The 1,008,803-nt window shown below is 42.8% G+C and overlaps 2 protein-coding genes, 1 long non-coding RNA gene and 1 other non-coding gene across 10 annotated transcripts; 3 read left to right on the forward strand and 1 right to left on the reverse strand.

The window, feature by feature from the left end:
* The first annotated feature begins 228,786 nt into the window (after positions 1-228,786).
* Positions 228,787-650,906, forward strand: gfra4a (GDNF family receptor alpha 4a). Of its 5 annotated transcripts, none has more exons than XR_010017776.1 (10): positions 228,787-229,210; positions 356,594-356,872; positions 371,822-371,901; positions 379,682-380,037; positions 421,585-421,694; positions 431,539-431,673; positions 433,432-433,586; positions 454,386-454,983; positions 522,050-522,229; positions 650,845-650,906. XR_010017776.1 is itself a non-coding variant. In XM_063047126.1 (8 exons), exons 1-8 carry the CDS (start codon positions 229,171-229,173, stop codon positions 454,530-454,532), a joined length of 1,293 nt encoding a protein of 430 aa, XP_062903196.1. In that variant the 5' UTR covers positions 228,787-229,170; the 3' UTR covers positions 454,533-460,123. The 5 variants fall into 5 exon arrangements, 2 of the variants coding, with proteins under 2 accessions (XP_062903196.1, XP_062903195.1); XR_010017777.1 differs by lacking the exon at positions 650,845-650,906 and adding an exon at positions 596,482-598,755; XR_010017775.1 differs by lacking the exon at positions 650,845-650,906 and having other exon boundaries at positions 522,050-522,665.
* Positions 484,641-899,818, reverse strand: atrn (attractin). Of its 3 annotated transcripts, XM_063047121.1 has the most exons (29): positions 899,432-899,818; positions 838,612-838,695; positions 830,386-830,499; positions 782,308-782,436; positions 759,327-759,532; positions 752,633-752,795; positions 746,715-746,805; positions 744,568-744,811; positions 740,178-740,361; positions 738,910-739,064; positions 724,719-724,803; positions 712,484-712,698; positions 708,514-708,635; positions 700,958-701,096; positions 699,580-699,761; positions 696,170-696,389; positions 693,560-693,745; positions 683,311-683,532; positions 682,014-682,151; positions 678,309-678,402; positions 674,280-674,332; positions 656,275-656,369; positions 649,462-649,540; positions 647,806-647,963; positions 627,119-627,180; positions 598,769-598,847; positions 516,876-516,983; positions 488,267-488,381; positions 484,641-485,273 (listed from the first exon to the last, which is right to left on the reverse strand). In XM_063047121.1, the coding sequence occupies exons 1-29, from the start codon at positions 899,716-899,718 to the stop codon at positions 485,149-485,151; spliced, it is 4,134 nt and encodes a 1,377-aa protein (XP_062903191.1). In that variant the 5' UTR covers positions 899,719-899,818; the 3' UTR covers positions 484,641-485,148. The 3 variants fall into 3 exon arrangements, with proteins under 3 accessions (XP_062903191.1, XP_062903192.1, XP_062903194.1); XM_063047122.1 differs by lacking the exons at positions 484,641-485,273; positions 488,267-488,381; positions 516,876-516,983 and adding an exon at positions 571,185-571,422; XM_063047124.1 differs by lacking the exons at positions 484,641-485,273; positions 488,267-488,381; positions 516,876-516,983; positions 598,769-598,847 and adding an exon at positions 624,401-624,594.
* A 71,874-nt stretch (positions 899,819-971,692) lies between these two features.
* LOC134346025 (U2 spliceosomal RNA) lies at positions 971,693-971,892 on the forward strand. Its single transcript, XR_010017796.1, has one exon. It is a non-coding gene; the product is annotated as a U2 spliceosomal RNA (small nuclear RNA).
* A 19,000-nt stretch (positions 971,893-990,892) lies between these two features.
* Positions 990,893-998,299, forward strand: LOC134345001 (uncharacterized). Its single transcript, XR_010017588.1, has 3 exons — positions 990,893-990,972; positions 996,513-996,623; positions 998,227-998,299. It is a non-coding gene; the product is annotated as an uncharacterized LOC134345001 (long non-coding RNA).
* The last annotated feature ends 10,504 nt before the right edge of the window (positions 998,300-1,008,803 follow it).

A 1,008,803-nucleotide genomic window follows, 5' to 3' on the forward strand; every position in this document is an offset into this window, starting at 1 on the left:
ACGTGCACTGCACATTCCCTATAGCTGCTACACTTTATTCCACATTGTTGTTGTTTTTCCTTGTCCTACCTCAGTGCACTGTGTAATGATTTGAGCTGTATGAACAGTGACCAAGAAAAGCTTTTCACTTGGTGAATGTTGCAATAATAAATAATAAACCAAAAACAATAAACACCATTCAGAGGAGTTAAAAATTTCAAAATTCAAAATTGAGTTTATTATCATAGTACATATTTGCCACCACGTACAACCCTGAGATTCTTTTTCTGTGGACGTACTCAACAAGTCTATAGAATAATAACTGTAAACAGGAACGATGTAAGAGCAAGCAGAACGTAGAAAACAACAAACTGTGAAAATGCAACGATGAATAAATGGCAATAGATAACAATATCATGAAATAACAAGATATAGAGTGCTTAAAGTGAGATCATCGGTCATCTATCTCAATAGATGAGTGTAGTTATCCTCTTTTATTCAAGAGCCTAGTGGTTTTATTCAAGATGCTGTTTTTTTTTTCAAAGGGGTTTTGAACACAACCTTTAGGGATTTTGTCTGCCCACATGGTAACCTTTCTCAGGACAAAGCTAAAATTAGAGGGGTTGTTTCAGAAGTCTCATATTAGACATCTAAACCACAGAGCCAGGCAACAGATGTGGAGGAATTAGAGTCTCAGTGCTTAGGTTGTTGGCCCAGGAGAGGATGCTGACAATGACTTACCTATCCTTCAGTCGATCTGGAAGATTTAATCAAAACATTCGGGATATCTTTAGATTCAAGTTGCTAATGTCATCTCCAATACACAAGTGAAAAAGGAGAACAAAATAACTGTTACTTAAGATCTCATGCAGCAGAAAAAACATAGTAAGATGATAAACACAATAAATAAAAATAAATAAGGTGACTTATATACATAGATTGATTGTATGTTCATAAAGTAAAACTAGGCACAGGAGCATCTGTACATAAGATGACCAACAGGAAACGATGAAGTAGTGGGAGGGGGGGTGTGGAGGGCTGGATTAATGGGTAGAGATGATAATTAGCTTCACTGCTTAGGGAAAGTAACTGGTTTTGAGTCTGGTGATTTGACGTGGATGTTACACAGCCTCCTCCTGATGGGAGTAGGATAAATAGTCTGTGCAAGGTTGGTGGGATCCTTTGTGATGTTACTGGCCCTTTTCTGGCACCTTTCTGTACATATGTCCTTGATGGAGGGTAGGCTGATTAAGAAGGTGTACAGTATGTTGGCCATCGTTAGTCAGGGGATTGAGTTCAAGAACCGTGAAGCAATTTTGCAGCTCTGTATAGCCCTTGTTGGACCACACTTGGAATAATGTGTTCAGCTCTGGTCACCTCATTATAGGAAGGATGTTGAAGCTTTAGAGAGGGTGCTGAGGAGATTTACCAGGATGCTGCCTGGATTAGAGGGCATGTTTTAAGATAAGTTGAGTGAACTAGTAATTTTCTCTTTTGAGTGAAGCAGGATGAAAGGTGACTTGTTAGAGATGTACAAGATCATAAGACCATAGATTGAGTAGATAGCCAGAGACTTTTTCCCAGGGCAGAAATGGCTGATATGAGGGTGAATAGAGGGACGTTTAAGGGAGATGTAAGAGGTAGTTTTCTTATGCAGAGAGTGGCAAGTGTCTGGAATGCACTGCAAAGGGTGGTGGTTGATTATGATACATTACAGCTTCGTCCTTAGTTCCAGAAGAATTAACACTCTGACTAACAGAATTCTGATTTATTTTACTGTGTTCCACTTTTAACGGCTATTGAAGAGAATGTTCGATATAGTGATTTTTGTGAATCTCTTGGACAATCTGTCTCTAATTTTAAGTCCCTCTCTTGTTCTGAACTCCTTAATCAAAAATAAGGAGGAAAATAAAGGGATTGATGGGCAGATGAGGCCCATGTGCCCCATCAAACCCTTTAGTCAATGTGAATCTTCCAACTAAATTATACCCTAATCTTCCATGCCGAAGGGAATACAATCTATGCAATCAGCCTACAGAATTAAACACTTTTAGCTCAGTGTCATTCTGCTGAATGTGAGGTGATTCCTAACATAAGTTTACAAAAATGTGAGATGATGTCACATACATGACCTTGAGAGGGTCTGACAAGTGATGCTTTCCTCTGACTGGATCATTCACCAGGCATAGTCGCAGGATAAAAGATCTGTGATGAAAGACAAAGCAAGGGAAAATAATCCTTGTAAGTGGCTGAAATTCAGAGAACTCTTGTGAGGGCTCTGACACTGATAAGTTGGCATATTGGTAAATAGGTTTATTATTGTTAAATGTACCAAGGTGCAGTGAAAAAATGGTTCTACATTCCGTCCATGCAGATAACTTCATTATAACAGTGCATTGAGGTAGTACAAGGGAAAGCAATAATGGATTGCAAAATAATATGGTACGGTAATGAACAAAGTGCAGGTACAGGCAAACAATAAGGTGTAGGATCATAAAAGGGTAGATGGTCATCTTACCATACTAGGGGACCCTTCAGTGATCTTCTAACAAAGGGAGAGAAATTTTCCTTGAGCCTGGCAAGGAAAAGCCTGAACATTCTTTCAGTCTGCATATCCTCTACTTGATGGAAGGAGACGGGAGAAGAGAGAATCTCCGGGGTGGATAGGGTCTTTCATTCTTTTGGTTGCTTTACCGAGGCAGTGAGCAATCTAGACAGATTTTCATGACTGATTTCCAGTTTAAGAAGACAGGCAACAACTTACTGGACTCTCTTTGGTTCTGAATGCTGTTGCTTCCTGTTGTTGTCTGCATGTTTCGTGTGTTTTTACTCTCTCTGTACATTGGGTGTTTGTTAGTCTTTTTTTTAATGAGTTTTCTTGGGTTTCTTGCTTTGTGGCTGCCCTTATGGAGCCGAATCTCAAGGGTGTATAATTTATATAAACTTTGAGAATAAATGTACTTTGAACTTTGAACTTGTTGTGCTTGGATGTGCCTATGTTACTCTGTGGTTTCTTGCAATCACTGGCAAAGCAGTTGCCATACCGAACGCTGATCCGTCTAGACAGGATACATTCTATGGAGCTGCATCAATAAAAAATGGCAAGGGTTAAAGGAGACAAACTAAGTTTCTTCGGCCTCCTATGGAAGTAGAGATGCTGAGATTGGGATCAGCAGATATTTAAATTTTCTGAGACCATGGAGTTGAGACAAGAAAGTGGACAAGATACATTGAATAACAGAGCAGAACAAGAGGTGAACGGGTCTACTCTTTCTAACCTCCATGTGTTTTGCAGGGCTATAAATCAAGAGCTAGAAAGTGATAATTATCTGCCTGTTTTTTTTTGCCTGCTTTCTCATAATGGGTTGAATGGTCTTATTTTGTGCAATAAGTTTCTAAAGTTTTATTTCTTCTCTCAAAAGTGTAGTTGCCCAGATATAAATGCAAAACACCAACTTATTGTTTTGCATTTTGCAATGACGCCAAGATAACAAAATCTGTTATTTGAAAGCTTGGCATAATCACACGCTTTCTTATAGATAGTTCTTCAACTTATTCAAATTCAGTTGGCAGTCCAAGGAGAATGTCTTCCCCACTTTTGACGTATGGCCAGTGCTGGATCCAGTGATATTTATCTGGAGGTTCTTCAGAAGTCACAAAACTTGGCGGTTACAGCTGCTTTATTAAATGTTAAAAGACCAAAGAATGAACAAAGGGAAGAGACAAAGAGAAAAAACAACACACACAAATTGCTGTTGGAACTCAGCAAGTCAGGCAGCATCAGTGGAATGAACGGTCAGCATTTCCGGCTGAGACCCTTCTTCAGGACTGAAAAAAAAGGAGGGAAGATACCAGAATAAAAAGGTGAGGTGGGAGGGAAAGAAGGATAGCTGTAAGGTGACAGGTGAATCCAGATGGGTAGGAAAGGTAAAAAAATTGTGGTCATCTCAAATTCAGACTAGAGATATACAACATTCCAATGATAGCTATTCACCTATGAAATGGCCAGATTCAAGTGCTGTGATACCTGCTGCAGAAAAACTGAGAAACTTCTGGAAGTTACAGAATCAACTATACCATATCAGCTGTATTGGTTCCTTAAGGTTGTTATAGCTGGGGTTGATAATGGTGATAAGCTCCCACTACTTATTAAATCCTCCCAATGTCATAGAAACATAGAAACATAGAAAATAGGTGCAGGAGTAGGCCATTCGGCCCTTCGAGACTGCACCGCCATTCAGTATGATCATGGCTGATCATCCAGCTCAGAACCCTGTACCAGCCTTCCCACCATACCCGCTGATCCCTTTAGCCACAAGGGCCATATCTAACTCCCTCTTAAATATAGCCAATGAACTGGCCTCAACTGTTTCCTGTGGCAGAGAATTCCACAGATTCACCACTCTCTGTGTGAAGAAATTTTTCCTCATCTCGGTCCTAAAAGGCTTCCCCTTTAACCTCAAACTGTGACCCCTCGTTCTGGACTTCTCCGACATTGGGAGCAATCTTCCTGCATCTAGCCTGTCCAATCCCTTTAGGATTTTATACATTTCAATAAGATCCCCCCTCAATCTTCTAAGTTCCAACGAGTATAAGCCTAGTCGATCCAGTCTTTCATCATATGAAAGTCCTGCCATCCCAGGAATCAATCTGGTGAACCTTCTTTGTACTCCCTCTATGGCAAGAATGTCTTTCCTCAGATTAGGTGACCAGAACTGCACACAATACTCCAGGTGTGGTCTCACCAAGGCCTTGTACAACTGCAGTAGTACCTCCCTGCTCCTGTACTCGAATCCTCTCGCTATAAATGCCAGCATACCATTCGCCTTTTTCACCGCCTGCTGTGCCTGCATGCCCACTTTCAATGACTGGTGTATAATGACACCCAGGTCTCGTTGCACCTCCCCTTTTCCTAATCGGCCACCATTCAGATAATAATCCGTTTTCCTATTTTTGCCACCAAAGTGGATAACCTCACATTTATCCACATTAAACTGCATCTGCCATGAATTTGCCCACTCACCCAACCTATCCAAGTCACCCTGCATCCTCTTAGCACCCTCCTCACAGCTAACACTGCCACCCAGCTTCGTGTCATCTGCAAATTTGGAGATGTTGCATTTAATTCCCTCATCTAAGTCATTAATATATATTGTAAACAACTGGGGTCCCAGCACTGAGCCTTGCGGTACCCCACTAGTCACTGCCTGCCATTCTGAAAAGGTCCCGTTTATTCCCACTCTTTGCTTCCTGTCTGCCAACCAATTCTCTATCAACATCAATACCTTACCCCCAATACCGTGTGCTTTAAGTTTGCACACTAATCTCCTGTGTGGGACCTTGTCAAAAGCCTTTTGAAAATCCAAATATACCACATCCACTGGTTCTCCCCTATCCGCTCTACTAGTTACATCCTCAAAAAATTCTATGAGATTCGTCAGACATGATTTTCCTTTCACAAATACATGCTGACTTTGTCCGATGATTTCACCACTTTCCAAATGTGCTGTTATCACATCTTTGATAACTGACTCTAGCATTTTCCCCACCACCGATGTTAGGCTAACCGGTCTATAATTCCCCAGTTCCTCTCTCCCTCCTTTTTTTAAAAAGTGGGGTTACATTAGCCACCCTCCAATCCTCAGGAACTAGTCCAGAATCTAAAGAGTTTTGAAAAATTATCACTAATGCACCCACTATTTCTTGGGTTACTTCCTTAAGCTCTCTGGGATGCAGACCATCTGGCCCTGGGGATTTATCTGCCTTTAACCCCTTCAATTTACCTAACACCACCTCCCTACTAACATGTATTTCCCTCAGTTCCTCCATCTCACTGGACCCTCTGTCCCCTACTATTTCCGGAAGATTATTTATATCCTCCTTAGTAAAGTCACAAAGTAGTTATTCAATTGGTCTGCCATGTCCTTGCTCCCCATAATCAATTCAGCTGTTTCTGTCTGTAGGGGACCTACATTTGTATGAACCAATCTTTTTCTTTTCACATATCTATAAAAGCTTTTACAGTCAGTTTTTATGTTCCCTGCCAGTTTTCTCTCATAATCTTTTTTCCCTTTCCTAATTTTTTTTGTCGTCCTCTGCTGGACTCCGAATTTCTCCCAGTCCTCAGGAGAGACACTTTTTCTGGCTAATTTGTATGCTTCTTCTTTGGAATTGATACTATCCCTAATTTCCCTTGTCAGCCACAGGTGCACTACCTTCCCTGATTTATTCTTTTGCCAAACTGGGATGAACAATTCTTGTAGTTCATCTATGCAATCTTTAATGCTTGCCATTGCATATCTGCCGTCAACCCTTTAAGTGTCATTTGCCAGTCTATCTTAGCTAATTCACGTCTCATATCTTCAAAGTTACCCTTCTCTAAGTTCAGAACCTGAATTAACTATGTCAATCTCCATCTTAATGAAGAATTCCACCATATTATGGTCACTCTTACCCAAGGGGCCTCTCACGACAAGATTGTTAATTAACCCTTCCTCATTGCTCAATACCCAGTCTAGAATAGCCTGCTCTCTAGTTGGTTCTTCGACATGTTGGTTCAAAAAAACCATCCCGCATACATTCCAAGAAATCCTCTTCCTCAGCACCTTTACCAATTTGGTTCACCCAATCTATATGTAGATTGAAGTCACCCATTATAACTGCTGTTCCTTTATTGCACACATTTCTAATTTCCTGTTTAATACCATCCCCAACTTCACTACTACTGTTAGGTGGCCTGTACACAACTCCCACCAGCATTTTATGCCCCTTAGTGTTAAGCAGCTCTACCCATATCGATTCCACATCCTCCCAGCTAATGTCCTTCCTTTCTATTGTGTTAATCTTCTCTCTAACCAGCAATGTTACCCCACCTCCTTTTCTTTCATGTCTATCCCTCCTGAATATTGAATATCCCTGAATGTTGAGCTCCCATCCTTGGTCACCCTGGAGCCATGTCTCTGTGATCCCAACTATATCATATTCATTAATAACAATCTGCACTTTTAATTCATCCACCTTGTTACGAATGCTCCTTGCATTGACACACAAAGCCTTCAGGCTCACTTTTACAACACTCTTAGCCCTTACACAATTATGTTGAAAAGTGGCCCTTTTAGATTTTTGCCCTGGATTTGCTGGCCTGCCACTTTTACTTTTCACCTTACTACTTTTTGCTTCTACCCTCATTTTACACCCCTCTGTCTTTCTGCACTTGTTCCCATCCCCCTGTTGTGAACTAACCTCCTCTCTCCTAGTCTCTTTAATTTTATTCCCACCCCCCAACCATTCTAGTTTAAAGTCACCTCAGTAGCCCTCGCAAATCTCCCCACCAGGATATTGGTCCCCCTAGGATTCAAGTATAACCCGTCCTTTTAGTACATGTCACACCTGCACCAAAAGAGGTCCCAATGATACAAAAACTTGAATTCCTGCCCCCTGCTCCAATCCCTCAGCCACGCATTTATCCTCCACCTCATCGCATTCCTACTCTCACTGTCGCATGGCACAGGCAGTAATCCCGAGATTACTACCTTTGCGGTCCTTTTTCTCAACTCCCTTCCTAACTCCCTATATTCTCCTTTCAGGACCTCTTCCCTTTTCCTACCTATGTCATTGGTACCTATACGTACCACGACCTCTGGCTCCTCACCTTCCCACTTTAGGATATCTTGGACGCGATCAGAAATATCCTGGACCCTGGCACCAGGGAGGCAAACTACCATCCGGGTCTCTGGACTGCCTCCACAGAATCGCCTATCTGACCCCCTTACTATCGAGTCCCCTATTACAACTGCCCTCCTCTTCCTTTCCCTACCCTTCTGAACTACAGGGCCGGACTTTGTGCCAGAGGCACGGCCACTGTCTCAAATAGCCTCTCATAACTGCTGGCCTTCACATGTGCCTTAGCTACTAAACCCAGTAAAATGATTTCTACTGACAGGAGAAGGGGCAAAGGCAGGTTACTGGCACCTTAAAACCAGTCACTTTCGGCAGACGGGGCTCATCAGCTGTGGTTGGCAGCTCATCTAGGAGAAGGAAAACTCTGATCTCAAACCTCCACTGCCTTGTGGCTCTACCCATTCATGGTGAAGGCTTTGGGAGTAAACCCTGAGGGAGCTGGTATCCCTAAGGCAATCCTACATCGAGTTCAATGATCACTGGCAACTCCTGCGACACTGTTGGTGCCAAACCTTATCAGACTCAATAAGAAATATAAAAAATAAATAGATAGTGCAGAAACAGAGCAGAATGGTGAGGTGGTGTTCATGGGTTCGTGGATCATTCAGAAATCTGATGGAAGAGGGGAACAAGTTCCTTGTAAAATATTGAACTTGTGTCTTCAGACTCCTGCACCTCCTCATTGATATTTGTAATGGGAAGAGGGCATACACTGAGTGGTGAGGTTCATTCATGATGTGTGCCACCTTCTCAAGGCATCACCTTTTGAGGGTGTTCTTGATGCTACGGGGTCTAGTGCCCATGTTGGATTTGGCTGAGTTTACAACCCTCCGTAGCTTTTGCTGACCCTGTGCATTCGAGATCCCATACCCTAAGTGATGCAACCAGTCAGGTGCCCTGTAGAAATTTGCTGGAGTCTTATACGCAGTGTCCTACCCGCGTTACATACAGTGATCAAGTCTGTCACTCCAAGCACAGTTGGCCAGGACTTCCGCAAATGCACCAAATCCTTCAATAATTATGTAGGATTTTCTTAAGTCGACATGCTCTGAAACCGCTGAAACACTTTGCAGGGAAAGGTCCAACGCTGAACATTGTAAAGCGACAAACCAAAGCTTTAAAGTTACACTGGCACTCTCTCAGCACTCATGGACTCCAATACAAACTAACGAGAGAAGGTTGTGGAAGGTTGATAAGAAGGATGTGGAAGCATTGGAAAGGGTACAGAGGAGATTTACCAGGATGCTGCCTGGTTTAGAAAGTATGCATTATGATCAGAGATTAAGGGAGCTAGGGCTTGACTCTTTGGAGAGAAGGAGGATGAGAGGAGACATGATAGAGGTGTACAAGATAATAAGAGGAATAGATAGAGTGGATAGCCAGCGCCTCTTCCCCAGGGCACCACTGCTCAATACAAGAGGACATGGCTTTAAGGTAAGGGGTGGGAAGTTCAAGGGGGATATTAGAGGAAGGTTTATTACTCAGAGAGTGGTTGGTGCGTGGAATGCACTGCCTGAGTCAGTGGTGGAGGCAGATACACTAGTGAAGTTTAAGAGACTACTAGACAGGTATATGGAGGAATCTAAGGTGGGGGCTTATATAGGAGGCAGGGTTTGAGGGTCAGCACAACATTGTGGGCTGAAGGGCCTGTAGTGCGGTACTATTCTATGAAAAGTTCCAGTTGAGATTTGCTCTGTGACTCTATGCGCCCTAATGTAGTTTCTGCAGTGGAAAGGGAATTCAAAAGATTGTGAGGTAAGGAACAAGGCTTGCTAACTCTTTTCCTCTGGAGTTTATTTTTTTAAAGCATGTTAGCAGGCCCTTCCGGCCCAATAAAACCTCACCACCCAATCACATCCACGTGACCAATTACCCGACTAACCCATACATCTGCGGAGTGAACCGGAGGACATACACATGGCCACGGGAGAACGTGCAATCTCCTTACAGACAGCAGCGGGAAATGGACACGGGTCACTGTGCTGTAAAATGTTACCATAAGACCAGAAACCTATAGGAGCAGAATAAGGCCATTTGGCCCATTGGGTCTGGTCCACCATTTCATCATGGCTGATCCATTGTCCCTCTCAGCCCCAATCTCCTGCCTCCCCCCGCATATCCCTTCATGCCTTGATTAATCAAGAATCTATGAATCTCTGCCTTGAAAATACCCAATGACTTTGCCTCCACAGCCTCCTGTGGCAATAAGTTCCACAGATTCATCATCCTCTGGCTAAAGAAATTCCTGCTCATCTCCATTCTAAAAGGACACCCCTCTATTGTGAGGCTGTGTTCTCTGGTCTTAGACTCTCCCACCATAGGAAACATCTTCTCCGTATCCACTCTGTCGAGGCCTTTCAACATTCGATAGGTTTCATTGAGGTCACCCCCTTGTTCTTCTGAATTCCAATGAGTAGAAACCTAGAGCCATCAAACGCTTCTCATATGACAAGTCTTTCAATCCAGGAATCATTTTTGAGAACCTTCTTTGAACCTTCTCCCATCTCAGCACATCTTTTTAAGGCAAGGGGCCCGAAACTGCTCACAATACTACAAACAACAGGAATTCTGCAGATGCTGGAAATTCAAGCAACACACATCACACATCAACACACATGGTGAACGCAGCAGGCCAAGCAGCATCTGTAGGAAGAGGTGCAGTTGACGTTTCAGGCCAAGACCCTTCGTCAGGACTCCTGACGAAGGGTCTCGGCCTGAAACGTCGACTGCACCTCTTCCTACAGATGCTGCCTGGCCCACAATACTACAAGTCAGGCTTCACCAGTGCCTTATAAAGCTTCAGCATTGCATCCTTGTTTTTATATTTTAGTCCTGTCGAAATGAATGCTAACATCATATTTGCCTTCCTCAAGTCGCTTTGCACCTCAGATATTTTAATTTTCTCTCCATTTACACTAACCCCTACGCTGTTGTGCCACCCTAAGGGAAGTGGTGTTCTTCCTCCACCATCACCCCATCTATGGCAGTAGGGGTAAAATCTGTGCACTTCCCTGGAGTTAGTGCATTTTCCTCTGACTCCCTCTCCCTTTCTGAATCTCTTCAAGTTCAACATGGTAGATTCCCAGCAGGGAATGACAAAGGAGTTTAACGTTCTCCAACTTGCATCACAACTTTACAGTTTTCTCCTCATTTTCTACCATCACCAGTTTCACAGTCAGTTTCGATATTCCCAGCTTCTCGTCTTCCTATGCATGAAAGCCGGCCTGAAGGAGGCAGTGGTCTGTGTGATTCCATCTGCCAAACTCATTTCCGAATCAGAATTTTGTGAATTCAATTCCCATTCTGGAGACTTGATGGCAAAGATCTAGGCTGCTGATCAGACAGAATCTACAGAGGGCAATAAACAGTCCACATTTTGGGCTGAGACCCTTCATCAGGATTGGAAAGGAAAGTGAAGGGAGTGGAAGGAGCACAAGCTAGAAGGTGATGGATGAGGCTAAGTGAGCGGGGGAGGTGGGAGGATGGGGAAGGCAGGGATGAAGTGAGAAGCTGGGACATGATAGGTTGAAAAGGTAAAGAGCTGAAGAAGAAGGAATCTGATAGGGGAGGAGTGTGGATAATGGGAGAAATGGAAGAAGAGGGGGGTGATGGACAGGTAAGGAGAAGGGAGGAGGTAAGAGAGGATCCATAATGGGGAATGGGAAATGAGAGAAGAGCTTAGTGGGGAGAAAATAGTGGAAGTTGGAAAAATCAATGCTCATGCTATCAGGTTGAAGGCTATCTAAAAGGAATATGAGGTGCTGCTCCTCCAACCTGAGAGTGACCTCATTATGGCAATAGAAAAGGCCATGGACTGACATATTGGAATTGGAAGGGGAAAAAGATTTAAAATGGATGGCCATCATGAAATCCTGCCTTTTGTGGCAGATGGAGTGAAGGGGCTTAATGAAGCAGTCCCCCAGTTTATGTTGGGTCTCACCGATGTAGAGGAGACTGCATCATGAACATTGGAGTCAGTAGATGACCTCAACACACCTGCAAGTGAAATGTTGCCTCTCCTGGAAGGACTATTTGGTGCCCTGAGTTGTGTGAAGGAGGAGATAAAAGGGCAGGACTTTTTCTGTCTCGGCTGACCTACTGTGCAGTGCCGGGGAATGCAGCACAGTCCAAGGTGGAATCCGAATGATGAGCCTTTAAACCAAAACCCTGTTTGTTCTCTCAGCTGGAGAAAGAGTAGCCCGTGGCAACATCCAAAGACACAGGACAGTTATTCCCAGTGTCTGGACTGACATTTAAATCTCAGAAACATTTCTATATCTGACCATTGGCACAATACTAATTGCAGCACATTGCTGTGCGTATATTTCTACCACAATTCCTACATTATAAAATTGAGTACTCTTGAAAATATTTCATTGGCTTATAGATACTTTATAAAAGGCTTTAAATGCAGATGTTTCTTTTTTAATGTCAATCAAGTAGTTCCATGACCTTTGTTCTTTCGGCTAATTTCTATTACAAATTTTAAAAAACATTTTGGATTTAACTTCCCCAGTTCCGTCATGGAGTTTAGCTTCCTCTTACCTGATGATCAAACCAAGTCTTACATTACCAAGATGAGAAAATCTGCAGATGCTGGAAATCCGAGCAACACACACAAAATTTTGGAGGAACCCTCAGCAGACCAGGCAGCATCTATGGAAAAAGAGTAAACAGTCGATGTTTCGAGTCGAGACCCTTCATCAGGACTGGAAGCAATAATGAGAGGTTAGAGCAAAAGGATGGGGCGATGAGAGGGAGAAGCACAAGGTGGGAGGTGATAGGTGAAACTGGGAGGGGGAGGGGTGAAGTGAAGCTGATAGGTGAAAGAGAAAAAGGGCTGGAGAAGGAGAAATCTGATAGGTGAGGGTGAAAGACCATGGAAGAAAGGGAAGGGGGAGGATCACCAAAGGGAGGTGATGGGCAGGTAAGGAGATGAGGTGAGAGTGGGAAATGGGAATGGGAATAGTGAAGGGCAGGCAATTCCCGGAAGTTTGAAAAATTGATGACCATGTCATCACGTTGAAGGCTACCCAGACAGAATATAAGGTGTTGCTCCTCCAACCTGAGTGTACCCTCATCGTGACAGTAGAGGAGGCCATGGACTGGTGTGTTGAAAAGTAGAATTGAAATGGGTGGCCACTGGGATATCCCACTGTTTCTGGCAGGCGTAGTGTAGGTGCTCGGTGAAGCAGTCTCCCAACCTACGTCAGGTCTCACCCTATCCCTGATTGGGTGGTGAGAGGATGGGGTGAGCGCAGACGTGTGTGAAATGCAAGGGATGCAGGTGAAGGCACTGTTGATGGTGGAGGAAGGGAAGCCCCTTTCTATGAAGAAGGAGGATATCTCATTAGTTCTGAAATGAAAAGCACTATCCTGAGAGCAGATGCGAGGAAGACAGAGGAACTGAGAGAAGGGGATGGCATTTTTACGAGTGACAGGGTGGGAAGAGGTGTAGTCCAGGTAGCAGTGAGAATCAGTGGGTTTGTAAAATATATCAGTAGATAAACTGTCTCCAGAGATATGAGATAGGGTCCTTTTTGTCCTTACCTACCGCACCAGTAGCCTTTGTGTCCAGCACATAATTCTTCACAATTTCCGTCATCTCTGATGGGAACCCACCACCAAGCATGTCTTTCTCCCCCCACCACCCACTTCCCGCTTTCCAGAGGGATCGCTCCCTACATGCCTCATTCCAACCCCCCCCCCCACCACCACTGATCCCTCTCTTGGTACTTATCCTTGCAATTGGAACAAGTGCCATACCTACCCCTTCCCTCACTGCCATTCAGGGCACCAAACAGTCTTTCCAGGTGAGGCAACAATTCACCTGTGAGTCTGTTGAGGTCATCTACTGTATCTGGTGCTCCCATTGAAGCCTCCTGTATATTGGTGAGACCTGGCATAGATTGGGATACTGCTTCACTGAGCACCAATGCTCCATCCTGAGAAAGGGCCATGGCCTGAAATGTTAATTGTTTACTCTTTTCCATAGATGCTGCCTGGCCTGCTGAATTCCTCCAGCATTTTGTTTGTGTTTCTTATATTACTAATCCGGTAGCGAATCGGTCTACTATCTTACATGTTCAGGTGCCTCAAAATCACTGCTACAGGTTACCCTATCTTTTGCACCTTTGTGTAAATCAGTTCTCCTACCCTCACCATCTGGACCATACCCTCTTCTCGTCGCTGCCACAAGGTAGAAGGTGCAGGAGCCTAAAGACACGCAAAATTCAAAGTTTCAAGTAAATTTATTAACAAATTACATGTATGTCACCACATACTACCCTGAGATTCATTTTCTTGTAGGCATTCACAGTAGAACCAAGAAATACAATGGAATCAATGAGTTCAAAAAGCACAGCTCACAATTCAACATTAGCTTCATCTCCACTGTCATGAGGTTCTTGAAGAAACCTGAAAAGCCCTAATTCTACTTTAGACTATATTTCCCTCAGCTGGCATTAATACTGTTATGTTTATATTTGTTTATTTTGTTGTGTAAGTTATGTATAACTTTCAGTACTGTGCAAACATCTGAGGCACCCTAGTTATTTTTAGATGGTTTCAGATGGTACAGCCTCCACAGAGGCCTGATCTCAAAATCATTGAGGCTGTCTGGGATTACCTGGAGAGACAAAAGCAAGTGAGACAGTTAAAGTCTGCAGAAGAACTGTGGCAAGTTCTCCAAGATGACTGGAACAACTTACCAGCTGATTTTCTCAGTGTACCTGAGTGTGATCAAACTGATGTTACTAGAACATAGAACAGTACAGAGCAGACACAGGAACAGGTTGAGTTGAGCCAATTAAATTAGAAATCAATTGCCAAATAAACAAATCTCTTCCTCCTACACAACATCTATGTACTTCCACTACTCTGCCATCGCTGCCAATCACTAACTTTCATGGCATTTACACCCTTGGTGTGTATTATTTGTTCGTTATGTGCCATCTCATATGACGTTGGCAGTCATGGTCTTTACATGACCATGATGGTTCTTGGAAAATTTTTCTACAGAAGTGGTTTGCCTTTGCCTTATTCTGGGCAGTGTCTTTGCAAGCTGGGTAATCCCAGCCGTTATCGATACTCTTCAGAGATTGTCTGCCTGGCCACATCAGGGTCAGTGGTCGCAGGACCGGGACTTGCGATAAGCATCAGCTGCTCATACGACCATCCTTCACCTGCTCCCATGGCTCCACCTGACCCTAAACAGGAGGCTAAGCAAGTGCTACACCTTGCCCAACGGTGACCTACAGGCTAGCGGAGGGAAGGAGCACTATACACCTCCTTTGGTAGAGATGTATCTCCACCCCACCACCCCTTCGTATGTATGCCCATGACAATAAACTTGATCTTAAGCATGAACTTCATAACCTGCTGCTGTCAATTGGCTTTTTGAAAGTTCTCCCTCACAGTCTAGTCCTTGTTTCACTCTGATGGAGTTAAAAACATGGAAACAGAATGAACCCTATGCAAAAGGTCCCAATGAACTCTGAAAGTTTACAGGGGGAGGAAGCCACAGCAATGTAGGTTTAAAACAAGAAAGCATCACCTCACAAACCTTGGATGAAATCCAGCTCACCCACTGGGGAGAAAATCTGCTCTCTCTCTCTGATGACTATAATGATTCTGCAGGAGATGAGTGTCAACCCAGCTCCTTGTGGGTGTTGGACAAGACATGAAACTGGCATAATTTTGCATGCAATTAAAGGCTTTGAACTAAGTGACTTGTTAGAGCATAATTTAGGGCACTGCTCTTCCCAGTGGGTGCTGAGAGTTTTGAATTTAAGCACATAGTTACATTGAATATATTGTTCTGAATTATGTATGAAAAGCTGTGTTTTAGATGCCCTGAGATGAAACTGCTTGGCTGGCATTAACCTGAAAGGTCACTGAAGAAAGCAATTTTTTATACATATACCTATTTTAAATCTTCTGGATTGTATAACATGTATACTGGTGAAGCAATCTGATATTTATTTCATAAAAAGGATGCCCACGACACATGATTACTATCAAATCATTGTAATACATCAGAAAACCGTGACTACATCTATGTGTTATTTTAGGAAGGCCATGTTGTTGATGACACAGAGTAAATTTATCAGGGAAGTGTAGGCCATAATTTTGTCTTTATGTAAAACTATAAATACCACATGAAATAAAGTATTTATATCCCATAAAATGAAATGCAGATTATATATTTTTAAAAATAAAGTTGAGCAGTGCGTGACTAGGAGTGCTGACTCTGGGACAGGACTAGGTGGAATTCTATCTTCACATAAACTGTGTGCATACATTTTCTGCAGAATAATCAGAAAGAAAGTTACTCATAAACACTAGAAATTCTGCAGATGCTGAAAATCCAGAGCAACATAAACAAAATGCTGGAGGAACTCGGCAGGTCAGGCAACGTCTATGGAGAGGAATAATCAGGTGACGTTTCGGGCCAAGGCCTTTCATCAGGACTGGAAATGAAGGGAAAGGAAGCCAGAATAAGAAGGTGGGAGAAGGGGAAGGATTATTACAAGATAGCGGGTGATAGGTGGAAGCAGTGAGGGTGAAATTGAGTGGGAGGGAGGGGGGATTAAGTAAGAAACTGGTTGGTGATAGGTGGAAGAGGTAAAGGGCTGAAAAAAGTGAAATCTGATAGGACAGGAGAGCGGACAGCAAGAGAAAGGGAGAAAGGGAAGGAGGAAGGGCACCAGAGGGAAATGAGGAGAAAAGAAGAGGTAAGAAGGGGACCAGAATGGGGAATTAAAAAAAAGAGAGGAGAGGGAAGGGAGAAATTACCGGAAGTTAGAGTAATCAGGATGGAGGCTACCCAGACAAAATATGTTTTGGTCCTTCAGTCTGAGAGTAGCCTCATCATGGTACTAGATGTCTGATATATCAGAATGGGAATGAGAAGTCAAATTGAAATTGGCGGCCACCTACTCATTGTGGCGGACAGAGTGAAGGTGCTTGATGATATAATCCCTAATCTACACTGGAATGACATGGCAGAATAAGAAAGGGAAGCTGAGTTGACATGGGTGGTCACAGCAGAGTGGGAAAAGGAACCTGGTGCTTGAGAACAGAGTGTAGCCTTGACAATGATGAGCAAGAGTCTACCAGAGGAGTCCTTGCAGTCCGTTTGGAAATGCAAGTTCCCACAATGATGAAGCAGTGCCAAGACCGCTGGTAGAAGACCTGTAGTATGGAAGCAATCTGAGGTGGAATATATTGTCAGCTTTCTTCTTCTATGCCATTTAGCTTGAGAAAACTGGTTATTCCTAGGAACACCCACTAATACACCCACCCACAGTCAGGTGCAGCTGGTAGACTGCAAACCCAATGCAAGAAGCCTTGTGGTCTGTCCAAAACCTATCTTAAGAAGACTGGCCCATCCCTGACTGAGTGTCACCAATCTATATGACATTAGGTCCAGTATTACCTGCTGTAGGATTCACTCAGATAAAGTGCAGCCTGACCATGGAACTAATGGGGAAGGACAAAATAAAAAACTGATTTTATTTTTGCATGGGAACCATATTCTAAACCGATGCTGGAAACACTCCCCAACTCTTTCACACTGCATCAACAACTGCATTTGTGCTGTTTTCTGCACCATGCTCATCAATTTCATCAAGTTACAAGGATGTATTCTCAGGTTTGAGTACTTGAATTACTGGGAAAAGTTGAATAGGTTAGGGCGTTATTCTCTCAAGCCAAGGAGAATGAAGGGAGATTTGACAGAGGTAAGCAAAACTATGTGGGGTATAGGTAGGGTAAATGCAAGCTGAAGCTGGATGAGACTAGAACTAGAGGTCATGGGTTAAGGGTGAAAGATGAACAGTCAAGGAGAACCTAAATGGGAGCTTCCTCACTCAGAGGTTGGAAGAGTGAGAACAAGTTGCCCATAGAAGAGATAGATTTGGGTTCAATTTCAACATTATTTCAATCTGCATTTCTGGAGTGAAGCTATTTACTGGTATCTTTTATAAACCTACAGACTCTCAGAGTGATCTTGACTATAGCTTTTCTAAACCAGTCACTTGTCTCAGTTCCTCCATCTCTCCCACATTTTTCATCAGGATGAGACTTTCCATTACAGAGCATCTGAAATGTCCTCCTTCTTCAGAGAATGGGATTTCCCTTCCTGTCATTGCTTCTCTCACCTGCATTTTCTCCATTTCCTGATATCCCCCCTCACCCCATCTTCCCGCTGCCTTTACAGGGATAGAGTTCCCCTTGCCTTTACTTATCTCTCTATGAGCCTCTATAACTTCTGACATTTTCTACCACTAATCACACCTTTCCCTCTCTCCATCCCCACCTCCAACTTTCCACTTTCTGCAGGGATCGCTCTGTAGATTGACCACTTGTTCCTCATCTCTGATCTCCCTCCTTGCGCTTAGCCCTGCAACTGGAAAAAGTGCCTTGCCTGTCCTTACACATCTTCACTCACCACTCTTTGAGGCCAGGTGAGGTGTCACTTCATCTATGAATCTGTCAGCGTCATCTACTATATCTGGTTCTCCTGGTGCATCCTCCAGTAGGCCAGTGAGACTCAACATTTATTGGGGGACCACTCACTTCATCAAACACCTTTGCTCAATCCACCACAAAAGGCCATCCATTTCACTTCCCATTTCCATTCTGAAATGTCAGTCTATGGCCGCTGTTGCCGTGATTAAGCCACAATTAGGTTGGAGGAGCGACACCCCATATTCCATTTGGGTAGCCTCCAACCTGATGGCATAAACATCAAATTCTCTGATTTCTGGTAATTTTTCCTACCTCCCCAAACCCTCTTTCTCTATTCCCCATTCTGATTCCCCTCTCAACACTTCACACTTGTCCATTACCCCCTTCTGGTGCACCGCTTCCTTCCCTTTTTTGTCCTTGATCCATGATTGTCTACTATCAAATTCTTTCTTCTTCAGTCCTTTACTTGTCTCATTATCACCTCCCAAATTCTTACTTCAACTCCCTCCCCCACCCACCCACCCTGCCTTCACCTAGTTTCACCTATCACCTACCACCAGCATTCCCCTCCTCCCACCTTCCCATTCTGGCTTCTTCCCCCGTTCCCTCCCTGTACAGATAAAGGGTCTCAGCCCAAAACATTGACTGCTTATCTCTCTCCACAGATGCTACCTGACCTGCTGAGATCCTCCAGCATTTAATGTTTTTTGCTTTGGATTTCCAGCATCTGTATGTCTCTGATCTAAAGTTCCCTTGTATCTCCTATTGAAATCTCTGCCTTCAGGTATTTGAGTCCTTTGATTGATTATTTAGATCCATCTTAATTTTTATGGGGTGAAATCATATGTGACAGTCACCCATTCCCTTGTTACAACCATTAAATATTCAGAGAGAATCTAACCAATATGTTTTCCTGATGAACCACAACAGCATTATAGATGTTCAGAACTTTATTAGTTGAGGGACTCTGCCCAGAATTTACATTTCTCACTGTGAGTAGTACACATGCATAAATTCTTATGAAGTAAAATATATCTTTTGTAAAAGAGATACCAGTGTCTTATAGCAACTGTCCATGACTACCATGAGCCAACAGACACATAAGTGATAGTCTCAGGAACAGTCACTACCCCTCGATCATCAGGCTCTTGAACCAGAGGGGATTCTTGTGCTTTTTGTGTGGGGGACAGGGAACTGGAAGGGTTGATGTCCTTGTTGCATTTTTTTTTTGCTAGTTTCTTTGTGCGGGGAGAGGGTCATTTGGAGGCCAGAGCTCTTTTTGCGTTTCATGCAGAGGGAGGGGTTTGGGGGTCAATGTTCTTGTTGCGTTCTTGTTTTGTTTTTGCGCGTGGAGAGCGGTACTCAGAGGCTGATGTTCTTGTTACGTTTCATGCAGGGAAAGGGGGTTTGGGGGTTGATGGTCAATGTAGCTGTTCTTTCCTTTCTTGGTTACGTAGCTATCTGGAGAAGAAGACTTGTGTTCTTTGATAGTAAATGAACCTTTGAAGCCTTTAACCCTTTGAACGTCACTCAGCTTCCCTCGTCCCATCACTGAACTGTTCCTATAACATATGGACTCATTTTCAAGGACTCTACACCTCATGTTCTCGATATTTAATGCGTATTTATTTATTATTTATTTTGTATTTGCACAGTTTTTTGTCTTTTACACATTGCTTGTTTGTCCATCTTGCTGTGTGTGATTTTTCATTGATCCTATTGTGTTTATTTTGTAGTCACTGTGAATGCCCACAAGAAAATGAATGTCAAGTTAGTGTATGGTAATATATATGTATTTTGATAATAAATTTACTTTGAACTTCAAACTTGAGGAAAAGTCATGATCTAGGCCTTGCTGCAAAACACTATGATTGGGGTCTACATAAAACCCCTCAGGCTGTGCAATGGGAAAGGTTTATTAGACTGTAAACGTAATTCAATCTGCTTTGTAATAGTTTGAGGCACCCCAGAGAGGCATTGGACTAGTTAAACCAAATTGATCTGCATTCAACTTTGTGGCCTGTGACATTTTGATGGCATTATAATGCATCTTAGAATGTTTTATGACTATGGTACAGTTCTGCGTAAAAAAAAACAGTATTATGTGAATTTGTTCTCTTCATTTTAACAGGCTGTTTAAAATAAACTTACTTGAGTTATGATGCGTCACATGAATGTTTTCATTCCTGTTTCATCAGCTTTGTACATAATCAAGGAAGACATAATTATCTATGGCACCTTTCCCATAGGGTCTTACAGTCAACATTTTGGGCCCTGCAGTACATACATCATAAATACATCAACCAACCTTTATACAGCATTCTCTTGAAAGAGGCTGGATACAAGACAAACTGCTTAGTGAGCTCAGCAGGTCGAGCATCATCTATGGAGGGACGGAGAGTCCAGCCAAATGGTCTCAAACTGATACGTCAATTGTACATTTCTCTCATCAGGTTTCTGAGTGGACAATGAACCCATAAGACCATAGGATATAGGAACAGAATTAGACCATTTGGCCCATTGAGTCTGCCCCACCGTTTCATCATGGCTGATTCATTTTCCCGCTCAGCCCCAATCTCCTGCCTTCTCCCCGTGTTCCTTCATGCCCTGAGTGATCAATAATCTATCAACCTCTGCCTTAAACATACATAAGGATGACCTCTACAGCCGCCTGTGGCAATGAATTCCACAGATTTGTCACACCCTGGCTAAAGAAATTCCTCCTTATCTCCGTTCTAAAAGGACACTCCTCTATTCTGAGGCTGTGTCCTCTGGTCTTAAGACTGTCACACCATAGGAAACATCTTCTCCACATCCACTCTATCAAGGGCTTTCACCATTCGATAGGACACTCATGAATACTATCTCACTATTTTTGCTCCATATTTGCACTGCTTATCAATTTTTTATATATACATGTCTTATTAAAATTAATAGTATATTTTATGTACTGCAGTGTACTGCTGCCACAAAATAACAAATTTCAATGATAACAAATCTCAATGATAATAAACCCGATTCTGATTCCACAATGTTGTTTAACCTGCTGAGTTCCTCCAGCAGTTTGATTTCATTTTCCTCCAGATTCCAACATCTACAATCTCGTGTGTCTCCGGAAGATTCATGTTCAATGGGAGTTTGAAGATTGATGACTGTTCTTCTTCGTAAAATTCCCACAGGCTTTTCTCCTTCACCTGTGAAAACAATCAAGACTTCTGTTTAATGCCTTATCTATGATTGGGTCTTTCCAGCAATTCAATAACCCCTCAGCACTGCACTGGCAGAACCAGACCATAAGACCTAAGAACAGAATTAGGTCACTGGGCCATCGAATCTGCTCCATCATTCCATTATGGCTGATTTATTATCCCTTTCAACTCCATTCTCCTGTCTTCTCCTCATAAACTTTAATGACTAATCAAGAACCTATCAGCTTCCACTTTACACATACCCAGTGACTAAGCCTCCACAGCCACCTGTGGCAATGAAATCCACAGATTCATGACCCTCTAGCTAAAGAAATTCCTCCTCATCTCTATTGTAAAGGGATGTCCTTGTATTCTGAGGATGTGCTTTTGGCCCTTGGCTCCGCCCACTATAGGAAACATCGGCTCCACATCCACTCTATCTAGGGCTTTCAAAGTTCAATAGGTTTTAATGAGGTTCCCCCCCCCCCGCCGCCCATTCTTCAGTGAGTACAGGCCCAGAGCCATCAATCACTCCTCATATGTTAACCCTTTCATGCCCTGAATCATTCTCAAGAAACTATTCTGGACCTTCTCCAATGTCAGCACGTCTTTTCTTAGTTATTGAGCCCAAAACTGCTCACAATGCTCCAAGTGCTGTCTGACCAATGCCTTATAAATTCTCAGCATTACATGCTTGCTTTTATATTCCACTTCTCTCAAAATGGATGCTAACATTGTATTTGCATTCCTTACTACTGATTCAACCCTACTACAAGTTAACCTTCAGGGAATCCTGTTCATGGGCAACTAAGTCCCTTTGCACCTCTGATTTCCAACAGATTTGTCAGGCAAGATTTCCCTTTAAGGAAATCGTGCTGACTTTGGCCTATTTTATCATGTACCTTCAAGTACCTACCCCAAATCCTCATCCCTTAATAATGGGCTCCAACACCTTCCCAACCACTAACCAATCTTCCTCCAGAACGATTCTAGAATGATCATTGCTAATGCCTCCATCATCTCCTCAGCTACCTTTTTCAGAACCCTGGGATATAGTCCATCTGATCCAAGTGACTTGTCAACCTTCAGACCTTTTAGCTTCCCAAGCACTTTCTCCTTAGTAAAAGCAACTACACTCACTTCAGCCCCCTGACACTCTCAAATGTTTGACATACTGTTAGTGTCAGTGAAGACTGACACAAAATATTTATTAAATTCAACTGCCATTTCTTTGTCCCCCATTACTACCCCTGCAACGTCATTTTCCAACGGTCCGATATCCACTCTCAACTCTCTATTACTCTGTATACATTTGAAAACACGTGGTATTCTCTGATATATTATTGACTAGTTCATCTTCATATTTCAGTTTTTCTCTCCTTATGGCTTTTTTAGTTGTCTTCTGTTAGTTTCCAAAAGCTTCCCAATCCTCTAATGAATTACTGATTTTTGCTATATTGTATCCTCTCTCTTTTACCCTTATGCTATCTTTAATTTATGATTATGAGGACACGCAGTCCTCTTTTATTGTCATTTAGTAATGCATGCATTAAGAAATGATACAATTTGTTCCTCCGGTGTGATATCACAGAAACACAAGACAGACCAAGACTGAAAAACTCACAAAAACCACATAATTATAACATATAGTTACAACAGTGCAAGCAATACCGTAACTTGATGAAGAACAGGCCATGGGCACGGTAAAAAAAAAAGTTCAAAGTCTCTCGAAAATCCCATGATCTCACGCAGACGGGAGAAGGAAGAAAACTCTTCCTGCCATGAGCCTTCCAGCGCCGCAAACTTGCCAATGCAGCATCCTGGAAGCACCCGACCACAGTCCGACTCTGAGTCGTCCGAAAACTTCGAGCCTGTGAGCAGCCCTCTGACACCGAGCACCGAGCACCACCTCTGCCAAGCACTTTGACTCCAGCCCCGGCTGCCAGCAACAGGAAAAGCCAAGGATTTGGGGCCTTCCCTCCAGAAATTCTCGATCGCACAGTAGCAGCGGCAGCAAACCGGGCATTTCAGAAGTTTCTCCAGATGTTCCTCTGTGCTTCTCACGTCTGTCTCCATCAAATCAGAATTGTGCATGGCCCCCTATTTAACAAATACGATATCATTTCACCAGAGAGGCTGCGCGCGCTGCGTCGCGCAGCCATCTTCTCCTCCCGCCAAATTTCCCTTGTCAGCCATGGTTGTGTCACCCTTCTTTTAGAATGGTTCTTCATCTTTGGGGTGTTTCTAACAGAACCTTCCAAACTGCACCCAGATACTCCAGCCACTTCTACTCAGATGTCATCCCTGCTGGTGTACCCTTCCAATCAACTTTCTCATATCCCTGTAATTCCCTTTACTCCAATGTAATACTGATAAATCTGTCTTTAGTTTCTCCCTCTCAAACTGCAGGTCAAATGCTTTCATATTATGGTCATTGTTTCCTAGGGATTCCTTTACCTTAAGCTCCCAGTATTGTCTGGCTGAACAGGAGCTGTGCATTAGAGATAAAAGATATACTCAGATACCTAAAGATGGCCTTGGTGCAGAATATTTGAAAGTATCTTTGTCAGAACTTTGTAGGTTATAATTCCAATACCAAGTTCTGGAAACATAAACTTGGTATAGTGGAGCTGTCAAATAGAATTCTAATGAGAGGAACATTAAATACCTTCTTTTTCATCATTCCTTTATTAGTTTAAAAATTCAAATAGGATAAAAGACGACCTCTTCTGGTTATTGTCTCGGGGGTTATTAGATAGTCTTTGAAACAGGGTGTTATAGAATCAAAATGTAATACCGTACAGAAGTAGATCCTTTGGCCTAGTTCATCCATGCCAACAATGGTGCCCACTGAGATGGTCCCACTTGTTCACATTTGTCCCATTTTCCTATAATCCTCTCCTATCCATATACTTACCCTAATTTCTCTTAAATGTTGTTATTGTACTTGCTTCAAGAATACCTCTGCCATCTCATTCCATATACACACCATCCTCAGCATGAAGAAGTTGCCCCCTCAGGTGCCTTTTGCCTTTTACCTCTCACCTTAAACCTATGCCCTCTATTTTTTAGTTCCCATCCCTGGGAATATATCCATGCGTGTTCAACCTATCTTTGCCTTTCATGACTTTACACTCCTCTGTAAGGTCACACAGCATTTATCTACTTTCTAAGAAATAAAGTCCTAGTCTGTCCAAATACTCCCTATAACTCAAGCCTTCAATTCCTGGAAGCATCATTTTAAGTTATCTCAAAGTTCACATGGATTTTATCATGAAAGTCAAGTCAAGTTTATTGTCATTTAATCATATACATGTATATAACATAAATAACCATATAATGTATATTGAAACAAGACGTTTCTCTGAACCAGGGTGTGAAACAGTAGTGTACATAACACACTATAACTTATGAAGGTAAGGATAAAATCTAAAGATGAAGCACACATAAATAACAAACTAAAATGCATTCATATTAAATATTGTAAGGTACGGAACAGTGACACTGAATACAATGCGGCACTTCATCTATAACACGTCATCAAACTGCACCATGTTACATGGGTGATCATGGCCTTCCATCGGTCTGTAATCTGTCTTTACATCTGTTGTTCTTATTCCCTTCTCTGTCCAGGACCCCCATGACCATGATTGTTCTTGGCAAACTTTTCTATACGAGTAGTTTACCATTGCCTACTTCTGGGCAGTGACTTTACAAGATGGATGACCCCAGCCATTATCAATACCTTTCAGAGATTGTCTGCCTGGTGTCAGTGGTCGCGTACCAGGATTTGTGATCTGCACCAGCTGTTCATACGACCATCCACCACCTGCTCCCATGGCTTCACGTGACCCTGATCTTGGGGGGAGGGTGGGTAAGCAATTGTTACACCTTGCCCAAGGGTGACCTGCAGGCTCTCCGAAGGAAAGAGCAGCTTACACCTCTTTTGGTAGAGACGTATCTCCACTCTGCCATCTGCAAGTTAATAATGAGGGGGAATAATTTTAAATGGTTAATATGAGGCAGCATGGTTCAAGCTGACAAAAAGGCGACAGTGACTCAAATAACCACACATTACAATAGCGGTGTGCTTAAGAGTACCTCTGAACACACAAAATGTCGAACCTTGAAATGAATGGGCTACAACAGCAGAAGATCACAAATATACACTCAGCGGTCACTTTATTACAAACAAAAAGTATCTAATAAAGTGGCCAATGAATATATATAGATTTTAAAAGGCTAATAAAGTTAGAGGTTAAAGGGTCGATATGGAATAAAATGCGGATAAACACCAGCATGTATTTACAATGTAAACAACATTTTAAAAATGTGGTTTAAAGTGTCTACAGTGCAGTGCAGAGGTGGGTGGGGTTTGTTTAGAGGGGGTAGGGAAGCTAACTTGAATGGTTGATCAGATTAACTGCTTGGTGGAACAAACTCTTAGGATGGTGTGAAGTTTTTGTTTTCATTTTCATGATCCATATCCTTCCTTCCCCTGTATATTCCTGTGTCTATCCCACAGTCTCTTAAGCATCTGCATCCACTACAGACCATCTCATCCACCTCCCACTCTCCGAATAAAGCACACGTCTCCTTTAAGTTTTCCCTCTCTCAGCTGAAATGCATGTACTCTGGCATTTGACATTTTTTTTTACCCTGGGAAAAGGATTCTGAATGCTCACCATATCATAAATACAAGCGAATCAAACAGCTGCTGGAAATCCAGGGCAGCACATACAAAATGCTGGTGCTGGATGAAGTCAGCAGCTCAGGCAGCGTGTATGGAGGGGAACAAGCAGGTGATGAGCATGAGATTTCACCTCCTATTAGATGCCTTCATCTTCAGCCCTTTATCTCCTCCACCAATCACCTCCCAGCTTCTCACATCATTTCCCCCCGCCCCCCGGCTCCATGAACCCACCATGCCCCTCTTACCCGGACCCACCTGTCACCCACCCGCTTATACTCCTTCCCATCCCCCTACCTGTTTATTCCAGCATCTTTCCCCTTCCTTTCTAGTCCTGATGAAGGGTCTCAGCCCAAAATGTTGACTGTTCACTCTCACCGTAGGTGCTGCCTGAGTTCCTCCAGCATTTTGTGTGCATTGTCCACCCTACCTATGCCTCTCATAATCTTATTGACTTCTAGCTGGCCTCTCCTAAGCCTCGGACACTCTAGAGAAAACAATCTAATTTTGTCCAAACTCTCCTGACAGGAAGTACCCTCTAATCCAGATAAACCCATTCTGCCCCCTTTCCAAAGCGTCCACATCCTTCCTGTAGTGGGGTGGCCAGAGCTGCTCACAATGAATTACGTACATACAGTGGTTCTGCTTTTATAATCTACGCCTCTATTGATGAAGACCACAGTGCAACTGCCTTATTGATTGTTTTTACAATGTGCTGTGTCGCTTTCAATGATCTATTCACATGAACCTGAGGTCCCTCTGCTCCCGCCTGTAAGGATTGATTGAATCTATCAGAGCTGAAAACCATAAGGCTGTCATTTTATTGTACTGTTGGGCAAGTCTAACGTTGCCATCATATTGATATAGACCTCAGTGGAGAGTGAGAACAGGCAATATCTCACTTGATACTGGTTGTCAAAATCAGGTTTATTAAAATATGTTGCTTTGCAAGCAGGAGTACAGCATAAAACATGAAATATACTCCGTATTACAATTAAAAATATACATTGAATGGCCGCTTTATTAGGTACACCTGTACACCTGCTTGTTAATGCAGCTATCTAATCAGCCAATCATGTTTCAGCAGCTCAATACATAAAAGCATGCAGACATAGTCAAGGGATTCATTTGTTGTTGAGGCCAAGCATCAGAATGGGGATGGAATGTGCTCTAAGTGGCTTCGAATGTGGAACGATTGTTGGTGCCAGACAGGGTGGTTTGAGTATCTCAGAAACTGCTGATCTCCTGGGATTTTCAACAGTCTCTAGAGTTTGCAGAAGATGATGTAAAAAAACAAAAAGGAAACTTCCGGAGAACGGCAGTTCTGTGCCCTGTTAATGAGAGAGGTCGTAGGAGAATGACTAGACTAGACTCGTTCAAGCTAACAGGAAGGTGACAGTAACTCAAGTAACCACGTGTTACAACAGTGGTGTGCCAAAGAGCATCTGTGAACACACAGTACGTTGAACCTTGAAATGGATGGGCTACTGCAGTGGAAGGCCACGAACATATACTCAGTGGCCATTTTATTAGGTACAGAAGGTAGCTGACTGAGTGGCCAATGAGTGTACAGTACTATGCAAAAGTTCCTTAAGGTTGTTATAGCTAGGGTGATATTGGGGACAAGCTCCCACTATCTATTGAATGGCATGCACCTGAAATAGTCTCTGACAACCAAGTCCAACTCCTAGCCTTCACATGTGGTTTAGCTACTAAGCCCGGTGTAACCATTTCTACTCTCGGGAGAAGGAGCAAAGGCAGGTTACTCATGCCTTCAAACCAGTTGCTTTGGGCAGATGGGGCTCGTCAACCGTGGTTGCTCATCTTGGAGAAGGAAAACTCTGATCACAAGCCTCTGCTGTCTTGCAGGTATACCCACTCATGGGGACGGCTTTGGGAGTAAACCCAGAGGGAAACTCCAGAGTTGGAGTCCCTAAGGCAGTCTAATGCTGAGTTCAACGCTGACTGGCAACTCCTGCGATGCTGCTGGTGCCAAACTGTATTGGTCTCTGTGTTCCTTTGGGTTCATCAGATGCTTGGAGAGGGGGAGCTTGCTACATGGGCAACAGCTTACTCTCCATATCGTACTGCCCAGGCTTTCATATATCCATGGATGACCCTGACCAAAAGAAGCCTCAGAAGGTCAGACTTTTGTACAGTACTATTGTAATTTTATGTATTGCACTGTGCTGCCATAAAACAAAATCATAACGTGTGAGCGATGATAAACCTGATTCTGATATGGGTGTCTATTGTGGACTGAGAGTGGAAGGAGGCAGGGAGAGGGGAATCACGGTAGGGAGAGTGGAAGGGAGAGGGAAGGGAGCGGGAAATACCAGAGAGGCATTCTATAATGATCAATAAACCAGTTGTTTGGAACCTGGTTTCTCAGTGCTTGGTGTATCTGCACTCATGGCACCCCGCACCTCTTGCACTCCTTCCCTGCCACCTGTCCCCACGCCCCTCCCGTGGCCCTCCACCTTCACCATTCCCAGCATCCTTCGCTCCCGCCAGATTTACAAACTCACTCTCCGCTCCACGTTAACAAATACAGTACTGTGCAAAAGTCTTGGGCACCCTAGCTATATACATGTGCCTAGGACCTTTGCGCAGTGCTGTACGTGTTCTAGGTGTTACTACAGGATGTCAGCATGTGACATTGGAAAGACCAGTTAATCAGGTGATAAGGTGACCATCGAGTGCATGTTGCCTCACACTACTTTGAGTTTCATTTCCTGGAAATAAAGAAGTACGGTAGAATTTACATAAAACTATCCATAAACAGACCAAGAACTGACAAACAGCCGGTGTGCAAAACAAGACAACCAGTGCAAGTAAAAAAATAACTCCGAGAACGAGTTGTAAAGAGTCCTTGAAAGTGAGTCTGTAGGTCGTAGAATCAGTTCAGAGTAGTGGTGACAGAAACACAGAATTTCCTACAATGCTACAACACGATATTCTGCATTCTGTTTTTGTTACAGCCTTGAAGTATTTATGCCTGTTCTGTCTGGAAGGCAGGCAGCAAAGGCTTTTCACTGTATTTTAGTACATGTGACAATGATAAACCAGAACTGAGAAAAGTAGGTGATGATGCAAGTAATGCAAGTAATGGGAGCCATTAACTTCGAACAGGAGGAAAGTGACTAGGGATTCTCGAAAATTCGAACTAAAATATTGAAGGAAAGAGTCATTGTAAATGTCTCCTAAGATAATGAGCTTGAATGAACTAAAGAACTATGTGTAAAATATTTTGTAACTTTTCATACATTGTTGGACAAGCTACTGCTGTAACTTTGACATGTAACCTTAATAAAGAATGTTTGTTCAGAATTTACACTCTCATTATTTTCCTTACTGAACAATATTAGAGAGAAAACTATGTGTACACACTTCTTGCTATGATTCAGAGTTTTGACCTTGCATCAGCTTTAGCCTTGAATATCAGTAAACACAGTAAGCCCAAATTAATGGTTTACAAATGTTAAGGCATCAAGAGATAAAGAACTACAGAGATTTAGTGTTTCGTCTGGACCATCACTTGGTCTCCTGGACATTCTGGTGGACATGTGCCCAAGCTGCAGTAAAGAGAGATTAGCAGTTTTGTCACGTGTACATTGAAACATTGAAACATATAGTGAACGCGTCGATTTGCGTTAACGTACAACGAAGTCTGCGGATTGTTCTGGGGGCAGCAAACAAATGTTGCCGTGCTTCCAGCGCCACCATAACATGCCCATAATTTACTAAACCCAAGCGTAAATCTTTGGAATGTGGCAGCAAACCAGAGCGCTCAGGGGAAACCCACACTGTCACGAGGAGAACGTACAACAGGCAGTGGCCGGAACTGAACACCGATTTGTGACCGCTGCAAAGCGACGGGCTAACCGGGCTGCCAGCGAGTAGGTAGAAGTAGATGATGCAGCAGCCCAGGTTTGAAAGAGATCACTTGCAAAGTAGCAGCCAATCGCAGGGCCAAGTTTAGGACCTTCCTATTATGCCCTTCTGCATGCAATGTAGAAAGCTGCAAGGTGGTGCACAGCTGCCGTAGTCATCTGATGCACAAATGCGAGAAAAGTGGGGCATTTCGAGCCCTGCAAAGTGGCCCAGATCAATGTATGGACCACCCATTAGATCCTCACCACCCAGGCCATGCTCTTTTCTTGTTGCTGCCATCAGGTAGAAAGATCAAGTGCCTCATCACCATGTTCAAGAACAGTTACCGCCCCTCAGTCATCAGCCTCATGAACAAAAGAGGATAAGTACACTCATTTAAGGGCTCTTTTATCTTGTTATTTCATGCTCATTACTTATTGCTATTTATTTATTATCTGCGGTTTGTTGTTCATTGACCCTGTTTACAGTTACTGTATTACAAATTTGCTAAGTATGCCTGCAGAAAAAGAATCTCAGGGTTGTATGTGGTGCCCTGTGTGTACTCTGATAATAAACTTTACTTTGACTTTGACCAAACCACACTCTACCCTCTGTAAAAAATTGGTGGTGACAATGTGGAAATGCAGTCCCACTCCTCATGGGTAAAAATATATCTGGATCTACAATCACTGTTCCAAATGCCAAGAATGCCAGCAGAAGACACTACAATTTCTTTCTTTTTAATTTTAGGTCAGAAAGTCAGTCTGCAAAAGAAAATTAACACTCAGCAGAAGAACAGGAGAAGCTCTGAGTTTTTGAATGCTGGGATCAAACAGGACCACAGGTCGTTCAGCATTTGCACTTGACCAGGTATCTTTTAAGAATAAGTTGTGCAATCGGTTTGGCAATAACTGGGTTAAAGTTCACAATGATAGATTGGTGGGGATTGCAGCTTGGGTTGATGTCTCCGCCGGTACACAACAAATGTCAGAAGCGTTTGATCTTGAGGACTGTAAACTGTAATTATGCAGGCGGCAAGGTCAGTGCTGATGATAACTTGCCGTTCGGGGACAGTTTCTGGGTCAAGTGGGTTTTTGAATCCCTTATTGATTTCACCGGGGATCCAGGCAAAGGGAAAGAATTTGCATGTCTTTAGTTCCGGGGTGCTTTATAATCAATTAAGCACTTCTTGGAGTCACTGTGACAAAGAAACAACATAAAAAAAAGGTTGTTTGGTCCTTGTAGTTCATTTTGGCTTCCAGGAGAGCAGTTCCATTCAATTGCATGTAGCTATGTTTTCTTCTATTTCTGCATGTTATTCTCTCTCCTAACTCCCCCTTAGATCCAACATCCATCTACCTTCCTAAGAGTATCATAAATGTCCTTAATGTATCTACCTCTACCACCATTCCTGGCAGTGCATTCCATGCTCTCTATGTAAAAAACCTATATCTGATAATCCCTCTATACTTTCCTCCTATCCCCTTTAACATACGTCCTCTCGCATTAGTCATTGTCATGCTGGGATAAAGGCACTGGCTATCCACTCTATCTACGCATCTTATGCAGATGATACCACAGTGGTGGAACTCATCAGCAAAAATGATGAAACAATGTACAGGGAGGAGGTCAAACACCTAGAGAGCTGGTGCAGGGATAACAACTTGATGCTTAATGTCACCAAAACCAAGGAGATGATCGTCGATTTCAGATGGTCTCAGCCTGAGCACACACCCCTCAGCATCAGCAGCTCCACAGTGGAGAGAGTGGAAAACATCAAGTTCCTTGGGGTGCAGATCTCGGACAATCTCACCTGGTCCAGGAACACCACTGGGATCGTAAAACGGGCCCAGCAGAGATTGCACTTTCTAAGGAAGCTTAAACAAGCATCACTCCCCACTAACATCTTAACTACATTCTACAGAGGCGTGGTTGAGAGTGTGCTGACCTTTTGCATCACAACCTGGTACTCCAGCTGCAGTGCTGTCGACAAAAAAGCCTTGCAGAGGGTGGTTAGGGGAGCAGAGAAAGTTATTGGGGTCTCCCTACCTTCTGTCCAAGACCTCTTTCAGAGTCGATGCCTCCAGAAGACACAGTACATCACTAAAGACCCCTCACACCCTCTCTATGAACTGTTTGTTCTTCTGCCATCAGGCAAACGTTACAGGAGTATCAAAACTAAAACCACTAGGCTACTAAACAGCTTCCTCCCACAGGCAGTCAGACTGCTAATTAGCTGCTCCACCTGACTCTGCTTTGGACACTTTTAACTTGCACTGGACATTTATAACTGATTTTAACTGACATTAGCTGTTGTGATTTACTATTTATTGTTATGTTTATTATTTAGTGTTGCGTTTGTTATGTTATGGTTGCACTCTCCTGAGAAACGTTGTCTCATTCTGCCCTGCAGAGCTGATGTACGGTTAGAATGACAATAAAGTTTTTGAATCTTGAATCTTGAATCTTGAATCTTATCATCTTGTACACCTCTGTCAAGTCGTCTCTCATCCCCCTTCACTCCAAAGAGAATCAGAATCAGGTTTAATATCACCGGCATATGTTTGTTATGTGACAGAAGTACATTACAATACCTGGTGATTAAAACCTATAAATTACAGTAAGAAGGAAGTACATCAGCCAATTGGAACACAGAAAGCTCTCAGAGCAGCAATGAGCCGTGACCTGAGAAGGAGGAAGATTGAGGAACAGGAATAGTTATTACCCGTCAACCATCAGGCTCCTGAACCTGAGAGAATAACTTCACTCTGCTTCACTCGTCCCAGCACTGAACTCCTCCCACAACCTGTGGGCTCATTTTCAAGGACTCTTCATCTCATGTACTCGATAGTTATTTCTCATGAATATATATTATTATTATTTTACTTGATTTTTTCTTTATCTTTACTCTTACTGAAAATGCCCACAAGAAAATGAATCTCAGTGTTGTATGTGGTAACGTGTATCTACTTTGGTAATACAGCACAGTACAGGTCCTTCAGCCCATGATATTGTGACACACTTTTAACGTAGACCAAGACCAGTCCAGCCCTTCCCTCCAACATAGCTCTCCATTTTTGTTCATCTATGTGCCTATCTAAGTATTTCTTAAATGTCTCTAATGTATCCGCTTTTACCCCCACCCCCGACAGGATGTCCCACACACTCTCTGTAAAAAATAAACTTACCTCTGGCATCCTTCTTATACTTTCCTCCAATCACCCCAAAGTTATGCCCTCTTGTATTAGCCGTTTCCACCCTGGCGAAGAGTCTTTGGCTGTCTGCTCAATCTATTCCTCTTGTTTTCTTGCATACCTCTATCAAGTCACCCCTCATCTTTCTTCGCTCCAAAGAGAAAAACCCTAGCTTGCTCAGCCTATCTTCAATAGACATGCCCTCTAGTCTAGGTAGCATTCTGGTAAATCTTCTCTACACCCCCTCTAAAGCTACCTTCCTATAATGAAGCGACCGGAACTCAGCACAATGTTCTAAGTGTGGTCCCAACAGGGTTTTATAGAGCTGCAACATTAAACTATATGAAACCTTGATGTTAAATCAAACAAAGCCTTAATTTCTCAACCATAAAATACAACACAAAACTAGCTTGAAGTGAAGAACAGGAGACAATGCTGGTGTTTTGGTGCTTCGTCATTTATTTAATTATTTAATTTGAGAGACAGCACAGAACAGACCCTTCTGACCCAACAAGCCGTGCTGCCCAGCAACCCACCTATTCAGCACTAGACTAATCACTGTTGTCAGGTCACTCGTCTGAGTGCCACTGGTACTATGTAACCCAGTACTACCCGTCGCATGGTCGGGTGGTCGGTGACTAAACCAGCTCTCCCACCAGTCTTACCTGGTGAGGAGGGTGGCTAGACACCCTGCAGGATGAAAAACAAGACCTGTCAAAGGGTGGATGAACCCTCTCATAGGGTCAACGGCCATCTGGCAAACACGTGCCATGAAGCGCGGAAAGGGCATCCCTTGCATCGAAGCTTGGTCTGGCCATTCACTGCAACAGAACTTCCCCCAGCCGTCTTGGACCCCACCATGCCGCTGGATCCAGGAGGGGATGTCGAGAGGGTGGGTCTGGACCTGTGCAACCCCCTACTCACCTAAAATCCACTCACGCACACGCTGTTCCTTTCCGAGGAGTGGGGTCAACCCCACTAACTGACTGAAAGGAACCATCATCATCCTATGGGATGGATAGCCAGAGAGAATCACTGGAGAATTTACAATGACCAATTAACTGGCTAACCTGTACGTCTTTGGACTGTGGGAGGAAACCGGAGCACCCAAGGGAAACCCACGTGGTCCGTGGTGAGAACGTACAAATTCCTAACTGATAGCACCGGAACTGAACTCTGAGACACGCTGAGCTATAGTAACATCGCACTAACCACTGCGTTATCATGTGAAAGTGACATTACTCAAAGAGCAAATAAACCAATGCAGATGCTAAAAAAATAGAATGTTTAATAAATGAGGACCGTTTGATGTCTCTGGCCCTTAGACATCAATTCCATCAAGTTAGATCTGCTGCCTCTACAGTTCACAATTTCTGGGTTTGCACTTCAAAGTTTAAAGTAAATTTATTATCAAAGTACATATGTGTCATATACAACTCTGAGATTTCTTTTCTTGAGGGCATTCACAATAAATACGCCGGCTGGTGGTGTAGTGGCATCAGCGCCGGACTTCGGAGCGAAGGCTCCCGAGTTGGAATCCAGCCGGCTCCCCAGGCACGCTTTCCATCCGTGCTAAGTTGAGCATCGAGCTAGCAACTCAGCCTCGTACAAATAAGAAAGCCTGCTGAAAAAAACGCTGTCATGACGGTGTCCCGATGACTCCACTCGGAGTTAAGGGCTTTCTTCTATTCACAATGAATCCAATAATCATAATAGAATCAATGAAAGATCACACCCAACAGGACGGACAACCAGTATGCAAAAGACAACAACATTTACAAATACAAAAGAAAATAATAAATAAATAGATAGATAGATAGATAGATAGATGATAGATAAGCAAGCAAGCAAGAAGCAAGCAATAAATATTGAGAACATGAGAAGAGTCCTTGAAAGAGAGTGCATAGGTTGTGGGAACAATTCAGTGATGGGGCGAGTGAAGCTGAGTGAATTTATTCCCCTTTGGTTCAAGCGCCTAATGGTTGAGGGGTAATAACCATTCCTGAACATGGTGGTGTGAGTCCTGATCTGATTCATTAAAGGGGCTGGTTAGCGTGGACATGGAGAGGATGCTTCCTGTAGTACTGGGGTTCCCAACCTTTTTTAAGCCACGGACCCCCACCTTTAACCAAGGGGTCCGTGGACCCCAGGTTGGGAACCCTTGCAGTAGTAGGACAGTCTAAGGTCAGAGATCAAAGGGAACAGCCTTATAGTAAAGGGAATCCATTTAAAACTGAGGTGAGGAATTTTAGGCAGAGCGTGGTGTATCAGTAGAATTTGTTACCATAGTGGGATGTGGAGTCCACTTCATGGAGTATATTTAAGGCTGAGATTGCTTGGTTCTTGATTGCTAAGGGTAGTTACTGGAAGAAGTCTGAAGAATTAGTTTGCAAAAAAAAAAATCAGCCATAATTGAATGGTGGAGCAAACTCAATGTCTGAATGGCCTAATTCTAGTCCTCTATCTTAAGAGAAGGAAATACTGGAAACTGGCAGTCAGTATTTGTCGGGGGAAAAAAACATTGAACATTTCAGGTCAAAGCTGTTTTGTCAAAACCAGGGACAGTTAGAAAACAAGATACAGATAGAATTTAATCCAGATAAGCATGAGGTAAATACATTTTGAGTTATCTATTACTTGCCAGACATGTTCAGTGAATGAAAGTGACTTTAGAAGACTTGATGTGGATGAGACCTTGGAATACAGGTTCATAGCTCCTTGAAAATGGTGACACAGGTGGATAGTGCAGTGAAGAAGAAATACGGTGCTGGAACTGTGAGATAATAAAACACGTTGTTGGAAACCTTATGTGTGAAATAAGAGAGAAAGCTTGAAATACACACAAGAGACTCTGCAGATGCTGGAAATCTAGAGCTACATACACACAAAATCAGCATATCGGGCCGCATCTTTGGAGGGGAATTAATAATCAACGTTTCAGGCTGAGGCCCTTCATCAGGAGAACAAAGGAAAGGGGCAGAAGCCAGAGTAAGAAGGTGGTGGGAGGGAAAAGTGTAAGAAGGAATTACCCAAAGCTAGAGAAATCAATGATCAGGCCGTCAGGTTGGAGGCTACTCAGACAGAAGATGATGAATTGCTCCTCCAACCTGAGTTTGGCCTCATCATGGTAACAGAGGAGGCCATGGACAGGCATATTTCAATGGGGATGGGAAGTTGAATTGAAATGGATAGCCACCGTAAGATCCTGACTCTTGTGGTGGACAGGGTGAAGGAGAACTTGACAAAGCATTTCCCCAACAGAGTCAGGTCTCACCAGCGTAGAGGAGGCCACAGTCAGGTGAACCTGGAGAGAAGGAAAAGCTAAATTAACTTTGTACAATGACAAAATTACATTCGAACTAGCCACTTCTAACACAAACTGGAAAGGTTGGTTTTCTGAAATTGTTGAATTCAATGTTTAAGCAAACACTGCACTTCACTGGAATTGAGTATATTTTATTTATTTATTTATTTATTTTGTTGCTTTACAACGTGGAATAGGCCCTTCTGGCCTTTCGAGCCACACAGCCCAGCAACCCCCGATTTAACCCTGGCCTAGTCACGGGACAATTTATAATAAAAAATTAACCTACCAACCGGTAAGTCCTTGGAACATGGGAGGAAACCAGAGCTTTTGGAGAAAACCCACACGGTCACAGGAGAATGTACAAACTCCTTAGAGGCAATATCAGGAACTGAACTCGGGTTGCTGGTACTGTAAAGCTTTGTGCTATCCACTACACTATCATGCCGCCCAAGTAGAAAGACAAAGGCAGAGAGGTTGGAGTGGAAGTGGGATAGAGAACTAAATTGACAGGAAACTGAAAGATAAATTCATAGTTAGTCAAGTCCAGTCAGTTTTATTGTCATGTGCACAAGTACAGTGAGGTATTGGTATAGGGTAGAAGTCGCTTACAGCAGCATTGCAGACACTTATGTTCTGGCAACCACTAATTGTAGGATTAGGGTTGTGGAGGTCAGTTTAAAACCTGATGATGGTAGGGAAGTACCTGTTCCTGAGTCCAGTAGTGTGGGACTTCAGGCTTCTGGACCTCCTACCCAATGAAGTGGGCATGACACAGATGGCTGGACTCTCAAAGATAGATGCTGCCTTCTCGAGGCATCAGATCCTGTAGGAAGATTATGTCAGTTCTGAGGAGGACTGTGCCCATGGTGGACTGGGCTATTCCCATTGTGGGCACACGGTAGCGTAGCAGTTAGTGTCACACTGCTAAAGTGCCAGCAAACCGGGTTCAATCCCCATTGTCATATGTAAGGAGTTTGCACATTCTACTCGTGGCCACAGGAGTTTCCTCTGGGTGCTCTGGTTTCCTCCCACATTCCAAAGATGCAACCAGTTAGAAGGTGAATTGGTCACGTGTGTATAATTCTCCTGTTACTGTGCTGTATTTCTAAATAAAAGAAACAACACATACCATAAGAACATAAGAGCATAAGAGTAGAATTAGGACTTTTGGCCCATTGAGTCTCCTTTACCATTTCATCTTTCTTCTCAACCCCAAACTCCTGCCTTCCCCTTGTATCCATTCATGCCCTGCCCAAGCAAGAACCGATCAATCTCCGATTTAAAGATACATAAAGACTAGGCCTCCACAGCTGCCTGTGGCCACGAATTCCACAGATTCACCACCCTCTAGCTAAAGAAATGCCCCTCAGCTCCCTTCTAAACGTACACCTTACTATTCTGAGGCTGTGGCCTCTGGTTTTAGACTCTTTCACCATAGGAAGCATTCTCCCCATATCCACTCTGTCAAGGCTTTTCACCATTTGATAGGTTTCAATTAGGTCACCCCTCATTCGTCTGAATTCCAGTGAATACAAGCCCAGTGCCATCAAATACCCTTCATATGACAAGCCGTTCAATCCTGGAATAATTTTTGTGAGCCTCCTTCGAACCCTCTCCAATTTCAGCACATCCTTTCTGAGATAAGGGGCCTAAAACTGCTTTCAATTCTCCAAGTGAGGCCTCACCAGTGCTTTTTAAAATCTCAATATTACATCATTGGTTTTATATTCTAATCCTCTTGAAATGAATGCTAACAACATATTTGTCTTCCTCACCACAGACTCAATCTGCAAATTAACCTTTAGGGAATCCTGCACGAGGATTCCCAAGTCTCTTTAAGCCTCAGATTTTAGTATTTTCTCTCCACTTAGAGAATAATCAACCTGTTAATTTCTTCTACCAAAGTGCATGACCATACATTTTCTGAGACTGTATCCCATCTGTCACTTCTTTGCCCGTTTTTTCCTAATCTGTCTAAATCCTATTGTAGGCTCTCTAATTCCTCAAAACTACATGTCCCTCCACCTAACTTTGTGTTGTCTGCAAAGTTTGTAACAGGCCATCAATTCCATCATCCTAATCACTGACATATAACGTAAAAAGATTCAGTCCCAACACAAATCCTTGTGGAACACTACTAGTTACCGGCAGTCAACCAGAAAAAGCTCGCTTTATTCCCACACTTTGCCTCTTTGCAATCAGCCACTGCTTTATCCATGCTAGAATCTTTCCTATAGTACCATTTTTTTTAGCTTGTTCAGCAGCTCATGTGTGGCATATTGTCAAAGGCCTTCTGAAATTCCAGGTACACAACATCAACCGATTCTCCTTTGACTATCCTGCTTGTTATTTTTTAAAAGAATTTCAACAGATTTGTCAGTCAAAATTTTCCCTTGAGGAAACCACGCTGTCTAAGGCCTATTTTACCATGTGCCTTCCAAGTATCCCAAAACCACATCCTTAATAATCGACTCCAACATCTTCCCAACCACTGAGGTCAGACTAACTGGCATATTATTTCCTTTCTTCTGCTCCTCTTCCTTCTAGAAGAGTGGAGTGACATTGTCAATTTTCCAGTCTTCTGGAACCATTCCAGAATCTAGTGCTTCTACAGTGAAGACTGATGCAAAATACTTAAACATGAGGAAATCTGCAGATGCTGGAAATTCAAGTAACACACATAAAAAATGCTGGTGAACACAGCAGGCCAGGCAGCATCTATAGGAAGAGGCCCTGACGAAGGGTCTCTGCCCAAAACGTCGACTGTACGTGTGTTACTTGCAAAATACTTCTTCAGTTCATCCACCATTTCCTTTTCCCCCATTACTACCTCTCCTGCCTTGTTTTCCAGTGGTCTGATATCCACTCTTGCCTCTTATGTATGTGAAGAAACTTTTGGTATCCTCTTTAATATTATTGGCTAGCTTACTTTCGTATTACATCTTTACCTTCTTAATGATTTTTTTAGTTGCCTTCTGTTGGTTTTTAAAAGCTTCCTAATCCTCGAACTTTCCACTAATTTTTGCTTTATTATCTGTCTTCTCTTTGGCTTTTATGTTGGCCAAATTAGTTTAAACCCACCCAAACAAATCTAGCCAACGTGCCCACAAGGATGTTGGATCCCCTCAGGTTCCCTTGTAATCCATACTTTTGTACAGGCCATACCTTCCCCAGAAGAAATTCCAGTGATCTACAAATCTTACCCCTGCTCCCTGCACCAGTTCCTCAGCCACATATTCACCTGCTGAATCATCATATTCTTACCCTCACTAGCACGTGGTGCAGGCAGCAATCCAGAGATTACTACCCTAGAAGTCCTGTTTCTCAGCTTTCTACATAGCTCTCTAAAGTCTCTCCTAGGGACCCACTCTCCTTTTCTACCTATGTCATTGGTGTCAATAGGTAGCAAGACTTCTGGCTGCTCACTCTCACCCTTGAGAATGCCATGGACCCACTCTGAGACATCTCTGACCCTGGTACCAGGGAGGCAACATACCAACCAGGTATCTCTATCGTACCCACAGGATCTCATCTCTGTTCCTCTGACTATGGAATCAGTCCTCTTCACCTCTCTGCTCTTCTGAGCCACAGCACCAGACTCAGTGCCAGAGACCTGGTCACTGGGGCTCCCCACTGTTAGGTCATCCCCCTCAGTAGTATCCAAAGTTGTTTAATTATTACTTAGGTGAACAGCTACAGGGGTACTCTGCACTGGCTGTGCATCTCCCCTCCTTCTCCTGACAATCACCAGTTACCTGTCTCCTGCAGTCTAGGGGTGACTACCTCTCTGTAGCTCCTGTCTATCACCTCCTCACTCTCCCATATGTCGAAGCTCATCAAGCTGCAGCTTCAGTTCTGTAATATGTTGTCTCAGGAGCTGCAGATGGTGCAGTACCTGGTGCAGAGGTGTTTATCTGGGAGACTGAAGCTCTCTCAGACTTCCCACGTTCCACACAGAGTGCAAAACACTGCCCCTGAAGCCATTCTCATGAAACTACTGACCCTTAACAGATGAGGAATGAACAAATAATAACAGTACCAGATACTTTACCGCACCCAAGCCTGATCTCGCCTAAGCCTGATGAGTCAAATCCACTCTAAAGATTGGCACACGCCAAAAGAATGGTCGCGCTGCTGGCACGAGTTATTTTTACTGGCACTTTCTAAAGAATCCCTCTTGCTGATTAGTCACGCCTCAGCTCACAGAAACTGCTGAGAAACTCTGCCTTTAAAATCTCGATCACTGTCCTGATTAAAAGGTAGCTCTTTTTATCCATCCCTGATGTCAATCGTCCAACTCAGAGAAAACCACCACGAAGTTCTGCCTCCTAAATCTTGAATGTAGACCCGACTGAAAGGCAGCTCCTCCCACACACTGCCTCTTGCTGACTGGTCACTGCCCATCTCAGAGAAACTGCCTGGGAAAATACACTGGATTGCAGCCTCTTATGTTCCTGTGCACTGGAATTGCCATGCTGTTACGAATCAGAATACTTCCAATATATCTTTAAAGGTTAGCTCGAGTAGTTGGTGACATGCCAAATGTCCTTCAGAAATTAAAGGCTCTGGAGTGCCTTCTTCAAGTGTACTAAGTTGGCACGTGTCCCACATCACCCCATTGGCTACACTGTAAATGCAGTATAATGATTGGCAAGCATTCTGAATTCCATAAAAATTCTTTATTTTTCTTTGTAGACAGTGTGTCTGATATTGCAACTTTCTGACTACTGTACTAAATGCCATCTCACACTATGAGCTCAAGGCTTCTGGAGAGGAGCTTAAAAGGTAAGACTTTCTGAGCCAGATATGCCAGCACTATCACATAATCAAGGCTGAAATCTTAATGAAAGAAAAATTGCCTGAACTGTGAGGTAAGTTCGCTGAGGATGCAAGTTGTAATATTTACCTCGTGTTCTAAAGGGCACTTGTATTCCTATACAGCGTGATCGCTTGAGTCGAGTATGATGTTCTCTCCAGAGGCTATTCCCTTAATGGAGAATGCCTTTGTGTGACTTTGTTTGATGTGGGGAGGCTGATCCACGGGCAGCCACCACATGATGCTCGACAGGATCCAGTGGCACAGAGCGCAAAATGACTGGGCACCCTTCACTGCCACAGCCTTCCTCCACTGTCACTGCCATTGTGATGTGCCATCATCTTCCACCAGCTCCATAGTTGAGGTCGTGGTTGAATCGCTCTTTGTCTGGAACCTGCCCCTTGACCTTACTACCACCGGTGACCCTACCAGGAGCTAAGCACCAGACGGCATCGCTCTTGGGATCTCAATTGCCCCGCATAACTGCCCACCACGATAAGGCGACAGTTTCAGACAAGCTTCCTATATATTACCTTCTTGTCACCAGCTTGTTAAGGATAGGGTCCGTAGCAATCACTCTGTCAGATTAGCAAGTGTCTTTGGTGAAAGAAATGCATTTGACTCTAGCTTATCAGAAAAGGCAGTAAGGAAACCATTACAATTCTGATAACATCCTTTTTAATTTTGGGTCAGAAAGTTGCTTCATTGTTCCTGCTCAGTTTGGTAAATGTCTATTGGGAAAACAATTACCAAATCTTGCAGGATATAAGGAGAGAAAAGTGCTGATCATGTAGCCCTCTGCAAGCAATGGAATCAACATTTATTGCTTTAGGCATACAAAATCCTCGGTTTTATTTGCATCTTCATCAGAGCTGCCAATACTTTGCAACATGCTATAATAAAACATACCTCTGTGGATTAGTATTGAACTTCCAACTGAATAACACTAGCTGTTTGCATAGACAAACTTCCCTTGCCTGAATTCATGTACTGAGGTCCACTCCTACAACCATAGCATCAAACACACAAAATGCTCGAAGTACTCAGCAGTGAACGTTTGATTGGTGAAAGAGACTCAGGGCTGGAGAAGGGCAAGTCTGATAGAACAGGACAGGAGGCCATGGAAGAAAAAAAAGGGGGAGGAGCACCAGAGGGAGGTGATGGGTGGGCAAGGAGATAAGGTTAGAGAGGGAAAAGGGGGTGGGAAATGATGAAGAATATGGGGGGAGTAGGGGGTGGGGGGCATTACAGGAAGTTTGAGAAATTGATGTTCATGCCATCAGGTTGGAAGCTATCCAGATGAAATATAAAGTGTTATTCCTCCAACCTAAGCGTGGCCTCATCATGAAAGTGGAGGAGGCTTTGGATAGACATATCAGAATGGGAGTGGGAAGTGGAATTAAAGCGGGGGGAGAGGGAAAGATCTGCTTGGTAGTGGGATCCTGTTGGAGGTAGTGGAAGTTTCAGAGAATTATGTGCTGGATGCAGAGGCCTACGGGATCCCATCACCAATCACAATTTTCCCTCCCCCCACCCTCCTCCCCACTTTCTGCTTTCTGCAGAGATTGCTCCTTATGTGAATCCCTTACCCATTCGTCCCTCCCCACTGATCTCCCTCCTGGCACTTGTCCTTGCAGATGGAACAAGCGCTTCACCTGCCCCTACACCTCCTCCCTCACTAATATTCAGAGCCCCAGTCAGTCCTTCCAGGTGAGGTGACTGTTGGGGTCACCTACTGTGTTCGGTGCTCCCTGTGGTGGCCTCCTGTATATCGGTGAGACCCGATGTAGGTTGGGAGACCACTTTGCCAAGCACCTACGTTCTGTCCACCAGAAAAAGCGGGAACGCCCAGTGGCCACCCATTTTAATTCCACTTTCCATTCCCATTCCGATATGTCTATCCAAGGCTTCCTCCATTGTCGTTATGAGGCCACACTTAGGATGAAGGAGCAACACCTTATATTCTATTTGGATAGCCTCCAACCTAATGGCATGAACATTGATTTCTCAAACTTCTGGTAATGCCCCCCACTCCACCCTCTTTAACCACTTCCCATCCTGATTTCCCTCCGTCACCTTATCTCCTTGCCCACGCATTGCCTCCCTCTGGTGCTCCTCCCCCTTTTCTTTTTCCCAGGGCCTTCCGTCCCTTATACCAATTTACTTCCCAGCTCTTTACTTCATTCCTTCCCCCTTCAGGTTTCACCTATCTGTCATGGTCCGGATCGGGGTCCCTTTAAGTTTACTTTGTTTATGTTACGATCCGGACCGTTGACTCCCTGTTTCCCTTTGGTTCCCTGTTTTCCGGTGTCCCTCGGCCTTGGTGATTAGAGGCAATTTACTCTTGGCTGAACCGGTAGTTTATAGTCTCCGGCTTTCAGCAGTTCAGGGTGAGAGCGTCTGCAAAGTCACCAAAGGTACGGCGTGCCAATGTCATCTGGCCGGAGCAAGCCTAGTCTCCGCCCAAAGAGAGTGCCGGTAATTTGCCTTTCCTCACCAGAGCACCCCTGTCAAGTTACCTCGCCAAAGCGAGCCTGCAAAGTTTCCTCACCGAGGTGGGTCCGTCAGGTAACCTGCCGGAGGGAATCAAGAACTGCTGTCTACTGTTCCTGGGCCGAGTCGAAAGCACACCACCACCTGGAGGCTCCAAGTCAAGTTCTGGCTCTGGGGGCATTCGAGTTCTGAGTCGAGTTCTGAGTCGAGTTCTGAGTCAAGTCCTGTCCCTAGCAGCATCCGAGTTCCGAGTCAAGTCCTGGTCCTGGCAGCTTCCGAGTTCCGAGTCAAGTCCTGGCCCTGGCGGTCTGTGATTCCTGTCCTACCCCCCTGTCTGAATCCCTTCTCTGCCCCTCTCACCTCTAGCCCTCGTCTGCAGCCCTCGCCTGCACTTCGGTCTAGTTCTATCGCCGGAGTTCTTTCATGTCTTGTCTTGTCTTGTCCTCGCCTCCATGGGGTAAGTCAGGCCATCTTGCCATTGTCCCGTGGGGGGTCATGTCTTGTCTTGTCTGGTCCTCGCCCTTGTGGGGTAAGTCAGTCCATCTTGCCGTTGCCCCGTGGGGGGTCATGTCTTGTCATGTCTTGTCCTCGCCTCCATGGGGTAAGTCAGGCTGCCTTGCTGTTGCCCTGTGGGGGGGGGGGAGGGGGGTCATGTCTTGTCTTGTCTGGTCCTCGCCTCCGTGGGGTAAGTCAGGCTGCCCTACGGGGAGTCATGAGTCATGAGTCCCGGCCCTATGTCCTGTACCCAAGGAGAGGTCCCGGCCCTCTGTTCTGTGTGTGAGTCCCGGCCCTATGTCCTGTACCCAAGGAGGGGTCCCGACTCTGTGTTCTGTGTATGTGTTCATGTTTCCATGTACCTGCTCTCCTGAGACCAAGGCTCTGTGTTCCCATGTTCCTCCTCTCCCTAGCCCATGTCATGTCCATGCCTGGTTCTGGGGTCCGAGCCCGAGGCAAGACCCAGGTACTGGGTCGTTGCCCAGTCTCTGGCTCGGAGTCCACACCGTAGCCTCTTCATGTCGCCGCTAGTTTTGGGATCTGATTCTGAGTCCAAGCCCAGACCCTTAGTCCCAGCCTAGTCGTAGTCCAGAGTCCTTGTCCAGTTCACTATTCCTGCTCCTGCCTTGCTCTCCTGGTATCGAACAAAAAACTAAATTTAATTAACCTCACAAGATGTGTCTTGCATTTGGGTCCACCCTTGCTCCCTATGCCCTCCCTTTCTCTCCCTTCGGCCCCACCTTTTAAATCTACTCCTCAGCATTTTTTTCTCCAGTCCTGCTGATGGGCTTCGGCCCAAAATGTTGACTGTGCTCTTTTCCTGGATGCTGCCTGGCCTGCTGAGTTCCTCCAGCATTTTGTGTCTGTTGCTCGGATTTACAGCATCGACAGATTTTCTCTTATTTGTGATTGCATCATACAGATACGTGGAAAATATTAAGTACATCAATCTTCTTATAGCTCAGAAAAGGGACATCTACTCCATGCTGAACTCTAGTCCCATCAACCTGCACTCAGATCATAGCCCTCCATACCCCTCCCATCAATGTACCTGTCCAAACTTCTCTTAAATGTTGAAATCAAACCCATATCCACCATTTCTGCTCTCACCACCCTCTGAGTGAAGAAGCTCCCCCTCAGGTTCACCTTTCACCCTTAACCCATCACCTCTAGTTCTAGTCTCTCCCAACCTTGTTGAAAAAAGCCTATTTTCATTTACCATATCTATACCCCTCATAATTTTGTATGCCTCCATCAAATCTCCATTCATTCTCCTATGCTCCAGGGAAGGCTTTCCCAACCTGGGGTCCGTGGGCTCCTTGGTTAATGGTTGGGGTCAATGTCATAAAAAGCTTAGGAATCTAGGGAAGGAAGTCCCTACCTGTTCAACTTTTCCCTATAACTCAGGTCCCTCTTCTGGCTCTTTGAAATCCCAGTAAGAAATATGACATGCTAATCATGTTTGCAGAGAAATGAGCTTGGGAAATTCCAGCATTACCATTATAATACCAGTTTGATGACAGGGTGTGTGGTTGGGTAGATTGCGACTGTGGCGAACACAGGGATTCTTTGTGTTCCCTATACATAGCCTGGAGATTCTCAATGCCTTCCTGAATACTTCTTCTCCTCTTTGAGCTGTCCTGGCCCAGAGGTTCTCCGGAGAGAGTGGGAGTGTTGCATTATTTCAAAGAAGTTTTGAGCATTTCCTTGTGATGAAGGCCATTAATGGATGGATGTTGGGCCAGCAAGGCAGAGACAGGCAAGGACCAGAGCTGGTGGCCTCTCAGGTCAGCAAGTACCCTACACCCACGTTGGCCGGTCCCCAGATCAAAAGTCCATGGGGGGAGGAGGCATGAGGGCCGGTGACCCTATAAGTACATGAATCAACAAGTACTGAAAATCAAAGGCTTGGAGGAGGACATTGATGCCAGTTCACATCCTTCACATTGTGTAGAATTGTATGCAATACTGCTCGCCTTATTATGAGAAGGATGTGGAGGCTATGGAATGGGTACAGAAGAAATTTACCAGGATGCTGCCTGGATTAGACTGTCTGAGCTATCAGGAGAGGTTGAGCAAACTCACATTGTTCTGTAATGTTGAAATTGAACCCGTATCCACCACTTCCTCTGGGACACACACAAAATGCTGGCAGAACTCAGGTCGTGCAGCACCAATGGAAAAGAATAAAACAGTCAACGTTTCAGGCCAAGACCCTTCATTTTGGATGAAGGACCATGGCCCAAAATGTTGACAGTTTACTCTTTTCTATAGATGCTACCTGGCCTGCTGAGCTCCCCAGCATTTTGCGTTCATTGCTTGGATTTGCAGCAACTGCAGATTTTCTCGTGTTTGTGATACTTTCTCTGGGAGCACATTTCAGCACACTCTCTCCTCTCTATGAGTGAAGTTCTCCCTTATGTTCCCCTCAGACATTTCAACCTACATCCTTAACCCATGACCTCTAGATCCAGTCTCACCCAATCTCAGTGGAAAAACCCTGCATGCATTTACCTTTTTGATACTAATATGGAGGCATTAGTAGTAATATTTCTAGAATCACTGGATTCTGAAATGGTCCAGGAGGATTGGAAAATTGCAAATGTCTCTCCGCTCTTTAAGCGGGGCGGGGGGGGGGGGGCAGAAGAAATGAAATCATAAACCAGTAAACCTGGCTTCAGTGGTTGAGAAGATATGGAAGTCCATTATTAAGGATGAGGTTTCAGGGTGCTTAGAGGCACATGATAAGATGGGCCAGAAAGGGGAAATCTTGCCTGACAAGTCTGTTGGAGTTCTTTGAGGAAATAACAAGCAGGGATTCTGTGGATGTTATTCACTTGTATTGCTTGGTATTACATGAGAGAAGATCGGCTGATTAGCAGGAGGCAAAGTGTGGGAGTAAAGGGGACATTTCTCAGTTGGCTGCCAGTGATTAGTGGTGTTCTACAAAGGTCAGTGTTGGAACCGCTTCTTTTCATGTTATATATCAGTGATTTGGATGACAGAATGGATGATTTTGTGGCCAAGTTTGTAGATAATACAGAGATAGGTGGAGGGGCAGCTGGAGTTGAGGAAGCAGGGACTCTACAGTTGAAGTCAGAAGTTTACACACACCTTAGCCAAATACATTTAAACTCAGCTTTTCACAATTCCTGACATTTAATCCAAGAAAACATTTCCTGTCTAGGTCAGTTAGGATCACTACTTTATTTTAAGAATGTGAAATGTCAGAATAATAGTAGAGAGAATGATTTATTTCAGCTTTTATTTCTTTCCCAGTGGGTCAGAAGTTTACATACACTTCGTTAGTATTTGGTAGCATTGCCTTTAAATTGTTTAACTTGGGTCAAACGTTCTGGGTTGCCTTCCACAATCTTCTCACAGTAAGTTGCTGGAATTTTGTTCCATTCCTCCAGACAGAACTGGTGTAACTGAGTCAGGTTTGTAGGCCTCCTTGCTCGCAAACGCTTTTTCAGTTCCACCCACAAGTTTTCTATCGGATTGAGCTCAGAAAATGATGTCAAGTTTGGTTCATCCTTGGGAGCAATTTCCAAACACCTGAAGGTACCACGTTCATCTGTACAGACAATAGTACGCAAGTATAAACACCATGGGACCACGCAGCCGTCATACCGCTCAGAAAGGAGACGCATTCTGTCTCCTACAGATGAACGTACTTTGGCGCGAAAAGTGCAAATCAATCCCAGAACAACAGCAAAGGACCTTGTGAAGATGCTGGAGGAAACAGGTAGACAAGTATCTATATCCACAGTAAAACGAGTCCTATATCGACATAACCTGAAAGGCTGCTCAGAAAGGAAGAAGCCACTGCTCCAAAACCGCCATAAAAAAGCCAAACTATAGTATGCAAGGGCACATGGGGACAAAGATCTTACTTTTTGGAGAAATGTCCACTGGTCTGATGAAACAAAAATTGAACTGTTTGGCCATAATGACCATCGGTATGTTTGGAGGAAAAAGGGTGAGGCTTGCAAGCCGAAGAACACCATCCCAACCGTGAAGCATGGGGGTGGTAGAATCATGTTGTGGGGGTGCTTTGCTGCAGGAGGGACTGGTGCACTTCAAAAATAGATGGCGTCATGAGGACGGAAAATTATGTGGATATATTGAAGGAACATCTCAAGACATCAGCCAGGAAGTTAAAGCTTGGTTGCAAATGGGTCTTCCAAATGGACAATGACTCCAAGCATACCTCCAAAGTTGTGGCAAAATTGCTTAAGGACAACAAAGTCAAGGCTTTGGGGTGGCCATCACAAAGCCCTGACCTCAATCAGATAGAAAATTTGTGGGCAGAACTGAAAAAGCGTCTGCGAGCAAGGAGGCCTACAAGCCTGACTCAGTTACACCAGTTCTGTCTGGAGGAATGGAACAAAACTCCAGCAACTTACTGTGAGAAGCTTGTGGAAGGCTATCCAACAGGTTTGACCCAAGTTAAACAATTTGAAGGCAATGCTACCAAATACTAACAAAGTGTATGTAAACTTCTGACTCACTGGGAAAGTGATGAAAGAAATAAAAGCTGAAAGAAATCATTCTCTCTACTATTAATCTGACACTTCACATTCTTAAAATAAAGTAGTGATCCTAACTGACCTAAATTGTGAAAAACTGAGTTTAAATGTATTTGGCTAAAGTGTATGTAAACTTCTGACTTCAACTGTAGATTGGGAGACCGGACAAAAAAAGTGGCAGATGGAATACAGTGTATGGTCATGCACTTTGGCAGAAGGAATAAAGACACTGACTATTTTCTAAACAGGGAGAAAATTCAAAAAATCAGAGGTTCAAAGGGACTTAATTATCCTTGTGCAGGATTATCCAAAGGTGAACGTGCAGGTCAAGTCAGTGTAAGGAGGGCAAATTATTAGCATTCATTTCGTGAGGACTAGAATATAAAAGCAAAACTGTAATGCTAATGCTTTATATGACGTTGATCAGACCACATTTAGAATATTGTGAGCAGTTTTGGGCCCCATTATCTAAGAAAAAAGTGTGGCATTCGAGAGGGTCCAGAGGAGGTTCATGAGAATGATTCTGGAAATGAAAAGGTCAATATTTGAGGAACATTTGATGCCTCTGGGCCTGTACTCACTGGAGTTTAGAAGAATGAGAGGGGATCTCGTTGAAATACTTCTATACTTTATACTTTATTGTCGCCAAACAATTGATACTGGAACATACAATCATCACAGCGATATTTGATTCTGCGCTTCCCCCTCCCTGGATAACAAATCGATAATAAATATTAAAAATTTAAATTATAAATCATAAATGGAAAATAGAAAAATGGAAAGTAAGGTAGTGCAAAAAAGCTGAGAGGCAGGTCTAGATATTTGGAGGGTACGGCCCAGATCCGGGTCAGGATCTGTTCAGCAGTCTTATCACAGATGGAAAGAAGCTGTTCCCAAATCTGGCCGTATGAGCCTTCAAGCTCCTGAGCCTTCTCCCGGAGGGAAGAGGGAAAAAAAGTGTGTTGGCTAGGGGGGGTCGTGTCCTTGATTATCCTGGTAGCACTGCTCTGACAGCGTGCGGTGTAAAGTGAGTCCAAGGACAGAAGATTGGTTTGTGTGATGTGCTGCTCCGTGTTCACAATCTTCTGCAGCTTCTTTCGGTCCTGGAAAGGACAACTTCCATACCGGGTTGTGATGCACCCTAGAAGAATGATTTCTACAGTGAATCTATAAGAATTAGTGAGGGTTTTAGGGGACAGGCCAAATTTCTTTAGTTTTCTCAGGAAGTAAAGGCGCTAGTGGGCCTTCTTGGCAGTGGACTCTGCTTGGTTTGACCAAGTGAGGTGTCAGAAATCTATTGAATATTGAAACCATAGAGTGGATGTGGAGAAGTTGTTTTCCATAGTGGGTGAATCTAGAACTAGACGACACAGCCTCAGAAAAGAGGGACGTCCATTTAGAATGGAAATGAGAAGGAATGTCTTTAGCCATAGGGCGGTTAATCATTGCCACAGATGACTGTGAAAGCCAAGTCATTGGATATATTTAAAGCGGAGGTTGATAGGTTCTTAATTAGTCAGGGTGTCAAAGATTACGGGAAGAAAACAGGAGAAAGGGGTTGAGATGGTTAATTAACCAGCTATGGTGGAATGAAGGAACAGTCTTGGTGGGCCGAACAACCTAATACTGCTACTGTGTTTTATGGTCTATACCCCTCATAATGGTCAATATTGGTATGTAGACCCAACTGTTTGTATCTTTTTAATTCCTAAATTCTACCCATATATCCTCACTGGATGAGCCTTCTAAAATGTCTTCTCTTAGTGCAACAGTGACATTCTCCTTAACTGGTTTTGCGGCTTCCCATCCTAACAAAGAATCTTCCTGAGTTACACACATCAAAGTTGCTGGTGAACGCAATCTAGAGATGCTGCCTGGCCTGCTGCGTTCACCAGCAACTTTGATGTGTGTTGCTTGAATTTCCAGCATCTGCAGAATTCCTGTTGTTTGCATCTTCCTGAGTTAGTCCCATTTTGTTTCATTTGGCACATATCTCTTTAAACCTGGACTCCCAACCTTTTTTTACGCCATGGACTAATTCCATTTAGCAAGGAGTCCTTGGATCCTAGGTTGGAAACCCCTGCTCTCAACCTTTCCCATCCATATACCTGTCCAACTGTCTTTTAAATGTTGACATTGTAGCTGCCTCTATCACTGCCTCTGGCAGTTTGTTCCACATACCCACAACCCTCTGTGTGAAAATCCAAGATGGCACAGGTGACTCCTGGTGACCTTTTATAGGCAGCTCACAAGACTACTAGGTACTCTACTAGTTATACTTCTTCTGAACTGCGATTGCTGCTGTCCACAGCCTGTAATTTTGAACCACCTGAACGACCTGGCTAATTTGCGATCTCCTGAGGGATTTGGAAAACTGGACTTTCTAGGATGCAGGAACAGCCAGGAGGCCATCACTGCAGGTTGAGCAATATTAAAATCGAGGCCGAGAGCATCAAAGAAGCAGCTGTTTAGTGCCGTCTGCCTGCGTTTGACCAGTCACCCTCTCTACTCACTACTGCAATTAGGTGGGAGGCTCAGAAGTCTTTGGTCCCACACTGTCAGGGTTCGAGAGCTGTTGTTGCCCTGCGGCCACTGGGCTCCTGGACTGGCTTCACTTGCCTCAAAGCTGAACAGGCTCTGTAGCTGTAGACTCACTTGCAGAGGCTGCAGTTCATGTTCTGCATGTTATTTGTTGACTTATTTTGCTATTTGTACAATTTGCCTTCTTTTGCACATTGGGTATGTGGTGTTCTTCTTGTGTGTGTGTGTGTGTGTGTGTTTTTTTTTGCGGATTCTATTGTGCTTCTTTGTCTTGTGGCTGTCTGCAAGAATTTGAATCTCAATGTTGCATATGGCATACATATTTTGATAATAAATTTGAACTTTGACCTTCTCCCTCAAATGCCTTTGAAATCTTTCTACCCTCACACTCCCTTTACCCTGGGAGAAGACTATGACAATCTATCTTGTCTCTGACCCTCATGATACTATAAACCTCCATAAGGTCAACCAGGGAAAACAATCCCCACCCTTCCAGTCTCTCCTCATAACTCCATTTCTCCAGCCCCAGCGACATCATTGCTGACTACAAACACAAGAGATTCTGAAGATACTTGAATTATTTTATACATAAATTGGGAAATGTATGATAATGCATTTTGGTAAAAGGAAAAATAGTACGGACTATTATCTAAATGGGGAGAAGGTTCAAACATCAGAGGTGCAGAGGGACTTTGGAATCTTCATGCAAGACTCCCAGAAGGTTAATTTACAGATTGAGTCTCTGGTAAAGAAGGCAAATGCATTGCTGGCATTTATTTTAAGGAAATAGAATATAAAAGCAAGGAGATGATACTGAGGCTTTATAGGACACGAGTCAGGCTGCACTCAGAGTATTGTCTCAGAAAGGATGTGTTGTCATTGGAGAGAGTCCAGAGGAGGTTCACAAGGGTGATTTCAGGAATGAAGGGGTTTGACAACTTTGGGCCTGTACTCACTGGAATTTAGAAGAATGCATGGCGATCTCTTTGAAACCTACCGAATGCTGAAATGACTAGACAGGGTGGATGTGGACAGGACGTTTCCTGTGGTAGGGGTATCCAGAACTAGAGGGCACAGCCTCAGAATCGAGGGGCGAACTTTTACAACGAGGTAAGGAGGAAATTTTTTAGCCAGTAAGTAGTGAATCGGTGGAATGCTCTGCCACAGACTGCGGTGGAGGCCGAGTCCGTGGGTATATTTAAGGTGGATGTTGATCGTTTCCTGATCGGTCAGGTCATCAAGCTATATGGCGAAAAGACAGGTGCATGAGGTAGAGTGGGATCCGGGATCAGCCATATGGAATGGTGGAAGAGACTCAATAGGCTGAATGGCCTAATTCTGCTCTTATGTCCTATGGTCTTTTGGTCTTATAACCTAGGCATTGTATCGTACAACCGACACCCCTTGCCTCGGTGAGCCCATAATGAATTGTCTTTGATACAAGAGGTTCTGCAGATGCTGGGAAGCCAGAGCAAAACACATGGAATGCTGGAGGAACTCAACATTAGAGAGCATCCTAACAAACTGCATCACTGCATGGTATGGAAACTACACTGCGACAAACAATAAGGCTCTACAATGGATAGTGGAAACTGCCCAGTGCATCACTGGCACCAGCCTACCCACCATCAAGGACATATATATACATACACACAGAAAGATGACAGAAAATGGCCAGTAAAATCACGAGGGATCCCACACATCCTGTTCATGGACTGTTTGCCCTCCCCCACATCACTCCCATTAGGGAGGACGTTACGTAATAACCAAGACAGGACCATGAGACTCAAAAACTGTTACTTTCCCCAAGTAGTAAGGAAATCTTGAGCAACACACACAAAATGCTGGAGGAAGTCAGCAAGTCAGGCAGCATCTATGGAGTGGAATAAACAGTTGACATTTCGAGCCTAAACCCTTCATCTGGACTGAAAAGCAAGGGGAAACAGCAAGAATGTTTTGAATCATTATGAATCTTTTTTGCGCCCTTCTTAACCATTACATTCTTGGGTTGGTGGAGTGTTATGCAGAATTTACAAACAGAATGGTTTGTGGCTTGGAAAGGAACCAACAACTTGTAGTGGTTGTCATTGTAAGGAAACCTTTTAAAACTGTATTTTGTGGTGCAACCTTGATACATTGCTGTACCAGACATTGTTCAATTCAGAATTATTGTTTATAACAAAGCATGTCTTTTTTATGACTCTATTTTTAATCACCAGTGCTTGCAACAACACAAAAAAACTCACAGGCGGTCACAGAGACTTAGAATTATAGAGCCATATGGTGCAGAAATAGGCCCATCAGCAGATCGTTTCTATGCCGACCATCACAGTAGACCCACCTCTACTAATTCCATTTACCCAGACTTGGTCCGCAGCCTTCTGTGCTTTGAAGTTCAGGGGCAGATGCTTCTTAAATCTTGTGAAAATTCTCACCTCCACCACTTTCTTAGGCAGTGCAGCCATGCTCTGGGTGTAAAAGTGCTTCCTCAAGTCCCTGCTTAACCTCTTAGTGATGCAGGGTCATTGAATTGGACAGCCTTGAAACAGGCCCTTCAGCCTAACGTATCTATGGCAGCCATCTTGCCTACCTATGATCATTCCATTTGCCTGCTTGATTCCATATCCCTCTATAATAAATATTAAGTAAAAGTATATTTATTATCAAAGTCTGTATGCAGTATACAACCCTGAGATTCCTCACAGGGAACCATGAAACAAAGAAAACCATGGAACCTGTTCAAAGGAAACAATCAAATCCACCCCCTGCCATGTGAAAAAAAATCGTGCAAACGGCGGCAACAAAAAAATGAGTGAAAAACACAGAATATAAAATACAAAATCAAAAGAGACCAGGAATATTCATTTCAGCTTAGTGTTAGTTATCTGCTGGCTGTCCCAATTCGAAAATCACCCAAAATAGCAGCAAAGAAAGGATTGACCAGAAACCAAGAACACCTCATAATGCAAACTACACAAGCCACAAACCGCGTCGACTAAACTTTGAACTCTGGCACTCTCCTCTATCAACATCGAGGGAGAGAGCGACCATTCAAATGCAGGGACCTTACTTTGGCAGCAGTGAGCGAAAGGCAAAGCGAGACCGTCACATGCAAACGCCTTCCTCCGACAACGCTGAACTCCCCTTCTCCTTCCACACTTACTTCAGTGATTTCAACCTTCCTCAGTGAATTGATCAGCAAGATCGCCTACAGAAAGTGGCAGATACGGCCCAGACTATCACAGGCAAAGTCCTCCCCACCACTGAGTACATTTACATGGAGCACTGCCGCAAGAGAGCAGCATCAAAGACCCCACCATGCAGGCTATGCCCTCTTCTCGCTTCTGTCACTGGGCAAAAGATACAGAGGCCTTAGGTCCCGCACCACCAGGTTCAGGAACAGTTTCATTAACATAAGGGGCAATGGCAGGATACTTATTAGCAGTGATCAATAAAGGGACCTTGGGGTCCAGGTACATGGCTACCTCAAAGTCACTGTTCAGGGTGGGAGGGTAATAAGGAAGCTTTGCCTTTATTACTCAAGGCACTGAGTTCAAGAGCTAGGAAGTCATGCCACAGCTCTATAAAACTCGGGTTAGGCCACCTTTAAGGTACTGTGTTCAATTCTGGTCGCCTCATCATAGAGGCTTTGAAGAGTTTACAGAGGAGGCTTAGCTGGATGTCACCTGGTTTGGAGGGCAAGCGCTACGAGAAGAGGTTCAAAAAGTTGGAGCTGTTTTCTCTGGAGTGGCAGAGACTGAGGGGAGATTTGATAGAAGTTTATAAAACTATCCAAAGCAGAGACAGATAACCAATATCTTTCTCCCAGGTTTGAAATGTCTAGAGGATTTGTATTTCAGCTGAGAGAGAGTGAAAGGACAAAGGAGATGTGTGGGGCAGGTTTCTGACACAGAGTGGTGGCAGCCCGGAATACACTGCCAGGGCTGTTAGCAGAAGCAGATGGCACAGAAATGCTTAAAACGCATTGAAAGGTGGGTTCATAATGATCAATGCACAGGGAGGGTTTGATTTATTAGGAGTTGATGGTTTAATTAGTTTGGCCAACATCATGAACTGTGCTGTACTGTTCTATATCCTATGTCCTTGATTCTGCTACCCTTCTTAAATAAAAGTAAGATACTTGCAGTCATTTGGCCCTGAGCTGTGGCCGGTAAAGATTTAAGTATCTCTGCCAGAGCCCAAACAATCCTTTTCCATGCCTCCCCCACAGTATGGTCTACCTTTGTAGCTGTTGTTCGTGCCCATTTTGGTGTTAGAGGCCACAGGTATGGACATGTTATCAGAGCAGCCTAGTAGAATAACCATAGTGCATCTTCTACTTGGCAGATAACGTAACCACTGAGTGAGGTGGAGGGTAGGTTACCAAATCAAGAGTGTTGTTTTGACTGAGATTGTGTCGAGCTTGAATGTTACTGAAGCTGCCCTCATCCAGTGTTCTATCATACTCTTTACATATGTCTGACATAATGGGGAAAGGCTTTCCTCAGTAAAAGCTGTAGAAAATGCACTAATTGAAATAATTTTAATAAGTGAAGAAACCAAGGAAGAAGATAAAACAATGGTTAACTGTAGTTATGATACCAATCAGAATCAAAATCAGGTTTATTATCACTGGCATGTGACATGAAATTTGTTAACTTAGCAGCAACAGTTCAATGCAATACATAATCTAGCAGAGAGAAAAAATAATATGTAAAATAAAAATAATAAATAAACAAGTGAATCAATTACGTATATTGAATAGATTAAAACCATGCAAAAACAGAAATACTGTATATTTTTTTAAAAAGTGAGGTAGCGTCCAAAGATTCAATGTTCATTTAGGAATCAGATGTCAGAGGGGAAGAAACTGTTCCTGAATTGCGAAGTGTGTGTCTTCAGGTTTCTGTACCTCCTACCTGATGGTAACAGTGAGAAAAGGGCATGCCCTGGGTGCTGGAGGTCCTTAATAATGGACGCTGCCTTTCTGAGACACCGCACCCTAAAGATGTCCTGGGTACTTTGTAGGCTAGTACCCAAGATGGAGCTGACTAGCTTTACAACCTTCTGCAGCTTCTTTCAGTCCTGTGCAGTAGCCCCTCCGTACCAGACAGTGATGCAGCCTGTCAGAATGCTCTCCACGGTACAACTATAGAAGTTTTTGAGTGTATTTGTTGACATGCCAAATTTCTTCAAACTCCTAATAAAGTATAGCCGCTGTCCTGCCTTCTTTATAACTACATCTATATATTGGGACCAGGTTAGATCCTCAGAAATCTTGACACCGAGGAACTTGAAGCTGCTCACTCTCTCCACTTCTGATCCCTTTATGAGGATTGGTATGTGTTCTTTCATCTTACCCTTCCTGAAGTCCACCATCAGCTCTTTCATCTTACTGACGTTGAGTGCCAGGTTGTTGCTGTGGCACCATTCCACTAGTTGGTATATCTCACTCCTGTATGCCCTCTCGTCACCACCTGAGATTCTACCAACAATGGTTGTATCATCAGCAAATTTATAGATGTTATTTGAGCTATGCTTAGCCACACAGTCATGTGTATATAGAGAGTAGAGCAGTGGGCTAAGCACACACCCCTGAGGTGCGCCAGTGTTGATCGTCAGTGAGGGGGATATGTTATCACCGATCTGCACAGATTGTGGTCTCCCAGCTAGGAAGTCAAGGATCCAATTGCAGAGGGAGGTGCAGAGGCCCAGGTTCTGCAACTTCTCAATCAGGTTTGTGGGAATGATGGTACTAAATGCTGAGCTGTAGTTGATGAACAGCATCAGATTGATCCCTTTGAAGTACACCGAACACATCAGAGACGATTTGCCTACTATTAAACTCCCTGTATTTTCCCAATTATTGGGTACCTCCTCTACCTAATAAAGTGGCCACTGAATGTATGTTCATAGTTTTCTGCTGCTGTAGCCCAACTACTTCATAGTTTGACGTGTTGTGCATTCCGAGTTGCACTTCTGCACACAGCTGTTGTAACGCGTGGTTATTTGAGTTACTGTCACCTTCCTGTCAGATTGGCCTTTCTCCTCTGACCTCTCTCATTAACAAGCTATTTTCACCCACAGAGCTGCCACTCACTAGATGTTACTTTGTTGTTTGCACTATTCTCTATAAACTCTAGAGGCTGTTGGGCGTCAAAATCCCAGGAGATCAGCAGTTTCTGAGATACTCAAGCCACCCTGTCTGGCACCAACAATCATTCCACAGTCAGAGTCAGTTAGATCACATTTCTTCCCCAGTCTGACATTTGGTCTGAACAATAACTGAACCTCTTGACTACGTCTGCATGCTTTTATACATTGAGATGCTGCCAGTTGATTGACTGATTAGGTATTTGCCCTAATGAGCAGGTGTACAGGTGTACCTAATAACGTGCCATTGAATGTATGTAAAACACCCCCATTGTATTAATCAAAGGAGACCAACAGAGCTCCTGATGTCCTGGACAATGGTTATTCCAACACTAACTTCATTAAAGTGGGAGGATTTATAATTTTATATGAGTGTGTGTATTTGAAACCTGCAAATTCCCCATAGTGAATGCACTTCAAAATTGAATCCTCGGTTTCAGAATGTGCAAGGTAATGAGGGTGGGACACTAGTGTAATAGTTAGCACGATTGCTTTACACTGCCAGCAATCACTGATCAGGGGTTGATTCCCACCACTCTCTGTAAGGAGTTTGTACATTCTTCCCGTGACTGCGTGAATTTCCTCCGTGTGCTCCGGTTTCCTCCCACATTCCAAAGAAGTATCATTATGGTGAGAGAGTTGTGGGCATACTATACTGATATTGGAAGCATGACGACACTTGTGGGCTGCGCCCAGCACGATCCTTGGACCGTGTTTGCCATTGACGCAAAAACAATGCATTTCACTGTATGTTTTAAAATTCCGATGTACAGGTGACAAATAAAGCTAATCCCTTTCATCGTTGATCAGCTGCTGTAGAAATACAAGTTCTCTCTGATTATAATGCCAGCACCAACACTTACTCCTCTTCTCCCTCCCCGTCCTCCTGTTCCTCCTGCGCCTCCTCTCTTAACACTAATCCCCACCCCGACAATCCTCTCCTCACAGCTTCTTCCTGAAAATTGTTGAGAGATCTGAGTCAATTGCTACAGACAGAAGTGCTATGCCACAGATTAAAGAGAGAAACTTTGTCGACAATAGCAATTTAATGTCAGAAGCCAGTTCTTTGCTTCGAGGTTCTCACAAATTTGCTGCAGAGTCTTACTTTTCCAGCTCAAGCAGCTAAGATTTTGCTGCAGTAACTTATGATTTCTGTTGTAGTCTCAATTTTCAAGATCCAGTGTTTTTCTCTATGTTCATGGTACTTTTTTTATGTTTGTGACCTGTGATGAATAGATACCATTACTGATGCGGCCCGACCCAACACAACCCTCCCACAAGGTTGACAACCTCTCATTCACCTTAATAAGCAGGAGAGGGAGAATAAAAAACACATGACAAGAATCCAGATCTGAGGGATCTTGGGATCCAAATTCATCGCTCCTTGGAAGTGGCAACACCGGGAGACAGGGTGATTAAGAAGGTATGTGGCATGTTTGCCTTCATTAGTCAAAGCATTCAGTTCAAAGATCAGGAAGTTACAAACTCTAGTTAGGCTGCATCTGGAATATTATTCCAGTTCTGGTTGCCCCATGATAGTAAAAATATGGAGGCAGGTGCAGAAGAGATTTACGAGGATGGCATGTGCTATAATGAGAGGCTAGACAAATTTGAGTTGTTTCCTTGGGAATGCTGGAGGCAGAGATTTATAAGATTATGAAAAGCATAGACAGAGTAGACAGAGAGTATCTTTCTCCCAGGGTTGAAATGTCTAATACCAGAGGACATGCATTTTAGGTGAGAAGGGGTAAATTTCAAATGAGATATGAGGGGGAAGATTTTTAACAGAGAGTGGCGGTTGTCTGGAATGCACTGCCTAGGATGGTGATCGAGGAGAAATTCAATTTGATTCAAGTTTCGAGACGTCGACTGTACCTCTTCCTAGAGATACTGCTTGGCCTGCTGCGTTCACCAGCAACTTTGATGTGTGTTGCTTGAATTTCCAGCATCTGCAGAATTCCTCGTGTTTGCCAACAGAAAAAGATTCTTTTGTTTCAAAGTGAAAACAGATCTCTACAGAGTGATCTAAATTAGTTACAAATATAAAACACAAAATAATTGATTGCATAAGTATTTACACCCTTCAAGTCCGTATTTCGTAGATACCCCCTTGGCAGCAATTACAGCCTCAAGTCTATGCGGATAGGTCTCTATCAGCTTTGCACATCTGGACACTGTAATTTTTCCCCATTCTTCTTTACAAAACTGCTCAAGCTCTGTCAGATTGCATGGAAATCATGAGTGAACAGCCTTTTTCAAGTCCAGCCACAAATTCTCAATTAGATTGAGGTCTGGACTCTGACATGGCCACTCCAGGACATTAACTTTGTTGTTTTTAAGCCATTCCTGCGTAGCTTTGGTTTTATGCTTGGGGTCATTGTCTTGCTGGAAAACAAATCTTCTCCCAAGTCACAGTTCTCTTTGACTGCATCAAGTTTTCCTCCAGGATTTCCCTGTATTTTGCTGCATTCATTTTACTCTCTACCTTCACAAGCCTTCCAGGGCCTGCTGCAGTGAAGCATCCCCACAGCATGATGCAACCACTTCCATGCTTCATGTTAGAGATGATATGTTTTTGATCAACACACACAAAAAATGCTGGTGAACGCAGCAGGCCAGGCAGCAGCTATAGGAAGAGGTACAGTCGACCTTTTGGGCCGAGACCCTTCGTCAGGACTAACTAAAAGAAGAGATAGTAAGAGATTTGAAAGTGGGAGGGGGAGAGGGAGATCCAGAATATGTGTGTTGTTTGGCTTATGCCAAACATAGTGTTTAGTCTGATGGCCAAAAAGCTCAATTTTGGTTTCTTCAGACCATAGAATCTTCTTCCAGCTCACTTCAGAGTCTCCCACATGCCTCCTGGCAAACTCTAGCTGAGATTTCATGTGTGTTTTTTTCTACAGTGGCTTTCTCTTTGTCACTGCAGTCTCTCCCATCTCAGCCACTGAAGCTTGTAACTCCTCCAAAGTTGTCTTAGGGATCTTGGTGGTCTCCTTCACTAGTCCCCTTCTTGCACAATCACTCAGCTTTTGAGGCTGGCCTGCTGTAGGCAAATTTACAGCTGAGCAATACTCTTGATGATTAACTTAACTGTACTCCAAGAGATATTCAGTGACTTGGAAATTTTCTTGTATCCATCTTCTGACTTATGCTTTTCAATAACCTTTTCTCAGAGTTGCTTAAGAACATAAGAATATAAGAAATAAGAGCAGGAGTAGACCATCTGGCCCGTTGAGCCTGCTCCGCCATTCAATAAAATCGTGGCTGATCTGGCCATGGACTCATCTCCACCTACCTGCCTTTTCTCCATAACCCTTAATTCCCCTACTATGCAAAAATCTATCCAACCTTGTCTTAAATATATTTACTGAAGTAGCCTCCACTGCATCATTGGGCAGAGAATTCCACAGATTCACCACTCTCTGGGAAAAGCAGTTCCTCCTCATCTCCATCCTAAATCTACTCCCCCAAATATTGATGCTATGTGCTCTAGTTCTAGCGAAAACAACTTTCCTGCCTATATCTTAACTATCCATTTCATAATTTTCTGTTTCTGTAAGATCTCCTCCTATGTTCCCTTTAAGCCGTATGTGTGTGCGCGCGCAAACGTTTTTCAACCAGCACACAAAGGAAATTAATGTGCGCACAAAAGGTTAGTTACCTAAAATAATGTAGTAATTAATAATTATACGTATTGAAAATAAACTTTTAGCTAAATGTTTCTGTTAACTAGCTAGTCAGTTTTTCAAATACCACAATGCACGTCACTAATTTACGTCACCTCACCTTTCCTGTTCCGGTTTGTACAGCTGTATCACGGCGGCAGCCATCTTTGGCGGACAGTGTTCATATCGTAAGGTTTACAAAGATCTGTTTCAAATCCTGTAGATAGCTTACTAAGTTTTTATTGAAAAGATCAGTTAAATGACCCTGTGGCTAGATACTGTCACAAGAAATTGATAAACATCACATACGAAGTACCTTTACAGGTTTTAAGTGATGTCTTTGATGAACTGGCTGCACTGTGCAAGATTCTGCAAAAGAGTGGCCTGACACCGATTGATTCACTTCATTTTGCCCAAGACAAAATTAACAAGACAAGAAAGCAGTATCCGGGAGCCAATGTTCCATGGAGTGACAAAGTTAAAGTTTTGCTAAGCCAACAACGTGAAGAAAACATCACAGTAGATACAAGTTCACTGTTGACTTTTATAAATAGTCTTTGTGTTCATTTAGAAGAAATGTTTCCTGAAGATGAGGTACAAGAATAGTCAGCTTTTGATTTCTCCACAATTGCAGATTGTGACTTCACATTTGGCAATGAACAAGTTAATGCCTTATGTCTAAAATATCATGATTTTCTAGCTGAAAATACTCTAATAGTTAGACAGTTTAATGATTTCAAATTTTTCGTGCAAGAAAAAATTAAATCCAAACTGATTTCAAACTTTGCTCAAATGGTGGCATTTGTACTTCAAAATGAACAGTTTTGCGACCTTGCACAGTTGATGGACATTGGGGGAACCTTTCTTGTGTCTAGTGCAGACTGTGAGCGAGGTTTTAGCCTAATGAATCAACTCAAAATCAAGCTGAGAAACTCTTTAGGTGAATGTCATTTGGATATGTTAATGAGAATCAAAAGCTATCAATTGGATGGAAGTTCTATTAGTCTAGACAGAGTTTACAAAGAATGGGTAAATGCCAAAGACAGGAGAGAGAATAAATAACTGAGTGACTTAAATATGTATGTTATTTTGCTGTTATTTTGTGCAGTTTTATGTCAAATATTCTGTAAACCTACATAAAGTGTGCCATGTGTGCATTCAGTGTGCATATACTTTTGTCACAGGAAAACAATTCGCACAACGTAAGATTTTTGCACACACCGACTACTAAAAATTAGAGGGAACATTGATCTCCTCTCATTTTTCTGAATTCCAGTGAGTACAGTCCCTGGCAACTCAATTTCTCCTCATAATCTAAACCCTTCATCTCTGGAATCAACCTGGTGAACCTCAGCTGCATTGCCTCCAAAGCCAGTATATCTTTCTTCAAGGAGGGAGACCAAAACTGCACACAGTACTCCAGGTGTACCCTTACCAGTTCCCTGTACAGTTGCAGCATGACCTCCCCACTCTGAAATTCAGTCCCTCCAGCAATGAGGGCTAACATCCCATTTGCCTTCTTGATAGCCTGCTGCACCTGCAAACCAACCTTTTGTAATTCATGCACAAGCACTCCCAAGTCCCTCTGCACAGTAGCATGCTGCAATCTTTTACCATTTAAATAATAATCTGCTCTTCCATTTTCCTTCCTAAGTGGATGACCTTGCTTTTACCAACACTATACTCCATCCGCCAGACCCTCGCCCATTCACTTAACCTATCTATATCCCTCTGCAGACTCTCCATTCTTCTGCACAATTTGCTTTTCCACTTAATTTAGTATCATCAGCAAACTTAGGTGCACTACATTTGGTCCATTCTTCCAGATCATTAATGTATATCGTGAACAGTTGCGGGCCCAGCACCAATCCCTGTGGCACCCCGTTCACTACTGATTACCAACCAGAGTAACACCCATGTATCCCAACTCTCTGCTTTCTATTAGTTAACCAATCCTCTATCCATGTTAATAAATCACCCCCAACCCTATGCATCCTTATGTTACGGATAAGTCTTTTATGAGGCACCTTATCGAACGCCTTCTGGAAATTCAAGTTAATAACAAGTCCCCTCTATCCACTGCGCTCATTATATCCTCAGAGAACTCTAGTAAGTTTGTCAGAAAGGACCTGCCTTTGCTGAATCTATGCTGCATCTGCCTGACGGATCCATTTCTTTCCAGATGCCTCGCTATTTCTTCGTTAATGATAGATTAAAGCATTTTTCCAACTACAGATGTTAAATGAACTGGCCTATAGTTACCGGCCTTTGGCCTGCATCCTTTTTTGAACAGTGGTGTGAGATTTGCTGTCTTCCAATCTGCTGGGACCTGCCCAGAATCCAAAGAATTTTGGTAAATAATCACCACAGCCTCAACTATAACCTTTGCCGTTTCTTTTAGTACCCTGGGATACATTCCTTCAGGACCAGGGGACTAATTTATCTTCAGACTCAAAAGTTTGCTCAGCACTACCTCTTTAGTGATAGCTATTGTACTGAAGTCCTCACCTCCTATCGCATCCATAACATCTCTCTTTGGCATGTTAGACATGTCCTCCACCAGGAAGTCCAATACAAAATAGTCATTCAAAGTCTCTGCCATTTCCTCATTACCCAATATCAATTCCCGCTTCTCATCCTCCAAGGGACCTACATTCAATTTAGCCATCCTTTTTCACTTTATATAATTATAAAATCTTTTACATCCACAATGTTGTGCCCATTTAACCTACTCTAGAAACTGCCTAGAATTTCCCTAGTACATGGCCCTCTATTTTTCCAAGCTCCATGTACCTGTCTAAGATGCCCTTAAAGGACCCTATTGTATCCGCTTCCACCACCGCCGCCGGCAATGCATTCCACACACCCACCACTCTCTGTGTGAAAAACCTACCCCCGACATCCTCTCGGTACCTATTTCCAAGCACCTTAAAACTGTTTCCTCCCGTATTAGCCATTTCAGCCCTGGGAAAAAGCCAGGATGTTGCGTGGATTGGGGAGCATGCCTGATGAAAATAGGTTGCATGAGCTCAGCCTTTTTCCCTTGGAGCAACTTAGGATGAGAAGTGACATGATAGAGGTGTATAAGATAATGAGAGGCACTGATTGTGTGGATAGTCAGAGGCGTTTTCCCAGGGCTGAAATGGCTAGCATGAGAGGGCACAGTTCGAAGGTGCTTGAAAGTAGGTACAGAGGAGATATCAGGGGTAAGTTTTTTACGCAGAGAGTGGTGAGTACGTGGAATGCCGGTGACGGTGGTGGAGGCGGATATGATAGGGTCTTTTAAGAGACTCCTGGACAGGTATATGGAGCTCAGAAAAATAGAGGGCTATGGGTAACCCTAGGTTACTTCTCAGGTAAGGACATGTTCGGCACAGCTTTGTGGGCCGAAGGGCCTGTATTGTGCTGTAGGTTTTCTATGTTTCTATGTTTCTGTGTTTTATCCACATGATTAATGCCTCTCATTATCTTATACACCTCTATCAGGTCACCTCTCATCCTCCATTGCTCCGTTTATTTCTCTGTTTATTGCCTGTGCCACTGTAATGTTATTATTTGGTGGCCAATAGACAACTCCCACCAATGGTTTTTTCCCTTTACTATTCCTAATCTCTACCCAGATGGATTCAGCATTCTGCTCCTTAGATCTTATATCGTCTGTCACTGTCGCCCTGATCTTATCCTTAATTAAGAGTGCTACCCCACCTCCCTTACCTTCCTGTCTATCCTTCTGTATTACCTGATACCCTTGGATATTTAATTCCCAATCCTCACTACCCTACAACCATATTTCTGTAATGGCCACCAAATCATACTCCTTTAAACTGATTCGTGCCACAAGTTCACTGACCTCATTTTGAATACTACAGGCATCAGATAAAGTGCCCTTACATTCATTGTGCTTTTAAAATCTTGTAATCTTTTTCTCTTTTGCACTTGATTTGACTTTGTTCCACTCTTACTTTTCCCTTTGACGTTATCATTCTTCTCCAATCTGTTGAACCCACTGTCCTAGTTTAAAAGTTAAGGCCTGTCCCGAGCCTTTGCGGCCCATCAGCCTTTGAGCCTTTGTGGCCGGTGCCTGTGGCGCAAAGCGACTGAGAGTACGAGACTCCCCCCCGGATAGGACGCCAGTCTATTGCGAGGGTAAGCCCCAGCAGTTTGCCAGTACCCATTTTTCAGCTGGGTGGACTGGAGTGTGTGGTTAAGTGCCTTGCTCAAAGACACAACATGCTGCCTCGGCCAAGACTTGAACCCACGACCTTCAGATCATGACCCTAACCACTTGGCCACGCGCCACACGCTATATGGTTTAAAGCCCTATACAAAGCCTTAGTTATGCTATTCTCTCGGATCCAGGCCCCACCACAGTTCAGGTGGAGCCCATCCCAATGGTACAGCTCCCTCCTTCCTCAATACTGGTGCCAATTTCCCATGAATTCAAACCCACACCAATCCTTGAGCCACACATTTAACTCTCTAATCTTCTTGACCCTCTGCCAATTTGCACGTGGCTCAGGTAGTAATCCAGAGATTACCACCTTTATGGTTCTGCTTTTTAATTTAGTCCCTAGCTGCTCAAATTCCCTCAGCAGAACCTCTTTCCTCAATCTACCTATGTCGTTGGTACCCACATAGACCATAACAACCAGATCTTTCCCCTCCTACTGCGAGTTCCTCTACAGATCAGATAAGATTTCCCGAACCCAGGCACCAGGCAGGCAACGCAGCCTTCAGAATGCTCTGTCTTCGCGACAGAGCACTCTGTCTATTCCCCTGACTATAACTACCCCAATTACCAGTACATTTCTCTCCTCTCCCCTCTCTTGAATGGCTCGCTGAACTGTGGTGCCGTAGTCAGATTGCTCATCCTCCCTACAGTCCACACTCTGATCCACACGAGGAGCAAGAATCTCAGACCTGTTGGACGAGCTCAGGGGCTGAGGCCCCTCCCGCACTGTCTCTCGGATCCCACTACCCACCTCACTCGCAGTCACACTCCATTGTCCCTGACCACAGACCGAATTTGAGGCAGCTAATCTAATGGGTGTGGCTACCCCCTGAAACAGAGAATCCAGGTAACTCTCCTCCTCCCGGTCTTGGAGTGTTCTTTTGTCTTCATCGTGCAGTTTTTGCCACAAAAATGGACTCGCTAGCAGTTGGACCTTCCAGCTACAGGTGTATTTTTATTACAATCAATCGAAACACCTTGACTGCACACAGGTCTCCAAAAACAGATCTCCATCTAACTAATTACGTGACTTCTAAAACTGGCTGCTCCAGTGATGATTTGCCGTGTTATATTAAAGGGGGGGGGGTTGAATACTTATTCAATCAGTTATTGTGTGTTTTATATTTGTAATTAATTTAGATCACTTTGTAGAGATATGTTTTCACTTTGACATGAAAAAGACATTTTCTGCTGATCAGTGTCAAAAAAGACAAATTAAATCCACTGTGATTCAATGTTGTAAAGCAATAAAACATGAACACTTCCAAGGAGGGTGAATACCTTTTAGGCACTATACATGAATACCTATGAAAACAGCCAAACAAGGTTGTGTTATTCCAGGGCTAAGGTGCAGAACACAGTACCAGTTGTCACACAGCACAAAGCACGCAGAACACGTACAAGACAGCAAGCACGTAAAGGTATCAGTATTATACAGCAACACAATAAAGAAGTCCAGGATTGAGCCATCACTGCAGAAACCTGCAGTCGACCACAATTAGAAACATTAGAGACATTTAAAGACGTTTACATAGACACATGAATGTGTGGGAAATTGTGTTAGACAGAGGGGATTAGTTTAGTTGGCCACTTGATTGCTAATTTAATCAGTTCGGCAGAACATCGTGGATCAAAGGGCCTGTTCCTGTGCTGTACTAGTCTACTCATATGTTCTACATTCTATTCAGGTCAACGATGTGGGAAAAATCTAGCAAATTCTGAAATCTTATTAGCTGTCAGAAGGAGTCTAAGAAATCACTCTTCCCTGACTAACATTATATGAGGCTGTGACACTGCTGAACCTCTCATCACAGCGCTAAGCAGTATTGCACTCATATTGTACTATCTCAGTACTTTTATATTTGTGCTGTAGCACTTACTTTTTATTCACTGTTATTTTGTAAATAACACTATTCTTTGCATTTCTGGTCAGATGCTAAATGCATTTCATTGGCTTTGTATCTGTACTCGGCACAATGACAATAAAGTTGAATCTAATCTAATCTAATCTAATATGTGACACACCATAGTCCCACTCTTCCCTAAAAAGTACTATTGAAAAATCATGGTATCCTGCTAAGATAGCTTCCTTGCTCCGTATGTTCAGGAAACAACGAGGATCATGCATTGCCGAAGAAGCCAAGGCACAATCATGTTCACTGGTCTCAAAATTCAATAAAATGACCTCAGACTCTCAATATAAAGTACAAAGTGCTGGAGTAACTCTAGTCAGGCAACATCTGTGGAGGCAAAGGAATAGTTGACATTCTGGGGTGAGGCCCTGCATCAGGACTGAGAGAGTAGAAGAGCCCCAGCCTCAACCCTTCCATCCCACCTCTTGATACCAGCTATCTACCCCTCTACAGTCTAATGCAGGGTCTTGACCCAAAGTGTTGGTTTGCTTCCACAGATTCTGCCAGACCCATAGAGTTCTTCCAGTAGTTTGTTGTTTGCTCCAGATCACAGTACATGCGGTCTTGTGTATCTCAAACTCTCAACTGTATATCTTACATGGATGCATTGACTGGATTATTAAACTAATCTGACAACACAATATCTTTTCATTTAATCATCATTATTATTCCTCTCCTCACTCATACTTTCAGGATGAGGTGCAGGAGTCTGACGACCCACAGCCGATGTTTTTAGGAACAACTTCTTCCCCTCCATCTGGTGCTGCAAAAACTTCCTGTCACATAAGTCACTGATAATCAGTATGATTATGATTCATTAATCCAAAGCTAATTTTTCCCAAAGCAACGAACACACAAAATTTTAGAAGAGCTCGGCAGGTCAGGCAGCATCTATGGAAATGAATAAACAGTTGACATTCTAAGCTGTGACCCTTCTTCAGGACTGTAAAGGAAGAGGGAAGACACCAGAATAAAAAGGTAGGAGGAGGGGGAAGGAGGATAGCTAGAAGATGATAGGTAAAACCAGGTGGGTGGGAAAGGAAAGGGCTGGAGAGGAAGGAATCTGATAGGAGAGGAGAGTGGACCATAGGAGAAAGGGAAGGAGGAGGAGATCCAGGGGAGGTGATAGGTAGGTGAGAAGAAGTAAGAGGCCAGGATGTGGAATAGAAGAAGAGGGGAGGGGAAGGGAAAATATTTTTTATTGGAAGGAGAAATTGATATTCATGCATCAGGTTGGAGGCTACACAGACAGAATATAAGATATTGCTCCTTCTGCCTGAGGATGGCCTCATCTTGGCACAAGAGGAGGTTCATGAACAGATATGTTGGAATGAGAATGGAAATTGGAACTAGAATGTTTGGCCGCCAGAAAGTTCGAATTTTGGTGAATGGTGCGGAGGTGTTCACTGATGCAGTCCCCCTAATTTACAACGGGCCTCACCAGTGTGGAGGAGGCCACATAAGGAGATCTGCATACAATAGATGACCCAGGAGATTCACAGGTGAAGTGTTTCCTCACCTGGAAGGACTGTTTGGGGCCCTTAATGGAGCTGAGGGAGGAGGTAAATGGGCAGGTGAAGCACTTGGGCTGTTTGCAGGGATAAGTACCGGGAGGGAGATTAGTGGGAAGGGATGAATAGACAAGGAAGTGATCCTTGCGGAAAGCAGTGACAAGGGGGAGGTAAAGATATCTTCCGTGGTAAGATCCCTTTCAAGATGGTGGATGTTGTGTAGGGTAACGTGTTGCATATGGAGGCTCATGGGGTGGTAGGCAAGGACAAGAGGAACTAACCTTTCCCTCTGTTATGTGTGGTTACTGTCGTCAAGTCGGACTTCAAATCTCACATGTCCCTTTCATCTCTGGGAAGTTGATTTAAGAAGAATCAGATCTACTGAATTCAACAAAGCAAACTGGGTTTCTAAAAGGCAGGTGAATATAAATAACTTGGAACTTCTACTGCAAAAGTTGTCTCTTTCAGCTTTTACTTGGAGAGAGAAATATGTTCTTGTACCTAGCTCAACTACTTCCTCGGGCAGCTTATCCCACAGGCACATCACGCTCTATGAGGAGTTGCCCCTCAGGTCCCTTCAAAATCTTTCACCTCTCACCTACTCAGAAGAAGTACTTATTTGTCATTAAGTTCCTTTTGCCAAATTACAATCCTAATTTTGACATAAAACCTCACAAAATATCACATTAGTTGATCACCCCAACTCTCCCTCTTATCCTTGAGTGTTTGAAGGTGACTGAGCCCAAAAGCAAGATACACGCAGTGAGAAAACGCATTGTTCCTTTGAAGGTTATGGGCTGTCTGCTGTTTGTTGATAAGGAAATGTGTTGTGCAGTATTTTTTTGTCTCAAGCTGCAATGCCTATAATCAGTTGTGATCGTATTCATGTCACAGGCTGTGACATTATACCAATGTACTTGCCCCAAAGAAGGGAGACTGAAACGAAGAAAATTACCAAGTGAGTAAGCCAGTCAAAGGGATGCCAATGAAGGAGCTGTTTTAATAAATATGCAAATACTGTATAGAGGTACATTACAATTATTTAACAAATTAATTCCGTATTCATGAAAAGTTCTTTGTCCCCCTTCTGAGTTTTCTGTTCCTTTGCATTATTCTTTTGTTATATTCCTCATCTCATCTTTCATGAGTATGAGCACGGTATCATGGCGGTCAGCATGACATTTTCCAGCACCAGCGACTGAAATCAGGGTTCAGTGTCCGTAAGGGGTTTGTATGTTCTCCCTGTGATCGCATGGGCTTCCTCCAGGTGCTCTGGTTACCTCCCACTTGCCAAAGATGTACTGGTTAGGGTTTGTAAGTTTGGGCGCGGTACATTAGCAACACTTGAGGACTACCCCCAGCAGATCTCGGACGATGTTGGTCAATGGTGTAAACAACGTGTTTCACTCTATGCTTCGAAGTTTTGATGTACACATGACAAATAAGGCTATTCATCTCTCTGATCTCTCATCTTTAATTTTAGCGTTGTAGTTTGGGAAGGCGAACCGGGGTAGGTATAATGGAATGCTATGGTTGGGCTATGGGGAGTGTTGTGGACAGAGGGACCTGGATGTATAAGTATATAGGTTGCTGAAAACAAAGTTGCAGGTAGACTAGGTGGTGAAGAAAGTAATTGGCATGCTGGCCTTCATCAGTCAGGGCACTGAGTATAGGAGTTGAGATGTTACCTCACAGTTGTACAAGACATTGGTGAGACCATACTTGGAGTACTATATACAGTTTTGTTTCCCTTGATATTGAAAAGACATCATTAAACTAGAAAGAGTGCAGAGAAGATTTACAACGATGCTGCAGGGGCTCGAGGGCCTAAGTAATAGGGAGAGGTTGGATAGGCTTGGGCTTTATTCATTGGAACATAGGAGATTGAAGGGCATCTTTATTGAGGTGTATAAAATCATGAAAGGATGAAAGAACATTGTCTTTTTACCAAGGTAGAACTAAAACTTAGTGAGCAGAGGTCTAAGGAGAGAGGTGAATGATTTCAAACGGACATGAGGGGCACCTTCTTCACACAATATGTGATGTGTATGTGGAATGAGCTGCCAGAGGCAGTGACTGAGGCAGGTACAAGGACATCGTTCAAATGACGTTTGGACAAGTACATGTATAGAAGAGGTTTAGAGGGATATGGGCCAAACGCAGGCAAATGGGACTAGCTTGGTGATCAGCATAGACATGTTGGGCTGAAGGGCCTGACAAATGGGACTAGCTTGGCAGTCAGCATAGATGATTTGGGCTGAAGGCTTGACAAATGGACAAGCTTTGTGGTCAGCATAGGTGATTTGGGCAGAAGGGCCTGTTTCCATGCTGCATAACTGCATTATTCTCTATGATTCAATCTGGCTCCTCTGCTACTCCCCACTTACCAGCAGGAAGCCATAATGCAGACGTAGTTCAGGCTGTCCCACCCTGGGGGTCAAAACATGGGACCCTTCTTGTCAAATCTTCTATAGGTCATCAGCTTTCAGCATCCGTGAGAATCTGTGAGTCCCTTCAGCAGGTTATTAGTGACTGATTTCATGATCTGAATTGCCATATGGTGCATCAGAATCAGATTTATTATCACTGGCATGTGTCGTGAAATTTATTAACTTAGCAGCAGCAGTACAATGCAATACATGATAATATAGAAAGAAAAATAAATAAATAAATCAGTTCCAGTAGGTGTGTGTGTATATGTGTATATATTGAATAGATTAAAAATAGTGCAAAAACATACATAATATACTGTATTTTTTTTTTTAAAAAGTGAGGTAGTGTTGAAGGGTTTCAGCCTGAAATGTCGACTGTATTCTTTTCCATAGATGCTGCCTGGCCTGCTGAGTTCCTCCAGCATTTTGTGTGTGTTGCTCAGATTTCCAGCATCTGCAGGTTTTCTCTTGTTAGTGACGTAGTGTTTATGGGATGGCTGAGGGTAAGAAGCTGTTCTTGAATCACTGAGTGTGTGCCTTTAGACTTCTGTACCTCCTTCCTGGCGGTAACAATGAGAAGAGAGCATGTGCTGGGTGATGGGGGTCCTTAATAATGGACGTGGTCTTTCTAAGGCACAGCTTCTTGGATAATATGGAGGCTAGTACCCAAGATGCAGCCGACCAATTTTAGAATTTTTTGTAGCTTCTTTCGGTCCGCTGCAGTTAACCCCCCCCCCAACCATATCAAACAATGATGAAGCCTGTCAGAATGTTCTCTACAGTGCATCTATAGAAGTTTTCAAGTGTGTTAGTTGACAAACCAAATCTCTTCAAACTACAAATGAAATATAGCCGCTGTCTTGCCTTCTTTATAGCTGCATAGATATGTTGGGACTACGTTAGATCCTCAGAGATTTTGACACCCAAGAACTTGAAATTGCTTATGCTCTCCACTCTGATCCCTCTGTGAGGATTGGTTCATGTTCTCTCATCTTAACCTTCCTGAAGTCCATAATCAGCTCTTTCACCTTACTGATATTAGTGCAAGGTTCTTGCTGTGACACCACACAACTAGCTGTATATCTTGCTCCTGTACGCCCTCTCATCTCCATCTGAATCTCTATCAACAATGGATGTATCATCAGCAAATTTATAGATGATATTTGAACTGTGCCCAGCCACACAGTCATGGGTATAGAGGGAGTAAAGCAGTGGGCTAAGCACACACCCCTGAGTTGCACCAGTTTTGATCGTCAGCGAGGAAGAGATATTATCACTAATCTGCACAGATTGTGGTCTTGCAGTTAAGAAATCAAGGATCCAATTGCAGAAGGAGGTACAGAGGCCCAGGTTCTATAGCTTATTGATCAGGACAATAGGAATGATAGTGTTAAATGCTGAGCTATAGTCAATGAACAGAATCGTGCCATAGACGTTTGTACCGTCCAAGTGAGCCAAGGCTGCATGGAGAGCTATTGAGAATGCGTCTGCCATTGACTATTGTGCCGAAAGGCAAATTGCAGTGGATCTAGTTCCTTGCTGAGGCAGGAGTTCAGCCCAGTCTTGACCAACCTCTCAAAACATTTCATCACCGTAGATGTGAGTGTTATTGGGCAATAGTAATTAAGGCAGCTCACACTGCTCTTCTTAGGCACTAGTATAATTGTTGCCTTTTGGAAGTAAGTGGGAACTTTCAACCATAGCAGTGAAAGGTTGAAATTGTCCTTGAATACTCCCACCAGTTGGTTGGCGCAAGTTTTCAGAGCCTTATCAGATACTCCATCAGGGCCTGCCACCTTGCGAAGGTTTACCCTCCTTAAAGACATCCTAACATCGGCCACTGAGACAGAGATCACTGGATCACTGGGTGCAGCAGGGATCTTCACTGCTGTAGTTATATTCTCCCTTCCAAAGTGGGCATAGTTGAGTTCATCTGGTAGTGAATCATCACTGCCATTCATGCTGTTGGGTTTTGCTTTGTAGGAAGTAATGTCCTGTGAACCCTGCCAGAGTTGACGTGCATCCAATGTCACCTCCAGCCCAACTCAGAATTGTTTCTTTGCTCTTGATACAGCCCCCTGCAAGTCATACTGGTTTTCTTGTACAGACCTGGGTCACCAGACTTAAATGCCGCAGATCTAGCCCTCAACAGATGATGTACCTCCTGGTTCAAAGAGAAAGATAACAACCTTCACTTGCCCATTCTGTTAGTATGTGTTCCCTGATATACTTAATGTTACCAAAAAAGAGAACAGGCACCACCAACACAAAAGATTCTGCAGATGCTGGAAATCCAGAACAACACACACAAACTGCTGGAAGAACTCAGCAGGTCAGGCAACATCAGCAGAGAGGAATGGAAAGTCAACATTTCAGGCCGAGTCCTGATGAAGGGTCTTGGCCCAAACATTGACCCTTTATTCCTCTCCATAGATGTTGCCTGATGTGCTCAGTTCCTTGAGCATTTTGAGTGTTATAGGCATCAGTTGAAAGAACAGATAGTGGATGTGTATACAAACACGCATGTAGCAGTCTCCAAGAATTTAACACAAAGCTAAATGTCAAAAGCATTGATTTTCTATACCTAGAGCTTGACTGTTGCTCTATTATATATGCCCCAGTGAGAGCAACCTTGTGTTTTTGTGCACAGATCGGTTCTCACTCCTATTTCTAATAAGGGGAGTGGAATAAAAGTTCAGGAGATTGATTCCCGGGATGGGAGTATAGTCACCTATGAAGCAACTGTGCCTAGGCGTTAGGAAAAAAGAAAGCATATTACTGAAGTATAGAGAATTTTACTGGACTTGACAGAAATACTGTAGATACAGGAATGATGGTGAATCTGTGGAACTTATTGTCACGTTCAGCTGTGAAGTCACCAGGACACTTAAAGTGGAGGTTGAGGGTCCTTGATTAGTTCAGGTGTCAAAGGTTACGGGAAGAAGGCCAAGAACGGGGTTGAGAGGGATAATAAATCAGATATGATAGAATGCCAGAACAGACTTAATGCCCCAAATGGCCTAATTCTGCTCCTATTTCTTATGATATTATGGAATGATAATTTATATTCTAGGGTGAGTAAAGTTCAAAAAATGTTCAAAGTGGAATTTATTATCAGAGTAGATATATGTCACCACATACAACCCTGGGATTCTGTTTGCTGCAGGCATACTCATCAAATCTATAGACTAGTAACTATAAACAGGATCAATGAAACAGCAAGCAGAGGATAGAAGACAACAAACTGTGCAAATGCAAATATAAATACATAGCAATAAACATTAGAGCATAAAATAACATGATAGAGAGTCCTTAAAGTGAGATCATTGGTTATGGGAACAGCTCAACAGATGAGTGAAGTTATCCTCTTTTGTTCAAGAGCCTGATGGTTGAGGGGTGATAATTAGAAATGGAATCACCGTCATAAAAATAAAAGAGTGCCAAGATAAGACAAAAATTCTTCACAGCGTGGGTGCTGAATCTTCGGATTCTTGAAGCTAGAGAGCTTAGTTTGCTAAAAGTATTCAAGACCAGGATTGGTAGATGTTTGCAGACTATGAGAATTATGGGATTGGTACAAGATTGATGCATTAAGGTACACTACATGCATTTGACTTAGGATCAGGAGTAGGCCACTCAGGCCCTCAAGCCTGTTCTGCCATTTTGTGAGATGAGATTGAATGGTGGAAAAGATGTTAGGGGGTGTGTTACATACTCCTGCTTCTACTTTGCATGGTCTAACAATTCAACATGGGTTTAGTCATATAAGGATTGATGTACATAAATTGGACTGTGACAACCAGGCAATGTCTATCTTGCTCATCTGTTCTGCTATGCCAAAAGAGAAGAGTTAAGAATGCAATTCCCTTATCCCAGTCCTCATTTTTCCTATTTCCTTCCCTCTCCTGAAAACAATAGATAATAATTGAGCAGCGATAAGGAACTTAAGATCCTCAGAAAGCCGGGCAGCATCTGCAGAAGGAAATGGACAGTCAAATTTGGGTTGAGACAAGACTATTCTGGATTGGGTGTTGTGCAATAAAACAGAATTGTTTAGAGAGATTAAGGTAAAAGAACCCTTAGGGGCAAGTGATCATAATATGATTGAATTCACCCTGAAATTTGAGAAGGAGAAGCTTAAGTCACTTGCATCAGTATTATTAAGGAGTAAAGGAAATTACAGAGTCATAAGAGAGGAGTTGGCCAGAATTGTTTGGAAAACAACACAGGCAGGGATGATGACAGAGCAACAATGGCTGGAATTTCTGGGAGCAATTTGAAAGGCACAGGATATATACATCCCAAAGAGGAAGAAGTATTTCAAAGGCAAGATGACACAACCATGGCTAACAAGGGTAGTCAAAACCAAAGTTGGAAAAGTTTCTTCAAGAACATAAAGTGTAAAAGAGAGGTAAAGATGACTATTGGACCGCTGGAAAATGATACTGGAGAGGTAGTAATGGGGGACAAGGAAATGGCAGACGAACTGAATAAGTATTTTGCATTAGTCTTCACTGTGGAAGACACCAGTAGTACAGTGGAAGTTCCAAGTGACAGGGGTCATGAAGTGTGTGAAGTTACCATTACTAGAGAGAAGGTTCTTGGGAAATTAAAAGGTCTGAAGATAGGTAAGTCACCTGTATCTGATGGTGTACACACCAGTGTTCTGAAAGAGGTGGCTGAAGAGATTTTGAAGGCATTAGTAATGACCTTTCAAGAATCACTAGGTTCTGGGATGGTTCCGAAAGACTGGAAAATTGCAAATGTCACTCCACTCTTCAAGAAGGAAGAGAAACAGAAGAAAGGAAATTATAGACCAGTTAACCTGACCTCAGTGGTTGGGAAGATGTTTGAGCTGATTGTTAAGGATGTGGTCTCAGGGTACTTGGAGGCACATGATAAAATAGTCTGTAGTCAGCATGGTTTCCTCAAGGAAAAATCTTGCCTGACAAATCTGTTGGAATTCTTTGAAGAAATAACAAGCAGGATAGACAAAGGAGAATTGGTTGATGTTGTGTACTTGGATTTTCAGAAGGCCTTTGACAAGGTGCCACACATGAGGATGCTTAATAGATTATGAGCAAATGGTATTACAGGAAAGATTCGAGCATGGATAAAGCAGTGGCTGATTGACAGGAGGTAAAGAGTGGGAATAAAGGGAATATGGTTGGCTGCTAGTGACTAGCAGTGTTCCACTGGGGTCTTTGTAGGGACTAATCCTTTTTACATTATATGTCAATGATTTGCATGATGGAATTTTAAAAACGCAAACAACAGGAATTCTGCAGATGCTGGAAATTCAAGCAACACACATCAAAGTTGCTGGTGAACGCAGCAGGTCAGGCAGCATCTCTAGGAAGAGGTACAGTCGACGTTTCAGGCCGACACCCTTCGTCAGGACTAACTGAAGGAAGAGTTAGTGAGAGATTTGAAAGTGGGAGGGGGAGGGGGAGATCCAAAATGATGGAATTGATGGTTTTGCTGCAAAGTTTGTAGATAATATGAAGATAGGAGGAGGTGCATGTAGTTCTGAAGAAGTAGAGAACGTATGGAAGGATTTAGACAGATTAGGAGAATGGGCAAAGTTGTGGCAGATGGAATATAGTGTCCGGATGTGTATGGTCATATACTTTAGTAGAATAAATGAAAGGATTGACGATTTTCTAAATGGAGAGAAAATACAAAAACAAACAACAGAAAATCTGCAGATGCTGGAAATCCAAGCAACATACACAAAATGCTGGAGTAACTCAGCAGGCCAGGCAATCTATGGAAAGAGTGCAGTTGATGTTTCAGGCCAAAACCCTTCAGCAGGACCTAGAAGGACTGTTTAGGGCCCAGAATGGTAGTGAGAGAGGAGGTGTAGGGGCAGGTGTAGCACTTGTTCTGCTTGAAAGGGTAAGAGCCAGGAGGGAGATCAGTGGGGAGGGATGAATGGAGAAGGGAGCTGTGTAGGGTGCGATCCCTGCGGAAAGCAGAAAGTGGTGGGGGGGAGAGAAAGATGTGCTTGGTGGTGGTAGGATCCCGTTGGAGATGGCAGAAGTATTGGAGAATTATGTGCTGGATGTGGAGGTCGGAGGGGGAGGTTGGTGAGGAACCCTATCTCTGGTAGTGTGGTGGGAGGCTGGAGAAAGAGCAAACGTGCATGAAATAGAAGAGATGCGGTTGAGGGCAGCGTTGATGGTGGAGGAGGGGAAGCCCCTTTCTTTGAAAAAAGAAGACATCTCTTTCATTCTGGAATGAAAAGCCTCATCCTGAGAGCAGGTGAAACAGAGACGAGGAATTGAGAGAAGGGTATGGCGTTTTTACAAGTAATACAAAAATATGAGGCATGAAGGAATTTGGGAGTCCTTGAGCAGGATTACCTAAAGTTTAATTTGCAGGTTGAGACTGTGGTGAGGAGGCCAAATGTCATGTTAACATTCATTTCAAGAGGACTAGAATATAAAAGAAAGGATTTAATGTTGAAACTTTATAAAGCACTGATGAGGCCTCGCTTGGAGAATTGTGTGCAGTTTTGGGCCCCTATCTTAGACAGGATGTATGGAAACTGGAGAAGCTTCAAAGGAAATTCACAAACATTATTCCAGGATTCAACAGCTTGTCATATGAAAAGCATTTGATGTCTCTGGACCTGTATTCACTGGAACTTAGAAGAATGAGAGGTGACCTCATTGAAACTTATCGAATGTTGAAAGGCCTTGATAGAGTGGACGTGGAAAGGATGTTTCCTGTGGTGGGAGTGTCTAAGGCCAGATGACACAGACTCAAAATAGAGGGGTGTCCTTTTAGAATGGAGGTGAAGAGGAATTTCTTTAGCCAGAGAGTGGTGAATCTGTGGAATTTGTTGCCACAGGCAGCTGTGGAGGCCAAGTATATTTAAGGTTGAGATTAATAGATTCTTGATTAGTCAGGGCTTGGAGTGATACGGGGCGGGGGGGGAAAGGCAGAAGAAAGGAAAAAATGAATCAGCCATGATGAAATAGCAGAGCAGACTTGATGGGCCAAATGGCCTAATTCTATTCTGCTCCTATTTCTTATGGTCTTAAGATGCCCATTTCCCTCCACAGATGTTGCCTGACTCACTGAGTTCCTCCAGCATTCTTTCCTCCCAATTTCAGCTTCTGGAGTCTCTTGGATCTCCAGGGAATTATGGTCAACATAGCAGCTGGGCTTAAGTGACTGACACTTCACTTCTCAGACCTTGTTGCCACACCGTCTGATGAAAGGCAAGAGTTAGACCTGTAGAATTTTTCGCACATTTTTGCAGAGCTTCTGTCGAAAGCTTTGCACAAAATCAGCTGCAATCCAAAAGGCAAGTGTTGTCCTTCTGCGGTTCAGTGTGACTAGAATTCAAGGCCATAGGTTGAGGGTGAAAGATGCAATGTTTAAATGGACTCTGAGGAGGAACCTTCTTCTGTCAGAGGGTCGTGAGAGTGTGGATCGAGTACCCAGCGGAAGTGGTGGGTGCAGGTTCAATTTCAACACTTAAAAAAGTTTGGATAGGTACATGGATGGTCGGGGTATGGAGGGCTGTTATCCAGGCAGGTCAACGGGAGTATGAAGAATGATAGCTGGGCATGGACTAGATGGGCTGAAGAGCATGTTTCTAGTGCTCTACGACTCCATGACTCTTTCTTCTCCTGACTGGTGCTAACCTGGCATGGTTAACTCATCGGATTTTTGTCTCATTTTTTCAATGGAATAGAAATGAGACTGTTCTGTCAGTGAATGATTATCTAAATCACCAACTCAACTAATCAGGAGCAATGCTGAAAATTGACCCCACAATGATCCTTGGTATAGATCAATAAAACAGGCTGAAAACGTAACCATACTGGGCCGAAGGCCCTGTTCCTGAGCTGTGCTGTAATAGAGTCATAGAACACTACAGCACACAAACAGGCTCTTTGGCCGATCTGGTCCTTACTGATCTATTAATCTGCCTCATCCCATCGACATGCACCCAGACCTGTAGCCCTCTATACTGCTATTCAGATTTCTCATAAATGTTGAAAAGGAACTCGCATTCTCCACTTCCGCAGCTGGCTCATTCCACACTCTCACCACCTTCTGACTGAGTACTTCACTTTTCATCTATGACGTTCCCTCTCATGTTCCCCTTAAACACTCAACTTTCACCCTTAATCCATGACCTCTAGTTCTAGTCTCACCCTACCGCAGTGGAAAAAGGCCTGCTTGCATTTACCCCTCATAATTTTGTATACCTCAATCAAATCTCTCTTCATTCTCCTACACTCCAGGGAATAAAGTCCAAACCTCTTCAACCTTTCCCTATAACTCAAATCCTCAAGCCTCAGCAAAATCCTTGTAAATTTTTTCCGCACTCTTTCAATCTTATTAATATCCTCTCTGTAGGTAGGTAACCAGAACTGCACACAGTACTCTAAATTATGCGCACCAATGTCTTATACAACTTCAATATAACATCTCAGTAGCATAGACACAAGAGGTACTGCAGATGCTGGAATTACAGAGTAAGACACACCTGCTGGAGGAGCTCAGCAGGTCAAGCAACATCTACAGATGGGACTAAACAGTCGACCTATCGGGTTGAAACCCTCCAACAGGACTCCTGGTGAAGGGTCTTGGCCTGAGATGTTGGCTGTTTATTCCCATCTATAGATGCTGCCCGACCTGCTGAGCTCCTCCAGCATATTGTGTGTATAACATCTTAGTTCTTTTTCCTGCGATTTAGCAGGGAAACATGGAAAGAAAAATCTGTAACAGAATAATAAAGAATTTCTAAGAGAAAGATGTTTTGGGAACACATTAGGTACCTTCATACAAGAGGAGCAAGACGTTCAAAACAGGAGCTCCTCAGATGATGACAGGGAGTTAAAGAGTAGGATGAAGCAATTAAAATTGGGTAATGAAGTTTGTCACCTGAATTCTTCATGCAAGAACCAGGCTGAATCTAGTTGAGAAGGGAAGTGAAGAGGAAAATATGACTGACAAGGAAAGAATATGACATTAGACTGAAGTTAAAATTGAGGGAACTCAAAAATAACTCGTATGGAGCGAAAGATATATGAGACCAAATAGAGACAAAGAATGCAAGCACAGAGGCATATGTGGAAGCTCAGAAGACTTAGAGTATGGTTACTCTAATAGTAATCATTATACCAGACCCCTTTGAGAGAAAAGCTGTGAAGGGTGTCACAGTATTGTAGCGGTGAGCACGATGCTATTACAGCTCAGGGTGTCGGAGTTCGGAGTTCGGAGTTCAATTCCAGCGCCGTCTGTAGGGAGTTAGTACGTGCTCCCTGTGGAAAGTGTGTGCTTCCTTCAGGTGCTCCGGTTTCCTCCCGCAGTACGAAGACAAACCAGTTAGTAGGTCAACCATTCATTGTAAATTGTTCCATTGCTAGTCTAGGGTTAAGTCAGGGGATGTTGGCCAGTACAACTTGAAGGGCTGGAAAGGCTTATTCTGTGCTGTATCTCTTAACAAAAAAATGTCAGGTCAGCAGAAAAGGTCACTGACTGCAGTCTACCGTCACTGTCGGACTTATAGGTGTCCAGGACATAGAAGTGGGCAGGGGAAAGTCATTGTGAACACTACCCACCCTGCAAACTGTGTTTTCCAAAAGCTTCCGTCTGGAAAGAGCTGGAAAGAGCTATCGGGCTATTGAAACAAAACCTTCATGCCATCTTAAAAGCTTCTTTCCTGGACAGTTAATCTGATCAATCTTTCAGGTTATCCCCTCCACCCCCTCTATCTGTTAGCCCCATCACTGCACTGTAAACATTTTAAGACCATAAGACAAAGGAGCAGAATTAGGCTATTCGGCCCATTAAGTCTGCTCTCCTATTCCATCATGGCTGATTTATTATCCCTTTCAACCCCATTCTTCTACCTTCTCTCCATAGCCTTTGACACCTTTACTAATCAAGAACCTATCAACCTCCACTTTAAAAATACCTAGTGGCCTCCACAGCAGTCTCTGGCAATGAATTCCACAAATTCATCACCCTCTGGCTGAAGAAATTCCTCCTGATCCTTGTTCTAAAGCATGGGTTTCCAAGCTGTTTTATGCCATGGACCAATGCCATTAAGCAAGGGGTTCATGGACCCCAGGCTGGGCAACTCTAATCTAAAGGGACATCCTTCTCTTCCGAGGCAATGCCCTCTGGTCCTAGTCTCTCCCATTATAGGATAAGTTTCAATGAGATCACCCTCATTCTTCAGAACTCATTCTATTTAGATAACAAATACATACTGGTATTTATGTATCTATGCACATGTTATTCCATCTGCATATGCTAGTCTCTATCTTTATATTTTATGTAATTCTTTACATATTTTTATAAACGTTGAAGATTGTTGATTTTTGATGCATGTCATGCTCCAATCAATACATCACAGCAAATTCCAAACACATGTATAATGTGAATAAAGATCATCCTTGATCCTCCTGACGAAGAGTCTCGGCCTGAAACGTCGACTGCACCTCTTCCTATAGATGCTGCCTGGCCTGCTGCGTTCACCAGCAACTTTGATGTGTGTTCCTTGATCCTCCTCTCATTCTCCTCTCACCTTAAAGACAGTCAAATTGAAGCGAGTAGAAATCAAGAAGTGAACTATTCCTGGAGTGAAGCCAAGCATAAAAGATAAAGTTACCTCTCTGAGTTAATTAGTGCACCAAGTTGGCACGGTTGTGACTAAACTTCACAAGCACAGGAAGCAACAGGGCGAAAGTCAGAGCACATGCGGCTGGAAGGAAGCCAAGTTAATAACAATAGCACAGAAGAGGAAAAGCATTTAACGCTGTGTTCATCAACCCTTTCAAAGCAAGCTTGATGAATATCTAGTTAAGAAGGGAATTGAAGATTAAAGGAGTAAGTACAAAGATAATCAAATACCCCATGGAGCACAAAAGCCTCTGTGCTGTAGGGACCATGGAATTATTGTCTGTGCTCGGGAATCAGCCAGGTTGAATATCACAACAGTGTGCAGGAAACAATAAAAGTATATTGAGAATTTTTTTTCAGGATTAAGTTCGGAGTCAGGCAAAAAAAAAAAGCAGCAATCCTCAGCAGGAGCTCATTTTGTGATATTATAAAGTGGATGTTGTCTCCAGCAAGGACTTGATAGGGATCAAGGACTCAGTAGGGATGAGTTTCCTTATATTCCAATCCTCCTCATACTCTTTTCAAATTGCATAACCTTATGGCACGAAATGCACCATTGATCCATTCTGTCCTGGACGAAAATGCCCCCGCTGTCCCTTGTACAACTGTATACTGTCCTTCATTGAACGATTTTTCCACTAAACATGCAGCAATCTCCGACTCATCCCAAGGAACACACACAAGATGCTGGAGGAACTCAGTAGGTCAGGCAGCATCTACGGAAAGGGCTAAACAGTCAATATTTCGGGCTGAAACCCTTCATCAAAAGGTTGCAGATGCTGGACCCTTAGTCCTGATGAAGGGACTCAGCCTGAAACAGCAATTGGTTATTCCTCACCATGGATGCTGCCTGACCTGTGGAATTCCTCCAGCATTTTGTATCTGTTACTCTGGAGTTCCAGAATCTGCAGAGTCACTTAGGTTTATTAGCTCCAAATTATCCCTTCTCCTTTCTCCAGTACTTTTCAACTTACAGCAATTTCTCCTCCTTTCTATATGACCGTACAATATAGGAGCAGAATTAGGCCATTGAGCCCATCTTGTCTGTGTTGCCATTCACTCATTACTCATTCATTTTCAACCCCATTTTCCTGCCTTCTGTGGATGAAGTCCAAGATGATAATAATAATACACACCATAAATATTTAATGCTGTGTTCATCAACACTTAGAGAGTGTGGAAAGGATATTTACCAGTATGCTGCCTGCATTAGAGAGCGTATCTTATGAGAATAGGTTGAGCGAGCTAGGGCTTTTCTCTTTGGAGTGAAGGAGGATGAGAGGTAACTTGATAGAGGTGTACAAGATGATACACCTCTTTTCCAGGACAAAAATGACTAATAGAAAGGGCATAATTTTAACGTGATTCAGGGTAGGTATTGGGGGATGTCAAGGGACAGATGTTTATACAGAGAATGGTAGGTGCATGGTACGCGTTGCCAGAGGTGGTGGTACAGACAGATACATTAGTGATTCTTAGTGACTTTTAGATAGGCACATGCTTGGAAGGAAAATGGATGGTATGTGGGAGAGAAGCGTTAGATTGATCTTGGAGTAGGTTAAAAGGTTGGTACAACATCGTGGGCTGAAGGGCCTGTACTGTGCTGTTCTCTCTTCTATGTTCAATGTTTCATGTTCTATGTTCTATGCATCACTTAACCCTTTTACCAAACAAGAACCTATCAATTTTGCCTTAGATACTCTGTGACTTCATAGTGTCTGTGGCAATTAATTCCACAGATTCACCACCCTCTAGCTAAAGAAATTTCTCCTTAGTTCTGTTCTAAAAGGATGTCCTTCTATTACAAAGCCATACCCTCTGATTCCAGTCTCTCCCACCATTGGAAACATCTTCTCTACGTAAACTCAATGCCTTTCAATATTTTGTAGGTTTCAGTGAAATCCTCCCATGTTCTTCTAAACTCCAATGAGTACAGGCCCAGAGCCATCAAATGCTCCTCATATGTTAACCCTTTCATTCCCAGGATTATTTCTGTGAATCTCCTCTGGGTCCTCTCCAGTGGCCCCATATCCAAGCTTAATCAGGAGCAACTGGTGAAGAATGAGATACAAGGCCCACAGCCATCAAATGCTCCTCATATGTTAACCTTTCATAGGATCATTTCTGTGAATCTCCAACGGCCACACGTCCAAGCTTAATCAGAAACAACTGGGGAAGAATGAGATACAAGGCCCACAGCCATCAAATGCTCCTCATATGTTAACCCTTTCATTCCCAGGATTATTTCTGAGAATCTCCTCTGGGCCCTCTCCAATGGTAGCACATCCAATCTTAATCAGGAACAATTGGGGAAGAATGAGATACAAGTTTAAAACTTCCTCATTTCCACATTCATGGCTGGAAATTCTGAACTTGGGTCACTTATGGTGGAGAAAGGCTAAGATTTCACAGCAAAACCTGGCGAGTTGTTATTAATAATAAGGGTAGTTCAAGAGTGACATTGGAGGGACAGGTGAAAGCATGCTCGAAGGTTTGGTAGTATTGATGAGCAAACTAAACTACTGAAGGATGAAGCTGAATATCTCAGCTCCCGACTTACTGCTTCTTTCTCAATTCATCTCAATATCACATCGCCCTCTGTTCAGTGGTCCCAACTGACTCAGGAGGTTGAGTTGAAAGAGAAATTCAGATTTATGTTCTGCCAGCTAGGAACTCCTCCGGGGACGATGTCTAATTCACAGGAGCTCCAAGTCTGTACAGCCCTTGTTCTTCCCCTGCTGCCCCCGAGATCAACGCTGCTAAAAATAGCTATTGCAAGCTGGAGTTTCCAGGGGAAAGAGATGGAACAGCGATCAGTACAACTCAGTATGAGCCCTTCAACTCATGATGTTGTGCCAGCCTTTCAATCTAACCCTCCCCTCCCACACAGCCCATAGTCCTCCAGTTGTTTTATCGTCCATGTGCTGATCTACTGGAGGCCTTTGGCCAGGGAAGTCGGTCTGGTTTGTCGTTAGAGGACTGTGTACAGTATGTGTCTGGGTGTGAGGGAGGAACGGGGGCTTGTTTACCTATTACTGCTTTGTTACTTCTTGTGTTCTGTCAAGCATCGTGGCCATGCTGCGTTAGCTCAGGAATGCCTGGTGACACTTGCGGGTTGCCCCCGTCACATCTTTAGGCGTGTTGGTTCCTAACACAAACGATGCACTTCACTAACAACAGGAATTCTGCAGATGCTGGAAATTCAAGCAACATACATCAAAGTTGCTGGTGAACGCAACAGGTCCTGACGAAGGGTCTCGGCCTGAAACGTCGACTGCGCCTCTTCCTATAGATGCTGCTTGGCCTGCTGCGTTCACCAGCAACTTTGATGTACGATGCACTTCACTGTATGCTTTGATGTACCCATGATAAATAAACTTGAATCTTGAGTCTTTTAAATGTCTCTACTGAATCAGCCTCCACCAACACCCACGGCACTGCATTCTAGACACCAATGTTAAAAAAAAAATAGCCTACCTGTAACATCGCCCCTAAACGTCCCTCACTTACTTTAAAAAGATCCATTCTGGTCTAAACTATTGCCAGCCCTGGGAAAAAGGTGCTGGCTGTCCACTCTATCAAAGCCTTCTTTTATCATCTTATACACATCTATCATGTTGCCTGACTTCTTCCTTCACTCCTTCCTTCATTCCTTAGAGAAATCCCCACCTATGCACCTTCTCTAAAGCTTCCACATTCTTCCTATAATGAGCTGAACAGAACTGAACACAGTTCTCCAAGTAACCTCCGGTTCAAAACCATATGTTGAAATAGGAGGGCAAGTGAAGCAGGAGCAGCGACAGACACATTCAGATTGACACCCAATGTGGTGCAGCATCTGCTCTTACTTACCTACTGGCTGTTATGCCTGCTGGTATTTAGGGCAGCAATGAATGTCCTCCATTTCTGTCTGTCCTTGACTATTTGGTGGCGTTCAGGGCTTCAGGTATTATACCAGCAGTTCCTCTCCGCTTTCACTGCTGTCAGCCATGCAAGTCTCAAGTTAAGACTCAGGAGCACCATTGCACACAGACGTGGAAGGACTCTTCATTGCTGTTTCTGTAACAGTTTTGTTTGACTAGTCAGGGTTGTTAGCCCTGTGCTGAACCCCTAAACCTGGAGGGCCAGTGGACTACTCTTGGTCTGTCCTCCACCTCTTGATCCGCTTGCTGTGGAAGACACTACCAAGAGTCACAGCAAAAAGCCCTGACTCCAGCCAGCATAGCTCTCTTGGTCATTAAGGCATGCGAGCCTCCAATCTATGACAAGACTGTGGCCCTCTTGGGGGAACATCTTCTCTAGTCTAATGTTACTACACTACTAATGCCTCTCTGAATTGGGAAGGTACGATTTGGAGCACCGTAAGTTTGGCAGCAGTGTTTGTGGCTCTGTCATTTGGGGATAAACTGTTTCTCGAAGTTCAAAGTGAATTTATTATTGAAGTACTTACATATACTTCCCTGAAATTCATTGTCTTTCAAGCATTCACAGTAGAACAAAGAAATAGAATAGAATCAATGAAAACTACACACAGAGAACTACACACAAACAACCAATGTGAAAATGAAGACAAATTGCAAATACAAAATAAACAAATAATAATAATAATGTTAAATACATAAATGAGTAAATAAATAATTCTGAGAACATGAGTTGTCGAGTCCTTGAAAGTGAGCCCGTCAGTTGTGGAATCGTTTCGGAGTTGAAATGAATGAAGTTATCGAAGCTGGTTCAGGAGGCTGACGGTTGTCTGGTAATAACTGGTCCTAAACCTGGCAGTGTGGGACCTGAGGTCATCGTAGCTCCTTCCTGATGGCAGCGGTGAAAAATGAGCATGTCCTGGCTGGTGGAGGTCCTGGATGATGGATGCTCCTCTCTTGTGGCAGTGTTCCTTGTATCTCCCTAGTTATCCTGGTGCATTTTTCCTATTTTTCTACTTGGATCATGTAAAGGTTTACATGCCAACAATGGCGTATAAATATCTCCTGTCAACTCAAATCAGATTTTTTGTCATATGCACAAGGTAAAGATTCTACAGATGCTGGAAATCCAGAGCAACTCGCACAAAATGCTGGAGGTACTCAGCAGTGTATATGGAGGGGAATAAGCAGACAATGTTTTGCGCAAAGACACTTCCTCTAGTCTGGAATGGAGGAGACAGGAGCCAGAATAAGATGGTTAGGAGAAGGAAGGTGTAAGGAGAGAAGGGGTAACGTTTTCCAAGTTGATCAGAATCAGATGCAGGTTTATTATCACCGGCATGTGACATGAAATTTGCTAACTTAGCAGCAGCGGTTTAATGCAATACATAATATAGAAGAAACAAAGCAAAATTAAATACTACTAATAATAAATAAATACATAAATCAATTACAGTATACGTATATTGAATAGATTAAAACTCGTGCAAAAAACAGAAATACTATATATTAAAAGAGTGAGGTAGTATCTAAGGGTTCAATGTCCATTTAGGAATCGGATGGCAGCAGGGAAGAAGCTGTTCCTGAATTGCTGAGTGTGTGCCTTCAGGCTTCTGTACCTCCTACCTGATGGTAACAGTGAGAAAAGGGCATGCCCTGGGTGCTGGAGGTCCTTAATAATGGACATTGCCTTTCTGAGACACCGCTCCCTGAAGATGTCCTGGGTACTTTGTAGACTAGTATCCAAGATGGAGCTGACTAAATTTACAACCCTCTGCAGCTTCTTTCAGTCCTGTGCAGTAGCCCCCCTCCCTCATACCAGACAGTGACGCAGCCTGCCAGAATCCTCTCCATGGTACATCTATAGAAGTTTTTGAGCATATTTGCTAACATACTAAATCTCTTCAAACTCCTAATGAAGTATAGTCACTGTCTTGATATTTGTGCCATCAGGTTGGAAGCAAAATTATACATAAATTATACAAGACAATGGCAGAAAAGTATCTGTGCTAAACAAGATATCAGTGCAAAAGTAACACTATCAATGACAAGTCCATGATAGTGCACAAGATGATCCCTCATGTTATATTGTTGTGGTAGGGTTAGGGTTGTACAGATTAGACCATAAAACATAGGAGAAGAATTAGAAAATTCAGCCTATTGAGGATTCTCTGTCATCCTACGTAATGCAGGTTGGTTCAACAGTCTGATGGTTGGTGGAAAATAGCCATTCCTGAACCTGGTAGTGTGGGGCTTCAGGCTTCTGTACCACCTGACAAATAATGGGAGTGAGAAGAGGCTGTCCCCCAAAAGTGCAGCCCTACTTTCTCCAAGGATGGAAATGTCCATTCAGCATCTATCTTTTCAAGTGTTATATTCTTCACTAAAAAGCTTGTTCCCAAGTTATCAACTGTAAGGAGTACAAGCCCAAGTTGTTTCTCCTTTTCTCAAAAAGTATTCTCTTCTTCCAAACTGCCTCCAATACATGTATCTTAGGCCATAAATCATAGGAGCAGAATAATGCCATTTGGCCCATCAAGTCTGCTCCACCATTCGATCATGGCTAATTTATTTTCCCTCTCAACCCTGTTCAATGAGATCCCCCTTCCTCCCTCCTCATTCTTCTAAGCTTGAGCAAGTACAAGCCCAGCGCCATCAAATGCTCTTTAGATTCATTAACCCTTTCATTCCTGGGATCTTCTCCAAACCACATAGAGTACTCCAGGAAGTTCTACTGTCACCACTGGATCAAGATCCTGGAGTTCCTTAATAGTATTCCAGAAGATTATAGCTGCAATTGTACAAGTAAAAAGACCTCTGCCACTTGTTTTCATGACTTAAAATGAAGAAACCAAGTAGTTAGTATTACGTACCCCGTAACTGGGTTGCCAAACCAGCAGAAATGGACCACTTAGTTGGAGTCTGGATTACTGGAACTAAGAAAGTTTTATTAAAGAAATAAGCAACACAGTACTCTAATCAAAAGGATATAAATGCAACAGTTTAGCAATGATAAAACACACATGTACACAGAATTAGGATGATAGAATCAATTAAGCTCTATTGCAGTCTAGGGGTAAATGATCAGTTTCAAGTGATGCAAAGTTCAGTTCAATTTAATTCAGTTCAGTTCGCAGTAATCGCTGTTGTGCCATTGGGGCGGGGAGAAGAGAGAGAGAGAACGAATGAATATGCAAATCGGATTCCAAACAGACCTTCGATATTCCTCGCAGTTAGCTTTTGGGCGAGCCCTTTGTAATGTCTTCTGAGGTCACCGACTGTGACCCCTCCGTTCCAGATACGATCGTTCTTCTGCGGTGAACCCAGCACCCAGGCAAGGGCGGACACACGCACCAGGTTCCCGCCGACCCGTACCTTTCTACCCTGTGCGTCTATGGCTGGTTCCCGCGACCAGACCTCCAAAACTCCCACCAACTTGTGGGGGGGGGGGCACACAGCTTTCAGGGTCTCGTTACCTCATGGAGTCATGGAGTCTGTTGCCTTAACGAACCTGTCCCTTTTTATCCCCCTGCTGGGGTATCGCCTGTCCATCAAACTTCAAACAGTTCAGGGTTCAAAGCCATCGGTCTCTGACAATACTCGGAACCATGTCTCCCTTGTCCTAATCCCTAATGTCCCTAATGTCTCCCTAATCTCTCTTGTCTCTCTCTTATTAGCACCTTGCATGTTCCCCCATTGTCCTCTTATCGGCATCAATCTTCTGATAACTGGTTCTTTTGTCACATTAGCAACATAAGAGACCACACATATTGGAATCTGAAGCTAACAAACAAACTACTGAAGGAACTCAATGGGTTGAGTAAACTCAGTTTGGGGGTGGAATTGTCATATTATCAAGGATCAGCTTTATTCACCTTATTCACTTACAGGTATTAGGTATTTGCTGTGGTCTGTTAGAATGACATGCTGCAAAATACAGCAACATTCAGCAATTATGAGGAATTATATAAAAATAAAGTTAGAAATACAGATATGGAATATTGTAAATTGTGCATAAATCCATAAATATCAGCAGGTATTTGCAGTGTAAACCGCATTTATTGCAAGGAAGGCCATTTCTGAATAATAGTGCACAAGACCATGAGACTTAAGAGCAGAATTAAATCATTCAGTCCATGAAGGTTGCTCCATCGTTCAATCATGGATGATTTATTATCCCTCTCAAAGCTATTCTCCTGCCTTCTCCCCATAACCTTTGATGCCCTGACTAACCAAGAATTAATCAACTTCTGCTTCAAATATACCTAATGACTTGGCCTCTGCAGTCATCTGTGGCAATGAATTCCATAGATTCACCTCCCTCTGGCTAAAGGAATTCCTCATCATCTCAGTTATAAAGGGACATCCTTCTATCCTGAGGCTGTTCCTCATTTCTCCGCAATTGAAAACATCCTCTCCATGCCCACTCCATCGAGGCCTTTCAACATTAGGTTGGTTTTGGTCTCCTCACTTACTATCCTTAAAGTTAAGTTCATTGGGTTAACTTTTGAGAAGAGGAATTGCCCAATTAAGAGCAGGCTGTGCTATGCACCAAATGCTCATATGACCACTCACCACCTGCTCCCATGGTTTCACATGACTCTGATCAAGAGGGGATAAGCAGATACATCTTGCCCAGGGGTAGCCAGCAGACAAATTAAGGGAATGATACCCCTACACCTCCTTTGGTAGAGATGTATCTGCACCCCACCACCCAAAATCTAATATAATAACTAGTAACATAACAATTCATAGTATAATAAACATAATAATAATACAATAATTAATTCAAATAGTAGAACTATTTTCTAAAGATATAAATGTGAGCTTTGGACTAGATAAGTGTAGAATGTTAAACATAAAGAAAGGTGCAATTGAGCTAATAGAATACAAGATAGAGCAGCAGGATACAATACAATCGATGAATGAATGTGAAATATATAACTATCTGGGATAGCAACAAGCAAAGAAAATCAAATATAGTGAGATAAAGGAAAAACTTTTGACAGAATTTACTTCAAGGGTTTAGAACATCTGCCAAACAGAGCTCAACAGTAAAAATATAACAAAGGCAATAAGCACTTTCACTATATCGATATTGACATATTCTTTTGGCATAATATCTTGGTCGAATCCAATGTGGAAAATTTACAAAGAAAAGTAAGAACTGGAATGATAAATTTTAGAAAACACTACGTATCCTCGGACACGCTTAGATTAACACTGCCTAGGGCAGAAGGAGGAAGACGAATAACAAATATAAAAATTTGCATAACAGTCAGATAAGACATCTGAGGATGTACTTTCACCAATGAAGACAGGATTCAGCACTCCACACAAGCGCATGCAGTTCTAATAAGAAGTACACACCACTAAACTTAAATGAAAGCACAACCCAGAAAAATGAAGAAATTATCACTGCAGAAGAAAAGGTTAACCAATGGTAGAGTATGAACCTCCATGGAAGCCCTCCTCATGATCTGAGCAGACTAAATGTTGACATGAAAGCATCAAACACTTGGCTCAGAGGTGGATATCTCTTCCAGAAACAGAGAGGTTTCATTGTGGCAATACAGAAACAGGTGGTTAACACAAAAAAAAATCAAAATACATAATAAAAGACCAACAAATTTAAGACCATAAATGCAACAAAATGCCATGAGAAACAAGAAACAATCCAACACATTACAGGATCCCGCAGCAGTTTAACTCAATCTGATTACTTATGCAGGCACAATCAAATGGCAAGCATCAATCACCAAAATTTTGCTTTAAAATACAAACATATAAAAGACATCATACCTTACTAAAAATACAAGCCTGATTCACTTTAGAGCCAGAGTCTTACAAATAATATTACAACTGATCCATTATTACAGATAGGACAATCCATAATAAACATCCAGATGTAATATTGCAGGATAAACAAACGAGAACAACTTACTTAATAGATACAGCCATTCCAAACACACATAACTTACAGAAATCAAATGAAAAACCCCAGAAATATGCTGAATTAAAAATTGAAAGAACAGTGTACACATTGTCCCAATAGTAATATCTACAAATGGTATTATCTCAAAGTCACTACACAACAGCATTAAGCAATTAGTTTCACAAGCAATATTTATGTAAATCTCTAGAAAGCCACAATACTAAACACCCTAGAATAATTTGAAAGTTCCTAACTAATGAGAAGTGCATGTGCTTGGCTTTGCCCTTTTCTCAGGTTTTACCAGCTTGAGCTGAGAGAAAATAAGTAATAATAATAATAATAATAATAATCAGGGGTTGATAGATTCTTGATAATTCAGGGTGTGACGGAATACAGGGAGAAGGCAGGTGATTGAGGCTGAGAGGGAAAATGGATCAGCCATGATAAAATGGTGGAGCAGACTCGATGGGCCAAATGGCCTCATTCTGTTCCTGTTGTTTACTTGTTTGTTTAACGATTTATTATTTTGCACTTACAGTTTGTCTTGTACATTGGTTGCTTTCCAGTCTTTGTGTGTAGTTTTTCATTGATTCCATTGTATTTTTTGTATCTACTGGGAATGGTCACAAGAAAGTGAATCTCAGGGTAGCATACGGTAACGTATAAGTAATTTGATAATAAATAATAAATTTCATTTGAACTTTGGAGATTATGCAAAATGAATCCCTGTCACTAACGCTGGAAATAAACTGGTGGACAACCAAAATCATGCCGTAGACCAGCAGACAGACATCCTGAATGCAGTATAAACAGTGGATAACATCTCATTCCTTTATTTTGACTATAAGCAGAGAGACAGAAATTAAAAGATAATTTTAATTGCCTATGAGTGTATGAAGCAGTTCAATACCAGGGACTGCGGCATTACCATGGCAACAGAGATTTGTGTATGTCTGTCCTCTTCATATTGCCGTAGGTCTGTGACGTGTGCTCGGTGAACCTGGACACAGTTGGAAGTGGCATTTGCAACAAGTGCTTTACCCCCAGTCAGAAAATGCTTCACCAACTTTTAGGTCCACTTTCAAACCATTGCACCCAGCAATGACCAGGGCTGAGAGATTCACATTCATCATATCACATGTCCAACAAGCCTACAACGATACAACCAATGCAGCCAAAGGACGTGCTGGGGACAGGCCACAAGTGTCACCATACATTCTGATCATGCCCACTATGATCAGCAGAACAACACAAGCAATAGCAGAATAGCAACAAAAACAGCCACAGCAAAACAAGCCCCTTTCCTCCCTCCCACCCACCCGCTCACACGTGCAGAGATTCCTCCAACACCCGGACAGGCCACCTCCAGGCCTCCAGCCTCCAGGAGACTCAGGGGAACTTGCAGGCATCGGGCCTCCGATTTCCCCTGTGGACTTGCAGGCTGTCGGCCATCGAGGCTCAACTTCCAAACTGCTTAACTTACAGTTATCCTTCAGGCTTCAATCTTTGGTATTGATCCCAGGATGCTCCAATGACAGGACCCTGAACTCCAAGCCTTGAACTGTGGACTCGTTGCTTTATGCACCCAGGGGGTTACCAACTTTTGTGCATCTGTCCAAATGACTTCAGGGTTAGCAACACAGGGAGACTCACTGACCGGGGGAGGTGGGGGGGGGAGGGGAGGGGAAATGCCATACTTTGACCTCGCCCGCCTTCATGCACTATGCTTGCCAGCCCAACATCCTTTGACACAAGGAAATGCTCAACTTTTTTGAAAAAAATGCAAATCTCCCAGTCTCTCCAGGAAACCTCTGGGCCAAGAAGCTCAAAGTTGAGGGATATTCAAGATGGCATTGAGAAACTCCAGGCTATGGGGAAAGCCAAGAATCGCTATGTAAATGGAAGAAGCAGTTCACCAGATCACAGTATTCGTAACCACACATCCCGAACATCACCAGTAGCCTGTCCTGATCCATCATATTGATGCCACGGGCAAGAAAGCTCACCAGCACCTCCACTTCCTCATGAGGCCAATGAAGTTGGCATATCCTGTTTGACCCTCACCAGTTTTTTTTCAATGCACTATAGAATGCATCCTATCTGGACGCAACACAGCTCGGTATGGCAGCTGCTCCGTCCTTGACCACAAGAAACTGCAGAGAGTTGTGGACACAACTCAGCACATCTCAGAAATCAGGCCTCCCATCCATGTTCTCCATCTACAGTTCTTATTGCTTTGGTAAAACAGCCAGCTAATGAAAGACCCCACCTGCCCCAGAAATGTCCTCTTCCCACCACTCCCACTGGGCAGAAGATACATAAGCCTGAAAGCACATGTCACCAAGCCTAAGGGCAGCTTCTATCCCATGTACTATAAGACGATTGAATGGTTACCTACTAAGGTTAAGTGGACTCCCAAATTCAATCCAGTTCGTTTTGGCTTTGCGCTGTTTTGTCTGCCTGCACTGTTCTTTCTCTGCAGCACTTTATTCTGCCCTTTGTTATAGTTTTACCTTGTACTCAATTCATTTTTGCAATAAATTCATCTGCATGAACGATATGCACGACAAGCTTTTCACTGCAACTTGGTACATTGGGCAATAATAAACGAATTTACTAATTTTTATTGGAGCACATTAGATATTTCTTCACAACTTAGTTATTTATTCATTGAACAACCACAGGATTGATTCGATTCTCATGTCCCCATTAACCCTGTCATCTTCCTGGACTGGCACATTGTGCCTCTCTTTTTCAACCCGCCTACTTCCTATTGTATAAGACCATATGACCCCATAAAACATAGGAGCAGAATTAACCATTTGGCCCATCGAGTCTGTTTTGCCGTTCAATCATGGTTGATCATTTTTGCACTCCTCAGCCCCACTCCCAGGCCTTCTCCCCGTAAACCTTTGATGCCATGTCCAATCAAAAACCTATCCAAGCTCTGCCTTAAATACACCCAACAACCTGGCATCCACAGTTGCCTGCAGTAATAAATTCCAGAAATTCATCACACTTTGGTTAAAGAAATTTCTCTGCATCTCTTTTTTAAATGCACACCCTTCTATCCTGAAGCTGTGCCCTCTTGCCCTAGACTCCCCCACCATGGGAAACATCCTTTCCACATCTGCTCTGTCTAGGTCTTTCAACATTCGAAAGGGTCAAACAGATCCCCCCTTCATCCTTCTGAATTCCAGCGAGTACAGACCCAGAGCTATCAAACATTCCTCATCTGATAACCCTTTCATTCCTGGAATCATCCTTGTGAACCTCCTCTGAACCCTTCCCAATGCCAGCATATCTTTTCTGAGATGAAGAGCCCAAAACTGTCATAACACTCAAGGCAAGGCCTCACCAGTGCCTTATAAAGCCTCAGCATCACATCCTTGCTCTTGTATTCTCAACCCCTTGCAAATATATTTGCCTTCCTCGCCACCGACTCGACCTGCAGTTTAACATAGAAACATAGAAAACCTACAGCTCAATACAGGCCTTTCGGTCCACAAAGCTGTGCCAAATATGTCCTTACCTGAGAAACTACCTAGGGTTACCCATAGCCCTCTATTTTTCCGAGCTCCATATACCTGTCCAGGAGTCTCTTAAAAGACTTTGTTTCTGCCTCCACCACCGTCACCGGCAGCCCATTCCATGCTCTCACCACTCTCTGCGTAAAAAACTTATCCCTGATATCTCCTCTGTACCTACTTCCAAGCACCTTAAAATTATGCCCTCTTGTGCTAGCCATTTAAGCCCTGGGAAAAAGCCTCTGACTATCCACATGACCAATGCCTCTCATCACCTTATACATCTCTATCAGGTCACCTCCCATCCTCAGTTGCTCCAAGGAAAAAAGGCCAGGTTCAGTCAACCTATTCTCATAAGGCATCCTCCCTAATCCAGGCAACATCCTTGTAAATCTCCTCTGCACCTCTTCCATGGCTTCCACCTTCAGGGTGTTCTGCACAAGGACTCCCAAGTCCCTTTGCATCTCAGGGTTTTTGCATTTTCTCCCCGTTTAGAAAATAGTCTGCACATTTATGTCTACTACCAAAGTGCATGACCGTGCATTTTCCAACCTTGTTTTTCATTTGCCATTCTCTTGGCCATTTCCTAATCTGTCTAAGTCTTTCTGCAGCCTTCCTGTTTCCTCAACACTACCTGCCCCTCCACCAGTCTGCATATCATCTGCAAACTTGGCAACAAAACCATCTATTCCATCATCTAAATCATTTATATCCAGCATAAAAATAAGCAGTCCCAACACCAACACTTGCAGACCACTAGTCCTTCGCAGCCAACCAGACAAGAATCTTTTTATTCCCACTTGCTGCCTCCCACCAATCAGCCAATGCTCTAACCATGTTGGAAACTTCTCTGTAATACCATGGGCTCTTAACTTGGTAAGCAGCCTCATGTGTGGTACCTTGTCAAAGGCCTTCTGAAAGTCCAAATATATAACATCCACTAAATCCCCTTTATCTATCCAACATCTCCTCAAAGAATTCTAACAGGTTTTTCAGGCAAGATTTTCCCTTACGTAAACCATATCTTGTCCTGTGTCACCTAGTACTCCACTACCTCATCCTTAACAATCGACTCCAACAGCTTCCCAACCACTGAGGTCAGCCTAACTGGTCTATAATTTCTTTTCTGATGCCTTCCTCCTTTCTTAAACAGTATAAGTGTTTTCCTTGTCAAAGGAGCCAGCATAGGTCAGCAGGTGTTTGTGTAAGAACTTTCTAGATGTGGAAAGTTATGTAGCTGAAAGGATGCAGTGGAATATTCATAAACACAAGAGATTCTGCAGATGCTGGAAATCCAGAGCAACACACAGAAAATGCTGGAGGAACCCAGCAGTCAGGCTGCATCTATGGAGAGGAATAAACAGTCGATGTTTCAGGCCGAGACCCTTCATCATGTATTGGGCGGGAGGTGGCTGATGGGATTAGTAGCTATTTGAGTTCAAAGGATTCAAAGTACACTTATCAAAGAATGTATCAATTATATAACTTTGAGATTCATCTGATTGCAGTCAGCCACAATGCAAGAAACCCAAACGAACTATTTTTTAAAAAACAACACCCAATGCGCAGAGAAAGAGAAAAAAAACACAAATCATGCAATGTATGAAAGCAAGCAATGGCATTCTGAACCAAACTGAGCCCGGAGCCCAGACCAGCCAGACAAGGCCCATAGCTTTTGTCGGAGTTCATCACGTCGAGGGGTAAATCACTGCAAAGCTCGCTGACACGAAGCATGTAGCAGCCGGAACATTCTCACAGCCTCAGTGCTGCGGAGAGAGGAGTAAACGTCGCAGAAGAGCGAGTGGAGTCGGCTCGACCCTCGCTTCCGGTCCCAACACCCTGCCTTTTCAGTCTATCTGGACAAGCATTTAAGTTGTCCGAACACTGAGCCATACCCCCACACTAGGACCCGGGCCCCGCTGCAATCACTTCTCTGTGGCTGTGCCCTCCCTCTCAGCCCAAGGCCGTTCTCAACCTTTCCAAATCGGTTTGGTGCTTAGACTAATCCAACCTCACTCCCGATTTAGGAGGATGGGCTCCGGAACTTCTCTCCAACTCGTTCACTTCAACCACAACGCTGACTCAGCCTCGCTCTGACCACTTCTCCTCGAACATGCCATGCTCTGACTTTGCATCGCACCTGCACGACTCACCCCTCAGGTCAGCCTTGCCCCTTCATTGTTTGCGGTGATAGTTTACCACAATTTACCACAGGAGAAGTGTTTTTAATAAAGTATCCAGTCGTATTTCTTGCCTTATTAACCACCAGTAGCACCATTTTAAACCGAAAGCTCTGAGGTGGTTTGCTCTTTCCATGTCTAGCCTTGAGGTTCTCAAGACCACCCTGTTACAACTCCTCCACTTTGACTGGCCATGCAGCATCAGAATTGGTGAAGGGGAAGGTAGATGGGTGGGGGAGGAGGGAAATGAAGTGAGAAGCTGGGAGGCGATAGGCGGAAAAAGTAAAGGTCTGAAGAAGAAGGAATCTGATTGGAGAGGAGAGTAGACCATGGGGAAAAAGGCACCAGAGGGAGGAGATAGGCAGCTGAGGGGAAGAGGAGTAAGAGAGGAGACAGAATGGGGTATGGAAAAAGAGAAAAGAGGGAGGGGGAGAAATTACTAGAAGTTAGAGAAATCAATGATCGTGCCATGAGATGGCTACCCAGGTGGAATATGAGGTGAGACTCCTCCAGCCTGTGGGATTTTCGGCCAAGTTGTATGATGGAAGCAAAAGTACTCAAACAAACTTATCTACTGGAACTATTTGATTGAGTTTCCATCCTGGTTCATGTCAAAAATTAAATGGTGAGGCTAAAAAAAGATAATCAAATGCATCTGTTCTGTTTATGGAATTTTGCTGTGTATGTATTGCCGTGTCTTCCTGACCTCCCACAGTGACAGCATTTCAGAAGTTTTGATTGATTGTGAAGGGCTTTAGGACATCTGGAACAGGATGCGAATGGCCCCATTTAAATGCAAGACTTTATCACACGTTCTCCAAGTCCCCTCTCTGCCTTGCTCTGTTTCGATTAGTTTCAGTCATTTTTGTTTTTGCTGATTGCAGCCCATACTTCGGCTTCCCAGCAATCACGATATCTCTCCTGTCCTGTGCACTGGAGTGATTGTGAATGTGCTCAGTTTTTGCAACCAGACACATTTGAAGGTCATCAATTTCCCTTCGCCCATCCATTCTCTCATCAAACAGTAAAGCATTTGCATATGTCCCCTGGGTACTACTGATAGTCAAGGACGTGACTGTCAAGCACTCTCTGCCCATCCCTTCTTCATACTAATACTTTCGTTCCCAGAACTATAGCCGATTCCTACTCAGTAGTAAGCAATATAGGCCCAGCTTTTATTACCAAGCAGGCAGGAATTCATGAGTTATTGATTTGTTCTTCAGAATCAGAATCAGGTTTAATATCACCAGCATATTTTGTGAAACTTGTTGTTATGCAGCAGCAGTACAATGCCATACATAACAAAAAAAACTGTAACACAGTAAGAAGTATATACAGTATATAAAGGTAAATTAAATAAGTGGTGCAAAAAAAATGTAGTGAGGTAATGTTCATGAGTTCAATGTCCATTCAGAAATCTGATGGCAGGGGGAAAGAAGCTGTTTCTGAAACATTGACCATGAGCCTTCAGGCTGCTGTACCTCCTCCCTAATGGCAACAATGAGAAAAAGACAAGTCCTGGATGAAGTGATCCTTAATGATGGATGCTGCCTTTTTGAGGCATCGCTCCTTGAAGATGTCCTGGATATTGGAAAGGTTAGTGTCCATGATGGATCTGACTGAATTTACAACCTCAGACAGTTTACTTTGATCCTGAGCAGTGCCCCGCACATACCAGACGCTGATGCGACCAGTTAGAATGTTCTCCACGGTACGTCAGTAGAAATTTGTAAGAATCTTTGGTGGCATACCACTTCAGCAGCAAGGGAGATGAGGCTGAGTACAGGGCTACGGTAGGAAACTTTGTCACATGGTGTGAGCAGAATTATCTGCAGCGTAATGTGAAAAAGACTAAGGAGCTGGTGGTAGACCTGAGGAGAGCTAAGGTACCGGCGACCACTGTTTCCATCCAGGGGGTCAGTGTGGACATGGTGGAGGATTACAAATACCTGGGGATACGAATTGACAATAAACTGGACTGGTCAAAGAACACTGAGGCTGTCTACAAGAAGGGTCAGAGCCGTCTCTATTTCCTGAGGAGACTGAGGTCCTCTAACATCTGCCGGATGATGCTGAGGATGTTCTACAAGTCTGTGGTGGCCAGTGCTATCATGTTTGCCGTTGTGTGCTGGGGCAGCAGGCTGAGGGTAGCAGACACCAACAGAATCAACAAACTTATTCGAAAGGCCAGTGATGTTGTGGGGATGGAACTGGACTCTCTCACGGCAGTGTCTGAAAAGAGGATGCGGTCTAAGTTGCATGCCATCTTGGTCAATGTCTCCCATCCACTACATAATGTACTGGGTGGGCACCTGAGTACATTCAGCCAGAGACTCATTCCTCCGAGATGCAACACGGAGTGTCATAGGAAGTCATTCCTGCCTGTGGCCATCAAACTTTACAACTCCTCCCTTGGAGGGTCAGACACCCTGTGTCGATAGGCTGGTCCTGGACGTTTCATAATTTATTGGCATAATTTACATATTACTATTTAACTATTTATGGTTCTATTACTATTTATTATTTATGGTGCAACTGTAACGAAAACCAATTTCCCCCTGGGATCAATAAAGTATGACTATGACTATCACTTCTCCTCAAACTCCTAATGAAATATAGCTGCTGTCGTGCCTTCTTTGTAACTGTATGAGTATGTTGGGCCCAGGAAATGTTGACTTGAAATTGCTTTTCCCATTAAAAAGAAAAAAAAATTGTATCCATCGCAATGATTTACTGCAAGTGAAATACTTTCTAAAATAACATCACTGTTGTAACGTAGTCACATCTGATAAGCATGTAAGAAATACGCTCAGTGGCCATTTTTTAAGAGATCCTAAATATCCGCAAATCTGAAACCCTGCCTCCTCCACCAATCTTCAGCCACAAATTCATTTGTCAAATAATTCTATCCTTTCCCTCACTGGTGCGTGGCAGTGGTGCAGTGATTACTGCTCTACAAGTCCTGCTTTTCAGCTTCCTACCTAGCTCCCGAAATTTTCTCTTCAAGGCTTCATCCTTTTTTCCTAGCTATGTCTTTGATACCCAGTGTACCATGATTTCTCACAGCTTATTAAAAATAATGAAGACACAATCTGAGACATCCCTGACCCTGGCACCTGAAAGGCAACGTGCCATCCAGGTGTCTCTTTAATGACCCCAGAATCTCTGGATCCCTATTTATTGAATCCCCTATTACCACTGCAATCTTCTTCTTCCCTTCCCCTCTGAGCTACATAGCCACATTCAATGCCAGGTGCAGCTTTCCCCTGGTAGATCATCGCTCCGTCCCTCCCCAACAGTATCCAAAGTGGCATACTTGTTATTGAGGGAGCAACCACAAGGGTATTCAGCATTATCTGCCTATTCCCTGTCCCTCTCCTGACAGTCACCCAGCTACATGCCTGCTGCAGCTTAGATATGACTGCCTCCATATAGCTCCTATCATCCCCTCAGCCTCCCGAATGATCCATGGGTTATCCAACTCCAGCGCCAGTTCCTTAACACAGAGCTGTGGTGAATGCACCTCTCACACGAGTATTGTCGGGGACACTAGAAGTCACTTCCCACGTCGTGGAAGAGGAACACACCACTGCCCTGGGTTCCACTCTCACTGCTCTACCTGTGCAATAACATAGAAAGAATGTGAAACTTATTAGAAAGTCACCATAGCCTCTTGAACTTGCCAGTCTTATAGACATCCCCTGAGGTTAGGCAGCTATTGACTGGATGTGTAGCTATGAATGCTTCGCTTATGAACCTGGACCAATTTATGAAATGGAATTGGAATTGGAATTGGTTTAGTGTTGTCACATGTATCGACATACAATGAAAAGCTTGTCTTGCATACTGTTCATACAGACCAAATCATTACACAGTGCAGTGAGGTAGAACAAGGTAAAACCAATAACACTGCAGAATTAAGCTGAACAGTCCTGGAGAAAGTGCAGTGCAGGTAAACAATAATCTACAAGATTTTAATGAGGAGAGGTCACGAGTCTAACTCATCGTACTAGCAAACCATTCAATAGTTTTTTAACAGCAGGGGAGAAGTTGTCTTTGAGCCTGGTGATACGTGCTTTCGGGCTTTTGTATTTTCTGCCCGATGGGGGAGGGGAGAATTTATTTTTTTATTTTGTTAAGAAATACAGTGCAGGACGGGCCCTTACAGTCCAGCAAGCTGCACTGCTCAGCAGCACACCTATTTAACCCTAGCCTAATGACAGGACAATTTATAATGGCCAATTAACCTACTTACTGCTACGTCTTTGGACTGAGGGGGGAAGACCAAAGCACCTGGAGGAAACCCGCCCGATCACGGAGACAACGTGCAAACTCCTTACAGCTGGTACCAGAATTGCTCCCTGAACTCTGGAGAAGACTGAGCTGTAACAGTATCGCGCTAACCTCAACACTACCGTGGCACCAAGAAGAGAGAATGTCTGGCGTGGGTTGGGACTTTGTTTAGCTGGCTGAGGGGAAGCTGGTTTCTGAGCTGTGTCTATAACTCACTGCAGTTTCCTGTGGTCATGGGCTGATCAATTGCCATACCAAGCCATTATATACTGTACAGAGCTGTGAAAAAGTCTTAGACACAAATATATAGCTAGGGTGCTCAAGACTTTTGCACAGCGCTGTATTTGTTTGTAAGCCTGCCGGGAGAAAAGGATGTTGGGAATGACGAGGGTAGAGCACTGCAGGAGGGGTGTGGGACAGGTGGCAGAGAAGAAGTGCAGGGCAGTGGCCCGATCGCAGACACACACAGCTCTGAGGCACCAGTCAAGGTCATTTGATTCCAAACAATTGGTTTATCGATTACAGAATGTCTCTTAGGTGCTTCCCACTCCCTTCCCCCCTTTCCCAACCCTGATTCCTCTCTCCCTGCCCCCTTCCCACTCTCAGTCCACAATAGAGACCCATATCAGAATCAGGTTTGTCATCACTCACATATGTCAAGACGTTTGCGCAGTAACGTACCCATATAGAATGCTGTATATGCTGCATCAATGAGTCAACAGTCGTGCACTCTCTCAAAAGAAAGTTTTTATTGGATCATTGGATAAATTACCACAGGTGAATGCTGTGCTTCCCTGGCAGTGATGAAAACTGCCCAGGGGATGGATCCTGGAGGACCAGGTCTCTTCCCCAGCTCCTGGACCTTATTCTTGTCACTCTCTAACAAAAACAATGGAGTACAATACAAGAGATAGGAAGGCTAATGCAAAATGCAATAGACCTCCTGTATATCAGTGAGACCGGCATAGATTGGGAGACCGCTTTGACAAGAACCTACACTTCATCAGCCAGAAGAAATGGGATCTTTTTATTTATTCCATAATCTTCTGTTCTCTTCTATCAGACTCCCCCTTCTCCAGCCCAGTATCTCTTTCACCAGTCAACTTCCAGCTCTTTACTTAATCCCTCCCCTTACTGGTTTCACCTTTCACCTCATGTTTCTCTTTCCCCTCACCCCACCTTTTAAATCTACGCATCTTTTCTTCTCCAGTCCTGCCGAAGGGTCTCGGCCTGAAATGTCTACTGTACTTTTTTCCATAGATGCAGCCTGGCTGCTGAGTTCCTCCAGCATTTTGTGTGTGTTGTCCTCCTTGAGGGGAATTCTTGTTGCTTACATGCATCTGTTAATGTTACACCATTCATGCCAGTTAGATGTGGAGCCAAATACTACTCGCTGAAGGAACTCAGTGGATCAATCAGCATCTGTTGGAGGGTGGAGGGAAGTTAAAGAATCCAGGGAACCATCCAGGGACCAAAAGTGCCCTTCCAAGTGAGGTAAAGACTCACATGCATCTCCTCCAAACTCATCTATTTCATCCAATACTCCCAATATGGCCTCTTCGACATCAGAGAGACTAAGGATAGACTAGAAAACCAATGTGTAGAGCAGATGTGCAGAGGGCACCCCAAGTTCCCAGTGCTTGCCATGTAGAGTTGCTTTCCCGTTCCACATCAACCCGTTTATCCTTGCCCTCCTCCACTGCCTAGGTGAGGCCCAACACAGACTAGAAGAAAACCCCCTCATATTGACCCTGCGTAGTCTACAACATGATGGTATGAGCATTGAATTTTATATTTTTAGGTAACCTTCATCTCTGGATCCAGGGGACTAGGTCTATTCTCCAGCTTTGGGATCCTCATATCGTAAAACCTGACATTTTTAGTGTATCCTGAAGGATTCAACTAACCAAACACTGGAGAACGTAGGTACAACTGCAGCAGCCATTGCTGGAGTGGACTTGAGGCCAGATTGAAACCTTGGGCTGGATTGAAGTGGTAGGGCCTAAGCCTGAAAATGAAATGAACTGATGTTTAGATTATTTCTGTGCTGAGCCAGATTGTAAAGATTAAGGTGTTAAGGCCAAAGACAAATAATGAACTGGTGTTCTACTCACTACTCAGTGAGGATTACCTCACCCCATTGCTGAACTGGCACCATGGCTTCGGCGAGCAGCCATGGGCTCCTGTACTGGCAGCCATCGGTCTCCTGTACCAGCAGCCATCGGGCTTCTGTACCGGCAGCTGGGCTGAACTGGCTCCATGGTAATGTCATCACTTTCAGGGCCTCTGCAATTCATGTTCAGTGTATTATTTGTTTTCTTTTTTATTGTTTGCATGATTAGTTCTTTTTTCACACATTGGATGTTTGATGGGGTGTGTGTGTGTGTGTGTGTGTGTGTGTGTGTTTTCTCTGGATTCTATTGTGCTTCTTTGTTTTGTGGCAGCCTGCAAGAAGATGAATCTCGAGGATGTAAATGATGTACATATTTTGATAACAAATTGACTTTGAACTTTGAAGTTTGTCTCCCCTTCTCTCCCTCGTTCTGATCCTCCTCTAGTTCCCTTATTTTTTAAATTTTTATTTACAGATGTGGCACACAGTAATAGGCTCTTCCAGACCAATGAGGTAGTGCTGCCCAATTATACCCACAAGACCAATTAACCTACTGATCCATATGCCTTTGTGATGTGGGAGGAAATTGTCCCAACACTATTCCCACTTGTCACCATCCAGCGGCTGTCTCCATCTTCACTTCTCCACCCACTCCCCTCTACCCCCTTTCTGGGCTCCACTTTCCTCTATTCTTTGCCTCCAGTCTCCACCTATCATGATTCTACACTCCACCTCTCTGCCTCCCCTAACTGGGTCAATCAGCTCATCGGGGCAGTGTAGTGGTTAGCATCATCCTATTACAGAACCAGCAACCTAGATTCGTTACCTGTCGCTGTCTTTAAGGAGCTTGTACGTTCACACATACAATTGGGCGGTTTGGGCTCATTGTGCCAGAAGGTTCAAGGTTCAAGGTACAAAGTACATTTATTATCAAAGTATGTATGTACTATACAACTCCGAGATTGGACCTCCAAACAGCCACAAAATAAAGAAAACCATGCACCATTCAAAGAAAAATATCAAATCCTGTCATGCACAAACAAAAAACAAATCACACGAATGGCAGCAATAACATCAACCCCCAAAGCCCCAAACCAGCCCATGCAAAAAAAAACAAATTGTTCAAATGACAATAACATCAATCCCTCAGGCTTGTTACTGTGCTGTATCTCTAAATAAATAAAAATAAGATCCCTCAACATCCCTCCCCTCCTCAATCCATCAATCACTTCAGGCACGTCTCACCCCTGTCCCTCTCCTCCTTCTACTTAGCCATATCCTCTCACCACTCTCAAACCTGATGCTACTCACATAAAATGCTGGAGGTATTCAACATATCAGGCAACGTCTATGGAAAGGAGTACACAGTCAACATTCCAGATCGAGACCCTTCACTAGAACTGGAAAAGAAGGGAGAATAAGCCACAATAAGAAGTCGGGGGGAGGGGGAAGAGTACAAGCTGGCAGGTGATTGGTGAGGCGAGGTGAGGGGGAAAGTGGGTAGAAGGGGAGAGGGGCAGATAAGTAAGAAGCTAGGAGATGATGGGTGGAAGAGGTAAAGGGCTGTCATGAATTTTATTGTTTTGTGGCAGCTAATCAGCGGAATACATAAAAATTACCATATATTATGCTGGTGATTGTCCATTGTGTCCGATGATGACAGGAAACCTGTCTGGGGAAGTTTTAAAAGTTGCACGGTCAGTTCCACTTGCTGAACCTCAGAAGTCTGGATCCAGTGCTATGAACAAGCGTCACAAATTGGACTCTTCCTTGGTTGCAGTGGATGACCAATGTGTCTCGTCGACCCCTTTGCTCTTGATGGAGCATTGCAGCACCACCTTCCTAACCATTGGATCTGACTGTAGATCTCTTCTACCCAATCTTCTAGAGCTGGGTTCACTTGCTGGGACAGGCATGTCCCTATCTCACTGGGGTATGAGGCCACCAGATACCCTCACCTGGTTTAGCCTGCCTGTCAAAGTGGCATGGCTGCTGTCACATGCGAACAGCTACTTAGAGCCGCAGGTCAGAGCTGAGTGTCCAGTGGGGACCAGAAGTGAGTGAGCTGCCCCGGAATGGACACGACAACCCCCTTCACCAGAGGTCCTACCCCTCACTGGACCCCCTAGAGACCCCATAAAAAAATTTACAAGAAGAATATATAAAAAATTGTGCAACAACAGCAAAATAGTGAGGTGGTGTTCATGGGTTCATGGGCCATTCAGAAATCTGATGACAGAGGGAAAGCAGCTGTCCTAAAATGTTGCGTGTCTCTTCAGGTCCCTGAACCTCCTTCCTGATGGCAGTAATGTGAAAAGCACATGTTCTGGACCATGATGGTCATTCATGATGGATGCTACCTTCTTGAGGCATTGCTTTTGAAGATGTCTTCAATGAGGTAGAGGCTAGTGCCCATGATGCACGGGTAGTGAATCTGTGGAATTTATTACCACAGGCAGCTGTGGAGGCCAGCTCATTGGGTGTATTTAAGGCAGAGCTTGACAGGTTCTTGATTGGACATGGCATCAAAGGTTATGGGGAGAAAGCTGGGGAATGGGACTGAGGAGGGGAAAAAAGGATCAGCCATGATTGAATGGCCTAATTCTGCTCCTATGTCTTATAGTCTTATGATGAAGCTAGCTGCCTCTACAATCTGCTGCAGATTTTTTTTTCGATCCTGTCCATTGGCTCTTCCATACCAGACGGTGATGGAACCAGTCACAATAGTCGCCACAGTCCATCTGTAGAAATCTGTTGGAGTCATTGGTGACACACCAAATCTCCTCAAACTCATAATGAAATATAGCCAATGGCTGCAAAGCAAATGACCAATTATCCAAATCAATACCAATGACATAGTTAGACAGAGGACGGAGGAACCCAAGTGACCCAAAAGAGCCCTTAACAATATGCTGTGTGGGTCACTTAGATTTGAATTCTGTAATATTTGATGGAGTTATTCAGTATGGAAACAGGCCCCTCAGGCCAACTCTTCCATGCTTTATACTTTATACTTTATTGTTGCCAAACAATTGATACTAGAACGTACAATCTTCACAGCGATATTTGATTCTGCACTTCTAAATGCTGACTGTGTTACCCAGTGAGTTAGCCCTATCTTCCTAGGCTTAGCCCAGGATCCTCTCCTACCTATGTCCTTATCCAGGTGACTTTTAAATGTTGCTAACATGCCCACCTCAGTTACTATTTCTGGCTTATCTATGCCAAATGTGCACACCCTGACTCTTACACTGCTAATAACATATCTGTGATTGAATCCCTGATCCATTTCCTCATTTTGTGTGCTTCAATATTCCAGTACTTTTTATCAAGCGGCGGCTTGCTTAAAGAAATCTGGCCCCTGCACAAAATACACTTCTCTTGAAAAAGCTCCACTCTACGAGTGCAAACAGTGACTGAGAGCTTGAACTCTTTAAACAGCTATTCAGCAGTGGCACAGTGCCAACTATTGATCGGACTGGCAGGCAATAGATAAGCAGATGCATTGAAGGACTGGCGTTCCAAGCCGATGACACAACACACACTTTCAGTGAGGAGAGCCCTTGTGGAGCTCCAAATGAGGTTCATTTAAGCCATTAAACTAATTAACGATTAACATTGGTGAGGAGCTGCTGAAATCTCAGGAACGGGAGAACTACATTTCAATTAGTGAACAATTAATTGTGCATGATCACCACCCATTTGGAAATGATATCTCACTGGCCAGCAGCAAGGCCAGGTTGACGGAAGATGCACGGTCATGAAAAATGGATGTTTCTGTCAGCGCCAATATTTATTTTCTTCCTTAATATTTCCAGAAATGAGGAGGCAGGTGATAGCTTTCTATGACAACACAACAGCTAGTAATTGCCGTGACTGAAATTAGCTCTTCTTAAGACAAAACTTAGAGCTATTGATTACTTGAATTTAAGTTCCTCAGCTGCTGAGATGAAGATTTAATACACGTCATGAGTGTCGTGGTAGTGTAGCAGTTAATGCCACGTGATGGCAGCTCGGGGCGTCAGAGCTCAGAGTTCAATTGCAATGCCATTTGTAAGGAGTTTTTATGTCCTCCCCGTGAACACGTGGGTTTCCTCCAGGTGCTCCAATTTCCTCCCACAGTCCAAAATGTATCAGTTGGAGGTTCATTGGTGATTGTAAGTTGTCCTGTGATTAGGCTATGTTTAAAAGGTAGGTTGCCGGGTGATTAGATTAGATTATGAGAACACTCAGTCCTCTTTTTATTGTCATTTAGAAATGCACACATGCATTAAGAAATGATACAATGTTTCTCCGGAGTGATATCACAGAAAATAGGACAAACCAAAGACTAACACTGATAGAACCACATAATTATAACATATAGTTACAGCAGTGCAAAGCAATACCATAATATGATGAAGAACAAACCATGGGCACGGTAAAAAAAATGTCTCAAAGTCCCTGAGTCGATCGACTCCCGAGTCCCCGATAGCAGGATGCAAAAGGGAGAAACTCCCTGCCATAAACCTCCAGGCACCGTCAACTTGACGATGCCTTGGAAGCAGCCGACCACAGCCGACACTGAGTCCCTCCGTCCAAAAACTTTGAGCTTCCGACTAGCCTCTCCGATACAGCCTCCCGAGTGCCATCCTCTGCCGAGCGCCTTCGACCTCTCCCCGGCCGCTGAAACACGCAAAGCCGAGGATTTTGGGGCCTTCAGCTACGGAGATGCCAGTTACCACGCAGTAGCAGCGGCAGTGAAGCGGGCATTTCAGAAGTTTTCCAGATGTTCCTCCGTGCTCTGACGTCCGTCTCCATCAAATCAGAATTGTGCATGGTCCCCTACTTGACAGATAACAGACATCACCACCGAAGTGGCCGCACGCGCTGCCGTCGCGCCGCCATCTTCTCCTCCCTCCTCATTGGGCCAGAAGGGTCCGTTCTGTACGGTATCTCTAAATAAAATGTCTGAGGATCCATGACTTAGATTCCGGCTGTCGTTCCAGCATTTTATCATTATGTTTTTGGACCCTAATCATTCTAGGTAAGGTACCACAGACTATGCAACAGTACCAGCATCCAGCACGCCACCGAGATTTTTCTCTGTGCACTGAAAAACGTTGTTTTTGTAATTTTCACAGGCTTGTCTCCATGTAGGATGGGGGCGGCAGAATACTGATGGGGGTAGGAGGAGTGGGAGTGGTGTAAGAGAAGAGGTGTGTGGGGGCATGAACGAAGTAACAAGTCGTCATAGTCACTACGTGTGTGGGTGAGAGCATGATTGAGTTTCCTGTGGCCTACAGCTCACCCCAACCTACCTCGTGAGAAATATATGTCTGCATTGCTCCATTGAGTACATACACCCAAACTGAGGAGGCAGATAAGTGTTTTTATAACAGCAGAGCAGTCAGTAATTGCCGTGACAGAAATTAGCTTTTCTTAAAACTAGATATAAGTGTGTATAAAATCATGAGGAACAAACTCAGAAATCCAAGGTGCAAAGGGACTTGGGAGTCCTCATGCAGGGTTATCAAAAGGTTAATTTGCAGGTTGAGTTGGCGATGAGGAAGGCAAATGCAATGTTAGCATTCATTTTCAGAGGACTAGAATATAAAAGCAAGGATGTAATGCTGAGGCTTTATAAGGCATTAGTCAGACCACACTTGGCGTATTGTGAGCAGCTTTGGGCCCCTTGTCTAAGAAAGGATTTGCTGGCATTGGAGAGGATCCAGAATGAATGAAAGCATTAACGTATGAGATTTCGCCACCCCCCCACCCCAATTCCTCTGAAGTCCAGTAAGCACAGGTCTAGAACCATCAAACACTTCATACATTAACCCTTTCATTCCCATGATCATGTGGGAATCAGACAGGTAAAAAGGCCAAGCACAGAATTAGTGGTATTGGTATTAGTTTAATATTGTCACATGTACCAAGATAGAGTGAGAAGGTTGTACAGCTCACTGTTCAAGTGGATCAGATCATTACACAGTGTATTTCGGTAGAACAAGGTAGAACAATAACAGTGCAGAATAAAGTGTAAAAGTTACAGAGCAATTGCAGGGCAGGTAAGCAGTGAAGTGCCAGATCATAACGAGGTGGATTGTGAGGTCAGGAGTGCATTTATCATAGAAGAAGAAAGTTCAAGAGTCTGACAACAGTGGGTTAGAAGCTGGCGTTGTGTTTGGTTTCAGGATTTTGTGTCTTCTGCCCAATGGGAGGGGTGGAGAGATATTGTCTGGAACAAGTGGAGTCTTTGATTATGCTTTAATGAAGCACGGAGTACAGAGTCCATAGAGAGGAGGCTGGTTGTCACGATGTGTAAAGCTGTGTCCACAACTCTCTGCAGTTTCTTGTAGTCACATGCAGAGCAGTTAACTGTAGTGTATAGCTAAAGAATGGTGGCGACCTCAAGGTCCACTACTTCCTGTACTCTTTATGTTCCTCTACTCAGTGGGCATCCGTTGCATTTGGACATATTGTAGTGATATGCCACTCTCTCAGAATGACATGCACTTAAAGCACTGTAGGCTTGCTCAGGGTTCTGCTAGAGTTAGGCCTTCTAAGTGGCCACCAATTAACGTGGTCAAGTTGACAGGAACTGCGATAAAAGTAAATCTGACAGATGGGATCAGGAAGGTGGATATGACATGTTGTTTCCAATGTCTCGGAAAGCTGTGCTGATGAGAAAATAACCACCAGAGGTTAAAAGGAAAGAAAGGAGTAACGCTGGAGGTGGCCAATAATAGGAGCCAGGTGACGCACATGGGAAAGAGCGAAGAGTTGCACAGAGTTCAGGAGGATGCAGAGACATCAGAGGGCAGAGATCACCAAGAAGGACAGTGGGGGAAATCAATTGTGACAGGCTGTGCCAAAGAGGGAAACGTAAGAGGACAGTAAATGGCAGTGAGAGCAAAAGAGGAGAGACAGAGAAAGTGACATAATTTATCAGACAGCTGTAGACAAGGTCAGCTCAAAGGGAGAGGAGAGCAAAAGAAAGATAACAATTCAGAGGCTGACATTTTAAAAAGGACTGAAGAACAGAATTGAATAGGAAGCATTCCCAGATGAAACATCGGGTTGCAAAATTTCGGTGGAAGAGAAATTAGCCCAAGAATTAATGGTGCGACAGTTGAATGAGTTTTACGGTCTCAGTCCGCTGGTGCATAGCTGGACTGAATGAGGACCCTTTGTGGAAGTACACTCGAGTCAAGTATAATGTTCTCCTGGGGGTTGTCTATCGGAGGTCCTTAGGTGGCTACAGAGGCCAATCCAGGATCCATATATTCTGGCGCAGTGTGGGCAGATCTAAATATGCACCCTAAGCACACAACCAACTTTGAGGATGAAATTAAAGGAGTTAGGATAATTTTGGAGCACTTGATTCCAGGTGTACCATTGCCTTCTTAAGGGCAAATACTGATAGACCTTGCCAGTGCTACATCCTGAAAATGAATATGAAAATTGTATCTTCATTTGATCCTCACCAACTTTTACCAATACACCATAGAAAACATCTTCTCCTGGAGCATTACAACTGCTCTGGCAAAAACTACAAGCAGAATTTTGGACTGCTGTTCATGAGTTTGAATCCCACCAAGGGCAGAACAGTGGTAAAGAACATGCACCATAAGACAGAAGAGAAGATTTGGGCCATGCGGCCCATCCAGACTGCTCTAGCATTCGAATATGATGGAGAACGATAGCCTTTGAGCGTTGGGCATAATTGATTATGTCCTCTTAATTACATTGATGCAAGAGACAAGGAATATGACATTAAACCATATCTGAGCAATAGCTTGTCCAAAGAGCTAGGGTTTAATGAGAATCTGAAAGCCCACATGACCATAAGATATTGGAGCAGAATTAGGCCATTCAGTCCATCAAGTCTGCTCCACCATTCGATCATGGCTGATATATTATCCCTCTTCCCATAACACTTGACACCTTTACTAATCTAAAACCCATCAACTTCTGCGTTAAGTATACCCAGTGAAACATATCCTGTAGCAATGTAGCTATACACTCAGGGGCCACTTTACTAAGTATGTCCTGTACCTAATAATTGTTCAAAGTTCAAAGTAAAATTCATTATCAGAGTATATATATGTCACCACCTGCGACCCTGAGATCCTTTTTCTGCGGGCATACTCAGCAAATCTATAGAACAGTAACTGTAAACAGGATCAATGAACAACAAACTGTGCAAATGCAAATATAAATAAATAGCAATAAATAACAAGAGCATGGAATAACAAGATAATGAGTCCTTAAAGTGAGGCCGTCAGTTGTGGAAACACCAAAGATAGAATGAGTATAGTTAACCCTTTTTGTTTAAGAGCCTGAAGGTTGAGGGTAGTGATGGTGCAAGTTCTAAGGCTCTTGTACCTTCTACCTGGCAGCAGTGAGAAACGAGCATGGCCTGGGTGGTGAGGATCTTTGATGATGGATGTTGCTTTTCTATGGCAACATTTCGCTCAGGGGTTAGGAGGATTTTACTGACGATGTGAATCCACTACCTTTTATAGGATTTTCCAGTCGAAGGCATTGGTATTCCCATACCAGGTGGGTAATGCACCCAGTAAGCACACTGTCCACCACATATTTACAGAAGTTTGCCAAGGTTTTTGATGACGTGTTCAACCTCCGCAGACTCCTGAGGAGGTAGCAGAGCTGCTGTGCTTTCTTCACAATAATATTTATATGATGGGTCCAGGACAGGTCCTCGGAGATAGCGACACCCAGGAAGTTAAAGTTACTGACCCTCTCCACTTCTGATCCTCCATTGTGTACTGTGTCATGGACCTCTGGTTTGCCTCTCCTGAAGTCTACTATCAGTTCCTTGGTCTTATTGACATTGAGTGAAAGGTTATTGTCGTTACACCACTCAAACAATCTCCCTCCTGTATGCTGATTCATCACCACCTCTGATACAGCCCACAACAGTGGTGTCATCAGCAAACTTGTAAATGGTGTTGGAGCTGTACTTATCCACACAGTCATAAGTGTAAAGTGAGTAGAGCAGGAGGCTGAGCACACATCTCTGTGGTGCCCCTGTGCTGATGGAGATGAACGGACTGGGGTCTACATGTGAGGAAATCCAGGATCCAATTGCACAAGGACATACTGAGGGCCAGGTCTTGGAGTTAGCCATTGGGTGTATGTTCATGGTCTTCTGCTGCTGTAGCAAATCCACTTCATAATTCAACACATTGTGCATTCGGAGATGCTCTTCTGGGCACCACTGCTATTATGCATGTTTACTTGAGTTATTGTTATCTTCTTGTTCATTTAATACAGTCTAGCCATTCTCCTCTGAACTCTGTCATTAACAAGGCATTTTCCCCCACAGAACTGCCTCTCACTGTATGTATTTTTTTGTTTCCTGTACCAATCTCTGTAAACTCCAGAGATCATTGTGAGTGAAAATCCCAGGAGATCTGCAGTTCCTGAGATGCCCAAACCACCCCATCCGGCACCAAAATCATTCCACAGTCAAAGTCACCTAGATCACATTTCCTCCCCATTCTGACGTTTGGTCTGAACAGCAACTGAACCTCTTGACCACATCTACATGCTTTTATGCATTGAGTTGCTGCCACATGATTGACTGATTGGATATTAGATACACCTGTACACCTGCATTAATGAGCAGGTGTATCGAATAAAGTGGCCACTGAGTTTATCCTACAGCTCATTGTAGCATGTGCTGTTCTAATCTGCCCATCTTTCATTGTTGACTATGCCTTCCTAATCCCTCGCTGTCTAATGCATGCTTTTCTATAATGTAGTGTGTCTGCCGATTGTATTGTGTAATGCATAATTCTGAGCTAAGTTTGCATCATTGTTATATTTATTTGTTGAATGTGGATGTTGCTGGCAAGGCTAGCAGGTATTGTTTATTTGTAGCTAACTTTGAGCTAGCTGGCTCGCTGATGGATATTACACTGAGCCACCTGGGCATGAACATGAATTCACACGTAGCTCACACTAGATAAGAGTGACAGATTTCCTTCCTTCCCTGAAGGACTTTAGTGAACAAGCCGAGGATTCAATAGCAACTTGGTACTTTCATGATCGACATTACTGATGTTATCTTTTTAATTCAAATAAATTTACCAACTCCTCTTGTGGGATTTGAACCGCTCCTTCATTGCTTCAAATCTTTAAATTTCTACTGGAGCAAGACTTTGTCATAGGTATTATTTTGGTGATGTGATCTCTAGTGCCCCTTTATGTGATACATGATATTGCATGGTTCATGTATACTAAGAGGGCTGGTAGCCTTCCTCAAGGAGCGTTTTTTTGGGCATAATTGGCTATGTCCTCTTAATTACATTGCTCTATGCCTTTCTTCAGAAGACACGGAATTTGAGATGAAACCATATTTGAGCAAAAGCTTGTTCAAAGAGATAGGTTTTAAGGAGAATCTTAAATACCATAAGACGCTGGAGCAGAACTAGGCCATTTGACCCATAGAGTCTGCTCTGTCATTCTATCATGGTTGATGTATTTTTCTTTTCAACCCCACTCTCCTGCCTTCTCCCTGTAACCTTTGATGCACTTCCTAATCAAAACCTTTCATTCTGAGGCTGTGCCCTTGAATCCTAAACTCCCCACTATAGGAAACATCCTCTCCATCTCCACTCTCTCTATGTCATTCCATATTCGATAGGTTTCAATGAGATCCTCTCTCATTCTTCTAAACTCCAGCAATACAGACCCGGAACCAACAAAAGCTCCTCATACATTAACCCGTTCACTTCTGGGATATTGTGAACCTCCTCTGGATCCTTTCCTAAGAGGGGGAGAGAAAGACAATATTGCACAAGAGGCTGGATAGGCCACTATAGGTACGACATATGTATATAATGGAGTGGAGTTGAAAGAGGAGCCCTGTAACATAGGTGGAAGGACTCCAGTGAGTAAGGATCTCCGGAAGTCCGGAAGTGGAGGAGTGACTAGAGAACAGAGCGTAATATAGCTGAGAATGGGCAACGGCCTGAACGAACTTAACAACACAGAACATATCTAAGCTGAGGCTCTGCTGAGCGGTTAGCTTAGTGACATGTTGTCTTTTGATGCAAATACATTTTAAAACATCGGACTATAAGACATTGTTGTTGCTCTAGCTGTTGGAACTGCCCTCAGTCAAACAAGTGGAAAGGATCCCATTACAATGTTCACTTTGAACAATGGAATAATGGAAACACTGTCACAGGAAAGCAGCCTCCATCATCATGGACCCCCACCACCCAGCACATCCTCTCTTCTCGCTGCTGCCATCAGGAAGAAGGTAAAGGAGCCAGCAGGTTCAGGAACAGTTACTATCCCTCAACCATCAGGCTCTGGAACCAAAGGGGATAACCTCACTCGCCTTTACTTGCCCATCACTGAAATGTTCACACAACCAATGGATTCACTTTCAATGACTCTTCATCTCATGTTCTCGCTATTTATTGCTTATTTATTTATTTTTTTATTATTTATTTCTTTTTGTATTTGCACAGTTTGTGGCCCTTTGCACACTGGTTAAATCCCAAGTTGGTGTGGTCTTTCATTGATTCTGTTATAGTTATTATTCTATGGATTTATTGAGTATGCCGACAAGAAAATGAATCTCAGGGTTGTATGTAGTGGCATATATGTACTTTGATAATAAATTTACTTTGAACTTTGATATAGATTGTCCAGCCTTAGAAATTATTTATGTCACTAATTAATTATGATTCTTCGGATCGTAATGGTGGAGAGAGCTCAGCAAAAGGAATGTTGTTGCATATCAAGCGAAAGGTTACAAGGATATGCCGAATGAGCTGGCTAAAGCCTGACACGTGGAATATCATGAAGGAGAGTGTGAAGTTATCCATTTTGACAGGAAAATATGATAAAAATGTTATCTACATAATGAGAGATCACCGTACTCAAAGTTGTATTTCTCAATTTTGCCTAAGACAGTAGAAGAATTAGGCCCTTTGGCCTGTCAGGTCTGTTCCACTATTCTATCATGGCTGATCTATTAGGGTTAGTGAGCAGTGCATGTCCTGTGATAGCGCAAGAAGCATAGTAACACTTGCAGCCTAACCCCAGCACAATCCTCAGACTGTGTTTGTTGTTGGTGTAAATTACACACTTCACTGTATGTTTCATTGTTTCGATGTACAGTCATTTGTTCATAATGTGCTGTGTCGTATTGTAATCTTTTAATGACCATGATTGTTCTTGGCAAGTATTTCTACGGAGTAGTTTGCCATTGCCTTTTTCTGGGCAGTGTCTTTACAAGACACATGACCCCAGCCATGATCAATACTCTTCAGAGGTTGTCTGCCTGACATCAGGGAAGGAGGGAAGGAGTGCCTTAGTAGAGATGTATCTCCACCCCACAATCCTTTTTGATATGCATGATGCAAATAAAGCTAATCTAATCTTTCTTTCCCCTCCATCCTCAGCTTTCTGATCCATCCATACACCCATAAAGATGAGGAGCAATTTCTTTAGCCAGAGGGTGGTAAATCTATGGGTTTTTGCCACATGCGGATGTGGAGGCCGGGTCATTGGGTGTATTTAAAGTGGAGGTTGGCAGGTTCTGATCAGTTAAGGCAAGAAAGGTTATGGGGAGAAGGCAGGAGAATGGGGTGGGGGGGGGAATGGATCGGCTACGAATGGCCAAATGGCCTAATCCTGCTCCTATCTCTTATGTTCATATTGCCTTCTGGTCTAACTGCTATTCTACCGTGCAACCTGTAATGTTATGTCCCAACATATATGATGTTTGGAATTGGAACCTTCTTCTCACATCAAGCAGCAACGGAATCCTGAGACCTTTCTGTTAAACCCTGCTTAGAGGTCCAAAGGTTTTTTCATTGAAGGGATCAGGAGGGAAGTAGTCTTGCATGAGTCAAAGGTCAGTCGAGCTCCAAGCTATCATTTGTATGGATGCTCCCATGCAAAACTGGGGAAGTATTTCACTGTCAGAGGCAACTTTGGAGGCAGTACTAACTCCACATTTACTCTCTGACAAGGATGAGTGGAATTCCAGAAACAAACATCACCAAACCAGAGTTTTGCAGATCATTTTATTTCACTGCAGTCTGTGAGGACTCTTTGTATTGCCTAGTGTCATAGAGACATAGAACACTACAACACAGAAACAGGCACTTCAGCCCATCTAGTCCATGCCAAACTATTATTCTGCCTAGTCCCATTGACCTGCCCCTGGTCCATAGCCGTCCATACCCCTCCCACCCATGTACTAATCTGTCTTCTCACTGAATTAATTGATTGTGGACTTCAGGAAGGGGAAGTTGGGGAAAACACACCAGTCCTCACTGAGGGATCAACAATGGAAAGGGTGAACAGTTTCAACTTCCTGACTGTCAACATCTCTGAGGATCTATTCTGGGCCCTACATATTTATATAATTACAAAGAAGGCACAACAGCAGTTTTGTTTTATTAGGAATTTGAGGAAATTTGGTATGCAACCGAAGACTCTAGCAAATTTTTACAGATGTGCCATGGAGAGCATTCTAAGCTGCTACATTACCATCTGGGGCCACTGCACAGGATTGAAAAAGGTGTAGAAGGTTGCAAGGTCAGCCTGCTCTGTCATTGGCACCAGCCTCCACAGCAACAAGGACATCTTCAAAAGGCCACTCCTCAAAAAAGGCAGCATCAATCATTAAAAACCTGAAATATGCTTTCTTCTCATTGATACCATCAAGGAGGAGGTAGAGGAGCCTGAAGACAAGCTGTTCAATATTTTAGGAACAGCTTGTGCCCCTTCACTATGAGATTTCTGAACAGATAATGAATCCACGTTACATTTCCTCACTATTTACTTGCTCTCCTTCTACACTATTTATTAAATTTAATTTTAGATACAAATATTTCTTCATGTAATTTTTAGATTTTTAATGTATTGCGCTGGACTGCTGCCACAAAACAATATATCTCAAGAGTCAAGATTCAAGACCGTTCCAAGTAATTTCCAGTAGACAAGTGTACAGGAGAACGAAATAATTGTTACTCCGGATCTGATGCAACACAAACAAACACACTAAGGTTAAAGATAATACACAATACCTAATAAATTAAACCTAATACTGATTCTAAATGTTGAAGTCGAACCCACATTCCCCAATTCCACTGGCAGCTCGTTTCACACTCTCTCCACCCTGTGAGTGAAGAGGTTCCCTGTCATGTTCCCTTTAAACATTCCACCCTTCACCCTTAATCCATGACCTCTAGCCCTAGGCTCACCCAACCTCAGCGGAAAAAGCCTGCTTTACCCTATCTATTTTTTTATTTTTTGTGTGCCATACTCTGCTAGAGCCTCGGCGAACATTTTTTTCAAGTGGTTGTCTTGCAGGAAAGATTCTGTGAGTGGTCCCCCACGTCCTTCTCACAGCGCAGTTTTTTTTTACGAGGCCAAGTTGCGAGCTCGACACTCAACCCAGCATGGATAGAAAGCGTGCCTGGGAGCGGCCCGACTGGATTCGAACTCGGGAACCTTCGCTCCGGAGTCCAGTGCTGATGTCACTGCGCCACCAGCCGGCCCTCCCTGTCTATACCCTTCATAATTTTGAATACCTCTATCAAATCTCCCCTAACTTTCCTTCACTCTAGGGAATAAAGTCCTAACCTATTGAAACTTTCTTCGTAAGTCAGACCCTTCAAGTCCCAGCAACATCCTCATAAATTTTCTCTGTGCTCCTTCAATCTTACTGACACCTTTCATGTAGGTAGGCCTAGATAGAGCGGACATGGTGAGTATTTTTCCTGTAGTCTAAGACCAGAGGGCACAGCTTCAGAATAGAAAGACGTCCACTTAGAAACAGAGATGAGGAGAAATTTCTTTAGCCAGAGGGTGGTAAATCTGTGGAATTCATTGCCACAGACTGCTGTGGAGGCCAAGTCAAAGTAAAGGTTGATAGGTTCATGATTAATAAGTGTGACAAAAGTTATGGGGGGGGGAGGCAGGAGAATGGGTTGAGGAGGATAATAAATCAGCCATGATGGAATGATGGAGTAGAAAGGCAGCCTAAATCTGCAACTATGCCTCATGACTAGGAATGCATACAATACTCCAGATTTGGCTTCACCAACGTCTTATACACCTCAGCATAACATCCCAACTCTTGTACTTAATTCTTTGATTTATGAAGGGTAATAACTGGATTGTATAAACATTACAATAAGTAATTTGACGATCATGAAGTATTTTGGAACATCTCAGAGTGCTATATAGATGCAAATTTCTCCTAGAAAGAAGCTCTACTTATCTTAATATCTGGTCACTGACTTAAAATGTTAATGCTGCTTTCCTTTTTGTTGGCCAGATATCCATTTCCATTATTTTCTGGCTTAGTTCTTGATAAGCCCAGCAAAGCAAACTTAACACATCTTGTGTGAGACTCTTTGCCCCTTATTTTAAAAGGGACTTCAGTATTTATGAAACTTAAAATTATGTCTTGGACACTTCTTTTGCAATTGCCAGACACTGTTGGACATCGATTGTTGCAGGCCTGTTTCCCTTCTTTGCTGAAGAGACAGGAGGTGAGGCAACAGTGTCACTTCTGTTATAGCGAGGACTAGGCTTCAAGCCGCAGACTTGCCTGCTACTGCAGCCCAGGTGAGGAGGAGACGCCAGAAGCGGTGTAGCGTGGCGTCCATGCTCAGTTGGGGGTAGCTCCTCCTGTCAGTGCCGCCCCCCATTGTTAGATCAGTGGAATTGCAGGCTGAACTACTGGGAACTGGCAATTTGCAGGACTTGTCGCTCAGGGTCTTGGACTAAAATGTGTTTTCTTATGTGACTATGTTCTTTTTCTTCTCCAATTATGGTTTTGCACCTTGGCCCAGAGGAACGCTGTCTCATTTGGCTGTATCTGTGTACAGTTTGAATGATAATTAAACTTGATTTGATTTGACTTGATGAGAGATGTAGACAGGATAAACAGGAGGGGACTACTTTCCAAAGAAGAGAGACCCAACAATTAAAGTTAGTAAAGGTAAGGTAATTGATAGAAGAATTAGAAGTGAGTTAAAAAAAAACAATTCACCGGGGTCATTTTTGTATTTGCTTAGTTTGTTGTCTTTTGCACTCCGGTTTTAACCCCCACGTTGGTGCAGCCTTTCATTGTTTCTGATATGGTTATTATTCTATGAACTTATAGAGTATTCCCACAGGAAAATTTACCTTAGGGTTTTCTGACAGACAGAATAGGCCTACTGTGCCACTTCTGTGAACTCTAATGATTCTGTGATAATTCCAAAGTCTTTTGGGCAATAAATCAGAGTTTCATTTGTTATAGGATACACACTGACCAATCAAGTTTTCTCCAAAACAATTACAGTTACAGAACTCATATCTGCAGGTGTTATGGATCACGTTGTTCTCTAATTCCCTTTCTTACTGTGGGTCCACACCAAGTCAACAAATTCTCATAAGGGACAATAGTTCGATTTGCATTAATTTCTGTTCTGATATGGAAGTGGAGTACACAATATTCTCTACTACAAATTCCAAATTCCTTCTGTAATTGTTCTACTTATTGCTTTAAGTTTCCGACATCGAGCCTCTTTCACTACAACAGATAATCTCACGCTTCAGGGGGTTCACAAATTACTGCTTTAAATATTCTGGAGTTGCGGTTGATAACGATGAACATGTCAAACATCTTTTATCTTTGTTAAATGATCAAACGGTTCATTCTGTCGTCATCAAGATTTGAAAATAAAATAGGATAAAAATAGAAGAGAGTGTTCAGTCAGTATCTGAAACAAAGCAGGTTGATTGACGTCTGAAGATGGACAGGTGTCAACAATTCTAATTCAATGTATTCCTGGATATTTCATCACTCTTTACCCCACTCTTCCACCATAGTCCTAGAGCATCCCAAACTCCAACACAACTCAAAATCAGTGAGAACTTTCCTCACTTGACTATTCCCAGTCTTGCGATGAGCTTAGAACTACAAGACCATTGTGTCATTTCCATCTGTTTTCTTTTCATCTAACTGCCAAACACCATCCTTTTCAGGTTCACGTTTAAGTTCAAGTTTATTCCATTCAACCTACAGATTTATACAGCCAAATAAAAATGAGATTCCTCCAGACCAAGGTGCACAACACAGTACATGTAACTTACACACAGCACATGAAGTACTGCCACCACAAATAAATTAACAAATAATAGAATACATTCCGGAAGATTGTCATAAGGTGCACTTACAACACAATTTTTTTAAAAGAGTGTGCAGCACTCCTGATAGATATCTCAGACAGGTGGAAGAGAGACCCTGTACAAATCATATCACGCAAGAGATTCTGCAGCTTCTGGAAATCCAGAGCAGCAGGAACCAGATGAAATGCTGGAGGAGCTCAGCAGGTCAGGCAGGGTGTACAGAGAGGAACAAACAGTCAATGTTTTGGGCTGGGTTGGTTCATCATGTCCTGGGCTAGATTGCTGACAGCACAAGAGAGCGTATGAGTTGTAATGTTGTTTGTTCTTTCCAGTCTGGTCTTGAGGTTCTCAAGACCACCCTAGTACACCTTCCCTATTTTGACTGGTCACGCAACAGCAGAATCAGATTTATTATCACTGATATAAGGCAGTAATAATCTGATAATAAAGAAGGCAGAGGGTGGTGGTGGAGGGAGTACATTCAGATTGGAGGATCGTGACTAGTGGTGTTCCACAAGGATCTGTTGTGGGACCTCTACTTTTTGTGATTTTTATTAACGACCTGGATGTGGGGGTAGAAGGGTGGGTTGGCAAGTTTGCAGACGACACAAAGGTTGGTGCTGTTGTAGATAGTGTAGAGGATTGTCAAAGATTGCAGAAAGACATTGATAGGATGCAGGGGTGGGCTGAGAAGTGGCAGATGGAGTTCAACCCGGAGAAGTGTGAGGTGGTACACTTTGGAAGGACAAACTCCAAGGCAGAGTACAAAGTAAATGGCAGGATACGTGGTAGTGTGGAGGAGCAGAGGGATCTGGGGGTACATGTCCACAGATCCCTGAAAGTTGCCTCACAGGTGGATGGGGTAGTTAAGAAAGCTTATGTGGTGTTGGCTTTCATAAGTCAAGGGATAGAGTTTAAGAGTCGCGATGTAATGATGCAGCTCTATAAAACTCTGGTTAGGCCACAATTGGAGTACTGTGTCCAGTTCTGGTCACCTCACTATAGGAAGGATGTGGAAGCATTGGAAAGGGTACAGAGGAGATTTACCAGGATGCTGCCTGGTTTAGAGAGTATGCATTATGATCAGAGATTAAAGGAGCTAGGGCTTTACTCTTTGGAGAGAAGGAGGATGAGAGGAGACATGATAGAGGAGTACAAGATAATAAGAGGAATAGATAGAGTCGATAGCCAGCACCTCTTCCCCAGGGCACCACTGCTCAATACAAGAGGACATGGTTTTAAGGTAAGGGGTGGGAAGTTCAAGGGGGATATTAGAGGAAGGTTTTTTACTCAGAGAGTGGTTGGTGCGTGGAATGCACTGCCTGAGTCAGTGGTGGAGGCAGATACACTAGTGAAGTTTAAGAGACTACTAGACAGGTATATGGAGGAATTTAAGGTGGGGACTTACATGGGAGGCAGGGTTTGAGGGTCGGCACAACATTGCGGGCTGAAGGGCCTGTACTGTGCTGTACTATTCTATGTTCTATGTTCTATGTACCTGCTTATCACCTCCCCTTGGGTCCCCTCCTCCTTACCTTTCTCCTATCATATTCTCCTATAGTCCACTCTTCTCTCCTATCAGATACCTTCTTCTCCAGCCCTTTACCTTTCCCACCTGCCTGCCTTCACTTATCACCTTCTAGATAACCTCCTTTCCCCTCCCCCACCTTTTTATTTTGGCATCTTCTCCTTTTCTTCTCACTCCTGAAGAAGGGTCTCAAAATGTTGAGTGTTTATTAATTTCCATAGATGTTGCCTGACCCGTTGAGTTCCACCGACATTTTGTGTGTGTTACCAAGGAATAGCGAGGTTGTCTTTATGGGTTCATGGACCATACATAATTCCAATGGTGGAGGGGAGGAAGCTTTTTCTGAGTTGTTAAATGTGGGTCTCAATCTCCTATACCTCTGACACAGGAATGGAGGGGCTAATGTAATGTTTTACAGTGCCAGCTGTAAGATAGGCTTTCAATTTCTGTCGCTTTCTGTAAGGAATTTGTGTATTCTCCTATAACCAGAGTTTCCTCCAGAAGTTCCTGTTCCTTCTCACTTTCAAAAGATGTACAAGTTAGGGTTGTGTTAATGCTCTGTTGCCCCAGAAGCATGGCGACATGTGCAGGCTGACCCCAGCACATCTCCAAACTGTGTTGGTCATTGACATAAACAACGCACTTCACTCTATGTTTCAATGTACATGTGACGTGTATCTAATCTACAAGAAGTGAGCCTATCCCAGATGGTGAGGGTATTTAGTGAAGGATTCTGCCCTCTTAAGCCATCGCCTCTTAAAGATGTCCTCGCTGGTGAGGTGACTTGCGCCTATGATGGAGGTGGTTGAGCCGAAAACCCTCTGCAGCCTCTTGTGATCCTGCGCACTGCGGTGATGCAAGCTGTCAAAATGTTCTCCACCGTACACCTATCAAAACTTTGTAACAAGCTTCGGTGGTTCCATTCCAGAGACTCCCAAAGGCTGGTGGGGATAAAGCATTTCTTCAAGGAGGAATCTTTTCTTTGGTCCTTTTCAATCCTTTGACAGAGCTTGGAGTAGTACATCTGTTTCTGGTGTCTGGAATATGACTGACACAGTATGCCCTATGCAGGTAACTGAGCATAACTCAGTTATGAGTAAAATGAGTGGCCCCCTCATTTTAATTCCACTTCCCATTCCCATTCCGATATGTCCATCCAAGGCCTCCACCACTGTCGTGATGAGGCCACACTTAGGTTGGAGGAACAACACGTTATATTCCGTTTGGGTCACCTCCAACCTGATGGCATGAACATCAACTTCTCAAACTTCCAGTAATGCCTCCACCCCCCCCTTCTCCATTTCCCATCCCCTTTTCCCTCTCTCACTTCGTCTCCTCGCCCACCTATCGCCTCCCTCTGGTGCTCCTTCCCCCCTTTTCTATCTTCCATGGCCTTCTGTCTCTTTCACCAATCAACTTCCCAGCTCTTTACTTCATCCTTCCCCCTCCAGGTTTCACCAGTCACTTGGCAGTTCTCTCTCCCCTCACCCCACTCTTCAAACCTACTCCTCAGGTTTTTTTCTCCAGTCCTGCTGAAGGGTTTCGGCCCAAAGCATCAACTGTACTTTTTCCATAGATGCTGCCTGGCCTGCTGAGTTCCTCCAACATTTTGTGTGCGTTGCTCAGATTTCCAGCATCTGCAGATTTTCTCCTGTTTGTGAACTGAGCATAACTGGAGGCTCTGTTGAAACTTTTACCCCTCCACCTCTCTGGACTCAAGAGACATGTAAGCTTTGAATGTGAATCTCAGTCTCCATAGAACTTTGAACGTAGTTTTCTGTCTCTTCTGTAGTTCTGGTGAATAGTCTGTCTGTTAGCCTGTCGTCTGGCAAATCTTTCAGCATATATGCTGCCTCGCTATCCAGCCCAATATGTTCACTGCAAAAGTCAACATTTGCAAGTGGGTTATGATTCAGTAAGTCAGCATTAATCACAGACAAAATAAATGTTGTATTTAATTCTGAGGTAAAAGTCAGCGTCAATCTTCATTAAAGTTAAAGGGAAGGAATCGTGGTTAACACTGGATGCACAGGACTTTTGTATGTCTAGACCTCTGTTTAAACACAAGAAATATTGTCCTCCTCTTAGAAAGATGTTATAAATGAGTTTCTGTTGCTCATATTGTGTTTTCTTAATATCAGATATATTAATTTGTTAAATCTGCAGACATGAATTGAATGAATACTCAGTCAGAATCAGGAAACTGAATGGGGACATTGATCATATTGAGGATTAAGTTGTGTGCTGTTTTCATCAAAATACGAGTGAAAATCTTGTTTTATTAATTGCCTTCCAATTTTAAAGTTTTTGAATACCAAAATGGATGTAAGGAAAACTATAAAGTGGGTCCCAAGCAGAGCTGTGTTTTCCCTTGAAGCCATTGTTCTTTTCCTTTAAAGACTGAGCAACCTGCTAGGCTCTATTAGCTTTATAGCTAACTCCTATCAAATATTGAAAGGCCTAGATAGAGGGGATGGTGAAAGGATGTTTCTGATGGTGGGAGAGTCTAGGACCAGACGGTTCAGCCTTGGAATAGAAGGATGTCCATTTAGAACAGAGATGAGAAGGGATCTCTTCAGCCAGGGTGGAGAATATGTGGAATTCATTGCCACAGACTGCCGCAGAGGTCAAATCATTGGGTGTATAAAGCAGATGGGTTCTTGATCAGTAGGGTTGTCAATGGCTATGGGGAGAAGGCAGGAGAATGGGGTTGAGAGGGATAATAAATTAATTATGACTGAATGGCTGAGCAGACTCAAAGGGCAGAATGGCCTAAATCTGCTCTTATGTTTTATGATCTTTTGAACTAAAATGTGTTGTTCCTCAAGTCTACATTGGACTTTATTCCATGAATGCAGTGACCACAGACCGATACACCAAAGTATGGGAGAAAAAGTTAAGTACTAAGGGCATCAAAGGGTATGGGGTGAAAGCAGGGGAGTGGGGATGACTGGAAGAATTGGATCAGCCCATGATTGAACAGCGGAGCAGACTCGATGGGCCGAATGTCTTATGGTCTAAATAAATCATAAACACGAGAGAGTCTGCAGATGCTGGAAATCCAGAGTAAGGCACACAAAATGCTGGAGGAACTCAGCAGGTCAGGCAGCATCCGTGGAGAGGAACAAAGCCTCAATGTTTCAGGCCGAGGTCCCTCATCAGGAATAGAAGTCAATTATGAGAGGCATGGGTGGGGTAGACAGTCAGAATCGTTTTCCCTGAATAAGAATGTCAAATACTGACATTAGAGGCAGAAATATTAGAGACCTTGAAGAGGTGTTTCTATAGGTACATGAATGTGAGGAAAATGGAAGGATGTAGACATTGTGTAACAGAAAAGATAAGTTAGCCATTTGATTACTAACTTGATTGGTTCAGCTCAGTGTTGTGGGCCAAAAGGCCTGTTCCAGTGCTGTACTGTTCTATTTTCCAAATTCTATGTGGTGTCCTTTTATTTTAAGATAATGACCTCTATTTCTATGTACATTCACCAACAAGAAGAGACATCCTCTCCACATCTATCCTGTCAAGACCTATTCAGTTGCTTGAAAGATGTAAAGGGCAAATTCCTCTCCAGGCAAATTTTCAGAATGCAAAGGGCCTGGATGGGGCAGATTTTGTGTGGTGCATTCAAAACCGTTTCCTCACACAACATGTAGAGAAAACTGTTCAGAAAGGAGCAATACTGAACCTCCTCTTGATAAACGAGGCAGGCCAAGTAAGTGAAGTGGCAGTTGGGGAGCCCAGGGACCATAATTCTATTAGTTTTAAATGGCTATGGAAATAGTTAGAACAAGTTCACAGGTTAAAGTCCTGAAATGAAGCTGGGCCAATTTTGAGCGTGTTATCTAGTTATGTTCGACTCGGTGACTCCGTTTAAAGGCAGAGGAAGCATTGGCAAGTGAGAGACTTTTAAAGGAGTCATATCAAGAGACCAGGGTCAGCATGTCCTGTTAAGATGCAATAAGATATAGGAGCAGAATTAGGTCATTTGGCCTATCGAGTCTGCTCCACCATTCCATCATGGCTGAGTTATTATCCTTCTCAACCCTATTCTCCTGCCTTGTCCCTGAAACTTTTGACACCCTGACTAATCAAAAACATATCAACCTCTGCCTTTATACCCAATGACTTGGCCTCCACAGCCATCTGTGGCAAAGAATTCCACAGACTCACCACTCTCTTACATACCAGATTCAGTGAATCCTAGCTGATGAAAGATATCGAGGAACACACATCAAAGTTGCTGGTGAACGCAGCAGGCCAAGCAGCATCTATAGGAAGAGGCGCAGTCGACGTTTCAGGCCGAGACATCACTTTTAGGCAGCTGGGTACAAATGAAATCCTCAACGAATTTAAGGCCAGGCCTGAGGGGGAAATCAGGATGGCAAAAAGAGAATAGGGGATGGATTTTGCAGGTCAGGTTAAAGTAAATCCCAAGAAGTTGTTCACTTATATTAACAGCAAAAGGGTGACTCGGGAGAGACTAATTCCTCTTAAAGACCACCAGGGCTGCTTACATGTGGAGCCACATGGAATGGCCAAGATCTTTAATGTCTTTTTCTCCTCAGCATCTGCTCAGAAGAATATAATAGATGCCAAAGAAATGAAGGCAATAAGTGAGATCTTGGAATATGTGCATATTAGAAGGGGAGGGGTATTTGAGGCCTTGAAATGCATTCAGGCAGACAATCTCACTTGTGAGGTTCACTCAACCTCATTTGCCCTATTGTTGAAATGTTTCCACAACCAATGGGCTCACCTTCAAGGACTATGTCATGTCCTCGATATTTATTATTTTTTATTATATTTGCATTTACACAGTTTGTTGTCTTCTGCATTCTGGTTGAATGGCCCAGTTGGGTGGTCTTTCTGTTATAGTTACTATTCTATAGATTTGTTGAATATGCCAACAAGAAAATGAATCTCGGGTATGTATATGATGTAATATCTGTACTCTGATAATAAAACTTACTTTGAACTTTGAGCTTTGAAATACCCAGAATCTGACCAATTGCAACCATGGACCTTATGGAAGGCCAGGGAAGCAATCGCAGAGGCCCTTGTAGAGATATTTGCTTCACTGTTAGTCGCTGGTAAAGTTCCAGGAGACTGGAGGGTAGCTAAAGTTGTTCCATTGTTCAAGAACAGTAGGACAGGCCAGTAAGTCTGACTTCAATTGTAGGGAAGTTACTGGAGGGAATTCTGAGGGACAAGCTCTACAATCACTTGGATAGTCAAGGCCTGATCTGGAAGTCAGCATGGGAGGTCACGTCTGATGAACCTTTTGAAGTTTGATGAAGAGGTAACCTAGGGGGTAGATGCCTATATGGACCTCAACAAACTCTTCAACAATGTCCCACATGGCAGACGTATCTGGAGGAATAGGTCACATGGGATTCAGAGAGCCAGCAACGTAGATTGAGAATTGGTTCAATAATGAGAAGCAAAGGGTGATGGTTGAAGATTGATTCTCTGACTGCTGAGTAGTGGGGTGCTACAGGGCTCACTTTTGGGGACCTCCGTTATTCATTTTTATGTACAGGGTTTGGCTATGAATGCACATGCCACAATTAGCAAGTTTGCAGAAGATACTAAACGGGGCTCATGTTGACAGTCAAGCAAGTTACAATGACTTCTCTAACTTCCGCTAATGCCCCACCTCCCCCTCGTACCCCATCCGTTATTTATTCTTATACACACATTCTTTCTCTCACTCTCCTTTTTCTCCCTCTGTCCCTCTGACTATACCCCTTTCCCATCCTCTGGTTCCCCCCACCCCGTCTTTCTCCCCGGACCTCCTGTCCCATGATCCTCTCGTATTCCTTTTGCCAATCACCTGTCCAGCTCTTGGCTCCATCCCTCCCCCTCCTGTCTTCTCCTATCATTCTGGATCTCCCTGTCCCCCTCCCACTTTCAAATCTCTTACTAGCTCTTCCTTCAGTTAGTCCTGACGAAGGGTCTCGGCCTGAAATGTCGACTGTACCTCTTCCTAGAGATGCTGCCTGGCCTGCTGCGTTCACCAGCAACTTTGATGTGTGTTGCTTGAATTTCCAGCATCTGCAGTATTCCTGTTGTTTGCAAGTTACAATGAATTGCAATGAGACTTTGATCAGTTAGGGAAATGGGCTGTGGAATAGCATGTGGATTTCACTGTAGATAAGTGTGAGGTGATGTATTTTGGACATTCAAACCAGGATAGGACTTATACAGTGAATGACAGGGCACTGAGGAGTGATATAGAATAGAGCGACCAGGGAGTGAAAGTGCACAGTTTGTCGAAAGTAGCCACGGATGTAAACAGGATGGTTTAGCACACTGTCCTGACGAAGGGTCTCGGCCTGAAACGTCGACTGCGCCTCTTCCTATAGATGCTGCTTGGCCTGCTGCGTTCACCAGCAACTTTGATGTATGTTGTTTGAATTTTCAGCATCTGCAGAATTCCTGTTGTTTGGTTTAGCACACTGCTCTTCATCAATGAGGGTGTCAAGATTAGGACTAGGAACATTATGTTGCAGTTATAAAAGCCCTTGGTGAGGCCACACTTGAAGTATTGTATATATAGATTTTGTCACCCTGGAAGGACATCGTCAACTGAAGAGAGTGCAGAAGAGACTTATGCTGTACTGCCTAGTCTGGAGGGCCTGCATTACAGGGAGAGGCCAGTCACACTGGATCTTTATTCCTTCGAATGTAGGAGAATGAGAGGTGACCTCATGGAAGTTTATAAAATCATGAGGGTACTGATAAGATAGGTAGTCGCAGTATTTTCGCAGGTTTAAAGAGTCTCAAACTAGAGACCACGTAAGAGAAATCTGAGAGGTAACTTCTTCACACAGAGGATAATGACATAGATAAAGTGGACAACTAGTGCCTTTTTCCAAAGGTGGCAATGGTTAATTCCAGAGGACATCCTTTTAAGGTGAGTTGAGAAAAGTTTAGAGAGATATTTGAAGTAGGGTTGTTACACAGAGAGTGGCAAGGCACTGCCAGGGGTGTGACTGAGGATGATACATTAGGGACATTTACAGAATTCTTATGCGCATGATCAGAAGCCTGAGAAGACATAGCTCACTCAGGTTCACTAACTGAGTAGAAAGGGCAGCGACTCACAGCAGTTTGGAGCTTTGAGCAGCACCCAACCAGAGAAATAGAAGCATAGAAACATAGAAAACCTACAGCACAACACAGGCCCTTCAGCCCATAAAGCTGTGCCGAACATGTCCTTACCTGAGAAATTGCCTAGGGTTACCCATAGCCCTCTATTTTTCTAAGCTCCATATACCTGTCCAGGAATCTCTTAAAAGACCCTATCGTATCCACCTCCACCACCATCGCCAGCAACCCATTCCACACCCTCACCACTCTCTGCTTAAAAACTTACCCCTGACATCTTCTCTGTACCTACCTACAAGCACCTTAAAACTATGCCCTCTCATGTTAGCCATTTCAGCCATGGGAAAAACCCTCTACTATCCACACGATCAATGCCTCTCATCATCTTGTACACCTCTATCAGGTCACCTCTCATCCTCTGTCACTCCAAGGAGAAAAGGCCAAGTTCACTCAGTCTTTTCTCATAAGGCATGCTCCCCAATCCAGGCAATATCTTTGTAAATCTCCTCTGCATGCTTTCTATGGCTTCCACATCCTTCCCGTAGTGAAGCGAACAGAACTGAGCACAGTACTCCAAGTGGGGTCTGGCCAGAGTCCTATATAGCTGCAACATTACCTCTTGGCTCCTAAATTCAATTCCACAATTGATGAAGGCCAATACACTGTATGCCTTCATAACCACACAGTCAACCTGCACAGCAGCTTTGAGTGTCCTATGGACTCGGACCCTAAGATCTCTCTGATCCTCCACACTGCCAAGAGTCTTACAAGTAATACTCTATTCTATCATCATATTTGACCTACCAAAATGAACCACCTCACACTTACTTGGTTTGAACTCCACCTGCCACTTCTCAGCCCAGTTTTGCATCCTATCAATGTCCCATTGTAACCTCTGACAGCCCTCCACACTATCCACAACACCTCCAATCTTTGTGTCATCAGCAAATTTACTAACGCATCCCTCCACTTCTTCATCCAGGTCATTTATAAAAATCACGAAGAGCAGGGGTTCCAGAACAGATCTCTGAGGCACTCCACTGGTGACTGACCTCCATGCAGAATATGACCCATCCACAATGACTCTTTGCCTTCTGGGGGCAAGCCAGTTCTGGATCCACAAAGCAATGTTCCCTTGGGCCCCATGTCTCCTTACTTTCTCAATAACCCTTGCATGGGGTACCTTGTCAAATGCCTTGCTGAAATCCATATAAACTACATCTATTTCTCTACCTTCATCAATGTGTTTCGTCATATCCTCAAAAAATTCAATCAGGTTTGTAAGGTACAACCTGCCTTTCACAAAGCCATGCTGACTATTCCTAATCATATTATGCCTCTTCAAATGTTCATAAATCCTGCCTCTCAGGATCATCTCCATCAACTCACCAACCACTGAAGTAAGACTCACTGGTCTGTAATTTCCTGGGCTATCTCTACTCCCTTTCTTGAAATGGAATAAGATCCACAACCCTCCAATACTCTGGAACCTCTCCCCATCCCCACTGATGATGCAAAGATCATCACCAGAGGCTCAGCAATCTCCTCCCTCGCTTCCCACAGTAGCCAGTCCCGATGACTGATCCAACTTGATGCTTTCCAAAAGCTCCTGCACATCCTCTTTCTTAATATCTACATTTTCAATCTTTTCAGTCCACTGTAAGTTATCCCTACAATTGCCAAGATCCTTTTCCATAGTGAATACTGAAGCAAATATTCATTAAGTACTCTGCTATCTCCTCCGGTTGATTGGTCCTATTCTCCTACGTCTTATCCTCTTACTCTTCACATACTTGTAGAATGCCTTGGGGTTTTCCTTAATCCTGTCTGCCAAGGCCTTTTCATGGCCCCTTCTGGCTCTCCTAATTTCTTTCTTAAGCTCCTTCCTGCTTGCCTTATAATCTTCTAGATCTATATCATTACCTCGCTTTTTGAATCTTTCGTAAGATCTTCTTTTGACTAGATTTACAACAGCCTTTGTACACCATGGTTCCTGTATCCTACCATCCTTTCTCTGTCTCATTGGAACGTACCTGTGCGGAACTCCACAGAAATATCCCCTGAACATTTGCCACATTTCTTCCTTACGTTTCCCTGAGAACATCTATTCCCAATTTATGCTTCCAAACTCCTGCCTGATACCCTCATATGTCCTCTTACTACAATTAAACGTTTCCCTAACTTGTCTGTTCCTATCCCTCTGCAATGCTATGGTAAAGGAGATAGAATTGTGATCACTATCTCCAAAATGCTCTCCCAGAGAGAACTGACACCTGACCAGGTTCATTTCCCAATACCAGATCAAGTACAGCCTCTCCACTTGTAGGCTTATCTACGTATTGTGCCAAGAAACCTTCTTGAACACACCTAACGAATCTTAAGCCTGAGAAGATAAAGCTCACTCAGGTCCATTAATTGAGTAGAAAAGGCGGCGATTCCTGGCAGTTCAGTGCTTTGAGCAGCACGGAATCAGAATTTGGGTTTGATTGACAAGAACAAATTAAATTAAAGTAGGGGAAAGCAGAGCAGCCATTGTCGGAGTTGTCAGAGTTAGAGTGGAGATTTTAAGGCTTTAGCACTTTGAGGCCTCAGCGAGGAGAGGGAAAAAAAAACTGTAGGTAGAGTTTCCCCCACCACTACAGTTTATTGTTCCTCCTCATTTATATTTGCTCAATTATCAGAGTAGAGATACCAGGCAGGATGGTGGAATACTCCTCTTGCAGGATGTGGGAAGTCAGGGAGACCTCGAGTGTCCGTGGCGCCTGCGCCTGCGAGGAATGCATCCAGCTGCAGCTTCTAAGTATCTGCGTTAAGGAGCTGGAGCTGGAAATGGATGAACTTCAGATCATTCAAGAGGCTGAGTGGGTGACAGATAGGACATTTAGAGAGGTAGTTACACCCAGAATGCAAGGCACAGGAAACCAGCAGACAGTCAGAAGAAGGAAAGGGGTTAAACAGCCAGTGCAGAATACCCCCGTGGTCATCCCCCTCAACAAATGATACATCAACTTAGATACTGTTGGGAGGGTGGGGATGAACTAGTAGAGAACTGTCACAGCAGTCAGGTCTCTGGCACTGAGTGTTACTCTGTGATACAGAAGGTAAGTGGGGCTGTGGTGTTTGGGTTTTGTTAGAGGAAGAGAAAAGATATTCTGCGGATGAGAATAAGATTCCCACACTGTATATTACCTCCCAAGTGACAGGGCCTGGGACACCTTGGATCGTAGGTACCAATGACATAGGTAGGAACAGTGACGAGCTTTTGCAAAGGGAGTTCAGGGAGCTAGGTGCTAAGTTAAAGGGCAGGACCTCCAGGGTTGTGATCTTAGGACTGCTACCCATGCCACATGCTACTGAGGCCAGAAATAGGAAGATTAGACAGTTTAATATGTGTCTAAGGAGTTGGTGTAGGGAGAGGCATAAGATATTTGGATCATTTAGCTTTCTTCAAGGGAAGGTGGGACCTGTACAGAAGGGAAGGTTTGCACCTGAACTGGACTAACATCCTGGCAGGAAGGTTTGTTAGTTTTGCATGATAGGGTTAACACTAGAGTTGCAGGGGGGGGTTGGAACCGAAATGTCAGAATGATTAGTGGAATGGTTGTGGAGACAGTTGTTGGTAAGACCTCAGACAAAGTCAGGAATCAAAAGATTGAGCACTGTGCAACTAATATTCAAACCAGCATATATTTCAATGCAAAACATATCATGGGAAAGGCAAATGAGCTCAGGGCATGGATCAACACATGAATTATAATATTGTAGCCATTAGTGAGACTTGGTTGCATGAGGAGCAGGACTGGCAGCTCAGTATTCTGGGGTTCCGTTGTTTTAGATGCGACAGAGTGGGAGGGATTAAAGGAGGAGAGCCTCTCGTCTGGAGACGCATTATGGGTGGAACTTTATACTTTATACTTTATTGTCGCCAAACCGTTAGTACTAGAACGTACAATCATCACAGCGATATTTGATTCTGCGCTTCACACTCCCTGGATTACAAATATTAAATATTAAAGATATTAAAAATAGTTAAAATTAGTCAATATTAAAAATTTAAATTATAAATCATAGATAGAAAATAGAAAAATGGGAAGTAAGGTAGTGCAAAAAAACCGAGTGGCAGGTCTGGATATTTGGAGGGTACGGCCCAGATCCGGGTCAGGATCCATTCAGCAGTTTTATCACAGTTGGAAAGAAGCTATTCCCAAGTCTGGCCTTACGAGTCTTCAAGCTCCTGAACCTTCTCCAGGAAGGAAGAGGGATGAAAAGTGTGTTGGCTGGGTGGGTCGTGTCCTTGGTTGATTATCCTGGCAGCACTGCTCCGACAGCGTGCGGTGTAAAGTGAGAAATGAGTTCATGAGTCTATATTACAGACCATCCAACAGCCTGAGAGATTTAGAGGAACAAATTTGTGGAGAGATTGCAGACTGTTACAAGAAACTTAAAGTTACTATAGTAGGTGATTTTAACTTTGCACATTATCGATTGGAATTCCGATAAAGTAAAAGGAATAGGTGGGATAGAGTTTGTCAAATATGTTCAGGAAAGTTGCCTTAATCAGTATGTAGAAGTCTCAATAAGAGAGTGTACAATACTTGATCTGCTACTAAGGAACGAGACTGAGCATGTGACAGAAGTTTGTGTGGGGGATCACTTTGCCTCTAGTGATTACAATGCCGTTAGTTTCAAAGTAAATACACAAAAAGATAAGTCTTGTCTACGGGTTGAGATTCTAAATTAGATAAAGTTCAATTTTGATGGTATCAGAAATGATCTGGCAAGTATGGATTGGGACAGGCGTTTTCTGACAAAGGTGTCCTTGGTAACTGGGAGACCTTCAAAAGTGAAATTTGAGACTGCAAAGCTCGTTAGTGCTTGTCAGAATAAAAGATAGAGATAGCAGGTTGAGGGAACCTTGGTTTTCCAGGAATATTGAGGGCCTGGTTAAGAAAAAGAGGAGGTGCATAGCAGGTAGAGGCAGATAGGAATGAATGAGGTACTTATGGAGTAGAAGAGAACACTTAAGAAAGTAATCAGGATGGATTAAAAGGGCATGAGGTTGTCCTAGCAAACAAGGTGAAGCAGAATCCGAGAAGATTCTACAGCTATGTTGTGAACAAGAGGATTGCCAGGTACAATATGGGTCCTCCGGAATATCCGAATGGTAATGCATGTGTGGAGCCAAAAGAGCTGGGAGAGATCTTGAATGAATATTTTGCATTTGGATCTACTCAGAAGAGGGCCACAGAGTCTATAGAAGTGAGGCAAAGTGGCATTGACTTTATGGACCCTATACTGATTACAGAGAAGGAGGTGTTTGCTGTCCTGAAGCAATTTAGGGTGGATAAATCCTCAGGGCCTGACAAACTGTTCCCTCAGGCCCAACGGGAGGCAAGTGAATAAATTGCCGGGGCCCTAGCAGAGATACTTAAATCATCCTTAGCGACAGGTGAGGTACCAGAGGATTGGAGGATAGCCGATATTGTTCTACTGTTTAAGAAGTGCTCTGAAAACAAACCAGGAAATTATAGGCTTGGGAGTCTGACATCAGTAGTGGGAAAGATATTGGAAGGTATTCTAAGGGATCCGTTATATATTTGGATAGAAATGGACTAATTAAGGACTTTGTGCATGGCTTTGTGCATGGTAGATCATGTCTAACCAATCTTACAGATTTTTTGGAGAATTTACCAGGAAAGTCAATGAAGGTAAGGCAGTGGATGTGGCACTTGACAAGGTCTCAAATGGAAGGGTGGGCAAGAAGCTTCAGTAGCTTGGCATTCAAGATGTTGTAGCAAATTGGATTAGACATTGGCTTTGTGGGAGAAACCAGGGAGTGGTAGAAGATAGTTGCCTCAGTGACTGGAGTCCAGGGATACAGGTCCATAATTCATTGAGAGTGGCAGTCACAGGTAGCTAGGGTCTTAAAGAAAACTTTTGGCAAATCAAAGTATTAAACACAGAAGATAGATGGGACGTTATGTTGAAGTTGTATAAGATGTTGGTGAGGTCTAATTTGGGGTACTGTGTGCAGTTTTGGTCATCTACCGACAGGAAAGAGGTAAATAAATTTGAAAGAGTACAGAGAAAACTTACAAGGATTTTGCTGGGACTGAAGGATTTGAGTTATAAGGAAAGATTGAATAGGTTTGGACCTTGTTACTTGGATCACAGAACATTGAGAGGAGATTTGATAGAGGCATACAAAATTATGAGGGGTACAGACAGGTTAAATGAAAGCAGTCTGTTTCCACAAGGATGGTTGGGACTACCACCAGGAGCCATGTGTTAAGAGTGAAAGGTGAAAAGTTTAAGGGAACATGAGGGAAAACTTCTCTCAGAGGGCCGTAACATTGTAGAACAAGCTGCCATTGCAAGTGGTATAGAAGTTTGATTTCAACATTTAAGACAAGTTTGAATAATTATGTGGATAGTAGGGGTATGGAGGGCTATGGTTCTGGTGCAGGTCGATGGGAATAGCCAGTTTAAATGGTTTGGCATAGACTAGATGGGCCGAAGGACTTGTTTCTGTGTTCTACTTTACTACAACTCTATGACTCAATCAATGAAAGAAAAATTGAGGGATTATATAGGAGGGAGGGGTTAGATTGATAATAGAGTAGGTTTCTATAACTTCATGGACATGAAATTATGAGGGTATAGATAGGGTAAATGCAAGAAGGCTTTTTCCACTGAGGCTGGGTGAGGCTAGAACTAAGGGTCATGGGTTAAGGGTGAAAGGTGAAATGTTTAACGGGAACATGAGGGGAACTACTTCACTCAGGGGGTGACGAGAGTGTGGAACGATCTGCCAGCAGAAGTGGTGGATACAGGGTCAATTTCAACATTTAAGGTACATTTGGATAGGTACATGGATGGGAGAGATATGGAAAGTTACAGACTGGGTGCAGGTCATTGGGACTACACAGCTTAATAGTTCAGCATGGCCTAGACAGGCCAAAGGGCGTGCTTTTCTGGTGTTCTATGACTTTGTGACTCTACCAAGCACCCACAGTTCAGCATCTCAATCCTTCTGCACCAAAATATGAGCATAGACTGTTGTGCTCTGGCTCTAGATAGGACTGGAACCCACAATCCTCTGACCTACACTGCCCTTGTCAGCCTAAGGTTTGTACCAGCCACTCAGAGATCGAGCAATTGTACGTGCGTGAATGGGGAAGGATGGAATAGATGATAGATGTCGAGCACGTCCTTATTTTGTAATTAACTGTGCTAAATTCAGATTTTCTCCCTTCTGAATAAATCATGCCACAGAAAGGAAGGATTGCTATTTAGACAGATTGCTCCAAAAGGAAAACGATGTAGAGAATCAATAGAATGATGAGGCAACACCTTTCTCCCTCCCCCTTCCTTTTTCCTACTTTGCTAGTTGTTATTGTCTGCAAGTGTCAGCTGGGGATTTACCATGTGAAGGACCAAGTTAATATCCAGTATCAGATGAAACACTGCATTGCGTTGCGACTAATAATCTGTCTCCCAAAGAGCAAACCTTAGGCCCCACTGATGCCTTTCAGTCCTGGATACTCATCAGGTTTTACAAACAATTGGGGGAAAAAAGTGGATGAATAAGTAAAAATCAAATTGAAAGCGAGCATATGCCAAACTAATTTATTCTGAGCTGTTGAGTTGAGGCAACTGCTAAATCAAAATGATGTATTTTACTGAGCTAAGGTGTTCAGGACAGTGGCACCAGCATCAATACTATTATACACATCAAAGCTAGCCCCGTTAGCACTTACACAAAATTAAAACTTACAACAGCATCTACAATGACCAAACAGCACTTGGGCCAAAGCTCTTAGATTACCATGGCAACCGCAGTCATTTACTGTGATGTGGTTTGGAATGTCATAATATAATTCTCAGAACATAGAACAGCACAGCACTGGAAGTGGCCATTTGGCCCGCGAGATTGGTGCAAAACATGATGCCAAATTAAACTACGTAAATCTCTTCTCTCTGCACATGATCCATATTGCTCCATTCCCTGCAGGTTCTTGCCTTATCCAACAGACACTTAAATATGCCACTACTGCGTCTGCTTCAACTATTATCCCTGGCCAGAAACCTAGAAACACTTCTTCAAATTTCAAAGTTCAAAGTTCAAAGTAAAATTTATTATCAGAGTGCCACATACAGCTCTGAGATTCTTTTTCCTGAGGTGTGTGTGGCCTCCGTTGGTCGTGGTCGACCATGGGTACTGCGCGTCTGGTAGTCACTGGGAGTGGCCTCTCCAGGGCACAAGCCAGGGCACAGTTGATATGGAGATCCGTCTGCTGCCCATGCAGTCGGAACCCCCTCTCCATGCTGATGACAGGTCCAAAGGAACGATGAGTTGCCGTGCCGGTGCTGGGTACAGCAGTCAGCCGCCTTCGGGACTTCGACTCCGGATTTTTCCTCGGGGTTTTCTCCCAAAGCCTTTCCCGTGAGCGGGTATAGTCGCAAGGCAGCGGGGTTTGAAATTGGAGTTTTCCCTCTCCTAGATGAGCTACCATCCGTGGTTAACGAACCCCATCTGCCTGGAGCAACTGGTTTTAAGGCGTCAGTGGCCCGCCTTTGGCCCTTCTCCTGTCACAGCTCTGCCAGACATAAGAACTGTGCCACACGTGAAGGCCAGGAGTTGGACTTGGTTGTCAGAGGCAGTTTGAAACGCACGCCATGAAAAACATTTGTTTAGCAATGGGAGTTCGTCCCCACTACCATCCTTCGGCTATAACTACCTTGGGGCATACTTAGCAAATCTATAGAACAGTAACTGTAAACAGGATCAGTGAACAATGTGGAGATGAGATGGAGATAAGAGGGCGTACAGGAGCAAGATATACCAACTAGTGGAGGGATGTTGCAGCAAAAACCTGGCACTTAACGTCAGTAAGACGAAAGAGCTGATTGTGGACTTCAGGAAGGGTAAGACGAAGGAACACATATCAATCATCATAGAGGGATCAGAAGTGGAGAGAGTGAGCAGCTTCAAGTTCCTGGGTGTCAAGATCTCTGAGGATCTAACCTGGTCCCAACATATCGAAGCAGTTATAAAGAAGGCACGACAGTGACTATACTTCATTAGGAGTTTGAAGAGATTTAGTATGTCAACAAAGACACTCAAACACTTCTATAGATGTGCTGTGGAAAGCATCCTGACAGGCTGCATCACTGTCTGGTATGGGGGGGGGGGGCTACTGCACAGGACCAAAAGAAGCTGCAGAGGGTGGTAAATTTTATTGGCTCCATCTTGGGTACAGGTCTACAAAGTACCCAGGTCATCTTCAAGGAGTGGTATCTCAGAAAGGCAGCATAAGGACCTCCAGCACCCAGGGCACACCCTTTTCTCATTGTTACCATCAGGTAAGAGGTACAGAAGCCTGAAGGCACACACTCAGCGATTCAGGAACAGCTTCTTCCCCTCTGCCATCCGATTCCTAAATGGACATTAAACCCTTGGACACTACCTCATTTTTAACATATATATTACTTCTGTTTTTGCACAACTTTTAATCTATTCAATATACATATACTGTAATTGATATACTTATTTATTTATTTTTACTTTTTATCTTCTATATTATATATTGCATTGAACTGCTGCTGCTAAGTTAACAAATTTCACAACACATGCTGGTGATAGTAAACCTGATTCTGATTCTCATTCTGACAAACTGCAAATGCAAATATAAATAAATAACGACTATGAAATAACAAGATAAAGAGTCCTTCAAGTGAATTCATTGGTTGTGGGAAAACCAGAAATAGAATGAGTGTAGTTATCCCCTTTTGTTCAAGAGCTTGATGGTTGAGGGGTAGTAACTGTTCTTGACCCTGGTGGTGTGAGTCCTGAGGCTCTTGTACCTTCCACCTGATGGCAGCAGCAGGAAAAGAGCATGGCCTGGGTGGTGAGGATCTCTGATGATTGATGCTGCTTTTCCATGGCAACGTTTCATGTAGATGTGCTCAATGTTTCGGAGGGTTTTACCTATGAGGTACTGGGCCAAGTCCACTATCTTTTGTCAGATTTTCTGCTCGAAGGCATTGGTGTTCCCATACTAGGCTGTAATGCAGCCAGTCAACACACTTTCCACCACACATCTATAGAAGTTTGCCAAGGTTTTCGATGACATGACGAATCTCCACAGACTCCTGAGGAAGTCGAGGTGCTGCCGTGCTTTCTTTGCAATTATGTTTATATGATGGGTCCAGGACAGGTCCTCTGAGAAGGTGACAACCAGGAATTTAAAGTAACCGACCCTTTCCACCTCTGATTCTCCAGTGATCACCGGCTCGTGGACTTCTGGTTTCCCTCTCCTACAGTTTACAGTCATTTCCTTAGTCTGACTGACACTGAGTGAGAGGTTGTTGTTATGACACCACGCAGCCAAATTTTCAGTCTCCCTCCTGTTTGCTGATTCATCACCACCTTTGATACAGTCCACAACACTGGTGTCATCAGCAAACTTGCATGTGGTGTTGGAGTTGTGCTTAGCCACACAGTTAGATTAGATTATTAGATCAGATTAGATTATGAGGACACGCAGTCCTCTTTTATTGTCATTTAGTAATGCACGCATTAAGAAATGATACAATGTTTTTCCAGAATTATATCACAGAGACTTATGACAAACCAAGACAGAAAAACTGATAAAAAACACATAATTATAACATATAGTTACAACAGTGCAAAGCAATACTGTAATTTGATAAGAACAGACCATGGGCACGGTTCGGTAATATCACAGAGTCTCTCGGAAGTCCCATTATCTCACGCAGACGGTGAACCTCCAGCACCACAAACTTGCCGATGCAGCAGCCCAGAAGCATCCGACCATAGTCCAACTCTGAGTCCATCCGAAAACTCCGAGCCTCCGACCAGCTCCCCGACACCGATGCACCGAGCACCATCTCTGCCGAGCGCTTCAACCCCGGCCCCGGCCACAGGGGATACGCAAGGCCGAGGATTTGGGGCCTTCCCTCCGGAGATTCTTGATTGCACAGTAGCAGCAGCAGTGAAGCCGGCATTTCAGAAGTTTCTCCCGATGCTCCTCCGTGCTTCTCACGTCTGTCTCTGTCAAATCAGGATTGTGCACGGCGTCCTACTTCACAGATACGATATCAATTCGGAACGGCTGCGCGCGCTGCATCGCGCCGCCATCTTCTCCTCCCAGTTAAAGGTGTAAAGCGAGTAGAGCAGGGGCTAATCACACATCCCTGTGGTGCCCCTGTGCTGATGGGGATTGTGGAGATGTTGTTGCCAATCTGAACTGACTGGGGTCTGCAAGTGAGGAAATCCAGGATCCGATTGCACAAGGAGGTGTTGAGGCCCAGGATTTGGAGTTTACTAATTGGTTCTGAGGGGGTGATGTAATGAAATGCTGAGCTGTACCGGATAAAGGGCATCCTAATGTATGCACCTTTGCAGACCAGATGTTCCACGGTTGTATGAAGTGTGAATGTGGGAAACGGGAGCACCCAAAGGAAACCCACATGGTCACAGGGAGAACGTACAACTCCTTATAGACAGTGATAAGAATTGAACTCCGGTCACTGGTGCTGTAAAGTGTTACGCTACCTGCTACACTCCCGCACCACCCATCTTATAAATACATTTCCTGTTGTGTTAGACATTTCCACCCCAGGACAAAGGTTCTGGCTCTCTACTTAATCTATCATCATCATTGTTCTGTGCCATGTGGTTTGACATAGGTAATCATGGTCTCATGACCATGATTGCTCTCGGCAAATTTTTCTGCAGAAGCTGTTGCCACTGCCTTCTTCTGGGCAGTGTCTTTACAAGACGGGTGACCCCAGACATTATTAGTACTATTCAGAGATTGTCTGCCTATCGTCAGTGGTCACATAACCAGGACTTGTGATATGCAGCAGTTGTTCATGCGACCATCCACCACCTGCTCCCATGGATTCACGTGACCCTGATCGGGGGGCTAAGCAGGTGCTACACCTCGCCCAAAGGATGACCTGCAGGCTAGCAGAGAGAAGGAGCACCTTACACCTCCTTTGGTAGACATCTCTCCACCCCACCACCCCACTCAGTTTCTGCCTCTCATAAATTTACTTAACTTCTATCAGATCACCCCCTCAGCCTCGGACACTCCAAAAAAAACAACCCTTGTTTGTGTACCCTCTCTGATAGTTCATACCCTCTCCTTCAGGCAGCATCCTGTTAAACCTCCCCAAAGCCTGTAGTGTGGTGACCAATATTATCCACAGTGCCCCATGTGGACTATAGGCACACAGAAATTAGAGTGATAGGTAAAACGAGTGGTCTGATGGAAGGAGGGGAATGTCAACTGGCAGATTTTATTTCTTTATTTATTGAACTAGAATGTGGAATAGGCCCTGGTGGCCCTTCGAGTCTCACTGCCCAGCAATCCCCTGATGTATAATCCTAGATTAATCACGGGACAATTACTATACCTAATTAACTCACCAACCTATACGTCTTTGGACTATGGGAGGAAACTAGAGCACCTGGAAGAAACCCATGTGGTCACAGGGAGAACATGCAAACTTCTTACAAGCAGTGGCAGGAATTAAACCCAGGTCGCTGGTACTGTTGAGCGTTGCGCTAACCTCTACGCTGCGGTGTCACCCTGACCAATATAAGGGATAGGTTCAACACCTGACCAATATAAGGGATAGGTTCAACACCTGACTAATCCTAGAAATGATCGCTATGGCAATAGAGTTACAACTTGATTGGTATTAGAATTGCTTTTATTGTCACCTGTACCAAGATACAGTGAAAAGCTGGTCTTGCAGACTCTTCATACAAATCAGATCATTGCACAGTGCATTAAGGAAAAGCAATAACAATGCAGAATAAAGTGTAAAAGCTACAGAGGACGTGCAGTGCAGGTGGACAATAACTGATTCACTTTTTTTGAACACACGTGCATCAAAACACAGAGTAAAATGTGTTGTTTGTATCAACGACAAACACAGTGTGAGGACGTATATATAATTATCTGGATAGACAGGGTCTGATTAGGAACAGTCAACATGGATTTGTGGGTGGAAGGTCATGTTTGACAAACCTTGTTGAATTTTTTGATGAGGTTACCAGGAAAGTTGACGAGGGTAAAGTGGTGGATGTTGTCTATATGGATTTCAGTAAGGCCTTTGACAAGGTTCCACACGGAGGGTTAGTTAGGAAAGTTCAATGGTTAGGTATTAATATCGAAGTAGTAGAATGGATTCAGCAGTGGCTGGATGGAAGACGCCAGAGAGCAGTGGTGGATAACTGTGTGTCAGATTGGAGGATGGTGTGTAGCGGTGTGCCTCAGGGATCTGTACTGGGTCCAGTGTTGTTTGTCATACATATTAATGATCTGGATGATGGGGTGGTAAATTGGATGAGTAAGTATGCAGATGATACCAAGATAGGTGGAGTTGTGGATAATGAAGTAGGTTTTCAAAGCTTGCAGAGAGATTTAGACCACTTAGAAGAATGGGCTGAAAGATGGCAGATGGAGTTTAATGCTGATAAATGTGAGGTGTTACATTTTGGTAGGACTAATCAAAATAGGACATACATGTTAAATGGTAGGGCATTGAAGAATGCTGTTAGAACAGAGGGATCTCGAAATAATGGTGCATAGTTCCCTGAAGGTGGAATCTCATGTGGATAGGGTGGTGAAGAAAGCTTTTGTTATGCTGGCCTTTATAAATCAGAGCATTGAGTATAGGAGTTGGGATGTAATGTTGAAATTGTATAAGGCATTGGTAAGGCCAAATTTGGAGTATTGTGTACAGTTTTGGTACCGAATTATAGGAAAGATGTCAATAAAATTGAAAGAGTACAGAGGAGATTTACCAGAATGTTGCCTGGGTTTCATCTCCTAAGTTACAGAGAAAGGTTGAAAAAGTTGGGTCTTTATTCTTTGGAGCGTAGAAGGTTGAGGGGGGACTTGATAGAGGTATTTATAATTATGAGGGAGATAGATAGAGTTGATGGGGATAGGCTTTTTCCATTGAGAGTGGGGGAGGTTCAAACAAGAGGACATGAGTTGAGAGTTAAAGGGCAAAAGTTTAGGGGTAACATGAGGGGGAACTTCTTTACTCAGAGAGTGGTAGCTGTGTGGAACGAGCCTCCAGCAGAAGTGGTTGAGGCAGGTTCAATATTGTCATTTAAAGTTAAATTGGATAGATATATGGACAGGAAAGAAATGGAGGGTTATGGGCTGAGTGCAGGTCGGTGGGACTAGGTGAGAATAAGAGTTCAGCACGGACTAGTAGGGCCGAGATGGCTGCTTCCATGCTGTAATTTTTATATGGTTACATGCTTATATGTTATATGTGCTTGCGGTACCAACAAAGCTGCCTACAACTTACTAACCCTTACCAACCCATACATCTTGTAGAATGTGGGAGGAAATCAGAGAACCCTGAGGAAAGCTACATGGTGTCAGGGAGAAGGTACAAACTCCTTACAGACAGTGGCAAGAATTTATCCTGGATCGCTGGTTTGAAAGGCAAAGGAAGAATTGGCAAGTGAGAGGCTTTTAAAGGGGTCATATCAAGAGACCAGGGTCAGCATGTTCCTGTTAAGATGTAATAAGATATAGAAGCAGAATTAGGTCATTTGGCCTATCGAGTCTGCTCCACCATTCCATCATGGCTGAGTTATTATCCTTCTCAACCCCATTCTCCTGCCTTCTCCCTGAAACTTTTGACACCCTGACTAATCAAAAACATATCAACCTCTGCTTTTATACCCAATGTCTTGGCCTCCACGGCCATCTGTGGCAAAGAATTCCACAGTCTCACCACTCTCTTACATACCAGATTCAGTGAATCCTAGCTGATGAAAGATATAGGGGCTTTGGCCAGGAAAAAGAAGGAAGTATACATCACTTTTAGGCAGCTGGGTACAAATGAAATCCTCAACGAATTTAAGACCAGGCCTGAGAGGGAAATCAGGATGGCAAAAAGAGAATAGGGGATGGATTTTGCAGGTCAGGTTATAGTAAATCCCAAGAAGTTGTTCACTTATATTAACAGCAAAAGGGTGTCTCAGGAGAGACTAATTCCTCTTAAAGACCACCAGGGCTGCTTACACATGGAGCCACATGGGATGGCCAAGATTTTTAATGTCTTTTTCTCCTCAGCGTCTGCTAAGAAGAATATAATGGATGCCAAAGAAATGAAGGCAAGAAGTGAGATCTTGGAATATGTGCATATTAGAAGGGGAGGGGCATTTGAGGCCTTGAAATGTATTCAGGTGGACAATCCCACTTGTGAGGTTCACTCAACCTCATTTGCCCTATCGTTGAAATGTTTCCACAACCAATGGGCTCACCTTCAAGGACTATGTCATGTTCTCAATATTTATTATTTTTTTATTATATTTGCATCTACACAGTTTGTTGTCTTCTGCATTCTGGTTGAATGGCCCAGTTGGGTGGTCTTTCTGTTATAGTTACTATTCTATAGATTTGTTGAATATGCTAACAAGAAAATGAATCTCAGGTATGTATATGATGAAATATCTGTACTTTGATAGTAATACTTACTTTGAACTTTGAGCTTTGAAATACCCAGGATCTGACCAATTGCAACCATGGACCTTATTGAAGGCCAGGGAAGCAATCGCAGAGGCCCTTGTAGAGATATTTGCTTCAATGACAAACACAGTCTGAGGATGTGCTTCCGGTACCAACATAGCTGCCTACAACTTACTAACGCTGACCAACCCATACATCTTTTAGAATGTGGGAGGAAATCAGAGAACCCTGAGGAAAGCTACATGGTGTCAGGGAGAAGGTACAAACTCCTTACCGACAGTGGCAGGAATTTATCCTGGATCACTGGTGCTATATAGCCTTACCATGTCACCACAGTATATGAGGTGCAGGATCATAACGAGGTAGTTTATGAGGTCAAGAGTCCAATTTATCAAGTGCTCCTTGCGGCCTACAGATGCCAGAGGTGGAAGGGATAGGTAAAATGAGTCATCTCATGAAGAGAGGAGGGCTCTACTGGCAGTTCCTAACATCAGTGCTGTGCCCGCAACAGTTTGGACATCAATTGATGATTGACTAGATGTAGATGAGCAACGTTAAAAAAACGAGAGAGAAGGGCTTTGAAGTTATCAATGTGTTGATGGACCGAATGGTCTCCTGAGCAGAAACAATTCTATGACTAAACAATTCATGAAGTACATTAATTGCTTCTGGCTTTGCCATTAATTACAATGGGCAGATATATCGTGTGTAGTTTTTCATTGATTCTGTTGCATATATCTGTTCTACTGTGAATACCCACATGAAAATATGGTGCATGGTAACATGTACGTTCTTTATAATAAATTTACTTTGAACATTGATATGAAGTAAATTGGTGGATACATGGAGTTGAGTCACAGATCAGCCAGGAACCTACTGAGTGATTGAATGGGTTCGATGGGGTGAATAACCTCCTCATAGTTGAGATAATGTAAGGTGTAAGTATCCAGATATGAGCTGTGTATCTAGTGCTGGAAGACAGGCTCTCCCAATATATGAGTCAGTAATGAGTTAGGACAGGATTTCTTAACAGTTTTTATAACCCTTTGTCAGTACAGTGAAGCTTAAGGACACCTTCTCAGAATAATGTATTTAATTATATTAAATAAAATACATAGGATTACAAGAGAAACCAATTATATTTAAATACCATTATCAAAATATTAAAAAACAAGCTCCTGATATAGTAATAGTGCTTCTTTATTAACGCATTAAGTAACAAGACTGTACATTTAAAATATAGACAAGTTAAAATTAAATTTTGTTTTTTAAAGACATATTGTGTGAAGGCTGGTGTTGCTCAGCGTGAATAAGAACATTAAACTGTGGGGTGGTCTTTGACAAACACACGTGTCATGTTGGCCATCCAGTCGCGGGGCTGTCCGATAGTTGGCCAGCTACATGGCACGAGTGTCTGCAGACAGGAAGACTGCCATCACGTTCTATCTAGTGGCAGGTCTAATAATTTCGAAATTTCGAATTAGTGATGAGTGTGTTGCAAATGATATTTTGAGGTATTTATAACAACTGTAATGTGATCTAATAATATCTGTGATTTCTATTGGTGACAAAGTCACAGGTACTGCTAATATTACTGTGCCTTGTTGCCTCCATTCAAAATTGTAGGAAGTGCTCATTTTCATTTCGATGTTAGTGAAAATAAGGATGCAATTATTTTCCCATCCAAGTTCACGGACCGCCTGGAATCTACCCACAGGCCCTAGGATAGGAATCCCTGAGTTACTTGTGCTTACTTCCCTTGGAGTGAAAGGATAAAGGAAAATATTCAGGGTGATCACCTCCAATACTCTGGGCAAATATTTTTGGGAGGATGATCTTGTGAGAAGTCCTAGTATGACCTACAGAAGGCCACCTTAAGAATAATAAAGCAATTCTGATTGAGGCTAAAGACAGAATCAGATGCACATCAGCTCTGGCAAGGTTTGAAGGCCATTACGTCCCGCAAAGCGAAACCTAACATCACGAGTGGCAGGGACGCTTCACTCCCAGATGACCTCAATGCCTTTTATACATGCTTTGAAATGGGAGAATAAAACTACATCCCTGCAGCATTCTGTGACCCTATGAACTCTGTCGCAGAGGCCGACGCCATAACTTTATTCAAGATGGTGAACCGTCGCAGGGTGTCAGGCCCTGATGGTGTTCCTGGCGAGGCTCTGGAAACCTGCACCATCCAACTGGCAGGGATGTTCAGGGACATCTTCAGCCTCTCACTGCTGCAGTCGGATGTTCCCACCTATTTCAAAAAGGTGACCATCAGAGCAGGGTGAGCTGCCTCAGTGACTATCACCCAGTTGCACTCGCATCTACCGTGCTTTAAGAGTTTGATCATGGCTAGTATCAACTCCAGCCTAAGCAAGGATCTAGACATGCTGCGATTTGCCTATCAGCATAATAGGTCTACAGCGAATGCGATCTTCCTGAATCTCTACTTGGCCTTGGATCACTTGGACAATAATAACACTTACATCAGGCTGCTGTTTATTGACAACAGCTCAATGTTGAGCATAATCATATCCTCCGTTCTAATCAAAAATCTCCAAATCCTGGGCTTCTGTATCCCTCTGGAGATGGAACCTTGACTTCCTCACCAGGAGACCACAGTCAGGACAGATCAGAGATAATATTTCCTCCTCGCCTACACTCGACCCTGCACACCTCAAGGATGTGTGCTTAGCCCTCTGCTCTACTCTCTCTACACCCATGACTGTGTGGCAAGGCACAGCACTATCACCATCTGTGTGTTCGTCCATTGTCAACGTCGATGAGGACCTCAACACTATAATGATGGTGTCGAGACTAGCGGGATTTGGATTTAAGTGAGGGAGAGTTGCGTAGTGTCAGCCTCACTCTCTCTTCCCAATTCCCATCTGGATCCAGTGGCAAGACAGAGCCGAGACGGCTGGAGGTAGGACTAGGCGCAGTGGATGACCAGGATGTCTTCTGTGTCTTGTCCTGCTCTACACGTTCCACAATGCATGCAGAGACCGCCTTCTTGACCGTTGGATCTTCCATCGGTCTCGTCCACTCAATCCGCCGGAGTCTGTCTTCACATGCTGGGATAGACAACTCCCTATTTCACTGAGGGTTTGAGACCCATCGGCTACCCTCACCTGGTTTAGCCGGCTTGTCGAAGCCGTTGCCCGGGGTGTGGCCGCTGTCGCATGCAAACAGCTACGGGGAGCCACAGGTGAGAGCTGAGTGCCAGGTGGGGACCAAAGGTGGACAAACCGCCCTGAAAAGGACGCGACATGTTCCCCCACCAGAGGTGCTACCCCTCCCCAACACCACATATACCCCTATTGCCATCTATAAATTTGCTGACAACACAACCATTGGCAGGATTTCAGAGGGTGACGAGGAGTGAAATAGACTCGCTGGTTGAGTGGCGACACAGCAACAACTTCACCCTCAACGTCAGTCAGACCGAGGAATTGATTGTGGACTTCAGGAAGGGGAAGTCTGGGGAACACACAAGTCCTCATCGTGGGATCAGAAATGGAAAGGGTGAGCAGTTTCAAGATCCTGGATGTTAACATCTCTGATTATACATCTTGGGCCCAACTTATTGATGCAATTACAAAGAAGGCACAATTGCGGCTATACTTCATTCAGAGTTTGAGGAAAATTGGTATGCCACCAAAGACGTTCACAAATTTCTACAGATGTACCATGGAAAGCATCCTAACTAGCTGCATTACCATCTGGTATGGAGCGACCGTTGCGTAGGATTGGAAAAAGCTGCAGAAGGTTGTAAGATCAGCCAGATCCACCCATCATGGGCATTAGCCTTCCCGGCATCAAGGCCACCTCCAAAAGGCAATGCCACAAAAGGTGGTATCCATTATTAAGGACCCCCATCATCCAGGGGTCACTGCTACCATCAAGGAGAAGGTACAAAATCCTGAAGGTACGTACTGAACATATCAGGAACAGCTTCTTCCCCTCCGGCATCAGGTTTCTGAATGGACAACGAACCCCTGAACACTTCCTCAGTACTTTTCCCTCCCCTTTTGCAGTTCATAATTAAACTATTTTTATGCATACTTCTCAATGTAATTTATAGTTTTTATTATTATGTATTGCAATGTACCACTGCCACATAACAATAAATTTCACACTGTGAAAATACAATATAGAAAACAATAAATAAATAATACTGAGACTATGAGTTGGAGAGCCCATCAGGTCAGTGTTGAGGTGAGTGAAGTTATCCAAACTGGTTCAGGAGCCTGTTGGTTCAAGGGTAGTAATTGTTCTTGAACCTGGTGGTGTGGAACCTAAAGCACCTGTATCTGCTTCCCCGTGGCCGCAGTGAGAAGAAAGCATGGCCAACGCTTATCAGTCAATGCAAGATTAATCACCGACCCAGTGTTTGGATGATTTAAACACCAGCCCAGATAGAGAGGGAAGGCAGGGTACCAGGACCGGCAGCAAGGGTCGGGCTGATGTTCACTCCTCTCTCCGCAGCACTGAAGCTGTGAGTCTGCCCCAGCTGCTTCCGGTTCATGTCTGTGAGCTTTGCGGCGGTTTGACCCACTAAATGAACATGAGGCCGAGTAATGGGGCCTACTCCAGCCCATACTCGGGTCCATGGACTCAATTCAGATGGCAATGTTGGTGTTGTTGCTTGCTTCTATTGTTTGCATGGTTTGTGGGGTTTTTTCTCTTTGGGGTATTGGTCATTCATTTTTTTCTGTTTTTTTATTGGGTTCTTTCAGGTTTCTTGCTTTGTAGCTACCTGTAAGCAGACAAACCTCAAGGTTGTATAATATATATATTCTTTGATGATGATGTACTTCGATTCCTTTGAATTATCTATTCATTCTAGGAACGTTTTGAGTGCAAAATTAGCAGTACGCCTGCCCAAGACAGCAAGCACTTCCTTTTCTGTAATCTGTATATGGTCCACGAACTCGATGCTGCATTGCCTCACATCTATAGACTCAGCGTCTGTCTCACAAGTAAACACAGCTGTAAAAATCCATTTTAAGATCTCCCCGATCTCTTTTGGCTTCACACACAGATTACCACTCTGATCTTCCAGGGGACCAGTTTTGTCCCTTGCAATCCTTTTGCTCTTAATATATCTGTAGACGCACTTAAAATTCTCTTTCACTGTGTCTGCTAAAGCAGCCTCATGTTTTATTTTACCCTTCTGATTTTGTTCTTAAGTCTTCCCTTGCTTGTCTTGCATCCCTCAAGTACCTCACCTGTTTCTGCCTGCCTATACCTTCTATGTACCGTGCTTCGTTTTCTTAACCAGGGCCTCAATATCTCTTGATAACTAAGGTTCCATAAACCTGTTATCCTTGCCTTTTATTCTGATGGAAACATACAGACTTTCTACCTTCAAAATTTCACTTTTGAAAGCCTCACACTTACCACATACACCTTTGCAGAAAACTTATCTCAATCCACACTTGCTGGTACCTCTCCTTACTGGTACCACCAGAATTGGACTTTCTCTAATTTAGAATCTCAACTCAAGGACCAGATCAATCCTTTTTCATAATTACCTTAAAAATAATGGAATTATGATTATTAGATGCAAAGTGTTCCCCTACACAAACTTCTGTCACCTTCCCTGACTCATTCCCTAGTAAGAGATCTAGTATCACACTCTCTACTGATTAAGAAAAAAATTCCTGAACACATTTGACAAACTCTTTTCCATCTACTCCTTTTACGGTATGAGAGTCGTAGTCAGTATGTGTAAAGTTAAAATCACCTACCTTTTGTTGCTCGCAACAGTCAGCAATTTTTCTACAAATTGCTCCTCTAAGTCCCACAGACCTTTGAATGGCCTACAATATAATCCCATTAACATGGTCATACCTTTCTTATTCCTCAGTTCTACCCACAAAGTCTCACTAGATGAGCTCTCTCGTCTGGCCTGACTGAACACTGCTGTGACATTTTCCCTGACAAGTAATGCTGTCCCTCTCCCTTTAATCCCTCCTGTTCAATCACGTCTAAAACAAAGTAACCCTTGAACACTCGGCTGCCTGTCCTGCCCCTTCTGCAACCAAGTCTCACTAATGGCTACAATGCCATAATTCCACATGCTGATCCATGCCCGAGGCACGTCAGCCTGTTCTACAATACCTCCTTGTATTGAAATCAATTTTTGATTCCTGACCTTATGTTGTCTTCACAATATCTGTCTCCACACCACTCCACTATCTGTTCTGATGTTCTGATGTTATGGTTCCCAACCCCTGCAATTCTAGTGTAACCCCTCCCCCATTTTAGATGACACGCTGAATCTGTGAAAACTTACATTTATACTTGGGTATAAATGCCACGAAAATTTCAATGCAATTAAAATGACAATAAACTTGAAATTGGACTTGAAATGGTAACTGTACACCAGTTAAATATAAATGGATGAAATTGCCATGTAAATATTGCACTAAATCACCATGTGTTTTGAGAATGTCTACTTTTATGCGCTGATATTTGCCCTGCCTAGGCAGCATGTTCAGCAAACTGTTGAGCACAGAGTCGCTGTGAGGTGACACATAGCTCTCTATCCCCTTCTCCTTCCTGATTAGCACTGGCTTTCATAACTTGCTCACGGCAACTCTTTCCAGGCAATGAGCTGTGTAACCATATAAATTTAAAGAACTAGCTAAGAGATCTGTCAAATCTTCAGACCATTTGCAATCAATGGAGCTAATTCATTTAAATTTTTTAATGAAAGTGCCTGCCTTAAATGTTAATTTATTTGTTGAAAGGTCATCAACCTAGAATGCTAAATGTTTTGGGAATGGAACCAGAAAGATTAAATTACTAAATCAGTATCCTAGATTAACCCAAATCTTTCCATAACAGCTGGGATTTTAAATTCAAACAACTAAATTAATTTGGAAATTAAAAAGCTAATCAGTATCAGTTATGGTCACCACAAAAATGGTGAATATTATTCATATCCATTCTGTTCTACAATTTATTTCAGGAAAGCAAATAAGATATCTTTATCCAGTCGAGCTCATATGTGAATCTAGATCCAATAATACAGTTGTTTATTTAGCTGCCTCTTGAACTATTTTATTTAAGAATTTATTAGGAGAAAGCGGGCCAATGGGTTTGGTATGTGAGGCAGAAGACACTGATTATCAATAAGCACATTAACCATTTATTTACAGACCAACAGTAAAACATTCAACCAAACATCTAAGCCACCCTAAGTTACACAAACTATGACACTAAACTTTCAATAACACTTCAAACTCAAGAGGAACTTCATTAAGTCTCCCCAACTACAAAACTAAACATTAATCAGATATTTAGCGAAGTGTGCATGTGGGCCTTGCTATATCTGCAGCACACTTTCCTAATGGTTCTGCAGCACTGGTCACGGCCTCAGTGTGAAGAGGAGCACCGGGAGACAAAGAAAAGCCCAGAAACATCCAGAACCGGACACCGGGGCCGTGGCACACAAGGTAACCAACGGGAAGGAGCTGCTGCATCCTTTGAACAGGCCAATCGACGGCCGACACGGCAGAAGCTGCTTTCGACCAACAAGTAGACTAAACTTTCACATTACAGAAATGCATCCTGGTAACAGGCCCTCCCAGCCCACGAGGCCGTGCTGCCCAATTGTGCCCATGTGACTAATTAACTTACTTGGTTTGAAATGTGGGAGCAAGTCAGAGCACCAGGAGGAAACTCGTTAAGTTATGGAGAGAATGTTCAAGCTCCTCACAGACAACAGCATGAAATAAACCCAAGTTGCTGGCACTGTAACAACGTTACGCGAATCACAACGTCACCACGCCGCCAACTCAAAGTAGTCAGCAAGTACTGGCAAAACCCATAGGTTGTGAAGAAATAAAAAATACATTTTGTGGATGCTGTCTGATTTTCTGATGATTTCCTGCAGTTTCTGTTTTTCACAGCATATTGCTTTTATACTAATTTATGCGTCATCACTCAGACAGATTCATCTTGTGCCTCTGCAGTTTATACCTACGCTATGGGACTTCATTTTTCAGAACTCTGGAAACATATCAGTTACAAAATAGACACAAAATGCTGCAGGAACACAGCAAGTGAGGTAGCATCTATGGAGAGGAATAAAGGGTTGTTGCTTCAGGCTGAGACCCTTCAGCAGGAATGGAAAGGAAGGGGGAAGGAACCAGAGTAAGGTTGGGGGAGAGGAAGGAGAGTACAAGGTAGCGATTGATAGGTGAGACCAGGTGAGCCAGAGGCTGGGTAAGCGATATAGGGGATATGAAATGAGAAGCTGGGAGATGATTGGTGGAAAAGGTAAAGTGTTTGAAGAACAAAGAATCTGATAGGGGAGGAGAGTGGACCATGGGAGGAAGGGAAGGAGGAGGGGTTGTGTGTGTTCCTCTGTATTTCCAGCTACCTGCAGAATCTCTTGTGTTTATGCATATGTTTTGCCATATTTATCAGGCAGGCCATTGAGTACAGGAATTGGGACATTATGTTGCAGTTATACAAGTCGTTGGTGAGGCTGCACTTGAAATACTGTCACCCTTTTATTGGAAATATGTGGTTAAACTGGAGAGAGTTCAGAAAAGATTTCTGAGTGTTTGAGTTAAAGGGAGCAATTGGCCAAGCTAGCTCCTTATTCCTTGGAATATACAATGAGGGGCTGTGTTCCAAAGAGAAATGTGGATGGTAGCAGTCTTTTTCCCAGAGTAGAGTGTGAGGTAAAAGCTTAAAATAGACCTGAGAGGCAACATTTTCATGCAGCAGGTGGTGTACTGCCCTTGCTAATTTGTAACATCAACTAGACAGTCAGCCAAAGTCCATTCAAAAATGACATGAGAGTCAGGGTATAGCCTCCTAGCTCCTTGGTTTTATTGCAGACTCAGTGGCGTGGCGTGGCATGGTGAAGAAGGAGTGAAACTGAATAACAACAAAATACAGAGCAATTACCGCATTGTTCCACTCACACAAGTAAATATACACAGATAAGTAAGAACTTTGCTAAGTTTCCGGCAGGTAAGTATTATAGGATTCTGACAAGTAAATATTACAGGTTAATAGTGTGTGTAAACCATTAACTTCCAGGTTTATGTCTAATAAACTCAAAGATAATTCTATTTCAGCAAAATCTTAATGATACCATTAAATTAACTCCTAGACAACATAACATCAACTTACAAGCAATGCTTCTGGTGGAGAAGCAACAGGGATGGCTTTAGATAGAAACTTCTTTTGCTCCTAACATAAACCTCTGACTTTCTGCCAGCCATTATGCTTTCCTACTTACTATTTCCTGACAGCACCGGAAGTGGCCTAATACAGATCTGAAACTGCACATTTCAAAATAAAAGCTGAATGTGCTTAATCACATAAAAAGCATATATCAATTGCCTGAATGATGAAACATGTGGCGAATATAGGATAATTTAAGAAGAATGTGGACAGGAATGTGGAGTGGCAGGAATTAGAACGATATGGACTGAATATAGGAAATTAGAACTAGCTTGGTGCGCACCATATTCAGCGTGGACTGGCTGATCTGAAGGCCTTGAATCATGCTATATGACTCTGTAACTCTATATAAAATTCAAAACAGCAAACTATAAACCCAAAGTGCTGCAGAAGCAAGCAATGAACATGAACATAAAATATCAGTCAGCACTTTAAAGAGTCGCACCTCTCAGAGTCAGAGTGAATTATCCCAATAACGTGCACTGTAAATGGACAGGCAGCGCACAACTTGCCACGTGCTCCTGAATAGAGTACAAGAACAATTTCTCCCTCTGTCCCCCTCACTATACCCCTTGCCCATCCTCTGTTTCTCCCCCCTCCCCCTTTTCTTTCTCCCTCGGCCTCCTGTCCCATGATCCTCTCATATCCCTTTTGCCAATCACCTGTCCAGCTTTTGGCTCCATCCCTCCCCCTCCTGTCTTCTCCTATCATTTTGGATCTCCCCCTCCCCCTCTCACTTTCAAATCTCTTACTAACTCTTCCTTCAGTTAGTCCTGACGAAGGGTCTCAGCCCGAAACGTCGACTGTACCTCTTCCTAGAGATGCTGCCTGGCCTGCTGCGTTCACCAGCAACTTTGATGTGTGTTTCATGTGGTATCTCTTAGATTTAGCTCCAGGTGAATCAGTAAGAGATTTTAATCAAAGTGGAAAAGTTAATCTAATTTTTCCACTTTACACTCTGCTGGAATTTTAATCCATACTGTGTTAGAATAGCTTCCACCAGTTTTTTGGGTCTTCAGAAGAACTGTAAGTCAAGTCAATAATGTCTTAAAGGAAGAAGATTAATAATCTCGGGAAAGAGATCAAACGGAACCCAATTAAACAGAGTGTGTTGAAGTGTCACCAAATCTGTTGACAATGACACAATGCACTTCTTAACGTCAAACAATAAAGGAAAGAATGAAATTAAATCATGCAAGAGGGCCCAGGGGAACGTTACTGCACGACGTTTTTTCTCTCTCAGCAAGGTAAAGTTGCGACTGTAGAATGAAATAAAATTGCACTGGGTGAATATACAGTAAATGGTGTGTGTCAATGTGGGAGGGTGCTGTGGTTTATATTACAGAAGATAGCACAACTAATGTGATATTGCAAGGAGGTCAGGGTGTAATGTGAGAACACTCGAGGGAGCGCTCACAATAACTGGCTCTCCCCGAACACAATCAATGTACTGTTCCCCACCCCCTACCTCTAACCCAATGCCTTCCTTTCCCCCTGGGTAAATAGAGAGTCAAATGTGTTGCTAGTCATCTAATTTCATTAACTATTCCCCATGGGAGAATCTAGACACCAGGCCAGAGTGTCGTGAATTGATAGTTCCAATGCACTCTGCCCAGCCTCCCTGAGTGAATCTGAGCTCAACCAAAACTCTTCTATTTTGATCTCTCTTAGAAAACTCATCATCCTCTTTACCCTCTCTCACCCTCAGTACCATGCAGTCCTCCCACTTGTCCCCTGCCTCAACTCCCTCCTTTTATTCCATGTTACACCTTCTTCTCCTATCAGATTCCATCACCTTCAGCACTTTGTCACTTCCACCTATCACCTCCCAGCTTCTGACATCATTCCCATTCTATCCCCTTCCTCAGCTTTATATTATTCCTCTCACATGGATCTACCTATATCTCTTGTCTGCCCTTTCCCTTGCATTTTTACAGTAGCTATCCCTCTTCCTCTTTCCAATCCAGGTGTAGGTAATTGACCCAAAGCATTGACTGCCCATTTCTTTCCATAGATGCTGCCTGACCCATTGAGTTCTTCCAGTGCCTTACCAAACCTGTAGTTTAAAGCCACCTTTAAGAATAACATGCACCACATGTGTTTCTAGAACAGTTACTACCCCTCGACCATCATGACTGCACTCATCTATTGAGATGTTCCCACAACCAATGATATCACTTTTAAGAGCTTTTTATCTTGTTATTTTATGCTCTCATTGTTTATTGCTATGTATTTATATTTATACTTGCACAGTTTGTTGTCTTCTATGCTCTACTTGATCTTTCATTGATCCTGTTCCAGTTAGTAGTCTATAGATTTGGTGAGCATGCCTGCAAGAAAAAAACTCTCAAGGTTGTATGTGGTGACATATACAGTGTGTCTCTGGTCGTAAAATTTACTTTGAACTTTGATGCAGTATTGGACCAGACATCTTTTGAGGACCTTGCTTTCATTAACACATGGTGTTTGCTGATACATGGGGTCTACCTGATGGAGCCACACGTCCGGACATATCAGAACCCGGACCACCTCAGACAGACTTTTCTCCTGTCCTCTGGAGGATTGGATATCACCTTGCTGTGAACATGATCTATTTGTGATCTCCAAATAACATGGAAGATATCTCCAGTATCTGCCACAGCACAGGTATAGAACATCGAACATAGAACAGCACAGCTCACGACCAGGCCCTTCAGCCCATGATGTCTATGCTGAACATGATTGCAAATTAAATTAAATCTCTTCTGCCTGTACATGGTCTACATCTGTCCAATCTTCAGGCTCTTGAACTGGTGTGGATATCTTCACTCACCACAACTCTATTCTACAACCTACAGACTCACTTTCAAGGACCCTTTACAACTCATGTTCTCAGTATTTTTTTATACAATTTGTCTTTTACACTTTGGTTGTTTGTCTGTCTTAATATATGGTTTTTTTTGTAAATTCTATTTTAAAGCCCTGCAAGAAAATGAATGTCAAGGTAATATATGGTAGCATACTACCACAGGTACGCCACAGCCATGTAGCAGTTTGACACTACTACAGCTTGGAGCGCTGGAGTTCTGAGTTCAGTCCTGGCATCCTCTGTAAGTACGTCCTCCCCCGGGAAAACATGGGTTTCCTCCGAGAGCTCCAATTTCCTCCCACACTCCAAAGATGTAATGGTTGGTAGGTTAATTGGTAAGTTGTCCTGTGATTAGGCTAGGGTTAAATCAGTGGGTTGCTGGGGGGTGCGGCTCGTTGGGCCGGAAGGGCGTATTCCACACTGTATGTCAATAAATAAATAAAAATAGATAAATATATGTACGTTGACAACAAATTTTACTTTGACTTTGAGTTTCACTACTCATGCCCATCAAAGACAAAGTGTAGTCTCCTCCGTTCACCTGAGTCTACCAGCTCACGTCTACTCAGTTCACTTATCACCAACTAGCCCCTGTACCACCACTCCCATTCTTCTCTTTATATTGCCTCTGTCGTCTCTCCACTGATGCAAGATCTCAATCCGAAACGTTGGCAGTTCCTTTCTCTTTGCAGGTGCTGTTGAAACCGTTGAATTCCTCTAGAAACAAACAATCTGCTGGAGGAACTCACCAAGTCGAGCAGCATCTGTGGGAGGAAAGAAACTGTCGACGTTTCGGGTGGAAAACCTGCACCGGGACACTTTGCTTCTTCCCTCAGATGCTGCATGACTTGCTGAGTTCTTCCAGCACGTTGTATGTTGCTTCCGGTTCCAGCATCTGCAGACTGTCATGTCCCTGTGTTCCCCCAGTGGTTTGCTTTTATGTGACATAATTCAAAGCCACTTTCAAAAATGACTTTTTCCACACACAGCAAAGTCAGTTGACTGTTTTGTCCTTTTGATTTCCTATGAAGTAGATTTCTTTGTGGATTTTGACAGCTATTTTTAATCCTGCTCTCCAGGATCCACTGAGCCGTGGCATCTTTCAGGTCAATCTTTAAACAAGTCTACATTAGGGGATCAGTGGGAAAGTCAGCAGCTTTAAATTCCTGGGCGTTGACATATCGGATGACCTGTTCTAGACCCAGCATGTAGATGCATTCACAAGGAAAGTATGCCAGCATCTTTACCTTCCTCAGAGGTTAAGGAGGTTCAACTTGTCACTGAACAGTCTAACAAACTCCTACTGGTATGCTGTTGAAAGTATTTTAACTGGTTACATCATGGTCTGCTACGGCAATCTGAATGCACAGGAATGTAAGAAAGTGCAGATAATAATGGATTCAGTCTAATGCATCACAGGCACATCTCTGCCCACCATAAGTGCTATCTACAGGAGGTGCTGTCTCAAGAAGACATAATCCATCATCAAAGATCCCCACCATCCTGGCTGTGCCATTTTCTCACAGCTACCATCGAGCAGAAATTACAGAAGTCTGAACTAGGTTCAACAACAGCCACTCACACAAAATGCTGGAGGAACTCAGCAGGTCAGGCAGCATCTATGGAAATGAATAGTCAATGTTTCAGGAAAAGATCCTTCTCTCAGCACAAAACATCGACTATCTACTCACTTCCATGGATGCTGCCTGACCTGCTGAGTTCCTCCAGCATTTTGTGTGTGTTGCTCTGAATTTCCAGCATCTGGAAACTTTATTATGTTCAAGAATAGCTACTTCCCTCCAACCATTCAATAGACAATAGACAATAGACAATAGGTGCAGGAGTAGGCCATTCAGCCCTTCGAGCCAACACCATCATTCACTGTGATCATGACTGATCATCCACAATCAGTACCCTGTTCCTGCCTTCTCCCCATATCCCTTGACTCCGCTATCTTTAAGACCTCTATCTAACTCTTTTTGAAAGAATCCAGAGAATTGGCCTCCACTGCCTTCTGAGGCAGAGCATTCTACAGATCCACAACCACAACCTCAACATTCAGTTCGAGGACCAAACAACACAACCCTAAACACTATTGGTTATAAAGTGCGAAGAACCAAGTACAAATTACATTTATTACACTGGGCAACAGTTTTTTTCAAAAGTGCTGCTTCCTCAGAATTTTTTGTTTATGGTAGTCTGCTTGAAGCTGAACACAAATGTAATTTCAGAATGCTTGTATCACGCAGGACTTTGGAGAAACAAGACATTAACTTTTATTGAATATAATACATTTAATTGCATAAATGGTGCTGACGCTTTGCAATAGTTCAACTAAGCTAAAAGTGCTTTGTTGATGATTTTCATTTGTAGTCAGTGTCTGAGGCTTCTCACTTATAAGTGCCCAACAATAATCAGCCAGCCTTGATGGTTTCCAGTTGGCCTGATTCCATTTCTCCATGACCGCAATGATCTGGTGAAGCCTTTCACCATGTTTGTTACTGACAGCATCAAGATTTGCAGGGAAGAAGTCTAAATGAGAATGCAGAAAATGAATCCTTAGTCAAAAACAAGAGGAAATCTACAGATGCTGAAAATCCAAGCAACACACAAGATCAGAGGGATTCTTTGAGAGAACATATAATACAAGACGACGGGAGCAGGAGGAGAGACTCAGTGCCTCAAGCCTGCCTACTAGTTAATATGCTCCTGGCAGGATATGCAACCATGGCAGATAAATAATTAATCATGCTCCAATTCAATAGAAGGACAGCGTTTTTCAGCACAAGAGATGATAGATACTGGAATCTGGAGCAGCAGACAACTAGCTGGAGGAACTCAGTGAGTTCCTAGTGGCCACCCATTTTAATTCCATTTCCCAACCTAATATGTCTATCCATGGCCTCCTCTACTGTCGCGATGAGGCCACACTCAGATTGCAAGAACAACACCTTATATTCCATCTGAGTGGCCTTCAACCTGATGGCATGAACATCAATATCTCAAACTTCCAGTAATGCTCCCCTGCCCATCTCATTCACCATTCTCCATCCCCTTTTTCCTTTCTCACCTTACTTCCTTGCCTGCCCATCGTTTCCTTCTCGTATTCCTCCCCTCCTTTTCTTTCTTCCATGGCCTTCTGTCCTCTCCTATTAGATGCCCCCTTCTCCAACCCTGTATCCCTTTCACCAATCAACTTCCCAGCTCTTTACTTCACCCCCTCCCCCTACTGGTTTCACCTATCACCTTGTGCTTCTCTCTCCCCGCCCACCCCCCCCTTTTAACTCTACTCTTCATCTTTTTTTTCTCCAGTCCTGCTGAAAGGACCTTGGCCCGACATGTTGACTGTACTCTATTCCATAAGTTTTGCCTGGCCTGCTGAGTTCCTCCAATATTTTGTGTGTGCCGCTTGGATTGCCAGGATTTGCAGATTTTTTTCTTGTTTGTGATACTGCGAAATGTGTTGCTTATGCTGATAGTGCCAGGGGTAACCCACAAGTATCACCACGTTTCTGGTGCCAACACAGTAGGCCCACAACTAACTCTAACTGTACGTCTTTGGACTGTGGGAGGAAATCAGAGCACCTGGAGGAAACCCACACCATCATGGGGTGAATGTATAGACTCCTTACGGACAGCAGTGGCAATTGATCCCCGATCTTGCAGCCGGTGCTGTAATAGCATTAGGCTAACTGTTGTGCTTGCAACAAACTTGTGAGGCCAAGTAGCCCCTGAAGAGAAGAATGGCTCAGTGCAGGGAGCATCTGGGAGTCTGTCATCAAGCTGAAGAGAATCTGCAACACCACTAGCCGGGTCGACAAGCGCTGCGAGATGTAAAGGCAGAAGAGTTGGCTGAGAAGACAATTATCCCACTATCATCCCTGCTCAGTCGCGCTGCTATTTATTTCACTCGATGTTGATTGTTTGGTAGATTACAGTCGCTACTGTTTGCTGGAGTATTTAATCATGTGTGTCCCTGTAACCTTCAAACACTTTCCTACCCAGAGAAGGAGATCGAACAGGGGATATCAGATTAGTCGCTGTTGCTGTGAATCTTCCTCGTGTATTCATTACTCTAGAAGATGAGTGGGAATTTATGTCCTCTCCTATCTAGAATGTAGAACAAAGAACAGCACAATACAGGCCCTTCGGCCCACATTGTTTTAACCTACGCATTGATCAATCTAGCCCTTCCATCCCACATAACTCTTCAATTTTTTTTTCATCCATGTGCCCGTCTAAGAGTCTCTTAAATGTCCCTTCCATTGGGAAGATAATTCAAAAGCTTGAAAACATGCAGCAGAGGGCTCAAATATGCCTTCTATCCCACTGTTATAAATCTATTGAATTGACCTCTTGTATGATAAAGATGAACTCACGTCCTCACAATCTACTCTGTCAATGGCCCATGTATAGAACCTTGTAACTGTAACACCATAATGGTTAATGGCCATTGTCTACCTGTAACTGTAACATGATATTCTGCATTTGTTGTTATTTTCCCCTTGTACTACCTTGATATAACTATATTGTGAAATGATCTGTACAGATGGCATGCAAAATTAAGTTTTTCGTTGTATCTCAGTGAACCGTCTGTGACAATAATAAGCCAACTGCCCAGCTTCCATTCTGAGAAATGTCTGGTGTCTAAGGAAAGATTTGGGCAACCAGAGAAGGTTCATAAGAATGATCCCAGGAATGAAAGGATTAACATATGAGGAACATTTGATGTCGCTGGGCCTGCACTGACCGCAATTCAGAAGGACGTTGAGGAATCTTACTAATTCAGATTCAGATTCATTTATTTATCACATGTACGTTGAAACTCTCAGTGACATGCATCACTTGTGTTAACAGCCAACACAGCCAAAAGATGTGCTGGAGGCAGCCGACAAGTATCATTCCGGTGTTAACACAGTGTGCCCACAATGCTCAGCAGAACACAGAGCACAGCAAGTAACGAAACAACAACAGCAAAATTGGTAAGGGTGTTAAGGATTATGAGAATGAAAAACTGTTGTGCTGATCTTATAACGTACTCAATCTAATCCTTCCTTCCTACATAGCCCTCCATTTTTTTTATCATCCATGTTCCTATCTAAGAGCCTCTTAAATGGCCCTAATGTATCTGCCTCTAACATCATCTCTGGCAGAGTATTCCATGTACCTGCCACTCTCTGAGTAAAGAACCTACCTCTGATATTACCCCCTATACTTTCTTCCAATCACCTTTAAATTAAGCCCCTCATGTTAGCCTGTGAAAAAAATTCTCTGGCTGTCCACTTGATCTATGCCTCTTATCATCTTGTACAAATTTACGAAGTCACCTGTCATCCTCCTTCGATCCAAAGAGAAAAGCTCTCGCTCACACAACCTCTCCTTATAAGACATGCTCTCTAATCCAGGCAACCTGCTAGATCTCCTTTGCAGCCTCTCCTTCCACTTCTAGTATACAACAGCCCCAATTCATCATGTCATTGAATAATAATGATACCCTCCCACGCCTCACTGCCGCATTGGGCAACAACCTTGCCTTTTATTTAGTGTTTGCCTGTTTTACGAGGCTCGATGCCCAACCCAGCATGGATGGAAAGCGTGCGAGGAGCCGGTGAGATTCGAAGCGGGGACCATTCCCCCTTAAGTCCAGTGCAGATGCCACTACGCCACCAGCTAAACTCATGAAAATGTTGGAACATTGCGGCTTGTGTCATCTTGCTGTGCTCAGGTAGACTGCTGTGTCTTCTAATTTGCAACAGAGACTACACTACAGAAGTGCACAAGAAGATACAGAGAGCACTGGAAGAACCTCAGCCTCGCTCTCCCTGGGTTTTTTTCTACAGACAGTAAATTATTAACCCCAACCCCAAGAGTAGATTGAACTTAAGACATTAGCTTTCTCTACTCGCTTCCTGCCTTTGACTGACCCACTTCTATTTTAACATTTCAGAAGGATGTCTTATTGTTTCACCCTTCTCATTCAGTTCACCCCGAGCCTCCGCTTCTCCTGGTCTGTGGGTTTCTGTTCACGTTGCAGGGAGGGAAGCTTGCCGATTTGGTAAAGGTGACAGAAGACACCAGGACATGTAAGTTTTTAACTATTTATCAACAAAACCAAGACGAACACTACAATGTTCAAGTTACAGGGCTACTCTCACAGGCCCTCTATCTGCAGCACACATCCAAAAGCCCAAGTTTCTATGCCAATGAGCCTTACCATCAACCAAGGGGTCCGCGGACCCTAGTTTGGGAAGCCCTGCGCGGCACTGTTTGAGTGACCCACAGTCCATGGTGACCCAGAGGGAACCAGAACTCCACGCACACTACATTTATATGCTTTCTGGTGCCTTCCCCCTTCCTTTCCGATCCTGAAGAAGGGTCTCAGCCTGAAATATCAACTGTTTATTCATTTCCATAGATGCTGCCTGACCTGCTGAGTTCCTCCTGCATTTTGCGTGCATTGTTTTGGATTTCCAGCCTCTTCAGAATTTCTCGTGTTTATGTGGTGGTGGTATTTTGATGCTGGATGCCAATACTGTGGTGCCAGAAGCTACCAATGGAAGGATTGCAGAGTTCTTTGATAACTAGCACAGCAGCAACGGCTTTCGGCCGGCAGATAGCGTGTACAGTTTACAAAGTAGACCCTTCACACTGCAGTTTATTTTTAACTTCCTGCTGGAGGTAAGAAGAGAATGGACAGTTAGTGGATCCCTCTGTAATCTGATAACCACACACATTGGCCACCAGAAGTGGATGGAATGCATTCTCTAAAGTGTTGAATGGTTACTTATTTATTTGTTTGCTTGTTTGATTGATCGACTATTTGTTTGAAGATACACCACAGAACAAGCCCTTCCAACAAGCCAATGAGCTGCACCACCCAGCAGCTGACAAATTTAACCTCGGCCTAATCACAGGAAAGTTTACAATGACCAATTATTCTACTAACCGGTAGGTCTTTGGACCGTGAGAAGAAACCAGAGCACCCAGAGGAAACCCATGTGGTCACGGGGAAAACGTACAACCTCCCTACGGTCAGTGGTGGGAATTGAACTCGGGCCACTGGTGCTGTAAAGCTATGCTACCATGCCACCCCTTACGGACAAAGCAATAATGATTCACATCGTCTCAAAGGTGATGACAGGCATTTCAGACAGCTGGAGAGTGTGTAGGGAAGACAGGCATAGATACAAGAGACAATGACACACTTCAGCAACTCTGGGCCTGTACTCACTGGAATTCAGAAGGATGAGGAGGGGGGATCTCACTGAAAACTATTAAATGTTGAAAGGCCTCATTAGAGGATGCTTCCTATGGTGGGGGAGTCTAAGACCAGAGGATAGAACCTCAGAATAGAGAGACATCCATTCAGAATGAAGAGGAATTTCTTTAACCAGAGAGTGGTGAATCTGTGAAATTCATTACCACGGCAGCTGTGGAGACTGAGTCTTTATGTATATTTAAGCCAGAGGTTGACAGATTCTTGATTCGTCAGGGCATGAAGGGATATGGGGAGAAGGCAGGAGATTGGGACTGAGAGGGAAATGGATCAGCCATGATGAAATTGCAGAGCAGACTTGATGTGCCAAATGTCCTAATTCTGCTTCTATATTTTATGGTCTTATGGTCTAACTTTGGAGAGTGTACACAGAGGACTCTATGATCTACAAGCTGGTCCAAAGGCCACACACTGGGCATCAAGGGCATCAAGTGCTGCTGGAAGATCATCAACGCGGGGAAAGATTCTCTTTGATCTGCCCGGAGCTTGGTCTGCCAGCACTTCGAGATGCCCACAGAGGAATGCTGCTTAATGGGATAGACCAGGATGCAGGGGTACATGCTGAGAAACATGGTGCAATTATCACAAAGGAACTGTGGGAAAGACACAGTCTAGGCTCTGTCCACCAATGGACATGGAAGGTGTGAGTAGGGTAGGAATACCCCTCAAACCCTGAAATGGTGTCTCACCCGCAGGGGACACATGGGGGTGGATGGTCCAATTACTTAAAAAAACTATTGAAATATTGACAAGTATAAAAAAAAGTTTTGCTCTGTGTTTATTCCTTTGTAGATAATTCATTATTATTAGGAATAAAGTTCATTTTTGAAATATGAAATAGAACCTTGGGAGAGTGGAGCAATAATTGATAAGGAAATAGACAGGGCCCCTTATTCATTCATGGGAAAACCCAAATCATTCATTACATGCAATTTAAGTACCTCTCTGGGTTTCACTGGAGGTGGCTATTCATTTGCAGACAACCCCTACCTGTTTCTGTCCAACCCTATTGATGAATGAAACTACCCGTTGAGAAAATTTACTCATTGCAATGTTGACACTAAAATTAACACATTCTCAGTGAGCCAGGGAGGACTCAAAGGAAGTGCCAGATCTCTCATAAAGCTCTCAGCAGGGCATCCAACTATCCTGTTGTGCTTTCCCTGCATAATATGTTATCAGTTTTATTTCCTGTTTTAATTACCAAAAATACAAGCAAAGTATGCTGATAAATTGTATTTAGAGCAAAACTGCAGGTTCAACAAATAGACTGAATTTCTTTTTTGATTAGTTACACAGAGATTGCAGGCTGTGCACTTTCAGCAACATTTTCAATTAATTATAAGAGCACGCTAGTGCGTCCAGTCACACTATGATGCACGTAGAGATAAGGAGAGCCTCTCCACTATTTTAATTGATACTGAGCTTTCTTCTTATTCATTTTCTGGCTGGCAAAGCTGGCATTTAGTACACATCTCTGATTCCCCAAAGTGCTTGACTTGAAGATTTTGAGTGAAAGTTCCTCCTCATATTGGAATCTAAAATCAGGAAACAAGGATTCAGAATCTGGAAATCAACTATTTAATTGGACAAGGAGAAATATCTTAGACCATAAAAACTTAAGACATAGAAGCAGAATTAGGCCATTTGGCCCTTCAAGTCTGCTCTGCTGTTCCATCATGGCCGATCTATTATCCCTCTCCTGCCTTCTCCCTGTAGCCTTTAACACCCTTAATAATTGAGAACCTAGCAACCTCTGCTTTAAATAAATCCAATGACTTGGTCTCCACAGCCATCTGTGGCAACAAATTCTACAGACTTGTCACTCTCTGCCGAAAGAAATTTTCCTCATCTCTGTTCTAATGGGTGCCCTTCTATTCTGAGACTGTACCCTCTGTTCCTAGACTTCCCCACTATTGGTAGCATCCTCTCCATATTCACTCCATCTAGGCCTTGCAATATTCAATGGGTTTCAATGAGATCTCCCCTCATTCTTCTAAACTCTAGCAAGCACCTTCTCTGACCGTGTTGTGAATCTTTGGAATTCTCTACCATAGAGTTGTGAACACAGCCCAGTCCATTTTGGAAATCAGCCTCCTCTCAGTGACCCTGTCCACACTTCCTGCTGCTCAGGAAAGTAGCCAACATCAAAAACCCCTCCCTCTCCCTCCTTCCACTGGGCAACAGATACAAAAGCTTGAAAGCACATACTGTACCATTAGGCTTAAGGGCAGCTTATATGCAGCTGTTATAAGGCTCTTGAATGGATCTCTTATATGCTGATTCCTCAATCAAACTTTTAGGAGTGCGCTGGCAATATCGGAACCCAAATGCAGAAGAAGGATGGACTCTGATGTAGAGACAGCGAAGCAAGTTTATTCATAATAATTCCAAAAGAACATCAGGAACTTGGTCAAGCGACACAGCAAAAAGTAACATTCTCAAAACTAGGACCCTGTGACTAGTGCAAATCAGACAATCACTTAAATAGCGCAAGTAACACAATATCTCCAAGCATATCAGGATAAACTGAATAAGCCTACCAGGAGACCGCATTACAAAGAGCAAGTCACTCAGGAAAAACACAAGAAACTCTTAACAATTAACGACTTGTATTGGACAGCAATTAACCAATTCAGGTGCTCTAAAAGAGTTCAATACTCTCCGGGGCCCCATTCAGACCAAAGAGCTCATGTCATAACCTCATCATACCTCTTGGACTTTATTTGTAAATCAGCAGTGCACTTTCTTAATAATTGTCAATGTAACACTATATTCTGCATCCTGATATTGTTTTCCACTTTGTACTACCTCAATGTACTTACAGTATGCTTTAGAATGATCCGTATGGATGGCACAGAAAGCTAGGTTTTTCACTGAGTCTTGGTACATGTCAGAACATAAAAATCAACAGCATATTACAGGCCCTTCGGCCCACAAAGTTGTGCCGACCGTGTAACCTACTCTAGAAACTGCCTGGAATTTCCCTACTGCATAACTCTCTATTTTTCTAAGCCCCATGTACCTGTCTAAGAGTGTCTTAAAAGACCCTATTGTATCCGTCACTGGCAGTGCATCCCACACATGCATCACTCACTGTGAGGAAAAACTTACCTCTAACATCCCCCGCACCCCCGCACCCACTTCCGAGCACCTTAAAACTATGCCATCTCGTGGAGCCAATCCAGCTTCAGTTGTTTTATGTTATAAGGCTGTTTCATCATAGGGGTCTAGCCTCTCCACGATCAAGGAAATCTTCAGAAGGCAATGCCTCAAAAAGGCAGCATTAAGGATCCCCACCAGCCAGGGCATGTCCTCTTCGCATTGCTAATCATCAGGAGGTACAGGAGCCTGAAGACACACACTCGATATTTTAGGAACAGCTTTTCCCCCTCCACCATCAGATTTCCTGAACAGTTCATGAACACTGCCTCACTATCTTGCTCAACTTACTTTTTATACATTTCTTATTGTAACTTACAGTGATCTTTTCTAGGAACTGCACTTGTACTGCTGCCAAAAAGCAACATATTTCACGACATTTGTCACTGATAATAAACATGAATCTGATTCACTGATTTGAAACTTGACCCAAATGCTGAATTTCATGCTGTGGCCCTTCCAGTCCCGCTGAAGATAAATATCTTTGGTTTGACTCTGGAATCATCTGTGGCCAAATTAGGAAAAGAAATACCAATGAGCATCTGTCCAAAGAGTGCCACGGGTAAACTAGTTATCTTTTTAATGGGAATTAGATGTAGCTGTTATGTGGAGGAGGAGGTGGTGGGAGGAGGTTACATTTCTAGGAAGCGGTCTATGTCGCAATTTTCCTGGGTGAGGTGACAAAAATATAATTTTTCATGTTAAATTACATACTTTTCTTCCACAAATCCAATGAAAAGAATTTCATTTCAATTTCAGATTTTTGAGTTGTGATTTAAGTGTTCCAGAAGTGGTGGGGGGGGGGTAATCTGAAAAATCTCGCCTGTGGTTTGACAGCCTCGTTCACAGATCCAGCTTTCCTCCCGCATCCCATTGCCCCCAGAATGTAGGTGAGTGGTGGAATCTGAGTGGAGGGTGGGGGAGGGGAAGAGAAGTGGATGATGGAGTAATGAAAGCTCAGTACAAATGTGCCATTGATAGGTGTCGGAGACTCAGGGACTATTTCTGTGCTGCTTCTGCCCCCATAAATCTCTGGTGAATGCAGGAAAAGTTTCCCGTGATTGGGGTATCTGGAATCTGTGACGGAAATGGAGTTGAATGACTGCCTCCCGTTCCTGGACATTCTAATACAATGTAAATCGGACGACAGCCTCGGAAATGGCATCTATCTGAAACCCACTCACACGACTTGTACCTCAACAATAACAGCCACCATCACGCCTCCCAATGTAGAGCGGTACTTTCTACTTTGATTAATTGTTGAAAACTGTTTCCGACCAGGAGAGTCTCCATGAGGAAATAAGACAATTATGCACAACGTTCCTATAGAATGGCTACAATGTGAAGGAAATCAGTCGGGCCCTTAAAGAGGTTGACAGTAAAACCAGGAAACCTAACAACGAGGAGGAAACTGTCGCTACTGCCTGTCTTCCTTATATTTCCACAGTGTCCAGAAGGATCACCAGGATCCTGAAGAAATACCGGATTAATACCATCCACAAACCCATAAGGAAGCTCAAATCACAGCTTATGCGGGTCATAGATGATCTGGGACTCAGGTCGGCTGGTGTTTACAGGATTTCCTGTGAATGCGGAGCAACAGATATCAGCCAGGTGGGATGCATGGTGGAAACCCGCATCAAGGAGCACAGGAGCTGCATCAGTTTGAGTTACAGATTTCCCCAGCCATCCGAAGGTAGAGCGTTCCTATGAAATGGTTCGTAAGCTGAAATGTCATAAAGTGAAGAAGTAATTACCATTTATTTTATGGGAAAAATTTGTGAGCGTTCGCAGACCCAAAAAATAACCTACCAAATCATGCCAAGTAACACATAAAACCTAAAATAACAGTAACATATAGTAAAAGCAGGAATGATATGATAAATGCACAGCCTATATAAAGTTGAAATACTTTTCTACAATCATTGCCGCTCTGTTCTCTGTAGTGAATATCTCACGCAAGCGCTCTTGGCAGAAACACGGCGTAAGCACTCTCAGCAGAAACACGGCGTAAGCGCTCTCGGCAGAAACACTCTCTCCAGTAACCTTTAAGCTATGAAGCTGCCAAATCATACCAAATAACACATAAAAATACACAGCCTATATAAAGTAGAAATAATGTATGTACAGTGTAGTATCACTTACCGGAATCGCGAAGACAGCGCTGAGCACACTGATGATGGTGTGTTAGGCTGAGTCGTCAGAGGTTGGGGTGGTGCAGTAGACCCCCAATCTCTGGGCCGTGGACTGATACATTGCCGCGAAGCATGCAGTGGTGCAACGGTAGCCGGGACATACCCAGCACATCTTTAAGAAAAAAGCCAAAATAAACAAGCTAATTAATTAGGTGCCTCCTGGCAATCAAATGTCGGCCCAGATCAGAGGCGACACAATCGGCAATCTCCTCTGATCTGGGCCGACATTTACGTGCTGGGCGGTACCTAATTAATTAGCTTGTTTATTTCGGCTTTTTTCTTAAAGATGTGCTGGGTGCGTCTCGGCTACCGCTGCATTCTCCGTGGCCCAGGGGTTGGGGTGGTGGGACACTGGGGTGTCACCTCTTCGTCATTTGTTTCCCAGGACAGGCAGGTCATCTTCTTCTATGTCTGCCTGCCTCGATGTCGAAGGTCGAGGTTTGTCATCTGCTGTGGCTGATGTGGAAGGCTTGAAAAACGACAGTATGCTTGACTGCTTAGCCTCGCACAGTTTTCTATCATACAGTTTTTTGCAAGCACTCAAACCATCCTGAAAATATGCCCTAAACCTACATACCCTTTCAAAATTAAAGTCGTACTTTTCTGCAATTATTGCAGTGAAAATCTCACGCAGTTGCTTCACGTTCAGTTCCTGGACAACTTCGCTTTTAGTCCGTTCGCCCCTGCAATCGGTTTCAATTGTTATCCTTTCTTCTTCCAATTGCATCAGCTCTTCATCTATCAGTTCTTGGTGATGGGATGCCAAAACCTCTTCAACATCATCTTCGTCAACTTCCACAAGCCAAACTCACTTTGTCCTTACTTTGTTCACCACGATTGAAACGCTTAATTATGTCTAGTTTTACGCTAAGTATAACACGAGCTCCTTTAGGCTTTTCCAATACCTTAAAACTCATCTTGCTAACGGCTGCTCACAGGCGCGTGTTTTAGCAATGCCGGCTAGAATGCAGTTCCAGAGGAGGAGCTTGGCTGCTCAGGGCACGCCCTGCCTTTTTTTGTAACAGTGAAAACACCTCCTGTTAGCGAAAACAGGTAACTAATGGAGGTCTTTTGTAACAGCAAGGTTTCGTAAAGCGAACGTTCGAAAAGCAGGGGACACTTGTACCTAGAAAATCGGCGGTAGCAGAACACTGCATTCGTAATGGCCATCAGATTGACTTTGATGGCACAAAACTACTGTAGTGCATCAATGGCTTTTGGGACCTGGCAAAGAAAGTTATTGAGATAAAACTAGGGGAAAAGACTTTTAACAAGCATGCTAAGTAAGAGCTGGAATTCGATTGTAAGCAAAGTGGGACAGCAGAAACCTGATTGGATAAGGACCAACCAATCATGAGGGACAGACATCAGGGATATAAATAGCACCGGATGAGACATGTCCAGGCATCATCTCTGATGGAGATGGCAGAGTTTGTTATCGAAATGTCAGTTAAAGTCGATACCTGTACCTGGCTGGAAGCCTGAGAAGAGTTTATTCATCATATACGCCGTGAAAGCACTAGATCCTTTTTCAAGAGATTAGTAATTCAGACCAGAGATAAGAAGGGATTTCTTCACCCTGAAGGGGGTAATGAACCTTTGCAACTCTCTAATTCAAAGGCCCATGGAAGTTCACTCACTGAGTAGATTTAAAACAAAGGTCATCTTACACAAAATGCTGGAAGAACTCAGCAAATCAGTAGTATCTGTGGAAATGAATAACCAGCTGATGTTTTGGGCTGAGACCCTTCTTCAGGACTGGACAGGAAGAATAAAAAGATTGTGGGGGCGGGGGAAGGAGGATAGCTGGAAGGTGATAGGTGAAGCCAGGTGAGTAGGAAAGACAAAGGGCTGGAGAAGAAAGAATCTGGTAAGAGAGTGGGTCATAAGAGAAAGGGAAGGGGATCCAGAGGGTGGGGATAGGGAGGTAGGTGAGAAGAGGTAAGAGGCCAGAGTAGGAATAGAAGTAGGGGAGGGAATTGTTTTTTTAGGAGAAGGAGAAATTGATATTCATGTAATCAGGTTTGATGCTACCCAAATGAAATATAAAGTGTACTTATTAAGGTCAATTTATTACCTTAGATATTGAATGAATCAAGGAAATAGGGTTAGAATGAGGTTAGAACAAGAAAATAACACTGAGGGTTAAGGATGAGCCATGATCTAATCAAAGGAACTAAAAAAACATCAGAAGTGAAAAGCATTTTTAAAAACTAGAGATGAAAATCTGAAATAGGGAAAAGGGAAATGCTGGAAACACTCAGCAATTCAGGCAGCAAACAGAGGAACAGAATGGACGTTTTGTGTCAGAGACACTTCTCCAAACTGGGAAAGAGAGGAAATGAGTTACCTTTGAGGAGAGGGAGGCAGAAGGCTGGATAGTCAGTTTTAAGTGTGTTTGAAAGTCACTTCCATTTACTGCCGATGTATGTGATTTGGATCTGAGCCAATGACTTGTGTTTTGTTGAAATGTTGAGGTAATGTCACAATGGTTGTTATTTTAATTAGATTCAAAGACTAAAGAGCGCTGCCACAAGAAAGCAGAGTCCATCATCAGGGAGCTCCACCATCCACGCCATGATCTACTCTTGCTGCTGCCATCAGGAATGAGGTACAGGAGCCTTAGGTCCCACATCACCAGGTTGTGTAGCAGTTATTACCCTTCAACCATCACGTTCCCAAACAGCTTCACTCACTGAACACAACCCCTGGACTCACTTTCAAGCACACTACATCCCATGTTCTCAGTATTACTTTATTTACTTACTTACTTTTTGTATTTGCAGCTTATCTTCATTTGCACATTGGTTGTTTGTCAGTCTTTGGGCGTAGTTTTTCATTAATTCTATTGTACGTCTTTGTTCTTCTGTGAATGCCTACAAGGACAGTATATGGTGATGCATACGTACTTCAATAATAAATTTACTTTGAACTTTGAAGATGGAAAGAGATGGATATAAAATGGAGGAATGGGCTAAAATGAGTCATATGGAATTCAATATCAGCAAATACTGTCAGTCCTGATCGTTAATTCCCTATCTTGCTCCTAATTCGCTTTGATTTTGCCTCAGTTCCGACCGTTTATTTCCCAATTGCTTCTAATTCGCTTTGATGACAGCACACCTGGTTTCCATCAAGAACTGCAGTATAAGAACCCCAGAGTCACAACCACTAGTCGCCAGATCGTTGGTCTTTTTCCTGTGTGTAACTATGTTTCTTGACCGCTTAGAACCCTTTGCTCTAAGTTCAGCTCCAGTTCCAAGGTTTACCTATGAGGCTCTGTTTCTCTGAGTCAAGGCTCCGAGTCAAGGTACGATAACGTGACTCCGTGTCAAGATCCCTCCTGCTTGCTGTCCGGCGTTTATGCCTGAGTAAACATCCAAACTCAATCTTCGTGCCTGTGTCCTGCCTTTGGGTTCTCTTCCTTTGCTCTTTGTAACAAATACTTAACAAGTATGTTTTTAAAAAGTAATAATTACCCAAACAGGGCCTGTAACTATAAAGGATCTGTATGTCCAGATTTACAGCACATTAAAGTTATATCTCTAGCTAATAAGATCATAAAAAAGCTAATGGAATTCAAGGTTTTATTATGAGAAGTTGAATATTAAAACTAAGCAGTAATAATGGACCTATATAAAATCCTAACAGGACTTTAGTTAGCATCCTAAATACAAGAGATTTGGTTGACGATGGAAAACTTCAGCACTACACTCAAAATGTTGGAGGAACTCAGAAAGTCAGGCAGTATCTATGGAGGAGAATTAAGATTTGACATTTTGGACAGAGATCCTTCATCAGAAGTCTATTGTTGTTTATCAGACTTCCAGACACAGAGTCTGCGAGAAGGTTGGGTAACGATTTACCAGAACGCAGCCTGGTATGTAGAAGCGCACATTCAAAAAGACTTGATAAGCAGAGATGTAGACATTCATTGGCACTGTTTCAACTCATCAGCCCATTTGAAAACATCAGGGACTGCAGCTGTTGGAGCTGTTGTCTCAAGGGGCAGCTCAGCCTGAATTTGCAGAAGGTAAAGCCAGAGGTCAAAGTTCAGAGCTCAGCAAGTCTGAATATAGATGCCCCACAGGTCGAAGCTCAGAGTTCAGTGGGTCAAGAGAGAGAAGCCTGAAGGTCAAAGACTGAAATCAGCAAGTATGGAGGTAAAGACCCATAAGATGTGAGGGAGGTAGAACATTACTAGAATGTTACCTGGGTTTCGTCACCTAAGTTACAGAGAAAGGTTGAACAAGTTGGGTTTTTATTCTTTGGAACGTAGAAGGTTGAGGGGGGACTTGATAGAGGTATTTAAAATTATGAGGGGGATAGATAGAGTTGACGTGGATAGGATTTTTCCATTGAGAGTGGGGGAGATTCAAACAAGAGGACATGAGTTGAGGGTTAAGGGGCAAAAGTTTAGGGGTAACATGAGGGGGAACTTCTTTACTCAGAGAGTGGTAGCTGTGTGGAATGAGCTTCCAGCAGAAGTGGTTGAGGCAGGTTCTATGTTGTCATTTAAAGTTAAATTGGATAGATATATGGACAAGAAAGGAATGGAAGGTTATGGGCTGAGTGCAGGTCGGTGGGACTAGGTGAGAGTAAGAGTTCGGCACGGACTAGAAGGGCCGAGATGGCCTGTTTCCGTGCTGTAATTGTTATATGGTTATATGATGAAACCCCTGGGTCTGTTTCTCCGGAGGTCAAAGACCAGATTACTACAAGTCTGAAGAGTCCAGGGCCCCGGAGGTGGCCTGTCTCAGCGTTGGAGGCCTGTTTGTGTATGTCAGAGGATTGTTTCACTGTCGTTGTCTCATTTTGTTTTATTGTTGATGTTGCTGCCTGCGTGGTTCTGCTGAACATTGTGGGCATGCTACGCTGATGCCAGAATATGTGGCGGCACTTGCGAGCTGACCCCAGCCCCTGCACATCCTTGGCTGTGTTGGTTGTTAACGCCAGCGATGCATTTCTCTGTATGTTTTGATGTCCATGTGATGTATAAATCTGAATGTGTGGAACCAGTGAATGGAGTTGTCGGCAGAGGGGAGAAAGGATTACTAGGCTCACTTGCCACACACATTTGGAGCTCTAAGACACACCTGCTTTTGTAAGAGGGTGAGAGGTCATATTGGGGCATTTGCCCATGGCCCATCACTCCAGATCCCTGACATTGACTGGAAACATCTGATGGAGTCTCAGGACCATCCATCTGAAAGCCTGGATAACACAGCCCAGAAAAATATGCGTGCTGAGTATTTGGACGAGCCCCTGTCAGTGGGGGAAGTCAAGGACCAGAGGACACAGCCTCAGAACATCCCTTTAGAACACAGATGAGGATGAATTTCTTTAGCCAGAGGGTGGTGAATCTGTGGAATTCATTGCCACAGACATGTGGAGGCCAAGTCATCGGGTATACTTAAAGTGGAGGTTGATAGGTTCTTGATTAGTAATGGCGTCAGAGATTACAGGAGAAGGCAGGAGAATGGGGTTGAGAGGGATAATAAATCAGCCATGATGGAATGGAACAGCAGGACCAATGGGCTGAATTCTACTCAAACGTTATTTGGTCTTGTGGTCTTATGGATGGTAGACAGCCCAGGATTGCCTTCCCCTCTACTCTACCCTTCGCCATAGTCTTCCCCTACCTGCACTTGAATGGGCCCAGACAAAGAGGACCAATTTCACTGATCCTCTATGCTCTTCTTGTCAGGCAGTATGGTCAAGTGCTTGAGTATTGAATCACTGAGACACAGAAGGGTACAGGCTGAGTTCTGGAAAGTAGAATTAGTATACGGTATACAGGAACAATGGAGTGGACAGTACAGCTACTGCTGCCTTATAATGTAGCTCCAATGACCTGGATACAATCCTGATGTCTGGTACTATCTCTGTGGAGTTTGCACATTCTCCCAGTGACAGTGAGAAATTCATCAGGGTCTCAGCCTGAAATGTTGACTGTTTGTTTGTTCCTCTCCAGAGATGCTGCCTGACCTGCTGAGTTTCTCCAACATTTTGTGGTTGTTGCTCTGGATTTCCAGCATCTGCAGAATCTCTTATGTTTATGCACTGTGAAAATTTGTCCATGAACCCCAAAGACATGTGGATTGAAAAGTTAGTTTGGCCTTTATAAGATGCCCCTACTGTGGGTGGTAAAGTCAAACGGGAGTTGATGAAAATGTGGGAATATGGGCTTAGCGTACGATTAGTACAGATGGGTATGTACCTGGTGTAGATACTGTTGGATAAGGAACTAGAATTGGTTCATTATTGTCACATGTTCTGGGATACGATGAAAAGCTTAAGCTGCACACTGTTCAAAACAATCAACTGAAGTTCAAGTTTATTGTACACATGTACACCGCCAAATGAAACAACGTTGCTCTAGACCAGGGTGCACAACACAGTACATATAACTTCCACACAACACATAGAGTAATATTACCACAAATAAATGAGCAAATAATAAGGTTCATTTACATCACATTAAAGCGTAAGCAGTATAGCACTATGGTGGCAGAGAGTTCGGTCGTCTCACGGAGAAGAGTCTGTTTCCCACTCTAACAGTCCTTGTTCTAATGCTATGGTATATTATGCAGTGCATTCAGATAGTGCAAAGTAAAGCAACGACAGAATGGAAAATTAGTTGTCACAGTTACGGAGAAAATGCCATGCAGTAGACAATAAGGTGCAAGGCCATATCAAAGTGGAAAGGCCTCATTCTGTGGTCTCCAGAATTCAATCAGAATGGCAGCCGGGTCTCAGGTGCTGTATCTGGAGATCTTCCCGCCAGGATGCCCCTGACAGGATTGACAGGCAGAGTCAGGGGCAGAGCTTGGCCGCTGACAAAGCTGCCAATGCTTTCAACAGTTTTTAAAACTAACAGCCACAGACCTTTAAAAGTTCAAATGGAATAATAAATAAAAAGTAAATGTCTTAAATTGGACTCAAATCAAGAAAGCATTTAGTTTTATATCCTTTCTAGGATAAAATAATTTTAAATACTGTATAGCACACTGGTGCAGCTGGTAGAACTACTGCCTCATCGTTGTAGTGACCCTGGGATCAATCCTGTCTTCTTTTGCTCATTGGCTGTTTGTCAGACTTTGTCTGTTTATGAATAGTTTTTCCACAAAACTCTATTGTATTTAGTTTTTCCTGTTAATTCCTGCAAGGAAATGAATCTCAAGGTGTCATAAGGACGTGGCTGGGAACGGACCCAAGTGCAAGACACAGACACTGAAGTACTAGGGACAGGACTAGGATACAGGGTGAGGGCTAGGACATGGACATGAAAACCGGGAACCTGGAACAGGACTGGACAATAGAGCTAGGAGCCCGGGCTTGGCCTGGAGGCTTGAGGCGAGGCTTGAGACTGGAGACTTGAGGCGAGGCTGGAGGCCAGAGACTTGAGTCTAGAGACTTGAGGTGAGGCTTGAGGCTTGGGCTCTTGAAGCTTGGCTTGGGGCAAGGCTTGGCTAGAGACTTGAGGCGAGGCTTGGCTAGGCTAGAGACTTGGGGTCTTGAAGCTCCTCCTGGGCAGGGCGTGGATCTCCACCCGATGGAGGCAAGTGACAGGAAGGGACAGAACCAACAGTAGATAACGGCAAGATGGCCTGTCTTACCCAGCGGAGGCAAGGGACAGGAAGGGAACTAGGTACAGGGTGGTTCCAAGACAAGACTTCAGACGAGACGAGGCGAGAATTACTAGCAAGACAAGGCAAGGCTTCGGGCAATGCAAGGCTAGACAAGAACTTCAGGCAAGGCGAGAGTTACCGGCAAGACAAGGCAAGGCTTCAGACGAGGAAACAGAAGGCAGGGGAAGGGATACAAGGAGTAAAGACAAGAACAACCCAGCAGCCATGCCCTGGTCTCTGGAGGTATTTATGCAGCCAGCCCCAACGAGCATCAGCTGCCTCAATTAGCAGAAACAGGGTGGAAGGAAAACCTGGATCAAGGGTCGATGGACCGGACCATGAACCGGAATGCGGATTTCACAGACCGGACCATGACACAAGGTAGTATATGGCAATATGCAGTGTGCACACTTTGATAATATATTTACACTGAGCTGCTGTCTGTCTGGAGTCTGCACGTTCTCACAGTGACTGAGTGGATTTTCTCTGGGTGTCTGGATGTTCTTGTTTGGCTGGTAGGTTTATATATATATATAGATAGATAGATATGGATATATTTACTTTTTTTATTATTATTATTATTGTTCATTTATTTATTTTTGTTTTAAATTTAGAGATACAGTGCAAAACAGGCCCTTCCTGCTCAATAGGCTTCACCATCCAGCAACCCACCTGTTTAACACTAGCCTATTCAAATAACAACTTGCAAAGACTAATTAACCTCCAAACCAGTATGTCTTTGGACTACTACTACTGAGGCCAAAAATAGGAAGATTATACACATTGCTAAAGAGTTGGTGTAGGAGCGAGGGCTTCAGATTTTTGGATCATTAAGCTCTCTTCTAGGGAAGGTAGGGCCAGTGGAGAAGGGATGGTCTGCACCTGAACTGAAAGGAGATTAATATCTGAGCAGGAAGGTTTGCTAGTACTGTGGGGAGGGGGAATGGGCGAGTTTAAACTAGAGTTGCAGGAAGATGGGAACCAGAGTGCCAGAATAGATTGTGGAGACAGATGTTCTTAAGACATCAGACAAAGTAAGGAATCAAAAGGCTGAGCATGGTGTGAGTAACGTCCTGAGCTGCATATATTTCAATGCAAGGAATATCATAGGAAAGGCTGATGAGTTCAGGGCATGGATCAATAGATGGAATTATGATATTATTGCCATTAGTGAGACTTTGTTGCAGAAGGAGCAGGACTGGCAACTCAATAATCCGGAGATTTGTGGTTTTAGACATGACAGAGTGGAAGGGATTAAAGAAGGAGAGGTGGTGTTACTAGTCAGGGAAAATGTCACGACAGTGCTCTGTCAGGACAGACTGGAGAAGTCGCCTAGTGAGGCGATATGGGTAGAACTAAGAAATAAGAAAGGTATGAGCATGTTGATAGGGCTATATTATAGACAACCCAACAGTCCCAGGGATTTAGAAGAACAAACTTGGGAAAAGAGATCACAGACTGTTGCAAGAAGCATAAGGTTGTTATAGTAGATGATTTTAACCTTCCATATATTGATCGGGACCCCCATGCTCTAAAAGGACTAAGTGGAATAGAAATGGTCAAATGTGTTCAGGAAAGTTTTCTTAATCAGTACGTAGAAGTCCCAATGAAAGAGTGTGTGATAGTTGATCTGCTGTTGGGGAATGGGGAAGGGCAGGTGACAGCAGTATGTGTTGGGGAACGTTTTACATCTGGTGAACATAAAGCCATTAATTTCAAAGTAAATGGACAAAACAATAAGCCTAGTCCTCGTGTTGAGATTCTACATTGAAAAAAGGACAGTTTTGATGGAATCAGTAAGAATCTGGCCAGTGTGGATTGGGACAAGCTGCTTTCTGGCAAAGTTGTACTTGGCAAGTGGAAGACCTTCAAAAGCGAAATTTTGAAAGAACCAAAATTTTATGTGCCAGTTGGAATAAAAGGCCAAGATAATGGGTGTAGGGAGCCTTTGTTTTCAATAGATATTAAGGCCCTGGTTAAGAAAAAAAAGGAGGGGCATAGAAGGTATAGGCGGGTAGGAACAAATGAGGTGCTTATGGAGTATAAGAAATGCAAGATAATACTTCAGAAAGAAATCAGGAGGGCTAAAAGAAGACGTGAGATTGCCCTAGTAGACAAAGTGAAGAAAAATCCAAAGGGATTCAGCAGGTATGTTAGATTGGTCCTCTGGAAGATCAGAATGTTAATCTATGTGTGGAGCCAAAAGTGAAAGGGGAGATCTTGAATGAATTCATTGCAACTGTATTTACTCAGGAGAGGGACACAAACTCTATAGAAGTGAGGCAAAGCGGCATTGACTTCATGGACCCTATACAGATTACAGAGAAGGAGGTATTTCCCATCTTGAGGCAAATTAGAGTGCATATATCCCCGGGGTCTGAGAAGGTGTTCCCTCAAACCCTGTGGGAGGCAAGTGCATAAATTGCAGAGGCTCCAGCAGAGATATTTAAATCATTCTTAGAAACAGGTGAGGATGTTTTGAGGATAGCAAATGTTGTTCCGCCGTTTAAGAAAAGCTCTAAGAGTGAACCAGGAAATTATCAGCCGGTGAGCCTGACATCAGTAGTGGGCAAATTAGTAAAAAGTATTCTATGGGACCAGATATATGAGCATTTGTATAGACATATACAGATTAATAATAGTCAGCCTGACTTTGTATGTGGTAGGTCAGATCTAACCAATCTTATAGAGGAAGTTACCAGGAAAGTTGATGAAGACAAGGCAGCGGATATTGTCTACATGGACTTTAGCAAGGCATTTGACAAAGTCCCACATGGTTGGTTGGTCGAGAAGTTTCAGTTGCTTGGCATTCAGGATGAGGTAGTAAATTGGATTAGACACTGGCTTTGTGAGAGAAGCCAGAGAGTGGAGGTAGATGGCTGCCCCTCTGACTGGAGACCTGTGACTAGAGGAGTGCCGCAAGGATCTCTGCTGGGGCTGTTGTTGTTTGTCATCTATGTCAATGCTCTGGATGAAAATGTGATAAATTGTATCAGCAGATTTGCAGATTGGGGGTGTAGTGGACAGTGAGGAAGACTATCAGTGGACTATTAAGGTATGCAGCAGGATCAGGACCAGCTGGGAAACGGGCTGAAGAAAGGCAGAAAGAATTTAATGCAGATAAGTGTGAGGTGTTGCACTTCGGTAGGACCAATCAGGGTAGGTCTTACACAGTGAACAGAAGGGCACTGAAAGATGTAATAGAACAGAGGGATCTGGGAATACAGGTCCATAACTCATTGAAAGTGGCATCACAGGTAGGTAGGGTCGTAAAGAAAGCTTTTGGCACATTGGCTTTCATAAATCAAAGTACTGAGTACAGGAAATGGGATGTTATGTTAAGGTTATATAGGATGTTGGTGAAGCCTAATTTGGAGTATTGTATGCAGTTTTGGCCACCTACCTACGGGAAGGATGTATATAAGTTTGAAAGAGTGCAGAGAAATTTTACAAGGATGTTGCTGTGACTGGAGGACATGAGTTACAAGGAAAGATTGAAAAGGTTAGGACTTTATTGATTGGAACGTAGAAGATTGAGGGAAGATGTGATAAAGGGATACAAAATTATGAAGGTGGCATAGACCAGGTAAATGCATGCAGGCTTTTTCCACTGAGGTTGGGTGGGATTACATCTGCAGTCATGGGTTAAGGGTGAAAGGTGAAAAGTTTAAGAGGACTATGAGGGGAAACATCTTCATTTAGAGGGTTGTGCGAGTGCGGAATCAGCTGTCAGTGCAAGGGGTGCATATGAGCTAAATTTCAATGTTTAAGAGAAGTTTGGATAGGTACATGAATGGTAAAGGTATGGAGGGCTATGGTTCCGGTGGCACATCAATAGGTGTAGGCAGTTTGAATAATTTGGCTCAGACTAGATGGGCTAAAAGGCCTGTTTCTGTTCTCTAATATTCTATGGTTCTATGACAGGGAGGAAACCCGAGCTGCTGGAGGAAACCCACACGGTCACAGAGAGAACAAACAGACAGTGCTAGAACTGAACTTCTGAACTCTGACATTGAGCTGTAATAGTGTCTCTCTAACCACTATACTACCGTAACGTTCAATTGGCCACGATCAATTGTCCCCACACAGGGGGCTCTATAACTAGCTAGGTTTGGGCCTTGCGTTCATTCAAGGCTGCAATAGTGATACCAGGAGTAATAATTAGGTTAGATTAGCTTTATTTGTCACATGTACATCGAAACATCAAACCATACAGTGCCTTGAAAAAGTATTCAGCCCCGAACCCTATGTTCACATAAATGAGTATTACAACTAGGGATTTTGCATCTTCTAAGTGATGCTTTGCTAACTCTTTCTGGGGAAGGATATTATATCTTTTTAGTGGTGTAAATCTAATACTGCACATCAGCCAGGTAACACCATCCCTACTGTAAAGTATGGTGCAGGTAGCATCATCCTATGGGGATGCTTTTCAGCAGCAGGAACTGGAAATCTGGTCAGGATTGATGGGAAGATGAATGCTACTAACTACAGAGAGATCCTGGATAAAAACTTGCTAGCCTCTACCAGAAAGCTTAAACAGGGGAAGAAGTTTGTCTTTCAGCGGATAATGACCCAAAGCACACAACCAGAGCAACCATGGAATGGTTTCAAATAAAGAAATCTGATGTCCTTGAGTGGCCCAGTCCGAGTCCTGACCTTAACCCAATCAAACTTCTCTGGCAAGACATCAAGATTGCTGTCCACCACCGCCCCCCAACTGACCAAGCACAGCGTGAGCAATTTTGCATGAAGGAATGGGCAAATCTTGCTCCGTCACATTATGCAAAGCCAATAGATTCTTATCCAAAAGAACTACTGGCTGTGATAGCTGCGAGAGGTGGTTCAACTAAGTTCTGTGCAAAGGGGGATGAATATTTTTGAACTTCTGACATTTCAGTTTTTGAATTTTTAGATTTTCATACTTTACAATTTTCCCTGTTTTAGGGTTCTACTGTGAAAATAAGAGCATGTGACTCACAAATCAGAATTCTCAGTTAAATCGATCAAGATCCCTGGTTGTAATATTCATTCATGTGAACAAAGGGTTGGGGGCTGAATACATTTTCAAGGCACTGTGCAACGAAATTCATCCTTTGCATCAACAACCAACACAGTCCAAGTATGTGGTGGAAACAGCCCACAAGTGTCAGTCTTGCTTCCAGCACCAACATAGCATGCCCTCAAATTACTAACTCTAAACTTGCTTCTGTGGAATGTGGGAGGAAACTCACATTGTCAGGGTGTCCTGACGAAGGGTCTTGGCCCGAAACGTCAACTGTACCTCTTCCTAGAGATGCTGCCTGGCCTGCTGCGTTCACCAGCAACTTTTATGTGTGTTGCTTGTCAGGGGAAGAATGCACCCTTAAAGACAGCGGTGAGAATTGAACCCAGATTGCTGATTGCTGGTGTGATAAAGCATTACTCTAACAACTCCACCACCATGCTGTCCGTAAAGCAGAAAAAACAGGGAAATGGAGTCCAAGCCGAAGATCAGAACGGCCATGTGCATACTGGGCTTCCGGGTGTAGCTTCTGGAGGGCACACTCCCAATACAGGCTGGACTCTGCCGGAGTCAAACAAGTAAGAAATTCAGGGTTGGAAATTCCCACATCTCACCCCTCCCCGACAGTCCCAATCATAGCTGCCTTGCAGAAGTTGCTCAATTCTATTTTCTGTGCCACTCTGCTGATCTCCTCCTGGCCCTGAAAGTGACAGAGCCCCAAGGAACCCATTTTCTATTCACTCATTGAAAGTTGGCAGGAGGTACTTCAGTGTACACGACGTGATATTAAATTAATGACAGCAAAATCAACACCCATTTCATACTTTGCTGTTTAATATGTGAAACATGATGCCAAAAATAACTGACACAAAAGATGAACTTCAAATGACTATAATTTCACAATGGCTTTGATTTGAGCATTATGTTTAAATACAACCATGTGAGCTGGAGTAGAATGTTTCATTGTTTGTACATACATATAATAAGCAATAGTTCTCAGCCCTTTCATCTCTACCATTCAAGGGCTGACACATCTCGCACACGCAGAGAGGTCTGTAAGATTTACAGAAAGGGATGTGGTGGGAATGCTTTTTGTGATTCACTGTGAATCACGAAGATTGCTACAGATCACCGGCTCTGTTATCCCCGGGCCGTTTGCTGCAGCTCAGGGAAGCAGGGAAGGCGACGTAGGAAGCTGCCTACGGAACACAGTCCTCTAGGAAGGAGAACATGAGAGACAATAATAACTGAATGCTCTTGCTCAGCAGGTGCCTAATCACTTGTGGAGGAAGCCTCTTTTAAAGGGTTGCCACGTTCCCGAGCAACAAAGCTGGCTGTGCTCTGATTTATTTTGGTACATTGATTTGCAAGAAAAAAAAGAGAATTGGAATCTGTTCTCTCAATGTTCTCATGCCATCACATCTGAAAATATTCGAGTTTATTTTCTATTTAAGTATTGACTGCTTGGTCAATGTGACATTGTGGACTGGTTTTGAATGTCTGATGTGTTTATCCATTTTATTTATTTGGAGATACAGCACAGTAATGTAGAGGTAGCTAATAGTGTTATTACTATGCCACTCTGCTGGCCACTCCCACATAGGAGGAGTTCCCACACGGCACAAGCAGTGTTGTCAGTAAAGTTGAGTTGGGTACCCTGCATGCTGGCAATCCTGGCGTGCTCTGCTCTATCCCTCAACAACAAGCACAACAGGAGACAGGCCCTCCTGGCCCAACAAGCCCATGCCGCGCTGTTACACCCATGTGACCAACTAACCTACTAACTCCAACATCTTTGAAATGTGGGAAGAAACCAGAACACACAGAGGAAAATCTGGTGGTCAAGGGGAGAATGTACAAGTTCCTTACAGACAGCGGTGCAAATGAACCTGACTTGTGCTTGCAGTAATGGAATTTTGATAACCGATATGTTACCATGTGTTTGGGAAGACATTTCCCTGATTTCCATTCATCCTCTTGGGGCCGGGGTATTTTGTCCCTTGGAGGGGTGCAGTGAGTTGAGGGGAAGGAGTAGTATGTTTTTGACGTCTCCTGACATCAGTGTTTGTGCACAGGATACCTTGCCTTTACCTTCACTCCTACCCAATCACCCAATCCATCTCTAACATGGCAACAAGCATAGATTGAACATAGAATGGTACAGCACAGTGCAGGCCCTTCAGCCCACAGTGCTGTGCTGACCAATACAAACCTACTCCACAATAAATCTAACCTTTACCTCCTACACGGCCCAAAACTCTCCATTTTCCTTATATCCACGTGCCTGTCTGTGAGTCTCTTAAATGTCCCCATTCTATCAAAGGTTCATATGTATGCAGAATTCAACTCGGAGATTCGTCTGCTCCAGGCAGCCATAAAATACAGAAAACCATAGAGGTAGTTGAAAGAAAGACATCAATCGCACCCCCACATGAAAAGAAAAAGAAACAAAAACTCACAAACTCCAAACCTCCCCTAGCCCCTCTACCCCACAAAAACCCCAGCTTGCCAATCCGCGACAAGAAAGAATTGGCAAAAGAATGAAAAAAACATCGAACTGAAAGAGGCCAATATGAACTCCAGTCCAATCCATAAATCTCAGAATTTCAGTAACATCTCTGAAGAGCATCAGGACCCAACAACCTCTCCGAGGGAAGCGACTTAAACCAGCGGCCCCTGCAGTGTGTTTCAGGCACTTACCAATCTCTATGTAAATAACTTCCCTCTGACATCCCCCATAAATGTTCTTCCACTCACGCTAAATAGATTTTCTCTGGTAGTGACCATCGATACTTGAAGAAAACGCACTGGCTCTCCACTCTCTCGATGTCTCTCATGATTTTATACACATCCATCAAGATGCAGCCAAAGAGAAAAGCTTCATACCACATGCTCTCTAATCCAGGCAGTATCCTGGTAAATCTCCTCTGTGCCCTCTGTAAAACTTCCACATCCTTCCTTTAGTGAGGTAACCAGAACTGAACACTATATTCCAAGTCAGCACCCATAAAATGCTGGAGGAATTCAGCAGGTTCGGCAGGATCTATGGAAATGAGTGAACAGTTGATGTTTCAGGCTGAGATCCTTTTTCAGGTCTGGGAAAGAAGGGGCAAGATGCCAGAATAAAAAGGTGGGGGAAGGGGACGGAGGTTAACTAAAAGTTGATAGGTGAAGCCAGGTGGGTGGGAAAGGTAAAGGCCTGGAGAAGAAGGAATCTGATAGGAGAGGAGAGTGTACCGTAGGACAAGGAGACCTGGGGGAAGTGATAGACAGATGAGAAGAGGTAAAAGGCCAGAAAGGGGAAAGAGGAAGAGGGGAGGGGGAGGGATTCTTTCTTAACCAGAAGGAGAAATTGATATTTGTGCCATCAGGTTGGAGGCTACCCAGACAGAATATAAGGTGCTTCTCCTCCACCCTGAGGGCGGCCTCATTTTGGTACAAGAGGAGGCCATGACCAACATGGGAACAGGAATTGGAATTAAGATGCTTGGACCCCGGGAGGTTCCTCTTCTTGGTGGATGGAGCAGAGATGCTCGATGAAGCCATCCCTAATTTATAATGGGCCTCACCAATATGGAGGAGGCTGCATCGGGAGCACCGCACACAATCGACGACCCCAGTAAATCTGAAGGTGAAGTGTTCCCTCACCTGGAAGGATTGTTTGGGGTCCTGAATGGAGGTGAATGGCCACTTGCAGGGACAAGAGCCAGGAGGGAGATTGGTGGGGAGGGACAAATAGACAGGGGAATCATGGAGGGGTCATTCCCTGTGGGGGATGAGAGGTAGGAAGAGGTAAAGGTATGTTTAGTGTAGGATCCCTTTGGAGCCGTTGGACATTGTGGAGGGTGATGTGTTGGCTGTAAAGGCTGATAGGGTAATATATAAGGTCAAGAGGAATGCAATCCCTGTTAAGGAGGCGGGAAGGTGGGATGAGCGTGGATGTTCGGGAAGTGGAGGAGATGCGGGTGAGGACAGAATTAATGGTGGAGGAAGACAACCCCCATTCTTTGAAGAAGAACAGCCTTTCTCAGTTGTCCTGGAAAGGAAAGCTGCATCCTGGGAACAGAAAACATAGAGGTGAAAGAACTGAGAAAAGGGAATATTATTTTTACAGGAGATATTGTGGGAAGACGTATAGTCAAGAGAACGGTAGATCTAGAAAAGATGTGCATTGACAATTTGTCTCCAGAGATGGAGACAGAAAGATCGAGAAAGGGGAGGGAGATGTCAGAAATGGACCAGGTGAACTTAAGGGGCAGGGTGGAAGTTAGAGGCAAAGTTGATGAAATTGACAAGATCAGCTTGTTTGTATGAAGAAGTGCTGATGCAGTTGTCATTGTAGCAGAGGAAGATTTGGGAAGGCTTGGAACATGGACTGTTCTATGTAGCCAATGCCCAGACAGGCATAGCAGGGGGCCTTGCGGGTGTCCATTACTACCCCTTGAGTCTGGAGAAAGTGGAAGGAGCCAAAGGGAAAATTGTTGAGGTTGAAGACCAGTTCTACCACACAGAGGAGGGTAGTGGTGGAGGGGAATTGATTGCTCTTTTGTCAAGAAAGAAGTGAAGAGCCTTGAGGCCTTCTTGAATGGGGATAGAAGTTTATAGGGATTGAACATCCATTGTGAAAATGAGGCTGTCAGAGCCAGGAAACTAAATGTTACTGAGGAGATCGAGAGCATGAGAAGTGTCACAGATTTAAGTGGGAAGAGACTGAACCAGTGGAATGGAATGGAGGTATGACGACACAAGTTCAGTGGAGCAGGAGCAGGCAGTGACAATAGACCTACCCACAGATATTGCCTCTGCCGAGGCCTGACCAAGGTTCTATAGAGCTGCAAAATTATCTTGTGTTCAATCTCTCAACTAATGAAGGCTAACACACCATACACCTTCTTAACAATGCTATCAACTTGCCTTGCACCTCTGAGGGAACTATGGATAAACCCCAAGATCCCTCTGTCCCTCCACATCTGTAAGTATCCTGCCATTAACCTCAAATTCTGTCTTCAAGTTTGACCTTCAAAAGTGCATCACTTCACATTTTTCTAGATTGAACTCCAACTGCCACTTCTTTGCCCAGCTCTACCCACAGGAGCACCAATCTTTGTGCCACCTGTAAGATCACTAAATATGAAATAAAACAGAAAACAATTATTATGTCGGGCAACATTTGTGGGTAGAGAAATAGTCAATGTTTCAGGAGGTTAAACTTTAACACTCTTTCTCTTTCCAAGTAATAGTCCATGTTTTTTTTTTAGGACAGCATCAAGATTCCTTTGAAGACAAAAGAAAGAGTTGGGCAGACTAAATCACTATGCTTAATTTATTCTTGACTCCACTTACACATCTCTGATTCATATCCATAAATGTCTTTGTCTAATGCATCCAAGAAAAATCTTTCAACTTCTGACAGAGACTGCCACTAGTGGATTTCTTACATTTAAACTTTCAAAGCCCTGCTTGAACTAATTCATCACCGTTAAGCCTTGCTGCAATGTGGCAAACTCAGACAATAATTTGTTCTAAAAAAATCTTTTGAAGAATATTTTACCACAGACTTTGTGCAAATCTTGAAGTGTGTGTTCAACGTTACTAGATATTACTAGACCTTACAATGTTACTCCCATCTGTCCCACAGTCTCTTTGGCCCCCTACCATTAGAAAGGAGGTACTGTAGCATTAGGACAAGGACTATTATAATGGGAAGCAGCTTCATCCACCAGGCCATGAGATTACTGAACTCCCGACCACCACCCAGGTCTCATCACTTATGAAGTGCCAATAGTGTTATGCTGTTTAGTTTTTTAACTTGTATCATACATGCACCTTATGCTAAATGTCAATCTGCTGAAATATATTTCATTATTTGCTAATTTATTTGTGGTAATATTACTTTATATGCTGTGTGTACGGTTGTGCACCTTGGTCAGGAGGAAGATTGTTACATTTGGTGGTATACATATATATGGTTGATTGACAAAAAACAATCTTGAACTTGTTTACGTTATTAGAAATGTGCATATTAATGACTAGTTTCTATCTTAGGGATAAAATTGCCATTTCACACAGGAACAGAACTACTTCTTGCTTCCTTGTAGATTTGTTTCTGCTCAGTATAACTGTTTCGGGCGCAGGGTGCGCACTCAAATGACCAATTCATTGTTCTCCAAACTTTTCTTCATGAGTCATGGGGTCAGTTAGGCAGTATTTATGTAATTGCTACAATGCCAAAAACACAGGGGTCTCACAGTTAACATTGAACAGAATGTAAACATACTTACTGAGAATGGAGACACAAGAGGGACATGCCCTCTTCTCATTACTACCATTGGGGAGGGGGGGAAACACCCTGAAGACAAACACTCAACATTCTAAGAACAGCTTCATCTCCTTCACCATCAGAATTCTGGACAGTCCTTGAACTCATGAACATTACCTTGCTGTTTCTTTTCTGCACTATTATAGTATTTAGTTATTTGTTTGTTGTTAACTTCTAATCATTTTTATGGCTTGCACTTCACTATTGCACAAAACAACAAATTTCATGACGTACTGTTTGCCTGTGATAAGGAACCTGATTTTGATTCTGATCCGGAGTGAAAATCAAAATGCTGGAGCCGGAGTAATTGAAGCAACCTCAGACAACCTCTGTGGAGGAAGGCAGACAGTTGGCATTTCATACCGACACCCCTACGAAGGGTCTTGACTCAAAACATTGACTGTCCGTTTTGTATAGTGATGCTGCCTGACGCTCCAGCATTTTGTTTCTTTGCAATTGATTGAGAATATCATCTGTAATAAAAACGTCAGAATTGTGCTGCTGTTGGGAATTTCCTCACTGGGTTAGACTAAGACAATCCTAAGGACAGTTGAAGGTTTTTTCACTCGTCACTTTGATAGGTACACCTGTATCAACCAGTATATTGAGTCATGAGCTGTAAATACTCATTTTTGAAGTGGATAGCATAACACTTCACAGTTTCTGCTGTAAGATCGGGATTCGATACCCATCGCTGTCTTTAAGGGGTTTGTACGTTCTGCCTGTGACCATGTGGGTTTCCTCTGGGTACTCATTTCCACCCACATTCCAAAGACATATGGGTTCAGGTTAATAAGTCGTGGGCCTGCTATGCTGGTACCAGGAGCATGGCAAAACTTGTGGGCTGCCCCCAACACATCTCCGACCCTGAGGATCATTGATGAAAACAACACACTTCACTTTGAAATGATTACGCAACCACCAACTGCGACTCCAGCCTTGAACTCCAGGCCGGGTCTTTATGTGCTGCTGTTGTGACTCCCGTCTCCCCTTCCCCCACCACCACTCCGCAGCACCGTCTTCCTCAGATCCCACCGTCAGCTCCTGGGCCCTCAGAGGCTCCATCTTTCTCTCACCCCAACCCTCCCCTCTCCACTGACACCCCCAGCCTCCCCCCTCCCCCCTCTGATCCCAGCTCTCATCCGTGCCGGGTCTTTACCATCCCCTCCGACCTTCAACTGTCGGAGGCAGAACGCTCTGTTCTCAGTAAGGGCCTCACGTTTGTCCCCCTTCGCCCACACCTCAGCGAGTTCCGTGTTCGCCACGATGCGGAACTTTTCTTCCGCCGTCTCCGTCTCCGAGCCTACTTCTTCGGCAAGGACTCTTCCACCCCCACCGATGACCCCTTCTCCCGTCTTCAACCCTCCTCTTCTTCATGGACACCCCGCTCTGGTCTTCTGCCTGCTCTGGATCTCTTTATTGCTAACTGCCGACGGGACATCAACCGTCTCGACTTCACCGCACCTTGTCCCCATTCCAACCTCACTCCTTCGGAACCCTCTGCTCTCCACTCCCTCCGCACTAATCCTAACATTACTATTAAACCCGCTGATAAGGGGGGTGCTGTTGTAGTCTGGCGTACTGACCTCTACCTTGCCGAGGCACAGCGACAACTCGTGGATACCTCCTCTTATTTACCCCTCGATCGTGACCCCACCAAGGAGCACCAGGCCATTGTCTCCCACACTATCAACGACTTTATCCGCTCAGGGGATCTCCCATCCACTGCTACCAACCTTATAGTTCCCACACCCCGCACTTCCTGTTTCTACCTCCTACCCAAGATCCACAAACCTGCCTGTCCTGGCCGACCTATTGTCTCAGCTTGCTCCTGCCCCACCGAACTCGTTTCTGCATACCTCGACACTGTTTTATCACCCCTTGTTCAATCCCTTCCGACCTATGTTCGTGACACTTCTCACGCTCTTAAACTTTTCGATGATTTTAAGTTCCCTGGCCCCCACCGCTTTATTTTCACCATGGATGTCCAGTCCTTATATACTTCCATCCCCCATCAGGAAGGTCTCAAAGCTCTACGCTTCTTTTTGGATTCCAGACCTAATCAGTTCCCCTCTACCACCACTCTGCTCCGTCTAGCGGAATTAGTCCTTACTCTTAAAATTTCTCCTTTTGCTCCTCCCATTTCCTCCAAACTAAAGGTGTAGCTATGGGCACCCGTATGGGTCCTAGCTATGCCTGCCTTTTTGTTGGGTTTGTGGAACAATCTATGTTCCGTGCCTATTCTGGTATCTGTCCCCCACTTTTCCTTCGCTATATCGACGACTGCATTGGCGCTGCTTCCTGCACGCATGCAGAACTCGTTGACTTTATTAACTTTGCCTCCAACTTTCACCCTGTCCTCAAGTTTACCTGGTCTATTTCCGACACCTCCCTCCCCTTTCTAGATCTTTCTGTCTCTGTCTCTGGAGACAGCTTATCCACTGATATCTACTATAAGCCTACTGACTCTCACAGCTATCTGGACTATTCCTCTTCTCACCCTGTCTCTTGCAAAAACGCCATCCCCTTCTCGCAATTCCTCCGTCTCCGCCGTATCTGCTCTCAGGATGAGGCTTTTCATTCTAGGACGAGGGAGATGTCTTCATTTTTTAAAGAAAGGGGCTTCCCTTCCTCCACTATCAACTCTGCTCTTAAACGCATCTCCTCCATTTCACGTACATCTGCTCTCACTCCATCCTCCCACCACCCCACTAGAAATAGGGTTCCCCTGGTCCTCACCTACCAACCCACCAGCCTCCGGGTCCAACATATTATTCTCCGTAACTTCCGCCACCTCCAACGGGATCCCACCACTAAGCACATCTTTCCCTCCCCCCCCTCTCTGCATTCCGCAGGGATCGCTCCCTACACAACTCCCTTGTCCATTCGTCCCCCCCATCCCTCCCCACTGATCTCCCTCCTGGCACTTATCCGTGTAAGCGGAACAAGTGCTACACATGCCCTTACACTTCCTCCCTTACCACCATTCAGGGCCCCAAACAGTCCTTCCAGGTGAGGCATCACTTCACCTGTGAGTCGACTGGGGTGATATACTGCGTCCGGTGCTCCCGATGTGGCCTTTTATATACTGGTGAGACCCGACGCAGACTGGGAGACCGCTTTGCTGAACATCTACGCTCTGTCCGCCAGAGAAAGCAGGATCTCCCAGTGGCCACACATTTTAATTCCACATCCCATTCCCATTCTGACATGTCTATCCACGGCCTCCTCTACTGTAAAGATGAAGCCACACTCAGGTTGGAGGAACAACACCTTATATTCCGTCTGGGTAGCCTCCAACCTGATGGCATGAACATTGACTTCTCTAACTTCCGCTAGGCCCCACCTTCTCCTTGTACCCCAGCTGTTACTCATTTTTATGCACACATTCTTTCTCTCACTCTCCTTTTTCTCCCTCTGTCCCTCTGAATATACCTCTTGCCCATCCTCTGGGTCACCCCCCCCCCCGTCTTTCTCCCTAGGCCTCCTGTCCCATGATCCTCTCGTATCCCCTTTTGCCTATCACTTGTCCAGCTCTCGGCTCTATCCCTCCCCCTCCTGTCTTCTCCTATCATTTTGCATCTCCCCCTCCCCCTCCAGCTTTCAAATCCCTTACTCACTCTTCCTTCAGTTAGTCCTGACGAAGGGTCTCGGCCTGAAACGTCGACTGCACCTCTTCCTAGAGATGCTGTCTGGCCTGCTGCGTTCACCAGCAACTTTTATGTATGTTGACACTTCACTTTGTGCTTCAATGTTTCCATGTACCTGTGACAAATAAAGCTCATCTGTTAAAAACAAAACTGAGTGCTCTGATGAGAGTGGCATTAGGTCCCACACCACCAGGTTCAGGAACAGTTATCACCCTCCAACCAGCAGGCTCCTGAACCAGTGTGGATGATTTCATTCACCTCAACATTAAACTGATCACTGAACACAACCTGACTCTCCTACATGACTCTCCAACTCATGTTCTTGGTATTATTTTTTTATTTATTATTACTATTACTTCCTTATTTTGTATTTGCACAGTTTGTCTTCTTTTGTACATCAGACGCTTGTCTGCCTTTGTGTGTAGTTCTTCGTTGATTCTATTGTTCAGCTGTCTTCTACTGTGAATCTTAGCATAGCATTTGGTGACATAGATTCAAAGCCTTATGATTTACCAGTAAGCTGTTGTACATCTTCGGCAGTGCAATCTTATATGTACTTCAATAATAAATTTACTTTGACATTGACTTTGATTTTGAATAATAAACGTGGACTCGAGAGCATCAGGATCATTGCTGACTTCTGCAATCTGTTCCACCCTCACAACATGGTCTGATGAATTCTGACACATTTGGTTTGCTGTACAATGAAATGGTTTTCCACTCAATTTACACTGTTTTCCAATCGCAGGAAGTTCCGCTCTGTGAGGACAACGGCCACCACAATAAAATCGCTCTTTAGAGTTGTGATTGCCGCGATGGTCCTCAAGGTCACATACACAAATACATGCCTAATGGTAGCTGTGAGAAAATGTCATAGCTCAGATGGGGAGGAGAGGTTCTTCCCTGGCTTTTATCTTCATTTCTGAATGTGACAGCATAACAGTATCCTGTGGTCTCGGATAATTTGTTATCCTTTTCAAGGACTTTGATCTTCATTCTCCAGAAACCTGCAGCTCTCACACAAGACAAGAAAATTCACTTTTGCAGCATGTCTCAAACTTGTGCAGCACTGGACAACCACTCCGCTCACTTCTTGCTTCGTGTGACAGAGAGAGTTGTCTCATTGGGTACCTGTTAGGACATAGGACATCCAACCTTATAACACAGTGTAGGCCGTTCGGCCCATGATATTCTGCGGACCTTTTAACTTACTCCAAAATCAATCTAACCTTTCTTTCCTGTATAGTCCTCCATTTTTCTATCACTTATGTACCTAGTTAAAAGTTTCTTAAATATCCCTAAAGTACCTGTCCCTAACATTACCCCAGCAGGATGTTCCACATCCTCACCACACTCCATGTAAGGTACGTGCCTCTGACAGCTCCCCTATACTTTTCTCCAATCACCTTAAAATTATACCCTTAGTATTAACCATTTCCGTCCTGGGAAAAAGTCTCAGCCTTTTCACTCAATCTATGCCTCGTGTCATCTTCTACACCTCTGTCAAGTCTCTTCTCATCCTCCTTCGCTCCAAAGAGGAAAGCCCTAGGTCGCTCAACCTATCCTCTCTAATCCAGGCAACATCCTCTGCACCCTCACCAAAGCTTTCACATCCTTCCTAGAATGAAACAACCAGGCCTGAACACAACATTCCAAAGAGTGAAATCTGCAGGTACTGCAGCCTTGAGTTTTATCTCGTCAGCAGTTGTAACTAATAATATGCCACTACTATCCAGTAATTCCTCAGTGCCATGATGCGAGAGAAGCCTATTTTTCCCCTTATATCATCTTTGGTTCTACATCCCATCATTGATCCTTTAAACGTATGAAGTCACCTTTCTTTGGCTAGTAGACAATGCACATCAAGTGGCATCGGGCTTGAAACACTGTAGTTACCCAACGAATGCACTAAATGATACCATAACTCAAAATGCTGTCAATGCAAAGCAAAACCAGGAAACATTCTGACGTGGGATCATTAACATGCATCCCTCTGGTCCTATCTCCATGGATGCCAACTGATCTGCTGAGTATTGAGTGTAACTCAATAATTTGATGTTTATTCAGATAATAATACTCAATTGTTAGTCAGAGTCATAGAGTCACAGTGTCGTAGAGCAGTACAACATAGAAATGGGCCCTTCAGCCCATCTAGTCCATGACAAACTGATCTACCGCCTATTCCCATTGACCCACACCTGGACCATAGCCCTCCAGAACCCTCCCATCCACACACTTATCCAAACTCGTTTTAAGTGTTGAAATCAAACCTGAATCCACCAATTCCACAGGCAGTCCACTCCACTTGCAGCACCTTATGAGTGAAAAAGTTTCTCCTCTACTTCCCCTTAAATATTTCACCTTATCACCCATAATCTATGACCTCTAGTTCTAATCTAACCTAACCTCAATGGAAAAAGCTTGCTTGCATTAATCCTATCTGTACCCCTCATAATTTTGTATGTATTATCATATTTGCACTCACTTTAATCAATTAGCTTAGCCGTTAACATCAGTAGCCATTAGGTTAATTGATGGTTTGATGCAGAGAACAGACACAGCAGGTATGAGATCCTATATATCAGATTAACAATCAATGTTAATAAGTATAAACTGTTTGATACATTAGGACATAATGTTCAACATTCCTGCAAGTTCTCTTCCAGTTTTTTTCAGTGTAAAGTGCAGTTGGTGAATTTCCAACCCATCACAAAAGTCCTAGTTTTATACACAGAAACAGGCTATTTGCTAAATTACTCCATGCTGTCCAAGAAATTAAACCCACTCGTCGCATTTACCTGTGTTTCGTTCATATCCTTCTAAACCTTATACTGCATAACATTAAAAACTATGGCCTCCTTCTTTATTACCACATCCAAGAAACTTGGCAAACTCAGAACCATACACCATGTTAAAGAGGAAAAACACACAGAAGTCTTGAAAAAATTGTATAAACGTAGCATAATTATAAGAGCACAGCAGGGGTGGCTTTGGTTAAAGGAGGAATATTTATCTGAGAAGGTATTATAGATAAATTGACAACTTTAGCTGAAAGGAAATTTTTAATTAAAACCCCTTCTGGGTACAGTGTTCCTCTTGATATGTAAGGGCTGGAATAATTGACCTCTCCAGATCCTCAGTAATGCTTTTTGCTCGGCTGTCAGAGTCAAGGTTATTCCAGAAATGAGCACAGAGAATAGTTCCTTCAACCCGACTCGCCCATCCCACCTAAGTCGCCCAACTGAACTATTCTCATTTGCCCGTGCTTGGTCCATATCCCTCTAAATAGTTACTATCCACATACCTGTCCAAATAAATATACATATTTTGAGGCGGCATGGTAGTGTAGTGGTTAGGGCAATGCTTTACAGTACTAGCAACCTGGATGCAACTCCCACCACTGTCTGTAAGGAGTTTGTACGTTCTCCCTGTGGCCGCATGGGTTTCCTCCAGGTGCTCTGGTCTCCTCCCACGGTCCAAAAACGAACCAAAGAGGTAAGCTAATTGGATATTATAGATTGTCCTGTGAGCTAGGATTAAATCAAGCAATTGTTGGGCGGTGCAGCTTGAAGAACCAGAGGCTATTCGCCTCTGTGTGAAAAAAAAATTGCCCCCCCCCCCGTCACTTTTAAATCTCTCTCATTTTAAATCTAGGTCCTCTCAGTTTGGACTCTGCTACTCTGAGAAAAAGACTGACTATTCACCTTATCTATGTCCTTCATGATTTTATAAACTTCTTTAAAATCACCCCCCTGCATCCTACACTCCAAGGAAAAGAGTCTTAGCCTATCCAGCCTTTCCTTATAACTCAAACAGCCCAGGTAACATCTCCATAAATATTCAGTACACTATAAGTGTGTACAGCTGTAAGGCAACACCACACCTCCTGCACTCTCTATCCTGACTGATGAGAGCAAGTGTGCTAAATGTTTATAAAACAAACATGATCTCCTGATGTAATGAGACCAGCACTTATTGTCTATATTCTTGTCAGCCCATGGCCTCCTCCTGTGCCAAGATGAGGCCATGCTCAGGGTGGAGGAGCAACACCTTATATTTTGTCTCCAACCTGATGGTATAAATATTGATTTCTCCTTCCAGTAAAAAATGTTTCCCTCCCTATCCCTTCACTTTTTCTATTCCCCACTCTAACCTCTACTCACCAACCTATCATGTCCCCTGGGCCCCTTCCTCCTGCTCTTTCTCCCATAGTCCACTCTCCTCTCCTATCAGAAACTTTCCTCTCCAGCCCTTTATCTTTCCTGTCCTCCTGGCTTCACCTATCACCTTCTCGCTAGCCTCCTTCCCCTCCCCCCCCCACCTTTTTATACTGGTATCTTTCCCTTCCTTTCACTACCGATGAAGGGTCTTGGCCTGAAACGTCGAAAGTTTATTCATTTCCGTAGATGCTGCCTGGCCTGCCGATTTCCTCCAGCGCCTTGTGTGTGCTGCTTGGATTTCTAGCATCTGCAGAATTCGTCTTGTTTGTAATGGAAGGTTCTATCCTGCCCGTGTGGAGCTTGCCTGTTCTTCCTGTGACCACATGGGTTTCCTCCTGGCGTTCCAGTTTTTCCCACATCTCAGAGAGGTACAGTTTGACAAACAAAAGAAAATCTGCAGATGCTGAAAGTCCAAGCAACACACACAAAGTGCTGGAGGAACTCAGCAGACCAGGCAGCATCTATGGAAAAGAGTACAGTCAATGTTTCAGGCCAAGACCCTACATCAGGACTGGAAAAAAATGATGGGGAGTCAAAGTAAGAAGGTGGGGGAAGGGGAGGAAGAACCACAGGGTGATAGATGAAACCCAGGGGAGGGGCGGCGGTGTAGTAAAGTTGATTGGTGAAGGAGATACAGGGCTGGAGAAGGGAGAATCTGATAGAACAAGACAGGACCAGAAGACCAAGGGGGAGGAGCACCAGAGGAAGGTGAAGGGCAGGTAACAAGATAGGGTGAGAGAGAGAAATGAGAGTGGGGAATGGTGAAGAGGCAGAGGCAGGGGTGGGGGGGAAGATTACTGGAAGTTTGAGAAATCGATGTTCATACCTTCAGGTTGGAGGCTACCCAGATGGAATATCAGGTGTTGCTCCTCGGCCCGAGTGTGGCCTCATCATGGCGGCAGAGGAAGCTGTGGACCGATGTGTCAGAAAGTTACTCACTTTTTGCACTTCTCAATGAATGTAATTGTTTTATATACTGCATGCTCCTTATTTGCTCCTATCTGACGCCAGGCAGACAATCTCTGAAGAGTATTGATAATGGCTGGGATCACCCGTCTTGTAAAGACACTGCTCAGAAGACAACGACAGCAAACCACTTCTGTGGAGAAATTTGCCAAGAACTGTCATGGTCATGAGACCACGATCATCTACGTCGTACAGCACGGCACTAATGATGATGATGACGTACGTCGGAACATTGAAGCATACGGTGGAACGCGACATGTGCATCATTGTTTGCGATGTGCTAGGGGCAGCCCGCAGGTATCTCCAGGCTTCTGCCACCAACAGGACATGCTCACAACTCACTAACCCCAGCTTGCATATCTTTGGACTGTGGGAGGAAACCGGTTTAGCTGGAGGAAACCCACACAGTCACAGGGAGAACGGACAAACTCCTTACAGACAGTGACGGGAATCAAAACCCAATTAGTGATCACTGGTGCAGGTCTGCAGCAGTAACATGGTGAAAGTACTCCCATAGTGTTGATGCAATGGAATTCCAGGATTATGATCCAGTAAAAATAAAAGAACAGCAATATTTATCCACAAGCAACCAACACTGGCATGCTCCTTCTATTCTTCCCTTTCTAAGTGTAGACGCTGAGGGTGTCAGGGCTTCGGTTGACGAAGTGAAAGATGTTGCCTAGGTGGTGGTAGAGATACATTATGGACATTTCATTGACTCTTGGATAGGCAGATGGTTGAAAGAAAATTGAGGGCTCTGTGGAATGGAAGGGATCAGATTGATCTTGGCGTAGGTTAAAAGGTTGGGCCAACATCATGAGCTGAAGGGCCAGTCCTGTCCTGTATTTTTCTACGTTCTAAGAAACCTTCTCACAAACCTGAATAACAATCCTCTTTGAGTCATCACACTTACTTGTTTCCCATTACGCCACTCGTGTTTAGGGCAGCAATGAAGGTCCTCCATCTCTGGTGGCGTTCAGGGCTTCCTTCATCGTGTCAGTTGCTTCCTCCCAGTTTTCACTGTTGTCAGTCATGCAAGTCCTGGGTGGAGACTCAGGAACACCGTCGCACTTAGGCATAGAAGGGTCCTTCATTGCTGTTTCTGTAACAGTTTTGGTTCACCACTCAGAGTTGTTTGCCCTGAGCGGAACCTCTGCACGTAGAGGACTGGTGGACCACTCTTAGTCTGGCCTCTACCCTTTGACCTGTTTAACAGGGTGACCCTAACGAGAGCTAATGCTAAAAAGTCCTGACTCCAACCAGCATAGCTCTCTGGGTCATTGGGACATGCAAGCTTCCAAACCCTATGACAAGGCTGTGGTCCTGTTGGAGGATTAGTCATTGCAGCTAAGGTCATAATGGAACATTCCCATTTTGTACTGATGTGGTTGTCCTTTCAACACAGAGTCCTGGATATTGATGGATAATGTCACAGCAGAATGTCAAAAGGAGACGTGTTCTTCTCTTATTTTGTGTACTGTTTCTGTCCGTGAAGCTATCCCAAATTCCATCACAGGTAGCTCCTGCCCTTTTGCCATTCCAGCCAGTCTCCATTAGTGATGGATGTGAAGTGCCTGGTGAGTTGGTAAGCTGGTTGATTATTATCATATGTACGGAGATATTGTGGAAAATTGCATTTTGCCTGCCATCCATATAGATTTATACTTCATAACCTCAGTACATTGAGGGAGTAGAAGTGACAAACAATGATGAAATGAAGAAACTCATTCAGAATCAATCTCTTGAATGGAGCTCCTGAACGATCAGATGAACTCTTGGCCTCACAATCTACCTCCTTATGATCTTGCACTTTATCATTTACATACACTGCACTTTTCCAGTAGCTCTTACACTTTATTCTGCATTGTTATTATTTTACCTTATTCTAGCTGTACAACACTTTGATCTGTATAAAAAGTACACAAGACAAGCTTTTCACTGTTTCTTGTTACTTGTGCTATTAATAAACCAGTCCCAAAAATCGGGTTTACTATCACTGACATACATCATGAAATTTGTTGTTTTGTGGCAGCAGTGCAGTGCAATACATAAAAATTACTGTAGGTTATAATAAATATTAAAATAGTACAAATAGAGAGTGGGCACGTGGCCAAGTGGTTAAGGCATTGGACTAGTGATCTGAAGGTCGTGAGTTCGAGCCCCAGCCAAGGCAGCGTGTTGTGTCCTTGAGCAAGGCACTTAATCACACACTGGTGCCAAGCTGTATGGGTCCTAATGCCCCTCCCTTGGACAACATCGGTGTCGTGGAGAGGGGAGACTTGCAGCATGGGCAACTGCTGGTCTTCCATACAACCTTGCCCAGGCCTGCGCCCTGGAGAGTGAAGACTTTTGCAAGACTAACAGATGCCTTTACAAATAGAGAGTGAAATAGTGAGGAAATATTCAGGGGTTTACGGACCGTTCAGAAACCCGATGGCAGAGGTGAAGGAGCTGTTCCTGAAACATTGAGTGTGTACCTTCAGTCTCCCATACCCCCATCCTGATAGTGGTTATGGTCCAGAATCTTGCTTGCCAAGAAGATAATGCTGACCATTTTCTTAGCGAAGAGAATTGTCACCGGAGTTAAGAGAAATTAATTTTTTCTCTGGCTGTCGGTTCACATTGGGTGCTGAAAAATTCTAATCAATAGATTTCAGAATCAGAATCCAGTTTAACAACACTGGCATATGTCAAGAAGTTTTTTGTTTTGTGGCAGCAGTATACGGCAATATATATATTAAACATTTTTAATTGAATAAGTCATGCAGAAGCAGAGGGTAAAAATACCAAGGTACTGTTCATGGGTTCAATGTTCATTCAGAAATCTGATGGCAGAGGGGAAGAAGCTGTCCCTGAAATGTTAAGAAAGGAGTACACTTATATAGCTTCAGACACCAAGTTTTCGACTCCAAGGATTCCTGGTGCAGTTTGAACATTAAACTGCTGCTGGTCTTATCAGAACCGCCACTGCTTTGTTTCTCATTGCAATTTCCAGGCCTCGATTCTGAACCCGATAGCAGATTTATGACTGCGATCAGCTCCTCTCAGGAGCAACTGTCACATTCCCACTATTAAAAAAATGCAATATTAGAAGGATGCTGTGCTTGGATTTTAGAGGATTCATCGCATGCATAGAGATGCCATGGCAACAACCTTACTTGCAAACAGAATTTTTAATCTTAATCCTTGCTCCACTTTCCTCATTTTTCGATTGGTTGGGATTGCGTTGGAGATTCTTTACCCTGGTGGATGAGTGCACTGATTGAGTGAGACTGAAATTTTACGGAGTCCCAAGATTAATCAGTTAATCCTGCGGTGGCGGAACAAGGGGAAGCATCCCACTATTTGGTTGACTCAGTTTGTCCAACTATTGATCAATTGTGCACATTTTGGGTCTTACTACAGCATTCGAGACAGAAGAAGAATGAGGGGATCTCATTCAATATCGAATATTGAAAGGCTTCGATAGAGTGGACATGGAGCCGATGTTGTGCCAGCCCATTGGGTGAGTTGGTATTAAGGAAGGAAAATGAAATATGGCCATTCACTTCATGAGGATTAAAATATAAGACATATATAGGAGCAGAATTAGGCCTGACTGATCCTGGCTGAGCCACGAACGTATCCCTTCGTGCTCTGACTAATCAAGCGTAACCCTCAGGTTCGGGTCGCGGCTTACGCCAGGGAAAGACAGCCTCCAGCCCGGCTAGACTGGAGAAGTCCTGTTTGTGTGGATGCTGCATGATGTGTTCCTGTTACAAACCAGTACCACGAAATAACAAACAGTACACAATATGCATTTAAACTATTGAGATTTATAATTCTTAATTTGGCTATAGAGTTAGTAAAGAAACAGAAAAAAAAGAAAAAGGGCCCATTCTCATGAAACAGTCTATTTCGCAATGTTGAAGCTCATGGTCTTCCCGTCGGTTCGTTCTTCCTCAATGTTCTCCCCAGGGCATCGACTCCCGACCCCATTCCATGTCCACTCCATCCTGCAGTCTATGGCTTCCCCGTTCTGGCATCTTCTCTCTCCATCTCCCGCCGACAAAAGCTCGCGAATACCTTCTCTCAGCCCCACAAGAAAGAAACTACCTGCCTCTCATTGGATGGCACACATTCCAAAGTCCCCATTATCTCTGGTCATAACCCAAAGATTGCTGCTACAGAGAAACCATTACATTAGCAGGGAAATCTTACAGCACATTACACAGGATCTATCAATCTCTGCCTTATATATACCCACTGACATGGCCTCCACAGCTGCCTGTGGCAACAAATTCCACAGATTCACCATTCTCTGGCTAAAGAAATTCCTCTTCATCTCCATTCTAAATGGACACACCCTCCCCCCACCAGAGGAAACATCCTCTCCACATCCACTCTATTGAGGCCTTTCAACAAAGCAAGGTGAAATCCGAGGCTTTATTAGGCATTGGTCAGACTCCACTTGGAGTATTGTGCCCAGTTTTAGGCCTTTATCCAAGAATCGATGTGCTGGCATTGGAGAGAGTCCAGAGGAGGTTCACAAGAATGATCCCAAGAATGAAAGGGTCAATGTATGAGGAGTATTTGATCGCTCTGGGCCTGTATATGCTGGTGTTCCAAAGAATGAGAGGGAAATCATTGAAACCTATAGAATATTGGAAGGTCTAGATAGATTGGGTGTGGAGAGGATGATTCCAATAGTGGGAGACTCCAGAACCAAAGGGCACAGTCTCAGAATGCAAGGACATTCCTTTAGAACGGGGATGAGGAAGAACTTTAGCTAGAGGGTGGTAAATCTGCAGAATTCATTGCCACAGATGGCTGTGGAGGCCAAGTCATTGGATATATTTAAAGCAGAAGTTGATACAGTACTGTGCAAAAGTCTCAGACTTGCTAGCTATATACAGTATATGTGCCTATGACTTTTGCACAGTACTGTATTTATCAATGTGGAGCGGAGAGCAAGTTTATAAATCTGGGAGGAGCAAAGACTGTTGGGTATGCCGAGCATGGGGGGGGCGGTGCGTGTAGGACAGTTGGCAGAGAAGTTTTAGGAGAAGGAGATGATGTAGACACACCCAGCCTTGAGTCACTAGGATACCAGACAAGGCATCATGAAAGCTGCTTTTCTTTTGCAGTGGCAGTCCAGTGCAATGCAACAAATTGCTGCAGTACTGTGAAAAAGTCTTAACTTTTGCACAATGCTGTATGTTCTTGATTAGTACATTACAGGGAGAAGGCAGCAAAACGGGATGAGAGGGATAATAAATCAGCCATGATGGAATGGTAGAACAGACTCGATGGACCAGATGGACTAGTTCTGCTCCTATGTCTTATGGTGTTATGCAGTGAAATAGACAACCGCATCTATGGAGGAAATTAAACAGTTAACCTGGGTCTTGGGTCTCTAGCATTTTATGTGTCTGGGAGAAGAAGCAAGTCAGAACACAGCAGGACACCAGAGAGGCCATGATCTCTTCTCGCCACTACCATTGGGGAAGAGGTACAGGACCCTTAGGTCCCACACCACCAAGTTCAGGAACAGTTATTGTCCTTCAACCATCAGGCTCTTGATCAGCATAAATAACTTCACCCACCCCAACTCTGAAATGATTCCACAACCTATGGACTCACTTTCAAGGACTCTACAACTCATGTTCTCAGTATTATTTATTATTACTATTTTATTTGTATTTGCTCAGTTTGTCCTCTTTGACGCATTGTTTGCTTGTCTACCTTTCTGTGTAGTTCTTCATTGATTCTATTGTACGTCTTTCTACTGTGAATCTCAGGGAAGCATTTGGTGACATATAGATACTTCAATAATAAACTTACCTCAACATTGACTTTGACTTTGAATAACAAATGTTTATTTTTTGTATTTACACAGTTTGACTTCTGTACCATAAGACTATAAGACCATAAGACAAAGGAGCAGAAGTCAGCCATTCGGCCCATCGAGTCTACTCCGCCATTTTATCATGAATTGATCCATTCTCCTATTTAGTCCCACTCCCCCGCCTTTTCATAGTCATAGTCATAGTAACCATAACCTTTGATGCCCTGGCTACTCAGATACCTATCAATCTCTGCCTTAAATACACTGGTTATTCTTCTATCTTTGTTGGTGTGTAGTTTTTCACTGATCCTGTGTTGTTTCTTTGTATCTATTGTGAATGCCGGCAAGAAAACGATTCTCAGGGGGGCATACAGCGTACATACCTTGATAATAAATTTACTTTGAATTTTGAGATTGCCTTCCCTCCAGAGAGTTGTCACACCAATCTGACTGTTGCACAGTTTATTGGCACAGATCCCCAACATTATGCGTCGTTGTGCTAACACAGAGTCACCTTTTGTACCCAATGGCTGTTATTGCATTGCACTGATGTATCGTTTTCAAGGCACAGCAGACAAGCAAAGATGGAACTCCCTGGAATAAGGCAAGCCATATCTTCAGTATGGAGTGCTGCCATTCCATTAGTTTTTGCTCACGCAGATTAAGTACATCTGTCAACTTGGTTTCTTCACTCAGGGCAAGTTGACAAAGGGTTACAATCACTTTCTCCTTCCATTGTGTGAAGTCAAAGAGTGGTCATTCAGGCATGCAAATTGGTTATTGTTTATTCCTTCATCAGCTCGGGAGAGTAAACTTATCTCCTCCAGTTAAACAAGAACCAGATAGGACAGAGGACGAGCAAGTAGAAAAGAGCAGTTTCTGTTTACTAGGTTGCATCATGCTTATGTTGTCTTGTAAATCTGCACTTGTCCTACTTTGTTAATCAAACAAAGTAGATGATCCTGAGGTGTTCTGACAGGGTGGATGTAGAGAGGATGTTTCCTCTTACAGGAGAATTCATGACTGGCTTCACTGTTTAAATTGGTAAATTGGTAAATTGGTTTATTTTTGTCACATGAACCCAAGTGTGAAATTCTTTGTTTTGTATGACTTCCATGTAGATCTTTTCATCACATCAGTGCATTGAGGTAGTACAAGGGAAAAACAATAGCAGAAAGCACGATTAAGTGCTACAAAGAAAGTGCAGTGAAGAGCAGATAATAAGCTGCAAGGCCACAACGAGGTAGATTGCAAGGTCAGGAGTTCATAGGACCATAGGATATAGGAGCAGAATTAGGACAGTCGGCCCATCGAGTCTGCTCTGCCATTCTGTCGTGGCTGATACACTTCCCTCTCAACCCCATTCCCCTGCCTTCTCCCCATAACCTTTCACACCATGACTAAACAAATATCTATCAATCTCCGCCTTAGTGACTTGGCTTCCAAAGCCTCCTGTGGCAGTGAATTCCACAGATTCACCACCCTCAGCCTAAAGACATTCCGCCTCATCTCTGTTCTAAAGCAACATCCTCTATTTTCAGACTGTGCCCTTGACAATAGGAAACATCTTCTCCACATCTACTCTATCTAGGCTTTTCAACGTTCGATAGGTTTCAATGAAATCCCCCTTCTCATTCTACTGAATTCCAGCAAATACAGTCCCAGAGCCAACAACGTTCTTCATATGACAAGCTTTTCAATCCTGGAATCATTTTCATGGACCTCCTTTGAACCCTCTCCAATGTCAGCACTTCCTTTCTAAGATAAGGGGCCAAAAACTGCTCACAATACTCCAAGTGAGGCCTCGCCAGTGCCTATAGAACCTCAGCACAACACCCTTGCTTTTATATTCTCCTCTTGAAATGAATACTAATATTGCATTTGCCTTCCTCATCACTGACTCAACCTGCAATTATCCTTTAGGAAATCCTGCTCAAGGACTCCCAATTCCCTTTGTATTTTCTCTCCATTTAGAAAATAGTCAACACTTTTATTCCTTCTACCAAAGTGCATGACCATACACTTACCAACACTGTATTCCATCTGCCACTTGGTTGTTCATTCTCCTAATCTGTGCACGTCCTTCTGCAGCCTCTCTGTTTCCTCAATCCTACCTGCACCTCCTCCTATCTCCACATTGTCTGCAAACTTGGCCAGATTGCTATCAATTCTGTTATCCAAAACATTGATGCACAATATAAAATGAAACCGTTCCAACACTGACCCCTGTGGAACACCACTCGTTACAGGCAGCCAACCAGAAAAGGCTCCCTTTAGTCCCACTGCCTATCAGCCAATGCTCCATCCATGCTAGAATCTTTTACTGTCTTTTGTTAAGCAGTCTTATGTGTGGCACCTTGAAAATCGTGTCCATCATATCATACAAGGGGAAACCATTCAATACCCTAATAACAGAAGGATAGAGATATTCCCTGAAGCTGGTGCAGTGGGCTTTTGGACTTTATACCTTCTGTCTGATGGGATGGGGAGCAGCGAAGATCCAGGATGGGTGGAATCTTTGATTATGTTGTCTGCTTTACCAAGGCAGTACAAATTCAGTATAAGCTAACTCAGAGGCACAGAGAAAGTGGAGTGCTGGGTATTGTTAAGTGTGAGATAAACAGGTTCTTGGTAAGCAAAGGACATGAAAGGTTATTGTGAATTTTACAATATTTACATGGATGTTGCTGGGACTTGAGATCCTGAGTTACAAGGAAAGGTTGAATAGGTTGGGATTTTTATTCCCTAGACCATAGGAGAATGAAGCGAGATTTGGTAGAGGTATACAAAATTATTGGAGGTATAGATAGGTGAGACTAGAATTAGAGGTTATAGGTTAAGGGTGAAAGGTGAAATACTTAAAGGGGGAAGCATCTCCACAGAAGGGAGTGCGAGGGTCAAATGAACTGCCAGCAGAAGTGTTGGATGTGGGTTTGACTGCAAGATTTAAGAGAAGATTGGATGGGAGGGGGTGGAAGGCTATGATTCATGTATGGGTCAATGGGACTGAGCAGAATTCAGAACAAACAAGAGGTAATGTTTGTGGGTTCAAAATATGATGGCAGAGGGGATGAAGTTGTTCCTAAATCACTGAATGTGGGTCTTCAAGTTTCTGTACCTCCTGCCCATTGACAACAGCAAGAAAGAGGGGCAAGTCCTGGATGGCGAGGGTCCATAATGATGGATGCCATTGAGTGTGTACCGCACAGACACAGGCCATTCAGCCCATCTAATTCAAGCTGCCACGAGGAAATCTGCCGATGCTGGAAGTTCAAGCAACACACATCAAAGTTGCTGGTGAACGCAGCAGGCCAGGCAGCATCTCTAGGAAGAGGTACAGTCGACGTTTCAGGCCGAGACCCTTCGTCAGGACTAACTGAAAGAACAGATAGAAAGAGATTTGAAAGTTGGAGGGGGGAGGGGGATGTGTGTTGCTTGAAATTCCAGCATCTGCAGATTTCCTCGTGTTTGCGTTTTTAAAAGAATAAAGAATTACTGTTTGTAAAAATAAAGTTCTAGGTTAAAGTATAGATTTGGAATAAAATGTTGTTTGTCCTTCTGTTGCTAGTTTGAGCAAATTTTGAATCGGGGCGGCTTACAGTTAACAAACACTGGGCTGAACTGAATATGTCCTTTGATTTTGTGTTTTATATTCTGTGTTTTCACTCGGTTTTTTTGCCGCTGCTTACGCAATTTTTTTACTGGTGGTGGGGAAGGGGAGTGGACTTTTTTTCTCTCTCTTTGAATGGGTGGGCTCCATAGTTTTTCTTTGTTGCGTGACTGTCTGTGAGAAAGACGAGTCTCAGGGTTGTATGCTGCATATGTACTTTGATAATATATGTACTTTTAATCTTTGAATAACTACACAAATACCCGCATGTACAGTATTTATGCACATTATCCACATCAAGTGGTCAACAGGGTATTTTTTTTTAAACCAAAGGCTAAAAGCAGCACATGCTGGACGTCCGAAATTAAAGACAAAGTCCTCAGGATGAGGAGTCCAGATTCTGCGGGCAGAGGTGACTCCAGAACCAGAGGACAAATTGTAGTATTGTATTCAAGAGTTAGAGAGCATAGTTGCAGGGCAGGAGCTAGAAAGCATAGTTTTAAGGCAGGAAGCCTGGAATGAAAGGTCAGAGGCTCAAGATAAGGAGCCCTTCATATCATGAAGATGATACTTCCGGAACTAATGGGTATTATTTCAAGATAAGTCCAGAATGAGGAAGCTTAGTATCAGAATTATAAATCCGGAATTAGAAGGGACTGTGTACATACATCTATTGATGCTTCTGGACACATCTTCAGTGATGTTCCTGGAATCATCGGGTGTTTCGGGTCTTTCAACATCATACAACCTCCTCCAGGTGACCCATCAGGGGCTGATCAGACCCCAGCTTTTGTCCAGATGGCTAGCTACTTATGACTCCATGGCTCCCCTCTTTTGAGCCACAGCCATCTTGAGGCCCTCTCTGCCACATCGGTGGTACTGCAGATGGCTCTCCTCTTCCTCTCTCCCTCGATGCCCAAAATGCTGAAGGCTCTAACTAAGGAACGGGCTGCAAATCCCCTACAATCAACCTCCACCGGGAGACACCTCGCTCTCCATCCAGCCTGCTGACAGTTGCTGACCAGTCCTGCATACTTGGAGAGCTTCCTTTCAAAGGCCTCTTCCAAGCTGTCTTCCCATGGGACTGTCAGCTCCAGCAGCACCACTTGCTTAGTAGACTCAGACACTAGGACATAACCATAAAATAAGCAATCCAAAAACAGAGGGCATAGTCTCAAAATAAGAAGTCTGTAATTAGTCTCGACATTAGGAGCCCAGAGCTAGAAGCTAGAGGGCATAATCACGGTATAAGGAGTCTGGCATTAGAGGGTATAGTTTTAGGATAAGGAATGCAAAAATAGAGAGGCAGGCACAGTTATAAAAGAGTCCAGAAGAAGAGAGTATAGTCTTAGGATCAGAATCAGGTTTAATATCATCAGCAAATGCCATGAAATGTATTGATATGGGGCAGCAATACATTGCAAATATGATAAATAAAACTGTGATTTACAGTAAATGCACATATATGTAAAAGTTAAATTGAATACTGTAAGTATTGCAAAAAAAGTAGTGAGGTAGTGTTCAATATCCATTCAGAAATCGGAAGCTGTTCCTGAATCATTGAGTGTGTGTTTTCAGGCTCCTGTATTTCGTCTCCGATGGTAGCAATGAGAAGAGGGCATGTCTTGGGTAATGGGGGCCATTAATGATTGATGCCAGCTTTTTGAAACACTGCTCTTTGAAGATGTCCAGGACGCTGGGCAGGCTAGAGCCCATGATGGCACTGACTGCATTTACAACTTTCAATCCTGTGCAGTGCCTCCTTCCCATACCAGACGGTGATGTAACCAGTTAGAAAGCTCTCCACAATACATCTGTAGAAATTTGTGAGTGTCTTTGGGTGACATATCAAATCTCCACTAGCTCCTAATGAAATATAGCCGCTGTCATGCCTTCATTGTAACTGCATGAATATGTTGGGTCCAGGATAGATCCGCAGAGATGTTGGCACCAGGAACTTGAAACTGCTCACTCTTTTCACTTCTGATCCCTCTACGAGGACTGGGGTGTGTTACCTTTTCTGGTCCACAACTAAGTCTTTGGTCTTACTGACGTTGAGTGAAAGGTTATTGCTGCAACAGCACTCAATCAGCTGATATATATCAATGTAGATATTAGAATGCAGAACTATCAAGCACAGTCACAATATAAGGAGTTCAAAATTAAAGGGTACAGTCCTTGGATAAGGAATCCAGAAATGGAGGCTAAATAACGCACGGAGTCCAGAGTCAGAGGGATAACTTCAGAAGGTCCTGAGCTAGAAGACAGAATATAGATAAAAAATTTGATTACTTTTGAAATTGATAGGGCAAGACAAAGGAACATGAACCAATCCTCATAGAGAGATCAGACGTGGAGAGAGAGAGCATTTTCCAGTCTCTAGGCAGCAAAATCTCTGAGGATCTAATGTGGTCCCAACATATCGATGCAGCTATAAAGAAGACAAGCTAGTGGCTAACACGAGGAATTCTGCAGATGCTGGAAATTCAAGCAACACACATCAAAGTTGCTGGTGAACGCAGCAGGCCAGGCAGCATCTCTAGGAAGAGGTACAGTCGACGTTTCGGGCCGAGACCCTTCATAAGGACTGACTGAAGGAAGAACTAGTAAGAGATTTGAAAGTGGGAGGGGGAGGGGGAGATCCAAAATGATAGGAGAAGACAGGAGGAGGAGGGATGGAGCCAAGAGCTGGACAGTTGATTGGCAGAAGGGATATGAGAGGATCATGGGACAGGAGGCCTAAGGAGAAAGAAAAAGGGGAGGGGGGAAACCCCAGAGGATGGGCAAGGGGTTTAGTGAGAGGGACAGAGGGAGGAAAAGGAGAGAGAGAAAAAGAATGTGTGTATATAAATAAATAACGGATGGGGTACGGGGGGGGGAGGGAGGTGGGGCAATAGCGGAAGTTTGAGAAGTCAATGTTCATGCCATCAGGTTGGAGGCTACCCAGATGGAATATAAGGTGTTGTTCCTTCAACCTGAGTGTGGCTTCATCTTTACAGTAGAGGAGGCCATGGATAGACATATCAGAATGGGAATGGGACGTGGAATTAAAATGTGTGGCCACTGGGAGATCCTGCTTTCTCTGGAGGACAGAGCGTAGGTGTTCAGCGAAATGATCTCCCAGTCCGTGGCGGGTCTTGCCAATATATAGAAGCCTCCAACCTGATGGCATGAACATTGACTTCTCAAACTTCCGCTGATGCCCCACCTCCCCCTCGTACCCCATCCGTTATTTATTTATATACACACATTCTTTTTCTTTCTCTCCTTTTTCTCCCTCTGTCCCTCTCACTATACCCCTTGCCCATCCTCTGGGTTTCCCCCCCCCCCCACTTTTCCTTCTCCCTGGGCCTCCTGTCCCATGATCCCCTCATATCCCCTTTGCCAATCACCTGTCCAGCTCTTGGCTCCATCCCTCCCCCTCCTGTCTTCTCCTATCATTTTGGATCTCCTCCTCCCCCTCCCACTTTCAAATCTCTTACTAGCTCTACTTTCAGGTAGTCCTGACAAAGGGTCTCGGCCCGAAACGTCGACTCTACCTTTTCCTAGAGATGCTGCTTGGCCTGCTGCGTTCACTAGCAACTTTGATGTGTGAAGCTAGTGGCTATATTTCATTAGGAGTCTGAAGAGATTTGGTTCGTCACCTAAAACACTAGAAAACATCCACAGATGTACCATGGAGAGCATTCTGACAGGCTGCATCACTGTCTGGTGTGGGAGGTGAGAGGTGGTGGGGGTGGGGAGGGGTGAGCTACTGCACAGGACTGAAAGAAGCTAGAGAAATTTATAAAATTAGCCAGCTTGGATACTGGCCTCCGCAGTATCTAAGACATCTTCAGACAGTAGTACCTCAGAAGAATAATGTCCATTATTAAGGATTCCCATCACCCAGGGCATGTCTTCTTCTCACTGTTACCAACAGGAAGGAGGTACAGAAGCCTGAAGGCACACACTCAACGATTCAGGAACAGTTTCCTCCCCTCTGCCATCCGATTCCTAAATGGACATTGAACCTGTGAACACTACCTCACATTTTTAATATATATTATTTTTGTACTACTTTTAACCTATTTAATATACATATATGTACTTACCATAATTAATTTACTTATTTTGTTTTCTTTCTATATTATCATGTATTACATTGAATTGCTGCTGCTAAGTTAACAAATTTCACAACCCATGCCAGTGATAATAAACCTGATTCTGATTATTTCAGACTAAAACAGGAGAAATTTCTCAATGTAGAGAATTACTAATCTTTAGAATTCTTTGCCTCAGAGGGATATGGATTTTCAGACACTGAATACTTTTCATATCAGTCTTCAAAAGATTGCTGAATCTGAGGATTTGTGACTCGGTCAGGGTTGTGGTCAGGTCAGGCCTGACAAAAGGACAAAATGAGAGAATTCCTGCCTCTGATGACTGAGATAAGAGTACATGGTAAATGTGACCCAGTTCCCCGGGTGTCAACTCCATTGCTAAAGAGTTGGGTCTGTGGGTGATCAGAGACATCCGTCAACATCTCCTTGTTTTTCCTTCTTCCTTGCAATGCTAAGTTTGGTTACCTTCTAAAAGGTTTAGTATGGGAGTAGACTCGTGTGAAGCATAAACACTCTTGTGGAAAGTGGCAAAACCCTGTGGAGTAACTTCAGTACAACTCTATGTGAGCAAAGGTTTGCCAAAGAACTGTTCTTGGCAATGACGATTGGAGCTGTTCATCCAAGCACAGGATAACATTAATCTGTTCTCTGTTGCAAATATCCAACAGATACATCCTCTCCTGAGCAGAGCTGAGCGTTACTGCTCATGCTTGGGATTTTGGCCTCATCATTAAGGTTCTTACCCCTCTTGAACAATAAGTTGGTGTGGAACTTTGCTCATATCAAAAGAAAACCTTTCAAAAAATAAAATTACCCCTGCTGTTAACGTTATGCCTCCCATCTGAGTAGCATTCTCAACCTGAAAATTGGAGAAGTCAACACTGCAATAAGGGGACATTTCTGGGCTAATTAGTCCCCTGTAGGACATCTGCATGAGAAAGTAAAGTCTACCTATGCTGTTCCAATGTTGATAAAGAACTTACTTGCCTAAAATGGACAGGAATTCCTTGCTATAATTAGTCCATTTTATAGGTGATTTTTTTTTCCTTTCTTCTTCTCCTCCTTCTCCTCATCCTCATCTTTGTCCTTGTCTTCCTCCTCCATGTCCACCATCTTCTTCTGAGAATGGCCTGAAGTGGATGTTGAGACCAGTGTGAGGGGATGCGGTCAGAGGGTGCTTGACCCACTTTTGCTGGGTTACACATTTTCCCAGAACAGGGATTCAAGGCTTTCAGTGCCATCTCAGTTGTTCCTTCTTCATTTTGAGCAATCTAGGGATTCCCACAAGTCCATGGGAAAATTTATAGCTTTCATTCCACCCTTAAGAACTTCCTTAACATATTTCTCCTGCCTTCTGGTACTTCCTTGTCATGAAGGAGATCAGAGTAGATTGTTTCTTTCAGCTATCTAGAATTGGGCATATGAATTCCTGTAGATCAGAAACTGCTGAACGTAATTAGAACCTAGATGCTGGGGATTCCGGGGATTCTGGCCTGGGAGTTGACGCTGATCCTGGTTTGTTTATCCCCCCAGTAGACTTGGAGGATTATTCATTGCTGCTCTCACGGGTTAATTATATGTCTTGTGGGATGCATTTATAGCTCACTGCAAACTATGGGGCACGTAATTGCCTTTAGGAATCTGCTGCTTTAAAAACTAAAGTTGAGAGCTAACAGCTCATGACAGATAGCTCTGGTCTGTGACCTTCTGGGACTCGGTGATGTAACGGTACCTGTGACTGGATTTGCAGCCAAAATTCCTTCTTATACAGGCTTCTTCCCATTTCCTTTCCAGTCCTGATGAAGGGTCCCAGCCTGAAACATTGACTGTTTATTCCCCTCCATCGATGCTGCCTGGCCTGCTGAGTTCATCCAGCATTTTGTGTGTGTTACTGCGGATTAACAGTACCTGCAGAATCTCTTGTGTTCCACTATTCTGTCCTAATGGCAGGGTTTCTTTATGCATTCATAACATCTGATCAGGTTCACTTGCAGAGAAAGACGGGAGATATTTCTAAGCACAAGAGATTCTGCAATTTCTGGGAATCCAGAGGAACACACGCACAAGGCTAAAGGAACTCAGCACAAACAAGAGAAAATCTGCATTGCTGGAGGAACTCAGCAGGTCGGGCAGCATCTATGGAGAGGAATAAACAGTTGACATTTTGGGCTGATATCCTTCATGAGGACTGGAAAGGATGGGGGAAGAAGCCAGAATAAGAAGCGGGGGGTGGGGGGAGAGTACAAGCTGGAATGTGACTAGAAGATGCCAGGTGAGGGTGGAAATTGGTGAGTGGAGGAGGGGGGATGACGTGAGAAGCTGGGAGGTGATAAGTGGAAATTTCTAAATGCAGAGAATTGCAAATCTTTGGAATTTTCTATGTCAGAGGGATAGGTCAGATCAGGCCTCATCTCAATGGATGAAAAAGCCAGCTTGAGACACTAATTAGACAATTCCTGCTTCTGATGACTGAGATAAGAGTGTATGGTAAGTGTGACCCAGTTCACTGATTGTCTGCACCATTGCAAGTGAGGTGGATCACTCGGTGATCAGAGGCATCCATTAGTATCACCTTGCTTCTTCCTTCTAACGAAGGAAAGTGCAACACTAATTTGGCTCACAAACAAGAGAAAATCTACAGATGCTGGAAATCCGAGCAACATGTACAAAATGCTGAAGGAACTCAGCAGGCCAGGCGGCATCTATGGAAAAACACATAGTCAATGTTTTATGCGGAGTCCCTTCAGCGGGTCGAGAGAAAAGAAAGCTGAGGAGTAGATTTGAATAGTGGGGAGAGAGAAACACCAGGTGATCAGTGAAATTTGGAGGGGGAAGGATGAAACAAAGAGCTAGGAAGTTGATTGGTGAAAGAGACAGAAGGCCATGGAAGGAAGAAAAAATGGGTGGAGGAGCACCAGACGGAGGCGATGAGCAGGCAAAGAAGTAATACGAGAGAGGGAAAAGAGGATGAGAAGTGTTGAAGGGGGGGTGTGGCATTAATGGAAGTTTGAGAAATCGAAGTTCATGTCATCAGGTTGGAGGCTTCCACTTGCAAGAATAAGTGCCAAGAGAGAGATCAGTGGGGAGGAAGAATGGACAAGAGAGTTGCATAGGGAGCGACCCAAACGGGATATAAGGTGTTGTTCCTCCAACCTAAGTGTGGCTTCATCACGACAGTGGAGGAGGCCATGGATGGACATATGGGAACAGCAATGAGAAGTGGAATTAAAATGGATGGCCACTGGGAGACCCCGCTTGTTCTGGCGGAGTGGTTTCCTAGTCTACCTCGGGTCTCACCAATATACAGGAGGCCTCACCGGCAGCACCGGACACAGTATATGATGCCAACAGACTCACAGGTGAAGTCTCTCTAGGAAGAGGTACAGTCGACATTTCGGGCCGAGACCCTTCGTCAGGACTAACTGAAGGAAGAGCTAGTAAGAGATTTGAAAGTGGGAGGGAGAGGGGGAGATCCAAAATGATAGGAGAAGACAGGAGGGGGAGGGATGGAGCCAAGAGCTGGACAGGTGATTGGCAAAAGGGATATGAGAGGATGAGAGGATCATGGGACAGGAGGCCCAGGGAGAAGGAAAGGGCGGGGGGAACCCAGAGGATGGACAAGGGATATAGTCAGAGGGACAGAGGGAGAAAAAGGAGAGAGAGAGAAAGAATGTGTGTATATAAATAAATAACAGATGGTGTATGAGGGGGAGGTGGGGCATTAGCGGAAGTTAGAGAAGTCAGGGCCCCAGACAATCCTTCCAGGTGAGGCGACACTTCACCTGTGAGCCAGCTGGGGTGATATACTGCGTCCGGTGCTCCTGATGTGGCCTTCTATATATTGGCGAGACCCGACACAGACTGGGAGATCGTTTCACTGAACACCTATGCTCTGTCCGCCAGAGAAAGCAGGATCTCCCAGTGGCCACACATTTTAATTCCACATCCCATTCCCATTCTGATATGTCTATCCACGGCCTCCTCTACTGTAAAGATGAAGCCACACTCAGGTTGGAGGAACAACACCTTATATTCCGTCTGGGTAGCCTCCAACCTGATGGCATGAACATCGACTTCTCTAACTTCCGCTAATGCCCCACCTCCCCCTTGTACCCCATCTGTTATTTATTTTTATATACACATTCTTTCTCTCTCTCTCCTTTTTCTCCCTCTGTCCCTCTGACTATACCCCTTGCCCAGCCAGTGGGTTCCCCACCCCCTTTTCCTTCTCCCTGGGCCTCCTGTCCCATGATCCTCTCGTATCCCCTTTTGCCTATCACCTGTCCAGCTCTTGGCTCCATCCCTCCCCCTCCTGTCTTCTCCTATCATTTTGCATCTCCCCCTCCCCCTCCAGCTTTCAAATCTCTTACTCACTCTTCCTTCAGTTAGTCCTGATGAAGGGTCTCAGCCTGAAACGTCGACTGCGCCTCTTCCTAGAGATGCTGCCTGGCCTGCTGCGTTCACCAGCAACTTTGATGTGTGTTGCTTGAATTTTCAGCATCTGCAGAATTTCTCATGTTCACAGATGAAGTGTTGCCCTACCTGGAAGGACTGTTTAAGGCCCTGAATAGTAATGAGGGAGGATGTGTAGGGAAAGGTGAAGCACTTGTTCCACTTGTAAGAATAAGTGCCAGGAGGGATATCAGTGGGGAGGGAAGAATGGACAAGGGAGTTGCATAGGGAGCGATCCCTGTGGAAAGCAGAAATTGTGGCGGGGGGGAGATGTGTTTGGTGATGGAATACAGTTGGAGATGGCAGAAGTTTCAGAGAATTATGTGCTCTACGCGGAGGCTGGTGGGGTGGTAGGTGAGGACAAGAGGAACCCTATCCCTGGTAGGGGGGGCAGGAGTATGGGGTAAGAGCAGACATGCATGAAATGGAAGAGATGTGGTTGAGTGCAGCGTTGATAGTGGAGGAAGGGAAGCCCCTTTCTTTGAAAAAAGGAGGACATCTCCTTCATACTAGAATGAAAGGCCTCATCGGGAGACCAGATGTAGCGGAGATGGAGCAATTGAGAGAAGAGGATGGCGTTTTTACAAGTAGCAGGGTGGGACGAGGTATAGCCCAGGTAGCTGTGAGTTTCCATTGGTTTATAATAGACATTGGTGGACAAGCTGTCTCCGGAGACAGAGGCAGTGAGATCGAGAAAGGGGAGGGAGGTGTTGGAACTAGACCAGGTAAATTTGAGGGTGGGGTGGAAGTTGGAGGCAAAGTGGATGAGGTCGATGAGTTCAGCACGGGTGCCAGAAGCAGCACCAATGCAGTCATCAATGTAGCGTAGGAAAAGTGGGGGACAGATGCCAGTGTAGGCTTGGAACATAGACTGTTCCACGTAGCCGACAAACAGGCAGGCATAGCTGGGACCCATGCGAGTGCCCGTAGCAATCCTTTTTGTTTGAAGGAAGTGGGAGGAGTCAAATGAGAAATTATTTAGAGTATGGCACTAGGCAGAGAAGAGTGGTGGTGGAGAGGAACTTTGTGTACCTGCTACAAGGTTTAATACAGGAGGAGACTGGTGTGAAGCATAAGCACTCCTGTAGTAAATGTCAAAATCCCGTGGTATAACCTCAGTACAAAAGGTTCAAAGGTTCATTTATTATCAAAGTATGCATGCAGTATACAACTCTGAGATTCGGTTTCTCCGGTTAGCCATGAAACAAAGAAAACCATGGAGGTCATTCAAAGAGGAACTTCAAACCCATTTTCCTGCGCAAAAAAAGAATGGTAACATTTTAGCCAGAGGGTGGTGCATCTGTGGAATTTGTTGCCATGGGCGGCAGTGGAGGGCAAATCATTGGGTGTATTTAAGGCAGAGATTGATAGGTATCTGAGTAGCCAGGGCTTCAAAGGTTATGGTGAGAAGGCGGGGGAGTGGGACTAAATGGGAGAATGGATCAGCTCATGATAAAATGGTGGAGCAGACTCGATGGGCTGAATGGCCGACTTCTGCTCCTTTGTCTTATGGTCTTATGATCGTCAACCCCTAAACCCATTCTCCCCCGCACAAGATGCAACAAGAACATTGACACTGTGCAAGTGAAATGTTGTCAAAAAGCTATGCTTATTGTGAGGATCAGAGTTGTTCATCTAAGCATGAGATGACATTTAATAAAGTCTATTTACAGACAAATGCACAAGACACATATGAGCTTGATATGAGGTGTGTCCTTATTACTCAAGACTGATAAAACAAGGGATATTTTTAAATGATGAGAGACCTGTTTATATTTATTCATCTTTTTAGGAGTCTGGGCATCACCAGCAAGACCAGAATTCATTGCCCATCATCAATTTCCTTTGACAAGATGGTAGTGAGATATTTTATTGAGTTTCCACAGACCTTCTTGCTGAAGGTTGTTATGTAGAATATTTCTGGGTCAGGAGTTCCAGGACTTAGAGTCCGTGACAATAAAGATCACCAAGATTTCAAAGTTAGGATTGAATACAAGTTGGAGAAGAAACTTCAGGTAGCGTTGCTGCAACGTACCTGCTACCTTCGTCCTTCTTGGTGATAGAAATAATAGATTTGGAGATGGAGATCCAATTGGATTAGCCTGGACAAGTAACTGCAGTCCTTCATTCCAAAACCACCCGCTATTTAAAATGGATGTGTTATTTTAGTGGATTTTTTTGTAAAAGTAGATAACCACACAGTGTATTCCATCTGCCATGTGTTTTTGTACTCATTTAGCTTGTCCCTTTGAAGTCCCCTCTGGTTTTCATTACATTCCCACTCAATCAGGAGTCATCAGCAAACATGAAAACGTTACACGTGGTCCCCTAGGCCAAGCTGTCCATATAAATTGTGGCTAGATTGAGCCTAGGCAGCAATCCACGTAGCAGAACACTAGTCACACCATGGCACCTTAAGAAGAATCTGTTTAGATTCATGGAGTTACAGAGCATGAAACAGGCCTTTTGGCCTACACATTTTTGCTGACAAAGTTGCAAACTTGAGCTCACCCTATTTGCCTGCATTTGGCCTATATCCCCCCATATATTTCCCATACATGTACCAGTCCAAGTATTGTTTTAAACACTGTAACTGTGTACACTTTTACAGCTTCCTCTGGCAGTTCATTTCATACACCCACATCCTCTGAGTGAAAAGTTTACCCATCAGGTCACTTTGTAAACTTTCCTCTTTCACCTTTAACCTATGCTACCTAGTTTTTTTATGTTTGTTTGTTCGTTTATTTATCTTTCTATCTACCTGTTTATTGATTGACGAATTGAAATACAACTCTGAATAGGGCCTTATGGCCTTTCCAGCCACACTGCCCAGCAAAGCCGCCCCCCCACCCCACCCCCAGTTTAAACCTAGCCTAATCATGGGACAATTTACATTAGTTTTAGACTCCCCTACACTAGGACCAACCACCTTATCTATTCCTTCAGATTTTAAAAACCTTTATAAGGTCACCCTTCAACCTCCTACTGTCAAGAGAAAAATGCCCCTCTCTATTCAGTCCCAGTAATACCCTCAAGAATATTTCCAGATTAATGGCTTCCTTCCTTTTACTTGGAGACCAGAACCACACACCTCTAGGATATTTTTCTGGTTCAGATTCCAGCACCTGCAGTTTTATTTGCTTTCCTTTACTGTTGAATTCACTGTGACTTCTCTTCCATTATCGTTCAAACCAATCTTCAGAGGCTTTGTCTAATTATCACTTCTTTCTCTTATTTGCTCCCTTACAGGCATTTACATTCAGGCTTGGACTCACCTAATTGCTACTTTCTGACATGCCTCATTCCATCCCCTACATTTTTTTTCATCTTCCCCTTTAAACCTTTTCTTTCAGAGGGTTTGAAAGAAAGGATCCAGTCTCGGAGGTTTTCTTTCTCTGACATACTTTGAAAACACTGTGGTTTGCTCGTATTTATCAAGCTAATAAAAAGAATTTACAAGACGCTTTTCAAGAGCGACAGAATGGCAAAGTCAGTAAAGTTGCTGCCTCATGGCTCCAGAGGGCTTGGTTCAATGCCGTCTGCATGGAGTTTGCACATTGTCTGTGCTCCAGTTTCCTCCCACATAGGACATAAAACATCGCAGCACAATAGGGGTTGTTTGGTCCACAACACTGTGCTGAAATTTATAAGATGATCAATCTAAACTCTTTCCTCCTATCCAGCCCACAATACCCCATTTTTCTTACATTTCTGTGTCAGAGGACGGTGCCAGAGTCGTGAGTCTTGGACGAGGTTTAATCCACACGGTTTGTAGACTCAACTCTGTAGTTCATGTTATGATGTGCTCCAAACGGTATCTGATTTTCCTTTTTTTATCATTACTTTGTGCGACTTTGCTGGGGATGGACCTGCTCTGTGGCCTGCAGTCAACAAAGGACACAGTGTTAAATTGAACTAAATTGAACACTCCCAGACTGTTTCAAGGTCTCTATGGTTTAATGTTTTATATTCTGTGTGTTGTTTGGCTCATTTTTTCCATTTGCATAACTTGTTCTTTTTTCGGGTGTTTGATGCTTTTTTTTGAACGGTGTTTCTTTGACTCGTGGCTGTCTGTGCGAAGATTAATCTCAGGTTTGTATACTGCATACATACTTTGATACAAATGTACTTTGAACTTAGAACTATCTATGGGTCTTTTAAATGCTTCTATCGTACCATTCTCTGCCACCACACCTAGCAGTGCTTTCCAGGCGTCCACTGCTCTCTGTGTAAAAAACATATCTCTACTATCTCCCCCAAGCTTTCCTCCAATTACCTTAAACAGATGTCCCCTGATATTGGTCATTACTACTCTAGGTTAAAGATGCTGGTTGTACAACTCTTTCAATCCACCTCTCATCACTTGTTGCTCCAAAGCAAGAAGCTCACTCAACCTTTCCTCAAGGACATGTCCTGGATTCCAGGCAGCATCCTGGTAAATCTCCTTTGCACCTTTTCTAAAGCTTCCATATCCTTTCTTTCATGAGGCAGTGAGAACTGAACACAGTACTTTAAGTGTGATCTAACCAGAGTTTTATAGAACAGCAACTTAACCTTGAGGGTCTTGAACTCAGTCTCCCATCTAGTGAAGACCAGTACGCCATATGCCTTCTTAACTACTCTATCAATTTGTGTGATACTTTGAGGGATTTGTGGACTCAGTCCCGAGATTGCTCTGTTCCTCCACACTGTCAAGAATCAATGGTGCCATCTTGTACTCTGCCTTCAAGTTCAATATTCCAAAATGTTTCAGCTCACACATCTCTAAACCATGTGAGTTAATGTCTCACTGCAAAATGGCCTGCTATGTAGATGAGGTGCAGAGTTTAGTATGGGGAGATGCTGGGAAAATGGAGAGAATAAAATGGGTTAGGGTCAATTTGGTGTCATAGTAAGTACTTAATGGTCAGTGTAGACTCTGTGGGTCAAAGAGCTTGCTTCTATGCGATATCCCTTTTTGACACTATGACAGCTTATAGTAGCCACTTTACTAATAGTTGCTTATTGAAAAAGTGGGAGAGTCTAGGACCAAAGTATACAGCCTCATAAAAGAGGGATATCCCTATGGAACAGAGATGAGGAGGAATTTCTGTAGCCAGAGAGTGATAAATCTGTGGAATTCATTGCCTGTGGAGGCCAACTCATTAGGTATATTTAATGCAAGGGTTGTTAAGTTCTCAATCAGAAATGGTGTCCAAGGTTACAGGGAGAAGGCAGAAGAATGGGGTTGAGGGGGAAAATAAATCAGCCATGATTGAATGGCAAAGTAAACACGATGGGCTGAATAGCCTAATTCTGCTCATATGTCTTATGGTCTTATAGAAGTTTTACATTATGAATGTTCTAAGTATCAGGGTGGCAAAGTGGAGGTGTCTCTACCAAAGGAGGTGTAAGGCATTTCTTCCCTTCACTATCCTTCAGGTCACCCTTGGGCAGGGTGTAGTTCCTGTTAACACTCCCCCATCACCATCAAGATCACGTGAAGCCATGGGAGCAGGTGGTGAATGGTTGTATGAGCAGCTGGTGCATATCACAAAGTGCCGGTTATGTGACCACTGACACCAGGCAGACAATCTCTGCAGAGTACTGATAACAGCTGGGGTCACCCATCTTGTAAACACACTGCCCAGAAGGCAGTGGCAAACCAATTCTGTAGAAAAAATTTCCAAGAACAATCATGGTCTTGGAAAGACCATGATCACCTACATCATACGACACAACACATAACCAAAGAGTCCTCAATTAAATTCTGGCCTGGTAAATCCCTGCCAACACTTCCCACTGAGAACTCAGGTTTAAAATGGGATGCATTTTGAGCACAGCAAATCACAGAATCATTCAGTGCGGGAGAAATCCATTCAGCCCACAACACCTGTGCTGGCATTTGATCTGATTCTCCCTGTTCCATTATTGTTTCACGGAACGGGCATGAAAGATACCATGAAGGATTCTAAAGTTGCTTCAGAAAGGTGTTATTCTGAAGATGGGGGGGGTGGAGGGTCATTTTAGAACAAAGTGCTTGCAAAATTTCTCTCTCCTCTTGCCCGCAGATAAAATGGGATTACCTGATGCACTTTCAGTCAAGATATGGCAATAGAGAAATGGGGACAATACTAACCGATCCCATGTTCATCATCATTAATGTAAAATCAGTGTGAATCATGGAGTAAGATGTCGCCAGAGTTCCCCTAAAATACTGCAGTATGCAGTTTAAACATCATTAACTGTTTATATAGGCTATATAAATGATCAATGTATCCCTCAGTTGCAAGCATATTGGAGTATCCATTATGCCAACTAACATGGTCTTATTTCTCCCTGCTTCCTTTCAATTTTTGGCATGTGCACGTAGTATGTGATTGGTCTACAAAGCTACTCAAAGGGCAACTCAACTCACATTACAGTGCATCAAAATATCAGAATCAGGTTTGTTATCACTGACGTATGGAATGAAATTTGTTGTACACCTGCTCATTAATGCACATATCTAATCAGCCAATCATATGGCAGCGACCCAATGCATAAAAGCATGCAGACGTGGTCAAAAGGTTCAGACCAAACATCAGAATGGGGAAGAAATGTGATCTAAGTGACTGCTGGGGAATGATTGCAGACTCCTGGCAGAGTGGTTCAATTATCTCAGAAACTGCCGGTCTCCTCCAATTTTCATGCACAACAGTCTCTAGAGGTCACAGAAAATGGTGCAAAAAACAACAAAAAAATCCAATGAGCTGCTGTTCTGTGAGTGAAAAAGAGATCAGAGAGGTCAGGGGAGAACGGCCAGACTGGTTCAAGCTGTATTTACTAAGGAAACTGGCATGAAGTCTATGGAATTGAGGGAATCAAGTAGTGAGATCATGGAAACCGTACAGATTGAAAAGGAGGAGGTGCTTGCTGTCTTGAGGAAAATTAAAGTGGATAAATCCCCGGGACCTGACAGGGTGTTCCCTCGGACCTTGAAGGAGACGAGTGTTGAAATTGCGGGGGCTCTGGCAGAAATATTTAAAATGTCGCTGTCTACGGGAGAGGTGCCAGAGGATTGGAGAGTGGCTCATATTGTTCCGTTGTTTAAAAAAGGATCGAAAAGTAATCCGGGAAATTATAGGCCGGTGAGTTTAACGTCGGTAGTAGGTAAGTTATTGGAGGGAGTACTAAGAGACAGAATCTACAAGCATTTGGATAGGCAGGGACTTGTTAGGGAGAGTCAACATGGCTTTGTGCATGGTAGGTCATGTTTGACCAATCTATTGGAGTTTTTCAAGGAGGTTACCAGGAAAGTGGATGAAGGGAAGGCAGTGGATATTGTATACATGGATTTCAGTAAGGCCTTTGACAAGGTCCCGCATGGGAGGTTAGTTAGGAAAATTCAGTCGCTAGGTATACATGGAGAGCTGGTAAATTGGATTAGACATTGGCTCAATGGAAGAAGCCAAAGAGTGGTGGTAGAGAATTGCTTCTCTGAGTGGAGGCCTGTGACTAGTGGTGTGCCACAGGGATCAGTGCTGGGTCCATTGTTATTTGTCATCTATATCAATGATCTGGATGATAATGTGGTAAATTGGATCAGCAAATTTGCTGATGATACAAAGATTGGAGGTGTAGTAGACAGTGAGGAAGGTTTTCAGAGCCTGCAGAGGGACTTGGACCAGCTGGAAAAATGGGCTGAAAAATGGCAGATGGAGTTTAATACAGACAAGTGTGAGGTATTGCACGTTGGAAGGACAAACCAAGGTAGAACATACAGGGCTAATGGTAAGGCACTGAGGAGTGCAGTAGAACAGAGGGATCTGGGAATACAGATACAAAAATCCCTAAAAGTGGCGTCACAAGTAGATAGGGTCATAAAGAGAGCTTTTGGTACATTGGCCTTTATTGATCAAAGTATTGAGTATAAGAGCTAGAATGTTATGATGAGATTGTATAAGGCATTGGTGAGGCCGCATCTGGAGTATTGTGTTCAGTTTTGGTCACCAAATTACAGGAAGGATATAAATAAGGTTGAAAGAGTGCAGAGAAGGTTTACAAGGATGTTGCCAGAACTTGAGAAACTCAGTTACAGAGAAAGGTTGAATAGGTTAGGACTTTATTCCCTGGAGCGTAGAAGAATGAGGGGAGATTTGATAGAGGTATATAAAATTATGATGGGTATAGATAGAGTGAATGCAAGCAGGCTTTTTCTACTGAGGCAAGGGGAGAAAAACACCAGAGGACATGGATTAAGGGTGAGGGGGGAAAAGTTTAAAGGGAACATTAGTGGGGGCTTCTTCACACAGAGAGTGGTGGGAGTATGGAATGAGCTGCCAAGTGAGGTGGTAAATGCGGGGTTTTTTTAACATTTAAGAAAAAATTGGACAGATACATGGATGGGAGGTGTATGGAGGGATATGATCCGTGTGCAGGTCAGTGGGACTAGGCAGAAAATGGTTCGGCACAGCCAAGAAGGGCCAAAAGGCCTGTTTCTGTGCTGTAGTTTCTATGGTTTCTATGGAAGGTGGCAGTCACTCAAATAACCAGGAGCTACAATGGTGGCGTGCAGAAAAGCATCACTGAATGCGCGACATGTCACACCTTGAAGTGAATGGGCCACAGAAGCAGAAGACCACGAACATACACTCAGAAGTCACTTAATTAGGTCCAGGAAGTACCTACTAAAGCAGCTACTGAGTGTATAAATACTTATGTTTCTTATTGAAATATTTATGTATAAAATCCAAAAATAGTGAGGTAGTATTCATAGGTTAGCTCATCATCAGTTCGGAAATGTGACGGCAAGAGAAAGAGGATGTTCTTAAAATGTTGAGTGGGGCCTACAGGATCCTGTACCTTCTACAAAATGAATCTCGTGGCCAAAACTTATTGGGTTTTATTCATTTTCCACTAATGTATTTGGCACACCCTCTAGTTATACAAACATCTATTAGTCGATGTATAATTGAAATTGCTAAAATACGCCACTTGTAGAATTTAACTTTCAAGGAGATATCTACAACAACAAATACATTCCCCTAACTGTGTGCATATAAATTCATAGAAAGCAATTCTTTGAGACCATGGCCACTACAGCCCCCCCCCCCCATCCTGACAGCATGAACATAGATTTTTTTAACTTCTGGTTATTTCTCCCTTCTCTATTTTCCATTCCTCATTCTGTTACCCCTTCCCTTCTTGTCACCTGCTCATCGCTTCCCTCTGGTGCCTCTCCTCCTTCTCTTTCTCCCATGGTCCACTCCCTTCTATCAGATTCCTTCTTCTTCAACCTTTTCCACTTATCACCCCCCAGCTTCTCACTTCAACTCCCTCCCCCAACCACCAACTTTCCCCCTCATTCAGTCTCACCTATCACCTGACAGCTTGTACTCTTTCCCCACTCCCCACCTGCTTATTCTGGCTTCTTCCTCTTTCGTTTCCAGCCCTGATGAAGGGTCTCGACCCAAAACAACTGTTTATTCCTCTCCATGGCTGCTGCCCGACCTGCTGAGTTCCTCCAGCACTCTGCGTGTGTTGCTCTGGATTTCCAGCATCTGCAGAATCCCTTGTGTTGATCATTAATCTGATTCTGGTTCTGATTCCAACTGGCTAACACAGGCTGACGAGAATCCTATGCCAAGATAAACTTGGTAAGATAACGAAATTTCAGAAATTAACATATTGTGGAGCTCTTCAGGAAAATCCTCAGTAAACTGCACAGAGAGGTAAAGAACTGAATGCTGTTCTAATTGAGTTCAATGGAGTGGGAAAACAGGAACCACATAGCCTGGCCTCCCTGTCATTGAGGACATCTTCAAAAGGCATCAAAAAAGTGGCATTCATCATTAAGGATGCCCACCATCCAGGAGATGCTCTCTTCTTCTATAATATTTATAATTTTACAATATAAAATATTATATTTTATATGTGTGATAATATAAAAGTATAAAATATGTTATGTTACATTTTATATCTCATAGTGAGAGATACAGCACAGTAACAGGCCCTTTGAGTCTAATGAGTGCGAGCTGCCCATTTACACCCATGTGACCAACTAATCTGTCCATACATCTCTGGAACGTGGGAGGAAACCCACAAAGATACAGGGAGGACATACAAACTCCTTACAGACAGCAGCAGAAATTCAAGTCAAGTCAAGTCACTTTTTATTGTCATTTCGACCATAACTGCTGGTACAGTACACAGTAAAAACGAAACAACATTTTTCAGGACCATGGTGCTACATGAACAATACAAAAACTACACTGAACTACATAAAAAACAACGCAAAACTACTCTAGACTACAGACCTACCCAGGACTGCATAAAGTGCACAAAACAGTGCAGGCATTACAATAAATAATAAACAAGACAATAGGCACAGTAGAGGGCAGTAGGTTGGTGTCAGTCCAAGCTCTGGGTATTGAGGAGTCTGATGGCTTGGGGGAAGAAACTGTTACATAGTCTGGTCGTGAGACCCTGAATACTTCAATGAATGAATTGAACTCATGCCGCTGGTTACTGTAATAGTGCTGTGCTAACCATTACGCTACCACACTCCCATGCATTATTACTATCTTCTGAGAGGAGGTACAGGAACCCAAACACACACACACTCAACGTCAGATTTCTAGCGGACGATGAACCAACCCATGAACACTACCTCACTATTATTGCTCTCTTTTTGCACCACTTATTTAATTTTTTAATCTATATTTCTTATTGTAATTTTTGTTTTTTTTTATGTATTGCTCTATACTGCTGCTGTAAAACAACAAATTTCAAAACATGTGCAGTGATAGTGCAACCTGATTCTGATTCTGAGTCATAAATTCCAACATTAGTTACATCAAAATGGTCTGCCTCCGTCTCAAGAAATATTCCTTTAATTCAGTTATTGCCTTATGCATGAATATTTTGCATCATCATCATATGTCACGTCATATGATGTGGGCGATCATGGTCATTGCACAAGATTGTTCTCGGCAAATTTTTCTACAGAAGTGGTTTGCCATTGCCTTCTTCTGGGCAGTGTCTTTACAAGCCTGGTGACCCCAGCCATTATCAATACCCTTCAGAGATTGTCTGCCTGGCCCCAGTGGTCGCATAATCAGGACTGTGATATGCACCAGCTGCTCATACGACCATCCACCACCTGCTCCCACGACTCCTCGTGACCCTGATCAGGGGCTAAGCAGGTGCTATACCTTCTCCAAGGGTGACCTGCAGGCTACCGGAGGGAAAGAGTGCCTTACACCTCCTTTGGGAGAGACACATCTCTACCCCACCACCCACTTTCACATCAAATGTGCAAATTAATTTATTAATTCCAAAATGTATTCAGTGTAAAGGGCAGTACAGAAGTTAAACAGACAAAATGCTTGGTAGAACTGGAGCATGAGCTAGAAAATAGGGAAGTAAGATCCCAGCTCACACCCACCCCTCTGCCAAAGGATGTCTGAGAAGGTAAGTTCAGACTTCTAAATTTTATTCAAAAGCAACGTCACACCATAAAACCAGGACAAAGGAGCAGAGTTAGACTATTCATCTCATTGAATCTGTTCCTCCATTCCATCACATCTGATTTATTATTGCTCTCAACCCTTTTCTCCTCCCTTCTCCCCATAACATTTGATGCCCTTACTAATCAAGAACCTATCAACCCCCGCTTTAAGTATACCCAATGACTTGGTCTCCACAACATCTGTGACAATGAATTCTTCAGATTCACCACACTCTAACTAAAGAAATTCCTCCTCATGTCTGTCCTGAAGAGACCTCTTTGTATTCTGAGGCTGTGCCCTCTAGTCTGAGGCTGTGCAGACAGAAAACCGAAGGTGCAGAATGAAGGAAGAGCTGCTGAATTTCAATTCTCCTGTGATTAGTGATCTAGATAAGATAAAGCCTTGGAACACTTACACTCAGTGACCACTTGATTAGGTACACCTGTACACCTGCTTATTAATGCAAATATCTAACCAGCCAATCATGTGGCAGCAACTCAATGCATCAAATTATGCAGATGGAGTCAAGTGGTTCATTTGTTGTTCAGATCAAACATCAGAATGGGGAAGAAGGGAAATGTAAGTGACTTTGACCGTGGAGTGATTGTTGGTTCAGACAGAGTAGTTTGTGTATCTCTGAAATTGCTAATTTCCTGGAACTTTCGCACCCAGCAGTCTCTCGAGCAGGGGTTCCCAACCTTTACTATGCCATGGACGCCTACCAGGAACCGAGGGCTCCATGAAGTCTAGGTTGGGGAACCCCTACTCGAGAGTTTAGAGAGAACGGTGAGAAAACAACAAACATCCAGTGAGCAGCAGTTCTGTGGGCAAAAACAAGTTGTTAATAAGAGCGGTCAGAAGGGAATAGCCAGACTGGTTCAAGCTGACAGAAAGGTGACAGTAACTCAAATAACCACACATTTCAATAGAATCTCTACAGAGCATCTCTGAACATACAGCACATTGAACCTTGAAGTAGATAGGCTACAGCAGTGGAAAATCCAAGATTACTTAATGTCATTTCCAGTGCACAAGTGTAAAGGAGAATGAAATAATTGTTACTCCAGATCCTATGCAGCACAAAATAAACACTAGATAAAGAACAATAATAATACAAAAAACAAATAAGATAGCTATTCTTATTGATTGACTATATGTCCATAAGGTGAAGCTAGGCACAGGAGCATCTGTGCATAAGGTGACTGGCAAGAAACCTTGCCAATGATAAAGTACTGGGGTGTGGTGGAGTGGGTTAGTGGGTGAACCTGTTAATCAGCCGTTTTGCTTGGAGAAGGCTAACTGTTTTTGAGTCTGGTGGTCTTGGCGTGGATGCCTTCTCCTTGTTGGGAGTGGGATCTTTCATGATGTTACTGGCCCTTTCCAGCACCTTGCTGTATACATGTCCCTGATGGTGGGTAGGCTGGCGGCGGACCACACAGAGTTCCAATTCCGTACCTAATAAAGTGGCCGCAGAGTGCACATCCATGGGACACTTACAGCGGCAGAAACTGGCGCTCAAAGCGCCGTGTAGATTGGTCCTGGACGCTCAGGTGGACCGTGAGTGTGGGCAAGTTCCTTGCTTTAAGCGGTGCCTTGTTGCCACTGACGCCAGGCGGCAGAACATAGGAGCTTCAGAGAGAGAGAGAGAAAGAGAGAGAGAGCGAGAGAGAGAGAGAGAGAGAGAGAGGCTCACAGCTGGATAGCCGTGCGCCGATATTTTACAGTCTCCCTCTTTCAGAGTGGGTCGGGACAGAAAGAGCAAATGATTTACTATCTAAACACAGCGGATTTAAAACCCTCCCCAGTGCGGGCGGTGCAGGAAACCGCGAATCTCAACTGACAAGCTGTCTTTGCTCTTTTAGCGAAAGAAATTTTTAAAACTGGGGATTTAGAAGAGTTCTGAGCTTCTCTTTTTCTTCCCCCATCAAATTGAACGGACGTTTGTTTTTTTTTGCATCGAATCTTATAAGGAATGATACCAAGGAAAGACCCCAGCAAAACCCAGCGGATTATAATTTTTATACACGATTGGACAAGTGATTTTTGAATCGATTTGAATTTGCGAGAAGGGAGCGGTTCACACGCAATGTTGCTGATGGGGATTTATTTAGCCTTGACACTTATTGGTAAGTACTCAGTATTTTTAATAGGTTGATGTAGAGGCACGAGCCGTATCACGCTATTTATAACTGGTAGACATATAGAGACCTCGACAGTCTGTTAAAAATTTGAAATCCAATAGTTGTAATTCGTTTCAAAATTTGCAAAAGTGGCTTTTTATTATAGATCTCTTTTTACGGGGTTACTGTGAACCGCGAGCTTCTCTTGCACGGACAAGACAGTTACATTGCATTCTAAGGATTAGATTCGGGGTTCATTGTCCTAACAGTGGGGATTTATTTCGCGGGGAAGCGGGTTTCCAACTTTTCAACCCAGTGAAGATTAGTTTTTTTTTCTTTCAGTTATTTTCGATGCAATGAAACCCCAGGGTAGAAATATATATTCGGGAAATTATTTGATCAGATCTATGCCATGTCTTAAGGAAGAATGAAAGGCTACTTTAACCAGTTTGGATAAACCAGGGAGTTAAGATTCAGAAAGAGAGAAGGGGAAGAGAGAAGAAAATAAACGGATAGTGAGGGAGAGATATCTTCACCGGAGCAGAATGGGTTCCATAACATTCACTCCAATTTTAGCAGAGACACGGTGGGAGTGGGATCCAGAACTGGGGAATCAGTCGGTGCCGCGAAGTCCTGCCCTGTCTATCCTAGTCTAACACATTTTTATATTTGGAGATAATGCGCTGATGTGTGTGTGTGTGTGTGTGTGTGTGTATATATCTGTCTGTGCGAGTGTCTGTGTGCGTGCCTGTGTGAATCTCTGCGCGCGCGCGCGCGCGCGTGATTGTGCTTAAGTGTAAGTTTATGAATCTGCTAATAAGTGAGTCCTGAAGTACTTTTGTGCGTTGATGTGTGTATGAACGTGTGTGTGGGTGGGTGTGTGTGAATGTGTGAGTTTGTGTTTGACTGTAAGTGCGAGCGTGTATTTTGTTGCGCGTGTGTGCAAATGTGTGAATATGTCCGCAAACTTGTGAGTGCGAATGTGCATTTCCCGGAGTATATTGATATAGATATACAGTGTATATATTGAAGGGGATTGCTCGACTTGTCTGCGTTTTATTTAAGATCATTTCGCTATCCCATTCCTCGAATCGCGCTAATTTATTGAACATGTCCTAAGCCCGTTTAAAAATGGAATGTATAGCTGTACAGACAGGTTAGAGGTTACTGCGTCTTTTAAAGATCGGCATTGCTGTCGGTGGCTCGGTGGCGGAGCGGAGCTGTCAAGCGTTTAATCCCGTCCTACCAAGCGCGGGAATTCGCGAGCGAGAGGCGAAGCGAAGGACGCGGAGTTGGACTGTGTGCTGGAAGGGATAATCTGAAGGATCTGGGGGTTAACCCTTTCTCCCAGTCTCGCCGGAACCAAATGGACAATGCCTTTATGTCTCGAACGTTCGCAGATCTGAGAACTCCGGCAGCTTTCGTTCGCTCTTTCTGTACCAAGAACAGCGAGAAGCTAGAATCTAGCTGCTGTTCAATCAGGACAGAGTAAACAAGACTCCATAAAGTTCCACACATTAACTCCCTCCTTGGGACCCCTGACTTAAAGGAAGGAGGTCTATCTGTATTAATCAATGTCTCATTTCTCCTGTCTTTGTAGCGTCGAAAACCGATTTAAAATATCCAGCTTTCACAGAAACTCGATGGTGTTTAAAATACAGTTTTAATGCTCATCGTGTGAGACAGTTACAGAGGGCCATTCAGTCCATTATGTACCTGCTGTCCCCTTGAAAAAAGATAATTGGCTAGTCCCAGTAAACCGCTCCCAGTCGTTTCAAATGCATTTCCTCCCGTCCCCTTTGAACATTATTATTAGACCTGCTGTCACTGCTCGTTCAGACAGACAGAGCATGACAGATCTGAACAGATGGCCGTGCTTAAAAAAGGGTCCCTTCACCTTTCATCTGATCGTTTTGGAAACCTTATCCAGATTTAAAAAGTTTTAAAAGGTTGATATGGGGAAATATTTTATTTCAAACTTTTCCCCCAAAAAATGTTTGACTTAAATGATGCCCGATCCAAAGGTTAGGCAGATAGTTTCACAACATTTAAGAAAGCATCTAGTAGACAACTTGAATCACCCAGGCCAAGGAGCAACAACCTTCTCAAAGACGTCGTTAAACGGGAAAGAGTGCCGAGAAGATTTGCCATGATGCTGCCCAGGACTGGAGGGACTGAGTTTTCAGGAGGTTGAAAGGGTAGGAGTTCAGGCCCTGGACATTGACGGATGACATTACAGAGACGCATAAAAGGCATGATACTCCGAGGTAGGGTGTACGCACAAGCACCTTCCCCGCCCCCCCCCCCCCCCGGAAGTGTACCTAAAAGACCTAAAAGCTAGAGGGCATAGGTGAGAGGTAAGAAAAATTAAGGTGACCCGAGAGGCAATTTCTTCAATCAGTGTGTAGGTGGAACGAGCTGCCAGAGAGGGCGGTTGAAGCAGGTACAGAACCAACATTTAAAAGACATTTGGATAAGTACATGTATAGGAGGGGTTTAGAGGTACAGGGCGGCACGATAACACATCAGTTAACACAATCGCTTCACAGCGGCGGCGACTACCGGTCGGGTACGATTCCCTGACCGCCTGGGTTTCCTCCGGGTGCTCGGGTTTCCTCCCCCATTCCAAATACGTAGGGGTGTGAATTAGCGAGCGGTGTGCTGTCGCTGGAATTATGGCGACTCTTGTGGGCTGCCCCCAGCACAAAAATGCCACATTTCACGGCAGGTTTTGATGTTTAGGTGTGCACGTGACGAATAAAGCAAATCTTAAATGCGGGCAGATTGTGCTGGGTGGTCGTCCTCACAGTGCCTGCTACCCGGCGAGCCTCCACATCCAACATATTGTGTCCAGTGCTCCCGACGCAGCCTCCTCCGTACTTGTGAGACCTGTCGAAAATTGGGGGACTGCTTCTTCCAGCTCCTCTGCTTCATCCACCAGAAGTAGAAATTCCCGGTGGCCAAATATTTTCATTCCCATTCCAATATGTCGGTCTCTGGGCTCCTCTTGTTCCACAGTGAGGCCGCCTTCAGGGTGGCGGAGCAACGCCTTATATTGCATATGGGTAGCTTCCAACCTGATGGCATGAATATCGATTTCCCCTTCTGGGAATAAAAAAAACGCTTCTCCTCCCATCTTTTTCAATTCCCCTTTCTGGTCTCTTACCTCTTCTCACCTGCCTATCACCTCCTCCTGGATCCCTTCCTCCTTCCCTTTCTCCAATGGTCCACTCTCCAGTCCTATCAGATTCCTTCACCTGCAGCCCTTTACCTTTCCTACCCACATGGCTTCACCTATCACCTTCTCCCTGCCAAACAGCCAAATCACGATATTTACTCAGGTCACTACTGGCCAAACTAATATTTATTGTCCCTTTATTCCATGCCCATTTCCCTCTTTAGATCCTCCAAAGTGCCTCCAGCATTTTATTCCAGTATCTGCAGTCTCTTGTGTCTCCATTTACTGTCCATCCCTAACTTCCCAGTCCGGCATTTTGATGTCAGTCACGAGTCACTCTTTGTCCCTCTGGGTCTGGCTTCACATTCAGACCAGACAAGAAAGTAGTGATGTCCAGTTTCTCAATGTGAAAGTGAAGCAGATGGGCTTTTACAACACCAGCAGATCCACATTCAGTTTAACTGATATTTGTTTTTTTATGGCAGATTTAATTAATTACAAGTGATTATGTATCCCAGCTGCCACAATGAAACTTGAATCGGAGGCTCCTGATCGATATTCTAGCCTTCTGGATGTTAGTCTAGTAGTTTAAACCACTGTGCCACCATTCGGCCAGATGTGCTGATAAGTCACCAGAACTGCTTGCCACCGTGTGTTCAATAGAGTGTATATATCAGTGGGGGATATTCTGGACAATAAAAACAATGCCCTGTAATTCATGTCTAACAAAGATCATTATTGTTCTAGTCCTGTGAAGGAACACAATGTAGGGTGATGGATCTATCAGTCAAGAGGCAAAGAGAGAGCAGAGAAACTGGTTCTGGACTGTCTTTTTTTTCTGTGCTATAAACATGAATGGTTCTGTAAAGCCAGCTAGATAGCTGATGTGTACAAAACACAGAAAAGAAGTCAAGTCTGCATTTTAATGGCAATTTTCTGTTAGCAGTGAAGTATCAGAATCTGATTTTGATTTCTTATCACTGACACGTTATGAAAATTATTGTTTTGCGGCAGCAGTACAGTGCAATACAAAAAATATACTGTAAATTACATTCAGAAATGCACTCACTTTATTAGGTACACCTGTACACCTGCTCATTAATGCAAATATCTCATCAGCCAATCATGTGGCAGCAACTTAATGCATAAAAGCATGCAGACATGGTCAAGAGGTTCAGTTGTTGTTCAGACCAACTATCAGAATGGGGAAGAAATGTGATCTAGATGACTGTGACTGTGGACTGACTGTTCGTGCCAGACAGAATGGTTTCAGTATCTCTGAAACTGTTGGTCTGCTGGGATTTTCATGTACAACAGTCTTTAGAGTTTACAGAGAATGGTGTGAAAAACAAAAAAAAATATATCGACTGAGTGACAGTCCTGTGTGCAGAAAAAAAGCCTTGTTAATGAGAGATGTCAGAGGCGAATGAACAGATTAGTGTAAGCTGACAAGAAGGTAACTGTAACTCAAATAACCACACTTTACAACAGTGGTGTACAGAAGAACACCACTCTGAAAGCACAACACGTCAAACCTTGAAATGGATAGGCTACAGCATCAGAAGACCACACCAAGTACTACTCCTATACCTAGTAAAGGGACCTCTGAGTATATGTTAAAAAATAAACAAGAGAAAATCTGCAGATGCTGGAAATCCGAGCAACACACACAAAATGCTGGAGGATCTCAGCAGGCCAGGCAACGCCTATGGAAAAAAGTACAGTTGACGTTTCAGGCCGAAACCATCAGACATAGGTAGTGCAAAAAGAGAGCAAAAATAGTGAGCTAGTGAAGTGTGTTAGTGCCTTCAGGATTCAGCGAAGCTACATCAGACTCTCCTCTCTCAGCAGGGAGTTATATTACCAATCTGAATATTGCAATTCTCTCCAATCCTGTGGAATTATCATTGCCTTTCCATTCCACAAGCATAAACACAAAACTACTCACAGAACTTCTCTCTGCGCTTTTATTTTATAAACATTCAAGCTTCAGATCAGCTCTCTCATATAAAGTAAGAATAAACAGAGATTTTGACCAAGCCGGTAAATGTCTTACTGAGAAAAGTTCCTGGTTTGGGATTTTCAGTGGTATTCAAAAAGCTCTTTACATTGTAAATATATGCTGTTTTTTATGTATTTATGTATATTTTATTCCATATCTAAACTTTGACTTTATTTGTTATATAATTCTTTATTCTTTATAATTGTTGAATGTTGTTGTTTGTTGTTGCATGTTGCACCCTGGTCCACACATCATGGAAAATTCCTAATACCTGTAAATATATATGGCAAATAAAGTTGATCCTTGATCATTGAAATAGGTATTTGGCATATTGTGTCAGTATTGGGTCTGCAGTCAAACCAACACTAATCTCATAGCCTTATACTAACCCAATGTCCTCTCTTTGACTCACTTTGTTACACTATATGCCGCTGACATGAATATCCATTTCTCCTAGTGAACATAATTCCCCCAACCCCCTTCCTTTATTCCCTATTCTGGCTTTTTACCTCTTCTCACCTGACTATCACTTCCCCCAGGTCCCCTCCTCCTTCCTTTTCTCCTATTGTCCACTCTCCTCTCCTAATGGATTCTTTCTTCTCCTGCCCTTGACCTTTCCCACCCTCCTGGCTTCACCTATCACCCTCCAGCTAGCATCCTCCCCCCCCCCCCACCTAACCTTTTTATTCAGGCATCTCCTTTCCTTCTCAGTCCTGAGGAATGTCGACTGTATACTCATTTCTATAGATGCTGCCTGACCTGCTGAGTTCCTCCAGCATTTTGTGTGTGTTGCTTTGGATTTCCAGCAACTGCAGATTTTTGCATGTTTGCTCTATACTGCATTCTCTCATTTTTTTTTTGTTTCTACCATCTCAATCTATTTATGCGTCAAATGATCTTTCCAGATTCCATGCAAACAAAAACATTTCATTTTATCTCAGTACTTAACGATAATACATCAATTACCAATTATTCCCTCTTACAAACAACTTCCAACCACTCTCTGGATCAAGAAATAGCTACGATCTTTCTCCTTGGAGAAAATTCTAACTGCTTGAGCCCCTCTGTCATAGAATTCACCTGTCACCTACCAGTTTGTACTCCTTCCCCTCCCTCCACCCTCTTAATCTTCCTTCTTCTCCCCTTCCTTTCAAATCCCGATGAAGGGTCTCGGCCCAAAATGTCTACTCTTTGTTCCTTTCTATAGCTGCTGCCTGACCTTCAGAGTTCCTACAGCATTTTGCGTGTGTTACTCTGGTTTGATAGCATAACTGGTTAAGTTACAAGGCAGAGATTTCAGAGATAGAACTTGTAAGAGCCAGCAAATTCAAAATCAAATAATCACATAAATCTTGACAATGAAAGTAGATTATTGTCTTTACTAAAACTTATTGTTCTTTAGTGTGCTTCAGGAAAGAAATCTGCCATCCTTACTGGGTCACATCTGACTCCAAACTCAAAGCAAAGTGGTTGACACTGAAATGTCGGGGCACTGCGGTAGCATCGCATTTAGTGGTTAGCTGTTATAGCTCAGTGTGTCGGTGTTTGGAGTTCAAAGGTTTGTACGTTCTTCCTGTGAGCATGAGGATTTCCTCCGGGTGCTCTAGTTCCTCCCATGGACCTAGGCTGAACCAGTTAGTAGGTTAATTGGTCATTGTAAATTGTCCTGTGATTATATAGGCATCCGTTGTCTCCTGAGACCATGGATTTGCGCCTTGGAAGGTTTCCAGGGCGCAGACCTGGGCAAGGTTGTGTGGAAGACTGGCAGTTGCCCATGCTGCAAGTCTCCCCTCTCCACGCCACCGATGTTGTCCAAGGGAAGGGCATTAGGACCCACGCAGCTTGGCACCGGTGTCGTCGCAGAACAGTGTGTGGTTAAGGGCCTTGCTCAAGGACACAAGCACGCTGTCTCAACCAAGGCTCGAACTCGCGACCTTCAGATCACTAGACGAACGCCTTAACCACTTGGTTACATGCCAACGCGTCCTGTGATTAGGCTAGGGTTAAATAGGTGGGTTGCTGGGTGGTGTGGCTCATTGTGCTGTTCCTCATTGTATCATTAAATTTTTAAAAATGGACCAGAAAATCGCTCAGATTGAGATCTGCAGAGGCACATCTATAGAGGGAAATAGGTGACGTTTTGGTGGAGAAACTTCATCTGAACTAAACTTTATCTGATATGGTCAGGAGACAACTGTGGAGCAGGATATGAAGTTAATGCTCTGTCAGAAATGTCACACTCGGAATTTTAATGGTAAGCAGGTAAGGGATCTTGAACCTCTGGGAAAGTTGAATGAATCTGATCTTGTGTGCAAGACAACATCACTGCACTGTTGAGAAGTGGAAGACTTCAATGGAGGGAGTGAGCATGTGGTAGAACCTCTAATTAAATTAATGAGGAGAATTCTCACTAAGCCCTGCCCACATATGCCATCACCTGTGTTGTACCTAGGCCATCCTAGAGTGAAGATTTGGCATGGACTTCCATTTGGTGACCCACATGTTGCCTCAGTGGAGGCCAAGCTCCACAACTTTCCCAGCTCTGTCCACTGAATTTAACCCAAGCACTGCAGGCTATTAACAATGGGAGAAATCAGCCTCTAGGAGAAAGATTCAGCAAAGCTTTCACACTGTCGAGTTTAAATATTCTTATTTTGTTTTTAAGTGTGTGCATGGCTTACTTTAGTCTTCTAATATTCATCTTTTTAACAGTCAAAGAGCAATGTCACATGGAAACAAGTCTGCATGAAGCATCCATTTATTCTAATTCTATGATGATATCCTTTTTTAAAACCAAAAGACCAGAGCTAGGCCAATTGGCCCCTTCTGTCTGCTCTGCCATTTCAATCATGGCTGATTTATTCTTCCTCCCAACCCCATTCTCCTGCCTTTTCCCAATAACTTTTAATGTCCTTATTGATGAAGAACCTTCCAACCTCTGCTTTAAATATACCCAATGACATGGCCTCCACAGTCATCTGTGGCTATCATTTCCACAGAATAGCACCCTCTAGCTGAAGAAATTCCTCCTCATCTCTGTTCTAAAGGGACTTCCTCGTATGCTGAGGCTGTGCCTTCTAGTCTTCTATAGAAAGCCTCTCTTCACATCCACACTATCTAGGCCTTTCCATATTGCATAGGTTTCAGTGAGATTTCCCCCCCCCCCCACCCCATTCTTCTAAACTCCAGTGCATACAGGGGCCCAGGGCCATCGATAGCTCCTTATACTTTAACACTTTCATTCCTGGGATCATTCTTGTGAACCTCCTCTGGACCTTCTGCAGTAGCAGCACGTCCTGTCTCAGGTAAGGGGCCCAAAACTGCTCACAGTACTCCCCATGACTTCCTGACTTGGAAATATCACTTTATCTTCACCTCAGATGGGTTAGAATCATGGCACTCCCTCCCTTCCTATCAGTATTGTGGGTCTATCTGTACATCAACGGTTGCAGCAGTTGAGAAAGGTGCATTTTCTTTCAGGGTTGGCACTGTAATGTAGAGGTCAGTATAACGCTACTACAGCTCCAGCGACCCGAGTTCAATTCTGCTGCTGTTTGTAAGGAGATTTTATGTTCTGTCTGTGACTGCCTGGGCTTCCCCCCACACACTAGTCGTACAGTAGATTACTTGGCCAAATGGGTGCAATTTGGCAGCACAGGTTTATTGGGTGGGGAGGGTGTGGAACTATTAATTAATAAATTTCTAAATAAATAATGTAACTCCCACTACCTTCTAAAATGGCAAATAGGGATGTGCAGTTACATGCTGGCTTAGCCAATGTACCCTCTCCCAACCCTTCAATGAATAAATAAATAAGTTCTCATCAATTCACCGTAGGTACTAACATTCACCTACAAACAATGTCATGTTTGTTCATTTATTCATTCATTATGTGCCGTGATGTATGACGTGGGTGATCATGGTCTTATCCATGACCTTGATTGTTCTTGGCAAATTTTTCTGCAGAAGTGGTTTGCCGTTGCCTTCTTCTGGGCAGTGTCTTCACAGGACAGGTGGCCCCAACCATTATCAATACTCTTCAGAGATTGTCTGCCTGGCATCAGTGGTCGCATAACCAGGACTTGTGATATGCACCAGCTGCTCAAATGACCATCCACCACCTGCTCCCATGGCTTCACGTGACCCAAAGCAAGTGCTCTATCTTGCAGGTGATCTGGAGGCGAGCGGAGGAAAGGGGCGCCTTACACCTCCTGTGGTAGAGACGTATCTCCACCCTGCCATCCAAATGTTATGTTACAATGGCTAATTAACCTATTGACCCATGCATATTTGGGATTTTGGCAGCGATGGGAGCACGCAGGGGATAACGTGCAAACTCCACACGGACAGTGCCTAAGGATCGGATTGAATAGAGGCTACTGGAGCTATGAATCCACAACTCCTCTCACTGTGCCACCCTAATCTTAATCAATACTCTTCTAATATTTTAGTCATTCCTGGGTGATTTTGAATACATGTTGACAACTGGTAACCCCAAGGACAGCGCCCCCCTCTGGTTGTCTCAGCGCGCGCGCGCGCACACACACACACACACACACACACACACACAGACACATACACACACACACACACACACACACACACACACACAGAGTAACCATAAGGTGCAACACACAATCTGCTGGAGCAACTCAGTGGGTCAAGCAGCACCTGTGGGAAGAAACAAATTGTTGCTATTTCAGGTCAGAACTACATAAGCTCCAGCCTCCTGCATCTGTAGATTCTTGTGTCAGCCTTAAGGTGTCCTGACCTGTTCCAGTGAGCTGGGAACAGTAAGTACAGTAGGTTCCAGTTAATTAGTCCATTGGTTAATCATTTTCAGTGGATAAACTTGACTTCTTCTGTGCCTTATCATGACCTCCACCCTCCACAAAGAGTGGCAAAGCCGTCTTCTTGGCCGTTGGGTCTCACTGTAGATCTCATCCACCAAGTTTGCTGGAGCTGGTATGAGGCCCACTAGCTACCCTCACGCAGTTTGGCCCACCTGTCGAATCGGTGTACGGGAGGGGTGGTTGGAAGTGGTGGTGGCCACTGTCGCATTCAAACAGTCCTTGGAGCCACAGAAGAGAGCTGAGGGGTCTGGTAAGGACCAAAGGTAAGTGAACTGCCCCAGAACGGACACAATAAACCCCTTCACCAGAGGTGCTAGGCAGCACCCACCAGATGAATTCCTCTGTTAATACTGATTAGGAACTAATACACAGCTTTATAGTACTGTAGTAGTATTGGTAGTGTTCTAATTTGTTCCATATTTCAAATAAATATATAATTCGTTATGTAGTTAAATGAGTCTTTTTTTATACCTTTTTAGCTATTTCCCTGAAACTGGCTCATTGGTGCATTTGCTTAATCGGGACCAAGAGCACTGGTCCCAATGTGTCCCAATTAACCAGAATCCACTGCAAAAGAGAACTGAGAACATGGGTTATAGAGTCCTTGAAAGTGAGTCCATAGGTTGTGGAATCAGTTCAGTGTTGAGGTGAGGAGCTTAATGATTGAAGGGTAATAACTGTTCCTGAACCTGGTGGTGTGGGATCTCAGACTCCTGTGCCTCCGTCCAAATGGCAGCAGCAGGATGAGAAGTTTGTACTGTACATAGGACAAGCAGGAAGGTCTGCCATGTTATAGCGAGGCACATTGCTAATTTTAATCCTCTGTCTCTCATCACAACCAAAGGCATTGACCATTAAAAGTAAATCAAAGGAAGAAACAGTGTATAAAGGTGCCATTCAGCCCATTATGCTGTGCAATCCCTTTGAAAGAGTTCTCCAACCAGTCATGTATCCTCCGCATCATCTTCCCTACAGTATAATTATTTTTGTGTATTTATCCAATTCCCTTTCTAAAGTTACCATTGAACCTGCTTTCACCAAATATGCAGGCAGGATGCTCCAAATCTGGATAATTTATTGTATTGAGTAATAATTCTCCCTCATCCAGCTTCAGATAAACATGCTTTGTCTGCCACACTCCCAGCGAGGCTACAAAAGCAGCAGGCAAATACAGTTCTTTCCAGATCAGAGCCATTCACCGTGTAAACAATTATTGCTTCATCCCCTCCCGCTTGGTTCCTACGACAATTGCTTTTAATCTGTAGTTGTTGACCCTCCTGTCAGCTTCTCCCATTAAAACCCTTCACGGCTTTGAAATGGTGGAATTATATCCCGCGTTGTACATTGCAGTGTCAGCTTTAACAGTGTATTTCACCGCTGCTCCCCTCGAGCCCTGTGATAGATGAGCTGTGTTTGGGGCGTTTGATTTATGGAGAGGTGATCTCCAGAGTCACTGTGATTCATGGTTCAAAAGTCTGATTAGCAACAAAGGTAAAAAAAAATGATGATTTGCTTTGAAAACTGCTGTTAAATTAAGCTTAGCTATGTAAGAGCTGGAGGAACTGCTGGATGAACAGAGAGGGGTTATTTTCCTTTGGTCAGAGAATCTAGATCTGGAAGGAAAGCCAGGATAAGATATAGTTATTTAGAAGTGAGATTACTGAAAATCTTTACCTTGACGCGTGATAGGTGCTGAGTCACTGAAATATTTCAAACCAAAGTTGCGAAGATTATAGAAAAGATTTAGAGGGATATAAGAAGGCAGCAACCATTGTCAAACACCTCCACCATCCAGACCACTTCATGCTAAACCATTGGGCAGGAGGTACAGGAGCATTAGATCCCGCACCACTGAGTTCAGGAACAAAAGGCAGAGAAGGATATGGGCCAAACACAGGCAAACCGAGACACAAGATGCCGCATACTGAGAGTGGAGGGGAGAGGTAGCCAGTATAGGATAAGGAGGAGATGGGGAGTGGTGACACAAGTGTCTGAGTTGATGGGTAGGCCAAGGAGGGGTGAAAGTTGACGGCATGTTGCACCAGATGGTGGGGGGAAGGGATGGATTTGGCAGACGGCGGCAGATAGGTGAAAGATGGAGACAGAGGGAGAAACATAAAAAATTAAATGAAACGAGGTGGGGGTTAGGGAGTCCTATCCACCCACAAGTGTTCGACCCACTGACTTTGTTCCATAGTTCGTTTGTCACAGGAAAATGGGACAAGCTCATTTGGGTAACTTGTCCATTTGGGCTGAAGGGCCTGTTTCTCTGCTGTGTGCGTCTGTGACTCTATGGCTGAGCCTGACAGCTGTTTGGAATCTTAAAGGACCATATGGATTTCAGGTGAAAAAACGCTGAAGTGGACGCACAGCCATAACTTACTGAGCACGTGGCTAGGGGCATGGATCTGCCCCCATTTCTAGCATCCATTTCCACAAGAAAATGAATCACAAAGTTCAAAATAAACTCATTATCAAAGTACATATATGTCACTCTGTACAACCCTGAGATTCATTTTCTTGCAGGCAAATCCACAGAGGAAGAACCAAAACAGAATTAATGAAGGACCGCTCCAACTTGAGCATTCAACCATGTGTAAAACACAACCATCTATGCAAATACAAAAAGAAAAAAAAAAACAGTAAATAACTAAATAAGAAATAAGTATCGAGAACATGAGATCTCAAGTCCTTGAAAGTGAGTCCATAGGTTGTGGGAACATTTCAATGATGGGACAGGTGAAATTGAGTGTAGTTATCCCCTTTCGTTCAGGAGCCTGATGATTGAGGGGTAATAACTGTCCCTGAACCTGGTGGTGTGAGTGCTGAGGCCCCTGTACCTTCTTCCTGATGGCAGCAGTGAGAAAAGAGCATGTCCAGGTGGTGCGTGTCCCTGATGACGGATGCTGCTTTCCTATGACAGCGCTTTGTGTAGATGTACTCAATGGTGGGGAGGGCTTTACCTGTGGTAGACTGAGCCGTATCCACTACTTTTTGCAGAATTATCCATTCAAGGGCTTTGGTGTTTCCACTATCAGGCTGTGATGCATCCAGTCAGTATACTCTCCACTACACATCTAGTCAAAATTTTAGACTTCACAACTCTTAACGAAGTGGAGGCACTGCCATGCTTTCTTCATAATGGCCTTTACATGCCGGACCCAGGACAGGTCCTTTGAAATAACTACACTGAGGAATTCAAAACTGCTGACCCTCTCCATCTCTGATCCTCCACTGAGGGCAGGCCAGGGTTGTGTATGGTGAAACATACTGTATGTACTTTGATAATAAATTTACTTTGAACTTTGGACACCATGTCCATTGAGAACCTCAAAGAATGTGGTTTGAAGCTAATGGAAACATTTCACAGGGAAAGGCAAGAATTTGTTATGAGCCTGTTGGGTTTAGGATTGACTAGTAATGGGAATGTGCAACCAAACAAGTTGGGAAACAGACCCAGATCAGCAGGATATTATCTGCACGGCAGGACTGCTTAAGCACTTGTTCACCTGTTCACTCCCTGATCTCACAAGCTTGCCAGCTTTACCACAACGTGCTCTGTGATTCAGAAGGTCTAGAGCCACAGGCAGGTCCAAACCTCTGTTCCAGCAAAGTTTATTTTGCCCTAATGCATCAGGGCTCGTTTCAGAATCGGAAACACAATCAGGTTTAGTATCATTGACGTATTGTCATGAAATTTGTTGTTTTGCATCAGCGCTGCAGTACGATACATACAAAATGTTATAAATTACAATAAGAAATATATATTTTTTAAATTAAATAAGTAGCGCAGAAAGAAGGCAGAAGCAGTGAGGTAGTGTTCATGTCTTGGTACATTGTCCATTCAGAACTTTGACTATGTATCTTCAGTCTCCTGTACCTCCTCCCTGATGGTAGCAATGAGAAGAGGGCATGTCCTGGTTGATGGGTGGCCTTTGTGAGGCATCGCCATTTGAAGATGTCCTTGATGCCAGGGAGGCTGGTGCCCATGATGGAGCTGGCTGAGTTTGCAAGCTTCCGCAGCTCTTTTCTGATCCTGTGCAGTGGCCCCTCCATCTCATTTAGTGCTATGTTCTAGTTTCTCCTTAATGATACGTTTCAGTTCCAGATTTTAGCTGTGTACAAGTGATGTAGGATTCTCCTCCCTTTAGTGATAGGCCCAAACCCAGCAACACCCAGAACTTCCCGTTTGATTCTCTTTGTAATCTTTCCCAACCTCCTTCATCTTCCTGCTGTCTTGGGCCTTCACCCAAGAAACTCCCCTGTCCAGCATTTATTGCCCCATCTCCTAATGCACTTGAGAAGGTAGCACTGAGCTGCAAACTTCAAACGTTTCGGTCCTTGTAGTGAAGGCGATCACATAGTGCTGTTGAGGAGCGTGTTGCAGAACATGGACCTGGTGACTGCCGAGGTATTTCCGTGTCAGCCTGATATTGAAGCTGATTGGAAGGGAACCTGCAAGTGATGGTGTCCCAGAAAGAGGTGGACACGGTCCAGTCCATCACAGGCAAAGCCTTCCCCACAACTGAGCACATTTACATGGAACGCTGCCACAGGAAAGCTGCCTCCATTATCAAAGACCCCCACTATCCAGGCCGTGCACTCGTATCACTCCCACCATAGGGCAAAAGGAAAGGAAGCCATAGATTCCACACTACCAGGTTCAGGAACAGTTATTACCCTACTGTCAGGCTCCTGAACCAGCGTGGATAACTTCACGTTACAGTCCTCGTAGTCACCTCAGTAATGAACTCTGATTCTGCAACCTGTAGACTGTTTTAAAGTGACACTTCACAGCTTATGCCCTCAGTATTATTTGTCTTATTTTGCACATTGTTTGTCAGTTTTTGTTTATGTATGGTGCTGTGTAAAGTCTATTGTGTTTTCTTTATTTTCCTGTAAACGCCACACAAGAAAACGAATCTCAAGGAAGTTAATAAGACAACAAGACCATAAGATACAGGAGCAGAATTAGGCCATTTGGCCCATTGAGTCTGCTTCACCATTTCGTCATGGCTCATCCAATTTTCCTCTCAGGCCCAATCTCCTGCCGATGATAACATACATATCTAGATAATAAATGTACTTAAAACTACTATTTTTGTCCTCGGTGGTTGAGACTGTGGGTTTGGGAGGTGATGTCCAAGATACCTGGGTGAGTATTTGAATGAATAGGTTAGGACTTTGTTCGTTGGATCACAGGAGAATGAGGGGAGATTTTATGGAGATATACAAAATTATGGGGGGTATAGGAGTCAACTGGCTGGTGGCATAGTGGCATCAGCGCTGGACTTTGGGGTGAGAGGTCCCGAGTTCGATTCCAGCCGGCACCCTTGCACACTCTCCATCCGTGCTGGGTTAAGAGCTGGTGATCTCCTAAAAAAAAAACACTCACCTGGCAGAAGGTAATTGCCTCGTACATGATTTCCCAATACGTCAGAGCGGCGCGGAAGGAAATCACCTGCTAACCAGAAATTTCTGGATGCAACACACCTTTCTGTAGCTAGAGTAATAACATGCAGGTGTTTTTTCATTTGAAGTTGAGAGAGGCTAGGACTAGAGAGCATAGGCTTAAGGTGAAAGGTGAAATATTTAAGGTGAGTCTGTTGGGTAACTTCTTCATGAAGGTGGTTTGAGAGTAGAATAAGCTGCCAGTAGAAGTGGTAAATGTGGGATAAATTAGATTTAAGAGATGTTTAGATAGAAATGGGGATGGGAGAGGTATGGAGGGCTATACTCCAGTTGCAGTTCAATGGGACTAGGCAGAATAAAAGTTCAGTATGGACTAAAGGGGCCAGAGTGCCTTTCTCTATGCTATACTGCTCTATGACTCTATGACTATGATTTTGTAGATGGTACATTCTGCAGATGCTATGCACCCATGGTGGAGAGAATGTTTACAGTGCTCAATAAGATGCCCATCAAGTGAGCTGCTTTGTCCTGGATGGCTTCAGGTGGCTTGGGTGTTATTGGAGCTGTGTTCATCCAGAGAAGCAGAAAATATTCCAGCATTCTCCTGACTTGGAGGCGGTGGACAGGTTTGGCTGGTCAGAAGGTGAATTGCTCTCCACAACATAGCCTGACCTACTTTTGTTGCCGCAGTATTTATGAGACGGGCCAACATGTTCAGAATCAGAATCATGCTTCTTATCACTGACGTGGGTTGTGAAATTCATTGTGTTGCAACAGCAGTGCAGTGGAAATTACTCTAAATTATAAAAATAAATAAACAAAGCTAAACATGAATAATAAGGTAGCGTTCCAAATGCACCGTTCAGAAATCTGATGTGGGACCGGAAGAAGCTCTCTGACTGAGACTAGAGCTGGTGATCATCGGCTTAGAGTGAAAGGTGAAATATTTAAGGGGAGTCTGAGGGAGAACTACTTCACTCAGAGGATGGTGAGAGTGTGGAATGAACAGCCAACAGAAATAGTAGATGCACATTCAATTGTCACATGTAAGAGAAGAAATTTGGATAAGTACATGGATGAGAGCGGTATGGAGGGATATGGTGCAGGTGCAGCTGGATGGGACTATTCAGAAGACCAGGCTGGCATGGATTAGATGGGTCAAAGGGCTTGCTTCTGCACTATAGTTCTCAATGACTCTAAAAAGGCCAAGAGCTGCACAACTGATGTCTCACATATACTAGATTCTATCGTGTTACTTGTAGGTCCTGCCACCACCTGGTGGGTTTTGCGTAACCATGGCACCAACTCTGCAAGTACCAGGTGCATTTGGCCACCTTCACTTCCAGTTCACTTACTGTTCAATAATGTGTTCACTTCAATGAAAGTGTTACAGTAAAGCACGAGGTATCTCAGCTCATCACACCTGCTCTGGCTGTTTGAAAGAATTGAATTGATTAGTCTCACTCCCCATGTGTTTCCTCTCTTGTCTGTGGATTCAATAAAGACTGTATGTAAATGAAATCAGATCCCACCATTGGGAGAAATCTCTCATTATCCGCTCTGCCAATCCTTCATGGAATCTTGGACATCTCAATCACCATCTTCTAGCGTCCGGGGAGTACAGGCCTGTCTTCTGCAATAATTCCAAAATCTCATTTGGGAATCTATCTTATGATTCCACACTAGACTGATTTCAAGGCAAAAATATCTTTCTTAGTGCAGAAGACCTTAAGACCAAGGAGCAGAATTATGCCATTCAGCCCAACAAGTCTGCTCCACCATTTAATCATGGCTGATATATTATCCATCTCACCCCCATTCTCCTGCCTTCTCCCCATAATCTTTGACACTCTTACTAATCAAGAACCTACAAATTTACCCAATGACTTGGCCTCCACACACATCCATAGCAATGAATTTCACAGATTCACCACCCTTCTGGCTAAATAACTTCCCCCTCGCTCTGTTCTAAATGGGTGTCCTTCTATTCTGAGGCTGTGCTCTCTGGTCCTGGATTCCCCCACTATGTGTTATGGAGACTATAACCCCAAATGAAATGATATCAACACCCTGTAAAATCTCTCAGCAGTCTGTCCTACTTCTCTACTTTTCCACCGTACTATTTGCTTTGATAATTACTTATTCTGTTGTATGTGAAGCTTCACTGTACAGCCATGTGTATTAGTTTATTAATACACTATACCAAACTTTCAACTATGTGAGCCCTTATTTCATGCAACACGTATGGTAGTATAGAGATTAGTGCAATGCTTTACTGCATCGGTGATCAGGGTTCAATTCCTGTATGTTCTTCACATGACCACCTGGGTTTTCTCCGCTGCTGCAATTTCCCTCCATGTTCCAAAGACACTTGGATAAGTGAGGATTAGTGAGTTGTGGGTATGCTATGCTGTCAGGAGAAGCATGCTGGCACTTGTAGGCAGCCCCCAGCACCTCCTCACACTGTGTTGGTTACTGATGCAAACAACACATTTCATTGGATGTTTCAATGCATATGTGACAAATAAAGCTAATCTTTCTTCTTGTAATGGATACCGCAGCATTCTCAGAAACCAGCATGGACACTTGGTAAAGAGAGGGATGTTAGTTTTTATGACCAAATCACCATCAAATGTTGAAGCATGTTGTACCTATCGAAGATATTCAAAATTCCATGGCTTCACAGCACAAGGGTGCTGGCAGTCAATACTGACTGCCATCTACTGGGCAGTCTATGAATAACATGTATTGAGCGATGTTTGGCTGGAGATGCCTGGTTCTTAAACTCAGTCAACCTTGGACAATGGGTCCAAAGGTCATATTTTCCGAGATGTTGAGATCTGTTTTAAAGTTTCTTATACTTCCAATTCTTGTTGCTCCTTACATGTAGTTGTACTATATAGAAACTTAACACAGTGTTTCACGTGTACTTTGAACATAGAACAGTACAGCACAGTACAAGCCCTTCGGCCCAAAGTTTAATTAGCATGCGGTGATGCTAAGAAATGAGTGCACAACAAGATTCCATATTCAAGGACAAGGAAGAAGGAAGAGGTCCTTCTCCAGAGAAGTTAGGAAGTTAGGAGAAAAGCACAAAAGTGGGATGTTTAGAGGGATCTTGAGGGTCCAATTCCTTCCCTGAGAGTGACAACACAAGGTGTATGGGATGTTTCACTTTATTGCTAGGGGCTTAGAGTACAGGGAGTATTTGTATAAACCTGTGGTTAGACCTCAGTTGGAGTATCGTGTTCAGGATCTGGAAATAATGTTCCCTGTGGTGGGGGAGTCTAAGACCAGAGGACACAGCCTCAGAATAGAGGGACATCCATTTAGAATGGAGATGAGCAGGAATTTCTTCAGTGACAGAGTGCTGAATCTCTGGAATTTGTTGCCTCAGGCATTTTTGGTTGCTTTGTGGTTGACGGATTCTTGATTTGTCAGGGCATGAAGGGATACGGGGAGAAGGCGGGAGATTGGTTTGAGAGGGAAGTGGATCAGCCACGGTGAAATGGTGGAGCAGACTTGATGGGCCAGGCAGCCTAATTCTGCTCCTTTACCTTATGGTCTTCAGGTTGCCCCACTATGGGAAGGATGTGTAGTCTCTGGAGTAGGTGCCTGTTGACCAGGACTCTGCCTGGATTAGAGGATGTTAGCTACAAGGAGAGGATAGACTGACTTGAATTGTTTTCTCTGGAGCATCAGAGGCTGGGGGGAGACCTGATATCTTTATAATTTTATGAGAGGCATGGATAGGGTAGTCAGCCAGAAACTTCCCATCAAGGTATAAATGTTGAATAGTGAAGGGAACAGTCTTAAGGTGAGATATGTGGGGCAAGTTGTTTCAGTCAGAGGGTAGTGGGTGCCTGGAATAGGCTTTCAAGGTGGAGGTGGGTACTATGTGGCCTTTCGAACTGCCATATTCCAGGTGGCCCAGTCATTTGCTATGTCTGCCCAGTTGTTCATTTCAATGTTGGCCACCTTCAGATCCTTTTTGCAGATGTCCTTGAAGCTGTGGGCGAGCAAATGGCTATTTTATATGCCTCCAACTGGAGTTAGAGGAACATATATACACGAATATCATGGAAAGGAATAAAAACAACAGGGTTATTGTAATGGGAGGGGGGTATTTAATTTCTCAAATATTGAACGGGGCTCCCATAGTGCCAGGAGCTTAGAAGGGGGAAAATTTCTTCAATGGGTCAAAGGCAGGTCGTGCCTAACAAGCCTGATTGAGCTTTTTGAGGATGTGACTAAACACATTGATGAAGATAGAGCCGTAGATGTAGTGTATATTGATTTTAGCAAGGCATTTGATAAGGTACCCCATGCAAGGCTTATTGAGAAAGTAAGGAGTCATGGGATCCAAGGGGACATTGCTTTGTGGATCTAGAACTAGCTTGCCCACAGAAGGCAAAGAGTGGTTGTAGACGGGTCATATTCTGCATGGAGGCCGGTGCCTCAGGGATCTATTCTGGGATCCCTACTCTTTGTGGTTTTTATAAATGACCTGGATGAGGAAGTGGAGGGATGAGTTAGTAAATGTGCTGATGACATAAAGGTTGGGGGTGTTGTGGATAGTGTGGAGGGCTGTCAGAGCTTACAGTAGGATATTGATAGGATGCAAAACTGGGCTGAGAAGTGGCAGATGGAGTTCAACCCAGATAAGTGTGAGATGGTTCATTTTGGTAGGTCAAGTATGATGGCAGAACATAGCATTAATGGCAAGACTCTTGGCAATGTGGAGGAACAGAGGGATCTTGGGGTCCGAGTCTATAGGACACTCAAAGCTGCTGTGCAGGTTGACTCTGTGGTTAAGAAGGCATATGGTGCATTGGCCTTCACCAATCATGGGATTGAGTTTAAGAGCCGAGAGGTAGCGTTGCAGCTATATAGGACCCTGATCAGGCCCACTTGGAGTACTGTGTTCAATTCTGGTCGCCTCACTACAGGAAGGACGTGGAAACCATAGAAAGGGTGCAGAGGAGATTTACAAGGATGTTGCCTGGATTGGGGAGCAGGCCTTATGAGAATAGGCTGAGTGAACTCGGCCTTTTCTCCTTGGAACGACGGAGGATGAGAGGTGATCTGATAGAGGTGTACAAGATAATGAGAGGCATTGATCAGGTGGATAGTCAGAGGCTCTTTCCCAGGGCTGAAATGGCTAGCATGAGAGGGCATATTTTTAAGGTGCTTGGAAGTAGATACAGAGGAGATGTCAGGGGTAAGTATTTTACGCAGAGAATGGTGAGTGCGTGAAATGGGCTGCCAGTGACGGTGGTGGAGGTGGATATGATAGGGTCTTTTAAGAGACTCCTGGATGGATACATGGAGCTTAGAAAAATCGAGGGCTATGGGTAAGCCGTGGTAGTTCTAAGGTAGGGACATGTTCAGCACAGCTCTGTGGGCCGAAGGGCCTGTATTGTGCTGTAGGTTTTCTATGTTTCTATGGGTCCAGGAGAATTTCATGAAACAATATTTAAATAGTCCAACAAGGGTTGGGACCATACCAAACATTTCATTGGAGAATAAGCCTGCCAGGTGATCAAAGTTACAGCAGGGGAGCATTTAGGGAACAGTGATCATAATTCTAAAGTTTTAAGATAATTATGGACTAGGATACAGCAGGTCCTCAGGTGAAAGTTCTAAATTGGGGGAAGGTTACAGCATTAGAAATGTTTTTGGGGGAAGTGGATTTTAGGTGACTGTTTTGAGGATAAATCCACTTCTGACATGTGTGAGCCTTAATTGGAGTTCTTAATTAGTAAATTGGTAAACTGATTTATAAATGGTCTACCGAGTTACAGAGAAAAGCTTTATTTTGCATGCCATCCATACAGATCATCGAGGTCGTACAAGGAAAACCAATAACAGAAAGCAGAATAAGGTGTTGCAGACAATAAGTTGCAAGGAACACAACAAGGTTGGTTGTAAGGTCAACGTTCCATCTTATCAAACAAGGGAACCATTCAATAGTCTGATAGCAGTGGGACAGAAGCTATCCTTGGGGCTGGTGATACATTCTTTCAGCCTTTTGTATCGTCCGCCAGATTGGTGGGGGGAAGAGAGAACATTTGCGGTCTTTGATTATGTTGGCTGTGAGGCAGCAAGAAGTTCACATCACTATTCACCATGGTGAAGGACATGGATGATGGTAAGATTAGGGAGGACATATTGATATTGTGGGAAATGCCAAGGTTAAGATGGAGGAAGTGCTAAGTGTCTTAAAAAATAGTCGTATGGAAAAAGCGACAGGTCCTAATGGGTTCTATCTCAAGATACTGTGGAATACATGGGGATTGCTGGGACGTTGACAGAGATCTTTGACGCTGATGAGGCACCGGAAGATTGGAGACTAACCTGTGTTGTTCCTTTGTTTAAGTAGGGAAACAGAGACAAATCGAGTAATTATAGGCTGGGGAGTGTTCCACCAATGGTAGGAAAATTATTGGAGAAATATTTAAAATGTGAGATAGAGAGATTCAGTCACTGCATATTTGCATTGGAATGAAGGGCAAGGCTGGCAGGATTGTAGAACCGTAAGTGACAAGAGATATCGAGGTACTGATCAGGAAAAGGAGGAGGCATATATCAGGTAGGGTAGTAGGTTGGAGATAGGTCTCGACCAAAGGAGGTGTAAGGTTCTCCTTCCCTCTACTAGCCTGCAGTCACCCTTGGGCAAGGTGTAGCACCTAATTAGCCTGCTGATCAGGGCCACGTGAAAGCCACGAGAGCAAGTAGCGGATGATCTTATGAGCAGCCGGTGCATATCACAAGTCCTGGTTATGCGACCACTGATGCCAGGCAGACAATCTCTGAAGAGTATTGATAATGGCTGGGGTCAGCCATCTTGTAAAGACACTGCCCAGAAGAAGGCAATGGCAAACCACTTCTGTAGAAATATTTGCCAGGAGTAATCATGGTCACCGTGATCACCCATGTTATATGACACGGCACATAATAAACGAATGATATATCAGGTATAGAGCAGATGGGATCAAGTGAATTCCTTGAGAAATACAAGAGATATCGGAGTGCACTTCAGCAGGAAATTAGAAGGGCAAAAAGAGAAAATAAGATAAATTTGGCAAATAAGATAAAGGACAATTTTAAGAGACTATACAAGTCTTTGTAAGCGGTGTCACAGGTAGACAGAATGGTGAAAGATGTTGGCGTGTGTTTTTCATCAGTCAGGGAACTCAGTACAGGAGTTGAAACATTATGTTGCAGCTGTATAAATCACTGTTGAGGCCACACTTGGTGTACTGTGTACAGTTTTGGTCACCCATGTTATAGGAAAGATATGGTAACACTGGGAAGAGTCCAGGAAGATTGGTGGGGATGTTGCCAGGACTAGAGGGCCTGAATCATATAGAGAGGTTGGCCAAGGTTGGAGTGAAGGAGAATGAGAGGTTATAAAATCATCAGGGGCATAGGTGAGGTGGATGAACCATAGCAAGGCTTTTGAAAGAGTCATAGAAAAGTACAGCATGGAAGCAGTCCCATTGGCCCATCTAGTCCATGATGAACCATTTAAACTGCCTGCTTCCATCAACCTGCACCAGGTCCATAACCCTCCATACACTTACCATCCATGTACCTAGCCAAACTTTTCTTAAGCATTGAAATCAAGCTTGTACAGGCAGCTCATTCCACACCCTCTCGATCTCTGAATGAAGAAATTTCCCCTCATGTTCCCCTTAAACTTTTCACCTTTCACCCTTAACCCATGACCTCTGGTTGCATTCCCACCCAGACTCAGTGGAAGTGGAAAAAGCCTGCTTGCATTTACTCTATCTATACCCCTCATAATTTTGTAAACCTCAATCAAATCTCCTCTCAATCTTCTATGTTCCAAGGAATAAAGTCCTAACCTATTCAATCTGTCCATGTAACTCAGGTCCTCCAGACCTGGCAACGTCCTTGTAAATTTTCTCTGTACTCTTTCACTCTTACTTACATCTCTCCTATGTGGTAGGCTGCATTGTGAACAGAATGAGGAATGAGAATATTTCCACGGGCACAACTTTCCTCCAGAACTAGAGGAGCATATATTGAGGTTGAAAAGGGATTGAGAAGCAAAGGGTGGTAAGGGTCTATGGAATGAGCTGCCACAAGAAGAGGTTGAGGCAGGTACAGTATTAACATTTAAGAAGCACTGGATAGGTATATGCAGGGCTGCGGATGAATGCAAGAAATTGGGACTAAATTAGTGTGTCAGCATGGACTGGATGGCCCAAAGGGCCTGTATCTTCTCTGCCTTGCTCTATAAGTCAATGATTCTAAGTATATTATGAACCAAAGGGGTAAGTAGAGAAAGGATAGGTCCTCTTAAGAATCGATGTGATCATTCATGTGTGAACCTACAGGAGAGGACAAGCTGTTGAGTGATTACTTCTCATCTGTATTTACTGTGGAGAAGGTCATGGAGGAATTAAGGGAAATAAATAGCAATATTTTGGACCATATCCAAATTACAACAGATGAGATGCTGAAAGCTTTAATGCATATTAAGGTAGATAAATCGTCAGGACCTGATCGAGTGTATCCTAGGACTTGTGGAGAGATGGAGAAGAATTTGCAGGGCACTGCAAGGTACCTTTGTCCTACTTAGCCACGGGTGATGTACCAGAAGGCTGAGGATAGGCAATGCTGTGCCTTTATTAAAGAATGACTGCAAGGACACGCCAACAAACTAAAAGCCAAGTGAGCTTAATATCAAAGAGGAACGGGATCTACCAGCATTTGGAAAGGCATGGAATGATCACAGATTGTTAACATGTTATTGTGCAAGTGAGCCTAATATCAAGGAAGGAATTCTGAGGGACAAGATCTACCAACATTTGGAAAGGCATCGAGTGGTTAGGGATAGTTAACGTGGTATTGTGCATAGGATGGCACCAAGATGGTGCCAGTGACCAACACAACTAACAGCAACTTCCTGCAGGCAGTTCACCACACTACTTAGAGTCATAGAGTCACAGAAACAGGCCCTTCGGCCCATCTAGCCTTTTTCTTCTTTTAAATATGTTTCTTCTACTAAACTGCATACGATTGCTGATTGCGAGATCCGGTGATTTTGCTGCCTCCGGGCGATTATGGTAAAGTTGAGAGTGGAGTGTGCAGCCTAGGGGCAGAATGCGAACTCACGATTAGCTTCGTTACTTCTCGCCAGCTAAAACATTGAGCACAATTGAAATCAGTGAGGACAAGAGTGGAAGGTGAGTGGGTGTTCAACATCGTCTGCCTGCGTCTGACTGATCTCCCTCTTGCTCGCTGCTGTTGAAGGGAGGTGCAGGAGTCTCGGGTCCCACGCTTCAAGGTTTGATCAGTGCGGCTTATAGCTGTGGACTCATACTTAAAAGGACTTTGCGGTTCATATCACATGTCTCTCTGGACTCTGCTTACCTTTTTTCCCTATTGTGTGTGATTTGATTGGGGCTCTTCAGTGTGGACTGGGAGCTTTGGCACAGACTGGCTCTGTCACCAACAAATGACACAGGCTTGGCTTGGCTGAACTGAACTAAACATTCCCCGACCATTTCAAGGACCCTGTGGTTTGATGTTTAATATTCTGTGTGTTATTCACTCACCCTTTCCCTTTTTCGCAATTTGTTCTTTTTTTCGCATGTCGGGTGTTTGACGTTTTCTTTGGAAGAGTTCCCTGGTGTTGTTTTGTTTCATGACTGCCTGTGGGAGGACAAATCTCAGGGCTCTATACTGTCTACATACATTGATAATAAATGTACTTTGAATCTCTAAAAGGAAAATGCGCATCACAGATTTGATTGAGTTTTCTAAAGAAGTAACGAAGAAGATTCATGAGGCTAAGGCAGTCGACATTACCTGCATGGACCACAGCAAGGGTTCTGCGTTGGTAGGCTGGATTGCTATGAGAATATTTGCACGGGCATAACCAAGACCATGGGCAAATTGAGCCAAATTGTCTGCTTCTGTTCTGTAGTCTCCTTTACCTCAAAATTGGACCCAAGCACTTGTGGAAGTACTGCATTAAAGCCACTTTATGCATGTTGAAATCCCACTCCTCCAGAGATTGTGCTGGGCACTTCTGGTTATGATAATGTTCAAAGTTTCAAGGTACTTAATATCAAAGTATGCCCTGTAGCATACAGTGTGGGCACGTGGCCAAGTGATTAAGGCATTGGACTAGCGACCTGAGGGAACGTGGTGTGTCCTTGAGCAAGGCACTTAATCACACATTGCTTTGCGACGACACTGGTGCCAAGCTGTATGGGTCCTAATACCCTTCTCTTGGACAACATTGGTGTCATGGAGAGGGGAGACTTGCAGCATGGGCAACTGCAAGTCTGCCATACAACCTTGCCCAGGCCTGCGCCCTGGAGAGTGAAGACTTTCCAGGTGCAGATCCATGGTCTCGCAAGACTAACGGATGCCTTAAAAAGCATACAACCCAATGTAGCGCTGTGGTGTTTGTTGAATGCAGGCCGCAGGGTCAATCCACCTGATCAAAATCACTCAAAATAACAATAATAAATGGAGTGACCAGAAACCAGAAACACATCATAACATGAACTACAGAGTCCAGTCCACAAACCGCATCGATTAAACCTTGCCCGAGACCCATCACACCAGCACCATTCTCCGACATCATCGAGCGAGAGGGAGAGGGAGAGACCGGCTGACGCAGGCATGATTCCAGACAAGGCACGTCTGAAGTCATTTGTCAATAACAGCCATTAAAGCAAGGACAAAAGTTTGCAGCAAGATTGCAAAGAGACATGAATTAAAGCATCCCCACTGGGACACTGATGTGCTGGAGTCAGCATCTCCCTGCCTGAGTTTTTTGATGTTCTGAATATTTCACACATAACTGCCTGGTGTCACAGTACTTCCCGCAGCCCTGCACAGTAAAGTGATGTGCTGTTCTCTTATCTCTGCATATGCCTTGGGGCCGGCCATGAGATGGGACCTGCTCTGCGCCAACAATCATAGCAGTGGTGGTGCTGGAGGTGGCTGGATTGGATGAAGACACATTTGCAGGACAGATATTATGTTAACTTTTCAGGTTACACCATAGCTCCCTGTCCATCCGACAATGTGAATAAAATGTGAGCAGATCTCAGCCGTCATGGCTAAAGTCACAAATAAAACAGTTTTCTCTATAGCAGGGGTCCCCAACCCGGGGTCCTTGCTTAATGGTATTGGTCCATGACATAAAAAAGGCTGGGAACCCCTGCTCTATGGTTATCCTGGGCTCTCTGTCAGAAACTTGAATGAATGGCGCCTTCAACCAGAATTTAGGCAGGGCTGTTTTCAAGTTAGCATCATTGAAGCTGGCGATTTCAACCATGCTAACTTAAAAAAAAATCCTGCCGAAATTCTATCTTTGCTACCAGAGGTAAGAACACATTAGTCCTGATTTATACCAACATCCCTGGTGCTCCCAGCTGCTCCCAGTCCTCACCTCAACCACTTATCTGTTATGCTAATTCATGCATACCAATTGCTGATTAAACCAGTTCAAAGGAAGATAAAGACCTGGCCAAAAGGGGCAATTTCAGCATTATGGGACCGTTTTGAAAATATGGACTGGAACCGGTTCAGGGAGATGGCTAGCTATAACATCAGTCAATATAGGAGATCTGTGATTGGTTACTCAGAGAAGTGCATTGAAGACATCAGTGTTATTAAACACATCTTTATGAGGGCACATCAGAAGCCATGGATGTCAGCAGAGGTCCAGGTATGGCTGAGAGATGGAGATGCTGCCTTCAGATCAGGGTTAAGACTGCTCTCAGGTCAGCAAGACCTGTATTGCCTTCTGGGCTGTGCTTTCCTGCACCACCCGGAAGGCAAAACAGGAATATTCACAGAGAATATACAGGCATTTCTTTTGCACCAGAGACAGGAGGCGTGTGGCAGAGCATTCGGGCTACAAGTCCACCCTGCACGTCAACGATAGTGATTCTTCTTTTCCTGACAGGCTAAATGTCTTTTACACTCAGTTTGGTGCATGAAATGATCTGCAGTGAGGACTGCCCCCCCCACCTCCCCTTGGGGAGCAGGAACTCTGCTTGGCTGCAGCTGTTGTGAGGAAGACCCTAGCCAGGATCAATCTACGTAAAGCTGCGGGGCCTGAAAGATTGTGCAGCCCAGTTAACAGAGGTTCTAACAGACATCTTCAACATCTTTCTGGAACTGTCCCCTATCCCTTCAAGCTTCAAGGTGTCCACCATCATCCCGGTGCCCAAGAGGGCAGGGTGACAGTATCCTGCCTCAGTAACTACCGTCCAGTGTCACTGACCTCAACAGTAATGAAGTGCTCTGACTGGCCGGTTATGGATCACATTAAAGCCCACCTTCCTGCTGCATTGAACCCATTCCAGTTCACTTTTCACTCAAGTCAGTCCACTGATGTCCTGTCCCACCTGGAAAATGGTGCATCATATGCTAGGGTGCTGTTCATTTACTTCAGCTTGGTGCTTAATATGATCATCCCTCAGGATCTGATGGGGGAACTATCCTCATTGGGTCTGAACACTCCTTTCTGTGACTGGATCCCGTTCTGTATTGGCAAAAGCATCTCTAGCTCCATCACGCTGAGTACTGGCTCCTCAGGGCTGCCTGCTCGGGCTGCTGCTTTTCATGCTGCTGATGCATGACTGCATTGCTGGATTCAGTTCAGACTGAATAATCGAGTTTGCTGGTGACCCTCCAGTGGCTGGCCTCATCAACAACGACAACCAGGTGGCCTGCAGAGAGGAGGTAGAGCGGCTAGTAGAGTAGTGCAAGCAACAACAACTTGAGTCCCAATGTGGACAAGACCAAAGAGGTGATTGTGGACGTTAGGAAGATGCAGGCTGACCACTCCTCATGGTACATACTGTATGCAGCTTCACTGTGGAAAGAGATAGGAATGCCAAGTTTCTGGGAATGCACTTAACGGGATTTGGTCAAGAAGGCACAGCAGTGTCTCCACTTCCTGAGGAGACTGAGGTGAGTGAGGCTCCCCACCTCCCCCACCCCCATTCTAACCCAGGACTTTATCAAGAGCATCTTGACCAGCTGCATCACCATCTGGTACGGGAATTGCAAGGCATCTGACCGCAAGTCCCTACAAAGGACTGTGAGGACAGCTGAGAGGATCATCAGGGTCCCTCTTCCACCCATCTGCGATGTTTATCAGGAGTGCTGTGTAAGCAGGGCCCTTAGCATTGTCAATGATAACAATAGACAATAGGTGCAGGAGTAGGCCATTCAGCCCATCAAGCTAGCACCGCCATTCACTGTGATCATGGCTGATCATCCACAATCAGTATCCAGTTCCTGCTTTATCCCCATAACCTTTGATTCCGCTATCTTTAAGAGCTCTATCCATCTCTTTCTTGAAAGCATCCAGAGACTTGGCCTCCACAGCCTTCTGGGGCAGAGCATTCCATATATCCACCACTCTCTGGGTGAAAAAGTTTTTCCTCAACTCCGTTCTAAATGGCCTACCCCTTATTCTTAAACTGTGGCCTCTGGTTCTGGACTCACCCATCAGCAGGAACATGCTTCCTGCCTCCAGCGTGTCCAATCCCTTAATAATCTTATATGTTTCAATAAGATCCCCTGTCAGCCTTCTAAATTCCAGAGTATACAAGCCCAGTCGCTCCAATCTTTTGACATATGACAGTCCTGCCATCCCAGGAAATAACCTTGTGAACCTACGCTGCACTCCCTCAATAGCAAGAATGTCTTTCCTCAAATTTGGAGACCAAAACTACACACAGTACTCCAGGTGTGGTGTCACCAGGGCCCTGTACAGCTGCAGAAGGACCTCTTTGCTCTTATACTCAATTCCCCTTGTTATGAAGGCCAGCATGCCATTAGCTTTCTTCACAGCCTTCTGTACTTGCATGCTTGCTTTCAGTGACTGATGTACAAGAACACCTAGATCTCGTTGTACTTCCCCTTTTCCTAACTTGACTCCATTTAGATGATAATCTGCCTTCCTGTTCTTACCACCAAAGTGGATAACCTCACATTTATCCACATTAAACTGCATCTACCCACTCACCCAGCCTGTCCAAGTCACCCTGCATTCTCATAACATCTTCCTCACATTTCACACTGCCACCCAGCTTTATGTCATTGGCAAATTTGCTAATGTTACGTTTAATTCCCTCATCGAAATGATTAATATATATCGTAAACAGCTGCGGTCCCAGCACTGAACCCCACAGGTCACTGCCTGCCATTCCGAAAGGGACCTGTTAATAGCTACTCTTTGTTTTCTGTCAGCCAGCCAATTTTCAATCCATGTCAGTACTCTGCCCCAATACCATGTGCCCTAATTTTGCCCACTAATCTCCTATGTGGGACTTTATCAAAGGCTTTCTGAAAGTCTAGGTACACTACATCTACTGGCTCTCCCTTGTCCATTTTCATAGTCATATCCTCAAAAAATTCCAGAAGCACGATTTCCCATTCATAAATCCATGCTGACTCAGACCGATCCTGTTACTGCTATCCAGATGTGTCGTAATTTCATCTTTTATAATTGACTCCAGCATCTTTCCCACCACCAACGTCAGGCCAACCGGTCTATAATTCCCTGTTTTCGCTCTTCCTCCCTTCTTGAAGAGAGGGACAACATTAGCCACCCTCCAATCCACAGGAACTGATACTGAATCTATAGAACGTTGGAAAATGATTACCAATGTGTCCACAATTTCTAAAGCCAACTCCTTAAGTACCCTGGGATGCAGACCATCAGGTCCCGGGGACTTATCAGCCTTCAGACCCAACAGTCTATCCAACTCTATTTCCTACCTAATAAAAATTTCCTTCAGTTCATCCATTACCCTAGGTCCTTTGGTCACTATTATATCTGGAAGATTGTTTGTGTCTTCCCTAGTGAAGACAGATCCAAAGTACCTGTTCAGCTCGTCTGCCATTTCCTTGTTCCCCATAATAAGTTCACCCGTTTCTGTCTTCAAGGGCCCAATTTTGGTCTTAACTATTTTTTTCCTTTTCACATACCTAAAGAAGCTTTTACTATCCTCCTTTATATTCTTGGCTAGTTTACCTTCGTACCTCATTTTTTCTCCGCGTATTGCCTTTTTAGTTACCTTCTGTTGCTCTTTAGAAGTTTCCCAATATGCTGGCTTCCCACTAGTCTTTGCTATATAACCATATAACCACATAACAATTACAGCATGGAGACAGGCCATCTCGGCCCTTCTAGTCCGTGCTGAACTCTTACTCTCACCTAGTCCCACCAACCTGCACTCGGCCCATAACCCTCCATTCCTTTCCTGTCTATATATCTATCCAATTTAACTTTACATAACATCAAACCTGCCTCAACCACTCCTGCTGGAAGCTTGTTCCACACAGCTACCACTCTCTGAGTAAAGAAGTTCCCCTTCATGTTACCCCTAAACTTTTGCCCTTTAACTCTCAACTCATGTCCTCTTGTTTGAATCTCCCCCATTCTCAATGGGAAAAAGCCTATCCCCATCAACTCTATCAATCCCCTTCATAATTTTAAACACCTCTTTCAAGTACCCTCTTAACCTTCTACGCTCCAAAGAATAAAGACCTAACTTGTTCAACCTTCCTCTGTAACTTAGGAGATGAAACCCAGGTAACATTTTAGTAAATTTCCTCTGTACTCTCTCAATTTTATTGAGCATAAGGTGGTAGCTACTTTGATAAGTTTTCTTGGCCCAGTAGGAAGTGGTGGCAGAAAAGTCCTCATCCTCTGTAACTGGGAGGGTCTCAAAATCTATATCAAACCACTGCTCTTCCAGGACTAGCTCTGGATCTCCGTTAGGAAGCATAGCACTCAACTAAAGTGCCTATAAGTTGGTCATAGAAACAGAGAAACATAGAAAACAGGTGCAGGAGTAGGCCATTCGGCCCTTCAAGCCTGCACCACCATTCAGTATGATCGTGGCTGATCATCCAACTCAGAACCCTGTACCTGCCTTCTCTCCATACCCCCTGATCCCTTTAGCCACAAGGGCCATATCTAACTCCCTCTTAAATATATTTTCTCTTTTATTTTTACATTGTCCATTACTTCCCTTGTCAGCCACAGCCTCCCCTTACTCCCCTTAGGATCTTTCTTCCTCTTTGGAATGAACTGATCCTGCACCTTCCGCATTATTCCCACAAACACTTGCCATTACTGTTCCACTGTCATCCCTGCTAGGGTATTGTTCCATTGAACTTTGGCCAGCTCCTCCCTCATAGCACCATATGATGCCTCCCATCCACTCAACAATCTCTTTGACCTCCTACCATCAGGCAGGAAGTACTGTAGTGTCAGAACAAAAACTATTAAGATGGGAAACAGCTTCTTCGCCCAGGCTGTCAGACGACTGAACTCCCTGCGACCACCCAGGTCTCATCATATATGAAACACCAGTAGTGCTATTATAATGCTTATATTTTAACAGGTGTTATAAATGCACCTTATTATTTATTAATTTACTGGTGGTAGTATCACTTTATGTGTTGTGTGTGAGTTATATGCACTGTGTTGTGCACCATGTTCTAGGGGAAGGTTGTTTCGTATGGTGGTGTACATGTGTACAGTGGAATGACAATAAACTGAACTTGAACGTAAATGCCATGATCACCAAAGCTATCTTCCACACCCAATCACTGAAAGAGAGATATTTTTTTAATTTCAAAATATACTTTATTCAAAAATAAAATTATATACAATAAACCATTCAATAACTTTCTATCCTTTACATACTTTTTCATTATCGTCTGTACATATCCATACTTATGGCAACCCATGTGGTATGAGATAAAATCCAAAGGGGAAAGTAACTCAAATAAGAGAGACTGAGCAGCTAAAACACAGCTTGCTGTATCTCAAGCAACAAATATCGAAGTTGCTGGTGAACACAGCAGGCCAGGCAGCATCTATAGGCAGAGGGTACAGTCGACGTTTCGGGCCGAGACCCTTCGTCAGGACTAACTGAAGGAAGAGCTAGTAAGAGATTTGAAAGTGAGAGGGGGAGGGGGAGATCCAAAATGATAGGAGAAGACAGGAGGGGGAGGGATAGAGCCAAGAGCTGGACAGGTGATAGGCAAAAGGGATATGAGAGGATCATGGGACAGGAGGCCAAGGGAGAAAGAAAAGGGGGGGGAAACCCAGAGGATGGGCAAGGGGTATAGTCAGAGGGACAGAGGGAGAAAAAGGAGAGAGAGAGAAAGAATGTGTATATATAAATAAATAATGGATGGGGTACGAGGGGGAGGTGGGGCACTAGCGGAAGTTTGAGAAGTCAATGTTCATGCCATCAGGTTGGAGGCTACCCAGATGGAATATCAGGTGTTGTTCCTCCAACCTAAGTGTGGCTTCATCTTTACGGTAGAGGATAGACATATCAGAATGAGAATGGGACGTGGAATTAAAATGTGTGGCCACTGGGAGGGGCACCCCTCCCCCTTCCACTTTCAAATCTCTTACTAGCTCTTCTTTCAGTTAGTCCTGACGAAGGGTCTCGGCCCGAAACGTGACTGTACCTCTTCCTAGAGATGCTGCCTGGCCTGCTGCATTCACCAGCAACTTTGATGTGTGTTGCTTGAACTTCCAGCATCCGCAGAATTCCTCATGTTTGCTGTATCTCAGATATCTTCTGACATGTACTTAGGACCAATTATATTAGGGTTAACGTATGCAGCATAAAAAATGACTCTGCTTTTTTATTAATACCACAGGCACTATTTTGAGATTACTAACTGTACTTGGCATGGCTTTCTCTTGTGCCAAGATGAAGCCACCCTGAGGATGGAGGAGCAACTGCTTATTTTCCATCTGGGTAGCCTTCCAACCTAATGACATGAATACTGTTTTGTCCTTTCGATATAAAAAAAAATCCCTGCTCCTCCCCTCTTCTTCTATTCCCCACTCTGGCCTCTTACCTCTTCTCACCTGCTTGTCACCTCCCCCTGGGTCCCTTCCCTCTTCTCTTTCTCCTATGGTCGACTATCCTCTCCTATCAGATTCCTTCCTCTCCAGCCCTTGACCTTTCCCACTCACCTGGCTTCACCTATCACTTTCTAACTATCCTCCTTCCCCTTCCCCCACCTTTTTATTCTGGCGTCTTCCCGCTTCCTTTCCAGTCCGGAAGAAGAGTCTCAGCCCAAATATCAACTACTTATTCACTTCCACAGGTGTTGCCTGACCCGCTGAGTTCCTGCAGCAGTTTGTATGCGTTAAATTAAACATAGAGTGTGCACAATTTTTTACAAGAAAGAACATGATTAGAACAAAATAACATGTCACTTAATGCAAAATGATCGAAGTGTTGCCTAAACTGCCGTGATTAGGGTCGTGACAGTTAGTTCAAGAACTGAATGGTTGAAGGGAAATAGCTGCTCTTGAACCTGGTGGTATGTGACACCTGCCTGATGGTAGCAGTGGAACAGAGCTGATTAGTTCTATTTCTAGTACTGTATACGGAAATGTGTACCTGTAAACCTAACACACTAGCCGGCCATTGGTGTAGTGGCATCAATACTGGACTTTGAGGTGAACAGTCCCAAGTTCGAATCCAGCCGGCTCCTTGCACGCTTTCCATCCGTGCTGGGCTGAGTGTCGGCCTCGTACAACACAGTCAAATGCTGTGGAAACGGCAAAAATATGTGAAAAGGACAATAACTAACCTAACACATACCCTCCCTCTGATGACTTATTCTGCTGCGTGGAAGCTTGAAAGAAACTAAATGAAACTGTAATATGTTCAACAAAAATTGCTCCGACCACAGGCAGCTTCTTAGTTTCGTGGCTGCCTGTAAGGAGATGAAAGTCAAGGTTGTATAGACCATACATACGTTGATAATAGAAGTACTTTGAACTTTCACCTGTTTATAGGAACTCATTCCTGCCTGTGGCCATCAAACTTTACAACTCCTCCCTTGGAGGGTCAGACACCCTGAGCCAATAGGCTCTTCCTGGACATTTCCTGGCATAATTTAAATATTACTATTTAATTATTTATGGTTTTATTGCTATCTAATTATTTATGGTGCAACTGTAACGAAAACCAATTTCCCTCGGGATCAATAAAGTATGACTATGACTATTACACAGCCCGCTACACACATGTCCATGTACTGTACCACACACCCTCACAAACACAGAGATGGGGTGGCACGATCGCATAGATGCTTATCACAACAGTCTACCGTGCAGACCACCCGGGTTCAGTTCCTGCCCCTGCTTGCAAGGAGCCCGTGTATCCTCCCTGTGGCTGCGTAGGATTCCTCCAGGTGCTCCGGGTTCCTCCCACAGTCCAAAGATGCATCAGTTACTAGGTTAGTGGGAATTGTAAATTGTCCCATGATTAGGCTAGGATTAAATTCGGGGGATCGCTGGGCAGCATAGCTCAAAGGGCTGGAAGGGTCTATTCCACGCTGTTGATAAATGAATAAATAAGTCTTAACTCCACGCTCAAACTAATCCTGTTCTGAGAAACAATCTCAGCCCAACACATACACACCCAATGTGATCATTCTTATAAACATACACACCATTACCTTCTGACACAAGTCCACCCTTGCATAGAGATTTACTCATCCATACATTCATCAGCCTAACAAGTTCACTCAGGACACGGTGTAGGTGCGTGACGTGTGAACCCTTGCACAAACTGCAAGAATTAGTGGTGGTTAGCAATTGAATGGATGCAACACACACAAAATACTAGAGCAACTCCACAGGTCAGGCTGCACCTATGGAAAAGAGTAAACCGTCAACATTTCTGTCTGAGGCCCTTCATCAGGACTGGAAAGAAAGAGAAGTCAGAGTAAGAAGGTGGGGGGAGGGGAGGATGGAGTACAAGGTGGCAGGTGATAGGTGAAACCAGGAGAGGGGGAAGGGAGAAGTAAAGAGCTGGGAAGTTGAATGGTGAAAGAGATAAAAGGCTGGGAAAGGAGGAATCTGACAGGGAAGCTCAGAAGACCATGGAAGAAAGGGAAGGAGGTTGAGCACCAGAGGGAGGTGATGGGCAGATACAGAGATAAGGTAAGGGAGGGAAACAGGAATGGGGAATGGTGAGGGAGGGCCATTACTAGAAGTTTGAGAAATCGATGTTCATGCCATCAGGTTGGAGGCTACCTAGATGGAATAAGAACATAAGAAATAGGAGCAGGAGTAGGCCATCCAGCCCATCGAGCCTGCCCCGCCATTCAATAAGATCATGGCTGATCTGTCCTTAACTCAGTTCCATCTATCTCCCTTTTCCCCATAAACCTTAATTCCCCTACTATGTAAAAATCTATCTAATGGTATCTTAAATATATTTACTGAAGAAACCTCAACTGCTTCCCTGGGCAGAGAATTCCAAAGATTCACCACTCTCTGGGAAAAACAGTTTCTCCTCATCTCCATCCTAAATCTTCTCCCCTGAATCTTGAGGCAATGTCTCCTAGTTCTAGTCTCACTTACCAATGGAAACAACTTTCCTACTTCTATCTTATCTATCCCTTTCAAAACTTTTTATGTTTCTATAAGATCCACTCTCATTCTTCTGAATTCCAGAGAGTATAGTCCCAGGCGACTCAATCTCTCCTCATAGGTTAACCCCTGAACCTCCTCTGCACTGCCTCCAAACTGAGTGTGGACTCATTGCAGCAGAAGAGGAGGTCATGCATCGACATGTCGAATTGATATGATGTTGGGTTTCCAAAGTCCTAACTCATGTTAATGATTAAGCTGGATATTATCATCATTTACATTGACCATGCCATCGCACAGCCAGGGAACATGTTTCAGCTCAAAAGTAAGAAACCAATTATTGTGCACTTGCAATTTTGCATGCTGTTGTTTGTGATTGGTTAGATATTTATAAGTCCCTACAGGAACATTGTTTGGGCAAGTGAAGCATGACTTATAGCGTTGCTTGGAATCTTGAAACAAATTGACTGAAACTGTAATGTGTTCAGCAAAAATTGCTCCAACCACAGGTGCAGGGTTGGCTGAAATTGCATGGTGTGACTTTTGGCCTCAGAAGAGCGGGACATAAATCATCTCTGAAACAGCACCCACGGCCTGTCCCTCCTCAATTACTGAGCAATCTCAGAAAGGAAAAAGCCTGCATCGGACAGATTGGAACACTCAGTGGCTAGTTTATTAGATAAATCTGTAAACCTGCTCATTAATGCAAATATCTAATTAGCCAATGATGTGACAGAAACTCAGTGCATAAAAGCATGCAGACCTAGGCAAGAGGTTCAGTAGTTGTTCAGATCAAATATGAGAATGGGGAAGAAATATGATCTAATTGACTTTGACCATGGAATGATTGTTGGTGCCAGACAGGGTGGTTTGAGTATTTCAGAAACTGCTGATCTCCTGGGATTTTCTTGCACAGCAGTCTCTAGAATTCACAGAGAATTGTGTGAGAAACAAACAAAAAAATCCAGTAAGCAGCATTCCTGTGGGTGAGGACACCTTGTTAATGAGAGAGGTTAGAGGAGAATGGTCAGACAGGTTCAAGCTGACAGGAAGGTGACAGTAAATCACATAACCACACGTTACAACAGTGGTGTGCAGAAGAGCATCTCTGAACACACAAAATGTTGAACCTTGAAGTGGATGGGCCACAGCAGCAGAAGACCTCAAGCATACACTCAGTGGCCACTTTATTGGCCACAGGAGGTACCTAATGAAGTGGCCACTGGCTGTATAGTGAAATGTATTATTTGCGTCGAGAACTGGGCTTTTGCCATGCTTCTGGCACCAACACAGCATGCGCATAACCTACCCGTAAACCTCTGGAATGTGGGAGGAAACCTGAGTGCCCAGAGGAAACACACACGGGCACAGGAAGATGGTTCAAACTGCTAACAAACAGTTGTGGGTACCCTGATTGTACAGCTGATGGTGTAATGCATTATGCTAACTACTAGGCTACCCTGCTGTGTTTATTTGGTCATGAACATATTTATCAATTAAAAACAATATTATAGCTAGTATGGGACTTCTGCTTCATTTGTGGTTGAGTGCCCTTAACAAACATGGCCTTAACAGTCAGAGATACATCTCCTAACCACTGTTCTGGTCAATTAGGAAGCATTGCCTAAGTACCACACGTGGCCCAATGTCTAGATGCATATTATAAGGTTTTTTCCCTTTTTTTTTTCTTTCTGTTTTTAACCAACCAGCTCATTTTGGTAAACAACAGGAATTCTGCAGATGCTGGAAATTCAAGCAACACACATCAAAGTTGCTGGTGAACGCAGCAGGCCAGGCAGCATCTGTAGGAGGAGGTGCAGTCGACGTTTCAGGCTTGGTAGCGGGGGTAGATTTTTTAAAAATAAGATACAATTATTTTATTTTATTTCATTTCATAATTCAATCTTTTTTTCTACATGATTGATTTGGAATATGGGATACTGTGATCATATTACTGTGATTTAAATGTAATGTAATTCATATTATTTACTTGTATCCTTATGAATTTTGTATTTGTATTTATGCAATTTATATAATATCAAAAAAAATTGAAAAAAGATAACTAAGCCACCACTTGCTAGGGGAGTTTGGGATAAATGGAAGAGTGTTGCTCCGTTGGCTACAGACTCTCCCCCTCTCCCTCTTCTTGCACCTCAGTAGAAGTAGGAATTAGGCAGGCTACCAGTGGATTCAAGGTACTGCTTTACTGACTGAACAGCTGTTAGGGTTAAATAACTCTAGACTCCTTATCCTGAACTCCATTCTGAGCTTGGTCAGGGCCATATGGGAGTTTGAAAGCAGGAAGGTTAGCATCACAATGGAGTGAAGTTTCTGTTAAACGAGGAAAACAAGCTCCCTCCTGTGGGTTGCCTTTTAATAACCACACGTTGAAGTTGATTATCCACAAAATCTCCAAGAGGATAAAGTTCTGTGAAAAATATCCCTGACTCCCCAAAGTAATATAGTGAAAGTTCAGGATTTCAATCCAACATTGCAATCTGCATTATTCAGTCATGGACAGTTGTATCCAAGGGAGCATGAGAAAAAGAGAGCATGGGAAAGAGTGAGAGAGAGAGAGAAAGGATGAGGGAGAAAGAAAAGAGAGAGAGAGAAAGAAAGAAAGAGGCTGAATGAGAAAGAGAGAGAGGCTGAGGATGAGGGACGGACAGAGAGTGTGAAGGAGCGAGAGAGACTCCCAAAGCCCCACCAGTTCAGATTCCACATATTATTTGATCTTTTCTCTCTCATAATCCGTATAATCCCCAAGCTCACGGTGGAAAATAGATGTCCACCTTTTTTGACCGTGATGAGCTGTATCTCTGTGTACTCAATTCATAGCTCCGGAAGTCAGGGGAGAAATCTATCAAATCATCTAGTTAATCCTTCCACAAACATTTATGAACTTGCTGATGCGGCAGAGACGGAGGAATTGCGAGAAGGGGATGGCGTTTTTGCAAGAGACAGGGTGGGAAGAGGAATAGTCCAGGTAGCTGTGAGAGTCCGTAGGCTTATAGTAGACATTAAGCTGAAAAGTTTGCAAAAAAAGAGCCATAAGTTTCTTGGCCCAAAATGTCAACTGTTTATTCCCCCATATAGACGCTGCCTGACGTAAGTTACGGGATAATTTTCAATGACCAATAAAACTGTCTTCAGAAACCGGAAACTGGAGGACCCGGAGAATACCCACACAATGCTCCAAGCAATAATAGCATCAAGCTAACCGCTACGCTACTGTGGCGCCCACAGAGGGCTTGAGTTATAAGGAGCAATTAGATTGGTCAGGATGGATTGAGTTATAAGGAGTAATTGGATAGGCCTGAAAGGCTTGAGTTATAAGGAGTGATTGGATAGGCCTGGAGGGCTTGGGTTGTAAGGAATGATTGGATTGGTCAGGATGGCTTGAATTATGAGGAGTAATTGGATAGGCCCGGAGGGCTTGAGTTAAAAGGAGTGGCTGGATAGGCCTGGACCTTCATTCCTGGAGTGTAGGATGTTGAGGGCTGACCTTTCAGAAGTGTATAAAATCATGAAGGACATGAATAATGTGAATAGTCACAGTGTTTGTCCCCCAGGGAAGGGGAGACAAAAACTAGAGCATAGACAAGGTGAAAGGAGAAAGGGAGATTAAATATTAGATTAGTTTTATTTGTCCCATGAGCGCTGCCCTCAACACTGCCCAAGGATGTGCTGGGGGCAGCCTTCAAGTGTTACCATCAAGACAGCATGTCTATAACCCACTAGCCCTAACCGGTACGTCTTTGGACTGTGGGAGGAAACCGGAGTACCGGAAGGAAATCCATGTGGTCACGGGGAGAACGTACAAACTCTGTACAGGCAGCAGCAGGAATTGAACCTGATTTAAAATTTAAAATGGATCCAAAGTGCAAATTATTCATAGAGTGGTGGGTAAATGGAAGAAGCTGCCAGAGTAAGTGGGTACAACGGTAACCAGTCAACCAATCCATCAGCTTTGATGTATTGAGACTACGTGTTACACTTTTTTTTGGATCGGTGTCATTGTTGTTTGTAAAGTGTTTCTTCCCATTCTACTGAGGAAATCTTACATTTAAAGTTGTTCTCCTTTCTCCCCTGGAAGGTCCGGAGTAAATAATGCCATGGATAAAGTGATTAGCTTTATTTGTCATCTGTACAGTGAAATGTGTCGTTTATGTCAAATCATAATAGCGGAAATAGTGCCTGGCAGCCCTCATTTGTCGCTACACTTTCAATGCCAACATAGCATGCCCACAATTCACCAACCCTAACCCATACGGTAGGTCTTTGGAATATGGAAGGGAACCGGGGCACCCAGAAGAAACCCACAGAGCCAAAGGGACAAGGTACAATCTCCTGAGAGGTAACTGCGGGAATTGAACCTCCGATCAGTGATCAGTGGTGCTGTAAAGCAATGTGCTAACTACTTTGCTACTGTGCTGCTCCTGCTCGCCCACTGGTTGCTTAGTGAAGTAGCAGTGCTTGGGAAGTTAGGCTGAAGACCAAGGAGGGACCCCAGGGCCTGGTGATCTATGTTGCAGAGTACTGAAGGAAATAGCTCTTGAAATAGTGGATGCACTAGTGGCCTCCTCACCTGCTTATTACTTCCCCGTAGGTCCCTTCCTCCTTCCCTTTCTCTCCTCTCCTATCAGATTCCTTCTTCTCCAGGTCTTGATCTTTCCACCCACCTATCATCTTCCAGCTAACCTCTCTCCCCTCTCCCCAACTTTTTACTCTGGCATCTTCCCCCTTCCTTCTCCATCCTGAAGAAGGGTCTTGGCCCACAATGTTGACTATTCCTTTCCATAGGTGCTGCCTGACCTTCTGTGTTTCTTCCAGCATTCCGTGTGCGTTGCTTCTTGCAATCTCTTTTTTTGTCTCTGGAATAGTTTCTGTCGGTCACTGGGGCAAAAAGTGGTCCAACAGTTTGAATAGGGAAGAAGCTTAACTACAGGGAATTAAGATAATTAAAGCCTTACATCAGCAGTCAAGGAAATGCTATTATATAAAGTTGCAATAACAAAGTACTTGAGAAAATGTAACAGGGTTGAAAAAAAATCAGCATAAGGTGATGAAAAAATACATCATAGAACATAGAACAACTCGGGAACAGGCCCTTTGGCCCATGATGTTGGTGCTGAACATGATGCCAAGTTAAACCGAATTTCTGTATCTGTACATGATCCACACTTAACAAATCTGCAGGATTTTTTGGAGCATCTAAATCCTATAATATTAGGGGAAAAGTGGTGGGCATGGTGTGTTTGGTCCTTAGAAGGTTTTTGATAAGATCCCAATAAGAATTTAGTGTGCAAAATGAAGCATAAAGTATTAGATTAGATTAGATTATGAGGACACTCAGTCCTTGTTTATTGTCATTTAGAAATGCATGCATTAAAAAATGATGCAATGTTCCTCCAGAGAGATATCACAGAAACACAGGACAAACCAAGGCTAAACTGACAAAACCACATAATTATAACATATAGTTACAACAGTGCAAAGCAATACTGTAATTTGATAAAGAGCAGACCATGGGCACGGTAAAAATAGTCTCAAGTCCCGATAGCCCCATCATCTCACACAGACAGTAGAAGGGAGAAACTCTCCCTGCCATGAACCTTCAGTGCCGCAAACTTGCCGATGCATTGGAAGCACCCGACCACAGCCAACTCTCAGTCCGTCCGAAAACTTCGAGCCTCCGACCAGCCCTCCGACACCGAGCACCGAGCACCATCCTCTGCCGAGCACTTCGACCCCACCCTGGCCGCCGAGCAACAAGCAAGGCCGAGGACTCGGGGCCTTCCCCTCCGGAGATATCTGGATCACACAGTAGCAGCGGCAGCGAAACAGGCATTTCAGAAGTTTCACCAGATGTTCCTCCGTCCTCTCACGTCTGTCTCCATCAACTCAGAATTATGCACGGCACCCTACTTGACAGATAACAGATATCATTCACTGGAGTGACCGCTACGAGCTGTGTCACGCTGCCATCTTCTCCTTATTAGGGGTAACATACTGACGCTATTGAGAATCGGTTGGTGACGGGAAGCAGACACTATAAGTAACTGGGAGGTATTTGGATGGTAGACTGGTAGGCTGTGGCACGATCAGTGCTTAGGCCTCAGCTACTCACAGCACATGAAGGATGGAGGAACAGTCCATCACAGGAAATGACATCCCCACCACTGAGCACACCTACAAGGAGTGCTACCACAAGAAAGCAGCATCCATCATCGAGGACCCCCACTATCCAAACCATGATCTCTTCTCATGCTGCCATTGGGAAGAAGGCAGGTCACACACCACCAAGTTCAGGAACTCTTCAACATCAGGCTCCTGAACCTCCTCAACACTGAATTGATTCCACAACCTATGGACTCACTTTTGCTGAGTCTATAACTCATGTTCTCAGTTTTATTTGTTTATTTGTTTGTTTGTTTATTGTTTATTGTTATTATATTATTATTATTATTGTATTTGCACAGATTGTCTTCTTTTGCACATTGGTTGTTTGTCAGTCTTTGTGTGTAATTTTTAATTGATTTCATATTATGTTTTTGTGCCACAGTGAACGGCTGCAAGGAAGTGAATCTAAGACTAGTATATTTACTAGTATATACTTTTTAAAAAAGGAGGGAGAGAGAAACCGGGGAATTATAAACCGGTTAGCCTGACGTCGGTGGTGGGGAAACTGCTGGAGTCAGTTATCAAGGATGTGATAACAGCACATTTGGAAAGCGGTGAAATGATCGGACAAAGTCAGCATGGATTTGTGAAAGGAAAATCATGTCTGACGAATCTCATAGAATTTTTTGAGGATGTAACTGGTAGAGTGGATAGGAGAGAACCAGTGGATGTGGTATATTTGGATTTTCAAAAGGCTTTTGACAAGGTCCCACACAGGAGATTAGTGTGCAAACTTAAAGCACACGGTATTGGGGGTAAGGTATTGGTGTGGGTGGAGAATTGGTTAGCAGACAGGAAGCAAAGAGTGGGAATAAACGGGACCTTTTCAGAATGGCAGGCGGTGACTAGTGGGGTACCGCAAGGCTCAGTGCTGGGACCCCAGTTGTTTACAATATATATTAATGACTTGGATGAGGGAATTAAATGCAGCATCTCCAAGTTTGCGGATGACACGAAGCTGGGTGGCAGTGTTGGCAGTGAGGAGGATGCTAAGAGGATGCAGGGTGACTTGGATAGGTTGGGTGAGTGGGCAAATTCATGGCAGATGCAAGTTAATGTGGATAAATGTGAAGTTATCCACTTTGGTGGCAAAAATAGGAAAACAGATTATTATCTGAATGGTGGCCGATTAGGAAAAGGGGACGTGCAACGAGACCCGGGTGTCATTATACACCAGTCATTGAAAGTGGGCGTGCAGGTACAGCAGGCGGTGAAAAAGGCGAATGGTATGCTGGCATTTATAGCGAGAGGATTCGAGTACAGGAGCAGGGAGGTACTACTGCAGTTGTACAAGGCCTTGGTGAGACCACACCTGGAGTATTGTGTGCAGTTTTGGTCCCCTAATCTGAGGAAAGACATCTTTGCCATAGAGGGAGTACAAAGAAGGTTCACCAGATTGATTCCTGGGATGGCAGACTTTCATATGAAGAAAGACTGGATGAACTGGGCTTGTACTCGTTGGAATTTAGAAGATTGAGGGGGGATCTGATTGAAACGTATAAGATCCTAAAGGGATTGGACAGGCTAGATGCAGGAAGATTGTTCCCGATGTTGGGGAAGTCCAGAACGAGGGGTCACAGTTTGAGGATAGAGGGGAAGCCTTTTAGGACCGAGATTAGGAAAAACTTCTTCACACAGAGAGTGGTGAATCTGTGGAATTCTCTGCCACAGGAAACTGTTGAGGCCAGTTCATTGGCTATATTTAAGAGGGAGTTAGATATGGCCCTTGTGGCTACGGGGGTCAGGGGGTATGGAGGGAAGGCTGGGGCGGGGTTCTGAGTTGGATGATCAGCCATGATCATAATAAATGGCAGTGCAGGCTCGAAGGGCCGAATGGCCTACTCCTGCACCTATTTTCTATGTTTCTATGTTTCTATATGGTGACATTATATATACTTTGATAATAAATTTACTTTGAATTTTGAACTTTGAAGTGTAACTGCTGCGAGTCTGTAAATAACATAAGGCTGGGGGAGAGTGTGAACTGTTACAAAAAGACTCCTATTTGATTCACATTCAGTGTTCACTTTATTAGATATCTCCTTTATCTAATAAAGTGGCCATTTAGTGCAGGCTTGTGGTTTTCTGCTGCTGCAGCCTATCCACTACAGGGTTCGACATGTAGTACGGTAGAGGTGCTCCTCTGCACACCACTGTTGTAATGTGTGTTTGCTTGAGTGGCTTGTCAGCTTGTACCAGCCTGGCCATTCTCCTCTGACCTTTCTCTCACTGACATGCTGTTCCTACACTGAGCATGCGTCCTCCCTGACGGTCATGAGAGGAGTGCACGTGCTGGAGACGGAGGATCCACAGTGATGGATGCCGTTTTCCTGAGGCACCGCCTTTTGAAGATGCCCTCGATGGCGGGGAGGTTAGCGCCCATGATGGAGCTGGCCGTGTCTGTAGCGGCCTGCAGCTTTTTCTGACCCTGTGCACTACAGCCTCATTGCCAGGAGGAAATACAACCTGTCAGAATGCTCTCCACTGTACAGGTAGAACGTAGCACATAGACACTACAAGCCCTTCAGAACAGTTCAGGCCCTTCAGCCCATGACGTTGCGCCAACTTTTTAACTCTAAGGTCAATCTAACCATTCACTCCTACATATCCCTCCATGTGCTTATCATCCAATTGCCTATCTGAGAGTCTCTTAAATGTCCTTAATGTGTCTGCTGCTACCACCACCCCTGGCAGCATGTTCTACACACTCACCACTCGCTGTGTAAAAAAATTACCTCTGACAACCCGCCTATATTTTCCTCCAATCACCTTAAAATTACACCCCCTTGTATTAGTCATTTCCACCCTTCGAAAAGTTTTCTGGCTGTCCACTCGATCTATGCCTCTTATCTTGTACAAGGCATCTCATGCGTGTCTTGTCATCTATAGAAATTTGTTCAAGTTTGTTGAGTATTCTAGGACTTTGGTTTGATAACCTAAGGGAATAAAACAAGAAATTGTATGGAAATTCTTACTGGAGATTAACTGGGTGATGGAATACTTAAAAAGGCTATGCTCCCACTTGAAGAAAGATGGTGAACAGATTGTATAACTATGTAGGTTCATTATGGTGCAGGCATTTACAGTAGTTTAATTCTATTATGTTTTTGTGAATGCCCACAAGAAGATCAATCTCAGGGTAGTATACGGTGACATGTATGTACTTTGATAATAAATTTTCTTTGAACTTTGAACTTTTGCTATGAAGTCTCTAAGGAGACATGACAATGTATGCAATGAAAAAGGTGTTACACCACGTTTAGGGCAGTGGAGCAAGAGAAGACAGAGGAAACACAAAGGGACAATAGACTAAGAAGGAGTCGCAGACTCAGGGTCACCATGGTAGTGTAGTGGTTAGGGTGACACTATCATAGCTCGGGGTATCCTGGAGTTTGGAGTTCAATTCTGGTGCCGTTCTGTAAGGAGTCTGCACATCCTCCCGGCAGAATGCATGAGTTTTCCCTGGGTGCTCCTGTTTCCTCCCACAGTCCAAAGATGTAGAAGGTAGGTTAATTGGTTATTGTAAATTGTCCCATGATTAGGTTAAGGCGAATTGGTTTTGTTGGGGGTTACTGGGTGGCATGGCTCAAGGGAATGGAAGGGCTTGCACCATACTGTATCGCTAAAAAAAAATTTAAAAAATTATTATTTCAGCAAGTGAATGAACAATTTATGAAGCAGGAAGCTGATACTGATTCAGACTAAAACAAGCAGGAGAGATTTCATCCAAAAGGTCATACTCTGGGACACAGTATATGAATAAGTTGAAACATAATATGTGATTCGTGTTGGCATGTGGCCAAGTGGTTAACGCGTTTGTCTAGTGAATTGAAGGTCACTAGTTCGAGCCTTGGCTGAGGCAACGTGTGTGTCCTTGAACAAGGCACCTTACCACACATTGCTCTACGACGACACCAGTGCCAAGCTGTATGGGTCCTAATGCCCTTCCCTTGGGCAACATCGGTGGCGTGGAGAGGGGAGACTTGCAGCATGGGCAACTGCCGGTCTTCCATACAACCTTGCCCAGGCCTGCACCCTGGAAAACTTTCCAAGGCGCAAATCCATGGTCTCATGAGACTAACAGATGCCTAAAATATGTGATTTGAAAATCATCCTTGGGAGGAAAGATACAGTTCACAGTATCGACAATATTTTCCTGGAAATTTGTCTGGACCCGCTGCAGAGTAATTGAGAGACTGGTTGCTTACAGGCCAGACCATACTAAGACTAACCAAGAAACTGTGAGATGGCTGGCGTTTCTAATGCAGACAGACAGAATGAGCAAGTTATCTAAAGACGGAGAAAGCAATTTTTATGGTTATTCACTAGTTTCACTGCCGTGATAATAGTACTGTCATTTCAGACAGAGTCAAATTATTGAAATTTAATTTCTTCAGGTTTGGGATTCAATCCAGTACAATAATTCAGGTCTATAGATACCTGTCATCAAAAATCGGACATATTCTACCATAGCTACATCCCAAACTGCTTAGCACTTTCAGTCTTTATCTCAGATTTCCAGTATTTTCAGCAGCTCACATCTTTCAGCATTAGACTGGCTGGGCAAACTTTTCAATGATATCCTCTGGGGAGTGGGCAGCTTTACCCAAGAAATCATTTGCACATTAATTTCTTCCATGCCACAGTGAGAATTATAGCAGTCACAGTATCTGATTGGAATCGAAGTTAAAGTGTTCAAATCCCACCAAGGCAAGAGGTGAAACTGTTGTCTATTTTATATATCAGTCATGTTTGAGTAATCTTGTTGATTTAAATTATTCGTTACAGATTATAGTAAAAATACATTAATTACATACGTCATCACCCTACCTCGTGGTACATGCACACATCGTGTAAAGTAAAGGCAAAGTTACACCTGCATTTTGGACTCCTATTTTCATTTGAATTTGTTTAATGTTTTGAAGTTACAAAGGATAGCAGAAATGAAGTTGTAATATATATGAAAATGGAAATCAGAAGATCTGTGGAGATCTAAAGTAAAAACAGAAAGATGCAGGGCATGTTCAGCAGGTCGATCAGCATAATTTGGCATCGAGTTAGAAAGGATGTGCTGAAACTAGAGAGGGTTCAAAAGAGGTTCACGAAAATGATTCCAGAATTGAATGGCTTGTCATATGAAGAGTATTTGATGGCTCTGGGCCTGTATTCATAAGACATTAAGAGAATAAGACATAGGAGCAGAATTAGGCCATTCAGCCCATTGAGTCTGCTCTGTCATTCCATCATGGTTAATCCCGATCCCACTCAATCCCATACACCTGCCTTCTCGCCATGTCCTTTGATGCCCTGACCAATCCGGAAACAATCATCTTTTGTCTTAATCATACTCACAAACTTGGCCTCCACTGCAGTCTGTGGCAGAGCATTCCACAGATTCACTACTCTCAGGCTAAAAAAAATGCTTTCTTACCTTTGTCCTAGAGTTGTCCCTCAATTTTGAGGTTTGTGCCCTCTGAATTCAATGGAATTCGGAAGAATGAGGGGTGACTTCATTGAACCCTATCAAATGGTGAAAGGCCTTGATAGAGTGAATGTGGAGAGGATGTTTTCCATGGTGGGAGAGTCTAAGACCAGAGTACACAGCCTCGGAGTAGAGGGGCGTCCTTTTAGAACAGAGATGAGGAGGAATTTCTTTAGCCAGAGAGTGGTGAATCTGTGGAAATTTTTGCATAGGTTGCTATGGAGACTAAGTTTTCATGTATTTTTCAGGCAGAGATTGATAGATTCTTGATTAAATCAGCCATAATGAAATGGCCGAACAGACTTAATGAGCCAAAATGGCCTAATTTTGTTCCTATACCTTCCGGTCTTTTAATGTTAAGCACAGACAACGTGAGTCAGAGGGCCTGTTCCTCTGTTGTACTATTCTAACTTCTATGTTTAAACAGAGCTAACCTTTCAAATTGATAACCTTTCATTAGAACTAGGAAAGATTAAAAACAAAGTTAAAATTAATTAATTTCAGACCCTTCGACCCACAATGTTTTGCTAACCCTTTAACCTACTCTAGCTATTCACTCAATTTGTACCTCTTATTGCACACATCTGTCAAGTCATCTCTCACTCTCCTTTGCTCCAAAGAGAAAAGGCCTAGCTCACTCAGCCTATTCTTATAAGCCATGCCCTCTAGACCAAACAGCATCCGTGTAAATCTCCTCTCCTCTTCCCCCTCTTGAAAGCTTGCACTTCCATCCCATAATGAGGTGACCAAAACAGAATACAATATTCCAATTTCAATTGAAACGTCAACTGCGTCTCTTCCTATAGATGCTGCTTGGCCTGCTGCGTTCACCAGCAACTTTGATGTGTGTTACAATATTCCAAGTCCTGCTGTCACCGCACCTCCAAGCGTTCTGAGTTCAGTTCCAGCCTCAGATACCGGATGAATGGATTCTGCACGTTCTTCTATTGATTCACTCTGAATGCTTCAGTTTTCTTTAACATTCAAAAGCAAAGCAAGTTGATAGGTGAATTGGCCAGTGTAGCTTGTACCTAGTAGGTAGAATCTGGGAAGGAGTTAGATTAGATTATGAGAACACTCAGTCCTCTTTTATTGTCATTTAGAAATGCATACATGCATTAAGAAATGATACAATGTTTCTCCGGAGTGATATCACAGAAAACAGGACAAACCAAAGACCAACACTGACAGAACCACAAAATTATAACATATAGTTACAGCAGTGCAAAACAATACCATAATTTGATGAAGAACAAACCATGGGCACGGTAAAAAAAAGTCTCAAAGTCCCCGAGTCCCCGATAGCAGGCGGCAAAAGGGAGAAACTCCCTGCCATAAACCTCCAGGCACCGTCAACTTGCCGATGCCTTGGAAGCAGCCAACCACGGCCGACACTGAGTCCATCCGTCCAAAAACTTCAAGCCTCCGACCAGCCCCTCTGATACAGCCTCCCGAGTGCCATCCTCTGCTGAGCGCCTTCAACCTCTCCCCGGCCGCTGAAACACGCAAAGCCGAGGATTTCGGGGCCTTCTGCTCCGGAGATTCCGGTTACCACACAGTAGCAGCGGCAGCGAAGCGGGCATTTCAGAAGTTTTCCAGATGTTCCTCCGTACTCTCACGTCCATCTCCATCAAATCAGAATTGTGCACGGTTCCCTACTTGACAGATTACAGACATCACCACTGAAGTGGCCGCGCACGCTGCCGTCGCGCCGCCATCTTCTCCTCCCTCCTCTGTCCAATATTAGAACATTGGACATAGAAGATTACAGCACAGAAACAGGCCCTTTGGCCCACAGTGTTGTTCTGATTCAATGGGTAATCGTTCTCTTCTGCCTACGCAATGTCCATACCCTTCCATTTTCCTTACATTCACGTGCCTATGAAAATGTCTCTTAAAAGACCCTAATGTGTCTGCCTCTACCACCACCCCAGGCACCCACTACTCTCTGTGCAAAAACCTTGCCCCTCACATTACTCCCTCTAATCTTAAATGCATGCCCTCTGGAACCCTGAGAAAATGTACTGTCTGTCTACTCTATCTAGGTCTCTCATAATCTTACAAACTTCTATCAGATCTCCTATCAGTCTCAGCCACCTCGGAGAAACCAACCCAAATTTGTCATTCTCATTCTTCTATGGCCTTCTGTCCTTCCTTATCAGTTTCCTCCTTCCCCAGCCCCTTATCCCTTTCACCAATTTACTTCCTAGCTCTTTACTTCACCCCTCTCCCCTCCCAGGTTCACCTATCACCTACCTCCTTGTATTTCTTCCTCCCCTCCCCCATTTTCTTACTCTGACCTCTCATCTTTTATCTCCAGTCCTGATGAAGGATCTCAGCCCAAGACGTCGGCTGTTTGTTCCTTTCCACAGATACTGCCTGGCCTGCTGAGTTCCTCCAGCATTTTGTGGGTGTTGCTTGGATTTCCAGCATCGACAGATTTCCTCTTGTTTGTCCATGTCTGTCCAGCCTCACATTACAGCTCTTATCCAGCCAGCATCCTCGTAAACCTCTTCTGCACCCTCTCCAAAGCCTCGATGTCCTTCCTGTAATGTGGTGACCAGAACGGTAACAATACTCCAGATTAATAATGGTTGTCATGGATTTAGTGGTCCAAAGAGATGTATAACTCTATGAAGTTGTAGCTCTTAAATGGCCTGGCAGCTCACTTAGCGACACCATTTTGGCCAGTAATACCCAGATCCTGAGGCACAAATACATAAATAAAAACATTGATTTTATATGTGACCCCAAATGAATAAATATATTTTTTAAAAAATCGGAAGTGGAGAACGGGAAACACATTTATAACATGCTGGAGGAACTCAGCAGGTCGGGCAGCATCCGTGGAAACGATGAGTCGATGTTTCAGGCCGGAACCCTTCATCAGGACTGAAGAGGGAAGGGGCAGAGGCCCTATAAAGAAAGTGGGGGGAGAGTGGGAAGGAGAAGGCCAGTAGGTCCAGTTGAAAAACCAGTAATTTACACGTTCCCAGGAAGGAGACGTGGCTGTGGTAACGGGTCCGGGTCAGGACGCATTTAATATTTCAGGACAATAAGATGTTGACTTGAAATGCTAATTCTCTTAATTCCTCAGTGTTTCCTTTCTGGAAAGCACTATACAGCTATTAAAACAAAAAAAAATCTTCATGCCATCTTAGAAGTTTCTTTCCTCAGGCAGTTAATCTGATCAACCACTATAGTTAGCTGCTCTCCCTCTGTTTATTAGCTCAGTCACTGCACTGTAAATATTATTCCGTATCTGTACTAATAATTTATTGTTATATAATTCTTTATTCTATATAAATGTTGAAGCAATTTGATTCAGAATGTTGTTGCTTGGTCCTACTGTTTGCATGATTTGTGTTTTTTCCCTTCTTTCTCTGCGCATTGGGTTTTGGTCTTTTTTTTAATTGGGTTCATTTGGGTTTCTTGCTTTGTGGCTGTCTGTAAGTAGGCAAATCTCAAGGTTGTATAATGTATACATACTTTAATAATAAATGTACTTTTGACTTTGGTTTTGGTTTTTTGTTGGATGTTGTTACAACATGCCACAGCAAGCTCTTAATACATATAAATGTATATGGAGAATTCTGTTGATCCTTGGTCTTTTCCATCACTTTCTGTTTTTATTTGATATAAGTAATTGGCTGTTCAGAGTGTTATATCATTTGAAGAGGCAGATTAAGGAAAACATCTTTTCCGCAGAGTTACAGGATCCAGAGGTGGTCAATCACAGAGCATCATTTAACCATCCTAGCTTTTCATTAAAACCTAATAAATTTCCAGTGTCTATGTATAGTATCACAACACAGCAATTACCATTGATAAAGGTGTTTCGACAGTTCATACAGACAATGACCTGTATCTTCTCCTTAGACCACCATGCAACAATAATCACTGACAGGAGGTCAATTAAAGTCTCAGAAACACTGAAATTCTCATGTGTTTAATGTTCTCAAAGCCCAGTGAAATTCATTCTTGGCTTCCAATGCGAGAATCAGACCCAAGAACAAGAATAGGTTAGTCATACCCATGTTGCCTCATCTTTAATTTCTATTTAAATCCATGGTTAATGAAATTCTATTGATCTGATTCCTGAAAGCTCCTTTAAACCTCCCGCCCCAAAATCAATAGTGTTTTCAGGCCATGTTTTATGGAATTCTACTGTGTTGATATTCCTCCTACATGGCTGAGGTTTATCAGTCATACTATATTCCTTTTCCAAATATTTTCTACTTTCCTTTACTATTTCTTTTCTTCATGTCAACCCTGCTGAATCCTTTACACATTTTTAGCACCTTAATCAATTCACCTCTTTATTTTCTCTCCACTTGTCTGTCTCCACCTGTCATCCACCCTTCCTCCTCCCATCTGTCCATCATTACCTCCTCCCCATCGGGTTTCACCTATCACCTGCCAGGCCTTGGCTCACTCCCACCTCATCTCCTGCTCCAAGTTTGGAAAGCCTAGTCACTTTAAAACCTACAAAACCAAAGTATTTATTCATATATCTAAAGATACATATTGGAATAGACCGTTCCAGTCCAGCAAGCTACACCACCCAGCAGTCCTCCTATTTAACCCTAGCCTAATCAGATGACGTTACAATAGCCAATTAACCTGCCAGCTGGTACGTCTTTGGAATGTGGGAGGAAACCAGAGCACGCGGAGGAAACCCACGCGTGTCACGGGAAGGACACACAAACGTCTTACAGACAGTGTTGGAATTGAACTCCAAACCCAGCCGCTCTGAGCTGTAATAGTGTCACGGTAACCACTATGCTATGCTGAGCTCTTCACGATAAAAAAATTGTTTTCTCAGTGCATACAGTGCTTTGACATTAAAAGAAGTATACATTTCAATTTTACTCAAAAGTACTAACTGGAAACCGATTGGAAACATCTTAACATAACTCCCCATCAAGGCGCCCCAAAGCAGAACAAGTTCTTGATCCCAACAGACTAACTACAGTTGAAGTCAGAAGTTTACATACACCTTAGCCAAATACATTTAAACTCAGTTTTTCACAATTCCTGACATTTAATCTTAGAAAACATTCCCTGTCTTAGGTTAGTTAGGATCACTACTTTATTTTAAGAATGTGAAACGTCAGAATAATAGTAGAGAGAATGATTTCTTTCAGCTTTTATTTCTTTCATCACTTTCCCAGTGGGTCAGAAGTTTACATACACATTGTTAGTATTTGGTAGCATTGCCTTTAAATTGTTTAACTTGGGTCAAATGTTTTGGGTAGCCTTCCACAAGCTTCTCACAGTAAGTTGCTGGAATTTTGTTCCATTCCTCCAGACAGAACTGGTGTAACTGAGTCAGGTTTTTAGGCCTCCTTGCTCGCACATGCTTTTTCAGTTCTGCCCACAAATTTTCTATCTGATTGAGGTCAGGGCTTTGTGATGGCCACTCCAATACCTTGACTTTGCAACTTAAGCAATTCTGCCACAACTTTGGAGGTATGCTTGGAGTCATTGTCCATTTGGAAGACCCATTTGCAACTGAGCTTTAACTTCCTGGCTGATGTCTTGAGATGTTACTTCAATATATCCACATAATTTTCCTTCCTCATGATGCCATCTATTTTGTGAAGTGCACCAGTCCCTCCTGCAGCAAAGCACCCCCACAACAGGATGCTGCCACCCCCATGTTTCACAGTTGGGATGGTGTTCTTCGGCTTGCAAGCCTCACCCTTTTTTCCTCCAAACATACCGATGGTCATTATGGCCAAACAGTTCAATTTTTGTTTCATCAGAGCAGAGGATATTTCTCCAAAAAGTAAGATCTTTGTCCCCATGTGCACTTGCAAACTGTAGTCTGGCTTTTTTATGGCGGTTTTGGAGCAGTGGCTTCTTCCTTGCCGAGCAGCCTTTCAGGTTATGTCGATATAGGACTCGTTTTACTGTGGATATAGATACTTGCCTACCCGTTTCCTCCAGCATCTTCACAAGGTCCTTTGCTGTTGTTCTGGGATTGATTTGCACTTTTTGCACCAAAGTACATTCATCTCTAGGAGACAGAATGCATCTCCTTCCTGAGCGGTATGATGGTTGCGTAGTCCCATGGTGTTTATACTTGTGTACTATTGTTTGTACAGATGAATGTGGTACCTTCAGGCGTTTAGAAATTGCTCCCAAGGATGAACCAGACTTGACATAATTTTCTGACCTCAATCCCATAGAAAATTTGTGAGCAGAACTGAAAAAGCGTGTGCAGGCAAGGAGGCCTACAAACCTGACTCAGTTACACCAGTTCTGTCTGGAGGAATGGAACAAAATTCCAGCAACTTACTGTGAGAAGCTTGTGGAAGGCTACCCAAAACATTTGACCCAAGCTAAACAATTTAAAGGCAATGCTCCAAATACTAACGAAGTGTATGTAAACTTCTGACCCACTGGGAAAGTGATGAAAGAAATAAAAGCTGAAATAAATCATTCTCTCTACTATCATTCTGACATTTCACATTCTTAAAATAAAGCGTGAGATGTGGGACTTTCGAGAGACTTTGAACTTTTTTACTGTGCAATGGCCTGTTCTTCATCAAGTTATGGTATTGTTGCACTGTTGTAACTATATGTTATATTTATGTGGTTTTTGTTAGTTTTTTCAGTCGTGGTCTGCCCTGTGTTTTTGTGATATCACACCAGAGGAATATTCTATCATTTCTTAATGCATGCATTACTAAATGACAATAAAGGAGGACTGCGTGTCCTCATAATCTAAAAAAAAGTAGTGATTCTTACTGGCCTAAGACAGGGAATGGTTTCTAGGATTAAATGTCAGGAATTGTGAAAAACAGAGTTTAAATGTATTTGGCTAAGGTGTATGTAAACTTCTGATTTCAACTGTACCTTCTTCACCACCCGATCTACTTAGGTAACAACTTTCAGGAAACTATAAACTTGAGCGCTAAGATCCCTCTACCTTCTGCATTCGTTAACATCGCATCATTTTCTGTATCAGTCCTGCCCTTGTTTGATTTGACACCTATTGTGCTAAGATAGAGTGGACATCCTTTAGAGAGTGGTGAATCTGTGGAATTCATTGTCACAGATAACTGTGAAGGCCAAGTCATTGGGTATATTTTGAGCAGATGTTGATAGATCCTTGATTAGTAAGCACGTCAAAGGTTACAGGGAGTAAGCAGGAGAATGGGGGTGAGAGGGATAATAAATCAGCCACAAAGGAATGGTTGAGCAGTCTTGATGAGTCGAATGGCCTAACTCTGCTCCTCTGTCTTATGGTCTTATGGACTTCCCAAAACACATCACCTCACACTTGTCAGGATTAAATTTCATCTGCCAGTTCAGCAGCTAAGTTTTCATTAGTCAGTTAATTATTTAGCCCTAAAGAAAGAAAGCTTTGTTTTGGAGCCGTGCAAGAACAACAGTGACATTTCAATCCTAGACCCTTAGAGGTTGTGCGGAGCTAGAGTTTTGGAAGTAGGAATTAGAAAGCAATTAAGACAGGCAATCAACACATTGTCTCTATGAGCGTCTGTCCCATTCCTCAAAGGGAGTTCTTCAGTGGATATGAGAAGTTATTAATAAGAATCCTCTCACAGTTAAAAGTTCAAAGTAAATTTATGATCATATATCTTACATAACTGTGGGATTCATTTACTTGCAGGCATGCACAGAAAAATAAAGAAGTACAATAGAATTCACAATGCCCGAGATATTTGTGGTTTAAGTGATAAGGAAATCGAGTTAAAGTTATGAAGGAGGGAGAATCTGCTGAGAATATGGTTGAGATAACTGTGGAAGTCTAAAGGTTTGTAATGGGTGTTTGGTACTAAGATAGAGACCCAGAAGGGGATGAGAAAACTTAGGGGTAGACCATGTGTGAGTGAAGAATGAAAGGCAGAGAAGTGTGGAAAGTGGTGGCAAATGTAATGGAAATTTCGTTTCTTAGATGATGTCAGGTGAACTCTGTTTTTCTGCAGAGTTAAAGCTGCATTCATCCTGGCAAATGGAGGGTTTTCTGTTATATTCAGGAGCTTTGTCCAGTGAAGAGACTTTGGGGTGTCAGGAAGTGTTCACAAGAGCAAAGATGTGATGCTGAGGCTTTATAAGGCACTAGTGAGGCCTCACGTTGAGTATTATGAACAGTTTTGGCCCCCTCATCTTAGAAGAGATGTGCTGGCATTGGAGAGGGTCCAGAGGAGGTTCACAAGGATGATTCCAGGAATGAAAGGGGTACCTTACAAGAAAAATTTAATAGCTCTGGGTCTGTACTCACTGGAATTCGGAAGGATGGTGGGGGGGAGGGGGGATCTCATTGAAACCTTTCGAATGTTGAAAGGCCTAGACAGAGTAAATGTGGAAAGGATGTTTCCCATGGTGAGAGAGTCTAGGGCAAGAGGGCACAGCCTCAGGATAGAGGGGCACCCTTTCAAAACAGAGATGCGGATAAATTTCTTTAGCCATAGGGTAGTGAATTTGAGGAATTTGTTGCCACATGCAGCTGTGGAGGCCAGGTTGTTGGGTGTATTTAAGGCAGAGTTTGATAGGTTCCTAATTGGACATGGCATCAAAGGTTACGGGGAGAAGGCCGGGAACTGGGGTTGAGGAGGAGAGAAAAAAAGGATCGGCCATGTTTAAATGGTGGAGCAGACTCGATTGGCCAGATGGCCTAATTCTGCTCCTGTGTCTTATGTCTTATGGTCTTATGGAGTCACTTGCCAAAGATTACTCACCTCCTGACCCGCTCTTGTAACTACAATATTGGTTGGGTTGAATTGTTCTCTGATCTTGGCAATCCATTTGTGAACATTTCATCACCATACAAGGAGACATCATTCTATTGTGATGAACCATTAGAAAATGGATTGCCAAGATAGGAGAACGATTCAATCCAACCAGCAACCACCTGAGCTACACATTTTCTGAGTTGCTTCCAACCACTGTATTTCTGTGGTTAGTGCGCTTTAAATGTTCAGTCATAGACGGTAGACTTTAAGACCATATGACCTTATGTGGTAAATTGGATCAGCAAATTTGCTGATGATACAAAGATTGGAGGTGTAGTAGACAGTGAGGAAGGTTTTCAGAGCCTGCAGAGGGACTTGGACCAGCTGGAAAAATGGGCTGAAAAATGGCAGATGGAGTTTAATACAGATAAGTGTGAGGTATTGCACGTTGGAAGGACAAACCAAGGTAGAACATACAGAGTTAATGGTAAGGCACTGAGGAGTGCAGTAGAACAGAGGGATCTGGGAATACAGATACAAAATTCCCTAAAAGTGGCGTCACAAGTAGATAGGGTTGTAAAGAGAGCTTTTGGTACATTGGCCTTTATTAATCAAAGTATTGAGTATAAGAGCTGGAATGTTATGATGAGGTTGTATAAGGCATTGGTGAGGCCGCATCTGGAATATTGTGTTCAGTTTTGGTCACCAAATTACAGGAAGGATATAAATAAGGTTGAAAGAGTGCAGAGAAGGTTTACAAGGATGTTGCCAGGACTTGAGAAACTCAGTTACAGAGAAAGGTTGAATAGGTTAGGACTTTATTCCCTGGAGCGTAGAAGAATGAGGGGAGATTTGATAGAGGTATATAAAATTATGATGGGTATAGATAGAGTGAATGCAAGCAGGCTTTTTCCACTGAGGCGAGGGGAGAAAAAAACCAAAGGACATGGGTTAAGGGTGAGGGGTGAAAAGTTTAAAGGGAACATTAGTGGGGGCTTCTTCACACAGAGAGTGGTGGGAGTATGGAATGAGCTGCCAGATGAGGTGGTAAATGCGGGTTCTTTTTTAACATTTAAGAATAAATTGGACAGATACATGGATGGGAGGTGTATGGAGGGATATGGTCGGTGTGCAGGTCAGTGGGACTAGGCAGAAAATGGTTCGGCACAGCCAAGAAAGGCCAAAAGGCCTGTTTCTGTGCTGTAGTTTCTATGGTTCCTATGGACATAGGAGCAGACTGAGACAATTCAATACATTGAGTCTGTTGCACCATTCAATCATGGCTGATTTACTTTCCCTCTCAACCCTATCTTCTTGCCTTTTCCCCATAACCTTTGATACACTTACCAATCGGGAACCTGTCAGCCTCCACCTGGACCTGGTCTCCATAGCCATCTGTGGCAATGAATTCCACAGATTCACCACCCTCTGGCCAAAGAAATTCCAACAAATTACACAACAGTGATAATGATCCTGATTCTGATTGTGATTTTGATTTACCTCAGCTCTAAGTGGATGTTCCTCTATTCTGAGGTTGTGCCCTCTGGACCTAGACCCCCCCCCCTTTAAGAAACACCCTCTTCACATCCACTGTATGAAGGCCTTTCAATATTCAGTAGATTTCAATGAGTTTTCCCTCTCATTCTTCTAAACACCAGTGAGTATCGACCCTGAGCCATCAAATTATCCTTGGTATTGATGTTGCAGTGAATCATATCAAGGATAGTTGGTTAGATTCTCTCTTGTTGAAGCTGGGGGTGGCATGGTAGACAGCAGTTAACATAGTGTTCCTAACTTTAGAATGTACTATTGGGCAATTAATATTTGATATATTACTTTTTGGATTCACTATTAAGATGTACATGAATGTCCTTCATGGTTGGATTTGCAGGTAAACTCGGTGAAAGGATTCTCTTCGGCCCCTTTACTGGGAGCTCCTCTTCCCTTTTTGTTCTCTAAGATTAGTAGACAAGATTTTAATCCCATTATTAAACATACTTTAAGAATTTGGTTTCAGTTTCGTAGATTTTTTGAGTTAAATAATTTTATTCTTTCTAGTAATATCTATCTCAATTATTTTTTAAAACCATCAGTTTTGGATAAGGCCTTTTTAATTTGGAAAACCAAGGGAATAATAACTTTTTCAGATTTGTTTTTAGGGGATTATTTAATGTCTTTTTCTCAGTTAGTGGATAAATATGATTTATCTAATGTACACTTTTTTAGATATTTACAAATTAGGAATTTTTTACATGGTTTGTTGCCAAATTACCCTTCTGCTTATCCACCTAATATGACAGACGCTCCCTTTCAGTTTAAACCATTTCAAAAAAGGGTTGATAGCTATAATCTATAAACGGTTATTGAACTCACGAATGATATCTAATGATAAAATTAAACGCGCTTGGAAATCGGAATTTCAAGGGTCATTTTCAGATAATCAATGGAGTAAAATTTTTCATTTGGTTAACAACTCATCTATTTGTGCCCGTCATTCCTTGATACAGTTCAAGGTAGTGCATCGGGCCCATATGTCAAAGGATAAACTGGCGCGAATTTTCTCCAATATCAATCCTATTTGTGACAGAAGTAATACTGAGCTGGCCACTTTAACTCATATGTACTGGTCTTGTGTAAAGCTAGATAACTTTTGGAGAGATGTTTTTAAAATACTATCAAAAGTTTTGGATCTGGATCTACAACTTAACTTACTTAATTTTTGGGATTATCCCATCGGAAGCAGGAAATATTCCTGTTTCCGCTCAACGTATGATAGCCTTTTCGACCTTACTGGCTAGGAGAGCCACCTTATTGAAGTGGAAGGATTCTAATCCACCTACTGTCTTTTATTGGCTCTCCTCCATTATGTCCTATTTAGAGAAAATAAGAAGTCAGACATTTGATGCATCCTTTAAATTTGAGCAAATCTGGTGACCTTTTATCCAATATTTTCATTTAATTTGATTTATTACTCTTTCAATTTTTTTTTCAAAGTTTTAGATTTGATCGGAAGGTCTTTCTTCCTTTTTTTTGGTTGTATCCTCAAAATGGACTGCCCAGTCCCTCTTTATTTTACTTTTTGTTTTGTTTTTTTTATATAGTGTAGTGGGTTTTTTTCTCTCTTCATTTAAAACTCAATGTTTTTTCTTTTCTCTTCATAAACTGGTAAGAGGAGAATTGCCATTTTCTTTGTTTATTATTATATATTTTATACTAGTTTAACAATGTCTACGATTTTGACAATGTTTATCTTAATCTCGGTTTATATTGTTACTGATATATATATGTGAGATATTCTCCTCTTGATTGTATTTATGTTCCTTTTAAATCAATAAAAAGATTAATAAAGAAAGAACATAGTGTTATTACAGTGTCAGCTATAAGATCAGGAGTGCAATTCCTGCCACTGTCTGAAAGGTATTTGTACGTTCTACTGCGACCACGTGGGTTACTTCTGAGTGCTCTGGTCTCCTCCCAAGTCCCAAAGATATACAGTTATTTGGTTTGTCGGTCACCTGATTGTAAATAGATGGCCTGGACTCATTGGACTGTCGCCATGCTGTATTTCCTACTGAAATAAATAAATAGGCTGACTGCACGGTAATTAACCCGACTGGATTTGCGGTATTACTTGCGAACGTAGATAGGGAAGGTTGTACAATGCAGTTGAGAGCATTGTAACTGTCCTGAAAGTCGTTCACCGGAGGCACGGCTATTCTGGAGCACAAGGCTGGGAAGTTGTCTGATCCCCCGGCCTTTGTTCTATCCAGTGTGCACGGCTATTTGTTGTTATCACATGGAGTGCGTCAAATAGGCTGGAGACAGGCTTCTGGGAATCTTGGGAGGACGCCGGGATGAATCGTTTCTTCAGCACTTCAGGCTAAACGCGGTTATAAATGCTTCAGCCTTTTCTTTAGCACACACATGCTGGGTCCCAGCATCACAGGTTCTCCTGGTGCCTCTGCCCGTCATTAGCTGCTTAATTACCCGGCACCGTCCAAGACAGGGCAGCGGAGCTTTGGTCTCGTCTGCTGGTGTGGGATCAGCTCGCTCTGTCCATTCCATGCTGCCTCTGGCTGTTTCGCCCACATGTAGCCCTGTCTTTTAGCTTCACCAGGCAGCTACCTCAGCACTCCCAGGAAAGGCGAGTAGGCAGGGGCTTCACTTTCAACTGACTGTAGGCGGAATATCAGAAATATGTTTTTTTTACACGGAGAGTGGTTGCATGAAACACGCTGCCAGGGGTGGTGATAGATGCAGATACATTAGGGGCACTTAAGAGAATCTTACATAGAGATATGGATGGAAAAAATGGAAGTCTCCATGGGAGGGAAGGGTTAGATGAACCTTTGAGTAGGTTAAAGAGTCAGCCCAATATTGTAGGCCAAAGCAACTGTACTGTGTTGTGTTGTTCTATGTTCTGTCTTCTATCTTCTGTGCTCTATGTATCGCTTAAGCCCTTTAACATACAAGAACCCATTAATCTCCACCTTAAATACCTCTACAGCTGGCTGTGGCAATGAATTCCACAGATTCCTTCTTTGTATCTCTGCAGTCCTTATTAAACAAGGCTTGATCACTTATCTAAAAAATAATGGCAGAGTAAGGTGTGACGAATACACATAGATAAGATGTTAGCTGTCCAGTGTGATCAGCAGTTGGTCTGCCACCTGTCTTCAAGAGAGAGATAAGGGACACAATGAAACAGCACCTGGAGAAGTGTAGAGAGCTGTCTGGAGCGGCTCCCCCTTTGAACCCTGAACTGTTTGAAGTGATGGACAGGCGGTACCCCAGCAGGGGGATAAAAAGGGACAGGTTCGCTAAGGCAAGACACACGACACCCGAGGTAACGAGACCCTGGAAGCGATGTGCCTCTCACGAGTCGGTGGAGAGTACCAGACAACAGCCAGGGTGGAAAGGTACGATCAGCGGGAACCCGGTGTGTGTCCGCCCTTGCTTGGGTGCCAGGTTCACTGCAGAGGATCGACCGCATCTGGAGGAGGGGTCGCAGTCGGTGACCTCAGGTGACATCACCAAGGACCTGCCCAAAAGCTGCTTGTGAGCCAGATCGCCGGTCTGTGAGTGAAGCCGTGTCTGAATGATCAGTTGTTCCTGTTCTCTCTCTCTCTCTCCCCCCACGTTGTCCATCGCCATGGCAACGATTACTGCGAACTAAACTACTAAATTGGACTGAACTTTGAGTCACTTTGAAATTTGGTCATTTACCCCTAGACAACAATAGAGCTTGATTGATGCTGTTATCTTAATTCTGTGCACATGTGTGTTTATCATTGCTAAACTGTTGCATTTATTATCCTTTCGATTACTGTGTTGCTTGTTTCTTTAATAAAACTTTCTTAGTTCTAGTAATCCAGACTCCAACTGAGTGATCCATTTCTGCTGGTTTGGCAACCCAGTTACGGGGTACGTAACAGAGGGATATAATGGGCCCTGATATTACAGCTCAAGGGATTGCATGTTTCTGTTACGGCTGGTTGTCAATGTCTATGTTGCCTCATGGATATCCAGTTCTGACCTGCCATGTTTGTACTGAGTCACTCCCATTTATGGTAGCACCATTAAGCATGATGGATGTGGTCATCGGTGTCAAACAATATCTTTGTCTCCTTGAAGCAAGTGTTACCAACCTTTTTTGTTCCATGGACCATTGCCATTAAACAAGTGGTCTATGGACCCTGGGTTGGGAACTCCTGGGACTGCATGATGATCACTATCAATGGAGTTATGTACAGATGCATCTGCCTCAGGTAGTCCAATAAGAACAAGATTGAGGGTTCTGTGAAGGGCTTCGGCCCAAAATGTCAACTGTACTTTTTTTCCATGGACGCTGCCTGGCCTGCTGAGTTCCTCCAGCATTTTGTGTGTGTTGCAAGAATAAGATCAAGTAGGTTTCTCTCGTGATAGTTCACTCATTACTTGACCCAGGTCTGATCAGGTAGCTGGGTCCTTTAGGACTCAGATTTCTCGGTCAGTGCACCAGATCGTTCTTGGTGATGGGCATTAAGGTTCTCCCATTAAGGTGCCCTTGCTGACTTCAGTACTTCCAGGAGTTGTTCAACAAGAGGGAACACTGATTCATTGGTTTATCATGGTCCATATTAATCAGAAGGAATTTCCTTGCCTGCATTTGACAGTAATAAACCAAAAATTTACCAAAATAAATAAATAAACTATAAGGACTTCTGCTGCTAATATTTTGATATTATACACCACCCCACTGCTAATTTGGATGGCTATGCATGTCATACCCAGGAACTGTAATGTAGGAGTCAGACCCATTTTCTGTAATGTATGATTCTGTGAATGCTGCTGTTTGACTAGCGCCTAGGATGGCTGTCCCAACTTAGACAGCAGTCAGACCAAAAACTTCAAGATGACGCCAGTGACCAATGCAACCAATGGTGACATTCAAACTTGAAAGTAATTTTATTATCAAGGTACATATATATCACCATATACAATCCTGAGATTCATTTCTTGTGGGCATACTCAATAAATCCATAAGAGAAAAATAATCATGATAGAATCAATGAAAGACACCATCTGGTTGTTCAACCACTGTGCAAAATATAACAAACTGTGCAAATGCAAAAGAAGTAATAATAATCAATAAATAAGTGATAAATTTCAAGACATCCTGCAAACAATTTACAGAGCTTATTAATTTTTTAATATGTTTCTACTACTAAAATGTGTGTGATTGAAGCCTGTAATTTACATTTTGATTATGTGTTTTGGGCTGACTGAGCGATTTGGTGCTTTCGCCGTCTTCGGGGGAATTCAGCGAGGTTTAGAGAGGAGTGTGTGGCCTAAAAGCGGAGCTCAAACCCATGATTGGCTTCATTACATCGCACCTATTAAAGCGCCAAGCAAGATTGAAATCGACAAAGGCGAGTGGGTGTTCAGCGCCATCTGCCTGCATTTGGCCTGTCTCCCTCTCCCGCTCCCTCGCTGCTCCTGGAGGACGGTGCAGAAGTCACGCTGCAAGGTTTGCTCAGAACAACCTGCGGCTGTGGATTCATCTCTGGGGGACTCTGCGGTTCATGTTACATGTGTTTCTGGTCACTTTTTTTGGCTATTTTGTACAATTTGATTGGGGCGTTTCAGCGTGGACTGACCCTGCGGTCTGCAGTGAACGGATGACACAGTGCTAGGGTGAACTGAACTGAACTAAACACTCCCAGGGTGCTTCGAGGACGCTGCGGTTTGATGTTTGATATTCTGTGTGTTATTCGCTTGCTTTTTGCCGTTTGCGCGATTCGTTCTTTTTATTTGCCCGTTGGGTGTTCGATGTTCTCTGCGAACGTGTTTGTTTGTTTCGTGGCTGCCTGTGGGAAGACGGATTTCGGGGTTGTATTCTGTATACCTGCTGTGGTAAACCATATATGTAGGTTGTAACTGGGTTACCTGTCTGGACATGCCTGGACACGCCCCTCTGCTGACTGCTCCTGGGGCTCCTCCCACAGACTCCTGAATAAAGGTGATTGTGTCACTGCTCCTCCCTCAGTCCAGGACAGATACTCAGCATGGACGTTGGACCATTTACTGTTAATAAAAGCCTGTCAGTATTTACTCTACTTCCAGTCTTTTGGAGTAATTGATGTGCATCACCTACTTTGATAACAAATGTACCTTGAGTCTTTGAGTGCCCGGATGTCTGTGAAGAGAACTTTGTCAGGTTGCCAAGGCTGGCAACAACTTCGCCAATTCTGTGCCCAGGTTTCTCAGTATGTTCTGTTTGCAGGCACATGGATATTCCATTTATTTTATATTTTTTGGAGATAAGCACAGTTACTGACCCCTGCCTCATAATTATACCCATGTGACGCATGAAGGCTAACCCGTGTATCTTTGGAATGTGGGAGGAAACTGAAACCCTCATGGCCAAAGGGAGAATGCACGGATTGCGGTGGAATTGAACCAGGCTCACTGGTGCTGTTACTGCCACGCCAGCCCTTCAGAAGGCAGTTCAGAGTCAAGCACGTATTGTGGACCTGGATTCACATATAGACTGGACTGGGATGAAATGAGGAACCCAGATGAGCTTTCACAGCTACCTGGTAGGTTTTGTGCTCATCATCTCGAAGATTTGTAAATTTTGTTTCCAGATTCCAAATTATTGACAATATAGATTGCACAGCTGCCAAAATGGGATTTGAAGTTAGAACCCTGTGGATTATTAATCTCGTCCTCTGGATTATGTATCACGGAGCCAATACTATAAAAAAAACGCCGCTTCTCCATAAATACAGCAAGTACCAGTAAATTGCTGGTAAAGTTGACACTTAGTTGTGTTGGTTGCCATAGTGATGGATTGTCAATCACAAACAACTAAATTCACCCTCAGAAATGATGGCAGCCATGTAAACTGCTAAATTGATAAATGGATTTATTTTTATCACATGCATCCAGGAACATTGGGCGGCAGAGCGGAGATGCGTCTCTACCAAAGGAGGTGTAAGGCACTTCTCCCCTCCCCTAGCCTGCAGGTCACCCTTGGATAAGGTGTAGCACCTGGTTAACCCCCCCACCCCACCCCCGATCAGGGTCACGTGACTCCATGGGAGAAGGTGTAGGATGGTTGTATGAGCAGCCGGTGCATATCACAACTTCTGGTTATGCAACCACTGACGCCAGGCAGACAGTCTCTGAAGAGTATTGACAATAGCGGGGGTCACCCATTTTGTAAAAATACTGCCCAGAAGAAGGCAATGGCAAAATACTTCTGTAGAAAAATTTGTCAAAAATAATCAAGGTCATGTAGACCATGATTGCCCATAGCAAATGATAAGTTTCATTGTATGTTTTGATGTATATATGACAAATAAAGCTAATCTGCTTCTTGCTTTTCACGACTCTGTATTGGCTCTTTGGGTTTGCTGATATGATGGAGAAATGGTCGGAAAATGTTTATGCTTCACAAACAGGAGAAAATCTGTAGATGCTGGAAATTCAAGCATCACACACAAAATGCTGGAGGAACTCAGCAGGCCAGGCAGCGTCTGTGGAAAAAAGTACAGGACGAAGGGTTTTGGCCAGAAACGTCGACTGTACTTTTTTCCATAGATGCTGCCTGGCCTGCTGAGTTCCTCCAGCATTCTGTGTGTTTTGCTTTGTTTTTGTTTGCTGGGTGTTCTGAAGGTGTAAAATAAAATTAAGGCAATGGCTCAGAATTTGTACAGAAAGCAACAGTGAATTTAATGCAATAAATAATCTGCTGGAGGAGCTCAGTGATTTGAGCATCTATAGCTGAAAGCAATAGTTGGTGTTCTGGGCCAAAACCCCAAAGAGTGGAGAGACAAAATGGCCGATATAGAGGAGATGAGGAGTGTGAGACACGAGTCCAAGATGATTGGTGGGCTGAGGTGGAGTGAAAGATGATGAGGAGGTCAAGCTAGGTAGTAGAGGGTCAGGGGTGCTTGAGGGACAGGGGCAGGCAGATGACAGATGGGGCAGAGAGGACAAAGCAGCAAAGGGAAGGGTGGAGGAAAGAAGTGAAGATCCATCCTCCCCCAGGGATGAGGTCTTTGGAGCTTCGACTGGTGTTTCTGTAACTGGGTTTTTACAGGATGAAGCTGCTAGCCCCATGCCCAACCCTCTTCCTTTCGCAGCCGGGCATAGACTGTCCATTGCTGGGCTAAACTGATCTTGGTGTAGATTAAAAGATCAGCACATCATCTGCCAAGTGGCCGGTATTGTGCTGTCATTTTCCATGTTCTATGTTTAAATTGCTGATTTACAAATAAGAATTAAGCTCACTACAGAAGTCTGGTCTGGGAATTAATCATGTCCTCCCTCTATATCCTTCACTCTCACTGGTCAGTAACATAAGTAGAGGTTTGGTAGCTCACATTCAGATCTACTATTATCATCGACAGACATGAATGGTATAAAAGCCATGAAAATTAGATTTATGCAGCAGTAACACAATATATTACAGAATATGGACAAACATAAGTTAACATAAATTACGCATAACCTAGCAATGACCTGTGATGCCTCTTGGCCAGTTTCAGAATCAGAATCAGATTTAATATCACTGGTATACATTGTGAAATTTTTTAACTTTATGGAAGCAGTAAAATGAAATAAGACCATATGATATATAAGCAGAATTAGGCTATTTGGCTCATTGAGTCTGCTCCACCAGTTCATCATGGCTGATCCAATTTTCCTCTCAGCCACAATCTCCTGCCTTCTCCCCATAACCCTTCATGCACTGACCAATCAAGAATCTATCAACCTCTGTCTTAAAGACTTGGCCTCCACAGCTGCCTGTGGTAAAGAATTCCACAGATTCACCACTCTCTGGCTAAAGAAATTCCTCCTCATCTCCATTCTAAATGGACGTCCCTCTATTCTGAGGCTGTGTCCTCTGGTCTTAGACTCTCCCACCATAGGAAACATCCTCTCCACATCCACTCTATCAAGGCCTTTCAACATTCAATAGGTTTCAATGAAGTCACCCTCATTCTTCTGAATTCCAGTGAATACAGGCCCAGAGCCATCAAATGCTCTTCATATTTCAAGCCATTCAATCCTGGAATCGTTTTCGTGAACCTCCTTTGAACCCTCTCTAGAAATACATGATAAATAAATACAGAGAAAAAAAAATCTGAATTACAGCAAGAATATATATGTCTATTAAATAGTTAAGTTAAAATAAGACATAGGAGCAGAATTAGGCCATTCAGACCATCAAGTCTGTTCCGCCATTCCATCATGGGTGAATAAGTAGTGCAAAAAAAAATTTTATTGAGGTGGTGTTCATAGATTCAATGTCCATTTAAAAATCGGATAGCAGAGGGGAAGAAGCTGTTCCTGAATCACTGTACTTGCTCCCCAATGGCAACAATGAGAAGAGGGCATGTCCTGGATGATGGGGAGCCTTAATGATGGACGCTGCATTCCTAAGGCATTGCTCGTTGAAGACCTCTTGGATGCTATGGAGTCTAGTTCCCATGATGGAGCTGACTAAGTTTACAAGTTTATGTAAGTTATTTTTGATCATATGTGGTAGCCTCCGCGCCCCGCCCCTCCCCCTCCCCTTACCAGATGGTGATGCAGCCAGTCAAGATTCTCTCCATGGTACATTTATAGAAGTTTTAGTGTTAATGTCTTTACTGGAGGAGTGGGATGAGGAAGGAAATCCCACCCACGAGGAACATTTCAATGTGGACTCCCCCTGGGATCTTAATGAGTGCTTCAATAATTTGGTGAGGGATCAAGGATCAATTTTATTTGCCATACATATTAACATGTATGAGGAATTTGTTGGTGCAACATGGAACAAAAAAAGAGCACTCAACAATTGTGTAAGAATAAAGAATTATATAAAATATAAATTTTGAGGGGGTACGTCACTTGCTTCGGTTGCGTAGACTCAGTGAAGAGTCGATTCCGCCAGAAGGGAATGTTGTAAAACATCCATTCCACATGAACAGTGCAAAAATTCTGGGAGGTTCCCTTTAATGTATGGAGCCGTAGCCCCCAGCGCTCACTCATGCTGACAGGGAGCAATTGCAATGAAATCATCTGAAAATGGCTTGTTTGAGCATTTCCAGAATCCAGCCCGTGGAGAGATGACTAATATTGATGGTAATATGAGCATACACTATAATCATTAGCTCCTATCCAAATGAGCCATTCCACCAGAAACATGGTAATTGTGCTTGTGGAACAAAGGCCTAATTAAAGCAGGCTTTTTATCCATGAGAAGTAAAGATTTTAGAGAACTAGAGAGACTTTGACAGAAGTATCACATACAGCACAGAGACAGGCCCTGAAGCCAACCAGGTCTTGAGGAGATTTGGTGTCGCCAAAGACTCTCGCATATTTTTTACAGATATACTGTGGAGAGCATTCTGACTGTTGCATCACTGTCAGGAACTGAGGGGCCAATGCACAGGATCGGAAAAGGCTGCACAGGGCTATAAGTTCAGCCAGCTCCATCGGGGGCACCAGCCTCCCCACCATCAAGGACATCTTTAATACGTGATGTTTCAAGAAGGCATCATCCATCACTAAGGAGTCACATTATCCAGCGCATGCTACCATCAGGGAGGAGGTATAGGAGCCCAAAGACACATTTTCTGAACAGCTTCTACCATCAGATTTCAGAATGGACCATAAGCTCATGAACACTGCCTCATTATGTTTGCGCCCTTTTTGCGCTGTAACGGGGCTCTCTGTTGATCGGGGTTGACCATGGATATTGTATCCTAGCCGTCTATGTAATACTCAAACCAGCACACAAGCCAGAGCAGCACAATATGCTGTTGCCCATGCAACAGGCTCCCCCTTTTCATGCAGCTGATGAATCCCAAGGAATGGGAGACACTAATAGAGTTTTACACCAGTGGCATCACAGGAGTTGCCAGTCAGTGTTGAACTCAACATAGGATTGCCTTAGGGACTCCAGCTCTGGATTTTTCTTGGGGTTTACTCCCCATGAATGGGTATGGCTGCAAGGAAGCTGAGGTTTAGGTCAGAATTTTTCCTTCTCCTAGGTGAACTGCCAACAATAGCTGATGAGCCCCATCTGCCCAACCCAAAGCAACTGATTTTAAGGCATCAATAACCCACCTTTGCCCCTTCTCCTGTCAGTAGAAATGGGCTTAGTAACTAAGCCACACATAAAGGCCAGGAGCTGGACTTGGTTGTCAGAGGCTATCTGAGATGCACGCCACTGGGAGCATTTAATAGGTAGCAGAAGCCTGTTCTCATTACCATCCCCAGCTATAACAAACTTAAGGAATCCTTTTGCATTTCTTATTTATATACTGTGTGTAACTTACAGTATATTTTATGTATTGCACTGTGCTGTTGCCACAAGTGTTGGCGCGTGGCCAAATGGTTAAGGCATCGGTCTAGTGATCTGAAGGTCGCTAGTTCGAGCCTCAACTGAGGCAGCTTGTTGTGTCCTTGAGCAAGGCACTTGCTCTGCGACGACACCAATGCCAAGCTGTATCGGCCCTAGTGCCCTTCCCTTGGACAACATCGGTGGCGTGGAGAGGGGAGACTTGCAGCATAGGCAACTGCCGGTCTTCCATACAACCTTGCCCAGGCCTGCGCCCTGGAAACCTTCCAAGGCTCAAATCCATGGTCATCACGAGACTAACGGATGCCTATAATGTTGCCACAAAACGACAAATTTCATGACATATGTCAGTGATAATGAACCAGATTCTGATTCTGATTCATATCCATGCCAACCATTAATTACCGTCCAAAACTTTTCCATTTATCTGCAATGAACCACAGCTTTCCCTGCCTGGACGATTCAAGTGCTTGTCACTATGATATCCTTGCAATATCAAAAACCTTAATATACAGTACTGTACAAAAGTCTTAGGTAGCACATGTCTACATACCTAAGGTACCTAAGGCTTTGCATAGTACTATATTTGTCAATGTGGAGTGGAGAGCAAGTTTGTAAATCTGGTGGGAACAAAGGATGTTGGGAATGGAGAGGGTGAGGTGCCACGGGAGGGGTGTGGGGCAGGTGGCAGAGAAGGAGTGCCAGGGGCATGGGATGGCAGAAGTGCAGACATACACAGCTCTGAGACACCAGGCAAGGTCATTTGATTCCAATATTGATTAGAAAAAGAACAGTAGCAGGGATGACGGCAAAGCAGCAATGACTGGAATTTCTGGCAACAATTCGGAAGGCACAGGATATATACATCCCAAAGAGGAAGAAAGGCAGGATGGCACAACGGTAGCTGACAAGAGAAGTTAAAGCCAACATAAAAGCCAAAGCAAGGGCATATAACAGAGCAAAAATTAGTGGTTAGTTGGAGGACTGGGAAGCTTTCAAAAACCAACAGAAGGCAACTAAAAAAGTTATAAAGCAGGAAAAGATGGAATATGAAGGTAAGCTAGCAAATAATATAAAAGAGAGTACCATCAATTTCTTCAGATGCATCAAGTGTAAAAGAGGAGAGAGTAGATATTGGACCGCTGGAAAATGATGCTGGAGAGGTAGTGATGAGGGACAAGAAAAAGGTGGACAAACTGAATAAGTACTTTGTAGCAGTCTTCACTGTGGATGATATTGGCAGTACGCCAGAAGTTCGAGTGTTTCAGGGGGTAGAAGTGTGTGAAGTTTGCTTTACTAGGGAGAACGTTCTTGGGAAACTGAAAGGTCTGAAAGTACATAAGTCACCTGAACCTGATGCTATAGACCCCAGGGTTCTGAAAGAGGTGGCTGAAGAGAGTGTGGAGGCATTAGTGATGATTTTTCAAGAATCAATTGATTCTGACATGGTTCAGGAGGAATGGAAAGTTGTAAATGTCATCCCACTCTTCAAGAAGAGAAAAGGGACAGAAGCAAAGAAATTATAGTCCAGTTAGTCTGACCTCAATGGATGGGAAGGTGTTGGAGTCAATTGTTAAGGATGTGGGTTTGTGGTTCTTGGAGGCACATAATAAATAGGCCATACTCAGCATGGTTTCCACAAAGAAAAATCTTGACTGACAAATCTGTTGGAATTCTTTGAAGAAAAAACATACAGGATAAACAAAGGAGAATTGTTTGATGTTGTGTACTTGGACTTTCAGACAGCCTTTGACAAGGTGCCACACATGAGGCTGTTTAACAAGTTAAGAGCCTATGGTATTACAGGAAAGATACTAGCATAGATAAAGCTTTGGCTAATTGGCAGGAGGCAAAGAGTGGGAATAAAGGGAGTCTTTTCTGGTTGGCTGCTGCTGACCAGTGGTGTTCTATAGGGGTCTGTGTTGAGACCACTTCTTTTTACTTGATATGTCAATGACTTGGATGACAGAATTGATGGCTTCGTGGCCAAGTATGCGAGTGATATGAAGATAGGTGGAGAGGCAGGTAGTTTTGAGGATCTAGAGAGGCTACAGAAGGACTGTGACAGATTTGGAGAATGGGCAAATAAGTGGCAGATGGAATACAGTGTCGGGAAGTGTATGGTCATGCACTTTGGTAAAAGAAATAAAAGAGTAGACTATATTCTAAATGGAAAGAAAATCAAAAATCTGAGGTACAAGGAGGCTTGAAAATCCTCATGCAGGATTCCCTAAAGGCTAATTGCAGGTTGACTTGGTGGTGAGGAAAGCAAATGGAGTTCTTGTCATGAGGACTAGAATATAAAAGCAAGGGTGTAACACTGAGGATTTATAAAACACTGGTGAGCCTCACTTGGAGCATTGTGAACGATTTTGGGCCCTTTATCTATGAAAGGATATGCTGACTGGGCCAAATGGCGTAATTGTGCTCCTATATATTAAGATCTAATTGGTTTATTGATCTGATTGGTTTATGTCTCTTTGGTTCTTCCCACTCCCTCTCCTCTTCCTTCCCCTTTTCCTAACCTCAAGTCCCCTTCCCACTCTCAGTTCACAATAGAGACCCATATCAGTATAAGGTTTATCATCACTCACATACAGTACTGTGCAAACGTCTTAGGCATATATATATATAGCTAGAGTGCCTAAGACGTTTGCACAGTACTGTAGTAAATTTTATGTATCGCACTATACTGCTGCCGGAAAAAAAAACAAATGTCACGACATGTGTGATTGATGATAAATATGTTTTGTGTGTGTTCAAAGTTCTAAATAAATGTATTATCATAGTACATATATATCACCATATTAGATTCACTTTCTTGCAGGCATTCTCAGCAGAACAAAGAAATAAAATAGAATCAGTGAAAAAAGTTAAACACAAAACAGATAAGCAACGAATGTGCAAAAAGGCAAACTGGGCAAATACAATAAAACCACAGAAAATATATACAAAAACAAACTGACAAATAATAGATAAATAAGTAAATAGAAAGATAGATAGATAGACAGATAGATGTGTAATATTGACAACATGAGCAGTAGAGTCCTTGAGCGGGAATCTGTAGGTTGTGGAGTCAGTTCTGTGTTGAGATGAGTGAAGTTATCCACGCTGGTTCTGGAGATCAATGGTTGAAGTGCAATAACTTTCCCTGAAACTGGTGGCTGGGGTCTTAAGACTCCTGTACCTCATTCCCGATGGCCGTAATGAGTAGAGAGCACACCCTGGATGGTGCAGCCTTTGGTGAAATATGCTGCTTCTTCTGGCAGCACTTGACTGATCTTTCTTCAAGACAGGCCAGAGACAAAAACTTTGGTTCTTCAAAAGGATCAGCAGAGAAAAGGTCCAGTGTTTACAAGGTGCTCCAGTGAGCATTATGTTAAGAGAAGTGAGCACAACATTATTACAGCACAGACATCAGAGCTTGGAGTTGAATTCAGGCATCTTCTGTAAGGTGTTTTTTACGTTCTTTCCGGTTTCCTCCCACCATTCAGAAATGTTCCGGTTAGTAGTTTAACTGGTCATTGTAAATTTTCTTGTGGTTAGCCTAGTGTTAAATAGATGAGTTGCTGGAAAGGCTTGTTCTGCTCTGCCTCTCTAAATAAATAGAAAAATAAATAAATAAATAGAAGTTTAAATTTAAAATTGCTGTTACTGTGCCTGCAATGTATCGGAAACAATGTAAAGTTGAAGATTACTGCAACTGTTAGTAAGAGATAAGTCAAAGTTAATTTCTGGTAGTTACAGTCGATGTTGAGAATTTCAATTGGTGCACTGTCTGTATTCAAAGTCATCTATATGAGATCCGTTAGATGGGAAGTCTATTGTAAAAGTCATTTATTTGATTTATTGGTGCCATGGGCACCCACTATTGATTTGTTATCTCGAGTTAACATTGTAGTGTTGTGGTTCAGAAGATTTGAAAGACAGAGATTTATGTTTGGTCATAGTACTGTGCAGAATATAAATATGTGTGCGTGTGTGTGTGTGTGTGTGTGTGTGTGTGTGTATTGTGTATATATATATATATATTGTTAGGGTGCCTAAGACTTTTGCACAGTATTGTATCTACTAAATGTTTACTAATATTAACAAAAACTTAAGACTCACAGATATTGCTGTTTGACGGGCAGATGGAGGATGGAGATGAATGTCTTTCCGCCATGTGCTTCAAATCCAATCAAAATTAACTCACGCAGGAAATGATATAAAAAACAGCTTACAGTACTCTGCAGCAGTCTTAGGCACCCTAGCTATATATACGTGCCTAAGATTCCTGTATAGTACTGCATATCCACAGTTGCTAACTGATTATGTTTTGGAAGTAGATAATTAATTAGAAAAAATGTGGGGCGGCACGGTAGCATAGCAGTTAGAGTACCATATCACTATTACAACATTAGCGACCCAGATTCAATTCGCACTGCTGTCTGCAAGGAGTTTAAGCATTCTCCCTGTGACCACATGAGTTTCCTCCCACACTCCAAAGGCACACTGTTTAGTAGTTCAATTGTACACGAGTGTAACTGGGTGGTGCAGGCTTGTTGGGCCAGAAGGAAATGTTACTGTGCTGTAAGTCTCCAATGTACAATACTCTGGATTTTACCGTGTACTTTGTATTCTGTATGATGTGTACACTTTTCACAATTTGACTTTAGCAACTTTAACATCCTATGAGCTATGACTTGGTGTCAACCACCGCTGTCAAGTTGAATGTTTGTTAGATACGTGGGTTATGTCCAAAGAGAAAAGTGGCTGGAACTACTTTGCACTTTAGTGCAAAGGTGTTTATTAAGCACGTCAAAAATCAAATTTACAAAATTCAGCGAAAATAACAAAAAGAAAACTGACAATATTTACAAAAAGCTATCTACCAGAAAACATAATATTACTTCCATACCTTGTCAAGTGTAAGCTCCTGGCAGCCCCGATCTCTTTCTCCCACTGAGGGTGATGAGCCCTGTTTATTAGGCAACAGGGCATAATTACCCACAAAATTAACTTAAGACAACACATAAAGCAGAATATGATACACCCCACAATATAGCTACAATCATATTACAAAATAAACTGAAGTATCTGCCTTAAATACAGTATACAAATAACATATACACATCATTGACACATCCTCATTATTAAAGAAATGGACTATTCCTCTGCGTATGGAGGGGAATGTCATAAAACCAAATCGAGCACATTAGCTCAGTTTAGGATCAATTATGAGGATATACTGGGTAAGACATTGACTCAGCACAAAACAGCAGAATGACAAGGCAACGTTTATGTCTGTGCAAATGTGCATGGGTAAGGAGTGTGTTTACTGAGTGCTCTCCGTCACAATGTTAATCGTGATCAATGAAGGACACGCCATTGAATCCAGTTCAGAGTGAGCTCTTGCATTTTGTGAAGTCAAACTAAGGCAGGACTCTCAGAGTGAGTGGTAGGGCCCTGGCATTGTTGTAGAATAGCGGGACCTATGAACAGTACCACACAGTTCCCTGAAAGTCAAGCCACGGGTAGACCCGGTAGTGAAGAAGGCATTTAGCATGTTTGCTTTCATTGGTCAGGCCAGTCAGCGTTAGACTAAGTTGCAGTTGTACAAGACATTGGTGAGGCTGGGCTTGGAAGAACGTGCACAGTTCTGATTACCATGTTATAGGCAAAATGTCATTAAATTTTACAGAAATGTTGCTAGGACTTTGTTTCTTGGCGCATAGGAGACTGAGGGGTGCTTATACTCATAGGTTCCTCTGCTCTATAGAGTTGTATAGAATCAGAGGGGCACAGATAGATTGAATGCACATGGTCTTTTGCTCCAAGGGAATGGAATCAAAAACTGAGAGGACATTTGCTTACGGTGAGAGGGAAAAGATTTAGAATGGACCTGAGGATCCGTTTTTTATGCAGAAGGTGTTACGTATATGGAATGAACTACGTGGTTGAGGCAGGTAGAATAACATTAGTTAAAAAAAAAACTTAGAGGGATACGTGGATAAAAAAGGTTTTGAGGCATTTGTACCAAACCCTGGCCGATCAAAGTAGCTTAGATGGACATCTTGGTCGGCATGGACAAGTTGGACTGAATGGCTTGTAACTATGCTATATTACTCTATGACTCTGTGATATTTGGTGAGAAACAATTCTGTTGATATGTCTTGCTGAACAGCAGCCTAGAGAAGAGAGGAGTCTCTGGAACTTCCCTCAGGTCTACAATCCTTTGCACTTTCCTACTCCTGGACTCTAATCCATCCAGAAGATTATTCATAATGCTGTACCAATTAGAAGACAGAGATCTGAAAGCATTGTAGGTCTGAAGAAAACGGTAGAGGAAGAGAATGCTGGAGGCCATGAATGGGACTGAAAATAAGAATAAAAATTATAAAAACTAGACGTTGCAGGACTGGGTTAACTGAGCAAACACTGAGTGGTTGATAAGGTGGACTTGGATATAGTTGGAGATTATCTCAATGTCAGACAGTGGAGATTGGAGGCCAAGCTGCAGTGTACTATCACGCTCAACTCTTTATCCACAAATGTTTACATAACACCTTCAATGTGGAAAGTGTCTCCAGGTCCTTCGTAGAACAAATCTCACCAAAGCATGATGCCATAAAACATTAAATAAAATTAGGACAGGTAGCACAAAGCTGGGTGAAAGGAACACAAACACGAGGAAGACTGCAGGTGCTGGAAATCTAAAGCAACACGAACAAAATGCTGGAGGAACTCCGCAGGCCAGGCAGCATCAAAGGAAAAGAGTAAACAGACAACGTTTCAGGCTGAGACTCTTCATCAGGACTGGAAAGGAAAAGTTTCCTTAAGATGATGGGGGAGAGGAGGAAGAAGTACAAGATAGAAGGTGAAAGGTGAAACTGGAAGAGGGGGAAGTTGATTGGTGAAAGAGATAAAGGGCTGGAGAAGGGGGAATCTCCATGGAAGAAAGGGAAAGGGGAGGAGAACCAGAGGGAGATGATAGGCAGGTAAGGAGATGAGGTGAGAGAGGGAAACAGGAATGGAGAACAGTGAAGGAGAGGTGGGGGGGGGGGGAAATTGCCAGAAGTTCGAGAAACCATTCATGCCATTAGGTTGGAGGCTACCCAGATGGAATATAAGGTGTTGCCCCTCCAATCTGAGTGTGGCACCATCACAGCAGTAGAGGAGGCCTTGGCCTGATATGTCAAAATGGGAATGGGAAGTAGAATTGAAATGGATGGCCTCCAGATGACCCTGCTTTTTGTAGCGGACAGAGCGAAGGTGCTCAGTGAAACCGTCTCCCAATCCTACGCTGGGTCTCAAATGAGGAGGCTTGAGGGTTAGAAAGGTTGTCTTTCTTTGCCACATTGAAATCTAGAGCAATGGCTGTCTCAAACTCTCTCAAATTAAATTCTGTGTCGCTGACCAAATCATCAAAATGCACATATATCGGTTATCTAAGAAAGTGTTGCAGCACCTCACAAAGAAATATGCATACAGTTGTCATAGCAACAGGACCTTTTTCTACAAAAGGTACTGATTTTCTGGAAGAGAATGACGTACACACATTGTGATTATCAAGCTAATGGATTTTTGGTGGCCAGCCACTTTGGAGCATCTGAAAGCCTGTTAAGAATATAACTGACTTCCCTACACTCAGAACAACCAAACAGTTAGAACAGGGGTAAACAGAGTGCTTATTAGACATTTGTTCACTGAAAATGGGCCCCAGTGGCTATACCAATACTTATTGCCTATCATCGAAGAGTCTGCCCTGTTTATTGATCTGGAACTACATGAAAGCCCCACTGCTTCAGGATGCAGACTCCCAGAGTAAGATAGAGGTGACATACATCAAAGTTGCTGGTGAACGCAGCAGGCCAGGCAGCATCTGTAGGAAGAGGTGCAGTCGACGTTTCAGGCCGAGACCCTTCGTCAGGACTAACTGAAGGAAGAGTGAGTAAGGGATTTGAAAGTTAGAGGGGGAGGAGGAGATCCAAAATGATAGGAGAAGACAGGAGGGGGAGGGATAGAGCCAAGAGCTGGACAGGTGATAGGCAAAAGGGGATACGAGAGGATCATGGGACAGGAGGTCCGGGAAGAAAGACAAGGAGGGGTCAGAGGGACAGAGGGAGAAAAAGGAGAGTGAGAGAAAGAATGTGTGCATAAAAATAAGTAACAGATGGGGTACGAGGGGGAGGTGGGGCCTTAGCGGAGGTTAGAGAAGTCGATGTTCATGCCATCAGGTTGGAGGCTACCCAGACAGAATATAAGGTGTTGTTCCTCCAACCTGAGTGTGGCTTCATCTTTACAGTAGAGGAGGCCGTGGATAGATATGGCAGAATGGGAATGGGATGTGGAATTAAAATGTGTGGCCACTGGGAGATCCTGCTTTCTCTGGCGGACAGAGCGTAGATGTTCAGCAAAGCGGTCTCCCAGTCTGCGTCGGGTCTCACCAATATATAAAAGGCCACATCTGGAGCACCGGACGCAGTATATCACCCCAGTCGACTCACAGGTGAAGTGTTGCCTCACCAGGAAGGACTGTTTGGGGCCCTGAATGGTGGTAAGGGAGGAAGTGTAAGGGCATGTGTAGCACTTGTTCCGCTTACACGGATAAGTGCCAGGAGGGAGATCAGTGGGGAGGGATGGGGGGGACGAATGGACAAGGGAGTTGCGTAGGGAGCGATCCCTGCGGAATGCAGAGAGAGGGGGGGAGGGAAAGCTGTGCTTAGTGGTGGGATCCCATTGGAGGTGGCGGAAGTTACGGAGAATAATATGTTGGACCCGGAGGCTGGTGGGGTGGTAGGTGAGGACCAGGGGAACCCTATTCCTAGTGGGGTGGTGGGAGGATGGAGTGAGAGCAGATGTACGTGAAATGGGGGAGTTGTGTTTAAGAGCAGAGTTGATAGTGGAGGAAGGGAAGCCCCTTTCTTTAAAAAAGGAAGACATCTCCCTCATCCTAGAATGAAAAGCCCCATCCTGAGAGCAGATGCGGCGGAGACGGAGGAATTGCGAGAAGGGGATGGCGTTTTTGCGAGAGACAGGGTGAGAAGAGGAATAGTCCAGATAGCTGTGAGAGTCAGTAGGCTTATAGTAGACATCAGTGGATAAGCTGTCTCCAGAGACAGAGACAGAAAGATCTAGAAAGGGGAGGGAGGTGTCGGAAATGGACCAGGTAAACTTGAGGGCAGGGTGAAAGTTGGAGGCAAAGTTAATAAAGTCAACGAGTTCTGCATGCGTGCAGGAAGCAGCGCCAATGCAGTCGTCGATGTAGCGAAGGAAAAGCGCTGAGGACACCACTATCATCAACGGTCAAATCAAAGGTGATGATGAATCAGCATATCGGAGGGAGATTGAAAATCGGGCTGAATGGTGCCACAACAACAAGCTGTCAATGTCAGCAAGGCCAAGCAGCTGATTATTGATTTCAGGAGAAGGAAGACGGAGGTCCATGAGCAATTCCTCATTGAGAGATCAGAGGTGGGGCGGGTCAGCAACTTCATCTTCAGTGTTCTCAATTTTTTTTTTATAATCACTTTATTCTTTGTATTTGCATAGCTTGTTGTCATTTGCACAATGATTGTTTGTCTGTCCTGTTGGGCATGGTCATTCAATGATTCTGTTGTGTTTCTTGGATTTATTGAGCATGCCCGCAGGAAAACAAATCTCAGGGTTATATATGGTGACATAAATGTACTTTGATGATAAGTTTACTTTGAACTTTGCATTTTGAAGGGCCTGTTTCTATGCTGTAGTATTCTATGACTCTATGTTCTTTTCTGGTCACCTCGTTATAGGAAGAATGTGGATGCTTTAAAGAGGAGATTTACCTGGATGCTGCCTGGATTACAGAGCATGGCATGAGTAGAGGTTGAGTGATCTAGGGCTTTTCTCTTTGGAGTGATGGAGGATGAGAGGTGACTGGATAGAGGTGCATAAGATGATACAAGATCAAGTTGACAGCCAACGTCTTTTCCCAGGGCAAAAATAGCTAATACAAAAGGGCATAATTTTAAGGTGATTAGAGGAAATTATAGGGGGTGATGTCAGAGGTAGGTTTTTAAAACTGGGAATGGTAAGTGCATGGAACTCCCTGCCGAGGGTGGTGGTAGAGGCAGATACATTAGGGACATTTAGGAGACTTAGATAGGCACATGGATGAAGGAAAAATGGAGGGGTATGTGAAAGGGAAGGGTTAGATGGATCTTAGAATAGATTACAAGTTCAGCACATCATGGGCCGAAAGACTTGTACTGTGCTCTACAGCTCTGTCACAGAAAATGGGCTTTGGTAGCCAAACCAGTCTTTATTGCCCACCAGTAAAACTGCCTGAAAGTGAAGTACACAAGATCATTTCAAAGGTCCATTGAGAGTTTGTCCTGTTTATGGGTCCAGAGTCATATATGAGCTATGCTATTTAAGTATGGCATATTTTAGAGTAATGGTAGAGGTGGGTTCATTTAAAAGGCATTTAGAAAGGCTAAGGGCCAAGCGTAGGCAAAGAGACTAGATAAGTTAAGTAATTTGGTCAGCACGGATGTGTTGGGCTGAAGACTCTGTTCCATGCTGTAAAATTCTATAACATCTCTCTATATTTTTCCCTAAAGGACATTTGTCCACAAGATGAGGTTTCATTACAGGCTGGTGACATTTTTATGGTTTCCATGAGTGATGTTTAATCACTTGGATCTGCCATATTGGGATTCAAGCTCTTGACTCCAGGTTAACGGTCCAAGCCCCTGGACATGAGTCTAGTGAAAAGACTGCTGAACACTAATGGTCAGCCTTCAGCCCAAATTTGGCAAACGATTACATACGAAATAGGGGCAAAGCTTTCCAATAGTGCAGTCACTCGAGTTGAGTATAATGTTCTCCTAAGGGGTTGTCTGTTGGTGGTTGTAGAGGCCGATCTGATATCCGCTTATTCTGGTGTAGTGTGAATTTCCAGACCTCACCATCTTACCCTCTTCACCACTTGCCGGCCACCACAGGATTTAATATTAGGGTGGATTCCTTTAATAGCGAATGGCTTTGTTCAATGTGGGGAGGCTGATGCATGGCTGCCTCCACACAGTCCTTGATAGATCGGGGTCAGGGTCCAATGCCATGGACTGTAAGATGACTGGGGTTCCTTTACTTCTGCAGCCTTCCTCCACCTTCACTACCATTATGATGCATCTTCATCTGCTGCCAGCTCCACCATTGAGGTCACCACTGAATCACTCTTTGCCTGGAGCCTCCCTCTTGACTTTGCCACCATGGGTGACCCTATCAGGAGATGGGCACCAGGTGGCTGAAGTCCAGACATCGTCACTCTCAGAATCTCAGGAATTCATAAGCAACCCCATCATGGCAAGACGTCGATCCTCAGAGAAGAAATGATTGCTTTCCAGTAGTTCCATCATACAAGAGCTTCTCTAGTGCAGAGAGCTGGGGTGTGAGTTGGAGCTTTACCCTCTGGTACCCAAATGCTAACTTGCAGCTGGAGTTAGCAGTAAAGAAGGCAAATGCAATGTTAGCTTTCATTTCAAGGGGACTAGAATATTGAAGCAAGGATGTAACACTGAGACTTTAAATGGCATTGGTCAGAAAACATATGGAGTATTGTGAGCAGTTTTGCACCTTATGTCTAAGAAAGGATGTGCTGGCAGTAGAGAGGGTCCAGAGGAAGGTTATGAGAATGATCCCAGGAACAAAAGGGTTAACATATGAGGAGCATTTCATGGCTCTGGGAATGTAGTCGCTGAAGTTTAGAAATCTGATGGGGGAATCTTATTGAAATCTATCGAATGTTGGAAGGCCTGTATAGAATGGATGTGGAGAGGATGTTTCCAACAGTGGGAGCTCAGCACCAGAGCGCACAACCTCAGAGTAGAAGGATGTCCCTTGAGAACTGAGATGAGGAGGAATTTCTTTAGCCAGATGGAGGAGAATATGTGCAATTCATCACCACAGATAGCTGCAGAGGCCAAGTCATTGGGTATATTTAAAGTGGAGGTTAGTGTAAGGGCATCAGGCATTACAGGGAGAAAGCAGAAGAATGGGGTTGGCAGGGAAATTTAGTCAGCAATGATTAAATGGTGGAACAGACTGAATGGACTGAATTCTGCCCCAATGGTCTTATGGTCTTGTGAATTTTAAAAAAAAATGAATGGAAGTACAGTAGGGCATATTGGACTTGTAAAATCCACCTCCTGTCCCATGTGAGAAGTCCAGGATGATTCGTGCGAGGGCTGTTATTTGGAGAAGCTAATGGTTCAACTTAATATCAGAGAATGTATACATTATACAACCTGAAATTCTTACTCTTCACAGACATCCACGTAACAAGAAACCCCAAAGAATGAATGATAGAAACATCAGAAGCCCAAAGCCCCCTCCCCCCTTGCACACCAAGCAGTAGCAGAAGCCTCGCCCTTCCCCCTCCACCTCCTACCTGCACCAGCGGAAGCACCTACCCCTCCCCCCATGCAAGCAATAGCAAAAGCTCTGAGCCTTAGCAATTTATGGACCCTATATTGTTGATTTCAGCTTGACAAAAAGTTGCTTCTAAAATGTATGCACCATTTAAATCTGTATTATGGACAGAAGTCTGCGAAATGCCTCAGCATGAGTTTGCAAAAAATGTTACAGGGTACGGATATGAGTGACAGTTAACCGGAACACATCTGCAACAAAGCAGTTAAATTGACAGCATCCATGAAGGATGACTTCTGTTCACAGCATGGTTTTGAAATACACCTGGATTTGGCAATGTTCAGGTGGATTTTGCACACAGACATTGATAGAGTGGGTAAAACACTCTGACAATTCCTTTGTACAGGGAACGCCGAAACTAACGGACTCCTTCCAGCTCTCTGCTGATTTCTTGATAGAGTATAAATAGAAATATTAACTGGGAAATACCTCGATCAATTAACCAAGAATGGACTCAGGCTTGACATAAGACCATACCATAAGACATAGGAATAAAATTAGACCATTCATCCCATTGAGTCTGCTTTGCAATTCGATCATGGCTGATTTATTTTCCAGCTCAATCTCATTTTCTGCCTTCTCCCCTTAACCTTTAACATCCTGACTAAATAGGAACCTGTCAAACTCTGCTTTAAGTGACTTGACCTCCACGGGCATCCATGGCAATGAATTCCTTAGATTCACCATTCTCTGGCTGAAGAAATTCCTCCTCATCTTTTTTCTAGAGGGACGTCCTTCAATTCTGAGGTTGTGCCCTCTGGTCCTAAACTCTCCCAATACTGGAAAACACATCTCTATGTCCACACAGTTTCAGCCTTTCAGTGTGGAAAATCTGAGTGGTTGAGAGTACTGGGAACAACCAGTTGAGCTCCAAAGTACCAGCCGAACTGTTGGATTTAAGGGAACATTTAAGCAAAATTTGAATAGATTCATGAATGGGAGGGATATGGAGGACCATGGTAAGGATGCAGGTCAATGAAACCAGGCAGATTAATAGTTCGCCATGGACTAGAAGCCATCAAGAAGACCACATGGTTTGGAGGCTTGTGTGCTTTAATGACTCGGAGAGCTATGTTGGCTGAAATCAGGGCTTTGTGCTTTGGTTGCTGGTAGGATCATCCATGCCACAGAGGTCAAAGGATAGAGGGCAGTGGTCTATCGGTCCTCTAGGTTTGAGGTTTCACCTAACAACCCTGGCTGGTAAAAAAAATTGTCACAGAAACAGCAATGAGGAATCCTACATCTGAGTGTGACAGTATTCCTGAGTCTCCACTTGGAACTTTCATGACTGAGAAGAAGCTAGTGACATGATGAAAGAAGTCCTGAGCATGACCAGAGATGGAGGACCTTCACGACTGCCCTGAATGCCAGCAGCATAGATAAGTAATGCACTAGAAGGGTCATAGAACATAGAAATTTACAGCACATTACAGACCCTTCAGCCCACAATGTTGTGCTGACCATGTAACCCACTCTAGACACTGCCCAGAATATCCCTAGCACATAGCCCTCTATTTTTCTAAGCTCTATGTACCTATCTAAGAGGCTTTTAAAAGACCCTATTGTGTCCGCTTCCACCACTGCCGCCAGCAGTGCATTCCACGCACCCACCATTCTCTGTGGTCGAAGGACCTGTTTCTGCCGCAGAACTCTATGACTCTAAAGTCAGCCAGAATTTGGTTCCAGTGGGTGTAAGCCTGCAGCTTCTCATCACATGGTGCATAGTCGAGCTGTGTACCAGTCAACATAAATCAAGCCTGATCCTTTAAAGAAACATTATGCAGTTGCACGGGTCTTTCATTTTCCTGTTAGCAGTCCATATCGCCCAATCTCGCAGTCAATTCAATGCCACAGATGCTTTGTGACATAAAATGAATGCATTATTTCCTAAAGCTCTGATGGTCTGCCAGCACTCAAAGGGTTAACAACCTGCACGGTGCTGATAGCTGAGGCCGGCATGCTCTGTCATTTATTCACGGTTGAGGAAATTATTTCCAATTCTGAGCCTGAATTTGACAGATAGTTCAGTCTGTAATTTCCAGATGAAGGGCATTTTTCATTTTTTTTTTAAAGAAGAAAAATTTAATTTCATCACGTTGTACTTCAGACAGAGTAATTCACCGTCTGTAATGCTTTAGGGCATGTTATTGTCCCTTTTGATCACCGTTGTACAAAGTAAAATCTCTGTCCTATGGTAACATTACTTCAATGCAGGAGGCTAAGCCATCATAAAATGCTCCCCACAATATTTAAGGCCAATTTGATGGTGGATCTTTTTACAAAGTTTACATTGGCTGCCAGTCCATCAAAGGCTTGATGTTAAATTTTTCCTTCTCCTGTGCTATTCCCTCAATGGTGTAGCTCTCCTTTCCATTTGTAATTCTCTGGGAATTTTAACTTCTCACTCTATCCTTTGGGTGTCTATGCCTCTGGCTGTCTAGCTCTGGGTTCCTCTGCCTTAATCTTCCCACGTCTCTCTTATTCTGCCAAGTAGTCCTTACAACACCTCTCTTTGCCCAAGCTTCTGATCCCTTGTGCATTTCTGGTCGCCACACTATAGGAAAAACATAGGAGCAGAATTAGGCCATTCAGCCCCTTGAGTCTGCTCTGTCATTCTATCATGGCTGACTCACTTTCCCTTTCAACACCATTCTCCTGTCTTCTCGCCGTAACTTCCAACGCCTTTACTAATCAAGAACCCATCAATCACCACTTTAAATATACCTGTACCCACAGTTTTGGCCTCCACAACCATCTGTGGCTATTAATTCCACAGATTCACCATCCTGTGGCTAAAGAAATTCCTCTTCATTTCTGTTCTAGAGACATCCTTCTGTTCTGATGCTGTGCACTCTGCTCTTGATTCACGAGGGTGTTACCTGGACTGGAGTGGTTGATTTATCAGGAGAGCTTGGACAGTTGCAGTCTCTCTTCAATGAAACAAAGGAGGATAAGGAATGACATGATAGTGGTATATAAAATTTTGAGGGGCATACCTAGGATGGATATCTAATGTCCATTTCCCATGGTAAGGGAGTTTAAAACTAGAGGGCATATGCTTTCAGGAGAGAGGGGGGAGGTTTAAAGGAGATCTGAGGGGAATTTTTTTCACACAGGGAGTATGAGCTGTCCGCCAAGATGGTGGAGGCAGTGACAGTAACAACATCTAAAACGTATTTGAATGGTTACTGGAATGAGCAGGGTATAGAGCGAGGCTTCCCAACCTGGGCTCCATGGACCTCTTGCTTCATGGTATTGGTCCATGGCATACACAAAGTTGGGAACCCCTGCTATAGAGGGATATGGAATTAATTCAGGCAGGTGGAATAGGGATGATGCTTAGCAAGTACAAGAGGGGTTGAGGGCCTGTTCCTGTGCTACACATTTCCATTCATTGCTCTTCGGTTCTGTTTACCATCCAATGATTTAGTTCAAAGTTCAAAGTAAATTTATTATCCAAGTACATACATATCACCATATACAACCCTGAGATTCATTTTCTTGAGGGCGTACTCAATAAATTCATTCACTGTAATAGAATCAATGAAAGACCGCATCAACTGGGGCATTCAGCCAGTGTGCAAAAGACTTAAACTGTGCAAATACAAAAAGAAAGACATAATAATAACAAACAAGTAATAAATATCGAGAACATGAAGAGATGAGTCTTTGAACGTGAGTTCATTGGTTGCAGGAACATTTCAGTGATGGCAAGAGAACCTGAGTGAAGTTATCCCCCTTTGGGTCAAGAGCCTGATGGCTGAGGGGTAATAACTGTTCCTGAACCTGGTAATGTGAGTCCTGAGGCTCCGGTTGTCTTCTTCCTGATGACAGCTGTGAGAAAAGAGCAAGTCCTGGGTTGATACCGTCATCAGGGACCCCCTGATTTGTCAAGTTGATACCAGATTTGGCATAACAGTGGGATTGTCTATTTATTTACTCAGAGGAAATGAACATCATTGGCATTTATCATTCATTATTTAAGCCATGGAATTGAGGAGGCAATTCAGAGTTAGTCACAGTGCAGGTCTGATATGTCATATACGTCAGGGTGGTTTCTTTCAAGGACCTAATGAGTGTTGAAGGAGAGCCCAGTATTTCACGATGACCATTGTCAAGTCAGCCAGTTGCCTGTAACAGAACATATAGGGGCTGGCAAGATGGGCAGCCAAGTGGCAGATGGAGCATAATACAAGTGGAAGGAAATGGAGGAGACAATATACTTAATGGGACAGATCAGGAACAGAGGAACCTTAGGCACCATGTGCATGGTCCTTTGAAGGGTATAACATAACACAGCCCATTTAGCAAAGCACTTGGGATCTTGGGTTTCGTAAACAGAGGCACCAAGATTAAAACGGAAAGGTTTTGCTGAACTTTTTTGAAGCTCTGGCGATGTCGCATCATCAGAATTGTGTCTAGTTCTAGCCATCATACATTGGGATGGATGTGAAGATCATATAGGGGAGGCAACGATTTTGCAAGGTATGAATGATTTGAGCTACAAGGCCAGGATTTGAGAAGCTGAAGTTGTACCTCAAGTTTGAAATGTCTAACACCAGAGGGCATGCATTTAAGGAGAGAGGGGATAATTTCAAAGGATATCTGAGGGGCAAGTTTTTTCACAGAGAGTGGTGGGCACCTGGATATATGGTGGTAGAGGCAGATACATTAGGGACTTTTAAGAGGTGTTTAGATAGGCACGAGAATGTGGAGAAAATGGAAGGATATGGACATTGTGTAGGCAGAAGAGATTAGTTCAGTTGGCCATTTGATAACTACTTTAATTGGTTCAGCACAACATTGTGGGCCAAAGGGTCTGGTCCTGTGCTATACTGATCTATGTTCCATGTTCTATGAGCAAAGGAGGCTGAGGGTAAATTTGATGGAAGTGTACAAGATCATGATGGGCTCGAAGAGGGATGACGAAGAAAAGCTGCTCCCATAAGCCACAGGTCCACACAGCAGGGATTGCAGAATTAAAGTTTGAGGTTTAAAGAAGGGCCTTTTCAACACTGTGGGGCTGGTGGAAACAGGGACAATCAACAATTTCAAATGGAAGTTTGACCAATACGTGAGAGGAGTAAACTGTGGAGATGAAACAGAGGAAGTTAAATGACCGGACTGCTCGACAGACAGATGTCATGGATGGCAATATGAATGAGTCCTTGTGCAAGCAATGACTCTACAATAATCCTCTGAATCATCTGAAAGTGATTTATTGCATTACAGAGTTTTGTAAAAAAAAATGATTCTTGTTTATTTTAAAGTAAAATATTACCAGGAATCTGTGATTAATTACCTTCCCAGGCAAGATACGATCAATATTAGCCAGGGAGATGTTCTCCTGTGTGGGAGGAATAGGTTCAGTTAAGAGAGTGGACTTGATTAACTACGGTCTTATGAGTATGCTCAATAGAGTAAACAGCCTAGTTCGAAATCTAACCCTAATGATATTCCTTTCTTTATGATGCTCAGTGTCCAGTAACTCTGAGCTAGCGACTAGGGCATGATAGGATTGGAATAAGTAGGTGCCGGTGGGGAAGTGAGTCTAGGTTCCTACATCGCTTCATCGTCCAATCACTCACTTTCTCCTAGAAAAGGGAACCAGCTAAGCCACAGTTTGTTGCCCACTACTGATTGGTTATGTTAGAAACATAGAAACATAGAAAACCTACAGCACAATACAGGCCCTTCTGCCCACAAAGCTGTGCTGAACATGTGCTAACATAGAAACATAGAAACATAGAAACATAGAAAATAGGCGCAGGAGTAGGCCATTCGGCCCTTCGAGCCTGCACCGCCATTTATTATGATCATGGCTGATCATCCAACTCAGAACCCCGCCCCAGCCTTCCCTCCATACCCCCTGACCCCCGTAGCCACAAGGGCCATATCTAACTCCCTCTTAAATATAGCCAATGAACTGGCCTCAACTGTTTCCTGTGGCAGAGAATTCCACAGATTCACCACTCTCTGTGTGAAGAAGTTTTTCCTAATCTCGGTCCTAAAAGGCATCCCCTCTATCCTCAAACTGTGGCCCCTCGTTCTGGACTTCCCAACATCGGGAACAATCTTCCTGCATCTAGCCTGTCCAATCCCTTTAGGATTTTATACGTTTCAATCAGATCCCCCCTCAATCTTCTAAATTCCAATGAGTGCAAGCCCAGTTCATCCAGTCTTTCTTCATATGAAAGTCCTGCCATCCCAGGAATCAATCTGGTGAACCTTCTTTGTACTCCCTCTATGGCAAAGATGTCTTTCCTCAGATTAGGGGACCAAAACTGCACACAATACTCCAGGTGTGGTCTCACCAAGGCCTTGTACAACTGCAGTAGTACCTCCCTGCTCCTGTACTCGAATCCTCTCGCTATAAATGCCAGCATACCATTGGCCTTTTTCACCGCCTGCTGTACCTGCATGCCCACTTTCAATGACTGGTGTATAATGACACTCAGGTCTCGTTGCACCTCCCCTTTTCCTAATCAGCCACCATTCAGATAATAATCTGTTTTCCTATTTTTGCCACCAAAGTGGATAACTTCACATTTATCCACATTAAATTGCATCTGCCATGAGTTTGCCCACTCACCCAACCTATCCAAGTCACCCTGCATCCTCTTAGCATCCTCCTCACAGCTAACACTGCCACCCAGCTTCGTGTCATCCGCAAACTTGGAGATGCTGCATTTAATTCCCTCATCCAAGTCATTAATATATATTGTAAACAACTGGGGTCCCAGCACTGAGCCTTGCGGTACCCCACTAGCCACCGCCTGCCATTCTGAAAAGGTCCCGTTTATTCCCACTCTTTGCTTCCTGTCTGCTAACCAATTCTCCACCCACACCAATACCTTACCCCCAATACCGTGTGCTTTAAGTTTGCACACTAATCTCCTGCGTAGGACCTTGTCAAAAGCCTTTTGAAAATCCAAATATACCACATCCACTGGTTCTCCCCTATCCACTCTACTAGTTACATCCTCAAAAAATTCTATGAGATTCGTCAGACATGATTTTCCTTTCACAAATCCATGCTGACTTTGTCCAATGATTTCACCGCTTTCCAAATGTGCTGTTATCACATCCTTGATAACTGACTCCAGCAGTTTCCCCACCACCGATGTTAGGCTAACCGGTCTATAATTCCCTGGTTTCTCTCTCCCTCCTTTTTTAAAAAGTGGGGTTACATTAGCCACCCTCCAAACCTCAGGAACTAGTCCAGAATCTAACGAGTTTTGAAAAATTATCACTAATTCATCCACTATTTCTTGGGCTACTTCCTTAAGCACTCTGGGATGCAGACCATCTGGCCCTGGGGATTTATCTGCCTTCAATCCCTTCAATTTACCTAACACCACTTCCCTACTAACATGTATTTCGCTCAGTTCCTCCATCTCACTGGACCCTCTGTCCCCTACTATTTCTGGAAGATTATTTATGTCCTCCTTAGTGAAGACAGAACCAAAGTAATTATTCAATTGGTCTGCCATGTCCTTGCTCCCCATAATCAATTCACCTGTTTCTGTCTGCAGGGGACCTACATTTGTCTTACCAGTCTTTTCCTTTTTACATATCTATAAAAGCTTTTACAGTCAGTTTTTATGTTCCCTGCCAGTTTTCTCTCATAATCTTTTTTCCCCTTCCTAATTAAGCCCTTTGTCCTCCTCTGCTGAACTCTGAATTTCTCCCAGTCCTCAGGTGAGCCACTTTCTCTGGCTAATTTGTATGCTTCTTCTTTGGAATTGATACTATCCCTAATTTCTCTTGTCAGCCACGGGTGCACTACCTTCCTTGATTTATTCTTTTGCCAAACTGGGATGAACAATTGTTGTAGTTCATCCATGCAACCTTTAAATGCTTGCCATTGCATATCCACCGTCAATCCTTTAAGTGTCATTTGCCAGTCTATCTTAGCTAATTCACGTCTCATACCTTCAAAGTTACCCCTCTTTAAGTTCAGAACCTTTGTTTCTGAATTAACTATGTCACTCTCCATCTTAATGAAGAATTCCACCATATTATGGTCACTGTTACCCAAGGGGCCTCTCACGACAAGATTGCTAATTAACCCTTCCTCATTGCTCAAAACCCAGTCCAGAATAGCCTGCTCTCTAGTTGGTTCCTCGACATGTTGGTTCAAAAAACCATCCCGCATACATTCCAAGAAATCCTCTTCCTCAGCACCTTTACCAATTTGGTTCAACCAATCTACATGTAGATTGAAGTCACCCATTATAACTGCTGTTCCTTTATTGCACACATTTCTAATTTCCTGTTTAATACCATCTCCGACCTCACTACTACTGTTAGGTGACCTGTACACAACTCCCACCAGCGTCTTCTGCCCCTTAGCGTTACGCAGCTCTACCCATATCGATTCCACATCTTCCCGGCTTATGTCCTTCCTTTCTATTGCGTTAATCTCTTCTTTAACCAGCAACGCCACCCCACCTCCCCTTCCTTCATGTCTATGCCTCCTGAATATTGAATATCCCTGAACGTTGAGCTCCCATCCCTGGTCACCCTGGAGCCATGTCTCTGTGATCCCAACTATATCATAATCATTAGTAACAATCTGCACTTTCAATTCATCCACCTTATTACGAATGCTCCTTGCATTGACACACAAAGCCTTCAGGCGCTCTTTTACAACTCTCTTAGCCCTTATACAATTATGTTGAAAAGTGGCTCTTTTTAATGCTTGCCCTGGATTTGTCGGCCTGCCACTTTTACTTTTCTCCTTAGTACTTTTTTGCTTCTACCCTCACTTTACACCCCTCTGTCTCTCTGCACTGGTTCCCATCCCCCTGTTGTGAACTAACCTCCTCACGCCTAGCCTCTTTAATTTGATTCCCACCCCCCAACCATTCTAGTTTAAAGTCACCTCAGTAGCCCCCGCTAATCTCCCTGCCAGGATATTGGTCCCCCTAGGATTCAAGTGTAACCCGTCCTTTTTGTACAGGTCACGCCTGTGCCAAAAGAGGTCCCAATGATCCAAAAACTTGAATCCCTGCCTCCTGCTCCAATCCCTCAGCCACGCATTTATCCTCCACCTCATCGCATTCCTACTCTCACTGTCGCGTGGCACAGGCAGTAATCCCGAGATTACTACCTTTGCGGTCCTTTTTCTCAACTCCCTTCCTAGCTCCCTATATTCTCCTTTCAGGACCTCATCCCTTTTCCTACCTATGTCATTGGTACCTATATGTACCACGACCTGTGGCTCCTCACCCTCCCACTTCAGGATATCTTGGACACGATCAGAAATATCCCGGACCCTGGCACCAGGGAGGCAAACTACCATCCGGGTCTCTGGACTGCGTCCACAGAATCGCCTATCTGACCCCTGTACTATTGAGTCCCCTATCACAACTGCCCTCCTCTTCCTTGCCCTAACCTTCTGAGCTACAGGGCCAGACTCTGTGCCGGAGGCAAGGCCACTGTCGCTTCCCCCGGGTAAGCTGTCCCCCCCCAACAGTACTCAAACAGGAGTACCTGTTGTTAAGGGGCACAGCCACTGGGGTACTCCCTATTACCTGACTCTTCCCCTTCCCCCTCCTAACCGTGACCCACGTCTGCCTCCCGTGGCCCCGGCGTGACCACCTGCCTGCAACTCCTCTCTATCAACTCCTCACTCTCCCTGACCAGACGAAAGTCATCGAGCTGCAGCTCCAATTCCGTAACGCATTCCCTTAGGAGCTGCATCTCCTAGTAACATTAGAAATTACCTAGGGTTACCCATAGCCCTCTATTTTCCTAAGCTCCATGTAACTATCCAGGAGCCTCTTAAAAGACCCTATCGTTTCCGCCTCCACCACTGTTGCCAGCAACCCATTCCACGCACTCACCACTCTCTGTGTAAAAAGCTTACCCCTGACATCTCCTCTGTACCTACATCCAGGCACCTTAAAACTGTGCACTTTCGTGCTAACCATTTCAGCCCTGGGAAGAAGCCTCTGACTATCCACACGATCAATGCCTCTCATCATCATGTTCTTGAACTACTTCAGGGCTACTGCGATTGGGTAGAAAAATTCAAACCCAGTGACTATAATGTATCTTCTGGAGAGGGTGCAGAAGAAATTCACCAGGAGCTTGTTTAAGAAGGAGCTTTTCTGCTATAGAGTCATAGAACAATACAGTACAGAAACTGGCCCTTCAGCCCATCAACTCCATGCTGAATTGTTATTCTGCTTAGTTTTATCAATCTGCACCTCTAAACCCCTCCCTTTCGTGTACTTATCCAAACGGCCTTTAAATTCTGCAGCCGAGCTTTTATCACCACTACCACTGGCAGCATTGCACACTCTCGCCACCCTCTGAGTGAAGAAATTCCCCCTCAGGTTCCTCTTAAATATTTCATCTTTCACCCTTAACCTATGACCTCTAGTTCTGGTCTCATATAACCTCAGTGGAAAAAGCTTGCCTGCATTTACCCCTCAAAATTTTGTACGCCTCTATGAATTCTCCTCTCATTCTCTGCTCCAGAGAAAAACATCCTGTCCTTTTCAACATTTCCCTGCAACTTAGGTCTTCAAGTCCCAGCAACACCCTTGCGATTTTTCTCTGGGAAACAGGATGGGCTGAATTTGTTTTCTCTGTGAGTGGAGAAACTAGAAAAGAGAGGTATATAAAATACTGAGGGTGCAGGTATCAGTTAGAAACATTTCCCCATAGCAGAAGTGACTGGAAGTAGAGTAACACACAAAGTGCTGGAGGAACTCGGCAAGTCAGGCAGGATCCGTGGAGGGAAATGGGCAGTTAACACTTCTGATTGAGAACCTTCACCTGGACGAGAAAGAAAAAGGGGGAAAGGCTGATATGAAAAGGAGGAGGAAAGAGGTGGAACAAGAGCTAGCAGGTGATCCAGGTGACTGGAGGGCGTATGTTTAAGGTAATCGACAGGAGTTTCAGAGGGGAGCTGTGGGAGAAGCGTTTCACCCATAGAGCAGTTGTAGTCTGGAACATGAAGTCTGAGGCAGAGGTGACTCACAACATTTAGAAGGATTTGCATAAGCATCAAGGCTTAGAAGGCCATGGGCTCACTGTTGGAAAATGGAATTGGCCTGGATAAGGACTTGATGACCAGCACAGATAAAGAGCCTGTTTCTTTCCTCTCTCTACTCTGTGGATAGCGATACATATCCCAGTCAGAAATAGAAACAGAAAATGCTTGAGGTTCTCAGAATTTAAGGCACTGTTTTTAGAAAGAGAAACAGTAACATTGACTTTTATTATGATCGTTGACTTGAAATATTGATCGTTGTTCATTTTACTCTCCATGGTTGCTACCTGACCATCTGAGGGCTTCCAGAATTTCCAGCAACCATAGAAATTTCTTCTTGAGGTCTCAGGGTACTTGGAGGCGCATGATAAGATAGGCCATAGTTGGCATGGTTTCCTTAAGATAAAATCTTGCCTGACAAATCTGTTGGAAGTCTTTGAAGAAATAACATGCAGGATAGATAAAGGAAAATTGGTTGATGTTGTGTATTTGGTTTCTCAGAAGGCCTTTGTCGAGGTACCACATATGAGGCCTCTTAATAAGCTATGAGCCCATCTTTCCTGGTAACAGGAAAAATTCTAGCATGGATAAAACAGTGGCTGATTGGCAGGAGGCAGAGTGGGAATAAAGTGAGATTTTTCTGACTGGCTGCCGGTGATTCACAGGGGTCTATGTTGGGATCGATTCTTTTTACGTTATATGTTAACGGTTTGAATGATGGAATTGATGGCTTTGTTGAAAAGGTTGCAGATGATATGAAGATAGGTGGAGGGGCAGGCAGTTTGGAGGAAGTAGTGAGGTTACAGAAGGACTAGACTGATTAGGATATCGGATAAAGAAATGGCAGATGGAATACAGTGTCGGGAAGTGTATGGTCATGCAGTTTGGTAGAAGAAATGAAAGAGTTGACTATTTTCTAAATGGAGAGAATACAAAAAAATTAAGGGGCAAAGGGACTTGTGAGTAATCGTACAGAATTCCCTAAAGGGTTAATTTTCAGGTTGAGTCTGTGGTGAAGAAGACAAATATAATTTTAATATTCATCACAAGAGGATGAGAATATAAAAGCAAGGATGTAATGTTGAGACTATATAAAGCACTGGTGAGGCCTCACTTGGAATATTGTGAGCAGTTTTGGGTCCCTTATCTTAGAAAGGATAGTGGGTTCAAAGGAGGTTCACGAAAATGATTCCAGGATTGAATGACTTGTTGTATGAAGAACGTTTGATGGCTCTGGGCCTATATTCACTAGAATTTAGAAGAATGAGGGGTGACCTCATTGAAACCTATTGAATGGTAACAGGCTTTGATAGAGTGGATGTGAAGAGGATGTCTCCTATGGTGGGAGCGTCTAAGTCCAGAGGACACAGACTCAGAATAGAGGGGTGTCCTTTTAGAATGGAGATGAGGAGGTATTTCTTTAGCTAGAGAGTGGTGAATCTGGGAAAATTTTTGCCACAGGTGGCTGTGGAGCCCAAGTCCTTATGTATATTTAAGGCGGAGGTTTATAGATTCTTGATTGGTCAGGGCATGAAGGGATATTGGAAGAAGCCATGAGATTGAGGCTGTGACGAATATGGATCAGCCATGATGAAAAGGTAGCATAGGCTTAATGGGCCAAATGGCCTAATTCTGTTCCTATATCTTACGATCTTATAATGACATAGATTGTGAGACCAGGTATGCCCATCTTATCATGCAAGAGATCCATTCAAGAGTCTGAAGGCAGAGGGATTGAAACTGACCTTGAGAGAAGCCCATTTCTTTTTATCTCCTTACGTTCTTATCACTCCTCCCAATTACAGCAACTCGCCTGCACATTAGGAATAGTTTACAGAGGCCAATCAAGCTACCAACAGACACAGTTTTGGGATCTGGGAACATAATCGAGGACTTGGAGGAAACCCAAGTGGACTCAGGGGTGGGGGCAAGAGTGGTGGAAAGAGGGAGAACATGCAAACTCCAGAAAGGCAGCACTACAGATGAAGATTGAACCCAGGTCTCAGAAATTAGGAAGCAGCAACTCTATGAAGTGCACCACTGTGCTGAATGTCATTGGAGGTATCCATTTTCTAGTTAAATCTAGCAAGCCTATCATATGACACTAAATTATCTGAAACACTTTGAATGGTGTGAAAAAAAAACATCTGTCTATAGTCAGCATAAGGTTGTAGATACTGGGACACAATTTCACATGAATCAGGAATCTTTGCAGTCTAGGTTCAAATTCAAATTCAGATTCAGGTCTATTTATCACATCTACATCAAAGGATACAGTGAAATATGCCTATCCAGTGTGTATATGGGTCTAGAGATCACTGCACTGCTCTCAGTGGGTATAGGAGGTAGCTAATGAAATGGCGGCTCTCTGTACATCATTATATAGTGGCAAGTCAAATGGAATTGAGTTTATCACCACATGTATAAGTGCAGTGAGTTTCAGGTACAATGGAAAACTTACTTGCACCAGCATCACAGGCACAGAGATTCAACTAATATACGGAACATAAATTATGCAATAGAGTGAAGATAAAGACTATGCAAGACAAGATATTAGTGCAAAATCAAGACTCAATCAATCACTAATCCATGGTAGTGCAAGTGGTCTGCAGTGTTCAGTTACTGTGTAGGATGAAAGTTTTGCAGGTCAGTTCAAGAACCTGATGATTGTAGGAAAGAAAATGTTCCTGGACTTTGTGATGTGGGGCTTCACGCCTTCTCAGTCCAGTCCAGTCACCAAAATAGGTTCAATGGTCAACTTAATATCAGAGAATGTATACAATATACAACCTGAAATTCTTACTCTGCGCAGACATCCATGAAACAGAAAAAAAACATTGAGTGAATGACAGAAAATGTTAAAACCCCAAAGCCCCCTTCCCCTTCTTACTCACAAGCAGTAGCAAAAGCATCAACCCTCACACCCCTTGCTCCAGCAAAAGCATCAATACCCACCTCCAACCATGCAAGCAATAGCAAAGTCCCAGAGACCAGGACGTAGAGTCCATCGAAAACTACTGTCCATCCCAACACTTCGACACTTCAGACAGGGCCTCTCTCTCTCTCTCGCTGTTTCCAGCATGCATTAGAATCAATAGACTATTTCCAGCCTCAGGTATGTTAGTCTCAGGGTTCAGAACTTGGTCTCTAATTAAGATCCAGACAGCTGTACAGTGCTTCCAGTAAGTGTAAAGATTCAAAGATTCAAAGTACACTTATTATCGAAGTACGTATGCAGTATACAATTCTGAGATTCTTCTTCTCCAGATAGCCATATAAAAAAGAAACACCATGGAGCCCGTTCAAAGAAAAACATCAACCCCCCCCAACATGCAAAAAAAAGAACAAATTGCACAAACGGCAAAAAAAAACAAGTGATGCAGGGATCTGTGCACAAACTTCAGAAGTTGAAGGATCTGTGGATTCCTTCCAACGTATATCAGAACCAAAGACGCTATTCATTGCCATTTGAGTCAGAAGTAAATAGTTTGTGCATTCTCCCTGTGACTGCATGAGTTTCCTCTGGGTGCTCCGGTTTCCTCCCACAGTCCAAAGACGTATCGGTTGGTAGGGTAATTGGTCAATGTAAATTGTCCCGTGATTAGGCTAGGGTTAAATCAGGTGTTTCTGGGTGGTGTAGCTTGAAGGATCAGGAGAGTCTATTCTATGCTGTATCTCAATAAATAAATAAATAAATGAACCTGTGTCCTGCCTTTTATGGGTATGAATCTAGGGGTCAGTATACTACTTCCAGTATGCATTAACATCCATAGATCACTGTAATTTCTCCAATGCACTTTCTTAGTTACCCACCCACTTTTCCAAATTCCTATCAAGAACTGTGTGGCTTGCCTCTGGACCTTAAATGCCCTATCTATAATTTGGTGAGCAGACACCCAGAATTAGATATAGGTCTTAGAGTGTGGCCTCTTGTATGCACAGCTTGAAAATAACACCCTCAGACCTCTAGTTTATTTTTCGAGCTCCGGGCAGATTCTATTTTTTCTAATGTTCCACTGCTCCTGTCTAACATACTGTGAATCCAGACATTCTGCAAAATAATTTTATGTTTTATTGCACGTGTGCATTTGTTTATGAGTTGAGAAGGGGGGGGGCCAACGTGTTTTCTTCAAAGTAACAGAAATATCTCCCTTACAAATGAACAAGATGTGAATTTTATTTTATTTAAGAAATAATTTTAATCTATCTTAAAATCAAAAGCAACAAAGAATGTTATTGGTTTTATACCCTGCCTATTTTTTTCTGATCATTCCGTTGGTTTCAGTTTCCTTTGCTTCACCGATCACTTCTTTGAATTTCAAATAGCATGCAGAATTTAACACTAACACAAAACAGACAGTGGTTAATCAGGAGATCATTTAACACGCTTTCCAATTTACTTCTCTATTCTTGTTTTGCATATTGGTTCCTATTGTAACAATGACAACATTTCAAAACAGCACCATTGACTATAAACACAAGAAGTACTGTAGACACTGGAAATCTGGAACAAACACAATGTGCTGTTCGAGCTTAGCAGGTCAAACGGTATCAATGGATGGGAATAAACAATCAATGTTTTGGGCCGAGACCCTTCATCCTGATAAACAGTTGAAACATCGACTGTTTAATCACATCCATAGATGTCGCCTGACCTGCTGAGCTCCTCCAGCTGTAAAAAATGTAGACAGAAGTAATGGAGGGGAGATACAAGAGACTGCAGAGGCAGGGATCTGGAGCAACACACGAAGCATTGGATGAACTCTACAGGTCAGGCAGCATTTATGAGGGGAAATGGACAGTTGGCATTTTGGGTCAAAACTGTTCTTCATGTAGAACTGAAGGAAAGAGAGGAGAAGTGCAGAATAGAATAAAAAGGTGGAGAGAAAGATATATCAGCTCTCACTTGCCAGCTCGCTCTCACTGCTTCACCTCGTTCTATCCAATCCATCTTAGACCATAAGGTCATCAGATATAGGAGCAGAATTAGGCCATTTAGCCCATCAAGACTGTTCTGCCTCTTCATCATGGCTGATCCATTTCCCTCTTTGCCCCAATCTCCTGCCTTCTCCCCGTATGCCATCATGCCCTGACCAACCACCTATCAACCTCTGCCTTAAATATACCCAATGACCTGGCCTCCACTGCTGCTTGTAGCAACAAATTCCACCATTCTCTGGTTAAAGAAATTCCTCCTCATCTCCATTCTAAATGGACGTATCTCTATTAGAACCATCTTCATGGTTTGTTGCCTCTGCAAAGCTGATAGTATTGTCATTCCTTTTCTTCCCTCGTCCTTTTGGGAGAAGATACAGGAGCTTGAGAGTCCAGACATCCAGACTCAACAACAAGCTTCTTCATCCCCACTGCGACCAGTCTTCTGAACCTATCGCCTCTTTCACAACCCCTTCTTAGTAGTTCTGCCATTTTTTCAGACACTTAATTACAAGGAACAGTACAGCACTGGAGAAGGCCCTTTGTTATCAAAAATCTGAGGGGGTGAGGGCCTATGTTGGTCAGAGCTGACCATGGATATTGCATCTTAGCTGTCCAGATATGCAAGCTTGGGCAGTACAATATGGAGATCAAGCTGCTGCCCATGTAGCCAGCTCCCCCTCTCCACACATCTGATGAACACAAAGGTACAGCAGAGACTGACACAGTTTGGTGCCAGTAGTGCCACAGGAGTTGCTCCAGTCATCATTGAACTCCATGTAGGTCTGCTTTAGGGACACCAGCTCCGCATTTCTCCCTCAGGGTCTACTCCCGAAGCCTTCCCCGTGAGTGAGAATAGCCACAAGGCAGCAGAGGTTTGAGATCAGAGTTTTCCTTCTCCTAGATGAGCTGCCAACCACGGCTGATGAGCCCCGTCTGCCCGAAGTGACTGGTTTTAGGGTGCCAGTAGCCAGTCTTTGCCCTTTCTCCTGTCAGTAGAAATGGTTCAGCTGGGCTTAGTAGCTACGGTGCACATGATGGCAAGGAGCTGGACTTGGTTGTCAGAGGCTATTTGGGACACAGGCCATTGGGAGCACAATAATGTACACAAATTAAACTAGTAATTAAAAGCCTTACTAAACTAATGCCTTTGGCTACACAATGTCCACATCCCTCTATTCTATGCACATTCAGGTATCTATCCTGTTAAGTACCTCTGTCATATTTCCCTCCACTACCATCCTTGGCAGTGCATTCCAGGTACCAACCATTCTGTGTAAACTACTTGCTCTGTGCATCTCCTTTAAACTTACCCCCCCCCCCCGACCTTAATGCATGCCCTCCAGTATTACAAATTTCAGCCCTGAGAAAAAGAAAAATAAACTTTTATTGGAACTCCCATCAGCATCCACTGCTCCAGAGAAAGCAACACAAGTTTATCTAACCTCTCGAGGGCACATGCTCTCGAATCCAGGAGGCACCCTGACATAACTGCTTCTGCACTTTGTCCAAAGCTGCCACGACCTTCCTATAATAGGGTGACAAGAAGTGGCTAGAGATTATAAAGCTGCAACTCTTGTTAACTCTTGTGTTCAATGCCTCAACTAATAAAAGGAAGCATGTCATACACCATCTTTACCACTCTATCAAGCTGTGCAGCTTCCTGTTCATCTCTGAACCTACTCCCCACTCACCTCTAGTATTAAACATTTCAACCCTGTGCAGCTCATTTCAGGGAGCTATAGATCCAGATCTCAAGATCTGTCTGTGCATTAACACTAATAAGGGTCTTGCCACTGACAGTGTACTGCCCTTTATGTTTGACCACCCAAAATGTAACACCTCACATTTGGCCAAGTTAAGTTCTATCTGCCATTATTCACCTATCTCTTAACTGATCTAGTTTTTTCCCACTCTATACTCTGGCAATCTTCTACACTATCCACTATGCCACCAATCTTTCTATTGTCTGTGAACTTACTGACCCACCCATTCAGACTTTCACCCAAGTCATTTATATATATCACAATGAGCAGAGATCCAAGTAGAGATCCCTGCAGAACACCTCTGATCATGGACCTCCAGCTAGGATAAGTCCCATCAATTTCCTAAGTCCCATAATTCTCTTTCGGTTATTCCATTATTGTCTCTTTGGCATTGCTGTATAGACTACTTCAGATTGTTGCATGAAACTATATATTCTGTTGTTTTGTTCTTATTGCTTTACTCGTTACTGAAGAAGTTTCCCTTCATGTTCCCCTCAAAGTTAAAAAGTTTTAGGGAAACATGAGGGACAAATTCTTCACTCAGGGTCGTAAGAGTATGGAACGAGCTGCCAGCACAAGTGGTGCATGCGAGCTTGGTTTCATAGAAAACATAGAAAATAGGTGCAGGAGTAGGCCATTCGGCCCTTTGAGCCTGTACCGCCATTTATTATGATCATGGCTGATCATCCAACTCAGAACCCTGCACCAGCCTTCCCTCCATACCCCTTGATCCCCATAGCCACAAGGGCCATATCTAACTCCCTCTTAAATATAGCCAATGAACCGGCCTCAACTGTTTCGACGATTAAGAGAAGTTTGAATAGGGACATGAATGGTAGGAGTATGGAGGGCTACGGTCCAGGTACAAGTTGATGGGAGGAGGTAGTTTAAACAGTTTGGCATGGACTAGATGGGCTGAAAGACCTGTTTCTGCATTGTAATTTTCTATGATCTGTATATTATTACCTTGTATACTGTTATGTGTGAGCTTCACACAAACATGGTATCTCATTCCACTCTGGTTCTTATGAGAGTAGACTAACTTGAATCAACTGAAATATATTTCAATAAATTTCTTTAATTTATTAACGAAAATATTAAATAAGAATTGTGTTTAAAATACATTTTATTTCCTTTACATAGGACATAAAACACTACAACACAGTACAGACACTTCAGCCTATGACATTACATCGACATTTTAAAGTACTCTAACATGAATCTAACCTTTCCCTCCTACATAGCCCTCCAATTGCCTATCTAAGAGCATTTTAAATGTCCCCTAATGCATCTGCATCAACCACCACACCTGGCAGGGCATTTCACACACCACAACTCTGCATAAAAAAAATTACCTCTGACATCCCCCTATATTTTCCTCCAATCACCTTTAAATTATGCACCGTTGAACTAGTTATTTCTGCCCTGGGGAAAGGTCTCTGGCTATCCACTCTATCTATGCCCTTATTATCTTAGACACATATATCAGTTCTGTTGTCATTCTTCTTTGCTCTGAGAGAAAAGGTTCAGCTCACTCTCATAAGACATCGTCTCAGATTCCTCCTTCTTTAGCTCTTTACCTCTTCCACCTATCACCTCCCAGTTTCTCACTTACCCACCCTCCAACCCCTCCCCTCATCATCTGGTCTTACCTATCACCTGCCATCTTGTACTCCTTCCACTCCCACAGACTCCCTCCCCCTTTTTTATTCTGGCTTCTTTCATAAAGCTAAAAGACCATAAGACAAAGGAGCAGAACTAGGACATTCAGCTCATGGATTCTGCTCTGCCATTCCATCATGGCTGATTTATTATCTCTCTCAATCCAGTTTTCCTGCCTTCTCTCCATAACATTTGACATCCTGACTAATCAGGAACCTATCAACCTCTGCTTTAAATATACTCAGCAACTCCGCTGCCATCTGTTGCAATGAATTCCAAAGATTCACTACCCTCAGGCTGAAGAATTTCTTCTTCATTTCTGTTCAAAATAGACATCCCTCTACACTGAGGCTGTGCCATATGTTCTGAAACTCACCCATTATAGGAAACATACTCTTCACATCCACTCTATATAGGCTTTTCAATATTATCAAGTAGATTTCAGTGAGATCTCCCTCATTCTTCCAAACTCCAGCAAGTACAGGCCTAGAGCCATCAAACGTTCCTCATATGTTAACCCTTTCATTCCCAGAATTATTCTCATGATCCTCCTCCGGACCATCTCCAAAGCCAGCACATCTTTTCTTAGATACGGGGCCTAAATCTACTCACAATACTCCAAGTGTGGTCTGATCACTAACTTATAAAGCCTCAGCATGACACCCTTACTCTTTGATTCTAGTCTTCCTGAAATGAATGCTAACATTGAATTTGCCTTCCTTACCATTCACTCAACTTGTTCAACTTTAGGGAATCCTTTTCAGGAACTCTCAAGTCCCTTTGCACCTCTAATTTTTGAAATTTCTCCCTGTTTAGAAATAATCTATGCCTTTATTCCTTCTACCAAAGTGCATGAACATACACTTTCCTACACTATATTCCATCTGCCACTTCTTTGTCCATTCTCCCAATCTGTCAAAGTCTTTCTGCAGACTCCCTGATTCCTCAAAATCACCTGCCCCTCCACCTATCGTCATATTGTCCGCAAACATGGCCACAATCCTATCAATTCCATCACCCAAATCATTGATGTATAACTTGAAAAGAAGCAGTCCCAATATCGACCTCTGTGTCACAGGTCACAGGTCACAGTGTAGCAGTGACACTAGTCACAGGTAGCGAGCACTTTATTTCCACACTTTGGTTCCTGCCAGTCTGCCAATTTTCTATCCAGGCTAGTATTTCCTATAATACCATGGGCTCTTACCTTGTTAAACAGTCTCATGTGTGACACTTTGTCAAAGGCCTTCGGAAAATCCAAGTAAACAACATCCACTGACTCTCCTTAGTCTATCCTGCTTGTTATTTTTTCAAAGAATTCCAATAGATTTGTCAGGTTAAGATTTTCCCTTGAGGAAACCACACTGACTTTGGCTATTTTATCCCGTGCCTCCAAGTACGCCAACTTCATCCTTAATAATGTACTGTGACATCTTCCCAAAAACTGAAGTCAGGCTAATAGGCATATGTAAAATGACCTTTCTTCTGCCTCCCTTCCTTCTTAAAGAGTCAAGTAATATTTGGAATTTTCTGAAACCATTCCAGAATCTTGAAAGATTACTACTAATGCCTCCACAATCTCTTCAGCTACGTCTTTTAGAACCCTGAGAGTCCACCTGGTCCAGGTGACCTATCTATCTTCAGTTCTTTCAGCTTCCCAAGCATCTTCTCCATAGTAATAGCAACTACACTTAATTCTGCCCCCTGACATTCTTGAATTTCTGACGTACTGCTAGTTTTTTCCACAGTGAACACACAGAATACTTGTTAAGTTTGCCCACCATTTCTTTGTCCTCCATTACTACCTCACCAACATATTTTCCAACAGTCCAATATCCACACTCTATTACTCTTTATATAGAACATCTGAAAAAACTTCTGGTATCCTCTTTGATATTATTGACTGTCTTACCTTCATACTTCATCTTGTCTTTCTTTGTGACCCTTTTAGTTGCCTTCTGTTGGTTTTTAAAAGCTTCCTCATCCAATAATTTCCCACTAATTTTTGCAATATTACCTGCTTTTCCTTTTATGCTATCTTTGACTTCCCTTGTCAGCCACAGTTGCATCTTCCTGCCTTTAGAATACTTCCTCTTCGGGAAGTACCTATCCTGTGCTTCTTGAATTGTTCCAGAAACTTCAGCCATCACTGTCCTGCCATCATCCCCGCTAGATTAGATTATGAAGACACGTAGTCCCCTTTTATTTTCGTTTAGTAATGCATGCATTAAGAAATGATACAATATTCCTCCGGTGTGATATCACAAAGCACAGGACAAACCAAGACTGAAAAAACTGACAAAACCACATAATTATAACATATAGTTACAAATAGTGTAACAATACCATAACTTGATGAAGAAAGTCCGTGAGCACAGTAAAGTTCAAAGTTTCTCAAATGTCCCACATTTCACGCAGACGGGAGAAGGAAGAAAAACTCTCCCTGCCATGCCGACCACAATCCGACTCTGTCGTCCGAAAACTTCAAGCTCCGATCAGCTCTCCGAGCACCGAGTACTGAGCGGCATCTCTGCTGAACGATTCGCCAAAAGCAGGCAAGGCCAGGGATTTTGAGGCCTACCCTCCGAAAGATTCCCGACCACACAGTAACGACAGCAGAGGATGAGCATTTCAGAAATTTCTCCAGATGTTCCTCTGTGCTTTCACGTCCATTCTCCATCAAATCAGAATTGTCCACGGTCTCTATTTAACAGGTACAACATCATTTTTCATCGGAGAGCTGCGCACGCGCGGCGCGCTGCCATCTTCTCTTCCCGCTCCAGTCAACTTTGTGACCCTTTCCAAACAACTTTGATCAGCTCCTCTCTCATGCCTCTGTGATTCCCATTATTCCACTCTAATACTGATACATCTGACTTTATCTTCACCCTCTAAAACCGCAGGGTGAATTCTATCATACATATTATGATCATTGTCTCCTAAGTGTTCCTTTACCTTAAACTTCCAAATCAAATCTGGTTCTTTGCACAACACCCAAACCAGAATTACCTTTCCCTTAGAGGGCTCAACTACAAGCCTCTCTAGGAAGCTGTCTCATATGACTCCTCTTTTTGGGATCCAGCACCAACCTGATTTTTCCAATCTACTTGCATATTGAAATACATACATGTTTGGCATAGCTTTGTGGGCCGAATGGCCTGTATTGTGCTGTAGGTTTTCTATGTTCTATGAAATCCCCCAAAACTATTATAGCATTGACTTTTTACACGTATTTTCTACCTCCCATTGTAATTTGTATTCCACTTTCTGGCTACTGTTCAAAGGCCTGTATATAACTCCCTTCAGAGAAGTTTTTACCCTTGCACTTTCATTACTCTGAGGATTCTACATCTTCCAATCGTATGTCACCTCTCTAAAATTTTGATTTCATTCTTTACCAGCAGAGCCACCCCACACCTCCTCCCATTTCCTACCTATGTTATTGGTACCAAAATATACCACGACTTCTAGCTGCTCAACCTCCCCCTTTTGAATGTCGTGCACCCAGTCCAAGGCATCCCTGACCTTGGTACCTGAGAGGCAAAATATCATCTTGGTGTCTTTTTCACATCCACAAAACCCCCTGTCTGCTCCTTGAACTATGGACTCCATTATCACTGCTGCAGTCCTCTTCTCCCCCTTACCTTCTGCACCACAGTGCCACAGATCTGGACACTGCAGCTTCTCCCTGCTAGGTCATCCCCCTCCATAGTATCCAAAGCGGTATACTTAGTACTGAGGGAAACAGCCACAGGAGCACTCTACATCAGTGGCCTATACCCTTTCCCTCTCCTGAAATTTGGAGGTGACTACTTCCCTGTAGCACCTATCTATAAGCTCCTCATTTTCCTGTATGAGCTGAAGGTCATCGAGCTGCAGTTCCTGTTCCTTAACACAGTCTCTACGGAGCTGCAGTTTGACAGACTTCATGCAGATATAGACCTCCGGGAGACTGGAGGTCTCCCAGAGCACCTACATCTCACATAAAGACCATACTGCTAACTCTGGACCCATTCTCCATGCTCTAGCTACGTACTAAAAGACAAGGAAAGAGAAAAACAAACTGGCTAGAACCTTACTTAGAACCTCTGCCTGAATTTGCTCAAGCCTGTTCTCACCCAACCCTGTTGAGCCAACACCTCCCACTCTAACACCAGCCCACTTCAACAATGACTACTCCGCTTACACCTCCCTTCCTTTTATTGTCTCAAATAAAACTCACTCCAGATGAGACTTGTTCTTTTCAGAAGGTTTCCACCTTGGACCGATGTCTCACTCTCACTCACTACTTCAAATTATAAATACTTCCCCCTTTCTTTCCAGTACTGATGAAGGGTCTCAACCTGAAACATTGACTGTTCATTCCTCTCCACAGATGCAGCCTGAGTTGCTGAGTTTCTCCAGCATTTTGTGTGCGTGTTGCTCTGTATTTCCCGCATCTGCAGATTCTCTTGTGTTTGTGGCTTGCTTCTCTTTCATTTTCGATGAAGTTTGGAATCTCTGTTCACGCAAATGTGGCTGTGCCAGATCCCAGCAATGGCAGGTGTAAATTTATGCATGTTGAGGGGAGAGGAAGAGGGTCTCCCCTCAGCGCTGTGCAGAATCCTCCCCCGCCCCACCATGCTGAGTGCAGTGGACGAGCAGAAGCAGAGATCTCCCGCCCGATGAGCTCTAGCTCGCCTGTAATTCTCCACTGCAGTGTGCTGAGATGTACTGCAGCTGGCTGGGAGTTCTCTGCGGAATCATTAGCTAATCCTCAGCACTAACTGGCCCATTAATTCAGTGAGTGAAAAAAATTCTTCATCTCCCCTTCTGGCTCTTTTTGTCAATGATCTTAAACCTCATGTCAGAATAGCTCCATATTAAATATCATGCACTGATTGCTTTGGCCACTCAGATAGCCAAGCAAGGGCAAGAAAGCCATGGTTCCACGCTGTGTTCAGGCAGCAAAGACATGGGGGTACCAATTACCAAGTGACTAGAACTATAAACATCTTACGGTTTGTGGCAGGAGATGAGCAAATCTGCAAGGACACCTAAAATGCTCCTTTTAGCAGGGAGAGAATGAAGCAGCAGCCTTTATTAATATCCAAATCAGAATCAGGTTCAACATCACTGGCATATATCATTGCAATTTGTTGTTTTCAGCAGCAGTGCAGTGCAATGCATAGAAAATCTACAAGTTACAATAAGAAATACTGTATATACGATAAGTGTATGTTTGTGGTTTTTTGCAGCCCATCCACTTCTAGGTTTGAAGTGCTGTGCGTCCAGAGATGCTCTTCTGTGTATCACTGTTGTAACATGTGGTTATTTGACTACTCTCATCTTCCTGTCTCCTTGAACAAGTCTAGACATTCTCCTCTGACCTCACTCATTAAGAAGATGTTTTCACCCACAGAAATGCCACTCACTGTACTTTTTCTTTGGTTTTTTTTGCATCATTTTCTGTAAACTCTGGAGACTGTTGCGGGTGAAAATCCCAGCAGTTTCTGAGATACTCAAACCACCCCATCTGGCACCGACAATCATTCCATGATCAGAGTTACTGAGATCACATTTCTTCCCCATTCTGATGTTTGGTCTGAACAAATGAGCCTCTTGACCATGCCTGCATGCTTTTATGCCTTGAGATGCTGTCACATGATTGGCTGATTAGCTATTTGCATTAATGAGCCAGTATCTAATAAAGTGGCCACTGAGTATTTATTATATTAAAAATAAATCAACTAAGTAGTGCAAAAAGGGAGCAAAAAATAGATTTCTTGAGCTAGTTCATTGTCAGTTCAGAAATCTGATGGCAGAGGGGAAGAAGGTGTCCGTAAAACATTGAGTTTGCATTTTCAGGCTCCTGTGTCTCTTCTCTGATGAGATCACTGGGAAGAGGGTACGTTCTGGGTGGTGAGTGTCCTTAATAATGAATGCCGCCTTCGTTGAGGCATCGCTTTTCGAAGATATCCTCAATTCAAGGGAAGCATGTGCCCACGGTAGATCCAGCTGAGTTTTCAGACTTCTGCAGCTTTTTCTGATCCTTTGCTGTGGCCCCTGCACACCAGACCAAGTGCAAATTCATTGTCCTTCAACCATATACATGTATACTGCCAAATGAAACACCTTTCCTCTGGATCAAGGTGAACAACACAGTGCATATTCCTCAGACACAACACAGAGAGTAACATTACCACAAATAAATTAAAAAATAATAAGGTGCATTTTAACACAGCTTAAAAAATAAACAGTACAACGTTACTGACACTTCATATGTGATGAGACCTGGTTGGTGGCAGTGAGTTTAGTAGTCCCACAGTCTGGGGGAAGAAGCTGTTCCCCATCCTAACAGTTCTTGTCCTAATACTACGCTACCTCCTGGTGCTGTACAGATGGGAGGGATCATTGACAATGCTAAGAGCCCTGCGTACTCAGTGCTCCCGATAAATATCTTGGACAGGTGGAAAAGAGGCCACGAAGATCCTTTCAGTCCTTTGTAGGGTCTTGCAGTCAGTTGCCGTGGAATTTCCATACCAGATGGTGATGCAGTGTGACACTCCCAATAGTGCTCCTATAAAAATTGGTTAGAATGGAGGGATGGGGTAGGGGTAGGGGGGAGACTTGCTTTCCTCGATCTCCTCAGGAACTGGAGATGCTGTTGTGCTTTCTTGACTAAAGATGTGGTGTAGAGGGACCAGGTGAGATCATCCGTGATGCAACTGATTTAGTCCCCGGAGTGCAGCATTAGCACTGCAGAAAGACATCTCAAATTACTTGTGAATATATTAATGACTAATAATTGTGCAAACAGCTATTAATCAGCTATTCCTTTTCTTTAACTAAAGTGTTGCACAGGTTACCAGGCACGTCCCAGCCTGAATCCTACATCACTGATGTTCCGTCAGAGTTGAAAATCTGGATCACATTCCCCTTCAATCTGTTTGCATTTTAAAAATATCACAAGAAGAGCAGTCCCTGTTCAGTAACTTGATGATTTAGCACCCTCATCCGAAAGTCATCATTGCACTGAATCTCTGTACAGTCACCAATACCTTTCAAAAGACAGATGTCCCAAAGTGCACAAGATGTACCGCATCGTCTGACCTAATGAACCGTACATAAGTAAAACAAAATTACACTCACTTAACTTGCAGTTAACTTGATGAGAATCACTTTAAAAATACTGGCAACCTTTACTAACTATCAAATAATACTGTCCCAATCCTCTACTTTTCCATATGACATAGAGAGAGATTATTAGGCCCTTAACATCATTGCCAGCTCTTTTAGAGAGCTTTGCAATTATTCCAACTTTCCCTGTTATAAGACTGTAAGACTGCATGACGTAGGAACAGAATTAGGCCATTCGGCCCATTCTAACATGGCTGATTTATTATCCCTCTCAACAAAATTCTCCTGCCTTCTTCCTGTGACCTTTGATACCTTTACTAGTCAAGCACCTATCAACCTCTGCTTTAAACATACCCAATGACTTGGCCTCCATAGCCGTCGGTGGCAATGAATTCCACCGATTCACCGCACTCTGGCTAAAGAAATGTCTCCTCGTCTCTGTTCTAAAGAGATGGTCTTCTATACGGAGGCTGTGCCTTCTCATCCTAGATGTCTCCACTATAGGAAACAACCTCTCCACGTCCACTCTATCTAGGCTTTTCAATATTCGATTGGTGTCAATGGGATAAACCCTCATATGACATCGAGGGAGATAATTAGGGCCTTAATATCAATGCCAGATCTTTTAGAGAGGTTTACAATTATTACAAATTCTCCCTCTCAAACTGCAGGGCTAATTCTATCATATTCATTCATTTATTCGTTATGTGCCATGTTGTATGATGTGGGTGATTCTGGTCTTTCCATGACCAGGAGCGTTCTTGGCAAGTTTTTCTACAGCTGTGGTTTGCCATTGCCTTCTGTGGGCAGCGTCTTTCCAAGACGGGTGCCCCCAGCTATTATCAATGCTCTTCCGATATTGTCTGCCTGGCGTCAGTGGTCACATAACCAGGACTTGTGATTTGCAACTGGTGCTCATTTGACCATTCGCCACCTGCTCGCATGGCTCATGTGGCCCTAATCGGGAGGGACTAAGCAGTCCTTGCCCGGGGTGACCTGTAGGTTAGCAGAGAAGAGGAGCACCTTATACCTCCTTTGGTAGGGATGTATCTCCACCCCACCACCGATATTAAGGGTTCTTTTACTTTAAGCTCTCTAATCAAATCTGGTTCATTATGCAGCATCAAATCCAGAATTGCCTTTTCCCTGGAGGGCTGAACCACAAGTTGTAAATAAAAAGCCATCTCATAGGCATTCTACAAATTCCCTCTCTTGGCGTCCAGCACCAACCTAATTTTCCAAATCTACCTGCATATTGAAATCCCCCATGACTATGGTAATATTGAAGTTTTTCCATGCCCTTCTATCTTCCATTCTAATTAAATATCCCACAGTCTGGCTACTGTTTGGCGGTCTGTATATATTTCCTATCAGGGTCTTTTTACCCTTGCAGTTTCTTAACTCTGCCCACAAGGATTCTACACCTTCCTATGTTACCTCTTTCTAAGGATTTGACTTCATTTTTCTACCAACAAGGGCCACTCCACCCCCTCTGCCGACCTGCTTGTCCTTTTGATACAATTTGTATCCTTGAATGTTTAGCTCCCAACTATGATCTTCTTTCAACCAGGATTTATTTCAGCCGCAACATCATACCTGCCAATCTCCAACTGGGCTACAAGATTATCTACCTTATTCTGTATGCTGCATGCATTCAAGTAGAACAGTTTTTGTCCTGTGTTCATCACGTTTCAATTTTGCCCCTGTGTTACAATTCAATTCATCTCACTGACTGCAATTTTTCCCTAACATCTGCCTGCCTTCTTCACAGTATCGCCACGCACCACATCTAGTTGCATACCAACTGCCCTATCCTCAGCCCTCACACTTCAGTTCCTATCGCCCTGCCAGATTAGTTTAAACCCTCCCCAACAGATGGAGCAAACCTGCCCACAAGGATATTGGTGCCCCTGGAGTTTGGGTGTAGTCTGTCCTTTTTGTACAAGTCATACCTTCCCCAGAAGTGACACCAATTCCTCATCCATGCATTTATCTGCCAAATCATCCTATTCTTAACCTCACTGGCACGTGGCACAGGCAACAATCCAGAGGTTACTCCCCTTGAGGTCCTGCTTTTCAGCTTTCTACCTAACTCTTTATATTCTCTCTTCAGGACTTCATCCCTTTTCCTATCTTTGTCACTGGTGCCAAAATGTACCATGACTTCCGGCTAGTAACTCCCCACTAGAATGCTATGCCCCTGATCTGAGACATCCCTGACCCTGGCACTGGGAGACAACATACTATCCTGGTGTCTCTTTCACGTCCACAGAATCTCCCGTCTGCTCCTCTAACTATGGAATCCCCTATCACTAGTGCATTCCTCCTCTCACCCTTGCCTTCCGAACCATAGAGCCGGACTCAGTACCTGAGACTTGGTCGCTGCTTCTTCCCACCGGTAGATCATCGCTCTCCTCCACCCAACAGAGTCTGGCTGAAGGGTCTCAACCTGAAATATCGATTGTTTCTTCCTCTCCATAGATGCTGCCTGACCTGCTAATTTCTTCCAGCATTTTATATGTGTTATTCTTATCACATCAGGGTTATTTAAAATGTTTTGGGGGATCTTCTTTCGTTCGCATGCCCTGCATTTGTGGCCCGTCCCTAACTGCCCTTGAGAAGAACATTATTATGCTCTATTTATAAAGGACGTTATTTTGTTTCATAAAAGGAACACCCTGAACTAAAACAGGTATCTTTTTCACTTCAGGGATTTGGCCAAATGAATTTAGTAGGTTGAAGGCTAACCTAATTGAAATTTCTAAAATGTGAAAGGATTCATCAAGCTGAATAGAGGAAAAAATGTTTAACTCCGCCAGAATTGGGACAAGAGGGGGCAATCCCAAACTTAGAATTATGCAGTTTAGGCGTCAGTCATAAAGGATTTCTTCACCCACAAAACAAAAATGAAAAATGGATACCTAATCACTGCCTTATAAGGTTCAATTTTCAAGATCATTTATTGGCATTCTTCAGTACACAAGTGTAAAGGATAATGAAAATGATTGTTACTCTGGATCCAATGCAGCATAAAAAGCACAATAAACATAAGTCAACAAATGTAAAGATAAAAGCAATCCTATAAAACACAATGTACAAGTAACTGTTTGAGTGTGTCCCTATAAACATAAGATTATCTTTTATTGTGAGTTATGCGTTTGGTCGTGTGACTTGCACAATCATGGTCTTTCCATGGCCATGATTTTTCTTGGCAAATTTTTCCACAGAAGTAGCTTGCCATTACCTTCTTCTGGTAGTGTCTTTACAAAATGGGTGATTCCAGTCATTATCAATACTCTTCAGAGATTGTCTGCCTGGCGTCAGTGGTCACATGACCAGGACTTGTGATATGCACCACCTGCTCCCATGGCTTCATGTGACCCTGATCTGAGGGCTAAGCAGATGCTACACCTTGCTCAAAGGTGACCCGCAGACTAGCAGAGGGAAGGAGCTCATTACATCTCCTTTGGTAGAGTCATATCTCTGCCCCGCCACCCATATCTTATATACTGGACATTGACTAATTGAATGTGCTGTACATAAAGTGATGCAAAGTGCAGGAGTATCTATACTCAGGTGACTCTGACAGGAAACGTCAAAGTGACAAAGCGACTCTTGAAAAGAGGAACTCTTCTGGGTAGCAGCAGGGTAGATGAAAGCACCAACTGCAGATGTCGGGATCAATTGAACGTTCCAAAATTGTGACTGACAGCTTTTCGTTTGATGTGATTATCAGGTAAATGGAGCAAACACGGTAGGTGGAGATGAAGTTCAGATCAATCACTATCCGACTGAAGAGCAGAATAAGCCCAACGGTCTAAAGGACATAATCCTGTTCCTTTGTTCACATGTAAGAGCATTGGGTCACGAGGGATTCCAGGAACGAGAGTTATATGGAGAGACTAAAGAAGCTGGGCTGTTCTCCTTGCAATAGAGGAGGTTGTGTGGGGATCTGACAGAGGCATTCAATAGATTAGAAAGATAGAGCATGTTTTTGTTGGCAGATCAAAAATTTACAGGGAGGTTGCCGAGACCTGAGGACCTGTGTGATAGGAAAAGTTTGAATAGGTTAGGACTTTATTCACTGGAGCTCAGAAGAATGAGGAGAGATTTGCTAGAGGTATACACAATTATGAGCGGTATAGATAAGATCAATACAAGCAGGCCTTTCCCACTGAGGCTGAGTGAGACTAGAACTAGACGTCATAGGTTAAGGGTTTAAGGGGAGCTTCTTCACTCCAAGGCTGGTACGAGTGGGGAACAGACTGCCAGCAGAAGTTTGGCTGTTACGTCTAAGAGAAGTTTGGATAAGTACATGGATGGATGGGATATTGAAGGCTATGGTCCAGATGCAGGTCAACGGAACTAAAGAGGATAACGGTTTGGCATGGATTACATGGGTCAAGGGCCTGAATTATGGGCTGTAGTGCTCTATGACTCTATGCCTGGTCAAATATCAATAGATATGCATTGAAGAGAATTAGCAAGGACAACAAATTTACATGATTAACATGTAGAAAAAAATCTTTGTTCAGGTTATTTTTTGGGTCTCCTCAAGCATGCTTTGAAGGTTCCCAAACAATTTTTATTCTTTCTGCTGTTGAGAAAGAGATCTGTATGTTTTCCACAAGCTTGTTACTACTTTTCTCTCATTGTGCAAGAGGGTGATGGACCTGCAGTTCATTGCCACAGACTGCTATGGAGGCCAAGTCAATGGGTGTATTTAAAGCAGAGGTTGGTAAGTTCTTCATGAGTAAGGATACGGGGAGACTGCAGGAGAATGGGGACCAGGAAGGAGGGGCAGAGATGCCAGAATAAGAAGGTGGGGGAAAGGGGAAGGAGTAGAAGCTGGCAGACCAGGTAAGAGGAATGAAGTGAGAAGCTCGGAGGTGATGGGTAGAAGAAGTAAAAGGCTGAAGAAGGAATCTGTTAAGGAGAGGAGAGAGGACCATGAGAGAGAGAGAAAGAGACTTGGAGTCACTTGAGGTACTGTAAGCAATTTTGGGCCCCTTATCTTAGAAAGGATGTGCTGAAACTGGAGAGGGTTCAAAGGAGGTTCACAAAAATGATTCCAGGATTGAACGGCTTATCATATGAAGAGCTTTTCATGGCTTTGGGCCTGCATTCACTAGAATTCAGAAGAATGAGGGGTGATCTAACTGAAACCTATCGAATGGTGAAAGGCCGTGATAGAGTTGATGTGGAGAGAATGTTTCCTGTGGTGGGAGAGTCCAAGACCAGAGGGCACAGCTTCAAAATAGAGGGGTGTCCTTTTAGAACAGAGATGAGGAGGGATTTCTTTAGCCAGAGAGTGGTGAATCTGTGGAATTCATTGTCACAGACTGCAGAGGCCGAGTGTTTATGAATATTTAAGGCAGAGGTTGATAGATTCTTGATTGGTCAGGGCATGAAAGGATAAGGGGAGAAGGCAGGAGATTGGGGCTGAGAGTTGAAATGGATCAATCATGATGAAATGGTGGAACAGACTCAGTGGGCCAAATGGCCTAATTCTGCTCCTTCATCTTATGACCATCTTTAGCTTTGATTTTAAAAAATGTAATTGCTTTATAACTGCGTGAGCAAATAAAGTGTACAACAAGGTTGCAAGGATTGCAACATTCATGCACGTTTTATTAGTTCACGCAGTTGTTCATTTACTCTTTAAGCCATCTGGGTAGCTCTGCCAATTGGTTTTAAGCAGATTAAAACATCTGCCATGGGCTTTAGCATTCAGACATTGATGACATTTGGAGGAAGCAAGAAAGTAAACCTTCTGCAATGGCTTTGTACTCGGAGAGATCTGTCTAATCCTAGGCACAAGAGAACAAATGGGAGCCCCAGTGTATTATCATATTCGCAGTGATGACATTGGAATCTGTGCTGGTTCATAAACTCTGGTGAATTCAATCATCAGGCAATGGTTTGTCTAGAACAAATAGCTTATGGGATCTTCAGAGAGAGAGAGTGATGAGGATTAATGAGATGATGAAGTGGCTTTTCTGTATATGGAAATAGTTCCTGGCAGCAATGAGTAATTTTTAATATTTCTTTTGGATAATCTTTTTTCCTATCTGTCAATATTTGTTCTACAAAACTGCTGTGATTGATCTGGCAACATTCAAACATAACGGCTACACTGAGAGCTAGTGTATGAGTACAAGGCTGCTCTTTTAGAACAGAGATGAGGAGGAATTTCTTCAGCCGGAAGCTGTAGAGTTCATTGCCATGGACGGCTGAGCAGGCCAAGACCTTGGGTATATTTAGAGTGGAGGTTGATAGGTTCTTGAATCGTAAGGATGTCAACGGTTACATGGAGAAGGCAGAAGAATGGGGTTGAGAGGGATAATATTTTATTTCTTGTTATTTAGAGATGCAGCACAGAACAGGCTGTTCAGGCCCAACGAGCCACCCCTATCAGCAATTCACCTATTAGATTAGATTAGATTATGAGGACACGCAGTTCTCTTTTATTGTCATTTAGTAATGCATGCATTAAGAAATGATACAATATTCCTCCGGTGTGATACCACAAAACACAGGACAGACCAAGACTGAAAAAACTAACAAAACCACATAATTATAACATATAGTTACAACAGTGCAACAATACCATAACTTGATGAAGAACAGGCCATGGCACAGTAAAAGAGTTCAAAGTTTCTCGAAAGTCCCACATCTCACGCAGACGGGAGAAGGAAGAAAAACTCTCCCTGCCATGCCCAACCACAGTCCGACTCTGAGTCGTCCAAAAACTTCGAGCCTCCGATCAGCCCTCCGACACCGAGTACCAAGCACCATCTCTATCCGAACGATTCGACCTCAGCCTCGGTCACCAGCAGCAGACAAAGCCGGGGATTTTGAGGCCTTCCCTCCGGAAGATTCTCGATCGCCCAGTAACAGCGGCAGCGAACCGGCGTTTCAGAAATTTCTCCAGATGTTCCTCTGTGCTTTCACTTCTGTCTCCATCAAATCAGAATTGTCCCCGGCCCCTATCTAACGGATACGGTATCCTTTTCACCGGAGAGCTGCGCGCGTGCAGTGCGCTGCTATCTTCTCCCGCCTAGGATATTAACCTATTAACCCTAGCCTACTCACAAGACAACTTACAATGACTAATTAACCTACTAACATCTTTGGACTGGAGCTTCTGCAGGAAACCCATGCATTCACAGGGAGAACGTACAGCTTCTTATAGACAGCACCAGAAGTGAACTCCAAACTCCGAAGCCCCCGAGCTATAATGGCGACAGGCTACCATCAGCCATGATCAAATGGTGGAGCAGACTCGATGGGCTGAATGGCCTAATTCTGCTCCTTTGTCTTATGGTCCTATGGTATGCCATGGATTGGTGGGATCATGATTGTGACCAGTATTCTCCCGATACTTATATTCTGTCTGAAAAGGTAGTTTTAAGTGACTATCTCTAGAAGGAAAGTGACATAACTGGATTGTCTGCCTGCTGCCCTTTTTTTTAATCTCATTCTCTTTTACTCTAAGCAAGCCTGGGATATTTTATTCAGCTAAAGTGTTAGAAATAAGTTGTTGTCCTTGATGATGCAGGCAAGAAGCTGATCCAATCTTCTTCCCTGCCTGACAGATTAATTTAAAACGGCTTTGTTCATGGGAATTATCTCTCAGGACATTGTTTTAACATCCCATTTTTTGGCAATTTCCCCCAGCTCACATCCTGCGCAATCTTTAAACTACTCTTCAAGTTTTCATCTGCCCATCTTCAGCCTTCATCATCAATGCTCCTCGAATGACACCATAACAGCTCCGACACTCCCCTCCTCCCTTCTCACAACACGGTAACGTAGCGGTTAGCTCAGGCAATCCGGGTTCAATTCCCACCACTGCCTGTAAGGAGTTTGTATGTTCTCCCCATGACCACGTGGGTTTCTTCCGGGTGCTCTGGTTTCCTCCCAAAGTCCAAAGACATACCAGTTGGTAAATTAATTGGTCATTATAAATTGTCCAAGGATTAGGCTAGGATTAAATCAGGGGATTGCTGGGCAGTGCAGCTTGAAGAGCCAAAAGGGCCTTTTCCACACTGTATCTCAATATTTAATTAATTAATAAGATCTTGCCTGCTCTCCCAAATGGACATCAATAAATCACCTTTGCATCATTGTGAAAAGAAAAACCAAAAGCAAAAGAAATTGTTAAATTTGATTCCTCCTTAGTATATGCTAAAACGTTTAACGCAAAATGGAAATTTGTAAGACAAAATACTGTTAGTCTGGGATTTGGGAATGTTTTGAGAAAGTACAGGGGAACCAGTCCACAGAAATGTTTTGAGAACTTAGTGTGATACCAGTCTACAGACTTGAGAGTAGATAATGGTGGGAAACATGTTTATCTGGGAAAGTAAGGGGACTAAAAGGGGCAAATTTCTTTGTACAAGTGGGAATCTTCTCTTAGGCTGGGTTGTGATTCGTGTTAAAAGCTGGAGAGAGAGAGAGAGACAAGGACATAAAAACACTAGATTATAAAAACAAGGATGTAATGTTACATAGAAACATAGAAAATAGGTGCAGGAGTAGGCCATTCGGCCCTTCGAGTCTGCACCGCCATTTATTATGATCATGGCTGATCATCCAACTCAGAACCCAGCCTTCCCTCCATACCCCCTGACCCCTGTAGCCACAAGGGCCATATCTAACTTCCTTTTAAACATAGCTAATGAACTGGCCTCAACAGTTTGCTGTGGCAGAGAATTCCACAGATTCACCACTCTCTGTGTGAAGAAGTTTTTCCTAACCTCGGTCCTAAAAGGCTTCCCCTCTATCCTCAAACTGTGACCCCTCGTTCTAGACCTCCCCAACATCGGGAACAATCTTCCTGCATCTAGCCTGTCCAATCCCTTTAGGATCTTATACGTTTCAATCAGATCCCCCCTCAATCTTCTAAATTCCAACGAGTACAAGCCCAGTTCATCCAGTCTTTCTTCATATGAAAGACCTGCCATCCCAGGAATCAATCTGGTGAACCTTCTTTGTACTCCCTCTATGGCAAAGATGTCTTTCCTCAGATTAGGGGACCAAAACTGCACACAATACTCCAGGTGTGGTCTCACCAAGGCCTTGTACAACTGCAGTAGTACCTCCCTGCTCCTGTACTCGAATCCTCTCGCTATAAATGCCAGCATACCGTTCGCCTTTTTCACCGCCTGCTGTACCTGCATGCCCACTTTCAATGACTGGTGTATAATGACACCCAGGTCTCGTTGCACCTCCCCTTTTCCTAATCGGCCACCATTCAGATAATAATCTGTTTTCCTATTTTTGCCACCAAAGTGGATAACTTCACATTTATCCACATTAAATTGCATCTGCCATGAGTTTGCCCACTCACCCAACCTATCCAAGTCACCCTGCATCCTCTTAGCATCCTCCTCACTGCTAACACTGCCACCCAGCTTCGTGTCATCCGCAAACTTGGAGATGCTGCATTTAATTCCCTCATCCAAGTCATTAATATATATTGTAAACAACTGGGGTCCCAGCACTGAGCCTTGCGGTACCCCACTAGTCACCGCCTGCCATTCTGAAAAGGTCCCGTTTATTCCCACTCTTTGCTTCCTGTCTGCTAACCAATTCTCCACCCACACCAATACCTTACCCCCAATACCGTGTGCTTTAAGTTTGCACACTAATCTCCTATGTGGGACCTTGTCAAAAGCCTTTTGAAAATCCAAATATACCACATCCACTGGTTCTCCCCTATCCACTCTACTAGTTACATCCTCAAAAAATTCTATGAGATTCGTCAGACATGATTTTCCTTTCACAAATCCATGCTGACTTTGTCCGATCATTTCACCGCTTTCCAAATGTGCTGTTATCACATCCTTGATAACTGACTCCAGCAGTTTCCCCACCACCGACGTTAGGCTAACCGGCCTATAATTCCCCGGTTTCTCTCTCCCTCCTTTTTTAAAAAGTGGGGTTACATTAGCCACCCTCCAATCCTCAGGAACTAGTCCAGAATCTAACGAGTTTTGAAAAATTATCACTAATGCATCCACTATTTCTTGGGCCACTTCCTTAAGCACTCTGGGATGCAGACCATCTGGCCCTGGGGATTTATCTGCCTTCAATCCCTTCAATTTACCTAACACCACTTCCCTACTAACATGTATTTCGCTCAGTTCCTCCATCTCACTGGACCCTCTGTCCCTTACTATTTCTGGAAGATTATTTATGTCCTCCTTAGTGAAGACAGAACCAAAGTAATTATTCAATTGGTCTGCCATGTCCTTGCTCCCCATAATCAATTCACCTGTTTCTGTTTGCAGGGGACCTACATTTGTCTTTATCAGTCTTTTCCTTTTTACATATCTATAAAAGCTTTTACAGTCCGTTTTTATGTTCTCTGCCAGTTTTCTCTCATAATCTTTTTTCCCCTTCCTAATTAAGCCCTTTGTCCTCCTCTGCTGAACTCTGAATTTCTCCCAGTCCTCAGGTGAGCCACTTTCTCTGGCTAATTTGTATGCTACTTCTTTGGAATTGATACTATCCCTAATTTCTCTTGTCAGCCACGGGTGCACTACCTTCCTTGATTTATTCTTTTGCCAAACTGGGATGAACAATTGTTGTAGTTCATCCATGCAACCTTTAAATGCCTGCCATTGCATATCCACCGTCAATCCTTGAAGTGTCATTTGCCAGTCTATCTTAGCTAATTCATGTCTCATACCTTCAAAGTTACCCCTCTTTAAGTTCAGAACCTTTGTTTCTGAATTAACTACGTCACTCTCCATGTTAATGAAGAATTCCACCATATTATGGTCACTCTTACCCAAGGGGCCTCTCACGACAAGATCGCTAATTAACCCTTCCTCATTGCTCAAAACCCAGTCCAGAATAGCCTGCTCTCTAGTCGGTTCCTCGACATGTTGGTTCAAAAAACCATCCCGCATACATTCCAAGAAATCCTCTTCCTCAGCACCTTTACCAATTTGGTTCACCCAGTCTACATGTAGATTGAAGTCACCCATTATAACTGCTGTTCCTTTATTGCACACATTTCTAATTTCCTGTTTAATACCATCTCCGACCTCACTACTACTGTTAGGTGGCCTGTACACAACTCCCACCAGCGTCTTCTGCCCCTTAGTGTTACGCAGCTCTACCCATATCGATTCCACATCTTCCCGGCTTATGTCCTTCCTTTCTATTGCGTTAATCTCTTTTTTAACCAGCAACGCCACCCCACCTCCCCTTCCTTCGTGTCTATCCCTCCTGAATATTGAATATCCCTGAACGTTGAGCTCCCATCCCTGGTCACCCTGGAGCCATGTCTCTGTGATCCCAACTATATCATAATCATTAATAACAATCTGCACTTTCAATTCATCCACCTTATTACGAATGCTCCTTGCATTGACACATAAAGCCTTCAGGCACTCTTTTACAACTCTCTTAGCCCTTTTTAATGCTTGCCCTGGATTTGTCGGCCTGCCACTTTTACTTTTCCCCTTTGTACTTTTTGCTTCTACGCTCACTTTACACCCCTCTGTCTCTCTGCACTGGTTCCCATCCCTCTGTTGTGAACTAACCCCCTCACACCTAGCCGCTTTAATTTGATTCCCACCCCCCAACCATTCTAGTTTAAAGTCACCTCAGTGTTGATGCTTTATAAAGCACTGTTGAGGCCTCACTTGGAGTATGTGAGCAGTTTTAGGCCCCTTAACTCAGAAAGGATGTGCTGACATTGAAGGGGGGATCAAAGGAGGTTCATGAGAATGATTCCAGGATTGAAAGGCTTGTCATATGAGAAGTATTTAATGGCTCTGGGCTTGTACTCACTGGAACTCTGAAGAATGAGGGAGGAATCTCATCGAAGGTTCTCGAATGTTGAAAGGCCTCAACAGAGTGGCTGTGGAGAGGATGTTTCATATGGTGGGAGGAGTCTATAACCAGAGGACACAGCCTCAAAACAGAGGGGTGAACTTTTAGAAGAGATATGAGGTGAAATTTCTTTAGCCAGAGAATGGCAAATCTGTGGAATTTGTTGCCACAGGCGGCGGTGGAGGCCAAGTCAATGGGTATTTTTAAGGCAGAGATTCACAGGTTCTTGATTAGTCAGGGCATGAAGAGATACAGGGAGAAGGCAAGAGACTGGGGCTGAGGTGGAAAATGGATCAGCCATAATGAAATGGCAGAGATACCCGATGGGCCAAATAGCCTAATTCTGCTCCTATATCTTATGGTCTTATGGACATTGAGAGAGAGAGAGAGAGGGATAGAGAGACTGGAAAACTTGTCGGACACCTGCGGTTCCCTCAGGCAGTATATTGTGTGCTGTGGCTTCGTGTTTGGTTGATAGGTATTATTTTATCTCATTAACTATTTATTAGCCATTCCTCTTTCCTTCTGAATTTTATTCTTTTTAAAACTCTTGTAAAGTAATTTCTTATCACCTTAAGCATGTGTACAGTGCTTCCTTGGCTTGCGGATACCTCTTGCTGCTGAATCAGATAAAAACAAGAAACAAATTTTAAAATACTTTTGTTACATCAAGGAAGTTATCCCTCATATCCTGATCAGTATTCACAAGCAGAAGGCACAAGACAAATAGGAATAGGCTACCTGGATCACTGTTGAATATCATTATGGCTAATCTCCACCAGACCTCAACTCCCCTCTGTGCTAATTCTTCATTGTTCTCATTTATTCCTAATCATTCAAAATTAATCTGCCTTCCCTTTAAGTATATTGATGTTAAATTTATCTCTGATCCCATATTACTGAAACCGATTGACTTGATAATAAAATCTTTCCTCTGTGTCTCAGTACACATGACAACGATAACCAATACCATTAAAATCGTAAGGTATAGGGGCAGGGGTCTCATCAAGTCTGCTCTGCCATTCCATCATGGCTCATTTATTATCCTTCTCAACCCCATTCTTCTGCCTTCTTCCCGTAACCTTTAACACCCTTACTAATCAAGAACAGAGCAATCTGTGATTAATTTATTTATTGAGACGAAGCACAGAATAGGCACTTCCAACCCTTCAAGCCGAGCCACCCAGCAATCTCCCCAATTTGATCCGAGGCTAATCACGGGACAATTTACAATGACCAATTAACCTACCAACCTGTATGTCCCTCCTGTGAGCACATGGGTTTCCTCCCACATTCCAAAGGCGTATTGGTTAGTAGGTTAACTGGTCATTGTAAATTGTCCTGCTATTAGCCTGGCGTTGCATTTGTGGGTTGCTGGGCAGCGCGATTCATGGGGCCGGAATGGCCTGTCTGTCCTGTATCGCTAAATAAATAAATAAATAAACATTTTCCCCAAGTATAAGCTAATTTTAATCTTTCATTCTCTCGTCTTCGCTCGTTCTTTACATTCTAAAAGCAACACAGGTCAATATTCTTCCCTCCCCCTCCAGCTTTCAAATCCCTTACTCACTCTTCCTTCAGTTAGTCCTGACGAAGGGTCTCGGCCTGAAACGTCGACTGCGCCTCTTCCTATAGATGCTGCCTGGCCTGCTGCGTTCACCAGCAACTTTGATGTATGTTGCTTCAATATTCTTCCACAGGTTTCAGCCATAGCTACATTAGAGTGCACACAATGGTGGAGAGGGTTAGGCTGAACTCCTTCTCCCCCCTTCGTAATCATCTAAATAATCATTAATCTCCTCCTGTCAGCACATACCTGAATTATGTAACAAAAAATTAACAAGGCAAATTATCTTCTGTCGAAGTAGCATACCGACCACTAACTGCTGACTTAGTACCGATGTCAGGCACAATGTGATTAGCTTCAGTTGTGTAACTTTCTTCATAGTTGATTATCTAGTTCCCTTTTGAATATTAAAATTGGATCTGCTATCATCACATATTAAGACAGTTCATTCCAGATAATAAAGCTCACCATGTCAGTAATATTCATCTTATTGCATTCCCCCTCCACTCAGCCCTGAGGCACCTTTCTCAAGCCAAGACAATTTCCGAATCACAGAAAACTTACCACACATTTGGCCCCTCAGTTCTGTGTTAAAAAAATCAAACTCGTCTCATTTTCCAGCACAAGCTTATGGTTCCTCATTTACAAATTTAGAATGGTTTAAATGTGGTTTCTGCCTTCCTGACCCTTTCTGACAGTGAGTCCCATTTTGGAACCTTCATATTCTCTCTGGGTAGCCTTCAACCTGATGGCATGAGCATCAATTTCTCTCATTTCTGGTAATTTCACTCGCCTCCCATTTCTCTCTTTTTCCATTCCCCATTCTGGCTCTCTTTTTACCTCTTCTCTTCTCATCACTTGCCTATCACCTCCCTCTGGTTCCTCTCTTCCCTCCCTTCCTCTGTGGTTCACTGTCCCCTCCTATCAGATTCCTTTTTCTCCAGCCCTTTTCCTTTTTCAAGCTATCTCCTCCCATCCATCTTCTCACTTCATCCTCCCTTCCCCACTCACCTATCTTCTCATTCACCTGGCTTTGCCTATCACTTGCCAACTTGTTCTCCTTCTCTTCACCCTAACCTCTTCTTGTGGCTTCCTCCCCCTTCCTTTGCAGTCCTAATGAAGCATCTCAGCCCAAAACATCCTCTCAATAGACTCTGCCTGGCCGGCTGAGTTTGTCCAGAATTTTGTGTGCTGTTCTGGATTTCCAGCATCTGCAGAATATCTTGTGTTTAATATTTTTCTTTATCACCCTTTTGCTGACCACTTTATATTGATGCCTTCTGTTTCTTCTTGACAAATAATTAAGGGAAATAGGTCTTTCCTTTTAATTATGTCTGCACACAGCCTGCTCTGTTCCAAGAAAAACAGCCGTTGCTATATCCAACCATATCGCTCAACTGCAACATTCCAGTCCTCACCCCATCTTTTAGATCTTCTCTGCACTGTCCATTGCAATCATATCTCTCCTAAGACGTACTAATGAAATTGTTGATTCAGACCCTATCCTAAGCAGAATATGAGATGCAGATCACAAGAAAGTCATCAACCCCATTCTGCCAATGGCATCTGTTTGAAATTCCTTTCTCACAGAGAGCATTTTAATATTGACAACTACATCTTATGCTAGAATTCCATGCAGAGCATTTAAATGCATGTTTAGTAATGCAACTCTGCAACTCATTTTCTCAATAATATTTAGAAACCATAGAAACTACAGCACAGAAACAGGCCTTTTGGCCCTTCTTGGCTGTGCCGAACCATTTTCTGCCTAGTCCCACTGACCTGCACACGGACCATATCCCTCCATACACCTCCCATCCATGTGTCTGTCCAATTGTTAAATGTTAAAAAAGAACCCGCATTTACCACCTCATCTGGCAGCTCATTTCATACTCCCACCACTCTCTGTGTGAAGAAGCCCCCACTAATGTTCCCTTTAAACTTTTCCCCCCTCACCCTTAACCCATGTCCTCTGGTTTTTTTTCTCCCCTTTCCTCAGTGGAAAAAGCCTGTTTGCATTCACTCTATCTATACCCATCATAATTTTATATACCTCTATCAAATCACCCCTCATTCTTCTATGCTCCAGGGAATAAAGTCCTAACCTATTCAACCTTTCCCTGTAACTGAGTTTCTCAAGTCCTGGCAACATCCTTGTAAACCTTCTCTGCACTCTTTCAACCTTATTTATATTCTTCCTGTAATTTGGTAACCAAAACTGAACACAATACTCCAGATTCGGCCTCACCAATGCCTTATACAACCTCATCATAACGTTCCAGCTCTTATACTCAATACTTGGATTAATAAAGACCAATGTACCAAAAGCTCTCTTTACGACCCTATCTACTTGTGACGCCACTTTTAGGGAATTTTGTATCTGTATTCCCAGATCCCTCTGTTCCACTGCACTCCTCAGTGCCTTACCATTAACCCTGTATGTTCTACCTTGGTTTGTCCTTCCAACGTGCAATACCTCACACTTGTCTGTATTAAACTCCATCTGCCATTTTTCAGCCCATATTTCCAGCTGGTCCAAGTCCCTCTGCAGGCTCTGAAAACCTTCCTCACTGTCTACTACACCTTCAATCTTTGTATCATCAGCAAATTTGCTGATCCAATTTACCACATTATCATCCAGATCATTGATATAGATGACAAATAACAATGGACCCAGCACTGATCCCTGTGGCACACCACTAGTCACAGGCCTCCACTCAGAGAAGCAATTCTCTACCACCACTCTTTGGCTTCTTCCATTGAGCCAATGTCTAATCCAATTTACCACCTCTCCATGTATACCTAGCGACTGAATTTTCTTAACTAACCTCCCATGCGGGACCTTGTCAAAGGCCTTACTGAAATCCATGTATACAATATCCACTGCCTTCCCTTCATTCACTTTCCTGGTAACCTCCTTGAAAAACTCCAATAGATTGGTCAAACATGACCTACCATGCACAAAGCCATGTTGACTCTCCCTAATAAGTCCCTGTCTATCCAAATGTTTGTAGATTCTGTCTCTTAGTACTCCCTCCAATAACTTACCTACTACTGACGTTAAACTCACCAGCCTATAATTTCCAGGATTACTTTTCGATCCTATTTTAAACAACAGAACAACATGAGCCACTCTCCAATCCTCCGGCACTTCACCCATAGACAGCGACATTTTAAATATTTCTGCCAGGGCCCCCGCAATTTCAACACTAGTCTCCTTCAAGGTCCGAGGGAACACTCTGTCAGATCCCGGGGATTTATCCACTTTAATTTTCCTCAAGACAGCAAGCACCTCCTCCTTTTCAATCTGTACAGTTTCCATGATCTCACTACTTGATTCCCTCAATTCCATAGACTTCATGCCAGTTTCCTTAGCAAATACAGACGCAAAAGACCTATTTAAGATCTCCCCCATTTCCTTTGGTTCCGCACATAGCCGACCACTCTTATCTTCAAGAGTACCAATTTTATCCCTTACAATCCTTTTGCTCTTAATATACCTGTAAAAGCTCTTTGGATTATCCTTCACTTTGACTGCCAAGGCAACCTCATGTCTTCTTTTAGCCCTCCTGATTACTTTCTTAAGTATTTTCTTGCACTTCTTATACTCCTCAAGCACCTGATTTACCCCCTGTTTCCTATACATTTCATACAACTCCCTCTTCTTCTTTATCAGAGTTGCAATATCCCTTGAGAACGAAGGTTCCTTATTCCTATTCAATTTGCCTTTAATCCTGACAGGAACATACAAACTCTGCACTCTCAAAATTTCCCCTTTGAAGGCTTCCCACCTACCAATCACATCTTTGCCAGAGAACAACCTGTCCCAATCCACGCTTTTTAGATCCTTTCTCATTTCTTCAAATTTGGCCTTCTTCCAGTTCAGAACCTCAACCCTAGGACCAGATCTATCCTTGTCCATGATCAAATTGAAACTAATGGTGTTATGATCACTGGAACCAAAGTGCTCCCCTACACGGACTTCTGTCACTTGCCCTAACTCGTTTCCTAACAGGAGATCCAATATTGCATCGCCTCTAGTTGGTCCCTCTCTATATTGATTTAGAAAACTTTCCTGAACACATTTTACAAACTCTAAACCATCTAGAACCCTAACAGTATGGGAGTCCCAATCAATGTATGGAAAATTAAAATCCCCTACCACCACAACTTTATGTTTCCTGCAGTTGCCTGCTATCTCTCTGCAGATTTGCTCTTCCAAGTCTCATTGACTATTGGGTGGTCTGTAATACAATCCCACTAATGTGGCCATACCTTTCCTGTTTCTCAGCTCCACCCATAAGGACTCAGTAGACAAGCCCTCTAATCTGCCCTGCCTGAGCACTGCTGTAATATTTTCCCTAACAAGCAATGCTACTCCCCCACCTTTCATTCCTCTGCCTTGATCACATCTGAAACATCGGAACCCTGGAATATTAAGCTGCCAGTCCTGCCCCTCCTGTAGCCAAGTTTCATTAATTGCTATAACATCATAATTCCACGTGTCAATCCACGCCCTCAACTCATCCGCCTTCCCCGCAATACTCCTAGCATTGAAATATATACACCTCAGAAGATTTTTACCACCACTCACAACCTTTCTATCAGCGGATTTATGCATTTATTCATTATTTTTGCACTTATTTTTTGTATTAGCACAATTTGTCTTTCTTTGCACATTGATTGCTTATCAGGCTTTATTAGTGTGTAGTTTTTCTTTGATTCTATTGTCTTTCTTTGTTCTACTGTGAATGTCCGCAAGAAAATGAATCTCAGGGAAGTGTTTGGTGACATATCCGTACTTTGATAATCTATTTACTTCGAACTTTGAGCAATTGGTAATTGTTTTATTATTGTCTCACATACTGAGATTACAGAGAAAAGCACCATTTTACATGACTTCTGTACAGTTCATTTCAGAGCATAGGTATATTGGGGTAGTGTGAAGCCTCCGTTGGTCTGGGTTGACCACGGATATTGTGTCCGAGCTGTCTTGATACGCAAGTCAGGGAAGTACAATATGGACAGAAAGCTGTTGTCAATGTAGCAAGCTTCCCCTCTCCATGCATCTGATGAATCCAAAGGAATGGCAGAGACCGATACAGTTTGATATCAACTGCATCACAGGAGTTGCCGGTCATCATTGAACTCAATGGAGGGTTGCCTTAGGGACTCTTCCCTTGGGGTTTACTCCCAAAGCCTTCCCCGTGAATGGATATAGCCACAAGGCAGTAGAGGTTTGCGATTAGAGTCTTCCTTCTCCCAGATGAGCTGCCAACCATGGCTGACGAGCCTGGTCTGCATGAAGTGCCTGGTTTTAAGGCACCTGCTTTTGCCCTTTCTCTTGTCAACAGAAACAGATCCGCTTGGATCTTAGTAGCTAAGCCACACATGAAGGCCAGGAGTTGGACTTGGTTGTGAGAGGCTATTTGAGGTGCACACCATTGGGAGCATTTAGTGGGTAGTGGAAGCTTATCCCAAATACCATCCCTTGGCTATAACGACCTTAAGGAACCCATCAAGGTAGTCAAAAAAGAAAAAAACAATAACAAATGGGGACATAATGTAGCAGTTATAGAGAAATTACAGTGCACGTAGACAATAGGGTGCAAGGCTGTAACAAGGTAGATAGTGAGGTCAAGAGGTCCATACAGGAGGTCTCTTCATTACAGCAGCTTGGAAGCTGTCTTTGAGCATGGTGGTACAGCACGCACTTACAAGCTTATGTATCTTCTGTCTGATGGAAAGGAAGAGGAGAGAGAAGGTGCAGGGTGCTACGGCTCTTTGATTATGTTGGCTGTTTTTCCACGTCACCGAGAAAAGTAGATGGTGTCAGTGGAGAGGAGGCTGGTTTCTATCATGGACTCGTGCCGTCAAATTAAATATGAACATCTTCTTTCTTCCCCCCTGCCCCTCCTTGCTAGATGGACTGTGGAATGTGGAAGGGGCCCACAGTGATTGCTTACAGGCCAGCGAGAGCTGCATCAATGACCCCAAGTGCAGCTCCAAGTACAGGACATTCCGCCAATGCATGGCTGGCAGCAGTGCAGCTCCACTGGGTCCCGGTGCCAAGAACCAGTGCATGAGTGCGGTGGTGTCGCTTCTCTCCAGCCCCCTGCACAACTGCAAGTGCAAGCGAGGCATGAAGAAGGAGAAGAACTGCCTCGGGATCTACTGGAGCCTCCATCAGAGCATGATGCAAGGTTGGTCGTTACTCCCTTTCTTTATAGATTGTACGTAGTGACACCAAAGATCAAGGGTAAAGTACATCATAAGATATAAGGAATAGGAGAAAAATTAGGCCATTCTGCCCATTAAGTCTGCTCCACCAATCCATCATGGCTGATTTATTATCCCTCTCAATCCTATTCTCCTGCCTTCTCCCCATAACTTTACTAATCAAGAACCTCCCTATCCATATTTGAGCAAAAGCTCATTGAAAGAGATAGGTTTTAAGGAAAATCTTAAAGACCATAAAACATAGGAGCAGAATTAGGCTATTTGGCCCATTGAGTCTGCTCCACCATTCCATTATGGTTGATGGACTCTCTCAACCCCATTCTCCTGTCTTCTCCCTGTAACCTTTGATGCCCTTACTAATCAAGAACCTTTCAACATGAAATATACCCAATGACTTGCCTTCCATGGCCTTCTGTGGCAATGAATCCCATAGAATTGCCATCCTTTAGCTAAAGAAAATCCTCCTCACCTCTGTTCTAAAGGGACATCCCTCTAACTGAGGCTGTACTCTCTGGTCCTAGACATCCCCACAGAAGGAAACATGTTCTCTAAGTCCACTCTATCTTGGCCATTCTATATCCAATAGGTTTCAATGAGATCCCCCCTCATTCTTCTCATCTCCAGCAAGTACAGGGCATCAAATGCTCCTCATGTGTTAACCCTTTCATTCTCATGAACTACCTCTGGACCCTCTCCAATGTCAGCACATCCTTTCTTAGGTAGGAGGCCCTAAACTGCTCACAAGGTTCCATATGTGGTCTGAGCAATGCTTTATAAATTCATTCCACTGGTTTAACATTCCCCAGAGATCATGCTGCTCAGGCAACAAGAATTGACTCTGTGCACTTAATTCAACACTAGTCCTCCACGCATGATAATTTGCTTGAGAGGATATCTCTTGTTTATTTGTAGAGTTCGTTGTAGTCTCAATTATAGGTTCTGTCTGCAGTGACCCTTTTTTAATAAACTCTCTATGCCGATAGCTGACTAAATGGATACTGCCTTTTTAATTTTTATTTGTCTCACAAGACAGGAACAATGAGCCTTGAAATGCTGTATTGAAATCATAGAGATTTACTGATAATACTTAAGTGATTAGAAAGACTGGGACAATAATGAGGCATTCAGCTCCTCAAACACTTTCAGTCAGAGACAGGGCTGATCTCTGAGTCAGATACAAGCCCCTTTCTGCCTTCAGTTCAGTGGCTGATGTGATGTTACCAATAAGAAGGGTACATTGACATTGGAGGGAGTCTGGAGTACCCAAATAGTACAGGGACTCAATTATGAACTAGTAAGCAAACTTATTCCTGTTTATGGTTTATGTCTATTGCGTTTATAGACTGTGGACTTTCCCAGACTTATGAATTTTATATTCTTTGCTTTTTGGCCATGTCTGTCTGTTTTATGTGAGGGAAGGGGGTCTGATGTTTCGCTCTGAATGACTTTCATGTTCTTTCTTTGTTTCGTGGCTGTCTGCAGAAGAAAAATCTGAGTTGCTTATGGATACATACTTTGAAAATAAATAAACCTTTGAACCTTTGTTAGTATATAAATATATCCAAATGAATTGTTGTGAATGGCTTGGGTGTGAATGTGAGTGATATGATCAGTCAGTGTGTATATGACACAAAGACTGGCAGAGTTAGAACACTAATGATCATTGGTTTGTCCTGTAATGATGCATAAGCTCTTTTATCCTGCTGTGCACTCTTAATAAAATGGCCAAAAAGCACAGTAACATTCACAAGGATTTGTGGACCTGTAGTACACCATAAGAATCTACCGTTGGAGATGTATGTTTGAATCTCATTGGTGCTCCCAAAATGCATCAGCTCACATTTGTCTCTATCTGCCATCTCACCATCGATATCCCTCTGCAACTTGAATACCTCCCACACTATCAACAACAGTTGAGAGACTCTTAGATAGACACATGGATGATAGAAAAATGGAGGGCTATGTAGGAGGGAAGGGTTAGATTGATCTTAGAGTAAATTGAAAAGTCGGCACAACATTGTGGGCCAAGGGCTTGTACTGTGCTGTACTAAACTAAGTTCTTATCCCACCAATGTTTGTACCATCCGCAAATTTACTGATCATGCTTCCGATATCTGTATCCAAGCCGTTCACCTATACTACAAACAACAAGGGTCCCAGCAGCAACAAGTCTCAGAAACAAACCTCCATCATCACCCTCACTTCCTGCCTTTGTTCTGTACCTACAATATTAATTTATGCACATTAGTTTATTACATATGTGTGATTTATCTGTAAATTTTATCCTTACCTTCGTAAGCTACCGTGCGATATGTGTATTATGTGTACTACTGTGTTTTACACTCTGGTTCGGAGAAACGTTGCCTCATTTCTATACACATTACATGGTCATATACATTTGTACATGTATATAGCTAAATGACAATAAACTTGACTATTGCCAAGATAGATAGATGGTTGCATGATATTGTGGAAATTTGATAGGGACGGATGGAGAGAAATAAATTTTTACCCACTGGGGACTCTTCGACGTTGTTTATTTATTTAGAGATCCAGGACGGAATAGGCCCTTCTGGCCCTTGGAACCATGTTGCCCCACGCAACTCCCAGTGACCCCAATTTAATCCTAACCTAATCACAGGACAATTTACAATGACCAATTAACTTACTGGGAAAGGCATTGGACTGTGAGAGGAAATCAGCACCTGGAGGGAAACCCCCACATTCCACAGGGAGGGTGTACAAACGCCTTACAGAGGATGCTGGGATTGAAGTCTGAACTCTGATGCCCTGAGCTGCAAAGCCGTCACACCAACTGCTAAGCTACTGTGGCACCAAACTCTGGCAACTGACTCAGACAACTGGAATCAAAGCTTCTCTCTTCCAAGCATCCTTGATTCTGTAACCAAACTTTAGATTCCTGTCGTAGGGGAGAGAGTCATGATGTGCATTGTACTAATGTAATAACAAGGAACTGCAAACAAAAATAGAGACTTGGATTGAAGCAACAATGACACCCAAGTTTCAGGACCTTCACTAATTCTGTTGCACCCATTGTTGTAATGGAAAATTGGATTTAATGTTGACCTGTCGATAACCATTTTATTCTGTAGAGTTATGGAGTCATAGAAAAGTGCAGCTTATAAACAGCCTATCTAATCCAAGGCAAACCATTGAAACTGCCTACTTCCATCGACCTCCACTGGACCATAGCTGTCCATACCACTACCATCCATGTACTTCTCATAAACGGTTAAATCATTGCATTGGCAGCTCGTTCTCAGGACCTAGATTGTTACTTTATTAACTCTTGCTGTCACCACCATTCTCGTCAACTGAGAGTGTAAAAGCTGTACCAAATTCAGACCCAAATAGATCAGCTTTGACCGGTCCCCAAATTTTAATGAGTCACCCGTTATTTCAGATACCAACTCTGTGTGATCTTTGTTTGCTCCTACACTCCCAATACTCTTATTACCTCCTTCTTCCATTTTGTACAATAAAATATCCAAGCCTGATAAATGTTGATTGGCTTATCTGAATGGCAGCTCAAGAAATTAGGCATCTTTTGTGATATGCACTGTTAATGCCATTGAATACCCATATTCAGTTTTTATTCTGACAGTAACTATTTATAGGAATGCTGCTGGCCCTTATAGTACAATTAATTCAGCCCATTGATCTGTACAGTAAGCAACCTTGGCATTCCTCACTCTTTCTTGAGACATTCATCTGGTAACTAAAGTGTTCATTGTGAATAGGTAACACTATTGGCCCTCTAATGAGGATTGCTTTGTCCTATGGTTATGCACGGCTCTTTGCATTATCAATAAAATGGCTATAAAGCACAATTATGTTCTCATGTTCTTCAGTATATGCTGGGGAAGTATTGAGTAAGTAAAGAATAATTCCTCCTAACAAAGTGATTGCATAATGTTGACACCTACCTCAGTCAATGAACTTAGGTTAATTAAATGAGCACACAAATCCAAATTAATTTAAGACTTGCAACTTTATTACGTCAATGTTCATATTTGCTGTGCTGACCATAGGTCCACCATTCGATGTTTCAAAGCTTCAAAGTAAACATTATTAAAGGTTCAAATGTTCATTTATTATCAAAGTATGTTTGCAGTATACAACTCTGAGGCTTGTCTTCTCCAGATAGCCATGAAACAGAGAAAAGCATGTAGTCCTTCAAAAAGAAACATCACCCCCACCCCCTCAAAAAATAACATGCAAATGGCAGCAACTACATCAACCACCCCCCCAACACACACACACACACACACACACATGCAGAAAAACAAATCGTGCAAACGGCAAGAAGAGAATCAAACCCTAAATCCTCCCCCTTGCACAAAAAAATTCAACAAATCATGCCAAATGGCAACCAGAAAGAACAGGCAAAATCACAAAATTTAAAAAAAGACAACTGAAAGAAGCCACAATCCAATCCATAAATCACAGAACTTCTTAAGTATGTAAGTACGTACATAAGAAAGTATGTAAATGTCACCATATATAACCTTAAAATTCATTGTCTTCCAGGCATTCACAATATAACAGAGAAATACAAAATTATCAGAATAAAAATACACAAAAAGACTGACAAACAACTAATGCATTTGTTGAATACAATCGTTCCTTTCGTACCAGTCCTCACTAAAACTACTCCCACTTCCAACACCAAAATAGGGATCTTCCTCTGGCAAACTATTGATCCTTCTTCTCCCTGTAACTTCCTTGTGATAGTTAATCTCCCTAGAGTTCTCACTGCTTTCCCTCTGAAATCCTTCATTTTTATTCTTTTTCTTTGGCAGTTGTGCACTGTTATATTTCATTTCTGTTGGTTCTGACTTCAGCCTGTGTGTATTTTCCATTACTGTATCTGGCAAGAGACTATTTCTCCTGAAAAGTGATTTGATAAAGTTGACTCTTACCTCAGTCAAGTAAAATAAAACAGAAAATTAGATCAGAAAAACAGCTCACAGAACGCTGGTCACAAGAGTGGTCTTACAAAATGCCAGTCTCCACTTCTTCCACCACATGGCGAGGACAAAGACATTTCTTTTGCCCACTTTCCATAAGACCATAAGACATATTAAGCCATTTGACCCATTGATTCTGCTCCACCATTTCATCATGGCTGATTCAGTTCCCTCTCAACCCCAATATCGTGCTTTCCCCCTCTATCCCTTCATGGCTGGACTAATCAAGACTTCACCACTCTCTGGCTAAACAAATTCCTTCTCATCTGCGTTCTAAATGGACATCCCTCTATTTGAGGCCGAGTCCTCTGGTCTTAGATTCCTCCATCATTGGAAACATTCTCTCCACATCCACTCTATCAAGGCCTTTCAACATTCAATAGATTTCAATTAGATTCCCCCCTCTCATTCTTCTGAATTCCATTGAGTACAGACCCAGAGCAATCCAATACTCCTCATATGACAAGCCCTTCAATCCCAAAATCATTTTTGTGAACCTCCGTTGAACCCTCTCCAGTTTCAGTACATCCTTTCTAAGATAAGGGGCCCAAAACTGCTCACAATACTTCAAGTGAGGCCTTGCTCGTGCCTTATAAAGCCTCAACATTACATTCTTTATTTATATTCTAGTTCTGTCTTATCAAGAACCGAATCAGTCTCTCCTTTACATACACCCAATGACTAGGCTTCCACAACTGCCCGTGGCAAAGAATTCCACAGATTTACTACCCACTGGCTAAAGATGGAAAGAATGGAAAGTAGTCAATGCGAGCTTATGACTCACACTTACTGAGAACTCCTCACTCATGGGAAATAGTTGCAATTCTTCATCCCAGTCACGAATGGGATTCAGCGGGATACCCGGACTTGGTGGCATAGGGTAGGCACACATTGTTCCATTCATTGTTGCACGCATGCGGTCCTGAATATTGACCTGCTATCGCTCAATCTCATGTGCCACTTGACCCTTTAAGAAGTTGTTCGGCGACTGCTCAGGGGTGCCGGAAAGAATTAGGATATAGGAGTCTCGGTCATTATCGGTTTTAACCAGACAAATCACTCCGCCAAATAAGAATGGCATGCAGCACCACCCACAGAATTGAAAGAGAGCTACCATCCTGTCAATCCTGTCCTTGACTTATTCCACTGAGCAATTTTGTGGGTTTTTAATGTATTCAGGCCAACAATAATTTGTACTCTTTTTGATTTAGTTTCACAACTGGAATTGATTAATTTTAATCTGACAGTGGATATGATCTCATTATTCAAACTGAAACTGCACCTTGAGTAAAACGCATTAGCAGAGACATGAATTCCCCAGGCCATCAGTGACTCAAATGAAAGAAATGCTTTCATTAAGCATTGTTCACCAGGGCAAGTGATTGGGGGGATTTGGGAAGGTGAGGGTAGGGGGTTTGTAGAGGGGAGAGAGATATTTGTCTGTGTTTCTCTTTACCATTGAAAACTAGCAGGAAACATCTGGATAACATGTGGTGGGGGTGGGGATGGGAAGCAAAATGGCCCTTGAGGAAGCTTTCAAATTCCACCACCTGACAGAGCTAGGGGACATATTACCTCAGTGCACATGGGATGATCAGTACTCCAGGGGACGCAATGTTTTTAGTAAATGTATTATCCAGGTGTTGACAATTCCACTCCTAAAGCATCTAAAGGAGCTAGATTAAGGAGTAGAGCTTTCTTCTGGAAATCTCTTTGAAATCCTGTAGATTTTTTTTTATCAGGACGCTCTCAATCCCTCAAGGTCTGATCTTGTTGCAGGGACACAAGGCCAGGAGTGCCTAACAAGACTGGGTGACTAATTGGTTTCCATTAGAAGTGGTGACACTGAGTGGTTTTTCATTGCTAAGGGCAATCTTTCTGCACGATAAATAGTTGGTGCAACAGAACTGTACTAGTTCTGACGCAGTCGCCACGAGAAACGTGTCCCTTCTCACCCCTCCTGTGAACATTGCATCACATAAGTCATTTGTTTTAATTCAGAAATAAAGTGCCGAGGACGCCAGCCCACACCAAAACACACCGCACGTCTTTGGAATGTGGGAGGTCACAGGGGAATGTACAGACAGGGCCAGGATTGATCCACAGTCACTGGCACTGCAAAGCTTTATCCCAGCCGCTTTGCCACTGAGCCAGTAGTGGCTCAGTAATGTAGCAGCTAGCAGCTAGCAGCAGTGATAGCAATGCAATGTCTGTAAGGAGTTCGTACGTTCTCCCGGTGACTGCGTCGGTTTCCTCTGGGTGCTCTGGTTTACTCCCACCTTCCAAAGACAAATGGGTTAGTAAGGGTTAGTTAATTGAGAACATGCCATGCACAACACTCGCAAGCTTCCTCCAGCAAATCTGCAGATCCTCAAACTGTGCTGGTCTTTGACGCAAATGATGCATTTCACTGTTTGTCTGGATGTACTGTACATCTGACAAATAAAGCTAATCTAATCTCTTTTTTTGAATAACGCAGTTGCTCTGAGCATTGGTCTACAATTAAATTTAGCCAGCTTGTACCCTGCCTTTCATCCTGAGCTGGTTGCTGGCTATTCTGATCTGGGAGGAGATGAGAGAAACAGTAAAAGATTTTTTTTAATATTTATTCAGACACGGATGATTTATTTATTTGAGCCACACTGCCTAGCAAACCGGATTTAACCCTAGCCTAATCACGGGACAATTTACAATGACTAATTAACCTACCGACCGGTAGGTCTTTGGACTGTGGGGAGCAACCAGAGCACCTGGAGGAAACCCAACGGTCAGGGGGAGTGCATGCAAACACCTTACAGACAGCGGTTGGAATTAAACCTGGGTCACTGGTACGGTGAAGCATTGTGCTAACCACTACGTCCCCATGCCTCATTGCTTTGCGAGATGTCAGCATTGGGGTGCACGGTAGCATAGTTACCGTATACAGTATTCCATTTGGGTAGCGTCCAACCTGATGTCATGGATATCAATTTCTCCTTCCAGTAAAAACAAATCCCTCCCTGTCCCCTCTTCTCCTACACCCCATTCTCGCCTCTTACTTCTACTCACTGTCTATCACCTCCACCTGGATCCCCTCCTCTTTCCCTTTCTCCTTTGGTTCACTCTCCTCACCTATCAGATCCCTTCCTCTCCAGCCCTTTACCTTTCCCACCCACCTGGCTTCACCTTATCCTCCTTCCCCCACCCCCCGCCCACCTTCTCATTCTGGCATCTTCCCCCTTTCCTTTCCAGTCCTGAAGAGGCGTTTCGGCCGGAAACATCAGCTGTTTACTCCTTTCCATAGATGCTGCCTGACCTGCCGATCCTGTGTGTGTGTGTTGCCGACGTTCATTATCAATCCATAACCACCACCTGGAAGGTGGCAGTGAGTTAACTCCCCAACGAGGTTCAGAGCCGGGTTTACCATCATCAACAAACGTCCTGAAATGTGTGGTTTTGCAGCAACAGCACAGTGCAGTACATTTAAAAAATCTCCTGTAAGTTACAATAGGAAATATAAAAAATAATTTAAGTGGTTTGCTCTATGTTCTACTAAGTTTTTCACAGTAAGAGTGGTGAATCGATGAAAAGCGTTGCCGGGGATGGTAGCAGAGGCAGGTACCTTAGGGACATTTGGGAAGCTCCTAGGTAGGTACATGGATGTGAGAAAGACGGAGGGTTATGCAGAAGAGAAGGGTTAGATTGATCGTTCCCAGACTGGCTGGAGCATCTGGTTTAATTGGTATTGGTCTATTATGGTCACGTGTAGCAAAAGACAGTGAAAAATGTGTTTTGCATGTCATACAGATCAAATCGTTACACTATGCATTGAGGTCGAACAAGGTAATGCGACAACTATGCAGGATAAAGTGTGAAAGCAACTGAAAAACGTAGAAATGTAGAAAACCTACAGCGCAATACTGGCCCTTCGGCCCACAAAGCTGTGCCGAACATGTCCTTATCTTAGAGTTACCTAGGCTTACCCATAGCCCTCTATTTTTCAAAGCTCCATGTAGCCATCCAGGAGTCCCTTAAAAGACCCTATCATTTCTGCCTCTACCAGTATTGCCGGCAGCCCATTCCACACACTCACCACTCTCTGCGTAAAAAACTTACCCCTGACATCTCCTCTGTACCTACTTCCAAGCACCGTAAAACTATACCCTCTCGTGCTAGCCACTTCAGCCCTGGGAAAAAGCCTCTGACTATCCACAATGCTTCTCATTATGTTGTGCACCTCTATCAGATCACCTCTCATCCTCCATCGCTCCAAGGAGAAAAGGCCGAGTTCACTCAACCTATTCTCGTAAGGCACGCTCCCCAATCCAGGCAACATCCTTGTAAATCTCCTCTGCACCCTTTCTATGGTTTCCACGTCCTTCCTGTAGTGAGGCAACCAGAACTGAGCACAGTACTCCAAGTGGGGTCTGACCAGGATCCTATATAGCTGCAACATTACCTCTCGGCTCTTAAGCTCAATCCCTGTGCCAGTAAAAGTGCAGGTAAATGATGCCAACAGTCAATCTTATTATGTAACAGGTCCATTCAAGAGTCTGAGAGCACAAAGATTGTAGGTGTCTAGACTCCATGGTACACTATAGCCCGGCACTTGTAAAGGTGCCTTGCCAGCATTTGAAGGGTTAAACAGTCAAACTGCATGGAAACAGGCCCTTCAGCCCAACTCATCCACACCCCGTGGGCTAGTCCCACTTGCTGCATTTGGCTGCCTTTAAACCTCTCCTCTCCATGTACTTACCTAAATGGCTTTTGAAAATTGCTGATGTTCCCACCTCAACCACTACCTGTTTAGCTCTTCCTAAATAAGCACCAACTTTGTGTGGAGGAGCTGTCCCTGATGTCTCTTTTAAATCTTTCCCCCGATCTTCAAACTGTGGTCTACATTACCATGGATCAGTGGTCGCATTCCAGGTAAGGGTGGCGAGTTTCATCCTCGAAAATACAAACGTTTGTACATGGGCGGTGGGGTGGACGTATGACCCTACCAAAGGAGGTGTAAGGCGCTGCACTATCCTGCAGGTCACCCTTGGGCAAGGTGTAGCACACCCCACCCCTCGATCAAGGTCGCGTGAAGCCATGAGAGCAGGTGGTGGATGATCGTATGAGCAGCTGATGCATATCACAAGTCCTGGTTATGCACAACTGACGCCAGGCAGACAAACTCTGAGGAGTATTAATAATGGCTGGGGTCACCCGTCTTGTACAGACACTGCCTAGAAGAAGGCAATGGCAAACCACTTCTGTAGAAAAACCTGCCAAGAACAATCATGGTCATAGAAAGCCCACGATCACCTACATTATATGACACAGCACATGAATAAACTAATAGGCTTTAGCAACAATCCAAGATCAAATTTAATTGTCATTCAACCTTACATGAATACAGCCAAACAAACCAGCCGTTACTCCAGGGCCAAGGTGCAAAACACAGTACCAAGTCATGTGCAGCACAAGGCACAAATGGCACATATAAGATATCAATAAAATACAGACTCACAAAAAGTGTTCAGTAGTTTTGCCATTACTGACTGGCTGATACAGATGTAAATGATTTATTTCTGTTTTGAGATTTGAATTTATTCCAGTAATCATGAGGCCAGGCATCAAATTATGATAGATTTCAATACCAGAACACAATGGTGGTGAACCATTTGAAAGTGTGTGCCCAGATTAGGGATAATCTTCCAAAATATTCTCTTGCATGCCATGGAAATGTTGAGCAGAGATTATTATTAATGAATGAATTAGTAATAAAAATTATGGACAATTTTTAAGGAAAAAGGATGTTTATTTATGAATATTCATTGTTTTACTGTTAATGGAAGTGTACAGACAGATTGAAATAAATGAAGCATTTTAGATAATCTGTTCAAGAATTATTAATATTAATCTTTTAAAAGACAATTGAAAAATAACATAATTTCAAAATTGTATTGTTATCATACCACAGAAATGTGAACGTGAAATTATAAGCTTTGGTCCATATCTGTACAGGATTGAAGGGCAGCACTACATGGGGCATTCCAGTATCTTAGCATGTTCCCTTGAGGGTAATTATGAATGGACAATAAATGATGGTCTATATGGAGTCATAGAGCAGACCCTTCAGCCCATCTGGTCCATACCAATCTGTCAATCTGACTAGTTCCATCAACTCACACCTAGACCATAGATTCAAGGTTCAAGATTCAAATTTAGTTATCATGTGCAAGTACATCGAAACATATAATGAAATATGCCATTTTCCCTCCAAAAGCCTCCCAGCCTTGTACTTATCCAAACTTCTCTTAATGGTGCAATCAAATCTGCATCCACCACTTCCACTGGCAGCTCATTCCATGCTCGCACTACCCTCTGAGTAAAGAATATCCCACTCAGATTCCCCTTAAATATTCCAGTTTTCACCCATAATCTATAACTATCTCTAGTTCTAGTCTCACTCAACCTCAATGGAAAAAGCCTGCTTGTATTAACCCCATCTATACATTTTATAATTTTGAATTGAATTGCGTTGAATTCACTTTATCTCTTACATCCTTCACATACATGAGGAGTAAAAATCTTTACGTTACGTCTCCATCTAAATATGCGATGTGCAATCATAGCAATGTAATATAGAGTACACACAAATCACCGTGAGTTCATCAGTCTGGTGGCCTGGTGGAAGAAGCTGTCCCGGAGCCTGTTGGTCCTGGCTTTTATGCTGCGGTACCGCTTCCCGGATGGTAGCAACTGGAAAAGATTGTGGTTGTGATGGCCTGTGTCCCCAAGGACCCTATGGGCCCTTTTTACACACCTGTCCTTGTAAATGTTCTGAATCATGTGAAGTTCACAACTACAAATGCACTGGGCTGTCCGCACCACTCTCTGCAGAGTCCTGCGATTGAGGGAAGTACAGTTCCCATACCAGGCAGTGATGCAGCCAGTCAGGATGCTCTCAATTGTGCCCCTGTAGAAGGTTCTTAGGATTCGGGGGCCCATACCAAACTTCCTCAACCATCTGAGGTGAAAGAGGCATTGTTATGCCTTTTTCACTACACAGCTGGTGTGTACAGACCACGTGAGGTCCTCGGTAATGAAGATGCCGAGGAACCTGAAGCTGTTTACCCTCTCAACCCCAGATCCATTGAAAGCAATAGGGGCTAGCCCATCTCCATTCCTCCTGTAGTCCACAACCAGCTCCTTTGTTCTTGCGACATTGAGGGAGATGTTGTTTTCTTGACACCACTGTGTCAGAGAGATAACTTCTTCCCTGTAGGCCACCTCATTATTGTTAAAGATTAGGTCAATCAATGTAGTGTCGTTGGCAAATTTAATTAGCAGATTGGAGCTGTGGGTGGTGATACAGTCATGGGTATACAGGGAGTAAAGGAGGGGACAGTGCACAGCCGTGAGGGGCTCCTATATTGAGAGTCAGAGGGTTGGAGGTGAGAGAGCCCACTCTTACAACCTGCTGGCGATCTGACAGGAAGTCCATGAACCAGCTGCACAAGGCAGGGTCAAGGCCGAGGTCTCTGAGCTTTTTGTCGAGCCTGGATGGAACTATGGTGTTGAATGCTCTATCAAATTTCCCTTCATTCTCCACTACTCCAGGGAATAAAATCCAAACCTTTCCAACCTTTCCCTTTAAGTCACATCCTCAAGTCCCGGCAACAGCCTTATAGATTTTCTGTGTGCTCTATGAAAATCAAAAGAAATAGGCAACAGCATTAAGAACATAAGACAATAAGACATAGGAGAAGAATTAAGCTGTTCTGCCTATTGAGTCTACACCACCATTCCATCATGGCTGATTTATTTTCCCTCATAAACCCATTCTCTTGCTTTCTCCCCATAACCTTTGACAGCATTACTAATCAAGAATCTATCAACCTCTGCTTTAAAAAAAACCATGACTTGGCCTCCACAGCAGTCTGTGGCAATGAATTTCACAGAATCACCAGCCTCTAGCTAAATAAATTCCTCCTCATTTCTGTTCTAAAGAGACATCCTTCCTTTCTGAACAGGTGCCCCTTTGGTCCTAGACTTCCCCACTGTAGGAAGCATCTTCTCCACTACAGGAAACATCTTCTCCACTATAGGAAACATCTTCCCCCACTGTAGGAAGCATCTTCTCCACTACAGGAAACATCTTCCCCCACTATAGGAAACATCTTCTCCACATCCACTCTATCTAGGTCTTTCAATATTTGATAGGTTTCAATGAGATCCCTTTCCCCGATTCTTCTAAACTCCAGTGAGCACAGGCCCAGCTGAAAACTTCCTCCATCAGATGGAGAGCCTGAAATTCGTACTTGGGTTGAGGGTTCGCCCCTTCCATCGACGCTGCTCTTCAGTGTTCGCTCGGTGGAATAAAAAGCTGAACCAGGACAACTTACCATCAGTTCTACAGTCATGCCACTCAGGAACTTGGGCTATCTTTTTCTTTCCTTGTGACTGTATGTTCTTCTGAAATCATAACAAGATACGTATTTATGCTCTGTGCAGTGTGCTGTGTGCAGTGTGCTGTCTGCAGTGTGCAGTGTGCTGTCTGCAGTGTGCTGTGTGCTCTGTGCAGTGTGCAGTGTGCAGTGTGCAGTGTGCAGTGTGCTGTGTGCTGTTTGCTCTGTGCTGTGTGCTGTGTGCTGTGTGCTGTTTGCTCTGTGCTGTGTGCTCTGTGCTGTGTGCTGTTTGCTCTGTGCTGTGTGCTGTTTGCTCTGTGCTGTGTGCTGTGTGCTGTTTGCTGTTTGCTCTGTGCTGTTTGCTCTGTGCTGTGTGCTGTTTGCTCTGTGCTCTGTGCTGTGTGCTGTGCGCTGTGTGCTCTGTGCTGTGTGCAGTGTGCTGTGCGCTGTGTGCTCTGTGCTGTGTGCAGTGTGTGCTGTGTGCTGTGTGCAGATGCTCTGTGCTGTGTGCAGTGTGCTGTGTGCTGTGTGCTGTGTGCAGTGTGTGCAGTGTGTGCAGTGCGCTGTGTGCTGTGTGCTCTGTGCTCTGTGCTGTGTGCTGTGCGCTGTGTGCTCTGTGCTGTGTGCTCTGTGCTGTGTGCAGTGTGTGCTGTGTGCTGTGTGCAGATGCTCTGTGCGTGCTCTGTGCTGTGTGCTGTGTGCAGTGTGCAGTGTGCTCTGTGCTCTGTGCAGTGTGCTCTGTGCTCTGTGCTGTGTGCAGTGTGCTCTGTGCTGTGTGCAGTGTGTGCTGTGTGCAGTGTGCTGTGTGCTCTGTGCTGTGTGCAGTGTGCTGTGTGCTCCATGCTGTGTGCAGTGTGCTGTGTGCAGTGTGCTCTGTGCTGTGTGCTGTGTGCAGTGTGCTGTGTGCTCCGTGCTGTGTGCAGTGTGCAGTGTGCTCTGTGCAGTGTGCTCTGTGCCTTGTGTTGTGTGCTGTGTGCAGTGTGCTGTTTGCTGTGTGCTGTTTGCTCTGTGCTGTGTGCTGTGTGCAGTGTGCTGTGTGCTGTTTGCTCTTTGCTGTGTGCTCTGTGCTGTGTGCTCTGTGCTGTGTGCAGTGTGCTGTGTACTGTGTGCTGTGTGCTGTTTGCTCTGTGCTGTTTGCTCTGTGCTGTTTGCTCTGTGCTGTGTGCTGTGTGCAGTGTGCTGTTTGCTGTGTGCTGCTGGTAATATGTTTGTGCACCTTGGCCTTGGAGGAATGCTGTTCCATTTGGCTATATTTATGTATGGTTGAAAGATAATTAAACTTGAACTCGAAGTTACTGCCTGATCTTTCTCACCTTCCACCTCAAGTGAAAATCAGGTAGGAAATCATACTTGAAGACAAAGGCTGCAGGGAAATTTACCACCTCTGACTTAATGCAACCCGTAGACCAGCACTGGAAATAAATTCCTTCCAGTGTTTCCCCGCTAGACATTTGATTTCATGTCAATAGAGTTGAATAGGAAAGACAAATCAGCTGAAGCAGACAGGAGTGAGTGTAACTGTTGTTAATACTTTGATTTGCAGGAGAGGAGACAGCCGACAGCTCCCCCTACGAGCCCAGCAAGAGAGGGTATGACTATGCCAGACTGGCCTCCATAACAGCAGGTGAGTCTCCTCTTTATCAAGCAGAATGGCTGTTCTGTGCCCTCAGCCACACTCTGGGAATTTAGCGAGCCCGGGTCAGATGAAGCGTTGACTGATGAAAGCCAGAAGCACTGAGCTTTGCACCGCTTAGCGCTCAGACAAACATTTCTTAAGGAACCTCTGCCCCATTTGACGCTGACACAACCAAATTTATCAAGAGTCCTGATCTTCCCAACTTGGAGCAGAAGGAGTGGTGAGAAAGAGGAACAAACGCAACTTAGAGATACAGTATAGGACTGTTATAACATACAAGGCCATTCAGCCCTTCAGATCAATGATATCTCCTAGTTTATCTCCCTAATTCTAACAATTATTCTCCTGCCAGAGCCCATACAGCTTCCCCATCACCACCCCTATAGACACTGAGTTCCAGATTCCAGTGACTGTTTGCATAGAGAGAAGTTTATCCTCACATCCCACTTCTACCTTTTGTATAAAATTTTAAAGAAGTGTCCCTGCATCTTAAACCACCTATTGATGGGAACAATTTCTCTCTATTTATCCCATCTAAACCAGTTACAACATGATACCCTTCAGATCGCTAATCATTATTATTTGATTTGAAAGTAACCCGGTTTCTCCAACCTAACTTGCCTTAATTGCGACTTATATTTTTTTCACACATCTTATGTCTTGGACCTTCTCATCTTCACCTGAAAGATCCCACCATAACATACTGTAGAACATAAAACACTGCAGCACAGTACAGGCCTTTTGGCCCACAATGTTGTGCCCACCATTTAACCTATTCGAAGATCAATCTAAACCTTCCCTCCCAATAGGCCTCTGTTTCTCTATCGCCCATGTGCCTCCCTAAGAGTTCCCTAATTAACTCAAACAATAAAAATGAAATAATTGATATAATCTACAGTATATTCCATTGAATCACAATAAGTCTTAAAACAATGGGAATCGCATTATGTTGGGAAGACGAAGAGAATAAGACCATAAGATCATTGACATAGGAACAGAATTAGACCATACAGCCTATCAAGAATGCTCCACCATTCCTCCATGTCTAACCTATTACCCCCTCAATCCCTTCTCCCCGTAACCTTTGACGCCCTTCCTAATCAAGAACCTATCAACTTCCTCCTTAAATATGCCCATTGACATGACCTTCACAGCCGTCTCTGTATGCCAATGAATTCCACAGAATCACCACCCTCTGGTTAAAGAAGTTCCTCCTCATCTCTGTTCTAAGGGGACGTCCTTCCATTCTGAAGTGGTTCCCTCTGGTCCTAGAGTCCCCCGCTGACTTAAACATCTTCTCCAGTTCCACTCTAATCTAGGCCTTTCAACATGAGATGGGTTTCAAAGAGATCACCCTCTCCCCCAGTTTTTCTAAACTCCAGCAAGTACAGGCCCAGAACCATTAAACACTCCTCATGCATTAACCCTTTCGTTCCTGGGGTCATTCTCATGAACCTCCACTGGACCCTCCCCAGTGCAAGCGTAGAATGGAAACTACTTGACACCTAACGTAGACCCTTGCCAGAGCTTACAGGCCAGGGGGTGAACTAATACATCAGCACAACACAAACAAGATGCAGGAAAAGGAGAGTGGAGCACTCCAACCAGCTGATAATGCAATAGGAACACAGATGAGGGCCAAGAACCAATAGTTAATAATTTAGCCATCAAATAAAAACTCTCCCAATATTCTTTTCTATCCCTACCCCCACCCACCCCCATCTATCCAAAGCAATGTGCCCTCCCACCATGGAAGGATACTCTCAAATTCAAACACACACAAAATGCTGGAGGAACTCCGCAGGTCAGGCAGCATCTATGGAAAGGAATGAAGAGTTGATGTTTCAAGCCAGGACCCTTCAGCAGGACTGGAAAGGAAGGGGGAAAATGTTGGAATAAGAAGGTGGGAGGAGGGGAAGGAAGCTGGCAAGTGATAGATGAAAGCAGGAGAGGGGGGAGGTAGGTGGGTGGGGGAGGGGGGATGAAGTGAGAAGCCCTGAAGAGGAAGGAATCTGATCCTAGGTTTAAAATCTTTCATGCCCTACCAAGCTATCGTGAGTGCAACACCCACAAAATACTAGAGGAGCTCAGCAGATCAGGCAGCATCAAAGGAAGGTCTCTGCCCAAAAGGCCAACTGTTTATTCATTTCCACAGATGCTGTCTGACCTGCTGTGTTTCTCCACAGTATTTTGTGTGTGTTGCCTTGGATTTCCAGCATCTGCAGAATCTCTTGTGTTTAAATATTGTGGGAATATCTGCTTTGAGATTCAAGAAGGCAGAGCACCACCACCTTCTCCAGGACAATTAGGGATGGTCTTGCCAACAGCTTATTAATTAATTATCTTTGAATTCAGTGTCTTCATTCACATTTAAAATATAGAACATAGAACAGTACACAACAAGAATAAGACATTCATCCTACGATTTTGTGTCAAGCTAATTAATTACACGTCCCTTCAGCCTGCACGTGGTCCATTTCCCTCCATTCTCTGCATTTTCATGTGCTGTCTAAAAGCCTCTTAAACACCTCAGTTGTATCTGCTTCCACCACCAGTCCCTGGCAGTGCATTAGAGTGCATAAAAAAAAACTTGTCCCACTCATCTCCATTGAACTTTCCCCCGTCACCTCTCACCCTCTGCACCTCTCAGATTCAAAGAACTGAATAATGAAGTGATACTTGCCTTCATTTGAAATGCTGTTCATTTACAGGATGTGTCATATAAATACAATTTCTCTTGAGAAAAATGGACCAGACCAGATGGGATGTCTCAACCCGAAACGTCGACCGTCGGTTTCCCTCCCACAGATGCTGCCTAACCCACTGGCTTCTCCAGCTTTTTATTTGATGCTTCAGATTCCAGCACCTACAGAATCTCTTATGTCTACACAATTTCTATTTTTACTTCCATCAGCTAACTTATTTGCTCTAGTTGCTAGTCTACAAATTTAACCAAGATCGTTATCGGTATCTCAAGAATGGCTGCGATGGTCTTGGAGATGCACAGACCTGAGGAGACTTTTAACACAGGATGTTTGTTTAAGAAGACAGGTATTTAAAGAGGAGTACTTGGTCCTTGTTTAAAACTCCTTCGTATGAACTCTTTGGAAAGATAGTGTAAGTTTGAAACTATTTCAACCCACTTAGGTTGGGCAGAGAGAAGGTACTGATTTACATTTCACAGAGGTCTTGCTAGCTACATAAACATGTGTATCCAAAGCAGTTATTGAAGTGCTTGGAAGCTGCCATTATTGAAGTTTCCATAAACTGCTGCTGGTTTTGGAATTTCCTGAGATTCCAGATGATTTAGTAGGTAGTGAGTCATCCTCCAATATCTCAACCAGACAAATATAAACTGACTTGACCACCTTGTTATGATGTCAATGTTCTTGGGACATGGCACAGTAGCCTAGTAGTTAGCAGAAACGCTTACAGTGCCGGAGATCAATAATCAGATTTTGATTCCTGCTACTGTCTGTAAGGAATTTGTTCTGTAAGTTCTCCCAGTGACTGAGTAATTCTCCTCTGGGTATTCCGGTTTCCCCCCACATGCAAAAGATGAATGATTGGGGTAAGTTGTGGACATACTATGTTGACACTGGAAATGTGCCAACACTTGTAGGCTGCCCTGAGGGCAATCAGAAGCTCATAAGAAATAGGAGCAGGAGTCGTCCTTCTGGCCCATTGAGCCTGCCCCACCACTCAATAAGATTATGGCTTACCTGCCTTTTCCCCATAACCCTTAGTTCTCTTGCTATACACCTAACTGTGTCTTGTGTTGGTCATGGATGCAAAACTATGCATTTCATTATGTTTCGATGCACATGTGACAAGAAAAGCTATCTTTTATTGTTCTTGTAAATGCTGAATTCCAAAAACTTAAGCCATTGGGTTCTTCATTGCTTTCAAGAGGCAGCCTCTCTTCCCATATCCAGGCTGTTAATCTCATTGGATCAGCAATTATTCTCAAGACAATATCGCTAACAAATTCTTCACAGATGGTCTCTGACTCGTGTATCGCAGATGGAGGTGCCCGAGGGACCGCAGGTTAGCTGGCCTTTTCCTCCGTGACCTGAGAGGGGGTTTGTTTAGATTATGTAGCATTAACACACAAGATCCTGATGAAAGATCTAGGCACAAAACTTCGACTGTTTATTTCCCTCCACTGATGTTGCCTGATCTGCTGAATACAAAGTTCAAAAGTGTTCAAAGCAAATTTATTATCAACCTATGTACACTCAGTGGCCACTTTATTAAGTACCTCCCTTTTGTGGGTTTGTGGGTCTTCTCCTGCTCGAGCCCATCCTCCTAAGGTTCAACACGTTGTGCGTTCAGAGATGCTCTTCTGCACACCGTTGTTGTATGTGTGGCTATTTGAATTACTGTCAGCCTGGTTATTCCCCTCTGATCTCTCTCATTTACAAGGCATCTTTTTTACAAGGCAACCCACAGATCTGCTGCTCACCGATATTTTTTCATGTCTTGTGTCATTCTCTGTGAATTCTAGAGAAAGTTGTGCATGAAAATCCCATGAGACCAGAAGTTTCCAAGATACTCAAACCACTCCGTCTAGCACCAACGATCATTTCATGGTCAAAGTCACTTAAATCATGTTCTTCCCCATTCTGATGTTTGGTCTGAACAACAACTGAACCTCTTGACCATGTCTGCATGCTTTTTTGCATTGAATTGCTGCCACATGATTGGCCGATTAGATACTTGCATTAATGAACAGGTGCCCCTAATGAAGTGGCTACTGAGTGTATATGTCAGCATATGCTACCCTGCGATTCATTTTCTTGCAAGCATTCACAGTGGAACAAAGCAATTCAATAGACTTCTTCCACAAATGCACTAATTCCCCATGATGAAGAGAAGCACAACATTGGCCGATCTGCTTTTGCCTGTCGGGCTCTAACCTCACAATCTCCTGGAGGCTCTCTTCATCATTTAACTGTTCCACCTTGTGGTTGTCCATTTGCCTGAGGGTTTAGCAATCTTGTCACCTGAGGCTTAATTAACCATAGCCGTCGGACTCTCAGTGTGAGGGAGATGCCAGCTCGCTCCAGGCCGCATGTGCTGGTTTTCCTGAGCTATTATCTCCATTGCTGCTCACCTTCACTGCTGCCAGAAGCATCCCAAGGGCACACAGGGGAACTCAGAGATGGGGTGGACACTAGAAGATTACTGCAGCTTCCACTCTTCTTGCTGATAAATGATGTGGTCCACTAAACGACTAAAGCCATTGAAATCCTGCACCAGAGCCGTCTCGTCCTCTGCCTGATGACGATAAATAAATGAAGAGAACCGCACTGAAACTCAGATGCCCAGTCCTGGCTAATGAGCTTTCGGAGGGGAAGTCACAACGGATTAGAGCTTGATCACATTGGGACCACTTAGTGAAAAGGCATTAAACACATGGAGAATTCAGCTCCAGAAATACAAAAGTTGATTGTTTCCTTCTTCGACCAGGAATGATGCAATGACCAGCTGCTGCCCCGCAGCAGTCATCTACACGGTAGCGTGGCTGTTAGCACGGCGCTATTACAGCTCAGGGCGTCGGAGTTCAGAGTTCAGTTCCAGCGCTGTCTGTAAGGAGTTTTTACGCCCTCCCTGTGAATGCGTGTGTTTCCTCTGGGTGCTCTGGCTTCCTCCCACAGTCCAAGGACGTACCGGTTAGTAGGTTAATTAGTGATTGTAAATAGTCCTGTGATGAGGGTAGGTTAAATAGGTGTGACTCATTGTGGTGGAAGGACCTGTTCTTTGCCATATCTCTAAATAAAAATAAGATCTGAGACTGCGTTTTCCACCTCGCCCTCCTGTCCTTTTCCAATTCCTTCATCTCATCATTAGCTTTTCCATCCACATCCAAAACCCTGAATACCCTTCCCAAACTCTGTAATATCCTTCCCAACCCATCCTTTCATCTGCTAAGATTTTCCTTGAAGCTACTTCAATCGGATTTTTTGGTCCACTCTTGATCTCTCCTACTTCAGAATCAACCTCCTCTGTTTAAAACCACCTTGAGTTGATTTTATTGCTTCTTCTAGTGAACTTTGCACATTGACTGAGCAACTCATTTATTATTTTGGCTGGTATCCCATGTGGCCCATGAGGTCATTGGGCATTTTGTGTGCAACCTTAGTCTTCTCCCTTTACAGTCCTGCTAATTATTCCCCCTTCAGTGCCTGCCCAATTCCCTCCAGGTTTCCCATTGTCATTGAATCTGCCTCCATCAACCCTGCAGACAATAAGATTCAGATTTATTTATCACGTGTGCATCAAGACATACAGTGAAATGCGTCATTGGCGTTAACAACCAAGGATGTGCTGGGGGCAGTCCGCAAGCGTTGCCACACAGTTCAGCATTCTGGATTGTCACCATTCTTTAAAAAATGATTTACCTTGCAACCCCTTTAGTTCTTGGAAGATGTGGTACCTTGAACTATCCACCAATGTGTCTCCAATTACCCCACCTGAACCTGGAGTGATCTTCTACCACTCTGTTATATCTCCTCTTAATCTTCTTGGCTCAAGGGTAAACAACTAGATAAGAAAGCTTCTTTGATGTGTACAAACATATGTGGCATTGGGCTACTGAGTCTAACAGAGGAGCAATGTCCCTTCTCCCTCAATTTCTACAGCCCCATCTACAATCTACAATCCACAAACACCTAAGGTCCAGGTTCAGTGCCACTGGCTATTACTTCTTGACACATGTTCACTCTCCTAGAGCATCTAATTTTTTTAAAAACAGCACATCATCCATTCACCACTGTGCTGTCCAGCGGATCATGCCAGAAACAGCAAACCTGATGATACACCAACAGGAAAACAACCTTGCAAGGCCCACACCCACCTTGCCCATTCTTTTTTTCCCTTCTCCTATCAGGCAGAAGATACCAAAGCCTACAAGCACAAACACCAGGCTCAAATGCAGGTTCTGACCTGCTGGTGTCAGACTTTTGAACAGATCTCTCAAACACTCAACTCTTAATCTCTGAACTCTAAACTTCTCATGAGATGAACTCTTCAACTCCTGATCTTCTGCTCTACTTCGTCGAGACCCTCGCACTTTATTTGTTGTGTAATTATGTTACAGGTGGCCGTAGTGCAATCGCTTTACATCACCACCAACCACTGATGGGAGTTCGATTCCCACCGCTGTCTGCAAGGAGTTTGCACGTTATGCACGTGACTGCGTAGATCTCCGGGTGCTCCGGTTTCCTCCCACATTGACGAGGCGGTGGGCATGCAATGTTGGCGCCAGAAGCATGGTGACACTTGGCGAGCAGCCCCCTCCCCCCCACTGCATCATAAAGGATGACAGGAAAACACATTTCACTGTGTATTTCAATGTACAAGTGACGAACAAAAGCTCATCAAATCTTCGTCGACCTCCTCTACACATTTGCAGTAACACTATATTAATTTCCTGTTTTCTTTTGGAATTCCTTGATGTATTTATGTATGGCATGAACTGACTGGATGCCACACAAAGCAGACACTTTTCACGGTTACATGAGACAACAATGATTCAAGACAGTTTACAATTACTCTGTTTAACTTTTGAGATGTTCCAGAGATACAGCTGGGGACTGTACTCGTTCAAGCCTTGTCTAGATGCTGGATACAGCACTTTGCTGGGGATCTTGGATTCTCTGCAAAGCTCCCACTAGTGTCTCCGCACCTGTACATCATGTCTGTCAAGATGCCTTCACTGCAGTTGCCGCAAGGTCTATAGGAAGGTATAATGTTTGTCCAATTGGTTTCACAGGGTCTGATGTCGGCGTCACACGGGCCAACCGTTGCCTGGACGCGGCCAAAGCCTGCAACGTGGACGAGTCGTGCCAAAGGCTGCGGACCGAGTATGTCTCCTCCTGCATCAAGCGCTCCAGCAAGACGGAGGCCTGCAACCACCTCAAGTGCCACAAAGTCCTGCGCAAGTTCTTCGACCGCGTCCCCGTCGAGTTCACGCACGAGCTGCTCTTCTGCCCCTGTGAGGACACGGCGTGCGCCGAGCGCAGGAGGCAGACCATCGTCCCGTCCTGTTCCTACTATGTGAAGGAGAAGCAGAACTGCCTGTCGCTGCTGGAGTCGTGCAAAGTCAATGTTGTTTGCAGGTAAAGAGGTTGTAGATTGACTTTCTCTGTGTGGTTGACCTTGTCAAGGAGGCTCAGTCCTCAAAATTATAAGATTCGTAAGAACATCAGAAATAGGAGCAGGAGTCGGCCATCTGGCCCGCTGAGCTCTCTCTGCCATTCGATAAGATCGTGGCTATTCTGGCCGTGGCCTCAGCTCCACCTACCTCACTTTTCCCCAGAACCCTTAATTCCCCTGCTACACAAAAATCTATCTGACCGTATCTTAAATATAATTGATGAGATATACCTCTACTGTTTAATTAGGTTGACATAGGGCCGGCTGGTGGTGTCAGTGGCATCAGCACTGGACTTCAAGGCAGATCGTCCTGAGTTCAAACCCAGCCGGGTCCCAACCGGGGCAGCGGCAGTATCTGTGCAGAGGAAAAGCCTGGCAGCCCACTTCCATATCTTGCCATGAAAGCTCTATGGACCCTGTGGTCCATGAAGTCATGAAGTGTCAGACTCGACTAAGCGACTGAACAACGACAAGATTGACATGGGTTGGCACAACATTGTGGGCCTGTACTGTGCTGTCTAGCACATAAGACAGAGGAATTGAATTCAGGCATCTGGCCCATTGAGTCTGCTCCCCATCCCATCATGGCTGATTAATTTTCCCTCTCAACCCCATTCTCCTGCCTTCTCCTCGCAACCTTTGGCACATTTACTAATCAGGAACCTATCAGCCTCAGCTTTAAACGCTTACGATAGTTATGGGGAATTTCAGTATAGTCATAGTCATAGTCTTACTTTATTGATCCCGGGGGAAATTGGTTTTCGTTACAGTTGTACCATAAATAATAAATAGTAATAGAACCATAAATAGTTAAATAGTAATATGTAAATTATGCTAGTAAATTATGAAATAAATCCAGGACCAGCCTATTGGCTCAGGGTGTCTGACCCTCCAAGGGAGGAGTTCTAAAGCTTGATGGCCACAGCCAGGAATGACTTCCTATGACGCTCTGTGCTGCATCTCGGTGGAATGAGTCTCTGGCTGAATGTACTCCTGTGCCCACCCAGTACATTATGTAGTGGATGGGAAACATTGACCAAGATGACATGCAACTTAGACAGCAGGTAGGTAGGGAAAATTAAGCTGGTGCTGTATCTCAAGTGAGGGAATTTGTGGAATGCTTACAAGATTTTCTTTTAGAGCAGCTTGTGGTTGAGTCCACTCAGGGAAAGGTAATTCTGGATTGGGTGTTGTGTATTGAAACAGATTTATTTAGGGCGCTTAGTATAAAGGAACCCTTAGGAGGCAGTGATCATAATATAAAGAATTCCCCTTTCAGTTTGAGAGGGAGAAGATAAAGTCAAATGTATCAGTATTACAGTGGAGTAAAGGAAATAATAGAGACAGGAGGGAGGAGCTGGCCAAAGTTGTTTGGAAGGTGACACTAGCAGAGTTGACAGCAGAACAGTAATGGCTGCAGTTTCTGGGGCCAATTCGGAGGGCACATCCAAAAGATGAAGGTGTATTTTAAAGGGAGGATGAGGCAACTGTGGCTGACAAGGGAAGTCAGAGACAGCATAAAAGGAAAAGACGGGGCATGTAATATAGCAAAAATTAGTGTGAAATTAGAGGATTGATAAGCTTTTTAAAAAACAACAGAAGGCAACTGAAAAAACCATAAAGAGAGAAAAGATGCCAAAAATATAGAAGAGGATACCATAAGTTTTTTTTCAAATACATAAAGAGAAAAAGATAGGCAAGAAAATGATGCAGGAGAGGTAGTAATGGGGGCAAAGAAACAGTGGATGAATTTACTAAGTATCTTGCATCAGTCTTTACTGCAGAAGACACTCGCAGTATGCCAGAAGTTTGAGAGTGTCAAGGGGCAGAAGTGACAGCAGTTGCTATTACTATGGAGAAGGTGCTTGGGAAGCTGAAAGGTCTGAAGGTAGATAGGTCACCTGGACCAGATGGACTACACCCCAGGGTTCTGAAAAGAGATTGTGAAGGCATTAGTAATGATCTTTCAAGCATCACTGGATTCTGGAAAGGTTCTGGAAGACTGGAAAATTGCAAATGTCAGTCCACTCTTTAAAGGGAGGGAGGCAGAAAAAAGGAAATTATAGTCCAGTTAGCACTGACATCAGTGTTTGGGAAGATGATGAAGGATGAGGTTTCAGGGTACTTGGAGGCACAAGATAAAGCAGGCCAAAGTCTACATGGATTCCTTAAGGGGAAATCTTGCCTGACCAATCTGTTGGAATTCTTTCAGAAATAACAGGCAGGATAGATAAAGGAGAGTGAGTAGATGTAGTTTAATTGGATTTTCAGAAGTCTTTGACAAGGTGCCACATATAAGGCTGTTCAACAAGATAAGAGCCTGTGGTGTTACAGGAAATATACTAGCACGGACAGAAGATTGGCTGGCTGGCTGGAGGCAAAGAGTGGGAATAAAAGGGGCCTTTTCTGGCTGGCTGCTGGTGACTAGTGGTGTTCTGCAAGGGTTGGTATCGGGACCACTTCTTTTTACATTATATGCCAATGATTTGGATAACAGAGTTGATGGGTTTTTGGCCAAGTTTGTGGCTGATACATAGATAAGTGGAGGGGCAGGTAGGGTGAGGAATCAAGGAGCCTGCTGAAGGACTTTGACAGAATAGAAGAATGGGCAAAGAAGTGACAAATAGAATATAATGTAGTGAAGTGCCTGGTCATGCGCTTTGGTAGAAGGAATAAAGGCATAAATTACTTTCTGAACTGTCCTTGTGCAGGTTGAATCTGTGGTGAGGAAGGCAGATGGAATGTTAGCATTCATTTCAAGAGGACTAGAATACAGAAGCATGGCTGTGAAGCTGAGGCTTTATAAGGCATTGGTCAGACTACACGTGGTGTATTGTGAGCGACTGATCCACGTGTCTAAGAAAAGAGGTGCTGGTATTCGAGAGGTTCTAGAGGCTGTTTATGAGAATGATTCCGGAAATGAAAGGGTTAACATATGAGGAGTGTTTGATGGATCTGGGCCTGTACTCACTGGAGTTTAAAAGAATGGGGAGGAGTCACATTGAAACCTATTGAACATTGAAATGTCTGGATAAGGTGGACGTGGGGAGGATGCTTCCTGCAGTGGGGAAGTCTAGGACCAGAGGCACAGCCTCGGAATCAAGAGACGTTCATTTAAAACAGAGATGAGGAAGAATTTCTTTAGCCAGATTGCTTAATCCTGCTCCTATGTCTTGTGGTCTAAATATACCCAATGACTTGGCCTCCACAGCCCTCTGTGACTTTCCTCATCTCTGTTTGAAAGGTTCACCTTTGTATTCGAGGCTGTGCCCCCGTTCCTAGGCTCTCCAACTTACGTTCTATTTTCATATCCCACTCCAGTGATAACCACAAAGATCTGGGCTAACAATCCAACTCAGCACTGAGGTGGTGGATGAACTATTACACCAAGGCCTCAAACAGTCATTCAGCACAGAAACAGGACCTTCGGCCCGTCCAAGTTGTGCCGACCAAGCTGCCCAGACAAGCTCATCTCATTTTCCAGAGCTCGGTCCATAACCTTCTCAACCTTTCCTAGCTATCAAGGATTCCATCAGGATGTTGCCAGGACTTGAGGAACTGAGTTATAGGGAATGATTGAATAGGTTCGGACTTTAGAGGTATTCAGGTATTCAAAATTATGAGGATAAATGGTAAGGAAGATAGGGTAAATGCAAGCAGGTTTTTTCCACTGAGGTCAGATGAGACTTGAACTAAAGGTCATAGGTTAAAGGTGAAGGATGAACTATTTAGGGGGAACGTGAATGGGAATTTCTTCATTCAGGGGGTGGTGAGAGTGTGGAATGAGCTTCCAGCGAAACTGGTGGATGTAGGTTCAATTTCAACATTTAAGAGAAATTTGAATAAGTACATGGATGAGAGGAGTCTAGGAGTCTGAGTTCCATGCACAGGTCGATGGGTCCAGGCAGAGTAACAGCTCGGGACAGACTGCGTGGATCGCAGGGCCTATTTTTGTGCTGTGGTGCTCTGTGACTCTGAGACTATCCATGTACCTGTCCAACTGGCTTTTAAAAGTTGTTATTGTACCTGCATCACCCAGTGCTTCTGACAACACAATCCACCTACCCCTTGTTGTAAAAAAAATATTGTCCCTCACATTCCTCTTAAATCATTCTCCTCTCGCCTTAAACCTATACCCTCGACTTCTTGGTTCCCAACACTGGGAATAGGTCTGTGTGCGTTCACCCTATCTATGCCCTTAATGATTTTAAACACCTCTAAAGATCACTTCTCAGTCTCCTACACCCCAAGGAATAAGGTCCTAGCCTGCCCAACTTTTCCCTGTAAGTCCCTCAAGTACTAACATCATTCTAAATCTTTTCTACACTCTTTCCAGTTTAGTGACATTTTTCCTAGACAAGTGTGGCCAAAACTGAACATAAAATTCTGCTCTTTTAGAATGTCCAATAGCATTCAAGCAGGATGGAAAAGGTGTTTTTGTTCTGGCCTAGCCCTCTGGCCAATATTTATTCCTAGCTTAATGTTTCCAAAAGCAGATTCTCTGGACATTTTTACAAGCCAAATATTAGACCATAAGACCATAGATATAGGAGCAGAATTAGGCTATTTGGCCCATCGAGTCTGTTCTGCCATTCTGACATGGCTGATCTTTTTTTCCTTCCTCAGCCTCACTCTCCAGCTTTCTCCCCGTAAACTTTGATGCCATGTCCAATCAAGAACCTATCAATCTCTGCCTTTAGTGCACTCAATGACCTGGCTTCCACAGCTGCCTGTGGTAATAAATTCCACAAATTCACCACCCCCGGCTAAAGAACTGTCTCCGCGTCTCTTTTAAATGGGCACCCCTCCCTCCTAAGGCAGTGCCCTCTTGTCCTAGACTCCCTCACCATAGGAAACATCCTTTCCACATCTACTCTGTCTAGGCCTTTCAACATTCGAAAGGTTTCAGTGAGATCCCTCCCCACGCACCCACCCCCATCCTTCTGAATTCCAGCACGTACAGACCCAGAGCCATCAAACGTTCCTCGTATGACAACCCTTTCATTCCTGGAATCGTCCTTGTGAACCTCGTCTGAATCCTGTCCAATGCCAGCACATCTTTTCTTAGATGAGGAGCCCAAAACTGTCTTGTGCAGGAATACAGTGTGGTACAGGTGAAATAATATTTGCATAGCAGGCACAGAGATTCAGACAACTCACAGAGCATGAATTATACATAAATTTTACAAAACAGTGAATAGGGAGAAAAGAGAGGACTGCAAAAAGCAAGACCTCAATGCAAAATAAAACAAAGACACAATCAAACAAAGAACATGGTAGTACAAGAGATGGTCAACAGTGCTCTATTGTGAGGGAATGTTCAGAATCAGGTTTAATATCACTGACATTTGTCATGAAATGTTTGTGTTGTGGCAGCTGTACTAAACAAAATATAAATTGCAGTAAGACATATTACAGTACAGTGCAAAAGTCTTCAGCACATGTATATAGCTTTGGTCCCTGAGCCTTTTGCACAGTACTGTACTTGTCAACGTGGAGCAGAGAGCAAGGTTGTAAATTGGGCAGGAGCCAGGGATGTTGGGAATGGGGAGGGTGGAGTGCCAAGGGAGGGTTGTAGGACAGATGGCAGAGAAGGAGTGGTGGGGGGCGCGGGTACAGACACACCCAGCCCTGAGACACCAAGCAAGGTCACTTGATTCCAAATTGGTTTATTGATCATTACAGGATGACTCCCTGGTGTTTCCCGCTCCCTCCCGTCTCCCTGCCCCCTTCCCACTCTCAGTCCACAATAGAGACTCATATCAGAATCAGGTTTATCATCACTCACATATGTCATGAAATTTGTTTTTTTTACAGCAGCAGTGCAGTGCAACACATGAAATCACTATGCTTTAAAAAATATACAGCATTGTGCAAAAGTCTTAGGCACATATGCCTAGCTTGGTGCCTAAGATTTTTGCATAGTACAGTATATTTTTAAAAATAAATTAAATATGTAGCACAAAAACTGTTCATGGATTCATGCACTGTTCAGAAGTCTGATGGTGGAGGAGAAGAAGCTGTCGCTAAAACATTGAGTGCGTGTCTTCAGGCTCCTATGCTCCTCCCTGATGGTAGTAATAAGAAGAGAGCATGCCCTGGGTGATGGGGGTCCTTAATGATGGATGCCACCTTGCATCACCTATCAAAGATGTCCTCGATGCAGGGGAGGTTAGTGCCCATGATGGAACTGGCCAGGTTTATATTCCTTTGCAGCTTTTTTTTTGATCCTGCGTAGTGGCCCCTTCATAACAGACGACGAGGCAACCAGTTAGGGCTTGTACAGCAGCGGTCCCCAACCACTGGGCCACGGACCGGTACCGGGCCGCAGAGTATTTGCTACCGGGCTGCGAGGAAACGAGATGATTTGCCAATATGAGTCAGTGGCACCTTTCCTCATTCCCTGTCACGCCCACTGTTGAACCTGAACACACGCGAGGTCATTACCCACCTGTCATCCATGTCAGCGCGGGAAGAAGATCAACTCCTCGAGCTTGCAAATGACGGTGGGCTGAAAAGTATGTTTGACATAACATCTCTGCCGGCATTCTGGATCAAAGTCAAGGCTAAATATCCTGAGATAGCCACGAAAGCACTGAAAACGTTGTTTCCATTTCCAACATATCTCTGCAATGAATGCAACGAAAACTAAACTGCGGAATAGACTGGACATAAGGAACCCCCTTCGAGTATCGCTGTCTCCCATCACCCCTCAATGGGACCGTCTTGTTGCAGGGAAACAAGCCCAGGGCTCCCACTGAGTCAGCGATATTGGTGCGTTGCCATGATTTTATATGTTCATACGGGGAAAATATGTGCTGTGTGTTTAATATCCAAACGTTACTTAAAATGTTATGCTGCTATTGACTTATAAGTGACTTATCACTATATTCATGCGAGGAAAATATGCGCTGTGTGTTTAATATTAAATTTGTTAGATAAACCCTTTTAGAAACGAAATTGAGTGTATTAGCCATTTATCACCGATATTCTGGTCGTGATTCACACCGCCCGCACCTCCCCCCCGAACAGAATTGACAAAAATGATATGTAGAAAAAAAATCGCACATACACGCATGTGTAAGTCACGCATGCGCACTGGTGCCGCGCAAGGCTTCATGGTCATTGTAGTCTCCACGGGGTAAACACAACGTATTTGACGGTTACTCTTGTCCATTGGCAACCCTACGCTCCCCCCCGCCCGGGTCGGCCGGTCCGCAGTGCAAACAAGGTTGGGGACCCCTGTTGTACAGGTCAGTCCAGGAAGCTGGTGGTTGTAGGAAGGTAGCTGTGGCTGAACCTGGTGGTGTGGACCATAATGTTTCTGTATGTCCTGGCCTGTGGTAGCAGCAAGAAGAGGGCATGACCTGCATGGGGGGGATCATTGATGACGCATACCACTGTACTTTCTTTGCGTGAGATCAACAATACACAAGTTAATTGTGCTTCCTTGTTACACTAACAACTACTACATTGGCTGCAAAGCACTTTGGAACATTGTGAAAGGGTTGTCAAGGCTGTGACATACTTTGTTTCACACTTTCTGACACCCAGTGATGTCTGTGTACAATCCCCATGTCCTCTCTGTGCCTAAACAAGCTCCCCTGTATATTCCAGCTTCTTCCCACCCCCATCCCCATCCCAGAGATTTGATAGTCTTTGGGTTAAACGGCGTCATGAATTACCTCAAACGTAGGTGGGTGGGAGAATTAAGGGAGTTAGTGGGCACATAAAAGAGATGAGGTTTCAGAGGAATTATTTGAGAAATTGGATTTTTCTGAGAAAAGTAATGGGCTGAGTAGTCCCTCCTGTACTGTAAAAGAAAATAAAACTATCAGACAACTGGTATTTGGTTTATTATTGTCACATGTACTGATACAGTGAAAAGCTTTTGTTTGCATGTTTATCCAGACAGATCATTTTAAACATAACTACTCACAAAAGGAATCCAGAACAGCGTGCTGAATGTACTTCAGTTAGTCCTGACGAAGGGTCTCGGCCTGAAACGTTGACTGTACCTCTTCCTAGAGATGCTGCCTGGCCTGCTGCGTTCACCAGGAACTTCGATGTGTGTTGCTTGAATTTCCAGCATCTGCAGAATTCCTGTTGTTTGCTGAATGTACTGTTCGAGTAACAGAGGAAGTGCAGTGCACTTGACAAATTAAAATGCAGTAGGCGGAGAGATCAAGCACTGAGCTTTATTGTATAAGAAGTTTGTTCATGGGTCTGATACCAGGATAGAAGCTCTGCTTCAGCCTGATGTTACGTGTTCTCAAGGTGTTGTATCTTCTGTGCGATCAATGACTGGGGCGGGAGATGTCCTTGCTAATTATTTTTTGAGATACAGCGCGGAACGGACCCTCTCGGCCCTTCGAGCCGCGCCACCCAGCAACCCCTGATTTAACCCTAGCCTAATCGCTGGACACTTTACAATGAACAATTACGAACCGGTCCATCTTCGGACTATGGGAGGAAAACAGGCAATCTGAGGAAAACCCACGTATTCCAGAAGGAGGATGTACAGACCCCTTACGGATGACATTGAAATTGAACTCCGAACTCCCACGCACTAAGCTGTAATAGTGTCGTGCTAACCCCTACACTGCCGTGGGGCGGCTGGCTTCCGGAGGTAGTAGGGAGAGTAAGCAGAGCCTGTGGAGAAGAGGCTAGTTTTCAGAATCAGAATTGGATTTATAATCACTGATCTACTGTCTGTGGTGAAATTCATTGCTTTGTGGCAACAGCACAGTGAAGTACATTAAAAATATCTGTAAGTTATGATAAGAAAGAGAAAATAAATAAACAAAAACATAATTTTTATGCACAGAAAAAGCCTTTCTGGCCCTTCAGGACATCCCACCTAGCAACCCCTGATTTAACCCTAGCCTAATCAAGGAACAATTTACAATGACCAATTAACCGAGCACACTCGCCGGCCAGTGATGTAGAGGCATCAACACCAGACTTTGAAGCCAAAGCTCCCGAGTTTGAATCTGTCTGGCACCTTGCAAGCTTTCCATCCATGCTGGGTTGAGCATTGAGTTAGCAACTCAGCCTCATAAATAACAGTCAAATGCTACGGAAACGGCAAAAATGTGACCTGATGCGCCACAAGGCGTGAAAAGGAAGAACAGCAATTAACCGGAGTGTCTTTGGACTGTGGAAGGAAACCGGAGCACCCAGAGGAAACCCACACATTCCATGGGGAGGACACACAGATGCCTTACAGATGAATTGAACTCCGAATCCCGACGACCCAAGCTGTAATAGCATTGCACTAACCGTGTTCCCCAATAATTAACCAAACAAATAAATAGTAAAACAGTGAGGTAGCGTTCATAGGTTATGGGGGACCATTCAGAAATCTAATGGTAGAGTGGAATAGGCTGTTCCTAAAACGTTGGGTGTGTCCCCTCAGCTTCCTGTGACTGAGATGTGCCCAGCACTCTTAACAGTTTTGTGTGGTCTTGACAGAAAAGATGCCACACCAGCTTCTCTAACTTAGGGAAATATTTGCCCCTTCCCCCTTCCAATCCTCACTCTGGACCCCTCTTACCTCTTCTCTTCTCCTCACTCACCTGTCACCTCCCCCTGGTGCCCCTTTCTCCCGTGGTCCACTCTCCTCTTCTATCGGGTTCATTCTTCTTCAGCCCTTTGCCTTCTCCACCTATCAGCTCCCAGTGTTTCACAGATGCTGCCTGACCTGCTGAGTTCCTCCAGTATTTTGCGTATGTGTGTGTGGCTCCTTTGTTAGAGGATTTAAACCCAGTAAAGTATAATGCTACTGACATCATAAATAATGTGTTGGGTGGCAGCAGGGCATTCCGAAGTCTCACAGCCTGGGGGAAGAAGCTGATACCCAGCCTAACAGTCCCTGTTTTTATACTGTGCTACCTCTGCCTGATAGTAGAAGGTCAAAGAGATTGAGGGGCAGATGAGAGGAGTCCTGAGGGGACTGTGAATGCAGCACTTCTGTTATTTGTCCCTGACGGGGCTGGAGAGAGACCCCGGTGATTCTCTCAGCAGTCCTCGCAATCCTTTGCAAGGTCTTGTGGTCAGATGCCTTGCAATCAGTGCATAATCAGTCATTACATACTCTCGTTGACAGTTAATTCCTACCTCCTAAAGCCTTCTAACCTTGCCTGCTCCACAAAGAGATCCGAACTCCAAACACTCCTAAGAAGGGAAATAAAATCCACCCCCCTCCCTCATCCCTGTCTCCTCTTGTCCTGTTCCGCATTCTGGCCTCTGGCCTCTGACCTCTTCTCACCTGTCCATCACTGTCCTCTCCCGGCTCCCCTCCTCCTTCCCTCTCTCCTTTGGTCCACTCTCCTCTCCTATCAGATATCTTCCTCTCCAGCCCTTTGCCTTCCCCACCCACATGGCTTCACCTATCAGCCTTCTCCTTCCTTTTTATTCTGACATCTTTCAGAATCAGAGTCAGAATCTGGTAAGGTGCCTATAAAAAGTATTCACTCCCCCACCCCCCCTTGGAAGTTTTCATGTTTTATTGTTTTATAACATTGAATAACAGTGGATTTAATTTGGCTTTTTTGACACTGATCAACAGAAAAATACTCCTTTGTGTCAAAGTGAAAACTTCATTTCCATTGATACTGCCTGACCTGCTGAGTTCCTCCAGCATTTTGTGTGTGTTACTTTAGATTTCCAGCATCTGCAGAATGTCTCATGTTTATGATGAACTTCTAAGAAGGGATTAAGTTCTGGCTGCCTGTTGTAATGCTTCAACATGAAAGAAACTCGCGCAACATCTCCCCGGAGAAGCATGAAACTGTCCCTAATTTGGCAATAAATTGACAACCTCTCTGAAACAAGGAGGCCTGGCGGTGGGAAATTTCACACTGTCGCAATGAGCAGTGTTCTATCAAATCTGGAGTCAAAACCTTACAGAGCAAATCAGTTAGCCTTGAAATGCAACCACATACAACCTATGCTATGCCAGACTGTGTGTCCAATCATCCACAGTTCCCTTACAGGACTGGCAATGGAACCTTGTCTAATGACGATGAAAAGCCTCTTAGCCAAACCAGATTCAAAGACCAAATTCTGAATGATACACCTCAGATTTGTTAATAAGACCATAAGACATAGGAGAAGGTTTAGTCCACTCAGCACATTGACTCTGCTCTGCCATTCCATCGTGGCTGATTTATTATCCCTCCCAACCCCATTCTCTGCCTTCTCCTTGCAACCTTTGACACTATTACTAATCAAGAACCTATCAACCTCCACTTCAAATATATTCAATGGCTTGGCCTCCACAGCCATCTATGGCAATGAATTCCACAGATTCACCACTCTCAAACTAAAGAAATTCCTTCTCATCTCTGTTCTAAAGGGACATCATTCTATTCTGAGGTTGTGCCCTCTGGTTCTAGACTCCCCCACTATAGAAAACAGCCTCTCCACGTCCACTCTATCTAGGCCTTTCAATACTTGATAGGTTTCAATGAGATCCCCTGTCATCCTTCTAAACTGCAGTGAGTACAGGCTCAGAGCCATCTAATGCCCCCTTCTGTTAACCCTTTCATTCCCAGGATCATTCTCATGAACCTCCTCTGGACCCTTTCCAATACCAACACATCCTTTCTTAGATAAGAGGCCCATAACTGTTCATAGTACTCCAAGTGCAGTCTGACCAATGACATGTAAAGTGTCAGCTTGATCTGAATCAGCTGACATTCACTGGAAGTGGCAAATTAATAGACAATAGACAATAGGAGTAGGCTATTCAGCCCTTCAAGCCAGCACCACCATTCACTATGATCATGACTGATCATCCACAATCAGTCCTGCCTTCTCCCCATATCCCTGCACTCCGCTATCTTTAAGAGCTCTATCTAACCCTTTTTTGAAAGAATCCAGAGAATTGGCCTCCACTGCCTTCTGAGGTAGAGCATTCCACAGATCCACAACCCTCTGTGTGAAAACGTTTTTCCTTAACTCCATTCTAAATTGTCTACCCCTTATTCCTAAACTGTGGCCTCTGGTTCTGGACTCCCCCAACATCGGGAACATGTTTCCTGCCTCTAGCGTGTCCAATAGAAGGAACTGGAGGTAATTGTATCTATAGGATGCTGGTAGTCGATTGCACACTCTGTTGTTTTTTTATAAATCTAGGATTCAGCGGATGTCCAAGGTAACCTTTTCCTGCTGCTGGTGTCATGGGAAATTTGCAGCACAGAACAAGGCCACTCAGCTCATTGTCACTATGTTAATTCCACCTTTCAGTATCCGAATCAGGAGCACTCCCACCCTGGTCATCCTCTCTTCTCTGGTCCCCTGTCAGGCAGAAAGGACATACCACCAGACTAAACGACAGCTTCAATCCCGCTGTTAGCAAACTCTTGAACTCTTAAGATCAAAAGTCCATAAGAAATAGGAGCAGAATTCGGCTATTCCAGCCCATTGAGTTTTTCATCAAGGCTGATCCATTTCCCTCTCAATCCCATTCTCCTTGATCTTCCCCTTGAACTCTTGATCTCCCAATCTACCTCATCCTGTTTTTCCATCTGTACTGCACCTTCTTTGTAACTGTAACTTCATGTTCTGATAAACATAGTGTTCATTAATTCAATGATTCTTCAAAATTACTTTGAATTTTGAACCTCCAGTTCTGATGAAGGGTCTCAGCCCGAAGTTTTGACTGTTTATTCCTCTCCATAGATGCTGCCTGACTTGCTGAATTCCTGCAGCATTTTGTGTGTGTTGCTCACTATAGTCTGTATTCTGTAAGCTTTTGAATACCTCAGTATACACTCAGTGGCCACTTTATTAGGTACACCTGTACACCTGCTCATTAATGCAAATATCTAATCAGCCAATCATGTGGCAGCAACTCAGTGCATAAAAGCATGCAGACATGGTCAAGAGGTTCAGTTGTTGTTCAGACCAACTATCAGAATGGGGAAGAAATGTGATCTATTGACATTGATTGTGGAATGTTTTTTTGTTGCCAGACAGGATTGGTTTGAGTATCTCAGAAACGACTGATTTCCTGGGATTTTCATGCACAATAGTTTCTAGATTTTACAGAGAATAGCATAAAAAACTAAAAGGGAAAAACACGCTCTCAGCACGGTTCTGTTGGTGAAAACGCCTTGTTAATGAGAGAACTCAGAGGAGAACGGCCAGTCTGGTACAAGCTGACAGGCAAGTGACAGTAGCTAAAATAACCACATGTTACCAAAGCGGTATGCAGAAGAGCATCGGTAAATGCACATCACGTTGAACCTTGAAGTGGATGGGCTACCGCAGCAGAAGACTGCACCAGGTTCTATTGGTGTGTCTAATAAATACATATCTCAGGTTAGCACTATAAAAATGCAACTTAGTGCACTCGAAATCAAGACATTTCAGTGAGTCTGTTGAGTAATAGAACGTATACTCCCCCTTGCTAACACTTTGGGATGATAAGATGCTTTAGAAGCTATAGACACCCATATTGCTGGCATTGGGAATATCAACCCTCCATACCCCCAAGAGGAATCCTCAGCCCCATTTTTTCCATGGTAGGCTTACATGGAGTGCACTGACTGACCTTCAGTGCCATCTAGTGAGAAAGGCCCAAACTGAAGGTTAATATCAACCTGTCCACCAAAGGGGAGTAAAACGTGCTTGCTTTCCTTGTGCTAATGAACCATTCCTGCCTCTGTGACAGTTCTATCTTTAATAGTTAGGTAATTTATTTCCTCTTTGAACACAGACTTGCACATTACTTCCTATTCCACCACATTGTTCTCTCAATTCCAGGATGAAATCAGGCCAGAAAAACTGGAGCCCATAAATTGTATTCTATTTCTTTCTCCCGGGACTTCAAACTGAGGGAGTCTACTACCTTTGATTCTATTTCTGTAATCCACAGGCTTTTAAATCATTTGGATTCCTACTTCCCATCACTCCACGTGTCCTCATAGGCTGGCTCAAGATCTTCACTCACCTCAACACTGAACTAACTCCACAACCTATGGACTCACTTTCAAGGACTCTACAACTCATGTTCTCAATATTATTTATTCCTTTACTTATTATTAATTTTTGTCTCTTTTTGTATTTGCCCAGTTTGTCTTTGTTTGCACATTGGTTGGCTGTCCGTCTTTGTGTGTAGTTTTTCATTAATTCTGCTGTGTTTCTTTGTCTTCTTCTTCTTAAGCCCATCGTCACTACTGGGGCTTCCACCAGCAGATCACCAAAGTCCATTGAATGGGACAATTTCTTCAAGTTGCCCCCAGTTGTAGCCCATCTCCGAAGATCCCTCCTCTCTCCAGGATGAGGTCTTTGAAGCTTCTGTTGGCATTTCTACAGCTCCGGGTTTTTACGGGATGGGGTTGCTGGCCCCTTGCCCAACCCTCCTCCTTTTGTAGTTGTGCTTAGGACTATCTATGGTGGAGTTTGTGCTTCTTTGCACCTATTGTGAATGCACACAAGAAAATGAATCACAGGGTGGTATATAGTGACATATATAATAAATTTGCTTTGAACGTTGAACAAGTCTATTTTGAAACATAGATGAAAGAAAAAAATGGAGGGCAATGTGGGAGGGAAGGGTTAGATTGATCTCAGAGTAGGTTAAAGAGTTGTTATAACAATGGGCCGAAGAGCCTGTACTATTCTATGTTCTCATGACATTTCAGCCTATTAAGTCCACGTAGGTTCACAGATTAATCCCATTCCTCCAATAATTATCCTTGTAACCTACTTTCTGAACATTCCCATCAACTCCACCCCCCCAAGCCAGTAAGGGGAAGCCCCTTTCCATCATACCACCCCCCTCAAGTCCTACATTCCACACATTCCATCAACACTCCCTCCCACAAACCTCCCCCCCCATCCCCACCCCACCACCACTCCAAGTTCTATCACTCAGCTACGCACCAGAGATAATTAATGGGAGGCAGATATCAAAGCCAGACTGGTCAGCACAACACTATTACAGCTCATGGCATCGGAGTTCTGAGTTCAATTCCAGCACTGTCTGTAAGGAGTTCGTACGCTCCCCCCGTGAACTGCGCGGGTTTCCTCTGGGGGCTCCGATTTCGTCCCACAGTTCAAAGAAGCACCTGTTAGTTGGCTAATTGATCATTGTAGATTGTCCCATGAAGAGACTGGTGTTAAATAAGTAGGTCGCTGAGCAGTGTGACTCGCTGGACAAGAAAGGCCTGTTCCGCGCTGTATCACTAAATAACAATAAAATAAACAATTCAATTTAATTGTCATGTCTGCAGGTACATGTGCACAGGTGCATGAAAATCTTCCTTGTAGCAGTATCACAGACATTTAGAATCATATAAGTGGAATTCACAAAAAAAATACAATTTAGTCACAAATTATATCTTCTTTTTTACAAGAAAGAACACAATTAGAATAAAAAAGCTAAGTCCACTTTAGTGATCGAAGTGGTCACAGTGTTGTTACACTGTAGTGATTAGGGTTGTGCTGGTTGGTTCAAGAACCGAGTGGTTGAAGGGAAGTAGCAATGCCCTCTTCTCATTGCTACCATCGAGAGGGAGTCCAGGAGCCTGAAGGCACACCCTCAACGATTCGGGAACAGCCTCTTCCCCTCTGCCATCAGGTTTCTGAATGGACATTGAACCCACAAACTCTACCTCACACCATTATCCCCGATGAAGATGGCAGAGTTTGTCATCAGAATGTCAGTTAAAATCAGAACCTGTACCCAGCTGGAAGGCCGAGGAGAGTTTATTTGACTACCTTACCACTTCATTTTCTCTTTTTGTGCTACTTACGTATACTCACAGCTTTTATTATTGTAGATTGCAATGTCCAACACGTTTCACGACATACTGAACCTGATCCTGAGTCAGTTCCTCAACCTGATGGCATGAGTTTTCAGACTTCTCTATCTCCTGCTCGATGGTAGTTGTGAGAAGATCACATGCCCTGGATGGTGAGAGGGATCTCTGCTGATGGATGTTGCCTTCTTGGAGGCACTAGCCTTATAATCTGCATGTGTTTGGGATGTGGGTGGAAACTGAAGCAGAGGAAGACCCAAGGGGGAGCTATGCCATCGCGGAGAGCGTGCAGACTCTACACACACACGCACGGGGCACCCAAGGTCAGGATTGAACCTGGCGCCTGGTCGGTGCTGCAGTGTGACAGCAGACCCACCAGCTGTCCCTCTCTTCGAATCACCTTTTAATTTCTAGCTTCCTGCAGGTGCCATAGAATCGTTATTGTGAACAGTTTTGTGCCCTATATCTGAGAAAGGATGTGCTGGTGTTGGAGAGGGTCCAGAGGAGATTCACGAGAATGATCCCAGGAAATGGAAGGGTTAACATGTGAAAGACATTTGGTGGCTCTGAGCCTGTATTCGCTGTTTAGAAGAATAGAAGAGTGGTGGGGGGAGGCGGGATCTCATTGAAACACACCCAATATAGAAAGGCCCAGATAAAGTGGATGAGGAGAGAATGTTTCTGATATTGGGGGAGTCTCGAACCAGAGGACACAGCCGCAGAATAGAAGGACGTCCCTTTAGGAAAAAGATGGGGAGGAATTTCTTTTGCCGGAGGATAATGAATCCGTGGAGATCATGGCCACAGGCAGCTGTGGAAGCCCAGTCATTGGGCATATTTAAAGCAGAGGATGATAAGTACTTGATTAGTCAGGGCATCAAAGGATACGGGGAGAAGGCAGGAGAATGGTGTTGGGTGGGATAGTAAATCAACCGTGCTGGAATGGTGGAGCCCACTCGATGGGCCAAATGGCCTAGTTCTGTACCTCTGGCTTATGGTCTAATCACATGAAAATGTGACAAGAAGTTTTAAATCACTATCTCATGATACCCTGCTTTATAGTCGATTAAATACTTTCGAACTAACATGGGAAATGTGGCAGGTAATTGAGTGGAGTAATCTGTCATAAACAGCAATGTGACGTTGGGCAGATAATCTGCCTTTAGACGTTCTTCAGGCACAAGTATTGACTAGACTACTGATACAACAAGTGTAATAGATGTCCCGCGATGACCCCCTGAGAAGGCAACCTCTGACCGTTCAGGACTCAGTCAGCGTGGGATTTATATTCAAATACCGTGAGACTTGAATCCGCAGCCTTTAGCTTCAGGAAAGGAGATTGTCAAACTGAGCGCACGGCTGATAGTCACAGCAGGCTCTGTCAGAGGGGGAGATGGAATTCAATCTACACCGCGGCGTGTGAAGTTAATTATTCATTACGCACCATATTAATTAATGTTCAGCAGGCAAGCATCCTGCGAATCAGCCTGCTCATATGTCTGGGTATACTTGGGTGGTCAGCCAATGTACTTTACCTCTGCATCTCTGTGGCCTATTTAAACTGAGTTCCATGGCCACTTTATTAGGTACATCAGTACACCTGCTCATTAATGGACATATCTAATCAGCCGATCGTGTGGCAGCAACTCAATGCATAAAAGCACGCAGACGTGCTCAAGAGGTTCAGTTGATGTTCAGACCAAACATCAGATTGGGGGATGAAATGTGATCTAAGTGTCTCCGACCGTGGAATGATTGTTGATGCCAAACGGGGTGGTTTGAGTATCTCAGAAACTGCTGATCTCCTGGGATTTTCACACACAACAGTCTCCAGGGTTTACAGAGAATGGCGCGAAAAACAAAAAGAAAACATCCAGTGAGCAGCAGTTCTGTGGATGAAAATGCCTTGTTAGTGAGAGAAGTCAGAGGAGAATGGCCAGACTGGTTCAAGTTGATAGGAAGGCACAGTAACTCAATTAACCACACGTTACCACGGTGATGTGCAGAAGAGCTTCTCTGAATGCACAACACGTCAAACCTTGAAGTGGATGGGCTACAGAAGACCAAGAACTTTGTTAGGTCGAGGAGGTACCTGCACGTAAATTACTGAAGATAGACCTTCTGATGCAATGCCTCCACACATTACCATTCTTTATTATAAACAGATCTGCCCTAACAGAGTGGGGAAAATGGGAAGAGAGGCCACATTTATCCATTCGAGACCCACTTTCTTTTCTCTGAGGTTGTGGTCTAGTCAACTCATTATAGGAAGGATGTAGAAACATTAGGGGAGGTGCAGTGGAGATGAACCAGATGCTGCCAGGATTAGAGAGCGTGTCTTATGAGGAGAGGTTGTGTGGCTGGCATAGTAACGTAGCAGTCAGCGCCAATCCTTACAGCGCCAGCTGTAAGATCGAGGTTCAATATTGCCGCTGTCTGCAAGGAATTTGTATGATCTCCCCACCCCCATGACTGCATGGGTTTCCTCCAGGAACTCCTGTTTCCAAAAGCGTTCTGCTTAGTGAGTTGCGAGCACGCTGTGTCTGTGCCGGAACCATGGCAACACTCGCGGGCTGCCCAGTACAATGCTGGCTGATCTGATTTGACGCAAATGATACCTTTCACTGCGTGTTTTGATGTACATGTGACAAATAAAGCTAATCTTTATCCTTATCCTTATAATCCTTGAGTGAGTTAGTGTGTTTCTCTTTTGAGGGGTGACTTGATAGAGGAGCTTTAGATGATAAGATTCATTGAGTAGAGAGCCAGTGACATTTTCCTAGGCTGGCAATGGCTAATACAAGATTTAGGCTAATTGGAGGAAAGTATAGGGGGTGTCAGTGGTAGAGTGTTTGCACAGAAAGTGATAGGTGCATTTAATGTACTACCAGGGACAGTGGTGGAGGAAGATGCATTAGGGACATTTAAGAGACTCTTAGATTATGAAAACACTCAGTCCTTGTTTATTGTCATTTAGAAATGCATACATGCATTAAGAAATGATACAATGTTTCTCCAGCGTGGTATCACAGAAAACAAGACAGACCAAAGACTAACACTGACAAAACCACATAATTATAACATATAGTTACAGCAGTGCAAAGCGATCCCATAATTTGATGAAGAACAGCCTATAGGCGCAGTAAAAAAAAAGTCTCAAAGTCCCGAGTCCCCGATAGTGGCGGAAAAAGGGAGAAACTCCCTGCCATAAACCTCCAGGCACCGTCAACTTGCTGATATCTTGGAAGCAGCTGACCACAGCCGACCCTGAGTCCATCCGTCCGAAAACTCCGAGCTTCCAAGCAGCCTCTCCGATACAGCCTCCTGAGCGCCATCCTCTGCCGAGCGACTTTGACCTCTCCCCGGCCACTGAAACACGCAAAGCCAAGGATTTTGAGGCCTTCAGCTCCGGAGATTCCGGTTACCACACAGTAGCAGCGGTAGCAAAGCAGACATTTCAGAAGTTTTCCAGATGTTCCGCTATGCTCTCACGTCTGTCTCCATCAAATCAGGATTGTGCACGGTCCCCTACTTGACAGGTAAAAGATATTCATCACCGGAGAGGCACATGATGAAAGAAAAATGGAGGGCTATGTGAGAGGGAACAGTTAGGTTGATCTTGGAGTAGGCTAAAAGGTAAAACATTATAGGCCAAAGGGTCTGTATTGTGCAACTGTGTTCCATGTTCTATATTGTGATCCTTAAAGTCAAAGTCAAGTTTATCGTCAGATGCACAAGTACAGACAAGGACAATTAAAAACTTACAGAAGCATCACAGGCACTTAACATCAGGAACACCACATTACAAGAAACACATAAATTATATACAAATATTACAAGAAAAAAACAATTAGAACAAAATAAAAACTAAGTCCACTGTAGTTCAAACTGGTCCATTTTTTGCTATATTGAGGTAGTAACTTGGGTTGTGCAAGTGGTTCTTTGCACATTGACGTGAGTATGGTGGTGTCTAAATCAGACCAAGTTTATTATCACTGACATATGTCATGACATTTGTTGTTTTGCAGCTGCAGTACTGTGCATTACATAAAAATCACAAGTTATAAGTTAAAATAAAAAATGTATAAAAAATAAGTAAGTAGAGCAAAATAGTGAGGCAGCCCATGTAGAGATAGACCATTCAGAAATCTGATGGTGGAAGGGAAGAAGTTATTCCTAAAATGTTGAATGGGTGTCTTCAGTCTCCCGTATCTCCTCTAATGAGAAGAAGGCATATCCTGGGTAGTAGGGGACCTTAATAATATATGCCTCCTTTTTGAGGCATCGCCTTTGTTTTATTTTGTAAATCCAAAACATAACTAATTGAAAGGAGACACAAAGCCAGATAACTTGGGTACGTTCTTAGTTTTACTTTTAGTGAGGTGCGTGCATATGACATGGTGTAGGCACGTGGCCAAGTGGTTTAAGGCATTGGACTAGCGACCTGAAGGTCGTGAGTTCGAGCCCCAGCCGAGGCAACGTGTTGTGTCCTTGAGCAAGGCACTTAATCATTCATTGCTCTGCAACGATACTGGTGCCAAGCTGTATGGGTCCTAATGCCCTTCCCTTGGACAACATCAATGTCGTGGAGAGGGGAGCATGGGCAACTGCTGGTCTTCCATACAATCTTGCCCAGGCCTGCGCCCTGGAGAGTGAAGACTTTCCAGGTGCAGATCCATGGTCTCGCAAGACTAACGGATGCATATGACACGATGGTGTAATGTCACATATTTCTTACATATAATCTGCAATGCATTATGGAAATGCCAAAGAACGCTTAATCCAACAATATATTTACAATTTTACTTGAATATTACTGAAATATTAAATACATAACAGCCTGTGGTAAATGTCCTTGATGGTAGTGAGGATAGCAGTAATGGTGGAGGAGGCTGAGTTTGCAACTCTGAACTTTTTCCAGTCCTGTGCAGTGGCCCCTCCATACAAGCTGGTGTTGCAACCAGTTACAATACTCCTCACGCAGCATCTGCAGAAATTTGCCAGAGTCTTTGTTGGTATACCAAGTATCCTCAAACTCCTCATGAAGTATAGCCACTGGTGTGCCTTCTTTGTAATTGCATCAGTATGTTGGGTCCAGGTTAGAGGTTCAGTGCCGTAGTTAAGTTACCTTCCACTACTCCAGAGATCGAGTTTAAATCCCACCAAGGCATCTGTAAAATCTGAATTAATTCAATAACCTGAACACAAGAGATTCTGCAGATGCTGGAAATCTTCTGCAGCACACAGAACATGCTGAAAGAACTCAGCAGATCAGGCAGCATCTGTGGAAATGAATAAAGAGTCAACGCTTTCTGTTCATCAGGACAGAAAATGAAGGAGGAGGAAGCCAGGTTCCGCAGGTAGACAGAGTGGAAGAAGCACAAGCTGGAAGATGATAGGTGAAGCCAGGTGGGTGGGGGGGGGATGAAATAAGAATCAGGGAGGTGATAGGTGGAAAATGTAAAGAGCTGAATAAGAAGGAATCTGATAGGAGAAGAGAGTGGATCATGGGAGAAAAGGAAGGAAGAGGGGTAGGAGGGGAGCCAGAGTGGGGAAGGGAGGAAGAGGGAAGGAGGAGGGGAAAATTACTGGAAGTTAGAGAAATTGATGTGCCTTCCTCTCCAGTGCTGATGAAGGATCTCGGTCTGAAACATCGACTGTTTATTCACTTCCATAGATACTACCTGACCTGCTGAGTTCCTCCAGCATTTTGTGTATGTTGCTCTGGATTTCCAGCATCTGCAGAATCTCCTGTGTTTTAGACTAAGCCACAATTTTTTTGCTTTTCATTTCAATTTTGTCCATAATGCTGCCATCTCCTCATAGTCCTTCAAATTCATTTCTGACTGATATTTGCCCAGATCTTTAATGAACCCTACTATTAAATCTGGAATATTTACTGATTTCCACTGGCCCACACACACCTTCAGTGCACCAATCCCCAAATTTGGTACCTGGCTGGCCACACCTCTCCTTCCTGGTCAGCCACAGGACTCCACACCACTCCAAACCTTGCCTCGACCCACTTTCTGATTTCCTCCCCAGTCCTTGTTGTGATAAGCCCCTTTTATCCTGACACTGTATTTCTGCTTCAAACCCTCCAAATCACCTTGCTCCCAATTGTGAACCACGCCCTTCCCCATCATCATGACATCAATCCCTCTCTGCATCTGATTCCCCTCCAAATCCCATCCCCATGCCTTGGACTTTGACCTACCTAATTCCTTTTGTGCTATCTGCAGTAGCGGTTTGTTGTGGACTTCCAGTAGGATGGTGGCACGCTCAGATACCATGGGGTCCAATAAAAGGTGCATTCGGTCGTCCTGTAAGTCATTTTCAAGATCGCAAGTCACTGCTGAATACTAAGAAGGTCAAGTACTACCGGACTATCCCATCAGCGAGTTGCTCAGTATCGATAAAGCTGGACTTATTGTTTACCGTTGTTGTGTTGTCGCCTGAACTTGTTGTGTTGTGCTGAGACGGTGCACAATCCGGCAATGGATCGAGTGATTATCTTAGACATTTTTATTGGGATCCCTAGACTCTGTTGGACGTTAGAACACTGCAAGTCCGTTCATTAGCGAGACGGATGGTGGGGAGAGGATGGTACCAGCAAATACACAACGCGGCATCCTCCAGCTGGTTGAGGAGACTACTTCTTTCACGACATCTTTTTCTTTCAAATGTTATTCCGGTACTGCTGGAGCCTGTGATCTACAGTTTGATGGTGTGCATTTGGGCCGGTTCAGCACGTGCAGAAGACAAGTGAGTGTTCAGCGCCATCTACCAGCCTCTCACTCGCTGCTGCCAGGGGAGCGTGTCTGCATGTGACGGTCTCTCTCTCTCTCTCTCTCTCTCCCTCTTGCTCGCTGTTCCCAAAGGAGTGTCCTTACATTCAAATGGTTTCTCTTTCCCTCGATGCTGTTGGAACCCTGGGTCTTGGGAAAAACTTAATCGATGTGATTAGTGAATTGGACTCTGGATTTCACATTATGATGTGCTTCTCGTTTCTGCTCACTTCTTTCTTGGTTGCTATTTTGAGCGACTTTGAGTCCATCCAGTATGCAGAACGAACACTGAGCAGAACTGATTTATGCCTGGACTCTTACGATTTTGCGTTTTATATTCTGTGTTTCTCAGTCATTTTTTTTGTTGCCGTTTCTGCTTTGGCGGGGGAGGGGTGATGTTTTTCTTTGAATGGGTTCCATGGTTTTCCTTGTTTCATGGTTGTCTGTGAAGAAGATGAATCTCAGGGTTGTTTACTGCATCCAGACTTTGATAATAAATGTACTTTGAACTTTTGAGTTTTTGGGAGAGCTGCTTTGCCTTGGTTATGAGGCGAGGACTAGGCCTCAGCCAGTGGATTGCCTTGGGCGCGGCAGCCTGATGCAGCCACCCAAGGGCCTCTGCTCGGTGTGCTGGAATCGTGCTGGTTTGGGGGGCTGTCCCATCCAGTCTTCATTCAGCGCTGTCCTCTGGTGTTTGCTCGGCATTGCCTTCTGGTGTTCACTCAGTGCTGCCCTCCAGTGTGCGCCCAGTGGAAGAACAAGCCGGACCAGGACAATCTACAGTCATGCCACTCAGGGACTTGGGCTATTTTTTTTTCTTTGTGATTTTATGTGTCACAACCATAGATTTTCTGTAGAGTCTGCATCCCCTCGCAGGCGGGCTGCAGGACAGGTTCAGCAATCACGCACACAAGCGTGCATGTTCCAGCCAATTAGTGTTTCACTGCGGTGGTATTTAATTTCCTCCCCCTCATACCAGTCTTGTCAAGACTTGACCAAGAGTAGAGCAATGTCGACACTCCCTACTTACCATTGTCCTGGTACTGGGAGAGAAGATTACCACTGAGACTGACGCTGTTAAGGAGCAGTGTTTATTTAGCATTAAGCTCCCTCGGCCAACCACTGTATCAGTGTCAGCTTTAGTTTGAGATTTCTAGTTTATGCTCCTATTGGCCTAGCATTTTTTTTACTCCCTTTTTTTCTGCACAGTTCCCATTAAAGTCAGTAAGCTGTTGATCCACTTCATTGTCTCTCTTTCCACACGTGGGCTATTCTGTCAGCAATTCTCAGCCAACAAAAATGGAACCAGCAGAGAGATAACTGCTGACCTTGGCCCTGACGTTCATTGCCCAGAGAGGGGATAGGTTACAGTCAGTTGAAGCTGCTGTGAGAGAAGTGACTGTAGCAGTGCGACAGATATTCTCAGAATGAGAAGCTCAGTCAAAATTGAAGATCGTGGAGGAGAAACTAAAATCACTAAAATCTGGGTTGGCCGATGTCTCTCGTGCCGTGTGGCAACTACTTTCAGAGTGGCAAATCCAGTCCCAGCTGGAAGAACATGTGCCAGCCCTGACAGCAACAGTTCAACAACTCACTGCAGACAGCCAGAATCAGATGGCAGCCATTACCGCTCTCACGGCTGCAGTTCAGCAGCCCTGTCAGTACCACTCCCAGCATCTCCCAGATCCTCTTCTTCAACATCCATCAGCCTCGCCAGCAAGGATAGCAAGCTCCATTCCTGAATTGATTATTGGCCCCCTAAGAAACATCACAGTGAGGAACCGCTACCCTCTTCCCCTGCTTGCCTTTGCTTCGAACATCTCCAGCGAACAACCATATTTTCCAAGATAGATCTGCACAATGCATATTCATACCCCTGTTCATACCTGAGAAGGGGACGAGCGGAAGACAGCATTTTTTAATGCCTTCACTGGCCACTATGAATACCTCGTGATGATCTTTGGTGTTGCTTATGTCTGTGCTGTTTTGCAGGCCCTGGTCAATGCTGTGCTCAGGGACATGTTGAATCTGATTGTTTTCGTGTATTTGGACATCCTGGTCTATTCCTGCTCTCACCAGGAACATGTGCAATATGTCCAAAGGGTTCTCAGAGGGCTCCTTAAGAATAACCTTTATGCCAAGCCAAAGAAGTGTGAGTTCCACAAAGAACAGGTGTAGATTTTTGGTCTATATACTCACCTTTACTGTGTTTAAGTGGACTTGTGTAAAGTGCAGGCTCTGACACTGGCTGGAGGGGGTGAAACTCTCCTACATTCGGGACTCAACTCCTATCAAGCTTGCTGGGCCCTCTTCTCCACCCGGTTTAATTTCACTCTTACCTACCATCCCGGCAGCAAGGATACCAAAACCGATGCCCTCTCTTGGCAGTTCGATGTGTCTAAGGACAATGCCAATCCAGAGCTCATTCTCCTTTGCTCGTGCATTGCTGCTCCAGAACTTTGGGAAGTAAAGGTGGAGGTGAGGGCCAGACCCAACAGTCAGACCCAAGCCCAGGTGGGGGAGCTCCCAAGGTTGTTTGTCCCTTCATGGTGCACCTTGGAGTGTTGGAATGGGTCACTCTTCCTGCCTGGTTGGCCAACTAGGAATTCAGTGGACCCTGGAATTTATCAAGAGATGATTTTGGTGACTATCTTTGTCTGAGGGCATCCACGACTTCATCTCTGCCTGTTTCACTTGCGCCCAAAACAAGATATCACGCCATCGTCCTGCGGGCCTGCTACGTCTGCTGCTTGTACCTCACCTGGTCCCACCTCCCGGTGTAGTTCATCGTGGTCTTCCCCCTTCTGATGGAAACATTCTTCTAGCTGTGGATCAACTCTCTAAGGCTGCCCACTTCATTACTCTCCATAAGCTCCCATCGGCTCGTGACACAGCCACCCTCATGGTTCAACGTGTGTTTAGGCTGCCCTCAGGACATAGTGGCTGATCAAGGACCACAGTTCACGTCCTGTTTCTGGGATGCCTTGTGTACCCTTGTGGGAGCCACGGCCAGCCTCTCATCTTGTTTCCACCCCCGAGCTAACAGCCAGACTGAGAGAGCGAACCAGGAGCTGGAGACAACACTATTGCTGCCTTATCTCTTCCAACCCTGCGTCCTGGACCACCCAATTGGTTTTTCCCATAATAACCTCCAGTCTTCCTCCACTAGGATATCCCCATATGAATGCCAGAAGGGATTCCAGCCACTACTCTTCCCTCACCAAGAGACTGATGTGGGAGTTACTGCTGCTGAACTGTTGTTCCAGTGCAACAAGCACACATGGAGATAAGCCAGGGCTTCGGTGCCTCATGCTCAGGAACAACATGCCCAGCAGGCTCATTGCCTCAACATTTGAGGCCTCTCGTGCCAGGAGTGAAAGTCTAGCTGGCATCTTGAGACCTTCCCTTGAACGCCGAGCCGCAAGTCGGTCCCACGCTCCCAGTTGTAGTGGAAAGCCATCAACAAGGTCTCATGTAGAAGATCCACCCAGTGTTCCATGCTTCCCAGCTCAAGCCTGTGACTACCTCCCCCCTGGCTCCAGTCACCCCCCCCCCACCCCCGTTCACTCAGTGGATGGTGTCTGGTTTATTCTGTGCAGCGTATTCTGGTGTCTTGCCAGCTAAGGGGCAGGGTCCAGTATCGCATAGATTCGGAGGGGTATACCCTGAGGAACATAACTGCATTCCAGCTGTTGACATTCTGGATAAGTCTCTGATCCAGGACTCCCAGCAGGCACAGGTCTCCAGCACCCCAGGAGCTGTGCCTCGGGAGGGGGGCGTTGTCACAACCAAGGACTCCGCCGCGGGGTCTTCACGCCCTTGCAGGTGGGCTGTGGAATGAGCTGGGCAATCATGCTTGTAAGTATGCATATTCCAGCCAATTGTCGTTTCATTGCGTTGATATTTAATTCCCTTCCTCTCATTCCAGTTTTATTGAGACTTCATCAAAAGCAAAGCAACACCTATGTTCCCACTTACCATTGTCCTAGTTCTGTGAAACAAGACTACTGTTTAGCCTGACGCTGTTAAAGAGCTGTATTTATTTAGTATTAAGCTACTACAGCTGAGCCACTATTAGCTTTAGTTTGACAGTTCTAGCTAATGACCCTTGTTGGCCTAGCATTTATTTTATCCCTTTTTTTTTCTACACAGTTCCCATTAAAGTCAGTGAACTATTGATCCACTTCAGTGTGTGTGTCTCTCTCTCTCCCCGCTTTTGGACCATAACCGCACATCCTGTCTGTATATTTTTCTGAAGTGCTATTTGTGCTGCGTGCTCTTTGCAGTGTGCTGCGTACTTTGGCTATTGTGTTTTGTGCCTTGGCCGCAGAAGAATGCTGTTTAGTTTTTGCTACATTCATGTATGGTTGAATGATAATTAAACTTGAGCTTGAACGTGAGAGTCTCTCTTCACAGTGTGCCATCAGGAAAAAGGCACAGGAACTTCAAGTCCGACACCACCAGGTTCAGGAACAGTTATTACCCCTCAATCATCAGGCTCCTGAACCAGCCTGGATGACTTCACTTGCCTAAACACTGAACTGATTCCACAACCTGTGGACTCATTTTCAAGGACTCTACAACTCATGTTCTCAGCATTATTTATGTATGTATGTAATTATCATTGTTATTATTTTTTGCATTTGTTTATTTTGTGTGAGTTCCTCCAGCAATTCGTGCGTGTGGCTCCAACTTCCTCATTTTTTTTAGTTTAGAGATACAGCATGCCGGCGGGCTCTTCTGACCCAGCGAGCCTGTGTTCCCCAGTCACATCCATGTGACCAATTAATGTGGGAGGAAACCCATCAGAACGTACAAATTCCTTACAGACTGCGGCAAAAATGAACTTTGATTTATCTGCTTCCATCTACAGTTCCTCCCAACTTCAACCCCTGCAGTTCGGTTTTAAGGAATTAGGGAAGAGGTTAAGAACCTCCAGGTACTGTAAGTCATTGGTCCCCTACCACCGGTACCGAGCCGCAAAGGATGTGCTACCGGGCTGCGAGGAAACGATATGAGTCAGATGCAGCTTTCCTCATTCCCTGTCACGCACTGTTGAACTTGAACGTAGGGTTGCCAACTGTCCCGTATTAGCCGGGACATCCCGTACATTGGGCTAAATTGGTTTGTCCCATACGGGACCGTCCTTGTTCCGTATTTCCCCCACTAAGGAAGAGCGTTCCTTTGAAACCTTTCATGCCAAAATGGGGTGAAGCGAAGAAGCAAATACCATTAATTTATATGGGAAAAATTTTTGAGCGTTCCCAGACCCGAAAAATAACCTACCAAATCATATCAAATAACACATAAAACCGAAAATAAATAATGCTGACATATAGTAAAAGCAGGAATGATATGATAAATACACAGCCTACATAAGGTAGAAATAATGTATGTACAGTATAGTCGGGAAGATGAAGGCAAAACCGATTTGTGGTGGAAAAAATCGGCACGTACGCACATGGGCATATCACGCACACGCACACAGGTGCCCGCGCAAGGCTTCATGGTCATGGTAGTCTTTCCAGGGGTAAAGTGTCCCGGGATTTGACTGCTACATTTGTCCCTTATTTGGGAATGAGAAAGTTGGCAGCCCTAACTGTAAAAGACATGTTGAGGTGAGCTTAACCCTACTTGAACACCGCCCGCCCCCCCCCCCCACCGGTCGGCCGGTCCGCAAGAATATTTTCAATATTGAACTGGTCCGCGGTGCAAAAAAGGATGGGGACCCCTGCTGTAAGTAGCCTCCAGATCACTTAATGGTCACACAAACTGGCCAAAAAGATAGAGAGAAAAATAGAGTCTATGGCATGCACCACGTCTTAATGCAGTCACAGATAGATGGAGCAGTTGCAGGTTGGAAGGCCACCAGTCTCTATCTTTACGTAAGGGCAATCCAGCTTGTCCCTTCTCAGAGAACACAGAACTGTACAGCACGGCTTCGGGTGCTTCAGCCCAGAAAAGTTGTGCTGAATTAATTTCTTCAACAGGCACATGGTCCATATCCCTCATTCTCTGCATATTCACGCGTCTATCTGTAAGTCTTGTAAATGCCTCTTTCTTATCTGCCTTCACCACCAGCACCGTGGCAGCTCACTCCTGGCACCCACTACCCTCTGTGGAAAAACTTATCCAGCACATCTCCTTTAGAACTTTACTCCTCTCGTGTTAAAACACATGGCTTCTAGAATTAGAAGTCTTGACCCTGGGCTAAAGATGTCAGCTGTCTGCCTGTCTATCCCTCTCATAATTTTATAATGAATGGTCTTTAGCCTGAGATTCTGCTGAGTGTCACCCGCATTTTCTGTTTTTAATTTAGATTTCCAGTGGGAACACAATTGCTACCATTTTCGCCTTCCTTATTCGTCAGATTACAGCACTAGTATTCTTTGTGTTCCCGCATCACCCAACATCAGCTGTCTATAACTTTGCCCTCCTCATCCCCTACTTGGCTCCATCTGCATTCTATTTTCTGTCTGCCTCCATCCATAATGTGTCCCAAGGCCCTACCTCCCCCTCCCCTACTTTGCTCAATCTGTCTGTCGTCTTTCAACAACCCCCCCTCCTTTGTCTACCAATCGCCATTCGTCTCTGCCTTGCTGACCCCCCTCTTAACCCTTCAACCATCAGTCTTCTAAACTAGTGTGGGTAACTTCACTCGCCTCTACTCAGGACTGATTCCACAATCCATAGACTCACTTTCCAGGACTCTACAACCCCTGTTCTCAGTATTATTTATTTACTTACTGATTTATTATACTTGTATTTGCACATTTTGTCTTCTTTTGCACATTGGTTGTTAGTCTTTATGTTTAGTTTAGCATTGATCTTATTGTATTTTTGTTTGTTCTAGTGTGAATGCCTGTAAGAAAATGAATCTCAAGGCAGAATATGGTTCAGCAGGGTAACATATTGGTTAGCACAACATTTTACAGTACAGACGACCCAGGTTCGATTCCTGCCACTGCCTGTCAGGAGTTTGTACATTCCCCCTGTGACTGCGAGGGTTTCCTCTCACAGTCCAAAGACCTATCAGTTACTAGGTTAATTGGTGGTTGTAAATTGTCTAGGATTAAATCAGGGACTAGCTGGGTGCCATGGCTCGAAGGTGTTACAAGAATCATCTTCTGGTTCTGCTGCTCTAGCCTATCCACTTCAAGGATCAATGTGTTGTGCGTTCACAAATGCCCTTCTACACATCACTGTGGTACCGTATGGTTATTTGGCACCCTCTGGTAGAAGAAATTCCAAGGATTATCCTGAGACTGCGATCCCTCTTTTGGATTTTCCCACCATCAACAATGTCCTCCCTGTTAATGGGCTGTCTATCTTATCCTGTTAGAGGTTACTGTGAAAAGGAATGGGGAATGAAGACGTATGATCTGTGTGCAAGATACTCAAAGTAAAATTTATTTTCAGAGTACATACATGTCACCATATTCTTGAGATTCTTTTTTGTGGGCATACTTAGCAAATCTATAGAACAGTAACTGTAAACGGGATCAATGAACAACAAATTGTGCAAATGCAGGTATAAAAAAATATCAATAAATAATGAGTATGAAATACTGTAACCAGATATAAGAGTCCTTAAGTAAGTGTTATTATCCCCTTTTGTTCAAGAGCCTGACGATTGAGGGGTAGTAACTGTTCTTGAATCTGTTGGTGCAAGTTCTGAGGCACTTGTACCTTCTTTCTAATGGCAGCAGTGAGAAAAGAGCATGGTGTTAGTGGTGAGGATCTTTGATAATGGATGCTGCTTTCCTACAGCAGCATGTCATGTAGACATGCTCAATAATTGAGAGGGTTTTACTCGTGATGTACTGGGCTGAGTCCATTACATTTTGTAGGATGTTCTGCTCAAAAGCATTGGTGTTCCCATACCAGGCTGTATTGCAGCCAGTCAGCACACTTCCCACCACACATCTACAGAGGCTTGCCAAGGTTTTTGATGACATGCCAAATCTTTGCAGACTCCTGAGGAAATAGCAGTGCTAACACGAGGAAACCTGCAGACGCTGGAATCTCAAGCAACATACACAAAAAATACTGGTGTACACAGCAGGCCAGGCAGCATCTCTCGGAAGAGGTACAGTCAACGTTTCAGGCCGAGACCCTTCGTCAGGACTAACTGAAGGAAGAGTTAGTAAGAGATTTGAAAGTTGGAGGGGGAGGGGGAGATCCAAAATGATAGGAGAAGACAGGAGGGGGAGGGATGGAGCCAAGAGCTGGACAGGTGATAGGCAAAAGGGATATGAGGCTGGAGAAGGGAGAAGATCATGGGACAGGAGGCCTAGGGAGAAAGAAAGGGGGAGGGGGAACCCCAGAGGATGGGAAAGGAGTATGGTGGGAGGGACAGAGGGAGAAAAAGGAGAGAGAGCGAGAAAAAAATAAAAATAACAATAATAAATAAATAACGGATGGGGCATTAACGGAAGTTAGAGAAGTCAGTGTTCATGTCATCAGGTTGGAGGCTACCCAGACGGAATATAAGGTGTTGTTCCTCCACCCTGAGTGTGGCTTCATCTTGACAGTAGAGGAGTGGACATTCTGATATGTCTATCCACGTCCTCCTCTACTGTCAAGATCTCTTCTCTCAGTTAGTCCTGACGAAGGGTCTCAGCCTGAAACATCGACTGTACCTCTTCCTATAGATGCTGCCTGGCCTGCTGCGTTCACCAGCATTTTTTTGTGTGAAATAGCAGTGCTGTTGTGTTTTCTTTGCAATTATATTTATACAATGAGTCCAGGCCAGGTCTTCTGAAGTAGTGACACCCAGGAATTTAAAGTTACTGACTCTCTCCTCCTCTGATCCTCTGATGATTACTGGCTCATGATCTCTGGTTTCCCTCTCCTGAAGTCTACAAATAGTTCCTTGATCTTATTCACATTGAGTGAGAGGTTATTGTTATTACACCACTCAGCCAAATTTTCAATCCCCCCAGGCTTAAAAATAAAAGAGAACAAAATTATTTGAATTGATCCTTTGATCAAAGTTTTCAATGTTTCTGTTTTAAAGGAACTGATCCAATCGTCAGTAAGAAAATATTGCTATTGATTGGGTCTTGGACCAGCAGGTAAGCTTAAAAATTACAGACAGACCCTTTATGCACAAAGTACCATGGGTGAAGGAATTCTGGTACTTTCTTCCACATATAGAAATTTATAGTGAGTTAATTATTATAGTGAGTAAATCTAAGATTAATCGATATTTGTAATTTGTAAAAGTGATCAATGGAGTTAAATGACCCATTTCTGCTCCAATATTGGATCTCCTGCCTTTGATCATTTTCAAATATATGTTATATTTTACTTTCTATTGAAGTAATTCAAGAGCAGGCTGAATGAGTATTTAATTGCTAATACGAGGGTGCAAATTTTTAAGATAATTAGAAGACTGTGTGGAGGCATATCAGGGGTAAGTTTTTTTACACAGCGAGTGGTGGGTGCATGGAACGCCCTGCCAGCAGTGGTGGCAGAGGAAGCTACGTTAGGGACACTCACAACACGCTGGAGGAACCCAGCAGGTCGGGCAGCATCTGTGGAAACGATCAGTCAACGTTTCAGGCCGGAACCCTTCGTCAGGACTGTAGAGGGAAGGGCAGAGGCCCTATAAAGAAGGTGGGGGGAGGGTGGGAAGGAGAAGGCTGGTAGGTTCCAGGTGAAAAACCAGTAAGGGGAAAGATAAAGGGGTGGGGGAAGGGGAAGCAGGGAGGTGATAAGCGGGAAAGGTGAAGAAGGAGTAGGGGAAAACACAATGGGTAGTAGAAGGAGGTGGAACCATGAGGGAGGTGATAGGCTGCTGGGGGAGGGGGCAGAGTGAAATAGGGATAGGGGAAGGGAGGGGGAGGGAATTACCGGAAGTTGGAGAATTCTATGTTCATACCAAGGGGCTGGAGACTACCTAGATGGTATATGAGGTGTTGCTTCTCCAACCTGAGTTTAGCCTCATCATGGCAGTAGAGGAGGCCATGTACGGACATATCTGAAATGGAATGGGAAGCAGAGTTGAAGTGGGTGGCAACCGGGAGATCCTGTCTGTTGTGGTGGATGGAGCGGAGGTGCTCGACGGAGCGGTCCCCCAATCTGCGTCGGGCTTCACCAATGTAGAGGAGGCCGCACCGGGAGCACTGGATGCAATAGATGACCCTAACAGACTCACAAGTGAAGTGTTGCCTCACCTGGAAGGACTGTTTGGGGCCCTGAATGGTGGCGAGAGAGGAGGTGTAGGGGCTGGTGTAGCACTTACGCTTACATGGGTAAGTGCCGGGTGGGAGATCCATGGGGAGGGATGTGTGGATCAGGGAGTCACGGAGGAACCGATCCCTGCAGAAAGTGGAGAGGGGTGGAGAGGGAAAGACGTGCTTAGTGGTGGGGTCCTGTTGAAGGTGGCAGAAGTTGCGGAGGATAATGTGCTGGATGCGGAGGCTGGTGGGGTGGTAGGTGAGGACAAGGGGAACTCTGTCCCTGTTGTCGTGGCAGGAGGATGGGGTGAGGGCTGAAGTGCGGGAAATGGAGGAGATGCGGGTGACCGCTTCGTCGAGCACCTCCGCTCCGTCCGCCACAACAGACAGGATCTCCCGGTTGCCACCCACCTCAACTCTGCTTCCCATTCCCATTCGGATATGTCCATACATGGCCTCCTCTACTGCCATGATGAGGCTAAACTCAGGTTGGAGGAGCAAAACCTCATATACCATCTAGGTAGTCTCCAGCCCCTTGGTATGAACATAGAATTCTCCAACTTCCGGTAATTCCCTCCCCCTCTCTTCCCCTATCCCTATTACACTCTGCCCCCTCCCCCAGCTGCCTATCACCTCCCTCATGGTTCCGCCTCCTTCTACTATCCATTGTGTTTTCCCCCATTCCTTCTTCACCTTTCCTGCCCATCCCCTCCTTGCTTCCCCTCCCCCACCCCTTTGTCTTTCCCCTTACTGGTTTTTCACCTGGAACCTACCAGCCTTCTCCTTCCCACCCTCCCCCCACCTTCTTTATAGGGCCTCTGCCCCTTCCCTCTGCAGTCCTGATGAAGGGTTCCGACCCAAAACGTCAACTGATCTTTTCCACGGATGCTGCCCGACCTGCTGAGTTCCTCCAGCGTGTTGTGAGTGTTGCTTTGACCCCGGCATCTGCAGAGTATTTTGTGTTTAAGATACATTAGGGACATTTAAGAGATTCTGAGATAGGCACATGGATGATTGAAAAGTGAAGGGTTGTACAGGAGGGAAAAGTGGATGGCTAGGACAATGGAGGGTAGAGTTAGATTGATTTTAGAGTAGGGTAAAAGGTCGCCACAATATTGCAGGCTGAAGGACCTGTAGTGTCCATTGCATTCTAAGTTTCTATGTCCATCCCCTTGCTGCCCTTGAGAAGGTGCAGTGGGCTGTCTTCTTGACACCCCAAACTGCAATGTAAGCACTGGAAATCTCAAGTCTTTGAGATGTGACTAGACCCACAATGCTGGAAGGGAGAGGATTCAAGGATTTTGGCATAGAAAATAGCCCACCTGATCCAACCAGCGAACAAGTTCGCTTAAGTATCATTTTGCAGCCGTGGAGGAGGAGCCCAAAGCGAGGTGAGGAATGAGTGAGCAGCTCGCATATCTGCACCTTATTTATTGCTTTTGGATGTTGAGTTACTGCAGTGCTACCGAAGCCATTAAAGCTAGTCTCCTTATCTTACTTCTTGCAGTCCAAAGGGACTGACAAAAAATATATCTCCAGATGTTTCTCATAGAATTGAGTATTTGAGATTTCCAATGTAATAGATCTTTTCATTGCCGTTTCGGGGGGTGCATTTTTTTCTTCCCTTTGAACAGATTTTGTTGCTGAAAGGTAGTTAAATTTTCCAAGGACTGCTTTTGATTTAACTTTTAAACCCCTGTGAACAGACCTAAATATGAATGACCTTTTTTGTTTCCAGTGACAGTAGACCTTGAATATTATTCTATCTTCGTAGCAGTCTGCTTTCCAGACAAAGAATTTCAAATGAGCAGAGCTCGGCTGGGTCAGAGGACCCCTCTTGTGGAGCAATAGCAGAAGACCATCATTGAAGTTGAAAGCTGCGATTGTAGCAGGTCTTTTATCACTGTTTCATCAAAGAACTGAAAATTAATTGAAAGATAAGAGCAGAAGTCCAGTGGGGATTACTGGGGAAAAGAGGAGAGTAAATGTTGGATGCTTGGAAAAGGAAAACTATCTGCTTTCTTTACAACCAGAACCTAGCGTCAAAATGTACAAATTGTAGAGGGCTTTGGTGAAACCACATATGGCATGCTGTATGCAGGTTTGGTCCCCCTTATAGAGGGGAGCATATTCTCAGTGCCACGTAGGTTCAATTCTGGGTTAAGGAGGTTTTCTATAATGAGAGATCAACTAAGATTGCCCCGGAGATAAGAATGAGGTGTGATCTCATTGACATATATAAGACTGAGAGGAATTCTTTAGGGACTGGAGGTAGGGGCATGGTCAAAGTCAGAATCAGCTTTATTATCACTGACATATTTGAAATCTGTTGTTTTGTGACAGCAGAACTGTGCAATACATAAAATACAAAATTATTTACAGTAATTATATAAGAGGACAGCTTCAAAAGATGATGCCTCAAAAAGACAGCCAATATATACAGTGTGATGTAAATGAAAATTATTTTAAAATTTATGTTCTTTTCTGATTCAGTAATAAGCATTCACTTATCTATTCCCACAAGAAATCACTTCATAAGAGTTACAAAAACATATAATACAAAATATTTGTTTAGTAATGTAGAGATACAGAAAACAAAGAATTCTAACAGTCATATACTGTATATATACATCTTTCTCTTCTCTCTCTCTCTCTCTCTCTTTCTCTCCCTCCCTCCCTCTCTTCCCTCTCTCCATCTCTCCGTCCTTCCCTCTGTTCCCTCTGGTTCAATTTCAACTTTTCTTATTAATGAAGCCATCCAAATGTATTTTTGATGTTGTTATCATACCATTCCTATAGTGACCAGAACTACACACAATATTCTAGGTGCATGCCAACCTGCTGTAACATGACATCCCAACTCATGCAGTCTGCAGATGCTGGAAATCCAAAGCAACACACACAAAATGCTGGAGGAACTCAGCAGGCCAGGCAGCATCTATAGAAAAGAGTAAACAGTCAACGTTTCGGGCTGTGAAGTACACCAAGCCTTTTCAAATGAAGCCAAGCGTACCATATTCCTACTTCATGACGTGTGTTCATCATTTTCAAGGATCTATGTATCCCTAGGTCTGCCCCTCCGTTCTACAACACTGTCCAAGATACTGGAGGAAATCAGCAGGTCAAGCAGCATCTATGGAGAGGAATAAATTGTTGATGCTTCGGGCCGAGACCCTTCAGGGTGACTGGAAAGGAAGGGGGAAGAAGCCAAAATAAGAAGGTGGGGTGGGGGAGGGGAAGCTGCAAGGTGATAGGTGAGCCATTTGATGGGGAAGTAAGGTGAGAGAGGGAAGAGGGTTGAAGTAGGAAGGTGAAGGGTGATAGGTGGTAGAGGTAAAGGGCTGAATCTAATAGGAGAGGACACTGAACCATGACAGAAAGGAAAAGGGGTAGGAGGACCAGAAAGAGGTGATGAGCAGGTGAGGAGAAGAGAAAGTGGTGTTAGAGGAGCCAGAATGGGGAATGGAAAAAGAGAGAAGGGGGAGCAGGAAGAAATTGCTGAAATATAATTTCTCACCCCTCTGAAACCCTTTTTACTGTTATTCCTGTCTTTTTCCAAGGGCTGGGAGTCTAAAGCTAGAGATTTTAGGTTTATGATAGAGGGGAAATTTTAAAAGGGGTCTGTGGGGCAGGTACGAGGGGTGATTGATAAGTTCGTGCCCTAAAGTAGAAGGAGTCAATTTTAGAAAACCTAGCACATTTATTTTTCCTACATTTACACACCAAGTCCAGTGGTCGTGGAGCATATGGATCCCTTCTTTGTAGAAGTCAGCGCCTTGGACCTCCAGAAAGTGGTGATTGATAAGTTCATGGCCTATGGTAGAAGAAGATGAGTTATTAACTTTAATCTTCCTGCATTTTCACTCAAAGAGTTGAACTGCACGTGCCCGTAACAAGAGCCGTATAACTCATCTCCTTCTACCTTAGGCCATGAACTTATCAGTCACCCCTGCTGTGGACCACTTCTACAAAGAAGGGATCCGTATGCTCCACGACCGCTGGACTAAGTGTGTACATGTAGGAGGGGACTATGTTGAGAAATAAATGTGCTAGGTTTTCTATGTAACGCTCAGCTATATTGCTCGTATATGTCTAGGGGAAATCCGGCCCAGCACCCGCCTGAACGCTTCCCATGGAATCGGTTGCCGCCCGAATCAATCATCAGCCAGCACACCCAGTACGTTTTACCAAGTACACTTTATAGATATTACTAAGTCTATGAAATTAATATAGATTTGATACAGAAAAGGAAGTAATGGGAAAAAAAGGCACCAGATTTACCAAAGTCCAAGTTTTTCATGCACAAGTTGGAGCTCAAAGATTCCCGACAACCACCCGGACCCTGTCGACTCGCGGCTCGGGACCACCCGGGGTGATCGACCGGAGCGTTTTCACATGTCCGCCGTCCTCTTCGTCTCTCCTCTGACTCCCCGCCAAAACCCCCACACGTCCGCCGTCCTCCCGGTCTCTCCTCCGACTCCCCGCCAAAACCCCATCCACCATCCTCCCCGTCTCTCCTCCAACTCCCCGCCAAACACCCCCGTTCCCAATCATATGAGACAGCATTATCACCCGAAGAACAATAACATGAACACCCACTGGCTAATAGTACCCTGCTGTCTGTATTAACCCAAGCAAATGTCTAGCTGGAGACTTTCTCAGCATTTAACATAACAAAGAAACCATTTTAATCCACATACACAGCAATTTAAAAGACTAACATAACAAAGAAACCATTTTAAATTTAACATACAAAAAAAAGAGACCCCGTACATCTAAAACTAACTCCTCCTACCTTAGGCCATGAACTTATCAATCACCCCTCGTATTTAACACAAGGGTGGTGGGTGTAAGAAATGAGTTACAAGAAGGGGAGGTAAAATTACAATGCTTAAGAACATTTGGACGGGTACATAGAGTGGAATGGTTTAATAGCAGGCAGATGAAATTGACTTAGAACGAGATCTTGGTCAGCATGGACAGGTTGAGTTGAAGGGCCTGTTTCTAACTGTGATAATTAGAGCCATAGACCACTACAGGACAGAAACAAGGCCTTCGGCCCATCTAGTCTGTGCTGAACTACTATTCTGCCTGGTCCCTTTGACGTGCACCTGGACCGTAGCCTTCCATGCCCCTCTCATCCATACACCGATCCAAATTTCTCTTAAATGTTGCATCCACCACTTCCGCTGCCAGCTCGTTCCACCTTCTCACCACCCTCTGAGAGGAGAAGTTCCATGTCATGTTCCTCTAAAATCTTGTTTTCTAATTTGTTGAAGAAAAATTGTTTTCTCAATCTTGTTCTCATTTGATAGAAAACAGACAAACAGGCATAAAACAGTTATGTTTGCTCTGCCCCATGATGAATTAATTTTGATTCAATTTTGAACTTAATATTTTATAGATACTTCTACCTATTTGAGCATTGATATCCCTTTATATAGGACATAAACTGAATGTTACTGCCCCTGCATTCTGTGTAGATCTCAGTAAAATTCAATCGCATTGTAGGAGAAGTCAAACTGCAGAGATATGAAGAACATATTGAAATTCATTTCCTTCAAGGTTGGGAATGTAACCAGATATGGATGCACACTAACTGTTTTTTTAAACATCAATCACTCTTGCCATTTCTCAACCAAGTCACTGAATGATACAGCAGCTTTGGGAGACATGGGCTAATTACAAGGTGATGGCAGATATCTTGCGGAGTGAAACCACCATCCAGTCAAAATACCTGGTCGTGAAACCTCAGACTTCCTTTAAAAGGTTCAAAAGTTCGAAGTAAATTTATTACCAGAGTATGCATATGTCACCATATACTACCCTGAGATTCGGTTTCTTGTGGGCATTCACAGTAGAGCAAAGAAATACCTTATAATCAATGAGAAACTACACACAAAGACTGACAAACAATGTGCAAAAGACGACCTGTGCATATACGAATAGATAGATAGGTAAAGAGATAGATAGACAGACAGATAGACAGTTAGACAGACAGACAGATAGATAGGTAGATAGGTAATACTGAATACATGAGTTGTAGACTCCTTGAAAATGAATTCGTAGATTTTGGAATCAGTTCCGTGCTGAAATGAGTGAAGTTAGGTCCTATAGGGACCTCAATGGGAAAAGAAGATAAATAGACAAAAGGAAGTAAATATCTATGTACAGGTAGAAAACATTGACTCTGTTTTTCACTCCAAAAAATTATTGTAGTGTAGTGTAACCTGGCAGGTTATTGCTGAAATGCTGCAGCTCCTACTCCCGCTGCGTTTGTCCAGGATTTGAGTTTCCCTGAGGGAAACTCCACCAGCTTCCTTCCTCTCACGTGCTGCACTCCTGTCTTGTATTCCCACCACAGGAGTGAGTCTGGGACAATGGAAGGAAGAAAGGAAATCAATTAACTTAAAGCCTTTTTAAATTTTTAATCTGGTAAATACTAAGCAATTTCAATCAAACAGCATAAGGCAGATCATTAATTCGTCAAGGCTTGAATATCCAAAATATAGATGGTATCTGAGAGGCTGGTTTGCATAAAAGCTGAGGATTTTTATTTATGAATAAACTCAACTTTGACTTGATTGGGCAATTGCTATTAGTGCAGCTGGGTCTGGTTTACTGCAAGGAGGAGCAATGCCATTTAGAAGGATCCAAAAACCTCCTGCTGAACGGTCTCGGCCTGAAACATCGGCTCTACTCTTTTCCATAGAAGCTGCCCGGCCTGCTGAGTTGCTCCAGCGTTTTGTGTGTGTTCCAAAATCTCAGAAGAAAATGAGATGAGGAGGAATTCCCTTAGAAAGAAGGTGGTGAATCTGAAGTTCGTTGCCGTGGAGGGCTGTGGGGGCTGTCAATACGTGTATTTAAGGCAGGGTTAGGTCCTTGATTGGTAAAGAGGGTCAATGAAGAAGGCAAGAGAACAGAGTTGAAAAAAAAATCAGCCATAATTGAATGGTGGAACAGACTTGATGGGCAAAATGGCCTAATTCCGCTCCTATATCTTAAGGCCGAAAGAGGATTTGATTTGTACACATCTCTGATGCTGCAGAGATGCAGAGCAAGAGCTGACAATTTCTCTAACTTCCAATAACTGCTTCCCTCTGTCCCTTTTTTTTTCTCCCTTATTCAACTGCCCCCCATTACCCTATCTATTTCCCTCCCCAGCCATCTCCATCTACCCATCATCCACACACTCTTCCCTCTGGCTACCTCCCCATAACCCTCCCTTTATTCCATGCAACACTAAACTATCCTATCCTTCTTCAGCCCTTTGTCACTTTCACCTATCACCTCCCGGTTTCTGACAGCAGTCCCACTCTTGCTCTTCCCTCACCTGCTCATAATCCATTTACCTGGACCCACCTATCACCAGCAAGTTCCTGTTCCACCCTTTCCCCCCAGCTTTTATACTGGCTACCACCCGTCTGTGTCTCAAGTCCAGATGAAGGGTCTCAACGCAAAACATTGACTGCCCACTTCCCTCCATAGGTGCTGCCCGACCTGTTGAATTCCTCCAGATTTCTATGTGTTACTCCAGGTTTTCAGCATCTGCAAGATCTCTGTGTCATCATTATGACCATCAGGAAGGTTGTTCAATGTCTTGTTGCTTGTTGTGTTGGGCACGTGGCCAAGTGGTTAAGGCGCTCATCTTGTGATTTGAAGGTTGCTAGTTCGAGCCTCAGCTGTGGCAGCGTGTTTGTGTCCTTGAGCAAGGCACTTAACCACATATTGCTCTAGTGTCTGTACGAGGAGTGGAGCCCCACACTGGCTTCCAATCTGCTCCTTGTAAGACATGAAAATGCCCGACACAGGCCTCTCATGGTCTGAGTCGACGTTCCCTCCCTTGCAGGTGCCTTTTGACATCTTCAATATGGTGAGGAAGTAGGATTGAGAGTTAGTCCAATTTTACAATGATCTCTGGTTTGATTAACCGAAGACCTTTAATTCCAGTAGGAGGATTGGTAGATTCTATATTTTACCTTGTAAATAGAGTAATTCTGTTCACCTTTGGATATTACGGTTTTTAATTGGTATTCGACTCAGAACTCATATTCCACCAATCTACAAGTTTTTAGAAATGTAGTCTTGGCCAAAAATGTAGCCTTTCTCATGTCTTAATAATGTTTGAGTGATCTTGTGTGTGTATATATATGTTTTTTTTATTAAGCATTTTTGTTCATTTAAATACAGTAATTCATTATGGGTTATAGGTTAAATATTTGATTTACATATGTGTGAAATATATGCACCTTACTTAAAGTAAACACGAAGTTAGACCCGCATTTTGGGACTTCCATGTCTTCCTTTGAAGTAGTTTAATGTTCTGAAGTTATTTCTGTCTTGAAATCCATTTCCAGCACTGATTAGGGTGAGACCATCCAGTCCACACACAGGGTCTCAAGCTGAAACATCGACTGTCCATTTCCCTCCATTTGCCTGACCTGCTGAGTTCCTGTAGCATTTTAAGTACTACTTCAGACTCCCAGCATTTGAAGTCTCAAACTTTATACTTGTTGGATTATTAGGTAATCTGGCTCAAATCTATTGTTCTACACTATGGTCTGAGAAAAGAGGTCTGACGTTGATGAACATTGGAGTTATTTTTAATCGTGTACAAGCCATGTGATGAAAATGTTCTAACACTCTGCCAGATGTTATAGGTCACAGCCTCAATCATAGTGTACAAGAAAGGCTCAGTGTTTTAATTTCCTTTGGTTAAACAGAGTCATGTAATTTTTTGCTTTTTCTTATCTTCTCCCCGGCAGATCGCGGCTCGCAGAGTTCCAAACCCGTTGTCAGCCTTCAGCACAGTCTGTGAGTGGTTGTCTCAGGGAGAACTACGCCGCATGTCTGCTCTCATACACTGGGATTATAGGTGAGATTCTGGCACCCTGCCTTTTAAGGGCAATGTTATTCTAATTACAATGCTCTTCGATGTGAAGGTAAATAGCACTGGAGAGTGGAACATGTTCCCATTTCAGGCATTCAGTGTCAGTATTTAACACTTCCTTTTGTGTTAGTGCATCACTGGTCTTCTGAAGGCTATGAAAAGCATTAAGTTATTTATTCAACAGTCCTGATGAAGGGTCTCGGCCCCAAACATCGGCCCTTTCTTCCTCACCATAGATGCTGCCCTAGTAGGTTCCTCTAGCATTTTGTGTGAGTTACTCCACACTTCTAGCATCTGCAGAATCTCTTGTGTTTGAGTTATTTATTCTGAGAGAAAGCAGCTCAATCATAGGGGAGCTGCAGAGAGAAGCCCGAGCAATGAAATCAAAGTAAAATTTATTATTAAATTACATATATGTAACCTTGAGATTCGTTTTCTTTCAGGCATTTACAGAAAATAAATAGAATATATGAAAAACTATACCTAAACAAAGATTGACAAACAACCAATGTGCAAATAAAGACAATTTTTTATTAGAATAAACTTTATTCATGAATAAAAACATCTGCATAAATAAACCATATAATACCTTATCATTCTTACATTCATAGTCAATGCTTTCAGTACTGTACAATTACAGTCCTTTGTTCGTTCGTTCGTTAAGTGCTGTAGCAAATTTTTCTACAGAAATGGTTTGCCATTGCTTTTTTCCGGGCAACGTCTTTAAAAGACAGGTGACTCCAGCCATGATCAATACTCTTCAGAGATTGTCTGCCTGGCATAACCAGGTCTTGAGATACGCACCAGCTGCTCCCATGACTTCACATGACCCTGATCGGGGCCTGATCAGGGTGGGGGGGTGGCTAAGCAGGTGCTACACCTTGCCCAAGGGTGACCTGCAGGCTAGCAGAGGGAAGAAGCACCTTACATCTCCTTTGGGAGGGACATATCTCCACCCCGCCACCCAATCCTTAAATTGAGCAAATAAATAAAACTGAGAATATGAGTTGTAAAGTCCTTGAAAGTGAGTCTGAAGGTGGTTCAAGAGCCTAATGACTGTAAGGAACTTAATACCTCTCATAACCTTTGATGTACTCTCCTTTGCAGAAATATAATCCCTATTACAGTTGAGGAAATGGAATAGCTAAGATTATGTCATGCAAGACCCAACAAATGAGTTGAGGCAAAGATCAGATAATTTATTTGTTCAAAGGCTTCTCCTGAATACATTGGACTTGTATCTTTTCCTCTTTAAAAGACCATAGCACCGTAAGATATAGGAACAGAATTAGGCCATTTAGCAAATCAAGTCTACTCTGCCATTTCATTATGGCTGATTCATTTTTCCTCTAAGCACCAATCTCCTGCCTTCCCCCATATCCCTTAATGCCCTGACCAATCAAGAATCTATCACCCTCTGCTTTAAATATACATAAAGATTTGTCCTCCACAACTGCCTGTGGCAAAGAAGTCCACAGATTCACCACTCTCTGGCTAAAGAAATTCCTCCTCATCTTCATTCTTAAAGGACACCCTCCATTCTGAGGCTGTGTCTTCTGGTCTTACGCTCTCCCACCATAGGAAACATCCTCTCCACATCCACTCTATCAAAGCCTTTCACCATTTGATAGGTTTCAATGAGGTCACACGTCATTCTTTTGAATTCCAGTGAGTAAAGGCCCAGAGCCAACAAATGCTCTTCATACGACAAGCTGTTTAATCCTGGAATCATTTTTGTGAACCTCATTTGAACCCCCTCCAGTTTCAGCCCATCCTTTCTAAGATAAGGGGCCCAAAACTGCTCACGATATTCCAAGTGAGGCCTCACCAGTGCATAATGAAGTCTCAATATTATATCCTTGCTTTTATATTCTAGTCCTTTTGAAATGAATGCTAACATCGCATTTGCCTTCCTCACAGACTCAACCTGTAAATTAACCTTTAGGGAATTTTGTACAAGGACTCCCGAGTCCCTTTGCATCTTAGTTTTCTTGTATTTTCTGTCCATTTAGAAAATAGTCAACCCTTTCTTTTCTGCCACCAAAATGCATGACCATACATTTCTAGACATTGTATTCCATCTGCCATTTCTTTACCCATTCTCCTAATCAGTCTAAATCCTTCTGTAACCTCATTACTTCCTCAAAACTGCCTGCCCCTCCACCTATCTTCATATCGTCTGCAAACTTTGCAACAAAGCCATCAATTCCATCATTCAAATTATTGAGATATAATGTTTAAAGAATCGGTCCCAACACCACTAGTCACCAGCAGCCAATCAGAAAAGGCTCCCTTTATTCCCACTCTTTGCTTCTGCCAATCAGCCACCGCTTTATCCATGCTAGAATCTTTCCTGTAATACCATGGCCTCATAGCTTGTTAAGCAGCCTCTTGAATGGTACTTTGTCAAAGGCCTTCTGAAAATCCAAGGACACAACATGAAATGATGCACCTTTGTCTATCCTGCTTGTTATTTCTTCAAAAAACTCCCAACAGATTTGTCAAGCAGGATTTTCCCTTGAGGCTGACTACAGCCTATTTTATCATGTGCCTCCAAGTACCCTGAAGCCATCTCCTTAACAATCAACTCCACATCTTCCCAAACACAGAGGCTAAACTAAATAGCTTGTAATTTCCTTTCTTCTGCCTCTCCCCTTCTTGAAAAATAGAGTAATATTTGCAATTTTCCAGCCTTCCAGAACCATTCCAGAATATAGTAATTCTTGAAAAATCATTACTAATGCCCCCACAATCTCTTCAGTCACCTCTTTCAGAACACTGTGTGTACACCATCTGCTCCAGGTGACTTATCAGTTTCCCCAAGAATCTTCTCTCTGGTAATGGTAACTTATGACATCTGACACCTGGAATTTCCACTATACTGCTAGTGTCTTCCACACACAGGGAAGACTGATGCAAAATACTTATTCAGTTCATCCACCATTTCATCGTTCCTCATTACTACCTCTCCAGCATTGTTTCCACCGGTGGAATATCCAGTTTTGCCTCTTTTGCACTTTATGTATCTGAAGAAACTTTTGGTATCCTCTTTAATATTATTGGCTCGCTTACTTTTGTATTCCACTTTTACCTTCTTAATGACTCTTTTACTTGTCTTCTGATGGTATTTAAATCTTCCCAATCCCCGAACATCCCACTAAATTTTTGCTCTATTATATGCCCACTCTTTGGCTTTTATATTGACTTTCCTTATGGACTGGAATTCCGGTTTCTACACATCCCTTGAAGTAATTGGCTTGTCTGGAGTCACTCTGTCACATTGCTGGGCCATGACCTCATGACCCAATAACATTCATGGTGCTTAGAGGCAAGGATTCTCTTACTGAGCATTGACAAGTATAACAGTTATTTAAAGTATTTTATAAAGTGGGAGCGGCATGGTAGCATAGCGGTTAACATAATGCTATTACAGTGCTAGTTACCGGGTTCAATTCCCACTGCTTTCTCTAAGGAGTTTGTACATTCTCCCTGTGATCGTGTGGGCTTCCTCCAGATGTTTTGGTTACCTCCAACATTCCAAACACTTGCACGTTAGTAGGTTAATTGGTCACATGGATGTAATTGGGTGGTGTGGGCTCATTGGGTCGGAAGGGCCTGTTACCATGGTGTATCTTTAAACAGATACAGTTGAAGATACATTTTATAGATACAGCTGAAGTCAAAAGTTTACATACACCTGAGCCAAATACATTTAGATTATGAAGACACGCAGTCCTCTTTTATTGCCATTTAGTAATGCATGCATTAAGAAATGATACAATATTTCCTCCGGTGTGATATCACAAAACACAGGACAGAACAAGACTGAAAAAACTAGCAAAACCACATAATTATAACATATAGTTACAACAGTGCAACAATACCATAACTTGATGAAGAAGTCCATGAGCACAGTAAAAAGTTCAAAGTCTCTCAAATGTCCCACATCTCACGCAGACGGGAGAAGGAAGAAAAACTCTCCCTGCCATGCCCGACCACAGTCCGACTCTGGGTCGTCCGAAAACTTCGAGCCTCCGATCAGCTCTCCGACACCGAGTACCGAGCACCATCTCTATCCGAATGATTCAACCTCAATCTCAGTCGCCAACAGAAGGCAAAGCCGGGGATTTTGAGGCCTTCCCTCCAGAAGATTCTCGATCGCGCAGTAACAGCGGCAGCGAACCGGCGTTTTAGAAATTTCTCCAGATGTTCCTCTGTGCTTTCACATCTATCTCCATCAAATCAGAATTGTCCACTGCCCCTATTTAACGGATACAATATCATTTTCACCGGAGGGCTGTGCATGCGCGGCGTGGGGCTATCTCTTCCTCCCGCCGGTTTAAACTCAGTTTTTTACAATTCCTGACATTTAATCCTAGAAAACGTTCTCTGTCTTAGGTCAGTTAGGATCACTACTTTATTTTAAGAATGTGAAATGTCAGAATAATAGTAGAGAGAATGATTTATTTCAGCTTTTATTTCTTTCATCACTTTCCCAGTGGGTCAGAAGTTTACATACACTTTGTTAGTATTTGGTAGCATTGCCTTTAAATTGTTTAACTTAAGTCAAATGTTTTGGATAGCCTTCCACAAGCTTCTCACAGTAAGTTGTTGGAATTTTGTTCCATTCCTCCAGACAGAACTGGTGTAACTGAGTCAGGTTTGTAGGCCTCCTTGCTCACACACGCTTTTTCAGTTCTGCCCACAAATTTTCTATCGGTTTGAGGTCAGAAAATGATGTCAAGTCTGGTTCATCCTTGGGAGCAACTTCCAAATGCCTGAAGGTACCACATTCATCTGTACAAACAATAGTACACAAGTATAAACACCATGGGACCACGCAGCCGTCATACCACTCAGGAAGGAGACACATTCTGTCTCCTAGAGATGAACGTACTTTGGCGCGAAAGTGCAAATCAATCCCAGAACAACAGCAAAGGACCCTGTGAAGATGCTGGAGGAAACAGGTAGACAAGTATCTATATCCACAGTAAAACGAGTCCTATATTGACATTACCTGAAAGGCTGCTCGGCAAGGAAGAAGCCACTGCTCCAAAACAGCCATAAAAAAGCCGGACTACAGTTTGCAAGTGCACATGGGGGCAAAAATCTTACTTTTTGGAGAAATGTCCTCTGGTCTGATGAAACAAAAATTGAACTGTTTGGCCATAATGACCATCATTATGTTTGGAGGAAAAAGGGTGAGGCTTGCAAGCCGTAGAACACCATCCCAACCGTGAAGCATGGGGGTGGCAGCATCATGTTGTGGGGGTGCTTTCCTGCAGGAGGGACTGGTGCACTTCACAAAATAGATGGCATCATGAGGAAGGAAAATTATGTGGATATATGTGGACAATGACCCCAAGCATACCTTTATACTTTATACTTTATTGTCGCCAAACAATTGATACTCGAACGTACAACCATCACAGTGATATTTGATTCTGCGCTTCCCGCTCCCTGGATAACAAATCGATAACAAATATTTAAAATTTAAATTATAAATCATAAATAGAAAATAGAAAAATGGAAAGTAAGGTAGTGCAAAAAAACCGAGAGGCAGGTCCGGATATTTGGAGGGTACGGCCCAGATCCGGGTCAGGATCCGTTCAGCAGTCTTATCACAGTTGGAAAGAAGCTGTTCCCAAATCTGGCCGTACGAGTCTTCAGCTCCTGAGCCTTCTCTCGGAGGGAAGAGGGAGGAAAAGTATGTTGGCTGGGTGGGTCATGTCCTTGATTATCCTGGCAACACTGCTCTGACAGCGTGCGGTGTAAAGTGAGTCCAAGGACGGAAGATTGGTTTGTGTGACATGCTGGGTTGTGTTCACAATCTTCTGCAGCTTCTTTCGGTCTTGGACAGGACAAATTCCATACCAGGTTGTGATGCACCCTAGAAGAATGCTTTCTACGGTGCATCTATAAAAATTAGTGAGGGTTTTAGGGGTCAGGCCAAATTTCTTTAGTTTTCTCAGGAAGTAAAGCCGCTGATGGGCCTTCTTGGCAGTGGGCTCTGCTTGGTTGGACCAAGTCAGGTCATTTGTGATATTGACCCCGAGAAACTTAAAGCTTTTGACCTGCTCCACTTGCGTACCACCGATGTAAATTGGGTCGTGCAGTCGGCTAATCCTTCTGAAGTCAACAACCAATTCCTTCGTCTTGCTGACGTTGGGGGATAGGTTATTGTCTTCACACCATGCCACCAGGTTCTTAACTTCCTCTCTGTACTCAAACTCATCATTACCTGAGATACGGCCTACAATTGTTGTGTTATCAGCAAATTTATATATTGTGTTTGATGGAAACTTGGCTACACAATCATGAGTGTACAGTGAGTACAGCAGGGGGCTGAGTGCACAGCCTTGAGGGGCACCGGTGCTCAGACTGATTGTAGAGGAGAGCTTGTCCCCTATTTTTACAGCCTGGGTCCTGTCTGTGAGGAATTTGAAGATCCAGCTGCAGATCTGAGTGCCAAGGCCCAGGTTCCGGTGCTTAGGAATTAGTTTATTTCGAATGATGGTATTAAAGGCAGAGCTGTAGTCAATGAAAAGGAGCCTTATGTATGTGTCTTTATTCTCCAGGTGTTCTAAGGAGGAATGTAGGGCCAGAGAGGTGGCATCTGCCATTGACCTATTGCTCCGGTAGGCGAATTGCAAAGCGTCGAGGTTGACTGGTAGGCTGTGGTTGATGTGTGCCATAACCAATCTCTCGAAGCACTTCATAGCAATTGATGTCAGAGCCGCAGGTCGATAGTCATTCAGGCATGCCACCTTGCTCTTCTTCGGCACTGGGATTATCATTGCCTTCTTAAAACACTAGGGGATCTTAGACTGAAGCAAGGAGCAGTCAAAGATGTCAGCAAACACTCCAGCTGGCTCGCTTGCACAGGCCCGGAGAACCCATCCTGGGATGCCATCTGGGCCCATCACCTTCCTTGGATTTATCTTCCTTGGTCCTCCTCGGTGACGATGAATCTCGATGCCACCAGGTCCGGTTCATCCGGAGGGAGCGGGACACTCCTCTTCTGTTCAAATCTTGCGTAGATACATCAAGTTCGTCAGGAAGAGAAGCGCCACAGTGATTGATATTCCCAGCCTTTTCTTTGCACCCAGTGATCTCATTTAGACCCTGCCATAGTCTACTGGCATCCCTCTGGTTAGCCTGGGCTTCCAACTTGGCTCGATATTGCCTCTTGGTGCCATTAATGGCTTTCCGCAGTTCACGCATACCTCCAAAGTTGTGGAAAAATTGCTTAAGGACAACAAAATCAAGGTATTGGAGTGGCCATCACAAAGCCCTGACCTCAATCCGATAGAAAATTTGTGGGCAGAACTGAAAAAGCATGTGCGAGCAAGGAGACCTACAAACCTGACTCAGTTACCCCAGTTCTGTCTGGAGGAATGGAACAAAATTCCAGCAACTTACTGTGAGAAGCTTGTGGAAGGCTACCCAAAACGTTTGACCCAAGCTAAACAATTTAAAGGCAATGCTAACAAATATTAACAAAATGTATGTAAACTTCTGACCCACTGGGAAAGTGATGAAAGAAATAAAAGCTGAAATAAAACATTCTCCCTATTATTATTCTGACATTTCACATTCTTAAAATAAAGTAGTGATCCTAACTGACCTAAGACAGGGAATGTTTTCCAGGATTAAGTGTCAGGAATTGTGAAAAACTGAGTTTAAATGTACAAACGCTTGTATTTGGCTAAGGTGTATGTAAACTTCTGACTTCAACTGTACCTCCTGTACCTAATAAAGTGGTAACTGAGTGTAGTTTCATGGTCTTCCATGGCTATAGCCCATTCACTTCAAGTTCTGATGTGTTGTGTGTTCAGAGATACTCTTCTACATACAACTTTTGTAGCATGTGGTTATTTGAGTTACTGTCAGCTTCAACCAGTCTGGAAATCTCCTCCAACAAGGCATTTTCATCCATAGATCTGCATTTTTTTGCACCATTCTCTGTAAACTCTAGATATTGTTGTGTGTGAAAATCCCAAGAGATCAGCAATTTCTGAGATACTTAAACCATTCCATCTAGCACCAACAATCATTCCACAGTCAAAGTCGCTTAGATCACATTTCTTCCCCATCCCGATGTTTGGACTGAACAACAACTGAACTTCTTGACCAGGTCTGCATGCTTTTATACATTGAGTTGCTGCCACATGATAGGCTGATTAGATATTTGCATTATTGAGCAGGTGTACAAGTGTACTGATTAAAGTTGCCACTGACAATAAATAATAATAAAAATAAACATCATAAAAGTAAATATAAATAATAAAAGTATTGGTCTTACCCTGTCTTCCATTGACCTGGACACACCTCAGCATTGCACTAACAGTCACAGGTAGTGATGCTTCAAAGTTCAAAGTAAATTTATTATCGAAGTATATTGGTGTAACTGTATACAATCCTGAGATTTGTTTTCTTGTAGCATACTCAATGCAACCAACAACAAAACAGAGTCAGCAGATGGGCAATGAGCAAAATAGGGTGGACAACCAATGAGCAAAAGACAACAAACAAAAGATAATAATTAATTAATAAGCAATCAATATCAAGAACATTAGATGAAGAGTCCTCGAAAGTGAGTCCATAGGTTGTTGGAAAAGAGAAGTTGAATAAAGTTATCCCCTTTGGTTCAAGAGCCTGATGGTTGAGGAGTAATAACTATTCCTGAACTTGGTGGTGTGAGTTCTGAGACTCCTGTACCTTCTTCCTGATGGCAGTAGTGGAAAAAGAGCATAGTGTGGGTTCCTGATAGTGGATGCTGCTTTCTTGCGGCAACGCTTCACGTAGGTGTGCTCAATGGTGGGGAGGACTTTACCCGTGACGGACTGGGCCGTATCCACTACTTTTTGTAGGATTTTCTATTCAAGGGCATTGGTGTTTCCATACCAGGCTGTGATGCAGCCAGTCAACATACTCTCCACTACACATCTATAGAAGTTTGTCAAAGTTTTGGGTGTCATGCTGAATCTTCACAAGAATACAATCTTGTATGTTCTCAGGGGGCTGTGTTATGGAGGTACATGAGAGACTGCAGGTGCAGTCATCCAGAGGAACACACACAAGATGCTAGAGGAGAGCAGCTATGGATGGAAATAACAATCGACACCTTGAGCTCAGACTCTTCATCAGGGTCCTTCTTTAGAACAATGTGGGGGATCTCATTGAAACCAATCGAATATTGAAAAGCCTGGTGGAGAGTCAACGTGGAGAGCATGTTCCCAGTAATGGGGGAGGCTGGAACCAGGGGGCACAGCCTCGGAGTACAAGAACTGTCCCATTAGAACAGAGATGAGGAGGAATTTCTTGAGCCAGAGGGTGGTGAATCTGTGGAATTCATTGCCACAGTTGGCTGTGGAGCCAAGTCATTGGCTATATTTGAAACAGAGGTTGATAGGTTCTTAATTAGTAACTGTGTCAAAGGTTTCGGGGAGAAGGCAGGAGAATGGGGTTGAGAGGGTTAGCTAATCAGCCATGATGGAATGGTGGAGTAGATTTGATGGGCCGACTGGCCTAATTCTGCTCCAATTGCTTGTGGTCTTATGGACAGTCAGCCTGAGGTGTCAACTGTTTATTTCCCTTCACAGATGCTGGCTGGCTGGCTGACTTGCTGAGTTCCTGCAGTGTTTTGTATGTGTTGTTCTGGTACTCCTTTCTCTGCAACACGGTCCTGTGCAGTGAGGTTCCAAGCCCAAGGCTAATGAGCTGAACTCACAAGCTACACAACAGTAGGCATTCTGCATGGCCCCAACAGAAACCCATCAACATCTCCATGGTGGCGTCCTAAAGTTTGTTCCCTCTCTTTTGATAGGTACTGTGATTACCCCGAACTACATTGATAACTCAAGCTCGAATGTGGCACCCTGGTGTACTTGCAGTGGGAGCGGAAACCAGAGAGAGGACTGTGAGAGCTTCCTCAGCCTCTTCACCGATAACATCTGCCTCAGTGAGTGCGGTTACCTGTCCTGGGACGTAATGGTGCCATTTGTTCTGAAGAAATGTATTTTGATTGGTGGAAGTTTAAGAACGTTCTGACAGAGCAGTCACTGGGGTGTAGGGAGAGAACAAACGGGAGTGCTCCCTTGTTGTAGGCATGGTAACCTAGCAGTTAGTGTAATGCTTTACAGTGCCAGCTTTAGGAAGAGCAGGTTCAATTCCCACCGCTGCCTGTAATGAATGTGAACTCCCATGACCTCTTGAGTCTCCTCCCACATTCCAAAGACTACGATTAGCATTAGTGTGTTGTGGCGCGACAGGCATGGTGACACGCGTGGGGCTGCCCCCAGCATGGCCTCGGACACTGTTGGTCATTGACACAAACAACGTATTTCACTGTACGTTTCAATGTACATGTGACAAATAAAGCTAAGCCTTATCTTTTTCATCCCACTTATATACCAATCATTAGAGCAGTCTGCAGTCCTGGGATGTCCTTGCTACATTTCTGCTGCACAGTGACAACTCTGCATTTGCTCAGATTGTAAATGTTAACCCCCATCCCTCCACCTCCATTTCCCTCAATCAGAAATGATTTCACTCCTTTAAATTCAACTTTTCCTCATTATGCCTCTTTTACACTATTTATGTATTTTTGTAATTTACAGTAATTTTTATATCTTGCACTGTACTACTGCCTCCTAACAACAAATTTCATGACATAATAATAAAGCTGATTCAGTATGCTAAGCCCTATGAGCTTGTAAATCCCAACGATCAATAGCCCTGAGTGATGGGTAAGTTTAGGATATGGGCCAAATGTGGGCAAATGGCCTTCAAGAGGACCACAGCCTTGTAGGATTTGGAGGCCTGCGTGCCTCAGTGACCCGGGGAGCTATGCTGACTGGAGTCAGGGCCTTGAGTTTCGGCACCTGGTACGGTCACCCATTCCAAACAGGTCAAAGGGTAGAGGTCAAACTGAGAGTGGTCCACAGATCCTCCAGGTTTGGGGGTCCAGCTCAGAGCTAACAACCCTGACTGGTTTAAAAAAAAATGTAATGGAAATAGCAATAAAGAATCCTTTTATACAGACAGAGATAGAGGACCTTCATTGCTGTCCTCAACACCAGTGGTGTAAGTGAGCAAATGGATTAGCTTAGATGGGCATCTTGTTTGGAATGGGTGAGTTGCAATGAAGGGCCTGATTCCATGCTTTATTGCTCCATGACTCGATGAATGAAAACGTTTCTCCACTATTCATCCTGAGACTATGAGTCTGCATATCTGAGTCCAATGGAGGCCGGAAGCCAAAGAAAACAGCCGGTCTTGGACTTAGAGCTCTGTGGTTAAAGGAATGGGCTTTGTTTTGCTGTTTGTTGTGTTCTGTGTTGTTCGGCAGAGTATTTGTGTTTGTGAGGTGTTGCTTTGCAGGCTGCCCCCAGCACACCCTTAGGTTGTTAACACAAACAACGGTTTTCACCACAAGTTTGAACGCACACATGATAAATAAACTTGAATCTTGAACCTCGACCCTGAAAATCTCAAGCCGAAAGAATCTCCAAGGTTATAAAAGACTGCTATTAATTGGATATATTTTAAAAAGATCACTGTTCATTTACTAAATTCCAGAGAACATTATATGCTCATTGAATAGTAGTGTGTTAATTAAAACTGAGAAAACAGCACAACACAGAAAAAGATAGAATATATTTTACAAAACTCAAGCTCGAGATCCAGTACTTTAAGCTATCTTATCTTTGACCTGCAGAGAATGCATTTCAAGCATTTGGAAATGGGACAGACCTTAACACAGGCTCCAGTGTGCATCACTCCACGTCGCAGACCTGGGGGAACAGACACATAAACAGCACGGAAGCTTCACACCAGGAGGAAAATGCGTTTAGTTCAGCACTACCCACACAGGTAGGAATGGAACGTAATGGGAGTGGTCTGTGTACAAAGGTGAGCAAGGTCCTGCACTGATCCTTGCTGAAGTAAATCGGTGACCTCAAACAGATGAGCCACTGTGCTGGATGAGAACCAAACTCGGTCAGGATCTCTGAAGCCCGTAAGCCTGCTCTGAACCCTGGTGGGGAATGAACTGTTGCAGTGTAGGAGGATATGACTGGGACTGAGAAAGTTAGCTCCACAGGCATGTCATCAATTCACATATAGGAAAAGTGGGAGGTTAGGGATGATACGATAAGGCTGTGTACTTACCACAAAGCTGTGGAGGCCCCAGAATGTGATATGGTACTCTTCACAAGTAGCTGTCCAAGTTAGTGATACTCTGCAAGAGCATATTTGGCTGTGCAGGGTTGACTTGGTCACTTGATTGCTGTTAGAGCAGTTTGGTCCATTGATAAGGAAACTGTATAGCAGAGTCCACTGGCAGGTTTTTGTGTTTCGAAACGTGATTTTTTTTTCCCTCACTTCTTAGAAATAATTACTTTCAACTTTGTTTGAGGCTGGGGCAAGGTGAAAGCCAGATCAATATTCAGTTCTAAAGGGGAATCTCAATAGAGCAGAGAACAGTACAGCACAGTATGGGCCCTTTCGCCCATGATGTGGTGCCAACCTCTTAACCACCTCCAAGATCAATCTAACCCTTCCCTCCCACACAGGCCTCCATTTTTCTATCATTCGTGCATCTATCTAGGAGTCTCTTAAATATCCCTAATGTATCTGCCTGTACCACCACCCCCGGCAGCAAGTTCCATGCACCCACCACTCTCTGTGCAAAAGTGAAAAAAAGGCCTATCTTTAACATGCCCCTCCACATACTTTCCTAAGAGCAACTTAAGATTATGTCTTTTGTGTTACCTATTTCCGCCCGGCGAAAAAGATACTGCCTGTCACAGCCGTCTCCAAAGGTCCAAACGATGCTGCAAATGTGGATCTTAAATGTTTCTCTTGTGATCGCAAGATCATGTTCGTGGTAATATAACCTACTGCAGGTCTGGTTCGCTGATGAGACCAACAGTGGGGGAGATGTGCGGCCTCTGTTGCTGTGCAAGTATATGTTTGAAGGATTAATGAACTTGAACTAGAACTTGTAAGCCTCCTCTGCATCCTCTGTAAAACTTCTAAATCCTTCCTATAATGAGGCAATAGCCTATCGTATATTGTTGATGGGAGTGAATAGAGGGTCTGTATACAACATCAAAATGGAATACTTTATCACTTATAAGGTCCACATTTAAAGAAAGATGATACTAACAGAGAGAGCACATTGTAGATTCATTCATATACAAGAAAATACTATATATATATACATATGTAGTATTGGGATATTCAATTATTAAAAGATTTTGACAGTTCTTAGCACAGCATTTAGTGTAATGCGATTGAATTGGAACAAAAGCAACAGATTCAAGCAGTGTCAATTAGAAACAAAGTATCACTAAGATGGTGTTAAAATGGAGGCAGAGAGATTTATTTATTTACTTATACAGAGGATTATAATGCTGTGATAGGATGGTGGGGTGGAGATATGTCTCTTGCAAAGGAAGTGTAAGGCGCTCCTTCCCTCCGCGAGCCTGCAGGTCTCCCTTGGGCAAGGTGTGACACCTGCTTAGCCCCCGATCAGGGTCATGTAAAGCCATGGATGGTCGTATGAGCAGCTGGTGCATGTCACAAGTCCTGGTTATGCGACCACTGATGCCAGGCAGACAATCTCTGGAGAGTATTGATAATGGCTGGGGTCACCCGTCTCGTAAAGACACTGCCCAGAAGAAGGCAAGGGAAAAATCACTTCTGTAGAAAAATTTGCAAAGAACAGTCATGATCATGGAAAGACCATGATTGCCCACGCCATACGACATGGCACATGATGACGATGATAATGCTTTGAAGATATACTGACGAAGCTAATGTCTAAAGCTGAACTGTAGGAGTTTTTGAGTCTGCCTTTGCTGAGAGGTGTCTTTCCAGGTGAAAGTCATTTGCATTTTGCAGGGTCTAGCAGGACATTAAGACCATAAGATATAGGAGCAAAATTAAGCCATTTGGCCCAGCATTCCATCATGACTGACTTATTATCCCTCTCAACCCCAGTCTCATGCCTTTTCCCCGTAACCTTTGATGCCCCCACTAATGAAAAACGTATCAACCTCTGCTTTAAATATCCCAATGACTTGGCCTTCACAGTCATTTGTGGCAATGAATTCCACAGATCTACCACCCTCTGTTGTAAAGGATGTCCATGTATTCAGAGGATGTGTCCTCTGGTCTTAGACTCTCCCGTTATTGGAAAAATCTTTTCCGCATCCACTCAATCTAGATATTTAAAAATTCAACGGGATTCATTGAGATTCCACCCCCCCATTCTTTAAAACTCCAGCAAGCATAGGTCAGAGCCATCAAAGACTCATGTTGCATTAACCCTGTCATTACTGGGATCATTCTCGTGAACTTTTTCTGAACCTTTCCAAAGCCAGCACATGTTTGTTCACTATGGTGCCCAAATAAAGAGATCGTCTTTATCAGGGGTGTTGACGATGAGGGAAGGTGAATAGAGGATCTTTGTTTTATAGATATTTAAGCTACGGTTCATTTTCATGAAGTTTAAGACATTGAGGATGAAATTCACTGCTGCCACTGGTGTCTGAGCAAAAGATTATTGAGCAAGAGCTCAAGCCCAGCGCAAAACTCACAGGCTACTGGATAGAAGTGTTGGCGCGTGGCCAAGTGGTTAAGGCGTTCGTCTAGCGATCTGAAGCTCACTAGTTCGAGCCTTGGCTGAGGCAGAGTGTGTGTCCTTGAGCAAGGCACTTAACCACACATTGCTCTGCAATGACACCGGTGCCAAGCTGTATGGGTCCTAATGCCCTTCTCTTGGACAACATCAGTGGTGTGGAGAGGGGAGACCTGCAGCATGGGCAACTGCCGGTCTTCCATACAACCTTGCCCAGGCCTGCAAACCTTCCAAGGTGCAAATCCATGGTCTCATGAGACTAACAGATGCCTATATAACTGGATAGAAGTGATCCCCAGTCTCCTTGACACTTCAGAGACACAACCACCCGTAACAGACTCCTCAAAGCACTGGATAGGCACCACCAATGATTTCTCCAATTCCACTGGCAAAATAAGTGAACCAAAGTCAGCATTCTCTCCCAACTCAGCACTGGGGCCACGGTCACACTAAGTGCAGGCCACAGTGGACAGGCCACATTTACTATCTGCCAGGTTCCAGGTTCCCGATACATGCTCTCCACTGAGCTGTGCCATGGGAAAAATGATTCAAGGACTTTCCCAAAGTCACTGTTAGAAAATGCAACATCCTCATTGATTCAAGGCAATCCCCAGCCCCTAATCACTAGAAAGGCAGGAACAATATCTGTAAAGGAACTAGGAATGGTTGGGTGGCTCGACAGCGGTTAGTGTAATGCTTAACAGAGCCAGTGATCAACAATTGGGGTTCAATTCTCCACGTGACCATTTGGGTTTTCTCCAGGTGCTCTGGTTTCTTCCCATATCCCACATACATTTAGGGTTAGGATTAGTGGGTTGTGGGCATGCCATTTTGGTGCTGGAAACAAGACGGCACTTGCAGTATGTCCCCAGTATGTTCATGATGCAAGTGACGCACTTTGTTGTATACTTCAATGATCCAGTGTACGTGTGACAAATAAAGCTAATCTTTAGATTTGTGACCGAGGCACCTTGACAAGAGTGCAAGGAGTTCAAGAGAAAATGGGGGGATTGGATACAAAACGTCCCAGTCAATTCCCCCTCCCCCCGCCACACACTCCCCTGCTTCATAGACCACCTCCCAGCTCATCCGTGCGGGTTCTTCAGACTCCACACGCGGCTCATTAGCCGTCTCAGAATCCTGGTAATTGGACTGAAAGAAAGTCACACACAACCTCGAGAGACCACCTTAGAAGAAGATTGTGTTGATATGCTACCAGGACAACAGTCGATTAGGAAGGCAGTTCACCAGGGTCTTCTCTCAGGTGATTAGGGAATAAATGATAAATGATGGCGTTTATGGTCAGCATGGCATGGTCATGTATTGGTTGGTGTAAGTTTTTATATTGCCAGATATAAGATTGGGGTTCAACTTCTGCCACTGTCTAAAGGAAGTTTGTACATTCTCCCTGTAACTGAGTGGGTTTCCTCCAAGTTCTCTGGTTTCTTTGCACGTACGAGTCATGGTTAGTAAGTTGTGGGCATGCTAGGTCAGTGTTAAATGCGTGGTGACATGGTGGGCTACCTCCAGCAAATCCTTAATGCAAACGACAGATTTCACTGTATGTTTTGAAGTACATGTGACCAGTAAAGTTAATTTTTATCTTCAATCTTTCATCTTTATCTTTACATCCCTATTCTGTAAATTGATGTGTAGCATTGCTCCAGAAAGATCAGAGATGAGAGACTGTCAGCAAACTTAAGTTTTTTTTCAGTATTTATTTCTGGAATGTAGCCTTCACCAGCAATCGTCACACACCCTTATCCCTGGATGGCCTTGGTTCAATGGAAGTGAGCAGTGAACTTGATCTGATAATGATTTTAAACAAGAAATAACCAGGCTATTTTACTCTGAGGGAGGTTAACTGCATTGGTATGGAGCCATTTTCTTGGGATATATCCTCTGTGGCCACTTTACACCTGTACACCTCCTCTTTAATGCAAATATCTAATCAGCCAACCATGTGGCAAAACTCTATGCATAAAAGCATGCAGACATGGTCAGGTGATCTGTACATACCAACTGTGTTGTGAAAGAGGCACAGCTGCACTTCTTTCACCTCAGACGGTTGAGGAAGTTTGGTATGGGCCCCCAAATCCTAAGAACTTTCTACAGGGGCATAATTGAGAGCATCCTGACTGGCTGCATCACTGCCTAGTATGGGAACTGTACTTCCCTCAATCGCAGGATTCTGCAGAGAGTGGTGTGGACAGTCTGGTGCATCTGTAGATGTGAGCTTCTCACTATTCAGGATATTTACAAAGACAGGTGTGTAAAAAGGGCCCGAAGTATCACTGGGGACCTGAGTCACCCCAAACACAAACTGTTCCATCTGCTACCATCTGGGAAATGGTACTACAGCATAAAAGCCAGGACCAATGGGCTCTGGGACATCTTCCACCAGGCCATCAGACTGATTAAATCATGCTAATGCAATTGTATTAGTATGTTATATTGATTGTCCTGTTGTACATACTATTTGTTACAAATTGCTATAAATTGCACATTGCACATTTAGACAGAGACATAATCTAAAGATTTTCACTCCTCATCTATATGAAGGATGTAAGAAGTAAATTCAATTCAATTCAATTCAATTGTTGCTTAGACTAAACATCTGAATGGGGAAGACATGTGATCTAAGTGACTTTGACCATGGAATGATTGTTGGTGCCAGACGGGATGGTTTGAGTATCTCAGAAAAGGATGATCTCTTGGGATTTTCATAGTTTACAGAGAATGGTGCAAAAAAACAAAAAAACATCCAGTGAGCAGGTGTGTGAGAGAAAACACCTCATTAATAAGAGAGGTCAGACTGGTTCAAGCTGACAAGAAGGTGACAGTAACTCAAATAACAACACATTACAACGGTGATGTGCAGAAGAGTATCTCTGAAAGCACAACATGTTGAACCTTGAAGTGGATGGGTTACAGTAGCAGGAGACCATGAACATACACTGTGGCCATTTTTTAGGGACAGAAGGTACTTAATAAAGTTGCCACTGAGTCTAGATGGTAAATTGCTTTACATGACATTCATGATTATTTTTACTGATTCCTGCCTTTTATTACCAATTTTATTTTAAAAAATGAGAAATCTCAGATGGTTATGGTGAGATATGCATTCCTTTAGATTATTAATCTATGACTCTTTAGTAGCACAGTACAGCGATGTGAGTGCTAAGCCATTATAGCCTGTTAGTAATGGTACATTGTACTTCATTCTAATGGTACATTAAATACCATCAGTCGCAAAGATCCAAAAGAAAGACTGCAGCATGGTTTAACTTGACAGTGCAAAATGTGCTCTGCTAACATCGAGAGAAGAAGGGGCTGTGGTTTATCTGGGCTTCCCTTCTAGATTTGACACCCTGCACAAAATTACAGGGTGACCAGCAGCAAACAAGTGTTCCACAAAACTGATACCCAATAAGAATAACCGTGACGGGTGGATGCTGTAACTATTTGGTTTCACTAGAACAAATGGACCCAGACTCGGTAGTTCCTCCGAGACTCACTTTATTGTTAATACAGAGCAGAGAATAGAGAGCTGCGAGAAATGCTTTATCTTGTACACTACCTACACCACTAATAGGTGGGGCTAACTTAAGCAACCCCTAGTATTCTACACCGCCGAGTATACTTAGCAACGTCTGCGTGGTCCCTGAAGCAAGAGATCAACCGTGGACTGGCTAGGGTGAAGGTTCTTGGCGTTGGTTTCGCTGCTCAGCCCGAAGGTGGGACCCAGGCGAGTGGTCTGCCCAAGAAAGAACTTGCCCACCTTTATAGTACTATCGCCACCTCCCAGTCCAGCTAGAAGGGGCTCGGCGTCCAATCCAACGCTTACGCGACCCTAACTTGGGCCAATCCTAGTCCTGGCCACGTATTAAGCCAACGTACCTGCAAGTACCATAATTGGCCTTTGCCCCCTCAGGGAGAATGCATCCTATTAATCTTACAACCAAACACTGTAAAAAAAAACATTCTTTAGAGACAAGGTGATTAATTACTTTTACACAAATCATCACTTTTAGCTGACTCTCAGGCATGTTATCCGGTAGACCAGAGTCACATATTGTCCTCCCCTTATCTAGAATCAAGGGTCAATCTACCCAACAACATAACAGGCCCACAAATTCCTAACTATTAACCATTTCCCTGCCGTGCCAATTTTCATACCCGCACACCTACCCATACACCATACACTGACCTATACAATTGGGTATGTCCACCTTCCATTGAAGTGAATTGGAAGGACAAAGGCAGTCTCTGTGAGCACATCGTTAATACGTTGTCTTTTCAACCTGCCTGTGCTTATCTCTGAAAAATATAACTGAGGCCGGGGGAGTGGAGAACAGTGAGTTGCAATGTTTATCAATCAGGTCAAAGGAAATCTTATGGGCAGTGGCAATATGTCTGCAAGCTCTTAACTGCATTGGACTCGTTACTTTGGATGCTGCCTATAAAATGCTGCAAAAGGCTCATAAAATTATTTTCAAATTGTGTATTTTCATTTAAAAATTTTTAAGGGCTGGCATAGAATTGCCAAGGCTTAAAACCCCCCAGACTGATTGTTTGAACTGACTAACACTAAATGTACTACAGGCGACACCCACATTATGGAGGCATAGATGACTGTATCTATTATCTTCTGTAATGCAGCCTCCATTTTCCCATTGAACCCCATGTTATAAGTGGAGGTGCATTCTTCCAGCCTGTTTTTCTCTCATATTAATCAAAATCAGAAAGCTAGGGAATCTCAGTGGGTCAGTCAGCATCTATAGAGGGTGGAGGTGGTTGGAGGAGCAACACCTTATATAGCCTCCAAATTGATGGCATGAACATTGATTTCTCAAACTTCCAGTAGTTGTCTGCTCTTCTCTCCTTCACCATTCCCCATTCCTGTTACCCTCTAACAACTTATCTTCTTACCTGTCAATCACCTCCCCCTGGTGCTCCTCCCCCTTCCCTTTCTTCTATGGTCTTCTGTCCTCTCCTATCAGATTCCCCCTTCTCCAGCCCTTTATCCCTTTCGTCAGCTTCCCAGCTCTTTACTTCACCCCCACCTCTCACCTATCCACTACCACCTTGTACTTCTTCCTCTCATCCTCCCATTCTGACTCCTCTACTTCCTTTCCAGTCCTGATGAAGGGCTTGAAACATCGACTGTTTACTCTTTTCCATAGACACTGCCGGCCCTGCTGAGTTCCTCCAGCATTTTGTGTGCGTTGCCTTGGATTTCCAGCATGGGCAGATTTTCTCATGTCTGTGATCTACAGCGGGTGCTCTGGTTTCCCCCACATTCCAAAGACGTGTGGGTTAGAGTTAGGACAGTGTGCGCATGCTATATTGTCGCCTGAAGCATAGAGTCATTGAAAGGTACAGCACAGGTACAGGCCCTTCAGCCCATCTTGTCCATGCCAAACCATTAAAACTACCTACTCCTATCCATGTATTTATCCAAACTTCTGGCGACACTTGTGCAGTGCCCCCAGCACTATCCCCCAACTGTTTTGGTTGTTGACACAATTGACGCATTTCACTGTATGCTTCAATGTTTCGTTGTACATATGACAAATAAAGTTTATCTAAATCTAATCTAATCTTGCGGATTAGGAACGTATTTGGAAGTGGGGGTGTTGAGTGAAGAGATTGGGGGGGTTCATGGGTGTAGAAAGGTGGTGTAGAAGGAGTTGAGGGGAGGGGTAATGAGTTAAAGCATGGTAGCAGTGGAAGTGTAGAAAAGGCCGGAGGAATTACTCTAAGGAGATGGAGTACGAGCTGGCCACGGCCACTGCGGCTGCTCACAACGCCTCACAGATGAACAGCGTGGCAGTGCTACACTCTGAGATGCTTGTTCATATCCTCAGGTTAGAGGGAGAGGCTGCCAACCCAATTAATTTGATAATGGTATATCCAAATCGTATTGCCCCACAGTATAGAGTGACCACAGATAAAACAAACATTTGTTGTTTCTTTCACATCTTTTTCCCACATAACATCCGTAAGAAGGAATTTTGTTCCATATCTCAGATTTTCGGGTAGTGATTTATAAATTCCAGAGAACAGAATTTCTGTAACATGAAAAGCTGTAACATGGGGGTTGCCTGTTGAACGGGTCAGGAAGCAGTATGAACATAAAGGGTCATTGAACGACTGAAGTTGAAGGCAGTAGTCCTATTAGATTTCCACAATATACACTGCATGTCCACTTTATTAGGTACATCCTATACATAACAAAGTGGCCACCTAGTATGTTTATGTTCTTTTGCTGCTGTAGCCCATCCACTTCAAAGTTTGGTCCGTTGTGTGTTCAGAGACGCTCTTCTGCACACCACTGCTGTAATGCATGGTTATTTGAGTTAATATTGCCTTCCTGTCAACTTGACTCAGTCTGGCCATTCTCCTCTGACTTCGCTCATTAAAAACGCTCTTTTCACCCACAGAACCTATGCTCAATGGATGCTTTTTTTTTTGTTCTTTGCACCATTTTCTGTAACTTTAGATACTGCTGTGCGTGAAAATCCCAAGAGATCAGCAGTTTCTGAGATACTCAAACCACACTGTCTGGCACCAACAATCATTCCACAGTTAAAGTCACTTAGATCACATTTCTTCCTCATTCTGATGTTTGGTCTGAACAACAACTGAACCTCTTGACCACGTTTGCATGCTTTTGTGCATTGAGTTGCTGCCACAAAATTGGCTGATTAGACATTTGCATCAATGAGAGGCGTACATTTGTATCTAATAAAGTGGCCATTGAGTGTATTTACAAATTGATGTTTAATTCTGTCCCTCTAAAGTTTTCCTCTAATGGTTTAATGTTTACTTTCACTATCTTGTGTTTGTTGAAGACGCAGATTCAGAAGTTTCCCTGATACGATTATCACAGTGCTTGAGAAAGGGAGTGCCCAGCTTTCGTTTGGGCATGGTAATATGGAGCACTTGTAATGCTACCCCTCAGGATTAAGCAACTTTCCTGTGAAGAATGGTCACATGCTAGAGTTTCCTGGAACCTATGACTCGGCAAAATCAGAGGGGAAGGGAATCTTTATTTGTGCTACCTCCAAAGTCATCATATTGACTGCAAAAATGGCACAGGAACTGTGGTGCTGAGAATGAAGAGCTCTGGGAATGAAACAGAGTGCAGTTGCAAACATGTTGCAATAGGAATGTTTTTACTTTGGATGCAAGGGTTAAACAAATGATAGCTTAGGTATTCAGTGAGGTAATTCCAGGCACCTGGTGTACTATCCTTGTTTATAATGGTGCCTTACATGCAATGATTTTCCTGGGGTCTAGTCTATGCTTACCTCCAATTCACTTTTGTTTATATCCTCTAAGCTCCATTTTTTTTGGTGTTCTAATGGAGTCAACACACACAGATCATATTCTGTTTCCCCAGGTCCAAGATTAAAGGGGATTCGATAGTTAGGGGGACAGATAGGTGATTCTGAAGCAACAAAAGAGATGCCAGGGTGGTGTGTAGCCTCCCGGGTGCTGGGGTCAGGATGTCTTTCAGTGGTTGCAGAATATTCTTGAAGGGGAGGGTGAGCAGCCAGAGGTTGTGGTACATATTGGTACCAATGACATAGGCAGGAGAGGGGTAGAAGTCCTGAGTAGTAAGTTTAGGGAGTTAGGAAGGAGGCTGAAGAACAAGGTGGAACTCTCCGGATTACTCCCGGTGCCATGAGCTAGGGAAGGGCAGAACAGGAGGACAGCGCAGACGAATGAGTAGCTGAGGAGATGGTGCAGGGGGCAGGGTTTCAATTCTTGGATCATTGGAACCTTTTCTGGGGAAGGGGTGTCCTGTACAAGTGAGACGGTGTGCACCTGAACTGGAGGGGAACCAATATTCCGAGAAGGCTTGCTATGTTATCGTGGAGGATTTAAATTCGATTTGCAGGGGGGTGGGAACTGATGTGAAGAGGCAGAGGACAGGCCGGTTGGCATGTAAGTGGAGACGGCTTGTAGAGAGCTTCTATGGAAAGCTAGGCAGAGGATAAAGCAAAGTTGCACTCAGCCAGATGGTTTGAGATGTGTCTATTTTAATGCAAGAAGTATCATAAACAAGGCAGATGAACTTACAGCATGGACCAATATGTGGAACTATGACATTGTGGCCATTACAAACAGAGACTTGGATGTCTCAGAAGAAGGAATGGCTGCTGAATGTGCTGGGCTTCAGATGTTTCAAAAAAGGACAGGGAGGGAGGCAAAAGAAGTGGGGTGTGGCATTGCTAATCAGGGATAGTATAACAGCCATAGAAAAGAAGGACGTCATGGAGAGATTGTCTATTGAGTCATTGTGGGTGGAATTCTGAAACAGGAAGGGGGCAATAACTCTACCTGGTGTTTTTTTTTATAGACCCCCCCCCCAATTGTAATAGAGACATCAAGGAGCAGATAGGGAGGCAGATTCTGGAACATGGCAATAATAGGGTTGTTGTGATGGGTGATTATAATTTTCCTAATATTGGAAACTGGAAGACTGGCATCTCCTTAGAGCAAGGGATTTGGATGGAGTTTGTTATGTGTATCAGGAAGTTTTCCTGACGCAATATGTAGATAGGCCAACTAGAGGAGAGGCTGTACTTGATCTGGTATTGGGAAATGAACCTGGTCAGGTGTCAGATCTCTTGTTGGGAGAGCATTTTGGAAGTAGTGATCACAACTCTATCTCCCTTACCTGGAGAAGGATAGGAGCAGACAATTTGGGAAAACACTTAATTGGGATGGGGGAAATACAATGCTATTAGGCAGAAACTTGAAAGCATACATTGGGAGCAGATGTTCTCAAGGAAATGCATGGCAGAAATGTGGCAAATATTGAGGGAACATTTGCATGGTGTTCTGCATAGGTATGTTCCATTGAGGCAGAGAAAGGATGGTAGGGTTAAAGAACCATGGTGTACAAAGGATGTAGAAAATCTAGTTAAGAAGAAAAGAAAAGCTTACGAAAAGTTCAAGAAACTAGGTACTGTTGGAGGTCTAGAAAATTACAAGGTTGCCAGGAAGGAGCTTAAGAATGGAATTAGGAGAGCTAGAAGGGGCCATGAGAAGGTCTTGGCTAGCAGGATTAAGGAAAATCCCAAGGCATTCTAAAAGTATGTAAAGAGCAAGTGGATGAGCCGTGTGAGGATAGGACTAATCAGGTGCGATAGTGGAAACATGCATGGAGTCAGAGGAGGTAGCAGAAGTACTTAATGAATACTTGCTTCAGTATTCACCAGGGAAAAGGACCTTGGCAATTGTGGGGATGACTTACAGTGGACTGAAATGCTTGAGCATTTAGACATTAAGAAAGAGGATGTGTTGGAGCTTTTGAAAATCATTAAGTTAGCTAACTCACCAGGTCCAGACAAGATATACCCCAGGCTACTGTGGGAGGTGAGGGAGGAGATTGCTGAGCCTCTGGTGATAATCTTTTGCATCAATAGGGATGGGAGAAGTACCAAAGGATTGGAGGGTTGCAAATGTTGTTACTTTGTTCAAGGAAGGGAGTAGAGATAACCCAGGAAATTATAGACCAGTGAGTCTTACTTCAGTGGTGGGCAAATTGTTGGAGAAGATCCTGAGAGGTAGGATTTATGAGTATTTGAAGAAACAATCTAATTAGGGATAGTCAGCATGACTTTATCAGGGGCAGGTTGTGCCTTATGAGCCTGATTGAATTCTTTGAGGATGTAACAAAACACATTGATGAAGGTAGAGCAGTGGATGTAGTTGTCATGGTCCGGATCGGAGTCCCTTTAAATTTACCTTGTTTATGTTGCGATCCGGACTGTTGATTCCCTGTTTTCCCATGTCCCTCGACTTTGGTGATTAGAGGCAATTAACGCTCGGCTGAACCAGTAGTTTATAGTCTCCGGCTTTCAGCCGTTCAGTATGGGAGTGTCTGCAAAGTCACAGCGTGCCAATGTCATCTGGCCGGAGCAAGCCTTGTCTTTGACCGAAACGAGTGTCGGTAATTCGCCTCTCCTCACCGGAGCAACCCCATCCAGTTACCTCGCCAAAGCGAGCCTGCAAAGTTTCTTCACCGAGGTGGGTCCGTCAGTTAACCCACCGGAGGGAATCAAGAACCGCTGTCTACTGTTCCCGGGTCGAGTCGAGAGCTCACCACTACCCGGAGGCTCCAAGTCAAGTCCTGGCTCCGGCGGCATTCTAGCACCAAGTCGAGTCCTGGCCCTGGCGGCATTCTAGCACCAAGTTGAGTCCTGGCCCTGGTGGCATTCTAGCACCAAGTTGAGTCCTGGCCCTGGTGGCATTCTAGCACCAAGTCGAGTCCTGGCCCTGACGGCATTCTAGCACCAAGTTGAGTCCTGGCCCTGGTGGCATTCTAGCACCAAGTCGAGTCCTGGCCCTGGCAGCTTCCCAGTTCTGAGTCAAGTCCTGGCCCTGGCGGTCTGTGATTCCTGTCCTACCCTCTTGTCTGAATGCCTTCTCTGCCCCTCTCGCCTCTAGCCCTCATCTGCAGCCCCCGCCTGCAATTCGGTCTAGTTCCATCACCGAAGCTAGATAGGTACTGTCTGGTGTTCATTCGTGTTGGTTTTGTCTTGTCTTGTCCTTGCCTCCGTGGGGTAAGTCAGGCCGTCTTGCCGTTGCCCCGCGGGGGGTCATGTTCTGTCTTGTCTTGTCCTTGCCTCGGTGGGGTAAGTCAGGCCATCTTGCCGTTGCCCCGCGGGGGGTCATGTCTTGTCCTCGCCTCCGTGGGGTTGGTCAGGCCGTGGGGCAACGGCAAGTGTCATGAGTCCCGGCCCTATGTCCTGTACCCAAGGAGGTGTCCCGACTCTCTGTTCTGTGTGTGAATCCCAGCCCTATGTCCTGTACCCAAGGAGGGGTCCTGACTCTGTGTTCTGTGTATGTGTCCATGGTTCCCATGTACCTGCTCTCCCGAGACAAAGGCTCTGTGTTCCCATGTTCCTCCTCTCCCTAGCCCATGTTATGTCCTTGCCTGGTTCTGGGCTCCGAGCCCGAGGCAAGACCCAGGTACTGGGTCCTTGCCCAGTCCCTGGCTCGGAGTCCATACCGTAGCCTCTTCATGTCTCCTCTAGTTTTGGGAGCCGATTCCAAGTCCAAGCCCAGACCCTTGGTCCCAGCCTAGTCGTAGTCCTGAGTCTTTGTCCAGTTCGCTATTCCTGCTCCTGCCTTGCTCTCCTGGTATCGAACAATAAACTAAATCTAAGTAACCTCACAAGATGTGTCTTGCATTTGGGTCCACCCTTGCTCCCAATGCCCCGCCATTGTGACAGTAGTGTATATGGATTTCAGTAAATCATTTGATAAGGTTCCCCATGCATGGTTCATTCAGAAAATAAGGAGGCATGGGATCCAAGGAGACCTTGCTTTGTGGATCCAGAATTGGCTTGCCCACAGAAGGCAAAAGGTGGTTGTAGATGGTTCATATTCTGCATGGAGGTCAGTGACCAGTGGTGTTACACAGGGATCTGGGATCTCTCTTCTTTGTGATTTTTATAAATGACCTGGATGAGGAAGTATAAGAGTTTTATTATTAAGTTTGCTGATGACACAAAAGTTGGGGGTGTTGTGGATAGTCTGGAGGGATGTCAGAGGTTACAGCGGGACATTGATAAGATATAGAACTGGGCTGAGAAGTGGCAGATGGACTCCAACCCAGATAAGTGTGAAGTGGTTCGTTTTGGTTGGTCAAATTTGAAGACAGACTATATTATTAATGGTAAGATTCTTAGCAGTGTAGAGGATCAGAGAGACCTTAGGGTCCTTGTCCATAGGACACTCAAAGATGGTGCGCAGGGTAACAGTGTTGTTAAGAAGGCTTAAGGTGTGTTAGCCTTCATCAACCATGGGATTGAATTCAAGAGCCATGAGGTAACATTACAGACCTTAGTTATATCCCACTTGGAATACTGTGTTCAGTTCTGGTCACCTACTACAGGAAGGATGTCGATACTTCTGAGAGTGCAGAGGAGATTTACAAGGATGTTGCATGGATTAGAGAGCGTGCCTTATGAGAATAGGTTGAGTGAACTTGGCCTTTTCTCCTTGGAGCAACAAACGATGAGAGGAGACTTGATAGAGGCATATAAGCTGATGAGAGGCATTGATCGTACGGATAGCTAGAGGCTTTTTCCCAGGGCTGAAATGGCTAACACGAGGGGGCATAGTTTTAAGGTGCTTGGAAGTAGATACGGGGGGCTGTCAAGGGTAAGATTTTCACACAGAGAGTTGTGGGTGTGTGGAATGCACTACCAGCGATGGTAGAAGCAGATAGAATAGGGTCCTCTGAGAGACTCTTAGATAGGTACATGAAGTTTAGAAAAATAGAGGGCTATGTGGTAGGGAAATTCTGGACAGTTTCTAGGGTAGGCTACATGGTTGGCACAAGATTGTTGTGGGCCGAAGGACCTGTAATGTGCTGTAGATTTCTATCTATGATAAACCTGATTCTGATATGGGTTTCAATTGTGCACTGAGCTTGAGAAAGGGACAGAGGGAGGGAGGGGAGTGGGAAGCACCATTCTGTCAGGATTAATAAACCAATTGTTCGTAATCAAATGGCTTTGCCTGATGTCTCAGGGCAGGGTGTATCTGCTCCCTCGCCACCCCCCGACCCTGGCATTCCTCCTCTTTCACTTGACTCACATCTGTCCAGCGGCTCTCCACCCTCACCAATCCCACCAGATTTACAAATTCATTCTTGGCTCTATATTGACAAATACAGTAGTACTGTGTAAAAAGTCTTAAAGCACTTTACTTATATATGTGTATCTAAGACTTGCACAGTACTGTATGTAATACTTGGGCAGTTAGAAAATGCCATATAACATAGCCGGTGCACCGTTTCTCTTGGAATTGGCATGTGAAGATAATTTCCATTATGATTCTAGATGCTAAATCCAAATTGGATTTCAGGGAGCCATGCTTGGGCCACCAGAAGGAGGTGTTTGAGGATGATCTTAGTGATAATGTTCCCTGCAGAAGATGTCAGGGTGACTCCCATAAATTTATTGTGGCTGAATTTGATTCCCTTAGGGAAGGTGTTTAAGCTGTTATCTGGAATGAAAGACTGTTTGGGCGATGACATAGCCTAATAGGTGCTGCTTATAGCAGATCTCAATATATAGAGTACAATACAGGAACAGAAGCCTCGGCCCATCGAGTCCGTGCTGAAATTATTCTGTCTTGTCCCATTGACCCGCACCCCAACCATAGCCCTCCACACCCTTCCCATCCATATACTTATCCAAACCTCTCTTGAACCCGCATCCACCACTTCCACTGCTGGCTCATTCCATACGTGTATCACCCTCTGAGTGAAGAAGTATTCTTTAAATATCTCACCTTTACTCTTAACCTATGGCCACTAGTTCTATTGATTCTATTATGGTTCTTGGATTTACTGAGTATGCCCACAAGAAAATGAACCTCAGGGTTGTATATGGTGATATATATGTTCTTTGATAATAAATTTACTTTGAACCTATTTCAAGGTCAATCTAACCCTTCCCTCCCATTTTACTTTCATCCATGTGCATATCTATAGTAGAGTTTCTTAAATATCCCTAATGTATCTGCCTCTATAATTAAGATTCAAGATTCAAGATTCAAAAAACTTTATTGTCATTCTAACTGTACATCAGCTCTGCAGGGCAGAATGAGACAGTGTTTCTCAGGAGCAGTGCAATCATAACAAATGCAACACTAAAATATAAACATAACAATAAATAGTAAAACACAACAGCCAATGTCAGTTAAAAAATGAGTGAAATACATGTTAGTAGGGAAGTGGTGTTAGGTAAATTGAAGGGATTGAAGGCAGATAAATCCCCAGGGCCAGATGGTCTGCATCCTAGAGTGCTTAAGGAAGTAGCCCAAGAAATAGTGGATGCATTAGTGATCATTTTTCAAAACTTGTTAGATTCTGGACTAGTTCCTGAGGATTGGAGGGTGGCTAATGTAACCCCACTTTTTAAAAAAGGAGGGAGAGAGAAACCGGGGAATTATAGGCCGGTTAGCCTAACGTCGGTGGTGGGGAAACTGCTGGAGTCAGTTATCAAGGATGTGATAACAGCACATTTGGAAAGCGGTGAAATGATCGGACAAAGTCAGCATGGATTTGTGAAAGGAAAATCATGTCTGACGAATCTCATAGAATTTTTTGAGGATGTAACTAGTAGAGTGGATAGGGGAGAACCAGTGGATGTGGTATATTTGGATTTTCAAAAGGCTTTTGACAAGGTCCCACACAGGAGATTAGTGTGCAAACTTAAAGCACACGGTATTGGGGGTAAGGTATTGGTGTGGGTGGAGAATTGGTTAGCAGACAGGAAGCAAAGAGTGGGAATAAACGGGACCTTTTCAGAATGGCAGGCAGTAACTAGTGGGGTACCGCAAGGCTCAGTGCTGGGACCCCAGTTGTTTACAATATATATTAATGACTTGGATGAGAGAATTAAATGCAGCATCTCCAAGTTTGCGGATGACACGAAGCTGGGTGGCAGTGTTAGCAGTGAGGAGGATGCTAAGAGGATGCAGAGTGACTTGGATAGGTTGGGTGAGTGGGCAAACTCATGGCAGATGCAATTTAATGTGGATAAATGTGAAGTTATCCACTTTGGTGGCAAAAATAGGAAAACAGATTATTATCTGAATGGTGGCCGATTAGGAAAAGGGGAGGTGCAATGAGACCTGGGTGTCATTATACACCAGTCATTGAAAGTGGGCATGCAGGTACAGCAGGCGGTGAAAAAGGCAAATGGTATGCTGGCATTTATAGCGAGAGGATTCGAGTACAGGAGCAGGGAGGTACTACTGCAGTTGTACAAGGCCTTGGTGAGACCACACCTGGAGTATTGTGTGCAGTTTTGGTCCCCTAATCTGAGGAAAGACATCTTTGCCATAGAGGGAGTACAAAGAAGGTTCACCAGATTGATTCCTGGGATGGCAGGTCTTTCATATGAAGAAAGACTGGATGAACTGGGCTTGTACTCGTTGGAATTTAGAAGATTGAGGGGGGATCTGATTGAAACGTATAAGATCCTAAAGGGATTGGACAGGCTAGATGCGGGAAGATTGTTCCCGATGTTGGGGAGGTCCAGAACGAGGGGTCACAGTTTGAGGATAGAGGGGAAGCCTTTTAGGACCGAGATTAGGAAAAACTTCTTCACACAGAGAGTGGTGAATCTGTGGAATTCTCTGCCACAGCAAACTGTTGAGGCCAGTTCTTTGGCTATGTTTAAGAGGGAGTTAGATATGGCCCTTGTGGCTACGGGGGTCAGGGGGTATGGAGGGAAGGCTGGGGCGGGGTTCTGAGTTGGATGATCAGCCATGATCATAATAAATGGCGGTGCAGGCTCGAAGGGCCGAATGGCCTACTCCTGCACCTATTTTCTATGTTTCTATGTAAAATCAAGTTATAAATGTCCAGTACAAGTTAAAAGTGTCCAAAGCAGAGTTAGGTGGAGCAGCTATTTAGCAGTCTGACTGCCTGTGGGAGGAAGCTGTTTAGTAGCCTTGTGGCTTTAGTTTTAATGCTCCTGTAACGTTTGCCTGATGGCAGAAGAACAAACAGTTCATGGAGAGGGTGTGAGGGGTCTTTAATGATGTACCGTGTCTTCTGGAGGCATTGGCTCTGAAAGAGGTCTTGGACAGAAGGTAGGGAGACCCCAATAACCTTCTCTGCTCCCCTAACCACCCTTTGCAAGGCTTTTTTGTCGACAGCACTGCAAGCTGGAGTACCAGGTTGTGATGCAAAAGGTCAGCACACTCTCAACCACGCCTCTGTAGAATGTAGTTAAGATGTTAGTGGGGAGTGATGCTTGTTTAAGCTTCCTCAGAAAGTGCAATCTCTGCTGGGCCCATTTCACAATCCCAGTGGTGTTCCTTGACCAGGTGAGATTGTCCAAGATCTGCACCCCAAGGAACTTTATATTTTCCACTCCCTCCACTGTGGAGCCGTGTTAGTGTTACTCTATCACAACACCGGCAACCCAGGGTCATTTGTGTCACTGTTTGTAAGAAGTTTGTACGTTCTCCCCACGACTGCGTGGGTTTCCTCAGGATGCCCCGATGTTCTCCCGCATTCAGAAAACATACGATTAGTGGGTAAATTGGTCACATGGGTGCAATTGGGTGGTGCAGACTTGTGCAGGAAGGATCTATTACCTCTAAATAAATAAATAAAAATAATTAAGTTTCCCTCCCACCCTGGTCATTCTCTCTTCTCCCTGCTTCCACTGAGCAGAAAATGTACAAGATTGAAAGTGAGACCCACCGGACCCAAGCTCAGTGTCTGTCCCACTATAATCAAATGCTTAAATGGACCTCTCATACACAAAGAATAAATTCTTGATCTCCAACCCTTGTTATGTCCCTTGTACTTTACTTACCTACATGTGGTGCACTTTCCGGTACCTTTCTGCATTCTCTTTTTACTGTCTTACTGTAATCTGGATTGCATGCAAGCCAAAACTTTTCACTGTATTGCAGTATCCCTGGCAATACCATAAGTCATAGGAGCAGAGTAAGGCCAAATGGCCCATCAAGTCTGTTAGATTAGATTAGATTAGATTAGATTATGAGGACACACAGTCCTCTTTTGTTGTCATTTAGTAATGCATGCATTAAGAAATGATACAATGTTTTTCCAGAATGGTATCACAGAAACACATGACAAACCGACTTAAAAACTGACAAAAACCACATAATTATAACATATAGTTACAACAGTGCAAAGCAATACCGTAATTTGATAAAGAACAGACCATGGGCACGGTAAAAGTCTCAAAGTCTCTCGGAAGTCCCATCATCTCACTCAGACGGTGAACCTCCAGCGCCGCAAACTTGCCGACGCAGCATCCCAGAAGCATCCGACCACAGTCCGACTCTGAACCTCTGACCAGCTCTTCGACACCAAGCACCATTTCTGCCGAGCGCTTCGACCCTGACCCCAGCAACAGGCAATAGGCAAAGCCGAGGATTTGGGGCCTTCCCCTCCGGAGATTCATGATCGCACAGTAGCAGCGACAGCGAAGCGGGCATTTGAGAAGTTTCTCCAGGTGTTTTTCCGTGCTTCTTCACGTCTGTCTCCATCAAATCAGGATTGTGCACAGCATCCTACTTCACAGATACGATACCATTTGGATCTGCCGCGCGCGCTGCGTCGCGCTGCCATCTTCTCCTCCCTCCTGTCATTTTATCATGGTAGATCCATCCTTTTTAACCTGATTCTCCTATAAGACTATAAGCTAATAACAATACATCATAGTATTGTAAAATTTTCTCTAAACTGTTCAACCAAATATAGTACAACACATCCTGGTGAATCTTCTCTGCACTGTCTCCAGGGTAACTGTATCTTTCCTGTAATATGGAGACCATAACTATATACAATCCACTAACTGTGGCCTCTAAAAGATGTATTGTACAAGTTAAAACATAATGTGCTAGAAGGAGAGGTTGGACGGACTAGACTTGTTTGCTCTGGAGCAATACAGCCTGAGGGGAGACCTGACAGAAGTTTATAAAATTATGAGAGGCACAGACAGTCAGAAACTTTTTACCAGGGTTGAAAAATCTAAAACTAGAGGGCATGCACTTAAGGTAAGAGAAAGCTCACATGAGGCAGGATTTTTCTTTACACAGAGTAGTGCGTGTCTAGAATGTGCTGCAGGGTGGTGGTGGAGGCATATGCAAAGCATGCACTTAAAGAGAATTTTATGTAGACACTTGAATGTGCAGACTTTAGAGGGATACGGGCCAAGGGTAAATGGGTTTATTATTGTCACATGTACTGAGTAGAGTGAAAACTTATTTTGCAATCTATTCATACAGATAATTATTTAGAGCACTGTGGTAGTATAAGGTAAGGGATTGATTTGATTAGGTAGCATAAATTTAACATCGTGAGCCAAAGGCCCTGTTTTTGTCTATATAGTTTAATAGTTCCAAATGTTATATTTTGTGCATTTAGCATAAATTATGTTTATCTTTTTCCATGCAACAACCATGGTTTTATTGTTTATTTAAAAATTGTCTTTCAGTCGGCCGACGAGCGGTTGCTGTGGAAGGAGTCGAACCCCAGCCGGGCGGCCTCCGAGGCCCGGGGCCTGGCAGCGGCCTTGCGCTGCGACTCCCGGCTGCTCTGGAGCCTGCTGCCAGCCGCGCTCCTCTTCCAGCCCACGATGTGAAGATGGTGGAGGGCCCAGGCCGCGACACAACGCTCCCGATCCCAACTCATCCCACCCATCCCCGGAACACGCACCAGTAGGACCGTCTCCACGATCGCCGCCCGCTCCTACACTCACCCCGCACCGGGGACCAGCAGAACATTTGACACACAAAAAAAGGGGCACGAAAGGTTTGTGCAGCGTCGTCAAAGGTATATAAACACGGCCCACGCTCGCACCGGAAAACTGGACATCGCATCTCAACCGGAGAAGAGCAAATCAGCCGCACACAAGCCCAATAAGCCATTCAGCGACGCACATTTTCTCCGGGGGAACCATTTTAGTGCCGCGCATTTCTTCTCGGGGAAGTCATTCAGCGACGCACATTATTTTCGGGGAAGCCAATTAATGACGCACGTTGCTAGGATACGGGACCTCCATCAGCAACAGGGTGGCTCCTTGTCTCCTTCAAGTAAGGATCTTCGCTCTCCTTTACACTACTTTCAAAGACAATTCAGAAAATCATTACTAAAATACAGTTTAATAAGCTTCTGTGCCCATGTTGTGATGTTCAAGGTCGGATTTCACTAATGCATTATAAATAGTTGTAAAGTATAGAGAATGAATTTAAACGCCTTATTACCCGAGTTTGGTATTAAGGGTCTATTGCATTAAATGGAAGCTTGGTGCATTTTTAAACAATTGCCATTTAATTCCACTATTTTAAGGGTTAACAGCTAATTCTCTAACTGGGGGGAAATTGGTAGGCAGTCGGTACCCCCCCCCCGTCAGCATTGGTGCACATTCGGGATTTCCTCGCATATCTCCAGCCCATCGTCTTCAGAAAGACCTCATCCATCTTCTCACTCTGAAAATGCAGCATCCCAAAGAGAGATAAGCATGGAAAGTGCTGGGGAAACTCATCAGGTTAGACAACATTTGTAGAAAGAGGAACAATCAATATTTCAAGTCTGGGTCTCTTTCCACAGATAGTGCCCTACCCGCTGACTGTTTCCGGCTTTTTTTTTCTGTGCTTTTTGCAAAATTGCAACATCTGCATGGCTTTTTTAATTCCCAAAGAAAGATCATACTTTCATTTTGGACATTTTTAGTAACAATGATAATTCCTCGTTTTGTTAAAAAAGAGTTGTTTAGATTTGCAATTATGTTCAGTTGAAAGTTAAACCAAATAGCTTCAGAGTTCCCAAATATGTAAGATAAATTGTTCAGGTCATTTTTTTTTCATTGTGCAGGAGTGCTATGGGAACTAATTCCAGTGTTGCAGGTTCAATCCTGGTTCCTGTGCTCTCTATGTGGAGTTTTCATGTTCTTCCTGTGATCAGACCATAAGATATAGGAGCAGAATTAGGCCATTCAGATCATCAAGTCATTTCCAGCATTCAATCATAGATGATATTTTGCAACCCCATTCTCCCACATTCTTCCCTGCTTGGTTCCTTAATTAGTAAGGAAATTATGAATCTTTTCCTTAAATACACCCAATGATTTGGCCACCACAGCCCTCTGTGGCAACAAATTCCACCGATCAGTACCCTATGGCTGAAAAAATTCTTCTTCATCAGTTTTAAATATATTCTCTTTATCCTGGGACTGTTCCCTCAGATCTTGGACTTTTTGTCTGACAGAATGTGATCACATTCACACTTTCAAGGTATTTCAGAATTGGGTGGGTTTCAATGATATCAAACCCCATCTTTCTGAACACCATTGAGTGCAAGCCCAGATACATCAAACGCTCCTCCTCCAGGCCTTTCATTCCTGAAATCATTCTTGTGAACCTCCTCTGGACCCTCTCCAGGGCCTGCACAACTTTTCTGAGACGTAGTGCCCAAAGTTGCTCACAATATTCCAAATGAGGTCTAACTAACTCCTTTATAAAGCCTTAGTAATACATCCTTTTGTGTTCTAGCCCTCTTGAAATGAAAGCTAACTCTGCATTTGCTGTCTTTGGCATTGACTCGATTGGTAGGTTTTTGTTGGGCACTCTGGTTTCCTCCAACACCCTAAAGATATGCTGGTTGGAAGGTTAATTGGAAACAGTAAAAATGCCCCTGATTGTGTATGTGCGTGGGAGGAGAACTGAGTGGGGAGATGGGAATGTGAGAAGGAATACAGTGTAGGGAAATGGGATTGCTCGGAGGGCATTTGATAGTTTAAATGATGGCCTACTGACTTGGAAGAGAATAAGGAAGAAACAATGAAAATTAAATTCGCACTTAGCTATGAAGTTTAATTAATATTCTTGTACTTATCTCCTGACTGGTCCTGCTCCTTCATGCCACTTAGCCCAAAAACACCCCAGATGTAAATTATTTAATACTTTGTACAAATCTCTCCATGATGTGTTTGTGATAATTTATCAAAACTCTCCAAACTTTGGGCAGGTCCCGGTGGATTGGAAGATAGCGAATGTCGTGCCACTATTTAATGTAGGCTAAAGGCAGATAACTTTGGGCCAGTTAGCTTAATGTCTGTAGACAGGAAAATGCTTGAAGGTATTGTTATGGAAGAGATAGTGAGCCATCTGGATGGAACTGGTTTCAACAGGCAGTCACAGCATTGATTCATAAAGGGCAGGTCCCAGTTGGACAAACTTACTGGACTTCTTTGAGGATATAATGAACACACTGGATAGAGGGAGAGCAGGTGGATGCTGTATACTTGGATTTCCAGAAGGCATTTGATAAGGTGCTGCATAAAAAACTTTTCCATAAAATAAGGATGAATGGAATTGGGGTTAATGTATTAACATGGATAGAGAATTGGTTATCCACTGAAACCAGATGGGATAAATAGGATTCCTCTGGTTGGCAATCAGTGCTGAGTGGAGTGCCGCAGGGGTCGATGCTGGGCTCGCAATTGTTCACAATATAGGTTAATGATTTGGAAGCGGGGACTGAGTGAAAAGTGTGAGTCTAAGTTTACTGGTGGCACTAAACTGAGTAGAAAAAGCAAATTATACAGAGGATGCAGAGTAAATCCCCTTGCTCCCCAAAAGAAAAATTATGCAATGGAAAAAAGAAATCGCTGAATTTTGTTATTTAGTGGTTACATCTTACCAGTTTAAGAAATTCTGATTCCTGATACTTTACACACCAATGGTATTATGGGAATACCTTCATGATACATAATGGTTCAGCTGAGTCATAATCTCCTGAAGGTAAAGACTTGGTTTATGAACACTAACAAAGATTACAGAAGTTATGTCAGTCTTTGTGGAAGTGAGATACATTAACTCCTGAACAATGCAGAAGCATAGTTGTCTACTGCTAGCAGTGAAGAAGTAAGGTGAAATGGCAGTGCCTTGTGCCGGCATTTAGTAATGCACCCTGATAGCAGTATTGAATGTGAGTATTCTTTATGAGGTCATGGCCCAAAGCTTGTTCTCCCAAGTGACAATGGGCAGGAGTGGCCATCCTGAGCCTCAGTTGTTAAGCTGGAGGAAGTTTACTCATCTTGCACCTGTTTGAAATGACAAATCCCTTAGTGAGATTACACAACATTTGTCTTGTTGGCTTCAGGCCCGTGAATGTGTGACAGGTGAAAATGTCCAGATCTGAGGTCCACTGTAATACGAGTATTGATTATGCAAAATAATATTAAAAATCTGAATTAATATAGCAAATAAAAATAAAAATTGTGGCTCTCTCAATTGCTGGCAGTTTCTTCTCTCGTCACCTAGGAGATTGGTTAAGGTAACACAGATTTAAAGTAGAATGACCATAGGAGACAGACAGATAAGTCACTTAGAGAGTAAGTTGTCATTGGAATCTGTTGCTTGTGAGGGTGGTGAAAGTAGTTTTGGAAGTGATTTAGAATAAAAGAAAGAATAGCACTAATTTGATTTGTTCTCTCAGACTTGATGAGCCAAATGGCATTCTGCATTGCCTCATTTTTTGAATTCCTACAGAATTTGTTAATTTTCCCCTTAGTAAAAGTGCTGTCATCTGGCCTATTGTCATAGATATTAGCTATCATGCAGAGTCTAAGAATAGATTTTGCCTGCCCATAAACAGGTCTAATGGAGGTGCCCCTTGCAAATTCAAAGCTCTAACTTAAACCTAGTGCAACCAGAGGACAGTGTTTCTTGGAATAATGGAATCGTTTGCGTGAATATTTTAGGGCATGACGGAATAATTCACTCTCATGTGATAGTTCCACAGATGAATATTTTAACAGAAAATGTCATACAATTCTTTGCTGAGTCACTCCCTATCAGAAGCAAACACACATCCTATCATGTCATGATATTTTACAAAATACCAAGCCAGCTTTTTCTTGTTCCATTAACTTCAGTTGAAATTTAGCTGTTTATATTCCAGTCTGTGTAAAGATATGAGATTAGCTCATTCAGCCCTTCATGCTGGCAATGCCATTTATTAAGATCTTTACTAATCTTTCTCGTCAGCACTATTTTCTGTACCAATCCCGTACCTTTTTAATTCCTGCAAATTTAACTTTTTTTAAAATCTTGAATGCCCTCTGTGACTGAGCCTCCACTGCTCTCCTGGACGGAGAATTTCTAAGACTGACCAATCTGTGGTAAAGAAAGTTCTTCTCATCTGCCCTGAATAGCTGATCCCTGATTTGGATCCTGTGACCCCTGGTTCTAGACATGCCAGCCAAGGGAGGTCTGACCCTGCATCCAACCTGTCAAATTGTGTCCACTTCAATGAGATAAATTTTCATCCTTTTCACAAAACTCAGAGAGCAGAGGCTCAGTGCACTTATGATATTCTCATGCAATAGGAGAGAAATAAATGGGCAGTTATTTCATCTGAGTACTCTTTTAGCTGCTCAGTGCGGGCTACAGTCCATTCCAAGCATGCGCTGAAAGTTCCCCTTCCCAAGCTTCACTAAGGTCCTCAAGGGAATGTTTTTTTTGGGCTCGTCTCAGCCCAATGACTGATGGATACAGATTCAAGGCACCAATCCACCTATTCCAAAATTCAAGATGATGGGTGGAACAAATTTAAAAAAATACTGTTATTGATACAAAATAGAGCCTTTTGTTATAAAAATATTGTAGAATGTGAGAGGGATATTAGGCTGTTAACCCTTATAAACATTGCCTGCTGTGAACTCGCCCTTGAAAGCTTGTCCAGTAAGGCCACAGGCTATCAGCATTGCACCACTTGATGAATTGTTATCGAGCATATTTTCTAAAACTATAGATGTTTCTGTACAGAATCTTTTTAAAATCAGGCTGATTTTTCTGAAGTACACGTGGCCATGTTCGATGATGTAAGCGGGTATGTGCTAATCACCTCGCTCCTGGCTGATTTTGTCAAGGGTGGGGAACTGAAAGGTTTAACCTTACAAGTTAACGTATTAACCATTCCTTTCATGCAGCAGCTTTTGTTTTTTAATGTTGGTGTTCTGATTTGGAATCTAGGTGTTCAGTTGCGTGATGTATAATGTCTATTCTGCCAATTCTCTTACTCCCCCCTCCCCCCCACCCCACCCATCTCCCCCATCACCATGTGAAACCATTTGTCCATGCAGTGTTCTCGTTACGGCAACAAGTCTTTGTTCTTAGGAAGCAATGTATGAATTTTGTTTTGATTGTTATGAGTGATTTTTATTATCCATAATAAAATTGAAACAAATGTGATTTTGTTTGTCCTTTATTCACCTTGCATCGATACATGTCAGAAGGTGAATCTCAGAATGAAACCAGCATTCTATGCATTAATTCATTTCTTTGTAAATACTCATTGATTGCTTATTTCCAAGATCTCACCCCACACCTTTTTTTAAAATCTCCTTGCACCTAATAAAGTCGCTGCTGAGTGTATATGTTTGTGATCTTCTCCTGCTGTAGCCCATTCATTTTAAGGTTCAACATGTGGCATTCAGAGCTGCTCCTCTGCACAGCTCTGTTGTAAGACATGTTTATTTGAGTTACTGTTGCCTTCCTGTCAGCTTGAACCTGTCTGGCCATTCTCCTCGGACCTCTCTCATTAACAAGACATTTTCAACCACAGAACTGCTGCTCACTGGATGCTTTTTGTTTTACGTACCATTCTCTGTAACCTCTAGAGACTATTGTGTATGAAAATCCCAGGAGATCAGCAGTTTCAGAGATACTCAAACCACCCTGTCTGGCACCAACAATCATTTCATGGTCAAAATCACATAGATCACATTTCTTTGCCTTTCTAATATTTGGTCTGAACAACAACTGAACCTCTTGAGTATACCTGCATGCTTTCATGCCTTGAGTTGCTGCCACATGATTGACTGATTAGATATTTGCATTAATGAGCAGATATACAGGTATACCTAATAAAGTGGCCACTGATTTACTTGCACCCTTTTTCCATATTTTAAACTTGGCAATGAATGATGCTCATGTCATCGTTGAGGCTTAATAAGCTTCTTGATCGTCTCCCTACTCTGCAAGCTCATACTGATATGTCAAAACTCTGTTCATTTAACCACCTCTGTTAACCCTCTTTTAGCAGCCTGTATTGAACTAGTTTGGGTATTGTAAAATTTTCTCTAAACTGCCCCACCAAATAAGATCTGCCTGTGACCAAGCTTTTAATATAACCACCTTCATCTGATTAAGCCTCTGTGAAGCTCCATTAAAAATTTCCCTTTACTCCTGCCACAGAATAAATGGAGAAACTCAATTGTTCCATTGTTTATTTGGACAATCATCAGGAGCAGGAACTTTTGTAGAACTTAGAACAGTACAGGCCTTTTAGTCCTTGAAGTTGTGTTGGCCTTACAACCAATTCAAGATAAAACTAAAACTTTCCTCCACATAGCCCTCCATTTTTCTTTCTTACGTGTGAATATCCAAAAGCCTCTTAAATCTCCCTAATGCTTTCTTAAGCACACTATCAACTTGTGCAGCAACATTGATGGATCTGTAGATATGAACCAAGATCCCTCTGGTTCTCCACACTGTTAAGAATCCTACCATTAAATTCATACTTTCCCTTCAAGTTTGACATTCCAAGGTGTATGACTTCACATTTTTCTGGACTGAACTCCCACCTGCCTCTACTCAGCCCAGCTCTGCATCCTCTCAATGTCCTGTCGTAAACTACAGCTTTCTACACTGTCCGCAACTCCATCTGCCTTCATGTCATCTGCAAATGTACTAATCTTCCCTTCCACTTCATCATCCAAGTCATTCAACTTGATTTCTCGCACCCATCTCACAAAGGATATTAAAATACTTTACCACCATTACTTTGTGTCAATTCAGCATTGATCTGAAATCCAGCTTTTATTGTTGTTAATTAATGTTTGCCTACTAAGTCATCCATCATTGCTGACAATAGATGCCAAGTAACAGCCCTTGGAGAGTACAATGACTAGCCCTCATCCAGCAAGCACGAGTAAGCAGGTTTTAGTTATAAATATTAGAAATTGGAATTTAGTGTATTATTGTCACAGGTACCAAGATACAGTGAAAAGCTTGTGTTGCATACTGTTCATACAGGTCATATCATTTCACGGTGCAGTGAAGTAGTACAAGGTTAAGCAATAGCAGAATGGAGAATGAAGTATTACAGAGTAGAGTGCTGGTATACAATAAAGTACAAGGTCATAACAAGGTAGATTGTGAGGTCTTGTATGAATGAATGGTTCAATAGTCTTATAAAAGTGGGTTAGAAAGTGCTGGTACATGCTTTCAGGCTTTTGATTCTTCTGCCTAATGGGAAAAGGGAGAAGAGAGAATGTCCAGGTTAGGAAGGGTCTTTGATTATGCTGGCTACTTACCGAGGCAGTGAAAATTAGAGACAGAGTCCATAGAAGGGAGGCTGGTGGGCGCGATGTGCTGGCTGTGTCCACAATTCTGTAGCTTCTTGCGGTCACAGGCAGAACAGTTCCCATACCAAGTTGTGATGCATCGAGATAGGATGGTTTTATGGTACATCAGTAAAAACTGTTAAGGGTCAACAGGGACATGCCCAAATTTCTGTCGCCTCCTGAGGAATCAGAACCAGATTTAATATCACCAGCACGTCATGAAAGTTGTTAACTTTACAGCAGCAGTTTGATGAAATACATGATAAATAAATATGGAGAAAAAAGTGACTTACACTAAGTATATACAGTGCCTGTAAAAAGTATTCACCCCCACCGCCCCCCCCCGCCACTGGAAGTTTTCGTATTTTATTGTTTTACAACATTGAATCACAGTGGATCTAATTTAGCTTTTTTGACACTAATCAACAGAAAAAGGCTCTTTAATGTCAAAGTGAAAACAGATATCTACAAAATGATCTAAATTAATTACAAATATAAAACACAAAATAATTGATTGCATAAGTATTTACACCCTTCAAGTCAGTATTTCCTAGATACACCCCTGGCAGCAATTACAGCCTTGAGTCTGTGTGGATAGGCTTTGCATGTCTGGACACTGCAATTTTTCCCCATTCTTCTTTACAAAAACTGCTCAAGCTCTATCAGATTACATGGGGATTGTGAATGAGCAGCCCTTTTCAAGTCCAGTCACAAATTCTCAGTTTGATTAAGGTCTGAACTATGGCTTAGCCACTCCAGGAAATTAAACTTTGTTTTTAAGCCATTCCTGTGTAGCTTTGGCTTTATGTTTTGGGTCATCTCACTGGAACACAGATCTCCCAAGTTGCAGTTCTCTTGCAGACAGCATCACACTTTCCTCCAGAATTTCCCTGAATATTGTTATATTCATTTTACCCACTACTTTCACAAACCTTCTGGGGCCTGCTTCAGTGAAGCATCCCTAAAGCATGATGTAGACACTGCAGTGCTTCATGGTAGAGATAGTGTGTTTTTGATTATGTGCATGTTTGCCTTATGCCAAACATAGCATTTAGTCTGAAAAAAACTCAATTTTGGTTTCATCAGAACCTTCTTCCAGCTGACTTCAGAGTCTCCCATATGGCTTCTGGCAAACTCTAACAGAGGTTTCATGTAAGTTTTCTTTATCAAAAGTGGCTGTCTCTTTGCCACTCTCCCATAAAGCTACGACTGGTGAAGCACCTAGGCAACAACTGTTGTTAGCACAGTCGCTCCCATCTCAGCCGTTGAAGCTTGTAACTCCTCCAGCGTTGTCATATGTCTCTGTGGTGGCCTCCCTCACTAGTCCCCTTCTTGCACGGTCACTTGGTTTTTGAGGACGGCCTGCTCTAGGCAGAATTACAGCTGGTCCATATTCATTCCATTTCTTCATGATTAATTTAACTGTACTGTAAGGGATATTCAGTGACTTGGAAATGTTCTTGTATCCATCTCATAATCTGTGCTTTTCAATAACCTTTTCACAGAACAGCTTGGTGTGTTCTTTTGTCTTCATAGTATAGTTCTTGCCACGATACTGACTGACCAGCAGTTGGACCTTCCAGATACAGGTGTATTTTTACTACAATCAATTGAAACATCTTGGTTGCACACTGCACACAGGTCTCCAAAAACAGATCTCCATTTAACTAATTAGGTGATTTCTAAAAGCAGTTGGCTGCGCCAGTGATGATTTGGTGTGTCATATGAAAGGGGGCTGAATACTTGTGCAATCAATTATTTTGTGTTTTATGTTTGTAATTAATTTAGATCACTTTCAAGAGATCTATTTTCACTTTGACATGAAAAAGTCTTTTTCTGTTGATCAGTGTCAAAAAAGCAAATTGAATCCACTGTGATTCAATCTTGTAAAACAATAAAACATGAAAACTTCCAGTGGGGGGGGGGGGTTTGAATACTTTTATAGGCACTGTATACTGTATGTCTATTAAATAGTTTGTATGTCTATTAAATAGTTAAGTTAAAGTAACTAGTGCAAAATAACATAAATCAAGAAGTATTGAGGTAGTGTTCATGGGTTCAATGTCCACTTAGAAACCAGATGTCAGAGGGGAAGAAGCTGTTCCTGAACTCCTCCAGGCTTCTGTACCTCCTTCCCGATGGTAACAGGGTGAAGAGGGCATGTCCTTGGTGGTGGCGATCCTTAATGATGGATGCTACCTTCCTAAGGCACTGCTCCTTGAAGATGTCTTGGATACTATGGAGGCCGGTAGCCATGATTGAGCTGACTAATTTTACAAGTTTCTGCAACTTATTTCGATCTTGTGCAGTAAACGCCCCCGCCCCCACCAATACCAGTGGTGATGCAGCCAGTAGCGATCAGTGGGGATACACTGATTGGCCTAGTCTCAACTAATAATGAGACAGCCTACAGAGAAGAAGCCATCACCCTGATAGTGTCATGAAAACAACCTCTCCCTCAATGTCACAAAAACAAAGAAGCTAGTTGGGGACTACAGGAGAAATGGAGACAGGCTAGCTCCTACTAATATCAATGGATCTGGGATTGAGAGGGTGAACAGCTTTAAATTCAATAGACAATAGGTACAGGAGTAGGTCATTCAGCCTTTCGAGCGATTCACTGTGATCATGGCTGATCATCCACAATCAGTACCCTTTTCCTGCCTTCTCCCCATATCCCTTGACTCAGCTATCTTTAAGAGCTCTATCTAACTCTTTCTTGAAAGAATCCAGAGAATTGGCCTCCACTGCCTTCTGAGGCAGAGCATTCCATAGAACCACAACCCTCTGTGTGAAAAAGTTTTTCCTCAACTCCGTTCAAAATGGTCTACCCCTTATTCTTACACTGTGGCCTCTGGTTCTGGACTCCCCCGACATCGGGAACATGTTTCCTGCCTCTAGCATGTCCAATCCCTTAATAATCTTATATGTTTCAATCAGATCCCCTCTCATCCTTCTCAATTCCAGTGTATACAAGCCCAGTCACTCCAATCTTTCAACATATGACAGTCCCGCCATCCCGGGAATTAACCTCGTGCACCTATGCTGCACTCCCTCAATAGCTAGAATGTCCTTCCTCAAATTTGGAGACTGAAACTGTACACAATACTCCAGGTGTGGTCTCACCAGGGCCCTGTACAACTGCAGAAGGACCTCTTCGCTCCTGTACTCAACTCCCCTTGTTATGAAGGCCAACATGCCATTTGCTTTCTTCACTGCCTGCTGTACCTGCATGCTTACTTTCAGTGACTGATGAACAAGGACACCTAGATCTCGTAGTACTTCCCCTTTTCCTAGCTTTACACCATTAAGATAGTAATCTGCCTTCCTGTTCTTGCCACCAAAGTGGATAACCTCACATTTATCCACATTAAACTGCATCTGCCATGCATCTGCCCACTCACTCAACCTGTCCAAGTCACCCTGCATTCTCATAACATCATCCTCACATTTCACACTGCCACCCAGCTTTGTGTCATCTGCAGTCCCAGCACCGAGCCTTGTGGTATCCCACTAGTCACTGCCTGCCATTTTGAAAAGGACCCATTAATCCCTATTCTTTGTTTCCTGTCTGCCAACCAATTTTCTATCCATGTCAGTACACTACCCCCAATACCATTTCCTCTAATTTTGCCCACTAACCTCCAATGTGGGACCTTATCAAAGGCTTTCTGAAAGTCCAGGTACACTACATCCACTGGGTTTCCCATGTCCATTTTCATGACCAATTCCTCAGCATGAACATCACTGAGGACCTCACGTGGTCTGTACGTACTGGCTGTATGGTGAAAAAGGCATAGCAGCGCCTCTTTCACCTCAGGCAGTTGAAGAAGTTTGGTATGGGCCCCCAAATCCTGAGAACTTTCTACAGGAGCACAACTGAGAACATCATGACTGGCTGCATCACTGCCTGGTATGGGAACTGTACTTCCCTCAATGGCAGGACTCTGCAGAGAGTGGTGCGGACAGCCCAGCGCATCTGTAGATGTGAACTTCCCACTATTCAGAACATTTACAAAGGCAGGTGTGTAAAAAGGCCCGAAGGATCATTGGGGACCCGAGTCACCCCATCACAAACTGTTCCAGCTGCTACCATCTGGGAAACAGTACTGCAGCATAAAAGCCAGGTCCAACAGCCTCCGGGACAGCTTCTTCCACCAGGCCATCAGACTGCTTAATTCATGCTGACACAACTGTATTTCTATGTTATATTGACTGTTCATATTTAACCATCCTGTTACTGTCCTGTTGTACATACTGGTTATTATAAATTACTATAAATTGCACATTACACATTTAGGCGGAGACGTCACGTAAAGATTTCTACACCTCCTATATAGGAAGGATGTAAGTAATAAAGTCATTGAATTCAGGATTGTTAGTCCTGACGAAGGGTCTCGGCCTGAAACGTCGACTGCGCCTCTTCCTATAGATGCTGCCTGGCCTGCTGCGTTCACCAGCAACTTTGATGTATGTTGCTTGAATTTCCAGCATCTGCAGAATTCCTGTTGTTTGCATTGAATTCAATTGTCAGAATGCTCTCCACAGTGCATTTGTAGAAGTTTTCAAGTGTTTTAATTGACATACCAAATCTCCTCAAACTCCTAATGAAATATAGCCACTGTCTTGCCTTATTAGAGCTGCATCAATGTGTTGCGTCCAGATTAGGTCCTCAGAGATATTGACACCCAGGAACTTGAAATTGCTCACTCTCTCCATTTCTTATCCCTCTATGAGGATTGGTTTGTGTCCCTTTGACTTACCCTTCCTGAAGTCCACAATCAGCTCTTTGGTCTTGCTGACGCTGAGTGCCAGGTTGTTGCTGCAACACCATTCAACTAACTGGTATATCTCACTCACGTACATCCTTTCTTCACTATCCGAAATTCTGCCAACAACGGTTATATCATCAGCACATTTATAGATACTGTTTGAGCTCTACCTAGCCACCCAGTCATGGGTGTGTAGAGAGTAGAGCGGTGGGCTAAGCAGACATCCCTGTGGAGTGCCAGTGTTAATTGTCAGTGAGGTGGAGATGTTATTTCGAATCTGCACAGATTGAGGTCTTCTGGTTAGGAAGTCAAAGATCCAGTTGCAGAGGGAGGTACAGAAGCTTTACAGAGGCTGTAGCTTTACAATCAGCACTGTAGGAATGACGGTATTAAATGCTAAGCTTTGGTCAATAAACAGCATCCTGAAATATGTATTTGCATTGTCCAGGTGATCCAAGGTTGCATGGTGAGCTATTGAAATTGCATCTGCTATAGAACTATTGTGGCAATAGGCAAATTGCAGTGGGTCCAGATCCTTCCTGAGACAGGTGTTGATTCTAGCCATGACCAACCTCTGAAAGCAATTCATCACCATAGACGTGAGTGGTATTGAACAATAGTCATTGGGGCAGTTCACACTGCTCTTCCTGGGGCACTGATACAAATGTTGCCCTTTTGGAGCAAGTGGGACCTTCCGACCGTAGCAATGAGATATTGAAAATATCCTTGAAGTAGAGTTGTTAGTGAGATTTCTTGGGCGTGACATTAACGTGGTTAGACCAGGACAAGCTATTAGTAATGTTCACCCCTAGGAACATGAAGCTGTCATCTTCAACATTGGGAAAAGGCAGGAGAATGGGGTTGAAAGGGAAAATAAATCAGCCTGGAGCAGACTCAATGGCCAAAATGGCTTAATTCTGCTGCTATGTCTTTTGTTCTTATGATATGTTTGTGTTAGGGACTGATCTTTGAAGCACACCAAATGATTAATTGCCAATTTTTGCTTCTAATTCTTTAGCCAGTGTTTTACATAATTCACAACATTCTGCACCATTGGAACAGATTTCAACTTTAGTCACAGCATTTGTGTAAGGGACCCTTGTGGGGTCAGTGGACCACAGTGTGAAATTAGTCTTTGAGACCAAACGTGCTTTTGTTAATCATGCTGCTTTTGTAATGTTTCCTTTTAATCTTTTTAAATGTATTTGAGTCATTGACTTTATAATTGACTTCTCTATACATGTCAAACTAACTGGCCTGGAGTTCCCAGGATTGGATTTGACCTTTTTTTTTGTTTGAAAATTGGAACATTAGCAATTCTCCATACTGCTGACACATTCCTGTATTTAATGAGGCATGTCTCTGATCCCTTGTGTAAATAGCACAACTGATAATTGCTATGCTCCAGCATCAGATGCTGCATGACGTGTGCTGATTGCAAATCTCGACTTTGTTGGTATAGGATGTGCAGTGATTTTTTGCGGCCTGCAAATGTTTGTACTTGCTTTCATCAATTCTGAGTGTTCAAAACCTCAACATTATTTCCATTATCCTTGTGTGAACGAATAATTCTTTATGTCATTTTAAGTCATCCACTTCTGACTGAAGGTAATGTTTTAGATTCCCTCCTCAAAGGAAGTACTTTCTTTTTGCACTCAAAGTTATTTAGTTAACTAAAAAGTTGGGATGTTATGTTGAAGTTCTGTAAGATGTTGTTGTGGCCTAATTTGAGTATTGTGTGCAGTTCAGGTCACCTACCTACAGGTAAGGCATCAATAAGATTGAAAGAGTGCAGAGAAAAATTACAAGGATGTTGCTAGGACTTGAGGGCTTAAGTTATAGGGAAACATTGAATAAGTTAGGACTTAATTCCCTAGAGCATACAAGAATGAGGGGAAATTTGAGAGAGGTATACAAAATTGAGGGGTATAGATAAGGTAAAGGCAAGTAGGCTTTCCCCACTGAGATGGGTGATACTATGACTAGAAGTCATGGGTTAAGAGTGAAAGGTAAAATACTTAAGGGGAACTTTTTCACTCAGAGGGTGGTGAGAGTGAGGAATGAGCTGTTAGCGAAATTGGTGGATGTGGCTTTGATTTCAATGTTCAAGAGAAATTCTGATAGTTACATGGATGGGAGAGGTATGGAGGGCTATGGTCCGGGTGCAGGTCAATGGGATAAATCAGATTAAATGTTCGGTACAGACTAGATGAGTTGAAGAGACTGTTACTGGGCTGTAGTGGTCTATGACAATGACTCTAGCTGCTTAATCTGTGCTAAAATGAATACAAAAGCAGGCTATGTAAGTGTTGCCTGTAGTTTCACACTTTTATTCTCAGTTTCCTTCTGGAGTCCCTAATAATTAATCTGCAGGTTGAGTCTGTGATGAGGAAGGCAAATGCAATGTTAGCATTCATTTTCAAGAGGACTAGAGTATAAAAGCAAGGATAATAACACTGAGGCGTTATAAATCATTGGGCAGATTGCATTGGAGTATTGTGAGCAGTTTTGTGCTCCTTATCTTAGAAAGGATGTGCTGGTGTTGGAGAAGGGTCAGAGGAGGTTCATGAGAATGATCCTGGCAATCAAAAGGTTAATGTACAAGAAGTGTCTGATGGTCCTGGTTCTGTATTCACTGGAGTTTAGAAGAGTGAAGGGGGATCTCACTGAAACATATCAAATACTGAAAGACCTAGATAGAGAGGATGTGGACCCAAGATTTCCTATAGTGGGGGAGTCTAGGACCAGAGGGCAGAGTCTCAGAATTTAATTAATTAATTTATTTAGCGATATAGTGTGGAGTAGTCCCTTCCGATCTCTGAGCCATGCTGCCCCAGTAATCCTTCAACAAACCCTATTAACCCTAACCTAATAATGAAAAATCTACAATGACCAATTACCTACCCAGTATGTCTTTGGTGTGACGCATGGCCAAGTGGTTAGGGCGTTGGACTAGCCATCTGAAGGTTGTGGGGTCGAGCCTTGGCTGAGGCAGCGTGTGTGTCCTTGAGCAAGGCACTTAACCACACAATGCTCCAGTCCACCCAGCTGAGAATGGGCACCGGCAAAAAAATGCTGGGGGTTAACCTCACGATAGACTGGCATCCGGGGGGGTGGGGGGAAGAGTCTTGTACTCTCAGTCGCTTCACACCATGGAAACTGGCATAAGTACCAGCCTGATGGGCCACAAGGCTCGTAACAGACTTTAAAAAAAATGTCTTTGGACTGTGGAGAAAACCCACGCATTCCATGGACATATAGAGACTCCTTGCAAAACTGTGCCAGAATTAAACTTCAAACTCCAGAATATCCCAGGCTGTAATAGCATTGCACTAACCACTACACTACTTGGGTAAGAGATCTCTTTAGAAAAGAGTTGAGGAGGAATTTCTTCAGCTAGAGGGTGGTGAATCTGTTGATTTCATTGAAACAGACAGCTGTGGAGGCCATGTCATTGGGTATACTTAGGTTCTTGATTAGTAAGGGCAAGATTACAAGAAGCAGGTAGGAGAACAGGGTTGAGAGGGATAATAAATCAGTCATGATGGCAGAGCAGACTCAATGGACCAAATAGCCTAATTCTGCTCCTATGACATGGTCTTATGATCTAACTGATGCAGGAAGAATAAAGAACAATGCCTGGAACTGAACTCCATGTAATGCCAAAAGCTTTACCGTGCTGAAGAATAACACCCAACATTAATTCTTTAAATGACTCTTGCTTAAGTGTGGGTATACAGAGATGTGGCTTAACACGAGGCACTTTATAGGTTAATGATTTGCTCTCATGGATGGGTCATAATGAGAGTATATGAGCTCGAAAAGTTTGTTAGAAATAGTAAAAGGTAGGGGCCAAAAGGTACTTTAGTAGAATTCAGCTATTTACCTGGTGCTTGGCTATTAGCTGTATTCAATCTCTGGTACAGTGCAATGTAGTAAATACTGCCAGCCACATGACCTCAAGTACTTTGTTGTAAATTTATTCCTTCCTTGAGTTGTTCTTGGCCTGATGTCAGCATGGTTGGATCAGGGTAGACTTTATTGCTGATGATCACTGCTGGGAACCTGAAGCTCTCAACCTCAACATCATTGATGTAGGCAGGAGCATGTGCACTATTCCCCCCCTCCCCCGCCCCCACACCCTTTCTGAAGTCAATAACTAGCTCTTTTGATGACAATGAAGGAAAAATTATGGTCATGACACCATGTCACTGTGCTTATTATCTCTTTCCTGTACTTTTTGTTATTTGAGGTACAGCTCACTATGGCGATACCATCTGCAAACTTGTTGATGGAGTTGGAGCAGAACCTAGCTATGCAGCCATGAGTACACAGGGAATAGAGTTGGGGGCTGAGTGGATCACCAGTGTTTAGGATAATCGTGGCGGAGGTGTTGCTGCTGATCCTTATTGATTATGGTCTGTTGATCAGAAAATCAAGGATCTACTTTTGCAGAGGCGGCATCTATGGACGGGAATAAACAGTCAACGTTTTGGGCTGCGGCTGTTCATCAGACAGGGAGTGGAAGGGGGAAGAAGCCAGAATAGGAGGCAGTGGGGGGGGGGGGATGAAGTACATACAAGCTGACCAGTAGGAATACAAGGTGGTGAAGGGTCTTGGCCCAAAACATCGATTGTACTTTTTTCTATAGATGCTGCCTGGCCTGCTGAGTTTCTCCAGCATTTTGTGTGAGTTGCTTTGGACTTCCAGCATCTGCAGATTCTCTCTTCTTTGTAAAGTAAAGGCAGCATTTGGTATGCTTGCCCTTCATAGGCCAGCACATTGAGATGTTATAGTGAAGCTAAACAAAATATTGGCTAGACCCCACCTGGAATATTGTGTAAACTTCTGGTTGCCACACTACAGGGAGAATGTCGTAACAACAGATTAAGTACATACGAGATTCTCCAGGATGTTGCAAGAAATGGAGGAATTACTTTGAGGAAAGATCAGATGGGCTGGAGCTATGGTCACTGGAATGTAGGAAGCTGAGCGATGATCTGATAAGTTTATAAGATTATCAGGGGCACAGACAGGGCAGAGTCATTCAGTTTGAGGAGATGCGAAAGGATTTAGAAGGAGTGGATTGGGACAATTTGTTTTATGGGAAGGATGTAATAGAGAAATGGAGGTCATTTAAAGGTGAAATTTTGAGGGTACAGAATCTTTATGTTTCTGTTAGGTTGAAAGGAAAGGTTAAGAGTTTGAGAGAGCCATGGTTTTCAAGGGATATTGGAAACTTGGTTCAGAAAAAGAGAGAGATCTACAATAAATATAGGCAGCTTGGAGTAAATGAGGTGCTTGAGGAATATAAAAATGTAAAAAGAATCTTAAGAAAGAAATTAGAAAAACTAAAAGAAGATATGAGGTTGCTTTGTCAAGTAAGGTGAAAATAAATCCAAAGGGTTTCTATAGTTATATTAATAGCAAAAGGATAAAATTGGTCCCTTAGAGAACCAGAGTCGACGGCTATGTGTGGAGCCAAAAGAGATGGGGGAGATTTTGAACAATTTCTTTTCTTCGGTATTCACTAAGGAGAAGGATATTGAACTGTGTAAGGGAAACAAGTAGGATAGTTATGGAAACTATGACAATTAAAGAAGTACTGGTGCTTTTAAGGAATATAAAAGTGGATGTCTCCAGGTCCTGACAGGATATTCCCTAGGACCTTGAGGGAAGTTAGTGTGGCAATAGCAGGGACTCTGACATAAATATTTTAAATGTCATTAGAAACGGGGATGGTGTCGGAGGATTGGCGTATTGCTCATGTGGTTCCGTTGTTTAAAAAGGGTTCTAAGAGTAAACCTAGCAATTATCAGCCTGTGAGTTTGACGTCAGTGGTGGGTAAATTGATGGAAAGTATTCTTAGAGATGATATATATAATTATCTGGATAGACAGGGTCTGATTAGGAATAGTCAACATGGATTTGTGCATAGAAGGTCATGTTTGAAAAATCTTATTGAATTTTTTGAAGAGGTTACTAGGAAAGTTGACGAGGGTAAAGCGGTGGATGTTGTCTATATGGACTTCAGTAAGGCCTTTGACAAGGTTCCATACGGAAGGTTAGTTAGGAAGGTTCAATTGTTAGGTATTAATATTGAAGTAGTAAAATGGATTCAGCTGTGGCTGGATGGGGGGCGCCAGAGAGTAGTGGTGGATAACTGTCAGATTGGAGGCCGGTGTCTAGTGGTGTGCCTCAGGGATCTCTACTGGGTCCAATGTTGTTTGTCATATATATTAATGATCTGGATGATGGGGTGGTAAATTGGATTAGTAAGTATGCAGATGATACTAAGATAGGTGGAGTTGTAGATCATGAAGTAGGTTTTCAAAGCTTGCAGAGAGATTTAGGCCAGTTAGAAGAGTGGGCTGAAAGATGGCAGATGGAGTTTAATGCTGATAAATGTGAGGTGCTACATTTTGGTAGGACTAATCAAAATAGGACATACATGGTAAATGGTAGGGCATTGAAGAATGCAGTAGAACAGAGGAATCTAGGAATAATGGTGCATAGTTCCTTGAAGGTGGAATCTCATGTGGATAGGGTGGCAAAGAAAGCTTTTGGTATGCTGGCCTTTATAAATCAGAGCATTGAGTATCGAAGTTGGGATGTAATGTTGAAATTGTACAAGGCATAGGTAAGGCCAAATTTGGAGTATTGTGTGCAGTTCTGGTCACCAAATTATAAGAAAGATGTCAACAAAATTGAGAGAGTACAGAGAAGATTTACTAGAATGTTACCTGGCTTTCATCTCCTAAGTTACAGAGAAAAGTTGAACAAGTTGGGTCTTTATTCTTTGGAGCGTAGAAGGTTGAGGGGGGACGATAGAGATATTTAAAATTATGAGGGGGATAGATAGAGTTGACGTGGATAGGCTTTTTCCATTGAGAGTGGGGGAGATTCAAACAAGAGGACATGAGTTGAGAGTTAAAGGGCAAAAGTTTAGGGGTAACAGGAGGGGGAACTTCTTTACTCAGAGAGTGGTAGGTGTGTGGAACAAGCTTCCAGCAGAAGTGGTTGAGGGAGGTTCGATGTTGTCATTTAAAGTTAAATTGGATAGCTATATGGACAGGAAAGGAATGGAGGGTTATGGGCTGAGTGCAGGTCGGTGGGACTAGGTGAGAGTAAGAGTTCGGCACGGACTAGAAGGGCCGAGATGGCCTGTTTCCATGCTGTAATTGTTATATGGTTATACAGTATGGGATTATTGACTAAGTTGCCTATCTGAATTAGTCTCATTAGCCTGTGTTTGGCCAAAACCTCTTTAAACCATTTCCATCCATGTACTGTACCTGTTCAAGTTCTTTCTAAAAATACAATTCTAACTGCCTCAGATCCCCTTTAAATCTTTGTCCTCTAGCTTTAGATCTCCTGTCCCTACTCTGGGGAGGAAGACCTTGATTCTCTATATATGCCCTTCATGATTTTTAACTAAGTCTATAAGGTCACCCCTCAGCTTCCTGCCCTAATTCAGATTCTATATCTTACAGTCTTATAACGTTTACATCCCCTCCATGTCCACTCTATCTAGGCTTTCCATTATCTGGTAGATTTCAATGAGATCCCCTCCCCCATGAACTTTATTGATAGCGTACAGCCCCAGAAACATCTAGCACTCCTTATACATTACGCTTTCATTCTCAGAATCATTCTTTGGAACCTCTCTAGACCATCCCCAGGGTCAGCATACCTTTCCATAATATGGAGCCCAGAATTGCTCACAATTTGTTCAACTGCTGTCCAATGAATACTAAAACATTGCACAACCATCACTCTCACAGCTTAGGCTGAGCCTGAACTTCTCTGAAAAGCACATCACAGAGAACTGTGAGAATAATAGAAAGTTAAAGTAGAGTCTGGGGGATGAGGTGTGTCTGTAAACCCTAAAAGGCCAAGGGGAATATGGGGAGAATAGGTTATAGGAAAATAAATGATTGCTGTGAAACCTGGCATAAACTCCATGGACTGAAATGACTTTGCTGCCTTGCGTATCGTAAGGAAACAGATAAACTAATGTATTTTGTAAAAATACAATTCTTGGTGACAGTACACTTAGTGGCCACTTTATTAGGTACACTTGGTCATTAATGCAAATATCTAACCAGCCAATCATGTGGCAGTAACTCAATGCATAAAAACATGGTCAGCTGGTTCTGCTGTTGTTCAGACCAAATGTCAGAATGGGGAAGAAATGTGATCTACATGACTTTGACCGTGGAATGATTGTTGGTGCCTGATGGGGTGGTTTGAGTACCTCAGAAACTGCTGATCTCCTGGGATTTTCATGCACAACAGTCTCTAGAGTTTACAGAGAATGGTACAAAAACCAAAAAAAAAAAATCCAGTGATTGGCAATTCTGCGGGTGAAAATACCTTGTTGATGAGAAAGGACAGACTTTCAAATCTCTTACTAGCTCTTCTTTCAGTTAGTCCAGACAAACAGTCTCGGCCCAAAACGTCGACTGTACCTCTTCCTAGAGATGCTGCCTGGCCTGCTGCGTTCACCAGCAACTTTTATGTGTGTTGACTGGTGCAAGCTGACAGCTACTTAATAACCAAGCATTATAACAGTGGTATGCGGAACAGCATCAATGAACGACGTGTCAAACCTTGAAATGGATGGGCTACAGCAGCAGAAGACCACAAACATACTGGAGGTATCTAATAAAGTGGCCACTATATGTATGAATCTGCATTCATTCGGGTGTGTTGTGACTGTCGGACGATCCAAGGTCCTTTACAGCCAACAAGGTATTTCTAATTATCATCACTCTTATGTTGTACGAAATAATCTTGACAGTATCTCAATCAGAACAATTTTTATTTCAGTGAAATTTCTTTTTATTTACATATGTAGCATAGGTCTTTAGTGTGTAATATGGGTTTTACCCCTCCATATGTTGAAGTCTTCCATTATTTTTCATTTCTATTCCAATTTCATCAATTTAAATTAGATGTTATTTTACAATACAAAAATTATATGAAAAAGTGCAATCCTGAATGTTCCCCACCCCTCACAATCTCGCCCGCTGTGAAACTGTTTACAATACTTACTCGATATTTACATAGCAGTGCAATCGATGCTAAATTATACATATTAACAAACTACTCGTTTTATGCACATGGAAATAAGAGGCAGGAAGAACATTCTGGGAGTTAAGACTTTACAGAAAACTTAGACGTTGGACTCATTGATGCCATTTTGTGCATTTTCACAATTTATAGATCAGAAGGAGCGCTTTTTTTAGTTTTAAACCGAACACTGATTCAGAGATCTGGGAAATAGTTCATCAGGAAAATATGGGTGAGCAAATGATCCCAGGACTTTAGTTCATTTACTTTTGTACAGATGTGTAAAGATACAGAAATTGGAGCGGAGGAGGGGCAACCTAGCATTATCTTCTAAGCAGCTATTTAAAATGCAAATTTATCACTGTGTCTGGAGTAGCTGCCCTGGTAAGATATGAGCAAGGCTACTGGTTTTCCATTTATTCTATAATGAGATGGAATTGTGGAACGCCATCCCCAAAACGCAGAAAAAGCCCAAATCGAATTGGACTGCTTCAGTCATTATAAGCGTCGCCTTCAGGCTGCCAAATTACCTTTCCCTGTGTGATACAAGCAATAAAAACAAATTGAAAACTACAGAACTTCCAAATATTCCAACTTCCTTTTTACTTTGCTGAATTAGAAAATACGACGTAAGAACAGTATTAGGCTATTTGACCCATTGAGCCTGTTCTATTATTCCATCATGGCTGAATTGTTAACCTCTGTTAACCCCTTTCTCCTGTCTTCTGTAACCTTTGAAGAACCTATCAACCTCCACTTTAAATATACCCAATGACTTGGCCTCCACAGCCATCTGTGGCAATGAATTCCAGAGATTCTCCACCCTCTAGCTAAAGAAATTCCTCTTCATTTCTTTTCTAAAGGGAAATCCATCTAATCTGAGACTGTGACCTCTAGTACTAGATTTCCCCACCATATGGAAACATCCTCTTCTGGGCCTTTTAATATTTGATAAGTTTCAATGAGATACCCCCCCCCCAATCTTCCGAACTCCAGCGAGAACATGCTCAGAGCCATCAAACACTCATTTGTTCACCCTATTATTTCTTCATATTTCACTTTCAACCACAGGCTGACTTTCAATCCAAGGTGACTGGTCACTTTAAAATAATGTTGAGATATCCAACATTGTTGTTCTGTTCTATAAAATTGGACTGGAACTACTTTCAGTGTACTGAAACAAGTTGAGGAGAGGTCCAGAAAGTTGCTGTGGTGGTGATCTTTTTACAACAGGTAGACATGTGACTAAGTTCAGTGATTGCACTGCACAAAAAAAAGATAACTGCATTATCCATGAGTGTGTTTACATATTCAGTTCTTCACTTGTGTGGGAATTGTGTGGGAGTTTCATTAAAATGTGCTGTTTATAAAGCATATCACTATAATTAACCATACAACTAAAATTAGCTTTATGCATGTCACATTAATTTAAACCGCTTTCAAATTAAGTAAGTCACGCTAGACGACAATCAGGTAAAAATGAAGGCAGTTTCATCTGGGAAAATTATAAGACCATAAGACATAGGAGCAGAATTAGGCCATTTGGCCCATTGAGTCTGCTTATTCATTCCATCATGGCTGATTTATTATCCCTCTCAACCACAATCTCCTGCCTTTATTAATCAAGAATCTATCAACCTCTGCTTTAAATATACCAAGTGGTATATTTAAAGCAGCCATCTGTGGTAATGAATTCCGTAAAATCAATACTCTCCTGCTAAAGAAATTCCTCCTCATCTAAAGGGATGTTCCTCTATTCTGAGGCTGTGCCCCTCGGTCCTGAACTCGTGTGTGACACAATGAAATACCAAAGTAATTGGGAAAGGAAGAAAGGGAGTTTGTTCAGAATTTACTGTTTATTAGCTTATCTTTCCTTTTACTTTTTGCCAAAAGAAATTATATTTTAACAGTTATTTGTGACCTGTTACTACAAGGTGTTAATTTAATCGGAATAAATCCAATTTTCTCAACAATGTCAGTGTTATGTTATATGACTGAAGGAACTCACAAGCAGTTTAAGACTGTCAGCCAGTTGGTATCGGAGGGTAAGCCATAAGAAAGCACAGCTTCTATATACTGTATGAACAATAAATCATGCAATACACTCTGCAGTACATCTTCAGCAAAGACATTTCAATCATCCTGGTATTAAAACACCTTGCAACGGATACAAGCTGCACATTTGTTTTTATGTATTAAAGATTCCCAAAGTTCCTAAAACCATTTTAAAATTCACAAAGATTCAATGATTCTAAAGGTTGACCTTTGCTACTCTGATGTTTTGGTTAAGGTTTAATAAAACTAGCAATTAAAACATACTTGCATTAGTAAAGACATGACTGCACATTTTCAGAATAAAACACAACGCTGGAGAACTCAGCAGGTCGCGCAGCTTCTACAGAGGAGAATAAACAGTCAATGTTTTGGGCCACAACCCTTCATCTGGACTGGAAATGAAGTGGGGGGACCCAGAATAAGGTGGTGGTGAATACAAGCTGGTCCGGGATTGGTCAAGCAGGTGTGGGGGAAGCTGTTCTGGTGAGGAGATGAAGTAAGAAGCTCAGAACCTCCTCACCAAGAAATTTCAAGAGTTTACATTTTAATAACATTTTGCAGATGGACTTCTGAAAAGTACAAATCCTACCGACTCAACAGTTGAATTCTCTATCCAACTGCTTTTACAAAGATTCTCACTCAAAGCTCTGAAGGTAACCTGTTGGTTTTCTTTATAAAGGATTACCATAATACGCCCTTTCCTTTCCAGGCAGCTTGTATATCTAACAGGAATGGGATGACCGAAAAATGACACTGAAGCAAAAGGTTAATGAGCTACACTGTGTGTTCTTCTTATTTGCTCCATAAAATGTACTATTTTAATGCTCTTCAAAATACAGCCTATGTGGTAATAACATAATCTTCTTGCTTATGCTTTATTTACATATCACAGATACTATTAAAGCAAGATTAAAAAGGAAACATTTAATGGATTGCCCTCATTTTAGAAAACTGTTTCAAACTTGGGTCGGTCACCCAAATCCAATAGCACCAACTAATGCATATTTAAAATGTGCAAATTAAGTCTGTCTTTTTTATGAGAATATATTTCACTGATTGTTTCTGGTATTGAAGAGAAAGGAACATGAATGGGGGAAGTAGGGGAAAAGGAACCATGTTCCTCTTCAAGACATTGCCCTGCTATAATCAAACTGACAGGTCCATTCTGAAATAAGAGGATCTACATTACTGCAGAAAAGAAATGCCTGATGAGCCAAATATATAAGCAGTAACACACACAAAATGCTGGTGGAACGCAGCAGGCCAGGCAGCATCTATAGGAAGAGGTACAGTTGACGTCTCGGAGTCCTGACGAAGGGTCTTGGCCCGAAACATCAACTGTACCTCTTCCTATAGATGCTGCCTGGCCTGCTGCGTTCCACCAGCATTTTGTGTGTGTTGCTTGAATTTCCAGCATCTGCAGATTTCCTCGTGTTTGCTTATATAAGCAGTACTTGGATTTAAGGAAATAAGTCAGAAGTGATTTTATATTACTGGAGGCAAGGAAAAATGATGCCCCAGTGAGGGAAGAGAGATGTAGAAGGAAGGAAAACTAAAATGCATTAAAGCCAGCCATTTGCAAATAAGTCAAAGCAAGTCTCTTCCTGTCCCCAAGACACCCTGGAAGTTCTATTATATTACTTGTTCTCCATAACTCGTGGTTCTAGAATTAAAGGTGAGTCACCTTGTGCTAGGCTATGTTTGAAATCCAGTCATATTATGCACAGCAAAACTGCACGAACTAAAGGACTTGCCCCTTTGAATATTTCTGCTATAAAAGGTGGGGAGAGCAATGTTGGTTAACAGAACCTAGCTTCGAAATTTCCTGATCAGGCAGATGGAACTTAGGTTTTCATATCTTATTGTTATTTGTCATTTATTTCATTATCTATCTTGTTTCCTCCAAATACTGGCCAAGCACCATTCATCTTTCCCTTTACTGGGTTGCACCTCAGTTAGTGTTGCTGCGCCACAGCTCCAGCAATCCAAATTTAATCCCAACTTCAGCTGCTATCTGTGAGAAGGTTGTATGTTCCCCCTTTGTCTGCATGGATCGTCTCCAGGTGTCCTAACTGAATTGGCAAGGAGTTGACGGGCATATGAGAAAGAAGAAAAATTGAAGGAAAGTAATGGGGTGGGGCGGGGGGGGGGGAATTGCTGTAAGTGACAGTAAGTTCACTGCCATAACTTTAATTTTGAAGCTTTTCAAGTTTTTCGTACTCTCCTAATAGCATGAGCAAGTATAAAATGTGAAAATATTCACCAGCATCAGTGTTTCTGAAATATAAAATCACTACTTTAGCTTTGAGGAAATATAACTTACGTTTCTGGGAAAGTAGAAATGGGTTTTAGCAAGAATACAGAGTCTGCTGTGTCCATTCATTTCAAGTGGTCACTAAAATTTGGCAAACTTTTTCTCACATAAACTGATACTCAATCAGGCTTACACTGTAACCAAGCAAATTGATCAGCAGTAACACACACAAAATGCTGCCTGGCCTGCTGAGTTCCTGCAGCACGTTGTGTGTGTTACTTGGATTTCCAGCATCTGCAGATTTTCTCATTTGTAAATTGATCAACAGGATCAACTGATTGAAATGTGGGTGGAGACAGACATGCTATTGGCATATGAGACTATAATAAAAATAAAAGAGACAGTAAAGAAGCGAAGGTGGTATAGTGGATAAGAGGATAAATATTGCATTATGGAATCCAGGCTGATCTCCTAGAGACAGTTGGAAAATAAAACTAACTTCAGCCCGTTTCAGGGTAGATGACAGCTTTATCTCATCATAGCTTCTACATGAACCAGAAGGAACTCAGAGGATTAAAGTATTCTCTTTGATTGCAAGAGTGTTGGAGCTCAGTATTACACCCACCACATTAATACTTCAATATAGTCACCACAATTGTAAGGGACTACTAAGCAGTTAATTATAGGGAGGAAATGTTACATTTTTGCTTTACATTAAGGAAAAAGAACAGTATCAGGTTGTGAACTAGCCAGGAGCTATTCATCCCTCTTCACCAATGGCAAGGCAAAAGGTAAAGAAAATAAACTGAAGAGTAAAAGTACTGCAAAAACAGAAAGGTACTTCCCATAAAATGCAATAATAAGTTAAATTTCAAGTAATATTCTTTTCTGATGAATTGTTCAAGCAAAATATTCACCGTGTAATTTTTCAGTTTCCGCTTCTCTTCCAGTTCAAACTATGAAATGATTACTATTTTTATTAGCTAATGAACTTTCAAAGCCTCAATTTGAAACATAGCATTTAATAGAAGCAAAAGGAGTCTCATCCTAACAATAAAAGTTCAAATGACCAATTAATAAGAGAACTGTAAGACCACAAGATACAGTGCAGAATTAGGCCATTCAGTCCAACAGGTCTGCTCCACCATTCCACCATGGTTGACCCATTACCCCTCTCAACCCCATTCTCCTGCCTTCTCCCTGTACCCTTTGACGCCCTTACTATCAACCTCCGTAAATATTAATATCTTTTTGCTGTATGGACAAGTAGCTCAAGAATTTCAGGCATCTATATTTTTTTCTGCACTTCAATGAATTTAAGGAAGGATTTAAATTCAAAAATTTACCTATGCTGATAAGAATCCAGTAGTTTTGATGGTCATTATACATATATAATGCCAAAGTTTCAAGCAACTTTTTGAAAGATAATAATGCTACATTACTTTGGCTCTACATCAACTGATATAGTCCTTAATAGCACAGTTTGATAAGGACAGTTAAAGTTCCAATAACATAAGATATCTTAGCCTCGTTTTGTCTGCCCTATTTCCCCAATGAAAGTCAAGCATACTACAAAATATTTCCCGGGAGAACAGTTTCTGCACTGACCTTTGGTCTTGGGAGGAATCCTGAGGTGAACAGTTGAGATGAGTGACTTCAGTTAGCTGTTGACATTACTGCCAAAACTCCACACATTAATTAATCACTTTGCAACAGTTCAAGGTTCTCGCACTGCCTAAGATAATTATGAATCAGTACAATTTACATAGTTTTAGAATGGACTGAGTTCTGTCCATACACTTAATCCATCTTACAGTCCTGAAAGAACTTTAATTCACCATGTCAGATAGAGATCAGGTCACAGTCATAATTATATTTCTGGGTCATTTGAAACCCATGAATTGTCAGCTCCAGTTAAATGTTCTGATAATTCTGAGTCATGAAATGGTTAGATTAAATTAACTTATCATGCACTTTTGTTAGTTTTCTATTAGTTAACTGCAACATCAACAGTTCAGCTCAAGGGAATGATTCTGAGACAGCTGCTTTTACTGAAAATTCAGAAATAATATTTCAGTTTCAGGAATGCTGGAAGGATTCTCCAGGGATTTGTGAGGAAAAGGTCAACATGTTAGATGCAATATCATCAGAACTATCTTTGATTATACTGATCTAGCTGAACACGATACTTGGCTCTGCAGAAGAACCAGTCCTGAACCTGCTCCATTTGGTCTTCCTACATATCTGACCTAGTGCATGTTTCCATCATTTCCCATCTCTGTGGATTTCCACCATTTGATGTTTTCATTTCTTTAACTACTGGTTCAGCTACTCAGCAGCAAAGAATGACCTACAATAGGTTGGAAGCATTCATGTCTCACCACCAGCTAGCCCTAGACAACAGTTTATATATATATCAAGGCAAATTATTTTCTTTGACATCCATTAAAAGACTTCACAATTGCACAGAAAAAAAACACTGGATGTTCTCTTCAACACAGTTTTGCCAGTGGTTGATTGAAAGACATGACATACAATACAGAACATCCAGATCACAAAGCAACAGATCCACCACATTATTGTGGTGAAACAGGTAATTACAATGGATGCCTCTCATGAAAGAATCTGATCAAGACATGATTTGACTGAGTAACACTGGACATGCAAACCACTTTCAAAGCTGAATTGTTGCTATTTTTCCCAACAAGACAACTTCACCAGTATCAAGGGTCAAGCTGCCAGAAACCATTTCTCTTACTGAAAGATCCTTCATTTTAACTGTTTGCAGTTAAAGTATAAAATTCAATCCAATTTATATTTCTGAATGTGAATCAGATTTCTTTCTATTCTGTATTTCTTATGGTGTTTCCTGTGAAATAAATTAGCATATGTGACTATCTGCTCACCTGGACATAACCATAGAGAAAAGGACAAGAGTCAGCTAATAGTGTTATTCAAAAATGTGTTTTGCTTTGCAGCTTTCTTATAAGGTCTCTGGATGCTACGAAAGTTGTAACTGAAGCTATTTTGGAAGACTACTGTTTTCTTTATATATAAACTGAGGTATCTTATATATTTCCCTGTGTAGATACAATCCACGATCGTTCTAAAACAGAGCTGGAGCCCTGAGCTGACCAGGCCAAATGGTCTTCAACTCCCTTTCCCACCCTCTCAAGAAGAGAAATACAATCTGCTACAATGGTCAGAACCAAGTAGTGTTACATCCATTATCATCCACTACACTTTTATACGTCATGATGCCTGCTCAGTCAACTGCTGTTCACTCTGCTAACCCATGACTGCGCAGCAATACACGGCTTGAATCACATCATCAAGTTCGTTAATGACGCGACCGTGGTGGGTCTCATCAGCAAGAACGACGAGTCAGCATACAGAGAGGAGGTGCAGCGGCTAATGGACTGGTGCAGAGCCAACAACCTGTCTCTGAATGTGAACAAAACAAAAGAGATGGTTGTTGACTTCAGGAGGACACAGAGCGACCACTCACCACTGAACACTGATGGCTCCTCCGTTGAGATCGTTAAGAGCACCAAATTTCTTGGTGTTCACCTGGCGGAGAATCTCACCTGGTCCCTCAACACCAGCTCCAGAGCCAAGAAAGCACAGCAGCATCTCTACTTTCTGCGAAGGCTGAGAAAAGTCCATCTCCCACCCTCCATCCTCACCACGATCTACAGAGAGCATCCTGAGCAGCTGCATCACTGCCTGGTTTGGGAACTGCACCGTCTCGGATCGCAAGACCCTGCAGCGGATAGTGAGGTCAGCTGAGATCACCGGGGTCTCTCTTCTCGCCATTACAGACATTTACACTACACGCTGCACCCATAAAGCCAATAGCACCCCTCATACAAACTCTTCTCCCTCCTGCCATGTGGCAAAAGGTACCGAAGCATTCAGGCTCTCACAACCAGACTGTGCAACAGTTTCTTCCCCCAAGCCATCAGACTCCTTAATACCCAGAGACTAGACTGACATCTACATCATTATTTATTGTAATTTGTCCTCTACTGTGCCTATTGTCTTGTTTATTATTTATTGTACTGCCCTGCACTGTTCTGTGCACCTTATGTAGTCCTGTGTAGGTCTCTGGTCTAGTGTAGTTTTTGTGTTGTCTTACGTAGTTTAGTGTAGCCTTGTGTTGTCTCACTTAGTCTAGTGTAGTTTTGTGTTGTTTCATGTAGCACCATGGTCCTGGAGGAACACTGTTTCGTTTTTACTGTGGACTGTACCAGCAGTTTATGGTCGAAATGACAATAAAAAGCGACTTGACTTGACTTGATATAAAGTCCTCTCTGGTCCTCCTCCATCCAAAATGCCTTCTGAAGAACCAGTGTGTTTAAAATCCAGATGTTGACTTTGATCGTTGTTTCGTGTTTCTCCGGACAATTCTAATTTATGCCTTTTTTCCCTACTAAGTGAATGCAAACAAAAAAAAGTGGTCTGATGAGAAAACATGGTCTTGGAAACATAGTTACGAGCACATAATCTTCAGTTAAAAAAAGATCACAGACATGCAGAGGGGGGCAGATGGAGATTTCGGTGTTTCTCAAAATGGTTTTAGATTTATTTTTGGCCACAATCTCAGAACAGAAGTGGACTGGCTCCTCAAGCTAAGTTTTCTTCCTTTAAAAAAAAATTCTTCAGGATCGACAAATGAGGCTTCTCAGTGTCAAATGCAGGTGCCTGGCTGTGCAGGAGAAAGGTGTTTCCTATTTCGCATTGCTCCAGATTTTTCTTTGTGATCCATGGACTTCTGCTGTGAAATGTCTACTAATGCACTGGCTACAGCAAGACCTATTGAGAGGATACATCAAAACAAAACATTAGTACATCGAAAACACAGACATGGATAGTGATGATAACATGAGGAGGTCTATTAAGTGCTCACAAGTGAGTAATTCCATGCCTAGTTCCCTCATCCATATTTTAAGATCTGTCCCCTAGTGAGGAATAAGAATGAGGTCCAGCAGTTCCAACTGGAGAGAATATTTAAGGAGAGGTTAGAGACAACAATAATTATGAGGATAGGTTGAGTAAGCTAGGGCTTTCCTATTTGGAGCGAAGGAGAGTGAGAGGTGACTTTATAGAGATGTACAAGATGTTAAGAGGCATAGATGAGTGAATAGACAAAGGCTTTTTCCCCCTGGGGTGGAAATGGCTCATACGAGGGGGCATAATTTTAAGGTGATCGGAGGAAAGTATAGGTGGAATGTCAGACGCAAGTTCATTTTCTATACAGTTTATGGACCATCCTGCAGGGTGGTAGTAGAGGCAGATACATTAGGGGCATTGAACACCTAGATAGGCACATGGATGACACACAAATGAAAGGCTCTGTAGGAGAGAGACTAGAGTAAGTAAAAAGGTCACACAACATTGTGGGACGAAGGGCCTGTACTGTGATCTAATGTTCCAAGTTCCACCTTTAATCACACACAGGACCATCCTCAGTTCCCTGGGTGGATATGACACATACAGTTACAAGGAAAAAAGAGGATGTTGGCATGAGTAGATTTTCAGTCGAATGAATAAACAGAAATATTGTACGTGGAGGGTTGGTTGTTCACATTCTCTACAAAGATGACTATGATCATATAAAAAAGGTAAAGCAATAAAATAAAATTTATGACCTTAATTTTCAAAGTGACCTCTGCTGGATGTGTAATTGACACATCCTGTATCTCATTTCAACTAACAGTTAACAACATTTGACTTGTTTCTCGGAAATGGAGACACTGTAATCCTCTTCACGGCTTTATGTCAATGCCTAACATACTGCTCCTGAAAAGCCCAGAAGTGAAGATATACTCCAGAAGATACACCCAGTGTTTTATATGGATTAGGAAATAACTTTGTTGCTTTTGAAACTGATCCCTTTTATCAGGAAAGCCAATAATTCCAAATGTTTAAAATAACACAATTTAACCCAGCATATTCGAAAATGGAATGATTTGGATGTAATGACATGAAGTACACAGAACAAGACTGGTGAGGAAGAAGCAGCAATAATTATGTGTGGCCACACCCAGATGCTAGTTTAAATGTTTTGACACATTTTGGATCTTAGTATTCCAGATTGGAACTCTGGGATGGTGGAAGAAGGCTGATACCAATGTTTCAGTCAGTATCAGAACACAATGTCACAGAACAGCCTTAAACCAGGTTTCATAGAGGCAACAACAAAGAAGGTGCTGCAGGAACTCAGTGGGTCAGGCAGGATCTCTGGATGGAAATGGATAATTAACATTTCAGAACAAGGTCCTTTATCTGGATTGGAAGACAGAAGGGAAATGAAGTGGAGGAAAGAGGTGGAGCAAGAGCCACCCCCACTTCATTATACTGGCTATTTCCTCTCTATCTCTCAGTCCAGATGAAAGGTCCTGACCTGAAATCTTGATTGTCTTTTCCCTCCACTGAATATGCTTGACCCACTGAGTTCCTCCAGTATCATTTGTTACTCCAGATTCCAGCAGCTGCAATCTCCTACGTCTCCAGAGTAAAGAAAGAAAAAAATCCTGACTGTTCTTTTCTAAAACAGACTACTAAATACTAGAAAGATAATGAAGAAAGAACAATTTAGACATTAGTGCAAAAAGTGGATATTATCTCACAATGCATGTAGCAGAGCTTTCAAGATGAACATGCCCTCAGTCCAGATTAGGCTTTCCCTTATTATTTTAAGAAAATGAATTTATGCAAATGATGGATGAAACAGTTAAAAAATATAATAAACTACAACATCATTAGGCTGAAGGCAAACCAGAAAAGGTTAGTGTAGAGTTAAAGATAAAGGTACTGAAATGTAAAATGCTGAAATTGAGAGAGTTTAAAAGGGGTCTGTTCTAAAGCAACTTGACAATGAATTAGCAAATACTAACAGATCAGAGATGGGAAATCTGTAAATAGGTCACCCTTGGGATCAAAAGGCACTAAGATTGGAAGAAATTTTATCATGCAAAGGTATCAAAGGATAGCAAAAACAGTGTTGAGATACAGGGAAAATAATAGGAAATAAATTATAATTTTTGTTTTTAAAATGTGTCTTCATTTCCAAGCTAATGAAATAATCATAAATCATTTATCCTACATCCTAGTCAAAATTATCACACAAAATACACAATAGTTTTATATTATTAAAAGTGACACATCATGCAGTTATACCAAAATTTAACTTCAGCAACATTTGGCAAATGGCAGAAATAAATGCATAACATACACTCAGTGGCCACTTTATTGAGTACACCTGCAATTAATGCAGTTATCTAATCAGTCATCATGTGGCAGCAACTCAATGTATATCACATGCAAACATGGTCAAGAGTTTCAGTTCTTGTTCAGACCAAAACATCAGAATGGGGACAAAAATGTGACCTAATTGACTTTGATCATGGAATGATTGTTCTGCTAGTCAGGATGGTTTGAGTATCTCAAAAACTGCTGATCTCCTGGCATTTTCAAACATAACATTCTCTAGAGTTTACAAAGAACGGTGTGAAAATCAAAAAAAAAAATTCTGTGAGCAGCGGTTTTGTGGGCAAAAACACTTTGAGAGATGTCAAGAGGGGAGCAGCCAGATGGTGCAAGCTGACAGGAAGGTGAAAGTAACTCAAATAATCACGTTACAACAGTAGTGTGCGGAAGAGCATCTCTGAAAGCACAACATGGTGAACCTTGAAGTGGATGAGAAGTTTAAGAAGACAACACTGGGTTCCACTCCTGTACCTAATAAAGAAGCGACTGAGTGTATACTCAGGAGCTAAAGTTCACTGCAAACTATTATCACTAACCTGACTGTCCAGGTGGTGGGATTCCTCCCAGTCCTCTTGGTAGCCGTACAAATATTGACAGGATAGCTGCCTTATTGCCAAAGCATGGCTCTAATGCTATGGGTTTTGGGATACTCTGTAAGAGAAACAGAAATAGTTTACTTCACAGAAGACCACTTTCAACCTGTAGTGGGGACAAAAGTATTAAGTTAAATGGAAACAATTCCATCTTCATGCAGTTGACATATTCTAAAACAGATTATTTTCAAAAGGAATCACTAGACAAAAGATGAACTTTATTTGTCACATGTACATAGAAGCATATAGTGAAATGTTGGGGGCAAGTGTGACTATACCTCTAACAAAAATGTATTATGCTCACAGTTTACGAATCCTAACCCGCATGTGTTTGGAATGAGGGTACAAACTGGAGCACCCAGAGGAAACCCACACAGTCACGGGAAAAACATACGACATACGAGCAGAGGAATGGAACCCAGGTTGCTGGTGCTGTAGAGTGCTATGCTAACTGTTAAGCAACTTCTATTACAAATAAAAGTAACGTACAATATCATTTAATTTAGCAAGAATATTCTACTTGGAGAAAGCTGTAGTTATTGTGGAAATCCATGAAAATACAAATATGTGAATAAAACTAAGATAGTAATCTTGGTGAAATATCATTCCTGATTACCTGGTTAATACCGATCTGTCTCAGCAGTTTCACTTATGCAGGTGGGCTGGTGGGATGACTGATTTATACTCATAATCACTAAACTAAGTGATATCAAGGTGGGAATTTAGTCACATGTATGCACCCCAAGATGTATGTTAATACTTCCCTTGGTGGCAAGGAATCTGCAGTGAATACGATGGAAGCAGGTGGAAATCAGTTCCTTACTGGGATTGGTTCTACAAATGAAGATAAAGACCTGTCTAAAGATTAGTTTCATTTGTCACATGTATATTGAAACATATAGTGAAATGTACCGTTTGTCATCATGATGTACTGGGCGCAGCCCACAAGTGTCGCCATGCTTCTAGCTCACTAACCCTAATGTAAGTCTTTGGAATGTAGGAGGAAAGTGCAGCACCGGCAGTCAAAAAAATTCCCTACAGACTGCAATGGGAATCGAATCCTGATCAGTGATCGGTGGTTGGTGGTGATGTAAAGCGATTGTGCTAACCACTAACATTAAGTACTTTGTCCAGCTGACATGGTCATCTTATGCGATTTGATGATTGTCAACAGGACATAATGAAAAACTATGTTCTGCACCCCCATGCACACATATTTCCAATGTGCAGTCATTACATAGTGATAAAGAACTGGAACCACTCAGTCAAGAGCTGCTGATGAATTATATGGTCAAAGTTATCATTTCCAGGACAGCATGCTAGATATTTACTCTGGTTTGGTGTCAACATCCACAGCGATGAGCAAATCTTCGATCTGTTGTGATCAACAGTCTTTGTTCAAGCAGGAAGCTCCCTTTGAATCCTTCAAATTAACATTATCCACTACAGACTTCTATTTAGAATGATTTTCTAAACAACCATTTAAAACTTAAAATTCACATTGTAAGTAATCTGATTTTAGATCATTTGGGTGATGGATGAAATTAAATAATGAATCGATTAATTATTTTAAACACACACATCTCAGTCATTGTAATTAAAATCTAATTTGCTGCTACAACAGTCTAATGTAGCTGAAGCTACCTAGTATTATAAACTCAGCTACGTATTGTAAAAAAAAGAAAACAAATACTGTAAACTGTATTAAAACTGCTATTAACCAGTTAGAGAAGGCAGAATACAAATCATAGTATTTTTTCATTAACAGAGTGAAAGTCTATCAAAAGTTATATGCTTACTCTGAAGTATAATCAGTTTTCCAAATTATACTGACTAACATCTAAATAAAAGAGATGCTTAACACTTACCACCAAATGCAGTCAACAACCAGAGCTCATTCTGTGTAACATCAAAAGACAGTGCTTTGCTGACCATACAGCTGCCTTTTGCTAGTTATTCCCCCTTCCCTGCAGCGTACATCTACTGCTTATTAAACAACACTGATCGTATGCTTCCCAGTCAATCATACACCAAACGCAAAACGTTTGTAGGAGGGATGTGCTTTCAGTGAAGAGAGGGTACAGAAAAAATCCACCAGAATGGTGTCTAGATTGGAGGGCTTTAGTTATGAGAGATTGGACAGGGTGTGTGCCCTGGAATGAAGGAGGCTGAAGGGTGATTAGTAAAGATATACACGATTAAGAGTCAGATAGGGTAGGTAGTCAAAATATTTCTCTCATGGTAAGAATATCAAAATCAAGAGAACACAAATTTAAGGTTGAGAGGAAGGAGTTTTAAAAAGAATCCTAGGTTGGGTTTGGTTGCATAGAAAGTGCAGGAACAACAACTGAGGTGGTGGAGTCAGATGATATTTATAAGGAATTTAATCCATGACCTGGGTGTGGGGGTAGAAGGATGGGTTGGCAAGTGTGCAGACGACACAAAGGTTGGTGGTGAAGTGGCAGATGGAGTTCAACCCGGAGAAGTGTGAGGTGGTACACTTTGGAAGGACAAACTCCAAGGCAGAGTACAAAGTAAATGGCAGGATACTTGGTAGTGTGGAGGAGCAGAGGGATCTGGGGGTACATGTCCACAGATCCCTGAAAGTTGCCTCACAGGTAGATAGGGTAGTTAAGAAAGCTTATAGGATGTTAGCTTTCATAAGTCGAGGGATAGAGTTTAAGAGTCGCGATGTAATGATGCAGCTCTAGAAAACTCTGGTTAGGCCTCACTTGGAGTACTGTGTCCAGTTCTGGTCACCTCACTATAGGAAGGATGTGGAAGCATTGGAAAGGGTACATAGGAGATTTACCAGGATGCTGCCTGGTTTAGAGAGTATGCATTATGATCAGAGATTAAGGGAGCTAGGGCTTTACTCTTTGGAGAGGAGGAGGATGAGAGGAGACATGATAGAGGTGTACAAGATAATAAGAGGAATAAATAGAGTGGATAGCCAGCGCCTCTTCCCCAGGGCACCACTGCTCAATACAAGAGGACATGGCTTTAAGGTAAGGGTTGGGAAGTTCAAGGGGGATATGAGAGGAAGGTTTTTTACTCAGAGAGTGGTTGGTGCGTGGAATGCACTGCTTGAGTCAGTGATGGAGGCAGATACACTAGTGAAATTTAAGAGACTACTAGACAGGTATATGGAGGAATTTAAGGTGGGGGGTTATATGGGAGGCAGGGTTTGAGGGTCAGTACAACATTGTGGGCTGAAGGTCCTGTACTGTGCTGTACTATTCTATGTTCTAATTTAGACAGACAGATAAATAGGCAAGGCATAGGCATAGCAGGAGAGTTAAAATGCAGGCAGATGCACTTATCACAGAAGGGCATGGACAAGGTGGATGACTCTGCAAATGAATCACAGTCTTACGTGGAAAAACTAAGAACTCCTAGCAGCTTGGAAATGAAGAGGTGAAAGGACAGCTATTGCATCTCCTACTGTGGCACGGGAAAGGCTGCCCAACAGGATGTGGTAGTCAAGGGGCAGTACAATGGACCAGGTCAGGGATAATAAAATAGACCTGGTACAATAAAACACACAAAATGCAGGACGAACTCAGCAGGCCAGGCAGCATCTATAGAAAAATAGTATAGTTTTGGGCTGAAACCTTTTCCATAGATGCTGCTCCCTAGCCTGCTGAGATCCTCTAGTATTTTGTGTGTGTTGCTTGGATTTCCAGCATCTACAGATTGTCTCCTGTTTGTGCCTGGTACAGTAGACCTGGTAGTCAAAGACATTACAATGGACCTGGAAGTCAGAGACAGTACAAAGGACCTGGTGGTCAGGGTGAGATGGGGTGATAGGCAGCTGGAGGAGGGATGAGTGAAAACAGTGACAGAGGCTGGGAGGCAGTAGGTGAATTGAGGTGAGGTGATAGGCAGATTGAGGAGGGATGTGTAGAAATAGTGACAGGTAGGGAAGTGATAGGTGGGCATATCAAATGACTGCAGATAACAGAGGAAGAGGAGACTTTTATTTTACTTATAGATTGAGAACAGATCGATTATAATTGCACAATGCAGCAAAACATTTCTAACTTTCCACAGAATATGCAAATACAGCATCGCTTTTCAAAATGAAAGGAGCAGAACTCTGGATACCTGTATATAACTATTTATTCATAATAAGTACCATAATTATTCTCAGAGAAAATTGTTTAATTATAGACTGGCAGCATAGGTTTTGCTGACAAATTTAACTGAACTGTTTGAGGAAATAATAGAATTTATTAATAAAGAAAATTAAGTATAGATCGTATATGTAGATTTTTGACGACTGCCTAATAATGGACATCATGTAGGAATTGTAAAATTATGACATACAGAAAAGAAAGCAACACTTGAGTTGGCTGAGGAATAGTATTGCCAGCAAATGGATGACATTTTTGGACAAGGGGCTGTCAGAGGTTACAGCGGGACATCAATAGGATGCAAAACTGGGCTGAGAAGTGGCAGATGGAGTTCAACCCAGATAAGCATAAGGTGGTTCATTTTGGTAGGTCAAATATGATGGCAGAATTTAGTATTAATGGTAAGACACTTGGCAGTGTGGAGGAACAGAGGGATCTTGGGGTCCGGGTCCATAGGACACTAAAAGCTGCTGTGCAGGTTGACTCTGAAGGCATACAGTCCATTGGCTTTCATCAATCGTGGGATTGAGTTTAGAGCCGAGAGGTAATGTTACAGCTATATAGGACCCTGATCAGGCCCCACTTGGAGTACTGTGCTCAGTTCTGGTCGCCTCACTACATGAAGGATGTGGAAACTATAGAAAAGGTGCAGAGAGATTTACAAGGATGTTGTCTGGATTGGGGAGCATGCCTTATGAGAAAAGGTTGGGCTTTTCTCCTTGGAGCAGCGGAGGATGAGAGGTGGCCTGATGGAGGTGTACAAGATGATGAAAGGCGTTGATCGTGTGGATAGTCAGAGCTTTTTCCCAGGGCTGAAATGGCTAACATGAAAAAGCACAGTTTTAAGGTGCTTGGAAGTAGGTACAGAGGAGATGTCAGGGTTAAGTGTTTTTTTTACACAGAGAGTGGAAAGTGCGTGGAATGGGCTGCTGGCAACGGTGGTGGAGGTGGATACGATAGGGTATTTTAAAAGGCTCCTGGATAGGTACATGGAGCTTAGAAAAATAGATGGTAACCCTAAGTAATTTCTAAAGTAAGCACATGTTCGGCACAGCATTGTGGGCCAAAGGGCCTGTATTGTGCTGTTGGTTTCCTATGTTTCTAAAGGGATGGGACCTGCATTTTTGCTACTGAATTAATGTTTTAACACTGTTCTCATAATAATTCTGAGATTTTGATCCCTGCTTAAAGACACCGTGGCGAGAAAAAACATAAGCTAACTATCCCGTCAAGCCTCATCAGAATTTTGTACTTTTCATCAAGATTCTTTTAAACTTGAGAGCGTAAGCCTGGTCATCTTCATCTGCTCTCATGCAAGAAGCCTGCCATCCTAGGAATCAATCCAGTGAACCCTTGCTGTGCTCTCTCTCTCTCTCTCTTGCAAGCACTTTCTATCTATGAAAGGGAGACCAGATAAGTGTGTAATATTCATGATGTGGGCTCAGCAAGGGTACATAATTGAGCAAGAACATACTGATAGTCTTCCTTAGTGGTAGCAGGTTCTGCACATGAACTTTCGTGTTCACTGAGGGCACTAGTTTCCTTTCAAAACCAACACCTTTCAGTTTCTATCCATTTAGAAAATGCTATATCCTGCACATTGTTCTTTTAATACTATATGCCACATTCTGTTTTCTTTTTGCTTTTATACTACTTCAATGCACAGTGTGATCTGTCAGAATGACACCAAACAAAATGCTTTGCACCGTATCTCAGTACATGCTACTATTATAGGAAGGCTGTTATTAATATAGGACATCTCTTATGAAATTGGGAAGAACGTATTGAGGATTTACCAGGATGTTGCCTGGATTTAGGGGCCTAAGCACCAAGGAGAGGTCGTGTAGATTAGGACTTTATTCGCTGGAATGTAGGAGATTGAAGGGGGATCTGATAGCCATGTACAAGATCATGTGGTGGGATTAATAGGGTGAAAGCACAAAGGCTTTCTTTCCCAGGGAAGGGAAAATAAGAGGGCATTGGTTTAAGATCGGGGTAATTTAAAATAGACATTGGGGCAGCTTGGGATGTTGGGAATGGCAAGGATGGAGTGCTAAGGGAGGGGTGTGGACAGATAGTAGAGAAATAGTGCCAGGGGCGTGGGTTGGTGCGGGTGCAGACACACCCAGCCTTGAGACACCAAGCAAGGTCACTTGATTCCAAACAATTGGTTTACTGATTATTACAGAATATCTCTAGTGTTTCTTGTTCCCTCTCCTCTCCCTTTCCTTTTTCCTAACCATGATTCCCCTCTTCCTGCCTCCTGTTAAATCTCTGTCCACAATAGAGACTCATATCAGAATCAGGTTTATCAACACTCACGTATGTTATAAAAATTTTTTTTGTGGTAGCAGTACAGCGCGATACATAAAATTACTGCAGTACTGTGCAAAAGCCTTGCGAATCTTGTAGAATTTTCTCTATTTTTGCATAAATATGGCCTAAAATGTGATCAGATCTTTATGAAAGTCCTAAAACTAGATAAAGCAAACCCAATTAAATAATAAATAAATAATACAAAAACCATTATATTTGTTCATTTCTTTATTGGAAAAAAGACAAAGACCAACTGGTCTGCCAGGAATTCAGTATCTTGGCCTCCTGAATACAGGGCAGGTTCTCATGGTCAGTCCAAACGACAAAAAGGTTCTTGGCCTCCTGCAGCCAGTAATGCCATTCTTCCAAAGGTAACTTAACCACAAGAAGCTCCCTATACCCGATGTCATCGTTTCCCTCTGCTGAGGACAGTTGCCTGAAGAAGAATGCACATGGGTGCAGGTTGCTGTCCAAAGGTGATCATTGAGACAAGACAACACCCACTCCAACGTTTGAGGCGTCCACCTCCACAACGAAGGGAAAGTCTGGGTTAGGAGAAATCTAGATGGGAGCTCTGCAAAGGCAGCGTGTCCAGACAAAAGGGCCCATGGATTTCTTAGTCAGGGCCATCAGCAGAACTGCCACCAGGCTCCAGAGTGGGACTGATTGGTTCTCCCAAGTGACTCTGGCCTCCTCCTTCCAAAAGGTGACCAATGGCTATTTGGAGGTCGTGAATCTCCGGGCTCTGTATGGAAATATCTTTGCGGTGGATAGTCACAGTGGACAACAGACACTGTTACCCTTGACCTTGTAACCACTGTTACAACATGGCCCTTGACGAAGATGGCTTAGACCCAAATGCTAGAGTATCTGAGGCTGGGATTGAGACATGGTCTCAAATGGGATTGAGAAACAGAGCACAAAACAAATGATGGATGAAATCACTGGTACGCTTACGATTAAGCATTGAACCTGTGATCAGATGTTCCTTAACTACTCAATTCTTGGCACCCAAAAATAAATTATCATATAACTAGAACATCCTAGCCTTAAAGAGGCCACACCAGCTATCTATACTCCAGAGAGTTAGAGCATTTAAATCGCAGAATCTGGCATGATGGAAGTGTCTCAGTGGTAACACAAAGTCCTTACAAGATGGGTGACCCCAGCTATTATCAGAGTCTGTCTGGTGTCAGTGGTCGCATAACTAGGAGTTGTGATATACACCAGCTGCTCATACGACTATCCACCATGGCGGTTTCACATGACCCTGATAGAGGGGTGGGGGGTGGAGAGAGGGGCTAAGCAAGTGCTAACCCTTGACCAAATGTGACCTGCAAGCTAGTGGAGGGAAGGAGTGCCTTACACCTCCTTAGATAAAGACGTATTTCCATCCTGCCACCCAACATTGAGGCAGGAATAGAATAAAAAATATAGTGGTACAGTTACAGAGAAAATACAGTGCAGGTTGACAAATAAAATGCATCATCCATGATGAGGGAGACTGGAAGATGAAGAGAGAGCCGGCAGTCAGAAGCTCACGGTGGCCCCTGCAGGCTGAGTGCAAGTAGACTGCAAAAGCCATCGCCCAATCAGTGGTTCTTGATTTCCCACTGTGACTCTGTGTGCAGTAGCACTGGATTGCCAGAAGCACAATTGAATCATCTGGTAAGACTGTGTGGGTCCCAGAACAGCATTCAAAGTAAATTTATTATCAAAGTCCATAGTGGCAATTTTATTAGGTATAGGAGTGGAACTCAATTTGGTCTTTGAGAAGACACAGTATACGGAATAAGGTGGATGAACTCGTGGCGCAATTAGAGATTGGTCGGTAAGACATTGTGGGCATTACTGAGCTGTGACTGAAAGAAGGTCATAGTTGGGAGCTAAATATCAAAGGATATACTTTGTATCAAAAGGACAGGTAGATAGGCATGTGCGGTGGTGTGGCTCTGTAGGTAAGAGAACGAATTACATCTTTAGAAAGAGGTTGAACCTTTGTGGGTGGAGTCAAGAAACTCCAAGGGTAAAAAAAAAACATTGTGGATAACATATATAGGCCTCCAAATAGCAACCAAGATACAGGGTTGAGATTGGCATGTAATAAGGGTAATGTGACAAGTGTAATGGAGAACTTCAATATTCAAGACATTGGGAAAACCAAGTTGGTGTCGGATCGCAAGAGAGGGAACTTGTTAAATGCCCTGGCCTTTTAGAGCAGCTTCTGCTTGAGCCTACTTGGGGAAAAGCCACCTTAGATTGGGTGTTGTATAATAACCTAAATTTTATTAGTCAGATTAACATAAAGGAACCCTTAGGAGACAAGTGATCATAATATGATTGAATTCACACTGCAATTTGAGAGGGAGAAGCAAAAGTCACATGTATTAATATCGCAATTGAATAAAGGGAATTATGGAGGCATGAGAGAGGAGCTTGCTCAGGTAAATTGGACGGAGATACTGGCAGGGATGACAACAGAACAGAGATGGCTGAAGTTTCTGGAAATAGTACGCCAGGTGCAGGATAGCTATGTCCCACAGAAGAAATTGTTCTCAGATGGCAGGGATAAAGAAACATGCCTGACAAGGGAAGTTAAGGACTGCATAAAAGTCAAGGAAAGGGCATATAAGGTAGCAAAAGTGAGTGGGAAGTTCGATGATTGGGAAGTTGTTAAAATCCAACTAAAGGCAACTAAAAAAAAGTTATAAGAAGGGAAAAGATGAAATATGAGGGCAAACTGGCTGATAATATAAGCAGGATACTAAAAGTTTTTCAAGTTACATAAAGAATAAAAGGGAGGTGAGAGTTGACATTGGACCACTGTAAACTGATGCTAGTAAGGGAGTAATGGAAAACAAAGACATGGCAGATGAACTTAATAAGTACTTTACTTCAGAATTTACTGTGGAAGACACTGGATGTGTGCCAGAGGTCTGTGAGTGTCAGGGAAAAGAAGTGAGTGTCATTGCTATTACAAAGGAAAAAGTGCTATGCCAACTAAAAGGTCTTAAGGTGGATAAGTCACCTGGACCAGATGGACTACATCCTGGAGTCCTAAAAGAGGTTGCTGAAGAGACGACTGATACATTGGTCAGGATTTTTCAAGAATCACTTGATTCTAATATAGTTCCAGAGGATTGGAAAACTGCAAATGCAAGGGAGGAAGACAAAAAAAAAGAGGAAATTATAGGCCATTTAGCCCCACCTCAGTGGTTGAGAAAGTGTTGGAGTCCATTATTAAGGTCGAGGTTTCTGTACAGGGAAATCTTATCTGACAAATCTTTAGAATTCTTCGAGGAAGTAAGAAGCAGGGTGGACAAGGGAGAGGCAGTAGATGTCATTTACTTAGATTTTCAGGTGTTTTATAGGGTGCCACACATTGGGTACTTAGCAAAATAAAATACTATCGTGTTACTGGAGATATACTGACATGGACGGAAGAATGGCTGACAGGTAGGAGACAGCGAGAGGGAATTAAAGGGGCATTTTCTGATTGGCTGCCAGTGACTAGTGGTGTTTCCCAGGGGTCAGTATTGGGACCACTACTTTTCATATTGTTTGTCAATAATTTAGATAGTGGAATTGACGGCTTTGTGGCAAAATATGCAGATGATATGAAGATAGGTGGAGGGGTAGGTAGTGCTGAGGAAGCAATGCGATTGCAGAAGGATGGACAAATTGGAAGAATGGGCAAAAAAGTGGCAGATGGAATACAGTGTTGCAAAATGTATGATAATGCATTTTGGTAAAAGGAACAATAGTGCAGACTATTTTCTAAATTTGGAGAAAATACATAAGAGGTGCAGAGGGACTTAGGAGCCCCCGTGCAAGACTCCCAAAAGGTTAATTTATAGGCTAAGTCTGTGGTAAAGAAGACAAATGCAATGTTGGCATTTATTTCAAGGGGAATAAAATATAAAAACAAAAAAAAAATGCTGAAGCTTTATAAGCCACTAATCAGGCCGCACTTGGAGTATTGTCAACAGTTTTGGGCCCCTTATCTCAGAAAAGATGTATTGTTATTGGAGAGAGTCTAGGGGATGATTCTGGGAATGAAGGGTTTAACATATGAGGAGCATCTAGCAGCTTTGGGCCTGTACTCACTGGAATTTAGAAGAATGCGTGGGGATCTCTTTGAAACCTAGCAAATGTTGAAAGGTGGATGTGGATAGGATGTTTCCTATGGTGGGGGTACCAGAACTAGAGGGCACAGCCTCAAAATTGAGGGGCAATCTTTTAGAACAGAGTTATAAAAATTTTTTTGCCAAAGACTGGTGAATCTGTGGAATGTTTACCACAGACTGGTGGAGGCCTAGTCCGTGGGTATATTTAAAGTACAAGTTGATAGATTCCTGGTTGATTGGGCCAGCAAGGGATATGGTGAGAGGCCAGGTGTATGGGGTTGAATGGGATCTGGGATCAGCCATGATGAAATGGCGGAGCGGACTTTACAGGCTGAATGGCTTAATTCTGCTCCTATGTTTTATGGTCTTACAGGCTCAACAGGCAGGATGCAGGGCAAGTGATTCCACTGGAAGAGGAGTCTAGAATAAGGAGAAGTGTTCCTAGAACAAGGAACAGATCTTTAGGATTGAGATAAATAAGAAATTTCTTCACCCAAATATTCATTAATCTTCAGAATTCTCTTCCTTAGAGTTGTCTGGTGGCTCAGCCATTGAGAGTCATATCAGTTTTTGGATACTAAGGAAATCAAGAGAAATGGGAATAGTGCAGGAAAACTGTGCTAGAAACATAGAAAACCTACCGCACTAAATAGACCCTTCGGCCCACAAAGCTGTGCCGACCGTCCTTACCTTAGAACTGCCTAGGGTTACCCATAGCCCTCTATTTTTCTAAGCTCTATGTACCTATCCAGGAGTCTCTTATATCGTTTCCGCCTCCACCACCGCCGCTGGCAGCCCATTCCACGCACTCAACACTCTCTGGGTAAAAAACTTACCCCTGACATCTCCTCTCTACCTACTTCCCAGCACCTTAAAACTATGCCCTCTCATGCTAGCCGTGCTGAGGAACACAAGTAGCCACGATCTTGATAAACTGTGGAACTGTGGAATCTGTTAAAGGATCGTTCAGAGAGCAGTTGCTGAACTGTCGAGTTTGGTTCATTCCTCAGATTGTTTTCAACATTTTTAACAAAGTATAGTTTATTCAAAATAAAAGCAATTATAAGAATAAAGCATGCAATGTATCTTCATTCTTATATTCATTGACAATACATTACAAAGTGTACAATTACATTGTTTAAAACCAATAGTGCTGTTACCACTCTTGTGACCCCCAGAGGTAGGACATCGTGACAATAATTGAAGGGCTTCCTCAACCAACCTGGCCTCTCCCTTTTCAGCAGCAGAAGAACCATACACCATGCTCCTTCCTCACCAAGCCCTTGCACCAGCTGCAGTGTGTCCATCAGCATGGATTCCTGTAGCCTGGAATGTGCCAGTTGGCAGCATTCCTTTACATGGACATCTCCATGTGCCGGCAGACCAGCAAGTTTCCGGTAGATCAAAGGGTGTCTTTCACTGAGTTGATAATCTGCCAGCAGCACTTGACGTCTATCTCTGTGTGTGTCCCTTAAAATAAGAGTTCAATCCAAATATTTAGATGGAGGAACGAGAACACTAATCTTGTGATGATACACTATCAACTTTAAATCCAAAGGGCAGCTACATCTCAAATTTCAAATTTCAAAATTCAAAGGTGGGCAAAAAAAAACAACTTGCAAAAGACAACAAGTTGTGTAACTACAAAAAAAACAAAATAATAATAATGAATAAATAAGATAATTAGAGGGTTTTCAGACAGCAAAATATTTTGGGGTGTATTACTCTGTGGAGTACTTGACGATCGCTATTACAGATAGTCGACAAAGGATGCAAAATTGCATGCACGAGTTCATCAATCAGGCCAGAGTGAAATATTAACCTGCTTGTAATGAAACTCCATGTCTTTATCATCTATTATTTAGCTTGTCTAAACAGCTGTGTAATGAACTTAAATTAGAAGCAATTTCTTCAGTCACCATATGCTTCATCTCTGTCGACAATCACCAAATCTATAAATAAGACGCTTTTTGAAATGGTTATTTTGATTCAATTGAAGTGGACCGTCCATCTCACTTGAGCAATGGTACCACAGTGATGAAGTACGCAGTTAGTATCAGGTTAGAATCCTGATGAGAAATTGACTACATATTTCATCAAAAGGTTGCAATCCCAGTACTGACTTGTTTACTGTAATTGAACCTGAAGCTTCTGCTATTTCATCAACCTGTCACTATGCAAGGGTCAATCAACCAAGCTAGTGGGATGTGTACGTTTCTTGTGGATTAAAGTCAATGACAAAGGGTAGGAAGACTGAGGATTGGGCTGGTTACATTTGTCTATTAAAAAACATTGGATTCACAAACAAACTATGTTGGAAAGTTAGAATCATAAGCTCAATTCGTTCACTGTAAAAAAAAATCGACAGCTTTCAATTGGAAACAGAGCCACCAGTACAACCTCACTAGTATGCATCACGAGTTACAGACAGCTGTATCTTTTGATAGAAAAGATGCTGGGTCTGAAGCTGAAAATGATAAATGTGCTGAGCAGACACAGCATCTGTGAGGGGGGGAGAGAGAGAGGGGGAGAGAGGGGGGAGGGGGGGAGAGGGGGGAGGGGGAGAGAGGGGGAGGGGGAGAGAGGGGGGAGAGAGGGGGAGAGAGGGGGGAGAGAGGGGGAGAGAGGGGGGAGGGGGAGAGAGGGGGGGGAGGGGGAGAGAGGGGGGAGAGAGGGGGAGAGAGGGGGGAGGGGGAGAGGGGAAGAGAGAGAGGGGGAGGGGAGAGGGGGAGGGGGAGAGGGAGAGGAGGAGGGGGAGGGAGGAGGGGGAGAGATGGGGGAGAGGGATGGGGAGAGGGAAAGAGGGAGTTTAGAGGGAGGTATAGGGTGGGGGTGTAGAGAGTGGTGGCAGAGGGCTAGGGAGAGAGACAAAAGGTAGGTAGAGCGAGAGGTATAGAGAGGAGACAGAGGGAGGGGTAGAGGTAGAGGCTGGGGGAGTGGTAGAAACAAACGAGGGGGAGATGGAGAGGGGAACAGACGGAAGGGGAGACAGAGTGAGGGGAGATGGGAGAGGGCGATAAAATTACAGGTCAATGAACTTTCAGCAGTTGTGCTGAACAGTCACTGACCTGAAACACTAATTTTGTGATGCTTAGAATATTCATTCCAAATCCTACTTGACTTGATTTTCTGAAATTACCACTGGATAATCATAACCTCTAAAACTGCAACCCCTCCATCAACTCAATCTACCTGATAAGCTCCATCACCTATGCTGGTCACATCAACAAATGCACTTTCTATCAGTCATCCAGTTGCAGTATAGAATATGATAACACTTGCCTCAGGACTCTCATAAATCTGTCTCTGTTGAAGCTGACGTCTAAGGCAGCAGATAGTTCTTCAAGCATTCAATATGTATGCTTGACTGCACCAGCTAGCTTTTCATGACATGATAGAGCACGCCAGCTAACACCCAAGACACAGAAATGCACTTCTGAGTGTAGACTTGCAATAAAGCAGGCTATATATCTCCTCAGAAGCTAAGAATATACACATCTAGAACTCACATGTGCCAGATGTTTTCATTCCACTGCCAGTTAAAGTGCCCATAAAAGATATAGGTCAGAATACAATCTAGATTGCAGTTCCTTGCATCAATTCAACAGAGCCAAATGATTCGGTTTTGCTTTAGTGACCTGTATTCTGAAAAATTTAAAAATCCCAGCAATGCTGTTAGCATTAATACTTTCCCTTTATAACGCTAATCTATTATTTTTCAAAAAACTACTGTGATCTCTTATATTTATTTGTTTTTATTTAGAGATACAGCATGGTAACAGGCCCTTCAGATCCAACGAGCCCACACCACACAATTACCTTACACTTTATTGTCGCCAAACAATTGATACTAGAACGTACAATCATCACAGCGATATTTGATTCTGCACTTCCCGCTCCCTGGAGTACAAATCGATAGTAAATAGTGAAAATTTAAATTATAAATCATAATTAGAAAATAGAAAATGTAAAGTAAGGTAATGCAAAAAAACTGAGAGGCAGGTCTGCATATTTGGAGGGTACAGCCCAGGTCCGGGTCAGGATCCATTCAGCAGTCTTATCACAGTTGGAAAGAAGCTGTTCCCAAATCTGGCCATATGAGTCTTCAAGCTCCTGAGCCTTCTCCCAGAGGGAAGAGGGACGAAAAGTGTGTTGGCTGGGTGGGTTGTGTCCTTGATTATCCTGGCAGCATTACTCCAACAGCGTGTGGAGTAAAGTGAGTCCAAGGACGAAAGATTGGTTTGTGTGATGTGCTGCGCCGTGTTCATGATCTTCTGCAGCTTCTTCCGGTCTTGGACAGGACAACTTACATACCAGGTTGTGATGCACCCTAGAAGAATGCTTTCTACGGTGCATCTATAAAAATTAGTGAGGGTTTTAGGGGACAGGCCAAATTTCTTTAGCTTTCTCAGGAAGTAAAGATGCTGGTAGGCCTTCTTGGCAGTGGACTCTGCTTGGTTGGACCAAGTCAGGTCATTTGTGATACTGACCCCGAGGAACTTAAAGCTTTTGACCTGTTCCACTTGCACACCACCGAAGTAAATTGGGTCGTGCGATCCGCTATTCCTTCTGAAGTCAACAACCAATTCCTTCGTCTTGCTGACGTTGAGGGATAGGTTATTGTCTTCGCACCATGCCAACAGGTTCTTAATTTCCTCTCTGTACTCAAACTCATCATTACCCGAGATACGGCCTACAATTGTTGTGTAATCAGCAAACTTATATATTGAGTTCGATGGAAACTTAGCTACACAATCATGAGTGTACAGTGAGTACAGCAGGAGGCTGAGTACACAGCCTTGTAGGGTACCGGTGCTCAGGGTGATTGTAGAGGAGAGCTTGTCCCCTATTTTTACAGCCTGGGTCCTGTCTGTGAGGAAGTTGAAGATCCAGCTGCAGATCTGAGAATTACACCCATGTGATCAATTAACCTATCAACCAGTACATCTTACAACTGTGGGAGATAATTGCAGAACCCAGAGGAAACTCATGCAGTCATGGGGAGAACATACAGTGCCTATAAAAAGTATTCGCCTGCTTGGTAGTTTTCATGATTTATTGTTTTTCAACATTGAATCACAGTGGATTTAATTTGTCTTTTTGACACTGATTAACAGAAAAAACTCTTTCACATCAGTCAAAACAGATTTCTACATAGTGATCTAAATTAACTACAAATATAAAACACAAAATAATTGATCGCATAAGTATTCACCCCTTCAAGTCAGTATTACAGCCTTGAGTCTGTGTGGAGAGGGCTCTATTAGCTTTGCACATCTGGACACTGCAATTTTTCGCCATTCTTCTTTACAAAACTGCTCAGATTGCACGGGGATTGTAAATGAAAAGCCCTATTCAAGTCCAGCCACAAATTATCAATTGGATTGAGATCTGGACTCTGGCTTGGCCACTCCAGGACATTAATTTTGTTATTTTTAAGCCATTCCTGTGTAGCTTTGGCTTCATACTTGGGGTCATTGTCTTGCTGGAAAACAAACCTTCTCCCAAGTCACAGTTCTCTTGCAGACTGCATCAGGTTTTCCTCCAGGATCTCCCTGTATTTTGCTGCATTTATTTTACCTTCTACCTTCACAAATCCTTCAGGGCCTGCTGCAGTGAAGCATCCCCACAGCATGATGCAGCCACCGCCATGCTTCATGGTAGGGATGGTGTATTTTTGATGATGTGCAGTGCTTGGCTTATGCCAAACATAGTGTATGGTCTGATGGCCTAAAAGCTCAATTTTGGTTTCAAAGCATAGAACCTTCCTCAGAGTCTCCCACATACCTTCTGGCAAACTCTAGCAGAGATTTCATGTGAATTTTTCAACAGTGGCTTTCCCTTTGCCACTCTCCCATAAAGCTGCAACTGGTGAAGCACCCGGGCAACAGTTGTCGTTAGCACAGTCTCTCCCATCTCAGCCACTGAAGCTCGTAGCTCCTCCATCACTCGTCCCCTTCTTGCACGGTTTTTGAGGACAGTCTCTAGGCCTATTTACAGCTGTGTCATATTCTTTCCATATCTTGATGATTGACTTAACTGTACTCCAAGGGATATTCAGTGTCTTGGAAATTTTCTTGAATCCGTCTCCTGACTTGTGCTTTTCAATACCCTTTTTCTGGAGTTGCCTGGAGTGTTCTTATGTCTTCACGTGTAGTTTTTTTTTCATATTGGGGGGGGGGGAGTACTTATGCAATCAGTTATTTTGTGTTTTATATTTGTAATTAATTTAGATCACTCATAGAGATCTGTGTTCACTTTGACACAGAAGTCTTTTCTATTGATCAGTGTCAAAAAGCTAATTAAATCCACTGTAATTTAATGTAAAACAATAAAATACGAAAACTTCCAAAGGGGGTGAATACTTTATATAGGCACTGTACAAACTCCTTGCAGACAGCAATGGGAATTGAACCTGGGTCATTGACACTGTAAAGCATTATGTTACCATGCCACCCCAAATGGAAAAGGATTTGTTGTTTCGTCTAATTCTTCATCACACATGCTTTGAATGTACATCATGCACACAACAATATAGATAAGTTTAAGTGTGTCCAAAGCGAACACTGTTTGTCACATATAAAAACAAAAATACAGAAATATTCAGCAGGTCAGGCAGCATCTTCGGAGATGAAAGCAGAATCATCACTGCATGCCCCTCCATAGATGCTGCCTGACTTGCCGACTTCCTGTAACAATTTCTGTGTGTTTATCGTGGCATTCTGATTGATAGCCAATCAGTTGGGAAAGCTGATTACCTGAAATTACTGAATTCAACAGAGAGGTCTGGGGGGTGTAATATGCCTACTTGGAGGATTAGATGTTGCTCCTTAAGCTTATGTTGAACTGACTGGCACAGTGTCAGAGACAAAGAGAGCATGATCAATATGGGCGTTAATCATTTGTCCTCCTTCCATTTCCGGGTATTGCATCCAGCGTGCAGCATATGTGGCCTCCTCTACTGGAGAAAGCAAACACAAAATGGTGATTCCTTTGTGGAATACCTCTGTTCAGAATGCAAAGGTGACACTGAGCGACAGATACCTGTCACTTTAATTCTGTCCCTCTCCTGCTCTGAATTCTTTTTCTTCAGCACTGTTCCAACGAAGACCAATATACATTCAAGAGGGAGCATTAGATCTTCCAACCAGACACTTTACAACAAAGGGACAATTTCAACCCTTCTGAAACTGTAACATTAGCTTTTTTCATCTCTCTGCAAAGATGCTACCTGATTTGTTGGACATTTCCAGTATTCAATGTTATATCAGATTTCCAGCAGTATACTCTATCTGGTAGTTCCAGCACATTTTTGCTCTCTCCTGTCATCCTTATCCCCAAGATTCCTCCAAAGAATCTTGTTGTTTACATTTGACATTCCAAATATAATTCACACCAGCATTAAACTCCATCTGCTGCTTCTACCTCTATATTTCTAACAGGTCTGCATCCTGCTATATCCTTTTACAGCCTTCTTCACTCGCCATAATTCCACCAAACTTTATGGCACTTTCAAATTTACCCATCAGTCCACCTACACCTTCAGCCAGATAATTTGTATATAATAACAAAGATCCCAGCATGGATCCTTTGTAGAACATCATTTGCCAGACTTCCAGTCAGAACATCGCCCCTCTACCACAATCTTCTGTCTTTAATAGCCAAGCTAACTTTGAATCCAATCCTCCATGTGCATTTATCTTCTCAATAATCCTACCACAAGTGACATTTTCAAAAGCTTTACTGGAGCCCATATATATCACATCAACTGCCCTCTCCACATAAATCACTTTCCTCACCTCCTCAAAATGATCAATCAAATTTAAAATACTGAACTTCCCCATAAAAAGCCATACTGACCGGACATAATAAATCAATACTTTTCCAGATGTCTGTAATCCCTATCCCTAATAATCTTCTCTAATAATTTCTCTGCCACCAATGCAAGGCTCACTAACTTTAATTTCCTGGATTATCCCGAATGAGGTGGGATTGTGGAGGGAGTGCAAATGAGGTTGCATTTCCTTCAGTATAATACAGTTGAAAATGTCATTGTTTCCACTGAAACACGGTCTCAGCTTTCAGAAACCATCTCTGTTGAAGTCATGCACAGATGAAGGCATACATCTAAAAAATGGCAATCTATTTGCACCAAGTACCAGAGAAGTGAATTTCTTGGACTACTGATAATAGTTACCCAATGGTACATTTGGTATTACTGCTCTGGAATGAGGGTCATTAAGCATTGCCTCTGTTAAGAAATTACCAGATAATCTCTATTGATTTCACTCAGATGACAGAATTGATAACAACTGAATCAAGCATCTAAGAAACAGAAGCATCCTTCTCTGCAGTTTGACTACAAGACATAGGAGCAGAATTAGGCCATTTGGCCCATTGAATCTGCTCCACCATTCCATCAGGACTGATTTATTATCCCCCCCAAACTCATTCTTTTGCCTCCTCCTCATAACCTTTGACACCCTCAGAAATCATGAACCTATCGATCTCTGTTTTAAACATACCCACTATCTTGGCCTCTGCAGCTGATTCACCAGCCTCTGGCTGAAGAAATTCCTTCTCATCTCTGTCCTAAATGAATGTCCTATTCCGAGGCCCTGCTCTCTGTGGGGGGGGGGGGGGGGGAGTAGTCAGCCTTGGTGTGTGGGAGGAATCATTCCCAGTTCAGGTTGGAACCCTGCATCAGGTCCAAGCCTGGAGAGGGGAGATGGCCTGTATAAAACAGAAAGGTGGAATGGTGACACAAGGGCACAGGTGATTGGTGGAACAAGGTGTTGGAGGGGTGAGTGACAATGTGCGTCACCTGATTCTGTCTCCCAACTTCAACCCGACCCCCTTGGCTCAATCCTCCTGCCGTCCTTCTCCCATCCCTTCCGTCCACCAATCAACTCCCTTCTGGTCATCACCCCTCTCCACTCTCAGTCCTGATGCTGGGTCAACAATTCCTTTCCCCTCACAGACGGTGCTTGACCTGTCAAGTTCCTCTGGCTGATTATTTATTGATTGTTGTACCTTGTCCAGCCTGGTAAAAATAAAGTTTAAAGGTTAGCTTTGTTTGTCACATGTAACACTGAAACATAAAGTGAAATGTATTGTTTTGTATCAACAACCAATACAGTCCAAAGTGTACGGGAAGCAGACTGCAAGTGTCGCCATGCTTCTGGCACCAACATAGCATAACGCAACCTGCTAACCCTAACTTGTATGTCTTTGGAATGTGGGAGGAAACCGGAGCACCCGGATGAAGTCCACTCAGTCACAAGGAGAATGTACGAACACATTACAGACAGCAGCAGGAATTCAAACCCGATCCTACACCTAGCGCTAAAAAGTGTTACGCTAACTACTCTAATTCAGAATCAGAATCATGTGATGTGAAATTTGTTAACTTAGCAGCAGCGGTTCAATGCAACACGTAATCTAGCAAGAGAGAAAAAAAATAAAACATAAGAAATAAACAAGTAGATCAATTATGTATATTAAATAGATTTTTTTTTTTAAATGTGCAAAAACAGAAATATTGTATATTAAAAAAGTGAGGTAGTGTCCAAAGCTTCAATGTCCATTTAGGAATCGGATGGCAGAGGGGAAGGAGCTGTTCCTGAATCGCTGAGTGTGTGCCTTCAGGCTTCTGTATCTCCTACCTGATGGTAACAATGAGAAATGGGCATGCCCTGAGTGCTGGAGGTCCTTCTGCATAGAATTCTGTATAGTTCAGCGAAATCACCTATCATTCTTCCAAACTCTGGAAATTACTGGCTCAATGTGCTTTTGTGCATACTGGAGAACTCGCCCATCTCAGGAGTCTTTATACTCTCTATACCAAGTACATGTTGTTAAAGATGGAGGATCTGTATTCCAAGTGAAATCTCATCAGAGTTCATTCTGATGTCATCCTGCTCCTGCTCCTCTTTCTCATAAATGCTGGTCTTGACAACAACATTCTACATCTGAGACAGTGCAGGTGAACTTCAGCAACTTCTGGCTGGTGGCTAATGTAAAAAGGAAAACAACTAAATACTTCATTAATCACACTTCTTCTGGTAAACGATCATCGCATAAAATAGTCTGTAACTTCCCTTTAGACTTGAAGGCAGAGCAGAGGCGAGGCAAGGTGTACACAAGGTTCAAGCCATTTAAGCACCACGCTGAAGGCTGAATCGAGGTGGGTCAGTTCAGGCATCACAGCGTACTGATTTGACTAAACTCAATGTTTGGACAGACTTAAGCACTGTGGCAAATAGGAGAGGCCAGCTACAGGCGAAATCAAGGCAGTGAGGTCCAGGCCCCAGAGCGTATCGAGGTGATTAAACCTGATGTTCAGTCGTTGATTTAGGTGCCAGGCCAGACTTTAAAGGTCAGGGTGTTGGGGCCTGAGGCAAGGGACAAACTCATTCAGATCACTGCTCCATGTGGTTTACTTGGCTCTGCACTGAACTATTGGACTCTCCTGTGGACTTCAGTCCAAAACGCTATTTGCTTCCATTTCTTTTCTCCGCACACTGGGCGTTTGATGGTCTTTTTTAAAATGATCTTTTGGGGTTTGTTTGTTTTGTGGCTGCCTATTAGGAGACAATCTCATGGTTGTATAATGTATACATACTTTGAAAATAAACTTATTGAGATTCAGCGCGGAGTAGGCCTACTGTCCTTTAGAGCTGCGCCACCGAGCAATCCACCAATTTAATGCTAGTCTAATCACGGGACAATTTACAAGGACCAATTAACCTACCAACTGGTAAGTCTTTGGTCTGTGGGAGGAAACTAAAGCACCCGAAGAAAACACTCAAAATCATGGGCAGAACATACAAACTCCTTACAGGCATGGCGGGAACTGAACCCTGGTTGCCGGTATCATAAAGCACTCTGCTAACCACTATGCTACTGTGCCTTTGAACTTTGAACTAGTGAAAGAATAATCTATGAATAAGAATACTTTACAAACCTATGTACATCTACCACAGTGAAATAAATATAGCGTTAAATGATCTTTGAGACTTATGTCAACTCACAGTGAATCAAAAGTGAAATTTCAGTGCCTCAGGCAACTTTGTTTGAACATTTGTTTCGCTAATGTTACGTGAATTCTTGATAGAAAAGCAAGACAGATTGGCTGAAATTCATGCAATCTAAATATTTTCTCAGAATATTTACTGACATGAGAATGGCTTTCAGACTGTCCTCAGCATGTTGATGTTTACAATACCAGAATCAGAGTCAGGATTAACATCACTGACATTGGACATGAAATTTGTTGTTTAAGAGCAACAATAGAGTGAATACATGTTTATGTATGTGTATATGCATATATAAGATTAAATTAAATAAGTACTGCTAACAGTCCAAAAAAACAGTGAGATAGTGTTCATGGGATGGTTCATTGTCCATTCCGAAATCTAATGGTGGAGGGGAAGAAGCTGTTTCTAAAACCTTGAGTGCATGTCTTCAGGCTCCGGTACCTGGACGTTCTAGGTGATGGGGGTCCTTAATGATAGATGGCACCTTTTCGAGGCATCGCTGTTTGAAGATGACGATGATAAAGTCAAAGAAACAAAGCTGCAAGGCTAATACTTGAAGCACAGATTTAAGATTTAAGCTTCAGAAATCACCTTACGTTGCATACAATTGCTTCATTAATCTCAAAGAGACAAGCTGAATTTCCCAACAGATGTCTTATATATGAACTATTTCAACAGTGAAATTATTCATTTCCCTAAATCATGGTTAGCATTTGCATTATTTTCTCTCTTATTCCTGAACTGCATAAATAAAACTTTCAAAGGCAGAAGGCACATTATTAGACAAAATGCTGGAGGAACTCAGCAGGTCGGGCAGCATCTATGGAAAGGAAAAAACAATCGACGTTTTGGGCTGAGACCCTACTTCAGGAGGGTCTTGCCCTGAAACACTCTTCATTCCTCTCCATAGATGCTGCCTGACCTGCTGAATTCCTCCAGCATTTTGTGTGTGTTGCTCTGGAATTTCCAGCATCTGGAGAATCTCTTATGCTGAACATTATCTAAGATAACCTCAATATTTCTGTGAATTAACAGAAGCCTGGCTAGCATGATTCACATGGATCTAAACAAGTGCTTTTAGTTTTAGACCCAGATCAATGATAGCACTCCAACATGGCACTTAGATCATGGATAGACAGAGACCTTTTTCCCGGGGAGGAAATGGCTAGTACCAGGGGCATAATTTTATCTAGCTTGGAGGAAGGTATAAGGAGGACATCAGAGGTAAGCTCTTTTCACAGAGAGTGGTGAATGCATGGAACGGTGGTAGAGGCAGATACATTGGGCATGTTTCAGGTACATGGATGATAGAAAATTGGAGGGCGAGATAGGAGGGAAAGGATAGATTGATCTTAAGAGTAGGTTAAAAGGTTAGCACAACATTGTGGACCAAAGTGCCTGCACTGTGCTGTAGTGCTCTATGTTTTCTGAAAAGTGGACAGCAGTTATAGTGTATATTTGAACAGCCAAATTAGTAAAATAATGATGTTAAATATTACTTTGGCCAGATGAAGTGAGAATAAACTGGATAAATATTGTGTTTGCAATCCTCTTATGCAGCAAATTTATGTGGTAAAAGCTCAGGTAAAACTAAATGCATTTCAATATTTCTGGATTTCAGCAGTCTCTTCAATGTTACCTGAACATCAATACAACACTGTACTGTACTGGATAATGTTAACATTTTCAGAATCAATTAAAGCTGTTCAAACCTCCTCAACCTTGACCTCTTAAACTCAATCTAAATAAAAGACTAACAATGAGGAAGAAGTTCTCCTTAAATGCTACATTGACATCTTTAGGGACTAAGCCCAGATAGAGTGGACGTGGAGAGAATGTTTCCACATAGAATGGGAGTCTAGGACCAGAGATGTTCTTAAGGGAATGCTGTCGCCTTGCACATCCCAGGTTGCGAGAGGATGTGCTAAGTGATGCAAAAGGCTTTGTAGGGAAGGATCCTGATGAAGGGTCTCAGCTGGATATTGTTTATTCATTTCCATAGATGCTGCCTGACTTGCTGACTTCTTGCAGCATTTTGTATGTGTTATAGGGAAGGATGTCTAAGGTCTTTTTGCTCTGGATACTGAGGGGCTAAATGCTGTGTAGCCCTGTACCCCTTTCACCAATCAACTTCCCAGCTCTTTAGCTCTTGTGTTAGGTGAAACTGGGAGGGGGAGAGATGAAGTAGATTTTAAAGATGGGGTGGGGGGGAGACAGAAACACCTTGTGTTTCTCCCTCTCCTCCCCCACTTTTTAAATCTACCCCTCATCTCCAGTCCTGCAGAAGGGTCTCGGCTCAAAACGTCGACTGTACTTTTTTTCCATAGATGCTGCCTGGCATCTTGTCTGTGTTGATTCTATGTTCTGATGTTTTAAATATCTTGTCAATATTTTTATGAATAAATCTTATTTGTGAAATATAAAAATTTAAGTGCTACTAGTTATTCAAAGTACATCTAAACACAATGTCAATAACTACATATTCACATTTCCAATGATGCTGATCTATTGAAGAATTCTAAGACTAATTCTGTAACAGAGACAGCATTAGATCTATAATCCTTGGTAAATGTGTATGCCAGCAGTTTTGCTTTGAGTCTTTCAACCTAAAAATTAGAGACTCAACTAAATATTTACACTCAGAGGCCACTTTAACACCTTCTCGTTAATGCAATTATCTAATCAGCCAATCACATGGCAGCAACTCAATGCAAAAAAGCATGCAGACGTGGGCAAGTGGTTCAGTTGTTGTTCAGACCAAACATCACAATGGGGAAAAGTTGTGATCCAAGTGACTTTGACCGTGGCTAATTGTTGGTGCCAGAATGGCTGGTTTGAGTATCTCAAAAACTGCTGATCTCCTAGGATTTTCAATCACAACAGTCACGAGAGTTAACAGAAAATGGTGCAAAAACAAACAAAAAAGATCCAGTGAGCAACTGTCTCACGAACCACCTTCAACTGTCGAGTTGAACATTTTCTCCAACAAAATCTTTTGACAACTGAAACATGGATAAAGAAAACTATAAAGAACTTTTAACATTCTTTTTTATAGGAAGTCCTCAGTGAAAAGCAATTTGGAATTCTTTCCATTCAATGCCACGGACTGTTGCTTTTTCTGAATCTGTGACTTCTCTCCAACAATTTTAATCAGTTTTTAGGTAGTATTTATTAGGATGGAACTAATTTACACAGAAACAGAACCTAGAAATCAAAGAATGTAGAACGAGCATAGACCCTTCAGCACACCATGCCTGTGACGACCATGATGCAGATTAAACTAATCCCATCTGACTGCACATTCTATTCCCCTTTTCCCTGTCTGTGTAGTCTGCCTAAATACTTATCGAACATCGTTATTGTATCTGTTTCTCTGGTAGTGCATTCGAAGCACATAACATTCACTATGTTTAAAAAAAACCTTGCTTCACACATCTCCTTTAAACTTACCCATCTCATAGAACTTTCTTTCATCCATGTGCTCATCTAAGAGTCTATTAAATGTCCCCAATATATCTGCCTTGATCACCAGCTCTCGTAGCACATTCCTTGCAGTCACCACTCCCTGTGTAAAATATCTACTTCAGACAAGACCCTCTACTTTTCCTCCAATCACTTTCAAATTATGCCCCCTCATTTTAGCCATTTCCACCTCGGGCAGAAAGGCAGTAACTATCCACACTATCTATGCCTCTTAGCATACACTTTTATCAACTCTCTTCTCATCCTGCTCTAGCTCGCTCATTCTGTAAGAGGCATTCTCTAATCCAGATAGCATCTTGTTAGATCTCCTCTGCGCTCTCTCTAATGAGGAGACCAGAATTGAACATAATACTCTATGTTTGGTCTATCCAGAAATTATACAGCTGCAACATAATCTCGCAGCTCTTGAACTCAATCCTGATTAATGAAAGCCAAACACTTTATGCCTTCTTAACCACCCTCTTAATGTATGCAGCAACCTTGAGGGATCTATGTATGTGGATCCCAAGATCTCTCTGTTCCTCTACACTGTAAGGATCCTGCCACTAACCCTGTATTCTGTCTTCAAGTTTGACCTTCATTTCACACTTTTCCGGATTAAACTCTATTTGCCACCCATCAGCCCAGCTCAGTATCCTGCACAAAGCCATGCTCCCCCTAATAAAACATCTAAAACATCCAAATGAATGTAAATCCTGAGTCTAAGAATCTTCTCCCATCACTGATGGAACGTTCCCCAGCATTTAATTTCCTGGTTTGTCCTTGTAAAGGTAAAACACTGGCTATTTTCCAGTTTTCTGGCACCTCACCTATGCTTAAAGAGGTTACAAGATCTCTGACAAGGTCTCAGAAATCTCCCCCTTTGCTTCCCTTAGTATCCTTGGATGAACCCCATTAGGCCCTGGGGGCTCATCCATCCGAATGATTTCCAAGGCATTCAATACTTCCCCTTTCATAGCCTTTTCATGCCATGGAATATCAACATATCCCTTCATAATCTCACCATCATTCATGCCCTACTAGGTGAATAGTGATTTGAAGGACCTCACCCATTCCCTCTGGCTCCATGCACAAATCCCCAACTTTGTCCTTGACTGGACCTCCTTCATAAAATGCCTTGGGATTTTTCTTAATCCTATTTGCCATTGACATTTAATGGCCAGTTTCAACCCTCCTAATTTCTGTTCAAATTCCTTCTTGTTTATTTTATATTCGTCATTAAACCTTACGTTTCCATCTTCTTTTTGACTAAAGTTTCCTGAGTCTTGCCTTCTGCATCGTTATCTTTCATCCTCACAGGTACTCGCTGGTCCTGAACTCTTATCAATTGTCAGTCAGGATGACAATAGTAAACTTCCTTCCCTGAAGTACACAACTGAAACAGGTGAGTTATTACTGACTACTATTGCTAGTGATCCAGGCCATGCATTCTTTTCATAGCTGCCATTAGGAAGGAGGTACAGGAGCCTTAGGTCCCATACTACCAAGTCCAGGAACAGTTATTACCCCTCAACAAACAGACGCCTGAACCAGACTCACTTAACCTAATACGGAAACACGAGGAATTCTGCAGATGCTGGAAATTCAAGCAACACACATCAAAGTTGCTGGTGAACGCAGCAGGCCAGGCAGCATCTCTAGGAAGAGGTACTGTCGACATTTTGGGCCGAGACCCTTTGTCAGGACTAGACGAAGGGTCTCGGCCCGAAACGTCGACTGTACCTCTTCCTAGAGATACTGCCTGGCCTGCTGCGTTCACCAGCAACTTTGATGTGCATAACCTAATACAGAACTGGTTCTATGACCTATGAGTCCCAACGAAGGGTCTCGGCCCGAAACTTCAACTGTACTCTTTTCCACAGATGCTGCCTGACCTGCTAAGCTCCTCCAGCATTTTGTGTATATTATCACGACCTACGGACTCACTTTCAAGGACTCTACAACTCATGTTTTTGATATTATTTATTTATTTTCCTTTTTTTTCTTGTATTTCAACAATTTGTAGTCTTTTGCACATTGGTTGCACATTTTTGTTGTGTGTGTAGATCTTTATTGATTCTATTGTGTTTCTTTGTATTTACTGTGAACACATGAAAGAAAACAAATCTCAGGGTTGTATATGGTGACATATATGTACTTTGATATTAAATTTACTTTGAGCTTTGTAATGCAGATTGATTTAATTAACTGAATTTAAATTCTTCCGCATTATAATTCCCATCTTTGTTAGATAAGTTCAATTGGCCCTTACCACAAAATTCACAAAGCCCCCACTGACACCACCCTTCAATGCCAAAACATTGCAATGTAATTTTGTCCATTTTTTTCCCTTCAGACACAAGAAAGGCATGGTACAATAGCAAAGTAGCTAGCGTAACACTACTGCAGCACCAGCGACCTAAGTTCAATTCCCACCACTGTCTGTACGGAGTTTGCACGCTGTCTCTGTGACTGTAGATTTCCTCTGGTTTTCTCCCACATTCCAAAGATGTAGCGGTTAGGAAGTTAATTAGTCACATGGGTGCAATTGGGTGGCACAGATTTGCTGGGACAGATGGGCATAATAAGACCATAAGATATAGAAGCAGAATTAGGCTATTTGGCCCATCGAGTCTGCTCCACCATTTTATCATGGTTGATCCATTTTCCCTCTCAGCCCCAATCTCCTGCCTTTGCCCTGTATCCCTTCATTCCCTGACTAATCAAGAATCTATCAACCTCTGTCTTAAATATACCTAATCACTTGGTCTCCACAGTTGCCTTTGGCAACAAATTCCACAGATTCACAACTCTCTGGCAAAAGAAATTCCTCCGCATCTCTGTTCTATAAGGACACCAATCTATTCTGAGGCTGCGTCCTCTGGTCTTAAGACTCTTCCACCATACAAAATATCCTCTCCATATTCACTCTATTGAGGCCCTTCAACATAACATGTTACTGTCCTGTATCAATAAACCTCTAAAATCTGGGAGAACTCTGTGACACATGCAGATCCCAAAACATCTGCACTTTATTTTTAAGGAAGAAATGATCAGAATCGTAATGAAAGACCACAGTGAGAGGAAGAGGTCGATCTGCTTTATGACCTGACCTACCTTTGAAATTCGTATTCTTACCATAGTGTGACACTGAATGATGGGAATAATGACATACATAGTAACACAAGCTTCATGCTTCCGAGAACCATTTCATGCCCACTATCTTCTCTTCCGGAAGTAACACTAACATTTTAAAGTGTCGCCATTTACTTCACCCCCTGCAGTGATATGTAGGCAGTCAATATATTGATAGCTACAGTAATAGTTATGTGTATTTCTTAATAAATACTGGTTATAACTTAACATTGTAAATTGAATGATGCGTCAAAATAAATGACAGACAAGGAAATACTATAATTTATAAACAATTCATTTCCTTGAAAATAAAGGGGAAACAGTAATTTCTGGTTACCTTGATGCTTCCTCCAATAAGATCAGGCGGTTCCTCTTCTGTCTCCAAGGCAACATTGATAGTGGCAAAAGGGCGACTAGCCATTTGCTGCATCTCTCGTAGAAGTTGCTATGAGACACAAGTGTATACAGAGGATTCAATGGAGGTAACTAACGAAGTGAGCAATATTATTCTTAACAATACACTGAGATTCTCCAACTTTCATCTCTCTGGCTTTTCGACGACAGCACAGTTTGTTTAGCACAGCAGGTATCAAATATCATTAAGATTCTGTTCCGCAAATCAAATCTATATTCCTTTGCAGACACTGTGATTTCTTTACAGAAGGAAAAATAGACTGAGGTGTTGATTGTCTTGTAGTATGTAGACCGGCTTGCTTTGAATATACTTCACATTTCAAGACAAGAGAACCTGTAAAAAGGTTACACTGCATATCGAAAAAGTGCTTTTTTACTTCAAAGATCAAAGTACATTGATTGTCAAAGTATTTATACGTTACCATATACTACCCTGAGATTCCTTTTCTTCCAGACATTTCCAGAGGAAAAAAAGGAATACAAAAGAATTTACAAAAAACTACACATAAACAGAAAGACTGAGAAACAACTAATGTGCAAAAGGATACAAACTGAGCAAATAAAAAATAATACTGAGAACATAAGTTATAAGAATTCTTGAAAGTAAGTATACAGCGAAATATCCTCTAATTGTTTTTTTAAACAGCTGTTCAGACAAACCATTGTTCTGAGCAGAAAATATTTACACGAGCTAGAAACTACTCAATACTTGAATAAAACATTTTAGAAAAGCAAATTCCACCTGCCCGGCAACAAAGGGTATGTGCACAGAAGCATTTCAGTTACAGCTTAAAGGAAAATCCAAGTCTGCTGGTCAAAGAATCAGTTCAGACTAGTGGCCAATGAAGTTACCCATACCGGTACAGGGGTCTAATGTTTGTAGCGTAATGGCTGTTCCTGAACCTGGACGTGTGGGTCCCGAGGCTCTTGTACCTCATTCCTGATGGTCACAGCACAAGAGCTTGGCCTGGATGGTGGGGGTTTTTGATTATGGATGCTGTTGTCTTCTGGTACCATTCATGTAAATGTATTCAATGTTGGGGAGAATTCTGCTTGTGAAGGACTGGGCTACAACCATCATTTTCTTTGGCTTTTCCGTTCCTGGGCATTGGATGCAACAGGTTAGGATACTCTCCACTATGCATGTATAGAAGTTTATCAAAGGTTTTGGTGACATGCCGAATCTATGCCGATTTCTAAAGTAGAGGCACTGTTGTGTCTTCTATATGATGACATTTACATGCTGGTCCCAGGATAGATCCTCTGATATGTTAACACCAAGGAATTTAAAGCTACTGACCCTTTCCATCTCTGATTCTCTAATTAGGATTGGCTCTAGCTTCTTCTTCCTGTAGTCGATAATCAGCCCTATGGTTTTGCTGACGTTGAGTGAGAGGTTATTGTTGTAGCTCCACTCAAGCAGATTTTCAATCTCCCTCTTATATGCTGATTTGTCACCATCTTTGATAAACACGACTGTATTTAACCACACAATCATAACTATAATGTGAGTAGAATTGGGGGGGCGGGGGGGGAGAGAGATAAAAATACGGACTTGTGGTGCATTTGTGCTAATTTGTGAGTGTTAAGAAGAATTGTTACCTATCTGTACTGATGGGGTCTGCCAATGAGGATCCAGTTGCAGAGAGATTTCAAGGCTCAGGTCTTGGAGCTTGATTATTGGTTTTGAGGGGATAATAGCGTTAAACACTGAGCTGTAGTCAATGAAGAGCATTCTGATATATGCACCTTTATTGTCCAGATGTTCCAGAACTGAGCAAAGATCTAATTTGCAATGAAGAACCAGATCTTGCTATAACAGGATGCCTAGCTGCAGTTAGACTTGCCCCCACATCCAATGCCAATGCCCTTGAATGGAAAAGCCTACAAAAAGTAGCTGATACAGCACAGTTTTCATTGCACGTAAAGCCATCCTCACCATTGATCACATCTACAAGGAGAGCTGTCACAAGAAACCAGCATCCATCGTCAAGCAAGCCCACGAGCCAGGCCGTGCTCTCTTCTCTCTGCTACCATTGTGAAGGAGACACAGGAGGTGTAGGTCCCACACCAACAGGTTCAGGAACAGTTATTATCTTTCAACTATCAAGCTCCTGTGCCAGCATGGATAACTACACTCACCTTAACACCGAACTGATTTCGTAACCTAAGGACTCACTTTCAAGGACTCTACAACTCATTTTCTCAATATTTATTACTTATTTATCATTTTTTTTGTATTTGCCAATTTATTATCTTTGCACACCCTTCAGCTTCCCATGAGGTTGCTGAAATTGCAAGTTAAATGCAGCACACAGAAAACACGACACTGGAATCAAGAGAAAGGGCAGCTCTTGAACCAGGCTAAAGAACTGAGGAATGAACAGATGGGCTGTGAATATAGTGGAAATTGAACTCGATGTCGATTCCAAAAGAGATAGGGGAAAAGAAGAACTGCATATGCCTCGATTGCTCAAAAGATTACGAATGCACACAGATTAATTTTTAATGACAGAGAGCTGATGGGTAATAATTAAAAGTTTATCAAAGGATTATTTCTGTTTGAAATGGTAATACTCACCTTATGGTGAGTTTAGCTTGTATGTACTTTGCAAATGCCGTAACCATTTCTTTTACACTGTGTCAGCATGGAATAGTGGTCATACTGTCGTTAAAATAGCACATTACTAACCCAGACGCTTGCTCTAACAAACCAGAGATGTAGGTTTAAATTCCATCATGTCAATAATAGAGTTTAAGCACAGTCAATCATGAGGAATTTTGATAAAAATGCTAGTCATAGCAAAAATGATTATAAAATCACTGCGGCAGACACAACGTTCCATCTAATTTGTAATGACCAGTGTGTTCAAAAATCTGGTGTGTGCAATTTTTTTGCCCAGTGACAACAATGTTTGACTGAATAATCTCCTCAATAAAAACAGTATATATTAGCCACTTCTAAAAACCTGCAGACAAATCATCACAAACTCCACATTGTCAACACTGTGTGAATCGGAAACCGGAAATGGAAATGTGATTGTATACAATCGTGAAATATACTTAACATGCCAACAAGATAGAGGGTGACAGCCTTGTGTGTGCATTTTAAACTCCTTTGTGCGTGAAAACCCCTTTTTACTGAGTGTCTTTAGAGGTGCAGTTTATTAGTCCCTCGCTAACAGCCACTGGACTCAGCAGTGAGAAAGCCACCTTTCTCAAACTCCGTACATCTTGGGTCAGTATGACTTCAGTCCCACCAAAACTGGGAAGTTAGAATGTCTCACTCAACTGAACCTCAATTTGTGTGAACACTGTCCCCATGCAATTAGCTGTCAGCAAGAAATAACAGATCGTACACTGTATACAATTATAAAGGAAGTAAATTTAAGAATGTCAGCTGCATTAAACAGTTAGTAGGGAAAAAATAAAAAAGGGCCCATTACAGTTAACCCAGTACAAATGTGCACATAATTTGCAGCTCATCTTGTAGTTGTCTGTAACTCATGCGCTGGACCCTCAGTCTGTGTGAAAGCACACACCACCTTCTAAATGACACTCAAAATCCACCTCAAACAAATGGGCTGCCCCACAGGAGTGTTGGTCCTTGCTCCTTGAATCCATTCATCTGTACAAAGCACCTTGTGCAACAGGGATGGCATCCTCAGCCATCTTCCCTCCTGTCTTCTCCCAGCTCCCACCAAAAAGACCTCAACCCACACCAGTGTCCCTCACAAAAACCTCTCTGCCCAGTGTTCTCTAGAATCTTCTCCCAATTCCACCAACCTGATTGGCTGACACAACATTCCTAAGTTGAACAACATAGCTCAGTATCTTTAGCTCAAACATGCTAAAAGCAGAACAAAATGAAATGCCTATAGCATAACAGTAAAAATCTTAACCAGGGCGCTACATGTGCTAGTAGCAAAAGATGTGTGAAAGCACACTTTAGAAAGAACATTGGGCGGACAAGAGGGTCCTATAACAGGTAGGTTAAACTGCCAAATGCATCACCAGCACCTCCCATACCTAATAAAGTTACCACTGAGTGTATGTAAACAACAGGAATTCTGCAGATGCTGGAAATTCAAGCAACACACATCAAAGTTGCTGGTGAACGCAGCAGGCCTAGGGTCTGACGAAGGGTCTCGGCCTGAAACGTCGACTGCACCTCTTCCTACAGATGCTGCCTGGCCTGCTGCGTTCACTGAGTGTATGTTTCTGGTCTTCTGTTGCTGCAGCTCATCCTCTTCCAGGTTTGATATTTTGCACATTCAAAGATGCTCTTCAGCACACCACTGTTGTCATGCATGGTTATTTGAGTTACTGTCACCTTCCTGTCAGATTGAACCAGTCTAGCCATTCTCCTCCAACTACTGTCTGCCGCTCACTGGATTTTTTTTTTGTTCTCACACCATTCTCTGTAGACTGTAGACTGTTGTGCATGAAAAATGAGCAGTTTCTGAGATACTCATCTTACACCAACAATCAATCCACAATCAAACTCACTTAGATCACATTTCTTCCCCATTCTGGTGTTTTGGTCCTTAACAACAACTGAACCTCTTCAGCCACATGATTGGCTGATTAGATATTTGCATTCATGAGCAAGTGTATAGGTGTATCTAATAAAGTGGTTACTGAGTGTATATGCAGAAAGGTTGCAGTAAAAGGGCAGCAATATTATGAAGGATCCCACCCACCCTGCTTACAGACTGCTTGTCCCACTCCCATCAGGGACATGGCTACGCAGCATCCATATTAGGTCCATCAGACTCAAAAGCTGTTACTCCCCCCAAGCTGATCAACACCTCCACCCGTTAACCCACCCCATCAACTCCCACCACATTCACATCACAGAGCCTCTTTATGTAGATATAATCAGTCTGTATATATAACAGTTTATTGTACATTGTGTTTTAGGGGATTGCTTTATATTTGTTTATTCTGTTTTTATTGTGTTTTTTATGCTGCATTGGATCCAGAATAATAATCATTTTGTTTTCCTTTGTACACTGAATAACAGCAATCAACATATTTTGAATCTATCAATGTTCAAAGTAAATTTTTACAACCTTGAGATTCATTTTCTTGCAGGCATGTACAGTAAATCCAAGAAACACAATAGAATCGATGAAAGACCACACCCACCAGGATGGACAAAGAACTAATGTGAAAATACAAAAGAAAAAAAAATAAGCAATAAGTATTGAGAACATGAGATGAAGAATCCTTGGAAGTGAGACCATGGATTATGGGAACAGTTCAAGTGATGGGGTGAGTGAAGTTTTCCCCTCTGGTTCTAATGTTTGAGGGATGATAACTGTTCCTGATGGCAGCAGTGAGAAAGGACCTGTGTGATGGGGATCCTTGAGAGCACGGCCTGGGTGGTGGGGTTCCAATTCATATGAATAAAAAAATTCATGTCAGAGATTACATGAAATCTTGTTACTTGAATTTCAAAAGTAAATCTGTTCCACATCTCCCTTTAGATTTGCTTTTAACACATCTCCCTTTAGATTTACTTTTAAGAGATGCCTAATACAACACCATCGAACTGAATCAACGGAACCGATGAAGAATAGTTTCCACGCTGTTTATTTGGCATGACGTACTTTTGAACTCCAGCTGTTTTCTGATTTATTTGTTCAAACCACTACAATATTTCTTGCATTTTAAGAAACTGAATTGCATTTGCCTGCTAAATTGGTATTCATCCTTCTAAGCGAATAACAGTGCAACATCAATGACACTCAGTGGCCACTTTATCAGGTACAACTGTACACCTGCTAGTTAATTAGCCAGTCATGTGGCAGCAACACAATGCATTAAAGCATGCAGGCATGGTCAAAAGCAGCAGTTGTTGTTCAGATCGAACATCGGGATGGGGAAGAAATCTGATCTCAATGACTTTGACTGTGGAATGATTGTTGGTGCTAGACGGGGTGTTTGAAAATCAGAAACTCCTGATCTTCTGGGATTTTCATACATATCAGTCTCTAGAGTTTATATAGAATGGTCTAAGAAACAAAAAAAAAAATCAGATGACTGGCAGGTCTGTGGGAAAAAATGCCTTGCTATTGAGAGAGATCACAGGAGAATAGCCGGACTGATTCGAGCTCATGGGAAGGCGGCAGTATCTCAAATAATGTGTTACAACAATGGTGTGAAGAAGAGCATCTCTGAACTCACAACACAGTGAACCTTGAAGTGGGTGGGCTACAGCTGCAGGAGACCATGAATATACTCTGTCCGCCAGAGAAAGCAGGATCTCCCAGTGGCCACACGTTTTAATTCCACATCCCATTCCCATTCTGACATGTCTATCCACGGCCTCCTCTACTGTAAAGATGAAGCCACACTCAGGTTGGAGGAACAACAACTTATATTCCGTCTGGGTAGCCTCCAACCTGATGGCATGAACATCGACTTCTCTAACTTCCGCTAATGCCCCACCTCCCCCTCGTACCCCATCTGTTATTTATTTTTATAAACACATTCTTTCTCTCACTCTCCTTTTTCTCCCTCTGTCCCTCTGACTATACCCCTTGCCCATCCTCTGGGTTCCCCCTCCCCCTTTTCCTTCTCTCTGGGCCTCCTGTCCCATGATCCTCTCATATCCCCTTTGCCAATCACCTGTCCAGCTCTTGGCTCCATCCCTACCCCTCCTGTCTTCTCCTATCATTTTGGATCTCCCCCTCCCCCTCCCACTTTCAAATCTCTTACTAACTCTTCCTTCAGTTAGTCCTGACGAAGGGTCTCGGCCTGAAACGTCGACTGTACTTCTTCCTAGAGATGCTGCCTGGCCTGCTGCGTTCACCAGCAACCTTGATGTGTGTTGCTTGAATTTTCAGCATCTGCAGAATTCCTGTTGTTAACATACACTAAGTGGTCACTTTATTAGGTACAGGAGGCATCTAAAAATGTGGCCATTGAGTGTTATTTGCATGTTTCAGTTAACAAAACATGGTTATTATTGAGAATTGAGGCAATTTATACCTTGGTGGGAGCAACTAAGAGCTGGAGCTTACAGTACATCTGGGAAAAGAAAAAGATCTATTCTAACTTAATTTATTGTCTTCTGCACTTCATCAAATTTGTTAGATTTTACTGCTCAAATAACCAAATCACAGACGTTTTGTTTTCCGGATGTGGAAAAGTTCTTTAGTGTAAAGATTAGATTAGATTAGATTCCACTTTATTATCATTGTGCTGAGTACAGATACAAAGCCAATGAAATGCAGTTAGCATCTAACCAGAAATGCAAAGAATAGTGTTATTTACAAAGTAACTGTGAATAAAAAGTAAGTGCTACAGCACACAAATATAAAACTACTGAGACAGTACAATATGGGTGCAATACTGTTTAGCGCTGTGATATGAGGTTCAGCAGGGTCACAGCCTCAGGGAAGAAGCTCTTCCTGTGCCTGCTGGTGTGGGAGCGGAGGCTCCTGTAGTGCCTACCGGATGGGAGGAGAGTAAAAACCCCATGGATAGGGTGAGATGCATCCTTGATAATGCTTTTCGCCCTGCCCAGACAGCGTATATGGTAGATGTTCTCAATCGTGGGCAATTGGGTACTGATAATCCGCTGGGCAGTTTTCACCACACGCTGGAGTAATTTGCGGTCCGATACAGAACAATTGCCATACCACACTAAGCTGCATTTGGTGAGTATGCTCTCAATGGTACAGCGGTAAAAGTCTGTCAGTATCCTGGGACAGAGGTGAGCTTTCTTGATGCTCCGCAGGAAATAAAGGTGCTGTTGTGCCTTTTTGATCAGGATGGAGGAGTTCAGGGACCAGGTGAGATCCTCGGAAATGTGGACACCAAGGAATTTGAAGCTTGATACACACTCCACTACAGCCCCGTTGATGTAGATGGGGACGTGAGTGTGGCTCCTAGCATGCCTGAAGTCCACAATGATCTCCTTGGTCTTCTGGGTGTTAAGGGCCAGGCCATGCAGAAGTCAACTCCTCCAAAATTTCAAAGAACAGTAATTAGAAGGGACTGGCAAAGTGAACTAACCTCAGCTAGAAAATGTTACATGGAAGCAAATGGAAATCAGAAACTATGTCATTAAATGGCAAAGAGAGAATAGAGAGAATTTTCAGACTCCTCTAAAATGCGCTGTTTGATATTAGATGGATGATACCAAAATTAACACTGCATTCTCTAACTGAGGCTGCTCACAACAGAAGCCTTGAAGAGGGAAAATGTAGAGATGATTTTATTCTTTTTCCTTAATATGAATTTGCATTTCACTTTAGACGGAAAAAAATATTGACCCACAATCAGGAGCATTCAGTTGAACTCAGGCTAACTAAAACATGGGGAAGAGTTTAAAGGTTAAGGATTAGCTGTCACATGTACATTGAACCATCAAAACATAATGAAATGCACCCTCTTGTATCAATAACCAACACAATCCAGAGATTGCACTGGGGTCAGCCCACAGGCATCACCTAGCTTCAGGCGCCAACATAGCATGCCTACAACTTACCAACCCTGTGTTTTGGGAATGTGGGAGGAAACAGGAGCACTCAAAACGAACCCACACAATCACAGGGAGAATGTACAACCTCCTGACAGACAGCGGCGGGAATTGAACCCCGATCAGTAATCACTGACACTGCAAAGCTATATTTCAGGGATGGTTAGCATAACAGGATTACAATACCGGCTACCCAGGTTCAATTCTGCCACAGTCTGTAAGGAGTTTGTACATTCTCCCCACGAACACGTATGTTTCCTCCAGGTTCTCTAGCTCCTCCCCACCACATTCCAAAGACGGTAGGGTTGCGAGGTTAATTGGTCTCGTGGGTGTAAGCGGGCAGCGATATTGATTCATTATGTCAATGGGAGTCTCAATGGCAAATGTCCTTCAACTCATCTAAACGTTATGCTATGCGTGTCATTCACAAAGTTAAACCAATCAACGCGACATATAACATGAATGGACAGATTCTTGAAACAGTCACCCACCACCCATATCTTGGTGTTGAAATTAGCAGTTAAGATCCTTAACTGGGCATCCCACATCAATCAGATTACAGGCAAAGCAAATAAAGTGCTGGGTAGCCCGAGAAGAAACCTCCACTCATGTAGTAAATCCGTCAAGGACATGACATTTAAGACACTTGTCCGTCCAAAGGTTGAGTATTGCGCGGCCACATGGGATCCCCATCAAGCTAACAATAAGAAATCCATCGAAAAAATCCAACGCCGTGCTGCTCGCTTTGTGTTAAACAATTACAACAGGAAACCCAGTGTCACCAACATGCTCCCTAACCTTCAATGGGAACCACCTGAAAACCGACGTATTAAACTATGGTTAATTTTAATTTTCAAAGAAGTTCACAACACCACTCCATCAAACATCCAAATTCGTCACAGGGTCAGTTCAACTCGACAGCAAACTGGACCTCACATATTGGAAACTCCTTCATTCAATAAGATTTGCTACCAGTATTCCCTCTACCCTCCCTCCACCCAAGATCAACAAGAGAGTGGAATCTTCTGCCGCCAGACCTGCGCAGTATTTCTGACATTAATATTTTTAAAGATAGACTCAATCAAATCGATTTAGGGGATCTAGTCAAAAAAGCTTATTTTACAATTTAACTCCCACGCCGTTCACACCGACTGCGCGTTATAACAGCCGTCCAGCAGTGCTTGCGCAGTACCAAGCAGAATTGGCGTGGGCTCGTTGGGCCTGAAGGATCCTGATGAAGGGTCAGCCAGCACAGTTGACTGATAGATGCTGCCTGACCTCCTGAGTTCCTCTGGCATTTAGTATGTGTTACCCTTGGGCTGGAAGGGCCTGTTCGAGTGCTGTATCTCTAAATAAATAAATAGCGATTGCACTAACCACTACACTACAAAGCATTTGGTCAAGATTACATTTATTTTGTATGTAAAACTTCATGGACAATTTATTTTTGTTCTTTAATAAAATGCTCTCATAACCTAATGGAAAGTATTTTTCAGAGAAAGGTCACAAGGCATATGGCTCTAGCAGTTACCTAACGATAAGACGATAATACATAGGAGCGGAATAAGGCAATTTGGCCCATTGAGTCTGCACTGCCATTCCATCTTGGCTGATTTATTTTCCCTCTCAACCCCACACTCCTGCCTGCTCCCTGTAACCTTTGATGCCCTTACTAATCAACCAATCAACCTCCCAATGACAGTCAACAGTGTTAACATTGCTGGGACTCCCACATCAACCAGGACCTTGACCATGGTGTCAGAATTATATTTACTTGCTGACTTGCCAAAGCTTTTTGGTGAACTGAAGATGGTAAACTATACCTCACTGTTCACCAATGCTTCAATAATCCTCCTTGCACCAGATGCAAATGGTCTGAAATATTTTAAATGTCAGATGGCTGGGTGGAGATATGTCTCTGCCAATGAAGGTGAAAGCCACTCCTTCCCTTCCCGAGCCTTTAGGTCAACCTTGGGCAATGTGCAGCACCTATTTAGCACCCCCCCCCCCCCAAACCAGTCAGTGTCATGTGAAGCCATGGCTGGTCGTATGAGCAACTGGTGCATATCACAAGTCCTGGTTATGCAACCACTGATGCCAGGCAGACAATCTCTGAAAAGTATTGATAATGGCTGGGGTTACCTGTCTTGTAAAGACACTGCCCAGAAGAAGGTAATGGCAAACACTTCTGTAGAAAAATTTGCCAAGAATGATCATGGTCAGAGAAAGACAATGATTGCCTATGTCATACCACGAGACACATAATGAAGATGACATATCACAATAAGGCACAAAATAATAAAAGCGGCTACCTTCTTGTAATGATTCACTTTGCTCGATGTTCACAAAATCAGACAGAGTGGAATTACAAGTAATTCACTCTTCAAGTGAATACGATTTTGCCACTTGTGCTATCATACTTTATATTAGCAGCTGGCTTTCTTCTTGTGATGCTACCAGAGAGAAGCATGAAAACTGCTTTAGGGAATCATTACAATAAACGCAAAAGCAATCTGGATCATATTCTATTGATCTTTTATGACAAAATACAGGTAAAACCCTCAGAGAGAAAGTATCAGAGAGATCTGGGGAGGTGGAGAAGGAAAGGGAAGACTTGGAGGAGGGAGAGGGAGCAGAAAGGAGAGGAAGTGGGACAAGGAACAAGCAGGAGGGGGAGACAAACAGAGAGAAAAGAGAGTGAGAGAGAACAGTTCACCAAAGGGCTTCTGGCTAAAATGTCAAAACATGACACTGAGTAATTTAACTGGAGCTCATGTTACATTGTGAAAGACAATATCCATTATTTAAAAACATCTGAGAAATTGTGTGAGTGTATCAGTTCAAGCATATGGCTGGAAAGTACTGGTATACGCCAAGACTCATGAACTCTCAAATGGCCGATGAGGACAGCATTCCAAGCCTTTGCACAACACGAAACAACAAGACTGAGACCAAACAACAAAAATGAGACCAAACATCAAAATTTGAATGAAATCTTTCCAATAATTGTGAAGCAGCATCATATTTTAATGTAGTCATGGGAAAAAACTGATCACAATACCATCTTGATTTGTTTTTAAACAGACTTTACTTCATTAAAACCACCTTCACATTTAACTGTAAAATTTTTTCAGTCAGAAGCCTGGCTCCATCTTCTCCCCTTCCCCCCTTAACTAAAACAATGGGTAAGAAATACTGCCAATCAGAAGCCAAAGGCATGCACGGGAATTCAGCAAAAGAACAAATTCCAGCTTATGTACTAGCAATATTAAAGTGATATTTGTGTAATGGAAAATCTTAAATAATGAAAACCCTGTGCAGAATAATGCATCCACTCCTATATATAGATAATAATTTTCTTTCCAAATAGTGTACACATGGAAGTACAGGAGATACAGCTGATGACCTGAATGTAGGGAAAAAACCACAAAGATATAAGGTACAATAATAAAAGTTGTCCATCACTTGTTGAGGTATGCACACATTTTAAAATCATGACTGCAAAATAATATGGTTTAAAAAAACTGTCGCTTTTTATGGATCCATCATTCAAATTAGTTTATTCCTACTTCCGTTTCTTTCTCATGAATAGGTCTCTCAGACTCTGAAGCTTCCCCTGTCATTCAATAAAAACATGCTCAATCTGACTACAACCTCAGTTGTACATTTCCCAAGTTCTGGCTGTACAAGTGTAAGGCACTTCTTCCCTCTGCTAGCCTGCAGGTCACCCATGGGCAAGGTGGAGTACGTTTAGCCCCCAAATCTCTGTAGAGTATTGATAATGGCAAAGACACTACCCAGAAGAAGGCAATGGCAAACCACTTCTGTAGAAAAATTTGCCAAAAATCATCATGGTCAAGACCATGATCACACGTCATACAATGATGATGATGAGTAACTTTGCTAAGCTGTTTCTAAAGCATCAACTTCCCTCCTGAAATAAGGAGAGCAATACTGTGCCAAGGTGTTATGTCATCAAAACTCTGCGTAACTGAACCATAACTTCCTTACTGTGTAGCCACAGTTTGATAGGGTGATGAAGAATGCATATGGCATGCTTGACTTCATTAGTTAAGGAACTCAGTTCAAGAGTTGTGAAGTTATGTTGCAGCTCTATAAAATTCCAGTGAATTGATTTCAGTTTGGGGAGCTATGAAATTGGAACTCCGAGGTCCCTCTGATCATCAACACTTTAAAGAGTCTTGCCCTCTAAAGGTGTCAAAGATTATGGAGAGAAGGCAGGAGAAAGGGATTGAAAGGGAAAATAAATTAGCCATGACTGAATGGTGACATAGACTTGAAGGGCCAAATGGCTTAATTCTGTTCCTGTGTCTTATGGAACAGAACAATGTACTATCTTTTACATTTGAACACTCAAAGTGCAACACTTCCCATTTGGCTGGGTTAAACTCCATCTGCTATTTCTTCACCCATATCTGCAACTGATCCTGCTATATCCTTTGCCAGTCTCCTACACTATGCTTACTACCAATCTTCCTATCATCTGCAAGCTTACTAACCATCCCATCTACATATTTATCCAGGTCATTTATATATATCTACAAACAGATGCCTAATGAACTAGTCATAGTTCTCAAGCCAGAAAAAGTCCTATCACCATTTCTTTGTCTTCTGGGGGCAAGCCAAATCTGAATCTGAACAGCCAACTTACCATGGATACCATACATCTTAATTTCCTCGATAAGCCTCTGTTTCAACGGGAACACAAGGAGACCACCACAAACAGTGCAAGAACTGCACAACATTTTAAAGAATACATCCACCCCAAACACCCCTTGTCCAGTTATGGCAGAGGTCTTGAAGCCCATGATCGTCTCATCAGCAATCCTAGAACTAAAAGAGCTCAATGTAGTTCATCCTCAATTCCAAGTCACTCCCAAAGATGATCATGTGGCCATATTCCATTCTTTCCTTTCTTTAACTTCAGTGTAAGGATCTACAGTATCCAACTTAAAACATTGGAGGTCAATTTTTCATGCTTATAATAAGCTGGCTCTGTGTTGCTGGCATCAGAAAGCAAGCATGATATCAAGTTATCAATACACATTTTATGCGAAGTGATAGGGAGAGAAGTTTATTGCTAGTTTTTAAAAATATTCTTAAACACATAATCCCATAAGACACAGGAGCCGAATTGGGACATTTGGCCCAAATCTGCTCTACCATTCCATCATGGCTGATTTATTATCCCACTCAATCCCATTCCCCTGCCTTTATCTGTAAATTTTGACATCTTTACCAATCAAGAACTAATCACCTCTGCGTTAAATATACCTAATAACTTGGCCTCCACAGCTGTCTTTAGCAACAAATTCCACAGATTTACGACCCTCTAGCTAAAGAAATAACTCATCTCTGTTCTAAACGGACATCCTTCAATTCTGATAATCCCTTCTTGATATTGTTCTATCTCCTAACTAACTTCCATAAACCCATTTTGATAGTAATTTTGCATTTTTTTAATGAAGGGGTATTTTTTAAAATAAAAGAATCTTCCATTAATGATGATTTATTGTAACAATAACTTTAATTACAGTGCTTTTGGGTACTGAAGAGCAGAGAAATATAGAAACTCTATGGAATAAGAGATGTTCCACAAATAATGGATGCTCTCTTGCTAACTGTTGCTTCATTGCTATTCATAATGTTGTTCCACAGAGTTGTTTGTGTCATATCAATACTAAGAATTTCTAAGAAGAGGTTTCCACTATCTTAACATCACAAAGCAATGGCAGGAGAGTTATAGCGCAAAAATACTCAACTGAACATTGTTTGTGAAAGAGACAAAGAACACAGAACAATGCAGTACAGTACAAGCCACCTGGCCCACAATGTTGCCCATCCCTTTAACTGACTCCAACATAAGACCATAAGAGTAGAATTAGGCCATTTGGCCCATTGAGTCAGCTCTGCAATTCAATCATGGCTAATCCTTTCTCCCCCTCCTCAGCCCCAGTCCCGGGCCTTCTCCCCGTAATCTTTAATGTCATGTCCAATCAACAACCTATCAAGCTCTGCCTCAAATACATCTGATGACCTGGCCTCCAAAGCTGCCTGTAGTAATAAATTCCACAAATTCACCACCCTCTGGCTAAAGAAATTTCTCCACTTCTCTGTTTCAAGTGGATGATCGGCTGTCATGAGGCTGTGCCTCAGAAACATAGAAAACATACAGCCCAATACAGGCCCTTCGGCCCACAAAGCTGTGACGAACATGTCTCTACCTTAGAACTACCTGGGCTTTACCCATAGCCCTCTATTTTTCTAAGCTCCATGTAGCCATCCAGGAGTCTCTTAAAAAACCCTATCGTTTCTGCCTCCACCTCTGCCGCCAGCAGCCCATTCTGTGCACTCACCACTCTGCGTAAAAAACCCCTGACATCTCCTCTGTACCTACTTCCAAGCACTTTAAAACTATGCCCTCTCATGCTAGCCATTTCAGCCCTGGGGAAAAGCTTCTGACTATCCACACAATCAATGCCTCTCATTATCTTGTACACCTCTATCAGGTCACCTCTCATCCTCCATCACTCCAAGGAGCAAAGACCAAGTTCACGCAACCTATTCTCATAAGGCATGCTCCCCAATCCAGGCATCGTCCTTGTAAACCTCCTCTGCACCCTTTCTATGGCTTCCATATCCTTCCTGTAGTGAAGCGACCAGAACTGAGCACAGTACTCCAAGTAGGGTCTGACCAGGGTCCCATATAGCTGCAACATTACCTCTCAGCTCTTAAACTCAATCCCATGATTGATGAAGGCCAATGCACTGCATGTCTTCTTAACCACAGAGTCAACCTGTTGAACAGCTTTCAGTGTCCTAAGGACTCGGACCCCAAGATCCCTCTGATCCTCCACACTACCAAGAGTCTTACCATTAATGATATATTCTGCCATCATATTTGATTTACCAGAATGAACCACCTCACACTTATCTGGGTTGGACTCCATCTGCCACTTCTCAGTCCAGTTTTGCATCCTATCAATGTCCTGCTGTAACCTCTGACAGCCCTCCACACTATCCACAACACTCCCAACCTTTGTGTCATCAGCAAATTTAATAACCCATCCCTCCACTTCTTCATCCAGGTCATTTATAAAAATCACAAAGAGTAGGGGTCCCAGAACAGATCCTTGAGGCACACCACTGGTCACTGGCCTCCATGCAGAATATGACCCGTCTACAAACACTCTTTGCCTTCTGTGGGCAAGCCAGTTCTGGATCCACAAAGCAATGTCCCCTTGGATCCCATGCCTCCTTACTTTCTCAATAAGCCTTGCATGGGGTACCTTATCAAATGCCTTGCTAAAATCCATAAGCTACATCTACGGCTCTACCTTCATCAATGTGCTTAGTCACATCCTCAAAAGATTCAATCAAGCTCGTAAAGCACGACCTGCCTTTGACAAAGTCATGCTGACTATTCCTAATCATATTATACCTCTCCAAATGTTCACAAATCCTGCCTCTCAGGATCTTATCCATCAACTTACCAACCACTGAAATAAGACTCACTGGCCTATAATTTCCTGGGCTATCCCTACTCCCTTTCTTGAATAAGGGAACAACATCCGCAATCCTCCAATCCTCCTGAACCTCTCCTGTCCTCATCGATGACGCAAAGATCATTGCCAGAGGCTCGGCAATCTGCTCCCTCACTTCGCACAGTAGCCTCGGGTACATTCCGTCTGATCCTGGTGACTTATCCAACTTGATGCTTTCGAAAAGCTCCAGCACATCCCCTTTCTTAATAGCTACATTCTCAAGCTTTTCAGTTTGCTGCAAGTCATCCCTACAATCGCCAAGATCCTTTTCTGTAGTGAATATTGAAGCAAAGTATTCATTAAGTACCTTCTTGTCCTAGTCTCCCCCACCGTGGGAAACATCCTTTCCATATCTATTCTCTCTAGGCCTTTCGACGCTTGAAAGATTTCAATGAGATCCTCCCTCATTCTTTTAAATTCCAGCGAGTACAGACCCAGAGCTATCAGATGTTCCTCATTTGCTAGCCCTTTCATTCCTGAATCATCCATATGAACCTCCTCTGAATCCTCTCCAATGGCAACTCATCTTTTCTCAAATGAGGAGCCCAGAACTGTTCAAAATACTCAAGGTGAGGCCTCACCAGTGCCCTATAAAGCCTCAGTATCACATCCCTGCACTAGTATTCTGGACCTCTTGAAATGAATGCTGACATTACATTTGTCTTCCTCACCACCACTCTACCTGCAAGTTAATCTTTAGGGTGTTCTGCACAAGGACTCTCAAGTCCCTTTGCATCTCAGATTTTTGGATTTTCTCCCCGTTTATAAAATAGTCTGCACATTTATTTCTTCTACCAAAGTGCATGACCATGCATTTTCCAACTTTGTATTTTATTTACCACTCTCTTGCCCATTCTCCTAATCTAAATTCTTTTGCAGCTTTCCTGATTCCTCAACACTACCTGCCCCTCCACCAATGTTCGTATCATCTGCAAACTTGGAAACAAAGCCATCTATTCCATCATCTAAATAATTGATATACAGCATAAAAGGAAGCGGTCCCAACACCGACACCTGTGGAACACCATAAGTCACTGGCAGCCAACCAGAAAAGGATCATAGTCATACTTTATTGATCCCGGGGGAAATTGGTTTTCGTTACAGTTGCACCATAAATAATAAATAGTAATAAAACCATAAATAGTTAAATAGTAATATGTAAATTACGCCAGGAAATAAGTCCAGGACCAGCCTATTGGCTCAGGGTGTCTGACCCTCCAAGGGAGGAGTTGTAAAGTTTGATGGCCACAGGCAGGAATGACTTCCTATGATGCTCTGTGTTGCATCTTGGTGGAATGAGTCTCTGGCTGAATGTACTCCTGTGCCCACCCAGTACACTATGTAGTGGATGGGAGACATTGACCAAGATGGCATGCAACTTGGACAGCATCCTCTTTTCAGACACCACTGTCAGAGAGTCCAGTTCCATCCCCACAACATCACTGGCCTTACGAATGAGTTTGTTGATTCTGTTGGTGTCTGCCACCCTCAGCCTGCTGCCCCAGCACACAACAGCAAACATGATAACACTGGCCACCACAAACTCGTAGAACATCCTCAGCATCGTCCGGCAGATGTTAAAGGACCTCAGTCTCCTCAGGAAATAGAGACGGCTCTGACTCTTCCTGTAGACAGCCTCAGTGTTCTTTGACCAGTCCAGTTTATTGTCAATTCGTATCCCCAGGTATTTGTAATCCTCCACCATGTCCACACTGACCCCGTGGATGGAAACAGGGGTCATCGGTACCTTAGCTCTCCTCAGGTCTACCACCAGCTCCTTAGTCTTTTTCACATTAAGCTGCAGATAATTCTGCTCACACCATGTGACAAAGTTTCCTATCGTAGCCCTGTACTCAGCTTCATCTCCCTTGCTGATTCATCCAACTATGGCAGAGTCATCCGAAAACTTCTGAAGATGACAAGACTCTGCGAGGTAGTTGAAGTCCGAGGTGTAAATGGTGAAGAGAACGGGAGACAAGACAGTCCCCTGTGGAGCCCCAGTGCTGCTGATCACTCTGTCGGACACACAGTGTTGCAAGCACACGTACTGTGGTCTGCAAGTCAGGATATCAAGAATCCATGACACCAGGGAAGCATCCACCTGCATCGCTGTCAGCTTCTCCCCCAGCAGAGCAGGGCGGATGGTGTTAAATGCACTGGAGAAGTCAAAAATCATGACCCTCACAGTGCTCGCTGGCTTGTCCAAGTGGGCATAGACACGGTTCAGCAGGTAGACGATGGCATCCTCAACTCCTAGTCGGGGCTGGTAGGCGAACTGGAGGGGATCTAAGTGTGGCCTGACCATAGGCCGGAGCAGCTCCAGAACAAGTCCCTTCAGGGTCTTCATGATGTGAGAGGTCAATGCCACCGGTCTGTAGTCATTGAGGCCGCTGGGGCACGGCGTCTTCGGCACAGGGACGAGGCAGGACATCTTCCACAGTACAGGAACCCTCCAGAGCCTCAGGCTCAGGTTGAATACATAGCGAAGTACTCCACATAGCTGAGGGGCACAGGCTTTGAGCACCCTGGTACTGGCACCATCCGGTCCTGCAGCCTTGCTTGGGTTGAGACGTTTCAGCTGTCTTCTCACCCGTTCAGCTGTGAAGCCCATCGTGGTGGTTTTGTGTGGGGAAGGGGTATAGTCATGAGAGCAGGGTGGGGGACCGTGAGGAGGGGTAGGAGGGGAGAGTGGAATATATGTTGGTTGGGGGCCGACAACAGATGGCTCATATGGGGGATGGGCAGGGGCCACAATGTCAAATCTGTTAAAGAACAGGTTAAGTTCGTTGGCCCTGTCCACACTGCCTTCAGCTCCTCTGTTGCTAGTTTGCCGGAACCCAGTGATGGTCCTCATCCCCCTCCAGACCTCTCTCATGTTGTTCTGCTGGAGTTTCCACTCAAGCTTCCTCCTGTACCTGTCTTTAGCCTCCCTGATCCTGGCTTTCACGTCCCCCTGTATTGCCCTCAGCTCCTCCCTATTTCCATCTCTAAATGCCCTCTTTTTTAGCGTTCAGGATGTCCTTAATGTCCTTTGTCACCCATGGCTTGTTATTTGAATAACAAAGGACAGTTCTTGTCGGAACACTGCAGTCCACACAGAGGTTGATGTAATCAGTGATGCACTCTGTGAGCCCATCAATATCCTCTCCATGTGGCTCACAGAGTGCCTGCCAGTCTGTCACCTCAAAACAACCCTGGAGCGCCTCATAAGCCTCCTCCGACCATTTTCCCAAAAGGATCATGTTATTACCACTCATGGTTACTAACCATGCCAATAACTTTCCCATAATACCATGGGCTCTTAACTTGGTAAGCAGCCTCATATGTGGCATCTTGTCAAAGGACTTCTGTAAGTCCAAATATACAACATCCACTGCATCCCCTTTATCTATCCTACCTGTAATCTCCTCAAAGAATTCCATCAGGTTTGTCTGGCAAGTTTTTCCCTTAAGAAAACCATACTGACTTGTTCCTATCTTGTCCTGTGTCACCAAGTACTCCACAACCTCATCCTTAACAATTGACTCCAACATCATTCCAACCACTGAGGTCAGATCTATATTTTCCTTTCTGCTGCCTTCCTCCTTTCTTAAAGAGTGGATTGACATTTGCAATTTTCCAGTCCTCTGGCACTATGTCAGAGTCCAATGATTTTTGAAAGATCATTACTAATACCTCTGCAATCTCTACCAGTACCTTTTTCAGAACTCTAGGGTGCAGTTCATCTGGTCCGGGTGACTTATGTACCCTTAGGTCTTTCAGCTTTTTAAGCATCTTCTCCCTTGTAATAGTAACTGCACTCACTTCTCTTCCCTGATGACCTTCAATACCTGACACACTGCTAGTGCCTTCTGCAATGGAATTCTGCAAGATTCTCATTTAGTTCATCTCCATCACCATCCTGATTTCCTCAAATAACCTCCATGTTGAAATCTTCCATTGCCTTTTGACATGCTTTTTCTATTTCCTGTTATAATCTGTGGTCTACATCCCAGCCATTGTTGGGAGGCTTGTATATAACTGCTGTCAGGGTCCTTTGACCCTTGCAGTTTCTTAACTCAACCCACAAAGATTCAACATCTTCCAATCCTATGTCACATCTTTCTAATGATTTGATGCCTTTCTTTACCAGCAGAGCAACGCCACCCCCTCTGCCTACCTCCCTATCCCTCCAATGCAATGTGTAAGCTTGGACATTCAGCTCCCAACTACAGGCATGATTCAGTAATGGTCACAACATCATACCTAACAATTTGTAATAACAAGACCATCTAACTTATTTCTTATACTCCGTGCATTGAGATATAACACTTAGAGTACTACATTTGCTACCTTTTTGATCCTGCATCTCTAATACACTGGTACTCAGCCTGCTGGCTGCAATTCTGTATTATCATCTGCCTGCCATTCCTGATAGTCTGACTGCATGCTATCTTTGTTTTTTTTTACCATCCGTCCTATCCTGAGTCCCTTCACTCCAGTTCCCACCCCCTGCCAAATTAGTTTAAACCCTCTCCAACAGCTCTAACAAACCTGCCCGCGAGAATAATGGTCCTTCTCAGGTTCAGGTGCAACCCGTCACTTTTGAACAGGTGATACCTCCTCCATAAGAGTTCCCAGTGATCCAAGAGCCCAAAGCTCTGCCCCCTGCACCAGCTTCTCAGTCATGTATTATCCTGTCAGATCATCCTGTTTCTACCCTCACTGGCGTGTGACACAGGCAGCAATCCAGATATTACTACCCTGGAGATCCTGCTTCTCAGCTTTCTACCTAGCTCTCTAAATTCTCTTTTCAGGACCTCTTTGCTTTTCCTTCCATGTCATTGGTACCAATATGTACCAAGACCTCTGGCTGCTCCCCCACCCCCCAAACCCTCCAAAATGCTGTGGGCATGATCTAAGGCATCCCTGACCCTGGCATCAGGGAGGCAACAGTTCACGTTCACAGAATCCTTCCCATACAGCACGCCATTTTTTCATTCATCCACGTGCTGACAAGGATGTCAGTCAACAACTGAAACAGTTGTTTTTCGAACGGACATCAGTAACTCCAAAGTGATCTCTTTTGCTTTCCACCAGTGCTGCCCAACATGCTGCGAATCTTGCAGTACTTAGGGTGGCAGGGTGCAGATGCCAGGCAGACAATCTCTGAAGAGTATTGATAATGGCTGGGGTCACTCGTCTTGTAAACACACTGCCCAGAAGAAGGCAATGGCAAACCACTTCTGTAGAAAGACCACGATCGCCAACCTCAAACATATAATGAACAAACGTTACTTCAGAAAGTAAAATACAGTTAATCTGGGCGTCACAGTGACACATCTAGTAGAGCCGTTCCCTCACAGTACGAGAGACCCAGGTTCAACCCTGACCGTGGGTGATGTCTTTGTGCAGCTCGTATGTTCTCCCTGTGACTGCACGGGTTTCCTCTGGTTTCACTTTTACCTAATACACTCCAGAAGGTGTGGGTTGGTAGATTAGCTGGTCACTGTAAAATGTCCCCGATGTGTAGCATAGGGGGAGAGTCGAAAAGAACATGGGGTTAATAAAAGAATTGGGGATTAGTGTAGAATTGGTCTAAGTGAGTCCTTGGTGATCAGTGTGGCCACTATTTACTTATTTTTATATATTTTTATTGTAACTTACAGCATTTTTATGTATTACACTGTACTGCTGCCGCAAAATTAACTTCATAACATGTACACTTGACTCTGATTCATCCGCACTGTAAATCTCACCTGAGCAAGATGAAGCCCTGTGATAAGTGCATTGTTATTTTAGGCTGGAAACCTGATTCAGATCAAGATTCTACGTCAGTCTTAGATCTCAAGAAGCAACCAAGAAGAAATATGAATCGGGTTCTCAATAACCATGTTGTAGGCAGTTAACTTCAACTGTACCAAGGTGTCCCTGTCACGTAGCCAAACTGAACTGCGGCTTCAAATTGGTTGCAGAATGTCATGTAGGCAGAAATATGCAAAGGATTGACAAAATAAAGTGTGATGTTGTTTTGTTTGGAAGATTATAAATGGAAGTTTCATGCTTGAAGAAACAGATTGCAACTTCAGCCTGTGGCACTTTGAAGCTTAGTGCTGTGATACTGTGCAACTGCATAAGGAAGATAATAAGGCGGTAAGGAAAAATCTACCATTTATATGCTAGCTTATCACATCTCTTAAATATAGCACTCCATATAAACTGCATGATTTTAAAAAGTAGTTACTGTTTTGAGATGCTTTCACCAGAGCAGAGAAGATTAAAGAGTGATAATGACATTGTTGTTTAAATCGGGAAAGGATGAGAGAGAGATGATAGAAACAATAATTGATATGTCTATAAATAGGGACATAAATATAGATTAATTTTGTCACATTTAGGGCAGGGTAGAATATTTTAATACACTGATATGAGACATATAGAACATTTTAACACAGTACAGGCCCTTCAGCCCACAATATTTACCAACCTTTTAATCTAACCCTTCTTTCCCACATAGTGTTCCATTTTTCTACTATCCGCATGCCTATCTAAGAGTCTCTTAAATGCTCCTAGTGTACAGTATCTGCCTCTACCTCAACCTCTAGCAGCACGTTTCATGCACCTACTACTCTCTGACCTCTAACATCCTGCCTATGCTTTCCTCCAATCACTTTAAAATCATGCCCTGGCTTATTATCCATTTCCACCCTGGAACAAGGCTCTGGCTATCTACTTGATCTATGCCTCTTATTTTACACACCTCTATCAAGTTACCTCTTATCCTCCAACACTCCAAAGAGAAAAGCCCTAGCTTGCTCAACTTTTCCTCAAAAGACATGCTCTTTAATCCAGGCCACAGTCGGGTAAATCTCCTCTACGTCTTCTCTAAAGCTTCCACATCTGTCCTATGAGGAAGCAACCAGAACCGAACATAGGAGGATGAGAGGTAACAACAGAGGTAAAAAGATGATAAGAAGCAAATATCTAGTGGATAGCCAGTGACGTTTTTCCTCAGGGTGAAAATGGCTAATACAAGGGGACATAATTTTAAGATAACTGGTGGGAAGTGAAGGGGGGGGGTGGAGATCAGAGATAGAGTTTTTGTTTATACACAGAGAGTGTTGGATTTGTGGAATGTGCTGCTGGGGGTGGTGATAGAGTCAGGGACTTCTAAGAATTATAGAAGAAATAGAGGACTATGTAGGGGGGAAGGATTAGATTAACCTTAGGGTAAGTTAAAAGGTTGGTACAATATGTGCGCTGGAGGACCTGTCCTATGCTGTACTGTTCTATATTCCAATATCAATAGCACTTTAACATATAGCCTTTCATTTAGCTGTTTGTGAAGTATCAGATATGCAGGCAATGACGAGATACTTCTGGATGACAGGTAGGAAGAGAAAAGTGGTGAAAATAAAAAAAACCGCATGTGCTGGAAATGGAATAAAATATTAAAAACAGCAGTGAGACCAGGTTTTAAAATGTTTATACTTCACTGCCTCATCTATTAAATTAGATGTTAAACATTTCCCTGTTCAAATTAGCAAGAAAGACCTCATGATACTATGTGAAGAACAGAAAGCACATCTGGTAACCTCTTCAACATACCCTCATCAACAAGTACCATCAAACAGTGAGACACACTCATCTTACTGCTGTTTGAAGAATATTGCTGGCACAATAGATTTTGCCTGTTCTATTAAGATGTTATAACATGCAAATATTACATTTTTTAAGTAAAGGTGAGGGCTGATATTAGAAAATTACCTTCCCACGGCAATACACTAACTGTGAGTAGACGTTTTGATTCAGTTATCTGCATCAACAAATATCTGCATTTCTATAGATCCTTTGACAACCTCAGGTAGGAAACTAACAGGATGGATAACAGAAAACAGTGATTTAGTGTTTATCTGCATACCTGTATTCAAAAAGCTGTTAAAATATGGGTATCACAGAGCTGATAGTAAAATATTAGCATGGAAAAAGGATTGGCAAAATATTGAGAAAGAACAGGATTATAAGGGTGACATTTAGTTTTGAGAAACTTGGAGCCTGATCCATTTTATTTATCAGTTTCTGGCAGACTGGTAGGCAGGCAACAAAACAGTCAAAATATCTGAACGTTTCTGACAATCAAAAGAATCAGAAATATTCAAAAACTATTAAAGTCTGCTAAAACTATTGAAACAATTCTATAAATGAAAACCCAAAACAATTAAAAACTTTAAAATATCCCAGTTGAAGAATAAAATCTATATCATAATAATTACCAGAGTTGGAATCTTGTCAAAAACATTGATGAAGCTTCATTAAACAAATGTTTTTGTTTACCTATATGAAAAGTTGAATCAAGTTAGTCAGACAGGATCTTCCCTTAACAAATCAATGCTGCTCTTTATTAATCTGTGATTCCTTCAATGGTATGATGCTCAGTACTGATTCAATTTTCCTATCACTGCTTGTAATTGTTAGTTTCGTCCTTTTATGAAATAGTGCGGCATTAAAAGTCTCTTGTCTGTACCACTTCTGTCGTCAGGGACAGCCTTGTTCCTTTTAACATACTGGAATAAATTCATGTGTGTTTGTTAGGTTGTAATGCTTCCTCTTTTATTAGGCTTCTCCTGTTCAATATACTATATGCTTTCTCCTTAACTATATTATTCGCATCACACCTCTTTCTTCTTAAGGCAGCTACAAAATATCTATCAAAACCAGTTTGTACTGCTGATCTCTGATAAACTGTACTCTAAACTATTCATTAATCTTGTTCCTTGTCTGTTAAAAATTTCCATTTTCTATGATTTTACCTACCAGTTTTTTTCCATTCCATCTGCTTACTTTCCCAGCTTCCCTTTTAAATTCAGCCCTTTTTTGACTCACCATCTTAGCATCTAGTCATGCAAACACGAGGAATTCTGCAGATGCTGGAAATTCAAGCAACACACATCAAAGTTGCTGGTGAACGCAGCAGGCCAGGCAGCATCTCTAGGAAGAGGTACAGTCGACGTTTCGGGCCGAGACCCTTCGTTAGGACTAATCTCTGACTAGCTCTTCCTTCAGTTAGTCCTGACGAAGGGTCTCGGCCCGAAACGTCGACTGTACCTCTTCCCAGAGATGCTGCCTGGCCTGCTGCGTTCACCAGCAACTTTGATGTGTGTTGCTTAGCATCTAGTCATCTTGTTTTGGATTTTCTAGCCCTATTATTTATCTCTGTGGGAATGTTCATCCTGAATCTCTTGAATATCTCTTGCTTTCCATTGTCATATAGCTGATTTACCATAAGGTAGCTCACTGCAGACCTCTTTTTGCTGAACCACCTCTCAGCCTTGTAGAATTGGACTCAGCCCAACCTAAAGACTTGTAATCCAGCTTTGTCCTTTTACTTAACAACACTAAATCGCACTGAATCATTATCAGAACTACAAAAATGACCTGCTGAGACTACTTCCAAATGGACTACATTCCATATTGTAGCCCCTTTGTCTTCAATCTGAACATCAATTTCTCAAATGAGAAAATATCTACCCCACCTTTATCCATTCCCTATTCTCATTCCCCCTCTCAACCCTTCTATTCACATCACCTCTCTCAGATGCCCCTCCTCCTTTCCTTCCTTCTGTAGTCCTCTGCTTCTCCTATGAGATTCCTCCTTCTTCAGTCTTTTACCTATTCCCTCCCAGCTTCTTACTTCATATCCTCTCTCCCACCCAACCACCTTCCCCCTCACCTGGTCTCACCTATCACCTGTCAGCTTGTGTTCCTTCCCCTCCCACCACCTTTCATATTCTGGCTTATGCCCACTTCTTTTTCTAGTCCTGATGAAGGGTCTCAGCCCCAAACCTCAACTGTTAAGATGCTGCCTCACCAACTGAGTTACTCCAGCATCGTATGCGTTTTGTTCTTCAAATGCCCTCTTATTTGATTAAAGCCTGAGAGGGCATTTCCACAGCATCACAAATTCTTTTTTTATTCTTCAATTTAACTCAAGATAGTTTCATTCAAAGATTCTTCAGACTTATCAAATCATCTCATGGCTGAAGTATTTCCTTAAATCAATACTGCCACCACCAATCTATTTTTATCCCCCGCTCCATCTCAACTAAAAACCCCATAAGCAAGAACATTAAGCTGCCATTCCTGACCCTCTAAGTTGTCTGTAATAGCTATTTCCACATGCCTCTCCAGTGCATAAGAACAGTATGTCACACATCATTAAGCACAGGCAGACTTCTTTAATAAAAAAGAGAACAGGCTGGAAACATTCAGCAGTTCAGGCAAAACATGTAGAAAAAGAAATCAAGTTAATGTTAACTGTTCTCTTTCCACAGATGCTGCTTGGACTACTGAGTGTTTAGAGCATTCTCTGGCTTTGATTCAGATTTCCAGCATCAGTAATTTCTTTGATTTTCAGACTCCCTTAATGCATATTTTCCATCCAATGTTTGCCCTGCTTACAACCTTACTTATTTTCTGCCTTTAGTTTTCAGTAATGTTCTTCTTCCTCCTGAGTCTTTGAACAGTTTTCTGCCCCCCCCCAAGAAAACAGTTTAAGCACATCCCAAGAAGAACAGGCAAACCTACTGGTTCTAGCCTTCACATACAACTCCTCACTGCTACAGGCGGAAGTTCCCACTTGCTTCAAAATGGCAACAATTATACCAGTGCCCAAGAAGAATAACATGAGCTATCGCTCACATTATTGACTATCACCCGGTAGCACTCACATCCATAGAGATGAAATACTTTGAGAGGTTGGTCATGACTAGACTGAACTCCTGCCTCAGCAAGGACCAGGACCCATTGCAATTTGCCTATCGTCACAATAGGTCAACGACAGATGCAAACTCAATGGCTCTCCATGCAGCTTCAGACCAGCTGGACAACACAAACACCTGTGTCAGGATGCTGTTCATTGACTATAGCTCAGCATTTAATACCGTCATTCCCACAATCCTGATGGAGAAGTTGCAGAACCTGGGCCTCTGTATCTCCGTCTGCAATTGGATCCTCGACTTCCTAACCAGAAGACCACAATCTGTGCGGATCGGTGATAACATCTCCTCCTCGCTGACAGTCAACACTGGCGCACCTCAAGGGTGTGTGCTTAGCCCACTGCTCTACTCTCTCTATATCCAGTACTGTGTAGCCAGGTATAACCCAATTACCATCAATAAATCTGCTGACGATACAACCATTGTTGGTAGGATCTCAGGTGGGGACGAGAGGGCCTACAGGAGTGAGATATGCCTAGTGGAGTGGTGCTCCCGGTGTGGCCTCCTGTATATTGGTGAGACCCGATGTAGGTTGGGAGACTGCTTTGCTGAGCACCCATGCTCCATCAGCCAGAAGAAGCGGGATCTGCTAGTGGCCACCCATATTAATTCCACTTCCCATTCCCATTCTAATATGTTTATCCATGGCCTCCTCCACTGTCATGATGAGGCCACACTCAGGTTGGAGGAACCACAACTGATATTCCATATGGGCAGCCTCCAATCTGATGGCTCATCTGATCAATTTCTCCACCTTCCAGTAATGGCCTCCTCTCATCATTTCCCATCCCCTTTTCCCTCTTTCACCTTATCTGGTTGCCCGCCCATCACCTCTCTCTGGTACTCCTCCCCCCTTTTCTTTCTTCCATGGCTTCTGTCCTCTCCTATCAGATTCCCCCCTTCTCCAGCCCTGTATCTCCTTTACCAATTTCCCAGCTCTTTACATCAACCCTCCCTCTCCCGGTTTATCTTTCATTTTGTGTTTCTCCTTCCCCTCCGCCCACCATTAAGTTTACTCCTCATCTTTTTTTTGCTCAAGTCCCGCTGAAGGGTCTCGGCCTGAAACATCGACTGTACTCTTTTTCCATAGATGCTGCCTGGCCTGCTGAGCTCCTCCAGCATTTTGTGTGTGTTGCTTTGATTCCCAGCATCTACAGATTCTCTTGTTTACAAATCAATGTTAACTGCCTGTCTTGCTTTGAATGCATCCATTACTTGTGTTCGCATTCAGCCCTGTTGGTAAAACTGGTGAAAGAGACATAGGATATTGAAGCACCTTCAATAACTCCAAAAGACTGAGGTTTGGTAAAATACTGAAAGGCTTTTATTCACTGTACAATACGACCTCCATGGTGAGTGTCTGCCCCCGGACTGAGGGGGAGGGGCAAGGCAAAACACCTTTATATAGGAATCTGTGGGAGGGGCCACAGGGGCAGTCAGCAGAGGGGCGAGTCCAGACAGTTAACCCAGTTACAACATATATATGGTTTACCACATATATCCACAAACTACCACCACTCTGCACGTTTTGCTTGAGGGCATGCATTAAGTGATTACCACACATAATTTGTTTCAGAAAAAAAAACATTATTTGGCAAAGGCAAGTTCTTGCTCCTATAATCTCTACAAATCTTTTAACAGCTTGAAACATCTACTTGACAACATGTTTTCAACTATGGAGTTAGTCATTTACAAGAAGGCCTGGAGCCATGATCTAAACTCAGTATATAAACTAATCATCTTTAAAAGTATGAACAGTATTATGAATGGAAAAGGTGGTTTGAGTTGGTGGGATGAATTGGTTGAATAAGTAGGCTTCAGGAGCTCCAGCCCTTTTACCATGTCCTCTTCTCTTTGCCTTACTGATTATGTTCTTGGGAGTCTCTTCCATATTGGTGAGACCAAACCAGGATTAGGCAAACACTGTTTGTGGAGGAATTTCCAATCCACCAGCATGAACCTCGTCTTACCCCACTGTTCCCCTACCTAGGCCTCCTCTTTTACTCTCTGTAAACCCATGACTATGTCACCATTTACAGCTCCAATCTGCTAATTAAATTTACTAACGACACTACACTGATTGGCCTAATCTCAAATAATAATGAGGCAGCCTACAGAGAGGAAGTCACCAGAAAAAAACCTCTCCCTCAATGTTGCAAAATCAAAGGAGTTGGTTATGGACTACAGGAGGAATGGAGACAGGCTAGCCCCTATTGACATCAATGGATCTGGGGTTGAAAGGGTGAACAGCTTTAAATTCCTCAGCATAAACATTACCGAGGATCTTATGTGGTCTGTACATACTGGCTGTGTGGTGAAAAAGGCACAACAGCACCTCTTTCACCTCACACGGTTGAAGAAGTTTGGTATGCGCCCCCAAATCCTAAGAACTTTCTACAGGGCACAATTGAGAGCATCCTGACTGGCTGCATCACTGTATGGGAACTGTACTTACTGCAATCGCAGGACTCTGCAGAGAGTGGTACAGACAGCTCTCAGCAATCTGTAGATGTGAACTTAAGATCATAAGACAAAGGAGCAGAAGTCGGCCATTCGGCCCATCGAGTCTGCTCCGCCATTTTATCATGTGCTGATCCATTCTCCCATTTAGTCCCACTCCCCCGCCTTCTCACCATAACCTTTGATGCCCTGGCTACGCAGGTACCTATCAATCTCTGCCTTAAATACACCCAATGACTTGGCCTCTACTGCTGCCCGTGGCAACAAATTCCATAGATTCACCACCCTCTGACTAAAAAAATTTCTTCGCATTTTTGTTCTGAATGGGTGTCCTTCAATCCTTAAGTCATGCCCCCTTGTACTAGACTCCCCCATCATGGGAAACAACTTTGCCACATCCACTCTGTCCATGTCTTTCAACATTCAAAATGTTTCTATGAGGTCTCCAAGTGAGGTCTCACCAGCGCCTTATAGAGCCTCAACATCACATCCCTGCTCCTATACTCTACTCCCCTAGAAATGAATGCCAACATTGCATTCGCCTTCTTCACCACCGTCTCAACCTGGAGGGTAACCTTAAGGGTATCCTGTACGAGGACTCCCAACTCCCGTTGCATCTCAGAACTTTGAATTCTTTCCCTATTTAAATAATAGTCTGCCCATTTATTCCTTCTGCCAAAGTGCATAACCATACACTTTCCAACATTGTATTTCATTTGCCACTTCTTTGCCCATTCTTCCAAACTATCCAAGTCTCTCTGCAGACTCTCCGTTTCCTCAGCACTACTGGCCCCTCCACCTATCTTTGTATCGTCAGCAAACTCAGCCACAAAGCCATCTATTCCATAATCCAAATCGTTGATGTACAATGTAAAAAGAAGCGGCCCCAACATGGACCCCTGTGGAACACCACTGGTAACCGGCAGCCAACCAGAATAGGATCCCTTTATTCCCACTCTCTGTTTCCTGCCAATCAGACAACGCTCTATCCACGTATGTAACTTTCCCGTAATTCCATGGGCTCTTATCTTGTTAAGTAGCCGCATGAATGGCACCTTGTCAAAGGCCTTCTGAAAATACCACTTACCACTACTCAGGACATTTACAAAGACAGGTATGTAGAAAGGGCCTGAAGGATCACTGGGGACCTGAGTCACCCCAACCACAAACTGCTCCAGTTGCTATCATCCTGGAAATGGTATTGCAGCATAAAAGCCAGGACCAGCAGGCTCCAGGACAGCTTCTTCCACCAGGCCATCAGACTGCTTAATTCATGTTGATGCAACTGTATTTCTATGTTATATTGACTATCCTGTTGTACATAATATTTATAAATTACTGTACTATAAATTGCACATTTAGACGGAGACATAACGTAAAGACTTTTACTCCTCATATGAAGAATGTAAGTAATAAAGTCAATTCAATTCAATACCAATCTGACTTGAGGCTCCTTTACTGACGCTTAAGAGAGATGGAGTCCACAATTTTTCCATTAATCAATTGATAAACTTCAATGTTCAAATGATGTACAGTATATGTTACCAGTGATTCATTTTCTTGCAGGCATTCACAGGGAAAATACAGCAGAATTTTATGAAAAAAATATACATAAACAGCCACAGATAATAACCAATGTGCAAAAGGAGACAAGCTGTACAAATAAAAATTAATACTTAGAACATGAGCTGTAAAGAGTTATGAAAGTGAGTCTGTAGGTCATAAAATTATTTCAGAGTTGTGGTTGGAACTTCATGGAAAATAGAGTATTACAGCACAGTACAGGCTCTTCGGTCCATGATATCGTGCTGACCTTTTAACCTATTCTAATATCAATCTAACCTTTCCCTCCGACATAACCCTCCATTTTTCTGAAATCCATGTTCAGAGTTCCTTAAACGCTCCCAATGCATCTGTCTCTACTACTACCGCTGGCTCTTTATCTCCAACATCCCCCTGTATTTGCCTTCAATCACCTTAAAATTATGGCTGAGGGAAAATGTCTCTGGCTATCCACTTGATCTGTGCCTCTTATCATTTTACACACCTCTAACAAGTCACATCCTCCTTCACTCCAAAGAGAAAAGCACAAGCTCGCTATAACTTCAACTGAGGATTCTCAACTGTCATATAGTCTATGGGATAAAATGCTCTCATATTTTGCTTACTTTTATTCAGATTTGTGAGACCTTATAGGGACAATGACACAAGTACATATGCACACATGCAAATTAACATATTATAGTAGAATGAAGTCTTGTATTTTCACATAATTATGTAAAACAAACCCATCAACCAGGATTAAATGAAGCTTTTTTTTGATTAACCTGGGTTTGGTTTGAAACTATAAATTCCTCCATCTCATTTTGTTTTAAACATGCATGAAGGATAAAGGTAATTCATGCATTAAGAATAACTCTGCACCAAGATTAAATGGACCCACACGGTGCAGATTATCTATAACAAACAATGATCATTTGATAGATGGCAATATTGAAATGTATGGTAACAGCCTGCTTTCTCTGTGAATGGCACATTCTTATGTCAAAAAGATGCTCGGTAACTAAAGACCTGTCATTACAAATGATTGCTTCGTGAAGATTTGCCGAACTACAACACTCAAGTACCACTGCAGTGGACTATTTGGTTTGCAAGTCAAAATGATTTGCACCCTGCTGTTCATCTTATACCAGTGTCTGAAGAAAAATGAGAGATATTCTCAGAAAATGTTCTATTACTGGGACTTACGAACTACATGTCACAATTTTCTCTTTTCTCTCCCTGCGTGACGAATTGTTACAGAGGGCAAGGAGAGACAAAGTTGTCCTAGCAAATTAAAATTTTTCCAGATTGTAGAAAAATACAGGATAATAAAAAATAACCTACTGCAATTTAGTTGGATTATCTGCTTTTTGAATTCAATCCACTAACAGACATCTAAAATGAAAGATTAAGATCAACTTCTCCAAAGAGAGACTTACCCAATTCATACTGGCTATTCCCTTGCTTTCCAGTCCAGGTGAAGGATTTCAAAATGAAATGTCAACTGTCTACTGCCCTCCATAAATGCTGGCTGACCTGCTGAGCTCCCTCAGTGCCTTTTGTGTTGTCCACTTGACTTCATCTTGACCCCAGTCTGGCAAAAATGTCCCCTGAAAATTATTGGCTTTCCCTTTAAACCAAAAGGCAGAGGAGCAGAAATAGGCCATCTGACCCATCGAGTCTGCTCCGCCATTCAATTATGGTGATTTATTATCCTTCTCAACCCCATTCTACTGCCTTCAACCCATAACCTTTGACACCCTTACTAATTATCAACCTCTGCTTAGACATCCTTCTATTCTGAGGTAGTGCCCTCTGGTCCTGGACTCCCCCACTATTGGAAAGATCCTCTCCACATCCACTCTATCTAAGCCTTTCAATATTCAGTAGGTTTCAATGAGATTCCCTCATTCTTCTGAACTCCAGTTAGGACAGAACCTGAACCATTAAAGGCTCCTCATACATTAACCCTTTCATTCCCAGGATCTTCCACATGAACATCCTCTGGATCTTCTCCAATGCCAGCTTATCCTTTCTTAGAGAAGGGCCCAAAACTGCTCACAATACTCCATGTGTGGTCTGACCAGTGCTTTATAAAGCCTCAGCATTACATCCTTGCTTTTATATTCTAGTCCTCTTGAAATGAATGCTAACATTATATGTGCATTTGCAACTCAGTTTGCAAATTAATCTTTAGGGAATCCTACAAGAGGACTTCCAAGTCCCTTTATACACCCCTGATTTCTGAATTTTCCTTTCAGGGTAATCCACTTTAGAAAACTTATTGCATAAAACAATTTACATCTACTTATCACTAGAGGGTAATGGTATGGTCTGGCCTCATCTTGACTAGAGCACTGTGGAACACAACTGAGATTTAAGCTCAGTGGGCCCTGATGCTTTTGATCCAAAGATTCTTCGTAAGTTCAGAATGAGGCATAAATGTGTTGCTTATCATAGCTTTATTAAGTGTTACAGGAACAAAAAATAGAAAGGAAGAAGTATGGTGTGAGACAGAGGGAAAAACGTGCATTCAGAGATATTCTGCACACCACTGTTGTAACGTATGGTTATTTGAGTTACTGTCACTTTCCTTCATGACCTCTCTCAATGACAAAGCGTTTCTGCCCACAGAACTGCTACTCACAGGATTTTTGTTGTTTTTGTATTTCACACCATTTTCTGTAAACACTCGAGACTGTTGTGCATGAAAATCCAAAGAGATCTGCAGTTTCTGAGATACTCAAACCATTCCTTGGTCAAGATGGTGTCAGTGAACCATGGTAACATGTTGCAGGCTGCTTACAAAACCTCTAAATATACCTCTTCTGAATTACTCTCACAGCAATCTGCAGCCTGTAATTTCCCCTAAAGCAAAGTATTTTTCAACCATCTTAATGTACTAGTGATTTCACTGTCTTCTGAAGGACTGGTAATCTTCTACATCAGAACTCAGGGAAGACTGTTTTGGATCTGGTGTCAATAAGGTGGCCAGACCAACAGAGCTCAATGAGAGGAAGTTAAGGCCTCAGTGTTGTGGCAATTGGTCTGTGAGAAGGCACTGATGTAAACTTGCTTCGCCTTCCAGCACTGTTGTTGGTATTTTTTCAATGCCTGGAAATGCCTGCTGTAGGATGTTTGGGACCCAAAGCCAAAGGGGGAGGGGGAAATCACTGCTGTCTGCTAGGCCACGTGTTTTGTGCGAGGTCTGAGGTTTTGATCTTCAAGTATTAAGACCTTGATCTTCAGCTTAGAAATTATATTGTTACAGCTGATCAGAATGGTCCATCACAGTATGGATTCCCCTCCCTCCCTCCATAAAGAGCACGTCATGAACCAGAACATTTTTGGTTTAAACCACAGACGCTTACACATGAAGGAGAATTTGCTGTGAACAAACAAGAGGCACGAGGGCCAACGAGCTGGAAAGCCCAGTATTCAAGCTTGAAATTTGGGGACCAATATTGAAGAACAAAACCTGAAAATCAATCGAAAGTCTGACAGCTGAAGCCTGTAGGTTGGAGACCCAGAGGCTTGTCCTGTTTGGGGTTAGAGGACTGGCCATGCATGTGGGTGTGTGGGAGGGTGTGAGGGAAGAAAGGAGCTCATGTTGTTTTGCTGCTTGTTGGTTTCTGTTTTGTTTTGCCATGCATTATAGACATACTATGTTTGCATTGGAATGTGACAACACATGCAGGCTGCCCGCAGCACATCCTGAGGTTGTGTTGATTGCTAAGCACAAACAATACATTTCAGTGTATGTTCTGATATGTACGTGACAAAAAATGAATGTGAATCTGAATCTACCCCTTTTTTCCATTCAATCAAAGGTCATGCACTGCATTAAGTCAGTGATGAATTTCACCATCCGCATGTCTTGATAGGTTACTACTGAAATATGAAAACTGTTTTTCTAGCTCCAGACATGAACCTTTGTTGGAGATGGGTGTGGTTCAGCATTAACAAGAGAAAATCAGCAGATACTGGAAAAGAGTAAACAGTCGACATTTCGGGCTGAGACCCTGCATGATGAGTTCTGATGAAGGGTCTTGGCCTGAAACGTCAACTGTTCACTCTTTTCCACAGATACTGCCTGGCCTCCTGAGTTCCTCCAGCATTTTGTGTGTTTTGGTGTGGTCCAGGATGGACAGGTTAGCTGAAACATTGGCCTTTATTTGTTCAGTTTACTTATCTATCCTCCTCTCTGTCTCACTAAAGCAGCCAGCATAATCAAAGACCCCACCCAGCCCAAGCATTCTGTCTTCTTCCCTCTGCCATTGGGCAGAAGATACAAAAGGCAGAAAACATATGCCATGAGGCTTAAGGATAGCTTCCACCTCACTGTTATCAGAGTCTTGAATGGACTTCCCCATATAATAAGGTGACTTTTAGATCTCACAATCTACGTCATTCTGATATCGCATTTTATCATTTACCGGCACTACACCTTCTCTGTTGCTTTTATACTTTATTCTGCATTGCTATTGTTTTAACCAAAGAGATTTTAAAGATGCTGGAAATCCAGAATAACACACAAAAAAATGCTGGAGGAATTCAGCAGGCCAAGCAGCATCTATGGAGAGGAATAAACAGTCGATGTTTCGGGCTAAGACCCTTCATCAGGACTCTGATATTGCTTCTCCCTTTTCTACAGTACTGTGCAAAAGTCTGAGGTATATATATTTATATAAATAAATAAGAGAGAGAACTAAGGTGCCTTAGAGTTTTGCAGAATACTGTATTTGTAAATGTGGAGCGGAAAGCAAGTTTGTAAATTTGGCAGAGCAAAGGATGGTAGGAATGGTGATGGTGGAGCCCATGGGCGATCTGTGAGACAGGTGGCAGAGAAGAAATGCCAGGGGCAGCGGGGGAGAAAGCAGGTGCAGACACACACAGCTCTGCGACACTAGGCAAGGTCATATGATTCCAAACACACGATTTATAGATCATTACAAAATGTCTATCTGATTCTTCCCCCTCCCTCCTCTCTCCCTTCCTCTTTTCCCAACCATGATTCCCTTCTCCATGCCCCCTTTACACTCTCAGTCCACGATAGAGACCCGTATCAGAATTAGGTTTAGCATCACTCACATGTCATGACCTTTTTTGCTTCGGTAAAGTGCAAAACATACAATTACTACAGTACTGTGCAGGTCTTAGGTACCCTAGCTTTGTAGAGTTTATGTGCCTAGGAGTTTTGCACAGTACTATATCTCAATGCACTGTGTAATGATTTGATCTGTATGAACAATATGCAAGGCTAGTTTTTCACCGCAACATGGTACATGTGACAATAAACCAATTCCAATAAACAAAGTACCATCCTTTCACTTTATTTGTAAAGCTTAAACTTCCCAACTGGCATAAACTATTCATATTCCATTTCTCTCACACCAAGTCAACATCCACGTAAGATCCTTTTTATTGCAGTCTCCAGAGGAAACTACCCAGCAATTTTATGTGCCATTCTTCTAAAATTTCATATAATTTCTTTATGGAAACATTTTTTTCTGAACATCTCTTGTGCTGCAAGCTCTTAAATTGGCTTATTTTCTTGTAACTGCAGGAAACGCATTAGAAATATGCGGGCAAATAAATACTTCTATGCCAGTTCTGTGTCGCAGGAGAAAAGAATCACCAAATACAATCATTATTGAAAATTATTTTGCACTGAAGGATCTTGCATCAAGTTTTTCTGTAGAGCCTAAGGTTGTAAAGCTTTTTTTTGTCAATTTGTATTGAACTGCCTTTTACAGGCAACATCCCGATGATCTAGGTTACGACATCTCACAATCAAAACAGTCAGGTTCACAGAAACCACAATACTGAAAATAACCACAGCAGCCTCTCTAAAAATAACCTGACACTTCTCAAATAACAATTTTCTCAATTTCATTGTTGCTTTCCACAACAGCTTTACTTTTTTCATAGCAATGCTTCCTTCCACAGTATATTCCGTGCATTCACCAACCTCTGTGGGAAATCATTACATATATAAGTAGCGGCTTATCTGGACTGATGGAAGGTTTCAACCCAAAACATTGACAATTCCTTTCCTCCCACAAGTGCTGCTTGATCAACTGAATTCTTCCAGCAGATTGTTTGTTAGCAAGGGAGTCTGTTGTATTGAAGCATCAACATTACAACTAAACACTAGATAAAATAAGGCTGATGAAGTTAAACTCACATCAATAAGCAAACTCAGCCATCACATTCCTTGAGTATATGCCATGAACTACCATGAGACCCATGAGAGGAATTAGCACAATGCTCTTGAAATGGGAGTCTTCAAAACTGACTTCAAATGCAATGAACACACATCAAAGTTGCTGGTGAATGCAGCAGGCCAGGCAGCATCTCTAGGAAGAGGTACAGTCAACGTTTCAGGCCTAGACCCTTCGTCAGGACTGGCGAAGGGTCTCGGCCTGAAACGTCGACTGTAGAGTCCTGACGAAGGGTCTAGGCCCGAAACGTCGACTGTACCTCTTCCTAGAGATGCTGCCTGGCCTGCCACGTTCACCAGCAACTTTGATGTGTGTTGCTTGAATTTCTAGCATCTGCAGAATTCCTCGTGTTTGCGTTTTCAAATGCAATGAAGTATCTTGGACAGAAACACAGAAAGCAATGGCAAGGATGGACTTTGAATATAAAACTTCAATGTCTATCAACTTGAATGACTCAATACCACACCACCAACTGGCCTGGCAAAGTCTCAAAGGCCATGGTTGCAGAGGGACAAATATAATATACTTGGGCTCATTGTTACCAGTATAAAACTTACAATAGTATCCATTTGCAACAATATTGTTAATCAAGGCCATTTCATAAATATGAAGAACATGGTTTCCCATCATCACGTCAGGGCGATGCTTATGTTGTTTACACTAAATCCTGCACGATGTTAAAGGGTCTATTAAAAAGATTCAGGAGAATTATGTTGTGCTAGAATTTGATAAGTCACAGTCCTATCACTGCTCTAAATTACTGTCAGGCAGTGCCCAAATGTGTTAAACGCTTCTCAAAACTTCGGCATTTTGCTTTTCTTCAATTTATTCTGTCTTTCGATTACATGATTATAAAATTGCATATTTTTAGCATTCCTGAACATTTATTTCCATTCCCCTTCCTCCTTATTTTTTGTATATTTTCTAGAAAGTCTGCATTCCCTTCAAGCTTTTCTCCTCAAACAATTCCATCCAATTTCTTTAACTTTGCCTGAAAAAAACAAGCTATGAAATAGATTTTTTTATTCCATACTTAGTTCTTCTCACAATAAATCTGCATTAAATTCATCTTATTTTTAATTTAAAATGTAACTCATCAATATTGCACAAGTTGACTCCTCATACCATCTTAATTTAACAAATTTACCTGCATAAGACAGCGATTAAGAAAGCATTAATCAGAATTCTACCGTGACAATCATGAAACAGTACCCCCAATTAAAGAAAATGAAGATCAGACATTAATATACATATCAACAACCGTTTTATTATCATCCAAATACAGCCCACACAATTATGCAAGAGACTATCATTAAAGTGCAAATTTGTGGACAATTCTCTATTTTACAAGCAATCTTTTAGCACTGCTACAAACTCAATTAGCTTTTGTCTGTCTATGTGTCAGTGGATGCCGTAATACATAAAAGCCATTTACCAATTCTGTAAAGCTCTATATTTGATGTAAAAAAAAATTGGGGTAACAATTATCTAAAGTTAGGGAAGTTAGCAGCTTTATTTACTGCACTAATTAGCAGGTAAATCAAACAAAGAGTCAACTCCTCCAATGTCTTCCTTCGGCCATCAATAATTATAAATGCGAACAATCAATATAATTGGCCATAAAAATTATGGGTTTTCAGTACGTTCCACTCTTTTCTTCTTCTTTTGGCACCCCGTCAAGAGTAAAATTTAAAAAAAGAACAAAATGGACCTTAACCTTGGCTAACCTAAAGGATCACTCCTGACTCCTGGTAACCATTTCCATTTTACACATCAGCCACTCACTTTAGTTCTAAGACAAAGTCTTTTCTGTCAGACATACCCAAATTCTTTCCCAGAATATCTTTCCACAATGGAGGAGGAGCCCAAATCAAATTTAAGCTCTTACTCGAATTTCATTGCGGATAAAACCATAATAAGTGTTAATGCAGTTGCAAGTTAACAAATTTCATTAAAAAGATATTTGAGCCTCATTTTAAGAGCACAGCCTGAATCAACAGATCTTGGTATCTGTTAATAAACCGGACAATAAGATCTTAGTACCTTGAACAATGTTATTTTAGTTGTATCACAAACAAGAGAAAATTTGCAGATGCTGGAAATAAAAGTAATACATACAAAATGCTGGAGGAGCTCAGCAGGACAGGTAGCATCTATGGAAAAGAGTAAACAGTCGACGTTTCGGGCCGAGACCCTTCATCAGTCCTGGATTGCTGAGTTTCTCCAGAATTTTGTGTGTATTATTTTAGTTATAGCTCAACACTATTAGTAGCCATCCCAGGATTGGGTGCCTCAAGATAACTATAATTGATTTTATATGGTGACCTTGCTATCATAAAGATTCTGAGACATATGAATCTATTTAGTCCATTGTGCTTGCACCAATTATGACTCTAACAATGTTGAGTAATCCAGTCTAAGCATAATTTGTTATTTATTCACTGTAATCAATGGCTATTTCCTCAGGGAACATAGTAGTGGCAATACCACATTTAAAACTGAGAAATGCACATGCCGAGTGCCTTAAACCAAATATCACGTGTCACACTAGTTAATACAGCAGACACTAATTGTGGTGACAAATATATACCTAAATAAAGCTCATGTCACAAATAAACTCTTTCACACAATCAGGTGTCAAATAAATGCAGCAGGTTGCATCTGGCATTATAGTACAAACACTACTGATTTGGGAGATGCAGATTTTTTTTCCTGCTGCTGTTTAGGCTTCACTAACATCGCAGGACAGTACAACTCAGAGGCAATTGAAAAGTATTTGCTCACATTCACACACCAAACTGTTCTCTGGTTTCTATATTACTGAAAACTGAGAATTAAGATCATAAGACAAAGGAGCAGAAGTCGGCCATTCGGCCCATCGAGTCTGCTCCGCCATTTTATCATGAGCTGATCAATTCTCCCATTTAGTCCCACTCCCCCGCCTTCTCACCATAACCTTTGATGCCCTGGCTACGCAAGTACCTATCAATTTCTGCCTTAAATACACCCAATGACTTGGCCTCCACTGCTGCCTGTGGCAACAAATTCCATAGATTCACCACCCTCTGACTAAAAAAATTTCTTCGCATTTCTCTTCTGAATGGGCGCCCTTCAATCCTTAAGTCATGCCCTCTCGTACTAGACTCCCCCATCATGGGAAACAACTTTGACACATCCACTCTGTCCATGCCTTTCAACATTCGAAATGTTTCTATAAGGTCTCCCCTCATTCTTCTAAACTCCAAGGAATACAGTCCAAGAGCGGACAAACGTTCCTCATATGTTAACCCTCTCAGTCCCGGAGTCATTCTAGTGAATCTTCTCTGTACCCTCTCCAACGTCAGCACATCCTTTCTTAAATAAGGAGACCAAAACTGCCCACAGTACTCCAAGTGAGGTCTCACCAGCGCCTTATGGAGCCTCAATGTCACATCCCTGCTCCTATACTCTATTCCTCTAGAAATGAATGCCAACATTGCATTCGCCTTCTTCACCACCGACTCAACCTGGAGGTTAACCTTAAGGGTATCCTGTACGAGGACTCCCAAGTCCCATTGCGTCTCAGAACTTTGAATTCTTTCCCCATTTAAATAATAGTCTGCCCATTTATTACTTCTGCCAAAGTGCATAACCATACACTTTCCAACATTGTACTTCATTTGCCACTTCTTTGCCCATTCTTCCAATCTATCCAAGTCTCTCTGCAGACTCTCCGTTTCCTCAGCACTACTGGCCCCTCCACCTATCTTCGTATCGTCAGCAAATTTAGCCACAAAGCCATCTATTCCATAATCCAAATCGTTGATGTACAATGTAAGAAGAAGCGGCCCCAACATGGACCCCTGTGGAACACCACTGGCAATCAGCAGCCAACCAGAATAGGATCCCTTTATTCCCACTCTCTGTTTCCTGCCAATCAGACAACGCTCTATCCACGTATGTAACTTTCCCGCAATTCCATGGGCTCTTATCTTGTTAAGTAGCCTCATGTGTGGCACCTTGTCAAAGGCCTTCTGAAAATCCAAATATACAACATCCACTGCATCTCCCTTGTCTAGCCTACTGGTAACTTCCTCAAAAAATTGTAATAGGTTTGTCAGGCTGGATTTTCCTTTAAGGAATCCATGCTGAGTTCTGCCTATCTTGTCATATGCCTCCAGGTACTCTGTAACCTCATCCTTGACAATTGACTCAAACAACTTCCCAACCACCGCTGTCAAGCTAACAGGTCTATAATTTCCTTTTTGCTTCCTTGCCCCCTTCTTAAATAGCGGAGTGACATTTGCAATCTTCCAGTCCTCCGGAACCATGCCAGAATCTATCGACTTTTGAAAAATCATCGCTAATGCCTCCGCAATCTCCACAGCTACTTCCTTCAGAACACGTGGGTGCATTCCATCTGGTCCGGGAGATTTATCTACCTTTAGACTATTCAGCTTCCAGAGTACTTTCTTTGTCGTATTTGTGACTGCGCACACTTCTCTTCCCTGCCACCCTTGAGTGTCCGGTATACTGCTGATGTCTTCCTCAGTGAAGACTGATGCAAAATACTCATTCAGTTCCTCTGCCATCTCCTTATCTCCCATTACAATTTCTCCAGCATTATTTTCTATCGGTCCTATATCTACTCTCACCCATCTTTTACCCTTTATATACTTGAAAAAGCTTTTAGTATCCTCTTTGATATTATTTTCTAACTTCTTTTCATAGTTAATCTTTTCCCTCTTAATAACCTTCTTAGTTTCCTTTTGTGAGGTTTTAAAAACTTCCCAATCCTATGTCTTCCCACTAATTTTTGCTTCCTTGTATGCCCTCTCCTTTGCTTTAACTTTGGCTTTGACTTCTCTTGTCAACTACGGTTGCATCCTTTTTGCATTCAAAAATTTCTTCTTTTTTGGAATATACCTGTCTTGCACCTTCCTCACTTCTCGCATAAACTCCAGCCACTGCTGCTCTGCCGTCTTTCCCGCTAGTGTCCCTTTCCGGTCAACTTTGGCCAGTTCCTTTCTCATGCCACTGTAATTTCCTTTACTCCACTGAAATACTGACACATCAGATTTCGGCTTCTCTTTCTCAGATTTCACAGTGAACTCAATCATGTTATGATCACTGCCTCCTAAGGGTTCCTTCACCTCAATCTCTCCAATCACCTCCAGTTCATTACACAATACCCAATCCAGTACAGCCGATCGCCTAGTGGGCTCAATAACAAGCTGTTCTAAAAAGCCATCTCACAAACATTCTACAAATTCTCTCTCTTGAGATCCAGTGCCGAACTGATTTTCCCAATCCACTCGCATGTTAAAATCCCCCACAATTATCATAACACTGCCCTTCTGACAAGCCTTTTCTATTTCCTGTTGTAATTTGTAGTCCACATCCCTGCAGCTGTTTGGAGGCCTATAAACAACTGCCATCAGGGTCCTTTTACCCCTGCGATTTCTTAGCTCAACCCATAAAGATTCTGCACCTTCTGATCCTATATCACCTCTTTCTAATGACTTAATATCATTTCTTACCAATAAAGCCACACCTCCCCCTCTGCCTACCTTCCTATCCTTCCGATACACCGTGTACCCTTGGACGTTCAGTTCCCAGAGACATGCATCCTTTAGCCACGTCTCAGTGATGGCCACAATATCATACCTGCCAATCTGTAGCCATACGACAAGATCATCCACCTTATTCCTTATGCTGCGTGCATTTAAGTATAACACCTTAAGACCAGTATTTGATACTTAACGCTTTGATTTCACTGCAACGCATCCCAATGGCTACAAATTTGCCCCGTCACCTGCCTGTCTTTCCTGACATCTTTACTGCTCACTATCTTAGACTAATTTCCGTTTTCCTCTTCCTCCGCTCTGTCATTCCAGTTCCCATCCCCCTGCCAAATTAGTTTAAACCCTCCCTAACAACTCTATTAAACTTTCTCGCCAGGATATTCATCCCCTTCGGGTTCAGGTGTAACCTGTCCCTTTTGAAAAGGTCAAACTTCCCACAGAAGTGATCCCAATTACCCAAGAATCTGAAGCCCTGCCCCCTACACCAGTCTCTCAGCCACGCATTCATCTACCTGATCCTACTATTCTTGCCCTCACTAGCACGTGGCACAGGTAGCAATCCCGAGATTACTACCCTGGAGGTCCTGCTTCTCAGCTTCCTTCCTAACTCCCAAAAATCTCTCTTCAGGACCTCCTCCCTTGTCCTATTTATGTCATTGGTACCAACATGTACCAAGACAACTGGCTGCTCACCCTCCTCCTTCAGAATATTCAGGATCCCAGCCGAGACATCCCGTACCCTGGCACCTGGGAGGCAACACACCATTCGGGTATCTCTATCAGGCTCACAGAATCTCCTGTCCGTTCCCCTGACTATGGAATCCCCTATGACTACCGCATTCCTCTTCTCCCTCCTCCTCTCCTGCACAACAGCGCCAGGTTCAGTGCCAGAGACCCGGTCACCGTGGGCGTCCCCTGTCAGGTTATCCCCCCAACAGCATCTAGAACAAGATATTTGTTGCTGAGGGGGACAGCCACAGGTGCCTTCTCCACTATCCGGGCAATTCCCTTCCCTCTCTTGACAGTGACCCAGTTTTCTGACCCCTGTAGCCTAGGGATGACTACCTCCCTGTAGCTCCTGTCTATCACCTCTTCACTTTCCCTGATAAGCAGTAGGTCATCAAGCTGCAGCTGCAGATCCCTAACACGGTCTCTGAGGAGCTGCATCTCGGTGCACCTGGCGCAGATGTGGCCATCAGGGAGGCTGGAGGTCTCCCAGGATTCCCACATCTGACACCCTGAACAAAGCACTAACCCTGCAGGCATGCTATCTAATTCTACAGGAAGGAAACAAGAAAAATAAGTCTACTCACCCACTTACCTGGATAAACAAACGAACTTTAAACCGTTAGCTCGTACCGTTAGCTGTGAGAGCCCTGCTGTTCCTGTCTGTCCGGGCCGATTCGCGAAGGGGGGGGGGGAGGGAGAAAAAAAAGAGTTGGTGCTTTGCTCTCGCCTCTTCCCGTTTACCACCGAAGCCCGTTGAAGCCAAAGCCCTCACTCTGCTCCCACTCACTCTGCTGCCCATTGTATAGGGTGATCTCCTTTTTAAACTCTCCGCATGGTCCTGTTGACATCACGCGCCTGCACAGTCTCGTCCTTCTTGCACTCAAAGTAGTTTTTTAAAAAGCTGCCTTCCTTCAGAATTCAGCTCCCACGACGCTCTGTAGTCCCGATCCAAAAGACACCCGTTGGCAGCAACCTTCCTTTTTAAACTCTCCACGCGATCCTGTTGACGTCCCGTGCCTGCGCAGCCTCGTCCTTCTTGCACTCCTAGAAGTTTTTTTAAAAAAACTGCCTTCCTTCAGAATTCAGCTCCCACGACGCTCTGTAGTCCCGATCCATATGGCTATCAACACACACAAAATCCTGGAGGTACACAGATCAGGCATCCATGGAGAGGAATAAAGAATCAAAGGGTTTTGTCTCGAAACGCTGACTGTTTATTCCCTTCTATAGATGCTTCCTGATCTGCTGAGTTTCTCCAGCATTTTGTGTGTGTTTCTCTGGATGTCCAACACCTGCAGAATCTTGTGTAATTATGCAGCCATCTCTGGCTTCAAAGTTCAAAGTAAATTCATTATCACATTACATACATGCCACTACATACAACCCTGAGATTAATTTTCTTGCGGGCACTCAATAAATCCAATAACCATAACGGAATCAATGAAAGATCACACCAACATGGTGGACAACCAGTGTGTAAAAGACAACCAACTGGGCAAATACAAAAAAAGAAATAATAATAATAATAATAATAATAAATAAATCAGCTTTAAATATTAAGAACATGAGATGAAATCCTTGAAAGGGAGTCCATAGGTTGTGGGAATATTCAGTGATGGGGTAAGTGAACTTGAGTGAAATTATACCCTCTGGCTAAACAGCCTGATGGTCAAAGGGTAACAACTTTTCCTGAACCTGGTGGTGTGGGTCCTGAAGCTCCTAACCCTCTTCCTGATGGTTATAGTGAAAAGAGGGCACAACCTGGGTGATGCGGGTCCCTGATAATGGATGCTCTTTCCTGGTACAAGATGTGCTCAATGGTGGTGAGGGCTCTACCTGTGTTGGACTGGGCCATATCCATTACTTTTTATTGGCTTTTCTGTTCAAGGGCATTGATGTTTCCATACCAGGCTGTGACACAGATAGTCAATATAATTTTTACCACACAACTATAGAAGTTTGTCAAAGGGTTAGATGTCATGCTGAATCTTTGCAAACTTCTAAGGAAGTAGAGGCGCTGCCATGCTTTCTTTGTAATTGCACTTCCTTGCTCGGCTCAGGACATATCTTCTGAAATGGTAACACCAAGGAATTTAAAGTTGCTGACCCTCTCTACTTTTGATCCCCTGATGAGGACTGGCTCATGAACCCCTGGCTTCTTCCTCCTGAATACAATAATCAGCTCCTTGGTCTTGCTGACATTGAGTGAGAGGTTGTTGTTGTGGCATCACTCAGCCAGATTTCAATTTTCCTCCTTTATGTTGATTCATCATCATCATTGATTTGGCCCATAATAGTGTGTCATCAGCAAACTTAAAGATGGCATTGGAGCTGTGCTTAGTCACACAGTTATAAGTGTAAAGAAAGTAGAGCAGGGTGCTAAGCAAACTGCCTTGTGGTGCACCAGTGCTGATGGGGATTGTGGGGGAGATTTTGTTATCATTCCAAATTGACTGGGGTCTGCAAGTGAGAAAATTGACAATCCAATTGCACAAGGAGGTATAGAGGCCAAGGTCTTGAAGCTTATTGATTAGTTTTAAGGGGATGATGGTATTGACTGCTGAGCTATTTGTCAATAAAGAGCACCTTTGCTTTGGTTTAGTATAAATCATGCACACAGATAAAGGATTTGTAAGTAAACATTTGCAGATTGTAGTGTTTTTCAGGACTGCAGATGTGAGTGCTGTCATGTGCTCACTGAACCTGGCCCCTCTTTATCTACCACCCCAAATACCAATCCAAGCCATTGCTCAGCACGTGGTAGAACTGGAGAACATGGGGAGGATGGTGAGGATGGGGGATGAGCTGAATGACAGAGACTAGAAGATGATAAGGAGCAAGCAATACAAAGAAGGGGTAGGGCCAGCAGCAGAACTGAAGAGAGGGAGAGGGGTTTCTAAAGAACAGTGAGAAGAGTGTAGAGAGAAGGCGTGTAGGAGGAGGATAGGGAAAACTGAAGATAGCAGTCAGGAAGATCAAGGGTGAGAAGGTAAACAGTTTGCAAAGAAGGAAGTGTGAGGCAGAGAGCAAGAGTCTGTGCCCCTTTGGTAGGCATCCGTATGTACTGAGTTTAATTGTCGTCCACCACCTTGCCACTACAAAACCACCTTACTACTCCAAGTCTTTGTTTGGTCAAGCCCTAATAGCAGTTGGCATGCAACGGCCATCCCATGCTAAAAAAAATTATGTTTATGCAATTTCTACTCAATATGAAATGCGAAACCTGCACATCAGGACACACATGGACAGACACAAGAGTGACAAACCAGACCAGGATGTCACTCCATTTTCATAAGCTAGGAACTAGGTGTTGACAATGTTGCCCTCAGTGAGACAGAACAGACAGAAGAGAGCCACTAGAAAGAACTAGACAGTACGTGTACAGTCTTCTGGAAATGCAAACCAGATGATAGTTGCTGCTTTCGTTGAGTAGAATAAGCTCGTCCAAGTGAACTCAGACCCTCAGGCTCACTCCACCACAGAAATAGCATGTTATAGTCATCAATGAATTCATTTCAGTGACACAGACTGCAGTGATTCAAGGCAGCAGCTCATCACCACCTTCAAAGCAGCCAGTTTGTATAATAAAACAGATGTTGCCAGCAATAAACACATCACGTGAATGAATAATTTAAGCAGAAAAATAAACTGTTGCCTGCATGTTTAAAAATAAATGGAGAATTTGATTCATAGAAGCCTTTTAAAAAATGAATTAACTCCTCCATCTTCAAACAAAACATGACTCTCTCTTATAGAGCAGCAATTACTGTTTTAAAAATCTGCTTTATAACTGGCATAATTAAGAAATTTATAGGATGAAAATTTTTTAAAAAGTGCAAATGCAAATGCTGTAAACCTGAAAGCGAAACAGTAAATTCTGGAAAACCACACTTACTCTTCAATTAAAATCAGGTTTATTATCATGGGCATGTTGTGAAATTTGTTGTTTTGAGATGGCAATACAGTGCAAAGAGATAAAATAATTACTATAAGTTACAAAACTAGACAGATAGTAGACAGAAAAAAAAGGCAGCAAAATAGTGAGATAGTCGTTATGAACAGCTGATGGTGGAGGGGAAAAGGCTTTTTCTAAAACTTAACAGTGTGCTCCTTCAGGGTCCTGTACCACCTCCTAGTAATAAGAGGGAATCTGAAATGGAAACTGTTTCTTTATTCACAGATGATCCCTGAGCTGAGTCTGCTTCATCATTCCATCATGGCCAATTTATTATCCCCCTCAAAGCCATTCTCCTGCCTTCTCCCCTTAAGCTTCAATGCCCTCACTAATCAAGTGCCTATCAACCTCCAATATAAGAATAGCCAATGACCTGGCCTCCACAGCTTTCCATGGCAATGAATTCCACAGATTCAGCACCCTCTAGCTAAAGAATTTCCTCATCTCCTCTAAAGAGATGACAGTATTTTGAGCCTGTGTGCTCTGGTCCTAGACACCCCCACTATTGGAAACATCCTCTCAACATCCACTCCACCTCGATTTTACGATGAGAAATTGGACAAACTTTGATCGTTTTCTCTGCATCCACAGATGCTACGAGGCAACCTACATTTTTATACTACCAACAGCCATTGCTGTTCTGTAAGAGAGTCATGTTTTGTTTGAAGATGGGGGAGTTGATACATTTTTAAAAGACTTCGTTGAATCAAATTCTTCATTTATTTTTAAACATGCAGACAACAGCTTATTTTCTGTTTAAATTATTCATTCATGTGGTGTGTTTATTACTGGCAATATCTGCTTCATAATACAAACTGGCTGCTTTGAAGATGGTAATGTATGTATATACTGTATGTGCCTAAGACTCTGCACAGTATAGTACAGAACTATATATATAAGAATTAGTTTTGGTCAGTCAAACCACAGTGGGACTTGTACAATGAATGGTTGAGCACTGGAGAACATTCTGAAATACAGGGACCAAGAAGCAAAAGTAAATAGATTGTTGAAAGCTGTAACACAGAGAACAAGTGGCAGCTGTTAACAGAGGGACTGAACAAACAAAAGACTCGGCCACTAACCATAGTTACCATTAACCCTTGCCCACGCTGCACCAGAATATGCAGATGCAGCCACTCAAGGACCCACCAATAGACAACTTCTGAGGAGAACACCATACTTGACTCGAGTGATCACGCTACTATGGCATAGGCAGACAGTGTGGTGCAGAAAGGCTTTGACATGTTGACCTTCATCCCTCAGGGAACTGAGAACAGAAGCTGGGACATTATGTTGAAGCTGAAGTGGACGTCAGAGAGGCAGGTACAATGCAAAATTTAAAAGGTATTTGGATAAGTACAGTGATAGGATGGGTTTAGAGGGACATGGGCCAAATGCAAGCAAATAGTGAGCACCATGTTCAGTATGGATGAGTTGGGCTAGAAGGCCAGTTTCCAGGCTATATCAGTCTTTGATGCTGAGAGGCATAAGTAGGGTGAAAATATCAGATACTAGAGTACACAGCCTAAGATAGGAGGAAAAGTTAAAGGAGATTTACAAGGCAATTATGTGCATAGGACACACTGCCAGAGGAGGTGGTACAAGCTATTATGATGGCAATGTTCAAAAGGCAGGGATATTAAACAAGTGGGAAATAGAGATGCATGGACCATGTGCAGATAGATGTGCATTTCAAATTGACAGCATAGACACTGCAGGTCTGTTCCTGTTCTATGCTGTTAAAAGACAACGAGATAGACATCAATAGGAAAAAAGTTACAAAACTCTTCAGAAGGAGCAGGGGAGTGCAACAAACTGCAGTTGTTATAAAGGCTGGCATACACAAAAGACATCAAATAGCCTTCTATGCTGCAAGATTCTGAGGAATTATCCCACTCTAAGATTGCAGTTCAATTCTCAAAATCACCTGCAAACCTCATATGTCGGCATTAATTTGAATGCTTCAGGGCTGAAAAGCTCTCAGCTAATTCCGCTGAGAATCTACATTTACAGTGTAATTTTAATTATTAGCAAGAACCTGGTCATTTCAGATAATACTGCTAAAATCCCTGCAAGTATAGTGTGTGAAAACCAAGGAATTTTGACTGAGAACAGAAAAGCATCTTAGCCTTTCAATTTGTGAGAGGAGAATGACCCCAGTTTTCTGTAATAGCTACATGATGGGCGACTAGAAATGCTGGCTTCACAGGCCTTTTATTTGCTTGCGGCTTCAAGGGCATTAAAATGCTCAATTGCTAACTCAAGCAACACAGGGAATAACATAGGAAAAGTACAGTCACCCTTTCAACTTCTGAGAGGACAGTAACCTCAGTTTCCTGTAAAAGTGTGATGGTACTGGTCTCACTGCCCACAAAGCCCTAATCTCAAAAAAAAATTTTAAGCCCTATCTGATATGAATGAATGAATGAATGAAAGAAATTTATTTTGGTCAATACAAATATAACAAAAAACATCATTTTCAATGATGATTTCATAAGACAAAATTACAAAAAAAAATAGATATTCTTTAAAACAGACTGAAAGGGTGTAGGCTGAAGCTACAGCTTATTACGCCTACCCCTCTTACTTAGACAAAAATATATTTGGCGTCAATCATCACATCAAAACAAAAAAATTCATAATCTTTTAACACAAAATCCAATTCCAAGTATCATTTATTTACATTACACCCATTCATTTTAAATCATGTATTTCATATTTGTTCATTAAATTATTTTTAAATAATTTTTTAAACTTGTTAAGTGTGGCGCATGTTTTTAAATTCTCACTACAACTGTTCCATAGATTCACCCAGCTGACTGAAATACAATGATTTCTTACATTTGTTCTTATCCTTTGTTTATGAAATATACATGTTCCTCTCAAATCATGTTGACTTTCTCTCATTTTAAATAACCTTTGGGTACTTTGTGGTAGCTGTTTATTTTTTACTTTACACATAATTTGTATTATTTTAAAATCTATGAAATCTTTAAATTTTAAGTGTTTAGTTGAGTTTGTATTTGTTTTGTATGCTTTTCCCCATACGTCTACACAGTAAGTCATGTATGGGACTATAAGTGAACAGTATAGTGCAGCGGTCCCCAACCACCGGGCCGCAAAGCATGTGCTACCGGGCCACGAGGAAACGATATGAGTCAGCTGCAGCTTTCCTCATTCCCTGTCACGCACTGTTGAACTTGAACATAGGGATGCCAACTGTCCCGTATTAGCCGGGACATCCTGTATATTGGGCTAAATTGCTTTGTCCAATACAGGACAGCCCTTGTCCTGTATTTCCCCCGCTAAGGTAGAGCGTTCCTATGAAATCATTCATGCCGAAATGCTGTAAAGCGAAGAAGCAATTACCATTAATTTATATGGGAAAAACTTTTGAGCGTTCCAAGACCCAAAAAATAACCTACCAAATAACACATAAAAGCTAAAATAACACTAACATATTGTCATTGTGCTGAACAGATACAAAGCCAATGAAATGCAATTAGCATCTGACCAGAAGTGCAAAAGAATAGTATTATTTACAAAATAACTGCGAATGAAAAGTAAGTGCTACAGCACACAAATATAAAAGTACTGAGACAGTACAATATGGGTGCAATACTGCTTAGCACTTTGATGTGAGGTTCAGCAGGGTCACAGCCTCAGGGAAGAAGCTCTTCTTGAGCCTGCTGGTGCAGAGCGGAGGCTCCTGTACCGCCTACTGGATGGGAGGAGAATAAAAAGACCATGGATAGGGTGAGATGCATCCTTGATAATACTTTTCGCCCTGCCCAGGCAGTGTTTATGGTAGATGTTCTCAATGATGGGCAATGGGGTGCCGATAATCCGCTGGGCAGTTTTCACCACACGCTGGAGTGCTTTACGGTCCAATACAGGACAATTGCCATACCACACTGAGATGCAGTTGGTGAGTATGCTCTCAATGGTACAGCGGTAAAAGTCAATATCCTGGGACAGAGGTGAATTTTCTTGATGCTCTGCAGGAAATAAAGGCGCTGTTGCTCCTTTTTGATCAGGATGGAGGAGTTCAGGGACCAGGTGAGATCCTAGGAAATGTGGACACCAAGGAATTTGAAGCTTGATACACGCTCCAACACAGCTCCGTTGATGTAGATGGGGACATGAGCGTGGCTCCTAGCATGCCTGAAGTCCACAGTAATCTCCTTGGTCTTCTGGGTGTTAAGGGCCAGATTGTTTCGGCACACCACGCGGCCAGGTGCTGGACCTCGTCCTTGTAGGCCGTCTCGTCATGCCCTCTGATCAAGCCAACCAGTTGTATCATCAGCAAATGATATAAATTTTAATGTCTGAGAGATCATACATATATCGTTTATATACAAAATGAACAGCAATGGACCAAGCACTGAACCTTATAGGTACAGTATTTAGGGATACCCTCAGTATCGGGAGGTTATACTGTATTCACCTACAGGACAAACAACTTCTACACTTTGGAAAGGTCATGTTGTTGTGCTAAAAAACTGAAATTAGCAATAAATCTCTTGGGCCCAAGAAAGTGAATATGCATCACAATAGTGAGATGATAGGTAACTGTAAATGCTGGCATCATAGGCTTTTTATTTGTTTTTGGCTTTGAGGGTATTAAAATGTTCAAATGTTAATTCAATCAAAGCAAGGGGAAAATGAACGAAAGTACAAGAGCTTACAATAACGGTGAAGAAAGAGACCTTTACCATTATTGAACCCTTAAGATATTTCGGATTCACCCTTAAAGCTCAGTATGTAGCAGAACTCTGTGATCTATGAACAATGCCATCAACTTGTGAACAACCGGAACCTGGGAAGAGGCAGAGAGTGCCATATCTCACCTCAAGAAGAGTACATCTGATGGTGCAGTAATTACTACAGCAAAGACCATGTGATCATCTATTGGAGAGGGTCCAGAGGAGGTTTATGACAATGACTCTGGGAATGAAAGTAGTAGATACGGCCCAGTCCATCATGGGCAAAGCTCTTCCCACCATCGAGCACATCTACACAACCGCCAGAATCTAAAATCTGCTCTTTTCTCGCTGCTGCCATCAGGACAAAGGTACAGAAGCCTCAGAATTACCACCACCAGGTTCAGTAACAGTTATTACCCTCAACTATCAGGCTTTTTGAAACTAAGGGGATAACTTCATTCAACTTCACTTAGCCCATCACTGAAATATTTCCACAACCCAAGGACTCACTTTCAAGGACTCTTCATCTCATGTTCTCAATACTTATTGCCTATCTATCTTATCTAATCTATCTATCTATTTATTTATTTCTTTGTATTTTCACAGTTTGTTGTCTCTTGCATATTGGTTGCACGCCCAAGTTGGTGCAGTCTTTCATTGATTATATTATGGCCGTTATTCTATTGTGAACTTATTGAGTATGTCCACAAGAAAATGAAACTCAGGGCTGCATATGGTGACATATATGCACTTTGAAAGTATATTACCTTTAAACTGAATGCATGAGAAGTGTTTGATGGCTCTTGGCTGTACTGGCTAGAGTTTAGAAGAATGATGGGGAATTTCAATGAAACCTATTGAATGGTCTGGATAGAGTGGACGTGGAGAAAATATTTCCTATAGTGGGGAGTCTAAGACCAGAAGGCACAGACTCAGAATACAAGAACATCCCTTTAGAACATAGATGAGGAGAAATTTCTTCAGCCAAAGTGTTGTGACTCTGTGGAATTCATTGCCACAGACGGCCATGGAGGCCAAGTCTTCAGGTATATTTAAAGCGCAGGTTGTTAATTTCTTAATTAGTAAGGGTGTCAAAGGTTATGAGGAGAAGGTAGAAAATTGGGGTTGAGAGGGATAATACATCAGGCTTGATGGAATGAATGGTGAAGCAGACTGGATGGGCCAATTCTGCTCCTATGTCTTATGGATGAAACTCCATAAGGCAAAATTCCATGTAATGTGGGATTCTTGTCACACAACTGTGATGATCATTTAAAATAAGCTCCTGTTATTTTATAACTAACTACTTTTAAATTGGCAATCTCACACAAATAACAGCAGAGCAAACTCTGGGGGTATGGAGGTGGAATTTATTGATGCACTGGCCATTTAGAAGGCAGCACAAGTAGCTTTACTACATCTGACCTTAACTGGTTGATACGGCAAAAGATTTTCCAAGTAAAAGTATACTACTCTAGCACCATTTTCCAAAATCATATTTGGTATCTTTCTTCAAAACTGATTTGACTCTTCTTCAGCACTCAATTCTGAATCAGAATCAAGTGGATTCAGAATGGACTTAGAATGGGCTGCTTGAAATGCGCTGCTCACAAGAAATGCTCAGTAAACATAAAACACGACAGATCCGTACAGGTCCTTCAGCACATGACGTTGTGCTGACCTTTTAACCTACTCTAAGATCAATCTAAACCCCTCCCTCCTACAAAGCCCTCCATTTTTCTGTCATTATTGTGCTAATCTAAGAGGTTTGTAAATGTCCCTAATGTATCTGCCTTTACCACCACACCTGGCAGGGCATTCCTCACACATATCACTCTGCGTAAAGAATTTAGTTTGACATTCCCCCAATACTTCAATATAATCAGTGAATTAACTGACTATTGGGAAACAAAGGAGCTACAATTTATTACAATAACATCCTTAAGTAAGAGAACTTTTAAAACATTTTACTCAACAGTACATTGCTTTGGCAAATTGAACATCTACCACACAAAAAAAAATTGTCTTCTTAATTGATGTAAAAATTATTCATTAAAGAGAAAGCTTTTTAGCATACTTGGAGATTGCAATTTGATTTTTATCAACTGACAAATCACACACCTTTCATTCTTGTTTTTTTTAATATAATTTTTATTGAGTTTTCGAAGTGATTGCATAGAATGATAATATCTACCCTCCCCCTCCCCTTAACCTTTCCCCCCGATATATACCCCTACCTGAAAAAAAAAGAAAGAAGGACTGCCTGGATAACCTTTCATCAACAAATACAGGTGGCACAGTAGCGTAATGCTATTCATGCTGCTGTCTGTAAGGAGTTTCTGCATACTCCCCATGACTGTGTGGGTTTCCTCTGGGTGTTCCAGTTTCCTCCGACGTTCCAAAGACATGTGGGCTAGTAGGTTATTTGGTCAGTAGGGGCTCGTTGAGCCAGATGAGCCAGTTACTGTGCTGTATCTCTAAGTATCAAAATAAATAAAAATTGCAAGGCATAAAGTAAATCAATCATTGCTTGTAACTTATTATAATAAATAAGTAAGAGAAATGCAAGGACAAACACCTTTCTATGATAGCTGGCAACCTTAACAGAAGGATTAATTAAACCAACTGTCATGAAGACAAAAACAAAATTGTGGATTTTTAATACATACTAAATCAAGTCATACAATTAAAGAACACTCTAGCACCGAAACAAGCTCTTTGGACCATCTAGTCAGTGACGAATTATTAATCTGCCTAGGCTCATCCACATGCTCTCCATACCGCTCCCATCCACGTACCTATCCACATTCTTTTTCAATGTTGAAATCAAACCTGCATTCACCACTATGTCATGGACAAATCATGGACAACACCAAGTTTTGCTTCTTGATTAAAATCAATACTACTACAAAATATTTTAACCAATTTCATTTTGCAAAGGCACATAGTTAAACTTGGGTTGCTGTTTACCTCCCCGTAAAACACTAAGCAACAAATGATAAGGCTTCAATCAAATGTCATTAATTCAATTTTGTCAAAGTAGTGCTCAAAATGCACTACAAAATGAAAATGGTCAAAACAAACATAATTAAGGTCAAATTTGACAGGCACTGTACAGTTTCCACCCGCATAGGCAAAGCAGATAAATACACTAAGGCAATCAAGTCAACATAACATAATAATTGTGTCTCTGGGATGCTATATACCACATTATTAGCACAGTTTAAGTGTTATCAAAAGAGATTCCATTCACATCTGTCACACATAACTTGCATATGGGTTTAACAGAGATGAGAACAATGATAGTTTGTCTAATTTTAACAGAAGGAAACTAAGCTTCAGTATCATCAAAGGATGAATCTGATCCTATGTTTTCTGATAAAATGGAGATCGTATGTAAAAAAAAAACCTCTCAGGTCTTCTTCTGTTAAATTTCAACAACCTCCCTCAAACTACTGTGGAATTCAATACTTAAAACTATAAGGAATGCAGACTCAGTTGACGCTTTTAAACAGTAGCTCAAAATCTTGCTTTTAACTAACTTGCTTTTAACTTTCATTTTCATGTTTGCACTTTATCCCATTGTAATGCACTTTGAACTACATCGTCTGTTTGAAAAGTGCTCTATAAATAAGTTATTATTATTATTAAATGGGCAAGGATGTTAAGAAAAGAGAGAATGGAGAGAAAGACTCCAGCAATGATCATATCCAAGCACCAAGAGAGCCACCTGAAATAAAATGTGTAATCACTTTAAGAATTTGTATCTGACCAACTGGAATGTAATTCAGAAATTATGATCACTTTATTAAAAGCTATATAATAGCTAACACAATATCAGACAGGAGAGAGGCAAGCTGAAATCTATTTTCTCTGGTCAGTTGGGGTGGTCTTCGACCCAAGGGAGATATGGTTACCCCAAGCAGTATTTAGCTTAAGTACTGTTGCTGGGAGAATACTTTAGCCAAAAGGGTATAGGGTGGCATGAACCATCATCAGGCATCACTTCTTATCACACCATCAGTAGCTCATTGGTGGGACAGCTGTAAGTATAGACTGGATGTGGTGAGGATGTTTCCTATATTGGGGGAGTCTAGGACCAGAGGGCACAGTTCCAGAACAGAGTTGAGGAGGAACTTCTTTAGCCAGAATGTGGTGAATCTATGGAATTCATTGCCACAGATGGCTGAGGAGGCTAAGTTATTGTGTACATTTAAAGCAAAGGTTGACAGGTTCTCGATTACTGCCAAAGGTTACAGGGAGAAGGCAGTAGAATGGGGTTGAAAATGATAATAAGTCAGCCATGATGGAATGACTGAGCAGACCCAATTGGCTGAATAGCCTAATTCTGCTCCTACGTTTTATGGTCTTACATTATATGCAGTGTATACAGAGGATCCAGTTAATTGGGCCATCAGTTAATTGAGGCAGTCGGTTATTTCGGACATCACCAAAAGAACAAAAACTATTAAGAAAACAGCTGGAATTCCCTTTGTTCATTTGGAACAGTACATTGCTTAATTCGGACAGGAAACGGTTGCCGAACAGTTTCTAACTAGTATCAGTCGTGTACATTTATGTGAACAGTTTCTAACTAGCATCTGGTGAGAGGCTCGTCATGTTCATTCTGGGGCAACTCACTCACCTTTGCTCCCCACCAAACAGTTAGCTCCAACTTGTGGCTCCAAGTAGCTGTTTGCATGTGAGACCAGTACATCTATTTGTCAGGCAGGCTAAACCAGGGGAGGGGAGCTGGTGACCTCACATCGTGGTGAGGTAGGGACATGCCTGTCCGAGCATGTGAAGTCAGCTCCAGCAGACTGGTCAGATGAAATATACAGTGAGATCCAATAGCCAGGAAGACGCTCCATGGAGAATAAAGAGCATCACAGGGCACAAAAGATGACATAATCACCCACTACAACCAAAGAAGACCCCAGTTTGTACCACTGGACCTGGACTTCTGAGGTTGAGAGTGGAACTGCTCCAGTGCAACAGTTTTTCCACTTGTAAAACTCTCCCACACAGGTTTCTTGTCATCATTACACAAGATGGACAACCACCACATTAACACAAATATAACGCAATCCAATGCTGAGAGTGACTCACACAGCTAAGCGCGCAGTTTATCACATAGGATATTAAATTTGATCACTTCTGCCTTCAAAGTAATTAGATCCCATGGCTCTTACTTCAAACAAGAGTACGGGGAATTTGCTCAAGATCAGTTCAATATTTAATCACTCAATCAAAATGAATGCAGTACATAAGACGACAACTACCTTGGTGTCTGGAGAAACCCTGGCTTCCTAGGTCACAGTACAGAGCCAGTCACTGAGTCTGCATGGCCCTGAGACATATTCAAGTTACAGAAGGTGCAACACAAATGCTAGCACCTTTCTTATCTTGTGGTATCATTGCTCCCAGTGACCGAGGAAAAAAGAATCAACATGTGTTTGCACACCTTTCACTATTCAGTACACAAAAAAGAAATGAAGTAGCTGAGATATATTTTCATTTTGGAATAGGGTTCCTTACTTGTGCCACAACAAGGTTCCACAAACAGAAGTTAGATAATCAACTTGCAATCTGCTTTGGTGATGTTTGTTCAGAGATAAATATTGACATGGGATGACCCAGTGCACATTAATAACCAATCACTCATTGTCAGCACAGCAAGAGAGTAGGTCATTGCCTTCAGAAAGCAGGGAAATGCACGCGTACTTGTTTCCATCAATGGCACTGAGGACAAAGAAGGTTGACAGTTCTTGCTGTCTTGGTAAGGCAGCCAACATAGACAAAGTCTCCACCACCCGACATGCTCTCCCATCAGGCAGGAGATAAGAAAGCCTGAAACCACATGCCACCAGACTCGAGGACAACTTCTACTCTGCTGTGATAGCACTATTGAACGATTCCCTAGTACGGTAACATCATAATCTATTTGGTAACCTTGCACCTTATTGTCTACCTGCATGGCACTTTATTCTTTGTTCTATTTATTTCTTTAATTATTTTTATTTGAGACACTGCACGGTAACAGGCTTCCGGCCAAACAATTCAGTACTGCCAAATTACATCCATTATGACTGATTATCGTACCAACCTGTATGTCCTTGAAATGTGCAGTCACAGGGAGAAGGTACAAACTCCTTACAAAGAGCAGCAGCATTGAACCTAGTTTGCTGGCACTGTAATATGGTAACCACCACGCTACTGTGGCATCCCAGCATCCTCCAATTATCTTACCTTGTACACCTCCAAGTTCAAAGTGCATTTATTATCAATGCATGTACAACTATATACAAACTTGAAATTCATCTTCTTGCAGGCAACCACAAAAAGAAACCCAGTAGAACCCATTAAAAAAACCATCAAACTCCCGAAGTGTGAAATAAAGAACAAATCATGCACATCATAAAAAGTAAACACTCAGAACTAAAATTCACAGCCACAAAGCCAGTCTAGGAGCCTGGTAGTTGAAGGCCACACAGCCTCAGTTCAGTGTAGAGATGAGTAAGCCTCATGGTGCAACAAACCAAACACCCAACCTTTTCAATCTGGCCTTTGCTTAGATCGGCTACGAAACATTGACTTAATCCTCTCTCTCAGGCCTGGCCCTGCCACTTCGACTCAGCCCCGTCCGCGCCAGGAATGGTCAAACATCAGCTTGTTCCTCGTTCTCGGGCCCAGCCCCGCCACTTCGACTCAGCTCCAAGTCCACTCCAGGAATGGCCAAGCATCAAGTTGTTCCTCGCTCTCGGGCCCAGATCCCAACACTTTGATTCAGCCCTTACCCGCCATGCCAACACAACCGTACTGCACCTTCAAGACTCCAGTTCACCAAATCCCACAGAACACAGTAAAAATGCCAGGTCATACAGGAGGTTCAAAAGCTCAACTTCAAAATGGAAGCTACAGGCTATTGATTGCAGTGATCGTTGTCCAGAAAAAAAAAGTTAGTAAATTTGTTTGCTGTCAATGAAGTGTCGCTATGTCTCACCAGTCGCATCATAAACAATGCACTATTGTAATTAATTATGACAGGATGCAAGTTTTTATCCATATCTCAGTGTATGTGACAATAGTAAACCAATTTTCACATGCTCCTGATAAAAGTTGAACTACTGGTCCCCTCAGCAGTGTGGTTGACTATTTTCAGGAATCTGTTTCCAGTTTTTGTCAAATCTATTCATCCATCTCACAACAGATTTCAACCTGATTGGATTGCTGTTATATATCTGAATTTATAAGTGGCTTAGGACAAAATTCAAAATGAAATGCCATTAATAAACTTAATACTCAGTGTTGAGATAAAAACTTAGAAGTTGAAGTGGTGATGATAGACTTTAAAAACTCTCCTGGAGTGTCATCGTCAGACACGATGGACAACCACCACCATATTAACATAAATTAATAAAATCCAACATTGAGAGAGATGCACAACTAAGTGTGCAGTTTATCAATCTCAACTAAGTGTACTTTACCACAGAGAAAGGAATTCTGTTTCTTTTTGTCACTTACTAAAGACCTCTCTGATATCCATATTGAGATGGTAGTGACAAGTTTAATTGAGAAGCTCAGTGGGAATTTGGATGTGATTCTGAAGCACAAAGAGTGGTTGATTCTTAATGTCAGGTTATAAAGAAAAAGATAAGCTATATTGGATATACTGAACAATTCAACAGTATGTCTCAATAAAGTGTTAAAATTGACATGAGGGGCAGGTTTTTTTAGAGCAGTAGGTATTTGGAATGGTTACAGGGGCAGCAATGAGAGCAGTTTGATAGAGTTTTAGAAGGTTTTAAATGGACATCTTAATACAAAGGGGATGGTAGGATATGGATGATACAGAGAAGGAGGACATTTAGTATAAACTGGCATTAAGCTTGGCACCACATCGTGGGCCAATTGCACACGTGTTGTACTTCAAAATAGAACAGCACAGCTTGTCCAGTGCTCTCCTACTCGTTGTTAAAAGTATTAACTAGACAAGAAGGAATGGTTGCGAAATGGCAAATATGAAACAAACAAATCTGAAGAATTCCCCATGCTAAATATTATCTGTGCAGAACAGGAAGGAACATAGCCAAATGGTAGAGCCAACATGTGATGAAAGATTAGGAGATGATCGACTTTCACCGTATCAAGTTCTGGGGAAGAGGCTGTTAAACCAGAAGTAGCAGCAGTATACATCAGACTTCACTGTAGATGGATACAAGACTCATATTTGCACCCATCACAATTCATACCTTTGGCTTAAATAAAACTACTAAAACAAACACTTCTTTTTCTCTCTTGGGAGCACATTACTGAAAAACTGACTGCGTCGAAATTGCTTAAAGAGATTACCAATCAAAACTAGAGTCTCAGCAGTTCTGTAACACAGAGGGAAGATCATATTAAATTGTCTTCTCTAAAGAATGGTATATAGTAAAACAGGAGGGTGGTCATCAAAGGAAAAGAAATTAAGGCAGAGTTTCAGTTTCAAAAACTAAAGATGAAATTAATAAATAAGAAATATCTATCCGAAGATAGTAGATAGGGAAGGTGGAGAAATACTACAGAGGACAGTACGTTGCAGTTTAAAACGTACAAGGAAGACAAGTTCGGACAAATACACCCTCAAGCTTTCAATCATCAAAGGCAGTCCTTTACCTTCCTCCCTCTCAAATTAATCAAAACCCACTTCAATCAATGGTACTGTTTAACTCTGATAAACCTGGAGCTATAAAGGTTTACCAGATGAAAAATAGCCTGCATTTCTGCAGATCACTGAAGTGATTCAATAAGATACAGTGCCTTAAAAAAGTATTCAGTCCCCAATCCTTTGTTCACATACAACTAGAATTTTGATTAATTTGACTGAGAAATTTTATTTGTGAATCACATGCTCCCTTTTTCATGATACAGCCCAAAAACAGGGAAGATTGTAAAACATGAAAAACTGAAATGTCAGGAGTTGAAAAGTATTCATCCCCTTTGCCTCAGTACTTAGTTGAATCACCTCTCACAGCCAGTAGTCTTTTTTGGTAAGTCACAATGTAATGAAGCAAGATCTACTGATTTCTCTTTGCAAAATTGAGGTCTTATCAGAGGTGTTACATCAGATTAAGGTCAGGAATTTGACTGGGCAATTCAAAAAAATCAGTCTGGTCTCAATCAATGAGAAGATGAATGGTATTAAATTCAGGGAGATCCTGGATAAAAACTTGTTAGCCTCTGCCAGAAAGCTTAAATTGGGAAGGAAGCTCTTCTTCCAGAAAGACAACAACCTAAAGCACACTGCCATAACAACAATGGAGTGGCTTCAAATAACAAAAATTAAGTGGTTGACCTAACATCTCTGGCAAGACCTCAAGATCGCTGTCCACCGCCAATTCCCAACTAACTTGGCACAGCTTGAGCAATTTTGCATGGAGGAATGAGCAAATCTTGCTCCTTCAGATTGTGCAAAGCTAATAGAGACCTATTCAAAAAGACTACTGGCTCGAATAGTTGTGAGTGGTCACTCCTAAGTATAGAGGAAAAGGGGACAGATACCTTTGAACTGTTCACATTTTAGTTTTTGAATTTTTAGTTTTACATGCTTTACAACTTTCACTGTGTTTTGACTGCACTGTGAAAACAGGACCATGTGATTTACAAATAAAAATCCTCAGTCAAATTGATCAAAAAACCTGGTTATAACACTCATTTACGTGAACAAAGGATTGGGGGCTGAACACTTTTTCAAGGCACTGTATATATCGACATTAATCATTTTAATTGAAATTTGTGGCAATGACCAAATTGATGATTTATGCTCTTTAGTTTCTGTAATGGGCTGCACAAAAATGTTACCATTGTTCCTTGTATTAAAATAAGCTATTTTCAAAATGATTCATTTGGGTTCAATTGACTCTAATGAAAAAAAAGTTGTGTATTCATCGACAGAAAATGAGCTATGACGTTTTATGATTAATTATTAGCATTGCCGAAACAATAACACAAGACATTCTGCAGAGGCTGGAAATCCAGAGCAACACAGATAGAAAATGCTGGAGGAACTCAACAGGACACGCAGTAAACAGTGGTGCTAGAAAGTTTGTGAACTCTGTAGAATTTTCTCTATTTCTACAAAAATATGACCTAAAATGTGATCAGATCTTTACACAATTCCTAAAACTAAACAAAGAGAACACAATTAACTAAATAACACAAAAAAATTGCATTTGTTCATTTTTTTAAAATTTAGAGATAGAGCACAGTAACAGGCCCTTCCGGCCCAATGAACCCTATTAATAGGTCAATATGACCTATTAATCTACTAACCCATATGCTTTGGGATGTGGTAAGAAACCCGGTGTTCTGGAAGAATTTGACAGAGTTTTGGAAAAGGGGACTAGGAAGATTGACAAGGACAGGGTAGCAGGCATTGTCTATATAGACTTTACCAAGGCCTTTGACAAGGTCCTGCGTGGTAGGATGGTCTGGAAGATTATATCATATAAGGTTTCTAGGATGAGCTAGCCAATTGGATACAAAATTGTCTTGGGGTGATAAGAGTTAGAGGATGATGGTGGAGGGTTGTTTTTCAGATTGGAGACCTGTGACCAGATGTGTGCTACAGGGATCTTGCAGGCAAGGTTAGTAAGTTTGTGCCAATGCCACACAACTGCCGCTTAAGTGTTGCAAATGTACCTGCCTCAGCCACTTCCTCTAGCAGATCATTCCAGGAACTCGCTACCCACTGTGGAAAGAAGTTACCTCTCTTGTTTCTTTTAAATCTCTACCCTCTTATCTGGTATCCACCCTCTCCCTTTGTATTCCCTAACCCAGGGAAAGGATTATTACCATCCACCTTATTCACACCCCAAATGACTTTAAAAACTTGACGTCACTCCTCATTCTCCTATACTACAAGGAATTAAGATTCAATGTGGCCAATCTCTCCCGATAACTCAGGCTCTTTAGTCCAGTCTTATAAATTTCTTCTGCACCCTCTCCAGCTTGAAAATGTCTTTCCTATAACATGGTGACCAAAACTGTACAACATCAATGGAGGGATATGAGTAGTTGATGTTTCAGAACTGGACAGAAGCCAGAAAAAAAGTTGGCGGGGGAGGGGGGCAGGGGAGAGAGGAAATACAATTTGATAGGATGACTCCAGGTGAGGGGGAACATGGGTTGGTGGGTAGGTGAAGGAGTGAGGTAAAAAGAAATATGAGAATTTAGTAAGTTATAGGTAGAAGAGGTAATGGGCTAAAGAAGGAAGGATCTGATGAGAAAGGAGAGTAGACTATAGAATAAAGAAATGGAGGTAGGGAACCAGAGGAAGATGATGGCCAGTTCACAAGGATGGGAAAGGGGAAGAGAAGGTAGGAAGGCCACCAAAATGAGGAAGACACGAGGGATTGGAAAAGAAAGAGGAATGGTTACCAGAAGTTAGAGAAATCTATGTTCATGCCATCAGGTTGGAGATTACCAAAACAGAATATGAAGTGTTACTCCCTGAACCCGTACGTAATACTCCAAGTTTGACCTCATGAACAGCGTGCATAACTGCAACATGAAGTTCCTACCCTTAACTCAAGGCCTCAAGGCCCTGACTGATGAAGGCCAGCATGCTAAATGCCTTCTTCACCACCATCTACTTGCAAAGCCATTTTCAGAAAACTATGCATTTGCTCTCCAAGGTCTCTCTGTTCCATAACACTCATCGGTGCCATGCCATTCATTGTACAGATCCTATCCTGATTTGAATGTCCAAATGCATCACCTCACACTTAACTCAGATGAAATCAATTTACTATTCCTCAGTCCACCTCCTTAAATAATCAAGATCATTTGTAATTCATTTAACCTGCTTCACTGTTAACAAGACCCCTTGATTCACCATCATCATCAGACTTGCTAATCTTGCCATGTACATTCACACCCAAAATAGTTAGGGTCTCGGCCTGAAACGTCGACTGCACCTCTTCCTAGAGATGCTGCCTGGCCTGCTGCGTTCACCAGCAACTTTTATGTGTGTTGCTTGAATTTCCTTTCTTTCTTTCTTTTTAAATCTTTTTATTGAGTAAGTATACAAAAAAGGTAAGCCATATAAACATTAATACAATGTTAAAGTATAATAAAATTCCAAAAGATAACAATACCAAAAAGAAAATACTACAAACAATGTAATTTAAGCATAAGAAACCAAAATAACATAATAGTATACTAGATTTTATATATATCAATGGAAAAAAAGAAAAAAAAACCCCAAAAAAAAACCCACCGTGCAACTAACTAAAAGCAAAGCAAAGCAATGGGCTAACTTGAAACCAAACAGAGTTAAACTTAAAATCACGTCCTCAATCCCGACCTCCATTGAAACAGTAAAAAAAAAACAAGAAGGGTAAATATTACATTAAATGAAAATATCGAATAAAAGGTCCCCAAATCTGTTCAAATTTAAATGAAGAATCATGAAGGTTACTTCTAATTTTCTCCAGATTCAAACATAAAATCGTCTGAGAAAACCAAAAAAAGGTAGTTGGAGCATTAAGCTCTTTCCAATGTTGTAAAATACATCTTTTCGCCATTAAAGTAAGAAATGCAATCATTCTACGGGCTGAAGGGGAAAGATTACTAGAAATTTTAGGTAGTCCAAAGATAGCAGTAATAGGGTGAGGAGAGATATCTATATTTAATACCTTAGAAATAATATTGAAAATATCTCTCCAAAAAGTTTCCAAAGTAGGGCAAGACCAAAACATATGAGTTAAAGAGGCTATCTGCCCCGAACATCTATCACAGAAAGGATTAATATGCGAGTAAAAACGCGCTAACTTATCTTTGGACATATGTGCTCTATGCACCACTTTAAATTGAATTAGGGAATGTTTAGCACAAATAGAAGAAGTATTAACTAATTGTAAAATCTGCCCCCAATCATCCACAGAAATGGTAAGCCCCAATTCCTGTTCCCAATCTACCCTAATCTTATCAAATGGAGCTTTCCTGAGTTTCATAATAATATTATAAATCATAGCCGATGCACCTTTCTGACATGGATTAAGGTTAATTATCGAATCTAAAATATATATAGGAGGAAGCATTGGAAAGGAAGGAAGTATAGTACTTAGAAAATTTCTAACTTGTAAATATCTAAAAAAATGTATTCTTGATAGGTTATATTTATTAGATAATTGTTCAAAAGACATAAGGGAACCATCTAAAAATAAATCCAAAAACCGTAAAATACCCTTAGTCTTCCAAGTTTGAAAAGCGCGATCCGTAAAAGAGGGAGGAAAAAATATGTTACCTAAAATAGGAATCGCTAACCCGAATTGATTAAGATCAAAAAATTTTCTGAATTGAAACCAAATACGCAAAGCATATTTAACGATCGGGTTAGAAACCTGCTTAAAGCATTTCGAATCAAAAGGAAGAGATGAACCTAAAATAGAACCAAGTGTATAACCCTGAACAGATTGTAATTCCAATGCTACCCATTTAGGAATAGATAGTATATCCCGGTCAAGTAACCAAAATTTCATATGTCGAATATTAATAGCCCAATAATAAAATCTAAAGTTAGGTAATGCTAAACCTCCATCTCTCTTAGCTTTCTGTAAATGTATTTTACCCAGTCTCGGATTCTTATTCTGCCAAATAAATGAAGAAATTTTAGAGTCGACTTTATCAAAAAAAGATTTAGGAACGAAAATTGGTAATGCCTGAAACACATATAAAAATTTTGGCAAAAAAAACATCTTAACTGCATTAATACGACCAATCAAAGTTAAATATAAAGGAAACCATTTAGATGAAAGTTGAGTAATATGGTCTATTAATGGTAAAAAGTTAGTCTTAAATAAATCTTTATGTTTACAAGTAATTTTAATCCCAAGATATGAAAGGTAATTATTAATCAATTTAAATGGAAATTTATAATATAAGGGAAGATGTTTATTAATCGGAAAAAGTTCACTCTTACTAAGATTTAATTTATAACCTGAGAAAAGACCAAATTGTGCTAATAACTCTAAAACAGCAGGAATAGATCTCTCAGGATTAGAAATATATAAAAGTAAATCATCAGCATAGAGTGATAATTTATGGGACTTTAATCCCCGAGTTATCCCAGTAATATTTGAAGATTCTCGAATAGCAATTGCAAGAGGTTCTAATGCAATATCAAATAATAGGGGACTAAGAGGACAGCCTTGTCGAGTACCACGAAAGAGAGGAAAAAAAGGTGAGTTTAATGAGTTAGTACGAACCGAGGCTACAGGGGAGTGATATAACAGTTTAATCCAGGATATAAATTTCAGGCTAAAATTAAACATTTCAAGCACCTTAAAGAAATAAGGCCATTCTACTCTATCAAAAGCTTTCTCGGCATCTAAAGAAATAACACACTCAGGAACATTTTGTGAGGGAGTATAAACGATATTTAACAATGTACGAATATTATAAAAAGAGTAACGACCTTTAATAAAACCCGTTTGGTCTTCCGAAATAATAGAAGGAAGTACTTTTTCTAGTCTATTTGCTAATAACTTAGAAAAGACTTTAGAATCAACATTTAATAAAGATATTGGTCTATAAGATGCACATTGAGCAGGGTCTTTATCCTTCTTTAGTATTAAAGAAATTGATGCTCTATTAAAAGATTCCGGAAGTTTACCAAGTTTCAAAGAAGCCTCAAAAACCTTATAGAGCCAGGGAATCAATAAAGAAGCAAAACATTTATAAAATTCAACGGTAAACCCATCAGGGCCAGGAGCTTTCCCCAGATTCATAGAAAAAATAACATTCTTAATCTCATCCATTGTAATGGAAGTATCTAATAAAGAAGACATATCCTGTGAAATCTGAGGAAAGTCTAACTTATCTAGAAAATAATTCATATATTTAGAATCTCGAGGAGACTCTGATTGATATAAAGAAGAATAAAAATCACAAAAGGTATGATTAATCCCCACATGATCCAATATCAATCGATCATTTTGATTATAAATCTGATTGATTTGAGATTTAACATAATTAGATTTCAATTGATTAGCCAGCAGCTTGCCAATTTTATCACTGTGAACATGAAAATCACTTCTTGTTTTCTTTAATTGGTTTACAATCGAGGACGAGAGTAGTAAACTGTGTTCCATTTGAAGTTCAGTTCTTTGTTTGTATAGCTCCTCAGAAGGAGCCATAACATATTTCTTATCAATTTCTTTAATCTTGTCCACAATTGCCATCTCCTCCTGCTTCTGTTTCTTCCTCAAAGCAACGGAATACGAAATAATCTGACCCCGAATATAGGCTTTAAAAGTGTCCCAAAGAGTGTTAACCGAAATATCTTCTGTATGGTTAATTATAAAAAAAAGCTCAATCTGTTCATTCATAAAATTAACAAAGTCCGAGTCCTGAAGCAACAGCGAATTAAAACGCCATTGTCTATTGTTTGGTATATTGGCCATAATTTTAATAGAAAGCTTAAGTGGAGCATGATCCGAAATGGTTATAGAATCATAATCACATTTAATCACTGAAGGAATGAGACGAGAATCAATAAAAAAATAATCAATTCTTGAATAGGAATGATGAACATGTGAAAAAAAGGAAAAATCTTTTTCCTGAGGATGCAGAAAACGCCAAATATCCGTCGACCCAGAATCAGAAAGGAAAAAATTAATCAAATTTGCAGATTTATTAGGTAAAGTCCGTAAAGGAGCTGAACGGTCCAAAGCTGGAGATAAACAGGTATTAAGATCTCCGCCCCAAATCAATGAAAACTCGTTCAAATTCGGAAACTGATCAAACAATGATTTATAAAATTCCGGACAATCCATATTAGGAGCATAAACATTAACCAAAACTACTTTTTTATTAAATAGTAAACCACTAACCAATAAAAATCTACCATTCGGATCAGAGATAATATCCTGTTGTATAAAAGTAACTGAGGAATCTATAAAAATAGAGACGCCTCGAATCTTAGCATTGGAGTTCGAATGAAATTGTTGTCCCTTCCAGAATTTGAAAAAACGTAGTCTGTCCCCCCTCCGTACATGGGTCTCTTGTAAAAATAAAATTTGTGCTTTAAGTCTCCGGAACACTTTAAAAACTTTTTTTCTTTTAATAGGATGATTAAGACCATTAGTATTCCAGGAGACAAAATTAATAATAGACTCCATAAATCCTAAAGTCAACCCACAACAGGGAGGATTGACAATAGGCGCGACCCACAAACCCGGAGAGGGAACAGAACATACAAAAGATACCGGGGAAAAGGACGCAACCAGTACTTCAATAATGTATATAGCCCAAAGAAAAACAAACTAAAACGTGAAGCCCCTCCCGCCACCCCCCAGCCCAAGACCCCAAGGCAAAATCTAAAGCAGACCCGCCAGAAAGAAGCAAGCGCTAAAACTACCCCCATGACTTCCGGTATACGCTCCCTAAAAAAAAGGTATAAATATGAAAAGGATCAGCTAATTGTAAAACAGTAAAAAAATAAGTAAAAAAAAGTTAGCTCAATTAGAATACACACAGAACAGAACAAAAGCCGGAAAATATATATTAAAAAAAAACCACAATATACCTCAAACTCATGAATAGACACAGCAACAAAAAAAATAGGATTATTAACATAAAGTGATTATAAAAAGCAAAACAGAATAAAATTTAAACAAAAACTACAAAATTTAAGGCCGCACAGGAAATACGTAAGATGACAAAAGGGAAGTAACCACCCAGAATCCCCTGGGAAAAGAAAGAAATGACGCAGTTAAAAAGAAAGTTTAGTAGCCATATTAAGAAATCGAAAGTAAACTTTTCTGCCCAAATAGGGCACAGAAAAGTTAAAACCAACCAATTCACAGCCTCCGATCGACGGAGAAAATTAAAAAGAAAGCAATTAAGATGTTGGAGATGAAAGTTGATCCAGATAACTCTGGGCATCCGATGGAGAATCAAAAAAACGAAGGGCTCCATCTGACATGCGAATCCTTAGACGTGCAGGGTACAGCAGCGCTGGTCTTAAATCCCTCTTATAGAATTCCGACATCACGGATCTGTAACGGACCCGTTGGTCCCAGATTGGTTTACTGAAATCTTCCACGAATCGGAACTTAAGATCCGAAAAATCAATGAAACCTTTAGATCGAGCGAATCGAAACAGTCTCTCCTTGTCTTGAAAGTAATGAAAACGTAAGATAACATGCCTAGGTCTATCTGACCTAGACGAGTATGATGGGATTCTGTGAACACGATCCAGTAGCGGTGGTTGGTCAGGAAATACAGTAGGGAATGCATCTTTTAAAAGTTGGGAGAAATATTTCATGGGGTTGTTACCTTCAGCGGCTTCCCTCACGCCAATCATTCGTAAATTCTGCCGTCGCATTCTAGATTCCAAGTCAGAGTTTTTAAAAGTCAAAAAGTCAAGTTTCTTCTTCATTACATTAACTGTTTCTTCGATTTTCCCCATCTTAAGCTCACTTTGTTGCGCGAATTTTTGAAGATCAGATATAGCCGACTGATGTTCCGCAATACATGTTTGCATCTTATCAATTAAACCGGCAATTTTCTGGAAATTAGTTGAGATTTCCGTATGAATCAGGTCTTTAACAGGGCCTGCAATTTCCGCACGAATCATCTCCCTAACAGAGGTTGAGATTTCCCTCTGAATTAACTCCGATATCGCTTTCAAAGTCACCGGTGATTCAGTCGGAGGGAGATCCGTAGCTTTCGGTTTAACCGGAGGTTTACCATCCTTGCCGTCTTTCTCGTTCTTAGACATAGCAGATCTCAGTATCATCCAATTGTCAGAGAATTCAGTTTAATTCAAAGTATTGTAAGAGTTGATGCCTTAATGGTTAATTAAAGTATAGCTGACCATAGAGAAAAAAAACTCAGAGGTAATGGAGCGAGTCAAGAACGCGACTTCACTCCATGAGCGCTACCGGAAGTCCCTTGAATTTCCAGCATCTGCAGAATTCCTGTTGTTTACATAAATAATGAACTACAGAAATCCCAACACTGATCCCTGGGATACGTAACTAATCACAGTTGAAGATATGACATTCAACCATTATCCTCTGACCATCGATATAGGAATAGACTTAGGCCATTTCACTCAGCCATAATGGAATGGCAGAGCAAACTAGATGAGTTATTATCTCTCATAACCTCATTCGCCTGCCTTCTCCCTATAACCTTTGACACACTAACCAATCAAAAACCTATCAAGTTCCACTTTAAAAATACCAAAGGACTTCGCCTCCACTGCCACCTGGGGGAATGAATTCCATAGATTTACCACCATCTGGCTAAAGAAATTCCTCCTTAACTCTGTTCTAAATGGATGCCCCTCTAATCCAAGGCAATGCCCGATGGTCCTAGGCTCCCAAACTATAGGAAACATTCTTTGCACATAAATTCTATCTAGGCCTCTACCTCTACTTCCCGTCATTCAGTCAATTCTGAATCCACCTGGATAGTTCTTTCAAAATCCCATGCAACCTACTCTTCCAGATCAGTCTGTCACGTGGGGCTGTGTCAAAGGCCTTACTAAAGTCCCTATAGATAACATCCTGTGCCCTATCATCTACTCTCTTGGTTACTTGTTTTCAAACTCTGGAAAATTCATCAGACATTATCTCCCATGCACAAAACCATGTCCTGATCAGCCCTTGATTATCCAAGTGATGGCAGATATTGTCCCTCAGAATTCCCTCCAGTAACTTCCCTACAACTAAAGTCAAGCTCACTGGCCGGTCCTCACTACCCCTCTTGATCAATGGAACAATATTAGCCATCATTCAGCTTCTGGAACCTCACCAGTGGCTAACAACAAAGTATCTCTACAAGGGACTGTGTGGTTTCTTCTTGGGCCGCCAATAAAGTCCAGGGATGCACTTGGTCAGGCCCTGGGTATTTTCCAACTTTGATGTGCTTCAGGGCTGCAAGTACCTCCTTCCTCCTAATATGCATATCCATTACCTCACTACACTACACTAATTTCTTTGGCATCCATGATATTCTCCTCAGTAAAGACTGAGTAAAAATCTCAGCCATCTCCTGCAGCTCCACATATAGACAGTCTTGACAGTCTTTAAGTGGATCCAGTCTCCTCCTAGTCACCCTTTTGCTATTAATACATGTAACGGAAGAACCTCTTGGGATTATGTTTAAACCTGCCAGCAAATCCATCTCATACCTTCTTTTTACCCTTCAAAATTTCCTTCTTGTCTGCTCTGATATTCTTCAAGAGATTCTTTTGTACCCAGCTGCCTAAAAGTGTGTACACTTTATTCTTTTTCCTTATCAGAACCTCAATATCTCTCATCATATTTCCTCTTACTCCAATTAAACATTTTCCTGCCTTGTCCACTCCGATCCCTCTCCAATGCTATGGTAATGGAGGTAGAATTGTGGTCTACCCTATCTATAAACTCCACCCTATCTAAACTCCTCGCTCTAGGGACATGCCAATCAATATTTGGGAAATTAAAATCTCCCACCACGACAACCCTGGTATTATTGCACCATTCCAGAATATCTCCCTATCTGCTCCTCGATGTCCCTGTTACTATTGGGTGGCTATAAAAAACACCCAGTAGAGTTATTGACCCCTCTCTGTTTCTAACTTTCACCCACAAAGACTCAGTAGACAATTCCTCCATGACTTACTCATTTTCTGCAGCCGTGACCCTATCCCTGATCAACAGTGCCATGCATCCACCTCTTTTGCCTCCCTACCTGTCCTCTCTGAAACGTCTAAAGCCTGGCACTCTAAGTAGCCATTCCTGCCCCTGAGCCATCCAAGCCTCTGTAATGACCACAACATTATAGCTGATCCATGCTCTAAGCTCATCGGTTTTGTTCATGACACTCCTTGCATTAAAATAGGCACATCTCAAACCTTCGGTCTGAGCGCATCCCTTCTCTACCACCTGCCTATCCTCCCTGTCGCATTGTCTACAACCTTTCTCTATTTGTGAGCCAACCACTCCTTCCTCCGTCTCTTCAGTTCAGTTCCCACCCCCCATCAATCCTAGTTTGAACTCTCCCCAATAGCCTTAGCAAACCTCCCTGCCAGGATATTGTTCCTCCTCGGATTCAAGTGCAACCCATCCTTATTGTACAGTTCACATCTGCCCCAAAAGAGGTCCCAATGATCCAGAAATCTGAATCTCTGTGTTCTGCTCCAATCCCTCAGCCACGCATTTATCCTCCACTTAACTCTATTCCTATACTCACTGTCGCATGGCATAGGCAGTAATCCTGAGATTACTACCCTTGTGGTCCTGCTTCTCAGATTCTTTCCTAACTCCCTGTAGTCTGTTTTCAGGACCTCCTCCCTTTTCCTACCTATGTTGTTGGTACCGATATATACCACGAACTCTGGCTGTTCACCTTCCCACTTCAGGATATCGTGGACGCGATCAGAAACATCCCAGACTCTGGCACCTAGGAGGCAAACTACCATCTGTGCTTCTTTCCTGCGTCCACAGATTCACCTGTCTGACCCCCTAACTATAGAGTCCCCTATCACTGCTGCCATCCTCTTCCTTTCCCTACCCTTCTGAGCCACAAGGCCAAACTCTGTACCAAAGGCGTGGCCACTGTGGCTTCCCCCAGATAGGTTGTACGCCCCCCACCCCCCAAACAGTACTCAAACAGGAGTACTTATTGTTAAAGCGGACAGCTATAGGGGTACTCTCTAGTATCTGACTCTTGCCCTTCCCTCTCCTGACTGTTATCCACTTATCTGTTTTGCGAGGTCCAGGTGTGACTACTTGCCTATAGCTCCTATGCATCACCTCCTCACTTCCCCTGACCAGATGAAGGTCACCGAGCTACATCTTGGTGCACCTGGTGCAAATGTGGCCATCCAGGAGGCTTGGAGTCTCCCAGACATCCCACATCCGACACCCAGTACAGAACACTGGCCTTTCAGGCATACATCGTATTCCTACTCTTCACAAGTAACCTACCTCGCCTCGATGCATTATCACCAAAGCCCCATTGAGCCAAAACCCTCCTACTCTGACTCCCTCTACTCATGCGTCCACTCTATAAAGCTGTCTTCTTTTAAAATTCTTCCTGGCATATGAGTGAACACAGATTTTATTCAAAGTTGTAGCCAAGTGTAAACCACAAAATCATTCAGAATCTTACCCAAACAGAAGCCCTGGATGAACCATGAGATCCGCATTCTGTTGAGAGCCAAATCAGAGGCATTCAAGTATGGTGACCAAGAAGTTTACAAGAGGTCTAGGTACGACCTCTGAAAAGCTGTCTCACAGGTAAAGTAGCAATTCTGGACTAAACTTGAATCAATGAAGGATGCTCGGCAGTTGTGGCAGGACTTCAATGCTATCATCTCATACAAGTCACATAGGTGACAACAGGGCATTGCTTCCAGATGAGCTTAATGTGTTCTATGCTTGCTTTGACCATCAAAACATAGAGGCACCATCACCAACTCCCACAGCCCCTAATGATCCTGTGATTCCAGTCTCTGAGACCGATGCATTGTGCAGGAGGGTGAAACCACGGAAAGCAACTGGCCAAGATGGGATATGGGGTTAAGTGCTAAAGACCTGTGCTGATGAATTGTCTGGAGTGTCACTGAGATCATTAACCTCTCGCTTTGGTAGTCTGAGGTATCCACCTACTTCAGGCAGGCTTCAATTATACCGGTACCCAAGAACACAATAGCCTGCCTCAATGACTACCATTCAGTCACACTTGCATCCATGGTGATGAAGTGTTTTGAGAGACTGTTGATGAAATATATCAATTCCTGCCTGAGAAGCCACTTGTATCGGCTCCAAGTTGCCTACTGGCACAACAGTTCCACAGCAGATGCCATTTCATTGGCTCTACATTCAACCCTGGAATATTTGGGCCGCAAAGGTGTATGCATCAGGATGTTCTTAATCGATTACAGTTCAGCATTCAATACTATCATCCCCTCAAAACTAATCAATAAGCTACAAGATCTCAGCCTTAATACCTCCTTGTGCAATCGAGGCCTCGATTTCCTCACTTGCAGACCCTAGTCAGTTCAGATTGGCAACAATGGCGCCTCCACAATCTCCATCAGCACAGGTGCACCACAGGGCTGTGTGCTTAGACCCTTGCTCTGCTCGCTTTATACTTACGACTGTGAGGCTAAGCACAGCTCTAATGCCGTATTCAAGTTTGCTGATGACATCACTGTCGGTGGCCGAATAAAAGGTGGTAACATATCAGCGTATAGGAGGGAGGAGGTCATCATCAGGTTATCAGAGGTGGAGAGAGTCAGAAACTTTGGATTGCTTGGTGTTATCATTTCAAAGGACCTGTCCTGGGTCCAGCATGTAAGTAAAATTACGAAGAAAGCACGGTAGTGACTCTACTTCTTTAGGAGTTTATGAAGGTTCAACATAACATCTAAAACTGATAAAACTTCTAAAGATGTGTGGCGCACACTAAATTGACTGGCTGCATCATAGGCTGGTATGGCAACGCCAATGCCCTGAATGGAAAATCCAACAAAAAGTAGTAGATGCGTACCAGTCCATCAAGGGTAAAGCCCACCATAAGAGAGTAGAATCTTTCAACAGCGTACCTCCCACGACCCAGGTCATGCACTCTTCACAGTGCTGTCATCAGGAAAAAGACCATAAGACATAGGAGCAGAATTAGGCCATTATCAAGTCTGCCCCACCATTCAACCATGGCCGGTCTTTCTATCCCCTCCTCAGCCCCAAACCCCTGCCTCTTCCTGAAAACTTTGAAGCTGTGTCCAATCAAGAAACTATCAATCTCACCCAACGACCTGGCCTCCACAGCTGCATCTGGCAACAAATTCACCACCCTCTGGCTAAGGAAATTTCTCTGCAACTCTGTTTTAAAAAGATACCCCATGCTAAGGCTGTGCCCTCTTGACCAAGACTCCCCCACCAGGCCAAACATCCTTTCCACATCTACTCTGTCTAGCCTTTCAACGTTCAAAAGGTTTCAATGAGATACCCACCTTCTAAATTCCAGCGAGAACAGGCTCACAGCCGTCAAACATTCCTCATATGATAACCCTTTCATTCCTGGAATTATCCTTGTGATCCTCATCTGAACCCTCTCCAATGCCAGCACATCTCTTCTCAGATGAGGAGCCCAAAACTATACACAATACTCGAGGTGAGGCCTTAACAGTGCCTTATAAAACCTCAGCATCACACCCCTGTTCTTGCATTCTAGACCTCTTGAAATGAATGCTAACAATGCATTTGCCTTCCTCACCACTGACTCTACCTGCACCTTAACATTTAAGGTGTCCTGCAAAAGGACACTCAAGTCCCTTTGCATCTCAGATTTTTGGATTTTCTCCCCATTTAGAAAATAAGTCTGCACATTTATTTCTTCTACCAAACTGCATGGCCAAGCATTTTCCAACAATGTATTTCATGTCCATTCTGCTCATCTGTCTAAGTCCATCTGCAGCCTTCCTGTTTCCTCAACACTATCTGCCCCTCCCCCATCTTTGTATCATGTACAAAACTGGCAACAAAGTCATCTATTCCATCATTTAAATAACTGACATACAGCATAAAAAGAAGTCCCAACACTGACCCCTGCAGAACACCACGTCACTGGCAGCCAACCAGAAAAAGATCCTTTTATTCCCACTCGCTGCCTCTTACAATCAGCCAATGCTCTAACCATGCCAGTAACTTTCCTATAATACCATGGGCTCTTAACATGGTGTCATGTGTGACGCCAAGCAGAGCTACCGGACAGATGATGCTAATGAGAGAGGTAACGGAAGACAATGGAGAAACATTCAAAATGCTAATAAGAGAGAAGAGAGAGATTAACCAGAAAGAAACACAATTCAGATATTGACAGACCGGTTGCTTTGAACCTGAACTGTTTGAAGTTTGATGGACAGGTGATACCCCAGCAGGGGGATAAAAGAGCAGGATTGCTAAGGCATGAGACACGCCACGAGACCCTGGAAAGAGCAGTGTGCCCCCACAAGTTTGTGGGAGTTTGGAGGACCGGATCGCGGGAACAGATCAGAGACTCACAGGGTGTAAAGGTACGATCGGTGGGAACCTGGGGTGTGTGTCCGCCATTGCCTGGGTGTCGGGTTCACCACGGAAGAACAATCGTATCCAGAACGGAGGGGTCACAGTCGGTGACCACAGCGGGATTAAAAGACATCAAAAGGTCTGCCCGAAACCAACTGCGAAGACATCAAAAGGTCTGCCTGAAACCAGCTGCATCTCTCACTCTCTCTCCCCCCAACGGTACAACAGCAGCGACTACTTCGAACTGCACTAAACTGAACTGAACTCTGCTTCACTTAAGACTGATCATTTTACCCCCAGACTGCAATACAGCTTGGTTGATTCCTATTACCCTAGTTCTGTGTATATGTGTGTATTATCATTGCTAACCTGTTACATTTATATCCTTACGATTAGTGTACTGTATTACTTATTTCTTTAATAAAACTTTATTAGTTCCTAGTAATCACAGACTCCAACGAGCGTTCCATTTCTGCTGGTTTGGCAACCCAGTTACAGGGTACGTAACAGTGGTAAGTAGCCTCATGTTTGGCTCCTTGTCAAAGGTCTTCTGAAAATCCAAATATATAACATCCACTGCATCCCCTTGATCTATCCTACATGTAATCTCCTCAAAGAATTCCAACAGGATTTTCCCTTAAGGAAACCATGTTGACTTTGTCCTATCTTGTCCTGTGTCACCAAGTACTCCATAACCTTATTCTTAGCAACTAGGTCCAACATCTTCCCAACCACTGAGGTCAGGGTAACTGGTTTATAATTTCCTCTTTGCTCTCTCTCTCTCCTTTCTGAAAGAGGGGAGTGACATTTTCAATTTTCCATTCCTCTGGAACCATGCCAGATTTCAATAATTCTTGAAAGATCATTCATAATGCCTCCACAATCTCTATCATTACCTCTTTCAGAACCCTAAGGTGAAGTTTATTTGGTCCGGATGATGTATATCCCCTTTCAGCTTTTTGAGGACCTTCTCTCTTGTAATAGTAACTGCACTCACCTCTCTTCCCTCACACCCTTCAACATCTGACAAAATGCTAGTATCTTCCACAGTCAGGACTAGTGCAAATAGTTCATCTGCCATCTCCTTGTTCCCGTTATTATTTCTCCAGACTCATTTTCCAGTGGTCCTATATCCACTCTCATCTCTCTTTTATTTCTTATCTTCTTGAAAAAGCTTTTTCTATCCACCTTGACATTGTTTGCTAGTTTGTTTTCATATTTCATCTTTTCCCTCCTAATGATTCTTTTTGTTGCTTTCTATACATTTTTAAAAGATTCCCAAACCTGTATCTGTCTAGGTACCACATCCGATGTGGACTTTAGTGACCATGGTTTTCCATATAGATCTATCCTTCGTTTTTTTGGATGACTTCCATTTCCTCGATGTGTAGCTACCTGGCCGGGCTTTTGATGTACATAAGCCGAGGTCTTCCTCTAGGTTTGCTCCCCTCAATCTTTCCAGAGAGTATGAGTTTTTCTAGTTCATCTTTCCGCATGATGTGTCCTAGGAATCTGAGTTGCCTTTCTCTTATTGTTGGTATGAGTGATCGAACTGCTTGGGCTCTTCTGAGAACTTCTTCATTTGATATTTTTAACATTCTTCTGTAGAACCATAATTCAGCTGCTTCTAGTCTCTTTTCCATTGCTGGAGAAATGGTCCAGCATTCACTTCAATAAGTCAGGATAGAATAAATGTAGCACTGCAGTATTCTGTTTTTAGTGTACGTGCTCATCTTTCTATCTGCTAATATGATCTTCATTTTTTGGAAAGCTTCTTTCGCCATTGCTATTCCGTATTTGATATCTGTGTCGCACCTGCTATTACTTGTTATTAGGCTGCCAAGATATTTGAATTTGTTGACTTGTTTGATGTTTGTATTTCCGATCTTGATCACACATTGTGATCCTGCTAATTTTTGCTTTGTCATATGCCCTCTCTTTTGCTTTTACATTAGCTCTGACTTCCCTTGTCAGCCACGGTTGTAATGTTTTGCTATTTGAATATTTTACTTTTGGAATACATCTATCCTGCACCCTCCTCATTTTTCCCAGAAACTCAAGCCATTTTTGCTCTGCTGTCATCCCTGCCAGTATCTCCTTCCAATTTACTTTGGCCAACTCCTCTCTCATACCACTGTAATTTCCTTTATGCCACTGAAATACTGCTACGTCAGACTTTACTTTCTCTCTATCAAATTTCAAGCTGAACTCAATCATATTGTGATTATTGTATTCTAAGGGTTCCTTTACCTTAAGCTCCCTAATTGCCTCCAGTTCATTACATAACATCCAATCCAGTTTAGTTGATGCCCAAGTCAGCCCAAGGTGGTACAGGACTCTCAGGACTTACACCACCAGGTTCAGAGACAGTTATTACTGCTCAGTCATCAAGCTCCTGAACCAGAGAAGATAACTTCACTCAAATTCACTTGCCCCATCGCGGAACTGTTTCCACAACAGATGAACTCAATTTCAAGGACTTTTCATCTCATGTTAACAATATTTACTATTTATTATTATTATTTATTTTTTTCTTTCTTTTTCTGTTTGCACAGTCTGATGTCTTTTACATACTGGTTTTCTGCTCTGTTGGGTGCAGACTTTCATTGATTCTACAATGGTTATGGTATTTATTATGCCCACAAGAAAAATGAATCTCAGGGTTGTACACAGTGAATCTCAGGGTCATGCACAGTAGGTCATTTTGGTAGGTCAAATATGATGGCAGAATATAGTGTTAATGGTAAGACTCTTGGCAATGTGGAGGATCAGCGGGATCTTGGAGTCCGAGTCCATAGGACACTCAAAGCTGCTGCGCAGGTTGACTCTGTGGTTAAGAAAGCATACGGTGCATTGATCTTCATCAATCGTGGGATTGAGTTTAGGAGCCGAGAGGTAATGTTGCAGCTATACAGGACCCTGGTCAGACCCCTGTGCTCAGTTCTGGTCACCTCACTATAGGAAGGATGTAGAAACATAGAAAGGGTGCAGAGGAGATTTACAAGGATGTTGCCTGGATTGGGGAGCATGCCTTAAGAGAATAGGTTGCGTGAACTCGGTCTTTTTTCCTTGGAGTGACAGAGGATGAGAGGTGACCTGATAGAGGTGTATAAGATGATGAGAGGCATTAATCATGTGGATAGTCAGAGGCTTTTTCCCTGGGCTAGGATGGCTAGCACGAGAGGGCACAGTTTTAAGGTGCTTGGAAGAAGGTACAGAGAGGATGTCAAGGGTAAACTGTTTACACAGAGCGTGCTGAGTGTGTGGAATGAGCTGTCGGCAACAGTGGTGGAGGCAGACACAATAGGGTCTTTTAAAAGACTCCAGAAAAATAGAGGGCCATGGGTAACACTAGGTAATTTCTAAGTAAGGACATGTTTGGCACAGCTTTGTGGGTCAAAGGGCCTGTATTGTACTGTAAGTTTTCTATGTTTCTATGTATGTATTTTGATAATCAATTTACTTTGATCTTTGATCATTCAGATTCACGTGAAGGAACAGCACTCTGGAATCTGAAGATTTCTGCATGTGGACACGAAGTGAAAATGAATTAGACTCACTTGTTTGCCTCAAATCCAACTACATTCAGTGGCCAATTTAGTAGGTACACCTAATACCTACCTATTAATACAAATATCTTATCAGCCAATTATGTGGCAGCAACTCATTGGATAAAAGCATGAAGAAATGGTCAAGAGGTTCAGTTGCTGTTCAGACCAAGCATCTGAATACAGAAGAAATTTGATCGAAGTGACTATGACCTTGAAAAGATTGTTAGTGCCAGACGGGGTAGTTTGAGTATCTCATCAATTGCTGATCTCCTGGGATTTTCACAACAGTCTCTCAAGTTTACCGAGAATATACAGAGAAACAAAAGGCATCCAGTTGCAAACTCAAGTGCAGGAATCAAGGAGACTTCCACAATTAAAATAAAACTTAAGATTTATTACAGTGCTATGGCCTTGTTAATGAGAGAAGTCAGAGGACTGGTTCAAGCTGACAGGAAGGAGACAGTAACTCAAATAACCATGAGTTACAGAAGTGATAGCAGAAGAGCATCTCGGAAGTTTGTAATGTCAAACCTTGAAGTGGATGGACTACAGCAGAAGAACACAAACATATATTCAGTGCACACTCTGAGTGTATAATAGTGCTCAGTGACGCAAATGAAAAATGGCATTTAAGGAAGATCTGGATTATGCATTTCCACACGAAACCACACTTAATACAAGTTTTTAAAATGCAGCAGAACGGGGAAGGAGTTGAATAATGCCTGGTTGTTCTGAGCATTTATGATTTGTCATAATTCAACAATTATTTTGTAAGTTTCAGATTTCAGATTTAGATTTAATAATCACATACAGTGAAATGTGTCAAATGCATTAACAACCAACAGACTAAAAGGGGTTGGGGCAGCCTACAAGTGTTGTCACACATTCCAGCCCCACCACAGCACCCTCATACTGGAGTACTGCACATAAAACAGAACAACATCTATAAGTTCATTGATTAAATACTTGAAAGAACTAGATGAAAGTTAATGAAACTTTAATTATTGTAATTAACAGCATAGCATCAAATGCTTCCAAAAGGACAGGCACATACAGATTTATTATAGTGGATGTAAAATAATAAAATGTTATTACATAAAAGAAATTCTAACTCAGTCTCATTTTATGATGTTTATGTTTCAAAATATCCATATTACGTTAAGTATAAATTTTATATTTAAATACATGACATTATTTAGTTCAAAATCTATATTACTAAGGGTATGACTGAATGAGGAATTTCTGTGCTAATATATGTGATCAGTTTCAGGAAAAAGACTATGCAAGCCACCATAACATTAGTCACTACTTCATGAAATAAGCTAATGATAGCAAATTGCAGCAGAGTTTGCCATACAGCCATGCCTAACCATTCAACACGATCATTCTCAGTTCATCATCTACTTCACTGCCCTGTTCTGCCGTCTCCCATATCCTGGGATGCTTTTGCATTGTGAAGTGCACGAATCTCCTTCTTCAATATATTGAATAACTATGGATGAGCAAATTGCATGTCCATCACTCTCCAAGGGAAAAAAATCTCTTGTGATCTTGGTTCTAAATGGTACACCCCCCTGTGAACCTTAGGTCTGGACTCTTTATGGTTGTGGACTGATTGGAAGTAAGTATGGGAGGGTTGTCAGAGGCAAGCTCTTTACTCAGAGAGTGGTAAGTGAATGGAATGCCCGACCAAGGATGGTGGTAGAGGCATATATATTAGGGGAATTTAAGAAACTCTTAGATAGGCACTTGGATGATAGAAAAATGAAGGTTATGTGGGAAGGACAGGCTAGATTGATTTCAGAGCAAGTTAAAAGGTTGGCCTGTACTGTGTAGTATTTTATATTCGATGGATGTTTTTCAGCCATTATGAATATTGTCTCTGGACTGTTCTAGACCTCTTAGAACCTGGTTTTGTGAGCTCCTCTTTTAATGTTCTACCGAATATTAGCCCATCCTATCCAAAATCTCCTTATATATCAGTCCTGTCATCCTTGAAATTAGTCTGATAAACCTTTGACGCAATGGCAAAAGTCCTTTCTCACATAAGGAAACCAGAACTGCACTCAATATATTCCACATGGAGTTTCCCCAAAGCTCAGTGCAGCTGCAGCTTCTATGTCTAATCTTGTTCTGTAAAGCAGAATGCCTCATCTTATTTGGGTAAGTACATAGGTGCAGGTTGAAGTCAGCATGGTATATTCTTGGAATAAGCTTACCTCTCTCCTCCTTGATGCCCAACAGCTTTGCTTAATCTTCCAGACCACAGCGGCCACCAACAATAATGACAGAAAACAACTGTAAAGCAATGTTTTGAAAGAGACAGTCAACTCTGTGAAATACGTAAACTATAGCACATTTCAAGTTGGCAAGCATGGAATGTGACACCATCAAAGACCGAAGATCTGCTTAAGTCACTTGGTCCATAACAAGAAGTTTAGCCAATTTTAGAGGCCAAGAGCTCCATCATATCAAAATTATCACTTTTAATTTTCAAAAAGTTTTCAAAAGACTGCTTGAATCAATTATTTAAGTTTTATGACTATCAACCATTAAATAAATTTATGACATTTTCAAGTGAAACGCTGCTAATATTCCCCTGACTCCTATTCAAAATTTAGATAGGTACATTAAATCAGAATTAATTGCTGTAACACACATAAAATGCTGGAGAACTCAGCAGGTCAGGCAGCATCTAGGGAGAGGAATAAACAGTCAACACTTCAAGCCAAGATCTTTCACAGGACTGGAAAGGAAGGGGGCAGAAGCCAGAATAAAAAAGGTAGGAAAAGGAGAAGGAGCACAAGCTGGCAAGTGAAAGAAGTCAGACGAAGTCCCGGCCCAAAACGTTGATTGTTTATTCCTCTCCTTAGATGCTGCGTGACCTTCTGTTTTCCTCCAGCTTTTTGTGTGTATGTGTTGCTCTGGATTTCATGCATCTGCAGAATCTCTTGTGTTTATTAATTGCTGTAAGTATTTGTTGGGATGCTGATAACAAACAGAAAACTGACTAAAAGGAGCTTTCCAGCAATACTGTGCTTAAGTAATGCGTAGATTCAAATTAGATTGTTTTTTGATTTCCAAGGACTCCTTCCATAAAATCCCCATGATCCCTTGACCCCAGTTTCAAAGCTTGGTTCTCATGCAGACAAACATATTTTGTATTAACAATACTGCTCTTATTGTAGTACTCTCATCTGAACAGGTACAAATGGCCAAAATCATTGTACAATGAGTTAAATCATCATCATCATGTGCCATGCCCAGTTTGAGCTTTGACTGCCATGGCCCACACACTCCTGCTTCAGGTCAAGTGGATCAATTCATTGGTATTCATTTCCAGTTCTCTGGCTGCTGTCTCCATCACCCTTTGTCTTTGTCTTCCTCTTGCTTTCTTCCCTTCAATCTTTCCCATAATTACCGTGCATTCTAACTCCTCTTTCCTAATCACATATCCAATGAAGTTATGTTGCCTTTTCATGATCTCATACATTATTTCTCTTTTTGTGCTTGCTCTGTTCATGACATCCTCGTTAGATATTCGTTTCGTCCATGATATTCTTTGCATCCTCCTCAAAAACCACATCTCTGCTGCTTCAATTTATTTCCTCATGTTACTAGATATTGTCCAACATTCTGGGCCATATAACATAACTGGATAAATGTAACATTTCAGTACTCTGAGGCGGGTTGTCATGCCTAGTTTAGTGTTGGTCAGTATACTCTTCATTCTCGTAAAGGTGCCTTTTCTCATCCCTATTCTTCTTTTAATGTCCATGTCACATCAGCCATCTGACGTCACCCAGCTTCCTAAGTAGTAAAAGTTCTGTACTTGTTTTATGTCTTCCCTGTTTATTCTCAGCCTGCAGATAGGATTCTCCTTCTTTTTGGATATCACCATACATTATGTTTTTTTGCAATTGATATAGACCCATTTTTGCACTTTCTTCAACAACTATATCAATTAAGTTTCGTAGTTCTTCCTCTGTACTTGCAATTAACACAGTGTCATTTGCATACCTGAAATTATTGATGTTTTCACCGCCAACTTTGATTCCCAAGGTATCTCTTATTTTTTGTAATATTGTTTCACTGTACACATTAAATAAATCAGGGGAGAAATCACACCCTTGTCTAACACCTCTCTTGATTTTCGTAAACTGACTCACTTCTCCATCTGTTCTTACAGCGGCAGTTTGTTCCCAGTACAGATTTCTGATTAGGCGGAGGTCTTTCGAATCTAGATCTAGAGTTTTCTGTAAAATTTCAAATAACTTATTGTGCTTCAGTTTATCAAATGCTTTTGTGTAGTCTGTAGAACAAACAAATCTTTTTGCACTTGAATAGCTCGTTCTGATAGTATCCTTAACATCAATACTGCGTTTCTTGTACCTTTGTCTTTCACAAAACCACATTGTTTTTTACCTACTTCAGCTTGTATCTTATTTTTAGCTCTTGTCATCAAAATTCTGAGAAGTATCTTGGTGATATGACTCATTAAACTTATGGTCCTATGTAATTCACATTCTATTGCTCCAGGTTTCTTAGGAAGAGTAATAAATACTGATTTTTTCATCTCTTCTGGTATTATTCCAGTCTCATAAATGTCATTGATTAAATCAGTAAGTTTTTCAATTCCATAATCTTCAAGGGTGATAATTTGTCCTATTACTAGTTCATCAGGACCTGCTGCCTTTTCTTTCTTCATCTTATTTATTGCATTACAAACTTCAGACTTTAAAATACTTGGACCTTCAATGTTTTTCTTAATTTCTGGTTTTTTGCTTCGATCGTCTTCAAACAATTCCTGAATATACTCAGTCCATCTGTTCATAATCTCATCTTTTTCCATGATAATGGTACCGTCCTTTGTTTTCAAACATGCACCCGAAGAACAGAGGAGCTTTTTACCACTGATATTCTTGATTTGTTGATGTAACCTTTTTGGATCAGTAATAGGGATTCTTTCTATTTGCTCACATTCCTGGTTTAACCATTCTTCTTTGGCTTTTTGACATAAGTTTTTAACTTTTTTATCTAAGGACTTATATTCTATAGGATTTGCTTTTTTCCGTCTCCTTTCTTCCATTAGATTTTTGATTTCATCTGTCATCCATTTATTCTTTGTGCTTTTTTCTTTTTTTAGGAATCACTGACTTTACTGATTCTACCAAGGCATCCTTTAGAGAGTTAAATTTCATTTCTACATCAGTGGTCCCCAACCACCGGGCCGCAAGGCATGCGCTACCGGGCTGCCAGGAAACAATATGATTTGGCGATATGAGTTAGCTGCACCTTTCCTCATTCCCTGTCACACACTGTTGAGCTTGGACGCACGCGAGGTCATTACCCGCGCGTCGTCCATGTCCGCGCAGGAAGGAGATCAACTCCTCGAGTTTGCAAATGACGGCGGGCTGAAAATTATGTTTGCCATAACATCTCTGCCGGCATTCTGGATCAAAGTCAAGGCTAAATATCCTGAGATAGTCAGGAAAGCACTGAAAACATTGCTTCCATTTCCAACATATCTCTGCAATGAATGTAACAAAAACTAAATTGCAGAATAGACTGGACATAAGGAACCCCCTTCGAGTATCGCTGTCTCCCATCACCTCTCATGGCACTGTCTTGTTGCAAGAAAACAAGCCCAGGGCTCCCACTGATTCAGCGATATTGGTGCGTTGCAATGATTTCATATGTTCATACGGGAAAAATATGCGCTGTGTGTTTAATATCCAAACGTTACTTAAAATGTTATGATGCTATTGACTGATAAGTGACTTATATAACCATATAACAATTACAGCATGGAAACAGGCCATCTCGGCCCTTCTAGTCTGTGCCGAACGCTACGCTCACCTAGTCCCACCGACCTGCACTCACCCCATAACCCCCCATTCCTTTCCTGTCTATATACCTATCCAATTTAACTTTAAATGATAATATTGAACCTGCTTCTGCCACTTCTACTGGGAGTTCGTTCAACACGTATTTCAAGCCCCCCGTCCTCCCCTGATAATTGACTTATCGCTACATTCATGCGAGAAAAATATGCGCTGTGTGTTTAATATTAAATTCGTTAGATAAACCCATTTAGAAACGAAATTGAGTGTATCAGCCACTTATCACCGATATTCCAGTCGTGATTAACAGCGCCCCCCTCCCAAACAGAATCGCCAAAAACGATTTGTAGCAAAAAACGGCACGTGCACGCATACGCAAGTCACGCATGTGCACTGGTGCCTGCGCAAGGCTTCATGGTCATTGTAGTCTTTTCGGGGTAAATACAACGTATTTGACTGCTACTGTACTCTTGTCCGTTGGCAACCATCACCCCCCCCCACCCCCCGGTCGGCCGGTCCGCAAGAATATTGTCAATATGAAACCGGTCTGCACTACAAAGAAGGTTGGGACCCCTGCTCTACATGATTGCTATCATCTTCAACAGATTCTATTTCTAGACTCCTTACTTCAATTGTAAATTTTTGTCTTATGTTTTCTTCTTAATTAATTGCAAGTAGTCAAGGGATTGTTCAGGTTTTTGCTTCTTTAATTTTTTTTAACTTTTAAATGAGTTAAATATCCAACAAATAACTAACACTAATTCTCGTGCAGCAAGGACCTGGCCTTTGTAGCAAATACTGCTCTAATCAATGCAAGTATAGTTCAAAGAAAATGTATTATCCAAGTACATTATGTCACTACATACAACCCTGAGATTCATTTTTGCAGACTTTCACAGTAATACAAATAAACACAAGAGAACAGGGAAAAATTGCACACATAATCATAGATAAATGATTAACGCACAAAAGACAACAAACTGTACAAATACAAAATGAAAAAAATAATTTTAAAAAATAAGCAATAAATATTGAGAACATAAGATGAAAAGTCCTTGAAAATAAGTCCATAGGTTATGGGATCATTTCAGTGATGGGGCAACTGAAGCTAAGTGAAGTTATCCCCAAGAGTTGGATGGTTGAAAGTTAATAACTGTTCCTGAATCTGTGGTGTGACTCCTAAGGTTCCTGTACCTCCTTCCTGATTGCAGTAGTGAAAAGAGAAAATGGCCAGCATGGTAGTGGTCCTTGATGCTGTTTTCCTGTGACAGCATCGATGTTGATATGCTTAATGGTGGGGATGGCTTCATACATTATGGACTGAGCTGTATCCATTATTTTTGTAGGCTTTTCAATTCAAGGGCATTGCTGTTTCCATACCAGGCCATGATGCAACCAGTCAATACAATCTCCACTGTACATCAAAAGATGCTTGTCAAAGTATTAGATGACATGCCAAGTCTTTTGAAACTTCTAACAAAGTAGAGGCACTAAAGGGCTTTCTTTACAATGGCATTTAAGTACTGGACCCAGGATAGTTCCTTTGAAATGAAAATACCGAAGAATTTAAAGGTGCTGACCCTCTCCCCCTGATGGGGACTGACTCATGGATCTCTGGTTTTCACCTCCTAAAGTCAATAATCAGCTCTTTGGACTTGTGGACATTGAGTAAGAGGTTGTTCTTGTGGCACTATTCAGCCAGGTTTTCAATCTACCTCCTGTATGTTGATTCATCACCACATTCATTTAGCCAACAACAGTGGTGTCATCAGCAAATTTAAATATGGCAATGGAGCTGTGCTTAGCCTCACAGTCAAGGAGAGCAGAGGCCTAAGCACACAACCCTGTGGTGCACCTGTGCTGATGGAAATTGTGGAGGAAATGTTGTTGCCAACCCGAACTGACTGGGGTCTGTAAGTGAGGAAATCGAGGTTCCAAATGCACAAGGAGGTATTAAGGCTGAGATCTTGAAGCTTACTGATTAGTTTTGAGGGGATGATGGTATTGAGTGCTGAGCAACCCGACGTGTGCACCTTCACTATTGAAATACTCCAGGTTTGCATGAAGAGCCGATGAAATGGCATCTGCTGTTGACCTGCTGTGGCAACAGGCAAATTGGAGCATATCCAAGTCACCTTTTAGGCAGGAATTGATATATTTCATCAACAAACTCTCAAAGCACTTCATCACAGTGGATATAAGTACTACTGGACAAGTCATTGGAACAGGTTACCATGTTCTTCTTAGGCACTAGTATAAGAGAAGCCTATTTGAAGCAGGTGGGTGCCTCAAACTGCCGAAGCAAGAGGTTAAAAATATCAGTGAACACTCTAGTCAGCTGATCAGCACCAGTCTTTAGTACTCGGACAAGCACCCCATCCAGACCAGATGTTTTCGTGAGTTCACCCCGCTGAATGATGCTCTCATGTCAGCCTCAGAGACCAAAATCACAGTGCCTTCAGGGGCTGTGGGAGGTTTATGAAGACACCCCTATGCTTTGACAGTCATGCACAAAAGGTATACAGCTCATCTAGAAGCGAAACCTTGTTGCCACCTATGTCACTTAGTTTCACTTCATTGGAGTTGATAGCATTCAAGGCCTGCCACAATTGTCCGATATTCAAGTTTGGTCCAGAATTGCCACCTCGCATGTGAGATAGCTTTCCAGAAGTTGTACCTGGACCTGTTATAGTTTTCTCGGTCACCAGACCTGAACACCACTTATTTAGCCCTCAGCAGATTGTCGATCTTTTGGTTCATCCAGGGCTTCTGGTTGGGAAAGACTCCGAATGATTTTGTGGGGGTAGTCTCTTCTACAACTGTTTTTATAAAGTCCATGACAACTGTGGTATATTTGTTCAGATACTCTGATGATTCCTTGAACATGGGCCAGTTCATCCATTCAAAGCAGTCCAGTAACTGCTCCTCTGCCTCCCATGACCACCTCTCGGATGCACTTATCTCAGGAGCCTTGCTCTTTAGACTCTGCCAGTATACAGGTAGGAGAAGGACAGCCAAGTGATCAGATTTCCCAAAATGCAGTCTGGAGATGGAACAGTAGGCATTCCTAATCATAGCATAACAGTGTTGAGTGTGTTGAGCTGCAAGTGATATGTTGATGATAATTGGGCAGGAATTTATTTAAACAAGCCTGACTGAAGACCCCAACAATGATTTGAAAGGTGTCATGCTAGGTTGTGACTTGTTTGCCGATCGCAGCACTTTGTACCTCAAATGCCTGCCCATTGGCTGTATGTAAACTGTGGTCAGGATCACAGAGGAAATCTTTCTTGGCAGTAAAACGGCTGGCACTTAATCATTACATGTTCCAGATTGGGGGAACCAGAGTGTAACAAGATCACTATTTCCGAGCACAACAAGGAGCTTATCATGAAACAAAGACCCCACCTTTTGCCCTCTTCAAATCAGCAGTCCGTCCATCCTGTGTATCAGATAGCCCTGAAGTCTTACTGATGCATCCGGCTTATCTGGAAAGAGCTATGTCTCCATGGAACAGAGAATTCAGCAATTCCTCATTTCCCTCTGATATAGCAATCTTACGCTTTGGTCCTCAGTCTTGTTCTCCAGTGACTCTACATTCGCTGACAAGATGCTGAGTAAAGGAACTTTTATACCTCTATGTTTCAGTCTAGCTTGGAGTCCTTCCCTCCTTCCAGCCATGACAATGTACTTTTATCCACTTTAAGGAGTCATCCCTGCATTGAGAGCCAAGTCCTATGACTCTTTCAGAAGCTTGTGAAATTGCTAGTTAGTTAAGACAGTTCAAAAATATATGCTGCTTAAAGGGTAACTACAGGTTGCAGATTGCAGTGAGAGTAGTTCAGAAGTATATTTAGAAGTTTTTAAGCTGCCCAGAAAGCGTCACCTTGCTTCACCAGTGCCAGCTTGATGCTTGCTATGTTTTGGTTTGTTAATAACCCGAATTTTACATTCTGAACTCTTACCCCATGTAAAATGTTCTGATGATGTGCCAAATCAAGAAATTACATAAGGCTGTCCTTTCATGCTCTGCATTTCATCAAGATTTAACCTAAATCATTGAGTACAATCTTCAGAGTAAAAACAATGTCTGGTCACAGAGCACCTGGCAACCGCTAGTCATTACTTAGCAACGGCAAACAGCTACAGAGTAATCAAGCAGTGATTTTGAAATGACCCTTATATTCTTCGACAAAAAGAAAATGTGCAATCTCTGAACAATTTACAACTAAAAGCTGTTAATTAGTTTCTGATTAAAAATAATCTAAACAATTACTTTGGACTACATTTGTACTTTCATTGCTCCATTTCATTTCTTATTTTTCACAAATCAATAAGCTGCATTTTGCAAATGAAGTGCACATTAAATGCTATTTGGAGCAGGTAGATTAACAGTAAAGATTAAAGTGTCCTTATCCTCAAACACTACCATATGGTCTACAGATGGTGAACATAGTATAGTAGAGCACAGATTAGGCCCTTCACCCCACAATGTTGTGCTGACCTTTTAAACTACACCAAAATCAATCTACAATCAACCTTCCCTTCTACAGGGACCATAATGCTCTAATTTTTTTTACATCCATGTTCTTATCCAGGAGTCTCTTAAATGTTCCAACTTTCAGCCTGCACCACCAGTCCCAGCAGTGTATTCCAGGCATCCACCACTCTGTGCAAAATATCTACCTCTGACATCTCCTCTAAACTTCCCTCCACTCTGATTAAGTACACATCCTCTGGCACTGGTCAACAGTTGCCGGACGACCACTTTATCTCTGGCTCTCATAATCCTTTACATCTCTATCAAGTCATCTCTTGTCCTGCATTGCTCCAAAGAGAAAAGCCCTAGCTCGTTAAACCTTTCGTCATAATACGTCCTCTAATCCAAGTAGCATCTTGATAAATCTCCTTTGAACCATCTCTAAATCTTCCATATTTTTCCCATAATAAAGCCACCAAAACTAACTCAATCTTGAAGTACGTTTATTATCAAAGTATGTATGCAGTGTACAATCCCCCAATTAATCTCCCGATTAATGAAGGTCAATACTTAATCACTCTATCAACATGTCCGTCAACTTTGAGGGATCCATAGACTAGGATACCAAGATCTCTCCTCCACCTTCAAGTCCAATCTTCCAAAGTATATCTTTTCACACTTTACTGGATTGAACTCCAACAGCCACTTCTCCTGTGTAAGGCATTTCTTCTTTTAGGTTACTGTGTAGGCTAATTAAAATTAGATTAAGAGGACACGCAGTCCTCTTTTATTGTCATTTAGTAATGCATGCATTAAGAAATGATACAATGTTCCTCTAGTGTGATATCACAGAAACACAAGACAAACCAAGACTGAAAAACTGCCAAAAACCACATAATTATAACATATAGTTACAACAGTGCAAGCAACACCATAATTTGATGAAGAACAGACCATGGGCACAGTAAAAAAAAAGTCTCAAGGTCTCTCGAAATTCCCATCACCTCACGCAGATGGTAGAAGGAAGAAAACTCCCTGCCATGAGCTTCCAGCACCGCAACCTTGATGCAGCATCCTGGAAGCACCCGACTACAGTCTGACTCTGAGTCCATCCGAAAACTTCGAGCCTCCGATCAGCCCTCCGACACCGAGCACCATCTCTGCTGAGCGCTTTGACCCCAGCCCCAGCCACCAGCAACAGGCAAAGCCGAGGATTTGGGGCCTTCCCCCCGGAGATTCTCGATCGCATAGTAGCAGCGGCAGCGAACTGGGCATTTCAGAAGTTTCTCCAGATGTTCCTTCATGCTTCTCACGTCTGTCTCCATCAAATCAAAATTGTGCACAGCATCCTACTCACAAATACGATATCATTCACCGGAGAGGCCGCGCGCGCTGCGTCGCACCGCCATCTTCTCCTCCCTCCTGTCTCTTTGGCCTTTTTGTTATGTTATAATTAAAATGGCTTCTTTGTTATGTTAACTGCTGAGAAAGTTCTCTCGCTAGCAGCTTGCTTGGGTTATATTATTGATAAGAGAGCAAACGAACCAATTGGGATAGATGTTATTCTTTCTAGTGTGTAAGTTATTGTGATGCGTGGGTTTTTGGGGAGAAGGCGCGATGGAGAGAGAGAGAATGGACAAGGAGCTGTGAGCCAGCTAACAGGGTCAGACCCCGAGCAGGAGTCCGAGGTCCAGGGTCTTCGGCAAGGAGAAGAGACAGGGACAGACTCCTGTGGAGCGTCTGGTCGACCACCGTGGTTGGTCCCAGGCGGTAGGTCGAGGTGGTCAGAGGAGATCGAATGGTGAACAGAGGATCGTTACTAGAGCTCTAACTGTTGTGCACGAAGAGAGTGAACTTTGATAAGTGTGGCGCCTTTTATTTTCCTTTTATATTTTATCTCTATTAATTATATAGTTCCAGTAATATCTATAAACTGTAATTCATTTAACCGTATATGTGTATTGTCTGTTACTCGGCGGGGTGGGGTACATCACACAGCATCCACACAAACTTAATTACCCAGTTTGGCAGGGCTAAGGGCTGTTTCCCTAGATGACAATGAGTTGAGCAACCCTGAGGGTTGCCAGGGGGGGCTACACCTGTCTGTATCCTATTGTAATCTAGAACAACCAACTACATTGCCTCCAACCCTTGTGTCATCTACAAACTCACGAAACTACCCTCCTACTTCCTCATCCAAGTAATTTATAAATATCAAAGAGTAGGGGTCCTAAACAGATCCCTGCGTAACACCACAAGCTATGAACCTCCAAGCAGAATATGCTCCTTCTATTACCACACTCTGCTTTCCGTGGGCAAGCCAAATCTGAATCCATGCAGCCAAATCCCCATGCCCCATTCTGGATGAGCCCATCATGGGAAATCCTTGTTAAATGCCTGACTAAAATCCATATAGTCCCCATCTTCTGCTCTACCTTCACCAATTTGCATTGTCCCCTGCTCAGAAAACTCAATTAGAGTTGTGAGCCACGAGCTGCCCCTCACAGAGCCATGTTGACTATCCCTAATCAAGCTCTGCTTCCCCAAATTCTCATACATCCTGTGCATAGAAATTCTCTCCAATAGTTAGGCCACCACTGATGTAAGAATCATTGTCCATAATTCCCAGAATTGTCACTTTAAGCGCCTGGACAAGGCAGGAGCTTGACATCAGTATAACAAAATGCGGGGAGAGTGCTGGGACAGAGAGAGACAGAGACAGAGAGACAGAGAGAGAGAGAGAGAGACAGAGAGACAGAGAGAGAGAGAGAGAGAGCGCGCGCGCGAGATAGTGAGAGACAGCGAGAGTGAGAGATAGAGAGAGAGAGAGAGATAGTGAGATAGTTAAGACTTCGGACTGCGAGCAGGAGCTCGCTAGAGTAATGGGTGAAGTTTGATTCTTTCCCATGCCCAAAGGATTGGGTAAATGAGCGGACCACAGTGCATATTGGATATGGGACTGTCATTTCTTATGATCCATACGTGGATTTTTGGAGTATTCTGTGGCGACCACTTTTGTTAACCCTTACATGGATTTGGGCGTGTTATGTGGTGTCCACTTGTGCTAAGGAATATTCCGTGACTTTCACCTTGTAATATCTCTACGTGGATTTCGGAATACAACTTGACGGCTGAGATCTTCTGTGACTGTTACTTCGTTTTCCCAGCGTGGAACCTGTGGAATTCTTCGTGATCGCCTCCTCATTGCATTTTAATGTGGATTTACAAGTTTCTCCCCTCACCTATTCCGTGGATAGTTGAAACTTTTCAGCTTGCCATATTAAAACTTTAAGAATTGTTCCTAAGCTTGACTGCTTGGGAGCCACAAACACATCTCCTTGCCCGCTCATCGCCTCCCTCTGGTGCTCCTCCCCCCTTTTCCATGGCCTTCTGTCCTCTTCTATCTGACTCCCCCTTCTCCAGCCCAGTATCTCTTTCACCAATCAACTTCCCAGTTCTTTATTTCATCCTCCCTCTTTAAGGTTTTATCTATCATTTGTGTTTTTCCTCTCTCCTTCCCCCCCCCACCACCTTTTAAATCTACTCAGCTTTTTCTCTCCAGTCCAGTCCTGCTGGAGGGTCTTGGCCCAAAACATCGATGTAGTCTTTTCCATAGATGCTGCCTGGCTTGCTGAGTTCCTCCAGAATCTTGGGAGTGTTAGTTCGAAAAATCTTGATTCTTTTAAGCAATGAATAAACATGCCATTCGTACATTTACAGGTATCGTCAATCAAGTTCCAATCAGCAATGCAATAATGGCATACACAAAAAATGTCGGAAGAACTCGGCAGGCCAGACAGCATCTATAGAAAAGTGTTTTGGGCCAAGACCCTTCATCAGGATTTTGTGTGTGTTGCTTGGATTTCCAACATCTGCAGATTTTTTCTTGTATGCGATAATGTCAAACAGCAGTATTGTGATGCATGGAAGTAATTGGTGAAAGAGTATAATTGTCCATTTCTGTATATAAAATATCCCCTGTTGCTGTGACTAAATGGATGTAACCAACAGAAGATACTCAGCAAGAAATAGTTGAAATGTAAGATGGTGACTCCTATTTGCATAGTGTCAACTGTGACTCACAAATTTCCTACCACAAATTACATCCAAAAAATTATTAATGATTTATGAAAATAAATGTTATTCTTCAAAAAGCATGACCCCATAAAACAAGACTCAAACCCAGCAAAATGAAGGGATCATTATTGCATGCAATAAAAACAGAAAGTGTTGGGGATAATCAGTAGGTCAATCAGCATCTGCAGTTGCACAATATGATATGCATGATGTCACTTTAATATTCCACTTCACTCCTCTCTAACCTCTTGTTGTTCCAATAAAGCTCCATAAATCAAGGAACAGCATCTAATCTTCCGATTTGGGACTGCAGAGCCCGAGGGGATAGAAACATAGAAAACATATAGCACAATACAGGCCTTTTGGCCCACAAAGCTATGTCGAACATGTCCCTACGTTAGAACTCCCGAGGCTTTACCCATAGCCCTCTATTTTTCTAAGCTCCATGTAGCCATCCAGGAGTCTCTTAAAAGACCCTATGGTTTCCACCTCCACCACCGCCGCCGGCAGTCCATTCCACGCACTCACCACTCTCTGCGTAAAAAACTTACTCCTGACATCTCCTCTGTACCTACTTCCAAGCACCTTAAAACTATGCCCTCTTGTGCTAGCCATTTCTGCCCTGGGGAAAAGCCTCTGACTATCCACACGATCAATGCCTCTCATTATCTTGTACACCCCTATCAGGTCACCTCTCATCCTCCGTCACTCCAAAATGTACAAAATCATAACAAACATTTTCCAATAACCCACCTTTCTAGTTAATCTTAGGACTTGTCTGACCTGCTGAACCCTTCCAGAATTCTGTTTTTTTTCCCCCAGATATCCCCCTACCCTCCAAACACTCCTTTCATTAACTTAATTCAATTTAGATCTCCTTCACCACGTTCTTTGTCAGTGTCACCACTTGATCTTTATCATATTACAAACATTCTCCCCACCCTATCCTTTAATGCAACTTAAAACTTGCTGAATTTCTAACTTTCATCAGTTCTGATCATAATTCATGGAAGTTAGAAGTTAATCAAGTTTTAAGTTGCAGTGAAGGTGCAAATGGAAAGAATGTCTGCATGAAACATTAATTCAGTTCTTCTGTGCAGAGGTGCAGCCTAACCTGTTGAGTATTTCTAGCATCAGGAGTTTTCCGCTTTGCAATATCATGATTGCAATTTTAGAATACTGTGCCAGGTACTCAAGATCGGAGGGGAACCTATCATTAGAAATGTGAAACAAGAAGCAGTTCATTAACATTGTCTATTCTCAGTACAGTCAAAAGTATGTAATGCAGATGACAAGAGAGGACCTGACATAATTGATTTATAAAACAAGATCTTTCATGAATGGCCAAAAGGTACAGAAAATGTATTCCAAGGTCCTTCAATTCACTTTAGGAATTGGTTCACATCTACCAACAATGTCAATGAATAATTGTCAGATAGGTTAATATTATACAGTGTGAAATAAACAAGGTGCCCTAATGTTTACCCAAGATGACAATATTACATGTATTGCCCCAAGCTTGTTTAAGAGTTATAGCACTCCAGAGACAAAGAAATCATTTTAGCTTCTGACATTCTGCATCTACTGCCAAGATATTGATGGGCATTCCATTTTTAACCTCTCAGAGGAAATACAAAGCTGGTTTTGAAGCAGATGGGATTTACAAGGATGACTGCATTACAATAGACCTGATCCAATTAATACTGAAAATTCATGGCTGACATCAGTAAATCTCAACCAAATGAAAATAAGTAGTCATGATTGAATGACAGAGCAGACTTCGTAGGCCAAATGCCCTCTAATGGTCTAAACTCAGCAGGAGAACCATTAAGATAGATTGACAGTCACATAAGACCAGCTCTTCTCAATCTTTTGAGATACCCAGTAATTTTCAAAACTGCACCTCAAAATATTGTTAAGAACACTCTCTCAATATGTTGTGTTTTAACCCTCAAGAAAATGAAAACTTGTGGGTAAAGCATCATTTGTAGATGAGAAGGGATGATCAATGTTCCTGATTGAGAATCTCTAACAGGACTGATACCAGGTCTCACACTAAAATGCCAACTATCCTCAGATGCTGTTCAACCCAATGACTTCTTCTTGCTGTTGGTTTCTCCACTCCAAATTTCAGCACCTGTAGTCTTTTGTGTCTCAAAAGGCCATCCTGTGACTGGCACCCACAAAATTACACCATGGGAGCTTTAAATTAAAACAGTGTTTCTTTAATTGCCGCCCAGACTTGAGCACATGAAGGTCGTTTGTCACAGTTGACACCAAGTCAGTTCTATGCTTGCCATTACTGTCCTGCACATACTGAAAGGTGACAGCTCTATTAAAAGGAGGAAATCTTTTGGTGAACCTGTCATACAGGCTGCACCCTGGAGGAAAGAAATCTCACATACTGGACGGTACTTATTCTGATTCTTTCCTTCTCACTAGTAACCACACACAGTGGCCACTTGCTTAGGTACATGAGGTACCTAAAGAGGCTACTGAGTGTACTTCTGTATGTTTGTAGTCTTCTGGTGCTGTAGAAGAGCACACTTCAAGGTTCAACATGTTGTGCATTCAGAGCTTAAATCAGTCTCATTAGCAAGGCATTTTCGCAGAGAACTGGATGCATTTTGTCTTTCTCACCATTCTCTGTAAACTCCATAGACTGTTGTCGTTGAAAATCTCAGGGGATCAGGGGGGGACTTCCGGGTCATCAAGGGAATGGCGGCGTAAGGAAAAGGTCTTTCGACAAAAAAGAAGGTAAACTGCCCCAAAATCGAATTTAGACAAATACTTAATATTGCATAACTATACTAATAAAAGGGGCAAGGATGATGTCTAAGAACAAGAATAAAAAGTCCGCTTCGAAGGCTGATAAACATAAAGAGATGCAGCAAGGCGACGGGCCTAGCTCTCCCACGGCAAGCCAGGACGGAGATAATGAGGGGGAATCGGTGACTCTGTCTTTGATTCTCGGAGAGATTCGCGAGTTCCAACAAGATAACAGCAAACAGCTGGAAGATATTAAAGGAGAAATAGTAAAAACTAACTCGCGGATAGATGAAGCCGAAGCGAGGATTGTTGGAATTGAAGAGAAGCTACAAAATGCAGAGGAGGTGATAGCAGAAATGCTGAAGCTACAAGACCAACTCCAGTGGAAACTAATAGATCAAGAAGGCCGCTCGAGAAGGGAAAATGTGAGGATCTACGGAGTTCCCGAAGGAACCGAAGGTAAACCCAGATTGATGATTCCCTTCGTGGAGAAGCTGCTTAGAGAGAACCTTGATATACCGGCCGCAAAAGACCTACAGATAGAAAGGGCTCACCGCGCATTGGCACCACAGCCTCCGGCAGGCGCCCAGCCCAGATCGATTCTGATCAGATTTCTCAGTTACAGAACGAAGGAAGAGGTGCTTAAAAGAGCATGGCAAAAGAAAGGTTTCATGTGGAACAACTGTAAAATCAGTTTAGACCACGACTACGCACCGGGGATTCTTGTCAGACGGAAGGAATATACGGAAACACGGAGAGTCCTGATGGAAAACAACATCAGATTCCAGACCCTGTATCCAGCTCGACTGAGAGTCTTTTACGACGAAGGGACAAAAACTTACGCTACGGTGGAGGAGGCAACGTCAGACCTGGCGGACCGGGGACTACCTATTAAAGTTATCACCCAACCGGAGTCGCAACTGGAGAGGATTCAGCAGAAGTCGTGGCAGTTAGTGGGGCGAGGACACTCCACTCGAAACAGAGTGTCAAACTACAAGGAAAAGCTGCAAATATTCAGACGCGAATGTACAGAGAATACAGATTAATTAAGAGAAATGACTGAAAAGAGTAAATCGGACTTAAAAGTAAAATGAAAACTGGTAATTGAAAATAATCTAGGCGGAATAACTTGAATGATAGCAATATGGTCGAGACATAAATAGGAGAAAATTCTCTATGATTATTCAAACTGCTGAGGGCCCTCTAACACAGGGTGAAGATAGAGGTTATCCCTCTGAACTGAGGCAGGTCGGTGCTCAGGCCTCACTGTGGGAAGTCGGGGAAAATTTTCAAATGTTATACGTTCAGAAATGTCTAGGGTGTGGTTATATGTCTTGGTTTACTGTTGAGAAGGGATTGCTTACTGTTTGGTTAGAAAAGGAGAGTGCTTTTTTTCTACTAGAGAAAAATGCAAACTGAATTGGTAAAAATAATTTCCTATAATGTTAATGGGGTTTTGAATCCAATTAAAAGAAATAAGATTATGTCTAAATTGAAAAAAGAGAGGGCACATCCCTGAGAACTCAAAAAGAAACATTTTATCAAATCTGGAATAAATGGATTGAATATATGACCCCAATGCGAGCAGACTTCAGATGACTCTCCTAATGATTTATATTGCTCTTCTCATCAACACAGTAATATTGCTAACATAAGCACCCCTAGTCTAAATGTTTGTTGTTTTTTTTTGGAAAATAGAGAATTAACACAAGTAAAGGGAAAGATTTGGGAAAGGGATAAAAAAAAATGAAAAAATTAAGTAAATAAATACATAGGGATTGGATAATTATGTCTGCGGGCAGGAACAAGCATGAACAAATTGGGATATAAACACCTACAATGGTTGGTATATAGGCTTGTATGCAACATTTTGGACCAGTGGAAATGGTCCGGAAGGGTTGTATGGAAACTATTATTACCATTTTTCTTAACAACCAATTTCATTACTTAGCCTAATAGGATAGATTTACCACAGTACATAATTATCTATTTAAATGTTTATTTTGCTTTTATATCATCTCAATGTGTACTTAAGAATGTATAAATAATTGTAGTTTTATACATATAAAAAAATGGAAAAGGTTATATGTGTGAAAAAAGTACATGATAATTGTGAACTCCTTATCCAAATAAAAATAAAATTAAAAAAAAAAGAAAATCTCAGGGGATCTGCAGTATCTGAGATACTCAAACCACCCCAACTAGCACCAACAACATTCCACTGTCAAAGTCACTTAGATCACACTTCTTCACCATTCTGTTTGATCTTGTTTGATCTGAACAACAACTGAACCTCGAACATGTCTGCATGCACTGAGTTGCTGCTACATACTTGGCTGCTTAGATATTTGCATTAGTGAGCAGGTGTACAGCTGTACCTACTGGAATGGCCAATGAGTGCATATGAAATGAAGGTGTACTTGTAAATGGCACCTCCTAGCGGACATTTGTGGTGTTGAATTAAATTGGCAGCTGGAGCAGAATTGTTGTTCCCAGCTCACAATCCAGACTCCCGGGCTAACGGTTCAAACCTAACACTGCAGCTGGGAGAAATAAATTTAATTAACATCTGGAATAAAAACAAGTCTCAGTAATAACCTGTGGTGAACAAAACATATGGTTCTCTGATGAAGGAAAAATTGTGCTTTAATCTTGCATTCCTGATACCTAATTTTAAACAACATCAAAATAGTTAACTTTAAACTCTCCTCTGAAAAGACCCGCCAAGCCATTCAGTTAGGATTTTGTTTTTGAGGCTTAGCCTAAAGGTAAAACAAGCGGTGATCACTGGACTCCAACACCTGTCCTGGGACGGCATCCCAGGGCAGGTACTCAGAGTGTGTGTGGCACAAGTGGCAGGTGTGTTTACAGACATTTTCAGACTCTCCATCTCCCACAGTACAGTCCGCTCCTGCTTCAAAATATCCACCATTGTCCCTGCACTTAAAAAGACCCAGGTAACATGCCTGAACAACTGGTGTCCTGTCACACTCACCGCAATAATAAGCAAATGCTTTGAGAGGCTGGTCAAGGACTTCATCTGCAGCATGCTACCATGCACACTGGACCCCCTACAACTTGCTTACCGACACAACCCATCGACAGATGACGCAATAGCCACAGCTCTACACACCGTCCATACACATCTGGAGAAAAAGGATGTTTCTGTGAGAATGCTATCCTTGGACTACGCATTCAACACCATAATTCCCTGCAAGCTCGACAAGAAACTCAGAGCCCTCGGCCTTCACCCTGCCTTGGATTTTGTGTGCTTGGATTTTCAGAAGGCATTTGACAAGGTGCCACACATAAGGCTGCTTCACAAGCTATGAGTCCATGGTATTACAGAAAAGATTCTAGCATGGATAAAGCAGTGGCTGATTGGCAGGAGGCAAAGAAAGGGAATAATGGGAGCCTTTTCTGGCTAGCTGCTGCTGATTAGCGGTGTTCCTCAGAGAGCTGTGTTGGGACCGATTCTTTTTACATTTGTGACGAGAATACACATAAAATTAAGATGTTTGCTGGCCTAGGTTAGCATCAGTGACATCAGCAAGTGGTCTGCCACCTGCCCTCAGGGGAAGGAGAGATAAGGAACAATGGAGCAGCGTCTGGAGATGTGTAATGAAGGGACGTGGGAGAGAGAGAGCTGTCTGGAGCGGCTCCCCCTTTGAACCCTGAACTGTTTGAAGTGATGGACAGGCGATACCCCAGCAGGGGGATAAAAAGGGACAGGTTCGCTAAGGCAGGACACACACGACACCCGAGGTAACGAGACCCTGGAAGCGGTACGCCTCTCACGAGTCGGTGAGAAGTACCAGACAACGCCCGGGGTGGAAAGGTACGATCAGCGGGAACCCAGTGTGTGTCCGCCCTTGCCTGGGTGCCGGGTTCACTGCAGAGGATCGACCGCATCTGGAGGAGGGGTCACAGTCGATGACCTCAGGTGACATCACCAAGGACCCGCCCAAAAGCTGTTTGTGAGCCATCTCGCCGGTCTGTGAGTGAAGCCGTGTCTGAATGATCAGTTGTTCCTGTTCTATGTCTCTCTTCCCCTCACGTTGTCCATCGCCATGGCAACGATTACTGCGAACTGAACTACTAAACTGGACTGAACTTTGAGTCACTTTTAAATTTGGTCATTTACCCCTAGACAACGATAGAGCTTGATTGATGCTGTTATCTTAATTCTGTGCACATGTGTGTTTATCATCGCTGAACTGTTGCATTTATTATCCTTTCGATTACTGTGTTGCTTGTTTCTTTAATAAAACTTTCTTAGTTCTAGTACTCCAGACTCCAACTGAGTGATCCATTTCTGCTGGTTTGGCAACCCAGTTACGGGGTACGTAACACATTATATCTCATTGATCTGCATGATGGAATTGATGGTTTTGTTGCAAAGTTTGCAGACAATATAAAGGTAGGTGGAGGGGCAGATAGTTCTGAGGAAAAAGGGAAGCTACAGAAGGACTTAGATGAGGAGAATGGACATTGAAATGGCAGATAGTATAGTGTTTTGGGAAGTGTAGGGGCATGCACTTTGGTAGAAGAAATGAAAAAGGTTGACTATTCTCTAAATGTGGAGAAAATACAAAAAACTAAGGTGCAAAAGGACCTGGGAGTCCTCGTGCAGGATGCCCTAAAGGTTAATTTCCAGTTTGAGTCCATGGTGGGGAAGGCAAATACAATGTTAACATATATTTCAAGAAGACTAGAATATAAAAGCAAGGATGTCATGCTGAAACTTTAAAAAGCACTGCTGAGGCCTCAAGTGGAGTACTATGAGCAGGTTTGGGCACCTGATCTTAGAAAGAATGTGCTGAAACTGGAGAGAGTTCAAAGGAGATTCATGAAAATGATTCTAGGATTGAATGGCTCATCACATGAAGAGCGTTTGATGGTTCTGGGCCTGTATTCCCCAAAATTCAGAAGAATGAGGGATGACCTCATTGAAACCTATCAATGGTGAAAGGCCTTGACATAATGGATGTGGATAGGATCTTTCCTATGGTGGGAGAGTCTAAGACCGGAGGACACAGCCTCAGAATAGAGGAGCGTCCTTTTAGAACAGAGATGAGGAGGAATTTCTTTAGCCAGAGAATGGTAAATCTGTGGAATACTTTGCCACAGGCAGTTATGGAGGCCAAGTATTTATGTATATTTAAAGGAGAGGTTAACGGATTCTTGAATGGTCAGGGCATGACGAGATACGGGGAGAAAGCAGGAGATTAGGGCTGAGAGGAAAATTAAATCAGCATAATGAAATGGTGGAGCAGACTCGATGGGCCAAAGACAAAACATAAATAACGTGGCTTCAAGATACCAGAGTGGGATACCCTGCAGACTATCATTACAGCACAGTACAGACCCATCAGCCCTCAATGTGCTGACCTGTTAAACTACTCTAAGATCATTCTAATCTTTCTCTTCTGCATACCTGTCCATTCTATCATCCATGTGCCATCTAACAGTTTAAGTGCCCCTAATATATCTGACTCTACCAGCACCCCTTGCAGGACATTGCATGTCCTCTGAGATAGTGACACCCAGGAATTTAGCGCTACTGACCCTCTCCACCCCTCATGCTCCAATGATTACTGGCTCGTGGATCTCTGGTTTCCCTCTCCTAAAGTCTACAGTCAGTTCCTTAGTAGTGCTGACACTGAGAGAGAGATTGTTGTTATGACAGTACTCAGCCACTGAACTGCATTGAGCTCAGTGCATTAGTAGCTGCCACACGTCTGGCTGATTAGATACTTGCATTTACAAGGTGTACAATTGTACCAAACAAAGTTATCACTGAGTGCATTTTCTTGTTGATGGTTCTATTACCTAACTGTAATTAGACTTGAACCTCACCTTTTCTTTAACTTTCTGGAAAACTTATTCTTCCATTAAAATTCAGATTTTATTTTCTAAACATTCTATTCCAATAGTTCAATCGAACAGTTATATTTCAAGTCAAGTCAAGTCAAGTCACTTTTAATTGTCATTTTGACCATAACTGCTGGTACAGTACACAGTGAAAACGAGACAATGTTTTTCAGGACCATGGTGCTACATGAACAATACAAAGACTACACTGAACTACCTAAAACAATACAAAACTACACTAGACTACAGACCTACCCAGGACTGCATAAAGTGCACAAAACAGTGCAGGTATTACAATAAATGATAAACAAGACAATATGCACAGTAGAGGGCAGTCGGTTGGTATCAGTCCAGGCTCTGGGTATTGAGGAGTCTGATGACTTGGGGGAAGAAATTGTTACATAGTCTAGTCGTGAGAGCCCAAATACTTCGGTGCCTTTTGCCAGATGGCAGGAGGGAGAAGAGTTTGTATGAGGGGTGCGTGGGGTCCTTCATAATGTTGTTTGCTTTATGGACGCAGCGTGTGGTGTAAATGTCTCTAATGGCGGGAAGAGAGACCCCGATGATCTCAGCTGGCCTCACTATCCGCTGCAGGGTCTTGCGATCCAAGATGGTGCAATTTCCGAACCAGGCAGTGATGCAGCTGCTCAGGATGCTCTCAATACAACCTCTGTAGAACGTGGTGAGGATGGGGGGTGGGAGATGGACTTTTCTCAGCCTTCGCAGAAAGTAGAGACACTGCTGGGCTTTCTTTGCTATGGAGCTGGTGTTGAGGGACCAGGTGAGATTCTCCGCCAGGTGAACACCAAGAAATTTGGTGCTCTTAACAATCTCAACGGAGGAGTCATCGATGCTCAGTGGAGAGTAGTTGCTCCGTGTCCTCCTGAAGTCAACAACCATCTCTTTTGTTTACATTCAGAGACAGGTTGTTGGCTCTGCACCAGTCGGTTAGCTGCTGCACCTCCTCTCTGTATGCTGACTCATCGTTCTCGCTGATGAGACCCACCACGGTCGTGTCATCGGCGAACTTGATGATGTGGTTCGAGCTGTGTGTTGCAGCACAGTCGTGGGTCATTTTTACTTTGTCTTCTGCATCCCACATGCTCAAAGCCTCAAATCAAATGGTATATGTACAGTATGCACTCAAATGTATAGCTGCATGAAGACATCAGTGACATCTACTTAAACTAGTGTAAGAAATTAAAGAGCAAAGTGCTACTAGAATTCCTGCTCCCATTTTTCTTCATTATTCCCTGGTTTAGACCTTAGCACTTCAAGTCCATCTATTTCACAAGTACATTATTTCATTTTTCATGATATATCTCTTGCTCAATCTTGTAACAAAATTACTCAGCCTATTTGTGACAGCTTGATGCAGGTCATGTTGACTTTTGCAATGATGGTGGTAGAAAAGCAAATGGCAGGTATTCATTGAAACCATTCATTAAAATAACTTGGAAACTATTCCAAGTTGTGTTCAGTCACTCAGCTAACGGAGAGATGAACAATTTGCAAAAGACTTGAACACAGCTTTGGCATGTCACCAAAAATTTTGCCAAACTTCTATGGATACATTGCGAAGAGCATCTGAATTGGTTGCATCATGGCCTGGGATGGAAACCTATGCTCAGGACTGGAACGGAAAAGCCTACAGAAAGTGGTGGCAGTAATGCAATCACTCAACTTGGGTATGATGTTTTCCAAAGGAGCTGGTTGATTCTCAGGTGACTATGGAGGCCAAATGGCGACCCACAAAACCAGGGTGACAGGGCAGATTCCCTAAATGGAGGATTTCTGTGTGTGACTTATTAACGTAGGGAGGCTGGTGCACAGGCAGCCATCACACAGTCCTTGACAGATCAGGGTCAGGGTCCAGGGGATCGAATGCAAACTGACTGGGGAACCTTCACTACTACAGCCTTCCTGCACCTTCACTATTGTTGTGGTGTGTCATGATCTTCCACCAGCTCCACTACTGAGGTCATAGATTTTGGAAACTCATTGACTTTTCCTTCATGGGTGACCCTACCAGTAGCTAAGCACCAAGTGGTGTTGCTCTCGGGATCTGTGAAGCCAGGTGAGGGGGATGGTAGGTGAGTGGGGTAGGGGCTGAAGTGAGAAGCTGGGAGGTAAGGGGTGGAAAAGTTAAAGGGTGGAAGAAGAAATCTGATAGGAAAAGAGAGTGGACCATGGGAGAAAAGGAAAGAGGAGGGACTCCAGAGGGAGACAATAATAATTTTATACGTAAGTGTAAACAGAACTCTTATGATAATGATTACTCTGCATGGTGAAGAGCTATTTATAACAAGTTGCACTGAAAGGGTAGAGAGAATAGTTGTGTAATTGTTTAGCAAACTCTTTTTGAATCACCAGTATACAAACTTTTGAGTAATTCATATTAAAATATATTAAGCAGAATTAGTATATTTTAAATAAGCTGCTTCTGTAGCACTTCACAGAGCTCCATTGTATATGACTGGGACTCCAACTGTGATTTATCTATGAAGACCTTCTTCTTCATAAGTGCATCAACCCTGCTGGGGCATAGGCTGCTGGCAACAGCTCACCAGAATCCTCTTTCCTGGCCAGTCTTTCAAATCGTCTCCAGTGTGCCCCATCTTCCTGGTGCTCCTCCTCTCTCACGATAGAGTCTTTGGAGCTTCTTTTGGCATTTCTGTTTCTCTTGGTTTCTACAGTATGTGGTTGCTAGCCTCATATTTCATCCTCCTACTTTCACATCTGGGCTTCAGACCAACCATGGCAGTTTCCATGAATAACACCAATTCCTATAAACACTTCTTTCCAAGCATCTGATATAAACTATGAAGCACAAATTATAAATTTTCCAAACAGGGCATTATAAAATAGAAAGCTTTGCAAACTGGTGCAGGGATGATTAGATTAGATTATGAGGACACTCAGTCCTCATTTATTGTCATTTAGAAATGCATGCATTAAAAAATGATGCAACGTTCCTCCAGAATGATATCACAAGAAAACACAGGACAAACCAAGACTAAAACTGACAAAACCACATAATTATAACATATAGTTACAACAATGCAAAGCAATACCATAATTTGATAAAGAGCAGACCATGGGCACGGTAAAAAAAATGAGGGTACTGAGAAGAGGTGAGGGACTGCAAGCCATCCAAGGAGCATAATTTTAAGCTTGTGAGTAGGAGGCATAATTAAAAAAGCACATTACAGGTCGATCTTCACTAATGAGGCACCATTGGGACCTGAGGAGTGCCAGATTAGTGAAAATGCCAAATTACAGAAGGATCACGTTAAGCAATAGCTAACCTTCACTAATCCGGCACCATTGGGACCTGACGAGTGCTGGATCAGTGAAAATGCCGAATTACAGAAGGATCACATTAAGCATAATCAGTGCCAGATTGTCGAAGGAACTGGATTACAGGTAGTCAGATCAGTGGAGGTCAACTGTATTTTATTTAATTGCAATATCCTGGTTTACGACAATGCTTTATTTTATTAATAGTTATGCTGTCACATATTTCATTTTCTGCAGCTTTTCTCAAAATGCTATGTGTTCCTTTAATTACATTATACAATTGAAAATTTCATTTTTGCTGTAATAAAAATTCAGCTGATTGACAAGTTAGGCTTGTTGAATTAGCGACAGGTTTTGTCTTGGGAATATTCTAGAGTGTGGGAACAATGGTGGGTACCATTTTCTAGAGAGTGAGCACATGATCGAAGGAGAAAGAAAGAAAGAAAGTGGAAAATGGAAACAGACAATGAACATAGCAGAAGAACGTGGTGAAATGCTCACAGAACTCATTTGGAAGGACAGATACTGCTGTCGGAAAATCCTCATGCAAACAATGACCTCACAGAGAATGCAGATACTTTTAGCTAGCTAGTTAGCACATGGAAAAAGCTTGGAGAAAGTCTGACACCTTTCCCTTGGACGTTGTATAAATATTTTTCTTTCCTGGGACATGTTCTTCAGCTCAAAATTGCTTCAGTATTATGAGCAAACAAAGTGAAGCAAACTGGATTAATTATGTAACAATGAGCTTCAACAATTACCTGCATTTTATAGAAATATACATATATTTATATTATATAATATATACACTATATCATATATAGCATATGATGAGCTCTATTTTATTTAGTATATTATTGTGTTTGTTACTGTTCAGAATAGTTTGTCAATACAATTTCAATTGAAGTTATTAAAATTTAAACTGCTTCCTGGGGAACAGTAAATTTGTTCAGGGTGTTCATGGGTGTGTCAGTATTCATATAAGTAGCAGTCCTACTTTCCCTTAAAGGGCCATTCACGCTTCCATGTTTGGGCAAGTTATGCTATTATTCCTCTCTGCGCCTTGTGGCACATCGGGCGGCAACCTTGCCTTTTTTTTTAGCATATTGTCTATTTTTTACAAGGCCGAGTTGACAGCTGGACGCTCAACCCAGCACAGATGGAAAGCGTGCAAGAAGCTGGCTGCATTCGAACCCGGGACCACTCGCCTCGAAGTCCGGTGCAGATGCCACTACACCACCAGCCGGCTGTATTTGTGTTTACCTGAATCACATTTACCCTAGACATGTTTATATATTGGAAATGGCCTTTTCAGAATTTTTCCAATGCATTGTCAAGTTATGTTACTGTTAGCTTGCATTCACAGTAATAGCTAACTTGTTACAAGCTTACGATGAGAGGGTTACATAATATTTTTAATCAGTGCTGAGAATTTGTGACAAGGTTCTATTGCAAACTTCTGAATCACACAATGTGCAGCATAAGAAATAAACAAAATACAGCCTATGTTTTATTCTTGTATATCATAGTTGTACAATTTTATTATATATTGTACAGCAAGAGTATAGAATCCCAATGCAGGGCCCTGGCCTGGAACTTCAACTCTTTATTCCTCTCCGTAGATGCTGTCTGACCTGCTGAATTCCTCCAGAGTTCTGTGTCTGTTACAGGCTACACCGATCAGTTAGGCACCGTATCAGTTCTGGTTTCAGAAGATAATACATAACATTAACAATACACCCTATCCTCGTTAGCACAAAATAATCTGCAGATGCTGGGGTCAAAGCAACACTCACAACACGCTGGAGGAACTGAGGAGCTGGGTCCTGACGAAGGGTTCCCGCCCGAAACGCCGACTGATCGTTTCCATGGATGCTGCCCGACCTGCTGAGTTCCTCCAGTGTGTTGTGAGTGTTGCTATCCTCGTTATATGCATCTTCAGACAATGCAGATTCACAGTTATGCGAGGAACCTATTTCTAACAACGTCTCGTTATATGCATCCAAAACTCACAGTTATGCGAGGAGCACTGCCTTCCCGCCAATACAAGTCACATGTGCACACCTCAGTCTCACTGTTGGGATGGGAAGCATCGCTTTCCCGCCAATACAAGTCAGGTGCGCGCGCCTCACAATCTCACTCCCGCCACTCTCGCATTGGTTTTGGCACCATCTTAAACTTCTGTTGGTTTTACCTACGGTGCAGTGTTTTTGCGCTTGAAATATTTAACTGTGCCTCCTAAGTGTCCGGTGTCATGTCCTGGGCATAGCCAAGCGGCAGAGAACCGCTTTAACACTTGAAAAAAAGTTGGAAATTATAAACAGCGTGGCATCAGCTGAAGGTAACACAGCTCTGGGACGTTACTGCCGGGAACACAATCTTGCCTTTAAAGTTCTTTTGTTGCTTGACAATGCGCCAGCCCTTCCTAAACATTTGGACAGCATTCATCCTAACATAACTGTGCATTTACAAGAAGGGTCAGAGCCGTCTCTATTTCTGTCTACAAGAAGGGTCAGAGCCGTCTCTATTTCCTGAGGAGACTGAGGTCCTTTAACATCTGCCGGACGATGCTGAGGATGTTCTACGAGTCTGTGGTGGCCAGTGCTATCATGTTTGCTGTTGCGTGCTGGGGCAGCAGGCTGAGGGTAGCAGACACCAACAGAATCAATAAACTCATTCGTAAGACCAGTGATGTTGTGGGGATGGAACTGGACTCTCTCACGGTGGTGTCTGAAAAGAGGATGCTGTCCAAGTTGCATGCCATCTTGGACAATGTCTCCCATCCACTACATAATGTACTGGTTGGGCACAGGAGTACACTCAGCCAGAGACTCATTCCACCGAGATGCAATACTGAGTGTCGTAGGAAGTCATTCTGGCCTGTGGCCATCAAACTTTACAACTCCTCCCTTGGAGGGTCAGACACCCTGAGCCAATAGGCTGGTCCTGGACTTATTTCCTGGCATAATTTACATATTACTATTTAACTATTTATGGTTTTATTACTATTTAATTATTTATGGTGCAACTGTAACGAAAACCAATTCCCCCCGGGATCAATAAACTATGACTACGACTACGTTTCCTGCCACTTAACACAACATCGCTGATTCAACCACTCGACCAAGGTGTAAGCCGCATTCAAGGCGCAAATATTTTTTTTACCGCGAGCTATCTCTCAGATGCTGCAAGCAACAGACGATTTTGAAAATCCTGGGAGCTTACCAACGGTGAGGGAATGGTGGAAGTCAGAACACTTCGCACAAATGGCGATGGACATGGACCCACGTTTAGAACGGAGTCAGCATTTCAGTCGTTCCCTGCCGTCAACCCTTCTTCCCTACAAGCAAATTTAATACAAAATGCTGCCAAGCAAACAACCCTCACCACTTTATTCAAATCGGTAGCACCATCTGCTCCCGGCAGTTCTAAGAGTTCTGTGAGTCTTCCTTCACCCCTTGCTGTGCTTGATATTATCCTGACGACCACAACCATCCACCTTATCCGTGTAAAGCTGCCCGACACCACCACAACCACTCATCTCCTGGAGTGAACACACCTGCCACTATTGGTGAGTACTGTATACCCTCGGATGTCAACTTTTTATGATTTATTACATTGAATATTACCTTAAATTAATGAAATATAATACAAAAGTTGTCTTGTCGTACTGCTTTTGTGCCCTATTGGTATGAAAATGTGAATAAATTACAGATAAAACATATTTAGGAAGCCCTCTGGAACGCATCCCTATTTTCTCCATTTAAATAATTATTCACATTATGTGATTTCACATTATGCGTCAACTTCGAGGAACGTATCCCCTGCATATAACGAGGATAGGGTGTAGTAGAAGACCTGTATTACACAAACTCGAATTATTGCATTTAGTGTGGCTGAGCATAATGTTCTTGCTTGTTGTAGTCATTCATGATTTAAGTATCTTGGTTAAAGGAAAATCACAATGGCACTCATAAGAGTGGCCAGAATTCATTGATGTGCTTTTGCAATGTAATGGTACAACAGACTTAATGTTTCATAAATAATAATGCTGCTACTGGTGCAACAATTTCATTATGGTGTTATCTTTTGGCAACTCTCAAATTATCAGATGAATCTCTACACTGTTGTTAAAAGGGCAGACACTGCTAATGAAATATAAGCTAATTATAAACAGCTTTTTTAAAAAATCAGCAATATTATTTGGTCAACTCAAGTATACTAACCTGAAAAATGTGACAAAGAACTGCACAAGGTCCATGAAGTTGTTATGCTGAGAAAAGGCGATCTATGAAGAAAAAAAGGCATATATTAAATTTAAAATGCAGCTAAAAGGAGTTAATATAGCAGGACCATAAAGACAGTCATAGACACTGCATGGATCTTCAGCCCACTGGGTCCACAAAGACTATCAACATCCAATTATGACACTAAATCCCTTTTTCTTTATTCTTCCCACACTGTCATCAAATCCTCTTAGATTCTACACAACGGGGGTGAATTATAGTAATCAATTAACCTACCAAACTGCCAGTCTTTGGAATGTGGGAAGAAACCAGAGCATTCAGAGGAATCCCACGCAACCACAGGACGTTCAGCAAACTGCACGCACTCAGCAACCGGGGTCAGAACTGAACCCAGTTTCTGCTGCTGCAAAGCAATAGTATCATTCACTGCACCATATCACATTTCATGATGCTGAATATGATTTAAAAAACCATTAAAATGAATTAGGCAGATAATAGCATTCAATGTACTTGAGCTGAGTAACAACAGACACCATCATAACAAATTCAGTCTTCATACAAGATTAGGCCATTTCCATCCTACTTAGAGCTGAGATGGAAGGGGACTTGTTGATGGAAGTTCAATGAAACTGTTTTATTGAACGAAAAGGGTATTGAACAAATATTGAGGAACAGCTCAATTTTTAAGATCAGCTTCAGAAGACATCTTAACTTGCCTCAAAGTGAAATTTTTTAAAAGTCTGGCATACTTAAAGTTCCTAAAACATGGACAAAGTTCAGTCACATCCTGAAGGGATGTGCTGTATATCCAATGTGCAATGTGGACCATATTATCATTAAAAATGAGCTTTATTTGTCGCATGTACATCAAAACATCAGTGAAATGTGTTGTTTGCATCAAATCAAATCAGCCCGCAAGTGTCACCACATTTCTGACACCAGCACAGCATGCCCACAGCTCAGTAATCACATCTTTGGAATGTGGGCGGAAATCAGAGCACCCAGAGGAAACCCACGCAGTCTCGGGGAGAAAGTACAAACTCTTTACAGACAGCGACAGGAATTGAACATCAGCCTTACAGCTGGTGATGTAAATCGTCACGGTAACTTCTAGGCTACCATACCACCCATTAGATTGATAGCGCAATGAATGCAAAGTAAGGGATGTCTTAACTGTAATTAATGCAACATATTATGTATAAAGTACATTTTGGGGAAAAAATATTCCAAGACAAAATCTTTGTTTAATGGATTTAATTTTTTATTTAGAAAATTTTCATCTTTAGATATAGTCTGAGGAACCCTATAGCTATCCTTTAACATCTTAAAATACTTACATCAGGACTTTTGTTTATGTTGTATATCATGCAACACATAGGACTTTGACAGGTTAATTTTCTGTAGTTCTAAGTATCTTTACTTTGACCTTTGCTCCAAGAGGCCATTCCACCTATCTGCAACTGATCTAGAATTCCCGAGCCACCAAGTCTTTAATCACACTTGCCGCCTCTCCTCCTAAAAATACCTCTTTGCTCAGACAGGTAGAATGATTCATCTTTGAAGCAAACAAATTAAAATGTTATTGTTTACGGTTGCTGCTGATTAGATGCACAAAGTGATGTACAATTATTAAGAAAATTTAAATCACTTTATTCCGGCTGAAAAAGCAGTTTCAGTACACAAATACATCCAAAACGTAGCAATTAATGGATTTTAAAAAACCCCCACCCATTTCTAATTACCATGAATGGAATAAACAGATGAGTACAATATGCTTAATACAGTGGAAAATAGGTAAGCATGGCATTTAAATGAGGAAAAAGCTCCATTGCTTTAAAGTAAACTTACCAACTGTAAAATGGATTAGAGGTTTTACCTCTGCAACATCCACTGCACAGCCTTATACTAAAATGATTTTAACTACTTTCTTCCGCTACTGAAAAGTACAATCCTCCATTTGATTTATAAACATTTTTGTAACAGCACAAGTTCCTAATTGCCAATCAACATAAACACAAGAGATTCTGAAAATCCAGAGCAACACACATAAAATGCTGGAGGATCTCAGCAGATCAGGAAAGGAATAAAGAGTCAATATTTCGGGCCGCGACCCTGCATCAAAACTTCTGATGAAAGTCTGATGAAGAAACTTGGCCCGAAACATTTTTTTTATTCCTGTCCACAGATTTTGCCTGATCCATTGATTTCTTCCAGCATTTTGTGCGTTATTCCTAATTACCAAACAATGACCAACTCATACCCAGGACAGCAGGTAGATTAAGATATATACTTTGCAACAATATACTTTGCTACTGTGCACTAGAAACCCTTATCATATTTTAATAAGCTGCAAAAATTAATCAGTCATATTGGAAAAAAATACTGGACCAAGGTAATGGCTAGACAAATCAACAACAATTACAATTTTCTTTTCAGGAAGCTTAATACTTTCTCAGCTCCCTAGTTTCCTTTCCCAGGTAAACCTTACTCTAGAGCACAAAAATACCCACTTCACAATGTGTCGTAAAATGTACAAAGTAGAAATCTAGTGCTATTTTCCCAAAACAATAAATTAAAACAAGAAAAACCCATTCAGTCCATCATGCCTGCCTAACATTCAATTAGGGTAATAAGATTTTATACCTTAATTCAATTTTAACTGACTTCATTCTACAATTAATATTTTTCCTCCAGTACTTCTACTGTTTGTAAAACTTGCACTGTCTCTGTTAAATGCATTTAGTAAGAAGCAGTGTTTATTGAAGAGGAATAAAGAGTCAATATTTCAGATCATCGTTGGAACTTTACCCAAAGAGTCAATTACTTATTCCACAGATGCTGCCTGACCTATTGAATTCCTCCAGCATTTTGTGTGTGTTATTTCCAGCACCTACAGAATCCCCTGTGTATAGGGTGAGGCTTTTTTTTGGTCCACCAGTCTTTGGTTGAAAATGTGCTTCTTGGTTTTACTTCCCAATGGACAGAGACATGGGACCACCAGGCTGTGCTCCTTCGCCCTGCACAGAGAAGCTGAATCATGAGTACAGAAAGTCATACAGTGCTGGACTGAAGAAACAGATGAGCTTCTACATAACTGCTTTGATGAGCATGTCAGCACCATCATGGACATTATCAGCAGGCAGGCGTGTTGACAATTTGAGTGTTCCCATACCGGAAACCATGGATGCATATCAGAGTCGATAGAGCCTTGGAGTTGGGGATTCTGGCTAGTGGGGAAACAGTGAGCAAACTAGTGACTTGGGTGCTGTGTGTGTGGAATTTGTCAGATCTGCCTGTGACAATATGTTTCAATTTCTTCCCGCATCCCTAGGACCTGTGTGTTCATAGCTTAATTGGTCACTGTAAAGTAAAGAGATGAACAATATAATTTGGAGGGAGTTGGCTGTTGACAATATGTGAAAATATAGGAATAATTAGGATGAAGTAATTAGTAATTTACATATAATTAGAAACAATGGGTGGTTGATGGTTAGTGCAGACTTGTGGCAGTAGACTATGTTTCTGTGCTGCATATCTCTATAACTATGATGACTGACATTAATTTACTTATCCTGACATAGCATTTGGAAGAATTTCAGAGGCAGGTTTGGTGGTACTTCTCTTAGACCACTAAGACAATGGAGAAGGTTTTGGTTGTTCAAAGAATACAGGAGAGTGAGGCAATTTGTTCAAAGAAAACAGAGGAGTGATGCATCTCTGCGGCTTCCTAAATCATGAGCTTGGCACTGGGTCAGAGATGTTGATCTGAAATAGTTCTTCTCAAACAGCTTATGGCTCTCCTGGTATAATGGAGACCATGGTAAATTCTGCCAATAACATCTGCCTTGAAGAGTACAAGTTTTATTAATTAATGATGATTGAAGCCCAGTAGACAGGATGGTCCAGGTTCAGGGTGTCAAAGTGTTTTGTCAGTAGCGTATAGATCCTCTAACCACAACCATACATCAGGACTGAAAGGAATAAATAATGGGAGCTTGTCAGACAACCTATGAGTTGATAGAGTATTTTCTTAAAACAGCAGATTCTCAAGCTAACCAGCTATGAAGGCAACATTTGATGTGTGTTGCTTGAATTTCCAGCATCTGCAGAATTCCTGTTGTTTGCAGCTATGAAGGCTCTGTTTTGTGTAATGAGATTACATTAATTAATAAACTCCTTTATGAAGGCACCTCTGGGTAGTAGCAATCATAATACAATCAGTTTGAGGGACAGAATGTTAATTTAAAAATGTTATTTCAAACAAATAGAAGCATAAAAGCAGAATAATCTGCAGTAAACTGGCATGTTAGATGAAGGGATAAGACAAACAGGATGCAGCCAGACATTTAATGAGATCTTTCTGAATATACAGAATAGAAACATTCTAGCAAGAAAGAAGTATTTCAAAACTATACCCCTCATTACTGCTTAATTAAGTAATCTTAAATATAGCAACAAAAATGAAGGAAAAAACATACAAATGCATAAAGGTAGGTGACAGAAGACTAATAGAATATTTTTAAAAATTAACTAAAAGATGATTTTTAAAACAAAGCTGAAGCTTGTTAGAAATTTAAAACTATTAAAAATTTTAAAGATATTTAGAAAAGTTGACAAAGACAACAAACACAAGAAAATCTGCAGATGCTGGGAATCCAAAGCAATATACGCAAAATGCCGGAGGAACTCAGCAGGCCAGGCAGCATCTATGGAGAGGAATAAAGAGTCGACGGGAAGAGGTAAAGTCCAGACAGCTGTGAGAATCAGTGAGTTTATAAAAGATATCAGTCGATAGTCTGCCTCCAGGGATACAAGACAGAGACTGAAAAAATGGAGGGAAGCATCAGAAAAGATATCTTTTTATAAATATTGGCAATTTTCTTTCTGCTAATTTTGCTACACTACACTTTACAGCAGCAAGGCGAACAGGGTATGAGGTCATGCTATTATCAAAGACAAATTTGATTCTTAAAAGAGCATCCGTCCTTTATCCGGCCACTCTTGTTGCCATTCACAGTGTCGCAGAAGCCACTGCCTCCCCTCGCCCTGTTTGGAGTTCTACCCCTTTAAATAACCCAGATTAGGTTCTTTTCACCGATAGTTCATTGTGTAAACCTAATGATTTTGAGACACTGGCTGGGTATGCTGTGATGGCTCCTCATGAGGTACTGGAAGTGGGTTCCCTCCCTTCAGGAACATCAGCAAGCAGCTGTGCTACTTGCATTCACTTCAGCTTACATCTTGACTGAGGGTAAAACTGCATATATCTACACCGATTCACAGCACAGCACAGAGGATTTATTACCTCCTTTGGTAAACCTATACAGCATGCTCAACTTATTAAGGATTTGCTACAGGCTATTTTGTTGCTCCAGCAGAGTGCTGTAATAAAATGTGAAGCCCATAAGCATAGCTCCAACCCTGTGGCACAAGGTAATGGTGCAGCAGATGGGGGTGCAAAATCTGCCACCCTTTCCGCTAAGGCCATAACCGCTTCAATGGATTTACAACAATCTGCACCTGGGCCCCCTACCAGAGATTCCTTACTGGCTGCACAGTAGGCGGCCAGTGCAAAGGAACAGCCTTGGAAAAATAAACGTGGCACCCGTGATGCTGGGGGATTATGGTCACACCCTGATGGCCACCTCATTTATCTCTGTAGTCAAATACCCTTGTTAGACTGGCACATGGCCAAGGACATGAAGGAAAAGGAGGACAGACATACTAAATACGATGGCAGTGGTTTACACCAGGGCTAACAGGAGCAGCAGAACAGCTGGTTAAAACTTGTGAGAGTTGCCAAAGAAATCTCCTGTTAAATTTGATCATCTGTCCACCTCAGAATTTATGAATCTGTAGATAGACTCTCTACATATGCCAGCAAGTGGGCGGAGGGATATAAATATCTATTAGTAATAGTGGACATGTTTTCTAAATAGATAGACACCATTCTCACATGGAAAGATTATGCTGATGATGAAAATTACTGATGAAGGAGATTATTCCCCAATTTGGGAATCCTTGTAAGTTTAATAGTGACAGAGGAACGTACTTTACCGGGAAATTAACTAAAGCATTGGGGCAAGCTCTGGGATTCTCCTGGGAGTGGCATATGCCGGACCAACCACAATCATGGAAAGGATGAATGCAGTACTGAAAGACACTCTGGTCAAAATATGTCAAGAGGAGGGACTGACATGGGCGAAGGCACTGCCTTGAGACTATGTACACCTTGAGAAATCATGTTCACAGGACCATCAAATTGCCCCCTTTTGAAGTATTGATGGAAAGACTCTAAGGCCATGTTCTAAGACCCCTTTGACAAGTGCCCAAACAGTACTGATATGGACTTTTGAGAAAACCCTTGAAATAATAAAAGCTCTAGGTGAAGCGATTAGAATGAATCAAGGAAAAGTGACCACGGCCCTACCCAAACCTGGAGAGGGAAATATGCATCCATTTAAACCAGGTGATCATGTATACATTAAATCACTGGAAAAAGACCCTCTCTCCAAGGTGGAAGGGACCCTATCAAGTGCTGCTAACTACCCATATGGTGGTCAAGCTACAAGGCAAAGCCAACTGGGTGCATGGAACCAAGTGTAGGCTGTATCATCCCTCTCTTCCACAGTCTGATGGTGTACTGGAAAAGGAGGAAAACTGAAAAAAAAAACTGAAGGAAAATGGTGGCTAATGACATCTGGAATTATTTGCCTTATTACTTTATTATCTAGATTTGCCTGCACTTACAATACTTATTTAAGCCTAGCTTATGAGTATGCCACTCAAAACAATATGTCAAGTTGTTGGGTGTGCACGGTGATTCGTGCACAAGCCGGGGGGGTGGGGGGGTGTATGATTGTGTATGATTCTACGGCCAATACCCTTCAATGAAAAGGAACGGGAATGACGGGAATGCTTCCAGGATGTAACCAAGGCCTTAGCTACATATACTGACTAGGTGAAGGGAAAGAATGGATAACGAAGCAAGCAGACAAAATACAAGTTAACTACTCTAAATGGCTATCAATTTCTGGGAGTAATTGCTTCAAGGGATGGTACATGCCTAACTACAATTTAACAAACCATAAGGTACCGAGTTTGCATGTGGCTACCAGGAAGCTGAAAAGTGCTGGTGTCAGACAGATATGGTGGGTCGATCATGGGAATGAATAGGTGTAGAGAGAAATCCAGTATATGCTGGGGTGACCACAGCACTTCTGAAAGATCTCCAAAGTTACTAAATGGCACATATTGGATATGTAGGAAGCAAACTTGCCTCTGGCTACCTTTTAACTGGACACCCTAGATTTGTGGTGCCTATGGTACCTTACTCTCATGAACTAACCTCACTTACCCTCTCGCAAAAGGAAAGGGCAATTACAAACACAGAAAGATTCTGGATGACAGCTTTCCCTTATTATGGGATAGGCAAATCTGCATGGGAACAGAATCATATGGGCTCAGCCCTCAAGAAATTAGCAAATGAAACTGCCTCAGCCTTAGAGGATACACAAAGGTAGATGCTGAGGTAATAGCCATTCGAACTGTGGCCTTGTAAATTTCCTTAGGTTTTATTTTAACTGAGAAAAGAGGAATGTGTGCCGTTATAGGGCAAGAATGTTGTACCTATATTCCTGATGAGTCTGATAACATAACCCACTGAGGCAACTATATCCAGAAAAGTGTAAAATAGATATGCAAGATGGAAGAAGAATTCCATAACTACAACCCTCCTGGGGGATGGGAGTCCTTTCAGAACATCTTTGGTGGTTGGTGGGAACACTAATACATTGTGGAATTATTATTGCTATAATAATGGTGTGTTCTGGCTACCTGATTCAACTGTGCAACCTTACCCCTTTCACCCCTTTTCTATGTACCTTGAGTTAACGCCAACATGTACGACAAAGAACATGATGAAAAAGTATGTTTAAAGATGCAACCACTATCCCCAGAGTGCAAGACCCCTTTTGCAGACACCGATCTACGGAGTGGATCTTACGATCAAAAAGGAGGGAATTGTGGAAGAAAATTCTGAATAAAGGTTTAAAATATCGGAGGTGTTAACACCTGCACCTTCCTTTAGTTAGCAATATGCCTAGTGCTAGCATTAGTGCACAACACAGCTGCATGAACAAGATGAAGACAGTGAAGGTCATAAATTGTAGGGAGGAACTTGTGGGCTGTCAAGTTTCTGATAATTAAAAAAGTATTCTGGTTTTTCCTTCACCTATCAGGTACTAACATAGAAAACAAATCATACTTCTGTATTTAATGACTTACTGGATCTAAGGATTTAATTAACCTTCTATATATCATAAATAAAGAGACACCATTCGGCCTGGGTTCTCAGCATGCTTGCAATAATCTATCACAGTTTCAAGGACGTTTAACAATCTACCTATCTGTGTTTTGAGCAGACAAGAGACTGTCTCTGGCATTTTTCATGGGAATTGATAACACATACATGATTGAATTTTTTTTAAACTTTGACTGATGTAATTGACTTTCTGTATGCATGTATAAAAAAAGGCTATGACTATTGTACTTTGGAAAACTTGAGCATCACACTGTTAGTGAGTCATTCTTCCCTTATTCATGAATAAAGGTATTCTCTAGTCACTTCGAAGTCCATGTCCAATTTATTTATGACCAACTTTAAGTGAATCACCTTAGCAAATTAATTTCCCAAACAGAAAGTGAGTGTGAACAAACCTGCAACTCCTAAACAGGCCTGGCTGAACTTGTAGAAAATACAACAAAGGACAAAGAGCATATCAGGCAGACAAAAATAAATGGACTGCACAGAGAAGAGAAAAAGTCAAGTTGCAGTTTAAAATGGAGCACCAATCTGCATGCTGAGGATGAAAAATTTGATAATGATGAGAGTGACACAGGAGTGGGTAGCCTTAAGATTTAAAATGTGAAACGTTAGACAAGCATTACGGCTTACACCAGAAATAAACGGCAAATTAAGAAAAATGGAATTGGACACTGGCTCCACTGTTTCAGTCATTCCAAAAAATGAATTTGAACAGCATTTCAAAGATACTAAACTGAAGGCTGCAGATATCCAACTAAGAACTTTTACTGCAGAAAAGATAACTCATGTGGGAATGACATCTGTAACAGTGAAATACAACAACCAACAAGCCACTTTGAGTTTGTATGTGGCAAAAGCAGGAGGACCAGCATTGTGAGGGGGTGATAGGCTGAGACAATTACAACTTGATTAGAGATCCATCACCAGTTGCTTGTCACATCCCCTGTAAAGGAGTCACCTTAAAGTGAATTCAGAAAGGTACTGGATGATGCCACAGCAGTCTGCAAAGATGGCATTGAAAAGCTCAAACACATCAAGGGCAAACAGACGTTGGTGGTAATCTCTCTGTTTCTGGTTGGAAAGTATATTGGATCAAGGAAGGTCCATGCTACTCAGAAAAATCATGAAAGTGATAAAAGCAATGGTCAAACTATATCCGTTTTCGTATGTAACATATCTGAGAAAGCTTCTGATATGTTAATCAGGCAGTTACTTGCAAAATGTGGCTTGGTTTTAAGCTGGAAGAGAATTCAAGGCGCATTCAGTCTTTGTGAGTACAAAGAACTAGAATCTACTCTGCATGCATTAAAGGCTATTGCATGAACTTAAAGTGGGAGACAAAAAGCTGCTTGTAAAAGTAAATGCAAAGACCAAAACCGAGCTGGCTGAATGGAAGGCCAAAAAGAAAGGAGTCGATGGAAATACGAAAACAGAGGAATCATTAGATGGTGCTGTAGATGCGGAAACCAAGGGGAGCGATCAGATCGTAAAGTAAGCAATAGAAGGATTAAGAAGAGAATACTCCAGTGAGCTAAATACACCTTTCCAAAATGAAGACACACAAACTAGACGAAAAAAGAAGAAAAGTGTCCAGAGCTGTCAAAACAACTTCCTGCAGTCTCAGAATCAACTCCTGCAGCCACCAAAAAATGGAGGATACCCCAGAAGCTGAAAACGTTTTCATAGGCACAAGTGTCCCGTGACATGCAGAGTGACCTCCCTTGTCAGGAAAGACATCATCCCACAAGAGTAAGAAATCCTCCACAGCGGTTAACTCTTTAGGCCCGAATGAGAATTTTTTTGAAATTTACTATGCTGTGGATGCCTGTATATAGCAGTTGAGATGCATTGAGATGTGTATATAGTTGAGACGCATTCTCATTTGAATTGGAGTTAATAGGTAAGCAGGGAGAAGTATTGTATATGTAATATTTCAGTAAGGTCTGAGTAATCTTGCATATACATATATATCGTTTGATTAAGTATTCTTGTTAAAATTCATTGAAGGTTTTATTTATTTATACACACACACACGAATTACATTTGTTATCACATGCCTCACTTGAAGTAAATATGAAGTTAGACTCACGTTTAGGATTCCCATATCTTCCTTTGAATTAGTTTAACGTTTTGAAGTTATAAAACATGACAGTTAATATGTTGTTTTAATGTTTTATGGTTTCCTATGTTTAGGAGGTTTTGTTAAACTGGAAAACAGCAAGGAAGGAGGCGAAAATCAAAGAAGTATACAGACCAGAAAGCTGAACACTCAGAATTCAATTTGATCATACAAAGTTCCTTTTGCGAAGAACATAAACAGGCGTGACCTATGTAATAGAGTTCTTTGAAGAAGAATAGAGGTGTATAAGATGATGAGAGGCATTGATCGTGTGAATAGTCAGAGGCATTTTCCCAGGGCTGAAATGGCTGCCATAAGAGGACACAGTTTAAGGTGCTTGGGAGTAGGCACAGAGAAGTCAGGGGTAAGTCTTTTTTACGCAGAGAGTGTTGAGTGCGTGGAATGGGCTGCCAGCGGTGGTGGTGGAGGCGGAAACGATAGGGTCTTTTAAGAGACTTCTGGATGGCTACATGGAGCTTAGAAAAATAGAGGGCTATGGGTAAAGCCGAGGTAGTTCTAAGGTAGGGACAGGTTCGGCACAGCTTTGTGGGCTGAAGGGCCTGTATTGTGCTGTAGGTTTTCTATGTTTCTATGATTGATTTCTTAACTTTCTCTAATGAGAGATCAACAACCTGAAGTGTAACTTTTTTCCCTCTTCACAGATATCTTACTGCTAAGTATTTCTAACATTTTCTAGTTTTATTTATAAGCTCTACTTTCTAGCACATGCATTTCTGTTGTTTGTTTATTTATTTCTGCTTTTTATTCCTGCATAAACTGAGGCAGTTCAAGCAGGATACATGAAGAATACAGGGAAACTTGTTCAGGAACCAAGAACAGAGTCTCTGGTTTGCATTAGTGAGAAACTCAAAAGCCATCAATCAACTGTCTGTGAGATGACAGTCTTGCCTCCTGATATTTATAAACTCCCGGTTGTATATGCATAGAATATATGTAATCAATTGTTAATATTATTGACAAGACACCATTGAGAGTATCCTGACCAAGTACATCACCATCTAATAAGGAAATTGCAAGGTACCTGACTACAAAACCGTGCAACAGATTGCGTGGACTGCTGAGAGATCATCAGGGCCTTTCCTCCACCTGTCCCAGATATTTATAAGGACTGTTACGTACACAGGGCCCTTAGCACTGTCAAGATTACCTCTCATCCCTCCCATGATCACTTTGACCCCTTCCATCAGGCAGGATGTACCACAGGATTAGTACAAGGACTGTTAGGATGAGAAACAGCTTCATCCCCAAAGCCATGAGACTACTGAACTCCCTGTCACCACCCAGGTCTCATCACACACAAAGTGCCAGTAACGTTATACCATTTACTTTTTAATTTGTGTCATTAAAGTATCTTATACTAAATGCAACATATTTCATTGCTTGTTAATTACTTATGGTAATATTACTTTATGTACTGTGTGTGAGTGATATGAACTGTGTTATGCACCTGAGTCTGGAGGGACATTGTTTTGTTTGGCTGCATACATGCATACGGTTGAAAGACAATAAACTTGAACTTGATTTAAAAAACTGGAAAGGATTTGAAAAACTGAGAGATTAGTTTTATTTGTCACATTTATATTGAAGCATACAGTGAATGCATCATTTGCATCAACTGAAATCAGTGTAGATTGTGCTGAGCATGTGTCAGCATGATTCTGGCACCAACATAGCATGCCAACAACTCACTAACGCTAAATGTATGTCTTTGGAACATGGGAGGAAACCAGAGCACTTGGAGGAACCCCATAAGGTCATGGGAAGAATGCACAAATTCCTTCTGGCAATGGGAATTGAACCCCTATCTTACAGTTGGCACTGTAAAGTGTTATGCAAACTGCCAGGTTACTATGTTGCCCTACATGACCAGAACTGCATGAAATACTCCAAGTGTGTTCTTACCAATGTCCTATGCAGTTGCAGCACGACAACCCTACTTCTACACTCAATACTCTGACGAGAAGAGACCAGGATAATAAATGCATCCTTCACCACACCGTCTACTCACATCAAACTTCCAAGGACTAAGCTTCTCTTTCCTCTTTCTACCAATTTCATTGATAGTAATGTGCATAATGACCTCTAATTCACCTGCCCCTTTGAAAATGTTCTGTGACTATTCAGAAACATGCTTGATCCTAGCACCCACAAGGCAATGAAGTAACCTGAAGCCTTGATTCAGGCCACCAAATCTCCTGTCATCTCACAAACTACCAAATATTCTATCACTGCAGCTCTCCTTGCCTCTAGCTTCCCCTACAGTGCATCAGAGTTGGTCAACATGCCATAGACCTAGTTGCTGCTGAGCTCCTTTGAAAGGCCATCCCACTCAATAGAAACCAAAACATGATGCTTGTTACTGAGAGGAATGGCCACTAGGGAATCTTGCACGGACTCTCTACCCCCTCCATCTCTCTAGAGGTCATCCAGTTACCTGTACTTTCAGCATGACCACCTCACTAGAGCTCTTGTTTAAAACTTATACGATTAGAAAAGCTCCTGCGTGAGTCCAATTGCAGCTCCAGCTGCTTGCTGCAGTCAGTCACAGACACCGGCACCAGAGACGCTGCAAATGTCTCTTCATCTCGCATAACCTATAGGAGAAGCACTCAACTGCCATCTCTCAACCACCAAGACTGCAGAGAAAAGGGAAAGATCTCACCTTAACAGTGTGCAGGCTCCTTGCTGTATCATCTTGAGTCAAAGCGTCAGCACTAACTACTCAAACACATCACAGCAACCACACAGCAGCCACATTGATAGAGCCATTCATTTTATGTGCTGCTCGAAAAAGCCTCTGCTTTGAAACTTACTTAGAGCCACATATCCTTGTTTAGAATGATGAAAAATAGCCATTCTTTATCAACCTTCTTACCTTAAAATCTATTTTCCCCAATTTACATTTTATCAACACTGACTTCATAAAGCCCATTTTAATGAAATTTGTGGACTGCTTTGTCTGTTAAGGTAATTAGCCACAATTTAATCAGTTAGTGATCTGAAATTGACGTCAAATTAGTAAGAGAATGGAAGATGATAAATGGAAAATGCCCTGTGGTACAGCTTACATGTTTATGTTATCTGCATGGAAAAACAGCTATTAGGATACAACAGGAAAAGTTTAGACCTTAGTAGCTACTCAACACTGTTAATAATGGCTTGTTAAAATGTAATGTATTCAATTTTCCAAAATTTAAAGCTAACTTTAATTCAAAGATTCAAACCCTTAATGCTTCTGATATATGCGCATGTAAGGGGTTTCTTCTTGTAAGTTATTGTGATGCGCGGGTTCTTGGGCAGAAGGGGGGGGAGGAGAAGAGAGAGAAAGAGAGAGAGAGGGGGAGAGGGAGAGGGAGAGGGAGAGGGAGAGGGAGAGGGAGAGGGAGAGGGAGAGGGAGAGGGAGAGGGAGAGGGAGAGGGAGAGGGAGAGGGAGAGGGAGAGGGAGAGGGAGAGGGAGAGGGAGAGGGAGAGGGAGAGGGAGAGGGAGAGGGAGAGGGAGAGGGAGAGGGAGAGGGAGAGGGAGAGGGAGAGGGAGAGGGAGAGGGAGAGGGAGAGGGAGAGGGAGAGGGAGAAAAAAAAAAGAAAGAAAGAAAGAAGAAAATGGATAAGGTGCTGTGAGCCGGCAATGAGATGGGACCCCGAGCAGGAGTCCAGGATGTTTGGCGAGGAGAGGAGATGGTGACAGACTCGTGTGGTGCGTCTGGTCGACCACCGTGGTTGGTCCCAGGCGGCAGGTCGAGGTGGTCAGAGGGGATCGAATGGTGAAGAGAGGATCGTTACTAGAGCTCCAACTGTTTGTACACGAACAGACTGAACTTTGATAAGTGTGGCGCCTTTTATTTTCCTTTTATATTTTATCTCTATTAATTATATAGTTCCAGTAATACCTATAAATTGTAATTCATTTAATCGTATCTGGTGTATTGTCTGGTATTTGGCGGGGTGGGGTACATCACACAGCATCCACACAAACTTAATTACCCAGTTTGGCGGGGCTGAGGGCTGTTTCCCTAGACGACAGCGAGTTGAGCGATCCTGAGGCTAGCCGGGGGGGGGGGGGGGGGACACACATTTGAGCAGTCCCAGTTACTTATCCAATGCTGATACAATGCTAAATTTTCTGCAACTATCAATACATGATGCCACTCTGATAATGTAATCCTCAGGTTGAGGAGACAGGGATTTCAGAATCAGGTTTATTATCACCAGCATGTGTCGCAAAATTTGTTAACTTACCAGCAGCAGTTCAAAGCAATACATAATATAGAAGGAAAAAAATAAATAATAATAAATAAGTAGATCAATTACAGTATACGTATATTGAATAGATTAAAGATGGTGCAAAAAAACAGAAACATATATTAAAAAAAAGTGAGGTAGTGTTCTCGGGTTCAAGTCCATTTAGGAATTGGATGGCAGAGGGGAAGAAGCTGTTCCTGAATCACTGAGTGTGTGCCTTCAGGCTTCTGTACCTCCTACCTGATGGTAACAGTGAGAAAGGGGCATGTCCAGGGTGCTGGAGGTCCTTAGTAATGGACACTGCCTTTCTGCGCCTTGAAGATGTCCTGGGTACTTTGTAGGCTAGTACCCAAGATGGAGCCGACTAAACTCACACCCCTCTGCAGCTTCTTTCAGTCCTATGCAATAGCGCGCCCCCCCCATACCCGATAGTGATGCAGCCTGTCAGAACGCTCTCCGCAGAACATCTGTACAAGTTTTTGAGTATATTTGTTGACGTACCTAATCTCTTCAAACTCCTAATGAAGAATAGTCACTGTCTTGCCTCCTTTATAACTGCAATGATATGTTGGGACCAGGGTAGATCCTCAGAGATCTTTGACACCCAGGAACTTAAAACTGCTCACTCTCTCCACTTCTGATCCCTCTATGAGCATTGGTATGTGTTCCTTTGCCTTACTCTTCCTGAAGTCCACAATCAGGCTGTCACTGCAACACCACTCTACTAGGTGACATATCTCACTCCTGTATGCTCTTTCTACCAACAATGGATACATCATCAGCAAATTTATAGATGGTATTTGAGCTATGCCTAGCCATACAGTTATGGGTATAGAGAGAGTAGAGCAGTGGGCTAAGCACATACTCCTGAGGTGCATCAATGTTGATCGTCAGCGAGGAGGAGATGTTATCACCAATCTGCAGATTGTAGTCGTCCGGTTAGGAAGTAGAGGACCCGACTGCAGAAGGAGGTACAGAGACCCAGGTTCCTCAACTTCTCAATCAGGATTGTGGAACGATGGTATTAAATGCTGAAGTATAGTTGATGAACTGCATCCGGACATAAGTGTTTGTATTATCCAGGAGGTCTAAGGCCATGTGAAGAGCCATTGAGATTGCATCTGCCATTGACCTAATGTGGCGATAAGCAAATTGCAATGGGTCCAGGTCTTTGCTGAGGCAGAAGTTCAGTCCAGTCATGACCAATCTCTCAAAGCACTGTAGATGTGAGTGCTACAAGGCGACAGTCATTAAGGCCTCTTCTTAAGCACTGGTATAATTGTTGCCTTTTTGAAGCAAGTGGGAACTTCCACCCATAGCAGTGAGAGGTTGAAAATGTCTTTCAATACTCTTGCCAGTTGGTTGGCACAGGCTTTCAAAGCCTTACCAGGTATTCCTTCTGGACTTACCGCCTTGCGCGGGTTCACTCTCTTTAAAGACAGCCTAACATCAGCCTCTGAGACAGAGATCACAGGATCATCACATGCAGCAGGGAACTTCACAGCTGTAGTTATACTCTCCCTTTCAATGTGGGCATAGTTGAGTTCATCTGGTAGTGAAGCATCGCTGCCATTCATGCTATTGGGTTTTGCTTTGTAGGAAGTAATGTCTTGTAAACCCTGCCAGAGTTGTTGTACATCCGATGTCACCTCCAACCTTGTTCAAAATTGTCTCTTTGGCCTTGAAATAGCCCTGTGCAAGTCATACCTGGTTTTCTGGTACAGGCCTGGGTTGCCAGACTTGAATGCCACAGATCCAGCCTTCAGCAGACGACGTGCCTCCTGGTTCATCCACAGCTTTTGGTTTGGGAATGTACAGCAACTCTTTGTAGGCACACACTCATCCACACAGGTTTTAATGAAGTCATTAACAACTGCAGCATACTCATCCAGGTTCAAAGATGAATCCCTGAATACAGTCCAGTCCACCAATTCAAAGCAGCTTCCCTTGTCCAAACCTTCTTGGCCCTCACTGCTGGTGCTGCAGTCTTCAGTCACTGCCTATACTCAGGGAGAAGAGTACAGCTGGGTGATCAGACTTCCCGAAGTGAGGGCGTGGAATAGCACAGTTGGCATTCTTGATGGTGGTGTACACTGCTCCAGTGTGTTGTTTCCTCTAGTACTGCAAGTGATCTGTTGATGGTAATTACTTAGAGATTTTTTTCAGATTGGCCTAGTTAAAGTCCCCAAAAACGATGGTGAAGGCAGTAGGGTGTGCTGTTTCTTGCATGTTGATCCCATTGCTCAGATCATCTAAAGCATGATTAACATTGGCCCGAGGCGAAATGTATACTGCTTCCGAAATGATCCCGGAAATCTCACGTGGCAGGTAAAGTGTTAGATACAGCCCAGTCCATCACAGGAAAAGCACTTCCCACCATTGAGCTCAAAGGATGACACTTAACTGCTAGATATTCTAGGTAGAGTTGATCATGAGGCATACTCCTCCACCTCTGCCTTTGAGAGACTCTATAGATCTATCCTGATGGTGTACAGTAGACCCACTGATCTGAATTGTTGCATCCGGTACGGGAGGGGTTAACCAGGATTCTGTGAAACAAACGACACACGCAGTCCTAATGTTCCTCTGATTCAGCACCCTAGCTCTGAGATCAGCGATTTTATTCAGCAGAGAATGCACGTTTGCCAACAAGAGAGTTGGTATCAGGAGTTTAAAATCCCATTTCCTTAAACGCACTTGTATCCCTGATCTGCAGCCGCATTTCCTGAGTGGAATCCTATGAGGACAAATCTGTCCCCAATCGGCATTGTTTCTGTCAGTTTTGAGCAGCAATAGTTCATTTAAATGCTTTAAGACATCTTTGTTGACAGGAAGGGATTATAGAGTATTGCCAAGTGTAATAGGAATCGATGTGAAAGGTCAGGGGAAAAATGGATTAAAAGTATTATATATGAATGCACAAAGTATAAGAAATAAAGTGGATGAGCTTGAGGCTCAGTTGGAAATTGGCAAGTATGATGTTGTAGGAATAACAGAGACATGGCTGCAAGAGGACCAGGGCTGGGAAACGAATATTCAAGGGTATACGTCCTATCGAAAGGACAGACAGGTGGGCAGAGGGGGTGGGGTGGCTCTGTTGGTGAGGAATGAAATTCAGTCCTTTGCGAGGGGTGACATAGAATCAGGAGATGTAGAGTCAGTATGGATAGAACTGAGAAATTGTAAGGGCAAAAGGACCCTAATGAGAGTTATCTACAGGCCCCCAAACAGTAGCCTGGATATAGGGTGCAAGTTGAATCAAGAGTTAAAATTGGCATGTCGCAAAGGTAATGCTACGGTTGTTATGGGGGATTTCAACATGCAGGTAGACTGGGAAAATCGGGTTGGTACTGGACCCCAAGTAAGGGAGTTTGTGGAGTGCCTCCGAGATGGATTCTTAGAGCAGCTTGTACTGAAACCTACCAGGGAGAAGGCAATTTTGGATTTAGTGTTGTGTAATGAACCTGATTTGATAAGGGAACTCGAGGTAAAGGAGCCGTTAGGAGGTAGTGACCATAATATGATAAGTTTTAATCTACGATTTGAGAGGGAGAAGGGAATATCAGAAGTGTCAGTATTGCAGTTGAACAAAGGGGACTATGGAGCCATGAGGGAGAGCTGGCCAAAGTTGACTGGAGAGATACCCTAGCAGGGATGACAGTGGAACAACAATGGCAGGTATTTCTGGGAATAATACAGAAGGTGCAGGATCAGTTCATTCCAAAGAGGAAGAAAGATTCTAAGGGGAGTAAAGGGCGACCATGGCTGACAAGGGAAGTCAAGGACAATATAAGAATAAAAGAGAAGTAGTATAACATGGCAAAGATGAGCAGGAAGCCAGAGGATTGGGAAACTTTTAAAGAGCAACAGGGGATAACTAAAAAGGCAATACGGGGAGAAAAGATACAAAGGCAAGCTAGCCAAGAATATAGAGGAGGATAGTAAAAGCTTCTTTAGGTATGTGAAGAGGAAAAAATTAGTTAGGACTAAAGTTGGGCCCTTGAAGACAGAAACAGGTGAATTTATTATGGGGAACAAGGAAATGGCAGACAAGTTGAACAGGTACTTTGGATCTGTCTTCACTAGGGAAGACACAAACAATCTCCCAGATGTAATAGTGGCCGGAGGACCTAGGGTAATGGAGGAACTGAAGGAGATTCACATTAGGCAGAAAATGGTGTTGGGTAGACTGATGGGACTGAAGTCTGATAAATCCCCAGGGTCTGATGGTCTGCATCCCAGGGTACTTATGGAGGTGGCCCTAGAAATCGTGGACGCATTGGTAATCATTTCCCAATGTTCTATAGATTCAGGATCAGTTCCTCAGGACTGGAGGGTAGTTAATGTTATCCCACATCTTAATAAAGGAGGGAGAGGGAATTATAGACCAGTCAGCCTGACATCAGTGGTGGGGAAGATGCAAGGGTCAATTATAAAGGATGAAATAGCGGCACATTTGGATAGCAGTAACAGGATCAGTCCGAGTTAGGATGGATTTATAAAGGGGAAATCATGCTTGACTAATCTTCTGGAATTTTTTGAGGATGCATCTATGAAAATGGACAAGGGAGAACCAATGGATGTAGTGCACCTGGACCTTCAAAAAGCCTTTAATAAGGTCCCACATAGGAGATTAGTGGGCAAAATTAGAGCACATGGTATTGGGGGTAGGGTACTGACATGGATAGAAAATTGGTTGGCAGACAGGAAACAAAGAGTAGGGATTAACCGGACCCTTTCAGAATGGCAGGCGGTGACTAGCGGGGTACCGCAAGGCTCGGTGCTGGGACCACAGCAATATACATTAATGATTTAGATGAAGGGATTAAAAGTAACATTAGCAAATTTGCAAATGACACAAAGCTGGGTGGCAGTATGAAATGTGCGGAGGATGTTGAGATAATGCAGGATGACTTGGACAGGGTGGGTGAGTGGGCGGATGCATGGCAGATGCAGTTTAATGCAGATAAATGTGAGATTATCCACTTTGGTGGCAAGAACAGGAAGGCAGATTACTATCTGAATGGTGTCAAGTTAGAAAAAGGGGAAGTACAACGAGATCTAGGTGTCCTTGTTCATCAGTCACTGAAAGTAAGCATGCAGGTACAGCAGGCAGTGAAGAAAGCTAATGGTATGTTGGCCTTTGTAACAAGGAAAGTTGAGTATAGGAGCAAAGGGGTCCTTCTGCAGTTGTACAGGGCCCTGGTGAGACCACACCTGGAGTATTGTGTACAGTTTCGGTCTCCAAATTTGAGGAAGGACATTCTAGCTATTGAGGGAGTGTAGCAGAGGTTCACGAGATTAATTCCCGGGATGGCGGGACTGTCTATGTTGAAAGATTGGAGTGACTGGGCTTGTATACACTGGAATTTAGAAGGGTGAGAGGGGCTCTGATTGAAACATATAAGATTATTAAGGGATTGGACACACTGCAGGCAGGAAACATGTTCCCACTGATAGGTGATTCCAGAACCAGAGGCCACAGTTTAAGAATAAGGGGTAAGCCATTTAGAACGGAGTTGAAGAAAAACTCTTTCACCCAGAAAGCTGTGGATCTGTGGAATGCACTGCCTCAGAAGCAGTGGAGGCCAATTCTCTGGATGCTTTCAAGAAAGAGATGGATAGAGCTCTTAATGATAGCAGAGTCAAGGGATGTGGGGAGAAGGCAGGAACTGGGTACTGATTGTGGATGATCAGCCATGATCACAGTGAATGGCAGTGCTGGTTCGAAGGGCTGAATGGCCTACTCCTGCACCTATTGTCTATTGTACCGACCTTGGAAGCAGTTGTGCTTTTAAGCTGTATCAGGCTAAAATGAGAATATTTAATCGAGAGTTCTGCTGTTACTCGAGTCGTCCCAAGGCGACTGACTCAGTAAAGATGACAGGTTTTTACAACTTCTATATGCAAAAGCTATAACTAAATTTTTTAACATTCATTTTAATTAGCACAAGACTAACCTGTATCTTAATCGGCCAGGTGAAATTGTTTACATACACAAAGAACGTTATATTTGGGTTGTTGCGGAAGTCAAACTTCTCATTGGAGAAACTATCCTTGTATTCCTTGATGTTTGTCTTTGAAACAATCGGTATTTCTTCTCCAGGCGGTGTGCCTGCTGATATAGAGTAAAAATAATTCAAGTCTAGATAACCATTTAAAACAAGTTATAATTCATATGAAAAGGTAAGAAACAGCAAAGGTGAACGTCAAAAAAACTCACTCATTAAGTATTCATGCATGAGACCTTAAGAAAAAATGAGCAAAACAAATGCAAAATAAAAACACAAAACTTTTGTCATTTCTGGAGCAAAATGTCAACACTATACACATCCCTTGATTTACTACTCTTTAAGGAAATTCATCCTCATCTCTGTTCCTTCACTTGATTTCCTGTAGCTACAATTGAAAATAATTCAAGCTCATTAATAACCATGTATTCTGGGTCACTACAAATTTTAAGATCAAAGCCTGTTCTTTGGATTTCTGATTTGGTATACAAAATAATTTAGTTTTACATTACCACCCTTCCCTTCAGTCCTATTCCACTCCAATTTACCCTTTCATTCTCCAATGCACTCTGAAAGTCCTGATTGCTGTTACCAGTGGCATAGGACATGCTGCAAATTATCAAACGAAAACAACAACTTCTTGCCACATTTTCCCCCATTTCTTACGATTCAAACTTTGCCAATGACTTCCCCTAGTCAATTCCCCTCTAATTCCAGATCATTTCTAAATACCTCAACCAAATTTATAGTCCTGCAATTCCTGTAGCAATGAAAGTCCTTGAATTCAAAAAAAACAATCACAGCTTAAATTAAAAGTACTGCGTCTCCCTCTAACCAATCTTATATTTCCCAGTTGCGCTGCAAATAATCTACATTTCTCAGTTTCAATCCGAAATACCTACATATTAATTTTATAATTATCAATTCCCTTCAACAAGAAAACATTGTTTCTTTGTTTCTAATAAATGAAACTACTTCTCAAGTTCTGTTTGCTCCTTAAACATCTTTTCTCTAGAAACAGAAACCAATTTATTTTCAGAAACAACTTCTTCTCCGCCATCAGATTTCTGAACAGCCCATTAACATTACCTTGTTATTTTTTTAAAATACAAGTTATTTATTTCTATAATTTATAGTAATTTTATGCCTTTGTGATGTTCTGGTGCTGCAAAACAGCAAATTTCACTTCATCTACAGTAAATCAGTGAAAATACATTTGAATTAGCAAATTGTCCTCATACAACCATTTAAGCCCTGGAACCAATCTGATGAACGTGCTTCACCCACAGCTATGATAAAACTATAGAATTAGTTTAATATCATGAGTCGTGAATCAAAGTTAATAAGTCATATAATGAAACACTCCTTCTAAGATGGTAAAGCCATCTGATCTTGCTGCTAATTCCCAAGCAGAAAATATTGTCCCATCACTTAGTAGTTAATGCTGGAAAGATTATTCTTTTTCCTCTTTCTATTCATCAAGCAGTAGCCAAAGAATGATATAAATGTGTCCAATATATTCGTTTTCAGCTTCAGCAAATATTGAAACAAAAAGACAACAAAACCTTGCTTTATTAATGTATTTGCCATTATCATCAAACTTACCCATGAAACTACTTGACCACGTTATGTTCAGGTTGAAATTTTTTGATGCGTTGATAAACATATCCAGGTCGCGGTTTTGCTGCAAAAGGCAATTGCAAAATAAATCACATTTCTACAGAATATAAAGATAAAGATTAGCTTTATTACTACAATATAAGATGGCTGAGGTTGCTACAGATCAATTCTTTCAACCCAAGTCTGAAATCACTGCTGTCTATAAATCATCTTGGGTCTAAGCAAATTCCGCAGTTCAATTTTGTAATTATGTCTCGCCCAATGATTGCACTGGTAACATCAAATTTTAATTCCTCAGAAAACAAGGACACATAGAGAAAGACCTGGAATTGTGCAAAAGATGCAAAAAGCTCTGAAGTTGTACAAAACAAAAGACAACTTGAATAAGAGGGACCAATCACCTCTGCCAACATTCATAAGTGCATGAACTTGCTCACAATTTTACAGTAGAATGATATGGATCTCTGTTGTTTTCTTAAAAACAAAATCCTGAAATTCTCACCCATGGTCAATCTTCACAAAATAATCAAATAAAGAAGCTTACTCATTCCAACCTGAGATGGACCTTCACCAGAAATATCCACTTCACGAACGAAGATAAGATTAAGTGTTACATGTACACCGAAATGCATCATTTGCGTCAATGACTACCACAATCTGAAGATGTGCTGGGGACCGCCTGCAAGTGTCACCATGCATCCAGCGCCAAAATAGCATGCCCACAAATTACCAACCTTAAACTGTATGCCTTTGGGAATGTGGGAGGAAACTACATACAGATAACCATAAAAGGACAAACAGAAGAAACAAAGTACTGAGAATTTGATAAACGTAGAGTCACTGGTAAACAATATCAATGAATTTTTGAGATGGCAATGCACTGACGTGGATCCTACTGGTAATGCCAAGAAACTCAGGATTTGTGAGCTATTCAAATATGCAGTTCTAAACTTTACTAACAAGAAAATTGGCAGCATACGTTTCACTCTGCACTGCCAGTCTGCTGCTCAAATAGTCCAGTCACGAGTGGAAATTCATTGATATAAGAGTGCGAATGCACTCCTTCTCCACTCTTTTACTGTGTGCCAAGTCAGGGACAGTGCATCTCACTTTGCTGTTTTCATCAATGAACCTACCGTCGACTTAACCTGGCTTTGAAAATCCTATGATTATAATGAGGTAGGTATAACACTATAAATTCTGTGTGAAATCCTTTGGTTGCAGTAGAGATTGGGTGAAATATTTTAAAATTTAAGCAATCTCAAAGAGTGCATAAATCATTGGTTGATAACTACTTTAATTTTCATAAATGAACTGAGACAAAGTTCTGGGACATGGCTCAAGTTTACAGCATTTCTTCACCCTCAGATACAAACTGGTGGAATGATCATCTCCATGGATATAAATCAAGCTATTCAACTTTAAAAACTGGAGAACCAGAGCTAAGCGAAATCCACTACTCATACAACATTATCTCTGATCGGCTATCGCTGTACAACCAGCAAGGTCAGGAATTTTCTTTTTAATATTTTCCCCTACCCCAACTCTCCCATGTACAAAAAGCATATTCTTCTGCTACTTTGCCTGAAATAAGGTTAGCTTGTTTAAGATTCCTCTCAAGTCAGCCTTAAAAATGGGGAGATTTAGAACACCACTTGTAGAGATGAAAAATGTGCATCGGGAAAGAAAATAACAATTCAGGGCTCATAGCATCACAAATAAAATGGTGGAGGAACGCAGCAGGTCACACAGCCTCGATGGAGAGGAATAAACAGTCAACATTTTAGGCTGAGACTTTTCATCAGAAACAGAACATAGAAATCTACAGCACATTACAGGCCCTTCAGTCCACAATGCTGTACCGACCATGTAACCTACTCCAGAATCTGCCTAGAATATTCCTACTGCATAGCCCTCTATTTTTCTAAGCTCCATGTAACTATCTAAGAAGCTCTTAAAAGACCCTAATCTATCCTCTTCCACCACCGCTGCCAGCAGTGCATTCCACACACCCACTACGCTCTGTGTGAAAAACTTACCACTGATACCTCCTCGGTACCTATTTCCAAGCACCTTAAAACTATGCCTCCGTGTTTAAGCCATTTCAGCCCTGGGGAAAAAGTCTCCGACTAGCCACATAATCAATGCTCCTCATTATCTTATACACCTCCATCAGGTCACCTCTCAGCCTCCGTCACCCCATGGAGAAAAGGCCAAGTTCACTCAACCTATTCTCATAAGGCACGTCCTCCAATCCAGGCAACATCCTTGTAAATTTCCTCTGCACTCTCTCTATCGTATCCACATCCTTCCTGTAGTGAGGTGACAAGAACTGAATACAGTATTCCAAGTGGGATCTTACCAAGGTTTTATATAGCTGTAACATTACCTCATGGCTCTTGAACTCAATCCCACAGATGACGAAGGCCAATGCACGACATGCCTTCTTAACCACAGAGTCAACCTGCGCAGCAGCTTTGAGTGTCCTATGGACACGGACCCCAAGATTTCTCAGATCCTCCACACTGCCAAGAGTCTTACCATTAAGTATTGTATTCCATCTTCAAAACCCTTTCAGAATGAACCACTTCACACTTATCTGGGTTGAGGTCCATCTGCCACTTCAGCCCAATTCTGAATCCTACCGATGTCCCGCTGTAACCTCTGACAACCCTCCAGACAATCCACAACACCCCCAACCTTTGTGTCATCAGCAAACTTACTATCCCACCTTTCTGCTTCTTCACCCAGGTCATATATAAAAATCACAAAGAGGAGGGGTCCCAGAACACCACTGGTCACTGACTTCCAAGCAGAATACGAACCATCTACAACCACCCTTTGCTTTCTGTGGACAAGCCAATTTGGATCCACAAAACAAGGTCTCCTTGGATCCCATGCCTCCTTACTTTCTGAAGGAGCTTTGCATGGTGAACCTTATCAAATGCCTCACTGAAATCCATATACACTACATCCACTGCTCTACCTTCATTGAAGTGTTTTGTTACTTCCTCAAAGAATTCAATCAGGCTAGTAAGGCATGACCTGTCTTTGAGAAACCCATGCCTATCCCTAATCAGATTATGTCTCTCCGAATGCTCATAAATCCTGCCTCTCAGGATCTTCTCCAACAATTCCAACAGCCAGCGCCTCTTCCCCAGGGCACCACTGCTCAATAAAAGGGGACATGGCTTTAAGGTAAGGGGTGGGAAGTTCAAGGGGGATATTAGAAGAAGGTTGTTTACTCAGAGAGTGGTTGGTATGTGGAATACACTGCCTGAGTCAGTGGTGGAGGCAGATACACTAGTGAAATTTAAGACACTACTAGACAGGTACATGGAGGAATTTAAGGTGGGGGGTTATATGGGAGGCAGGGTTTGAGGGTCAGCACATCAATGTGGGCCAAAGGGCCTGTACTGTGCTGTACTATTCTATGTTCTAATTCACCCACCGCTGAAGTCAGACTCACTGGTCTATAAGTTCCTGGGTTATCACTACTCTCTTTCATGAACAAGGGAACAACACTTGCAACTCTCTAATCCAACAGTACTTCTCCCGTCCCTTTTGATGACAATCTCTATTGAGGACTGCAAAAGGGGGAAGAAGCCAGAATAAGGTGAGGGGAGCAGAAGGAGTATAAGCTGACTGGTGTTAGGTGAGGCAAGATAAGTGGAAATGTGGGTGGATGGGATGGGGGGATGAAGTAGGAAGCTGGAAGGTAAAAGAGAAGAAGGAAAGAAGAAGGAATCTGATGGGAGAGGAGCCAGTGGACCATGAAAGAAAAGGAAGGAAGATGCCACCAGAGGGAGGTGATGGGTAGGTGAGAAGAGAAGGGAAGGGCTAAGAGAGGAGCCAGAACAGAAAATGGAAAAAGAAAGAAGGGGGAGGGATGAGAAACTACCAGCAGTTAGAGAAATCAATGTTCATGTTATCAGGTCAGAAGCTATAGAAACGGAATAGGAGGTGCTGCTCGTCCAACCTGAGTTTGGTATCAGTGGGGTAGTAGACGAGGCAGTAGACCAACATATTGGAATGGGAAGGGGAAATTGAATTGGAATGGGTGGCCGCCAGGAACTCTTGCCTTTTTTGCTGCTCCAGCTATAATAGTCACATCCTCACACAAAAACAAAGAGATTAAGAACGAATTATGAGTGAGAAATCAGGAGTGCTGTACATCCTTATAACTCTAAGAACAAACTAAAATGGTGCATCAGTGAGACTTTGAACCCTAGAAAGTTTCTCTCTCTTCACAAATTCTGTCTAAGCTGTCGAGTAGCTCCAGCATTTTCTACTTTACTTCAGCAGCTCAGGTTGACTTTAGTAAGTGTCCTGGTCTTGTTACTTAGAACACAGAACAGAGGAGCCCAGGAACAGGCACTAGTGCCCAAGATGTTGTACCAAACTAATTTAATGCCAAATTAAACGAATTCATTCTGCCTACAAAAAGCCCAAACCCCTCTATTCTTAAAGTGGGCTGGCATAGGTTTGGCACTGGGATGTCTCAAGTAATGTTGTTGCCTCTTCCTATAGATGCTGCTTGGCCTGCTGCGTTCACCAGCAACTTTGATGTATGTTGCTTTTGTTTCCATTGTTGAGTTCCACAACACCTCAGATAAGCAAAACAGACCTTCTCCATCTAGCTTTAACACAAAACTAGTCTGGGACAGGGGTATGAGGAAAATAGTGAATGCCTGTAAGCCCACAACAGCAAAATATGGGCTATATTTTTATATAGGAGCGTTATTTCTGGAACTATAAGTAGCTCAATAATTGCAAGAGCAAACACAACAAGAAGATCATAAACTTAAACAGACCTCACAAAAGATCCTAATTCAAAATGTCAAAGTTATGAAGATTCAATATAGTGTAATTGAGGACAGCCACAATATTTGAAGCAGACAGATATAGAAAAGCAACACACAGGCCAGGCAGCATCTCTAGGAAGAGGTACAGTCGACGTTTCAGGCCGAGACCCTTCGTCAGGACTAACTGAAGGAAGAGTTAGTAAGAGATTTGAAAGTGGGAGGCGGAGGGGGAGATCCAAAATAATAGGAGAAGACAAGAGGGGGAGGGATGGAGCCAAGAGCTGGACAGGTGATTGGCAAAGGGGATATGAGAGGATCATGGGACAGGAGGTCCGGGAAGAAAGACAAGGGGGGGGGGGAACCCAGAGGATGGGCAAGGGGTATAGTCAGAGGGACAGAGGGAGAAAAAGGAGAGTGAAAGAATGTGTGCATAAAAATAAATAACAGATGGGGTATGAGGGGGAGGTGGGGCATTAGTGGAAGTTAGAGAAGTTGATGTTCATGCCATCAGGTTGGAGGCTACCCAGATGGAATATAAGGTGTTGTTCCTCCAACCTGAGTGTGGCTTCATCTTTAGAGTAGAGGAGGCCGTGGATAGACATGTCAGAATGGGAATGGGGTGTGGTATTAAAATGTGTGGCCACTGGGAGATCCTGCTTTCTCTGGCGGACAGAGCGTGGCCTGCTGTGTTCACCAGCAACTTTGATGTGAAATTTCCAGCATCTGCAGAATTCCTGTTGTTTGCGTTTTTAAATATAGAAAAGCCATAGTCAAATCATCCCAGTTCAATATTGCACTTAATATTAGAGAATGTATACAACCTGAAATTCTTGTTCTTTGCAGACATCCATGGAAACAGAAGAATGCCCCAAAGAATGAGTAACAGTAAAAACGTTAGAACTCTAAAGCTCCCTGCTCGCCCCCTACCATGCACAAGCAGCAGCAGAGCAATGACCCTCCCCCCTCCGCCTATTTATTTCAGCGAAAAAGCATCAGCACCCTCCACCCAACAAGCAAACAATAGCAAAGCCCCCAAGAAAGACTATTATTCCAGAACGAGGGGCCACCGTTTGAGGATAGAGGGGAAGCCTTTTAGGACCAAGATTAGGAAAAACTTCTTCACACAGAGAGTGGTGAATCTGTGGAATTCTCTGCCACAGGAAACTGTTGAGGCCAGTTCATTGGCTATATTTAAGAGGGTGTTAGATATGGCCCTTGTGGCTACGGGGGTCAGGGGGTACGGAGGGAAGGCTGGGGCGGGGTTCTGAGTTGGATGATCAGCCATGATCATAATAAATGGCGGTGCAGGCTCGAAGGGCCGAATGGCCTACTCCTGCACCTATTTTCTATGTTTCTATGTTTCTATTATCTGCAGTACAACAAAAACGTTCACTGGACAATTTGACATACCACAGGCTCTCCCTCTCCCTAATAAAAGGACAGAGAGGTGTCATACAGTGAGAGAGGAGACTAACAAGATCCCCTGCCCCTGTGTCTGTTACCTCAGTCACCACACTGTAAACACTTTAAACCACTTTATTTTATTGCTGTTTACATGTAAACATATGGTGTTCATGTATAGATACACATTTTACTCCATATCTATATTTTAACCTCTAACTTATTTTTATATAATTCTTTAGTTTATAGTTGTTGAATATTGAATTTTGTTACATGCCATGCCCACACATCACAGCAAATACATAATATGTAAATATATATGACGAATAAAGTTGATCCTTAAATTAATCGAGTCTTCATTTTCCATTTCCTTTACTAGTCCAATGATTACATACACATTTCTTCATCCCCACAGGATCTCTAACCTCAACAATCAAACATGTAGCTATTAGTGCTCAACATGATTAGGCACCCTGTGAATTTTTCAGCAAGAAATATGCCAAACAGTCTGAAAATCATTTCCAAACAAAACACTGCACTAGATTTAGGTCTTACTCAAGTCAATCATTGGATATACTTAGGATATACTTACTTCCTCAGGGGTGGCTACAAAGTTAATGGCTGTGTAGTAACGATCATCCTCCTGAGAGAGACTGAAGGTGAACTGATAGTCAATCAACAGAGTGTCTGAAAGGAAATTTAGAAACTAAAATGAGGCACTGAAATGCTGGATTCTACTACAAAAGAGCAGAAACATTCAATAAATAAGATTTCATTAATTAGAATTTCTCACATCAGTTAGAATACAATTAAACATTTTTCATAGTTATTTAAATAAAATGTTATGTTGCCATACCTCCCAAATTTTAACTTGACTGTTGACCAATGCATTCATTATAAAGAAATCGGCATTTAAAACTAACAATTTCAAACATTGCTTCAGCCTATGCCACATATGTATTGGAGAGGTCACCGCATAAAGAATTTTTTTTACATATTGCACCGTACTGCTGCCACAAAACAACAAACTTCACAACATATGTCAGTGATAATAAACATGATTTTCATTCTGATTTCAAATTCAATATAACAATTATATGTGAACCTTAAACAATCCTTGTCTTTGAGTAACAGAGCTGCTAGACTAGATCAGCATCAGATCAATACTGATACTGCTCACTCATGATGCCGGAGGCTTTATACAGATCAAGACATCTTAAATTATAACATATCAATGTCACTATGTCAAAGGAAACAAAGACATTTATCATCAGAAAGCTAGGGATTCCCATGGTGCTCCAGGTCACGTTTCTTCTTAGGCATTTCCATGGAATCCAGAATGACTTGATTCCACTGCATTTCTGAGGATTGGAAGTTGTCATTCTAACATGGTGTGCCCACTGCATGCTAGCAATTACCTGAACTTGACAGCAAGGATCACCTTGCCATGGACCAAGACAATCCAAGAACTCCTCTGCATTGACTCGCATACTTGGACAAATACAAGCTCTCAAAACACATATAGGAGCACTATAACAACAGCCACACATAATCTTCCCCAAAGCCTCTTCTGCTCTCACAGTCAGTAACCCCACTAAGCCCAACAATGCCCCAGAATGCCCCACTCTTTCAGTCCTAATCAATGCTCCTCAGTAAAGCAGCAGCACAATGAAAGATCCCACCAAAGTCTGAAAGCACATGCCACCAGGTTCAAGGGCAACTTCTATCTTGCTGTCATAAGATTATTAAAGGGTTCCCTTGTATGATAAGATTGAATCTTGACCTCACAATCTACCTCGTGATGAACTTGTACCATATTGTCCACCTGTATGGCACTTTCTGTATCTATAACACTTTATCCTGCATTTTGTTATTGTTTTACCTTGTACTACCTCAATGGATTGACGTAATGAAATGGATTTGTATGAACAGTATACAAGTTTTTCGCTATACCTCAGTAACTGTGACAATAAACTAGTTTACCTCTTTCCTAACCTCCATCAGTATTGTACCCTTTTTTGTTTCATCTCTCCTTCAGCACCCTTGCTTTTCTACTTTCTCTCTTTCCTTCGTAGTTCCTCAGCCAGCTCACATTGCTGCACCCCTCCTATCTATATCAAGCTTATATTAAAATGTATTCAACCATACACATGTATGTCACCAAATGAAACAATGTTCCTCTGGACAAAGTACATATAACTCACACACAACACAAAGTAATATTATCATAAATAAATTAAAAAATAATAATGTGCATTTATAAGTTAAAAAGTAAATAGTATAACGCTACTGGTGCTTCATACATAGCGGGACTTGGGTGGTGGCAAGGGGTTTAGTAAGGAGGCTATGCTACTTCTGTCCATTGCTTAGGCCAGAATTCCAGGAGTTCTCCCAGAAAACCACAGAAGAAATTCTAGACTTCACCTAGTACTATCTTATCCTTCTCCAAGGATCATCACTTTGTTGTGCTCAAGAGGCTGGTGAGATCCTGACATCCAGGGAGTGATGCCGCCTGAAGATTAGCCATCTAGTGCTTACCTCCTGTTTGGATCACCAGTGATGTTAAGGACAAGGGAGGTTCCATACAAAGAGCTATCCAACCAAGACCTCAATGGTGAAGCTGGCGGAAGACAATGACACATCTTAATAGCAGTGAAGGCAGAGGAATGCTGCAGTTGTCTTGCATTCCATGCTACTGGACCCTAACCACAACATGTCAGGGAGCTAGGGCTTTACTCTTTGGAGAGAAGGAGGATGAGAGGAGACATGATAGAGGTGTACAAGATAATAAGAGGAATAGACAGAGTGGATAGCCAGCGCCTCTTCCCCAGGCACCACTGCTCATTTCAGAGGACATGGTTTTAAGGTAAGGGGTGGGAAGTTCAAGGGGGATATGAGAGGAAGGTTTTTTACTCAGAGAGTGGTTGGTGCGTGGGATGCACTGCCTGAGTCAGTAGTGGAGGCAGATACACTAGTGAAGTTTAAGAGACTACTAGACAGGAACAGGTGTCCCCCGCTTTTCGAACGTTCGTTTTACGAAACCTCACTGTTATGAAAGACCTACATTAGTACCCTAGTTTCGCTTTCAGAAGGTGTTTTCACTATTACGAAAAAAAAATTCAGCGGACGATAAAAAAAATCAGCGCGCCCCGAGCAGCCGCTCTCCCCCGGATTCGGAACTGCATTGCTTTAACAAGTGCCAGTGAGCAGCCGTTTGCAAGATGACTTCCATGGTATCAGAAAAGCCTGAAAGAGCTCAGAAGGGTGTTACACTTACGGTAAAACCAGACATAATTAAGCGTTTTGATCATGGTGAACGAAGTAAGGACAACTTGAGTTTGGCTTGTGGAAGCTGACGAACATGATGTTGAAGAGGTTTTGGCATCCCATCACCAAGAACTAACAGATGAAGAGCTGAAGCAATTGGAAGAAAAAAGGATAACAATCGAAACCGAATGAGTAATGATAAAGTACGGCTTTAATTTTGAAAGGGTACGTCGGTTTAGGGGATATTTGCAGGATGGTTTGAGTCCTTATTAAAGAACTGTATGATAGAAAAATGCGCGAGGCTCAGCAGTCAAGCAAGCCTTCCACATCAGCCACAGCAGATGACGAACCTTGACCTTCGACATCAAGGCGGGCAGAGATAGAAGAAGATCAGCTGCTTGCTCTAATGGAAACAGGCAACGAGACGACACCCCAGTGTCCCACCACCCCAACACCCAGGCCACGGACAGATACTGTACCGATTCGCGGAGAATGCAAAGGTAGCCAGCAGGAACACAGCACATCTCTTAAGAAAAAAGCCGAAATAAACATGCTAATTAATTAGGTGCCTCCGACATGTAATTGTCAGCCCAGATCAGAGATGACGCAATCGGAAATCGGCACTGATCTGGGCTTACCAATGATTACATGCACATTTCTTCACTGGTAACAATTACACTGGCTGCCGTGGCCCAACCACTCCTGGGGGCGGATTTTCTACGAGCCCACAGCCTGCTGGTCGACCTGCAAGGGAAGCGATTAGTCCCGCCAAGACTTTTCAAACGTTCTCCCTGGGTGAAGCACAGTTGCCAGCCCCACACCTGGACTCCATCACGCTGTCCGACGACGAATTCACCAGGTTCCTGGCTGATTTCCCATCAGTACTGACGCCGCAGTTCACGGCAGCCATGCCCAGACACGGAGTACAGCACCACATCCCGACCCAGGGACCGCCCCTCCACGCCCGTGCTCGAAGGCTTTCCCCAGACAAGCTCCGACTGGCGAAGGAGGAGTTCAAGAAGATGGAGGAATTGGGGATCATACGACGGTCCGACAGCCCATGGGCCTCCCCCCTTCACATGGTGCCCAAGGCAACGGGGGGCTGGAGACCATGCGGTGACTACCGCAGACTGAACGAGGATACAACGCCAGACCACTACCCTGTGCTGCACATTCAAGACTTCACAGCAAACCTACATGGCGCAAGGATCTTTTCCAAGGTAGACCTCGTCCGGGGATACCATCAAATCCCTGTACATCCAGACGGCATCCCCAAAACAGCACTTATCACCCCGTTCGGACTTTTCAAATTCCTCCGAATGCCATTTGGTCTAAAGAATGCCGCACGGACTTTCCAGCGGCTAATGGACATGGTGGGACGCAACCTGGACTTTGCATTCATCTATTTGGACGACATCCTCGTAGCCAGCAGTAGTCGGCAGGAGCATCTGTCCCACCTCCGCCAGCTCTACTCCCGCCTGAGCGAATTCGGCCTTACAATCAACCCAGCCAAATGCCAGTTCGGACTCGACACCATCGACTTCCTGGGCCACAGGATTACTAAAGACGGGGCAACCCCACTGCCCGCCAAGGTAGACGAGGTCCGCAACTTCCCCCGACCCAACACAATCAAAGGCCTGCAGGAATTCGTGGGTATGGTGAATTTCTACCACCGTTTCCTCCCCTCAGCAGCCCGAACCATGCGACCCCTGTTCACTCTAATGTCGGGTAAGGGCAAGGACAAGGACATTACCTGGGACGAAGAGGCCGCAACCGCTTTCGTTAAAACCAAAGAAGCCTTGGCAAACGCCGTGATGCTAGTGCACCCCAGAACGGATGTTCCTACTGCCCTCACGGTGGACGCATCCAACACAGCGGTCGGTGGAGTGTTGGAACAACTCATCGAGGGTCGCTGGCAACCCCTGGCGTTCTTCAGCAAACACCTACGACCACCTGAACTCAAATACAGTGCTTTCGACCGGGAGCTATTGGCACTATACCTGGCAATCCGGCATTTCAGGTACTTCTTAGAAGGTAGGCTCTTCACCGCGTTCACGGACCACAAACCACTTACCTTTGCATTCACTAAGGTGTCCGACCCCTGGTCGCCCCGCCAGCAGCAACATCTGTCCTACATCTCCGAGTACACGGTGGACATTCGGCATGTCTCTGGAAAGGGCAACGTCGTGGCGGATGCACTATCCAGACCTACCATACAGGCCCTGTCCCAGGGGGTGGACTATGCAGCGCTGGCAGAGGCACAGCAGGCAGACGCTGAGATCCCCAGTTACAGGACCGCAGTCTCCGGTTTGCAGCTCCAAGACCTCCCCGTAGGCCCAGGTGAGAGGACCCTACTATGTGACGTAGCTACCGGCCAATCCCGTCCCGTCGTCCCAGCAGCCTGGCGCCAGCGGGTTCTCGAGTCCATTCACAACTTAGCGCACCCCTCCATCAGGACAACCATCCGGCTGGTCTCCAACAGGTTCGTGTAGCATGGACTTCATAAACAGGTCAGTGAATGGGCCAAAACGTGTATGCAGTGCCAAACGGCCAAGGTGCAGCGGCACACCAAGGCTCCACCGCAGCAGTTCGAACCCACCCGCCGGAGGTTCGACCACATCCATGTGGATATTGTGGGGCCCCTGCCAGTGTCACGAGGAGCGCGGTACCTCCTAACTATGATAGACCGGTTCACCAGATGCCCAGAGGCAGTCCTGCTCACCGACACCACCTCCGAATCCTGCGCCCGAGCACTGACCGCAACCTGGGTAGCACGCTTCGGGGTACCGGTTCACATTACCTCCGACAGGGGCGCCCAGTTCACCTCCAGCCTGTGGTCGGCTATGGCCAGCCTTTTAGGATCTTAGCTACACCACACAACTGCCTACCACCCACAGTCGAACGGGCTAGTGGAGCGCTTCCACCGTCACCTGAAATTGGCTCTGATGGCCCGCCTGGAGGGGCCTAACTGGGTGGACGAGCTTCCCTGGGTCCTGCTCGGAATCCGCACGGCGCCCAAAGAGGATCTGCACACCTCGTCGGCCAAGTTGGTGTACGGCGCACTCCTGGTCGTCCCAGGAGAGTTCATACCAGCCCCAAGGGGGCAAGAGGAAGAACCCACAGCAGTCCTGGACAGACTACGGGAGAGGCTCGGTAACCTGGCCCCCATACCCACTTCACAGCACGGACAGAGCCCGACCTGCGTACTCAAAGACCTGCAGAACTGTAAGTTTCTTTTTGTACGACGGGGCGGACACCGGGCACTGCTACAGCGGCCCTACGAGGGGCCGTTTAAGGTGATCAGGAACAACGGGTCCACGTTCGTGCTGGACATTGGGGGGAGAGAGGAGGTTTTCACGGTGGACTGACTCAAACCGGCCCATGTGGACTTGGCGCAGCCGGTCCAGGCTCAGGCACCGCGGTGCAGGAGCAGACCTCCCAAACAGAGGCCGATCCAGACTGTGGTCATTGGGGGAGGTATCGCCGGTTCTGGGGGGGGGGGGTTATGTGGCGACCCACTTTCTGGCACACACGAACCGGCTCACAACAGCGCGTGCAGGCAGAGAGCCGGCCCCAAAAAGGGTGCCAGGCCATCTTCACCAGCAGGGGGAAAATCTCACGCGCAGAAAGGGTCTGGGAATATGCATTCCCCACAGCAGTGCCACCCCAGGGAGGGCGGGAACAGGAAGGTTGTAAAGCAGGCCGCGAAGTTTGAATAAATCTCTTTCATCGCAACTCTAACTCACCGACTCCGTGTGGTTATTCTAGCGCTGTGTGTAGCACACCGCTACAACACCATTTTAAAAGGAATTATGGATCTTTATTCCAAGATCCCTCTGTCCTACTGTACTCAGTGCTCCACCATTCAACATGTAAGACCTACCCTGCTAGGCCCACTGAAAGTGCAAAACTTCACACTTGTCTTCATTAAATTCCATCTGCCAATTTTCAGCCCATTTTTTCCAGCTGTTTCAGATCCCACTGAAGGCCATGACAGTCGCTGTCCACTACAACTCCAGTCTTGGTGTCACCCAAACTTTAAGCACATTATCATAGAAACACAGAAAACCTACAGCAAAAATACAACTTATCCACTGATGTCTACTATAAGCCTACTGACTCTCACAGCTATCAGGACTATTCCTCTTCTCACCCTGTCTATTGCAAAAACGCCATCCCCTTCTCGCAATTCCACCATCTCCGCTGCATCTGCTCTCAGGATGAGGCTTTTCATTCTAGGACGAGGGAGATGTCTTCCTTTTTTAAAGAAAGGGGCTTCCCTTCCTCCACTATCAACTCTGCTCTTAAATGCATCTCCCCCATTTCACATACATCTGCTCTCACTCCATCCTCCCACCACCCCACTAGGAATAGGGTTCCCCTGGTCCTCACCTACCACCCCACCAGCCTCTGGGTCCAACATATTATTCTCTGTAACTTCCGCCACCTCCAACGGGATCCCACCACTAAGCACATCTTTCCCTCCGCCCCTCTCTGCATTCCGCAGGGATCGCTCCCTACGCAACTCCCTTGTCCATTCGTCCCCCCCATCCCTCCCCACTGATCTCCCTCCTGGCACTTATCCGTGTAAGCGGAACAAGTGCTACACATGCCCTTACACTTCCTCCCTTACCACCATTCAGGGCCCCAAACAGTCCTTCCAGGTGAGGCAACACTTCATCTGTGAGTCGGCTGGGGTGATATACTGCGTCCGGTGCTCCCGATGTGGCCTTTTATATATTGGCGAGACCCGACGCAGACTGGGAGTCCGCTTTGCTGAACATGTACGTTCTGTCCGCCAGAGAAAGCAGGATCTCCCAGTGGCCACACATTTTAATTCCACATCCCATTCCCATTCTGACATGTCTATCCACAGCCTCCTCTACTGTAAAGATGAAGCCACACTCAGGTTGGAGGAACAACATCTTATATTCCGTCTGGGTAGCCTCCAACCTGATGGCATGAACATCGACTTCTCTAACTTCCGCTAATGCCCCACCTCCCCCTCGTACCCCATCTGTTACTTATTTTTATACACACATTCTTCCTCTCACTCTCCTTTTTCTCCCTCTGTCCCTCTGAATATATCCCTTGCCCATCCTCTGGGTCCCCCCCCACCTCCTTGTCTTTCTTCCTGAACCTGTCCCATGATCCTCTCGTATCCCTTTTGCCTATCACCTGTCCAGCTCTTGGCTCCATCCCTCCCCCTCCTGTCTTCTCCTATCATTTTGGATCTCCCTCTCCAACTTCCAAATCCTTTACTCACTCTTCCTTCAGTTAGTCCTGACGAAGGGTCTCGGCCTGAAACGTCGACTGCACCTCTTCCTAGAGATGCTGCCTGGCCTGCTGCGTTCACCAGCAACTTTTATGTGTGTTGCTTGAATTTCCAGCATCTGCAGAATTCCTGTTGTTTGCAAAATACAGGCCCTTCGGTCCACAAAACTGTGCCGAACTGTGCCAGCAAGCACTGTGAGGGTCATGTTTTTTGACTTCTCCAGTGCGTTCAACACTATCCGCCCTGCTCTGCTGGGAGAGAAGCTGACAGCGATGCAGGTGGATGCTTTCCTTGGTGTCATGGATTCTTGATTACCTGACTGGCAGACCACAGTACGTGTGCTTGCAACACTGTGTGTCCGACAGAGTGATCAGCAGCACTGGGGCTCCACAGGGGACTGTCTTGTCTCCCTTTCTCTTCACCATTTACACCTCAGACTTCAACTACTGCAACGAGTCTTGTCATCTTCAGAAGTTTTCGGATGACTCTGCCATAGTTGGATGCATCAGCAAGGGAGATGAGGCTGAGTACAGGGATACGGTAGGAAACTTTGTCACATGGTGTGAGCAGAATTATCTGCAGCTTAATGTGAAAAAGACTAAGGAGCTGGTGGTAGACCTGAGGAGAGCTAAGGTACCGGTGACCCCTGTTTCCATCCAGGGGCTCAGTGTGGACATGGTGGAGGATTACAAATACCTGGGGATACGAATTGACAATAAACTGGACTGGTCAAAGAACACTGAGGCTGTCTACAAGAAGGGTCAGAGCCGTCTCTATTTCCTGAGGAGACAGATGTCCCTTAACATCTGCCAGACGATGCTGAGGATATTCTACGAGTCTGTGGTGGCCAGTGCGATCATGTTTGCTGTTGTGTGCTGGGGCAGCAGGCCGAGGGTAGCAGACACCAACAGAATCAACAAACTCATTTGTAAGGCCAGTGATGTTGTGGGGATGGAACTGGACTCTCTGGCGGTGTGTCTGAAAAGAGGATGCTGTCCAAGTTGCATGCCATCTTGGTCAATGTCTCCCATCCACTACATAATGTACTGGTTGGGCACAGGAGTGCATTCAGCCAGAGACTCATTCCACCGAGATGCAACACACAGCGTTTTAGGAAGTCATTCCTGCCTGTGGCCATCAAACTTTACAACTCCTCCCTTGAAGGGTCAGACACCCTGAGCCCACAGGCTGGTCCTGGACTTATTTCCTGGCATAATTTACATATTACTATTTAACTATTTATGGTTTTATTACTATTTAATTATTTATGGTGCAACTGTAACGAAAACCAATTTCCCCCGGGATCAATAACGTATGACTATGACTATCAGGTCACCTCTCATCCTCTGTTGCTCCAAGGAAAAAAGGCCAAGTTCACTCAACCTATTCTCATAAGGCATACTCCCTAGTCCAGGCAACATCCTTGTAAAACCCCTCTGCACTCTTTCTATGGTTTCCATATCCTTCCTGTAGTGAGATGGCCAGAACTGAGCACAGTACTCCAAGTGGGGTTTGACCAGGGTCCTATAAATCTGCAACATTACCTCTCGGCTCCTAAACTCAATCCTACGATTGATGAAGGCCAATGCATTGTATGCTTTCTTTTTTTGTAATATAATTTTTATTGAGTTTTCAAAAAGAATACATGAAAAGATAAAATCTACCCTCCCCCCTCCCCTTAACCCTCCCCCCCCCATAGATAGTCCTACCTAAAAAGAAAGAAAAGAGGAAAAAAAAGAGCAGCCTGGGTATTGGAAGGTTTCCACATGCTCCATGGGATTCAAAATAAATTTGGTATAATTATTCATTACTTTCCCCAAGGGACCAAGATCTTTATCAGAGCACTTAAATATGCCATCCTATCTTTTGTAAATAAGGGCGCCAAATATTCAAAAATGTTACATATTTATCTCTTAAATTATAAGTAATTTTTTCGAGTGGAATAGAACTAGCCATTCTTAACTTTGCTTTCTTAACCACAGAGTCAACCTGTGCAGCCAGATCATTGATGTAGATGACAAACAACAACGGACACAGCACCGATACTGCAGCACTCCACTAGTCAAAGGCCTTGAGTCGTAGAATCAACCATCTACTACCACACTCTCTATTCAGAATCAGAATCAGGTTTATTATCACTGGCATGTGTCATGAAATTCGTTAACTTAGCAGCAGCAATTCAATGCAATACATAATTTAGAAGAAAAAATAATAAATAAGTAAATCAATAACAGTATATGTATATTGAATAGATTAAAAATCGAGCAAAAACAGAAATAATGCATATTAAAAAAGTGAGTTAGTGTTCACAGGTTCAACACCCATTTAGGAATCAGATGGCAGAGGGGAAGAAGCTGTTCCTGAATCACTGACTGTGTGTCTTCAGGCTTCTGTACCTCCTACCTGATGGTAACAGTGAGAAAAGGGCATGCCCTGGGTGCTGGGGTCCTGAATAACGGACTCTGCCTTTCTGAGACACCACTCCTTGATGATGTCCTGGGTACTTTGTAAGCTAGTGCCCAAGATGGAGTCGACTACATTTACGACCCTCAGCAGCTTCTTTCAGTCCTGTGAGGTAGCAGACCTCGCGCCCCCCCCCCATAACAGACTGTCAGAATGCTTTCCGCAGTACATCAATTCATCTATAGAAGTTTTTGAGTGTTTTTGTTGGCATACCAAATTTCTTCAAACTCCTATTGAAGTACAGTCGCTGCCTTGCCTTTAAAGCTGCATTGATATGTTGGGACGAGGTTAGGTCCTCAGAGATCTTGATACTTATGAACTTGAAACTGCTCACTCTCTCCACTTCTGATCCCTCTGAGGATTGGTATGTGTTTCTTCGTCTTACCCCTCCTGAAGTCCACAATCAGCTCTTTTGTCCTACTGATGTTCGGTGCCAGGTTGTTGCTGCGACACCACTCCAGTAGTTGGCATATCTCACTCCTGTACACCCTCTAGTCACCACCTGAGATTCTACCAACAATGGTTGTATCATCAGCAAATTTGTAGATGGTATTTGAGCTATGCCTAGCCACGCAGTCATGGATAGAGAGAGAGTAGAGCAGTGGGCTAAACACACACCCCTGAATTGCACCAGTGTTGAGCGTCAGTGAGGAAGAGATATTATCACCTATCTGCACAGACTGTGGTCTTCCAATTAGGAAGTCGAGGATCCAACTGAAGTGGGAGGAACATAGGCCCAGGTTCTGTAACTTATCAATCAGGATTGTGGGAATGATGATGTTAAATGCTGAGCTATAGTCAATGAACAGCATCCTGACATAGCTGCTTTGTATTTCAGGGAAGAACAATTAGGTTAATTAGGAGGCATTTGTTTAATTCGTTCAGCACAAGAGGGGCTGAAGGGTCTGTCCTGACCTGTACTGTAATACTGAAGCGTTACAAGGTATTGGTTGGACCTCACTTGGAATATTATGAACAGTTTTGGGCCTCATTATCCAGGAAAGGATATGCTGGTATTGGACAGAGTCCAGAGGAGGCTCACAAGAATGACCCCAGGAATGAAAGGGTTAACATATGAGCAGCATTTGATGGCTCTGGGCTGGGTTTTAGAAGAGGGAGGGGAAATCTCAGTGAAACTTAAGGCCAAGATAGAGTGGATGTGGGCAGGAAGTTTCCTATACTGAGTGAATCTAGGACAAGAGAGCACAGTCTTAGAATAGAAGAGAGTCCCTTTAGAACAGAGATGAGGAGGAATTTCTTTAGCCAGCGGATGATGAATGTGTGGAATTCACTGCTGCAAACGGCTGTGGAGGGCAAATCCTCGGGTATACAGTGGATTCCAGTTAATTGGTCCATCGGTTAATCAGTACAGCAGTCTATTTGGGGCAACTCTTAAAGAACAAAACCTATTCAAGAAAGTAGCCAAAATTCTCTTTGTTTACTTGGGACACTATGTCGCTTAATTGGGACAGGAGATCGTTGCCGAAAAGTTTCTAACTAAGGTCAGTTTGTGTAAACTTGTGTGGCCATTAGCTAGTATGCCATGCTTAGAGTAAAAAGCTTTTAAATAAGATCAATTTGTATTCAAAAAGCAATGATTAATGTTACCAATAGATGGCGAAAAATAAGCAGTAGAACAATTTAGAATTGATTTGCTCACTACAGTATCAAGCATTCAGGTTTGGAGATGCCAGAAATGGCTGGGAGTGAAAATGAAATTATTTCACTACTTCAACAAGTTAAGAACTAAGAAGAATTTGAAGATATTGACAATCTTCTTGAACATTGAAATGAAAATGAGTATTTTGAAGATACAATTGTTGAAAGTATTGTTTGATGGCAGTCCATTATCTGCACTATGCTAATTTTGTTCATTTACAATCAATCAAAAGAACCCGGCAACATGTTGGTTGCCCGTCGTGTCCAACGATGACGAGAACCTGTGCGGGACAGTTTTTAAGTGGAAAAGCCATTCCACTGGGACAGTTCCACTCTCCCAATCTCAGAAGTTGTCACAAACTGTGGTCTTCCCTGGTTGTCGTGGATAACCATGACTTCTGTGCCTTATCATGCCCTTCGCTCTCCACGAAGCATTGCAAAACCACCTTGCCATTGGATCTCACTATTGTCCCATCTGCTGAAACAAACTTCATCTGCTAGGACAAGCACAGCCTGATTTCACTGGGGTTTGAGGCTTACCAGCTACCCTCACGTGGCTCAGCCCACCTGTCGAAGCGGTATGGCTGCTATCACATGCAAACAGCTATTCGGATCGATAGGTGAATGTCCAGTGGAGCCTAAAGGTAAGTGAGCTGCCCCAGAATGGACACGATAAACCCCTTCACCAGAGGTGCTAGTTCTCCTTGTACACAGCAACCCTGCATTCCAATTCCACTCCATTCACAGCAGCATACATTGGATGAATGAACTAATACACAAATTTATTGTACTGTAGTAGCATTGGTAGTGTTTCATCCAGAAACATAAATTGTTACTCAGTTAAATGGTAGTTTGCCTTTTTTTTTTTAAATATCTTCTTAACTATTTCCCCGAAACCAGCTAATTATGGCACCAAAATATACTGGTGTTGATGTGTCACAAATATAATTGGGGCAAAATGTATTGGTGTCAGTGTGTCACAATTAACAGGAATCAACTGTATTTAAAGTGGGGATTGATAGGTTCGTCATTAGACCACAAGACAAAGGAGCAGAAGTCAGCCATTCGGCCCATCGAGTCTGCTCCGCCATTTTATCATGAACTGATCCATTCTCCCATTTAGTCCCACTCCCCTGCGTTCTCACCATAACCTTTGTTGCCCTGGCTACTCAGATACCTATCAATCTCTGCCTTAAATACACCCAATGACTTCACCTCCACTGCCGCCCGTGGCAACAAATTCTAGATTCGCCACACTCTGGCTGAAAAAATTTCTTCGCATCTCTGTTCTGAATGGGCGCCCTTCAATCCTTAAGTCGTGCCCTCTCGTACTAGACTCCCCCACCATGGGGGACAACTTTGCCACATCCACTCTGTCCATGCCTTTCAACATTCGAAATGTTTCTATGAGGTCCCCCTTCATTCTTCTAAACTCCAAGGAGTACAGTCCAAGAGAGGTCAAACGTTCCTTATATGACCCTCTCATTCCCAGAATCATTCTAGTGAATCTTCTCTGAACCTTCTCCAACGTCAGCACATCCTTTCTTAAATAAGGAGACCAAAACTGCACACAGTACTCCAAGTGAGGTCTTACCAGTGTCTTATACAGCCTCAACATCATATCCCTGCTCCTATACTCTATTCCTCTAGAAATGAATGCCAACACTGCATTCGCCTTCTTCACCACCGACTCAACCTGGAGGTTAACCTTAAGGGTATCCTGCACGAGGACTCCCAAGTCCCATTGCATCTCAGAACTTTGAATTCTCTCTCCATTTAAATAATAGTCTGCCTGTTTATTTCTTCTACCAAAGTGCATAACCATACACTTTCCAACATTGTATTTCATTTGCCACTTCTTTGCCCATTCTCCCAATCTATCCAAGTCTCTCTGCAGACTCTCTGTTTCCTCAGCACTACCGGCACCTCCACCTATCTTGGTATCATCAGCAAACTTAGCCACAAAGCCATCTATTCCATAATCCAAATCGTTAAAGTACAACGTAAAAAGAAGCCGCCCCAACACGGACCCTTGTGGAACACCACTGGTAACCCTTGTCTAGCCTACTTGTAATTTCCTCAAAAAATTGCAATAGGTTTGTCAGGCAGGATTTTCCTTCAAGGAAACCATGCTGAGTTCTGCCTATCTTGTCATATGCATCCAGGTACTCCGTAATCTCATCCTTGACAATCGACTCCAACAACTTCCCAACCAATTAGTAAGGGTGTCAAAATTTACAGGGAGAAGGCAAGAGATAAAGCTTTGAGAAGGAAAATAAATCAGCCATAATGGAATGACAGACAGGACTGGATGGGCCAAATGGCTCAGTCTGTTCCTACGTCTTATGCTCTTAAAGTAATGAGAAAAACAACAGAAAATATGAGGGATTATTGCTCGGAAACTCAAATTAAAGTTAATAATAGTACAGGTTCACTTTTATTCCACTTGCCATTGCGCATTCTACGCATGACTTGTTTCCATGGTTTTGATGTAGACATTCCCAAAAATTTCTTAATTTTGGATGCCAAAAATATGTCAATTAGCTACATCAACTTCAGTTCAGGCCCCTTCAGACTAAAGCAAATCAAAATAATACTCATGAGCAGATATACACTGATTCTGCAAGCTGTACATGGAAGGTATTCTGAGATTTGAAATCTACTCAGCTTGGTTTAAAAAAAATACATGCATGAAATCCCTCCTATAGACAGTGATAAAGTTTGGCTTTAATGCTATTTCCATTAAAGTGGTGATAAATTTCATCATTCATGTCAGTACATTGTCCACACATAAATGGGAGTTGAAAACAAATGCAGTTCCATTTCACGTTATAAACATGCACAACTGGATGGAAAATATACAAATGGAAATGGCTTTAACAGTGAATACAATCCCTCAAGTCACCCCCTGACATTAGTTTTCTTTTAATAAGTTGCTAGCTAATTGGTTGAATTCTGGAGATCATTCACAACAACAGTTACTCTGGAACGAAACATCCACTCCACATCCACTCCAGCACTTTCAGTAACATTTGATATGTGGGCGGGGGAGGGTATTGTACCTACACCACACTTGGCTATGCTCTCTTCTTGCTGCTGCCATCAGCAAGAAGGTACAGGAACCTCCGGACCAAATCACCAGGTTCAGGAATAGTTATTTCCCCTCAACCAACAGGCTCTTGAACCGGAGGGGATAAGTTCACTCAACTTCACTCGCCCCTTCACTGAATTGTTCCTTTTAACCTATGGACTCACCTTAAGGACTCATCTCATGTTCTCGATATTTATTGCTTATTTATTTATTATCATTGTTAGTCTTCTCTTTCATATTTGCAGTTTGTTGTCCCTTGCACATTGGTTGTTTCTCCATCCTGTGGGATGCGGTCTTTCATCAACTCTATTGTGTTGCTTAGATTTACTGTACATTTCCGCAACAGAACGAATTTCAGGGCTATGTATGGTGACATATGTGTACTTAGATAATAAATTTATTTTGTACTTTATTCTAGCATTCTTCTGTTACTTGCTTACAGGAAACTTGTTATTATTCTTTCTATCATATTTTCAACTTGATTTCAGGATGAGTCAATCTTCATTTTCTTTTACAAATTACACAAACCTTTAAGTTTCCTTTCTGCCCATCTGCCAGTGCTATTGTTCATTGTTCTTTTTGCCAATGTAAAAAAGCCCATCATAGACAGATTGATAGGGTCAGTACCTATATCACTTTTTAAATATCCAAAAGCAGGATTCTGAAACCAAAATGCTATTTTGTTACTTGCAAAATTCAGGCAGGAGGTACCATAATGTTCCGGCAAGGTCTGCTAGGATGGAAAACAGCTCTTCACTACAGAAGAACTCCATGCCATCACCCAAGTCTCATTACTTATAACGCACCAGGAGTGTTATATTGTTTATTTTTTGACTTGTGTCGTAAATGCACTTTATATCTAAATATCAATCCTACGGACTATATTTTATGATTTGCCAATTTATTGCAATATTACTTTATGCATTGTGTTTGAGTTATACATACTGTGTTGTGTACTTTGGTATACAAGAACGTTGTTTCATTTCCCAGTATACAAGTATACAGTTGAATAACACTCACAACACGCTGGAGGAACTCAGCAGGTCGGGCAGCATCCATGGAAATGATCAGTCGACGTTTCGGGCCGGAACCCTTCATCAGGACTGTAAGAGGGAAGGGGCAGAGGTCCTATAAAGAAGGTGGGGGAGGGTGGTAAGGAGAAGGCTGGTAGGTTCTAGGTGAAAAACCATTAAGGGGAAAGATAAAGTGGTGGGGGAGGGGAAGCAGGGAGGTGACAGGCAGGAAAGGTGAAGAAGGAATAGGGGAGAACACAATGGGTAGTAGAAGGAGGCAGGACCATGAGGGAGGTGACAGGCAGCTGGGGGAGGGGGCAGAATGAAATAGGGATAGGGGAAGGGAGAGGGAGGGAATTGCCGGAAGTTGGAGAATTCAATGTTCATACCAAGGAGCCGGAGACTATCTAGACGGTATATGAGGTGCTGCTCCTCCAACCTGAGTTTAGCCTCATCATGGCAGTAGAGGAGGCTGTGTGTGGACATATCCAACTAGGAATGTGAAGCAGAGTTGAAGTGGGTGGCAACCAGGAGATCCTGACTGTTGTGGCAGACGGAGCGGAGGTGCTTGACAAAGCGGTCCCCCAATCTGTTTCGGGTCTCACCGATGTAGAGGAGTCCACACCGGGAGCACCGGATGCAATAGATGACCCCAACAGACTCACAAGTCAAGTGTTGCCTCACTTGGAAGGACTGTTTGGGGCCCTGGATGGTGGCAAGAGAGGAGGTATAGGGACAGGTGTAGCACTTACACTTACAGGGATAAGTGCCGGGTGGGAGATCTGTGGGGAGGGACGTGTGGATCAGGGAGTCGTGGAGGGACCGATCCCTGCAGAAAGCGGAGAGGGGTGGTGAGGGAAAGATGTGCTTAGTGGTGGGGTCCTGTTGAAGGTGGCGGAAGTTGCGGAGGATAATGTGCTGGATCCAGAGGCTGGTGGGGTGGTAGGTGAGGACAAGGGGAACTCAATCCCTGTTGTGGTGGTGGGAGGATGGAGTGAGGGCCGAAGTGCGGGAAATGGAGGAGATGCGGGTGAGGGCAACATTGATGATGGCAGAAGGGAAACCACCATCCTTAAAGAAAGAGGACATTTGAGATGTCCTGGAACGGAAATCCTCATCCTGGGAGCAGATGTGGCGGAGATGGAGCAACTGGGAATAGGGAATGGCATTTTTGCACGTGGCAGGGTGGGAAGAGGTATAGTCGAGGTAGTTATGACAGTCAGTGGGCTTGTAGAAGATGTCAGTGGACAGTCTGTCTCAAGAGATGGAGACCGAAAGATCGAGAAAGGGGAGAGAAGTATCCGAGATAGACCAAGTGAATTTGAGGGCTGGGTGGAAGTTTGAAATGAAGTCGATGAAATTGACAAGCTCAGTATGGGTGCAGGAAGCAGCACCAATGTATCAATGATGCCCTCACCAGCATCTTCTTTATCTTTCCCCTTACTGGTTTTTCACCTGGAACCTACCAGCCTTCTCCTTCCCACCCTCCCCCCACCTTCTTTATAGGGCCTCTGCCCCTTCCCTCTTCAGTCCTGACAAAGGGTTCCAGCCCGAAACGTTGACTGATCGTTTCCACAGATGCTGCCTGACCTGCTGAGTTCCTTCAGTGTGTTGTCAATGTTGCTCTGACCCCAGCACCTGCAGAGTATTTTGTGTTTACAGTTGAATAACAAACTTGAATTTAATTCTGCCTGATCAGCAAAAGGTTACTGTGCTATTAGTACAGAAAATAAAGATTTTTTTTCTCGCTAAATGGATCTTTCAAGTACTCTTGAATCTTTAAAAATGATTAAAATCAAAACAAATTCAAGATCCATTTATATACTCACAGTAACAAGTTCCTTTCAAAGGGTTTCCCTGGTATCGTGTTTCCACATCACATCTACAGAAACAAATTGATACAGTATAATTAACATCTTTGTGAATAGTCTTGTGTTTTGTTTTGTAATTACACACTATAATTGATACATCTACAAACATTTCACCCTCCAAAGATAAAATATATTGTGAAAATCACAGCAAAGGTTAAAATGGGGCACTAACAGAACAGAGTGCAAACAGAGTACAGCCTTTCCATGTGTAAACATGTAAATTTAATTGGTTACTAACACCTCAAATATGTATTATGATTGGTACTTAAATACGCAAATATGAATTTAGAAGTGCACAACTTTTCTATTGGATCAATATTTGTATACAACTGGGAAATTTCTGTATAAAAATGTAATTTCTTCATTTAATCCTCAGAACAGCTTGTTGACGGGCCATGCTGTTCTCCTTATACACAAGTAAATAAAGTGTGATTGGAGGGACAAGTGCAAGTTGTCAGGGTCTGCTTTATTGGCAATGAAAATATCCATGTCTACAACTTAAAGGATATGGAGTGCCAGGTCTGTGGGAACGAAGAGCAGAAGTGCAACACAGATTATTGAAGTTTGGAAACTACATTATGACAAGAGGGAACTTAAATCAGAAAGCAGAGGAATGATTGGATGGGGTTTTGGAGTTTTGGAGCAGCAGTGGAAATGGGGCTAAATTTATTCAACAAGGGGACAAGGACACTGGACAAAATCATCTGAACATTTGAAATGAAAACAGAAACAGGCCTGTCACATACAAAAGAGAATCTGCAAATGCTGTAAACCTTGAGCAATACACACAAAATGCTAGAAAAACGCAGCACATCTGGCAGCATCTATGGAGAGGAATAAACAGTCAATGCTTCGGTCTGCGACCCTTTAAAAGGACTGCAGAGGGAGGGGGAAGAAGCCACAAGAAGAAAGAGGGGAGGAGAAAGAGTACAATATGGCAGGTGGTAGGTGAGAGCAGATGGGGGGGGCGGGGGAAGGTGTTTGGGTGGAAAAAGTGAGAAGTTAAGAGGTGATAGGTGGAAGAGGTAAACGGCTGTAGAAGGAACCTGATAGGAGAGGACAGTAGACTATGAAAGAAATGGAAGGAGGAGAGGAATCAGAGGGAGGAGACAGGCAGATGAGGAGCCAGAAGGGGGGAGAGGGCAACCAGAATTGGGAATGGAAAATGAGAGAAAGGAGAGGTGAGGAAATTAGCAGAAATTAGAGAAATCAATGTTTATGCCATTTAGAGAAATCAATGTTTACACCATTAGGCTGGACAGAATAAGGGATGTGCTTGTTGCTCCTCCGACCTGAATATGGCCACATCGTGGCAGTAGAGGAGGCCATGGGCAGACATTTCAGAATGGGAATGGGAAGTTGAACTGAATGAGTGGCCACTAGCAGATCCCACGTCTTGCTGCAGACAGAGGAAATGTGCCCAATGAAGCAGTTGCTCAATCTACACCCATGTAGATTAGGACTGAGTTATGAGGCAGAGGAACCTGCGATGAATAATAATGGCAGAACAGTATGTGATTAAGGTTGAGTTGTCTACTCTCAACTTCCCTTATTAAAAGCAAGAAAGAAGCTGGAGTAACTCAGCAGGTCAGGCAGCATCTGGAATGGGATAGGGGCAGTCAGCATTTCAGAATGGAGCCTGTCATTTGGACTTCATGCTCCAGATTCTCACCAGCAGTTTCTAATGTTGCTAAGTTCGCAGAGCCCTCAGCATTGTCAAGGACCCTTTCCATTTGTCCCATGATCTCTTTGACCTCCTACCATCAGGCAGAAAGTACCACAATAAGAACAAGGTTTGTTAAGCTAGGTAACAACTCCTTTCCTCAGGTTGTGAGACTTCTGAACACCCTGTTACTACTTAATACACATTATTTATGACAACACCAGTATCATTCTCTTGCTGTACGTTTAAATATACGTTGTATATGCACTTTATCTCAACTAGTGCATCTACAGAATTATTTTTTTATCTGTTAATATTATTTTATGTGCTATATGTTATATACTGTATGTACTGTGGTTTGCACCTTGGTCCCACATGAACATTGTTTCATTTAGCTGTATCCATGTGTATGGTTGAATGATAATAAACTTGAACTTCAATTGAAAATGCTAGGCAATGTTCACAGTTTATTATCACTGACATATTTTATGTCATGCAATTTGTTGTTTTGCAGCAGCAGTAAGTGTAATACATAAAATATACCTCAAATTACAGTAAGAAATATATATATTTTAAAATTATACTACTGCAAAAAGAGAGCAAAATTGCTAGCTACTTAGAAATCCGATGGCAGAGGGGATGATGATGTTCCTGATATGTTGAATGTGTGTCTTCATGCTCCTGTACCTCCTCTCTGATGGTAGTAATGAAAAGAGGGCACATACTGGATAGTAGGGGTCTTTAATGATAGATGTCACCTTTTTGAGGCATCACCTTTTGAAGATGTCCTCAATGGTGGGGAGGTTAGTGCCCATGATGGAGGTGGCTGAGTTTACAATCCTCACCAGCACAGTCAGGAAATGTACACTAACAGATTAAAGGCTGTTAATTTATAAAGGAAAATGATCTGGCCAAAGTGTGGATCATGGAATAAAACAGCACATGACTTCAGGTAATACAAAGGGCCAGAACTAATAATTGGCAGGTACAACTTCAAATTCCACCACGGCAGTTGGTGATAGTTGAATTCTGTGAATAATATCAGGTAAATATGGGTTAATTTAGGCTACTTAGGACTGAAAAGAGAAATTACTTCATAAAGAGGATGATGAATATCTTGAATCCTCAACTTTGAAGACTTAGTCATTATGTTTGTTGGAAGGAGAAGTAAACAGATTTTTCGATTATTAAGGGAATCAAGAGATATGATGAGAATGAAGGAACGTAGTAATGAGATCGAAGATCAGTAATGGTTTTTCTGAATGGCAGAGCATGCTCTTTTCCTCTTCTATTGCTTATTGTGTTCCTGGGTAAGTAAAGGATTGGCCATTTTTTATCATATCAGATCCAGCTTCTTTGTAACACTCCCTCACAATGTAAATGAGACAAACACATTATTATTCTATAAAAGCATGCCATCAAGGACATATATAGAGAAAGGTGCTGGAAAAGGCCAGCAACATCATGAAGGATCCCACCCACTCTGTTTATGGACTGTTTGTCCAACTCTCGTCACGGAGGAGGCTACGCCGCATTCGTGCCAGGACCACTGGACTCAGAAACAGTTACTTCTCCCAAGTCATCAGGCTGATCAGCACCTCCACCCATTAACCCAGCAGACCACCCCCCACCACTCACATCACTTCATGAACATACAATCAGCCTATGAATATAAGCTAATCTTACGTACACAAGGGCAACTCAACGGTTACTTGTACAACAAACAACCTTGAATCTTGAAATAACTTGGAAGAGATACTCAAAGTGAAGCTCTTACTTCTGTGAAGTTCATCATCACTGAAGTTTTACTGTGATACTGCAGAGAACAGTCAGCTGGGATCTAAGAGCTAGTTTTGACACTGATGGGAAAATTAATATCTCCAACTCTGCATCTCTTCTCCTAAGGGTTTCAGCAATGTGCCTTAAGAAACTTTTTCCAAGTCGGCATTCTTCATGGGCAAGGATACACAGAGAGAAAATGTTCAACTTAAAACTCAATCAGAATCTCTCTCAGTTTGCTCGTATTTCTATACCTGGATACTTTTGATACAAAATGAATAACAGATGTTGGGTGAGAAGACAGAAACAGCATTTTAAACCATGGTAAGAAATGGACTTCACTCTATCTCAAAACAACAGATGTCTATAATTTATGGAGGGTTCTTGTTAAACTGCTCTCCAAACACTCTATTTGATTGCATTAGCTTGCTCATTAATTGAAAATGTCATGGTCACAAAGTGAACTGAATTATAGGAAATTTTACTGCAGTCATAAACCTCCAGCAAAAGCAGCATGGTCATAAAAAGTACTGAATGTAACTTACAGCTGACACTTGTCCCCTTTGATTCCTTTAGTCGTGCAGAAGCATTTTCCTGTCTTGGTATCACAGATGGATGCGTGTCCATTGCACTTGCAGGCTTGAGAAGTGTAAAAAAAATCATTGATATATTAACTTGGCATGTCCCAATCAAGCCTAAACAGAGAGTTGTGGACACGGCTCGGCACATCACAGAAACCAGCCTGAATTCCTCCAGTATTTTGTCTGTGTCACTCCCCTCCTGGGACTCTACCTATACTTCTTGCAGCCTTAATAAACAGTCAGCATAATCAGAGACCCCACCCACCCTAGACATCCTCTCTTCTCACCCCTCCCATCAGACAAAAATACGAAAGCCTAAAACTACATTCCACCAGGCTCAAGGACACCATCCATCCCACTGTCATAAGACCATTAAATGGTTCTCTAGTACATAAGATTGACTCTTGACTTCAAAATCTACCACACTATGATCTTGCACTTTGTTGTTTACCTGCACAGTCTGTAGCTGTTACATTTTATTCTGCGTTATTATCGTTTTACCTTGTTCTACCTCAATGAATGTGCACTGTGTAATGACTCGATCTGTATGAGCAGTATGCAAAACAGGTTTTTCACTATATCTCAGTACAGTGACAATAATATACCAATTCCAATATTATGGAAAAAAAAATTTGAAAACATTCATAAAAGTTGCTGGTGAACATAGCAGGCCAGGCAGCATCTCTAGGAAGAGGTACAGTCGACGTTTCAGGCCAAGACCCTTTGTCAGGGCGAACTGAAAGAAGAGATAGTAAGAGATCTGAAAGTGGGAGGGAGGGGGGAGATCCAAAATGATAGGAGAAGACAGGAGGAGGAGGGATGGAGCCAAGAGCTGGACAATTGATTGGCAAAAGGGATACGGGAGGATCATGGGACGGGAGGCCTAGGGAGAAAGAAAGGGGGCGGGGGGAAGCCCAGAGGATGGGCAAGGAATATAGTGAGAGGGACAGAGGGAGAAAAAGGAGACTGAGAGAATATAAGGTGTTGTTTCTCCAACCTGAGTGTGGCTTCATCTTTACAGTAGAGGAGGCCGCAGATAGACATGTCAGAATGGGAATGGGATGTGGAGTTAAAATGTGTGGCCACTGGGAGATCCTGCTTTCTCTGGTGGACAGAGCGTAGGTGTTCAGCAAAGCGGTCTCCCAGTCTGCATCGGGTTTCGCCAATATATAGAAGGCCACATCGGGAGCACCGGATGCAGTATATCACCCCAGCTGACTCACAAGTGAAGTGTCACCTCACCTGGAAGGACTGTCTGGGGCCCTGAATGGTAGTGAGGGAGGAAATGTAAGGACATGTGCAGCACTTGTTCCCCTTACAAGGATTAGTATAAGTACCAGGAGGGAGATCGGTGGAGAGGGATGGGGGGGAACGAATGGACAAAGGAGTCGCGTAGGGAGCAATCCCTGGATCTCCCCCTCCCCCTTCCACTTTCAAATCTCTTACTAGCTCTTCTTTCAGTTAGTCCTGACGAAGGGTCTTGGCCCGAAACATCGACTGTACCTCTTCCTAGAGATGCTGCCTGGCCTGCTGCGTTCACCAGCAACTTTTATGTGTGTTGCTTGAAATTCCAGCATCTGCAGATTTCCTCGTATTTGAAAACATTACCTATTTGCTTTCTTATGAAAACTCTCAGACCATAAAAAAAAGTGAAGCATATTTCTGATAACAGAGAAACCTGATTTATTTGTTGTCAATTGCTTGTCAGCTCTGCAGCCAATTGTTAATTAAAACCTGCTATTTACAGTGTCTTATCAAATGGTTCTGTAACACTTCATTCTGCATTCTGTCATTGTTTTCCCATGTACCAACTCAATGCACCATTGTAATGAAATGATCTATATGGATTGTATACAAGGCAAGCTTATCGCAGTACCTTGGTGCACGTGACAATAATAACCCACTTTACAAACTCGAGTGGGGAATATTTCAGCCTCCAAATTAGATTCTCAAAACCCTCTACCCACAGTCATACTGCAGCTTTATAGATGAAAAATGGCCACTGTTATTTTAGCAACTTGCCGTCGGCACATTCTGAACTGCAGGACATTTCCTTGTGGGTCTCATTTCCCAGATTTATATTCCTTTATTTATGTTCTTTTACCCTCTGCATAACTTCTATATTCCTTTCTTGACGTCCCCTATTAACCTATCAAATATTGAGGACATAGAAGCTCTAGTTAGGAAAGAAGGGTAGGCAGTGAATGCTCTGAATATCAGGGATGTAAGAATAGACTTAAGGAGATCAGGAAGGCAAAAAGAGAAACACAAAGTGATGAAGGAACTTAGCAGGTCATGCAGCATCTATGGAGAGGAATAAAGAGCTGCCATTTCAGGCTGAGACCTGATGAAAGGTTTTGACATGAAGCATCTACTGTTTATTCCCCTCCACAGGTACTGCCTGACTTGCTGCATTCCTCCAGCATTTTGTGTGTGCTACTCTGGATTTCCAGCATCTGAAGAATATCTTGTGTTTGTGGGCAAAAAAGAGAACATGAAGAATCCTTAGCAATAAGGTAAAGAACCTTAAATATTCTATGTATATTAAGGATAAAAAGATAACTCAGGAGAAAATAAGCCCTCTTAAAGATCAGTGTGGCCACCTGTGAGGGGAGTCATTGCAGTTACTTGTCACATGTATTTCTTTGGAGAAGCTAGCAAGTTCAGGAAATAAAACAGTGAGGTCCTGAAACATTGCAGCATTACAAATGAATTGATAGTGGTCTTGAAGTGCATAACGGAGTCATAGAGCTGTAACAGCATAGAAACAATCCTTCAGCCCAACTCACCCATACCGAACTAAGTTGCCTCTATGAGCCAGTCCCATTTGCAGGATATTGTGGGAAACAGGGAAGAAATTGTCAGACTCTCGCAGAGATATTTGTATTTTCCTTAGCCGTGGTTGGGTACCAGAAAGAGTGGTGGCTAATGTTGTGCCATTGTTTAAGGGCTGCATCGACAAGCAAAATATCTACAGGCCAGTGAGCCTGGGATCAATGGTGATGAAGTTATTGGAGGAGGTTCATTGTGACAGCAACTAAATGAATTTGGAATGGCATGGACCAATTAGGGATAATCAGCATGACTTTGTGGATGGGAAATCATGTCTCACCAAATAATACAGAAAGTGAATATAACTTAAGAAGGAAATACAAAAGGTCAGGCTTGCATCCAGAGAATTGAATTGAAGTGAAGAGAATTGAATTGAATGTTGGGTATATGTTACAAAATTCCAGAGGTGATAGTACAAGTGGGTACAATTACAATGTTTTAGTGACAGAATTTTCTTCCCGAGAGCCAAGGAGACCAAGTCATTAAATACATTTAAGGTAGACATACATTTAGAGTCAATGTTACAAGGATCAAACAGGGAAGTGGAGTTGAGGCCACAATCACTAAAGCCATAACTTTAGTGCGCAGCCCACTGTTAAGATTCAAGATTATTTTATACACAACAAAATGCTGGAGGAACTCAGCAGACCATGCAACATCTGTGGAAAAAAAGTAAACAGTTGATATTTCGGACCAAGACCCTTCATCAAGACCCAATCAGCAGCAGTCCTGATGGAGGGTCTGAACCTTGTCTTTGGATATATCGATCATACGAGGAATCAAAAACATTGATGAAGGAAGTAACTGAAAGAAACTAGACATTAAAATGGGACTTACACTGGCAACTCCCTCCATTCGTAGGGTCACCGTAGTAACCAGATATGCAAGTATCACAGTGGTTGCCAGTTGTTAGGTCTTCACACTTCTCACAGATGCTCTCATTTACACACTTGCTATGGCCATTACACTGACAAGCTGGAAGAAATATTTATTTTGAATCAATGGTACGAAAAATGACCAACACAAGTTCCTACTCCAATCCAAAATCTCCCATCCTTACCAGACTAGACAAACACAAATAAATAACTTATATGTTACCTACAATAATTCATTAACTATACACAGCTAGAAGCAGTAAACAGATTTTCTAAATCCAGTCCAGCCTCATAAAACAAGGACGTCCTTTTAGAACAGAGACGAGGAGGAATTTGCTTAGCCAGAGGGTGGTGAATCAGTGGAATTCTTTACCACAAATGGCTGTGGAGGCCAAGTCATTGGGCATATTTAAAGCAGAGGTTGATAGTCTCACGATTAGTAAGGGTGTCAACAGTTCTACTCCTACGTCTTATCATCTGTGGCAACCCAAACTGCTGCCCTTCCTTGATCTAGGTTAGGTTCTGCTCTGGACCCACCCACAGTTTGATTCTTAACTTTACTCTAAAATGGCTTTGCAAAGTAATTACATGATAAGGGCAGCTGCTCTCCACCCACTTCTCCCAAGACGTTACACGGACAATTCACAGCTGCAGTGCCTTGAAACCCTGCTAGCTTTCTGCCAGAGCTTAAACTGGGGAGGAAGTTTGTCTTCCAGCAGGGCAATGACCGCAAGTACACTACCAGAGCAACCATGGAGCTGCTTCAGATGAAGAAAATTGATGTCCTTGAGTGGCCCAGTCGAAGTCCTGACCTTAGCCCGATCAAACGTCTCTAGCAAGACCCCACAACTGCTGTCCACCACTGCGCCCCAACTAACCTGGCACAGCTTGAGTAATTTTGGAAGGAGGAATGAGCAGCCCTTACTCCATCACATTGTGTAAAGCTAATGGAAGCATACCCAAAAAGACCCTACCGGCTGTAGTAACTGTGAGAGGAGGTTCAACTAAGTTCTGAGAAAAGGGGATGAGCATTTTTGAACTGTTGAATTTTTAGTTTTTCCAGCTTTACAATTTTCCATTTTCCAGGCTCTACTGTGAAAAGGGCGTATGGTTCACAAATAAAAATTCTCAGTTAAAAAAAAGAAATTCCCGATTGTAATACTCATTTATGTGAACAAAGGGTTGCGGACTGAATACTTTTACAAAGCACTGTACATATGTCATTAATGCAACAATCTATGAATGAACAACATGCTGACCTGGACACTGGATAAAGGACCAGTTGTAGTTTGTTTCTGCAGGACACATGCTGACATTCAGAGTGGGTATATAGGGAGTGTTTACTGTGGAGATTTTCATTGGTCCACGATAAGATCCTTCTATACACTGTCCTTTTCCTGTATTGCTGGGGTCAGTACACCATCCACATCCAGGCTGCTCCAAACAATGACTGCACGTACGGTAACCAGAACAATTCTCAGCTGCAATAACAGAAAAGGTAGATCAAAAGCTTCAAAGGCATTCGAAAGAAAAATTAGTGGACAAAAATGAACATTTTGCTAAAAATGGCTTGGTATATAGATAGTTTCGATAATGGTGGGATTTAAGAGAAGTCCTAAAAATGGTGCAATTTCTTAAAGGTAATCTAAACCCTTTACAAGTTGCCCTTTGCTAAGCTTTCAGATTCATGCCTAATACCTGGTAATCTCTCTTCTGATGATGAACTAACTAGATTTTTTTGTGTACGACTCTTCTGTGAAGAAGTGCAAAGTTTTCAATACAACAAAGGTTATATGTACTGTATATCTTAAAAGTCTGAAATATTTTGTCAATAATATTGTGAAAATTGAGTTGTTTTTGGATGCCATAGGTTCACTCAGCCCACTGAGTCCACGCCAGCCAACAATGTGCGTACCTGGTCACTCCAAGTTCTAAAAACTGGTCCATCAGGTATTTGATCAATGGCCTTTGGGCAGAAACCATTTTTTAAAGCTTGATCATGTATCCACCACATATTAAAGGGCTAGATCTTCAATCTAACCTTATAGCAAGCTCACATACACTTGGTAGCCACTTTATTAGGTACAGGAGTGGAACCCATTTTGGACCATCCACTTCAAGGTTTGACATGTCGTGCGTTCAGAGATGCTCTTCTGCACACCTCTGTTGTAACATGTGGTTATTTGAATTACTGTTTCCTTCTTGTCAGCTTGAATCAGTCTGGCCATTCTCCTTTGTACTCTCTCATTAAAAAGGTGTTTTTGCTCATAGAATTGCCACTCACTGGATGCTTTTGTTTATTGCACCATTCTCTGTAAACTCTAGTTGTGCGTGATAATTCCAGATCACCAGTTCCTGAGATACTCAAACCACAGCATTCCTCAACAATCTTTCCACTGTCTATGTCACTTAGATCACCATTCTTCCCCATTCTGATGTTTGGTTTGGTTTGGTCTGGTCTTCTTCTAGTCATGTTTACTGGCAGATGGCAGACCAACATAAAGCCAACTACTGAACATCATTCAAGAACACCAAATACTTTTCTTCTTGAGTAGCTTCCATCACTGTCCCTTTCACATTCGTGTCACTAAAACCCCACATTGTACTATGAACATTAAAATCCCCTGACCTTTAGCTAACAAACTTCTAGCAATATATTTTAAGATTTAAATGAAATGAAGAAAAAACAGAAATGAAAAAAATTAACCCTTCTTTGAAATCTGATTATTTACCTTTCCTTGTAAAGCATCATTCATAACTTCTAGAATTAAAACTTGTCTCTAGATGTTTTTTCTGCAGCTTTTAATGTAATTTTAATTTTTACTGTCCTACTTTTAGTTTGTGCTGTACAATTTACCACATCTGCCATAAAACTGACAAACTTCAGTTTATCAACAATCAGTGAATCCTCTGTTATAAAATCATGCACTTTACACAGCGCCTTTAATCTATGGAGGTCATTGTGAGGGCTGCAGAATCAGCAAGACCAGGTGTCGCACTTGATGGCGGAGGGGAGTTACCACCAATACCAGCGTTCATGAACGACCTCACCCTTTTGGGTCCCAGCACAGAGGCAGTGGAAAATGTACTATCTACACTCGAGGAGCTAATGGATTGGGGAAGGATGTTCAAGACCAAGAAGTCAAGGAGCCTTGTTCTTAGGAGAGGAAAGCTAGTTGACTTTCATTTCACCCTTTGTGGAGAGGAGATTCCATCCATTCAGGACCAACCAGTTAAGAGCCTCGGGCGAAGGTACACAGAGGAGCTGAGAGACACCAAGAGGGTTCAAGAGACAGGAGAACAGATCAGCAGAGGTCTGATGTCCGTTGACAAGTGTGGCTTGCCTGGCAAATTGAAGTTGTGGTGCTCGCAGTACGGACTGATGTCACGGATAATGTGGCCACTAACTGTCTCTGAAGTGGCAATGTCCCACGTTGAGGCAATGGAACGGAAGATCAACAAGTATGTGAAGAAGTGGCTTGGAGTACCGAGCAGCCTCACCAACGTTGCAATCCACAGTAGCCAGACAAAGCTTACCATCCCAGTGCAATCCCTTGTTGAAGAGGTCAAGGTAGCCAAGGTAAGATCATCCTTGATGCTTCGAGACTCAAAAGACCCTGTCATCAAGAACACCCAGCCGGACGTGAGATCAGGCAGGAAGCGGTCAGCCCGTGTAGCAGTTGATGAGGCAGAGTCTAGATTGAAGCACAAGGAGACGGTTGGGGCTATCCAGCTAGGCCGCCAGGGACCTGGATGGACAACCCGCAACTGGTGGCAATCTTCTACAGGTAAGGAGCACCGTGAGCTTGTAACACAAGAAATACGAGAGGTAGAAGAGGAGAAGAGGTTAGCTAAAATGGCTGGCCTGGCCAAACAAGGGGCTTGGACCTGATGGGAAAGTGTTGAACAACAACATCTATCTTGGAATGTTCTGTGGCAGATGGAACCGCCCCGCATTTCTTTTCTATGCAGAGCAGCGTACGATCTGCTCCCAACACCTGCCAACCTCAGCACCTGGTATGAAGATAAGACAGACAGGTGTGCTGCCTGTGGCAAGAAGGGAACACTTCAACATATCTTGAGTGCATGCAGAGTCGATCTTTCCAGCGGCATGTACACTTGGAGACATAACAACATTCTCAAAGTTGTAACAGAAGCGGTTGAGCGGAGAGTACTGCAGCACAACTTATCTCATGTCCCATGTTGCACAGAACATCACATATAGTTTGTGAAAGAAGGTTCCAAGTCAAGGGTGTACAGCGCAGGCTCACGATTAACCATACTTTTCAGCCAATGATTGGTGTGTCAAGGCCGACCTGGACAGGAAAGGCAGTTTCTCAGAGCAAATAGCTTTCACCACATTGCGTCCAGATATAATCTTATGGTCTGACACCAGTACAGAAGTGGTTATTGGTGAACTCACAGTCCCCTGGGAAGACAACATCCATGAAGCCCATGAGCGCAAGTTAACCAAATATGCAGAATTAAGATCAGAATGCAGAGACAGAGGGTGGAAGGTCTCATGCTATCCATTTCAAGTAGGCTGCCGTGGGTTTATTGCGTTCACTTTCCAGAAGTGGCTGCGTGACCTTGGCTTCACCAGAAGAGAGATCAAGTCAACCAGCAGGACTGCAGCTGAGGCAGCAGAGAAAGGATCAGCATGAGTGTGGACCAAGTATGTCCAGAGGGGCAGATAGTCAGACAGTGTACACATATCTTGCAAACCCTTCAGTAGTTGCATAGACACCTAAACAGCAGACTATCTGTTGGATGGAAGTGACCAACAACTCTGATAGAGACAGATGCCAAGTTTTTAAGCTCACCAGTGGGAGGTGGTGCTTTAGCACTGCTGGCCCACCACCTCGAGAGAGTCTTGATCATAAGCGGGCCGAAACTCCTGAAGACAGGTGGCAGATCAACTGATGATCCCACTGGTGATAGCACAGGACAGTTAACATCTTAGTCCACATGTATTTTTTAACTCTATCTATATTCTGGATATTAATAGCTTCCATTGACACTGTACTTTCTTAAGAGCCTCTGCATATGACATGCCCTTTCTACCCGAACATGCTGCACTCCCACATTTTCCTTATACACAGGACAACATGCATAATTCCCCTCCACAACTGATACATTTTGGCCTTCTGCCTTCCCCACAATTACCATAATCATGTTCTCCAGCACATCTACAACACTGTTTTTTACCTCTACATACAGCTGCAACACGACCAAAGTTAATGCCAGAGTTACAATTATGCATCTATCGTGCAGAAGTAAAGACTCCAGATATATTTAGGGAAAAAATGCAGATTCCTAAATCCGAAATGAAAACAAAAATGTGAAAATTCAGCAGCTCAATCATGATTTGTAGAGGGACAATCGATTAACAGTTCCAAGGCTTCTATTTGAAGTTGGTTCTTTTGAAAGGCACGATCCTCCCAGAAGTGAAAGTAAAAATTATGATCAATATCATAATGAACAGTCCACAGAAAGTAAGAAGATGGGGTTGACGTGGTTCATAAAATGGTGCATGGTCAGTCATGAAGATTCCTGACCAAACAAATGGGTGCAGAGAAAGAGGAAGCAGAAAGAGAGCTAACTTCATATCAGGCTTAGAATACATTTAGATGGGGATGTAAAGGGATAAAGTTGAGGCCTCAGCTGAAGATTGATCACTTGGGACTAGAGAGGGAAAAATCAAAAAGAATCACAGAAAAAATATGGACTGGGAAGAGAAATGAAATCACAAGAACATGAAGATTCACAGCATCTACTGCTTGTTTCTCTGCTGTGTATTTCATATCCAACATAGTTCATTTTTCATCTTTCCTCCTCTGTTTTCATATCTCCTTTTATCTCCCAAATGACAGATTATCTGAAATAAACAAGCATTCACCATCCTTCATCAGATGGCCCCAACACCATTTACACCTTGATCTCTACTCTTTCACAGATACTCCTTGTTTTCTCCACTCTTTTCCCTTCTTAGCAATTTAAAACACATTTGATTTCTAATTTTTTTTTGGTTGCTCTGATTTTGTCAACCTGAAACACTAACTGTTTCTTTCTCCACAGAGGTTCCCTGGCTTGCTGGATATCTCCACAATAGAATTCAAAGATTTAAATATCTTTATCAGCCAGTATTTTCCATTATAGAATTGTGTAATATACTCCCAGATGGAAACTCTCACTCATTACTGTCTTATTACGGTCAATAGCTTTGAAATGAAGCCCAAAAGGGAAGTGAAACAGCTCAAACTTGATAGGCTTATTTGTCGGTGAACATATAACAATCCTTAGCTTTTGAAGCCTGGTATAATTGCAGGCTTCAGGGAGTTTGTATCTCAATAGAACAAAATCAATGGCAATCGGTGGTACAAGCTGTCTTCTTTATGGTTACCTGTTACCTGTATCTATCGACATACAAATATGTTAACATTAAATATTCAATCAATTACTTCTTGAAATCCACAACATCCACAGGCAGTTTTTTTTTCCATAATAACTCAATGATTAAAAGATCTTTCAAGCCAATTACTTAAAATCTTTTCACTCTTGTATTAAGTGGAAAAGGAAGAGCTTCATAGAAACATAGAAAACCTACAGCACAATACAGGCCCTTCGACCCACAGAGTTGTGCCGAACATGTCTCTAAATTCAAAATTACTAGGCTTACCTACAGGCCTCTATTTTACTAAGCTCCATGTACCTATCTAAAAGTCTCTTAATAGACTCTATCGTATCCGCCTCCACCACCGTTGCTGGCAGCCCATTCCACACACTCACCACTCTGAGTAAAAAACTTCCTTACCCCTTAATAACCTGTCAAAATTTTATCCATCAGATAATCCACCTTAGCAACCTACCATGTAACCAATCCAGGTTAGATGATACACCTACGTTAAGTACTGACAGTTTTCCCTGGCTCATATGCTTAAAATATTCTTATCATGTATCTATCAACTGCTTATATTTCCCAATTACTCATTTGAATTTCTAATATGCTTTCTGTCTCCATCAACAGATCTACATTTCAATTCCTGAACACCTCCATACAAAAACTTTAAAAAATATTAACATGCCTGCATTAGACCTCTAGATTCCTGTTAAATTTCGCCTCCAATCTATACCTGCCCTTTCACTCATTTGTTTCTCTTTTGTATATATTCAGTCTGATGCTGATTTTTTTTCTTCTGAAAGATATGTGAAATAAGAGCATAATTTTAAAACTAGAACTATGTTAATACATACCAAAATCAAATGCATGCAAACAGATAAAAATTGCAACTTTATCTCCAAAATTAGGCATTTTTGTTTGTGTTAGCTAAGCGAGCAAGACAGAGCTTTCTGCTCTGCATGGCATGTTCATTAAAGATCATCGTATTACTTCAATTATCGAAACAGATAAGATCTTATCTTAATTGAAGAACATCACGTCAATTACACACTGAGTCACCATGGTTAAGTTGTTCACCTGCCAAAGCAGGGCTAGCTGTTAAGTGCGCTACCAAGCAGTTTTCAAAAAACGTAATTAATACATTTATTTGGGTGTCTGATGGTTAGCAAATTTATTTTATGAAAACTGACTTCATTGCCTTCAAGAACTCATAACGTAGAGCATAATACTTAATGCTGCTATAATTTATTAATATAATTCAGCCTTCTGCCATCAAGCTGGCAATGAAGAAAATACATCAATCATATTAATCTGCGAGATATACAACAATGAATTAACTGAACCTACTTTCCACACTGACAACAGACCCATCTCTCCTGTTAAGTTATTTGACGTTCTGAAGGTTAGTCCTTCTGAGAATCTGGAATCACGGTTTAATGGACTGTTACTTGATTTGTGGTGTTATATATGTAGTTTCACTTTACAGTAGCTGGGAAGTATACCAGACTCCAATGTCAAAGTAACTACTGAAATAAAGCACACCAGGCTGTGAAAGATTGGTGTGATTTCAATTTTAGGTTGTTAACTTGACGGCAGCTAGTTTTATAATTAGTTTTAAAACACACCAAATCATTTAAAAGCTAATATGCATAGAGGAAATTAAAGAAATTATCAAAAGTAAAAAAAAAACTTACACGGGAGAGATTAATGGGACTGGAAGTCGATAAATCCCAAGGATCTGATGACCTGGGTTTTGAAGGAGGTGGCTTTAGATATAATGGAAGCCATCTTCCAAAACTCCAAAGGTTCCCATAGTTTGCAGAGTAGCAGATGTGAAATTAGAGTAAATATAACCCTATCATTAAAGAATGAAGGAAGGGAGAAGCAGCACCTACTGATTACTTAGTCTGACAATGGTGGTACTGAAAATACTGAAATCTATTATGAGCCAAAACCTACCTGGAAGTTGCAACACAAGTAGGTAAAGTAGTAAGGAAAGTGCACAGAATGTTTAGACTGCATTGGTTTGTGGTAGTATATAAGGGTCACATACAGCAATGGGATCTGAGTATGCTCATCATGGGAAGACAACATTCAGGTACAGCAAGCATGCAAGCATTAAGGAAAGCAGAGCTGATACTGGATTTCATCACATGAGGATTTGCACAAAAGCTGAGATTTTCTGATCCGGTTGCATCAGGGATGTTCAACTGGTCTCCCTCACAAGGAAAAGAGTTCAGCAAAGGTGTAATGCTGGGAGGTCATTGAAAGAGAGTAGACAGACAGTGTTAAATACTGGAAGAATGGAGAAGAATCAGATGTACAAAATGTAGATTGGGCTTTACCAGGTAGATACAGGTGTCCCCCGCTTTTCGAATGTTCGCTTTACGAAACCTCACTGTGACTAAAGACCTACATTAGTACCCCATTTTTGCTTTCAGAAGGTGTTTTCACTGTTACGAAAAAAAAATTCAGCGCATGATAAAAGGCAGTGCGCCCCAAGCAGCCACTCTCCCCCGGATTCTCACTGGCATTGCTTAAACACGAGCCTGTGAGCAGCCGCTTGCAAGATGAGTTCTATGGTATCAGAAAAGCCTGAAAGAGCTCGTAAGGGTGTTACACTCACGGTAAAACTAGACATAATTAAGCGTTTTGATCGTGGTGAACTAAGTAAGGACAACTTGAGTTTGGCTTGTGGAAGTTGACGAAGATGATGTTGAAGAGGTTTTGGCATCCCATCACCAAGAATTGACAGATGAAGAGCTGATGCAATTGGAAGAAAAAAGGATAACAATCGAAACCGAATGAGTAATGATAAAGTACAACTTTAATTTTGAAAGGGTACGTCGGTTTAAGGGATATTTGCAGGATGGTTTGAGTCCTTATTAAAGAACTGTGTGGTAGAAAAATACGCGAGGCTCAGCAGTCAAGCAAGCCTTCCACATCAGCCACAGCAGATGACGAACCTCTACCTTCGACATCGAGGCGGGCAGTCATAGGAGAAGATGAGCTGCCTGCTCTAATGGAAAGAGACGACGAGATGACACCCCAGTGTCCCACCACCCCAACCCCCAGGCCACGGACAGATACCGATTCGCGGAGAATGCAAAGGTAGCCAGGAGGCACACAGCACATCTTTAAGAAAAAAGCTGAAATAAACATGCTAATTAATTAGGTGCCGCCGACACGTAATTGTCGGCCCAGATCAGAGACGACGCAATCAGAAAACGGCACTGATCTGGGCCGACAATTACGGGTGGCACCTAATTAATTAGCATGTTTGTTTTGGCTTTTTTCTTAAATATGTGCTGTGTACCTCCCGGTTACCGCTGGACCCCTGCATTCTTCGTGGCAGTGTATCGCTCAGCGGCCTGGAGAGTGGGGGGGCCACTGCACCACGCAAACTCCGACGACTCAGTCTAGCACACCATCATCAGTGTGCTTGGCGCTGAACCAATTCCGGTAAGTGATACTACACTGTACATACATTATTTCTACTTTATATAGTCTGTGTATTTTTACGTTTTATTTGGTATGATTTGGCAGCTTCATAGCTTAAAGGTTACTGGAGAGCGCTTGCGCGTGTTTTTGCCAACAGCGCTTGCGTGAGATTTTCTGCCAACGACGCTTGCGTGAGATTTTCGCTCCGGAGAACAGTTCAGTAATGATTGTGGAAAAGTATTTCTACTTTATATAGGCTGTGTATTTATCATATCATTCTTGCTTTTACTATATGTTACTGTTATTTTAGGTTTTATGTGTTATTTGGCATGATTTGGTAGGTTATTTTTGGGTCTGCGAATGCTCACAAAATTTTCCCATATAAATAAATGGTAATTGCTTCTTCGCTTTACGACATTTCGGCTTATGAACCGTTTCATAGGAACGCTCTACCTTTGGGTGGCGGGGGAAACCTGTATACAGTTGGTTTTCTATCTGATATCCATATCCAGGGATCACAATATCAAAAGGAAGAATCACCCATTGAAGACTGAAGTGGGAAGAAGTTCCTTCATCCAGAGAATTATGAATTTTTGGAATTCTCTGCCTTTGGAGGCTGTGCAGGTTCATTCTCTGAGATCAATAGATTTTTAGATATTAAGGGAATCGAGTGGCACAGGAAGTGCCAGAGGTGAAAGAGCAGCCATGGTATGTATAGTACAGGCACAAGGGACGGAATAGCATTCTTTTACTTCAAATTCCTGTGTCTTACTTTCTTAACTTACAGGTCCTCATGGTCAAGTTATGACTGAAAATGGCAAAATCCTGGAATCCGATGTCCAACACCATTTGAGTTACTTGTCCACAAGTTCAAAACACAAATGTCTCCACCTCAAGAACAGATAGGGATAGGCAATAAATGCAGATCTTCTGAGGAAGCCCACAACCACTGCTGAATTTGAGACTAAAGATGCTGCTAATTCAATGGCTGATCAACAGTTTGTCAAATAATCACAGACTGGGCATCAAAAATACTGCAATTTACACCCCTCAGCTGAGAATGAAGAGTGAAGATATGGGACTGCTCTTTTTGCTCATCATTTTAGTAGCAGCTCTGAGACATTAAGCAAATAGGCTGTTGAACCTTCGTGGCCAAGGACTACAAAAATTAGTGATGCGTATTCACAGGAAGAATATTTACTTATGCAAGTTACTGTCAGGAAAATAGTACCAATTCCATTCTCATATCTGACTTCCAGCATTTACTGTATTTTCATTTTAGAATGCAAAATATAGAACATTACAGCAGAGAACAGGCCCTTTGGTTCACAACATTGTGCTGACCTTTTCACCTACTCCAAGAGCAATCTAGTCCTTCCCTCCCACATAGCCTTCCGTGTTTCTATCATCCCTGTGCCTACAAATGTTTCTTAAATGTCCCTAATGTGTCTGCCTCTACCACCAGACTGTTCCATGTACCCGTCACCGAGCCCTGACAACCCCCTCCTGTAAGTTCCTTCAATCACCTTAAACTTATACCCCTTTGACTTCCTTCAGTGCAAAAAGAGAAAGCAATGCTGTAGCTGGACATAGGTCAACAAATGATGTTTATACTGATAATTACGGTAGAAATCACAAACAATAATACAAGATTTTCTATTACTTACGTGAACAGTTGTTGGAAGTAGACCATTCCATGCATTGCCCAAAAGGAAAGGAAGCCACATACGCATTGGCATCAACACATTGCTTCATGTTACTGCACCACATACACTCCGTGTTCGAATTTGTACATTCAGTGCACCCTGTTCGCAATGCACATGGCGTACGACACTGAATGGCACTGTGGTTTGCTGCAAATTGAAGAAATCAAACCTTAGTTTCTGAAATATTTTAATTTCCTAAGTCTAAACATGGAATATCCTTTCCTTCAACCAAATGATGATCAGATGTAAACCTCACTTCCACTGCTGAAAAACTCATTGCAAAAAAAAATGAAAAAAAGTTAGATTTTTAAAAAATCATGACATAGGATTAGCATAGAAAGTGATGCTGTGGTAAAGTATCAGCCATGATCTTACTGAACAGCAGTGCAGGCACAGAGGCTTCAATTGCATGTTACTGCACCTCTTTCTTGTGTTCTTACATGTCATAAACACAAGAGATTCTGAGGATGCTGGAAGTCCAGTGTAACATACACAAAATGCTGGAGGAACTCGGCACGTCAGGCAGCATCTACAGAGGGAATAAATGGTTGACTCCTGATGAAGGGGCTTGCACCGAAATGTTGGCCATTTATCTCCCATAGATGATGCCCCAACTGTTGAGTTCCTCCAGCATTTATTTGTGTGTTACTATGGTATATTAAATGTTATTATCTTCTGAACCTAAGCTAGCGAGCTGAAATGACAACTTTTTCTCTTTCCCTCAAGGTTCTACTCTAATTGTTAATTACTCACAGGAGTATTTCAGATTTTCAACCCATAAAATTTTTCAGTTACCTTTTCTGACTCCCCCCCCCACTTCCTAGTACCACCATCCACCTCCACACTAACACAACTCCAAGCTGGGTCTGCCGTTTTCCCTAATATAAAGCAATGATCTATAAGTATCAAATTAATCCAAATTACATTGTACTTCAGTTGATTAGAATTGTTCATATTCCTAAAAAAAATACATAAATGTAGATTTTTTTCCCCTTAATGTTCACCCTTTATCTAGTTCTGATCTGGATCAATGGGAAAGCTGATAGCTATACCAAAATGTTGGTTACCTGATGTTTCCTGACAATTACTGCTGAATATAATGTTGGTGTCTTGATATTGCACAATGACTATTGACCAAAATGGTGCTGTCTTGATATTGTACATGACTATTAACCAAAATGTTGGTGTCTTGATGTGGCACAATGACTACATTCTACCACGTGACTTCCTAAAGATATCTTTCTATTAAAAATATCGAAAGACCCTTGGAGCTAGGTAATAATAAATTCATTAATCTTGCTTTCACCCTAATGATACAACTCAATAAGACTTTAATTAATTTCAGAGTTCCACTTACCTTCAAATTCATTCCAAGTGTTAACAAGTTAATAACAATGATTAAAATCTTTGGGTATCATTATGAACCTATGATCATCCAATATGTTTCCCATCTCATATGAACAAATAAAGCTCTTGGGATTGGATTTACTTTACTTTTTCAGTACATCTTTTTGTTTAAAATATTGTGCTGATCCAGTTGGCATCCTTTTAAGATTGAAATACTCAATCTTCCAGTTATTCAGTCTCTACAAGACATTCAATGTTACACTTTGGCCAAATTGCAGGTCAGAATCACCAGGGTCAAGCACCAAAATTTCATGAATTATTTGAGAGAATAATTATTAAGCACGGTTTTTTGCAATCGTCTACTAGCTTGAACATATGGATAATAACCATGTTGTTTGTCCTGATCAATTTGCTAATTGTTTAGTGACCCAAAACCATTAAATTATTAAATTCTAATCCTGTAATGCTAAAGACAAGAGATCCTGCAGATGGCTTAAATCCAGAGAAACACGAAGTGCTGGAGGAACTCAGCATCCATGGAGAAAAATAGCGAACACTAGGCCTCAAGCCATGGGCTTGCCTGCTTGCAGCCACCACGAGAGATGCGTCAGAGCTGATGCACTACACTGGGGAAGGTGTGGCACGGCGTCCAGTTTGGAGTCAGTGTGCTACACCCACCCCCCAACCCCCGCAGTGTTTGCTCGGCAGAAGATAAGCTATACTGTGGTCGATTACAGATTTCGACTACAATCACAGACTCAGGGTCTGGACTTTTTTTTTTGCATGGTTGTATTTTACGGCCATCTTGTACATGCTTTGTGTGCTTTGTACTGTGTGACTGTTGATACTGTATTTTTCACCTTGGCCCTGGAGTAACACCGTCTCGCTTGGGTATTCATGTATGACTTAATGATAATTAAACTTGACTTGAATTTAATTGAATTGAATAATAAGTCAATGTCTTAGGCCAAGACTTGCTGAGTTTCTCCAGCATTTTTGTGTATTAATCTTGTAATTCTGCTGGCAAAGATTTCTCTATAGTGTTGTTGGGTAAGGAGTTCCATAATATAGGCCAAGCCACAATGCTGATATTTCCAATTCAGGATTATATGTAATATTTAACATGAATTTTATTCTTGTTCTTAATTACGGATTGCTGCAGATTATTTAGGGAATTCAGTAAACTGTTTAAGCACATACCTTACGATTTGCCAGAGTACTCACCTGGTCTTTCACACACACTTCCATTCACTAAATTGATGCAGGTAGCTGCTTTCAAACCAGCATAGTTTGGTTCTGCCAAGTAGCCACAAAACCCTGCGTCACTTGGCTCCTCGATCATCCATGCCAGTGATGTGTTCGTGAAGGGTGACATATCTTCCCAGCACCAGTAAGAAACATTTATTTTCCGTAATCCAACCCAAGGGGTTATTGGTGTTTTGCGCTGTAAAAAAAAAGTGTGATAATAAAAACAGATGCACGACTGTTAAAATGTGCAACATTTTCTGCAAATGGAATAGAAAAGATTTGAAATATAGTTTGTTCCTGAAGTCCGCACATTTATCTCCTCACAGTTGATTATCATTGTCTTCTTAAAGACAATTCGAAAGGGCAGTAAATGTATTGATTCCCACACCACTTGAACAAACAGATTTAGCATTTCGGCTATCTCTCATGTCTTCAGGGCAAGGGAAAGTACAACTAATGATTTTGAAGTGCAAGCATTGTTTTAAAATTAATAAGCATTTTAAGAGACGTGACAAAAAGGTAGATGAATGGGGCTAAAGTGAATATCTTCTATGATCTTACAGCTGTATCAACTCTACAACAGTGTTCAGGTAAAGGGAATGAATAATTGATTACTGCTTTTTATGCTCCTGTGTAAAATAATGGAAAATAATCTGAAGTAAAAATAAAGTATGTACAAAACCAAAACTAGATTAATGCTTTAAGTATTATAATGCTTTTATTGATAGCATTCCATATCTAATCAAAGTTTAAAGTAAATTTATTATCAAAGTACATAAATGTCACCATATACTACCTTGACATTCATTTTCTTGCAGGCTATTACAGAGAACAAAATACAATAGAATTGAATGAAAACTATGCCCAAGAAGACAAAAACTAACAAACAACCAACCAACTTGCAGAACAAGAAAAACTGTGCAAATAAAAAAAATACAAAGAACAAGAGCTGTAAAGATTCCTTGAAAGTGTAACTGTCAGTGTCAGAATCAGAGTAGATCAGAAGAGTAGTGATTGAAGTTATCCTCAGTTTAGGACCCTAATGATTGTAGGGTAATAACGGTTCCTGAAACTAGTGATGGGGGACCTAAGCCCGATGGTAGCAGTGTAAAAACAGCATGGCCTGCATGATGAAGGTCTTTTATGATAGTTTCTTTTCTTGTGGCAGTGCTCCATACACAATAGTTGGAGAGCTTTGCCTGTGACGAACTGGCATATATCCAAGACTTTCTGTAGCTTTTTCTATTTCTGGACACTGCTGTTTTCCTATCAGGACAGGATGCAACCAGTTAGGATACCCTCCACTACATATCTATATAAGTTCCAAGTTTCTGATAACATGCCAAATCCACACAAACTTCTGAGAAAGTAGAGGCACTGTCATGCCTTCTTTGTGATGATACTTCTCTACTAATCCCAGGACAGATCCCCTGATATATTAAAGCCAAAAACCTAATGTTAGTGAACCTCTCCACTTCCAATCCCCTAATAAGAACTGGCTCACGGACCTCCAGCTTCTTCCTCCTAGAGATAATAATCAGCTGACTGGTTTTACTGACGTTGAGTAAGAGGATGTTGTTGTGACACCACTCAGCCAAGTTTTCAATCATTACTACTTTTTATTCAGCCAACAGCGGTGCTACCAGCAAACTTAAATACGGCATTGGAGCAGTACTTCGTATAACATTAGTGCTACGTGCCAAGGCTTCATCCAGATCCTATTATGAACTTGCAGCTTCTAACAACATGAAGGACATCAGCAGAAATAAAGTTCAAAGAAAATTTATTATTAAACTACGTATATGTCACTACATACAACCTTGAGACATTTTCTTGCAGCCATTTACAGTAAAACAAAAATACAATAGAATCAATGAAAAACTACATGCGAAGACTACCAAGCAACCAGTGTGCAGAAGAAGTCAAAACTGTGCCAATACAAAAATAAGTAAAATAAATAAAACTGAGGCTACGTCCACACTACGCCAGATAATTTTGATAACGCCGGTTTGAGTAAAAATGATAGGCGTCCACACTAAGCGTTTTTCAATATATCTCTGTCCACATTAAAATGGATATTTGGGCGAACCTCCTCCTACTGGGCATGCTCAGCACACACAGAAAACAAGCGAAGATGAAACGGTATACTTGGTGCGCGTTTGTCCAGTTACAGACTAGAAAAACTTTAAGGGAATTGCTCTTGGCTCTTGCGCAGGAGGACTTAAAACTGAAAAAAAACAACAAATACTGGAGCGTATGGAGGCAACCAACAGGGAGTTCACAGACAGTATGACCCGGCTGATGACGAACATTGAAAAACTGATTAACTCTGTTGCATTAATAAAGCACCTTGTTAAATGTATAAAACACATCTGCCTCAGTGTTCTCTTGTATTTCCATACAATGTTACATTAGGCTGTAACACATCTAATGTCAGAGAAGTACTTGCATGAATAGGTAAACCACCTTCATACAAGCAAGGACAGAAAACAGGGCAAAGTGAGTATACTTATTTATTCCGTAAGCTATGGGTCAAAGTATTTGGTGAGTACATTTCTAACTCTTCTGGCTTCAGTCTCGTTGCCATCTGTTCTGAAATTGTTAGGTTATGTGGGGGGTTGCGTTCAAGAAAACAACGAAATGTCACGCTGCCGCCATCTGTTCTGGCACGTCATGACAGCGTTTTTAAATAGTCAAAAAAGCTCACTTTATAATTTAACTCTCACGCTGTTCACACCAACTGTGTGTTATAACAGCCGTCCGGCAGTGCTTGCACAGTACCAAGCAGAAGCAGAAAAAACATTGTTGTGGTGGTGTTGTCATGACAGCATTTTTAAATCTCTCCATTTACCCCATACACACTACAACGGATATTAGGCGTTTTCAGATTTATTTACTCTGGAGACCGTTTCTGAAAATCTCCGTTTTCGGGGGATGAAAACGCCGTTTTAGTGTGGACGGAGGGTCAAAACGAAGAGAAAAGGCTTCGTTTTCAAAATTATCCGGCGTAGTATGGACGTAGCCTCAGAATCGCGAGATGTGGAGTCCAAAGAAAGGAACAAGACAAAACCATGACGAGAAAATCTCCATTTCTCCACCCACAAATCATATGCCATGTCAATTGGAACATAGAATGTTTATTCCATCATTGCAATTGGGTCAAAATCCTGAAACATCCCATCTACCACTGAGGGCACCTTCAAATGAACCACTGCAGTTGTAGAAACTGACTCACCACCCTCTCTGATGCCTTTACCTTTTCAAATCAGTTCATTTCAATCAAAACCATTGCTTTTACTCATGTAAAACTGCTTGAGTCATGATGGAGAAAGTGTTTTTTTAACAATAATATCACAAAGCAAATCTGCTCAGAGCATTTTACTCACCAACACATGCATGATTTGCAATTCCTTCAGAACAAATTCGACTTTCTTCTGCGACGTAAGTGAGACTAATGCAGCTTTCTGACCTCTGCAGAACAGCTTTGCATTATCATAGCTATCTTTTGAAGTGGTGATTGTCAGACACGAGTTGCCCACTAAGTGCCAGTTCTCTCCACAGATTGTTTCTGCAGTCCCCAAGATAAAAAGTGAACACTTCAAAATGGAATACACTAAGTTATACATACTTTCATTTTGATATACTGGATTCTGAGTTACATTTGTATTAATCACACAGGCAATTGCTTGAGGCCACTGACAGCAAGTACATGCTACCGAGTAATATTGTTAATAAATTAATTAGATGCCAAGTTTTATTCTCAGTCTCCAACCTACTCCAACAAAATTATTCCCCTTTCCCAACTCAATGATCCACTTCACAAGCTATCAATCACACACCAAACCAGAGATGCAAAAAAAAGTAGTTTTCCTGTACAGCCTAAATCAGAACTATCATTGCAAGCACCAATTTTTGTTCTTGCAGAAAGTAATTACATATTCAAAATTTAGTTGTAGGTTATATGAGTAATAAAACCCAACTTAATTACAGGTCTGTGCTCAAGAATGGAAGGGTATAGTTTACATCAAAGAATCAGGTTGCTCTTTTAATCACTGATAATAATGATAATTCAAATGCAACACAACAGAAAACAAGGCAAGATCAGCATAAGTGGGATATGAAGTTGTGCCTTATGGCTTTTTACAATTATTACTCTTCAAATGTGACATAATTTAGAATTACTCAAGTACACTTAAATGCAAAATAACCCTGTGTTTTGCTAGTGGTATTACTGGAAAAATACACAAAGAATCAGATATATCATTATCATCTGCATAGACATTAACCACACTCATGATACATCACAGAGTGAATTTGAAAAAGGCAATTAAAAGTACAGTGGGATTACTGCTACTCAAATAACCAGCAGATAATTCTGTCAAGTCCAATTTTATTTCAAGTATGAATAGCCAGTAAATTTGCATGCTGTTCTCTCACTAATGGTTATCATTTTACTGGCAGATCATGAAGGTTAAGAGTTGACAACCAACACAGGTCAATAAGGAAAGATTTTTTTAAGAGAAGTTTTAAATATGGATAGGTACATGGATGGTGGAGGTACAGAGGGCTATGATCCCAGTGCTGGTTGGTGGGAGTAGGCAGTTTTAAATAGTTCGGCACAGGTCAGATGGGCTGGAGGGCCTGTTTCTGTGCTGTACTTTACTATGACTCTACAACTCTAGTACCTTGTACAACTGTATCAGGTATCAATTATTCACACCACAGCCTACAAATTGTTAAAAGTTAAAATAAAAGAAATCCTACCAGGTAGTGGAATGCATTCTTGATTTCTCGGTTCCCACTGACAGTTTTGGTCCATGGCACAACTTTTGCAGCTAGTCAGCTTGTTGCAAACATACTCGGGTTTATCTTTCGGGCACGATCCAAAACTCTCAACTGGTCCCTAAAATAAACAATCAGCATCAACAAAAAGCAAATAACAAGCAAATTATTGCATCTAGTTATACAGCTTTAAAGATTGAGCACATTAAAATGATAATATTTCCTGAAATTCAGTCCAACTTGAACCTCTATCAACCTACTCACTGGAATATGGATGTTTTAATCACAGTACAACCAGCAGTTTAAGATCAATATAAAGGAAGATAGGTGTTATTCCATCATTGACCTTTTCTTTCTGAATATGTTTATTATAATACTTCCATCCAGAACCCGAATCAGGTTTAATATCACTGACATATGTCGTGAAATCTGTTGTTTTGCAGCAGTGGTACATTGCAATACATAATAATTTTTAGAAGCTATAAATTACAATCAGTATATATACATATTATAAGAAAGATTAAATTAAAAAGAATAGAGAAAATAGAAAGGAAATAGATGTTCACCGGTTCATTGTCCATTTAGAAATCTGACGTCAGAGGGGAACGGACTATTCAGTGACATCACTGAACTTTTCCCACAACCTATAAACTTATTTTCAAGGACTCTTCATTTCATGTTCTCAATATTTATTGCTTAACTATTTAGTTATTATTATTATTTCTTTAGTATTTGTACAGTTTGTTGTCTTTTGCAGTCTGGTTTTTCGCCCTGTTGGGTACGGTCTTTCATTGATTCTATTATGGTTATTGGATCTACTGAGTTTGTCCGCAAGAAAACAAGACTCAGGGTTGTATATGTATGGTGACATCTACAGTGCTGTGCAAAAGTCTAAAACACAAATATACAGCTAGGGTGCACAGTACTGTAGTAATTTTATGTATTGCACTGAACTGCTGCCGCACAAAAAAACAAATTTCATGACATACGTTAGTATACGTTAACCTGATTCTGATATGGGTGGACTGAGAGTGGGAGGGGGGTAGGGAGGGTGGAGGGAGTGGAAAACACCAGAGAGACATTATCAATAAACCAATTGTTTGGAATCAAGTTACCTTGCCTGGTGTCTCAGTGCTGGGTGTGTCTGCACCCTTGCCAATCTCTGCCCCTGGGCACTCCTTTTCAGCCACTTGTCCCACATCCCTCCCAAAGCGCTCCGCCATTCTCAACATCCTTTGCTCCCACCCTACCTATATATATTTGCCAGAGACTTTTGCACAGTACTGTATGTATTTTGATAATAAATTTACTTTGAACTTTCAACTTCGAAGCAGCTGTTACTGAAAAGTTGAGTGTGTCTTCAGTCTCCGGTATCTCCTCCTTGAAGGTAGCAATGAGAAGAGGGCAGTCTTGGGTGATGAGTACCACCATTTTAAAGCATCACCTTTTGAAGCTGTCCTTGATGCTGGGGAGGCGAGTGCCCATGATGCAGCTGGCTGAGTTTACAATTTTAATTTAAATTTTCATTCCACTTCCTATTCTGACTCGTCTACTGTCGCGATGAAGCCACAGTCAGGTTGGAGGAGCAACACCTTATATTCTGCTTGGGTAGCCTCTAGACTAGTGGTCCCCAACCACCGGGCTGCGGACCGGTACCAGGCCGCAAAGCATGTGCTACCGGGCCGCAAAGGAACAATATGATTTGGCGGTATGAAACGATATGAGTCAGCTGCACCTTTCCTCATTCCCTGTCACGCCCACTGTTGAACTTGAACACTTGCAAGGTCATTACCCACGCGAGGTCATCAGTCGGTCATTAACTTACAACTACTCGATGAGTAAAATACAAATGTCACTTGACAGTTTCTTTGGAAGAGGTGGTAGGGGACATAACGATGATGATAATGCAGAGACAGCTGAGGCCAAGAATGGGAAAAAAAGAAAGCTGCTTTCAACAGAAAATACGACGAGTCATACATAAAATATGGCTTTACTGCGACCAGTGACTCACACACTCCAAGCCCCCTGTGTGTGATATGTGGAGACAAGCTGTCTAATGAGGCAATGAACCCCTCAAAACTGCTTTGGCACCTTGAGTCCAAGCACCCCGCACTTAAAGACAAACCCGTTGAGTTTTTTGAGTGGAAAAAACGTGAGCAAGTGGGACAGAAGCAAGTGCTGAGAGCGATCACCTCCACAAATGCTGCTGCTCTGAGAGCGTCGTACTTAGTGGCTGGCCGTATTGCTAAGGATAAGAAGCCTTTCACTGTTGGTGAAGAATTGATTCTGCCGACTGCCAAGGACATATGCCGTGAACTGTTGGGAGAAGCTGCAGCTAACAAGGTGGCACAGGTTTCTCTTTCAGCTACCACAGTTTCAAGGAGAATCGAAGACATAGCGGAGGACATCGAAGCACAGCGGTTGGAATGGCTTAACGAGTTACCATGGTATGCTATCCATATCGAGTCTACCAATGTCGACAACAAGGCAATACTGCTGGTTTATGTGCGATATATATTTCAAGACGATGTGCACGAGGATATGTTGTGTGCACTCCCGCTGCCAACTAACACAACCGGGGCAGAACTATTCAAGTCTTTGAATGACTATGTCAGGCAAACTGGACTGGTCATTCTGTGTTGGAATATGCACAGACGGGGCTGCAGCTATGACTGGACGGCTGTCTGGTTTCACTATCCGAGTCAAAGAGGTTGCTCCTGAAAGCCAGTCTACACACTGTGTCACACACAGGGAAATGCTGACTAGCCGAAAAATGTCACCTGATCTTAACAGCACATTGAGTGATGTTGAAGTTATCAATCACATCAAATCAAAAGCCCTTAACTCATGTCTGTTTGAGCAGCTTTGCGAGGAAATGGATGCAGAGCACAAATGCCTTCTCTTACACACTGAAGTCAGGTGGCTATCAACGGGGAGAGCCCTGGCCAGGGTTTTTGAGTTAAGAGAGCAGCTACAGAGATTTCTTTAAGGAAAAAAGTCACCACTGGCAGCACACTTCAGTGACGAGGAGTGGATAGCAAAACCCACTTATCTGTGTGACATCTTCAACCAGCTCAATGAACTCAATTTGTCACTTCAGGGGAGAATGACAACTATCTTCAAGTTGGCAGATAAAGTGTCTGCTTTCAAAGCCAAACTGAAATTGTGGGGACGGCGAGTAGACAGGGGCATATTTGACATGTTCCCAACATTAGCTGGGATTTTGGGAGAGACTGAGACTGCACCGTCCTTCTCACAGCTGGTGCACAATCATCTATCATCGCCGTCGACAGAATTCGAGCATTACTTTCCAACTGCAAATGACCCAACACGTGCAAAGGAATGGGTCCGTGACCCATTTGTGAATGTCCCCGGTGAATCATCCATGTCAGCACAGGATGAAGATCAACTCCTCGAACTTGCAAATGACAGCGGGCTGAAAAGTATGTTTGACATAACATCTCTGCCAGCATTCTGGATCAAAGTCGAGGCTGAATATCCTGAGATAGCCACGAAAGCACTGAAAACGTTGCTTCCATTTCCAACATCAAATCTCTGCAAAGCGGGGTTTCTGCAATGAATGCAATGAAAACTAAAATGCGGAATAGACTGGACATAAGGAACCCCCTTCGAGTATCACTGTCTCCTATCACCCCTCAATGGGACCGTCTTGTTGCAGGGAAACAAGCCCAGGGCTCCCACTGATTCAGCGATATTGATGTGCTGCAATGATTTTATATGTTCGTACGAGGAAAATATGTGCTGTGTGTTTAATATCCCAATGTAACTTAAAATGTTATGATGCTATTGACTTATCACTTATAAGTCACTTATCACTATATTCATGCGAGGAAAGTATGCACTGTGTGCTTAATATTAAATTCATTAGATAATCCCTTTTAGAAACGAAATTGAGTGTATTAGTCACTTATAAGTGACATAGCTGATTTATCACCTATATTCCGGTCGTGATTAACACCCCCCACCCCCCCATCGGCCGGTCTGCAAGAATATTGTCAATATTAAACTGGTCCGAGGTGCAAAAAAGTTTGGTGACCCCTGCTCCATTGACCTCTGTTGGCGTGCATGAACGTCAATTTCTTAAACTTCCAGTAATGCCTTCCCCACTTCACCATTCCTCGTTTCCCTCGATCACCTTTTCACTTCCCTTTGGTGCTCCTCCTCTTTTTCTTTCTTCCATGGCATTCTGCTCTCTCTTGTCAAGATTCCCCCTTCTTCCGCCCTGTATCTCTTTCACTAATCAATGTCCCAGCTCCTTACTTCACTCCTCCTCCCCCTCTCACTTCCGGTTTCACTGATCAGCTGTGGTTCTTCCTCCCCTCTTGCTGACCCCTCATCTTTTTTTTCAGTCCTGATGAAGGGTCTGAGCCCGAGACATTGACTGCGCTCTTTTCCACGGAAGCCGCCTGGCCTGCTGAGTTCCTCCAGCATTTTGTGTGTGGTGCTTGGATTTTCAGCATCTGCAGATTTTCTCTTGTTTAGCTTTTACCGATCCTGTGCGGTGGCACCTCCTTACCAGAAGGTGATGCAACCTATTAGAAGGTTCCCAATGGTACATCTGCAACATTTTTGAGTGCCGTTGGTAATATACCAAGTTTCCTTAAACATCCAATGAAATATAGCTGCTGTCGTGCCTTCTTGTAACTGCATCAATATGTTGGGTCCAGGATAGATCTTCAGACAGGCTAACACCCAGGAACTTGAAACTGTAAACCCTTTCCACTACTAATCCCTCAATGAGGACTGATGTGTGTTTCCTTGACTTACCCTTCCTGAAGTCCACAATCAATTCCTTGGTCTTACTGATGTTGAATGCAAGGAAGTTGTTGTGAAACCACTTAACCAGCTGATATATCTCGCTTCTGTACACCTTGGCTATCCTCTGCTCCAGAAACATGAGGCTGTCAAAAACAGTTACCTATCTCAAACAAGCATCATCTTAGACCTACATTTGTTTGTCATCTTTCAGCAACCAGTGTAATAACTTCACCTTTTTGCTCTTTAAATGTCTCTTATCAAACTTTTTTATTACCTGTCCTTCAAATACTGCGGTGGTTTTTAGCCAGACTTTCTCTGATGAGACTTCCATGAAACCTTGTGATGAAGATGATGCCCAAATGCAGGCAGCTGTTGCTTAATTTCTCAGCGAAATAGTACCACAAGATAAAATCTACATTCCTCCTCACAACTCACTTCCTTTTGCCATGACCTTATAACTTAAAGTTTTTAAATCAGTGTCACTAATATTTGAAATAGATTCCACTGCTCTATCAGCAATCAAATACATTCAGAGATGCACTTCGGTTTGCATGAAACTATAATTAAGCCTTATTTTGGCCTTTCAATGTCCCAGGACATTAAAAATGAGGAAAACTTTACACCACTTCTCAGTCTTCCCAACCTCCGTGGTTTGTGTTATCAAACCAACAAATTGATTAAACTAAACTTGCTGCCTTGCATTCCAACATGAATGCTGTTTCACATTTTGGTCCCAGATTCATTGAAATATATTTATTACACTACAGTGTATTAATACAGATTCGTAGACCATCACAAGTAACAAATGATTTCTACAAGTTGATTTTGTCCATAAATTGGAAAAAAAAAATCACTCAATTGTAATAAATGGCATCCAAAACCCATAAAACTGCTAAGAATGATTACTAAAAGTGGTGAGAGGTGGGAAACTAGTTCTGTCATTTGTAGGAATAAATATATGTATATACGTCAGAATTTTGAATTTAGTAATATTATGAGAGCTCATTCATATTTATGGGTGTCCATAAATTAGGCATTTGTAACCTTTTGACAGCCTGTAATCTACTTGTCAGCAAGTTGTCATTGCTTGTATCTTTACCATCAAGATTCACGTAGGTGCTGATGTCTCATACTTGCTTTTAATGCCTTATTATTTAGTATGTATTTGGTGCATGCTTATTCGAAGAAACTGGGTTATTGGTGATCACACATCTTAACTTAGAATTATTAATGATCAGTCTAAATAACAGAAGTTGATTTGTATGCCAAAATCAAAAGGTGCATTTGATCTGTAAACTACGTTTCCATATTTTGAAATTATTCTTCAAGACAAGTGCAAATAATTAATGTCCTTTTGTGCCACAATTCTTTTTCCCAATTCTAAGAATCCATTCTGACTTAGTTAATTTGTAAGCAGTACAGCATTTTTCACAGGATATGTATTCAAGTTTTGCTCCAGGGCTGAACTGAAAATCAACGCAAATTTAAGTACAGTGCACCGGATTCATTTTGAGAGGTGCTGCTTTTCAAGTACTCCTATCTGCCAACTTTGTTAGTTTTCCAACTCCATTACTACAAGATCTCAGAAACTTCTTCCATTGTGCTGGCTAACCTTCTTCTCCTAAACATGATAATCAAAAACAGACCAGATATTAACACTATGCATTTTAGTGCCTCCAAGAGGACGACAACCTTGGCATAGGGTTTGGAGGCTTGCGTATCTCAATGACAAGGAGAGCTAGCGTATTCTGGCTGCAGTCAGGGCTTTGACTCTTGATAGGATCACCCATGCCAAACAGATCAAAGGGTAGAGGAGAGGCTAATAGTGGCCTACCAGTCCTCCAGGTTTAAGGGTTCCTCTGAGGGCTAACAACCTTAAATGGTAAAACAAAATTGTTACAGAAACAGTGATGAAGATTCCTTCTACATCTTAGTGCAATGGTATTCCTGAGTCTCCACCCAGAATTTGCATGACTGACAGCTGTGAAAACCAAGATGAATCTACTGACCTGATGAAGGAAACCTTGAACACCATGAGAGGTGAAGGACCTTCATTGCTGCCCTAAACACCAGCAGTGTAATGGACAGTTAGTAAGTATGTTAGAGGGAGTTTGCTAGATTAGTTTACTCAATAATGCCAAGTGGTTAAGGCATTTGACTAGCGATCTGAAGGTCGTGAGTTCGAGCCCCAGCCGAGGCAGCATGCCGTGTCCTTGAGCAAGGCACTCAAACACACATTGCTCTGCGACAACACTGGTGCCAAGCTGTATCGGCCCTTGCCCTTCCCTTGGACAACATCAGTGTCGTGGAGAGGGGAGACTTGCAGCATGGGCAACTGGTGGACTTCCATACAACCTTGCCCAGGCCTGTGCCCTGGAGTGAAGACTTTCCAGGCGCAGATCCATGGTCTCGCAATACTAACGGATGCCTTAAATTAATTTACACTGCTCTTTGCTGTAAATTGTGGACGAAGGGCTTTCAGTCACTTTAAACAATAACTCTCCTTTTACTTTAACAATGGTTTGTATCAAGATGAACAGTGCATGTGTTGATCAGATTCAGAGATGAAACAAGTGCCCATTATTATTCCGTTCCGCCTCTACATAACAGCTATTTTGCAGTAGACAAGAATTCTGGAAGAATAACTGTTGAAGATTAATTAGAATGCACTCAAAAGGGTTGCCTTCTGAGTGACTGACGCCAGCCCCCTAGGCCTGAGTCGACGTACTAGTAGCAGAAGGTTTCATAGCAATACTCACAGAGGCTTCTGTGCAGTTACTGTTCTTTGACAGGCATTTGTCATGACACCATTGACAACCATTTGTATTGACTGTGCAGCTGTAGCAATCAGTATACTGATCACACTTTTCATCATCTGCATCTGTAAGACAACAGGGGAAGAAAAAAATTATCAACTTTTACACAAATAAGATCAGCTCAGGTACTGACATAATGTATCACTGATTTCTACGGAAACCTTGTTGGCCAACCTTCCAGTAAAGATAAGTTTACCAATATGGTCTGCACTACCTAAAAGACCTTCTTATTGTTCTGCAGTAATAACTTCAGTTGGCTTCCAAACCCAGTGCTTCAAATAATTTTCTAAGCATCAGATAATTTTACATAAATTGTCTTATTTGTATTGCTGATGACTTTATACATATGCTGAAGAGGCAACTCACACTAAGTGCATTATATAAACAGTGTGTAAATCGATCCTGTTAACAGATAAAAGACAAAGCAGAACTTCATTCTATTGTATGTCTCAGTTTGTTCCAATTCTGTGTTTTATACGAGCATTACAACTAATTAATGCTAATTATTTTAATTGCTCCTCAATTAGCTTCATCCCCCAATAAGCACCATCAAAATGTTAGTTCAGTGCAGTGCAACACTGCTTGCTTCACAAAACAATTACAAGCTGGCCCTTTCATTTGGTTGACATACAATTCAAACAAGAAGAGGATCTTGGCGATTGTAGGGATGACTTACAGCAGACTGAAAAGCTTCAACATATAGAGAATAAGAAAGAGTATGTGTTGGACTTTTGGAAAGCATCAAGTTGGGTAAGTCACTGGGACTGGACAAGATGTACCCCAGGCTACTGTGGGAGGCAAGGGAGGAGACCGCTGAGCCTTTGGCAATGTTCTTTGCATCATCAATGGGGACGGGAGAGGTTCCAGAGGATTAGAGGGTTGTGAATGTTGTTCCCTTATTCAAGAAAGGAGTAGAGATAGCCCAGAAAATTATAGACCAGTGAATCTTACTTCAGTGGTTGGCAAGTTGATGAAGAAGCAGGCTTTATGAACATTTGGAGAGGCATAACATGATTAGGAATAATCAGCATGGTTTTGTCAAAGTCAGGTCATGCCTTACAAGCCTGATTGAATTTTTTGAGGATGTGGCTAAACACATTGATGAAGGAAGAGCAGTAGATGTAGTGTATATGGGTTTCAGCAAGGCATTTGATAAGGTATCCCATGCAAGGCTTATTGAGAAAGTAAGGAGGCATGGGATCCAAGAAGACATTGCTTTGTGGATCTAGAACTGGTTTACCCACAGAAAGCAAAAAGTGGTTGCAGACGGGTCATATTCTGCATGGAGGTCGGCGACCAGTGGTGTGCCCCAGGGAACTGTCCTGGGATTCCTATTCTTCGTGATTTTTATAAATGACCTGGATCGGAAAGTGGAGGGATGGGTTATTAAATTTGCTAATGACGCAAAGGTTGGGGGTGTTGTGGATAGTGTGAAGGGCTGTCAGAGGTTACAGTAGGACATTGATAGGATGCAAAACTGGGCTGTGAAGAGGCAGATGGAGTTCAACCCAGATAAGTGTGAGGTGGTTCATTTTGGTAGGTCAAATATAATAGCAGAATATAGCATTAATGGTAAGACACTTGGCAGTGTGGAGGATCAGAGGGATCTTGGGGTCTGAGTCCATAGGATGCTCAAAGCAGCTGCGCAGGTCGACTCTGTGGTTAAGAAGGCATACGGTGCATTGGCCTTCATCAATCGTGTGATTGAGTTTAGGAGCAGAGAGGTAATGTTGCAGCTATATAGGGCCCTGGTCAGACCCCATTTGGAGTACTGTGCTCAGTTCTGGTTGCCTCAGTACAGGAAGGATGTGGAAACCATAGGAAGGGTGCAGAGGATACTTGCAAGGATGTTGCCTGGATTGGGGAGCATGCCTTATGAGAATAGGTTGAGTGAACTTGGCCTTTTCTCCTCGGAGCGATGGAGCATGAGAGGTGTATAAGATGACGAGAGGCATTGATCGTGTGGATAGTCAGAGGCTTTTTCCCAGGGGTGAAATGGCTAGCACGAGAGGGCACAGTTTTAAGGTGCTTGAAAGTAGGTACAGAGAAGATGTCAGGGGTAAGTTTTTTTTTTACTCAGAGTGGTGAGTGCGTGGAATGGGCTGCCGGCAATGGTGGTGGAGGCGGAAACAGAAACAATAGGGTCTTTTAAGAGACTCCTGGATAGGTACATGAAGCCTAGAAAAATAGAGGGCTATGGGTATCCCTAGGTAATTTCTAAGGTAAGGACATGTTCAGCACAGCTTTGTGGGCCTAAAGGCCTGTATTGTGCTGTAGGTTTTCTCTATGTTTCTAAGAAATCTGACTGCACAACAAGCCAATGGGGGGAAAGAGCCATTTCTTAATGATGAAACTTGCTGCCATTAATCTGAACTTTAAAATATAAAAATTGAAAAAGGCAAAAAAGGGGCCATCAGACCAACAGTGCTTACCCAATCAATGATTGGAAAGCTGTGTCACATCTCAAAAACTATGCTAATTAACCCTTCTAACGTAAAACTGACCAGATTGATTCTACATTCCACGATGTATTAAAACTGGAGAGGGTTCAAAGGACATTCACGAAAATGATTCCAGGATTGAATGGCTTGTCATGTGAAAAGCGTTGACTTTGGCCCTGTATTCAGTAGAATTCAGAAGAATGAGGGATGGATCTCCCCCCTCCCCCTCTCAAATCTCTCTTACTATCTCTTCTTTCAGTTAGTCCTGACGAAGGGTCTTGGCCCGAAACATCAACTGTACCTCTTCCTAGAGATGCTGCCTGGCCTGCGGCGTTCACCAGCATTTTTTGTATGTATTGCTAGAATGAGGGATGACCTCACTAAAACCTATCAAATGGTGAAAGGCCTTGTTCGAGTGGATGTGGAGAGGATGTTTCCTATGGTGGGGGAGTCTAAGACCAGAGGACTCAGCTTCAGAATAGAGGGGAGTCCTTTTAGAATGGAGATGAGGAGGAATTTCTTTAGCCAGAGTGATGAATCTGTGGAATTCTTTGCCACAGGCAGCTGTGGAAGCCAGATGTTGATAGATTCTTGATTGTTCAGGGCATAAAGGAATATGGGGAGAACGCACAAGATTAGGGCTGAGAGGAAAATTGGATCAGCCATGATGAAATGATGGAGCAGACTTGATGGGCTCAATAGCCTAATTCTGCTCCTATAACTTACAGTCTTACTCCAAAGACATACAGGCAAGTTACTGGGTGTACTTAAAGCAGAGGCTGCTAGGTTTTTGATTTGTAAAGGTGTAAAAGGTTGCGGGGAGAAGGCAGAAGAATGGGGTTGAGAGGGATAACGAATAAGCCATGATGGAATGGCGGAAGAGACTCAATGGGCCAAGTGGCCTAATTCTGCTCGTAAGTCTTATGGTAAGTCGTGGGAGTTATGGTCTACGTTGGCATCCAAGGCATGGCAACATCAGTGAACTGCCCCAGCACATCTTCGGACTGTATTGCTCGTTGACATAAACGATGCATTTCACAGAATGTTTTAATATATATGTGATAAATAAAGCCAATCTTTAAACGTTAAACTCTGAAAACAGAAACCTCAAAATATTAATGGATGCAGTGCTACTGTCCCAATTTTTTCCAGTGTCCTGAAGACGAGAAGCAATTTACAGCATCATTCCTTTTTAGATCTAAGAATTTAAGCCCATGTCTTGAACAAGTTAATCGTTTGGGACTTTTGGATAACAGCGAGGAAAAGCAGAAACAGAATGTCCTTCCCAAGACTCGCACAACAGAATAAACAGTGGTCTGCAGAGGCTGCCAAATATCCAATCTTTCATCTGCAAGACAGCTCCAATCCACAGACTATTGCTGTTATCTAATACAATCAAACATTAAAATTATGAATGCAAAATTGACAGATTATAGCCACTAGAAATGAGAAAAAAAATTATTGAAGCTTACACGTCTTGTTTTGACACGTTCTCATAATCTTTTCCACTCCTGTTGCCATTTCCCAGGGCACACATTGTGACATATTGGTGCTCCATACACAACGGATTTCAGGTACTGCCACAAGGCATGACTCCTCATCAGAGAAAACATCACATTTGGGTACCGTGATCATCAACACATCACTCAAAAGAAGACTGTTAAATCCACCAAAAATGTACATTGTGCTGAGAAGAAAAGGGAAAACAAAAAAAACATGAGAATCAGTGAGACTAGAACTAAAGGTCTTCAGTTAAGGGTAAAAGGTGAAATGGTTAAGGGGGAATTTCTTCACTCGGAAGGTGATGGGAACGTGGAACACACTGTCAGCCGAAGTGGTGAATGAGGATTCAATGTTAACATTTAACAGTAATTCAGATAGGTACACGATGGGAGGAGTATGGAGGACTATATTCCAGGTGCAAGTCAATGCGACTAAGCAGATTAGTAGATGGGCCAAAGGGCCTGCTTCTGTGCTGTTGTGTTGCATGACTCTGACTCTAATCTCACATACATCATAGATACACGTCACCAAAAGTTTGTAACACATTGTAAGACATTCTGGATACAAAAGAAAAGGCTATTCCAAATCCAGAACAATGCAGTAAGAATCATAGTTCCACCTTATCCCATTACATATTGCTCAGAAAATATTAACCCTGTCCACAGATATTGCATAAACTGCAGAGAATTTCCAGCATATTCACAAACTCAGAAGATTCTGCAGAAGCTGGAAATCCAGAGTAACTCCTTAAGGTCCTGATGTCTCGGCCTGACACATCAACTCTTTACACCTTTCCATAGATGCTGCCTGACTTGCTATGTTCCTCCTGCATTTTGTGTGTGTTACCCTACATATTCAGTACTTTTTCCCAAAATTTTCAACATCAGTGGATTTCAGTTACTTGCAGTTTAATCCACAGGCATGCTCATAAGTTCCCTGTTTAAAAGATATGATGGAATACAAAACTGAAGGCCTAAAAAATATTTTCTAACAGGTCCTGGTTCAGGATAAAGTTTTGATTTCCTGGTATACACTCCACAATGCACACAATCTCACTGGCTAATTTCCAATCAAAGTGTGAATGCCTTCTATTTATGTTGTGGAGTTATAGAGTTGTACAGCTAGTTCTACAGCATAGCAACAAAATTCTTTGCCCACTGCATCAATGCCCATCTATACTAATCCTGCGTGCCACCATCAATGCTACATTCTTCTATGCCTCTTCAATATATTGCTTTTCCTGCCTCCACTACTTCCTTAGTCAGCTCATTCCAGATACCTACTAGACTCTTCTACGTCTCAACATTCAAGTTCATTTGTCACATGTACTGTACATCGAAACATACAGTGAAACAAGGTTTTGGTTTAACAATCAAGGGTGTGCTGAAAGCAACCTGCAAGTGTCACCACACATTCCATTGCCAACACAACATGCCCACAATATTTGGCTAGAACAACACAGAGCACAAGAAGCAACAACAACAAAAACAAGCCCATTCTTCTGTCCTACCCACACACATAAACAGTCCTTTAATCTCATGACAGGTCTCTGGTATCAGTGTCCAGTCAATATGGGTTTGGGCCAAAAGACATCAGGCTTCAACCTCTCCAGTAAACTCACAGAGATCACCTTAAACTTTGTCCTCCAGTTTACACAGAAATATGGCCTTGTTGGAGACATCATCATTCCATTCAGCAAAGTGACTGTAGGTGGAGAATCTGAAACAAATTTCCAGATAGGACTCCACTCCAGCAGCCAGGACTTAAGGATTTCTGGGAGAATTGGAGCTTATTACTTACACAAAAAGTTACTATTTTCCTGAAAGATTAATAGTTTTCCTTAGCAGTGGTAATCCAGTGATCTTTAACTGTTAGTTTAGTTTTGAGATTCTTTAACAATTTTCCATAAATTTATTTTATCTTATTGTTTTTAGTTTTATTGCGATACGGTGTGAAATAGGCTTTCACGGCCCTTCGAGCCATGCCGCCCAGCAATACCCTGATATAATCCTGCCTAATCACGGGACAATTTACAATGACAAATTAACCGATACATCTTTGGACTGTGGGAGGAAACCAGAACACCTGGAGAAGACCCACCCAGTCACGGGGAGAACACACAAACTCCTTACAGGCAGCAGAGGGAATTGAACCTTGGTCGCCTGTAATATAAAGTATAGTCCTAACCACGACACCACCGTGCCACCACCAAAATATCGTCTCTAAAACTGCATCAATAAAATAACTATGTGGTGCCTTTTACAATCTCAGGTCATTCAGAAATAGTTTACAACAAACAAACAGGGCTTTAACAGAAAAACAAAGTACCACAAAAACTGAAGAAACAATAAGACCATAAGATATGGGTACAACATTAGGCCATTTGGCCCACTGAGTCTGCTTCAACATTTCATCATGACTGATCCAATTTTCCTCTCATCCTCAATCTCCCACCTTCGCCCCATATCCTGACATGCCCTGATCAATCAAGAATCCATCAACCTTTGCCTTATATATACATAACTACTTGGCCTCCACAACTGCCTGTGGCAAAGAATTCCACAGACTCGCCTCTCCCTGGCTAAAGAAATTCCTCATCTCCATTCTAAAAAGATGCCCAAAAAGTCCTAAAAAGTTGTGATCCTCCTTTGAACCCTCTCCAGTTTCAGCATATCCTTTCTAAGATAAGGGACCCAAAACTGCTCATAATACTCCAAGTGAGGCCTCACCAGTGCTATATAAAGTCTCAACTTTACATTTTTGCTTTTATGCTTTTATACTCTGGTCCTCTTGAAATGAATGCTAGTATCACATTTGCCTTCCTCACCACAGACTCAACCTGCAAATTAACCTTTAAGAAATCCTGCACAAGAACTCCAAAATCTCTTTGCGCCTTAGATTTTTATTTTCTCGACATTAAAAAAAAGTCAACCCATTTATTTCTTCTACCAAAGTGCACGATCATATACTTCCCAACACTGTATTCCATCTGCCACTTCTTTACTCACCCTCCTAATCCGCATCCTCTGTAGCTTCTCTACTTCCATCTATCTTCATACTGGCTGCAAACATTGCAACAAAGCCACCAATTCCATCATCCACTAATCACCGGCAGCCAACCAGAAAAGGCTCCCTTTATTCCCATTCTTTGCCTTCTGCCAATTAATCCCTGCTGTATCGATGCAATTCCATGGACTCCAAGCTTATTAAGCAGCCTCATGTGTGGCACCTTGTCCAAGGCCTTCTGAAAATCCAAGTAGATGACATTAATCCATTCTCCTTTGTCTCTCCTGCTTGTTATTTTTTCAAAGAATTCCAACAGATTTGTCAGGGAAGATTTTCCCTTGAGGAAACCATGTTGACTACGGCTTATTTTATCATGTTCTTCCAAGTACCCCAAAACCACATGCTTAATAATTAACTCCAACATCTTCCCAACCACTAAGGTCATGAAAATGAGTCTATAATTTCCTTTCTTCTGCCTCTCTCCCTTCTTAAAGAGTGCAGTGATATTTGCAATTTTCCAGACTTCCAAAACCATTCCAGAATCTAGAGATTCTAGAAAGACCGTTACTAATGCCTTCACAATCTCTTCAGCCACCTCTTTCAGAACCCTGGGGTATACACCATCTGGTCCAGGTGATTTATCTATCTTCAGGCCTTTCAGTTTGCCAAGAATGTTCTCCTTAGTAATGGTTAACTTCACGCATTTCATGACCTGACACCTTGAATTTCCACCATACTGCTAGTGCCTTTCACAAAGGGATTTGGGAGTCCTTGTGCAGGATTCCTAAAGGTTAATTTTCAGGTTGAGTCTGTGGTGAGGAAGGCAAATGCAATAAACAGACAATTGACAATAGGTGCAGGAGTAGGTCATTCGACCCCTCGAGCCAGCACCACCATTCACTGTGATCATGGCTGATCATCCACAATCAGTATCCAGTTGCTGCCTTATCCCCATAACCTTTGATTCCACTATCCTTAAGAGCTCTATCCATCTCTTTCTTGAAAGCATCCAGAGACTTGGCCTCCACAGCCTTCTGGGGCAGAGCATTCCATATATCCACCACTCTCTGGGTGAAAAAGTTTTTCCTCAACTCCATTCTAAATGGCCTACCTCTTATTCTTAAATTGTGGCCTCTGGTTCTGAACTCACCCATCAGCGGGAACATGCTTCCTGCCTCCAGCGTGTCCAATCCCTTAATAATCTTATATGTTTCAATCAGATCCCCTCTCAGCCTTCTAAATTCCAGAGTATACAAGCCCAGTTGCTCCAATCTTTCAACATATGACAATCCCGCCATCCCAGGAATTAACCTTGTGAACCTACACTGCACTCCCTCAATAGCAAGAATGTCCTTCTTCAAATTTGGAGACCAAAACTGCACACAGTACTCCAGGTGTGGTCTCACCAGGGCCCTGTACAGCTGTAGAAGGACCTCTTTGCTCTTATACTCAATTCCCCTTGTTATGAAGGCCAGCATGCCATTAGCTTTCTTCACTGCCTGTTGTACTTGCATGCTTGCTTTCAGTGACTGATGTACAAGAACACCTAGATCTCGTTGTACTTTTCCTTTTCCTAACTTGACTCCATTCAGATAATAATCTGCCTTCCTGCTCTTATCATCAAAGTGGATAACCTCACGTTTATCCACATTAAACTGCATCTGCCATGCATCTGCCCACTCACCCAGCCTGTCCAAGTCACCCTGCATTCTCATAACATCCTCCTCACATTTCGCACTGCCACCCAGCTTTGTTAGCATTCATTTCAAGAGGACTAGAATATAAAAGAAAGAAGAATAAGAAAGCCCTTAACTCCGAGTGGAGTTATCGGGACACCGTCATGACGGTGTTTTATTTTAGCAGGCTTTCTTATTTTTACGAGACCGAGTTGCTAGCTCGACGCTCAACTCAGCATGGATGGAAAGTGTGCAAGGGAGCCGGCTAGATTCAAACTCCGGAGCCTTTGCTCCGAAGTCCGGCACCGATGCCACTACGCCACCAGCCGGCTTAGAATATAAAAGCAAGGGTGTAATGTTGAGAATTTTATAAAGCACTGGAGATGTCACACTTGTGAGTATTGTGAGCACTTTAATATTACAGGCCTGATTACTCTCATATTCCATCTTCCTTAATGAATTCTTTCATTGCCTTCTGTTGTTTTTCAAAAGTTTCCCAATCCTTTAACTTCCCACTAATTTTTGCTCCATTATATGCCCACTCTTTGGCTTTTATGCTAGATTTGACTTCTCTCGTTAGCTATGGTTGTGCCATCTTACCTTTAGAATACTTCTTCCCCTTTGGGATGTATATATCCTGCGCCTTCCAAATTACTTCCAGAAATTCCAGCCATTGCTGCTCTACCATCATTCTTGCCAGTGTTCTTTTCCAATCAATTCTGGCCAACTCTTCTCTTCGGCCTTTGTAATTCCCTTTACTCAACTGTAATACTGATACATCTGACTTTAGTTTCTCCTTCTCAAATTTCAGGGTGAATTTGATTATATTATAATCACTTGCCCTGTTAGAGCGAGTTTTTGGGTAGATGATTGATTTACACTTAAATGGCTCTGGCCACCAGTCTTCTCTTTGACAAAGTACTGTGGATTGAGTTCACCACAATGCATTTTGTAAAATTTGTGAATATCGGGATACTAGCCAGACGCTGCAGATGAAAGTGTGAAGTTGAGGAGTGGAGTTAACAACAACAATGATTGTATCCAATGTAACACGCTAGCCTGACTTTGTTTTAGTTTAGTTTAGTCTAGTTTTGCTTAGCTTAATTTAGTGGTTTTTTTCTTCTTTTCTAGTTTGGGTTTTTTTTTAGTTTTTTTTCCATTTAGCTTTTACCATGTTCAATTATATTTAGAGTTGGGGAGATCTAACATACTTGTACTATCAGCAATTTTATATTTGCACATGTTAGCTATTAATAATGTAATCCCATTCTCTGTTTATCAATATCATTGTTATGTTTATAATTTTGAAAATTAATAAAAAGACTGGAAAAGAAAGGAAGTGTGAAGTTTACAGGTAGTTTCGAAGACAGTATTATCTATACTTTATAATATTAATTGTCCTCTATGTTAGCACGTAAAATACCAAATAAATGTATTGTGGATTTGACTTGCACTCCTAAAGGCTGGAGTACCAACCAAGACATGTTGGTGTCGGAAGGAAAGGATGAAGTCAGAAGGTGTGATGTTTTGTATGCCGCTTCAAAAGGAAGCATTGTCTATAACTTTTTAAGTAGCGACTGCATTTGTGTTTAGCACATAAATATCGAGCCCACATTGGGCTAGCAGACCTTTCTACCGAAAGCATCTCCGTCCGTATGATGCCTGCTGTACCTTGTTGTGGCGAATAAAGAAGCTGCTTTGTACCTGACGAAGGGTCTCGGCCTGAAACGTCGACTGCACCTCTTCCTAGAGATGCTGCCTGGCCTGCTGTGTTCACCAGCAACTTTTATGTGTGTTACTTGAATTTCCAGCATCTGCAGAATTCCTGTTGTTTGCTTTGTACCTTAAGCTCTCTAATCAATTCTGGTTCATTGTACAACACCAAATTCAGAACAGCTGATCCTAGTGAGCTCAACCACGAGCTGCTCTAAAAAGGCATGTTGTAGGTTCTCTAGAAATTGCCCCTCCTGGAATCTAGCACCAACCTGATTTCAACACGAAACGTTGACTGTACTTTTTTCCAGAGATGCTGTCTGGCCTGCTGAGTTCCTCTAGCAGTTTGTGTCTGTTTCCTAATCTACTTGCATATTGAAATCCTCCATGACTATTGTAATATTGCCCTTTTGGCATGCATTTTCTATCTCCCGTTGTGATTTGTAGACCACATCCTTCCTGCTGTTTGGGGGTCTGTATACAACTTCCATCAGGGTCTTTTTTTTACCCTTGCAGTTTCTTGGCTCTGCCCACAATGATTCAACACCTTCCAATCTTATGTCACCTCTTTCTAATGATTTGATTTCATTTTGCACCAGCAGAGCAACGCTGCCCCTCTGCTTTCCTGCCTGTCCTTTCCATACAGTATGTATCCTTGGGCATTAAGCACTCAACTATAATCTTCTTTTAGCTATGATTTAGTGATGCCCACAACATCATACATGCCAACCTGCGACTGTGCTACAAGTTCATCCACTTTATTCCATATACTGCTTGCATTCAAATATAACCCCTTCAGTCCTTTATTCATCCTTTTTGATTGTCTGCCTTACATTACAACTCATTCTGTTGACTACAATTTTGCACTATCAGCAGTCTCTCCTTACTACACACTGCCTGTTTGTAAACCAGCTACCTCATCTTCAGCACTATTATCTGCCTTTCCTATGGTACTCCTTGCATTGAAATACATACAGCTCAGAACATTAGTCGCACTGTGCTCAACCTTTTGATTCATCACTTTGCCTAAGGTCTAACCAACATCCGCTTCCACAACCTCTCCACTAACTGTTCAGGCACTTTGGTTCCTATCCCCCTGTAACTCTCGTTTAGACCCCACTGTGCAGCATTAATAAACCTTCCTGCTAGGATATTAGTCCCCCAACAGGTCAGGTGCAAATTGTCTCATCTGTACAGGTTTCGCCTTCCTTGGAAGAGAGCCCAATGATCTAAAAATCTTTTGCCCTCCTTCCTACACCAAATCCTTAGCCACATATTAAACTGTATAACCTTCCTAGTTCTGGCCTCATGAGCACGTGGTACAGGTAGCAATCCTGAGATCACAACCCTGGAAGTCCTACCCTTCAACTTAGCACCTAACTCCCTTTGCAGAACCTCGTCACTCGTCCTTATATCATTAAACATTAAATGTTAGAAGAGCAAATCATTCATTTCTTTAGATGTGACCTGACCTGCTGAGTTCCTCCAGTATTTCGTATTTATTATTCTATATTAAATTCTGGATGTCCTTAATCAGTCAAATATCACCTATAGAGAGACAAGAGTTTATTCCCGGTCTTGACTGAGCTGAAATGTTGAATGTTTCGTCTCTCCAAGGATGCTTTGTGACCCGTGTAATATTCTAATGATGATGCAGCCATTTTCACAGAAGGTTCTCAAAACAGCACTGCAATGATGATCATAAAATCTCCTTCAGCCAGACCAGTTGACAATAAGGAACAAATTGAAGTAGGCTATGTGTCTCTTAAGTTTCATAGCTGATCCTCCACCTCAGTTCCATTTTTCTCTATCAGTCTCAGTCCTGTATATACCTCAGTACTGTCTGAACCTCAGTGCTAAGTTTCTAACCAGAAGACAATGCTCCCAGCCATATGAAACAGCTTCTCATTATCAGCTTGCTAATGCTAAAATCAGAAATCTAAATGCATAGTGAGAAATTTCTCTCTTATGTTTCACAGAGATAAATCTTCATTCCTTAAAAATTGAGTACAAATATCCTACCCAATACCTTCTCAAAGCATAATCTGCCACGAATTAACTGTGACTCTATACTGTAAAACCATCCACAGGACAAAAACTGCACAAATTATTTGCTCTGATTTCACAGAAAACACTATAATTGCAGTAAGATTTGAATGCTCTTCTGCTCCCATCACAAAATTAATATTCAGCATTCCTTCTGAAAACAAGTTGCTGGATACCTAAAATAAAAGTGAAACTCTTACGAATACTCAGAGTGTAGACAGAGTAAGAGAGTTCATATTTCAAAGCAAAGACCTTTCACTGGAACACATAAGGATAAAACATATTAAGAATTGTGGACGAGGAGGATGGGCCAGAGGATGAGGAGGAACTTCTCCCTCCTTGCTCTCTCTTCTTGCTCTTAAAGAGCAAGGAGCATTCAAAGACACAAATATTGATGGTATTGGCTGAGAAAAGATGGTAAAGGCATGTGAATACAAAGATTATGTCTGAAGGAAATCCAAACAGAAAGAAACAACAGAAGTGGTGAGAGAGAAAACAAATGAATTCTGGAAATATAAGAGACATCATCGCAGAGTAATATAACATTATAATAGGAATGGAATGGTTGACAACAAGGTGACAACAAGGCTTTGCTCCCAGATGAGCACAATGCTTTCTATGTTCACTTCAGCCATCAAAACATGGAGAAACCTTCACAAATTTTCACAGCCCCCGATGATCCTGAAATTTCAGGCTCTGAGGCTGACATGAGAGCACCCTTCGTGATGATGAACCCACGGAAAGCATCCAGCCCAGACGGGATTCTTGGCTAATTAATAAAGACGTGTTCTGATCAACTGGCTGGAGAGTTCCCAAATACTTATATCCACAGTGATGAACTGCTTTGAGAGGTTGGTGATGAAACATATCAACTCCTGCCTCAGAAGTGACCTGGAGCCACTCAAAATTGGCTACCATCACAATAGGTTAACAGTAGAAGTCATTTCATTGACTATTCAGCTAAGATGCACATATCAGGATGCTCTTCACTGACTACCTGGAACATCTGGACAGCTTAGCATTCAATCAAAACTAATCAATAAGCTTCAAGACCTTGGCCTCAATACCTGCTTGTGCAACTGGATCCTCGATTTCCTCACTTGCGGAACTCAGTCTATTCGGACCAGCAACAACATCTCCTCCACAATCTCCATCAGCACAGGTACACCGCAAGGTTGTGTGCTTACCCCCATTCTACATGCTTTGTACTTATGACAGTGAGGCTAACCACAGCTCCAATGCCATATTTAAATTTGCTGACACCACCACTGTCATTGGCCAAATTATAAGAGGTGATGAATCAGCATACAGGAGGGCAATTGAAAATCTGGCTGAGTGGTGCCTAAACAACCTCCCACTCAATGTCAGCAAGACCAAGGAGATGATTATTGATTTCAAGAGGAGGAAACTGGAAGTCAATGAGCCAATTCTCAACAGAGGCAGAGAGGGTCAGCAACTATAAATTGCTCAGTGTCATCATTTCAGAGGATCTGTCCTGGGTCCAGCACCTTAGTGCAATTATGAAGAAAGCGTGGTAGCACCTCTAATTTCTTAGAAGTTTATGAAGATGTCACCTAAAACTCTGACAAACTTCTATAGATGTGTGGCGGAGAGCATATTGACAGGCTGCATCACAGCCTGGTATGGAAACGCCAATGCCCTTGAATGAAAAATCCTATAAAAAGTAGGGGATACTGCCCAGTCCCCACTGGGTAAAGCCCTCCCCACCATTGAGCATATCTATACAGAGCACTGTCGCAGGAAAGCAGCATCCATCATCAGGAACCCCACCACCCAAGCCACGTTTTCTTCTCGCTGCTGCCATTAGGAAAAAGATACAAGAGTCTCAAGACCCACACCACCAGGTTCAGGAACAGTTATTACCCCTCAACCATCAGACTCTTGAACCAGAAAGGATAACTTCATTCAACTTCACTCGCCCCATCACTGAACTCTTCCCACTACCTCTGGACTCACTTTCAGGAGCTCCTTGTCTCATGTTTTTGATAGTAATTGCTTATTTATTATTAATATTATTACCATTTATTTTATTTTTTGTATTTGCATAGTTTGTTGTTTTTTGCACATTGATTGCTTGTCCACCCTGTTGGGAGTGTTTTCTCATTGATTCTATTGTGTTTCTTTTTATTTACTGTGAATGCCTACAAGAAAATGAATTTCAGGGTTGTATATGGTGATATATATGTACTTTGATAATAAATTTACTTAGAACTTTGAACCTTTGAACTTCCTGAATGAAACAGAAGTGTTCAGCACAGTCATCCAATCTCCCCAAATGGAAGAAACCACAACAACATTGAATGCAGTCCACGAAACTAAAAGTGTTCAAGTTAATTGGTGCTTCACCTGGGAAAAATGTTTGGATCCTGGGAAACTGTAAAGTGAGAGGGTAAATGAGGTGCTCGCTCTCCCATAACAATGTGGTCTTTTCAACTCAAGTCTTCCCATTTGACTTAATTGCTTGTTGTATCTATGATATGTTAATAGAGTTTCTTCCACTGATAGGCCAAAATTCTTGGTGCGGTATTTGCTCGCTTTTGTTTTTACCTGTTAGTTTCTTTACTCTTCTTCTTATCAAGTCTATATTGCACTATTTTAGACCACACTATAAAAAGGCCACAATTAAGAGTCCCTTGGAATCCTTCCCTTCCAACCAGATAGGTTAATTGAACTCATACTGAAAAGACCACCAATTCAGCACTTCGCTGAATTGCTCAAATCTCCAGAGTGAAGCTTACACAAGCCAGATTACTTCCAGGAGTCAGCCACAAAGGCAGACTTCCCCTTTCCAATGCCCATACTTTAGTCTGACATCATTCTTTATTCCCTTCAAAAGATAGTCCTAACCTTTCCCAAAAAAAAACAATCCAATTATAAGCAAATCTTCAACTCCCACAACTTCCATCCACACCTGAAAGCCTCCATTTCTTGCTGAACATAAACCTTCCATAGCTGTTACTGGAAACGGAAGATGGAACTCTTTCACTCCAGTCATCCACGTGGAAGGAAAAGAACAGCATGGAAGACTCCAGGCAATGATAAGAATAGGAGTGTCGTGGTAGCAGACTTGGAAAAAGACCTGGAGATGCTAACTTTCGTCTACAAGTACTCTCATCTGCGAGTACGGCAGCATGGTAGCATAGTGGTCAGTGTTATGCTTGACAGTGCCTGCATTCACAGTTCGGAGTTCAATCTCCACTGCTGTCTGTAAGGAGTTTATATGTTCTCCCATGACCATGTGCATATCCTCTGAGTGTTCTTGTTTCTTCCCACTTTCCAAAAGATGTACAATTAGGGTTAGTGGATTGCTATGTTGGCACTGGAAGCATAGCAACATTTTCAGACTGCCCCCACCGCAATCCTCCAAATGTGCTGGTTGTTGACACAAACAACAAATCTCACTGTATGTTTCAAATCGCATGTGACAAATCAAGCTAATCCTTAAGTATGGTCTGGAAGCAGGCAGATGGAACTAGGCAGGAAAAAAAAGATTGACACTAGATGGGCCAAAGAGCTTGTTTCTGCACTGTAACATTCTGTGACTTTAACATAGTTTGAAAAATACAGATTGTCTAAAGTACTATAGTGTTATTTTGAAGCCAGAAGTGATAGAACTCTTTGGCCCTTGCCCAAACATCAACCTTGTACAAGAAAGGCTGCATAATATTCAAATATTTCCAATTTTAAACACAGAATACCTTGGTTGATGCTGTCAAGAGTGTGTAAAATCTCATTCCCTTACCCATTACTGAATACAGCCGAGTGACCAAACCGATTTACGTCATGAGGAAGATCAGGTGTAGGCAGCACGGTCCATTCATCACATGCTGTAGACAGATAAATGTAAGTTAGCCAACATCAAATATAGTCACAAACTAAAATTAAATTATGCAATATACAAAGCATTTATAAAACCATTGTCTTGGTTTCATTTGAAAGTAACACCCATTCAAAACTTAACTTTAAATGTTGAGGGCTTCTGCTGCAGTTTCCACAATACAGCCATAAGTCATGTGTTATGTTTATATTCTTCACAATATGAACAACACTACCAACTCGCTAGTTATTGTTCATTCATTGTCCTGAAGGTATTCAGAGTCAACAGCAGTTTAGTCATCAGCATACACTTAATCCAAGATAGTTGTTTAACATAGTTTATTCGAATCCTAAGATATGTTTTATTTGATGTTGTCACACAAACCTCCAATATTCTGACTTAATGTCAGTATTTTGGATTGGTCCTGTTTCCTCACCTCATGATTAAAATTATTGATTCACTGGCCTGTGACATTAATACAGTCAGGAATGCAAATAGACACAACAGAAGGTAGACAAACTTTACAAGATCCCAAAGGAGAGCCCCACAATTTCCAAAAGTAAACAGTTCTCTATCTGTTCTTGTTTTGCTAATCAAAACTGGTGACTTGACAATAATAATTGATTGAAGTTGAGAAGGTCTGAAAATTGTGCATAATGAAAGATAACCTCAACATCCGGTCAGGAGAGTGACAGCCAGAACCACCAGGGCTCCAGCAAGGCAAAAAGCAGTCAGCTCTGGCCCAGGGCCAGGTCAGGCAAGTAGCAATCCGCTATCATCCTCGGAATCCATTCAGGAGCGTGCCAGTCTGCTCCTGCCATTGTGCTCTAGATGGAAGAGTGAAGGCTTAACTCCCATCCTGTAGTGCTAATCATGAAGATGATGGTCCGTCGCTATCTAACGGTTCAAAGTAGGGAGAAAGACACCCCTGTGATCATTGGTCCAGTTGGAAGAACTGAACAAACACAAGCACGAGTGGCTTGTGTTCAAGAACACATGGCTTCTATTCATTAAGAACATGGCTTCAAGCTCAGTGGGATTTTCCATTTAATGTTCTCTTGATGCCCTGGAATTTATCGAGCTCTGTTATGAATGAGCACAACCACTGAGCTTCCACAGACATCCAAAGTAGAGAATTCCAGAGGCTCTCCATCCTCTTTTCCTCATGTCAGTCTTAAACAGCCTACTCCTTATTCTCAAACTTTCCCCCCACCTCATGGTCCTAGTGACCTTAGCCTGACCTCCCCTCATTATTTTAAGCTGTATGAATACAATTGCAATCTACCTAATCTTTTCCTCATGTAGCAAAGCCCACCACATACTAAGGGAATGCAGATGTTGAAAATCTAGAGCAAAACACAAAGTAACTGGAGGAACTTCATGAGTCAGCATCTATGGAAGGAAATAGACAACATTTCAGGTCAAAACCCTCCATCTGGACTAGAAAGAATGTGGGGATGCAGCCAGTATAAAAAAGCAGCTGAAGATGCAGGTCAAAGAGAGTAACAGACTATATGTGCAGAAAGGCTTGCTTCTGTGCAGTGGTGCTCTGCGACTCTATGTCTCTAATGAGCACGTAAACGGGTGAACTCATGGAGTACATATTTTTGAAAGAGGTGGCTACAAAGATAATAACCATCTTCCAAGGTTCTGCAACCTTGAATGGTTCCTACAGAACGGAGGGTAGCAAATACTCACATTATTCAAGAAAGTAGAAAGAAGGGAAATGAGAAGCAGTCAACCTATCAACCCAACATTATGAGAAGGGAGAATACTCTAACCACAATAGTTTGATGTTAAGATGCACTGTGGTCACTGTATTTCTGAGGACAGACTGAATAGATGAAGTGGAAACCACTGGCCTATCTGAATTTTCAATAAGCTTTTGAGAAGTTCCATGATGGAGGCTGGTGAACACAAAATTTGGGGCAATTTATCAGCTTAATTGACAGTTGGCAAACAGAAAAATGGAGTAAAAATAAAAGACAGTTGTTATTGGTGGGAATTGGTGCTTGGATTTCAGGTATTAATAGGTTATCAATGATTTGGTTCAGGGAATGATATGTTTTATTTGCAAGAGATAAGGGAACATGGCAGGAAGAGGGACAAATGCTCTATCTTTGCTCAACTGCTGCTAGTTGGCACGCAATAACAACTATATTTCAAGTTTGTGTATACGTTTGCCTTTAATAAGATTAAATTCTAGTAAAGTGCCCAAGAGCACTTTGCAATTTCCGTTAAAGCCACTGAGACCCAACCTCACCAGTAGTGTATCTTTGTTATCCAGTAAATATTACCCCAATGTTCTTGACCAACCTGTGCTGAGTAATACTGTTCAGTGATAGTACTAATAAATATTCAATGACCTGTGTCCAACCACAGAGAACATACATAGAATAGTACAGCACAGTACAGGCCCTTCAGCCCACAATGTTGTGCCGACCCTCAAACCCTGCCTCCCATATAAGCCCCCAACTTAAATTCCTCCATATACCTGTCTAGTAGTCTCTTAAACTTCACAAGTGCATCTGCCTCCACCACTGACTCAGGCAGTGCATTCCACACACCAACCACTCTCTAGTAAAAAACCCTCCTCTCATATCCCCCTTGAACTTCCCACCCCTTACCTTAAAGCCATGTCCTCTTGTATTGAGCAGTGGTGCCCTGGGGAAGAGGCGCTGGCTATCCACTCTATCTATTCCTGCTATCTATTCCTCTTATTATCTTGTACACCTCTATCATGTCTCCTCTCATCCTCCTTCTCTCCAAAGAGTAAAGCCCTAGCTCCCTTAATCTCTGATCATAATGCATACTCTAAACCAGGCAGCATCCTGGTAAATCTCCTCTGTACCCTTTCCAATGCTTCCACATCCTTCCTATAGTGAGGTGACCAGAACTGGACACAGTACTCCAAGTGTGGCCTAAGCAGAGTTTTATAGAGCTGCATCATTACATCTCGTCTCCTAAACTCTATCCCTGGACTTATGAAAGCTAACACGCCATAAGCTTTCTTAACTACACTATCCTATCACCCCAACGTTACACTTCACGCCCAGAAGATTAGAGTGATTCCAACATGGACGCTGAATACTTCATCACTGGGTTCCAAATTCCTGAACCTGACATTGACAGGATGTAAAACTGGGCTGAGAAGCGGTAGATGGAGTTCAACCCAGGTAAGTGTGAGGTGGTTCATTTTGGTAAGTCAAATATGGTGGCAAAATATAGTATTAATGGTAAGACTTTTGGTAGTGTGGAGGATCAGAGGGATCTTGGGATCCGAGTCCATAGGACACTCAAAGCAGCTGTGCAGGTTGACTCTGTGGTTAACACGGCGTATGATGTATTGGCCTTCATCAATCGTGGAATTTAATTTAGGAGCCGAGAGGTAATGCAGCTATATAGCACTCAGGTCAAACCACACTTGGAGTACTGTGCTCAGTTCCAGTCACCTCACTACAGGAAGGATGTGGAAGCCATAGAAAGGGTGCAGAGGAGATTTACAAGGATGTGCCTGGATTGGAGGGCGTGCCTTATGAGAATAGGTTGCGTGAACTCGGCCTTTTCTTCCTGGAGCGACGGAGGATGAGAGGTGACCTGATAAGACGATGAGAGGCATCGATCGTGTGGATAGTCAGAGGTTTTTTCTCAGGACTGAAAAGGCTAGCATGAGAGGGCATAATTTTAAGGTGCTTGAAAGTCGATACAGAGGAGATGACGGGGTAAGTTTTTTTTTTACGCAGAGAGTGGTGAGCGCATGGAATGGGCTGCCAGCGACAGTGGTAGAGGCAGATACGATAGGGTCTTTTAAGAGACTCCTGGATAGGTACATGGAGCTTAAAAAAATAGAGGACTATGGGTAACCTTAGGTAATTTCTAAGGTAAGGACATGCTTGGCACAGCTGTGTGGGCCGAAGGACCTATATTGTGCTGGAGGTTTTCTATGTTTCTACATCCTTAACAATCAACTCCAATATCTTGCCAACCACTGAGGTCAGAATAACTGGCTTAAAGTTTCCTTTCTTCTGCCTCTCTCCCTTCTTGAAGGATGGTAAAATATTTGCAATTTTCCACTCCTCTGGAACAAGGCAGAATCCATTGATTCGTGAAAGATGATTACTAATGCCTCTATGATCTCTTCAGCCACCTCTTTCAGAACCCTGGGGTATATACCATCTGGTCCAAGTGACTTAACTACCTTCCGGCCTTTCAGTTTCTCAAGAACCTTCGCTCCAGTAATGGGAACTGCACACAGTTCTGCCCCCGGCACTCCCAAACTTCTGGCATACCCCTGATGTCTTCCACTGTGAAGACTGATACAAAATACTTCTTCAGTTTGTTCGCCATTTCCTTGTACCCCATTATTTTCTCTCTACCATGATTTTCCAGCAGTCCAATATCTACTCTCACTTCCCTTTTACATTTCATATATCTGAAGTAACTTTTGATATCCTCTTTATTATTGGCAAACTTACCTTCGTATTCAAACTTTACCTTCTTTATAGCTTTTTATTTGCTTTCTGTTGGTTTTTAAAAGCTCCCCAATCCTTTAACTTCCCACTAATTTTTGCTCTAGTCCCCTCTTTGGCTTTTATATTGGTTTTGACTTTTCTTGTCAGCAACATTTACATCATCCTGCCTTTACAATACTACTTCTTTGGGATGTTTCAATCCTGCGCCTTCCGAATTACTCCCAGAAATTCCAGCCATTGCTGCTCTGCCATCATCCCTGCTAGTGTTCACTTCCAATCAACTTTGACCATCTCCTCTCTCATGCCTCTATATTTCCCTTTACTTCACTGTAATACTGATACATCTTACTTCAGCTTCTCCTTTTCAAATTGTAGGATGAATTCAATCATATTTTGATCAATGGCCCAAGGGTTCCTTTATCTTAAGCTCTCTCGTCAATTCTGGTTCATTAGACAAAACATAATCCAGAATAGCTGATCCCCTAGTGGACTCAACTACGAGCTACTCTAAAAAGCCATCTCATAGGCATTCTACAAATTCCCCCTCGTGTTCCAGCACAAACCTGATTTTCACAAACTACCTGCAAATTGCCCTTTCAACATGTATTTTCTATCTCCCATAGTATTTTGTAGACCGCATCCTCACTTCTGTTCGGGGGTCTATATATAAGTCCCATCAGGATCTTTTTACCCTTACAGTTTCTTAGCTCTACACACAATGATTTTACACCTTCTTCTTAATAATTTGATTTCATTTTTTACCTACAGAGCCATCCACACCCTCTCCCTACCTGCCATTATTTTCAATACAATGCGTACCTTTGGACATTAAGCTCCCAGTAATGCTCAGGACATCATATATGCCAATGTGCTTCAAGTTCATCTACCTTATTCCGTATTCTGTGTGCATTCAAATATAACACCTTTGGTCCTGTATTCATCACTCTTTTCAATTTGGTCCCCCTATCATTTTTGCCCTATCTTCAGCCTCTCCTTGCTGGCAGTCTCACTACACACTGCCTGTGTTTGTAAACAAAATACTCCATGCTCAGCACTATCACTCAGGTTCTCACGCCCCTGCCAAATTAGTTTGAACCCTCCCAAACAGCTCTAGTAAACCTGCCTGCAAGGATCTCACATAGCTAATATTAATCAAACTAGAATATCGGCTTGTATGATCCAATGAAATAAATTCTTAAAGTGCAGTTACCAATATCCGAAAATGAAGCGGTGGATAAACGTAAGAAACTGAATGTTACTACCAGATAAGAATCGTGTTCATTTGCACGATGACTTTCTATCCTTTATTTCAACACTCAACATTCCACAGGGAGATTTACCACTTAGTGAGATGCCAAAGAATCAGGAGAAAGAAAGCATTATTACATTAATGACTGAGTTATTTTGTCAATTAGACTATCAATTAACACAAATTAAAATATTTTTAAGACTTGCCACCAATAGTCTCCTATGTTATAAATGGCACAACAGTACACTAATTCATACAGTAAGGCAAAACAAACTTACAAACACAAGCACAGTTGCCAAGTAATGACTTCAACCTCCTGACAATTTACAACAAAGTTAAATAATGCTTTAGAAGGAAGGTGTCATGAATCATACAGTTCTCACTTCATTTCCACATTAACACACTAAATTGTTAGCATGTACAGTTACAATAAAGTCCTGATACATGATACAAACTTAAAACATAGTTGCAAAAAAATGAAATTTCTAAATTAGATAAATTAAAATACCACATTTACAGACCAACACTCCCATTATGCTTTACTAATAATTTATTTCTGGTTTGCATTTATACATTCTAGATTACATTTCTTGGTGTCAAGCCATCAGGAAGAACGTACATAAAATAAACTGCTCTTTTTAAATAACTACAGGACAACGGAGTGACCTGTTGGGGCACCCTTTGAGAGAAGGGTAGTGCAGTCTGATCTGAACAGAATGAACATTAAATTTTCCTGAATGCTATTGGTATTGCTTTGCTTTGGAAATTGAAGAAGAAAACCTCAGTTTATTAAAGAAGAACGACGCGTAGCAAAGCAAATATAGCTCCTCCTCCTTTAACGAAGGACACTTTTGATGGCATCATTTCTGGTTGATTTGCCAGCCTTGTGCCTCTTGTTGTCATTCTGGAGACATGCAGTCCTTTCATCCGCCATCTCTTCACCTCCTCTGTTTATTCTTTGTCTCTGATCTTGGAGACGTGCATTTCTCTGCTCCTTTGTCTCTTCCTCTCTCCTCCTCCTGTGCCTGTTTTTGTCATTCTGGAGATATGCAGTCCTTTCATCCCCCGTCTCTTCATCTCTTCTGCTGTTTGTTCTTTGTCTCTGATCCTGCAGACGTGCATTTCTCTGCTCCTTCGTCTCTCCTCCTTCTATACCAGTTGTTGTCATTTTGGAGACGTGCATGCCTCTCTTCCTCTGTCTCTTCTTCTCTCTTCTTTTTTGTCCTCTTTGATCCTGGAGTCGTGCAGCCCTGGCCTCATCTAATTCTTGTTTTCTCCCTCTCCTTGCCGCTTCCCGACGACGTTTGGCATCATCTCTTGACCATAATATCCCCCTTCTCTTTCCACGCGGCATAATTAGGCTGACTTTTTTTTTTTAACCCTGATGTTGGATAGAAGATATGAAGTAGTAACACCAAAGCCTCCAGGATGCTGATTATTCTTGATGATGTGGTTGGCGCTCTCCTAAGTGGACGTGATATAGTCACCGCTGTCCTTTGACTGCAGCAAAGGGTTTGATGGGTGTCTCGAAGTACATCATTACTATAAGATTTAATTATCTCTTATTGATGGGTCTCAGTTTGATCTGTCCCAATCCTGCACATGCTGATGGTGATTAGCAGAATGTGACCGGTCAAAATAGAGATGCCCCGCCCTTTTGCCCTGGTTGGTGTCGCTGCTGTGAGCATCGTGAGTCACTTCTGAGGCTGGCCGTGCGCATGCGTCGTGGTGTCGCATTGCGGTGTCCATCATGGCTGACATCGGCTCTCGAGTGAAAGCGGGGCTGTTGATTTTGGCGAATGAGCAATTTTATACAAATATATAACCCTGAAATTTGCCTGCATTCTGTAAGTTAGCACATTTTAAGTCGATTTAGCCAAAAATAGTGCCGCTGTAATGCACTGTTTGTGCTAATTGGGAGGTCACAAACAGACAAACAGAGCATGAGAGTTTTAGTAGTATATAGATAGATGTTTAAGGACTTTAATCCATGAAGAATTTCCAAATATCCCCGATTTTTGTCTTTTTCCACCAAATTAATTCTTAAGGTTCATTTTGCTTAAATTCCTCCATGGAACTGCCACACCACCCATGTGACCACTTAATGTCACACACTTTCCTTCCCAAGCACTGAGGTTATAGTCAATCCCTTGATGCCTTCAGCTGTCAAAGTCCAATTCTGGAAATTCCACCCTGGACCCTCAACTTGCCCTTTATCCTCTAAAATCATCCACCCCTCCAATTATCTATGATTTTGAATCCATACTGTGGAGGGATGTGGGAGTACAAGTTCATAGGTCCCTGAAAGTGGCTACACAGATTGATAGGGTGGCTAAGAAGGCATATGGCATGCTTGCCTTTATTACACGAGGCAGTGAGTTTAAAAGTTAGTGAGCTATGCTACAGATTTATAAAACTCTAGTTAGGCCACATCTGGAGTACTGCATACAGTTCTAGCCACCCCATTATAAGAAGAATGCGGAGACTTTGAAGAGGGTGCAGAAGAGGTTTACCAGGATGTTGTCTGGATTAGAAGACGTGTACTATATCAAGAGGCTGGACACACTTGATCTGTTTTATCCAGAGCGGCAGAGGCTGAGAGATACCTGATACAGGTTAATAAGAGTCTGAGAGGCATGGAGAGAGCAGACCAGGGGTTACCAGCCTGGATTCCACAAACTCCTTGCTTAATGATATTGGACCATGGCATAAAAAAGATTGGGAAACTCTGGCGTAGGCAGACAATATCTTCTTCCATGGGTTCAAATGTCTCATACCAAAGGACATGAATTTAAGGTGAGAGGGGGTAATTTCGAAGGAGATGTGAGGGGCAAGTTTGTTTGTTTGTTTGGTTTATTACACAGAGAGTGGTAGGTGCCTGGAGTGGGTGGTAGAGGCAGAAATATCAGAGACCTTTAAGAGACATTTGGATAGACACAAGAATGTGAGGAAAATGGAAGAGTATGGACATGGTGTTCAGCACAACACTGCAAGCCAAAAGGCCTGTTCCTGTGCTCTACTGTTCCATGTTCTATGTTTTAATACACATGATTTTTCTTTTATCGCATGAAACGCTTTTAAGTTTAAAATGGTGATATACTGCGTATGCTGAAGAAACATCAGCCTCTAAATTAAATCTGCCAGTCTTGTATTGTAACAGTAATGACATTTCAAAAAGTGACTTGGTGCTCTGGAATATTTTTAAGACCTGAAAGACACTACATAAATTGAAACACTTTCTTTATATTCCATGCTTAACATCATCTGTTTTAAAGTCGTACGAAAATTGTTCGTCTAATGGAGCAAAACAAACATACAAAAGATCTGCACCAAAGACTGAAGCAAAATGGAGAACATCTGGGCTTTAGTGAAGGGGAATACAATATATTTAAATACCAATGCTGCCCTCTCCTGGACAATCCAAATACACATCAATGGCTCTCTTTAGGTCACTGCAAAGTCAGGGCATTAATTAAACTACACCTTTCTGCTTAATTGAGCAGAAACCATTTCTGATTGAATGCTAGAGGGCTAATAGTCAAATACTCAAAATGCAATTAAGCAATCTTAACAAATTTATTACCAATTATGAAAGGGAACAGAGTAAAGTGGTGCATCAGAATAAAATAAGATTAGTTTCTATGAATTTTACATTTCAACGAAATCTCTTTCACACTAACCAAGAATTATTATGGGACAGCATTGGAATACAAGTCATCTCAGAAGTATGGAGACTGCAGATGCTGGAACCTGGAGCAACATGCAATCTGCTGGAGGGAAGTTGCTTCCCCACTCTCCCCACAGATGCTGCTCAAGATCCTCCAGTAACTTGCAATCTCAGATTTTGCAACAATGCAGTTTTGCAAGAGGATCTGAGTATAAGAATGAAGAGACAATAATGAGATAGCACTTGATTGAACACCTTAAAATCCTCACTTAACTTCTGGCAAGATCAAAACATTGTTCAAGTACCCTCAAAACACTGTTCCTCATCCACCCCACTCCCCGGTCAACATGAAGCTGAACAGTATGCATCAATGATGTCACAAGGTAAGGTCTGCACCATTTCCTTGCTGTTTCACCAACTTGACCACAACATATTCAGAAGTCCTCACCTCATCTCTTGCTTTGCTTCACATCCTTGCCCACATTAGCTTCAGACTGGACAAATGCAACTCATTCATGCCAGTGTCCCATAATTTATCCCATAACTTAGAGCTCAGTCCACTTGTTGTGTCAAAAGAACTTTGAGCTTCTGCTCAATGTTGACATCCCCCTGAGCACGTTCTGGATTTTGAATTCACATTCTGGGCTTTCAAATTATTCATGGCCTCACTACACCTCTCTGTAATCTTATACAATTCTTTGAGATCTACATCTTCCTCTACATCGGGCATTTAGTGTATTTGGTTTTTATCATTCCACAATAGCTAGAGTGCCCTCAGCTGCCAAAGCCCAAAGATCTGGAATCTGCTTCCATCTCTACCTCTTGGTTCATCCATTAGGATGTTTCTTGAAACACACCAATTTAATCAGAGACATCAAGCATTGAATAAGGCCCTTCAGCCCAATGCTGTCCATGCCATCTGTGTTGCCCAGCATTTCGCTTGTCACCCTCTAAATCTATTCTATCCGTGTACTTACCTAACTGGCTTCTGAATGTATCTAAAGTGTTCGCCACAACCACCATTTCCAGCATTCCAAATAAGCAACATCCTTCATGTGAAGCTGACCCTGATATCCTTTTTAAACATCTCAACTCTAATCTGAAATCTATGCCCTCCCCTTTCAATCTCTCACCTCTGAGCTTAAGACTATGCCCTCCTGTTCTCCTCCCATCCTGGGAAAAACAAGATTCAATTTTGCTCTGCCTATGACCTTCATGACCTTATATACCTCTAACAGGTCAACCAGTTGCACTGAATTTGATCAAGCTTTTCCTTATTGTCCAGTGTTAGTGTCAAATTTTATTTGATCATACTGCCTTTGCCTTTGGAAGTTTTATAATATCAAAGGAACTGTATAAATACAAATTAAGCCTGTTGTTTCGGACATTGAATGATCTGCAGATCTACAGCATTTTCTACTTTTTGTAAATTACACAATGAATCATTGCTTCGGCTCAAAATATAAGGCGGACCTATTGCATAAGTGGATTCTATTTACTGGGGCTATTACAATACTGCCTGTACTGTGCTTCTTCATTTCAAGGAAAGATATAACTTGATAACAGCTTCTCAAATGAAAACATCATAAAGTACTTCGCACATTTTTAAGCATTTTTCCTGCATGTGATTACACATGTGGAACATTTTTACAGATGGATGCAATAAAGAATGTAATCAAAACAATTCAATTCCAAAGACATACAGGTTAGTAAGTTAATTGGTCACATGGGTGTAACTAGGGGGCGAAGGCTCACTGAGCTGAAATGGCTGTTACCCTGCTGTATCTCTAAATAACTAAATACAACTTAGATTGTATAGACCGACAACAACTGTGAAATCGTGTACACTCCCTGGCCACTTTATTACGTACACTTGTACACCTGCTCAGTAATACAAATATCTAATTAGCCAATCGTGTGGCAAAACTCAATGCATAAAAGCATGTGGACATGGTCAAGAGGTTCAGTTGTTGTTCAGACCAAACATCAGAATGGGGAAAAAATGTGATCGAAGTGACTTTGACTATGGAATGATTGTTGGTGCCAGACAAGCTGCTTGAGTATCTCAGAAACTGCTGATCTCCTGGAATTTACCCATCGCCTCCCTCTGGTGCTCCACCCCCTTTTCATTCCTCCATGGCTTTCTGTCCTCTCCGATCAGACTGCCCCCTTCTCCAACTCTGTATCTCTTTCCCCAACAACTTCTCAGCTCTTTACTTCACCCCTCCCCCTCCCAGTTTCACCTATCAACTTGTGTTTCTCCTTCCTCTCCCCCCACCTTTTAACTCTGCTCCTCATCTTTCTTTCTCTAGTCCTGCTGAAGGGTCTCAGTCCAAAATGTCAACTGTACTCTTTTCCATAGATGCTGCCTGATCGACTGAGTTCCTCCAGCATTTTGTGTATGTAACGCTACCTCCTTTTTTAATATTATTTCTGTTTTAACACCATTTTTAATTTAACTATTTAATATACATTAACATATTTACTGTAATTGATTTACTTTTTTTCTATATTATCATGTATTGCATTGTACTGCTGCTGCTACTGAGTTAACAAATTTCACAAATATGCGGATGATGGTTAAACCTGAATATGGTTCTGATTCTGAAATGACCACATTTTGCTACAGTGGGGCACAGAACCTTGAAGTGGATGGGCAACAGCGGCAAGAACTATGAACATATTCTACAGGAGGTACCTAATAAAGCGGGCACAACAATGTATTACTGAGGAGGGAACACATGCCCGAGACTTTCAGCAGCATTCAAGATCTATTTCTCATATTCACCAGTCACAAAGGTTGCAATCCCTGACAGTTAACCACACCTTTAGTAATTCACCAAGATGTCATCAAATCTATGCAGTGGAGCCTGAACCCTTAAACTTCTGAGTGAGAAGCAAGGGGTAGTGGTGGTATAATTTGTCCATCTGTGCTGTTCACCCCATCCTTGACTAAACTGTTCCACCGTGAACACGATCTGTTATGAGTCAACATGATGCTTTCAGATCAGGTCGTGCATAGCACATACCTCTGCCACACCGCTCAGGTGTGTTTCTGGGGTACAGGGGCTAGCGACCCTTGTCCCTGTTTTCTGTTCTATCGCTGAGCAGCAGTGAGCCATCTGATTGGCCTATCAGAGTTCTCTCTGGGAACTAATTGACTTGATCAGCATTTCTAATCTGGCTATTGTTCACGATTGCACTTAATTTTTAAAAAAGCAACCAAACTATTGCCAAACAATGTAGGACACATGAAGAACCAAGACAGTTCACACTTCCAATTCCATGTACAAATAACTCTCAATTCCCTTTGAGACCTGATCTCGCCATTCACATGGCTTATGCTGCCCATGAAAATAGAAGGTAGGTGAATAAACACTAATATATATGTTTGAGGTGTGAGGTTTAAAGTTGCAGCAACAAAAATTGAATACATGAAAAATTGTGCTGTATAATTTTCATTTTAGCTCAAATATTCGTAACGGACCCTTTAGGTACTTTTGTACACTTTGATTTCGATTGTTCTCTTCTTGCCCTGAGCTTCGTCTGAACCACAAACAATATCAAGCAACAGTCAACTATGGGTGCCAATCAATAAGGAAACATTTCCTCTAATCTCACTTTAATGCAAGGCTCCAAGTGATTAAACTGAAGTACACATTTAGAATAAATAAATTTCTCAAATGTTGTCCTTAGGATGTAATATTAAAACCAAACTCCATTTTCCTCAAATGGTCCAGGGTCGAGAAAGCAGTAGCAGTGCTGGTTCAATGAAAAGTAGCACAGAGGTAAAGGACACACTCTCATGACTTTACAGGGAAGGAATTAGCAACTCCTGGATTTAAGAATGAATTAGTAAAAGACATTTAAATTGCAAAAATTGCTGAGTTAGTTCTAATACTTAGCATGAAATCAATGCACAAATGCTTCTCATTATTTGATTCATCCAATGTTATCCAAGTTCCAAAATGTCTGAACATGTAAAAAGTCTGATATTTATATTTCTAAACAATTTTTTACATTTAACTCCACAATTGGCAAGCAAAATAACAGCTTAGACATATAAAAAATGACAGTATTGAACGTTCTACTATTCACTGCATGGAAAACCTGATGACTTTACGGCTTAGGAAGAAGAGAATTCAAGCATTTCACTGTTTAGTGAAATCAGCACCCACAATGGATAAACAAATATTTTGAATAGGTAAAACTAACCATACACAACGGTACATTTCATAAAGGAAACGGGATGATCAGTTCACAAAGCAGAACTAAGGTTTGATCCTAAATGTATTCTGTCAGCTAGTTTCAGACAGGTCTCACCAGCATAGGGGAAATGATAAACACAAATAGGCAATGCACACAGTAAACCATGTCTAGTTTCTTCACCCAAGAACTTTTTTATCCTTTCTAGAAAATTTTGTGGTGTGAGAAAGTTAACAAGAAATTCTTTGATAGGTAATGGGTGATAGAAAAATGGAGGACTCTGTAGTAAGATTAGTTTGAGCTTAGAGTAGGTTAAAAGGTAGGCACAACATCATAGGCCGAATGGTGCTATAATGTTCTATGTTCTATGAAACTGGAGCACACATGAAGGACACAATAGGAAACATAGTCCAATGCGATTTTTGCGACACAAAGATAGCCCATCTCCATATGTACATGTTTTAAAAAGTGTGTTCTTGCATCAATGTTCCCATAATATGAAACAAGTTAACGGCAACTTACCCAAATCATAAGCCATGAAGTCTGAAGAGAAGCATTTAGCCCCGTGGCTCATTGAAGTGTCATTGTGAGTGTTACCACCAAATACCAACATCGTCCCACTTATAATAATGGCTGTGTGAAGATAACGGAAGAAGCCTCTGTCCTTCAAAATTACCCTTTAAAAATATAGAAAACCATTTCGTTTACTCAATTTTTTAAAATCTTAAATAAGACCATAAGACATAAGAGCACAAATAGGCTACTTGGCCCATCGAATCTGCTCCGCCATTCCATCATGAATGATTTATTATTCTTCTCAACCCCATTTTCCTGCCTTCTCCATGTAAATCTTTGATACCCTTACTAATCAAGAACGTATCAACCTCTGCTTTAAATATACCCAATGACAGATTCACCACCCACCCACTGGCAAAAGAAATTCCTCTTGATCTCTGTCCTAATGGAACGTACTTCTATTCTGAGACTGTACCCTCTGGTCCTAGATTGCCCCACTATTGGAAACACCCTCTCCAAGTCCACTCTATCTAGACCTTTCAATATCGGATTGGTTTCAATGAGATTCAAACTTAAACGTGCAAAAATCTAAATACTTCTAAAGAGCAAACATTGATGTTTCTGGGAGCTTCTTTCTCAAATGAATGTATCTTTGAACATTAGAACATCCCCAGGAAGTTCCTAAAATTAATCAAACACTTGTTTTCCACCTGCTTTCCAAATAGGGAACAGTACCCTCAAAATTGCTCACTGCTCTTGCATATATATCATCCCACAAAGATAATAGTTCCCTAATCACATTCACATGACAACTGAGGATGAGAGTAAATTCAGTCTTGTTAAATAAACCCGGATTCGAAATTTGAAGAAAACTATCAATTCTAAGCATTGACTTATTCCTATCCTATGCTTTCAGTCCCCTTTTCTCAAGCTACAGTTCATTTTTTAGTTGCTGCAACTGTTTCATTAACTGTGGCATGTCATCATATACCTTCCAAAATAAGTTCAACCTCACTTTACACATTATAAACTGATGCTGATTGGGTTAGGAAAAAACTCATACAATTTGCCCCTCTTATATGTCATTTTTCTACCCATTTATCAAGAAGCCATAAAGTTTACTCATTTTTTTATATGATTTTAAATGCAAAAGTGTTTGCCTTCAGGAGAAAAATGTAATAATATTGGATGTAAAATAAATGTTCTTCAGTCAAAATCGGGGTAAAAATATTAATTTTTGTCTACAATGTAAAAAGTTCCTGGAAAACACCTACCAACTGCATTTATCCACATCATACTTGTATAGGTCATCCCTGAGGCCGTATTTATTTGCACTGACAGCTTTATATCCTCCATGTATGTAAATAGCTCGTGTCTTATAGTCATAAACACTGCTGTGACCATAGCCTCCTTGAACCAAGGCCCCGTTGGTTTGCAGTATATTCCATGTATTTTTACCTATTCAAAAGAAAGGGATCAGTTTTACAACACAAGCTAATTCATTTACATCTCTTCTACTTAAAGCTGCAACAAGATGAAGTCTATAAGATATAAGAGAAGAATTAGGCCATCTGGCCCATCGAATCTGCTCCACCATTTCGTCACGGCTGATCCATTTTCCTTCTCAGCCGCAATCTCCTGCCTTCTCCCCTTATCCCTTCACACTCTGACTATTAAAGAATCTATCAACCTCTGCCTTAAATATACCTAAAGACTTGGTCTCCACAGCTGCCTGTGGCAACAGATTCCACAGAAGCACCCTCTGGCTAAAGAAATTCCTCCTTATCTCCATTGTAAAAGGGCACCAGTCTATTCTGAGGCTATGCCTCTGGTCTTAGACTCTCTTACCATAAGAAACATCCTCTCACTAAATGCCCTTTCTCCTGCCTTCTCACAGACCCACGAAAATTGTGTGAATGTCAAATGTTTCACATTCACAAATGGAATCATGCTCACAGACCAGCTCAATACAAATTAGTTAGACAAAATTTCATCAGTGATGGCTAGGGAAACATAGTAATTTCAAATGAACAAGGTATTGGTAAGAACTGTATCAATTTAGCACTTGGTGTACATCGAAAGGCCAAGGATGTCAGTGTTCAGTTGCTGGCTTTGGACAATTCAAGGGATCGGAGAGCACAGCAGCAGGCCAATTTTTTTCAGCTATGAGTTTCTTCATGAGGTACCTTTCCTCGCGTTCACTCTCTGCAGGCTTCAGAAAAAACTGATTCAATAACGACTCAAGACACAGCATTCCTCCATTTTACACAGAAAATAAAAAAATCCACTCTAAATGTCACTATCTAGCTGAATCTGACTGAGCAAAAGATGCAGTTGAACAAAGGAATAATGGTCAAACAGCCTAGCAGCATATGCAATCATACGACACAAACATAATGGCTTCTGTCTGCTGTCCCTCCTGATACCTATTACCTATAAATTGGCTCCGAGTCCAATTGGGTGGAGCCAAACCAGCCAAGGTTAAGTCTGCACAACACTGTAATCTTTTCTAAATGGTTACCAAAACCAAATGGCACTATTAACGTTCGCATTACAGCTGTTCAAGTAACAGAAATTCACTCTGGCGGAAGCCAGAAATCAGGTACCCAAGAACTCCACATAGTTCCTGTACTGCAGTGACCAACACGGTACACCATACTCCAAATTCTTCTAGGGTGCATCACAACCTGGTATGGAAGTTGTCCTGTCCAAGACCGAAAGAAGCTGCAGAAGATCGTGAACACGGCGCAGTACATCACACAAACCGATCTTCCGTCCGTGGACTCACTTTACACCGCACGCTGTCGGAGCAGTGCTGCCAGGATAATCAAGACAACGACCCACCCAGCCAACACACTTTTCGTTCCTCTTCCCTCCAGGAGAAGGATCAGGAGCTTGAAGACTCATACGGCCAGATTTGGGAACAGCTTCTTTCCAACTGTGATAAGACTGCTGAACGGATCCTGACTCGGATCTGGGCCGTACCCTCCAAATATCCGGAGTTTTTTTGCACTACCTTACTTTCCATTTTTCTATTTTCTATTTATGATTTATAATATAAATTTTTAATATTTACTAATTTGTACTATTTTTAATATTTTTAATATTTAATATTTGTAATCCAGGGAGTGGGAAGCGCAGAATCAAATATCGCTGTGATGATTGTATGTTCTAGTATCAATTGTTTGGCGACAATAAAGTATAAAGTATAAAATATGGCCCAACTGAAGTTTGATACGGCTACTCAAAGAGTGCAGCATGAGCAGAATTCTCTTGCACAGAAAATTGTTGAGACCTGGTCATGGAATTATTACAAAAGAGACTGATCGATTTCTAGATATTTAAAAAAAAAATCAACAAACCAATGGCCTCTTCTGAATCAAAATCAGAGGTAGGTTTACCACGACTGGTACAGTATATGTTGTTAGCGCAAACTGTTGTTGGGAAATCTGCAGATGCTGGAAATTCAAGCAACACACACAAAATGCTGGTGGAACGCAGCAGACCAGGCAGCATCCACAGGAAGAAGTACAATCAACGTTTTGGGCTGAGACCCTTCGTCAGGACTAACTAAAAGAAGAGATAGTAAGAGATTTGAAAGTGGGAGGGGGAGGGGGATATCCGAAATGATAGGAGAAGACAGAAGAGGGAGGGATGAAGCTAAGAGCTGGTAGGTTGATTGGCAAAAGGGATACAAGGCTGGAGAAGGGAGAGGATCATGGGACCGGAGGCCAAGGGAGAAAGAAAGGGGGAGGGGAGCACCAGAGGAAGATGGAGAGCAGGCAAGGAGTTATTGTGAGAGGGAGAGAGAGAGAAAAAGAAAAATAATAAATAAATAAATAAATACAGACAGACAGACATAAGGAATGGGGTAAGAAGGGGAGGGGCATTAACGGAAGTTAAAGAAGTCAATGTTCATGCCATCAAGTTGGAGGCTACTCAAACAGAATATAAGGTGTTGTTCCTCCAACCTGAGTGTGGTTTCATTTTGACAGTACAGAAGGCCATGGATAGACATATCAGAATGGGAATGGGACCCCATCCCTTATTTATTTATTATTTTTTCCCCTTTTTTCTCTCTCTGTCCCTCTCACAATAACTCCTTGTCTGTTCTCCATCTTCCTCTGCTACTCCCCTCCCCCTTTCTTTCTCCGTCGGCCTCCTGTCCCATGATCCTTTCATATCCCTTTTGCCAATCAACTTTCCAGCTCTTAGCTTCATCCCTCCCCCTCCTGTCTTCTCCTATCATTTCGAGTCTCCCCCTCCTCCTTTCAAATCTCTTACTATCTCTTCTTTCAGTTAGTCCTGACGAACAGTCTCAGCCCAAAACGCCAACTGTACTTCTTCCTATAGATACTGCTTGGCCTGCTGCGTTCCACCAGCATTTTGTGTGATATGTTGTTAGCATTGTTTTGCAACAGCACTACAGTGCAAAACATTAAAAATCTTCAAATTAGAAGATGTAGTATTATATATATATTGCAAAAAGAGAGCAAAGAAATTATGAAGTAGAGTTCATAGGTTGGTTCAATGTCCATTCAGAAATCTGATGGTGGAGGAAAGGTAGAACCTGTTACTAAAACGTTGAATGTGTGTCTTCATCCTCTCATACCTCCTCCTTGATGGTAACACTGAGAAGAGGGCACGTCCTGCCTGGGTGATGGGAATTCTTAACGACAGATGCCACCTTTCTGAAGCATTGTCAATTGCAGATGTCCTTGATGCTGGGGAGGCCAGTGCCCATGATGAAGCCGGCTTAGTCCACAACCATCTGCAGCTTTTTCTGAACTGTGCAGTGGCCCCTGAACATCAGATGGTGATGCAACCAGTTAGAATGCTCTCCATGGTACATCTATTGAAAATTTCTGGTGTCTTTGGTGACACATGAAATCTTTTCAAATACCTAATGAAATATAACCATTGACTTCCCTTCTGAGTAATTATACTAATATGTTGGGCACAGGATAGATTTAGTTGTTTATATATACAAAATGGAACTGCCCTTCCGGCCCAGCGAGCCACACCGCCATGCAACCCACCTAGTTAACCCTGGCAAATCACAGGACAATTTACAATACCTATTATTCTACTAACTAGTACATCTTTGGAATGTGGGAGGAAACCAGAGCACCCAGAGGAAACCCACACATTCACAAGGAGAAATGAACTCTGAACTCAAACGTCCAAAATTGTAATAGCATTGTGTTAACCGCTACACTATTATGCATAAAGACCTTTATAATCTTTATGAGATTAACTGTGATTAAGTTGGTGAGGATATTCTACCATTTACTTTAGAGAAGCAAGGTTCAAATGGCATTCTGCTAAACTGGAAAACTAGATCATCAATCTGACAATATTTACATTCCTTCCCAACAAATGCAAAACAGTTATTATCAAACATAAATTGCTGTATAAAATCTCATAGTAATTGGTATTCATAAACCTGAGTTCACCTGCATTGACGATTGCCTCTGCCAGATGAAACATTCTGCTGTATTTAGCTAACAGAAGATGATAATAGCAGAAATATAATTTCATTCAAATAACCAAACTACTAATTAGTCACAAAGATTATGGACAGGATAATTCAAAGCACGTTATCAGACCATTTTCAGCTACCTGAACGAGAATAAAAACTATTCCCTTCTTGCCAATACTCACCAAGATTATATGCTTGTATCTTGCTGACATATCCATACAGTGGACAGTAGCCGAAGATGACCAACATCACAATACTACCATCTTTCAACATTACTATATGTGCAGAGTGGCCCACCACTGCATATTGCTGCTTTGCCTTCGGACTCAGTTGCATCCATGACTGATTGTGAATGTGAAACACCCACAGCTGGTTCGTGATATTTCCTGTTGAATCAATTTTACCTCCATACATGTAAATTTTATCCTAGAAATTCAAAATTGAAGATGAGGATTGGTTATGTTTAGGCACATACATTTAAAATAGTCATACTCTTAAAAGTTAATGCAATGCAGTTTGGTAATTAAACATAGGACTTTCCGTTCTTTAAAATGAAACCACGTTGACTGCATCATGCGAATAAAATACCAAAGAAAATCAAAACGGCAGTAAAAATAATTTTTCTACATTACTTTCTAGGAATAGGAGGGCTTAGCAAACCATTGGGAACAGGCAGGCAAGAACCACATATGTCTTGGTCATCCTCTAAACGTTCAGGTGTTTTGGAGGATTAGGCTGCCCTACAAGACTTACGCATTTGTCCATCAATGACATGTAAAAAGGCAGAATGTTTCTGACTCTCGTTGGAATTCAGAAGGATGAGGGAGAATCTAACTGAAACCTTTTGAAAGTTGAAAGGCCTAGACAGAGTAGATGTGGAAAGGATGTTTCCCATGGTGGGAGAGTCTAGGACAAGAGGGCACAGCCTCCGGATAGAGGGGTACCTTTCAAAACAGAGATGCAGAGTAATCCCTTTAGCTAAAGGGTTGTGAATTTGTGGAATTTGTTCCACATGCAGCTGTGGAGGCCAGGTCATTGGGTGTATTTAAGGCAGAGATTGATAAGGTTCTAGATTGATCATGGCATCAAAGGTTACAGGGAGAAGGTCGGGAACTGGGGTTGAGGAGAAAAAAAATGATCAGCCGTGACTGAATGGCGGAGCAGACTCAATGGGCCAGATGGCCTAATTCTGTTCCTATATCTTATGGTCTTATGGACACCTCTTCTGCATTCCCAAAACAGCCTGGCTGCAACAAAAGCAACACACACAAAGTGCTGGAGGAACTCAGCAGGACAGTCAGCACCTATGGAAATGAACAAAGGGTCCTGCCTGATGTATGGCCTCAGCCTGAAACATTGGCTGTTCATTCATTTCCATAGATGATGCTTGGCCTGCTGAGCTCCTCCAGCATTTTATGTGCGTTGCTCCGGATTTCTAGCATATGCAGAATCTCTCATGATTCTGAATGTAGCCAAGTCCCCTTACTTTCAAAGAAAATGGTGCAGGGTATCAGGCAGAACATAAACAATCACTTCATAAGAAGGAGGCTGAAGGGGGATATTTATAAAGTCATGATGGGAATAGATAGGGTAGATATTCAGTCTTTTTATGAGGTAGGGGCATCTAAACTCAAGGCCACAGGTTTAAAGTGAGAGGAGACAGATTTAATGGGGAAATGAGGGACAAGTATTTCCTCGTTGAGGATGGTGTAAATACAGAACAAACTGCCAGAAGTGGTAGAGGTGAGTGAAATTACAATGTTTAAAAAAACAAGTTTAGGGATAGGAAAGGTTTAAAGTGATGTGGACGAAGCCGATAAGACCAGCTCACATCAGCCATTGATCCGCATGGATCAGTTTGGCTGAAGGGCCTGTTTCCATGCTGTACAACTCAAAGAAAATAAAACCCAGGTAGTTGAGACACCAGACAGCACTTCATGCAAACAGGGTAGGAACTGAGAGGAGGTAGGAGCCCTCAGCCTCACCACTCCCAACCTTGCAAAAGATGGAGTGAGCAACCCTCTGCATCACAGAATATGAGGCACATGAGCACTTCCCCCTCCTCCTCAGAAAGCAAGCAAAATGTAAATTAAACCCCTTGTCCTTCTCAAAAAAGCAGGGCACAAACTCATTGTTGACCCAGTCAACCTTTGCATGCACACCTAACAGGCAGCAAATGAGCCAAAGAAGCTCCTTTCTCCATCCACTCAGACAATACACAGGCAAACCCTGTAGGCAAGTTAAATGCAGCATCAAATGAATTACCGGAGCCGAACTATGTGGCTAAAAGAACACTGTGCATCAGTGCTCAGGGGTTAAAAGGCATTACCTTGTACAAAGCCACAGAGTGCCCATATCGCCCAATGACTCGGTCTGCAGATTTCTTCAATTTATGCCATTTCAGTTCTCTTAAATCATATCTACGGGCAACAAAAAAACAAGTGTTGTTTAGGCAGGCACTGCCACCATTAAAAGCCCTAACTGATTTTCTTATTCAATAGATAGTACATTCTTAAAGACCTGGAACAATAAAAGGAGACAGGAATAAGAACATGCATTTTCAAGGTACGACTGTTTGGTAGTTCAATGTGAAACAACATCACCTGTTACATAATGCAAATCAAGGCACAATGATTAGAATTCCTTCAGGTCCAGCAGGGGGCACCCAATTGAGGTCTCACACTCTGTCAGAGTCTGGAAAAGGTTTAAATGGACAAAGCAGCAACTTATGTTGATCAGGGTAAGCTCAGCACGTGTGAATGAAGCAGGAGTTTTAGCATGTCTGTGTAGCGAATACTGTCTGTACAAGGTTTTAGATGTTTCAGAAAGGACAGGGAGGGAGGCAAAAGAGGTGGGGGCGTATCACTGCTGATCAGAAATAGAGTCATAGCTGAAGAAAATGAGGGAGTCATGGAGGGATTGTCTACCGAATCTCTGTGGGTGGAAGTTAGAAACAGGAAAGGGTATAGAACTCTACTGGATGTTTTTTTATATATATAGACCACCCAATAATAACAGGGACATCAAAGAGCAGATAGGGAGACAGACTCCGGAATGGTGCAGTAATAACAGGGTTGTCATGATGAGGGATTTTAATTTCCCCAAAATTGATTGGCATCTCCCTACAGCGAGGAGTTTAGATGGGGTGGAGTTTGTTAGGTGTGTTCAGGAAGGTTTCCTGAGAGAGAATGTAGATAAGCCTACAAGAGAAGAGGCTATACTCGATCTGGTATTGGGAAATGAACCTGGTCAGGTGTCAGGTCTCTCAGTGGGAGAGCGTTTTGGAGATAGTGATCATAATTCTATCTCCTTTACCATAGCATTGGAAAGAGATAGGAACAGACAAGTTAGGGAAGTGTTTAATTAGAGTAAGGGGAAATATGCTATCAGGCAGGAACTTGGAAGCATAAATTGGGAACAGATGTTCTCAGGGAAATGTAAGGCAGAAATGTGGCAAATGTTCAGGGGATATTTGCGTGGCATTCTGCACAGGTACGTTCAATGAGACAGGGAACGGATGGTAGGGTACAGGAACCGTGGTATACAAAGGCTAGTCAAGAAGACTAGAAATCTAGTCAAGAAGAAAAGAAAAGCTTACGAAGGGTTCAAAAAACTAGGTAATGACAGAGATCTAGAAAATTATAAGGCTAGTAGGAAGGAATTTAAGAATGAAATTAGAAGAGTCAGAAGGGGCCATGAGAAGGCCTTGGCGAGCTGAACAAGTATGTGAAGAGCAACAGGATAAGACACAAGAGAATAGGACAAATCAAGTGTGACAGTGGAAAAGTGTGTATGGAACCGGAGGAGATAGCAGAGGTACCTAATGAGTACTTAGCTTCAGTATTCACTATGGAAAGGGACCCTGGCGATTGTACGGATGACTTACAGCAGACTGAAAAGCTTGAGCATATAGACGTTAAAAAAGAGCATGTGCTGGAGCTTTTGGAAAGCATCAAGTTGGATAAGTCACCGGGACAGGACGAGATACACCCCAGGCTACTGTGGGAAGCAAGGGAGGAGATTGTTGAGCCTCTGGCAATGATCTTTGCATCATCAATGGAGACAGGAGAGGTTCCAGAGGATTGGAGGGTTGCAGATGTTGTTTCCTTATTCAAGAAGGGAGTAGAGATAACCCAGGAAATTATAGACCAGTGAGTCTTACTTCAATGGTTGGTAAGTTGATGGAGAAGATCCTGAGAGGCAGGATTTATGAACATTTGGAGAGGCATAATATGATTAGGAATAGTCAGCACGGTTTTCTCAAATTTTTTGAGGATGTGACTAAACACATTAATGAAGGTAGAGCTGTAGATGCATTTTAGCAAGGCATTTGCTAAGGTACCCCATGCAAGGCTTATTGAGAAAGTAAGGAGGCATGGGATCCAAGGGGACATTGCTTTGTGGATCCAGAACTGGCTTGCACACAGAAAGCAAAGAATGGTTGTAGATGGGTCATATTCTGCATGAAGGTTGGTGACCAGTGGTGTGCTTCAGGGATCTGTACTGGGATCGCCTGTCTTCGTGATTTTTATCAATGACCTGGATGAGGAAGTGGAGAGATGGGATAGTAAATTTGCTGATGACACAAAGGTTGGGGGTGTTGTGGATAGTGTGGAGAGTTATCAGAGGTTACAGCAGGACATTGATAGGATGCAAAACTGGGCTGAGAAGTGGCAGATGGAGTTCATCCCAGATAAGTGTGAGGTGAGGTGAGGGAGCTAGGGCTTTACTCTTTGGAGAGAAGGAGGATGAGAGGAGACATGATAGAGGTGTACAAGATAATAAGAGGAATAAATAGAGTGGATAGCCAGCACCTCTTCCCCAGGGCACCACTGCTCAATACAAGAGGACATGGCTTTAAGGTAAGGGGTGGGAAGTTCAAGGGGGATATTAGAGGAAGGTTTTTTACTCAGAGAGTGGTTGGTGCGTGGAATGCACTGCCTGAGTCAGTGGTGGAGGCAGATACATACTGAAGTTTAAGAGACTACTAGACAGGTATATGGAGGAATCTAAGGTGGATGCTTATATGGGAGGCAGGGTTTGAGGGTCGGCACAACATTGTGGGCCCAAGGGCCTGTACTGTGCTGTACTATTCTATGTTCTATGGTTCATTTTGGTAGGTCAAATATGATGGCAGAATATAGTATTAATGGTAAGACTCTTGGCAGTGTGGAGGATCAGAGGGATCGTGGGGTCCGAGTCCATAGGACACTCAGAGCTGCTGCGCAGGTTGACTCTGTGGTTAAGATAGCATACAGTGTATTGGCCTTCATCAATCATGGGATTGAGTTTAAGAGCCAAGAGGTAATGTTACAGCTATATAGGACCCTGGTCAGACCCCACTTGGGAGTACTGTGCTCAGTTCTGGTCACCTCACTACAGGAAGAATGTAGAAACTATAGAAAGGGTGCAGAGGAGATTTACAAGGACGTTGCCTGGATTGGGGAGCATGCCTTATGAGAACAGGTTGAGTGAACTTGGCCTTTTCTCCTTGGAGCGACCGAGGATGAGAGGTGACCTGATAGAGGTGTATAAGGTGATGGGAGGCATTGATCGTGTGGATAGTCAGAGACTTTTTCCCAGGGCTGAAATGGTTAACACGAGAGGACACAGTTTTAAGGTGGTTGGAAGTAGGTAGAGAGGAGATGTCAGGGGTAAGTTTTTTTATGCAGAGAGTAGTGAGTGTGTGGTATAGGCTGCCAGCAATGGTGGTGCAGGCGCAGACAACAGGGTCTTTTAAGAGGCTCCTGGATAGGTACGTGGAGTTTAGAAAAGTGTTACTATGGGTAACCCAAGGTAATTTCTAAACTAAGTACATGTTTGGCACAGCATTGTGGGCCAAAGGGCCTGTATTGTGCTGTAGGTTTTCTATGTCTATGTTTCTGTGTCCCTTGTATATTCCAGGTATTATTTAAAACAGGGGTCCCCAACCTTTTTTACGCTGTGGACAGGTTTCATATTGACAACATTCTTGCAGACAGGCCGACCCGCGGGGGGGGGGGGGGGAGGGGAGGGTTGCCAACAGACAAGAGTAGTAGTCAAATACATTGTGTTTACCCCGAGAAAGACTACAATGACCATGAAGCCTTGCGTGGGCACCAGTGTGCATGCGTGACTTGCACATGCGTTTACCTGCCGATTTTTTTCTATAAATTGTTTTTGGCGATTCTGTTTGGGGGGGGTGAGGGGGGGGGTTAATCATGACCGGAATATAGGTGATAAGTGGCTAATACACTCAATTTCATTTCTAAAAGGGTTTATCTAATGAATTTAGTATTAAACACACAGTGCATATTTTCCTCGCATGAATACAGTGATAAGTCAATTATCAGGGGAGGACAGGGGAGCTTGAAGTGTTGAACGAACTTCCAGTAGAAGTGGTAGAGGCAGGTTCAATATTATCATTTAAAGAAAAATTGGATAGGTATATGGACAGGAAAGGAATGGAGGGTTATGGGCTGAGTGCAGGTCGGTGGGACTGGGTGAGAGTAGCATTCAGCACAGACTAGAAGGGCAGAGATCGCCTGTTTCTGTGCTGTAATTGTTATATGGTTATATAAGTCAGTAGCATCATTACATTTAAGTAACGTTTGGATATTAAACACACAGCACATATTTTCCCCGTATGAACATATCAAATCATTGCAACGCACCAATATCGCTGAATCATTGGGAGCCCTGGGTTGAACACTTGTTTCCCTGCAACAAGACGGTCCTATTGAGGGGTGATGGGAGACAGTGGTACTCGAAGGGGGTTCCTTATGTCCAGTCTATTCCGCAATTTAGTTTTCGTTGCATTCATTGCAGAGATATGTTGGAAAGGAAGCAAGGTTTTCAGTGCTTTCCTGGCTATCTCAGGATATTTAGCCTTGACTTTGATCCAGAATGCCGGCAGAGATGTTATGTCAAACATACTTTTCAGCCTGCCGTCATTTGCAAGCTCGAGGAGTTGATCTCCATCCCGCGCTGACACGGATGATGCGCGGGTAATGACCTCGCATGCGTTCAAGCTCAACAGTGCATGACAGGAAATGAGAAAAGGTGCAGCTGACTCATATTGCCAAATCATATCATTTTCTCGCGGCCCGGTAGCACATGCTTTGCGGCCTGGTACCGGTCCATGGCCCAGTGGTCGGGGACCGCTGATTTAAAAGATACAAGTCAATACATTAACTAAATCAGCAAATGTTATTACTGTTATATCAAGCAATCTGCTGGAGGAACTCACTGCGTCCTCCAGCAAATTGATTGTTGCTCCAGATTTCAGCATCTTTCTGTGTCTGGAGGATACAGCATTACCAACAAACCATTTAGAACTAGAAAGCAATGCCAGCTCAAGAATGGTATCCAGGAACAGTATCTGGAAGGAAACAGGCCAGTTCGTGCTGACTAACTGTTTCACTATTTAAGCATCAGGGATTCCCCAGGTTTATGTGAACCCAATCATTCCAAGATTCTTCCACTCATTCAGGAAAGCTATCATCTGCACTCTGCTCCAGATGATATCTAGCACAACATCTGAGGCTTCCCCCTTTGTAGTAGAAGCATTGATAGCATTTAAAAAATGAATTATCTTCATTTTGTTTTATGCTTTTTAAATTATTTGCATTTTAACATTTAAATTTTACTTCAATTTTAATAGTCTTTTAATATCTCTGAGATACTTCAAACCTATTAAATTACTATCTGAAGCACTTTCAACCTGGAGCGTTGATTGGTCAAGATACAGAAGGTATGGAGGACAGCAGGCGGGAAAACCACATTAGAAAGATCAGGCTTATTATTTCCCTCAGAAGATAGAGCCACATTGGTTCCTTCAATATAAAACACACAAATCTATTCTGCAAAAAAAAAAATTATACAGGCAAGAGAATTGAGCAGGACTAAAAGTTGTAGCAAAGTTTTGTAGGTGTGACTAACTTTCAGTAGAACAGTACAATATTCAGAATAACATTGAAGGAACTGAATTTAGCGGACACGTCTTCAGTAAAACAATAGCAGGAAGAACAACGGCAGAAGTACTACCTTACTTTCCCTTTTCTATTTTCTAGTTATGATTTATAATTTAAATTTTTAATATTTACTATTGATTTGTACTCCAGGGAGCACAAAGCGCAGAATCAAATATCGCTGTGATGATTGTATGCTCTAGTATAAATTGTTTGGCGACGATGAAGTATTTTAGCAGGTTAACTTGATATCAACGAAGCAATTCATCCCAGCTAAGCATGGATTTGCTCTACTTACGCTGCAACCATCTGGTACTCCGAGTAATTGAACACATAACCTCCAATAACCCACATGACATTGTCACTAACAACAGCCTTGTGGGAAGCCCGGGCAAGCATCGGAACGTCATATTCTTCCCTTTCCCAAAATGACGCATTAGCTGTAAGCGAGCAGTCAGGGCCTGAAAGAAATAAAATTATTTCTCACTTTTTACTCATCTTCTGGAGTCAACTGCAATCATAAATTAAATATGTACATAAATTTCAAAACTGAATCAGACTTAGATTACACATATCCACAACATTAGAAACACACACAAAATGCTGGAGGAACTCAGCAGGTCAGGCAATATCTATGGAAATAAACAGTTCAAGCTTCAGGTTGAAACACTTCTTCAAGACTAAAAAGGAAGGGGGAAGATGACAGAATAACACTACATTAGTGTTAAAAATTAAGAAATAGTTTATGGATTGATAAAGAACAAATCACTGCCAGCAGTAACATGTTATACAACCTCTTTATACACTGCGGCCAAAAATCACAATAACCAACACCAAAAATCCAACACTTTTGTAAGCAATATACAGAAGGCATATTTGTAATTTATTTCCACCCATTACTGTTTTACTATTTATTGGCAATCAAGGAGAGCTTTAAAACTCACATAATCATTAAACACATTGTGATGATAGAGGAAAACATAATGAACTCACTGAAACTAACACCAAATTTCAGTGATTATTTTGGTTGCTGTGTCAAACAGGCTTTGGATGAACTGAGTGATGCAATCAACGGGCATGAAATAGCACATCCTGATGCCTTCCCCATCATTTTGGGGGCGGGGGGGGTCTTTAACCAGGCCAGCTTGATAAAGTCACTAAATAATTATCAACAAATCACTTGTAGTACCAGAGGAACCAACACACTGCACCACTGTTACACCACCATCAAGAGTGCTTACAATGCTATGCCACGACCACTCTTTGGAAAGTCTGATCACCTGGCTCTTCTTCTACTCCCTGAGCATACGCAGAGACTGAAGACTGCAGCACCAGTAGTGAGGACCAAGAAGGTACGGATGGGGAGGCGCAGGTTGCTTACATGACTGATTTGAATTGGTGTACTGGACGGGGTTGTATTCACCTTCAAGTCTGGATGAGTATGCCACAGTCATCAGCGACTTCATTCAGACCTGTGTGGATGAGTGTGTACCTACGAAGCTTACTGTACATTCCCAAACCAAAAGCCATGAATGAACCAGGAGGTATGTCATCTTCTGAGGGCTAGATCTGTGGCATTTAAGTCTGGCAGCCCAAGTCTGCACAAGAAAACCAGGTATGACTTGCAGAGAGCTATTCAAAGAGCCAACAGACAACTCCAAAGGAGATCGGAGACAATGTCGGATGCACATCAACTCTGGCAGGGTTTGTAGGTCATTACGTCCTACAAAGTAAAACCCAACATCATGAATGACAGTGATGCTTCACTTCCAGACGAGCTTTTTATGCAAGCTTTGAAAGGGAGAATAAAACTACAGCTATACGGATCCCTGTAGCATCCAGTGACCCTGCGATCTCTATCACAGAGGCCCTCCTCTTGTCTTTCAGGAGGGTGAACCCTCACAAGGTTGGAGTTCCTGACAATGCTCTAAAAACTTGTGTCAACCGACCTGCAGTGGTATTCAAAGACATTTTCAATCACTCATTGCTAGGGTTTGAAGTCCTACCTGCTTCAAAAGGGCAACAATTATACCAGTGCCCAAGAAGAGCAGCAAAAGCTGCCGTAACAACTATTGCCAGTAGCATTCACATTAAATGCTTTGAGAGGTTGGTCATGACTCGGATCAACTCTCATCTCAGTAAGGACATGGACCCACTGTAATTTGCTTATCACCACAATAAGTCTATAGCAGACACGATCTCAATGGCTCTTCATGCAGTCTTGGAACATCTGAGCAATATAAAATTCCTATGTCAGGATGCTGCTTATTGACTGTAGCTCAGTGTTTAACACCCCCATTCCTACAGTCCTGACTGAAAAGCTGCAGAACCTGGGCCTCTCTGCCTCCCTCTTCAACTGGATCCTTAACTTTCTAAGCAGAAGACCACAATCTGTGTGGATTGGAAATAACGTCTCCACCTCGCTGACAATTAACACTGGCACACCTCAGGGATGTGCGCGCAAACCACTGCTCTACCGTATGGCTCGGCATAGCTCAAATTTCATCAGTAAACTTGCTGATGAAACAACCATTGTTGGCAGAATCTCAGATGGTAACAAGAAGGTATACAGGAGCGAGATATACCATATAGTTGAGTGGTGTCATAACAACAACCTTGCACTCAACCATAGTAAGACTAAAGAGCTGATTGTGGACTTCAGAAACAGCAAGACGGGGAACACAAACCAATCCTCATAGAAGGATCAGAGGTGGAGAGAGTGCAATTTCAAGTTACTGTGTGTTGGTTCTCTGAAGACCTAACCTGGTCGTTACATAGTGATGCAGTGATAAAGGCAGGACAGTGGCTGTATTCTATTAGGAGTTTGAGGATATTTGGTTTGACACCTAAAACACTCAAAAACTTCTGGAGATGTACTGTGGACGGCATTCTGACTGGCTGCATCTCCTTCTGGTATGGGGGAGGGGGGGCTACTGCACAGGATCAAAGTAAGTTGCAGAAAGTTGTAACTTTAGTCAGTTCCATTATGGGTTCTAGCCTCTGTAGTATCCAAGACACCTTCAAGGAGTGGTGCCTCAGGGTGATGGCACCTATCATTAAGGACCTCCACCACCCAGGGCATTCCCTCTTCCCTCTTCTCATTGTACTGTCAGGGAGAAGGTACAGAACCCTGAAGGCACACAATCAGTGATTCAGGAATATTTATTTCTGTTTTTGCATTATTCTTTTAAATTTAACTATTATATATATGTGTGTGTGTATGTGTGTATATATATATATATATATACACACACATACATTTAAAAGTAATTCAGTTCTTTTTTTCTATATTTATCATGTATTGCAATATATTGCTGCCACAAAGTTAACAAATTGCATGATATATGCTGGTGATATTAAACCTGATTCTAACTTAAGGATCAGGGCAACATTGTGGGCCAAAAGGCCTGTACTGGGTTATATTGTTCTATGTTGTATGATCAGGGAATATGTTTAAAGACAGCGCCTTTTGAAAGTATTCCGTGCCCCCAGCCCTCAGTTCACATAAATATGTAATACAAACAGAGATTTTATCATTTAACTGAAAAAATTTTTTGTGAATCACATGCTCCTTTTTTCACAGTAGAACTCAAAAATAGGAAAATTGTAAAGCATGAAAAACTAAAAATACAAAACTGAAATGTCAGCAATTCAAAAGCATTTATCCCCCTTTGCTCAGTACTTAGCTGAGTGACATCTCACAGTTATTACAGCCAGTAGTCTTTCTGGACATGTCTCTATTAGCTTTGCACACATGACGGAGCAAAATTTGCCCAGACGTCTTTGCAAAATTGGTCAAGCTGTACCAGGTTAGTTAAGGGGCACTAGTAAACAGCAAACCTGAGATCTTGCCTGATTTACTTAATCAGGTTCAGGTCAGGACTCTGGCTGGGCTACTCAAGGACATCAATTTTCTTCATTTGAAGTCTCTCCACGGTTGCTCTGGCAGGTCGTTGCCTGCTGAAAGACGAACTTCCTCCCGAGTTTAAGCTTTCTGGCAGAGGCTCTCATGTTTTTATTCAGGATCTCTCTGTATTTAGCGGCATTCGTCTTCCCATCAATCCTGACCAGATTTCTAGTCACTGCTGCGAAAAGCTTCCCCATAGCATGAGGCTACCTCCACCATACTTTACATTAGGGATAGAGTTACCTGGCTCTTGTGAAGTATTAGATTTAAGCCACATGTACCTCCTAGTGTTGATGCCAAAAAAGTTCCACTCATCTGACCACTGCGTTCAGACAAATGCAACGTTGCCATTTATTTCAAGAGGAATAGAATATAAAAGCAAGGAGATAATGCTGAGGCTTTATAAGACACTAGTCAGGCCGCACTTGGAGTATTGTCAACAGTTTTGTGCCCCATATCTCAGAAAGAATGTGTTGTCATTGGAGACAGTCCAGAGGAGGTTCACGAGGATGATTCTAGAAATGAAGGGGTTAACATATGATGAGCATTTGGCAGCTCTGCGCCTGTACTCATTGGAATTTAGAAGAACGCAAAGGGTATCTCATTGAATCCTACCAAATGTTGAAAAGACTAGATAAAGTGGACATGGAGAAGATGTTTTCCATGATGCAGGTATCCAGAACTAGAAGGCTCTGCCTCAAAATTGAGGGGCAACCTTTTAGAACAAAGATAAGGCAATTTTTTTTTTAGCCAGTGAGTACTGAATCCGCAGTCTCTGCCATAGACTACGGTGGAGACCAAGCACGTGGTTATATTTAAAGCGGAATTTGATAGTTTCATGTTTGGTAACGGCATCAAAGGATATGGCAAGAAGGCAGGTGTATGGGGTTGAGTAGGATCCAGTATCAGATATGATGAAAGCGGACTCCATGGGCTGAATGGCTTGATTCTGTTCCTATGTCTTATGGACCACTTGACCTTCTTCCACATCCTTGCAGTATCTTCTAAGTGGTGCTTTGCAAAGTCTTTACAGGCAAGGATATGCTTTTTACTTAGCCAGGTCTTCCTTGCCACTCCTCCATAAATACCCTTTTTGTGCAAGACCTTAGAGATGGTGGACCAATGAACTTCATCTCCGGTTGCAGCCACTAACTTCTGCTGAGTGACAGAAGGTGACAAAGCAGCCGCTCTTACAAGTGCCATTCTTCTCCAGCAGCTAAGTTTAGAGGGGTGGTCTGAACTAGGCAGTGTGGCTGCGGTTTCTTATTTTTTCCACTTTTCATGATGCACTACACTGAGTTCCCAGTACGTTCAGTACCTTTGAGACGTCCTTGTACCCTTCCCGAGATCTGTACTTCTCTATTATCATTTCCCTGATTTGTCCTGAATCCTCTTTTGTCTTCATTTTTGGTTTGTCCTGTTGAAAATCTATCATATTGTTGGACCTTACAGAGAGAGAGAGTATTTATTCAAGTGATCCTCCAATTTTCTACCTCAACAAACTGGGTGAGAGTTGGTAAGGTAATACAAGTATTGCACCTGAGGAAAGTTAGCTTAATAATTACAAAGGGTATGACACTTTTTCAGCCTCACAATTTTGGTTTTTAATTATTACTAAATTGTTGGTTTTTGGCATGATGCAAAAAGTTATGTTGATTAGCTCAAAAAATTCTTACTTCAAATTTAGAAAATGGACCAGTAAAATCAACTGAATTGAACTGATTTGAATTGAATGATCTTTATTGTCATTATACATGGGTACAATGAAACTCTTAACAACAGGAATTCTGCAGATGCTGGAAATTCAAGCAACACACATCAAAGTTGCTGGTGAACGCAGCAGGCCAGGCAGCATCTCTAGGAAGAGGTGCAGTCGACGTTTCAAGCCGAGACCCTTCGTCAGGACTAACTGAAGGAAGAGTGAGTAAGGGATTTGAAAGTTGGAGGGGGAGGGGGAGATCCAAACTGATAGGAGAAGACAGGAGGGGGAGGGATGGAGCCAAGAGCTGGACAGGTGATAGGCAAAAGGGATACGAGAGGATCATGGGACAGGAGGTCCGGGAAGAAAGACGGGGGGGGGGGGACCCAGAGGATGGGCAAGGGGTATATTCAGAGGGACAGAGGGAGTAAAAGGAGAGTGGCCTCCCCCTCGTACCTCATCTGTTACTTATTTTTATACACACATTCTTTCTCTCACTCTCCTTTTTCTCCCTCTGTCCCTCTGAATATACCCCTTGCCCATCCTCTGGGTACCCCCCCCCACCCCTTGTCTTTCTTCCTGGACCTCCTGTCCCAAGATCCTCTCGTATCCCTTTTGCCTATCACCTGTCCAGCTCTTGGCTCCATCCCTCCCCCTCCTGTCTTCTCCTATCATTTTGGATCTCCCCCTCCCCCTCCCACTTTCAAATCCCTTACTCATTCTTCCTTCAGTTAGTCCTGACGAAGGGTCTCGACCTGAAACGTCGACTGCACCTCTTCCTAGAGATGCTGTCTGGCCTGCTGCGTTCATCAGCAACTTTTATGTGTGTTACAATGAAACTCTGTTTGGTTTCCTCTCAGGCAATTAAATAAAGCGGGAGATAAAAACAAGACAGTAATAGAAAAACAGTATTAAATAGATAAGTAGCAGAAAATAAGTTGCAGCAGCACCATAATATCACAGTAATGCACAAAGTGCCGTTAGTTCAAGTATTTGAGTCCTTGTGTATGCATGTGTGTGCTCAGTTTCAGTCATTGTTCTGTGGGAGTGGTGTGATGGAGGCCACAGCTCTGGGATAGAAGCTGTTCCTCAGTCTATTTGTTCTGGCTTTTAGTGTCCTGAACCTTTTGCTGGACAGCAGCGGGTCAAACAGGGAGTGGCCAAGGTGTGTTGTGTCTCTGGTTATGCTGATTGCTTTCCTCCTGAGTCTGCTGGAATAGATGGTGTCGGCCTGCTTCTGAAAGAGCCCTTGCAGAAATGATGGGTCAAATACTACAAGTCACTGTAGTTATTAACAGGCAACTGGTTCATAGCTCAGCAAAAGCCACCATCTTCAATGAAATTGGTTGGATAAGTTATTGTGAGAGGAATCAGTGAAAAACTCACCTTGCCACCCATCGTAGCATATACAAGCTTTTGTATCATTCAAGTCACAGTTACCACGATTTGGATATCCACAATCACTTAAGCAGTAAGATATATCACATGATTCTCCTTTCCAATGTTCTTCACACAGACATTGCACAGTGGTATTGTCCGCTCCTTCCACACATTTTCCATGTCCTGAACAGTTGTTTGGGCAAGAGTTGATGCTATTCAAAGAAAGTAAATTAAACAGTATAATTATAATTGAAAAGCAGAATAAACTCAAAAGACTAAAGAGACTATAAGATATAGGAGTAGAACTACACCGTTTGACCCATCATGTCTGCTCCACTATTCAATCATGGCTGAATTATTTTCCCTCTGAATGATATTCTCCTGCCTTATCCCTATAATCTTTGATACCCTTGGTTAAGGGGGAAAATAATTCAGCCATGATTGAATATTAACCTCCACATTAAATATATACATTACACAATATCATTGCAGAAGATGTGGCCTGGACTGAGCATGCAAGTACAATTACAAAGAAAGCAAGGCTCAGGAGTCACACTACCAGATTCAGGAACAACTATTACCCCTTAACTATCAGGCTCTTGAGCAAAAAAGGATAACTACACTCATCTACTGAGATGTGCCGACAACCAATTACCACACCTTAAGGACTCTTAATCTTCATGCTCTCTTTATTTATTGTGATCCATTTATATTTGCATTTGCACAGTTCGTTGTTTTCTATGCTCTTGCTTTCTGATCCTGTTTACAGTTACTATTCTACAGATTTGCTGAGAGTGCCCACAGGAAAAGGAATCGCAGGGTTGTATGTGATGACATCTATGTATTTACTTTGAACTTGGAACTTCACTTGCCCCATCACTGAACTATTCCCACAACCTATGGACTCACTTTCAAAGACTCTTCATGTTCTCAATATTTATTGCTTATTTATTTATTATTATTATCTTTTTCTCTATTGGATTTGCAGTTTGCTGACTTTTGCATATTGGTTGTTTGTCTGTCCTGTTGGTGTGGTTTCCCATTGATTCTATTATGGTTCTTGGATTTACTGAATATGCGTACAAGAAAAGGAACCTCAGGTTTACATATGGTGACAAATATGTACTTTGGACTTTGACTTCACCTCCACAGCCATCTGTGGCAATGAATCGCACAGATTCACCACCCTCTGACTAAAAAATATGTTCTAAAGGGACATCCTTGAATTCTGAGGCTGTGCCCTCTGCCCTGGACTTCCCAACTATAGGAAACACCTTTTTCACATCCACTCTCTCTAGACCTTTCAATATTCAGTAGGTTTCAATGAGATATCCTCTCAACCTTCTAAACTCTAGTTTAGGCCCAGAGTACAGGCCCAAAGTCCTCAAATGCTCCTCATGCATCAATTCTTTCTTTCCTGGGATCATTCTCATGAACTTCTTCTAGACCAGGGTTTCCCAAGTTTTTTGTGTCATGGACCAATACCATTAAACAAGGGGTCCTTGGATCCTAGTTTGGGAACCCCTGCTCTCGACCCTCTCTATTACTAACACATCATTTCTCAAACACGGGAAATTCTGCAGATGCTGGAAATCCAAAGCAACACACACAAAATGCTATAGACAATAGACAATAGCCAATAAGTGCAGGAGTAGGCCATTCAGCCCTTCGAGCCAGCACCGCCATTCACTGTGATCATGGCTGATCATCCACAATCAGTATCCAGTTCCTGCCTTATCCCCATAACCTTTGATTCCGCTATCTTTAAGAGCTCTATCCATCTCTTTCTTGAAAGCATCCAGAGACTTGGCCTCCACAGCCTTCTGGGGCAGAGCATTCCATACACCCACCACTCTCTGGGTGAAAAATGCTGGTGGAACTCAGGGCGTCAGACTGCAACTATGGAAGTAAATAAACATTCAACATTTCTGACATAGAGACTTCCTCCAGATCTTACTTCTTAGATGTGGGACCCAAACTCCTCAAATATACCAAATACAAACCAATGCCTTATAAACCTTCAACATTACATCCTGGCTTTTATACAGTCGGCCCTCTATACCTGAAAGTTCCGCATCCGCAGATTCAACCAACCGCGGATCGGGATCATAAAACAAAAACGGAAGTTCTCTCTCCAGCACTCGTTGTTTGAGCACTGTTCGTCTCGCGTCTCATTCAGTCACTACTTGTGTTGTGTACACCCTTTGTTTCTGTGAAAAAATGCTTTATACTTTATTGTCGCCAAACAATTGGTACTAGAACGTACAATCATCACAGCGATATTTGATTCTGCACTTCCCACTCCCTGGATTACAAATATTAAATATTATAGAGACTACTAGACAGGTATATGGAGGAATCTAAGGTGGGGGCTTATATGGGAGGCAGGGTTTGAGGGTCGGCACAACATTGTGGGCTGAAGGGCCTGTACTGTGCTGTACTATACTATGTTCTACATTTTGGTAGGTCAAATATGATGGCAGAATATAGTATTAATGGTAAGACTCTTGGCAGTGTGGTGTTAAAAATATTTTAAAATAGTAAAAATTAGTAAACATTAAAATTGTAAATTATAAATCATAAATAGAAAATAGAAAAATGGAAAGTAAGGTAGTGCAAAAAAACCGAGAGGCAGGTCCGGATATTTGGAGGGTACGGCCCAGATCTGGGTCAGGATCCGTTCAGCAGTCTTATCACAGTTGGAAAAAAACTGTTCCCAAATCTGGCCGTACGAGTCTTCAAGCTCCTGAGTCTTCTCCCGGAGGGAAGAGGGACGAAAAGTGTGTTGGCCGGGTGGGTCGTGTCCTTGATTACCCTGGCAGCACTGCTCCGACAGTATGCAATGTAAAGTGAGTCCACAGACAGAAGATTGGTTTGTGTGATGTGCTGCACCGTGTTCATGATCTTCTGCAGTTTCTTTCGGTCTTGGACAGGACAACTTCCATACCAGGTTGTGATACACCCGAGAAGAATGCTTTCTACGGTGCATCTATAGAAATTAGTGAGGGTTTTAGGGGACAGGCCAAATTTCTTTAGTTTTCTCAGGAAGTAGAGGCGCTGGTGGGCTTTCTTGGCAGTGAACTCTGCTTGGTTGGACCAAGTCAGGTCATTTGTGATATTGACCCCAAGGAATTTAAAGCTGTTGACCTGTTCCACTTGCGCACCACTGAAGTAAATTGGGTTGTGCAGTCCGCTACTCCTTCTGAAGTCAACAACCAATTCCTTCCTCTTGCTGACGTTGAGGGATAGGTTATTGTCTTCACACCATGCCACCAGGTTCTTAATTCTTAAAATGGCTCCTAAAAAGCAATTGGTGGTCAAAGCAATTCCTCAAAGGCTAAGAAGGAGCGTAAAGTACTGTAATCTAGAGATGATTAGAAGTATTATTCGTTGTTTGAGCATTGTTTGCCTCACGTCTCGTTCATTCACTACTTGTGTTGTGAGTGAGAGGAAGGAGTTTAAAGCTAGTAAGGGATGGCTAGCTAGCTACGTAAAGCACTACAGCCTCAAAAAATTAAAGATCACTGGATAATCGGCATCGGCTAATACCGAGGCAGCATCAGTGTTCCCAGAAGAGCTATGATGGTTGCACCTGTACTGAACATGTACAGACTTTTTTTCTTGTCATTATTCCCTTAAGAATACAGTATAACAACTATTTACATAGCATTTACATTGTATTAGGTATTATAAGTAATTTAGAGATGATTCAAAGTATATGGGAGAATGTTCATAGGTTATATGCAAATACTTCGCCAGCTTGGTATCAGCTCCTCCCTCTGCAATTGGACCTTGGACTTTCTGACTAACAGGCCCCAATCTGTTAAATTAGACCACCTCTCCCTGAATACTCACCCTGAATACTCACCTCTCCACTCTCACCCTGAACACTGGCGTGCCTCAAGGCCGTGTGCTGAGCCCTCTTCTGTACTCCCTTTTCACCTATGACTGCGTCCCTGTACACGGTTCTAACTCCATAATCAAGTTCGCAGACGACACCACAGTGGTTGGCCCCGATCAGAGGGGATGATGAGACGGCCTACAGGGACGAGGTCCAGCACCTGGCCGCGTGGTGTGCCCATAACAACCTGGCCCTGAACACCCAGAAGACCAAGGAGATTATTGTGGACTTCAGCGTGTGGTGAAAACTGCCCAGCAGATTAATGGCACCCAATTGCCCACCATTGAGAACATTTACCATAAACACTGCCTGGGCAGGGTGAAAAGCATTATCATGGATGCATCTCAACCTAACCATGGACTTTTTAACTCTCCTCCCATCTGGTAGGCGCTACAGGAGCCTCCGCTCCCGCACCAGCAGGCACAGGAAGAGCTTCTTCCCTGAGGCTGTGACCCTGCTGAACTTCACATCACAGCGCTAAGCAGTATTGCACCCACATTAGACTATCTCAGTACTTTTAAATTTGTATGCTGTAGCACTTACTTTTTATTCACAGTTATTTTGTAAATAATACTATTCTTTTGCACTTCTGGTCAGATGCATTTCATTGGCTTTGTATCTGTACTTGGCTCAATGACAATAAAGTTGAATCTAATCTAATACGGGACTTGAGCATCCATGGAATTTGGTATCCGTTGGGGGGGGGTCCTGGAACCAAATCCCTGGGGATACGGAGAGCCGACTATTCTTGTCCTCTTGAAATGAATTCCATTTGCTTTCCTTACCACTGACTTGACAGGCAAGTTAACCTTTAGGGAATCCTACACAAAGACTCCCAAGTCCCTTGGCCCCTCCAATTTTAGAATTTGCTGCTTCCTTAGAAAATAATCTAAACTAAAGTTTTAAATATTAATTATTATGTTATTCATTGTCCTGAGAAACTCAAACTCTGAATCCTTTGGAACTATTGGTCCAAATAACTCATATTTTGTTTGTAGGTTGAAAGGTAACTCATCAGTTTGAAAAGGCACTATGAAACTTGGAAAAGGAAAAAGACAGCCATTTCCCAGCTTCACATTGTTTTTTTTTGCCTGCATTAGCTGACTGCTGCTCAAATAGCAACAAGATAGCAAATTTTAGTCTCTTTATTTTCTTTGTCCAAGTAGATTTCTGTGATCTTAAATGCCATAAAATTAGATCCATTTAACAAATGCTGTTAAAATCAACTGTCAAAAGCCTTGTAAAGTGTTTAAAGACTTCGATGTATAAGTGTTGGGTGCCATATTACTTAAAAATGATATTTAAATTCCATATTTATTTACATCTCTCAATGCATTCTTCCTTGGCCTTGATCATGTTTTTCCTGATCTTCTTGCAGCTCTTTTTGTAAACTACAGCTCCTGTTGTTGTCTTCTTTGTTTTCTCCAGGTCTCTTCTGGTGTCACACATTTCCAGGATCTCCTCTGTTACCTAGCGTTTTTCCAATGCGTTTTCCAAGTATGTCATTGGTTGTTTATGTCATCACTTCATTGAACTTCGCTGTTAATGTTTCAAAATCTTCGTCAAGCGTCAGCAATGGTACAAATTTTCCTCCAGCTGTAGCTTTTCAGATTTTTGGATCATTTGGATCTCTTCTGGGGAAGGTGGGACCCATACAGATTGGATGGGTTACACCTGAACTTGAGGGGGAGTAATATCCTTGCATGTAGGTTTCCTAGCATGGTTCGGGAGGGATTAAACTAATTTGCAAGGGGGATGGGACCCGGAGTGATAGAGCAGTGGAAGAAGTGCATGGAGTAAAGTCAGATCTAACAGATAAAGAGGCTTTGAGGAAAGAGGAGCAGAATAAACAGCGTAAAGGTAGTAAGGTAGAAGGGCTAAAGTGTGTGTACTTCAATACAAGAAGCATCAGGAATGAAGGTGATGAACTGAGAGCTTGGATACATACATGGAATTATGATCTAGTGGCCATTACAGAAACTTGGCTGGCACCAGGGCAGGAATGGATTCTCAATATTCCTGGATTTCAGTGCTTCAAAAGGGATAGTGGGGGGGGGGGAAGGGGAGGAGGAGTGGCATTACTGGTCAGGGATACAATTACAGCTACAGAAAGGGTGGGTAATATAGCAGGATCCTCTTTTGAGTCAGTATGGGTGGAAGTCAGGAACAGGAAGGGAGCAGTTACTCTACCGGGGGTATTCTATAGGCCCCCTGGTAGCAGCAGAGATACCGAGGAGCAGATTGGGAGGCAGATTTTGGAAAGGTGCAAAAATAACAGGGTTGCTATCATGGGTGACTTTAACTTCCCTGATATTGATTGGCACCTGATTAGTTCCAATGGTTTGGACGGGGCAGAGTTTGCTAAGTGTGTCCAGGACGGATTCCTGTCACAGTATGTTGACAGACCGACTGGGGGAATGCCATACTAGATCTAGTATTAGGTAACGAACCGGGTCAGGTCACAGATCTCTCAGTGGTGAGCATCTGGGGGACAGTGACCACCGCTCCCTGGCCTTTACCATTATCATGGAAAAGGACAGAATCAGAGGACAGGAAAATTTTTAATTGGGGAAGGGCAAATTATGAGGCTATAAGGCTAGAACTTGAGAGTGGAAATTGGAATGATGTTTTTGCAGGGAAATGTACTATGGACATGTGGTCGATGTTTAGAGATCTCTTGCAGGATGTTAGGGATAAATTTGTCCCGGTGAGAAGATAAAGAATGGTAGGGTGAAGGAACCATGGGTGACAAGTGAGGTGGAAAATCTAGTCAGGTGGAAGAAGGAAGCATACGTGAGGATTAGGAAGCAAGGATCAGATGGGTCTATTGAGGAAAATTGGGTAGCAAGAAAGGAGCTTAAGAAGGGGCTGAGGAGAGCACGCAGGGGGCATGAGAAGGCCTTGGCGAGTAGGGTAAAGGAAAACTCCAAGGCATTCTTCAATTATGTGAAGAACAAAAGGATGACAGGTGTGAAGGTAGGACCAATTAGAGATAAAGATGTGCCTGGAGGCTGTGGAAGTGAGCGAGGTCCTCAATGAATACCTCTCTTGAGAGGGAACTTGATGACGGTGAGGACAATATGAGTGAGGTTGATGTTCTGCAGCATGCTGATATTAAGGGAGCGGAGGTGTTGGAGTTGTTAAAATACATTAGGACAGATAAGTCCCCGGGGCCTGACGGAATATTCCCCAGGCTACTCCACGAAGTGAGGGAAGAGATTGCTGAGCCTCTGGCTAGGATCTTTATGTCCTCGTTATCCACGGGAATGGTACCAGAGGATTGGAGGGAGGTGAATGCTGTCCCCTTGTTTAAAACAGCTAGCAGAGATAGTCCAGATAATTATAGACCAGTGAGCCTTACGTCTGGGGTGGGAAAGCTGTTGGAGAAGATTCTTAGAGATAGGATCTATGGGCATTAAGAGAATCATGGTCTGATCAGGGAGAGTCAGCATGGCTTTGTGAAGGGCAGATCGTGTCTAATAAGCCTGATAGAGCTCTTTGAGGAGGTGACCAAGCATATAGATGAGGGTAGTGCAGTAGATGTGATCTACATGGATCTTAGTAAGGCATTTGACAAGGTTCCACATGGTAGGCTTATTCAGAAAGTCAGAAGGCATGGGATCCAGGGTGGTTTGGCCAGGTGGATTCAGAATTGGCTTGCCTGCAGAAAGCAGAGGGTCGTGGTAGAAGGAGTACATTTGGATTGGAGGGTTGGAACTGGTGGTGTCCCACAAGGATCGGTTCTGGGACCTCTACTTTTCATGATTTTTATTAACGACCTGGATGTGGGGGTAGAAGGGTGGGTTGGCAAGTTTGCAGGCGACACAGAGGTAGGTGGTGTTGTGGATAGTGTAGAGGATTGTCGAAGATTACAGAGAGACACTGATAGAATGCAGAAGCGGGCTGAGAAGTGGCAGATGGGAGTTCAACCCGGAGAAGTATAAGGTGGTACACTTTGGAAGGACAAACTCCAAGGCAGAGTACAAAGTAAATGGCAGGATACTTGCTAGTGTGGAGGAGCAGAGGGATCTGGGGGTACATGTCCACAAATCCCTGAAAGTTGCCTCACAGGTAGATAGGGTAGTTAAGAAAGTTTATGGGGTGTTAGCTTTCATAAGTCGAAGGATAGAGTTTAAGAGTCGCGAAGTAATGATGCAGTTCTATAAAACTCTGGTTAGGCCACACTTGGAGTACTGTGTCCAGTTCTGGTCGCCTCACTAGAGGAAGGATGTGGAAGCATTGGAAAGGGCACAGAGGAGATTTACCAGGATGCTGCCTGGTTTAGAGAGTATGGATTATGATCAGAGATTAAAGGAGCTAGGGCTTTACTCTCTGGAGAGGAGGAGGATGAGGGGAGACTGATAGAGGTATACAAGATATTAAGAGGAATAGATGCAGTGGACAGCCAGCACCTCTTCCTCAGGGCATTACTGCTCAATACAAGAGGACATGGCTTTAAGGTAAGTGGTGGGAAATTCAAGGGGGATATTAGAGGAAGGTTTTTTACTCAGAGAGTGGTTCGTGCGTGGAATGCACTGCCTGACTCAGTGGTGGAGGCAGATACACTAGTGAAATTTAAGAGACTACTAGACAGGTATATGGAGGAACTTAAGGTGGGGGGTTATATCAGAGGCAGGGTTTAAGGGTCGGTACAACATTGTGGGCCAAAGGGCCTGTACTGTGCTGTAATATTCTATATTCTATGTTCTATTGTTGTGGCTCTCGATCCCAGATCAAAACCAGTTCTGCAACGATCTGGCTAAGCAACACACACAAAATGCTGGTGGAACGCAGCAGGCCAGACAGCATCCATAGGAAGAAGCACAGTCGACGTTTCAGGCCGAGACCCGTCGAAAGGTCTCGCCCACGAACGTCGAATGTGCTTCTTCCTATGGATGCTATCTGGCCTGCTGAGTTCCACCAGCATTTTGCGTGTGTTGCTTGAATATCCAGCAGCTGCAGATTTCCTCGTGTTAACGATCTGGCAGTGATGTATTCCACTGGGTGCAAGCCAGGTCCAACACCATAATGCCTTGTGCCCTTCAAGGGTGTTTGCAAGCATCATGTTGTTGTAGCTGACGAATTCAAGTAGGCAAAATCCTCGCTCGTTGGTTACAGCATTACAGGAGGGCTGCAGAATTCCTTCCAGTCTTTCAGTGCTTCTGCACCCACATTGGCATTCCAGTCCCCCTGGATGATTAGAATGTCCCTTTTGTCTACCTTGTCAATAATGCCCTAGAGTTGGGTGCAGAATTCCTCCACTTGGTCATCTTCATAGTCAGTTGTTGGTGCGTACACCTGTATTACTATGATATTGAAAGGTGCTGCTCTCAGGTGAATGGAAATAAGCCTGCTGGATACTGCGTGGCACCTGAGTACTGAGTTTTTGATACTCTTGTTGATAAGAAACCCTACACCATTGGCATGTTTGTCAAATTCTCCACTGTAGTATAGTATATGGCCTTCCTCAGTAAGATGTTCACCAAGGTTTTTCTCACCTAACTTCACAGAGCCCCAAGATGTGCCAGGGACACCTCTCTAGCTCATATGTGAGATCCTGCAGTTCCCTTGCTTCAGTAAGAATGGATTAAGAGACAGTGCACAGAAATAGAAGATAGCCTGAACAAGAACAACACCAGGCGAGCATTTCAAATTGTGAGGTATCTCACTGAACAGAGACGGTCACGAGTCAGCACAATCCAAGACAAAGAAGGAAACTGTCTCACAGAAGATGAAGACATTCTCAACATAGAGACTGAGTATTGTTCAGACCTCTACAATCAAGGAAACGACAGCCAGGAATCGCCAAACGACGATGACTTTCCAATTCTGCAGGAAGAAGCAGAAGCAGACATAAAATTGTTGAAGAATGGGAAAGCTGCAGGAATAGCCAACATCCCGGCTGAGCTGATCAAACAGAGAGGAGAAAAAGTGAAAGACATCCTCACCAATATCTGCAACAAAATCTGGCAGACTGGGGAATGGCCAACATCCTGGACAAAATCTCTCATCATCACTCTCCCCAAGAAAGGCAACTTACAACAGTGCCAGAATTACAGAATCATCATCAGCCATGCATGCAAAGTGATGTTGAAAGTCATCTTGCAGACTCAAACCACAGGCAGAAGAAATAATCGCCAAAGAGCACACTGGATTCAGAAGTGATAACAGAACAGATATCCACCCTCCAGGTACCGTGCAAGAAATACAACCAACATCAACAGGACATTTTCCACGTATTCATAGACATCAAGAAGGCATTTGATAGGGTGTGGCTTGATGCACTCTGGGCCACAATGAAGAAATAGATCATGGGCCAGAAACTGACCCAAACCATCAAGCAGCTCCACATCAAAGCTAGGAGTGCAGTACTTGTTCAAGGCACAGTTGGAGAGTGTACCACACATCAGCTGGAGTCTGACAAGACTGTCTCCTTTCACCTGTGCTGTTCAACATTTTCCTTGAGCAAATAATGACAGATGACCTGGAAGACCATAATGACACAGTCGGCATCGGAGGACAGATCATAACCAATCTCATGTTCACCAATGACATTGATGGGTTGACAGGAAGTAAGGATGAACTGGCCTGCCTTGTGAACTGGCTGGACGATACATCTACCAGATATGGCATGGAGACCAGCACCGAGAAACAGTGAGGAGCCAGGCATTAGAAATTAGATGCTTCAGAAGGCTCCTCGGCATCTCCTATACAGATCATGTTTCAGACAACAAAGTATAAAGAACCATCACCCAGCGAAGATCTACTGTCCACAGTAAAGAAGAGGAAACTGAGATGGTATAGCCACATAATAAATCAAGTGGACTCGCAAAGACCATTCTTCAGGGAACAGTACAGGGGAAAAGTGAAAGGGGCAGACCGAGGAGGAAATGGACAGACAACATTGCAGAGTGGATCAGAGAGAGCTTTGTCACAACCCAGGCACTCGCCCACAACCGTGAGAGATGGAGGCAAATGGCTCATCTGTACAGCATCTCTATGACCCAGAGGGGTTATAAGATCAGTAACCATAACCATAATTTATTTATGGTACTTAGAATCTATCCTTTATCACCCCTAAACTGAGATGGTAGTTAGGAATGTGTTGAGAATCACAAAGGCTAATACTTCCTCAAAGCTATTAATGATCCAATTTTTTTTTTGTCAATGACAATCTGGTAGTTTTATTCTCATTCCTGGGTGTAGCTTCTTTAAAATCTCCAAGATTAATTACTTAATGCCCAACAGCTTTGTTGGAACTTGAAATTGATTAATGGATTGGTCCAGTACTCAAGTTATCAACTTGATAACTATTCTATGTATTCCCCTCTTCATTTCACCAGGATAACATCAATGAGAAACAGCAACACAGATCCACCCCAAGTTATAGCAGGGTTCCTTTCCTGTGAGCAATTCACAAACCGGACTGTTTGCAAGTTGCAAGTGCAGCCACAAACTCAATTCCCAGGTGACAGAAGATGCCTGAAACCCTATTTAGACGAATGATGGGAGAATCGCAATGAAACCTATAGAATATGGGACGTGGATTTGAAGAGGATGTTTCATGTGGGGGCGGGGGGGGGTCTAAGACCAGAAGGTGCAGTCTCAAAATGGAAGGATGTCCCTTTAGAACAGAGATGAGGAGAAATTTCTTTAGCCAGAGGGTAGTGAATCTATGGAATTCATTGCCACAGATGGCTGTGGAGTCCAAGTCACTGAGTGTATGTAAAGCAGAGGTTGATAGGCTCTTGATTAGTAAGGGCATCAAAAGTAATGGGGATAAGGCAGAAGAATGGGATTGAGAATGATAAAATGGCAAAGCAGTCTTAGTAGGCTGAATGGCCTAATTCTACTCCTATGTCTTATGGTCTCCGAAATATTTATTTACAGGTATGGGCTGTAAGAAAGGTGGGCATTTTGTAACCTGGAGAGAGCATATAGTCTGGCATTGTTGTGGGGAGCAGGCAGGCTACTGCACAGGATCGAAATAAGCTGCAAAAAGCTATAAAATTAGCCAGCTCCATCATGGGCATTAGCCTCCATAGTATCATGGTCATCTTCAAGGAATGGTGCCTCAGAAATGTGGCATCCATCATTAAAGATCTCCAGGACATGCCCTCTTCTCATTATCACCATCAGGACGGAGGTACAGAAGTCTGACGGTACACGCTCAACGATTCAGGAACAGCTTCTTCCTCTCTCCGGTTTCTAAATGGCCACTGCCGGTGATATTAAACCTGATTCTGAGACTACTTCCACTTAAAAAGAAAACCAAACAGAGTTTAATCACAGATCATTAATGATCTGCACATAAGATTTGGCCATGAGCAATTTAAATGCCATAAAGAATAACTACTCACCATAAACTAATTTGAGCATTTACTATTACTAAAATACTTGTATACCATTATAACTAATCAATAAGTGAAGAAAATGCAAGTAGTAATAATTGTCATTTGGCTTGGCTTGGTTTGTCACCTAAAACACTCGAAAACAGATGTGCTGTGAAGAGCATTCTGGTTGGCTGCATCACTGCTGGGACCACTGTACAGAATCGAAAGAAGCTACAGAAAGTTGTAAGATTAGTCAGCTCCATCTTGGGTACTAGCTTCTGTAGTATCCAAGACATCTTCAAGCACCGCTTCCACAGAAAGGCAGCGTCATTCATTAAGGAGCCCCATCACCTAAGACATGCTTTCTTCTCATTGTTACCATCAGGAAAGAGATATAGAAGCCTGAAGGCACACAGTCAGCGATTCAGGAACAGCTTCTTCCCCGCTGTCACCTGGTTCCTAAATAGACACATGAAGCCAAAACAGGAGCCCCTCCTTTACTCCCTGTATACCCATGACTGTATCGCCACCCACAGCTACAATCTGCTAATTAAATTTGCCAACAACACTACATTGATTGGCTTTATCTCAAACAATAACAAGGTCACCTAAAGAAGTCATCTCTCTGACACAGTGGTGTCAAGAAAACAACCTCTCCCTCAATGTCACAAAAACAAAGGAGCTGGTTGTGGATTACAGGAGGAATGGAGATGGGCTAACCCCTATCGACATCAATGGATCTGGGGTTGAGAGGGTAAACAGCTTCAAGTTCCTCAGCATCTACATTACCGAGGACCTCACGTAGTCTGTACACACCAGCTGTGTGGTGAAAAAGGCACAACAACACCTCTTTCAGTTCAGACGGTTCGAGAAGTTTGGTATGGGCCCCAAATTCCAAGCGCTTTCTACAGGGGCACAATTGAGAGCATCCTGACTGGCTGCATCACTGCCTGATATGGGAGCTGTACTTCCCCTAATTGCAAGACTCTGCACCGAGTGGTGCGGACAGCCCAACGCATCTGTAGTTGTGAACTTCCCATGATTCAGCACATTTACGAGGACAGGTGTGTAAAAAGGGCCCAAAGGATCATTGGGGACCCAAGATATCCCAATCATAATCTATTCCAGCTGCTTCCATCACGGAAACGGCACCACAGCATAAAAGCCAGGACCAACAGGCTCCGGGACAGCTTATTCCACCAGGCCATCAGACTGATGAACTCATGCTGATTTGAATGTACTCTATATTACATTAACTGTTCTATTTATTATAAATTATTATAAATTACTATGATTGCACACGGCACATTTAGATGGAGACGTAATATACAAGATTTTTACTCCTCATATATGAAGGATGTAAGAAATAAAGAAAGTCAATCCAGTACAACACTATCTCACTTTTTTATTTTTCTTTTGCACTATTTTTAATTTAACTATTTAATATACATATATACACTTACTGCAATTGATTTATTTTTCTATATTATCATGTATTGCATTGTAATGCTGCCTCTAAGTTAACAAATTTCACGACATATGCTGGTGACAGTAAACCTGATTCTGATTCACATGCTGGTCAACTCTGCACAAATACCTTTAAACATATCCTCCGTACACTAGCGGACATGGATTTAAGGGAGAGCAGAAAATTAAAAGGAGAACTGAGGGGTAGTGTTGTAGGGAATTCTGGATATAGAACATAGAACAGTACTGGCCCTTCAGCCCATAATGCTGTAGCAATCTATATAAACTGACTCCACAATGCGCAAGAGCATGATGAAATATCTTTAATACAGCTTGGCCAAATAAGTGCTGCACCAGCAACTCTCAAGTAGCTAAAACCATCTGGGAGAATTCAACCCATTTGATTAGCAACCCATACAGCACCAAAGTATTCATTCCCTCCACCACCAGCACACAGTAGCCGCAGTGTGCTCTATCCAGAACACAACAACAAAAGAGAACAAGACCCAGGAGCCTTCCTTCAAGCTTGCTGTGCCATCTAATATTATCAAAGCTGATCCACCCCAGGCCTCAACTCCTCTGTTACACCAGTTCCAACAGCCTTCAATTCCCTGATCACTCAAAATAAATGATTCACCTCCTACAAAGGCAGAGCCTCCACAAGTCTCCAGGGCTGAGAATGCAAGAGATAGGCCACACCCTGCAAGAAGAAATTCCTATGCAGCTCAATTTAAACCACCTTATAACAATTTCCCCTTATTTGAAACTCTCCCACCAGTGGAAACATTTGACATCTGCGGCACCCCAACTAATCTTATATTTCAATAAAATCTTTCCTCATTCTTCTAAACTCTAAAGAATACAAATCTGACTTTCTCAAATCATGAGACAGCTTCTTTGTTCGTGGAATTACTTACTTAGAGGCATCATGAGAGCAGGCCCTTCAAGCCCATCGAGCCACACTGCCCTGCAAACCACCTATTCAACACAGGCCTAATCTCGGGACAGTTTACAATGACCGATTAACTTACTAACCAGCATGTCTTTGGATTGTGGGAGGAAACCCAGGCACTTTCAGGGAGGAAAGTACAAACTGCTTACCGACAGCTTAGGAGTTGAAAGCGGGACTTTTACTCTCTGAGCTGCAATAGCATCGCACTAACTGCTACACTAGCATGGTACCTATATTCAATCTCTTCTGGACCGCATCCAATTCTGGTATATCCTATTTTAAATAAGATAATCGAAATTGGACCCATTGTAGCCTCTCAGGCTCTTTGAACAATTGTAGTAAGTTTAAAACTCCATCCCTTATGCATTAAAGCCCAATAGGTTGTTTGCCTCAACTATTTGCTGCATTTGGCTGTTAGCATTCTGTTTCATTTTCAAGAAAACCAACAGTATATCCATCTGAACTTCTGCCAAGCATTGTGGGCATGCTACGATGGGGCCACAGTGTATGGCAACTCTTGTGGGCTGCTCCCAGCACACCAGGTTATTGACACAATCAACACACTTCATTGTATGTTTCCATGTTCTTGCGATAAATAAAGCTTGAGTTTGAATTTCATTAATTTGCAATCTCTCTCCATTTTGATTCCTCAGACAGAAATGAAGATCTCACACTTTTCCACAGTAAACTTTATGAAGTTTTCTCCCATTCATTCAACTTATCTATGCATATCCTGAGGCGGAGTAGAAATATACTCATGGAAGCATGCCTCATTCACAAATACACTGCCAATATCACCTTTCAAATCTAAGACCTCTATTTCCAATAAGAGAAAGAGTATAAGAACTTGCATGCTCACTGCCATACTGCATATCAGGGAATATTCTCTGTCCTTCACTGCCACTGGTCAAGATCTTGGAACTCTCTACTCAACAACACCTCAGTTCACCACCATGCTCTCAAGGGTAATTAGGACAAGCATTAGCACTAAAATTAGAACTGATCACAAAATGTAATAATTTAATAAAAACTTCAACTTTTCTCTTAAGTAAACATAAGTTGTATTGGTGAATACAAGAATACATTGGCCAGACAAAAAATAAAGAAACATTTTCCTCACTCTCACCAGAATGAACTACCACCATTGGTGACTGCTACAGTTAAGCCTCAGCTGCAAAGTGAGATGGAGGGCGAAAAAAAATCCACAAATTATAGTGCAATAATTCCAAGGTTTCTACTAACAGAAAGTATTATCACATCATCACTTTATCAATAGTACCTGATGCTATGTGTCTAAGAATAAGTCTGCACGAAAAGGATCAAATTAAGAGTCAACTTTGTTTGCCACATACATGTACATGTATTAGGAAGTTGCTGTGGTGTGTTGGCGCTGCACGTAACAAAAAATAACAACATTCAACAATTATAAGGAAAAGGAATTGTATAAAAATAAAGTTAGAAGTACAAATACGTAATAAGTGCATAAATACAAAAATATCAGCAGCATTTACAATGTAAACTGCATTATAGGAAGTTATTTACATTGCAGTGATGGAGCTAACAGATACAGGGGGTTGGGGAGGGGCACTAACTGATAGTAGATCAGAGTAACCGCCTGGGCAAAGAAACATTTTAGATGGTGTGAAGAAAGCAAGATACCTTTGAAAGATTAACTTTCTCACCAGCTTTCTATCAATCCCAGCTGCCAAAATATTACTGCTGCTTCTGAAATGCTCAAGAGAACTTAAACAATGCTGTGACCACTACGAAGTTACACTTTAGCACAAAATATGCTCAGTGGACACTCCATAAAGTATCGCTTGTACCTAATAAAGTGGCCACTGGCTGTATGTTCATGGACTTCTGCTACTGTAGCCCACCCACTTCAAGACCTGACGTGCTTTGCGTTCAGAGATGCTCTTCTGCACACCACTGTTGTAACGCGTGGTTATTTGAATTATTGTCACCTTGAACCAGTCTGACCATTCTCATGCCCACAGAACTGCTGCTGACTTGATTTTTTTTTAAGTTTTTCATATAATTCTCTGTAAACCCTAAAAAATGTTGTGCATAAAAATCACAGGAAATCAGCAGTTTCTACGATTCTTAAACCACCCCATCAGGTATCAACAACTATACCATTGACAGTTACTTAGATGACATTTCTTCCCCCATTCTGATGTTAGGCCTGAACAACAACTGAACCTCACAACCAAGTCTGCATGCTTTTATGCATTGAGTTGCTGCCAAATGATTGTTTGATTAAATATTTGCAATAATGACCAAGTGTACCAGTGTACTTAACAATCTGGTCACTGAGCACACATCATGGTGAAAAATGGACAGCCTTACTCAGGATAAATGTGGCAAGCAGGAAGTTTCAAATGGGATGAATTTAACTAAAGATACGGTAACCTACATTTAGTCTTCACTAATCCATATTATTGAAATACTCTTCTCCAATTTGAGTAAGCCGCACCAGGCAGCATAATAGCTTGAGTTTCATTTTGTACAAGTAACAGATTATCAAACTGAAGACTAAAATATAAAAAGTAAATGCATACAGCTCTAATATTCTTAAAGCCCCACACTTTGATTAAATCAAAGAACGACAGCTAGTTACTCAAAGCGAAAGCTTCAAGCTTCTATATCAAATCTGATCATCGCCTAAAATTTATCACACATTAAAAAATTTTTTTTGCAATGTTAAAGGGATGACAGCAAACATACCTGTTTGTTTGCAGTCAAAAATAACTGAAATTAATAGAAGCAACACACATAAAAGTTGCTGGTGAACGCAGCAGGCCAGGCAGCATCTCTAAGAAGAGGTGCAGTCGACGTTTCAGGTCGAGACCCTTCGTCAGGACTAACTGAAGGAAGTGTGAGTAAGGGATTTGAAAGTTGGAGGGGGAGGGGGAGATCCAAAATGATAGGAGAAGACAGGAGGGGGAGGGATGGAGCCCAGAGCTGGACAGGTGATAGGCAAAAGGGATACGAGATTAATAATTAATAAATAATTAATGAGATGAAATTAATAGAATCTGATAACGAGTCAGTTTCCTTACCAAAGGAGGCCATATAGCAGGATGCTCGAGGTAGTGTTTTTTTTACAGACGGATAGGTGCATGGAATGTCCTGCCAGAGGTGGTGGTAGAGGGACAAATGACAATAAGATTGTGGGTGTAGTGGACAGCGAGGAAGACGATCAGAACTTCCAGCAGGGTCTGGACCCGCTAGAAAAATGGGCTGCAAAATGGCAGATGGAATTTAATGCAGACAGGTGCAAGATGCTGCACTTCGGTAAGATCAACCAGGTAGGTCTTACACAGTGAATGGCAGTGCACGAGGGAGTGCAGTAGAACAAAGGGATCTGGGGATAGAGGTCCTTCATTCATTAAAAGTGATGTCATGTTAGATAAGGTCATAAAGAAAGCTTTTGGCACACTGCCCTTCATTAAATCAAAGTATTGAAAACAGCAGATGGGATGTTATGTAGAAGTTGTATAACATATTGGTAAATATCAATTTGGAGTATTGTGCACAGTTTTGGTCACCTCCCTAAAGGGAAAATGTAAACAAAGTTTAAAGAGTACAGAGAAAATTTACAAGGACAAACAGGAGAAAATCTACAGATGCTGGAAATCCAAGCAACACACACAAAATGCTGGAGGAACACAGCAGGCCAGGCAGCATCTATGGAAAAAAGTATAGTCAACGTTTTGGTCCGAGACCATTCGTCTAGACTGGAGAAAAATAAAGATGAGGAGTAGATTAAGAAGGTTGGGAGAGGGGAGAGCGAAAAACAAGGTGATAGGTGAAACCAGGAGGGGGAGGGATGAAGTAAAGAGCTGGGAAGTTGATTGGTGAAAGAGATACAGAGCTAGAGAAGGGGGAATCTAATAGGAGAGGACAGAAGACCATGGAAGAAAGAAAAGGGGGAGGAGCATCAGAGAGAAAAGATGGGCAGGCAAGGAGATAAGGTGAGAGAGGGAAAAGGGGAGGGGCAATGGCATTACCTGACGTTCGAGAAATCGACGTTTATGCCATTAGGTTGCAGGCTACCCAGATGGAATACAAAGTGCTGTTCCTCCAACCTGAGTTTGGCCTCATCATGACAGTACAGGAGGCCATGGATTGACATGTTGAAATGGGAATGGGAAGTGGAATTAAAATGGGTGGCCACTGGGAGATCCCGCTCCTTCTGGTGGACGTAGAATTGGTGTTCAGCAAAGTGGTCTCCCAAACCACGTCGGCTCTCACCAATATACAGGAGGCCATACTGGGAGCACCGCAGACAGTATATGACCTTAACAGACTCATAGGTGAAGTGTTGCCTCACCTGGAAGGACTGTTTGGGGCCCTGAATGCTAGTGAAGGAGGAGGTGTAGCACTTGTTCCACTTGCAAGGATAAGTACCAGGAGTGAGATCAGTAGGGAGGGACGAATGGATAAGGGAGTCCCATAGGGAGCAATTCCTGCAAAAAGTAGAAAGTGGGGGGAGGGAAAGATGGTGGAATCCTATCGGAGATGGCGGACGTTCCGAAGAATTAAGTACTGTACGCGGAGGCAGGAGGAGTGGTGGGTGAGGACAAGAACCCTATCCCTTGGTAGGGTGGCCAGAGGACGGGGTAAGAGCAGACATGCATGAAATGAAAGAGATGCAGTTTAGGGCAGCGTTGATGGTGGAGGAAGGGAACTGCACCAGGAGGTATAACAGCCTGGTGAAAAGGAAGGTTATCTCTTTCATTTTAGAATGAAAAGCCTCAAGCTGAGAACAGATGCGGCGGAAACACAGGAATTAAGAGAAGGGGATGCCGCTTTTACAAGCAACAGGGTGAGAAGAGGTATAACCCAGTTAGATGTGAAAGTCTGTGGGTTATAATAGACATCAATAGATAAAACTGTTGTTTACAAGGACATTGCCGGGAAAGGAGGACTTGAACTATAAGGAAAGATTAAATAGGTTTGGACTTTATAACTTACAATGTAGAAAACTGAAGGCAAATTTGATAGAGGTATACAAAATTATGAGGGGTATAGAAGGGTAAATGCAAGCAGGCTTTTTCCACTAAGGTTGGGTGGGACTAAAACTAGAGGTCACAGGTTAAGGGTGAAAGGTGAAAATTATAAGGAAAAACTTCTTCACTCAGAGGGTCGTAAGAGTGTGGAACGACCTGCCAGCACATGTGGTCCATGCAAGCTCAATTTCAAACTTTGACAAGTTTGGATAAGTGCACGGATGGCAGAGCTCTGGAGAGCCACGATTCAGATGCAGATCAATAGGACTAGGCAGCTTCAATACTTCAGCACAGACTAGATAAACTGAAAGGCCTGTTTCCATGCTGTATGTTCGACTCAATGGTATAGAAAGAAGGCCAGTTTGAGACAAAGCAATTCACTGCATCCCTTTCAAAGCTTAAAATTCAAAGTAAATTTACTATCTATTGCCATACACTACTTTTAAGTTTCATTTTCTTGTCAGCATCCACAGTAAAACAGAAATATAATAAAATCAATGAAAAACTAACAATCTACCAAAGTGCAAAAGAAGACAAACTGTGCAAATACAAAATAATAAATATCTCCTTTACAATAGCATTGGAGAGAGATTGGAACAGACAAGTTAGAAAAGCGTTTAGTTGGAGTAAGGGGAATTATGAGGCTATCAGGCAGGAAATTGGAAGCTTAAACTTTGTCACATGGTGTGAGCAGAATTATCTGCAGCTTAATGTGAAAAAGACTAAGGAGCTGGTGGTAGACCTGAGGAGAGCTAAGGTACCAGTGACCCCTGTTTCCATCCAGGGGGTCAGTGTAGACAAGGTGGAGGATTACAAATACCTGGGGATACGAATTAACAATAAACTGGACTGGTCAAAGAACACTGAGGCTGTCTACAAGAAGGGTCAGAGCCGTCTCTATTTCCTGAGGAGACTGAGTTCCTTTAACATCTGCCGGACGATGCTGAGGATGTTCTATGAGTCTGTGGTGGCCAGTGCGATCATATTTGCTGTTGTGTGCTGGGGCAGCAGGCTGAGGGTAGCAGACACCAACAGAATCAACAAACTCATTTGTAAGGCCAGTGATGTTGTGGGGATGGAACTGGACTCTCTGACAGAGGTGTCTGAAAAGAGGATGCTGTCCAAGTTGCATGCCATCTTGGACAATGTCTCCCATCCACTACATAATGGACTGGTTGGGCACAGGACTACATTCAGCCAGACTCATTCCACCGAGATGCAACACTGATCGTCACAGGAAGTCATTCCTGCCTGTGGCCATCAAACTTTACAACTCCTCCCTTGGAGGGTCAGACACCCCGTGCCAATAGGCTGGTCCTGGACTTATTTCCTGGCATAATTTACATATTACTATTTAATTATTTATGGTTTTATTACTATTTAATTATTTATGGTGCAGCTGTAACGAAAACCAATTTCCCCCGGGATCAATAAAGTCTTTAAAAGTCAGTCCATAGGTTTTAAAACCAGTTCAGAGTTTAGTTGATTTCGATATTTAATTATACATACTAAATCTTGATTATATTTGCTAATGCGCAATCATATACTCATTTGCTGATTTAGAATAACCCACCACAAGTGGGAGTTCGCAGTGGCCAAACATTTTTATTCCAATTTCCATTCCGACATTTTGATCATTGGCCTCTTCTCAAGCCAAGATGAGGCCACCTTCAGGGTGGACAAGCAACACCTTCTTTTCCTCCCGCCTGATGACGTTTGAGTATCAACTTCCACTTCTGGTGAACAAATACCTCCTTCCCACCCCACTTTCCCCTATTCCTTACTCTGACCTTTCACTTGTCAACTACCTATTACTTCCCCCTGGGCCCCACCCTTCCCTTTCCCGTTTTGTCCACTCTCCTCTCCCATCAGATTCTTTCTTCTCCAGTCCTTGACCTATCCCATCTACCTGGCCTCACCTATGACCTTCCAGCTAGCCTTTTTCCCTCCCTCCCCCCCCCAACCTTTTTATTCAGGCATCTTCACCTTTCCTTCTCAGTCCTGAAGAAAGATCTCCACCCAAAACGTCGACTGCTTACTCTTTTCCATAGTTGCTGCGTGACATACTGAGTTTCCCCAATATTTTGTGTGAGTTGCTTTGGATTTCCAGCATCTGTAGACTTTCTTGTTTTGCTGGTTAATAGTTTATTAGGTTTGTAAATTATAATTAATGTAATTACAAAAGCAAAACTCATTTAAATTTTCTAAGAATTGTCTTCAAGACTCAAGGTTCCCACTACTGTATGAATGATGATACATTCAAGTGAAAAACAGATTTGCTTCTAAGTGTACACTATCAGTTTCAACAGAGCATTGTCAGAGTGAATTTAGCCACAATTTGTTTTTCTGATTTTATTTTCCGAGCAGAAAAATTTGGCCTATTCTCAGTGCAAGCACTAAGCACAATGACAGGGCTTGTAAATTAGAAAGGATGAAGTCATACGCATGTCTAAAACAACACACACAAAATGCTGGAGGAACTCTGGAAAAGAGTAAACAGTCATGTTTCAGGTCGAGACCCTTCATAAGGACTGGAAAGGACGGGCAGGAGTCAGAATAAGAAAGTGGGGGGAGGGGAAGAAGAAGTACAAGGTGGTAGGTGAAAGGTGAAACCGGGAGAAGCGGAGGGAGCAAAGTAAAGAACTGGAAAGTTGATTGGTGAAAGACGTAAAGGGCTGGAGAAGAGGGAATCTGATAGGAGAAGACAGAAGACCACGGAAGAAAGGGAAGTAGGGGAAGCAGCAGGGGGAGGTGATGGGAAGGTAAGGAGATAAAGTGAGAGAGGGAAACAGGATCTTGTTGGAGATGGTGGAAGTTATGGAGATTGTGGAAGTTATGGAGATTCCTGTGCTGGATGCGGAGGCTTCTGAGGTGTTAGGTGAGGACAAGAGGAATCCTATCCCTGATGCAGCAATAGGAAGATGGGATGAGGGCAGATATACGCAAAATAAAAGAAATGCAGGTAAGGACAGTGTTGGTGGGAGAGGAAGTGAAGCCCCTCTCTTTGAAGAAAAAGGACATCTCAGTTGTTCTGAAATGAAAAGTGTCATCCTGAGAGCAAATGCGGTTGACACAGAGGAACTGGGAAAAGGGAATGGCACTTTTACAAGCGACAACCTGCACGGGTGACATAATTCTCACTAAAGTGTGCATCAGATAAGGTGAACATAAACCATAATTACTTTTACCAATGTAAACTCAGCTTTGAACAATGTCCAAAAGGGGTCAAAATCCATAATAATATTAATTATGTCTCTTCTAGAATTTACTTGTGAAATTCATGATCAAGTTGTACCATCAAATGCATAATGCTTACTTATATGTGATGTTAAATCCAGTCAAATTATATGCAGCGTCACTGAAAAAATGTAGCAAAGCATATCCAGATCGTGAAACAACTTCTGGTATTGTCCCGTTCCCATTCTTCTCAGGTACGATCAAACCACTGAAAGAAAAAAATACAAAATATGAATAAATGCTTTGTTTTTGAAACAGCGATACACTTAATATGAGTAGATCATGAAGAAAATTTTCAAACCTCCAGCAAATTCCAATAGTCCCACAAAAACTGTTTATCCTCAAACAAAACTAGCACCATTATTTCCGGAAACAGAAGGGACTCTTTTTTTTACACCTGATTACAGCATTTGCAATCTGCTGAATTAAAGGAAGTGGATCAGACCCTTGTGTCTCTGGAAATAATGGTGCCAGTACTAATGGGGTGGGAGTAAAAGAAGTGCTGTTTCAGGCTGTGACCCCGAATCAGGATTCATGATTTCTTTAACTTACTATTTCTATCTACATGGCACCTTGCTTTTATCATTCAAGAATACAAACATCTCAAACTGGATTATTGTTCTATTTGCTCTATTATTTGCCTGACACCTCGTATCACATGAACAAAGATTTCCCACATTATAACAGTCAGAAGACAAAGACAAATACAAATGTGTTACTTTCATATTGGCAATTAGTAACAAATAGGTGCCATAAGGATCAATGCTGAGACCACGACAAATTGTCGGAATCAGAGACCAGAACTGCGCACAATACTCCAACTGCAGCCTCACTTGTACCCCGTACAGTTGCAGTATAACCTCCCTGCCCTTAAATACAGTTCAGGAAGACAATGTAGATGGGATGGGCCTACTTCCACGCTGTGTAATCCCATGGTTCCAAGTGAAGATCAGTCATTCAAGCATATCAACTTTTATCAATTACATTATTTTTCAATATGAACCAAAGTACACAATTGCTTTGACTTTCAGAAAACACCATTCACTTTTCCCTTATTTTTTTAAATATTATTTAACTTTCTCACAGCAATGAACAATGATTAAATTGCTACAATGAACCAATTAAAGAAAGCATCGAAATAATTGAGATACTAAAATGAATTACACACAATCCAAGACCTTAAAATCTATTGTTCTGTTACATGTTATATATCAGAATCTCCTTATTGAAATAGAAATTCCAATTCAGTTCAACAACTTGGAGAGATCGATTAGCTTGTGTGGAGAATTAGTTACATGACAGAAAACAGATGAGGGTAAACATAATGCTGACTGGATTAGACAGCATGTCTTATGAGGTTAGGGTGAGTGAACTAGGACTATCTCTTTGCAGAGGAGAATGAGACTTGACTTGATAAACGTATACAAAGTGTTAAGAGGCATAAATAAAGTGCACTTGAAATATGATTCTATCTATCCCCTTCAATTTTATAAATGACTATAAGAGTGACCTCAGCCTCTTACTTTCCCATGAGAATAAATGCCAGCCTATTCAACCTTTGCTTATAACTGCAGCCTTCCCTCCCTCCTCCTCTCCCTCTCTCTCATTACCTTATCCTTCCAGCCATGTGCCAACTAAAACTGTACACAATTTTCTAAGTTATGTGCAGTGCTGTGGGCAACCACACTCAATGCCACAGTCTATGAAAGTCCATGAAATGACTATCCCAACTCATTTAATAAATGTCACAGTCTATGAACACACATTTAGAAATAATGACCTTTTCACTACCCTATCCATTTGTGTCATCATTCTCAGGGTGGAATGAAAATGCATTCCAAGATCATACAGATTCGAAAAAGACCCTTCAACCACAATGTCTTTGCCAACCATCATGCCTATCTATACTAATCCTACTTGCCTGTATTAATTCTAATTCCTTACATGTTTTGCTCATGTCCACATATCTCTTGAATGTCGTTACTGTTCTCACCTCCACCGCCATCTCTGACAGCTCATTTCAAATATGATCTATTTTGCAAAACAATTACTCCTCAGACACTCTTTGAATCTTCTCCCACGTACCTTAAATCTATGCCCTCTAGTTTCATAAACCACTGGAAAAGAGATTTTGGCTATCTATGCTTTGCATCTCATAATTTTATGTGCCTCTATCATGTCACCTCTCAACCTCCTTTCCTCCAGAGAAATTCAATGCAGCCTATTCAATTTCTTCTTGCAATGATTCTCCTCTAATCCCGACAATGGCTTTGTGAATATAGCCATATACAGGCTAACTTGCAGGTTGAGCCGGTGGTGAGGAAGGCAAATGCAATGTTAGCATTCATTTCAAAAGGTCTTGAATACAAGAGCAGGGATGTGATGCAGAGCCTTTAAGAGGCACTGGTGAGGCTGCACCTCGAGTATTGTGAATAGTTTTGGGCTCCTCATCTAAGAAGATATGTGCTGGCATTGGAGAGGGTCCAGAGGCAGTTCACAAGGATGATCAGGAATGAAAGGGTTATCACACGAGGAACGTTTGATTGCTCTGGGTCAGTACTTGCTGGAACTTAGAAGGGAAGGGGGGCAGGAGCTCACTGAAACCTTTCGAATGTTGAAAGACCTAGGCAGCATAGATATGGAAGGATGTTTCCCATGGTGGAGGAGTCTAGATCAAGAGGGCACAGCCTCAGGATAGAGGGGCGTCCATTTAAAATAGAGAAGCAGAGAAATTTCTTTATCCAGAGGATGACGAATTTGTGGAATTTATTACCACAGGCAGCTATGGAGGCCAGGTCATTGGGTGTATTAAGGGCAGAGATTGATAGCTTCTTGATTGGACATGGCGTCAAAGGTTATAAGGAGAAGGCCAGGGAATGGGGTTTGGGAAGGATCAGCCATGACTGAACAGCGGAGCAGATTTGATAGCCAAATGGCTTAATTCTGCTGCTACGTCATATGGTCTTATGATCTTATATCACTAATCAGTCGTCACTGCCTTTCAGATGTTAATTAATCCTATCTGTCAGAATCCCTTTCAGTAGTTTCCCCACCACTCAGAATCTAGTTCATAAAACTGACATACTGTATGTTGTAAAATTTGTTGGTTTGATGCAAAGCTGATGCAAAGATCACCAGACTGCAGTTTCCTGTCTCATCAATACTTTTAAAAGTTTTATAAGGCAGCAAGTAGTCGATGGCCAGAGAACCCTAACTGATAAGCTGAATTTTGAGAACATTTTTAAAGTGGGAAAAATAGATGCAATTTTTTTCAGAGATATGAAGTTGTTAATATACATCAAAATAAAGAAAAGCACAGTATCTTTGTACCAGAAATATATCTGTTCATATCTTAAAACTTAGACCTTTGATGTATCATAAATAGACTCCGACATCGGGCCAATTCCTTCCAGCATAACATGAAGTAACAAGTCTCTTAAGCACATGTTTTTTTTTGTACAATCATGTTATACAATCTCCCACACTGATAAGCAAGTCAAAATACAATATAGATTATAAACAACCTCATTATGTTGGCGTATGCACCAACTTCATGAATTTAAAATTTAGCACTGTTTGGGAAGTGTTACATGCCATCAACTATAGCAGTACAAGAAGTCCTATGGTCAACATACCCTAGTTGGGAGAACATGATTGAATTTTTTGAAGAGTAAAAGAGTGTATTGAAAATGGTGAGGGTGAAGTAGTCTTCAGTATGGCCTTTGGATGAGCTCCTTTATGGGAAACTAGCTAAAAAGTTCAGAGCAAAGTTTATCCAAAATTACCTTGGTAATAGGAAGCAGAGGGTGATGTTGATGGATGGCTTTTGTGACTGAAAGACTAGTAAAGAATCAGGATGTGCACCAGGATACTTACTGTTTGTTAAATACATTAAAGATTTGGATATGAGCATCGGAGATAAGATAAGTAAGTTTGCTGGGATCACTGATGGTGAGGAGGATAGCCTTAGCTAAAGGAGGATACTCAGAAGTTCGTAAAGATCGATGCAGTAATGGCTGGTGTAATTTAATTCTGTTCAAAGTGATGAACTTTGGGAAGATTTAAAAAGGCAGGACATACAAAGAATACCTGAGTGCTACTGGAATACGAAGGAACACAGGGTGTACAAAACTTGCCTTCATTAGCTGGGGGTTAATACACAAGAGCAGAGAAGTTTGATTCAATTTTCTACAGCCCAGTTAGGCTACAGCTGGAGTACTGTATGTACTCCTGGTCACATTATGGAAAGAACCTAATTTCACGGAGAGGCTATGGAGAAAATTTAAAGATAAAAGATTAGCTTATTTGTCACATGTACAGTACTCTGCAAAAGTTATAGACACATCTTGAAGAAGGGCCTCGGCCCAAAATGTCTACTGTTTATTCATTTCCAGAGATGCTGCCTTACCTGCTGAGTTCCTCCAGCACTTTGTGTACATATAGCTAGGGTGCCTAAGACTTTTGCACAGTACAATAGTAACTTATGTATTGCACGGTACTGTTGCCACAAAAAGAATACAAATTTCATGACATATGAAGTAATGCTAAACCTGATTCTCTATTCTAGACTGAGAGTGGGAAGGGAGCAGGGAGAGGGAAATTATTTTAGGAAAATGGAAAGAGAGGGAGAGGGAGCAGGAAGCACCAGAGAAACATTTTGTAATGATCAATAAAACTAATTGCTTGGAATCAAATTACCTTGCCTGGTTTCTCAGGGCTGGTTGCGTCTCGACCCACACCACACAAACCCCACCAACACCTCGCCCCCACACCCCCGTTCCTGACACACTTTCTCTGTCACCTGTCCCACAACCCTCCCAAGGGGCTCCACCCCACCATTCCCAACATCCTTTGCTCTCACCAGATTTACAAACTCATTCTTCACTCTGTTGACAAATAACAGTACCGTATAAAAGTCTTAGGTACCCGACATATGCATTTAAGACTATTGCACAACACTGTACATTGAAACATAGTGAAATGCATCATTTTGCATCAACAACCAACACAGTCCAAGGATTGTAACAAGGGCAGCAGCACATGTCACCAAGCACGAATATAGCATGCCCACAACCCCCTAAAACTAACCACACGTCTTTCGAATGTGGGAGGAAACCTGAGCACCTGGAGGAAATCCATGCGATCACGGAGAGAACATACAAACTCCTTACATACAGTGGCAGGAATCGACCCCCAATCGGTGGTGGCTAGCACTGTAAAGCAAAAGTGCTAACCACTACACCACCATGCCACTAGTGTGTTGCCTCGGTTGAAGTCTTAAGGACAAACTGAATAGGTTGGGTTGGTTTTCCTTGAGGCAAATGATGGACCTGACAGAGGTACACAAATTTATAATACGCAGAAATAGGGTAGAAAGTAGGAAAATTTTCCACATAGCAAAGATGACTAAAACCAGAGAGTAGGTTTAAAGTTATGGTTAAGAGGCTTAGAGATCTGAGGAAGAACTTTTTCCAACCAATTGAAATATTTAACATACTGCCAGAGTGGATGGTGGAGGCTGGTAGTCTCACAATATTTATCTTGACGTGTGTTTGAACTGCCATAGCAGAGAAGATCATGAAACAAGTTCTAATGAGTGTGGTACAAATAGGTATCAGATGTCACGGTATGAGCCAATGTGACTGTTTCTGTGTTACATAGCTGCATGATTCGAAGCAATATACACAAAATGTTGCAGGAACTCAGCAAGTCAGGCAGCATCTACAGAGAGGAATAAACACTTGACATTTTGAGCCAACACAAAAACGTTGATTTCTTATACAGTGGATTACAGTTAATTGGCCCATCGGTTAATCAGGGCAGCCACTTATTTGGAACAACTCTTAAAGAACAAAAAGGAATTGAGAAAATAGCTGGGATTATCTTTTCTTTAGGACACTATACTACTTAATTGGACAGGAGACTTTTGTCGAACAGCTTTTAGCTAGCGCAAATCATGTGAATTTGCCTGGCCGTTAGATACTACTTCGTGCTTAGAGCCAATATTCTAAAATAACATTAAATTGCGTGTCTGTGCTCATAAAGCAGTGATTTTTGTCACTGATAGTTGGCGAGAAATAAGTAGATAGACAATTCAGAATTGTTCTGCTCACTGCGGTTTCAGTTTGAAGGTACTAACAATCACATTGAATGTTACAATGAAAATGAAGATTTGGAGAATGCAATCATAAAAAGCATTGTATGAAGGCAGTCTATTATCAGCACTAGGTGCGTGCCCTAATTTTGTTCATTTACAGTCAATCAAAATACAAACGTTTGTAAGATAGCAGCATGTTGGATGCCTGTTGTATCCGGTAATGACAGTGGAATTGTGCAGGAACGTTTTAAAGTGGAAAAGCTGTTGCGAAGGGACAATTTCAATCGCTTGATCTCAGAAGTCCTGTTCCAGTGGTACAAGTACTTGTCAAAACTGGGGTCTTCCTTAGCTGCAGTGGCTAACCATGACTTCTGTGCCTTATTCTCTTTCACTCTCCACGAAGCGTTGCAGAATCAACTTCTTGACCATTGGGTCTCACTGTTAATCTCATCTCCCTAGTCTGCTAGAGCTGACTTCACAAGCTAGGACAGGCATGTCCCTATTTCACCAGGGTATGAGGCCCAATGGCTATGCTTACCAAGTTTAGCCCACCTGTCAAAGCGGGGTATTGGGGGAGGGGGTGTTGGCCATTGTCGATTGCAAACAGCTATTTGCAGCCACAGGTGAAAGCTGAGTGTCGGATAGGGACCAAATATGAGTGAGTTACGCCAAAATGTTCAAAAGCGGATTCAGGTATTCTCCCAAAGCTGCTAAGCTGCTTTTGTTACCATGCAAACATTATATTTTCATTATATTAATACTATGTAATAATTTTTACTGTTAAGTACATGTGTGATGAACAAGTGTAAGGCAAAGGCTGCTTACCAGTAGCATATAAATTCAGTCAGAAATTATGGCAATCCCAAACTATCTCACTACAAACTCCAAAATCCCCAAAAGAAATCTGAAATCCAAAACATCCGGCCCCAAGCATTTTGGATAAGGGGTACTCAACATGTAATAAAGACATAGAGACCCAGCCCGGAAACAGGCATTGCAACCCTCAAAGTCCACAACAACGATCAACCACCCAAATTCACAGATCCTAAATTAATCACTTTTTTTATTCTCCCCAAATTCTCAAAAACATCCCCCACATTCCACCACTCACCACAGTAGAAGTGTGGGGTTGGGAGCAGCTAATCAAAGCTACCAACCCCAAACATCTTTCAGTTGTGGGAGCTAAATCTGGAGGAAAATGCACACGGTCACAGGGAAAATGTGCAGATTTCCAGGCAGACAGCACCCAAGGTCAGGATTAAAATCAGATCTCTGGCAAGCTCCACCAGCTGTGCGACTGCACCATACTCAGCATACACATGTCATATCTGCATCTGTCTGCATCCAACTACATCTTCGTCTGACAGAGTCTCAGAATCCAAAACCTCATTGCATGGAATCTGTGTAAGTGTAACAACAAACTCATATTAAAAGAATCCACACACAGCACAAGATCATAGGAAACAGGGCCTCAACTCATCAAGTCGGCACTTAACCTCAGTTACCCATTTACACTAATTAATCCAACATTAATCCATTCTTTCTATACTTGCCGAGTTCCTACCATCCACTAGGACAATTCATAGTAGCCATTTAACTTGTAATGTGTACATCTTTGGTTTGTGGGAGGAAACCTACCTACAAGTAAGATGCAAACAAGGTTGAAAGAGTAGAGAAAATTTACAAGGATGTTGCCAGATCTGGACGACCTGAGTTATAAGGAAAAATTGAATAGGTTAGGGCTTTATTCCTTGGAATGAAGAAGACTGAAAGATTTGATTGAGGTGTACAAAATTATGAGGGGTTTCGATAGGGTAAATATGCAGGCAGGCTTTTTCCACTGAGGTTGGCTGGGACTGCCACTAGAGGCCACAGGTTAAGGGTGAAAAGTGAAAAGTCATGAGGGAAAACATTCATTCAGAGGGTCGTGAGAGTGTGGAATGAGCTGCCAGCACAAGTAGTACATGCAAGCTCAATTTCAATGTTGGAAAAAAGTTTGGATAGGTACATGGATGGTAGGGATAGGGAGGGCTATGGTCCTGGTGCACATCGATGAGGGTAGGCAGTTTAATGGTTCAGCACAAGCTAGATGGGCCAAAGGGCATGTTTCTGTGCTTCAATGATTCTACGACTCTAAACCAAAACACTCAGGAAACCCGTGCAGTCAGAGGGACAATGTGCAAATTCTGCAAACAAGTTTATTGTCATCTGACTGTACATATAAATCCAAATGAAACCAAATGAAACAATGTTCCTCTGGACCATGGTGCACCCACAATACATATATCACACACAACACATAAAACAAAAATATTGTCATAAATAAAGTAATAAAATACAATTCAAAATGCATGCGCGGCACAGGTAAACAGTGAAGAGCTCACCACCATTCCATTCAGAGTGGAAGTAAGTTATACTTAACCCCAAGGAATTGTCTAGGAAGAAGAAATAACACTCAAGGGAAGTTCATTAAGTACTCCAGATTGTGAAACTTATGTTCAAAATGACCACGAATTTATTTTTCAGTTTTGGTGGCATGACAAGCTGATAAACAGGAAATACTTGCATTATTTCAATAGAAGCATACCAGGTATTCCCAAGATGCACGTCTGTAAAGATAATGGAATCACATAAAACTTGTAGTGATTGGCAAAGATCCAAGTCCAATTATAACTAACATTTTAGTTTCCAACTTTGTTCACAAAAACATGAATAAAAATACAAGTATGCTTAAATGACAGACAAAGAGTCCTTTTCAGAACTGAAAGCAACTTTAAATTTCTTACTGGTTGAGTTGTATCCATAATATGCTTATTTTATTCATTCACTGTGAATACTTTGGCTTTTTTGTCACAAAGCTGTACGGGTACATATTGTTCACATTCACCTCTGGTTCCAGCCCCATTCCAAGCAACTGTGCACTAAATTTAGAGTGATACACCTATATCATAATGTTATAATGCTGCCTAATCGGTTAACACACAGCCCTGCCCAGTCTCAGATAAATGCAAAAGATTACATATTGCAAGCATCAATAACCATGGTAAGCAAACAAAATAAAACGCATTAAGACATAAACAAATGAACCTAAGTGGAAACCAGGAGGAAACCAGAAGGTTGGAGAGACATTAAATGCAAAGGGATACAAAGGAGATGCAAAAAAAGAGAAACAGAACCTGTGATATCAAAATAAACTACAGTAACTTTTACAACAGCAAAGAGCTTGTTAAAAATAGATAAAGGCATAATCTTGCCAAAAAAAGAGGTCACCTCTTTTGCTAATTTAAAGAAAAGGGAAAAATCAGACAAGTGCAAAAAGAACCCAAATGGAAGAACAGAGCTCATGCTGCAGGTTTCAGAAAAGAAATGGAGAAATTACCTCAGTCTATTTTTCTTTATTCTCTCTCAACCTGCATTAACATTTATTTTGTTGTGTAAGTAATGTGCATTTTATGTTAATCTAAATTTATATTCTGTAATGTACTGCACAACTGCTGTAACTAATTTTAATGGCATTTATACCTTGAGTATGCTTGCTTATGACAAAAAACTTGAACTTGAAGGTTGCAGTATTTAGACAAGACCTAACCTGTTCTTTAACATTTTTCAAGAGAAAGGATTGTGCGATTCAATAGTTTGGTCAGTGTAATTATTGACTTGTCCATGCTGCCAAAGTAACTAGCACGCACTCTTGAAAACTGAATCTTGTTTTTGCAATACTGTCAAACCTGCTGTGTATTTGTCTATCAAACTCACTGCTATTAAAAAGTGTTGCAAAATCTTTTGCATTTACTAGCATGATGACAGAGTTGCTGAGCAATAGGAAGGAAAGGTACGTCGTATCCGGATTTTCTCTGGTTAGCGGACAATTTTCCTCCATGCCTCTCTGACGTAGTGGGGAACCGCGTAATTACAGCAGTGAACATCGAACATAGAATAGTACAGCACCGTACAGGCCCTTCAGCCCACAATATTGCGCCGACCCTCAAACCCTGCCTCCCATATAAGCCCCCACCTTAGATTCCTCCATATACCTATCTAGTAGTCTCTTAAACTTCACTAGTGTATCTGCCTCCACCACTGACTCAGGCAGTGCATTCCACGCACCAACCACTCTCTGAGTAAAAAAACTTTCCTCTAATTTCCCCCTTGAACTTCCCACCCCTTACCTTAAAGCCATGTCCTCTTGTATTCAGCAGTGGTGCTCTGGGGAAGAGGCGCTGGCTATCTACTCTATTTATTCCTCTTATTATCTTGTACACCTCTATCATGTCTCCTGTCATCCTCCTTCTCTCCAAAGAGTAAAGCCCTAACTCCTTTAATCTCTGATCATAATGCATACTCTCTAAACCAGGCAGCATCCTGGTAAATCTCCTCTGTATCCTTTCCAATGCTTCCACATCCTTCCTATAGTGAGGTGACCAGAACTGGACACAGTACTCCAAGTGTGGCCTAACCAGAGTTTTATAGAGCTGCATCATTACATCGTGACTCTTAAACTCTATCCCTCGACTTATGAAAGCCAACACCCCATAAGCTTTCTTAAGTACCTATCCACCTGTGAGGCAACTTTCAGGGATCTGTGGACATGTACCCCCAGATCCCTCTGCTCCTCCACACTACCAAGTATCCTGCCATTTACTTTGTACTCTGCCTTGGAGTTTGTCCTTCCAAAGTGTACCACCTCACACTTCTCCGGGTTGAACTCCATCTGCCATTTCTCAGCCCACTTCTGCATCCTATCAATGTCTCTCTGTAATCTTTGACAATCCTCTACACTATCTACAACACCACCAACCTTTGTGTCATCTGCAAACTTGCCAAACCCCCCTTCTACCCCCACATCCAGGTCATTAATAAAAATCACGAAAAGTAGAGGTCCCAGAACCGATCCTTGTGGGACACCACTAGTCACAATCCTCCAATCTGAATGTACTCCCTCCACCACCACCCTCTGCCTTCTGCAGGCAAGCCAATTCTGAATCCACCTGGCCAAACCACCCTGGATCCCATGCCTTCTAACTTTCTGAATAAGCCTACCGTGTGGAACCTTGTCAAATGCCTTACTAAAATCCATATAGATCACATCCACTGCACTACCCTCATCTATATGCCTGATCACCTCCTCAAAGAACTCTATCAGGCTTGTTAGACACAATCTGCCCTTCACAAAGCCATGCTGACTGTCCTTGATCAGACCATGATTCTCTAAATGCCTATAGATCCTATCTCTAAGAATCCTTTCCAACAGCTTTCCCACCACAGACGTAAGGCTCACTGGTCTATAATTACCCGGACTATCCCTACTACCTTTTTTGAAGAAGGGAACAACATTCGCCTCCCTCCAATCCTCCGGTACCATTCCTGTGGACAACGAGGACATAAAGATCCTAGCCAGAGGCTCAGTAATCTCTTCCCTCGCCGTGTGGAGCAGCCTGGGGAATATTCTGTCAGGCCCCGGGAACTTAGCTGTCCTAATGTATTTTAACAACTCCGACACCTCCTCTCCCTCAATATCAACATGCTCCAGAACATCAACCTCACTCATATTGTCCTCACCATCATCAAGTTCCCTCTCATTGGTGAATACCGAAGAGAAGTATTCATTGAGGACCACACTCACTTCCACAGCCTCCAGGCACATCTTCCCAACTTTATCTCTAATCGGTCCTACCTTCACTCCTGTCATCCTTTTTTTCTTCACATAATTGAAGAATGCCTTGGGGTTTTCCTTTACCCTACTCGCCAAGGCCTTCTCATGCCCCCTTCTTGCTCTCCTCTGCCCCTTCTTAAGCTTCTTTCTTGCTTCCCTATATTCCTCAATAGACCCATCTGATCCTTGCTTCCTAAACCTCATGTATGCTGCCTTCTTCTACCTGAATAGATTTTCCACCTCACTTGTCACCCCTGGTTCCTTCACCCTACCATTCTTTATCTTCCTCACCGGGACAAATTTATCCCTTACATCCCGCAAGAGATCTCTAAACATCGACCACATGTCCATAGTACATTTCCCTGCAAAAACATCATCCCAATTCACACCCGCAAGTTCTAGCCTTATAGTCTCATAATTTGCCTTTCCTCAATTAAAAATTTTCCTGTCCTCTTTGATTCTATCCTTTTCCATGATAATTATAAAGGCCAGGGAGCGGTGGTCACTGTCCCCCAGATGCTCACCCACTGAGAGATCTGTGACCTGACCCAGTTCATTAACTAGTACTAGATCTAGTATGGCATTCCCCCTGGTCGGCCTGTCCACATACTGTGACAGGAATCCATCCTGGACACACTTAACAAATTCTGCCCCATCTAAACCCTTCGAACTAATCAAGTGCCAATCAATATTAGGGAAGTTAAAGTCGGGGCTTCCCTTCCTCCACTATCAACTCTGCTTTAAACGCATCTCCCCCATTTCACGTACATCTGCTCTCATTCCATCCTCCCGCCACCCCACTAGGAATAGGGTTCCCCTGGTCCTCACCTACCACCCCACCAGCCTCCGGGTCCAACATATTATTCTCCGTAACTTCCGCCACCTCCAACGGGATCCCACCACTAAGCACAGCTTTCCCTCCGCCCCTCTCTCTGCATTCCGCAGGGATCACTCCCAACGCAACTCCCTTGTCCATTCGTTCCCCCCCATCCCTCCCCACTGATCTCCCTCCTGGCACTTATCCGTGTAAGCGGAACAAGTGCTACACATGCCCTTACACTTCCTCCCTTCCCACCATTCAGGGCCCCAAACAGTCCTTCCAGGTGAGGCAACACTTCACCTGTGAGTCGACTGGGGTGATATACTGCGTCCGGTGCTCCCGAGGTGGCCTTTTATATATTGGCGAGACCCGACGCAGACTGGGAGACCGCTTTGCTGAACATCTACGCTCTGTCCGCCAGAGAAAGCAGGATCTCCCAGTGGCCACACATTTTAATTCCACATCCCATTCCCATCCTGACACGTCTATCCACGGCCTCCTCTACTGTAAAGATGAAGCCACACTCAGGTTGGAGGAACAACACCTTATATTCCGTCTGGGTAGCCTCCAACCTGATGACATGAACATCGACTTCTCTAACTTCCGCTAAGGCCTCACCTCCCCCTCATACCCCATCTGTTACTTATTTTTATGCACACATTCTTTCTCTCTCTCTCCTTTTTCTCCCTCTGTCCCTCTGAATATACCTCTTGCCCATCCTCTGGGTCCCCCCCCCACCCCATCTTTCTTCCCGGACCTCCTGTCCCATGATCCTCTCGTATCCCCTTTGCCTATCACCTGTCCAGCTCTTGGCTCCATCCCTCCCCCTCCTGTCTTCTCCTATCATTTTGGATCTCCCCCTCCCTCTCCAACTTTCAAATCCCTTACTCACTCTTCCTTCAGTTAGTCCTGACGAAGGGTCTCGGCCTGAAACGTCGACTGCACCTCTTCCTAGAGATGCTGCCTGGCCTGCTGCTGCGTTCACCAGCAACTTTGATGTGTGTTGCCTGTTATTTCCCTCCAAAACCTTTCCAAAATCTGCCTCCCAATCGGCTCCTCTGTATCTCTGCTGCTACCAGGGGGCCTATCAAATACCCCCAGTAGAGTAACTGCTCCCTTCCTGTTCCTGACTTCCACCCATATTGACTCAAAAGAGGATCCTGCTACATTACCCACCCTTTCTGTAGCTGTAATAGTATCCCTGACCAGTAATGCCACCCCTCCTCCCCTTTTTCCGCCCTCTCTATCCTTTTTAAAGCACTGAAATCCAGGAATATTGAGAATTCATTCCTGCCCTGGTGCCAGCCAAGTCTCTGTAATGGCCACTACATCATAATTCCATGTATGTATCCAAGCTCTCAGTTCATCACCTTTGTTCCTGATGCTTCTTGCATTGAGGTACACACATTTCAGCCCTTCTACCTTACTGTCTTTACACCGTTTATTCTGCTTCTCTTTCCTCAAAGCCTCTCTGTATGTTAGATCTGGCTTTACTCCATGCACTTCTTTCACTGCTCTATCGCTCTGGGTCCCATCCCCCTCGCAAATTAGTTTAAACCCTCCCAAACCATGCTAGCAAACCTACCTGCAAGGATATTGCTCCCCCCCCGAGTTCAGGTGCAACCCATCCAATCTGTACAGGTCCCACCTTCCCCAGAAGAGATCCCAATTATCTAAAAATCTAAAACCCTGCTCCATGCACCAACTCCTCAGCCACGCATTCAACTGCCATCTCCTCCAGTTCTTACCATCTCTGTCACGTAGCACTGGCAGCAATCCTGAGAACGTCACCCTTGAGGTCCTGTTCTTTAGCCTTTGCCTAATTCCCGAAACTCACACTTCAGGACCTCATCCCTCTTCCTGCTTATGTCATTGGTCCCAACATGTATCACGACTTCTGGTTGCTTTCCCTCTCATACCAGGATGTCGTGCACCCGGTCAGAGACATCCCGGACCCTGGCACCCGGGAGGCAACAAACCATGCGGGTGTCCTTCTCACGTCCACAAAATCTCCTGTCTGCTCCCCTGACTATAGAGTCTCCAATTACGACAGCTCTCCTCTTCTCTGTCCCACCCTTCTGCACCACAGGGTCAGACGCAGTGCCGGAGGCCCTGCCGCCATGGCTCACACCTGGTCGGTCGTCCCCGCCAACAGTATCCAGGATGGTAAACTTATTATTCAGGGGAATGGCTACAGGGGTGCTCTGCACTACCTGTCTGCTCACCTTCACTTTCCCCCCTCTGACTGTCACCCAAGGACCTGCTTCCGACAGCCTAGGTGTGACTACCTCCCTGTAGCTCTCATTTATGACTGCCTCATTCTCCCTTATGAGTCAAAGGTCATCCAGCTGCAGCTCCAGATTCCTTACACGGTCTTCCAGATCGCCCAGCCGTATGCACTTCTGGCAGATGTGACCCTGCAGGAGAGGGGCATTCCCCCAAGACTGCCACATCTCACATGAGAGGCACATCACCATCTCAGGAGACATTGTAAAAACTAACTGGGAACTAGCTCGTCCTCCGCCGCTTCTCGTCAAAGCCTCAAAGCTCCACTCCTTCATTGGCCCACTCACGCACTGGCCGCTTTCCACAGTGGTTTGCCATTGCCTTCTGCCAGGTGAGTTTCCCAAGAGATCACCAGCTTGTAACCCAGCACAGATGGAAAGCATGCAGGGAAGCTGGCTGGATTCGAACTCGGGACCTTTCGTCCCGAAGTCCGGCGCTGATGCCACTACGCCACCAGCCGGGTCCAGTTAGCGGACGACTTCCTCCCACGCCGCTCTGACATAGTGGGAAATTGTGTACAAAGCAAGTTACAGCAGTGGTTTGCTATTGCCTTCTGCGTCTGAGTTTTTCCAAAGAGATCATCAGCTCTTAACCCAGCACGGATGAAAAGCGTGCAGGGGAGCCAGCCGGACCTCTTGCCAGCAGTCCAGCACTGATGCCACTATGCCACCAACCGGGTACTGAGCAATATCTTAGTTAAAAGTCATTATTTCTAGCAACAGACTGATTAAAGGCACAAACCTTTAAGACTTAGACCTTTATATCGTAAGACAGATTAAATGCTGTCTTCAAACAAAACAATGTTTATTCAACATAAGAATACAAGAGATAGGTATGAAATAGGTGAAATTGCTCAACTTCACTCGGTTAAGCATTTATCTTATCCACTTTTCAAACCATCTTTCAGATCCTCCAAGTCCCATATTTCCAAACCTCCATCAGTTTCAGTCATGAACATTCCCAATGACTAGAAATCCATTGACCACTGAAGTATAGAATTCTGAAAGAGTTATAATCTTCAGTGAAAACATTTCCAGTCACCCCAGTCTTCAACACTGAACCCCATACCCTGAAACAACCTATCAGCAGATTCCTCTCCAATTTCTCTCTGCTTCTTCGGAATAGTATGTTTTCTCAATTTTAGCTCCAATGAATAGGGGACAATTCAACAAAAATCATTCTTGTGAAATAACACACCACCTTCAGGACAAGAATTTCAAAACAGAGCACATTACTCCAGTTTCAGTTTCACCAAAGTCCTATACAACTGAAGTATGGCTTTCTTACAGTATGAAAACCCCCATGTGTAAGATCAATTAACTACACCAAATCAAATGCTTTGTGAGGGAACAAGGGCGGTAGTTGGTGACTAATTTCCTTTCAGCAGTATTTATCACAGTTGTCTATCAGTATTGGAATGTTTTACATTGTTCCCTCCACCTGACTTCCTTGAGGAGGGCTAACCCATCTTTAGCTCAATGACATAACACAACGGTCCCCAACCACCGGGCCATGGACTGGTACCGGGCCGCGAGGAAACGATATGATTTGGCGATATGAGTCAGCTGCACCCTTCCTCATTCCCTGTCACGCCCTGCTGAGCTTGAACACACGCGAGGTCATTACCTACGTGTCATCCATGTCAGCACGGGAAGAAGATCAACTCCTCAAGCTTGAAAATGATGGTGGGCTGAAAAGTATGTTTAACTTAACATCTTGCTGGCATTCTGGATCAAAGTCAAGGCGAGATATCCTGAGAAAGCCAGGAAAGCACTGAAAACATTGCTTCCATTTCCAACATATCTCCGCAATGAATGCAACGAAAACTAAATTGCGGAATAGACTGCACATGAGGAACCCCCTTCGAGTATCGCTGTCTCCCATCACCCTTCAATGGCACTGTCTTGTTGCAGGAAAACAAGCCCAGGGCTCCCACTGATTCAGCGATATTGGTGTGTTGCAATGATTTGATATGTTCAAACGGGTAAAATATATGCTGTGTGTTTAATATCCAAACGTTACTTAAAATGTTAGGATGCTATTGACTTATAAGTGACATATACAGTAATTGACTTATCACTTTATTCATGCGAGGAAAACATGCGCTGTGTTTAATATTAAATTCGTTAGATAAACCCTTTTAGAAATGAAATTAAGTGTATTAGCCACTAAAAAGTGACTTATAGTTGACTGATATTCTATATTCCGGTCTTGACTAACACCCCCTCACTCCCCAAATAGAATCGCCATAAACGATTTGTAGGAAAAAAATCGGCACGTACACGCATGTGCACACAGGTGCCCGCGCAAGGCTTCATGGTAATTGTAGTCTTCTCGGGGTAAACACAACGTATTTGATGGTACTCTTGGCCATTGGCAACCCAACCCCCCCCCCCCCCCCGGTCGGCCGGTCCACGATGCAAAATAGGTTGGGGACCCCTGACGTAACAGCATTGTAGCTGGGTCACATAACCTGAAAAACATTCATCTTGTCAGCTTTATCAGTTCAATTGCCTTTCCCTTTGCCAACATATATATTCTTCTGCATTTCAGGCTTTGAGGCACCAATATGACACCTCTGGAACTTAGCAGGCCAGGTAACTTCTATGGAATAGAGTAAGTAGACTAAGTTTCGGGCCGAGGCCCTTCATCAAGGCAGGAAAGCAAGGCGAGAAGTCAGAATAAGAAGCTGGAGGGAGGGGAAGAAAAAGTACCAAGTGGTAGGTGATAACTGGAAGAGCGGAAGGGGGTGATGTAAAGAGCAGGGAAGCTGATTGATGAATGACATAAAGGGCTGGAAAAAGGGGAATCTGTTAAGAAAGGACAGAAGACCACGGAAAAAAGGAAGGGGGAGGAGCACCAGATGGAGGTGATGGGCAGGTAGGAAAAGAAGGTGTGAGAGGGAAACAAGGATGGAGAATGGTGAAGTGGGGGGGGGGTAATTTCTAGAAGTTCAAGAAATTGATACTCATGCCATCACGTTGAAGGCTAGCCAGACAGAATATAAGGTGTTGCTCCTCCATCCTGAGTGTGGCCTCATCGTGGCAGTACAGAAGGTCATGGAATGATATGTTGGAATGGAAATGCGAAGTAGGATCTCTCTCCCTTCTCTCACCTCTCCTGATCCCTCTGTATCCATCTCTGGAGACAGTCTATCTACTGATATATTTTATAAATTTGCTGATTGTCACAGCAATCTGGACTATTATTTAAAGGGGGATAGAATATAAAACCAAGGAGAGAATGCTGGGTTGTATAAGATACTAGTCAACCTGCTCTTGGAGCATTGTCAATAATCTTGGGCCTCATATCTCAAAAAGGATATGTTATCATTGGAGAGAGTCCAGAGGAGGTTCACAAGGATGATTCTGGGAATAAAAGGGTTAATATATGAGGAGTGTTTGGCAGCTTTGGGGCTGTACTCACCAGAATTTAGAAGAATGTGTTGGGAGGAGGGGGATCTCATTGAAACCTACCGAATGTTGAAAGGACTAGACAAGGCTGATGCGGAAAGGATTTGGAGGCAGTACAGAGGAGGTTCACCAGATTGATTCCAGTGATGAGGGGGTTAGATTACGAAGAGAGATTGAGTTGCATGGGACTGTACTCACTGGAATTCAGAAGAATGAGAGGAGATCTTATAGAAACATATAAAACTATGAAAGGGATAAGAGAAAGGGAGGAAAGTTGTTTCCACTGGTAGTTGAGAAAAGAGCTAGGGGACATAGCCTCAAGATTCTGGGGAGTAGATTTAAGACAGAGATGAGGAGGAACTGTTTTTCCTCGAGAGTGGTTGAATCTGTGGAATTCTCTGCCCAATAAACCAGTGGAGGCTACCTCATTAAACATATTTAAGACAAGGTTGGATAAATTTTTGCATAGTAGCGGAATTAAAGGCTATGGGGAAAAGGCAGGTAGGTGGAGATGAGTCCATGGCCAGATCAGACATGAGCTTATTGAATGGTGGAGCAGGCTCAACAGGCCAGATGGCCTACTGCTCCTATTTCTTATGTTTTATGTTTTATGTAGGATGTTTCCTGTGGTGGGGGTATCAGAACTGGCCTCAAGATTGAGGGCGACCTTTTAAAACAGAGATAAGGAGGAATTTTTTTCAGCCAGAGTAGAGAATCTGTGGATTGGTCTGACAGAGACTGGTGGAGACAGAGTCCGTAGATATATTTAAAGCAGAAGTTGACAATTTCCTGATTGCTCAGGGCATCAAAGGATATGGCAAGAAGGCAGGCAAATGGGGTTGAGTGAGATCCGAGATCAGCCATAATGGAATAGTGGCACAAGGTTTGATGGGCTGAATGGCTTAATTCTGCTCCTATATCTTATGGACTTATTTCTCTTCCCACCCTGCTACTTCCAGAAGTGCCTACTCCAAGGGAGAGTAGCAACAGTACTCTCTAGTACAGTAGACAATTTCTCTTACTGTGGACTGATGAACACTCTGAGGAATTGGGGATATAAAAACATCATTTTGAACTTATGTAACCACTGGCTAAAAGAATAATTGGGACTGAATAGGAATTTTTGAACTGAAGTAAACTCTATGTCTTCAGCAGCTAGCTAAGACAGGCTCATTACCAGATCTCCTCGGCTTGCAGAGAGACATTGAGAGTTTGATAACATTGTACATTGCACCAGTTCAAATGACATCTTGCAACAGTAATGTATGGGGCTTACTATGTATAAACATATGGCTGTAACCAGAGAGAGTGGGTCCACTTGTCGGATGGTGGCAGTACTTATGTGCCTTCCCTCTGACAACTGGGTCTCAAACTCCTGCAGGAGGGTGCGCAATAAACTGTTGTAACTATAAGAAGCTGGTCTCCCGAGTTTTATTCAGATTCAATTTTAACAACTCAGGTCTCTAGAAATGCTTTTGCAGGCTTTTCCATCTTCATGCATCTCTACAATTCTTCTTCTAAGGTCATCTGAAAGTTGCTTAGATCAAGGCATGGTGCACATAAACAGATCCTTCTTGGGAAGAGCAGACTTTGTGTGTGTTTTTTTTATATAGGGTAGGGCACCTCTACAACCCACACCTCCAAAATCACCTCATTGACCTGAGTCCAAATAGCTTTTGTAGAAGGCATTACCCCAGAGATTCACATACTTTTTCCAACAAATACATGTAATATTGGATCATTTTTCTCAATAAATAAATGAACAAGTATAATGTGTTATTTATTTAATTGGGGTCTCTTTATCTAGTTTTAGGGCTTACGTGACGTTCTGATCACTCACATTTAGGTCATATTTATGCAGAAACAGAAAATTCTACAGGGTTCACCATCTTTCTATCATTTGTAAATTAACAAATAATAAATATTCCAGAAGACTGACTTAATTACAACACAAGTTAAAAAGTAAACAGCATAACACTACTGGCACTTCATAAGTGATAAAACCTCGGTGATGGCAGAGAATTCAGTAGTCCGACAGCCTAGGGAAGGGAGTTGTTTCCGATCTTAACAGTCCTTGTCCTAATGCTTTGGTAGCTCCTGCCTGATGGTGGGTGGGTGGGGGGGGGGGCGGGTTAAAGAGATTGTGGGACAGTTCTTACTATTCCACACAACTTAAAGTATCTCGATTTTGAATTTATTTCACATTGTGAATATCCTTCTTATATACTCTTTTGGATATTGCTAGCGTGGATGACCTATCAGAACACAGCAGCAAGAGCCAGGCCAGTGGCACTGTTGCAGGCTCTGAGGCTCAGCAGGGAAGTGTAAGGTCAGGTAGAGCAAAAGCGATAGGAGTCTTGATAGTGGCGGGGGGGCGGGGGGAGAACAGGATATTCTGTAACTGTGAAAAATACAGAAGGATTGTGTGTTGCCTCCCTGGTGCAAGAGTCAAGGATGCTTCAGAATATTTTCATGAGGGAGGGTGAGCAGCCAGAGGTAGAGGTCATGGTGCACATCAGCACTGATGACAGAAGTAGAAAGGGGGAAATGGGCCTATGCAATGAGTATAGGGACTCAGGGAAGAGGATGAAGAGCAGAACTTCCAAGGTAGTAATTACTCCCAGTGCCATGTACCAGTGTCAGAGCAGGGATATGATGATAGCACAGATAAATGAGTGGCTGAGAAAGTACAGTCGGCCCTCCTTATCCGCGAGTTCTACATGCGCGAATTCAACCAACCGCTAATCGAGAAAACCCGGAAGTGCTCTTCCAGCACTTTTTGTTCGAACATATACAGACTTTTTTTTCTTGTCATTATTCCCTGGAACAATGCAGTATAATAACTATTTTACATAGCATTTACATTGTATTAGGTATTATAAGTTATCTAGAGATGATTTAAAGTATACGGGAGGATGTGCGTAGGTTATCGTGGATCGGGATCGAAAAAAAAGTTCTCTTACTAAGCAAGTCGGAACAGGTACATCCGATATTATTTAGCGTCAGTTAGTCAAACGTTTGTCTTAGTATATAGTACCTATTTTACCTTTCTATGTATATAAAACACTTAAGAAACCTATGTTTCAGCGCCGGGCTTGGGAACGTAAATTCCTGAGTTCGGTCCAGTGACAGATCGCTCCCAAGCGCACTCTCCATCCGTGCCGGGTTGATGTGAAGGATCAAAAGCCCAAAACCCCAAAACCCAATAATTAAACCACTGCGTTGCTTAGTAATAATTGTAGCTTTCATCGGGGCAGGCCTTTCTCACGCTTAGGAGGCATAGTTAAATATTTCAAGCACAAAATCACTGCACTGTAGGTAAAACCAACAAAAGTTTAAGATCGCGCATCCACACCTTGCCAAAACCAATGTGATAGTGGCAGGTGTGAAATTGTGAGGCGCACGCACCTGACTTGTACTGGCGGGAAAGCGGTGCTTCTCATCCCAACAGTGAAGCTGTGAAGCATGCGCACGACTTGTATTGGCGGGAAGGCAGTGCTCCTCGCATAACTGTGAATTTTGAATGCATATAACGAGACGTTGATAGAAATAGGTTCCTCGCATAACTGTAAATCTGCACAGTCTGAAGACGCATATAACGAGGATAGGGTGTAGTTTCAAAAGGGCAGGCAGGTAGACAGAGGGGGTGGGGTGACTGTTGGTAAAAGATTAAATCAAATCCTTAGAAAGAGGTGACATATGATCGGAAGATGTAGAATCCTTGAGAGTAGAGTTAAGAAACTGCAAGGGTAAAAAGACATTGATGGGAGTTATATACAGGCCTAAGAACAGTAGCCAGGATGTGGAATATAAATGAGAATGGGAGATGGAAAAGACGTCAAAAGGGCAATGTTATGATAGTCATGGGGGATTCCAACATGCAGGCAGATTGGGGAAAATCAGGTTGGTGCTGGATCCCAAGAGAGAGAATGGGTAGAATGCCTAAAGATTGCTTTTTAGAGCAGCTTGTGGTTGAGCCCATGAGAGAAAAGGCAATTCTGGATTCAATGCTGTGTAATGAACCAGAGTTGATTAGGGAGCTGAAGGTAAAGGAACCCTTAAGGGAACATTGATCACAATGTGACAGAATTCACACTGAAATTTGAGAGGGAGAAGATAAAGTCAGATGTAAGGGTATTGCAGTGGAGTAATGGGAATTGCAGATACTTTAGAGCACAGCTGTCCAAAGTTGATTGGAATGGGACATTAGCAGGGATGACAGCAGAACAGCAATGGCTGTAGTTTTTTGGGAGCATTTTGTAAGGCACAGGATAGATACATCACAAAGATAGAGAAGTATTCAAAAGAGAGGATGAGTCAATGGTGGCTGACAAAGCAAGTCAAAGACAACATAAAAGGAAAAGACATAGTCTCAAAGGACTTAGATAGATTAGGAGAATGGGCAAAGAAGTGGCAGATGGAAAGTAGTGTAGGGAAGTGTACGGTCATGCACGTTTGCAGAAGAAATAAAGTCATTGACGAATTTTTAAACAGAGAAAATTCAAAGATCAGAACTGCAAAGGGACTTGGAAATCCCTGTGCAGAATTCCCTATAGGTTAACTTACAGGTTGAGACAGTGATTAGGAAGGCAAAGACAATGTTAGCATTGATTCCAAGAGGACTAGAATATAAAGAGCCAAGATGTAATAATGCTGATGCTATCTAAGGCATTCGTCAGACTGCACTTGGTTTAATTGTTGGCAATTTTGGGCTCATTATCTAACAAAAGATGCATTAGCATTGGAGGGTCCAGAGGAGGCTCACAAGAATGATTCAGGGAATGAAAGAGGTAATGTTTTTGGTGGCTCTGGGCCTGTACTTGCTGGAGATTATAAGAATGGTGGGCGGGGGGGGGGGAGAATCTCATTGAAACCTATCGAATACTGCAACGATAGAGTGGATGTGAAGAGGGTGTCTCCACGAGTGGGTGATTCTAGGACAGAAGACACTGCCTCAGAAAACAGGGATGTCCATTTAGAACAGCGATAAGCAGGAAATCCTTTAGCCAGGAGGTGGTGAATCTGTGGAATTCATTGCCATGGGCAGTTGTGGAGATCAAGTCATTCGGTATATTTAAAGTGATGGGTTCTTAATTAATTAGGGTTTCAAAAGTTATGGAGAGAAGGCAAAAGAGTGGGGTGGAGAGGGATAATAAATCAGCCCTAATGGAATTCTAGAATAGACTCAATGGGCTGAATGGCCTAATTCTGCACTTGCGTGCTATGGTCCTGTTGTTTTATCTGAAAAACCTGATGTAAATTCATCCTCAGGCCTAAAGATCACCATCCCAATATGCACATTTTTATCTTTATTTTATGTACCAGTACACTCAAGACATTTTACACACCTGATATTTACTGCTTTCTCAATTTCAAAGTCATCTTGTTTTCCTTTTCTTCCAAAAGTGAATTGCTTCCTTCTTTCTTCAATTATATCCCATATGTCACCTTCTTGCCCTCCAGTATAACCAGTCCATGTGACTTGGTTTATTTATTTAGAGATACAGCATAGAACAGGCCATTCAAACTGAGCCACACCGCCAAGCAACCCACCTATTCACCACTAGCCAAATCACAGGATGCTTCACAATGACCAATTAACCGCAATGTCTTTGAACTGCGGGAGGAAACCAGAGCATCCAGATGAAATCCACACAGTTCATGCGGAGGACATACAAACTCCACACAGGCAGCGGCGGAATTGAACTCCGAATTCCGAGATGCTCCAAGATATAACAGGGTTGGGCTAACCACTTCAGTACTGTGGCTCTCCAGATGTAGACCCACGAGAAAATCTGTAGATACCGGAAATCCAAAGCAACACACACAAAATGCTGGAGGAACTCAGCAGGCCAGGCAGCATCTATAGAAATGAATCAACAGTCGACATCTGGGCCCGAGACCCTTCTTCAGGACGGTCCTGATGAAGGGTCTCAGCCCAAAACATCGACTGTTAACTCTTTTCCATAGATGCTGCCTGGCCTGCTGAGTTCCTCCAGCATTTTGTGTGCATTGCTCTCTATCGATTGACATCTAGCTTTGTAGTGTTAATCAAGTTAGATGCACTACATTCCATCCTTTCATGGAGAATTAACGGATTGTAAAACAGCTGAGCAGATGCATTATCGCATTTGCTATGTCCACAGCACTTAAGGGCCATTGAATGGACTTCATCAGATGTGTCAGCTTTTAGTTCTACAATTTTCATAAATACTTTGTCAGTGATATCAATAATTTCTCGACATGAATTAAATCCTTCCTTTCTCATTCATTTTAGTACATTTCTTTCTTCTGCTATGAAGAACAACCCTATCTTTGAAAAAAATTTTTTTTGTCTCACCTCTTTCTACAAACATTTGTATGTTCCTCATTACAGCTTTCCCTAGCTCGTTTAAAAGGAGAGCTTCGCAGGTGTTCAGGCTCATTCCAGCAGGAGGAAGCCACAGCAATGAAGTTTCTCACAGGCGGGCGACGCTTGTTTAAAAGTACAGAAGGGGCAAGCGGGACGGCCACTGTCATGGCAGCAATTGTTGGAAGCAGGCCAGTGGCAAGAGAAGGAGGGTCAGGCTTTGGCTCGAAAGAGGCATTGGCTCCAGGCAGTTTCTGTGAAGGTTCTCCTTTTTTCTCTCTTACTGTACCTAGTTTTAATGGTTGTAGTGTGCTCTTCATGCCAGATGTTGGAGCCCTGGGAGACCCAGAGTCTCCCAGGGAACTACATCTGCATGAAGTGCATCCAGCTGCAGCTCCCTGAAGACCATGTAAGGGAGCAGCAGCTGGATAACCTTCGGCTTGTACAGGAGAATGAGGAGATAATGTATCAGAGTTACAAGAAAGTAGTCACCCCTAAGTTGCAGAAAGCAAGTAGCTGGCTGACTGTCAGGAGAAATGGAAATATGAATAGGCATTTAGCACAGAACACACCTGTGGCCATTCCTCTCAATAATAAGTATACTGCTTTGGACACCGTTGTTGGGGATGACCTCCCAGGGGAATGCCACAGAGACTGGGTTACTGGCACCGAAGACAGGTCCATGGTGCAGAAGGGAAAGAGGGAGAAAAGGGGAGCAGTAGTAATAGGGGACTCAATATTCGGAGGAACAGACAGGAGATTCTGAGGACATGAACAAGATGCTCAAATGGTATGTTGCCTCCCTGGTGCCAGGGTCATGGACATCTTGGATCATGTCCACAACACTTTGGAGAGGGAGGGAATGTAACCAGATGTTTTGGTAAATGTTTGTACCAATGACACAGGAAGGAAAAGCAAAGAGGTCCTAAAAATAGAATTCAGAGAGCTAGGTGGAAAGCTGAGAAGCAGGACGCCAGAGTAGTAATTTCTGGATTGCTGCCCGTGCCATATGCCAGTGAGGGTAGAAATGATGTGGCAGATTAATGGCTGAGAAGCTGGTGCAGGGGGCAGGGCCTCAGGTTCTTAGATCATTGAGATCTCTTCCGGGGAGGTATAACCTGTACAAAAGTGAAGGGTTGCACCTGAACCTAAAGGGGACAAACATTCCCACAGGCAGGTTTGTTAGAGCTGTAGGGGAGGATTTGAACTAATTTGGCAAGGGGTGGGAACCAGAGTGAAGGGACTCAGGGTAAGACGGATGGTTAAAAAAAAGCAAATATAGCGTGCAGTCAGACTGTCAGGAAGGGTAGGCAGATGATTGTAGCCAGCAGGGTGAGTATCAGTGTATTAGAGATGCAGAATCAAAAAGGGTAGCAAATGCAGCATTCAAAGTGTTATATTTCAATGCATGGGATATAAGAAATAAGGTGGGTAATCTTGTTGCACGATTACAGATGATCAGGTATGATGTTGTGGCCATCACTGAATCGCAGCTGAAGGATGATTGTAGCTGGGAACTGAATGTCCAAGGTTACACGTTCTAATGGAGGGATAGGAAGGTAGGCAGAGGGGTTTGCGTGGCTCTGCCAGTAAAGAATGGCATCAAATCAATAAAAAGATATGACATAAGATTGGAAGATGCTGAATCCCCATGGGTTGAGTTAAGAAACTGCAAGGGTGAAAGGACCCTGATGGCCTCCAAACAGTAGCTGGGATGTGGACCACAGGTTACAACGGGAAATAGAAAATGCATATCAAAAGGGGAATGTTATGACAAACATGGGAGATTTTAACATGCAGGTCAATTGGGAAAATCAGGTTGGAAATTGATCTCAAGAGAGTGAATTTGTTGAATGCCTGCAAGATGGTTTTTAGAGCATTTTGTCGGTGAGCCTACCAGAGGATCAAATATACTGGATTGGGTGTTATATGATGAACCAGAGGTGATTATGGAGCTTAAGGTAGAAGAACCCTTAGGAGGCAGTGATTGAGTTCAACTTGAAATTTGATAGGGAGAAAATCAAGTCTGATGTAGCAGTATTTCAGTAGAGTGAAGGAAATTAAAGCGGTATGAGAGAGGAGCTGGCCAAAGTAAATTGGAAGGAACTGCTGGCAGGGATGTAAGCAGAGCAGCAATGGTGTGAGTTTCTGAGTAAAATGAGGAAGGTGTAGGATAGATGTATACCAAAAACAAAGAAATACTCAAATGGCAGAACAGTACAACCGTGGCTGACAAGGGAAGTCAAGGCTAATATAAAGCAAAAGAGAGAGCATACAACAACGCAAAAATTTGAGGGAAGACAAAGGATTGGGAAGCTTTTAAAAATTTACATGAGCAACTAAAGCAATCATTAGATGAAATATGAAAGCGAGCTAGCAAACAATATCAAAGTGGATAGTAACAAAATTTTCATGTAAAAAAAAAGAATGATGAGAGTGGATATAGTTCCGCAAGAAAATAAGGCCAGAGAAATAATAAAGGGGGACAAGGAGATGGCAGATGAACTAAATGAGTATTTTGCATCAGTCCTGACTGTGGAAGACACTAGCAGTGTGCTAGATGTTGAAGGTCAGCAAGGAAGAAAAGTGAGTGCAGTTACTCAAAGGGAGAAGGTGCTCAAAAAGCTAAAAGAAGTAAGGGCACACAAATCACCCGGTTCAGAAGAACTGCACCCTAGGGTTCTTCTGAAGGAGGTAGCAGTAGAGATTGCGGTGGCATTAGTAATGATCTTTCAAAACTCATTAGACTCTGGCATGATGCCAGAGGACTGGAAAATTGGAAATGTCACTCCACTCTTTAAGAAAGGAAATTGTAGACCAGTTGGCCTGACCTCAGTGGTTGGGAAGATGTTGGAGTCAATTGTTTAGGATGAGGTTATGGAGTACTCGGTGACACAAGACAAGATAGGAACAGGTCAGCGTGGTTTCCTTAAGGGAAAACCTTGCCTGACAAACCTGTTTGAATTTTTTGAGATTACAGGCAGGATTGATAAAGGAGATACTGTGGATCTTGTATATTTGGACTTCACAAGGCCTTCGACAAGGTGCCACTCATGAGGCTGTTTACCAAGTTAAGGGCCCAAAGTATTGCAGGAAAGTTACTGGCATGGTTAGAGCATTGGCTGACTGGCAGCGAGTGGGAATAAAAGGATCCTTGTCTGGTTGGCTGTCAGTGACTGGCGGTGTTCCACAGGGGTTGGTGTTGGAACCACTTCTTTTCATGCTGTCTATCAATTATTTAGATGACGAAATAGCTGGCTTTGTTGCCAAGTTTTCAGATGATACAAAGATTGGTGGAGGGGGAAGGTAGTGTTGAGGAATCAAGTAGGCTGCAGAAGAACTTAAACGGATTAGGAGAATGGGCAAGAGAGTGGTAAATGAAATGCAATGTTGGAAAATGCATGGTCATGCACTTTGGTGGTAGAAATAAATGTGCAGACTATTTTCTAAACAGGGAGAAAATCCAAAAATCTGAGATGCAAAGGGACTTGGGAGTCCTTGTGCAGAACACCCTAAAGGATAGCTTGCAGATAGGAGTCGGTGGTGAGGAAGGCAAATGCAATGTTAGCATACATTTCAAGAGATCTAGAATACAAGTGCAGGGGTGCGTTGCTGAGACTTTATAAGGCATTGGTGAGGCCGCACCTTGAGTATTGTGAACAGTTCAAGGCTCCTCATCTAAGAAAAGATGTGCTGGCTTTGGAAAGGGTTCAGAGGAGGTTCACACGGATGATTCCAGGAATGAAAGGGTTATCACATGAGGAACTTTTGATAGCTCTGGGTCTGTACTCGCTGGAACTTAGAAGGATGAGGGAGGATCTCATTGAAACCTTTCGAATGTCAAAAGGCCTAGACAGAGTAGATGTGGGAAGGATGGTTCCCAAGGTGGAGGAGTCTAGGACAAGAAGGCACAGCCTCAGAATAGAGGGGTGTCCATTTAAAACAGAGAAGGAGAAATTTCTTTAGCCAGAGGGTGGTAAATTTGTGGAATTTATTACCACAGGCAGCTGTGGAGGCCAGATCATTGGGTGTATTTAAGGCAAAGCTTGATAGGTTCTTGATTGGACATGGTATCAAAGGTTACGGGGAGAAGGTTGGGGAATGGGGCTAAGGAGGGGGAAAAATTGATCCAGCCAGGATTAAATGGTGGAGCAGAATCGATGGGCCAAATGACCTAATTCTATTCCTATGCGTTCTGGTCTAATGGTCTATAAGTGACCAAACTCATTACAATGTTACATATTTTTAGAAGCCTTAAAAATGTCTTTTTGATTTACTCCCATATTTTATCACTCTTGTGCTAAATATTTTGGCCACTCTTGAGCAAATATTAAAACTTTACACTTTTCTTGGCAATATTAGAAGTTTCTGTTAATTTAATAATCTTTTTAGCCACATTTGGATTGCTTTTCTTGTTTGCCAATGCAATAAAAATATAATGAAATAGGAGTAGTCTTGCCACAACTTTTTTTCAAGATGATCAGCCTCAACTCTTCTTCTGTGTCAGATCCCGATATTCTTCAATTCTCCAAACTTTCAAAAATGTATCTACTTCCTCTTTTAATACCCAAAAGTATTTTGTCTCCATCCAGGGTGGGGAATTCAACAGATTTGTCATGCTCATGAGAAGAAAAAGTTGGTCTTGAAATTATAATGCATTCCTTTAAAGACATTCAATCATCTCCTGTTTTACTTAACAACTAATTTCCTAATCAGATTCATATTCAGATCACATGTACATGGAAACATATAGTGAAATGCATCATTTGTGTTAACAACCAACATAACCAAGGATGTACTGAGGGCACCCCACAAGTATCACCTCACATTATGGTGCTAACACAGTGTGCCCACAATGCTTGGCAGAACAACACCAAACATAACAAGCCACAAAGCAACAGCAAAACAAGCCCCTTTCTTCCCTCCCACCCACCAACGCGGGCAATTCACCAACTCCAGGGCAGGCTTCCAATCTCTAGGTTTCAGCTTCGACTTCTGGACTTCCAATCTACTTTAGCCAACCTACCCCTATTGCCCACAGTCAGTCATCACCCTCAAACATAAATATCAAATCTTACTGTAATGAATACTTTGCATCCCTATGAAATTAATAATTACTTATAATTACACAGGGCAAGATTAAAAATAGCACAAAGGGCAATTATAAGGTACGAAAACACAATTAGCTCAAGTGAACTAGCAAATAAGGTAAAGCAATCAGTCAACGTAGATGCAAGAGGAAGGCGATTTTTCAGAATAAAAGAATATATACATTATAACCAGAAAGAAAAATTCACTGACATTCATAGTAACTAAAAAGTTAAGGAAAAACAAAAGAATTGTAATATGTTTATGTGCAGGTTAAAAGATTGCAAAGAATATTAAAAAATCAGCAATGAATGACTGAAAGGTTAATAAAGAAGGAACAACTGGAATACAGTGTAGCCATCACTGCCAAAAAAGTGAGATTTTCTTAGATACTTACAAAAGAAATTTAACAAAATGATTGCTGGTCCTGTAGAAATTGATCTTGCAAATTAATAATGGAAAACAAGGTGGATAAATCTCCAGATTGACTGTATCTTCAGACTTCGTGGGAGGATGGAGAGGAAATAGTGGGTGGCCCCTTCATCATTAGCCTCTAGTGAAATTCCCAAAGACTGGAGGGTAGCTAATGTCATTCCATTGTTTAAGAAGGGTAGCAAGGAACAGCCAGGGAACTACAGGCCAGTCAGTCTGACATCAGTAGTGGGGAATTTGCTGGACGGATTTCTGAAGGGCAGGATCTACCAGCATTTGGATAGCGAGAGTATGATTCGGAGGAGTCAGCATGGTTTTGTGCCCAGGAAGTCGATCTTGGTGAACACTTTAGACTTTTCTGAAGAGGTAACAAAAAAAGAGTAGATGAGGCTAGGGCAGTCGATGTTACCTATTTGGATTTTAGCAAGTCCTTCGACAAGGTCCCAACTGGTAGATTGGTTTGAAAGGTTATGCACCAAGGAATCCAGGGAGAGCTCGTTATAGTGGATTCAAAATTAACTCAGAGGTAGGAAGCAAAGGGTGGTGTTGAAAGTTCTCAAAATGCAGGGCAGTGATGAGTGGTGTTCCGCAGGGTTTGTTGTTGGGAATCTTTGCTATTCATTATTTGTAAGTGACATGAAATTAAGAGGTGATTTTAATAGTGAAGAAAAATTAATCAGAGTACAAGGCAATCTTAATCGGTTAGTTAAGTATGTCAAGGGGTGGCAAATGGATTTCAATACAGTTGTGTGAGGTTAAAATTTTGGAAAGTCAAACAAGCACAGGATGTATACTTTGGTAGGTCACTAGGGAGTGGAATAGAACAAAGGGACATAGAAGTGTAAGTGCATAGTTCATTGTAAGCAATGCCACAGTTAGAAAAGGTGTTGAAGACGACATTTATCATGCTAGTTTTCATCAGTCGGGTCACTGTGTATAGGAGTTAGGACATAATAGTGCAGTTGTACAAGTCAGTTTGGGGTTGCACTTGAAGTGCTGTGTACAATGTGTTTGGTCACGCTGGTACTGGAAAAATGTGGTTAAACTGGAATGAGTGCAGAAAAGATTTATCAGCATGTTGCCAGGACTGGAGAATATGAGTTACAGGTGTCCCCCCACTTTCCGAACGTTCTCCTTACGACATTTCGCTTTTACGAAAGACCCACATTAGTACCTGTTTTCGTTAACTGAAAGAGGATTTTTGCTTTTATGAAAAAAGACGCTTGCTTTAAACTCGCAAACAACAGGAATTCTGCAGATGCTGGAAATTCAAGCAACACACATAAAAGTTGCTGGTGAACGCAGCAGGCCAGGCAGCATCTCTAGGAAGAGGTGCAGTCGACTTTTCAGGCCGAGACCCTTCATCAGGACTAACTGAAGGAAGAGTGAGTAAGGGATTTGAAAGTTGGAGGGAGAGGGGGAGATCCAAAATGATAGGAGAAGACAGGAGGGGGAGGGATGGAGCCAAGAGCTGGACAGGTGATAGGCAAAAGGGATACGAGAGGATCATGGGACAGGAGGTCCAGGAAGAAAGACAAGGAGGTGGGAGGGACCCAGAGGATGGGCAAGGGGTATAGTCAGAGGGACAGAGGGAGAAAAAGGAGAATGAGAGAAAGTATGTGTGTATAAAAATAAGTAACAGATGGGGTACGAGGGGGAGGTGGGGCATTAGCGGAAGTTAGAGAAGTCGATGTTCATGCCATCAGGTTGGAGGCTACCCAGACGGAATATAAGGTGTTGTTCCTCCAACCTGAGTGTGGCTTCATCTTTACAGTAGAGGAGGCCGTGGATAGACATGTCAGAATGGGAATGGAATGTGGAATTAAAATGTGTGGCCACTGGGAGATCCTGCTTTCTCTGGCGGACAGAGCGTAGGTTTTCAGCAAAGCGGTCTCCCAGTCTGCGTCGGGTCTCGCCAATATATAAAAGGCCACATCGGGAGCACCGGACGCAGTATATCACCCCAGCCGACTCACCACATCGGGAGCACCGGACGCAATATATCACCCTAGCCGACTCATGCAGAGCTCGTTGACTTTATTAATTTTGCCTCCAACTTTCACCCTGCCCTCAAGTTTACCTGGTCCATTTCCGACACCTCCCTACCCTTTCTAGATCTTTCTGTTTCTGTCTCTGTCTCTGGAGACAGCTTATCCACTGATGTCTACTATAAGCCTACTGACTCTCACAGCTATCTGGACTATTCCTCTTCTCACCCTGTCTCTTGCAAAAACGCCATCCCCTTCTCGCAATTCCTCCGTCTCCGCCGCATCTGCTCTCAGGATGAGGCTTTTCATTCTAGGACGAGGGAGGTGTCTTCCTTTTTTAAAGAAAGGGGCTTCCCTTCCTCCACTATCAACTCTGCTCTTAAACGCATCTCCCCCATTTCACGTACATCTGCTCTCACTCCATCCTCCTGCCACCCCACTAGGAATAGGGTTCCCCTGGTCCTCACCTACCACCCCACCAGCCTCCGGGTCCAACATATTATTCTCCTAAGCACATCTTTCCCTACCCCCCTCTCTCTGCATTCCACAGGGATCGCTCCCTACGCAACTCCCTTGTCCATTCGTCCCCCCCATCCCTCCCCACTGATCTCCCTCCTGGCACTTATCCGTGTAAGCGGAACAAGTGCTACACATGCCCTTACACTTCCTTCCTTACCACCATTCAGGGCCCCAAACAGTCCTTCCAGGTGAGGCAACACTTCACCTGCGAGTCGGCTGGGGTGATATACTGCGTCCGGTGCTCCTGATGTGGCCTTTTATATATTGGCGAGACCCGACGCAGACTGGGAGACCGCTTTGCTGAACATCTACGCTCTGTCCGCCAGAGAAAGCAGGATCTCCCAGTGGCCACACATTTTAATTCCACATCCCATTCCCATTCTGACATGTCTATCCACAGCCTCCTCTACTGTAAAGATGAAGCCACACTCAGGTTGGAGGAACAACACCTTATATTCCGTCTGGGTAGCCTCCAACCTGATGGCATGAACATCGACTTCTCTAACTTCCACTAGTGCCCCACCTCCCCCTCGTACCCCATCTGTTACTTATTTTTATACACACATTCTTTCTCTCACTCTCCTTTTTCTCCCTCTGTCCTTCTGAATATACCCCTTGCCCATCCTCTGGGTCCCCCCCCCCACCTCCTTGTCTTTCTTCCTGGACCTCCTGTCCCATGATCCTCTCGTATCCCTTTTGCCTATCACCTGTCCAGCTCTTGGCTCCATCCCTCCCCCTCCTGTCTTCTCCTATCATTTTGGATCTCCCCCTCCCCTTCCAACTTTCAAATCCCTTACTCACTCTTCCTTCAGTTAGTCCTGACGAAGGGTCTCGGCCTGAAACGTCGACTGCACCTCTTCCTAGAGATGCTGCCTGGCCTGCTGCGTTCACCAGCAACTTTTATGTGTGTTGCTCGCTTTAAACTTGTGTTTACCCCAAGAAAGACTACCATGACCATGAAGCCTTGCACGGGCAGGTGTGTGCGCATGCATGACGTGTGAATGCGTGTACATGTGTATGCGTGACTTGCATGTACGTGCGAATGCGTGACGTGCCAATTCTTTTTCGACAAATCAATTTTGGCTCAAACTTCCCGATTCTATTAAGTGAAACTACACTGTACATACATTACTTCTACTTTATATAGGCTGTGTATTTATCACATCATTCCTGCTTTTACTATATGTTAGTGTTATTTTAGGTTTTATGTGCTATTTGGTATGATTTGGTAGGTTATTTTTTGGGTCTGGGAACGCTCAAAAAATTTTCCCATATAAATGAATGGTAATTGCTTCTTTGCTTTACGCCATTTCGGCTTACGAACGGTTTCATAGGAAAGCTCTACCTTCGGATAGCGGGGGAAACCTATATAGGGAGAGGCTAGCCACCCTAGGTATTTATTCCCTAGAACATACAAGAATTAGAGGTAATTTTATATAAAAATGTTTACTATTATGATGGACATATGTACGGGGTCTTTCTTTTTTGTTAAATTTAAAATGACTTCTTTGTTATGTTATACTGGGGAATGCTGAGAAAGTCTCTAACTAGATAGTTGCTTGGGTTATTAAAGATAGCAGGGTGCTATTAACCAATGGGTGGTCATGTATCATTTTGTTTTCGGATGATAATGGTGTATCATATGACTGGGGACGGGGTTTTGGCGGGGAGTCGGAGGAGAGACGAGGAGGACGGCGGACGTGCGGAAAGGCTCCGGTCGATCACTCTGGGTGGTCCCGAGCCATGAGTCGACAGGATTCGGGTGGTCGTCCGGAATCGATTAAGCTCCAACGGTTTCGCGCGAATAACTTGGACTTTGATAAGTGTTGGCGCCTTTTTTTTTCCATTACTTCCCTTTCTGTATCGCATTTATATTAATGTCATAGAATTAGTAATACCTATAAAGTGTACTTGTTAAAATCTACTGGGTGTGCTGGCTAATGATTGATGTTTGGGCTTGATTCGGGCGGCAACTGACCCTGTGGGGAGCGTTGAGGCGGGTGCTGGGTGGGATTTCCCCTCGACATATACGAGCCAATATAACTGAACGCTACACATAAATAATTGACTTTTTAGGGTTGAGGAGCACAGATTTAAACTGAGAGGGGAAAGATTTAAAAGGGACCTGAAGAGCAACTTCTTCGCACACCGAGAGTGGCAAACTCATGGCAATGAGCTCAGAGCTGTCAGGACAAGTGATTGAGGCAGGCAGAATAATGTCTTTTGAGAAACCACATATAGGTACACAGAGGGGTGAGGCTGAAAGGGATATGTGCTGAACTCAAATTGAGAACAGTTGAGTGTGCACCACGGTCGGCATGGATTCATTGGCCCAAAGGGCCTGTGTTCATACTACATTGCTCTATAACTCTATAAGGAAATTGTGAATGAATTAAACAAGTATCTTGGATCAGTCTTCACTGGAAGGGATATGCAACATTTCAGAACTGGTCATTTGAAGGGAGAGAAGTAGTTGTTGAATTCCGATCAACTTCATGACAAGGTCTATAAAAAAGTGACCAATGACATCTTTGATACGTTGGCTGCAATTTTCCAAAATTACCTAGATTCATGCAAGCTCCCACTACATTGTAAAACAGCAAATAAAACTGCAAGTTTAACTCCCATCATCAATTTTATTAACATCTACAGCAGGGTGCAGCTTCTATAAAATTCACTGTAAAACTTTGACATGGCAACTCTGAATTTTTTTTACACTACTGAAAGGCCATACAAGTACGCTTTCATTTTCAGATGCACACCCTTTCAATAGAAAATATATCATCCTTTACCATGCTCAAATCCTTCAGCTCACTATCCAAAGGCATGGCACCAAAGATACCAACACATCTGCTTGAGGTATAAATGCTTGCCCCAGATCCCAAAAACAAATGTTTACTATTTAAGAAGTAATAGTGGCACAGTTAGAATAGGATTTTAAAAGGCAGAGCTAATACGAGGGGGCATAATTATAAAGTCATTGGAGAAAAGTATGGGCAGTTGTTAGAGGTAAGCTTCCTACACAGAGAATGGTGGGTGCATGGTACACCCTGCCAGGGGTAGTGCTAGAGGCAAGCACATTAAGGACAATTAAGAAACTTTTACATCGGCGCATGGACACATACACACACATATTGGTGTGCACAAGGATCAGCGCATGTCTCAGGACAATATAATTTATATAAAAAACTTGAATAAAGACAGATGAAATGTGGTTACTGAAAAGAAAAGCAAGTTGAAAAGAGGATGCAGGAGAGAACAAAGGAACAAATGGGTTAAATCACCGGGTAATGAACTGGCCAACAAAAGATAATGTTGAACAATATGAAATTGCTTATTTTAGCAAGAAAAAAATAAAAACCCATTCTCTAAATGGTGAGAGATGTCTGAGATATAGTGAAATGTGACTGTCCTCGTGCAGGATATACAAACAGCTAATGAAGTACAGTACTAGGAAAATTAACAGATATCACCCTTTATTGCAAGGAGAATTGAATAAATACAAGGAGGTTATAATTCAGTAGCAATACCACAGAAGACATCAGAGCTTTGAGCTTGCTCCGAGATTCAATAAAGTTATTAGCTGATCTAAGTTGAGAAATTTGATTTTTTGTGACAGTAGTACAAATTATAAGTTACAATAAATACTACAAAAGAAGAATAGTGAGGTAGTGTTTGTGGGTTCATGAACTATTCAGAAGTCTGATGTCCGATACCTTTAGAGTGGGTCTTCAGGATCTCGCACCTCAATTTCCACCATAACTAGAAATGCACCAGTCTCTGTTTTACATGAACATATTTACTGAACCTTCGCTGTCCTCTGAAGTGGAGAATTCCAAAAGTTCACCACCCTCTGAGTAAAGAAATTTCTCTTTACCACAGTCCTACACAGCCTAAACTTAGTTGAAATTGTGCCTCTGAGGCCCAGATCAATCGTCCTATCTACACATCACTTGCCATGTCCTGCAACAAATACATTTTGAGAAGATCTCTCATTTTGCTAAACTCTAGAGAATACAGTTCCTATCCACTCAATCTCTCTTCATACTGGAAACTCACTATCTTTGGAACCAGTCTCGTACATCTTTGCTGCACTTCCTTTCTAGCAATACAACCTTTCTGATGTAAGAAGGCCAACATTATCTAGAGCACAAGGTTATGTTTGTTTAACTTCCTTGACTTCATAAACAGGAATATTGAGTATAACAATTGAAACATTATGTTGCATCTGTACAAAACAAAAGAATATCGTGTGCAGTTCAGTTCCTCACATTATACATTGTGGCCAGTTTATGAGATACCTCCTGTACCTAATATAGTGGCCACTGACTGCATGTTCATGGTCTTCTGCTGCTGTAGCCCATCCACTTCAAGGTTTGATCGAATTGAATTGAATTGATATGTTACGCATTCAGAGATGTTCTTCTGCACACCACTGCTGTAATGTGTGGTTACTTAAGCTGCTGTCACCTTCCTGTCAGCTTGAACCAGTCTGGCCGTTCTCCTATGAACGCTCTCATTCTGCCCATAGAACTGCCACTAACTGGATGTTTTTTTTAATTTTTCACGTTATTCTCTGTAAACTCTAGCGATTGTTGTGTGTGAAAATTCTAGGAGATCAGCAGTTTCTGAGAAACACAAACCACCAGGTCCAGCATCAACAATCATTTCACAGTCAGTTTCTTCCCCATTCTGATGTTAGGTCTGAACAACCAACTGTCTTGACCATGTCCGCATGTGTTCATGTACTGTGTTGCTGCCACATGATTGGCTGATAAAACATTTGCATTAATGTGTTGATAGGGCATGGTTGAAAGAACACAAAAGAGATTCACCAGCATTCTTCACAGAATTCAGGGCTTTAGTTATAAGGAGAGATTGGACTGGCTGAGACTGTTCTTACAGAAGCAAAGGGTAACATAAGGAGGTTGAGAAAATTATGAGGGGCATAGAGAGGGTAGATAGTCAGTTTTTTTTTAAATCCCCAAAGACAGGTTTAAGCAGAGAGGAGAAAAATTTAAAAGAGATCTGAGGGGCATATTTTGCCACATAGAGAGGAGGTGAATATGTCGAACAAGCTGCCAGAGGAGATGGTAGAAATTGGTACAAGACAATATTTAAGATATTTGGATAGGGAAGGAATAGGGGGATATCGGCTAAATGTAGGAAAATAAGATTAGCAAAATCAAATTTTCCCACATTAGGCATCTTAAACAACATGGTCAAGTTAGGATGAAGGGCCAGTTTCTATGCTGTATCACTATACGCCCATTAAATCACTTGTTAAACTTCTACTTTTAGCACTTATCTACAAGCACAAATGAATCCTGTTGAAGATCAACACCACCAATCACTCAATATTTAATAATAATTTATTTAGAGTACTTTCATACAAATGTTATAGCTCAAAGTACTTTACAATGGGATAAAATGCAAACATGAAAATAAAAGACAAACTGACGTTAGTTTCTTCTGCTTGGTACTGCGCAAGCACTGCCAGACGCCTGTTATAACGCACAGTTGGTGTGAACGGCATTGGAGTTAAATTGTAAAGTAAGCTTTTTTTGACGAGATCCCCTAAATCGATTTGATTGAGTCTATCCTTAAAAATATTAATGTCAGAAATACTGCGCAGGTCTGGCAGCAGAAGATTCCACTCCCTTGTTGATCTTGGGTGGAGGGAGGGTAGAGGGAGTACTGGTAGCAAATCTTATTGAATCTGGAGTTTCCAATATGTGAGGTCCAGTTTGCTGTTGAGTTGAACTGACCCTGTGACGAATTTGGATGTTTGATGGAATGGTGTTGTGAACTTCTTTGAAAATGAAAATTAACCATAGTTTAATACGTTGCTTTTCAAGTGGTTCCCATTGAAGGTTAGGGAGCATGTTGGTGACTCTGGATTTCCTGTTGTAATTGTTTAACACAAAGCGAGCAGCACGGCATTGGATTTTTTCGATGGACTTCTTATTGTTAGCTTGATGGGGATCCCATGTGGCCGCGCAATACTCAACCTTTGGACGGACAAGTGTCTTAAATGTCATGTCCTTGACGGATTTACTACATGAGTGGAGGTTTCTTCTCAGGCTACCCAGCACTTTATTTGCTTTGCCTGTAATCTGATTGATGTGGGATGCCCAGTTAAGATCCTCGCTAATTTCAACACCAAGATATGGGTGGTGGGTGACTGTTTCAAGAATCTGTCCAATCATGTTATATGTCGCGTTGATTGGTTTAACTTTGTGAATGACACGCATAGCATAACGTTTAGATGAGTTGAAGGAATTTTGCCATTGAGACTCCCATTAAAAGGAAGGTTAAATAAATAGGCCTTGAGCTGGCGTTTAAAAGTATCATTGAGTCTGCATCCCCTATAGTTTTAGGTAGTGAGTTCCACAGTTTAGGAGAGTAGCTTGAAAAAGCTGACCTGCCAATCATCTTTTGAAAGAGATTGCTTAAATTTAAGAGACTGGCAAAAGAAGGCCTGAGAGCTTCAGCAGGATCAAAAAAACAAAGCAACACACATCAAAGTTGCTGGTGAACGCAGCAGGCCAGGCAGCATCTCTAGGAAGAGGTGCAGTCGACGTTTCAGGCCGAGACCCTTCGTCAGGACTAACTGAAGGAAGAGTTAGTAAGAGATTTGAAAGTGTGAGGGGGAGGGGGAGATCCAAAATGATAGGAGAAGACAGGAGGGGGAGGGATGGAGCCAAGAGCTGGACAGGTGATTGGCAAAGGGGATATGAGAGGATCATGGGACAGGAGGTCCAGGAAGAAAGACAGCGGGGGGGGGGGACCCAGAGGATGGGCAAGGGGTATAGTCAGAGGGACAGAGGGAGAAAAAGGAGAGTGAGAGAAAGAATGTGTGTATAAAAATAAATAACAGATGGGGTACGAGGGGGAGGTGGGGCATTAGTGGAAGTTAGAGAAGTCGATGTTCATGCGATCAGGTTGGAGGCTACCCAGACGGAATATAAGGTGTTGTTCCTCCAACCTGAGTGTGGCTTCATCTTTACAGTAGAGGAGGCCATGGACAGACAAGTCAGAATGGGAATGGGATGTGGAATTAAAATGTGTGGCCACTGGGAGATCCTGCTTTCTCTGGCGGACAGAGCGTAGGTGTTCAGCAAAGCGGTCTCTCAGTCTGCGTCGGGTCTCGCCAATATATAGAAGGCCACATCGGGAGCACTGGACGCAGTATATCACCCCAGCCGACTCACAGGTGAAGTGTCGCCTCACCTGGAAGGACTGTCTGGGGCCCTGAATGGTGGTAAGGGAGGAAGTGTAAGGGCATATGTAGCACCTCCCCCTCGTACCCCATCCATTATTTATTTTTATACACACATTCTTTCTCTCACTCTCCTTTTTCTCCCTCTGTCCCTCTGACTATACCCCTTGCCCATCCTCTGGGTTCCTCCTCCCCCATCTTTCTTCCCAGACCTCTTGTCCCATGATCCTCTTGTATCCCTTTTGCCAATCACCTGCCCAGCTCTTGGCTCCATCCCTCCCCCTCCTGTCTTCTCCTATCATTTTGGATCTCCCCCTCCCCCTCACACTTTCAAATCTCTTACTAACTCTTCCTTCAGTTAGTCCTGACGAAGGGTCTCAGCCTGAAACGTCGACTGTACCTCTTCCTGGAGATGCTGCCTGGCCTGCTGCGTTCACCAGCAACTTTGATGTGCGTTGCTTGAATTTCCAGCATCTGCAGAATTCCTGTTGTTTGCGTTTTCAAAAAAACAAAAGTGATTCTTTGATGCACTCCATTATCAGATTATTGAGATCTTTAAAAACAAGTATTTAATGAATAATTGGTAACTGGTTTATTACTGCCACATGTAACGAGATAAAGCGAAAGATTTTTTTCTGCATGCCAACCATACAGATCATTCCAAAACATCAAGGTATTTAAAAGAATAGAACAATATAATTATAATAGGAGCAATGAATAGATCTTCTGAACCCGGCCTGCAAAGAGTAGCCACACTGCAGTGTCAAAACTCCAAAAATCTGGCACCCTCAGTACTTAGATGGTGCCAGACTGGCAGATTCTTTGCACTACTGCTTGTAGTAATACTCCAATATATGATTAATTCACCTTTTTTGAAGCTACATAGCAGTGCAGTAACTTTTCCAGTGAAAGGAAGTTTAAAGGGAGTACAGAAAGCAAGGCCATGGTGAACTGAAAAGAAGCATGAGAACTAGGGCTTTGGTGTGTTTCAAGGGAATACAAGAAGCAGGATCCTTTACCCAGATGAAGGAGAGAAAACAGGACCCAAATGAGCCAGACTGACAATAAGCATTTTACCATACTTATTTTCTGACATGTGTATCAAAATGGATGACAGCATATTTTTCACTTTATATTTTCTATATGCCAAGTTTTTGCTCTTGAAACCTTCTTACAACCCTCCTCCCCCGTACAAACACACATAGTTTAATATCATTTTTGCAAATCTGGTGCCCTTGAACATAAATCCTGAAAAGCCAGACACAAGCACTGAATCTTGCAATACCCCAATAGTCACACTGTGCCAACTTAAGAATTTATTCCCACCCTGTTTTCTGTCTAAAAAGTAATTCTTAATCCTTACTTCTACATTACCAACAAAATCTGAGATGGTGACAAGAGGGTATACTGGACCTAGTTGAGTGGCTTTGCAGCAACAACCTTGCACTCAACATCAGTAAGACCATAGACTAATTTTGGATTTCAGAAAGGTTAAGACAAGGGAACACACACCAGCCCTCACAGGCATTAGAAGTGGAGCAAGTGAGCAATCTCAAGTTCCTGGGTGTCAATATCTCTAAAGATCTAACCCGGACCCAACATTAACGATGCAGCTATAAAGGGAAGACAGCAGCTATATTTCATTAGGAGTCTGAGGAGAATTGGTATGTCACCAACAACATTTGCAAATTTCTGCAGATGTATTGCGGAGAGCATTCTAACCGGCTGCATCACCATCTGTCTGGTATGTGTGGGCTACTGCAGAGCATCAAAGTAAGCTGCAGAGAGTTGTAAAATTAGCCGGCTCCATCATGGGCACTAGCCTCTGCGGTATCCAGGCCATCTTCAAGGAGCGATGCCTCAAAAAGGTGGCATCCATCATTAAGGACCCCCTTCACCCAGGACATAACCTCTTTTCTTTGTTACCATCAGGAAGCCTGAAGGCACTCAACGATTCAGGACAGCTTCTTCCACTCCACCTTTTGAATTCTAAATGGACATTGAACCCATGAATAATACCTCTACTTCTTTTTATTATCATTTCCTATTTTTTGCATTACTTATTTAATTTCAACTATTTAATATACACTAAATGTAATTGGGTTTTCTTTTTCTCTCTATTTATCATGTACTGCATTGTACTGCTGCCATAAAGTTAACAAATTTCATGACATACTGGTGATATTAAACCTGATTCTGGTTAACTACCACCAAGTTCCAAACCTCCTTTGCAAGACCTTATTGAAAATACGCTTAGGAATCAATCCAAATACACCACACCAATTGATTCTTTAGCATATTTTTTAGCAGTCATATTTTCAACACTTCTCAATACTTCCATTCCTTCAGTTCCATTTTTTTCTAGACACTTGCTTCTCAAATATACCTTCATTTGCAAAGACTGATGCAAGATAATTGTTCAATTCCTCTTCCATTTCTACATTCCCATCTCTACTCACTGGTCACTTTATTAGGTACAGGAGTAGAACCCAGTGTGGTATTCTGCTGCTGTCGCCCATCCACTTCAAGGTTCAACGTGTTGTGCATTCACAAATGTTCTTCTGCACACCACTGTTACAATGATTGCCTATTTGAGTTACAGTCACCTTCCTGTCAGCTTGAAACAGTTGGGCCATTCTCCTCTGACCTTCAATATAAACAAGACATTTTCGCTCACAAAAGAGCTGCTCGCTGGAATTTTTTTTTTGGTTTTTTGCACCATTCTCTGTAAACTCTAGAGACAGCTATGCCTGAAAATCCCAGGAGATCGGCTTTTTCTGAGGTACTCAAATTACTCTGTCTGGCACCAACAATCATTCCATAGTCAAAGTGACTTAGATCACGTTTCAATTAGACCCCATTTTGATGTTTGGTCTAAACAACAACTGATCCTCTTGACCAAATATGCATGTTTTTATGCATTGAGTTGCTGCCATACTGAATAGGTATTTGCATTAATGAACAGGTGTACAAGTGTACCTAATAAAGTAGTCACTGAGTGCATGTTTGTAATGTCTTCAATACTTAGGTTTCCTTCCCCCTCACCTGGTCTCACCTATCACCTGCTGGGTTGTACTCCTTCCCCTCCCACCCACCACCTTCTTATTCTGGATTCTTCCCCTTTCCAGTCCTGATAAAGGGTTGACTGTTTATTCCTCTCCATAGATGCTGCCTGACCTGCTGAGTTTCTCCAGCATTTTGTGAGTCGTGTCCACATTAGTTTTATCCTTTTTACATATATAAGCTCTTATAACTGTTTTTATGTTTCTCGCTAATCTTCCAGCACAATCCTTCTTGCCATTCTTTATCCATTTATTTATTCAGCTTTGCTGAGATCAAAAATTCTCTCCAATTACTTGGCATGTTTGCTAATCATGCCTCCAACATCCACATCTAAATTATTCACATATATTTCACACAGCAATAGTCCACCACCTGTTCCCCGTGGAACACCACGAGTCACATGCATCGAACCACAAAAATAACTCTCTACCATCACCTCATCTCCTATTGCAAAGCCACTTCTGTATCAAATTTACCAAGTCGCTCTGGATCCAATGTGCCTTTAATCTTCTAGGCCTGCTCCCAATTGGGATCTCGTCAAAGATCTTACTGAATTCCAAGTAAACCAAGATCCTGCACTTCAGATGAATCATTTTTCCTGTTCAGAACCTTAAATAATAGTTTCTGCAAAGTTTTCATTATTTCTTTAAATGATAATTTAAATAAATCCATTCCTCCGTAACTTTCATACATCTCTCACAACAGCTAATTCTTCTATCGAGAATTCATAGTTCCCCTTTATGACCCTACTTTCACATTGAGCTATATCACTTTCAATCTCAGTATCACTCCGATCATACTATAGTCACCCTTCCCCAAAAGAATCCTTGACAACAAGACTACCAATCAACGCACTGCACCAAAAAATCCCTTTGACCTAGTTGATTCAATGTATTAATCTAGAATATCATTTTGTGCACGTTTCACTAATTCACTTTCCATCTTATTTATGCAAATTTGGTTGAGGCAATATGTTGGTTAAATTCTCCCATGATTACCATAATATTCCTGTTATACTCATCTCTTATTCCTGAATTATACCTAATTTTATGACTACTATTTAGTGGCCTACAAAAAACCCATACTGTTGGAGTTTTGAACAATGAAGCATATGTGATCATGAGGACTCCTGTCAGGTGAAGGTGGAGGAGATGTCTTCTCTTGTGGCAGAATCTAGAAGTATGAGACACTATGTAAAAATAAAGGGCTATCCATTTAAGATGGAGAGCTGAATTTGTTTTCTCTCAGAGGATCACGAGTCTCCGTGTTCTTCCTCAAAAAAGTGGGGAAACAAAGTCTTTCGATAACTTTAAGATAAAGACCTGTCAGCTATTTTCCTGATAGACAAGCGGTGAAATGTTCCCAGGTACAAAGAAACACAGAAATAAGAATGCAATCAGGTTGCTGTGTTCTTGGCACCACAGCAGCATAGCAGCTAGAGCAATGTTATTACAGCTCTGGGTTTTGGAGATCAGAGTTCAATACTGGCACCGTCTGCAAAGAGTTTGTATGTTCTCCCTGTGACGTGTAGGCTTCCTCTGGGTGCTTCGGTTTCCACCCACAGTCCAAAGACATACCAGTTAGGAGGTGAAGTGATCATTGTAAATGTCCTGTGATTAGGCTTGTGCTGTGTTGCTGGGTGCAGCTGCTGGTTGGGCTGGAAGGGCCTGTTCCATTACTCAATGGCAGGCCATGTTCAATAAGCCAAATGGCCTGTTTTTGTTTCTGATTCATGAGTGTTCCATGGTTACTCCATAACCGAATGCTCATTTTGAGTTTATACTTGTCAACAGTTATAACAAATAAGAAAAAAAATGACAATTATGTAGTAAGTAACTGAGTATACACAAAAATGACACAATCTGATATTCACATGCATTTGCACTTATGCTTTTCCATGTGTTAATCTGTTCCAAAATTATTCATATAAAATAGTTGTTGGAAGTGTAACCATTTGTTAGTTAACAAATTAAAAAATGCACACAGAATAATCCACAAATAACAAAATCGGGATATAATGCACTTATCTGAACACTGGCAAAGACATTAATCTTAGGTAATATCAACTGATGAAACTACTATTTGCATCTTGCATACCCTGAAAAATTACACCCAATACAACTTAGTGTTTAACCAGCATAAAAATTGTAAATACAGTCAACAGGTTCTGCAAAATTAGTGACCAGAAAAATGAGCAATGACATTTTCAACGCACTGTGTCTGCACTGGCCATGGTTAACAAGTAGCAGTAAATGAAATCTGCACAAAATATTTCAAGATGGATGGGCAAAATGAACCCAAGGTTCCAATCTGTTAAGCTTAAAGGGAAAAATATATATTTTTGTTGCACAGACATTTTAAAAAACATCAGCTGAGGCTCAGAAGCATTCAACCATAATTTGGAAGTTAACTGGAAAAACTATTGGAAATAACAAATACTATAGGTTTTCAGATTCTTATACAGGCACACGGATGAAAGAAAAATAGAGGGTTATATGGGAGGGAAGCCTTAGATTGACAGTGGAGTATGTTAAAAGGTCAGCACAACATCATGGGCCAGAAGGCTTGTACTGTGCTGTAATGTTCCAAGTCCTTTCAAACTTTATTTTAACATTGCCCAAAATACAGGAAAGCTTAAAATCTATCATTGCTATGGGTGCCAGACTTTCGACTACAAAATTGCACCATCTACAATCAGCTTCTTCACTACATTTCTGAAACTTGAGACTTCTGTCAAGCAGCAGAGCAGCAGACACATGGGAATGAATCACCTACAGGTTCTCCTCCACGTCACACACGCCATCCAGACTTAAAAATGCAACGTTCCTTCATCACAGTTAGATGAAAAGGGATGAACATTCCACCAACCAATACTGCGAAGGTACCTTCATCATGAACCAAATCCTTATTACCTTCTCACAGTGCATTTTGGTCTTTCCAATCACTCCAAAAATGTGAAAGGTAGACAAAGATTCTAATGATATTGAATTTAACAAATACCTACTGTTTCTTTAAAATTCAAATGTTGTTATTCTAATTTAGTTCACCTGCCCCATATTTACTGCTTATTGCACTGAACTTCAAGGTGAATCTAACCAGTTCCTCGCAGGTTTTCTATCGTGCAGAGTTGAGCACTGAGCGAGCAAATCAGCCTCTTGGGAAAACAGACAAATGCTTATCAAACAGCAAAGGATGCCACCCAATGCACTACAAGGCTCAGAGAGGAATAATTAAATAAATGCATGAGATTCTGCTGATACAGGTAATCCATAGTAACCAGATGCTGGAAATCTATAAAGTGTTGGATAAACTCAGTAGGTCAGACAGCATCTATAGAAAGGAATAATATTTCAGGCCAAGACCCTTCATCAGGAGGGTTCCTTAATCATAAGCTTAAATTACTACAGTGCCTATAAAAAGTATTCACTCGCCCTTAGAAGTTGTCATGTTTTACAACATTGAATCACAGTGGATTTAATTTGGCTTCTTTGACACTGATTAACAGAAAAGGACACTTCCGTGTCAAAGTGTAAACAGATCTTAATAAAGTGATCTAAAATAATTACAAATATAAAAAGCAAAATAAATGACTGCATAAGTATAAGTATTCACCCTCCTTTAATATGACATACCAAATCATCACTGGTGTAGCCAACTAGTTTTAGAAGTCACATAATTGGTTAAATGGAGATCTGCGCGCAGTCAAAGTGTTTCAATTGACTGTAGTAAAAATACATCAGTAGCGGTAAGGTCCAACTGCTGGTGAGTCAGCATCCTGGCAAAAACTATATCATGAAAACAAAAGTACTCTCCAAGCAACTCTGTAAAAAGGTTATTGAAAAGCACAATCAGGAGAGGGATCCAAGAAAATTTCCAAGTTACTGAATATTCCTTGGAGTACAGTTAAGTCGATCATTAAGAAATGAAAAGAATATGGCACAAGTGTAAATTAGCCTAGAGCAAGCCATCCTCAAAAACTGAGTGACCATGCAAGAAAGGGACTAGTGAGGGAGGTCACCAAGAGACCTATGACAACTCTGAAGGAGTTACAAACTTCGCTGGCTGAGATGAGAGACTGCAAACACAACAACTGGTGCCCGGGTGCTTCACCAGTTGCAGATTTATGGGAGAGTGGCAAAAAGAAAGCCACTGTTGAAAAAAACTCATACGAATCTTGGTTAGAGTTTGCCAGAAGGCACATGGAAAACTCTGCTGGAAGAAGGTTCTATGGTCTGATGAAACCAGACTGAGTTTTCTGGCCATTAAGCTAGATGTTATGTTTGGCACAAGCCAAACTCCGCACATCATCAAAAACACACTATCTCTATCGTGAAGCATGGTGGTGGCTGCTTCATGCTGTGGGGATGCTTCACTGCAGCAGGCCTTGGAAGGCTTGTGAAGGTAGCAGGTAAAATGAATGCAGTAAAATACAGGGAAATCCTGGAGGAAAACCCAATGCAGTCTGCAAGAGAACTGCGACATGGGAGAAGGCTTCTTTTCCAGCAAGACAATGACCTCAAGCATAAAGTCAAAGCTACACAAGAATGGTTTAAAACAACAAAGTTAAGGTCCTGGAGTGGCCAAGTCAGAGTCCAGACCTCAATCCAATTGAGAATTTGTGGCTGGACTTGAAAAGGGCTAGTCACTCATGATTCCCATGGAATCTGACAGAGCTTGAGCAGTTTTGTAAAAAAGAATGGGGGAAAACTGTAGTGTCCAGATGTGGAAAGCTGATGGAAATTTATTCACGCAGACTCAAGGCTGTAATTGATGCCAAAGGTGCATCTACTAAATACTGATTTGAAGGGGGTGAATACTTGTGTAATCAATTATTTTATGTTTTATATTTGTAATTAATCTAGGTCACTTTGTAGAGATCCATTTTCATGTTGACACTTTTTCTGCTAATCAATGTCAAAAAAGACAAATTAAATCCACTGTGATTCAATGTTGTAAAACAATAAAACATGAAACTTTCGGGGGGAGGGGGGATTGAGTTGAATACTTCTTATAGGCACTGTATCTTTGAACTCCAATTTTACTTCAAGGTTTGATTCTATACATCTTCTTCCTATTCTGACAATCAATTGCTTTTGATGCCCATAAAAAGTTATAATTGTGCTACATAACTGCAGTAGCTTCAGTCCAGTTATGATTTGCAATCACTGCAAATTCCACACCCAAAACAATCAAAATCCACTTGAACAAGCTGGAACACTCTTCTTACCTGAACACAGCTAACAGTGGTGCATAAACAGAGTCCCCATCATAGACATACAAATGGTCCCAGCTGCACTCTGTAGCAAAGTGAATGAAGCGAAGTCTCAATATAGTGTTTGGCCTAGGTAGAAAAACAAATTCAAGTCAGAACAATCTTAATTTACAAACAAGATTTTAAAAACCGTCCAAAACTTTCACACTGTAGCAATTTCAATAGCACCATGAAAATCAATACACACTTCAAACGATAAATACTTAAGATACTGTACGATCAAGATTTTGAAGGGGAGATGGCATATTCTGCAGCAAATAATGAGAATCTCAAAGGATATGTGGCCTTGATAATGCCAGGATAAGAGGTATATCAAGGTACCTGGAGGGGAACCTGGAAAAGAAGGAAGTTGCCAGTGTTAATGCTAAAATCGATGGTAGAAGGAAGAACAGATGGCTGAAGGAATACCAGAGGCTAGGCTCTAAGGAATATAGAGGATCCAGAAGAGCAGTGGTGATGTGAGGAAACAGGCTCTTTGGTCCAGCTCATCCATGCCAACCAAGATGTCTAACAAAGTTAGTCCCATTCGGCCCATATCCCTCTGGGCTTTTTTTAAATCCATGTACCTGTCCAAATGTCTTTTAAACATTGTAACTACACATGCTTCTCCAACTTTTTCTAGCAGCTTGTTCCATATACTAACCACCACTGAAATGACCCTCAAATCCCTTATCAATCTATGCCCTAAGGTTTTAGACTTCCCTAACAAGAGAGAACAACTGCAACCACCCACTTTACCCATGTTCCTCAGAACTTTATACATCCCTATACTTACTTACTGGCCATTATGCTGCTGGCATTTAAGGCAGCAATGAAGGTCTTCCAACTCTGGCAGTGTTCAGGGCTTACCTCATCATGTCAGTAGCTTCATCTTAGTTTTCACTACTCTCAGTCATGCAAGTCCCGGGTGGAGACTCAGGAACACCGTCACACTCAGATGTAGAAGGACGACAAGGTTGTAGTCCTCTTGTAGGTTATCTCTATACTATTTCGGGAGAAAAGTACCAGCCCATCCAGCCTCTCCTTATAACTTCCAGTCTTAGTAACATCCTCATGAATCTTTTTTTCTGGCTTTCCAGCTTAACGACATCATTCCTGTAAGCTGGGCTACCAGAAGTGGGTACACAATACTGTAAGTGTTGTCTCCCCAGCAACTTGAACAGTTGTAATATGAAATCCTGCACTCAATCACAAACACAAGAAAGTCTGAATGCCCTGAGTGATGAAGGCAAGTAAGCCAAACACTTTCTTCACCACACTTTTTACACTTTCAAGGATGTGGTTAAGTTATGTGAACAAAGGCCAGAGCTCTAGACCATTAATCCAAGTTCAAATCGCAATAAAACAGCTGGAGAATTTCAACTAATGAAATAAAGCTGAAAGTCAAATTGTTTTCATTAATAATAACGAAATGTCTGTAATACAATGAAATCCCAACTGGTTCATTAATATCCTTCCGAGAGGGAAATCTACCATAATTACATGGTCTAGCCAACATGCAACTCCACGCCACAGACATGGTCGACTCTTAAAGATTACCATAATTTGTCACAGGCACATCAAAACACCAAAAGGTATAGTGGAATACGTCATTTGTGTCAATGACCAACACAGTCTGAAATGTGCTGGGAGCAGCCTGCTAGTGTCACTGGCACCAAAATAGCATGCCCACAATTATGATCCTCCCAACCCAATGACTTCTCAGTTCAATTGCAATTAGTTACAGGTAATAAACATCAGAATGGCATGGAACATCCACATTTCCAAAATTTAAAAAACATTTTGTCCATGCATGTACAAATTGGCAAAAAAACACAAATTAGTACAACTAGCATGAAGCTCAAAACTTGTGGGGTATAAAATGTGTCCCCCTCCCTTAGAACATAGACCATTACAGCACAGAACAGACCCTGCAGCAACTCTTATAACCAGCCCGAAAGATCAGTTTAACCCTTCCCTCCTACATAGCCCACTTTTTCTCTCATCCATGTGCCTATCTAAGAGTCTTTTAAATGTCTCTAATGCATTTGCCTCTACCACCATCCTTGGCAGTACATTCCACCACCATCATTCTCTGACATCTGACCTATTCTTTCCAATCACCTTAAAATTATGTCCCCTTGCATTAGCCGTTTCTACCTTGGGAAAAAAAATCTCTGACTGTCCACTTGCCACAAGGACTTTACTGCCATTCCTTTGTTGTCGCTGGATGGAAATCTTGGATCTCCCAAACATAGCTGAAGACCTCAACGGGGGATACAGTCTCCTAAGGAGTCACTGCAACATGATGCCAGCTATTTCTAGTGGGACAACTCTGGTGCAGTGTGGGGGAAGGGGTACTGACTAGCTGTCTATCATGAAAATCTGCTTTAAGCAAGAAGCTAAGAAGATCCATAGAATCACAGTTGGAATGCATAAGTGAGAAACGAAGGGACTAGGAAAGAAGTTTTTAAAAAATTAGAGAACACATGAAACTGAATTGCCAAGGGATATCAAACAAAACAAATATAAATCTAAGACACATAAATTAAAATCATGCTCTGTGATAGGATTAAAGCCATTAATGAAAGCACTAGAGCGACAGAGAGTAGAAAGACAGGTATTTCTCAATTCATAAAATGCTGTTTCTAAAAAACATTAACTGAAAATTCACAAATCAAACAGCTTTTCCCATTAGATCCACAGTAAAATCATTGGTTATATTCGAGAGCTTAAGAATTTGTCAAGAAAACCTAAATACTTCAAAATACATCAAGAAAGCATCGCAGTAATTCTTAAATTCAGATACCAAAAGTTTACATTATGTACCCTTAGCAAGATATTTCAATTAAACAGGAGTTGTACCAGAAGATTGGAGGATAGCAAATGTTACTCCTATATTCAAGACAGGTCGTAGGGATGATCCCTTGGATTATAGACAGTGAGTTTTACATCAGTGCTGGGCAAACTATTGAAGCAAATTCTTAGAGATTGGATATTTAAGAGACTCTTTGATAGGCACATGAGTGAAAAAAATGAAGGGCTACGAGGGAGGGAAGGGTACATTGCTCTTGGTTAAAAGGTCAGCACAACATAGGAGGCTGAAGGAACTGTACAACGCTGTACTGTTCTATGTCCAATGTTCTAAAACATATAACAATCTGACAGATGAATGTGAAAAGACCTATTTTATTTAAAAAAAACAGCTCACTCATGGAAAAATAAAGACAAGGTCAATTTTCTCCCCTCAAGAGAGCTGTGATTTTTTTTTTGTTTAAAGCAGAATTTTCTTTGTAGCAGGTTCTGATGAGCAATAGGGTAAAAGATTTCTGGGAATAGTGAGCTTCGCTTAGCTGAAGCTGCAATCTGATCAGCTATGAAAGACAGAGGATTACATCAAATCTTGTTTCTAATCTGAATTTTCAATGGTAAATTTGTTTATTATTGTCACAGGTGAAAAACCTGTCCTGCATACTATCCATACAGATCATTTCATTTAAACAGTGCACTATGGAAGTACCAGGAAAAACAATAACATAACACTGAATATAGGTTACAGAGAGAAGTGCAGTGTATATGGACAACCAGGTACAAGGTCCAAACATGATAGATTATGCAAGTGGTCATGATGGCTTTGTATGTCCATATTACAGCTTTGAAGGAAAGTTATCCTTGGTGTCCACATGATAGTTAAATCTGAACTCAATGGACATTGCTTCAATGTTAGGAAAGGTTCTTACTATGTTTGTTTCTGTCAATTTCTTTTTTTTATGGGGGGGATGGTGGTTGCTCTGTTGAATGGGACTTAAAGAAAGTGACAAGAGAAATCATAGAATCATTAGAAAGTTAAATCAGAGAGGCCATAAGGCCTATTGCATCTAAACCAACCCTCTACCAGACCAACACAATCATTCCATCCATCAGCCTTTTCTGTTGTCTTGTAAAGTTTTTCTTAGTAAATCCTTGTCAGAGCAGTAAGTTAAGAAAGACTTAAATATAAATTTGCCCTCAGAATTGTCTCCAATGAGTAGGCAAGTGAACTTTGGCTACCCTAAAACCTGGAGCAGTTTTCTCATTCCTTGAGATGAGTAAGCATGAGGGCAACCTCTCCCAAAGAGCACCAACTTGTCCATATTCAATACAATTTAGGGAAGTGATCATCATCTTCAAAGATGTGTTTCAATTTCTTTGGAAAATTTTCTGCCAACATATTATCTGCACTTTCTGCCTATGCATTTCTTAAAATGTTCAAACCAGCCATGACTGGGCTTTCCATCTGCTTTTTCAAGTCTTCCCATAACAACGCTATTTTTCTTGGATTGTCACAAACACATGCCTTTCATTCAGATCTTTCACACACATTCTTTAATCTTTTTTTATATAATAACATATGAATGCACTTCAGGGGTAACTTTGTTAAAGATTGTTCGTACTATCGATGCAACAAATTTTAACAAATGACTGATGTAAAATACTAACTATTTTCACTTATTTAATCACATCTAGCTTACTATTAATGCTGATAGCAGGCTCTTAGAGGACGTGCAATCCTCAGAACTGTTCAGACATTTAGAAGACATTGTAAAGGATGAAGAATAAATATGATGAATCCATCCTACTACAAACAATAAAGCACTGCAATTTCAATCACCTTAACAGAGACAAAATGATGCGGGAAGTAGTATAAAAAAATCATGCACTGAGATTGGAATTTCTTTCATTATACCAAGTAAAATTTGTAAATTGAGGCATACCCATTTAAAAATCATCACTTCAGAAATCACCAGAGAGGAGAACAGGAAGGTATTACACTGAATAATGAGATGAGTAGTTAATTAAATGTACTTAAAGAAGACACATGGAATGAATTAATCATTCAGTAGCCACTTTATCAGGTACACCTGTCTATTAAGGCAAGTATCTAATCAGTCAATCATGTGGCAACCACTCAATGCAGAAAAGCATGCGGACATGGTGAAAAGGTTCACCCTTTGTTCAGACCAGACATCAGAATGGGGGAAAAAATGTGATCTATATGACTTTGACTGTGGAATGACTGTTAGTGCCAGATGGGGTGGTTTGAGTATCTCAGAAACTGCTGATCTCCTGGGATTTTCATGCACAACAGTCTTTCAAGTTTATAGAAACTGACGTGCAAAACAAAAATACATCAAATAAGTGACAGTTCTGTGGACAAAAATACCTTGTTAGTGAGCGAGGTCAGAGAATAGCCAGACTGGTTCAAAGCTGGGGAAGGTGACAGTAACTCAAATAACCATGCGTTACAGCAGTGGCATGCAGAAGAGTATCTCTGAATGCACAACATGACGAACCTTGAAGTGGATGGGCTACAGCAGCAGTAAACCACATACAGTCAGTGGCCACTTTATTAAGTGCAGAGGTACCTAATAAAGTGGCTTCTGAGTGTGTATACTGATAAAATTCAAAAGGAGGATAAACTTCCCTCTCCATACACATAGCACCCAGAGATTTCAAAGAGAATATAGGGAAAAATGGCAGAAACATCACGACATTCTTTCAATACTTCGTTAGAAACTTGCTGTTTCAGAGGACTCATGGATTATAAACATGTTAAACAAGACAAGAGGCACATGTTCAGGGAATTACAGATGAATCAGCTGAATAGCTATTCGCAGAAAAATAATGGGATCGCACTAAGGATAGAAAAGACCAAATAAAAATAATAATGAATAGTAAGTGTGGATCAGAAAACAAAATTAAGCTTGACTGACCTTATTCAATTTTCTGAAAAGTAACAGAGAGAAAAATGGCCATGCAACAGATATAATTCATCAAGAATTCAATGATGTACCTCAAAAAATTACCGAATGAGGTCAGACCTGGTAAAGCAGCCAGCATAATTAAGAATCCCACCAACCACAGTTATTCTCTCTTCTTCTACCTCCCATGGGGCAGAAGACACAAAAGCCTGAAACAATGTACCATCAGGCTGAAGACCGCTTCTATCCCGCTATTTTAAAACTTCTGTAGTATGGCAAGATAGACTGAGTTTACCTCATACCTTATTGTCTACCTACAGTGCACTTTCTCTGTAACAGTAACACTTTATTCTGCATTCTGCTTTTGCTTTACTTTGTACTACCATAATATTCTGTTGTAATGGATTGATCTATATGAATAATATGCAAGTTTATCATTGTACCTCACTACTTGGACAATAATAACCAAGTTATCAAAGAATATAGTCGGTACATAGCAGGATGGATAGCTAACTGGCTATAACCCAAGCTATTATGGTAGCTATTCAAAACAAATGAAATGGCTAATACCATTTGAGGTCTAGTAGTGTCCAAATTTATATTATTTAGACTGCAAGCAAAATTTCTGAACTTAGACCATAAGCTATAGAAGCAGAATTAGGCCATTTGGCCCATCGATTCTACTCCACCAGTTCATCATGGCTGATCCATTTCCCTCAGTCCCAATCTCCTGCCTTCTCCCTACATCCCTTCATGCCCTGACCAATCAAAAATCTATCAACCTCCGCCTTAAATATATGTAAAGACTTGGCCTCCATAGCTGCCTGTGGCAAAGAATTCCACAGATTCACCACTCTCTGGCTAAAGAAAATCCTCCTCTTCTCTGTTCTAAAAGAACACCCCTCTGTTCAGAGGCTGTGGCCTCTGGTCCTAGACTCTCCTGCCATAGGAAACATCCTCTCCACATCCACTCTATTAAGGCCTTTCACCATTCAATAGGTTTCAATTAGGTCAGCTCTCATTCTTAAACAGTGATTATGGATTAAGCAAAATAAGTGGGAAAGGAAAAGAAGATCAATTTACAAAAGTGGCTTAACATGCTGTAGGGGGACATTAATAAACTTGCAGAATGGAAAGAATAGCAATTAGTTGAACACAGATAAATGGAAGGAGATTCATCTTGGTTTGGAGGAAAAGGAACATTGCAGGATGTAAATCTAGCTGGGACAAAGATAAAGAATTATTTCAGAGAACAAATAAACTATCAAAGGTCTGAGAGTGTACTTGAACGAAACAAACCAAGTATTAATCACGAGAGATGCCGGAAATCTAGGGCAATACAGACAATGTGCAGGAGAAGCTCAGCTGGTCAGGGAGCATCTCTGGATGGGAATGAACAGTTGATGTTTCAAGCCTAGACCCTTCATCGGGACTCAAGTACTAGCGTTTATTTTTAAAGGGGTGGAACTGAGAAGTAAAGAAATCATGTCATAAACCTTGATTAGATCATGTATGATATTGTGTACAAGTCTGGTCATTATTTTTACACTTAAAAAATGTAGGACATATACTATACATTCACAGTCAAAACAGCAGCTTCAGTCCAATTAATTCTATAGTCAGTGACAGAAGTGCAGACAATGCTCCAAGTATGGTCTATCCAACAATTTATACAACTGTAACATGATGTCCTAACCCTTGCAATCAATGCATTAAATAATACAGAACAACTCACTAAGTCAGTCAGTAACTGCAAGGGGAAATGGACAATCAACGTTTCATATTGAGACCTTTCAATTTGGCTGCGGGGAAGGAAAGGTTCAAGAACTGGGAAGTGACAGATGGAGAAGGGAAGGGTGGAAATAACAACGGAGTCTGGAGGGTGAGAGAAACTACGAAACACACGGCTTTATTTCTTACACTACTTCAGTTCGATGGCCTGAATCTTGGCCTCAATCCTTAACCAAACATGCCATGACCTGTAGAACATTGCTCTAATTTGCTGCTATTGGGTAACTTAGCTGCCAATGTCACGCTGCTTTTTGTTTCCTTCGAACAGGCAACAATTCAGGGACTTTCCTGGTCTGGTTTCTCACTCTGTGGTTCCCCCAGTAAAGCTTCTGACACATCACAAAATGAAGAACTTAAGGGAGGCAGTGAGCAATCATCCGTTGTCAGGTGATGACTATTGCACTAAATATTGCTGCTGTTGATAGCCTATATCACTTCCTAATGTAGGTTCCAATCTAAATCCAAAGCTTCCTTTCCTTTGAAGAGCAGCTGACCACCAGGAAGGCAAACAGTTATTCGAGCTTCTCAAACACTTCCTTAATAGCTAGCGTAACTGCAGATGCATAAACATAACTCCTCTGAACTCATGATACTGGCTCCAATATGAGGGGGGAAACTCCCTAACAAAACTTGACTTACTACAATGAACGGAAAAGATGGAAATACTCACTGTCCTTCAATAAGCCATGTACACTTTGTTTTATATTTGTAGTTCCCTGGTCCATCGGTAAGATATCCGAAGTCTCCAGTTAATCTGCAAATTAAATAAAACTTCAGTCACTAAAATTGAAAAAGTCATTTTAAAGTTGTGCTATGATTAAAATAGCCACATTTAGAAGTTAACTTAAGCATAAAATTAAAATACAACCAAGTTATCCTATTCCAAATCTCAGCCAAGACTTTACAATGTTTTTACTACTTGACCCTGACACAAAGCCAGGCACTTCAGGCTTAATCGAGTTGCCAAGCTCTGCATCCAATTATCAACTCACAGAAGCTGGGAGATAACACTCAGTTCTCACAATTCCATACAAGTATCATTTGAATTTGTTCCAAAGCCTCTATGGACCTAAATTTGTCAAGTGAGATCACCCTAAAGAATAAATGGCAAGGATAATACACGAAATACTTTCCATGTACAGTCGAAAATGACTGAATACAGTGGAGCGGGACTATGTCTGGAAATGATAATTCCAAGAGCTTTCAATATGACCTCTGAATTAACTGATTGAATTGTCATTGTGCATACATACATTTTCAAAACTCCAGTTATGCAATTTCCCAAATACTCTGCACAGGTGTCCAACAATGCTAAAAGAAAATTCTCAACCTATATCTGCACTCTTAATATGTGGACGATACAATGCAAATTTTAACACAGAACAAAAATAGAACAGCACAGAAACAGGTTCTTCACTCCATGCCACGCCAAACATGATGCAGAATTAAATTAACTCTTCTGTCTGTACACAGTCCACATTCCTCCTGTTTTAAAACTGTTACAGTTAACAAGGAAACGTGAAAAATGCCACCACAGTGAATAATAAAAGTAAATAATGTGGGTAAAATGCAGGAAAAGCTTCAGAAGGAAATGGAGGAGAAAATAATATTTATGTTGATAGATTTAGTTGAAGAAAGACAACAGATTGAATACAGCATAAAAACCACAACCAACTGGTTTGGCACAAAGATATGTTGCTGCAATGTGTATCTTATGTAATCAGGTCCAGTTATAACAAGCAACACAATAGATTAGTTTTGATTCAGACCGGCAGTTTAGATCCCTTGTTGCACGGTGGTCATATTGCAACCTTTAAGGTCATGATGAATCAGACGTAGTGACTCAAAACTACGAAAACAGCCTCTCTTTCCAGGGTTCAATTTCAGCATATTACTGAAACTTCTATCAAAATCACAAATAATCCCTCATGTGTCAAAGCGTACAATCTTTCTTCAATGTCTCTTTCATTCATTGATTTGAATTTGGTAGGAAGGGGGAAATGTGGAAAATCTGAAAACAGAAAATGCCACAATCAGGCAGCGTCTGTGCAGTATGCAAAAGACAAGAATTTGATTTCAATTCTGATAAAGATTTTCAAGTTCACGTACAAGTTCAAGTTTATTGTCATTCAACTGTATACATGTATACAGCCAAACAAAACAATGTTCCTCTGGACCAAGGCACGCAACACAGTACATATAACTCACAGACAACACAAAGTAGTATTACCACAAATTAATTAACAAGCAATAAAGCTCTCCTCTCCTCTACAATCACTCTGAGCACTGGTGCCCCACAAGGCTGTGTACTCAGCCCCCTACTGTACTCACTGTACACCAATGATTGTGTAGCCAAGTTTCCATCAAACTCAATATATGTTTGCTGATGACACAACAATTGTACGCCATATCTCGGGTAATGATGAGTTTGAGTACAGAGAGGAAATTAAGAACCTGGTGACATGGTGCGAAGACAATAACCTATCCCTCAATGTCAGCAAGACGAAGGAATTGGTTGTTGACTTCAGAAGGAGTAGCAGACCGCATGAACCAATTTACATCAGTGGTGCACAAGTGGAACAGGTCAAAAGCTTTAAGTTTCTTGGGGTCAATATCACAAATGACCTGCCTTGGTCCAGCTAAGCAGAGTCCACTGCCAAGAAGGCCCACCAGCGCCTTTACTTCCTGAGAAAACTAAAGAAATTTGGCCTGTCCCCCAAAACCCTCACTAATTTTTATAGATGCACCGTAGAAAGCATTCTTCAAGGGTGCATCACAACCAGGTATGGAAGTTGTGCTGTCCAAGACCGGAAGAAGCTGCAGAAGATCGCAAACACGGTGCAGCACATCACACAAACCAATCTTCCGTCCGTGGACTCACTTTACACCGCACGCTGTCAGAGCAGTGCTGCCAGGATAATCAAGGACACGACCCATCCAGCCAACACACTTTTCGTCCCTCTTCCCTCCGGGAGAAGGTTCAGGAGCTTGAAGACTCGTACGGCCAGATTTGAGAACAGCTTCTTTCCAACTGTGATAAGACTGCTGAACGGATCCTGACCCAGATCTGGGTCATACCCTCCAAATATCCGGACCTGCCTCTCAGTTTTTTTGCACTACCTTACTTTCCATTTTTCTATTTTCTATTTATGATTTATAATTTAAATTTTTAATATTTACTATTGATTTGTAATCCAGGGAGCAGGAAGTGTGGAATCAAATATCGCTGTGATGATTGTACATTCTAATATCAATTGTTTGGCGACAATAAAGTATAAAAGTATAAAATTATTCCAGAAGATTGACATTTAGCATAAGCTGCATTTATGACACAAGTTAAAAAGTAAACAGTATAACATCACTGGTGCTTCATAAGTGATGAGACCTGGGAGGTGGCAGAGAATTCAGTAGTCCTACGACCTGCGGGAGGAAGCTGTTTCCCATCCTAATAGACCTTGTCCTAATGCTAAGGTACCTCCTGCCTAATGGTCAAAAATATTACAGGACAGATGGAAGGGATCATTGACAATACTGAGGGTCCTGCGTATGTAGCACTCCTGATATGTATCTCAGATGTGTGGAAGATAAACCCCAATGATCTCTCAGCAGTCGTTGTAATCCTTTTGTTGATTCTTGTGGTCAGACATTTCAAACTGATGCACTTTCGTTCTCCAGAGGTACTCTAAGCTTTTAGATATTATCAGTATTTCTGTTCTATTGCATAGCGATCCACTCACTTGCTTCATTTATATTATCTAAAAGGGTATCTTCGACACCATTACCTGCACACTAACCCACTGAAGTTCTACTCTTGGGCCCCTTCCTCCTTGTCAGTTTAATGCTGCAGCTCAATAATATTATCAAAATGAACAATCACCTTTACGTATATGCTGAATTATCACAAACACGAAAAAAAATCTGCAGATGCTGGAAATTCAAAGCAACACACACAGAATGCTGGAGGAACTCAACATGCCAGGCAGCATCTATGGGAAAGAGTGAACAGTCAATGTTTCAGGCCTCCCTCCCTCCGCCTTCTGACCCTGACTTCTCCGCTTCTTTTCCAGTTCTGAAGAAGGATCTCGGCTCGAAATGTTAACTGTTTACTCTTTTCCACAGATGCTGTCAGGCCTGCTGAGTTCCTCCAGCGTTTTGTGTGTGTTGCTGAATTATCATTTCTATCTTACTAACATAGACATTTTAGCCACATCATTTTATTAAACTACTTGATTTTGGAATCTTTTGTACTTTCCCATATTTTCTCTTGCCTCATGCATAATGGTCCCTCACCATATGTTAACAGTTAATGGTTCCAGCTTCTTGGCTGCTGTCCCAAGTCTTTCAAATCTGCTGTCGAATGTCTTTCCTCAAAAAACTAGTGCTTGCCCATCCACTTCGAAAACAAGTGCTCCATCTCCACAAGAAACTCTGCAGATGCTGCACTCAGCTTTTTTTTTCTCTCCATTATTATTTCAGCTTTCCAAATTCATGTCTATGTTAAAATTACTTTTTCTTTAAATCCCTCCAGATAGATTTATGCCTCACCACCAAGTTTGTTTAATGTCATTTCTAGTACACAAGTGTAAAGCATAACAAAATAATTGTCACTCAGGATCTGAAGCAGCACCAGAAAAAAACCACAACAGGATAAAGAACACAATAATAAAAAACAATAAATACAAATACATAGTATAGCTTATATACTTAGTTTGATTTTATGTCCATAAAGTGATGCTAGGCACAGGAGAGTCTCTACATAAGGTGACTGACAGGAAATGATAAAGCAGTGGTGGTGGGGGGTATGGAGGGCTGGGTTAGTGGGTAGAGGTTTTTGCTTGGTGAAAGTATCGTTTTGAGTCTGGTGGTCCTGGAATGGATACTCCAGAGCCTCCTCCCTGATGGGAGTGGAATAAGCAGTTCATGTGCAAGGTGGGTGTGATATTGCTAGACATTTTCCAAGACCTTTCTGTATATTTGTCCTGGATGGCAGCAAGACTGTTGTCAATGATGCACTGGGCAGTTTAGACTGCCCTTTGTAGAGACTTCCTGTCTACCACAGAATCAAACAGCTCTAAACATAGTCACCAAGTAAGACTTTCATGACAAGATAAAAATCTCTCCTTGTTTATCATGATCTTTCTGCAACCTCAGATGGGGTTGATTACAAAGGCCTGCTGTTAAATATTATGCAATAAAATAGACCACAATCATCTATCTGATCTAAATTTTTACTCCAATCCAAACACACACCATCACTTCCTGTGATCCAACAATCTACCCAGGAACCTCTCAAGCATATTCCCCAATTCAGTATCATAGCTGATCTTTTACACCACCACCAAATGCCCTATCCAGATATTCCTTAATTCCTCCAACATCCAAAATCAAAATGTTTTGATCTGTTTTGAATGTAGTCAATCACTGAACTTTTCCCGTAGAATACTGTAAGTACTCTATAATATTCAAATCCAAAGATTCATCACCTTTAAATGAAGAAATGTTTTCTTCATCTCAGTGCTGAACGGCCTACTACCACCACCACCTGTGGTCACACCACCACTATCTTCCCCACTTACCCCAGTTCTGGACCCCTCAGCCCGAGAAAAACATTCTAGCTACTCTGACTCTGTAAGAATTGTGTTGCATCTCATTCTTGTAAACTTTAAGAGGCCTGACCTACTCAATCTATCCTCATATGACAGACTGCCATCCTTGGAATCAGCCCAGTGAAACTCCACAGCATTCTCTCCTGCCAAAGTCAGACCCTCTGTATTTCCTCCAAAAAAAACCCTTCTCAGACAAACCTCTGAATCTCTCAATTCACTTTAAAAACACTCCTTAAAACCACCTCCTTGGAGAAGCTTGGATCATCTGCCTTGCTATCATATGGCTTCGGTCTTCTCCTATCACATCCTCAGCTTCCATAGCCCGGTACCTCTTTCACTAATCAACTTCCCAGCTCTTTACTTCACCAATCCCCACCCTCCTGGTTTTACCTATTGCCTTGTGGTTCTTCCTCCCCTATTCCCACTTTCTTACTCTGACTCATCTTTATCCAAGCCTAATGAAGGGTCTCAGCCCAAAACTTTGAGTATACTCTTTCATAGATGGTGCCTGGCCTGCTGAGTTCCTCCAGCATTGGCAGCATTTTGTGTGTGTGTGTGTGTTGCTTCACTGGGCATCATTTTGTTTTGGATAACCTTGTGATTAAATACCTGGGACATTTTTTGTCAATATAAATGTTGCAGTGTAATTCGACAACGTTCTTATTAAAAAACTGGATTGAGCATTAGGACATCAAAAAAAAATTGGACAAAACAGTACTTTGAATTCCATGTCACACAGATAAAACGAAATACAGAATTGATTTATTACACCTCCAACTGTTATTAATGACACACACTTTCTGGTTTCACTCCTTTGGTCAAGTCAAGAAATTAGGATGAACTGTTAACAAAACTCATGTAATTGTAAAGAGAACCTAAATGCGAGACACTGCTGCACTGTTTGAAACTGGGTTTTCTGTTACAACAAAATACGAAAGATTTCAATGTGGTTTCAAGTGTCTAAGGCACTTCTCCTTCAGTGCTATTGTTGTAACACTATCACTGTCCCTGTATCAATATTGCTGCTTTTAAAAATAGAAAATTAATAAAAGGATCACAAGCCAAGAATAATAATCTAATCAAACAAAATTAAAAGATTAGGAAAAAAGTCTAATTCCTTCTCAGTGACAACTAGATTGAAAAGCACAAAGGAATGTCTCTTAAACTGACACTTCAATTTTCCAAATCAGAGGAAAGTTCCAAATTAAGATAAGTTTCAAACAATAAAATTTAAACAGAATATCCTATCTTCAATTTTCCTATGAACGTCACTGTTTAGCAAATAAACTCTGAATTAACATTCTTTCTTCATAACCTAAATAGAGCAAATGGTTCTCTGTAGACCAGGGGTCCCCAACCTTTTGGCACTGTGGACCGGCCGACCGGGGGGGGGGGGGGGGGTAGGGTTGCCAACAGACAAGAGTAGTAGTCAAATACGTTGTTTACCCCGAGAGACTACAATGACCATGAAGCCTTGCGCGAGCACCAGTGCGCATGCGTGATTTGCGCATGCATGTACGTGCTGATTTTTTCTACAAATCATTTCTGGCGATTCTGTTCGGCGGGGGGGTGTTAATCACGACTGGAATATAGGTGATAAGTGGCTAATACACTCAATTTCGTTTCTAAAAGGGTTTATCTAACGAATTTAATACTAAATACACAGCGCATATTTTCCTCGCATGAATATAGTGATAAGTCAATTATCAGGGGAGCTTGAAGTAAGTGTTGAACGAACTTCCAGTAGAAGTGGTAGAGGCAGGTTCAATATTATCATTTAAAGAAAAATCGGATAGGTATATGGACAGGAAAGGAATGGAGAGTTATGGGCTGAGTGCAGGTCGGTGGGACTCAGTGAGAGTAGCATTCTGCAAGGACTAGAAGGGCAGAGATGGCCTGTTTCCGTGCTGTAATTGTTATATGATTATATAAGTAAATAGCATCATAACATTTTAAGTAATGTTTGGATATTAAACATACAGCACATATTTTCCCCGTATGAACATATAAAATCATTGCAACACACCAACATCGCTGAATCAGTGGGAGCCCTGGGCTTGTCTCCCTGCAACAAGACGGTGCCATCGAGGGGTGATGGGAGACAGCGATACTCGAAGGGGGTTCCTTATGTCCAGTCTATTCCGCAATTTAGTTTTCGTTGCATTCATTGCAGAGATATGTTGGAAATGGAAACAACGTTTTCAGTGCTTTCGTGGCTACCTCAGGATATTTAGCCTTGACTTTGATCCAGAATGACGGCAGAGATATTATGTCAAACATACTTTTCAGCCCACCGTCATTTGCAAGCTCGAGGAGTTGATCTTCTTCCCGCGCTGACATGGATGACGCGCGGGTAATGACCTCACATGCATAATGGCTCAATAGTGGGCATGACAGGAAATGAGGAAAGGTGCAACTGACTCCTATCGCCAAATCATATCGTTTCCTCGTGGCCCGGTAGCGCATGCTTTGCGGCCCGGTACCAGTCCGCGGCCCAGTGGTTGGGGACCACTGCTATAGACTACCCGAACCCGAACCATCTGGAAATGTAACAAAGTTACAAACACAGCTCAGCACAACACTGACACCAAGAATACTGAACTTCCCTAGGATTCAGTGAAATATACCAACACAATCAAAGACCCAGAAACCACAGATATTCTCTCTTTTCTTGCCTCCCAGAGCAGAAGGAACAAAAACCTGAGAACATGTACTGTGAGGTGAGCTTCTACCCCCAATGTTATAAAATTATTAAACAATATCCTCGTACATTATTCAGAATCTACCTCATTATGGCCCTGGGCATTATTATTTGCTTTCACAACACTTTTTCTGTAACACTCGTTTCTGCATCATTGTTTTCCTTTGCGCTAACTCAATGCACTGATGTGATGAAATAATTGTATGGATGGCACGTGGAACAAAATTTTTCACTCTACCTCAGTACACAAAGTTCAAAGTACATTTCTCATCAATTTGTGTATACTTTATGCAAATGTGATTAATCTCCATACAGGCAGCCACAAAACAAAGAAACCAAATAGAACCCATTAAAACAAAAGAAGAACATCGATGTGCAGAGAAAGAAAGCAAATCGTGCAAACAATAAAAGTAAGCAAATAGCATTCAGAACTGATGTTCACAAAATAAGACCACAGCCAGGCATCACTGCCACCGATTCTGAAGTCCACTGCTTGTGGGCTACAGCCTCAGTTCAATGCAGAAACGAGTAAACCTCGTGGAGTAGGGAGCTGAACCAGCCCATCCCTCGTCTCCAGCCTCGACACAAAGACCTCTTCAATATGGCCTGACACTTAAATCGTCTAAGCCTCTCAAAGTCTCCATTAGACTTTATATACCAAATGTAGCATTCAGTTACTCAACCTTAATTTCTTTTTCTTAAGAGCTTAAAGGTAACCTGCTCACTGACACCCATTTGCGTTTAGACAGAACTAAACAGCTCCTAAGCGACACACACAAAATGCTGGAGGAACTTAGCACTTCAGGTGGCATCTGTGGACATGAATAGATAATCAACGTTTCGCCCAAGACCCTTCATCAGGTTTCAATGCAGAACACATGCACTTTTGAGTTTACAGTAGTTCAATCATTCAAGTCGAGTATGATGCTTTCCAAAGGGATTACTCTCTTAATGGAGAATGCTTTAATGTTTAACATGGGGAACTTGATGCACAGATAGTACCACATGGTCCATGCCAGATCGGGGTCAGGCTCTAGTGGCAAGGCATCCAAGATGACCAAGGAGCCTTCACTGCTGCAGCCTTCCTCCACCTTCACTGTCATTGTGATATGTCATTATCTTCTGCCAGCTCCACCAATGAGGTCTTGGTTGGATCACTCTTTGTCTGGAACCTCCCCTTTGACCCCAGCGCCATGGTGTCCCTACCAGGAGCTAAGCTCCAGACAGCATCGCTCTCAGAATCTCAGGAAATCACAAGCTCCTCGAGCACAACAAGGTGACCATCTTCCAAGACAAGTACAATACAGAGATACAGCACTACTGAACAGAAACAAGCCCTTTGGCTAATCTAGTCCATGCTGATCCATTTTCCTGCTGAGTGTCCTTTACCTGCACCCAGGCTATTAGCCACCACATATCTCTTTCATTATGCACCTATCGAAAATCGTCTTAAATGTTGCTTTCTGCTAGCAGCTCATTCCACACTCACACCAGCCTCTAAGTGAAGAAATCACCCCTCAGATTCCCCTTAAACATTTCATTTTTCACTCTAAACCTGCGACCTCTTGGTGGAAATAGCAAAGAATTAATATTTTTGTCAACTTTCAAACATGACAATTCTCTCCCAAGCTTGGGAAAAGGTCTGCACGGACTACTCTATCTATACCTCTCATACATTTTGTATACTTCTTTTAGATCCCCCCATGCTCTTACACTCCAGGGAATAAAGTTCTAACCTATTCAACCTTTCCCTGTCACAATGTTCTGTATCAGATTCTTTTGTACTAACAAGTGTGCGACAACAAATAGTAGCAGACAGACAGACAATCAGAGCAATGATGAATCACTTCTACATTTTTTAATTTACTCATAGCTCCAGCGGGACATGAAAGCCATCATTGAATGTTGAGCATAATATTATAAAGGATTTGTTTTAATCTTAATTCAATTTGTAAATTGGATCAAGTCAACACACTGTCAATGCAGACACGAGGGGAATGAAAAAGCAGATCTAGAGTAAAATAAAATTCTTCCAATGCTCAGTCATAATTATTGTTGCTCAGCTGCTCATAACACAAAATTACACGAATTATAATGTGCAAACCTAAATTTTGCTTTTGACAGATAAATAAATTGATCAATTATGTAGATAACTGGGTTCACTTTACTCTGCTATAACTAAATAATTGATATTATACCAATTGTCTGATTCCTAAGATGGTTATAACGGGAGGAGGGGTAGTTTTAATGGGGACAAGCTCCCACTACCTATTAAATGCTCCTAATGTCTTACCTCTCACATAGTCGCTGACAACCAAGTCAAGCTCCTGACCTTTATGTGACTTAGTTACTAAGCCTAGTGGAATCTTTCCTACTGAGAGGAGAAAGGGCAAAGGTAGGCTGCTGGTGTGTTAAAACCAGTCACTCCAGGCAGATGAAGCTCATTGGCAGCTCATCAAGGAGAAAGAAAAATGACTTCAAATCTCTGCTGTATGTGGCTACACCCACTCATGAGAATACTTTGGGAGTAAACCCTGAGGTAAAATCCAAAGCTGGAGTCCCTAAGGCAGTCCATATCGAGTTCAATGCTGACTGGCAACTCCTGTAATGCCGCTGATGCCAAACTGTATCAGTATCTGCTGTATCTTAGGATTCATCAGCTGCATGAAGAGAAGAAGCCTGCTACATGGACAACAGTTTGCTCTCCATATTGTACTAGCTTGTGTACCGCATAGACAGCTAGGACACAACATTCATGGCCGATCCCAGCCAACGGAGGATCTCACCAGTCAGACACGATCACCTATCCTTATTCTGGTTTCTGCCCCAATCCTTTCCAGTCCTGATGAAGGGGCATGGGCCGAAAGATCGACTGTTTATTCCCCCCTATAGATGCTGCCTGACTTGCTGAGTTCCTCCAGTATTGTGTGTGCGCTGCATCAGACATTATCTACTCTGTACCATGCAGACAAATGAAATGGTGCTGGGTGCAAATAACAAAGAAGTAGTATGTTTCACTTTGTGTCAACTTTCGGCATTATAATTCTTTGAAGAATTGCTCAATTCCATGGATGAACACTATTTTTTGGAGTGCAATGATGACTCCCTCCAATTTTATATATACCCTATAAGCATTCCTTCAGCAATTTACAGAACTAGTTTCTTTCCTTGTGAGTAATCATTAAATTTAAAAATGTCACAGAACATCAAAGTGTATTATTTGGCAAAAGTAGATCTCCAATCATTGAAATAGCGAGATATTAAGGCTGAGCTAAATCAATTGTTCGAAAACAGAGATTAGAAAAAAGTTACAAGATAATGAGCACATATGTTTTGACCATCATTACAGCTTCCTGTACTGTCAACATGAATGGTATCAGCTGTCTTTTTATTATTTTAATCAGGTTGTCATACCTGAAGCTGTAAAATCAAAGCCTGCAACTGAAACCAATCAAGATTCAACTTTGTTTATGGTCATTCTTCAGTACACTAGTGTAAAGGAGAACAAAATGGTAGTTTCTCCGGATCTGATGCAGCATAAAGGACAGAATAAACATAAAGAAAACCATCAAATATTCCCGTTTTAAACTACTACAGCTGAAATCCACAGTCACAACCATGGGTACATCAGTAAGCAACATCGTTTTAAGATGTTTTTAAAAAACCCATTGATCCTCAAAATCAACAGACCCTGGACAGCAGACTCAGATCATAAGTGCAGTTCCCCTTTAAGAAACCAGAAGCTGGAAAGCACATTGGACTACAGGTACAATTGAAACGCAGAGCTCTTAGACCTCGACTCTCCTGATGACAAATATACAGTCTCTGGAAAATAAAACTGAAAACCTCAGGAGACTGCAGTACCAAAGGGACATAAAGGACTGCTGTGTTCTTTGTTTCATGGAAACATGGCTCACCCACTACATTTCGGACACAATACTGCAACTCGATGGCTTCAGTATTCTCCGCAGAGATAGGTCAGTTGAGTCGTTTAAAGGTAGAGGAGAGAGAATATATCTCATGATTAACTGATCATGGTGCACAGACATAACAATTCTGTCTCAGTTCTGCTAACCCAACCTGAAACATCTAGTAGTCAAGTGTCATCTATTTTATCTGCAAGGGAGTTTCCACCAACATCCTGGTACCAGGCGAACTTCCGGCAGGCATGAGAGAAACTGAGCACCATGGTTAGCTGGCACAAAACAGCGTACACCATGATGCCTTCCCTATCATTGCAAGGGATTTCAACCAGCCAGCTTGAGGAAGTTTCTGAACAACTACCACCAACATATCTCCTGTAGAACCAGAGGAGCTAACACACTTAACCAATGTTATACCACCATCAAGAATGCTTACCATGCCATCCCACACCCACATTTTGGGAAGCCTGATTACCTGGCTGTTTTTATCCTCCCAGCGTCTAGAGAGAGACAAGGGCAGTTTGAAAATAACACTTCCTTCTCGCTGACAATTGATGATGACATATCTCAAAGATGCACTCTTAGCCTACTGCTCTACTCGCTCTCCACCCACAACTGTGCAGCTTGGTACAGCTCAAACACCATCTATAAATTTGCCAATGACACAACTATCATTGACAGAATTCAGACATTTACGAGGAGACGTACAAGAGTGAGATAGATCAGCTGGTTGAGTGGTGTTGAAAGGACAACTTTGCTCTCAACATCAGTAAGACCACGGAATTGACTGTGGACTTCAGGAAGGGGAAAGGAACACATGCCAATCCTCATCAAGAGACCAGCAGTGGAAAGGGTGAGCAGTTTCAAATTCCTGGGTGACAACATCTCTGAAGATCTATCCTGGGCCCAACATATAGAATTAACTACACAGAAGGCATGACAGCAGCTAATTTTTATTCAGAGTTTGAGGAGACTTGTATGTCACCAAGATACTCACAAATTTCTACAGATGTACCACAGAGAGTATTTTGATTTGCATTTTCTGAGGAGACTGAGGTTCTTTAATATTTCCTGAGGAGACTGAGGTCCTTTAACATCTGCCGGACGATGCTGAGGATGTTCCACAAGTCTGTGGTGGCCAGTGCTATCATGTTTGCTGTTGTGTGCTGGGCCAGCAGGCTGAGGGTAGCAGACACCAACAGAATCAACAAACTCATTCATAAGGCCAGTGATGTTGTGATGGAACTGGACTCTCTCACGGTGGTGCCTGAAAAGAGGATGCTGTCCAAGTTGCATGCCATCTTGGTCAATGTCTCCCATCCACTACATAATGTACTGGGTGGACACAGGAGTACATTCAGCCAGAGACTCATTCCACCAAGATGCAGCGCAGAGCGTCATAGGAAGTCATTCCTGCCTGTGGCCATCAAACTTTACAACTCCTCCCTTGGAGGGTCAGACACCCTGAGCCAATAGGCTGATCCTGGACTTATTTCATAATTTACTGGCATAATTTACATATTACTATTTAACTATTTATGGTTCTATTGCTATTTATTATTTACGGTGCAACTGTAACGAAAACCAATTTCCCTCGGGATCAATAAAGTATGACTACGACTATGACTATGTCTGGTATGGAGGGGCACTGCACAGGATCGGAAAAGGCTGCAGAAAGTTGCAAACTCAGCCAGCTCCCATTATTGGCACCAGCCTCCCCAACATTGAGGCCATCTTCAAAAGGTGATGCCTCAAAAAGGTGGCATCCATTATTAAGGACCACCTTCCCCTGACACTCTTCTCATTGCTACCATCAAGGAGGACGCAAAGGAACCTGAAGGCACCCACTCAACATTTTAGAAACAGCTTCTTCTCCACCACCATCAGATTTATGAATGGACAGTGAACCCATGTACATGACGTCACTACTTTTATTTCATTTTTTGCTCTCTTTTTGTGCTATTTAATTCAAATACAAGTCTTATGCACCCAAGATTTTTTATCTAAATTTTGTTTTGGATGTTTATATTTTGTCTTCTGCATTAGTAGAAAACAGCAAATTTTAGATTTCCAAACATTTATGTTCCAAAAAAAATGAAATGTTACAGAGAAATTTTTGTATTTCATTAAAAAAAAGTATCATTTTAAGTAATAGACAACTTTTCAAATACAAACTTGATTACTTTGTGGGTTTATAACCTATTACATGATTAAACAAAGCAAACGAACAGGATGCCACTAATCAATGACATAATGAGTTGAATGAACTAAGCTGATTTACTGAAATAGAAACGGGTGTAGAAGGAATCGAACTAGGTGAAGGAGAATCAAAATAAAAGGTGAGGGTGTGAAAGATGTGACATTTTAACCCTCAAATCACCAATTCTTACACTATGGCAAGACTGAGCATAACAACAAGTCAAAAGGTGGTCATGCTGTATCAGCAAGGTCTCTCCCAAGCAGAAATTTCACAGCAGACAGGCAGGCACGCAGATACCAGTGATTCTGCTTGTAGGACAGACGGTGTGGGACCTCCTGGCTGTTGGTAGAAGTGAGAGTAGAGCATGGCCTGGATGGTAGGGTCCTTGACTATGGATGCTGCTTTTTTGCAGCAGTGCTCCTAGTAAATGTGCTCAATGGTGTAGAGGGATTTTCCTGTGACGGACTAGGCTGTATCTGACACCTTTTGGAGACATTCCTTTCCATATCATACTAGGTTGTGAGGCAATCAGTTAGGATACTCCTTTGTGCATCCACAGAAGTTTGTCAAAGTTGACCTGCAAATAAACACAAACTTCTAAAAAAGTAAAGCTGCTGCCATACCTTTTTTGTGATAGCACTTAGGTGCTGGTCCCAGGACAGATCCTCTGATATGATGATGCCAAGGAACTTAAAGATAATAATCCTCTCCATCTCCAATCCCCTAATGAGGACTGGCTCATCAACCTCTGGCTTCTTCCTCCTGTGGTCAATAATCAGCTCTTTAGCTCTGATGATGTTGAGTGACAGGTTGTTTTTGTGGCACCATCCAACCAGACTTTCAATCTCTTTCCTGTATGCCAATTCATCACAACCTTTGATCTGGCCAACAAAGTGGTGTCATCAGCAAACTTAAATATGGTATTGCAACTATGCTTAACCACACAATCATTGCCATATGGCAAGTAGAGAAGGGAGCAAAGCACACAGCCTTGTGATGCACTTAAGATGAGTCTATTTGTAACTGCGCACTGGTTTTCAATTTCTACCCAATCTCTGGACACACAAACGTGCATATAAGGAGCAGGAACAGGCCACTCTGCCTCTGAAGCCAGCTCAACCATTCAGTAAGTTACCTCATCTCTGCATTCCTTTCTACACTTTCACTGCAGCAGATGTAAAATCAATCTATGGAGAATGAACCCGCAGAAACGATCTGACCCAGATGATGTCCCTGACCGTGTCTTTGATTCTATGCAGATGACCTAGCAGATGTGCAGCCTTTTTGACTGCTTCAATCTTTTGATTTCCACCTGCTTTAAGACTGTTTCATCCCAGTACCTAAGATAAACAAGATAATGTGCTTTAAGAAATACCCCCAGTGGCTCTAACATCATTAGGTACTTCAGAAGGCTGGTCATGGCATGCATTATCTCTGACCTTCCAGACAATCCTGAACCACAGGAATTCACCCACCGCTGAAAAAAGTCAGATCAGAATAAGGTTTATTATCACCGGCATGTGACGTGAAATTTGTTAACTTAGCAGCAGCACTTCAATACAATAAATAATCTAGCAGAGAAAATAAACAAATAAAGTAAAAATAATAATAATAAACAAGTAAACCAACTACTGTTCGTATATTGAACAGATTTTTTAAAATGTGCAAACACAGAAATACTGTATATTAAAAAAAAGTGAGATAGTGTCCAAAGATTCAATGTCCATTTAGGAATCGGATGGCAGAGGGGAAGAAGCTATTCCTGAATCACTGAGTGTGTGCCTTCAGGCTTCTGTATCTCCTACCTGATGGTAACAGTGAGAAAAGGGCATGCCCTGGGTGCTGGAAGTCCTTAATAATGGACGCTGCCTTTCTGAGACACCGCTCCCTAAAGATGCCCTGGGTACTTTGTAGGCTAGTACCCAAGATGGAGCTGACTAGATTTACAACCTTCTGCAGCTTCTTTCAGTACTGTGCAGTAGCCCCCTCCATATCAGACAGTGATGCAGCCTGTTAGAACACTCTGCACAGTACAACCACAGAAGTTTTTGAGTGTATTTGTTGACATGCCAAATCTCTTCAAACTCCGAATAAAGTACAGCTGCTGTCTTGCCTTCTTTATAATTATATCAATATGTTGGGACTAGGTTGGATCCTCAGAGATCTTGACACCCAGCAACTTGAAGCTGCTCACTCTCTCCATTTCTGATCCCTCTATGAGGATTGGTATGTGTTCCTTCGTCTTACCCTTCCTGAAGTCCACAATCAGCTCTTTTGTCTTACTGACGTTAAGTGCCAGGTTGTTGCTGTGGCACCACTCCACTAGTTGGCATATCTCACTCCTGTATGCCCTCTCGTCACCACCTGAGATTCTATCAACAATGGTTGTTTCATCAGCAAATTTATAGATGGTATTTGAGCTATGCCTAGCCACACAGTCATGTGTATATAGAGAATAAAGCAGTTGGTTAAGCACATACCCCTGATCTCCTTGTTCCTGCACACTTCTCTGGGGCACATGGACAATTAGAGACCGATATCAGTCTATAGTTTATTGACTACAGCTCTGCCTTGATCATAAGAGTGCAGACGCTGGGAATCAGTGCCTCCTTCTACAACTAGATCTTTGACTTCCTGACTAAATAGTTCAAAGGTTCATTTATTATCAAAGTATACATCTATTTACAACTCTGAGATTCATCTTCTCCAGACAGCCACAAAATAACGAACATGAAAGTCATTCAGAAAGAAACATCAAACCCCATCCCTCTGCACAAAAAAGAACGGCATCCCGATCATCAAAGCCCATAACCCTCTCCCCCGCACAAAATAGAAGAACATCGACCCAAAAACCCCCTTGCCCCTGCACAAAACACAAGAACATCAACACCCAAACCCCTCCACCGCACAAAAAAGCTAGCAAAACACAACAAGAATATCAACCTCCAAACCCCTGTCCTTGCACAATAAAATGAAAAAAAACGCAGGCTATAAAAACCGTAAGTCTGAAAAACTCCACAGTCCACTAACGGATTAGTTTGATCCATAAAAACAGAACCATGACACCATCCACAGACACTCATCAAAAGAGAGGGACACCACACAAGGCAGAGGCCTACACACCTTGAAAGCAATCAGTAAGAACAGACAGCAATACCTCTACCACAATTATTCTAAACACTGGTGCTCCACAATGTTGCATCTTCTACTCTACTCCCTGTACACTCATGACTGTGACCAGAATCTGCTCTAACACCATCGACGTTTGCAGATTATACCACCATAGTGGGCCACATCTCAAATAACGATTAGTTAAAGTAGATAAGGAGATTAAGAGCTAATCGTCATGGTGTCATGAGAAAGACCGTTTCGTCAATGTCATTGACTTTAGGAAGGGAGCCGGGGTGGGGGGCATTCCGCATGCTCCTGTCAACATTAAAGATGCTGTGGTTGAGAGTTTCAATTTCCCCAGAGTGAACATCACCATTAGCCAGTTATAATCCAACCACATAGGAGGTATGGCAAACAAAGCTCATCAATACCTCTATTTCTGTAGGAGTGTAGAGAAATTCAGCATGTCAAAGTCTACCCTTACCAATTTTTAATTAATGATGCACCACAGAAAGAATCTTATTTACAGTTGAAGTCAGAAGTTTACGTACACCTTAGCCAAATACATTTAAACTTAGTTTTTCACAACTCCTGACATTTAATTCTAGAAAACATTCCCTCTCTTAGGTCAGTTAGGATCACTACTTTATTTTAAGAATGTGAAATGTCAGAATAATAGTAGAGAGAATGATTTATTTCAGCTTTTATTTCTTTCACCACTTTCCCAGTGGGTCAGAAGTTTACATACACTTTGTTAGTATTTGGAGCATTGCCTTTAAATTGTTTAACTTGGGTTAAATGTTTTGGGTAGCCTTCCAGAAGCTTCTCACAGTAAGTTGCTAGAATTTTGTTCCATTCCTCCAGACAGAACTGGTGTAACTGAGTCAGGTTTGTAGGTCTCCTTGCTCGCACACGCTTTTTCTTTTTCTTCTGCCCACAAATTTTCTATTAGATTGAGGTCAGAGCTTTGTGATGGCCACTCCAATACCTTGACTTTGTTGTCCTTAAGCAATTTTTCCACAACTTTGGAAGTATGCTTGGGGGTCATTGTCCATTTGGAAGACCCATTTGCGACCAAGCTTTAGCTTCCTGGCTGATGTCTTGAGATGTTGCTTCAATATATCCACATAATTTTCCTTCCTCATGATGCCATCTATTTTGTGAAGTGCACCAGTCCCTCCTGCAGGAAAGCACCCCCACAACATGATGCTGCCACCCCCATGTTTCACAGTTGGGATGGTGTTCTTCGGCTTGCAAGCCTCACCCTTTTCCCTCCAAACATAATGATGGTCATTATGGCCAAACAGTTCAGTTTCTGTTTCATCAGACCAGAGGACATTTCTCCAAAAAGTAAGATCTTTGTCCCTATGTGCACTTGCAAACTGTAGTCTGGCTTTTTTAATGGTGGTTTTGAAGCAGTGGCTTCTTCCTTGCTGAGCAGCCTTTTAGGTTATGTCGATACAGGACTCGTTTTACTGTGGGTATAGATACTTGTCTACCTGTTTCTTCCAGCATCTTCACAAGGTCCTTTGCTGTTGCTCTGGGATTGATTTGCACTTTTCGCGCCAAAGTACGCTCATTTCTAGGAGATAGAATGCGTCTCCTTCCTGAGTGGTATAACGGCTGCGTGGTCCCATGGTGTTTATACTTGCGTACTATTGTTTGTACAGATGAACGTGGTACCTTCAGGCATTTGGAAATTGCTCCCAAAGATGAACCAGACTTGACATCATTTTCTGACCTCAAATCCGATAGAAAATTTGTGGGCAGAACTGAAAAAGCGTGTGCGAGCAAGGAGGCCTACAAACCTGACTCTGTTACACCTGTTCTGTCTGGAGGAATGGAACAAAATTCCAGCAACATACTGTGAGAAGCTTCTGGAAGGCTACCCAAAACATTTGACCCAAGTTAAACAATTTAAAGGCAATGCTCCAAATACTAACAAAGTGTATGTAAACTTCTGACCCACTGGGAAAGTGATGAAAGAAATAAAAGCTGAAATAAATCATTCTCTCTACTATTATTCTGACATTTCACATTCTTAAAATAAAGCAGTGATCCTAACTGACCTAAGACAGAGAATGGTTTCCAGGATTAAATGTCAGGAATTGTGAAAAACTGAGTTTAAATGTATTTGGCTAAGGTGTATGTAGACTTCTGACTTCAACTGTAGATGCATCATGACTTAGGATGGTAAATGCTCTGCACATAATTGCAAGAAACTGCAGAGTTGTGGGCTCAGCTCAGCACATCACAGAAACCACCCTCCACTCCTTCATGAACTCTCTGTACTTCTCGCTGCCTCAGTAAAACAACTAGCATAATCAAAGACCCCAACACCCAGACATTTTCTATGTAGCTGTTACACTTTATTCTGCATTATTATCTTACCTTGTTCTACCTCAGTGCACTGTGTAATCATCTGATCTGTATGAAGTTAACAAAACAACCTTTTCACTGCACTCAGTGCATGTGACAGTAATAAACCACCTCCAAATTCCAATTCCCACAGTAGACTTAACCTTTTGCGTACCAAGTATTTACCTCCATCTTAAATTTTTCCTGAGATACTTGATATAAATGGGGTCTTCTTCCAACACCCTTTAAAGGGGAGTTCCAAAAATGCATAACCACAGCAGAAAAACTTGGCACTATCCCTGATTTTAACAGCCAATTTTATACAGCGACCCCCTCCCCTGCCAAAGTTTGAGATTCTCTAACGAAAGGAAGCACCTTCCTAGCATGTGTTTTCAACTAACTTATATAAACATGGAAGATATCGGAAAACTAGTTCTTTGGATAAACACAAATTGCCAATTTCTACTTTCACCATTTTCCTGCTTTTTACTTGACCTGCATTCTGAACTATAGCTACACTACAAATTTGAAATAAAAACATACAGGTAACATCTATTGAAAAAGATACATAGTCAACCTTTCTAGTGGAATATCCTTTGTCAAAAGATGCTATGTCACAAGCAAGGTGTTAAGTTTTTCCAGATACTGCTACCATCACCAGTGTTAAAGCTAAAGCTGATGACTCCTGCTCTGGTTTTCACGAGGTCAGAAAACAATGAGTCTCATTCATATCCTGATGGAAAAACTGAGGTGAAGTCCAATCTCAGCAGAAATGTTAACTGACTCTTTGTGTTCATCTCCAATGGGAATCAACTGTTCCTGTTTAGGACTACTACAACTGAGTACTCCACAGTAAAACCATACATACTTCAATAAGCTACATTATTTTATGACAATTAAAATGCCTATTGTTATTTGGACAGCGGACTCTGGTCACAAATGCGTTTCCCCTTTAAGAAAACAGAAGCACAGTGCGAAGCACGTCAGGATATACAAAGGGTGATTGATAAGTTTGTGGCCTAAGGTAGAAGGAGCCAACTTTAGAAAACCTAGCACATTTATTTTTCCTACGTTTACACACTTAGTCCAGCGGTTGTAGACCATACGGATCCCTTCTTTGTAGAAGTTGGCGTTTTGGACCTCCAGAAGTGATCCACAGCAAGGGTGATTGATAAGTTTGTGGCCTAAAGTATGAGATGAGTTATTAACTTCAAACTTTCTGCATTTTCACTCAAAGAGTTGAACTGCACATGCATGTAACAACAGCCATATAACTCATCTCCTTCTACCTTAGGCCACTGACTTATCAATCACCCGTGCTGTGGACCACCTGGAGGTCCAAGACGCTCTCGTTACATGCACGTGCAGTTCAACTCTTTGAGTTATAATGCAGGAAGTTTGAAGTTAATAGCTCATCTCCTTCTACCTTAGGCCACAAACTTATCAGTCACCCCTGCTGTGGACCACTTCTACAAAGAAGGGATCCGTATGCTCCACGACCGCTGGACTAAGTGTGTACATGTAGGAGGGGACTATGTTGAAAAATAAATGTGCGAGGTTTTCTAAAATTGACTCCTTCTACCTTAGACCATGAACTTATCAATCACCCTTCGTAAATTGAAATGCAGAGGCTCAAGACTCCTTCTTCTAACTATCCTGCTAGCAAATGTAGTTTCTGGAAAATAAAATTGAAGACCTCAGAGCAAGATTGCAGTACTAGAGGAACATTAGAGATTACTGTGTACTTTGCTTTACAGAAATATGGCTCAGATCCACCATTTTTGAAACAGCACTGTAGCCCTTGACTTCACCATTCTCCATAAAGACATGACAGAACAGCTCAGTCTTTTCAAGGTAGGGGAGGTGGAGTATGCTTTATAATTAACTCATTGTGGTGATTAACCTATTGTGGTGCACAGTCATGGTAATTCTGCCTCAGTCCTGCTCAGCCGATCTCAAACATCTAGTGGGCAAGTGCCATCTGTTTTATTTGCTGAAGGTGTTTACTAGCATCACCCTGGTAGCAGTGTATATTCCACCAGAAACCAACATCGAACAGGCTTTGCAGGAGCTGGACATCATAATCAGCAGTCATGAAACAGCGCAACCTGATGCTTTCCCTATCATTGTGGGGGATTTCAATCAGATTGGCTTGAACAAGTCTCTAAACAACTACCACCTACATATCACCAGTGGAACCAAAGGAGCCAACTCACTTGACCATTGTTACAGTGGTGCCAGAAAGTTTGTGAACCCTGCAGAATTTTGTCTGTTTCTGCATAAATATGACCTAAAATGTGACCAGATCTTCAAGCAAGTCCTAAAACTAGATATACAGAACCTAATTAAATAAGACCAAAAAAATTATACTTATTCATTTATTTATTGAGAAAAATATCCAACAATGCATATATTTGTCGGAAAAAGTATGTGAACTTTTACTTTCAGTAACTGGTGTGACCCCATTGAACAGCAAAAACTACAACCAAACATTTCTGGTAATTGTTGATCAGTCCTGCACATCAGCTTGGAGTAAGTTTAGGCCATTCCTCCTTACAAAACTGCTTCAGCTCTGGGACACTGGTGGGTTTCCTCACATAAACTGCTGTCTTCAGGTCCTTCCACAACATTTCTAAAGGATTAAGGTCTGAACATTGACTCGGACATTCCAAAACACAAATTTTTAAACCATTCTGTTTTTGATTTACTCTCGTCTTTCCAATCATTGCTGCATTATCCAGCTTCTATTAAGCTTCAGGTGACGGACCACTACCCTCTCATTCTCCTGTAAAGTGTCTTGTTCCAATTTTGAATTCATTGTTCCCTCAACAACTGCAAACTTTCCAGGCCCGGAGACAGCAAAGCAGCCCCAAACCGTGATGCTCCTTCCACCGTGCATCACAGTTGGCATGCGGTTTTATTGTTGGTCTGCAGTGCCATTGTTCATGTGATGCCAACTGAGCCCATGTCTGTCGAGAGCTTTTCTGAATACCCACCTCTTAGTCACTTTCCTGTCTGTGATATGAGACAGACAGTTGCTGTTGGTGTGATCAAGTCAATTACTAAGAAAGATATTGCCACAAGAGCCATCAAGGCTGCCAGTAAAGTGTAAAACAAGAAGTGAATGTTACCAACAGGAATTCTGCAGATGCTGGAAATTCAAGCAACATACATCAAAGTTGCTGGTGAACGCAGCAGGCCAAGCAGCATCTATAGGAAGAGGTGCAGTCGACGTTTCAGGCCGAGACCCTTCGTCAGGACTTCGTTAGTCCTGACGAAGGGTCTCGGCCTGAAACGTCGACTGCACCTCTTCCTATAGATGCTGCTTGGCCTGCTGCGTTCACCAGCAACTTTGATGTATGTTAAGTGAATGTTACCACTGGCCACCAAGATCCAGCAAACCTTGAAACCTGCACTACACTGTTTCTCCAAACATTGAAATGTGCATTTCTTCCAAAATGTTCAATGTTTGTCTCATCTGTTCACAGAACACTGTCCCAGAAGTGTTATACAACATCCAGGTGTTCTTTTGCAAACATGAGACGTACAGTTTTTTTGGAGAGCAGTGGTTTTGTTCAGTGTTTTTCTTATAGTGGACACATGAGCAGAGAATTTAATACGTTCTAGAGATTTCTGCAGGTCTTTTGCTGTTACTCTTAGGGTTTTTTTTCACCTCCTTCAGCATGTTGTGCTCTTGGTGTGATCTTTGAGGGATGCTCACTCACAGGGAGAGTAGCAACAGTACTGAGTTTCCTTCATTTGTAGACAGTTTCTCTTACTGTGGACTGATGAACATTCAGGTCATTAGAAATGCTTTTGTAGCCTTTTTTAGCTTCATGCATCACTACAATTCTTCTTCCAAGGTCCTTTGAAAGTTGTTTTGATCAAGGTCTGGTGCAATTAAACAGATTTTTCTTGAGAAGAGCAGGGTCCTGTCAGTAACCTGACTTTGTGTGCGTGTTTTTATAGGGCAGGGCACCTCTACAACCCACACCTCCAATCTCATCTCATTGACTGGAACACCTGACCCCAAATAGCTTTTGTAGAAGGCATTACCACAAAGATTCAAATACTTTTTGCACAAATACTCGTATTATTGGATCATTTTTCTCAATAAGTAAATGGACAAGTATAAATTTTTGTCTGTCTGTCTATCTATCTATCTATTTATTTATTTATTTGAGTTCTCTATCTAGTTTTAGCACTTGTGTGAAGATCTGTTCATATTTTAGGTCGTATTTATGCAGAAATAGAGAAAATTCTACAGGGTTCACAAACTTTCTTACACTACTGTATACCACCATCAAGAATGCTTGCTGTGCTATTCCACGTGCACACTTTGGAAAGTCCAATCAACTGTCTGTACTCCTATTCATATAGGCAGAGACTAAAGACTGCAACAACAGTGGTGAGAACCACTGTTATGGTCAAGAGAGGTGAAGGAGAGCTTACAGGACTGCCTTGAGTGTGTGGACTACCCAATAATCAGGGCCTCACCTTTGAATCTGAATGAATACACCACTGTTGCTCCCAACCTCATCAACACCTGTGCGGATGAGTGTATGCCTTCAAGACCAAACCGGACATAGCCAAACCAAAACCCATGGATGAACCAAGAGATTCATAGTCTGCCAAGGACTTGATCTCTGGCATTCAAGACCAGTGATCCAGACCTACACAATTAGTCCAGGTATGATCTTCAGAAGGTTATTTTAAGGGCAAAAAAACCAATTCCTATTGAATATAGTGATGGAATCAAATGGCAGGGTTAAAAGGCCATTACTTCCTACAATGGGTATGATGCTTCACTCCCAGATGAGCTCAACGTCTTTTATACACGCTTTGAAAGAGAGAATAAAACTAAACCTGTGCGAATCCCTGCAGCATTCTGTGACCCTGTAATGTCTGTTAAGTCTGAACATCTTGCAAGAGGGAAAACCCTCGTAAGGTGTCAGGCCCTAATGGTGAACATGGTAGGGCATTGAAAATCTGTGACAACTAACTTGCAGGAGTGTTCAAGGGCTTTTTCAAACTCTCACCGCTGCAGTCGGAGGTTCCCACCTGCTTCAAAGGGCAACAATCATACCAAATCCAAAGAAGAGCAGGGTGAGCTTCCTCAATTACTATCACCCAGGTGGATTCACACTTACTGCGATGTGATTTGAGATGTTGGTTGTGAACAACTCTTGCTGAAGCAAGGGCCTGGGTTTGCTACAATTTGCCTATTGCCACAATAGGTCAACAGTGGATGCAATCTCCTTGGTTCTCCACTCAGCCTTGGACAATAACAATATCTACCTCAGACTCCTCTGATTAATGATTACAGATCAGCACTCAACACAATCATACCCTCAGTTCTAATCAACAAATTCCAAATCCTGGGACTCTATGTCTCCCTCTGCAACTGAATCCTTGACTTCCTCACTGGGAGACCACAATCAGGGTGGATCAGAAATAGCATCTCTTCCTTGCTGACAATCAACACCTCAAGGATATGTGCTACACCCATTGCTTCACTCTCTTCACTCCCATGACTCAGCGGCTAGACGCAGCTCAAATGCCATCTATAAAATTGCTGATGACACAAGTATTGTTGGCAGAATTTCAGAAGTTGAAGAGGCGGCGTAGAGGAGTGATATAGATCAGCAACATCGCTGCACTCAATGTCAGTAAGATCAAGGAACTGATGAGGCATTCAGGGAGAAGTAAAGGGAACACACACCAGTCTTCATCAAGCAATCAGCAGTAGAAAGGGTGCACAGATTTAAATTCCTGAATGTCATCATCTCTGAAGATCTATTCTGGGATCAAAATATTGATGCGATTACAAAGAAGGCACAACAGCAGCAAAACCTCATTAGGAGTTTGAGGAGACTTGGCATGTCACCAAAGACACTCAAATTTCTACAGGTGCGTCATGGAGAGCTTGCTAACTGGCTGCATCAGCATCTAGTACTGAGCAGCCACTGCACAGCATCAGGAAAGGCTGCAGAAAGTTGTAAACTCAGCCAGCTCCATCATGGGCACTAGCCTCCTAAGCAATCAAGGACACCTTCAAAAGGCGATCCTTCAAAAAGGTGACATCCATCATTAGGGACCCCCATCACCCAGGACCTGCCTTTTTCTCATTGCTACACTCAGAGAGCGGGACAGCACACATACACACATTGTTTCAGGAACAGCTTCGTCCCTTCCACCATCAGATTTCTGAATGGACAATGTACACATGCACTCAACCTCACTTTTTCTTTTAATTTTTGCTCTCTTTTTGCACTGCCTACTTAATTTAATTCTGTATATATATTTCTTGTTACAATATATACTTTTTAAAATCAAGTACTGCAATATACTGCTGCCACAAAACAACAAATTTCATAACATATGCTAGTGATATTAAAACCTGATCCGTGATTTTGATCCTGATTGTGAATTGAGTAGGCTCAAATATAATGACAATAGTTTATTGATTCATAATTACAAATAATCCCAGAAAAGTCAGACACTATCGATAAATACAGTAACATAGCTGGGATTCACATCATAAACACAAGAGATCTGCAGAAGTGAAATCTTAAACAACATACATAATGATGGCGGTCAGGTTATACAGATATACAGTCAACACTCCGTGCTGAGATCCTTCATCATGACTGGACTGGAGGGAGCAGAGTCAGAATAAGAAGGTTGGAGGGAGGAGAAGGGGTACAAGCTGGCAGGTGATAGGTGAGACCAGATAAGGGGGTAGGTGTATGGGTAGGGGAAGGGAGGGTGTGAAGAAAGAAGTTGGAAGGTGATAGGTGGAAGAGGTAAAGGGCTGAGGAAGAAGGCATTTACTCATGGTCCATGAAAGGAAGGGAAGGAGGAGGGGAACTAGATGGAGGTGATAAGCCAGAATGGGGAATGGACAAAGAGAGGAGGAGGGAAGGGGGAGAAGGGGTGTTGCTCTTCCAACCTGAGTTTAGCCTCCTCATGGTAGTAGAGGAGGCCATGAACACACATTTCTTTCATGGGAAGTCAAATTGAAATGGGTAGTCACTGAGAGATCCTGCCTTTTGCAAAAGACTTACCACATCAATAACCTTTCATTATGGACCTGAAGTACAAATTGACTCTCTTCTCATAATACATGACTTCTATTTCAAGCATCTACAGTATTTTGCTTCTACATGATTTGTTCAATTACTTTTTTGACTTTCCAATCATTATAAGACATAGGAGCAGAATAAGGCCATTCAGCCCAACCATCCTCGTAACTTGAATTATGAACTGTCACTTTCCATGGTGTTTTCTTTGCAAATGCATTTCTTTTGTCCTAGCATCAAAAATTCCTCATTGCATTTGAAGCTTCCAAGATTTGCACAAAATGACACATGTGGCACTTCATTTACCTTAAATTCTGGTTTGATCCCACAATCTCATCCACCATAAATGTCTTTAGAAATATCTAGCAGATATTTCTTTGCTTGCATCTTTGGAAACAGCTCCTTTAATATCTTTACTTTTCCTTTTCAGGGTTCTTTTGTAGACCCTGACCTGGAGTTACACATAGGCTTCGGTTCTTTGCGGGAATGGGACCCATTCTCAGGGTTCCACAACTGGCCGTTATTCGACATGACAAAGGTTTGGCCTGAGAGTCTCGCTCGTGTTTGGAAGCCTAAGATCTCGGAGCTCTGGAGACAGGCGGTTCGAGGGTCGGCGTCACGGAAGGAGACTTGTGTGTCGTCGGGGAGGCCGGAAAATCTTTCGCTGTGGGCCCAAAGACCCAAGGTCGAAAAAAGTGATGAAACGGACTTCTAACATTGTAAACCAGCGGGTTGTTGTTATGTCTCCCACTCACTGTGAAAATGGGGAACACCTTCCTCTCCCTCTTTTTTTTGCTGGTGGGGGGAGATCATTGCTTGCTATCGCTTACGCGGAGGGAGGAGCTGGGGAAGGACTTTGGGGTTCTCACGTTTAACTGTCATTCATTCTTTGGGGCACTTCTTGGTTTTTGTGGATGTTTGCAAAGATAAAGCATTTCAGGATGTATATTGTATACATTTCTCTGACATTACATTGGACCTTTGAAAGTAAGAAAACTCTCACGAAATATGCAAGAGAATTTGAATTATTCTGGTGTAAAGCTGCTCAGTCCTTCAGATGGACGTGGTGGCCAAATCATTGGGTATATTTAAAACGGAGGTTGATGGGTACTTGATTAGTAAGGGTGACAAAGTTTACGAGGAGAAGGCAGGAAAACGGGATTGAAAAGGATAATAAATCAGCCATGATTAAAGGTAGAACTGACTCAATGGACCGAATGGCCTAATTCTGCTCCTATGTCTCTATATGGTCTTCGCAAAATAAATAAGTCCTTGATCATCCATAGCTCTCTACACCATATATCAGCAACACTTCATCACGAATAACATTATACATGGTTCTCTTGAAAAGGCAAAACATAACAAAGTGTCTCCTTCTCCTGATAGATTTTTAGATAAAAAAAGCCTATGGATTTATTATCAGTTAAATGTTAGTATAGCAGATTACTCCAGAGATTCATTCAGTAATGGAGGGAAAATCTCAATTAAAACAGACATTAAGTGCATTGCAAACAGTAACCACTTCAGAATCAGAATACCATTGACATATATCATGAACTTTGTTGTTTTGCAGCGGCAGCAGCAGCAGCATAACATAAAAATTACTGTAAGTTACAAAATAAAGAAATAGTACAAAAATCAAGTAATGAGGAGGTGGTCACAGACCGTCCATAAATCTTCCGAGGGGAAGAAGCTGTTCTTAAAACACTGAGTGTGGGTCTTCAGGCTCCTGTACCTTCTCCCCAATGATAGTAATGCAAAGAGAGTGTGACCCAGATGGTGAAAGCTTTTAATGATCACATGAAACATATTGAAGATCAGCTTCTAATCAGTGTTTAAGGAACACTGGCATTATTCATTCACTTTGCATTTCTTGCAGAATTGAGCAAACAGTTCACTTCAGGCTTTTGCACCATGAAGATCAGGATATTCATGAAACTTTCTTTTCCTATTATTTGTTTAACTGCATACCACTCAAGGTGTGCATGGTACAACTGCAGAACTTTCATCAGGTATACTGCAAATTGAATTGATAATCTTTTACTTACAGGATTTATCAAGCATTCAGTTCATGACAATATCTTAATTGTTTTGGATTTCAAATTTAGATCTGCCAAGTACTTAGACCATAAGACATGGAAGAACTAGGCCCACTCAATCTGCTCTGGCATTCAATCATTTCCCCCTCTCAAACCCATTCGCCTCCTTTTTTTCCCCCCATAACTTTTGACGCTCTTACCAATCAACCTTCGCTTTAAATATACCCAATGACTTGGTCACCATAAACATCTGTGGCAATGAATTTTACTGATTTACTCTTCTCAATGAACCAGAATTGACACCCTAGCTCAGTGGTTATGGTAACAAACATGGTTTTGTCAACAGACTTGACTGGAAAACCAACACCAAGGCTGTTTATAAGAAGGGGATGAACAGACTCGATATTCTAAGGAAGCTGAGATTCTTCAATGTGTGCAGCAGATTGTTGGATATCTTTTACCAGTCTGTTGTAGCGAGTGCAGTCTTCTTTGCGGCTTTATGTTGGGAAGCAGCATTGGTGCTGGTGATACACAAAGACTAAGTAAACTCATGAAAAAAGTTGGATCCATCCTTGGCTACAACCCGGACTCTTCTAAGTTAGTGGTGGAGAGGAGATCACTAAACCAACTGTTTTCCATTACGGACAGTCAGGCACATCCTCTCCATGGTCTACTGAATAAGCAGCAGAGCACCCTTTTGAACAGGCCTATTCATTCCACTGTCACAAGGATCGTTCCAAAAAATATTTCCTACCAAATGCAATAAGCATATACAACAGTTCATCTCTGTGCAACAGGAGAATACACAGAGTACAATAGTCTCTGCTTTATTATTCCATACATTATTGCACATCGGTAAATTATTGTGTATATTATTATTCTGTACACATTAGTTAATATTATTCTGATAATTATTATTATTTATTATTGCTAACTGTTTTTAAATGGTGCTATAACAAAATAATTTCCCACTCAGGATCAATAAAGTACTTATTATTATTAAAGAACGTGCTGAGCTACAAGGTTATTGACTGCAGTGGAGTTTAACTCTTTACCTGGTGTTAGCCACATCTCTCAGAACCCAGAATGGATTCAAATGTGTCTTACGTATTTAAGTTTCAGAAAAGCAGTCTGACAACTTGGCATTGTATATGTTGAGAGAAGTAGTTGTGTCATCAGTGCATATGCAAAAACCAATTTAGCTTTGGCTCAGGTGGCTAAGAGCCAACATATTGATGAGAAATCAGAGGGTGCTAAGTCTGAATGTTGACAAGAAGAAGGGGCACTTAGGATAGAACTGTATAGACTGGTTCTAAAATGTCAGCGGCAGCTTTGGCAGAAAGCCCAGAAAGCATTTTGCATTAAGTTTGGTGATCAACTCAATCACTATAGGCATTTAATTCAGAGTAAGGATGTTACCAAAGTTAAATCTTCAGGCTTGGATCAGATCTGGATTAGCAGTGTTTGTTTATGGACAGGTTCGAAGCTTATGCCAGTGCAGATCACTACTTTACAGGTCCAATTAGATCTGGCAATCAAGAGCTAAACTAGTTGCCATGACATCTGCTCAAATTTATGAACTCTTAACTTGAAGGGGGTGAGATGAAGAATTAACATGAAAATTAAATTGGTGAACAACTAGCCACTTTGTGAAAGAAGCTAAGGAGAGCAATGAAGACATCTTGTTCTTAAAGAGTTTTATGCTTTACATGTTAAAAACAAAAAGCAAGGATTTTAAATGAGACAACAGGAAATGAAAGCTAAATGTAGGGCTCTTGGAAGAGAAATTGGCACAAGACAAAAGTGTCCAAATCCAATTCAAATCACGATATTGAGGGAAGTGCCATAAATAATTTCATACAGAACAACAATAGTACCTTGAGACATTTTTTTTACAAAGTATAAGGCACTATACATAATTTATTCTTCTGTACAAGTTTATCTTTTCAATGGCCATATCTGTCAAAGTTATTGTGCAGATGAGACAGGTGTAATTATCCAAAATAATTTCTAGAGCTACAGGGAAGGAGCAGAGGAAATGCAAGTCCAGATTTAGAGATTCAAAGTACATTTATTATCATAGTACATATAAATTATACAACTTTGAAATTTGTCACTTACAGGCAGCCACAAAGCAAGAAACCCGTAAGAACCCAAATTAAAATAATAAAGAATGACACCCAATTCTGAGAGATAACTAATGGGAATGCTCCAAACAAAGCATTAACTCAATAAACACCAACTTTGCCCCCTTATCTACACAAAAAAAACTCCAGATGACAAGAGTATTATCCACAAGTTAATACATAACCTTTCAGAGAAGCAGACAGGAGGCAATGAGTGACTCTTTGTGCAGTTCATCAAGATTAGCAAGATAAGCATGTGATACACATAGCACTTTGAGAGACCAAAGGTGTGGAATCACTGCATTCAGACACTTTACAGTGGCCAATTAACCTACCAATCTAACAACAGGAATTCTGCAGATGCTGGAAATTCAAGCAACACACATCGAAGTTGCTGGTGAACACAGCAGGCCAGGCAGCATCTCTAGGAAGAGGTACAGTCGACGTTTCAGGCCGAGACCCTTCGTCAGGACTAACTGAAGGAAGAGCTAGTAAGAGATTTGAAAGTGTGAGGGGGAGGGGGAGATCTAAAATGATAGGAGGAGACAGGAGGGGGAGGGATGGAGCCAAGAGCTGGACAGGTGATTGGCAAAAGGGGATACGAGAGGATCATGGGACAGGAGGTCTGGGAAGAAAGACGGGGGGGGGGTGACCCAGAGGATGGGCAAGGGGTATAGTCAGAGGGACAGAGGGAGAAAAAGGAGAGTGAGAGAAAGAATGTGTGTATAAAAATAAATAACAGATGGGGTACGAGGGGGAGGTGGGGCATTAGCGGAAGTTAGAGAAGTCGATGTTCATGCCACCAATCTACCTAGCTTTGGAATGTGGAAGTAAGTGGCAAGGCAAAGAAAGACACAGAGATAAGTGTAGATGTGCAAGGTCGGCATGAGGTACAAATCTAAAATGGAGTAGCAGGAGCAAATGGAATTAATATGCTATTTTGTAAGAGGTTGTCAAGTAATGACAAAGCGTACCATAAAGGCATCACAGCAAAGCAGCTGGTAGAGCTGCCGCCTCAAAGCTCTGGAAACCCAGCTTTAATTTTGACCAATGCTATCAGAATTGAGCTCGTATGATCTCCCTTTGACCACACTGATTTATTCCAACATCCCAAAACTGAGCAGGTTATTAAGTTAATTAGCCATTATACTCTCAGTGGTCAATTTATTAAAACAAGAGGTACCTAATAAAGTGGCTACTGAGTTCATTTCTGTATGTTTCTGATCTTCTGTTACTGTAGCCCATCCACTTCAAGGTTCACTGCGTTGTGCATTCAGAGATGCTTTTCTGCACACCTCTGTTGTAACATATGATTCTTTCAGTTACTGTAGCCTTCCTGTCAGCTAGAAGCTGTTTGGCCATGCTCCTCTGACACCTCTCATTAACAAAACATAGTCATCCACAGAACTGTCTCTCACTTCGTTCTTTTTTTGTTTTGCAAACCATTTTCTGTAAAATCTAGAGACTTCTGCATGAAAATCCCATGAAATCTGCAGTTTCTATCTATATTCTAAATCTATAGTTGTACCGGGGAGAGCATTCTGACAGGCTGCATCACTGTCTAGTATGGGGGGGGCTACTGCACAGGACCGAAAGAAGCTGCCGAAGGTTGTAAATCTAGTCAGCTTCATCTTGGGCACTAGCCTACAAAGTATCCCCGGACATCTTTAGGGAGCGGTGTCTCAAAAAGGCAGCATAGAGCACCCAGGGCATGCACTTTTCTCATTGTTACGATCAGGTAGGAGATACAGAAGCCTGGAGGCACACACTCAGTGATTCAGGAACAGCTTCTTCCCCTCTGCCATCCAATTCCTAAATGGACTTTGAAGCTTTGGACACTGCCTCACTTTTTTTAATATACACTATTTCTGCTTTTGCACATTTTTAATAATCTATTCAATATACGTAATTGATTTACTTGTTTACTTATTATGTGTTATTTATTTTTTCTCTCTCTGCTAGATTATGTATTGCATTGACCTGCTGCTGCTAAGTTAACAAATTTCATGTCACACGCCAGTGATAATAAATCTGATTCTGAGACACTCAAACCATCGTATCCAGCACCAACAATCATTCCACGGTCAAGGTCACTTAGATTTCATTTATTCCTCATTCTGATATTTGGTTTGGAAAAACAACTGAACCTCTTGCCCATGTCTGCATGCTTTTACGCATTGAGTTGCTGCCACACCACTGTCTGATTAGATACTTGCATTAACAAGCATAGGTACGAGTGTACCTAATAAAGTAGCCACTGAGTTTCAAATGTGTAGGTGAGACATGAAATCTCCAGGGGGAGAAGAGGAATGTGGGACTTGATGGGATCATGGTCAGAATAAAATAAAATTAGTGTAATTAAGTGTTTGAATTTCAGTAGGGTAAAGAGCCAGTTTCTGCGCTGCATGAGTCAGTGAGTAAGTACATGTACCAAGTGCACAGTCATGCAGTTTCAGGAACAATTAGTAATATTTTCAAACTTTAAATAAATATATATATGTAAAACTTTCACACAGTACTAAATGTCACCACACATAATCCTGAGATTCATTTTCTTGCGGGCATATTCGATAAATCTGATAACCATAATAGAGTCAAACAAAGACTGCAAAAACAGAGTGGACAACCAGTGTGCAAAAGACAACAAATTCTGCAAATATAAAGAGAAAAATAAATAATAATCATAAATAAATTTTAAAATTATCAATATCAAGAACATGAGATGAAGAGTCCTTGAAAGTGATTCCACAGGTTGTGAGAAAGTTCAGTGATGTGGCAAGTGAAGCTGAGGGAAGTTATCCCCTCTGGTTCAAGAGCCTGATGGTGAGAGCTAAAATTGTTCCTGAACCTTGTGGTCTGAGTCTTGAGGATCCTGTACCTTCTTCCTGATGACAGCAGCGAGGTGAGAGCATGACCTGGGTAGTGGGGGTCCCTGATGATCGATGCTATTTTCCTGCGACAACACTCCACATAGATATTCTCAGTGATATAGAGGGCTTCACTGGGGATAGACTGTGCTGCATCCATTACTTTTTGTAGGACCTTCCTTTCGAGGGATTGGTGTTTCCATACCAAACTGTGATGCAGCCAATCAATACACTCTCCACCACACATCTATTTAAGTTTTAGATGTCATGCTGAATCTTTGCAAACTTCTAAGGATGTAGAGGCACGGCCGTACATTCTTCATAATTGTAGTTACATAGATGGATACTTTATTGATCTCAAAGAAAATTTAGTGTCACAGTAGCATCACAAGTGCACAAATATAAATATTAGAAGAGAAACAGAAAGAATAAAAAATAAGTTACCACAGTCTAACAGGAAGGGGTCATTACTTCCCCAACTATAGGTTGACTCACTATAGAGGCTAATGCCAAGGGTAAGAATACTGTCATGTAGCGCTCTTTGGAGCAGTGCAGTTGCGTTAGTCTGTTACTAAATGTGCTCCTCTGTTCAGCCAAGGTGGCATGCAGAGGGCGAGAAACATTGTCCAAAATTATCAGGATTTTTCACTGGGTCCTTTGTTCTACCACAGCCTACATTTTGTCCAGACTGACTCTTACAACAGAGCCAGCCTTCCTAATCAGTTTATGGAGCCCGCTGGCTCACCTGTGTTAATGCCATTGCCCCAGCACACCACTGCATAGAAGATTATACTGGCGACAACGAACTGGTACATGTGAAGGAGACGCCTGCTTACTCCAAAGGACCTCAGTCTCTTCAGGAAGTAGACATGACTCCGGCCCTCTATTTACATCTGAAATGAAAACATCGAGGAATTTAAAGTTGCTCACTCTCTCTGCCTCTGATCCTCCAATGAGGACTGTCTCGTGGACCTCCGATTTCCTCTGCCTGAAGTCAATAATCAGCTCCTTAGTTTTGCTGACATTAAGAGGTTGTTCTTGTGGCATCACTCAGCCAGATGTTCAATCTACCTACTATGTGCTGATATGTCACCACCTTTGATTCAGTCTATCACAGCAAACTTAAATATAACACTGGAGCTGTGCTTGGCCTCGCAAGTGTGTGGCCTCGTCCGTAGTGTGAAGGGAGTAGAGAAGAAGCTAAGCACATAGCCTTATGGTCCACAGGTGCTGATGGTGATTCTGGATTTGAGCCAGAGATAAAATGTATTATGATAACAAGCCTCAAGAAATCTAGGGCAATGCAACTTTTAAAATTCACATCTCTGAATGGCACAACTGATACTAATACATGTCAAGGAGTCTAATCTAAATAATGCAAACATTATAGTGCTGCACAGAAATGGACCTGTTTGCAACAATCTATAGATAAGAGCTTCTACTAATTCAATGTTCAGCACAATAAGTGTCAGAAGCCTGTGTGGTACCATAGTGATCACTGCGATTCAGGAAGTCATTCTGTATTTGTTGGCACATACATAGAATTTATGACTGGTTAACAATCATTTCACATACTCAATGCAATACTATTACAGAATGATCCAATCCTAAATTTTCCAATTACCAAGTGTTAATACAATTGATTTCTCAGAAAGAGCATTTTTGAAAATTAAAATCTGGAATAGGAAGTTTTAATAATATTAAGGTAAACTTCTTTAACCACTAGTTAGATGCTTTTGCTTAACCAACAAACAGGCTTCAGTTCTGTTTTATTGCAATCACAATGTAATGTTCGAAAAGACCTTACCCACACTTATGTCAATAGTAAAGACAACACAATCCAACCAACCACACAAAAACTTCTTCAACTTATCCATACGCTAACTGGAGGATCTCATAGGTCAGGCAGCATCTAAGGAGGAAAATGGATGTCAACGTTTTGGGTCAAGACCCTTCATTGTTTCATTCCCAAAATGCTGACCATTCATTTCCTTCCACACATGCTGCCTGGTCTGTGAGTACCTCCAGCAGTTACTATTTGCTCCAAATTCCATTATCTGTAAACTCTGTCTGTACCAGTAGGCTATATGGCTTACTTCTGTACAAAAGTAAACAGTATGCAGCAGTTCAAATCGACTAATCATCAATAATGCTAAAACAAAATATTTTTCAAATCAATGCAAGATTAATGTGCTTTATATGTCCGAAATAGAAAAATGAAAACAGATTTGTTAATCTCATTCTAAATTTCACGCGATTAACATGACACCACAATAATTTGTAAGCATAAATTCTACATATTGTGTATTCTGAATACATATTTAGTTTTTGAACCCGTTTGTCAATGGACAGCTACAGAAAACCATGAAACATCGAAGAGTCATTATTTTTTCAGGAAAAATCAAGATAACTCTACATCATCTAAAGTTAATTTTGCTTTCTTTCATGGCTATTGTGCTATGAATTGCTGAGATTTATATTGCTGTACTCAGGGTAAAAGGATACAGTGGATTCTGGTTAATTAGGTCCTCAGTTAATCGGGGCAGTTGTTTATTTGGGACAAGCTTTAAGGAACAAAAACTAATTGAAAAAATAGCCATGATTCCCTTTGTTTATTTGGGGTACTATACCGCTTAATTCAGGCAGGAGACCTGCTGAACAGGCTCTAAATAGAATCAGTCATGCACGTCTGTGTGACCATTAGGCACTACAGTGTTTAGAGGGAACAGTTTTTGAATAGCATCAGTAGCATGTGTTTGTGTTCAAAAAGCAGTGAATTTTGTCACCGATAGTTGGCGAGAAATAAGCAGTTTAAGACAATTCCGAATTGTTCTGCTCACTGTGGTTTCAAGCATTCAGGCTTGGAGATGCCAGAAACGGCTGGGAGTGAAGATGAAATTATTTCACTATTTCAGCCGTTAGGAACTATGAAGAATTTGAAGGTCCTGATGAAAGCTCTCGTCCTGATTGTTTACTAATTTCCATAGATGCTGCCTGGCCTGCTGAGCTCCTCCAGCATTTTGTGTGTGTTGCTTGTATTTTTTATATGTTTTTAACTTTTTTTTAATTCTACAATCACTTAATTCAGGAGAAATACTGAACAGACTATATTTGGCATGCTTGATTCTATAAAATTTTTAATATATTTTATTTTATTAAAGTCCTAGACTAAACCAAAGATTCTGCCCCTTCACAGGCTTCGTGGGTTCCCATTCAACCAGAGTCCTTTTTCATGCAATGATTCAGGTGCAAGGATCCTTGGAGGAGAGGAGGGATCACTCTCAGAAGTTTTCAGCCAACACAAAAGCCAGGAAATTCCTTGCTCCTAGCAGCATCCAGCCACCTTCCATACTGAGAAGTTGAATGCAGGTAGTTAAAAATTAGTTAATTGTCAGACAACAGGGGCATTCCTGTCTCCGACCACCAAAAGACATAAAGGCAACTCTCATGACTGCAGCATTTCTCATGACCACAGGATAGAATCACATGCATTTTTGAATTGCTGAAGACTCTTGCATTGAATGTCTGAACAAGTCGAAGCATCTATTAATTTCATCCTCCGGATTATCATGCCTCAATTTACTTGTTCTGCAACTCCAAGTACATGATTTGACATGAATAGTTTTGGAAGAGCAAGTTGAGGGATTACATACTGGAAGGATGCTGTTACAAGCAAGCCAAGCAATAATCATGAAGTGTAAAAGTTATGAAGGATTTTTCCCCAAAAAATTATCAGAAAATGTGATTCCCCAAGATTTAGTTCCTGAAGTGATTAAGTCCAGAATATTTGTCATCAGTCGCTTGGACTTACTAAAGAAAATAAAATTATCCATAATAAATATCAACTTCAGGTTAGATCACTGGGATAATCATGAAATATTAAACTAACCAAAATCTATTCTGAGACAATAGGTTGAAGAAACACAAGCTTAAGCTAATGAAATTGTTATATTAAAATATACTTCTTCAGGGTTTTCCACCTACAAATAGATTTTCACATTGGGCAAATTAAGATCACACTGTCGAGGTTGCAGGTGCAGGATCTATCATCCTTTTTCAACTGTTAACTTAACATGGGCGATAAAGCTTTCTCAGTTATACTTTTGACATAAAGGCAACCCCCGCGTTATGACTTTTCAGTTTACTTTATACTTTATACAGAGACTTGCCTTTGCAGATTTCAATTCACTCGCGAAAAAATATGAGATACCGAATAAAACACAGTCATCACAGGCAATGGCCTAGCACCATTGAGTGCATTTACAAGGAGCACTTCCACAAGAAAGCATCATCCATCATCAAGGACTCCATCATCCAGGCCATGCCCTCTTTTCGTTGCTACCATCGGACAGGAGGTACAGGAGCCTTAGGTCCCTCAGCACCAGGTTGGGGTATCAGAGTTTGGAGTACAGTTCTAGTGCCATCCTGTAAGGAGTTTGCAGGTCCTTTCCATGATGGCGTAGGCTTCCTCCGGGTGCTCTGATTTCCTCTCATAGGCCAAACACCTATTATCAGGTTAACTGGTCATTGTAAATGGTCCTGTGATTGGGCTAGGGTTAAATACGTGGGTTGCAGAACGGGACGACTCACTGAGCTGGAAAGGCCTGGTCAGGAGTGTATCTCTAAACGAATATAAATAAATATTAAAAACTGCCTGTTTCTAAACTTGAAAGCCAAACAGAGAATCAACCACGAGCACAAACCTTGGTCCCTCTTGTCTTGCTAAGTTACCCATCTCAATGAGAATTTGTTTCTCCATACAAAGGGTAGTGAGAATGTGAAGCCCTCTTCCAAAAAAAGTATCCTGACTATTTGCATCAAGGCCCAGTATGGAAACACCAATGCCCAAGAACGGAAAAGCCTATAAAAAATTATTGATACAGCCCAGTACATCACAGGAAAAGCCTTCCCCACCATTAATCACATCTACAATGAGCACTGCCACAAGAAAACAGCATCCATTATCAAGGACCCCCCCAGATCCAGGCCATGCTCCCTTTTCACTGCTGCCACTGGGAAGGAAGAACATGAGCTTTAGGTCCCACATCACAAGGTTCAAGAAGTTATTACCTTTCAACTACCAGGCTCCTGAACCAGTGTGGATAACATCACACACCCTAATGCTGAAGTGATTCTATGGATTCATTTTCAAGAACTCTACAGTTCGTGTTCCCACCACTATTTATTCATCAAACAAGAAACAGCCTGCCCGGCACCTTCAAATCATTGTTGGGGACTTCAATCAGTAATGAACACTTCTACTGTTAATGAAGCGCTTTGAGAGGTTGCGAATGAAGCATATCTTCTCCTGCCTGAGGAGCAACTTAGATCCGCACCAGTTTGCCTCCCGTCCAACAGGTCAGCAGCAGATGCCATTTTATTGGCTCATCACACAACTCTGGAACATCTGGACAGTTGAGATGCATACATCAGGTTGTTCTTCATTGACTAAACACTAGAAAGAAATGAAATCATCTACCTTTACGCAAAGGATCAAAACTCATCCTGTATCAGAATCATAATCAGATGAAAATTACTGGCATATGTTGTGAAATTTGTTGTTTTGCAGCAGCTGTGCAGTACAATACATAAAATACTATAAATTCCAGTACAATAAATATAATGTAAAGTAAGTAAAAATTACATTAAATTAGGGCTAAAAGAGAGCAAAAATAATAAGCTAGTGTTCATTGCTTGGTTTACTCTCCGTTCAGAAATCTGATGGCAGAGGGATAGAAGCTATTCCTGAAATGTTGTGTGTGCACCTTCAGGCTCTTATACTTCTTTCCTTATGGTAGCAATAAGAGAGCAACCATCCTGTAGAGATTTCCTCAACAGCAACAAGGAACATTGCAAGATTTGTGAGCTAATAATCTAATATCAACTGAGGCAACAATTACCCATTATTTCTGGAATGGCATGGAAAATAATGCAGGTCCTCCTTCTAAGTGCCTGTCATAACTTGTGCAATAAGAAGCATTTCACTGTCAGGAAAAGGTACTCTGTAAACTCATACAACATCAGTCAAATAATCTTCTGACATTATGCACTGAGGTTCATATATGAACAATGATTAACAAGCTACTACTACTGCTATAACTAACTAAACTGTAACAGTACATGGTAATTTCAACACATACTGAAACACAGACAAGTAGCAAACCAAAAATACATAAAATAAAGACAAGATACCAGAGTGCATAAATCATCTGATACATGCCAAATGGCATCGACATAAATTTTCACAAAAAAAAATCAAACAAGAGACATTACTTAATATGCCTCATGTAAAAATACAGAATGGAAAGGACAAGTGCTGAAGTGCAGAGATGTTAAAAGCAAATACTTCCAACTGAAATGAGCTTGCTCATCGGTAGCAGAATCGTACAATGCCTCAGCCAGACAGTAGAGTCTCAATTCAGTATATTATGCAAATGCAATGGAAATAATTGTTTTATAAACTGTTACCACTACAGCTTCAGCACATCTCACCTTCCCAAAGCAGATGTCAGCACCCAACAAAGTGTAAAGTTTAATCATACTTTAAATGATGATCATGTTCTTGCAGTTCACATGATTTGTTTATTTTTCTGAATGGGGACTGGATTTGATGCTCTTGTTGCAATTTGTTAATTTTTTTTGCACAGGGGCAGGAGGGGTGATGTTTTTCTTTAAACGACCATCATGGTTTTCTTTGCTTCGTGTCTATCTAGAGAAGATGATACTCAAACAGTTGTATACTGCATACATACTTTGGGAATAAATTAACCTTTGAACCACATCAAAAGACCCCTGCCCCTTTATGTACACTTGCCAATTTCCAATAATGTCAGCACACCAGATTTCACACCCAAGGACGACTCTTAAAAAATATTATAAGTAAAGTATTACTTCAGTGTTATTTAAGAAAGGCCATCGATGAAAAGAAACTTTAGTTTCCACATTGAAGAAAGGAATTGAGTGATCTAATTGAGTATGCTAATTCAGTTATCAGATTTCATCTTTCAATTTACTCCAGACCATATTTCGACAAAGGTTACATGCTGCAGGTAATTTCAGTGTGACTTCATGTTTAAACATACGACAAAATGTATATTTACATAGCACCTCATTGTGCCCTTGGTACACAACAGCTCTTAGCACTCCATGGATTACTAGGGATAGACCATAGTTCAACCAAACCAATTTACATCTTAAGAATAGGGTGTAAATGCTGGTCTTCCAGATACAAAAAAAATGAATAAAAGATATAGTTATATCACACAAACAAAAAAAATCAATATTGTTAAATCACTTGATATCTTTGCATCAAATGAGAGAAGAATACTATCCTGTATAGTTGTAAAATAATCACCATCTTCCACAGAAATTGTTGAAATGTAAAGAACTACATAACATTGCTTTTGCAATTGACTATTAGGAACTTGATCTAATATGCAATCTGAAAATGCTGCTCTTTCTCTGTTTATGCTGTTTGTCAAGTTGCTTCATTAAACAACATTTAGACTAAGCAATGTCAAATATATTACCCTTGAACACAAAGAATGAGCAATTTTACCTGAGCAGACTGTAAAACTTCCAATGAAACTTCCTCTATGTCTATGCCAGCCATGAAGTACCTTATTAATCCATTTATTAGCACTTAGTTCCTAGCCTTCTAGTGTTGACAATTAAAGTACACTTCTATATACCAAAATATTGTGAGTACGCCTGCCTCCATCAGCCAATCAGGTGGTGCATCCCAGATTCCAACCATCCCCTCAGTGAGAAAAATCTTCTTCAGAGATCCTTTCCTCAAGCCTCTGCTTTTTAGCTTCGGATACCATATTGTGAGGAAACGTTTCCTCCTGTCCACCCGAACTATGCTCATAATTTTGTATACCTTCATCAGGTCTCCTTCAGCTTCCAAGGAAAACAAACCTAATCTCTTCTGGAAACAACAGGAATTCTGCAGATGCTGGAAATTCAAGCAACACACGTCAAAGTTGCTGGTGAACGCAGCAGGCCAGGCAGCATCTGTAGGAAGAGGTGCAGTCGACGTTTCAGGCCGAGACCCTTCGTCAGGACTAACGTTAGGGTCTCGGCCTGAAACGTCGACTGCATCTCTTCCTACAGATGCTGCCTGGCCTGCTGCGTTCACCAGCAACTTTGATGCTAATCTCTTCTGGATCCAATTTGCCCATTTGTTCCAGAGCCCATGAGCTCTAACCTTTTACATCAGTCTGCCATACAGGATGTCAAATTCCTAAATTAAAAACCATGTTGACGACATTATTTGCTTCGTCATCAAGATATTTTGTTACCTCTTTGAAAAATTATATCAAATTAGTCAGACAGGATCTCCTAACAAAACCAAACTCTCTGCCTTTCCAAGTGTAGATCAATACTATCTTTAGCCTCCCAATAATGCTTAGCACTGATGCTTGATTCTTTTGCCTGTAATTACCTTTCTAGGTGCTGATTAATCCTGATGCAGGATTTGACTCAAAACATTAACAATCCCTTTCCTTCCACAGATGCTGTGGTGGAGGCCAAGTCATTGTGGATACTTATGGCAGAAGCTGATCGTTTCCTAATCAGTCAGGGCATCAAAGAAGGCAGGTCTATGGGGTTGAGTGGGATCTGGGATCAGCCATGATGGAATGGCAGAGTACTCAATGGGCTGAATGGCTTAATTCTCCTCCTATGCCTTACGGTCTTACGGTCTAATATAGTTATAAAATGCTTTAGGATTTTCCTTAATCATGTCCACAAATGTTATTTAGTGCCCTCTCTTTGAACTGCCATTGTCTTCTTCTGTACCCCTATACTTTCTATACTCAAACCAGCATGGAACTGGAATCACACACAAGCAGGGCCAAATTAATTCATTTATTTCATGCCGCGTTGTATGACACGGGCAATCAGGATCTTGACCATGATTATTCTTGGCAAATTTTCTAAAAAAGTTGCTTGCCATTACCTTCTTCTGAGCAGTGCCTTTACAAGACGGGTAACTTCAACCATTGTAAATACTCTTCAGAGATTGTCTGCCTGGAATCAGTAGGCACATAACCAGAACTTGCAATAAGCACCAGCTGCTCATACAACCATAAACCTCCTGCTCCCGTGACTTTACATGACACTGATTGAGGAGCTAAGAAGGTGCAACACCTTGCCCAAGGTTGACCTGGCAGGCTAACAAAGGGAAAGAGCACCTTACACCTCTTTTGGTAGAGATGCATCTCCATCCAACCACCCAAAAGGCTTCGTACATGTACAAATTCATCTCTATCAATAAAGATTAGTATTTAATATTTAGCATTCTGGAAGTGACCAAGGATACATTCATAATTCATTATCATTCAGTCTAGTTTATGAACCAATGCAAAATTGTTGACTCACTCAACGAAAGGAATAGTTTAAGGCTTAGACATGGACTAGAATAACATGTACGACTAGCAATAATGGTCAGACACACTAAAATAAAGGGGAAATTATTTGATCCAATTCTCCAATGTCACTATATTGGAAATTAAAGGTCATTACATTCAGAACAAAGACCATAGCCAGAACAGTACCACTCAACTAAATAATGAGCAATATCAAGATCACAACAGACAAATTGAGGGAAAGGGAAAAAATACCTTGTAAAGCAAGAGCAAAGAATGAACAACATCATGTATCAGCATCAGAAAATTGGAAGACGCTTCCAATGTCAATATAAAAGAACAAGTATTAAGATTTTCTGAAATAGTTGCAAGTCTGTATGCATGAAAAGTAGCTTCAGTGAGTTGCCATACTATATTATGTAGGTGGTAAACACAGAACTCTCATGGCATTATCAGTAGAGGAAATGAAGGCTTCCTATGGAGTGTCAATCGAGCAAGCAGTTTCATCCTGTTGAATATTAGTGGAGCTCCATCAATGTTTTGCACTTGTAGCTTTGAATATGGCGGAAGACCCTGGGTTGTCAGTGGTTCACTGTTTCATCAGTTCAACTTAATATCAGAGAATGAATAGAGTATACGACCTGAAATTCTTACTCTTCACAGACATCCACAAAACAGGGGAAAAAAAACAAAGAATGAACGACAGCAATGTCAGGACCCCAAAGCCCCCCTCCTATGCACAAGCAACAGCAAAACCATCAACCATCCCCCCTCCCCCTCCCTCCGTTTGCTCCAGCAAAAGCAATCATCCCCTCCCCCCAACATGCAAGCAATAGCAAAGCCTCCAAAGAGACCTTGATCTAGAGTTCAACAGAAAGTACAGTCCATAACCCAACACTTCAGTATCTCGGACAGGCTCTCTCTCACTAGTAAGGGAGAGAGACGTCACAGAGGTCACTCCTGTAACAAACCAAGAATGGGAGACCAAACAGCTCGTTGTTTCAATGTTACAATCTGTCGCATCACTTCTCCAAATCTCCCTACTTGAGGAATGACCGGCTCTCACCCAAGGGGTAGGGTGGTTGGGTTCACTTGAGTGCAGAGGCTTTCTTCAGACAGCAGCGCACACCGCCTGCTGTCTTGATGTTTCAGTCTCTCGCGACACTTCAGTCGGCAACATCAGCGAGGAACAAGGTCATCCACAGGGCTGCACCTAGAGATACCGAAATACCAGGCCACATGACAGGGCCCATAGAGAAGAACTCAATGCCCATAGAGAACTGGTGAATCAGTCACTGCAAGACAACCAGCTTCTGGCTTGCTCTCATTGGAATAATATGTAGGTGATTGGTCCAGTCAAATTTTTGTTCTTTGGAACTTCCTCAGAAGGAAGACAATTGATCAGCTCAAACCGAGGGTAAACTCTCCATTGGACTGGTATCATACAAAACAAAGTAACTGTCTTCTTTTTAAGTTAATTATATTGCAGACCAAAACACTGTTGAGGCATTCCTCAGGACCATTTTCAGAAGTATTTGTAGCTGATTTATCACTGATCTTCTTTCCATCATAAGTGTATGAAGTGGGAATACTCACTGATGATTCGGGGTTCCATTTTGTTCACAACCTCTGAGGAAATAAAGCACTCTGTGAGGAGTCCCAACTCTTATAATCAGTGCCTCAGCCCATAAAAGTAGGAATACCAAATGACAAAAGGGTGTGGTATCATATAAAAAACAAACAGAAGACATCCTGCTCTAGAAGACTTTATTGAACCACACTGGAGTTTACAACTTTTTCCTGGTCTTTATTACCAAAGAAAATGGTTATTGATTAATCAAATTCAAATGACACAGCTATCATGACAGGATTTTTAACTCTGATAAACAGAAGAGACACTGAAAATCCAGAGTAAAAATGCTGGAGGAACTCAGATATCAGACAGCATCTATGGAAAGGATTAAAGAGTCAACATTTTGGACCAGGCCTCGATACAGAATTTCAACTGTTTATCGTGTGAAGTCTGGTTTCAAGTTTATTATTCCAAACCCCTGGATTATGTATTATGTAATTTAACCAGTGCACTACTACTGTATATTTGAAGTTATTGCAACTTCTCCTCCCAAATACTCCACCACCAAGATAATCAATAAAGGCAGCAGGAATACAACAATAGACAACAGACAATAGGTGCAGGAGTAGGCCATTCGGCCCTTCGAGCCAGCACTGCCATTCACTGTGACCATAGCTGATCATCCGCAATCAGTACACTGTTCCTGCCTTCTCCCCATATCCCCTGACTCCGCTATCTTTAAGCGCTCTAACTCTTTCTTGAAAGAATCCAGAGAATTGGCCTCCACTGCCTTCTGAAGCAGAGCATTCCACAGATCCACAACCCTCTGTGTGAAAAAGTTTTTCCTCAACTCCGTTCTAAATGGTCTACCCCTTATTCTTAAACTGTGGCCTATGGTTCTGGACTCCCCCAACATCAGGAACATGTTTCCTGCCTCTAGTGTGTCCAATCCCTTAATAATCTTATATGTTTCAATACGATCTCCTCCCATCCTTCTAAATTCCAGTGTATACAAGCCCAGTCGCTCCAATCTTTCAACATATGACATTCCTGCCATCCCTGGAAATAACCCAGTGAACCTACGCTGCACTTCCTCGAGAGCAAGAATGTCCTTCCTCAAATTTTGGAGAACAAAACTACACACAGTACTCCAGGTGTGGTTTCACCAGGGCATTGTACAACTGCAGAAGGACCTCTTGGCTCCTATACTCAAATCCCCTTGTTATGAAGGCCAACATGCCACCAGCTTTCTTCTCTGCCTGCTGTACCTACACGCTTACTTTCACTGACTGATAAACAAGGACACCCAGATCTCGTTGTACTTCCCCTTTTCCTAACTTGACACCATTCAGATAGTAACCTGCCTTCCTGTTCTTGCCATCAAAGTGGTTAACCTCACATTTATCCACATTAAACTGCATCTGCCATGCATCTGCCCACTCACCTAACCTGTCCAAGTCACCCTGCATTCTCATAACATCCTCCTCACATTTCACACTGTCACCCAGCTTTGTGTCATCTGCAAATTTGCTAATGTTACTTTTAATCCCTCCATCTAAAACACTAATGTATATTGTAAATAGCTGCGGTCCCAGCACCGAGCCTTGTGGTACAACAAGCTGTACACATTCCTCTCCTCTTTCCCTTTCTCCCATGATCCAGTCTCCTCTCCTACTAGATTCCTTCTTCTTCAGTCCTTTATCTTTTCCACCTATCACCCCTCCCCTCCAGCTTCTTACTTCATTCCCCACTCCCCCACTCATCAGGCTTCACCTACCATCTGCCAGCTGGTACTCCTTTCCCTGCCCCCCCCCCAACCTTCTGGCTTTTTCCCGCTTCCTTTCCAGTCCCAATGAAGGCTCTGACCCTCAACACAGGTGCCCCTCAGGGCTGTGCACTCAGCCCCCTCCTTTACCCTCTGTATACCAATGACTGTGTCGCCACCCACAGCTCCAATCTGCTGATTAAATTTGCTGATGACACTACACTGATTGGCCTAATCTCAAATAATAATGAAGCAGTCTACAGAGAGGAAGTCGCCAGAGAACAACCTCTCCCTCAATGTCGCAAAAACAAAGGAGCTGGTTGTGGACTACAGGAGGACTGGTGACAGGCTAACTCCTATTGACATCAATGGATCTGGGGTTGAGAGGGTGAACAGCTTTAAGTACCTTGGCATAAACATCACCAAGGATCTCACATGGTCTGTACATACCAGCTATGTGGTGAAAAAGGCATAACAGTGCCTCTTTCACCTCAGATAGTTGAAGAAGTTTGGTATGGGCCCCCAAATCCTAAGAACTTTTTATCGGGGCACAACTGAGAGCATCCTGACTGGCTGCATCACTGCCAGGTATGGCAACTGTACTTCCCTCAATGGCAGGACTCTGCAGAGAGTGGTGCAGACAGCCCAGTGCATCTGTAGCTGTGAACTTCCCACTATTCAGAACATCTACAAAGACAGGTGTGTAAAAAGAGCCTGAAGGATCACTGGGGACCCAAGTCACCCCATCACAAACTATTCCATCTGCTACCACCTGGAAAACGGTACCACAGCATAAAAGCCAGGACCAACAGGCTCCAGGACAGCTTCTTCCACTAGGCTATCAGACGGATTAATTCATGCTGACACAACTGTATTTCTATGTTATATTGACTATCTTGTTGTACACACTATTTATTATAATTATAAAATGCACATTGCACATTTAGACAGAGACGTAACATAAAGATTTTTACTCATGTATATGAAGGATATAAGTAACAAATTCGATTCAATTCAATTCCTGTTTATTCCTCTCCGTGGATGCTGCCTGACCTATTGAGTTCCTCTAGCATTTCCTGTGTCTTCCAAGTTACATACCTTAGACTTCAATATTTAATAGACTGCCACCTTTGCTTTAGGTCTAAATCTTGCAGCTTCCTACCCAACAAATGTAACCTAAATTCAGAACATAATTTTTTATCTTATCGATGGCAGGCACAGCAAGGAGGAAGCCTACTACCTTTGCAAGGACACAGTCTGTTGTTTTCTTACTCTATAAAAAGTGCATAATAAAACTCAGTTGCTTTCAGATCTTCCTACTGCTAACCAAATTATTAAATAAGGGAACAAATATTGTTTGCTTTCCTGTGTTTCTCCCTTATGCTGATCTTGAGTTTACCCCCAGCTCTTTAAGCTGAAATAGCCAATAAAATGGATTTTGTGAAGTCCTGACAGAGTACAAAAAGAACTGATGCTGTGCTTAGCATTAAAATCATTGATTGCTACAGCCTGTATTTCAATGCGTATCAAATGTCAAATTTGGTAAAATGAAGAATCAAAATAAACTGTTATCCGACAAACTTTCCCAGGATCAAATATATAGCTGTTGTCTTGTTCCTGTCCCTGGGGCACATTCTTGCAGCATTCATGGCGACCATCGAGCAAATGAAGAAAGCTGCTTAATTCCTGTACATCCAATACAAAGGCAGATAGAAGTATAAGCTCCAAGTGCAAGCCATGACCTTTCCTTGCCATTTCAACAGGGGCCCCATTCACATTCCTCATGCTTTTGGATTTTACACCCCGGTTTCTTAGTGAAGTATTTGACATCTCAGGAACAACGTCTCGTCATTGTTACATTAACTACAGCTTTTCTGCATCTGTGCATAAACTGTCATGTTTCCTACATTTATATATGTGATAACATTTAAAGAACTTCACAGACTTCCCTATTGCAACGTCCCAAGAACCTAGAATGTCTGATAAAAATGTAAAAATTTTGAAAGCAGTTAGACTGTAACTTTTCATTCAACTTTTCTCTTTGTTTTTTCAAGATACACCAATAAACAAAAAGAAAACATGAGTGAATTCAAATAAACTCATATGTATGCCCAAGAATGAAAAAGGTAAAGTTAGATAACAAAGACAAAAATAACAAAAATTTTAAATATTCTATATATTAGAGCAAAAAAAAATCCAGCATTTTAAACAAGAGAACACTTGTTATTTAAACTGGGCATCAAATTGTGTAAATCAAAAGCTGAAAACAGTGCGGCACATGATGAAAGCTTTGACAAATATATACTATTCAGTTGTAAAAGCATATTTTCTTTAAACATTGTGAAACCATAAATAAGTGATGCCAAAATATTTGTCATGTGCTTTTGCAGTGGTCCACAAGGCTTTTTCACACATGCAACTAATTCATCATAGATTGGTCATAATTGCCTTTTCCTGTTTCTGAAACGACTTGCCACCTAATGGCAGTAAAACTAATAAATGCTGGAATTCTATTGATATTCAAGTATTATAAAGTTTGAATTTAATTTTGGCAGATTCTTAAGGATGCTTTGAACAGTGATTTACATTATACAATCATGCTTACAATCAAATTATCAAATAAACAAAAAAAATCATTAAATGACTAAGGTTTCAAAACCAGAATATTCAAATTGATCTAAAAAATTCAAAGTATCTAGGTAGTTTCAAATTTTAAAAAAATCAGGCAGCTAGCTCAACATATATTCAAACAAAATTGACTGAATCTCAAGGCCAACCACAACTTTCACAAATAAAACTAAAGTTTGATGTGAGCAATATGACTGGTTAAGCAATTTCCATCAATGAGTGAAAAAATATATTGCAGCTAATAGATGAAGATAAACTGTTATATTCACAACAAAGGTGTAAATGTTTACATTATGAACATTTGGTAAGTCAAATTCAACCTTAAAATCTTAATGATATTCATATCAAAGTCAAAGTACTTACGTGTTACTATATACCTTGATTCATTTTATTACAGGCATTTAGAGGAAAATAACGAAATATAATAGAATTTATGAAAACCTATACACAAAGCCTGACCAATGTGCAAAAGAAGGCAAATTGTGCAAAAAAGATAATACTGAGAACACAAGTTGTACACTCATGAGCAGCACACACAAAATATTGGAGGAAATCAGCAGGCCAGGCACCATCTATGGAAAAGAGTACAACATTTCGAACCAAGACCATTCCTCAGGACCTTTTCCATAGATACTGCGTGGCCTGCTAAGTTCCTCCAGCACTTTGTATGTGTTGCTTTGGATTTCCAGCATCTGCAGTTTTGCTCGTGTTTGTGGATTTGAGAATTGTGGATCTCTTCAAAGTCAGCCTGTAGTTCGTGGGATTAGTTCTGAGTTGTGGTGAGTGAAGTTATCCATGCTGGCTGAGGAACTTGATGGTTGTACAGACAGCTTTTAGTAGGAAAAAGCTTTCAAGTTCTGGTCATCATTAACATGACCAGCAGTTCTTGCTCATTCCCAAGTGCCCTGAAGAAGGTGGCGATGAACTATGAACCTACACGTACTCATCAAAAACACTCCAATGCCCAGTTTGGGTTTCAATTTACTACATGGCTTCAGAATTCAACATGGTCTAGAATTCCAGAGTTGAGAGACCAGAATAAGACCATAAGACATAGAAGCAAAAATAGGCCATTCAGTCAACAGACAATAGACAATAGGTGGAGTAGGCCATTCAACCCTTCGAACCAGCACCACCATTCACTGTGATCATGGCTGATCATCCACAATCAGTACCCTTTTCCTGCCTTCTCCCCATATCCCTTCACTCGCTATCTTTAGAGCTCTATCTAACTCTTTCTTGAAAGAATCCAGAGAATTGGCCTCCACTGCCTTCTGAGGCAGAGCATTCCACAGAACCACAACCCTCTGTGTGAAAAAAGTTTCTCCCTAACTCCGTTCTAAATTGTCTACCCCTTATTCTTAAACTGTGGCCTCTGGTTCTGGACTCCCCCAACATCAGGAACATGTTTCCTGCCTCTAGCTTGTCCAATCCCCTAATAATCTTATATGTTTCAATCAGATCCCCTCTCATCCTTCTAAATTTCAGTGTATACAAGCCCAGTTGCTCCAATCTTTCAACATATGGCAGTCCCGTCATCCTGGGAATTAACCTCGTGAACCTACGCTGCACTCCCTCAATAGCTAGAATGTCCTTCCTCAAATTTGGAGACCAAAACTGTACACAATATTCCAGGTGTGGTCTCACCAGGGCCCTGTACAACTGCAGAAGGACCTCTTTGCTCCTATACTCAATTCCCCTTGTTATGAAGGCCAGCATGCCATTAGCTTTCTTCACTGCCTGCTGTACCTGCATGCTTACTTTCACTGACTGATGAACAAGGACACCCAGATCTCATAGTACTTCCCCTTTTCCTAACCTGACACCATTCAGATAGTAATCTGCCTTCCTGTTCTTGCCACCAAAGTGTATAACCTCACATTTATCCACATTAAACTGCATCTTCCATGCATCTGCCCACTCACCCAACCTGTCCAAGTCACCCTGCATTCTCATAACATCCTCCTCACATCAGTCATTCGAGTTTGTTCCACCATTTGTTTATGACTGATCCATTTCCCTCTCAACCCCATTCTCATGCCTTCTTCCCGTAACCTTTCGCACAATTACTTACCAAGAATCTACCAACCTCCGCCTTAAATACACCCGATGACCTGCCCTTCACAGACATGTGTGCAACAAATTACACAGGTTTATCACCCTCTGGCTAAAGAAATTCCTCATCTCCATTCTAAATGGACATTCCTCTATACTGAGGTTGTGCCCTGGTGCTCAACTCCCCAACTATAGGAAATTTCCTCTCCACATCCACTCTATCATTATATACCTTTCAACATATGATAGATTCCAATAAGATCTCCCTTCATTCTTCCAAATTCCAACAAGTACAGGCCCAGAGCCATCAATAAAATAAGCTTTTTCATTCCAGAAATCAGAATCAGGTTTATTATCACCAGCATGTGACATGAAATTTGTTAACTTAGCAGCAGCAGTTCAATGCAATACATAATCTAGCAGGGAGAGAGAAAAAAATAAATAAAATAAGACATAATAATAAATAAATCAATCAATTACATATATTGAATAGATTTTTTAAAATGTGCAAAAACAGAAATACTGTATATTAAAAAAGTGAGATAGTGTCCAAAGCTTCAATGTCTATTCAGGAATTGGATGACAGAGGGGAAGAAGCTATTCCTGAATCGCTGAGTGTGTGCCTTCAGGCTTCTGTACCTCCTACATAATGGTAACAGTGAGAAAAGGGGCACGTCCAGGGTGCCGGAGGTCCTTAATAATGGACACTGCCTTTCTGAGACACCGCTCCCTAAAGATGTCCTGGGTACTTTGTAGACTAGTACCCAAGATGGAGCTGACTACATTTACAACCTTCTGCAGCTTCTTTTGGTCCTGTGCAGCAGCCCCTCCATACCAGACAGTGATGCAGCCTGTCAGGATGCTCTCCACAGTACACAGTTTTTGAGTGTATTTGTTGACAATGCCAAATCTCTTCAAACTCCTAATAAAGTAGAGCCTCTGTCTTGCCTTCTTTATGACTACATTGATATGTTGGGACCAGATTAGATCCTCAGAGATCTTGACACCAAGGAACTTGAAGCTGCTCACTCTCTTCACTTCAGATCCCTCTATGAGGATTGGTATGTGCTTCTTCGTCTTACCATTCCTGAAGTCCACAATCAGCTCTCTCGTCTTACTGATGTTGACTGCCAGGTTGTTGCTGCGGCAACATTCCACTAGTTGGCATGATAAAGTTTAAGGGAATGGGGGATTCTCAGATCCCTGTAAACAATGAATTAAGTACTGACTATGTCTGTGACTGCAGTGTGTTTGAATAATGTCTCACAGCTGCCTTCTTTGGAGCAAGATGATTAAAGTTCGCCCAGATCACATAAGATGTCTCTGGGCTTTTCATACCTTTTGATTCTGACAAAAAGCAGTACCTGATGGAAGTGAGACAGAACATTCCTTTCTTAATTAAAGAATAAATTTGACAGATGTTCTTATCTTTGTAATTAGGTTGTGGCTCCAGCCTTCCGATCCGCGCCTTGTAAGGCATAAAAATGCCCAATGCTGGCCTCTCAGGCCTGAGTCGACGTCATCATCATCATCATCATCATCATCATGTGGCTCCAGCAAACCAGGTAGGATATTCTTTTCTTTAATTAAGGTGGCTGGAGTGTCTAACAAATTGATTGTACTTTTGTATCAATAGTCCATTGACTTGACCGGAATGGTTATCAAACTGATTGTTCTTTTGTATTGGTGGCCTTATAACTTCTGACAATTCTGACATCAGACAGTGAACTTGTAGAACCGCCGGGGAGATGAGAAAGGGTCTCTCCCTGATGTTGGGTCCAGGTTCACTCGCCGGCTGAGCTCGAAGAAATAAACGGGTGAAAAGATAAGTAACTATCTTCTTGTGCTGTCGTTATTTGATCCAGCAAAGTTATGTTTACAGGCATACCTTACTCCTGTACGCCCTCTCGTCACCACCTGAGATGCTACCAACAATGGTTGTATCATCAGCAAATTTGTAGATTGTATTTGAGCTATGCCTAGCCACACAGTCATGTCTATACAGAGAGTAGAGCAGTGGGCAGTGTTGATTGTCAGCGAGGAGGATATGTTATTACCAATCCGCAAAGACTGTGGTCTTCCGGTTAGGAAGTCGAGGATCCAATTGCACAGGGAGGTACTTTGGCCCAGGTTCTGCAACTTCTCAATCAAGATTGTGGGAATGATGCTATTAAATGCTGAGCTATAGTTGATGAACATCATCCTGACGTCGGCGTTTGTGTTGTCTACGTGGTCTAAAGCCGTGTGGAGAGCCACTGAGATTGCATCTACCGCTGACCTATTGTGGCGACAGGCAAATTGCAATGGGTCTAGGTCCTTGCTGAGGCAGGAGTTCAGTCTAGTCATAACAAACCTCTCAAAGCGTTTTACTTTTGTGAACCTCCTTTCAACCCTCTCCAATATCAGCATATTTTTTCTTAGATAAGGGGCCCAAAGCTGCTCATAATACTCCCAAGTGAGGCCTCACTGGTGCCATATAAAACCTCAGCATTACATCCTTTCTTTTATATTCTAGTCCTCTTGAAATGAATGTTAACATTCCATTTGCCTTTCTCATCACGGACTCAACCTCCAAGTTAACCTTCAGGGAATCTGCACAAGGATTCCTAATTCCATTTGCTCCTCACTTTTTTAAATTTTCTCCCCGTTTAGAAAATAGTCTATGCTTTTATTCTTTCTACCAAAGTGCATGACCATATACTTCCTGACACTATATTCAATTTGTCACATTTTTGCCCGTTCTCCTAATCTAAGTCCATCTGTAGCCTCCTCTGCTTCCTACCCCTCCACCTATCTTCGTATCATCTTCAAACTTGGCCACAAAGCCACAAATTCCATCATCCAAGTAAAAGTCACAGGCCCAACACCAAACTCTGTGGAACAACCCTAGTCACAGGCAGCCAATCAGAAAGGGCTCCCTTTATTCCCACGCTTTGCCTCCTGCCAATCAGCTAATGATCTATTCAGGCTAGTATCTTTTCAGCAATACCATGGGCTCTTGTCTTGCTAATCAGCCTCATGTGTGACACACTGTCAAAGGAAAAGGATTCTGAAAATCCAAGAGAACAACATCCACCTATTCTCCTTTGTCTATTCTGCTTGTTATTTCTTCAAAGAATTCCAATAGGTTTGTCAAGTAAGATTTTCCCTTTAGGAAACCATGCTAACTTGGGCCTATTTTACCATGTGCCTCCAAGTACCCCAAAACAACATCCTTAATAATCAACCTCAACATCTTCCTAACCACTGAGGTCAGACTCACTGGCCTATAATTTCCTTTCTTCTGCCTCCCTCCCTTCTTGAAGAGTGGAGTGATATTTGTCATTTTCCAGAACGCCGGAACAATGCCATTATTTAGTGATTCTTGAAAGATCATCTGCAATCTCTTCGGCACCTCTTTCAGAACCCTGGGGTGTAGTCCATCTGGTCCAGGTGACTTACCTACCTTCAAAACTTTCAGCTCCCATGCACCTTCTCCCTAGTAATAGCAAATGCACTCATTCCTGCCCAAAGGAACACAATCGAACTTCCAGCATACTGCAACTGTCTTCCACAGTGAAGACTGATGCAAAATACTTCTTCAGTTCATCCACCATTTCCTTGTCCCCCATTACTACCTCTCAGGCATCATTTTCCAGTGGTCCCATATCTAGTTTCACCTCTCTTTTACTCTTTATATATCTGAAAAATCTTTTGGTATCCTCTTTGATATCATCGGCTAGTTTTCTTCATATTTCATCTTTTCCCTCCTTATGGCTTTTTAGTTGCCTTCTGTTGGTTTTTAAAAGCTTCCCAATCCTCTAACTTCCCACTAATTTTTTATAATATTATGTGCCCTCTCTTTTGTTTTTACGTTGACTTTGACTTCCTTTGTCAGTCATGGCTGTGTCATCCTGCCTTCAAAATGCTTCTTCTTTGGGATATATCGATCTTGCGTGTTCTGAATTGCCCCCAGAAACTCCAGTCATTGCTGCTCTGCCGTCATCCCTGCTAGTGTCCTGTTCCAATCAACTTCTGCCAGCTCCTCTTTCATGCCTCTGTAATTCGCTTTACTCCACTGTAATACTGATCTAGTGTTGGCACGTGACCAAGTGCCTAAAGCGTCGGTCCAGTGATCTGAAGGTGGCTAGTTCGAGCCTTGGCTGGGGCAGCGTGTTGTGTCCTTGAGCAAGGCACTTAACCACACATTGCTCTGCGATGACACCAGTGCCAAGCTGCATGGGTCCTAATGCCCTTCTCTTGGACAACATCGGTGCCGTGGAGAGGAGAGACCTGCAGCATGGGTAACTGCTGGTCTTCCATACAACCTTGCCCAGGCCTGCGCCCTGGAAAACTTCCAAGGCGCAAATCCATGGTCTCACGAGACTAACGGATGCCTATAAAATACTGATCTAATTGATACATTTGACTTTTGCTTCCCCCTCTCAAACTGCATGGTGAATTCTATCACATTATAATCACTGTCTCCTAAGTCTTCCTTTACCTTAAACTCTGTAATCAAATCCAGTTCATTACACAACACTCAATCCAGAATAGTGATACCCTAGTGCTCCTCATGGCATGCACCTCAAATAGCCTCTGACAACTAAGTCCAACTCCTGTCCTGGCGGAACTGTTTCTACTGACAGGAGACGGGGCGAAGGCGGGTCCTGACGCCTTAAGACCAGTGCTTCGGGTAGATGGAGCTCGTCAGCCTGGGAAGGCAGTCCATCTAAGAGAGGGAAACTCTGATTTCAAACCTCCGCTGCCTTGCAGCCATACCCTCTCATGGGAAAGGCTTCGGGAATAAACCCTGAGGAGAATTCCGGAGCTGGAGACCCTAAGGCAGTCCGACATTGCCTTCAACCTCGTTCTGGCAACTCCTGCGATGACACTGGTGCCAAGCTGTATCGGCCCTTGCCCTTCCCCTGGACAACATCGGTGGTGTGGAGAGGGGAGACTTGCAGCATGGGCAACTGCCGGTCTTCCACACAACTTTGCCTAGGCCTGCGCCCTGGAGAGAACACTCTCTCATCGCCTCACCGCACAGACGCTGCTCTAACACAGACTGAAGCAGGACTTTCCGGGCGCAGATCCATGGTCTTGCGAGGCTAACGGATGCCACCAGCCTAGTGAGACCACAAGCTGCTCAAAAAGCCATCTCGTAAGCATTTTACAAATCCTCTCTCTTGGAATCCAAAATCAGCACAAACCTGGTTTTCCCAATCTACCCATGAATAAAAGATCTTCCGTAGTTCAGAAGAATTGTCATTTGATCCCATAGCCTTTACACTCAGCCATTTCTTGATATCATGTGGTTGAGATCAGGGATCTACCATACGACAAAATCAAGTCATCATCCATCGGACATGCTCGTGAACGCCTCAACCTCGTCTTGAGTAGTTACCCACCACTTATGGCCTCTCCCAGTTTACCACCATTCATGAGTAAACATGGTGTGATTGCAGGACTTCAACAAAATCCTTTCTTTGGGAGTTCGCTTGGCTCTGCCTGTCACATGCTGTTCGGCTGATATGTATTCTCATATTACAGTTTCACTTAGCATCTTTAGATATACTTTATTAACCTTCCAGTTTGATAGCAATGCTGAAGTGAAAAATACACTAGGCCATTAGATTACAAATTACAATGCTCTACAATCTATCGCAGATGACTCTTCGAGCTGCCAAATCTATTCGAGTCTGTCATGCTTAGCATAACTGTCCCAGAACAAAACAGAAAGTGTATGGGAATTTGTCTTCACAAGGTTTGGAAGCATTGATTGTGTGGACAGCCAGAAGCTTTTTCCCAGGACTGAAAAGACTAACATGAGGGGGCATAGTTTTAAGGTGCTTGGAAGTAGGTACAGAGGGGAAGTCCAGGGTAAGTTTTTCACACAGAGAGTGATGGGTGCTGGGAATGCACTGCCAGCAACAGTGGTGGAAGCGGATACAATAGGGTCTTTTAAGAGATTCTTAGATAGGTACATGGAGCTTAGAAAAATAGAGAGCTATGCAGTAGGGAAATTCTAGGCAGTTTCTAGAGTAGGTTACATGGTCGGCACAACATGATGGACCAAAAGGCCTGTAATGTGCTTAGATGTCTCTGTTCTATGTTCTGAGGTAGTCATGTGATCACTCAAGTCAAGTACGATGTCCTCCTAAGGCATGGGCTCCCAACCTTTTTTATGCCATGGACCAATACCATTAAGCAAGTGTTCCGTGGACCCCAGGTAGGGAACTCCTAAGGGGTTGGCTACTTGTGGGTTCTCAGATGGCACTGGAGGCTGATCCAGAATATTAGGATGGATCCGTTAATGGAGAAAGCCTGTTGCTAACTTTATCTGATGTGGGGAGGCTGATGCACAGGCAGCTACCATGCAGTCCTTGGCAGGTTGGGGTCAGGATCCAGTGGCATGGAATGCCAAAGTGACTGGGGACCCTACACGCTGCAGCCTTCCTCCGCCTTCATTACAGTTGTGATGAGTCATCATCTTTCACCAGTTTCTGATCTTGCTTAGATTGTGCTCTATCTGGAACCTCTCCCTTGACCTTACTTTACCACCACAGGAAACTCTACCGGGAGCTAAGCATCAGATGGCTAAACTTCAGACAGCATCACTCTCAGTGATCTCAGCAACTCGCAAGTTTCTACACCACCAAAAGGTGTAGAAGTCTCCGCAAGAACTGTGTGGTAACTTCATCCTATTATGTCATGCATAGATTCAACTGTTACAATGGACTGCTAATGCAGTGTACACTCATCCATTGTACTGGTGGACATGACCTTCAGGATTGTGTGCAGCTTGGTCAGTGCAGCTGCTTGAAAGCCACCTTGGGCAAGGTAACTGTGGGAATCAGTAGGTTTATCAAAGATGTCAGTCAAGGGTTTGTCTCCAAAGATGAGGCCACCTTCAGTGTGCAGGAGCAACACCTTGTATTCTGTCTGGGTAGCCTCCAACCTAATGCATGAATATCCATTTCTCCTTCCAGTAAAAAAAATCTCCCTCTCCCTCTTCCACTCTTCCCCACACTGGCCTCGTACCTCTTCTCACCTGCCTATCAACTCCACCTGGGCCCTTTCCTCCCCTTTCTCCTATGGTCCACTCTCTTCTATCAAATTCCTTTCTCTCCAGCCCTTTACTTTTCCTAACCACCTGGCTTTACCCATCACCTTCTTGCTATCCTCTTCCCCCTCTCCCACCTTTTTATTCTGGCATCTTCTCCCTTCCCTTCTAGTCCTGAAGAAGAGTCTCATCCCCAAACGTTGGCTGCTTATTCATTTCCATAGCTGCTGCCTGATCTGCCAAGTTCCTCCAGAATTTTGTTTGTTGCTTTGGATTTCCAGTATTGGCAGACTGTCTTGCATTTATAGCATATTTCCTGCCCTCAGGCGTATGAGAGAACCATATGTGTTTTTAACAACAATCCATTTGTTTTTGTAGTCAACATTAGTTGTGATTTTTTCCCCCCAAAATTCCAGACTTTTAACAGAATTTAAATTCCAGGGGTGCAGCAGTGGAATTTGAAACCAAGCCTCTGGATTGCTAAATTATTAGGTAGTGTTAAGGGTGGCACAGTAGCATGGCAGTTAGTACAATCACTCTACAGCACCAGCGATCACCAATCGAGGTTCAATTCCCGCTGCTGTCCACTAGGAGTCTGTACATTCTTCCCATGCCCTGTGTAGACTTCCTCCCACATTCCAAAGATATAGAGATTAGGGCTGACGAGTTGTGGGCATCGTATAATGGTGCAGGGTGGCAACACTTACAGGCTGCCCCAAACAAATCCTCAGACTATGTTGATCACTGATGCAAGGTAACACATTTCACTGTAGGTTTCGATATATATGTGACAAATAAAGCTTACGTTTATCTTAATCATTCATAGCCAACATTTTCTAATCCTATGACCAGCATTTATAAACCAAGCATCAGAAAAAAATAAACACATTGGTGATTATTCAAAGTAATATCTGTAAGACAACACAAGGGAAATCCACAATTCTCTGTCCCAACTGACTGAAGATACTTCAACAACTAGAACTGAAGGTGGAAATCAATACGATTTTTGTCAATGATATGGAACACTGAACATTAACTTAAAGTCAGAACAGCCACCACCAAGCACACCACATACAAGAACAACATCAAAGCTGAGATAAAACACTGTGATTGCTGAAAGACTGAAATTTGGAGACACGTTAATTTAGCATTTGGATGACTGAGCAACAGAATTAGAATGTCTCTCAATCCACAAATGAGCATTTCTGACATTATCTATACTTAAAGTTTAATAAAAATACACTATCGAGCTAAGTAAAATTGCCAGAACTTCACCAAAAGGATGTAACATTAACCGCAACATTCTTCATAATTTGAAGTCCCTCAAAATCCAGCTCTATCTTAAAGGACTAAACAGCTTACAAATGCCTAATTTATGTACAGCCTATGAAAACAAGCAAGTTTATTGGAGGCCGGTGGAATGGGTTTGCCAACTGCTGTGGGGTTGCAGCCAACCTCTGCTTTGTGGCAACTTGGTTTGACTTACAAACTGTTCAGACGAAGAACCCTGCTGTAACCTGGAGAATGACCTGTGACAAATTCCCAACAAGACTAGTGCAACTGTACAAAAAAAGCAACACTAAATGTTACAAAATTGAGCACTGCATGACAGTATTTGGCATTTTTATATAATGAAAAGGTATGTCCAGTGGCAGATGCCTCAACTTACAAAAGAATACAAATAAAATGGAAAACTCCACCATTCAATTTGAGCCATAGAAAGGTACAACACAGAAACAGGCCATTCGGCCCATCTAGTCCACGCCAAACCATTTAAACTGCCAACTCCCATTGACCTGCAGCAGGACCAAAGCCCTCCATACATGAATGACCTTTCACTATCCTGCACATATCACATATTCCTTGATTATATGAACACACACACAATCACACATTATCTCACTGTCATACTCAGGGACTGAGTCTCCACAGTTGGCTTGAGTAGATATTACCAAAGATTCATTACCCACCAAATAAAGAACTTTCTTCTATCCCAAACAGGCAATCCTTACTTTGAGATTATGTCCTAAGAAGAAACGATCCTTACCAGCCTAAGTACTTTGGACAATTCCATTTGATCATCACTCATTCCTTTAAATTGAGAGTACAGGCACAATCTCCTCTTAAAACAAGCCCAGCATACCTGGACTCAGTCCAATGAACCTCTGTTGTACTCCCTCTGTCACAAGTACATCCTTCATTTGGCAGGGACCAGACAAATCATCAAGGCTCCATATAACCGGAGCAAGACACTTGACCCTTGAAATCACATCTACTGGCACTAACAGCCAACATAACAAGTCTGTTTAATTGCTGAAACTATACATTAGCTTTCTAGAAAAGGACAACAGGATACTTGGAGTAGCCGCAACTTTACCGAGGAGGGAGGCGTACGGGAGTGTATTTGAGAGCAAACTCTGGAATAGGACGTGGCGGGAGGGGGAGGCGGCGCCAGGAGCCAGTGATGGGGGAGTGGGTCCAAAGGGCAGTGTTGGGGGGGGGGAACCAGAGGAGTGGCAGGGAGGCAAGACAGGATCGTGGGGATGGAGGGTGGAGGGTGAGCCCAGCACCAGGTCGGTTGTGTTGGGAGGGGGTGGACGTTTGGGGCAACGAGGATGGTGGGGGGGAGGGTAGACAGGACAAGGGGGGAATGGGGTGCAACGACCGGATCCGTAACGGGAGGAAGCGGGATAAGATCGGGGTGAGGAATGGATCAGATGGGGCGGGGGCGGGGGCGGGGGCGGGGGAACTAGGTGAGAGACTGGGGTGGCCGGGGCCGGGCTGGAATGGAAGGGGTGGTGGAAACGACCTCGGAGGGGCGGGGGTGAGAACCGGGATGAAGTGGGGGGTTCAGCGGAACCGGGATCGGGGACAATGTTGTCGGGGGGTAAGGAATGGCGGGGAGGGTGGGACGGAACGGGGTTCGAGAGGACTGATGTGGGGACGGGAATCGGGAGGTCGATATGTTGGGGGAACAGGGGTATGGAGCGGGGGTATCCGGGATCGAGGAGGGTGGGGTGTGTCCCGGGATAGCACTCACTTGAACCTGCCGCCGCAGTGCTGACACGACTCGCCGACCCAGCCGGCCTGACACACGCACTGGCCGGTGGACGCGCTGCAGCTGCCGTGCACGCACGGCTTCTCGCACTCCTTGCCCTGGGCGCCGGGCCCGCCGCACAGGCACACGCTCAGCGCCGCCAGCAACAGCAGCAGCGACAACCAGCCGGCCAGCCCGCAGCCCGGCTTGGCGAAACTTCCAGAAGGCCAGCCAGCCGCCGCGGCACAGGCTCGGTCCCGGGCCTCGATCCTCCGCTGCCCCACCGCCATGTTCTCACGTTTGGCTGCGATCCGCTTGCGAGCCCGGGATAACGGGCAACACAGCGCCGCCTCCAGCTCCCCAACGCGCCGGCTGCAACCGACTCCGCGCGCATGCGCCTCGCTGCTACAACAACAAACCCACCACGTACAGCAGTGGTCCAGGCCATTCGGCCCGCGATATTATGCCAGTTTTGCACTAAACGTCCTCCTCCATCAGATTTCTGAACCGCCCACGATTACTACCTTGTTATTTGCCTTTTGCACTATTTTTTTGGTAATTCTTATTGATTGCACTGTACTGGTGCTGTAAAATCTGATTTCTAAACAGTCCACGAACACTACCTCGTCATTTGCCTTTTGCACTTTTTTCTGTGACTTTCATTAACTTCTATGTCTGCCACTCTACCGGTGCCGCAAACAACAAATGTCACGATATATGTCAGTGATGATAATACATCTAATTCTGGTCCTCCTGTGCATCATCCATATACTGGCATATTCATGTGTCCATCTAAAAGCCTTGTAACCACCACCAGACCGGCCCGCTTTCACCACTAGCCTTGATAACCCATTCCGGGCACTCTCTGAGTAAATAACTTGTTCTTCACGTTTGTTTTTATATTCCCCCCCCCAAAAAAACATTGGGGCTCTCTGCTCTCCAATGGAATTCTCATTTGATTTTGAAAAGCATAAACCTGCAGAAGGATCATGAAATGCTAACACTGTCATTCATATCAAAGAATTAACCTGCTGAATATTTAATACATTTTCTGTTTTATTTCCACAGAGTGTTTCAGGACCCGTTCCAAAACCACATCACCTTGCTCTGAGAATGTCACTGGCTCTGACTTAACTTGCATGAATTCAGAATCAGAATCAGGTTTAATACCGCTGACATATGTCATGAAATCTGTTGTTTTGTGGCAGCTGACAAGTGCAAGACATGAAATTACCATAAGGTACAAAAAGTGAATAAATAGAGCAAAAGAGGTATAACAAGGTAGTCATGAAGTTATAGAGCACCTCAGCACCAAAACATCTAATCCATGCCAAACTATTATTCTGCTTAGTCCTGCTGTCTTGCACCTGGACCAGAGCCCTCCATACCCCTCCTATCCATATACTTATCCAAAGCTTCTCTTAAATGTTGAAATCCATCACTTCTACTTGCAGCTCATTTCACTCTCCTGTGTGAAAAAGTTCCTTCATGTTTCCCTTAAGCATTTCACCTTTCACCCTTAACCTGTGACATCTAGTTCTAGTTTCACCCCACCTCAGTGAAAAAAGCCTGCTTGTATCTACCATACTACTCATAATTTTGTACACCTCTATCAAAGCTCCCCTCAGTCTCCTATGCTCCAGGGAATAAAGTCCAAACCTATGTTCATGCTTTCATGCACCGTTCAGAAATCTGATGGCGTGGAGGAGAAGACGCCATTCCAAAAATCTCGGGTTTGGGTCTTCTGCTGTACCTCCTTGCTAATGGTCGTAATGAGAAGAAGGCATGTCCTGGCATGTGATGGTCGTTAATAATAGATGCCACCTTCTTGCTGTACCGCCTCTTGAAGGTGTCCCAATGCCGGGGCAGATGGTGGTGGAGAATCCCAATTGAAATTCCATCCCTCACATTTTGGATCAGCCAATGATTGCAACTAAACAGTCTTATACATTCCCATCATTCAGAGCTATTTTCCTTCTTTTGGTAACTTAGTTCAGTGCCTGCTATTTAGAATTCAGCTGATATATTTTGCAATTCATTCACTTTTGCTGACTTTTTTGGTCTGCACCAGGATGACTTAATAACAAAAAGTGCAGGAATTACTCAGCTGAGAGTTTCCGTTCTTCTTTCATATTTCTGGCATCTGCAGCTCTTTAAGAATCACTACATTGCTGTATCATTGGATACTCCTGCCCTCAAACCTACTAGGCTTTCTTTTTCATTCTTTGCAGTCGTCTCATCCACATCTGCAGGGCGGCACAGTGGCACAGCCGATATGCCACCAGCTGTAAGATTGGGGTTCAGTTCCTGTCTCTGTCTGTTCTACTTCGTATGAGTTTGTATGCCCTCCTTGTGACTGCCTGGGTTTCCTCCAGGTGTTCCGGTTTCTTCCCATATTCCAAAGACGTACAGATCAGGTTAGTAAGTTGTGGGAATGCTATATACTGAAGAAAAATATTTTCAATATTTTCAAATATTCTGTTTCAATATCTTGGAACTGAAAGCATGACAACATTTATGGGCTACCCCCAGCATAATCCTTGGACTGTGTTGGTCATTGACACAAATGACGCATGTCACTGTATGTTTCATTGTACATGTGACAAAGCAATTTTTTATCTTTATCTGTGCAACAAGATGTTCCTTTATAGACTCAGATATTCATACGACAAGGAACAATATTAGCCATCAAACATCTCCTCCTCCTCCTCGCTGCTAATCAACACTGGCACACCTCAAAGACGCATGCTTAGCCCACTGCTCTACTCTCTCTACACTCTTGACTGTGTCTAAGCACAGCTCAAAGGCCATCAATAAATTCACCAACAACACAGAATCTCAGATGGTGACAAGGGATGAGATAGATTGGCTGATTGTCACAGAACTCAGCTTCAGCGAGACCAAGGAACTGATTGTGGACGTTAGTCGGGAGCACACACACCAATTCTCCTTGAGTGGTCAACAGTGGAAAGGGCGAGCAGCTTCACATTCCCAGGTGCCAACATCTAAGAGGACCTACCCTGGGCCCAACATATTGATGCAATCACGAAGAAGACACACCAGTGGCTATACTTCATTCGGAGTCCGAGTTGATTTGGTATGTCATCAATGGCTCTAGCAGATTTCTGGTGACATGCAGTGGGGAGCATTCTAACTGGCTGCATTATCACCTGATACGGAGGTTTCAACGCACAGGGCTGGAAAAAGCTTCAGAGGGTTGTAGGCTCGGCCAGCTCCATCATGTGCACTATAGCCTCCCCACCAATGAGGACGTCTTCAAGAAGGCGGCATCCATCATTAAGGACCACCACCATCCAGGACATGGTCTCGTCTCATTACAACCATTCGTGAAGAAATGCACACAAAGACCACACTGAACTTCTTCCCCTCGATCATCAGATTTCTGAACAGTCCATGAACACATGAGCACTGCTTCCATCAATATTTTGCCCTCTTTTTTCACTACTTATTTATTTGTATATATTTTTTATTGTAACTTATGGTACAGGGGAGCACAACCCACCCCACCATCAAGGGGCAGTTCCTCAAGAAGATGGCAACCACCGTGAAGGGCCGGGAAATGTCCTCTTCTCATTACTACCATCAGTGAGGAGGCAGAGGAGACCAAAGTCCTCACTTCTAGTTTGAATGATATTTTCCAGTATCAGAGAGAAATAAAGAGACAGCGAGAGAGTTGTTTTGTACCAAGCCTGACATGGGAAACCAAGCACTCAGCATGAAGACTCCTAATTGAGATAAGATGTCGAAACGCAGGGAGAGACAGCAAGCTACGTGACTCAATTGAGAGAGTACACCGTGGAACAAATGAAGTTGCCTGAGCCTCCAAGATTCTTGATAAATAACCTGATTAAAGATCGAAGAGTATAAAAACAAAGTTCCTGCTGTGTCTTGAGCTGGCTTGGCAGATATCACCAGAAAAGACTGAAGTAAAGATGTCACTGATCACAAGGGAAAAGAGTTGTATAATATCATAAGACCCTCACATGAGACCCTGCAGATTGAGTCAGATGCCTTAATAGCAGATTGCAGATCTCACCCACAAAAACGAAATGGAAATGGTGGAAATGGTGAACTATAACTGGTTCTTTACAAATAACCAAGAGCCGGGAGAATCCTTTAATCATTTCTTTTTGGAGCTAAAGCTGCTAGTGAATAATTATTGTTCCACTGATTTGTAGGGCTGGGTAGGGCTGGCTGATCAGAGATCAAATTATCAATGGAGTCCAAAAGTCCACCATATGTGGAGTAAGCTTAGAAACAAACAAAAAGCCTGCCGAGAAAGTCAGGCAGACGGCCTCTGTGGTTCAAGTACTGGATACTCTGAAAGTGGCAACACAAGTCAATAGGGTGGTGAAGAAAGCATGTGGCATGATTGCCCTCATAAGTCAGTGCACAGACTGTAAAAGTTGGCAAGTTATTTTGCAACTTTATTTTAAAAAATGGATAGACCATACTTGGAGAATTGTACGCAGTTCTGGTTGCCACGCTGTAGGAAGGATATGATTGGGCTGGAGAGAGCATGTGGGAGATTAACAAGGATATTGCCTGGATTGCAGGAATTTCTTTACGGATAAATATTGGATAGGCTGAGCTTACTTTCCCCGGAGAAAAGAGTCTAAGGGGTGACCTCATAGAGATACAGTACTGGGCAAAAGTCTTAGGCACATTTATATAACTAGGGTGTCTAAGACTTTTGCACAGTACTGTAGTAATTTTATGAAATACACTGTACTGTTGCCGCAAAAAAAATCACGACATATGTGAGTGATGATAAACCTGATTCTGATATGCGTCTCTATTGTGGACAGAGTGGGAAGGAAGCAGGGAGGCGAGAATCATGGTTGGGAAAAGGGGAAGGAAGAAGGGAGGGAGCAGGAAGCAGCAGAGAAGCATCTGTAATGATCAACAAACCAATTGTTTGGAATCAAATAACCTTGCCTGGTGTCTCAGGGTTAGGATCTCTGCCCCTGGCACTCCTTCTCTGCCACCTGTCTCACACCCTTCTCCCTGCGCTCCACCCTCGCTACTCCCAACATCCTCTGCTAATATCAGATTTACAAAGCTGCTCTCCGCTCCACATTGCCAAATACAGATTCAAAGTTTTTTTTTCCCATAGTAGTATCAAAAACAAGAGGGCATAATGTTAAGGCAGGAGGAAGGAGTACGAAAGGGGATTTGAGAAGTAAGTTTTTTATATGGTGATGGTTGATATCTGGAATGATGCACAGGATGTGGTGGAATCAGATACAGTGTTAGCAGACTTATATTCATTTATTTATCACACGTACATCGAATTAGCAGTGAAATTAACTATTTATGTTAACCACCAACAGAACCTATTCACAAACAAGAGAAAATCTGCAGATGCTGGAAATCGAAGCAACACACACAAAATGCTGGAAGAACTCAGCAGGCCAGGCAGCATCAAAAGAGTAAACAGTCGACGTTTCAGGCCGAGCATTTTATGTGATGGGAGCAGCCCACAAGTATTGCCGCACATACTGGCACCAACATAGCATGCCCACAAAGCTTGGCAGAACCTTGAGACACTTAGTCAGACACTGGAAAGCAGAATAACATAGTCCCAAAGTGGACAAATACAATTAAAATAGATAGGCAAAAAGGTCAGCAAGCGTATCAGGTATTGTGGGCTGAAGGTTCCATTTCTGTGCTGTACAAATTTATGGCTCAATGAGGCAACAGGAAATACAAATGGTGAAGCAAAATACATCAAGTTGCATCAAGAAAATAGAGTCAAGGTTACTCAAATGTTGCAAGTGTTACACTTATCAACACCAGTGGGTAGGAAAGAAATGTAAGGGAGACTATGGAGAGATAAAAACAAAATTTCTACAAACGCTGCATGATGAAGAGGGCATCAAAATTTCATGAAGCAGGTTGAGAAGAGCTATGCTGCAATCAAGACAGAGTCAGATTCTGAGGGCCAGTTGAATACAACAGACCAACTGCCTAACAAGGTCATTTTTGTGGAATATTTGTCACATGGATTCATGCCAAAATGTTGGTTCAAGAGCAACAAATGACTTCAATTTGATGCAGGGAGAATGTACAAAGTTGCTCTGAAGCAAGCCATCAATATCAGACTGGTGGTGTTGAAAACAACCAGTGGTGGTTTATGATGGTGTGCTTCCAGTGTACAAAAAGATGACACAGATAGCACATTATACAAGAAGGACGGAATAGTTATTCCACAGAGAGAGGGCATTTTGCTTGTCTATACAGAAGCGTACCAGCCAAGCCAACTCAACGGCCTTGTCCCAAAGCCCTGCAAGTTCTTTCCTTTTAGATATGTATCCAGCTCTCTTTGGAACAGTAAATGGAATCTGCCTCCACTACTGATTGTGGCATTCCAGATTTCACTTGCTCCTCATCACTTGTCACTTTTGGTTCTGTCATCAATCGCCTTCATTCTTGAGCTTTCGACTAACAGAAAATATTTGCCTTTGTCTATACTTTTTCTGATGACGAATACTTATAATATATCTCTTCACAATTTCTTCTTTCCCAAACAGTAAGGCACAGAGACTATCCCTGATATGTCTATGCTTTGCCAAGTGTGAGTAAATCCTACACCAAAGTATTTTCTCCAGTAATTTTCCCAGCATTGATTTAAGACTCAGCGGCCTATAATTTAAAAACGCAAACACGAGGAAATCTGCAGATGCTGGAAATTCAAGCAACACGCACACAAAATGCTGGTGAATGCAGCAGGCCAGGCAGCATCTATAGGAACGTCAACTGTACCTCTTCCTATAGATGCTGCCTGGCCCGCTGCGTTCACCAGCATTTTGCGTGTGTGAGGCCTCTAATTCCCTAGTTTGTCCCTGTTGCCTGAATCAAACAAAAGAACAACAATGGTTGTTCTCCAGTCTTCTGGCACCTTACCTATGGCTGAAGAAACTGCAAAGATCTCTGTCAAAGCAACCCACCCATGTGAAGTATTCAGATTCAGATTAGTGTGCCCCAGGATGTAAGAAAATTCCTTGTTTGTGTTAAGTTCACAATCAGAGAGCAGAAGTGAGTTTAGTTTGGTACTTGGGAAGCTGAAAGGTCTGAAGTTATGTAAGTCACCAGGACCAGATGGTCTACAGCCCATGGTTCTGACAGAAGTGGCTGAGGAGATTGTAGAGGCATGAGTAACGATCTTTCAAGAATCACTAGATTCCGGAATGGTTCCAGAGGAGTGGTAAATTGTAAATATCACTCTATTCTTCCCAAAGGGAGGGAGACAGAAGAAAAGAAATTATAGGCCAGTTAGCCTAAGTTCAATGGTTGGGAAGATATTGGAGTTGATTATTAAGGACGAGGTTTTGGGATCCTTGGACACATATGATAAAAAAGGCCAACGTCAGCATAGCTTCCTTAAGGGGAAATCTTTCCTGACAAATCTGTTGGAATTCTTTGAGTAAGTAATAGGCAGGATAGACAAAGGAGTCAGTGAATGTTGTTTACCTGGATTTTCAGAAGGCTTTGACAAGGTACCACACATGAGCAAGAGAAAATCTGCAGATGCTGGAAATCAAAGCAATACATACAAAATGCTGGAGGAACTCAGCAGGTCAGGCAGCAGCTATGGAAAAGGGTACAGTCAACATTTCAGACTGAGACTCCATCAGGACTGGGAAAAAAAGAGATGAGAAGTCAGACCATGAAGGTGGGAAGGCTAACAGAATACGAGGTGTTGCTCCTCCAACCTGAATGTGGCTTCATCACGGCAGTAGAGGAGGCCATGGACCGATACTTTGGAATGGGAAGTAGAATTGAAATGGGTGGCCACCCTGGAGATCCCATTTTTTGTGGCAGACAGAGTGAAGGTGCTCGGCAAAGCGGTATCCCAATCTACGTCAGGTCTCACCGATATACAGGAAGCCATACCGAGAGCACTGGATGCAGTATACGACCTCAAGAGACGCACAGGTTAAGTGTCGCCTCACCTGGAAGGACTGTTTGGGGCCCTGAATGCTAGTGAGGGAGGAGGTGTAGGGGCAGGTGTGGCACTTGTTCCGCTTGCAAGGATGAGTACCAGGTGGAAGAACATTAGGGAGGGATGAATGGACAAGGGAGTGGCGTAGGGAGCAATCCCAGTGGAAAGCGAAAAGTGCGGGGGGGTGGGTAGAGAACAATGTGCTTGGTGGCGGCACATGAGACTGCATAACATGATAAGAACCCATGGTATTACAGGAACGATACTAGAATGGATAAAAGATTGGCTGACTGGCTGGAGTCAAAGAGTGGGAATAAAGGGAGTCTTTTCTGGTTGACTGCAGGTGACTGGTGGTGTTCCACAGGGGTTGTTGTTGGGACCGTTTATTATTATGTTACATGTCAATGACTTGATGGCTTTGTGGCCGATTTTGCAAATGATACAAAGAGGGGCAGGTAGTGTTGAGGAAGCATGGAGTCTGCAGAAGTTCTTAGACAGATTGCGAGAATGGGCTTAGAAGTGGCAGCTGGAAGATAGTGTAGGCAAGTTTATGGTCACACATTTTGGTAGAAGGAATAAGGGCATAGACTATTTTCTAAATGTGGAGAAAATCACAAATCAGAGGTGCAAAGGGACGTTGGAGTCTTCGTGCAAGGTTCCCTAAAGCTTAACTTGCTTGTTCAAACAGCGGTAATGAAGGCAAATGCATTCATTTCGAGAGGACTAGAATATAAAAGCAAGGATGTAATGCTGAGGCTTTATACATGAGGAGAGTTTAATAGCTCTGGGTGTGTACTCACTGGAGTTCGCAAGAACAAGGAGGGATCCCACTGAAACTTACAGAACATTGAAAGGCCCAGATAGAGTGGATTTGAAGAGAATATTTAGTATAGTGGAGAAGGCTAGGACCAGAGGTCACAGCCTCAGAATACAAGAACATTTCTTTAGAGGAAAGGTGAAATTTCTTTAGCCAGAGGGTAGTTAATCTGTGGAATTCAATGCCAGAACAACTGTAGAAGCCAAGTCATTGGGCACATTTAAAGCAGAGATTGATAGGTTCTTGATTAGTCAGGGAGTCAAAGGTTATGTGGAGAAAATAGGAGAGTGGTGTTGAAAGGGATAATAAATCAGCAATGGTGGAGCAGACTTGATGGGCTGAATGGCCTAGTTCTGATCTAGTGTCTTGTGTTCTCATGGATTTATGGTCTAAACAACATTCATTGTAGTAATAAATACAACACTGAATACAGTGAAGAGATCAATTGAACAGAATAGGGTACTGATAGTTGTGTCGTATGAAGTCATGCAAAGAAATGTTAAAATGAAAATAATGAATTAAATGAGAGAGGTAGAGTTAAGGGGTTGAGAACGTGGAATCACCACCATGAAGGGGTTGTGAAAGAGGTAATTTGTTGAGCTCTGACAGCAGTGGGGAAGAAGCTGTTCCAGAATCTGGTCTTTTGGGCTTTCAAGATCCTATATCTTCTCCCGTAGAGAAAGATGAAAGGTCCTGTGTAACGGTCCATCCCAAGCAATAGACTCTCTGATCTACAGCCTGTTCCCAGGGGGACAAACAGAAATGTGCTGCTGGCAGATCATTAAGCCCTTTGGTCTGTCCAAAACTTGTTGGTCTTTCAGCGCATCAAGATATCCGTGGAGGAATGCTGCAACTGGTACATTCCAGGCTGCAGGAGTACGTGCTGAGGGACGTAACAAAGCTTAGAGAAGCCTCTGCAAGGGTTCCGTGTGGAAGGACCACCCTATAGCTTCTTCTGCTGCTGGAGAGTGAGGGGCCAAGTTGGGTGAGGAAGCCCCTCAATTATTATAATAGTAACAGGAGGGGGAACCACATGAGCAGCAACAATCCTATTGTTTTTAAGAAATGTAATGGAACAGAACTGAAAGCACTAACTATGAATTTAAGAATAAAAAGTTATTTCATGGTTTATTCTTAGAAATACTTTTTATTCTGAATAAAGTTTATTCTGATAGATAGAAAAAATCTTCTCTTGAAGCTAGAAGAGAGAAAAAGAAATCCCCAGGGTGGCAGGCATCCTTTATGGTTCCGTTAGCCTTCCTGAAGCAACATACCATGAAGATGGACTGTACGGAAGGAAGTGACGAGCCATACATAAAATAGGTACAAGTGAAGAGCTGGGCCATGTTTACCTCTCTCTCCAGGTTCCAGTGATCCATTTGCCATACCAGGCTGAGATGCATCATGTCAGGATACCTTCTGTAGCACACCTGTAGAATCTCAGGTCTCCAAAGCAGTGAGGTCCTTGCATCTTTCTCCAGGGGAGAAGATGTAGGAGCTTGAAAGCCCAGAAGACCAGATTCTAACATCACCACTGAGCTAACCATCCAGCCAACTCTCTACCACAGAGTATGAACGCATCTTTGATGTCTGCATACCACTCACCCGTCCTAACATAATGAACAAGTTCTTTGATTGAAACTGTCTCCAGTGCCCCAGGCTAAAATCATGTATCTCACTTCCCCTTCCCTCAACCGCCAAACAATGGCTCCTCTCTCATTCCTAAACACCCTGGCGTCAGTCTCAATTGCAGTGTCCTTTTTTGTACAGATCAAGACATTTGAGAGGTCTTGCATGACTGAATTTTTTCTGCAGGGAGCCCAAGACCACTGCGAATGTCAGCACAGAGCACATTGAATCAGAATTAGAATCAGTTTTATTATCATGTCATATGTCGTGAAATATGTTGTTTTGTGGTAGCAGTACGGTGCAATGTGTAAAAAGTGTTACAAATTAAATTAAGCAATATAAAAAGGAAATTAATACAGTGCCCATAATAAGTATTCCACCCCCCACCTTCCCGGAAGCTTTCATGTTTTATTGTTTTACAGCGTTGAATCATAGTGGATTTAATTTGGCTTTTTTTAACACTGATCAACAGAAAAGGGCTCTTTCATGTCAAAGTGAAAACAGATCTCCACAAAGTGATCTAAATTAATTACAAATATAAAACATCAAATAATTGATTGCATTAGTATTCATCCCTTTAGTATGACATATCAACTCATCACCGGTGCAGCCAATTGGTTTTACAAGTGACATGATCAGTTAACTGGAGATCACCTCTGTGCAGTGAAGGTGTTTCATTTGATTATAGTAAAAATACACAGGTATCTGGAAGGTCCAGCTGCTGGTGAGTCAGTATCCTGGCAAAAACTACACCATGAAGACAAAAGAACATTCCAAGCAACCAAAAATGTTATGAAAAGATGCAGGAAATTTTCCAAGACACTGAACATCCCTTGGAGTACAGTTAAGTCAATCATCAAGAAATGGAAAGAATATGGCACAGCTGTAAATCTGCCTAAGGCAGACTGTCCTCAAAAACTGAGTGACTGTGCAAGAAGGGGACAAATGAGGGGGTCACCAAGAGACGTTTAACAACTCTGGAGGAGTTACAAGCTTCAGTGGCTGAGATGGAAGAGACTGCGCATACAACTGTTGCCTGGGTGCTTTATAGGGGAGTGGCAAAGAGAAAGCCACTGTTGGAAAAAAGAACTCACATGAAATCTTGGCTAGTTTGCCAGAAGGCATATGGAGACTCTGAAGTCAGCTGGAAGAAGGTTCTATAGATTGATGAAACCAAAGTTGAGCTTTTTAGCCATCAGACTAAATGCCATGTTTGGCACAAGCCAAACACTGCATGTCACCAAAAACACACCATCCCAACTGTGAAGCATGGTGATGGCTGTATCATGTCGTAGGGATGCTTCACTGCAGCAAGCCATGGAAGACTTGTGAAGGTAGAGGGTAAAATGAATGCAGAAAAATGTAGGGAAATCCTGGAGGAAAACCTGATGCAGTCTGCAAGAAAACTGTGACTAGGGAGAAGGTTTGTTTTCCAGCAAGACGATGACCCCAAGCATAAAGCCAAAGCTACACCAGAATAGCTTAAAAACAACAAAGTAAATGTCCTGGAGTGGCCAAATCAGAGTCCAGAACTCAATCCAATTGAGAATCTGTGGCTGGATTTGAAAAGTGCTGTTCACTCATGATCCCCACCCAATCTGACAGAGCTTGATCACTGTTGTAAAACGAATGGGGAAATGTCCAGATGTGCAAAGCTGATAGAGACCTATCCAGACAGACTCAAGGCTAAGTACTTGAAGGGGATGAGTAATTATGCAATCAATTATTCCGTGTTTAATAATTGTAATAAATTTAGACCAATGTGTAGAAATTTGTTTTCTCTTTGACACATACTGTTTTAATTAAATATGTGACTTCTAAAACCAATTGGCTGCACCAGTGATGTTTTGGTGTGTCATATTAAAGGGGTGAATATTGGTGCAATGAATTATTTGGTGTTTTATATTTGTAATTAATTTGGATCACTTTGTGGAGATTGGTTTTCACTTTGACACAAAAGAGTCTTTTTCTGTTGATCAGTGTCAAAAATGCCAAATTAAATCCACTGTGATTCAATGTTGTAAAACAATAAAACATGAAAACTGCTGTGGGTTGGGGGGGGGGATACATTTCATAGGCACTGGTAAGTAGTCCGAAAAGGAGAGTGAAACAGTGCGTTAGAGTTCATGGACCATTTGGCAATCGGAAGGCAGAGGGGAAATCGTTGACCAAAATCGTATGCCTTCCACAACTTGCTTTGACCTTCTCAGCCCCTCAACTCTTGTTCAAGAAAAGGAGAAAAATTTTTGTGACCAAGATTGGTTGCAGGCAGACCAATCTTGTTTTAAATGCTCCTCTGTCAGGATTGCATGTCCTCTGTTAAGTTTCAGCTGAGGTTATGTGGACCAGTGACTTTTCCACTGTTCATTTACTTTATTGTAATTTTTTTGTCATTTGCAGTGCAGTGCTGCTGAAAAATAAAAAACCTTTATGTCATATAATTCAGTGATCATAAACCCGATTCTGAAGCTCTGATGCCCCAGTAACCCGCCCTAGACCTGCTGTTCTCTGTCAATCCAGAAACACATTGAGTTGCCTTCTCTGGTGCATCAGAGGCTGAGGGGAGACATGACATTGATAGGGTGGACAAAGCAATTTTCCCAGAGAGGAAGTGTCAAATACTAGAGCACATAGGTTTAAGGTGAGAGGAGGAAAGTTTAAAGGAGATTTACTGCACAAGGCAGATTTTTTTTTGTTGTACTTGCTTAGCCTATTCGCAGAAGCTTGGTTTGGATTCCACTAAGGTGACACAGCCCTTGACTTCATTGGTTCAAACATGGAGAGAAGAGCTGAACTTCAGAGGTGAAGTGAGAGTCTCTGTCCTTGACCAGGACAACATCTGATTGAGGGGTTCTGAGGTTCTGAGCCTCAGAATAGTAGGGTAAAGTCAGGCTGAGCAATAGTCATCGGGGACTTGATAGTTTGGAGGAGAGATAGGAGTTTCTGTGGCAGCAAAAGAGATGCCAGGATAGTCTCTTGCCTCCCGGGTGCTAGGGTCCAGGGTGTCTCTGAGTGGTTGCAGAATATTCTTGAAGGAGAGGGTGAGCAGCCAGAGGTCGTGGTACATGTGACAAAGGCAGGAAAGGGGTAGCGGTCCTACGCAGTAAGTTCAGGGCGTTAGGAAGGAGGACCTCCAAGGTGGTAGTCTCCAGATTACTCCCGATGCCACGAGCTGGGGAAGGTCAGAACAGGAAGATAGTGCAGGTGAATGAGTGGCTGATGAGATGGTGCAGGGGGCAGGATTTAAAGTTCTTGCAAGCTTTTCTGGGGAAAGGGTGACCTGTACAAGTGGGACGGGTTGCACCTGAACTTGGGGGGAACCAATGTCCTGGGAGGGAGGTTTGCTAATGCTATTGGGGAGGGTTTCAACTAGATTTGCAGGGAGGGTGGGAACCGAAGTGAAGAGGTAGAGGATGGGGCGGGTGGCACACAAGTAGAGACGACTTATAGGAAGTTTGTGAGGAAGGATAGGCAGATAATGCACTCAGCCAGATGGCTTGAGATGTGTCTATTTTAATGCAGGGAGTATCATAAACAAGGTGGATGAACTTGGAGCGTGGATCAATACGTGGAGCTATGATATTGTGCCCATTGCAGAGACTTGCACATCTCAGGGGCAGGAATGGCTGCTGAGTGTGTCAGGCCTTATATCTTAAAAAGGACAAGGGGGAAGGCAAAAGGGGTGGGGATGTGGCATTGCTAATCAGGGATAGTATCACAGCTGCAGAAAAGGAGGAAGTCATGGAGGGATTATGTACTGAGTCAGTGTGGGTGGAAGTCAGAGACAGGAAGGGAGCAATGACTCTACTGGGTGTTTTTTTTTGTAGACCCCCCAATAGTAACAGAGACATCAATGAGCAGATAGGGAGGCAGATTCTGGAACGGAGCAATAATAATTGGGTTGTTGTGATGGGTGATTTTAACTTTCCTAATACTGACTGTCATCTCATTAGAGCAAGGGGATTGAACACAAGAACATAAGAAATGGGAGCAGGAGTAGGCCATCTGGCCCATCGAGCCTGCTCTACTATTCAGTAAGATCATGGCTCATCTCCACCCACCTGCCTTTCCCCATAACTCTTAATTTCCTTACTATGCAAAAATCTATCTAACCTTGTCTTCAATATATTTACTGAGGTAGCCTCCATGCTTCATTCGGCAGAGAAATCCACAGATTCAACACTCTCTGGGGAAAAGCAGTTCCTCCTCATCTCCATCCTAAATCTGCTCCCCCTGAATCTTGAGTTACTGCTCCCTCTTTCCAGTCTCACCTACCAGTGAAAATAACTTTCCTGCCTCTATCTTATCTATCCCTTTCATAATCTTATATGTTTCTATAAGATCTCTCATTCTTCTGAATTCCAGTGAGTACAGTCCCAGGTGACTCAATCTCTCCTCATAGTCTAATCCCCTCATCTCTGGAATCAGCCTCAGCAGTGCCCTGTACAGTTGCAGCATAACCTCCCTGCTTTTAAATTTAATCCCTCTAGCAATGAAGGTCAACATTCCATTTGCTGGCTTGATAGCCTGCTGCACCTACAATCCAATCTTTTGTGATTCATGCACAAGCACTCCCAAGTCCCTCTGCACAGCAGCAAGCTGCAATCGTTTCATGGATGGGGTGGAGTTTGTTAGGTGTATTCAGGAAGATTTCCTGATACAATATGCAGATAAGCCAACTAGGGGAGAGGCTGGACTTGATCTGGTATTGGGAAATGAACCTGATCAGGTGGCAGATCTCTCAGTAGGAGAGAATTTTGGAGGTAGTGATCACGAATCTATCTCCATTACCAAAGGGCTGGAGAGGAATAGGTGCAGACAGTTTGGGAAAATGTTTAATTGGAGTAGGGGGAAATATGATGCTCTTAGGCAGAAACTTGGGGGCATAAATTGGGAGCAAATGTTCTCATGAAATGCACAGCAGAAATCAGGCAAATATTTAAGGAACATTTGCATTGGTATGTTCCATTGGGGCAGGGAAAGGATGTTCGAGTCAAAGAACCATGGTGTAGAAGGGATGTAGAAAATCTCGATAAGAAGTAAAGAAAAGCTTATGAATGGTACAATAAACTGGGTACTATTACAGTTCTAGAAAATTACAAGGTTGCCAGGAAGGAGTTTAAGAAAGAAATTAAGAGAGCTAGAAGGGGCCATGAGGAGGCCTTGGCAAGCAAGATTAAGGAAAACCCCCAAGGCGTTCTACAAATATGTGAAGAGCAAGAGGATGAGTCAAGTGAGAATAGGACCAATCAGATGTGATAGTGGAAATATGTGCATGGAGTCGGAGGAGGTTACGGAGGTATGTACTTAATAAATACTTTGCTTCAGTATTCTCCAGGGAAAAAGACCTTGGTAATTGTGGGGATGACTTACAGTGGACTGAAACGCTTGAGTATATAGACATTAAGAAAGGGGATGTGTTGGACCTTCTGAAAAGCTTTAAGTTAGATAAGTCGCTGGGTCTGGATGAGGTATACCCCAGGCTACTGTGGGAAGCAAGGGAGGAGATTGCTGAGCCTCTGGTGATGATCTTTGTAACATCAATAGTTGACGGGAGAAATACCAGAGGATTGGAGGGTTGCAAATGTTCAAGAAAAGGACTAGAGATAACCCAGGAAATTATAGACCAGTGAGTCTGACTTCAGTGGTGGGCAAGTTGTTGGAGAAGATACTAAGAGGCAGGATTAATAAGCATTTGGAGAGACATAATCTAATAAGGGATAGTCAGCATGGTTTTGTCGAGGGCAGGTCATTCCTTACGAGCCTAATTGAATTCTTTGAGGATGTCGAGCAGTGGATGTAGTGTATATGGATTGATGAAGGTAGAGCAGTAGATGTAGTGTATATGGATTTCAGTAAGGCATTTGATAAGGTTCTCCTTCAGAAAATAAGGAGGCATGGGATCCAAGGAGACCTTGCTTTGTGGATCCAGAATTGGCTTGCCCATTGGTTCGTATTCTGGATGGAGGTGGGTGACCAGTAGTGTTCCTTAGGGATCTGTTCTGGGACACCTCCTCTTAGTGGTTTTCTTTATAAATTACCTGGATGAGAAAGTAGAAGGGTGGCTAAGTAAGTTTGCTGATGACACAAAAGTTGGGGGTGTTGTAGGTAGCCAGAGGTTACAGCGGGACCTCAGTAAGATGCAGAACTGGGCTGAGAAGTTTCAGATGGAGTTCAACCCAGATAAGTGTGAAGCATTCATTTTCGCACTTAAAGGTTCATTTTGGTAGGTCAAATTTGAAGACAGAATATAATAATGGTAAGACTCCTGGCAGAGTGGAGAATCAGAGACATCTTGGGGTCCCTGTCCAGAGGACACTCAAAGCTGCTGTGTAGTTTGACACAGTTGTTAAGAAAGCCTATGGTGTGTTGCCCTTCATCAATTGAGGGATTGAGTTCAAGAGCCGTGAGGTAATGTAAGTTAGGTATATAAGTTAGTTAGACCCCACTTGGAGTACTGTGTTCATTTCTGGTCATCTCACCACAGTAAGGGTGTGGATACTACAGAAAGGGTGCAGAGGAGATTTACAAGGACGTTGTCTAGATCGGAAGGCATGCCTTACGAGAATAGGTTGAGTGAACTTGGCCTTTTCACCTTGGAGAGACAAAGGATGAGAGGTGACCTGATAGAGGTGTAGAAGCTGATGAGAGTCATTGATTGTCTGGAAAGCCAAAGGCTTTTTCCCAGGGAAATGGCTAACAGGAGGGAGCATAGTTTTAAGGTGCTTGAAAGTTGGTACAGGTGGGATGTCAGAAGTAAGTATTTTCACTCAGAGAGTGGTGGGTGTGTTCCAATAACATACCAATTAGAGCTTGATAGGTATTTAAGTATTCTAATAGTGAAATTAGCATATTTAAATGCTCAAACTAAATTAGCGGCCAACAAAAAAAAAGTATCATTCCTGGCTGTCTCTATTTCTCAAGTAGACTAAACTAACCACAGGTGTGAATACATCACTGTACTCATTTGCTTCTGCCACACCCCAACCCAAATCCCTGATTACCATAATAAACATGCCACGAAATACATTGCAGACAGAAAATGGATACATGGCTCCTACAAGGGACAACACCTTCTGAGGGCTGGAATCTTCCCAGCACAAGGGAAGCTAATTTGGATGACACAAGAGACTATAAGCGCCGGAACCTGGAGCATAATACAAACAGCTAAAGGAACTCTGCGTGTTAAACCAGCTTTATTGATGGGTACAAGGAGCTATGTTTCAGTTGGGTTCCCAAATGCTCTTTAGAATTTGTCAAACACTCTAGCATGGAGGTTCAAGTCAAGGGTCGGGAGCCATCCGCTAGCCAACGTAAAACATCATCAGTGATGAGACACTTGAAATCTGGATCACTATCCACAGGAGAATAACACAGAAGAGTACGGGGAGCCGCCTGAAAACATTACATCTCAAAACCGGGGCCTGGGTTTTGAAGAGACGGCTGGCAACGATTGGTATGATAACTAAAAGAATCTGAACCCGAGCCTGAGCAAGATGTTTGTGGTGGTTGGAACAACTATGTCTCTCTGGTGGTTGCTGTTCAATCATCATGTAGGTCGGTACAGTAGTGTAGCAGTTTGGTAATGTTGTTACAATGCTAGTGACCCACGTTCAATTCTATTGCTGTCTGTAAGGAGTTTGTATGTTCACCCCATGACTGCATGAGTTTCCTCTGTGTACTTCAGTTTCCTCCTATATTCCAAAGACACCCGGGGTTTGGCTTAATTGGTCACCTCATGTAATTGGGTGACACTGGCTCAATGGGCTGGTAGGGCCTGTTACTGTACCGTATTTCAAAATAAAATAAAATTAAAGTTCTCATCCACAGGACGTCCCTGCAGGAGTTCCTCGGGGTGGTGTTCTTGGCTGCTTCATCAAAGACCCTTAATTCCAAATTCAGAAGTAGAGATGTTCGGTATAATGACACAATGTTCAGCTTCATTTGTGACTTCTCAAATAACGAAACAGTCATCCAGATGAAGTAATACCTGGACAATTGGTGGAGACAGATACAATAGGGTCATTTAAGAGACTCCCGGATAGGTACATGGGGCTTAGAAAAACAGAGGGCTATGGGTAACCTGAGGTAATTTCTAAAGTAAGTACATGTGTGGCACAGCATTGTGGGCCGAAGGGCCTGTATTGTGCTGCAGGTTTTCTATGTTTCTAATATCCCAACCTGAGCTGATAGATGCCAAATTATATTCATCCATCCCAATGTTAGTAACCAGAAAGGGAAAATCCACTCATTACTCTGATGTTCAGTTCAAGATTGGTTAATGTTTAAGGTCATTTTCAGTACACAAGTGCAAAGAAGAATGAAATAATTGTTACTCTGGAACTGATGCAACACAAATAAAAACACACAATAAGATAAATAACATAATAATAAAAAAACACAATAAATATGAATACATAAGATAACTTGTATACTTAGATTGCCAATAAAGAGACGGTAGGCACAGGAGTGCCTGTACATAAAGTCATAATGTTACTGACAGGGAATGAGTAGGTTGTCATGGGGGTGTGAGGGGTGGGTTAGTCAGTGGAGGTGTTGATCACTCTCTAATGCTTGGGGAAAGCAACTGTTTTTGAGTCTTGTGGTCCTGGCATGGATGCTACTCCTGTCTGATTGCAATGGGACAAACAGTCCGTGAGCAGGGTGGGTGGGATCCTTCATGATATTACTGGCCCTTTTCCAGCACCTTTCTGTATATACAGTATGTCTTGATGGCAGGTTGGCTGGTGCCAGTGATGCATTGGGCAGTTTTGACTATAGACTTCCTGTCGGCTGCAGTCCAGTTTTTGTACTACGCAGTGATGCAGCAGGTTAGGATGCTCTCTACTGCACATCTGTGAAATGGCATGAGTATAGATGTGCAAAGTCCATCTCCCTTCAACCTCCTCAGACAGTAGAGGCATTGATGGTTTTCCTGATTGTTCTGGGACTATGAGAGGGTGTGGGGGATGTGCACTCCCAGGAGTTCCAAACTTCTCACAGTTCCCACTGCTGTGCCACCGATACAAAGAGAGATGTGAGTGGTCCGAGTTCTGAAGTCGATAACCGTCTCCTTTGCCTTGCTGACATTCAGGAAGAGGTTATTTGCCTAGCAACACTGAGGTTTGCCGTCTCAGTGTTGTTAGTGATGAACCCCAACTGTGCCGTATCATCGGTGAACTTGACAAAATGTTTTCAATGGCATGACCGTTACTGAATTCCTCACTATCGATATCCTGGGTGTTACCGTTGACTAGAAACTGAACTGGATGAACCATATGCACAATGTGGGTACAGGTGCAGATCAGAGGCTGGGAATTCTGTGGTGATTCACTCACCTCTAAACTCCCCAAGCCTGTCCACCATCAACAACGCTCGAGTCAGGAGTGTGATGGAACACTCACTGCAAGCCTGGGTGAGTGCACTTCCAAGAAGTTCCACCATATTGGATACAGCAGCTCACTTGATAGGCACCCATCCCCAACCATTCATTCACTCACTCCACCGATGATATACATTGACAGCAGTCTGCACCATCCACAGGATCCGCAACAGCAACTTACCAGGAGTCCTGAGGTAGCAGCTTCCAAACCCACCGCCTCCACCAACTAGAGGGACAGGGCAGCAAAAGCATGGGATCGTCACCGCTTGGAAATCTCCCCCCAAGCCACAGAACAACCTTCACCGTCACTAGTGGGTGTACCCACACTTCAAGGGCTGCAGCACTTAAAAAAAAAATTCAGCACCATCTTCTCAAGGGCAGCTCGGAATGGGCGTTTTAAATGCTGGTTCACTCGGCAGACCCCGCACTCCTAGAATATCGTAGAGGTTAGCGCGATGCTTCACAGTGCAGGCGACCTGGGTTCGATTTCCGCCACTGCCTGGAAGGAGTTTGTACATTCTCCCCGTGAATGCATGGGTTTCCTCCGAGTGCTCTGTTTCCTCCCACAGTCCAACAACGTACCAATTGGTAGGTTAATTGACTTATGTAAATTAACCTGTGATTCGGCCTAAATTAAATCAGAGGATTGCTGGGTGGCGTGACTCGAAGACCTGGAAAGGCCTACTCCACAATGTATCTACGGAAAATATATTTTCATGATGTCTTGTTAAGAAGATATGCTGCTGTTCTAAGACCACTGAATGATTCCCTGGTGCATTAAAACTCTTGACCTCACAATCTACCTTGTTATGATCTTGCATCTTACTGTCTTTCTGTAGCTGTTACTCTTCATTCTGCATTGTTTTTGTTTTACTTTGTTCTTGCTCAATGCACTGTGTAATGATTTGACCTCTATGAGCGGTATGTACGGCAAGCTTTTCACTGTATCTCGGTGCATGTGACGATAATAAAGTTAAACCTAATCGCACAATCTCTGCCATTTTCCACCCTTTTGCACCAGGCTCCTTTCACCAGGGAAGTGAATGTGATGCCAGCTTTCACAGCTCTCTTGAGATGGTGATATTTACAGACTCAGATCTGACGAGAGTTGTCTCTGCAAACTGACTTGGATCTCTTCAACGGAGCAGACAGCAGGTTTCTAACTCACACAGCTACTTAGGCACCGAAAGCTGTCAAGGATTAAAAACTCTGAAAGAATGTAATTGTTCCCAGAGTGTCTTAGGGAATAAATTGAATGCAGTTATTTCAAGGTTGGGACCCTTGTCTGCAGAATTTATTTTCATTTGAATGATCCTAAATAAGTATTTAGAGACTGGTCACAATGCATGACTAATTACTTTAGTAATATATGGCTGAGCAGTCTGAGTGGCTGTCTTTGGTAAGAAAATGATACATTTGAGACATTCAGCTACAGCAGAAATGTCACCCATTGGTATAGAAACCCACCATCAATGTAGCAGGCCTGAAAAAATTAGTGTTCTATTAGCATTTGGTTGGTGTCAACAAAAAGACTGAATAATGAAGATAAATCTGTCTCAAACCGCCGCCAGAGACTACACTGGAATCTTGGTGATGAAAGCTTTTCATTTCCAAGGGGACAGCTGAAGCACCTTCAATTACTCCAAAAGACTGAGGTTTGGTAAAATACTGAAAGGCTTTTATTCGCTGTACAATACGACCTCCACAGTGAGTGTCTGCCCCCGGACTGAGGGGCAGGGGCAAGGCGAACACCTTTATACAGGACTCTGTGGGAGGAGCCACAGGGGCAGTCAGCAGACGTGTGTGTCCAGACAGGTAAACGAGTTACAACATATATACATGGTTTACCACATTCACCCCTCCTTTTTTTAAGAAGAGTCCCGCGGGGTGAAGTGGCTGACAATATTTACAAGAAGTATATTTACAGGTTAAGTCTATCAGGCGGTCGAGTCCGTCGCTGTGATCTGTGTAGCACCGGCAATGGCGGTTGTGCTGGCTCCGGCCTGACTTCAGGTGCCAGCACGTTAGGCGTCGGTAATCCCTCATGCGTGTGCGTCGCGCCCGGTATGGGAGTGTTGTGTGGTGTCTGTATAGGGTTTGGGGTGCACGGTGTCTCGTAGGTACATACATTGGTGGGTACGGGGTCAATAGTTACCATGGAGTGTTCAGGGTAGGGGCCTGGAGCTCCTGCGGGCGCCAGGTTGCGGATGGAGACCGTGTCCTCCCGCCCATCAGGTAAAACCACGTAGGCATATTGGGGGTTCGCATGAAGTAAGTGAACCCTCTCGACCATTGGGGAGTATTTATTGCTCCTCGCATGTTTCCGGAGCAGCACTGGCCCCGGGGACGTCAGCCAAGATGGTAGGGTGGTTCCAGTGGTCGATTTTCTGGGAAAAGAAAAGAACCGCTCATGAGGGGTGGCATTGGTGGCTGTGCATAACAGGGAGCGGATGGAGTGGAGTGCCTCGGGAAGGACCTCCTGCCAGCGGGAGACCGGCAGTCCCTTTGACCTGAGGGCTAAGAGTGTGGCTTTCCACACTGTGCCATTCTCCTTCTCTACCTGTCCATTCCCCCGGGGATTATAGCTCGTGGTCCTACTGGTTGCAATTCCCCTAGCCAGTAGATATTGACGCAGCTCGTCACTCATAAACGAGGACCCTCTGTCACTGTGGATATAGCATGGGTATCCGAACAGAGTGAAGAGCTTGCGCAGGGCTTTTATAACTGACGTGGTAGTGGTGTCGGGGCAGGGGATGGCGAAGGGGAACAGCGAGTACTCGTCAATTACGTTAAGAAAGTACACATTGCGGTCGGTGGAGGGAAGGGGGCCCTTAAAGTCAACACTCAGTCGCTCAAAGGGGCGGGTGGCCTTGATGAGTGGTGCCTTTTCGGGTCGGTAGAAGTGCGGTTTGCACTCTGCGCAGACTTGGCAGTCCCTGGTCATCATCCTGATCTCCTCAAGGGAGTAAGGCAGGTTCCGGGCTTTCACGAAGTGGAAAAGCCGGGTGACTCCCGGGTGGCAAAGGTCTACATGTAGGGCGTATAGCCAGTCAATCTGCGCGCTGGCACATGTTCCCCGGGATAGGGCATCGGAGGGCTCGTTGAGCTTCCCAGGCCTGTACATGATGTCATAGTTGTAGGTGGAGAGTTCGATTCTCCACCTCAGAATTTTATCATTTTTGATTTTGCTCTGCTGCTGATTATTAAACATGAATGCGACTGAGCGCTGGTCAGTTAGCAGGGTGAACCTTTTGCCGGCAAGATAGTGCCTCCAGTGCCTTATAGCTTCCACTATGGCCTGGGTCTCTTTCTCTACCGCAGAGTGCCGAATTTCAGGGCCTTGAAGGGTACGGGAGAAGAACGCCACTGGTCTTCCTGCCTGGTTGAGGGTAGCAGCCAGCGCAAAGTTGGAGGCGTCACTCTCTACTTGGAAAGGAGTGGCCTCATCCACTGCATGCATTGCTGCTTTGGCAATGTCCCCTTTTATGTGGCTGAAGGCCGCGTGGGCCTCAGCAGAGAGGGGGAATGTGGTGGACTTGACCAGGGGGTGGGCCTTGTCTGCATAGTTAGAGACCCATTGGGCGTAATATGAAAAAAAGCCCAGGCACCTTTTGAGGGCTCTGAGGGTATTGGGAAGAGGGAGTTCCAACAAGGGGCGCATATGGTCGGGGTCAGGGCCAATGACTCCATTCTCCATGACACACCCAAGGATAGCAATTCGGGTGGTCCCAAATACACACTTGTCCTTGTTATAGGTGAGGTTGAAAGATTTGGCCGCTTGGAGAAATTTTTGGAGGTTGTTGTTGTGATCCTGCTGGTTGTGACCGCAGATGGTGATGTTATCCAGATATGGGAACGTGGCCTTCAGTTGGCACTGGTCCACCATCCGGTCCATTGCCCTCTGGAAGACAGATACACCATTCGTGACACCAAAGGGGACGCGCAGGAATTGATAAAGCCTGCCGTCTGCCTCAAAGGCAGTGTAAGGGCGGTCCTCCCGGCGGATGGGGAGCTGATGGTAAGCGGATTTTAGGTCTATGGTCGAGTACACCTTGTACTGTGCTATCTGATTGACCATATCCGCGATGCGGGGTAGAGGGTACACGTCGAGCTGCGTGAACCTATTGATGGTCTAGCTATAGTCCACAACCATCCTATTCTTCTCCCCGTTCTGAACAACCACCACCTGCGCCCTCCAAGGACTTGTGTTTGCCACAATGACCCCCTCCCTGAGCAGCCGCTGCACCTCCGACTTAATGAAAGCTCTGTCCCCCGCGCCGTACCTCCTGCTTTTAGTTGCCACAGGTTTACAGTCGGGGGTCAGGTTGGCGAACAGCGGTGGGGGAGGGATCCTGAGGGTGGAGAGGCCGCAAGTGGTGTCGGTAGTGTGGCAGTTGGCATGATGTTGGGTGGGATGCGCGGGTCGGTGTGTGTGTGTGGTCAGTAGCGGGGTACGTGACATAACTCTACAAAACAGGGGATTTATGACAGTAATTGGCGGGAGGGGCCCATCATACTTCATTGTCACGCTTTTCAGGTGGCTCTGGAAGTCCAACCCCAACAGCACAGGGGCACACAGTTGAGGCAAGACCAGTAACGTAAAGTCCCGATATTCTGTGCCCTGCACCACTAGTGTCGCTACACAACCCCCCCGGATGTCTGTTGTATGCGACCTGGAGGCCATGGTGACCCTCCGACTTACCGGCCGTATCAAGAGTCCACAATGCTGCACCGTGGCCGGGTGGATAAAACTCTCCGTGCTGCCTGTGTCAAACAGGCAGCTTGTCCTATGCCCCTCCACCAGGATGTCCATCATTGACCTTGCGAGCTGGTGGGGAGCGCTTTGGTCGAGGGTCACGAAAGCCAGGGTGGGGTCGCTGTCTTGGTCTGGCGTGGTGGGGTACCCCGTGAGCACCCGTTGGTCGTAGGCGGTGGGAGGTGGCGCCGACCAAGATGGCCGCCCCCATGTCTCACACATGGTGGCGGCGTGCAGGGAAGATGGCGACCCCCACGTCCCGCACGCGGCGCTGCTCGATCCCGCTCGCGGTTTTGACTTACAGACCTTGGTGAAGTGGCCCTTTTTCCGCAGCTGGAACAGGTAGATTGTCGGGCCGCGCAGCGTTTCCGGGGGTGCTTCTCCAGTCCTCAGAAGTAGCACTTTGCGGACGCACGACTGGCGGCAGCCGAGGTCGATTCGCCAGCGGGTTGCGGGGTCTGCGGCACCCACGAGGCCTTCGGGGGATCGCGTGCCCGGAGAGCCTCGGAGTTATGCAGAGCGGCCTCCAGCGTGTCGGCCAGCTCGATCGCCGAACTTAGGGTAAGATCGGCTTTTTCCAGCAGCCGCTGGCGCACGTACACTGACCTGGTCCCCGTAACGAAGGCGTCTCTCACTAGGAGCTCTGCATGCTGCGCCGCCGTCAGCTCCTGGCAATTGCAGGCCCGCACGAGTGTCCGTAGGGCCTGGACGAACTCAGCACTCGATTCCCCGGGGCGTTGTTGCCGTGTCGCTAAACGGTGCCGAGCATAGATGCTGTTTATCGGCCGCAGGTATTGTCTTTTGAGTGCGTTCACCGCGCCGTCGTAGTTCGGCTGGTCTCTGATCAGCGAATAAACCCGCGGACTGACCCTGGAGAGTAGAACTCTGCGCTTCGCTACGGGGTCGGTCGCTTTAATCTCCTCTAGATACGCTTCAAAGCAGGCCAGCCAGAGTTCGAAAGCGTTTCCAGCTTCAGGTGTTTGCGGCTCGAGGTCTAATTTGTCTGGTCTCAGGGCCTGTTCCATGTTTTAAAACGTACAGCGAATAAAATTGAAGCACCTTCAATTACTCCAAAAGTCTGAGGTTTGGTAAAATACTGAAAGGCTTTTATTCGCTGTACAATACGACCTCCACAGTGAGTGTCTGCCCCCGGACTGAGGGGGAGGGGCAAGGCGAACACCTTTATACAGGACTCTGTGGGAGGAGCCACAGGGGCAGTCAGCAGACGTGTGTGTCCAGACAGGTAACCGAGTTACAACATATATACATGGATTACCACAACAGCTTTACCTCATCAGGGCTGTCGGAGGTCACACTCAGGTTGGAAGAGCAACACCTCATATTCCATCTGTGTAGGCACCAACCTGATGGCATCAACATCCATTTCTCTAACTTCCAGTAATTACTCCTCCTTCTCCCTTCTCTCTTCATCTATTCCCCATTCTGTCTTCCTCACCTGTCCCTCACCTTCCTCTGGTGCCCCTCCATCTTCCCTTTCTTCTGTGGTCTACTGTTCTCCTGCTAGGTTCTATCCCTTTTGGCATTTTACCTCTTGCATCTATCTCCTCCCAGCTTTTCACTCCATCCCTCTTCCCCAACCCACCCACTGTCCCCCTCACCTGCTCTCACCTACCACCTGCCCACTTGTATTCCTCTCTCTTCGCCCCACCACGCTCCATAGATGCTCCCTGATGTACTTCATCAGGACCTTTCTCGTCCTGACGAAGTACATCAGGCAGCATCTGTGGAGGGAAATAAACAGGTAACGTCTTGGACAGAAGCAGCAGCTGATTATTCTCTCCGCAGATGCTGCCTGACTTGCTGAGTTCCTCCAGCATTGTTTGTGTGTGCTGCTATAGGTTTCCAGAATCTGCAAAATCTCTTGTGTTTTAAGGTTTGCCTCTTACGCTTTTGGATACACGCGCAAGAGATAAAATGTTGCATCAGAGATTGTAGGCTTCTAATCTTATCCAGCTTAGTGAAAATAATGTTGATTTTTGGTCAGAAAATTATGTGTTAAAGCCCCTCCAGGGATACCTTCCTCCAAGAGGACCACAGACTTGTACGGTTTGGAAGCTTGCGTGCCTCAATGACTGGGAGAGCTGTGCTGCTGGAGTCAGGGCTTTGTGCTTTGGCTCTTGGAGGGGCTGCCCATGCCAAACCGGTCAAAGGGTAGAGGCCACATGAGCAGTGGTCCACTGGTCCTCGAGGTTTGGGAGTTCAGCTCAGGGATAACAACTCTGACCGGTAAAAAAATAATTGTTACGGAAACAGCAGTGAAAAATCCTCTATCTATGTGTAATGGTATACCTGAGTCTCCACCCGGGATTTGCATGACTGACAGTAGTGAAAACCACGAAGAAGTGACTGGTACTTTGAATGAAGCCCAAGATAAAGATGCTGAACCACGCCTGGGACACAATAGAGAAGATGGCCAATAGACAGATAGAGATGGAGCATCTTCATTGTTGCCCTAAATGCCAGCAGCATAACCGACATTTGATGATTGATAGAAATAACTTGGCTTGAGATTTGGGAGATGATTTAATGTAGAGATCATTTATTCGTGAGTGAGTGGTTCTTCCTTTCAAAAGGTACATGTTGCTTTCTGAATAGCAAGCAAGCTCATCCCAGTTCCTTGCCAGGGTTTATCTCACTTCCAACATCTGTGCTGCAAGTAATAATTTATATGTAACACACACAAAAAATGCTGGTGAACGCAGCAGGCCAGACAGCATCTATAGGAAGAGATACAGTCGACGTTTCAGGCCGAGACCCTTCGTCAGGACTAACTGAAAGAAGAGATAGTAAGAGATTTGAAAGTGGAGGGCGGGAGATCCGAAATGATAGGAGAAGACAGGAGGGGGAGGGATGGAGCTAAGAGCTGGAAAGTTGATTGGCAAAAGGAATACGAGGCTGGAGAAGGGAGAGGCTCGTGGGACAGGAGGCCTAGGGAGAAAGAAAGGAGGAGGGGGGAAGCCCAGAGGATGGGCAAGGAGTGTAGTGAGAGGGACAGAGGGAGAAAAAGGGGAGAAAAAGGAGAGAGAGAGAGAAAAAAATTAAGAATGAATGAATAAATAAATAAATAAATAAATAAATAATGGATGGGGTATGAAGGGGAGATGGGGCATTAACAGAAGTTAAAGAAGTCAATGTTCATGCCATCAGGTTGGAGGCTACCCAGACGGAATATAAGGTGCTGTTCCTCCAACCTGAGTGTGGCTTCATCTTGACAGTAGAGGAGGCCGTGAATTGACATCTCAGAATGGGAATGGGGCGTGGAATTAAAATGTGTGGCCACTGGGAGATCCTGCTTTCTCTGGCAGACAGAGCTTCTTCTCCTTCTCCCTTCCCCAGTACCTCATATCCCTTTTGCCAATCAACTTTCCAGCTCTTAGCTCCATCCCTCCCCCTCCTGTCTTCTCCTACCATTCCAGATCTCCCTCTCCCCCTCCCACTTTCAAATCTCTTACTATCTCTTCATTCAGTTAGTCCTGACGAAGGGTCTCGGCCTGAAACGTCGACTGTACCTCTTCCTATAGATGCTGTCTGGCCTGCTGCGTTCACCAGCATTTTTTGAGTGTCTTGCTTGAATTTCCAGCATCTGCAGATTTCCTGGTGTTTGCGTTTTTAATAATTTATATACAGTGACCACTTGTAAAGTCTTGCTAGGAGCAAATGAGTTGCCACATTTCATCTCTGTAATGAGTGCAATGCAATGGTACTTAATTGATTGTGCTGCACATTGGAGCAGCCCAAGACAATGAAAGTTAGTCATACAGTCGTAGAGTCATAGAGCTGAGAAACAAGTCATATGGCCCAACCCATCCACGTCAACTAATATGCCTTCCCAAGCTAGACTGACTTCCCTTCATTTCATATGCATTCCTCTAAATCTGAATGTCTTTTAAATGTCATACCTCTGCTATTTCCTCTGGCAATTTCTTTCATATTCCCCTCCCCCAACTTTATGTGGAAAATTGCCTCTCAGCTCCCTTTTAAATCTTTCCCTTGTCTCCTTAAACCTATATACACTAGTTTCAGACTGAACAATCCTAGTAAAAAAAGTGTGACCATCCACCTTATCTTTACCCCTTATGATTTTATAAACCTTTGTAAAGACACTTCTCAAAAAGTAATATATAAAGTTATTTATCACTGTCCATGGCCTCCTCTTGTGCCAAGATGAGGCCACCCTCAGGGTGGGGGAGTAATACATTATATTCAGTCTGGGTAGCCTCCAAGCATATGCCATGAATATCGATTTCTCCCTTCATGAAAACAAAATTCTCTCCCCCTCCCCACCCCAATGTGGCCTTTCACTTCTTCTTACATGCCTATCACTTCCCCCTGGGTCCTCCCTTCCTGAACTTTCTCCTATGGTCCCCTTTCTTCTCCTATCAGATTCCTCCTTCTCCAGCCCTTGTCCTTTCCCACCCACCTGGCTTCACCTATCACCTTCTAGCTATCCTCCTACCCCTCCCCACATCTTCCCCCTTCCGTTCCAGTCCTGAAGAAGGGTCTCAGCCCGAAACATTGTCTGTTTATTCATTTCCATAGATGACCTACTGAGTTCCTCTGGCATTTTGTGGATGTGCTTTGGATTTCCAGCATCTGCAGACTTATTTGTGTTCATGGTATTTATTTATTATTTGTTTATTTAGGGATACACCATGGCAACAGCCATGTGACCAATTCACCTACGAACATGGGCACCTTTGGAATGAGGGAGGATCTGGAGAAAACTCACACAGTCAACGTGGAGAATGTGTGAACTCCTTACAGACAGTGACTGAATTGGACCTGTGTTACTGGTGATGTAAGTGCGTTACACTGACTGCTATGATTGGATAATTGAGAATTTATGCAAATCTATACTAACACAGTATGATAAAGGGAATGACTTGAGCACAACCATATCTCAGCCCACTATCTCTATCACTAACTAATGTCAGTCCTTTTTAACATAAGAAATGCAAATGGTGTCACCGATTAACTGGACTCTGAAAACTCACACTCGTTCTCCAATCATACTTCATTTACTTGTGCACATGGAGATAGTATGAACTGTTCTGAAGTCTGAACATTTTTAAACAGAATTGACAGTCTTTTTTGAATATTGACCATTAAACTCTGCATGTTCAAATTCCTTACTTGCAAGATCAATCACAATTCACAATGCAGGTTCAAAGTTCAAAGTAAATTTATTATCAAAGTACATATCTGTCACCACATACAACCCTGAGATTCATTTTCTTGTGGGCATACTCAATAAATCCAGAATAGAATAATAATCATTACAGAATCAATACACAACTACACCAACTGGGCATTCAACCAATGTGCAACAAACTGGGCAAATACAAAACGAAAGAAATAATAATAATAAATAAATAATCAATAAATATCGAGAACAGGAGATGAAGGGTCCTTGAAAGTGAGTCCATAGGTTGTGGGAACATTTCAATGATGGAGCAAGTGAAGTTATCCCCTTTGGTTCAAGACGCTGATGATTGAGGGGTAGTAATTCTTACTGAACCTGGTCGTGATGTTCCTGAGGCTCCTGCACCTTCCTGATGGCAGTAGTGAGAAGACAGCGTTACCTGGCGATGCTCATTGCTTTCCTGCGGCAGCGTTTTGTATAGATGTGTTTGATGGAGGGGAGGGTTTTACCCATGATGGAATGGGCTGTATCCACTACTTTTTGCAGAATTTTCCTTTCAAGGGCGTTGGTGTTTCTCTACCAGGCTATGATGTAGCTAATCAATATACTCTCTACGACACATCTATAAAAGTTTGTCAAAGTGTTTGACGTCGTGTTGAATCGGTACATTTACTGAGTAGAAACTACAAGTTAACAACCGATGAAACTCAGTAAAGTTAGTAAACTAATTAGTAACTTAGTAAGGTTAGTAAAGTAATTGTCCCTGAGTTAGTGTGTGTGGACCTTGCGTCCTTTGATAACATCCTCATTTTGTCTCAATAAGCCAAATGGCTCCAGTTGCTGGTGCAAAAGGAAGGCTATGCTCTTCAAAGGCTTTTGTTGCTGGGCTGTCTGCACTCTATCCGCAAATTATCCTTGTCTGGACGTTATGTTAACCCTTAACTTGCTGCAACTTCCACCCAAGAAGGTGTAGGTACAGAATCCTGAAAGACACACACTCAGCATTTTAGGAACAGCTTCTTTCCCTGCACCATCAGATTTCTGAACAGTCTACAAAGCCATGAACACGACCTCAGTATTTATTCATTTTTTTTGTAACTTCCCAAGCATCAAGGACATTTCAAAAAAGTTGATATCTCAAAAATACGGCATTTGTCACCCAGGACATGCCCTCTTCTCATTCCTACTGATCAGAGAAGAGGTACAGGAGCCTGAAGAAAACACATTCAATGTTTCAGTAGCACACACAAAATGCTGGAGGAACATGCCCTCTTCTCATTGCTGTTCATCAGAGAAGAGTACAATATATAACACGTAGTAATAGTATATATAATACATACAGTACATACACATATTAGAAAGGACCATTAAAAATAGTACAGGCACAAGCAGTGCAGCCATTCTTATGAGTGTGCCAGTATGTAGAGAGGCTTTGGCTCTTCAGGCTGTGGCAAGATCAGGCTTGGGCGAGGGAGATTGTCTTGTAAGTTACTCACTCTGTGTTATTTGTCCATTCCTCATCTGTTGGTGCACAGTATAGTGAGAAAGGCTCCTGGGGCAGTGTTTTCATAGTTATATTCATAGTCATACTTTATTGATCCTGGGGGAAATTGGTTTTTGTTACAGTTGCACCATAAATAATAAATAGTAATAGAAATAGTAATAGTAATATTACTATTAGTAAATAGTAATAGTCATGGAAATAATAAATAGTAATAGAATAGTAATAGAAAATAGTAATAAATAGTTAAATAGTAATATGTAAATTATGCCAGTAAATTATGAAATAAGTCCAGGACCAGCCTATCGGCTCAGGGTGTCTGACCCTCCAAGGGAGGAGTTGTAAAGTTTGATGGCCACAGGCAGGAATGACCTCCTATGATGCTCAGTGCTGCATCTCGGAGGAATAAGTCTCTGGCTGAAAGTACTCCTGTGCCCACCCAGTACATTATGTAGTGGATGGGAGACATTGTCCAAGATGGCATGCAACTTAGACAGCATCCTCTTTTCAGACACCACTGTGAGAGAGTCCAGTTCCATCCCCACAACATCACTGGCCTTACGAATGAGTTTGTTGATTCTGTTGGTGTCTGCTACCCTCAGCCTGCTGGCCCAGCACACAACAGCAAACATGTTAGCACTGGCCACCACAGACTCGTAGAACATCCTCAGCATCGTCCGTTTTGTACTCTGTGTGGTATGTGGAAAGTCTGGGAGACCTCCAGTCTCTCAGATAAACACATTTGCACCAGGTACACAGAGCTGCAGAACTTAAGACAATGTATTAAGAAATTGGAGCTGCAGTTTCTTCAGATATGTAAAGTGTAAAAGAGAGGCAAGAATAGATATTGTTCCACTGGAAAATGGTGTTGCAGAGGTAGTAATAGGGAACAAAGAAGTGGGAGATAAACTGAATCAGTATTTTGCATCAGACTTCACTGTGGAAGACACTAGGTGGAAGTTCCAGGTGTCAGAGGTCATGAAGTGTGTGAAGTTACCATTACTAGGGAGAAGGTTCTTGGGAAACTGAAAGGTCTGAAGGTAGATAAGTTATCTGAACCAGTTGGTGTACACCCCAGGGTTCTGAAATAGATGGCTGAAGAGATAATGGAGGCATTAGTAATGATCTTTCAAGAATCACTAGATTTTGGAATAGTTCCGGAAGATTGGAAAATTACAATTGTCATTCCACTCTTAAAGAAGGGAGAGATGCAGAAGAAAGGAAATTATAGGCCAGTTAACCTGACTTTACTGTTTGTGAAGATGTTGGAGTTGATTATTAAGGATGAGGTCTTAGGGTACTTGGAGGCCATGATAAAATAGGCCATAGTCAGCATGGTTTCCTCAAGGGAAAATTTTTTCCTGACAGACTGTTGGAATTGTTTGATGAAATAACAAGCAGGATAGACAAAGGAGAATTGGTTGATATTGTGTATTTGGGTTTTCAGAAGGCCTTTGACAAGGTGTCACACATGAGGCTACTTAACAAGCTATAAGCCCATGGTATTACAGGAAAGATTCTAGCTTGGATACAGCAGTGTCTGATTGGCAGGAGGCAAAGAGTGGGAATAAAGGGAAACATTTCTGGCTGGCTGCCGGTGACTAGTGGTGTTCCACAGGGGTCTGTGTTGGGACCAGTTCTTTTTACTTTATGCTAATGACTTGGGTGATGGAATTGATGGCTTTGTTGCAAAGTTTGCAGACTAGACAAAGATAGGTGGAGGGGCAATTAGTTTTTAGGAAGTAGAGAGGCTACAGTAGGAAGTAGAAGGCCACAAACTGTGTGGATTGGTGGTAACATCTCCACCTTGCTGACAATCAACACTGGTGCACCTCAGGGGTGTGTGCTTAGCCCACTGCTCTACTCCCTATATACCCATGACAGTGTGGCTAGGCAGAGCTCAAATACCATCTATAAATTTGCTGATGATACAACCATTGTTGGTAGAATCACAGATGGTGACGAGAGGGTGTACAGGAGCGAGATATGCGAACTAGTAGAGTGGTGTCACAGCAACATCCTGGCACTCAAAGTTACTAAGACGAAACAGCTGATTGTGGACTTCAGGAAGGGTAAGACGAAGGAACACATACCAATCCTCATAGAGGGATCAGAAGTGAAGAGAGTGAGCAGCTTCAAGTTCCTGGGTGTCAAGATCTCTGAGGATCTAACCTGGTCTCAACATATCAATGTAGTTATAAAGAAGGCACGACAGTGACTATACTTCATTAGGAGTTTGAAGAGATTTGGTATGTCAACAAATACACTCAAAAACTTCTATAGATGTACCGTGGAGAGCATTCTGACAGGCTGCATCACTGTCTGGTATGGGGGAGGGGGTCTACCGCACTGGACTGAAAGAAGCTGCAGAAGGTTGTAAATTTAGTCAGCTCCATCTTGGGTACTAGCCTACAAAGTACCCAGGACATCTTCAAGGAGCAGTGTCTCAGAAAGGCAGTCTCCATTATTAAGGACCCTCAGCACCCAGGGCATGCCCTTTTCTCACTGTTACCATCAGGTAGGAGGTACAGAAGCCTGAAGGCACACACTCAGTGATTCAGGAACAACTTCTTTCCCTCTGCCATCCAATTCCTAAATGGACATTGAACACTTGAACACTACATTACTTTTTTAATATATGTTATTTCTGGTTTTTTGCACGATTTTTAATCCATTCAATATACGTATATAGTAAATTATTTACTTATTCATTTATTATTATTACTATTAATATTTTTTTTCTATATTATGTATTGCATTGAACTGCTGCTGCTAAGTTAACAAATTTCACGACACATGCCGGTGATAATAAACCTGATTCTGATTTAGATTAGGAGAATGGGCAAAGAAATGACAGATGGAATACAGTGTCACGAGGTGTGTGGTCATGCACTTTGGTAGAAGAAATGAAAGGGTTGATTATTTTCTAAATGGAGAGAAAATACAAAAAGCTGAGGCACAAAGAGACTTGGGAGTGCTTGTGCAGGATTCCCTATGGGTTAATTTGTAGGTTGAGTGAGGTGAGGAAGGCAAATGCGACATTTGCATTTATTTTGAGAGGTTCTTTAACATCTGCTGGACGATGCTGAGGATGTTCTACGAGTCTGTGGTGGTCAGTGCTATCATGTTTGCTGTGGTGTGCTGGGGCAGCAGGCTGAGGGTAACAGACACCAACAGAATCAACAAACTCATTCGTAAGGCCAGTGATGTTGTGGGGATGGAACTGGACTCTCTGACGGTGGTGTCTGAAAAGAGGATGCTGTCTAAGTTGCATGCCATCTTGGACAATGTCTCCCATCCACTACATAGTGTACTGGGTGGGCACAGGAGTACATTCAGCCAGAGACTCATTCCACTGAGATGCAGCACAGAGCATCATAGGAAGTCATTCCTGCCTGTGGCCATCAAACTTTACAACTCCTCCCTTGAAGGGTCAGAGACCCTGAGCCAATAGGCTGGTCCTGGACTTATTTCATAATTTACTGGCATAATTTACATATTACTATTTAACTATTATGGTTCTATTACTATTTATTATTTATGGACCAACTGTAACGAAAACCAATTTCCCCCGGGATCAATAAAGTATGACTATGACTATTATTTTCCTACACTAAAAGACCATAAGATCATAAGACTTCGGAGCAAAATTAGGCTGTTCAGCCCACTGAATTTGCTCTGCCATTCAATCATGGCCGACCTATTATCCCCCTCAGTCCCATTTTCCTTCCTTGTCCCTGCAAACTTTGAATCCCTTACGAAAAACGACTCTGTCAACCTCTATTTTAAATATACCCAATGCCTTGGCCTCCACAGCCATCTGTGGCAGTGAATACATCACTTTCTGGCTGAAGAAAGTGTTATAAAGGGATGTCCTTTTATTCTAAGGTTGTACCCTCTGGCCTTAGTCTCTCCCACTATTGGAAACATAGAACATAGAATAGTACAGCACAGTACAGGCCCTTCGGTCCACAATGTTGTGCTGACCCTTAAACCCTGCCTCCCATATAACCCCCCACCTTAAATTCCTCCATATATCTGTCTAGTAGTCTCTTAAACTTCACTAGTGTATCTGAATCTACCACTGACTCAGGCAGTGCATTCCACGCACCAACCACTCTCTGAGTTAAAAACCTTCCTCTAATATCCCCCTTGAACTTCCCACCCCTTACCTTAAAGCCATGTCCTCTTGTATTGAGCAGTGATGCCCTGGGGAAGAAGCGCTGGCTATCCACTCTATCTATTCCTCTTAATATCTTGTACACCTCTATCATGTCTCCTCTCATTCTCCTTCTCTCCAAAGAGTAAAGCCCTAGCTCCCTTAATTTCTGATCATAATGCATACTCTCTAAACCAGGCAGCATCCTGGTAAATCTCCTCTGTACCCTTTCCAATGCTTCCACATCCTTCCTACAGTGAGGCGACCAGAACTGGACACAGTGCTCCAAGTGTGGCCTAACCAGAGTTTTATAGAGTGTTATCTCCATGTCTACTCTATCTCGACCTTTCAAAATCCCCATATTCCTTAATCTCATCGATATCCATATTTTTACCAAATTCTTCTTTGAATATTGGACTGTACAGTAACTTCTTAATTTCTTAAGGTTGTTCTAGCGGGGGTGGTAATGGGGGCAAGCTCTCACAACCTAATAAATGTTCCCAATGGTGTGCATCTCACATAACCTCTGACAACCAAGTCCAGCTTCTGGCTTTCATGTGTGGCTTAGCTACTGAGCCTGGCAGAACCATTTCTACTGACAGGAGAAGGGTCAAAGGTGGGTTACTGCTTCCCTAAAACTAGTTACTTTAGGCAGATAGGCTCGATAACCGTGGTTGGCAGATCACCTCAGAGAAAGGAAACTCTAATCTCAAGCCTCCACAGCCTTGAGGCTATACCCACTCATGGGGGATGGCTTCTGGAGTAAATACCAAGGGAAAAGTCTAGAGCTGGAATTCAATGCTGCCTCACAACTCCTGAAATGCTGCTGGTGCCAAATTATATTAGTTTCTGCTGTTCCTTTGGTTTCATCAGATGCATGGAAAGAGGAAGCTTGCTACACGGACAATGTTGTGATGCGAACAAAGTTACTGAAGTTAGCGGATACAGAAGTGTTTTATTCAACAAAAATAAGCAGCAGGCTTCATATTGCGTCACTCTTGGAGGAAGAGGCCTCTTTGACCCAACATTAAATGCTAAAGATTAAAGGTAACAGCAGGACAGTTCTACAGTTACAATGCTTCCTTTGAATTACATACATTTTTCACAAACCTCCTTTTTCGTACCCACATTCCAGACACCCAAAATGAACATTAATCAAATTGGCCTGGTTTTCAATCAACTGGTGTCCATATCTCCAGGAAAACCACTGTTCAGGGCTGCATTTTAAATTTAATCTACAATCCATGTTCAGGTCTGAAGAACAGTTGCTGTTGAATTTAATATCTGTTCAATACCCTCACTCCAGAATACACCCTAACAGGCCACAGCTTGCTCTCTATATTGTCCTGCCCAGGCTTGCATATCTAGGCAGCCAGTATGCAACATCAATGGATGACCATGACCAACGGAGCCCTTGACAGTCACTTCTATCTCAAGGATACAGAAGAAAATTGAAGTTCTACTTCAAAGCCATCCATGATAATTTAATAGCAGAACATATGTGATGGGGTATATAAGCTACTTTCATGGCTATTGCTTATGTTTTTAGAATAAAATTAAGTATCACCTTGAATTGAGGAGTGGCGCATGTTGTTCACCTCCAAGAGGACCAAGAGTTTGGAGATTTGAGTGCCTCACTGTCCCAGAGACCTCTGTTGGCTGGAGTCAGGGATTTTTGCTTTGGGTCTTGGTAGGGTCACCCATGCCTAACAGGTCAAAGGGTAGAGGACAGACTAAGAGTGGTCCACCAGTACTCCAGATTCGGCCGTTCAGCTCAGGGCTAACAACCATGATTGGTAAAACAAAAATTGTTACAGAAACAGCAGTGAAGAATCCTTCTACATCTGAGTGTGGCAGCATTCCTGAGTCTTGACCCGGGACTTGCATAACTGCCAGTCGTGAAAACCGAGCTACTAATATGATGAAGGAAGCCCTGAACACCACCAGAGATGGAGGGCCTTTATTACTGACCTAAACACCAGCAGAGTAATGGGCAGTAGAGGCATGCTGTTCAACAGACCTCAAACTTTCCAAATATATTATAAATAAGGTCAATGTCTATTGGCTGTGATGTGTCAGTGTTTGCACTTTCACCTCTGTTGTTAGTTCAACACCCTTTACCAAGACCAGAGATAGTACTGAGGGAACATTCACTTTCCCTAGTGAACTTCAACAAAATGGAACAAAAAGGCACACAGCTGTGAGAACAGAGAGTAATTAGGAAAGTCTTTCAAAAAAATCCCAGCACTATGCAGCACTTCAAATGACCTCCTCTGGAGGTCTTTTAAATCTTTAGATGTCTGTGCACAGAAGGCATTCAGGGTTTTTAACCGGTGGTATGGAGACAGAAGTCAATCAAAGCAAAGTTATCTCATAATTGCTTTTGAAGATTTGGAATTTTTCTGAATCTCTATCTCCCACATGCGTAGAGTTTCTGCTTTAATCATTGGTATTGTCTTTTGTTGTCCATGAAACAAAAATGGTTCCTTATTTTTTTTGTTGTGAGGAGGAAGAAGTAAGAGGAAAGGGAATTATGCAGAGTGGACTTTACAACCTTCCTGTCTGTTGTGAACACAATTATTGCTGATCTGCACCATCCACATTTAACTATTTCCCCCCTATCTTTTGATACTTAATAAATAGAAACATAGAAGCATAGAAAACCTACAGCACAATACAAGCCCTTCGGCCCACAAAGTTGTGCTGACCATGTACCTATCCAAAAGTATCTTAAAAGACCCAACTGTATCCACCTCCACCACTGTTGCCGGCAGCCCATTCCAGGCACTCACCACTCTCTGCGTAAAAAACTTACCCCTGACATCTCCTCTGTACCTACTCCCAAGCACAAAGAATACAATAACATACAAAAAGACAGACAAAAAATGTGCAGAAAAAAACAAACTGTGGAAATACAAAAAATACAAATAGTAGTAATAATAATAAATAGTAAATAAATAATACTGAGAACATGAATTGTAGAGTCCTTGAAAGTAAGTGTATAGTTTGTGGAGTCACACACATCAAAGTTGCTGGTGAATGCAGCAGGCCAGGCAGCATCTCTAGGAAGAGGTACAGTCGACGTTTCAGGCCGAGACCCTTCGTCAGGACACCCTGAAACGTCGATTGTACCTCTTCCTAGAGATGCTGCCTGGCCTGCTATGTTCACCAGCAACTTTGATGTGTGTTGCTTGAATTTCCAGCATCTGCAGAATTCCTGTTGTTTGAGTTTGTGGAGTCAGTTTAGATTTGGGGTGAGTGAAGTTATCCACACTGGTTCAGGAGCCTGGTGGTTGAAGGGTAATAACTGTTCCTGAACCTTGTTATGTGGGTCCTAAGGCTCTTGTTCTTCCTTCCCGGTGACAGCAGTGAAAAGAGAGCCTGGCCTGGATGGTGGGGGTTCCTTGATAACAGATGCTGTTTTCTTGTATTTAACCCTAGCCTAATCACTGGACAATTTACAATGACCAATTAACCTAATAACAGGTCTTTGGCCTCTGGGAGGAAATCGGAGCATCCAGAGGAAGCCCATGCCATCATGGAAAGGACCTGCAAACACCTTACAGATGCGGCACCAGATCTGTACTCCGAACTCTGATGCCCCAACCTGTAACTTTTTTTCAAAGGAGGACATCTCCTTCGTTCGAGAATGAAAAGCCTCTTTCTGAGAGCAGATGCAGCGGAGTAAGAGGAATTGAGAGAAGGGGATGGTGTTTTTACAAGTAACAGATTGGGAAGACATATAGTCGTGGTAGCTGTGAGAGTCCGTGGGTTTACATAAGATATCAGATAACCTGTCTCCAGAGACAGAGTGATCAAGAAAATGGAGGGAGGTGTTGGAAATGGACCAGGTAAGTTTGAGAGCAGGTGGAAGTTGGAGGCAAAGTGGATGAAGTCGGCAAGTTCCACATGAGTGCAGGAAGCAGCAACAATGCAGTCGTAGATGTGCCGCAGAAATAGTGCACCAACAGTATCAGCTTGGGACGTAGACTGTTCCATGTAGACAACAAAAAGACAGGCATAGCTGGGACCCTTGTGAGTACCCATGGCTACACCTTTTGTTTGAAGAGAGGAGCCAAAGGAGGAATTATTGGGTGTGAGAACGTTCCACTAGATGGAGGAGAGTGGTAATGAAGGGGAAGTGGTTGGGTCTGGTGTCCAGAAAGAAATGAAGACCTTTGAGCCTTCCTGGTGGGGGATGGAGATGTATAGGGACTGGACGTCCATAGTAAAAATAAGATGATGGGGACCAGGGAACCTGAAATCATTGAAAAGATCCAGAGTGTGTGAAGAGTCACAGATGTAGGTAGGAAGGGACTGAAATGGGGGGATAAAACAGAGTCGAGGTATGCAGATACGTATGTGTTCAGTGGGAAAGGATCAAGCAGAAACAATGGGTCTACCTGGACAAGCAGGTTTGTGGATCTTGGGTAGGAGGCAGAAATGGGGGGTGCAGGGTGCGGGAACTATGAGGTTGGTGGTGGTGGATGGGAGATCTCCAGAGTCAGTAAGGTTGGTGATGGTGTGGGAGACAATGACCTGGTGTTCCTTAGCAGGGTCCTGTTCGAGGGGTAAGTAAGAGAAGGTGTCTGAGCGTATGTTTTCTTGTAATGTACTGTGCTGCTGCTGCAAGAAGCTAATTTCCATATCAGTTATACCCTGGGTATGACTGTCCAGGACAACAAACTTGAACTTAAAATCAGTATAAAGTATAAAATTGAGTATAAAGTTCTCCCAAGGGGTTATTCCCTTAACGGAGAATGTTCTGCATCAGTTTATTTAATGTGATGATGCACAAGCAGCCATCACATGGTCCTTGACACGTGGTACGTCAGGGTCCAGTGCCATGCATCCAAGACGACTGGGGACGCTTCCCTCCACCTTCACTGCCCTTGTGATGTGTCATCATCTTCGGCCAGCTCCACCGCTGAGGTCTTGGTTGGATCCCTCTTTGGAACACCCCGTTGACCTTACTGCCGTTGGTGACCCTACCAGTAACTAATCTCCGGATCACATTTCTCATGCCGTTACAGGAACTTAGAAGCCCCTCCACCAGGATAAGGTGACGGTACCACAGTTGGCTCTCATAATTCACTTTGGAAATTTACCGAGTAGACGTACCCTGATATTTGTCTCAATTGCACTGCTTCTCATGTGACTGTTTCAGGAATATTTTTCAGCTTCTTTACAAAGGTGTTCCATGATCTTGCCAGAAATTATTCTATACGATCACCGGCAATAATTCTTAAATCATTAAGCTAATCTGTGCCTTTTTATGCATCTCTGTGCTTTTCCTCACTTGTGGCTCCTTTAATGTTAAATTGTGTGAGGAAGTAATTGTGCCCATTAGGGCCTGAAGCTATCATCGCACCACCTCAATGTTTTCAGTTGAGTCTCAGTTCCAGATCATTCCGGACTGCCACAGGCTCGAGCATTGACTGTGACACCATTATGGTGGCACAGGAGAGGTTAATATCTCTTCCACACCCCCTGGGAGGTATTCAGGTACCATTACCCTCGAGGCACTGTTGAATCAATACGGTGAAATAGCTGTGTTGCTGGGCAATGAAAGCAGAGTTCAAAATCAATAACCCAGAAAACATGGTAATTTAGTTCAGTGGCTAAATGGGGATGGAATTCATTCATTGTAATACATCTGAGGTGGCAGAACTGAACTGGATTAGGTAGCCTAAATTTTTTCTTATACTTATGCAATCTTATAAAATTGCCTTCTCACTCTCTTGTAAAGTTCATAATCACTGATAATTCAGAATACGAACACTGAGAAAGGGCTTGTTACTTTTTTCAAGACAGGAGATTCTGCAGATGCTGGAAATCCAGGATAACACATACAAGTGCTGGAGGAACTCAGCAGGGCATGCAGCATCTATGGAGAGGAATAAAGAGGTAATGTTTCATGATGAAACATTGTATAGTTATATTGGCAGAATATAGTATTAATGGTAAGACTCTTGGCAGTGTGGAGGATCAGAGGGATCTTGGGGTCCGAGTCCATAGGACATTCAAAGCAGCTGCGCAGGTTGACTCTGTGGTTAAGAAGGCATACGGTGTATTGGCCTTCATCAACCGTACAATTGAATTTAGGAGCCGAGAGGTAATGTTGTAGCTATATAAGACCTTGGTCAGACCCCACTTGGAGTACTGTGCTCAGTTCTGGTCGCCTCACTACAGGAAGGATGTGGAAACCATAGAAAGGGTGCAGAGGAGACTTACAAGGATGTTGCCTGGATTGGGGAGCATGCCTTATGAATTCGGTTGAGTGAACTCGGCCTTTTCTCCTTGGAGCGACGGAGGATGAGAGGTGACCTGATAGAGGTGTATAAGATAATGAGAGGCATTGATCGTGTGGATAGTCAGAGGCCTTTTCCCAGAGCTGAAATGGCTGCCACAAGAGGGCACAGGTTTAAGGTGCTGGGGAGTAGGTACAGAGGAGATGTCAGGGGTAAGTTTTTTAACGCAGAGAATGGTGAGTGCGTGGAGTGGGCTGCCGGCAACAGTGGTGGAGGCGGATATGATAGGGTCTCTTAAGGGACTTTTGGATAGGTACATGGAGCTTTGAAAAATAGAGGGCTCTGGGTAACCCTAGGTAATTTCTAAGGTAGAGATGTGTTCAGCACAACTTTGTGGGCTGAAGGGCCAGTATTATGCTGTAAGTTCTCTATGTTTCTATGAAGGCAGTTTTCCAAATCCAGGACAAGATCTCTGGGCTTCCATTCTCCAGGCTTTCCCGGTCGGGGTTTGAATTCTGGACTTCTGATCAACCTACTGTCTTTGATCTTCAATATCAACCACCAGGCAAGCCAATGACAGGACCTCAAACTCCAGGCTCAAGCTGGCATCCCAACTGACCGGACGTCATGCCTTCTTGTGACTCCAGCTTGTACTTGGAGTATTGTGTTCAGTTTTGTCCATCCTGCTGCAGGAAAGATGCCATTGAACTGTAAAGAGAACAGAAGAGATTTATAAGGATGACAGTAGACTCAAGCTACTGAATTATGGGAAGAGATAAAGATTAATGATAAAGGTTGGCTTTATTTGTCACACATACATTGAAACATCAAAACATGCAGTGAAATGTATTGCTTGCATTGAAGATGAGCTGCGGACGCCTCACAAGTTCAGCTGTGCTTCTGGCACCAACGTAGCAAGCCCAAAACATACTTATCCTAACTCGAACAACAGGCATTCTGCAGATGCTGGAAATTCAAGCAACACACATCAAAGTTGCTGGTGAACGCAGCAGGCCAAGCAGCATCTGTAGGAAGAGGTGCAGTCGACGTTTCAGGCCGAAACCCTTCATCAGGACTAACTGAAGGAAGAGTGAGTAAAGGATTTGGAAGTTGGAGAGGGAGATCCAAAATGATAGGAGAAGACAGGAGGGGGAGGGATGGAGCCAAGAGCTGGACAGGTGATAGGCAAAAGGGATACGAGAGGATCATGGGACAGGAGGCCAAGGGAGAAAGACAAGGAGGCGGGGGGGGGGGCCTCTTCCTTCAGTTAGTCCTGACGAAGGGCCTCGGCCTGAAACGTCGACTGCACCTCTTCCTAGAGATGCTGCCTGGCCTGCTGCGTTCACCAGCAACTTTGATGTGTGTTGCTTATCCTAACTCGTACATCTTTGGAATGTGGGAGGAAACAAAAGCACCCAGAGGATTTCCAAACAGTCATGGGGAGGATGTACAAAACTCCTTACAGACTAAGGAATTGAACCCCAACTTACAGCCAGCACTGTAAAGCGTTACGCTAACCGCTATACCACTGTGGCGCCCTTTTACCGTGGAGCATAGTAGACTGCATGGAGGTGTATAAAATAATGAGTGAGTATAGATAGGTTGAACGCACATTGATTCCCCCCGCCCCAATGGTTGTGGAATCAAACACAAGAAGGCATCTGTCTAGGGTGAAAAGAGAAATATTTAATAGGTACGATGTTTGAGGGGTAATTTTTTTTCAGCTGATCTGTACATGGAATGACAGGGGTAGTCGTAAAGGCAACACTAAGAAGCATTAAAAAACATTTGGACAGGAAAGGTTTAAAACAGGGCCAATGGACCCCTAAGTTAAGCCTAAAAAACTGTTGGGAACCCCTGACTTAGAGGGATATGGGCCAAACATGGGCAAGTAGGATTAGCATTTGGATGGCATCTTGGTCAGTATGGACTAGTGGGGCTGAAGTGCCTGTTTCCCTGCTCTGTGACTCTATCAGCATATGATGCTGTTTCACAATAACTCTTCCCTGATTATGCTCAACAATTCTGACTGTTAACATTATTATTAACATTAACGTTATTATTGTTAATTCATGACTAAAATTGATATGTTTTACTTATCCAGAGATACAGCGTGAAACACGCCCTTCTGAACTAACAAGCCGTGACACCTAGCAACCCAGTTATTTAACACCAGCCTAATCACAGGACAATTTACAGTGACCGATTAACATATCCATTACTGTGGAGAAATCAGAAATGGGCTGAAGGTCATATGATAAGGCTCCTTCCATCCACTCCCTCAGCTTTACCTCAGGCATTGATCGAAAAAACGTGCAGTAGGTGTTTTATTGTGTAAATACATGATCTGACCCAGTGACTCCTTGTGAATTTTGACAACAATTATGCATCAATGGCTTTCAATAACCTTTAATGGTTGGTATTATTTCCCGGTGTATTTCAATGTCACAGGAAGCACATTCCTCAGTTCATAAGCACACAAATTGTGGAGGTGCTGGAAATCCAAAGTAACATACACAAAATTCATCATTAAGGACCCCAATCGCCCAGGACATGTCCTCCTCTCATTGCTACCATCAGGAAGGAGGTACAGGAGCCTGAAGGCACGCACTCAATGATTCTGGAACAGCTTCTTCCTCTCTGCCATCAGATTTCTGTATGAACATTGAACCCATGAACATTATCTCACTCACTATTTTTTCCCCGCTTTATGCACTGTTTATTTAATTTAACTTATTAAAATATATATACTTATTGTAAGTATTTTACTATTTTACTAATTTTACTATTTTTCTTACCATTCTTATTTTTTTTAACTATATTCTTACAATTCTAAGTTTTTTATTATTATGTATGGCGTGTACTGCCTGCTGCATAACAACAAATTTCATGACATATACCGGTGATATTAAACTGGATTCTGGATTTCTAGAAAGATCTTGGCCTGAAACGTCAATGTTCGTTCGTCTCCATAGATGCTGCCTGACCCGCTGGGTTCCCCAGTTCTTTAGGGCCCTACGGTGGTGCATTGTTCAGTGCAACGCTATTACACATCAGGGCATTCCAGAGTTCAGAGTTCAGAGTTCAATTCTGGTGCCTCCCGGAGAGAGTCTGTGTGTTCCTTCTGTGACAGTGTGGGCGCTTTAGCTTCCTCTCACAACCCAAAAAAAAAAGGCACACCAGTTAAGCAGGTTATTTCGTCATTGTAAATGATCCTATGATTAGGCTTGTGCTAAGTAGGTGTGTTGCTGGGCAGTGTGGCTTGTTGGTCTGGAAGTACCTGCTCCGTGCTTTATCTCTAAATAAATAAATAATCGTTCTTGTTCCAGATGCAAGGAATCATCCTAAAGACCTGACAGTGCAGACTCACTCACTCTTTGACTTCTGCAGTGAACAATTGAGAAAACTATAACTTTGTGGATCATTAGTAATCAGTAGGCAACCTGGAATAAAACTACAGATCACCCCAGCATAATCAAGCACGGTTTAACGTTCAGCTTTACAGGTACTACATGCAAGCTTCTCTGCTCCTTCTGATTGATTTCAGTGCCTGAGTATAGATTAGGCTGCGGGCCCACTATCACAGAACTATATAACCTTCACACTACTGCAGCAGAAGACTTGGCAGAACAAGGTGTTGGAAAGATTGCTGCTTGTATACAGGAGAATGACAGACATGCATAAAGATGAGAGGAAGAGAAAGGGAGGGAGGGATAAAGATAGAAGTTAGAGATAGTCAAAGGGCATTTATGAGAGAGAGATTGTTAGATAGAGATCATGAGAGCGAGAGAGAGAAAAATATATATGTATACACTGCTGTGCAAAAGTCTTCTGTGTGTACTTACGGTTTGGGTGCCTGAGACCCTTCCATGGTGCTGTCGTAATTTTATGTATTGCTCTGTACTGCTGTTGCCACAAAAAAAAAATTCATGATATATGTGAGTGATGATAAACCTGATTCTGATATGAGTCTCTATTGCGGCCTGAAAGTGGGAAGGGGGCAGGGAGAGGGGAATCATGGTTGGGTAAAGGGGAAGGGAGAGGGGAGGGAGCTGAAAGCACCAGAGAGACATTCTGGAAAGATGAATAAACCAATTGTTTGGAATCAAATGACCTTGCCTGGTATCTCAGGGCTGGGTGTGGTGGCACCTGCACCATCCCATGCCCCCCTGCACTCCTTCTCTGCCATCTGTCCCATACCCCCACAAATATAGTATTGTGCAAAAGTCTTCCTTTTTCCTGCCCTCGTTTTGCCCCTATTTCGCTCTGCTGACTTCAGAATCAGAATCAGGTTTAAAATCATTGGCATATGTCATGAAAGTTGTGGCAGCAGTGCAATGCATTACAAAAAAATAAATTATATTAAGAAATATATATTAAAATTAAACTAAGTAAGTAGCACAAGTAGAGAGCAAAGATCCTCAAGTAGTGTTCAGGGTTCATTGTCCATTCAGAAATATAACTTATAACAATTACAGCACAGAAACAGGCCATCTCGGCCCTTCTAGCCCATGCCGAACTCTTCCTCTCACCTAGTCCCACTGACCTGCACTCAGCCCACAACCCTCCATTCTTTTCCTGTCCATATATCTATCCAATTTAACTTTAAATGACAACATCGAACCTGCCTCAACCACTTCTGCTGGAAGCTCGTTCCACACAGCTACCACTTTCTGAGTAAAGAAGTTCCCCCTCATGTTACCCCTAAACTTTTGTCCTTTAACTCTCAACTCATGTCCTCTTGTTTGAATCTTCCCCACTCTCAATGGAAAAAGCCTATCCATGTCAACTCTATCAATCCCCTTCATAATTTTAAACACCTCTATCAAGTTCCCCCTCAACCTTCTACGCTCCAAAGAATAAAGACCTAACTTGTTCAACCTTTCTCTGTAACTTAGGAGATGAAACCCAGGCAACATTTTAGTAAACCTCCTCTGTACTCTCTCAATTTTATTGACATCTTTCCTATGATTCGGTGACCAGAACAAAATCTGATGGAAGAGGGGAAGAAGCTGTTCCTCAAACATTGAGAGTGTCTCCTTAGGTGCCTGTACCTCCTTCCTGACAATTACAATGAGAAGAGGGCATGTCCTGGGTGATGGGAGTACTTAATGTTGGAGGCTGCCTTTTTGAGGCATTGCCTTTCAGAGGTGTCCTGGATGCTGGGGAGGCTGCTGCCTATTTTGGACCTGGCTGAGTTTACAACTTTCTGCAGCTTTTTCTGAAAATGGGCAGTGGTCCCTCCAGACCAGTCAGAATGCTCTCCCTGGCATGCCTGTAGAAATTTGCAAGTGTTTTTGCAATTGAGATACCAATTCTCCTCAAATTCCTAATGAAATGCCTGACATCGCGCCTTCTTTGAATTCTATCAATATGTTGGGCCCATGATAGATCCTCAGGAACACTGACACCCAGGAACCTGAAATTGCTCATCGTTTCTGCTTCTGACCTTCGATGAGGACTTCCCCTTCCCGAAGACCACAATCAATTCCTTGGTCTTACTGATGCTGGGTGCAAAGTTGTTGCAGTGCCACGACTGAATCAGCTGATCTATCTCGCTCCCGTACGCCTCCTCATTACCATCTGAAATTCTGCCAACAATTGTTCTGCCGTCAGCACAACTAATGTACTACATTGATATGCAAAAGCTCTTCAGAAAAATACAGTGTTTCCATCTGTACTCAATATTTAAAGGACTGCACCTGCAAAACAAATAACTACTTTATGCATGCATTTTATTAAAAATAACTAGAAGTGTGATACTTGTGCCTTACTGTTTTGAACAAAACAAATATACACCTGGTCTCTTCCTTCCCAAAGGGGAAGTTCTATAAAAAGAAGCTCGAGGCAACCTGAAGCTTTGACCTTGTTGTGAGCTTCAAGCATTTTCTGTTTCTGTTTTGGATTTCCACCATCCATAGTTTGCTCCTCCATCATATCTTCTTCCTGAGTATAGTAGAAGAACTAAGCCATTTGGCCCGCCAAGTCTGCTCCACCATTTCATCATGGCTGATTCATTTCCGTCTCTGCCCCAATCTCCTGCCTTCTCCATGTATCCTTTCATGCCCTGACGAATCAAATCTATCAACCTCTGCTTAAGTATACCCAATAAATTGTTTTCCATAGCTGTCTGTGGCAACAAATTCCACAGATTCATCAGAGGAATAGATAGATAGAGTGGATAGCCAGCGCCTCTTCCCCAGGGCACCACTGCTCAATACAAGAGGACATGGCTTTAAGGTAAGGGGTGGGAAGTTCAAGGGGGATATTAGAGGAAGGTTTTTTACTCAGAGAGTGGTTGGTGTGTGGAATGCACTGCCTGAGTCAGTGGTGGAGGCAGATACACTAGTGAAGTTTAAGAGACTGCTAGATAGGTATATGGAGGAATTTAAGGTGGGGGCTTATATGGGAGGTAGGGTTTGAGGGTCGGCACAACATTGTGGGCCGAAGGGCCTGTACTGTGCTGTACTATTCTATGTTCTATGTTCTATCACTCTCTGGGTAATGAAATTCTTCCTCTTCTTTGTGTGAAATGGACGTCCTTCTATTCTGAGGCTGTGTCCTCTGGTCTTAGACTTCCCCCACCATAGGAAACATCCTCTCTGAATTCACTCTATTAAGGTCCTGCTTCTGTGCTTTATCTTTCTATAACTAACTCCTCTCGTGGCAAATGGCAGGTGAAAGATAGTTGGGCTTGTTGTTGCTGAACCTGAATGCCAGCTGTAAGGTTGTGATACCTCCTCAAGATCTAATTCTTCCCGAATAGATTGATTGGCAGGTTGCCTGGGTACTCAAGATTTGCAAAAAAGGGTGACTTGAGGGAGACATCCCATTTGCACACTGAAGACAACCAGGAGTGACTTGTTCCTGATTGATTGGGGTCAACTAGGTTATTCATTTTTTTTGAATTTAGAGAAAAGCACAGTAACAGACCCATCCAGCCCCATAACATCATATGACATAGGAGCAGAATTAGGCCATTCAGCCCATTGAGTCTGCTCTGCCAGTCCATCATAGCTGATCTTGGATCCCATTCCATAGCCATGGCCTTCTCTCCATATCCTTTGATGTCCTGACCGATCAGGAAACAATCAACTTCCGCCTTAAGTATACCCACAGACTTGGCCTCTACTACAGTCTGTGGAAGAGCATTATACAGATTCGCCACTCTCTGGCTAAAAAAATTCCTTCTTACCTCTGTTCTAAAAGGTCATCCCTCAAATTTGAGGCTGTGCCCTCTAGTTCTGGATATCCCCACCACAGGAAACATCCTCTCCACATCCAACTTTTCTCGTCCTTTCAACAGTCGGTAGGTTTCAATGAGATCTCCATGCATTCTTCTAAATTCCAGTGAATGCATACCCAAATCTGCCAAATGCTCCTTTTAGGTTAACTCTTTCATTCCTGAAATCATCCTCGTGAACCTCCTCTGGACTCTCTCCAATGACAACACATCCTTTCAGACACATGAGGCCCAAAACTGTTGACAATGCTCTGAGTGGGGCCTGACTAGTGTCTTATAAAGGCTCAGCATTATCTCCTTGCTTTTATCTTCTATTCCCCTTGATGCCAGCTTTGCATTTGCCTTCTTTACCTCAACCTGTAAATTAACCTTCTGGGTGTCTTGTATGAGGACTCCTAAGTCCCTCTGCGCCTCTGATGTTTGAAACTTCTCCACATTTAGATAATAATCCACGTGATTGGTCCTTTTACCAAAATGCATTATCATACATTTCCCAATACTGTATTGCATCTGCCAATTTTTTTGCCCATTCTTCCAATTTGTCTATGTCCTGCTGCCATCATATTGCTTCCTCAGCACTACCTACCCCTCCACCTATCTTTGTATCATCCACAAATTTTGCCACAAAGCCATCAATTCCATGATCCAGATCATTGACAAACAATGTGAAAAGTCGCAGTCCTAATACTGATCCCAGAGGAAAACCATTAGTCGCTGGCAGCCAATCAGAAAAGGCTTCTTTTATTCCCACTCCCTGTCTACTGCCCCTCAGCCATTCCTCTATCCATGCCAGTATATTTCCTGTAACACCATAGGATTTTATATTGTTAAGCAGCCTCATGTGTGGCACCTTATCAAACACCCTTAGAAAATCCAAGTAAATGACATCCATTGCCTCTCTTTTGTCCACCTTGCTTGTTGCTTCCTCGAAGAACTCTAACAGATTTGTCAGCAAGATTTCCCTTCACAGAAACCATGCTGACTTTGACTTATTTTATTATTAGTCTCCAAGCACCCCAACACCTCATCCTTAATAATACTTCCCTAACCACCAAGGTTATGCTAACTGACCTATAATTTCCTCTCGTTGCCTTCATCACTCTCAAAGAGTGGAGCAACATTTGCAATTTTCCAGTCCTCTGGGACCATGTCAGAATAAAAGATCATGACCAATGCATCCGTTATCTCTTCAGCAACTTCTCTCAGGACTCTGGGATGCAGATCATCTGGTCCAGGTGACTTATCTACTTTAAGACCTTTGAGTTTGCCTTGCACTTTTTCCTTTGTGATAACAGTGGCACTCACTCCTGCTCCCTGACACTCACAGACCTCTGGCACACTGTTAGTGTCTTCCACAGTGAAAACAGATGCAAAGTACCCATTAAGTTCATCTGCCATTTCTTTGTCCCCCATTACTACCTCACCAGCATCATTTTTCAGTGGTCCAATACCAACTTTCACCTCCCCCTTACTCTTTATATATCTGAAAAAACTTTTGGTATCCTGCTTTATATTATTGGCTAGTTTGCCTTTTGTTGGATTTTAAAAGCTTCCCACTCACCCAACTTCCCACTCACTTTTGCTATCTTATCTACCTTTTCTTTGGTTTTTATACAGTCCTTAACTTCCCTTGTCAGCCACGGTTGTCTAGCTCTGCCATTTGAGAACCTTTTCTTCTGAAGGACATATCTGTCCTACGCCGTGGGAACTATTCCCTGAAACTTCAGCCAACTCTGACCTACCATCATCCCCACCCGTATCCTCCTCCAATCCACCTGGGAAAACTCTTCTCTGATGCCTCTGTAATTCCCTTTATTCCATTGTGATACTGATACATCTGACTTGCGCTTCTCCCTCTCAAATTGCAGTATGAATTCAAACATATTACGATCACTTCTTCCTAAGGGTTCCTTTATGTTAAGCTGCCTAATAAGATCTGGGTCATTACACAACACCCAATCTAAGGTTGCCTTTCCCCAAATAGGCTCAAGCACAAGCTGCTCGAAAAAGCCACCTCGTACGCACTCAAGAAATTCCCTCTCTTGCGATCTGACAACAACCTGATTTTTCCAATCCCCTTACATATTGAAGTCCCCCGTTACAATTGTGTCATCCCTTGTTACATGCCCTTTCCAGCTCCCTTTGCAATCTCAGCCCCATATCTTGGCTACTAGTTGGAGGCCTATATATGATTCACATAATGGATTCTTTTTGTCTTTGCAGTTTCTTAACTCTGCTCACAAAGATTCAACTTTCTCAGACCCTATGTTACCTCTTTCTAAAGATGTAATTCCATCTCTAACCAACAGAGCCACACCACAACCTCTGCCTTCCTGCCTGTCCTTTCAATACAAAGTATATCCTTTGATGTTAAACTCCCAACTATGGCCTTCTTTCAGCCACAAATCAGTGATGCCCACAATGTCACACCGACCAATCTCTGTGCCATGAGTTCATCCACCTTATTGCGAAAGCTACACACATTCAAATACAACTCCTTCAGTCCTGCGTTCTTCACCCTTTTGAATTTTGCCTCTGTGGACAATTTAACTATTTGCTCTGTCTACATTTGTACCCCGTCATTGGCTTGTCCCTCCTTACATTCATGTAACATCCATCATCTATTTGTAAACCTACCGGCTCATCCTCAGCTCTATCATACTGGTTCCCATCCCCCTGCCATATTAGCTTAAACTACTCCCAACAGCTCCAGTAAACCTGCCCACAAGAATATTGGCCCCCTTGGATTCAACTGCAACCTGTCCCTTTTGTACAGGTCCCACCTGCCCCAGAAGACACCCCAATTATCCAGAAACCTGAATCCCTGCCCCACTGTTCCAATTCTTCAGCCACGCATTTATCCCCCACCTCATTCTATTCCTATCCTCACTGTCGCGTGGCACAGGCAGCAATCCTGAAAATACTACCCTTGAGGTCCTGCTTCTTAGCTTCCTTCCCAACTCCCTGTATTCTTTTTTAGGACCTGCTCCCTATGTCGTCGGTACTAATATGTACCACGACTTCTGGCTGCTCACCCTCCCTTTTCAGGATATTGTGGATGTGTGTAGAAACTTCGCAAACCCTGGCACCTGGGAGGCAAACTACCATCCGTGCTTCCTTTTTGCGTCCACAGAATCGCCCGTCTGTCTCCCTAACCATAGACTCCCTTATTACTGCTGCCATCATCTTCAGTTCCCGACTGCTTCTGAACTACAGTGCCGCCCAAATACAACCATGTGACCAATTAACCTACGGCACCTTTGGGTGCCATGGTAGGGTGGCGGTCACTGTGACACTATTACAGCTCAGGGCATTGGAGTGCGGTGCCCTCTGTAAGGAGTCTCTGTACATTCTCCCCGTGAAACGCGTGGTCTTTCCCTGGATGCTTTGGTTTACTTCCACTGTCCAAAGACATACTGGGTAGTTTAATTGGTCATTGTAAATTGTCCTATCAGCAGGTTAGGGTTAAATTGGCATTGTCAGGGGATTGCTAGGGTGCTGCAGCTCAAAGAGCTGGAAGGGCCTACGCTGCACTGTCTCTCTAAATAAAAAAAAAAATCTTTGGACTGTGGGAGGTCACGGGAGCATCTTGAGGAAGCCCATGCGGGAACATGGAAAACATACAAACTCCTCACAGACAGCGGCTGAACAGAACCCAGCTCGCAGGCGCTGAAATAGCATCACACTACCATGCCGCCCCCCCCCCCCCCAGATGGTTCTAGTTCCGAGCGCTCTCACTCTGTGTATAATTGGCCTGATATTTCGGCATTTTGTGTGACCGGGCAACTAATTTCAGGAATTGTTAGGAAGCATTAAAGTTACCAGCTCTATACAGAGATCTGATCAAAGTTTATAAGATTATGACAAGCATAGATAGAGCAGACAGACAGTATCGCTCTCCCGGGGTTAAAATGTCAACTACCAGAGGGCATGCATTTAAAGTGAGGGGAGGGGAGGTAATTTCAAAGGGGATGTGAGGGGCAAGTTTTTTTCACAGACAGTGGTGTGCTGCCTGGAGTGGTGGTAGTGGCAGAAGCAATAGGGACTTTTAAGAGTCGTTTAGATAGGCATATGAAAGTGAGCAAAATGGAGGGTTATGGTGATGGGGTAGGCAGAAGAGATTAGTTTAGTCAGCCATTTGATTACTAATTTAATTGGTTCAGCACAGCATTGTGGGCCCTCAACCATCAGGCTCTTTGAACTTCACTCTGCTTCACGCACCCCACCATTGAAATGTTCCTACAACCTATGGACTCACCTGCAATGACTCTTCATCTCATGTTCTCAATAGTTATTGCTTATTTATTTATTATCATTACTATTACTTCTCGTATTTGCACACTGGGGTTGAATGCCCAAGTTGGTGCGGTCTTTCACTGACCCTGTTATGGTTATTACTCTACTTTGGATTTATTGTGTATGCCTGCAAGAAAATGAACCCCAGGTTTGTATATGGTGACATATATGTCTTTTGATAATAAATTTACTTTGAACATTGAAGGGCCTGCTCCAGTGCTCTATATGTTCTATATACTATATAGCTGGGTTCTCAACTAGAACAGCTTCTGGAAGTGATGGTTTGTGGTGTTGTCCGGTGAGGAATGTTGGATAGATGTAGTAATGGAAACTAGAATGTTGCCAGTCACATCAGGATATCCGAGCTGCTTTTTAACCATTGCAGTATTTTTATTTATAAATATTGGCTGGGGTACCCATTCCCTTCTTTAGAATAACACTGTCGGATCATTTACTCAAAGGATGTTGTTTGAATAACCCTTATGAAACACGGGGTGCTTGATTACAAAATGGGTGAGAGCCATAGGGAGATGCAGCAGGAAAGTAAGCCCTTCATCCCACAAAATTCATGCCGGCCACCAACTAATCATTCAACAATTCCTGCATTAGTTTCATATTATTTCACTTTTACTGTATTATTTTCAATTTTCCCTCCCCCAAGATTCTGCCACTCACTTAACACATCAGGGCCAACTAAACTCTGAACTCTCATGTCTTTGGGGTGAGGGAGGAATCTGGAGCACCCATTCTCCATACAGCAGCAGGGAGAACCTGCAAACTCCACAAAGACGGCAACCGAGTTCAGGATTTAACCCGGGCCCCTGGTGTTGTGAGGCACGGGTCTACTAACTGTGTCACCAAGGGGGCATACTGTATGTTTAAGGAGGGATGTCAGAGGAAGGTTCTTTACAGAGCGGTTTTCAGCCCGAAATGTCGATTGTACCATTTTCTATAGATGCTGCCTGGCCTGTTGAGTTCCTCCAGCATTTAGTGTGTGTTGCTTTGATTTCCAGCACCTGCAGATTTTCTCTCCTTTACAGAGAGTGGTGAGTGCATGAAACACACTGCCAGGAGTGGTGGTAGAGGCAGATCTATTCGGAGCCTTTCAGAGACTCTCAGATAGACACATGGTTGAAAGAAAAATCAGGAATTATGTGGGAGAGAAGGGTTAGATTGATCTTGGAGTTGGTTTAAAAGGTCATCAGAAGATTATGGGCCAAAAGGGCTGTACCATGCTGTACAATTCTATCCCCTACCACCTCCTCACCCACTTTTTTATTCTGGCACCTTCCCCCTTCCTTTCCAGTCCTGAGTGAAGCACCTTCAATAACTCCAAAAGACTGAAGTTGGGTAAAATACTGAAAGGCTTTTATTCGCTGTACAATACGACCTCCATGCTGAGTGTCTGCGCCTGGACTGCAGGGGAGGGGCAAGGTGAAACACCTTTATTCAAAATTCTGTGGGAGGAGCCACAGGGGCAGTCAGCAGAGGGGCAAGTCCAGACAGTTACAACATATATATGGTTTACCACACTGAGTAAATGTTACAGCCCAAAAGTTTGGCTGTTTATTCATTTCCATAGACGCTGCCTGACCTGCAGAGTTCCTGCAGCCTTTTGTGTGTTTTGTACTTTCCTTTGTTTTGTGTTATATGTTCTAAGAGTACAGCCTCTTTTTGAAGAACAATTTGACTGTCTTGCTACCTTCTTCCCAGAACACCTTAGTACTACGACACAGCCACAGTGTTTGTTGAATTTTCCCCAAAGAGTTATTGGTACTTCCCCAGCAGCTCCACCTTTATCATTTCCCACTGAGAAACAATGACTAATACATGGTTGCCTAAGTTGTTATGTACTTTGAGACAAGTTATTCCTGCTGTACATGGTGCACACTTTAATCTTGTATGAAGCTGCCCTGAAAATGACAGAATCACACAACTCCAGATGAAGTCATGAAGCTCGTCAAGTAAGTGCTGGATCATTGAAAGAGATAATTAGTTGATCACCTCTGCTCTTGCCCCGAAGCACTGCAAAATATTATTTCTTGATTGTGTGACTTATCCACAACATAAATTCTCTGGAGAGTCCCTGGGTTATTTTCCAATTTGATTTTCCTGCTGTGGGTTTCAACAGTTCAGCATTGATGTCACGCTTGAGGAATATAAATGATCTCTTGAGGAACACTGAGGATACAGGAGTGAACTTAAAAAAATAGTAGAAGAGCTGCCTCATATTAGAGCTGTCTTTGGCAAGCAAGATGAAGGAGAATTTTACAGCACTGTGCAAAAATCTTCGGAACAAATATAGCTAGGGTGCCTAAGACTTTGTGCAGAGTACTGTAGTAATTTTATGGATTGCACTGTATTGCTGCCGCAAAACAAAACAAATTTCATGACACGGTTATGTCACCCTTCCCATGCAACTCCTTCTCTGCCACCTGTCCTACATCCCTCTCGCAGCACTCCACCCTTGCCATTCCCAGCATGTTACTCCCGCCAGGTTTACAAACTCCCTCTGTGCTCAACATTGACAAATACAATACTGTGCAAAAGTCTTAGGCACCTTAGCTATACGTATTTATGTGCGTCAGGCTTTTGCACAGTGCAGTTCCTTGTAGGCACTTGTGTCGACCTGCTCCTCTACTGATAGAGCTGCCTCCTTCCCCACCAATCCACCTTTCACACTCACGGTTTATAAAAATATATACAGTATGCCAGAAACACAAAAAGACAAAATCTGACAGTGCAGAATGCATCAGGAATTCTGTGATATCACTGCACCCCCTGCTGCCAAATTCCAATAAACTGTAGTTGACTAAGTCAATATTTCATTATTTCAGAACAATCACCATTACCTTCACTGTCTTACCCTTTTTGTTAAAAGTAAGACAATATCCCAGAGATTACAGGAAATAGAAATTTGGGCCTTATTTTTGGCAACAATATGGGCAACTACACTATAAAAAGAACTACTGTATGATCTTGAACCTTATTGTCTATCTGCACTGTACTTTCTCTGTAGTTGTTAGATGTTATTCTGCATTGTTATTGACTTAGCCCGGCCATATTGTAAAGGTCAGGGTGTCGGGGCCAGAGGCGAAGGACGGGTCGATGTTCAGTTCACTGCTCCCCGAGGTTTACTCGTCTCTGTGCCAAACATGCTGTGGCCTGCAACTAATGGGCCCCTGGCTTCACGGCTGTGGACTCATTTTCATGAACTTTGGTTGTGAATGTTATTTGCTTATTTTTATTGTTTGGAAAATTTGTTTCTTTTTCTGCACATTGGGTGTTTGACAGCTTTTTTTTTGTATGGGCTCTATTGGGTTTCTTTGGTTTGTGGCTGCCTGTAAGAAGAAAAATCTGAAGGTTGTATATTGTATAAACACCTTCGTAATAAACGTACTTTGAACTTTGACTTATCTTGTTCTACCTTAATGCATCGTATAATGATCTGATCTGTATAAACAGTATGCATTTCTCTGTATCTCAGTACATGTGTCAATTTTAAAGCTGAACATAAACCTATAATCACCACTGTTTCTATCCTAATCCAACTATATTTGTGGACTCTCTGAAAGTAACTGACCAACTTAGACCAAGAGATCATAAGAGACAGGCCATTTGGCCCATCGAGTCTGCTCTACCATTTCATCATGGCTGATACATTTTCCCTCCCAGTCCCAATCTCCTGCCTTCTCCCTGTATCCCTTCATGCCCTGACCAATCAAGAATCTATCAACCTCTGCCTTAAAAATATGCAAAATGACTTGGTCTTCACAGCTAGCTGTGGCAAAAACTTCCACAGATTCACCACTCTCTGGCTAAAGGAATTCCTCCTCATCTCCGTTCTAAAGCAACGTCCCTCTATTCTGTGGCTGTGCTTCTGGTCCTAGACTCTCCCACCACAGGAAACGTCCACTCTATCGAGGCCTTTCAACATTTGATAGGTTTCAATGAGGTCACCCCTGATTCTTCTGAATTCCAGTGAGTACAGGTCCAGAGCTGACAAACACTCCTCATAGGTCAACCCTTTCAATCCTGGAATCATTTTCATGAACCTCCTTTGAACCCTTTCCAATGTCAGCACATTCCTTCTTAGATAAGGGACGTAACTTCTCCTGATTTTTGAGTGCGATAGTTCGAATTTGAGAACGATCCCAGGAATGAAAGGGTTAACACACGAGGAACGTTTGATGGCTCTGGGCCTGTATTCACTGGAGTTTAAAAGAATGAGTGGTGATCTCCTGGAAATTGCACCCCCCCCCCCCCACCCATCTTCACCATTCCTGTTTCCCTCTCTTACCTTATTTCCTTACCTACTCATCACCTTCCTCTGGTGTTCCATGCTTCCTTGGTCTTCTACCCTCTCCTATCAGATTCCCCTTTCTCCAGTCCTTTATCTCTCTCACCGATCAACTTCCCAGCTCTTCATTTCACCCCTCTCCCCTCCCGGTTTCCCCTATCACCTACCACTTTGTACTTCTTCTTCTACTTCTCCCACCTTCTTGCTCTGTCTTCTCATCTTTTTTTCCAGTTCTGATGAAGGATCTCAGCTGTTCACTCTTTTCCATAGAAGCTGCCTGGCCTGCTGAGTTCCTCCAGCATTTTGTGTGTGCTGCTTGGATTTCCAGCATCTGCAGATTTTCACATCAGAGACGAGGAGGAATTTCTTTCGCCAGAGGGTGGTGAATCTGTGGATTTCATTACCACTGACGGCTGTGGAGCCAAGTCATTTTGTTATTTAAAGTGGAGGTTTATAACTGCTTGACTAGTAAGGGCATCCAAGGTTATGGGGAGAAGGCAGCAGAATGGGGTTGAGAGGGATAATCATCATTGATAGAAAGTGGACTCGATGGGCTGAATGGCTGAATTCTGCTCCTATGTCTTATGGTCTCAGTATGTGACAATAATAAACCAATTCCAATTCTTCTGTTTATGCTGCACCTTTAATAGAGTTGTAGGGCACTACAGCATAGAAACAGACCCTTTGGCCCATCTAGCCTAAGCCAACCCATTATTCTGCCTATTTCCATTAACCCACACCCAGACTATAGCCCTCCATAACCCTTTCATCCATGTACTTATCCAAACTTTGAACCGGCATTCGCCACTTCTGATGGCAGCCTAACACAACAAGATCCTTCCCAGGTGCTTCACCACCCAGTCATGAGGTCACATGGTGTGGAAACCAAGCCTACACTGACCAGTGGCACCCATCCACACTGAACTCACCTTGCAGCAGTTGGCCCAGAGCCCTCAGTACTGTGTCACACCACAGGGCTGCGTGCTTAGCCCACTGTTCTGCTCTCCCTACACCCATCACTGAATTGAATTGACTTTATTTCTTACATCCTTCCCTTACAGGAGGAGTAAAAATTTTTACATTACATGTCTGTCTAAATGTGCAATGTGCAATAATAGTAACTTATAATAATTTATAATAAATAGACCAGTCAATGTAACATAGAATACACTCAAATCAGCGTGAGTTAATCAATCTAATAGCCTGGTGGAAGAAGCTGTCCTTTTATGCTGCGGTACCATTTCCCAGATGGTAGCAGCTGGAATAGCTTGTGGTTGGGGTAACTCGGGTCACCAATGATCCTTTGGGCCCTTTTTTCACACCTGTCTTTGTAGATGTCCTGAATCATGGGAAGTTCACATCTACAGATGTGCTGGTCTGTCCGCATCACACTCTGCAGAGTCCTGCGATTGAGGGAGGTACAGTTCCCATACAGGCAGTGATGCAGCCAGTCAGGATGTTCTCAATTGTGCCCCTGTGGAGCGTTCGTAGGATTTGGGTGCCCATACCAAACTTCCTGAACCATCTGAGGTGAAAGAGGCGCTGTTGTGCCTTTTTCATCACACAGCTGGTGTGTACAGACCATCTGAGGTCCTCAGTGATACGGATGCTGAGGAACTTGAAGCTGTTTACCTTCTCAACCCCAGATCCATTGATGTCAATAGGGGTTAGCCCTTCTCCATTCCTCCTGTAATCCACAACCAGCTCCTTGGTTTTTGTGACATTGAGGGAGAGGTTGTTTTCTTGACACCACTATGTCAGAGCATAGTGGTGTTAGAGCAGAGCTACTTGGCTAAACATAGCTCAAATGCCATCTATAAATTTGCTGATGATACAACCATTGTTGGCAGAATCTCAGATGGTGACGAGAGGGTGTACAGGAGTAAGATATACCAGCTAGTAGAGTGGTGTCGCAGCAACAACCTGGCACTCAAATCAGCAAGACCAAAGAGCTGATTGTGGACTTCTGGAAGGTTAAGAAGAGGAACACATAGGGATCAGAAGTGGAGAGAGTGAGCAATTTCAAGTTCCTGGGTGTCAAGATCTCTGAGAACCTAACCTGGACACAACCTATAGATGCAGCTATAAAGAAGGCAAAACAGTGGCTATATTTCATTAGGAGTCTGCGGAGATTTGTTTTGTTGTCTAAAACACTTGAAAACTTCTATAGATATACCATGGAAAACATTCTGACTGGCTGCATCACCATCCAGTATGGGGGGAGGGGCTACTGCACAAGATTGAAATAAGTTAGTCATAACTTGTAAAATTAGTCAGCTCCGTCATGAGTACTACGCTCCGAATTATCCAAGACATTGTCAAGGACCGGTGCCTGAAGAAGGCAGCATCCATCATTAAGGATCCCCACCACCCAGGACATGCTCTTTTCAAACTGTCACCATCAGGTAGGAGGTACAGAAGCCTGAAGGCACACACTCAGTGATTCAGGAACAACTTCTGCCCCTCTGCTACCTGATTCCTAAAGGGATCTTGAACCCATGAAAACCACTTATTTTAACTCAATTATTTAATTGACATATCTATACTTATTGTAATTCAGTTTTAATCTCTATTTATTTAATGTGTATTTGATTATACTGCTGCTGTAAAATTAGCAAATCTCTTGACATATGCAGGTGATATTAAATCTGATTCTGACTGAGGTTATTTAAGTACTTGTCCAAACGCTTCTTAAATGCTGTCTGTGACTTATCGTCTACCACTGTCTCAAGCAGTTTATTCCAGATACTCATTACATCCTGGGTGAAAAAAAATAGTTCACTTCAGATCCTCTCCACATCTCTTACCCTCTGCCCTCAATCTATGTCGCCATGCTTTAATCACCCAATTGCTTCACAGACACATTATCCTTCTGCTTCCTTAGTCACATTAGACCAGGGTTCCCAACCTGTTTATGCCACAAACCCTGATCATTAACTCAGAACCTCATCATTAGACAATGCCTTGATTCAAAGTTCAAAAGTTCAAAGTAAATTTATTGTCCAAGTAGTTCAGTGTCACCATATACAACCCTGAGATGGCCTCACCTTTCCCTATATCTCCAGTGTCTTCCAGTCCCTACAACTCTCCTAGATATTTGCTCTCTGACCTGCCAAGACTCCTGGAGCCGAAGATTTAGGATTTCCTCTGCCAGATTGTCTGTTCCTATGTCTGTTCCTGTATCTGTTCTGGCCTTGGCTTTGTCTTTAATTGGAATGTGTTGGCTGGGAAATTAAATCCTTCTGTCCCCTTCCTTCCCATTCTTTATGAAGGCTCTCAGCTGAAAACGTTTTACTGTTTATTCCCCCCATAGATGCTGTCTGTCTTTGCTGAGTTCCTCTAACTTTTCGTGTGTGAGCTGCTGAAGATTACCAGCACCTACAGAATCTCTTGTCTGAAAGAAAGCCCCCGTTTGGGCATTAGTTAAAATTGCTGTTGGAATCATTGAGGTAAAGTGATCCTTTACTTACAATTAACAGCAGAATTTTGTGGCTTGACCTGCTTATTCATTCTGCATTCTCAGAAGAGGAGATTCACAATGAACAGACCGAAAATGAGTGGGGAATGCTGCAGAGTATTAATGGACAACTCTCCTGGACAGTGTTATCTCCCTGACCATCTGGCTTCTGTCAGGTGAGTGACCTTGATTTCATGGTTACTCTTCTGAAAATAGAAACTGTTCCATTGCCTCATCTTGAAGAATATACAGAGAAACGTAAAACAATTCCTAAATATACAACTATTCCTTATATTCCCAGCAGCTCATCACCCAAAAACTTGCTGAAGTGCATCTTTGGAATTTAAACCTCCACAGAGATCAGCCAAGGAAGTTGGTTTACTATTGGTTTTGCTTTATTTTAGGGTAAGAGTAGTTTTATTTGTCACAAGTACATCGAAACATGCAGTGAAATGCGTCATTTGCGTCAGTGGCCGATGCAGCCTGCAAGTGTCTCCACACTTCTGGCGCCAAGGTAAGATGCCCACAACTCTCTAACTGTAACCCGTAACACACATCAAAGTTGCTGGTGAACGCAGCAGGCCAGGCAGCATCTCTAGGAAGAGGTACAGTCGACGTTTCAGGCCGAGACTCTTCGTCAGGACTAACTGAAGGAAGAGTTAGTAAGAGATTTGAAAGTGGGAGGGGGAGGGGGAGATCCAAAATGATAGGAGAAGACACGAGGGGGAGGGATGGAGCCGAGAGCTGGACAGGTGATAGGCAAAAGGGGATACGAGAGGATCATGGGACAGGAGGTCCGGGAAGAAAGACAAGTGGCGGGGGGACCCAGAGGATGGGTAAGGGGTATATTCAGAGGGACAGAGGGAGAAAAAGGAGAGTGAGAAATGTGTGTATAAAAATAAATAACGGATGGGATACGAGGGGGAGGTGGGGCATTAGCGGAAGTTAGAGAAGTCGATGTTCATGCCATCAGGTTGGAGGCTACCCAGACGGAATATAAGGTGTTGTTCCTCCAACCTGAGTGTGGCTTCATCTTTACAGTAGAGGAGGCCGTAGATAGACATGTCAGAATTGGAATGGGATGTGAAATTAAAATGTGTGGCCACTGGGAGATCCTGCTTTCTCTAGTGGACAGAGCGTAGATGTTCAGCAAAGCGGTCTCCCCGTCTGCGTCGGGTCTCGCCAATATATAAAAGGCCACATCGGGAGCACCGGACGCAGTATATCACCCCAGCCGACTCACAGATGAAGTATCGCCTCACCTGGAAGGACTGTAACCCATACGTCTTTTTGCAGTGTGTGAGGGAAGCAGAGCACCAGAGAAAACCCCTGTAGTCGTGGGGAGAACGAACAAGCTTCTTGCAGACAGCAGTGGGAATTGAACCCTGATCGATTCTACAGCTGTCTCTGAAAAAAGCATTGCACTACCGTGCTGCCCCAGACTATACATGCCTGGTGGCCACTGGGAGATCCCGCTTGTTTTGGCGGACGAAGCATAGATGCTGGGCAAAGCAGTCTCCCAATCTATGTCAGGTCTCACCAATATACAAGAGGCTGCACCAGGAGCACCTAGCACAGTAACTGACCCCAACAGACTCACAGATGAAGTGTCACCTCACGTGGAAGTACTGTTTGGGACCCTGAATGGTAGTGAGGGAGGAGGTGTAGGTCGGGCAGGTGAAGAACTTATTCTGCTTGCAAGAAGGAGATCAGTGGGGAAGGATGAATGGACAAGGGAGTCACGTAGAGAGAGATCCATACGGAAAGCAGAAAGTGGGGGGGGGGGAGGGAAAGATATGATTGGTGGTGAGATCCAGTTGAAGGTGGTGGAAGTTTTGGAGAATTATGTGCTGGGCGTGGAGGCTGGTGGGGTGGTAGGTGAGGACAAGAGGAGCCCTAACCCTGGTAACATGGTGGGAGAATAGGGTAAGAACAGACGTGAGTGAAATGGAAGAGATGCGGTTGAGGGCATCTACGCTTGATCCGCCAGATTTGTGGAATCTGAATGCAGTGCCTCACAAGAAGTTTAGGTGGATTAGAATGGAGAGCAGAGAACACTTCTGCTATGTTCTGAATACGTGAATACGAGCAGAATGGGGGAAACTTCCCACTGTGCTTGAAACGTGCTGTTACAGGGAGGAAAGAGCGAAGTGGTCTGTTGTTAGCATGGCTGAATATAATAACATGAACATAGGAAATGGGAGCAGGAAGAAGCCATCCAACTGTATCACGGCTCAACACAACACAACTTAGTCAACTCGATCATGGGCACAAGCCTCCCTACCATCTGGGACATCATAAAGGACCCTCGTCCGCTTCCCCACTTACACTAAAAATGCCCACAAATACATTTGTCACAGTAACTCACAATGACAGTACACAACAAAATTAATCAACTCTTCCCCCATCCTGAAAATGAACTCTGCCTGGTGGGGAGGGGGGGTTGGGGGAGAAAGAAATTACTTGTGGCAAACCTACTTTGTCACACTGGTTGAGGAGCCTCATGGCGGAAGGGTAATAACTGTTCCTGAAACTGGTGGTGTAAGGCTCCTGTACCTCCTTCCTGATGGCAGCAACGACGCAGGCTGGGAGACTTTTTCGCTGTGCACCTACTCTCTGTCCGCCAGAGAAAGCAGGATCTCCCAGTGGCCACACATTTTAACTCCACATCCCATTCCCATTCTGATATGTCTATCCACGGCCTCCTCTACTGTAAAGATGAAGCCACACTCAGGTTGGAGGAACAACACCTTATATTCCGTCTGGGTAGCCTCCAACCTGATGGAATGAACATTGACTTCTCTAACTTCCGTTAATGCCCCACCTCCCTTTCGTGCCCCATCCCTTCCTCCCTTATTTATCTATCTATTTATTTATTTATTTATCTATCTATTTATTTATTTATTTATTTATTTATTTATTTATTTATTTCCTTTTCCCTTTTTTTCTCTCTTTTTCCTCCCTCTGTCCCACTCACTATACTCCTTGCCCATCCTCTGGGCTTCCCCCCTCCCCCACTTTCTCCCCCATCCCATGATCTTCTCCCTTCTCCAGCCTTGTATCCCTTTTGCCAATCACCTGTCCAGCTCTTGGCTCCATCCCTCCCCCTCCTGTCTTCTCCTATCATTTTGGATCTCCCTCTCCCCCTCCCACTCCCAAATCTCTTACTACCTCTTCTTTCAGTTAGTCCTGACGAAGGCTCTCGGCCCGAAACGTCGACTGTACTTCTTCCTATAGATGCTGCCTGGCCTGCTGTGTTCCACCAGCAATTTTTTTGTGTGTTCTGAGAAGGGAGCATGGCCTGGATGGTGGGGATCCTTGATGCTTTGTTATGACATCGCTCCTTGTTGGTGTGCTCGATGGTGGCAACGGTTTTGCTTGTGATGGACACCACTTTTTATAGGCTTTCTTGTTCATGGGCATTGGTATTGCTATATCAGAGCATGGTATAACCAGTCCGGATGTTCTCCACTGTGCATCTATAGAAGTTTGTCCAAGTTTTAGATGATATATCAAATCTGCAAAAAACTTTTAGATTAGATTTTTTAAGATTATGAGGACACGCAGTCCTCTTTTATTGTCATTTTGTAATGCATGCATTAAGAAATAATACAATGTTCCTCCGGTGTGATATCACAGAAACACAAGACAGACCAAGACTGGAAAACTGATAAAAACCACATAATTATAACATATAGTTACAACAGTGGAAGCAATACCATAATTTGTTGAAGAACAGACCATGGGCATGGTAAAAAAAGTTCAAAGTCTGTCGAAAGTCCCATGATCTCACGCAGACGGGAGAATGAAGAAAACTCTTCCTGCCATGAGCCTTCCAGCTCTGCAAACTTGCCGATGCAGCATCCTGGAAGCACCCGACCACAGTCCGACTCTGAGTCGTCCAGAAACTTCGAGCCTCCGACCAGCCCTCCGACACTGAGCACTGAGCACCATCTCTGCCGAGCACTTCGACCTCAGCCCTGGCCACCAGCAACAGGAAAAGCAGAGGATTTGGGGCCTTCCCCTCCGGAGATTCTCGATCGCACAGTAGCAGTGGCAGCGAACCGGGCATTTCAAAAGTTTCTCCAGATGTTCCTCCATGCTTCTCAAGTCTGTCTCCACCAAATCAGAATTGTGCATGGCCCCATTTAACAAATACGATATCATTTCACCGGAGAGACCATGCACGCTGCGTCGCGCCGCCATCTTCTCCTCCCGCTGACGTTCTTAGACAAACTTCTAAGAATGTCTAGGCACTGTTGTGCCTTCTTTGTAATAGCACTTACATGCTGGACCCGGGACAGCTCCTCTGATAATGCCAAGGAATTCAATGCCAAGCAGTGCGGCTGATCAGGTGGCTTCTAATCCCAGCTCTACGCCATTGATGAAAATTACCATGTAGTTCACTGAAGGTACAGTCTGCTGAACTCCGCCAAAAGTTCTGCAGCCTGTCAGTAAATCAGCAAACCATGTGTAAGCACACAGTAATTGGATGATCTGTTTCGTTAGAACAATACTGCTTGTGGGGGCTTGCTGTGCACAGATTGTCTGAAACGTTTTCCACATTGCAGTAGCAATCACACTTGCAAAATTGGCAAGAGGGTCTCACATGATCCCTTTTTAGGCCATAAGATATAGGAGCAGAATTCAGACCATCGGGTCTGATCTGTCATTCAATCATGGGTGTTTTTTCCTAGCAGCCCCGTTCTTTTTCCTTCTCCCGATAACTTGTAATCCCCTTATCAGTCAAGAACCTATCGATCTCCGTCTAAAATTTACCCAGTGCTTTCACCCCCACAGCCCTCTGTGGTAACAAATTCCACAGGTTCTCCACCCTCCAACTGAAGAAATTCCTCCTCATCTTAGTTTCCCTTTTATTCTGAGTCTGTGTCCTCAGATCCTAGACTCTTCTGCAATGGACACAGCCTCTGCACGTCTATTCTATCCAGGCCTTTCAAGACTTTCTGTGAATATTGTGCCTAGTAAACATGAACAAATATATAAAGGTTTCCACATGACAGGTTTTGTGAGTGTTTGACTGGACAATAACTCAGTTTATAAAATAGATAGAAGGGATGGCAGATTTATTTGGAGCTCTGTGAACCTTGACAGGAACCTTGACTGAAGCATAAATCATCCAATGGAAATCTCTCCCGCTCTCAGACTTACTGCTGTTCTGCGTAAATGAGATGTAAGTCAGTTCCGGCCGATCAGAATCATCCTCAGACCATAAAAGTGATGGAAATTTATTCTGTTCTTTGTTCAGGAATCTGAATGCAGGAATTAACATTTTAATTTAAATTTTTTCCAGTCTCCACTGTTGCAGATTCTGGCTCACACCAAATGTCAGACAGTGACAGATGGCAGAAAATTATCTGCCTGAGCTTCACAAAGGGAAAGTTCTTTGAGTTCCTAGAAGGTGAGGATATTCTCTCATTAAACTGGCTTTCAGTTTCAGATTCTTGAATTTTCAAGTGAGACATGCTGAGACCATAAGACAAAGGAGCAGAATTAGGCCATTTGGCCCATCGAGTCTGCTTCACCATTGCATCGTGGCTGATTTATTATCCCTCTCAACCCCATTCTCCCAACTTCTCACTGTAGCTTTTGATGGCCTGACTAATAAAGAACCTATCAACCCCCACTTTAGATATACTCAGTGACAAGGCCTCCACAGCCACCTGTGGCAATCATTTTCACAAATTCACTGCCCTCTGGCTAAAGAAATTCCTCCTCATCTCTGTTCTAAACGGATGTCCCTCTATTCTGAGGCTGTGCCCTCTGGTTATAGATTCCCCCACTGGAGAATACGTCCTCTCCACATCCACTCTATCTAGGTCTTTCAATATTTGATGAGTTTCAATGAGATGCCCCTCATTCTTTTAAGCTCCATCAAATATAGGCTCAGAACCATCAAATGATCCTCACATGTTCACCCTTTCATTCCCCGAATCATTCTCATGAACCTCTTCTGGACCATCTCCAATGCCAGCATATCATTTCTCAGATAAGAGGCCCAAAATTGCTCAGAATACTCCAAGCAAATGCCTTTTAAAGCCTCAGCATTACATCCTTGCTCTTATATTCTAGTCCTCTTGAAATGAATACCAACATTGAATTTGCCTTCCTTCCCATCAATTCAAGCTTCAAGTTAACCTGCAAGGAATCCTGCACAAGGACTCCTAAGTTACTTTGTACTTCTGATTTCTGAATTTTCTTCCCATTTAGAAAATAATCTATGCCTTTATTCTTCTACCAAAGTGCATGACCACACACTTCCCTACACTATATTCCATCTGACATTAGTAAAATTAGTAAAGTCTTTGTATATGCAAATGCAGAAATCTAATAAGCAAGTCTTTACTAATATGCAAATCTTTACTAATATGCAAAAAGTAAAGTATTGTCTAGCACAACACACACACAATGCTGGAGGAGCTCAGCAGGTCAGGCAGAATCTATAGAAAAGAACAAACAGTCAATGTTTTAAGCCAAACCCCCTTTTTTTCAGGACTAGAAAGGAAGAGGGAAGATGACAGAATAAAAAGGCTGCCTAGTATCAAAGATTCAGGAAAACAAAAATTCTCTCATGGAAATGAAAACAAAGTTTCTGAAATCATTCCAGCTGGAATGAAGAATGAGAAAATCAACAAAAAAGGGTAAGTCACGAGAGAGAAATGGAGAGAGAGAAAAGGAGAGAGAAAAATGAGAGAAGGATAAATATGAGGAGAGAGAGAAAGAGGGAGTGAGATAGAGAAAGAGAGGAGGAGGGTTTGGGGAAGGAGAAAGAGAGAGAGAAAGAGATATAGAGATAGATAGATCCTCCTTAGAGGAATGCAAAATAGTAGCCTTTTTTACATGTTATGTGATCTTCCTTTCAACCGAATTCTGTAATATGAATAGTTGAATTACTTTGGTCAAGAAACTTGGTCTAGTTATTTTGGTGATTGGAATACCCTAGGAGTCCCATCATGGCATCCAGAGCACATCTACACTGTCGAAAGAACCCACTGAAGAGAATTGGAAAGACACAGGATAGGCAGACCATGATGTCACACCTCTTCTATCTCGCTCTGTACATCCTCTAAAATTCTCACAGCAGTCAAGAAGATACCCCCTAGCCACATTCTGTACGCAGAGCATCAAAGATCAGATGTTAGTGGATTTCTTTAGGTTTTGATCCGATTCTGCGAGAATTTTGTGCATTCTATAATCTCTCTTGTGTTAATTATTTAAAGTTTCAGAATTCTACCAGGTCATGTGTCAGGTACCAAATAACTTTTCGCTGACTTCTAGATTTCTATGCAATCCAGCTGCTTTCAGACATGGGCACATTAATCAGTCATTCCCTTGGAAAAGAGAATAATTGGGAGAGCGAAGGTTAAAGGGTGGGGGCATGCGGAGCAAGACATAATTAGAAAGTTTGAGAAATTGGACCACTGGTCTTAATAGACAATCTGTACAAATGAGGCCAATCAGCCCATCATACCCACACCTACACTCTACCAGAGCAACTCACTAGTTTTGCTCACTGACCCTTTCTCTACAGCCTGGCAAATTTCTCTGCACCAACAACTTATGTATGTCCTTCTTGGAAATCACAATGGAAACTACACAAATCACACTTGTAGACTGTCCATTCCAGCCAGGTAGAAAAGCTTCTCTTTGTGTCAGTGTTAATTCTCCTCCCGCTCCTTTATTTTATGCTTATGACCTCTAGTCATTGATCATTCTACCAAAAAGATCAGCCTTCCATTATACACCTCAGCATTTTATATACTTCTAATAAACTCGCCTCAGCTTTCTCTTCTCTACAAAAAACAGGCTAGCCTTTCTAATTTATTTTTGAACCTGTCGTCCTTCAGCACAATCTCGTCAGTCTTTTCTGGATACCCTCGAGAAACCTTTCATCCTTCCTGTAATGTGAATACTGGAAGTGAGCAGAATGCTCTAATTCAGGGCTTCCCAACCTTTTTAATGCCATGGACCGATACCATTAAGCAAGAAGTCCATGGACCCCAGGTTGGGAACCCCAGTTCTAATCAGAGCAGAGCCAATGCTTTACAAAAGGATGAGCAACATTTTCTGCTTTTATACTCTACGCTTCTGAACTTGGTGAAAGATGCCTTTGATCTTCCCAAAACGCGTTGGTGTGTCAGCACATTGAGATATCCGTGGAGGAACACATGCCAGCCTGCAGAAGAATGGTTTGAGGGTCACACTGAAGCTTAATGGTGGGGAAGGACCAGTTGAGGGTTCTTCTGCTATTGGAGTGGAGGGGCTGGGTTGGGTGAGGAAAGCCCCTCAATAATTAAAGTAGTCTGTATAGCACCCCAGGAAGCCACGAGTGGCAACAATGCTGTTGATGTGTAGGATTGTAATAGAACAGTACTGAAAACATTGACTATCTATGTAAGAATGCAAAAGCATTGCATGTTTTTTCTTGTAAATATTTTTTATTATGAATAAAGTTTATTTTGGGATAGAAATATATTCTAAACCTCAATCAATAAACCCTAACATTCTATATGCCTAAATTTCTCAACCTCCCGTGCCATTTCCAGCTATCTGCTCCTTCTGCAAATCTATTTCTTCTATATTGACTGTCCTAAGCAAAATCAAAGAGCATGACAGCACAGAAACGGGCTTTTTGTCCATCTAGTATGTGCAGACTGTTATTCTACCCAGTCCTGTTGACTTGTTTCTGGGCCATAGTCCTCCAACCCCCTCCCATCCATGGAGCTCCCATCTAAACTTCTCTTAAATACTGCAGTCAAATCTGCATCCACCACTTCCACTGACTGGCAGCTCATCCCACACTCACACTGCTCCCTGAGTGAAGAAGTTCCCCCTCAGGTTCCCCTTAAATATTTCATCTTTCACCCTTAATCTATGACCTGCTTGCATTTACCCAATCTATATCCCTCTATCTAATCTCCCCTCATTCTCCCAGGCTCGAAGGAATGAAGTCCTAACCTATTCAACCTTTCCTGATAACTCAGGTCATGGTACATCCTTGTATATTATCTCCACACTGTTTCAATCTTATTAATGTTTTCCTTTCTGTGGGTAGGTGACAAGAACAGCTCACAATTGTTCAAATTTGTACACATCAATGTCTTATACAGCTTCACCACAGCATCCCAACTCATGTACTCAGTACTCTAACTTATGAAGGCCAAATGAGCCTAAAGCTCTCTTTGCAACTCCATCTGTCTGTGATGCACCTTTCAAGCAATACTGGACCGAGATTGCCATATGTCTCTGTGCCCTACCATTCAGTGTGTAAATCCCACACTGGTTTGTCTTCCCAAAGTGCCCATTTTTCCAGCTGGTCCCGATCCAGCTGCAAGTGTTGTTCGCCTTCCTCATTGTAAACTATGTCCTCAACCTTGGTGTCATCTGCAAATTCTTTGGACAGAAATGCTTCGCTTCATAATTCACTGCAATAAATTTAATCTGCCCGTTCAGCCAGCCTGTCTATATCCTTCTGCAGTCTCATATTTCATTATTGCATAGAAGGAGGTTATTCGGCCCATTTACTGCTCTCCATCTGTCTCAGCAATCCCATCAACCGCACTCCCCCATCTTATTGCTAATTCTTTCTCACGTGCTCATAGCTCCACCTTTATTTCCCTCCCATCACCTTATAACAATTTACATTTGCCAATATACCTACCAATAGGCATTTGTTTTGATGTAGCAGCAAACAGGAGCACCTGGGACATCCACATGGTCAGTCAGCGAACATGCAAACTCTATTTGAACGGCATCCAGAGCCGGGATTGAACCCTAGTCATTGAGTTCAAATGCAACAGCCTAACCTGTTGAACCACTGGCATTACTCTCTACCTCCAATAATGCCGAGCTTTGTATCATGAGCAAATTGAGAATGAGTAACCCTAACCTTCTATTTACCTGTCAGTTTAATTGTCCATTTATTGTGCGATTGGCTTGTTGCATGGTTTAAAGATTAGCTTTATTTATCACGTGTACGTTGAAACGTGTACATTGTGGTGTTCATTCACCACAGCACTGAAATGATCACTGAACACGACCTATGGACTCACTTTCAAGGTCCCTACAACTCAAATGTTCTCAGTATCATGTACTGATTGATTTATTATTATTACTATTTGTATTTGTGCAGTTTGTCTTCTTCACTTTGGTTGCTTGTCAGTCTTTAAATGTAGTTTCTCACTGACTGTTGTATTTCTTTGTTCTGCTGTGAATGCCTGCAAGAAAATGAATCTCAGAGTAGTACTTGGTGACGTACCGTACATATACTTGAACAATAAATTCACTTTGAACATTGAACATTGAAATGAAACTAAACATCAGCTCCTGGTTTCTAGGGATATAACAAAAACTAAGGTCGAAATAGGAGGACAACAAGGGGCCATGAAATTATTTTGGAAGGTAAGATTAAAGAGAATCCTATACTTTTTAAAAATATGTTGGAAGTAAGAGGACAGAGCTCAAAGTGTAATTTATTTGTGTAGCCAGGGGAAATGAGTAAGATTCCAAATGAATACTTATTGGGCTGAAGAGCATTTTTCTGTGTTGTAGTGCTCTATGACTATTCACTAGGGAGAAGGACGTGGAAGCTGAAGTGTTATAGGAAGCGGACAGCGATAGTTAGCATTAATTTTGAGAGGGCTAAAACATAAAAGCAAGGATGTACTGCTGAGGCTTTACAAGGCATTGGTCAGACCTCATCTGGAATATTGTGAGCAATTTTCAAAGGAGTCTACTGGCTTTGGAGAAGGTCCTATGAGGTCACAAGAGTGATCCCAGGAGTGGAAGATCCTATATCTTTGCTTGTTGCAGAGATGGTCCTCAGAGACCAACTAACTTGGAACCACGAAGCTGCCTTTAAGTTACATGGATTACCATTGAGAAACCAAGAACTTGCGGTTCTGTAGCATCTCACAGGTACATTAGAACCTCCTATGCCAATTCATGAGACAAAACATAAGAGATTCTGCAGATCCTGGAAATCCTGTGCAACGTACACAAAATGTTGGAGGAACTCTGAAAATCTACAGAGGGAGCTAAACTGATAAAATTTCCAGCTGGGACCCTTCATCAAAGACTGTGACAGTGGTGTATGTGCAGACTAATACACCTCTTTCTCATCTGATTGGCAGAATACCAATAATCTTACATATAAAAAGTTTCATTGAAAAGAGGGAAATGCAACATCTAGCAACTAAAATAAGAAAAGCATCGAACTGATGAACAGGCATAAAAGTTGCAGTGGAAATGGGTCACTTGCAGTGGTCAGCTTGATAAAAAAGAGTAAGGATAAACAGGTTCTTGAAATATCCTGATAAATAAGGTATCGCTTCTCGGCCTTTTGGCTCAGATCAAGTGTAGCCTCTGTTCTTCCCAGTTTAATATCTGGTACGTACCTCACTTGCGGACCATGTATTAAACTGATTTTTGGAACAGGGAACACACCCAACACGTGGATTAGAAGCTTGCTCTGTCCTCTCCAAGCATCAACCTGCTATTACAGTATTGGGAATGATGCACGTCCCTTTGGGGAAGCTAAACTAAACCAGTTTAAAGGGCGATGTATTTATTTGTTTCCGTGGTAGCTCTTGTGTTTTGGCCTAGTGTAAACTGTTCCTCCTGTGACTTGTTTGTCCGGAATACATTATCTGTAGTCTCTTGTGTCCACTGGGAGTTTTATTATGTTAATAAGAAGTCTGGCTTCCAGTTGGTGAGATAGTCACAAAATATAAAGCTCATTGCTTTGAAAATGGAATCTTTCAGCTTTGTAGGAACATAGTCAAAATGCTGGCAGACCTCAGTAAAGTCAGGCAGCATCTATGGAGGGGAATAAACAGTTGATGTTTTGGCTGAGACCCTTCATCAGGGCTGGAAAGGAAAGGGGGAAGCAAAGGTGGGGTTAAGGGGGGAGAACAGGTGATAGGTAAAGCCAGGTGGATGGGGCAGGGGTGGGGGATGAAGTAAGAATGGGGGAATGGGAAATGTAAAGGGCTGAAGAAGAAGGAATCTAATAGGAGAGGTGAGCGGACCATGGGAGAAGGGAAGGAGGAAGTGCACCGGGGGGAGTGATAGGCAGGTGAGGAGAAGGGGCCGGAGTGCGGATATGAAGAAGAGGGAAGGCAGCGGATTTAATAATGACCGGAAGATGGAGGTATCGATGTTCATACCATCATGTTGGAAGCTACCTTAAATGAATGAGGTGTTGCTCCTCCAACCTGAGAGTGGCCTCCTCTACAATGAGGCCGCCCTCAGGTTGGAGGAGCAAGACCCACATGTCAGAATGGGGAGAGGAATTGAAATGGTTAGCCGCCAGGAAACTCTGCTTTTTGCAGATGTATGCTTTTCTTCGTTGGGTCTGATCAATGTAGAGGAGGCTACACCAGGAGCACCGAATAGGTTCGCAGCTGAAGTGTTGCCTCGCCTGTGAGGACTGTCTGGGACCCTGAACGGAGATGAGGGAGGAGGAGGATGGGCAGGTGTAGGACCTCTGCCGCTTACATGGATAAATGCCGGGAGGGAGATCAGTGGGGAGGGAATGAATGGACAAGGGAATTATAGAGGGAGCAATCCCTGCAGAAGGTGGACAGTGGGGGTGGGGCGGTGAGATAAAGATGTGTTTGGTGGTAGGGTTCTGTTGTGAAGATGGCGGGAGTGGCAGAGAATGGAGTTTCAGATGCAGAGGCTGATGGGGTGGTTGGGGGGGACGGAAGAAGCTCTATCTCTGTTAAGGCTCGGCAAAAGGAAGATGGGGTGAGCACAGATGTCCGGGAAATGGAGGAGATGTGGGTGGGAGCAGCATCAATAATGGAGAAAGGGAAATCCCATTCTTTGAGGAAGGAGGGCCCTGGAAATTAAAGGCTCATCCTGGGCAACAGATGCGGCGGAGATGAAGGAACTGGGAAAAGGGAATGGCACTTTTCCAGGAGACAAGGTGGGAAGTATAGCCTTGAGGTGTGTGGGGTTAATTTTTTAATTGTGGGGCGTAATTTTAACAGTACTTCTGGAAATGTCCAAGCAGCAAAGCAAGAGGCTCACACCTGTGAAGGGTATACAGTATATAATCTGTCAGCAAGAGGTATTTGATTTCACAGAGGGTGATCAATAACTTAAATGAGAAATAAGGAAGCTGCTCAGGACCAAACCACAGGATCCATTTAAGAAACTGCAGCTGCTATGTGATAGAAAAAGGAGGAAAATGCTCAAAATACTCAGTCAGTTCAAGCAGTGTCTATCAGATTGATGACCCATCATCAAAGGCTCAATGTGTACAGCTTTCCTTTAAAATATTTAACCATTAAACATCCCAGTGCCAGGGTCCGGGAAGTTTCAGATCGCGTCCACAATATCCTGCAGTGGGAGGGAGAACAGCCAGAGGTCGTGGTACATTTTGGTACCAATGACATAGGTAGGAAAAGGGAAGAGGTCCTGTAAACAAACTACAGGGAGTTAGGAAGGAAGTCGAGAAGCAGGACCACAAAGGTAGTAATCTCGGGATTATAGCCTGTGCCTCGCGACAGTGAGAATAGGAATAGAATGGGGTGGAGGATAAATGCGTGGCTGAGGGATTGGAGCAGGGGGCAGGGATTCAGATTTCTGGATCACTGGGACCTCTTTTGAGGCAGGTGTGACCTGTACAAAAAGGACGGGTTGCACTTGAATCCCAGGGGGACCAATATCCTGGTGGGGAGGTTTGCTAAGGCTACTAGAATTGCTGGGGGTTGGGAACCGAACTGAGCAGACTGGGGAAGAACAACGGGAATTCTGCAGATGCTGGAAATTCAAGCAACACACATCAAAGTTGCTGGTGAACGCAGCACGCCAGGCAGCATCTCTACGAAGAGGTAAACCCGCCGATAAGGGGGGTGCTGTTGTAGTCTGGTGTACTGACCTCTACCTTGCCGAGGCACAGCAACAACTCGTGGATACCTCCTCTTATTTACCCCTCGATCGTAACACCACTAAGGAGCACCAGGCCATTGTCTCCCGCACCATCACCGACTTTATCCGCTCAGGGGATCTCCCATCCACTGCTACCAACCTTATAGTTCCCACACCCCGCACATCCCATTTCTACCTCCTACCCAAGATCCACAAACCTGCCTGTCCTGGCCGACCTATTGTCTCAGCTTGCTCCTGCCCCACCGAACTCGTTTCTGCATACCTCGACACGGTTTTATCACCCCCTGTTCAATCCCTTCCGACCTATGTTCGTGACACTTCTCACGCTCTTAAACTTTTTGATGATTTTAAGTTCCCTGGCCCCCACCGCTTTATTTTCACCATGGATGTCCAGTCCTTATATACTTCCATCCCCCATCAGGAAGGTCTCAAAGCTCTACGCTTCTTTTTGGATTCCAGACCTAATCAGTTCCCCTCTACCACCACTCTGCTCCGTCTAGCGGAGTTAGTCCCTACTCTTAATAATTTCTCCTTTGGTTCCTCCCACTTCCTCCAAACTAAAGGTGTAGCTATGGGCACCCATATGGGTCCTAGCTATGCCTGCCTTTTTGTTGGCTTTGTGGAACAATCTATGTTCCGTACCTGTTCTGGTATCTGTCCCCCACTTTTCCTTCGCTACATCGACGACTGCATTGGCGCTGCTTCCTGCACGCATGCTGAGCTCGTTGACTTTATTAACTTTGCCTCCAACTTTCACCCTGCCCTCAAGTTTACCTGGTCCATTTCCGACACCTCCCTCCCCTTTCTAGATCTTTCTGTCTCTGTCTCTGGAGACAGCTTATCCACTGATGTCTACTATAAGCCTACTGACTCTCACAGCTATCTGGACTATTCCTCTTCTCACCCTGTCTCTTGCAAAAGTGCCATCCCCTTCTCGCAATTCCTCCGTCCCGCCGCATCTGCTCTCAGGATGAGGCTTTTCATTCCAGGACGAGGGAGATGTCCTCCTTTTTCAAAGAAAGGGGCTTCCCTTCCTCCACCATCAACTCTGCTCTCAAACGCATCTCCCCCATTTCACGTACATCTGCTCTCACTCCATCCTCCCACCACCCCACTATGAACAGGGTTCCCCTGGTCCTCACCTACCACCCCACCAGCCTCCAGGTCCAACGTATTATTCTCCGTAACTTCCGCCACCTCCAACGGGATCCCACCACTAAGCACATCTTTCTCTCCCCACCTCTCTCTGCATTCTGCAGGGATCACTCCCTACGCGACTCCCTTGTCCATTCGTCCCCCCCATCCCTCCCCACTGATCTCCCTCCTGGCACTTATCCTTGTAAGCGGAACAAGTGCTACACATGCCCTCACACTTCCTCCCTTACCACCATTCAGGGCCCCAAACAGTCCTTCCAGGTGAGGCATCACTTCACCTGTGAGTCGGCTGGGGTGATATACTGCGTCCGGTGCTCCCGATGTGGCCTTCTATATACTGGCGAGACCTGACACAGACTGGGAGACCGTTTTGCTGAACACCTACGCTCTCTCTGCCAGAGAAAGCAGGATCTCCCAGTGGCCACACATTTTAATTCCACATCCCATTCCCATTCTGACATGTCTATCCACGGCCTCCTCTACTGTAAAGATGAAGCCACACTCAGGTTGGAGGAACAACACCTTATATTCCGTCTGGGTAGCCTCCAACCTGATGGCATGAACATTGACTTCTCTAACTTCCGCTAATACCCCACCTCCTCCTCGTACCCCATCCGTTATTTATTTATATACTGTTATGTACCCCGTAATTGGGTTGCCAAACCAGCAGAAATGGATCACTCAGTTGGAGTCTGGATTACTAGAACTAAGAAAGATTTATTGCAGAAACAAGCAACACAGTAATCGAAAGGATAATAAATGCAGCAGTTCAGCAATGATAAACACACATGTACACAGAATTAAGATAACAGGATCAATCAAGCTCTATCGTGGTCTAGGGGTAAATGACCAATTTCAAAGTGACGCAAAATTCAGTCCAATTTAGTTCAGTTCACAGTAATCGTTGCCGTGGCGACGGACAGTGGGGGGGGGAGGAGGAGAGCGAAATGAATGAATATTCGAAACAGCTTTCACACACAGACCTTCGCAGTCAGCTTTCGGGCGAGCCCCTTGTGATGTCATCTGAGGTCACGACCGTGACCCCTCTGTTTCCAGATACGACCGTTTCTCTGCGCTGAACCTGGCACCCAGGCAAGGGTGGACACACACCAGGTTCCCGCCGATCGTGCCTTTCCACCCTGTGCGTTTATGGCCTGATACTTCCCACCGACTTGTGAGAGGCGCACCGCTTCCAGGGTCTCATTACCTCGGGTGTCGTGTGTGTCCTGCCTTAGCGAACCTGTCCCTTTTTATCCCCCTGCTGGGGCATCGCCTGTCCACCACTTCAAACAGTTCAGGGTTCAAAGGGGGAGCCGCTCTAGACAGCTCTCTCTCCCGTCCCTTCATTACACATCTCCAAATGCTGCCTCATTGTCTTCCTTATCTCTCTCTCCCGAAGACAGGTGGCAGACCAACTGCTGATCACACAGGACAGCTAACATCATGTATTCTTGTCACAATACACACATTCTTTCTCTCACTCTCCTTTTTCTCCCTCTGTCCCTCTGACTATACCCCTTGCCCATCCTCTGGTTCCCCCCCCCCCGTCTTTCTCCCCGGGCCTCCTGTCCCATGATCCTTCATATCCCCTTTGCCAATCATCCGTCCAGCTCTTGGCTCCATCCCTCCCCCTCCTGTCTCCTCCTATCATTTTGGATCTCCCCCCCTCCCACTTTCATATCTCTTACTAACTCTTCCTTCAGTTAGTCCTGACAAAGGGTCTCGGCCTGAAATGTCAACTGTACCTCTTCCTAGAGATGCTGCCTGGCCTGCTGCGTTCACCAGCAACTTTGATGTGTGAGACTGGGGAAGAGATGGTTGGCTCACAAATAGAGAAAGCTTGTAGACAGTGCGAGACCGAGGATAGGCAGGTGAAGGAGAAGGGACGCGCTCAGACTGATGGTTTGAGATGTATCTATTTTAATGTACGGGGTATTGTGAACAAAGCAGATGAGCTTAGAGCATGGATCAGTACTTGGAGATATGATGTGGTGGCCATTACAGAGACTTGGATGGCTCAGGGACAGGAATGGTTACTTCAAGTGCCGGGATTTAGATGTTTCAGAAAGGACAGGGAGGGAGGCAAAAGAGGTGGGGGCGTGGCACTGTTGATCAGAGATAGTGTCATGGCTGCAGAAAAGGTGGACGTCATGGAGGGATTGTCTACAGAGTCTCTGTGGGTGGAAGTTAGGAACAGGAAGGGGTCAATAACTCTACTGGGTGTTTTTTATAGGCCGCCCAATAGTAACAGGGATATCGAGGAGCAGATAGGGAAACAGATCCTGGGAAGGTGTAATAATAAAAAGATTGTCGTGATGGGAAATTTTATTTTCCCAAATATCGATTGGCATCTCCCTAGAGCAAGGGGTTTAGACGGGCTGGAGTTTGTTAGTTGTGTTCAGGAAGGTTTCTTGACACAATATTTAGATAAGCCTACAAGAGAAGAGACTATACTTGACTTGGTATTGGGAAATGAACCTGGTCAGCTGTCAGATCTCTCAGTGGGAGAGCATTTTGGAGATAATGATCATAATTCTATCTCCTTTATAATAGCAATGGAGCTTAGGAAAATAGGGGGCTCTGGGTAACCCTAGTAATTTCTAAGGTAGGGACATGTTCGGCACAACTTTGTGGGCCGAAGGGCCTGTATGTGCTGTAGGTTTTCTATGTTTCTATGTTTCATTTTGTATCTATAGTTGCTTTCTCAATTAACTATTCACATACAGTACATGAAAAAGTTTATGGAACATACGGCTTGAGTGCCTAAGACTGTAGTACTGTAGTAATTTTATGCATAGCACTATACTGCTGCCACAAAAGAAAATAAAATCTAATTTCATGACCTATGTGACTGATGATAAACCTGATTCTGATATGGGTCTCTGTTGTGGACTGAGAGTGGGAAAGGGGGCAGGGAGACGGGAGTTATAGTTGGCAAAAGGGGAAGGGAGAGGGGAAAGAGTGGGATGCACCAAAGAGATGATTTATTTGGAAATGCACGGAGGACTGTGTGTCTCGCAAGACGATCCGGGTATCCGTAAAAACGTATGCGTCTTTATTCTCCAGGTGTTCTAAAGAGGAATGTAGGGCCAGAGAGATGGTATCTGCCATTGACCTGTTGCTCCAGTAGGCGAATTGCAAAGCATCGAAGTTGACCGGTAGGCTGTGGTTGATGTGTGCCATAACCAATGGCTCGAAGCACTTCATAGCAATTGATGTCAGAGCCACAGATCGATAGTCATTCAGGCATGCAATGGTGGTGCGCAAGTGGAACAGGTCAAAAGCTTTAAGTTCCTCGGGGTCAGTATCAGAAATGACCTGACTTGCTCCAAGTAGAGTTCACTGCCAAGAAGGCCCAGCAGCGCCTTTACTTCCTGAGAAAACTAAAGAAATTTGGCCTGTCCCCTGAAACCCTGACTAATTTTTATAGATGCAAGGTAGAAAACATTCTTCCAGGTTGCATCACAACCTGGTATGGAAGTTGTCCTGTCCAAGACCGAAAGAAGCTGCAGAAGATCGTGAACATGGCGCAGCACATCACACAAACCAATCTTCCGTCCGTGGACTCACTTTACACCGCACGCTGTCGGAGCAGTGCTGCCAGGATAATCAAGGACACGACCCACCCAGCCAACACACTTTTTGTCCCTCTTCCCTCCGGGAGAAGGTTCAGGAGCTTGAAGACTCGTACGGCCAGATTTGGGAACAGCTTCTTTCCAACTATGATAAGACTGCTGAACGGATCCTGACCCAGATCTGGGCCGTACCCTCCAAATATCCGGACCTGCCTCTCGGTTTTTTTTTGCACTACCTTGCTTCCCATTTTTCTATTTTCTATTTATGATTTATAATTTAAAAGTTTAATATTTACTAATTTTAACTATTTTTAATATTTATAATATTTAATATTTGTAATCCAGGGATTGTGAAGTGCAGAATCAAATATCGCTGTGATGATTGTACGTTCTAGTACCAATAGTTTAGCGAGAATAAAGTAGAAAGTATAATGTACAAAGTACAAGTATAAAGTAGAGACGTTCTGTTATGATCAATAAACCAAATGTTTGGAATCAAATGATCTTGCTCGGTGTCTCAGGCTGGGTGTGTCAGCACCTGCACCACCCTGTCTCACCACTCCTTCTCTGCCAGCTGAGCCACACCTCTTCATGGCACTACCCTCACCATTCACAACATCCTCTGCTCCCACCAGATTTACAAACTCGCTCTCGCTTCCATGTGATCAATACAGTATTGTGCAAAACTCTTCTGAACCTTAGTTACATATATGTGCTTAAGACTTTTGCACGGTACTGCACAATGTGAAATTCTACTGGTAACTAATTACTTACCGAAAAATTAACAGTCTACTCAACCAAACAGAAACTTACTTATTCCAAGGTTCAAGGTTCAAGGTACATTTTTATCAAAGTATGTCTGCAGTATATAGCTCTGAGATTTGTCTTCTCCAGACAGCTGCGAAACAAACAAAACAATGGAAGCTGTTCAGAGAAAAACACCAAACCTCCACCACGCACAAAAAAAACAAATCACGCAAATGGCAACAAGAACATCAAACCCTCTCAGCTCTCTCAACCATAGCTCTGTACTTCATAATCCTATTTTACTGGTAACCGACTACCTCCAAATTTCACATCCTTCACTGTTTTGTTCGAGCAGTGCATTACCAAGTATACAATACATCATATACATATAGTTATAAACTTCAATCATATTCAACAAATCTAAAGCAAAATGAATTACCCATTACTGGTGTATACAAAATATTCTCAAGTATAACAAGGCCTGTCCAAAAATTTAAAAATTCTATAGCAGAGATACAGAGGAGCAGATTGGGAGGCAGATTTTGGAAAGGTGCAAAAATGACAGGGTTGTTATCATGGGTGACTTTAACTTCTCTCATATTGATTGGCACCTGATTAGTTCCAATGGTTTAGACGGAGCAGAGTTTGTTAAGTGTGTCCAGGACGGATTCCTGTCACAGTATGTTGACAGGCCGACTAGGGGGAATGCCATACTAGATCTAGTACTAGATAATGAACTGGGTCAGGTCACAGATCTCTCAGCGGGTGACCACCACTCACTGGCCTTTAGCATTATCATGGAAAAGGGTAGAATCAGAGAGGACAGGAAATTTTTTTATTGGGGAAGTGCAAATTATGAGGCTATAAGGCTGGAACTTGCAGGCGTGAATTGGGATGATGTTTTTGCAGGGAAATGAACTGGGATGATGTTTTTGCAGGATGTTAGGGTTATATTTGTCCCGGTGAGGAAGATAAAGAATGGTTGGGTGAAGGAACCATGAGTGACAAGTGAGGTGGAAAATCTAGTCAGGTGGAAGAAGGCAGCATACATGAGGTTTAGGAAGCAGGGATCAGATGGGTCTATTGAGGAATATAAGGTAGCAAGAAAGGAGCTTAAGAAGGGGCTCAGAAGAGCAAGAAGGGGGCATGAGAAGGCCTTGGCGAGTAGGGTAAAGGAAAATCCCAAGGCATTCTTCAATTATGTGAAGAAAAAAAGGATGACAGGAGTGAAGATAGGACCGATTCGAGATAAAGATGGGAAGATGTTCCTGGAGGCTGTGGAAGTGAGCGAAGTCCTCAATGAATACTTCTCTTCAGTATTTGCCAATGAGAGAGAACTTGATGATGGTGAGGACAATATGAGTGAGGTTGATGTTCTGGAGCATGTTGATATTAAGGAAGAGGAGGTGTTGGAGTCATTAAAATACATTCAGACGGATAAGTCCCCGGTGCCTGATGGAATATTCCCCAGGCTGCTCCACGAGGCGAGGGAAGAGATTGCTGAGCCTCTGGCTAGGACCTTTATGTCCTCGTTGTCCACGGGAATGGTACTGGAGGATTAGAGGGAGGTGAATGTTGTCCCCTTGTTCAAAACAGCTAGTAGGGATAGTCCGGGTAATTATAGACCAGTGAGCCTTACGTCTGTGGTGGGAAAGCTGTTGGAAAAGATTCTTAGAGATAGGATCTATGGGCATTTAGAGAATCATGGTCTGATCAGGGACAGTCAGCATGGCTTTGTGAAGGGCAGATCATGTCTAACAAGCCTGATAGAGTTCTTTGAGGAGGTGACCAGGCATAAAGATGAGGGTAGTGCAGTGGATGTGATCTATATGGATTTTAGTAAGGCGTTTGACAAGGATCCACATGATAGACTTATTCAGAAAGTCAGAAGGCATGGGATCCAGGGAGGTTTGGCCAGGTGGATTCAGAATTGGCTTGCCTGCAGAAGGCAGAGGGTCATGGTGGAGGGAGTACATTTGGATTGGAGGGTTGTGACTAGTGGTGTCCCACAAGGATCGGTTCTGGGACCTCTACTTTTCGTGATTTTTATTAACGACCTGGATGTGGGGGTAGAAGGGTGGGTTGGCGAGTTTGCAGATGGCACAGAGGTTGGTGGTGTTGTGGATAGTGTAGAGGATTGTCAAAGATTGCAGAGAGACATTGATAAGATGCAGAAGTGGGCTGAGAAGTGGCAGATGGAGTTCAACCTGGAGAAGTGTGAGGTGGTACACTTTGGAAGGACAAATTCCAGGGCAGAGTACAAAGTAAATGGCAGATTATTTGGCAGTGTGGAGGAGCAGAGGGATCTGGGGGTACATGTCCACAGATCCCTGAAAGTTACCTCATGGGTAGATAGGGTAGTTAAGAAAGCTTATGGAGTGTTAGCTTTCATAAGTTGAGGGATAGAGTTTAAGAGTCGCGGGGGAATGATGCAGCTCTATAAAAGCAACACACATAAAAGTTGCTGGTGAACACAGCAGGCCAGGTAGCATCTCTAGGAAGACCATACCTCTTCCTAGAGATGCTGCCTGGCCTGCTGTGTTCACCAGCAACTTTTATGTGTGTTGCTTGAAATTCCAGCATCTGCAGATTTCCTTGTGTTTGCAGCTCTATAAAACTCTGGTTAGGCCACACTTGGAGTACTGTGTCCAGTTCTGGTCACCTCACTATAGGAAGGATGTGGAAGCATTGGAAAGGGTACAGAGGAGATTTACCAGGATGCTACCTGGTTTAGAGAGTATGCATTATGATCAGAGATTAAGGGAGCTGGGGCTTTACTCTCTGGAGAAAAGGAAGATGAGAGGAGACATGATAGAGGTATACAAGATATTAAGAGGAATAGATAGAGTGGACAGCCAGTGCCTCTTCCCCAGGGCACCACTGCTCAGTACAAGAGAACACGTGTTTTAGGTAAAGGGTAGGAAGTTCAAGGGGGATATTAGAGGAAGGCTTTTTACTCAGAGAGTGGTTGGTGCGTGGAATGTACTGCCTGAGTCAGTGGTGGAGGCAGATACGCTAGTGAAATTTAAGAGACTGCTCGACAGGTATATGGAGGTATTTAAGGTGGGGGGTTATATGGGAGGCAGGGTTTAAGGGTCGGCACAACATTGTGGGCCGAAGGGTCTGTACTGTAGTGTACTATTCTATGTTCTATGTTCTATGTTCTACCTAAAATGTTTCACATTTTGTTGAACTGTCTGTTACACATTGTGATTCCCAGTCACTGTTCCTGTTGTCACTGAACCGTTCATTTTCTCTGCTAACCCTTCCAAAGACCGGAAGTCATCAGTTCCAACCTCCCATCTGTGTACATGATCCTCACTTTGATTGTTGTATCTTTGGCACAGTGTGCATTGGTGATCTCCATCGCTCCAGGCCTGCAGGCAGTTGTCCCTCAAACGCATCCCAAGTTTGACATAATCTGTTCAATAGGGTAAAACTGTTTAAAAAGCAGGACAGTCACAACTCATTTCATTATTTTTTTTATTTATTTAGTGATACATATAGAGTAAGCCCTTCTGGCCCTTTGACACACCCTGCTTCAGCAACCCCCGACAAACTCAACTAACCCTAACCTCATTATGAGACAATTTACAATGACAAATTAACCTTCGGACTGTGGGAGGAAACTGGAGGACCTGGGGAAAACCCTCGCATTCCATGGGGTCGGGGGGTGGGGGGGATGTACAGAGGCTCCTTACAGAACTGCATCAAAATTAAACTATTTACACTCCAAACTCTGGAATGCCCCAAACTGTAATAGCTACACATTCTGACCCCAACGCAACAAGCCCTCAATGTTCAGCAGAACAACACAGAACACAACAAGCAACAAAGGAACAACAACAAAACAAGAGCCTTTCCTCCCTCTCACCCTACACATCCACCCACCCGCCCACATAGACAATCCTCCCACTCCAGCACAGGCCTCCAGTCTCCAGGCATCCCTGAAAGTTATACGGGAGATCCCATTTATCAGACTCCAACTACATCATTGCTTTCTCATTCCAATTCATGCACACTTACTCTCTCCACTCCTCTACATTCGAAGCAATCAGTACCTACAGTCCTGCCCAACAGGTTCCTTTTTCAGGGACCAGATCACCAAATCAACATACCCCAATGAGAGAGAGTTAAAGCTTCTGACCATCTTGACTGTGGACTTTGAATCCTGGTGGATTCCATTGCTACTATTGCAAAGTGCCCCAATGTCTTCATTCACGTGATTTGCATCCTTCCTGCATCTGGCACAGAAGCAACTTGCTCATTATCTGCCAAAGGTATTTGTCACATCTTCATAATGTAGCCATGAAGAAGTCCCATGTTGTCATTAAATTGATCTTCTAAATCAATAGCATTCATTGATGATGACTATTATTCAGTTAGTTGAAATTACATAAGATGTTGGTGAGGCCTTGGAGTGTTGTGTGCAGGCTTGGTCTCCTGCCTATAGGAATGAGGTGGCATGGTGGAGATACATCTCTACCAAAGAGGGAATCAGGTGCTTCACCTGTTTATATCCCCCCCCCCAACATCAGGGTCGTGTGACATCATGGGAGCAGGTGGTGGATGATCGTACAAGCAGCTGGGTGCATATCACAAGTCCTGGTTATGTGACCACCCGACGCCAGGCAGGCAATCTCTGAGGAGTATTGATAATGGCTGGGGTAACCTTCTTGTAAAGACACTGCCCAGAAGAAGGCAATGGCAAACCACTTCTCTAGAAAAGTTTGCCAAGAACAATCATGGTCAAAGACCATGATCTCCTATGTCATGCAACAAGGCACATAATGATGATTACGATGACCTACAGGAGAGATGTCAGTAAAATTGAATCAGAATCAGGTTTAATATCACTGGCATATGTTGTCAAATTTGATGTTTTGCAGCAGAAATGCATTGCAATACATTAGAATACAATTTGTAAATTACAATAAGAAGAATATATTAAAAAAAAGAAATTTAAATTAAATAAGCAGTGAAAAAAGAGAAGGGGAAAGATACCTAGATTCATGGGTTGATTGTCCATTCCGAAATCTGATGCTGATGGAAAAGAAGCTGTTCTTGAAAGATTGAGAGTGTATCTTCAGGCTCTTGTACCACCTTCTTGATGGTAGCAATGCAAAGAAGGCATGTTCTAGGAGATGGGGTCCTTAATGATGGATGCTACTCTTTTAAGGCATTGCCTTTTGAGGGTGTCCTGGATACTGGGGAGGCGAGAGCCCATAATGGAACTGGTTGAATTTACAACTTTCTGTGTCTTTTTCCGATCCTGTGCAGTGGCCCCTCCATACCCGTTAGAATGCTTCCCATGGTACATCTTTAGAAATTTGCAAACGTCTTTGGTGATGTACCAATTCTCAAACTCCAAATGAAGTATAGCTGCAGTCATGCCTTTTTTGTAATTACATCAAAATGTTGGGCCCAGGATAGATCCTCAGATATGTTGACAAACAAGAACTTGAAACTGCTAATACTTTCGACTTCTGATCCCTCGATAAGGACTAGTGTGACTTCCCCTTCCTGAAGTTCACAGTCAATTTCTTGGCCTGACTGACGTTGAGTGCAAGGTTGTTGCTGCAAGACCACTCAGTCATCTGATCCACTTCACTCCTGTACACCTCCTCATCACCATCTGCAAGTCTGCAAACAACAGTTGTATCATTGGCAAATTTATAGATAGTATTTGAGTTGTGCTGAGCCGCACAAATGTGGATGTAGAGAGAGTAAAGCAGTGGGCTAAGTGTGCATCCTTGAGGTGTGCCAGTGTTGACTGTCAGCGGGAAGGAGATGTTATTTCCAATCCGCACAGCCTGTGGTCTCCAGCTGAGGAGGTCAAGGATCCAGTTGCAGAAGGAGGTACAAAGGCCCAAGGATTGGAGCTAGTTGATTGGAATTGAGAGTATGATTGTGTTGAACACTGAGCTGCAGTTGATAAACAGCAGCCTGACATAGGTATAACTATTGTCCAGGTGATCCAAGGCCAATTGGAGAGCCAGTGAGATTGCATTTGTGTAGACCTATCATGGCGATAGTGCAGAGAAAATTTCTGTTCATAGTTCAAAGTAAATTTGTTATCAAAGTACATATATGTCACCATACACAATCCTGAGATTCATTTTTTGAGGGCATATGCAATAAACTCAATAATCATAATAGAATCAATGAAAGACCATGTCAACAGGCAGACAAGTGTACAAAAGTCAACAAACCGTGCAAATACAAAAGGAAACAGAAAAAAGAAATAATAATAATAATAATAATAATAAGTAACTATAAAATAATAATAAATAAATAAAAATTTGCAATGATTTTGCCAGGAGTTACATAGAACATAGAATAGTACAGCACAGTACAGGCCCTTCGGCCCACAATGTTGTGCCGACCCTCAAACCCTACCTCCCATATAAGCCCCCACCTTAAATTCCTCCAGGTACCTATCTAGCAGTCTCTTAAACTTCACTAGTGTATCTGCCTCCACCACTGACTCAGGCAGTGCATTCCACGCACCAACCACTCTCTGAGTAAAAAACCTTCCTCTAATATCCCCCTTGAACTTCCCACCCCTTACCTTAAAGCCATGTCCTCTTGTATTGAGCAGTGGTGCCCTGGGGAAGAGGCGCTGGCTATCCACTCTATCTATTCCTCTTATTGAGGAGTGACTTACAGGGAAAGTTTGAATTGGTTAGAACTTTATTCCCTAGAATACAGAGAATGAGGGGAGATTTGATGAAAGTTTATAAAATTATGAGGGGAAGAGATAGGGTAAATGCAAGCAGGCTTTTTCCTCTGAGGTTGAGTGAGACTAGAATGAGAGGTCATGGGTTAAGGGTGAAAAGTAAAATGTTTAAGGGGAACATAAGGGGAAACTCCTTCACTCAGAGGGTAGTGAGAATGTGGAATGAACTGCTTGTGGAAGTGGTGGATGTGGGTTCAATTTCGATATTTAAGAGAAACTTGGATAGGTACATGGATGGAAGGGGTATAGAGGGCTATGGTCCTGTTGTAGGTCATTAGGACTAGGCAGATTAATACTTCGGCAGGCACAAGATGGGCCAAGGGGTTTTGTTCTGTGCTGTAGTGTTCTATGACTCTGACGTAACATGGTACGTTTAGTTCCTTAAGGTACATAGACCAGTTAACACACACGTACAGACACAAATACATGTTTGTGCATGCATGGCCCTATTGTTTTTAAGAACACTGACTTCATCTAGCAGCCATAGCCTCATGTTCTTGGACTCTTTTGTATTTTGAGAGAATGATGAAGGATTCCACATTTTTCCATTTAAGTAGTCCTCAGCTTACTGTCTTCAGACAGTCTCCTAATGTGACTTCCAATGCCCTTAGACTACTGCTCTCTGAGACCACTCATCTAAAGCATACAACTACACTTTTATAATATTTGTAAGATTCAGTAAAATTATAGTTAATCCTCTATTTTAGAATCACAGTCTTGCTCTCTACCCAGGTTCCTTGATACCAGTTGTGTCTAGAAATCTATCTATCTCCTTCATAAATATTCTTAATGACTTGGTCCCCACCATCTTCTCTGGTAGATTCATCACCAATTGAGTCTTTGATTCTGTCATATTTATTATTTTATTCTGGATTTATTGAGTATGCCCACAAGAAAATGAATCTCATGGTTGTATTTAGTGACATACATGTACCTTGATAATAAATTAACTTTGAATTTGCCGTGAAAGTTCAAAGTTCCAAAAGTATCTCAGAAACTACTGATCTCCTGGGATTTTCATGCATAACAGTCTCTGTTTGCAGTAAACGAAAAACATCTGGTGAGCAGCAATTCTATGGGTGAAAATGCCTTCTTAGTGAGAGGTTAGAGGGGAATGGCCAGATGGCTCAAGCTGACAGGAAGGCGACAGTAACTTAAATTATGTTACAGGTGTAGCGTGCAGAACAGCATCTCTGAATGCACAACATGTTGAAACTTGAAGTGGATGGGTCACAGCAGCAGAAGATTTATGAACATACATTCAGTGGACACTTTATTAGGCACAGGAGGTATCTAATAAAATGGCCACAGATTGTATGGCTCTTTTGCAGATCCAATGCTACTGTTAAATTCTTCTTGAGCCATGATTGGATTGTTTTTATCCTTGTTGTTAATTTTTCTGGAACTTATTTTCTTCACAATTTTCTTCAATGGACCATTCTAGGTCGTGATTAGTGGTTTACCACAAGATTTGATTCTTCACTCCTAGCTATTCGATGTACAGCCATATCTGGTTGAGGGGCCCAATACTATATTTTCAGGTCAGCTGAGAACACTAAGATTATGAGTTGTTGGGGGCGGGGGAGGGGGAGGATGCAGCAGGGGAAGATGGACAGACTGAGTGAATGTGCAAGGATATGGCAAATAACATTTAACGTGCAAAACTGTGAGGCTATCCATACTGGTGCATGAACAGACAGCAGAATATTTCATAAGTAGTGAGAGAATGGGTAGTGCTGATGCACAAGAGAAGTACTTCACACGGGAATTGAATACAAACACACAGATGCTGCAACACCAATGGAAGATTAGCCTTTATTCAGAGAGGATATATAGGAGTACAGGATAAAGACACCTTACAGCACTCTAGGGTCTTGGTGAGATGATCTCTGAAATGTGTTATCTATAGAACATTACACAGCAGCGATGATTCACTAGACTGACCCCAGGACAGATTTACCATAGTGAGATGAGATCAAGGAAAGCAGGCATGGATGTTCCAGACTTTAGGAAATGAGGAAATCTCATTGAAACTTACAAAATTCTTCCGGGACTTGACACTGGATGCAGGGAGAGTGCTTCCATGGTTGAGAGGTCCAGAACTGGAGTGACAGTCTTAGAATTAGGGTTAAGCCATTTAGAATTCAAATGAGGAGCGACTTCTTCATGCAAAGAGTACTGAAACTTAGACATTCTCTACCTCCACATTAGACCATAAGACATAGGAGCAGAATTAGGCCATTTGGCCCATCAAGTCTGCTCCACCATTCAATCATGGCTGATCCATTTTTCCCCTCCTCAGCCCCACTCCCTGGCCTTCTCCCTGTAACCTTCGATACCATGGCCGATCAAGAACCTATCAGGCTCTGCCTTAAATACACCCAACAACCTGGCCTCCACAGCTGCCTGTGGTAATAAATTCCACAAATTCGCCACCCTCTGGCTAAAGAAATTTCTCTGCATATCTGAGGCTGTGTCCTCTTGTCCTGGACTCCCTCACCATGGGAAACATCCTTTCCACATCTACTCTGTCTAGGCCTTTCAACATTTGAAAGGTTTCAATGAGATTCCCCCCACCGGCCCATCCTTCTAAATTCCAGCGGATAAAGACCCAGACCTATTAAATATTTCTTATATGGTAACCCTTTAAATTCCCAGAATTATCCTTGTGAACCTCCTCTGAACCTTTTCCAATGCCAGCACGTCTTTTCTTAGATGAAGAGCCCAAAACTGTTCACAATACTCAAGGTGAGGCCTCACCAGTGCCTTATAAAGCCTTAGCATCACATCCCTGCTCTTGCATCCTGGACCTCTTGAAATGAATGCTAACACTGAAGTCCTCATGACCAACTCTACCTGCAGGTTAACCTTCAGGGTGTTCTTCACAAGGGACTCCCAAATCCCTTTGCATCTCAGATTTTAGGATTTTGTCCCTGTTTAGAAAATAGTCTGCACATTTATTTCTTCTACCAAAGTGCATGATCATGCATTTTCCAACAATATATTTCATTTGCCACTTTCTTGCCCATTTTCCAAATCTGGCTATGTCCTTCTGCATCCTACCTGTTTCCTCAACACTACCTGCCCCTCCTCCAATTTTCATATCATCTGCAAACTTGGCAACAAAGGCATCTATTCCATTATCTAAATCATTGATTTACAGCATAAAAGGAAGTGGTCCCAACACCGGCCCCTGTGGACACCACTAGTCACTGGCATCTAGAGAGTCACTAGAGAAATCAAGTAAGCTAATAGAGTTGTAACTAAAACCATATTTAAAGTTGAAATGAAAAGCTTCAGCTTGTCCCCCAGTATGTTGAAATTTTGAGTGTTCAAGTTTACGGCACTCGGTCAATGAATGCCAGAAGTCCTTGAGCTTTAGGCCGATTAGAAGGTATCTTTCATCAGATTGATGGATTTTCAGCTACACTTGGATGAGGTTGGAGGCCTGTAAGTGAGTGGGTAGGAGAAAGAAAAGAGGCTCATTGTACTTTAGTTGTTTTGTTTGACACAAGAAATACAGCAGATGCTGGAAATCCAAAGCAAAACACACAAAATGCTGGAAGAACTCAGCAGGTCAGGCAGTATCCATGGAAATGAATGAACAGTTGATACTTCTGCCTGAGATCCTCATTTAGAATGGGAAAGGAAGGGAGAAGTCACCAGAATAAAAAGCTGGGAGGGGACAGGGAAAGGAGGGTAGCTGGAAGGTGATTGTTGAAGCTGGGCAGGTGGGAGAGGTAAAGGGCTGGAGATGAAGGAATCTGATGGAAGTGGAGGGTGGACCATAGGAGAAAGGGAAGGAGGAGGGCCGCCTGGTTGATAGGCAGGCGAGAAGAGGTAAAAGGCCAGAGTGGTGAATAAAAGAAGAATGGAGGGGCAAGGGAAATAGTTTTACCAGAAGAAGAAATTGATATTCATGCCATCAGGTTGGAGGTTACCCAGATGGAATATAAGGTGTTACTCCTCCACCCTGAGGATGTCATGGTCCAGTCCGTGAAGTTCGCATTCCAGTTCACGGTCCGGTCCGTGGACTCAGGACTCCGGATTTTCCAGCTGTCCCTTGTTTCGGTTGGGTTAATCATAGGCACCTGATTCCCATCTTGGGGCTTGGAATATAAGTAGCCTTGGTTCGAGTGTGGGCTGCTGGTTTGTCTTGTCGAGATTCCCTAGGAGCAACCTGCTGGTGGAAGGCTAGAGTGGCCACTTGCCATCTTTAGGCCGTGTTGGAGAACCATCGCTTCATGGAGCCTTGCTGTCAGTAGTCAGAACTGTCTTTGCCGAATGGATTCGGCTGTTTCCTGGGCCAGCTGAGTGGCTGCCGGCCAGCTGAGTGGCTGCCAGCCACTCTGAGCTAGCTAGGGATCTGGCTGTTTCTGTAGCCAGCCGAAGTTGCTGACCGTAACTGTGACTCGGAGCAACCCTGATGCAGAGATGGAACTGTCTGTCGTTCTTCGGTGTTTGTCTCTTCTTGTTCTTGCCTCCGTAGGGTAAGTCAAGCTGTTCTGCCATTGCTCTGCGGGGGGACCTGTTTTGTCTTGTCTTTGCCTCTGTTGGGCCATTACCTGATGGATGGACCTGTGGAGATAAAGTTGAGTCCTGGCTTGTCTAAGGATAAGTCTCGGCTCTACATCTATGTACTGTCCAGTCTCATGTTAGTGTCATGTAAAAAATGAGTCCTGGCTTTTTGAAGGATAAGTCCCGGCTCTATGTTGATGTACAGTACCCAAGACCCAAGGCCATGAAACCAAGAAAGAAAAGAACAGCAGCACGATCATCAATGCCCAAATCCTTCCTCCCCGCACAAAAAAATGAACAAAAATGCAAAAGGCACATCGACCCTCAAATCTACCTTCCCTACACACATAAAAACAAGAAAGATTGGGTGAAAAACAGAATAGAAAAGAAGCATAAGACTAGAAAAAGTCCACAGTCCAAGTCCACATCCAAAATGCAGAAAACCTGGGCAACAATCTCCCTCTCCATAGCAGAGCGCTCACCGGTGATAAAAAGGTAGTCTCCCCTTTCCGTAGCAGAGTGATCTCACCAGCGATAAAAAGGCAGGCAGCTGGCATCCCAGTCTCCCTCATTGCTTTATTTGGCGAACAATGGAAGTTTAATCAGTGAAATGGAGTTGCACATCAGCTCGCAGCCTTCTCTCTACGAGGTTCCTGCACACTGTCTCTGCCTCCCAGAATCCCCTTGGAGACTGCAGACCACTGAAACACCCAAACGATCTCCAAACTACAAATCACAGGCTCCAACAGTTCCACAATCACATTCAAGACAAAAAAACAAATGTAGAAAGACATAAAAGAAGTGAAATGCATGATTTCATGATCTATCCAGAAGAAGTTGAATGAAGGAAAGTTGTATGCGGGCACCATCTTGACCTACGCTGGTGCCATCTTCATTGGGACTCCATCAGAATCTATTGTGATCATGGATACCAGTACCAGTGTTTTGTCACAAGGTTAAATAGTTGGATGTCAGTTCTGGGTTAGTCCATTTCAATGGTGAGATTTATTTTTATTTAGAGAAACAGAACAGAATAGTCTTTTCCAGTCCATCCAGCCCAACAAGCTGCACTGCCCAACAAACCATTTATTTAACACTTGCCTAATCACAAGGACTTCGGGCAGACGTTGCTCGTCAGCCATGGTTGGCAGCTCATCCTGGAGAAGGAGAACTCTGATCTCAAAGCTCCGCTGCCTTGCATGGGGAAGGCTTCAGGAGTAAAGCCCGAGGGAAAATCCAGAGCTGGAGCCCCTAAGCCAGTCCTACGTTGAGTTCAACGCTAACTGGCAACTCCTGCGACACTGCTAGTGGCAAACTTTATCGGTCTCTGCCGTTCCTTTGGATTTACCGGCTTTGTGGAGGGGAGGAGGCTGCTGAATGGGCAACAGCTTGCTCTCCTTGTTGTACCACCCTGGCTTGCGTACCATGTAGACAGCTGGGATCCAACACCCATGGTTGACTTCAACCAACGGAGACCCTCATAATCACAGGACGATTTACAATGACTAATTGACCTACTAACTTGGCTTTGGACTGTTGGAGGAAACCAGAGCACCCGGAGGAAACCCATGCAGCCACGGGGAGAATGTGCAAACTCCTTACAGGTGAGTCAGGAATTAAACTCCGAAGTCCGGAATGCCCCAATCTGTAATAGCGTTGTGCTAACCGCAATGCTGTGTCCCTGGACATCAGTGCCAAGGTTTTACAGCAAAGTAAACAGTTGGAGATCAATGTTGCTATTTTAATTATGGAAATGCGTCAACTCACTGTTACAAACTGAAGATTTTGTAAATACATATATCATAAATATGCGGTCACCTACACCGAAATACAGATGTTATTGTTTGTAAATAGTTTTACGTGATATCATTCAATTAATTGCTGTATTATGTGGAGCTTTTGACTGAAACAGCTGCTGATTTGCTACAGGAAGGAAAGACACGACATTCAACCATTTGGATACACAATTTCAGAGAACTAAAAATAAGCCCTCAGAAATGTTGCAGGGAAAAAAAAGCAGCCACATTATCCGAGGCTCCACCCACTGTTTTTCTGCAATCTAAAAATAAATCCTCTTTTCACAGTGACATACTGTTTCAGAGAGCTCTGTGAAATTGCAGGAATTTTCAAACCAATCCTGCAGAGAATGAACAGAAGTATAAATATATAACTGCTGTCGTTTAATGGCAAGACTATTTCACTGTTTGATATAAACTACATAGCCTGCTTTTTCACAAGACCATAAAATAAAGGTTACAAGATTCATCCTAACTCCTTTGTCCAAAAAAACCCAGCTGCAGTGTGCACTATACAGAATCCAGCTTTTAACCCCAGGAATTTGGTGGGAGGTGAAAAAATTAAAAATATCTAAAACCAAAGGCCTAACATACTTGTCCTTAAATATTTTTAATGAACACATGCTGAAGGACAGACAACTTATTTGGTTGTGGAGCAGACTTTGGCATTTAAGGAAAGCTATTTTGGATAACTGAATGCCTTCATTTTAAGATAAATTTAATGTATGAACCGTTAATTTCATTTTGGTTAAATTTCTGCATCATCTCCCAGAATTTAGGCAAACAGCCACGTAAAAGTTGAAATTTTTTGGATTTTCCCTAGTTAATGTCTCTTTTCAGAACTACTGACAGATTAAAGCAGGATGGGTAGATACTGCAGTACACTAACCCAATGAACACTGTTATCCTGTGTATAAACCCCCTGTTCAGAGATTGCACATTTATCATTTCGCAGTCTGTCTGCTCCTAATCCCACCACTTAATTGAGCATCAACAGTTATCATCCCGATGTGTCCACGGATGCTCTCCAAAGACTCCAGCACATTTCCTCACGTGTTCTGTAGAGAGCATTCCGATTGGTTGCATTCACCATCTAGTATGGAGGGGCCACTGCACGAGATTGGAAAAACCTGCAGAAAACTGTAAACTCAGGCAGCTGCATCACATCATGGTCACCTTCAATAGGTGATGCCTCAAAAAGACAGCAGCCAGCATTCAGGACCCCCATCACTTGGGACAAGCCTTCTTCTCACTGCTACCATCAAGGAGGAGGTATGGGAGCCTGAAGACACACACTCAACATTTCAGGAACCGATTTTTTTCCCCTCCAACATCAGATTTCTAAATGGACAATGAACCCATGCATGTGCTTTGATCACAAACAAGAGAAAATCTGTAGATGCTGGAATTCTAAGCAACGCACACAAAATGCCGGAGGAACTCAGCAGGCCATGCAGCATTTATGGAAAAGAGTACAGTCGACGTTTCGGGCCGAAACCATTAGAATTTTGATGCATGATAGCGTCTGTTAGGAATTTGAGGGGAATTGGTATGTCACTCGCAGGTTTCTACAGATGTACTGTCTGTGAGCATTCTACTGGTTGCATCACTGTCTGGTACAGATCGGAAAAAGCTGCAGCGAGTTGTAAACTCAGCCAAATCCACATAGGCATCAGCCTCCCCAGCATACAGGACACCTTTAAGAGGCAGCATCTCAGAAAGGTAGCACCCTGGTGAAGGACCTCCATCACTCAGGACACGTCTTCTTCGCATTGCTGCCATCAGGGAGGAGCTATAGGAGCATGAAGACTCACACTCAACGTTTTAGGAACAGCTTCTTCCCCTCTGCCATAAGATTTCTGAACAGACAGTGAACCCATGGACACTATCTACCTGTATTCGTCCTCTACTTGCACTAGTTATTTAATTTAATTTTAAAATATATTTTTTGCTTTAATTTAGAGCTTTTTATGTTTTGCATTGCACTGCTGCTGCAAAATAACAAATTTTACAACATATGTCAATGATATCAAAACCTGTTTCTAATTCTAATCTTGCGCTCTCTGACGAATGAAAGGTCACCATCTGCTTTGCTGATATTTTTTAGACCCCTGGCCTACCGATAGGATTATGATAGACATCTCTCCCCAGTTGTAGTTCATTGAATCCATCTGCTTCAGGCTTTACTCCCAAAGTCTCCAGTTGTCATTAAAAAGGAGAGGAGGCTGGAGAGAAAAACGTTTAAAAAGTGTATTTACAAGAGCTCATGAGGAAGGGTGAAAGACTGAGATAATATGGAAAGGATGGATAAAGATCAGTGCAGTGTTAACAGCAACACAGATCATTTGGGGCAAGGGTTCATTTCTTTGAAGTATAATTTACTTATTTCACAACAACATATAGTACTGAGCAAAAGTCTTAGGCACCCTATATTTTTTTTATATGGTTTCAGACCTCTGATCTCCACATCATCAAGGCTGTCTGGGGTAACCCGGAGAGACAGAAGCAAACGAGACAGACAAAGTCTGCAGACAAACTGTTGCAAGTTCCCTAAGATGCTTGGAACAACTTGTCAGCTGACTTTCTTAAAAAACTGCATGACAGGGTACCTAAGAGAATTGACTCAGTGTTAAAGACAAAAGATGGTCACACCAAATATTGATTGGATTTTGTTTTTTACTGTTTTCTGCTCTCTCTAGTATTTTTTTATATGTAGAAACTTTTCATTTCATTGCTTTTGAAAGCATCTTCGCTTTACAGAATCTTTTTTTTACATTTTTTAAGACTTTTATACAGTACTGTAAAAGGGACAAAGAAAACCTAAAATTGTTTATTCTCTTTGGGAATTCAAATTTCCTTTTGAAACATAGATATCTTAAATTTTCTATAAACTTTCTTTAATAGGTAATGTAAGATATTCACATTATGTCAAACGATATTCACTAGACGACAGCAAGTTTGTTGTTTATAATTAATAATGAGGATACTTCACTATCACACAATGCTGAATTATTTTTGCAATAACTGGCTAGCTGAATCCAATTTTTGCATTAAATTTAAATCTATTCAGGCTAAATCAAGTCTTATCTTTATGAATGAATACTTTCATGTTCTATTGTTATAACAGTAAGACACAAATGATTGAGCAGTTTTTGTTCAGCAAATACAAATCCGTCACTGAATTTCACAGTTGGCCCCAGAATCCAATTAAAATTCCAGCATGGGGATTGAAATATCATTGGCATGACAGATGTCAGATTAAAAATATTATTATGAGGAACTTTAAGATCTTTGTTTTGTACTATACTCAATTTGATGATGACATGTGAATGCTGAAATGGATAATTATAAAATAAAAGTACAAAAAGTTTACTTAAACAACAAGCAATAATACATGTCCTGGCCAATATCCTCAAAAGCATTTCCTGGAATTTGAGATCAATACCGAGCTGAGGAAAGATGTGAACAACTACCAATTGATCTTGGGTGTCACCTTTATCCAGTTGCTATGGTTCCACAGGGATATTAAGTATCTAGCAAAATTTATTTCATTTTTAAACAAGCTGCTTAGCTAATTACATTTAAGTATTTTTAAGGATAATGAACTGAGAAGTAAAATTTTTTTTACTTAAATTTTAAACATTTCATGGACTTTTCCATCTTTGCTCTGGCTGTACTTATTGTGGTATCTTTTATTATCATGTACTACTGTTTAGTCTGTGAGCTTCATACAAGCAAGGAATTCCATGGTACTCTGGTATTTATGGCAATAATCTAAATCTGAATACGAGCATGAAATTAAATTTCCACCTACTCATGAAATTAAGGTAAGTGAAACTAAAGATTTTTAATAATTTCATGAAGATCGCCACTTAAAGGATTTTTAAGTAATGAGGAATTGACAATTAACAAAACAAATTAGTATTTTTGAAATATTTTAAGCAATAATAGTGACTTAAAATGCCATTAGATTTCTTATATACAATGAAACATTCAGCACTTTCAAACTTTTTTTAATAGAAGGAATATTAGGAAAATAGCAAAGCTTATCAATTTCCAAAGATTGCAAAACAGTGAACAGGAAACCAATGAATTTCCATTTACAACTCTCTCCAGAATTTCCCCTCAGATTTTCCACTTTGTAAAGTTAAGTGCAGGGTTCCTTACCATTTCTCATTGCAAACTCTCCTTTGACAAAAAAGTGTAGAAATAAAAAGTTGTTTTGTGGCTATTATTTTAAAAAATGAGATATGGATTTACCATAATTAGAAAAATGAATGCTAATTTCAAGATTGATAATTTCTTTGGGATAAGTACTAAATTTAGTTCAACTAAAATAATGCCGAGTTGATAATTTTCTTTTAGTATTAGCTGATCCCATAGATTCAACCAAATTCAGAGACAAAAGAAATAAAAAAGAAAGTATAGATAAATGTGTACCCTGTTAAGGTTGTGGGTTAATAACCATGGTTAGCGTAGATTTATTCTGCTCCTTATTGTCAAAATCACAATTCTCTCAGATTAACCATATGAAATCACCAAACAATGCAAATTTCAGACATTGCTGTTGCTAATCAGACTGAAAAGGTTAAATTCTGAAGCTGAGTTGCTAAATTTAGTCTCTTGAGGAATGAAGATTAAGGAGGTTATCTAATTGAGATGTTTGTGTTTAAGACGATTAAAGGATTAGGTATGGTTCTTAGAGTGAAGCTACTTCCTCTGTTGGGGAAACACAGATTATAAAAGCCAGACCTCAGTATTGCAGGCAGTGCACACAGAACTGATGTCAGGAAACACTTCTTCATAGTAAACGGGGATTGAAAATCAGGAACTCTTCTTCCCCCAACCACTTCTTCAGTCATTCTTTTAAAGGAAAGACTGACTGATGTTTATCAAATTCCTCTAGATTCATAGAGAGAAATAGTGAAACAAGTGGAGATGATGCAAGGTGAAACCCTCCCAACCACTGACCATATCTACAGAAATGTTCTCGCAGGAAAGCAACATCAATCATCAAAGATCCTCACCACCCAGGCCATGCTCTTTTCTCACTGCTGCCATCAGGTAGAAGGTACAAGAGCTTCAGGACTCACACCACCACATTTAAGAACTGTTACTACCCCTCAACCATCAGACTCGTGAACCATAGGGGATAGATACTCTCATTTAAGGACTCTGTTATATTGTTATTTTGTGATTGTTATTTATTGCTATTTATTTATATCTGCATTTGCACAATTTGTTTACAGTTAACAGTTTCTGATGTTTACAGTTACTGTTCTATAGATTCACTAACTATGCCTGCAGAACAGGAATCTCAGGATTGTATGTGGTGACATTTATGCACTTTGATAATAAATTTTACTTTGAACTTTGAAGCAAGGTTGGAATGCTAATTCAACATAACATGTGTTCAAATCCCCAATTTAGATGCTGGTGGATGTGAAACAAAACATCTCTGAAGCCTAAGTGAAGGAAACTTGTCAAACTGACATTGTTAAACATCGCTTAAGGTCTGTAAAGCCAGGAAATCAAGTGTGAGGCAATCAGTGATGCAGAAAGCCATTTTAATTCGTACCTGAAAAGTGCTTTTATTGTGATTGCCACAATCTCGAAACATCCTAAACAGCTCTACAGCCAGTGATTATTGAATTAGTTTTACATTTTAGGAACGGGGCAATCAATCAGAAAGCAGGTTTGCAAGAACTCCAATAAAGAATGACAGAGACAATCAATTTTATTCATGTTGATGAGGAGCAAATATAAAGTGGCACAGCAAAAGATTCCATGTCCTTTTTTGAAAGAGTGTCATGACTATTTATTTATGTCCATTCAGAGGTTTGAAGATTTTTTTTAAATGTCACTTTCAGTACACGTGTAAAGGAGAGCAAAATAATTTTTACTCCAGATCCGATGCAGCACAACAAAAGATACAATGGGATAAAGTACACAATAATAAAAAAATAAATAAATATACATAAGATAGCTAATTTACACGTAGATTGATTGTAAGCCCATAGAGTGACGCTAGGCACAGGAGTGTCTGTACATAAGGTGACGCTGAAAGAAAATGATAAAGTAGTTGTGTGTGGGGGTGTGGTAGGTTGGGTTAGTGGGTGGAGGTGCTGATCAGCCTTACTGCATGGGGGATAATACTCTGAGATGATATCCACCTGGTGAACTTCTATACTTTAACCACTCCACATGAAAGTTAGCAGTCCCCATTCTCCTCTCTTTGCCAATGGAATTCCAGCACGACTTTTATTCTCAAATCCCAGTCCCTGCCTTGGACTATAACAACCCACATCAGGAAAGCCTTTTTGTTAGAACCACAGATTGTAAAATGAGACTGCTTTTCTTCCTGGTTATATTAGAATACATCCCAGGTTATTGGAGGAGACAAGAGAGGAGAATAAGTGGGGACTTGACAAGGATCTTTGTATCCTGACTTGCAACAGGTGAGATCCTGGAAGAGTGGAGAGTTGTCAATGACGTTCCTTTGTTCAAGAAGGGAAATAGGAATAAGCTAGGAAATTGTGAGCCTCACTTTAGAAGTAGTGAAGCTGCTGGAGAGGATTATTAGGCATGTGATTTATGCATATTTGGAAAAGGATGGCCTACTTTAGGACAGTCAGCATGACTTTGTGAAGTGCAGGTTATATCCTACAAACCTAAGAGTTTTTTTGAGGTAGTGAGGAAGGCAATTGATGAATAAGGCATATGACAAGGTCTCTGATGGTAGGTTAATTCAGAAGGCTAAGATGCACAAGATCCACGGTGTTTGGATTCAAAGCTGGCTTGCCCATATAAAACAGAGCATTTATATATAAACGGCTTGGATGAAAATGTTGATGGGCAGGTTAGTAAGTCTTCAGCTATCGCAAGCACAGTGAAGAGGGCCATTAAAGGAAACAGCATAATATAGATCAGTTACGTATACGGGGAGAGAAATGTCAGATGGAGCTTACTCAAGGGAAGCGTGATGCGATACACTTTGGGAGGTCTAATGTAAGGGGAAAGTATATGGTTAATGGTTAATGGCGGGACCATTGAGAGCATTGATGGCATCTTGGGATCCAAATGAACACGGCCACACAAATAGATAGGGCGCTTCCTTTCACTGGTTTGAGCATTTAGTATTAGCATTAGGAAACTACATTGCAGCTCTATAAGACTTTGCTTAGACTGCAGTTGGTATAGTGCGTGCAGTTCTGGCTGTCCCATTACAGGAAGGATGTGGAGGCTTTGGAGAGGGTGCAGAAGAGGTTCACTAGGATGCTGTCTAGATTAGAGGGTTTGAGCTATAGGGAGCGAGTGGACAAAGTTGGGGTGTTTTCTCTGGAGTGTCGGAGGCTGAGGAATGGGGAGTGGAGATACCTTATGGAAGTTTAGAAAGATTATGAGAGGAACAGATAGGGTAGATGGTCAGAGGTAGTTTTTCCTAGGGTAGATAACAAGACATGCATTTAAGGTTATAAGGGAAAAGTTTAAACAAGATGAGTATTGCAGGTTTTTTTTAATATATGTTCACGGAGTTGTAAGTACTTGGAATGGAAATGCTGGAAAGAGATATCATAGTGACTAGGAATCCATTAGATCAACACATGAATATTCAGGGATGGAAGTATGTGGTTCATGCACAGATAGAAGAGAATTAGTTTAATTTGGCATTGTTTTCCATGCAGAAATTGTGGGTTGAAGGGCCTGTTCCTGAACTGTTTGGTTTTATGAAAAGTTATGAAAATCTTCAGTGAGCAAATGACTAGAAAACACAGGAAATAGTTATGTTAATAGCTTTAAAAAAATCGTACAAATAGAGGTAAGAAAAGAAATATGCCGAAAGGTTTAAGTTAGGTGGGATGGTAGGAAACAGAAATCAAATATTAACACCAGCATGAACTAATTAGGCAGAATTACCCAATTTATCCCAGTATATTCAATGCAATTCCATGTAATATTTTCTTTAAAACCATGTTGTGGGAGCCATCAGGTCCTGGACACTGAATGATATTTTTTGCAATAGAGTTTTCTAATCAACAATAACTTCAGTATGTTCCAGTCCTTGAGATACCATCTGAAGACTGACACAGGATTGTTATTATGTTTGCCCTTTCCTCATGAATATTTCCAAATAATACTTATCAGAATGTTATTAAAATGAGATAGCTAGCAGCATGGATGGAAATAGAGGTATTGCAGAACATCAGCCCGATCAACTCTTTTCAGCCAATTGACATTTCTTTAACTAAAGTGCTTTACTTGCTCATTCAGATTGTAGGTTTACTGCTTGCTGTTTACCTGTGCTGCACACCACATGCACTTTGTATTATATTTTACTAGCTTCTTTGTGGTAATATTTTGTTGTTTGTGCTGCATGTGATACATTTATTGTGGTGCACCATGGTCTGGAGGAACATTGTTCGTTTGGTTGTGCATAGATATAGAGAGATGACAATAAACTTGAACTTGAGGTTTTCAAAATCAACCTTTGACATAATCTGGAAGACTGGAGAAAATGATTAGGCAATTGGATGAATTAGAGGAGGGTACTGGTGTGAACTAGGGTCAGTTGATTGGCCCCAACAGCTTTCAATTCTGCATTTTAACCAATGAGAATGGAAAAACAATTGGTCTTGATAACAACTTTCACAGCTCTCTAGGGTACTTTTAACCACAAGCACAAGGCATGAAGTATTTGCATGAGTTTATCAGCATCATAAATTTAATTCTGTCTGCGTGTTCAAATTGTAATATATCGCAAATAATATTATGCTGCAGTATAGCTACTCCACCTAGTGTTGTTATGCAAGCACTTCCAAACTGAAATATTTTTGAAGGTTTGATTTTCTTCAAGGCCACTTTCTGCAGCATGGAATAGACACCTGTTGAGCACATCAGCACCATCCCTCATAAATGGGACTTCCTGGTGGTCAAACATTTTAATCACGATTCCCATTCCCATTCCTAGTCTGACGTATTGATCCATGGCCTCCTCTTGTGTCAAGATGATGGCACACTCAAGACGGAGGAGCATCACCTTATATTCTGTCTAGGTAGCCTCCAAACTGACAGCATGAATATTGATTTCTCCTTCTGGTAAACAAATTCAACCCCTCCCCTCTCTGTTCCCCACTCTGACCTTTTACTTCTCACTTGCCTATTACGTCCCCCTGGGTCTCCTCTTCCTTCCCTTTCTTTATTTTCGGTTTCCAGTATCTGCAATTGTTCTTTTTCAATTTTCATTTAATGTAACATTCTGACTGATTACATCTCCTGGTCATTCACATGTTCATGGATATGTGCCATGTCCCCTTCAGACAGAGATCACAATGAAAGAGTTCGTCAGAAGGTTCCTCAAGAAGCTAAGCAACCACCTGTTCCCTTGAAGTTGCCTCTCTCTTTTCCAGCCCTTGACCTTTCCTACCAACATGGCTTCACCTATCATCTTCCAGCTAGCCTCTTAGCCTCTCTCTCCTACCCCCTACCATTTTACTCTGGCATCTTTTCCCTTCCTTTACAGTCCTGAAGAAGGGTCTCGGCCTGAAACGTCATCTGTTTATTCTTTAAAACTTTAGTCTCTAGACTCTATGCATCCAGAGTCAGGAAGCAAGCAAGCAGCATCATTGTAGACCCATCACACCCTGGACATCACTTGTTCCAACTCCTTCCTTCTGGTAGGCGCTTTAGATCACTGTATGCCAGGACAAATAGGTACAAGAACAGTTTCTTTCCATATGCCATCAGTCTTATGAACACTTGAATTTTAGTCTATAATAAACCAAGTCCACCTGTACATAGGTATACCTCATTGTATATAGTTCACGATTATTTGCACTATTGTATTGTTTGCTTTTTGATTCTATACGGCGAGAGCTCAGGGAAACCGGCATCAAATTCCCTGTATTTGTCCACATACTTGGCGATAATAAAGGATTCTGATTCTGATTCTGATTCTTTACCATAGATATTGCCTGACATGCGGAGATCCACCAGCATTTTGTGTGTATTGCTTTGGGATATACCAAGTCCTATTACCTCAAGCTCTTCTTTTGATATGAGGTGAACATTCTCTTGCATGATCTAATTCACTGGTTTTATTTGGCCATTGTCACAACATAAATGCAGAGTCCTGAATTTTTAAAAAGAAAATAAACTTTATTCACAATAAAGAAGTATTTTCAAGAATAAATGTACAATGCCTTTTCATTCTTTGTATCCAAGGTCGATGCTTTTCAATACTGTTCTATTACATTCCCACATATCAATCAATCGTGCCGTTGTGGCCCCCTGGGGTGGTGTCCTATTACAATAATTGAGGGCTTCCTCCCCCAGCACTGCCCTTTCCTCTCCAGCAGCAGAAGAACCCTACACTGTGGTTCTTTTGCACTGAGGTTCAGTGCGTCCCTCATCACGTCGTCTTGCAGCCTGGAATGTTCTAGTAGGCAGCATTCCTCCACGGTCATCTTGGCCCAACAACTTTCGGGCAGACCAAAGGGCATTTTTCACTGAGTTGATGATCTGCCAGCATCATTTGATGTCCATCTGTGTGTGTGTCCGTGGAAACAACCCATAAATAGTACTCTGTAACGCAGATGCTTGGGTGAACACAACACAAGCCCTTGCTTCTTTCACCATGCTCTCTTCACAAACCCACAGTCCGTAAAGAGGTGAACAGAGCTTGCAAATTACTCAGGCTGGAGCAGCATTAAAGGGTTATAGAGAGATACACCATGGAGTCAGACCCCTGCTCATGCTGACTATCTAAACACATTTTAAATTAATCCATCATTAATCCCATATATTGTTTTCTCCACGAACTTCTCATCAACTCCCCCAGATTGTACTGCTCATCCACACTTTAGGACAATTTGCATGGTCAATTTTCCCAACAACCTTTGGGATTTGGGTGGAAAATGGAGTGCCGAGAGGAACTCGACAGTCACAGGAAGGATGTGTAAACTCTGGTCAGGATTGAACCTGGGTTTCTAGCGCTGTGATGGAACATGTCTTCTAGCTGCACAACCATGCTACCTCTTGAGATAATAAATCATATCAGGTAACAAGTGTCATTTTTTATCACTCTAAGCATGGTGTAGTGTTTAATCACCTTGCAAGTGCACATGACCAATGTTAGTTAGAAAGTGTTTGGCAACAGTCTCCCGCCCAAAACAAGTGGCATATTGTTCCAAATAAACAAACACGATCCCAGCTACTTTGTCAATTTAGTTTTTGTCCTTTAAGAGTTGTCCCAAATAAATGGCTGCCTCGATTAACCAATAGCCCAATTAACTGGAATCCACTGTATTAACAAACTCACTATTTTTAGTTTTTACAAGCCTTTTTGAGCTCTGCTGTTAAGAGTCTTGGATGGAGCTCTTATACAATAAGGAAAAACTCTTTATCTCACAGTCTACTTTATCACTGCCCCTGCACCTCATTGTCTATCTGTCCTGCACTTCACTATATTCTGCAGTCTGTTATTGGTTTGCCTTCTGTATTTCCTTGATGTAATTATGTAAGGAATGATATCTGGTGGCATGCAACAAGGCTTTTCACTGTACCTTACTACATGTGACAGTAACAAACTAATTACCAATTAATCCAATATTCAGGGATTGCTGCCAAACAGCTGCTGTTAGTTTACTCATTTAGCTCGTCTGTGAAAGAGAAAGGAGGCTTTATGTTGAAAATGAATGTGTGAAGTGTTCAATCTCAACACCTGAATTTCCTTTTACAATATTCAGTCAGTAATCACTTTATTAGGTACACCTGCTTGTTAGTGCAAGTCAGCCAAATCATGTGGCAGCAACTCAATGCATGAAAGTATGCAGACATGTTCAGTTGCTGTTCAGACCAAACATCGGGTTGGGGAAAGACATGCAATCTAAGAGACTTTGACAATGGAATGTTTGTTGCTGCCAGACAGGATGGCTTGGGAATTTTGGAAACTCCTGGGATTTTCATGCACCATCGTCTCTGGCGTCTACAGAGAATGGTGTAAAAACTAAAAACATTCAGTGAGTGGCAGTTTTGAGGACAAAATCAAGTTGTTAATGAGAGAGGTCAGAGGAGAATGGCCAGACTGGTTCAAGCTGACAGGAAGGATACAGTAACAGTGGTGTGTAGAAGAGCATCTCTGAATGCACAACACGTCATACCTCAAAGTGAATGGGCTACAGCAGCAGAAGACCATGAACATTCACTCAGAGGTCATCATATTATGTTCAGGATGTATCGACTACAGTAGCCACTGAGTGTATAATTATGTTAAGACATCTTTATCTATGAAGTCAAATAATTTTGCAATAAAGTGTGACATCAGAATCATCGATATGCTGGGACCAGGTTAGGTCCTCAGATCTTGACACCCAGAAACTTGAAGCTGCTCACTCTCTGCACTTCTGATCCCTCTATGAGGATTGGTATGTGTTCTTTCGTCTTACCCTTCCTGAAGTCCGCAATTGTCTCTTTCGTCTTACTGACGTTGAGTGCCACTCTACTAGTTGGCATAGCTCGCTCTTGTATGCCAATAGACAATAGACAATAGATGCAGGAGTAGGCCATTCGGTCCTTCGAGCCAGCACCACCATTCACTGTGATCATGGCTGATCATCCACAATCAGTATCCAGTTCCTGCCTTATCCCCATAACCTTTGATTCCGCTATCTTTAAGAGCTCTATCCATCTCTTTCTTGAAAGCATCCAGAGACTTGGCCTCCACAGCCTTCTGGGGCAGAGCATTCCATACATCCACCACTCTGGGTGAAAAAGTTTTTCCTCAACTCCGTTCTAAATGGCCTACCCCTTATTCTTAAACTGTGGCCTCTGGTTCTGGACTCACCCATCAGCGGGAACATGCCCTCTCGTCACCACCTGAGATTCTATCAACAATGGTTGTATCATCAGCAAATTTATAGATGTTATTTGAGCTATGCTTAGCCACACGGTGATGTGTATCTAGAGAGTAGAGCAGTGGACTAAGCACACAGCCCTGAGGTGCGCCAGTGTTGATTGTCAGCGAGGAGAAGATGTTATCACCAATCCGCACAGATTGTGGTCTTCTGGTTAGGAAGTCGAGGATCCAAATGCAGAAGGAGGTACAGAGGCCCAGGTTCTGCATCTTCTCAATCTGGATTGTGGGAATGATGGTATTAAATGCTGAACTATAGTCGATGAACAGCATCCTAACATAGGTGTTTGTGTTGTCCAGATGGTCCAAAGCCGTGTGGAGCGTCATTGAGATTGCATTTGCTGTTGACCTATTGTGGTGATAGGCAAATTGCAGTGGATCCAGGTCCTTGCTGAGGCAGGAGTTCAGTCTAGTCATGACCAAACTTTCCAAGCATTTCATCACTGTAGATGTGAGTTCTACTGGGCGATAGTCATTAAGGCACCTCACATTATTCTTCTTTGGCACTGGTATAATTGTTGCCTTTTTGAAGCAAGTAGGAACTTCTGACTGTAGCTGAGAGAGGTTGAAAATATCCTTGAATACTCCTGCCTGTTGGTTGGCACAGGTTTTCAGAGACTTATCAGGTACTTCATCAGGACCTTCCACCTTGTGAGGGTTCACTCCCTTTAAAAACAGCCTAACATCAGCCTCTGAGACAGAGATCACTGGGTCATCAGGTGCAGCAGGGATTTTCACAGCTGTAACTATACATTCCCTTTCAAAGCGGGCATAGAAGACGTTGAGTTCATCTGGTAGTGAAACATCACTGCCATTCATGCTATTGGGTTTTGCTTTGTAGGATGTGAAGTCTTGCGAACACTGCCAGAGTTGTCGTACATCTGATGTCGCCTCCAACCTCATTCGAAATTGTCTCCTTGCCCTTGAAATTGCCCTCCTGGTTTTTTGGTACAGGCTTGGGTCGCCAGAGTTGAATGCCACAGATCTAGCCTTCAGCAGACGACGTATCTCCTGGTTCATCCACGGCTTTTGGTTTGGGAAAGTACAGTAAGTCTTTGAAGGCACACACTCATCCACACAGGTTTTAATGAAGTCGGTAACAACTGCTATTTTCCTTCCAGGTTGTCTGCTGCATGTGCATGTTGGTTTTCAAGGATTTGTGCACAAGAACATCCAGGTTCATTTTAAGTAGACTTGTCATTTCTATTTTTTTCATTTGATCTGCACAGCTGATTTCCCTAACCCTTGGGGCCAACCTAATGAATCTCTTTAGCATCATCTTTAGCAAAAGCCTTCATGGCCTTCCTAAAGCAGATTGACAAGAATTCAATGCACAACAATTTTTTAAGTTTGAAAACTATATCTAAACCTGTTTCTGCCAACTATTCAGGAGTGCATTCCAAATCTGCGTGGAAAAGTTTCATTTAAGGTTACTAAAACCAGAAGTTATGCAGATGCATGAAATCCAAAGCAACACACAGAAAACTCTGGAGGAACGTAGCATCCATGGAAATGAACAAGCAGTTGACGTTTCGGGATGAGACCTTTTTTCAGGACTCAAAAGTCATTGTTGGTCAGTTAGTCAATTTGAAAAGAACCAAAGGAGAACAAACGACTCATGTGTAGAGTGAGTGACAGGAGTAAAAGGATTTTTAAAGGGAAGCTAAATAAACATTGGAGGGTAAATTGGCCCCTGCAAATTGCCCTGAGTGATAGAATCTGGAGGTAGTTAGCATTAACGTTTGTCAGAAGAAATTGGTGAGAAATGCATTGTTTTATGAGCCAGTGTAGACTCAATGTATCCAAATAGTACCCTATGGAAATATTTACTGAGGAACTATTGAAAAGGAAGTAAAAAAGTAGTTGAAATTAAAATAAAACCAGAATATTCTGGTCAGGCAGCATCTATGGAAGGAGAAAACAGAGTTTTCAGAGTTACAGTATACAGCACAGAAACAGACTCAACTTGTCCATGCTGATCGAGATGCCCATTCAAGCTTGTCTCAGCATTTGGCCCATAACCTTCTAAACCTCCATGTATCTGTCCAATCTTCTGTTTGAAGTTGTTATTGTACTTCCCTCAACAATTTCCTCTGGCTGCTCATTCCACATACATACCACTCTTCTTAACAAAAAATGTTGTCTGTCAAGTTCCTTATTAAATCTTTTACATCTCTTTAAGCCTCTGCTCTCTAGTTCTCAATTCCCCAACCTGGGAAAAAAAAGATGAGTGCATTTCTGACATGATTTTACACACCTCTCAATCTCAAAAGTGTCCCAGCCTGTCCAACCTCCCACTATTACTCTATTCCTGATGTCTTAACAACATCCTCATTAAGTCTTTTCTGCAATCATTCCACACCTTTCCTACGGCAGGGTCAACAAAACAATATTCCAAGAGCAGCCTTCCCAGTGTCCAGTACAACTCACCATGACTTCCCAAATTCTGTACTCAATGCCCTGACAGTGAATCCGACTAATGAAGTTCAGACCACCTTCATCACACTGTCCACCTGTGACTCCACGTTATGTTCCTGATCTTCAAGGTTCCCCTGCTCTACAACACTGCATTGTCCACTGTGGAAGTTCAACCTGTATTTCTTTTAACTCACACATCTGAGTTAAACTGCATTTTCCATTCCTCAGCCCACTTGAAGGTTATTCTTACTTATTCAAGTTGAAGGTTTTTATCACGCTTTTAGGTGAAGATTCTGATTGAAGATCCGTGTTCTATGTATTTTTTGAGGATGGGGGAATCGATGAGTGATTTATTGTTGTCACATGCACCAAGGTACAGAGAAAAATTGTTTTACATACCATCTACATATGTTATTTAGTCACATCAGTATTTCATGGTAGTGCACGGGAAAAGCAAATGAGATAGGAGATTATTCTTCACCGACAGGCAGAAGGGTCTGTTTCTGTGCTATAGTACATTATGACTCCAAGTGAAGTCAGATAGATGAGTCAGGGCACCAATTACACAACAACTACCTTCTACTCAATGTCAGCAAGACCACAAGGCTGATTATTGACTTCAAGAAGAGGAAACTGGAGGTCCATGAGCCAGTGTGCATTGGGGGAACAGAGATGAAGA

This window comes from Mobula hypostoma, chromosome 4 (assembly GCF_963921235.1).
Source record: "Mobula hypostoma chromosome 4, sMobHyp1.1, whole genome shotgun sequence".
NCBI classification, from domain to species: domain Eukaryota; kingdom Metazoa; phylum Chordata; class Chondrichthyes; order Myliobatiformes; family Myliobatidae; genus Mobula; species Mobula hypostoma.

What these genes read in the sequence shown, in the direction of transcription:
- atrn (XM_063047121.1), bottom strand. Translation starts at nt 899,718, where the DNA reads ATGGCGGTGGGGCAGCGGAGGATCGAGGCCCGGGACCGAGCCTGTGCC. An exon ending in ACATGGCTTATTGAAGGACA is followed by an intron (nt 830,500 to 838,611) that starts GTGAGTATTTCC and finishes TTTTCTACCTAG; the next exon opens with GCCAAACACTATATTGAGAC. An exon ending in TGCAAATCATGCATGTGTTG is followed by an intron (nt 696,390 to 699,579) that starts GTGAGTAAAATG and finishes TTTTTTTTACAG; the next exon opens with CGCAAAACACCAATAACCCC.
- gfra4a (XM_063047125.1), top strand. Translation starts at nt 229,171, where the DNA reads ATGTTGCTGATGGGGATTTATTTAGCCTTGACACTTATTG. An exon ending in AAAGTCAATGTTGTTTGCAG is followed by an intron (nt 380,038 to 421,584) that starts GTAAAGAGGTTG and finishes TCTCCCCGGCAG; the next exon opens with ATCGCGGCTCGCAGAGTTCC. An exon ending in CTCATACACTGGGATTATAG is followed by an intron (nt 421,695 to 431,538) that starts GTGAGATTCTGG and finishes CTCTTTTGATAG; the next exon opens with GTACTGTGATTACCCCGAAC.